General features: G+C 47.7%; 1 protein-coding gene across 1 annotated transcript; it reads right to left on the bottom strand.

Annotated features, from left to right (window-relative positions):
- Positions 1–74,357: 74,357 nt before the first annotated feature.
- LOC147116046 (uncharacterized) lies at positions 74,358–562,313 on the bottom strand. The gene is made up of 24 exons (XM_085990760.1): positions 562,109–562,313; positions 555,255–555,437; positions 526,561–526,705; positions 524,151–524,297; positions 500,531–500,761; positions 499,022–499,215; positions 497,517–497,644; positions 467,807–467,976; positions 437,123–437,302; positions 430,309–430,443; positions 429,918–430,061; positions 413,670–413,908; positions 403,604–403,763; positions 394,751–394,918; positions 373,210–373,594; positions 371,210–371,418; positions 365,369–365,489; positions 357,172–357,335; positions 352,340–352,780; positions 321,329–321,478; positions 315,811–316,011; positions 234,126–234,257; positions 79,148–79,327; positions 74,358–77,858 (listed from the first exon to the last, which is right to left on the bottom strand). The coding sequence occupies exons 1-24, from the start codon at positions 562,207–562,209 to the stop codon at positions 77,775–77,777; spliced, it is 4,392 nt and encodes a 1,463-aa protein (XP_085846886.1). The 5' UTR covers positions 562,210–562,313; the 3' UTR covers positions 74,358–77,774.
- Positions 562,314–953,745: the final 391,432 nt, after the last annotated feature.

The raw sequence follows: 953,745 nt of genomic DNA, 5'->3' as shown, positions 1-953,745 counted from the left end.
TATCCAACTCCTTCTTGAATATATTTAATGAATTGGCATCTACTGCCTTCTGTGGTAGAGAATTCCATAGGTTCACCACTCTCTGGGTGAAGAAATTCCTCCTCATTTCTGCCCTAAATGGCTTACCACTTATCCTTAGACTGTGACCCCTGGTTCTGGAGCTCGATTAACATCAGTAGAGATACAGTCAGTATCACAGGGTTCCGGGAGAGGGGTTACTGAGTGACAGTGTGAGGGAGCTGGAGTAACATCAGTAGCGATACAGTCAGTAACACAGGGCGCTGGGGGGAGGAGTTACTGAGTGACAGTGTGAGGGAGCGGGATTAACATCAGTAGAGATACAGTCAGTAACACAGAGCGCTGGGGGAGGGGTTACTGAGTGACAGTGTGAGGGAGCTGGATTAACATCAGTATAGACACAGTCAGTAACACAGGGCGCTGGGGGGAGGGGTTACTGAGTGACAGTGTGAGGGACCTCGATTAACATCAGTAGAGATACAGTCAGTAACACAGGGCACTGGGGGAGTGGGTACTGAGTGACAGTTTGAGGAAGCTGGTAAACATCAGTAGTGATACAGTCAGTAACACAGGGCGCTGGGGGAAAGGGGTTACTGAGTGTCAGTGTGAGGGAGCCGGATTAACATCAGTAGGCATACAGTCGGGAACACAGGGCGCTGGGGGAGGTGATACTGAGTGACAGTGTGAGGGAGCTGGATTAACACAGGTAGAGGTACAGTCAGTAACACAGGGCGCTGGGGGATGGGTTACCGAGTGACAGTGAGAGGGGGCTGGATTAACATCAGTAGAGATACAGTCAGTAACACAGTGTGCTGGGGGGAGGGGTTACTGAGTGACAGTGTGAGGGAGCGGGATTAACATCAGCATTGATACAGTCAATAAAACAGGGCGCTGTGGGAGGGGTTACTGAGTGACAGTGCGAGGGAGCTGGATTAACATCAGCAGAGGTACCGTCAGTAACACAGGGTGCTGGGGGGAGGGAGTACTGAGTGACAGTGGGAGGGAGCTGGATTAACATCAGTGGAGAGACAGTTGGCAACACAGGGTGCTGGGGAAGGGTTACTGAGTGACAGTGTGAGAGAGCTGGATTAACATCAGTAGAGATACAGTCAGTAACACAGGGCGCTAGGGGGAAGGGGTTACTGAGCGACATTGTGAGGGAGCTGGATTAACATCAGTAGAGATACAGTCAGTAACACAGGGCGCTGGGGGGAGGGTTACTGAGTGACAGTGGGAGGGAGCTGGATTAGCATCAGAAGAGTTACAGACAGTAACACAGGGCACTGGGGGAGGGGTTACTGAGTGACTGTGGGAGGGAGCTCAATTAACATCAGTCGAGATACAGTCAGTGACGTAAGAAAACCACTAGGCCCTTGGTCTAAGCGTTAAACAAAGCTTTAATCAACTGTTTTACAACTTGGAGATCTAGTTGTGTCCTTCACTAGTTCCTGTTAAGAATGTCCTGCGCAAGCTGGGCCCGTGTCCGAGTATTTGAACTATCCCTGGACAGTGCCACCCGCAGGCCACTCAGTATTATTTCATAAGTCTTTCTTTCATGAATGACTGATTCATGTCAGTCAGAAACACAGGGCGCTGGGGGAGGGTCTCAGAGTGTCAGTGTGAGGGAGCTGGATTAACATCAGTAGATATACAGTTGTAAGATTTGCAAAATTGAACATTGTCCTATAAGGGTCTATTGGCAGAAAAGGCCTTAACTTTTAAAGACTGTTTTAGAAGAAGCCCAGAAAAAGGGACATACAAAATGGCCGCCAGACCCCGTGACCAGCTTTTGGGACACTTTAAAATGGTTCCTGCAGTCCCCAGATGGCTTTTGTGGATTCAGCCCACAGTAGGTTCTGGAAGGCAGTTTCAGGGAAAACGAAACCAGACAGAGCCCCATACATATAGATTGGATGCAGATCCGATCAGATCGACCTGCAGATAAAGGCCATCAAAATGTTTACCCAGACAAACGAAAACAGTTTCCTATTCATAGGGGGAACATCAAGCACCGTTAAAGACATCAGAAGGACATTAAAGACAATACAGGGTCTGTGCTGTCTCTCTGTTGCAATTTATGTTAGTTTTCCAGTTAATTCAGGGTTTTGAGTAAGTTGGGTCGATTCCCATGGTGTGCTGCCACCTAGTGGCTATTTGGTACCTAGCAACTGCAGTAAAAGTGCAGTAAAGTGCTGTAAAGCACAGTAAGTGCAGTAAAGCAAACTACAGATCAACGCAGCAACTCTTCACCCTTGGTTGTGTTCACGTCATAGCACTATGGCGGTACCACTGGTTGTCCCTAACATTGAGACACACAATTCCCTCTAACTTAACCTTACTGTATGTACTTAACTTACTTATATATGTATAACTTACCTGTTGGGGCCATTGCCCCTTTAACTTACCTGTTCGGCCGTTGCCCCTTTAAGAGGCGACCTAACGCGCTGACGTCACGTATCACGTGACGCACGCGCGCCGGCCGCTGGCCCGACTCGGTCTTCCAAGACGGCCGCCGGCATAACCCGGCCTACCGCGACTTCGGCCGCATCGGCCAGCCGACGGGAGCGACGCGATCTTCCGCCCCCGCGGCAAGCACCGGCACAGCCCGGCCTCGCAACCTCGGCCTCAACGGCCAGCCTCCGTGCCGGGAGACGCACTGACGCAACGACGCGGTCATGTGATGCCCAAAGCACGGGAACACACAGCAGAGCGTGATGACGTCATCACGCTCCCCACAGGACTGCGAACCCAGTCCTCATGGAGTCCCCGCTGGAACAAGACCTATACCACGGTGCTCCTACAGCAGCACATGCTCCGGGAAGTTGTATTGTTCCCATGCCTGAGTCCTGGATATTATTTGTCTGTAAGTACTTGAGAATGTTATAGATGATTAGTGTACACTGTATGTTGCAGAAAATGCTTAGTTTGTAACTCTTCTCTGTAAGCAAACTTACACAGCTAGCCGTGAAGTGCTCGCTCTCTGTCTAGCTGGTTAACTAGTGGCTGTATTTTGATGCACTGTCTCCAGGGCTAATTTAAAGAGAATGCCTTCCAGTTTGCTAAATGTATATTCACAGTAAGCTGTGTTTCCATGTGTTTGGTAATTTACATGCCAAATGTACTGTGTTGCTCAGGCATACCTAAATTTGTGTATGCATATCAGTTATGCGCTTGTATACTAATGTGTGCTTCCATTTCTGTGTTGTATTTCAGTTTTACAATAAGAATCTTTCAGTAAAGCGTTACAAGAAAAGTCAAGCCTTGTGATTTTTATGGGAAGATATCAAGTTGTTAGCTACCTGTCTAGCTCTGCATAGGAAAGCGCTGCGAGGGTAGAAAAGGGTCGTTCCAGACCAGAGATGGCCGTTACCGGCCATTCGAAGATACTTTAAAAACAAAGACTACCCCGCTGTGCTACAAGCCCGCCAAAAGTTAAACAAAGACTAACCTTAATTTGGCGGGAGATAAGGGCCTCCACGTAAAAGTATAACTGGAGTCCCGGGGTAGCCATCGGTAGCTTTTTCAGCCTGGAGCTTGTAGCTGGCAGCCTTTGAGCTAGCTTGCTTTTTCGAGAGCCGTGGAGGAACGTCGATCCGGAGACCAGCCAAGAAGGTGATTCGAGTCTGCGTCCCGCCCCGGGGTAACCATCGGGAGATCATCGACAAACCCCGGGCTGTTGATGAGACAAAGGACAGTAGCCCTCCAGAAGAAACCTATCTGAAAATGGTAAACCAGCTGGGCTCTGTGAAGAAACCTATCTGACCATGGTCAAATAGGTGGTCTCCGTCCACACCGATCTCCAGGCCTGCTAGCATCCAGCCTGTCCATGACCTTCACCTCGAGGAAGAAGAGAGAGTGTCGCAGCCCGCAGCGTTGACCACGTGGAGACAGGACGCCTGAGAGGATCAAAACGCAGACCTTTCAAAATCTTATACTTTCTCATTGGATTGGTGAGCATGTTTCTGGCCCCTCATAATCTGATCTAGCTAGGCTTAGGGGGTGGGCATTTTGGGTATAATTAATTATGAGTTGTTATCCCTTGATGTTCCGTGTGTTTCCCCATTTTGAGATGACTTTTGTAAAGTATAACATGCCTGTATATATGTTGGTTAGTACTGTATTATGATTTGTTTTTCCCTCCCATGTGCCTTATTGGCTTACGTTCAATTTTGTTCCTTTGTGCAATAAAATTTCATTTCGTTTTCATTAAACTTGGTCTATAGAGTATTCTCTGCATTGTAGTTCCTGCCTCAAAGTCCAGTGTATAGAACCTAAGGGGCGAGTGGGTCGAACCACTCAAGGTTTTACTGTGCAAGAGAGAGAGAGGCCTCTAGGGAGAGAACCCATGCAATCTGAAAACCCCTTACACAGTCAGTAACACAGGGTGCTGGGTTGGGGTTAGAAACATAGAAGATAGGAGCAGGAGTAGGCCATTCGGCCCTTCGAGCCTGCTCCGCCATTCAATGCGATCATGGCTGATCATCCAAATTCAGTACCCTGTCCCTGCTTTCTCCCCATATCCCTTGATCCCTTTAGCCGTAAGAAATATATCCAACTCCTTCTTGAATATATTTAATGAATTGACCTCTACTGCCTTCTGTGGTAGAGAATTCCACAGGTTCACCACTCTCTGGGTGAAGAAATTCCTCCTAATTTCTGTCCTAAATGGCTTACCCCTTATCCTTAGACTGTTACTGAGTGACAGTGTGCGGGAGCTGGATTAACATCAGTAGAGATACAGTCAGTAACACAGGGCACTGGGGGAGGGGTTACTGAGTGACAGTGTGAGGCAGCTGGATTAACAGCAGTAGAGATACAGTCGGTAACACAGGACACTGGGGGAGGGGTTACTGAGTGACAGTGTGAGGGAGCTGGAGTAACATCAGTAGAGATCAGTAACATCTGTGGAGATACAGTCGTTAACACAGTGTAAAGCTCGCAAAATTCTACAGATTCCCCCAAACCAAGAAAAGGAGAGATTTTGGACTGTTTTAAAGAATATTGGGCCAAATGGGATTTAAAGTCAAAACCCCAAGAAGATTTGGCTATTTTAAAAGGCATGTCCAGGCCTGTGGAAAAGCTAACCAAAGGCACTGGGTTGGGCACTGTGGGACAGACAGTTGGAGTATTGGAAAAGGCCAGATTGTCTGAGAATGTTCTGGACCGTCCCAGTCATTCTACATAAAGACAATAGGCTCATGGAAGGACAGTTCCCGCCGAAACCTACAAACCATCAAGAACATGAATAATACAATACATGCCACTAATCAACAAAAGAGACCCTGGCCCCAGCAGGAGAAGACAATCAAACAACAGTTTAAACCCACTCAGATAGACATCCAAAACCACTTTGCACACTTAAACTGATTTCGAAGCAATCCCGAAACTAGTTAAAGGTCAATTAAAAATAGATGAGACCAGCCCCGAAACTCGATAAGAATTAAAAAACGATTAAATTTAATGAGCCCGCCAAAATTAACAATGGACCAGCGGAGATTTGGTGGTCAGATAAACCAGGCCTCAAAACAGTATAATTGAGGCCTGCTTTGACACAGAAGGCAGTTCAGTTCACAGAAGAGAGTGTTCAAGACAGTACAGTACAGGTTGGACAGACACAGAAAGAGGCACATCTCATTCGAAAGACATTAGCCTCGGGATGACCAATCAACAAAAGGACACAGGAGGAGAACGGGAGGAATCGCGGCAAACAAAAGCCCCAAGAAACCAACAACTAACAATATTACCACCAACTAGGTAATATTGGGCCACCGCGACCAACAAGAAACCAACCTGGAAGAATCTGAAGATTCGCAAGTTTGTTTCCGCTCTACAAACTAGCCTGACTTACCCCTGGGTAAGATTTAACACAAAAGACTCTAAAAACTATACCTAACCAAAGGAAATTGGGTACTTACCCGATAAATCCAAATATGCACCTGACCACATCAGCGGACTCGCGAAGACTGAAAACCCAACGCAGGAGCAGTCTTCCACCACGTCCGGGGTATGGAAGGCCCCAACCGCCACAACTAAAGAGAACCCCGAAATCACGAACCTCTACAACTGTCAAGAAAGTCGTTTGGTGAGCATTTCCTGGTCCTCTGAAATCCAACCAAGTTAGTATAGTGGGATTGGGATGGTAAGGTATTTTGTCTATTTTCATTCTCCCTCGCATATTCCGAAGTGCTCCCCCTTTTAGAGTATAAGATTTATTGTATTGTATATTTTCCTGTCTCAAAATAAAATCTCAATTCTTTTGACTAACTCAGTTGTCTGTTGCAATTTAATTACAACACCCAAATAAGTCCAAAGTCTAGAACCAAGGGAGTTGGAGCGATTCAAACCGCTCAGGGAGTCAGAGGCAAAGCTGACCACACACACCACCCCTTACAGAATGGCGACCATGGCACAAGCTTGGCAAAAGGGATGTAATGCAGTCAGCACTGTTTTTGAGGATAGAACGAAGATGGAAGAGAGGATTTCCTCTTATGTGTTTGAGGTGAATATCACCAAGAAATGGGTGACCAGTCTGTTGCGCGCTGGGCGTCCCATGGACGCTGCAGCCAAATGGACTGAGAGTAAGGATCATAAGAAGTCGGTGGAGAAGGCCATCTGGTTGGTCTGCGTCCTGCAACAGATCCAGCTTTTAGATCAGCACATTAAATGTTAACAGAAGAGCTGCAGGAGGCAGCCAAACTGTCTCAAGCAAGGGCTCTAGCAGGGGAATGATTATTGGAGGAATTAAACACCCAAAATCAGGAATGACTACAGGTAGTAGAGAAACATAGGAACAAACAGGAATATTTCCGGTGTCAAGTCACCGAGGCTAAAAGCAATGAGTTAGTGTTAAGAGAGGAGAACGCTCGCCTAACCAGACAGTTAAAAGAACAGGAGGCGAAGTTCAGAGACGTGAAGGCAGCTTATAAAGTAGCAAGCACTAGGGATTTTGAAGCGGGAGATCACGGCCCCTGCCAAAAGCAGATCGACCGTTTAAAACTTGCCCTGTCCAGGGCAAAAGGCACGGTATGCCTGGTAAGCCCGGGTGCGGCACGGGTGGACCTGGGAGTAGAAGTAGAAACTGTTCAGACGTCACCTGTGGCGCCGGGGAACAACCCGTTTGAGCAGCAGGAGGGACAAGCAATCTGTAGGGAGGGCAGGGAGGAGTGCACACCACCACCACCTGTGGCACCGGGTTTTGACTCGGTTTGGCAGCAGGCAGAAGTGGGCAAACAAATGCAGGAAAGGTCGGAGCCAGGGCCGATGTGCCCGGCTCGGCAGCAGAAGTTTGGCCCACCCGGCAGTGGTGGGGGCCAGGGGCCCCTTGAAAGCCAATTCATGATTCCTCACGGGATCCAACAGCTTAGGGCTATGGTAAGCCACCTGACAAACTCACCCAAAAGGGAGACCCCTCAGTCCACTATATGGAAGTGGAACAAGCAGCAGGTATTAATGAGTGTGACGACTCAGAAATGGCCAAGATGCTTCTGTTCACCTTCGATAGCAAGTTGTACCAGTCCCTCTCTGCTGAGAGCAAGAAGGGACAGGGAGGGTACGCTGCCATCCGGGAGCAAGTTCTGGAGGCAATGGGAATGAACAATGGTAGTCCTTTCTCCCGGATGGAGAAGACTACCCATTTAGCAGGGGAGACCCCACAGGCTTTCGCAGACAGGCTCTGGCCTGTGTACAAGAGTGCCTGTAATGGAGATCTCGACCGGACTCACCTGAACCAGAATGAGCTGGCCCACTGGCTCCGAAGCCTAGTGGCAAACAGCTTGCCGCGGATCAGAGCTAAGGCTGAGCTTTGGTTTGACCCGAAAGACCCCCGGGTCACCGAGGAGACAGTGGTGAGACAACTGACCCTGGCTTACCGGAACGGTAGAGGGATAGAAGAGCACCCGCCAAAAGGAGAAGTATATGAAATAAAACCTAGACAGAGTAAGAAAGAGTGGCACCAGGAAGGGGGTAACCCTTCTGATACAAAGCGTAACTGCTTCGGGTGCGGGAAAAGTGGGCATTGGAGAAGGGCCTGTAGAAATCCTTGGAAGGATAGTGTAGGGAAAAACTCCCCAGCTTCTACCCCAAAAACAGAAACACCGACCTCTCCCCCCACATTTGATTCAATAGTAGCTGCTCTCCAGGTTTTGTTAGCTGGCCCAGGGAAGGTAGCCACAGCCACAGATGCTTTAACTCCATCTGCCCCATACAACCCAGACCTATGACTAGAACCAGCGCAGCCTGTCGACTTGTGTCCCCTTGAATACGATGAGGGGGGCAGGCCCTGTGTTAAGATGGGGGTGGAGACGGTGCAGGGGAGATATTTGGTGGACACTGGAGCTTCCAGCACAGTGGTCCATTCGGAAGACCCGACCAATTCACCCAGGTCTAACAAGGTCCCATTTAGCCTAATGGGATTCACAGGGAACGAGCAGGCTGGGGAAATGTCCAAACCTTTGACCATAGATTTAGGATCCCTCCATACCACATGGGAGGGTAACCAAAAGGCCGACGAGGTGGCCAAGTAGGGGGCCAGGGAAGGAGAGTTCTGGGATCCCTGTAGAGCAGGTCCGGTAGCCGCAATCCGGGACAAGGGAGGCACACAGTGGGTAGCTTTGGCCCCGGACTTAAAGCAGGTCCAAGCCCAGGATTCCGTCCTTAAGGCCGTCCTGGTAAAGAGAGAGAATGGGGAGTCCATAGAAGGCCCGTTCGGGGCAGCGGACGAGACTTTAAAACAGACTGCTAGTTACATTAAGCAATGTAAACTGTTTAAACCCAAGAAAGAGGAACGGCCAGCAAAGGCGAACCGTGTTAAAACTAGAGAGCATCAGCTTGCAGCTGTGACAGACTCACAGACTGCAAAGGTGGGGGCAGTGACGTGTGTGACTGGAGAGGCCCTCCCACCAATTAAGTGCGATTCAGGTACACCCCCAGTAGCCGGAGTCTTAAGAAGGTCTCCTCGCATACCACAGCCTAAACTACCTTGGTCACCCGAGTATCACTTTAAACGGTCCATCCCCAGGAGAACCCTTAACAGAAAGGGAAAAACCAAGGTCAGGGACCAGTCTAAGGACACAGATACCCAGCCTGCTGCCTCCAAAGGTGAGGGACTCACAGGAGAGGTAACGTGGTGCAGAGAGAGAGAGAAGGGTCCCAAGCCTGCGGCATCAGGCTGCAAGGAACCCACAGGACAGGACAGGGACTCGGCAGCCACACAGAAAGAGGTAGTGTGCTGCAGCACAGGAGGGCATACTCCCCTGATTAACTGGGATTCAGGGAAGCTCCCAGTTCTTTTAAGGAGGACTCTCTGGGTCCGGTGGCACAGGTCACCTTACGCCCAGGCGTACAAGCTGCCCAGATTCCACAAAAGGTAGAGGCCTAACAGGGATTAGCCTGGCCGTCCGGAGATGGGCGGCGGATGTATATAGCTTTTAGTTTAAGAGTTTATTTTCAGTTTTGGAATTTTTAGATTGTTTAATTTTAGTTTAGGATAAGTTTAAGTTTTGATCATTTTGATAACTGTGTCAGGCCAGAGAACCTTCTCGGGACATGGGTATTTTGCTTGTGTGTCCCTACAGTAAGGAAATCGGCATGTGGAAGGTTCTGCTCCTGCTCGCCCTGGTAGGGGTGAGCATCGGTGACCGAGGAGACGTGGAGAACTCCCACATCTATGGGTGCTCGGGAGAGAGAGCACCGATCATTACCGCAGGGGGTGGCGAACGGGGTGTGGAGGAGCTTGCCATCTACTTCCATGAGGGAAGGTGGCCAGGGTGGCTGGGGTCTAACTCCACTTAGTACTCCAGCCAGACCGGGTTCACGTATGGGGAGGCCTCCATCCCATGCCCCAGGGTACAGATCGTTGCTACAAGGGTCAGTGTCACCGAGGGGAAACGTGTCTGTTTGACATGTAAGGGACAGATTCCCTTGGATAGGTGGTGGTGGCTCAGAAAGCTAAGCAAGGATATAGGAAACCCCACAGTCGATTGAACATAAGAACATAAGAACATAAGAAGTAGGAGCAGGAGTAGGCCATACGGCCCCTCGGGCCTGCTCCGCCATTCAATAGGATCATGGCTGATCCGAACCTAGACTCACGTCCACTTCCCTGCCCGCTCCCCGTAACCCCTAATTCCCTTATCAGCTAGGAAACTGTCCATCTCCATTTTAAATTTATTTAATGTCGCAGCTTCCACAGCTCTCTGAGGTAGCAAATTCCATAGATTTACTATCCTCTGAGTGAAGAAGTTTCTTCTCATCTCAGTTTTGAAAGGGCAGCCCCTTATTCTAAGATTATGCCCCCTAGTTCTAGTCTCACCCATCAGTGGAAACATCCTCCCCGCATCCACCCGATCAAGCCCCCTCACAATCTTATTTGTTTCGATAAGATCGCCTCTCATTCTTCTGAATTCCAATGAGTAGAGGCCCAACCTACTCATCCTTTCCTCATAAGTCAACCCCCTCATCTCCGGAATCAACCGAGTGAACCTTCTCTGAACTGCCTCGAGAGCAAGTATATCTTTTCTTAAATATGGAAACCAAAACTGTACGCAGTATTCCAGGTGTGGCCTCACCAACACCCTGTATAACTGAAGCAAGACTTCCCTGCTTTTATACTCCATCCCTTTTGCAATAAAAGCCAAGATTCCATTGGCCTTCCTGATCACCTGCTGTACCTGCATACTAACCTTCTGTGTTACATGCACCAGGACCCCCAGATCCCTTTGTACTGTAGTGTAGGAGTCTCTGCACTCCTAGCAAAGAATCTATAAACTCACTGGACGTTAACAAACTGAGTTTAATGTATTAAAACTTTACAAAACAAGAAAATGCAGGAGAAGCTCTAAACAGGTCTTTTCTCTATCACTCCACACGAGGACTGGCTGGCCACGCCCTCTACCTCTGACGTCATGACGTCATGACGTTTCCCGCCGTTGGGGACGTCACATGACCCATGTGATGACGTCATCGCGTCAGATCGCGATTTTGTCTATCTAGCTCTGTTTAACCAGAGCCAACATTGAAAGGTAATAAACATGATTAAAGGCAATTATACAAGTCCCTGTGATAGTCTGTTAGTGGCTTTGTCACATACGCCCCCCCAGAATTGTCTTTAACGAAAAGAGTCAATCGCTGAGGAGGTCGGACAAGTCTGTTGGACCGACTCCTAAATTCCCAGAGGGGAAAACACTGAGCAGGCGGCGAGCTGGCAGGTAACACGGCGCTGTCAGGTGTGGCGGCAGCTGGTGGCCGGCCGCAGCGCGGAGGCTGCGCCAGCTCGATCGGTCGTTCGAGGTCCAGGTGCGCAGGCTTGAGGCGATCGACAGAGATGTGATCCGGCTTGCCCCCGACGTCAATCACGAAAGTTTTGTCCCATCTGCAAAACCTTGAAGGGCCCGGCATAAGGAGGTGCGAGCGGGGTATGATGGCCGTCTTGGCGCACAAACACGAACTTGGCTTTCGACAACTCCCCCGGGACGTTGGACGAAGGCAAACCGTGCTGTGAGGTCGGAACTGGGCGGAAACAGCGGGCCGCATCCCGGTGGGTCTCCCTTTGCCTGGCCGCGTACCATGGTCGCGTAGAGGATGGCAGGAATTCACCCGGGACTCGAAGCGGTTGCCCGTAAACCATCTCCGCTGCCGCCAACTGGAGATCTTCCTTCGGCGCCGTGCGGAGTCCTAACATCACCCACGGCAGTTTGTCGACCCAGGATGCATCCAGCAGGCTGGCCCTGAGCGACGCCTTCAAGGAACGGTGGAACTGCTCGCACAAGCCGTTCGCTTGCGGGTGATAGGCCGTAGTGCGGTGGAGTTTAATGCCCAACACGGAAATCACCTCATTCCACAGTTCGGACGAAAATTGAGGCCCCCGATCCGACGAGATATCCACAGAGACACCAAAACGGGCTACCCATGATGAAACGAAAGCTCGAGCAACATCCGCAGAGGTGGTGGACATCATGGGGACCGCCTCCGGCCACCTCATGGTGCGATCCACCATCGTCAAAAGGTACGTAAAGCCCCGGGAAGGTGGAAGTGGGCCCACTAAGTCGATGTGAATGTGATCAAATCGCCGCTCCGGAACCTCAAAGGTGGCGAGTGGGGCCCTGACATGCCGCTGCACCTTGGACCGTTGGCAAACAACACAAGTGTTCGCCCAGTCTCTGACGTCTTTGCGTATTCCCCTCCATACGAATTTGGAGACCAGCACTCCAGGATGCGATAGGCCATGTATGGCATTGAAAACCGCTCGGCGCCATTTAGACGGAACGATCGGACGGGGTGCACCCAGTGAAACATCGCAGAGCAGAGTAGTACCTGCGGAATGGAACGGCACATCCCTCGGCTGGAGGCTGGTTGGAACCGAACGAAAACCCTGGGTCTCCGGGTCGGCCGCTTGGTCAACCGCCATCTATGTGTAGTCAATGCCCAATTGGATGGCCTGGACGGCGGCACGGGAGAGGCATTCGGTGACGATGTTGTCCTTACCAGCCATATGCCGGATGTCGGTGGTGAACTCCGATATGTACGTCAGCTGCCATTGCTGCCGAGCCGACCATGGTTCCGCATACTTGGCCATTGCGAACATCAATGGCTTGTGATCAACAAACGCGATGAAGCGTCGTCCTTCGAGGAGGAAACAAAAATGGCGGATGGCCAAAAACAAAGCCAACAGCTCTCGATCGAAAGTACTGTACCGGCGCTCATGCCGTTGTAGCTGGCGGCTAAAAAAGGCCAGAGGTTGCCACGCGCCATCGACCCACTGCTCCTGGACGGCCCCCACCCCGTAGTCTGACGCATTCATCGTGAGGGCGATGGTGGCTCCCGGCGGGGGGTGTGCTAACATGGTCGCATTGGCGAGTGCAGCTTTCATCTCCTCGAAGGCGCGATCCATGTCTTGCGGCCATACCACTGGCTCCTTTTCCGTCGTGCCTCTGAGGGCCTCGTAGAGCGCACGCATGAGCTGTGCTGCCCTGGGGATGAAACGATGATAGAAGTTCACCATCCCTAGGAACTCCTGTAAGGCTTTCACGGATTTCGGTTTCGGGAACGCCGCGATTGCCTCCACCTTGACTCGAAGTGGCATTGCCCCAGTGGGGGTTATGCGGTGGCCCAGGAAATTGAGTTGCGCTAGGTCGAAACGACATTTGTCCGTGTTAACGATGAGGCCATGCTGCTGAAGCCGTCGGAAAAGGACCCGAAGGTACTCGAGGTGTTCCTCCTTGGAGGTGCTGGCAATCAGAATATCATCCAAATAAACAAATAAAAAATCAAGGTCCCGCAGGACTGAATCCATGAGGCGCTGAAACGCCTGCGCCGCGTTCTTAAGCCCAAAGGGCATTCGCAGGAATTCAAAAAGTCCAAAGGGGGTAATTACCGTTGTCTTTTCGACACCTTGAGGGTGCACTGGCACCTGGTGGTAACCACGGACGAGGTCGATTTTCGAGAAGATGGACGCCCCCCAAATTGGCTAAGAAGTCCTGTATATGGGGAATGGGGTAGAGGTCGGGCGTCGTTATCTCATTGAGGTGGCGATAATCACCACAGGGCCGCCATCCCCCGCCAGGCTTGGGGATGATGTGGAGCGGGGAGGACCAGGGGCTACTGGACCGACGGATGATCCCCATTTTCTCCATCACGGCGAACTCTGCCTTCGCTGCCGCTAGCTTGCTGGGCTCTAAACGTTGCGCCCTGGCGTAAACGGGAGAGTCGGTAGTCGAAATATGATGCTCCACCCTATGCTTGACAGTCAGAGCCGAAAAGGTGGGCTTCGTCAGCTTGGGGAACTCCTCAAGGAGACGGGCGAAATCGTCGGGCTGTGGCTGCGCACATGAAATCGTGTGTGACGCAGACGTGCTGCGCGCTCCTGAAATATCGTCGAGTGTGGCGGCGCGAATGAGGCATTGATTTTTCACGTCCACCAACAGGCCATTAGCGCCCAAAAAGTCAGCACCCAACAGGGCCTGCGAGATTTGAGCGGTGACGAAATTCCAGGTGAAAAACTGTCCACCGAAACATACTTGGAAGAGCCACGTTCCGCAAGTGCGGATCGAACCCCCGTTGGCCGCTTGCATAGGGGGACCCCGTCCGCCGGAGCGAAGGTCGATGACCGAGGCGGGAAGTATGCTGCATTGCGCCCCTGTGTCGCATAGAAAACGACGGCCCGAGATGGAGTCGGTTAAGTAGGTGAGATTCCCGGAAGCGCCGATCGCCATCGTGGCCACGGGGGAAGTACCAGGACCGGCGTGCTTGACTTGTGGTGGTCTATTCGACGGTCTGGTAGCGAAACTGCATGGTGGGCGGCAGCAGCAGGCCTTCGGTCCGAAACGAGCATGGTAGTAGCAGTAACCGGTCATTGGAGGCGCCGTGGTCGGAGCCGGGGCCGGGCTCCTCGTGGCGGGGTGTTGCGCAAGGGCGCAGTACTGTTGCCGGACCGCGTAAATCTTATCCGCCTCTTCGGCGAGCGCAACGCAGTCTGCGGTTTCTGCTCGGGCGAGGGCCGCCTGGACTTGCTCAGGGAGTTGAGTAAGGAACAGCTCGCGAAACAGAAAGCACTGGGGCTCGGACCCCAGGAGAGTCAGCATATGGCTCATAAGCTCCGAGGGTTTGGAGTCACCTAACCCTGGTAGCGTCAGTAAACGGCGAGCGCGCTCCGCTTTGGTAAGACCAAGTACCTGCAGCAATCGTGTCTTGATGGCAACATACTTGTCAGCATTCGGGGGACTCTCCAGAAGGCTGATGATTCTCGACGCCGTCGAGCTCTCGAGGGCGGAGACCACGTGGAGATATCTGGTGTGGTCCTGTATGATGTTGCGGAGCTCAAATTGCGCCTCGGCTTCAAACCAAGAGGCCGCCTGTTGTTCCCAGAATTGGGGGAGCTTCAAGGCCACTGCATTGGCCTCCATTACTGGCCCATTCTCTGCGTTCACCGCGAAAAACGATCGCGAGGATTTGGGGTCACCAATGTAGGAGTCTCTGCACTCCTAGCAAAGAATCTATAAACTCACTGGAAGTTAACAAACTGAGTTTAATGTATTAAAGCTTTACAAAACAAGAAAATGCAGGAGAAGCTCTAAACAGGTCTTTTCTCTATCACTCCACACGAGGACTGGATGGCCACGCCCTCTACCTCTGACGTCATGACGTCATCACGTTTCCCGCCGTTGGGGACATCACATGACCCACGTGATGACTCCATCGTGTCAGATCGCGATTTTGTCGATCTAGCTCTGTTTAACCAGAGCCAACATTGAAAGGTAATAAACATGATTAAAGGCAATTATACAAGTCCCTGTGAGAGTCTGTTAGTGGCTTTGCCACAGTAGCACTTTGCAGTTTCTCTCCATTTAGATAATAACTTGCTCTTTGATTTTTTCTGCCAAAGTGCATAACCTCACACTTTCCAATATTATATTCCATCTGCCAAATTTCTGCCCACTCACTTAGCCTGTCTATGTCCTTTTGCAGGTTTTTTATGTCCTCCTCACTCACTGCTTTCCCTCCCATCTTTGTATCATCGGCAAACTTGGATATGTTGCACTCAGTCCCTTCCTCCAAATCGTTAACATAGATTGTAATGAGTTGGGGTCCCAGCACTGAACCCTGCGGAACACCACTAGTCACAGATTGCCAACCCGAGAATGAACCATTTATCCCAACTCTCTGTTTTCTGTTAGATAGCCAATCTTCCACCCATGCCAGTATATTACCCCCAATCCTGTGATTTTTTATCTTGTGCAGTAATCTTTTGTGTGGCACCTTGTGAAATGCCTTTTGGAAGTCCAAATACACCACATCCACTGGTTCCCCTTTATCCATCCTGTTTGTTATGTCCTCAAAGAATTCGAGCAAATTTGTCAAACATGACTTCCCCTTCATAAAACCATGCTGACTCTGTCCGATTAAATTATGCTTATCCAAATGTCCTGTTACTGCTTCCTTAATAATGGACTCCAACATTTTACCAACCACAGGTGTTAGACTAACTGGTCTATAGTTTCCAGCCTTTTGTCTACTTCCCTTTTTAAATAAGGGTGTTACATTAGCAGTTTTCCAATCTGCTGGGACCTTACCTGAATCCAGGGAGTTCTGGAAAATTACCACTAATGCATCCGCAATCCCCACCGCCACTTCTCTCAAGACCCTAGGATGTAAGCCATCAGGTCCAGGGGATTTATCCACCTTTAGTCCCATTATCTTACCAAGTACCACCTCCTTAGTGATTTTAATCATGTTTAGCTCCTCCCCCCCATAGCCCCCTGTTTGTCCAGTATTGGGATATTTTTAATGTCCTCTACTGTAAAGACTGATACAAAATATTTGTTCAGCGTTTTTGCCATCTCCATGTTCCCCACTACTAATTTCCCGGTCTCATCCTCTAAGGGACCAACATTCACTTTAGCCACCCTTTTTCTTTTCATATAACTGTAGAAACTCTTGCTATCTGTTTTTATATTTTTTGCTAGTTTACTTTCATAATCTATCTTCCCTTTCTTAATTAATCTTTTTGTTATTCTTTGCTGGCTTTTAAATGCTTCCCAATCTTCTATCCTCCCACTAGATTTGGCTACTTTATATGCCCTTGTTTTCAGTCGGATACTATCCTTTATTACTTTACTTAGCCATGGATGGCTGTCTTTTCTTTTACGCCCCTTTTTCCTCAGTGGAACATATTTTTTCTTGAAAGTTGTGAAATATCTCCTTGAATGTACACCACTGCTCATGTACCGTCTTACACCGTAATTTATTTTCCCAGTCCACTTTAGTCAACTCTGCTCTCATACCTTCATAGTCTCCTTTATTTAAGCTTAGTACGCTGGTTTGAGATCCAACTCTCTCACCCTCCAACTGAATTTGGAATTCAACCATGTTATGGTCACTCATTCCAAGGGGATCCTTTACTAGGACATTTTTTATTAATCCTGTCTCATTACACAGGACCAGATCTAAGATTGCCTGCCCCCTGGTTGGTTCAGTAACATACTGCTCAAGGAACCCGTCCCTAATGCACTCTATGAACTCTTCCTCAAAGACTGCCCTGCCCAATTTGATTTGTCCAGTCAATATGAAAGTTAAAATCCCCCATGATTATAGCTGTTCCCTTATTACAAGCCCCAAATATTTCCTGATTTATACTCCGACCAATAGAGTTGCAACTGTTAGGAGGCCTATAGACTATGCCCACCCGTGACAATTTCCCCTTATTATTCCTTATCTCCACCCAAACTGTTTCACTATCCTGATCCTTTGACCCAATATCATTTCTCACTATTGCAGTGATTCCATCCTTTATTAACATAGCCACCCCACCTCCCTTTCCTTCCTGTCTGTCCTTCTTAATAGTCAAATACCCCTGGATGTTTAGTTCCCATTCATGGTCACCTTGCAGCCATGTTTCTGTAATGGCCACCAGATCTTACCCATGTGTAGTTATTTGTACCATCAACTCATCTATTTTGTTACGAATGCTGCGTGCATTCAGATAAAGAACTTTTAAATATGTTTTGTGACAATTTATTCCTGCTTTTACCCCCTTTACTACTTTACCTTTATCTTTATATATTCTGTCCCTTCCTGACATGCTCTGGTTTTTAATTCCCCCACTGCTACCTTGCTCTATTGCCTTCTCCACTGACATTTTTATTTTTCGCTCTCTTGAAACCTCTCCCCCACTAATTGGGAATGATTGGGGAACAATACCCATCGGATGATTACAGGGACCCGAGGGGGAGTGAGTGTGTGTTTGGGCAAGTGGTGGGAGCCGGATCAGGGGATTTATGTTTGTATGTGGGCTCAGGCAAAGGCAAGATGCGGGGGAGGGGATGGAGTGGGATTCCAGTCTGCATGCATGCGTGATCCCACACCCTCACTCTCCGATCCCAGTCAATGCCACAAAACTCGTAACCCACCCCCAGAAGCCCCTGCCCACGACCACGACATCACAGACTATAGTAGAGAGGTGTCCTAGCACCACCAAGGGACCAGGGAATGGTTTAGTCCTAGTGCCAACCGATAAGTTGCTGTACCAGGGGGTACACTATGCAGTGGCCTCAGTGATCCTGAACCTGACCGAGGTGCACTTACCTGAGTGGTGCCCTAAGGAGACAGAACAGTTGTATCAAGCCCTGTTGAAAGAAATGTTTAAGAAATTTTACGAATTCGACTTTGCCAGTGTAGACAAAGTGAAACTGTACAGTTTACATCCTGAACATAATTTGGGCACGGGGAGACAAAGAAGGGGGACCTGGAATGACATTTTCACTGCCTATAGTACAGGATCCTCAGTAGTAAACAGCCTAGACGATATAGGGCTACAAACCCAGATAAATGGTTTAAAGACCCAATTAAGAAAAATCCTAACAGAGAACACAGTGGTAGGCTCAGAGCTACACGAGGACCAGGCTATGATGGTCCATTTAAAAGAGATAAAAGCTGAGCTGGAAAGACACGCCAAAACAGTAAATGCACTCATACGGGAAGACAGGAATGCTTCGGATCAAGCTGCACAGAATGAGGTGTGCGTGCTATATGGGGCATGGTTGCTGGGCGAGGGCCGCAGCAACCTGGAGGATTTAAAACAAGGTTTAGTCCCCTCCTGGATTAGCAACAAGCACCTCGCAGCCCTCCACCCGTTTAGTAATTCGCTGAGCCCGTGTCAGCTCCGCCGAGCCTCTGAAGCTTACCCTGTCCCAGTGGATTGTGGACATTCCAATCACACTACCATGGGGATAGTAGTGAGGATGCCGGTCATGGGTGGGACAGCCTGACCCACACTAGTATACAGGGTGGAGGACATTGGTATCATTCAAGGGGGTGTGCACACATCCGTTTTGCAGAGGTCCCACCTTATGTCATAAAGCGGGAGCACACTATGACAGGTACAGACCTCTCCGGGTGCCAGAGCTGGGGAGCATGCATAATAATCTGTCCCCAGCACCTGAATGCCTATTCGAGACCACAGTATGGGTTTAAAGCTGCTGGCACACAACCTGTGAACTGTACCATGGAGGTAATGGCACAAGGCCATGTTTCCCACAGGTAGCATTCATAGGGGGTGGGACATACTGTGTCACCACAAGTGCGCCCCACTACTGGCATGGACAGCACATCTGGTGCCCGGTGAGTGACAGCAGTTTCTGTTTTAAACCCGAGGCAGAAGTTCAAGTGGCCCAGGAACGGATTGTACCCATCCCTGAACCCTCAACTGTTCACCTCACTGTCAGGGAAAACATTACCAACCTGCAAAATTACGTAACACATTTCGGCTATGAAATTCCCCCTCTACCAGAACATCTTACCGCCCTATTAAAAGCAGTGGTCATCTCACAGAAACATTTCTATACATTAGAGCAGAAGACAGTCGAGATAGGGGCCAAGATCTTGGATATTGTAGTTCCACTCTGGTGGGATATTTTTGAAAATATAGAGGTCCCTTCTTGGATTAGACTGGCTTCACATCTTTTAGTAGTTTGCCAGCTCGGTATAGTTTTCTACTTGTTATGCACAAAATGCAAGGGAAGGGACAGAATGCTCTTCTCTCAACATGAGGGAGCATGGGACAAAAATAAAGTTTACAACCAGGTATAAAACCAACCTTGACAGTTATTAAAAATAAAGTTTGATGAGTGTGTGTGTGTCATTATTTTTTTTTCCTATGTGTATGTAATTTTTTCCAAGTGGTGCAGGGGTGTTGGACCCCCGCCGTGCTTAGATGTGTATATATTTGAATTTTTGTACCTCGTATATATCTGTGTAAACACTACACCTAAAGGGGATGGGAGAGTGTTTTCTTTTGGGTATTAGCTTAGATAATACAGGGGAAGGTTGGCTCCCAGGGATCAGAAAATTTTGCTCACTCAGCATGATACTATAGTGTTTAAAGTATCACAGGGGGGTGTGTAAAGCTCGCAAAATTCCACAGATTCCCCCAAACCAAGAAAAGGAGAGATTTTGGGCTATTTTACAGAATATTGGGCCAAAAGGGACTTAAAGTCAAAACCCCAGGAAGATTTGGCTATTTTAAAAGGCATGTCCAGGCCTGTGGAAATGCTAACCAAAGGAACTGGGTTGGGCACTGTGGGACAGACAGTTTGAGTATTGGAAAAGGCCAGATTGTCTGAGAATGTTCTGGACCATCCCAGTCATTCTATATAAAGGCACTAGGCCCACAGAAGGACAGTTCCTGCCAAAACCTACAGGGCCATCAAGAACATGAATAATACAATACATGCCACTAATCAACAAAAGAGACCCTGGCCCCAGCAGGAGAAGTCAATCAAACAACAGTTTAAACACACTCAGATAGACATCCAAAACCACTTTGCACACTTAAACTGATTTCAAAGCAATCCTGAAACTAGTTAAAGGTCAATTAAAAATAGATGAGACCAGCCCCGAAACTCGATAAGAATTTAAAAACTATTACATTTAAAGAGCCCGCCAATATTAACAATGGACCAGAGGAGATTAGGCGGTCAGATAAGCCAGGCCTCAAAACAGTATAATTGAGGCCTGCTTTGACACAGAAGGCAGTTCAGTTCACAGAAGAGAGTGTTCAAGACAGTACAGTACAGGTCGGACAGACACAGAAAGAGGCACATCTCATTTGAAAGACATTTGCCTCGGGATGACCAATCAACAAAAGGACACCAGGAGGAGAACGGAAGGAATAGCAGCAAACAAAAGCCCCAAGAAACCAACCACTCACAATATTACCACCAACTAGGTAATATTGGGCCGCCGCGACCAACAAGAAACCAACCTGGAAGAAACCGAAGATTTGCAAGTTTGTTTCCACTCTACAAGCTAGCCTGACTTACCCCATGGTAAGATTTAACACAAAAGACTCTAATAACTACACCTAACCAAAGGAAATTGGATATTTACCCGATAAATCCAACTACACACCCGACCGCATCAGCGGACTCACGAAGACTGAAAAGCCAACGCAGGTGCAGTCTTCCACCACGTCCGGGGTACGGAAGGCCCCAACCACCAAAACTAAAGAGAACCCCGAAATCGCGAGCCTCTACAACTGTCAAGAAAGTCGTTTGGTGAGCATTTCCTGGTCCTCTGAAATCCAACCTAGTTGGTGGATTGGGAGGGGTAAAGTATTTTGTCTATTGTCATTCTCCCTTGTATATTCCGAAGTGTTCCCCTTTTAGAGTATAAGATTTATTGTATTGTATATTTTCCTGTCTCAAAATAAAATCTCAATTCTTTTGACCAACTCAGGTGTCTGTTGCACTTTCATTACAACCCCCAAATAAATCCAAAGTCTAGAACCAAGGGAGTGGGAGCGATTCGAACCACTCAGGGAGTCAGAGGCAAAGCTGACCACACACACCACCCCTTACACAGGGTGCTGGGGGAGGGGTCACAGAGTGACAGTGTGAGGGAGCTGGATTAACATCAATAGAGATACAGTCAGTGACACATGGCGCAGGGGGAGACGTTACTGGGTGACAGTGTGAGGGAGCTGGATTAACATCAGTCGAGATACAGTCAGTAACACAGGGTGCTGGGGGGGGAAGGTTACTGAGTGACAGTGTGAGGGAGCTGGATTAACATCAGAAGAAATACAGTCAGTAACACAGTGCACTGGGGGAGGGGTTACTGAGTGATAGTGTGAGGGAGCTGGATTAACATCAGTAGAGATACAGTCAGTAACACAGGGTGCTGGGGGGAGGGGTTACTGAGTAACAGTGTGAGGGAGCTGGATTAACATGTGTAGAAATACAGTCAGTAACACAGAGCGCTAGGGAGGGGTTACTGAGTGACTGTTTAAGGGAGCTGGATTAACATCAGTAGAGATAAAGTCAGTAACACAGGGTGCTGGGGGAGAGATTATTATGTGTGTGTGAGGGAGCTGGATTAACATCAGTAGAGATATATTCAGTAAAACAGAGTGCTGGGGGGAGGGTCAGTGTGTGTCAGTGTGAGCGAGCTGGATTAACATCTGTAGAGGTACAGTCAGTAACACAGGAAACTGCGGAAGGGGTTACTGAGTGACAGTGTGAGGGAGCTGGATTAACATCAGTAGAGATAAAGTCAGTAACACAGGGCAATGGGGGAGGTATTACTGAGTGACACTGTGCGGGTGCTGGATTAACATCAGTAGAGATACAGTCAGTAACACACGGTGCTGGGGAAGGGTTACAGAGTGACAGTGTAAGGGAGCTGGATTAACATCAGTAAAGATACATTCAGTAACACAGGGCACTGGGGGAGAGCGGATATTGAGTGACAGTGTGAGGGAGCTGGATTAACATCAGTGGAGATACAGTCAGTGACTTAAGAAAACCACTAGGCACTTGGTCTAAGCGTTAAACAATGATTTAATCAACTGTTTTACAACATGGAGGTCTAGTTGTGTCCTTCACTAGTTCCTGTTAAGAATGTCCTGCAAGATGGGCCCATACCCGAGTACTTGTTCTCTCCCTGGACAGCGCCAACCGCAGGCCGCGCAGTATTATTTCATAAGTCTTTCTTTCATGAATGACTGGTTCATGTCAGTCAGTAACACAGGGCGCTGGGGGAGGGGTTACTGAGTGAGTGTGTGAGGGAGCTGGATTAACATCAGTAGAGAGACAGTTGGCAACACAGAGTGCTGGGAGAGGGATTACTGAGTGACAGTGTGAGGGAGCTGGATTAACATCAGTAGAGATACAATCAGTAACACAGGGTGCTGGGGGGAGGGTTTACTGAGTGACAGTGTGAGGGAGATGGATTAACATCAGTAGAGATGCAGTCAGTAACACAGTGTGCTGGGGGGAGGATTACTTTGTGACTGTGTGAGGGAGCTGGACTAACATCAGTAGAGATACAGTCAGTAACACAGGGTGCTGGGGTAGGGGTTACTGTGTGACAGTGTGATGGAGCTGGATTAACATCAATAGAGATACAGTCAGTAACACAGGGTGCTGGGGGGAGGGTTTACTGAGTGACAGTGTGAGGGAGCTGGATTAACATCAGTAGAGATGCAGTCAGTAACACAGTGCGCTGGGGAGGGGTTACTGAGTGACTGTGTAAGGGAGCTGGATTAACATCAATATAGATACAATCAGTAACACAGGGTACTGGGGGAGGGGTTATTATGTGGCTTTGTGAGGGAGCTGGATTAACATCGGTAGAGATACATTCAGTAACACAGGGCGCTCGGGGAGGGACACGGAGTGGCAGTGTGTGGGAGCTGGATTAACATCAGCAGAGATACAGTCAGTAATACAGGGTGCTGCGGGAGGTTTATCTGAGTGACAGTGTGAAGGAGCTGGATTAACATCAGTTGAGGTACAGTCAGTAACACAGGACACTGGGGAAGGGGTTACAGAGTGACAGTGTGAGGGAGCGGGATTAACATCAGTAGAGATACAGTCAGTAACACAGGGCAATGGGGGAGCTATTTCTGAATGACAGTGTGCGGGTGCTGGATTAACATCAGTAGAGATACATTCAGTAACACAGGGCACTGGGGGGAGGGGTTACTGAGTGACAGTGTGAGGGAGCTGGTTTAACATCAGAAGAGATACAGACAGTAACACAGGACGCTGGGGGAGGGGTTACTGAGTGACTGTGTGAGGGAGCTGGTTTAACATCAGTAGAGTTAGTCAGTGACGTAAAAAAACCACTAGGTACTTGGTCTAAGCGTTAAACAAAGCTTTAATCCACCGTTTTACAACATGGAGGTCTAGTGGTGTCCTTCACTAGTTCCTGTTAAGAATGTCCTGCGCAAACTGGGCCGGTGCCCGAGTATTTGTACTCTCCCAGGACAGCACCACCCGCAGGCCGCTCAGTATTACTTCATAAGTCTTTCTTTCATGAATGACTGATTCATGTCGCTCAGTAACACAGGGTGCTGGGGGAGGGGTTACTGAGTGCCTGTGTGAGGGAACTGGGTTAACATCAGTAGAGATACAGTCAGTAACACAGGGCGTTGGGGGGAGGGGTTACTGAGTGACAGTGTGAGGGAGCTGGATTAACATCAGTAGAGATACAGTCAGTAACGCGGGGTGCTGGGGAGAGGTTACTGAGTAACAGTGTGAGGGAGCTGGATTAACATCAGTAGAGATACAGTCAGTAATACAGGTTGCTGGGGGGAGGGATTACTGAGTGGCAGTGTGAGGGAGCTGGATTAACATGTGTAGTGATAGTCAGTAACAGTGCACTAGGGAGGGGTTACTGAGTGACTGTGTAAGCGAGCTGGATTAACATCAGTAGAGATAAAATCTGTAACACAGGGTGCTGGTGGAGGTTTACTGAGTGACAGTGTGAGGGAGCTGGATTAACATCTGTGGAGATACAGTTGGTAACACAGGGTGCTGGGGGGAGGGGTCACAAAGTGACAGTTTGAGGGAGCTGGATTAACATCAATAGAGGTACAGTCAGGGACACATGGTGCTGGGGGAGGTGTTAATGGGTGACAGTGTGAGGGAGCTGGATTAACATCAGTAGAGATACAGTCAGTAACACAGGGTGCTAGGGGAGGGGTTACTGAGTGACAGTGTGAGGGAGCTGGATTAACATCAGTAGAGATACAGTCAGTGACACAGGGTGCTGGGGAGGGTCATGGAGTGTCAGTGTGCAGGAGCTGGATTAACATCAGTAGCGATACAGTCAGTATCACAGGGCACTGGGGGAGGGGTGTGATGAAATATTCATCATCATCACTGCCTGTGACTGAGATCGGTTTCAGTGCCATTTCCCTTCCCCCAGACCTCATTGTATTGTGTACTGGAATGTGCTGTATTGTATACTGGAATGTGCTGGAATGTGCTGTGTGTAGGGCTCCGCCCATACCTGGCCCCGTTTGTAGGCTGGCTCGGTCTGGCCTCAGCCTCCAGAAGGAAGACATCTCTCTCACTTACGTGTTACGTTCTAAGTTAATAAAAGCCTTGTTTTGTTCTGCTAACTTCGAGTCTCGGAATTATTGAGGCACATCAATTTTATTAACTTATTTTTCAACACTATGGATCAACTCCTGAAACCCGAACGTTTGGATTTGGATCAACATGCTCCGGACGCATCAGCACGCTTCGGACACTGGTTTGAGTGTATGGAATTCTTCCTGGACAATTCCGCAGCCGTCAAAGACGCTACGGACGCTGCGAGGATGAGACTCGGAATTCTGCGGAATTGGGTAAGCCACCGGGTTTACCCCCTCATCCAAGACGCCGAGACGTACCTGGCCGCCTGCGACATCTTAAAGGCGCATTACCAGCAGCCTACGAATGAGGTGTATGCTAGGCACCTGCTCGCTACCCGCGCACAGCGACCTGGGGAATCGGTGGAGGAGTTCCTAAGCACCCTGAAAATGCTTGGCAAAGACTGCAAGTGCCGAGATGTAAAAGCCGCAGTGTACACTGACGAGCTTGTTCGCGATGCCTTCATCACAGGCCTCAGCTCCACTTACATCCGGCAAAGACTGCTGGAAAAAACGGGGTTGGACCTGAAACAGGCTGCGGACACCGCGCGATCCCTGGATGTGGCCCAGAGAAACTCGGACGCCTACTCTTCAGCCCGCGCCGTCCACGCCGCCACGTGTGCACCAAGGACGCCGCCATCTTGGAAGGCATCTTCCCCGCCCAACAGCCCGACACCGGCTGGGCCCCGCTCTCCCCCCAGAAGCCCTACGACAGCCGCGATGTGTCAGGGACCCAACTGCTACTTCTGCGGGCAGCCAAAGCACACCAGAAACCTGTGCCCGGCGAAAGGCACCACCTGCTTTAAGTGCGGTAAGAAGGGGCACTTCGGGAAGGTGTGCAGAGGGAACCCCGCCGGAAAACCAACCGCCGGAAAACCCGCCACCGCCGCGTGTGCGCCGTGGGAGCGGCCATCTTGGACGCCATCTTGCCCGACCTCGTGGGGTCCGCCATCTTGTGAGCAGACAGCGTGGATGCCATCTTGTATCGATCAGGGCCCTACAGTGGCATCGGTCACAGTGGACCAGACCAGGCCGCACCCGCTATCCAGATCAATGGTGGACATCGAGGTAAACGGGTGCCGGGTTAAATGCTTAATTGACAGTGGAAGCACGGAGAGCTTTATCCACCCAGAACTGGCACAACAACTCTCCCTAAAGGTGGTCCCTACTCAGGGTACCATCTCTATGGCTGACAAAACCCAGACATCGACCATTCTGGGTTACTGCACGGTACAATTGTGCGTTAAAGGAACTGTATATGATAATTTTAAAGTATTAATCATGAAGAACCTATGTGCGAGCGTGATCTTGGGCCTGGATTTCCAGTGCAACCACCAAAGCATCACGCTCAAGTACGGTGGGTCCCAGCCGCCCCTCACAGTGTGCGGTCTGGCTACCCTGAAGGTAAAGCCGCCTTCGCTATTCGCGAACCTTACCCCTAACTGCCGGCCAATAGCGACCAAAAGCAGGAGGTACAGCTGGGAGGACAGGCGGCTTATCGCGACCGAGGTAGACAGGCTCCTGAAAGAGCGCATTATTGAACGCAGCAACAGCCCGTGGCGCGCCCAAGTGGTAGTGGTAAGGGGTAGCGAGAAGAAACGGATGGTGATCGACTATAGTCAAACGATCAACAGGTACACCCTACTAGACGCCTACCCGCTACCCCGCATATCAGAAATGGTGAACCAAATCGCCCAATACCGGGTGTTCTCCACCATCGACCTCAAGTCAGCGTACCACCAGCTCCCTATCAGACCAGAGGACCGCCCGTACACCGCCTTCGAGGCGAACGGACGCCTCTACCAATTCCTCAGAGTCCCCTTTGGGGTGACGAATGGGGTCTCGGTCTTCCAGAGGGAGATGGACCGCATGGTCGATGACCACCACTTGCAGGCAACCTTCCCCTACCTCGACAACGTCACCATCTGCGGCCACAATCAGCAGGATCACGACTCGAACCTCGAGAGGTTCCTGGAAACCGCACAAAAACTCAACCTCACCTACAACGAGGACAAGTGCGTTTACAACACCACGCGCCTCTGCATACTAGGCAGCGTGGTGGAGGATGGGGAAATCGGACCAGACCCCGACCGATTGCGCCCCCTATGGGAGCTGCCCCTGCCCAACACTCCCAAAGCCCTGAAAAGGTGCCTGGGGTTATTTTCTTATTATTCCCAATGGGTCCCCAACTACTCCGACAAAGCCCGCCCCCTCTTGAAAGCATCCTCTTTCCCGCTCTCTGCTGAGGCCCACGCCGCCTTCAAAAGCATTAAGCAGGATATTGAGCGGGCCACGCTACAGGCAGTGGACGAGAACACTCCATTTCAAGTGGAAAGTGATGCGTCTGACTTTGCCTTGGCGGCCACCCTCAACCAGGCGGGGTGGCCCGTAGCTTTCTTCTCGAGGACCCTCCAAGGGCCCGAGATCAGACACTCCTCCGTAGAAAAGGAGGCCCAAGCCATCGTGGAGGCAGTGCGCCACTGGCGCCACTACCTAGCCGGCAAACACTTCACCCTACTTACCGACCAGCGGTCGGTAGCGTTTATGTTCAATAATAAACAGAGGGGGAAGATTAAAAATGATAAGATTCTTAGGTGGCGGATCGAGCTCTCCACCTTTGAGTATGACATCATTTACCGGCCAGGAGCCCTTAACGAATCCCCTGACGCCCTCTCACGAGGGATGTGTGCCAGCGCCACCGGGGATCGGCTACAGACCCTCCACAACGACCTCTGCCACCCAGGGGTCACGCGGCTGTTCCACTTCATAAAGTCCCGTAACTTACCCTACTCGATTGAGGAAGTTCGGTCCCTGACCAGGAACTGCCGCACTTGCGCTGAGTGCAAGCCTCGGTTCTACCGCCCAGATAGAGCCCACTTAATCAAAGCTACACGGCCCTTTGAGCGGCTCAGCTTAGATTTCAAGGGTCCCCTCCCGTCCGTCGACCGCAATGTTTACTTCCTGAACATTGTGGACGAATACTCCCGGTTCCCATTTGCCTTCCCCTGCCCAGACATGACCAGCGCCACGGTCATTAAATGCCTCAACAGCCTGTTCTGACTCTTCGGTATGCCGAGCTACATCCATACGGATAGGGGGGCGTCCTTCATGAGTGAAGAGCTACGCCAGTACATGCTGTCCAGGGGGATCGCCACGAGCCGTACCACCAGCTACAACCCCCGGGGTAACGGCCAAGTGGAGCGAGAGAACGGGACAGTATGGAAAGCAGTCACTCTAGCTCTAAGGACCAAGGGCCTCCCTATCTCCCGCTGGCAGGAAGTCCTCTCGGATGTGCTCCATTCGATACGGTCGCTATTGTGTACGGCCACTAATACCACGCCCCATGAATGAATGTTTGTCTTTCCCCGGAAATCCACCTCAGGCGTATCCATGCCGTCATGGCTCTCCACCCGAGGTCCGGTACTCGTGCGAAGGCATGTGAGGGGCCACAAGACGGTCCCTCTCGTGGAGCCAGTACACCTACTCCACGCCAACCCCCAATACGCATATGTCCGGCACGCCGACGGAAGGGAGGACACCGTGTCCATAAAAGACGTCGCCCCAGCCAGCATCGACAACAACCACGGCAATAGCGGCAACGACGATCACAGCAACTCTTACCCACCCACTACTCTTTCATCACCCCCGGAAGAACACCGACCAACGGCACCCCCACCAACTACCCCTTCAACAACCCTGGCGGCACCCCCGGCAGAGACCCAGGAGGCTACCGGGGACACCCAGCCGACACCCGCGGCACCGCAACAGCCACGTCGGTCGCAGAGGACTATCAAACCCCCGAACAGACTAAATCTATAGAAGGGGTGAATGTGATGAAATATTCATCATCATCACTGCCTGTGACTGAGATCGGTTTCAGTGCCATTTCCCTTCCCCCAGACCTCATTGTATTGTGTACTGGAATGTGCTGTATTGTATACTGGAATGTGCTGGAATGTGCTGTGTGTAGGGCTCCGCCCATACCTGGCCCCGTTTGTAGGCTGGCTCAGTCTGGCCTCAGCCTCCAGAAGGAAGACATCTCTCTCGCTTACGTGTTACGTTCTAAGTTAATAAAAGCCTTGTTTTGTTCTGCTAACTTCGAGTCTCGGAATTATTGAGGCACATCAAGGGGTTACTGTGTGACAGTGTGAGGGAGCTGGATTAACATCAGTGGAGATACAGTCGGTAACACAGGGTGCTGGGGGAGGTTTTACTGAGTGACAATGTGAGGAAGCTTGATTAACATCAGTAGAGGTACAGTCAGTAACACATGGCACTGGGGGAGGGTTTACTAAGTGACAGGGGTCAATTTTAACTCAGCCGTGAGGTGGGCTTTGAGGCGTGCAGGGGGTTAAAATCGCTAAAACTGGCGTGCGGGACCTCCCCCCCACCGGCCTGGTTCCCGAACCCGAGCCATTTTAACCCAGGCGTGTCTGATGGTCCCGAATCAGTCCAGCCTCCAACAGGCGGGACTGTTCTTTAAGTCCCTTAATCAGCAATAATTGACCTTTAAAATGCATTTTAACAGGCCCTTGCATTTTTAACCCTTTTCCCACGTAAAACACGCCTGGTGGGGATCACACCTGTGAAACCTGGTATGAGCACTATTGGCTTGCTGACTATCAGCTGCAGGTCAACCATTAAAGAGGAGATTTGATCAGTCATCCTTTGCAGGTGGCAGGACTTTGTTGTTCCAGGCCTGGGGCAACTTTTACCAGGCTTAACCACACCCGTGGAAGGTTGGAGCCTCACACACATCTCCAGTGTGAGCTCCTGGGAAACCACTCTCGCCACCCTCACTCAGCGCTTCCTCAGCGGAGGCATATGCCAGAACCATGGGAGCCATTTTTCTCCTTCCCTTCTTGGCATTAGAGGAGCTCGAGCACCAGGCGTGGCAGCAGCAGAGCCAGGAACAACAGCAGCACCAGCAACAGCAGCAGCAGCAGGAACGACAGGTGCTGCTCACCCACCTGAGGCAGCACAGGCCAGAAGGGGCCAGCGCATGGAAGCCCGTCGGTGCAGGAGATACCCCCCAAACAGGGTCTACAGACACAGGGTCAGCTACCTCAACATAACTGAGCAGCAGTGCCAAAGGCGGCTCCGACTTTTGCGACAGGTAGTGACTGACATCTGCGCAATGATACATCAAGACCTGCTGCCCAGAGGACCAGGTGGATACTCCTTACCAGTGGCCATCAAAGTCACCACCGTACTCAACTGTTTTGCCTCAGACTCATTCCAGGGATCAGCAGCAGACATCAGCGGCATCTCCCAGTCGGCCGCACACACTTGTATCACGCAGGTAAGCGATGCCCTCTTTGCCCTCGCGCACAATCACATCCATTTCACCAGGGATCAAGCAAGCGTGACAGCGTGAGCGGTTGGATTAGGTCATCTGGCAGACTTTCCAAGGGTGCAGGGCGTCATTGACTGCACACATGTGGCCCTTAGGGCACCTCATCGCAATCCAGGTATTTTTGTCAACCGCAAGGGCTTCCACTCCCTTAACGTTCAGCTGGTGTGTGACCACAAGAAAGAGATTTTGCATGTTTGTGCCAAGTACCCTGGCAGTTGCCATGACTCCTTCATACTGCACCAGTCTCGTGTGTGTGGTAAACCACTGTTGTTGTTGTTGTTGTTGTTGTTGATACACACTGTTGTACCTATGCATGCCTCAACATGCCTCGGCTGGCTCCACCCACACAGGCCCAGGTATAAAGGTGATTGACCTGCAGCCCTCTGCCTTCTTGGAACCCAGTCAACCACGAGAGGCATGCTCTGTTCTTTGCTAATAAAAGCCTTTAGTTACTCTCTTAACTCTCAGTCTTTTATGAGTAATTGATAGCGCATCAGTGTGCCTCCGCTATTCAGGCTGCCAGACCAACTTCACGGATGGCTGCTTGGAGACAAGGGCTATCCCCTGAGGACTTGGCTAATGACGCCATTGAGGAGGCCAGCCAACGAAGCTGAGGACCGCTACAACTCCAGCCACATTTCCACCAGATCCATAATCGAGCAAACCATCGGCTTGCTGAAGATACGCTTCAGATGCCTGGATAGATCAGGTGGAGCCCTACAGTACTCAGCAGCCAGGGTCTCCAGAATCATCGTGGTTTGCTGTGCACTTCACAACATGGCACAGCGTCGTGGCTTGCAGATTCCTGAGGACCAAGTGGCTCCTCACATACCCTCCTCAGATGATGATGATGATGATTATGATGAGGAGGAGGAGGAGGGAGGGAGGATGAGGAGTGCGAAAATGAGCATCCTGCAGAGGCCCATCAACCAGTGGCAGCATTACACGAGAACATTGCTGCCCAGGATGCAAGGAACGCACTCATCCTGGCCAGATTTGCTTAGCCTAGTAAATCAAACTCTTTTGCCTCGCAGCTTCTTACCTGAACATTGACAGTGGCCAAACCCTGCGGATTCCTACCTATTTGACCAGCATCCTGACAACTGCAAGTAATCCTAAGCCCTCAATGTGAAAGCCCCATTCGCGAAATGACACACGCCAGAACTGCAACAGTTGCCATCAGAATTTTTATGCACAAGAACCAACTGATGGTATTTTTACAATATACACAACATTTCACCTAAGTGACTGTAATGATCAATAACATGTCATTCTGTAGTGGACACTAGGTGGAGCCGTAGAGCTGTATATAGCTGTATGTATAAGACTACATTACCCAGCTGTATGTATATTAAGACTACATTACCCATGAGGCAATAGGCAACCCACAAGGCAGCAGTCAAGATGGAAGCCTCTACAGATACTGTACCTAGTCCACATGTGCTCAATAAAAGTGTCTAGCAAAAGCTAGCTGTGTTCATAATAAGAATGTCTATTTATTAATGAACATAAGAGTGACTACCCTTGTGACTACGTGTGCTTTATTTTCCTCTTACGTGTGCTCCTACGTAGTGGTTCCCCTGTGGCTTGAGCAATTGTGGAGGCGCCTTGCTCACTTTCCTGCTGCTCCTGTCTCGACACCTTTGGTGGGCATCCTCTGGGGTGGCGAGCCTGTGAGGGCTCGTCAGCAGTCTGCTGCTCCTGCGGCTGTGCAGGGGTTGAGACGTCTATCTCACTTGGGTGTGGACTCCGGCGGGGCTCTGACCGAGGGCTCTGCAGTGGCATGGAAGTGTGAGCGCTTGGAGAGGAACCCCCACTTCCTTGAGGCCTGCCACCAACCTCCCTCTCATGCAGCTCCCCCTCCGCACCTGCAAGTGGCTTGAGAGCACCTTGCTGCACATCACGGGGGCCATGGGGACCTGTCTCTGCAATGGCAATCCTACTCAGAAGGACTTCCATGAAGGTCTGGTTTCTCTGTTCAATAGATGCCCATTGCTCCTCAAGAGATGTCATTTTATTCTGAACACTCACCATGTTTTCCATACCCTGGCAACTAACCTCCTCAATGGCCGTAGCCCTCCTCTCCTCTACCGTAGCCAGCCTTACCATGGAGGCAGCAATCATTTCCACGTAGGTAGCCATCCTTTCCGTGTTAATGCGTTCATGCGCCACTGACTCCACAAAGGCTCTGCTCATGTTCGCTATGGACTCCTCCATTCGCTCCACACTTGCAGCGACCCTGGAGACAAAACCTGCCAGAGACTCATACATCTGTGCATGGAGTTCCATCACCTCTGATCTTATGGATGGAACCAGAGGCAGAGGATCGACATGCAGCTGAGCCGAGCTGGCAGAGTCCTGCGCCCTCCGACGAGGACTCTCCACTGCTGTCCCTGTCTCCACAATCTGCTGAAGATCACTTGTGAGCTGTGATACACCAGGTGACAACTCTACTCTATGTCCCAAAGGTCCCCCCGAGGTGTGAGTGTCTGCGCTAGTGCTGGGTGCGCTTATTTCTGCTGACGCTGAGTCCTCAGAGATAGCAGATTCCTCTGAGGAGTCTGGAATCTCAGGCTCTTCCTCCTGCACAGTGGGGACGGGGGCTCTCGATGGTCCTGTGGGGGAGTCAAGGAAAAAGTTAGAGATGTGATGCCAAGGTTACATGCACATTGCATTTTGCAGATGATCATAAGTCCATATGATGTAGCTTCAGAATCATTATCAGCGACTCATGCAATGTCAATGAGAGAGATGGAAAACTATTCTGTCACCAGCTTGCGGGGATGCACCTGTCTGTCCTTCCCCAACTTCCGCATCTGTATCAGCCCTGACAATCTCCAGGATGGCTTCCTCCCAAGGGGTGAGCTGGGCTAATGAGGGTGGCCCACCTCCTGTCCTGGCTCGCACTCTCCTGTTGTGAGCTCTCTTCTCCTGCAATGAGGGAGACAAGTGGAGGTTGAGTGAGAACAAAGGAGTGAGTGCAGAGATTGCATAGCATAGATACTTAGAAGGAGACAAAGATGGAGTGAGGTTGCAAGACCAAGGGTCAACCCTGTGTGTTGTCAGTTGTGTTCAAAGCATCAGAGTGAGAGGGAGTGTGAGGGCTGCATAGTCGAATAGTTAGGTGAATGTGAGCATAGAGAGTGAGGGAATGGCTAAGGGTGCATGGATGTGTGTGTCAAGTGGGATGTGGAGGAAGAGATTGCTAAAGCTGAGTGCTGGTGAGGAAAGGCAATGGGGATCAGATTGAGAGTGATGGAAACTTCATACAGTACTTACTTTTCCAGTGCGATGAAGGTCATGGAATCTTTTCCTGCGCTGAATCCAGTTGCGCCATGTGAGCCCAAAGGAGTTGACTTCCCCAGCCACCTGTAGCCACACAGCCTTGGTCTGACTGAGAGGCCTCTTCCTCCCTGAAGAAGGGAACAGGACCTCCCCGTGGGCCCTAGCCCCATCCAACAATGCCTGCAGTGATGCCTCATCAAATTTAGGCGCAGCTCTTGCCCTCCCGCTGGCCATTGTTCCTGCAGGCTCCTGTGCCATCATAAGGGGAAAGGTTGGAAGCCTGCAGAGGAAGCAAGGCTTGCTGTGGACCTTAAATGCAGCAGCAATGATGACGTCATCGGAGGGGACTTGCAGTCATGAAAAACCCATTTGCAAATGCTTCCCACACGTTGGAAATCAATTGGCCAATTGAGTTAAAATTGCATCAATCTCACACATCCATTTAGATTCGTGTGGGAATCACGAAATTTGGGGAACACGATAATTGCCAGCACCTGTGTTAAAATCGAATCCACAGTGTGAGGGTGCTGGATTAATATCAGTAGAGATACAGTCAGTAACACAGGGTGCTGGGGAGGGCTTACTGAGTGGCAGTGTAAGAGAGCTGGATTAACATTAGTAGAGATACATTCAGTAACAAAGGGTGCTGGGGAGAGGGATTACTGAGTGACAGTTTGAGGGAGCTGGATTAACATCAGTAGAGATACAATTGGCAAAACAGGGTGCTGGGGGAAGGTGTAATGTATATATACCTTAAGGGGGAGAACTACTTTTTACAGCTCCTGTATCCTGTAGTACCGGCAGTGACCACACCTGTATATAAACCCTGAGTAGTGATCTGTACAGTCAGTTGCAGTTTGAACCCTCATTCAGTAAACACCTGTTGATCGTTCCCTGCAGTCTGTTGTCTGATTATTGAAGGACACAACATTAAGATACACGGATATAACATTGGTGACGAGCAGATTCGAACCTACCTGCAACTCTGCATCACCTCCCAGGGATTCGCTCCTGGAGAACTGTGGAAGGAGGTCGAGTCCAGAAGCACGGGCGTCGACCATGGGCAACCGCCCAGTCATCCAGCGGAGATTTGAGCATCGCAGGGGAGGCTGTCGAGAGCCAGGCTTGGCTTTCCAGTCATGGTGGTCCAGCGAAACGGGCTAGCAACAGGTACTGCGCAGACCCTTCCCGGACAGCGGCGGCTAGAGCCGACCGAGCGGCACAGAAAAAGGCCGAGCAGCGTCGACGGGGGAGAGAGAGAGGGCAGAGCGCACAGGGCGCAGCCGGTGTTCAGGACCGAGCGGCGTCAACGGGGAGAGAGACGAGAGAGAGCAGAGTGCTGCCGGTGTTCAAGGGCCGAGCAGCGTCAACGGGGGAGAGAGGCGCGCAGGAAAACGCGAGACGCTGCCATTGCCACGAGGACCGCAGAGAGCGGTGTTGTGTATGTAATATGTATGTTGCTTTAGACCTATGGCCAGGGCAGCACTACTTTGTAGGGCGTAGTGATACCGTAGTACCACCCCTGGCCATAGGGGTATAAATAATACTGTGGTCACATTATAGATAAGGAAGGCCTGCATAAGTCCCCGGAAAAGATCGAGGCAGTAGTGAAGGCCCCGCCCCCTGAGAATGTATCTCAGTTACGATCATTCTTAGGCCTTATAAACTATTACCATAAGTTCCTCCTGGACTTCGCTGGCCCCTTCCTGGATGCGATGTTCCTCATTGTAGTGGACGCCCATTCAAAATGGCCGGAAGTGTTAAAGATGTCATCAATGACAGCCGAAAAGACGGTCGCAGTCTTAAGGACCATTTTTGCCCGAAACGGGGTGCCCGAGCAAGTCTGTTCGGACAATGGGCCACAATTTGTGGCAGAAGAATTTTAAGCATTCCTAAAAAGGAATGGAGTGCGACATTATACGTCCGCACCATATCATTCGGCTACAAATGGGCTGGCAGAGCGATTTGTACAGACGTTTAAAAAGGCCATCAAGGCGATGGGAGAGGAAAGATTGCCACTACAACACAAGGTGGACAACTTCCTATTCGCATACCGTAATGCTGCACATACGGTGACCAACCAGGCCCCCGCCGTCATGTTCTTTAATAGAAGGTTAAGGTCTCGCCTTGAATTGCTCAAACCAATCATTCGGAGAGATGTGGAAAACCGAGTATTTCATAGGGCCCCTGACAGACAGACACGGAGCTTCGAGGTGGGGCAGCAAGTGTTGGCCCGTGATTATAGGAAGGAAAAGTGGCGGTCTGGTACGATCAAGGCCCGCCAGGGACCCTTGATGTACACAGTTGAGACAGGGGAAGGCATAATCAGACGACATGCTGATCAACTTGTGGAGTCCAGAAACCCAACTGATTCACTACCTCAAACGTCTCAGCACATTATTACAGCGGAATCACAGCCCAGCTCGTCGTTACAGAGGTCTCAGGATTGCGAGGAGTTCAGCAGTCCAGTGATCTCCACGGCACAGGATGTGCCATCAGACACCGACGAGTCCAGCGATAAAGGGGTGACGGAAGTACCGCCGCCTACACCGAGACCGACTAGAGAAAGACGTTATCCTAGTCGAGACAGGAGGCCTCCTCAGAATGTATATAAGTAGACAACTCTTGATGTAAATATGTTATGCAGATTGTGTTACCAAATGTTATTAGCCCTAATTATGGGGCATCCATTGACTTAATTGCACGGGTACGTTTTAATTAAAAGGGGAGGAATGTTGTGTATGTAATATGTATGTTGCTTTAGACCTATGGCCAGGGCAGCACTACTTTGTAGGGCGTAGTGATACCGTAGTACCACCCCTGGCCATAGGGGTATAAATAGTACTGTGGGCACTGATTTCCCCTCAGTTCCCGCCTGTTGGTATGAAGTAAAGACCTACGTTGAATCTTCCAAGCTGTCTCTTCATTATTGAATTAAGTATAGACACATACTTTACAAGCGGCATTGGCAGCAGCGCAGGAGCAGCGCACGAAACCCACAGGGCGTCGCCATTTGCCACGAGGACCGCCGAGAGCGGCATTGGCAGCAGCGCGGGAGATGCCATTTTAAGCCGCAGTGGGGAAGAAAGGAAAGCACGGGAGATGCCATTTTAAGCCGCAGCGGGGAAGAAAGGAAAGCGCGGGAGACGCCATTTTAAGCCAGTCTAACCACACCCAAAAATGCCGAAGAGTGGCAGTATCACAGCGTTCGACAATGAAGTCGAAGATTGGACGACATATGTCGAACGCATAGAAGTATACTGCAAGGCGAATGAAGTGCCAGATGACAAGAAAGCGCTGGTATTGTTGAATTCAATGGGTGCAAAAACGTATGGCTTACTACGAAACCTAGTAACCCCAGAGAAGCCAGTAGAAAAGGATTTTGAAAACATAGTGTCAATCCTACAGGACCACTTAAACCCCACACCGCTGCTGATAGCAGAAAGATTTAAGTTTCACAAAAGGAACCAGCATAAAGATGAAAGTAATGCTGAGTATTTAACGGAACTGCGCAAGCTATCGAAACACTGCCAGTTTGGAACGGGACTAGCAGATACTTTAAGGGACAAGTTTGTGTGTGGGCTTCAAAGTGAAGGAACCCAGAAACGGCTTCTATCAGAATAGGATCTTACGCTGGACAAGGCATTCAGCATTGCAGTATCACACGAAGCAGCAGCATGGGGCACTGCAGAGATACAACGGAGACCGCAAGAATATGGCACAAATGAAATGTCATACGGAACAGTGAAGTGCTATCGCTGCGGCAGAACAACACACGACCATAATGATTGCTGGTTCAAGGACAAAGTGTGCAGACAGTGTGGAAAAGTAGGACACATAGCAAGAGTCTGCAGGTCGGGAAAGAAAACCAGCAGCAAGAAATCTCCACAGGAGAAGTACAAGAAGGTACATAAGGTGACGGAGAGTAGTTCAGATGAACAGAAGAGTGATACAGACTCCGGAAGCAAGGAGCTGGGTTGTCTGAAACTACATAATGTGATCAAAACGGAGGGTCACCAAACTATCTGGGTCACGCTCAAGATAGCAGGAGTCCAAGTGAAAATGGAATTGGACACACGATCAGCCCTAACAGTCATAAACCGAAGGGACTACAAGCGGCTATTCTCACATATACCCTTGAGAGATACAAAGATTGTCTTGAAGATGTACATGGGGCAAAAAGTCTACCCCAAAGGAAAAATAAGGGTGAACGTTATATATAACGGCAAGGAAACACCAAAAATGGACCTATATGTATTGCCAGATGGAGGACCACCACTACTAGGACGTGAATGGATCCGGAAGATACAGCTAGATTGGCATTCCATACAAGCACTGACTGTAGATGCCAAAAAGGATGATGACGTCACACCTGGACGACTGTCAAAAATGCTAACTGACGCACAAGAAGTGTTCCAGCAGGGACTCGGAACACTAAAAGGCATAACAGCGATGATCAAAATAGAGGAAAATGCAAGCCCAAAGTGTTTTAAGGCCAGACCGGTACCTTATGCAATCCGCCCAGCCGTCGAAGCAGAGCTGGAAGGCTTGGAACGTTCAGGAGTACTGTCCAAAGTGGATTGGAGCGAGTGGGCTACACCCATCATCCCTGTAATGAAGAGGTCGTTCAGTAATACGCCTGGGGAACCAAAGAAGGTTCGCATCTGTGGGGACTTTAAGGTGACAGTGAACCCAGTCCTTCACACTGTACAATATCCGCTTCCGCGGATTGAAGATATTTTCGCCTCGCTATCTGGAGGGAAACACTTCACTAAGATGGATCTGGCCCAGGCGTACATGCAAATGGAGGTAGAAGAAGCCTCGAAACAGTACCTCGCGATCAACACTCATAAAGGTCTCTACCAATACAACCGGGTGGTGTTCGGGGTAGCATCAGCTCCGGCTATTTGGCAAAGGGCAATGGAACAAGTCCTGCAAGGGATTCCAGGGACCCAGTGTTATTTGGACGACATGCTGGTCACGGGCGAAAATGACAGTGATCACCTCGCCAACCTGGAGCAGGTGCTCACTAGATTGAAGGAATATGGGCTCCGAGCTAATCGCCACAAATGCGAGTTTTTCCAGAAGCAGATCTCGTATTGTGGCCACGTTATTGATAAAGAGGGGTTACATAAGTCCCCTGAAAAGATTGAGGCAGTAGTCAAGGCTCCAGCACCGGAAAATGTGTCACAACTGAGGTTGTTCCTCGGGCTGCTGAACTACTACCATAAGTTCTTGCCGAATTTGTCTACCGTGCTACACCCACTGAACACCCTACTGCAAACGGGGGTACCATGGAAGTGGAGTGACGAATGTAAACGAGCTTTCCAGAAGAGCAAAGCATTGATCACATCAAAAGAGGTGTTGGCTCATTTCAACCCAGCACTACCAATTCGGTTGGCGTGTGATGCATCACCCTATGGCATTGGAGCGGTGCTGTCGCACAAATTCCCGGACGGCTCGGAGAGGCCAATAGCCTTTGCGTCTCGGTCACTAACCTCAGCCGAGCGTAACTACGCCCAGATTGACAGGGAAGCCCTCAGCCTAGTGTGGGGAGTGTAAAAGTTCAATCACTATCTGCACGGGCAGAAGTTCACCTTGCTGACTGACCACCAACCACTTGTCTCCATCTTTAATCCAAAGAAGGGCGTTCCAGTGATGACTGCGCAACGGCTACAAAGATGGTCCCTTTTTCTAGGGGCGCACCAATATGAAATCGAGTATAAGGGCATGAAACATCATGGAAACGCTGATGGGCTATCACGCCTGCCACTGCCTACTGCGGAGGAAGCACCAGCAGTGGATCCTGTCGAAATATTTCATTCGACTATAATTGAATGCTTGCCAGTAACTGACGCTGGTATAGAGAAGGAGACACGAAATGACCCGACACTGTCTCGGGTATATGATTTGATGGTGAAGGGATGGCCAGCACATGGCGACTCACTGTTGCCAGCATTCTCATCCAGAAGAGAACAGCTGTCAGTATGCCAGAGGACCTTGATGTGTGGATCCCGAGTGGTAACTCCACCCAAGTTAAGGGAGAGAGTGCTCAATGAGCTTCACGAAGGTCATCTGGGAGAGGTGAAAATGAAAAGCCTTGCTAGGGCTTATGTGTGGTGGCCAGGGATCGATCAGCAAATTGAGGACCTTACAAAGAGCTGCTCAGGATGCCAGAAGGTCCAAAATGCACCACCACATGCCCCTCTACACCCATGGGAGTGGCCCTCATCTCCATGGCAATGGGTGCATATTGATTTTGCTGGTCCATTCATGGACTCAATGTTTTTAATAGCCGTGGATGCTCACTCGAAATGGCCTGAGGTGATCAAAATGTCCCCCACCACCACGGAGAAAACTATTGCAGTCCTACGGACCATTTTTGCCAGGAACGGCTTGCCAGAGCAGATTTGCTCTGATAACGGACCACAGTTTGTGTCCGAAGAGTTTCGAAGATTTATGAAAAGGAATGGGGTAAGGCATTACACATCCGCCCTATATCATCCAGCCACAAATGGATTGGCTGAGAGGTTCGTACAGACCTTTAAAAAAGCAGTAAAGGCCATGTGCGATGATGACATTCCACTGCAGCATAAGGTGGACAATTTCCTGTTAGCCTACAGAAATGCAACACATGCAGTCACCAACCAGGCCCCGGCCATGATGTTCTTTAACCGAAGGTTGAGATCTCGTCTGGATTTGCTCAGACCAAATGTACGAAGAGATGTTGAGAGTAAGCAATTCCAGCACATCAATGAGAAGCCGACAAGGAGCTTCAATGTAGGGCAACCAGTCTTGGCCCGCGACTACCGAACAGAGAAATGGCAACCAGGAACGATATGCACACGGCAGGGGCCACTAATGTACACAGTGGATGTTGGGGAGAACATTGTGAGACGCCATGCTGACCAGATCCTAGAGTCACAGGAATGAGTCAACCCCATGTCTCGGCCATACGTACCTGGTGAGGAACCCGACATACAGGTCGCATCTACCTCAGAAACAATAGCATTGGAAGCTGATGAATCAACTGTGACAGGGTGTTAGAATCGCCTCCGCACCAAGAGCGAGACACTCGGGAAAGGCATTATCCAGAAAGAATCAGGAAGCCTCCCCAAACACTGAATTTATAAATAGACTATTTTCAGTTAATGTTGCATGTTAAAAGTGTTAATTGTAATTAGTTTGATATTTAATTATTAAATGAGTGTTATGGTACTGTTAATCTAAAAGGGGAGGAATTGTAATGTATGTACCTTTAAGGGGGAGAACTACTTTTTACAGCTCCTGTATCCTGTAGTACTGGCAGTGACCACACCTGTATATAAACCCTGAGTAGTGATCTGTACAGTCAGTTGCAGTTTGAACCCTCATTCAGTAAACACCTGTTGATCGTTCCCTGCAGTCTGTTGTCTGATTATTGAAGGACACAACATTAAGATACACGGATATAACAGAGGGGTTAATGAGTGATGATGTGAGGGAGCTGGATTAACATCAGTGCAGATACAGTCGGTAAAACAGGATGCTGGGGGGAGGGGTTACTGAGTGACAGTGTGAGGGAGCTGGATTAACATCAGTAGAGATGCAGTCAGTAACACAGGGTGCTGGGGGAGGGTCACAGAGTGTCAGTGTGAGGGAGCTGGATTAACATCAGTAGAGATACAGTCAGTAACACAGGGTGCTGGGGAGGGGTTACTGAGTGACAGTGTGAGGGAGCTGGATTAACATGAGTAGAGATACAGTCAATAACACAGGGCAATGGGGGAGGGGATACTGAGTGACAGTGTGAGGGAGCTGGATTAACATCAGTAGAGATACAGTCAGTAACACAGGGAAATGGGGGAGGGGTTACTGAGTGACAGTGTGAGGGAGCTGGATTAACATCAGTAGAGAGACAGCTGGCAACACGGGGTGCTGGGGGAGGGGTTACTGAGTGACAGTGTGAGGGAGCTGGATTAACATCAGAAGAGATACTCAGTAACACAAGGTGCTGGGGTGAGGGGTTACTGAGTGACAGTGTGAAGGAGCTGCATTAACATCAGTAGAGATACAGACAGTAACACAGGGTGCTGGGGGAGGGTTTACTGATTGACAGCGTGAGGGTGCTGGGTTAACATCAGTAGAGATACAGTCAGTAACACAGGGTGCTGGGGGAGGGTTTACTGATTGACAGCGTGAGGGAGTTGGGTTAACATCAGTAGAGATACAGTCAGCAAGGCAGGCCACCTGGGAGTGGTTACTGAGTGACTGTGTGAGGGAGCTGGATTAACATAAATAGAGATAAATTCAGTGACACAGGTGCTGGGGGGAGGGTCAGTGTGAGGGAGCTGGATTAACAGCAGTAGAGATACAATCAGTAACACAGGGTGCTGGGGAAGGGTTACTGGGTGACAGTGTTAGGGAGCTGGATTAACATCAGTAGAGATACATTCAGTAACAGGGCACTGCGGGAGAGGGGTTACTGAGTGACAGTGTGAGGGAGCTGGATTAACATCAATAAAGATATAATTGGCAATGCAGGACGCTGGGGGAGGGGTTACTCAGTGACAGGGTGAGGGAGCTGGATTAACATCAGTGGAGATACATTCAATAACACAGGGCGCTGCGGGAGAGGGGTTACTGAGTGACAGTGTGAGGGAGCTGGATCAACATCAGTGGAAATACAGTTGGTAACACAGGGTGCTGGGGGGGAGGGGTCACAGACTGACTGTGAGGGAGCTGGATTAACATCAATAGAGATACAGTCAGTGATACATGGCGCTGGGGGAGGTGTTACTGGGTGACATTGTGAGGGAGCTGGATTAACATCAGTAGAGATACAGTCAGTGACACAGGGCACTGGGGAGGGGTTACTGAGTGACAGTGTGAGGGAGCTAGATTAACATCAGTAGAGATACAGTCAGTGACACAGGGTGCTGGGGGAGGGTCACGGAGTGTCAGTGTGAGGGAGCTGGATTAACATCAGTAGAGATACAGTCGGTAACAGAGGGTGCTGGGGGGAGGGGTCACACAGTGACAGTGTGAGGGAGCTGGATTAACATCGGTAGAGATACAATTGGCAACACAGGGCGCTGGGGGAAGGGTTACTGAGTGACAGTGTGAGGGAGCTGGATTAACATCAGTCGAGATACAGTCAGTAACACAGGGCGCTGCGGGAGGGGGTTACTGAGTGCCATTGTGAGGGAGCTGGAATAATATTAGTGGAGAAACAGTCGGTAACAGAGGGTGCTGGGGGGAGGGGTGACAGAGTGACAGTGTGAGGGAGCTGTATTAACATCGGTAGAGATACAATTGGCTACACAGGGTGCTGGGGAAGGGTTACTGAGTGACAGTGTGAGGGAGCTGGGTTAACATCACTGGAGGTACAGACGGTAACACAGGACGCTGGGGGGAGGGGTCACAGAGTGACAGTGTGAGGGAGCTGGATTAACATCAATAGATATACAGTCAGTGACACATTGTGCTGGGGGAGGTGTTACTGGGTGACAGTCTGAGGGAGCTGGATTAACATCAGTAGAGGTACAATTGGCAACAGAGGGCGCTGGGGGAGGGGTTACTGAGTGACAGGGTGAAGGAGCTGGATTAACATAAGTGGAGACACAGTTGGTAACACAGGGTGCTTGGGGAGTGGGTTACTGAGTGACAGTGTGAGGGAGCTGGATTAACATCAGTAGAGAGACAATCAGTAACACAGGGCGCTGGGGGAGGGGTTACTGTGTGACAGTGTGAGGGAGCTGGATTAACATCAGTAGAGGTACAGTCAGTCACACAGAGCGCTGGGGGGAGGGGTTACTGTGTGACAGTGTGAGGGAACTGGATTAACATCAGTAGAGATACAGAGGCAATTGTGAGAAGTGGAGTGACAGTGCTGAGCCCATTGAATGAGTGATCTATTGTGAATGGTTCTAGTGTAGTTAGTAAGGGTAATGAAACATTAATATATTGGGGGTTCTTCTGTTTCTGTGTTCTTTCTTGGCGGATTTTCTGGCCGGGATTTTCTGTACCACTCCTCTTTTCTTTCTGCCCCTGAATCTACTTTCTCTTAATGGCACCTAGTTAAACATAGAAACATAGAAGATAGGAGCAGGAGTAGGCCATTCGGCCCCTCGAGCCTGCTCTGCCATTTAATGAGATCATGGCTGATCATCCAAATTCAGTACCCTGTCCCTGCTTTCTCCCCATATCCCTTGATCCCTTTAGCCTTTAGAAATATATCTAACTCCTTCTTGAATATATTTAATGAATTGGACTCAACTGCTTTCGGTGGTAGAGAATTCCACAGGTTCACCACTCTCTGGTTGAAGAAATTCCTCCTCATCTCTGTCCTAAGTGGCTTACCCCTTATCTTTAGACTGTGACCCCTGGTTCTGGATCCCCCCGCCATCGGGAACACCCTTCCTGCATCTAGTCTGTCTAGTCCTGTTAGAATTTTATAAATTTCAATGAGATCCCCTCTCATTCTTCTAAACTCTAGCGAATATCAGCCCAATCGGCCCAATCGCTCCTCATACTTCATTCCTGCCATCCCAGGTATCAGCCTGGTGAATCTTTGCTGCACTCCCTCCATGGCAAGAACATCCTTCCTCAGATAAGGTGACCAAAACTCCAAACAATACTCAAGGTGTCGTCTCACCAAGGCCCTGTACAAATGCAGCAAGACAGCCTTGCTCCTGTACTTGAATCCTCTCGCTATGAAGGCCAACATACCATTTGCCTTCTTAACCGCCTTCTGCACCTGCATGCTTACCTTCAGTGACTGGTGCACAAGGACATCCAGGTCTCGTTGCACTTCCCCTTCTCCCAATCTATTGCCATTCAGATAATAATCTGCCTTCCTGTTTTTGCCACCAAAGTGGATAACCTCGCATTTATCCACATTATACTGCATCTGCCATGCATCTACCCAATCACCCAACCTGTCCAAATCATACTGGAGTTTCTCGGCATCCTCCTCACAGCAGACATGCCCACCCAGCTTTGTGTCGTCTGCAAACTTGGAGATATTACATCTAGTTCCCTCATCTAGATCATTAATATATATTGTGAATAGCTGGGGTCCTAGCACCGATCCCTGCAGTACCACACTAGTCACTGCCTGCCACTCAGAGAAAGACCTGTTTATTCCAACTCTTTGCTTCCTGCCTGCCAACCAGTTCTCTATCCAAGTCAGTACCTTACCCCCAATCCCATGTGCTTTAACTTTACACGCTAACCTCTTATGTGGGACCTTATTGAAAGCCTTCTGAAAGTCCGAATACACCACATCCACTGGTTCTCCCTTATCTATTCTACCAGTTACATCCTCAAAAAATTCCAGTAGATTAGTCAAGCACGATTTACCTTTTGTAACGCTCTTCTCGACCTTCCTTGCTGCAATGCTCCATCTCACCCTCAGTAAGCTCCCCACTGGAGTGGAGCTAATTTACAGAACAAAAGGGAAAATGTTCAACCTCTGTCACCTCCAGTCCAGATCCAAGGTCGTCCCATCCTCTGTCGTCGAATTACAGTATGCAGACGACGCTTGCGTCTGCGCTCACTCGGAGGTCGAACTCTAAACCATCGTCAACACCTTCACCGAAGCGTACGAGAGCATGGGCCTTACACTAAACATCTGTAAGACAAAGGTCCTCTACCAACCTGCCCCCGCCACACTGTACTGCCCCCCGATTATCAAAATCTGTGACAAGGCTTTGGACAACGTGGACCACATTCCATACCTCGGGAGCCTACTGTCAACAAGGGCAGATGTCGACAACGACGTTCAACACTGCCTTCAGTGTGCCAGTGCAGCCTTCGGTCACCTGAGGAAGAGAGTGTTTGAAGACCAGGACCTCAAACCCGGCACTAAGCTCATGGTCTACAGAGCCGCAGTGATACCCGCCCTGCTGTATGCCTTAGAGACATGGACCATGTACAGCAGGCACCTCAAAGCACTGGAGAGGTACCACCAATGCTGCCTCCGCAAGCTCCTGCAAATCCATTGGCGGGATAGGTGCACCAACGTCAGTGTTCTTGCTCAGGCCAACATCCCCAGCATCGAAGCTTTGACCACACTCAATCAGCTCCGATGGACGGGTCACATTGTCCGCATGCCCGATACGATACTCCCAAAACAAGCGCTCTACTCGGAGCTCCGGCACGGCAAGAGAGCCCCAGGTGGGCAGAGGAAACGCTTCAAGGACACCCTCAAAGCCTCCTTGAAAAAGTGTAACATCCCCATCAACACCTAGGAATCCCTGGCCCAAGGCCGCACAAAATGGAGGAGAAGCATCTGGGAAGGCGCCGAACACCTCGAGTCTCTTCGCCGGGAGGAAGCGGAAGCCAAGCGCAGGCAGCGCAAGGAGTGCACGTCAACCCAAGCACCCCACCCACCCACCCCTTCAACCACCGTCTGCCCCACCTGTGACAGAGACTGTAGATCCCGCATTGGACTCATCAGTCACCTGCGAACTCATTTTTAATGTGGAAGTAAGTCATCCTCGGTTCCGAGGGACTGCCTAAGTAGAAGAAGAGACCTTTTGTAGATCCATGTTGAGTTTGTCCGTTCCTGTCACTATTTTCCAAGTGCTCTGCTATTACATCTTTTATAATGGACTCTAGCATTTTCCCCAATACCGATGTCAGGATTACATAATTCCCTGTTTTCTCTCTACCACCTTTTTTGAATAGTGGGGTTACATTAGTTACCCTCCAATCCATGGGAACTGTTCCAGAGTCAATAGAATTTTGGAAGATGACCAGCAATGCACCTACTATTTCTAGGGCCACTGCCTTAAGTACCCTTTAGGCAGCCCTGCGCGTTACCCTATTAAATTGTGCGGGTCTGATGACTTTATTGATGACATGTTTTCAGCCGGGATATTTAAAGGAGCCGTGGCCACATTGCTGTTGAAGGTTCATCTAGGATTGTGCAGGCACTGCACTGCACCATTGGAGTGTTGCAAAGACTTGGAAACATGACTGCACAGAGGCTGAAGGCTGCACCCAGGTTCTCAGATGACTCCCTCCATATGCTTGTGGAGGGAGTGAGAGCAGGCAGGGAGGTCCTCTTCCCTTCAGCTGCACGCAAGAGACGTCCCCAGCAGACCAAAGGAACCTGTTTGCAGAGGAGGTGAACAGCAGGGACGTTGTCAGGAGGAGCTGGGTGCAGAGCCAGAAACGTTTCAATGATCTCATTAGATCAGGAAAGGTGAGTGCAAAGCCACACTCAACTTCATCCTGCTGTGCCTCTCATCACATCCCCATAGCGCTGCCTTCCCAAGCCTGCTCCTGTACATCATTACTCACACCAACATACCTTGCACGTCCACCCATCCCTTTCTCGCCATCTACATTATCACATCCCCATCTTACTAACCACCCCTCACACTCACCCTCATCCTAATGCAATCATACCAGCTAACAAGCCACAAGGAGGCCATTTGACATTGGCACCCCACTCCCTCATAGTCACCCTCTACAGATGTAACCCACACAATCCTTAGACTCATTCCATCAATCTGACTCAAACTTCTCTTCTTTCCCTCCTCGCAGGAGAAGAGAGCGCACAACAACAGGGAGAGGGAGAGAACCGGAGATGGACCTACATCCTTCAGCACTTTAACTCCAGCAGAGGAGGTGGCCCTGGAGGTCTCAAGAGTTGCAGAGCTGCTGGTGGTGGAAGACTGAGAGAGGGGGACATATCAGCAACCTGGTGACAGAATTACATCTCATACAGCCACATGGCATACAGCAGTCACTCATATGGGGACTGATGTCAGCAGCCAGTGAATGTTCATTATGTGCATAATGGTATCGTCGTTACCCATTCTTGATATGATATTTCTAAATCATCTCTTTACTCTCTCACAGGTCCATCAAGAGCCCCCCTCCCCCCACTGTCCAGGAAGAGGAAGATTACCTCAGAGGAGCCTCCAGCCTCTGAGGGTGCACCATCAGCAGACATAAACGCTTCTAGTACCAGCGCAGATACTTCCACCTCGGTGGGTCCCACACGAGATAGAGTAGTGTTGTCACCTGGTGAGTCACAAGTCACAAGTGAGCAAGCGGAGATGGTGGAGACAGGGGCAGCAGTGGAGACTCCTCGCCGGATGGCACAGCTGCTGAGCCTCGGGGTCATCCAGAAAGAGGGCAATCCTGGAGGTGCAGGAAGAAGTGCAGGAGGCTTTGACAGATTTTGCGACGGTGATGTCTGCAGGCGATGGTGACTGTATGCTCTTCCATGTAAAGGATCGCCACCTGTATGGAGCAACTAATGCGCCACTCACAGGAGCACATGGTATCTATGGATAATAGATGGCTATCTATGGATTATAGATGGCTATCTATGGAGAATAGATGACAGGTGCTCATAGACCTCCTCTCTAGGAGGGATGTCAATGTAGACTTGGGTCCTCATGGTCCTACTGCTGTGCAGCAAGGTGCTCTCCACCTCCTCGCCAGCAGGGGCGTGTGGATGGTCCACGAGAGGGATGACAGTGAGACAGGACATGGAAGTGGGGGCTCCTCTCAAAGTGCTCACACTTCTCCCCCATTGCCTCCCCCTCAGCCAGAGCCCTACATGCCTCCTGGGATCGCAATGGCTGAGTCTGCCCTGCACAGTTGCAGGAGGAGCAGACTTTGGCAGGGCCATCACAGGCTCCAAGACCCAGAGGACGTCCGCCAAAAGTGTCTATGCAGTCGCAGCAGGGAAGTGAGCAGACTGCCTCTACCTTTGCTGAAGTCACAGGGGTTGCACCTCGTAGAAGCACGCATAAGAGTAAGATGAAACATAAGTAGATACACAAGGGTAAGCACTTGGGTGTTTTAATAACTGTTTGTGTGATGCTTCCGTTAACCTGATGTCATAGATAAAAATTATTATTTTCACCACATGGCCAATTCTGTCTGCAACTTTGGACGTGGCTTAATGAGTTGGAGTGAATGGTGAGGCACAATGTTACCTCCAGCAATGATGGTTAGTGTGAAAGGAATGGCTTGGTCATTATATGGATGCTTTATGATGTTGCTGTGGGGTGGTGCGAACCTGGCACTGCATGTGGCAGTCATATGGGTGTAATGCCAGAAGTTAAGTAAATCTGGCCATGATGAGGCCATCCCTGGCTCCCGGGCAGCAATGTGCTTGGGTGCTGGTGGGATCTGCATTGCAGGTTCCTCCTGCTCCTCCTCCTCCTCATCTTCCAGCTGATGCTCCTCCTCCTTTTCCTCCTCCTCCTCCTCTTATGAGGCTGAGTGCTTAGACCCTTGCTCCTCATGCAGCATTAACCCCCGCTGCTGTGCTATGTTGTGTAGGGCGCAGCAGGCCATGACAATTCTGGAGACCCTGGATGATGCGTACTTAAGAGCTCCTCCAGATCTGTCAAAGCATCTGAAGCACATTTTCAGCATGCCTATTGTTGTCTGCTCTATGACACATCTGGTGGAAATGTAGCTTTCATGATATCTCCTCGGCCTCAGTATTAGAGGGTGTCATGAGTCACATCTTCAGTGGATAGCCCTTGTCTCCAAGCAGCCAGCCAGAAAGTCGGTTTGGAGTAGCGAAGAGCTGAGGGAGGGTGAACTTGCGAAGGACGAGTCATGGCAGCTGCCAGGGAATCTGGCGCACACATGCATGATAATCTTCCTGTGGTTGCAGACAAGCTGCACATTGAGGGAGTGGAAGCCCGTGCGGTTGACAAAGATTCCTGGGTGATGTGGGGGCACCCCGATGGCCACATGTGTGCAGTCAATGATGACCTGCACCCTTGGGGGAAGCCAGCCAGAGCGGCAAAGCTGAGTGTCCACTCTGTAACACTGGCTTTATCAGTGGCAAAGTTGATATAATTGGCTGACTTGTCAAACAGACCATCGGTGACCAGTGTGATGCATCTGTGGGCAGCCAACTGCGAGATGCTGAAAATGTCTGCTGCAGGCGAAGAGGTTGAGGACGCTGGTGACTTTGACAGCCACTGGTAAGGCATAGCCACCCGCTTCTCTGGGCTGCAGGTCTTGCTACAGTAATCGGAAAATGTCTGCGATGACCTGGCGTGATAGCCTGAGCCTCCTTTGGCACTGCTGCTCAGTCATGTTGAGGAAGCTCATCCTCTGCCTATATACCCTGTGTTGGGGGTATCACCTCCAGCGCGGTGCAGCTCTGCGCTGATGCCTTTTGTCCCATGCAGCTTCAGGTGGTTGAGGAGAAGGTAGGTGGTGTTGTTGTTGGTGCTGCTGGTTTGCCTGGTGCTGCTGGTGTTGGGGCTCATCATGGTGGGATTCTGAGGACCAAGGTGAAACAGTATAAACGGCACCCATGCTGATGTCGTAGATGGCAGGTCAAGCAGAGATGAGAGAAGCAAGCTGCCAATGGTGTGATAGGTTCTACCAATGGGGTGACAGTGGATCTCGACTTTGCTGAAAACACTTGCAACCTCTAGAAAGCTAAATCTGTGCTGACAATGAACTTGGCAACAGCATCTGCCTTAGCAAAGTAACCAGGTGTCATGTGGGAGTATTTATTATGCTTTCCATGCTGTGCAGTAATGAGGTCCATCAATGGCCACTGAATTTCTGCCTCAGGTTCACAGACGTGGTTCCTGAGCTGCATGATTCCCGTGGTCATCCAGTGAAATTTGAAAGGTCGGGTTAAAAAGAAACTTAAGGGTCTGACAAGTACCTAATAATCATCTAAATTAGTTCGGCCGCCTTTGCCGTTTGGGTTGCTGCCACGCCAGCAAACGCGCCCGAGGGAAAGACGGTATGACGGTGGGTTCCTGACCCGCTCCAAGTTATTTCAACTTTCACTCCTGACCCGCCTCCAATCCCGCCCACACGGACGCCAGAAAATTCCGGCCAGAAAGTTTTGTTCTTAAAAGTTTCGTCGTGGAGACAGATAGATGGAGAGAGCCAAGTTTCATAAGCAACATGGGATTCTAGGAACAAGCAGCAGAGAGGCACCAAGAGCGACCTGGATCATAGCAAAAACATTTCCAACAAATTCCATTCTAACCACTGCTCAGGAGTTCACCCCACAGCCCCCCCTTCCCTCTCTATCTGGAGACAGCAGGAGACAAGAGCTGAAGTGCTCAGCATCACAAGGCATGGAATGCATCAGCAATGCTAAACTGTCAGCTTCAAACCAGCCACAGCACAGCATTGCTGAATCAGAGAACGCAGGTGTTCTTGGTGTAGGAGGTTTAGCCCTGGCACTGTGGTAAAACCCCTACATTGTTCAGTAACCAGTCACCCTTGCCTGCACGGTTCAGGGGCTTTTGGCACTCAAACAAGCCTGCAAAGGACGAATTAAGTGAGATTGGGGATGAAATCTGGAACTCTCTCCCCCAAAAAGCTGTTGAGGCTCAGTCATTTGAAAATTTCAAACTGAGATCGATATTTTTTTGTTAGGTAAGGGTATTATGGCTTATGGAACCAAGGTGGGTAAATGGACTTGAGGTACAGATCAGCCATGATCTAATTGAATGGTGGAACAGGCTCGAGGAGCTGAATGGCCTCCCTCTGTTCCTATGACAGCCTGGAGTGCCAATTCTATGGTTTTAATGTGTCACTTGACAGCGATGAAAAGAATGATGTTAAATCTTGCCTTGTCACAACCAGAAACAGCACTGTCACTGGTATATACCCAGTGTCCTCAGTACGCACAGGATGATAAGGGGATCCACTATTTAGAAAGCTTTCTGTGTCAGTAGGTACAGCTTTGGTGTGACATGGAGCCTAACAGCCAAGAAGGTCCCAGATTTGATCAGCAGGCTGTTTTGATTCAGCCCATCTTGACTGGATCGCCTCAGCGGCCCTGGGCTAGGAATGGGAGAAACCAACCAGCGGTTCTTGCTCCTGATTGCTATCCAGTTACCCCAGCTAGTGTCAGACTTGGTTATGATAGCCTGAACCACAACCCCTCCCCCAACCCCCGCCACCCCACAACACAAGGTTGAATTGCCTCCTATTCTCCAGCCTCGGTCAGCACTTTCAGGAGAGGATTAAAGAAAAGCTTTCTGCTGCCAATTGAAGTTACGGATTGCTTTTGAATGCCTCAGTGGGTTTGCACAGATATCACGCATTGAGTAGATTCCCAGTATATTTGGCTGAAGTTGAGCTGGAAGTGACAAGTCCCTCAGGCTAACTAATTTGATGCAGACCCTGTTGGAATTTGTTTCTGAATACAAGAATTACCAAGTGATTTGTTAGGGGACTTTCTCCACCATCTCGGGTTTCTCCTGGTGACTGTGTGTGAAGTGATAGATCTGCACTTTGAACCTTTTGCAGTTTATCACTTTCCCCGCATGCCTGCCAACAATGAAAAGTGGTCGTTTTGGGTCTCTTGAGCTCCGGCTATTTTTAACCAGTGCTGGTAAGAGTGGCCAGAACGGGGGATGAAGGCGGTGGTGGGTGGGGAGGGCGGGGGAAGGGGTCAAAGAGAATTACCACCCGCATTCTTACTGAGGGATGCCCTGACCACAGCGGTGATTTGCTGGGACCACGAGTTTCACAAACCAAAGAGCCAGCACTAGTGACTCAGATATTGAGCATGCCAATTTCCAGAAGTTTCTACCACCCACTGTATTGTCTTTACAAACTAACCGCTGTTAACCCCGTGACTGCTGAGCTATTTTTGTTCATACCCCACCCCCCTGCACTGAAAATGCTGACTTGGGCTGACTACAGCCCTACAAGCCCTGGTTATTCCCTGGTGTCAGGGAGTGTCAGCAGCTTGTTTGACCATGGGGGGTTGTCACAGTAGAGCCCAATCACTTCCTCACCTGCTCCCCACGTTCATGCACATTCCACCAGGAGTTACTGGACAGTGCTCAATAACAAGAACCTGAGCAATACTTCCCCTTTCCAGCTCAGGGGTGCTAAGGCTTATTGCAGTGCGTCTACTGCTGTCCAGTAACTACTAACTAACTCAGCACAGACCCATCCCCTCATTTATCTCACATTCACACCCCCATTGTCTCATTATGAACAGCTGTAGTATGTTTTAAACTAGTTTATGTTGTCTATGTTCTGCAGTTGAGACCTTGCAAGTCTGAAGCTGGACAGATGAGAGTTAGCAGGCTATTCAAGCATAGTTGGCATCATAGTTGACTCTGAATAATTTTTGACCAAATGTTCACATACCCAGCAGGGTTCGCTAGATAATGACTAGGAACAGAAAACCCTGGATAATGGTCAGGAGCAAGAACCCTGGATAGTGAATGGGAACAAGAACTGTGAATAGTAACTAAGAGTAGGAGCCATGGATAGAGATCAGGAGCAGAAACCATTGCTAGAGATCAGGAGCATGAACCATGGGTAGAGATAAGGAGCAGAAACCATGGATAAAGATCAGGAGCAGGAACCATGGGTAGAGATCAGGAGCAGAAACCATGGATAGGGATCAGGAGCAGAAACCATGCATAGAGATCAGGAACAGGAACACTGGATGCTAACCAGATGCAGGGACCCTGGATAGTGACTGGGAGCAAGATCACTGGCTAGAGACAAGGAGCAAGAACCATGGATAACTAGGAGAAGATCTCTGGATAGAAACTGATAGCTTGAAAGGAAGAAGAAAATGAGATATAGAGGGAAGATGGGAGAGAGGAGTAAAGCTAGAAAGGAAGGAGCAAAGTGAATGAAATTGGAGATGTAAGGGAGTGCAACTGGAAAGGGAGAGGGGGAGAGTGGACTGGATGGAGAGGAGGGAGGAGTGATTTGAGTTGGAGAGGTAAAAGGGGAGAGGAAAGTGATGCTGAAAAGGATGGAGAGGGGACTCGAACTGGAGAGAGAGGTGAGTGGAACTGGAGAGAGAAGAGAGAGGTGAGTGGAGCTGGAGAGAGAAGAGAGAGGTGAGTGGAGCTGGAGAGAGAAGAGAGAGGTGAGAGGAGCTGGAGAGAGAAGAGACAGGTGAGTGGAGCTGGAGAGAGAAGAGAGAGGTGAGAGGAGCTGGAGAGAGAAGAGACAGGTGAGTGGAGCTGGAGAGAGAAGAGAGGTGAGTGGAGCTGGAGAGAGAAGAGAGAGGTGAGTGGAACTGGAGAGAGAAGAGACAGGTGAGTGGAACTGGAGAGAGAAGAGAGAGGTGAGTGGAACTGGAGAGAGAAGAGAGAGGTGAGTGGAACTGGAGAGAGAAGAGAGAGGTGAGAGGAGCTGGAGAGAGAAGAGACAGGTGAGTGGAGCTGGAGAGAGAAGAGACAGGTGAGTGGAGCTGGAGAGAGAAGAGAGAGGTGAGTGGAGCTGGAGAGAGAAGAGGGAGGTGAGTGGGGCTGGAGAGAGAAGAGGGAGGTGAGTGGGGCTGGAGAGAGAAGAGGGAGGTGAGTGGAGCTGGAGAGAGAAGAGAGAGGTGAGTGGAGCTGGAGAGAGAAGAGAGAGGTGAGTGGAGCTGGAGAGAGAAGAGGGAGGTGAGTGGAGCTGGAGAGAGAAGAGACAGGTGAGTGGAGCTGGAGAGAGAAGAGAGAGGTGAGTGGAGCTGGAGAGAGAAGAGACAGGTGAGTGGAGCTGGAGAGAGAAGAGACAGGTGAGTGGAGCTGGAGAGAGAAGAGAGAGGTGAGTGGGGCAGAAGAGAGAAGAGACAGGTGAGTGGAGCTGGAGAGAGAAGAGAGAGGTGAGTGGAACTGGAGAGAGAAGAGAGAGGTGATTGGAGCTGGAGAGAGAAGAGAGAGGTGAGTGGAGCTGGAGAGAGAAGAGGGAGGTGAGTGGAGCTGGAGAGAGAAGAGAGAGGTGAGTGGAGCTGGAGAGAGAAGAGGGAGGTGAGTGGGGCTGGAGAGAGAAGAGGGAGGTGAGTGGAGCTGGAGAGAGAAGAGAGAGGTGAGTGGAGCTGGAGAGAGAAGAGAGAGGTGAGTGGAGCTGGAGAGAGAAGAGAGAGGTGAGTGGAGCTGGAGAGAGAAGAGAGAGGTGAGTGGAGCTGGAGAGAGAAGAGAGAGGTGAGTGGAGCTGGAGAGAGAAGAGAGAGGTGAGAGGAGCTGGAGAGAGAAGAGAGAGGTGAGTGGAGCTGGAGAGAGAAGAGAGAGGTGAGTGGAGCTGGAGAGAGAAGAGAGAGGTGAGTGGAGCTGGAGAGAGAAGAGGGAGGTGAGTGGGGCTGGAGAGAGAAGAGGGAGGTGAGTGGAGCTGGAGAGAGAAGAGAGAGGTGAGTGGAGCTGGAGAGAGAAGAGGGAGGTGAGTGGAGCTGGAGCGAGAAGAGAGAGGTGAGTGGAGCTGGAGAGAGAAGAGAGGTGAGTGGAGCTGGAGAGAGAAGAGACAGGTGAGTGGAGCTGGAGAGAGAAGAGACAGGTGAGTGGAGCTGGAGAGAGAAGAGAGGTGAGTGGAGCTGGAGAGAGAAGAGAGAGGTGAGTGGAGCTGGAGAGAGAAGAGAGAGGTGAGTGGAGCTGGAGAGAGAAGAGAGAGGTGAGTGGAACTGGAGAGAGAAGAGAGAGGTGAGTGGAGCTGGAGAGAGAAGAGAGAGGTGAGTGGAGCTGGAGAGAGAAGAGAGAGGTGAGTGGAACTGGAGAGAGAAGAGACAGGTGAGTGGAGCTGGAGAGAGAAGAGACAGGTGAGTGGAGCTGGAGAGAGAAGAGAGAGGTGAGTGGAACTGGAGAGAGAAGAGACAGGTGAGTGGAGCTGGAGAGAGAAGAGACAGGTGAGTGGAGCTGGAGAGAGAAGAGAGGTGAGTGGAGCTGGAGAGAGTAGAGAGAGGTGAGTGGAGCTGGAGAGAGAAGAGAGGGGTGAGTGGAGCTGGAGAGAGAAGAGAGAGGTGAGTGGAGCTGGAGAGAGAAGAGAGAGGTGAGTGGAGCTGGAGAGAGAAGAGAGGTTGTATTGATTTCTATGTGGGTTCAATGACGACACATTCATAAAGAGAATGGCCTAGAAATTCATTATAGCCACTTTCGGGGCGGTAAAGTCGGGCGGCCGCTAAAGTTTGCGCCCGGCGCAAAGTCGAGGCCACTTCGCCGATATTCAGTTGCATCGCCCTAAGAGGTTGCTGCTGCGCTAAAACAGGCGATGCACGACTATCATTAGGCGCTAAGCCGGCAGCCCGGGGCGCTAACACCGGAAGTTGGGCGCAGGGCAGGTGCGGCGAGCTGCTGATTGCCGGCAGACACTCTGGCTCCGGTGAGCTCTTAAAGGGGGAGGGTGAATTTGTTTTTTTGACAGGCCGAGACTAGTGTATTTGGGGAGGGCTTCTCTCCATCACTACTTCTTCTTCCTCCTCCTCCTCCTCCTCCTCCTCCTCCAGGAGTGTTGCAAAACGGCTGCCTTTTCTACTGCAGGAGTGCCCTTTAATTTGCGCTCCCCACGGCCCGCCTTGGCTGTGTACCGTTCCACTTCACAGTCGTTCGGGCCGCCAGGCGCACAATGGGGCGGCGCGAGTGAAGTTCCGGTTCCGGGCGCACAAAGGGCGTTGCACGACGAAATGACGACATGATCTGCGCGCACAGATGAGCGCGCGCAATGACTTTGCGCCAGCGCTAAATGTCTACTGAAGTTGGGGCGAGGCGCAGATCGCGCTGCGCCCGGGCGCTAAGCGCCTAGCGCTCGAGATCTACTCCTCCTAAGGTGCTAACGGCTGGCGCAGCCAACTGAATTTCTAGGCCAATGTCTTTAATCTAAAGTTTGTTCATCTAAGTTAACAGCATTACAGGAGACACCATCTTAGAGATCCATCTAAAACGAAACTAAAACTAAACTCTGCCTCTGTCACATGCCCTCTGCTGGTAAGGCATAAGTAATCAAACAGGCAAATATGCTGGTAAGGCATCATAATCAAACAGGCAAATACCATCACTATTTGCTGATATCATTACATCTCCCTTTCTTTAAACAAAAGTATTTTACTTTTATCTAACAACATGTTTTCTTTGTATTACTCTGCATTTTAACTGTAACACTTAATGAACTTACATTATCATTATCATTATCACGGTTTTTTAACCTTGTTTCGTGTGTTCACATGAAATATGTAAATACACTAGAACTTGAAGAGAGAGTAAGATAACATTACTTCCTTCTATAACAATAGTTCTTAAACTTGCTCAATGAGTCTCTCATGGAGGCTTAACGTGTCTTGAGGATTTTCTAATTGATTGTCCTTGAATCTGAGTTGTTGCCTCAGATGATGGTTTCACAGCTGTGTGATCAGGTTGTTCAACAGTATCAGTCTTTTGACCTGCTGTGGCTGGTCCCATGAGAAGATCCCGACGATTTCTTCTCAGAAAAGCACCCTCATCTGTCTGAATGGTGTATGATCTTGGTTGGACTTCACTCAGGACAGTTCCCTTCTGAGTCCATATGTTTGTTTTGTATTTGAACCTTACTTGATCACCAGTGTGGAGTTCAGGTAGGTTTTGTGTTCCTCTGTCATAGTAGTACTTTTGCTTTTCTTTCTGTTGTTCTTTGAACTTCCTCACTTTCTTCCCCTCTTTTGTTTTCAGGAGGTTCTCCGGGATGGGTAGGTTTGACCTTAGCCGACGTCCCATAAGGAGTTGGGCTGGTGACTTACCACACTCAAGCGGCGTTGTGCGTTATACAAGCATGCTCTGGTAGAAGTCAGTTCCACTGTCTTTTGCCTTGTACATCAGTCTTTTCACTGTCTGGACCGATTTTTCCACTAGTCCATTGGACTGTGGAAAGTGAGGACTTGACGTTGTGTGGACAAAGTCCCACTCTTTGGCAAAGTGTCGGAAACTTGCATTGTAAAACTGGGGTCCGTTGTCTGTGAAGACCTCGCTTGCCATGCCATGTCTGGAGAATATGGCTTTCATACATCTTATCACAGCATCTGCAGTGGTGGTGTACAGTCTACAAACCTCTGGATACAGGGAGTAATAGTCTGTGACTACAAGATAGTCCTTCCCTTGACATACGAATAGGTCAGCGCCTACCTTCTGGTAAGGTCTGTCTGGCGCTGGGTGTGGCTTTAGTGGTTCTACCGGATTGCTTGCTCGATATTTCAGGCATATTGTGCAGTTTGACACCTCATTTGTCACATCTTGGTTGATTCGTGGCCAGTACATCACCTCTCGTGCTCTTTTCTTACACTTTTTGATTCCCAGATGTCCTCCATGGATCCTTTTTAGCATCTCTTTCTCAGACTCTTTGGGATAACTATTTTCTTCCTTTGTAGATGATGTCTTCGACCAGTGATAGTTCCGCCCTGCAGTTCCAGTACTCTGCCATGTCAGGTGAGCAGTCTTGCTTCATGTTGGGCCATCCATCCAAGATGCTTTTCCTCAGTCGTCTCATTGTTTCATCTTTGTTTGTCTCAGTCTTTATGAGCTCCATTTTTGCATCTGCTATGGGCAGTGCACTTGTGATCATGTCCACATAGGCGTCCACTTTTTCATCCATTTTGGTGTTTGCGGGCTCTCTTGGGTCAACAGCTCTGGACAACGTGTCTGCTGTATACATCAGCTTACCCGGTGTGTACGCAACATTCAGTGTATAGCGCTGCAGCCTGATCATCATTCTTTATATTCTAAGCGGACAGCTATTTAGTGGCTTTTGGAACAATGCAATCAGAGGCTTATGGTCAGTCTCTACACTGATTGCTTGTCCTGACACAAACTGGTGAAATCTTTCACAGGCGTATGTGATGCTGAGCAGCTCCTTTTCTATTTGAGCATATCGCGTCTCCGCGTCTGTCATTGAGTGCGATGCATATGCAATAGGTTGCCAGTAGTCATATTTTTGCAGAAGAACGGCACCGAGCCCACTCTGTGATGCATCTGATGATATCTTGATGGGTCTCGCTGGGTCATAAAACCTCAGAACTGGTTCCTCTGTGAGCAGTTTCTTTAGATCGCTCCATGACTTCTCATGCTCATGATTCCATTCCCATTCTATGTTCTTTTCAGTTAGTCTTCTCAGTGGCGCCATCTTTTCTGAGAGGTTGGATATGAATTTACCCATGTAGTTGATCATTCCATTAAACCTCTGCACGTCCTTTTTGCATTGTGGCTTTGGCATATTCTCAATGGCAGACACCTTTCTGGGATCTGGTCTGATGCCCTCACTGCTAAGGATATCTCCCACGAATGTCAGTTCTGTCACCCCGAGCTGGCATTTCTCTCTATTCAGCTTCAGGTTTGTTTTCCTTGTTGCTTCCAGCACTTTTTTCAGTCTCTCGTCATGCTCAGTTCTCGTGGTTCCCCATACTATGATGTCATCCATTGATGTATCAACTCCCTCCAGGTGCTCATAGATCATATGGATAGTTTTGTGATACACTTCAGGAGCTGAGGCAATGCCAAATGGTAACCTTAGGAATCTGTATCTGCCAAATGGACTGTTGAACGTGCACAGTCTTGAACTTGCCTCGTCCAGTATCATCTGCCAAAATCCTGATGATGCATCTAACTTGCTGAAATACTTTGCATTTGCAAACTGTGACATGATTTCCTCACGTGTAGGAAGCTTGAAGTGCTCTCTCTTTATTGCTCTGTTTAGATCTCTTGGATCCAGGCAAATTCTGAGCTTTCCATTCTTTTTGTCCACAATGACGAGGGAACTCACCCACTCAGTTGGCTCATCTATCTTCTGAATCACGTTCAGGCTTTCCATCCTGTCCAACTCTGCCTTCAGTTGCTTTTGAAGAGCAAACGGAACTTTTCTGCATGGATGTATGACCGTTGGCATACTTTTATCTACTCTGATCGTGTGTTCTCCTGGAAGGCAGCCTAGACCTTGAAATAGGTCGTTGTACTCTTTCATGAGTTCATCATAGACTGTCTCTCCTTCGCTTTCCACAATGAGGACTCTCTTTACCAGGTTCAGTCTCTCACAGGCTATTAAACCTAGTATGGCTTGCACATCCTTTGGCACCACGATTAATGCTAGCGTGTGCTCTCTGTCCTTGTGTGTCACTTTGACAATGCATTTTCCTTTCACTGGTATATCAGTACCTGAGTATCCTGTCACTTTCACTTTTATTCCATGTATCTTTGGTCTGGGTCTAATTTTCTTAAAATCAGTCTCTGATATCACATTAACTTGTGCTCCAGTATCCAATTTAAATGGAATGCGTATGTCATTCACTTTTAGTGTCAACATCCAGTCTCTTTTTTCTTTTTTGTTTTCAGACACAACATCCACATAGAACTCCTCTATCTCGCTTTCATCTATTGCATGGACCTTGCTTTGTTGCGCTTGGTTCTTGCAGCAACGGGCATAATGGTTGTTTTTGTTGCAACTATTGCATGTTTTACCATATGCTGGACACTTTTTTGGTGGATGCTGTGTACCGCATCGACTACATGACTTTCGATTGTCCCTTTCATTTTTGTTCACTGGCCACGCCTCTTTTTTCACATTGGCGCTCTTTTTGTTAAACGGTTTATGTCCGTTCTTTCTCACTGCATCCACGTTGCAGCTACTGTCACTGAACAGCTCCTTTGCCTGCGACTTCACAGTCTCTGTAGCCCTACACAGTGCTATGGCTTTTCCCAGGTCTAGATTTTGCTCTCTTAGCAGTCTTTCCCTTAGACCATTATCTGGAATACCACACACCATTCTGTCTTTTATCAGCAAGTCTGTCAGTCCCCCAAATTCACACATTTTGCTTCTGTTTCTCAGTTCAGTCACATACTGATCAATAGTCTCTCCCGTTTTCTGTACACATGTGAAAAATCTGTGCCTCTCAAATGTCACGTTACGTTTAGGTATGCAGTAGGCCTCAAACTGTTCCATTATTTTATCCAGCTCCATTTTGTCTCCATCAGCAGCGAATGTGAAGTTATTATACACCTCCAGCGCTTCATCACCCACGACATGTAAGAACACTGACGCTTTCATTTGATCACTTTTCTCGTCAGCTCCGATTGCCGCTAAATACAACTCCAAACATTGTTTGAACCTCCTCCAATTTTCAGCCACATTACCTGTCAACTGAAGCTTCGCCGGTGGGTGTAATCCTACCATTTTTTCACTTCGTTAGCTATTCTTCAAAGGTAAGTAACAATGTTCTCTTTTGGCTTGCTAATATGTGGAGAGCTGATTTAACTTCAGATTTTTCCTCTTCATCTCTTTCAATTACTTCTGACACCATGTATTGATTTCTATGTGGGTTCAATGACGACACATTCATGAAAGAGAATGTCTTTAATCTAAAGTTTGTTCATCTAAGTTAACAGCATTACAGGAGACACCATCTTAGAGATCCATCTAAAATGAAACTAAAACTAAACTCTGCCTCTGTCACATGCCCTCTGCTGGTAAGGCATAAGTAATCAAACAGGCAAATGTGCTGGTAAGGCATCATAATCAAACAGGCAAATACCATCACTATTTGCTGATATCATTACAGATGTGAGTGGAGCTGGAGAGAGAAGAGACAGGTGAGTGGAGCTGGAGAGAGAAGAGACAGGTGAGTGGAGCTGGAGAGAGAAGAGACAGGTGAGTGGAGCTGGAGAGAGAAGAGAGAGGTGAGTGGAGTTGGAGAGAGAAGAGACAGGTGAGTGGAGCTGGAGAGAGAAGAGAGAGGTGAGTGGAACTGGAGAGAGAAGAGAGAGGTGAGTGGAGCTGGAGAGAGAAGAGAGAGGTGAGTGGAACTGGAGAGAGAAGAGAGAGGTGAGAGGAGCTGGAGAGAGAAGAGAGAGGTGAGTGGAGCTGGAGAGAGAAGAGAGAGGTGAGTGGAGCTGGAGAGAGAAGAGAGAGGTGAGTGGAGCTGGAGAGAGAAGAGAGAGGTGAGTGGAGCTGGAGAGAGAAGAGAGAGGTGAGTGGAGCTGGAGAGAGCAAAGAGGGGTGAGTGGAGCTGGAGATGAAGGGGAGAGAAGAGTGGAGCTGAAGCGGGACAGAAAAGAGTAGAGTGGAGTTGGAGAGGGAAAGATAGGGGGTGGAGCTAGTGAAAGAAGTGGAGATGGAGGACTCGATTTGAGCAGGAATGGGAATGAGATGGGAAGTACAGCTGGAGAGGGAAGAAACATAGAAACATAGAAACATAGAAGATAGGAGCAGGAGTAGGCCATTCGAAGTGAGGGTGAATGGAATTTGAGAGGGAAAGAGAGGGGAGAAACAGGAAATGGATTAAAAAGTAGAAGAACAATGAGGATGAAGGTTCTGGTCATAAATTACAAATGAAAACGATCTCTCTCTCAAAAGGCAAATCATTGTTTTAACAGATTGCATCAAACTTCATCCTGAATCAACTAGCTGCCCTCTACTGGAGGCAGGAATATATGGTTTTCTGACCTTATTAGGAGTGACTAATTCAGACCAATTGATAGTGCGTATGTAGATGAGATATGAGAGTGATACTCAACTACTGTTCATAGAGTACCCAAAGTGCACTGGGATGTTTGGATCTGTGGGTGCTTGTGCCAGATGGAGTGCATGATGTGACATGCTATGAAGTGATCAGCCATGATCTACAGGGCAATTAGGGATGGGCAATAAATGCTGGCCTTGCCAGTGACGCTCACATCCCATAAACGAATAAAAAAAAAGGTCCTGGAAGATCATCTTAGGAAAACTCAAAAGAGAAAAGGAAGACATGTTGCAATATTTTCTGGGTGGAATGACTTCTAACAGAGGTAAGATGGCAATATATTGTGTAGCATGTTGCAACGTATGCCTCTGCGTTACTGAGTAACAATGAGACTAATAAACAGAAGATAATAGCTGTGCGGTGGCACCATGCCTTCAAGCTCTCCCTCCCGCAGACTCCTGTCCTAAGATGCCCGGTGCCACCTCCTTGAAGCATGAGAGCTGCTTGCGATTCACGGGTCCACCTCCAATGCCACTGCGATAATCCGATGGTTACGTGTGATCTTCTCCTGAAAGCAGATGCAAGACATCCAATTGTTATAAATAGAGAGAACGCCAATACAGGTACCCTTGTGGCCTGTGAATTCACTACATGTAGTGCGCATGTAGTTTCTTTTGGAAGTGTTCTTCATGAGCACACCCTTCAAAATTTATAAGGCAATTTTCATCTTAGTACCACCACTGACTTGTCCCCAAGGCCCATCCAATGTGAATTTTGAGCCAGCCTCAATTTAGGCAGCCAGCACTCCCACCCGAAACCGATGGGGGCCTCTTAAGTATATTTGAATGGCTGTGTATTTCAAGATTATTTTGGCTTTCTTGATTGCAGCTCTGCAATGGCTGAACGTGTTGTGCATTAAGTCTACTAACTCTCCTCAGTCTCTTTCATACTCTATCCAGAGATATTTCAGCACCATTCATGTAGTTCTTTTCCACTAGGACTCTAAGATAGAAGTAAATCTCACCCTATCAATAACACAGATTTATTACAACTGCCTAAATATAAAATAAATATTGTGCCAGTGATGACACAGCCCTTGGCAACTGCTTAGAGAACATGAAGCTCACAAAATTTGTATTTTTTATTTTGAGACTTATGGTATAAGTATTCTGTCAATAACTATGAAATTACACTCATGAGAAAGATCTTTATATCTCATTTGTGATTCCACCAGCCGTGTATGTTTTATATAGTTTTATTCACAGAGTAAAATGGTATTCTTCAGCTAACCATTTAGCATCCATGTAATTGATATAATTTCATTAATAGCTTTATGCCTCAATTAAGTGATTAAATTACCATGTACTATGTTCGTAACATCAGTTATCCATTCTTTAATTCACTAACTTACCAATTTCAACTAATAAGTCCAGAACCAAAAGAACTGAGACCATTTACACAGTTTTAACATCCCATTGTTCCTTCATCACCTTGCATATTAATAATTCCGAGGTGTTATTCCCTAGTGAGATTCTGGGTTGTGGGTAAAACACATCAAAGGCTACAGCATTAATTGTGTACGCAGAGAGCTTTTGCATTTTGAATCAAGTCGTTTCCTGTGATCTCACTTAACTGTTGAAGTTTCAGTTGTTCACTGGAATTCAGGCTAAGAGATTTTCAGCAGCAGTATTGAATATGTGGAGAACTCCAAATCTCATTGGGCTGAACAGGACTTCATGCTCCTTTCAAATTTGTCTTCATTTCTTTAAAGTGGCATTTAAATCCTAGCATAGTTTATTCTATATTCCGTGCCACGAACACTAAATTTGCGTTGCTGGTTTGCTGTCAATCAAAATCAGCAATGTAAACAAGGCACTCCTACTGACACCCCAGGCCACGTGCACCATTAAGTGAAGTGACTCTCACGTCTTCCTTCAGCGACAACATTGCCTCCAGCAGCAGAATGCTTAGCTTTAAGCATTCTGTTGGAGGCAGCCATGTTGTTTTGACAGTCAATCAGCTGAGTGGCTTAGCCTGCTGTACAAGGGAGTGTTGCCAACTCTGGTTGCACGCATTCCTGGAGGTTTCTACACATGACCTCCCACCTCCAGCTGTCCTGCCATTGGTCATCCAACACGTCCATCCTCGTGGCGCACCATCTTCCCAAACCAATTGGAAAATGAACAGAATCTTCGATACTTGTTTGGATGATTATTGACTGTCAGGCCAACAGTCTTTTTTCCCATCTCCAATATTTTTATAACTAAAAACAAAAGCGCTCAAAGAAAATTAAAATTGATATATTTTTTTAATGCTGCAATGAATTTTCTGCAGGGTTGCTTGCAGCAGTGTCTAGAAAATTAGCCTTTAAGTTGTGGAGGCTCCAGGACAAGCCTGGAGGGCTGGCAATCCGAAGACAAGAGCAGCATGGCAATTTTCACATCACTGCCTTGAAAGGACCTTTGGGAATATATGACTGTCAGCTAGTCTCTGAACTGTGACTTTGAAACTGCACATGTAAACTAGACCTGTTACAGACAAGCAGCCTACTTGCCGTGAAGTCACACATCAAGTCGCCTCGTAACCATTCACACATTCTGACCTGGATAAAGCAATTGGTGACAAGTAAACCAGTTCTGTGGCATTTGACTTAAAAGAAAGAAAGACTTGCATTTATATAGCGCCTTTCACGACCACCGGATATCTCAAAGCACTTTACAGCCAATGAAGTACTTTTGAACTGGAATCACAGTTGTAATGTGGGAAATGCAGCAGCCAATTTGCACACAGCAAGCTCCCACAAACAGCAATGTGATAATGACCAAATAATCTGTTTTTGTTATGTTGGTTGAGGGATAAATATTGACCAAGACACCAGGGATAACACCCCTGCTCTTCTTTGAAATAGTGCCATGGGATCTTTTACGTCCACCTGAGAGAGCAGTTTAACGTCTCATCTGAAAGACGACACCTCTGACAGTGCAGCACTCCCTCAGCGCTGCACTGGAGTGTCAGCCTAGCTTTATGTGCTCAAGTCCCTGAAGTGGGACTTGAACACACGATCTTCTGACTCAGAGGTGAGGGTACTACCCACTTTTTTTTTTCTTTTATTAATATACTTTATTGAACATTAGGAACATTTACAAGATCATGATCATTTCATTGTATGATACAAATCAATTCCGCTGTTCTGCACAGCCATTCCGCCACCACATTTTAACATCAAAACCTGAAGTTTAACTTGGCTCCTGTAACATATATTAATCGATTGGAGGGTACTACCCACTGAGCCACAGCTGACACTTAGCTACTTAGCTACCTAGAACATCAATGTGGCTGGCATGTTGCTAAGCCACATGCAGAAGGCAGATGTCTGCCAGATAGAAGCTCACCCACGGAATTCTAGGCCGTCAATTTAGTCTGAGTGCCCTACGTAATAGCTTCTTTTTACATCAAGACCCTATTTCAGAGATCATGGGCTAGATTTTGTTCTGTTTACCACTGGATGTGCCTGGAACTCAAACTACTCTCACCAGTGTTACACGGGAGGGATCCATGCACAATTCCCTGGGTTGCACGTTCTTTAAAATATTCATGGCAGGCTCCTGGCACTAATACACCCCTCTATAGAAACTCTGCCTTGGGGGACAGTGGTAAAAGAAAATCTTATGCTGCTGCAGCAGTTGAAAGGGCCACAGCAGCCATTTTGTTTCCATATCAATGTAGCGCATTGCAGGCCCTGTGGAAGAAGCTGGCCTTAGCATTGAGTACCACCTTCAGCAACCCTTGCACAGCTACACAAAGATGAGAAAAGGTAACTCTCCAGGGCATCCCAGGTACCCTGAGGCGCTCATACCTCACTACCGCAAGGAGCAATTGAAGTGAATAGCATAAATGCATTTAAGGGGAAGTTAGATAAACACATTAATGGTGGGAAATATGGAGATGGCAAAAACACTGAATGAATATTTTATATCAGTCTTTACAGTAGAAGACACTAAGAATATCCCAACACTGGACAAACAGGGGGCTAAAGGGGGGGAGGAGCTAAACATGATCAAAATCACTAAGGAAGTGGTACTCGGTAAAATAATGGGACTCAAGGCGGATAAATCGCCTGGACCTGATGGCTTACATCCTAGGGTCTTGAGGGAAGTGGCGGTAGGGATTGTGGATGCATTGGTAATAATTTTCCAAAACTCCCTGGACTCGGCAATGGTCCCGGCAGACTGGAAAACTGCTAATGTAACGCCCTTATTTAAAAAGGGCAGTTGACAGAAGGCTGGAAACTATAGACCGGTTGGTCTAACATCTGTGGTAGGTAAAATTTTGGAGTCCATTATTAAGGAGACAGTAACAGGACATTTGGATAATCATAATTTAATAGGACAAAGTCAGCATGGTTTTATGAAGGGGAAGTCATGTTTGACAAATTTGCTGGAGTTCTTTGAGGAATTAACATATAGGGTGGATAAAGGGGAACCAGTGGACGTAGTGTATTTAGACTTCCCAAAGGCATTTGACAAGGTGCCACACAAAAGATTATTGCTTAAGATAAAAAATCACGGGATTGGGGGTAATATTCTGGCATGGATAGAGGATTGGCTATCTAACAGAAGGCAGAGAGTTGGGATAAATGGTTCATTCTCAGACTGGCAATCAGTAACTAGTGGTGTTCCGCAGGGGTCAGTGCTGGGTCCCCAACTCTTTACAATCTATATTAACGATTTGGAGGAGGGGACCGAGTGTAACATATCAAAGTTTGCAGATGATACTAAGATGGGGGGGAAAGTAGTGAGTGAGGAGGACATAAAAAACCTTCAAGGGGACATAGACAGGCTAAATAAGTGGGCAGAGATTTGGCAGATGGAATACAATACTGGAAAGTGTGAGGTTATGCACTTTGGCAGGAAAAATCGTAGAGCAAGTTATTATCTTAATGGCAAGAAACTGGAAGGTACTGAAGTACAAAGGGATCTGGGGGTCCTGGTGCACGAAACTCAAAAGGTTAGTATGCAGGTGCAGCAAGTGATTAAGAAGGCCAATGGAATGTTGACTTTCATTGCTAGGGGGATAGAATATAAAAATAGGGAGGTATTGCTTCAGTTGTACAAGGTATTGGTGAGACCGCACCTGGAATACTGCGTACAGTTTTGGTGTCCATACTTAAGAAAGGACATACTTGCTCTCGAGTCAGTACAAAGAAGGTTCACTCGGTTAATCCCGGGGATGAGGGGATGGACATATGAGGAGAGGTTGAGTAGATTGGGACTCTACTCATTGGTGTTCAGAAGAATGAGAGGCGATCTTATTGAAACATATAAGATTGTGAAGGGGTTGGATTGGGTGGATGCAGGGAAGATGTTCCCGATGATGGGTGAAACTAGAACTAGGGGGCATAGTCTTAGAATAAGCGGCTGCTCTTTCAAAACTGAGATGAGGAGGAACTACTTCACTCAGAGGGTGGTAGGTCCATGGAATATGCTGCCCCAAAAAGCTGTAGAAGCTACATCATTACATAAATTTAAAACAGAAATAGACAGTTTCCTAGAAGTAAAGGGAATTAAGGGTTACGGGGAGCGGGCAGGAATTTGGACATGAGTCTAGGTTCGGATCGGTCATGGCCCTGTGGGTAGCGGAGCGGGCCCAGGGGCTGTGTAGCCTGATCCTGCTCCTATTTCGTGTGTCTAATTCTGTTAGATTCAGGAGATGGTTCTGTGATAGTAGATTGGCGGTTAGGATCAGATCAGCCATGATCTTATTGAATGGCGGAGCAGGCTCGAGGGGCCGATTGGCCTACTCCTGCTCCTATTTCTTATGTTCTTATGTTCTTATGAGGGAGAAAGGAATAGAAGGATATGCTAATAGGGTGAGATTAAGAGGGGCGGGAGGATGCTCATGTGGAGCATAAAGACCAGCATGGACCAGTTGGACCCAACGGCCTGTTTCTGTGATGTACATTTTAAAAAGGTTTGATAGCTTTAGATTGAAATTGATAATCCTGAGGCTGTTGGAACTTTTTTTTACACGATATGTCCTTTCCATTAAAGGCAGTGATTCACACTGTGGTTTTTCACACATAGGATATATGGCACAGAAACAGGCCATTCGGCCCAACCAGTCCATGCCGGCGTTTATACTCCACTGGAGGCTCCTCCCATCTTTCCTCATCTAACTCTATCAGCATAATCCTCGATTCCTTTCTCCCTCATATGCTTGTCTAGCCTCCCCTTAAATGCATCTATACTTTTTGCTTCAACCACTCCCTGTGGTAGCGAGTTCCACATTCTCACCACTCTTTGGGTAAAGAAGTTTCTTCTGAATTCCCTATTGGATTTTTATTAATATCCTCCTGTAATTTGTTACAGTCCTCCCTCAGTATTGACTATCTCTCCCAATTTGGTGTCATCCGTAAATTTAGAAAATCTAAGGGAAGCAAGGGATGTGGGGAATCAGGCAGGAGAGTGGCGCTGAGGTCGTTGCTCAGCCATGAACTTACTGAAAGGTGGCGCAGGCTCGAAGGGCCATATGGCCTGCTCCTGCTCCTATTTCTTATGTTCTTATGGTGAGCCTGGTGCAATGATCCTAAGGGATTAGGCTGTAAGATGGTGGCTCATGCCACTCGTGGGAAGAGGGAAATTGAGTATAGAAGGTGAAACTCACTCCCTAAACTGTCTGCCTCTCGACCTCTCTCTCCTCCTTTAAGATGCTCCTTAAAACCTACCTCTTTGACCAACCTGTCCTCATATCTCCTTACGTGGTTAGGTGTCAATTTTTATCTGATTATGCTCTTGTAATAAAACATCCCAAGGCACTTTGCATTATAGGCACTATATAAATGCAGGTTGGTGTTGAGAAAACTCAGCAGGTTCTGTGGAAACAGAGAGAGAGAGAGACTTGTATCATTGTTCCTGGCTATTATTAAACACCCTAGTTCAATATACATAACCGTGTTTTGTTCAGAAGAAGTTAAAGACTTTGGTTCGTCAATTATATGGGTCTTCACACATTTCATGCGTGGAGCACATTGAGTAAGTGGTGGGCGAAGCAATCATGATGGCTACTCAATGGCACCAGCGGGAGGCCCCAACCATTGTCATGGTCAGGCCTCATTTTAATCTTCACAGCCAGATGTCCATGTGTTTGGGACACCGACAGGCAGATCACCAATGTTAGGTGGGGTGGCCATAAACCCAGCACCTTAGTGGAGCTGAGCTGCCTTTTCCTGATGCAGAAACACCTACCTGCCCCCATTTCTTTGGACCGGCCTCCAATTGCCCCTTAAGGACCGCTGGTTAGGCCGCTCTATGTCCAGCACCACCGGGCAGAGCGGACGCAGAATGTGCTCCACCCATTGGTACGTGAAAAATGATCGGGGTCCCATCTATGTCATAGAACCCCAATTTACATAATCTAATGAGGCTCCTGCCTGTTTCTGGCAGAGCGCTGGCTGCTCAACTCGAAGCCTGCTCGGAAATCGCATCAGGTGGTCCTCGGAGGAGGGAAGTTAGCGGTGAGTTTCTTTTTCAATTCTCTTCTCACTACCGCTCTGTTCACACTGGAAAACAGGCCAGTTGTGGGACAAACATTGTTGCCGCTTAGTGCCAGCAGGCTATCCAACTTCCCTCACCCTACGTTCATATATGCACTTTCTATCAGGGGCCATGGGATAGTGATTTGGTTCAGGAGTGCTGGGTGATGTATCCCAACTTTAGCTTGCTATACCACCCTAGAAAAATTACTCCAGCTAAGATCAGCTAGCTCAGCACAGACAAGGAATCGAACTTGGGATGTTCTGCTCCAAATGGATTGGAAGCACAGCCAGGAAGTGCCTTTACACTCGGCCATCAGGAGAGCTGGAAGGGGACAGTTCAGACTGGCTTTGGTCTATGATTTATGGACATGTCGACTGTTGATTTTGAAATGGGATGGGGGACTAAATGGAAAGATGAAGAGATGTTGAAGGCCACTTCTGATCAGATAAAGTAAAGCTCAGATCCTCTGCCCCCAAGTTTACCCCACAGACAGATACAAATACAATCAAGACACTCAACAGGTTGGGGGTTAGCTTTATTTCAGAAAACATTGTTTTCAACATTTAATTACGTTTGTATGTTTACAGGCATCATGTTGAATGTTAGGACATATGAACAGGCCTGTTTTCCAGTGATAACGGAGCGGTGGTGAGAGAGAATTGAAAAATAATCCAGTGATATTAATAACTGGATCCAATTTATTCCTGCCTAGGCCAGAAGAGGGTAATTTTAACCTAATTCACCAGGCGGGAACCACACAGGGTCAGGTGCAACACTGGCTTTACACCCTGCCCAATATTAGTCTCCATTGCATTCAACATCCACTTGAACATCACCTGGAAGACCTGAAATTCACAAGTGAGAGCAGAGGTCACTGAAAACTGAAGTGTCAGCCTGGATTATATACTGAAGTCACTTGGAGTGGGACTTGAACCCACAGCCTTCGTAACTCAGAGGTGATAGTGCTACCACTGAGCCACAGCTGACAGCTAATTAGGTGAATAGGTCAATCTGATACTGCCTGCCTGATGCAGCAATAACAGGCTAGAATTCAAATGGTCGGCCTTTGGAGCTGGGCTGTATAGATCTGGCAGTCCCTCTACAGCTAAGGTCTCTCATTCTGTTTGAGCAACAGTGCTAAGCAGAGGAGGCCTGTTTTCTAGTATGTGTTTTTTGCAAAGATGCTTCTTGTGCCAATATCTACTGCCTGCTATGAGAGAGCCTCCATTAGAGCATCTCATAAAACCTACTTGGATCGAGTTTCTTACTTGCAAGTTTTTTAAAATTTGCTTATGCAATCAGGGTGTTGCTGGCAATGCCAGCATTTATTGCCCATCCCTAGTTGCTCTTGAGAAGGTGGTGGTGAGCCGCCTTCTTGAACCGCTGCAGTCCGTGTGGTGATGGTACTCCCACAGTGCTGTTAGGTAGGGAGTTCCAGCATTTTGACCCAGCGACGATGAATGATCGGCGATATACATCTAAGTCAGGATGGTGTGTGACTTGGCGGGGAACTTGGAGGTGGTGGTGTTCCCATGCACCTGCTGCCCTTGTCCTTCTAGGTGGAAGAGGTCGCGGGTTTGGGAGGTGTTGCCGAAGAAGCCTTGGAGAGTTGCTGCAGTGCATCTTGTAGGTGGTACATACTCCAGCAACAGTACGCTGGTGGTGGAGGGAGTGAATGTTTAAGGTGGTGGGTGAGGTGCCAATCAAGCGGGTTGCTTTGTCCTGGATGGTGTCAAGCTTCTTGAGTGTTGTTGGAGCTGCCCTCATCCAGGCAAGTGGAGAGTATTCCATCACACTCCTTACTTGTGGCTTGTAGATGGTGGAAAGGCTTTGGGCAGTCAGGAGGTGAGACACTCGCCGCAGAATACCTAGCCTCTGACCTGCTCTTGTTGCCACAGTATTTATGTGGTTGGTCCAGTTAAATTTCTGGTTAATGGTGACCCCCAGGATGTTGATAGTGGGGGATTCGACGATGGTAATGCCATTGAATGTCATGGGGAGGTGGTTAGACTCTCGCTTGTTGGAGATAGTCATTGCCTGGCACTTCTGTGGCGCGAATGTTAACTGCCATTTCTCAGCCCAAGCCTGAATGTCGTCCAGGTCTTGTTGCCTGCGGGCATGGACTGCTTCATTATCTGTGGAGTTGCGAATGGCGCTGAACACTGTGCAGTCATCAGCGAACATCCCCATTTCTGACCTTATGTTGGAGGGACGGTCATTGAGGAAGCAGCTGAAGATGGTTGGGCCTAGGACACTGCCCTGAGGAACTCCTGCAGTGATAAGAATTAAGACGATGGCTCATTACTGATAGATGACGAAAATAATATGCAGTCCAGTTCTGCTGCAGTCTGACAGTAATGTGATTTAATTGAAGTTGTGAAAACTACGAAGGGGATTGATGAAGTTGACCCAGGTGAGTTGTTCATGATAATACAGGGTTCCAATCCTCGGGTACACAAGTTAAAATAGGGAAGTTAGGAGCAATGAGAGAAATCATGCAACAAATTCACCCAAAGGCTAATTGTGTTGTGGAGTAAGATACCAGGGAAGGGCTCTGAAGCATACAACATAAATGGATTCAAGAAATAAAGAGACATGTTCCTGAAGGGATTGAGGAGGCAGGTAAACGGGGTTGATTGGCCAAAAACAGATTGGCTTGTTGGGCCTAATAAAAGAAAGACTTGCATTTCTGTAGTGCCTTTTATGACCTCAGGACATCCCAAAGTGCTTTACAGGCAATGAAGTACTTTTGGAGTGTAGTCACTGTTGTAATGTAGGAAACACGGCAGCCAATTTGTGCACAGCAAGCTCCAACAATCAGCAATGTGATAATGACCAGATAATCTAATGGGCTTTTCCTGCATCAAAAATGTCTTATTTATTTACCAACAGTCTCAAAATAGGATCCTTCTTCCAGCGTTTGTTACACAGACTCTGCCAATAAGCCTGACATGCTTGTTATGGAATGATAAAGATTTCAGCCAACCTTTAATGTTACTAGCTCTAGGGGTTCATGCCCGATTACCTGATTAACCAGCCTTTACCAGTATTACTAGTTCCAGCTGTTCACAACCAGTTTCTCTGCCGTTTCATGCCTCTTAAGCATCGAGGAGTGAGGACTACCCACCGTCCAGTAACTCTACTTGATATGGCAACCCAGAAATCTTGGGATACATTCCCACTGCAGGTCAACCAACATTAGCAAGATACAGACTCAGGCTCAGTGTATAATCAAACTGTGGTTACCATCAATGTACTTTTTGCAGAATGCAAATGATGGTGTCTAACACAAAAAAAACAAAGTTTGCAGCACATAGCAACAGGGGCAGGTATTCATTAATAATATAAACTCCTCTCCGTGCTTATGCTGCAGGCTCCAGTTATAATTGTATGGTTGGATGGAGGGTTAACTGGTTAAGTTGAGGTCAGTGTAGCAAGTTGATTGGTTACTGCATTTCCCTGGATGACAGTCCGCAACCAGTTGTTGTATCAACAGCAAGGACCTTAGGAGCAGCAAAGGTTTGGCAACAGGAATTCCTGGCTTCAAACACAAGCTTCCCAAAAAACAAGGAGCCTTTCATTCTCGGAATTCTCGCAGTGAATCGAGCCAATGTTGTAATCGTGCCTTCCCTTGGGCACATGGGATTGACAGCTGTGGCAGGAGCTTGCTGTGTGCAATTGAAATCTCGCCTTGTACAACAGCACTCTGTGTTCACCATTCTCACAACGGCTGTGTAAGAACCCAACAACAACAAAATAAAGAACTGGTTGGGTCTGGGATTTCACCTTTAACTTCACTTGTGGAGGCTTTTCCAGGCCACGGAATCTAAGTTGTGATGGTGCCTCCAGCTATGTATTTCCCGCATCATTTAGAAGCCCACAATGTTGGTTCCCTCCGTGGCTTAGTGGGTTGAGTGTGTACCACAGAGATCAGAAGGCCTCGGGTTACATCCCTGGGCTGTACTAAGTTAGCTTAGCTAGGGCATTAGCAATTGGTCGGCTAAAATAAGCCTCAGAACTACTGGGGTCATGCTCCTGATTGCAATGCAGTGACCCTTGTTAAAAAGTGTCAGGTGAGGAGAGGATTGGGTTCATTTGTGATGCCCCCCATGGTTAAATAGACTGCTGACACTCACCAGGCTGGCATATGCCATGCGCTTTTCACATGGCTGTGAATGAATTGAAAAAAGACACGTTGATATTTTCAATTCTGTGTAGTTGATCATGCCATAAACTTTAAGGGGGAAAAATTGGGTTGCTTTGCGCCTACTGTTAGCGCCGTGAAATTCAGCAGGAAGTTAGCCGGTAGCGCCCCGCAGCGCCTCCAGCGATGATGTAATCGCTGTGCGCAGTGCCCCGCTCGCGCCCCAGCCGCAAACTTCGCTCACGCCCCCTGACCTACTGCCGGACTCTATGTCCAATAGGGTCACGGTCCTGTGTTTGTGGCCGCGGTGGTGCAAATTAAAGGGCAGGTGCCGAGCGGCCATTTTTTTTGGGCCGCCTGCCAGCACCTGCCCCCTTTCACCTACTCCTGCGGGGTGCCGGCCGCGATCCGTCTTTTGGGGCCTCCTGCTTGGGGCACTACCATTCAAGTTCAGGCGCGGGGGCGCGTCCCAATTTTTCCCCCTAAATATTTACACGATTTATAGAAATTTAGGACAAAATTAAAAAAAACTTTAGCCTTCAATATCTTTCTAAATTGGGTGAGTTTAGTGACAACAGTAGTTGCCAAGAGGGTTTTTTTGCAGCCAATGCAGAGGTAACTGCACAGATATTTCCACTGGCAGGAGGGTCGGTAACCAGAGGACACAGATTGAAGATAATTGGCAAAAGAACCAGGGGGGAGATGAGGAGAATTTATTTACGCAGTGAGTTGTTATGATCAGGAATGCACTGCCTAAAAGGATGGTGGAAGCTGATTTAATATGAAATTTCCAAAGGGAATTGGATAAATACTTGGTTTACTTCAAAACCAATCAACGTGTAGTTAGCCGCGGTCAGCCAGTAGTTAAACGTAGGCTAGTTATTTGGTTTAACTGACCATGACAGCCTGAATACTGAGAATGTAATACTCTGAATAACTGAGACACATCTGATTAAATCCACATTATAACCAGTTGTTATTAATAAAAAATCATTCTGAATTATAATCATATTACAAAACTGTACAAAGATTTCACATTAACTCCTATTAATTTTGGTTTATTTACCAGGATTACATTAGGTTATGGGTAGGAACTGGCCCAAAGCCATACTCATTCTAACAGTCAAAAACAATACTGGGTCAGGCCATCAAACACACAACCTGACCTAACAGATAGCTACTCAGTATATTAAATGTGTCACACCAATACAACTAGTTAATGGGTGTTTAAGACAATGCTGGTAAAAGACAATGAAAATGCACAAAGCTTTACCAGTTAAAATCTCCTCTCAGTGGAGGAGTTGATTTTACAACATTGACAGGATTTTGTGAGGAGGTATCTGTCAGTCCACCTATTGTATCAATTCTTAATAATAGGCATTTTCCAGTCAGCCCCATTTTGTTGAATATAGCTGAAGGCTTCTGGGGAGTTTATGCATCATGCACAAGACAAAGTTAAAATCTGACAGACTCTGACTGGGTATTCTGGTCTAATTGGACTCTCAGTTCAGTAAGGACTGTAGTGGCGCTTCTTAGTTTCCAAACAGGCAGCCACTGAGCTGTGGGGCTGTTAACAACGAGTAGACGCGTGTCGAAATAAAACGTTCCCAAACGTAGCTTTGTCTTTCAAACTGTTTACTATAACACTTCACAAACGGAATTACAAAGCAAACACGTATAAACGAACACGGTCAAAAACTGTATTGCTCCAAACCTCACAACTTCTGCCTCCTTCAGCCACGTGGAGTTTAAACTGTAAAATGGCTGCATACCATGTGTGGCTTAGGGACTGTACCATTGTGGCAAGAATGAAGGGGGTGTCTCGGACTATACTACTGGAGCAAGAAAATAGGGGGTTTCTTAATACAATAAGTCAATCAGGTAAGTTAACTGTATTATGCTATTTAACCAATATTTTAAAGTATTTTCTTAAGCTTTTATGGCTCTTACAAGGACTGACTCCAGTCTTTCTGGAGGGCAGCCTCGTAGGGCCTTGATGGAGATCCAGCATCACTAGCCATGAGCAGTAAGTTGCCACTAGGAGTGATTCCATCTCTACACCTTGTTCAAGGACGAGGTTGGAAAGAGTCGGAGAAAAGGCAAGATGAATCCAGAAGTCGTGATTAGGCAATGTCAGACTTGGACTTTTAAAAGCCTGCATATTGTAGGAGGAAAGAAAGGTGAAGCAAAATAGAGTTCCACAGTTCCTGGAAGTTATGGGAGTAGATTGGGAGATGAGTCTTAATTGAAATACAGTGAGGATACAGGGAGGAGGAAGAAGACCTTGTGACATCAACAATGGGGAATCAGGTAGGTGGAAGAATGATCGGATGACAAACTTGGGTCTGTTTTAAACTTCTGGGAGTGAGCGTTGAACATGGCAACCCTCACTCAGTCTGGATCACCAATTCAACGTCACTTGTTAAAACAAATCTATTTTTTCTGTTCCACCATGACTAAGTGGTAAGAATTGGCACTTTCTAAACAGTGCTCTGGAGTCAATGTAGGGTATGATCCCATTATCCATTCTTGTACTAACATGGCGACACCCTCACATCACTATTTATCTGAGTCGTGGATTGAGGCGTTTTTGATGAATCCTCAGTGAGTTAGAAGTAGTCCAGATAACTGATGAGGTTCATTACTTAACTCCTAAGAGAAGGCTGAAGGTACTGGGCCTCAGCCCTGGCCTACCTGTCACTCCAACCTAGCTGCCTGAGTTGATCCTATTTAAGCAGTTCTCTGGCAGAAGCTATGTGTAGGTTTCAGGTTTTCTAGGGCTTAGGGAAGAAAAATATACAGAGTCCAGCGACTTTAAGCTGAATCACAGCCACTGGTGACAGTATTAGGAAAATCTTTGCTGTGAATAATACAAATCTAAACCAAACAGAGACACTGTGGTGTATAACATGGTGCACATTTATATAAGATTAGTGAAGTGAGCAATCTGAGAGCTCCCTGAGATTAAACACAATGAGAACAGAGACACCTTCGACCTGCAGTCACCCAGGTAGATTTTTATTAAAAAATTATTAATTCTCAGGATGTGGTCATCACTGGCAAGGCTGGCATTTATTGCTCATCCCTAGTTGCCTAGACAGTGATTGTTACCAGGTTATTTGACAGACTGGGTGGGGTGGGTGTGGGATTTGCCTGATCCAGTCGTCACCAGAGCTCCAAAGGAACATGTTTTGTGGGGTAAGTTAGTCATGAGCTGTGGGAACTAGCTGATGTTTCTTCTATAAACTAAGGTATTGAGGTTAATTATACTGCTATTGCCACCTGAGCTGAGATCAGCTACCTTAACATAGATAAAGGATTAAACCTGAGATCCTCTGGTGCGCAACGCTCAGCCGCACACTCATTCCCTGCTAGGCCGCTCCAATAAGAAGGAGCAGGAACATTTGCAGTCACTGTTGGGTCTGATGTGTGCCTCTCGAAGTGACTCTGTGACAGGGGCCATGATTTCAGACTGGCCTGAGCATTTCCTCCTGAGCTGTAAGATTCCTGGGGTCACCATGCTACTGACTAAAGATGCAGAGCAACCAGCCATCACCATGGTTTCAATGGATCCCGTGACTCTCGGCCTGATCCAAAGTGCCAGCTCAGGTAACTTCCAATGGAGCTGCACTGGGACACACAGGGAAGCTCTCAACAGAGCAGGCTAGCAAAGATCCAAATTGAGGGTCTGTATAAAGTTTAAGAATGTTACAATTCTGTTGAGTGTATTATTATGTAATCCCCTGAGACATCCCTTCCCCTTTAAATGCCTTTGGATTTCAGGAGTTCACCCATGGTTAGTTAAGTGAGCAAAGGGGACAACAGAATAAAGTTACCATCTGGAAAATGCCGTGTCAAGAACTTAGAGTCTCTGGCCTGACAGAGGCAGAGATCAGCGGTTATTGGGGAGGTTTCGGCTCGTTCCCAAGGTGGGAAGTTCAAGATATCAGTCTTTTCACAGTATTGAAGTTATATGTAAGAAGGAGCAGGAATGTTTGCAGTTGCTGTGGAGTTCGGAATACCCGCTGGTACTTGCACGAGGTGAGCTGGAACAAATGGAGGGCGTCAGCGAGACCTTATGACCAATGCCAGCATTTCAGTGTAAGGACTGCTCCTTTACACATTGGTGCATGTTTAGTGTTGGTTGGAGAAGAGGAGGAGATATTTTCTGTAAGGTCAATCACTTTGCATTATGTAGCGCAAACAAAAGGTTTCACAGACCATCGTTTTCTAGAGGATGGTCACATGACTCTCATTCAGTTAGAAGCCTTGTTGTGAGTATTCATATTCTGACTTGCAGTAACCCCTCATCTGTCCATTGGATGCAAGCTGGCTCCATCTGTGCAGTACAAAGGCATGTGGTCTGGCCCAGGTTGCTACTTGCCTGACCTGAGCATTTGAGCAATGTAGGCCTGTCTTCTCCTCATCTCCTGATCCAACTGCTCCTGCAGGGCGGCCACCTAAACAACCAAAGCATTTGGGTCACCCGATGAGTTGGTTTAATGCGGCACCTCAACAATATCCGTTGAGTAGACTCTATTTATGAATTTATCTTGACCCTTGCCTCTTGACTAAACAGTCAGCAATTTTCAAAATCAGAACACCTTTTGATAGGTTAAGACTTGCCTTCAATCTGAACTCTCTGGCAGCTGTAGTCCTGTCGCTATGGCAAATCTTGAACCTGACTGCTCTGAACTGATTTTCAGGACTCAAGGAAACTTTGCTAAAACATTCAGCGTTAAATTCAATTTCTTTGCATATTCCTGCACGCTCTCGTAGATTTTTTGCTGCAAACGCTGTCCCTTGTTGGGGGCTAGGTCACTGAATGCTTGCTGCCATCTTTTACTTTCCCCAAATGCCCATTCATGTCGGCCTTGATAGTGAGGCAGGCACCACAGTTGAGCTTGGTCCTGTCCTCACTTGGAATCTATACAAAGACTTTCCAGCACAGTGGCGCTGAACAGTGATCAGGAATGGGAATGCTGGATAATTCCTCCACCCCACCCCCCTTCCTAACCCAGGGATGTTGACTCCAATTGTAGTGTCCCTACTGCTGCAGATACACCACACAGTCAACCAACTCAAGTGGAGGCAAAATGCTTCCTAAAATAACAGCAGATTTCAGTGTAAAAACAGCTGATTCCTGCCAATAGTAAACTTAAATATTTAAATATATGGGTTTTGCGAGATAGCAGGAAATAAGGCAGCAGACTTATTTTTAGAAACATAGATACATAGAAAGTTTAGCTCAAGAGGAGGCCACTCGGCCCGTCTTGTCTGCACTGAATTTAGGCCCCTTTCAGGGGTTGATGTCACACAGTCCCACTTATTTTCTTTCTCCCCCCCGCCAAACTAATCCCATTTTTCTGTTGTCCCCATTTCCCTTTTATGTTGTTGTTTCAGTAAATATCCAATACCTTTCTGAATGCTGGAATTGTCCGCCACTTGTGGCGAAACATTCCACATTCTAATAACTCTTTGTGTGAATAAACACCCTCTAATCTCACCGCTTTGCTTATCTTGTTCCTATCTTGAGATCTCGGCCCCTTGTCTTCAATATACCTGTCAATGGAAATTATCTGTCTGTGTTTACCTTGCCTATTCTTTTCATAATTTTAAACCTCTACCAAATCCCCTTATTTCTCAGCGATCAGGTCTTGTGCCCACTGAGGAGAAGATAAAGTGCCACAGTTTCCTGTCAGTTGTTGAGTTTGACAAACACATTAAACCAGGCATTTACAGCATATACCTGTTCCTCCAGTCCTTTCACACGCTGCCGATGGGCCCGTTCCCTGGCCTCCAGTGTCTGCTCGGCCTGCTGGTGAGCACGCCGCAGGTGCTCAGTTTCCATCTCTAGCTCCTGATGGTGACGGGTCGTTAGCTCAATCAGTCTCTGGCCGTGGCTCCACTCCATCTCAGCTGTCAGACCCTGTCAAAAAAGAAGGCCAACCCGATCAAAAGCATTCTGGGATATATCCTGAAACCCAGGCTAGAGTACAGGGACAGGCTTCCTGCTCTGGGCTGCTGGGGTTGCTGCACTACCAGTCCATAAGAAGATAGGGATATAAAGAAAAGAAAGAAAGAAAGACTTGCATTTATATAGCACCTTTCACAACCTCAGGACGTCTCAAAGCGCTTTACAGTCAATTAAGTACTTTTGAAGTGTAGTCACTGATGTAATGTAGGAAAGAATAAGAAAGGACAAGCCTGAGCTTATTCCTTGCAACATATAAGTTAGAAGCTGGCAGTGTAAGAACACTTAAGAGGACATTTCATGAGGTTCCACTGTTAGGCGAGCACAGATTGGACAATTGCAACTAGGCCCTACCTCCAGCGAAGCTCCATGCTAATAACAAAATCATCACTTCAATGCACTCGTACAAAATTCCTTTTCCCACAGGTTAAATTAAGCATTAATCTGAAATCGGTTTGCGCTTCCTTTAAAATAGCACAGAGATTTAGAATGATGGCATTAAGCTTTTTTACGAGAAGAGCAACAATGGGAGTTTCTACCCTCAGCAACTTGGGAACTCCTCTGAGGAAGGCAAGACCCCAAGGACATTGAAACATCGCCCTGATGCTGATGGTAATCCAGCAGAGCTCGCAGGTAGAAATCTGACATTATACAGGAAACTTTCGATTTACCGGCACCTAAATAACCGGAAATCTCGGTTAACCGGCAAAATTCAGGAGTAGGTTTTACTTCATATTGACTTGCGTTCCTCCATCTTTTGCTGTGCAAGGGTGTGGCTGCAGCTGTTGCTAAGCTACAGAGACGCTTGCAACTTGTGGCCATTGTTCTGAACTTGTTGCTAAGCAACAGGGTTTGTTGCTTTATACGGAGCTGTCAGTTCTCCGTATCTTTCACTATAGCGTTTGGTTATCCGGAATTTTTGATGAACCTGCACCATGTCGGTCCCGTCCGTGCCGGATAAAAAAAAGTTTCCTGTAATATACTTTATTCAGCCTCACATTTAATGAAGAAAGAAAGACTTGAATTTATATAGCGGCTTTCACGACCTCAGGACATCCCAAAGCGCTAATTTTCCTGCAGTTTCAAGAGCACAAGAATCCTAATATTGTATAGAATGTTTGACCATCCATTCATAATTATCCCTGTAACCTTCAATCACATGCTAAACCAGAGGTTTTTTTAAAGGAGTTTAATAAAGCTTTGCATACCATTGTTGGATGTCCATTCTGCATATCTGCTCCTCAGGCCAAAAAAAATTCCATCTGAATCTAGGTTGACGGGGTTTCTGCTGCACTTCCGTCAAAGATACGGCAGGGCAGCAGGAGAAAGTCCGAGGAAATTCAGAGCCATAATGTCATCCCCTCATTGTGTACTCTGTTACTTGAATCCACCCACTAAACTGGCAAGGTGCTTCTCTCGCCGAGTCTAATCCTGATTGGAGAGTCAAAATGGGAGGAGAGCTGGATTAACTGATTCTCACCCAATTTTCCAATTGGGAATGGACATTCCTGATCAGAAAATCTAGGCTATCAAGTTTGAAGGCAGAGCGAGAATACATCAAGCATCCTTTCAATCCAGCAGAGTCAGAAACCAGAGAAGGGGACTGGCACAGGAGGTGGCCAGAAGCTGCCTTAAATTCTTCAGTCGATTCAGTTGAAAGAGTAAAGCAGGGCACTTAAAATGCTTTAATTTAAGAGGTCAACAAATCAGCTCTGGACACAGAGGGCTCGAATTTCACAGGGCCATGGAGGCGTGTGGGGTGTTAAAATTGCAAAAAGTGGCGGGCGGGCCCAACCCCGCCTCCAAGCAATTTTCAAGAAATTGTGTTTACTGCTCCCGTCTCTGTCCCACCTCCAAGAGGCGGGATAGGCCCTTAAGGCCATTAACAATCACTAAATTGCCTCTATTATCCCATTTTGAAAGGCCTTGGTGATTTTAACCTTTTTCCGATGTGAAGCACGCCTGCTCTGAAACACGACGGTGAAACCTGGCGGGAACACAATTGGATTGCTGATTATTAGATGCAGCTCCACCATTAAATAGGATATTTGATCAGCCATCATTTGCAGGTAGCAGGACTTTGCTGTCTCAGGTCTGGGGGAACTGTTAGAAGGCATAACCACAGCTGTGGAAGTTTGGAGCATGACACCCATCTCCAGTGTGACCTCCTGGGAAACCCCTCTCGCCACCTTCACTGAGCGCTTCCTCAACTGAGGCATATACCAAGTAATCCTAAGCCCTCAATGTGGAAGTCCCATTAGTGAAATGACACACGCCACAACTGCAGCAGTAGCCATCAGATTTTTTATTTACAGTAACCATCTGTTGGCTTCTTAACATTATACATCAAATTTCACCCATGTGACTACCCTTGTGACTATTTGTGCAGTATGTTTCTCTTACATGTGATCCTGCGTGGTGCTTCCCCTGTCGCTTCAGCAGATGTGGAGGCCCCTTGCTCACTTTCTTGCTGCTCCTGTTTTGACACCTTTGGCGGGCATCCTTTGGGGTTGCGAACCTGTGAGGTCTTGGCAACAGTCTGCGGCTCCTGCGGCTGTGCAGGGGTTGAGACGCCAATCTCAGTTGGGTGTGGGCTCTGGTGGGGCTCTGGCCGAGAGCTCTGCAGTGGCATGGAAGTGTGAGCGCTTGGAGAGGAGCCCCCACTTCCTTGATGTCTGTCACCAACTTCCCTCTCATGGGTCAGGTCCCCCTCAGCGCTTGCAAGTGGCTTGAGAGCATCTTGCTGCACATCAGGGGGGCCATGGGGACCCGTATCTGCACTGGCAGTCCTACTCAGAAGGACTTCCATGAAGGTCTGGTTTCTCTGTTCAGTAGATGACCATCGCTCCGCCAGAGAAGTTATTCTATTTAGAGCACTCACCATGTTTTCTGCACTCTGGTGACTTATCACCTCCATCGAGGTTGCCGACCTTTCCATGGTGATGCGTTCATGCGCCAATGACTCCACAAAGGCTCTGCTCATGTTCGCAGTGGACTCCTCCATTCACTCCACACTCACAGCGACCCTGGAGACAAAACCTGCCAGAGACTCCTGCATCTGTTCCGGGAGTTCCAGCACCGCTGATCTTGTGGATGGACCCAGAGGCAGAGGGTCGACATGCAGCTGAGCCGAGCTGGCAGAGTCCTATGCTCTCCAACTAGGACTCTCCACTGCTGTCCCTGTCTCCACAATCTGCTGATGCTCACTTGTGAGCTGTGATACACCAGGTGATAACACTACTCTATCTCGCAAAGGTCCCACCGAGGTGTGAGTGTCTGCGCTGGTGCTGGGTGCATTGAATTCTGCTGATGCTGCACCCTCAGAGGTTGCAGCTTCCTTTGAGGAGTCTGGATGCTCAGTCTCTTCCTCCTGGCTAGTGGGGACGGGTGCTTGCGATGGTCCTGTGGGGGAGTAAAGGAACGAGTCAGAGATGTGATGCCAAGGTTACATGCACATTGCATACTGCAGATGATCATAAGTCCATTTGTTAAAGCTTCAGAATCATTATCAGCGACTCATGCAATGTCAATGAGAGAGATGGAAAACTATTCTGTCACCAGCTTGCTGTGTTGCACCCGTCTGTTCGTCCCCCACTTGCGCATTGTCCTCCACTCCCATGATCTCCAGAACCGTCTCCTCCCAGGGGATGAGCTGGGCTACTGATGGTGGCCCTCCTCCAGTCCTGGCGCTTTCCCTCTTATTGTGAGCTCTCTTTTCCTGCAATGAGGGAGACAAGTGGCGGTTGAGTGAGAATGAAGGAGTGAGTGCAGAGATTGCATAGCATAGATACTTAGAAGGAGACAAAGATGGAGTGAGGTGGCAAGACCAAGGGCCCTCCCTGTGTGTTGTAAGTTGTTTTCATAGCATCACAGTGATAGGGAGCGTGAGGGCTGCATAGTCGAATAGTTAGGTGAATGTGACCATAGAGAGAGAGGGAATGGGTATGGGTGCATGGATGTCAGTGTCAAGTGGAATGTGGAGGAAGAGATTGCTAAAGCTGAGTGCTGGTGAGGAGAGGCAATGGGGATCAGATTGAGGATGATGGGAAATTCATACTCACTTTTCCAGTGCGCAGAAGGTCATGAAACCTCTTCCTGCACTGAATCCAGGTTCTACAGGTTATCGACAATGAGTTGACCTCCTCTGCCACCTGGATCCGCACAGCCTTGGTCTGCTGGGGAGGCTTCTTCCTCCCTGAAGAAGGGAAGAGCACCTCTTTATTGGCTCTTGCTCCCTCCGCTAAAGCCTGCAGGGCAACGTCATCAAACCTGGGAGCAGACCTTGGTCTCTGGCTGGTCATTCTGCCTCCAGGTCCCTCTAACATGAAAGGCCAAAAGGTTGGCAGTCTGCAGAAGAAGCAAGGCTTGTTGCAGACGTTAAATGCAGCAGCAATGATGACTTCATCGGAGGCGAGTTTCAGACTGAAAAAACTAATTGGGCCATGGGTTCCCACACGCTGAAACTCAATTGCCCACTTAAGTTAAAATCGCTTCATTCTCCCACATCGATTTAGAATCGGGTAGCTAACACGAAAGGCGGATTACACGACCCCAGCCCGCCCCAGTAACAAAATCGAGCCCAGAGGCTCTGATTAGTCACAAGAGCCTTTTTCTTAACAATGCAGAAGGAGTTTGATCTCATGGCCAGCAGAGATGGTTAATTGGATTGATCAGGTATAGTCTTCGAAAGGGGGAATTTCTGTAGCTGCCACCTGGTTCTTGTATCCACCTATTAGGAGTAAACCAGTGTAATATGGGTGGGCTGGGCTGGAGAAATGGGCAGAAAGCTAATCCATGAAATCCCTGCCACCACTTCTGATTTCCTACCGGAAGTGAAGTTGAGCAGGCGTATTATAGTAAACGACAGATGACAGAATGACATCATGTGATGTGCTGCCTGTCAATTGTGCCCTTCCAACGCTGGGCGCCAGGAACATTCAGTGTCAGCTTAGCATCAAGTGTCACTCTGGGCTGCAGTGCTCTTTTTGAGATTTTAACGGGCTGCTCTGATTGAGGCAAAGTGGCAAAGCATCTTCAGCTTGTCTCTCATTATAATATGCTTGTCCATACTTGGGCAAACATATTGGGCCAGACTTTGCTGTAGCAGGGCATATAACGCCACCTGCCGTTATTTAGACTTACCTTTACACGTTTAGGTTTTTAAATTTTTTGCGTGGCAAGTTGCTGAAAGTGCGAGTTGATAACAGTGCAGCGAGGGAAATCAGACATCTGGGACCTGAGTGAACAGGGCAAGCAACTGTGTATCTTCTTAACCAATCAAACTGAAGGATTGTGAAATAAACAGTGCAAGGACTGTGAAGGAAGTGTAAATTAGAGTGGGTGAAGTCAATGTTAAATGAGGTACAGAAAGAAAAATAAAGAGAGGGAAAGAAAGATTAGATTAAGAGAGAGAGAAAATAGGGACAGAAAGGAAAAGTAAAAATTTTTTTTTTAATTTAACATTTTTAAAATCTCCAACAACAATTAATACCGGAAGGAATGAGGCACCACAATTGTGATAGTTAATTTTCACTGTCAGGGAGGTTGGTTGGCAGTAATTTTTAAAACATTTTAAAAAATTTGTTTATGGGATGTGGGCATCACTGGCAAGGCCAGTATTTATTGCCCATCCCTAATTGCCCTTGAGAAGGTGGTGGTGCGCTGCCTTCTTGAACCGCTGCAGTCCCTGTGGTGATGGTACTCCCACAGTGCTGTTAGGGAGGGAGGTCCAGGATTTTGACCCAGCAACGAAGAAGGATCGGCGATATACTTCCAAGTCAAGATGGTGTGTGACTTGGAGGGGAACTTGGAGGTGGTGGTGTTCCCATGCGCCTGCTGCCCTTGTCCTTCTAGGTGGAAGAGGTCGCGGGTTTGGGAGGGGCTGCCGAAGGAGCCTTGGCGAGTTGCTGCAGTGCATCTTGTAGATGGTATACACTGCAGTCACAGTACGCCAGTGGTGGAAGGAGTGAATGTTTAAGGTGGTGGACGGGGTGCCAATCAAGCGGGCTGCTTTGTCCTGAATGCTGTCGAGCTTCTTGAGTGCTGTTGGAGCTGCACTCATCCAGGCAAGTGGAGTGTATTCCATCACATTCCTTACTTGTGCCTTGTAGATGGTAGAAAGGCTTTGGGGAGTCAGGAGGAGAGACACTCGCCGCAGAATAGCTAGCCTCTGACCTGTTCTTGTTGCCACAGTATTTATGTGGTTGGTCCAATTAAGTTTCTAGTCAATGGTGACCCCCAGGATGTTGATGGTGGGGAATTCGGCGATGGTAATGCCATTGAATGTCAAGGGGCGGTGGTTAGCCTCTCGCTTGTTGGAGATAGTCATTGCCTGACACTTGTGTGGGGCAAATGTTACCTGCCACTTATCAGCCCAAGCCTGAACATTGTTCAGGTCATGTTGCATGCGGGCATGGACTGCTTCATTATCTAAGGAGTTGTGAATGGCCATGAACACTGCAATCATCAGCGAACATCCCCATTTCTGACCTTATTTTGGAGGGAAGTTCATTGATGAAGCAGCTGAAGATGGTTGGGCCTAGGAGACTGCCCTGAGGAACTCCTGCAACGATGTCCTGGGGCTGTGATGATTGACCTTCAACTACCACAACCATTTTCCTTTGTGCTAGGTATTACTCCAGCCAGTGGAGAGTTTCCCCCCCCCCCCGATTCCCATTTATTAGGGCTCCTTGATGCCACACTCGGTCAAATACTGCCTTGATGTCTAGGGCAGTCACTCTCACCTCACCTCTGGAATTCAACTCTTTCGTCCATGTTTGGACCAAGGCTGTAATGAGGTCGGGAGCCGAGTGGTTCTGGCGGAACTCAAACTGGGCATCAGTGAGCAGGTTATTAGTGAGTAAGTGCCACTTGATAGCACTGTTGATGACCCCTTCCATCACTTTGCTGATAATTGAGAGTAGACTAATGGGGCAGTAATTAGCCGGATTTGATTTGTCCTGCTTTTTGTGAACAGGACATACCTGGGCAGTTTTCCACACTGTCGGCTAGATGCCAGTGTTGTAGCTGTACTGGAACAGCTTGGCTAGAGGCGCGGCTAGTTCTGGAGCACAAGTCTTCAGCACGATAACTGGGATGTTGTCGGGGCCCATAGCCTTTGCTGTATTCAGTGCGCTCAGCCGTTTCTTGATATCACATGGAGTGAATCGAATTGGCTGAAGACTGGCTTCTGTGATGGTGGGGACCTCAGGAGTAGGCCGATATGAATCATTCACTTGGCACTTCTGGCTGAAGATGTTTGCAAATGCTTCAGCCTTGTCTTTTGCACTCACGTGCTGTGCTCCACCATCATTGAAGATGGGGATATTCATGGAGCCTTCTCCTCCCATTAGTTGTTTAATGGTCCACCACCACTGGATGTGGCAGGACTGCAGAGCTTTGATCTGATCCGTTGATTGCGGGATCGCTTAGCCATGTCTATAGCATGCTGCTTCCGCCTTTTAGCATGCATGTAATCCTGTGTTGCAGCTTCCCCAGGTTGGCACCTCATTTTTAGGTACACCTGGTGCTGCTCCTGGCATGCTCTTCTGCACTCCTTATTGAACCAGGGTTGGTCCTCTGGCTTGATGGTAATGGTAGTGAGGGATATGCCAGGCCATGAGGTTATAAATTGTTGTGGAATACAATTCTGCTGCAGCTGATGGCCCACAGTGACTCATGGATGCTCAGTTTTGAGCTGCTAGATCTGTTTTGAATTTATCCCATTTAGCACGGTGGTAGTTCCACACAACACGATGGAGGGTGTTTTCGTCTCCACCATGACTGTGCAGTAGTCACTGGTACCAATACTGTCATGGCCTCTCTCACCACCTGTCACAGGCCCAGATTGGCAGCTATGTCCTTCAGGACTCGGCCAGCTTGGTCAGTAGTGGTCCTCTTTTGTTTAAAATTCAGAACTCTGCAGTGGCCGGGACCGAGCCACTCTTGGTGATGGACATTGAAGTCCCCCACCAAGAGAACATTCTGTGCCCTTGCTACTCTCAGTGCTTCTTCCAAGTGGTGTTCAACATGGAGGAGTACTGATTCATCAGCTGAGGGAGGGCGGTAGGTGGTAATCAGCAGGAGGTTTCCTTGCCCATGAAGCCATGAGACTTCATGGGGTCCGGAGTCAATGTTGAGGACTCCCAGGGCCACTCCTTCCCAACTGTATACCACTGTGCCGCCACCCCTGGTGGACATACCCAGGGATGGTGATGGAGGAGTTTGGGACATTGGCTGAAAGGTACGATTCTGTGATAATGTGGGACAGACCAGGTAAGGGCTGCAGATTTCCTTCCCTAAAGGACATTAGTGAACCCTGGGTTTTTACGACAATCCGATAGTTTCATGGTTGCCATTACTGATACTAGCTTTTTATTCCAGATTTATTGTTAACTGAATTTAAATTCCCCAGCTGCCGTGCTGTGATTTGAATGCGCGTCGCTGGATCATTAATCCAGGCCTCTGAATTACTAGTCCAGTAACATAACCACTATGCTACCATTCCTGTTGTTATCACATTGTTAAAAGGGTACTTATACTTGAAATGACTTGACTGAACTTTCTGTGACGAGTACAGTTCACATCTACCGTGCAAATACAGCAACTTCACACCATGCAATGCATTTCAATGGTGAGGCAGACATGCAAAGTGCCATTTTCACAAAGCTAACGTAGGAGCGGCACAACTCAGACACCAACCTTTGGATACCCGTGTTTAACCGTGCATCTGCCCTTCACCTGAAGTTGCTGTACCATTTGCGCATCAATAACGGCGCGTGCCATTGGACTCACTGTTATTTTGACAGCAAAATCTGGCCCATGGTACCTCTGATATCACTTGTGGCATTTACTGATGTAACCACACAGGAGACTCAGGACGACTCCCTATACCATGGATGAAATCTACCAGAGCAGAGCTTACGTATAAATGTAAACATTGGCAGAGATGAGCTGATGAAGGAATCCCGTTCAGGGAGCAGAACGATACATAAAGAAAAATATAAGCCAACTATAAGGACTGAGGCTAAGTTCCAAAACAGCAACTGCAATAGAAAGGGAGATGGAAAAAAGAACTAACTAGCATTTGTAACCGCAAGGCCTCCGCATAACGGGGAATCATACAGAGCTCTTTGTGTCCCATTTAAACACAGCTAAATAACGGTGCGGGCAGAAAGCAATTTGAGTTACAAAGCACTGACAGAGCCACAGTCACAAGAATTCAAAAAGGAAGCAGACCTTTAAAATAATTGCCCTGAAATAATCGAAGAGAAGACAGGACTCTCTCAGAATAGGTTGCTCTCCCTAACTTCTTAAGGTGAAGAGTAGAGAGGGGAAAGGGGTGAGAAGAAGACCAGAGTTCGTGGAGCGGAGAGAGCGAGTGAGTGAGGAGAAGCCCAGTGACAGAGGAGTGGAGGGAACGAGGGAGCGAGGAGAAGCCCAGTGATAGAGGAGTGGAGGGAGTGAGGGAGCGAGGAGAAGCCCAGTGATAGAGGAGTGGAGGGAGCGAGGGAGCGAGGAGAAGCCCAGTGATAGAGGAGTGGAGGGAGCGAGGGAGCGAGGAGAAGCCCAGTGATAGACGAGTGGAGGGAGCGAGGGAGCGAGGAGAAGCCCAGTGATAGAGGAGTGGAGGGAGCGAGGGAGCAAGGAGAATCCCAGTGATAGAGGAGTGGAGGGAGGGAGGGAGCGAGGAGAAGCCCAGTGATAGAGGAGTGGAGGGAGCGAGGGAGCGAGGAGAAGCCCAGTGATAGAGGAGTGGAGGGAGTGAGGGAGCGAGGAGAAGCCCAGTGATAGAGGAGTGGAGGGAGTGAGGGAGCGAGGAGAATCCCAGTGATAGAGGAGTGGAGGGTGGGAGGGAGCGAGGAGAAGCCCAGTGATAGAGGAGTGGAGGGAGCGAGGGAGCGAGGAGAAGCCCAGTGATAGAGGAGTGGAGGGAGCGAGGGTGTCAGGAGTAGCCCAGTGATAGAGGAGTGGAGGGAGTGAGGGAGCGAGGAGAAGCCCAGTGATAGAGGAGTGCAGGGAGTGAGGGAGCGAGGAGAAGCCCAGTGATAGAGGAGTGGAGGGAGTGAGGGAGCGAGGAGAATCCCAGTGATAGAGGAGTGGAGGGTGGGAGGGAGCGAGGAGAAGCCCAGTGATAGAGGAGTGGAGGGAGTGAGGGAGCGAGGAGAAGCCCAGTGATAGAGGAGTGGAGGGAGCGAGGGAGCGAGGAGAAGCCCAGTGATAGAGGAGTGGAGGGAGCGAGGGAGCGAGGAGAAGCACAGTGATAGAGGAGTGGAGGGAGTGAGGGAGCGAGGAGAAGCCCAGAGATAGAGGAGTGGAGGGAGCGAGGGAGCGAGGAGAAGCCCAGTGATAGAGGAGTGGAGGGAGTGAGGGAGCGAGGAGAAGCCCAGTGATAGAGGAGTGGAGGGAGCGAGGGAGCGAGGAGAAGCCCAGTGATAGAGGAGTGGAGGGAGCGAGGGAGCGAGGGAGCGAGGAGAAGCCCAGTGATAGAGGAGTGCAGGGAGCGAGGGAGCAAGGAGAAGCCCAGTGATAGAGGAGTGGAGGGAGTGAGGGAGCGAGGAGAAGCCCAGTGATAGAGGAGTGGAGGGAGCGAGGGAGCGAGGTGAATCCCAGTGATAGAGGAGTGCAGGGAGCGAGGGAGCAAGGAGAAGCCCAGTGATAGAGGAGTGGAGGGAGTGAGGGAGCGAGGAGAAGCCCAGTGATAGAGGAGTGGAGGGAGCGAGGGAGCGAGGAGAAGCCCAGTGATAGAGGAGTGGAGGGAGGGAGAGAGCGAGGAGAATCCCAGTGATAGAGCAGTGGAGGGAGCGAGGGAGCGAGGAGAAGCCCAGTGGTAGAGGAGTGGAGGCAGCGAGGGAGCGAGGAGAAGCCCAGTGATAGAGGAGTGGAGGGAGGGAGGGAGCAAGGAGTAGCCGAGTGATAGAGGAGTGGAGGGAGCGAGAGAGCGAGGGAGCGAGGAGAAGCCCAGTGATAGAGGAGTGGAGGGAGCGAGAGAGCGAGGGAGCGAGGAGAAGCCCAGTGATAGAGTGGAGGGAGCGAGGGAGCGAGGAGAAGCCCAGTGATAGAGGAGTGGAGGGAGCGAGGGAGCGAGCAGAATCCCAGTGATAGAGGAGCGGAGGGTGCGAGGGAGCGAGGGAGCGAGGAGAAGCCCAGTGATAGAGTGGAGGGAGCGAGGGAGCGAGGAGAAGGCCAGTGATAGAGGAGCGGAGGCTGCGAGGGAGCGAGGGAGCGAGGAGAAGCCCAGTGATAGAGGAGTGGAGGGAGTGAGGGAGCGAGGAGAAGTCCAGTGATAGAGGAGTGGAGGGAGCGAGGGAGTCAGGAGAAGACCAGTGATAGAGGAGTGGAGAGAGCGAGGGAGCGAGGAGAAGCCCAGTGATAGAGGAGTGGAGGGAGTGAGGGAGTCAGGAGAAGCCCAGTGATGGAGGAGTGGAGAGAGCGAGGGAGCGAGGAGAAGCCCAGTGATAGAGGAGTGGAGAGAGCGAGGGAGCGAGGAGAAGCCCAGTGATAGAGTGGAGGGAGCGAGGGAGCGAGGAGAAGGCCAGTGATAGAGGAGCGGAGGCTGCGAGGGAGCGAGGGAGCGAGGAGAAGCCCAGTGATAGAGGAGTGGAGGGAGTGAGGGAGCGAGGAGAAGCCCAGTGATAGAGGAGTGGAGGGAGCGAGGGAGTCAGGAGAAGACCAGTGATAGAGGAGTGGAGAGAGCGAGGGAGCGAGGAGAAGCCCAGTGATAGAGGAGTGGAGGGAGTGAGGGAGTCAGGAGAAGCCCAGTGATGGAGGAGTGGAGAGAGCGAGGGAGCGAGGAGAAGCCCAGTGATAGAGGAGTGGAGAGAGCGAGGGAGCGAGGAGAAGCCCAGTGATAGAGGAGTGGAGGGAGTGAGGGAGTCAGGAGAAGCCCAGTGATAGAGGAGTGGAGGGAGGGAGGGAGCGAGGAGAAACCCAGTGATAGAGGAGTGGAGGGAGTGAGGGAGCGAGGAGAAGCCCAGTGATAGAGGAGTGGAGAGACCGAGGGAGCGAGGAGAATCCCAGTGATAGAGGAGTGGAGGGAGCGAGGAGAAGACCAGTGATAGAGGAGTAGAGGGAGTGAGGGAGCGAGGAGAAGCCCAGTGATAGAGGAGTGGAGGGAGCGAGGGAGCGAGGAGAAGCCCAGTGATAGAGGAGTGGAGGGAGTGAGGGAGCGAGGACAAGCCCTGTGATAGAGGAGTGGAGGGAGCGAGGGAGCGAGGAGAAGCCCAGTGATAGAGGAGTGGAGGGAGTGAGGGAGCGAGGAGAAGCCCAGTGATAGAGGAGTCGAGGGAGCGAGGGAGCGAGGAGAAGTCCAGTGATAGATGACTGGAGGGAGCGAGGAGAAGCCCAGTGATAGAGGAGTAGAGGTAGTGAGGGAGTGAGGAGAAGCCCAGTGATATAGGAGTGGAGGGAGCGAGGGAGCGAGGAGAAGCCCAGTGATAGAGGAGTGGAGGGAGCGAGGGAGCGAGGAGAAGCCCAGTGATAGAGGAGTGGAGGGAGTGAGGGAGCGAGGAGAAGCCCAGTGATAGAGGAGTGGAGGGAGCGAGGGAGCGAGGAGAAGTCCAGTGATAGAGGAGTGGAGGGAGCGAGGGAGTCAGCAGAAACCCAGAGATAGAGGAGTGGAGGGAGCGAGTGAGCGAGGAGAAGCCCAGTGATAGAGGAGTGGAGGGAGCGAGGGAGCGAGGAGAAGCCCAGTGATAGAGGAGTGGAGGGCGAGAGGGAGCGAGGAGAAGCCCAGTGATAGAGGAGTAGAGGGAGCGAGGGAGCGAGGAGAAGCCCAGTGATAGAGAGGAGAGAGCGAGGGAGCGAGGAGAAGCCCAGTGATAGAGGAGTGGAGGGAGTGTGGGAGCGAGGAGAAGCCCAGTGATAGAGGAGTGGAGGGAGCGAGGGAGCGAGGAGAGGCCCAGTGATAGAGGAGTGGAGGGAGTGAGGGAGCGAGGAGAAGCCCAGTGATAGAGGAGTGGAGGGAGCGAGGGAGCAAGGACAAGCCCAGTGATAGAGGAGTGGAGGGAGCGAGGGAGCGAGGAGAAGCCCAGTGATAGAGGAGTGGAGGGAGCGAGGGAGCGAGGAGAAGCCCAGTGATAGAGGAGTGGAGGGAGCGAGGGAGCAAGCAGAAGCCCAGTGGTAGAGGAGTGGAGGGAGTGAGGGCGTCAGGAGAAGCCCAGTGATAGAGGAATGGAGGGAGTGAGGGAGAGAGGAGAACCCCAGTGATAGAGGAGTGGAGAGAGCGAGGGAGTGAGGAGAAGCCCAGTGATAGAGGAGTGGAGTGAGCGAGGGAGCGAGCAGAAGCCCAGTGATAGAGGAGTGGAGGGAGTGAGGGAGCGAGGAGAAGCCCAGTGATAGAGGAGTGGAGGGAGTGAGGGAGCGAGGAGAAGCCCAGTGACAAAGGAGTGGAGGGAGTGAGGGAGCGAGGAGAAGCCCAGTGATAGAGGAGTGGAGGGAGCGAGGGAGCGAGGAGAAGCCCAGTGATAGAGGGGTGGAGGGTGCGAGGGAGCGAGGAGAAGTCCAGTGATAGATGACTGGAGGGAGCGAGGAGAAGCCCAGTGATAGAGGAGTAGAGGGAGTGAGGGAGTGAGGAGAAGCCCAGTGATATAGGAGTGGAGGGAGCGAGGGAGCGAGGAGAAGCCCAGTGATAGAGGAGTGGAGGGAGCGAGGAGAAGCCCAGTGATAGAGGAGTGGAGGGAGTGAGGGAGCGAGGAGAAGCCCAGTGATAGAGGAGTGGAGGGAGCGAGGGAGCGAGGAGAAGTCCAGTGATAGAGGAGTGGAGGGAGCGAGGGAGTCAGCAGAAACCCAGAGATAGAGGAGTGGAGGGAGCGAGTGAGCGAGGAGAAGCCCAGTGATAGAGGAGTGGAGGGAGCGAGGGAGCGAGGAGAAGCCCAGTGATAGAGGAGTGGAGGGCGAGAGGGAGCGAGGAGAAGCCCAGTGATAGAGGAGTAGAGGGAGTGAGGGAGCGAGGAGAAGCCCAGTGATAGAGAGGAGAGAGCGAGGGAGCGAGGAGAAGCCCAGTGATAGAGGAGTGGAGGGAGTGTGGGAGCGAGGAGAAGCCCAGTGATAGAGGAGTGGAGGGAGCGAGGGAGCGAGGAGAGGCCCAGTGATAGAGGAGTGGAGGGAGTGAGGGAGCGAGGAGAAGCCCAGTGATAGAGGAGTGGAGGGAGCGAGGGAGCAAGGACAAGCCCAGTGATAGAGGAGTGGAGGGAGCGAGGGAGCGAGGAGAAGCCCAGTGATAGAGGAGTGGAAGGAGCGAGGGAGCGAGGAGAAGCCCAGTGATAGAGGAGTGGAGGGAGCGAGGGAGCAAGCAGAAGCCCAGTGGTAGAGGAGTGGAGGGAGTGAGGGCGTCAGGAGAAGCCCAGTGATAGAGGAATGGAGGGAGTGAGGGAGAGAGGAGAACCCCAGTGATAGAGGAGTGGAGAGAGCGAGGGAGTGAGGAGAAGCCCAGTGATAGAGGAGTGGAGTGAGCGAGGGAGCGAGCAGAAGCCCAGTGATAGAGGAGTGGAGGGAGTGAGGGAGCGAGGAGAAGCCCAGTGATAGAGGAGTGGAGGGAGTGAGGGAGCGAGGAGAAGCCCAGTGATAAAGGAGTGGAGGGAGTGAGGGAGCGAGGAGAAGCCCAGTGATAGAGGAGTGGAGGGAGCGAGGGAGCGAGGAGAATCCCAGTGATAGAGGAGTGGAGGGTGCGGGGGAGCGAGGGAGCGAGGAGAAGCCCAGTGAGAGAGGCGTGGAGGGAGCGAGTGAACGAGGAGAAGCCCAGTGATAGAGGAGTGGAGGGAGTGAGGGAGCGAGGAGAAGCCCAGTGATAGAGGAGTGGAGGGAGTGAGGGAGCGAGGAGAAGCCCAGTGATAGAGGAGTGGAGGGAGCGAGGGAGCAAGGGAGCGAGGAGAAGCCCAGTGATAGAGGAGTGGAGGGAGCGAGGGAGCGAGGAGAAGCCCAGTGATAGAGGAGTGGAGGGAGCGAGGGAGCGAGGAGAAGCCCAGTGATTGAGGATTGGAGGGAGTGAGGGAGCGAGGAGAAGCCCAGTGATAGAGGAGTGGAGGGAGTGAGGGAGCGAGGAGAAGCCCAGTGATGGACGAGTGGAGGGAGCGAGGGAGCGAGCAGAATCCCAGTGATAGTGGAGCGGAGGGTGCGAGCGAGCGAGGGAGCGAGGAGAAGCCCAGTGATAGAGGAGTGGAGGGAGTGAGGGAGCGAGGAGAAGCCCAGTGATTGAGGATTGGAGGGAGTGAGGGAGCGAGGAGAAGCCCAGTGATAGAGGAGTGGAGGGAGTGAGGGAGCGAGGAGAAGCCCAGTGATGGACGAGTGGAGGGAGCGAGGGAGCGAGCAGAATCCCAGTGATAGTGGAGCGGAGGGTGCGAGCGAGCGAGGGAGCGAGGAGAAGCCCAGTGATAGAGGAGTGGAGGGTGCGGGGGAGCGAGGGAACGAGGAGAAGCCCAGTGATAGAGGAGTGGAGGGGAGAGGGAGCGAGGAGAAGCCCAGTGATAGAGGAGTGGAGGGAGCGAGGGAGCGAGGAGAAGCCCAGTGATAGAGAAGTGGAAGGAGTGAGGGAGTCAGGAGAAGCCCAGTGAAAAAGGAGTGGAGGGAGCGAGGGAGCGAGGAGAATCCCAGTGATAGAGGAGTGGAGAGAGCGAGTGAGCGAGGAGAAGCCCAGTGATAGAGGAGTGGAGGGAGCGAGGGAGCGAGGAGAAGCCCAGTGATAGAGCAGTGGAGGGAGTGAGGGAGCGAGGAGAAGCCCAGTGATAGAGGAGTGGAGGGAGTGAGGGAGCGAGGAGAACCCAGTGATAGAGGAGTGGAGGGAGTGAGGGAGCGAGGAGAAGCTCAGTGATAGAGGAGTGCAGGGAGTGAGGGAGCGAGGAGAAGCCCAGTGATAGAGGAGTGGAGGGAGCGAGGGAGCGAGGAGAAGCCCAGTGATAGAGGAGTAGAGGGAGTGAGGGAGCGAGGAGAAGCCCAGTGATAGAGGAGTGGAGGGAGCGAGGGAGCGAGGAGAAGCCCAGTGATAGAGGAGTGGAGGGAGCGAGGGAGCGAGGACAAGCCCTGTGATAGAGGAGTGGAGGGAGCGAGGGAGCGAGGAGAAGCCCAGTGATAGAGGAGTGGAGGGAGTGAGGGAGCGAGGAGAAGCCCAGTGATAGAGGAGTCGAGGGAGCGAGGGAGCGAGGAGAAGTCCAGTGATAGATGACTGGAGGGAGCGAGGAGAAGCCCAGTGATAGAGGAGTAGAGGTAGTGAGGGAGTGAGGAGAAGCCCAGTGATATAGGAGTGGAGGGAGCGAGGGAGCGAGGAGAAGCCCAGTGATAGAGGAGTGGAGGGAGCGAGGGAGCGAGGAGAAGCCCAGTGATAGAGGAGTGGAGGGAGTGAGGGAGCGAGGAGAAGCCCAGTGATAGAGGAGTGGAGGGAGCGAGGGAGCGAGGAGAAGTCCAGTGATAGAGGAGTGGAGGGAGCGAGGGAGTCAGCAGAAACCCAGAGATAGAGGAGTGGAGGGAGCGAGTGAGCGAGGAGAAGCCCAGTGATAGAGGAGTGGAGGGAGCGAGGGAGCGAGGAGAAGCCCAGTGATAGAGGAGTGGAGGGCGAGAGGGAGCGAGGAGAAGCCCAGTGATAGAGGAGTAGAGGGAGCGAGGGAGCGAGGAGAAGCCCAGTGATAGAGAGGAGAGAGCGAGGGAGCGAGGAGAAGCCCAGTGATAGAGGAGTGGAGGGAGTGTGGGAGCGAGGAGAAGCCCAGTGATAGAGGAGTGGAGGGAGCGAGGGAGCGAGGAGAGGCCCAGTGATAGAGGAGTGGAGGGAGTGAGGGAGCGAGGAGAAGCCCAGTGATAGAGGAGTGGAGGGAGCGAGGGAGCAAGGACAAGCCCAGTGATAGAGGAGTGGAGGGAGCGAGGGAGCGAGGAGAAGCCCAGTGATAGAGGAGTGGAGGGAGCGAGGGAGCGAGGAGAAGCCCAGTGATAGAGGAGTGGAGGGAGCGAGGGAGCAAGCAGAAGCCCAGTGGTAGAGGAGTGGAGGGAGTGAGGGCGTCAGGAGAAGCCCAGTGATAGAGGAATGGAGGGAGTGAGGGAGAGAGGAGAACCCCAGTGATAGAGGAGTGGAGAGAGCGAGGGAGTGAGGAGAAGCCCAGTGATAGAGGAGTGGAGTGAGCGAGGGAGCGAGCAGAAGCCCAGTGATAGAGGAGTGGAGGGAGTGAGGGAGCGAGGAGAAGCCCAGTGATAGAGGAGTGGAGGGAGTGAGGGAGCGAGGAGAAGCCCAGTGACAAAGGAGTGGAGGGAGTGAGGGAGCGAGGAGAAGCCCAGTGATAGAGGAGTGGAGGGAGCGAGGGAGCGAGGAGAAGCCCAGTGATAGAGGGGTGGAGTGTGCGAGGGAGCGAGGAGAAGTCCAGTGATAGATGACTGGAGGGAGCGAGGAGAAGCCCAGTGATAGAGGAGTAGAGGGAGTGAGGGAGTGAGGAGAAGCCCAGTGATATAGGAGTGGAGGGAGCGAGGGAGCGAGGAGAAGCCCAGTGATAGAGGAGTGGAGGGAGCGAGGAGAAGCCCAGTGATAGAGGAGTGGAGGGAGTGAGGGAGCGAGGAGAAGCCCAGTGATAGAGGAGTGGAGGGAGCGAGGGAGCGAGGAGAAGTCCAGTGATAGAGGAGTGGAGGGAGCGAGGGAGTCAGCAGAAACCCAGAGATAAAGGAGTGGAGGGAGCGAGTGAGCGAGGAGAAGCCCAGTGATAGAGGAGTGGAGGGAGCGAGGGAGCGAGGAGAAGCCCAGTGATAGAGGAGTGGAGGGCGAGAGGGAGCGAGGAGAAGCCCAGTGATAGAGGAGTAGAGGGAGTGAGGGAGCGAGGAGAAGCCCAGTGATAGAGAGGAGAGAGCGAGGGAGCGAGGAGAAGCCCAGTGATAGAGGAGTGGAGGGAGTGTGGGAGCGAGGAGAAGCCCAGTGATAGAGGAGTGGAGGGAGCGAGGGAGCGAGGAGAGGCCCAGTGATAGAGGAGTGGAGGGAGTGAGGGAGCGAGGAGAAGCCCAGTGATAGAGGAGTGGAGGGAGCGAGGGAGCAAGGACAAGCCCAGTGATAGAGGAGTGGAGGGAGCGAGGGAGCGAGGAGAAGCCCAGTGATAGAGGAGTGGAGGGAGCGAGGGAGCGAGGAGAAGCCCAGTGATAGAGGAGTGGAGGGAGCGAGGGAGCAAGCAGAAGCCCAGTGGTAGAGGAGTGGAGGGAGTGAGGGCGTCAGGAGAAGCCCAGTGATAGAGGAATGGAGGGAGTGAGGGAGAGAGGAGAACCCCAGTGATAGAGGAGTGGAGAGAGCGAGGGAGTGAGGAGAAGCCCAGTGATAGAGGAGTGGAGTGAGCGAGGGAGCGAGCAGAAGCCCAGTGATAGAGGAGTGGAGGGAGTGAGGGAGCGAGGAGAAGCCCAGTGATAGAGGAGTGGAGGGAGTGAGGGAGCGAGGAGAAGCCCAGTGATAAAGGAGTGGAGGGAGTGAGGGAGCGAGGAGAAGCCCAGTGATAGAGGAGTGGAGGGAGCGAGGGAGCGAGGAGAATCCCAGTGATAGAGGAGTGGAGGGTGCGGGGGAGCGAGGGAGCGAGGAGAAGCCCAGTGAGAGAGGCGTGGAGGGAGCGAGTGAACGAGGAGAATCCCAGTGATAGAGGAGTGGAGGGAGTGAGGGAGCGAGGAGAAGCCCAGTGATAGAGGAGTGGAGGGAGTGAGGGAGCGAGGAGAAGCCCAGTGATAGAGGAGTGGAGGGAGCGAGGGAGCAAGGGAGCGAGGAGAAGCCCAGTGATAGAGGAGTGGAGGGAGCGAGGGAGCGAGGGAGCGAGGAGAAGCCCAGTGATAGAGGAGTGGAGGGAGCGAGGGAGCGAGGAGAAGCCCAGTGATTGAGGATTGGAGGGAGTGAGGGAGCGAGGAGAAGCCCAGTGATAGAGGAGTGGAGGGAGTGAGGGAGCGAGGAGAAGCCCAGTGATGGACGAGTGGAGGGAGCGAGGGAGCGAGCAGAATCCCAGTGATAGTGGAGCGGAGGGTGCGAGCGAGCGAGGGAGCGAGGAGAAGCCCAGTGATAGAGGAGTGGAGGGTGCGGGGGAGCGAGGGAACGAGGAGAAGCCCAGTGATAGAGGAGTGGAGGGGAGAGGGAGCGAGGAGAAGCCCAGTGATAGAGGAGTGGAGGGAGCGAGGGAGCGAGGAGAAGCCCAGTGATAGAGAAGTGGAAGGAGTGAGGGAGTCAGGAGAAGCCCAGTGAAAAAGGAGTGGAGGGAGCGAGGGAGCGAGGAGAAGCCCAGTGATAGAGGAGTGGAGAGAGCGAGTGAGCGAGGAGAAGCCCAGTGATAGAGGAGTGGAGGGAGCGAGGGAGCGAGGAGAAGCCCAGTGATAGAGCAGTGGAGGGAGTGAGGGAGCGAGGAGAAGCCCAGTGATAGAGGAGTGGAGGGAGTGAGGGAGCGAGGAGAACCCAGTGATAGAGGAGTGGAGGGAGTGAGGGAGCGAGGAGAAGCTCAGTGATAGAGGAGTGCAGGGAGTGAGGGAGCGAGGAGAAGCCCAGTGATAGAGGAGTGATGGGAGCAAGAGAGCGAGGTGAAGCCCAGTGATAGAGGAGTGGAGGGAATGAGGGAGCGAGGAGAAGCCCAGTGATAGAGGAGTGGAGAGACCGAGGGAGCGAGGAGAAGCCCAGTGATAGAGGAGTGGAGGGAGTGAGGGAGCGAGGAGAAGCCCAGTGATAGAGGAGTGGAGAGACCGAGGGAGCGAGGAGAAGCCCAGTGATAGAGGAGTGGAGGGAGTGAGGGAGCAAGGAGAAGCACAGTGATAGAGGAGTGGAGGGAGCGAGGGAGCGAAGTGAAGCCCAGTGATAGGGGAGTGGAGAGAGCGAGGGAGCGAGGTGAAGCCCACAGATAGAGGAGTGGAGGGAGCGAGGGAGCGAGGAGAACCCCAGTGATGGAGGAGTGGAGGGAGCGAGGGAGCGAGGAGAAGCCCAGTGATAGAGGAGTGGAGGGAGTGAGGGAGCGAGGAGAAGCCCAGTGATAGAGGAGTGGAGGGAGTGAGGGAGCGAGGAGAATCCCAGTGATAGAGGAGTGGAGGGAGCGAGCGAGCGAGGAGAAGCCCAGTGATAGAGGAGTGGAGGGAGCGAGGGAGCGAGGAGAAGCCCAGTGATAGAGGAGTGGAGGGAGCGAGGGAGCGAGGAGAAGCCCAGTGATAGAGGAGTGGAGAGGGCGAGGGAGCGAGGAGAAGCCCAGTGATAGAGGAGTGGAGGGAGCGAGGGAGCGAGAGAAGCCCAGTGATAGAGGAGTGGAGGGAGCGAGAGAGCGAGGAGAAGCCCAGTGATATAGGAGTGGAGGGAGCGAGGGAGCGAGGAGAAGCCCAGTGATAGAGGAGTGATGGGAATGAGGGAGCGAGGAGAAGCCCAGTGATAGAGGAGTGGAGAGACCGAGGGAGCGAGGAGAAGCCCAGTGATAGAGGAGTGGAGGGAGTGAGGGAGCGAGGAGAAGCCCAGTGATAGAGGAGTGGACAGACCGAGGGAGCGAGGAGAAGCCCAGTGATAGAGGAGTGGAGGGAGTGAGGGAGCGAGGAGAAGCACAGTGATAGATGAGTGGAGGGAGCGAGGGAGCGAGGAGAAGCCCAGTGATAGAGGAGTGGAGGGAGTGAGGGACCGAGGAGAAGCCCAGTGATAGAGGAGTGGAGGGAGTGACGGAGCGAGGAGAAGTCCAGTGATAGAGGAGTGGAGGGAGTGAGGGAGCGAGGAGAAACCCAGTGATAGAGGAGTGGAGGGAGCGAGAGAGCGAGGTGAAGCCCAGTGATAGAGGCGTGGAGGGAGCGAGGGAGCGTGGAGAAGCCCAGTGATAGAGGAGTGGAGGGAGGGAGGGAGCGAGGAGAAGGCCAGTGATAGAGGAGTGGAGGGAGCGAGGGAGCGAGGAGAAGCCCAGTGATAGAGGAGTGGAGGGAGCGAGGGAGCGAGTAGAAGCCCAGTGATAGAGGAGTGGAGGGAGTGAGGGAGCGAGGAGAATCCCAGTGATAGAGGAGTGGAGGGAGTGAGGGAGCGAGAGAAGCCCAGTGATAGAGGAGTGGAGGGAGCGAGGGAGCGAGAGAAGCCCAGTGATAGAGGAGTGGAGGGAGCGAGAGAGCGAGGAGAAGCCCAGTGATATAGGAGTGGAGGGAGCGAGGGAGCGAGGAGAAGCCCAGTGATAGAGGAGTGATGGGAATGAGGGAGCGAGGAGAAGCCCAGTGATAGAGGAGTGGAGAGACCGAGGGAGCGAGGAGAAGCCCAGTGATAGAGGAGTGGAGGGAGTGAGGGAGCGAGGAGAAGCCCAGTGATAGAGGAGTGGACAGACCGAGGGAGCGAGGAGAAGCCCAGTGATAGAGGAGTGGAGGGAGTGAGGGAGCGAGGAGAAGCACAGTGATAGATGAGTGGAGGGAGCGAGGGAGCGAGGAGAAGCCCAGTGATAGAGGAGTGGAGGGAGTGAGGGACCGAGGAGAAGCCCAGTGATAGAGGAGTGGAGGGAGTGACGGAGCGAGGAGAAGTCCAGTGATAGAGGAGTGGAGGGAGTGAGGGAGCGAGGAGAAACCCAGTGATAGAGGAGTGGAGGGAGCGAGAGAGCGAGGTGAAGCCCAGTGATAGAGGCGTGGAGGGAGCGAGGGAGCGTGGAGAAGCCCAGTGATAGAGGAGTGGAGGGAGGGAGGGAGCGAGGAGAAGGCCAGTGATAGAGGAGTGGAGGGAGCGAGGGAGCGAGGAGAAGCCCAGTGATAGAGGAGTGGAGGGAGCGAGGGAGCGAGTAGAAGCCCAGTGATAGAGGAGTGGAGGGAGCGAGGGAGCGAGGAGAATCCCAGTGATAGAGGAGTGGAGGGAGTGAGGGAGCGAGGAGAAGCCCAGTGATAGAGGAGTGGAGGGAGCGAGGGAGCGAGGAGAAGCCCAGTGATAGAGGAGTGGAGGGAGCGAGGGAGCGAGGAGAAGTCCAGTGATAGATAAGTGGAGGGAGCGAGTGAACGAGGAGAAGCCCAGTGATAGAGGAGTGGAGGGAGCGAGGGAGCGAGAGAAGCCCAGTGATAGAGGAGTGGAGGGAGCGAGAGAGCGAGGAGAAGCCCAGTGATATAGGAGTGGAGGGAGCGAGGGAGCGAGGAGCAGCCCAGTGATAGAGGAGTGGAGGGAGCGAGGGAGTGAGGAGAAGCCCAGTGATAGAGGAGTGGAGGGAACGAGGGAGCGAGGAGAAGCCCAGTGATAGAGGAGTGGAGGGAGTGAGGGGCCGAGGAGAAGCCCAGTGATAGAGGAGTGGAGGGAGTGAGGGAGCGAGGAGAAGCCCAGTGATAGAGGAGTGGAGGGAGTGAGGGAGCGAGGAGAAGCCCAGTGATAGAGGAGTGGAGGGAGCGAGAGAGCGAGGTGAAGCCCAGTGATAGAGGAGTGGAGGGAGCGAGGGAGCGAGGAGAAGCCCAGTGATAGAGGAGTGGAGTGAGTGAGGGAGCGAGGAGAAGCCCAGTGATAGAGGAGTGGAGGGAGCGAGGGAGCGAGGAGAAGCCCAGTGATAGAGGAGTGGAGGGAGCGAGGGAGCGAGGAGAAGCCCAGTGATAGAGGAGTGGAGGGAGTGAGGGAGCGAGGAGAATCCCAGTGATAGAGGAGTGGAGGGAGTGAGGGAGCGAGGAGAAGTCCAGTGATAGAGGAGTAGAGGGAGCGAGGGAGCGAGGAGAAGCCCAGTGATAGAGGAGTGGAGGGAGCGAGGGAGCGAGGAGAAGCCCAGTGATAGATAAGTGGAGGGACCGAGTGAACGAGGAGAAGCCCAGTGATAGAGGAGTGGAGGGAGCGAGGGAGCGAGAGAAGCCCAGTGATAGAGGAGTGGAGGGAGCGAGAGACCGAGGAGAAGCCCAGCGATATAGGAGTGGAGGGAGCGAGGGAGCGAGGAGAAGCCAGTGATAGAGGAGTGGAGGGAGCGAGGGAGCGAGGAGAAGCCCAGTGATAGAGGAGAGGAGGGAGCGAGGGAGTGAGGAGAAGCCCAGTGATAGAGGAGTGGAGGGAGTGAGGGAGCGAGGAGAAGCCCAGTGGTAGAGGAGTGGAGGGAGCGAGGGAGTGAGGAGAAGCCCAGTGATAGAGGAGTGGAGGGAGTGAGGGAGCGAGGAGAAGCCCAGTGGTAGAGGAGTGGAGGGAGCGAGGGAGCGAGGAGAAGCCCAGTGATAGAGGAGTGGAGGGAGCGAGTGAACGAGGAGAAGCCCAGTGATAGAGGAGTGGAGGGAGCGATGGAGCGAGGAGAAGCCCAGTGATAGAGGAGTGGAGGGAGTGAGTGAACGAGGAGAAGCCCAGTGATAGAGTAGTGGAGGGTGCGAGAGAGCGAGGAGAAGCCCAGTGACAGAGGAGTGGAGGGAGTGCGGGAGCGAGGACAAGCACAGTGATAGAGGAGTGGAGGGAGCGAGGGAGCGAGGAGAAGCCCAGTGATAGAGGAGTGGAGGGAGCGAGGGAGCGAGGAGAAGCCCAGTGATAGAGGAGTGGAGGGAGTCAGTGAGCGAGGAGAAGCCCAGTGATAGAGGAGTGGAGGGAGTGAGGGAGCGAGGAGAAGCCCAGTGATAGAGGAGTGGAGGGAGCGAGGGAGCGAGGAGAAGCCCAGTGATAGAGGAGTGGAGGGAGTGAGGGAGCGAGGAGAAGCCCAGTGATAGAGGAGTGGAGAGAGCGAGGGCGCGAGGAGAAGCCCAGTGATAGAGGAGTGGAGGGAGTGAGGGAGCGAGGAGAAGCCCAGTGATAGAGGAGTGGAGGGAGCGAGGGAGCGAGGAGATGCCCAGTGATAGAGGAGTGGAGGGAGCGAGTGAACGAGGAGAAGCCCAGTGATAGAGGAGTGGAGGCTGTGAGGGAGTGAGGAGAAGCCCAGTGATAGAGTGGAGGGAGCGAGGGAGCGAGGAGAAACCCAGTGATAGAGGAGCGGAGGGAGCGAGGGAGCGAGGGAGCGAGGAGAAGCCCAGTGATGGAGGAGTGGAGGGAGCGAGGGAGCGAGGAGAAGCCCAGTGATAGCGGAGTGGAGGGAGCGAGGGAGCGAGCAGAAGCCCAGTGATAGAGGAGTGGAGGGAGCGAGGGAGCGAGGAGAAGCCCAGTGATAGAGGAGTGGAGGGAGCGAGGGAGCGAGGAGAAGCCCAGTGATAGAGGAGTGGAGGGAGTGAGGGAGCGAGGAGAAGCCCAGTGATAGAGGAGTGGAGGGAGCGAGGGAGTGAGGAGAAGCCCAGTGATAGAGGAGTGGAGGGAGCGGGGGAGCCAGGAGAAGCCCAGTGATAGAGGAGTGGAGGGAGCGAGGGAGCGAAGAGAAGCCCAGTGATAGAGGAGTGGAGGGAGCGAGGGAGCGAGGAGAAGCCCAGTGATAGAGGAGTGGTGGGAGCGAGGGAGCGAGGAGAATCCCAGTGATAGAGGAGTGGAGGGAGTGAGGGAGCAAGGAGAAGCCCAGTGGTAGAGGAGTGGAGGGAGCGAGGAAGTCAGGAGAAGCCCAGTGATAGAGGAATGGAGGGAGCGAGGGAGCGAGGAGAAGCCCAGTGATAGAGAAATGGAGGGAGTGAGGGAGCGAGGAGAAGCCCAGTGATAGAGGAGTGAAGGGAGTGAGGGAGCGAGGAGAAGCCCAGTGATAGAGGAGTGGAGGGAGCGAGGGAGCGAGGGAGCGAGGAGAAGCCCAGTGATAGAGGAGTGGAGGGAGCGATGGAGCGAGGAGAATCCCAGTGATAGTGGAGTGGAGAGAGCGAGGGAGCGAGGAGAAGCCCAGTGATAGAGGAGTGGAGGGAGCGAGAGAGCGAGGAGAAGCCCAGTGATAGAGGAGTGGAGGGAGCGAGTGAACGAGGAGAAGCCCAGTGATAGAGGAGTGGAGGTAGTGAGGGAGTGAGGAGAAGCACAGTGATAGAGGAGTGGAGGGAGCGAGGGAGCGAGGAGAAGCCCAGTGATAGAGGAGTGGAGGGAGCGAGAGAGCGAGGAGAAGCCCAGTGATAGAGGAGTGGAGGGAGTGAGGGAGCGAGGACAAGCCCAGTGATAGAGGAGTGGAGGGAGCGAGGGAGCGATGAGAAGCCCAGTGATAGAGGAGTGGAGGGAGCGAGGGAGTCAGGAGAAGCCCAGTGATAGAGGAGTGGAGGGTGCGAGGGAGCGAGGAGAAGCCCAGTGATAGAGGAGTGGAGGGAGCGAGGGAGTGAGGAGAAGCCCAGTGATAGAGGAGTGGAGCGAGCGAGGGAGCGAGGAGAAGCTCAGTGATAGAGGAGTGGAGAGAGCGAGGTAGCGAGGAGAAGCCCAGTGATAGAGGAGTGGAGTGAGTGAGGGAGCGAGGAGAAGCCCAGTGATAGAGGAGTGGAGGGAGCGAGGGAGCGAGGAGAAGCCCAGCGATAAAGGAGTGGAGGGAGCGAGGGAGCGAGGAGAAGCCCAGTGATAGAGGAGTGGAGAGAGCGAGGGAGCGAGGAGAAGCCCAGTGATAGAGGAGTGGAGGGAGCGAGGGAGCGACGAGGATCCCAGAGATAGAGGAGTGGAGGGAGTGAGGGAGCGAGGAGAAGCCCAGTGATAGAGGAGTGGAGTGAGTGAGGGAGCGAGGAGAAGCCCAGTGATAGAGGAGTGGAGGGAGTGAGGGAGCGAGGAGAAGTCCAGTGATAGATGAGTGGAGGGAGCGAGTGAACGAGGAGAAGCCCAGTGATAGAGGAGTGGAGGGAGCGAGGGAGCGAGGAGAAGCCCAGTGATAGAGGAGTGGAGGGAGCGAGAGAGCGAGGAGAAGCCCAGTGATAGATGAGTGGAGGGAGCGAGGGAGCGAGGAGAAGACCAGAGATAGAGGAGTGGAGGGAGCGAGAGAGCGAGGAGAAGCCCAGTGATAGATGAGTGGAGGGAGCGAGGGAGCGAGGAGAAGACCAGAGATAGAGGAGTGGAGGGAGCGAGGGAGCGAGGAGAAGCCCAGTGATAGAGGAGTGGAGGGAGTGAGGGAGCAAGGAGAAGCCCAGTGATAGAGGAGTGGAGGGAGCGAGGAAGCGAGGAGAAGCCCAGTGATAGAGGAGTGGAGGGAGCGAGGGAGCGAGGAGAAGCCCAGTGATAGAGGAGTGGAGTGAGCGAGGGAGCGAGGAGAAGCGCAGTGATAGAGGAGTGGAGGGAGCGAGGGAGCGAGGAGAAGCCCAGTGATAGAGGAGTGGAGTGAGTGAGGGAGCGAGGAGAAGCCCAGTGATAGAGGAGAGAAGGGAGCGAGGGAGCGAGGAGAAGCCCAGTGATAGAGGAATGGAGTGTGAGGGAGCGAGGAGAAGCCCAGTGATAGAGGAGTGGAGGGAGTGAGGGAGCGAGGAGAAGCCCAGTGATAGAGGAGTGGAGAGAGCGAGGTAGCGAGGAGAAGCCCAGTGATAGCGGAGTGGAGGGCGCGAGGGAGCGAGGAGAAGCCCGGTGATAGAGGAGTGGAGGGAGCGATGAACGAGGAGAAGCCCAGTGATAGAGGAGTGGAGGCTGTGCGGGAGTGAGGAGAAGCCCAGTGATAGAGGAGTGGAGGGAGCGGGGGAGCGAGGAGAAGCCCAGTGATAGAGGAGTGGAGGGAGTGAGGGAGTCAGGAGAAGCCCAGTGATAGAGGAGTGGAGGGAGCGGGGGAGCGAGGAGAAGCCGAGTGATAGAGGAGTGGAGGCTGTGAGGGAGCGAGGTGAAGCCCAGTGATAGAGGAGTGGAGGGAGCGAGGGAGCGAGGAGAAGCCCAGTGATAGAGGAGTGGAGGGAGCGAGGGAGCGAGGAGAAGCCCAGTGATAGAGGAGTGGAGGGAGCGAGGGAGCGTGGAGAAGCCCAGTGATAGAGGAGTGGAGGGAGCGAGGGAGCGAGGAGAAGCCCAGTGATAGAGGAGTGGAGGAATCGAGGGAGCGAGGAGAAGCCCAGTGATAGAGGATTGGAGGGAGCGAGGGAGCGAGGAGAATCCCAGTGATAGAGGAGTGGAGGGAGCGAGGGAGTGAGGAGAAGCCCAGTGATAGAGGAGTAGAGGGAGTGAGGGAGCGAGGAGAAGCCCAGTGATAGAGGAGTGGAGGAAGAGAGGGAGTCAGGAGAAGTCCAGTGATAGAGGAGTGGAGGGAGCGAGGGAGCGAGGAGAAGCCCATTGATAGAGGAGTGGAGGGCGAGAGGGAGCGAGGAGAAGCCCAGTGATAGAGGAGTGGAGGGAGCGAGGAGAAGCCCAGTGATAGAGGAGTGGAGGGAGCGAGGGAGCGAGGAGAAGCCCAGTGATAGATAAGTGGAGGGAGCGAGTGAACGAGGAGAAGCCCAGTGATAGAGGAGTGGAGGGAGCGAGGGAGCGAGAGAAGCCCAGTGATAGAGGAGTGGAGGGAGCGAGAGAGCGAGGAGAAGCCCAGTGATATAGGAGTGGAGGGAGCGAGGGAGCGAGGAGAAGCCCAGTGATAGAGGAGTGGAGGGAGCGAGGGAGTGAGGAGAAGCCCAGTGATAGAGGAGTGGAGGGAGCGAGGGAGCGAGGAGAAGCCCAGTGATAGAGGAGTGGTGGGAGCGAGGGAGCGAGGAGAATCCCAGTGATAGAGGAGTGGAGGGAGTGAGGGAGCAAGGAGAAGCCCAGTGGTAGAGGAGTGGAGGGAGCGAGGAAGTCAGGAGAAGCCCAGTGATAGAGGAATGGAGGGAGCGAGGGAGCGAGGAGAAGCCCAGTGATAGAGAAATGGAGGGAGTGAGGGAGCGAGGAGAAGCCCAGTGATAGAGGAGTGAAGGGAGTGAGGGAGCGAGGAGAAGCCCAGTGATAGAGGAGTGGAGGGAGCGAGGGAGCGAGGGAGCGAGGAGAAGCCCAGTGATAGAGGAGTGGAGGGAGCGATGGAGCAAGGAGAATCCCAGTGATAGTGGAGTGGAGAGAGCGAGGGAGCGAGGAGAAGCCCAGTGATAGAGGAGTGGAGGGAGCGAGAGAGCGAGGAGAAGCCCAGTGATAGAGGAGTTGAGGGAGCGAGGGAGCGAGGAGAAGCCCAGAGATAGAGGAGTGGAGGGAGCGAGTGAACGAGGAGAAGCCCAGTGATAGAGGAGTGGAGGTAGTGAGGGAGTGAGGAGAAGCACAGTGATAGAGGAGTGGAGGGAGCGAGGGAGCGAGGAGAAGCCCAGTGATAGAGGAGTGGAGGGAGCGAGAGAGCGAGGAGAAGCCCAGTGATAGAGGAGTGGAGGGAGTGAGGGAGCGAGGACAAGCCCAGTGATAGAGGAGTGGAGGGAGCGAGGGAGCGATGAGAAGCCCAGTGATAGAGGAGTGGAGGGAGCGAGGGAGTCAGGAGAAGCCCAGTGATAGAGGAGTGGAGGGTGCGAGGGAGCGAGGAGAAGCCCAGTGATAGAGGAGTGGAGGGAGCGAGGGAGTGAGGAGAAGCCCAGTGATAGAGGAGTGGAGCGAGCGAGGGAGCGAGGAGAAGCTCAGTGATAGAGGAGTGGAGAGAGCGAGGTAGCGAGGAGAAGCCCAGTGATAGAGGAGTGGAGTGAGTGAGGGAGCGAGGAGAAGCCCAGTGATAGAGGAGTGGAGGGAGCGAGGGAGCGAGGAGAAGCCCAGCGATAAAGGAGTGGAGGGAGCGAGGGAGCGAGGAGAAGCCCAGTGATAGAGGAGTGGAGAGAGCGAGGGAGCGAGGAGAAGCCCAGTGATAGAGGAGTGGAGGGAGCGAGGGAGCGAGGAGGATCCCAGAGATAGAGGAGTGGAGGGAGTGAGGGAGCGAGGAGAAGCCCAGTGATAGAGGAGTGGAGTGAGTGAGGGAGCGAGGAGAAGCCCAGTGATAGAGGAGTGGAGGAAGTGAGGGAGCGAGGAGAAGTCCAGTGATAGATGAGTGGAGGGAGCGAGTGAACGAGGAGAAGCCCAGTGATAGAGGAGTGGAGGGAGCGAGGGAGCGAGGAGAAGCCCAGTGATAGAGGAGTGGAGGGAGCGAGAGAGCGAGGAGAAGCCCAGTGATAGATGAGTGGAGGGAGCGAGGGAGCGAGGAGAAGACCAGAGATAGAGGAGTGGAGGGAGCGAGAGAGCGAGGAGAAGCCCAGTGATAGATGAGTGGAGGGAGCGAGGGAGCGAGGAGAAGACCAGAGATAGAGGAGTGGAGGGAGCGAGGGAGCGAGGAGAAGCCCAGTGATAGAGGAGTGGAGGGAGTGAGGGAGCAAGGAGAAGCCCAGTGATAGAGGAGTGGAGGGAGCGAGGAAGCGAGGAGAAGCCCAGTGATAGAGGAGTGGAGGGAGCGAGGGAGCGAGGAGAAGCCCAGTGATAGAGGAGTGGAGTGAGCGAGGGAGCGAGGAGAAGCGCAGTGATAGAGGAGTGGAGGGAGCGAGGGAGCGAGGAGAAGCCCAGTGATAGAGGAGTGGAGTGAGTGAAGGAGCGAGGAGAAGCCCAGTGATAGAGGAGTGGAGGGAGCGAGGGAGCGAGGAGAAGCCCAGTGATAGAGGAATGGAGTGTGAGGGAGCGAGGAGAAGCCCAGTGATAGAGGAGTGGAGGGAGTGAGGGAGCGAGGAGAAGCCCAGTGATAGAGGAGTGGAGAGAGCGAGGTAGCGAGGAGAAGCCCAGTGATAGCGGAGTGGAGGGCGCGAGGGAGCGAGGAGAAGCCCGGTGATAGAGGAGTGGAGGGAGCGAGTGAACGAGGAGAAGCCCAGTGATAGAGGAGTGGAGGCTGTGCGGGAGTGAGGAGAAGCCCAGTGATAGAGGAGTGGAGGGAGCGGGGGAGCGAGGAGAAGCCCAGTGATAGAGGAGTGGAGAGAGTGAGGGAGTCAGGAGAAGCCCAGTGATAGAGGAGTGGAGGGAGCGGGGGAGCGAGGAGAAGCCGAGTGATAGAGGAGTGGAGGCTGTGAGGGAGCGAGGTGAAGCCCAGTGATAGAGGAGTGGAGGGAGCGAGGGAGCGAGGAGAAGCCCAGTGATAGAGGAGTGGAGGGAGCGAGGGAGTGAGGAGAAGCCCAGTGATAGAGGAGTGGAGGGAGCGAGGGAGCGTGGAGAAGCCCAGTGATAGAGGAGTGGAGGGAGCGAGGGAGCGAGGAGAAGCCCAGTGATAGAGGAGTGGAGGAATCGAGGGAGCGAGGAGAAGCCCAGTGATAGAGGATTGGAGGGAGCGAGGGAGCGAGGAGAATCCCAGTGATAGAGGAGTGGAGGGAGCGAGGGAGTGAGGAGAAGCCCAGTGATAGAGGAGTAGAGGGAGTGAGGGAGCGAGGAGAAGCCCAGTGATAGAGGAGTGGAGGAAGAGAGGGAGTCAGGAGAAGTCCAGTGATAGAGGAGTGGAGGGAGCGAGGGAGCGAGGAGAAGCCCATTGATAGAGGAGTGGAGGGCGAGAGGGAGCGAGGAGAAGCCCAGTGATAGAGGAGTGGAGGGAGCGAGGAGAAGCCCAGTGATAGAGGAGTGGAGGGAGCGAGGGAGCGAGGAGAAGCCCAGTGATAGATAAGTGGAGGGAGCGAGTGAACGAGGAGAAGCCCAGTGATAGAGGAGTGGAGGGAGCGAGGGAGCGAGAGAAGCCCAGTGATAGAGGAGTGGAGGGAGCGAGAGAGCGAGGAGAAGCCCAGTGATATAGGAGTGGAGGGAGCGAGGGAGCGAGGAGAAGCCCAGTGATAGAGGAGTGGAGGGAGCGAGGGAGTGAGGAGAAGCCCAGTGATAGAGGAGTGGAGGGAACGAGGGAGCGAGGAGAAGCCCAGTGATAGAGGAGTGGAGGGAGTGAGGGACCGAGGAGAAGCCCAGTGATAGAGGAGTGGAGGGAGTGAGGGAGCGAGGAGAAGCCCAGTGATAGAGGAGTGGAGGGAGTGAGGGAGCGAGGAGAAGCCCAGTGATAGAGGAGTTGAGGGAGCGAGAGAGCGAGGTGAAGCCCAGTGATAGAGGAGTGGAGGGAGTGAGGGAGCGAGGAGAAGCCCAGTGATAGAGGAGTGGAGGGAGCGAGGGAGCGAGGAGAAGCCCAGTGATAGAGGAGTGGAGGGAGTGAGGGACCGAGGAGAATTCCAGTGATAGAGGAGTGGAGGGAGTGAGGGAGCGAGGAGAAGCCCAGTGATAGAGGAGTGGAGGAAGAGAGGGAGTCAGGAGAAGTCCAGTGATAGAGGAGTGGAGGGAGCGAGGGAGCGAGGAGAAGCCCAGTGATAGAGGAGTGCAGGGAGCGAGGGAGCGAGGAGAAGCCCAGTGATAGAGGAGTGGAGGGAGCGAGGGAGCGAGGAGAAGCCCAGTGATAGAGGAATGGAGTGTGAGGGAGCGAGGAGAAGCACAGTGATAGAGGAGTGGAGGGAGTGAGGGAGCGAGGAGAAGCCCAGTGATAGAGGAGTGGAGAGAGCGAGGTAGCGAGGAGAAGCCCAGTGATAGAGGAGTGGAGGGCGCGAGGGAGCGAGGAGAAGCCCGGTGATAGAGGAGTGGAGGGAGCGAGTGAACGAGGAGAAGCCCAGTGATAGAGGAGTGGAGGGAGTGAGGGAGCGAGGAGAAGCCCAGTGACAGAGGAGTGGAGGGAGCGAGGGAGCGAGGAGAAGCCCAGTGATAGAGGAGTGGAGGGAGCGAGGGAGCCAGGAGAAGCCCAGTGATAGAGGAGTGGAGGGAGTGAGGGAGCGAAGAGAAGCCCAGTGATAGAGGAGTGGAGGCTGTGAGGGAGTGAGGAGAAGCCCAGTGATAGAGGAGTGGAGGGAGCGGGGGAGCGAGGAGAAGCCCAGTGATAGAGGAGTGGAGGGAGTGAGGGAGTCAGGAGAAGCCCAGTGATAGAGGAGTGGAGGGAGCGGGGGAGCGAGGAGAAGCCGAGTGATAGAGGAGTGGAGGCTGTGAGGGATTGAGGAGAAGCCCAGTGATAGAGGAGTGGAGGGAGCGGGGGAGCGAGGAGAAGCCCAGTGATAGAGGAGTGGAGGGAGTGAGGGAGCGAGGTGAAGCCCAGTGATAGAGGAGTGGAGGGAGCGAGGGAGCGAGGAGAAGCCCAGTGATAGAGGAGTGGAGGGAGCGAGGGAGCGAGGAGAAGCCCAGTGATAGAGGAGTGGAGGGAGCGAGGGAGCGAGGAGAAGCCCAGTGATAGAGGAGTGGACGGAGCGAGGGAGCGAGGAGAAGCCCAGTGATAGAGGAGTGGAGGGAGCGAGCGAGCGAGGAGAAGCTGAGTGATAGAGGAGTGGAGGCTGTGAGGGAGTGAGGAGAAGCCCAGTGATAGAGTGGAGGGAGCGAGGGAGCGAGGAGAAGCCCAGTGATAGAGGAGTGGAGGGAGCGAGGGAGCGAGGAGAAGCCCAGTGATAGAGGAGTGGAGGGAGCGAGAGAGCGAGGAGAAGCCCAGTGTTAGAGGAGTTGAGGGAGCGAGGGAGCGAGGAGAAGCCCAGAGATAGAGGAGTGGAGGGAGCGAGTGAACGAGGAGAAGCCCAGTGATAGAGGAGTGGAGGTAGTGAGGGAGTGAGGAGAAGCACAGTGATAGAGGAGTGGAGGGAGCGAGGGAGCGAGGAGAAGCCCAGTGATAGAGGAGTGGAGGGAGCGAGAGAGCGAGGAGAAGCCCAGTGATAGAGGAGTGGAGGGAGTGAGGGAGCGAGGACAAGCCCAGTGATAGAGGAGTGGAGGGAGCGAGGGAGCGATGAGAAGCCCAGTGATAGAGGAGTGGAGGGAGCGAGGGAGTCAGGAGAAGCCCAGTGATAGAGGAGTGGAGGGTGCGAGGGAGCGAGGAGAAGCCCAGTGATAGAGGAGTGGAGGGAGCGAGGGAGTGAGGAGAAGCCCAGTGATAGAGGAGTGGAGCGAGCGAGGGAGCGAGGAGAAGCTCAGTGATAGAGGAGTGGAGAGAGCGAGGTAGCGAGGAGAAGCCCAGTGATAGAGGAGTGGAGTGAGTGAGGGAGCGAGGAGAAGCCCAGTGATAGAGGAGTGGAGGGAGCGAGGGAGCGAGGAGAAGCCCAGCGATAAAGGAGTGGAGGGAGCGAGGGAGCGAGGAGAAGCCCAGTGATAGAGGAGTGGAGGGAGCGAGGGAGCGAGGAGAAGCCCAGTGATAGAGGAGTGGAGGGAGCGAGGGAGCGTGGAGAAGCCCAGTGATAGAGGAGTGGAGGGAGCGAGGGAGCGAGGAGAAGCCCAGTGATAGAGGAGTGGAGGAATCGAGGGAGCGAGGAGAAGCCCAGTGATAGAGGATTGGAGGGAGCGAGGGAGCGAGGAGAATCCCAGTGATAGAGGAGTGGAGGGAGCGAGGGAGTGAGGAGAAGCCCAGTGATAGAGGAGTAGAGGGAGTGAGGGAGCGAGGAGAAGCCCAGTGATAGAGGAGTGGAGGAAGAGAGGGAGTCAGGAGAAGTCCAGTGATAGAGGAGTGGAGGGAGCGAGGGAGCGAGGAGAAGCCCATTGATAGAGGAGTGGAGGGCGAGAGGGAGCGAGGAGAAGCCCAGTGATAGAGGAGTGGAGGGAGCGAGGAGAAGCCCAGTGATAGAGGAGTGGAGGGAGCGAGGGAGCGAGGAGAAGCCCAGTGATAGATAAGTGGAGGGAGCGAGTGAACGAGGAGAAGCCCAGTGATAGAGGAGTGGAGGGAGCGAGGGAGCGAGAGAAGCCCAGTGATAGAGGAGTGGAGGGAGCGAGAGAGCGAGGAGAAGCCCAGTGATATAGGAGTGGAGGGAGCGAGGGAGCGAGGAGAAGCCCAGTGATAGAGGAGTGGAGGGAGCGAGGGAGTGAGGAGAAGCCCAGTGATAGAGGAGTGGAGGGAACGAGGGAGCGAGGAGAAGCCCAGTGATAGAGGAGTGGAGGGAGTGAGGGACCGAGGAGAAGCCCAGTGATAGAGGAGTGGAGGGAGTGAGGGAGCGAGGAGAAGCCCAGTGATAGAGGAGTGGAGGGAGTGAGGGAGCGAGGAGAAGCCCAGTGATAGAGGAGTTGAGGGAGCGAGAGAGCGAGGTGAAGCCCAGTGATAGAGGAGTGGAGGGAGTGAGGGAGCGAGGAGAAGCCCAGTGATAGAGGAGTGGAGGGAGCGAGGGAGCGAGGAGAAGCCCAGTGATAGAGGAGTGGAGGGAGTGAGGGACCGAGGAGAATTCCAGTGATAGAGGAGTGGAGGGAGTGAGGGAGCGAGGAGAAGCCCAGTGATAGAGGAGTGGAGGAAGAGAGGGAGTCAGGAGAAGTCCAGTGATAGAGGAGTGGAGGGAGCGAGGGAGCGAGGAGAAGCCCAGTGATAGAGGAGTGCAGGGAGCGAGGGAGCGAGGAGAAGCCCAGTGATAGAGGAGTGGAGGGAGCGAGGGAGCGAGGAGAAGCCCAGTGATAGAGGAATGGAGTGTGAGGGAGCGAGGAGAAGCACAGTGATAGAGGAGTGGAGGGAGTGAGGGAGCGAGGAGAAGCCCAGTGATAGAGGAGTGGAGAGAGCGAGGTAGCGAGGAGAAGCCCAGTGATAGAGGAGTGGAGGGCGCGAGGGAGCGAGGAGAAGCCCGGTGATAGAGGAGTGGAGGGAGCGAGTGAACGAGGAGAAGCCCAGTGATAGAGGAGTGGAGGGAGTGAGGGAGCGAGGAGAAGCCCAGTGACAGAGGAGTGGAGGGAGCGGGGGAGCGAGGAGAAGCCCAGTGATAGAGGAGTGGAGGGAGTGAGGGAGTCAGGAGAAGCCCAGTGATAGAGGAGTGGAGGGAGCGGGGGAGCGAGGAGAAGCCGAGTGATAGAGGAGTGGAGGCTGTGAGGGATTGAGGAGAAGCCCAGTGATAGAGGAGTGGAGGGAGCGGGGGAGCGAGGAGAAGCCCAGTGATAGAGGAGTGGAGGGAGTGAGGGAGCGAGGTGAAGCCCAGTGATAGAGGAGTGGAGGGAGCGAGGGAGCGAGGAGAAGCCCAGTGATAGAGGAGTGGAGGGAGCGAGGGAGCGAGGAGAAGCCCAGTGATAGAGGAGTGGAGGGAGCGAGGGAGCGAGGAGAAGCCCAGTGATAGAGGAGTGGACGGAGCGAGGGAGCGAGGAGAAGCCCAGTGATAGAGGAGTGGAGGGAGCGAGCGAGCGAGGAGAAGCTGAGTGATAGAGGAGTGGAGGCTGTGAGGGAGTGAGGAGAAGCCCAGTGATAGAGTGGAGGGAGCGAGGGAGCGAGGAGAAGCCCAGTGATAGAGGAGTGGAGGGAGCGAGGGAGCGAGGAGAAGCCCAGTGATAGAGGAGTGGAGGGAGCGAGAGAGCGAGGAGAAGCCCAGTGATAGAGGAGTTGAGGGAGCGAGGGAGCGAGGAGAAGCCCAGAGATAGAGGAGTGGAGGGAGCGAGTGAACGAGGAGAAGCCCAGTGATAGAGGAGTGGAGGTAGTGAGGGAGTGAGGAGAAGCACAGTGATAGAGGAGTGGAGGGAGCGAGGGAGCGAGGAGAAGCCCAGTGATAGAGGAGTGGAGGGAGCGAGAGAGCGAGGAGAAGCCCAGTGATAGAGGAGTGGAGGGAGTGAGGGAGCGAGGACAAGCCCAGTGATAGAGGAGTGGAGGGAGCGAGGGAGCGATGAGAAGCCCAGTGATAGAGGAGTGGAGGGAGCGAGGGAGTCAGGAGAAGCCCAGTGATAGAGGAGTGGAGGGTGCGAGGGAGCGAGGAGAAGCCCAGTGATAGAGGAGTGGAGGGAGCGAGGGAGTGAGGAGAAGCCCAGTGATAGAGGAGTGGAGCGAGCGAGGGAGCGAGGAGAAGCTCAGTGATAGAGGAGTGGAGAGAGCGAGGTAGCGAGGAGAAGCCCAGTGATAGAGGAGTGGAGTGAGTGAGGGAGCGAGGAGAAGCCCAGTGATAGAGGAGTGGAGGGAGCGAGGGAGCGAGGAGAAGCCCAGCGATAAAGGAGTGGAGGGAGCGAGGGAGCGAGGAGAAGCCCAGTGATAGAGGAGTGGAGAGAGCGAGGGAGCGAGGAGAAGCCCAGTGATAGAGGAGTGGAGGGAGCGAGGGAGCGAGGAGGATCCCAGAGATAGAGGAGTGGAGGGAGTGAGGGAGCGAGGAGAAGCCCAGTGATAGAGGAGTGGAGTGAGTGAGGGAGCGAGGAGAAGCCCAGTGATAGAGGAGTGGAGGGAGTGAGGGAGCGAGGAGAAGTCCAGTGATAGATGAGTGGAGGGAGCGAGTGAACGAGGAGAAGCCCAGTGATAGAGAAGTGGAGGGAGCGAGGGAGCGAGGAGAAGCCCAGTGATAGAGGAGTGGAGGGAGCGAGAGAGCGAGGAGAAGCCCAGTGATAGATGAGTGGAGGGAGCGAGGGAGCGAGGAGAAGACCAGAGATAGAGGAGTGGAGGGAGCGAGAGAGCGAGGAGAAGCCCAGTGATAGATGAGTGGAGGGAGCGAGGGAGCGAGGAGAAGACCAGAGATAGAGGAGTGGAGGGAGTGAGGGAGCAAGGAGAAGCCCAGTAATAGAGGAGTGGAGGGAGCGAGGAAGCGAGGAGAAGCCCAGTGATAGAGGAGTGGAGGGAGCGAGGGAGCGAGGAGAAGCCCAGTGATAGAGGAGTGGAGTGAGCGAGGGAGCGAGGAGAAGCGCAGTGATAGAGGAGTGGAGGGAGCGAGGGAGCGAGGAGAAGCCCAGTGATAGAGGAGTGGAGTGAGTGAGGGAGCGAGGAGAAGCCCAGTGATAGAGGAGTGGAGGGAGCGAGGGAGCGAGGAGAAGCCCAGTGATAGAGGAATGGAGTGTGAGTTAGCGAGGAGAAGCCCAGTGATAGAGGAGTGGAGGGAGTGAGGGAGCGAGGAGAAGCCCAGTGATAGAGGAGTGGAGAGAGCGAGGTAGCGAGGAGAAGCCCAGTGATAGCGGAGTGGAGGGCGCGAGGGAGCGAGGAGAAGCCCGGTGATAGAGGAGTGGAGGGCGCGAGTGAACGAGGAGAAGCCCAGTGATAGAGGAGTGGAGGCTGTGCGGGAGTGAGGAGAAGCCCAGTGATAGAGGAGTGGAGGGAGCGGGGGAGCGAGGAGAAGCCCAGTGATAGAGGAGTGGAGGGAGTGAGGGAGTCAGGAGAAGCCCAGTGATAGAGGAGTGGAGGGAGCGGGGGAGCGAGGAGAAGCCGAGTGATAGAGGAGTGGAGGCTGTGAGGGAGCGAGGTGAAGCCCAGTGATAGAGGAGTGGAGGGAGCGAGGGAGCGAGGAGAAGCCCAGTGATAGAGGAGTGGAGGGAGCGAGGGAGCGAGGAGAAGCCCAGTGATAGAGGAGTGGAGGGAGCGAGGGAGCGAGGAGAAGCCCAGTGATAGAGGAATGGAGTGTGAGGGAGCGAGGAGAAGCCCAGTGATAGAGGAGTGGAGGGAGTGAGGGAGCGAGGAGAAGCCCAGTGATAGAGGAGTGGAGAGAGCGAGGTAGCGAGGAGAAGCCCAGTGATAGCGGAGTGGAGGGCGCGAGGGAGCGAGGAGAAGCCCGGTGATAGAGGAGTGGAGGGAGCGAGTGAACGAGGAGAAGCCCAGTGATAGAGGAGTGGAGGCTGTGCGGGAGTGAGGAGAAGCCCAGGGATAGAGGAGTGGAGGGAGCGGGGGAGCGAGGAGAAGCCCAGTGATAGAGGAGTGGAGGGAGTGAGGGAGTCAGGAGAAGCCCAGTGATAGAGGAGTGGAGGGAGCGGGGGAGCGAGGAGAAGCCGAGTGATAGAGGAGTGGAGGCTGTGAGGGAGCGAGGTGAAGCCCAGTGATAGAGGAGTGGAGGGAGCGAGGGAGCGAGGAGAAGCCCAGTGATAGAGGAGTGGAGGGAGCGAGGGAGCGAGGAGTAGCCCAGTGATAGAGGAGTGGAGGGAGCGAGGGAGCGTGGAGAAGCCCAGTGATAGAGGAGTGGAGGGAGCGAGGGAGCGAGGAGAAGCCCAGTGATAGAGGAGTGGAGGAATCGAGGGAGCGAGGAGAAGCCCAGTGATAGAGGATTGGAGGGAGCGAGGGAGCGAGGAGAATCCCAGTGATAGAGGAGTGGAGGGAGCGAGGGAGTGAGGAGAAGCCCAGTGATAGAGGAGTAGAGGGAGTGAGGGAGCGAGGAGAAGCCCAGTGATAGAGGAGTGGAGGGAGCGAGGGAGTGAGGAGAAGCCCAGTGATAGAGGAGTGGAGGGAGCGAGGGAGTGAGGAGAAGCCCAGTGATAGAGGAGTGGAGGGAACGAGGGAGCGAGGAGAAGCCCAGTGATAGAGGAGTGGAGGGAGTGAGGGACCGAGGAGAAGCCCAGTGATAGAGGAGTGGAGGGAGTGAGGGAGCGAGGAGAAGCCCAGTGATAGAGGAGTGGAGGGAGTGAGGGAGCGAGGAGAAGCCCAGTGATAGAGGAGTTGAGGGAGCGAGAGAGCGAGGTGAAGCCCAGTGATAGAGGAGTGGAGGGAGTGAGGGAGCGAGGAGAAGCCCAGTGATAGAGGAGTGGAGGGAGTGAGGGAGCGAGGAGAAGCCCAGTGATAGAGGAGTGGAGGAAGAGAGGGAGTCAGGAGAAGTCCAGTGATAGAGGAGTGGAGGGAGCGAGGGAGCGAGGAGAAGCCCAGTGATAGAGGAGTGCAGGGAGCGAGGGAGCGAGGAGAAGCCCAGTGATAGAGGAGTGGAGGGAGCGAGGGAGCGAGGAGAAGCCCAGTGATAGAGGAATGGAGTGTGAGGGAGCGAGGAGAAGCACAGTGATAGAGGAGTGGAGGGAGTGAGGGAGCGAGGAGAAGCCCAGTGATAGAGGAGTGGAGAGAGCGAGGTAGCGAGGAGAAGCCCAGTGATAGAGGAGTGGAGGGCGCGAGGGAGCGAGGAGAAGCCCGGTGATAGAGGAGTGGAGGGAGCGAGTGAACGAGGAGAAGCCCAGTGATAGAGGAGTGGAGGGAGTGAGGGAGCGAGGAGAAGCCCAGTGACAGAGGAGTGGAGGGAGCGAGGGAGCGAGGAGAAGCCCAGTGATAGAGGAGTGGAGGGAGCGAGGGAGCCAGGAGAAGCCCAGTGATAGAGGAGTGGAGGGAGTGAGGGAGCGAAGAGAAGCCCAGTGATAGAGGAGTGGAGGCTGTGAGGGAGTGAGGAGAAGCCCAGTGATAGAGGAGTGGAGGGAGCGGGGGAGCGAGGAGAAGCCCAGTGATAGAGGAGTGGAGGGAGTGAGGGAGTCAGGAGAAGCCCAGTGATAGAGGAGTGGAGGGAGCGGGGGAGCGAGGAGAAGCCGAGTGATAGAGGAGTGGAGGCTGTGAGGGATTGAGGAGAAGCCCAGTGATAGAGGAGTGGAGGGAGCGGGGGAGCGAGGAGAAGCCCAGTGATAGAGGAGTGGAGGGAGTGAGGGAGCGAGGTGAAGCCCAGTGATAGAGGAGTGGAGGGAGCGAGGGAGCGAGGAGAAGCCCAGTGATAGAGGAGTGGAGGGAGCGAGGGAGCGAGGAGAAGCCCAGTGATAGAGGAGTGGAGGGAGCGAGGGAGCGAGGAGAAGCCCAGTGATAGAGGAGTGGACGGAGCGAGGGAGCGAGGAGAAGCCCAGTGATAGAGGAGTGGAGGGAGCGAGCGAGCGAGGACAAGCTGAGTGATAGAGGAGTGGAGGCTGTGAGGGAGTGAGGAGAAGCCCAGTGATAGAGTGGAAGGAGCGAGGGAGCGAGGAGAAGCCCAGTGATAGAGGAGTGGAGGGAGCGAGGGAGCGAGGGAGCGAGGAGAAGCCCAGTGATGGAGGAGTGGAGGGAACGAGGGAGCGAGGAGAAGCCCAGTGATAGAGGAGTGGAGGGAGTGAGGGACCGAGGAGAAGCCCAGTGATAGAGGAGTGGAGGGAGTGAGGGAGCGAGGAGAAGCCCTGTGATAGAGGAGTGGAGGGAGTGAGGGAGCGAGGAGAAGCCCAGTGATAGAGGAGTTGAGGGAGCGAGAGAGCGAGGTGAAGCCCAGTGATAGAGGAGTGGAGGGAGTGAGGGAGCGAGGAGAAGCCCAGTGATAGAGGAGTGGAGGGAGCGAGGGAGCGAGGAGAAGCCCAGTGATAGAGGAGTGGAGGGAGTGAGGGACCGAGGAGAATTCCAGTGATAGAGGAGTGGAGGGAGTGAGGGAGCGAGGAGAAGCCCAGTGATAGAGGAGTGGAGGAAGAGAGGGAGTCAGGAGAAGTCCAGTGATAGAGGAGTGGAGGGAGCGAGGGAGCGAGGAGAAGCCCAGTGATAGAGGAGTGCAGGGAGCGAGGGAGCGAGGAGAAGCCCAGTGATAGAGGAGTGGAGGGAGCGAGGGAGCGAGGAGAAGCCCAGTGATAGAGGAATGGAGTGTGAGGGAGCGAGGAGAAGCACAGTGATAGAGGAGTGGAGGGAGTGAGGGAGCGAGGAGAAGCCCAGTGATAGAGGAGTGGAGAGAGCGAGGTAGCGAGGAGAAGCCCAGTGATAGAGAAGTGGAGGGCGCGAGGGAGCGAGGAGAAGCCCGGTGATAGAGGAGTGGAGGGAGCGAGTGAACGAGGAGAAGCCCAGTGATAGAGGAGTGGAGGGAGTGAGGGAGCGAGGAGAAGCCCAGTGACAGAGGAGTGGAGGGAGCGAGGGAGCGAGGAGAAGCCCAGTGATAGAGGAGTGGAGGGAGCGAGGGAGCCAGGAGAAGCCCAGTGATAGAGGAGTGGAGGGAGTGAGGGAGCGAAGAGAAGCCCAGTGATAGAGGAGTGGAGGCTGTGAGGGAGTGAGGAGAAGCCCAGTGATAGAGGAGTGGAGGGAGCGGGGGAGCGAGGAGAAGCCCAGTGATAGAGGAGTGGAGGGAGTGAGGGAGTCAGGAGAAGCCCAGTGATAGAGGAGTGGAGGGAGCGGGGGAGCGAGGAGAAGCCGAGTGATAGAGGAGTGGAGGCTGTGAGGGATTGAGGAGAAGCCCAGTGATAGAGGAGTGAAGGGAGCGGGGGAGCGAGGAGAAGCCCAGTGATAGAGGAGTGGAGGGAGTGAGGGAGCGAGGTGAAGCCCAGTGATAGAGGAGTGGAGGGAGCGAGGGAGCGAGGAGAAGCCCAGTGATAGAGGAGTGGAGGGAGCGAGGGAGCGAGGAGAAGCCCAGTGATAGAGGAGTGGAGGGAGCGAGGGAGCGAGGAGAAGCCCAGTGATAGAGGAGTGGACGGAGCGAGGGAGCGAGGAGAAGCCCAGTGATAGAGGAGTGGAGGGAGCGAGCGAGCGAGGAGAAGCCGAGTGATAGAGGAGTGGAGGCTGTGAGGGAGTGAGGAGAAGCCCAGTGATAGAGTGGAGGGAGCGAGGGAGCGAGGAGAAGCCCAGTGATAGAGGAGTGGAGGGAGCGAGGGAGCGAGGGAGCGAGGAGAAGCCCAGTGATGGAGGAGTGGAGGGAGCGAGGGAGCGAGGAGAAGCCCAGTGATAGCGGAGTGGAGGGAGCGAGGGAGTGAGCAGAAGCCCAGTGATAGAGGAGTGGAGGGAGCGAGGGAGTGAGGAGAAGCTCAGTGATAGAGGAGTAGAGGGAGTGAGGGAGCGAGGAGAAGCCCAGTGATAGAGGAGTGGAGGAAGAGAGGGAGTCAGGAGAAGTCCAGTGATAGAGGAGTGGAGGGAGCGAGGGAGCGAGGAGAAGCCCATTGATAGAGGAGTGGAGGGCGAGAGGGAGCGAGGAGAAGCCCAGTGATAGAGGAGTGGAGGGAGCGAGGAGAAGCCCAGTGATAGAGGAGTGGAGGGAGCGAGGGAGCGAGGAGAAGCCCAGTGATAGATAAGTGGAGGGAGCGAGTGAACGAGGAGAAGCCCAGTGATAGAGGAGTGGAGGGAGCGAGGGAGCGAGAGAAGCCCAGTGATAGAGGAGTGGAGGGAGCGAGAGAGCGAGGAGAAGCCCAGTGATATAGGAGTGGAGGGAGCGAGGGAGCGAGGAGAAGCCCAGTGATAGAGGAGTGGAGGGAGCGAGGGAGTGAGGAGAAGCCCAGTGATAGAGGAGTGGAGGGAACGAGGGAGCGAGGAGAAGCCCAGTGATAGAGGAGTGGAGGGAGTGAGGGACCGAGGAGAAGCCCAGTGATAGAGGAGTGGAGGGAGTGAGGGAGCGAGGAGAAGCCCAGTGATAGAGGAGTGGAGGGAGTGAGGGAGCGAGGAGAAGCCCAGTGATAGAGGAGTTGAGGGAGCGAGAGAGCGAGGTGAAGCCCAGTGATAGAGGAGTGGAGGGAGTGAGGGAGCGAGGAGAAGCCCAGTGATAGAGGAGTGGAGGGAGCGAGGGAGCGAGGAGAAGCCCAGTGATAGAGGAGTGGAGGGAGTGAGGGACCGAGGAGAATTCCAGTGATAGAGGAGTGGAGGGAGTGAGGGAGCGAGGAGAAGCCCAGTGATAGAGGAGTGGAGGAAGAGAGGGAGTCAGGAGAAGTCCAGTGATAGAGGAGTGGAGGGAGCGAGGGAGCGAGGAGAAGCCCAGTGATAGAGGAGTGCAGGGAGCGAGGGAGCGAGGAGAAGCCCAGTGATAGAGGAGTGGAGGGAGCGAGGGAGCGAGGAGAAGCCCAGTGATAGAGGAATGGAGTGTGAGGGAGCGAGGAGAAGCACAGTGATAGAGGAGTGGAGGGAGTGAGGGAGCGAGGAGAAGCCCAGTGATAGAGGAGTGGAGAGAGCGAGGTAGCGAGGAGAAGCCCAGTGATAGAGGAGTGGAGGGCGCGAGGGAGCGAGGAGAAGCCCGGTGATAGAGGAGTGGAGGGAGCGAGTGAACGAGGAGAAGCCCAGTGATAGAGGAGTGGAGGGAGTGAGGGAGCGAGGAGAAGCCCAGTGACAGAGGAGTTGAGGGAGCGAGGGAGCGAGGAGAAGCCCAGTGATAGAGGAGTGGAGGGAGCGAGGGAGCCAGGAGAAGCCCAGTGATAGAGGGGTGGAGGGAGTGAGGGAGCGAAGAGAAGCCCAGTGATAGAGGAGTGGAGGCTGTGAGGGAGTGAGGAGAAGCCCAGTGATAGAGGAGTGGAGGGAGCGGGGGAGCGAGGAGAAGCCCAGTGATAGAGGAGTGGAGGGAGTGAGGGAGTCAGGAGAAGCCCAGTGATAGAGGAGTGGAGGGAGCGGGGGGAGCGAGGAGAAGCCGAGTGATAGAGGAGTGGAGGCTGTGAGGGATTGAGGAGAAGCCCAGTGATAGAGGAGTGGAGGGAGCGGGGGAGCGAGGAGAAGCCCAGTGATAGAGGAGTGGAGGGAGTGAGGGAGCGAGGTGAAGCCCAGTGATAGAGGAGTGGAGGGAGCGAGGGAGCGAGGAGAAGCCCAGTGATAGAGGAGTGGAGGGAGCGAGGGAGCGAGGAGAAGCCCAGTGATAGAGGAGTGGAGGGAGCGAGGGAGCGAGGAGAAGCCCAGTGATAGAGGAGTGGACGGAGCGAGGGAGCGAGGAGAAGCCCAGTGATAGAGGAGTGGAGGGAGCGAGCGAGCGAGGAGAAGCTGAGTGATAGAGGAGTGGAGGCTGTGAGGGAGTGAGGAGAAGCCCAGTGATAGAGTGGAGGGAGCGAGGGAGCGAGGAGAAGCCCAGTGATAGAGGAGTGGAGGGAGCGAGGGAGCGAGGGAGCGAGGAGAAGCCCAGTGATGGAGGAGTGGAGGGAACGAGGGAGCGAGGAGAAGCCCAGTGATAGAGGAGTGGAGGGAGTGAGGGACCGAGGAGAAGCCCAGTGATAGAGGAGTGGAGGGAGTGAGGGAGCGAGGAGAAGCCCAGTGATAGAGGAGTGGAGGGAGTGAGGGAGCGAGGAGAAGCCCAGTGATAGAGGAGTTGAGGGAGCGAGAGAGCGAGGTGAAGCCCAGTGATAGAGGAGTGGAGGGAGTGAGGGAGCGAGGAGAAGCCCAGTGATAGAGGAGTGGAGGGAGCGAGGGAGCGAGGAGAAGCCCAGTGATAGAGGAGTGGAGGGAGTGAGGGACCGAGGAGAATTCCAGTGATAGAGGAGTGGAGGGAGTGAGGGAGCGAGGAGAAGCCCAGTGATAGAGGAGTGGAGGAAGAGAGGGAGTCAGGAGAAGTCCAGTGATAGAGGAGTGGAGGGAGCGAGGGAGCGAGGAGAAGCCCAGTGATAGAGGAGTGCAGGGAGCGAGGGAGCGAGGAGAAGCCCAGTGATAGAGGAGTGGAGGGAGCGAGGGAGCGAGGAGAAGCCCAGTGATAGAGGAATGGAGTGTGAGGGAGCGAGGAGAAGCACAGTGATAGAGGAGTGGAGGGAGTGAGGGAGCGAGGAGAAGCCCAGTGATAGAGGAGTGGAGAGAGCGAGGTAGCGAGGAGAAGCCCAGTGATAGAGGAGTGGAGGGCGCGAGGGAGCGAGGAGAAGCCCGGTGATAGAGGAGTGGAGGGAGCGAGTGAACGAGGAGAAGCCCAGTGATAGAGGAGTGGAGGGAGTGAGGGAGCGAGGAGAAGCCCAGTGACAGAGGAGTGGAGGGAGCGAGGGAGCGAGGAGAAGCCCAGTGATAGAGGAGTGGAGGGAGCGAGGGAGCCAGGAGAAGCCCAGTGATAGAGGAGTGGAGGGAGTGAGGGAGCGAAGAGAAGCCCAGTGATAGAGGAGTGGAGGCTGTGAGGGAGTGAGGAGAAGCCCAGTGATAGAGGAGTGGAGGGAGCGGGGGAGCGAGGAGAAGCCCAGTGATAGAGGAGTGGAGGGAGTGAGGGAGTCAGGAGAAGCCCAGTGATAGAGGAGTGGAGGGAGCGGGGGAGCGAGGAGAAGCCGAGTGATAGAGGAGTGGAGGCTGTGAGGGATTGAGGAGAAGCCCAGTGATAGAGGAGTGGAGGGAGCGGCGGAGCGAGGAGAAGCCCAGTGATAGAGGAGTGGAGGGAGTGAGGGAGCGAGGTGAAGCCCAGTGATAGAGGAGTGGAGGGAGCGAGGGAGCGAGGAGAAGCCCAGTGATAGAGGAGTGGAGGGAGCGAGGGAGCGAGGAGAAGCCCAGTGATAGAGGAGTGGAGGGAGCGAGGGAGCGAGGAGAAGCCCAGTGATAGAGGAGTGGACGGAGCGAGGGAGCGAGGAGAAGCCCAGTGATAGAGGAGTGGAGGGAGCGAGCGAGCGAGGAGAAGCCGAGTGATAGAGGAGTGGAGGCTGTGAGGGAGTGAGGAGAAGCCCAGTGATAGAGTGGAGGGAGCGAGGGAGCGAGGAGAAGCCCAGTGATAGAGGAGTGGAGGGAGCGAGGGAGCGAGGAGAAGCCCAGTGATGGAGGAGTGGAGGGAGCGAGGGAGCGAGGAGAAGCCCAGTGATAGCGGAGTGGAGGGAGCGAGGGAGCGAGCAGAAGCCCAGTGATAGAGGAGTGGAGGGAGCGAGGGAGCGAGGAGAAGCCCAGTGATAGAGGAGTGGAGGGAGCGAGGGAGCGAGGAGAAGCCCAGTGATAGAGGAGCGGAGGGAGTGAGGGACCGAGGAGAAGCCCAGTGATAGAGGAGTGGAGGGAGCGAGGGAGTGAGGAGAAGCCCAGTGATAGAGGAGTGGAGGGAGCGAGGGAGCCAGGAGAAGCCCAGTGAAAGAGGAGTGGAGGGAGCGAGGGAGCGAGGAGAAGCCCAGTGATAGAGGAGTGGAGGGAGCGAGGGAGCGAGGAGAAGCCCAGTGATAGAGGAGTGGAGGGAGCGAGGGAGCGAGGAGAAGCCCAGCGATAAAGGAGTGGAGGGAACGAGGGAGCGAGGAGAAGCCCAGTGATAGAGGAGTGGAGAGAGCGAGGGAGCGAGGAGAAGCCCAGTGATAGAGGAGTGGAGGGAGCGAGGGAGCGAGGAGGATCCCAGTGGTAGAGGAATGGAGGGAGTGAGGGAGCGAGGAGCAGCCCAGTGATAGAGGAGTGGAGTGAGTGAGGGAGCGAGGAGAAGCCCAGTGATAGAGGAGTGGAGGGAGTGAGGGAGCGAGGAGAAGTCCAGTGATAGAGGAGTGGAGGGATCGAGTGAACGAGGAGAAGCCCAGTGATAGAGGAGTGGAGGGAGCGAGGGAGCGAGGAGAAGCCCAGTGATAGAGGAGTGGAGGGAGCGAGAGAGCGAGGAGAAGCCCAGTGATAGATGAGTGGAGGGAGCGAGGGAGCGAGGAGAAGACCAGAGATAGAGGAGTGGAGGGAGCGAGGGAGCGAGGAGAAGCCCAGTGATAGAGGAGTGGAGGGAGTGAGGGAGCAAGGAGAAGCCCAGTGATAGAGGAGTGGAGGGAGCGAGGAAGCGAGGAGAAGCCCACTGATAGAGGAGTGGAGGGAGTGAGGAAGCGAGGAGAAGCCCAGTGATAGAGGAGTGGAGCGAGCGAGGGAGCGAGGAGAAGCCCAGTGATAGAGGAGTGGAGTGAGCGAGGAGAATCCCAGTGATAGAAGAGTGGAGGGAGCGAGGGAGCGAGGAGAAGCCCAGTGATAGAGGAGTGGAGTGAGTGAGGGAGCGAGGAGAAGCCCAGTGATAGAGGAGTGGAGGGAGCGAGGGAGCGAGGAGAAGCCCAGGGATAGAGGAATGGAGTGTGAGGGAGCGAGGAGAAGCCCAGTGATAGAGGAGTGGAGGGAGTGAGGGAGCGAGGAGAAGCCCAGTGATAGAGGAGTGGAGAGAGCGAGGTAGCGAGGAGAAGCCCAGTGATAGAGGAGTGGAGGGCGCTAGGGAGCGAGGAGAAGCCCGGTGATAGAGTGGAGGGAGCGAGTGAACGAGGAGAAGCCCAGTGATAGAGAAGTGGAGGGAGTGAGGGAGCGAGGAGAAGCCCAGTGACAGAGGAGTGGAGGGAGCGAGGGAGCGAGGAGAAGCCCAGTGATAGATGAGTGGAGGGAGCGAGGGAGCCAGGAGAAGCCCAGTGATAGAGGAGTGGAGGGAGTGAGGGAGCGAGGAGAAGCCCAGTGATAGAGGAGTGGAGGCTGTGAGGGAGTGAGGAGAAGCCCAGTGATAGAGGAGTGGAGGGAGCGGGGGAGCGAGGAGAAGCCCAGTGATAGAGGAGTGGAGGGAGTGAGGGAGTCAGGAGAAGCCCAGTGATAGAGGAGTGGAGGGAGCGGGGGAGCGAGGAGAAGCCGAGTGATAGAGGAGTGGAGGCTGTGAGGGATTGAGGAGAAGCCCAGTGATAGAGGAGTGGAGGGAGCGGGGGAGCGAGGAGAAGCCCAGTGATAGAGGAGTGGAGGGAGTGAGGGAGCGAGGTGAAGCCCAGTGATAGAGGAGTGGAGGGAGCGAGGGAGCGAGGGAGCGAGGAGAAGCCCAGTGATAGAGGAGTGGAGGGAGCGAGGGAGCGAGGAGAAGCCCAGTGATAGAGGAGTGGAGGGAGCGAGGGAGCGTGGAGAAGCCCAGTGATAGAGGAGTGGAGGGAGCGAGGGAGCGAGGAGAAGCCCAGTGATAGAGGATTGGAGGGAGCGAGGGAGCGAGGAGAATCCCAGTGATAGAGGAGTGGAGGGAGCGAGGGAGTGAGGAGAAGCCCAGTGATAGAGGAGTAGAGGGAGTGAGGGAGCGAGGAGAAGCCCAGTGATAGAGGAGTGGAGGAAGAGAGGGAGTCAGGAGAAGTCCAGTGATAGAGGAGTGGAGGGAGCGAGGAGAAGCCCAGTGATAGAGGAGTGGAGGGCGAGAGGGAGCGAGGAGAAGCCCAGTGATAGAGGAGTGGAGGGAGCGAGGGAGCGAGAAGAAGCCCAGTGATAGAGGAGTGGAGGGAGCGAGGGAGCGAGGAGAAGCCCAGTGATAGATAAGTGGAGGGAGCGAGTGAACGAGGAGAAGCCCAGTGATAGAGGAGTGGAGGGAGCGAGGGAGCGAGAGAAGCCCAGTGATAGAGGAGTGGAGGGAGCGAGAGAGCGAGGAGAAGCCCAGTGATATAGGAGTGGAGGGAGCGAGGGAGCGAGGAGAAGCCCAGTGATAGAGGAGTGGAGGGAGTGAGGGAGCGAGGAGAAGCCCAGTGATAGAGAAGTTGAGGGAACGAGAGAGCGAGGTGAAGCCCAGTGATAGAGGAGTGGAGGGAGTGAGGGAGCGAGGAGAAGCCCAGTGATAGAGGAGTGAAGGGAGCGAGGGAGCGAGGAGAAGCCCAGTGATAGAGGAGTGGAGGGAGTGAGGGAGCGAGGAGAATTCCAGTGATAGAGTGGAGGGAGTGAGGGAGCGAGGAGATGCCCAGTGATAGAGGAGTGGAGGAAGAGAGGGAGTCAGGAGAAGTCCAGTGATAGATGAGTGGAGGGAGCGATGGAGCGAGGAGAAGCCCAGTGATAGAGGAGTGCAGGGAGCGAGCGAGCGAGGAGAAGCCCAGTGATAGAGGAGTGGAGGGAGCGAGGGAGCGAGGAGAAGCCCAGTGATAGAGGAATGGAGTGTGAGGGAGCGAGGAGAAGCCCAGTGATAGAGGAGTGGAGGGAGTGAGGGAGCGAGGAGAAGCCCAGTGATAGAGGAGTGGAGAGAGCGAGGTAGCGAGGAGAAGCCCAGTTATAGAGGAGTAGAGGGCGCGAGGGAGCAAGGAGAAGCCCGGTGATAGAGGAGTGGAGGGAGCGAGTGAACGAGGAGAAGCCCAGAGATAGAGGAGTGGAGGGAGTGAGGGAGCGAGGAGAAGCCCAGTGACAGAGGAGTGGAGGGAGCGAGGGAGCGAGGAGAAGCCCAGTGATAGAGGAGTGGAGGGAGCGAGGGAGCCAGGAGAAGCCCAGTGATAGAGGAGTGGAGGGAGTGAGGGAGCGAGGAGAAGCCCAGTGATAGAGGAGTGGAGGCTGTGAGGGAGTGAGGAGAAGCCCAGTGATAGAGGAGTGGAGGGAGCGGGGGAGCGAGGAGAAGCCCAGTGATAGAGGAGTGGAGGGAGTGAGGGAGTCAGGAGAAGCCCAGTGATAGAGGAGTGGAGGGAGCGGGGGAGCGAGGAGAAGCCGAGTGGTAGAGGAGTGGAGGCTGTGAGGGATTGAGGAGAAGCCCAGTGATAGAGGAGTGGAGGGAGCAGGGGAGCGAGGAGAAGCCCAGTGATAGAGGAGTGGAGGGAGTGAGGGAGCGAGGTGAAGCCCAGTGATAGAGGAGTGGAGGGAGCGAGGGAGCGAGGGAGCGAGGAGAAGCCCAGTGATAGAGGAGTGGAGGGAGCGAGGGAGCGAGGAGAAGCCCAGTGATAGAGGAGTGGAGGGAGCGAGGGAGCGAGGAGAAGCCCAGTGATAGAGGAGTGGAGGGAGCGAGGGAGCGAGGAGAAGACCAGTGATAGAGGAGTGGAGGGAGCGAGGGAGCGAGGAGAAGCCCAGTGATAGAGGATTGGAGGGAGCGAGGGAGCGAGGAGAATCCCAGTGATAGAGGAGTGGAGGGAGCGAGGGAGTGAGGAGAAGCCCAGTGATAGAGGAGTAGAGAGAGTGAGGGAGCGAGGAGAAGCCCAGTGATAGAGGAGTGGAGGAAGAGAGGGAGTCAGGAGAAGTCCAGTGATAGAGGAGTGGAGGGAGCGAGGGAGCGAGGAGAAGCCCAGTGATAGAGGAGTGCAGGGAGCGAGGGAGCGAGGAGAAGCCCAGTGATAGAGGAGTGGAGGGAGCGAGGGAGCGAGGAGAAGCCCAGTGATAGATAAGTGGAGGGAGCGAGTGAACGAGGAGAAGCCCAGTGATAGAGGAGTGGAGGGAGCGAGGGAGCGAGAGAAGCCCAGTGATAGAGGAGTGGAGGGAGCGAGAGAGCGAGGAGAAGCCCAGTGATATAGGAGTGGAGGGAGCGAGGGAGCGAGGAGAAGCCCAGTGATAGAGGAGTGGAGGGAGCGAGGGAGTGAGGAGAAGCCCAGTGATAGAGGAGTGGAGGGAACGAGGGAGCGAGGAGAAGCCCAGTGATAGAGGAGTGGAGGGAGTGAGGGACCGAGGAGAAGCCCAGTGATAGAGGAGTGGAGGGAGTGAGCGAGCGAGGAGAAGCTCAGTGATAGAGGAGTGGAGGGAGTGAGGAAGCGAGGAGAAGCCCAGTGATAGAGGAGTGGAGGGAGCGAGAGAGCGAGGAGAAGCCCAGTGATAGAGGAGTGGAGGGAGCGAGGGAGCGAGGAGAAGCCCAGTGATACAGGAGTGGAGGGAGGGAGGGAGCGAGGAGAATCCCAGTGATAGAGGAGTGGAGGGAGTGAGGGAGCGAGGAGAAGCCCAGTGATAGAGGAGTAGAGGGAGCGAGGGAGCGAGGAGAAGCCCAGTGATAGAGGAGTGGAGGGAGCGAGGGAACGAGGAGAAGCCCAGTGATAGATAAGTGGAGGGACCAAGTGAACGAGGAGAAGCCCAGTGATAGAGGAGTGGAGGGAGCGAGGGAGCGAGAGAAGCCCAGTGATAGAGGAGTGGAGGGAGCGAGAGACCGAGGAGAAGCCCAGTGATATAGGAGTGGAGGGAGCGAGGGAGCGAGGAGAAGCCCAGTGATAGAGGTGTGGAGGGAGCGAGGGAGTGAGGAGAAGCCCAGTGATCGAGGAGTGGAGGGAGCGAGGGAGTGAGGAGAAGCCCAGTGATAGAGGAGTGGAGGGAGCGAGGGAGCGAGGAGAAGCCCAGTGATAGAGGAGAGGAGGGAGCGAGGGAGTGAGGAGAAGCCCAGTGATAGAGGAGTGGAGGGAGTGAGGGAGCGAGGAGAAGCCCAGTGGTAGAGGAGTGGAGGGAGCGAGGGAGCGAGGAGAAGCACAGTGATAGAGGAGTGGAGGGAGCGAGGTGAACGAGGAGAAGCCCAGTGATAGAGGAGTGGAGGGAGCGATGGAGCGAGGAGAAGCCCAGTGATAGAGGAGTGGAGGGAGTGAGTGAACGAGGAGAAGCCCAGTGATAGAGGAGTGGTGGGTGCGAGAGAGCGAGGAGAAGCCCAGTGACAGAGGAGTGGAGGGAGTGAGGGAGCGAGGACAAGCCCAGTGATAGAGGAGTGGAGGGAGCGAGGGAGCGAGTAGAAGCCCAGTGATAGAGAAGTGGAGGGAGCGAGGGAGCGAGGAGAAGCCCAGTGATAGAGGAGTGGAGGGAGCGAGGGAGCGAGGAGAAGCCCAGTGATAGAGGAGTGGAGGGAGCGAGGGAGCGAGGAGAAGCCCAGTGATAGAGGAGTGGAGGGAGTGAGGGAGCGAGGAGAAGCCCAGTGATAGAGGAGTGGAGAGGGCGAGGGCGCGAGGAGAAGCCCTGTGATAGAGGAGTGGAGGGAGTGAGGGAGCGAGGAGAAGCCCAGTGATAGAGGAGTGGAGGGAGCGAGGGATCGAGTAGAAGCCCTGTGATAGAGAAGTGGAGGGAGCGAGTGAACGAGGAGAAGCCCAGTGATAGAGGAGTGGAGGGAGTGAGGGAGCGAGGAGAAGCCCAGTGATAGAGGAGTGGAGGGACCGAGCGAGCGAGGAGAAGCCGAGTGATAGAGGAGTGGAGGCTGTGAGGGAGTGAGGAGAAGCCCAGTGATAGAGTGGAGGGAGCGAGGGAGCGAGGAGAAGCCCAGTGATAGAGGAGTGGAGGGAGCGAGGGAGCGAGGGAGCGAGGAGAAGCCCAGTGATGGAGGAGGGGAGGGAGCGAGGGAGCGAGGAGAAGCCCAGTGATAGAGGAGTGGTGGGAGCGAGGGAGCGAGGAGAAGCCCAGTGGTAGAGGAGTGGCGGGAGCGAGGGAGTGAGGAGAAGCCCAGTGATAGAGGAGTGGAGGGAGCGAGCGAGCGAGGAGAAGCCGAGTGATAGAGGAGTGGAGGCTGTGAGGGAGTGAGGAGAAGCCCAGTGATAGAGTGGAGGGAGCGAGGGAGCGAGGAGAAGCCCAGTGATAGAGGAGTGGAGGGAGTGAGGGAGCGAGGAGAAGCCCAGTGATAGAGGAGTGGAGGGAGTGAGGGAGCGAGGAGAAGCCCAGTGATAGAGGAGTGGAGGGAGCGAGAGAGCGAGGTGAAGCCCAGTGATAGAGGAGTGGAGGGAGCGAGGGAGCGAGGAGAAGCCCAGTGATAGAGGAGTGGAGGGAGTGAGGGAGCGAGGAGAAGCCCAGTGATAGAGGAGTGGAGGGAACGAGGGAGCGAGGAGAAGCCCAGTGATAGAGGAGTGGAGGGAGCGAGGGAGCGAGGAGAAGCCCAGTGATAGAGGAGTGGAGGGAGTGAGGGAGCGAGGAGAATCCCAGTGATAGAGGAGTGGAGGGAGTGAGGGAGCGAGGAGAAGGCCAGTGATAGAGGAGTAGAGGGAGCGAGGGAGCGAGGAGAAGCCCAGTGATAGAGGAGTGGAGGGAGCGAGGGAGCGAGGAGAAGCCCAGTGATAGATAAGTGGAGGGACCGAGTGAACGAGGAGAAGCCCAGTGATAGAGGAGTGGAGGGAGTGAGGAAGCGAGGACAAGCCCAGTGATAGAGGAGTGGAGGGAGCGAGAGAGCGAGGAGAAGCCCAGTGATAGAGGAGTGGAGGGAGCGAGGGAGCGAGGAGAAGCCCAGTGATAGAGGAGTGGAGGGAAGGAGGGAGCGAGGAGAATCCCAGTGATAGAGGAGTGGAGGGAGTGAGGGAGCGAGGAGAAACCCAGTGATAGAGGAGTACAGGGAGCGAGGGAGCGAGGAGAAGCCCAGTGATAGAGGAGTGGAGGGAGCGAGGGAGCGAGGAGAAGCCCAGTGATAGATAAGTGGAGGGACCGAGTGAACGAGGAGAAGCCCAGTGATAGAGGAGTGGAGGGAGCGAGGGAGCGAGAGAAGCCCAGTGATAGAGGAGTGGAGGGAGCGAGAGACCGAGGAGAAGCCCAGTGATATAGGAGTGGAGGGAGCGAGGGAGCGAGGAGAAGCCCAGTGATAGAGGAGTGGAGGGAGCGAGGGAGTGAGGAGAAGCCCAGTGATAGAGGAGTTGGGGGAGCGAGGGAGCCAGGAGAAGCCCAGTGATAGAGGAGTGGAGGGAGCGAGGGAGCCAGGAGAAGCCAAGTGACAGAGGAGTGGAGGGAGCGAGTGAGCGATGAGAAGCCCAGTGATAGAGGAGTGGTGGGAGCGAGGGAGCGAGGAGAAGCCCAGTGGTAGAGGAGTGGAGGAAGCGAGGGAGTGAGGAGAAGCCCAGTGATAGAGGAGTGGAGGGAGCGAGCGAGCGAGGAGAAGCCCAGTGATAGAGGAGTGGAGGCTGTGAGGGAGTGAGGAGAAGCCCAGTGATAGAGTGGAGGGTGCGAGGGAGCGAGGAGAAGTCCAGTGATAGAGGAGTGGAGGGAGTGAGGGAGCGAGGAGAAGCCCAGTGATAGAGGAGTGGAGGGAGCGAGGGAGCGACAGAAGCCCAGTGATAGAGGAGTGGAGGGAGCGAGAGACCGAGGAGAAGCCCAGTGATATAGGAGTGGAGGCAGCGAGGGAGTGAGGAGAAGCCCAGTGATAGAGGAGTGGAGGGAACGAGGGAGTGAGGAGAAGCCCAGTGATCGAGGAGTGGAGGGAGCGAGGGAGTGAGGAGAAGCCCAGTGATAGAGGAGTGGAGGGAGCGAGGGAGCGAGGAGAAGCCCAGTGATAGAGGAGAGGAGGGAGCGAGGGAGTGAGGAGAAGCCCAGTGATAGAGGAGTGGAGGGAGCGAGTGAACGAGGAGAAGCCCAGTGATAGAGGAGTGGAGGGAGCGATGGAGCGAGGAGAAGCCCAGTGATAGAGGAGTGGAGGGAGTGAGTGAACGAGGAGAAGCCCAGTGACAGAGGAGTGGTGGGAGTGAGGGAGCGAGGACAAGCCCAGTGATAGAGGAGTGGAGGGAGCGATGGAGCGAGGAGAAGCCCAGTGATAGATGAGTGGAGGGAGCGAGGGAGCGAGGAGGTGCTCAGGGATAGAGGAGTGGAGGGAGTCAGTGAGCGAGGAGAAGCCCAGTGATAGAGGAGTGGAGGGAGTGAGGGAGCGAGGAGAAGCCCAGTGATAGAGGAGTGGAGGGAGCGAGGGAGCGAGGAGAAGCCCAGTGATAGAGGAGTGGAGGGAGTGAGGGAGCGAGGAGAAGCCCAGTGATAGAGGAGTGGAGAGAGCGAGGGCGCGAGGAGAAGCCCAGTGATAGAGGAGTGGAGGGAGCGAGGGAGCGAGGGGAAGCCCAGTGATAGAGGAGTGGAGGGAGCGAGAGAGCGAGGAGAAGCCCAGTGATAGAGGAGTGGAGGGAGCGAGGGAGCGAGGAGAAGCCCAGTGATAGAGGAGTGGAGGGAGTGAGGGAGCGAGGAGAAGCCCAGTGATAGAGGAGTACAGGGAGCGAGGGAGCGAGGAGAAGCCCAGTGATAGAGGAGTGGAGGGAGCGAGGGAGCGAGGAGAAGCCCAGTGATAGATAAGTGGAGGGACCGAGTGAACGAGGAGAAGCCCAGTGATAGAGGAGTGGAGGGAGCGAGGGAGCGAGAGAAGCCCAGTGATAGAGGAGTGGAGGGAGCGAGAGACCGAGGAGAAGCTCAGTGATATAGGAGTGGAGGGAGCGAGGGAGCGAGGAGAAGCCCAGTGAAAGAGGAGTGGAGGGAGCGAGGGAGTGAGGAGAAGCCCAGTGATAGAGAAGTGGAGGGAGCGAGTGAACGAGGAGAAGCCCAGTGATAGAGGAGTGGAGGGAGTGAGGGAGCGAGGAGAAGCCCAGTGATAGAGGAGTGGAGGGACCGAGCGAGCGAGGAGAAGCCGAGTGATAGAGGAGTGGAGGCTGTGAGGGAGTGAGGAGAAGCCCAGTGATAGAGTGGAGGGAGCGAGGGAGCGAGGAGAAGCCCAGTGATAGAGGAGTGGAGGGAGCGAGGGAGCGAGGGAGCGAGGAGAAGCCCAGTGATGGAGGAGGGGAGGGAGCGAGGGAGCGAGGAGAAGCCCAGTGATAGCGGAGTGGAGGGAGCGAGGGAGCGAGCAGAAGCCCAGTGATAGAGGGGTGGAGGGAGCGAGGGAGCGAGGAGAAGCCCAGTGATAGAGGAGTGGAGGGAGCGAGGGAGCGAGGAGAAGCCCAGTGATAAAGGAGCGGAGGGAGCGAGGGAGCGAGGAGCAGCCCAGTGATAGAGGAGTGGAGGGAGTGAGGGAGCGAGGAGAAGCCCAGTGATAGAGGAGTGGAGGGAGCGAGGGAGTGAGGAGAAGCCCAGTGATAGAGGAGTTGGGGGAGCGAGGGAGCCAGGAGAAGCCCAGTGATAGAGGAGTGGAGGGAGCGAGGGAGCCAGGAGAAGCCAAGTGACAGAGGAGTGGAGGGAGCGAGTGAGCGATGAGAAGCCCAGTGATAGAGGAGTGGTGGGAGCGAGGGAGCGAGGAGAAGCCCAGTGGTAGAGGAGTGGAGGGAGCGAGGGAGAGAGGAGAAGCCCAGTGATAGAGGAGTGGAGGGAGCGAGCGAGCGAGGAGAAGCCGAGTGATAGAGGAGTGGAGGCTGTGAGGGAGTGAGGAGAAGCCCAGTGATAGAGTGGAGGGTGCGAGGGAGCGAGGAGAAGCCCAGTGATAGAGGAGTGGAGGGAGTGAGGGAGCGAGGAGAAGCCCAGTGATAGAGGAGTACAGGGAGCGAGGGAGCGAGGAGAAGCCCAGTGATAGAGGAGTGGAGGGAGCGAGGGAGCGAGGAGAAGCCCAGTGATAGATACGTGGAGGGACCGAGTGAACGAGGAGAAGCCCAGTGATAGAGGAGTGGAGGGAGCGAGGGAGCGAGAGAAGCCCAGTGATAGAGGAGTGGAGGGAGCGAGAGACCGAGGAGAAGCCCAGTGATATAGGAGTGGAGGGAGCGAGGGAGCGAGGAGAAGCCCAGTGAAAGAGGAGTGGAGGGAGCGAGGGAGTGAGGAGAAGCCCAGTGATAGAGAAGTGGAGGGAGCGAGTGAACGAGGAGAAGCCCAGTGATAGAGGAGTGGAGGGAGTGAGGGAGCGAGGAGAAGCCCAGTGATAGAGGAGTGGAGGGACCGATCGAGCGAGGAGAAGCCGAGTGATAGAGGAGTGGAGGCTGTGAGGGAGTGAGGAGAAGCCCAGTGATAGAGTGGAGGGAGCGAGGGAGCGAGGAGAAGCCCAGTGATAGAGGAGTGGAGGGAGCGAGGGAGCGAGGGAGCGAGGAGAAGCCCTGTGATGGAGGAGGGGAGGGAGCGAGGGAGCGAGGAGAAGCCCAGTGATAGCGGAGTGGAGGGAGCGAGGGAGCGAGCAGAAGCCCAGTGATAGAGGGGTGGAGGGAGCGAGGGAGCGAGGAGAAGCCCAGTGATAGAGGAGTGGAGGGAGCGAGGGAGCGAGGAGAAGCCCAGTGATAAAGGAGCGGAGGGAGCGAGGGAGCGAGGAGCAGCCCAGTGATAGAGGAGTGGAGGGAGTGAGGGAGCGAGGAGAAGCCCAGTGATAGAGGAGTGGAGGGAGCGAGGGAGTGAGGAGAAGCCCAGTGATAGAGGAGTTGGGGGAGCGAGGGAGCCAGGAGAAGCCCAGTGATAGAGGAGTGGAGGGAGCGAGGGAGCCAGGAGAAGCCAAGTGACAGAGGAGTGGAGGGAGCGAGTGAGCGATGAGAAGCCCAGTGATAGAGGAGTGGTGGGAGCGAGGGAGCGAGCAGAAGCCCAGTGGTAGAGGAGTGGAGGGAGCGAGGGAGTGAGGAGAAGCCCAGTGATAGAGGAGTGGAGGGAGCGAGCGAGCGAGGAGAAGCCGAGTGATAGAGGAGTGGAGGCTGTGAGGGAGTGAGGAGAAGCCCAGTGATAGAGTGGAGGGTGCGAGGGAGCGAGGAGAAGCCCAGTGATAGAGGAGTGGAGGGAGTGAGGGAGCGAGGAGAAGCCCAGTGATAGAGGAGTGGAGGGAATGAGGGAGCGAGGAGAAGCCCAGTGATAGAGGAGTGGAGGGAGCGAGAGAGCGAGGTGAAGCCCAGTGATAGAGGAGTGGAGGGAGCGAGGGAACGAGGAGAAGCCCAGTGATAGAGGAGTGGAGGGAGTGAGGGAGCGAGGAGAAGCCCAGTGATAGAGGAGTGAGGGAGCGAGGGAGCGAGGAGAAGCCCAGTGATAGAGGAGTGGAGGGAGCGAGGGAGCGAGGAGAAGCCCAGTGATAGAGGAGTGGAGGGAGTGAGGGAGCGAGGAGAATCCCAGTGATAGAGGAGTGGAGGGAGTGAGGGAGCGAGGAGAAGGCCAGTGATAGAGGAGTAGAGGGAGCGAGGGAGCGAGGAGAAGCCCAGTGATAGAGGAGTGGAGGGAGCGAGGGAGCGAGGAGAAGCCCAGTGATAGATAAGTGGAGGGACCGAGTGAACGAGGAGAAGCCCAGTGATAGAGGAGTGGAGGGAGCGAGGGAGCGAGAGAAGCCCAGTGATAGAGGAGTGGAGGGAGCGAGAGACCGAGGAGAAGCCCAGTGATATAGGAGTGGAGGCAGCGAGGGAGTGAGGAGAAGCCCAGTGATAGAGGAGTGGAGGGAACGAGGGAGTGAGGAGAAGCCCAGTGATCGAGGAGTGGAGGGAGCGAGGGAGTGAGGAGAAGCCCAGTGATAGAGGAGTGGAGGGAGTGAGGGAGCGAGGAGAAGCCCAGTGATAGAGGAGAGGAGGGAGCGAGGGAGTGAGGAGAAGCCCAGTGATAGAGGAGTGGAGGAAGTGAGGGAGCGAGGAGAAGCCCAGTGGTAGAGGAGTGGAGGGAGCGAGGGAGCGAGGAGAAGCCCAGTGATAGAGGAGTGGAGGGAGCGAGTGAACGAGGAGAAGCCCAGTGATAGAGGAGTGGAGGGAGCGATGGAGCGAGGAGAAGCCCAGTGATAGAGGAGTGGAGGGAGTGAGTGAACGAGGAGAAGCCCAGTGATAGAGGAGTGGAGGGTGCGAGAGAGCGAGGAGAAGCCCAGTGACAGAGGAGTGGAGGGAGTGAGGGAGCGAGGACAAGCCCAGTGATAGAGGAGTGGAGGGAGCGATGGAGCGAGGAGAAGCCCAGTGATAGATGAGTGGAGGGAGCGAGGGAGCGAGGAGATGCTCAGGGATAGAGGAGTGGAGGGAGTCAGTGAGCGAGGAGAAGCCCAGTGATAGAGGAGTGGAGGGAGCGAGGGAGCGAGGAGAAGCCCAGTGATAAAGGAGCGGAGGGAGCGAGGGAGCGAGGAGCAGCCCAGTGATAGAGGAGTGGAGGGAGTGAGGGAGCGAGGAGAAGCCCAGTGATAGAGGAGTGGAGGGAGCGAGGGAGTGAGGAGAAGCCCAGTGATAGAGGAGTTGGGGGAGCGAGGGAGCCAGGAGAAGCCCAGTGATAGAGGAGTGGAGGGAGCGAGGGAGCCAGGAGAAGCCAAGTGACAGAGGAGTGGAGGGAGCGAGTGAGCGATGAGAAGCCCAGTGATAGAGGAGTGGTGGGAGCGAGGGAGCGAGGAGAAGCCCAGTGGTAGAGGAGTGGAGGGAGCGAGGGAGTGAGGAGAAGCCCAGTGATAGAGGAGTGGAGGGAGCGAGCGAGCGAGGAGAAGCCGAGTGATAGAGGAGTGGAGGCTGTGAGGGAGTGAGGAGAAGCCCAGTGATAGAGTGGAGGGTGCGAGGGAGCGAGGAGAAGCCCAGTGATAGAGGAGTGGAGGGAGTGAGGGAGCGAGGAGAAGCCCAGTGATAGAGGAGTGGAGGGAATGAGGGAGCGAGGAGAAGCCCAGTGATAGAGGAGTGGAGGGAGCGAGAGAGCGAGGTGAAGCCCAGTGATAGAGGAGTGGAGGGAGCGAGGGAACGAGGAGAAGCCCAGTGATAGAGGAGTGGAGGGAGTGAGGGAGCGAGGAGAAGCCCAGTGATAGAGGAGTGAGGGAGCGAGGGAGCGAGGAGAAGCCCAGTGATAGAGGAGTGGAGGGAGCGAGGGAGCGAGGAGAAGCCCAGTGATAGAGGAGTGGAGGGAGTGAGGGAGCGAGGAGAATCCCAGTGATAGAGGAGTGGAGGGAGTGAGGGAGCGAGGAGAAGGCCAGTGATAGAGGAGTAGAGGGAGCGAGGGAGCGAGGAGAAGCCCAGTGATAGAGGAGTGGAGGGAGCGAGGGAGCGAGGAGAAGCCCAGTGATAGATAAGTGGAGGGACCGAGTGAACGAGGAGAAGCCCAGTGATAGAGGAGTGGAGGGAGCGAGGGAGCGAGAGAAGCCCAGTGATAGAGGAGTGGAGGGAGCGAGAGACCGAGGAGAAGCCCAGTGATATAGGAGTGGAGGCAGCGAGGGAGTGAGGAGAAGCCCAGTGATAGAGGAGTGGAGGGAACGAGGGAGTGAGGAGAAGCCCAGTGATCGAGGAGTGGAGGGAGCGAGGGAGTGAGGAGAAGCCCAGTGATAGAGGAGTGGAGGGAGTGAGGGAGCGAGGAGAAGCCCAGTGATAGAGGAGAGGAGGGAGCGAGGGAGTGAGGAGAAGCCCAGTGATAGAGGAGTGGAGGAAGTGAGGGAGCGAGGAGAAGCCCAGTGGTAGAGGAGTGGAGGGAGCGAGGGAGCGAGGAGAAGCCCAGTGATAGAGGAGTGGAGGGAGCGAGTGAACGAGGAGAAGCCCAGTGATAGAGGAGTGGAGGGAGCGATGGAGCGAGGAGAAGCCCAGTGATAGAGGAGTGGAGGGAGTGAGTGAACGAGGAGAAGCCCAGTGATAGAGGAGTGGAGGGTGCGAGAGAGCGAGGAGAAGCCCAGTGACAGAGGAGTGGAGGGAGTGAGGGAGCGAGGACAAGCCCAGTGATAGAGGAGTGGAGGGAGCGATGGAGCGAGGAGAAGCCCAGTGATAGATGAGTGGAGGGAGCGAGGGAGCGAGGAGATGCTCAGGGATAGAGGAGTGGAGGGAGTCAGTGAGCGAGGAGAAGCCCAGTGATAGAGGAGTGGAGGGAGTGAGGGAGCGAGGAGAAGCCCAGTGATAGAGGAGTGGAGGGAGCGAGGGAGCGAGGAGAAGCCCAGTGATAGAGGAGTGGAGGGAGTGAGGGAGCGAGGAGAAGCCCAGTGATAGAGGAGTGGAGAGAGCGAGGGCGCGAGGAGAAGCCCAGTGATAGAGGAGTGGAGGGAGCGAGGGAGCGAGGGGAAGCCCAGTGATAGAGGAGTGGGGGGAGCGAGGGAGCGAGGAGAAGCCCAGTGATAGAGAAGTGGAGGGAGCGAGTGAACGAGGAGAAGCCCAGTGATAGAGGAGTGGAGGGAGTGAGGGAGCGAGGAGAAGCCCAGTGATAGAGGAGTGGAGGGAGCGAGCGAGCGAGGAGAAGCCGAGTGATAGAGGAGTGGAGGCTGTGAGGGAGTGAGGAGAAGCCCAGTGATAGAGTGGAGGGAGCGAGGGAGCGAGGAGAAGCCCAGTGATAGAGGAGTGGAGGGAGCGAGGGAGCGAGGGAGCGAGGAGAAGCCCAGTGATGGAGGAGTGGAGGGAGCGAGGGAGCGAGGAGAAGCCCAGAGATAGCGGAGTGGAGGGAGCGAGGGAGCGAGCAGAAGCCCAGTGATATAGGAGTGGAGGGAGCGAGGGAGCGAGGAGAAGCCCAGTGATAGAGGAGTGGAGGGAGCGAGGGAGCGAGGAGAAGCCCAGTGATAGAGGAGTGGAGGGAGCGAGGGAGCGAGGAGAAGCCCAGTGACAGAGGAGTGGAGGGAGTGAGGCAGCGAGGAGAAGCCCAGTGATAGAGGAGTGGAGGGAGCGAGGGAGTGAGGAGAAGCCCAGTGATAGAGGAGTGGAGGGAGCGAGGGAGCCAGGAGAAGCCCAGTGATAGAGGAGTGGAGGGAGCGAGGGAGCCAGGAGAAGCCCAGTGATAGAGGAGTGGAGGGAGCGAGGGAGCGAGGAGAAGCGCAGTGATAGAGGAGTGGTGGGAGCGAGGGAGCGAGGAGGAGCCCAGTGATAGAGGAGTGGAGGGAGCGAGGGAGCGAGGAGAAACCCAGTGATAGAGGAGTGGAGGGAGTCAGTGAGCGAGGAGAAGCCCTGTGATAGAGGAGTGGAGGGAGTGAGGGAGCGAGGAGAAGCCCAGTGATAGAGGAGTGGAGGGAGCGAGGGAGCGAGGAGAAGCCCAGTGATAGAGGAGTGGAGGGAGTGAGGGAGCGAGGAGAAGCCCAGTGATAGAGGAGTGGAGAGAGCGAGGGCGCGAGGAGAAGCCCAGTGATAGAGGAGTGGAGGGAGCGAGGGAGCGAGGAGAAGCCCAGTGATAGAGGAGTGGAGGGAGTGAGGGAGCGAGGAGAAGCACAGTGATAGAGGAGAGGAGGGAGCGAGGGAGCGAGGAGAAGCCCAGTGATAGAGGAGTGGAGGGAGTGAGGGAGCGAGGAGAAGCCCAGTGATAGAGGAGTGGAGAGAGCGAGGGCGCGAGGAGAAGCCCTGTGATAGAGGAGTGGAAGGAGTGAGAGAGCGAGGAGAAGCCCAGTGATAGAGGAGTGGAGGCAGCGAGGGAGCTAGGAGAAGCCCAGTGATAGAGAAGTGGAGGGACCGAGCGAGCGAGGAGAAGCCGAGTGATAGAGGAGTGGAGGCTGTGAGGGAGTGAGGAGAAGCCCAGTGATAGAGTGGAGGGAGCGAGTGAGCGAGGAGAAGCCCAGTGATAGAGGAGTGGAGGGAGCGAGGGAGCGAGGGAGCGAGGAGAAGCCCAGTGATGGAGGAGTGCAGGGAGCGAGGGAGCGAGGAGAAGCCCAGTGATAGCGGAGTGGAGGGAGCGAGGGAGCGAGCAGAAGCCCAGTGATAGAGGAGTGGAGGGAGCGAGGGAGCGAGGAGAAGCCCAGTGATAGAGGAGTGGAGGGAGCGAGGGAGCGAGGAGAAGCCCAGTGATAGTGGAGTGGAGGGAGCGAGGGAGCGAGCAGAAGGCCAGTGATAGAGGAGTGGAGGGAGTGAGGGAGCGAGGAGAAGCCCAGTGATAGAGGAGTGGAGGGAGCGAGGGAGTGAGGAGAAGCCCAGTGATAGAGGAGTGGAGGGTGCGAGAGAGCGAGGAGAAGCCCAGTGACAGAGGAGTGGAGGGAGTGAGGGAGCGAGGACAAGCCCAGTGATAGAGGAGTGGAGGGAGCGATGGAGCGAGGAGAAGCCCAGTGATAGATGAGTGGAGGGAGCGAGGGAGCGAGGAGATGCTCAGGGATAGAGGAGTGGAGGGAGTCAGTGAGCGAGGAGAAGCCCAGTGATAGAGGAGTGGAGGGAGTGAGGGAGCGAGGAGAAGCCCAGTGCTAGAGGAGTGGAGGGAGCGAGGGAGCGAGGAGAAGCCCAGTGATAGAGGAGTGGAGGGAGTGAGGGAGCGAGGAGAAGCCCAGTGATAGAGGAGTGGAGAGAGCGAGGGCGCGAGGAGAAGCCCAGTGATAGAGGAGTGGAGGGAGCGAGGGAGCGAGGGGAAGCCCAGTGATAGAGGAGTGGAGGGAGCGAGGGAGCGAGGAGAAGCCCAGTGATAGAGAAGTGGAGGGAGCGAGTGAACGAGGAGAAGCCCAGTGATAGAGGAGTGGAGGGAGTGAGGGAGCGAGGAGAAGCCCAGTGATAGAGGAGTGGAGAGAGCGAGCGAGCGAGGAGAAGCCGAGTGATAGAGGAGTGGAGGCTGTGAGGGAGTGAGGAGAAGCCCAGTGATAGAGTGGAGGGAGCGAGGGAGCGAGGAGAAGCCCAGTGATAGAGGAGTGGAGGGAGCGAGGGAGCGAGGGAGCGACGAGAGGCCCAGTGATGGAGGAGTGGAGGGAGCGAGGGAGCGAGGAGAAGCCCAGAGATAGCGGAGTGGAGGGAGCGAGGGAGCGAGCAGAAGCCCAGTGATATAGGAGTGGAGGGAGCGAGGGAGCGAGGAGAAGCCCAGTGATAGAGGAGTGGAGGGAGCGAGGGAGCGAGGAGAAGCCCAGTAATAGAGGAGTGGAGGGAGCGAGGGAGCGAGGAGAAGCCCAGTGATAGAGGAGTGGAGGGAGCGAGGGAGTGAGGAGAAGCCCAGTGATAGAGGAGTGGAGGGAGCGAGGGAGCCAGGAGAAGCCCAGTGATAGAGGAGTGGAGGGAGCGAGGGAGCCAGGAGAAGCCCAGTGATAGAGGAGTGGAGGGAGCGAGGGAGCGAGGAGAAGCGCAGTGATAGAGGAGTGGTGGGAGCGAGGGAGCGAGGAGAAGCCCAGTGATAGAGGAGTGGAGGGAGCGAGGAGAAACCCAGTGATAGAGGAGTGGAGGGAGTCAGTGAGCGAGGAGAAGCCCTGTGATAGAGGAGTGGAGGGAGTGAGGGAGCGAGGAGAAGCCCAGTGATAGAGGAGTGGAGGGAGCGAGGGAGCGAGGAGAAGCCCAGTGATAGAGGAGTGGAGGGAGTGAGGGAGCGAGGAGAAGCCCAATGATAGAGGAGTGGAGAGAGCGAGGGCGCGAGGAGAAGCCCAGTGATAGAGGAGTGGAGGGAGCGAGGGAGCGAGGAGAAGCCCAGTGATAGAGGAGTGGAGGGAGTGAGGGAGCGAGGAGAAGCACAGTGATAGAGGAGAGGAGGGAGCGAGGGAGCGAGGAGAAGCCCAGTGATAGAGGAGTGGAGGGAGTGAGGGAGCGAGGAGAAGCCCAGTGATAGAGGAGTGGAGAGAGCGAGGGCGCGAGGAGAAGCCCTGTGATAGAGGAGTGGAAGGAGTGAGAGAGCGAGGAGAAGCCCAGTGATAGAGGAGTGGAGGGAGCGAGGGAGCGAGGAGAAGCCCAGTGATAGAGAAGTGGAGGGACCGAGCGAGCGAGGAGAAGCCGAGTGATAGAGGAGTGGAGGCTGTGAGGGAGTGAGGAGAAGCCCAGTGATAGAGTGGAGGGAGCGAGTGAGCGAGGAGAAGCCCAGTGATAGAGGAGTGGAGGGAGCGAGGGAGCGAGGGAGCGAGGAGAAGCCCAGTGATGGAGGAGTGCAGGGAGCAAGGGAGCGAGGAGAAGCCCAGTGATAGCGGAGTGGAGGGAGCGAGGGAGCGAGCAGAAGCCCAGTGATAGAGGAGTGGAGGGAGCGAGGGAGCGAGGAGAAGCCCAGTGATAGAGGAGTGGAGGGAGCGAGGGAGCGAGGAGAAGCCCAGTGATAGTGGAGTGGAGTGAGCGAGGGAGCGAGCAGAAGGCCAGTGATAGAGGAGTGGAGGGAGTGAGGGAGCGAGGAGAAGCCCAGTGATAGAGGAGTGGAGGGAGCGAGGGAGTGAGGAGAAGCCCAGTGATAGAGGAGTGGAGGGAGCGAGGGGGCCAGGAGAAACCCAGTGACAGAGGAGTGGAGGGAGCGAGGGAGCCAGGAGAAGCCCAGTGATAGAGGAGTGGAGGGAGCGAGGGAGCGATGAGGAGCCCAGTGATAGAGGAGTGGAGGGAGCGAGGGAGCGAGGAGAAGCCCAGTGGTAGAGGAGTGGAGGGAGCGAGGGAGTGAGGAGAAGCCCAGTGATAGAGGAGTGGAGGGAGCGAGGGAGCGAGGAGAAGCCCAGTGATAGAGGAGTGGAGGGAGTCAGTGAGCGAGGAGAAGCCCAGTGATAGAGGAGTGGAAGGAGTGAGGGAGCGAGGAGAAGCCCAGTGATAGAGGAGTGGAGGGAGCGAGGGAGCGAGGAGAAGCCCAGTGATAGAGGAGTGGAGGGAGTGAGGGAGCGAGGAGGAGCCCAGTGATAGAGGAGTGGAGAGAGCGAGGGCGCGAGGAGAAGCCCAGTGATAGAGGAGTGGAGGGAGTGAGGGAGAGAGGAGAATCCCAGTGATAGAGGAGTGGAGGGAGCGAGGGAGCGAGGAGAAGCCCAGTGATAGAGAAGTGGAGGGAGCGAGTGAACGAGGAGAAGCCCAGTGATAGAGGAGTGGAGGGAGTGAGGGAGCGAGGAGAAGCCCAGTGATAGAGGAGTGGAGGGAGCGAGCGAGCGAGGAGAAGCCGAGTGATAGAGGAGTGGAGGCTGTGAGGGAGTGAGGAGAAGCCCAGTGATAGAGTGGAGGGAGCGAGAGAGCGAGGAGAAGCCCAGTGATAGAGGAGTGGAGGGAGTGAGGGAGCGAGGAGAAGCCCAGTGATAGAGGAGTGGAGGGAGTGAGGGAGCGAGGAGAAGCCCAGTGATAGAGGAGTGTAGGGAGCGAGAGAGCGAGGTGAAGCCCAGTGATAGAGGAGTGGAGGGAGCGAGGGAGCGAGGAGAAGCCCAGTGATAGAGGAGTGGAGGGAGTGAGGGAGCGAGGAGAAGCCCAGTGATAGAGGAGTGGAGGGAGCGAGGGAGCGAGGAGAAGCGCAGTGATAGAGGAGTGGAGGGAGCGAGGGAGCGAGGAGAAGCCCAGTGATAGAGGAGTGGAGGGAGTGAGGGAGCGAGGAGAATCCCAATGATAGAGGAGTGGAGGGAGTGAGGGAGCGAGGAGAAGCCCAGTGATAGAGGAGTGGAGGGAGCGAGGGAGCGAGGAGAAGCCCAGTGATAGATAAGTGGAGGGACCGAGTGAACGAGGAGAAGCCCAGTGATAGAGGAGTGGAGGGAGCGAGGGAGCGAGAGAAGCCCAGTGATAGAGGAGTGGAGGGAGCGAGAGACCGAGGAGAAGCCCAGTGATATAGGAGTGGAGGGAGCGAGGGAACGAGGAGAAGCCCAGTGATAGAGGAGTGGAGGGAGCGAGGGAGTGAGGAGAAGCCCGGTGATCGAGGAGAGGAGGGAGGGAGGGAGTGAGGAGAAGCCCAGTGATAGAGGAGTGGAGGGAGCGAGGGAGCGAGGAGAAGCCCAGTGATAGAGGAGAGGAGGGGGCGAGGGAGTGAGGAGAAGCCCAGTGATAGAGGAGTGGAGGGAGAGAGGGAGCGAGGAGAAGCCCAGTGGTAGAGGAGTGGAGGGAGCGAGGGAGCGAGGAGAAGCCCAGTGATAGAGGAGTGGAGGGAGTCAGTGAGCGAGGAGAAGCCCAGTGATAGAGGAGTGGAGGGAGCGAGGGAGCGAGGAGAAGCGCAGTGATAGAGGAGTGGTGGGAGCGGGGGAGCGAGGAGAAGCCCAGTGATAGAGGAGTGGAGGGAGCGAGGGAGCGAGGAGAAACCCAGTGATAGAGGAGTGGAGGGAGTCAGTGAGCGAGGAGAAGCCCTGTGATAGAGGAGTGGAGGGAGTGAGGGAGCGAGGAGAAGCCCAGTGATAGAGGAGTGGAGGGAGCGAGGGAGCGAGGAGAAGCCCAGTGATAGAGGAGTGGAGGGAGTGAGGGAGCGAGGAGAAGCCCAGTGATAGAGGAGTGGAGAGAGCGAGGGCGCGAGGAGAAGCCCAGTGATAGAGGAGTGGAGGGAGCGAGGGAGCGAGGAGAAGCCCAGTGATAGAGGAGTGGAGGGAGTGAGGGAGCGAGGAGAAGCCCAGTGATAGAGGAGTGGAGGGAGTGAGGGAGCGAGGAGAAGCCCAGTGATAGAGGAGTGGAGGGAGTGAGGGAGCGAGGAGAAGCCCAGTGATAGAGGAGTGGAGAGAGCGAGGGCGCGAGGAGAAGCCCTGTGATAGAGGAGTGGAGGGAGTGAGAGAGTGAGGAGAAGCCCAGTGATAGAGGAGTGGAGGGAGCGAGGGAGCGAGGAGAAGCCCAGTGATAGAGAAGTGGAGGGACCGAGCGAGCGAGGAGAAGCCGAGTGATAGAGGAGTGGAGGCTGTGAGGGAGTGAGGAGAAGCCCAGTGATAGAGTGGAGGGAGCGAGGGAGCGAGGAGAAGCCCAGTGATAGAGGAGTGGAGGGAGCGAGGGAGCGAGGGAGCGAGGAGAAGCCCAGTGATGGAGGAGTGCAGGGAGCGAGGGAGCGAGGAGAAGCCCAGTGATAGAGGAGTGGAGGGAGCGAGGGAGCGAGGAGAAGCCCAGTGATAGAGGAGTGGAGGGAGCGAGGGAGCGAGGAGAAGCCCAGTGATAGAGGAGTGGAGGGAGCGAGGGAGCGAGCAGAAGCCCAGTGATAGAGGAGTGGAGGGAGTGAAGGAGCGAGGAGAAGCCCAGTGATAGAGGAGTGGAGGGAGCGAGGGAGTGAGGAGAAGCCCAGTGATAGAGGAGTGGAGGGAGCGAGGGGGCCAGGAGAAGCCCAGTGATAGAGGAGTGGAGGGAGCGAGGGAGCCAGGAGAAGCCCAGTGATAGAGGAGTGGAGGGAGCGAGGGAGCGAGGAGAAGCCCAGTGATAGAGGAGTGGAGGGAGTCAGTGAGCGAGGAGAAGCCCAGTGATAGAGGAGTGGAGGGAGTGAGGGAGCGAGGAGAAGCCCAGTGATAGAGGAGTGGAGGGAGCGAGGGAGCGAGGAGAAGCCCAGTGATAGAGGAGTGGAGGGAGTGAGGGAGCGAGGAGAAGCCCAGTGATAGAGGAGTGGAGAGAGCGAGGGCGCGAGGAGAAGCCCAGTGATAGAGGAGTGGAGGGAGTGAGGGAGAGAGGAGAAGCCCAGTGATAGAGGAGTGGAGGGAGCGAGGGAGCGAGGAGAAGCCCAGTGATAGAGAAGTGGAGGGAGCGAGTGAACGAGGAGAAGCCCAGTGATAGAGGAGTGGAGGGAGTGAGGGAGCGAGGAGAAGCCCAGTGATAGAGGAGTGGAGGGAGCGAGCGAGTGAGGAGAAGCCGAGTGATAGAGGAGTGGAGGCTGTGAGGGAGCGAGGAGAAGCCCAGTGATAGAGGAGTGGAGGGAGCGAGGGAGCGAGGAGAAGCCCAGTGATAGAGAAGTGGAGGGAGCGAGTGAACGAGGAGAAGCCCAGTGATAGAGGAGTGGAGGGAGTGAGGGAGCGAGGAGAAGCCCAGTGATAGAGGAATGGAGGGAGTGAGGGAGCGAGGAGAAGCCCAGTGATAGAGGAGTAGAGGGAGCGAGGGAGCGAGGAGAAGCCCAGTGATAGAGGAGTGGAGGGAGCGAGGGAGCGAGGAGAAGCCCAGTGATAGATAAGTGGAGGGACCGAGTGAACGAGTAGAAGCCCAGTGATAGAGGAGTGGAGGGAGCGAGGGAGCGAGAGAAGCCCAGTGATAGAGGAGTGGAGGGAGCGAGAGACCGAGGAGAAGCCCAGTGATATAGGAGTGGAGGGAGCGAGGGAACGAGGTGAAGCCCAGTGATAGAGGAGTGGAGGGAGCGAGGGAGTGAGGAGAAGCCCGGTGATCGAGGAGAGGAGGGAGCGAGGGAGTGAGGAGAAGCCCAGTGATAGAGGAGTGGAGGGAGCGAGGGAGCGAGGAGAAGCCCAGTGATAGAGGAGAGGAGGGGGCGAGGGAGTGAGGAGAAGCCCAGTGATAGAGGAGTGGAGGGAGTGAGGGAGCGAGGAGAAGCCCAGTGGTAGAGGAGTGGAGGGAGCGAGGGAGCGAGGAGAAGCCCAGTGATAGAGGAGTGGAGGGAGCGAGTGAACGAGGAGAAGCCCAGTGATAGAGGAGTGGAGGGAGCGTTGGAGCGAGGAGAAGCCCAGTGCTAGAGGAGTGGAGGGAGTGAGTGAACGAGGAGAAGCCCAGTGATAGAGGAGTGGAGGGAGCGAGGGAGCGAAGAGAAGCCCAGTGATAGATGAGTGGAGGGAGCAAGGGAGCGAGGAGAAGCCCAGTGATAGAGGAGTGGAGGGAGTGAGGGAGCGAGGAGAAGCCCAGTGATAGAGGAGTGGAGAGAGCGAGGGCGCGAGGAGAAGCCCAGTGATAGAGGAGTGGAGGGAGTGAGGGAGCGAGGAGAAGCCCAGTGATAGAGGAGTGGAGGGAGCGAGGGAGCGAGGAGAAACCCAGTGATAGAGAAGTGGAGGGAGCGAGTGAACGAGGAGAAGCCCAGTGATAGAGGAGTGGAGGGAGTGAGGGAGCGAGGAGAAGCCCAGTGATAGAGGAGTGGAGGGAGCGAGCGAGCGAGGAGAAGCCGAGTGATAGAGGAGTGGAGGCTGTGAGGGAGTGAGGAGAAGCCCAGTGATAGAGTGGAGGGAGCGAGAGAGCGAGGAGAAGCCCAGTGATAGAGGAGTGGAGGGAGCGAGGGAGCGAGGGAGCGAGGAGAAGCCCAGTGATGGAGGAGTGGAGGTAGCAAGGGAGCGAGGAGAAGCCCAGTGATAGAGGAGTGGAGGGAGCGAGGGAGCGAGCAGAAGCCCAGTGATAGAGGAGTGGAGGGAGCGAGGGAGCGAGGAGAAGCCCAGTGATAGAGGAGTGGAGGGAGCGAGGGAGCGAGGAGAAGCCCAGTGATAGAGGAGTGGAGGGAGCGAGGGAGCGAGGAGAAGCCCAGTGATAGAGGAGTGGAGGGAGTGAGGCAGCGAGGAGAAGTCCAGTGATAGAGGAGTGGAGGGAGCGAGGGAGTAAGGAGAAGCCCAGTGATAGAGGAGTGGAGGGAGCGAGGGAGCCAGGAGAAGCCCAGTGATAGAGGAGTGGAGGGAGCGAGGGAGCGAGGAGAAGCCCTGTGATAGAGGAGTGGTGGGAGCGAGGGAGCGAGGAGAAGCCCAGTCATAGAGGAGTGGAGGGAGCGAGGGAGCGAGGAGAAGCCCAGTGATAGAGGAGTGGAGGGAGTCAGTGAGCGAGGAGAAGCCCAGTGATAGAGGAGTGGAGGGAGTGAGGGAGCGAGGAGAAGCCCAGTGATAGAGGAGTGGAGGGAGCGAGGGAGCGAGGAGAAGCCCAGTGATAGAGGTGTGGAGGGAGAGAGGGAGCGAGGAGAAGCCCAGTGATAGAGAAGTGGAGGGAGCGAGTGAATGAGGAGAAGCCCAGTGATAGAGGAGTGGAGGGAGCGAGGAGAAGCCCAGTGATAGAGGAGTGGAGGGAGCGAGCGAGCGAGGAGAAGCCAAGTGATAGTGGAGTGGAGGCTGTGAGGGAGTGAGGAGAAGCCCAGTGATAGAGTGGAGGGAGCGAGGGAGCGAGGAGAAGCCCAGTGATAGAGGAGTGGAGGGAGCGAGGGAGCGAGGGAGCGAGGAGAAGCCCAGTGATGGAGGAGTGGAGGGAGCGAGGGAGCGAGGAGAAGCCCAGTGATAGCGGAGTGGAGGGAGCGAGGGAGCGAGCAGAAGCCCAGTGATAGTGGAGTGGAGGGAGCGAGGGAGCGAGGAGAAGCCCAGTGATAGAGGAGTGGAGGGAGCGAGGGAGCGAGGAGAAGCCCAGTGATAGAGGAGTGGAGGGAGTGAGGGAGCGAGGAGAAGCCCAGTGATAGAGGAGTGGAGGGAGCGAGGGAGTGAAGAGAAGCCCAGTGATAGAGGAGTGGAGGGAGCGAGGGAGCCAGGAGAAGCCCAGTGATAGAGGAGTGGAGGGAGCGAGGGAGCGATGAGAAGCCCAGTGATAGAGGAGTGGTGGGAGCGAGGGAGCGAGGAGAATCCCAGTGATAGAGGAGTGGAGGGAGCGAGGGAGCAAGGAGAAGCCCAGTGGTAGAGGAGTGGAGGGAGCGAGGAAGTCAGGAGAAGCCCAGTGATAGAGGAATGGAGGGAGCGAGGGAGCGAGGAGAAGCCCAGTGATAGAGGAATGGTGGGAGTGAGGGAGCGAGGAGAAGCCCAGTGATAGAGGAGTGGAGGGAGTGAGGGAGCGAGGAGAAGCCCAGTGATAGAGGAGTGGAGGGAGCGAGGAGAAGCCCAGTGATAGAGGAGTGGAGGGAGCGATGGAGCGAGGAGAATCCCAATGATAGTGGAGTGGAGAGAGCGAGGGAGCGAGGAGAAGCCCAGTGATAGACGAGTGGAGGGAGCGAGAGAGCGAGGAGAAGCCCAGTGATAGAGGAGTTGAGGGAGCGAGGGAGCGAGGAGAAGCCCAGAGATAGAGGAGTGGAGGGAGCGAGTGAACGAGGAGAAGCCCAGTGATAGAGGAGTGGAGGTAGTGAGGGAGCGAGGAGAAGCCCAGTGATAGAGGAGTGGAGGGAGCGAGGGAGCGAGGAGAAGCCCAGTGATAGAGGAGTGGAGGGAGCGAGGAGAAGCCCAGTGATAGAGGAGTGGAGGGAGTGAGGGAGCGAGGACAAGCCCAGTGATAGAGGAGTGGAGGGAGCGAGGGAGCGATGAGAAGCCCAGTGAAAGAGGAGTGGAGGGAGCGAGGGAGTCAGGAGAAGCCCAGTGATAGATGAGTGGAGGGTGCGAGGGAGCGAGGAGAAGCCCAGTGATAGAGGAGTGGAGGGAGCGAGGGAGTGAGGAGAAGCCCAGTGATAGAGGAGTGGAGCGAGCGAGGGAGCGAGGAGAGGCTCAGTGATAGAGGAGTGGAGAGAGCGAGGGAGCGAGGAGAAGCCCAGTGATAGAGGAGTGGAGTGAGTGAGGGAGCGAGGACAAGCCCAGTGATAGAGGAGTGGAGGGAGCGAGGGAGTGAGGAGAAGCCCAGTGATAGAGGAGTGGAGGGAGCGAGGGAGCGAGGAGAAGCCCAGTGATAAAGGAGTGGAGGGAGCGAGCGAGCGAGGAGAATCCCAGTGATAGAGGAGTGGAGAGAGCGAGGGAGCGAGCAGAAGCCCAGTTATAGAGGAGTGGAGGCAGCGAGTAAGCGAGGAGAAGCCCAGTGATAGAGGAGTGTAGGAAGTGAGGGATTCAGGAGAAGCCCAGTGAGAGAGGAGTGGAGGGAGCAAGGGAGCGAGGAGAAGCCCAGTGATGGAGGAGTGGAGGGAGCGAGGGAGCGAGGGAGCGAGGAGAAGCCCAGTGATAGAGGAGTGGAGGGAGTGAGAGAGCGAGGGAGCGAGGAGAAGCCCAGTGATAGAGGAGTGGAGGGAGTGAGAGAGCGAGCGAGCGAGGAGAAGCCCAGTGATAGAGGAGTGGAGGGAGTGAGGGAGCGAGGAGAAGCCCAGTGATAGAGGAGTGGAGGGCACAAGGGAGCGAGGAGAAACCCAGTGATAGAGGAGTGGAGGGAGTGAGGGAGCGAGGGAGCGAGGAGAAGCCCAGTGATAGAGGATTGGAGGGAGTGAGGGAGTGAGGAGAAGCCCAGTGATAGAGGAGTGGAGGGAGCGAGGGAGTCAGGAGAAGCCCTGTGATAGAGGAGTGGAAGGAGCGAGGGAGCGAGGAGAATCCCAGTGACAGAGGAGTGGAGGGAGCGAGGGAACGAGGAGAAGCCCAGTGATAGAGGAGTGGAGGGAGTGAGGGAGCGAGGAGAAGCCCAGTGATAGAGGAGTGGAGGGAGCGAGGGAGCGAGGAGAAGCCCAGTGATAGAGGAGTGGAGGGAGTGAGGGAGCGAGGAGAATCCCAGTGATAGAGGAGTGGAGGGAGTGAGGAGAAGCCCAGAGATAGAGAAGTGGAGGGAGCGAGGGAGTGAGGAGAAGCCCAGTGATAGAGGAGTGGAGGGAGCGAGTGAACGAGGAGAAGCCCAGTGAAAGTGGAGTGGAGGGAGCGAGGGAGCGAGGAGAAGCCCAGTGTTAGAGGAGTGGAGGGAGTGAGTGAACGAGGAGAAGCCCAGTGATAGACGAGGGAAGGGAGTGAGGGAGCGAGGAGAAGCCCAGTGATAGAGGAGTGGAGGGAGCGAGGGAGCGAGGAGAAGCCCAGTGATAGAGGAGTGGAGTGAGCGAATTAACGAGGAGAAGCCCAGTGATAGAGGAGTGGAGGGAGCGAGAGAACGAGGAGAAGACTAGTGATAGAGGAGTGGAGGGAGCGAGGGAGCGCGGAGAATCCCAGTGACAGAGGAGTGGAGGGAGGGAGGGAGCGAGGAGAAGCCCAGTGATAGAGGAGTGGAGGGAGTGAGGGAGTGAGGAGAAGCCCAGTGATAGAGGAGTGGAGGGAGTGAGGGAGCGAGGAGAAGCCCAGTGATAGAGGAGTGGAGGGAGCGAGGGAGCGAGGAGAAGCCCAGTGATAGAGGAGTGGAGGGAGTGAGGGAGCGAGGAGAAGCCCAGTGATAGACTGGTGGAGGGAGTGAGGGAGCGAGGAGAAGCCCAGTGATAGAGGAGTGGAGGGAGCGAGGAGAAGCCCAGTGATAGAGGAGTGGAGGGAGCGAGGGAGCGAGGAGAAGCCCAGAGATAGCGGAGTGGAGGGAGCGAGGGAGCGAGCAGAAGCCCAGTGATATAGGAGTGGAGGGAGCGAGGGAGCGAGGAGAAGCCCAGTGATAGAGGAGTGGAGGGAGCGAGGGAGCGAGGAGAAGCCCAGTAATAGAGGAGTGGAGGGAGCGAGGGAGCGAGGAGAAGCCCAGTGATAGAGGAGTGGAGGGAGCGAGGGAGTGAGGAGAAGCCCAGTGATAGAGGAGTGGAGGGAGCGAGGGAGCCAGGAGAAGCCCAGTGATAGAGGAGTGGAGGGAGCGAGGGAGCCAGGAGAAGCCCAGTGATAGAGGAGTGGAGGGAGCGAGGGAGCGAGGAGAAGCGCAGTGATAGAGGAGTGGTGGGAGCGAGGGAGCGAGGAGAAGCCCAGTGATAGAGGAGTGGAGGGAGCGAGGAGAAACCCAGTGATAGAGGAGTGGAGGGAGTCAGTGAGCGAGGAGAAGCCCTGTGATAGAGGAGTGGAGGGAGTGAGGGAGCGAGGAGAAGCCCAGTGATAGAGGAGTGGAGGGAGCGAGGGAGCGAGGAGAAGCCCAGTGATAGAGGAGTGGAGGGAGTGAGGGAGCGAGGAGAAGCCCAATGATAGAGGAGTGGAGAGAGCGAGGGCGCGAGGAGAAGCCCAGTGATAGAGGAGTGGAGGGAGCGAGGGAGCGAGGAGAAGCCCAGTGATAGAGGAGTGGAGGGAGTGAGGGAGCGAGGAGAAGCACAGTGATAGAGGAGAGGAGGGAGCGAGGGAGCGAGGAGAAGCCCAGTGATAGAGGAGTGGAGGGAGTGAGGGAGCGAGGAGAAGCCCAGTGATAGAGGAGTGGAGAGAGCGAGGGCGCGAGGAGAAGCCCTGTGATAGAGGAGTGGAAGGAGTGAGAGAGCGAGGAGAAGCCCAGTGATAGAGGAGTGGAGGGAGCGAGGGAGCGAGGAGAAGCCCAGTGATAGAGAAGTGGAGGGACCGAGCGAGCGAGGAGAAGCCGAGTGATAGAGGAGTGGAGGCTGTGAGGGAGTGAGGAGAAGCCCAGTGATAGAGTGGAGGGAGCGAGTGAGCGAGGAGAAGCCCAGTGATAGAGGAGTGGAGGGAGCGAGGGAGCGAGGGAGCGAGGAGAAGCCCAGTGATGGAGGAGTGCAGGGAGCAAGGGAGCGAGGAGAAGCCCAGTGATAGCGGAGTGGAGGGAGCGAGGGAGCGAGCAGAAGCCCAGTGATAGAGGAGTGGAGGGAGCGAGGGAGCGAGGAGAAGCCCAGTGATAGAGGAGTGGAGGGAGCGAGGGAGCGAGGAGAAGCCCAGTGATAGTGGAGTGGAGTGAGCGAGGGAGCGAGCAGAAGGCCAGTGATAGAGGAGTGGAGGGAGTGAGGGAGCGAGGAGAAGCCCAGTGATAGAGGAGTGGAGGGAGCGAGGGAGTGAGGAGAAGCCCAGTGATAGAGGAGTGGAGGGAGCGAGGGGGCCAGGAGAAGCCCAGTGACAGAGGAGTGGAGGGAGCGAGGGAGCCAGGAGAAGCCCAGTGATAGAGGAGTGGAGGGAGCGAGGGAGCGATGAGGAGCCCAGTGATAGAGGAGTGGAGGGAGCGAGGGAGCGAGGAGAAGCCCAGTGGTAGAGGAGTGGAGGGAGCGAGGGAGTGAGGAGAAGCCCAGTGATAGAGGAGTGGAGGGAGCGAGGGAGCGAGGAGAAGCCCAGTGATAGAGGAGTGGAGGGAGTCAGTGAGCGAGGAGAAGCCCAGTGATAGAGGAGTGGAAGGAGTGAGGGAGCGAGGAGAAGCCCAGTGATAGAGGAGTGGAGGGAGCGAGGGAGCGAGGAGAAGCCCAGTGATAGAGGAGTGGAGGGAGTGAGGGAGCGAGGAGGAGCCCAGTGATAGAGGAGTGGAGAGAGCGAGGGCGCGAGGAGAAGCCCAGTGATAGAGGAGTGGAGGGAGTGAGGGAGAGAGGAGAATCCCAGTGATAGAGGAGTGGAGGGAGCGAGGGAGCGAGGAGAAGCCCAGTGATAGAGAAGTGGAGGGAGCGAGTGAACGAGGAGAAGCCCAGTGATAGAGGAGTGGAGGGAGTGAGGGAGCGAGGAGAAGCCCAGTGATAGAGGAGTGGAGGGAGCGAGCGAGCGAGGAGAAGCCGAGTGATAGAGGAGTGGAGGCTGTGAGGGAGTGAGGAGAAGCCCAGTGATAGAGTGGAGGGAGCGAGAGAGCGAGGAGAAGCCCAGTGATAGAGGAGTGGAGGGAGTGAGGGAGCGAGGAGAAGCCCAGTGATAGAGGAGTGGAGGGAGTGAGGGAGCGAGGAGAAGCCCAGTGATAGAGGAGTGTAGGGAGCGAGAGAGCGAGGTGAAGCCCAGTGATAGAGGAGTGGAGGGAGCGAGGGAGCGAGGAGAAGCCCAGTGATAGAGGAGTGGAGGGAGTGAGGGAGCGAGGAGAAGCCCAGTGATAGAGGAGTGGAGGGAGCGAGGGAGCGAGGAGAAGCGCAGTGATAGAGGAGTGGAGGGAGCGAGGGAGCGAGGAGAAGCCCAGTGATAGAGGAGTGGAGGGAGTGAGGGAGCGAGGAGAATCCCAATGATAGAGGAGTGGAGGGAGTGAGGGAGCGAGGAGAAGCCCAGTGATAGAGGAGTGGAGGGAGCGAGGGAGCGAGGAGAAGCCCAGTGATAGATAAGTGGAGGGACCGAGTGAACGAGGAGAAGCCCAGTGATAGAGGAGTGGAGGGAGCGAGGGAGCGAGAGAAGCCCAGTGATAGAGGAGTGGAGGGAGCGAGAGACCGAGGAGAAGCCCAGTGATATAGGAGTGGAGGGAGCGAGGGAACGAGGAGAAGCCCAGTGATAGAGGAGTGGAGGGAGCGAGGGAGTGAGGAGAAGCCCGGTGATCGAGGAGAGGAGGGAGGGAGGGAGTGAGGAGAAGCCCAGTGATAGAGGAGTGGAGGGAGCGAGGGAGCGAGGAGAAGCCCAGTGATAGAGGAGAGGAGGGGGCGAGGGAGTGAGGAGAAGCCCAGTGATAGAGGAGTGGAGGGAGAGAGGGAGCGAGGAGAAGCCCAGTGGTAGAGGAGTGGAGGGAGCGAGGGAGCGAGGAGAAGCCCAGTGATAGAGGAGTGGAGGGAGTCAGTGAGCGAGGAGAAGCCCAGTGATAGAGGAGTGGAGGGAGCGAGGGAGCGAGGAGAAGCGCAGTGATAGAGGAGTGGTGGGAGCGGGGGAGCGAGGAGAAGCCCAGTGATAGAGGAGTGGAGGGAGCGAGGGAGCGAGGAGAAACCCAGTGATAGAGGAGTGGAGGGAGTCAGTGAGCGAGGAGAAGCCCTGTGATAGAGGAGTGGAGGGAGTGAGGGAGCGAGGAGAAGCCCAGTGATAGAGGAGTGGAGGGAGCGAGGGAGCGAGGAGAAGCCCAGTGATAGAGGAGTGGAGGGAGTGAGGGAGCGAGGAGAAGCCCAGTGATAGAGGAGTGGAGAGAGCGAGGGCGCGAGGAGAAGCCCAGTGATAGAGGAGTGGAGGGAGCGAGGGAGCGAGGAGAAGCCCAGTGATAGAGGAGTGGAGTGAGTGAGGGAGCGAGGAGAAGCCCAGTGATAGAGGAGTGGAGGGAGTGAGGGAGCGAGGAGAAGCCCAGTGATAGAGGAGTGGAGGGAGTGAGGGAGCGAGGAGAAGCCCAGTGATAGAGGAGTGGAGAGAGCGAGGGCGCGAGGAGAAGCCCTGTGATAGAGGAGTGGAGGGAGTGAGAGAGTGAGGAGAAGCCCAGTGATAGAGGAGTGGAGGGAGCGAGGGAGCGAGGAGAAGCCCAGTGATAGAGAAGTGGAGGGACCGAGCGAGCGAGGAGAAGCCGAGTGATAGAGGAGTGGAGGCTGTGAGGGAGTGAGGAGAAGCCCAGTGATAGAGTGGAGGGAGCGAGGGAGCGAGGAGAAGCCCAGTGATAGAGGAGTGGAGGGAGCGAGGGAGCGAGGGAGCGAGGAGAAGCCCAGTGATGGAGGAGTGCAGGGAGCGAGGGAGCGAGGAGAAGCCCAGTGATAGAGGAGTGGAGGGAGCGAGGGAGCGAGGAGAAGCCCAGTGATAGAGGAGTGGAGGGAGCGAGGGAGCGAGGAGAAGCCCAGTGATAGAGGAGTGGAGGGAGCGAGGGAGCGAGCAGAAGCCCAGTGATAGAGGAGTGGAGGGAGTGAAGGAGCGAGGAGAAGCCCAGTGATAGAGGAGTGGAGGGAGCGAGGGAGTGAGGAGAAGCCCAGTGATAGAGGAGTGGAGGGAGCGAGGGGGCCAGGAGAAGCCCAGTGATAGAGGAGTGGAGGGAGCGAGGGAGCCAGGAGAAGCCCAGTGATAGAGGAGTGGAGGGAGCGAGGGAGCGAGGAGAAGCCCAGTGATAGAGGAGTGGAGGGAGTCAGTGAGCGAGGAGAAGCCCAGTGATAGAGGAGTGGAGGGAGTGAGGGAGCGAGGAGAAGCCCAGTGATAGAGGAGTGGAGGGAGCGAGGGAGCGAGGAGAAGCCCAGTGATAGAGGAGTGGAGGGAGTGAGGGAGCGAGGAGAAGCCCAGTGATAGAGGAGTGGAGAGAGCGAGGGCGCGAGGAGAAGCCCAGTGATAGAGGAGTGGAGGGAGTGAGGGAGAGAGGAGAAGCCCAGTGATAGAGGAGTGGAGGGAGCGAGGGAGCGAGGAGAAGCCCAGTGATAGAGAAGTGGAGGGAGCGAGTGAACGAGGAGAAGCCCAGTGATAGAGGAGTGGAGGGAGTGAGGGAGCGAGGAGAAGCCCAGTGATAGAGGAGTGGAGGGAGCGAGCGAGTGAGGAGAAGCCGAGTGATAGAGGAGTGGAGGCTGTGAGGGAGCGAGGAGAAGCCCAGTGATAGAGGAGTGGAGGGAGCGAGGGAGCGAGGAGAAGCCCAGTGATAGAGAAGTGGAGGGAGCGAGTGAACGAGGAGAAGCCCAGTGATAGAGGAGTGGAGGGAGTGAGGGAGCGAGGAGAAGCCCAGTGATAGAGGAATGGAGGGAGTGAGGGAGCGAGGAGAAGCCCAGTGATAGAGGAGTAGAGGGAGCGAGGGAGCGAGGAGAAGCCCAGTGATAGAGGAGTGGAGGGAGCGAGGGAGCGAGGAGAAGCCCAGTGATAGATAAGTGGAGGGACCGAGTGAACGAGTAGAAGCCCAGTGATAGAGGAGTGGAGGGAGCGAGGGAGCGAGAGAAGCCCAGTGATAGAGGAGTGGAGGGAGCGAGAGACCGAGGAGAAGCCCAGTGATATAGGAGTGGAGGGAGCGAGGGAACGAGGTGAAGCCCAGTGATAGAGGAGTGGAGGGAGCGAGGGAGTGAGGAGAAGCCCGGTGATCGAGGAGAGGAGGGAGCGAGGGAGTGAGGAGAAGCCCAGTGATAGAGGAGTGGAGGGAGCGAGGGAGCGAGGAGAAGCCCAGTGATAGAGGAGAGGAGGGGGCGAGGGAGTGAGGAGAAGCCCAGTGATAGAGGAGTGGAGGGAGTGAGGGAGCGAGGAGAAGCCCAGTGGTAGAGGAGTGGAGGGAGCGAGGGAGCGAGGAGAAGCCCAGTGATAGAGGAGTGGAGGGAGCGAGTGAACGAGGAGAAGCCCAGTGATAGAGGAGTGGAGGGAGCGTTGGAGCGAGGAGAAGCCCAGTGCTAGAGGAGTGGAGGGAGTGAGTGAACGAGGAGAAGCCCAGTGATAGAGGAGTGGAGGGAGCGAGGGAGCGAAGAGAAGCCCAGTGATAGATGAGTGGAGGGAGCAAGGGAGCGAGGAGAAGCCCAGTGATAGAGGAGTGGAGGGAGTGAGGGAGCGAGGAGAAGCCCAGTGATAGAGGAGTGGAGAGAGCGAGGGCGCGAGGAGAAGCCCAGTGATAGAGGAGTGGAGGGAGTGAGGGAGCGAGGAGAAGCCCAGTGATAGAGGAGTGGAGGGAGCGAGGGAGCGAGGAGAAACCCAGTGATAGAGAAGTGGAGGGAGCGAGTGAACGAGGAGAAGCCCAGTGATAGAGGAGTGGAGGGAGTGAGGGAGCGAGGAGAAGCCCAGTGATAGAGGAGTGGAGGGAGCGAGCGAGCGAGGAGAAGCCGAGTGATAGAGGAGTGGAGGCTGTGAGGGAGTGAGGAGAAGCCCAGTGATAGAGTGGAGGGAGCGAGAGAGCGAGGAGAAGCCCAGTGATAGAGGAGTGGAGGGAGCGAGGGAGCGAGGGAGCGAGGAGAAGCCCAGTGATGGAGGAGTGGAGGTAGCAAGGGAGCGAGGAGAAGCCCAGTGATAGAGGAGTGGAGGGAGCGAGGGAGCGAGCAGAAGCCCAGTGATAGAGGAGTGGAGGGAGCGAGGGAGCGAGGAGAAGCCCAGTGATAGAGGAGTGGAGGGAGCGAGGGAGCGAGGAGAAGCCCAGTGATAGAGGAGTGGAGGGAGCGAGGGAGCGAGGAGAAGCCCAGTGATAGAGGAGTGGAGGGAGTGAGGCAGCGAGGAGAAGTCCAGTGATAGAGGAGTGGAGGGAGCGAGGGAGTAAGGAGAAGCCCAGTGATAGAGGAGTGGAGGGAGCGAGGGAGCCAGGAGAAGCCCAGTGATAGAGGAGTGGAGGGAGCGAGGGAGCGAGGAGAAGCCCTGTGATAGAGGAGTGGTGGGAGCGAGGGAGCGAGGAGAAGCCCAGTCATAGAGGAGTGGAGGGAGCGAGGGAGCGAGGAGAAGCCCAGTGATAGAGGAGTGGAGGGAGTCAGTGAGCGAGGAGAAGCCCAGTGATAGAGGAGTGGAGGGAGTGAGGGAGCGAGGAGAAGCCCAGTGATAGAGGAGTGGAGGGAGCGAGGGAGCGAGGAGAAGCCCAGTGATAGAGGTGTGGAGGGAGAGAGGGAGCGAGGAGAAGCCCAGTGATAGAGAAGTGGAGGGAGCGAGTGAATGAGGAGAAGCCCAGTGATAGAGGAGTGGAGGGAGCGAGGAGAAGCCCAGTGATAGAGGAGTGGAGGGAGCGAGCGAGCGAGGAGAAGCCAAGTGATAGTGGAGTGGAGGCTGTGAGGGAGTGAGGAGAAGCCCAGTGATAGAGTGGAGGGAGCGAGGGAGCGAGGAGAAGCCCAGTGATAGAGGAGTGGAGGGAGCGAGGGAGCGAGGGAGCGAGGAGAAGCCCAGTGATGGAGGAGTGGAGGGAGCGAGGGAGCGAGGAGAAGCCCAGTGATAGCGGAGTGGAGGGAGCGAGGGAGCGAGCAGAAGCCCAGTGATAGTGGAGTGGAGGGAGCGAGGGAGCGAGGAGAAGCCCAGTGATAGAGGAGTGGAGGGAGCGAGGGAGCGAGGAGAAGCCCAGTGATAGAGGAGTGGAGGGAGTGAGGGAGCGAGGAGAAGCCCAGTGATAGAGGAGTGGAGGGAGCGAGGGAGTGAAGAGAAGCCCAGTGATAGAGGAGTGGAGGGAGCGAGGGAGCCAGGAGAAGCCCAGTGATAGAGGAGTGGAGGGAGCGAGGGAGCGATGAGAAGCCCAGTGATAGAGGAGTGGTGGGAGCGAGGGAGCGAGGAGAATCCCAGTGATAGAGGAGTGGAGGGAGCGAGGGAGCAAGGAGAAGCCCAGTGGTAGAGGAGTGGAGGGAGCGAGGAAGTCAGGAGAAGCCCAGTGATAGAGGAATGGAGGGAGCGAGGGAGCGAGGAGAAGCCCAGTGATAGAGGAATGGTGGGAGTGAGGGAGCGAGGAGAAGCCCAGTGATAGAGGAGTGGAGGGAGTGAGGGAGCGAGGAGAAGCCCAGTGATAGAGGAGTGGAGGGAGCGAGGAGAAGCCCAGTGATAGAGGAGTGGAGGGAGCGATGGAGCGAGGAGAATCCCAATGATAGTGGAGTGGAGAGAGCGAGGGAGCGAGGAGAAGCCCAGTGATAGACGAGTGGAGGGAGCGAGAGAGCGAGGAGAAGCCCAGTGATAGAGGAGTTGAGGGAGCGAGGGAGCGAGGAGAAGCCCAGAGATAGAGGAGTGGAGGGAGCGAGTGAACGAGGAGAAGCCCAGTGATAGAGGAGTGGAGGTAGTGAGGGAGCGAGGAGAAGCCCAGTGATAGAGGAGTGGAGGGAGCGAGGGAGCGAGGAGAAGCCCAGTGATAGAGGAGTGGAGGGAGCGAGGAGAAGCCCAGTGATAGAGGAGTGGAGGGAGTGAGGGAGCGAGGACAAGCCCAGTGATAGAGGAGTGGAGGGAGCGAGGGAGCGATGAGAAGCCCAGTGAAAGAGGAGTGGAGGGAGCGAGGGAGTCAGGAGAAGCCCAGTGATAGATGAGTGGAGGGTGCGAGGGAGCGAGGAGAAGCCCAGTGATAGAGGAGTGGAGGGAGCGAGGGAGTGAGGAGAAGCCCAGTGATAGAGGAGTGGAGCGAGCGAGGGAGCGAGGAGAGGCTCAGTGATAGAGGAGTGGAGAGAGCGAGGGAGCGAGGAGAAGCCCAGTGATAGAGGAGTGGAGTGAGTGAGGGAGCGAGGACAAGCCCAGTGATAGAGGAGTGGAGGGAGCGAGGGAGTGAGGAGAAGCCCAGTGATAGAGGAGTGGAGGGAGCGAGGGAGCGAGGAGAAGCCCAGTGATAAAGGAGTGGAGGGAGCGAGCGAGCGAGGAGAATCCCAGTGATAGAGGAGTGGAGAGAGCGAGGGAGCGAGCAGAAGCCCAGTTATAGAGGAGTGGAGGCAGCGAGTAAGCGAGGAGAAGCCCAGTGATAGAGGAGTGTAGGAAGTGAGGGATTCAGGAGAAGCCCAGTGAGAGAGGAGTGGAGGGAGCAAGGGAGCGAGGAGAAGCCCAGTGATGGAGGAGTGGAGGGAGCGAGGGAGCGAGGGAGCGAGGAGAAGCCCAGTGATAGAGGAGTGGAGGGAGTGAGAGAGCGAGGGAGCGAGGAGAAGCCCAGTGATAGAGGAGTGGAGGGAGTGAGAGAGCGAGCGAGCGAGGAGAAGCCCAGTGATAGAGGAGTGGAGGGAGTGAGGGAGCGAGGAGAAGCCCAGTGATAGAGGAGTGGAGGGCACAAGGGAGCGAGGAGAAACCCAGTGATAGAGGAGTGGAGGGAGTGAGGGAGCGAGGGAGCGAGGAGAAGCCCAGTGATAGAGGATTGGAGGGAGTGAGGGAGTGAGGAGAAGCCCAGTGATAGAGGAGTGGAGGGAGCGAGGGAGTCAGGAGAAGCCCTGTGATAGAGGAGTGGAAGGAGCGAGGGAGCGAGGAGAATCCCAGTGACAGAGGAGTGGAGGGAGCGAGGGAACGAGGAGAAGCCCAGTGATAGAGGAGTGGAGGGAGTGAGGGAGCGAGGAGAAGCCCAGTGATAGAGGAGTGGAGGGAGCGAGGGAGCGAGGAGAAGCCCAGTGATAGAGGAGTGGAGGGAGTGAGGGAGCGAGGAGAATCCCAGTGATAGAGGAGTGGAGGGAGTGAGGAGAAGCCCAGAGATAGAGAAGTGGAGGGAGCGAGGGAGTGAGGAGAAGCCCAGTGATAGAGGAGTGGAGGGAGCGAGTGAACGAGGAGAAGCCCAGTGAAAGTGGAGTGGAGGGAGCGAGGGAGCGAGGAGAAGCCCAGTGATAGAGGAGTGGAGGGAGTGAGTGAACGAGGAGAAGCCCAGTGATAGACGAGGGAAGGGAGTGAGGGAGCGAGGAGAAGCCCAGTGATAGAGGAGTGGAGGGAGCGAGGGAGCGAGGAGAAGCCCAGTGATAGAGGAGTGGAGTGAGCGAATTAACGAGGAGAAGCCCAGTGATAGAGGAGTGGAGGGAGCGAGAGAACGAGGAGAAGACTAGTGATAGAGGAGTGGAGGGAGCGAGGGAGCGCGGAGAATCCCAGTGACAGAGGAGTGGAGGGAGGGAGGGAGCGAGGAGAAGCCCAGTGATAGAGGAGTGGAGGGAGTGAGGGAGTGAGGAGAAGCCCAGTGATAGAGGAGTGGAGGGAGTGAGGGAGCGAGGAGAAGCCCAGTGATAGAGGAGTGGAGGGAGCGAGGGAGCGAGGAGAAGCCCAGTGATAGAGGAGTGGAGGGAGTGAGGGAGCGAGGAGAAGCCCAGTGATAGACTGGTGGAGGGAGTGAGGGAGCGAGGAGAAGCCCAGTGATAGAGGAGTGGAGGGAGCGAGGAGAAGCCCAGTGATAGAGGAGTGGAGGGAGCGATGGAGCGAGGAGAATCCCAGTGATAGTGGAGTGGAGAGAGCGAGGGAGCGAGGAGAAGCCCAGTGATAGACGAGTGGAGGGAGCGAGAGAGCGAGGAGAAGCCCAGTGATAGAGGAGTTGAGGGAGCGAGGGAGCGAGGAGAAGCCCAGAGATAGAGGAGTGGAGGGAGCGAGTGAACGAGGAGAAGCCCAGTGATAGAGGAGTGGAGGTAGTGAGGGAGCGAGGAGAAGCCCAGTGATAGAGGAGTGGAGGGAGCGAGGGAGCGAGGAGAACCCAGTGATAGAGGAGTGGAGGGAGCGAGGAGAAGCCCAGTGATAGAGGAGTGGAGGGAGTGAGGGAGCGAGGACAAGCCCAGTGATAGAGGAGTGGAGGGAGCGAGGGAGCGATGAGAAGCCCAGTGAAAGAGGAGTGGAGGGAGCGAGGGAGTCAGGAGAAGCCCAGTGATAGATGAGTGGAGGGTGCGAGGGAGCGAGGAGAAGCCCAGTGATAGAGGAGTGGAGGGAGCGAGGGAGTGAGGAGAAGCCCAGTGATAGAGGAGTGGAGCGAGCGAGGGAGCGAGGAGAGGCTCAGTGATAGAGGAGTGGAGAGAGCGAGGGAGCGAGGAGAAGCCCAGTGATAGAGGAGTGGAGTGAGTGAGGGAGCGAGGACAAGCCCAGTGATAGAGGAGTGGAGGGAGCGAGGGAGTGAGGAGAAGCCCAGTGATAGAGGAGTGGAGGGAGCGAGGGAGCGAGGAGAAGCCCAGTGATAAAGGAGTGGAGGGAGCGAGCGAGCGAGGAGAATCCCAGTGATAGAGGAGTGGAGAGAGCGAGGGAGCGAGCAGAAGCCCAGTTATAGAGGAGTGGAGGCAGCGAGTAAGCGAGGAGAAGCCCAGTGATAGAGGAGTGTAGGAAGTGAGGGATTCAGGAGAAGCCCAGTGAGAGAGGAGTGGAGGGAGCAAGGGAGTGAGGAGAAGCCCAGTGATGGAGGAGTGGAGGGAGCGAGGGAGCGAGGGAGCGAGGAGAAGCCCAGTGATAGAGGAGTGGAGGGAGTGAGAGAGCGAGGGAGCGAGGAGAAGCCCAGTGATAGAGGAGTGGAGGGAGTGAGAGAGCGAGCGAGCGAGGAGAAGCCCAGTGATAGAGGAGTGGAGGGAGTGAGGGAGCGAGGAGAAGCCCAGTGATAGAGGAGTGGAGGGCACAAGGGAGCGAGGAGAAACCCAGTGATAGAGGAGTGGAGGGAGTGAGGGAGCGAGGGAGCGAGGAGAAGCCCAGTGATAGAGGATTGGAGGGAGTGAGGGAGTGAGGAGAAGCCCAGTGATAGAGGAGTGGAGGGAGCGAGGGAGTCAGGAGAAGCCCTGTGATAGAGGAGTGGAAGGAGCGAGGGAGCGAGGAGAATCCCAGTGATAGAGGAGTGGAGGGAGCGAGGGAACGAGGAGAAGCCCAGTGATAGAGGAGTGGAGGGAGTGAGGGAGCGAGGAGAAGCCCAGTGATAGAGGAGTGGAGGGAGCGAGGGAGCGAGGAGAAGCCCAGTGATAGAGGAGTGGAGGGAGTGAGGGAGCGAGGAGAATCCCAGTGATAGAGGAGTGGAGGGAGTGAGGAGAAGCCCAGAGATAGAGAAGTGGAGGGAGCGAGGGAGTGAGGAGAAGCCCAGTGATAGAGGAGTGGAGGGAGCGAGTGAACGAGGAGAAGCCCAGTGAAAGTGGAGTGGAGGGAGCGAGGGAGCGAGGAGAAGCCCAGTGATAGAGGAGTGGAGGGAGTGAGTGAACGAGGAGAAGCCCAGTGATAGACGAGGGAAGGGAGTGAGGGAGCGAGGAGAAGCCCAGTGATAGAGGAGTGGAGGGAGCGAGGGAGCGAGGAGAAGCCCAGTGATAGAGGAGTGGAGTGAGCGAATTAACGAGGAGAAGCCCAGTGATAGAGGAGTGGAGGGAGCGAGAGAACGAGGAGAAGACTAGTGATAGAGGAGTGGAGGGAGCGAGGGAGCGAGGAGAAGCCCAGTGATAGAGGAGTGGAGGGAGCGAGTGAACGAGGAGAAGCCCAGTGAAAGTGGAGTGGAGGGAGCGAGGGAGCGCGGAGAATCCCAGTGACAGAGGAGTGGAGGGAGGGAGGGAGCGAGGAGAAGCCCAGTGATAGAGGAGTGGAGGGAGTGAGGGAGTGAGGAGAAGCCCAGTGATAGAGGAGTGGAGGGAGCAAGGGAGTGAGGAGAAGCCCAGTGATAGAGGAGTGGAGGGAGTGAGGGAGCGAGGAGAAGCCCAGTGATAGAGGAGTGGAGGGAGCGAGGGAGCGAGGAGAAGATCAGTGATAGAGGAGTGGAGGGAGCGAGGGAGCGAGGAGAAGCCCAGTGATAGAGGAGTGGAGGGAGCGAGGGAGCGAGGAGAAGCCCAGTGATAGAGGAGTGGAGGGAGCGAGGGAGCGAGGAGAAGTCCAGTGATAGAGGAGTGGAGGGAGCGAGGGAGCGAGGAGAAGCCCAGTGATAGAGGAGTGGAGGGAGCGAGGGAGCGAGGAGAAGCCCAGTGATAGAGGAGCGGAGAGAGCGAGGGAGCGAGCAGAAGCCCAGTGATAGAGGAGTGGAGGGTGCGAGGGAGCGAGGAGAAGCCCAGTGATAGAGGAGTGGAGGGAGCGAGGGAGCGAGGAGAAGCCCAGTGATAAAGGAGTGGAGGGAGCGAGGGAGCGAGGAGAATCCCAGTGATAGAGGAGTGGAGAGTGCGAGGGAGCGAGCAGAAGCCCAGTGATAGAGGAGTGGAGGCAGCGAGGGAGCGAGGAGAAGCCCAGTGATAGAGGAGTGGCGGGAGTGAGGGAGCGAGGAGAAGCCCAGTAATAGAGGAGTGGAGGGAGCAAGGGAGCAAGGGAGCGAGGAGAAGCCCAGTGATAGAGGAGTGGAGGGAGTGAGAGAGCGAGGGAGCGAGGAGAAGCCCAGTGGTAGAGGAGTGGAGGGAGCGAGGGAGCGAGGAGAAGCCCAGTGATAGAGGAGTGGAGGGCACGAAGGAGCGAGGAGAAGCCCAATGATAGAGGAGTGGAGGGAGTGAGGGAGCGAGGGAGCGAGGAGAAGCCCAGTGATAGAGGAGTGGAGGGAGTGAGGGAGCGAGGAGAAGCCCAGTGATAGAGGAGTGGAGGGAGCGAGGGAGCGAGGAGAAGCCCAGTGATAGAGGAGTGGAGGGAGCGAGGTGAAGCCCAGTGATAGAGGAGTGGAGGGAGCGAGGAGAAGCCCAGTGATAGAGGAGTGGAGGGAGCGAGGGAGTATAGAGAAACTCAGTGATAGAGGAGTGGAGGGAGCGAAGGAGTGAGGAGAAGCCCAGTGATAGAGGAGTGGAGGGAGCGAGGGAGCGAGGAGAAGCCCAGTGATAGAGGAGTGGAGAGACCGAGGGAGCGAGGAGAAGCCCAGTGGTAAAGGAGTGGAGGGAGCGAGGAAACGAGGAGAAGCCCAGTGATAGAGGAGTGGAGAGAGCGAGGGAGCGAGGAGAAGCCCAGTGATAGAGGAGTGGAGGGAGTGAGGGAGCGAGGAGAAGCCCAGTGATAGAGGAGTGGAGGGAGCGATGGAACGAGGAGAAGCCCAGTGATAGAGGAGTGGAGGGAGCGAGGGAGCGAGGGAGCGAGGAGAAGCCCAGTGATAGAGGAGTGGAGGGAGCGAGGGAGCGAGGAGAAGCCCAGTGATAGAGGAGTGGAGGGAGCGAGGGAGCGAGGAGAATCCCAGTGATAGAGGAGTGGAGGGAGCGAGGGAGCGAGGAGAAGCCCAGTGATAGAGGAGTGGAGGGAGAGAGGGAGCGAGGAGAAGCCCAGTGATAGAGGAGTGGAGGGAGTGAGGGAGCGAGGAGAAGCCCAGTGATAGAGGAGTGGAGGGAGTGAGGGAGCGAGGAGAAGCCCAGTGATAGAGGAGTGGAGGGCGCGAGGGAGCGAGCAGAAGCCCAGTGATAGAGGAGTGGAGGGAGCGAGGGAGCGAGGAGAAGCCCAGTGATAGAGGAGTGGAGGGAGCGAGGGAGCGAGGAGAAGCCCAGTGATAGATGAGTGGAGGAAGTGAGGGAGTCAGGAGAAGCCCAGTGATAGAGGAGTGGATGGAGTGAGGGAGCGAGGAGAAGCCCTGTGATAGAGGAGTGGAGGTAGCAAGGGAGTGAGGAGAAGCCCAGTGATAGAGGAGAGGAGGGAGCGAGGGAGCGAGGAGAAGCCCAGTGATAGAGGAGTGGAGGGAGTGAGGGAGCGAGGAGAAGCCCAGTGATAGAGGAGTGGAGGGAGCGAGGAGAAGCCCAGTGATAGAGGAGTGGAGGGTGCGAGGAAGCGAGGAGAAGTCCAGTGATAGAGGAGTGGAGGGAGCGAGGGAGCGAGGAGAAGCCCAGTGATAGAGAAGTGGAGGGAGCGAGTGAATGAGGAGAAGCCCAGTGATAGAGGAGTGGAGGGAGCGAGGAGAAGCCCAGTGATAGAGGAGTGGAGGGAGCGAGCGAGCGAGGAGAAGCCGAGTGATAGTGGAGTGGAGGCTGTGAGGGAGTGAGGAGAAGCCCAGTGATAGAGTGGAGGGAGCGAGGGAGCGAGGAGAAGCCCAGTGATAGAGGAGTGGAGGGAGCGAGGGAGCGAGGGAGCGAGGAGAAGCCCAGTGATGGAGGAGTGGAGGGAGCGAGGGAGCGAGGAGAAGCCCAGTGATAGCGGAGTGGAGGGAGCGAGGGAGCGAGCAGAAGCCCAGTGATAGTGGAGTGGAGGGAGCGAGGGAGCGAGGAGAAGCCCAGTGATAGAGGAGTGGAGGGAGCGAGGGAGCGAGGAGAAGCCCAGTGATAGAGGAGTGGAGGGAGTGAGGGAGCGAGGAGAAGCCCAGTGATAGAGGAGTGGAGGGAGCGAGGGAGTGAAGAGAAGCCCAGTGATAGAGGAGTGGAGGGAGCGAGGGAGCCAGGAGAAGCCCAGTGATGGAGGAGTGGAGGGAGCGAGGGAGCGATGAGAAGCCCAGTGATAGAGGAGTGGTGGGAGCGAGGGAGCGAGGAGAATCCCAGTGATAGAGGAGTGGAGGGAGCGAGGGAGCAAGGAGAAGCCCAGTGGTAGAGGAGTGGAGGGAGCGAGGAAGTCAGGAGAAGCCCAGTGATAGAGGAATGGAGGGAGCGAGGGAGCGAGGAGAAGCCCAGTGATAGAGGAATGGTGGGAGTGAGGGAGCGAGGAGAAGCCCAGTGATAGAGGAGTGGAGGGAGTGAGGGAGCGAGGAGAAGCCCAGTGATAGAGGAGTGGAGGGAGCGAGGAGAAGCCCAGTGATAGAGGAGTGGAGGGAGCGATGGAGCGAGGAGAATCCCAGTGATAGTGGAGTGGAGAGAGCGAGGGAGCGAGGAGAAGCCCAGTGATAGACGAGTGGAGGGAGCGAGAGAGCGAGGAGAAGCCCAGTGATAGAGGAGTTGAGGGAGCGAGGGAGCGAGGAGAAGCCCAGAGATAGAGGAGTGGAGGGAGCGAGTGAACGAGGAGAAGCCCAGTGATAGAGGAGTGGAGGTAGTGAGGGAGCGAGGAGAAGCCCAGTGATAGAGGAGTGGAGGGAGCGAGGGAGCGAGGAGAAGCCCAGTGATAGAGGAGTGGAGGGAGCGAGGAGAAGCCCAGTGATAGAGGAGTGGAGGGAGTGAGGGAGCGAGGACAAGCCCAGTGATAGAGGAGTGGAGGGAGCGAGGGAGCGATGAGAAGCCCAGTGAAAGAGGAGTGGAGGGAGCGAGGGAGTCAGGAGAAGCCCAGTGATAGATGAGTGGAGGGTGCGAGGGAGCGAGGAGAAGCCCAGTGATAGAGGAGTGGAGGGAGCGAGGGAGTGAGGAGAAGCCCAGTGATAGAGGAGTGGAGCGAGCGAGGGAGCGAGGAGAGGCTCAGTGATAGAGGAGTGGAGAGAGCGAGGGAGCGAGGAGAAGCCCAGTGATAGAGGAGTGGAGGGAGCGAGGGAGTGAGGAGAAGCCCAGTGATAGAGGAGTGGAGGGAGCGAGGGAGCGAGGAGAAGCCCAGTGATAAAGGAGTGGAGGGAGCGAGCGAGCGAGGAGAATCCCAGTGATAGAGGAGTGGAGAGAGCGAGGGAGCGAGCAGAAGCCCAGTTATAGAGGAGTGGAGGCAGCGAGTAAGCGAGGAGAAGCCCAGTGATAGAGGAGTGTAGGAAGTGAGGGATTCAGGAGAAGCCCAGTGATAGAGGAGTGGAGGGAGCAAGGGAGCGAGGAGAAGCCCAGTGATGGAGGAGTGGAGGGAGCGAGGGAGCGAGGGAGCGAGGAGAAGCCCAGTGATAGAGGAGTGGAGGGAGTGAGAGAGCGAGGGAGCGAGGAGAAGCCCAGTGATAGAGGAGTGGAGGGAGTGAGAGAGCGAGCGAGCGAGGAGAAGCCCAGTGATAGAGGAGTGGAGGGAGCGAGGGAGCGAGGAGAAGCCCAGTGATAGAGGAGTGGAGGGCACGAGGGAGCGAGGAGAAACCCAGTGATAGAGGAGTGGAGGGAGTGAGGGAGCGAGGAGAAGCCCAGTGATAGAGGATTGGAGGGAGTGAGGGAGTGAGGAGAAGCCCAGTGATAGAGGAGTGGAGGGAGCGAGGGAGTCAGGAGAAGCCCTGTGATAGAGGAGTGGAAGGAGCGAGGGAGCGAGGAGAATCCCAGTGATAGAGGAGTGGAGGGAGCGAGGGAACGAGGAGAAGCCCAGTGATAGAGGAGTGGAGGGAGTGAGGGAGCGAGGAGAAGCCCAGTGATAGAGGAGTGGAGGGAGCGAGGGAGCGAGGAGAAGCCCAGTGATAGAGGAGTGGAGGGAGTGAGGGAGCGAGGAGAATCCCAGTGATAGAGGAGTGGAGGGAGTGAGGAGAAGCCCAGAGATAGAGAAGTGGAGGGAGCGAGGGAGTGAGGAGAAGCCCAGTCATAGAGGAGTGGAGGGAGCGAGTGAACGAGGAGAAGCCCAGTGAAAGTGGAGTGGAGGGAGCGAGGGAGCGAGGAGAAGCCCATTGATAGAGGAGTGGAGGGAGTGAGTGAATGAGGAGAAGCCCAGTGATAGACGAGGGAAGGGAGTGAGGGAGCGAGGAGAAGCCCAGTGATAGAGGAGTGGAGGGAGCGAGGGAGCGAGGAGAAGCCCAGTGATAGAGGAGTGGAGTGAGCGAATTAACGAGGAGAAGCCCAGTGATAGAGGAGTGGAGGGAGCGAGAGAGCGAGGAGAAGACTAGTGATAGAGGAGTGGAGGGAGCGAGGGAGCGCGGAGAATCCCAGTGACAGAGGAGTGGAGGGAGGGAGGGAGCGAGGAGAAGCCCAGTGATAGAGGAGTGGAGGGAGTGAGGGAGTGAGGAGAAGCCCAGTGATAGAGGAGTGGAGGGAGCAAGGGAGTGAGGAGAAGCCCAGTGATAGAGGAGTGGAGGGAGTGAGGGAGCGAGGAGAAGCCCAGTGATAGAGGAGTGGAGGGAGCGAGGGAGCGAGGAGAAGATCAGTGATAGAGGAGTGGAGGGAGCGAGGGAGCGAGGAGAAGCCCAGTGATAGAGGAGTGGAGGGAGCGAGGGAGCGAGGAGAAGCCCAGTGATAGAGGAGTGGAGGGAGCGAGGGAGCGAGGAGAAGTCCAGTGATAGAGGAGTGGAGGGAGCGAGGGAGCGAGGAGAAGCCCAGTGATAGAGGAGTGGAGGGAGCGAGGGAGTGAGGAGAAGCCCAGTGATAGAGGAGCGGAGAGAGCGAGGGAGCGAGCAGAAGCCCAGTGATAGAGGAGTGGAGGGTGCGAGGGAGCGAGGAGAAGCCCAGTGATAGAGGAGTGGAGGGAGTGAGGGAGCGAGGAGAAGCCCAGTGATAGAGGAGTGGAGGGCGCGAGGGAGCGAGCAGAAGCCCAGTGATAGAGGAGTGGAGGGAGCGAGGGAGCGAGGAGAAGCCCAGTGATAGAGGAGTGGAGGGAGCGAGGGAGCGAGGAGAAGCCCAGTGATAGATGAGTGGAGGAAGTGAGGGAGTCAGGAGAAGCCCAGTGATAGAGGAGTGGATGGAGTGAGGGAGCGAGGAGAAGCCCTGTGATAGAGGAGTGGAGGTAGCAAGGGAGTGAGGAGAAGCCCAGTGATAGAGGAGAGGAGGGAGCGAGGGAGCGAGGAGAAGCCCAGTGATAGAGGAGTGGAGGGAGTGAGGGAGCGAGGAGAAGCCCAGTGATAGAGGAGTGGAGGGAGCGAGGAGAAGCCCAGTGATAGAGGAGTGGAGGGTGCGAGGAAGCGAGGAGAAGTCCAGTGATAGAGGAGTGGAGGGAGCGAGGGAGCGAGGAGAAGCCCAGTGATAGAGAAGTGGAGGGAGCGAGTGAATGAGGAGAAGCCCAGTGATAGAGGAGTGGAGGGAGCGAGGAGAAGCCCAGTGATAGAGGAGTGGAGGGAGCGAGCGAGCGAGGAGAAGCCAAGTGATAGTGGAGTGGAGGCTGTGAGGGAGTGAGGAGAAGCCCAGTGATAGAGTGGAGGGAGCGAGGGAGCGAGGAGAAGCCCAGTGATAGAGGAGTGGAGGGAGCGAGGGAGCGAGGGAGCGAGGAGAAGCCCAGTGATGGAGGAGTGAAGGGAGCGAGGGAGCGAGGAGAAGCCCAGTGATAGCGGAGTGGAGGGAGCGAGGGAGCGAGCAGAAGCCCAGTGATAGTGGAGTGGAGGGAGCGAGGGAGCGAGGAGAAGCCCAGTGATAGAGGAGTGGAGGGAGCGAGGGAGCGAGGAGAAGCCCAGTGATAGAGGAGTGGAGGGAGTGAGGGAGCGAGGAGAAGCCCAGTGATAGAGGAGTGGAGGGAGCGAGGGAGTGAAGAGAAGCCCAGTGATAGAGGAGTGGAGGGAGCGAGGGAGCCAGGAGAAGCCCAGTGATGGAGGAGTGGAGGGAGCGAGGGAGCGATGAGAAGCCCAGTGATAGAGGAGTGGTGGGAGCGAGGGAGCGAGGAGAATCCCAGTGATAGAGGAGTGGAGGGAGCGAGGGAGCAAGGAGAAGCCCAGTGGTAGAGGAGTGGAGGGAGCGAGGAAGTCAGGAGAAGCCCAGTGATAGAGGAATGGAGGGAGCGAGGGAGCGAGGAGAAGCCCAGTGATAGAGGAATGGTGGGAGTGAGGGAGCGAGGAGAAGCCCAGTGATAGAGGAGTGGAGGGAGTGAGGGAGCGAGGAGAAGCCCAGTGATAGAGGAGTGGAGGGAGCGAGGAGAAGCCCAGTGATAGAGGAGTGGAGGGAGCGATGGAGCGAGGAGAATCCCAGTGATAGTGGAGTGGAGAGAGCGAGGGAGCGAGGAGAAGCCCAGTGATAGACGAGTGGAGGGAGCGAGAGAGCGAGGAGAAGCCCAGTGATAGAGGAGTTGAGGGAGCGAGGGAGCGAGGAGAAGCCCAGAGATAGAGGAGTGGAGGGAGCGAGTGAACGAGGAGAAGCCCAGTGATAGAGGAGTGGAGGTAGTGAGGGAGCGAGGAGAAGCCCAGTGATAGAGGAGTGGAGGGAGCGAGGGAGCGAGGAGAAGCCCAGTGATAGAGGAGTGGAGGGAGCGAGGAGAAGCCCAGTGATAGAGGAGTGGAGGGAGTGAGGGAGCGAGGACAAGCCCAGTGATAGAGGAGTGGAGGGAGCGAGGGAGCGATGAGAAGCCCAGTGAAAGAGGAGTGGAGGGAGCGAGGGAGTCAGGAGAAGCCCAGTGATAGATGAGTGGAGGGTGCGAGGGAGCGAGGAGAAGCCCAGTGATAGAGGAGTGGAGGGAGCGAGGGAGTGAGGAGAAGCCCAGTGATAGAGGAGTGGAGCGAGCGAGGGAGCGAGGAGAGGCTCAGTGATAGAGGAGTGGAGAGAGCGAGGGAGCGAGGAGAAGCCCAGTGATAGAGGAGTGGAGGGAGCGAGGGAGTGAGGAGAAGCCCAGTGATAGAGGAGTGGAGGGAGCGAGGGAGCGAGGAGAAGCCCAGTGATAAAGGAGTGGAGGGAGCGAGCGAGCGAGGAGAATCCCAGTGATAGAGGAGTGGAGAGAGCGAGGGAGCGAGCAGAAGCCCAGTTATAGAGGAGTGGAGGCAGCGAGTAAGCGAGGAGAAGCCCAGTGATAGAGGAGTGTAGGAAGTGAGGGATTCAGGAGAAGCCCAGTGATAGAGGAGTGGAGGGAGCAAGGGAGCGAGGAGAAGCCCAGTGATGGAGGAGTGGAGGGAGCGAGGGAGCGAGGGAGCGAGGAGAAGCCCAGTGATAGAGGAGTGGAGGGAGTGAGAGAGCGAGGGAGCGAGGAGAAGCCCAGTGATAGAGGAGTGGAGGGAGTGAGAGAGCGAGCGAGCGAGGAGAAGCCCAGGGATAGAGGAGTGGAGGGAGCGAGGGAGCGAGGAGAAGCCCAGTGATAGAGGAGTGGAGGGCACGAGGGAGCGAGGAGAAACCCAGTGATAGAGGAGTGGAGGGAGTGAGGGAGCGAGGGAGCGAGGAGAAGCCCAGTGATAGAGGATTGGAGGGAGTGAGGGAGTGAGGAGAAGCCCAGTGATAGAGGAGTGGAGGGAGCGAGGGAGTCAGGAGAAGCCCTGTGATAGAGGAGTGGAAGGAGCGAGGGAGCGAGGAGAATCCCAGTGATAGAGGAGTGGAGGGAGCGAGGGAACGAGGAGAAGCCCAGTGATAGAGGAGTGGAGGGAGTGAGGGAGCGAGGAGAAGCCCAGTGATAGAGGAGTGGAGGGAGCGAGGGAGCGAGGAGAAGCCCAGTGATAGAGGAGTGGAGGGAGTGAGGGAGCGAGGAGAATCCCAGTGATAGAGGAGTGGAGGGAGTGAGGAGAAGCCCAGAGATAGAGAAGTGGAGGGAGCGAGGGAGTGAGGAGAAGCCCAGTCATAGAGGAGTGGAGGGAGCGAGTGAACGAGGAGAAGCCCAGTGAAAGTGGAGTGGAGGGAGCGAGGGAGCGAGGAGAAGCCCATTGATAGAGGAGTGGAGGGAGTGAGTGAACGAGGAGAAGCCCAGTGATAGACGAGGGAAGGGAGTGAGGGAGCGAGGAGAAGCCCAGTGATAGAGGAGTGGAGGGAGCGAGGGAGCGAGGAGAAGCCCAGTGATAGAGGAGTGGAGTGAGCGAATTAACGAGGAGAAGCCCAGTGATAGAGGAGTGGAGGGAGCGAGAGAGCGAGGAGAAGACTAGTGATAGAGGAGTGGAGGGAGCGAGGGAGCGCGGAGAATCCCAGTGACAGAGGAGTGGAGGGAGGGAGGGAGCGAGGAGAAGCCCAGTGATAGAGGAGTGGAGGGAGTGAGGGAGTGAGGAGAAGCCCAGTGATAGAGGAGTGGAGGGAGCAAGGGAGTGAGGAGAAGCCCAGTGATAGAGGAGTGGAGGGAGTGAGGGAGCGAGGAGAAGCCCAGTGATAGAGGAGTGGAGGGAGCGAGGGAGCGAGGAGAAGATCAGTGATAGAGGAGTGGAGGGAGCGAGGGAGCGAGGAGAAGCCCAGTGATAGAGGAGTGGAGGGAGCGAGGGAGCGAGGAGAAGCCCAGTGATAGAGGAGTGGAGGGAGCGAGGGAGCGAGGAGAAGTCCAGTGATAGAGGAGTGGAGGGAGCGAGGGAGCGAGGAGAAGCCCAGTGATAGAGGAGTGGAGGGAGCGAGGGAGTGAGGAGAAGCCCAGTGATAGAGGAGCGGAGAGAGCGAGGGAGCAAGCAGAAGCCCAGTGATAGAGGAGTGGAGGGTGCGAGGGAGCGAGGAGAAGCCCAGTGATAGAGGAGTGGAGGGAGCGAGGGAGCGAGGAGATGCCCAGTGATAAAGGAGTGGAGGGAGCGAGGGAGCGAGGAGAATCCCAGTGATAGAGGAGTGGAGAGTGCGAGGGAGCGAGCAGAAGCCCAGTGATAGAGGAGTGGAGGCAGCGAGGGAGCGAGGAGAAGCCCAGTGATAGAGGAGTGGCGGGAGCGAGGGAGCGAGGAGAAGCCCAGTGATAGAGGAGTGGAGGGAGCAAGGGAGCAAGGGAGCGAGGAGAAGCCCAGTGATAGAGGAGTGGAGGGAGTGAGAGAGCGAGGGAGCGAGGAGAAGCCCAGTGGTAGAGGAGTGGAGGGAGCGAGGGAGCGAGGAGAAGCCCAGTGATAGAGTTGAGGGCACGAGGGAGCGAGGAGAAGCCCAATGATAGAGGAGTGGAGGGAGTGAGGGAGCGAGGGAGCGAGGAGAAGCCCAGTGATAGAGGAGTGGAGGGAGTGAGGGAGCGAGGAGAAGCCCAGTGATAGAGGAGTGGAGGGAGCGAGGGAGCGAGGAGAAGCCCAGTGATAGAGTGGAGGGAGCGAGGTGAAGCCCAGTGATAGAGGAGTGGAGGGAGCGAGGAGAAGCCCAGTGATAGAGGAGTGGAGGGAGCGAGGGAGTATGGAGAAACCCAGTGATAGAGGAGTGGAGGGAGCGAAGGAGTGAGGAGAAGCCCAGTGATAGAGGAGTGGAGAGACCGAGGGAGCGAGGAGAAGCCCAGTGATAAAGGAGTGGAGGGAGCGAGGAAACGAGGAGAAGCCCAGTGATAGAGGAGTGGAGAGAGCGAGGGAGCGAGGAGAAGCCCAGTGATAGAGGAGTGGAGGGAGTGAGGGAGCGAGGAGAAGCCCAGTGATAGAGGAGTGGAGGGAGCGAGGGAACGAGGAGAAGCCCAGTGATAGAGGAGTGGAGGGAGCGAGGGAGCGAGGGAGCGAGGAGAAGCCCAGTGATAGAGGAGTGGAGGGAGCGAGGGAGCGAGGAGAAGCCCAGTGATAGAGGAGTTGAGGGAGCGAGGGAGCGAGGAGAATCCCAGTGATAGAGGAGTGGAGGGAGCGAGGGAGCGAGGAGAAGCCCAGTGATAGAGGAGTGGAGGGAGAGAGGGAGCGAGGAGAAGCCCAGTGATAGAGGAGTGGAGGGAGTGAGGGAGCGAGGAGAAGCCCAGTGATAGAGGAGTGGAGGGAGTGAGGGAGCGAGGAGAAGCCCAGTGATAGAGGAGTGGAGGGCGCGAGGGAGCGAGCAGAAGCCCAGTGATAGAGGAGTGGAGGGAGCGAGGGAGCGAGGAGAAGCCCAGTGATAGAGGAGTGGAGGGAGCGAGGGAGCGAGGAGAAGCCCAGTGATAGAGGAGTGGAGGAAGTGAGGGAGTCAGGAGAAGCCCAGTGATAGAGGAGTGGATGGAGTGAGGGAGCGAGGAGAAGCCCTGTGATAGAGGAGTGGAGGTAGCAAGGGAGTGAGGAGAAGCCCAGTGATAGAGGAGAGGAGGGAGCGAGGGAGCGAGGAGAAGCCCAGTGATAGAGGAGTGGAGGGAGTGAGGGAGCGAGGAGAAGCCCAGTGATAGAGGAGTGGAGGGAGCGAGGAGAAGCCCAGTGATAGAGGAGTGGAGGGTGCGAGGAAGCGAGGAGAAGTCCAGTGATAGAGGAGTGGAGGGAGCGAGGGAGCGAGGAGAAGCCCAGTGATAGAGGAGTGGAGGGAGCGAGGGAGCGAGGAGAAGCCCAGTGATAGAGGAGTGGAGGGAGCAACTGAACGAGGAGAAGCCCAGTGATAGAGCAGTGGAGGGAGCGAGGAGAAGCCCAGTGGTAGAGGAGTGGAGTGAGCGAGCGAGCGAGGAGAAGCCCAGTGATGGAGGAGTGGAGGGAGCGAGGGAGTGAGGGAGCGAGGAGCAGCCCAGTGATAGAGGAGTGGAGGGAGTGAGGGAGCGAGGAGAAGCCCAGTGATAGAGGAGCGGAGGGTGTGAGGGAGCGAGGGAGCGAGGAGAAGCCCAGTGATAGAGGAGTGGAGGGAGTGAGGGAGCGAGGAGAAGCCCAGTGATAGAGGAGTGGAGGGAGCGAGCGAGCGAGGAGAATCCCAGTGGTAGAGGAGTGGAGGGAGCGAATGAGTCAGGAGTAGCCCAGTGATAGAGGAGTGGAGGGAGTGAGGGAGCGAGGAGAAGCCCAGTGATAGAGGAGTGGAGGGAGCGAGGGAGCGAGGAGAATCCCAGTTATAGAGGAGTGGAGAGAGCAAGGGAGCGAGGAGAAGCCCAGTGATAGAGGAGTGGAGGGAGTGAGGGAGCGAGGAGAATCCCAGTGATAGAGGAGTGGAGGGAGCGTGGGAGCGAGGAGAAGCCCAGTGATAGAGGACTGGAGGGAGTGAGGGAGCGAGGAGAAGCCCAGTGATAGAGGAGTGGAGGGAGCGAGGGAGCGAGGAGAAAACCAGAGATAGAGGAGTGGAGGGAGCGAGGGAGCGGGGAGAAGCCCAGTGAAAGAGGAGTGGAGGGAGCGAGGGAGCGAGGAGAAGCCCAGTGATAGAGGAGTGGAGGGAGCGAGGGAGCGAGGAGAAGCCCAGTGATAGAGGAGTGGAGGGAGCGAGGGAGCGAGGAGAAGCCCAGTGATAGAGGAGTGGAGGGAGCGAGGGAGCGAGGAGAATCCCAGTGATAGAGGAGTGGAGGGAGTGAGGAGAAGCCCAGTGATAGAGGAGTGGAGGGAGCGAAGTGAACGAGGAGAAGCCCAGTGATAGACGAGTGGAGGGAGCGAGGGAGCGAGGAGAAGCCCAGTGATAGAGGAGTGGAGGGAGTGAGGGAGCGAGGAGAAGCCCAGTGATAGAGGAGTGGAGGGAGCGAGGGAGCGAGGAGAAGACCAGTGATAGAGGAGTGGAGGGAGTGAGGGAGCGAGGTGAAGCCCAGTGATAGAGAAGTGGAGGGAGTGAGGGAGTCAGGAAAAGCACAGTGATAGAGGAGTGGAGGGAGCGAGGAGATGCCCAGTGATAGAGGAGTGGAGGGAGCGAGGGAGCGAGGAGAAGCCCAGTGATAGAGGAGTGGAGGGAGCGAGGGAGTCAGGAGAAGCACAGTGATAGAGGAGTGGAGGGAGCGAGGGAGCGAGGAGAATCCCAGTGATAGAGGAGTGGAGGGAGTGAGGGAGCGAGGAGAAGCCCAGTGAAAGAGGAGTGGAGGGAGCAAGGGAGCGAGGAGAAGCCCAGTGATAGAGGAGTGGAGGGAGCGAGGGAGCGAGGAGAAGCCCAGTGATAGAGTGGAGAGAGCGAGGGAGCGAGGAGAAGCCCAGTGATAGAGGAGTGGAGAGAGCGAGGGAGCGAGCAGAAGCCCAGTTATAGAGGAGTGGAGGCAGCGAGGGAGCGAGGAGAATCCCAGTGATAGAGAAGTGTAGGAAGTGAGGGAGTCAGGAGAAGCCCAGTGATAGAGGAGTGGAGGGAGCAAGGGAGCGAGGAGAAGCCCAGTGATGGAGGAGTGGAGGGAGCGAGGGAGCGAGGGAGCGAGGAGAAGCCCAGTGATAGAGGAGTGGAGGGAGTGAGAGAGCGAGGGAGCGAGGAGAAGCCCAGTGATAGAGGAGTGGAGGGAGTGAGAGAGCGAGCGAGCGAGGAGAAGCCCAGTGATAGAGGAGTGGAGGGAGCGAGGGAGCGAGGGGAAGCCCAGTGATAGAGGAGTGGAGGGCACGAGGGAGCGAGGAGAAACCCAGTGATAGAGGAGTGGAGGGAGTGAGGGAGCGAGGGAGCGAGGAGAAGCCCAGTGATAGAGGATTGGAGGGAGCGAGGGAGTGAGGAGAAGCCCAGTGATAGAGGAGTGGAGGGAGCGAGGGAGTCAGGAGAAGACCTGTGATAGAGCAGTGGAAGGAGCGAGGGAGAGAGGAGAATCCCAGTGACAGAGGAGTGGAGGGAGCGAGGGAGCGAGGAGAAGCCCAGTGATAGAGGAGTGGAGGGAGTGAGGGAGCGAGGAGAAGCCCAGTGATAGAGGAGTGGAGGGAGCGAGGGAGCGAGGAGAAGCCCAGTGATAGAGGAGTGGAGGGAGTGAGGGAGCGAGGAGAATCCCAGTGATAGAGGAGTGGAGGGAGTGAGGAGAAGCCCAGAGATAGAGAAGTGGAGGGAGCGAGGGAGTGAGGAGAAGCCCAGTGATAGAGGAGTGGAGGGAGCGAGTGAACGAGGAGAAGCCCAGTGAAAGAGGAGTGGAGGGAGCGAGGGAGCGAGGAGAAGCCCAGTGATAGAGGAGTGGAGGGTGTGAGTGAACGAGGAGAAGCCCAGTGATAGACGAGGGAAGGGAGTGAGGGAGCGAGGAGAAGCCCAGTGATAGAGGAGTGGAGGGAGTGAGGGAGCGAGGAGAAGCCCAGTGATAGAGGAGTGGAGGGAGCGAGGGAGCGAGGAGAAGCCCAGTGATAGAGGAGTGGAGTGAGCGAATTAACGAGGAGAAGCCCAGTGATAGAGGAGTGGAGGGAGCGAGAGAGCGAGGAGAAGACTAGTGATAGAGGAGTGGAGGGAGCGAGGGAGCGCGGAGAATCCCAGTGACAGAGGAGTGGAGGGAGGGAGGGAGCGAGGAGAAGCCCAGTGATAGAGGAGTGGAGGGAGTGAGGGAGTGAGGAGAAGCCCAGTGATAGAGGAGTGGAGGGAGCAAGGGTGTGAGGAGAAGCCCAGTGATAGAGGAGTGGAGGGAGTGAGGGAGCGAGGAGAAGCCCAGTGATAGAGGAGTGGAGGGAGCGAGGGAGCGAGGAGAAGCCCAGTGATAGAGGAGTGGAGGGAGCAACTGAACGAGGAGAAGCCCAGTGATAGAGCAGTGGAGGGAGCGAGGAGAAGCCCAGTGATAGAGGAGTGGAGGGAGTGAGGGGGCGAGGAGAAGCCCAGTGATAGAGGAGCGGAGGGTGTGAGGGAGCGAGGGAGCGAGGAGAAGCCCAGTGATAGAGGAGTGGAGGGAGTGAGGGAGCGAGGAGAAGCCCAGTGATAGAGGAGTGGAGGGAGCGAGCGAGCGAGGAGAATCCCAGTGGTAGAGGAGTGGAGGGAGCGAATGAGTCAGGAGTAGCCCAGTGATAGAGGAGTGGAGGGAGTGAGGGAGCGAGGAGAAGCCCAGTGATAGAGGAGTGGAGGGAGCGAGGGAGCGAGGAGAATCCCAGTGATAGAGGAGTGGAGAGAGCAAGGGAGCGAGGAGAAGCCCAGTGATAGAGGAGTGGAGGGAGTGAGGGAGCGAGGAGAATCCCAGTGATAGAGGAGTGGAGGGAGCGTGGGAGCGAGGAGAAGCCCAGTGATAGAGGACTGGAGGGAGTGAGGGAGCGAGGAGAAGCCCAGTGATAGAGGAGTGGAGGGAGCGAGGGAGCGAGGAGAAGACCAGAGATAGAGGAGTGGAGGGAGCGAGGGAGCGAGGAGAAGCCCAGTGAAAGAGGAGTGGAGGGAGCGAGGGAGCGAGGAGAAGCCCAGTGATAGAGGAGTGGAGGGAGCGAGGGAGCGAGGAGAAGCCCAGTGATAGAGGAGTGGAGGGAGCGAGGGAGCGAGGAGAAGCCCAGTGATAGAGGAGTGGAGGGAGCGAGGGAGCGAGGAGAATCCCAGTGATAGAGGAGTGGAGGGAGTGAGGAGAAGCCCAGTGATAGAGGAGTGGAGGGAGCGAGTGAACGAGGAGAAGCCCAGTGATAGACGAGTGGAGGGAGCGAGGGAGCGAGGAGAAGCCCAGTGATAGAGGAGTGGAGGGAGTGAGGGAGCGAGGAGAAGCCCAGTGATAGAGGAGTGGAGGGAGCGAGGGAGCGAGGAGAAGACCAGTGATAGAGGAGTGGAGGGAGTGAGGGAGCGAGGTGAAGCCCAGTGATAGAGAAGTGGAGGGAGTGAGGGAGTCAGGAGAAGCACAGTGATAGAGGAGTGGAGGGAGCGAGGAGATGCCCAGTGATAGAGGAGTGGAGGGAGCGAGGGAGCGAGGAGAAGCCCAGTGATAGAGGAGTGGAGGGAGCGAGGGAGTCAGGAGAAGCACAGTGATAGAGGAGTGGAGGGAGCGAGGGAGCGAGGAGAATCCCAGTGATAGAGGAGTGGAGGGAGTGAGGGAGCGAGGAGAAGCCCAGTGAAAGAGGAGTGGAGGGAGCAAGGGAGCGAGGAGAAGCCCAGTGATAGAGGAGTGGAGGGAGCGAGGGAGCGAGGAGAAGCCCAGTGATAGAGTGGAGAGAGCGAGGGAGCGAGGAGAAGCCCAGTGATAGAGGAGTGGAGAGAGCGAGGGAGCGAGCAGAAGCCCAGTTATAGAGGAGTGGAGGCAGCGAGGGAGCGAGGAGAATCCCAGTGATAGAGAAGTGTAGGAAGTGAGGGAGTCAGGAGAAGCCCAGTGATAGAGGAGTGGAGGGAGCAAGGGAGCGAGGAGAAGCCCAGTGATGGAGGAGTGGAGGGAGCGAGGGAGCGAGGGAGCGAGGAGAAGCCCAGTGATAGAGGAGTGGAGGGAGTGAGAGAGCGAGGGAGCGAGGAGAAGCCCAGTGATAGAGGAGTGGAGGGAGTGAGAGAGCGAGCGAGCGAGGAGAAGCCCAGTGATAGAGGAGTGGAGGGAGCGAGGGAGCGAGGGGAAGCCCAGTGATAGAGGAGTGGAGGGCACGAGGGAGCGAGGAGAAACCCAGTGATAGAGGAGTGGAGGGAGTGAGGGAGCGAGGGAGCGAGGAGAAGCCCAGTGATAGAGGATTGGAGGGAGCGAGGGAGTGAGGAGAAGCCCAGTGATAGAGGAGTGGAGGGAGCGAGGGAGTCAGGAGAAGACCTGTGATAGAGCAGTGGAAGGAGCGAGGGAGAGAGGAGAATCCCAGTGACAGAGGAGTGGAGGGAGCGAGGGAGCGAGGAGAAGCCCAGTGATAGAGGAGTGGAGGGAGTGAGGGAGCGAGGAGAAGCCCAGTGATAGAGGAGTGGAGGGAGCGAGGGAGCGAGGAGAAGCCCAGTGATAGAGGAGTGGAGGGAGTGAGGGAGCGAGGAGAATCCCAGTGATAGAGGAGTGGAGGGAGTGAGGAGAAGCCCAGAGATAGAGAAGTGGAGGGAGCGAGGGAGTGAGGAGAAGCCCAGTGATAGAGGAGTGGAGGGAGCGAGTGAACGAGGAGAAGCCCAGTGAAAGAGGAGTGGAGGGAGCGAGGGAGCGAGGAGAAGCCCAGTGATAGAGGAGTGGAGGGTGTGAGTGAACGAGGAGAAGCCCAGTGATAGACGAGGGAAGGGAGTGAGGGAGCGAGGAGAAGCCCAGTGATAGAGGAGTGGAGGGAGTGAGGGAGCGAGGAGAAGCCCAGTGATAGAGGAGTGGAGGGAGCGAGGGAGCGAGGAGAAGCCCAGTGATAGAGGAGTGGAGTGAGCGAATTAACGAGGAGAAGCCCAGTGATAGAGGAGTGGAGGGAGCGAGAGAGCGAGGAGAAGACTAGTGATAGAGGAGTGGAGGGAGCGAGGGAGCGCGGAGAATCCCAGTGACAGAGGAGTGGAGGGAGGGAGGGAGCGAGGAGAAGCCCAGTGATAGAGGAGTGGAGGGAGTGAGGGAGTGAGGAGAAGCCCAGTGATAGAGGAGTGGAGGGAGCAAGGGAGTGAGGAGAAGCCCAGTGATAGAGGAGTGGAGGGAGTGAGGGAGCGAGGAGAAGCCCAGTGATAGAGGAGTGGAGGGAGCGAGGGAGCGAGGAGAAGACCAGTGATGGAGGAGTGGAGGGAGCGAGGGAGCGAGGAGAAGCCCAGTGATAGAGGAGTGGAGGGAGCGAGGGAGCGAGGAGAAGCCCAGTGATAGAGGAGTGGAGGGAGCGAGGGAGCGAGGAGAAGTCCAGTGATAGAGGAGTGGAGGGAGCGAGGGAGCGAGGAGAAGCCCAGTGATAGAGGAGTGGAGGGAGCGAGGGAGCGAGGAGAAGCCCAGTGATAGAGGAGTGGAGAGAGCGAGGGAGCGAGCAGAAGCCCAGTGATAGAGGAGTGGAGGGAGCGAGGGAGCGAGGAGAAGCCCAGTGATAGAGGAGTGGAGGGAGCGAGGGAGCGAGGAGAAGCCCAGTGATAAAGGAGTGGAGGGAGCGAGGGAGCGAGGAGAATCCCAGTGATAGAGGAGTGGAGAGTGCGAGGGAGCGAGCAGAAGCCCAGTGATAGAGGAGTGGAGGCAGCGAGGGAGCGAGGAGAAGCCCAGTGATAGAGGAGTGGCGGGAGCGAGGGAGCGAGGAGAAGCCCAGTGATAGAGGAGTGGAGGGAGCAAGGGAGCAAGGGAGCGAGGAGAAGCCCAGTGATAGAGGAGTGGAGGGAGTGAGAGAGCGAGGGAGCGAGGAGAAGCCCAGTGATAGAGGAGTGGAGGGAGCGAGGGAGCGAGGAGAAGCCCAGTGATAGAGGAGTGGAGGGCACGAGGGAGCGAGGAGAAGCCCAATGATAGAGGAGTGGAGGGAGTGAGGGAGCGAGGGAGCGAGGAGAAGCCCAGTGATAGAGGAGTGGAGGGAGTGAGGGAGCGAGGTGAAGCCCAGTGATAGAGGAGTGGAGGGAGCGAGGGAGCGAGGAGAAGCCCAGTGATAGAGGAGTGGAGGGAGCGAGGAGAAGCCCAGTGATAGAGGAGTGGAGGGAGCGAGGAGAAGCCCAGTGATAGAGGAGTGGAGGGAGCGAGGGAGTATGGAGAAACCCAGTGATAGAGGAGTGGAGGGAGCGAAGGAGTGAGGAGAAGCCCAGTGATAGAGGAGTGGAGGGAGCGAGGGAGCGAGGAGAAGCCGAGTGATAGAGGAGTGGAGAGACCGAGGGAGCGAGGAGAAGCCCAGTCATAAAGGAGTGGAGGGAGCGAGGGAGCGAGGAGAAGCCCAGTGATAGAGGAGTGGAGAGAGCGAGGGAGCGAGGAGAAGCCCAGTGATAGAGGAGTGGAGGGAGTGAGGGAGCGAGGAGAAGCCCAGTGATAGAGGAGTGGAGGGAGCGAGGGAACGAGGAGAAGCCCAGTGATAGAGGAGTGGAGGGAGCGAGGGAGCGAGGGAGCGAGGAGAAGCCCAGTGATAGAGGAGTGGAGGGAGCGAGGGAGCGAGGAGATGCCCAGTGATAGAGGAGTGGAGGGCACGAGGGAGCGAGGAGAAACCCAGTGATAGAGGAGTGGAGGGAGTGAGGGAGCGAGGGAGCGAGGAGATGCCCAGTGATAGAGGATTGGAGGGAGCGAGGGAGTGAGGAGAAGCCCAGTGATAGAGGAGTGGAGAGAGCGAGGGAGTCAGGAGAAGCCCTGTGATAGAGGAGTGGAAGGAGCGAGGGAGCGAGGAGAATCCCAGTGATAGAGGAGTGGAGGGAGCGAGGGAGCGAGGAGAAGCGCAGTGATAGAGGAGTGGAGGAAGTGAGGGAGCGAGGAGAAGCCCAGTGATAGAGGAGTGGAGGGAGCGAGGGAGCGAGGAGAAGCCCAGTGATAGAGGAGTGGAGGGAGTGAGGGAGCGAGGAGAATCCCAGTGATAGAGGAGTGGAGGGAGCGAGGGAGTGAGGAGAAGCCCAGTGATAGAGGAGTGGAGGGAGCGAGTGAACGAGGAGAAGCCCAGTGAAAGAGGAGTGGAGGGAGCGAGGGAGCGAGGAGAAGCCCAGTGATAGAGGAGTGGAGGGAGTGAGTGAACGAGGAGAAGCCCAGTGATAGACGAGGGAAGGGAGTGAGGGAGCGAGGAGAAGCCCAATGATAGAGGAGTGGAGGGAGTGAGGGAGCGAGGAGAAGCCCAGTGATAGAGGAGTGGAGGGAGCGAGGGAGCGAGGAGAAGCCCAGTGATAGAGGAGTGGAGTGAGCGAATTAACGAGGAGAAGCCCAGTGATAGAGGAGTGGAGGGAGCGAGAGAGCGAGGAGAAGACTAGTGATAGAGGAGTGGAGGGAGCGAGGGAGCGGGGAGAATCCCAGTGACAGAGGAGTGGAGGGAGGGAGGGAGCGAGGAGAAGCCCAGTGATAGAGGAGTGGAGGGAGTGAGGGAGTAAGGAGAAGCCCAGTGATAGAGGAGTGGAGGGAGCAAGGGAGTGAGGAGAAGCCCAGTGATAGAGGAGTGGAGGGAGTGAGGGAGCGAGGAGAAGCCGAGTGATAGAGGAGTGGAGGGAGCGAGAGAGCGAGGAGAAGCCCAGTGATAGAGGAGTGGAGGGAGCGAGGGAGCGAGGAGAATCCCAGTGATAGAGGAGTGGAGAGAGCGAGGGAGCGAGCAGAAGCCCAGTGAAAGAGGAGTGGAGGGAGCGAGGGAGTGAGGAGAAGCCCAGTGATAGAGGAGTGGAGGGAGCGAGGGAGTCAGGAGAAGCCCAGTGATAGAGTGGAGGGAGTGAGGGAGCGAGGAGAAGCCCAGTGATAGAGGAGTGGAGGGAGCGAGGGAGCGAGGAGAAGCCCAGTGATAGAGGAGTGGAGGGAGCGAGGGAGCGAGGAGAAGCCCAGTGATAGAGTGGAGAGTGCGAGGGAGCGAGGAGAAGCCCAGTGATATAGGAGTGGAGGGAGTGAGGGAGTGAGGAGAAGCCCAGTGTTAGAGGAGTGGAGGGAGCGAGTGAACGAGGAGAAGCCCATTGATAGAGGAGTGGAGGGAGTGAGGGAGCGAGGAGAAGCCCAGTGATAGAGGAGTGGAGGGAGCGAGGGAGCGAGGAGAATCCCAGTGATAGAGGAGTGGAGGGAGCGAGGAGAAGCCCAGTGATAGAGGAGTGGAGAGAGCGAGGGAGCGAGCAGAAGCCCAGTGATAGAGGAGTGGAGGGAGCGAGGGAGCGAGGAGAAGCCCAGTGATAGAGGAGTGGAGGAAGTGAGGGAGTCAGGAGAAGCCCAGTGATAGAGGAGTGGAGGGAGTGAGGGAGCGAGGAGAAGCCCAGTGATAGAGGAGTGGAGAGAGCGAGGGAGCGAGCAGAAGCCCAGTGATAGAGGAGTGGATGGAGCGAGGGAGCGAGGAGAAGCCCAGTGATAGAGGAGTGGAGGGAGCGAGGGACCGAGGAGAATCCCAGTGATAGAGGACTGGAGGGAGTGAGGGAGCGAGCAGAAGCCCAGTGATAGAGGAGTGGAGGGAGCGAGGGAGCGAGGAGAAGCCCAGTGATAGAGGAGTGGAGAGAGCGAGGGAGCGAGCAGAAGCCCAGTTATAGAGGAGTGGAGGCAGCGAGGGAGCGAGGAGAATCCCAGTGATAGAGAAGTGTAGGAAGTGAGGGAGTCAGGAGAAGCCCAGTGATAGAGGAGTGGAGGGAGCAAGGGAGCGAGGAGAAGCCCAGTGATGGAGGAGTGGAGGGAGCGAGGGAGCGAGGGAGCGAGGAGAAGCCCAGTGATAGAGGAGTGGAGGGAGTGAGAGAGCGAGGGAGCGAGGAGAAGCCCAGTGATAGAGGAGTGGAGGGAGTGAGAGAGCGAGCGAGCGAGGAGAAGCCCAGTGATAGAGGAGTGGAGGGAGCGAGGGAGCGAGGGGAAGCCCAGTGATAGAGGAGTGGAGGGCACGAGGGAGCGAGGAGAAACCCAGTGATAGAGGAGTGGAGGGAGTGAGGGAGCGAGGGAGCGAGGAGAAGCCCAGTGATAGAGGATTGGAGGGAGCGAGGGAGTGAGGAGAAGCCCAGTGATAGAGGAGTGGAGGGAGCGAGGGAGTCAGGAGAAGACCTGTGATAGAGCAGTGGAAGGAGCGAGGGAGAGAGGAGAATCCCAGTGACAGAGGAGTGGAGGGAGCGAGGGAGCGAGGAGAAGCCCAGTGATAGAGGAGTGGAGGGAGTGAGGGAGCGAGGAGAAGCCCAGTGATAGAGGAGTGGAGGGAGCGAGGGAGCGAGGAGAAGCCCAGTGATAGAGGAGTGGAGGGAGTGAGGGAGCGAGGAGAATCCCAGTGATAGAGGAGTGGAGGGAGTGAGGAGAAGCCCAGAGATAGAGAAGTGGAGGGAGCGAGGGAGTGAGGAGAAGCCCAGTGATAGAGGAGTGGAGGGAGCGAGTGAACGAGGAGAAGCCCAGTGAAAGAGGAGTGGAGGGAGCGAGGGAGCGAGGAGAAGCCCAGTGATAGAGGAGTGGAGGGTGTGAGTGAACGAGGAGAAGCCCAGTGATAGACGAGGGAAGGGAGTGAGGGAGCGAGGAGAAGCCCAGTGATAGAGGAGTGGAGGGAGTGAGGGAGCGAGGAGAAGCCCAGTGATAGAGGAGTGGAGGGAGCGAGGGAGCGAGGAGAAGCCCAGTGATAGAGGAGTGGAGTGAGCGAATTAACGAGGAGAAGCCCAGTGATAGAGGAGTGGAGGGAGCGAGAGAGCGAGGAGAAGACTAGTGATAGAGGAGTGGAGGGAGCGAGGGAGCGCGGAGAATCCCAGTGACAGAGGAGTGGAGGGAGGGAGGGAGCGAGGAGAAGCCCAGTGATAGAGGAGTGGAGGGAGTGAGGGAGTGAGGAGAAGCCCAGTGATAGAGGAGTGGAGGGAGCAAGGGAGTGAGGAGAAGCCCAGTGATAGAGGAGTGGAGGGAGTGAGGGAGCGAGGAGAAGCCCAGTGATAGAGGAGTGGAGGGAGCGAGGGAGCGAGGAGAAGACCAGTGATGGAGGAGTGGAGGGAGCGAGGGAGCGAGGAGAAGCCCAGTGATAGAGGAGTGGAGGGAGCGAGGGAGCGAGGAGAAGCCCAGTGATAGAGGAGTGGAGGGAGCGAGGGAGCGAGGAGAAGTCCAGTGATAGAGGAGTGGAGGGAGCGAGGGAGCGAGGAGAAGCCCAGTGATAGAGGAGTGGAGGGAGCGAGGGAGCGAGGAGAAGCCCAGTGATAGAGGAGTGGAGAGAGCGAGGGAGCGAGCAGAAGCCCAGTGATAGAGGAGTGGAGGGAGCGAGGGAGCGAGGAGAAGCCCAGTGATAGAGGAGTGGAGGGAGCGAGGGAGCGAGGAGAAGCCCAGTGATAAAGGAGTGGAGGGAGCGAGGGAGCGAGGAGAATCCCAGTGATAGAGGAGTGGAGAGTGCGAGGGAGCGAGCAGAAGCCCAGTGATAGAGGAGTGGAGGCAGCGAGGGAGCGAGGAGAAGCCCAGTGATAGAGGAGTGGCGGGAGCGAGGGAGCGAGGAGAAGCCCAGTGATAGAGGAGTGGAGGGAGCAAGGGAGCAAGGGAGCGAGGAGAAGCCCAGTGATAGAGGAGTGGAGGGAGTGAGAGAGCGAGGGAGCGAGGAGAAGCCCAGTGATAGAGGAGTGGAGGGAGCGAGGGAGCGAGGAGAAGCCCAGTGATAGAGGAGTGGAGGGCACGAGGGAGCGAGGAGAAGCCCAATGATAGAGGAGTGGAGGGAGTGAGGGAGCGAGGGAGCGAGGAGAAGCCCAGTGATAGAGGAGTGGAGGGAGTGAGGGAGCGAGGAGAAGCCCAGTGATAGAGGAGTGGAGGGAGCGAGGGAGCGAGGAGAAGCCCAGTGATAGAGGAGTGGAGGGAGCGAGGAGAAGCCCAGTGATAGAGGAGTGGAGGGAGCGAGGAGAAGCCCAGTGATAGAGGAGTGGAGGGAGCGAGGGAGTATGGAGAAACCCAGTGATAGAGGAGTGGAGGGAGCGAAGGAGTGAGGAGAAGCCCAGTGATAGAGGAGTGGAGGGAGCGAGGGAGCGAGGAGAAGCCGAGTGATAGAGGAGTGGAGAGACCGAGGGAGCGAGGAGAAGCCCAGTCATAAAGGAGTGGAGGGAGCGAGGGAGCGAGGAGAAGCCCAGTGATAGAGGAGTGGAGAGAGCGAGGGAGCGAGGAGAAGCCCAGTGATAGAGGAGTGGAGGGAGTGAGGGAGCGAGGAGAAGCCCAGTGATAGAGGAGTGGAGGGAGCGAGGGAACGAGGAGAAGCCCAGTGATAGAGGAGTGGAGGGAGCGAGGGAGCGAGGGAGCGAGGAGAAGCCCAGTGATAGAGGAGTGGAGGGAGCGAGGGAGCGAGGAGATGCCCAGTGATAGAGGAGTGGAGGGCACGAGGGAGCGAGGAGAAACCCAGTGATAGAGGAGTGGAGGGAGTGAGGGAGCGAGGGAGCGAGGAGATGCCCAGTGATAGAGGATTGGAGGGAGCGAGGGAGTGAGGAGAAGCCCAGTGATAGAGGAGTGGAGAGAGCGAGGGAGTCAGGAGAAGCCCTGTGATAGAGGAGTGGAAGGAGCGAGGGAGCGAGGAGAATCCCAGTGATAGAGGAGTGGAGGGAGCGAGGGAGCGAGGAGAAGCGCAGTGATAGAGGAGTGGAGGAAGTGAGGGAGCGAGGAGAAGCCCAGTGATAGAGGAGTGGAGGGAGCGAGGGAGCGAGGAGAAGCCCAGTGATAGAGGAGTGGAGGGAGTGAGGGAGCGAGGAGAATCCCAGTGATAGAGGAGTGGAGGGAGCGAGGGAGTGAGGAGAAGCCCAGTGATAGAGGAGTGGAGGGAGCGAGTGAACGAGGAGAAGCCCAGTGAAAGAGGAGTGGAGGGAGCGAGGGAGCGAGGAGAAGCCCAGTGATAGAGGAGTGGAGGGAGTGAGTGAACGAGGAGAAGCCCAGTGATAGACGAGGGAAGGGAGTGAGGGAGCGAGGAGAAGCCCAATGATAGAGGAGTGGAGGGAGTGAGGGAGCGAGGAGAAGCCCAGTGATAGAGGAGTGGAGGGAGCGAGGGAGCGAGGAGAAGCCCAGTGATAGAGGAGTGGAGTGAGCGAATTAACGAGGAGAAGCCCAGTGATAGAGGAGTGGAGGGAGCGAGAGAGCGAGGAGAAGACTAGTGATAGAGGAGTGGAGGGAGCGAGGGAGCGGGGAGAATCCCAGTGACAGAGGAGTGGAGGGAGGGAGGGAGCGAGGAGAAGCCCAGTGATAGAGGAGTGGAGGGAGTGAGGGAGTAAGGAGAAGCCCAGTGATAGAGGAGTGGAGGGAGCAAGGGAGTGAGGAGAAGCCCAGTGATAGAGGAGTGGAGGGAGTGAGGGAGCGAGGAGAAGCCCAGTGATAGAGGAGTGGAGGGAGCGAGGGAGCGAGGAGAAGACCAGTGATAGAGGAGTGGAGGGAGCGAGGGAGCGAGGAGAAGCCGAGTGATAGAGGAGTGGAGGGAGCGAGGGAGCGAGGAGAAGCCCAGTGATAGAGGAGTGGAGGGAGCGATGGAGCGAGGAGAAGTCCAGTGATAGAGGAGTGGAGGGAGCGAGGGAGCGAGGAGAAGCCCAGTGATAGAGGAGTGGAGAGAGCGAGGGAGCGAGCAGAAGCCCAGTGATAGAGGAGTGGAGGGTGCGAGGGAGCGAGGAGAAGCCCAGTGATAGAGGAGTGGAGGGAGCGAGGGAGCGAGGAGAAGCCCAGTGATAAAGGAGTGGAGGGAGCGAGGGAGCGAGGAGAATCCCAGTGATAGAGGAGTGGAGAGTGCGAGGGAGCGAGCAGAAGCCCAGTGATAGAGGAGTGGAGGCAGCGAGGGAGCGAGGAGAAGCCCAGTGATAGAGGAGTGGCGGGAGCGAGGGAGCGAGGAGAAGCCCAGTGATAGAGGAGTGGAGGGAGCAAGGGAGCAAGGGAGCGAGGAGGAGCCCAGTGATAGAGGAGTGGAGGGAGTGAGAGAGCGAGGGAGCGAGGAGAAGCCCAGTGATAGAGGAGTGGAGGGAGCGAGGGAGCGAGGAGAAGCACAGTGATAGAGGAGTGGAGGGCACGAGGGAGCGAGGAGAAGCCCAATGATAGAGGAGTGGAGGGAGTGAGGGAGCGAGGGAGCGAGGAGAAGCCCAGTGATAGAGGAGTGGAGGGAGTGAGGGAGCGAGGAGAAGCCCAGTGATAGAGGAGTGGAGGGAGCGAGGGAGCGAGGAGAAGCCCAGTGATAGAGGAGTGGAGGGAGCGAGGAGAAGCCCAGTGATAGAGGAGTGGAGGGAGCGAGGAGAAGCCCAGTGATAGAGGAGTGGAGGGAGCGAGGGAGTATGGAGAAACCCAGTGATAGAGGAGTGGAGGGAGCGAAGGAGTGAGGAGAAGCCCAGTGATAGAGGAGTGGAGGGAGCGAGGGAGCGAGGAGAAGCCCAGTGATAGAGGAGTGGAGAGACCGAGGGAGCGAGGAGAAGCCCAGTGATAAAGGAGATGGAGGGAGCGAGGGAGCGAGGAGAAGCCCAGTGATAGAGGAGTGGAGAGAGCGAGGGAGCGAGGAGAAGCCCAGTGATAGAGGAGTGGAGGGAGTGAGGGAGCGAGGAGAAGCCCAGTGATAGAGGAGTGGAGGGAGCGAGGGAACGAGGAGAAGCCCAGTGATAGAGGAGTGGAGGGAGAGAGGGAGCGAGGGAGCGAGGAGAAGCCCAGTGATAGAGGAGTGGAGGGAGCGAGGGAGCGAGGAGAAGCCCAGTGATAAAGGAGTGGAGGGAGCGAGGGAGCGAGGAGAAGCCCAGTGATAGAGGAGTGGAGGGAGCGAGGGAGCGAGGAGAAGCCCAGTGATAGAGGAGTGGAGGGAGCGAGGGAGCGAGGAGAAGCCCAGTGATAGAGGAGTGGAGGGAGCGAGTGAACGAGGGGAAGCCCAGTGATAGAGGAGTGGAGGGAGTGAGGGAGCGAGGAGAAGCCCAGTGATAGAGGAGTGGAGGGAGTGAGGGAGCGAGGAGAAGCCCAGTGATAGAGGAGTCGAGGGCGCAAGGGAGCGAGCAGAAGCCCAGTGATAGAGGAGTGGAGGGAGCGAGGGAGCGAGGAGAAGCCCAGTGATAGAGGAGTGGAGGGAGCGAGGGAGCGAGGAGAAGCCCAGTGATAGAGGAGTGGAGGAAGTGAGGGAGTCAGGAGAAGCCCAGTGATAGAGGAGTGGATGGAGTGAGGGAGCGAGGAGAAGCCCTGTGATAGAGGAGTGGAGGTAGCAAGGGAGTGAGGAGAAGCCCAGTGATAGAGGAGAGGAGGGAGCGAGGGAACGAGGAGAAGCCCAGTGATAGAGGAGTGGAGGGAGTGAGGGAGCGAGGAGAAGCCCAGTGATAGAGGAGTGGAGGGAGCGAGGAGAAGCCCAGTGATAGAGGAGTGGAGGGTGCGAGGAAGCGAGGAGAAGCCCAGTGATAGAGGAGTGGAGGGAGCGAGGGAGCGAGGAGAAGCCCAGTGATAGAGGAGTGGAGGGAGCGAGGGTGCGAGGAGAAGCCCAGTGATAGAGGAGTGGAGGGAGCGACTGAACGAGGAGAAGCCCAGTGATAGAGCAGTGGAGGGAGCGAGGAGAAGCCCAGTGGTAGAGGAGTGGAGTGAGCGAGCGAGCGAGGAGAAGCCCAGTGATAGAGGAGTGGAGGGAGTGAGGGAGCGAGGGAGCGAGGAGAAGCCCAGTGATAGAGGAGTGGAGGGAGTGAGGGAGCGAGGAGAAGCCCAGTGATTGAGGAGTGGAGGGAGCGAGCGAGCGAGGAGAATCCCAGTGGTAGAGGAGTGGAGGGAGCGAATGAGTCAGGAGAAGCCCAGTGATAGAGGAGTGGAGGGAGTGAGGGATCGAGGAGAAGCCCAGTGATAGAGGAGTGGAGGGAGCGAGGGAGCGAGGAGAATCCCAGTGATAGAGGAGTGGAGAGAGCAAGGGAGCGAGGAGAAGCCCAGTGATAGAGGAGTGGAGGGAGTGAGGGAGCGAGGAGAATCCCAGTGATAGAGGAGTGGAGGGAGCGAGGGAGCGAGGAGAAGCCCAGTGATAGAGGAGTGGAGGGAGTGAGGGAGCGAGGAGAAGCCCAGTGATAGAGGAGTGGAGGGAGCGAGGGAGCGAGGAGAAGACCAGAGATAGAGGAGTGGAGGGAGCGAGGGAGCGAGGACAAGCCCAGTGATAGAGGAGTGGAGGGAGCGAGGGAGCGAGGAGAAGCCCAGTGATAGAGGAGTGGAGGGAGCGAGGGAGCGAGGAGAAGCCCAGTGATAGAGGAGTGGAGGGAGCGAGGAGAAGCCCAGTGATAGAGGAGTGGAGGGAGCGAGGGAGCGAGGAGAATCCCAGTGATAGAGGAGTGCAGGGAGTGAGGAGAAGCCCAGTGATAGAGGAGTGGAGGGAGCGAGTGAACGAGGAGAAGCCCAGTGATAGACGAGTGGAGGGAGCGAGGGAGCGAGGAGAAGCCCAGTGATAGAGGAGTGGAGGGAGTGAGGGAGCGAGGAGAAGCCCAGTGATAGAGGAGTGGAGGGAGCGAGGAGAAGCCCAGTGATAGAGGAGTGGAGGGAGTGAGGGAGCGAGGAGAAGCCCAGTGATAGAGAAGTGGAGGGAGTGAGGGAGTCAGGAGAAGCACAGTGATAGAGGAGTGGAGGGAGCGAGGAGATGCCCAGTGATAGAGGAGTGGAGGGAGCGAGGGAGCGAGGAGAATCCCAGTGATAGAGAAGTGGAGGGAGCGAGGGAGTCAGGAGAAGCACAGTGATAGAGGAGTGGAGGGAGCGAGGGAGCGAGGAGAAGCCCAGTGATAGAGTAGTGGAGGGAGCGAGGGAGCGAGGAGAAGCCCAGTGATAGAGGAGTGGAGGGAGCAAGGGAGCGAGGAGAAGCCCAGTGATGGAGGAGTGGAGGGAGCGAGGGAGCGAGGAGAAGCCCAGTGATAGAGTGGAGAGAGCGAGGGAGCGAGGAGAAGCCCAGTGATAGAGGAGTGGAGGGAGTGAGGGAGCGAGGAGAAGCCCAGTGATAGAGGAGTGGAGGGAGAGAGGGAGCGAGGAGAAGCCCAGTGATAGAGGAGTGGAGGGAGGGAGGGAGCGAGGAGAAGCCCAGTGATAGAGGAGTGGAGGGAGCGAGTGAACGAGGAGAAGCCGAGTGATAGAGGAGTGGAGGGAGCGAGAGAGCGAGGAGAAGCCCAGTGATAGAGGAGTGGAGGGAGCGAGGAGAAGCCCAGTGATAGAGGAGTGGAGGGAGCGAGGGAGCGAGGAGAAGCCCAGTGATAGAGTGGAGAGTGCGAGGGAGCGAGGAGAAGCCAAGTGACATAGGAGTGGAGGGAGTGAGGGAGTGAGGAGAAGCCCAGTGATAGAGGAGTGGAGGGAGCGAGTGAACGAGGAGAAGTCCAGTGATAGAGGAGTGGAGGGAGTGAGGGAGCGAGGAGAAGCCCAGTGATAGAGGAGTGGAGGGAGCGAGGGAGCGAGGAGAATCCCAGTGATAGAGGAGTGGAGGGAGCGAGGAGAAGCCCAGTGATAGAGGAGTGGAGAGAGCGAGGGAGCGAGCAGAAGCCCAGTGATAGAGGAGTGGAGGGAGCGAGGGAGCGAGGAGAAGCCCAGTGATAGAGGAGTGGAGGGAGCGAGGAGAAGCCCAGTGATAGAGGAGTGGAGGGAGCGAGGGAGCGAGGAGAAGCCCAGTGATAGACGAGTGGAGGGAGCAAGGGAGCGAGGAGATGTCCAGTGATAGAGGAGTGGATGGAGCGAGGGAGCGAGGAGAATCCCAGTGATAGAGGAGTGGAGGGAGTGAGGAGAAGCCCAGTGATAGAGGAGTGGAGGGAGCGAGTGAACGAGGAGAAGCCCAGTGATAGACGAGTGGAGGGAGCGAGGGAGCGAGGAGAAGCCCAGTGATAGAGGAGTGGAGGGAGTGAGGGAGCGAGGAGAAGCCCAGTGATAGAGGAGTGGAGGGAGCGAGGGAGCGAGGAGAAGCCCAGTGATAGAGGAGTGGAGGGAGTGAGGGAGCGAGGAGAAGCCCAGTGATAGAGAAGTGGAGGGAGTGAGGGAGTCAGGAGAAGCACAGTGATAGAGGAGTGGAGGGAGCGAGGGAGCGAGGAGATGCCCAGTGATAGAGGAGTGGAGGGAGCGAGGGAGCGAGGAGAAGCCCAGTGATAGAGGAGTGGAGGGAGCGAGGGAGTCAGGAGAAGCACAGTGATAGAGGAGTGGAGGGAGCGAGGGAGCGAGGAGAAGCCCAGTGATAGAGGAGTGGAGGGAGCGAGGGAGCGAGGAGAAGTCCAGTGATAGAGGAGTGGAGGGAGCGAGGGAGCGAGGAGAAGCCCAGTGATAGAGGAGTGGAGGGAGCGAGGGAGCGAGGAGAAGCTCAGTGATAGAGGAGTGGAGGGAGCGAGGGAGCGAGGGAGTGAGGAGAAGCCCAGTGATAGAGTGGAGAGAGCGAGGGAGCGAGGAGAAGCCCAGTGATAGAGGAGTGGAGGGAGCGAGGGAGCGAGGAGAAGCCCAGTGATAGAGGAGTGGAGGGAGTGAGGGAGCGAGGAGAAGCCCAGTGATAGAGGAGTCGAGGGCGCAAGGGAGCGAGCAGAAGCCCAGTGATAGAGGAGTGGAGGGAGCGAGGGAGCGAGGAGAAGCCCAGTGATAGAGGAGTGGAGGGAGCGAGGGAGCGAGGAGAAGCCCAGTGATAGAGGAGTGGAGGAAGTGAGGGAGTCAGGAGAAGCCCAGTGATAGAGGAGTGGATGGAGTGAGGGAGCGAGGAGAAGCCCTGTGATAGAGGAGTGGAGGTAGCAAGGGAGTGAGGAGAAGCCCAGTGATAGAGGAGAGGAGGGAGCGAGGGAACGAGGAGAAGCCCAGTGATAGAGGAGTGGAGGGAGTGAGGGAGCGAGGAGAAGCCCAGTGATAGAGGAGTGGAGGGAGCGAGGAGAAGCCCAGTGATAGAGGAGTGGAGGGTGCGAGGAAGCGAGGAGAAGCCCAGTGATAGAGGAGTGGAGGGAGCGAGGGAGCGAGGAGAAGCCCAGTGATAGAGGAGTGGAGGGAGCGAGGGTGCGAGGAGAAGCCCAGTGATAGAGGATTGGAGGGAGCGACTGAACGAGGAGAAGCCCAGTGATAGAGCAGTGGAGGGAGCGAGGAGAAGCCCAGTGGTAGAGGAGTGGAGTGAGCGAGCGAGCGAGGAGAAGCCCAGTGATAGAGGAGTGGAGGGAGTGAGGGAGCGAGGGAGCGAGGAGAAGCCCAGTGATAGAGGAGTGGAGGGAGTGAGGGAGCGAGGAGAAGCCCAGTGATTGAGGAGTGGAGGGAGCGAGCGAGCGAGGAGAATCCCAGTGGTAGAGGAGTGGAGGGAGCGAATGAGTCAGGAGAAGCCCAGTGATAGAGGAGTGGAGGGAGTGAGGGATCGAGGAGAAGCCCAGTGATAGAGGAGTGGAGGGAGCGAGGGAGCGAGGAGAATCCCAGTGATAGAGGAGTGGAGAGAGCAAGGGAGCGAGGAGAAGCCCAGTGATAGAGGAGTGGAGGGAGTGAGGGAGCGAGGAGAATCCCAGTGATAGAGGAGTGGAGGGAGCGAGGGAGCGAGGAGAAGCCCAGTGATAGAGGAGTGGAGGGAGTGAGGGAGCGAGGAGAAGCCCAGTGATAGAGGAGTGGAGGGAGCGAGGGAGCGAGGAGAAGACCAGAGATAGAGGAGTGGAGGGAGCGAGGGAGCGAGGACAAGCCCAGTGATAGAGGAGTGGAGGGAGCGAGGGAGCGAGGAGAAGCCCAGTGATAGAGGAGTGGAGGGAGCGAGGGAGCGAGGAGAAGCCCAGTGATAGAGGAGTGGAGGGAGCGAGGAGAAGCCCAGTGATAGAGGAGTGGAGGGAGCGAGGGAGCGAGGAGAATCCCAGTGATAGAGGAGTGGAGGGAGTGAGGAGAAGCCCAGTGATAGAGGAGTGGAGGGAGCGAGTGAACGAGGAGAAGCCCAGTGATAGACGAGTGGAGGGAGCGAGGGAGCGAGGAGAAGCCCAGTGATAGAGGAGTGGAGGGAGTGAGGGAGCGAGGAGAAGCCCAGTGATAGAGGAGTGGAGGGAGCGAGGAGAAGCCCAGTGATAGAGGAGTGGAGGGAGTGAGGGAGCGAGGAGAAGCCCAGTGATAGAGAAGTGGAGGGAGTGAGGGAGTCAGGAGAAGCACAGTGATAGAGGAGTGGAGGGAGCGAGGAGATGCCCAGTGATAGAGGAGTGGAGGGAGCGAGGGAGCGAGGAGAATCCCAGTGATAGAGAAGTGGAGGGAGCGAGGGAGTCAGGAGAAGCACAGTGATAGAGGAGTGGAGGGAGCGAGGGAGCGAGGAGAAGCCCAGTGATAGAGTAGTGGAGGGAGCGAGGGAGCGAGGAGAAGCCCAGTGATAGAGGAGTGGAGGGAGCAAGGGAGCGAGGAGAAGCCCAGTGATGGAGGAGTGGAGGGAGCGAGGGAGCGAGGAGAAGCCCAGTGATAGAGTGGAGAGAGCGAGGGAGCGAGGAGAAGCCCAGTGATAGAGGAGTGGAGGGAGTGAGGGAGCGAGGAGAAGCCCAGTGATAGAGGAGTGGAGGGAGAGAGGGAGCGAGGAGAAGCCCAGTGATAGAGGAGTGGAGGGAGGGAGGGAGCGAGGAGAAGCCCAGTGATAGAGGAGTGGAGGGAGCGAGTGAACGAGGAGAAGCCGAGTGATAGAGGAGTGGAGGGAGCGAGAGAGCGAGGAGAAGCCCAGTGATAGAGGAGTGGAGGGAGCGAGGAGAAGCCCAGTGATAGAGGAGTGGAGGGAGCGAGGGAGCGAGGAGAAGCCCAGTGATAGAGTGGAGAGTGCGAGGGAGCGAGGAGAAGCCAAGTGACATAGGAGTGGAGGGAGTGAGGGAGTGAGGAGAAGCCCAGTGATAGAGGAGTGGAGGGAGCGAGTGAACGAGGAGAAGTCCAGTGATAGAGGAGTGGAGGGAGTGAGGGAGCGAGGAGAAGCCCAGTGATAGAGGAGTGGAGGGAGCGAGGGAGCGAGGAGAATCCCAGTGATAGAGGAGTGGAGGGAGCGAGGAGAAGCCCAGTGATAGAGGAGTGGAGAGAGCGAGGGAGCGAGCAGAAGCCCAGTGATAGAGGAGTGGAGGGAGCGAGGGAGCGAGGAGAAGCCCAGTGATAGAGGAGTGGAGGGAGCGAGGAGAAGCCCAGTGATAGAGGAGTGGAGGGAGCGAGGGAGCGAGGAGAAGCCCAGTGATAGACGAGTGGAGGGAGCAAGGGAGCGAGGAGATGTCCAGTGATAGAGGAGTGGAGGGAGCGAGGGAGCGAGGAGAATCCCAGTGATAGAGGAGTGGAGGGAGTGAGGAGAAGCCCAGTGATAGAGGAGTGGAGGGAGCGAGTGAACGAGGAGAAGCCCAGTGATAGACGAGTGGAGGGAGCGAGGGAGCGAGGAGAAGCCCAGTGATAGAGGAGTGGAGGGAGTGAGGGAGCGAGGAGAAGCCCAGTGATAGAGGAGTGGAGGGAGCGAGGGAGCGAGGAGAAGCCCAGTGATAGAGGAGTGGAGGGAGTGAGGGAGCGAGGAGAAGCCCAGTGATAGAGAAGTGGAGGGAGTGAGGGAGTCAGGAGAAGCATAGTGATAGAGGAGTGGAGGGAGCGAGGGAGCGAGGAGATGCCCAGTGATAGAGGAGTGGAGGGAGCGAGGGAGCGAGGAGAAGCCCAGTGATAGAGGAGTGGAGGGAGCGAGGGAGTCAGGAGAAGCACAGTGATAGAGGAGTGGAGGGAGCGAGGGAGCGAGGAGAAGCCCAGTGATAGAGGAGTGGAGGGAGCGAGGGAGCGAGGAGAAGTCCAGTGATAGAGGAGTGGAGGGAGCGAGGGAGCGAGGAGAAGCCCAGTGATAGAGGAGTGGAGGGAGCGAGGGAGCGAGGAGAAGCTCAGTGATAGAGGAGTGGAGGGAGCGAGGGAGCGAGGGAGTGAGGAGAAGCCCAGTGATAGAGTGGAGAGAGCGAGGGAGCGAGGAGAAGCCCAGTGATAGAGGAGTGGAGGGAGCGAGGGAGCGAGGAGAAGCCCAGTGATAGAGGAGTGGAGGGAGTGAGGGAGCGAGGAGAAGCCCAGTGATAGAGGAGTGGAGGGAGGGAGGGAGCGAGGAGAAGCCCAGTGATAGAGGAGAGGAGGGAGGGAGGAAGCGAGGAGAAGCCCAGTGATAGAGGAGTGGAGGGAGCGAGTGAACGAGGAGAAGCCGAGTGATAGAGGAGTGGAGGGAGCGAGAGAGCGAGGAGAAGCCCAGTGATAGAGGAGTGGAGGGAGCGAGGGAGCGAGGAGAATCCCAGTGATAGAGGAGTGGAGAGAGCGAGGGAGCGAGCAGAAGCCCAGTGAAAGAGGAGTGGAGGGAGCGAGGGAGTGAGGAGAAGCCCAGTGATAGAGGAGTGGAGGGAGCGAGGGAGTCAGGAGAAGCCCAGTGATAGAGTGGAGGGAGTGAGGGAGCGAGGAGAAGCCCAGTGATAGAGGAGTGGAGGGAGCGAGGGAGCGAGGAGAAGCCCAGTGATAGAGGAGTGGAGGGAGCGAGGGAGCGAGGAGAAGCCCAGTGATAGAGTGGAGAGTGCGAGGGAGCGAGGAGAAGCCCAGTGATATAGGAGTGGAGGGAGTGAGGGAGTGAGGAGAAGCCCAGTGTTAGAGGAGTGGAGGGAGCGAGTGAACGAGGAGAAGCCCATTGATAGAGGAGTGGAGGGAGTGAGGGAGCGAGGAGAAGCCCAGTGATAGAGGAGTGGAGGGAGCGAGGGAGCGAGGAGAATCCCAGTGATAGAGGAGTGGAGGGAGCGAGGAGAAGCCCAGTGATAGAGGAGTGGAGAGAGCGAGGGAGCGAGCAGAAGCCCAGTGATAGAGGAGTGGAGGGAGCGAGGGAGCGAGGAGAAGCCCAGTGATAGAGGAGTGGAGGAAGTGAGGGAGTCAGGAGAAGCCCAGTGATAGAGGAGTGGAGGGAGTGAGGGAGCGAGGAGAAGCCCAGTGATAGAGGAGTGGAGAGAGCGAGGGAGCGAGCAGAAGCCCAGTGATAGAGGAGTGGATGGAGCGAGGGAGCGAGGAGAAGCCCAGTGATAGAGGAGTGGAGGGAGCGAGGGACCGAGGAGAATCCCAGTGATAGAGGACTGGAGGGAGTGAGGGAGCGAGCAGAAGCCCAGTGATAGAGGAGTGGAGGGAGCGAGGGAGCGAGGAGAAGCCCAGTGATAGAGGAATGGAGGGAGGGAGGGAGTGAGGAGAAGCCCAGTGATAGAGGAGTGGAGGGAGCGAGGGAGCGAGGAGAAGCCCAGTGATAGAGGAGTGGAGAGAGCGAGGGAGCGAGGAGAAGCCCAGTGATAGAGGAGTGGAGGGAGCGAGGAGAAGCCCAGTGATAGAGGAGTGGAGAGAGCGAGGGAGCGAGGAGAAGCCCAGTGATAGGGGAGTGGAGGGAGTGAGGGAGCGAGGAGAAGCCCAGTGATAGAGGAGTGGAGGGAGCGCGGCAGCGAGGAGAAGCCCAGTGATAGAGGAGTGGAGGGAGCGAGGGAGCGAGGAGAAGCCCAGTATTAGAGGAGTGGAGGGAGCGAGGGAGCGAGGAGAAGCCCAGTGATAGAGGAGTGGAGGGAGCGAGGGAGTCAGGAGAAGCCCAGTGATAGAGGAGTGGAGGGTGCGAGGGAGCGAGGAGAAGCCCAGTGATAGAGGAGTGGAGGGAGCGAGGGAGCGAGGAGAAGCCCAGTGATAGAGGAGTGGAGGGAGCGAGGGAGCGAGGAGAAGCCCAGTGATAGAGGAGTGGAGAGACCGAGGGAGCGAGGAGAAGCCCAGTGATAGAGGAGTGGAGGGAGCGAGGGAGCGAGGAGAAGCCCTATGATAGAGAAGTGGAGGGAGCGAGGGAGCGAGGAGACGCCCAGTGATAGAGGAGTGGAGGGAGCGAGGGAGCGAGGAGAAGCCCAGTGATAGAGGAGTGGAGGGAGCGAGGGAGCGAGGAGAGTCACAGTGATAGAGGAGTGGAGGGAGCGAGGGAGTGAGGAGAAGCCCAGTGATAGAGGAGTGGAGGGAGTGAGGAGAAGCCCAGTGATAGAGGAGTGGAGGGAGCGAGCGAACGAGGAGAAGCCCAGTGATAGACGAGTGGAGGGAGCGAGGGAGCGAGGAGAAGCCCAGTGATAGAGGAGTGGAGGGAGCAAGGGAGCGAGGAGAAGCCCAGTGATGGAGGAGTGGAGGGAGCGAGGGAGCGAGGAGAAGCCCAGTGATAGAGTGGAGAGAGCGAGGGAGCGAGGAGAAGCCCAGTGATAGAGGAGTGGAGGGAGTGAGGGAGCGAGGAGAAGCCCAGTGATAGAGGAGTGGAGGGAGAGAGGGAGCGAGGAGAAGCCCAGTGATAGAGGAGTGGAGGGAGGGAGGGAGCGAGGAGAAGCCCAGTGATAGAGGAGTGGAGGGAGCGAGTGAACGAGGAGAAGCCGAGTGATAGAGGAGTGGAGGGAGCGAGAGAGCGAGGAGAAGCCCAGTGATAGAGGAGTGGAGGGAGCGAGGAGAAGCCCAGTGATAGAGGAGTGGAGGGAGCGAGGGAGCGAGGAGAAGCCCAGTGATAGAGTGGAGAGTGCGAGGGAGCGAGGAGAAGCCAAGTGACATAGGAGTGGAGGGAGTGAGGGAGTGAGGAGAAGCCCAGTGATAGAGGAGTGGAGGGAGCGAGTGAACGAGGAGAAGTCCAGTGATAGAGGAGTGGAGGGAGTGAGGGAGCGAGGAGAAGCCCAGTGATAGAGGAGTGGAGGGAGCGAGGGAGCGAGGAGAATCCCAGTGATAGAGGAGTGGAGGGAGCGAGGAGAAGCCCAGTGATAGAGGAGTGGAGAGAGCGAGGGAGCGAGCAGAAGCCCAGTGATAGAGGAGTGGAGGGAGCGAGGGAGCGAGGAGAAGCCCAGTGATAGAGGAGTGGAGGGAGCGAGGAGAAGCCCAGTGATAGAGGAGTGGAGGGAGCGAGGGAGCGAGGAGAAGCCCAGTGATAGACGAGTGGAGGGAGCAAGGGAGCGAGGAGATGTCCAGTGATAGAGGAGTGGAGGGAGCGAGGGAGCGAGGAGAATCCCAGTGATAGAGGAGTGGAGGGAGTGAGGAGAAGCCCAGTGATAGAGGAGTGGAGGGAGCGAGTGAACGAGGAGAAGCCCAGTGATAGACGAGTGGAGGGAGCGAGGGAGCGAGGAGAAGCCCAGTGATAGAGGAGTGGAGGGAGTGAGGGAGCGAGGAGAAGCCCAGTGATAGAGGAGTGGAGGGAGCGAGGGAGCGAGGAGAAGCCCAGTGATAGAGGAGTGGAGGGAGTGAGGGAGCGAGGAGAAGCCCAGTGATAGAGAAGTGGAGGGAGTGAGGGAGTCAGGAGAAGCACAGTGATAGAGGAGTGGAGGGAGCGAGGGAGCGAGGAGATGCCCAGTGATAGAGGAGTGGAGGGAGCGAGGGAGCGAGGAGAAGCCCAGTGATAGAGGAGTGGAGGGAGCGAGGGAGTCAGGAGAAGCACAGTGATAGAGGAGTGGAGGGAGCGAGGGAGCGAGGAGAAGCCCAGTGATAGAGGAGTGGAGGGAGCGAGGGAGCGAGGAGAAGTCCAGTGATAGAGGAGTGGAGGGAGCGAGGGAGCGAGGAGAAGCCCAGTGATAGAGGAGTGGAGGGAGCGAGGGAGCGAGGAGAAGCTCAGTGATAGAGGAGTGGAGGGAGCGAGGGAGCGAGGGAGTGAGGAGAAGCCCAGTGATAGAGTGGAGAGAGCGAGGGAGCGAGGAGAAGCCCAGTGATAGAGGAGTGGAGGGAGCGAGGGAGCGAGGAGAAGCCCAGTGATAGAGGAGTGGAGGGAGTGAGGGAGCGAGGAGAAGCCCAGTGATAGAGGAGTGGAGGGAGGGAGGGAGCGAGGAGAAGCCCAGTGATAGAGGAGAGGAGGGAGGGAGGAAGCGAGGAGAAGCCCAGTGATAGAGGAGTGGAGGGAGCGAGTGAACGAGGAGAAGCCGAGTGATAGAGGAGTGGAGGGAGCGAGAGAGCGAGGAGAAGCCCAGTGATAGAGGAGTGGAGGGAGCGAGGGAGCGAGGAGAATCCCAGTGATAGAGGAGTGGAGAGAGCGAGGGAGCGAGCAGAAGCCCAGTGAAAGAGGAGTGGAGGGAGCGAGGGAGTGAGGAGAAGCCCAGTGATAGAGGAGTGGAGGGAGCGAGGGAGTCAGGAGAAGCCCAGTGATAGAGTGGAGGGAGTGAGGGAGCGAGGAGAAGCCCAGTGATAGAGGAGTGGAGGGAGCGAGGGAGCGAGGAGAAGCCCAGTGATAGAGGAGTGGAGGGAGCGAGGGAGCGAGGAGAAGCCCAGTGATAGAGTGGAGAGTGCGAGGGAGCGAGGAGAAGCCCAGTGATATAGGAGTGGAGGGAGTGAGGGAGTGAGGAGAAGCCCAGTGTTAGAGGAGTGGAGGGAGCGAGTGAACGAGGAGAAGCCCATTGATAGAGGAGTGGAGGGAGTGAGGGAGCGAGGAGAAGCCCAGTGATAGAGGAGTGGAGGGAGCGAGGGAGCGAGGAGAATCCCAGTGATAGAGGAGTGGAGGGAGCGAGGAGAAGCCCAGTGATAGAGGAGTGGAGAGAGCGAGGGAGCGAGCAGAAGCCCAGTGATAGAGGAGTGGAGGGAGCGAGGGAGCGAGGAGAAGCCCAGTGATAGAGGAGTGGAGGAAGTGAGGGAGTCAGGAGAAGCCCAGTGATAGAGGAGTGGAGGGAGTGAGGGAGCGAGGAGAAGCCCAGTGATAGAGGAGTGGAGAGAGCGAGGGAGCGAGCAGAAGCCCAGTGATAGAGGAGTGGATGGAGCGAGGGAGCGAGGAGAAGCCCAGTGATAGAGGAGTGGAGGGAGCGAGGGACCGAGGAGAATCCCAGTGATAGAGGACTGGAGGGAGTGAGGGAGCGAGCAGAAGCCCAGTGATAGAGGAGTGGAGGGAGCGAGGGAGCGAGGAGAAGCCCAGTGATAGAGGAATGGAGGGAGGGAGGGAGTGAGGAGAAGCCCAGTGATAGAGGAGTGGAGGGAGCGAGGGAGCGAGGAGAAGCCCAGTGATAGAGGAGTGGAGAGAGCGAGGGAGCGAGGAGAAGCCCAGTGATAGAGGAGTGGAGGGAGCGAGGAGAAGCCCAGTGATAGAGGAGTGGAGAGAGCGAGGGAGCGAGGAGAAGCCCAGTGATAGGGGAGTGGAGGGAGTGAGGGAGCGAGGAGAAGCCCAGTGATAGAGGAGTGGAGGGAGCGCGGCAGCGAGGAGAAGCCCAGTGATAGAGGAGTGGAGGGAGCGAGGGAGCGAGGAGAAGCCCAGTATTAGAGGAGTGGAGGGAGCGAGGGAGCGAGGAGAAGCCCAGTGATAGAGGAGTGGAGGGAGCGAGGGAGTCAGGAGAAGCCCAGTGATAGAGGAGTGGAGGGTGCGAGGGAGCGAGGAGAAGCCCAGTGATAGAGGAGTGGAGGGAGCGAGGGAGCGAGGAGAAGCCCAGTGATAGAGGAGTGGAGGGAGCGAGGGAGCGAGGAGAAGCCCAGTGATAGAGGAGTGGAGAGACCGAGGGAGCGAGGAGAAGCCCAGTGATAGAGGAGTGGAGGGAGCGAGGGAGCGAGGAGAAGCCCTATGATAGAGAAGTGGAGGGAGCGAGGGAGCGAGGAGACGCCCAGTGATAGAGGAGTGGAGGGAGCGAGGGAGCGAGGAGAAGCCCAGTGATAGAGGAGTGGAGGGAGCGAGGGAGCGAGGAGAGTCACAGTGATAGAGGAGTGGAGGGAGCGAGGGAGTGAGGAGAAGCCCAGTGATAGAGGAGTGGAGGGAGTGAGGAGAAGCCCAGTGATAGAGGAGTGGAGGGAGCGAGCGAACGAGGAGAAGCCCAGTGATAGACGAGTGGAGGGAGCGAGGGAGCGAGGAGAAGCCCAGTGATAGAGGAGTGGAGGGAGTGAGGGAGCGAGGAGAAGCCCAGTGATAGAGGAGTGGAGGGAGCGAGGGAGCGAGGAGAAGCCCAGTGATAGAGGAGTGGAGGGAGTGAGGGAGCGAGGAGAAGCCCAGTGATAGAGAAGTGGAGGGAGTGAGGGAGTCAGGAGAAGCACAGTGATAGAGGAGTGGAGGGAGCGAGGGAGCGAGGAGATGCCCAGTGATAGAGGAGTGGAGGGTGCGAGGGAGCGAGGAGAAGCCCAGTGATAGAGGAGTGGAGGGAGCGAGGGAGTCAGGAGAAGCACAGTGATAGAGGAGTGGAGGGAGCGAGGGAGCGAGGAGAAGCCCAGTGATAGAGGAGTGGAGGGAGCGAGGGAGCGAGGAGAAGCCCAGTGATAGAGGAGTGGAGGGAGCGAGGGAGCGAGGAGAAGCCCAGTGATGGAGGAGTGGAGGGAGCGAGGGAGCGAGTAGAAGCTCAGTGATAGAGGAGTGGAGGGAGCGAGGGAGCGAGGGATCGAGGAGAAGCCCAGTGATAGAGTGGAGAGAGCGAGGGAGCGAGGAGAAGCCCAGTGATAGAGGAGTGGAGGGAGCGAGGGAGCGAGGAGAAGCCCAGTGACAGAGGAGTGGAGGCTGTGAGGGAGCGAGGAGAAGCCCAGTGGTAGAGGAGTGGAGAGAGCGAGGGAGCGAGGAGAAGCCCAGTGATAGAGGAGTGGAGGGAGTGAGGGAGCGAGGAGAAGCCCAGTGATAGAGGAGTGGAGGGAGGGAGGGAGCGAGGAGAAGCCCAGTGATAGAGGAGTGGAGGGAGGGAGGGAGCGAGGAGAAGCCCAGTGATAGAGGAGTGGAGGGAGCGAGTGAACGAGGAGAAGCCGAGTGATAGAGGAGTGGAGGGAGCGAGAGAGCGAGGAGAAGCCCAGTGATAGACGAGTGGAGGGAGCGAGGGAGCGAGGAGAAGCACAGTGATAGAGGAGTGGAGGGAGTGAGGGAGCGAGGAGAAGCCCAGTGATGGAGGAGTGGAGGGAGTGAGGGAGCGAGGAGAAGCCCAGTGATAGAGGAGTGGAGGGAGGGAGGGAGCGAGGAGAAGCCCAGTGATAGAGGAGAGGAGGGAGGGAGGGAGCGAGGAGAAGCCCAGTGATAGAGGAGTGGAGTGAGCGAGTGAACGAGGAGAAGCCGAGTGATAGAGGAGTGGAGGGAGCGAGAGAGCGAGGAGAAGCCCAGTGATAGAGGAGTGGAGGGAGCGAGGGAGCGAGGAGAATCCCAGTGATAGAGGAGTGGAGAGAGCGAGGGAGCGAGCAGAAGCCCAGTGAAAGAGGAGTGGAGGGAGCGAGGGAGTGAGGAGAAGCCCAGTGATAGAGGAGTGGAGGGAGCGAGGGAGTCAGGAGAAGCCCAGTGATAGAGTGGAGGGAGTGAGGGAGCGAGGAGAAGCCCAGTGATAGAGGAGTGGAGGGAGCGAGGGAGCGAGGAGAAGCCCAGTGATAGAGGAGTGGAGGGAGCGAGGGAGCGAGGAGAAGCCCAGTGATAGAGTGGAGAGTGCGAGGGAGCGAGGAGAAGCCCAGTGATATAGGAGTGGAGGGAGTGAGGGAGTGAGGAGAAGCCCAGTGTTAGAGGAGTGGAGGGAGCGAGTGAAAGAGGAGAAGCCCATTGATAGAGGAGTGGAGGGAGTGAGGGAGCGAGGAGAAGCCCAGTGATAGAGGAGTGGAGGGAGCGAGGGAGCGAGGAGAATCCCAGTGATAGAGGAGTGGAGGGAGCGAGGAGAAGCCCAGTGATAGAGGAGTGGAGGGAGCGAGTGAACGAGGAGAAGCCCAGTGATAGACGAGTGGAGGGAGCGAGGGAGCGAGGAGAAGCCCAGTGATAGAGGAGTGGAGGGAGTGAGGGAGCGAGGAGAAGCCCAGTGATAGAGGAGTGGAGGGAGCGAGGGAGCGAGGAGAAGCCCAGTGATAGAGGAGTGGAGGGAGTGAGGGAGCGAGGAGAAGCCCAGTGATAGAGAAGTGGAGGGAGTGAGGGAGTCAGGAGAAGCACAGTGAGAGAGGAGTGGAGGGAGCGAGGGAGCGAGGAGATGCCCAGTGATAGAGGAGTGGAGGGAGCGAGGGAGCGAGGAGAAGCCCAGTGATAGAGGAGTGGAGGGAGCGAGGGAGTCAGGAGAAGCACAGTGATAGAGGAGTGGAGGGAGCGAGGGAGCGAGGAGAAGCCCAGTGATAGAGGAGTGGAGGGAGCGAGGGAGCGAGGAGAAGCCCAGTGATAGAGGAGTGGAGGGAGCGAGGGAGCGAGGAGAAGCCCAGTGATAGAGGAGTGGAGGGAGCGAGGGAGCGAGGAGAAGCTCAGTGATAGAGGAGTGGAGGGAGCGAGGGAGCGAGGGAGTGAGGAGAAGCCCAGTGATAGAGTGGAGAGAGCGAGGGAGCGAGGAGAAGCCCAGTGATAGAGGAGTGGAGGGAGCGAGGGAGCGAGGAGAAGCCCAGTGATAGAGGAGTGGAGGGAGTGAGGGAGCGAGGAGAAGCCCAGTGATAGAGGAGTGGAGGGAGGGAGGGAGCGAGGAGAAGCCCAGTGATAGAGGAGAGGAGGGAGGGAGGAAGCGAGGAGAAGCCCAGTGATAGAGGAGTGGAGGGAGCGAGTGAACGAGGAGAAGCCGAGTGATAGAGGAGTGGAGGGAGCGAGAGAGCGAGGAGAAGCCCAGTGATAGAGGAGTGGAGGGAGCGAGGGAGCGAGGAGAATCCCAGTGATAGAGGAGTGGAGAGAGCGAGGGAGCGAGCAGAAGCCCAGTGAAAGAGGAGTGGAGGGAGCGAGGGAGTGAGGAGAAGCCCAGTGATAGAGGAGTGGAGGGAGCGAGTGAGTCAGGAGAAGCCCAGTGATAGAGTGGAGGGAGTGAGGGAGCGAGGAGAAGCCCAGTGATAGAGGAGTGGAGGGAGCGAGGGAGCGAGGAGAAGCCCAGTGATAGAGGAGTGGAGGGAGCGAGGGAGCGAGGAGAAGCCCAGTGATAGAGTGGAGAGTGCGAGGGAGCGAGGAGAAGCCCAGTGATATAGGAGTGGAGGGAGTGAGGGAGTGAGGAGAAGCCCAGTGTTAGAGGAGTGGAGGGAGCGAGTGAACGAGGAGAAGCCCATTGATAGAGGAGTGGAGGGAGTGAGGGAGCGAGGAGAAGCCCAGTGATAGAGGAGTGGAGGGAGCGAGGGAGCGAGGAGAATCCCAGTGATAGAGGAGTGGAGGGAGCGAGGAGAAGCCCAGTGATAGAGGAGTGGAGAGAGCGAGGGAGCGAGCAGAAGCCCAGTGATAGAGGAGTGGAGGGAGCGAGGGAGCGAGGAGAAGCCCAGTGATAGAGGAGTGGAGGAAGTGAGGGAGTCAGGAGAAGCCCAGTGATAGAGGAGTGGAGGGAGTGAGGGAGCGAGGAGAAGCCCAGTGATAGAGGAGTGGAGAGAGCGAGGGAGCGAGCAGAAGCCCAGTGATAGAGGAGTGGATGGAGCGAGGGAGCGAGGAGAAGCCCAGTGATAGAGGAGTGGAGGGAGCGAGGGACCGAGGAGAATCCCAGTGATAGAGGACTGGAGGGAGTGAGGGAGCGAGCAGAAGCCCAGTGATAGAGGAGTGGAGGGAGCGAGGGAGCGAGGAGAAGCCCAGTGATAGAGGAGTGGAGGGAGGGAGGGAGTGAGGAGAAGCCCAGTGATAGAGGAGTGGAGGGAGCGAGGGAGCGAGGAGAAGCCCAGTGATAGAGGAGTGGAGAGAGCGAGGGAGCGAGGAGAAGCCCAGTGATAGAGGAGTGGAGGGAGCGAGGAGAAGCCCAGTGATAGAGGAGTGGAGAGAGCGAGGGAGCGAGGAGAAGCCCAGTGATAAGGGAGTGGAGGGAGTGAGGGAGCGAGGAGAAGCCCAGTGATAGAGGAGTGGAGGGAGCGCGGCAGCGAGGAGAAGCCCAGTGATAGAGGAGTGGAGGGAGCGAGGGAGCGAGGAGAAGCCCAGTATTAGAGGAGTGGAGGGAGCGAGGGAGCGAGGAGAAGCCCAGTGATAGAGGAGTGGAGGGAGCGAGGGAGTCAGGAGAAGCCCAGTGATAGAGGAGTGGAGGGTGCGAGGGAGCGAGGAGAAGCCCAGTGATAGAGGAGTGGAGGGAGCGAGGGAGCGAGGAGAAGCCCAGTGATAGAGGAGTGGAGGGAGCGAGGGAGCGAGGAGAAGCCCAGTGATAGAGGAGTGGAGAGACCGAGGGAGCGAGGAGAAGCCCAGTGATAGAGGAGTGGAGGGAGCGAGGGAGCGAGGAGAAGCCCTATGATAGAGAAGTGGAGGGAGCGAGGGAGCGAGGAGACGCCCAGTGATAGAGGAGTGGAGGGAGCGAGGGAGCGAGGAGAAGCCCAGTGATAGAGGAGTGGAGGGAGCGAGGGAGCGAGGAGAGTCACAGTGATAGAGGAGTGGAGGGAGCGAGGGAGTGAGGAGAAGCCCAGTGATAGAGGAGTGGAGGGAGTGAGGAGAAGCCCAGTGATAGAGGAGTGGAGGGAGCGAGCGAACGAGGAGAAGCCCAGTGATAGACGAGTGGAGGGAGCGAGGGAGCGAGGAGAAGCCCAGTGATAGAGGAGTGGAGGGAGTGAGGGAGCGAGGAGAAGCCCAGTGATAGAGGAGTGGAGGGAGCGAGGGAGCGAGGAGAAGCCCAGTGATAGAGGAGTGGAGGAAGTGAGGGAGCGAGGAGAAGCCCAGTGATAGAGAAGTGGAGGGAGTGAGGGAGTCAGGAGAAGCACAGTGATAGAGGAGTGGAGGGAGCGAGGGAGCGAGGAGATGCCCAGTGATAGAGGAGTGGAGGGTGCGAGGGAGCGAGGAGAAGCCCAGTGATAGAGGAGTGGAGGGAGCGAGGGAGTCAGGAGAAGCACAGTGATAGAGGAGTGGAGGGAGCGAGGGAGCGAGGAGAAGCCCAGTGATAGAGGAGTGGAGGGAGCGAGGGAGCGAGGAGAAGCCCAGTGATAGAGGAGTGGAGGGAGCGAGGGAGCGAGGAGAAGCCCAGTGATGGAGGAGTGGAGGGAGCGAGGGAGCGAGTAGAAGCTCAGTGATAGAGGAGTGGAGGGAGCGAGGGAGCGAGGGATCGAGGAGAAGCCCAGTGATAGAGTGGAGAGAGCGAGGGAGCGAGGAGAAGCCCAGTGATAGAGGAGTGGAGGGAGCGAGGGAGCGAGGAGAAGCCCAGTGACAGAGGAGTGGAGGCTGTGAGGGAGCGAGGAGAAGCCCAGTGGTAGAGGAGTGGAGAGAGCGAGGGAGCGAGGAGAAGCCCAGTGACAGAGGAGTGGAGGGAGTGAGGGAGCGAGGAGAAGCCCAGTGATAGAGGAGTGGAGGGAGGGAGGGAGCGAGGAGAAGCCCAGTGATAGAGGAGTGGAGGGAGGGAGGGAGCGAGGAGAAGCCCAGTGATAGAGGAGTGGAGGGAGCGAGTGAACGAGGAGAAGCCGAGTGATAGAGGAGTGGAGGGAGCGAGAGAGCGAGGAGAAGCCCAGTGATAGACGAGTGGAGGGAGCGAGGGAGCGAGGAGAAGCACAGTGATAGAGGAGTGGAGGGAGTGAGGGAGCGAGGAGAAGCCCAGTGATGGAGGAGTGGAGGGAGTGAGGGAGCGAGGAGAAGCCCAGTGATAGAGGAGTGGAGGGAGGGAGGGAGCGAGGAGAAGCCCAGTGATAGAGGAGAGGAGGGAGGGAGGGAGCGAGGAGAAGCCCAGTGATAGAGGAGTGGAGGGAGCGAGTGAACGAGGAGAAGCCGAGTGATAGAGGAGTGGAGGGAGCGAGAGAGCGAGGAGAAGCCCAGTGATAGAGGAGTGGAGGGAGCGAGGGAGCGAGGAGAATCCCAGTGATAGAGGAGTGGAGAGAGCGAGGGAGCGAGCAGAAGCCCAGTGAAAGAGGAGTGGAGGGAGCGAGGGAGTGAGGAGAAGCCCAGTGATAGAGGAGTGGAGGGAGCGAGGGAGTCAGGAGAAGCCCAGTGATAGAGTGGAGGGAGTGAGGGAGCGAGGAGAAGCCCAGTGATAGAGGAGTGGAGGGAGCGAGGGAGCGAGGAGAAGCCCAGTGATAGAGGAGTGGAGGGAGCGAGGGAGCGAGGAGAAGCCCAGTGATAGAGTGGAGAGTGCGAGGGAGCGAGGAGAAGCCCAGTGATATAGGAGTGGAGGGAGTGAGGGAGTGAGGAGAAGCCCAGTGTTAGAGGAGTGGAGGGAGCGAGTGAACGAGGAGAAGCCCATTGATAGAGGAGTGGAGGGAGTGAGGGAGCGAGGAGAAGCCCAGTGATAGAGGAGTGGAGGGAGCGAGGGAGCGAGGAGAATCCCAGTGATAGAGGAGTGGAGGGAGCGAGGAGAAGCCCAGTGATAGAGGAGTGGAGAGAGCGAGGGAGCGAGCAGAAGCCCAGTGATAGAGGAGTGGAGGGAGCGAGGGAGCGAGGAGAAGCCCAGTGATAGAGGAGTGGAGGAAGTGAGGGAGTCAGGAGAAGCCCAGTGATAGAGGAGTGGAGGGAGTGAGGGAGCGAGGAGAAGCCCAGTGATAGAGGAGTGGAGGGAGTGAGGGAGCGAGGGTGCGAGGAGAAGCCCAGTGATAGAGGAGTGGAGGTAGCAAGGGAGTGAGGAGAAGCCCAGTGATAGAGGAGTGGATGGAGCGAGGGAGCGAGGAGAAGCCCAGTGATAGAGGAGTGGAGGGAGCGAGGGACCGAGGAGAATCCCAGTGATAGAGGACTGGAGGGAGTGAGGGAGCGAGCAGAAGCCCAGTGATGGAGGAGTGGAGGGAGCGAGGGAGCGAGGAGAAGCCCAGTGATAGAGGAGTGGAGGGAGGGAGGGAGTGAGGAGAAGCCCAGTGATAGAGGAGTGGAGGGAGCGAGGGAGCGAGGAGAAGCCCAGTGATAGAGGAGTGGAGAGAGCGAGGGAGCGAGGAGAAGCCCAGTGATAGAGGAGTGGAGGGAGCGAGGAGAAGCCCAGTGATAGAGGAGTGGAGAGAGCGAGGGAGCGAGGAGAAGCCCAGTGATAGAGGAGTGGAGGGAGTGAGGGAGCGAGGAGAAGCCCAGTGATAGAGGAGTGGAGGGAGCGCGGGAGCGAGGAGAAGCCCAGTGATAGAGGAGTGGAGGGAGCGAGGGAGCGAGGAGAAGCCCAGTATTAGAGGAGTGGAGGGAGCGAGGGAGCGAGGAGAAGCCCAGTGATAGAGGAGTGGAGGGAGCGAGGGAGTCAGGAGAAGCCCAGTGATAGAGGAGTGGAGGGTGCGAGGGAGCGAGGAGAAGCCCAGTGATAGAGGAGTGGAGGGAGCGAGGGAGCGAGGAGAAGCCCAGTGATAGAGGAGTGGAGGGAGCGAGGGAGCGAGGAGAAGCCCAGTGATAGAGGAGTGGAGAGACCGAGGGAGCGAGGAGAAGCCCAGTGATAGAGGAGTGGAGGGAGCGAGGGAGCGAGGAGAAGCCCTATGATAGAGAAGTGGAGGGAGCGAGGGAGCGAGGAGACGCCCAGTGATAGAGGAGTGGAGGGAGCGAGGGAGCGAGGAGAAGCCCAGTGATAGAGGAGTGGAGGGAGCGAGGGAGCGAGGAGAATCACAGTGATAGAGGAGTGGAGGGAGCGAGGGAGTGAGGAGAAGCCCAGTGATAGAGGAGTGGAGGGAGTGAGGAGAAGCCCAGTGATAGAGGAGTGGAGGGAGCGAGCGAACGAGGAGAAGCCCAGTGATAGAGGAGTGGAGGGAGCGAGGGAGCGAGGAGAAGCCCAGTGATAGAGGAGTGGAGGGAGTGAGGGAGCGAGGAGAAGCCCAGTGATAGAGAAGTGGAGGGAGTGAGGGAGTCAGGAGAAGCACAGTGATAGAGGAGTGGAGGGAGCGAGGGAGCGAGGAGATGCCCAGTGATAGAGGAGTGGAGGGTGCGAGGGAGCGAGGAGAAGCCCAGTGATAGAGGAGTGGAGGGAGCGAGGGAGTCAGGAGAAGCACAGTGATAGAGGAGTGGAGGGAGCGAGGGAGCGAGGAGAAGCCCAGTGATAGAGGAGTGGAGGGAGCGAGGGAGCGAGGAGAAGCCCAGTGATAGAGGAGTGGAGGGAGCGAGGAGAAGCCCAGTGATAGAGGAGTGGAGGGAGCGAGGGAGCGAGTAGAAGCTCAGTGATAGAGGAGTGGAGGGAGCGAGGGAGCGAGGGATCGAGGAGAAGCCCAGTGATAGAGTGGAGAGAGCGAGGGAGCGAGGAGAAGCCCAGTGATAGAGGAGTGGAGGGAGCGAGGGAGCGAGGAGAAGCCCAGTGATAGAGGAGTGGAGGCTGTGAGGGAGCGAGGAGAAGCCCAGTGGTAGAGGAGTGGAGAGAGCGAGGGAGCGAGGAGAAGCCCAGTGATAGAGGAGTGGAGGGAGTGAGGGAGCGAGGAGAAGCCCAGTGATAGAGGAGTGGAGGGAGGGAGGGAGCGAGGAGAAGCCCAGTGATAGAGGAGTGGAGGGAGGGAGGGAGCGAGGAGAAGCCCAGTGATAGAGGAGTGGAGGGAGCGAGTGAACGAGGAGAAGCCGAGTGATAGAGGAGTGGAGGGAGCGAGAGAGCGAGGAGAAGCCCAGTGATAGACGAGTGGAGGGAGCGAGGGAGCGAGGAGAAGCCCAGTGATAGAGGAGTGGAGGGAGTGAGGGAGCGAGGAGAAGCCCAGTGATAGAGGAGTGGAGGGAGCGAGGGAGCGAGGAGAAGCCCAGTGATGGAGGAGTGGAGGGAGTGAGGGAGCGAGGAGAAGCCCAGTGATAGAGAAGTGGAGGGAGTGAGGGAGTCAGGAGAAGCACAGTGATAGAGGAGTGGAGGGAGCGAGGGACCGAGGAGATGCCCAGTGATAGAGGAGTGGAGGGAGCGAGGGAGCGAGGAGAAGCCCAGTGATAGAGGAGTGGAGGGAGCGAGGGAGTCAGGAGAAGCACAGTGATAGAGGAGTGGAGGGAGCGAGGGAGCGAGGAGAAACCCAGTGATAGAGGAGTGGAGGGAGCGAGGGAGCGAGGAGAAGCCCAGTGATAGAGGAGTGGAGGGAGCGAGGGAGCGAGGAGAAGCCCAGTGATAGAGGAGTGGAGGGAGCGAGGGAGCGAGGAGAAGCTCAGTGATAGAGGAGTGGAGGGAGCGAGGGAGCGAGGGAGCGAGGAGAAGCCCAGTGATAGAGTGGAGAGAGCGAGGGAGCGAGGAGAAGCCCAGTGATAGAGGAGTGGAGGGAACGAGGGAGCGAGGAGAAGCCCAGTGATAGAGGAGTGGAGGGAGTGAGGGAGCGAGGAGAAGCCCAGTGATAGAGGAGTGGAGGGAGGGAGGGAGCGAGGAGAAGCCCAGTGATAGAGGAGAGGAGGGAGGGAGGGAGCGAGGAGAAGCCCAGTGATAGAGGAGTGGAGGGAGCGAGTGAACGAGGAGAAGCCGAGTGATAGAGGAGTGGAGGGAGCGAGAGAGCGAGGAGAAGCCCAGTGATAGAGGAGTGGAGGGAGCGAGGGAGCGAGGAGTATCCCAGTGATAGAGGAGTGGAGAGAGCGAGGGAGCGAGCAGAAGCCCAGTGAAAGAGGAGTGGAGGGAGCGAGGGAGTGAGGAGAAGCCCAGTGATAGAGGAGTGGAGGGAGCCAGGGAGTCAGGAGAAGCCCAGTGATAGAGTGGAGGGAGTGAGGGAGCGAGGAGAAGCCCAGTGATAGAGTGGAGGGAGCAAGGGAGCGAGGAGAAGCCCAGTGATAGAGGAGTGGAGGGAGCGATGGAGCGAGGAGAAGTCCAGTGATAGAGGAGTGGAGGGAGCGAGGGAGCGAGGAGAAGCCCAGTGATAGAGGAGTGGAGAGAGCGAGGGAGCGAGCAGAAGCCCAGTGATAGAGGAGTGGAGGGTGCGAGGGAGCGAGGAGAAGCCCAGTGATAGAGGAGTGGAGGGAGCGAGGGAGCGAGGAGAAGCCCAGTGATAAAGGAGTGGAGGGAGCGAGGGAGCGAGGAGAATCCCAGTGATAGAGGAGTGGAGAGTGCGAGGGAGCGAGCAGAAGCCCAGTGATAGAGGAGTGGAGGCAGCGAGGGAGCGAGGAGAAGCCCAGTGATAGAGGAGTGGCGGGAGCGAGGGAGCGAGGAGAAGCCCAGTGATAGAGGAGTGGAGGGAGCAAGGGAGCAAGGGAGCGAGGAGGAGCCCAGTGATAGAGGAGTGGAGGGAGTGAGAGAGCGAGGGAGCGAGGAGAAGCCCAGTGATAGAGGAGTGGAGGGAGCGAGGGAGCGAGGAGAAGCACAGTGATAGAGGAGTGGAGGGCACGAGGGAGCGAGGAGAAGCCCAATGATAGAGGAGTGGAGGGAGTGAGGGAGCGAGGGAGCGAGGAGAAGCCCAGTGATAGAGGAGTGGAGGGAGTGAGGGAGCGAGGAGAAGCCCAGTGATAGAGGAGTGGAGGGAGCGAGGGAGCGAGGAGAAGCCCAGTGATAGAGGAGTGGAGGGAGCGAGGAGAAGCCCAGTGATAGAGGAGTGGAGGGAGCGAGGAGAAGCCCAGTGATAGAGGAGTGGAGGGAGCGAGGGAGTATGGAGAAACCCAGTGATAGAGGAGTGGAGGGAGCGAAGGAGTGAGGAGAAGCCCAGTGATAGAGGAGTGGAGGGAGCGAGGGAGCGAGGAGAAGCCCAGTGATAGAGGAGTGGAGAGACCGAGGGAGCGAGGAGAAGCCCAGTGATAAAGGAGATGGAGGGAGCGAGGGAGCGAGGAGAAGCCCAGTGATAGAGGAGTGGAGGGAACGAGGGAGCGAGGAGAAGCCCAGTGATAGAGGAGTGGAGGGAGTGAGGGAGCGAGGAGAAGCCCAGTGATAGAGGAGTGGAGGGAGGGAGGGAGCGAGGAGAAGCCCAGTGATAGAGGAGAGGAGGGAGGGAGGGAGCGAGGAGAAGCCCAGTGATAGAGGAGTGGAGGGAGCGAGTGAACGAGGAGAAGCCGAGTGATAGAGGAGCGGAGGGAGCGAGAGAGCGAGGAGAAGCCCAGTGATAGAGGAGTGGAGGGAGCGAGGGAGCGAGGAGAATCCCAGTGATAGAGGAGTGGAGAGAGCGAGGGAGCGAGCAGAAGCCCAGTGAAAGAGGAGTGGAGGGAGCGAGGGAGTGAGGAGAAGCCCAGTGATAGAGGAGTGGAGGGAGCCAGGGAGTCAGGAGAAGCCCAGTGATAGAGTGGAGGGAGTGAGGGAGCGAGGAGAAGCCCAGTGATAGAGTGGAGGGAGCGAGGGAGCGAGGAGAAGCCCAGTGATAGAGGAGTGGAGGGAGCGATGGAGCGAGGAGAAGTCCAGTGATAGAGGAGTGGAGGGAGCGAGGGAGCGAGGAGAAGCCCAGTGATAGAGGAGTGGAGAGAGCGAGCGAGCGAGCAGAAGCCCAGTGATAGAGGAGTGGAGGGTGCGAGGGAGCGAGGAGAAGCCCAGTGATAGAGGAGTGGAGGGAGCGAGGGAGCGAGGAGAAGCCCAGTGATAAAGGAGTGGAGGGAGCGAGGGAGCGAGGAGAATCCCAGTGATAGAGGAGTGGAGAGTGCGAGGGAGCGAGCAGAAGCCCAGTGATAGAGAAGTGGAGGCAGCGAGGGAGCGAGGAGAAGCCCAGTGATAGAGGAGTGGCGGGAGCGAGGGAGCGAGGAGAAGCCCAGTGATAGAGGAGTGGAGGGAGCAAGGGAGCAAGGGAGCGAGGAGGAGCCCAGTGATAGAGGAGTGGAGGGAGTGAGAGAGCGAGGGAGCGAGGAGAAGCCCAGTGATAGAGGAGTGGAGGGAGCGAGGGAGCGAGGAGAAGCACAGTGATAGAGGAGTGGAGGGCACGAGGGAGCGAGGAGAAGCCCAATGATAGAGGAGTGGAGGGAGTGAGGGAGCGAGGGAGCGAGGAGAAGCCCAGTGATAGAGGAGTGGAGGGAGTGAGGGAGCGAGGAGAAGCCCAGTGATAGAGGAGTGGAGGGAGCGAGGGAGCGAGGAGAAGCCCAGTGATAGAGGAGTGGAGGGAGCGAGGAGAAGCCCAGTGATAGAGGAGTGGAGGGAGCGAGGAGAAGCCCAGTGATAGAGGAGTGGAGGGAGCGAGGGAGTATGGAGAAACCCAGTGATAGAGGAGTGGAGGGAGCGAAGGAGTGAGGAGAAGCCCAGTGATAGAGGAGTGGAGGGAGCGAGGGAGCGAGGAGAAGCCCAGTGATAGAGGAGTGGAGAGACCGAGGGAGCGAGGAGAAGCCCAGTGATAAAGGAGATGGAGGGAGCGAGGGAGCGAGGAGAAGCCCAGTGATAGAGGAGTGGAGAGAGCGAGGGAGCGAGGAGAAGCCCAGTGATAGAGGAGTGGAGGGAGTGAGGGAGCGAGGAGAAGCCCAGTGATAGAGGAGTGGAGGGAGCGAGGGAACGAGGAGAAGCCCAGTGATAGAGGAGTGGAGGGAGAGAGGGAGCGAGGGAGCGAGGAGAAGCCCAGTGATAGAGGAGTGGAGGGAGCGAGGGAGCGAGGAGAAGCCCAGTGATAGAGGAGGGGAGGGAGCGAGGGAGCGAGGAGAAGCCCAGTGATAGAGGAGTGGAGGGAGCGAGGGAGCGAGGAGATGCCCAGTGATAGAGGAGTGGAGGGAGCGAGGGAGCGAGGAGAAGCCCAGTGATAGAGGAGTGGAGGGAGCGAGTGAACGAGGGGAAGCCCAGTGATAGAGGAGTGGAGGGAGTGAGGGAGCGAGGAGAAGCCCAGTGATAGAGGAGTGGAGGGAGTGAGGGAGCGAGGAGAAGCCCAGTGATAGAGGAGTCGAGGGCGCAAGGGAGCGAGCAGAAGCCCAGTGATAGAGGAGTGGAGGGAGCGAGGGAGCGAGGAGAAGCCCAGTGATAGAGGAGTGGAGGGAGCGAGGGAGCGAGGAGAAGCCCAGTGATAGAGGAGTGGAGGAAGTGAGGGAGTCAGGAGAAGCCCAGTGATAGAGGAGTGGATGGAGTGAGGGAGCGAGGAGAAGCCCTGTGATAGAGGAGTGGAGGTAGCAAGGGAGTGAGGAGAAGCCCAGTGATAGAGGAGAGGAGGGAGCGAGGGAGCGAGGAGAAGCCCAGTGATAGAGGAGTGGAGGGAGTGAGGGAGCGAGGAGAAGCCCAGTGATAGAGGAGTGGAGGGAGCGAGGAGAAGCCCAGTGATAGAGGAGTGGAGGGTGCGAGGAAGCGAGGAGAAGCCCAGTGATAGAGGAGTGGAGGGAGCGAGGGAGCGAGGAGAAGCCCAGTGATAGAGGAGTGGAGGGAGCGAGGGTGCGAGGAGAAGCCCAGTGATAGAGGAGTGGAGGGAGCGACTGAACGAGGAGAAGCCCAGTGATAGAGCAGTGGAGGGAGCGAGGAGAAGCCCAGTGGTAGAGGAGTGGAGTGAGCGAGCGAGCGAGGAGAAGCCCAGTGATAGAGGAGTGGAGGGAGTGAGGGAGCGAGGGAGCGAGGAGAAGCCCAGTGATAGAGGAGTGGAGGGAGTGAGGGAGCGAGGAGAAGCCCAGTGATTGAGGAGTGGAGGGAGCGAGCGAGCGAGGAGAATCCCAGTGGTAGAGGAGTGGAGGGAGCGAATGAGTCAGGAGAAGCCCAGTGATAGAGGAGTGGAGGGAGTGAGTGATCGAGGAGAAGCCCAGTGATAGAGGAGTGGAGGGAGCGAGGGAGCGAGGAGAATCCCAGTGATAGAGGAGTGGAGAGAGCAAGGGAGCGAGGAGAAGCCCAGTGATAGAGGACTGGAGGGAGTGAGGGAGCGAGGAGAATCCCAGTGATAGAGGAGTGGAGGGAGCGAGGGAGCGAGGAGAAGCCCAGTGATAGAGGAGTGGAGGGAGTGAGGGAGCGAGGAGAAGCCCAGTGATAGAGGAGTGGAGGGAGCGAGGGAGCGAGGAGAAGACCAGAGATAGAGGAGTGGAGGGAGCGAGGGAGCGAGGACAAGCCCAGTGATAGAGGAGTGGAGGGAGCGAGGGAGCGAGGAGAAGCCCAGTGATAGAGGAGTGGAGGGAGCGAGGGAGCGAGGAGAAGCCCAGTGATAGAGGAGTGGAGGGAGCGAGGAGAAGCCCAGTGATAGAGGAGTGGAGGGAGCGAGGGAGCGAGGAGAATCCCAGTGATAGAGGAGTGGAGGGAGTGAGGAGAAGCCCAGTGATAGAGGAGTGGAGGGAGCGAGTGAACGAGGAGAAGCCCAGTGATAGAGGAGTGGAGGGAGTGAGGGAGCGAGGAGAAGCCCAGTGATAGAGGAGTGGAGGGAGCGAGGAGAAGCCCAGTGATAGAGGAGTGGAGGGAGTGAGGGAGCGAGGAGAAGCCCAGTGATAGAGAAGTGGAGGGAGTGAGGGAGTCAGGAGAAGCACAGTGATAGAGGAGTGGAGGGAGCGAGGAGATGCCCAGTGATAGAGGAGTGGAGGGAGCGAGGGAGCGAGGAGAATCCCAGTGATAGAGGAGTGGAGGGAGCGAGGGAGTCAGGAGAAGCACAGTGATAGAGGAGTGGAGGGAGCGAGGGAGCGAGGAGAAGCCCAGTGATAGAGGAGTGGAGGGAGCGAGGGAGCGAGGAGAAGCCCAGTGATAGAGGAGTGGAGGGAGCAAGGGAGCGAGGAGAAGCCCAGTGATGGAGGAGTGGAGGGAGCGAGGGAGCGAGGAGAAGCCCAGTGATAGAGTGGAGAGAGCGAGGGAGCGAGGAGAAGCCCAGTGATAGAGGAGTGGAGGGAGTGAGGGAGCGAGGAGAAGCCCAGTGATAGAGGAGTGGAGGGAGAGAGGGAGCGAGGAGAAGCCCAGTGATAGAGGAGTGGAGGGAGGGAGGGAGCGAGGAGAAGCCCAGTGATAGAGGAGTGGAGGGAGCGAGTGAACGAGGAGAAGCCGAGTGATAGAGGAGTGGAGGGAGCGAGAGAGCGAGGAGAAGCCCAGTGATAGAGGAGTGGAGGGAGCGAGGAGAAGCCCAGTGATAGAGGAGTGGAGGGAGCGAGGGAGTGAGGAGAAGCCCAGTGATAGAGTGGAGAGTGCGAGGGAGCGAGGAGAAGCCAAGTGACATAGGAGTGGAGGGAGTGAGGGAGTGAGGAGAAGCCCAGTGGTAGAGGAGTGGAGGGAGCGAGTGAACGAGGAGAAGTCCAGTGATAGAGGAGTGGAGGGAGTGAGGGAGCGAGGAGAAGCCCAGTGATAGAGGAGTGGAGGGAGCGAGGGAGCGAGGAGAATCCCAGTGATAGAGGAGTGGAGGGAGCGAGGAGAAGCCCAGTGATAGAGGAGTGGAGAGAGCGAGGGAGCGAGCAGAAGCCCAGTGATAGAGGAGTGGAGGGAGCGAGGGAGCGAGGAGAAGCCCAGTGATAGAGGAGTGGAGGGAGCGAGGAGAAGCCCAGTGATAGAGGAGTGGAGGGAGCGAGGGAGCGAGGAGAAGCCCAGTGATAGACGAGTGGAGGGAGCAAGGGAGCGAGGAGATGCCCAGTGATAGAGGAGTGGAGGGAGCGAGGGAGCGAGGAGAATCCCAGTGATAGAGGAGTGGAGGGAGTGAGGAGAAGCCCAGTGATAGAGGAGTGGAGGGAGCGAGTGAACGAGGAGAAGCCCAGTGATAGACGAGTGGAGGGAGCGAGGGAGCGAGGAGAAGCCCAGTGATAGAGGAGTGGAGGGAGTGAGGGAGCGAGGAGAAGCCCAGTGATAGAGGAGTGGAGGGAGCGAGGGAGCGAGGAGAAGCCCAGTGATAGAGGAGTGGAGGGAGTGAGGGAGCGAGGAGAAGCCCAGTGATAGAGAAGTGGAGGGAGTGAGGGAGTCAGGAGAAGCACAGTGATAGAGGAGTGGAGGGAGCGAGGGAGCGAGGAGATGCCCAGTGATAGAGGAGTGGAGGGAGCGAGGGAGCGAGGAGAAGCCCAGTGATAGAGGAGTGGAGGGAGCGAGGGAGTCAGGAGAAGCACAGTGATAGAGGAGTGGAGGGAGCGAGGGAGCGAGGAGAAGCCCAGTGATAGAGGAGTGGAGGGAGCGAGGGAGCGAGGAGAAGCCCAGTGATAGAGGAGTGGAGGGAGCGAGGGAGCGAGGAGAAGCCCAGTGATAGAGGAGTGGAGGGAGCGAGGGAGCGAGGAGAAGCTCAGTGATAGAGGAGTGGAGGGAGCGAGGGAGCGAGGGAGTGAGGAGAAGCCCAGTGATAGAGTGGAGAGAGCGAGGGAGCGAGGAGAAGCCCAGTGATAGAGGAGTGGAGGGAGCGAGGGAGCGAGGAGAAGCCCAGTGATAGAGGAGTGGAGGGAGTGAGGGAGCGAGGAGAAGCCCAGTGATAGAGGAGTGGAGGGAGGGAGGGAGCGAGGAGAAGCCCAGTGATAGAGGAGAGGAGGGAGGGAGGAAGCGAGGAGAAGCCCAGTGATAGAGGAGTGGAGGGAGCGAGTGAACGAGGAGAAGCCGAGTGATAGAGGAGTGGAGGGAGCGAGAGAGCGAGGAGAAGCCCAGTGATAGAGGAGTGGAGGGAGCGAGGGAGCGAGGAGAATCCCAGTGATAGAGGAGTGGAGAGAGCGAGGGAGCGAGCAGAAGCCCAGTGAAAGAGGAGTGGAGGGAGCGAGGGAGTGAGGAGAAGCCCAGTGATAGAGGAGTGGAGGGAGCGAGGGAGTCAGGAGAAGCCCAGTGATAGAGTGGAGGGAGTGAGGGAGCGAGGAGAAGCCCAGTGATAGAGGAGTGGAGGGAGCGAGGGAGCGAGGAGAAGCCCAGTGATAGAGGAGTGGAGGGAGCGAGGGAGCGAGGAGAAGCCCAGTGATAGAGTGGAGAGTGCGAGGGAGCGAGGAGAAGCCCAGTGATATAGGAGTGGAGGGAGTGAGGGAGTGAGGAGAAGCCCAGTGTTAGAGGAGTGGAGGGAGCGATTGAACGAGGAGAAGCCCATTGATAGAGGAGTGGAGGGAGTGAGGGAGCGAGGAGAAGCCCAGTGATAGAGGAGTGGAGGGAGCGAGGGAGCGAGGAGAATCCCAGTGATAGAGGAGTGGAGGGAGCGAGGAGAAGCCCAGTGATAGAGGAGTGGAGAGAGCGAGGGAGCGAGCAGAAGCCCAGTGATAGAGGAGTGGAGGGAGCGAGGGAGCGAGGAGAAGCCCAGTGATAGAGGAGTGGAGGAAGTGAGGGAGTCAGGAGAAGCCCAGTGATAGAGGAGTGGAGGGAGTGAGGGAGCGAGGAGAAGCCCAGTGATAGAGGAGTGGAGGGAGTGAGGGAGCAAGGGAGCGAGGAGAAGCCCAGTGATAGAGGAGTGGAGGTAGCAAGGGAGTGAGGAGAAGCCCAGTGATAGAGGAGTGGATGGAGCGAGGGAGCGAGGAGAAGCCCAGTGATAGAGGAGTGGAGGGAGCGAGGGACCGAGGAGAATCCCAGTGATAGAGGACTGGAGGGAGTGAGGGAGCGAGCAGAAGCCCAGTGATAGAGGAGTGGAGGGAGCGAGGGAGCGAGGAGAAGCCCAGTGATAGAGGAGTGGAGGGAGGGAGGGAGTGAGGAGAAGCCCAGTGATAGAGGAGTGGAGGGAGCGAGGGAGCGAGGAGAAGCCCAGTGATAGAGGAGTGGAGAGAGCGAGGGAGCGAGGAGAAGCCCAGTGATAGAGGAGTGGAGGGAGCGAGGAGAAGCCCAGTGATAGAGGAGTGGAGAGAGCGAGGGAGCGAGGAGAAGCCCAGTGATAGAGGAGTGGAGGGAGTGAGGGAGCGAGGAGAAGCCCAGTGATAGAGGAGTGGAGGGAGCGCGGGAGCGAGGAGAAGCCCAGTGATAGAGGAGTGGAGGGAGCGAGGGAGCGAGGAGAAGCCCAGTATTAGAGGAGTGGAGGGAGCGAGGGAGCGAGGAGAAGCCCAGTGATAGAGGAGTGGAGGGAGCGAGGGAGTCAGGAGAAGCCCAGTGATAGAGGAGTGGAGGGTGCGAGGGAGCGAGGAGAAGCCCAGTGATAGAGGAGTGGAGGGAGCGAGGGAGCGAGGAGAAGCCCAGTGATAGAGGAGTGGAGGGAGCGAGGGAGCGAGGAGAAGCCCAGTGATAGAGGAGTGGAGAGACCGAGGGAGCGAGGAGAAGCCCAGTGATAGAGGAGTGGAGGGAGCGAGGGAGCGAGGAGAAGCCCTATGATAGAGAAGTGGAGGGAGCGAGGGAGCGAGGAGACGCCCAGTGATAGAGGAGTGGAGGGAGCGAGGGAGCGAGGAGAAGCCCAGTGATAGAGGAGTGGAGGGAGCGAGGGAGCGAGGAGAGTCACAGTGATAGAGGAGTGGAGGGAGCGAGGGAGTGAGGAGAAGCCCAGTGATAGAGGAGTGGAGGGAGTGAGGAGAAGCCCAGTGATAGAGGAGTGGAGGGAGCGAGCGAACGAGGAGAAGCCCAGTGATAGACGAGTGGAGGGAGCGAGGGAGCGAGGAGAAGCCCAGTGATAGAGGAGTGGAGGGAGTGAGGGAGCGAGGAGAAGCCCAGTGATAGAGGAGTGGAGGGAGCGAGGGAGCGAGGAAAAGCCCAGTGATAGAGGAGTGGAGGAAGTGAGGGAGCGAGGATAAGCCCAGTGATAGAGAAGTGGAGGGAGTGAGGGAGTCAGGAGAAGCACAGTGATAGAGGAGTGGAGGGAGCGAGGGAGCGAGGAGATGCCCAGTGATAGAGGAGTGGAGGGTGCGAGGGAGCGAGGAGAAGCCCAGTGATAGAGGAGTGGAGGGAGCGAGGGAGTCAGGAGAAGCACAGTGATAGAGGAGTGGAGGGAGCGAGGGAGCGAGGAGAAGCCCAGTGATAGAGGAGTGGAGGGAGCGAGGGAGCGAGGAGAAGCCCAGTGATAGAGGAGTGGAGGGAGCGAGGGAGCGAGGAGAAGCCCAGTGATGGAGGAGTGGAGGGAGCGAGGGAGCGAGTAGAAGCTCAGTGATAGAGGAGTGGAGGGAGCGAGGGAGCGAGGGATCGAGGAGAAGCCCAGTGATAGAGTGGAGAGAGCGAGGGAGCGAGGAGAAGCCCAGTGATAGAGGAGTGGAGGGAGCGAGGGAGCGAGGAGAAGCCCAGTGACAGAGGAGTGGAGGCTGTGAGGGAGCGAGGAGAAGCCCAGTGGTAGAGGAGTGGAGAGAGCGAGGGAGCGAGGAGAAGCCCAGTGATAGAGGAGTGGAGGGAGTGAGGGAGCGAGGAGAAGCCCAGTGATAGAGGAGTGGAGGGAGGGAGGGAGCGAGGAGAAGCCCAGTGATAGAGGAGTGGAGGGAGGGAGGGAGCGAGGAGAAGCCCAGTGATAGAGGAGTGGAGGGAGCGAGTGAACGAGGAGAAGCCGAGTGATAGAGGAGTGGAGGGAGCGAGAGAGCGAGGAGAAGCCCAGTGATAGACGAGTGGAGGGAGCGAGGGAGCGAGGAGAAGCACAGTGATAGAGGAGTGGAGGGAGTGAGGGAGCGAGGAGAAGCCCAGTGATGGAGGAGTGGAGGGAGTGAGGGAGCGAGGAGAAGCCCAGTGATAGAGGAGTGGAGGGAGGGAGGGAGCGAGGAGAAGCCCAGTGATAGAGGAGAGGAGGGAGGGAGGGAGCGAGGAGAAGCCCAGTGATAGAGGAGTGGAGGGAGCGAGTGAACGAGGAGAAGCCGAGTGATAGAGGAGTGGAGGGAGCGAGAGAGCGAGGAGAAGCCCAGTGATAGAGGAGTGGAGGGAGCGAGGGAGCGAGGAGAATCCCAGTGATAGAGGAGTGGAGAGAGCGAGGGAGCGAGCAGAAGCCCAGTGAAAGAGGAGTGGAGGGAGCGAGGGAGTGAGGAGAAGCCCAGTGATAGAGGAGTGGAGGGAGCGAGGGAGTCAGGAGAAGCCCAGTGATAGAGTGGAGGGAGTGAGGGAGCGAGGAGAAGCCCAGTGATAGAGGAGTGGAGGGAGCGAGGGAGCGAGGAGAAGCCCAGTGATAGAGGAGTGGAGGGAGCGAGGGAGCGAGGAGAAGCCCAGTGATAGAGTGGAGAGTGCGAGGGAGCGAGGAGAAGCCCAGTGATATAGGAGTGGAGGGAGTGAGGGAGTGAGGAGAAGCCCAGTGTTAGAGGAGTGGAGGGAGCGAAGTGAACGAGGAGAAGCCCATTGATAGAGGAGTGGAGGGAGTGAGGGAGCGAGGAGAAGGCCAGTGATAGAGGAGTGGAGGGAGCGAGGGAGCGAGGAGAATCCCAGTGATAGAGGAGTGGAGGGAGCGAGGAGAAGCCCAGTGATAGAGGAGTGGAGAGAGCGAGGGAGCGAGCAGAAGCCCAGTGATAGAGGAGTGGAGGGAGCGAGGGAGCGAGGAGAAGCCCAGTGATAGAGGAGTGGAGGAAGTGAGGGAGTCAGGAGAAGCCCAGTGATAGAGGAGTGGAGGGAGTGAGGGAGCGAGGAGAAGCCCAGTGATAGAGGAGTGGAGGGAGTGAGGGAGCGAGGGTGCGAGGAGAAGCCCAGTGATAGAGGAGTGGAGGAAGCAAGGGAGTGAGGAGAAGCCCAGTGATAGAGGAGTGGATGGAGCGAGGGAGCGAGGAGAAGCCCAGTGATAGAGGAGTGGAGGGAGCGAGGGACCGAGGAGAATCCCAGTGATAGAGGACTGGAGTGAGTGAGGGAGCGAGCAGAAGCCCAGTGATGGAGGAGTGGAGGAAGCGAGGGAGCGAGGAGAAGCCCAGTGATAGAGGAGTGGAGGGAGGGAGGGAGTGAGGAGAAGCCCAGTGATAGAGGAGTGGAGGGAGCGAGGGAGCGAGGAGAAGCCCAGTGATAGAGGAGTGGAGAGAGCGAGGGAGCGAGGAGAAGCCCAGTGATAGAGGAGTGGAGGGAGCGAGGAGAAGCCCAGTGATAGAGGAGTGGAGAGAGCGAGGGAGCGAGGAGAAGCCCAGTGATAGAGGAGTGGAGGGAGTGAGGGAGCGAGGAGAAGCCCAGTGATAGAGGAGTGGAGGGAGCGCGGGAGCGAGGAGAAGCCCAGTGATAGAGGAGTGGAGGGAGCGAGGAGAAGCCCAGTATTAGAGGAGTGGAGGGAGCGAGGGAGCGAGGAGAAGCCCAGTGATAGAGGAGTGGAGGGAGCGAGGGAGTCAGGAGAAGCCCAGTGATAGAGGAGTGGAGGGTGCGAGGGAGCGAGGAGAAGCCCAGTGATAGAGGAGTGGAGGGAGCGAGGGAGCGAGGAGAAGCCCAGTGATAGAGGAGTGGAGGGAGCGAGGGAGCGAGGAGAAGCCCAGTGATAGAGGAGTGGAGAGACCGAGGGAGCGAGGAGAAGCCCAGTGATAGAGGAGTGGAGGGAGCGAGGGAGCGAGGAGAAGCCCTATGATAGAGAAGTGGAGGGAGCGAGGGAGCGAGGAGACGCCCAGTGATAGAGGAGTGGAGGGAGCGAGGGAGCGAGGAGAAGCCCAGTGATAGAGGAGTGGAGGGAGCGAGGGAGCGAGGAGAATCACAGTGATAGAGGAGTGGAGGGAGCGAGGGAGTGAGGAGAAGCCCAGTGATAGAGGAGTGGAGGGAGTGAGGAGAAGCCCAATGATAGAGGAGTGGAGGGAGCGAGCGAACGAGGAGAAGCCCAGTGATAGACGAGTGGAGGGAGCGAGGGAGCGAGGAGAAGCCCAGTGATAGAGGAGTGGAGGGAGTGAGGGAGCGAGGAGAAGCCCAGTGATAGAGGAGTGGAGGGAGCGAGGGAGCGAGGAGAAGCCCAGTGATAGAGGAGTGGAGGGAGTGAGGGAGCGAGGAGAAGCCCAGTGATAGAGAAGTGGAGGGAGTGAGGGAGTCAGGAGAAGCACAGTGATAGAGGAGTGGAGGGAGCGAGGGAGCGAGGAGATGCCCAGTGATAGAGGAGTGGAGGGTGCGAGGGAGCGAGGAGAAGCCCAGTGATAGAGGAGTGGAGGGAGCGAGGGAGCCAGGAGAAGCACAGTGATAGAGGAGTGGAGGGAGCGAGGGAGCGAGGAGAAGCCCAGTGATAGAGGAGTGGAGGGAGCGAGGGAGCGAGGAGAAGCCCAGTGATAGAGGAGTGGAGGGAGCGAGGAGAAGCCCAGTGATAGAGGAGTGGAGGGAGCGAGGGAGCGAGTAGAAGCTCAGTGATAGAGGAGTGGAGGGAGCGAGGGAGCGAGGGATCGAGGAGAAGCCCAGTGATAGAGTGGAGAGAGCGAGGGAGCGAGGAGAAGCCCAGTGATAGAGGAGTGGAGGGAGCGAGGGAGCGAGGAGAAGCCCAGTGATAGAGGAGTGGAGGCTGTGAGGGAGCGAGGAGAAGCCCAGTGGTAGAGGAGTGGAGAGAGCGAGGGAGCGAGGAGAAGCCCAGTGATAGAGGAGTGGAGGGAGTGAGGGAGCGAGGAGAAGCCCAGTGATAGAGGAGTGGCGGGAGGGAGGGAGCGAGGAGAAGCCCAGTGATAGAGGAGTGGAGGGAGGGAGGGAGCGAGGAGAAGCCCAGTGATAGAGGAGTGGAGGGAGCAAGTGAACGAGGAGAAGCCGAGTGATAGAGGAGTGGAGGGAGCGAGAGAGCGAGGAGAAGCCCAGTGATAGACGAGTGGAGGGAGCGAGGGAGCGAGGAGAAGCCCAGTGATAGAGGAGTGGAGGGAGTGAGGGAGCGAGGAGAAGCCCAGTGATAGAGGAGTGGAGGGAGCGAGGGAGCGAGGAGAAGCCCAGTGATGGAGGAGTGGAGGGAGTGAGGGAGCGAGGAGAAGCCCAGTGATAGAGAAGTGGAGGGAGTGAGGGAGTCAGGAGAAGCACAGTGATAGAGGAGTGGAGGGAGCGAGGGACCGAGGAGATGCCCAGTGATAGAGGAGTGGAGGGAGCGAGGGAGCGAGGAGAAGCCCAGTGATAGAGGAGTGGAGGGAGCGAGGGAGTCAGGAGAAGCACAGTGATAGAGGAGTGGAGGGAGCGAGGGAGCGAGGAGAAACCCAGTGATAGAGGAGTGGAGGGAGCGAGGGAGCGAGGAGAAGCCCAGTGATAGAGGAGTGGAGGGAGCGAGGGAGCGAGGAGAAGCCCAGTGATAGAGGAGTGGAGGGAGCGAGGGAGCGAGGAGAAGCTCAGTGATAGAGGAGTGGAGGGAGCGAGGGAGCGAGGGAGCGAGGAGAAGCCCAGTGATAGAGTGGAGAGAGCGAGGGAGCGAGGAGAAGCCCAGTGATAGAGGAGTGGAGGGAACGAGGGAGCGAGGAGAAGCCCAGTGATAGAGGAGTGGAGGGAGTGAGGGAGCGAGGAGAAGCCCAGTGATAGAGGAGTGGAGGGAGGGAGGGAGCGAGGAGAAGCCCAGTGATAGAGGAGAGGAGGGAGGGAGGGAGCGAGGAGAAGCCCAGTGATAGAGGAGTGGAGGGAGCGAGTGAACGAGGAGAAGCCGAGTGATAGAGGAGTGGAGGGAGCGAGAGAGCGAGGAGAAGCCCAGTGATAGAGGAGTGGAGGGAGCGAGGGAGCGAGGAGAATCCCAGTGATAGAGGAGTGGAGAGAGCGAGGGAGCGAGCAGAAGCCCAGTGAAAGAGGAGTGGAGGGAGCGAGGGAGTGAGGAGAAGCCCAGTGATAGAGGAGTGGAGGGAGCCAGGGAGTCAGGAGAAGCCCAGTGATAGAGTGGAGGGAGTGAGGGAGCGAGGAGAAGCAGAGTGATAGAGGAGTGGAGGGAGCGAGGGAGCGAGGAGAAGCCCAGTGATAGAGGAGTGGAGGGAGCGAGGGAGCGAGGAGAAGCCCAGTGATAGAGTGGAGAGTGCGAGGGAGCGAGGAGAAGCCCAGTGATATAGGAGTGGAGGGAGTGAGGGAGTGAGGAGAAGCCCAGTGTTAGAGGAGTGGAGGGAGCGAGTGAACGAGGAGAAGCCCATTGATAGAGGAGTGGAGGGAGTGAGGGAGCGAGGAGAAGCCCAGTGATAGAGGAGTGGAGGGAGCGAGGGAGCGAGGAGAATCCCAGTGATAGAGGAGTGGAGGGAGCGAGGAGAAGCCCAGTGATAGAGGAGTGGAGAGAGCGAGGGAGCGAGCAGAAGCCCAGTGATAGAGGAGTGGAGGGAGCGAGGGAGCGAGGAGAAGCCCAGTGATAGAGGAGTGGAGGAAGTGAGGGAGTCAGGAGAAGCCCAGTGATAGAGGAGTGGAGGGAGTGAGGGAGCGAGGAGAAGCCCAGTGATGGAGGAGTGGAGGGAGTGAGGGAGCAAGGGTGCGAGGAGAAGCCCAGTGATAGAGGAGTGGAGGTAGCAAGGGAGTGAGGAGAAGCCCAGTGATAGAGGAGTGGATGGAGCGAGGGAGCGAGGAGAAGCCCAGTGATAGAGGAGTGGAGGGAGCGAGGGACCGAGGAGAATCCAGTGATAGAGGACTGGAGGGAGTGAGGGAGCGAGCAGAAGCCCAGTGATAGAGGAGTGGAGGGAGCGAGGGAGCGAGGAGAAGCCCAGTGATAGAGGAGTGGAGGGAGGGAGGGAGTGAGGAGAAGCCCAGTGATAGAGGAGTGGAGGGAGCGAGGGAGCGATGAGAAGCCCAGTGATAGAGGAGTGGAGAGAGCGAGGGAGCGAGGAGAAGCCCAGTGATAGAGGAGTGGAGGGGAGCGAGGAGAAGCCCAGTGATAGAGGAGTGGAGAGAGCGAGGGAGCGAGGAGAAGCCCAGTGATAGAGGAGTGGAGCGAGTGAGGGAGCGAGGAGAAGCCCAGTGATAGAGGAGTGGAGGGAGCGCGGGAGCGAGGAGAAGCCCAGTGATAGAGGAGTGGAGGGAGCGAGGGAGCGAGGAGAAGCCCAGTATTAGAGGAGTGGAGGGAGCGAGGGAGCGAGGAGAAGCCCAGTGATAGAGGAGTGGAGGGAGCGAGGGAGTCAGGAGAAGCCCAGTGATAGAGGAGTGGAGGGTGCGAGGGAGCGAGGAGAAGCCCAGTGATAGAGGAGTGGAGAGAGCGAGGGAGCGAGGAGAAGCCCAGTGATAGAGGAGTGGAGGGAGCGAGGGAGCGAGGAGAAGCCCAGTGATAGAGGAGTGGAGAGACCGAGGGAGCGAGGAGAAGCCCAGTGATAGAGGAGTGGAGGGAGCGAGGGAGCGAGGAGAAGCCCTATGATAGAGAAGTGGAGGGAGCGAGGGAGCGAGGAGACGCCCAGTGATAGAGGAGTGGAGGGAGCGAGGGAGCGAGGAGAAGCCCAGTGATAGAGGAGTGGAGGGAGCGAGGGAGCGAGGAGAATCACAGTGATAGAGGAGTGGAGGGAGCGAGGGAGTGAGGAGAAGCCCAGTGATAGAGGAGTGGAGGGGAGTGAGGAGAAGCCCAGTGATAGAGGAGTGGAGGGAAGCGATGCGAACGAGGAGAAGCCCAGTGATAGACGAGTGGAGGGAGCGAGGGAGCGAGGAGAAGCCCAGTGATAGAGGAGTGGAGGGAGTGAGGGAGCGAGGAGAAGCCCAGTGATAGAGGAGTGGAGGGAGCGAGGGAGCGAGGAGAAGCCCAGTGATAGAGGAGTGGAGGGAGTGAGGGAGCGAGGAGAAGCCCAGTGATAGAGAAGTGGAGGGAGTGAGGGAGTCAGGAGAAGCACAGTGATAGAGGAGTGGAGGGAGCGAGGGAGCGAGGAGATGCCCAGTGATAGAGGAGTGGAGGAGCGAGGGAGCGAGGAGAAGCCCAGTGATAGAGGAGTGGAGGGAGCGAGGGAGTCAGGAGAAGCACATTGATAGAGGAGTGGAGGGAGCGAGGGAGCGAGGAGAAGCCCAGTGATAGAGGAGTGGAGGGAGTGAGGGAGCGAGGAGAAGCCCAGTGATAGAGGAGTGGAGGGAGCGAGGGAGCGAGTAGAAGCTCAGTGATAGAGGAGTGGAGGGAGCGAGGGAGCGAGGGATCGAGGAGAAGCCCAGTGATAGAGTGGAGAGAGCGAGGGAGCGAGGAGAAGCCCAGTGATAGAGGAGTGGAGGGAGCGAGGGAGCGAGGAGAAGCCCAGTGATAGAGGAGTGGAGGCTGTGAGGGAGCGAGGAGAAGCCCAGTGATAGAGGAGTGGAGGGAGGGAGGGAGCGAGGAGAAGCCCAGTGATAGAGGAGTGGTGGGAGGGAGGGAGCGAGGAGAAGCCCAGTGATAGAGGAGTGGAGGGAGCGATTGTGAACGAGGAGAAGCCGAGTGATAGAGGAGTGGAGGGAGCGAGAGAGCGAGGAGAAGCCCAGTGATAGAGGAGTGGAGGGAGCGAGGGAGCGAGGAGAATCCCAGGGATAGAGGAGTGGAGAGAGCGAGGGAGCGAGCAGAAGCCCAGTGATAGAGGAGTGGAGGGAGCGAGGGAGTCAGGAGAAGCCCAGTGATAGAGGAGTGGAGGGAGCGAGGGAGTCAGGAGAAGCCCAGTGATAGAGTGGAGGGAGTGAGGGAGCGAGGAGAAGCCCAGTGATAGAGGAGTGGAGGGAGCGAGGGAGCGAGAGGAGCCCAGTGATAGAGGAGTGGAGGGAGTGAGGGAGCGAGGAGAAGCCCAGTGATAGAGGAGTGGAGGGAGTGAGGAGAAGCCCAGTGATAGAGGAGTGGAGGGAGCGAGGGAGCGAGGAGAAGCCCAGTATTAGAGGAGTGGAGGGAGCGAGGGAGCGAGGAGAAGCCCAGTGATAGAGGAGTGGAGGGTGCGAGGGAGCGAGGAGAAGCCCCAGTGATAGAGGAGTGGAGGGAGCGAGGGAGCGAGGAGAAGCCCTATGATAGAGAAGTGGAGGGAGCGAGGGAGCGAGGAGACGCCCAGTGATAGAGGAGTGGAGGAGGAGCGAGGGAGCGAGGAGAAGCCCAGTGATAGAGGAGTGGAGGGAGCGAGGGAGCGAGGAGAATCACAGTGATAGAGGAGTGGAGGGAGCGAGGGAGTGAGGAGAAGCCCAGTGATAGAGGAGTGGAGGGTGCGAGGGAGCGAGGAGAAGTCCAGTGATAGAGGAGTGGAGAGAGCGAGGGAGCGAGGAGAAGCCCAGTGATAGAGGAGTGGAGGGAGCGAGGGAGCGAGGAGAAGCCCAGTGATAGAGGAGTGGAGAGACCGAGGGAGCGAGGAGAAGCCCAGTGATAGAGGAGTGGAGGGAGCGAGGGAGCGAGGAGAAGCCCTATGATAGAGAAGTGGAGGGAGCGAGGGAGCGAGGAGATGCCCAGTGATAGAGGAGTGGAGGGAGCGAGGGAGCGAGGAGAAGCCCAGTGATAGAGGAGTGGAGGGAGCGAGGGAGCGAGGAGAATCACAGTGATAGAGGAGTGGAGGGAGCGAGGGAGTGAGGAGAAGCCCAGTGATAGAGGAGTGGAGGGAGTGAGGAGAAGCCCAGTGATAGAGGAGTGGAGGGAGCGAGCGAACGAGGAGAAGCCCAGTGATAGACGAGTGGAGGGAGCGAGGGAGCGAGGAGAAGCCCAGTGATAGAGGAGTGGAGGGAGTGAGGGAGCGAGGAGAAGCCCAGTGATAGAGGAGTGGAGGGAGCGAGGGAGCGAGGAGAAGCCCAGTGATAGAGGAGTGGAGGGAGTGAGGGAGCGAGGAGAAGCCAGTGATAGAGAAGTGGGAGGGAGTGAGGGAGTCAGGAGAAGCACAGTGATAGAGGAGTGGAGGGAGCGAGGGAGCGAGGAGATGCCCAGTGATAGAGGAGTGGAGGGAGCGAGGGAGCGAGGAGAAGCCCAGTGATAGAGGAGTGGAGGGAGCGAGGGAGTCAGGAGAAGCACATTGATAGAGGAGTGGAGGGAGCGAGGGAGCGAGGAGAAGCCCAGTGATAGAGGAGTGGAGGGAGTGAGGGAGCGAGGGAGAAGCCCAGTGATAGAGGAGTGGAGGGAGCGAGGGAGCGAGGAGAAGCCCAGTGATAGAGGAGTGGAGGAGCGAGGGAGCGAGTAGAAGCTCAGTGATAGAGGAGTGGAGGGAGCGAGGGAGCGAGGGATCGAGGAGAAGCCCAGTGATAGAGTGGAGAGAGCGAGGGAGCGAGGAGAAGCCCAGTGATAGAGGAGTGGAGGGAGCGAGGGAGCGAGGAGAAGCCCAGTGATAGAGGAGTGGAGGCTGTGAGGGAGCGAGGAGAAGCCCAGTGATAGAGGAGTGGAGGGAGGGAGGGAGCGAGGAGAAGCCCAGTGATAGAGGAGTGGTGGGAGGGAGGGAGCGAGGAGAAGCCCAGTGATAGAGGAGTGGAGGGAGCGAATGTGAACGAGGAGAAGCCGAGTGATAGAGGAGTGGAGGGAGCGAGAGAGCGAGGAGAAGCCCAGTGATAGAGGAGTGGAGGGAGCGAGGGGAGCGAGGAGAATCCAGGGATAGAGGAGTGGAGAGAGCGAGGGAGCGAGCAGAAGCCAGTGATAGAGGAGTGGAGGGAGCGAGGGAGTCAGGAGAAGCCCAGTGATAGAGGAGTGGAGGGAGCGAGGGAGTCAGGAGAAGCCCAGTGATAGAGTGGAGGGAGTGAGGGAGCGAGGAGAAGCCCAGTGATAGAGGAGTGGAGGGAGCGAGGGAGCGAGGAGGAGCCCAGTGATAGAGGAGTGGAGGGAGTGAGGGAGCGAGGAGAAGCCAGTGATAGAGGAGTGGGAGTGAGGGAGTGAGGAGAAGCCCAGTGGTAGAGAAGTGGAGGGAGCGAGGGAGCGAGGAGAAGCCCAGTGGTAGAGAAGTGGAGGGAGCGAGGGAGCGAGGAGACGCCCAGTGATAGAGGAGTGGAGGGAGCGAGGGAGCGAGGAGAATCCCAGTGATAGAGGAGTGGAGGGAGCGAGGGAGCGAGGAGTAGCACAGTGATAGAGGAGTGCAGGGAGCGAGGGAGCGAGGAGAAGCCCAGTGATAGAGGAGTGGAGGGAGCGAGGGAGTCAGGAGGAGCCCAGTGATAGAGGAGTGGAGAGACCCAGGGAGCGAGGAGAAGCCCAGTGATAGAGGAGTGGAGGGAGTGAGGGAGCGAGGAGAAGCCCAGTGATAGAGGAGTGGAGGGAGCGAGGGAGCGAGGAGAAGACCAGTGATAGAGGAGTGGAGGGAGCGAGGGAGCGAGGAGAAGACCAGTGATAGAGGAGTGGAGGGAGCGAGGGAGCGAGGAGAAGCCCAGTGATAGAGGAGTGGAGGGAGCGAGGGAGCGAGGAGAAGCCCAGTGATAGAGGAGCGGAGGGAGCGAGGAGAAGCCCAGTGATAGAGGAGTGGAGGGAGCGAGGGAGCGAGGAGAAGCCCAGTGATAGAGGAGTGGAGGGAGCGAGGGAGCGAGGAGAAGCCCAGTGATAGAGGAGTGGATGGAGCGAGGGAGCGAGGAGAAGCCCAGTGATAGAGGAGTGGAGGGAGCGAGGGACCGAGGAGAATCCCAGTGATAGAGGAGTGCAGGGAGTGAGGGAGCGAGCAGAGGCCCAGTGATAGAGGAGTGGAGAGAGCGAGGGAGCGAGGAGAAGCCCAGTGATAGAGTGGAGGGAGGGAGGGAGCGAGGAGAAGCCCAGTGATAGAGGAGTGGAGGGAGCGAGGGAGTGAGGAGAAGCCCAGTGATAGAGGAGTGGAGGGAGCGAGGGAGCGAGGAGAAGCCCAGTGATAGAGGAGTGGAGAGAGTGAGGGAGCGAGGAGAAGCCCAGTGATAGAGGAGTGGAGGGAGCGAGGGAGTGAGGAGAAGCCCAGTGATAGAGGAGTGGAGAGAGCGAGGGAGCGAGGAGAAGCCCAGTGATAGAGGAGTGGAGGGAGTGAGGGAGCGAGGAGAAGCCCAGTGATAGAGGAGTGGAGGGAGCGCGTGAGCGAGGAGAAGCCCAGTGATAGAGGAGTGGAGGGAGCGAGGGAGCGAGGAGAAGCCCAGTGATAGAGGAGTGGAGGGAGCAAGGGAGTCAGGAGAAGCCCAGTGATAGAGGAGTGGAGGGTGCGAGGGAGCGAGGAGAAGCCCAGTGATAGAGGAGTGGAGGGAGCGAGGGAGCGAGGAGAAGCCCAGTGATAGAGGAGTGGAGGGAGCGAGGGAGCGAGGAGAAGCCCAGTGATAGAGGAGTGGAGAGACCGAGGGAGCGAGGAGAAGCCCAGTGATAGAGGAGTGGAGGGAGCGAGGGAGCGAGGAGAAGCCCAGTGATAGAGAAGTGGAGGGAGCGAGGGAGCGAGGAGACGCCCAGTGATAGAGGAGTGGAGGGAGCGAGGGAGCGAGGAGAATCCCAGTGATAGAGAAGTGGAGGGAGCGAGGGAGCGAGGAGAAGCATAGTGATAGAGGAGTGGAGGGAGCGAGGGAGCGAGGAGAAGCCCAGTGATAGAGGAGTGGAGGGAGCGAGGGAGTCAGGAGGAGCCCAGTGATAGAGGAGTGGAGAGACCGAGGGAACGAGGAGAAGCCCAGTGATAGAGGAGTGGAGGGAGCGAGGGAGTGAGGAGAAGCCCAGTGATAGAAGAGTGGAGGGAATGAGGGAGCGAGCAGAAGCCCAGTGATAGAGGAGTGTAGGGAGTGAGGGAGCGAGGAGAAGCCCAGTGATAGAGGAGTGGAGAGACCGAGGGAGCGAGGAGAAGCCCAGTGATAGAGGAGTGGAGGGAGCGAGGGAGCCAGGAGAAGCCCAGTGATAGAGGGGTGGAGGGAGTGAGGGAGTGAGGAGAAGCCCAGTGATAGAGGAGTCGAGGGAGCGAGGGAGCGAGGAGAAGCCCAGTGATAGAGGAGTGGAGGGAGTGAGGGAGAGAGGAGAAGCCCAGTGATAGAGGAGTGGAGGGAGTGAGGGAGCGAGGAGAATCCCAGTGATAGAGGAGTGGAGGGAGCGAGGGAGCGAGGAGAAGCCCAGTGATAGAAGAGTGGAGGGAATGAGGGAGCGAGCAGAAGCCCAGTGATAGAGGAGTGGAGGGAGTGAGGGAGCGAGGAGAAGCCCAGTGATAGAGGAGTGGAGGGAGCGAGGGAGCGAGGAGAAGCCCAGTGATAGAGGAGTGGAGGAAGTGAGGGAGTCAGGAGAAGCCCAGTGATAGAGGAGTGGAGGGAGTGAGGGAGCGAGGAGAAGCCCAGTGATAGAGGAGTGGAGGGAGCGAGGGAGCGAGCAGAAGCCCAGTGATAGAGGAGTGGAGGGAGCGAGGGAGCGAGGAGAAGCCCAGTGATAGAAGAGTGGAGGGAACGAGGGAGCGAGCAGAAGCCCAGTGATAGAGGAGTGGAGGGAGCGAGGGAGCGAGGAGAAGCCCAGTGATAGAAGAGTGGAGGGAACGAGGGAGCGAGCAGAAGCCCAGTGATAGAGGAGTGGAGGGAATGAGGGAGCGACGAGAAGCCCAGTGATAGAGGAGTGGAGGGAGCGAGGGAGCGAGGAGAATCCCAGTGATAGAGGAGTGGAGAGATCGAGGGAGCGAGGAGAAGCCCAGTGATAGAAGAGTGGAGGGAGCGAGGAGAAGCCCAGTGATAGAGGAGTGGAGGGAATGAGGGAGCGAGGAGAAGCCCAGTGATAGAGGAGTGGAGGGAGTGAGGGAGCGAGGAGAAGCCCAGTGATAGAGGAGTGGAGGGAGCGAGGGAGCGAGGAGAAGCCCAGTGATAGAGGAGTGGAGGAAGTGAGGGAGTCAGGAGAAGCCCAGTGATAGAGGAGTGGAGAGAGCGAGGGAGCGAGGAGAAGCCCAGTGATAGAGGAGTGGAGGGAGCGAGGGAACGAGGAGAAGCCCAGTGATAGAGGAGTGGAGGGAGCGAGGGAGCGAGGAGGAGCCCAGTGATAGAGGAGTGGAGGGAGTGAGGGAGCGAGGAGAAACCCAGTGATAGAGGAGCGGAGGGAGTGAGGGAGCGAGGAGAAGCCCAGTGATAGAGGAGTGGAGGGAGCGAGGGAGCGAGGAGAAGCCCAGTGATAGAGGAGTGGAGGGTGCGAGGGAGCGAGGAGAAGCCCAGTGATAGAGGAGTGGAGGGTGCGAGGGAGCGAGGAGAAGCCCAGTGATAGAGGGGTGGAGGGAGCGAGGGAGCGAGGAGAAGCCCAGTGATAGAGGAGTGGAGAGACCGAGGGAGCGAGGAGAAGCCCAGTGTTAGAGGAGTGGAGGGAGCGAGGGAGCGAGGAGAAGCCCAGTGATAGAGGAGTGGAGGGAGCGAGGAGAATCCCAGTGATAGAGGAGTGGAGGGAGCGAGGGAGCGAGGAGAAGCCCAGTGATAGAGGAGTGGAGGGAGCGAGGGAGCAAGGAGAAGCACAATGATAGAGGAGTGGAGGGAGCGAGGGAGCGAGGAGAAGCCCAGTGATAGAGGAGTGGAGGGAGCGAGGGAGTCAGGAGGAGCCCAGTGTTAGAGGAGTGGAGAGACCGAGGGAGCGAGGAGAAGCCCAGTGATAGAGGAGTGGAGAGACCGAAGGAGCGAGGAGAAGCCCAGTGATAGAGGAGTGGAGGGAGCGAGGGAGCCAGGAGAAGCCCAGTGATAGAGGGGTGGAGGGAGTGAGGGAGTGAGGAGAAGCCCAGTGATAGAGGAGTGGAGGGAGCGAGGGAGCGAGGAGAAGCCCAGTGATAGAGGCGTGGAGAGAGCGAGGAGAATTCCAGTGATAAAGGAGTGGAGGGAGTCCGTGAGTGAGGAGAAGACCATTGCACCTCAAGAAAGATATATTGGCCTTGGAAGGGGTGCAGCGCAGATTCACCAGAATGCATAAACTTGGTTTATATTCCCTTGAGTTACAAGGTTGAGGGGTAATCTAATGGAGGTGTTTAAAATGTTAAAGGGATTTCATAGGGTTAGATAGAGAGAAATGATTTCCTCTGGTGGGTGAGTCCAGAGCACGGGGATATAACCTTAAAATTAGAGCTAGGTCATTCAGGGGTGATGCCAGGAACCACGTCTTCTCACAATGGCAGTGGAAATATGGAACTCTCTCCCCCAAAGGTTGTGGATGCTAGGACAATTTAAAATTTAAAGACTGAGTTTGATAGTTTTTTTTGTTAGGCAAGGTTATTAAGGGATATGGAACCAAGGCGGGTAAATGGAGTTAAGATAGAAATCAGCCATGATCTAATTGAATGGCGGAACAGGCTTAAGGGGTTGAATGGACTACGCCTGTTCCTATGTTCCAGTGTTCCAGAGGGGGCAAGGGAGTGAGAAGGCCACCAGTGTTAGAGCAGTGGAGTGGGGCAAAGGGGCAGGAGGGAGAAGCGTTGCTTTGATATTTGTTTTGGTGCTGAGGTCCTGTTGTTGACTTGGTGCCATCTCAACCTGATTGCCATTGCTCACAAATTAAATGAGTACCGACGGCAAACAATTTGCAAGAGAATGCATGGATTGCTTCCATTCAGGTTATTAAATACCTGTGGCCAGTTTAAACTAGTGCTGACCTGCAGCTGCTGAATCTGCCTTTGTGTTTCTGCGAGATCCATTTCTGCACCGCTGAGAGACTGGTCCAGCTGTCCTTTCTCAGCTGAGAGCCGCAGGGCATCTTCTTCAGATTTCAACTTGTCCCGTTCGACCTGGAACAACAAATGTTCATCACAGTAAGGGAGCACAGTGAGGGTGTCCCACAGAGAGGGGGCAGAGTGAGGGAGCAGAGTGAGGAGGGACAGTGAGGGAGCAGAGTGAGGGGGCAGAGTGAGGAGGGACAGTGAGGGAGCAGAGTGAGGAGGGGCAGTGAGGGAGCAGAGTGAGGAGGGACAGTGAGGGAGCAGAGTGAGGGGGCAGAGTGAGGAGGGACAGTGAGGGAGCAGAGTGAGGAGGGACAGTGAGGGGGCAGAGTGAGGAGGGACAGTGAGGGAGCAGAGTGAGGAGGGACAGTGAGGGGGCAGAGTGAGGAGGGACAGTGAGGGGGCAGAGTGAGGGGGGACAGTGAGGGGGCAGAGTGAGGGGGGACAGTGAGGGGGCAGAGTGAGGGAGCAGAGTGACGAGAGACAGTGAGGGGGCAGAGTGAGGGGGGACAGTGAGGGGGCAGAGTGAGGAGGAACAGTGAGGGGACAGAGTGAGGGAGCAGAGTGAGGAGAGACAGTGAGGGGGCAGAGTGAGGGGGGACAGTGAGGGGGCAGAGTGAGGAGGGACAGTGAGGGGGCAGAGTGAGGGAGCAGAGTGAGGAGGGACAGTGAGGGGGCAGAGTGAGGGAGCAGAGTGAGGAGGGACAGTGAGGGGGCAGAGTGAGGGAGCAGAGTGAGGAGGGACAGTGAGGGAGCAGAGTGAGGAGAGACAGTGAGGGGCAGAGTGAGGAGGGGCAGTGAGGGGGCAGAGTGAGGGAGCAGAGTGAGGAGGGACAGTGAGGGAGCAGAGTGAGGGAGCAGAGTGAGGAGGGACCGTGAGGGAGCAGAGTGAGGGAGCAGAGTGAGGAGGGACAGTGAGGGGGCAGAGTGAGGAGGGACAGTGAGGGGGCAGAGTGAGGAGGGACAGTGAGGGAGCAGAGTGAGGGAGCAGAGTGAGGAGGGACAGTGAGGGGGCAGAGTGAGGGAGCAGAGTGAGGAGGGACAGTGAGGGGCAGAGTGAGGAGGGACAGTGAGGGGGCAGAGTGAGGAGGGACAGTGAGGGGGCAGAGTGAGGGAGCAGAGTGAGGAGGGACAGTGAGGGAGCAGAGTGAGGAGGGACAGTGAGGGGGCAGAGTGAGGGAGCAGAGTGAGGAGGGACAGTGAGGGGGCAGAGTGAGGAGAGACAGTGAGGGAGCAGAGTGAGGAGGGACAGTGAGGGGGCAGAGTGAGGAGGGACAGTGAGGGGGCAGAGTGAGGAGGGACATTGAGGGGCAGAGTGAGGAGGGACAGTGAGGGGGCAGAGTGAGGGAGCAGAGTGAGGAGGGACAGTGAGGGAGCAGAGTGAGGAGGGACAGTGAGGGGCAGAGTGAGGAGGGACAGTGAGGGAGCAGAGTGAGGAGGGACAGTGAGGGGGCAGAGTGAGGGAGCAGAGTGAGGAGGGACAGTGAGGGGGCAGAGTGAAGAGGGACAGTGAGGGAGCAGAGTGAGGGAGCAGAGTGAGGAGGGACAGTGAGGGTGCAGAGTGAGGGAGCAGAGTGAGGAGGGACAGTGAGGGGGCAGAGTGAGGAGGGACAGTGAGGGGGAAGAGTGGGGAGGGACAGTGAGGGAGCAGAGTGAGGAGGGACAGTGAGGGGGCAGAGTGAGGGAGCTGAGTGAGGAGGGACAGTGAGGGGGCAGAGTGAGGAGGGACAGTGAGGGGGCAGAGTGAGGAGGGACAGTGAGGGGGCAGAGTGAGGAGGGACAGTGAGGGGGCAGAGTGAGGAGGGACAGTGAGGGGCAGAGTGAGGAGGGACAGTGAGGCAGCAGAGTGAGGAGGGACAGTGAGGGGGCAGAGTGAGGGAGCAGAGTGAGGAGGGACAGTGAGGGAGCAGAGTGAGGGAGCAGAGTGAGGAGGGAAAGTGAGGGAGCAGAGTGAGGGAGCAGAGTGAGGAGGGACAGTGAGGGGGCAGAGTGAGTGAGCAGAGTGAGGAGGGACAGTGAGGGAACAGAGTGAGGGAGCAGAGTGAGGAGGGACAGTGAGGGAGCAGAGTGAGGGAGCAGAGTGAGGAGGGACAGTGAGGGGGCAGAGTGAGGGAGCAGAGTGAGGAGGGACAGTGAGGGAGCAGAGTGAGGAGGGACAGTGAGGGGCAGAGTGAGGAGGGACAGTGAGGGAGCAGAGTGAGGAGGGACAGTGAGGGGGCAGAGTGAGGGAGCAGAGTGAGGAGGGACAGTGAGGGAGCAGAGTGAGGGAGCAGAGTGAGGGAGCAGAGTGAGGAGGGACAGTGAGGGGGCAGAGTGAGGAGGGACAGTGAGGGAGCAGAGTGAGGGAGCAGAGTGAGGAGGGACAGTGAGGGGGCAGAGTGAGGGAGCAGAGTGAGGAGGGACAGTGAGGGGGAAGAGTGAGGAGGGACAGTGAGGGAGCAGAGTGAGGAGGGACAGTGAGGGGGCAGAGTGAGGGAGCAGAGTGAGGAGGGACAGTGAGGGGGCAGAGTGAGGAGGGACAGTGAGGGGGCAGAGTGAGGAGGGACAGTGAGGGGGCAGAGTGAGGAGGGACAGTGAGGGGGCAGAGTGAGGAGGGACAGTGAGGGGGCAGAGTGAGGGAGCAGAGTGAGGAGGGACAGTGAGGGAGCAGAGTGAGGAGGGACAGTGAGGGAGCAGAGTGAGGGAGCAGAGTGAGGAGGGACAGTGAGGGGGCAGAGTGAGGGAGCAGAGTGAGGGAGCAGAGTGAGGAGGGACAGTGAGGGAGCAGAGTGAGGAGGGACAGTGAGGGGGCAGAGTGAGGGAGCAGAGTGAGGAGGGACAGTGAGTGAGTGCAGTGAGGGAGAACAGTGCGGATGCGTCACAGAGAGGGAGCAGAGTGAAAGAGCAGAGTGAGAGAGCTCACATCACTTACTGTGCCTAACTCTATAGAGAGTTGCAGGCAGAAGCCCAGGCCACATCACTGCATGATGTAACCTGTTGTGTGCATTGGCCCTTAAGCAAGATGCTGTCTGGGACTGTAGCTCTCAACAAAGGGTTAAAGATAAACACTGCAGTGAAAGCCGTATTCCTTCTCAGATATTGTGGGGAGCCGAAGGATGGTTCTTTAGCCAGCTGGAACACACACACACACATACACACACACATCACCTGATGAGGTAAGCAAAGCACCGCTCTGTGCTCGTGCCAAATGAAGTAGGGTGGATCAATCGCCAAAGTATGTTGTTCACTGCCTTGGTGAGTTGAGAAACAGCCAAGAATAGGGCAATTATCTTAAGCAGTAATTTGAGAGGTTGTTGTTTTCCTTGGAGTGTGAAGTAGTGGGAGGATTCTCAGGCTGACTAACAGTCTGACAGGCCGCAACGTGAATGCTCCTTCCACGGCCATAATCATCTCTTCCCAGCCCACCTCCACCCAGTATACTTTCTTCCTAGCTTCCTGCAGATATGAACATACAAAATTGACGAGCAGGAAAAGACCAGCCTGCCCCACACCACGATCAATCGCCGGATTTCTTCCCTCCACCGATCTCAGCAGCCAAGTAATCTCCTGGGAGAGGCAAAAACCAGGGACTAATCCCATGTTCAATAAGGGACAAAATACTCTAAAATTCCCCTCTAATCCCCTCAGGCGATCGAAACCAGTGCAGGAGATCACATTGACCAATTGCTAACCTATAAAGACACTTGCATTCTACATACGTTTAGGGTACTGTGCACAGTTCTGTACTCTATATTACAAAAAGGGTAAAGAAGCACTGGAGAAAGTGCAAAAAAGAATTACAATGATGATACCAGAACACTGAGGGTACAACTATCAGGAAAAGCTGAACAGGCTGGGGCTCTTCTCTAGAAAGGAGAAGACTGACGGGTGACCTAATAGAGTCCTTTAAAATTATCAAGGGGTTGGATAGTGTAGAGGCAGAGAAACTATTTCCACTTCTGGTGGAGTCCAAAACTAGGGCCATAAATACAAGATGATCACTAATCAACCCAATAGGGAATTCAGGAGAAACTTTGTACTCTGAGGGTGGTGAGAATGTGGAATTTGTTACCACATGGAGTGGTTGAGGCGAATAGCATTGATACTGACATGAATCAGTCATTCATGAAAGAAAGACTTATGAAATAATACTGAGCAGCCTACGGGTGGTGCTGTCCAGGGAGAGTATAAGTACTCGGGCACGGGCCCAGTTTGCGCAGGACATTCTTAACAGGAACTAGTGAAGGACACAACTCGGCCTCCATGTTGTAAAACAGTTGATTAAAGCTTTGTTTAACGCTTAGCCCAAGGGCTAGAAATTCAGTAGGCTTTGCGCCCAGTTTTCGCCCAAAGAGGGCTTTTGCGCCACTTGCTGAGCTTTCCCCGATATTCAGCGCTGCGGTAATGGCGGCGTTAGCCAGTAGTGCTGCGCCGCCACCGATGACATCATCGGTGTGCGCAGTGCCCCGCTACCGCCCCGCTACCGGCCCGACCGCCATATTGAGTTGCGACCGCCTCTTCCGCGGCGGCCGCAAACAGCGACCAGAAAACGGGGCCAAACTGATGCGGTAGTGGGCCGAGTTAAGGCGGAGGTGCGGCCGGCCGCTTTTTCGGCGGCCGCCTGCCCGCACCTCCTTCCCCGGCTTCCTCCACGCCCCCCCCCGTGGCATTGCCGGCTGTTTTCCGGGAGCCCGGCACTTCTCCGTGGTGCCGGGCTCATTTGCCGGCACTAGCGAGCGGCGATCTCGCTGTTGCAGGCACCTCCCCCTTAAGAGAGGGAGGAAGGCCTGCAGTACCGCAGCCTGCCGCTCCGCAGCGGGTGGCGCTGCGGCACTTAGCGCGCCGATATTCAGTTTCAGCGCCCCAAGCGGGGGCGCTGAAACCCTTGATTTGCGGCCGGCTTCGACTTGGGGCACTGAAACTGAATTTCCGGTGGGCGTAAGTGGCTCCGCGCGCAATGGTAATTTCTGGGCGCGAGCGAGCTGGCCGCCCCAAACTCAATTTCTAGGCCCAAGTGCCTAGTAGTTTTCTTATGTCAATTTAATCAACTGAAACTTGCTCCATGCTTGAGTGATTTTGGGAACAGACGGCTACGACTCAAATAGTAGAAGGGAACCAGACGTAGTAATCAATCCGTCATGGAGAAACTACTCAGACCCGCCCGTCTTGACCTGGACCCGAATTCACCTATGTGATGAAATAACTTTGTGTTCTGGCATTTGTATTGTTGTTGTTGTTGTTGTACTTGTTAATGTCTGGAATGTTCCACCGGTGTAACCACTAATGCTCCTCCCTAGCCCCGCCCCTCTTCTGGAATGTTCTACCAAGGGCTGGGTCGGTGATGAATGATGGTTGCTCTGTGTTGACTTGATGCCATGTTCTTACTTAATAAAAGCCTTTAGTTTTAAGCTTTAACCTCATGGATTCAGGCAGTTATTTGGCACATCAACCTACAACTGCTAAGGTATGGAAACACTGGTATCGTACCTTCAGCAACTTCCTCGGGGCTTGTGGTGAGAATGTTCTTGATAAGTTACAAATGCTTGCCAATTATGTATCTCCTCATGTGTTTGACTATATTGAAGACTGTGTAGACTATGACTCCGCTATCCAAATACTGCAGCAACTATATGTTAAGGCCCCAAACAAAATTTTTGCTCGGCATTTACTGGCCACAACTCGACAACAACCCGAGGTATCACTTGACGAATTCCTTCAAAAGCTTCACAGGCTCAGCAAAGACTGCAATCTCAAAGCTGTCTCAGCTGAGCAGTACCAGGAGGAATTAATTCATGATTCTTTTATTAATGGAATTGCGTCTCCCTTCATACGCCAGCGTCTGTTGGAGAATAAAACCCTCGAGTTACAAGCTGCCTATGACCAGGCATATTCTCTGGACTTAGCAAAAAAAATGCAGATGCCTATCTTTTACCTCGTGCACGGACTGCTGCTATCACTTTTAGTGACTCCTCCGATAAGCCTCAGGCGGAACCCCTCACTGATGACGACTCTATCCTAGCTGATGACGACCCTACCCTAGCGGCATCTTGACAACCTAAAAAGAAGTGTTTCTTCTGTGAAGGTGCATTTCACTATAGGAAATGTTGTCCTGCTCGTAATGCAACCTGCAATCATTGCAGTAAGAAAGGTCACTTTTCTGATGTATGTCAGTCAAGAGCCTCTCCTAGGGTTACAGCTGCTATCTATAAAACTGCTCTTTCCCCAAGAGCCACTACTAATGTTACAGCTGTCATCTATAAAACTGCTCCTCCCCCAAGAGCCACTACCAATTTTACAGCTGTCCTCCTCCCATCACAGCTGTTTTTCCCCAAAGCCTGCCCCATGCAGCCACGAAGGTTTCGGTAAATGGACACATTTTGATTGCACTAATTGACTCATGTAGCTCTGACAGCTTCATCAGCGAGTAGGCTGTCAGTAAGTTAAAACTGCGTATTTACCCCTCGGACAGGGAAATTGCAATGGCTCTGATGACACTGACCACCAATTCTTCCGGCTTTTGTCTTGTCGACCTTATTCTCAATGGCCACACTTATTTTTCCACCCGGCTTGGGGTGCTCAAAAACCTATGCAGTGATGTGCTCCTGGGACAGGATTTCCAGAAGCAACACAAAAGACTCACTTTCGAGTTTGGAGGGTCAAAGCCGGAGCTTATTATTTCCAAAGTACCGTTTTGTGCGCTTTCGCCGGCTTCGCTCGACAAGCCTTCCTTGTTCACCAATCTTTCCCCCTGATGTAAGCCCCTAGTTACTAAATCACGACGTTTCAGTCAAGATCATCTATCCTTTATCGAGGCAGAAATCTCTCGCCTTCTAGCGGACGGTATCATTGAGCCATGTTCATCTTCCTGACGGGCTCAAGTCGCCGTTATTAAAAATCCTCTGAAGCAACACAAGAAACGTCTTTGCATCGATTATTCACAAACTATTAACCAGTATACTGACCTGGATGCCTACTGAAAGAGTTAAAAGGGCTAAAATAAGGGAATTGAGGAACCAAGTATACATCCAACCATATAAGGAGTTGTTATGTACAAGTCCTATAGGGAAGTATGGTGTAATGTGGTCAAATGGTCAAACCGTCAGGTGCTAATTGAATAAAGTGCACAAACTGTTAGTTACTAATTGAGGAATGTGGTAAATATAACGTATGGGGTCACAGGACTATGTAAATGGTCAAAATGTGCACACGGGTCGCAAGAATTTGCACCCGAAATCAACTGTATGATGTAAGCCACGACTTAGAACAAAAAACTGTATATAAGGCAGGGGATCTTAGCGATCAGAGAGCATTCATCCCAGGATGGATGACTCCCCTGTCGACTTGTAAAATAAAGTTGCTTTACTGAAGGAACCTCCGGATTCTGAGTGATTGATTGGGAATAAGGCGGACGTCGACCCTTTATATCAGAGGGTCCGTCTCGGGGAGAAGAAGCTCTCCCGGTTACCCTTACAACTTGGCGTAGTTAGCAGGATCTACCGGACAGGCTGAGTAGAGATATTGTCTCCTCGTATCGAAGCCCAGTTAAAACCAGAAAATGGAAACCCAGAATTTTGGTCAAAGTTAGAAGGGATGATTGAGGTGCATAATATGCATGAGAAGGATGTACACGCCCTAGTAAAAGCCCAATGCCCGCGAAGTACGTGGGAAGGAATGATGGACGTATATAAGGACATGAACTGGGTAACAAGAGACGGAGAAGTCTGGCTAAGACAAAGCAGGCTGTCTCCCCACCGGTGCAATAAAGACAACTTGACTAGCAATCTAAAAACCTTGTGTCGAGTGTTGGTTTAAAATACTCCACAACAATTGGCGTCACGAACAGGATTCACATGGATGGGAGGCATGGACGAGTGAAGCTGAGCCCAAAACGTCAGTACTTTTAAATACCACATACAGCTAGGGCAAGGCAACACCGTCTTGTGTCCACCGCCCCCTTTGGAATCAAAGAACTAAAAGGTTTGAATCAATAAGTCAAGCGGTCTTGGGGTTAGGGTGAAACACGCGGAAGTATAGGCATGCATACCTCTGACAACAAATTACCCTAACAAAATTGTTGCAAGTACTGTCTCACTCTGCGAGAGTAAAGTATTATACCGCTGACAACAATTTACCATGGGAAGTGAAAAACTCGACTGGGGACCAGTGGGGTCTCTGACACGCTATTTAGCGGACAAAAAATAAAAGATTAATTAACAAAATGGTTAAAAACGATTGGCAACCAAATGACCCACCGGTAAAACAAAGAGAGTGGTGGGCTAAGGAAACAGAATTAAAGGAAGAAAAGGCCATCATTTTAGTGGCTCGTGCATATTATGAGTTGAGTAAACGTACTTGAATTTGGACCAAAAACAGGTGCCAAAATTGTAACAGAGTACCAGTAACTTAAGAAAGGGAATAAGGAAAAAAATTAAAGTTTTATCGACACAGATGCTATCAGCTTCTGTCCAAAACACGTAAAATCCAAGATTTGCTGAGTGAAAGGAATCTTAAAAGGAATGCTGGAATCTCAGTTTGTGTGAAAGTGTGTGTTAAAAGTGTGGAAGTTTCTGTCTTTGAAAAAAAAATGTCTGTTGTGTTTGTTTTAGCTCCACCCACTCTTTTGTACAGAGAGCTAAAAGCTGTTTAACCCTTTGAAGACTTGTCTTGAATGATGGACAAGCGTGTGTTCTTTTAAGTTTGTTAATTGTTTTACAAAAGATAAGCTTCAGCCTTGAAGTCACAATTGTCAATGTGCCTGGAAAAAAATGAATTTGAATGTTTACAAGGCATGGGTAATTGTTTCTTTGTTAATGTGGCTATGGTTTTTCTTTTCCAAGTGATACTGGTTAGTTAAAAAAAAATTGATCTGGATTGAATTGGAGTTATTGAGACTAATTAACTATTAAAACCAGACTTTTATTGTGGCCACAGTGAAATTCTGGTTGGTGTAAATTTGTGTGGACCTGCTAAACACAGGCAAAATGAAGGCTGTATCAGACAGAAGGAGGGCGGCTTGGGAAGCAGTATTGATGCCCAAGGACAGATCAGTCCAGATTATAAGGGAACATAGAGTCAAACCCGCAGAGGGAATGCTATCGGAGGGTGAGGCACACGAGTGTCAGTTAGTATTCGAAAAAGAGGTCAGAGGAACCGTATCAGAATCGCCCCTTGAAAATCTCGAAAACTCCTTTTATGTCGATGGATCTCGCTAATATATAAATGGGGAGCCACACGCGGTTGGGCAGTAGTATCCGAGAATGGAGAAATAGTCACAAAGGGAGGGCTTGAAGGAGGAACCTCAGCACAGGTAGCAGAACCAGTAGCTCTCACGGAAGCATTGAAATTGGCAAAAGGAAAATGAGTAAATATATACACAGATAGTAGATATGCATTTGGGGTAGTGCATGATTATATGATAGTGTGGAATAGGAGAGGATATGTAACCTCCGGAGGAGGACAAATACAGCATGAGGAGGTAGTGAGAGACCTAGTAGAAGTGGTAAAAGGAGCAGAAGAGGTAGCAGTGATTAAAATAAAGGCACACCGCAAGATAATGAGCGAGCAACAAAAAGGAAATATGCTAGCTGATCAGGCAGCAAGAGCAGCGGCAGACACAGAGGTGCCTACATCAATAACAATAGGTAGAATAACAGCAGAGGGAAGAAATACTGCCGAGTGATCATAGACCAGTTTACAAGGTGGGTGGAAGCATTCCCTACCAGAGACTGTAGTGCTCAGGCTGTGGCCTGAATATTTGCATACGACGTGAAACCGAGATGAGGGGTCCCGTTGCAAATAGATTCAGATCAAGGTGCCCACTTTACAGCAAAGGTAATGAAAGAAATTTGTAAGCTACTAGGTGTAAGACAGAAGTTCCATATCCCCTATCATCCACAAAGCATGGTAGAGCGAATGAACAGAACCCTGAAAATAGCCTTAAGCAAGGCCATAGCCGAAACCGGACAGGGATGGGGGGATGTCCTTCCGTGTATCCTGATGAGGCTGAGAGCAACCCCAAACAGGGTGACCGGACTCACACCATATGAACTCATGACTGGACGAGCAATGTGTCTGCCGGAAGGAGTAGTATCTGGTAGCGAGGGACTAGGACCCTGAAAAGATAAAATTAGGAAATACGTACAAACATTGGATAAGCAATTAAAGGAGCTCAAACAAGAAGTTAAAGAACAACAAGACATCAGAGATAAAATTACACAAAAGCAGCAGTCTTGGAGCCGCTACCCAAGGTGGGCGAGCAGGTATTTGTTAAAATATTGCCAGAGAGATCGGGATTCTCACCTAGATGGATTGGACCATTTGAGGTTATCATGACCAGCGATATGTGCGCATGTATAGATATGAGGGGAAACATTGGAGTCAGCTAAAACGGTACGACAATAACCCATCTGATCTTAAATCCCAATGGAATAAACACCAGAGATAAATTAACCTCTGGTGATGACCAGGCTTCTGCTTAATTTATTGGGAAACTTCACCATGAAGGTGGGAATACTGCTGGGACACGAAATAAGCAAAGGGACATCCCACCTTACACGACAAGTACATGATGAGGAAGCATCATGTTTTAATGGAACAATCACATTTGGAGTCTCATCCATGGCTCCCAATACACAGATGGAAGAGACAACCGAACCGAGGGTGCTACAATGTCCAGATATGAAACCTGGGCCTATGAATGGACTGGTATCATTTACCAAGGGAGAACAATTGTATGATAATGTGAGACATGAAATTGTACCAGTACTAATGAACTTAACCATGCTACAATGGCCAGGATATCGTGAAAGGTTTACTAAAACTAGAGAGTTGTATGCATATATGATAAGGAATGTAATTAACCAAGCTGCTGATGCAACAGGGGCTATGAGTTTCAGGGGACATGCTGCATTCCACCAAAGAATTAAAAGGGGCTTAGGAAATGATGTACTCACGGGAACAAATACGGGGACGTCATTCATTAATGCCCTACATAAGAACATAAGAACATAAGAAATAGGAGCAGGAGTAGGCCATACGGCCCCTTGGGCCTGCTCCGCCATTCAATAGGATCATGGCTGATCTGAATCTAGACTCACGTCCACTTCCCTGCCCTCTTCCCGTAACCCCTAATTCCCTTATCTGCTGAGAAAATGTTTATCTCCATTTTAAATTTATTTAATGTTGCAGCTTCCACAGCTCTCTGGGGTAGCAAATTCCATAGATTTACTACCCTCTGAGTGAAGAAGTTTCTCCTCATCTCAGTTTTGAAAGGGCAGCCCCTTATTCTAAGATTATGCCCCCTAGTTCTCGTCTCACCCATCAGTGGAAACATCCTCACCGCATCCACCCGATCAAGCCCCCTCACAATCTTATATGTTTCGATAAGATCGCCTCTCATTCTTCTGAACTCCAATGAGTAGAGTCCCAACCTACTCAACCTTTCCTCATACGTCAACCCCCTCATCTCTGGAATCAACCGAGTGAACCTTCTCTGAACCGCCTCGAGAGCAAGTATATCTTTTCTTAAATATGGAAACCAAAACTGCACGCAGTATTCCAGGTGTGGCCTCACCAATACCCTGTATAACTGCAGCAAGACTTTCCTGTTTTTATACTCCATCCCCCTTGCAATAAAAGCCAAGATTCCATTGGCCTTCCTGATCACCTGCTGCACCTGCATACTAACTTTTTGTGTTTCATGCACCAGGACCCCCAGGTCCCTTTGTACTGTAGCACTTTGCAGTTTCTCTCCATTTAGATAATAACTTGCTCTTTGATTTTTTCTGCCAAAGTGCATAACCTTACACTTTCCAACATTATATTGCATCTGCCAAATCTCTGCCCACTCACTTAGCCTGTCTATGTCCTTTTGCAGGTTTTTTATGTCCTCCTCACTCACTGCTTTCCCTCCCATCTTTGTATCGTCGGCAAACTTAGATATGTTGCACTCGGTCCCTTCCTCCAAATCATTAATATAGATTGTAAAGAGTTGGGTCCCAGCACTGACCCCTGCGGAACACCACTAGTTACTGATTGCCAGCCCGAGAACGAACCATTTATCCCAACTCTTTGTTTTCTGTTAGATAGCCAATCTTCCACCCATGCCAGTATATTACCCCCAATCCTGTGATTTTTTATCTTGATCAGTAATCTTTTGTGTGGAACCTAGTCAAATGCCTTTTGGAAGTCCAAATACACTACAACCACTGGTTCGCCTTTATCCACCCTGTATGTTACATCCTCAAAGAATTCGAGCAAATTTGTCAAACATGACTTCCCCTTCGTAAAACCATGCTGACTCTGTCCTATTAAATTATGTTTATCCAAATGCTCTGTTACTGTTTCCTTAATAATGGACTCCAACATTTTGTCAACCACAGATATTAGGCTAACTGGTCTATAGTTTCCAGCTTTTTGTCTACTTCCCTTCTTAAATAAGGGTGTTACATTAACAGTTTTCCAATCTGCCGGGACCTTTCCTGAGTCCAGGGAGTTCTGGAAAATGATCACCAATGCATCCATAATCCCTACCGCCACTTCTCTCAAGACCCTAGGATGTAGGCCATCAGGTCTGGGGGATTTATCCACCTTAAGTCCCATTATTTTACTGAGTACCATCTCCTTAGTGATTTTAATCGTGTTTAGCTCCTCCCCCCCCATTGCCCCCTGTTTGTCCAGTGTTGGGATATTTTTAGTGTCCTCTACTGTAAAGACTGATACAAAATATTTGTTCAGCGTCTTTGCCATCTCCATGTTCCCCACCACTAGTTTCCCGGTCCCATCCTCTAAGGGACCAACGTTCACTTTAGCCACCCCTTTTCTTTTTATATTGCTGTAGAAACTCTTGCTATCTGTTTTTATATTTTTTGCTAGTTTACTTTCATAATCTATCTTCCCTTTCTTAATTAATCTTTTAGTTATTGTTTGCTGGCTTTTAAATGCTTCCCAATCTTCTATCCTCCCACTAGATTTGGCTACTTTATATGCCCTTGTTTTCAGTTGAATACTATCCTTTATTACTTTACTAAGCCACGGATGGCTGTCTTTTCTTTTACTCCCCTTTTTCCTCAGTGGAATATATTTATCTTGAAAGATGTGAAATATCTCCTTGAATGTAGACCACTGCTCTTGTACCGTCTTACACTTTAATCTGTCTTCCCAGTCCACTTTAGTCAATTCTACTCTCATACCTTCATAGTCTCCTTTATTTAAGCTTAGTACGCTGGTTTGAGATCCAACTCTCTCACCCTCCAACTGAATTTGGAATTCAACCATATTATGGTCACTCTTTCCAAGGGGATCCTTTACTAGGACATTTTTTATTAATCCTAGATATACAAGGAGTCCAGAGTAGTATGGAACTAATTAGTGGGGGGGGAGGTTTCAAGAGAGCAAAAAATAAAAATGTCAGCAGAGAAGGCAATAGAGCAAGGTAGCAGTGGGGGAATTAAAAACCAGAGCATGTCAGGAAGGGACAGAATGTATAAAGATAAATGTAAAGTAGTAAAGGGGGTAAAAGCAGGAATAAATTGTCACAAAACATATTTAAAAGTTCTTTATCTGAATGCACGCAGCATTCGTAACAAAATAGATGAGTTGGCGGTACAAATAACTACACATGGGTATGATCTGGTGGCCATTACAGAAACATGGCTGCAAGGTGACCATGACTGGGAACTAAACATCCAGGGGTATTTGACAATTAGGAAGGACAGACAGAAAGGAAAGGGAGGTGGGGTGGCTATGTTAATAAAGGATGGAATCACTGCAATAGTGAGAAATGATATTGGGTCAAAGGATCAGGATAGTGAAACGGTTTGGGTGGAGATAAGGAATAATAAGGGGAAAAAGTCACTAGTGGGCATAGTCTATAGGCCTCCTAACAGTTGCAACTCTGTTGGTCGGAGTATAAATTAGGAAATAGTTGGGGCTTGTAATAAGGGAACAGCTATAATCATGAGGGATTTTAACTTTCATATTGACTGGACAAATCAAATTGGGCAGGGCAGCCTTGAGGAAGAGTTCATAGAGTGCATTAGGGACGGGTTCCTTGAGCAGTATGTTACTGAACCAACCAGGGGGCAGGCAATCTTAGATTTGGTCCTGTGTAATGAGACAGGATTAATAAAAAACTGTCCTAGTAAAGGATCCCCTTGGAATGAGTGACCATAACATGGTTGAATTCCAAATTCAGTTGGAGGGTGAGAGAGTTGGATCTCAAACCAGCGTACTAAGCTTAAATAAACGAGACTATTAAGGTATGAGAGCAGAGTTGACTAAAGTGGACTGGGAAAATAGATTAAGGTGTAAGACGGTACATGAGCAGTGGTGTACATTCAAGGATATATTTCACAACTTTCAAGAAAAATATATTCCACTGAGGAAAAAGGGGCATAAAAGAAAAGACAGCCATCCGTGGCTAAGTAAAGTAATAAAAGGATAGTTTCCGACTGAAAACAAAGCCATATAAAGTAGCCAAATCTAGTGGGAGGATAGAAGATTGGGAAGCATTTAAAAGCCAGCAAAGAATAACTAAAAGATTAATTAAGAAAGGGAAGATAGATTATGAAAGTAAACTAGCAAAAAATATAAAAACAGATTGCAAGAGTTTCTACAGTTGTATAAAAAGAAAAAGGGTGGCTAAAGTGAATGTTGGTCCCTTAGAGGATGAGACCGGGAAATTAGTGGTGGGGAACGTGGAGATGGCAAAAACGCTGAACAAATATTTTGTATCAGCCTTTACAGTAGAGGACATTAAAAATATCCCAACACTGGACAAACAGGGGGCTATAGCGGGGGAGGAGCTAAACACGATTAAAATCACTAAGGAGGTGGTACTCGGTAAGATAATGGGACTAAAGGCGGATAAATCCCCTGGACCTGATGGCTTACATCCTAGGGTCTTGAGAGAAGTGGCAGTGGGGATTGCGGATGCATTAGTGGTAATTTTCGAGAACTCTCTGGATTCAGGTAAGGTCCCAGCAGATTAGAAAACTGCTAATGTAACACCCTTATTTAAAAAGGGAAGTAGACAAAAGGCTGGAAACTATAGACCAGTTAGCCTAACATCTGTGGTTGGTAAAATGTTGGAGTCCATTATTAAGGAAGCAGTAACAGGACATTTGGATAAGCATAATTTAATCGGACAGAGTCAGCATGGTTTTATAAAGGGGAAGTCATGTTTGACAAATTTGCTCGAATTCTTTGAAGACGTAACAAACAGGATGGATAAAGGGGAACCAGTGGATGTGGTGTATTTGGACTTCCAAAAGGCATTTGACAAGGTGCCACTCAAAAGATTACTGCACAAGATAAAAAATCACATGATTGGGGGTAATATACTGGCATGGGTGGAAGATTGGCTATCTAACAGAAAACAGAGAGTTGGGATAAATGGTTCATTCTCGGGTTGGTGTTCCGCAGGGGTCAGTGCTGGGACCCCAACTCTTTACAATCTATATTAACGATTTGGTGGAAGGGACCGAGTGCAACATATCCAAGTTTGCTGACAATACAAAGATGGGAGGGAAAGCAGTGATGAGGAGGACATAAAAAACCTGCAAAAGGACATAGACAGGCTAAGTGAGTGGGCAGAAATTTGGCAGATGGAATATAATGTTGGAAAGTGTGAGGTTATGCACGTTGGCAGAAAAAATCAAAGAGCAAGTTATTATCTAAATGGAGAGAAACTGCAAAGTGCTACAGTACAAAGGGATCTGGGGGTCCTGGTCCATGAAACACAGAAGGTTAGTATGCAGGTACAGCAGGTGATCAGGAAGGCCAATGGAATCTTGGCTTTTATTGCAAAAGGGATGGAGTATAAAAGCAGGGAAGTCTTGCTTCCGTTATATAGGGTACTGGTGAGGCCACACCTGGAATACTGCGTGCAGTTTTGGTTTCCATATTTAAGAAAAGATATACTTGCTCTCGAGGCAGTTCAGAGAAGGTTCACTCGGTTGATTCCGGAGATGAGGGGGTTGACTTATGAGGAAAGGTTGAGTAGGTTGGGCCTCTTGTGGCGTACCGATCACAGAAAGGACACAATCCGCTTTTTGATCCGTAGACTATAAATCAGGCGTCATGCCTTTAAGAAGGATCACTCCTTTAAGAAACTCGATCTGCAACATAGTTCAGCCCAGAGCGGGGGAGGAGCAGTTGAAGCTGTGGACTGATGACAGGCAGCCGGACTTGGTGTAGTCTCTGACGCCATTTTTGTGTTCAACATGCAGTCTCAACAATTAAACCTTTTCTGTTGAACCTCTCCGAGTTCAGTATTTTTTGCTAGGAGTACGTAGACTCCTACATTGGTGACCCCAACGCTCAGGATGACTCCTAAGCGTAGCCATGGTTGACACAAACGCAGTTTCTGTGAAGCTGCCGGAGTTCTGGGAGAACCTAGCCACCGCCTGGTTCCTTCAAGCCGAATCGCAATTCCGACTCCGCGGCATCACCGCCGACGCAACGATGTGCGACTACCTCCTCGCCTCCCTGGGCAGCTCCACGAAAGTCTGGACAACACTACAAAACCCTTCGGAGGAAGGCAAGCACGCATATCTAAAGGCCGCGCTCCTTAAAAAATTCACAGCCTCCCAATTTTTGAGCAACTGCCACCTCCTCGACCTCCCGGGCCTTGGTGACTCCACGCCGTCAGACTTGCTCTCACACATGCTTGCTCTGACCGACGAGAAACCGCCCGGCTCCCTCTTCCGCACGCTCTTTATCCGCCAACTACCTCCCAGCATCCGCCCGGCGATCATGGCGTCCAGCCTCACGGACCTCGAGGCCCTGGCCGACGAAGCCGATAAGCTCCTGTCCGCCTGCTCCAACCACGCCGTCACCCCCGACCTGGCCTCCGCAGCGTCGGCACGCGCTCCACCCTCTGTCGCACGGCCACACAGCTCGGCCACGAGGCCCCCCAGGCCCCCACGTCCCGCAAGCCCTCCGACCCAGGGCTTCTGCTTCTTCCATACCTGGTTCGGCGCACGGGCACGCCGCTGCAGCCATCCCTGCACATTTCCAACCGCCCCCACACCGGCCTACGCGATGGCCGTGGGGCAAGCAGCTGCGCTGCTGTACGTTACGGACAGCGCCTCCGGACGCCGTTTCCTATGCGACACGGGCGCGCAGCGCAGCATCATCCCCACGTCCACCCTCGAGATCCAGCTAGGCGGCCGCGGCCCTGCGCTGGCTGCCGCCAACGGCACCGACATCCGGACGTACGGCACCCGCACTGTCACCATCGACCTCGCAGGCCGCCGCTACCACTGGGAGTTTATCACCGCCAAGGTGCTCTTCCCGCTCCTCAGTGCGGATGTCCTGTGCGCCCACGGCCTGTTGGTCAACATGGCTCGGCGCCGCCTCGTGGACATGAACACCATGTCACCTATCCCGGGCACCATGGCCCCCCCCAACCCGCCGAAATGGCGTGGCAGTGCTGCGCCCGCTCAATGGACGACTACTCAGCACTCCTGGCTGAGTTCCCAGCCCTCACCAACCCGACCTTCTCCGCGAAAGTTGCTAAGCACGGGGTAGAACACTTCATCCCCACCACAGGCCCACCGGTGTATGCCAACGCCCGCAGGCTGGACCCGGCCAACCTGGAGATCGCGCGGGCCGAGTTCGCCACAATGGAACAGCTCGGCATCATCCACCGCTCCAACAGCCCCTGGGCCTCCCCACTCCACATCGTCACCAAACCCGACGGGGGATGGCGCCCCTGCGGGGACTACCAGCGCCTAAACGACGCCACCACGCCGGATCGGTACCCCACACTGCACATTCAAGACTTCTCGGCTAGACTGGCCGGCCGCTCAGTCTTCTCCAAAGTCGACCTGGTGCGCGGTTACCATCAGGTGCCAGTCCACCCAACGGACATTCCCAAGACGGCCATAATCACCCCTTTTGGGCTATTCGAGTTCCTCCGAATGCCCTTCGGCCTCAAAAACACGGCCCAGGCCTTCCAGCGGCTCATGGACTCGGTCCTCCAGGACCTGAAGTTCCTCTTTGTCTACCTGGATAACATCCTGGTAGCTAGTTCCTCCAAGCAGGAACACATCGAGCACCTCCGCACCCTGTTCCAGCGGCTCAGTGAGCACGGGCTCATCATCAGCCCAGCCAAGTGCCAATTCGGCCTCAGCAGGATCGAATTCCTCGGCCACCACATCAAGCAGGACGGAGCCATTCCCCTGCCCGCCAAGGTGCAAGCCGTCCAGCAGTTCCCCCGGCCTACCACCATCAAAGGCCTCCAGGAGTTCTTGGGGATGATCAACTTTTACAACCGCTTCATTCCCGGAGCGGCCTCCCTCATGCGGCCCCTATATGAAGCCCTCCGGGGTAAGAAAGACAGAATGGCGATCGAGTGGTCGGCGGACATGTTGACCGCTTTCGACTCGATCAAAAAGGCGCTCGCCGATGCCACCATGCTCGCTCACCCACAGCCCAACGCCAGGGTGGCCCTCACCATGGACGCCTCCGACCACGCGGTCGGCGCCGTGTACGAACAGTGGGTCGGCGGGGCCTGGCAACTGCTGGCCTTTTTCAGCCGCCAACTGCGCCCCCCGGAGGCCAAATACAGTGCCTTTGACCGCGAGCTCCTCGCACTGTACCTGGCAGTCCGCCATTTTAGATTTCTTCTGGAGGGCCGCCCCTTCACCGCGTTTGTCGACCACAAACCCCTGACATTCGCGATGGCAAAATCTGCGGACCCGTGGTCAGCCAGGCAACAACGCCAGCTCGCCGCGGTGTCCGAATTCACCACGGACATCCGGCACGTCTCCGGTCGAGACAACGTGGTGGCCGACTGCCGATCCCGCCCCGCCGTCCACGGCGCCCACCTGGCAGTGGACTATGCTCAACTGGCAGCGGAGCAACACACTGACCCCGATCTGCTCTCCGCGCCCACAACCCTCCCAGGGCTGCGACTGACCGACGTCGCCTGCAGCCCGTCCGCCGTCACAGTCAAATGCGACACCTCCTTGGCGCAACCCCGCCCCGTAGTCCCGGCGTCCTGGCGAAAACGGGTGTTCGACATCGTCCACGACCTCTCACACCCCGGCACCCGTGCGTCCATTAGACTGGTGGCCAACCGATTTGTCTGGCGCGGCCTGCGCAAAGATGTGCGCATCTGGTCCAGATCCTTCATAGCTTGCCAGCGTGCCAAAATCCACCAGCACGTCAAAGCCCCACTCAAGGAGTTCACCGTGCCAGAAAGAAGGTTTGACCATGTCCACATCGACCTCGTCGGCCCCCTGCCGCCATCACAAGGTCACACGCACCTGCTGACAATCATGGACCATACCACCCGCTGGCCCGAGGCCATTCCACTGACGTCCACCACCACCGCCGACATCGCGAGGGTGTTCATCGGTACCTGGGTTGCTCGGTTCGGCGTCCCCTCCGACATGACGTCGGATAGAGGCCCACAGTTCACCTCTGATCTGTGGGCCGCCATCGCCCGAAACCTCGGGGTGGCCGTTCACCGCACCACAGCTTACCACCCCCAAGCCAACGGACTGTGCGAGCGATTCCACAGGTCCATGAAGGCGTCCCTCCACGCCAGCCTCGAGGATGAGGCTTGGATCGACCGCCTCCCGTGGGTGCTACTTGGCCTACGCTCCGCGGTCAAGGAAGACCTGCAAGCCTCGGCGGCGGAACTCGTGTACGGCCAGCCACTGTGCGTACCTGGAGAGTTCCTGCCCACCGCCACGACCCCCTGGTCGGCTGACCAGCAACGCCGCGCTTTCGCCAACCGAGCACAACAGTTCGCTTTGGTACCCACCGGCCGGCACGGCGAACCAGCAACCCGCGTACCACCTAGCCTGCACATGGCCAAATTTGTTTTCGTGCGCCATGACGCCCACCGAGGACCTCTACGGTCCCCATACGATGGACCCTACAAGGTACTCCAGACGGGGAACAAGTTCTTCCTCCTCGAAGTGGGCGGCAGAACTGACAAGGTGTCGGTCGACCGGCTCAAGCTGGCGCACCTAGAGCCCGACGAACCCGTTCAAGTGGGCCAACCCCCACCGCGGGGCAGACCGCCTAAGAGCCCGACGCGTCCGACCGCCCCGCTCCCGACACCAACCGCCAAGAGCCGTTCCAGCCGTGCCATCAAGCCGCCACGCCGATTCGTACACTCCCTACTAGCGGATTCTGGGGGGAGCTGTGTGGCGTACCGATCACAGAAAGGACACAATCGCCTTTTCGGTCCGTAGACTATAAATCAGGCGTCATGCCTTTAAGAAGGATCACACCTTTAAGAAACTCGATCTGCAACATAGTTAAGCCCAGAGCGGGGGAGGAGCAGTCGAAGCTGTGGACTGATGACAGGCAGTCGGACTTGGTGTAGTCTCTGACGCCATTTTTGTGTTCAACATGCAGTCTCAACAATTAAACCTTTTCTGTTGAACCTCTCCGAGTTCAGTATTTTTTGCTAGGAGTACGTAGACTCCTACACTCTACTCATTGGAATTCAGAAGAATGAGAGGTGATCTTATTGAAACATATAAGATTGTGAGGGGGCTTGATCGGGTGGATGCGGGGAGGATGTTTCCACTGATGGGTGAGACTAGAACTAGGGGGAATAATCTTAGAATAAGGGGTTGCCCTTTCAAAACTGAGATGAGGAGAAACGTTTTCACTCAGAGGATAGTAAATCTATGGAATTTGCTACCTCAGAGAGCTGTGGAAGCTGCGACATTAAATACATTTAAAACGGAGATAGACAGTTTCCTAGCTGATAAGGGAATTAGGGGTTACGGGGAGTGGGCAGGGAAGTGGACGTGAGTCTAGGTTCGGATCAGCCATGATCCTATTGAATGGCGGAGCAGGCCCGAGGGGCCGTATGGCCTACTCCTGCTCCTACTTCTTATGTTCTTATGTTCTTAATTACAAAGGCTAATACAACAGATTTTAGAGAAAGAAACTGGTCTGACTCAACAAGAATCAGAGTTGGGAGGAAATACAATAAGGAAATTACTCGAGGGAATCAAGGTCTATGCTAGCGTTATCAACAAATTAAACCATAGAGATAAGGAACAGGCAAAAGATGATGTAGGGAGAGGCTTGTGTCATGCCTATGGCCAATGGACCACTGGACAGTTAAAGTACAATCTAGCACAGATACAACGAGGTGAGGTACCAGACTGGATTAACAGCACACAACTCTATGGCCTGAGCCAGAATCCAGGCCGTCTAAGTGCTTGTACCCTCAAAGGGATGACCAGAGTATGTCCAGTGATACAAAAATGCAAAGCAGAAGTAACAGCAATGATAGGCATGGTACTCATGATACCAGAGGTGAGACTAGACACGAACCCACACCCACAGTACCAGGTAACGAACATAGGCATAGTGAGAGGTGAGACATAGAAACATAGAAACATAGAAACTAGGAGCAGGAGTAGGCCATTCGGCCCTTCGAGCCTGCTCCGCCATTCAACGAGATCATGGCTGATCATCCAAACCCTAGCACCCGGTCCCTACACCGACAGCCATCCCACCCAAGCCCTATCCCCGTAACCCCACGTATTTAATCCCCCCCTAACACTAAGGGCCAATTTTTATCATGGCCAATCAACCTAACCCGCACATCTTTGGACTGTGGGAGGAAACCGGAGCACCCGGAGGAAACCCACGCAAACACGGGGAGAATGTGCAAACTCCACACAGACAGTCACCCGAGGCCGGATTTGAACCCGGGTCCCTGGCGCTGTGAGGCAACAGTGCAAACCACTATGCCATCATGCTGCCCTACCTACCGCCAATACTATCCAATTGATACCTATGCCATCAGGAAGAATGGCACTATGAGAGGAGTCTCCCTAAACGGATGCCATTGGAAAGGTACGCGTACGATATGCCCATATCCGGTAGGAGAAGGCCCTAAGGGTGAGTGCGGCGATAATAAGACAGAGGGGTGCATGTTGGCATCATCACATACCAATCACCATCACACCAACTCGGGATATAGAGGCAAAGAGGAGTATTGTATAGCCACCACAGAAACTGTGTACCAATATAGTGACCGTGTATGTGCAATCACAATGCCTAACTTCTGCTTTACGCCAAAGATCCCTGTGACAATTGGACACACCAGATTGGTGTGTGTACACTCAAGGGAGGTGAAACTAAATGTGCCGGATAAATTAAGAGACAAATTGGTCAATTATGAAGATCCGGTGGGGGCTCCGATAAAAGAGGGCTTAAGTAAAATGGTGAAACAATACGTAATGTTACAAGGGGACCTTAGGGAACTAGGAAGGGACATAGAAGTAGAATTACAGGAGGTCCCATGGTATGAGAAGTTGTGGGATTGGGGGATGAATGTCAACATCCACCCATGATCCGCATTACCTCTCACATACTAGTTGTAGTACAATTGGTTTTGGCAATAGGAGTGGGGATAGCAGCAATGGTAATTGTTGCAGAAATCTCCTGGGCAGATTCCCATCCAGTAGATGGAATATTACTATGAACGAGCAAAGGCTTGGGAGAAAGGCCTGCTTAACGGATGTATAGTACTAATAACATTAATGCTTTTAACCTATGTTATTGGATGGATAATATGTCGATGGAAAGGATGTAGGGGGCATAGAAATCAGGGTGATAATATTATGATTATATATACAAGGTGACCCAATGGGTTGGATTTGATCACCACCCTGGCAGGACATCATAATAGAAGAAATAATCGGGTTGGTCAATGATTAAAAGGGATTAATCAGGACCAAAAGGGGGGACTGAAAGAGTTAAAAGGGCTAAAATAAGGGAATTGAAGAACCGAGCATACATCCAACCATACAAGGAGTTGTTATGTATAAGTCCCATAGGAAAGTATGGTGTAATTGGTCAAATAGTCAAACCGTCAGTTGCTAATTGAATATAGTGCACAAACTGTTAGTTACTAATTGAGGAATGTGGTAAAGATAACGTATGGGGTCACAGGACTATGTAAACGGTCAAAATGTGCACACAGGTTGCAAGAATTCGCACCTGAAATCAACTGTATGATGTAAGTCACGACTTAGAACAAAAAACTGTATATAAGGATAAGCGATCGGAGAGCATTCGTCCCAGGATGGATGACTCCCCTGTCGACTTGTAAAATAAAGTTGCTTTACTGAACAAACCTCCGGACTCCGAGTGATTGATTGGGAATAAGGCGGACATCGACCCTTTATATCAGAGGGTCCGTCTCGGGGAGAAGAAGCTCTCCCGGTTACCCTTACACTACCCACTACCACGTATCGATGACATGGTCAATAACCTTGCCAACTACAAGGTATTTTCAACTTTTGACTTAAAGAGCATATATCATCAAGTACCGTTAAAGAACTGTGACAAGAAGTATACGGCCTTTGAGGACAACGGTCGGCTTTACCAGTTTTGTCGCCTTCCATTTGGGGTCACCACTGGGGTGGCCGTCTTTCAACGGGCAATGGACAGCCTAGTCAAACAGGAGAACTTAATGGACACTTTTCCATATGTGGATAATATCACCATTGCTGGTCATGACGTTCTTCGTCGTCGCAACTTAACCTTAAATGAGTCCAAATCTGTGAAATCAGTACCATCAATCAACATCCTTGGCTACTGGGTGACAATGGTGTCATCAAACCGGATCCGGAGCTACTTCGTCTGCTTCAGGAGCTCCCTTCTCCTACGAATCTCGTCTCTCTTCATCGGGCCCTCAGCATGTTTGCCTATTATGCGAAGTGGATACCCCACTTTTCTGACAAGATCCAGCCCCTGCTTCATGCGAAGTCATTTCCGTTGGACGCGATGGCTATTTCAGCTTTTGACCTCCTGAAGCAACAACTGGAAAAAGCCACGCTTCATTCCATCGATGAAAATCTCCCTTTCGTGGTCAAGTGCGATGCATCGGAGGTGGCGATCTCGGCTACCTTGAATCAAGGCGGTCAACCTGTTGCATTTCTGTCCAGAACTTTGCAGGGTAGCGAGCTCCATTATCCTCCTGTCGAGAAAGAGGCTACGGCTATCATCGAAGCAGTATGTAAATGGAGTCATTTTCTTGCTCGTCGCCATTTCACGCTTATATCCGATCAGCACTCCGTGACCTTTATGCTGGATAACCGGAAACGCACTAAGGTCAAGAATAACAAGATACAGCTCTGGAGAATGGAATTGGCTGCCTTTGGCTACAGCATACATTATCAACCCAGCAAAGATAATGTGGCCCCGGATACCCTCACATGTGCATTCTGCTCTTCCATGTCAACTTCGACTCTTGCGGATCTTCATACTGATTTATGCCATCCTGGCGTTACCCGTATGTTACACTTTGTGCGATCTAAAAATCTCCCATTTTCTACGGTAGGCGTGAAAAGAACATGCTCCATTTGTAGAATTTGCGCGGAATTAAAATCGCAATTCTTCCGTCCATTGGATGGCTCGCTCATACACGCTACACAACCTATGCAGTGACTCAGCATAGACTTTAAAGGGCCACTGCCTTCTTCAACGCGAAACACCTACTTGCTTACTATGGTGGACGAATATTCACGCTTTCACTTTGCTTTCCCCTGTCCCAATATGCTTACTCCCACAGTGATCAAATGCCTCGATCAGGTCTTTTCTCTTTGCGGTACGACCAATTTCATCCACTCTGATCGGGGTCCCTCCTTCATGACAAGCGAACTCAAAAGTTACCTTTCCCAATGGGGAATCGCCACAAGTAAAACGACACCACATGATCCTATTGGAAAAGGACAGGTTGAGAGATACAACGCTATCATTTGGAATGCTGTTCGTCTTGCACTAAGGTCACACAACCTACCAGACAAGCAGTGGGAAACTATGCCCCCTGACGTGTTGCATTTCATCAGGTCTCTCCTTTCTACATCCATCAATGTTACTCCTCACGAACGATTCTTCGGTTTCCAGCGTTGCTCCACTCATGGGACATCCCTACCATCATGGTTGGCAGCTCCTGGCCCCGTGCTGCTCTGAAGATTCGTCCGATTTTCCAAGAGTGATCCCCTCGTCAATGAAGTGGAACTAACAGATGTCAATCCTACATACGCGTACGTGCGGTACCCTGATGGCCGGGAGCCTACAGTTTCACTTCGGGATCTGGCTCCCTGTCCAACCGGTCCCACAGACCCAATTGATAGAGGGATCCGTATTAACGACGCCGATACTCTGCGCTCCTCCGAGGATGACGCCCTACCCGGGACGTCAAGGGATCTGCCAGCTACTCCGCCGGATCAACCCGGGTAACAGAGCACTCCCCATGGGATGACCACCCAAAGCCAGGACGCCGGTCAATCCCTGACTACTGAGCAGAATGAAGCCAGATCTGCGCCTGTGGGGGCCCGCACCCGAGTCACGATCTCCCCAGTCCTCCTCAGGTCGATCAAGGCGACAATGACTCTGCCGGCCCGCCTGTACGAACCCAGGGACCCAGACACGGTCCGAGGAGACGTGCCTTCCAGCCACAAATGGAGATCCAAACGACTGCGGCTGTTCGTAGTCCGATTAATCCAATAGAAGGAAGTCGCCGGACTACCAATCCTTCAGGCGGGAAGAATGACATGAATCAGTCATTCATGAAAGAAAGACATATGAAATAATACTGAATGGCCTACGGGTGGCGCTGTCCAGGGACAGTATAAATACTCAGGCACGGGCCCAGCTTGCGCAGGACATTCTTAACAGGAACTAGTGAAGGACACAACTAGACCTCCAAGTTGTAAAACAGTTGATTATAGCTTTGTTTACCACTTAGACCAAGTGCCTAGTAGTTTTCTTATGTCAGATACATTTAAGGGGAAGTTAGGGAAGTACATGAGGGAGAAAGGAAGGATATGTTGATAAGGTGTGATGAAGTAGGGTGGGAGGAGGCATATGTGGAGCATAAACACCAGCATAGACCCGCATGGGCCCTAGCTATGCCTGCCTTTTCGTGGGATATGTGGAACATTCTTTGTTCCAGTCCCACTGAGGTCCCCTCCCTCAACTCATTGATGACGGTATCGGTTCCGTTTCCTGCTCTCGCCCTGAACTAGAAAATTTCATTCACTTTGCTTCCAATTTCCACCCTTTCCTCACCTTCACATGGTCCATCTCCGACTCTTCCCTTCCCTTCCTTGACTTCTCTTTCTCCATTTCTGGGGCTAAGTTATCGACCAACATCCACTATAAGCCCACTGACTCCCACAGCTACCTGGGCTACACTTCCTTCCACCCCGCTTCGTGTAGGGACTCTATTCCATTCTCCCACTTTCTCCGTCTCCGCTGCATCTGTTCTGATGATGCCACCTTCCATACTAATGCTTCCGGTATGTCTTCCTTTTTCCTCAACTGAGGATTCCCCTCGACCATGGTTGACATGGCCCTCGATCGTGTCCATTCCATTTCCCGCATTTCTGCTCTCACCCTGATCCACTCCTCTATCACCCCCAACACCCCTTCCCCTTCGCCCGGCACCTTCCCTTGCAAGCGCAGGAGATGCAACACCTGCCTTTTACCTCCTCTCTTCCCACTGTCCAGGGCCCCAAACACTCCTTCCAGGTGAAACAGTGATTTACTTGTACTTAGAACATAAGAACATAAGAACATAAGAAATAGGAGCAGGAGTAGGCCATTCAGCCCTTCGAGCCTGCTCCGCCATTCAATGAGATCATGGCTGATCTTCTGCCTCAACTCCATTCACCGGCCCTATCGCCATATCCCTTGATGCTTTTACTAGTCAGAAATCTATCGACTTCTGTTTTGAATATACCCAATGACTGAGCCTCCACAGCCCTCTGGGGTAGAGAATTCCAAAGATTCACCCTCTATGTGAAGAAATGTCTACTCATTTCAGTCCTGAATGGCCTACCCTTTATCCTGAGGCTGTGGCCCCTGGTTCTAGACTCCCCAGCCAAGGGAAACTTCTTATAATTTAGTATACTGTATTCGCTGCTCACGATGCGGTCTCCTCTACATTGGGGAGACCAAACGCAGATTGGGTGACCGCTTTGCGGAACACCTCCGTTCAGTCCGTAAGGGTGACCCCGAGCTTCCGGTCGCCTGTCACTTTAATTCTCTGCTCCACTCCCGCTCTGATCTCTCCGTCCTTGGCCTCTTACACGGTTCCAACAAAGCTCAACATAAGCTCAAGGAACAGCACCTTATCTTTCGATTAGGCACTTTACAGCCTTCTGGATTTAATATCGAGTTCAACAATTTCAGACTATAACCTCGGCCCTTATATTTTTTTTCCCCCTTGTCTCCTCACATGGTAGCTGTTGATGATTCTGCCATTGCCATTCACACTTCATCTAGAGTCATCTTTTGTTTCTTAGCTAGTCCCATTACCTCTCTTTATGCCTTGCACCATCATCCCTTTTGTCAGTCAATCTCTCCTGCCTTCCAGTCTGTCACAGACCTTCCCTTTGTTCTTTCCTCCCCTCCTCCCTGCCCCTGCTTAAAAATCTCTCTTCTCTAACCTTTTCCAGTTCTGACGAAGGGTTCTTGACCCAAAACATTGATTCTGTTTCTCTCTACTCGATGCTGCCTGACCTGCTGAGTGTTTCCAGCATTTTCTGTTGTTATACCAGATGTCCAAACACATTTACTTCCCAAGGACAGTCAACTGGATAGTGAACAAAGCTGGCCGATCCTGTGTCTGGCCCAGGGGCACTGCGGCTAATGTAGCTGTCCCTGTCACTGCACGCTAACATTGGAGAACTGACTCCAGAGTAGTGAGTAATTATTAGTGTGCAATCCTGATGGCTGTGCAAGGTCTACACAGGCCTGTAATGTGAATATCACAGTGTTGGTGCATATAGCCAGCATCCACCACCAGTGGCAGCTGCTTGCGTAGTTAGTTGCCCCACCTCTACTGCAGCCAACAGTGTTTCAGCAGCATAGTGCCTCATTCACCTTACAGTGTTCCCCCCTCAAATTGCACCTGGTGTTGTCACAGTGCAACAATGAGTAGAGAGCACCATTCGGGCTCAGACTGCACTCCCATCAGGTAGCTCCATTCAGATGGAGCATGGCTCTGAGAATCGGGGCTACATGTAGTACCTCTTTGAGTGGGGTTTCTTTGCTGGGATGGCGAAATGCGTTTTTTGTAATTCATTTTCGGATTGAAATAATGGGCAGTACCGGGGGCATCCCGTAAAAGACCACGACGTCTGAATGTCAAAAGGGCCGAGTTCAAGATCAAGGCGTACGATGGACTTTCCAAACCCAGAGTGAACTAGCGAGCTAGTCACACTCAGTTTGCTTTGAGGAAGTGTTACCTTTGCTCAGTGGCCTCTGAGTCAGCAGGTTGTGGCTTCAAACCCCACTCTGGGACGTGAGCACATAATTCATAGATTCATACAAACTTACAACACAGAGGGAGGCCATTCGGCCTGTCCCTTTGTGTTGGCTCTTTGAAAGAGCAGTCGTGCTTAGTTCCACATCCCCACTTTTTGTCCGTAACCCTGTAAGTTCCTCATCCTCAAGTACCTGTCCAATTCCCTTTTAAAATTATTTATGAAATCAGCTTCTGCCGCCTTTTCAGGTTGAGTGTTCCAGATTCCGACAATCTGAGTGAAAAAATTTCTCCTCAGCTTCCCTCTAGATCTTTTTCCAATGATTTTGAATCTATGACCTCTAGTTATTGACCCACTCACCAGAGGGAATATTTTTTCCCTATTTACTCTATCAATAACCTAGGCTATCATAATCTAGGCTGACACTTCAGTGCAGTACTGAGGGAGTGCCTCATTGTTTAGATGAGGTGTTAAACTGAGGCCCTATCCCCCATGTTCACGTAGACATAAAAGATCCTATGGCACCATATTATCCATCAACCAACATCACTAAAAGCAGATTAACTAGTACAATAACAAAATACTGCGATGCCGAGCTCTTTTTCCGTTGCCTTCACCTCCGTGCCCACTTCTTTGGCCAGAAGTCTTCCCCCTGCACAGAACCCTTTCTCCCGCTTTCAGAATTCTCATTCTACCTCAACCCCTCCCTCTGGCCTCCTAGCCTCTCTAGATCTTTTCATTGCTAACTGCCGGCGTGACATCGGCCGTCTCAATTTCTCTGCTCCCCTCATTCACTCCAATCTACCTCCCTGTGAACTTGCAGCACTCCGTTCTCTCCGATCCAACCCTAATATTGTCATTAAACCTGCTGACAATGGTGGTGCTGTTATTGTTTGGCGAACCGAACTCTACTGTGCGGAGGCTGAACGCCAACTCTTTGACACCTCCTCCTACCTCCCCCTGGACCATGACCCCACTACTGAACATCAAGCCATTTTTTCCAAGACTGCCACTGACCTCATCTCCTCTGGAGATCTTCCCTCCATGGCTGTCAACCTCATAGTTCCCCAACCCCGCACAGCTCGCTTCTACATCCTTCCCAGATTAACAAGTAGTTCATCTGATTGTTGCTTGTGAGATCTTCCTGTGCGCCACATTTGCCTATGTAACAGTGACTACATCTCAAAAGTAGCTTTGGGACATCCTGGGGATGTGAAGGGTGCTAAATAAATGCAAGTACATTCATTCATTCATTCAGCAACTAAAAGTAATTGAGAATCTGCATCCGTGAACAACTGCAATGATCAAAAACAACAGCAACCGCTGAGTGGAATACTACCCACCAGGTTTATGTTGTGCTGGATTCCAAACATTGTGCGTGCTCAGTGTAGACAACTCAGGTGACTCAGGACAAGCACAGACCTGATCCAAGAACTGGATCTCAATTCACCAAAACACATTGCAGTCATATTTTAGAAAACTGATGAGTTTTTCTATGAAACATGACCTTGGTCAGTGCCTGTTGAGTAAATTGCGGACTGATACCCATTTTTGTCACCGCCTTGCCTTGAAGAGGTGCTCGCGGGTGGAAAAGACACATGGCTGCTGATGCCACCGCCTTCCATGAGGTCTATCATTCTGCTCTGGCCACCAGTGGACCATGCTCTTCAACAGTATAAGCTGATAGTGGGTTTTATGGCCTGTACAAGCGCTCCCCCAGAATAGGGAAGGTCTGCAGCCAGAAAAGAAAAGCTAGGGACTCAACTCTGTGGCACCTGGCAGTTTTGCCAGTTCTACCCTGTGGCATAAATAGGGAGGGTTTGGCATAAGAGGAGCCAGATGTCGCAGAACCGATTATATAAGTGGGGTACGAGTGAATAAACAGGACACCGATCAGCAAAACAATTCTCGATATCTGCTGAAGGCACAACTCAGAATCCCAACTGGTTTCTTGGCAAATTTATACGTGGCTTTCACGATAGCCCATGTTTGCACTACGCCCTGCACTAACCTTTGAAGAATGGTGGCGATTGCAACAAAACTGGGACCGAGAGGGCAGCTAAACAGCTGCTCTGGGTCTCCGCAAAGACCAATTGATCCAGCTGCTTATCCTTCCAGTTTTCTCCCTCTTCCCTCTGAAGGCTCCGCCCTCATGCGGGAATAAGGTTCCATGGGCACCAGCCTGCCTCACCCAAGGCCATTCTACAAGTGAGTGTTGGCACAGTATATGACCTCTGGGATATCTGCAGTCAAGTCTGATCCTGTTCTCACTCAACGTCCACAAATACATACTTTTCACCAGAGGGGCCTGAAGGCCTGGCTGATTTTGCACACCCCCACGCCTTTCCTGGCCCAAAGGTTCTATGCTTGAGATGGTTGGCTGAGCACAGGTAGAGATCAAAACACTTGGCTCAGTACCACAATAGGCAGTAAGTCATTGGGTATATCACCACCAGACGTTATGAGTAAGCATTGGCAGTTGACTGGAACTTCCTCGTGGAGGGGCAGAATCACGTTTCTGCTCATTGTGCTGCCTCAGTGACTGAGGAATTGGTCTGTGCACAAACACTGGTTCAAAAGCCGCCCTCAATGGCTCCCTGGCACTCAAGTTAGCAGCACGGCCCATCCGGACATTTAGAGTGAAGACTCAGTAAGGTAACGGTGGATATCAGTCTACCCTTTATTCGGGCATACATTGGCCCAGTAATTCCTGTCACAACGCGTGAGTACGGACGGGGTACTCACGCGTGTGCCAGGAGGAATTGCCGGTTTTCAGCATGCACAGCGCATGCGCTGAAAACCGGCATTTCCTGTCCTCTGACCCAAGGGGTTAAGAGGCTGAACGCATGCGCGGTATTGGGCAGCGCGTGCGACTTGGATTTCCTGTATTTTTACAGATTTGCGCGTGTGTAAAGGGCTCCGGTTTTTATGCATTGAAAAACCACACGTAAGTACTTAGTTTTACAGGTAAGTGGTCTTTTAGTACAATTTAGAATTTTTTTTCCCACAGGTTTATTATTTTTAAAGAATCTACAGTAAGGTAAGTTTAGTTTTAGACCCTATTTGTTAAAAATTTATTTTTTTCAAAAATTTGATTAATTGTTTAAAATAGTTTTTTAAAGTTATTCATAGTTAATTTAATTATTGGGATGCTTTTTAAAATTTTATTTAAAGTTTAAGTAGTGTTTTGGGGTGCAGTACTTCTCATGAGTTTGACAGCTCTTACTGTCAAACTTATGAATGAAGTTTCCCCTCCCCTGATTGGCTGAACAGTGCTCACCTGATCCCAGCCGGCACATCGCACTAACTACGCCGCTGGGTCAGGTTAGCACAGCGCGCCGAGATCAGAACCGGGCCACTGACAGGAAATCCACTGCGGGCCAGGCTTCAGATGTAGGCGCGCCCGGTAAGTGCACATCGGGGGCTTGCACGCGCGGCAAGCCCCCGACACCAAGTTCTGGGCCAATCTTTGGAAGACGTAATGCTGCTTTGACTCACCACAGCTCAAGTTCCTGAGATAAAGGATCTCACTGATGGGTGCTTTTAAAGAATCTCCCCACTCAACTCCAAGACACTAAATAAACAAAGCTGTGTGTCACTCTGACAGAGTACTGCAAAAACAAAGAATTCAACTCCTCATATTTCTTAATCACCTTAAGAAAACACATATCGACTTTATTAGTGTACAGTCCTTTCATCTCTGGGACCTGAGGTTCGAACCGAGGAGATTAAGCTCTCCTAACTCTGATGAAGAGTGGGTGGTGGAACGGGTGAGATACTGTCCTTTGGGAGCTGGGTTGAAATATAGTAATCAGTCTGAGGGAAGGCTGACTGGAGGGCATTTGGTAGGTGGGGCAAATCAGTTGTGCAGATAGTTGGGGAGCGGGTAAAAGAGGGGGAAGAATATCAGTCCAAGAAGGCCAGTCTCCTTTAGACACATACAGTATTTTGATCTGTTTAAGATGTTGGTCCCTGTTTCCATTCCCAAACAGCTGGGAGTGTGTCAAGGATCTCTTCATTAGCTGGATGATAGAGGCAAGTAATCCAACAGCTGGTTGAAAATATAAACTAATGGAGAGCTCAGGCTGGTGTTACTTGAATGTTATTTAAATAGTGATCTAATTGAGGTGTTTAAGATGATTTAAGGATTTGATAGGGTAAATAGAGTGAAACTATTTCCGCTGGTGGGGGAGTCCAGAACAAGGGGCTTAAGCTTAAAGTTAGAGCTAGGCTGTTTAGCGGTGATGTCAGGAAGCACTGCTGAACACAATCTGGAACTCTCCCAAAAAGCTGTTGAGGTTAGGGGACAATTGAAAATTTCAAAACTGAGATAGATAGATTTTTGTTAGGTAAGGGTTTTAAGGGATATGGAGTAAAGGTGGGTAGATGGAGTTGAGGTACAGATCAGCCATGATCTAACTGAATGGCGGATCAGGCTCGAGGGGCTGAATGGCCTCCTCCTGTTCCTATGTTATGTCCGGCAGTTTTAAACTTAAGAATCCCAATGGACTCTTGTGGTTTGTAGGAGAGATATTTATTCTAATTTCAGTTTTAATGTTGAGAGATGTAGGCCCGTATTTTCCGATTGGAGGCTTCCTGCATGTGGAGGCCTCCGATCTGGAAAAAACCTACGCCCTTACCTGAGGGCTCCGGAGGTCCGGACATTTCCGCTCCTGGGCCTCTGCTCTATGAAATGCGCAGGGCCCAGGTATCCCAGGGGTGCATGCGGTTCGCAAGTGCCCCTGGGATCACGTGGGCCATGGGGAACCAATGAAAGAAGGGAATCCCCCTTCATACATTTGACAGGTTTCTCAGCTTAGATCCGTCAAATGTATGAATGGGGATCACTCAAAAAACACATGAAACCATTAAATATTTTTTTTTCACGTTTTTAAAATTAGTTAAAATTACATTAAATTAAATATTTTAAACAAAAATTTAATTTTTGATAAAAAAAATTCAAGTTTTTTACAGGGCTAAAAATAAACGTACCTTTTTTTAAAGTATTTTTAAATTATAAATGAGTGGGACAAAACATATTTTTTTACTTTTTTAAACTCTTATGCTGGTAAAAGCAGGCCTTATGCCTGCTTTTACCAGGCATAAGATTTTTAAGGGTATTCAGCAGGCGGAGGTTCTGCATAAAGCGGAACTCTCTGCCCGCAGAGGCCCTTCTCCAGGGCAGGCATGCGATCTGTCAAGAGGATCGGAAGAGCCGGTTTTCAGCGCATGCGCTTCGCATGCCTGAAACCGGCACTTGCGAGGTCCCTACGGGTGTGTACACAGCTCGTACACATTCATAGGGATCGGAAAATACGGGCCGTACTCTCTTCTCTTAGCCTGTGCACAGAGTAATTACTCATCTTCTGTGATTTTAACTGACAGCTCAACTCTTCTAGTCTCCTCTCCTTCAACTTTACTACCCGCCTGTCCTTCCTCAACCTCACCCTTTATACAAACAGTCCAATTCCCACAACCTCATCACCTCTTATCACCCTCTGTATGCTTGGTGTCCTGAACTGACCTTTAATCTATCTTTCACAAAGACTGCTTTTTTCTAGCTCTACAAAATTGCGCAACTTCAGTCCCTTGACCACTGAAACCCTTAAGCATATTTTTATCACCTCCATACTCGCTCACTCCAATGCTCTCTTTGCCGGTGTTCCAATCTCCACGCTCCATAAACTCCAACTTGTCCAAAACTCCAATACCCATATCCTATCCCCCACTACGACCCGCGCTCACAAATCTGTGCTGGCTCCTTGTCCCTCAATGAATTACATTTAGAATTCTTGTCCTCATCTACGAATCCTCCCCGACCTTGCCCAACCCTGTCTTTTTTTTATTCATTCATGGGATGTGGGCTTTGCTGGCAAGGCCAGCATTTATTGCCCATCCCTAATTGCCCTTGAGAAGGTGGTGGTGAGCCACCTTCTTGAACCGCTGCAGTCCTTGTGGTGAAGGTATTCCCACAATGTTGGTAGGTAGGGAATTCCAAGATTTTGACCCATCGACGATGAAGGAATGGCGATATATTTCCAAGTCAGAATGGTGTGAGGAGAACTTGGAGGTGATGGTGTTCCCATGTGCCTGTTGCCCTTGTCCTTCTAGGTGGTAGAGGTCGCGGGTTTGGGAGGTGCTGCCGAAGAAGCCTTGGCGAGTTGCTGCAGTGCATCTTGTAGATGGTACACACTGCAGCCAAGGTGCACTGGTGGTGGAGGGAGTGAATATTTAAGGTTAAGTTTCTACAAACTCCTTCAGCCTATAACCCTTCTAGAGTGCTTCCTTCCTCTAACTCTGTGTCTCCCCCTTCCTTCAACCCACCAATAGTGCCAGAACCTTCAGCCGCCTCTGTACTCCATCCTTAAATCTCTCCACCTCTCCACCATTAAAACCTTCTAAAAACTCGTCCATTTGAATAAACTTTCCATCAATCTTCTTAATCTCTGCCTTTCTGGCTTGGTGTACTTTTCTTAGGTTTGTGAAGTGCCTTGGGATATTTTTAACAATAAAGATACTGTACAAAAAGGTGTGTTGCTGTTGATTAATGCAGGAAGTCACACAACACCAGGTTATAGTCCAACAGCTTTATTTGAAATCACAAGCTTTCGGAGCACTGCTCCTTTGTCAGGATGAAGTGAAGAGACGTATACAGGCACAGCATATATAGTCAGAGAAAACTGCCAGATGATTACAGGTAATCTTTCTAACTTTAAAAGCAGACGAGGCAACGGAACTACACTGCCTACATGCACACCAAGAACAGGAAGCTTGAGAAACTCGGCATCACCACCAGCAGCAACCAAGCCTCCCCTGGTACCACGGTTGGAACCACAGGGAAGACCATCGTCAACTTGTCCAACCACACCCTTCAACCAGACGAAATCGAAGTTCTCAGCCAAGGGCTCAATTTCTGCCCCACCACCAAAATGGACCTCATCGGCCTCGCGGCAGACACAGAGGAATTCATCAGGAGAATGAGGATCCGGGAATTCTTCCACAAATTCCAAGATGTCGGCAGCGAACTCAATGAGACAATCAATGATCTGGAACAGCAGACAGAGGGATCCGCGGTGCAGCAACCGAAGAAGAAAGAGTCAAATTGGACCCCTCCGGAGGGCCGCTGCCCTAAGCTTGACATGTATGCTCAAGCTGTCAGGAGATGCATCAATGCCAGATTCATCAGCCGCACTCACAAGACAGTCCAGAATGTCACCTGAGCACAACGCAACGCCATCCACGCTCTCAAGACCAACCGCAACATCGTCATCAAACCAGTAGACAAAGGAGGAGCCATCGTCATACAGAACAGAATGGACTATTGCAAAGAAGCATACCGACAACTGGACAACCATGAACACTACAGACAGTTACCCGCAGATCCGACCAAAGAACACACCCGCCAACTCAACAGACTGATCAAGGCCTTCGCTCCAGACCTTCGGAGCATCCTACGTGCTCTCATCCCACGTACTCCCCGCGTGGGAGACTTCTACTGCCTCCCAAAGATACACAAAGCCAACACACCTGGAGGCCCTATCGTATCAGGCAATGGAACCCTGTGTGAGAACCTCTCTGGATACATTGAGGGCATCCTGAAACCCATCGTACAGGGAACCCCCAGCTTCTGTCGCGAAACTACAGACTTCTTACAGAAACTCAACACCCATGGACCAGTTGAACCAGGAACACTCCTCGCCACGGTGGATGTCTCGGCACTCTACACCAGTATCCCCCACGATGACGGCATCGCTGCGACAGCCTCAGTACTCAACACCAACAACAGCCAATCACCAGACGCCATCCTACAACTCATCCGCTTCACCCTTGACCACAAGGTCTTCACCTTCGACAACCAGTTCTTTACCCAAACACACGGAACAGCCATGGGGACCAAATTCGCACCCCAATACGCCAACATCTTCATGCACAAGTTCAACCAACGCTATACACCAGATACATCGACGACATTTTCTTCCTATGGACCCACGGCGAAGAATCACTGAAAAGACTACACGATGACATCAACAAGTTCCATCCCACCATCAAACTCACCATGGACTACTCCTCAGAATCGGTTTCATTCTTGGACACACGAATCTCCATCAAAGACGGACACCTCAGCACTTCACTCTACCGCAAGCCCACGGACAACCTCGCAATGCTCCACTTCTCCAGCTTCCACCCTAACCACGTTAAAGAAGCCATCCCCTATGGACAAGCCCTGCAAATACACAGGATCTGCTCAGACGAGGAGGAATGCGATGGACACCTACAGGCGCTGAAAGACGCCCTCGTAAGAACAGGATATGACGCTCGACTCGTCGATCGACAGTTCCGACGGGCCACAGCGAAAAATCGCATAGACCTCCTCAGAAGACAAACACAGGACACAACCAACAGAGTACCCTTCGTCGTCCAGTACTTCCCCGGAGCGGAGAAACTACGCCATGTTCTCCGCAGCCTTCAACATGTCATCGACAACGACGAACACCTCGCTAAGGCCATCCCCACGCCTCCACTACTCGCCTTCAAACAGCCGCCTACCCTCAAACAGACCATCGTTCACAGCAAATTACCCAGCTTTCAGGAGAACAGCGACCACGCCACCACACAACTCTGCCACGGCAACCTCTGCAAGACATGCCAGATCATCAACACAGATACCATCATCACACGTGAGGACACCTCCCAACAGGTACATGGTACATACTCATGTGGCTCGGCCAATGTTGTCTACCTCATACGTTGCAGGAAAGGATGCCCCGGAGCATGGTACATCGGTGAAACCATGCAGACACTGCGACAACAGATGAACGGACACCGCACAACAATCGCCAGGCAGCAGTGTTCCCTCCCAGCTGGGGAACACTTCAGCAGTCAAGGACATTCGGCCTCCGATTTTTGGGTAAGCATTCTCCAAGGCGGCCTTCGAGACACACGACAACGCAAAATCGTCAAGCAGAAACTGATAACATGTTCCACACTCATGAGCACGGCCTCAACCAGGATCTTGGGTTCATGTCACGCTACATGTAACCCCAGCTGACGTAGAGTCATCCAGACTCGAGTCGTCATTGGCTTGTTCGCTCTACACAGATGCGGCCGGACCTGCTGTGATTTCCAGCAAAGTATTTTGTTTTTTTTCTGTTTTTCATACAGACCCCAGCATCTGCAACATTTGACCCCTTGTGACCCCATCTCATTGTTCGTTGATGTAATGTTTTCCTGACTGACCTGTTTGGACACCATTCACACCTTTGATTGCTGTGATTATCTCTCTGCCGAGGTGTGATAAAGGGCAGTTAGAAAGATTACCTGTAATCATCTGGCAGTTTTCTGTGACTATATATGCTGTGCCTGTATACTTCTCTTCACATCACCTGATGAAGGAGCAGCACTCCGAAAGCTTGTGATTTCAAATAAAGCTGTTGGACTATAACCTGGTGTTGTGTGACTTCCTACATTTGTCCACCCCAGTCCAGCACCGGCATCTCCACATCATGGCTACTGCTGATTAATGTTCATATGCTAATCTGGGCTAATGGATTACAGCCAGAAACACGTGTACGAAGGATGGATATCTGATGAATTGACCCTTGTGTTTGTTGGGAGCACTTACAGCATCACTGGGGACCAGGACATCAGATTCCGCACAGCCTATTCCCTCAATTTGATGCTAGGCGACCAAGTGATGAGTATCTCTATTTAAACAACAGTGTACAAGGTGCAGGGTAAGAGGAAACAGCTCTGTCTGGGAAAGAAGTTCTACAAGCAGGGGAAGCTGTACAAAGCTTCACCAGTGGAACTGAATGCAGACTTTCTGGATTGGTCTGATCTTCAGTCATTTTCCACTATCACTAACTCCAACATAGCATAGGAAGCATAAAGCACACATCATCAATGGGGTGGGGAGGCAAGGAAAAGAGGCCCTGCGCTTTTAAGAGATTCTTAGGTGTCCATTCATGGTTCATTCTGACATTAACTGTAAATAATCAGCCCTGAGTGAGATGAGCAGTCACATTGAATCAGTTTCTCCACATCTATCAGATAAAGGCTCATGTTGAGGGACTGAATAGTGACAGAATGCTCTTTCAACTTGGCCCAACAGCTGTTGCAGGCACACGTAATTGGATGAATTCTCCAAAATCCACTCTTCATAAACAAAGACTGATTCAATAGCCAAACACAATCCAATTGTTGGCACTTTACTCCAAACACTTTGGGGATTAAATTGGGTAACCCATGAAAATGGGCACAGGGATTGGGATGCGCGATTAACCCATGTCCATTGATTGCACTGAAGGCAGGACCCCAACTTCATGCTGCCTGCTCATTTCCATGATTTCTGCATGCAGCCAGTGCTCCCCGCACTGTTCATTGGCTGCTGCATCAGCAGAGGACCCAGTATCATTAGTGCCTAGCACTACTTAAAGCTAGCCTGCACTTCTTAAAGGGGAGGTGCATTATGGCTGGTGGTGGTGCGGAGATCATTCTGAATATTGTGATGTGGAAGAATCAACAATGGCTGACCATGGGAGAGAGCGTGCACCAAGGTTTTCGGATGCTGTACTGGAGATCTTGGTGGAAGAGGTAGAAAGAAGGAGGGCTATCCTGTACCCTCCAGACACATACTCAGAAGGCAGTGGCAAGAGATAGCAGTGGAGGTCAATGCCAGGAGTGTAGCACCAAGGACCTCGATGCAGTGCAGGAAGAAGTTTAATGATCTCACATGAGTTGTCAAGGTCAGTGAGTGCATCTTCAAATACCATATCCTACCATCTGCACCAATAGCCTCATCCACTGCTCAATTCACTACAACCCCATCACTCACCTACCAACAATCTCTATCCATCAGGACTCATACCTAACATTCAGATGCTTTACCTCACCCTCACGTACTTAGCACTGTTGCAAGCCTTGCACCCACATCTCAAAGATTGCACACACTGCCAGCTATTCAACCAGAACAGCCACATCACCCAAACTGATTGCATGGCACTCACTGACACACTTCCCTCTTTATTGCAGGAGAAGGTGGCATACAACAGGAGGCAGCAGGAATTAACAGGAGGGAGAGAGGTACACCAGCGTGTTTTAACCCCCATGGAGGAGACAGGGCTAGCCATTATGGGAAGGGCCATTGTTGAGGTCATGGGTATCTGCATACCTAATCCTCCTTCTCTCATCCCACTTCTCCCTCATTCCTCAATCTATTCTGATTTACAAGATGCAGATGGTGTAAACACACACACACTTCTTTCTTTCTCCTCTCCCCTCACCACAACCCAACCCTTCTCTTTTTCATTTCAGAGACTGAAGAACAGGAAACTGCCCAGACAGTAGAGGAAGAGCAAGAAGAAAGTGAAGATGAAGCGACACAGTCACTCACTTTCACAGTCACAGCCACCAGCTCAGATACTGACAATGCACGTAAATTAGAGGATAGCATAGAGGTGGGATCTACATGTGGTGAGACACCAGGCACAAATGCACTGCAGCCAAGGCTGGGGGAAAGGATAGCACAGGTGCCAGCTCGCTGGAGGGCACTCAGAAATGCCTCCTCTCTCTTCTAGCAGCTTGTCCTGCTCTGCGTGGCCTCTGCTCATTCTCCCAGTCATACTCAATGCCAAGAGGAAGCACTACTAGACCACCCATGTCTTGAAGCAACTGGTTTGTGCACAAGCCTTTAAGTCACCAAAAAAGAACGTCAGCACCAGACAGACCACTCCCTGTAGGCTACTGAAACTTTTAACAGCAGCAACAGCCAGAGAAAAATAATCCAGCAACTAACCTGTAAGTAGCTCCTGATCCCTTTAAATAGCACTGGTGGGGTGTCCTTCATGCCATTTAACGTGTGTTCAGCTGCATGACGTTAAGAAAGGGCATAGGCTGGAGCATGGAGCTCGAAAAATGCAGCGCTGGCGTCAAATCAGTGTTGCACGCTGATTGACATTATGATCTGCCTCCTCTGCATGTTGCCGACGGTCGTTAGGCGCGCACGCGCAAATCTCTTTACAAATATGGCGTCGCAGCCGCCATTTTGGTAGTTTATGAGGCCTTGTTGCTCGCAAAAAATGGGCGCTACAGAGCCCAATTTCGCCATCTTTAACTCTGAGCTTTGTGGGGATAGGCAATGTTTCATGTTGGACAGGTGTGAATGATCAGAATTGGAGTCACTCAGACCGATGGCTGAACAGGGACTTACCCCTGTCAATTCATGGTCGTTCAATGTCATCTTTCACATGGAAATTTTTTCAATGGGTGGAACAAAGAAGGAAATGGTGTTCAAAATGTTGAAGCGTTTTGCATGATACCACAGATACAATGAACATTCATATTCTGAATGCATTTTCTGGGTTCAAAGGAACAAAATGGAGGATGTTTCATTCGTCTTAGAACTACATCATGGATGGGAGGTAAGCAACTCAGTCACGTTTCTTATCAGAGGCAGAAATCTCCATTGCATAAATAACGCCCAAATTAAATGAATCCTTCCAGTTAGGAAAAGGAGCTGTTTCTGTTCCAATCATCATAAAGCAGGTGGCTGCATTTGGAGAAGAAAGGGGCATGAAGGTGGTTAGACTTGGGAGAAGGAAGGGGGATGAAGGTGGTTGTGTTTAGGAGAAAGAAGGGGGTGACTGTGGTCAGGTTTGGGGAAAGAGGGGGGATGAAGGTGGTTAGGTGTGAGGAAGGAAAGGGCAATAGTAGTCGAGTTTGGGAGAGGGAAGAGGGATGAACATGGTTAGGTTTGGGGAAGGAAAAGGGAGTCAATAGTCAAATTTGGGTGCAGGAATAGATGGAGGGAGTGAAGTTATGGTGGGTTTGTGAGAGTGGCCCCGAACTTGGTATTTTGCCTCTTCGGCAAAGATTAGCAGCTATCGCTGGTCGAGGATCACACCCAGAGAATGGTCATTTTGGTGGGGTAACAGAGGATGGTCAGGCCTCGTAGAACTGTAACCGGGGACAATTGGAAACTGGATCAAAAACCTGACCAAACTATCAATTTAAAGTGTTCATCAAAAACTCACAGGCCTAGAAATTCAGTATAGCCACTTTTGGGGCGGTAAAGTCGGGCGGGCGCTAAAGTTAGCGCCCGCCGGAAAGTGGAGGCCACTTCGCCGAAATTCAGTAGCTTTGGCCAAGGAGTTTGGGCGAGCGCTGAAACTGGCGTTGCACTCCTATCTTTAGGCGCTAAGCCGGCGGTGCGGACTGATAACGCCGAGGCCGGGCGCAGCGCAGGTGCGGTCATGTTTTGATTGACAGCAGACACCCTGACGCCGGTCAGCTCTTAAAGGGGGAAGGGTCGACTTTGTCTGCTGCCACGCCCTGGATAGTGGAGCCCTGCAGCTAGGCCTGAACACTGCTGGTGGACCCAAATAGCGCCTGAAGCCATGCAGAAGGCCCGTGAACGAGCGCAGCGCTTCTCAGAGCATGCTTTGAGGGTGCTGCTTAGGGGGTTGGAAAAGAACAGAGAGATCTTGTGCCCGGACAGTGGCAAGAAGGCTCCCAGGAGGCAGTACAGGAGAGCCTGGAGGGAAATCGCCCTGAGGGTGTCAGCCAACAGCGATGTCCCCAGGACTGCTGACCAATGCCGCAAGAAGTTCAACGACCTCAGTCGGTTGGTCAGGGTGAGTACCCTTTCCAGTGTCCTCCTCATCCTTGCATGTGCACCTCACATTATGGGCAAAGGGACCTCAAAGGCCTAATGGCCAGCCCTCCTCCCGCAGCTATGGCACTGGCATGATCATCAATAGCACTCTCTGCACTTAACACACTGGCCAAGCTATTCGACCATGGGAGGCAGTGCACACAACAACAGGGCATCACACTGTACTTAGAGGCCGTCCTTTCTCTTGCAGGCCAAGCTGGCACGGAATTTGAAGAGCCAGACTGTCACCGGGGGAGGCCGTCCCCAGTTCCAGCAGCTCAGTCAGCTGGAGGAGAGCGTGGCTCGACTCGTGCGTGGCCGGGTGACTGGCCCCGTTGCTATTGGAGATGCCGACCCTGTGCTGGGACCCAATGGTAAGGACATGACCGTTTGGACCTCTCTGGTTCCCCTTGCGCTTCAGATCTACATCCTTTGCCACTGTCCCACCAATGCGCATAATGGCACTACTCATGCCTCCCTCGCTGACGCCCTGTCCTCACTCTAAAGCTACTCTTGTGCCTTCCTGCTTTCAGCTGGTGAGGTCCCTGAAGCTGAGAGTGCCAGTCCCTCGGAAGAGGAGGACGACGAGGACCAAGAGGAAGGCGGCACATCGGGGGAACCCTCATCCGCGCCAGGGGATGGCAATGGAGGGGACACGTCTTGCCTGGAGGAGAGCCAGGGGGAAGTGTTGCAGAGGGGTGTAGCTCCTGGGCCCAGTGGCGTCCAGGCACGCGGGAAGGGTCGGGCAGCACGGCTGCCTTCTCCCCAGAGGGGGGAAGTGTTGCAGGGGAGGGCAGTTGCTGGGCCCAGTAGCATCCAGGCACGCGGGAAGGGTCGGGCAGCACGGCTGCCTTCTCCCCAGAGGGGGGAAGTGTTGCAGGGGAGGGCAGTTGCTGGGCCCAGTGGCGTCCAGGCACGCGGGAAGGGTCGGGCAGCTCGGCGGCCTTCTCCCCAGAGGGAGAGTCCGCCCTCCAGTCCGGAGACGGTCCTCGCCCAGGAGGTGCGCCTCCTTGATGAAATGTCCGCGGCCTCGGAGCGGTGCCACAACGAGTTCATGGGGGTTGTGGGACAGTTGCCTCAGGCCATTGAGTCCCTGGCTCATAGTGTGGCCAATTTCGGGGACTCACAGGCCAGGGGTGTCGAGCAACTCGCGGCAGCACAGGCCAGGGGTGTCGAGCAACTCACGGCAGCACAGGACGCGAGTCGCGAGTTCATGAGTGGTGCCGTCCAGACACTGGCTGATCTGATGCGGGCACAGACCAGGGCAGTTCGCGCACTCACTTCTGCCACACTCGCTGTGTCACGGAAGCATCGCCAGGGCACCCGCCGCCCTGCTGCAGCACAGCGGTCTGGCCTTCACCAGATTGCTGCGCTTGCTGCAGTGCCAGGCCGGCTGAGTGCCAGTGTCTCTGGCGACCAGCGAGCGCCTGGCATCAGCCAGCTTGCCCCCATTGCTGCAGCTGCCACTGCCACTCCCCCAGCCAAGGTGCGACGAGCTGCTGGAGAGACTGATGCTGGCCAGCCACAGCTGCAGCAGTCAGCAGCCGGCCCCTCCAGGGCCGGACCTCGTCTAGGCCGACCCCCAAGGGCATCTGCCGTCACGCATTGTGCCCCTCAGGAGCCTTCCCCCAGCCTTGCAACACCCACAGGGCCCAGGTTGAGGCGGAGCAACAGGTCGGGCAGGGGCCGGAGAAGCCTGCACAAGGACTCGCCCTCTCGGCTCACCAAGTAGAGTGTGTTGCCAACTGTTTTTTTTATATGGGGGTGTTTGTGTTCTGGAGGTGGGGGGCTTATTTTGGTAAGGCCGAAGATGAAGGCAAATGTTTTTTTATATGGGGGTGTTTGTGTTCCGGAGCGGGGGGGCTTATTTTGGTAAGGCCAAGGATGAAGGCCAATTGGAAGGACAATTTTTGTTATTCCTCCCCAGGTTGTGGGAGTGAGATATGTTTTTGACTGTTTTTTGGGGGTCTTGCCTGTTTTTCTGTTTCATGTGGGAAGGGCCCTGAGTTTGTTAAATAAAGCTTTTTATTTATTCAGCTTGTCCAGGTGTCATGTTTCAAGTGGTTGTTGCGTTAACCGGCTGAGGGCTTGCGGAGTGGCTGCATTCAGGTGCGTTCATTGCCACAAGCCATTCCCTGACAGGGGGCCTAGAAGTGTCGTTCAATAAGCCGCCGGCGGACGGCCCTTGGACCTTGTGGCTCCCTCCTGGGCTGGTACTCCTCCTCCTCCTCCTCCTCCTCATGGTCCTCCTGCTCGTCCTCCTGAGGTGGTGGTCCAACGCGAGGTGGCAGTGCCTGAGTCCTGCAGATAGCCAGGTTGTGCAGCATGCAGCAAACAACGACGAACTGGGAGACTCTATCCGGCGAATACTGTAGAGATCCGCCGGAACGATCCAGGCAGCGGAACCGTTGCTTGAGGACGCCAATCGTTTGCTCTATGATGTTCCTTGTGGCTTGATGGCTTTCGTTGTATGCCTCCTCCGCAGGGGTCCTGGGCGCGCGGAGCGGGGTCATGAGCCATGTACACAAAGGGTAGCCCTTGTCCCCAATAAGCCATCCCCTTGGTGGAGGCTGTGCCTGGAACATGTCAGCCACAGTAGTCTGGCGCAGGATAAATGCATCGTGGCTGCTTCCTGGAAAGCGGGCATTGACAGCTAGGATGCGCTGCCTGTGGTCACACACCAGCTGTACATTGAGGGAATGGTAGCCTTTCCGGTTGCGGTAATCCTCGGCATTGTCGATAGGTGCCCGCATAGCCACATGCGTGCAGTCAATGGCGCCCTGCACCATGGGGAAGTCGGCGATCCTGGCAAATCTGACTGCACGCTGCTCCTGCCTCTCTAGGGTCATGGGGAAGGAGATGAATTGGTGTCTCCTTGCGAAAAGGGCATCGGTGACCTGCCGGATGCAGCGATGCACGGCGAACTGGGAGATGTTCGCTATGTCCCCAGCAGCGGCTTGGAAGGAGCCGCTTGCATAAAAGTTCAGAGCCACCGTGACCTTCACTTCCACCGACAGAGACGCCCTGCACATCAGCTGTGGACGCAGATCTCTGTGAAGCAGCTGGCAGATCTCTGCAACCACCTCCCTTCTGAAGCGCAGCCTCTTAACACAATGCGCGGCAGTCATGGTGAGATAGGACACCTGCTGCCGGTATTCCCTGAGTGGGTAAGGCCTACGTTGCCGACGCCTGATGGCCCCTCTGCGTCTAGGCATGGCTGCCCCTCTCACACAGCGTCTGTGAGCCCTTCGCACATAATGCTGGAACTGAGGATTGGAACCCCATGCAGCCCCCATAATAAACTTGCAAACAGTGAAATCACAATGAGTCAAATTTCCAAGCTCTGGCCAGAAGCCAAAAATACCTCTCCTATGTTGTCCCAAATCAGTAAGGTCTGTTCCTTGGTCTCTGTCCAGAAATCCAAAGCACTAAAGTCATGGCAGCAAAATGGCTGGCCTTTATAGTTCAGTCTAAGTGCCCTTTAATTAGCGGTCCCCGAGGCCCGCAGGGCCTCTGCTGCGTTCCAGTTCACAGTTCTTAACAGCGCCACGCCCACATTGGGCGGGCGCCACTGAATTTCCGGTTTGGGGCGCACAAACAGCGTTGCACGACGAAATGACGTCATAAGCTGCGCGCGCAGCTGAGCGGGCGCAAACACTTTGCGCCGGCGCTAAATGTCAACTGAAGTTGGGCGTAGGCGCAGTTCGGACTGCGCCCGGGCGCTAAGTGCCTAGCGCTGGAAATCTACCCCTCTTAAGGCGTTAACGGCTGGCGAACACTACTGAATTTCTAGGCCACAGAGTGTAAAACAGTAAGGGGGTTTGAAATGTCTTTATGCGATGTTTTCAACAAACTGGTTGACACGTTCGTGTCAAGTTCTTGTCAGTGCTATTATAACAGTCATTGGCCCATTTTAAAATAAACAGCTTAATGACTTCTCTAATGTAGCGCACAGGAATTTGACCCAAAGATGTCTGCGATAAAAATAGGTAAGGAGTTTGAACACACAAATAAAATAAGAATTTTCTTCCAGTGCACCCAATGTCGCAACTGAATAAAAGGAGAAAGAAGGCTGAGATACTCTTCCAGAACTAAAGGAAAGAAGAAATTATTTGAATTTATACAGCACTTTTCATGGCCTCAAGACCTCCCAAAGAGCTTCACAGCCAATGCAGTACTTTTGCAGTATAGTCACTGTTAATATGTAGGAAAATGCAGTAACCAAATTGAGCACAGTGAGGTCTCACAAACAGTAATGAGATAATCTGTTTTTTAGTAGTGTCGATTGAGGGATAAATGTTGGGCAGGACACTAGGAGAACTTCCCTGCTCTTCTTCAAATAGTGCCATGGGGTCTTTTATGGCCACACGAGAGGGCAGGTGGGGCCTTGGTTTAACATCGCATCTGAAATATTGCAATAAAGTGTCAGTCTAGATTACGTAAACAAGTACCTGGAGTGGGGCTTGAACCTACAGCCATCTGACTTGGAGGCAAGTGTGCTACCACTGAGCCAAGGCTATTACCTGACTACACCCTCCATACAACATGGGGGGGTGGGAGGTAACCACAGGACTGCAATACACAATGTAGCACCAAATTCTTAAAGGGACAATGTTCCAGTGTGTGTTTGATTGAGGACCTGTTCACTTGTGTACTAAAGAGAACTTTTCATTCAAAATGAAAGCATCTAAGACCCTTGGATCCAGAATGTTCCATCTCCTTGGGGGCAAGATAATAGAAGGTAAAAGCTTGAAACCTTGCATTCTCTTGCTGTAAGGGAATCTTTTCTAAGTCCTGAGAAAGCAAACGTACCTGCACCTACAGGACCATCAGTTCTTTGATAGGAGCATTCTCTGCCTGGTCTGAGAGTCTATCTCCTTGAATTGTACAGTGATCCCAGTAAAGTAAAGGAGTCATTATTCCTCATGCAGCTACCTGCAAAGGTGGAGTTCCACTTGATCACAAAGTGTCAGACCTCGCCCCCATTGGCAGTCCTGTCAGTGCACACTCTTTTGGCACCTAGTTGCCAAGTTGCCCCTGCGGCAGAAGGAGTCATGGCTTCCTCTGGTGCTTGGACATCAGGCTAAGCCACAATAGGAGGCCTCAGTCAAGTCGTGGACAAAAAAAAGTAGTCCAAAACTAGAGGTTAAAGCCAATGCCCATGAAGACTAATTAAAGACTTTTAAAAAGACTTTGCATTATTAATTATTCCACAAGGTTTAACTAAGGAACGGATTTACATGGTAGGTAAGAGCTTTTCTACGGGTCCATAGCAATAAAATGAACCCATGCCAACGAAAGGAGAAATAGAAAAGTGATGTGTCATCATATTAAGGACTTACGTGCAATGGAGTTAAAGATAATTGGTGAAAAAACTAGGGGGGAGATGAGGAGAATTTTTTTATGCAGCGAGTTGTTATGAGCTGGAATGTACTGCTTGAGAGGACAGTGGAAGCAGGTTCAATAGTAATTTTCAAAAGGGAATTGGATAAGGCCATAAAAAAGTTAATCAAGCACTAGGGTTTATTTCCAGAGGGATAGAATTGAAAAGCAGAGAAGTTATGTTAAACTTGTATGTACAATTCTGGTCACCATATTATAAAAAGGTTATAGAGGCACTGGAGAGGGTGCAGAGAAGATTTACAAGGATGATACCAGGAATGCGAGGGTATATCTATAAGGGAAGGATGAACAGGCTGGGTCTCTTTTCTCTTGGAAAGAGAAGGCTCAGGGATGACCTAATAGAGGTCTTTAAAATTATGAAAGGTTTTGATAGAGTGGATACAGAGAGAATGTTTCCACTTGTGGGGAAGAGCAAAACTAGAAGCCATCAATATATGATAGTCACCAAGAAATCAAATAGGGAATTCAGAAGAAACCTCTTTACCTAGAGAGTGGTGAGAATGTGGAACTCGCTACCACAGGGAGTGGTTGAAATGAATAGTATAGATGCATTTAAAGGGTGGTTAGATAAGCATATGAGGGAGAAGGGAATAGAGGGTTATACTGATAGCTTTAGATGAGGAAAGACGGGAGGTTCGTGTGGAGCATGGACTGGTTGGGCGGAATGGCCTGTTTCTGTGCTGTATATCCTATGTAATCCTATGTAATAAATACTTCAAGTGCAAAAATTTGCAGGTCAACGGGGAAAGAGCAGGGGAGTGGGACTAATTGGAAAGCTCTTTCACAGAGCCAGCACAGGCACGATGGGCCGAATGGCCTCCTTCTGTGCTGTAGGATTCTATGACTGTAAAGTGCCTGCATGACTCCTGCATGGTGCCAAACATTTACAGGGATGTGTCCAAACATTTCCCCACATTTGTTTGATGGCTTATGCAGAGAGCTTGAACAAATGAGGCAGGATCTATCTTGTTTTATTTCAGATGCAATCGAATCGAGAAGAACTAGGTGGGTTAAACACTGGCCTTTCACCTCTGGGATCAAATCCAGCCCAGAATTATCGGATGAAAGTCTCTTTTGTCTGCTAGTTGGGAGCTGCATGTGTACTTTTGTGAAATGAGTTTGGGCAGTTCAATCCACTTCCTAGTTTTCACAGGCCTACAGGAACAAAATGTTGGCCATTGTCCCTAATTGAAACTAACTTGGCAATCTCACTCAGAGAGGTCACAAGATGACTGATAGGTGGTAAAAATGAAAAAAAAAATGCCACACTGATGCAGTCATAGATGCTCTTCTGAACTTGGAGCTAAGAGCCATTATTAGGGCAGAGTGGAGGGAGCTTTACTTGACGTCAACTTTGCTGTACCTGTAGCTAACACACCCTTGAAGAACACAGAAAAAAAGGATCAGCATCCGAGGATGGAACACAGTAGTTAGCCACATCCTCAGTGCCCCCTGGGTAAGGGAAGGAAATCAACTAGGCTCCTGCTCCTGATTACTATCCTTGATGGAGGTGCACATGTAGATGCAAGAACTCAACTGCGATGCCCTGTGCAGTCAAATAGTCATTGTTCAGTTTCACACATAAATAGTGGCCATTAGGGCAAGCTACCAGATGGATGCCAAGTGCCAGCAGAACTGTACCCCAGTGAGAAGTCAATGCCCTCAGGTGAGGAAGCGAGAATACTGGAAAGAAAAGTATTAAAAGCAGAAGATACCAGACCCAATACTCGGATGATCACTGGGGAGGGGGATGGGCAGCAATTGGTGCTGGTGACACAACGCATTCAATTCCAGAAACACTGAATGCCAAATGTAAGCATTATTCTCCTCCAAGCATGAAATTACCACGTTCCATTCCCATCAGATGGAAATCCTCGGTGTGACACTGCTTCACCAAGCATCTTGTACATTTATCAGCCATCAGCTGTAATATGATAAGGGCTGTGAAATACCACCAATTTCACCCATGCATAATTAATTTAAATGGCTGGAGTCAACCCGTGGAAGCTTTCAGATCTGAGTTTCAGGCCCAGTTTGTCACAAGGCCAAATGAACAATTAGGTTAATGCCTGCACTGCTGATGTCAAACACAAGCGGGATACAAATTATTTCCCCCGCCCAGGCTTACTATTTAATCTCCCTCAGTAGTTTCTGATTAACTCCTTGTACAAACAGAAAACTGACGCCCTAATGGTTCACAAGCAGGGAATTGTAAAGAAAGAGAAAGATTAAAATTCAATCAAACTTTCAGTCACTCCTTGTTAGCCACTGGTCTTGATGCAATGTGAAAACCAGTATTATTTTCCTCTGTTGAAGTAAGAGGGGGTGAATTTATGAGCTGACTGGCTGGCTGTCAATAACTCGTACCTCGCACATTGAACCTGAATTTAACATTTGTGACACAGGAACAAACAGTTGCAAACTCAAGAATTTTAGTAACAAAATTTGAATTTGATTTTTAGATTCCTCTCAGCTAGTTCTCTTCCTCCCACCAGTGTTCCAGGCTTAATATCTTTGTCCTCATGACAGAAAACATTTTCTAGCATAAATTAGTTTCCCCCTGCCCTTAGTCGGGTCTGTCACTGGAGATGGGATGAAGGAAAGCTGAGGCAATTGGTGTACATTGTACATGTGGGGTTGGGTTGAAGTATGGGATTGCAATCTACTTCCAGAGCTGTAGGAGTCCTGTGCATGTGGCCTTAATGGTAAGCAGCAGATTTTCACGGCATCTGCCAACTTCCACCTTTAGGTCTGAATGACCATCTATTGATGTTGTGTTTTGGTCCAGACCAATATCTCTGGCTGGTGACTGTGTCTGGCCAGTTCTGCAATTCTGTGACCTGTCCCACGCTAAGTCTCACTCTCCCATCACCTATGTCCTTGCTGACCTACACTGACACCCTGACCCCCAATGCATTCGATTTAAACTGTCTTCCACATCTTCAAATCCTTCATGGCCTCACCTCATGCTAGCTCCTCTTTCCCATTCTAGGCCTTTAATTCTAACCTTGTGTGCATTCCCCCTTCCCTTTGTGCCTCCATTTGTGGAAGAGCCTTCAGCCACCTTGGCCTTACTCTCTGAAACTCCATCTAAACCCCTCTCACCTTCTCAAAACCCATCCTTCCTACCAAGCCTTTGGCCACCCCTCCTAATAACAACATAAGAAGTAAGAGCAGGAGTAGGCCATACGGCCCCTCGAGCCTGCTCCACCATTCAATAAGATCATGGCTGATCATCGACCTCAACTCCACTTTCCTGCCCGATCTCCATATCCCTTGGTTCCCCTAGAATCCAAAATCTCCACCCCCCCCCCCCGGTTTCAGAGTCTGTTTCCTCATTTGTATCAATTTTGTGAAGTGCCTTGGGATGTTTATTATATTAAACGCACAACATTAATGCAAGTTGATGATGTTCTTGTTCTCTGATTGTGTAGGGTGTATGTCGTCTTTGGACATTGCAAGTCCGGATTCTCTGTAGGTGGCCCTGGGCATTCTGTTGCTCTGGTTGCTGGTTTGGACATCAGGAGGTCATGGGTGTTGGGGATGGGGCTGCTGGCATCTTGGTTGAATATATGGGGTCTCCGTTGTAAAGGAGAACACATTTGGTTGATGGGTTGTGTGCTTGGGTTCGTTGGCCTGTTTGGAGAAAGCAGTTGCTATTGTTGGAAGCGTTAGTTCTGCTTCTGTCAACTGGTGATGGGAACATAGTCAACCCCTCAGGCGTCAGGGAATTGGTCTCGTGAAAGCATAGGTCTCAATTCCATTCAGCGCTGGGGAAGACAAAAGATCCTGAGAGATGAATGTATTTCAGCAGCAGTCTGCAGCTCTTTGATGATGGGACTATTTTTTGGTCAGTGCAGGGACATGGGGAGCAGGTGCAGTAGGTGGAATACAGAGAGGGTTAGCGCTTCAATCAGTATTCCTGTCAATATTGATATTGTGAGCGGCGGCTGAGGGATCAAAGCCCTGAAAGATGGCAGATCAGCTGTGGTAGTATTCACTGATCTTACCATCTTATGTGGAGGGATGACTAGGGAGGCTAGCTTGGATGGGTGACTAGAGTGCTGAAGCTTGGATCCAGTGGTCGGAAGCACCCTTGGGTGAAGAGGTTGGTGGGGGGGGGGGGGGGGAAGTGACATGCCCTGGGTCACCTCTTGGAAGTTGAAGGCATTTACTGGTTTTCTGGGGATTTTGTTTAATGGCATCTTGTGGGAAAGCTGTGCTTTCTATATCCTGTCAATTTTCTCAGCTCTATGGGAATAATTTAAGGCAGAAATTGGTGTTGGGATTCAGAGCTCCTAATTTCAACAACAGCCTGGATAATGATGCCACCAGAAGTCCCTTATAACCAAAAGTAATGTCTTTGACATCACTGGCAAGGTCCAAAGGCTCAAAACCAAAACCAAGAAATCCTAAAGGATGGATGGAATAGACCTCAGGCTGCTAGGTGAGATTAGGGACAAAATCTATAAAGCGATGGCAGTTTTCATAAGGGACTCAATGTGCCAATATGATACCTACATTTTCAAAACAGATGATAAAACAAACTTATTAGTTTTACATCAGTAACTGGCAAAGTAATGGAGTCAATCATTAGGAACAAAATTGAGGATTACCTAAACAAAAATAACTTACTCAATGGCAGGTAATATGGTTTCAAAAGCGGGAGATCCTGCTAACCAACTTTAAGGTAGATGAGGAGATGACATCTCATATAGTTGTTGGAAAGCTCTGTGATATAGTATGCTTAGACTCTCAAAAAGCCTTCAATAAAGTTCCACATAAAGCTGCTTCACAAACTCAAGACTGCGGATGTCCTAGGTAAAAGTGGGAGGTGGATATGGAACTAACAGAGAGAGAGGAAGCAGCAGCTATTAGTGAGGGAACTGCGATGTGCTGAGTGGCATGCCCTGGCGATTAGTGCTGGGGACCTACTGTTTCTAATTTATACAAATGACCTGAATTCAGAAACACAAACCAAACTGCACAGAATTCCAATAGATTATTCACTCACATTGTATGAAATTTCAATGGACTTTTCATTCATTCCCAGCTTACAGATCAAATTCAAAGGAATCAAACTATTTTCCACTGACTTTCATTATATAGATAGGATTCCATTGGACCTAGCCCTTTCCCATTCCCTCCCATTATATAGAATCCTAATTGACTAATTCCCTCCCATTATATAGATAGACATCCATGGGACCAAGCCCTTTCCCATTCCCTCCCATTACTGTATATAGAATCCTAATTGACCAATTCATTCCCCATTCATTCCTATTGTATAGACTCCAAACCTTTTTCTATTTACTCCCACCACACAGACTCCAAATGGACCAACGCTCTTCCCATTCATTCTCATTATATATAATCTTAATGGACCAAAGCCCTTCCCTTTAATTATCAGTTTATAGAATCCTAATGGACCAAAGCCATTAGGATCCCATTGTATAGAATCTGAATGGACCAAACCCCTTTCCATTCATTCTCATTGTATAGGATCCTAAATGACCAAACCTTTTCCCACTTAAACAATTGTATAGAATTACTGTTCTAAACACTAAATGCTCCCCTATTGCCCTCATTTTAATACTAATTCTTTGTGAATCCATTGCCAGATTTAATTTAGAGCTAGCAATTTATTTTATTAATCTCATTATTCTTGTGCACAATATGCCTTTTGTCCGATGTTTTCTGTTCGCTTTGGGTGGACTGAATTGCTGAACAAATGATTAAAGGTTCTCTTGCCAGAAAAGATTTGCGATCAGACTCAGTTTATAAATTCTCATTACAGCATAACTTTTCCTGGCAAACTGGCAATGTGTTTATCAGAACCTATCCATACAAGGGAAGGGAGTGGTTCATTATTAATCTCCTTAAATATTTAGTGGTAAATGTTACTGCACATTTTGCTTTCCTGCCAATGCTTGCAGCCCTTTACTTTAAATTATATGCCTTTTCGAGTGAAGTAAGATTTAAGTTCAATCTTCAAGAGGAAGCCATTTCTGGCTATGGTTCCTTATTGACTACTCTCCTCTGTGTAATCCCTCTGGTTCATGCAAGTCAGCTGAGATTGACTATTGGGAGATTCATATTTTCTTCCTTGCAGGGGTGATGATTTAACAGCGGAGGTCAGGAATTACTGAGGTCGGTGCTTCATTCATTGAGAAGAGTTATTGAAACCCAACATTTTGTTTTAGATTTGAGAGACAATTTGTCCCACGGAAGGAATCTTGGCAGTAAGACTTCCTTTGGATGGTAGGAAGGAAGTGTTCACAGGAGGCACTTGCTATTATCAATAAAGTAAAATACAAGGGTTACACTTTATAACTATGGCAGCTTAATTAACTTAACCGGTGATAATAGAACTGGAAAACAAGCCCAAAATTAGGAAACGTAAAGCAAAAGTTCAGAGAAATGCATTTGGTCACAGAGAGGTAGGTTTGTGGAACAACTTCTCATCAAGAACAGTTAACAGTACGTTGGTTCAAGCCCCACGCCAGGACTTAAGCCTATCATCAGGCTAATGTTCCAATACAGTACTGAGGGAGTGCTGCATTGACAGAGGTGCCATCCTCTGAATGAGTTGTCAAACCGAGGCCCCCTTTGCGTGTTCAGGTGGATGTAAAAGATCCCATGGTGTTATTAGAAGAGCCTCTGCCTCTGCCTTGACCAATATAGCTTCTCAACCAACTATAACAGTTTAACTGATCATTCAGTTATTTTTAGTGGGACTTTGTTGTGTGCAAAATGGCTGTTGTGTTTACAGTAAAATTATGGCAACCTGAACTCTGGTGACCTTGACTCCAGGGATTACGTTTCAGTTCTGCTTGGGAATGAATATCATCTGTGAAATGCAACCAGTTAAGATTGGACAAGGTCAGTTGTAATTCAATGTCGATATTCACTTTTCTGGCTTTTTACCTGAATGCTTCCTGGGGTCAGGGAGACATTTCGTGGAATTTTCTCTTTCGAGCACTTCACATTGGCTATTCACTGCTGCCAGGAGTCTTAAATACATGGAGTAGGATCACCAATGAGCAGATTGGATTTTGCCTATTGGAAAAACTGGGCTCAATAAGACGAGTGACTTCTCTTGGTCCATATTTTAGTTTCTTAAGTGGAAGCAATCTTTTGTTCCGAAGGAGAAAGCCCAGAGGGCTGTGGATGCTCGGTCGAGGCCCAAAACCCAAAGGTCAAGACAGCACCAAGTTAAAAATAGCAAGAAAGAAGATGCAAAAGACCAAGGGGGAGAAATTGGGTATAGCCCCGTTTGGGGCACTAGTTCTGGCGAAGCGCAAAGCCTAGCGCCAGTTGCGATTTAGCGCCACCTGGCGCGATATTGGGTTGCAGCGCCCCTAAAGGTGATTGCGGCGCTAAATCAGGCGCTGCACGCTACTCTTAAGGCGCTAACCCAATTTCGCGGCGGCGGGGCACAGCGAGGGTGCTGTCAATAACCACTTTCCCTGAGACACAGTGGCGCCGACCAGCTCTTAAAGGGGCAGGTCAATTGGCATCACCAGACACACTCACTGCCTTGTAGGCCTTCAAAGTGGTGGGAGCCTACCTGTGGCGCACCAGCCTAGCAAGACATGGAAAGGGTGAGGCAGAGGGCGGAACGACTCACTGATGGGGCATTGGATGCTTTGGTTGACGCAGTGGAATCAAGGCCAAGGAAGATGGTCGGAATGTGATTTATGTTTTGGACAGTCTCCCGGGTGTGAGAGGCAGTTATGTGTCAGTGTATTCGTTTTGCTTTCTGTTGCCATAGCTTTCTCATGTTTGAAGGAACCACATTTTGTTTAATGAAACACTTTCTTCATTTACAATGGCCATGCCTGCTATTTACATGCATCTTGCCCTTCACAGGCTTGGGGGTATCAGACCGGTTCCATTCCTGTTCTTGGAATGGCAGCAAGCATTCCGTGAGAGGGGCCTAGAAGCTACTTCTGATCAGCCTCTGACGCACAGCCTGAGAAGAGCTGCTCGCGTAGAAGTTCAGGCCAGCAGGCATCTTCTCAGCCACCGACAGAGATGTCCTGCACCTTATCTGAGGCTGCAGATCTGGCTGAAGCAGCTGGCACAGCTCAGTCACCACCTCCTTTCTAAATCGCAGCCTTCTGACGCACTGCTCCTCCAGCATGTTCATGTAGGAAAACTGCTGTCGGAAAACCCTGCCAGCGTAAGGTCTGCTGTGGCGACGTCTGTTGGCCCTCCTCCGTCTGGCCATGCCCGCCCCCCTCTCCCAGCGTCTCAGTGCCCTTTCCAGATGATTCAGCAGCAGGACGTTCCCCTCCAATGCAGCCCCCATAATAAGTGCCCACAGGAAGGTTCCCCATTGTCAAGGCTCACCAACAGCAAGGTGATGGTCAGAAGGCTGAAGATCATCTGCCTGCACTGGCTAAGTGGTCAAATGGCTCTCAGTGTGCAGCTCAGCGACTCTTTGTAGCTCTCGAGGAAGTTGTGCTCCAAAAATGGCTGCCGCTTTTAAACCACACCAGTCCCCTTTAAATAACGCTCCTCCAGCCCGAGAGCGACTTGGTAAGGTCCAGGTAAGCTGTCACTATTAGTGCCAGGCGCTATGGAGGGGGGCGCCACTGAATTTCCGGTCCGGGGCGCCCAAAAGGCGTTGCACACTCAAATGACGTCATAATCAGCCTGCGCCCATGAGCGGGCGCTAAGATTTAGCGCTGGCGCTAAATGCATGCTCAATATGGGGTGAGGTGCTAGGCTCCTTGCGCCTGCCCGGAAATTGGCTAGCGCCCCACTTCTCGGCCTCTTTAGGCGTTAATCGGTGGCGCTAACAACCGAATTTCTCCCCCCAAGAGATACTGATTAGGCACAAAGAATGATATGGGGCTGGATTTTAATTCAGGGGCGGGTTGGGGTCGTGTAATCCGCATTTTGTGTTATCCACACGAATCTAAGTCGATGTGGGAGATTGATGCGAATTTAACTTAATTGGCCAATTGAGTTCCAGCGTGTGGGAACCCATGGCAAATGAGTTTTTCCAGTCTGAAAGTCGCCTCTGATGACGTCATCATTGCTGCTGCTGCATTTAAGATCTGCAACAAGCCTTGCTTCTTCTGCAGACTGCCAACCTTTTGGCCTTTGCTGCTACAGGGACCTGGAGGCAGAATGGCCAGTGAAAGACCTAGGTCTGCTCCAATATTTGACGACATTGCCCTGCAGGCTTTAATGGAGGGAGCAAGAGCTCATAAGAAGGTGCTCTTCCCTTCATCAGGGAGGAAGAAGCCTCCCCAGCAAACCAAGGCTGTGTGGCTGCAAGTGGCAGAGGAAGTCAACTCCTTATCGGTAAGCCGCAGAACCTGGATACAGTGCAGGAAGAGGTTTCATGACGTTCAGCGCACTGGAAAAGTGAGTATGAATTTCCCATCACCCTCAATCTGATCCCCATTGCCTTTCCTCACCAGCACTCAGCTTTAGCAATCTCTTCCTCCATATCCCACTTGACACTGACATCCATGCACCCTTACTCATTCACTCTCTCCCTATGGTCACATTCACCTAACTATTCGACTACACAGCCCTCACACTCCCTATCACTATGATGCTATAAAAACAACTGACAAAAAACAGGGAGGGCCCTTGGTCTTGCCACCTCACTCCATCTTTGTCTCCTTCTAAGTATCTATGCTATGGAATCTCTACACTCACTCCTTCATTCTCACTCAACCTCCACTTGTCTCCCTCATTGCAGGAAAAGAGAGCTCACAACAAAAGAGAGCGAGCCAGGACAGGAGGAGGGCCACCCTCAGTAGCCCACCTCACCCCCTGGGAGGAGGCGGTCCTGGAGATCGTAGGAGTGGAGGACGATGCACAAGTGGGGGACGGACAGAGAAGTGCATCACAGCAAGTTGGTGACAGAATAGTTTTCCATCTCTCTCATTGACATTGCATGAGTCACTGATAATGATTCGGAAGCTCTAACAGATGGATTAATGATCATCTGCAATATGCAATGTGCATGTAAACTTGGCATCACTTCTCTGACTCTTTCCTTCATTCCCCCACAGGACCATCGCAAGCACCCGTCCCCACTAGCCAGGAGGAACAGCATGAACATCAAGACTCCTCAGAGGAAGCTGCAACCGCTGAATTAAGAATTAAGCGCACCCAGCACCAGCGCAGACACTCACACCTTGGTGGGACCTTCGGGACATAGAGTAGTGTTGTCACCTGGTGTATTACAGCTCACAAGTGAGCATCAGCGGATTGTGGAGACAGGGGCAGCAGTGGAGAGTCCTAGTCGGAGGGCGCAGGACTCTGTCAGCTCAGCTGAGCTGCATGTCGACCCTCTGCCTCTGGGTCCATCTATAAGATCAGCGGTGCTGGAACTCCAGGAACAGATGCAGGAGTCCCTGGCAGGTTTTGTCTCCAGGGTTGCTGCGAGTGTGGACCGAATGGAAGAGTCCATAGCGAACATGAGCAGAGCCTTTGTGGAGTCATTGGCGCATGAACGCATCACCATGGAAAGGATGGCAACCTCCATGGAGGTGATAAGTCGCCAGAGTGCAGAAAACCTGGTGAGTGTTCAGAATAGAATTACATCTCTGGAGAAGCGATGGTCATCTGTTGAACAGAGAAACCAGACATTCATGGAAGTCCTTCTGAGTAGGACTGCCAGTGCAGATACGGGTCCCCATGGCCCCCCTGATGTGCAGCAAGGTGCTCTCAAGCCACTTGCAAGCGCTGAGGGGGACCTGACCCATGAGAGGGAAGTTGGTGGCAGACATCAAGGAAGTGGGGGTTCCTCTCCAAGCGCTCAACCCCTGCACAGCCGCAGGAGCAGCAGACTGTTGACGAGCCCTCACAGGGTCACCACCCCAGAGGACGCCCGCCAAAGGTGTTGAGACAGGAGCAGCAGGAAAGTGAGCAAGGGGCCTCCACATCTGCTGAAGCCACAGGGGAAGCACCAAGCAGGAGCACGCGTAAGAGAAAGGTACTGCACAAATAGTCACAAGGGTAGTCACTTGGGTGAAATTTGATGTTTTATCTGGAAAAGCCATCAGATGAATAATGTAAATAAAAAATCTGATGGCTACTGCTGTAGCTGTGGCATGTGTCATTTTGCGAATGGGACTTCCACATTGAGGGCTAAGGATTACTTGCAATTGTCAGTATCGTGGTCAAATTGCTAGGAATCAGCTGGTTCTTGGCCATTGTCGATGCTCAGGTAAGAAGCTGCGAGGCAAAAGTGCTTCATTGGCTAGGCTAAGCAAATCTGGCCAAGATGAGTGCGTTCCTTGCAATGTTCTCGCGTACTGCTGCCGCTGGTTGATGGGCCTCTGCAAGATGTTCGCTTTTGCTCTTCTCCTCCTCCTCCTCCTCCTCATCTGAGGAGGATATGTGATGAGCCACTTGGTCCTCAGGAATCTGCAAGCCACGACGCTGTGCCATGTTGTGAAGTGCACAGCAAACCACGACGATTCTGGAGACCCTGGCTGCTGAGTACTGTAGGGCTCCACCTGATCTATCCAGGCATCTGAAGTGCATCTTCAGCAAACTGATGGTTTGCTCAATTATGGTTCTGGTGGACATGTGGCTGGAGTTGTAGCTCTCCTCAGCTTCGTTGGATGGGCTCCTCAACGACGTCATTAGCCATGTCCTCAGGGGATAGCCCTTGTCTCCAAGTAGCCATCCATTAAGTACTGGCGCAGTATGAAGGAGTCATGGCAACTGCCAGGTTACTTGGCACAAACATGCAAAATTTCCTTCCTGTGGTCACAAACCAGCTGAACGTTGAGGGAGTGGAAACTCTTGCGGTTGACAAAAATACCTGGATTGTGATGGGGTGCTTTAAGGGCCACATGTGTGCAGTCAACAACGCCCTGCACCCTTGGAAAGCCTGCCAGATTAGCAAATCCAACCACACGCGCCGTGACACTTGCTTGATCCTTGGTGAAATGGATGTGATTGTGCGCGATGACAAAGAGGGCATCGGTTAACTGTGTAATGCATTTGTGTGCGGCCGCCTGGGAGATGCCGCTGATGTCTGCTGCTGATCCCTGGAAGGAGCCTGAGGCAAAAAAGCTGAGTGCGGTGGTGACTTTGACGGCCACTGGTAAGGGTTGTCCACCTGGTCCTCTGGGCTGCGGGTATTGTTGCAGCATTGCGCAGATGTCACCCACTACCTCTCGCGAAATTCGGAGCTGCCTTTGGCACTGCTGCTCAGATATGTTGAGGTAGCTGACCCTGTGTCTGTAGACCCTGTTTGGGGGGTATCTCCTGCGCCGACGGGCTTCCATGCGCCGGCCCCTTCTGGCCTGTGCAGCTTCAGGTGGGTGAGCAGCAGCTTGGCGCTCCTGCTGGTGCTGCTGCCGTTGGTGCTGCTGTTGTTCCTGGTTCTGCTGGTGCTGCAGCTGGTCTTCTTCCTCATCTAATGCCCAGAAGGTATGGAAATAAATGGCTCCCATGCTTCTGGTATATGCCTCAGTTGTGGAAGCGCTCAGTGAAGGTGGTGAGAAGGGTTTCCCAGGAAGTCACACTGGGGATGGGTGTCAGGCTCCAAACTTCCACAGCTGAGGTTATGCCTTCTAAAAGTTCCCCCAGACCTGAGACTACAAAGTCCTGCCACCTGCAAATGATGGCTGATCAAATCTACTATTTAATGGTTGACCTGCAGCTGAGAGTCAGCAATCCAATTCTGGTCCCGCCAGGTTTCACCATCGTGTTTCAGAACAGGCGTGTTTCATGTGGGAAAAGGGTTAAAATCGCAAAGGCATATCAAAATGGCATTATAGAGTCAATTTAGTGCTTGTTAAGGGCCTTAACGGCCTATCCCGCCTCTTGGAGGCGGGACGGAGACGGGACCACTAGACATGAATTATTTAAAATTGCTTGGAGGCGGGATGGAGGCAGGCTTGGGCCCGCCCACCAGTTTATGCAAGTTTAAATCCCCACATGCCTCCAATCCCGCCTCCATGGCCCAATGAAAATCCAGCCCATGAAGTCTGTAGGGAGGAGACAAATAAGGGGAAAAGGATAAAATAAAAAATAAAGGGTCTTGCAACAATTGCCAAACACCACAGGTGCAGGATGCGTGGTATCCATGGGGAGGGTCTCTCTGACTGCCTGCCTCTCTTCTACAGTTATTTGAGCCTGGGTGGCCCTGGGGAGAGGTTACACGGTGTCCACCAGTACACTTGACATCTTCAATGACTGGTGGGCACTGTATCATAGATATTACAAATGGAATAGTAATTTAGGGATATGTTGTTTAGAGCTTGATTGGACCACTAGACGGAAAAATTGGGTTGATTTGCGCATCTCGTTAGTGCAAATCCCCTAGTGACCGGGTGTGGTGCAGCTAATGCCTCCCGCAAAATTCAGCAGGAGGTTAGCAGCGGCAGTAGCCGGTAGCGGCCCGCGGCACTGCGCCACCGGCGATGACGTCATCGCCATGCGCAGCGCTCCGGCTGCAAACTTGGGTTGCGCCCCCTGACCTATCGCCGGACGGTATATCAACAGGGTCAAGGTAGTGCTTTTGAAGCCGCGGTGGAGCTACTTAAAGGGCAGGTGTCAGGCAGCTATTTTTTTTGGGCCAACTACCAGCACCTGACCCCTTCCCCTTTTTTCTTCGGGGTGCCGGCCGTGATCGCTCATCCCGGCACTCCTCTTGGGTGCTGGGTTGTTTACATGGCACCCCACTCCCCGGTGGTCTAGCAGGGCCCTGGTGTGCACAGCACTAGGCCCCTCCCCTTTAATCAGGGGAGGGAGGCCTGCAATGACGAGGCACTGCGTGGCAATGTGTATGGCACTGTTCAGCGTAGCACTGCAATATTCAGTTGAATTGTTGGGGGGGGATGTATAGAGCTGTTTTTTGTCATGGTGACACACCCAGTGCCAGATGTGAAGACATCCTTGTAAGAACATAAGAACATAAGAAATAGGAGCAGGAGTAAACCATATGGCCCCTCAAGCCTGATCATGGCTGAACTTCTACATCAACTCCACTTTCCCGCCCTATCCCCATATCCCTTGATTCCCTTAGTGCCCAAAAATCTATTGTTCTCAGTCCTGAATATACTCATCGACTGAGCATCCACAGCCCTCTGTGGTGGAAAATTCCAAAGATTCACAACCCTCTGAGTGAAGAAATGTCTCCTCATCTCAGTCCTAAATGGCCAACCCCTTATCCTGAGACTATGACCTCTAGTTCTGGACTCTCAAGCCAGGGGAAATAGCCTCCCTCTAAGAATTTTATACGTTTCAATGAGATCACCTCTCATTCTTCTAAACTCCAGAGAATATAGGCACATTCTACTCAATCTCTCCTCATAGGACAACTCTTTCATCCCAGGAATCAATCTAGTGAACCTTTGTTGCACCCCCTTTAAGGCAAGTATATCCTTCCTTAGGTAAGGAAGCCAAAACTGTACACAACACTTCAGGTGTGGTCTCACCAAAATCCTATATGATTGAAGTAAGACTTCCTTACTCTGATACTGCAACCCCCTTGCAATAAAGACTAACATGCCTTCTTAATTGCTTGCTGTACCTGCATGTTAACTTTCTGTGATTTGTGTACAAGGACACCCAAATCCCTCTGAATCCCAACATTTACTAGTCTCTTACCTTTTAAAAAAATATTCTGCTTTTCCATTTGTGATGAAATATTTCCATTCATCACTGCCTGTGACTGAGATCGGTTTCAGTGTCATTTCCCTTCCCCCAGACCTCATTGTATTGTGTACTGGAATGTGCTGTATTGTATACTGGAATGTGCTGGAATGTGCTGTGTGTAGGGCTCCGCCCATACCTGGCCTCGTTTGTAAGCTAGCCCAGTCTGGCCTCAGTCTCCAGAAGGAAGACATCTCTCTCTCTTACGTGTTACGTTCTAAGTTAATAAAAGCCTTGTTTTGTTCTGCTAACTTCGAGTCTCGGAATTATTGAGGCACATCAATTTTATTAACTTATTTTTCAACACTATGGATCAACTCCTGAAACCCGAACGTTTGGATTTGGATCAACATGCTCCGGACGCATCAGCACGCTTCAGACACTGGTTTGAGTGTATGGAATTCTTCCTGGACAATTCCGCAGCCGTCAAAGACGCTACGGACGCTGCGAGGATGAGACTCGGAATTCTGCGGAATTGGGTAAGCCACCGGGTTTACCCCCTCATCCAAGACGCCGAGACGTACCTGGCCGCCTGCGACATCTTAAAGGCGCATTACCAGCAGCCTACGAATGAGGTGTATGCTAGGCACCTGCTCGCTACCCGCGCACAGCGACCTGGGGAATCCGTGGAGGAGTTCCTAAGCACCCTGAAAATGCTTGGCAAAGACTGCAAGTGCCGAGATGTAAAAGCCGCAGTGTACACTGATGAGCTTGTTCGCGATGCCTTCATCACAGGCCTCAGCTCCACTTACATCCGGCAAAGACTGCTGGAAAAAACGGGGTTGGACCTGAAACAGGCTGCGGACACCGCGCGATCCCTGGATGTGGCCCAGAGAAACTCGGACGCCTACTCTTCAGCCCGCACCGTCCATGCTGCCACGTGTGCACCGAGGGCGCCGCCATCTTGGAAGGCATCTTCCCCGCCCAACAGCCCGACACCGGCTGGGCCCCGCTCTTCCCCCAGAAGCCCTACGACAGCCACGACGCGTCATGGACCCAACTGCTACTTCTGCGGGCAGCCAAAGCACACCAGAAACCTGTGCCCGGCGAAAGGCACCACCTGCTTTAAGTGCGGTAAGAAGGGGCATTTCGGGAAGGTGTGCAGAGGGAACCCCGCCGGAAAACCAACCGCCGGAAAACCCGCCACCGCCGCGTGTGCGCCGTGGGAGCGGCCATCTTGGACGCCATCTTGCCCGACCTCGTGGGGTCCGCCATCTTGTGAGCAGACAGCGTGGACGCCATCTTGTATCGATCAGGGCCCTACAGTGGCATCGGTCACAGTGGACCAGACCAGGCCGCACCCGCTATCCAGATCAATGGTGGACATCGAGGTAAACGGGTGCCGGGTTAAATGCTTAATTGACAGTGGAAGCACGGAGAGCTTTATCCACCCAGAACTGGCACAACAACTCTCCCTAAAGGTGGTCCCTACTCAGGGTACCATCTCTATGGCTGACAAAACCCAGACATCGACCATTCTGGGTTACTGCACGGTACAATTGTGCGTTAACGGAACTGTATATGATAATTTTAAAGTATTAATCATGAAGAACCTATGTGCGAGCGTGATCTTGGGCCTGGATTTCCAGTGCAACCACCAAAGCATCACGCTCAAGTACGGTGGGTCCCAGCCGCCCCTCACAGTGTGCGGTCTGGCTACCCTGAAGGTAAAGCCGCCCTCGCTATTCGCGAACCTTATCCCTAACTGCCGGCCAATAGCGACCAAAAGCAGGAGGTACAGCTGGGAGGACAGGCGGTTTATCGCGACCGAGGTAGACAGGCTCCTGAAAGAGCGCATTATTGAACGCAGCAACAGCCTGTGGCGCGCCCAAGTGGTAGTGGTAAGGGGTAGCGAGAAGAAACGGATGGTGATCGACTATAGTCAAACGATCAACAGGTACACCCTACTAGACGCCTACCCACTACCCCGCATATCAGAAATGGTGAACCAAATCGCCCAATACCGGGTGTTCTCCACCATCGACCTCAAGTCAGCGTACCACCAGCTCCCTATCAGACCAGAGGACCGCCCGTACACCGCCTTCGAGGCGAACGGACACCTCTACCAATTCCTCAGAGTCCCCTTTGGGGTGACGAATGGGGTCTTGGTCTTCCAGAGGGAGATGGACCGCATGGTCGATGACCACCACTTGCAGGCAACCTTCCCCTACCTCGACAACGTCACCATCTGCGGTCACAACCAGCAGGATCACGACTCGAACCTCGAGAGGTTCCTGAAAACCGCACAAAAACTCAACCTCACCTACAACGAGGACAAGTGCGTTTACAACACCACGCGCCTCTGCATACTAGGCAGCGTGGTGGAGAATGGGGAAATCGGACCAGACCCCGACCGATTGCGCCCCCTACGGGAGCTGCCCCTGCCCAACACTCCCAAAGTCCTGAAAAGGTGCCTGGGGTTATTTTCTTATTATTCCCAATGGGTCCCCAACTACTCCGACAAAGCCCGCCCCCTCTTGAAAGCATCCTCTTTCCCGCTCTCTGTTGAGGCCCACGCCGCCTTCAAAAGCATTAAGCAGGATATTGAGCGGGCCACGCTACAGGCAGTGGACGAGAACACTCCATTTCAAGTGGAAAGTGATGCGTCTGACTTCGCCTTGGCGGCCACCCTCAACCAGGCGGGGCGGCCCGTAGCTTTCTTCTCGAGGACCCTCCAAGGGCCCGAGATCAGACACTCCTCCATGGAAAAGGAGGCCCAAGCCATCGTGGAGGCAGTGCGCCACTGGCGCCTCTACCTAGCCGGCAAACGCTTCACCCTACTTACCGACCAGTGGTCGGTAGCGTTTATGTTCAATAATAAACAGAGGGGGAAGATTAAAAATGATAAGATTCTTAGGTGGCGGATCGAGCTCTCCACCTTCGAGTACGACATCATTTACCGGCCAGGGGCCCTTAACGAATCCCCTGACGCCCTCTCACAAGGGATGTGTGCCAGCGCCACCGGGGATCGGCTACAGACCCTCCACAACGACCTCTGCCACCCAGGGGTCACGCGGCTGTTCCACTTCATAAAGTCCCGTAACTTACCCTACTCGATTGAGGAAGTTCGGTCCCTGACCAGGAACTGCCGCACTTGCGCTGAGTGCAAGCCTCGGTTCTACCACCCAGATAGAGCCCACTTAATCAAAGCTACACGGCCCTTTGAGCGGCTCAGCTTAGATTTCAAGGGCCCCCTCCCGTCCGTCGACCGCAATGTTTACTTCCTGAACATTGTGGACGAATACTCCCGGTTCCCATTCGCCTTCCCCTGCCCAGACATGACCAGCGCCACGGTCATTAAATGCCTCAACAGCCTGTTCTGCCTGTTCGGCATGCCGAGCTACATCCATACGGATAGGGGGGCGTCCTTCATGAGTGAAGAGCTACGCCAGTACATGCTGTCCAGGGGGATCGCCACGAGCTGTACCGCCAGCTACAACCCCCGGGGTAACGGCCAAGTGGAGCGAGAGAACGGGACAGTATGGAAAGCAGTCACTCTAGCTCTAAGGACCAAGGGCCTCCCTATCTCCCGCTGGCAGGAAGTCCTCTCGGATGTGCTCCATTCGATACGGTCGCTATTGTGTACGGCCACTAATACCACGCCTCATGAATGAATGTTTGCCTTTCCCCGGAAATCCACCTCAGGCGTATCCATGCCGTCATGGCTCTCCACCCCAGGTCCGGTACTCGTGCGAAGGCATGTGAGGGGCCACAAGACGGACCCTCTCGTGGAGCCAGTACACCTACTCCATGCCAACCCCCAATACGCATATGTCCGGCACGCCGACGGAAGGGAGGACACCGTGTCCATAAAAGACGTCGCCCCAGCCGGCATCGACAACAACCACGGCAATAGCGGCAACGACGATCACAGCAACTCTTACCCACCCACTACTCTTTCATCACCCCCGGAAGAACACCGACCAACGGCACCCCCACCAACTACCCCTTCAACAACCCTGGCGGCACCCCCGGCAGAGACCCAGGAGGCTACCGGGGACACCCAGCCGACACCCGCGGCACCGCAACAGCCACGTCGGTCGCAGAGGACTATCAAACCCCCGAACAGACTAAATCTATAGAAGGGGTGAATGTGATGAAATATTTCCATTCATCACTGCCTGTGACTGAGATCGGTTTCAGTGTCATTTCCCTTCCCCCAGACCTCATTGTATTGTGTACTGGAATGTGCTGTATTGTATACTGGAATGTGCTGGAATGTGCTGTGTGTAGGGCTCCGCCCATACCTGGCCCCGTTTGTAAGCTAGCCCAGTCTGGCCTCAGTCTCCAGAAGGAAGACATCTCTCTCTCTTACGTGTTACGTTCTAAGTTAATAAAAGCCTTGTTTTGTTCTGCTAACTTCGAGTCTCGGAATTATTGAGGCACATCACCATTCTTCCTACCAAAGTGGTTAATTTCACACTCCCCCACATTATACTCCATCTGCCACCTTCTTGGCTAATCACTTAAAAGGTCTATATCCCTTTGCAGCCTCTTTACATCCCCCACACAAATTGTAGGTGTTTAATGCTCTGGTCAGACCACATCTTCAGTACTGTTTCTAGTTCTGGTCACTGTTGTGTCTCCTTGTGTTCTTATACTATAAATAATACAGACACTTTTAGCTCATTTTAGTTACTGCTTTTACTAGCTGTATTCTTGCCTTGTTTCTGTGCTGCCGCATGGTGCGGAGTGATATAAGATGTCCAATGCTGCACTGTGCACTGCCCGTGCACAGTGTGCCACATAGCAATATAACTACACCATACCAAAGTAGTTCCATACCAAAGTAGTTCCATTTAACGATGTGATACTATATAACAATGTAACACTGCCACCTTCTTGGCTAATCACTTAAAAGGTCTATATCCCTTTGCAGCCTCTTTACATTCCCCACACAAATTGTAGGTGTTTAATGCTCTGGTCAGACCACATCTTCAGTACTGTTTCTAGTTCTGGTCACTAATTGACAAGGGGAGTATTTAAGTGCTGGAGACATTTCAGAGAAGAACCACAAGGTTAATATCCAGCATCAGACTGTTGAGCTATGAGGGTTGACTAGAGAAGGTGGGGCACTTTAACCTTGAAGGAAGTCAACTGAGGGTGGAATCTTCTCAAAGCATACGAGACATTAAATGGTGTACAAAAAATGGTTACTTAAAGGTGTCAGTTGGTAGCACTTTTGTCCCTAATGCAATAGGTCATGGGATCAAGTCCAACCAGTAACAAGTTAAATAGCCTCAAAAAACTATGACTAACTTTTTTTCCAGTCTATTTGTAGTGCTCGTTTGGAATATGTTTTATTGAAGAGATACGCTGATTATTTTAAGGTCTAGATGGCACTGAAGTGTTAAGTTGCTTTGGGATCCTTTCAATAGACCTGTTATGAATGTCAGTGAAGGCATGTTTATGTTCCCATATATAAAAAAGCCCACTGTGGTTAGGACACATTACAAGTAACTGCTTGGTGGAATCTTGCACAGCCCACAGTGTGCCAGCCGCGGTTCAGTGGGTAACACTCTTGCCTTTGAGTCAGGTCATGGGTTCAAGTTCCACTCCAGAGACTTGAACATAAAATCTAGACTGACACTCTACTGAGGGAGTGCTGCACTGTTGGAGGTGCCTTCTTTCAGATGAAACGTTAAACCGAGGCCCCGTCTGCCCTCTCAACTGGATGTAAAAGATCCCATGGCACTATTCGAAGAAAAGCAGGCGCGTTCTCACTGGTGTCCTGGCCAATATTTATCACTTCAACAGATTATTTGGTCATTTATTTCATTGCTGTGTGTAGGGTACTTGCTGTGTGCAAATTGACTGCTGTGTTTCTTACATTACAACAGTGACTACATTTCAAAAGTACTTCATTGGCTGTAAATTGCTTTGGGATGTCCTAGCTATATAAGTGCAAGCCTTTCTTTCTTTCTTTCACAGTATAAAGGTGCACCATTAAAATTCATAGCAAATGGACACAACCACTGAGCCATTCTACACAATGGTTACATATTCCCTGTTCCTGGGACTAGGGACAGGTGTCACTGGTCAAGTGCTTGGAAGCTAAGCAGAGCCAGGCCTGGTCAGTACCTGGAGGGGTGACCATCAGGGTAAGACCAGGTGCAGAAGGTCACGGAAGGAGCCCTGAGGAGGGGCGGTTGGTCAGAAGGAGCCCCGGGAGGGGCGGCTGGTGAGCAGGCCTGGGTGTTGGGCTGAAGATTGTCGGACAGGAGGAATGGTGGAAATGGAATGGCGGCGTGCACAGATGCAGCGGCTTTGCTTCTCCCAGGACGGTGCTATTTACGTTTAATGTTAATGTTATTTGTACTGGACTCATGGGAGCTTGCAAGATCACATTTCATTGTTCATGTAATTGTACAATGACAATAAAGTTGAATTATTATTATCTACTGATGCCCGTTCCGCCCCCTCAGATTGTAAGAGCTATCGGAACTAGAGAGAAAAGGATACGTTAAAGTGGGTTTCATTGTGATTTGTTTTAAAGCTTGATTTTATTTTTGTTATGAGGGGTCCTAATGGGCTTCTTGTTCTTTAAACAAAGCAGGGTGGGCCCTGAGCAGGCGCCAGGCACAGTGCCATCACATAGATCAGACCAAGAAGTGGACCGCAGTGGAAAGTGACTGATCAGCCCACACACAAATCAGGTTTAGCTGCTGGTCAAAATGAACATTTGTGATGCGCTTCTGCTGATTCAGGCCCTTGGTTTTTGCAGCTTAAATTCTAATAAACAGAACCTGCTTGCCAAGAAGTGTTCTGTTTGTGTCAGGATCCTGTAAACTGGCAATAAATAACTGCCACTTGGTGACCCTTTGCACTCCAGCCCATTTCACCATTTATTCAGCAATATAATCTCAACAAAAATGCACAGAGCACATCATAAAAATACACTTGAATCAAAAAGTGATTAGAGTCACAAAATCTGTTGTGTTCTCTATGAAATTCAGTGATCTGAGCTGAGCATTAAAAATAAGTGACTGATAACATTTTATGCTTGGTTCAAGGATTTGTACAAGGGGAGTGAATGGAAAGGGGGTTTAGCCATTGGAATTCTGTACAAGGGGAGCGAATGGAAAGAAGTTCACTCCATTGGAATTCTGTACAAGGGGAGTGAATGGAAAGAAGTTCACTCCATTGGAATTCTGTACAAGGGGAGAGAAAAGGAAAAGGAAAGGGTTTTGGTACATTGGAATTCCGTAAAATCAAAATGAATGGAGAGGGCTCAGGTCACTTCAATTCTATGAAAGGTGAGGTTACCAAATGGACAAGGAAACCATTGAAGAAAATTAAGAGCCCTGTGATGTATTGTGCCTTACGTCGGCATGCAATGAAGTAGAAAAGTAACGTGCATGTTCTGACATGCACATGTGCAGCTTACAATGTTCAGAAAATCCATTAACTGTTTGAGATTACTTTCAATTAAAGATTTTGCACCTTAATTTCTGCTCATCCTTCAGTCTATGACTGTCACCTTCTTCATAAACCAACATAATTTCCAACTATGTATTTCCCAATAATGAGGTACAGGTCTCCCCAGCTTTACCACACCATTCCCATGTTGTGTACCTCACCTATAGCTCCCCCCGCTTTGTCCTTATTTTTCAATTCATCTGTGGGAACAAGTGGGTATTGCATTATCAGTTTGTCTATCTGTATGGTTTAGAAATTTCTGGTGATGCTATTCAGGGATTAACTATGGGTTATTAAGAGTTTCTGGGAGGATTTACTCCTGCTGGTTAACTCCTGATTTGCTGACTTCAATGGCAGGAATAAATTGTGCGCTACAACTCACACAATGAGCTGACTAATAGAGCAGCAGAAGTAGTGACAAAGCTGAGCATTAAGGAAACATTTAAATGCCTGAATTTGTAGAGAGGAATGCAGGCTATGCATTAATTCAGCAATCCTGCCGTAAAATAGGATTAGTTGAAGCGGGGTGGGAGGAAGCTGGTGTGGAGTATAAACACTGGCATAAACCAGTTGAGCCAAATGGCCTGTTCCTGTGCTGTACATTCTATGTAATTCTATGTAAAAAGAATGCAGGGTATCCAGGGCTCGCAAGAGTCATTTTGATGACCAGATACTGGTGGTTGAAGTAAGTGACAGAACAGCAGTACTGTATAAAATAGTTCTGTATAGCATCCTCCCCAGAAGGGCTTGGTACAGAAGGCTTGGGAAACAAAAAGCATACAGGTCAAGTGCAGCCTCCAGAACTCTGTGGACCTTGAGAGATGTAGGAAAAACAAAGATGGGTGGACTCTTGATAACAGCAATACTTAAGCACAGTTTGGAATACCAAAAACCTGCTCCAAGTAAGCAGGCCACAAAGTTTACCCTCATAACCTGCAATTCATCGTGTGCTGATCCACCATGAACTTCAATGTGTAGAGAGAAATGGCACTGAATGCTAGCCATGCAGGGCTACACTGTAGCATGAAATAAATACAAACAGCACCAGTATAAAGGGATTTTGTATAAGAGATCCTCATAAGCCAACAAGCATAACACACATTTATTTAATATCAGATAGGATGGGCTAGAAGATGGGCAGCTGTATGTCACTGTTTGCAAAACCTCTACCGATCTACTTGCAGTACAAGATGCACAGAATAGAAGTGTGTAGACCAGAATGGAAGGAGGTTCCAGGCTGTAGTGTATGTACTTTGAAGAAGTAACTATATTCTGCAGCCCCTGTATACTGCAGTACCAGTAGTGACCACCCCTGTATATAAGCCTGTGTAGTAACTTTGCATAGTAGGTCCAGTTTTGTCTCCACTCAGTAAACACCTGTTATAACCAACTCCTGCAGTCCATGTCTCAATTACACATAGACGTAACACTGGCGACGAACAGATCCGAACTTACCTACAGTTCTGCACCACCTCATGGGGATCCATCCCTGAAGTGAAGTTGTTAGAGGTCGAGGCCAGAAGGAAGAAAAGAAAAAAAAAAACAAACAAACAGAAGAAACGGGCGCCGACCGTGGGCAACCGCCTCTGATCCATCAGATTTGAAGATTTGCAGGAGAGGCTGTCGAGAGCGGGGCTTGGTTATCCTGTCTATGGTGTTCCAGCTAATCGGGCTGGTGGCAGGTAGTACACTGATCCTTCCTGGGCTGCGGCGGGCTAGAGCTCGATCGGGTGGCTTTTCAACGGGGCTGAGCAGTGTTGTCGGGAAGAGGAGAGAGAGAGAGAGGGTGGAGCACACAGGGCGCGGCCGGTGCTACGAAGCCGGGCAGCGTACGGATCCGAGAAGAGGGAGGAAAGTGTCCCGTAGGGTTTGCTCTGACGACGGGAAAAGTAATTAAAATAAAATAAATTAGAAGCGCAGAAAGCCGCGAGGAGCTGCAGTTTGCTACGGGGACCGCGGCGAGCGGTGTTAGCAGCAGCGCAGGGGGGGAAGTGCGCGAAGACCATAGGGCATCGCCATCAAGGCATAAAAACGCCAGCAGCAGCACTAGCAGCAGTGGAGAAGACAGAAAGCGCGGGAGGCGCCATCTTAATCCAGCGGGGAAGAAGGCAAAGCGCGGGAGGCGCCATTTTGTTCAATCGGGGAAGAAGGCAAAGTGCGGGAGGTGCCATCTTAGATTTCCAAGATGCCGAAGACTGGCAATATCACTGCCTTCGATAATGCAATAGAAGACTGGACCACGTATGTGGAAAGAGTCGAAGTGTATTGCAAGGCAAATGAAGTAGCCGATGAGAAAAAGGCATCGGTACTACTAAACTTAATGGGCGCAAGAACGTACAGCCTATTGCGGAACCTGATCACTCCAGCCAAACCGATGGCGAAGAGTTTTAACGAAATTGTTGATATCCTACAGGAACACCTAAATCCTACACCGCTGCTGATAGCAGAAAGATTTAAATTCCACAAGAGAAATCAGCATAAAGATGAGAGCAATGCTGATTACCTTACGGAACTACGCAAGCTATCAAAGCACTGCCAGTTCGGAGCAGGACTAGCAGATACCCTACGGGACAAATTTGTCTGTGGACTCCTGAGTGAAGGAACCCAGAAGAGGTTACTCTCAGAGAAAGAGCTGACGCTAGATAAGGCTTTCAGCGTGGCAGTATCGTACGAAGCAGCAGCAAGGGGAGCTGCGGAAATACAGCAAAAGCCACATGAATACGGCACCCATGAAATGACACTGGGATTTGAAAAATGTTATCGCTGCGGCAGAACAACCCATGACCAGAAGGACTGCTGGTCCAAGGACAAAATATGCAGGCAATGCGGAAAGATGGGACACATTGCACGAGTTTGCAGGTCCGGGAAGAAGACTAACGACAACAAAAAAGCTACTAAGGAACAGTACAGGAAAGTACAAAAGATGACAGACAGTAGTTCCGAAGATCAGAAGAGCGATAGTGAATCCGGGAACAAGAGACTAAGCTGTCTCAAACTTCACAACGTAATCGCAAAAGAGGATCACCGAACCATTTGGGTCACCCTCACGATAGCAGGGTCCCAAGTCAAAATGGAATTGGATACAGGATCAGCCCTGACCATCATGAATCGACGAGACTACGAGCGGCTATTCTCACACATACCCTTGAAAGACACATCCATTGTCTTGAAGACGTATACAGGGCAGAAAGTATACCCCAGAGGGAAAATAAGTGTGCCTGTCGAATACAACGGCAAGGAAATACAGAAATTGTATCTGTACATACTGCAAGATGGTGGACCACCGTTACTGGGACGTGAATGGATCAGAAAGATAAGTTTAGACTGGCACTCCATTCAGGCACTGATTGTGTCTGGTAAAAAGGATGACGACGTCACACCTGGACGATTGTCAAAAATCTTAGCTAACGCTAAACAGGTATTTCTACAAGAACTGGGAACTCTTAAAGGCGTAACCGCCTCGATAAAAATAGAAGAGAATGCAATTCCCAAGTTTTTCAAAGCAAGACCGGTACCATATGCAACTCGCCCAGCCGTCGAGGCAGAGCTGGAGAATCTGGAGAATGCAGGCATGTTATCTAAGGTAGACTGGAGCGAGTGGGCGACACCCATCGTTCCTGTCATGAAGAAAACGTTAAACAATAAGTCTGAGGAGCCAAGGAAGGTTCGCATCTGTGGGGACTTCAAGGTGACGGTGAACCCAGTCCTTCACACAGTACAGTATACTCTCCCGAGAATAGAAGATATTTTCGCCTCACTATCTGGAGGGAAGCGTTTTACAAAAATTGACCTAGCACAAGCATATTTGCAGATGGAGGTTGAAGAACCCTCTAGGAAGTATCTCACGATAAACACTCACAAAGGTCTTTACCAGTATAATCGACTGGTATTTGGAGTAGCATCAGCTCCGGCGATATGGCAAAGAGCGATGGAACAAGTCCTGCAAGGGATTCCGGTGACTCAGTGTTACTTGGACGACATCCTAGGGACAGGTGAAAATGACAGTGAACACCTTGCCAACCTAGAGCAGGTGCTCACTAGACTAAGAGAACATGGGCTACGAGCCAATCGCCCCAAGTGCGAGTTTTTTAAGAAACAGATATCGTATTGTGGCCATGTGATTGATGAAGAGGGGTTACATAAGTCCCCTGACAAAATTGAAGTGGTAGTTAAGGCTCCAGTGCCTGAAAATGTGTCGCAACTGAGGTCATTCCTCGGATTGGTGAATTACTACCATAAGTTTTTGCCGAATTTGTCCACAATTCTGCACCCACTGAATGCCCTACTACAAACTGGAGTAGCATGGAAATGGAGCGATGAATGTAAGCGGGCCTTTCAGAAGAGTAAAGACCTAATCACTTCAAGAGAAGTATTGGCTCACTACAACCCATCACTGCCGATAAGACTGGCATGTGATGAGTCTCCCTACGGCATTGGAGCGGTACTGTCACATAAATTCCTTGATGGTTCAGAGAGGCCGATAGCTTTTGCGTCACGCTTGTTAACTTCAGCCGAGTGTAACTACGCCCAGATTGACAGAGAGGCCCTCAGCCTGGTGTGGGGGGTGAAGAAGTTCAATCACTACCTGCACGGTCAGAAATTTACTCTACTAACTGATCATCAACCTCTTGTCTCCATTTTCAACCCTCAGAAGGGTGTCCCGATAATGACAGCACAACGGCTACAGAGGTGGTCCCTTTTCCTAGGGGCACACCAATATGACATCGAGTACAAAGGAACTAAACAGCATGGGAATGCTGATGGATTGTCGCGCATACCGTTGGCGACGGTGGAAGAAGCACCTGCAGTGGATCCTGTGGAGATATTCCACTCGACCAAAGTCGAATGTCTACCTGTGACGAATGCAAACATAGAAAAGGAAACACGAAACGACCCGACACTCTCCAGGGTCTATGATTTAACGGTGAAGGGATGGCCAGCACATGGCGAACCACTGTTGCCAGCATTCTCGCCGAGAAGAGAACAGCTGTCAGTGTGCAGAGGAACCTTGATGTGTGGATCCAGAGTAGTAATTCCACCCAAATTGAAGGATAGAGTGCTCAATGAGCTTCATGAGGGTCATCTGGGAGGGGTAAAAATGAAGAACTTAGCCAGAGCGTTTGTGTGGTGGCCAGGAATCGATAGAGAAATCGAAGAGATGACCAAGAGTTGTACACGATGCCAGAAGGTCCAAAACGCCCCACCACAAGCCCCTCTACATCCATGGGAGTGGCCCTCATCTCCATGGCAAAGGGTGCACATTGATTTTGCTGGTCCATTTATGGACTCGATGTTTTTAATTGCGGTGGATGCACATTCAAAGTGGCCAGAGCTAATAAAAATGTCCTCAACCACCACAGAAAAAACTATCACAGTCTTACGAACCATATTCGCCAGAAACGGGCTGCCTGAACAGATTTGCTCCGACAATGGACCACAGTTTGTGTCTGAAGAGTTCCGGAGGTTCTTAAAGAACAATGGTGTTAAGCATTACACATCTGCCCCATATCATCCAGCCACCAATGGATTGCCTGAGAGGTTCGTTCAAACATTCAAGAAGGCTATCAAGGCAATGTGTAATGAAGACATACCCCTACAACACAAGGTGGATAACTTCTTGTTTGCCTACCGAAATGCGACACATGCGGTTACCAACCAAACTCCAGCCATGACGTTTTTCAATCGAAGACTACGATGCTGCTTGGATTTGGTTAAGCCAAACATCAGAAGAGATGTGGAGAACAGGCAGTTTCAGAATATGCATGAAAGGCCGACCAGGGGTTTTAAGATAGGTCGACCAGTTTTGGCCCGGGACTACCGCACAGAGAAATGGCAGCCAGGAACGATCTGCACACGGCAAGGACCTCTAATGTGTACCGTGGACGTTGGAGAGAGCATTGTAAGACGCCATGCTGACCAGATTCTAGAGTCACTGGAAAGCTTCAAATCCACACCATGATCCGATACCCCTGGTGATGAAACCGAAGTACCAATTGCATCTACCTCAGAATCGGTGATATTGGAAGCAGACGAACCAAACAACGACGTTGATCCCGAATCAACTTTGCCAGAAGAACCTGATACCCCAAAGAGGCGTTATCCAAACAGAATCAGGAAGCCTCCTCAAAGACTGAATTTATAATTGCTTAACTTCTGCTAATGTATCTAGCAACTGTAATTGTAAATATGTCATTTAATTATTAATCGAATGTTATGTACTGTTTAGCTAAAAGGGGAGGAATTGTAATGTACTTTGAAGAAGGAACTATATTCTGCAGCCCCTGTATACTGCAGTACCAGTAGTGACCACCCCTGTATATAAGCCTGTATAGTAACTTTGCATAGTAGTTCCAGTTTTGTCTCCACTCAGTAAGCACCTGTTATAACCAACTCCTGCAGTCCGTGTCTCAATTCACACGGACGTAACACAGGCAGTACTAGCCCTTGACTCATTCCATGTGAGGAGGCCACCCTGACATGATTTGTCACAAGAGCATCGAAGTAATAGGGAATGGTGATGCCAGAGGCTTCCCCCAAGATCAGGGTAAGTACCATTTTGTTTTATTTTCCATTTTTACAGACACACTGCAATGCAAGGACTGCTTGATGATGCTTTTTTGAGGAAGCATTTTGAAGTATGTTGAAGAAAAGACTGATACCATAGCCTGTGTCTCCAAGCAATTATCTTGCAGCACATTCTTCAGTCCCAGCACTTTTCTAAGCACCAACATAGTGACACACATCCTGAAAGTTGTAAATAGTGAGTTTGAGAAGGCAACGCCAGTGAGGAACAAGTGCTGGTGGCAGCTGAAGAGCAGGCACCTGATGCCTGAAGAGCCAGCACAATTCCTGCCCCTGCTGCCTCAATGCCTAAGAAATCAGGGGACGGAATATTCATGATTCAACTTCTCCCTTTGTACCTAAAAACGGGGCAGTAGTGGGACCAAAATTGTAGGGGAAATTGAAGAGCCGACTGATCACTGGTTGCTCACCCATTCCGAATTTTGGTAAGAGCTTGATTTAGTCGACCAGAAACATGCCTCATGAATAAATGCTAAATAGGGAATGGTAGCATAGTGATTATGGTAGTGGACTAGTAATCCAGAAGCCTGGACTAATGATCCAGAGACGTGAGATCAAATCCCATCACGGCAGCTGGGGAATTTAAATTCAGTTGATTAAATAAATCTGGAATGAAAAAGCTACTATTAGTAATGGTGACCATGAAACTATCGGATTGTCGTTAAAAACCCACCTGGCTCACTAATGTCCTTTAGGGCCCTTACCTGGTCTGGCCTAAATATGACTCCAGACCCACAGCAATGTGGTTGACTCTTAACTGCCCTCTGAAATGGCCCAGCAAGTCACTCCGTTGTAACAAACCGCTACAAGAAACAATAATAATAAGAAAACCGGACGGACCACCCAGCATCGAACTAGGCACCGGCTTTGGACAAGACAACGGCACACCCAGCCCAGTACACCCTGCAAAGTCCTCCTCACTAACATCTGGAGACTTGTGCCAAAATTGGGAGAGCTGTCCCACAGACTAGTCAAGCAACAGCCTGACATAGTCATACTCACAGAATCATACCTTTCAGCAATGTACCAAACACATCCATCACTATCCCTGGTTATGTCCTGTCCCACCGGCAGGACAGACCCACCTGAGGTGGCGGCACAGTGGTATACAGCTGGGAGGGAGTAGCCCTGGGAGACCTCAACATTGACTCTGGACCCCATGAAGTCTCATGGCTTCAGGTCAAGCACGGGCAAGGAAACCTCCTGCTGATTACCACCTACCGCCCTCCCTCAGCTGATGAATCAGTACTCCTCCATGTTGAACACCACTTGTAAAAGCACTAGCAGGGGCACAGAATGTATTCTGGTTGGGGGACTTCAAGAGTGGCTTGGTAGCACCACTACTGACCGAGCTGGCCGAGTTCTGAAGGACATGGCTGCCAGACTGGGTCTGCGGCAGGTGGTAAGAGAACCAACACGAGGGAAAAACCTACTAGACCTCGTCCTCACCAATCTACCTGTCACAGAGTGCATCTGTCCATGACAGCATTGTGACCACCGCACAGTCCTTGTGGAGATGAATTACCGTCTTCACATTGAGGACACCCTCCATCATGTTGTGTGACACTACCACTGTGCTAAATGGGGTTGTTTCAGAACAGATCCAGCAGCTCAAAACTGGGTATCCAGGAGGCATTGTGGGCCATCAGCAGCAGCAGAATTGTATTCCACCACAATCTGTAACCTCATGGCCTGGCATATCCCTCACTCTACCATTACCATCAAGCTAGGGGACCAACCCTGGTTCAAGAGGAGTGTAGAAGAGAATGCCAGGAGCAGCACCAGGTGTATCAAAAATTGAGGTACCAACCTGGGGAAGCTGCAACACAGGACTACATACACGCTAAACAGCAGAAGCAGCATGCTATAGACAGAGCTAAGTGATCCCACAATCAATGGATCAGGTCACAACTCTGCAGTCTTGCCACACCCAGTCGTGAATGGTGGTGGACAATTAAACAACTAATGGGGGGAGGCGGCTCCATGAATATCCCCATCCTTGATGATGGCGGAGCCCAGCACGTGAGTGCAAAACACAAGGCTGAAGCGTTTGCAACCATCTTCAGCCAGCAGTGCCAAGTGGATGATCCATATCGGCCTCCTCCTGAGGGCCCCAACATCACAAAAGCCAGTCTTCAGCCAATTCGATTCACTCCACGTGATATCAAGAAATGGTTAAGTGCACTGGATACAGCAAAGGCTATGGGCCCTGACAACATCCTGGCTGTCATACTGAAGACTTGTGCTTCAGAACTAGCCGCGCCTCTAGCCAAGCTGTTCCAGTACAGCTACAACACTGGCATCTACCCGACAATGTGGAAAACTGCCCAGGTATATCCTGTCCATAAAAAGCAGGACAAATCCAAGCCGGCCAATTACCGCCCTATCAGTCTACTCTCAATCATCAGCAATGTGATGGAAGGTGTTGTCGACAATGCTATCAAGCAGCACTTACTCACCAATAACCTGCTCACCGATGCTCAGTTTGGGTTCCACCAGGACCACTCAGCTCCAGACCTCATTACAGCCTTGGACCAAGCATGGACAAAAGAGCTGAGTTCAAGAGATGAGGTGAGAGTGACTGCCCTTGACATCAAGGCAGCATTTGACCGAGTGTGGCTTCAAGGAGCCCTAGTAAAATTGAAGTTAATGGGAATCAGGGGAAAAACTCTTCACTGGCTGGAGTCATACCTAGCACAAAGGAAGATGGGTGTGGATGTTGGAGATCAAGTATCTCAACCCTAGGACATCGCTGCAGGAGTTCCGCAGGGCAGTGTCCTAGGCCCAACCATCTTCAGCTGCTTCATCAATGATCTTCCCTCCATCATAAGGTCAGAAGTAGGGATGTTTGCTGATGATTGCACAGTGTTCAGTTCCATTCGCAACTCCTCAGAAAATGAAGCAGTCCATGCCCGCATGCAGCAAGACCTGGATGACATTTAGGCTTGGGCTGATAGGTGGCAAGTAACATTTGCACCACACAAGTGCCAGGCAATGACTATCTCCAACAAGAGAGCGTCTAACCACCGCCCCTTGACATTCAACGGCATTACCATCACCGACTTCCCCATCATCAACATCCTGGGGGTCACCAATGATCATAAACTTAACTAGACCAGCCACATAAATACTATGGCAACAAGAGCGGGTCAGAAGCTGGGTATTCTGCGGCGAGTGTCTCACCTCCTGATTCCCCAGAGCTATTCCACCATCTACAAGGCACAAGTCAGGAGTATGATGGAATACTCTCCACTTGCCTGGATGAGTGCAGCTCCAACAACATTCAAGAAGCTCGACACCATCCAAAACAAAGCAGCCCACTTGATTGGAACCCCATCCACCACCTTAAACATTCATTCCCTCCACCACCGGCGCACCGTGGCTGCAGTGTGTACCATCTACAAGATGCACTGCAGCAACTCGCCAAGGCTTCTTCAGCAGCACCTCCCAAACCCGCGACCTCTACCACCTAAAAGGACAAGGGCAGCATTTGACTGAGTGTGGCATCAAGGAGCCCTAGTAAAATTAAAGTCAATGGGAATCAGGGGAAAAGCTCTTCACTGGCTGGAGTCATACCTAGCACAAAGGAAGATGGGTGTGGATGTTGGAAGTCAATCATCTCAACCCGAGGACATCGCTGCAGGAGTTCCTCAGGGCAGTGTCCTAGGCCCAACCATCTTCAGCTGCTTCATCAAAGATCTTCCCTCACCATCACCTACAAGTTCCCCTCCAAGTTACACACCATCCTGACTTGCTAATATATCACCGTTCCTTCATCGCCGCTGGGTCGAAATCCTGGAACTCCCTACCTAACAGTACTGTGGGAGTACCTTCACCACAAGGACTGCAGCGGTTCAAGAAGGCAGCTCACCATCACCTTCTCAAGGGCAATCAGGATGGGCAATAAATGCTGGCCTTGCCAGCGACGCCCACATTCCAGGAATGAATAAAATGTTTATGTTAATGTATTACAAGCCAAATGTATGTTGAATGTTTAAATGTCTTAATCTAAATGTACACTCTCGGGAGCCGCAAGCCTACATTTCGTTGTACTGCACTTGTGCACTAACAATGACAATAAAAGTTGATTTGATTTGATTTGAATAAAATGACCTAGTCACGCCACCTGATGCCATTTTCGCCTTTGCCTGCTTTGCTACTACCAGTTTCCTGCCAAACCTGGGAGGTGGCCACTTTTGAGCATACTTTTTAAAGGTGTCTTCAGTCCGGAGAGGCTGGAAGCAGGACATTTTTACTGCAAAAACAAAATACTGTGGATGCTTGTGTGTTTTGAGCCTGAAAGGCTTCTGATATCTGACCTCCTTGCTGCTTTGGTTACTGGAAATATTTTCCGTGCCACCATAAGCTGCTGCTCCCTTTCACTCCTGATATTTCCACCCTTCCCCTATAAGGCGCTGCCGCAGGCCCATCAAAATCGGATTTTGCGCCACTAGATTGATGAGCTGTTTTATAAGGAGTTCATTTCACGCTGGCAGCTTTTAAGTGAGAGCAGGCTGCAAAAATGGCTCTGGCCCCATTCTGACTCCATTAGGTGGGCGGAGTGCAAGTCCCACCTAATTAACACTACATATGAGAAGCGACCCCTGATCTCATAGCGATTCTGATCTTGTAGGACTTGCTTATATGAATGTCAGCTTAGCTCAGTTGGTAACACTCTTCCCTCAAAGTCAGATGATTGGAGGGGATTGAAGTTCATATAATCCAAGCTGAAACTTCAGTGTAGTGCTGAGGGAGTGCTGCACTATCGGGGTGCCATCTTTCAGATATGATGTTAAACTATTTGCCTCTTTAAGTGAATATAAAGCATTGCTTGTGCTTTGTGAAGAAGGGCATGGGAGTTCTCCTGTTCTGGCCAACATTTCTCCCTCAACCACAACCACCAAAAACAGACTTATATTTTATTTGCCGTTTGTTGAATCTTTTGTGCACAATTAGCTACCATATTTGCCTACATAACAACAAAGGGGGGAGGGCAGATTGGTCTTTCATATCTGAGTTCTTCCTTTGCTATTCCTAATGGCAATCAACCACTCTGAGATCTCCCTGAGATTGTGGGGAAATGGAATTGTGGGCAACATCTATGGCCCTTGTACAACATTTACCATTGACCGTATGGGGGGGGAGGGGGGAGGGGCAGCTGGCAGCGCTTCAGTCCCACCTCCAAATATAGGGGTAAAGTTTCATCCTCACGCGTAGGCAGGAATCTGGCAGAGCGGATCACCCGCCTGATGTAGGACATTCCATTAGAATGGAAATCGAGCAGGTTCTTCAAAGGATGGGCAGACTGCTCAGCCCAGGCAGCGAAGACAAACATTTACCTCTTTGTATCACAACGGCGGGGAGGCAGGAGCAAGGAGCACCCGGTCAACACCCATCAGGCCAGAAAAGAGCGGAAAACTAGCAGAAAGAGGTTCCACCCCAAATTCCTCCCTGCCCCCAATTCCAAGTCCAAAAATGGGTCACAATTTTTACATTCTAGTTTCTTTCTTACTGGTCACAGCACATGAAGGGTTTTAACTTACAGATAGTGGGCAGATACCTGATGTCAGCTGGTTTCCAGCCATAGTGGCTCTGACTATTCCAAGCGCAGGTCAATGGCTGCTGCCTACAGTGTATTTCACAGAATGATCAACATTGGTGACCCCCTTACCTTATCCAGTGTTTTCTTTAAGGCAAATCGGTCCTTCTCAAGGCGGACTTTTGAACGTTGAAGCTCTCGTTTCTCATTCTCCAGCTGGGCAACAGCTCTCTGCAAGTTGGTCACTCGCTCCTGGTAGATGTGCTTTTCTTGTTGAAGCTTCTCAACATGCTTCAGGGCCCCCTCCTCGCACTCCTGCCGCTGGTGCAACATCTGGGGGTGGAGCAATTGATGTTACGACCCTGTCTCTTATCTGCACTCACAAATCTCTAACTAGAGTTTAACCAGGACTAGAAGCAATAACAATCTCTCTCCAACACAAACTTATTGGTGCATTATTTTGGATATAAGAGTTTGACCCATGAGAGGCTGTGGGTCGGCATGGAACGTACCAGTTCTTATCATTTTACACCAAAATATATTTCTGTTCTGATTTGAACTGGTAGCAATTTCCCATTAAAATTGTAGCTATCCATCTACTAAATATTGAGTTTTGGGATGATGATGAGATGATTAGTAATGAGAATATGTAGCAGTGAATACTGTGGAAAAATACAGGATGAATACTGTGGGAACACTACAGAATGAGTACTGCGGGAACACTGTGGGCATACTGCAGGACGAATGCTACAGGAATACTACAGGAATGTATTTTTATGGTGATGATGTGCATATGTAAAAATGCAGGCAGCACCCAGAGTGGCCTCACTGATCTGCTACAATCTATCCAAGAACCATGTTCAGACTGCAGGAGGAGTTAGCAGTAGGACACAGTAGATGTCAGGTTCATAGCCATTTGTCTTACTTTCCATTAGGCAATGCTGAACCAGGTAGCCCAGATCACTCTTGCTAAGGAGAACCCTCCATCTTCAAGGGGATGAGAGTAAGGCACATATGGACATCTCTAGAACCCAGTTCCCGGTTTCAGACTTCAGCATCACAAGCTGTAGTGTATTAAACAGTGGAAGAGCTCCCAATTCCTTTGTGCTGTCGGCTTTGATTGATGGTAGCACTCTTACCTCTGTGTCAGAAGATTATACATTCAAGCCCCACTCCAAAGACTTGAGCATGCAATCTGAGCAGACACATCAGTGCAGTACTGAGGGAGTGGAATAATGATGTAAATGGCTGCTTATGCCTCACTCTGGAGTTTCCGCCAATCTTCTGTCGAAGTTACAATGGAAAATCGAGACAACCCCTATGAAATTCTACCCTCCCCACCTCCAAATAGCACTATTCAAAGAGCAGTGCAGTTTCTCCCAGTGTCCCAGCCAACATTTATCTCTCAAGCAACACCACCAGAAACAGATGAACTGGTCATTCACCTCGCTGTTGTCTGTGGGACCTTGTTGTGCATAAACTGGTTATCATGCTTGTCTACATAACAATGACTTCAAAAGTAATTCATTGGCTGTGAAGCGCTTTGGGACACCCTGAGGATTTGAAAGATATGACATTAATGCAAGTTCTTTCTCAGACCTGAGTGAATATTTGTTTCCTTCAACAAATTGGCGGTTCTTACTCCATACCAATTACTATCCATTTTACAAATACTCGTGCACTTTGGGCCAAAATGTCATTTATTGTCATCCATTGCAGATTCAGACAATTCTGGAACACAAGTGCCCTCTGAATCATTCTTAATGGAGCAGGTTGTCCATCATTCACTATCTTTCACTATGGGCTAACTTTGCCAGTTTGTTCTCCATCTGGAAATATCACCTATTCAGCTCTACTAATGAACTTTAATCACTCAACGAGGCAACAGTTAGCATGCCTGGAGCACCACTTGATATGAATGGAAGTGGTTTTCCAATGGTGACTTGAAAGGATGACTGACCACCAGCTTGGGCTGCATGACTGGACCAACTGCAAGTTTCAAGCAGGAAGTTGCCATCTTGTACTGGGTCCCATCCACCAGATCTGGGCTCGTATTCAGTGTTGTAATGTATCACATTTCATTTAAGCAGATAATCCCACAGCCTTGGTTTAATGTTATATATGTTACAGTACATCACAAAGTGGAACTGTTTTGGTGAATGGAAACAATGGGAACCAAGAGGACATGTATGAGAAGAACCAGTCATCAGTTTGTGACAGAAACAAGTCTGAGGTCAGCTCCACGCTGCGTGATTCTCAGATGGGGTCTAAGGACTGGGGGAAGAGAGTCAAATCGGTTCCTAAATTGGGCCTGATCCAATTTTTATCCTCTAGGGGAAGGATGAGCCATGTGTTGTGTCTGTCTGGGTGGGTGAGGTGGAGTTGTTGGAAAACATCTCAAATCCAAGGTCAGATACGAAAGGTGACAATTGTGGTTTAAGGAATTTTAGTGAAAAGGTGAATCCTGGTAGATGAACACTGAGTAGTATTTACTGGAGCATTCCAACAGAATCCAGTCAAAATGGAACAATGAGGTCCACTCTGAGGCTGTATTTCCAGGGAGCTCTGGCAGAGCCCAGGCCAGAGGGGGCAGTCTCGGAGCTTCAGGATTGCTTCGAACGCACTGATTGGGGCATGTTTGCCCATAATGACATCGAGGAATACGCATCCACAGTGCTATTCTACATTAACAGTTGCGTCGAGGTCGTCACGACCCATAAAAATATCAGGACATACCCCAACCAGAAACCCTGGATGAACGGAGAGGTCCACTCGCTGCTGAAAGCACGCGACGCAGCATTTAAATCTGGCGACGCGGCGGCTTACACTGCAGCTAGGACCAACCTAAAAAAGGATATCAGGACTGCCAAAAGGAAACAGACACTGCAGATAGAGGATCATTTCCACAACAACTCGGACCCCCGGCGCATGTGGCAAGGCATCCAGTCCATCACTGACTACAAGAGTAAAAACACCAGCCCCCGGTTAGCGATGCCTCCCTTCCGGAGGAGCTTAACAACTTCTACGCTCGCTTTGACAGGGACAACAGGGAGCCGGCTACCAAAGCCTTGCCACCCCCGGAAGACCAGGTGCTCACTCTGTCGACCTCCGACGTAAGGGGTGTTCTACGCGGAGTGAACACACGAAAGGCTGCTGGACCTGATAGCATCCCTGGACGGGTACTCAAGGAATGTGCTGATCAGCTGGCTGATGTCTTCACCGCCATCTTCAATTTGTCATTGGCCCAGGCAGTAGTCCCTACATGCTTCAAGACCGCTACCATTATTCCTGTGCCAAAGCAAACGGCTGTGATGTGCCTGAACGACTGCCAACCTGTCGCCCTCACACCCATCATAATGAAGTGTTTCGAGAGACTGGTCCTGGCTCACATCAAAGCCAGTGTTCCCGCCTCTCTTGACCAACACCAGTTTGCCTATCGTGCAAACAGATCAACAGAGGATGCAATCACAACTGCTCTACACTCTGCACTGAATCACTTAGATGGTAAAGAGACCTACATCAGAATGCTGTTCATAGACTACAGCTCAGCATTCAACACTATCGTCCCCAACAAGCTGGCCACCAAACTCCACACTCTTGGCCTGAACACTTCCCTCTGCAACTGGACCCTGGACTTCCTAACAAACAGACCCCAGTCTGTCAAATTAGGTAACCACACCTCCCCCCCCCTGACCCTGAACACGGGGGCCCCACAAGGATGTGTGCTGAGCCCCCTCCTCTACTCCCTCTTCACCCACGACTGTGTGGCCATTCATGGTTCCAACACCATCATCAAGTTTGCGGATGATACCACGGTAGTAGGCCAGATCACCAACAACGATGAGTCAGCCTACAGGGAGGAGGTCCAGCATCTCGTGAAGTGGTGCGCCGATAACAACCTGGCCCTTAACATCAAGAAAACCAAAGAAATCATTGTGGACTTCAGGAAGTCTAAAGGCGGAAGTCACACCCCCATCCGCATCCATGGGGCTGTGGTGGAAAGGGTGGACAGCTTTAAGTTCCTCGGAGTCCACATCACGGAAGAGCTCTCCTGGTCCCTCAATACCTCCTCTCTGGTGAAGAAGGCCCAGCAGCGCCTATATTTCCTAAGGAGGCTGAAGGGATGTAACCTGTCACCCCTGATCCTCTCTAACTTTTACCGTTGCACAATAGAGAGCATCCTGACGAACTGTATCACAGTATGGTATGGCAGCTGTAGCTACTATGACCAGAAGGCCCTGCAGCGGGTAGTCAAAACTGCCCAACGCATTACCAGCACCCGGCGACCGACCATAAAGCACATATACCAGAAACGCTGTTTACGGAGGTCACGGACCATCATCAAAGACCCTACCCACCCCAGCCACAGTCTGTTCGCCCTCCTGCCATCTGGGAGACGCTACAGATGCATTCGCACCCGAACGACCAGATTTAGGAACAGCTTCTTTCCCAGGGCTGTCATCCTACTGAACTCCACAAATAAACTCTAAAGCCTGCACATCTGCCAATGCACTTTATTATGGTTATGTTTATGTTAATGTATTACAAGCCAAATGTATGTTGAATGTTTAAATGTCTTAATCTAAATGTACACTCTCGGGAGCCGCAAGCCTACATTTCGTTGTACTGCACTTGTGCACTAACAATGACAATAAAGTTGATTATTATTATGAATTATGAATTATGAGACGAGCCAGAATTTTTCCTTCAGCTTCCCATTTCTGTTCATTCCCAAAGCTTTACCTCAGGTGGATTTTACAATAGACAGCAGGGATGAAACTAATTGGTTTAGACTCACAGCGACAATGGCATTGCTGGAAAACTCAAAATTACAATCGCAATCGCCTTAAAGGAGTCTCACCATTCCTGGAATGAAAGCATGACAAAGTGATGGCCTCAACTTTCACATGTTGCAATATTCTGACTATCCATTTTGAACACCGGCAACATTGTGATGGAGCTCAAGATGTTAACAAAAGCAAATGGTAATCCAGCTCCCTAGCTTCAGCAGTTGCTTATTCCTTGATTATCTTTCATATAATTAAATGGCTTTGAAGCAAATTCAGCTCCCCTGATATCTCAGTGGGTGAATGCACTGCCTGGTGTAGTGCTCAGCTATAATGAACTAGGGTGTTTTCAGGTTTGATCTCCAGGCTGTGCTAAGTTAACTGATTTCCTCGGGTCACATGCTGCAGTTGGCCTCAGTTTCCTTGAGCTAGGGAGGGGGGACACAAGTCAGCTAAAATTCCTGCTCCCGAACACTATCCAGTGGTTCTTACTGGAAAGTGCAGATGTGGATGCCAGTCAAGCAGAGGATCAGGGTTGACTTGCTGCTCTCAACCGCCTGGCTGCCAACTTTTCTAGGCCATGAAGAGGTACCCAAGCAAATCAAGGTACTAGAGGACAGCTGGTGCCCATGGAATCAGGCCACACCCAGTCTGAGCGAACATCTTCAGGGTAGGAGAGGACAAAAACTGGAATAAATCCAAAGACTGATCAGGAAGGGGATAATTTTGTTACTGTTTGATTTATCAGCATGGGGTCCTCCTGATGGTGTCACTTGATCTTCAAATAAGGATGAAAGTCTAACCCTTTAAACGCACCAACCCAAACTTCTGCACCGGCAATGCCCCCGGTTTGTGTCACCTACCTCCTGCAGTTTTCTGTTCTGTCCTTCCAGCTCCAAGCGCCTCAGCTCCAGATCCGCCTGTGCATTCTGCATCAACTGCATACGTTCCACCAAGGTGTGGTTCCTCTTCTTCGTATCCGAGAGTCCCTGATGGATGGTGTCCAGCCGCTCCTGCGGCAAAGACACAAACAAATAAACATCACACTCAAAAGGCAGGTGAAGCGTGCGCACTTGAGCATTACATAGAAATTACAACATAGGAATAGGCCATTCAGCCCAACTGGTCTATGCTCCACATGGGCCTCCTCCCACCTTACTTCATCGAACCCGATCAACATATCCTTCTATTCCTTTCTACCTTATGCATTTATCTAGTTTACCCTTAAATGCATCTGTGCTATTCACCTCAACTACTGCTTCTGGTAGCGAGTTCCACACTCTAACCACTCTCTGTGTAAAGAAGTTTCTCCTGAATTTCATATTTGATTTTAGTGACTATCTTACACTTACATATTTTCTCTCACATGGCAGCAGTTGATTATTCTGCCAGTGCCATTTACACCTCATCTAGAGTCATCATTTGCTTCTTAACTTGTCCCATTACCATCTCCTTTTGCCTTGCACCATCATCCCTTCTGTCTTTTAATCTCTCCTGCCTTCCAGCCGATCACAGACCTTCCCTTTGTTCTTTCCTCCCCTCCTCCCTATCCCTGCCCCTACACTTGCTTAAAAATCTGTTACTTCTCCAACCTTTCCCAGTTCTGACGGAGGGTCCTTGACCCGAAACGTTGACTCTGTTTCTCTCTCCACAGATGCTGCCTGACCCGCTGAGTGTTTCCAGCATTTTCGGTTGTTGTTTTATATTTATGGCCCCTAGTTTTGGACTCTCCCACTTGTGGAAACATATTCTCTAAGTCTACCCTATCAAACCCTTTCATAATTTGAAAGACCTCTATCAGGTCACCTCTCAGCCTTCTCTTTTCCAGGGAAAAGAGCCCCAGCCTGTTCAGTCTTTCAGAACATAGCAGTGACAGATGAACATCAGCAGCCTCATCCATTACTGAGTCAGATTTGGGTGAGGAAACATTTAGGGCAGGATTTTCCAAGCCCCGAGGAGGCAGGCATGGAGGCGGGACAGCCGGTAAACTCAGAGAAAGTGAGGGCGGATGGCAAAGCCGGCCCCCATCCCGCCTCTGTGCCCTTTTGCCGGGGAGGCGGGAAGATGTGCAGCTTTGGGTCCCGTCTCCTGGAGGCAGGATAGGCATTTAATTCTTTTAGCTGCCGGTTAACAGGTAGTTAACAGGCAGAAAAAAGGATTAGTGCCATTTCACCTTCACAGGTGAAGGCTTCCTGACCTCGGAGAACCCCACCAGACGTGGAGGAGATCTGCGGCGGTCGGAGGCACCTGGAAGTAAGGTGAGTGATGGGTGCAAGTGTGGAGTGGTAAGTATGCAAGGTGAATGATAAGTTTAAAAAAGTGTTCACTTACTTTGTTTCCTTCCTACAGCCTTTAGCCGCAGTGGATCGGGAGAGCTGACATCCTGCTTGTCAATTTCACAGAATGGCTGTTGGAACCTCCGTTCCAATAGCCATGTGAAATTTACAAATTTTAAAGGTTTGATGAGTCCTGAACACAAGGACTCATCAAACTAAAGAGAATGTCAGTGAGAGCTGTCAAACACTGACATTTCTTCTTTCAAGAAATCTTGACAGATAGCACGTCTGATGTTGACGTGATCTGTCAGTGACTTCCTACCTAATTGGCCTGCTGAGCCCACAGGGCGGGCTTAACAAGCTCAATCAGGGGAAAATCCCTCTGGTTGGTCAGGCGAGGATGGAGGCGGGACATTGACACAACAAGCAGCAGTCCCGCCTCCAACTTGCCTCCATTCACAAAATCCAGCCCTTGCAGTTCATTTCAAAAGAACATTAGCAGAAAATTCCAGTGCGATTAACTAGGTTTTACCAACCATGATGATGGCTCCGCCTAGTCTGCATCGTGCCCACTTTCTTCTGGCGTTACTCTGTTAGTGACACTTAAATCTGCTGCTCTGTCACTTGGCTAGGGAGAGGAAATTTCATCCATGGCTCCCATTCTTGAATAAAGAATGCTGCCACCTCAGAAGAAAGCTGATCGGGCTGGCTATTGCCTAGGCAAGAGGGACCTGGCTGGGTTTTGGAGTAGGGGCAGGGTTCAGTTTTGCGCTCAGATATCTCTTCCACTTATGGCCACAGAACAAAGTGATGAACGACTTGAAATATTTGGAGGCAGCTACATAATAAAATCACTGATATACCAAGCGTCTCGTGCACTACACCAAGATCAAATACTCTGCATCAAGAATCTCTTGCACTGCATCGACACTAATTATTTTACATCAAGAGTCTTCGGGTTGAGGAAACGCCCGCCTCACTCCATCTGATGTGGATCATCTCATTTTTAGCCATTCTGCTGCACTCTACTGGACTTATGATAAAAATGTGTCAGGAAGGCTGTGGATTTTTGACCCCATCATTTCCAAAATGTTCTAAGTTTAGGTCCAATTTGAAGCCCTTGGTGATTGACAGCTCAGCAGGCCAACCACCTCCCTGATCTCACGGTCTTAAAGGTACTTTGCTCTTTTTCTCTCTCTCTCTCTCTCTCTCTCTCATCCCTTAATTAGAGACATCAAAATAGTAGCGCCAATACCGGTGGTCTGTAACAGAAACTAGGTCCCGTTAACTTGGGAATAACTAGCTTGAAAGTAAGCTTTCATCCAGACTGTCAGTAGAATCACGTCTTTTTGCACAGAATAAGGAATTGAGGGAAGTGACAGATCTTACTGTGAAAACTGTATTCTGTTTAATCATGTGTTTCATACAAAATAAACCAGTTTGTTGGTTTGCATTTGTGCCTCATCCCACTATAATGCATTTCAGTCTGTCTTCTGTGAAGGCAGGAGAATCCAAAAAGTGGCACATGTGAGATTACATTAGCCAGCAAGCATTCTATGTTGTGTCTCAGATCATGTTATCACTTAGCTAGATATAGGGCAGTAAAAGGTGTGCTCCAGATCGTAGGGGACATGAGGTCTGCTCGTGGGAGTGACCACTGATGCTGAACCTGAAAGAATATTCACCGCAAAACATGAAGATTTATAACAATCACTGACAGTGAATTCTAGTCTCAAAATTACGCTGCATTAAGATCATCCTGAACCACTTCATCAACACCCTGAGCTGGAAAGAGATCTTCTTGAGCTGCCCTGAGCCAAAGGTTCCATCGCTGTGCCGAGATCTGCCTCTCTACTGTGCTGAGATCTCTTTCGCCGTGTCAAGAGCTTCCTGCTAAATACACCATAGGGATAGAAAAGTTGGTGACTGGTTTCCTACACACAATTCAGCAATAGTGGAGTTAAGATGGAACTATTTGACTGAAAGGTGACAACTGCTTTCCCCCGACAAGGCACCCCCCACTCCCCCCCAGCCCCCTGCCGCCCCTTCCCACTCAGGCCTCTGATGCCGCCCTCTATTAAACAAACACTGTTAGGATTATTATAATGCTGGGTGTACTGGCCCTCTGCCAAAACAAACACACAAAAAGCTCTCTCCTTGTCTGAGCAGAGATAACAGCACCAGAGGAGACAGCCTCAGCTTTGCACAATGTCACAGACACCACAGTCAGATTGTGCCTGATGCTGCTGTCTATCCACACTTCAGGAGGCTCTCAGTATTGTTATTGTTGCACTCCCTCCTCAACCCCTTGTCCCTCCCTCCTTCGGAATAATTTCCCCCTGCAAACTAAGACTTGTTTTCCATCAAAGCCGAGTCTCTTTGACAGACCCTATCTGACAACATCTGTGCATGTATAAGTTAGGCATGAACATGTGCAGTAATCTCAATAATTATTTTACAACTTGACTGTGCCTGACTGAAGTGTGAATTTATTCCTGAGTTCACAAGCTAGGGCAGAAAATAAAGTTTAACTCTGTCTGGTGAGACTTTTTTTTAATTTTTAGTTCAAACAAGGAGCTACTCTGGGGTGAGGAAGTGTTATAACAGAACACTGTGGATGATGCACAATAGGGAGTCATAGAGTCATAGAGTTATACAGCACAGAAAGAGGCCCTTCGGCCCATCGTGTCTGCGCCGTCCATCAAGCCCTGTCCAATCTAATCCCATTTTCCAGCATTTGGTCCATAGCCTTGTATGCAATGGCATTTCAAGTGCTCATCCAAATGCTTCTTGAATGTTGTGAGGGTTCCTGCCTCTACCACCCTTTCAGGCAGTGAGTTCCAGACTCCAACCACCCTCTGGGTGAAAAAGATCCTCCTCAATTCCCCTCTAAACCTCCTGCCCCTTACCTTGAATCTATGCCACCTTGTTATTGACCCCCCTACTAAGGGGAAAAGTTCCTCTTTATCTACCCTATCTATGCCCCTCATCATTTTGTACACCTCAATCAGGTCCCCCCTCAGCCTTCTTTGCTCCAAGGAAAACAACCCCAGCCTGCTTAGTCTTTCTTCATAGCTGAGGCGCTCCATCCCAGGTAACATCCTGGTGAATCTTCTCTGCACCCTCTCCAAAGCAATCACATCCTTCCTATAGTGAGGCGACCAGAACTGCACACAGTACTCCAGCTGTGGCCTTACCAGCGTTTTGTACAGCTCCATCATAACCTCCCTGCTCTTATATTCTATGCCTCGGCTAATGAAGGCAAGTATCCCATATGCCTTTTTAACCACCTTATCTACCTGATCCGCTGCCTTCAGGGATCTATGTACATGTACATCAAGGTCCCTCTGGCCCTCTGTGCTTCCTAGGGCCCTACCACTCATTGTGTATTCCCTTGCCTTATTTGTCCGTCCAAAATGCATCACCTCGCACTTTTCAGGGTTAAATTCCATTTGCCACTTTTCCGCCCATCTGACCAACCCGTTTATATCGTCCTGTAGCCTGAGGCTTTCCTCCTCGCAATTTACCACCCCACCAATTTTCGTGTCATCTGCGAACTTACTGATCATACCTTTTACATTCTCATCCAAATCATTTATGTAGATCACAAACAGCAAGGGACCCAGCCGGTACCGATCCCTGAGGTACCCCACTGGACACAGGCTTCCAGTCACAAAAGCAACCTTCGACCATCACCCTCTGCCTCCTGCCACTCAGCCAGTTTAGGATCCAACGTGCCAAGGCACCCTGGATCCCATGGGCTCTTACCTTCTTGACCAGTCTCCTATGCTGGACTTTGTCAAAAGCCTTACTGAAGTCCATGTATACCACATCCACAGCATTTCCCTCATCCACACGCCTCGTCACCCCCTCGAAAAATTCAATCAGATTCGTCAGACATGATTTACCCTTGACAAAGCCATGCTGACTATCCCCGATTAATCCTTGCCTCTCCAAGTGGAGACTAATTTTGTCCCTCAGAATTTTTTCCAATAATTTCCCTACCACGGATGTTAGGCTCACTGGCCTATAATTCCCTGGTTTATCCCTGCTACCCTTCTTGAATAATGGTACTACGTTAGCTGTTCTCCAGTCCTCTGGTACATCCCCTGTGGCCAGAGAGGTTCTGAAAATTTGTGTCAGAGCCCCTGCAATCTCCTCCTTTGCCTCACACAGCAGCCTGGGATACATCTCATCCGGGCCTGGGGATTTATCCACTTTTTGGCCTGCTAAAACCGCTAGTACCTCCTCCCTCTCGATGCTAATATGTTCAAGTATATCACAGTCCCCTTGCCCGATTTCTATGTCTACATCGTCTTCCTCCATAGTGAACACAGATGCAAAAAATTCATTTAAAACCCCGCCTACATCATCTGGCTCTACACACAGATTGCCACTTTGGTCCCTAATGGGCCCTACCCTTTCCCTGGTTATCCTCTTGCCCTTAATATACTTATAAAACATCTTAGGATTTTCCTTTATTTTGCTCGCCAGTGTTATTTCATGGCCCCTCCTCGCTCTCCTAATTTCTTTTTTAAGTATGCCCCTGCACTTTTTATACTCCTCTAGGGTGTGGTAAACCACTGTTGTTGTTGTTGTTGTTGTTGTTACACACTGTTGTACCTATGCATGCCTCAACATGTCTCGGCTGGCTCCACCCACACAGGCCCAGGTATAAAGGTGATTGACCTGCAGCCCCCTGCCTTCTTGGAACCCAGTCAACCACGAGAGGCATGCTCTGTTCTTTGCTAATAAAAGCCTTTAGTTACTCTCTTAACTCTCAGTCTTTTATGAGTAATTGATAGCGCATCAATTTTATTAGCAAAAACAAAATGTCGACATTTGCTGAACAGCAGGCTGCTGCACCAAACGCTGAACAGCAGGCTGCTGCACCAAACGCTGAGCAACAGGAGCTGCTGCGAGCCCTCAGACCAACATGCCTGGACCTAGACCCCCAAGAAGCGGGTTCGGCTACCAAATTCGCGCATTGGCTGCGTTGCTTCGAGGCCTACCTGCAAGCCTCAACTGTGACCCTGGACGAAAACAAGTTGGAAATCCTGGCCTCAAAGGTGAGCCACCAAGTTTATACAATAATCCAGGACGCGACGACCTACGCGGCAGCTATCGGTCTGCTAAAAGGGCAATACGCACGCCCGGTAAATACGGTCTATGCCCGGCACCTCTTAAGATCCCGCAGACAGCAGCCCGGGGAATCGGTGGAGGCCTTCCTACGGGCACTACGGATACTCGGCCGAGACTGCGATTGCAAAGAAGCATCAGCCGCAGCACACACGGAGGGACTGATCCGAGATGCTTTCGTTGCGGGCCTAAGGTCCGACTACTCCCGGCAGAGACTGTTGGAAAAGGGAGAAATGGACCTGAGAAAAGGCAGTGTCCCTCGCGCTCTCGCTCGACGTGGCCCACAGGAATATGGACGCCTTCTCCCCTAACCGCTCCGCAACGTGGACGCCACAACCTTGGGTCATGGGACCGCCACCTTCAACTGCTGCTGCGATGTCCAAGGCACAGAAATGTTATTTTTGTGGCCAGGCAAAACACCCCAGAGCACGCTGCCCGGCGAGAAACGCTACCTGCTCCGGCTGCGGGAAGAAAGGACACTATGTCAGCGCCTGCAAAGGTAAAACCGCTAACGCCAGCAGCGCCGCGTGCGAACCGTGGGGGCAGCCATTTTTTCCGCCATCTCGGACGTCTCCAACTTCAACCACGGGGGACCCGAACTCAACCACCGCCTCATCTGACGACCACATCGACTCGCTCGACCATACGCTGGCCTCCGTGACGCTGGACCAATCTCTCCCTCATCAACTGTCCAGGTCCATGATGGACATTAAGGTAAACGGCCGCGCCACTACCTGCCTTTTCGACAGCGGGAGCACGGAAAGCTTTATCCACCCCGACACGGTGCGCAGTTACTCTCTCCTGGTCCTGCCGACACAACATCGGATCTCTTTGGCTTCCAAAGCCCAGTCAGCGGACGTCGGTGGCTACTGTGTAGTGACCCTTTCAGTAAGGGGCACAGAATACAAAAATTTTAAACTCCTGGTCCTGCCCCATCTTTGCGCTGCCATTCTACTGGGGTTGGATTTTCAGTGCAACCTTAAGAGTGTCACATTAGCGTACGACGGACCCCTCCCCCCACTCACAGTCTGCAGCCAGCAGCTTTTAAATCGCCCGCCGCGCACCATTTGCAGCCTCTCCACCCTTAAAGTCCCCCCCCCTCCTTGTTCGCTAACCTCACCCGCGACTGTAAGCCCATCGCTACCAAAAGCAGGCGTTACAGTGCCGGGGATAGGAGCTTCATTAAATCCGAGGTAGCAAGACTCCTGAAGGAAGGGATTATTGAAAGTAGCACCAGCCCATGGCGAGCACAAGTGGTGGTAGTGAAGACTGGCGAAAAACAGCGCCTAGTTATTGACTACAGCCAGACGATCAATCGCTACACCCAGCTAGATGCATACCCACTCCCCCGCATATCTGACATGGTCAATCAGATAGCACAATACCGGGTGTTCTCGATGATTGATCTGAAGTCGGCATACCACCAGCTCCCCATCAGGGCTGAGGACCGCCAGTACACAGCTTTTGAAGCTGACGGTCGTCTCTACCACTTCCTCAGAGTTCCCTTCGGCGTCACTAACGGGGTATCAGTCTTCCAACGGGAGATGGGCCGGATGGTCGACCAGAACGCGTTCCAGGCCACTTTCCCCTATCTAGACAACGTCACCATCTGCGGCCGCGACCAGCAGGACCATGATGTTAATCTAGAGAAATTCCTCCGTACGGCCCAGCGGCTGAACCTAACATACAACAAGGACAAATGTATGTTTCGTACCAAGCGCCTTGCCATTCTTGGCTGTGTAGTGGAGAACGGAGTCATCGGCCCCGACCCCGACAGGATGCGCCCCCTTATGGAGCTCCCCCTCCCCCACTGCCAAAAAGCACTGAAGAGATGCCTAGGGTTTTTCTCGTACTATGCTCAGTGGGTGCCCAACTATGCGGACAAAGCCAGACCCCTCATCAAGTCCACCTCCTTCCCCCTGACAGCAGAGGCCTGTGCAGCCTTCACTCTCATAAAAGGAGATATTGCGAAGGCCACAATGCACGCAGTGGATGAGTCCATCCCTTTCCAAGTGGAGAGCGACGCATCCGACTTTGCCCTAGCTGCAACCCTTAACCAGGCAGGGAGACCCGTGGCCTTTTTTTCAAGGACCCTCCAGGGCCCCGAGATTCGACACTCCTCTGTCGAAAAGGAGGCCCAGGCCATTGTGGAAGCTGTGCGACATTGGAGGCATTACCTGGCCGGAAAACGATTTACCCTGCTCACTGACCAGCGTTCAGTAGCTTTTATGTTTAATAATAAGCAGAGGGGCAAAATCAAGAACGACAAGATCTTGAGGTGGAGAATCGAACTCTCCACCTACAATTACGATATCTTGTACCGGCCCGGGAAACTCAATGAGCCCCCAGATGCCCTATCACGTGGTACATGCGCCAACGCGCAGGTCGATAGACTGAAGACCCTCCACAATGACCTCTGCCACCCGGGGGTCACCAGGTTTTTTCACTTCATCAAATCCCGTAACCTGCCCTGCTCCATCGAGGAGGTCAGGACCATGACCAGGAACTGCCAAATCTGTGCCGAGTGCAAACCGCATTTTTATAGGCCAGACAGAGCAAGCCTGATCAAAGCCACGCGCCCCTTTGAATGGCTGAGCGTTGATTTTAAAGGGCCCCTCCCCTCCTCCGACCGCAATGTGTACTTCCTCAACATAATTGATGAGTACTCCCGTTTCCCGTTTGCCATCCCTTGCTCAGACATGACCAGTACCACGGTCATTAAATGTCTGAATGACCTCTTCGCCTTGTTCGGTTTCCCTAGCTATATTCATAGCGACAGGGGCTCATCCTTTATGAGTGACGAACTCCGGCAGTACCTGCTCTCGAGAGGTATCGCTACAAGCAGGACCACCAGCTACAACCCCCGGGGGAATGGCCAGGTGGAAAGGGAGAATGTGACGGTCTGGAAGGCAGTCCTTTTAAACTTGAAATCTAAGGGCCTTCCGACCTCTCGCTGGCAGGAAGTCCTCCCTGCGGCGCTCCATTCCATTCGGTCACTGCTCTGTACAGCCACCAATGCTACCCCTCACGAGAGAATGTTCTCCTTCCCCAGGAAGTCCACATCGGGGACCTCGTTACCGACATGGCTGACTTCTCCAGGACCCGTCCTACTGCGGAAGCACGTGAGGTCCCATAAGACGGACCCCCTGGTCGAGAGGGTGAGCCTCCTCCATGCCAACCCTCAGTATGCTTACGTGGTGTACCCGGACGGGCGGGAGGACACAGTCTCCATACGAGACCTCGCACCTTCGGGTGCTCCCGAAACACCCCCCTCGCCATCCACCACTACCCACGCCTACCCCCAGTACGCTTACGTAGCGTACCCGGACGGGCGGGAGGACACAGCCCCCACACGAGATCTCGCACCTTTGGGTGCCCCTGAAACACTACCATTGCCATCCACCACTACCCACAACCCAACCCTGCTAGACGGCATGCCGCAGCCCCAGGACCCGTCATTGACCACCCAACCACTCAATGAGATGCCAGACTCAACGTTGGATGCTGCACCATCACTGCCGCCACCACGACGATCAGGACGGCATACAAGGCCACCTGATAGACTTACTTACACGAACCTTTAGTACACTTCACCCCGCCGGACTCAATTTTAAACAAGGGGTGAATGTGGTAAACCACTGTTGTTGTTGTTGTTGTTGTTGTTACACACTGTTGTACCTATGCATGCCTCAACATGTCTCGGCTGGCTCCACCCACACAGGCCCAGGTATAAAGGTGATTGACCTGCAGCCCCCTGCCTTCTTGGAACCCAGTCAACCACGAGAGGCATGCTCTGTTCTTTGCTAATAAAAGCCTTTAGTTACTCTCTTAACTCTCAGTCTTTTATGAGTAATTGATAGCGCATCATAGGGCTTCCTCCGTCTTTAGTCTTTTGTAACTGCCAAAAGCCCCCCTTTTTTTCCTAATGCATTTTTGTATATCCCTTGTCATCCAAGGTTCCCTTTGCTTGTTGGTACCACCCTTGACCTTTACGGGAACATGTTGGCGTTGTACTCTCTCTATTTCCCTTCTGAAAGTCTCCCACTGCTTTGATGTGGATTTTCCTATAAGTAGCTGCTCCCAGTCCACTTTGGCCAGATCCTGCCTTATCATATTAAAATCGGCCTTCCCCCAATTTAGAACCCTTATTTCCGGGCCGTCTTTGTCTTTTTCCATGACCAAAAGAACAAAAATATCAGAGGTAGACACACTGAAGGATCAGAAATAGAGAGATAGATACACTGAAGGAGCAGAGCTGGAGGGACAGACACACCGAAAGATCAGAAATAGAGGGATAGACACACCGAAGCATCAGAGTGGAGGGATAGACAACAACAACAACTTGTATTTAGATAGCGCCTTTAACATTGTAAAACATCCCAAGGCACTTCACAGGAGTATTAAAAGACAAAACATTTGACACCGAGCCACCTAAGGAGAAATTAGGGCAGATGACCAAAAGCTTGGTCAAAGAGATAGATTTTAAGGAGCGTCTTAAAGGAGGAAAGAGAGGTAGCGAGGCGGAGAGGTTTAGGCAATTAATTCCAGAGCTTAGGTCCCAGGCAACAGAAGGCTCGGCCACCAATGGTTGAGCGATTATAATCAGGGATCCTCAAGAGGGCAGAATTAGAGGAGCGCAGATACCTCGGCGGTGTTCAGGTTGTGGGGCTGAAGGAGATTACAGAGATAGGGAGGGGCGAGGCCATGGAGGGATCTGAAAACAAGGATGAGAATTTTGAAATCCAGGCACTGCTTAACCGGGAGCCAATGTAGGTCAGCGAGCACAGGGGTGATGGGCGAATGGGACTTGGTGTGAGTTAGGACATGGGCAGCCGAATTTTGGATGACCTCAAGTTTACATTGGGTAGAATCTGGGATGCCAGCCAGCAGTGCGTTGGAATAGTCAAGTCTAGAGGTAACAAAGGTATGGATGAGGGTTTCAGCTGCGGATGAGCTGAGGCAAGGGCGGAGACGGGTGATGTTACGGAGGTGGAAATAGGCGGTCTTATGCTGCGGATATGTGGTCAGAAGCTCATTTCAGGGTCAAATATGACACCAAGGTTGCGAACAGTGTGGTTCAGCCTCAGACAGATGGTAGGGAGAGGGACGGAGTCAGTGGCTAGGGAACACAGTTTGTGGTGGGGACCGAAAACAATGGCTTCGGTCTTCCCAATACTTACTTGGAGAAAATTTCTGCTCATCCAGAACTGGTTGTCGGACAAACAGTCTGACAATTTAGAGACTGTGGAGGGGTCGAGAGAAGTGTTAATGAGGTAGAGCTGGGTGTCATCAGCGTACATGTGGAAACTGATGCTGTGTTTTCGGATGATGTCACCAAGGGGCAACATGTAGATGAGCAATAGGAGGGGGCCAAGGATAGATCCTTGGGGGACACCAGAGGTAACGATGCTGGAGCGGGAAGAGAAGCCGTTGCAGGTGATTCTCTGGCTACGATTAGATAGATAAGAATGGAACCAGGCGAGTGCAGTCCCACTCAGATGGACGACGGCGGAGAGGCACTGGAGAAAGATGGAGTGGTCAACCGTATCAAAGGCTGCAAAGGGGTGACACACTGAAAGATCACAAATGGAGAGACAGACACACTGAAGGAGCAGAGATGGAGGGACAGACACACTGAAGGAGCAGAGATGGAGGGACAGACACACTGAAGGAGCAGAGTTGGAGGTATGGGCCACTGATGATTGGGAGATTATAGTAATCTGGGATGTTATGATTAAGGTTATCCACCAGGTGGTGCTGTAGCCAATGCTGCTGCTAAGGTCAGAGGTTTGCTTCCTGTTGAGGTCAGAGGTTTGCTTTCTGTCAAGGTCAGCAAAGGTGGAATGCCAGGTTGCAGGCATGATGTTTGTTACTCTGTTTGTTTAATAAAATACTCGTACTAGTTCCAAGATAGCGCCTCTTCGAGTTCTTGTTCCACTACATGGATTTATCACATTTGGCGATGAGGTAAGAAGGACCCTGGATAAAGAAGAGAAGTCTGCCAGGACTTTTAAACAACAAAATCACGAGCTGAAGTTAGCTAGCAGTTGGAAGAGAGCATGGCTGCCACGGTAGGAATGGTTTCCGCTTTTGATAGTCAAGCACAAACCTGGGAGGAATACTGTGAAGTGTTGGGTTATTTTTTTGAAGCAAATGAAATAAATGTTGCCGGAAAAAGGAAAGCCATTCTGCTTAGTTCAGTGGGAAGCCAGACCTACAGTTTGATGAGGAATCTGCTCAGTCCTGAAAAACCTGGAGACAAATCATTTGTTGAATTAGTGGCTTTGCTAAAAGAACATTTCAACCCTAAGCCTAGTGAGATTGTACAGCGGTTCAAGTTTAATTCAAGGAACAGGAAAGAGGAAGAGAGCATAATGGACTATGTAGCGGTGTTGCATAAATTAGCACAAGATTGCAATTATGGGAACAACCTGAAGGAAATGCTGCGAGATAGGCTAGTTTGCGGAATTCTGGACGACCGAATGCAGCGTAGATTATTATCCGAGACTGGGCTTACCTATGAAAAAGCATTGGAACTTGCTCAAGCCATAGAGACAGCGAACCGAGATGTAAAAGAAATACAGGGTTCAGACAGGGCTAATGCTATGCAAGTTGCAGGTCAGGTTGTTGTGCACAAGTTGAACATGCATCAGAAACCACATGTGAAGGCATGTTATAGATGCAAGGGCGATCATCTGGTGAGTGAATGCCGGTTTCTGGAGGAAAAGTGCTACAAGTGTGGGAAACAAGGACAGATAAAACGAGCTTGCAGGGCGAAATCACCTGTGGAGGAATCCAAACCAAAAGGGGGAGGACAGCAAAACCAAGGGAGAGAAGTGAAAAAACATGGAGAACACCACATCAGCGGGGAAGCTGAGGAAGAAAAGGACATGTTCATAATGTATAGCATGTTAGAGAACATTCCAAAAGTGGCTCCTATCACATTGCAACTGACAGTAAATGACTCTAAGGTGAACTTTGAAGTGGATACAGGGAGCGGAGTGACCATAATGAACAAGGCAGAGTACTCAAAATTGTGGAACCGTGCAAAAGTTCCAGAGTTAAAGCCTTGCTCCCTGCATCTTAAAACATATACAGGTGAATGAGTAGCGACATTAGGTACAGCTAATGTAACTGTGCAACACAGGGACACAGTGGAACAGCTACCTGTAGTTATAGTATCGGGTACCGGACCAAACCTGTTAGGTCGGGGCTGGATAAAAGAACTTAAATTAGACTGGGGAGCAGTAAATCAAATAGATGCGGGCAAACAGTTGACTTTGCAAGAAGTGTTGAGAATGTGTTCAAGGAGGAACTTGGCACATTTAATGGCCCCCCAGCTAAGATTTATGTAGACAAGGAGGCACCGCCAAGGTTTTTTAAACAACGACCTGTGCCTTATGCCATGAAACCAAAGGTAGAGGCTGAGCTTGACCGTCTATTGAGAGAGAACATACTGGAGCCAGTGAAATGTTCGGAATGGGCAGCTCCCATAGTACCTGTTTTGAAACCGGACAATTCGGTAAGACTCTGTGGAGGTTATAAATTGACAGTCAATCGGGTGTCCAAACTAGAGCAGTATCCGATTCCCAAAACAGAGGATCTCTTTGCAAACCTGGCTGGAGGAAAGAAATTCACAAAGTTGGATATGAGTCATGCCTACTTGCAGATTACACTGGATGACGAATCAAAGAAGTATGTCACCATAAATACACACAAGGGCTTGTTTACATATAACCACTTACCGTTTGGTGTCTCATCTAGTCCAGCTATCTTCCAGAGGACAATCGAAGGTGTACTGCAAGGGATTCCACATGTTTCCATCTATCTGGATGACATTCTGGTGACGGGAAGAACTGACCAGGAGCATCGGAGCACTCTGAGAGAAATACTACAGAGATTGGAGAGGGCAGGGTTCCGGCTCAAGAGGAGTAAGTGCACTTTCCTGGGGAATGAGGCAGTGTTCCTGGGAGACAGAGTGGACGCCACCGGGCTCCATCCACTCAAGGAGAAGGTACAAGCACTGCAGGACGCCCCTGCTCCTACAAATGTGGCTAAGTTAAAAGCTTACCTGGGACTGCTGAACTATTATAACAGGTTTTTACCAAACTTGTCAACTGTGTTAGCACCTCTTCACAAGCTACTGTGCAAGGAGACACAGTGGCAGTGGGGAGAGGAGCAGGGGGTTTCATTTGAACAGTCCAAGAAACTGATGCTGTCGTCTGGTGTGCTGGTTCACTACAACGCAGAGAAAGACATCATTCTCTCTTGTGACGCTTCACCTTATGGGGTGGGGGCAGTTCTTCCACACTGCATGGAAGATGGAACTGAAAGACCAATAGGGTTTATGTCCCGAACTCTAACACCAGCGGAAAAAAACTATTCCCAGTTAGACAAAGAGGGGTCAGCAGTAATGTTTGGGTTACAGAGGTTCCACAAGTACATATATGGCAGGAAGTTCACCATATTCACCGATCATAAACCTCTTCTCTCTCTTTTCAATGAAATGAAAGCAGTTCCACAGATGGTGTCACCCCGGATCCAGAGGTGGGCAGTGATGTTGAGGGCATATGAGTATGTCATCATCTACAAGGCGGGCAAGTACCATGGGAACGCAGATGCCTTGAGCCGTCTTCCACTGCCAGGCACACCTATCCGTGCAGCTCCAGAGAACAGAGTTTTGATGTTGGAGGACACTGACACGGCACTTGTGACTGCAGAGCAAGTAAGAACATGGACAGGTAAAGATCCAGTACTGTCTAGAGTTCGAGAATATGTGGTGAGTGGATGGCCACAGCATCCGGAAGGGGCTGACTTCACACCCTACAGTGTCAGGAAAACAGAGCTGAGTGTGCAGGATGGTTGCATGTGGTGGGGAGCACAAGTGATTATTCCACAGCCAGCACGACAGTCTATCCTAGAGCAACTACATCAGTGTCTTCCTGGGGTCTCGCGTATGAAAGCCTTGGCTAGGAGTTACTTGTGGTGGCCAAAGCTAGATGAGGAGATAAAAAATCTAGTCAAGACATGCAGCACTTGTCAGGAACACCGGAAGGCACCAGCAGTGGCTCCTCTCCACCCCTGGGAGTGGCCGGATAAACCGTGGAGAAGATTGCACTTAGATTATGCGGGTCCATTCATGGGGAAGATGTTCCTCATAATCATTGATGCACATTCCAAATGGATGGATGTTTATCCTGTAAATTCTGCTTCCGCCACTACTACTATAGACTGCCTGCATCGGAGCTTCAGTAATCAAGGGCTACCGGAGATCGTATTGAGTGACAATGCCACTTGTTTTGTGAGTACAGAGACAAAAGAGTTCTTGAGAAAAAATGGCATTGTGCAGGCGACCTGGGCTCCATATCATCCGTCCTCAAATGGACTTGCGGAGAGAGCCGTACAAACATTTAAGGAGATGATGAAAAAAAGTGCAGAAGGGAGTTTAGCAGCCAAAGTGTCACGGGTTCTGTTCAGCTACAGAATAACACCTCAATCCACCACAGGACTCTCTCCTGCTGAGATGTTATTAGGTCGTAGACTACACTCCACTCTTGACCTTGTCCACCCAGACCTAAAAAGGAAAATGGAAAACAGACAAAACAAACAAAAAGAGAACCATGACAAAAGAACAAAGAGCCGAAGTTTTGGAGAAGGAGATGCGGTCCTTACCAGGAATTTCAGTTATGGACCCAAGTGGATTCCTGGCTTCATAGACTCACTGAACGGTCCCGTATCATACAAGGTCATGTTGGGTGATGGTAGGGTAGTACGCAGACATGTAGATCAGATACTTACCAGACAAGGGGAAATTGAAATGAAGGTTCCAGATGCAATGGCTGAGGACAGGGTTGCCCCCAGTTGTCCAAGTGCATCTGTGGTGCCACCACCAGGGACAGAGACAATTCCACAGGAACCCATTTATCAAGAGGAAACTATTGTTGCAGAGTCTTGTTACTCCGAGCACTGCCCAGGAGCAGCTGGTGGCTTCACCACAATCAAGCAGGGACTTTACTGTCAGACGTTCACAAAGGCCTCGCAAGCCACCAGAGAGATTGATACTGACCTGTTAGATTCATCAAGTATGGAACATGATGAATGGAGACTCCTTATGTGACCCTCAGGAATGGTTGTCTGTTAAGAAATTCATACTGAAACCTTAAGGCAGGAGGGATATAGTAATCTGGGATGTTATGATTAAGGTTATCCATCAGGTGGTGCTGTAGCCAATGCTGCTGCTAAGGTCAGAGGTTTGCTTCCTGTTAAGGTCAGAGGTTTGCTTTCTGTCAAGGTCAGCAAAGGTGGAATGCCAGGATGCAGGCATGATGTTTGTTACTCTGTTTGTTTAATAAAATACTCGTACTAGTTCCAAGATAGCGCCTCTTCGAGTTCTTGTTCCACTACATGGATTTATCACAGAGATGAAGGGATAAATGTAATGAATTCATTTGCAAGCTTGGTTTATTATAGAGAAGGGTTTTAAGCCTAGATTTAAGAGTTATCATTACAGAGATGGTGCACATTGAGATATCCACAAGTGTTCAGCATGTAACGCTCAGACTCAGGGCGTATTCACAGTATCACAGAATCAACAGTGCAGATAGAGGCCATTTCAGCCCATCGAGCCTGCACCGACACATATCCCACCCTATCCCCGTAACCCCACGTATTTAATCCCCTAACACTAAGGGTCAATTTATCATAGCCAAATCAACCTAACCTGCACATCTTTGGACTGTGGGAGGAAACCGGAGCACCCGGAGGAAACCCACGCAGACACAGGGAGAATGTGCAAACTCCACACAGACAGTCGCCCGAGGCCAGATTTGAACCCGGGTCCCTGGCGCTGTGAGGCAACAGTGCTAGCCACTATGCCACTGTATTGTGGGATTTTGCACAAAGTTAGTTATCTTCATGCACAACACATTCAGTGAAGGTTGTGCAGGGTCACAAGGGTAATTGGATGCAGCTGGTGCTATTGTGCTGCTTTTCCTATTCCTCGGCTTTTGGGTCTTCCTTAAACTTGGAGCTCTGAATCTGGCTGCCAGCCATTTCAGAATACCTGAGAAGAAGTGGATTTGCATTGGTGCTGACACAGAGACACAATTAGTACCAGGAGCCTAGAAACAAAGATGTTTCTAGAAAGAGTTTTTGTCCATCTATTTGAGCATTACTGACAGGATCCACATGGGTAGCTGCCAAACCGGGTTAAGCTTGATAACTGAGGAACAAGACTGGCTTTTACTGGAAGGTTCGAAAACATTATTTAACTATTGCACTGACTTGTTTTCCATGTGAGAATGAATGCACTCCTCTCGCCTTGAGGCCTCTGCATCTTCTTGCAGCTCAGAAGATAAGCAGGAGCTCCATTAAGCTGCATGCTTTAATGGAAGCAGTTGGAGCCAAGGATAACTCAACCCCAGTTTCTCTCCAATTCCATGGTAAGAAACTGACCCATGGTTTGTTAGTTTCCTCAGCAATAGGGCCAGGACTCAGAGGTCATAGCATGGAGATTGGTGGTTAACCCATTCTAAGGAACAGTGTGATGATACATCAACCTCTGCTGATGGTTTAGGTTCAATTCTAGCTTTACTTTTAAGGTTGGAGAATGGGAATAACCTGTTGCGATGGAACAATTGTGAGATCACTGCCCTGGAAGTGGCTGGGTGATTGTTATTTCTCAGGAATCTATAGGGGTGATTATGACTTTGGGTGATAGTGTAAAACAGGCGCTAACGAATCAGCTGCCTGTTTTATATCATTCCCGATTTTTATTTTCATTGAAGTCAGAGGAAATAAAAATCAGGAGAGATGTAAAGTGGGCTGCCGATTTGCTATCGCCCGTTTTACACTATCGCACAAAGTCAAAATCTATCCTCGATGTTGGATTGCTGCTGTTTAGAATTCAATCAGATTTATCTGTTCTGCCCACACCACCCCTGGAACAAATTCAAATTGTGTTTTATTCAGAGCCTGGCTGCCAGTTGAAACAACGCAGATGAAAACGTAGGCACTTCGCCTTCAGAGAGTTTAAACTTCAGTTCCACGATAGAATTTACACGCAGCAGTTGCTCAAGTGAAAAGAGGAAAGAGTGAGCTCCTGGCATGAACATAAATGGGTTCAGAAAATCTGACTTTTCAGAAGAACACGGTCCCCTCCCCCTTCCCATGTAATGTGGCGCACATTCTACAGTCATTACTGGGTTAGGATTTTTATTGATGTAGAACATTAACACTTTGAGTGCCGCTCTCCCACGTGCCAAAATGCATCTGGTACACAGCACAGCACCCAAGAAGGTGATTTTGTGTGCAGCACTGCCCATCCCTAGTTGCCTTGATAACTGAGTGGCTTAAGATTTGACCAGGCTGGAGCTACAAGTCTGCCAAACTACAGGTAGGGGTTTTCCGTTCTAGCAGGACATCATCAGTGAACCAGTTGAGTTTTTGCAACAATCCGGAGACTTTGAGGTCATTTTGTTCCTGGTGCTATCCCACAAGTGACTAGAAGAAGAGCTTGTATTTATATAGTGCCTTTCACGACCTCAGGACATCCCAAAGCGTTTTATAGCCACTGAAGTACCTTTGAAGTGTAGTCACTGTTGTAATGTAGGGAAATGCGGCAGCCAATTTGCACACAGCAAGGTCCCATGAACAGCACTGAGATAATGACCAGATAATCTGTTTCAGTTATGTTGGTTGAAGGATAAATGTTGGCCAGGGAAATAGTGCCATGCGATATTTTACGTCCACCTGAGAGGGCACATGGGGCTTCAATTTAACATGGCATCTCCTACAGTGCAGCATATTATGCCCGTGTATGCTTGAGACACGGACAGCAGGAGTTGAACAAAACAAGTCTTTACTGAAAGGAGTCAATCGGGAAACTGAAACTACAGAGGCTTACTAGCGCCTTTTTATACAGGGGTGGTCACTGCCGGTACTGCAGTCTGAGACCAGTTATTCTCTTAAAGGTACATACACAACAATTCCTCCCCTTTTAGATAAACAGTACATAACATTCATTTAACAACTAAATGATAACTAATTACAATCACAATTACGGTTGCTAGATACATTGATTAAGTTTAAGCAATTATAAGTTCAGTCTTTGAGGAGGCTTCCTGATTCTGTCTGGATAACGCCTCTTTGGGGTATCAGGTTCCTCTGGCAAGGTTGAGTCAGGATCAATGTCGTTGTTTGGTTCATCTGCTTCCAATATCAACGATTCTGCGGTAGCTGCAATTGGTACGTCGATTTCATTACCAGGTGTATCAGATCGTGGTGTGGAGTTGACATTTTCCAGTGACTCTAGAATCTGGTCAGCATGGCATCTTACAATGCTCTCTCCAACGTCCACGGTATACATGAGAGGTCCTTGCCGTGTACAAATCGTTCCTGGCTGCCATTTCTCAGTGTGGTAGTCCCGGGCCAAAACTGGTTGACTGATCTTAAAACTCCTGGTCGGCCTTTCATTCATATTCTGAAACTGCCTGTTCTCCACATCTCTTTGGACGTTTGGCTTAACCAAATCCAAGCGGCATCGTAGTCTTCGATTGAAGAACATCATGGCTGGAGTTTGGTTGGTAACCGCATGTGTCGCATTCCGGTAGGCAAACAAGAAGTTGTCCACCTTGTGTTGTAGGGGTATATCTTCATTACACATTGCCTTGATAGCCTTCTTGAATGTTTGAACAAACCTCTCGGCCAATCCATTAGTGGCTGGATGATATGGGGCAGATGTGTAATGCTTAACACCATTGTTCTTTAAGAACCTCCGGAACTCTTCAGACACAAACTGTGGTCCATTGTCAGAGCAAATCTGTTCAGGCAGCCCATTCCTGGCGAATATGGTTCGTGAAACTGTGATAGTTTTTTCCGTGGTGGTTGAGGACATTTTTATTACCTCTGGCCACTTTGAATGTGCATCCACCGCAATTAAAAACATCGAGTCCATGAAGAGACCAGCAAAATCAAAGTGCACCCTTTGCCATGGAAATGAGGGCCACTCCCATGGATGTAGAGGAGTTTGTGGTGGGGCGTTTTGGACCTTCTGGCATCCTGCACAGCTCTTGGTCATCTCTTCGATTTCTCTATCGATTCCCGGCCACCACACAAACGCTCTGGCTAAGTTCTTCATTTTTACCCCACCCAGATGACCCTCATGAAGCTCATTGAGCACTCTATCCGTCAACTTAGGTGGAATTACTACTCTGGATCCACACATCAAGGTTCCTCTGCACACTGACAGCTGTTCTCTTCTCGGCGAGAATGCTGGCAGCAGTGGTTCGCCATGTGCTGGCCATCCCTTCACTGTTAAATCATAGACCCGTGATAGTGTCGGGTCATTCCGTGTTTCCTTTTCTATGTTTGCATTCGTCACAGGGAGACATTCGACTATGGTCGAGTGGAATAACTCCATTGGATCCACTGCTAGGTCTTCTTCTTCCACCGTCGGCAACGGTAGGCGTGACAATCCATCAGCATTCCCATGCTGTTTAGTTCCTTTGTACTTGATGTCATATTGGTGTGCCCCTAGGAAAAGGGACCACCTCTGCAGCCGTTGCGCTGTCATTATCGGTACGCCCTTCTGAGGGTTGAAAATGGAGACAAGAGGTTGATGATCGGTTAGTAGAGTAAATTTTTGACCGTGCAGGTAGTGATTGAACTTCTTCACCCCCCACACTAGGCTGAGGGCCTCTCTGTCAATCTGGGCATAGTTACGCTCGGCAGAAGTTAAGGAGCGTGACGCAAAAGCTATCGGCCTCTCTAAACCATCAAGGAATTTATGTGACAGTACCGCCCCAATGCCGTAGGGAGATGCATCACACGCCAGTCTGATCGGCAGTGCTGGGTTGTAGTGAGCCAATACTTCTCTTGAAGTGATTAAGTCCTTACTCTTCTGAAAGTCCCGCTTACAGTCATTGCTCCATTTCCATGCTACTCCCGTTCGTAGCAGGGCGTTCAGTGGGTGCAGGATTGTCGACAAATTCGGCAAAAACTTATGGTAGTAATTCACCAATCCGAGGAATGACCTCAGTTGCGACACATTTTCAGGCGCTGGGGCCTTAACAACCACTTCAATTTTGTCAGGGGACTTATGTAACCCCTCTTCATCAATCACGTGGCCACAATACGATATCTGTTTCTTAAAAAACTCGCACTTGGGGCGGTTGGCTCGTAGCCCATGTTCCCGTAGTCTAGTGAGCACCTGTTCTAGGTTGTTAAGGTGTTCACTGTCATCTTCACCTGTCACAAGGATGTCATCCAAGTAACACTGAGTCCCCGGAATCCCTTGCAGGACTTGTTCCATCGCTCTTTGCCATATCGCCGGAGCCGATGCTACTCCAAATACCAATTGATGATACTGGTAAAGACCTTTGTGAGTGTTTATCGTGAGATACTTCCTAGAGGATTCTTCAACCTCCATCTGCAAATATGCTTGTGCTAGGTCAATTGTTGTAAAACGCTTCCCTCCAGACAGTGAGGCGAAGATGTCTTCTATCCTTGGAAGAGGATATTGTACTGTGTGAAGGACTGGGTTCACCGTCACATTGAAGTCCCCACAGATGCGAACCTTCCTTGGCTCCTCAGACTTATTGCTTAACGTTTTCTTCATGACAGGAATGATGGGTGTCGCCCACTCGCTCCAGTCGACCTTAGACAACACGCCTGCCTTCTCCAGATTCTCCAGCTCTGCCTCGACGGCTGGGCGAATTGCATATGGTACCGGTCTTGCTTTGAAAAACTTGGGAATTGCATTCTCTTCTATTTTTATCGAGGCGGTTATGCCTTTAAGAGTGCCCAGTTCTTGTTGAAATACCTCTTTGGCGTTAGCTAAGATTGTTGACAATCGTCCAGGAGTGACGTCTTCATCTTTTTTACCGTCCACCATCATTGCATGAATGGAGTGCCAATCTAAGCTTATCTTCCTGATCCATTCACGTCCCAATAATGGTGGTCCACCATTTTGCAGTATGTAGAGATACAATTTCCGTATTTTCTTGCCGTTGTATTCGACAGACACCCTTATTTTTCCTCTGGGGTATACTTTTTGCCCCGTATACGTCGTCAAGATGATGGATGTCTCTCTCAAGGGTATGTGTGGGAATAGCCGCTCGTAGTCTCGTCGATTCATGACGGTTAGCGCTGATCCTGTATCCAATTCCATTTTGACTTGGGACCCTACTATCGTGAGGGTGACCCAAATGGTTCGGTGATCCTCTTTTGCGATTACATTGTGAAGTTTGAGACAGCTTAGTCTCCTGTTCCCGGATTCACAATTGCTCATCTGGTCTTCGGAACTACTGTCCGTCATCTATTGTACTTTCTTGTATGGTTCCTTAGTAGCCTTTTTGTTGTTGCTGGTCTTCTTCCCAGACCTGCAAACTCGTGCAATGTGTCCCATCTTTCCGCATTGCCTGCATATTTTGTCCTTGGACCAGCAGTCCTTCTGGTCATGGTTAGTTCTGCCACAGCGATAACATTTTGCAAATCCCCGTGTCATTTCGTGGGTGCCGTATTCCTGTGGCTTTTGTTGAATTTCTGCAGCTCCCCTGGCTGCTGCTTCGTACAATACTGCCACGCTGAAAGCCTTATCTAGCGTCAGCTCTTTCTCTGAGAGTAACTTCTTCTGTGTTCCTTCACTCAGGAGTCCACAGACAAATTCGTCCCGTAGTGTATCTGCCAGTCCTGCTCCGAACTGGCAGTGCTTTGATAGCTTGCGTAGTTCCGTAAGGTACTCAGCATTGCTCTCATCTTCATGCTGAGTTCTCCTGTGGAATTTAAATCTTTCGGCTATCAACAGCGGTGCAGGGTTTAGGTGTTCCTGTAGGACAGCAACAATTTCGTTAAAACTCTTCGCCTTCGGTTTGGCTGAAGTAATCAGGTCCCGCAATAGGCCGTACGTTCTAACGCCCATTAAGTTTAGCAATACCATTGCCTTTTTCTCATCGGCTATTTCGTTTGCCTCGCAATATACCTCATCTCTTTCCACATACGTGGTCCAGTCCTCTATTGTATTATCAAAGGCAGTGATACAGCCAGTCTTTGGCATCTTGAAAATCTAAAATGGCTCCTCCCGCGCTTTGCCTTCTTCCCCGATTTAACAAAATGGCGCCTCCCGCGCTTTGCCTTCGTCCCCCGCTGATTAAGATGGCGCCTCCCGCGCTTTTGCCTTCTTCCCCGCTGTTGCTAGCGCTGCTTTCCGCGGTTTCCATTGCAACCTGCAGCTCCTCGTGGTTTCCTGCGCGTTTAATATTTCTTTTTTAAAAATTATTTTCCCGTCGTGGAACAACCCTGTGGGACTCTTGCCTCCCTCTTCTCGGGTCGAAATGCAGCCCGGCTTCGTAGCACCGGCCGCGCCCTGTGTGCTCCACCCTCTCTCTCTCCTCTTCCCAACAACGCTGCTCGGCCCCGTTGCAAGCCACCCGCTCGAGTTCACGACCGCCGCAGCCCAGGAAGGATCAATGTACTACCTGCCACCAGCCCGATTAGCTGAAGCACCGTCGACAGGAACCAGGCCCCGCTTTCCACAGCTTCTCCAGCAATCTTCAACTCCGCTAACACAGGGGCGGATACCCACGGTCGACGCCTGTTTCTACTGCTTCTTTCTTCCTTCTGGCCTCGACCTCTGCTCACTTCGCTGCAGGAATGGATCCCAGGAGGTGGTGCAGACTGTAGGTAAGTTCGTATCTGCTCGTCGCCAGTATTATGTCCATGTATGATTGAGACACGGACAGCAGGAGTTGAACAAAACAAGTCTTTACTGAAAGGAGTCAATCGGGAAACTGAAACTACAGAGGCTTACTAGCGCCTTTTTATACAGGGGTGGTCACTGCCGGTACTGCAGTCTGAGACCAGTTAATCTCTTAAAGGTACATACACAACACAGCATTCCCTCATTACTGCACTGGAATGCCAACCTACATTTTGTGCCAAATGGAGTGAGGCTTGAACCCACAACCTTCTGACTCAGAGGCGAGAGTGCTACCCACTGAGCCACAGCTGACACAATCAAAGCCTAAAGACAGAGAGAAATACAACTTCAAAGAAATCACGTGCGGACTAGAATTATAGGACAGGAATGACAAGGCTCCAATGCTGGCGTGGAGCCTCGCTACACATGGGTGAGGGGCATGGAATCCGGGTTGCAATTTTGTAGCCCTATCTGCAACCTGCATTGGCACCTTGCAAGACTTCACACTAGCGGTGGAGCTCATAATATTTGCCCTCATATTTTTATATAAATACTAGCAGATCTCCTGAGGCATTGTTCATGTGCCGTTGGAAGTTACGCTAAAGACTGACTGCTAAAGTGTGACAGGAAGTTTAAATAGGTGGGTAGGTAGATGGACAGGCAGACAGACAGACACATAACTCCAGTTTTGGGTGAAACTGATTTTAAAGAGTTAGCTTGGATCTCTCTGGTCCTTTAGAAACTTTAAATTAAGTCTTTTTATTGTTCTGAGAAAGTGTTCATTACCAGCAGGGAAAGCGGGACAGGCGCAGTATAACTCCAGTCTTGCCAGTTGCAGTCTGTACTTTATTGCCATTAGTCTCAGACTATTAATGCATCCTAAAACAAAGCCAGCCAATAGGACACCTGACAACTGTCAACCAACCAGAACACTGCTTAGATAAATTGTATCACCTTGATTGCTGAATAGTGCTTCTCAGCAGGATAAAGTATGGAGCATGAAAAGACCATGAGCCCTTTTTACAAAGCCCGTGTATAATGTAAGCTACTGTGGACTCTACCGCACCCATTTGATCTAAGGAATAAGCTCTGCACAAATACCCTCTGATCCCCAAAGATAAACAAGCATCTCAACCATTTACTGTAACTCTAACCTGATGTTCACAGATGACAGTGACTCCCACCCCCCCACCACCCGTCAATCTGATGAGTGAATTGATTTCTTTGTGGGTTCAATGATGAGACATTTATGAAAGAGAATGTCTTTTAATCTAAAGTCTGTTCAACTCTTTATACAGCATTACAGGAGACACCATGCTAGTGATCCATCTAAAGCGAAAGCAAAACTAAACTGCTTGTCTCTCACATGCCCTCTGCTGGTCAGGCATAAGTAATCAATCAGGCAAACATGCTGGTAAGGCATCATAATCAAACAGGCAAATACCATCACTATTTGCTGATATCATTACATCTCCCTTTCTTAAAACAAAAGTATTTTACTTTTAACTAACAACATGTTTTCTTTGTATTAATCTGCATTTTAACTGTAACACTTAATGAACTTACATTATCATTATCATCATCAAAGTTTTTTAACCTTGCTTTGTGTGTTCACATGAAATATGTAAATACACTAGAACTTGAAGAAAGAATAAGATAACATTACTTCCTTCTATAACAAGAGTCCTTAAACTTGCTCAATGAATCTCTCAGGAGGCTTCACGTGTCTTGAGGATTTTCTGATTGATTGTCCTTGAATCTGAGTTGTTGCCTCAGATGATGGTTTCTCAGCTGCGTGATCAGGTTGTTCAACAGTATCAGTCTTTTGACCTGCTGTGGCTGGTCCCATGAGAAGATCTTGATGATTTCTTCGCAGAACAGCACCCTCATCTGTCTGAATGGTGTATGATCTTGGTTGAACTTCACTCAGGACAGTTCCCTTCTGAGTCCATATGTTTGTTTTGTCTTTGAACCTTACTTGGTCACCAGTGTGGAGTTCAGGTAGGTTTTGTGTTCCTCTGTCATAGTAGTACTTTTGCTTTTCTTTCTGTTGTTCTTTGAACTTCCTCACTTTCTCCCCTTCTTTTGTTTTCAGGAGGTTCTCCGGGATGGGTAGGTTTGACCTTAGCAGATGTCCCATAAGGAGTTGGGCTGGTGACATACCACACTCGAGCGGCGTTGTGCGGTATACAAGCATGCTTTGGTAGAAGTCAGTTCCACTGTCTTTTGCCTTGTACATCAGTCTTTTCACTGTCTGGACTGATTTTTCCACTAGTCCATTGGACTGTGGAAAGTGAGGACTTGACGTTGTGTGGACAAAGTCCCACTCTTTGGCAAAGTGTCGGAAACTTGCATTGTAAAACTGGGGTCCGTTGTCTGTGAAGACCTCGCTTGCCACGCCATGTCTGGAGAATATGGCTTTTATACATGTTATCACAGCATCTACAGTGGTGGTGTACAGTCTACAAACCTCTGGATACAGGGAGTAATAGTCTGTGACTACAAGATAGTCCTTCCCTTGACATACGAATAGGTCAGCGCCTACCATCTGGTAAGGTCTGTCTGGCGCTGGGTGTGGCTTTAGTGGTTCTACCGGATTGCTTGCTCGATATTTCAGGCATATTGTGCAGTTTGACACCTCATTTGTCACATCTTGGTTGATTCGTGGCCAGTACATCACCTCTCGTGCTCTTTTCTTACACTTTTCGATTCCCAGATGTCCTCCATGGATCCTTTTTAGCATCTCTTTTCTCAGACTCTTTGGGATAACTATTTTACTTCCTTTGTAGATGATGTCTTTGACCACTGATAGTTCCGCCCTGCAGTTCCAGTACTCTGCCATGTCAGGTGAGCAGTCTTGCTTCATGTTGGGCCATCCATCCAAGATGCTTTTCCTCAGTCGTCTCATTGTTTCATCTTTGTTTGTCTCAGTCTTTATGAGCTCCATTTTTGCATCTGCTATGGGCAGTGCACTTGTGATCATGTCCACGTAGGCGTTCACTTTTTCATCCATTTTGGCGTTTGCGGGCTCACTTGGGTCAACAGCTCTGGACAACGTGTCTGCTGTATACATCAGCTTACCCAGTGTGTATGCAACATTCAGTGTATAGCGTTGCAGCCTGATCATCATTCTTTGTATTCTAAGCGGACAGCTATTTAGTGGCTTTTGGAACAATGCAAACAAGGGCTTATGGTCAGTCTCTACACTGATTGCTTGTCCTGACACAAACTGGTGAAATCTTTCACAGGCGTACGTGATGCTGAGCAGCTCCTTTTCTATTTGAGCATATCGCGTCTCCGCGTCTGTCATTGAGTGCGATGCATATGCAATAGGTTGCCAGTAGTCATATTTTTGCAGAAGAACGGCACCGAGCCCACTCTGTGATGCATCTGATGATATCTTGATGGGTCTCGCTGGGTCATAAAACCTCAGAACTGGTTCCTCTGTGAGCAGTTTCTTTAGATCGCTCCATGACTTCTCATGCTCATGATTCGATTCCCATTCTATGTTCTTTTCAGGTAGTCGTCTCAGTGGCGCCATCTTTTCTGAGAGGTTGGGTATGAATTTACCCATGTAGTTGATCATTCCATTAAACCTCTGCATGTCCTTTTTGCATTGTGGCTTTGGCATATTCTCAATGGCGGACACCTTTCTGGGATCTGGTCTGATGCCCTCACCGCTAAGGATATCTCCCACGAATGTCAGTTCTGTCACCCTGAGCTGGCATTTCTCTCTATTCAGCTTCAGGTTTGTTTTCCTTGTTGCTTCCAGCACTTTTTTCAGTCTCTCGTCATGCTCAGTTCTCGTGGTTCCCCATACTATGATGTCATCCATTGATGTATCAACTCCCTCCAGGTGCTCATAGATCATATGGATAGTTTTGTGATACACTTCAGGAGCTGAGGCAATGCCAAATGGTAACCTTAGGAATCTGTATCTGCCAAATGGACTGTTGAACATGCACAGTTTTGAACTTGCTTCATCCAGTTTCATCTGCCAAAATCCTGATGATGCATCTAACTTGCTGAAATAATTTGCATTTGCAAACTGTGACATGATTTCCTCACATGTAGGAAGCTTGAAGTGCTCTCTCTTTATTGCTCTGTTTAGATCTCTTGGATCCAGGCAAATTCTGAGCTTTCCATTCTTTTTGTCCACTACGACGAGGGAACTCACCCACTCAGTTGGCTCATCTATCTTCTGAATCATGTTCAGGCTTTCCATCCTGTCCAACTCTGCCTTCAGTTGCTTTTGAAGAGCAAACAGAACTTTTCTGCATGGATGTATGACCGTTGGCATACTTTTATCTACTCTGATCGTGTGTTCTCCTGGCAGGCAGCCTAGACCCTTAAATAGGTCGTTGTACTCTTTCATGAGTTCATCATAGACTGTCTCTCCTTCGCTTTCCACAACGAGGACTCTCTTTACCAGGTTCAGTCTCTCACAGGCTTTTAAACCTAGTATGGCTTGCACATCCTTTGGCACCACGATTAATGCTAGCGTGTGCTCTCTGTCCTTGTTTGTTACTTTGACAATGCATCTTCCTTTCACTGGTATATCAGTACCTGAGTATCCTGTCACTTTCACTTTTATTCCATGTATCTTTGGTCTGGGTCTAATTTTCTTAAAATCAGTCTCTGATATCACATTAACTTGTGCTCCAGTATCCAATTTAAATGGAATGTGTATGTCATTCACTTTTAGTGTCACCATCCAGTCTCTTTTTTCTTCTTTGTTTTCAGACACAACATTTACATTGAACTCCTCTATCTCGCTTTCATCTACTGCATGGACCTTGCTTTGTTGTGCTTGGTTCTTACAGCAACGGGCATAATGGTTGTTTTTGTTGCAACTATTGCATGTTTTACCATATGCTGAACACTTTCTTGGTGGATGCTGTGTACCGCATCGACTACATGACTTTCGATTGTCCCTTTCATTTTTGTTCGCTGGCCACGCCTCTTTTTTCACATTGGCGCTCTTTTTGTTAAACGTTTTGTATCCGTTCTTTCTCACTGCATCCACATTGCAGCTATTGTCACTGAACTGCTCCTTTGCCTGCGACTTCACAGTCTCTGTAGCCCTACACAATGCTATGGCTTTTCCCAGGTCTAGATCTTGCTCTCTTAGCAGTCTTTCCCTTAGACCATTATCTGGAATACCACACACCAGTATGTCTTTTATCAGCGAGTCTGTCAGTCCCCCAAATTCACATGTTTTTCTTTGGTTTCTCAGTTCAGTCACATACTGATCAATAGTCTCTCCCGTTTTCTGTACACATGTGAAAAATCTGTGCCTCTCAAACGTCACGTTACGTTTAGGTATGCAGTAGGCCTCAAACTGTTCCATTATTTTATCCAGCTTCATTTTGTCTCCATCAGTAGCGAATGTGAAGTTATTATACACCTCCAGCGCTTCATCACCCACGACATGTAAGAACACTGATGATTTCTTTTTATCACTTTTCTCGTCAGCTCCGATTGCCGCTAAATACAACCCCACACGTTGTTTGAACATCCTCCAATTTTCAGCCACATTACCTGTCAACTGAAGCTTCGCCGGTGGGAGTAAACCTTCCATTTTTCACTTCGTTAGCTATTCTCCAATGGTAAGTAACGATGTTCTCTTTTGGCTTGCTAATATGTGGAGAGCTGATTTAACTTCAGATTTTTCCTCTTCATCTCTTTCAATCACTTCTGACACCATGTATCGACTTGTATGTGGGTTCAATGACGACACATTCATGAAAGAGAATGTCTTTTAATCTAAAGTCTGTTCAACTCTTTATACAGCATTACAGGAGACACCATGCTAGTGATCCATCTAAAGCGAAAGCAAAACTAAACTGCTTGTCTCTCACATGCCCTCTGCTGGTCAGGCATAAGTAATCAATCAGGCAAACATGCTGGTAAGGCATCATAATCAAACAGGCAAATACCATCACTATTTGCTGATATCATTACAACGAGTACACTGCATATCCCCATAACTTCAAATCTCATTTTCAATGATGGTCCTGCGGAAGGGTCTTGTACCCAAAATGTGGAGGGACTAAATTCTGTTCCTCCACGAATGCTGCCTGACCTGCTTAGTAGTTTCAGCTTTTTCAGTTTTTAATTTTCGATTTCCAGCACCTGCAGTATTTTGCCTTTTGTTCCCATTGCCTTTAACGTAGTAAAATATCGCAAGGTGCTTCACAGGAGCGTTAGCAGACAAAGTTTGACAATGAGCCACATAAGGAAATATCAGAACAAGTGATCAAAAGCTTGGTCATCTTAAAGGAGGAGAGAGAGGTGGAGAGGTTTAGGGAGGGAATTCCAGAGCTTAGGGCCCAGGTAGCTGAAGGCATGGCCACCAATTGGCAGCGCAAAGGAAATTGGGGATTCCTAAGAAGCCAGATTGGAGGAACATAGAGTTCTCAGAGAGTTGTAGGTCTGGAGGAGGTTACAGAGGTAGGGAGGGGCAAAACTATGTAGGGATTGGAACAAAAGGATAATCATTTTAAAATCAAGGCATTGCTGGACCGGGAGCCAATGTAGGTCAACGCGCACTGGGTGATTGGTGAATAGGACTTGATGCAAATCAGGATATGGGAGTTTTGGATGAGCTGAAGTTTATGGAGGGTGGAAGATGGTAGGCCAGCCAGGAGAGTATTGGAATAGTCACGTCTAGAGGTAACAAAAGCACGGAATTTCTGTATGTTGAGAGAGGGTATGAACGTATTGTAACATTACACTTGTCTGAGGAATGGACTAGTCTTTACCTTAAGTACCCGTCGGTCCTGTTCACTGGATGTTAGGGTTTTCTGAAGCTGAGAAATCCGGTCCTGCAGTACTACAGCTCCAGCGGTCATGTCCGAAAGAGTCAGCGACAGACTCTGCACCTTGTCCTTCAGGTGGCTCTCACCTTCCTCCGTCTTGGCCAGGGTCATCGACAGCCGGTCGAGGGTGAGCTGGAGTGAGGCAGCCTTCGTCTCGCTGTCGGCCACCTGCCGCTGAAGCATTTCGATTCGGTCCTGAAGGACTTGGACCTCGGTCTCACGGTCGTTCAGCGTCAGTTGCACTCGCTGCAGCTCCCCCTCCAGGGAGCGCCATAACAGCTCCAGCTTGGTGGTACGATTCTCAGATGCTTCCAGCATGTCTTTCATCTTGCGCTTTTCGACCTCCAGCTTTGTCTCGTTTGCCTTCATCTTATTGATCTTCTCCTGCAAGGGACAAATACTACAGAGATGAGCCTCACACTTATAACATCCTGGATCTGGCATATATACCTCAAGTGTGCAGACTTCATGTCAATCCCCAGCATTATCATCAGCATCATTGTTTACTGAAAAGGAATCTTCCCTCCTCCCACCCCTATTCGTCCTTTTCCTTCCTCCTCTCCTAAAAGCAGTGATTATGCACCCTCCAGTACCTTGCTTCATTTTTGATTTCCTTGTGTCAATCATCATTCTTGAGCCAAGAGAAGCAGGGAGGTAACCTGGTTCTCAGCCTCTACCAATGCTTCTACATGGATAAGAGTGGCCCAGAGTGAGTCTCCTGGAAAATAGCAGATTCCTATTTGGGACTCCTCGCAGTGATATGGCCAATATTGGGATGTGAGAAACCATGGCGATGAACCTGTGCCCTATCACGCTGTGGTGTACTGGTGAGCTGCAGCAATTGGAATAACGGTCTTCAATTCTAACTTTGATTCATACAAGCTGACCTAGAAAACCATCAAAAGCTGATCGTCAGATTCAAAAAAGCCTTATGGTGGTGAGGACAATATACTCGATCACTTTTACTGTAGTACACAAAAACATATGGGTATGATCTTGTGGCCATTACAGAAACATGGCTGCAGGGTGACAATGCCTGGGAATTAAACATACCAGGTTATTTAACGATCAGGAAGGACAGGCAGGAAGGAAGGGGAGGTGGGGTGGCTATGTTAATAAAGGAAGGAATCACTGTAGTGCAGAGAAATGATATTGGGTCAAAAGATCTGGATAATGAAACAGTTTGGGTGGAGGTAAGGAATAATAAGGGGAAAAAAACACTAGTGGGCGTAGTCTATAGGCCTCCGAACAGTGGCAACTCTGTTGGACGGAGTACCAATCAGGAAATAGTTGAGGCTTGTAATAAGGGAACATCTATAATTATGGGGGATTTTAACTATCATATTAATTGGACAAATCAAATTGGGCAGGGCTGCCTTGAGGATGAATTCATTGAGTGTATTAGGGATGGGTTTCTTGAGCAGTATGTAACTGAACCGACCAGGGGGCAAGCAACCTTAGATCTGGTCCTGTGTAACGAGACGGGATTAATTAAAAATGTCCTAGTAAAGGATCCCCTTGGAATGAGTGAACATGGTTGAATTCCATATTCAATTAGAGGGTGAGAAGGTTGGATCTCAAACAAGCATGCTAAGCTTGAATAAAGGAGACTATGAAGGTATGAGAGCGGAATTGAGTAGAGTGGATTGGGAAAATAGATTAAAGGGTAAGACGATACATGATCAGTGGTGTACATTTAAGGAGTTATTTTACAACTTCCAAAAAAAATATATTCCACTGAGAAGAAAAGGGTGTAAAAGAAAAGACAGCCATCCGTGGCTAAGTAAAGAAATTAAGGATAGTATTCGACTAAAAACAAGGGCATATAAGGTAGCCAAATCTAGTGGGAGAATAGAGGATTGGGAAAACTTTAAAAGACAGCAAAAAATAACAAAAAGATTGATTAAGAAAGGGAAGATAGATTATGAAAGTAAATTAGCAAAAAATATAAAAACAGATAGTAAGAGTTTTTATAGTTATATAAAAAGAAAAAGGGTGGCTAAAGTAAATGTTGGTCCCTTAGAGGATGAGACCGGGAAATTAATGGTGGGAAATATGGAGATGGCAAAAACACTGAATGAATATTTTACATCAGTCTTTACAGTAGAAGACACTAAGAATATCCCAACACTGGACAAACAGGGGGCTAAAGGGGGGGAGGAGCTAAACACGATCAAAATCACTAAGGAAGTGGTACTCGGTAAAATAAATGGGACTCAAGGCGGATAAATCACCTGGACCTGATGGCTTACATCCTAGGGTCTTGAGGGAAGTGGCGGTAGGGATTGTGGATGCATTGGTAATAATTTTCCAAAACTCCCTGGACTCGGCAAAGGTCCCGGCAGACTGGAAAACTGCAAATGTAACACCCTTATTTAAAAAGGGCAGTAGACAGAAGGCTGGAAACTATAGACCGGTTAGCCTAACATCTGTGGTAGGTAAAATTTTGGAGTCCATTATTAAGGAGACAGTAACAGGACATTTGGATAATCATAATTTAATAGGACAAAGTCAGCATGGTTTTATGAAGGGGAAGTCATGTTTGACAAATTTGCTGGAGTTCTTTGAGGAAGTAACGTATAGGGTGGATAAAGGGGAACCAGTGGACGTAGTGTGTTTAGACTTCCAAAAGGCATTTGACAAGGTGCCACACAAAAGATTATTGCTTAAGATAAAAAATCACGGGATTGGGGGTAATATTCTGGCATGGATAGAGGATTGGCTATCTAACAGAAGGCAGAGAGTTGGGATAAATGGTTCATTCTCAGACTGGCAATCAGTAACTAGTGGTGTTCCGCAGGGGTCAGTGCTGGGTCCCCAACTCTTTACAATCTATATTAACGATTTGGAGGAGGGGACCGAGTGTAACATATCAAAGTTTGCAGATGATACTAAGATGGGAGGGAAAGTAGTGAGTGAGGAGGACATAAAAAACCTGCAAGGGGACATAGACAGGCTAAGTAAGTGGGCAGAGATTTGGCAGATGGAATACAATACTGGAAAGTGTGAGGTTATGCACTTTGGCAGGAAAAATCGTAGAGCAAGTTATTATCTTAATGGCAAGAAACTGGAAAGTACTGAAGTACAAAGGGATCTGGGGGTCCTGGTGCACGAAACTCAAAAGGTTAGTATGCAGGTGCAGCAAGTGATTAAGAAGGCCAATGGAATGTTGGCTTTCATTGCTAGGGGGATAGAATATAAAAATAGGGAGGTATTGCTTCAGTTGTACAAGGTATTGGTGAGACCGCACCTGGAATACTGCGTACAGTTTTGGTGTCCATACTTAAGAAAGGACATACTTGCTCTCGAGTCAGTACAAAGAAGGTTCACTCGGTTAATCCCGGGGATGAGGGGATGGACACATGAGGAGAGGTTGAGTAGATTGGGACTCTACTCATTGGAGTTCAGAAGAATGAGAGGCGATCTTATTGAAACATATAAGATTGTGAAGGGGTTGGATCGGGTGGAAGCGGGGAAGATGTTCCCGATGATGGGTGAAACTAGAACTAGGGGGCATAGTCTTAGAATAAAGGGCTGCTCTTTCAAAACTGAGATGAGGAGGAACTACTTCACTCAGAGGGTGGTAGGTCCATGGAATATGCTGCCCCAAAAAGCTGTAGAAGCTACATCATTACATAAATTTAAAACAGAAATAGACAGTTTCCTATAAGTAAAGGGAATTAAAGGTTACGGGGAGCGGGCAGGAATTTGGACATGAGTCTAGGTTCGGATCGGTCATGGCCCTGTGGGTAGCGGAGCAGGCCCAGGGGCCGTGTAGCCTGATCCTGCTCCTATTTCGTGTGTCTAATTCTGTTAGATTCAGGAGATGGTTCTGTGATAGTGGATTGGCGGTTAGGATCAGATCAGCCATGATCTTATTGAATGGCGGAGCAGGCTCGAAGGGGCGATTGGCCTACTCCTGCTCCTATTTCTTATGCTCTTATGTTCTTAAAGGTTTAGCCAGTGGTAGATTTTTAAATGACTGAAGGAGGATGTGAGTACTGAAGGCAAGAGATTTATTTCCTGGGGGCAGGGGGACTCGGGCACCCCCCCCCCCACCAACAGGACATTTTGATACTTGATTTGGTCCACTTTCCTGTATTTTGCCACCTACTGTAATTCTGAGCGTAAACCTTTGTGATTTTTTTTGTTAAGTTAAACTCATAACCACTCCAACCCTACTCTCCTTTTAGTTTCCAAACCATGTATTTGCACCAGGCTAACACTCTCCTTGCCTCAGAAAAGTGGCTGAAAGCAGTCCTGACGAAAATATACCTTCGCATAAGGCAACAGCCGGGCATGCCCTGGAAAACTCCTCTGTCAAAAGTGAGAAAACTTTAAAAACTGCATTTTAGTAGCTTATTTGTCATATATAACTTTTTTTTTGGGACACATACTAAATAAACACACCAGTTGCTGCAACGCTCAGAAATTATCAGCTCATTTAAAATGTTCCTGCCTCATGTTTGTGTGCATCCAACAATGGGTGAAAGGAAAGATCGGATTGGTTCCAAAAGCCTTCAGTCCTGTCCTCTAACCAATTGGATTGGTTCCGACAACTTCCAGTGCCATCTTCCAAATGATTTTATTGGTCGATACTGACAACCTTCAATGTCAGTGAAAAAAACGCTGGCTTTTTTTTGTGAAACATTGATGGACTGACACATGAGTAGGAATTCTGACTGTCAGGCTTAATACGCTGATGGTTAGCATCTGTATTGGTTAAAGGGCACTGGCCACCAATTCTGCCCAACTTTCCCTTCAGGAGCCATTACCTGATGTGCTCGCTTCTCCCCCTCAGATGACTGCAGACTCCGCTCCAATGTGGCCACCTGTTCAGCCAGGGCCTTCCTCTCTCTCTCTCTGCGTCTTATAGTCTCTTCTTGCAGCATGAGTGCGGTTTGAGCGTTGTTCAGCCGTCCGTCTAATCCACGCTTCCCTTTAAAACAAAATATAGAGATTAAAAATCTGTATGTTCAGGTCCAACGTATCAGAATGCAGGTCTCATTTTACCCAACAGTCCTTTCACAGAGGCCCCTTGTGAGGCTTGTTATCATAATCTGCAATCTGACAGTGAAGGATGTTAGGTGCTGGGGGTGGGGGAAATTTAGATGCTTTGCACCCAGTGTCAGCATCAAACGCTTCCAGGTCAGGTATAGCTTGTAATAGATGGAGGGTACTGCTCTCTGCACTGCTCCTTTTACATTGTTCCAACAATTGACCCTAGGTCAGGTACAGCAGGGATTGGATGCAGAGTGGAGATCTAACTGCTCCAATGGGATTTAATAAATCTGAACATCACAAGAACATCCCCAGGTACATCTGTGTGATATTTTCATTCTCCACACCAGCCATTCTTGTAACCTCTGTGCTAATTTAGTGTCGATCAGTTACTGAGGAGATTTTGTCATTTGTATCCAATATCCATTGGGTACTGCTCCAAAATCAGCCTACAGAGGACCTCACAGTTACTGGAGAATTCTATCTCATTGCTCTGAGGCTTATTTGAACCCAGGTCCCAGATGTAAAAGGAGAATATGCTGACCAGATACATTGCCCCAGAGCCACCACTTCCAGTTCCATCAATTATTTTGAAGCTTTGGTCTTCTCGGCCTGGCAGGGCTCGGTTCACAATTATGCTCAGGTGCGAAACTAAAGCAGGTAGATGCTCAGTTCTTCAAGGGAACTCACTGGAACAATTGAGAACTTTAAAGGGTGCACTTTAAGAGCAGACCGATCAATACAACAGAGTAAAGTAGGAGACAAACTTGTTGATGGGTGAGCCTGTGCAGTGAATGTAAACATGCTGTACACTTGTGAGATGTATCGTAGCTGAGACACAGACACACACACACCATCAGTATTGAGTTTCCCTTCCTTGGATCAAGGACTCTGGGACAAACCATTATAAGAACATAAGAAATAGGAGCAGGAGTAGGCCATTTGGCCCCTCGAGCCTGCTCCGCCATTCAATAAGATCATGGCTGATCTGGTCTTGGCCTCCACTGGCACTTCAATTGTTACCAAGATAATTTAACACAGACCATGAATCTAACCCAGGAATTTCCTGGCCTGTATGGCTCAGAATCACATGGGACAATGCCTTCAGCCATCAGAGGCCCCTACTCTTCACTTTCTCAATAAGGATATATTTTACACTCAATTTCCTATTGAAGAATAAAATGATAAGCCTCACAGTCAAATCAGCACCTTCCTCCTATTCTTTATACCTACACTTGCTTTCTCTGTTCCTCCACCTACTGCTCATCACCACGATGCCGCCACCTCATCAGCTCCCTCCAAAGCAGATAGCAGAGTTGCCCAGGTGGCTGTGTGTTGTGCACTGGAACAGCTGCACAAACTCAGGCACAGGGACCGGAACCTTTAAATTACCACAAAGTCCACCAACATGCAAATCACAGCTTCTGCCACATCGAAATTAAATTAAAAACTTACCCCAAGTCATCGAAATCTGGCACTATAAAACTCCTGCCCCTATTATCTTTAAAAAATGAAGAACTGCCATGAGGCTTTTACTGTACCTGCCCGTTTAATGGATCTGCAGCCTTTAAGGCCTAAATTAATCTCGATCTTTCTGCCCTCACTAGTCTAGGGCCCAAGAAAGCAGCTCTAGCAGACCCCAGAGTATTCATTCTTCATTATAATAAGGGCCGGTGGCAAACCCCAATGCTCCATTACTTCCCAGGGTGCAGCACACATCGCCCCTGAACAGAGCCCGCCCATAAAAATCAGCCCTGTACTTTCTCAGGGGTCCTTCACTTCAGCTCAGCAAATCAATGATGCTGTGGTATGGAGAAGATAAAATACACTGCGTAAAAGAGCACCTGTCTGGTTGTAACCAGTTTATCAGTGTCTCAGTGAGCATTTAACACACAGCAGATTAATTCACTCTGGCATTGTACAATTCATGTGTGCCTCAATATCAGCTCCTGTACATGCTTTGTGTACAGCAGGTAAAAGGGGACAGCTTGTGCATATCTCAGTGTAACCCTTCTGTTATGTTCATAAATAAATAGACGTTTTCATTATGAACAGCTAGCTTGTGCTAGACATTTATTCAGCTATGTGGACTAGTGTACAGGCATCCATCTTGACTACTGCCTTGTGGGTTGCCCCCTACTAAACATACAGCTCCACCTAGTGTACCATTCTAGAATGACATGTTACTGATCATTACATCCCCCTTCCTTAGAGGTTAAACAAAATCAATATCAATCAATATCAATCAATCATAACGACATAAACATCTTCACAACAGTCAACACATTTTCAAAGCTTTACTTTATGAACTCTAAGCTTTTCATTCTTTTATTATAGTTTTCTTTGTACTCACAGATTAAGTCTATCAGGCTTTTTTACTTCACGTGTGCATCTTCTCAGCACAGGTAAGTCTGATGTGTTTTCATGAGAGCCTGTATGTGTGTTTGTGTTAGATTGTTCTGGTGGTGAGTGACAAGATTCAGTTGCGGCATTGTCATCGATTTGCTCTTGGATAGTTTCTTGTGTTTTCAGGAGGGAACGGCGGTTCTTCCTGAGAATCTGTCCTTCCTCAGTTCTAACAGTGTATGAACTTGGTCCTACTTCCTCAAGAACTGTAGCTTTCCTGTTCCATGCATCTGGATCCTCAATCCTGACAACATCATCCCTTGTCAATGGTTTCAGAGTTTTGGATGACTTGTCATAGTGTGATTTCTGTTTCAGCTTTAACAGTTGAAGTCTCTGTCTCAGTTCCTTACTCTGCTTTTCTTTTGCACAGCAGGGTAGCATGGTGCGCAACTTGCAACCCATTAGGAGTTCAGCAGGTGAAGAACCAGAGTCTAAAGGGGAGGCTCGGTAGCTCAGCAAGGCGAGATAAGGATCAGACTTGCTTTCTGTTGCTTTCTTCAGTAGCTGTTTGAGAACTTGAACACCTTTCTCTGCCGTACCATTTGACTGAGCATACAGAGGACTGGATGTGATGTGTTGAAAGTCATAATGTGCTGCAAACTGTTGCCGCTCTTTACAGTTGAAGCACGGACCATTGTCGCTAACGGCAATCATGGGAATTCCATGTCTGGCGAAGATGGATTTAACATGCATTATGACACTGCTTGCTGTGGTGCTTGAGAGCAGCGCCATCTCAGGATAGTTAGAATAGTAGTCAATCACTATTAGATAGTCTTTACCATTCAAATGAAAGAGGTCCATACCAACCTTTTGCCATGGTGCTGTTGGTAAGTCAGCTACTATCATTGGTTCCTTTGCTTGTTTGTTTTGGTGTTTCTGACATGTCTCACATATGCCTATCATGTTTTCAATGTTCTTATTTATGCCAGGCCAATAAACAGTGGCCTAGAAATTCACTATGGCCCCGCCAGCTGGCTAGCGCCCAAAAGTTAGCGCTGGGTGGGGAGCCATTTGCGATCATCAGATATTCAGTTTTTGCGCCCCAATTTGGAACCGGGCGCTATTCCAGGGTGTGCCCGCCTCCGCTTGGGGCGCTGAAACTGAATTTCAGCGCTCTTGGCGCTGCTGCGCCAGCCGCTGCGGAGTGGCAGGCTGCGGTACTGCAGGCCTCCTCCTTCTCTTAAGGGGGAGCTGCCTGCAATGGGGAGATCGCCGCTGGATAGTGCCGGCGAATGAGCCCGGCACCACGGAGAAGTGCCGGGTTCACGGAAAGCAGCCGGCAATGCCGCGGGAGGTGGGGTGGAGGAGGCCGGGGAAGGAGGCGCGGGCAGGCGGCCGCCGAAAAAGCAGCCGGCCACACCTCCACCTTAAAGCGCCCCACTAAGGCTACAGTACGGCCCCATTTTCTGGTCGCTGTTTGCGGCCGCTGCGGAGGAGGCGGCCACAACTAAATATGGGGATCGGGCCGGTTTCGGGGCGGAGCCGGGGCACTGCGCACACCGATGACGTCATCGGTGCCGGCGCAGCGCTAACGGCTACCGCCGCCAATACCGCTGCGCTGAATATCAGCGCAAACTCCTTTTTGGCGCAGAAGCCCTCTTTAGGCGGTAACTGGCCGCAAAGCTGGCAGCGCCTTAATGAATTTCTAGGCCAGTGTCTCTTGCTCTCCTTTTGCATTTTTCAATTCCGAGGTGTCCCTCATGAATCCTTTTGAGCATGTCTTGACGTAGAGCCTGTGGAATGACTATTCTGTTCTGTTTTAGTAATAGTCCATTTGCGACACTTAACTCTGACCTGATGTGATAGTACTTTGGACAGGAACCTTTTGGCCAACCATGATGAATGTTCTCTATTACTGTTTGTAATACTGTATCTTTTACTGTTTCTTCTGCTATTTGCTTTGATTTTGTGTCTGACATGGGCAGCGCAGCAGTGACCATATTCACATGAACATCCACGTCTTCCTCAGTAGAGCCCACATGACTCATTGTGTGTGCTCGGGATAGTGCATCTGCTAACACTATGTGTTTGCCTGGTGTGTAGATCAGTTCAAAGTCATATCTTTGCAGCTTCATCATGAGTCGTTGAATCCTTGGAGACATCTCATTCAGATTTTTTTTTATGATGGCAACCAGTGGGCTGTGGTCTGTCTCAACTGTGAAGGTGGGAAGTCCATATATGTAGCCATGGAACTTTTCTAGTCCAACTACCAAGCCTAGACATTCCTTTTCAATCTGGGTGTATCAACACTCAGAGTCAGCCATAGATCTGGAGGCATAGGCAACAGGCTTCCAATCTTCACCCTCTGCTTGTAGCAAGACCGTGCCTAGGCCATCTTTTGATGCATCCGTTGACACTTTGATTCTCTTTGTTGGGTCAAAGAAGGTGAGCACAGGTGTGGTTGTCAGCACTGTTTTGAGGTTCATCCACTCTTGTTCATGTCTTTCTGTCCATGCAAACTCATTTGTTTTATGTAGCAGGTCTCTCAGACAGGCTGTCTTGGCTGACAAGTTAGGAATGAACTTCCCAATGAAGTTTATCATCCCCATGATGCGTAGCACTCCTTTTTTGTCAGTGGGTCGGGGCATGTTGAGTATGGCGTTTACTTTTTCCATATATGGCTCTATTCCTTTACCAGATAGATTATCTCCTAGGAAAGTGACTTCCTGGATGCCAAACTGATACTTGGCTTTGTTGAGCTTCAGCCCATTCCGGCGTATGCTCTGTAGCACTTTAGTCAGTCTCTCATTGTGTTCTTTCAATGTGGAGCCCCAGATGATGATGTCATCAACATAGACCCGAACACCTTCCAGACCTTCAATTATGTGTTCCATTGCTCTATGAAAGATTTCAGATGCAGATATTATCCCAAAAGGCATTCTGAGGAAACAATACCTGCCAAATGGTGTGTTGAAGGTACAGTATTTGGTGCTCTCTTCATCCAGTTTTAGTTGCCAAAATCCTTGTGAGGCATCGAGCTTTGTGAAGTATCTGGCACCTGACATTTCACTGGTGATTTCTTCTTGCTTGGGAATCTGGTAGTGTTCACATTTTATGTTTGCATTTAAGTCCTTTGGATCCATGCATACTCTTAGATCATTGTTCTTTTTCTTTACACATACCATGGAGTTAACCCAGTCTGTTGGCTCTTCGACTTTCCTGATGACTCCTAGTGTGGTCATTCTGTCCAGTTCTTTCTTGAGCCTATCATGCAGGGGTGCTGGAACTCTCCGTGAAGCATGTACCACTGGCTGAGCATCCTCCTTTAGCTGGATCTTGTAAGTGAATGGTAGAACTCCAAATCCTTTGAACACATCCTAGAAATTACTCACTACAGAATCCATCGAGTCATCTGGTCTGCTTATGGCACAGTTTATATGGTAGACTCTCTTGACCAGTTCTAAGTCCTCACAAGCTTTGTCACCTAGTAGTGAATCAAGTCCTTCAGCCACAACAGAAAACATGAGATGATGCACTTTGTCTTTGACTGTCACTTTAAGTCTGCATACACCTAAGCTGTCTATTTTCTGTCCATTATAGTTCTTCAGTAGTACTGACTTTTTCTGTATTTTGGGCTTTTCTTTCATATTTTTCATGTCACTCATACTGATTAAGTTTTCTTTTGCCCCAGTGTCTAGTTTCAATGTAACTAATGCTCCATTTACCTGCAGTGGCATCATCCATTTGTCCTCTTTTACTGCATTAACTTTATGTTCAGCATTGTCCATTCCTGAGGGCTGCACATTTTCTGTATCCTTTTCTATATTGTCACATGACACCATTCCTACAAAAAATGTCTCACTTAAATCAGTGTCCTCTATCACATTGACTTGTTGCCCTTTCTTTGTTTTTACTTTTGAAAAGCATTGTTTGGCAAAGTGATTCTTTCCATTACATTTTGTGCACATTCTTCCAAATGCTGGGCATTGTCTTGACTGGTGCTGGTACCCACAACGTTTACAATTAAAAATTCCATCCTCCGATTGCTTTGCATTTCTGTTCTGCCCATGTTTCTTCCCCTCGTAGGACACAGCACCGACAGCAGCACAGTCACTCATTACAGTCGCATCATTATTAATTTCACTGAAAGTCTTTGCATGCTGCTGAGCTAACTCACTGGCATGGCATATTTTCACAGCATCCTCCAATGTTAGTTTGGTTTCTCTCAACAAACGTTCCCTGACCTTTTTATCATGAATACCAAACACAATCTGATCACAAATCATGGATGATTTCAGTTCAGAGAAATTACATGTCTGTGCTTTCAGTTTCAGATCAGTCACAAAGCTATCAAAAGTCTCATTTTGCTGCTGTGTCCATGAACGGAACACGTACCTCTCATATGTCTCATTCTTTTTTGGAGAACAATGTGTATCAAACTTCTTTAGCACATCGTCCATCTTTTCTCTGTCCTCCTCTTGATTAAATACAAACATATTAAATACCTCTATCGCCTGCGGGCCTGCAACCATGAGCAGTAATGCTATTTTCCTTGCGTCTGGCATCGCACCAAACCCGATGGCAGCAATATAGAGCTCAAATTGTTGTTTGAAAGTCCGGCAATTGCAGTCGACATTCCCCGTGAGTTTCAAACCCTCCGGTGGCTTCAAATTCTCCATGTCGCATTTCACAATATTCAGCAGATATTACCACTTCTGGTACCATGTTATGTTCATAAATAAATAGACGTTTTCATTATGAACAGCTAGCTTGTGCTAGACATTTATTCAGCCATGTGGACTAGTGTACAGGCATCCATCTTGACTACTACCTTGTGGGTAGCCCCCTACTAAACATACAGCTCCACCTAGTGTACCATTCTAGAATGACATGTTACTGATCATTACACCTTCTATAGGCAGTACTGTGTATGTTCCATGACGGAGAAACATAGGTTTCAGTGCAGGTAAGCTGTGCTGCGAGTGGCCTCCATTTACATGTCCCAGATGAGCACAGGAACCCTAAAACCGGCACACTGTTCCCATGCATGTAGCACACAACATCACTATTACACACAGACGTGATATAAACATGGCGTCAGCTTGCATTCAATCTGTTCTGTGCATCAGCACCTTTCAACGGCACACTGGGACTAAATACATAAATAGATTTGATGAACTTGAGTGAGGCTGCTCTCACTGCACTCCTCCCAGTGATGGGATTCCTGTCTGTCGCTGAAGATGAGTCTCTTTATAAACAGTTTACTCCCCTTCCCATTTTCTTGGTCACCCCACATCACACAGAATTGAAGGCTGGCAGGGCAACTCCCTACATTTCTCTGTAAATACCGCGGTAATACTAGCTGCTAGAACGTGCCAGGCAGTGGTCTGTGTGACTCTCCCTCTGAATTTCTCTGCATCCCTTTGAGTAGAACTTGCCCTTTGTGTGGCACCCTTCACACAAAGACATAGCTGAGAGCAGGAGCTGAACATGTGGGAGGGATCATGAGCACTGCCCGGTGCAGCATCACTCTGTGGCAAAATGCACCTGGGCTCCAACGCACACACTGGCACCCTGCAGCCGATAAGCGTTACCATCTACGGTTTGCCCATCCGCATGACTGACCTTCCTCTGCCTCAGCGCAGGATTTCTGGAGCTGCTGAGCGCGTGTGCTCATCCGGTCTCGGTCTGCTTCCATCTCTGCCATCTGCTGTGCCAGGTGTGCCAGCTGAATGTGAGCCTCGTCCTAAAGTGGGAAGAAAATGACCAGCTCTTAAAGCCTCCTCCTGACTGGATGTGAATGCTGGTGGGGGGAATGCAGAGTATGACCGTGTGCACTGGCCCAAGTTGGGCAGATCCATACCAAACCCCCACTTTTTGTCGCTCAACAGGCACTGGGCCAAACCAGTGGGTAAGCCTCAGTGAAATACCATGCAAGGGAGGTGTCAGAATTTTGCCCCTTTAGGCTGGATGGTATCTTTTGGACGTAGAACATTGGCCCAGAAATTCGGGTCTCCACGGGTGAGTACGCACCGGGTACTCACCCGTAGGCCCAATGGAAGTGTCGGTTTCGTGCATGCACTGCGCATGCGCGGGAAACCGGAATGGAACTTCCGTTCCCTTAAAGGAAAGGGTTTAGAGGTCGAACGCATGCGCCGGAGAGGCAGCGCGTGTGCATGGAACTTACGTTTTTTTTGCAGGTTTCTCTGGGAGGGTAAGTCTCCAGGAGTTACACATGTAAAAAGCAGGTGCAAGGCCTGCTTTTAACAAGGTAAGTGGTGAATTAATTAAAATTAAAACATTTTTTCCACAGGTTTATTATTTTTAAATACTTTAAAGAAAGGTAAGTTTATTTTTAGCCCCGTTAGAAAATGTAATTAATTTTTTCAAAAATTTAAATTATTGTTTAAAATAGTTATTTTATGTAATTTCTAGTTATTTTAAAAATGTGATGTTTTAAAAAAAAATTATTTGACGTTTTAGTGATGTTTTGGGGCTTATAGTATTTATAGTTTTGACAGCTGTTCCTGTCAATTTTATGAATGGGCATTTCCCTGCTACCATTGGCTCTCCATGGCCCACGTGATCCCAGGGGACGCATCGAACTAACTGTGCCCCTGGGATACGCAAGCACTGTGCGCCGGCAGTTAGAGTCATAGGCCTAGAAATTGAGTGCCCTTAGCGCCGATTTTGCGGCGCTAGAGGGCCTAGCGCTGCATTTGGCGCCGGCGCCGAAATTGCCTGGGGCCCTTACGCCGCGGTAGACCGGTAGCGCTGCGCCGGCACCGATGACGTCATCGGTGTGCGCAGCGTCCCGGTTGCCATGACGACGGGCCCCAGCGCCGAAATTCAGTTGCGGCCGCCTCGCCCGTGGCAGCCGCAACTAAGACTCTGGCAACAGAGTCTTCCCCGAGTTTGCGCCGGCGCATTAAGGTCGCGCTGCGGCCGGCCGCTTTCCCGTCGGCTGCCTGCCCGCACCTCCCTCCCCGGACTCCTCCACCCCCCCCCCGCGGAACAGATGCGTCTGGCCTGCAAGCCCGGCACTTGTCCGAGGTGCCGGGCTCATTTTTTCAATATTTGAACGGACAGCGGGCGGGTGCAGGCAGCTCCTCCTTAACTGAAGGAGGAGGCCTGCACTTCCCCAGCCTGCCGCACCGCATCGGGTGCCGCAGCGCCGGATTAGCGCCGCAATTCGGCACTTAGCGCCCATTGGGAGGCGCTCACGCCCGCCAGTAGCGCCGGCAGCCGTCTGGGCGCGGCGCTACTGAATTTTTGGCGCGCGCAAGGGAATTAGCGCCGGCGCTAAATTTACGGCGCTAAAGCCCTGGCGCGGCGTCAACTCAATTTCTAGGCCATAGAGTCATAGAGTTATACAGCACAGAAAGAGGCCCTTCGGCCCATCGTGTCTGCGCCGTCCATCAAGCCCTGTCCAATCTAATCCCATTTTCCAGCATTTGGTCCATAGCCTTGTATGCAATGGCATTTCAAGTGCTCATCCAAATGCTTCTTGAATGTTGTGAGGGTTCCTGCCTCTACCACCCTTTCAGGCAGTGAGTTCCAGACTCCAACCACCCTCTGGGTGAAAAAGATCTTCCTCAATTCCCCTCTAAACCTCCTGCCCCTTACCTTGAATCTATGCCACCTTGTTATTGACCCCCCTACTAAGGGGAAAAGTTCCTCTTTATCTACCCTATCTATGCCCCTCATCATTTTGTACACCTCAATCAGGTCCCCCCTCAGCCTTCTTTGCTCCAAGGAAAACAACCCCAGCCTGTTCAGTCTTTCTTCATAGCTGAGGCGCTCCATCCCGGGTAACATCCTGGTGAATCTTCTCTGCACCCCCTCCAAAGCAATCACATCCTTCCTATAGTGAGGCGACCAGAACTGCACACAGTACTCCAGCTGTGGCCTTACCAGCATTTTGTACAGCTCCATCATAACCTCCCTGCTCTTATGCTCTATGCCTCAGCTAATGAAGGCAAGTATCCCATGTGCCTTTTTAACCACCTTATCTACCTGTTCCGCTGCCTTTGGAGGAGGAAGGAGGAGGCCCAGGATCGGAATCCCATGCGGGCCCACAGCTCAACGGCCGGCGCGCTAAGTAAGTGCAGGTCGGAGGCTTGCACCCGCGGGAAGCCTCCGGCCTGAATTTCTGGGCCAATTTATTATTGTTGGGTAGTAGACTTTGTTTCGATCTCAGCATTCTCGCCTCAGAGTCCGAAGGTTGCAGGTACGAGCCCCACCGAAGGATTTCAGCACATAGTCTAGATGTGCAGTTCTGAGGGAGTTGCTGCGTTGTCAGAGGTGCCGTCTTTCTGAAGAGGCATTAAAGCAAGGGCCCTGCCTGCCTATTCCAGTGCTCGCAAAAGGCCCCATTGCACTATTCAATGAAGAGCAGGGAGTTCTCCCTGGTATCCTGGTCAACATTCCTACCTCAACTAACATCACCGAAAAACAAATTCATGTTATTTGCTGTTTTGGGATCCTGCTGTGTTCAAAATTGGCTGCTGCGTTTGCCTACATAACATCAGTGACTACACTTCAAAAGTAATTCCCTGGATGTTAAGCACTTTGGGATGTCCTGAGGTGCCATATAAGTTATTTTCCCTTTTCTAAAGGTATTTTTTCTTTTTCTTATTCCCTTTATCCTGAGGACATTCTGAAGGAATTTTCCCTCTCCCAATGAGGATATGTCTCTCCAATGAGGATATGTCTCTCAGGGTTTTCTTCCCTAGGTTTCTTTTCCCTACACAGACAAATAACAGATTTACATCTCTGTTGCTTGGAGAGCTAACGTTTGCCCAGAGACGGGGCAAATGACAGTGGCTTGCCGAAGGCTCCTTTGCCGATTTTCCCAAAACTCTGCAAGGAGACACTTTACTCCTGCTCTGTGCTTCCCAAGACATTGCAGCTCAGATTGGAGCTGGGAATGGAAGCAACATAATCCCATTTTGTGGTACTCCATTCTCCTTCCTCTTGCTTTCGCACAGCTTGCTCACCCACCGCTGAGACTGTGACCTTTACCCAACCCTCTGCTGATGTTGCTCTGAAGTTGGTCATCGGGAGGTGTGTGAGTGCTGCCTGGTTTTTGGTGGGGGGGGGGGGGGGGCGGCGGGGTGTGGGGAAAGAGGAAAAAATCTCTTCCCAATTGACCGCTGCTTGATGTGGGGTGGAAACTGACTGGCATTCAGTGCCTGAATGGTCCAGCTGAGAATGGGAATTATGGAACAGCACGTTGGTGGTTTTGAGTATGGGAATCAACAGTAGTGAGAAAGAAAACCGCTGGAACTGGGTGTAAGCTTTCAGACCTCCCTTTTTCTGCAATCGGCAAGCTTTTAAAATTTAAGCTTTCATCATCTAACTATCAATTCTTGATTTACCTTAGCTTCTCTCCTACTCTTTTGAACCTTGGTGGAGTCCTGCACCATGGGCCTTTGCCCTTCCCAATAAAAGAAGCACTCAAGTCTGATTATGTTGAGGTAGAAGATGAAGACACATAAGGCGGAGGCCTTCTTTCACACTCCAATACTCGCTAAAAGAAGATGGAGTTTTCACTACGTCTTATGCTCTGGAACCTCACCAGCACAAACTGACCTCACATCAGTGCCACAGGAGGACAAGTGGGCTTCATAGTATTTTAGAAATAAATAGGTTTGTATTCATAACATCCTAAGAGGAATCTAGACTGACACCTGAGATTCAAAGATGGAGGAATCGAAAGGGTATTCCATGTAGAGTGTGATGCTTCAATGTGACACCTGACTCTACCCAAAACATTCCTTCATCTTTGGCCTCTAGAAGCCATCTTGACTTAGCACTGTGCTATCAAACAGCCAACATCTAACCTAGCTGTAAAAAACTTTTTGAAGAATATTCGCTAAAATACATTAAACACTGCTTATTGACAGCAAGGTGGGCACGCAAGGGGAGTAATTGTGACTGGCTTTGCTCTCCTCACAAACTATTAATGCACCCACACCAAATTCATCTCCATTTTAACACACGTGGAGTAACAGCTGTACTAATTAATGCCAAGAGGAATTCCTGCCCGGTTGTTGGTGCAGGCTCTCCAATGAGGCGGTAGAAATGAGGAGTTGTTACTCTGCTCCAAAACCTTCTGGCTTACCAAAGGCTCGTGATGGAGATTTTTGGTTTGGATTTCATTTACTTATGGACAATATGATCTGACGTGACGTGCAGAAGCAATGTCAGAAAGAAAGAAAGACTTGCATTTATGTAGCGCCTTTCACGACCACTGGATGTCTCAAAGCGCTTTACAGCCAATGAAGTACTTTTGAAGTGGAGTCACTGTTGTAATGTGGGAAACGCAGCAGCCAATTTGCGCACAGCAAGCTCCCACAAACAGCAATGTGATAATGACCAGATAATGTTTTTGTTATGTTGATTGAGGGATAAATATTGGCCAGGACACCGGGGATAACTCCCCTGCTCTTCTTCGAAATAGTGTCATGGAATCTTTTACGTCCACCTGAGAGAGCAGACGGGGCCTCGGTTTAACATCTCATCCGAAAGACGGCACCTCTGACAGAGCAGCACTCCCTCAGCACTGCATTGGAGTGTCAGCCTAGCTTTACGTGCTCAAGACCCTGGAGTGGGGCTTGAACCCACAACCTTCTGAGTCAGAGGTGAGTGTGCTACCCACTGAACCACAGCTGTCCGCGGAGATGGGAAGACCAAAGCTATCGATTTCGAATACCACCATCAACTTTGTTCTCTTGCCATTGACTCCCTCCCACTCATTCTAGCTGAACCTGACCATGCAGAATCCTTGGCATCCTGCTCGACCCTGAGGTGAGCTTCAAGCCCCTCTCCCAATCCATCACCAAGACTGCTTATTTGCACTTCTGCAATATTGCCTGCTTCCTCCTCTTCACAGCTGAAACTATTATCTGCACTTCTACAATTGATTATCCCAATGCCCTCCTGCACTAAGTGCACTTGCTCATCAGCTCAATCCCTGCTGACCTACATTTATTTCCTGTCCCCAAAAGCACCACATTTAATATTCTCATTTTCAAATCCTTCCACAGCCTCATCCCACATTATCTCTGCCACCTCCTACAGCCTTAAATCTCTCCTGCACACTTCAGTTCCAATTTTGTCCTTACATACGTTCCACCCCACCACCTCCCTTCATCCCACCATTGGTGGCAGTCTTCAGCGCCTCATTCTCATGCTTTAGAACTCCCTCGCTAAACCTCTATTCTGTACACGTCTCTCTCTGCCTTTCAAAACCTTCTCAAAACCCATCCATATTTGGTGACCGTTCTTCTATCTATTTCCAATTGTGAATTGTCTCAGAAGGTTTTTAAAGGCATCACATACATGCAAGTTGCCATTATTGGATTATCTGCAACACTTCCATACAAGTACAGATCAATTTATTCTAAATAAGTAGTAGAATGGGAGCAGTTGAATACAGCGCAGAGCTTTGAGATACTTGACCCTGTGCCTCTGTGTGTCATGAAGCTCCTGCAGGAAATCTCGCAGGGCACCTTTAACTACTTCGGGATCAATGTCAGCCGTGTACTGTTCACCACGGGCTGGCGACAGGGAGCAGCAAGGAGAGGTGGAGCGGCTGCGGTCGGGAGATCCGCTTTGTGCAATTGGACTGCCACGCCCATCTGTTGTGGTGGTGAAAGTGTTGTCAAAACCTGAGGATTACAGAACAGAAACACTCCTATTAATTGGGGAGAACATACAAAATTGATGGGCAGAAAAAGGCCAGCTGGTCCATCAAGCCTGCCCCACAATCATGATGGCCGGAGAACATGACAAAACACTTCTTCGCTCCCCCACTCTCCACCTCCTCCCCCCAACCCTCACAGCCATGTAATCTCCTGGGAGAGGCAAGGAAAGAGAAAAAAACACAGGGCCAATAGGGAAAAAATATTCTGGAACATTCCCTGAAAATGATCCCTGAATTGGCTTAGACATGACCCCATCACCTCAAGAATCAGGATTCAAACCCATCTCAGACTGATGGGATGAAGGTTTTCTCTGGGATCAGGGTGGTACACTGGATTACACACTTTCCTTTCATCTCTGAAACCCTAGTTCAAATACCATAGAGGCTGATGGGATGAAGGCTTTGGGACAGATTTTCCTCCATTATCCTGTCTGAAATTGGGTGGGATAGTGGCAGAAAAGGGGGAAAAATTGGGCAATGAGTTTCACCGCCCCACTAGGACCACTGCTGGCCTTGTGAACCATGGCGAAAGGCCCGGGATTGCGATGGGAATAGCTCCAAATGCTGTAAATGGAGATAGAGGGCCTCCTCTCCCTCCGTGAATTGCTTACTTGCTGAAAGTCTCAGTCTCAGTCAAGGTCTTCAGTTATCATCCTGTTCCAGTTTCGTGGCCCTGTGGCCCATTTAATGCCTTCTGCTGCAGCACCGCCTTCATTTTGCTGGAGGCCGCTGGCAGACTTCCACTTACTGGCGGGAATCCTGCTCAAAGCCCACCATGAAAATTGACCCAGGGATGGGATGGTTGGTAGAAGTCTCATCCTGTCCCTTTAGGGGTGGGATCATGACAACCCAGCCCTTTGTCTCTCAAATGGGAGCTGGGTGGTGTAATGGGTTAAACAATCTTTTTTTAAACCTGAGACCTGAGTTTAAATCCAATCCAGAAAGAGGCAATGATGATCTTATCCCTAGTGAGATGAAGAGTTCCTCTTTGAAGAAATGCTGAGTGAAATTGGTCTTCTGCAGCGTAAAGCAGGCAATACTGATTCGGCAGATAATTTTGTTATCCCTACTCATCCCTCTAATCTGACTGCAGATGTCCTCTTCCATTTCCTTCCCACAGTTTAGAGGGATACATGCTCTAGAGAGGATTGATGTAGACAATGAAAGGATACAGACTGAGTCAACATGGTTGGAGCTCAAAGATGAAAAAAAAGGACTGATTACATTATTTAAGGTTGTATTACAGATGTACAAATTGTAAGAGTAAAATTATTGTTCTGGGAGATTAACGATTGGGACAAAGAGGGAGTAAATGGAAAAAAGGGAATGGAATTCCTAAAATGTGTAACAGGACTCCTTCCTCAAGAAGTACGTTAGTCGGGCTACAAGGTTGGAGGCATTGCTGGAGCTGGCATGATAGATGAAATCGATCAGGTAGATCAGGTAAATGTGGGTGAGCACCTTGGGAGTAGTGAACACAATATGGATAAGGTTTAAGATCCAACTCGAAAGGGAAAAATTCAGTACAAAACTAGAAGACTAGATTGGATTAGCAAAGATTTTAGAAAGATGAGGGAGTAGAGATTGGATAATGTCAATTTGCTGGTGCAAATTGGGTGCAGGGGGCAATCCCTGTGCCAGAACAAGTAAGCCTGAGGCCCAATTGATAATAACAACATGGTTCACATGGACCAATCAGCAAACACTTCAAGAATTATTGAATATGTTAAAATAGCCCTTGCTCACCATTCCATACCTTTAGTGGGAGAAAGGGGTCTTCGTGGAGATGGGCTATGACCGGAAAAGCCTGGGCTCTGCGTGCGTCCAGAATGGCTAATTCCTAGGGTTCTGCGCAGTGTGGAGTGCAAGCTACCCAACTTGAACTCCATGTCCCTCTTGGCAGTCTCCACTTTGGCCAGTTCTGTTTCTAGACCAATTACACGGCCTTCCATGGCACTGATCTTCAGCGTCAACTCATCTGCTTCCCTCTTGGCGTGTTGCAGCTTCATTTCCAGATTGTGGCTGTTGTCTAGGAACTTCTTCTCATTCACATGGCAATCCTCCAGCTGTTCAAGAAGCTCTTTCTTGCGCCCTTGGAACTTACTTTCCACTTCCGCTATCTTCTTCTGGAGGTTGGCAACCTGCAGAGCATACAACATGCCGGACTTGTCAGTATCAATGGTATTTCAGACCAGTTGAAACCATCAGGGAGTGAGATACACTGATCAGAGGCCCTTCAGTTTATCCACATGGTTGTAATAGGTTGATAGTGGTAAACTCACTCCAGGTCCCAGTCTGGGAGTGTCAGTAGTTACACTGGCATAACTGGCATGAAAGTCAACAAGGTGGAACTTCACCAGATCATTTGCACTTTTTGGCATGGGAGTAAGCCAAGAGTGAAATAAATGATACTAGTTTGTTACTCCTAAAGTAAGCACACTCCTTTCTGTCCCTTATTCTGTTACGATTATGTGATTATGTGGACATTTTTCTCTCCCTTCCAGTCACAACATCAGTTCTGAAACAGCATTGAAGCACGTTGAGGATGAGTAAAACTGTGTGTCTGCAGAATACATTCTGTAAAAGCTGAGAGTGAAATGTGTCTTATACAGGGGAAAACCAACTGCAAGAGCTAGCCATCAGTTGCAAAAGTCAATACTGCCTGCTCCATCACCAGCACATTTGTCCCATTCTCAAAACATCAGCTCTTATGTAGCTACTCACTTTACATCATTATATACACGCATGAGCTGACATTGAGACACACATCAGACATACAGTGCCCAGATGGGAGTGAATTATCCCTTTTACCTGCTGTGTCCCTTACATATACAAGAGATGTCAGTGAAATGCATATTGGCTGTACAGTACCAGATGGAAGTGGTCAGCAGGTTAGGCAGTATCTGTGGAGAGAAAAACATAGTTAACATTTCAGGTTGATGACCTTTCAACCTTTCTCAGCTCTGAAGAAAAGGCCATCGACCTGAAACGTTGACTCTGTTTCTCTCTCCACAGATGCTGCCTGACCTGCTGAGTATTTCCAGCATTTTCTGTTTTTATTTCAGATTTCCAGCATCTGCAGTATTTTGCTTTTGTACCAGATGGGAGTGAAACATTTCCTTTTACACAGTATGGCCTTGGCTCAGTATCCCTCATTGTCCTCCTCTCTTTCTCAACATTCCAACATGGTTGACCACACCATCCTTCTATAATGCCTCTCCTTTGTTGTCCAGCTTCACAGGACTCCCCTCACATGGTACCAATACTACCTAACCAAATGTAGCCAGTGCATCTCCAGCAGTGGCTTCTCTTCCCTTCTCAGACTGCCTGTCCAACATCAGTTTTGAATGAGTCATAACTTCCTCCAGCTCAACATCGGGAAGACCAAGATCTTTGCCTTTGCAAATGAAAGAAGGACATAATCCAACATAATTCCACATTTGGGTCCTTAGCAACATCGGGGGCAAGGGACACCTGTGCAACCCTGGTGTTCAGTGTTGCTAAGGTGTCAGAGGCATTTAAAAATGAGAAGGCTTGGGTTCCCTTAATGTAGTTCAAAGCCGCTTCACCAGCTACAAGCTCAAGTCAGGAGAGTGATGGAATACCCACCACTTGCCTGGATTGATGCTCAAGAACATTCAAAAAGCTCACCGCCACCGAGGGCAAAGCAGTTTGAGGCCCTGAACCAGACTCTATTATAATCTCCTCCACTACAAGCACACTGCAGCTGCAATATGTACAATCTACAGGATGCACTGCAGCAACTCACCAAGATTACTTCAACATCACCTCCTTCCCCCGTGATGTCTACCACTGAGAAGGGCAAAAGAAACAATGTCATCATAACACCATCCAAGCAATAACACCATCCTGACTTGGACATATATTGCCATTCTTTCATTGTTGCCTGGTCAATAGCTTAGAATTCCCTACGTTGTGGTAAAACCACCAATGAACTCCTGTACAAATGAATAACTGTCTTTAAAGCAATGTTACAGCACCTATGTCCATTTGCTGAGTGTAAACAAGCTTTCTGTAAAAACCCTGAAACAATGCGATGACGTCATCATGTTGGTCATGTGGTGCCCCGAGTGGCGGGAAACGTGATGACATCATGACATCAGAGGTGGGAGGTTCTGAGTTCAGACCTCGTGGAACTAGTTACTGTGTAGACCTGTTTGCTGTTGCTCCTGCATGTTTTTGTTTTGTTCACCAGTTTAATTAAATTCGGTTAATTTACTGAACTGCCTCGACCTCAGTGATTTAGAAAGGAATCCGCTAATACCTACACTGGTGATGTGGTGTATGTAACCTGTTCCACCTTAAGAGAACTTAAGCCTGTTCCACCTTAAGAGATGTACTACTTTCTCTGGCTGCTGTATACGTAATACCGGTGGTGACCACCGGTATATAAGCACTGTGTAGTAAGATTGTATTTCATATAGTCCTGACCTCCAACCAGTAAAGACCTGTTGAACTTTAATCTTGTAGTCTGTGTGTTATTAATTACAACTAGAACACACAGACTTTACAGTGGCGACGAGTCAGATTCTTACCCTGCGACAGTTATATCCATGGCGGCTTCGTCCACAGAACGGACGTCGAAGAGAGGTTTCCACCCTCATCACCCTGCTGGAAGACACGTCGCGCGGCAGACATCGAGAAACCAGAGTGCAGAAGACATCCTGAACTCGAAGCCTCCATCAGCGACTGTCAGCTATCTTCTTTCTACCTCGGTAGTGGGTAAGCCGGGCAGCGACGCGACCAGAAAATCGGCCGCGTTGGCTGTACAGACGGGGAGGGAAGACGGAGGAATAAGGGCGGTGAGATCGATCGCGACCGGAGATAAGGGCCGGGCCGCATTCAGGCCGAAAGGCGCAGCGCGGGGACATTGATCGCGGCTGGTGATAAGGGCCGGGCCGCATTCGGGCTAAAAAGGCGCAGCGTCTGGGGGCAACTGAAGGCGCGAGAGCCGCGGTGAAGCGGAGACAGCGTCGGGGGAAGGGTGAAGACCGCCAAGCGCGGGAAAACCGCCATTTTGTAGGCGGAGGACGAAGACAAGAGCGCGGAAGCCGCCATCTTGGATAAAAATAAAAAGAAATTAAATTGCAACGATGCCTAAACATGGGAACATTAATACCTTTGATAGCGACATCGAAGATTGGGCTATGTATGTAGAACGCATACAAAATTATTGTAAAGCAAATAAAATCCCAGATGCAGAGAAAGCACTAACATTATTAAACTTAATGGGTGCGAAGACATACGGGCAATTGAAACACCTTTTATCACCAGATGAACCAGCGGATAAGACGTTCGAGGAGATTGTTACTGTCCTGAAAAATCACCTAAACCCCACGCCGCTGATGCTAGCTGAACGATTTAAATTTTACAGCAGAAGGCAGCTGACGGATGAAAGCAATGCTGAATATTTAATGGAATTGCGTAAGCTAGCAAAGTACTGTCAATTCGGAACGAGATTGACAGAGGCGCTACGAGATAAATTTGTGTGTGGTTTATTAAAAGAAGATACACAAAAGTGATTGCTCGAGGAGAATGAGCTGATGCTTGAGAAAGCGGTCACTATGGCAGCAGCACACGAAGCCACAGCGAGAGGCATGGCAGTAATGCAGCTACGGTCACCAGAACTCAGTACAAATAAATTGGGTTTGAGTACTGTAAAATGTTATCGTTGCGGAAAGACAACGCACGATCAGAACCAGTGTTGGTTTAAAAACCAAGAATGCAGAACGTGTGGCAGGCTTGGCCACATAGCTAAAGTATGCCGGTCAGGAAAGAAGACCAGCAACAAAAAGTCACCGCAAGGAAAATACATAAAGGTACACAAGGTGACAAAGAACAGTTCGACCGAACAGAAGTCAGATTCAGACGCTAGCAGTAATGAACTGGGTAGCTTAAGAGTACACAACGTTGGTAAGGATGCAGATCTCCAGACAATTTGGGTCACCCTTCAGATAGCAGGAGTCCAAGTAAAGATGGAATTGGACACTGGATCTGTGGTGTATGTGCCTTTAAGAGCAATTATGGTGTATGTGCCTTTAAGAGCCCCAGGTGTGCGTAATGCCGGTAATTACCACTTGGGCTATATAAGCCTGTGTATTGTGTATCTCCTTTAGAAAACCCCCCCAGACTTGCTTAGTAAATACCTATGAACCAGCTCCTGTCTTCAGTGTCTTTATCTACACACGGACACTACAGTGGCGACGAAGTGGAAACGGACTTACCTGCAATTCGGCAGCACCTCAAGGACATCGATTCCTCCAGCGTCCAGAAGACTCAAGGAAGTAAGAGAAACTGTAGTTTCACCAGCTGGCCAAGCTGGTGACAGGTACTGCGCTAATCCTTCCTGGGAATCAGGCTGGAGCTCCAGCGGCAGGCTCTACAGCTGAGACAGGCAGCGAAATCGGAGGCAAGCAATAACGGACTGGGAGGGTGCACTCGAGAGACAGCCGGCGCGGCAAGCAGGTCAGCGTTTAGACCTCCATCGCGAACGAGTCTCCAACAGTGAATAAACGGAAACCACAGTAAAACAGCGTTGTTATCGGTAGCAGCGGCGGGAAAGCGCGGGAAGCGCCATATCGTTGCTACAGAGAGAAAAAAAAAAAGCGCGGGAAGCGCCATATCTTTTCTGAAATGCCTAAATCTGGTAATATTGAGGCTTTTGATGGCGAAATAGAAGATTGGACCACATACGTGGAAAGAGTAGAGGTTTATTGCACTGCAAATGGAATAACAGATGAAAAAAAAGCTTCAGTACTTCTGAACTTAATGGGCGCGAAGACATACGGGCTGTTACGAAATTTAATCACTCCAGCTAAACCAAAGGACAAGACTTTTAAAGAAATTGTTGATACCCTGCAGGAGCATTTAAACCCAACACCGCTGCTGATAGCGGAACGATTCAAGTTCTTCAAGAGAAATCAACACAAGAATGAAAGTAACGCTGATTACCTAACCGAATTAAGAAAGCTATCAAAGTACTGCCAATTCGGAGCAGGACTATCTGATTATCTTCGAGACAAATTTGTTTGTGGTCTCTTAAGTGAAGGAACACAAAAAAGACTGCTTTCTGAAAAAGATTTAACGTTGGACAAAGCTTTCAGTATGGCTGTATCATACGAAGCAGCAGCAAAAGGAGCTGCAGAGATACAACAAGAGACACAGGACTTCGGCACCCATAAAATGACACAGGAGTTCGGAAGATGTTATCGCTGCGGCAGATCCACCCATAACCAGAGGGACTGCTGGTTCAAGGGTAAAGCATGCAGGCAATGTGGTAAGATTGGACACATTGCACGGGTATGCCAATCTGGACAAAATAAATCCACTGACAGAAAACAAAAAATCAATAAAGAAAAGTACAGGAAGGTACAAATGATGACGGACAATAGCTCCGAAGACCAGAATAGCGATAGCGACTCCGGAAACAAGAGACTAAGCTGTCTCAAATTACATAATGTACTTGCCAAAGAGGATTACCAAACCATTTGGGTTACCCTCACAATAGCAGGGTCCCCAGTTAAAATGGAGCTAGATACAGGATCAGCTCTAACCGTAATAAATCGACGAGATTACGAGAGGCTATTTTTGCATATACCTCTAAAAGACACATCCATTATCTTAAAAACATATACGGGGCAGAAAGTCTACCCCAAAGGAAAAATAAGGGTGCCTGTGGTATACAACGGCAAAGAAATACAAAAGTTGTATTTATACATTCTACAAGATGGTGGTCCACCGTTGTTGGGACGTGAATGGATAAGGAAGATACGTTTAGACTGGCACTCCATTCAGGCACTGACGGTGACCAGTAAAGAAAAAAACAAGGATGACATCATACCTGAACGATTAAAAGACATCTTGGCCAACGCCAAAGAAGTGTTTCAAGAGAAACTAGGAACCTTGAAAGGCATCACCGCCTCAATAAAAGTGGAAGATACAGCAATTCCAAATTTTTTTAAGGCAAGACCGGTGCCATACGCAATACGTCTGGCAGTCGAGGCAGAGCTGAAGAATTTGGAAAAGGCAGGCGTATTATCCAAAATAGATTGGAGCGAATGGGCAACACCCATCGTTCCAGTCAGGAAAAAAACATTGAAAAATAACTCTGAGGAACAGAAAAGAATTCGCATCTGTGGGGACTTTAAGGTGACTGTAAACCCGGTCCTTCACACGGTACAGTATCCTCTTCCGAGGATAGAAGATATTTTCGCCTCACTATCCGGAGGAAAACGTTTCACAAAAATTGACTTGGCACAGGCATATCTACAGATGGAGGTTGAGGAGACCTCTAAAAAGTATCTCACAATAAACACACACAAAGGCCTGTACCAGTACAATCGACTGGTTTTTGGAATAGCATCAGCTCCAGCTATCTGGCAAAGAGCTATGGAGCAAGTCCTGCAAGGGATTCCGGGGACTCAATGCTACCTAGACGACATCCTTATAACAGGAGAAAACGACAACGAGCACCTTGCCAATTTGGAGCAGGTGCTCACTAGGCTGAAAGAACGGGGCCTACGAGCAAATCGCCCCAAGTGCAAATTTTTCCAAAATCAGATATCATATTGTGGCCACATAATTAATAAGGAAGGGTTGCATAAGTCACCTGAAAAAATTTAAGCAGTTATAAAAGCCCCAGCACCTGAAAATGTTTCACAATTAAGGTCATTCCTGGGATTAATAAATTACTGTCATAAATTTTTACCGAACTTATCAACTATTCTACACCCTCTTAATGATCTTCTACAGACAGAAGTGATTTGGAAATGGAACGAAGACTGTAAACGTGCCTTCCATAAATGTAAAGACTTAATCACATCCGAGAAAATTTTGGCTCATTACAACCCATCACTACCAATCAGACTGGCGTGCGATGCATCCCCTTACGGCATAGGAGCGGTATTGTCCCATAGATTCCCTGATGGCTCGGAACGGCCGATAGCTTTTGCGTCACGCTCATTGAACTCAGCTGAGCGTAACTATGCCCAGATAGACAGGGAAGCACTCAGCCTTGTATGGGGAGTGAAGAAATTCAACCATTACCTACACGGACAAAAATTTACCTTGCTGACTGACCATCAACCCCTCATCTCCATATTCAACCCTAAAAAAGGTGTCCCCATTATGACGGCACAAAGACTACAGAGGTGGTCCCTTTTTCTCGGAGCACACCAATACAACATTGAATACAAAGGGTCAAAACAGCATGGGAATGCTGACGGTTTATCACGCCTACCGTTGCCAACGATAGAAGAGGCACCTACAGTAGACCCAGTAGAGATATTCCACTCTACCATAGTGGAATGTCTACCGGTGACAAATTCTGCCATTGAAAGGGAGACAAGAAATGACCCTACTCTCTCACGGGTCTACGATTTAACAGTGAAGGGATGGCCAGCACATGGCGAACCACTGTTGCCAGCATTCTCGCAAAGAAGAGAAAAGCTGTCAGTGTGCCGAGGAACCTTGATGTGTGGATCCAGAGTGGTGATTCCACCCAAACTCCAGGATAAAGTGCTAAAGGAGCTTCACGAGGGGCATCTGGGTGGAGTGAAAATGAAGAACCTAGCTAGGGCGTTTGTATGGTGGCCAGGTATCGATGGAGACATCGAAGACATGACCAAGAGCTGCCTAGGATGCCAGAAGGTCCAAAATGCTCCGCCACAGGCCCCTCTACATCCATGGGAGTGGCCCTCATCTCCCTGGCAAAGGGTGCACATCGACTTTGCTGGTCCATTTATGGACTCAATGTTCTTAATCGCAGTTGATGCACACTCCAAGTGGCCGGAGGTAATAAAGATGTCCTCCACCACCACGGAAAAAACCATCACAGCATTAAGGACCATATTTGCCAGGAATGGGCTGCCGGAGCAGATATGTTCTGATAATGGACCGCAATTTGTGTCCGAAGAATTCAGAAAGTTCTTAAAGAACAATGGGGTAAAGCACTACACGTCCGCCCCATACCATCCCGCCACCAATGGATTGGCTGAAAGGTTTGTCCAGACCTTCAAGAAGGCCATCAAGGCCATGGGTAATGAAGACATAAAACTTCAGCACAAGGTGGATAACTTCTTATTTGCATATAGGAATGCAATGCATATGGTTACTAACCAAACTCCCGCCATGATGTTCTACAATAGAAACCTAAGATGCCGGCTGGATTTGGTCAAGCCCAACATCCGAAGGGACGTGGAGAACCGGCAGTTTCAGGGCATGAATGAAAGGCCAACTAGGGCCTTCCAGATAGGCCAACCGGTTTTGGCCCGGGACTACCGTACCGAGAAATGGCAGCCTGGAACTATCTGCACACGATTAGGACCATTGATGTATACTGTGGACATCGGAGAAAGCATAATAAGGCGCCATGCTGACCAAATCATCAAGTCATCCGAAAAGGGACAACCTACACCACCACTCTATACATCTAACGATGAAGTAGAGATACCCATATCTACCTCCGATCCGGTGATACTGGAGCCCGATGAACCCGACACTGGCATTGAAGCCGAATCAGCCTTGCCAGAAGAACCTACTACACCACCAGAAACTACTACACCCCCGAGGCGTTATCCGGACCGAGTCAGGAAGCCTCCTGAGAGACTAACTTATAATTAATTAATACAGCAATGTATATTATTTTGCATATAACATGTAATTAATAATTACTTAAAATATGATGTACTAGTGAGCTAGAAGGGGAGGAATTGTGGTGTATGTGCCTTTAAGAGCAATTATGGTGTATGTGCCTTTAAGAGCCCCAGGTGTGCGTAATGCCGGTAATTGCCACTTGGGCTATATAAGCCTGTGTATTGTGTATATCCTTTAGAAAACCCCCCCAGACTTGCTTAGTAAATACCTATGAACCAGCTCCTGTCTTCAGTGTCTTTATCTACACACGGACACTACAGGATCGGCATTGACGGTCATGAATAAGAAAGATTACAAAAGGTTATTCCAACATATTCCCCTACGGGATACGGAGATTATATTGAAAACACACACGGAGCAAAGAGTGTACCCCGTCGGAAAGATAGAGGTAAAAGTGGTCCACAAGGGCGAAGAAAGCCAAGTAATGGACTTATATGTGCTACCTGAAGGAGGTCCACCACTACTGGGACGGGAGTGGATTAGGAAAATGAATATGGACTGGCACTCCTTGAAGGCACTAACGGTAGATTCCGGGGAAACAGATGTCAAACCTAAACGATTGTCCAGAATATTGGATGATGCTAAAGAGGTGTTCCAGCAGGGACTGGGAACACTGAAAGGAATTACGGCAAACATCAAGATTGATGAACATGCACAACCAAAATTTTTTAAAGCCAGACCGGTACCCTATGCAATACGACCTACTGTAGAAGCGGAACTGGAAGCGCTAGAACGTTCAGGTGTACTGTCGAAGGTAGATTGGAGTGAGTGGGCTACGCCCATTGTTCCCGTTATGAAACGTCCTTCGAGCAACAAGCCAGGAGAACCAGGGAAGGTTCGCATCTGTGGAGATTTCATAATCACCGTTAATCCGGTGCTTCACACGGTGCAGTATCCGCTTCCGCGGATTGAGGATATTTTTGCTTCGTTGTCTGGCGGGAAACACTTCACCAAGATAGACTTGGCGCAGGCGTACTTGCAGATGGAGGTTGAAGAAGAGTCACGCCAATACCTCACGATCAACACGCATCAAGGTTTGTACCGGTACAATAGACTGGTTTTTGGAGTGGCATCGGCTCCAGCATTTGGCAGAGGGTCATGGAGCAGGTATTACAGGGAATTCCAGGCACACAATGTTACCTGGACGATATTCTGATTACAGGTGATGGTGATGAAGAACACCTCGCAAACTTGGAACTGGTGCTCAACAGACTGAAAGAGTATGGACTTAGAGTTAATCGGCAGAAATGTGAGTTCTTCCAGAAGCGGATCTTGTACTGTGGTCATGTCATTGGCCGGGAGGGGCTTCATAAGTCTCCTGACAAGATAGAGGCAGTTGTAAAGGCTCCCGCTCCGGATAATGTCTCTCAGTTGAGGTCGTTTCTAGGATTGATTAACTATTACCATAAATTTCTACCAAATCTATCCACGGTACTGCACCCGCTAAACGCTCTTTTACAGAAGGGGGTACCATGGGAATGGAACGAAAACTGTAAGAAGGCATTTCGCAAAAGCAAAGAATTGATCACCTCAGAGGAAGTGTTGGCTCACTTCAACCCGACACTGCCTGTTCGGTTGGCTTGTGATGCTTCTCCATATGGTATTGGGGCAGTACTCTCACACAAGTTGCCAAATGGCACGGAAAGGCCAGTCGCGTTTGCATCCAGATCATTGACCTCCGCTGAGCGCAACTATGCGCAGATCGATAGGGAGGCTCTCAGCCTTGTATGGGGAGTGAAGAAGTTTAATCATTACCTGCAGGGCCAAAAATTCACACTTCTGACAGACCATCAGCCGTTGGTATCCATTTTTAACCCTAAGAAGGGTGTTTCAGTGATGACAGCACAGCGTCTCCAGAGATGGTCCCTTTTCCTAGGGGCATATCAATACCAAATAGAATTCAAAGGTACGAAGCAGCATGGCAATGCTGATGGGCTGTCGCACCTGCCACTACCTGAAGAAGAAGAAACGACGAAAGTTGACCCTGTTGAGTTATTTCATTCGACCATCATCGAGTGTTTACCAGTCACCAATGCAAGTATTGAAAGAGAAACCAGGAATGACCCGACACTGTCCAGAGTCTACGAGGTGACAGTGAAAGGATGGCCAACACGTGGTGATCCTCTGTTACCGGCATTCTCGGCAAGGCGAGACCAGCTGTCCGTCTGCCATGGTACTTTGATGTACGGGACAAGAGTGATTATTCCTCCCAAGTTAAGGGAAAGAGTTCTAAAAGAACTGCATGAAGGTCATCTGGGGGGAGTTAAGATGAAAAGTCTTGCTAGGGCTTATGTATCGTGGCCGGGTATTGACCAACAGATAGAGGAGTTGACGAAAAGCTGCGCTGGGTGCCAAAAAGTGCAAAATGCACCTCCGATCGCACCATTACACCCATGGGAATGGCCTTCAGCCCCATGGCAACGCGTACATATTGACTTTGCTGGTCCATTCATGGACTCCATGTTCCTAATTGCGGTGGACGCACATTCCAAATGGCCAGAAGTGATCAAGATGAATACCACTACTTCAGAAAAGACAATTGCGGTGTTAAGAACAATATTCGCAAGGAACGGATTGCCAGAACAGATCTGTTCGGACAACGGACCACAGTTCGTGTCGGAAGAATTCCAAAAATTCTTAAAGAAGAATGGGGTGAAACATTATACCTCTGCCCCATATCATCCGGCGACAAACGGGTTGGCCGAGAGATTTGTCCAAACATTCAAAAAGGCAATAAAGGCCATGAACGATGACCAGATTCCGCTACAGCACAAGGTGGACAATTTCCTAATGGCGTATCGAAACGCCGCTCATGCAGTGACTAACCAAAGTCCTGCCATGATGTTTTATAACAGGAGGTTGCGGTCCAGGTTGGACTTGTTAAAACCAAATTTGCGGAGGGAAGTGGAAAACAAACAGTTCCGGCATATTAATAACAAGTCCACTCGAAGTTTCGAAGTAGGACAACCAGTGTTGGCAAGGGGCTATGGAAACGAAAAATGGCAGTCCGGAACAATTCGGGCCAGACAAGGACCTCTGATGTACACAGTAGATATTGGTAACAATGTGATAAGGCGTCATGCGGATCAACTGGTAGAATCAAGAGCAAGGGTCGAACCCATGGTTGCGACAGAGACAACTGTGGAAGACGTTAATGAACCTGAAGCATCTACCTCGGCAGGGACTGTACTTGATGATGACGTCCAATACATAGGAAACCAACAAGAAGAGTCACCTCAGCAACAAGAATCAGAGACCACTGAAAGACGTTATCCAGACCGAATCAGAAGGCCTCCTGAGAGACTGAACCTTTGAACTGTTTATACCTGAAGTTATATATGTATATATGTTGTGATGTTATGTTAAATGGGGATATGACTATTAAGCTAAAAAAGGAGGATTGTGGTGTATGTAACCTGTTCCACCTTAAGAGAACTTAAGCCTGTTCCACCTTAAGAGATGTACTACTTTCTCTGGCTGCTGTATATGTAGTACCGGTGGTGACCACCAGTATATAAGCACTGTGTCGTAAGATTGTATTTCATATAGTCCTGACCTCCAACCAGTAAAGGCCTGTTGAACTTTAATCTTGTAGTCTGTGTGTTATTAATTACAACTAGAACACACAGACTTTACAGGTGACCCCGAAGCTTCGCGGACGATTTTCGCGGAGACAAGCTCGAGAACAAGATGGATGTAAATGCAGCAAGTTTGAAGCTCCCTCAATTTTGGGAACAACAGGCAGCCTCCTGGTTCGTTCAAACGGAGGCTCAGTTCCAACTGTGAAACATAGTGCTGGATCAGACCCGTTACCTGTATGTGGTCTCCGCACTGGACAGCTCGACGGCTTCCTGCATTATCAGCCTGCTGGGGACCCCGCCCACGGAGAACAAGTACGAAATGCTCAAGGCGCGCCTCCTGCAGGTATTCGGTCTCACAAAGGCGGAGCGCGCACGACGCTTGCTCGCACTCCCCGGGTTAGGTGATGCTAAGCCTTCCGAATTGATGAGCCACATGCTCACCCTCCTCGGGTCTGAGCCGCAGTGTTATATATTTCGTGAACTGTTCCTCAGCCAGCTCCCTGAGCAGGTACAAGCTGCCCTGGCCAGGTCGACGGCTACGGACGGTGTGGCGCTCGTGGCCGAAGCCGACACCATTTACGCAGTGATGCAACAGTATTGCACCACCTCGACGCGCCCCGCCTCCAAGAACCCCGCCTCGGCACCTCCACAGACCGGCTTTTGCAACTACCACGCCCGTTTCGGTCAGAAAGCCAGATGCTGCCGACCTCCATGTAAATTCGTGCCACCGGCACCGAGAAAGCAGCAACACCGATTGCGCGACCGGAAGGGAAGACCTGAGGTCGTTTTCGCCTCCACAATGACAGTTGGTGATTCCGGGAAATTGTTGTACATCACTGACTCCATTTTGGGCTGGCGTTTCTTATGCGACACGGGCGCTCAGTGCAGCATCCTCCCCGCTTCGGTTCTCGATGTCCGATCTGGGCAGCGCGGTCCTCCACTACAGGCCGCCAATGGCAGCGCCATCCGTACGTACGGGAAGCGGCGTATCCGATTGTGTCTCGGCGGCCAACTCTTCCACTGGGAGTTTATCACCGCCACGATACCACTGGCTATCCTCGGTGCCGATTTTTTCTGCACGCATGACCTACTGGTCGACGTACGTAATTGCCACCTGATCCATGCCGCCTCACGAGCCCCCATCCCCGGTTTTCGGGGCCTCGGCGCGACCCACGCGGTTGCCCGCACCGAGTCGCCGCCCGACGAGTTCGCCCGCCTGCTCAAGGAATTTCCGGAGCTCGCTCGACCCACTTTCTCTGCGACGACCGCCAAAGACGGTGTTGAACACCACATCGCGACAACCAGCTCCCCGGTTTACGCCCAGGCTCGGCGATTAGAGGCCAGTAAACTCGAGGCCGCAAAGGCAGAATTCGCCACTATGGAGCGGTTGGGCATCGTTCGCCGATCTGACAGTCCCTGGTTGTCCCCGCTACACATCGTGCCAAAGACCGGCGGCGGGTGGCGGCCCTGTGGTGATTATCGGCGCCTCAACGAGGTCACAACTCCAGACCGGTACCCGATACCGTATATTCAAGATTTTTCCGCCCATTTGGCCGGCACGTCGTGGTTCTCCAAGATCGACCTCGTCCGCGGATACCACCAGGTGCCCGTCCACCCTCAGGACGTCCAGAAAATGGTGGTCATTACCCCATTTGGCCTCTTTGAATTTTTACGGATGCCTTTCGGGCTTAAAAATGTGGCACAGGCGTTCCAATGCCTCATGGATTCGGTGCTCCAGGACCTCAAATTCCTTTTTGTATACCTCGATGACATCCTCGTCGCCAGTGCGTCAAAGGAAGAACACCTACATCACCTGCGTGTCCTTTTCCGTCGTCTCCAGGAGCACGGCCTTATAGTTAACCCAAACAAGTGCCAATTTGGTCTGAGGCAGATCGATTTTCTGGGCCATCGCATCACTGCAGAAGGGGCAGTGCCACTCAGGGCGAAAGTGGCAGCCGCCGCGGCGTTCCCACGGCCGCAATCCGTCAAGGCGCTCCAAGAATTCCTCGGCATGGTAAACTTTTACCATCGCTTTGTCCCCCGGGCGGCCCAGCTCATGCGGCCGCTCTACGAGGCACTCCGAGGGAAACCGGGGAAAGAACCGGTGATCTGGTCGTCAGTCATGGACTGCGCATTTGGGGACACGAAGGAGGCCCTCGCCAATGCAACAATGTTAGCGCACCCGCTGCCCGGCGCCACCATCGCGCTCACGACAGATGCGTCAGACTACGCCGTCAGCGCCGTGCAGGAGCAATGGGTCAACGGGGCATGGCAACCGCTGCCATTTTTTAGCCGCCAGTTACGTAGTAACGAACGTAGCTATAGCACATTTGACCGAGAGCTGTTGGCGTTGTTCCTGGCCATCCGCCACTTTCGTTTTTTATTAGAAGGACGCCAATTCGTCCCTTTCATGGATCACACGCCCCAGACGTTTGCCATGGCAAGACAACTGAGCCGTGGTCGGCCCGACAGCAACGGCAACTCACGTTCATCTCCGAGTTTACCACCGACATCCGTCATGTGGCCGGCAAGGACAACGTGGTTGCCGACTGCCTTTCGCGTGCGGCCGTCCAGGCCGTCCAACTGGGTCTCGACTATTCACTAATGGCGGTCGAAACACAGAAGATAGGAGATAGGAGCAGGAGTAGGCCATTCGGCCCTTCGAGCCTGCTCCGCCATTCAATGAGATCATGGCTGATCATTCAAATTCAGTACCCTGTCCCTGCCTTCTCCCCATATCCCTTGTTCCCTTTAGCCTTAAGAAATATATCCAACTCTTATTTGAATATATTTAATGAACTGGCCTCCACCGCCCTCTGTGGCAGAGAATTCCACAGGTTCACCACTCTCTGGGTGAAGAAATTCCTCCTCATTTCAGTCCTAAATGGCTTACCCCTTATCCTTAGACTATGACCCCTGGTTCTGGACTCCCCGGCCATCAGAAACATCCTTCCTGCATCTAGTCTGTCCAGGCCTGACAGAATTTTATAAGTTTCGATGAGATCCCCTCTCAATCTTCTAAACTCCAGTGAGTATAAGCCCAATCGACACAATCTCTCCTCAAACGTCATTCCTGCCATCCCAGGTATCAGCCTGGTGAATCTTCGCTGCACTCCTTCCATGGCAAGAACGTCCTTCCTCAGGTAAGGCGAGCAAAACTGCACACAGTACTCAAGGTGCGGTCTCACCAAGGCCCTGTACAACTGTAGCAAGACATCCTTGTTCCTGTACTCGCACCCTCTTGCTACGAAGGCCAACATACCATTTGCCTTCTTAACCGCCTGCTGCTCCTGCATGATTACCTTCAGCGACTGGTGCACAAGAACACCCAGGTCTCTTTGCACTTCCCCTTCTCCCAATCTATTGCCATTCAAATAATAATCTGCCTTCCTGTTTTTGCACCAAAGTGGATAACCTCACATTTATCCACATTATAGTGCTTTTGACATGTTTCTGCCCAATCACCCAATCTGTCCAAATCGTACTGGAGTTTCACGACATCCTCCTCACAGCTTACCCTCCCACCCAGCTTTGTGTCATCTGCAAATTTGGAGATATTACATCCAATTCCCTCGTCCAGTTCATTAATATATATTGTGAACAGCTGGGGTCCTAGGACCGATCCTTGCGGTACCCCACTAGTCACTGCCTGCCACTCGGAAAACGACCCGTTTATTCCAACTCTTTGCTTTCTGTCCGCCAACCAGTTCTCTATCCAAGTCAATACCTTGCCCCCAATCCCATGTGCCTTAATTTTGCACGCTAATCTCTTATGTGGGACCTTATCGAAAGCCTTCTGAAAGTCCAAATACACCACATTCACTGGTTCTCCCTTATCTATTTTACCCGTTACATCCTCAAAAAATTCCAGTAGATTAGTCAAGCATGATTTACCTTTTGTAAATCCATGTTGACTTTGTCCGATCCTGTCACTGCTTACCAAGTGCTCTGCTATTACATCTTTTATAATAGATTCTAGCATTTTCCCCACTACCGATGTCAGGCTTAATTCCCTGCTTTTTCTTGACCACATTTTTTGAACAGTGGGGTAACATTAGCTACCCTCCAATCCATGGGTACTGTTCCAGAGTCTATTGAGTTCTGGAAGATGACCAGCAATGCATCTACTATTTCCAGGGCCACTTCCTTAAGTACCCTGGGATGTAGATTATCAGGCCCTGGGGATTTATCGGCCTTTAGTCCCATCAATTTTCCTAACACCATTTCCCTACAAATACTGATTTCTTTCAGTTCCACCCTTTCATCAGGCCCTATGTTCCCCGGCATCTCTGGAAGGTTATTTGTGTCCTCCTTTGTGAAGACAGAACCAAAGTATGAATTTAGTTGGTCTGCCATTTCTTTGTTTCCCATTATAAATTCCCCTGATTCTGACTGTAAGGGACCTACGCTTGACTTCACCAATCTTTTTCTCTTCACATATCTATAAAAGCTTTTGCAGTCAGTTTTTATGTTCCTTGCTAGCTTACTCTCATATTCTATTTTCCCTTTCTTAATTAATCCCTTTGTCCTCCTTTGTTGAATCCTAAACTGCTCCCAATCCTCAGGATTATTGCTTTTTCTGGCCAATTTATATGTCCTCTCCTTGGATCTTATGCTATCCCTAATTTCCCTTGTTAGCCACGGTTGAGTCACCTTTTTTGTTTTATTTTTATGCCAAACTGGGATGAACAAATTCTGTAGCTCATCCATTCGGTCTTTGAATGTTTGCCATTGCCTATCCACCGTCAACCCTTTGAGTGCCATTCCCCAATCAATCCTACCCAACTCGCTCCTCAGACCATCGTAGTTTCCTTTATTTAAATTGAGGACCCTAGTCTCTGAGTCAACTACTTCATTCTCCATCTTAATGAAGAATTCGATCATATTATGATCGCTCAGACCCAAGGGGCCTCGTACAACAAGATTGCTAATTAATCCTTGTCGTTACATAATACCCAGTCTAAGATGGCCTGATCTCTGGTTGGTTCCTCGACATATTGGTCCAGGAAACCATCCCGTAAACACTCCAGGAATTCCTCCTCCACAGTATTGTTACTAATTTGGTTGGCCCAATCTATATGTAGATTAAAGTCACCCATGATGACTGCTGTGCCCTTATTGCACGCTTCTTTAATTTCCCTTTTAATGCCATCCCCAACCTCCGCCTTACTGTTGGGAGGTCTATATACCACTCCCACTAATGTTTTTTTCCCCTTAGTATTTCTCAATTCTACCCATACAGATTCCACATCATCAGAGCTAATATCCTTCATTACAATTGTATTAATCCCTTCTTTAACCAGTAATGCTACCCCACCTCCCTTTCCTTTTTGCCTATCTTTCCTGAATAACGAATACCCCTGGATGTTGAGTTCCCAGTCTTGGCCATCCTTGAGCCACGTTTCCGTAATCCCAACCAAATCATATTCATTTACCTCTATTTGCACAGCCAATTCGTCCACCTTATTACAAATGCTCCTCGCATTAAGACACAAAGCCTTCAGGCTTGCTTTTTAACGCACTTAGACCTATTAGAATTATTATTTACTGTGGCCACGTTTGATTTAAACTGTTGATTTCTCTGACTGCCACTTTTATTTTTCTCCTTCCTATCTTTTGCTTTTATCCCTGTTTCCCTTTCCTCTGTCTCCCTGCTCAGGTTCCCAACCCCCTGCCATTTTAGTTTAAACCCCCCCGAACAGTGCTAGCAAACCTCCCCGCAAGGATATTTGTCCCGCTCTGGTTCAGGTGCAACCCGTCCGACTTGTACAAGTCCCACCTTTCCCAGAAGCAGGCCCAGTGATCCAGGAAACTGAAGCCCTCCCTCCTGCACCAACTCTTTAGCCACGCATTCATCTGCTCTATCCTCCTATTCCTATACTCACTAGCACGTGGCACCGGGAGTAATCCAGAGATTACAACCTTTGAGGTCCTGCTCTTTAATCTGCTACCTAGCTCCCTAAATTCTTGCTGCAGGACCTCATCCCTCTTCCTACCTATGTCATTGGTCCGAATGTGAACCACGACCTCTGACTGTTCACCCTCCCCCTTCAGAATGCCCTGAAGCCGTTCAAGCGGCTGACCCGGAGACGCACGCTTTCCGTTCCGATTCATCCGGCCTGCGGCCAGTGGACGTACTTTTCCACTCAGACGGCACATCCTTGCTCTGCGATGTCTCCCTGGGAGACCCACGCCCGATCGTTCCATCATCCTGGCACAGGAAAGTCTTCGATATCATGCACAACCTCGCCCAACCGGGTGTGCGGGCGTCACAGAAGTTGTTAGCATCCAAGTTTGTCTGGAGGGGAATGCGAAAAGATGTGCGCGACTGGGCCAACACCTGTGTCGTGTGCCAGAGAGCGAAGGTGCAGCGCCACGTTAAAGCTCCTGTCGCCATTTTCGAGTTACCGGAGCGGCGATTCGATCATGTTCATATCGACCTCGTGGGCCCACTACTACCGTCACAAGGGTTCACGCATCTGCTGACAATCGTCGACCGTACCACCAGATGGCCAGAGGCCATTCCATTGATGTCCACCACCTCCGCGGACGTCGCCCAGGCTTTTCTTTCATCCTGGGTTGCCCGTTTCGGCGTGCCATTGGACATTTCATCGGACCGCGGGCCGCAGTTCTCCTCTGCTCTGTGGAATGCCGTGGCTTCAGAATTGGGCGCCAAGCTCCATCGCACCACGGCTTACCACCCGCAGGCCAATGGGTTATGTGAACACTTCCATCGTTCTCTGATGGCATCGCTGCGGGCCACCCTCCAAGGGACTGCATGGATGGATAAGTTGCCATGGGTAATGCTCGGGTTGCGCACGGCGCCTAAAGAGGACCTGCAGGCGTCGGCCGCCGAATTGGTCTACAGCCAGCCGCTCAGGGTCCCCGGTGAGTTTCTCCCGTCGCCGACGTGTCCGTGGTCCTCCACTGAACAGCTGAAGGCTCACCAAGCCGCGGTGCACGCTTTCCGGCCCATTCCGACTTCACAGCATGGACTGCCTGCGTCACACGTTCCGCCAACGCTCATGAGGGCTAAATTCATTTTTGTATGGCACGATGCCCACCGTAGTCCCCTCATGCCTCCATACACGGGCCCCTTCCGGGTACTGAAGGCGGGCGCCAAGAGTTTTCTGGTAGACGTTGGCGGGGCGCCCGACTACATTTCCGTGGACCACCTCAAGGCTGCACACCTGGACCTCGGCCAGCCAGTCGAAACAGCGCAACCGCCGCGTCGTGGACGACCGCCCGCGGCCGCTACGCCTGGCCCATCGGCCCGCGGCCCAGCTCCTCTCCTGCACCATCCATTCCTCTCTGGGAATATCGGAGTCGCTCCGACAGGATTGTCCGACCTCCTCGGCGATTGACTTTGATGATTAAAGACACTTCTGTGGGGGCGCATGTGGTAAAACCACCAATGAACTCCTGTACAAATGAATAACTGTCTTTAAAGCATTGTTACAGCACCTATGTCCGTTTGCTGAGTGTAAACAAGCTTTCTGTAAAAACCCTGAAACAACGCGATGACGTCATCACGTTGGTCACGTGGTGCCCCGAGTGGCGGGAAACGTGATGACGTCATGACGTCAGAGGTGGGAGGTTCTGAGTTCAGACCTCGTGGAACTAGTTACTGTGTAGACCTGTTTGCTGTTGCTCCTGCATGTTTTTGTTTTGTTCACCAGTTTAATTAAATTTGGTTAATTTACTGAACTGCCTCGACCTCAGTGATTTAGATAGGAATCCGTTGATTCCTACAATGTAACACTATTGTGGGAGCTAGATAGGTTGAAGGAGATGGCCCATGACCATCTTCCAAGCCAACTAGGGATGGGCAATAAATGCCAGCTTTGCCAATGTTACCTACATCCTGAGAGCAAATTTTTATAAAAACACAGAGCAGCTGATTCAGAGGACATGGCCTACACTTGAGAAAGTGGGTAAATAGTAAATTCAAAACTGATCTGCAGAAACTATATTTCAATGAGCGAGTGGTTAATCTATGGAACAGGCTTCCTAGGGAGATGGTGGAAGTTGTTAGTATTGATTCAAAATGCAAATTAGATAAATTTCTTTCAGAAAATAACATTTTGTGATACAGTATATGAGTAATTTGAGACATGACATGTGGTAAGTGTAGCATGTTTGGGACAGGTGACTTTGGACCTATGCTTCCCAAAACTCACTATCACTGGGGTTTTCCTTGCCTCATGTCTGGGTCTGATGTAGATTCATTGATAGAGATTGATTGCTTTGATTAGTCAACAACTCCATTATCATTGTATCATGCGACTACCAGGATGATAGAAGGCAAACTAGATGGATCTTGGTCTTTTCTCGTCTAGCAATTCCTATCTTCCTATCGCAGTATGGATACCTACCCATTAAAAAAAAATGGACACATTTTCTTTAAGTATCTTCAGCTCGGCACCCTTACGCTATGACCGAGACCCTTAACGATTTTCCTGAAGTGGTGCCCTGGTTGCGCCATTAATGGTACAGGCCCAAGTACCTGTGACCCCAGAATTTGGGAGGGGGTCTATGGGGGGAAACGAGTGGGTGGATGGAGGTTTTGTCAGCCCTCAGATCTGCACCTTAAAGGACTCCTGCAGAAACTTAGTCCCAATGTGTGAATGCACCAGGCACCATCACTGTTTGACACAACACATTGGTTTTCCGACACTCTGAGGCACCAGGCCACCCAATAGCAGAGCTTTTGTAAGTTGAGCTCAGTGGGAGCACGCTCACCATTGAGTCAAAAGGTATGGATTCAAGTCCCATTCTAGGGCTTGAGCACATAATCTAGCCAACGTTCCAGTGTAGAACTGAGGGAGCGTTGTATTGATGGAGGTTCCGTATTTTTGGATGACATGTTTAACCAAATCCCTGACTGCCTGTTCAGATGGGTGTAAAGATCCCATGGAACTATTTGAAGAGGGGCAAAATATGAAATCACCCAACAAATACTATGATAGTTTGGAATTATTTTCTTGTAAGTGTGTTGCTGCTGTATCAGTAATGAATGATCACACACTGCTCAGCTCTCACCTCTTTGCGAGCTAATTCACGGCCAGCTTCTGTCTCCGCAATCTTCTGCTTCAGGCCAATGTATTCCCGCCTGCTCTCCTCCCAGCGCTGTTCCTCCAATGCCACTCGGGACTGCAACTCCGCCACTTCCTTGCTCTTCTTTGCATTCTCACTGTCCAGCATCTTCACCTGAGTAAACAGCACAAGGGGCAGCAGTGAGCCGGTGTGAAAGCAGGTTTCTGGGCTTGGCATGCAGTTTAATAAATGTCTTTTAATCGAAGTCTTAGAATGGCCGTTCATATAAGGACATTTGCTTTAAAGACTGGGTATAAATAGGTACCGAGGCACTTCCTGGGTTAGCATCAAGTTAACAACAACAGATTGTTGGAACGTTAAGCAAGTGTGTGTTATGTATTGTGTGTTTTCCTCCTACCTGTGGTGGCGCTGTCACAGCAGATACATGGTTGGGTGTTCAACATAAGAACATAAGAACATAAGAAATAGGAGCAGGAGAAGGCCAATCAGCCCCTCGAGCCTGCTCCGCCATTCAATAAGATCATGGCTGATCTGATCCTAACCGCCAATCTACTATCACAGAACCATCTCCTGAATCTAACAGAATTAGACACACGAAATAGGAGTAGGATCAGGCTACACGGCCCCTGGGCCAGCTCCGCTACCCACAGGGCCATGACCGATCCGAACTTAGACTCATGTCCAAATTCCTGCCCGCTCCCCATAACCCTTAATTCCCTTTACTTCTAGGAAACTGTCTATTTCTGTTTTAAATTTATGTAATGATGTTGCTTCTACAGCTTTTTGGGGCAGCATATTCCATGGACCTACCACCCTCTGAGTGAAGTAGTTCCTCCTCATCTCAGTTTTGAAAGAGCAGCCCCTTATTCTAAGACTATGCCCCCTAGTTCTAGTTTCACCCATCATCGGGAACATCCTCCCCGCATCCACCCGATCCAACCCCTTCACAATCTTATATGTTTCAATAAGATCGCCTCTCATTCTTCTGAACTCCAATGAGTAGAGTCCCAATCCACTCAACCTCTCCTCATATGTCCATCCCCTCATCCCCGGGATTTACCGAGTGAACCTTCTTTGTACTGACTCGAGAGCAAGTATGTCCTTTCTTAAGTATGGACACCAAAACTGTATGCAGTATTCCAGGTGCGGTCTCACCAATACCTTGTACAACTGAAGCAATACTTCCCTATTTTTATATTCTATCCCCCTAGCAATGAAAGCCAACATTCCATTGGCCTTCTTAATCACTTGCTGCACCTGCATACTAACCTTTTGAGTTTCGTGCACCAGGACCCCCAGATCCCTTTGTACTTCAGTACTTTCCAGTTTCTTGCCATTAAGATAATAACTTGCTCTACGATTTTTCCTGCCAAAGTGCATAACCTCACACTTTCCAGTATTGTATTCCATCTGCCAAATCTCTGCCCACTTACTTAGCCTGTCTATGTCCCCTTGCAGGTTTTTTAAGTCCTCCTCACTCACTACTTTCCCTCCCATCTTAGTATCATCTGCAAACTTTGATATGTTACACTCGGTCCCCTCCTCCAAATCGTTAATATAGATTGTAAAGAGTTGGGGACCCAGCACTGACCCCTGCGGAACACCACTAGTTACTGATTGCCAGTCTGAGAATGAACCATTTATCCCAACTCTCTGCCTTCTGTTAGATAGCCAATCCTCTATCCATGCCAGAATATTACCCCCAATCCCGTGATTTTTTATCTTAAGCAATAATCTTTTGTGTGGCACCTTGTCAAATGCCTTTTGGAAGTCTAAATACACTACGTCCACTGGTTCCCCTTTATCCACCCTATATGTTACTTCCTCAAAGAACTCCAGCAAATTTGTCAAACATGACTTCCCCTTCATAAAACCATGCTGACTTTGTCCTATTAAATTATGATTATCCAAATGTCCTGTTGCTGTCTCCTTAATAATGGACTCCAAAATTTTACCTACCACAGATGTTAGGCTAACCGGTGTATAGTTTCCAGCCTTCTGTCTACTGCCCTTTTTAAATAAGGGTGTTACATTTGCAGTTTTCCAGTCTGTCGGGACCTTTGCCGAGTCCAGGGAGTTTTGGAAAATTATTACCAATGCATCCACAATCCCTACTGCCACTTCCCTCAAGACCCTAGGATGTAAGCCATCAGGTCCAGGTGATTTATCCGCCTTGAGTCCCATTATTTTACCGAGTACCACTTCCTTAGTGATTTTGATCGTGTTTAGCTCCTCCCCCCCTTTAGCCCCCTGTTTGTCCAGTGTTGGGATATTCTTAGTGTCTTCTACTGTAAAGACTGATATAAAATATTCATTCAGTGGTTTTGCCATCTCCATATTTCCCACCATTAATTTCCTCTTGGTTAAGTTTAGCTCTCTTTGTTCGGAACTCTCCAGTACTTTCCTTTCCTTCCTGAAAAAAGCACTTCATGTTTGAATCTCTGGGTTCTGACTTCTAATTGTGTCTCGGTAGAAAGGTACAGACACAACAAAGTGGCAACGAGGATCCAATGAATCTGCGTTCTGGGAACTTTCTTGCTTTCGACTACAAAACACTCAGAACAGAGATTGCAGCATCACATTAACGTTACGGGTGCAGTGAGTAAACAGACATTTTAATTTGAAACGTGAGATGGCTACTATATTAGGAAACATTGGTGATTTTGATGAAAATGTGGAGCAATGGAGCGCTTATACAGAACGTTTTGACTATTTTCTATTGGCGAATGCGGTGGCAAACGAAAAGGTCATGCCTGCCTTTATGAGTGTAATGGGGCCGAAGACATTCAATTTACTTCGCAGCCTTGTGCAGCCAGATAAGCCAGGAACAAAAACATATAAGCAACTAGTGGAAATTCTTGGAGCACATTTTTCACCAAAACCTCTGGTTATTGCTGAGAGATTTAGATTTCACAAACGGAATCAAGAGGAGGGGGAATCAGTGACGATGTTTATTGCTGCTTTAAAAAGGTTGTCAGAACACTGCGAGTTCAAGGAGGTGCTGAATGACACCATTAGAGACAGACTTGTGTGTGGTCTGCAAAGTGCAGCCACACAGAAGCGCCTCCTTACTGAGGACAACCTTACTCTTGAAAAGGCCATTGAAGTTAGTGTCTCCATGGAGATGGCAGAAAAGGAGGCTCACCAGTTAAGTTCAACAGGGAGAGTTCACAAGGTGTCGTCTGAGCTGAAAGGTGCGCGGAACGGCACATGTTACCATTGTGGGAAAACGGGCCATCACGCTAATGACTGCTGATGTACGGAGTTGGAATGCCGAAATTGTGGCAAAAAGGGTCACATTGAACGCGCCTGTAGAGGTAAAAAAAGAACAGACAGAGCTGGGAAGCATGAAAGCAAAATGTCTGTATTTGGACAAGAGAGGAAAAAGAGTGTTCATTCAGTGCAGTATGATGGAACAACCAAAACAGAGGGGAGCAACACCTCTGAGGAGGAAGAGGTGCACATACTGACGGTTGCAGGTGATTCAAATGGCTACTGGGCGTCACCACTGGTGGAGGGACAATTAGTGCGGATGGAGGCGGACACAGGCGCGGCTGTGTCCCTTGTTTCAGAAACTGTCTACAACAAAATGCTAAAGCATCTTACCCTTCAGCCAACAAACATTGTGCTAAAGACGTATACCGGCGAACCTGTGGCCATGAGAGGCGCCATTGAGGTGACAGTTAAATTGAACGGACAGACTGCAAAACTGCCACTATATGTGGTAAAGGGAAATTACCCATCGCTACTGGGATGTGCGTGGCTAGAGAAAATCACGCTGGACTGGCCTGCAGTCCGCATGATGTCAAAAGGGGAGTCAGGTCTGACTGCAGTGTTAAACAAACATGCAGAACTCTTCAATGGGGAACTTGGGAGCATGAAAAAGATCAGCGTGAGACTGGACATTAAACCTGACAGCAAGCCGAAGTTTCACAAAGCCCGACCTGTACCCTATGCAATTAGGCCAAAAGTTGAGGCTAACTTGGAGGCCTTAGTCGAGAATGGAGTCCTGGAGCCTGTAAGCGTGAGCAAATGAGTCACACCCATTGTTCCTGTCCTGAAAAAGGATGGATCTGTTCGAATCTGCGGGAATTTTAAAGTGACAATTAACCCGGTGCTGTCTGCGGAACAGTACCATCTTCCCCTCATTGATGATCTTTTTACGGGCCTGGCCGGAGGGCAAAAGTTTAGCAAAATAGACTTATGCCAGGCTGATCTACAAATGCATGTCGATGACAAATCAAAGGAGCTGCTGACAATTGTGACACACAAGGGGCTATACAGGTACTGCCGCCTTCCGTTTGGAATTACGTCGGCCCCTGCTCTATTCCAAAGGGCAATGGATCAGATTTTGAGTGGACTGCCAGGAGTCCAGTGCTACCTGGACGACATCCTTGTCACTGGGACAAATGAGGAGGATCATCTTCTGAACTTGGATGCGACACTACAGTGACTGAAAGAGTACAGACTCAGAGTTCGTAAAGACAAATGTGAATTCTTTCAGTCTTCAGTTGAGTACCTGGGGCAGGTGATTGACGCTACTGGCCTGCATAAGGCGCCGTCAAAGGTCAAGGCGATCGTGGAGGCCCCAGCACCCCAGAATGTGAGCCAGTCACGTTCATTTCTGGGGCTACTTAACTACTGTGGGAAGTTTATTCCAGACTTAGCAACATTGCTGAAGCCATTACATCAGTTGCTACGTCAAGGCAAAACATGGAAATGGAATGAACTTTGCAATGAAGCTTTCGCCCAAGCAAAGAAAGCATTGCTGAAATCGGAGGTCCTGACACACTTCGACCCAAAGCTACCCGTGCAGCTAGCATGTGATGCGTCACCATATGGTGTTGGAACAGTCATATCCCACATCATGCCTTCTGGTGAAGAGAAACCTATCGCCTTCGCATCACGCACTTGAACAAGGCTGAGAGTAACTATGCACAGATTGAGCGCGAGGCCTTGGGAATCGTTTTTGGAATTCGAAAATTTCATCAGTACCTGTTTGGGAGAAGGTTCACACTCCTGACGGACCACCGTCAATTGACTTCAATCTTCGGGCCCCACACCGGAATTCCGTCTCATGCTGCAAGCAGGATGCAAAGGTAGGCTTTACTGTTGTCAGGACACACATACGACATCAAATATCGCAAATCAGACTTGCACGGCAACGCAGACGGTCTCTCGAGGCTACCCTTGCCTATTACTCCCCCAGAGCCTCGTCAGATAGACATCTTCTACTTTAGACAAGTGGAGGGAGCACCTGTCATGGCAGTTCAAGTGTGAAGGTACACCCGCAATGATCCAGTCCTGTCTGAGGTAATGGACGATGTCAATCGAGGGAGAGCTATAGGAGATTCTCCTAGTTTGAAACCTTACGTTTCAAAAAGAAATGAGCTCTCCGTCCAGGCAGGTTGTCTTCTTTGGGGACGCCGTGTCATCATTCTGCCACCTCTGAGGGAACCTATACTGCAACAACTTCATACAGGCCACAGTGGGATGGTTCGGATGAAGGAAATGGCAAGAAGCTACTTCTGGTGGCCAGGTCTCGATGGGAATATTGAGGAGAAAGCCAAAACATGTTCCCCATGTCAAAGGGTCTGGAATGTTCCACAGCTGGCAACCCTACACCCCTGGGATTGGCCTGCAGAAGTGTGGCAGCGAGTACATGTGGACTTCGCTGGTCCTTTCGAAGAGAAGATGTTTATGGTGGTTGTGGACGCTTGTAGCAAGTGGCCGGAGGTCGCTGTGATGAGGTCTACCACGGCAGAGAAAACAATTGAGAAACTTGGTGAGATGTTCAGCCGTTATGGCTCACCGGAACAACTCGTAAGTGACAACGGTCCACAATTTGTATCACAGGAGTTTGCAACCTTCCTGCATGTGAATGGTGTCCAACACATCAGGTTTGCGCCCTATCTTCCCTCTACTAACGGCCAGGCAGAAAGGTTCGTGCAAACTTTGAAGCACGCCTTGAAGGCATCGCAAGGTCAGGGCTCAATCCACCAGCATCTGAACAGCTTCCTGTTGTCCTACAGGAACGACCCGCATGCCACAACCAAAACTTCCCCCGCTTCGCTCATGATGAAGAGTCAGTTGCGGACAAGTTTTGACTTACTCAAACCTCCAAGGGCAGAACAGGTTGTCCATTGTCTACAACAAGCTCAAGCTGAAAAGAGAGAGAAAAGAGCCAAGGAGAGACGGTTTCACCCTGGAGAGCACGTCCTAGCTCGAAACTACAACACTGGACCGAAATGGGTTCCTGCTACAGTGATCGCGCAGACGGGCCCTGTGTCTTACACGGTTGAGACTGCTGAGGACATCGTCTGGAGAAGACACACAGATTAACTGTTGCTAGGAGCAGAGACAGCCACAGAGGCTCCAACGGCTGGTTGGCCTGAACTGTTTCCAGATGATACCGCAAACCAGCACCCTTTGCCACAGTGCTCTTCTCCAACACAGGAAGTCATAGAGACTGTTCGACCTGTGTAAACTCCTGACTTTCGACTGACACAGGCACCTTCTCTATCTAGGCCTGTGTCAATGCCTACTGCTGTGGAAGCCAGAGATGACCGCCGGTATCCTGTCAGAGAGCGGCGGCCTCCAAGACGCTTGGATCTGTAGGCTTAGTGACTTACCCACAAGACTGGGGCAGAATAAACCCCAGGGTAAAGTCAGGGTTTGAGGCAGTCTACCTCTACCCTTGGTTAGTTGAGTGCGTTGAAAGTAACTTACCTGTTGAGGAATAATGTGGACCTTTCATTTAAGAGGGGAGGAATATGTTATGTATTGTGTATTCTCCTCCCACCTGTGGTGGCGCTGTCACAGCAGATACATGGTTGGGTGTTCTCTTGGTTAAGTTTAGCTCTCTTTGTTCGGAACTCTCCAGAACCTTCCTTTCCTTCCTGAATAAAGCACTTCATGTTTGAATCTCTGGGTTCTGAGTTCTAATTGTGTCTAGGTAGAAAGGTACAGACACAACAGTGTGGACAGAGAAAAGATAATTTGGCCCATCACACTCACTTGTGCCACAGGTAAAAAGCAATGTATCCTATCACAGATTACATTACATAGGATTACATAGGATATACGGCACAGAAACAGGCCAGTCGACCCAACCAGTTCATGCCTCCTCCCGTCTTTCATCTAAATCTATAAGCATAATCCTCTATTCCCTTTTCCCTCATATGCTCGTTTAGCCTCCCCTTAAATGCACCTACATTATTTGCTTCAACCACTCTCTGTCGTAGCGAGTTCCACATTCTCACCACTCTTTGGGTAAAGAAGTTTCTTCTGAATTCCCTATTCTACCGCTCCACCTAATTGCCTGAGGGAAAGTTCTATATAAATTCTCCCTGATCCCCAAAAGTAATTAAACAAAACTGCAAATTATTCATCCATCGCATGTCTACTATTCAAACCAGTCTTGGTGCCCTCCGCAGATATTGTCCCTTCCTTTGTCCAGTCACTATTAAACCCTGACTGTTGCCCTCCACAGATACCACCCCCTTCCTCTGTCCAGACACTATTAAACAGGAAGGCAGATTATTATTTGAATGGCAATAGATTGGGAGAAGGGGAAGTGCAAAGAGACCTGGGTGTTCTTGTGCACCAGTCGCTGAAGGTAAGCATGCAGGTGCAGCAGGCGGTTAAGAAGGCAAATGGTGTGTTGGCCTTCGTAGCAAGAGGGTTCGCGTACAGGAACAAGGATGTCTTGCTGCAGTTGTACAGGGCCTTGGTGAGACCGCACCTTGAGTATTGTGTGCAGTTTTGGTCGCCTTACCTGACGAAGGACGTTCTTGCAATGGAAGGAGTGCAGCGAAGATTCACCAGGCTGATACCTGGGATGGCAGGAATGACGTATGAGGAGAGATTGTGTCGATTGGGCTTATACTCACTGGAGTTTAGAAGATTGAGAGGGGATCTTATCGAAACCTATAAAATTCTGTCAGGCCTGGACAGACTAGGTGCAGGAAGGATGTTTCTGATGGCCGGGGAGTCCAGAACCAGGGGTCATAGTCTAAGGATAAGGGGTAAGCCATTTAGGACTGAAATGAGGAGGAATTTCTTCACCCAGAGAGTGGTGAACCTGTGGAATTCTCTGCCACAGAGGGCAGTGGAGGCCAGTTCATTAAGTATATTCAAGAAAGAGTTGGATATATTTCTTAAGGCTAAAGGGATCAAGGGATATGGGGAGAAGGCAGGGACTGGGTACTGAATTTGGATGATCAGCCATGATCTCATTGAATGGCGGAGCAGGCTCGAAGGGCCGAATGGCCTACTCCTGCCCCTATCTTCTATGTTTCTATGTTTCTATGTTTCTACTGCCCACCAAAGATATTGACCGTTTCCTCTGCCCAGCAATAATTCGGCCCCTGTGGAGCACATGGTGCTCTCAGTCTGTACCTATCCCTATAACCTCCAATCCCAGCCCCAGATAATAATCATAATCATAATCATAATCATAATCAACTTTATTGTCATTGTTAGTGCACAGTGCATTACAACGAAATTTTTAAAGCAAGTGGTGAGAAGCATGAAAGGAAAGGAACTCCTGAAGATTGCATACTACCTGACGCATGCCATAAGCTATCTTTGAAGAGGGTCAAATAAATCTAATCCACATTCCTTTACTAAAACTGACTTAATTTAACAGACCAAAGCAACATCTTCTGACTGCTAATTATTGTACCAAGCATTAGATTTTTTGGGAGGTTTTTTTTCATGCTCCTTGAGTTGATTTGTACTGTTAATATATATTCTAGGAACTGAAGAACCCATGTTAGAAGATTGCTGGGGAATGAGTTTAACGTTGATTGCTCTCTCCCAGTCTCCTATCCTCACCTGTCGTCGAAGTTCCTGCAATTCTCTCCGGGCCTCCAATCTCGATTTTTCCACTTCCCTGAGGTTTGAGCGCAGTTCTCCTGCCTCATACTGAACTGCAGTTTTGGCCTCTTCCAGGATGTTGATCTTCTGTTCCTTCTCCTCGTTTGCCCTCTTTAAACTGGCGACACAGTTACTTAGTCAGTTCTCATCAATCAGAAACATAGTAAGTGCATAGTGTCAAATATAGCAACAATTCGAGGGCGCGGGTTGGTTAGGTCTGATGAAGGTGCAGTATTGGCAATGTGTTCAGGGTACAGTGTTAGCAATGTGTTCAGGGCACACTTTTGGGAAGGGTTTGATGCCTGTGGTTTTTTGGTAGAGTTTTGGCAATGTGTGTTCAGGGCACAGTATTGGGAAGGATTTGATGCCTATAGATTTTTGCTACAGTTTTGACAGTGTGTGTTTAGGGTACAGTTTTGGCTGTGTGTGTTTAGGGTACAGTTTTGACTGTGTGCGTTTAGGGTACAGTTTTGGCTGTGTGTGTTTAGGGTACAGATTTGGCTGCGTGCGTTTAGGGTACAGTTTTGCCTGTGTACATTTAGGATACAGTTTTGGCTATGTGCATTTAGGGTACAGTTTCAGCTGTGTGTATGGGGTACAGCTTTGGCTGTGTGTTTAGGGTACAGTTTTGGCTGTGTGTGTTTAGGGTACATATTTGGCTGTGTGTGTTTAGGGTACAGTTTTGACTGTGTGTGTTTAGGGTACAGATTTGGCTGTGTGTGTTTAGGGTACAGATTTGGCTGTGTGTGTTTAGGGTACAGATTTGGCTGTGTGTGTTTCGGATACAGTTTTGACTGTGTGTGTTTCGGGTACAGAGTTGGCTGTGTGTGTTCAGGTACAGTTTTGGCTGTGTGTGTTTAGGTACAGTTTTGGCTGTGTGTGTTTTGGGTACAGTTTTGGCTGTGTGTCTTTAAGGTACAGATTTGGCTGTTTGTGTTTAGGGTACAGTTTTGGTTGTGTGTGTTTTTCGGTACAGATTTGGCTGTTTGTGTTTAGGGTACAGTTTTGGCTGTGTGTGTTTAGGGTAAAGTTTTAACAGTGTGTGTTTAGGGTACAGCTTTGGCTGTGTGTTTAGGGTACAGTTTTGGCGATGTGTGTTTAGGGTACAGATTTGGCTGTGTGTGTTTAGGGTACAGTTTTGGCTATGTGTGTTCGGCTACAGTTTTGGCTGTGTGTATTTAGGGTACAGCTTTGGCTGTGTGTGCTTAGGGTACAGTTTTGCTGTGTGTGTTTAGGGTACAGATTTGGCTGTGTGTTTAGGGTACAGTTTTGACAGGGTGTGTTTAGGATACAGTTTTGGTTATGTGCATTTAGGGTACAGTTTTGGCTGTGTGTGTTTAGCGTACAGTTTTGGCTGTGTGTGTTTTGGGTACAGTCTTGGCTGTGTGCATTTAGGGTACAGTTTTGGCTGTGTGCATTTAGGGTGCAGTTTTGGCTATGTGTGTTTAGGGTACAGTCTTGGCTGTGTGTTTAGGGTACAGTTTTGGCTGTGTGTGTTTAGGGTACAGATTTGGCTGTGTGTGTTTAGGGTACAGTTTTGACTGTGTGTGTTTAGGGTACAGATTTGGCTGTGAGTGTTTAGGGTACAGAGTTGGCTGCATGTGTTTACGGTACAGTTTTGGCTGTGTGCATTTAGGGTCCAGTTTTGGTTGTGCGCAATTAGGGTACAGTTTGGCTATGTGCATTTAGGGTACAGTTTTCGCTCTGTGTGTTTAAGGTACAGTTTTGGCTGTGTGTGTTTAGGGTACAGTTTTGGCTATGTGTGTTTAGTGTACAGTTTGGCTATGTGCATTTAGGGTACAGTTTTGGCTGTGTGTGTTCAGCGTACAATTTTGGCTGTGTGTGTTTAGGGTACAGTCTTGGCTGTGTGCATTTAGGGTACAGTTTTGGCTGTGTGTGTTTAGCGTACAGTTTTGACTATGTGTGTTTAGTGTACATTTTTGGCTGTGTGTGTTTAGGATACAGTTTTGGCTATGTGCATTTAGGGTACAGTTTTGACTATATGTGTTTAGGGTACAGTCTTGGCTGTGTGTGTTTTGGATACAGTTATGGCTATGTGCATTTAGGGTACAGTTTTGGCTGTGTGTGTTTAGGGTACACTTTTGTCTGTGTACATTTAGGGTACAGTTTTGGATGTGTCTGTTTAGGGTACAGTTTAGTCTGTGTACATTTAGGGTACAGTTTTGGCTGTGTGTTTAGGGTACAGTTTTGACTGCTTACTTTTAAGGTACAGTTTTGGCTGTGTGTGTTTAGGGCACAGATTTTGCTGTGTGTGTTTAGCGTGCAGTTGTGGCTGTGTATGTTTAGTGTACAGTTTTGGCTGTGTGTGTTTAGGATACAGATTTGGCTGTGTGTGTTTAGGGTACAGATTTGGCTGCATGTGTTTAGGGTACAGATTTGGCTGTGTGTGTTTAGGGTACAGATTTGGCTGTGTGTGTTTAGGGTACAGTTTTGGCTGTGTGTGTTTAGGGTACACATTTGGCTGTGTGTGGTTAGGGTACAGATTTGGCTGTGTGTGTTTAGGGTACAGATTTGGCTGTTAGTGTTTAGGGTACAGATGTGACTGTGTGTTTAGGGTACAGTTTTGGCTATGTGTGTTTAGGGTACAATCTTGGCTGTGTGTGTTTAGGGAACAGTTTTGGCTGTGTGTGTTTAGGGTACAGATTTGGCTGTGTGTGTTTAGGGTACAGTTTTGGCTGTGTGTGTTTAGGGTACAGATTTGGCTGTGTGTGTTTAGGGTACAGTTTTGGCTGTGTGCGTTTAGGGTACAGATTTGGCTGTATGTGTTTTGGGTACAGGGTTGGCTGTGTGTGTTTAGGGTACAGTTTAGGCTGTGTGTGTTTAGGGTACACTTTTGTCTGTGTACATTTAGGGTACAGTTTTGGCTGTTTCTCTTTAGGGTACAGTTTTGTCTGTGTACATTTAGGGTACAGATTTGGCTGTGTGTATTTAGGGTACAGTTTTGTCTGTTTACTTTTAGGGTACAGTTTTTGCTGTGTTTGTTTAGGACACAGTTTTGGCTGTGTGCATTTAGGTACAGTTTTGGCTGTGTGCATTCACAGTACAGTTATAGCTGTGTGTGTTTAGTGTACAGTTTTGACTATGTTTGTTTAGTGTACATTTTTGGCTGTGTGTGTTTAGGATACAGTTTTGGCTATGTGCATTTAGGGTACAGTTTTGGCCGTGTGTGTTTAGGATACAGTTTTGGCTATGTGCATTTAGGGTACAATTTCGGCTGTGTGTGATTAGCATACACTTTTGTCTGTGTACATTTAGGGTAAAGTTATGGCTGTGTCTGTTTAGGGTACAGTTTTTTCTGTGTACATTTAGGGTGCAGTTTTGGCTGTGTGTGTTTAGGGCACAGTTTTGGCTGTGTGTATTTAGGGTACAGTTTTGGCTATGTGTGTTTAGGGTACAGTTTTGGCTGTGTGTGTTTAGTGTACAGATTTGTCTGTATGTGTTTAGGGTACAGTTTTGGCTTTGTGTGTATAGGGTTCAGTTTTGGTTGTAGATTTTTAGGGTACAGCTTTGGCTGTGTGTGTTTAGGGTACAGTTTTGGCTGTGTACATTTAGGGCACAGTTTTGGCTGTGTTTGTTTAGGGTACAGTTTTGGCTGTGTGTGTTTAGGGTACAGTTTTGTCTGTGTACACTTAGGGTACAGTTTTGGCTGTGTGTGTTTAGGGTACAGTTTTGGCTGTGTGTGTTTAGGGTACAGTTTTGTCTGTGTACACTTAGTGTACAGTTTTGGCTGTTTGTGTTTAGGGTACAGTTTTGGCTGTGTGTGTTTAGGGTACAGTTTTTTCTGTGTACACTTAGGGAACAGTTTTGTCTGTGTGTGTTTTGGGCGCAGTTTTGTCTGTGTACATTTAGGGTACAGATTTGGCTGTGGGTGTTTAGGGTACAGTTTTGGCTGTGTTTGTTTAAGGTACAGTTTTGGCTGTGTGTTTAGGGTACAGTTTTGGTTGTGTGTGTTTTTACGTACAGTTTTGGCTGTGTGTGTTTAGGGTACAGTTTTGGCTGTGTGTGTTTAATGTACAGATTTGGCTGTGTGTGTTTAGGGAACAGTTTTGTCTGTGTGTGTTTTGGGCACAGTTTTGTCTGTGTACATTTAGGGTACAGATTTGGCTGTGGGTGTTTAGGGTACAGTTTTGGCTGTGTGTGTTTAATGTACAGATTTGGCTGTGTGTGTTTAGGGAACAGTTTTGTCTGTGTGTGTTTTGGGCACAGTTTTGTCTGTGTACATTTAGGGTACAGATTTGGCTGTGGGTGTTTAGGGTACAGTTTTGGCTGTGTTTGTTTAAGGTACAGTTTTGGCTGTGTGTTTAGGGTACAGTTTTGGTTGTGTGTGTTTTTACGTACAGTTTTGGCTGTGTGTGTTTAGGATACAGTTTTGGTTGTGTGCATTTAGGGTACAGTTTGGCTATGTGTGTTTAGGTTACAACTTGTCTGAGTGTGTTTAGGGTACAGTTTTGACAGTGTGTTTAGGGTACAGTTTTGACTATGTGTGTTTAGGGTACAGTTTTGGCTATGTGCATTTAGGGTACAGGGTTGGCTGTGTGTTTTTAGGGTATAGTTTTGGCTGTGTGTGTTTAGGGGAGAGTTTTGACTGTGTGTGTTTAGGGTACAGAGTTGGCTGTGTGTGTTTAGGGTACAGTTTTGTCTGTGTGCATTTAGGATCCAGTTTTGACTGTGTGTGTTTAGGGTACCATTTTGGCTGTGTATTTAGGATACAATTTTGGTTGTGTGCATTTAGGGTACACTTTGGCTTTGTGCATCGAGGGTACAGTTTTGGCTGTGTGTGTTTAAGGTACAGTTTTGGCTGTGTGTGTTTAGGGTACAGTTTTGTTTATGTGTGTTTAGTGTACTGTGATGAAATATTCCATTCATCACTGCCTGTGACTGTGGTTGGTTTCAGTTTCATTTCCCTTACCTCTGTTCCGTTTTCCTCACCATTATATTGTACTATGTGTAGGGCTCCGCCCATACCTGGCCCATTGTATTGTACTATGTGTAGTGCTCCGCCCATACCTGGCCCCTATGTAAGCTGGCCCAGCCTGCAGCACATCCAGTATGGCAGAGCTCTGGATGGAAGATACCTCTCTCCTGTGTGTTACCTTCTAAGTCAAGAAAAGCCTTGTTTTGTTTCGCTAACATCAAGTCTCGGATTTATTGAGGCACATCAATTTTATTGACTTAATTTTCAACACAATGGATCAACTCTTGGAACCCGAACGTTTGGATTTGGATCAGCATGCTTTGGACGCATCGGCATGCTTCGGACACTGGTTTATGTGTATGGAATTCTTCCTGGACAATTCCGCAGCCGTCAAAGGCGCTACGGATGCTGCGAGTATGAAACTCGGAATTCTGCGGAATTGGGTAAGCTACCGGGTTTACCCCCTCATCCAAGACGCCGACACGTACCCGGCCGCCTGCGACATCTTAAAGGTGCATTACCAGCAGCCTACGAATGAGGTTTATGCTAGGCATCTGCTCGCTACTCGCGCACAGCGACCTGGGGAATCGGTGGAGGAGTTCCTAGGCACCCTGAAAACGCTTGGCAAAGACTGCAAGTGCCAAGATGTAAAAGCCGCAGTGTACACTGACGAGCTTGTTCGCGATGCCTTTATCACAGGCCTCAGCTCCACTTACATCCGGCAGAGACTGCTGGAAAAAACGGGATTGGACCTGAAACAGGCTGCGGACACAGCGCGATCCCTGGATGTGGCCCAGAGAAACTCGGACGCCTACTCTTCAGCCCGCGCCGTCCACGCCGCCACGTGCGCACCAAGGGCGCCGCCATCTTGGAAGGCATCTTCCCCGCCCGGCAGCCCGACACCGTCGGGGCCCGCTCTCCCCCGAGAAGCCCTACGACAGCCGCGACGCGTCGGGGACCCAACTGCTACTTCTGCGGGCAGCCGAAGCACACCAGAAACCTGTGCCCGACAAAAGGCACCACCTGCTTTAAGTGCGGTAAGAAGGGGCACTTCGGGAAGGTGTGCAGAGGGAACCCCGCCGCGTGTGCGCCGTGGGAGCGGGCATCTTGGACGCCATCTTGCCCGACCTCGTGGGGTCCGCCATCTTATGAGCAGACAGCGTGGACGCCATCTTGTCTCGATCAGGGCCCTACAGTGGCATCGGTCACAGTGGACCAGACCAGGCCGCACCCGCTATCCAAATCAATGGTGGACATCGAGGTAAACGGGTGCGGGGTTAAATGTTTAATTGACAGTGGAAGTACGGAGAGTTTTATCCACCCTGAACTGGCACAACAACTCTCCCTAAAGGTGGTCCCTACTCGGGATACCATCTCTATGGCTGATAAAACCCAGACATCGACCATCATGGGTTACTGCACGGTACAATTGTCCGTTAACGGTACTGTATACGATAATTTTAAAGTATTAATCATGAAGAATCTATGTGCGAGCGTGATCTTGGGCCTAGATTTCCAGTGCAACCACCAAAGCATCACGCTCAAGTACGGTGGGTCTCAGCCGCCCCTCACAGTGTGCGGTCTGGCTACCCTGAAGGTAAAGCCGCCTTCGCTATTCGCGAACCTTACCCCTAACTGCCGGCCAATAGCGACCAAAAGCAGGAGGTACAGCTGGGAGGACAGGCGGTTTATCGCAACCGAGGTAGACAGGCTCCTGAAAGAGCGCATTATTGAACGCCGCAACAGCCCGTGGCGCGCCCAAGTGGTAGTGGTAAGGGGTAGTGAGAAGAAACGGATGGTGATCGACTATCGCCAAACGATCAACAGGTACACCCAACTAGACGCCTACCCGCTACCCTGCATATCAGAAATGGTGAACCAAATCGCCCAATACCGGGTGTTCTCCACCATCGACCTCAAGTCAGCGTACCACCAGCTCCCTATCAGACCAGAGGACCGCCCGTACACCGCCTTCGAGGCGAACGGACGCCTCTACCAATTCCTCAGAGTCCCCTTTGGGGTGACGAATGGGGTCTCGGTCTTCCAGAGGGAGATGGACCGCATGGTCGATGACCACCACTTGCAGGCAACCTTCCCCTACCTCGACAACGTCACCATCTGCGGTCACAACCAGCAGGATCACGACTCGAACCTCGAGAGGTTCCTGAAAACCGCACAAAAACTCAACCTCACCTACAACGAGGACAAGTGCGTTTTCAACACCACGCGCCTCTGCATACTAGGCAGCGTGGTGGAGAATGGGGAAATCGGACCAGACCCCGACCGATTGCGCCCCCTATGGGAGCTGCCCCTGCCCAACACTCCCAAAGCCCTGAAAAGGTGCCTGGGGTTATTTTCTTATTATTCCCAATGGGTCCCCAACTACTCCGACAAAGCCCGCCCCCTCTTGAAAGCATCCTCTTTTCCGCTCTCTGCTGTGGCCCACGCCGCCTTCAAAAGCATTAAGCAGGATATTGAGCGGGCCACGCTACAGGCAGTGGACGAGAACACTCCATTTCAAGTGGAAAGTGATGCGTCTGACTTTGCCTTGGCGGCCACCCTCAACCAGGCGGGGCGGCCCGTAGCTTTCTTCTCGAGGACCCTCCAAGGGCCCGAGATCAGACACTCCTCCGTGGAAAAGGAGGCCCAAGCCATCGTGGAGGCAGTGCGCCACTGGCGCAACTACCTAGCCAGCAAACGCTTCACCCGACTTACCGACCAGCGGTCGGTAGCGTTTATGTTCAATAATAAACAGAGGGGGAAGATCAAAAATGATAAGATTCTTAGGTGGCGGATCGAGCTCTCCACCTTCGAGTATGACATCATTTACCGGCCAGGGGCCCTTAACGAATCCCCTGACGCCCTCTCACGAGGGATGTGTGCCAGCGCCACCGGGGATCGGCTACAGACCCTCCACAATGACCTCTGCCACCCAGGGGTCACGCGGCTGTTCCACTTCATAAAGTCCCGCAACTTACCCTACTCGATTGAGGAAGTTCGGTCTCTGACCAGGAACTGCCGCACTTGCGCTGAGTACAAGCCTCGGTTCTACCGCCCAGATAGAGCCCACTTAATCAAAGCTACACGGCCCTTTGAGCAGCTCAGCTTAGATTTCAAGGGCCCCCTCCCGTCCGTCGACCGCAATGTTTACTTCCTGAACATTGTGGACGAATACTCCCGGTTCCCATTCGCCTTCCCCTGCCCAGACATGACCAGCGCCATGGTCATTAAATGCCTCAACAGCCTGTTCTGCCTGTTCGGTATGCCGAGCTACATCCATACGGATAGGGGGGCGTCCTTCATGAGTGAAGAGCTACGCCAGTACATGCTGTCCAGGGGGATCGCCATGAACCGTACCACCAGCTACAACCCCCGGGGTAACGGTCAAGTGGAGCGAGAGAACGGGACAGTATGGAAGGCAGTCACTCTAGCTCTAAGGACCAAGGGCCTCCCTATCTCCCGCTGGCAGGAAGTCCTCCCAGATGTGCTCCATTCGATACGGTCGCTATTGTGTACTGCCACTAATGCCACGCCTCATGAACGAATGTTTGTCTTTCCCCGGAAATCCACCTCAGGCGTATCCATGCCGCCATGGCTCTCCACCCCAGGTCCGGTATTCGTGCGAAGGCATGTGAGGGGCAACAAGACGGACCCCCTCGTGGAGCCTGTGCACCTACTCCACGCCAACCCCCAATACGCGTATGTCCGGCACGCCGACGGAAGGGAGGACACCGTGTCCATAAAAGACGTCGCCCCAGCCGGTAACGACAACAACCACGACAATAGCAGCAACAACGATCACAGCAACTCTTACCCACCCACTACCCTTTCATCACCCCCGGAAGAACATCGACCAACAGCACCCCCACCAACTACCCCTTCAACAACCCTGGCGGCACCCCCGGCAGAGACCCAGGAGGCCACCGGGGACACACAGCCGACACCCGCGGCACCACAACAGCCACGTCGGTCGCAGAGGACTATCAAACCCCCGAACAGACTAAATCTATAGAAGGGGTGAATGTGATGAAATATTCCATTCATCACTGCCTGTGACTGTGGTTGGTTTCAGTTTCATTTCCCTTACCTCTGTTCCGTTTTCCTCACCATTGTATTGTACTATGTGTAGGGCTCCGCCCATACCTGGCCCATTGTATTGTACTATGTGTAGGGCTCCGTCCATACCTGGCCCCTATGTAAGCTGGCCCAGCCTGCAGCACATCCAGTACGGCAGAGCTCTGGATGGAAGATACCTCTCTCCTGTGTGTTAACTTCTAAGTCAATAAAAGCCTTGTTTTCTTTCGCTAACATCAAGTCTCGGATTTATTGAGGCACATCATTACAGTTTGGCTACGTGCATATAGGGTACAGTTTTGGCTGTGTGTGTTTAGCGTACAGTTTTGGCTGTGTGTGTTTAGTGTACACTCTTGGCTGTATGCATTTAGGGTACAGATTTGGCTGTGTGCATTTAGGGTACAGTTCGGTTATGCGTGTTTAGAGTACAATTTTGGCTGTGTGTGTTTAGGGTACAGTTTTGGCTGTGTGTGTTTAGGATACAGTTTTGCCTATGTGCATTTAGGGTACAGTTTTGGATGTGTGTGTTTAGGATACAGTTTTGGCTGTGTGCATTTAGGGTATAATTTTGACAGTGTGTGTTTAGGGTACAGATTTGGCTGTGTGTATTTAGGGTACAGATTTGGCTGTGTACATTTAGTGTACAGTTTTGGCTGTGTGCATTTAGGGTACAGTTTTGGCTGTGTGCATTTAGGGTACAGTTTTGGCTGTTTGTGTTTAGGGTACAGTTTTGACTGTGTGTTTAGGGTACAATTTTGACTGTGTGTGTTTAGGGTACAGATTTGGCTATGTGTATTTGGGGTAATTTTGGGCTGTGTGTGTTTAGGGTACAGTTTTGACAGTGTTTGTTTTGGGTACAGATTTAGCTGCTTTGAGAGCGAGGACTGTGAACCTTTTTGGGTAATTTTGGGCTTGTGGATTTGCGGGGGGCGGTGGTGGGAAGGCGGAGTCAGCGTGGAGGATGGGCATTTCTTAAGAGGCCATTCCTGACTGCCATTCATAGGTGTGTAATACCTGATTCTCTCACTCTCAATTTTTTTAATGTTATTCCTGAGCTCCTCATTGGAGTTCTGGATGGCTTCCTTCTCTCGGACCTCATCATTCAGAATGCGCTGGAGCTCCAGGTTCTCTTTCCGTTGAACCTCCTGTACCTCCTCATTCTCTCGGACCTTCCTGTGAGCTTCGATGAGGTCTCGGCGAGTTCCATCCCGAGCGTCCTCTACCATGCGAAGTTGTGTCTTTAACTCCTCCACCTGTTTATGAACAACAGTTGGGAGACAATGTTCGGCAAATGCACGGTCGAAGACTTTGGAGGGCAAGGAGAGAAGTAAAGAAGGATGACTTGGAACAGTTCCAGAGAGCAGGACATAATGGTTGGAAAGTTGGGCTCTCAGGGCAGAGCTGAGGGAGTAGGGCACAACCAATAATCTGGAGTTAGAGAAAAGGTGGCATAGGCTCGTGTGTACAGCTCAGACAAAGTTGGAGGACTTTCAAAATGAGGACAGCAACAGCAACAATTTTCATTTGTATAGTACCTTTAACATAGTAAAACATAGCAAGGCGCTTCACAGGAGCATTGTAAAACAAAATTTGACACCTAGCCACATAAGGAGATATTAGGACAGGTGAAAGAGGTATGTTTTAAGGAGGGGAGCTAGAGGAGAGAGAGGTAGAGAGGCAGAGAGTTTCAGGGAGGAAATTGCAGATTTTAGTGCCTAGGCATCAGAAGGCACAGTCGCCAACGGTGGAGCGATGAAAATCAGAGTTCCTGGAAACAAGGTGCTCTGACATAGGAGCCAATGGAACTTCAGAAATGTGGAGCAGGAGGGGTTTGTAGTGTGTGGGAGGGGTGATGGTCTGCCAGACTTTCTGCAGAATTTGACTTAAGCAAAAGAGGCCTGGATTGGCTGGAGTGCATGAAGGGTGGAAATATATAGGTGAGAAAGGAGAGCATCAGAGGAATTGATCCTCCAAGTGATGAAAGCCTGGAGGAGGTGGAGTGGGGAGAGGTAAAGGTAGAAGTGGGCAATATCCATAAGGTGGAAGAAGGCAGTTTTGGTGATAGAGCAGATGTGAGGCTGAAAGGTCAACTTAGGGTCTAACAGGACATTGTGGTTGCACACTAGTGGGTTCAGCCTGAGCAAGCAGCAAGGAAGGTTGTTGGAGCTTATGCCAGAGGCATGTAGATGCTGCTGAGAACTGAACAGGATGATTCAGCTTTGCTGGCATTGAGATGTAGGAAGTTTCAACCCAGCTCGGACTTGATGTTGGATAGGCAGCCAAATAGAATAGCAGCAGCCCTGGAGACAATGGGAGAGATGGAGAGGTAGAGTGGAGGATTATGTCATATGTGTGAAAGCTGATCCAGTGCTGCCTGAGGCTGAACCAGACTGTTCGCAACCTTGGTGTCATATTCAAGATGAGCTTCCAACCACATATCCGCACCATCACTAAGATCCCCTATTTCCAGGTCCGTAACATTGATCACCTGCGGCCCTGCATCAGCTCCACTGCTGCTGAAACCCTCATCCATGCCTTTGTTACCTCTAGACTTAACTATTCCAACTCACTCTTGGCCGGCCTCCCATTTTCTACCCTCTGTAAACTTGAGGTAATCCAAAACTCTGCTGCCCGTGTCCTAACTCGCATCAAGTCCCATTCGCCCCTCACCACTGTGCTCGCTGACCTACACTGGCTCCCGGTTAAGCAACACCTCGATTTTAAAATTCTCATCCTTGTTTTCAAATCCCTCCATGGCCTTGCACCTCCAATCTCTGTAATCTTATCTAGCCCTACAACCCTCAAGATATCTTTGCTCCTCCAATTCCGGCCTCTTGAGCATCCCCGATTTTAATCACTCCACCACTGGCAGCCATGGCTTCAGCTGCCAAGGCCCTAAGCTCTGGAATTCCCTCTCTAAACCTCTCCGCCTCTCTACCTCTCTTTCCTCCTTTAAGACGCTCCTTAAAATTTACCTCATTTGCCCTTATATCTCCTTATATGACTTGGTGTCAAATTTTATTTGATAACGTTCCTGTGAAGCGCCTTGGGATGTTTTACCACATTAAAATCGCTATATAAATACAATTTGTTGTTGATGTTTTATAGATGATATTACCGAGTGGTAGCATGTAGATGTTGACTAGGAAGGACCAAGTTTGGAGCCTGGGGCACACTGGAGATGGCCATGGGGGCACAGGAGAAGAATTTTTTGGGGAGATGTAATGGATGCTCTGAGATTGGTAGGAGTGGAACCATAGGATAATGATGCCACAGAGGTGGACCAAGGAAGAGATCTTGGAGGAGAATGGAATGATCAACAATGTTAAAGGTGGCAGTAACAGTGAATCATGGTCTCAGTTGGTGGCTTTGACTAGAGCAGACACCAGATTGGAAGGCTCAAATGGGCAGTGGTGTGTTATTGAACATGTACCAACAACCTGGCCAGGGCCTTGAAGAGGAAGCGCAAGTTGAAGACAGTTTGTGCAGACAAGATATCAAGGGTGAACTTTTTTAAGGATGGGGTGATGATATTAAATTTGAGAGGTTCCTGAGAATGGGGAAACATTGACAATAATGGCAAGCAAAGGGGTCAAGTAAGGGAAGCTGAAGAGTCAGAAACTGGATTGAATGTAGGTCAAGGACACAGATGGCAGACTCCATGGAGCAATTGAACTTGATAAGGGCTGTGCGGAAGGAGATGATGAAGAAGCTACAGAGTGTAGAGGGAGGATTCGGCTGGGTTGATGAGACAGGCTGCAGGGAGTTGAGTTGCAAATGAGACCTCTGGAGACATCATCACCCCATCCTTAAAAAAAGTTCAACCTTGATATCTTGTCTGCACAAACTGTCTTCAACTTGCGCTTCCTCTTCAAGGCCCTGGCCAAGCTGTTGGCACATGTTCAATAATACACCACTGCCCATTTGAATCTTCCAATCTGGTGTCTGCTCTAGTCAAAGCCACCAACTAAGACCATGATTTACTGTCCCTGCCACCTTTAACATTGTTGATTATTCCATTCTGGAGAGGTCTCTGGAATCAGTGTCTGTCATCGCGGATAGAAAGAAGTCCATAACGACATCACATCTAGTCTCACAGATGAGGATGGAGGTTGTGGGGGAAACAGATCAAAAGAGATAGCTTGTAGTGCAGAGGAAAAGTTTCAGACTGTTTTGGAGTAATAGGAAGATTTTCCCACAGAGAATCTGCTTGAGGAGTTTAGACCAGGTCTCGTGGTGGACAGCCTGGTTAGTTGTACACTACATAGGCTCTAGTCTGCAGCATATGGACTCAATTCAACCAAGGTGCCTATTGCACTGGGCGAGCAGTAGGGGTGCAGATTAGAAACTGTTCAGGATCCAGTATGGATAACAAAATCATGAATGAAGACAAGGCAGCTGTTGAGCAGATTGATGGAGCGGCTGATGTCAATGCAGACAGTGGGCTGGGGATGGGGATAGGGAGTTAGAAAAGGTAACGGTGAGCAAGTTAAGACCATGGCAGAAAGAGAGGGTAAAAGAATCTTGAGTTTATCAGGTGAATGTGAACTGCAATAGAGAAGAAGAAATGATCAGAGATGGCTCTGCTGTTCATTGTGACCTTGTAGTGGCGTGGGTCAGATGGTTTATGTAGTGGAAGAGGTTAAAGAACAGATAACAACAAGACAAGACTGAATCAGTTCGGATTCAGGTTAAAGTCACCAACATGAAGGAATTAGAGTGCAAAAGCTGAGTAAGGGTAAGAGGGAGGAGATTCCAGCAAGGAATGAACTGGGGGCCTGGAAGTGAGGTAGATGATAAAGATCTTGAAGGAGAATGGTAGAAAAGCTTCAGTATGGCTGCCAACATAGCTAGTGCCAATGAAATGTTACCCAATATCTCCAGTAAGGTTAATTTTAAATGTACTTTATTTTACTCTTTTCAATTTTTCTTCCTTGCCCCCTTGAAGTTACTCACTTTTGCTGAGGTGAGGGTCCATGGACGCCAACTGCTCTCCTTCACCTCATCCAAAGGGACATTCTTCATATGGGGACTTAAACAGGGGTTTTGACAGACTATTCAGTGAGGGGTTGGGCATCACAGACTGTACGTATTCAACAATTACAGCCTTGTAATTTCCAGCAGGGGTCACTGCATTTATAATTAGGAGTTGGATTCTTGCTTCATTGTCTCTCTCTGCAGAGCTGAGGCCAAATGTTGTGCCTTTAGCACCCTGCACATCTGAGATAAGTAAACTCTGAACAGACCGAACGGCAAACCAGAATAACTCAAATCTCCATCAAGTTTGAGTGTGAATCTTGGTCCGACACCATTTCATTTCATTCCACTGTTAATAACGTTGAACAGCACAGGGCCGTGAGGTGCCCTCAGATTTGTCTGGGAAATACCAAATCGATAATTGTAATAATAAGATCCCAGCATTTGTCCTCAGGACCTGAGAACAAAGCCAAACCTGTGCCATTAACTTTCATTTAAACAAGCTTCCCATTTCCGTACAAGCCTCAAGTTCCCAAGTCAACAAACATACATCCCTTCCATTGTTACAATAGCTTGACAACTCAAAGAGACATTTCTGTAGCAGCTGCAAGCACTTTTCCACATTTATAAAATAAATACTATGTTCTCAGATTATTCCCAGTGTGAAAGGGGCTATAAAAACTTTATTGTTCCCTCTGAGATAAGCAGGGTCTTGGCTGGCGCCAAGCAGATTTGGTTTTGTGGGTGGAAATAGGAATATTTTACTCGAACAATCTCTCATATAATAAACTTTAAAGAGTAAACAAAGGGATTAACTTGAGCACTTAGTCTATAAGGGGACGTACACAAACAAATTTAATCACCAATGAGAAATCAGTCATTTGTGTGGTCCATACATCAGCTTTGGTGCCTGGTGAAACTGCCAACAAAAATAATCGGTCAAGGTTTAACGGATTTGTTTTTCTTTTCATTCAGTTCCAACTCTTTTAACCCTTTCACAGGCGGTGGCATCTGTGCAGTCACTTTGAGGGCTCCTGGAAGTGCTGCCCAATCAGGAGTTCTGTTGATTGTTCCTCCAGGCCACAAGTGCAGCTCTGTGCAGTCAACTGCACCTATAAGAAGTTGGGTTGAAAGATTGAGCATGGGATTGGAGTATGCTGTCCTTTCAACCCCTGAAGAGAGTAGAGCTTGGATTGGGGCTCGGATCATTGATCTGGGTACATTTGCAGTAGAAGTCAGGTATATTCAGGTAACTTTGAGCAAAGACGTCTTCAAAGGGTTTAGATCATGGCTTGAGGGATCCATGAACGTACCGTAGAAAGTGCACAGTGCCAAGTGCTGGAGGACCCTCAAGACTGAACATAGGTCTCTGTGGATGGATGACTTTACAGAATAGTATTCAGGCTATCTATTATTCCTCCTGGGTAACTGGGATATGTCTGACCTGGAGCTTCAGAGGTGGTGCAAAACCCTCTGGCAAAAGTACTCTCTGCTTCCCTTTCAAGCTTCACCAATTATTTACTGGGGAAAGGGTGGGGCAGTGGGACTAGCTGAAGGGATCTTGCAGGGAGCTGGCATGGGCTCGACGAGCCGAATGGCCACCTTCTGTGTTGTAACCATTCTATAAGATTCAGAATGGCAATAAATCACACAGTTGTGAAAAGTTTAGCACATCATTTTATGCTACTGGGAAAACTTGTTCCCCTGGTATTCTTTGTAAAGAGGGCAACTCTTAGCTGTCCTGGAAAAGATGCTGGCCTTGTCATAAGGGATGACCATCAGGTTGGAGTAGTTGATGACCTCTGTGCTATGAGTGATTGTGCCAAAGCATTCAGCCACAAGGATACTGCTGACTCCACAGGCTGTGATCAGCTCTGAAGCCAAAGTCATAAATAAACTAGAGCTAGAGTCTTCTAGCTGCTAATCTAGATGCTAAAAATGTTCAGGCAACTCTGAAGGCTAGGAGAGCAGTTAGGTGTAAGCAGAAGGTTTTTAAAGTGTACTTGAAGTCTCTTCAGGACAACTGAGAGCTGCTGTGAAGATAGATTATGATGTAGCACATCCTGTGTTCAAGAGGGTCAATAGGAAAATGAAGTGTGATCATTGGGCTGTGGTCATGCACAAGGGTGCACAATTACACAAAAATCATTCCAAATCTTTTTCTCCATTGGTTAAATTCCACCATAAATCAAAGTTGAATGGGCTCCTCTGGGCCACGATGAATGACTGGCAAATGAGCCTTGCGAAGGCACCCTTAGGGCTCGATTTTGCCAGGCCCGAGGAGGCAGGATTGGAGGCGTGTGAGGTGTTAAAATCGCAAAAACTGGCGGGCGGGCCCGATCCCGCCTCCGAGCAATTTTCCCACATGCGAGTTTTCTGACCCCGTCTCCATCCTGCCTACAAGAGGCGAGATAGGCCCTTAAAAACCAGTTAAGTGCCTCTATAATCCCATTTTGAGAGGCCTTTCTGATTTTAACAGTTTTCCCACGTGCTGCACGTCTCCTCTGAAACAGGCCAGTGAAGCCTGGTGGCAGCAAAAGTGGATTGCTTACTAACAGCTGCAGCTCCACCATTAAAAAGGAGTTTTCACCAATGACCATTTGCTGGTGGCAGAACTTTGTTGTCTCAGGTCTGGGGGAACTTTTAACAGGCCTACTCATTGTTGTGGAAGTTTGAAGCCTGACACCCATCTCCAGTGTGGCCTCCTGGGAAGCCCCTCTCCCCAACTTGAATGAGCGCTTCCTCAACTGAGGTATATACCAGAAGAATGGGAACCATTTATTTCCTTTCCTCCAGGACATCAGATTCAGACGAAGACCAGCCGCGGCAGCAGCAGAACCCTGAACAACAGCACCAACTGCAGGAGCAACAGCAGGAGCTCCAAGCTGCTGCTTACCCACCTGAAGCTGCACAGGCCAGAAGGCGACAGCACATGGAAGCCCGTCGGCGCAGGGTCTACAGACAGAGGATCAGCTACCTCAACATGACTGAGCAGCAGTGCCAAAGGCGGCTCCGACTTTCACGAGAGATAGTGGGTGACATCTGCACAATGTTGCAGCAAGACCTGGAGCCCAGAGGAGCAAGTGGACACCCTTATCAGTGGCCATCAAAGTCACCACCGCACTCAACTTTTTTGCTTCAGGCTCATTCCAGGGATCAACAGCAGACATCAGCGGCGTCTCCCAGACGGCCGCATACACTTGCATCATGCAGGTAACTGATGCCCTCTTTGCCATCGCGAACAATCACATCCATTTCTTCAAAGATCAAACCAGGGTAACTGCACGTTCAGTTGGGTTTGACAATCTGGCAGGCTTTCCAAGGGTGCAGCGCGTCGTTGACTGCACACATATGGCCCTTAAGGCACCCCATCACAATCTAGGTATTTTTGTCAACCGCAAGGGTTTCCACTCCCTCAACGTACAGCTGGTGTGTGACCACAAGAAGGACATTTTGCATGTTTGTGCCAAGTACCCTGGCAGTTGCCATGACTCCTTCATCCTGTGCCAGTCTAGTGTGCCTCTGCTCTTCAGTCCGCTAGACCAACTTAATGGACACAAGGGCTATCCCCTGAGGACGTGGCTAATGATGCCATTGAGGAGCCCATCCAACGAAGCTGAGGAGCGCTACAACTCGAGCCACATTTCCAGCAGATCCATAATCGAGCAAACCATCAGCTTGCTGACGATGCGCTTCAGATGCCTGGATAGATCAGGTGGAGCCCTGCAGTACTCAGCAGCCAGGGCCTCCAGAATCGTCGTGGTTTGCTGTGCACTTCACAACATGGCACAGCATCGTGGCTTGCAGATGCCTGAGGAACAAGTGGCTCATCACATAGCCTCCTCAGATGACGAGGAGGAGGAAGAGGAGAGTGACAACGAACAGCTTGCAGAGGCGCATCAACCAGCGCCAGCAGCATGCGAGCACATTGCTGGCCAGGATGCAAGGCACGCACTCATCTTGGCCAGACTTGCTTAGCCTAGCCAATCAAGCACTTTTGTCTCGCAGCTTCTTACCAGAGCATCGACAATGGCCAAGAACTTGCGGTTCCTACCACTCTGACCACCATACTGACAATTGCAAATCATCCTATGCCCTCAGTGTGGAAGCCCCATTAGCGATATGACACATGCCACAACTGCAACAGTTGACATCAGAATTTTTAATGACACTAACCAACTGATGGCTTTTCAACATTAAACATTACATTTCACCCAAGTGACTACCTTTGTGACTACTTGTGCATTATCTTCCTCTTACGCGTGCTCCTACGTGGTGCTTCCCCTGTGGCTTCAGCAGATGTGGAGGCCCCTTGCTCACTTTCTTGCTGCTCCTGTCTCGACACCTTTGGCGGGCATCCTCGGGGGTTGTGAACCTGTAAGGGCTCGGCAACAGTCTGCTGCTCCTGCGGCTGGGCAGGGGTTCAGACGTCGATCTCAGTTGGGTGGGGACTCTGGTGGGGCTCTGCTGTGGCATGGTCATGTGTGCGCTTGGAGAGGCGCCCCCACTTCCTTGTTGTATGCCACCAACTTCCCTCTCATGAGTCAGCCCCACTTCAGAGCTAGCAAGTGGCTGGACAGCACCTTGCTGCAATTCAGGGGGCCATGAGAACCCGTTTCTGTACTGGAAGTCCTACTCCCGAGGACTTGCCTGAAGGTCTGATTTGTTTGCTCAAGAGCTGACCATCGCTCCTGAAGAGATGTCAGTCTATTCTGAACAATTACCATGTTTTCCATACCCTGGCGACTAAGCTCCTCCATGGACGTAGCCATCCTCTCCTCTACCATAGCCATCCTCTCCTCTACAGTAGCCAGCCTTACCATGGAGGTAGCCATCCTTTCCACGGAGGTTGCCATCCTTTCCGCAGTGACACGTTCATACGCCAACGCCTCCACAAAGGCTCTGCTCATGTTAGTGATGGACTCCTCCATTCGCTCCACACTCGCAGCGACCCTGGAGACAAAACCTGCCAGAGACTCCTGCACCTCTTCCTGGAATTCCAGCACCGCTCTACTTCTGGATGGACCCGGAGGCAGAGGGTCGACATGCAGCTGAGCCGTGCTGGCAGAGTCCTGCGCTCTCCGACTAGGACTCTCCACTGCTGTCCCTGTCTCCACCATCTGCTGATGCTCACTTGTGAGCTGTGATACACCAGGTGACAACACTACTCTATCTCGCGAAGGTACCACTGAAGTTTGAGTGTCTGCGCTGAATTCTGCTGACGCTGCACCCTCAGATGTTGCAGCTTCCTCTGAGGAGTCTGGAGGCTCAGGCTGTTCCTCCTGGATAGTGGGGATGGGGGCTTTCAATGGTCCTGTGGGGGAGTAAAGGAAAGAGTCAAAGATGTGAGGACAAGGTTACATGCACATTGAATATTGCAGATGTTCAAAAGTCAATCTGTTAGAGCATCAGAATCATTATCAGTGACTCATGCAATATCAATGAGAGAGATGATAAACTATTCTGTCACCAGCTTGCGCTGATGCACCCGTCTGTCCGTCCCCCACTTGCGCATCGTCCTCGAGTCCCACGATCTCCAAGGCCGCCTCCTCCCAGGGGGTGAGCTGGGCTACTGAGGGTGGCCCTCCTCCTGTCCTCACTCTTTCCCTCTTATTGTGAGCTCTCTTTTCCTGCAATGAGGGAGACAAGTGGAGTTTGAGTGAGAACGAAGGAGTGAGTGTAGAGAATCCATATCATTGATGGTTAGATGGAGGCAAAGATGGAGTGAGGTGCCAAGATGAAGGGCCCTCCCTGTGTGTTGTAAGTTGTTTTCATAGCATCACAGCGATAGGGAGTGTGAGGGCTGCATAGTTGAATAGTTAGGTGAATGTGACCATAGAGAGAGAGGGAATGGGTAAGGATGCAGAGATGTCAGTGTCAAGTGGGATGTGGAAGAATAGGTTGTCAAAGCTGAGTGCTGGTGAGGAGAGGCAATGGGGATCAGATTGAGGGTGATGGGAAAGTCATACTCACTTTTCCAGCGCACAGAAGGCCATGAAACCTCTTCCTGCACTGCAGCCAGGTTCTGCGGCACATAGACAAAGGCCTCGATTTTCAGTGTACCATGAGGCGGGCTTTTAGGTGTGCGGGGGGCTAAAATCCCGAATTCGGGGGTCCCGACACCATCCCACCCTAAACCCGCCTCCACATAAGTTTCAAAGGAGGCGGGTGCCCGCCCCGCTCCCGACCCGAGGCGGGAAGGGGTTAGTGTCAATTAACTGCTGTTAACAGGTAGTTAACAGGATTTTTTAGTCTAATCCCTATTTTGAGGGGTGTCGTGTGGGATTCCCGACGGCTCCAAACCACGCCAGGTTAGAGCAGGCGGGCCGTCGGGTTGAAGGACTTGGAGGGGTCGCGATGTCGGTGTTCAGGTGAGCAGGTGAGTGATGGGTGCATGAGTGCAAAGGTAAGTGTGTTTGGTGTGTTTAAAGTGTGTAAAGAAGTTTAAATTACCTGTACTTAGCTTCAGCTTTCATTGCCGGTGAGAGTTCTAACTGAGTCTGCGTAGAAGGACTCAGGTTAGAAGTCAGACTGTCAGTGTTTGACAGCTTCAAACAGCTGTGAAACACTGATATTTCATCTGTCAAGACGTCTTGACAGATGAAATTTCAGTCTGTGACATCACCTGTTGCCGGGTGGCCCTTAATTGGCCTGCTGAGCCAGCTGGGCGGGCTCAACAAGGTCAATCAAGGGAAAATCGCGTGGATTGGCTGGACGTCGATGTAGGCGGGACTAAAACCCAAAAGTTGCAGTCCTGCCTCCTTCCCGACTGCTGAATGAAAATCCAGCCCAAAGAGTTGACCTCCTGGGCCACTTGCATCCACACAGCTTTCGTCTGCTGGGGAGGCTTCTTCCTCCCTGAGGAAGGGAAGAGCACCTCCTTATTTCCGCTTGCTCCCTCCACCAGAGCTTGCAGGGCAGCATCATCGAACCTTGGTGCAGGCTTTGGCCTACTGCTGGACATATTGGCTGGAGGAATCTATCACAGCAAAGGGCATAAGGTTTGCAGTCTGCAGAAGAAGCAAGGCTGCTTGCAAGTCTCAAATCCAGCAGCACTGATGACGTCATCGGAGGAGACTTTCAGGATAGAAAGACTAATTGGGCCAGGGGTTCCCACATGCTGGAAATCAATTGCCCAATTAGGGGAAAATCACATATTTTTCCCACATCAAATTGGAGTCGGGTGGCTAACACGAAAAACGGCTGACACGCCCCCAGCCCGCACCAATGGCAAAATCTAGCCCTTAGTGTCTGGAGAGAGCATTATACTGAGTTAGCATCAGACCCAACAGTGGGAAAAAGTGGGTTCCATACTGCGTCAGTTAGCAGATGGTAAAGAGGACAGATATAAGTGACATTCTTGCTAAAAAGCTGCTCTAGGCTGGGGGTGAAGATTTGTGATCTTGGAGATCAGGGTTAGGAACTGGCAACTTGTCTTGGAGCTGTTCTTCTGATGCTGCGGAAGAGTATTCTGTTTGAGGTAGTATGTATGAACATATGGGAAAGGATAGGAAAAGACCAGCTGGTTTATCAAGCCTGTCCCATTCCACATGATGCCACCTATTCATAGCATTAAATCCATCCTATCCCCATCCCATCATCTTCCCTGTCCCCTTCCCATAGCCATGCCATTTCCTGAGAGAAGTAAAAGACAGATGGGTCATTAGGCCAATTTAGGAAAAAATATCTGGGAATTTCTCCTCCGATTCCATAGGTGATCAAGCAAGCTTCAGGAGACTACAGTGACTGGTATCACTATCACTGTCAAACCACGTCGTTTCGATAACTCAAGATGTCTTCCACTCACAGGAAATTGTCCAGCTCCCTTTTGAATACTTGCAGCGAATACACACTCATCACAAGTACTGGCAATTTATTACAGAGGTCAATGACTCTCTGCAAAAGGAAGAACTTTCTGACATCTGACCTAACTCTATGCTTTTGTAATGTACTGATACGCCCTAGTCAAATAACTATCCATGTAGACAGAATCTAGTCCCTTTATTATTTTAAAGACATCAATCATATCTTCACCGAATCAAAATGACAATCAAGTGTAAGAAGTCCTAAAGAGAGTCCACCAGCAATACAATATCATGTGTGAATAGGAGCACTGCAATTCTTTCAGAATTGCCCAGAACAGACACTCAGGCCTAGAAATTCAGTAAGGCGCCGCCAGCTTTGCGGCCAGTTACCGCCTAAAGAGGGCTTCTGCGCCAATACAGGAGTTTGCGCTGATATTCAGCGCAGCGGTAATGGCGGTAGTAGCCGTTAGCGCTGCGCCGGCACCGATGACGTCATCGGTGTGCGCAGTGCCCCGGTTCCGCCCCGATACCGGCCCGATCCCCATATTTAGTTGCGGCCGCCTCTTCCGCAGCGGCCGCAAACAGCGATCAGAAAACGGGGCCGTACTGTAGCCTTAGTGGGGCGCTTTAAGGTGGAGGTGCGGCCGGCCGCTTTTTCGGCGGCCGCCTGCCCACACCTCCTTCCCCGGCCTCCTCCACCTCCCCCCCCGCGGCATTGCCGGCTGCTTTCCGGGAACCCGGCACTTCTCCGTGGTGCCGGGCTCCTTTGCCGGCACGATCCAGCGGCGATCTCCCCGTTGCAGGCACCTCCCCCTTAAGAGAAGGAGGAGGCCTGCAGTACCGCAGCCTGCCGCTCCGCAGCGGGTGGCGCAGCGGCGCCTAGAGCGCTGAAATTCAGTTTCAGCGCCCCAAGCGAGGGCGGGCACACCCTGGAATAGCGCCCGGTTCCGACTTGGGGCGCAAAAACTGAATATCTGACGGTCCCAAATGGCTCTGCGCCCAGCGCTAACTTTTGGGCGCTAGCCAGCTGGCGGGGCCATAGTGAATTTCTAGGCCTCAGACTCTAAGGAAATCTTCCTGATGTTTGTCCTAAATTTATCTTTCACAGTGCTGATCCACCTCTTGTCCTCCCATCCCGATCTATCTGAAAGTATTGTTTTGAACTTATTTTAACTACCCTGTTAAGTATTGTACATATCTCTATAAGGACCATTCTGAGATGTCTCTTTCTGAAGCTGAAGAGCCTCAGATGATCATAAAACTCATCAGATCTCTTCCCACTAACCACTGCGATCAGCCACGTCACTGTTCTCTACACTGTTTCGAGAGTTTGGATGTCCCCTTTATGTCATGGTGTACCCAGTACTCTAATTGAAGCCTGATCAGGGCACTGTATAGCATCAACAACAACAAACAACTTGCATTTATATAGTGCCTTTAACATAGTAAAACGTCGCAAGGCGTTTTACAAGAGCATTATCAAACAAAATTTGACACTGAGCTACAGAAGGAGATATTAAGACATGTGACCAAGACCTTGGTCAAAGAGGTAGGTTTTAAGAAGCATTTTAAAGGAGGAGAGAAAGATAGAAAAACTGAGAGGTTTAGGGAGGGAATTCCAGAGCTCAGTGTCAGCCAGTGGCTCAGTGGGTAGCACTCTCACCTCTGAGTCAGAGGTTGTGGGCTCAAGTCCTACTCTAGAGACTTGAGCACAAAAATCTAGGCTGACACTCCAGTGCAGCACTGAGGGAGTGCTGCACTGGCAGAGATGCTGACTTTCAGATGAGATGTCAAACCGAAATCCCGTCTGCCCTCTCAGGTGGATGTAAAAGATCCCATGGCACTATTTTGAAAAAGAGTAGGGGAGTTATTTCCTGGCCAATATTTATCCCTCAATCAACATCACTAAACAGATTATCTGGTCATTATCACATTGCTGTTTGTGGGAACTTGCTCTGCGCAAATTGGCTGCCACGTTCCTTCATTACAACAGTGACAGCATTTCAAAAAGCACTTCATTGGCTGTAAAGCACTTTGGGATATCTGATGTTCGTGAAAGGTGCTATTTAAGTGCAAGTCTTTCTTTCTAGGCAGCTGAAGGCACGGCCAACAATGGTGGAACGATGAAAATCGGGGATGCACAAGAGGCCAGAATTGGAGGAGCCCAGCATAAACTCAATAGATTCGATAATATAACACAACATCCTATTTACCTTATTTATTGTGACATGGTAAATGACAGGTCAACTAACACCACTAGGTCTCTTTCAACTACCTCCTTGGAAAGTTTTTCCCACCCATGGAGAGCATGAATCTCCTATTTTTACCTCCCATATGTGGTACCTTGAATTTGTTCACATTGAATTTAATTTGCTGCTGATCAGTCCGGATGCAAAGCCTGTTGAGACCTCTATAAGATCTTGGCTGCCTCCTTGGAGTCCATGGTTCTCTCTGCTGTGGTGACATTTGCAAATTAATCTATCTTGCATTTGAAACTGTGATTCCAGGTCATTTATGTACATCAGTAACAATAAAGATCCCAGCACCGACCCACCTACCAAGGCTCATTTATCAAATGCCTAATAACCAACAAAAGACCATCCTTCTGAAGGATCTCCTTGAAGTCAAATTTTCTATACCCTTAACAATCTTATATGAGATCTCCTCTCAGATGCCCCCATTCTGGGCTGAAAATCCAAGTTTCTCCAGTCTTTTCTTGTAACTCAGGCCTCTGACACAAGGGATCTGTCTCATGACTTCTCTATGCTGCTTACAACCAATTTAATGTCAGTTATTTCTTGGTGACCAGAACTGGATGCAGGATTCAAGGAGCGATCTGACCAGAGCACGACAGAGTTTGATCGCTATCTCCTCTGACTTGTATTCTACTGTCTTGGCTGTGTAGTTCAAGATCCTATTGACTTTATTGATTGTTACTCTGTATTGGTTGGGCATGTTTAACATCGAATCTACTAAGAGTCCAAGGTCTCTTTCAGCTTCATCCTTAGCTATTTCAACATTGTCATGGAGTAGGCATGTTGTTACATGTTTCCTTCCTATGTGTGGCACTTTACATTTGTGCATTAGATTTCATCTGCCATTGTTCTGCCCATTCACATATCTTGTCCAACTCAATCTGTAATTTCTCAGTTGTCTCTTCAATCCCACTTCCCCCAATTCCTTTTTAAAAGAATTTACGGACTCTGCTTCAACAAATATTTGTGGCAAAGAATTTCAGATTCTACCTATCTTCTGTGGAAAGAAATTGTTTCTAACTTCTCCTTTAATTCATTGTGATTATTTTAAATTTGTGCCCTCTCATTTCTGTCTCGCTGACTAGTGGAAACAACTATTTATCTTATTTATCACTATTTTCTACATTACAACAGTGACAACACTTCAAAAGTACTTCATTGGCTATGAGGCACTTTGGGACATTCTGAGGTCATGAAAAGTGCTATATAAATGCAAGTCATTCTTTCTTTCTAATAAACCCTTCATAATCAAGAAGACCTCAGCTGGATTTTAACTGCCAACGGGTTTCTGTCTTCTGTCCCTGGTTGGCCTGGCTTCCCCGCTCAGGCCCGAGTTAAAATTGCAGTCGGATCCCTGTTGGCTTTGTGCAGGTGTTCTTGCCACCTGCTCAGTAGAGCAGGTTAAAATTACAGATGGCTAAATCTTGGCGGCTTTAAGGTGGGTAAGTAAATCGAGATTTTAACTGCCTATATGCTCAGTTTCCACTGGGCGGGTAGGGTTTAAATCACCCCTTCTATCGGGTCACCCCTTAAACTACTCAACTCTAGTGAAAAAAGCATAACTTTGAAAATCTCTCTTCGTAATTGTAGCTCTTCATCCCTGATAACATCCTAATGAACCTCAACTGCCCCTTTTCCATAGTTTTTATATCCTTCCTGCAATGGACTGCCCAAAAAAGACAGAATACTCCAACCACCACCTAACTAAAGTCTTGTATAAGATGAATATGCTTTTGTATTCGGCACCTCTTGTTACAAAACCAAGGGTTCGAGTTTCCTTCTTTATGGTCTTTATCTACCTGCACTGTCACCTTTTCACCTTTAATGACCTATGTAATCACACACCAAAAGCCCTCTGCTCTTCGACTCCATTTAACACCTTTCCATTTAAAGGTGTACTTCCTCACCCCACTCTTACTGCCAAAATACATTTTTCTGGTGTAGACCTCCTTTAGCTTCAGGTGGATGGGTCACATCGCATCTTCAATTCAACTCTTTGCTTATACTGAATATTTCCAATATTTAAGTCTGCCTCTCCCCTCTTGGTTTAAACTGTGGGGGTTATGAATGGGCTTTCCACGAGACGTTGTTCACCTCAGACTCATGTGACATTCCGTGTGTCACTGTAGTGCAGTCGTTGAGAGGAAACCAGAATCGCTAGGAACCCATTCAATCACACACAACTCTGACTCTAAGGAGGTGAAACAGGTAACCTTTGAACCCACCTCCCTGAGAGACACTTCTCTCTGATGGGTCAAGTCTTTAAGCTGCATATTGAGACCCTTGATCTCTCGCTCATGGGTGGCCACTGCTTCCTCAAACTGGGCTCGGAAAGTCTTCAGGTCAGCGTTTATGTTGTTAATGGTGTTCTGGACAAAAGGAGATGGTACAAAAGATTAGTTCTTGTCTTATTCATCATAGAAATATCTCTAAGTATGGGATCTGCATCCCATACCATGAATTGGTTTCTGTAAATTGTACAACTTGTGTAAATGTCACTTGCAGGTCTCTATACAATATGGTCTTGGGTGATTACACAGCCTGCCTTGGCATCAATATTAACTCATTAAAAAAAATAGCAATGTGCCTGAAAGCACATGATAGGTTGATTGTCACCTTGTCCTGCTCCTGTCGACTGTGTAACTCTCGTTTCAGCCGATCGATCTCCATGTTCGCATTGCCAAGTTCACGCTGGCTGTGGCCGAGTTTTTCGGACAGGACATTTTTCTCCGACTCTTTGAGACACAAGGCCTTGAAAAGAAAGAAATTTGCTCAAGTGGTTGTAAGAAGCCGGATTCAAAGGGCAGGCTGATGGCTGCCAAAGAAAGAGAATGAAGAATTCAACATAAAGTTAAGGAGCATCTGGTACAATTGACGATTGGGCTTTTGTAATTGTCCAGACAGGTCACATTGTGCAAATGGCATCACCTGCAACACTGATGGATGGACAGCAACTCAGCAGCTCCTGCCAAACAAGTGAAACTTCATCAATCCAACAATGTTATCAGATGGTAATTCTATCATCAGTCATGTTATTCTTGCTTTTAACTTACTTATAATTGTAGCCAGAGAATCACCTGCAATGGCTTCCCTTGCCACTCCTGCATCGTTATCTCTGGTGTCCCCCAAGGATCTATACTTGGCCCCCTCCTATTTCTCATCTACATGCTGTCCCTCAGTGACATCATCCAAAAGCACTGTGTCACTGATGACACCCAGCTCTACCTCACCACCACTTCACTCGACCCATCCAATGTCTCTAAATTGTCAGACTGACTGTCCGACATCCAGTAGTGGATGAGCAAACATTTTCTCCAATTAAATATTAGGAAGACCGAAGCCATTGTCTTCGGTCCCCGCCACAAATTCCATTCCCTAGCCACCGACTCCATCCCTCTCCCTAGTATCTGTCTGAGCCTGAACCAGCCTGTTCACAAACTGTTGAGTGGCCTGCAGCCAGCGCAGGAGGAAAGGATAGCGCAGGTACCAGCTCCCCAGAGGCCAAGATCGCACACGAATTTTGCTGCACAAGACTCAGATGAGGACTTTAATGGGATGGTCTACAGAAGAAGGCTGATGGGTATGCACAATAAAATGCTTGGTGCATTGGCAGGCCTGCCAGAAAGGTTGAGTGCAATGTCAAGGAGCATGGAGGAGTCCAGCACCAACCTTGCACAGGGCTTTGCCCAGAGCTTGGAGCCCATGATTTCCAGTATGGAAGTGATGGGCAACTCCATGAGCGCACTTGTGGACCCAACCATGATGCGTCTGATGGGTGATGTCTCAGCTTCCATTACAGCAGAAGCAGAGGCGACCTAACGTCTGAGTGCTGCAGTGGAAACTCTGACTGAAGTCATGCAAGTGCAGCAAGCAGACTGCTGCCATCATGGCTGCAGTTACCTGTGTTGAAAGGGGCTTGCAGGGTCTCACAGCAGTCCAGCAATCTCTCCTCCAACAGATTATTAGGATTGCTGAGGTGCCACCCTGGGGGAGTGGCAGTAGCTCCGTGGAGCACGAACCTGCTGCCCTCTCTCAGGATGACAACATTCGTCCTTCCACTACTGTCACTCCACCAGTGCCCTTGCTGTTGCCTGTCAGCCAGCCAGCCCGGACTGCTGCTGCCAATGCCGAGGTGGTGCAGTCTAAAACCGGGCCTTCTCGGCCCAGAGCCGCTCGAGGTTGTCCTGCAAGACCATCTGCAGGCTCCCCCACTGAATGTCAGCAGGCTTCCACCAGCCATGCTGCAACCACTGGGGTAGCACTGCATAGGAGCACTAGAACAGGCAAAGGCACATGGAAGACAGGCACTAAGGGAATGCACAAGGGTGATTAGTTGACTTTGTTATGCAATATTGGATGGATTGATGTATAATGTTGGTTTGGAATGTTTGTTTTGTGGTGGCTTTTATTATAGCATTGTGGTCAAGAGGATGCTGTGCTGGTCTGTATGATGTGGGACTGTGGGTGAATGGGGATTTCGGGTTGTGTTCACTGGTACCGCAGTCAGATCAGTTGATCACGGGCTGCCCAGCCAGAAAGGGGCTGTCTGGGTTGCCGCCTCCCTTCCTCCTCTTCCTCCTCCTCCTCCTCCTCCTCCACCTCAGCTCTTCACTATATACCTGGCGGCAATGGCTGTGCCCTCATGATAGTGATGTTGTGCAGCATGCAGCAGACTTCCACAAATCTTGAGACCCACTCTGGTGAGTACTGCAGGGCTCCTCCAGAGCAGTCCAGGCAGCGGAAGCATTGTTTAAGGATCCCAATGATCTGCTTGATCAAATTCCCTGTGGCACCATGGCTTCCGTTATATGCATGCTGTCCACGTGTGGTTGAGTTGCGCACCGGAGTCATGAGCCAGGTGGTCAGCAAATAGCCCTTATTACCCAGTAGCTACCCTCTGGTTTGTCGTGGTGGCTGAAAAGCGGATGACACAGCGGACTTCCACAGAATGAAGGCTTCATGGCTGCTACCAGGATACCGAGCATTTGCTTGCATGATGTACTGAGTATGGTCGCACACCAGCTGGACATTGAGGACATGGAATCCCTTCTGGTTTCGGTACATCTCCGAGTTCACATGTGGCACCCACAAAGCAACATGTATGCAGTCAATGGCATCCTGCACCATGGGAAAACCTGCTATCCCGGTGAAGCCACATGCTCGCTCCGTCTGCTTCTCTCTGGCAAGAGAGAACAAAATGTATTCATCTCTCTTTTCATACAGAGCCTTAGCGATCTTCCTTATGCAACGGTGAACATCGAACTGGGAGATGTTGCAAATGTCACCTGCTCCAGCCTGGAAGGAGCCCAACATATAAAAATTCATGGCCACGCTCACCTTCACAGCCACTGGCAATGGCGTTCTCACCCTGCTCCCTTCTCTGAGGCTGCAGGTATGCCTGCAACAGGTGGCAGATTTCAGTGAGTACCGCCTTAGTGAAGTATAGATACCACATGCACTGTTCCCTGCTGAGGTTGAGATAGGAGAAGTGCTCTCTGAAGACCCTGGGTGGATATGGCCTCCTGTTGAGAGTTCTTCTCCCCATTCTCCTTCTTCCAGCAGCTTGTCCTCCTCTGTGTCGCTTCTGCTCATTCTCCCTATCATGCAGCACCCATGTTTAGGAGCAACTGGTCTGAACAGAAGCCTATAAATAACCTGTCACACCACTTCCTTGAGACTTCAGCAACTTCAAATAAGACACCAAACCAAGAAACATCTCTACAAGCTCACCAAGAGCCAGTAGAAATCAATCAGCAACTGACCTGAAAACAGGTCATGATCCCTTTAAATAGCGCTGGTGGGGTGTCCTTCCTGCTGCTGAACACATGTTCAGCTGTGCTTGTTTAAGAGAGGGCATTGGCTGCAGCATTGAGGTCGAAAATGGAAGCGCTGGCGTTAAATCAGCATTACACGCTATCGTCACATTCTGCACACTCTGCATAGTTCCAGTGTACAGTCTCAGCGCCCACGCTAGTGACATCACCAAAATGGCATCCAGCAGGCCCGCACCAGAAGAGTGCGCGCACGGTGTGGACGCCATTTTGGGCACAAAACGACACCCGTAACACCAAAAAAACGGGTGAAACAGAGCCGAATTTCTTGGCCTAAGTGTTTAATTTACTGTGGAATATTCCTTTAAGGGGCACTGCTCAAAACAAAAAAAATAACGGCCCAGAAATTCGGGTCGGGGGCTTCCCGCGGGTGCAAGCCCCCGACCTGCACTTACCTAGCGCGCCGGCCGTTGAGCTGTGGGCCCCCGTGGAATTCCGATCCGGGGCCTGGTCCAGCTGCCGGCACGCAGTGCTTGCGTATCCCAGGGGCGCAGTTAGTTCGATGCGTCCCCTGGCATCATGTGGGCCATGGGGAGCCAATCGGAGCAGGGAATGCTCCATTCATAAGTCTGACAGGAAGACCTGTCAAAACTTAGAAATACTACGGGCCCCATAACATCACTAAATCTTCAAATAAATTTTTTAAAAACATCACATTTTTAAATAAACTATAAATTACATGAAATAACTATTTTAAACAATAATTTAAATTTTTGAAAAAAATAATTTTATTTTCTAACGGGGCTAAAAATAAACTTACCTTTCTTTAAAGTATTTAAAAATAATAAACCTGTGGAAAAAATGTTTAAATTTTAATTAATTCACCACTTACCTTGTAAAAAGCAGGCCTTACGACTGCTTTTTAAATGTCTAACTTCTGGAGATTTACCCTCCCGGGAAAACCTGTAAAAGAACCTAAGTTCGCTGCGCACGCGCCGCCTCTCCTGCGCACACGTTCGACCTCTGAACCCCTGCTTTCAGGGGAACGGAAGTGCCGGTTTCCCACGCATGCGCAGTGCATGCAGGAAACCGGCACTTCCATTGGGCTTACGGGTGAGTACCCCATGCGTACTCACCCATGGAGACCCGAATTACTGGGCCAACAATTCACACAAGAGCCGGAAGAATGATCATCTGACAGGCGATTAAATTAAACTGGAATTAAAGTGTTATATTTACAATGGAAACTGCAGGCTTGGTTCCTAATTATTTTGTCTGGGGTCAATTAAAGTGCAGCAGTGGACTCAATTAAATAATATCCGCCAGCACACACATGGAGCTGCTTTGTTACAGAGATGAATTACCCAACTGCCAGCAAACAAGCAGGTGTAGTTCAGAAGCCAAGTGTCAGTAGGATGCTTTACCTATTGGAGGACACTTCACCTGGAATGCTTATGCACAGCTCTTGGTAGGTACCAGATCAACCCGCTACCTTCCATTCAGTGGCCGAGCAAGCTGGCAGAAGGCAGCTACCAGGACTCTGCCAAAACCAATCTGCAGCCAACTGTAATTAAACGAGCAGCCAGAGTGACTCCTTCCTAATTCCCCTCTTTTACTATGTGGAAATATGTGGTCTTCTCTCCTTTAACCCTCCATAATGTGTGTACTATCCTCTATGTAATGTGTGCAACATCACTTCAATCCTTAGAGCATTTCCTTTGTAGAGTAATATAGCCCTATCACTTCAATCCCATGGGGTATCCCCATGTACTGTGTGTTATATAACGCCATAGCCTAATCCCATGGAGTATCCCTATGTACTGTGTGTTATATAATGCCATAGCCTAATCCCATGGAGTATCCCTATGTACTGTGTGTTATATAACGCCATAGCCTAATCCCATGGAGTATCCCTATGTACTGTGTGTTATATAACGCCATAGCCTAATCCCATGGAGTATCCCTATGTACTGTGTGTTATATAACACCATAGTCTAATCCCATGGAGTATCCCTATGTACTGTGTGTTATATAATGCCATAGTCTAATCCCATGGAGTATCTCTATGTACTGTGTGTTATATAATGCCATAGTCTAATCCCATGGAGTATTCCTATGTACTGTGTGTTATATAATCCCATAGTCTAATCCCATGGAGTATCCCTATGTACTGTGTGTTATATAACGCCATAGTCTAATCCCATGGAGTATCCCTATGTACTGTTTGTTATATAATCCCATAGTCTAATCCCATGGAGTATTCCTATGTACTGTGTGTTATATAATCCCATAGTCTAATCCCATGGAGTATCCCTATGTACTGTGTGTTATATAACGCCATAGTCTAATCCCATGGAGTATTCCTATGTACTGTGTGTTATATAATCCCATAGTCTAATCCCATGGAGTATCTCTATGTACTGTGTGTTATATAATGCCATAGTCTAATCCCATGGAGTATTCCTATGTACTGTGTGTTATATAATCCCATAGTCTAATCCCATGGAGTATCCCTATGTACTGTGTGTTATATAACGCCATAGTCTAATCCCATGGAGTGTTCCTATGTACTCTGTGTTATATAATGCCATAGTCTAATCCCATGGAGTATTCCTATGTACTGTGTGTTATATAATCCCATAGTCTAATCCCATGGAGTATCCCTATGTACTGTGTGTTATATAACGCCATAGCCTAATCCCATGGAGTATCCCTATGTACTGTGTGTTATATAACGCCATAGCCTAATCCCATGGAGTATCCCTATGTACTGTGTGTTATATAACGCCATAGTCTAATCCCATGGAGTGTTCCTATGTACTGTGTGTTATATAATGCCATAGTCTAATCCCATGGAGTATTCCTATGTACTGTGTGTTATATAATCCCATAGTCTAATCCCATGGAGTATCCCTATGTACTGTGTGTTATATAACGCCATAGCCTAATCCCATGGAGTATCCCTATGTACTGTGTGTTATATAACGCCATAGCCTAATCCCATGGAGTATCCCTATGTACTGTGTGTTATATAACGCCATAGTCTAATCCCATGGAGTATCTCTATGTACTGTGTGTTATATAATGCCATAGTCTAATCCCATGGAGTATTCCTATGTACTGTGTGTTATATAATCCCATAGTCTAATCCCATGGAGTATCCCTATGTACTGTGTGTTATATAACGCCATAGTCTAATCCCATGGAGTATCCCTATGTACTGTTTGTTATATAATCCCATAGTCTAATCCCATGGAGTATTCCTATGTACTGTGTGTTATATAATCCCATAGTCTAATCCCATGGAGTATCCCTATGTACTGTGTGTTATATAACGCCATAGTCTAATCCCATGGAGTGTTCCTATGTACTGTGTGTTATATAATGCCATAGTCTAATCCCATGGAGTATTCCTATGTACTGTGTGTTATATAATCCCATAGTCTAATCCCATGGAGTATCCCTATGTACTGTGTGTTATATAACGCCATAGTCTAATCCCATGGAGTATCCCTATGTACTGTGTGTTATATAACACCATAGTCTAATCCCATGGAGTATCCCTATGTACTGTGTGTTATATAATGCCATAGTCTAATCCCATGCAGCATCTTGTAGTTTGCATTACGATCCTTAAAGAAACAACATTTGATCTTTACCTGCTGTTTCTTGCTCTCTGCCTGGATCAGACTCTCATCCCGCTCTTTTTGTAAACCGAGGATCTCTTCATTTAGCTCCTCTTTCTCTTCCTCGAAGTGTGTGACTAGGTCTTCACGTTCCTGCTGAAGGCGTTGGATTGCCTCATCCTTTTCTTCTGTCAGCTCAAGGCGCAGGCTCTCCTGTGGACACAAAGGGGGAAAAATTCAGTATTGCCCCGTTTGGGGCGTGATTATCGGCCATGTGCAAAGTTTAGCGCCTGGCGCTAATTATCGGTTCCGACGGCAAACTTGGCTTTTATCGCCCCTGGGGGTGATTGCAGCGCTAAATCAGGCGCTGCACACCTCTCGTAAGGCGCAAAGGCCGAGGAGCGAGGCGCTAACTCAGAGCGCGGGTGCAGCACAGGTGCTGTCAGTTGGGGATGGAACACAGACACACTGGCGCCGGACAGTTCTTAAAGGGGAGGGTCGATCTTGCTCTCCAGCCACACCCTGCTCATTGGAGCCTTGAATCTCAGCCTGGAGAGACCTGTGCCTAAATCTTGCAGCCAAGGACTATGGAGAGGGCCAAGGAGCGAGCACAGCACTTCAGCGAATGGGCCTTGGAGGCTCTGGTTGGCGCGGTGGAGCGCAGAAGATCAATACTGTACCCAGAGAGTGGCAGGAGGCCTTTGCCGCGCGATTACAGAAGAGTGTGGAGGGAGGTGGCACAGAGCGTCTCCTCCAGGAGCATGGTGCCCAGAACCCGTATACAATGTAGAAAAAAGTTCAATGACCTCACTCGGGTCGTCAGGGTGAGTGGCTTTTTTTCAATACCTCTCCATCCCTCCATCTCAACCTCACTCTATGGCCAGAGCGTCTTAAAACCCCAATGCCCAACACTCATCCAACACCTATGGCCCTCTCATGAAACACACACTCACATTCCACACTTTGCATACAGTAAGGGCTATTCACCTATGGGAGGCACATCAGGCAAGATCATGGCTGCATACAGTAAGGGCTATTCACCTATGGGAGGCACATTGGACAAGACCATGGCTGTATATTTACTCAGACGCCGTCCTTTTTCTTGCAGGCCAAGCTATCTCATAATAGGAGACAGCAGCAATGGACGGGTGGAGGGCGGCCTCAGCTGCAACCCCTCAGCGATCTTGAGGAGCGCGTCCACAGGATTGTGGCAAGCCGGGTGATTGGTCCCGTCGCCACTGGAGAGGCCAACCCCGTTCTGGACAGCAATGGTAAGGTCATCCCCTTTTTGTCCTCTCTCCTTCCACTTGTCCCTCAGAACAACAGCCTTTGACACTTTCAATCCAACTTCCTAAATTGCTGAAATAACAGCAGAAAATGCTGGAAAAACTCAGCAGGCCAGGCAACATCCATGGAGAGAGAAATAGAGTCAATGTTTCAGGTCGAAACCCTTCTCTCTCCACGGATGCTGCCTGGCCTGCTGAGTTTTTCCAGCATTTTCCGCAGTATTTTGCTATCTTACTAAATCGCTGCACTCATTCCTCCCTTACTGCCGCCCCTGTCCTCACGCTAAAGCCACTCTTGTACCTCCCTGCTTTCAGATGGTGATTCACCAGCTGAGGAGATGGGCCCTCAAGCTGCCACTGGGAGTGAAGCTGCAGGTGAGGAGGAAGATGAAGCCGGAGTATTAGTGCCACCCTCTCCCGAGGAAGCCCCTGTCCACACTGGGAACACGCCTTCCCTGGAGGGGAGCCGGGGGGAATGGTCTGATGAGGGTGAAGCTCCAGGACCCAGCGGACTACAGCAATGCGATGGGGGTAGGGAAGCTCGGGGGCCTTCTCTCCGGAGAGAGAGTATGCCAGCGAGTCCTACTGCACTGGATGCAGAGGAGGAGCGGCTGATCACTGAAATGAACACCCAGGCAGTGGACATGCACACTGAGCTCATGGGTGCAGTGGGAAGGGTGCCTGAATCCATTGAATCATTGGCAAGGAGTGTGGAGCACTTCGCTGTAGCACAGGCGGATGCCACACAAATGTTTAGTGCTGCATTTCAGTCACTGGCTGCCATGACCCCATCTCTGACTGCTCTGATGCAGACTCAGATTGAGGCCACGCAAGCACTGACTGCTGCCATCCTCGCTGGTTCGAACACATTTCCCCGGGGCTCTCACCGCGCCGCAGCAGGCCAGCAATCTGTGCTCCAGCAGATTGCTCCGGATGCTGAAGTGATGCCCCGTAGGAGTGCCAGTGTGTCGGTCGAGCAGGGAGTTGCTGTCCTCTCTCAAGATGACAGCATTCCTGCTGCCACCACTGTCACTACTCCACTGTACTTGCCACCGCCTGTAGGACAGACTGCTGCCGCCCATGCAGAGTTGGTGCAGTCTGCAGCCAGGCCCTCCAGGCCCAGAGCTGGTCGAGGCCGTCCTTCAAGGGCATCTGCAGTCTCAGGTTCTGACAATCAGCAGCCTTTCACCAGCCTTGCTGCAGCCACTGGGGTCCCATTACGGAGGAGCAGTAGGGTGGGAAGGGGGGAAGTGCGCAAGGGAAGGAGATCACCCTCGAAGGGCAAAAAGTAGGAGGTATGACAAAATGTTGTTCATTTTTTTTATTAAAGGCCGAGGTTCGTGGTCAAACTTTTGTTTAGTGTTTTGGACATTATCTCCAGGTTGTGAGAACCAGTTATGTTAATGACTGTTTTTTTGTGTTTCTTTCTATTAGTTTGTCATGAGGAAATGACACATAGAGTTTGTAAAATAAATAAGTTTTTGTATTCAAAATGTAAATTTTTGGTCTTTGCAATCATTGCTGCCTTGGCCGGCTTAGGGGTTGCGGATTGGTTTCATTCATGTTGTTCTCAATGGCAGAAGCCATTTCCTCAGCAGGAGCCTAGAAGCGACTTGCTATCAGCCGTTGACGGACAGCCCTTCCAGTTTCTACATTGTGGGCCTCCCTCCCGCCTTGGTGCTACTGATGATCATCCTCCTCCTCTTCCTCCTCCTCCTCTGGTGGTGTTCCAAGGCCTGGTGGCATTGGCTAGGTCCTTAGGATTGCCAGGTTATGCAGCATGCAGCACACAACACCGAAGTGGGAGACTCGCTCAGGCGAGTATTGCAGGGCTCCTCCAGAATGGTCCAGACAGCGGAACCATTGCTTGAGCATGCCGATTGTGTGCTCAATGATGTTCCTGGTAGCTTGATGGCTCTCGTTGTACCGCAGCTCAGCAGGGGTGTTGGGCGTACGGAGTGGTGTCATCAGCCAGGTGCACAGTGGATATCCCTTGTCCCTGAGAAGCCAACCACCTGGGTGATGCGATGCCTGGAGAAGTTCTGCCACAGTAGTCTGGCGCAGGATGTATGCATCGTGGCTGCTGCCAGGAGCAGGCATTGACAGCGAGTAACAGCTGTCTGTGGTCACAGACCAACTGCACGTTTAAGGAATGGAAGCCTTTCAGTTGCGGAAATCCTATGCATTCTCATGTGAGCACGGAAAGCCACATTCATGCAGTGAATGGCGCCCTGCACAATGGGGAAGCACGCTATCCTCGCAAAGCCCATAGCACGTTCATGCTGCTTCGCCAGAGTCATGGGGAAAGAGATGTACTCTCGTCTCCTTTTACAGAGGGCATTTGTGACCTGACGGATGCAGCAATGGACCGTGAACTGGGAGATATTGGCGATGTCCCCAGTAGCTGATTGAAATGAGCTGGTGGCATAAAAGTTGATAGTCACTGTTATCTTCACTGCCACCGACAGAGACGTCTGGCTCCTCAGTTGAGGCTGCAGATCTGGCTGCAGCAGGTGGCAGAGCTCAGTGACCACCTCCTTACTGAAGCGCAAACACTTCTCCTCAGACATATTAATGTATGAGAATTGTTGGCGAAATACCCTGGGAGGGTAAGGTCTCCTGTACAGAGGCCTGTTGGCCCTCCTCCGTCTGGCCAGGATTGCCACTCTCTCTCTGCATCTCTGTGGCCTCCGAATCTGCTGGCGCAGGACGACGTCCCCAATTAGTGCAGCCCCCAGTCTCTTGGCAATCAAAGTAATGAAGATCAAAAACCAAAGTACCTGCAAAGTTATGGTCAGAAGCCAAAACTACTTCACACAGCGTTGACTCAATGCAGCAGTCTCTCTTTCTCTCTCTCAAAATCTCTCTCTCTCTCTCAGAATGAGTGGTGCAAAAATGTCTACCACACAAAAAGCCAGGAAGAGACCCCTTTAAATAGCGCCCCCCCAGCCCCACAGCGACTGGGAAGCGTTCCAGTCTACCTGTTGTTGGTTGCGCCAGGCGGAAAGGAGGGGGGCGCCACTCAATTTTCATTCTGGGGCGCTACAAGGGCGTTGCACGCTCGAATGATGTCAAGATCTGCGTGCGCAGGAGATTGGGCGGTATTGTTTAGCGCTTCCACAAAATGTCCGGTCAATTTCACGAGAGGCACAGATATCGCCGTGCCCAGGCGCTAGTTGCTTTGTGCCCCATTAGCGCCCTCTTAAGGCACTAACGGGAGGTGCAGACCAACTGAATTTTTCCCCCAGAGTGCAGCTTATGCCAGTCGAAAGGCATCAGGTATCACCGTGTAACCTGTATTATCCCAATCATTACAAACTTAACCAAAGCCAGTCTTTTGATGCAACAAATTTGACTGGTGTAAGATTCGCAAAATTCCCACATTCCCCCAAGGTTATTAATAAAAGGGACCCTGCATGGACAATTTAAAAAGGGTACCCAAAAGATGGCGTCCGCACCTCGTGACCAAAAGCCTGTAAGATTTTAAAAGCTTGGACTCTGTAGCACAGAACAAGCAGTTTCAGGAAATCAAAACTTAAAATGCATGTCTGTGAAAAGGACTTTGGCCTAGAAATTCAGTATCGCCACGTTTGGGGCGCTACAGCCGGGCGTTCGCTAAATTTAGCGCCCGGCGCAATTTAGCGGCAACTTCGCCGAAATTGAGTTGCATCGCCCCAAGAGGTTGCTGTTGCGTTAAAGCAGGCGATGCACGACTATCATAAGATGCTAAGCCGGCAAGCCGAGGCGCTAACACCGAGGGCGGGCGCAGCGCAGGTGCGGCGAGTTGCTGATTGAAGGCAGACACACTGGCGCCGGTCAGCTCTTAAAGGGGGAGGGTGGACTTGTTTGGCTGCCACGCCCTGCACACTGCAGCCCTGAAGCAAGGCCTGACCATTGCTGGATCATCATTTCTACGCCCAGGACCATGCAGAAGGCTAGGGAGCGAGCGGAGCGCTTCAGCGAGGGTGCCCTGAGGCTACTGGTTGGCGCAGTAGAGCGCAGGTGACCTGTCCTCTTCCCTGACAGTGGGAGGAGGCCGCTTCCCAGCGAATACCGAAAAGCCTGGAGGGAGGTGGCAAACAGGGTGACCACCAACAGCATGGTTGCCAGGACTCCACTTCAATGCAGGAAAAAGTTCAACAACCTCACTCGGGTTGTCAGGGTGAGCACCCTTTCCACTATCCTGTTCATCCCTGCATGTGCACCTCAGTTTCTGGCCAAAGGGACCTGAAAGCCCCAATGCCCAGCCCTCATCCAAGAGCTATGGGACTCTCATGAAAACCACTTGCACACTCAGCACTTTACACACTGTCAGGGCTATTCCACCATGGGAGACAGTGCAGGCAAGATGAGGGCTTGACACTGTCAGGGCTATTCCGCCATGGGAGGCAGTGCAAGCAAGATCAGGGCTTGACACTGTCAGGGCTATTCCACCATGGGAGGCAATGCAGGCAAGATGAGGGCTTGACACTGTCAGGGCTATTCCACCATGGGAGGCAGTGCAGGCAAGATCAGGGCTTGACACTGTCAGGGCTATTCCACCATGGGAGGCAGTGCAGGCAAGATCAGGGCTTGACACTGTACTTAGAGGCCGTCCTTTCTCTTGCAGGGCAAGCTGGCCCACAATCGCAGGCAGCAGCGACGGACCGGGGGAGGCCGTCCTGACCTCAAAGAGCTCAGCGACCTGGAGCAGCATGTGGAGCGCATTATGGCAGGCCGGCTGATTGGCCCCGTCGCCAGTGGAGATGCCGACCCTGTTCTGGACAGCAATGGTAAGGGCATCACCTTTTTGACCTCTCTTTTTCCACTTGTGCCTCACACCAGCATCCTTTGCCACTATCGAACCAATGCAGTGCATAGCAGCACTCATGCCTCCCTCGCTGCCGCCCTGTCCTCACTCTAAAGCAACGCTTGTGCCTCCCTGCTTTCAGATGCTGATTCACCAGTTGAGGAGGCGGGCCCTCAAGCTGCCACTGTCAGTGATTCTGAATTCGAGGAGGAGGAAGAGGAAGCCGGCCCATCAGTGCCACCCTCAGCCGAGGCAGCCCATGGCCATGATGGGGACACGTCTTCCCTGGAGGGGAGCAGGGGGGAAGGGTCTGAGGAAAGTGAAGCTCTGGGGCCCAGCGGGCTGCAGCAACGCAGGAGGGGTGGGGAAGCTCAGCGGTCTTCTCCCCGGAGGGTGAGTGCGGCCTCCAGTCCTGCTACAGTGAGCGCAGAGGAGGTGCGGCTCCTTGGTGAAATGGGCACCCAGGCTGAGCACAGGCACACTGAGCTCATGGCTGCGGTGGCAAGGATGCCTGACTCCATAGAGTCACTGGCAAGGAGTGCTCAGGAATTCAGGACAGCACAGGCCAGGAGTCTGCAAGAATTCAGTGCAGCACAGGCAAGGAGTCTGCAGGACTTCATGGCAGCACAGGCTAGGAGTCAGCAGGACTTCGCTGCATCACAAGCGGCTTCCAGCCAAGTGCTCAGTCATGCAGTGCATTCACTGGCTGGTCTGATGCAGACACAGATCAGGGCCACACGGGCACTAACTGCTGCCACCCTCACTGGATCGGCCAGGCATCACCGGGGCCCTCGGCGCGCTGCAGCAGCCCAGCAGTCTGTGCTTCAGCAGATTGCTGCGCATGCTGCAGTGCTGGCCCGTGCGAGTGCCAGTGTATCAGCCGACCAGGGAGTGCCGGTGCTCTGTCAGGTTGGCAGCATTCCTGCAGCCAACACTGTCACTACTCCACTGCAGCTGCCACCACCCGTAGGACAGACTGCTGCCGCCCAAGCAGAGTTGGAGCAGTCAGCAGCCGGGCCCTCCATGCCCAGAGCTGGTCCAGGCCGTCCCCCAAGGGCATCTGGCATCTCACCATCTGACCCTCAGCAGCCTTCCCCCAGCCTTGCTGCAGCCACTGGGGTCCCATTACGGAGGAGCAGTAGGGTGGGAAGGGGGGAAGTGCGCAAGGGAAGGAGATCACCCTCGAAGGGCAAAAAGTAGGAGGTATGACAAAATGTTGTTCATTTTTTTTATTAAAGGCCGAGGTTCGTGGTCAAACTTTTGTTTAGTGTTTTGGACATTATCTCCAGGTTGTGAGAACCAGTTATGTTAATGACTGTTTTTTTGTGTTTCTTTCTATTAGTTTGTCATGAGGAAATGACACATAGAGTTTGTAAAATAAATAAGTTTTTGTATTCAAAATGTAAATTTTTGGTCTTTGCAATCATTGCTGCCTTGGCCGGCTTAGGGGTTGCGGATTGGTTTCATTCATGTTGTTCTCAATGGCAGAAGCCATTTCCTCAGCAGGAGCCTAGAAGCGACTTGCTATCAGCCGTTGACGGACAGCCCTTCCAGTTTCTACATTGTGGGCCTCCCTCCCGCCTTGGTGCTACTGATGATCATCCTCCTCCTCTTCCTCCTCCTCCTCTGGTGGTGTTCCAAGGCCTGGTGGCATTGGCTAGGTCCTTAGGATTGCCAGGTTATGCAGCATGCAGCACACAACACCGAAGTGGGAGACTCGCTCAGGCGAGTATTGCAGGGCTCCTCCAGAATGGTCCAGACAGCGGAACCATTGCTTGAGCATGCCGATTGTGTGCTCAATGATGTTCCTGGTAGCTTGATGGCTCTCATTGTACCGCAGCTCAGCAGGGGTGTTGGGCGTACGGAGTGGTGTCATCAGCCAGGTGCACAGTGGATATCCCTTGTCCCTGAGAAGCCAACCACCTGGGTGATGCGATGCCTGGAGAAGTTCTGCCACAGTAGTCTGGCGCAGGATGTATGCATCGTGGCTGCTGCCAGGAGCAGGCATTGACAGCGAGTAACAGCTGTCTGTGGTCACAGACCAACTGCACGTTTAAGGAATGGAAGCCTTTCAGTTGCGGAAATCCTATGCATTCTCATGTGAGCACGGAAAGCCACATTCATGCAGTGAATGGCGCCCTGCACAATGGGGAAGCACGCTATCCTCGCAAAGCCCATAGCACGTTCATGCTGCTTCGCCAGAGTCATGGGGAAAGAGATGTACTCTCGTCTCCTTTTACAGAGGGCATTTGTGACCTGACGGATGCAGCAATGGACCGTGAACTGGGAGATATTGGCGATGTCCCCAGTAGCTGATTGAAATGAGCTGGTGGCATAAAAGTTGATAGTCACTGTTATCTTCACTGCCACCGACAGAGACGTCTGGCTCCTCAGTTGAGGCTGCAGATCTGGCTGCAGCAGGTGGCAGAGCTCAGTGACCACCTCCTTACTGAAGCGCAAACACTTCTCCTCAGACATATTAATGTATGAGAATTGTTGGCGAAATACCCTGGGAGGGTAAGGTCTCCTGTACAGAGGCCTGTTGGCCCTCCTCCGTCTGGCCAGGATTGCCACTCTCTCTCTGCATCTCTGTGGCCTCCGAATCTGCTGGCGCAGGACGACGTCCCCAATTAGTGCAGCCCCCAGTCTCTTGGCAATCAAAGTAATGAAGATCAAAAACCAAAGTACCTGCAAAGTTATGGTCAGAAGCCAAAACTACTTCACACAGCGTTGACTCAATGCAGCAGTCTCTCTTTCTCTCTCTCAAAATCTCTCTCTCTCTCTCAGAATGAGTGGTGCAAAAATGTCTACCACACAAAAAGCCAGGAAGAGACCCCTTTAAATAGCGCCCCCCCAGCCCCACAGCGACTGGGAAGCGTTCCAGTCTACCTGTTGTTGGTTGCGCCAGGCGGAAAGGAGGGGGGCGCCACTCAATTTTCATTCTGGGGCGCTACAAGGGCGTTGCACGCTCGAATGATGTCAAGATCTGCGTGCGCAGGAGATTGGGCGGTATTGTTTAGCGCTTCCACAAAATGTCCGGTCAATTTCACGAGAGGCACAGATATCGCCGTGCCCAGGCGCTAGTTGCTTTGTGCCCCATTAGCGCCCTCTTAAGGCACTAACGGGAGGTGCAGACCAACTGAATTTTTCCCCCAGAGTGCAGCTTATGCCAGTCGAAAGGCATCAGGTATCACCGTGTAACCTGTATTATCCCAATCATTACAAACTTAACCAAAGCCAGTCTTTTGATGCAACAAATTTGACTGGTGTAAGATTCGCAAAATTCCCACATTCCCCCAAGGTTATTAATAAAAGGGACCCTGCATGGACAATTTAAAAAGGGTACCCAAAAGATGGCGTCCGCACCTCGTGACCAAAAGCCTGTAAGATTTTAAAAGCTTGGACTCTGTAGCACAGAACAAGCAGTTTCAGGAAATCAAAACTTAAAATGCATGTCTGTGAAAAGGACTTTGGCCTAGAAATTCAGTATCGCCACGTTTGGGGCGCTACAGCCGGGCGTTCGCTAAATTTAGCGCCCGGCGCAATTTAGCGGCAACTTCGCCGAAATTGAGTTGCATCGCCCCAAGAGGTTGCTGTTGCGTTAAAGCAGGCGATGCACGACTATCATAAGATGCTAAGCCGGCAAGCCGAGGCGCTAACACCGAGGGCGGGCGCAGCGCAGGTGCGGCGAGTTGCTGATTGAAGGCAGACACACTGGCGCCGGTCAGCTCTTAAAGGGGGAGGGTGGACTTGTTTGGCTGCCACGCCCTGCACACTGCAGCCCTGAAGCAAGGCCTGACCATTGCTGGATCATCATTTCTACGCCCAGGACCATGCAGAAGGCTAGGGAGCGAGCGGAGCGCTTCAGCGAGGGTGCCCTGAGGCTACTGGTTGGCGCAGTAGAGCGCAGGTGACCTGTCCTCTTCCCTGACAGTGGGAGGAGGCCGCTTCCCAGCGAATACCGAAAAGCCTGGAGGGAGGTGGCAAACAGGGTGACCACCAACAGCATGGTTGCCAGGACTCCACTTCAATGCAGGAAAAAGTTCAACAACCTCACTCGGGTTGTCAGGGTGAGCACCCTTTCCACTATCCTGTTCATCCCTGCATGTGCACCTCAGTTTCTGGCCAAAGGGACCTGAAAGCCCCAATGCCCAGCCCTCATCCAAGAGCTATGGGACTCTCATGAAAACCACTTGCACACTCAGCACTTTACACACTGTCAGGGCTATTCCACCATGGGAGACAGTGCAGGCAAGATGAGGGCTTGACACTGTCAGGGCTATTCCGCCATGGGAGGCAGTGCAAGCAAGATCAGGGCTTGACACTGTCAGGGCTATTCCACCATGGGAGGCAATGCAGGCAAGATGAGGGCTTGACACTGTCAGGGCTATTCCACCATGGGAGGCAGTGCAGGCAAGATCAGGGCTTGACACTGTCAGGGCTATTCCACCATGGGAGGCAGTGCAGGCAAGATCAGGGCTTGACACTGTACTTAGAGGCCGTCCTTTCTCTTGCAGGGCAAGCTGGCCCACAATCGCAGGCAGCAGCGACGGACCGGGGGAGGCCGTCCTGACCTCAAAGAGCTCAGCGACCTGGAGCAGCATGTGGAGCGCATTATGGCAGGCCGGCTGATTGGCCCCGTCGCCAGTGGAGATGCCGACCCTGTTCTGGACAGCAATGGTAAGGGCATCACCTTTTTGACCTCTCTTTTTCCACTTGTGCCTCACACCAGCATCCTTTGCCACTATCGAACCAATGCAGTGCATAGCAGCACTCATGCCTCCCTCGCTGCCGCCCTGTCCTCACTCTAAAGCAACGCTTGTGCCTCCCTGCTTTCAGATGCTGATTCACCAGTTGAGGAGGCGGGCCCTCAAGCTGCCACTGTCAGTGATTCTGAATTCGAGGAGGAGGAAGAGGAAGCCGGCCCATCAGTGCCACCCTCAGCCGAGGCAGCCCATGGCCATGATGGGGACACGTCTTCCCTGGAGGGGAGCAGGGGGGAAGGGTCTGAGGAAAGTGAAGCTCTGGGGCCCAGCGGGCTGCAGCAACGCAGGAGGGGTGGGGAAGCTCAGCGGTCTTCTCCCCGGAGGGTGAGTGCGGCCTCCAGTCCTGCTACAGTGAGCGCAGAGGAGGTGCGGCTCCTTGGTGAAATGGGCACCCAGGCTGAGCACAGGCACACTGAGCTCATGGCTGCGGTGGCAAGGATGCCTGACTCCATAGAGTCACTGGCAAGGAGTGCTCAGGAATTCAGGACAGCACAGGCCAGGAGTCTGCAAGAATTCAGTGCAGCACAGGCAAGGAGTCTGCAGGACTTCATGGCAGCACAGGCTAGGAGTCAGCAGGACTTCGCTGCATCACAAGCGGCTTCCAGCCAAGTGCTCAGTCATGCAGTGCATTCACTGGCTGGTCTGATGCAGACACAGATCAGGGCCACACGGGCACTAACTGCTGCCACCCTCACTGGATCGGCCAGGCATCACCGGGGCCCTCGGCGCGCTGCAGCAGCCCAGCAGTCTGTGCTTCAGCAGATTGCTGCGCATGCTGCAGTGCTGGCCCGTGCGAGTGCCAGTGTATCAGCCGACCAGGGAGTGCCGGTGCTCTGTCAGGTTGGCAGCATTCCTGCAGCCAACACTGTCACTACTCCACTGCAGCTGCCACCACCCGTAGGACAGACTGCTGCCGCCCAAGCAGAGTTGGAGCAGTCAGCAGCCGGGCCCTCCATGCCCAGAGCTGGTCCAGGCCGTCCCCCAAGGGCATCTGGCATCTCACCATCTGACCCTCAGCAGCCTTCCCCCAGCCTTGCTGCAGCCACTGGGGTCCCATTGAGGAGGAGCTGAAGGGCGGGAAGGGGCCATTCGTGGAAGCGAGGCAGATCACCCTCACAGGGGAAAAAGTAGAAGGTGTGGCCAAATGTTGTGTTTATATATGAAGGCCGAGAATGTTTTTTTTACATATGAAGGCTGAGACTGTTGTGTTTGTTTTTTATATGAAAGCCGAGGATCATGGTCATTTTTGTTTAACTGTTTTTTTCATTTTCTGAAGGTTGTGAGAGCCAGTTATGTCTCTGACTGTTTTTTGGGGGGTTTATCTGAATTAGTTTGTCATGCGGGAAGGGCACAGAGTTTGCACAGTAAAAAATGTTCTTTAACCACATTGCCCATGTTTGCACTTTGAACTATTTGTTGCCTTGACCGGCTGAGGGCTTGCGGAGCGGCTCCATTCATGTTCTTTCATTGGCACAAGCCATTCCCTGAGAGGGGGCCTAGAACTGAGTTGCAATAAGCCGCCGACGGACGGCCCTTGCACTTTGTGCCTGCCTCCCTCCCGTCTTGGTGCTCCTCCTCCTCCTCCTCTGGTGGTCCTCCAATGTCTGCTGGCAGTGGCTGAGTCCTGAGGATAGCCAGGTTGTGCAGCATGCACCACACTCCAACGAAATGGGAGACTCACTCAGGCGAGTACTGTAGGGCTCCTCCAGAACAGTCCAGACAGCGGAACCATTGCTTGAGCATGCCGATTGTGTGCTCAATGATGTTCCTGGTAGCTTGATGGCTGTCATTGTATCGCTCTTCAGCAGGGGTGCTGGGCACATGGAGCGGGTTCATCAGCCAGGTGCACAAAGGATAGCCTTTGTCCCCGAGAAGCCATCCTCGTGGGTGAGCCTGGGCTTTGAAAATGTCTGCCACAGAAGTCTGGTGCAGGATGAAGGCATCGTGACTGCTGCCTGGAAAGCGGGCATTGACAGCTAGTATGAGCTGCCTGTGGTCACACACCAACTGGACGTTGAGCGAATGGTAGCCCTTCTGGTTGCGGTAATCCTCGGCATTCTCTAGAGGTGCCCGCAAAGCCACATGCGTGCAGTCAATGGCGCCCTGGACCATGGGGAAGCCCGCTATTCCTCCACATCCCATTGCACACTCTTGCTGCTTGTCCAGGGTCATGGGGAAGGAGATGTACTGATATCTCCTTCTGAAAAGGGCATTGGTCACCTGGCGGATGCAGCAATGTACCGCGAACTGGGAGATGTTGGCAATGTCCCCAGTAGCGGATTGGAAGGAGTCGCTGGCATAGAAGTTGAGAGCCACCATCACCTTCATTGCCACCGACAGAGGCGTCCTGCTCCTCAGCTGTGGCTGCAGATCTCTGGGAAGCAGGTGGCGGATCTCAGTGACCACCTCCCTTCTGAATCGCAGCCTCCGAACACACTGCTCCTCAGACATGTTCAGATATGAGAACTGCTGGTGGTATACGCTGAGTGCCTCCTGTGCCGACGCCTGTTGGCCCTTCTCCATCTGGCTATGACTGGCACTCTCTCACGGCGTCTCTGAGTCCTTTGAATGCAATGCAGTAAGCCAACGTTTCCACCCATTTCAGCCCCCTTATATGTGGCGACTCAAGGCTATGGCACTGAAAGTTAAATCCAAGTGCAAAGCTCTGGCCTGAAGCCAGAAGTACCTGTGCGAGCGCAGAAAGCTCTCTCCCTTTGTCTCTCTCCAAAATCCGTCTCTCACACAGGATTGCCACAAAATGGCTGCCACTTATAATGCAGGAGGAGTCCCCTTTAAATAGCGCCCACCGCGCCCCACAGCGACTGGGAACCTTTCCCCTCTACCAGTTGCTGGGGGCACCAGGTGCACAGAAGGGCGGTGCCACTGAAGTTCCAGTTCGGGGTGCACCAAGGACGCTGCACCATGAAATGACGTCAGGATCTGCACGCGCAGCTGAGCAGGCGCTGCGGTTTTGCGCCGCCGCTAATTCTTGAGTCAAGTTCGCGAGAGGCGCAGATCACGCCGCGCCCGGGCGCTAGCCGCTTAGCGCCCCACTTCTCCTCCTCCTAAGGCGCTAGCGGCTGGCGCTAACAACTGAATTCTGAGGACCCTGTGTTTGAAAAAAAAACCCAGACAGTTAAGCAAATACTGAATATGCATTCCATCAGATTGGAACAGATCAACCCAGTTAGGCCTATGTGCAAGGCCATTAGTTTGTCCGCATAAATAATCAGAAACAGCTTATGGAAGCCATCAAGGCTGCATGTAAGAAGTCACACAACACCAGGTTATAGTCCAACAGCTTTATTTGAAGTCACAAGCTTTCGGAGCGCTGCTCCTTCGTCAGGTGAAGTGGAGAGCCGCCTAACCTCAAACAGACTATCGTTCGCAGCAAATTACCCAGCTTTCAGGAGAACAGCGACCACGACACCACACAACCCTGCCACAGCAACCTCTGCAAGACATGCCAGATCATCAACACAGATACCATCATCACACGTGAGGACACCACCCACCAGGTACATGGTACATACTCATGTGACTCGGCCAACGTTGTCTACCTCATACGTTGCAGGAAAGGATGCCCCGGAGCATGGTACATCGGCGAGACCATGCAGACACTGCGACAACGGATGCACAGACACCGCGCAACAATCGCCAGGCAGGAGTGTTCCCTCCCAGTCGGGGAACACTTCAGCAGTCAAGGACATTCAGCATCCGATCTTCGGGTAAGCATTCTCCAAGGCGGCCTTCGAGACACACGACAACGCAAAATCGTCGAGCAGAAACTGATAGCCAAGTTCCGCACCCATGAGGACGGCCTGAACCGGGATCTTGGGTTCATGTCATGCTACATGTAACCCCACCTGACGTAGGGTCATCCAGACTCGAGTCGTCGTTGGCTTGTTCTCTCTACACAGATGCGGCCGGACCTGCTGTGATTTCCAGCAAAAAAAATGTTTTTTGTCTGTTTTTTTGTTTTTCACACAGACCCCAGCATCTGCAACATTTGACCCCTTGTGACCCCACCTCATTGTTTGATGTAATGTTTTCCTGACTGAATTGTTTGGACACCATTCACACCTTTGATTGCTGTGATTATCTCTCTGCCGAGGTGTGATAAATGGCAGTTAGAAAGATTACCTGTAAACATCTGACATTATTCTCGGACTATATAAGCTGTGTCTTTATGCATCTCTCCACTTCACCTGATGAAAGAGCAGCGCTCCGAAAGCTTGTGACTTCAAATAAAGCTGTTGGACTATAACCTGGTGTTTTGTGACTTCTTACATTTGTGCACCCCAGTCCAACTCCGGCATCTCCACATCAAGGCTGCACAGGCCGATTAAAATGCTTTAATGACAATACAGCCCGGACATCGGGCCATTAGGTGCGATAAATGGCCATCTAATACCAGTTAGCTTAGATTGGTATAATCATTTAAAACAACCCGCCAAAAGTGAGACAATGGACTGACCTGATTTGGCGCGCAGATTAGGGCCTGCCGAAGGAGTATAGTTGTAGGCGCATCAGTACAAATCGCTCTCTTGACTCTGACCTCTCATCTGGTCTTGGACTGCCGCCGCTCGTACTTGTGTCGGGTTCTCTTCAACAGTCAAGGACATCCATACCAATCGCAGGAGAGGGGAACGAGACCCAAGTCCAAAGTCACCCAGGACACCCGGGCCACGAGAGAGGGCAGAAGAAACGAGGTGAAACGAACCAAGACGAAGAATAAGGTAGCCCCGACAAAGAGCAGAGAAGGGCAGCAGAAGACGCACTAATAAAACCCGAGCGTCTAGTTATAAGCTGGCGCTTGGAGGAAGAAAATATATGGACAGTGAGAATAAGTTGGCCATTGACCACTGCAAATTGAGTAGGCGTTAAACGCAGGTGTCCACGCCATAACGAATATACTGGCGTTCTAAGAATGGGTAGAAAAATCTAAGCAGTAAAGACTGCCAATGCAATGTTACCGCCGACGACCGCCTGAGGGAGAAGAAGAAGAGAACCCATCGCAACGAGACGACGACGGTAGCTGAGGAGAAGAAAGGTGTGTCGCAGCAACAGCTCCAGCACCGCGCCCTGAGACCACGTGGCGACAGAGTACCCCAAAGGGCAGGAGACCAGACCTCAAAACTCGTGATTGCTAAAACAACAGGCTTTGCTTTGGATTGGTAAGCATGAATTCCTGGCCCCTCATAGCTTAATCTAGTTAGGTATAGGGGTGGGATAAGGATAAGGGGATTGTCAAAGTAGTTGTTTTTCCCTCGATATGCCATGTGTTCCCCATTCCCTGTATAAGTATAGTTATTGTTATATGCCTGTAATTTCTCTACCAGTAATTTCTCATAAGACTGTGTTTTCATTTCTGTTTTAATAAAATCTTGGTTTTCATACACCAAACCACTTGTCTACTCGATTTTCTTCTGTATCGCCGCCTGCACCTAAGTCCGGTGTCTAGAACCCAGGGGCGTGGGAGCAATACGAACCGCTCACCAACAGTCAGGGGCATAACTGACTGGGCGCATGCGCCACACCCACCACCCCCTACAGAAAATGGCGACCGCTGCAGGACACCGGCAGCAGGGTTGCGATACAGTAGACAATGGTTCGGATGAGCAAACCATGATGGAGGAAAGGATTTCTGATTATGTGTTTAGCAAGGTGAATATCACAAAGAAGTGGATCACCACTCTGTTAAGGGCTGGGCGTCCAGTAGATGCAGCAGCTAAGTGGACAGAGGGAAAGGAACACAAGAAGTCCTTAGAGAAGGCAGTTTGGCTGATGTGTTTCAAAAAGCAGGTCCAGCTTTTGGACAGGCTCGTTGCAGCACAGGCAGTCGAGTTAAGGGAGTCAGCCCTGGAGATCCAGGATAAGACTCTAGCAGGGGAGAAGTTATTAGTAGCTTTGCAGGCCTTGCATCAGGAGAGAGTGCATTTAATGGGAGAACACAAGGCCCAGTTGGAATACCTACGGTGCCAAGTCACCGAGGCCAAGGGAAATGAGTTAAGATTGCGGGAGAAGAACGCCCGCTTGGCAAGGCAGATTAGGGAACAGGAAGAGAAATTACAGGAGGTAAAGGCAGCTTACAAGCTAGCGAGCGAATAGGGGTTTGAGGAGGCAGACCACGGCCCCTGTAAAGAGCGGATAGAAAATCTGAGGCAGGCCTTCCGGAAGGCAAAAGGCACGGTATGCCTTATAAGCCCGAAGGCAGGTCAGGCAGATTTTATGGGGAACGAGGGGAGGACAGTTCCAATGTCACCGGTAGTGCCCAGAGACGACCCGGTTGAGGGACAGGAGGTCTCACGACCACCACCCATAGCGCCAAGCTTCAGCGAGGTCTGGCAGCAAGGGCGGGTGGAGCCAGAGGTGGAAGCGGAGTTGTAGCTACCCCCGCCACAGAGGTTGGAGCCGGGACCGATGTGCCCAGCACAGCATCGGAGGTTTGGCCCACCCATCAATGGCGACGATGAGGAACCCCTCCAAAACCAGTTTGTATTACCCTATAGCACCCAACAGCTTAGGGCTATGGTGAACCATATCCCAAAGCTCTCCGAAAAGGGAGACCCCTCGATCCACTTCAGGGACATAGAGCAGGCAGCCAGCGTCAACAATTGCGATGGCGCTAAGCAGGCCAAGATGCTGCTATTCTCCCTGGAGAGTAGTCTCCTCCAATCCCTCTCTGACGAGTGTAAGAGGGCACAGGGCGGGTACGAGGAGCTTAGAGATGCGGTTTTGGAGGCCATGGGGATGAATGAGGGAAGTCCTTTCTCACGTGTGGAGAAGACGGTCCAGCTCCCAGGGGGAAACCCGCAGGCTTTCGCAGACCAGCTATGGCCAGTGTACCGGAGGGCCTGCTTGGGGGCGCCGAACCGGGGGTTCCTGAACTGGGATCCCCTGGCCCATTGGCTCCGTTGCCTGGTGGCGAACAGCTTGCCACAGGTCCGGGCCAAGGCAGAAGTCTGGTTCGACCCCAAGAACCCCCAGACCACCGAACCTACGGTGATCAGACAGTTGACTCTAGCCTATAAAAACGGTAGGGAAACCGATGCACACCCACCTAAGGGAAAGGTGCATGAGGTAAAATCCGGACCGGGTAGGAAAGAGTGGCACCAGGAAGGGAATAACCACCCCAACACAAAGACAAATTGTTACAGGTGTGGGAAGGATGGTCACTGGCGGAAGGAGTGCAAAAACCCTTGGAAAGATAACAAGGGAAAGAATTCCACAGCCCCAGCCCAAAAGGCGGAAGCAGGAATCACTCCCACAGCGGTCGAGTCACTCTTGGACACCATGAGGTCCTTATTGACTGGCCAGGGGAGAGTAGCAGCTGCTACTGGTGCTCTGACCCCATCAGCCCCATCCAACCCGCAGCCGTGACTAGAGCCAGCGCAGCCTGTTTACCTGTGTTCTCTCCGGTATGATGAATGGAAAAGACCCCTCTTGGAGATGGAGGTGGAAAAGGTGACGGGGACCTATCTGTTAGACACGGGGGCATCCTGCACCGTGGTCTACTCAGCTGATCCTCCCACCTCGCCTCTATCTAACGGGGTCCCATACAGTCTGTCGGGGTTCACAGGCAAAGAACAGACCGGCTCGTTTTCCATCCCGCTCACCATTCGGTTAGGACCGCTCCGCTCTAAGTGGACCTGTGTCCTGATGAAATGGGAAGTGGAGGGTGGAAGAGGGGTCCTGGGAGCCGACTTTATTGTAGGCCACGGGATCCTAGTGGATTTGAGAAATCATTGCTTATGGGGGGCAGATAAAGCAAAGAATGGTGAGATAGTAGTGATCCCAGGAAAGGAAGGGAAGGGGACCCTGTGCACCATGAAGCCCAAAGAGGGTTATAACCTCGAGCTTATGGTCAGTAACACTCCACAGGCATATGTGTAGGCCCACCTGGCCACATTTGTCACACACAAACACGACTGCGGGAGGGTCAACGGGTTTGAGGTCAGCGTAGACGGGGACCCCATGGCCCGACCACAGAAACAGTATAACTTCCCTAGGGAAGCAGAGCCAGACATGGAAGCAGCCATGTCCTCGTTAGTGCAGCAGGGAGTTCTGAGACCGATAGCTACGCACGTGAATTCTCCATTGTGGCCGGTTAGAAAGCCGGACAATTCCTGGAGGGCCATGGTGGGCTATCGGGTGCTCAATAGTAACATCCCAGCCTGTGCACCCACAGCAGCAGCAGTTGCTGACCTGATAGGAAGTATTCCAGCATCCGCGACCACTTTCACGGTGCTGGATATTTCCAACGGGTTTTGGTCCATTCCTGTAAGGAGGGAGGATCAGTACAACTTTGCCTTTATGTTTAAAGGGCAACAGTGCACGTGGAAATGCTTGCCTCAGGGCTTCCACAACAGCCCCAGCATTTTCCATCAGTGCATGGCAAACAGTTTAAAGGAGTTCAACCAGCCCAGACAGTTGGTACAATATGTGGATGACCTGCTTCTCTTAACCGATTCGAGAGAGGAGTATGGCCCACTATTGGCCGAACTGCTGGAGCTGCTTGGGCAGAATGGTTTTAAGGTAAACCCCAAGAAAGCGCAGATCGGCCAGCAGGAGGTGAAATTCCTAGGCCTGACCGTGCGCGCTGGAGAAAGGGCCATAGATAAGGCTAGGAGGGAAGCGGTACAAGAGCTACCAATCCCCAACACAGTGACGGGTGTGAGGTTATTTCTAGGGCTAACCGGGTACTGTAGAGACTTTATTGAGGACTATGTGTAGTGTATGTACCTTTAAGAGAGAACTACTTTTACAGCTCCTGTATACTGTAGTACCAGCAGTAACCACACCTGTATATAAGCCCTGAGCAGGCATCTGTACTGTTAGTTATTAGACTACCCTCATCCAGTAAACACCTGTTGATTGTTGATCTGCAGTCTCTGTCTATTTATTGAAGAACACCATACCTTAAGATTTACCGATTTAATAGTGGCGACGAGGTCGATTCGAACCTACCTGCAATTCTGCATTTCCTCCCAAGGATTCGCTCCTGGAGGACAGTGGAAGAAAGTCGAGGCCAGAAGCACGGGCGTCGACCACGAGCAACCGCCCAGTCATCCGGCGGAGAGTGAGCATCGCAGGGGAGGCTGTTGAGAGCTGGGCTTGGTTCTCCAGCCACGACGATCCAGCAACAGGCTGGCAACAGGTACAGCGCAGACCCTTCCCGGACAGCGGCGGCTGGAGCCGACCGACGGCACAGAAAAGGCCGAGCAGCGTCGACAGGGTAAGAGAGAGGGTAAAGCGCACAGGGCGCAGCCGGGGGTTGAAGACCGAGTGGCGTCGACGGAAAACAAAAAGAGAGAGAGGGTAAAGCACAGCCGGGGTTCAGGACCGAGCGGCGGCAATGAGAGAGGCGCACAGGAAAACGCGCAGAGCGCAGCCAGGGCTCAAGGGCTGAGCAGCATCCACGGGGGAAGAAAGGAAGCGCGGGAGACGCCATTTGAGCCGCGGAGAAGAAGGGAGAGCGCGGGAGATGCCATTTTTGAAGCCGCAGCGGAGAAGAAGGGCGAGCGCGGGAAGAAAGGGAAGCGCGGGAGACGCCATTTTAAGCCAGCGGAGAAGAAGGGAGAGCGTGGGAGATGCCATTTTAGCCAGTCTAACCACACCCAGGGATGCCGAAGAGTGGCAGTGTCACAGCGTTCGACAATGAAGTCGAAGATTGGGCGACATATGTGGAACGCATTGAGGTGTACTGCAAGGCGAATGAAGTGCCAGATGCCAGGAAAGCACTGGTTTTGTTGAATTCCATGGGTGCAAAAATGTATGGCTTACTGCGAAACCTAATAACCCCAGAGAAGCCAGTGGATAAGGATTTCGAAAACATAGTGGAAATCCTACAGGACCACTTAAATCCCACACCGCTGCTGATAGCAGAAAGATTTAAGTTTCACAAAAGGAACCAGCATAAAGACAAAAGTAATGCTGAGTATTTAACGGAACTGCGCAAGCTATCGAAACACTGCCAGTTTGGAATGGGACTAGCAGACACGTTAAGGGATAAGTTTGTGTGTGGGCTTCAAAGTGAAGCAACCCAGAAACGGCTTCTATCAGAAAAGGATCTTACGCTAGACAAGGCTTTCAGCATGGCAGTATCACGCGAAGCAGCCGCATGGGGCGCTGCAGAGATACAACGGAGACCGCAAGAATATGGCACCAATGAAATGTCATATGGAGCAGGGAAGTGTTATCGCTGCGGCAGAACAACACATGACCAGAAGGATTGTTGGTTCAAGGACCAAGTGTGCAGACAGTGTGGAAAAGCAGGACACATAGCAAGAGTCTGCAGGTCGGGGAAGTAAACCAGCAGCAAGAAATCTCCACAGGAGAAGTACAAAAAGGTACATAAGGGCACGAAACAGCATGGAAACGCTGATGGGCTATCACGCCTGCCACTGCCTACTGCGGAGGAAGCACCAGCAGTAGACCATGTCGAAATATTTTATTCGTCGATAATTGAACGCTTGCCAGTAACTAATGCGGATATAGAGAAGGAGACCCGAAATTATCCGACACTGTCTCGGGTATATGATTTGACGGTGAAGGGATGGCCAACACATGGCGACTCACTGTTGCCAGCATTCTCATCCAGAAGAGAACAGCTGTCAGTATGCCAGGGGACAGTGATGTGTGGTTCCCGAGTGGTAATTCCACCCAAGTTAAGGGAGAGAGTGCTCAATGAGCTTCACGAAGGCCATCTGGGAGGGGTGAAAATGAAAAGCCTTGCTAGGGCTTACGTGTGGTGGCCGGGAATCGATCAACAAATCGAGGACCTAAGAAAGAGCTGCTCAGGATGCCTGAAGGTCCAAAATGCACCACCACATGCCCCTCTACACCCATGGGAGTGGCCCTCCTCTCCATGGCAACGGGTGCATATTGATTTTGCTGGTCCATTCATGGACTCCATGTTCTTAATAGCAGTGGATGCGCACTCGAAATGGCCTGATGTGATCAAAATGTCCTCCATCACTACGGAGAAAATGATTGCAGTCCTACAGACCATATTTGCCAGGAACGGCTTGCCAGAGCAGATTTGCTCTGATAACGGACCACAGTTTGTTTCCGAACATTTTCGGAAATTTATGAGAAGGAATGGGGTAAGGCATTACACATCCGCCCCGTATCATCCAGCCACAAATGGATTGGCTGAGAGGTTCGTACAAACCTTTAAAAAGGCAGTAAGGGCCATGTGCGATGACGACATTTCACTGCAGCATAAGGTGGACAATTTCCTGTTAGCCTACAGAAATGCGACACATGCAGTTACCAAACAGACCCCGGTCATGATGTTCTTTAACCGAAGGTTGTGATCTCGTCTGGATTTGCTCAGACCAAATGTGCGAAGAAATGTTGAGAATAAGCAATTCCAGCACATCAATGAGAAGCCGACAAGGAGCTTCAATGTAGGGCAACCAGTCTTGGCCCACGACTACCGAACAGAGAAATGGCAGCCCGGAACGATATGCACACGGCAGGGGCCACTAATGTACACAGTGGATGTCGGGGAGAACATTGTGAGACGCCATGTCGACCAAATCTTAGTGTCACAGGAACGAGTCAACCCCATGTCTAGCGTACCTGGTGATGAACCCGACATACCAGTAGCATCTACCCCAGAAACAGTAGCATCGGGAACTGGTGAACTAACCAACGACAGGGTGCCAGAATCGCCTCCGCACCAAGAACAAGACACTCAGGACAGGCGCTATCCAGAATGGATCAGGAAGCCGCCCAAAGACTGAATCTATAAATCGACTATTTCAGTTACTGTGCTTGTTAAAATTGTTAACTGTTATTTGAATGTTATGGTACTGTTAATCTAAAAGGGGAGGAATTGTAGTGTATGTACCTTTAAGAGAGAACTACTTTTACAGCTCCTGTATACTGTAGTACTGGCAGTGACCACACCTGTATATAAGCCCTGAGCAGGCAGCTGTACTGTTAGTTATTAGACTACCCTCATCCAGTAAACACCTGTTGATTGTTGATCTGCAGTCTCCGTCTATTTATTGAAGAACACCATACCTTAAGATTCACGGATTTACTACTATGCAGCCACAGCGACCCCTCTGCTCTGACTCCTGCACAATGGAGTGGAGTGGCTTTGGGATGAGGGTTGCCAGGCAGCATTTGTCAGGCTCAAGAAAGACTTGCAGACTGCACCAGCTCTAGGGGCCATAGATGGGGGGAAAGAGTTTTTCCTGGAGTTAGCAGCCAGCGGGGACAGCCTGAGTGCTGTGCTGCTCCAAGAGCGGCACGGCAGGCTGAGGCCGGTGGTCTACTCCTCCAGGATACTCACGGATGTGGAGAGGAGCTACTCCAACTGTGAGCGGCACCTCTTGGCCACACATTGGGCTGTGAAAAGATCGTTGATCTTCACAGGCACCTCTCCCATCACCCTCCTCACCCATCACACACCCACCCAGATGCTTCTGGACGGGAGGATCAAGGATGGAACAGTGAGAAGTGCCTGCATTGCCCACTGGACCTTGCTCCTCTCACAGATGGATCTCAAGGTGAAGGGTCTCTGTGAGCCAAAGCTCGCAGTCAACCTGGTATATCCTGGAACAGCCCACCGGTGTTCCATAGAAGGGGTTTGGGAAGTTAACATAGGTTTACGGGCTGGGATACATCCCACAGGCCACGAGATCTACGTAGACGGTTCCAGCACCGTATCTGCTGGCGAGCGTCTCACGGGGTGTGGAGTTTACGACCCAGCGGCAAACATTGCCCTGGCGATGAAGCTCCCCAGCACCATGAGCGCCCAGCAGGCTGAACTTCCCTCGGTAGTGTACGTCGTTACACACCCCAAAATCTTCCCCACCCCCTATACGATTTGCTCGGACAGCATGTTCACGTGCAATTCATGTACGGAGTACCTGGCCATCTGGTCCCACCGCGGATACACCTCCGCCGACGGGAGACCCCTCATAGTAAAACCCCTGCTGGAAAAGATCCTGGCAGCAGTGGGGGAGGAAGAGGAGGTTTTCATCCACAAGATGAAGGCCCATTCCTCCACAGAACCCCGCAGCCAAGGCAACCAGCAGGCTGACTTGCTCGCCAATGAGGGTGCCCACACAGGCATTTTCTGGGACACTTTTGGGTCCAGACCCATGGCGGCGGTCAGAGGTAGGGACAGGACACAAGGGAGTGCATGGTGTAGCTTTAGCCCCGGACCTTAAGACGGTCCAAGCCCAAGACCCCGTCCTCAAAGCAGTCCTCAGTGCAGTGTCTGAGGGAAAAAGGGTAGAGGGTCCGTACGGCACAGCAACCCTCTCCGCAAAAGAGGGCATGCTGTTCCGGGGGGAACAGTGGGTTGTGCTGCAGCAGCACCAGAGGAAATTCCTTCAAATGGCCCATGAGGGTCCAGGAGCGGGACACCCCGGGCCTGAGACCACCTGGCAGCGGGTGGAACAGGCGGGGTGGTGGCCGGGACTCAGGGAAGATGTCCGCGAGTTCTGTGCAGGCTGTCTTGTGCGCGCTGCTAACAATCCTGACACCCACAAAAGGAAGGTATCCATGGGACACGTCAGGAGGGTAGAGGGACCATGGCAGTCGATATAAGTCGACTACATCGGGCCCCTGCCCACCGCCCAGGGAGGCTATAATTACTGCCTAGTCCTGGTGGACATGTTCACCAAATGGGTAGAGGCCTTCCCTGCAGAACAGCCACAGCTCTGGGTACTGCCAGGATCCTGGTCCGGGAAGTGTTCTTGCGGTGGGGACTACCACAGTATGTGGAGTCCGACCAAGGGAGCCATTTCACCGGACAGGTGATGCAGAACACCCTTATGCTGCCAGGCATCGAGGGGAAATGGCACGTGGCCCACAACCCGCAGTCATCAGGGATTGTGGAAAGAATGAATAGGACCCTAAAGGAAAGGTTGAGGAAGGAGACGGTGGACTCGCCCCACAAATAGGCCGAGGTCCTACCGTTGATTCTGATGGGGATCCGGGCCAGCCAGTCTAAAAGCACGGGGTACTCCCCGTACGAGCTGATGACTGTCAGGGTTATGCGGACCCCCACCCATGTACTAGCCCCGGTGCTCACGGAGGGTCAGCTAAGAGAGGTAACCCGGGACAGGTTCACCCGAAACCTCTTTGAGCACCTTAAGCAGGTCCACGAGCAGGCGGCTGGGAACATGGGAAAGCAGCATCGGAGTAACCGATTGCTGCTCAAACCCCGAAAGCACCACGAGTGGGAGGTAGGAGATCAGGTCATGGTTGGAACTATGCCCGAGTAGGGAGTTTGGAACCATTATACATGGGCCCCTACAGCATTGTAGATAAAGCCAGCCCCATGGTATATGCCGTGAAGATGCCTCGGCGCACAAAATGGTTTCATATCAACCAGTGTAAGCTGTTTACACCTGAAAGGGGAAAACAGCCAGTTGGGAAAAGGTCTGAGGATAAAGATCCTCAGCCTGCAGCAGGAGCGAGTTCACAGGCTGCACAGGCAGGTGCTGTGGCTTGCTTAAATGGAGGGGCCGTCCCGCCCATCGATTGGGACACTCCCCCACTCTTCTGGGATCCAGACGAGGAAGGGCCCGAGGGCGAAAACCCCGCCCCGGACTCAGCCATGGGAACTGGGGGCGGAGACTATCAGCTTGCAGCAACAGGCTGCGGAGAGTTATCTGCCCCTAGCCCAGGTTCGGGAGAGGTCAAGCCTGAGGGAGTGGCGGTTCGGGTTAAAGGCCCATCGGCCAAGAAAGCCCCACCCGCCAAGGTCCCTAGAAGATCCCCCGGATGCTCCAGCCGAGAAAGCCATGGTCACCAGCTCTCCAGTTAACAAGGGCCGCCCCTCGAGTCAGAGGGGGGTCCAAGGACAGAGGTCCCCAGCCAGCAGCCACGGGCGGCGAGGGACCAACAGTGCAGGACGGTGCGGCCACGCCGTAGGAAGCGGTGTGCCGCAGTCCAACCGGGAATTAGCCTGGCCACCCGGAGACGGGCGGCGGATGTATAGAGTTTAGGTAATGTAAGTTTATATTTTAAGTTTAGGTATTTAGCTTAAGTTTGGGTGTTTTAGCTTAAGTTAAGTAAGGTGATGGGTAGTTTTAATTAAGTAGTAATCTGCTAAGAGTGTATGTACTTGAGTCGAGGCCGCAAGGCTTGGCTATGCTTCACCCAAGCTAGAGAATCTCTTGGGGACCTGGCTGCATGTTTTTGTATCTGTTGCAGAAAGATGTTCAGGCTGAAGGGGATCGTAATCTTACTCACCCTGATGGGACTGAGCCTGGGAAGGAGGGGTGATGTGGAAGACTCCCACATCTATGGGTGCTTCGGAGATAGAGCACCAATAGCAACCGACGGAAGTGGCAAATGGGATGCAGAGGAGACCGCCGTCTACGTCCACAAGGGAAGGTGGCCAGGGCGGCTGGGGTCCAATTCGTCTCAGTACTCCAGTCAGACCGGGTTCACGTACGGGGAGGCCTCCCTCCTGTGCCCCAGGGTACGGGTTGTTACCACAAGGGTCAGCGTCACCGTAGGGAAACGTGTGTGTTTAATGTGCAAGGGACATATTCCTCTGGATAGGTGGTGGTGGCTCAGAAAGCTGAGCAAAGTTATGAGAAACCCCGCAGTCAAGTGGGAACGGTTGGGGAACAACACCCACCGGACAATTACAGGGACTCATGGGGGATTAAGTGTATGTTGGGACAAGTGGTGGGAACCGGATCAAGGGATTTACATCTGCATGTGGGGGTCAGAGAGGGTCTGCCCCTCAGGCATATCCATTGTTTTCCACCGGCAGTGGCATGACAGCGGGGAGGGGATGAATTGGGATACCAGCCTGAAGGTGTGTGCGGGCCCATACACCCCGATCCCAGTCAATGCCACTGAGCTTGTGCCCCGCCCACGACGCAGGCGGCGAGGTTATCCAGGGAAGGGTGCCCCACCACCACCAAGGGACCAGGGAATGGGTTGGTACTAGTGCCTACCGACCAGATGCTGTACCAGGGGGTACACTACGTGGTAGCCTCCGTGATTTGAAATCTCACTGAGGTACATTTACCGGAGTGGTGTCCCAAAGAAACAGAGCAGCTATACTAGGCCCTATTAAAGGACATGTTCAAGAAGTTTTATGAGTTCGATTTCGCCCATGTGGACAAAACCAAATTGTACACCACACACCGCGAGTTTTTGGGTAATGCAGGGAGACAAAGAAGGGGAGTATGGAATGATGGTTTTACTGCGTTTAATACTGGGTCCTCTGTCATCAACAGTCTGGATGACATAGAGCTGCAGACCCAGATAAACGGTTTAAAAACACAATTAAGGAAGATATTAACGGATGAGAACAAGGTAGTGGGCTCGGAGTTACATGAGGACCAGGCCATGACGGTCCATTTAAAGGAGATTATAGCGGAGTTGGAAAAGCACGCAAAGACAGTAAATGCCCTCATAAGGGAGGACAGAAATGCCTCTGACCAGGCTGTGCAGAACGAGGTGTGCGTGCTATATGGGGCGTGTTGCTGGGCAAGGGCCGCAGTAATCTGGAGGATTTAAAACAGGGTTTAGTCCCCTCCTGGATCAGCAACAAACACCTCGCAGCCCTCCATCCGTTTGAGAATGCATTAAGCCCGTGCCAACTCCGGCTAGCTTCCGATGCCTACCCAGTCCCAGTGGATTGTGGACGGTCCAACCACACGATCATGGGAGTAGTAGTTAGGATGCCGGTGATGGGTAGGACAGCCCGACCCACACCGGTATAAAGGGTAGAGAACATTGGAGTCATTCAAGGGGGTGCACACATTTGTTTCACAGCGGTCCCACCTTACGCCATAAAGTGGGAGCACGCTATGACAGGTACTGACCTCTCAGGGTGCCGGAGCCGGGGAGAACACATAATCCTGTGTCCCCAGCACTTGAATGCCTATTCAAAACCACAGTGCGGGTTCAGAGCTGCTGGCGCGAAACCTATAAATTGTACCATGGAGGCAATGGCACATGGCCATGTTCCCCCGCAGGTAGCATACATAGGAGGTGGGACATATTGTGTCACCACAGGAGCGTCCCACTACCATCATGGACAGCATAGCTGGTGTCCGGTTAGTGACAGCAGTTTCTGCTTTAAACCTGAGGCAGAAGTTCAAGTGGCCCAGAAGCGAATTGTCCCCATTCCTGAACCCTCCACTGTTCACCTCACTGTGAAGGAGAATTTTACCAATTTGCAAAAGTACGTAGCGCATTTTGGCTTCGAAATTCCCCCTCTCCCTAAACACCTTACCAAAATACTCAAAGCCGTTATAGTTTCACAGAAACACTTTTACACTCTAGAGCAGAAAACAGTAGAGATAGGGGCTATGATATTGTATATTGTGATTCCACCCTGGTGGGACATTTTCAGTAACATAGAGGGCCCTTCGTGGATCAGACTGGCTTCCCACATTCTCGTGGTTTGCCAGTTAGGAATAGTGCTGTATCTAGTATGCATTCAATGTAAGGGAAAAGGCCAGATGCTAGAATTCCGAAACCAGAGGATCTGGAAGGAACATTATGTAAAGGTGGAGGGAGACACGCCTGTTTGAGTTTTGTATTTTTGATTAAAGATTGTTGTGTTTTTGTGTTTGTTGTTTTTAATAAAGATTTTGTGATGCGTTGTTAGTAAAGATGCATGTGTACCAAGTGGTGCAGGGGTGTTGGACCCCCTCCATGCTTGGATGTGTGTAAAAGTCTGTAATTATTCTACGTATGCTTATGTACACTACATTTTCGCGGAATGGGAAGTGCATGTGTCGTGGGTATATTAGATAAGTAATTACAGGGAAAGGTTGAATATGGAGGGTCAGAAAATTTTGCTCACCTTGTAAGGATGATACTTCAAGCAAGTTTTAGTATCACGGGGGGAGTGTAAGATTTGCCAAAATTCCCACATTCCCCCAAGGTTATCAATAAAAGGGACCCTGCATGGACAATTTAAAAAGGGTACCCAAAAGATGGCGTCCGCACCTCGTGACCAAAATCCTGTAAGATTTTAAAAGCTTGGACTCTGTAGCACAGAACAGGCAGTTTCGGGAAATCGAAACTTAAAATGCATTTCTGTGAAAAGGACTTTGTGTTTGAAAAAGAAACCCAGACAGTTAAGCAAACACTGAATATGCATTTCGTCAGATTGGAACAGATCAACCCAGTTAGGCCTAAGCACAAGTCCATTAGTTTGTCCGCATAAATAATCGGAAACAGCTTATGGAAGCCATCAAGGCTGCACAGGCCGATTAAAATGCATTAATGACAATACAGCCCGGACATCGGGCCATTAGGTGCGATAAATGGCCATCTAATACCAGTTAGTTTAGATTGGTATAATCATTTAAAACAGTCCGCCAAAAGTGAAACAATGGACTGACCTGATTTGGCGCGCAGATTAGGGCCTGCCGAAGGAGTATAGTTGTAGGTCCATCACTACCAATTGCTCTCTTGACTCTGACCTCTCATCTGGCCTTGGGCTGCCGCCGCTCGTACTTGTGCCCTGGCCTCGTGGTGGGTTCTCTTCTCGCTCCCCGCATTGGGTTTCCAACAGTCAAGGACATCCATACCAATCGCAGGAGAGGGGAATGAGACCCGAGTCCAAAGTCACCCAGGACACCCGGGCCACGAGAGAGGGCAGAGGAAATGAGGCGAAACGAACCGAGACGAAGAATAAGGTAGCCCCGACAAAGAGCAGAGAAGGGCAGCAGAAGACGCACTAATAAATCCCGAGCGCCTAGTTATAAGCTGGCGCTTGGAGGAAGAAAATATATGGACAGTGAGAATAAGTTGGCCATTGACCACTGCGAATTGAGTAGGCGTTAAACGCAGGTGTCCACGCCATAACGAATATACTGGCGTTCTAAGAATGGGTAGAAAAATCTAAGCAGTAAAGACTGCCAACACAACGTTACCGCCGACGACCGCCCGAGGGAGAAGAAGAAGAGAACCCATCGCAACGAGACGACGATGGTAGCTGAGTAGAAGAAAGGTGTGTCGCAGCAACAGCTCCAGCACCGCGCCCTGAGACCACGTGGCGACGGAGTACCCCAAAGGACAGGAGACCAGACCTCAAAACTCGCGATTGCTAAAACAACAGGCTTTGCTTTGGATTGGTGAGCATGAATTCCTGGCCCCTCATAGCTTAATCTAGCTAGGTATAGGGGCAGGATAAGGATAAGGGGATTGTTAAAGTAGTTGTTTTTCCCTCGATGTGCCGTGTGTTCCCCATTCCCTGTATAAGTATAGTTATTGTTATATGCCCGTAATTTCTCTACCAGTAATTTCTCATGAGACTGTGTTTTCGTTTCTGTTTTAATAAAATCTTGGTTTTCATACACCAAACCACTTGTCTACTCGATTTTCTTCTGTATTGCCGCCTGCACCTAAGTCCGATGTCTAGAACCCAGGGGCGTGGGAGCAATACGAACCGCTCACCAACAGTCAGGGGCATAACTGACTGGGCGCATGCACCACACCCGCCACGCCCTACACTGGAGATCTCCATTCAATTTGTTTTTTTGCAGACTTCATCTTTTTCTAGTATCCTGAGTGTAACAATTTCAGGCCCTGTTTCAGACTGATTGGTTTATAGGTACATTTTATGTTAACTGGGTATCGATCGTATTCAGTTGCCATGAAGCCCCTAACAGATCATTCTTGGGATTTACTCATTTACGTTTGGGAATGGAGGAACATTAATACAACATCTTCACTCAGGAAATTAAATGTGTTGTCAGGTCCCTGATAGGGTCGATAGTACATGGGCTGTGGAAGGAGATTACATAGAGTCGATGAAGGGGTAGAGAGTCTATCCATGGGCTTTGTTTAACATGAATGGAAAGCCCGGAATTCCTGCTGATACTTCTTCATCAAATCATTGTGGCCGATTGCTACATACCTTTTCTTTCTGTAAACGTTCAACGTCCTCCTCATGGACCAGTTGTTGATTTTTCATTGAGACCTGGGCCTCCTGCTCCACCTGACCCAGTTTCTGTTGCAACAGCTCTTTGTCTCGTTCAATGTTTATTAGCTGCAGCTCCATCTCCTTACGGACAAGTTCAACCTCCGCTGAAATACACAAAAGGACTGCAGTCATTTCACTGAAACTGTAAACACCAGACAGGCCCAAGCACAATTCTATAACAATCCTGGATTTCTGACACAAGGGCAGTGTACCTGGGTGCAGTAAGGTAGGTGTCACTAGGCTGAGGGTGCAGTGTATCTGGGTGCAGTAAGGTAGGTGTCACTAGGCTGAGGGCGCAGTGTATCTGGGTGCAGTAAGGTAGGTGTCACTAGGCTGAGGGTGCAGTGTATCTGGGTGCAGTAAGGTAGGTGTCACTAGGCTGAGGGTGCAGTGTATCTGGGTGCAGTAAGGTAGGTGTCACTAGGCTGAGGGTGCAGTGTATCTGGGTGCAGTAAGGTAGGTGTCACTAGGCTGAGGGTGCAGGTTATCTGGCTGCAGTATAGATATGTGAAGTGAAAAAGATTGGTGAAGTCAAGCGTAGCTCCCTTGTAGTCAGAATCAGAGGAATTTATAATGGGGAACAAAAAAATGGCAGGCCAATTAAATACATACTTTAGTTCTGTCTTCACAAAGGAGGACACAAATAACCTCCCAAGGATGTCGGGGAACATAGGGTGTAATGAGAGGGAGGAACTGAATGAAATCAGTATTTGTAGGGAAATGGTGTTAGAGAAATTGATGGGACTGAAGGCCGATAAATCCCCAGGGCCTGATAATCTACATCCTAGGGTACTTAAGGAATTGGCCCTAGAAATAGTAGATGCATTGCTGGTCATCTTCCAAAATTCTATAGATTCTGGAACAGTTCCCATGGATTGGAGGGTAGCTAATGTTACCCCACTATTCAAAAAAGGTGGTAGAGAGAAAATGGGGAATTATGGACCGGTAAGCCTGACATCGGTAGTGGGGAAAATGCTATAGTCCATTATAAATGATGTAATAGCAGAGCACTTGGAAAACAGTGACAGGATCGGACAAATTCAACATGGATTTACAAAAGTGCTTGCCTAATCTACTGAAATTTTTTGAGGATGTAACTGTTAGAATAGATAAGGGAGAACCAGTGGATGTGGTGTATTTGGACTATCAGAAGGCTTTCGATAAGGTCCCGCATAAGAGATAAGCGTGTAAAGTTAAGGCACATGGGATTGGGGGCAAGGTACTGACTTGGATAGGGAACTGGTTGACAGACAGGAAGCAAAGAGTTGGAATAAACGGGTCCTTTTCCGAGTGGCAGGCAGTGACTAGTGGGGTACTGCAGGGATCGGTCCTAGGACCCCAGCTATTCAGAGTATATATTAATGATCTAGACGAGGGAACTAGATGTAATGGCCCAGAAATTCGGGTCTCCCCGGGTGAGTACGCACGGGGTACTCACCCGTAGGCCCGATGGAAGTGCCGGTTTCCTGCATGCACTGCCCACGCGCGGGAAACCGGCACTTCCGTTCCTCTGAAAACAGGGGTTCAGATATCGAATGCGTGCGCAGGGGAGGCTGCACGTGCGCATCAAACTTCATTTTTTTTTACAGGTTTTTCCGTGAGGGTAAGTCTTTAGAATTTAGAAATGTAAAAAGCAGGCGTAAGACCTGCTTTTTACAAGGTAAGTGGTCAATTAATTAAAATTAAAACATTTTTTTCCACAGGTTTATTATTTTTAAATACTTTAAAGCAAGGTAAGTTTATTTTTAGCCCCGGTAGAATATTTAAAAAAAATATTTAAAAATTTAAATTATTGTTTAAACTAGTTATTTAATGTAATTTATAGTTTATTTAAAAAATGTGATTTAAAAAAAAAAATTATTTGAAGGTTTACTGCTATTTTGGGGCCATAATATTTATAAGTCTTGACAGCACTTCCTGTCAAGACTTATGAATGGAGCATTCCCTGCTCCGATTGGCTGCCCATGGCCCACGTGATCCCAGGGGATGCATCGAACTAACTGCGCCCCTGGGACACGCAAGCACTGCACGCCAGCAGCTGCGCCAGGCCCCGGATCGGAATTCCATGGGGCTCTACAGCTCAACTGCCGGCGCGCAAGGTAAGTGCAGGTCGGGGGCTTGCACCCGCGGGAAGCCCCCGACCCGAATTTCTGGGCCAATATGCCCAAGTTTGCAGATGACACAAAGCTGGGTGGGCGTGTGTGCTGTGAGGAGGATGCCGAGAAACTCCAGTATGATTTGGACAGGTTGGGTGATTGGGCAGATGCATGGCAGATGCAGTATAATGTGGATAAATGCGAGGTTATCCACTTTGGTGGCAAAAACAGGAAGGCAGATTATTATCTGAACGGTAATAGATTAGGAGAAGGGGAAGTGCAACGAGACCTGGGTGACCTTGTGCACCAGTCACTGACGATAAGCATGCAGGTGCAGCAGGCGGTTAAGAAGGCAAATGGTATGTTGGCCGTCGTAGCGAGAGGTTTCGAGCACAGGAACAAGGATGTCTTGCTGCAGTTGTATAGGGCCTTGGTGAGACCACACCTTGAGTATTGTGTGCAGTTTTGGTCGCCTTATCTGAGGAAAGATGTTCTTGCAATGGAGTGAGTGCAGCGAAGATTCACCAGGCTGATACCTGGGATGGCAGGAATGATGTTTGAGTAGAGATTGGGTCGACTGGGCTTATACTCGCTGGAGTTTAGAAGAATGAGAGGGGATCTCATTGAAACTTATAAAATTATAACAGGTCTAGACAGACTAGATGCAGGAAGGATGTTCCCGATGGTGGGGGAGTCCAGACCAGGGGTCACAGTGTAAGGATAAGGGGTAAGCCATTTAGGACTGAGATGAGGAGGAATTTCTTCACCCAGAGAGTAGTGAACCTGTGGAATTCTCTACCACAGAAGGCATTTGAGGCCAATTCATTAGATATATTCAAGAAGGAGTTAGATATATTTCTTAAGGCTAAAAGGATCAAGGGATATGGGGAGAAGGCAGGGACAAGGTACTGAGTTTGGATGATCAGCCATGATCTCACTGAATGGCGGAGCAGGCTCGAGGGGCCGAATGGCCTACTCCTGCTCCTATCTTCTGTTTCTATTTAAGGTAGGTGTCACTAGGCTGAGGGTGCAGTGTATCTAGGTGCAGTAAGGTAGCTGTCACTCGGCTGAGGGTGCAGTGTATCTGGGTGCAGTAAGTTAGGTTTCACTCGGCTGAAGGTGCAGTGTATCTGGGTGCAGTATAGATTTGTGAAGAGAAAAAGATTGGTGAAGTCAAATATAGGTCCCTTGCAGTCAGAATCAGGGGAATTTATAATGGGGAACAAAGAAATGGCAGGTGAATTGAATGCATACTTTGGTTCTGTCTTCACAAAGGAGGAGACAAATAACCTCCCAGAGATGTCGGGAACATAGGGTCAAATGAGAGGGAGGAACTGAATGAAATCAGTATTTGTATGGAAATGCTGTTAGGGAAATTGATGGGACTGAAGGCCAATAAATCCACAGTGGCCCTAGAAATAGTAGATGCATTGCTGGTCATCTTCCAAAATTCTATAGATTTTGGAACAGTTCCCATGGATTGGAGGGTAGCTAATGTTACCCCACTATTCAAAAAAGGTGGTAGAGAGAAAACGGGGAATTATAGACCAGTAAGCATGACATCGGTAGTGGGGGAAATGCTAGGGTCCATTATAAAAGATGTAATAGCAGAGCACTTGGAAAACAGTGACAGGATCGGACAAAGTCAACATGGATTTACAAAAGGTAAATCGTGCTTGACTAATCTACTGGAATTTTTTGACGATGTAACTTGTAGAATAGAGAACCATTGGATGTGGTGTATTTGGACTTTCAGAAGGCTTTCGATAAGGTCCCGCATAAGAGATTAGTGTATAATGTTAAGGCACATGGGATTGGGGGCAAGGTACTGACCTGGATAGAGAACTGTTTGGCAGACAGGAAGCAAAGAGTTGGAATAAACGGGTCTTTTTCTGAGTGGCAGGCAGTGACTAGTGGGGTACCGCAGGGATCGGTCCTAGGACCCCAGCTATTCACAACCGCTACAAGAAACAATAAGAATAAAACCGGATGGACCACCCGCCATCGACCTCGGCACCAGAAACGACAACGACAACGGCAAACCCAGCCCTGTCGACCCTGCAAAGTCCTCCTTACCAACATCTGGGGGCTTGTGCCAAAATTGGGAGAGCTGTCCCACAGACTAGTCAAGCAGCAGCCTGACATAGCCATAATTACCGAATCATAACTTACAACCAATGTCCCAGACACCACCATCACCATCCCTGGGTATGTCGTGTCCCACCGGCAGGACAGGCCCACCAGAGGTGGTGGCACCGTGGTATACAGTCGGGAGGGAGTAGCCCTGGGAGTCCTCAACATTGACTCAGGACCCCATGAGGTCTCATGGCATCAAGTCAATCATGGGCAAGGAAACCTCCTGCTAATTACCACCTACCGCCCTCCCTCAGCTGATGAATCAGTACTCCTTCATGTTGAACAACAATTGGAAGAAGCACTGAGAGTAGCAAGGGCACAAAATGTCCTCTGGGTGGGGGACTTCAATGTCCATCACCAAGAGTGGCTCGGTAGCAGAACAACTGACCGAGCTGGCCGAGTCCTAAAGGACATAACTGCCAGACTGGGTCTGCAACAGGTGGTGAGGGAACCAACAAGAGGGAAAAATCTACTTGATCTCGTCCTCACCAATCTACCTGTTGCAGATGCATCTGTCCATGACAGCATTGGTGGAAGTGACTACCGCACAGTCCTTGTGGAGACGAAGTCCCGTCTTCATGTTGAGGATACCCTCCACCGTGTTGTGTGGCACTACCACCGTGCTAAATGGGACAGATTTCGAACAGATCTGGCAACTCAAAACTGGGCATCCATGAGGCGCTGTGGGCCATCAGCAGCAGCAGAATTGTATTCAACCACAATCTGTAACCTCATGGACCGGCATATCCCTCACTCTACCATTACCATCAAGCCGGGAGATCAACCCTGGTTTAACAAAGAGTGCAGGAGAGCATGCTGGGAACAGCACCAGGCATACCGAAAAATGAGGTGTCAACCTGGTGAGGCTACAACACAGGACCACTTGCATGCCAAACAACGGAAGCAACATGCAATAGACAGAGCTAAGCGATCTCACAACCATCGGATCAAATCAAAGCTCTGCAATCCTGCTACATCCAGTCGTGAGTGGTGGTGGACAATTAAACAGTTAACAGGAGGAGGAGTCTCCAAAAATATCCCCATCCTTAATGATGGTGGAGCCCAGCACGTGAGTGCAAAAGACAAGGCTGAAGCATTTGCAACTATCTTCAGCCAGAAGTGCCGAGTAGATGATCCATCTCAGCCTCCTCCTGAGGTCCCCAGCATCACAGATGCCAGTCTTCAGCCCATTCAATTCACTCCACGTGATGTCAAGAAACGGCTGAAGACAATGGATACTGCAAAGGCTATGGGCCCTGACAACATTCCGGCAATAGTATCACAGAATCACAGAAACCCCACAGTGCAGATAGAGGCCATTTCGGCCCATCGAGCCTGCACCGACACATATCCCACCCGATCCCCGTAACCCCTACACCAACACATATCCCACCCTATCCCCGTAACCCCACGTATTTAATCCCCCTAACACTAAGGGTCAATTTATCATAGCCAATCATCCTAACCCGCACATCTTTGGACTGTGGGAGGAAACCGGAGCACCCGGAGGAAACCCACGCAAACACGGGGAGAATGTGCAAACTCCACACAGACAGTCACCCGAGGCCGGATTCGAACCCGGGTCCCTGGCGCTGTGAGGCAACAGTGCTAACCACTATGCCAAGTACTGAAGACTTGTGCTCCAGAACTAGCTGCGCCCCTAGCCAAGCTGTTCCAGTACAGCTACAACACTGGCATCAACCCGGCAATGTGGAAAATTGCCTGTCTACAAAAAGCAGGACAAATCCGACCCGGCCAATTACCGTCCCATCAGTCTACTCTCAATCATCAGCAAAGTGATGGAAGGTGTCGTCGACAGTGCTATCAAGCGGCACTTACTCAGCAATAACCTGCTAACTGACGCCCAGTTTGGGTTCCACCAGGGCCACTTCTAGTGTATGTACCTTTAAGAGAGAACTACTTTTACAGCTCCTGTATACTGTAGTACCGGCAGTGACCACACCTGTATATAAGCCTTGAGCAGGCATCTGTACTGTTAGTCTTTAGACTACCCTCCTCCAGTAAACACCTGTTGATTGTTAATCTACAGCCTCCGTCTTGTTATTGAAGAACACCATACCTTAAGATTTACAGATTCAACAGTGGCGACGAGGTCGATTCGAATCTACCTGCAACTCTGCATTTCCTTCCAAGGATTCGTTCTGGGAGGACGGTGGAAGAAAGTCGAGGCCAGAAGCACGGGCGTCGACCACGAGCAACCGCCCAGTCATCCGGCAGAGAGAGTGAACATCGTAGGGGAGGCTGTTGAGAGCTGGGCTTGGTTCTCCAGCCACGACGATCCAGCAACAGACTGGCAACAGATACAGCGCAGACCCTTCCCGGACAGCGGTGGCTGGTGCCGACCGACGGCACAGACAAGGCCGAGCAGCATCGACGGGGTAAGAGAGAGGGTAGAGCGCACAGGGCGCATCCGGGGGTTGAAGACCGAGTGGCGTCGACGGAAAACAAAAAGAGAGAGAGGCTAAAGCACAGCCGGAGTTCAGGACCGAGCGGCAGCAACGAGAGAGGCACACAGGAGAACGTGCAGAGCGCAGCCAGGGCTCAAGGGCAGAGCAGCGTCCGCTGGGAAAGAAAGGGAGCACGGGAGATGCCATTTGAGCCGCGGAGAAGAAGGGAGAGCGTGCCATTTGAGCCACGGAGAACAAGGGAGAGCGCGGGAGACGCCATTTTAGAAGCTGCAGCGGAGAAGAAGGGCGAGCGCGGGAAGAAAGGAAAGCGTGGGAGACGCCATTTTGAGCCAGCAGAGAAGAAGGGAGAGCGCGGGAGACGCCATTTTAGAAAGTCTAACCACACCCAGGGATGCCGAAGAGTGGCAGTGTCACTGCGTTCGACAATGAAGTCGAAGATTGGGCGACATATGTGGAATGCATTGAGGTGTACTGCAAGGCGAATGAAGTGCCAGATGCCAGGAAAGCACTGGTTTTGTTGAATTCCATGGGTGCAAAAATGTATGGCTTACTGCGAAACCTAATAACCCCAGAGAAGCCAGTGGATAAGGATTTCAAAAGCATCGTGGAAATCCTACAGGACTGTTTTGATTTCTTTTTGGGTTCAATAAAGACTCATTTCTGAAAGAGAATGTTGTTTAATCTAAAGTCTTGTTCAAGACTTTCTACAGCTTTTTACAGAACACACTATGCTGTGATGCATCTAGAATGAAACTGAAAGTAAAACTCCTCTGGACTGCTTGTCTCTCACATGACCTCTGCTGGTCAGGCACAAGTAATCAAAAACACAGACAAATATGCTGTAAGGCATAAGTAATCAAACACAGACAAATATCATCACTATTTGCTGATATCATTACATCTCCCTTTCTTAAAACAAAAGTATTTTACTTTTAACTAACAACATTTAATGAACTTACATTATCATTATCATGATCAAGGTTTTTTACCCTTGCTTTGTGTGTTCACATGAAATATGTCAATACACTAGAACTTGAAGAAAGAATAAGATAACATTACTTCCTTCTTTAACAATAGTCCTTAAATTTGCTCAATGAGTCTCTCAGGAGGCTTCACGTGTCTTGAGGATTTTCTGATTGATTGTCCTTGAATCTGAGTTGTTGCCTCAGATGATTGGTTCTCAGCTGCGTGATCAGGTTGTTCTTTGAACTTCCTCACTTTCTCCCCCTCTTTTGTTTTCAGGAGGTTCTCCGGGATGGGTAGGTTTGACCTTAGCCGACGTCCCATCAGGAGTTGGGCTGGTGACTTACCACACTCGAGCGGCGTTGTGCGGTATACAAGCATGCTTTGGTAGAAGTCAGTTCCACTGTCTTTTGCCTTGTACTTCAGTCTTTTCACTGTGTTTGCGGGCTCTCCTGGGTCAACAGCTCGGGACAACGTGTCTGCTGTATACATCAGCTTACCCGGTGTGTACGCAACATTCAGTTCATCATAGACTGTCTCTCTTTCACTTTCCACAACGAGGACTCTCTTTACCAGGTTCAGTCTCTCACAGGCTTTTAAACCTAGTATGGCTTGCACATCCTTTGGGACCACGATTAATGCTAGCGTGTGCTCTCTGTCCTTGTGTGTTACTTTGACAATGCATCTTCCTTTCACTGGTATATCAGTACCTGAGTATCCGGTCACTTTCACTTGTATTCCATGTAACTGTGGTCTGTGTCTAATTCTCTTAAAATCGGTCTCTGATATCACATTAACTTGTGCTCCAGTATCCAATTTAAATGGAATGTGTATGTCATTCACTTTTAGTGTCAACATCCAGTCTCTTTCTTTTTTGTTTTCAGACACAACATCTACATTGAATTCCTCTATCTCGCTTTCATCTACTGTATGGACCTTGCTTTGTTGCGCTTGGTTCTTACAGCAACGGGCATAATGGTTGTTTTTGTTGCATCTATAGCAAGTTTTACCATATGCTGGACACTTTCTTGGTGGATGCTGTGTACCACATCGACTACATGACTTCCGATTGTCTCTTTCATTTTCGTTTGCTGGCCACGTCTCTTTTTTCACATTGGCGCTCTCTTTGTTAAACGGTTTGTATCCGTTCTTTCTCACTGCATCCACGTTGCAGCTACTGTCACTGAACAGCTCCTTTGCCTGCAACTTCACAGTCTCTGTAACCCTACACAGTGCTATGGCTTTTCCCAGGTCTAGATCTTGCTCTCTTAGCAGTCTTTCCCTTAGACCATTATCTCGAATACCACACACCAGTCTGTCTTTTATCAGCGAGTCTGTGAGTCCCCCAAATTCACACGATTTGCTCCGGTTTCTCAGTTCAGTCACATACTGATCAATAGTCTCGCCGATTTTCTGTACACATGTGAAAAATTTGTGCCTCTCAAAGGTCACGTTGCGTTTAGGTATGCAGTAGGCCTCAAACTGTTCCATTATTTTATCTAGCTTCATTTTGTCTCCATCAACAGCAAATATGAAATTATTATATACCTCCAGCGCTGCATCACCCACGACATGTAAGAACAGTGACGATTTCTGTTTATTACTTTTATCGTCAGCTCCGATTGCTGATAAATACAACCCTACACGATGTTTGAATCTCCTCCAATTTTCAGCCACATTACCTGTCAATTGAAGAATCGCCGGTGGGTGTAAACCTCCCATGTTTTCACTTCGTTAGCTATTCTCTAATGGTAAGCAACGATGTTCTCTTTTGGCTTGCTAATCTGTGGAGAGCTGATTTCGCTTACTTGCCACAACTGCTTTCACTGTCCCATCAAGTTGCTAACTTCAGATTTTTTCTCTTTCAGCCACTTCTGACATCATGTATTGATTTCTTTTTGGGTTCAATAAAGACTCATTTCTGAAAGAGAATGTTGTTTAATCTAAAGTCTTGTTCAAGACTTTCTACAGCTTTTTACAGAACACACTATGCTGTGATGCATCTAGAATGAAACTGAAAGTAAAACTCCTCTGGACTGCTTGTCTCTCACATGACCTCTGCTGGTCAGGCACAAGTAATCAAAAACACAGACAAATATGCTGTAAGGCATAAGTAATCAAACACAGACAAATATCATCACTATTTGCTAATATCATTACACAGGACCACTTAAACCCCACACCGCTGCTGATAGCAGAAAGATTTAAGTTCCACAAAAGGAACCAGCAGAAAGATGAAAGTAATGCTGAGTATTTAACGGAACTGCGCAAGCTATCGAAACACTGCCAGTTTGGAATGGGACTAGCAGATACGTTAAGGGACAAGTTTGTGTGTGGGCTTCAAAGTGAAGGAACCCAGAAACGGCTTCTATCAGAAAAGGATCTTATGCTGGACAAGGCTTTCAGCATGGCAGTATCACACGAAGCAGCCGCACGGGGCCCTGCAGAGATACAATGGAGACCGCAAGGATATGGCACCAATGAAATGTCATATGGAGCAGGGAAGTGTTATCACTGCAGCAGAACAACACACGACCAGAAGGATTGTTGGTTCAAAGACCAAGTGTGCAGACAGTGTGGAAAAGCAGGACACATAGCAAGAGTCTGCGGGTCAGGGAAGAAAACCAACAGCAAAAAATCTCCACAGGAGAAGTACAAAAAGGTACATAAGGTGACGGAGAGTAGTTCAGACGAACAGAAAAGTGATACAGACTCCGGATGCAAGGAGCTGGGTTGTCTGAAACTACATAATGTAATCAAAATGGAGGATCACCAGACTAAATGGGTCACGCTCAAGATAGACGGATTCCAAGTGAAAATGGAATTGGACACAGGATCAGCCCTAACAGTCATAAACCGAAGGGACTACAAGCGGCTATTCTCACATATACCCTTGAAAGCTACAGGGATGTCTTGAAGACGTACACGGGGCAAAAAGTCTACCCCAAAGGAAAAATAAGGGTGAATGTGATATACAAACGCCAGGAAATACCAAAAATGGACCTATATGTATTGACAGATGGAGGACCACCACTACTAGGACCTAAATGGATCCGGAAGATACAATTAGATTGGCATTCCATACAGGCACTGAAGGTTGAGGCCAAAAAGGATGACGACGTCACACCTGGACGACTGTCAAAAATGCTAACTGATGCACAAGAAGTGTTCCAGGAGGGACTCAGAACACTAAAAAGTATAACAGCGACGATTAAAATTGAGGAAAATGCAAGCCCAAAGTTTCTGAAGGCCAGACCGGTGCCTTATGTGATCCGACCAGCCGTCGACGCAGAGCTGGAAGGTTTGGAACTTTCAGGAGTACTGTCCAAAGTGGACTGGAGCGAGTGGGCTACACCCATCGTTCCTGTAATGAAGAGGTCGTTGAGTAATACGCCTGGGGAACCAAAGAAGGTCCGCATCTGTGGGGATTTTAAGGTGACAGTGAACCCAATCCTTCACACGGTACAATATCCGTTTCCACGGATTGAAGATATTTTCGCCTCGCTATCTGGAGGTAAACGCTTCACTAAGATTGATCTGGCCCAGGCGTACCTGCAAATGGAGGTAGAAGAAGCCTCGAAACAATACCTCACGATCAACACTCATAAAGGTCTCTACCAATACAACCGGCTGGTGTTCGCGGTAGCATCGGCTCCGGCTATTTGGCAAAGGGCAATGGATCAAGTCCTGCAAGGGATTTCAGGGACCCAGTGTTATTTGGATGACATCCTGGTCACGGGCGAAAATGACAGTGATCACCTCGCCAACCCGGAGAAGGTGCTCACTAGATTAAAGGAATATGGGCTACGAGCTAATCGCCACAAGTGCGAGTTTTTCCAGAAGCAGATCTCGTATTGTAGCCACGTTATTGACGAAGAGGGGTTACATAAGTCCCCTGAAAAGATTGAGGCAGTAATCAAGGCTCCAGCACCGGAAAATGTGTCACAACTGAGGTCGTTCCTCGGGCTGGTGAACTACTACCATAAGTTCTTACCAAATTTGTCTACAGTATTACACCCACTGAACACCCTACTGCAACAGGGGGTACCATGGAAGTGGAATGACGAATGTAAACGAGCTTTCCAGAAGTGCAAAGAATTGATCACATCAAAAGAGGTGTTGGCCCATTTCAACCCAGCACTACCAATTCGGTTGGCGTGTGATGCATCACCCTATGGTATTGGAGCGGTGCTGTCGCACAAATTCCCAGACGGGTTGGAGAGGCGAGTAGCCTTTGCGTCTCGGTCACTAACCTCAGCCGAGCGCAACTACGCCCAGATTGACAGGGAGGCCCTCAGCCTAGTATGGGGAGTAAAAAAATTCAACCACTATCTGCATGGGCAGAAATTCACCTTGCTGACTGACCACCAACCACTTGTCTCCATCTTTAATCCAAAGAAGGGCGTTCCGGTGATGACTGCACAACGGCTACAAAGATGGTCCCTTTTTCTAGGGGTGAACCAATATGAAATAGAGTATAAGGGCACGAAACAGCATGGAAACGCTGATGGGCTATCACGCCTGCCACTGCCTACTGTGGCGGAAGCACCAGCAGTGGACCCTATCGAAATATTTTATTCGTCGATAATTGAACGCTTGCCAGTAACTAACGCGGATATAGAGAAGGAGACCCGAAATTATCCGACACTGTCTCGGGTATATGATTTGACGGTGAAGGGATGGCCAACACATGGCGACTCACTGTTGCCAGCATTCTCATCCAGAAGAGAACAGCTGTCAGTATGCCAGGGGACAGTGATGTGTGGATCCCGAGTGGTAATTCCACCCAAGTTAAAGGAGAAAGTGCTCAATAAGCTTCACGAAGGCCATCTGGGAGGGGTGAAAATGAAAAGCCTTGCTAGGGCTTATGTGTGGTGGCCGGGGTTTGATCAACAAATCGAGGACCTAACAAAGAGCTGCCCAGGATGCCAGAAGGTCCAAAATGCACCACCACATGCCCCTCTACACCCATGGGAGTGGCCCTCCTCTCCATGGCAACGGGTGCATATTAATTTTGCTGGTCCATTCATGGACTCAATGTTCTTAATAGCAGTGGATGCGCACTCGAAATGGCCTGAGGTGATCAAAATGTCCTCCACCACTACAGAGAAAACGATTGCAGTCCTATGGACCATATTTGCCAGGAACGGCTTGCCAGAGCAGATTTGCTCTGATAACGGACCACAGTTTGTGTCTGAAGAGTTTCGGAAATTTATGAGAAGGAATGGGGTAAGGCATTCTACATCCGCCCCGTATCATCCAGCCACAAATGGATTGGCTGAGAGGTTCGTACAAACCTTTAAAAAGGCAATAAGGGCCATGTGCGATGATGACATTCCACTACAGCATAAGGTGGACAATTTCCTGTTAGCCTACAGAAATGCGACACATGTAGTTACCAACCAGACCTCGGCCATGATGTTCTTTAACCGAAGGTTGAGATCTCGTCTGGATTTGCTCAGACCAAATGTGCGAAGAAATGTTGAGGATAAGCAATTCCAGCACATCAATGAGAAACCGACAAGGAGCTTCAATGTAGGCCAACCAGTCTTGGCCCGCGACTACCGAACAGAGAAATGGCAACCCGGAACGATATGCACACGGCAGGGGCCACTAATGTACACAGTGGATGTCAGGGAGAACATTGTGGGACGCCACGTCGACCAGATCCTAGCGTCACAGGAATGAGTCAACCCCATGTCTCGCGTACCTGGGGATGAACCCGACATACCGGTAGCATCTACCCCAGAAACAGTAGCAGCGGAAACTGATGAACTAACTGACGAAAGGGGGCCAGAATCGCCTCCACACCAAGAACAAGACACTCAGGAAAGGCGCTATCCAGAAAGGATCAGGAAGCCGCCCCAAAGACTGAATCTATAAATGGACTATTTCAGTTAAATGTGCATGTTAAAGTGTTAACTGTTATTTGAATGTTATGGGTACTGTTAATCTAAAAGGGGAGGAATTGTAGTGTATGTACCTTTAAGAGAGAACTACTTTTACAGCTCCTGTATACTGTAGTACCGGCAGTGACCACACCTATATATAAGCCTTGAGCAGGCATCTGTACTGTTAGTCTTTAGACTACCTTCCTCCAGTAAACACCTGTTGATTGTTAATCTATAGCCTCCGTCTAGTTATTGAAGAACACCATACCTTAAGATTTACGGATTCAACACCACTCAGCTCCTGACCTCATTACAGCCTTGGTCCAAACATGGACAAACGAGCTGAACTCAAGAGGTGAGGTGAGAGTGACTGCCCTTGACATCAAGGCAGCATTTGATCGAGTGTGGCATCCAGGAGCCCTAGCAAAACTGAAGTCAATGGGAATCAAGGGGAAAACTCTCCATTGGTTGGAATCATACCTAGCACAAAGGAAGTTGGCTGTGGTTGTTGGAGGTCATTCATCTCAATCATATGACATCACTGCAGGAGTTCCTCAGGGCAGTGTCCTAGGCCCAACCATCTTCAGCTGTTTCATCAATGACCTTCCCTCCATCATAAGGTCAGAAGTGGGGATGTTCGCTGATGATTGCGCACTGTTCAGCACCATTCGAGACTCGTCAGATACTAACGCAGTCCGTGTCCATATGCAGCAAGACCTGGACAACATTCAGACTTGGGCTGACAAGTGGCAAGTAACATTCGCACCACACAAGTGCCAGGCAATGACCATCTCCAACAAGCGAGACTCTAGCCATCTCCCCTTGACATTCAATGGCATTACCATCGCTGATTCCCCCACCATCAACATCCTGGGGGTTACAATTGATCAGAAACTGAACTGGACCAGCCATATAAATACTGTGGCTACAAGAGCAGGCCAGAGGCTGGGAAATCTGCGGAGAGTGTCTCACCTCCTGACTCCCCAAAGCCTGTCCACCATCTACAAGGCACAAGTCAGGAGTGTGATGGAATACTCTCCACTTGCCTGGATGAGTGCAGCTCCAACAACACTCAAGAAGCTCGACACCATTCAGGATAAAGCAGCCCGCTTGATTGGCACTCCATCTACCACCTTCAACATTCACTCCCTCCACCACCGGCGCACTGTGGCTGCAGTGTGTACCATCTACAAGATGCACTGCAGCAACTCGCCAAAGCTCCTTCAACAGCACCTTCCAAACCCGCGACCTCTACCACATAGAAGGACAAGGGAAGCAGACGCATGGGAACATCACCACCTACAAGCCACACACCATCCTGACTTGAACCTGTATCGCCGTTCCTTCACTGTCGCTGGGCCAAAATCCTGGAACTCCCTTCCTAACAGCATTGTGGGTGTACCTACACCATATGGACGGCAGCGGTTCAAGAAGGCGGCTCACCACCATCTTCTCAAGGGCAATTAGGGATGGGCACTAAATGCAGGCCTAGCGATGCCCACATCCAATCAATGAATTTTTAAAAATGATCTAGACGAGGGAACTAGATGTAAAATCTCCAAGTTTGCAGACAACACAAAGCTGGGTGGGCGTGTGTGCTGTGAGGAGGATGCCGAGAAACTCCAGTATGATTTGGACAGGTTGGGTGATTAGGCAGCTGCATGGCAGACACAGTATAATGTGGATAAATGCGAGGTTATCCACTTTGGTGGCAAAAACAGGAAGGCAGATTATCATCTGAACGGCAATAGATTGGGAGAAGGGGAAGTGCAACGAGACCTGGGTGTCCTTGTGCACCAGTCACTGAAGGTAAGCATGCACGTGCAGCAGGCGGTTAAGAAGGCAAATGGTATGTTGGCCTACGTAGCGAGAGGGTTCGAGTACAGGAACAAGGATGTCTTGCTGTAGTTGTACAGGGCCTTGGTGAGACGACGCCTTGAGTATTGTGTGCAGTTTTGGTCGCCTTATCTGAGGAAGGATGTTCTTGCCATGGAGGGAGTGCAGCGAAGATTCACCAGACTGATACCTGGGATGGCAGGAATGACATATGAGGAGAGATTGGGTCGATTGGGCTTACAGTCGCTGGAGTTTAGAAGAATGAGAGGGGATCTCAATGAAACTTATAAAATTATAACAGGACTAGACAGACTAGATGCAAGAAGGATGTTCCCGATGGCGGGGGAGTCCAGAACCAGGGGTCACAGTCTAAGGATAAGGGGTAAGCCATTTGGGACTGGAGGAATTTCTTTACCCAGAGAGTGGTGAACCTGTGGAATTCTCTACCACAGAAGGCATTTGAGGCCAATTCATTAAATATATTCAAGAAGGAGTTAGATATATTTGTTAAGGCTAAAGGGATCAAGGGATATGGGGAGAAGGCAGGGACAGGGTACTGAGCTGGATGATCAGCCATGATCTCACTGAAGGCCAGAGCAGGCTCGAAGGGCCGAATGGCCTACTCCTACTCCTATCTTCCATGTTTCTATGTAAGGTAGGTGTCACTAGGCTGAGGGTGCAGTGTTTCTGGGTGCAGTACGGTAGTTGTCACCAGGTTGAGGGTGCAGTGTGTCTGGGTGCAGTAAGGTAGGTGTCACTAGGCTGACGGTTCAGGTTATCTGGGTGCAGTAAGGTAGGTGTCACTAGGCTGAGGGTTCAGGTTATCTGGGTGCAGTAAGGTGGGTGTCACTAGGCTGAGGGTGCAGTGTTTCTGGGTGCAGTGAGGTAGGTGTCACTAGGCTGAGGGTGCAGTGTATCTGGGCGCAGTACGGTAGGTGTCACTAGGCTGAGGGTGCAGTGTACCTGGGTGCAGTAAGGTAGGTGTCACTGGGCTGAGGGTGCGGTGTAACTTGGTGCAGTAAGGTAGTTGTCACCAGGCTGAGGGTGCAGTGTTTCTGGGTGCAGTGAGGTAGGTGTCACTAGACTGAGGGTGCAGTGTATCTGGGTGCAGTACGGTAGGTGTCACTAGGCTGAGGGTGCAGTGTACCTGGGTGCAGTAAGGTAGGTGTCACTGGGCTGAGGGTGCGGTGTACCTTGGCGCAGTAAGGTAGGTGTCACTGGGCTGAGGGTGCAGTGTTTCTGGGTGCAGTGAGGTAGGTGTCACTAGACTGAGGGTGCAGTGTATCTGGGTGCAGTACGGTAGGTGTCACTAGGCTGAGGGTGCAGTGTACCTGGGTGCAGTAAGGTAGGTGTCACTGGGCTGAGGGTGCGGTGCACCTTGGTGCAGTACGGTAGGTGTCACTGGGCTGAGGGTGCGGTGTACCTTGGTGCAGTAAGGTAGGTGTCACTAGGCTGAGGGTGAAGTGTACCTGGGTGCAGTAAGGTAGGTGTCACTGGGCTGAGTGTGCGGTGTACCTTGGTGCAGTAAGGTAGGTGTCACTGGGCTGAGGGTGCAGTGTTTCTGGGTGCAGTAAGGTAGGTGTCACTGGGCTGAGGGTGCAGTGTTTCTGGGTGCAGTGAGGTAGTTGTCACTAGACTGAGGGTGCAGTGTATCTGGGTGCAGTACGGTAGGTGTCACTAGGCTGAGGGTGCAGGGTACCTGGGTGCAGCAAGGTAGGTGTCACTGGGCTGAGGGTGCGGTGTACCTTGGTGCAGTAAGGTAGGTGTCACCAGGCTGAGGGTGCAGTGTTTCTGGGTGCAAAGGGTATGTTTCGAGGAAGAAAAGGAAGAACTTGCACTTATAGAGCGATTTCATGAATACATGACGTCCCATAGTGCTTTACAATTAATGAAGTATTTTTTGAAGTGTCGTTACTGTTGTAATGTTGGGAAACATGGCAGCCAATTTGCACACAGAAATTTCCCACAAACAGCAATGTGATAATGACCAGATAATCTATGTTACTAACATTGGTTGAGGGATAAATATTGACCTGGTCACTGGGGAGAACTCCCCTCCTTTTTCAGGGTCTTTTACATCCAACTGTGAGGCAAATGGGACCTTGATTTAGCGTCTTATCTGAAAGGCAGCACCTCTGACAGTGCTGCACGCCCTCAATACTGCATTGAAGTGTCATCCTAGATTTTGCACTCAAGTCTCTGGAATGGAACTTACATCGAGTCTACAGCACAGAAGCAGGCCATTTGACCCAACTTGTACATGTAGGCATTTATGCTCCACACAAATCTCCTCCCACCCCTCTTCATCTAACCCCATCAGCATATCTTTCTATTCCTTTCTCACTCATGCGCTTATCTAGCTTCCCCTTAAATGCATCAATGCCATTTGCCTCAACTATTCCTTGTGGTAGCGCATTCCACATTCTTACCACGCTTTGGGTAAAGAATTTTCTCCTGAATTCTTCATTGGATTTATTAGTGACTATCTTATATGTATGACCTCTAGTTTTGGACTCTCCACAAGTGGAAACATTTTCTCTACTTCTACCCAATCAAGCCCTTTCATTATCAAAGACCTCTATCAGGTCTCCCCTCTGCCTCCTCTTTCTAGAGAAAAGACCCCCAGCCTGTTCAGCCTTTCCTGATAAGTATATCATCTCAGTTCTGGTATCATCCTTATGAAACATTTTTTGCACCTTCTCCAGTGCCTCTATATCAGTCTTATAACATGGAGACCAGACAACACACAGTACTCCTAATATGGTCTAACCGAGGTTTGATACAAGTTTAGCATTACTTCTCTGCTTTTCAATTCTAACCCTCTAGAAATGAACATAGAAACATAGAAGATAGGAGCAGGAGTAGGCCATTCGGCCCCTCGAGCCTGTTCTGCCATTTAATGAGATCATGGCTGATCATCCAAATTTAGTACACTATCCCTGCTTTCTCCCCATATCCCTTGATCCCTTTAGCCTTAAGAAATATATCTAACTCCTTCTTGAATATATTTAATAAATTGGCCTCAACTGCCTTCTGTGGTAGAGAATTCCACAGGTTCACCACTCTCTGGGTGAAGAAATTCCATCTCATCTCAGTCCTAAATGGCTTACCCTTAGACTGTGACCCCTGGTTCTGGACTCCCCGACCATCGGGAACATCCTTCCTGCATCTAATCTGTCTAGTCCTGTTAGAATTTTATAAATTTCAATGAGATCCCCTCTCATTCTTCTAAACTGTAGCGAATACAAGCCCAATCGACCCAATCTCTCTTCATACGTCATTCCTGCCATCCCAGGTATCAGTCTGGTGAATCTTCGCTGCACTCCCTCCATGGCAAGAACATCCATCCTCAGATAAGGTGACCAAAACTGCACACAATACTCAAGGTGTGGTCTCACCAAGGCCCTGTACAACTGCAGCAAGGCATCCTTGCTCCTGTACTCGAATCCTCTCAATATGAAGGCCAATATACAATTTGCCTTCTTAACCGCCTGCTGCATCTGCATGCTTACCTTCAGTGACTGGTGCACAAGGACACCTAGGTCTCGTTGCACTTCCCCTTTTCCCAATCTATTGCCGTTCAGATAATAATCTGCCTTCCTGTTTTTGCCACCAAAATGGATAACCTCGCATTTATCCACATTATACTGCATTTGCCATGCATCTGCCCAATCACCCAACCTGTCCAAATCATACTGGAGTTTCACTGCATCCTCCTCACAGCACACACGCCCACCCAGCTTTGCGTTGTCCGCAAACTTGGAGATATTACATCTAGTTCCCTCGTCTAGATCATTAATATATATTGTGAATAACTGGGGTCCTAGCACCGATCCCTGCAGTACCCCACTAGTCACTGCCAGCCTCTCAGAAAAAGACACGTTTATTCCAACTCTTTGCTTCCTGTCTGCCAACCAGTTCTCTATCCAAATCAGTACCTGACCCCCAGTCCCATGTGCTTTATCTTTGCACGCTAATCTCTTATGCGGGACCTTATCGAAAGCCTTCTGAAAGTCCAAATACACCACATCCACTGGTTCTCCCTTATCTATTCTACCAGTTACATCCTCAAAAATTTCCAGTAGATTAGTAAAGCACCATTTACCTTTTGTAAAACCATGTTGACTTTGTCCGATCCTGTCACTGTTTTCCAAGTGCTCTGCTATTACATCTTTTATAATGGACTCTAGCATTTTCCCCACTACCGATGTCAGGCTTACCGATCTATAATTCCCCGTTTTCTCTCTACCACCTTTTTTAAATAGTGGGGTAACATTAGCTACCCTCCAATCCATGGGAACTGTTCCAGAGTCTATAGAATTTTGGAAGATGACCAGCCATGCATCTACTATTTCTTGGGCCACTTCCTTAAGTACCATATGATGCAGATTATTAGGCCCTGGGGATTTATTGGCCTTCAATCCCGTCAATTTCCCTAACACCATTTCCCTAAAAATACTGATTTCATTCAATTCCTCCCACTCATTAGACCCTATATTCCCCGACATCTCTGGGAGTTTATTTGTGTCCTCCTTTGTGAAGACAGAACCAAAGTATATATTTAATTGGTTGCCATTTCTTTGTTCCCCATTATAAATTCCCCTGATTCTGAATGCAAGGGACCTATGCTTGACTTCACCAATCTTTTTCTCTTCTCATATCTGTCGAAGCTTTTACAGTCAGTTTTTATGTTCCTTGCAAGCTTACTCTCATATTCTATTTTCCCCATCTTAATTAATCCTTTTGTCCTCCTTTGCTGAATCCTAAACTGCTCCCAATCCTCAGGTTTGCTGCTTTTTCTGGCCAATTTATATGTCCTCTCCTTGGTTCTTATGCTATCCCTAATTTTCCTTGTTAGCCACGGTTGAGTCACCTTTTTTGTTTTATTTTTATGCCAAACAGGGATGAACAAATTCTGTAGTTCATCCATGCGATCTTTAAATGTTTGCCATTGCCTATCCACCGTCAACCCTTTAAGTAACGCTCCCCAATCCATCCTAGCCAACTTGCGCCTCATACCATCGTAGTTTCCTTTATTTAAATTCAGGACCCGCGTCTCTGAGTCAGCTACTTCACTCTCCATCTTAATGAAGAATTCTATCATATTATGATCGCTGCTCCCCAAGGGTCACGCACAACAAGATTGCTAATTAATCCTTTCTCATTACATAATACCCAGTCTAAGATGGCCTGATCTCTAGTTGGTTCCTCGACATATTGGTCCTGCAAACCATCCCGTATACACTCTAGAAATTCCTCCTCCACTGTATTGTTACTAATTTGGTTAGCCCAATCTGTATGTAGATTAACGTCACCCATGAGAACTGCTGTGCCCTTATTGCATGCATCTCTAATTTCCCGTTTAATGCCATCCCCAACCTCAGCATCACTGCTTGGGGGTGCTTGCTTTGCCTTTTTATGGCCTTATTAACCTGCTTCGCTGCTTTTAGTGATTTATGAATATGTACCCCAAGATTCCTTTGCTCCTCTACCCCACTTAGACTCTATCCAAGGAGTATGTGACCTCTTTAGACTTCCTACTAAAATGCACCACCTCACATTTATCGATATTGAAATTCATTTGCCAATTACATGCCCATTCTGCAAGTTTATTATTGTCATCTTGTATTTTGTTGTGTTCTTCCTTTCTGTTAACTACACCTTCCAATTTGGTGTTGTCCGCATATTTTGAAATTGTACTTCCAATTCTCGAGTCCAAATCGTTAATGTACATTTTCTTTTTTTTACTCGTTTATGGGATGTGAGTTTCGCTGGAAAGGCCAGCATTTATTGGCCATCGCTAATTGCCCTTGAGAAGGTGGTGGTGAGCCTCCTTCTTGAACCGCTGCAGTCCGTGTGGTGAAGGTGCTCCCACAGTGCTGTTAGGTAGGGAGTTCCAGGATTTTGACCCAGCGACGATGAAGGATCGGCGATATACTTCTAAGTCAGGATGGTGTGTGACGAGGGGAACTTGGAGGTGGTGGTGTTCCCATGCGTCTGCTGCCCTTGTCGTTCTAGGTGGAAGAGGTCGCGAATTTTGGAGGTGCTGCCGAAGAAGCCTTGGCGAGTTGCTGCAGTGCATCTTGTAGGTGGTACACACTGCAGCCACAGTACGCCGATGGTGGAGGGAGTGAATGTTTAAGGTCGTAGATGGGGTGCCAATCAAGCGGGCTGCTTTGTCCTGGATGGTGTCGAGCTTCTTGAGTGTTGTTGGAGCTGCACTCATCCAGGCAAGTGGAGAGTATTCCATCACACTCCTTACTTGTGCCTTGTAGATGGTAAAAAGGCTTTGTGGAGTCAGAAGGAGCGACACGTGCCACAGAATACCTAGCCTTTGACCTGCTCTTGTTGCCACAGTATTTATGTGGCTGGTCCAGTTATGTTTCTGGTCAATGGTGACCCCCAGGATGTTGATGGTGGTGGATTTGGCGATGGTAATGCCATTGAATGTCAAGGGGCGGTGGTTAGACTCTTGCTTGTTGGAAATAGTCATTGCCTGGCACTTCTGTGGCGCGAATGTTACCTGTTACTTATCAGCCAAGCCTGACCATCATCCAGGGTTAGTTGAATGCGGGCATGGACTGCTTCATTTTCTGAGGAGTTATGAATGGCACTGAACACTTTGCAGTCATCAGCGAACATCCCCATATCTGACCTTATGTTGGAAGGAAGGTCATTGATGAAGCAGGTGAAAATGGTTGAGCCTAGGACACTGCCCTGAAGAACTCCTGCAGCGATGTCCTGGGGCTGTGATGATTAGAGTCATAGAGTCATAGAGTTGTACAGCACAGAACGAGGCCCTTCGGCCCATCGTGTCTGCGCCGGCCATCAAGCCCTGTCAATTCTAATCCCATTTTCCAGCAATTGGTCCGTAGCCTTGTATGCTATGGCGTTTCAAGTGCTCATCTAAAGGCTTCTTGAATGTTGTGAGGATTCCTGCCTCTACCACCCTTTCAGGCAGTGAGTTCCAGATTCCAACCACCCTCTGGGTGAAAAAGTTTTGCCTCAAATCCCCTCTAAACCTCCTGCTGCTTACCTTGAAACTATGCCCCCTGGTTATTGACCCCTCTGCTAAGGGGAAAAGTTCCTTTCTATCTACCCTATCTATGCCCCTCATAATTTTGTACACCTCAATCAGGTCCCCCCTCAGCCTTCTCTGCTCTAAGGAAAACAACCTCAGCCTGACAAGTCTCTCTTCATAGCTGAAACGCTCCAGCCCAGGTAACATCCTGGTGGATCTCCTCTGCACCCTCTCTAATGCAATCACATCCTTCCTGTAGTGTGGTGACCAGAACTACACACAGTATTCCAGCTGTGGCCTAACTAGCGTTTTGTATAGCTCCATCAGAACCTCCCTGCTCTTATATTCTATGGCTCAGCTAATGAAGGCGAGTATCCCATATGCCTTCTTAACCACCTTATCTACCTATCCTGCTGCCTTCAGGGATCTATGTACATGCACACCAAGGTCCCTCTGATCCTCTGTCCTTCCTAGGGTCCTACTATTCATTGTGTATTCCCTTGCCTTGTTAGTCCTCCCAAAATGCATCACCTCACACTTTTCAGGGTTAAATTCCATTTGCCACTGTTCTGCCCATCTGACCAACCCGTCTATATCGTCCTGTAGCCTGAGGCATTCCTCCTCACTATTTACCACTCCACCAATTTTCATGTCATCTGCGAACTTACTGATCATACCTCCTACATTCATATCTAAATCATTAATGTACACTACAAACAGCAAGGGACCCAGCACCGATCTCTGCGGTACACCACTGGACACAGGCTTCCAGTCACAAAAACAACCTTCGACCATCATCCTCTGCCTCCTGCCACTAAGCCAATTTTGGATCCAATGTGCCAAATTGCCTTGGATCCCACAGGCTCTTACCTTCCTGACCAGTCTCCCAAGCAGAACTTTGTCAAAAGCCTTCCTGAAGTCCATGTAGACTACATCAACTGCACTACCCTCATCCACACACTGAGTCACACCCTCGAAAAATTCAATCAAATTGGTTAGACATGATCTCCCCCTGACAAAGCCATGCTGAATCCTTGATTAATCCTTGCCTCTCCAAGTGGAGACTAATTCGGTCCCTCAAAATTTTTTCCAATAATTTCCCTACCACTGATGTTAGGCTCACTGGCCTGAAATTCTCTGGTTTATCCCTACTACCCTTCTTGAATAATGGTACTATGTTAGCTGTCCTCCAGTCCTCCTACACCTCCACTGTGGCCAGAGAGGTTCTGAAAATTTGTGTCAGAGCCCCTGCAATCTCCTCCCTTGCCTCATGCAGCAACCTGGGATACGTCTCGTCTGGGCCTGGGGATTTTTAAGCTTTTAAGTCTTTTAAACTTTTAAGCCCGCTAAAACTGCTAGTACCTCCTTCCTCTCAATGCTCATTTGTTCAAGTATATCACAATCCCCCTGCCTAATTTCTATGCCTACATCGTCCTTCTCCATAGCGAACACAGATGCAAAATATTTCATTTAAAACCTCACCTACAGCTTCTGGCTCTACACACAGATTGCCACTTTGGTCCCTAATGGGCCCTACTCTTTCCCTGGTTATCCTCCTGCACTTAATATACTTATAAAACACGTTGGGATTTTCCTTTATTTTGCCCGCCAGTGTTTTTTCATGCCCTCTCTTCACTCTCCTAATGTCTTTTTTAAGTACCTCTCTGCACTTTTTATACTCCTCTAGGGCTTCCACTGTTTTTAGTCCTTTGTACCTGCCAAAAGCCTCCCTTTTTTTTTCCTAATCCATTCTTGTATATCCCTTGACATCCAGGGTTCCCTGGACTTGTTGGTCCCACCCTTGACCTTTACAGAAACACATTGGCGTTGTACTCTCTCTATTTCCTTTCTGAATGACTCCCACTGCTCTGATGTAGCTTTTCCTACAAGTAGCTGATCCCAGTCCACTTTGGCCAGATCCTGCCTTATCATATTAAAATCGGCCTTCCCCCAATTTAGAACCTTTATTTCTAGTCCATCTTTGTCTTTTTCCATGACTACCTTAAATCTCACCGAATTATGGTCACTGTTTCCAAAATGCTCTCCTACTGACACTTCTACCACCTGCCCGGTTACATTCCCTAGAATTAGGTCCAGTACCGCCCCTCTCTTGTAGGACTTTCTACATGCTGGCTCAAAAAGCTCTCCTGGACTTTAAGAATTCCGCACCCTCTTAGCCTTTCACACTCTGACTATCCCAGTTAATATTGGGGAAGTTGAAATCCCCCACTATTATTACCCTATTATTTCTACACTTCTCTGAGATTTGCCTACATATCTGTTCCTCTATCTCCTCCTGACTGTTTGGGGGCCTATAGTACACTCCCAGCAAAGTGCTTGCACCCTTTTTGTTTCTAAGTTCTACCCATATGGCCTCATTAGAGGAACCTGCTAAGATATCTTCCCTCCTTACAGCAGTAATTGACTCCTTAATTAATATTGCGACACCCCTTCCTCTTTTACACCCCCCTCTGTCTCACCTGAAGATTCTATACCCCAGAATATTGAGCTGCCAGTCCTGCCCCTCCCTCAACCATGTCTCTGTGATAGCAACAGTATCATACTCCCAACACCTTCAATTCATCTGCCTTACTTGTAAGACTCCTCGCATTAAAATAAATGCAATCCAGCCTTGCCATACTCCCTTCTGCCGTTACATATTTGCTCTGCCTTCCAGACTGACGTGTTTTTTCCTCTATATTTGGCTGTGAATCACCCCTACTATAGCTCCACTCCGTATCCCATCCCCCTGCCAAGTTAGTTTAAACCCCCCCCGACAGCACTAGCAAACCTCCCCGCAAGGATGTTGGTCCCGTTCCAGTTCAGGTGCAACCCGTCCGACTTGTACAGGTCCCACCTTCCCCAGAAACAGACCCAGTGATCCAGGAAACTAAAGCCCTCCCTCCTGCACCAACTCTTTAACCACGCATTCATCTGCTCTATCCTCCTATTCCTATATTCACTAGCAGTGGCACCGGGAGTAATCCAGAGATTACAACCTTTGAGATCCTGCTTTTTAATCAGCTACCTAGCTCCCTAAATTCTTGTTGCAGGGCCTCATCCCTCTTTCTATCTATGTCGTTGGTACCAATGTGAACCACGACCTCTGACTGTTCGCCCCCCCCTTCAGAATGCCCTGCAGCCGTTCAGTGACATCCTTGACCTTGGCACCAGTGAGGCAACATACCATCCTGGAGTCACGTCTGCGGCCACAGAAACGCCTGTCTGCACCCCTCACAATTGAGTTTCCTACCACTATTGCCCTTCCACACTTACTCCTCCCCCCTTGTGCAGCTGAGCCACCCACAGTGCCGTGAACTTGGCTCTGGTTGCACTCCCCAGAGGAACCGTCACTTTCACCGTTTTCCAACACAGGAAAACGGTTGTTGAGTGAGATGCACTCTGGGGCTTTCCTGACTATCTGACTACCCCTTCTTCTGACTGGTGGTCAGCCATTCCCTCTCTGACTGAACTTTCTTAAGCTGCGGGGTGACCACGTCTAAAAACGTGCTATCCACGTAACTCTCAGCCTCGCGGATACACCGCAGTGCCTCCAGCTGACGCTTGAGCTCCGAAAACCGGACCTCAAGTTGGCCAAACCATTGGCACTTACTGCACATGTGGTCATCCTGACTGCAAGAAGCGTCTAGGAATTCTCACATGCTGCAGGCCATTGTGATTGACCTTAAATCACCACAACCATCTTCCTTTTGCTAGATATGACTCCAGCTAGTGGAGAGTTTTACCCCCGATTCCCATTGACTTCAGTTTTACTTGTGCTCCTTCATGCTACACTCGGTCAAATGCTGCCTTGATGACAAGGGCAGTCACTCTCACTTCTCCTCTAGAATTCAGCTCCTTTGTCCATGTTTGGACCAAGGCTGTAATGAGGTCTGGAGCTGAGTGGTCCATAATTTGTGCACAAGAACACCCAAATGCAAGTACAGGAAACTTTTTTTTATCTGGCACCGACGGGACCGACGTGGTGCCGGTTCATCAAAAATCCCGGATAACCGAAAGCTATAGTAAAAGATACGGAGCTGAGAGCTCTGTATAAACCAACAAACCCTGTTGCTTAGCATCAGGTTCAGAACAATGGCCACAAGTTCCAAGTGTCTCTGTAGCTTAGCAACAGCTGCAGCCACACCCTTGCACAGCAACAGATCGAGGAAGGCAAGTAATAAAACTTACCTGAACCTACTCCTGAATTTTCACAGAATCACACAGAATCACAGAAACCCCACAGTGCAGATAGAGGCCATTTCGGCCCATCGAGCCTGCACCGACACATATCTCACCCAATCCCCGTAACCGTTTGCCGGTTATCTGAGATTTCCGGTTATTTAGGTGCCGGTAAATCGAAAGTTTCCTGTAGAAGAATGCCAGAAGCGTTAAAAATATGATGCCAGGACTGGAGGCTGTTGTGGCAGTCGAATGCTACAAATGATCAGAAACATGGCTTGATCCAGAGCATGGAAATGAATATGATAGGCCGAATTTTCTGATCGGAGTCTTCCTGCATGCGGATAAAACCTTCCATCACTTTGTTGCTGATTGAGAGTAGGCTGATCGGGCGGTAATTGGCCGGATTGGATTTGTCCTGCTTTTTGTGGACAGGACATACCTGGACAGCTTTCCACATTGTCGGATAGATGCCAGTGTTGTAGCTGTAATGAAATAGCTTGGCTAGAGGCGTGGCTAGTTCTGGAGCACATGTCTTCAGCACGATATCCGGGATATTGTCCGGGCCCATAGCCTTTGATGTATCCAGTGTGCTCAGCCATTTCTTGATATCATGTGGAGTGAATCGAATTTGCTGAAGACTGGCTTCTGTGATGGTGGGGACCTCAGTAGGAGGCCGATTTGGATCATCCACTCGGCACTTCTGGCTGAAGATGGTTGCAAACGTTTCAGCCTTGTCTTTTGCACTCACATGCTGGGCTCCACCATCATTGAGAATGGGGATATTCATGGAGCCTCCTCCTCCCGTTAGTTGTTTAATGGTCCACCACCATTCACGACTGGATGTGGCAGGGCTGCAGAGCTTTGATCTGATCCATTGATTGTGGGATCGCTTAGCCCTGGCTATAGCATGCTGCTTCCACTTTTTAGCATCCATGTTGTCCTGTGTTGTAGCTTCCACAGGTTGGCACCTCATTTTTAGGTACCCCTGGTGCTGCTCCTGGCATGCTCTTCTATACTCCTTATTGAACCAGGGTTGGTCCCCTGACTTGATGGTAATGGTAGTGTGAGGGATATGCCGGGCCATGAGGTTACAGATTGTGGTGGAATACAATTCTGCTGCTGCTGATGGCCCACAGCGCCCCGTGAATGCCCAGTTTTGAGCTGCTAGATCTGTTCTGAATCTATTCCATTTAGCACGGTGATAGTGCCACACAACATGATGGAGGGTGTCCTCAGTGTGAAGACAGGACTTCATATCCACAATGACTGTACGGTGGTTACAGCTACTGATACTGTCATGGACAGATGCATCTGCGACAGGTAGATTGGTGAGGACGAGGTCAAGTAGGTTTTTCCCTTGTGTTGGTTCTCTCACCACCTGTCGCAGACTCAGACTGGCAGCTATGCCCTTCAGGACTCGGCCAGCTCGGTCAGTAGTGGTGCTACCGAGCCACTCTTGGTGATGGACATTGATGTCCCCCAGCCACAGTACATTCTGTGCCCTTGCTATTCTCAGTGGTTCTTCCAAATGGTGTTCAACATGGCGGAGTACTGATTTATCAGCTGAGGGAGGGCAGTAGATGGTAATCAGCAGGAGGTTTCCTTGCCCATTCTTGACCTGAAGCCATGAGACTTCATGGGGTCCGGAGTCAATGTTGAGGACTCCCAGGGCCACTCCTGTATACCACTGTGTCACCACCCCTGGTGGGTCTGTCCTGCCGGTGGGACAGGACATACCCAGGGATAGTGATGGAGGAGTTTGGACATTGGCTGAAAGGTATGATTCTGTGAGTATGACTATGTCAGGCTGTTGCTTGACTAGTCTGTGGGACAGTGCTCCCAATTTTGGCACAAGTCCCCAGATGTTGGTGAGGAGGACTTTGCAGGGTTGACTGGACTGGGTGTGGCGTGTCTGTAGCCGGTGCCGAGGTCGATGCTGGGTGGTCCGTCCAGTTTCATTTTTATTATTGTATTTTGTAGCGGTTTGTTACAACGGAGTGACTTGCTAGGCCATTTCAGAGGGCAGTTAACAGTCAACCACATTGCTGTGGGTCTGGAGTCGCATATAGGCCAGGCCAGGTAAAGACGGCAGATTTCCTTCCCTAAAGGACATTAGTGAACCAGATGGGTTTTTACGACAATCCGACAGTTTCATGGTCACCATTACTGATACTAGCTTTTTATTCCAGATTTATTTAATTAACTGAATGTAAATTCCCCAGCTGCCATGGTGGGATTTGAACTCACATCTTTGGATCATTAGTCCAGGCCTCTTACTAGCCCAGTGACATTGTGAATAACAGTGGTCGCAGCAGCAATCCCTGTGGAACACCACTTCTGATTTTTTGCCAGTCGGAGCTGCTGCTCTTAAACCCCTGTTTTCTGTTTTCTAGCCAACTTACTATCCATTCTGCTACATGTCCCCTGACTCCACATGCACTGACCTTAGTCATGACTCTACGACGTGGTACCTCATCAAAGGCCATTTTGCAAATCCAAATATATTACATCTACTACATTATACTTGTCAGCTCTCTGTTACTTCTTCAAAGAATTCAGTACGGTTGGTGAAGCATGACCTTCCTTTTTGAAATCCATGCTGACTATTTATTATATTTTCAGTTTCTAGATGCTTAATTTTGTAGTTCCTCATTGCTTTCCTAATTGTTTTTCTGACTTATTTCCTAACCTCTTTGTGTTCCTTTTTATTTAAAAACCCACAACCTTCTGTACAGGAGGCTAAGTGTCACTCAGCTGAGGGTGCAGTGTTGCTTGGTGCAGTAGATAGATGTCAGTAGGCTAAGGTGTAATTTTGTTGCATGCAATGGGGTAAGTTGCCCTGAGTTGGTACGTTAGTGAGGGAGGAGCTAAATATGCACTGAATCTGACCTGGTCAAAGACCGTGGAATGCAAAGGGTAAAGTTATTGTGGCGCCTATTATCCACACCTGGGGGCAAGCTTATGCATGTGATAATGTACATGTACATATATAAACACACACATAAAAACACACACACACACATACATATAAACACACACATAAAAAACACATACACACACATCTACATATAAAAACGGGCACACCACCTAGAAGTGACTCCTTAGCAAGCAGAATGGTCTGGTTCTCTCCTTCTAGCTGCTCCTTACGGGTCTCCAGCTGTGTAACGAGCTGCCGATCTACAAACAAGTTGGTTTCTAAAGCTTCCTTATCTGCCCTGAAAAGTAAAACAAAATAAAAACAAAAATGGAAATCAGGGTAATGGGTTGACAGGCACTACCACAGGGTCATGATGAAAGTCAAACAACACGTAGGAATAACATACCAGACAATACTCTGGACTTATCCATGGGGGCCCTTCAATCTGATTACAATGTTCTGGCGTTTGATGCGGAATAATTAATCTTAGCCAGTAGATCATGTGACTCTTGGGCGCATATGTGGTGCAAGTGAACTTACACGTCTGTCGGTAAGCTTTGTGGTTAACGTCCCATCTCAGTTCCCCACTACAGCACTTTGGTCTAGGTTGTCCTCTCTGGTGCAATCACTGGTTCAAGTGTGGCAGGGTGGTACTACCACCCGCCCTAGTGACCTGGCACTGACCACAAATTTTCCAGGGTCCGCTTAATGAAGGCAATATTGCTGTCTCTGTTTGGGAGCTCACCATTGTGGGAGGGGAGGACGGGGGAACGGTGTACTATGGCAAATTAGGCCCATACAGCTGGCTCCGTGTGCAGACCAAAATTCCAGCAATAAGGGAAGTGACATGGCATGTTCCTCTCTCCAAAGAAGTGCTCGATGTGGTCATGAAAGTTACTCCCACAATTCTCATTGCCTAGAAATGCTGGGCGCCTGTTGTACATGGGTGTGAGTTGCACCAGCGTTACTTAGGCAGCAATGACATGAAATACAACGTATCTCATCACTTCTTCACTGCTGCCTCATTTAAATACCGCTACTAATGGGGATCAGGCATAACAGGCACTTACTCCATCCGCTTTCACCCACCGGAATACCGCTGGAAAATTGAACGGTATTGTTCTACAGTTCAATCAGCCAGGGCCAAAGGGTTATATTGAATGTCTGGTGTCAATGCAACAGACAGCAATTTTGTTGGAGATTCACTACAAATGAAAAGTTTAAATACAGCATTAGCTATGAGGAAAGATTGTTTTCTTTGGAACAGAGGAGGCTGAGGGGAGACCCTATTGAGGTGTATAAAATTATGAGGGACCTAGATAGAGTGGATAGGAAAGACCTATTTCCCCTATCAGAAAGGTCAATAACCAGGGGGCATAGATTTAAAGTAACTGGTAGAAGGATTAGAGGGGAGTTGAGGTGAAACTTTTTCACCCAGAGGGTGGTAGGGGTCTGGAACTCACTACCTGAAAGGGTGGCAGAGGCAGAAGTCCTCAATGCATTTAAAAAGCACTTGAAGCGCCGTAACCTGCAAGGCTACGGACCAAGAGCTGGAAAGTGGGATTAGGCTGGATAGCTCTTTTTCGGCTGGCACAGACACAATGGGCCGAATGGCCTCCCACTGTGCCGTAAATTTCTATGATTTCTATGTGCATACAATTTCAGAATCCCCTACCTGAGAGCAGCTATCTCTTCAGACAGGGCCCTGCTCTCCCTCTCAGCGGCTGTCAGCTGCACCACCAGGCTGGCCTTCTCCTTCATCAGCTCTTCCTTCTCCTTGCTGGCTCGGAGGAGTCCCTCGCTCTGAAGCTCCGCATCTCGCTGTGCCTGGGCTAGCTGCTCATTCAGAGCCTGCTTCTGCCGGTTCACCTGCACGGGGCAGAGTCGGGCGCAATATTTAAAACAAACAACAGGAGGCACCGGTAAGGTGCAGAAGGCTGGTTAGCCTCCAAAGGGGAAAAGGCAGGTTAGCATTTCGGTGGGATCTGACACTAGAACTGACGAGAGGTCACCGCTGAGAGGGCAACCTGTCCCGCCTTCAGAAGCTGTGAATTTACAGTAGTTTCTGTTTTTGGTCAGATGCCCAATGTTTCCAAGCTTCCTTTTTACCTCAGCAAAGGCGATTAGTTTGTAAATTAAAAGGGGAGGTCATCTGAATTTACAGTTGCCTTTACAAAGCCGATGGACAATCGTGAGTTGGACCCTCACCCCCTGAATCCCCCACACCCTCAATAACAACAACTTGTATTTCTATAGCGCCTTTAACGTCCCAAGGCGCTTCACAGGAGTGTTTATCAGGCAAAATTTGACACCAAGTCATATAAGGAGATATTGGGGCAGATGAGAGGTAGGTTTTAAGGATTGTATTAAAGGAGGAAAGTGAGGCGGAGAGGCTTAGAGAGAGAATTCCAGAGCTTAGGGCCTAAGCAGCTGAAGGCATGGCCACCATTGGTGGAGCAATTAAAATTGGTGAAGGATGTGCAAGAGGCCAGAATTGAAGGAGCGCAGAGATGTCGAAGGCTTGTAGGGCTGGAGGAGGTTACAGCGATACAGAGGGGTGAGGCCCATGGAGGAATTTGAAAACAAGGTTGAGAGTTTTAAAACCGATGCGTTGCCGGACTGGGAGCCAATGTAAATCAGCGAGCACAGGGGTGATGGGTGAATGGGACTTGGTGCGAGTTAAGACACGGGCAGCAGAGGTTTGGATGAGCTCAAGTTTATGGAGGGTGGAAGATGGGAGGCCGGCCAGGAGAGCCTTGGAAAGTCAAGTCTTGAGGTAACACAGGCATGAATGAGGGTTTCAGCAGCAGATCTCCAGCTGTAGGATTACCACTTCCCTGTTGTGATTGGTCAGTCTGGCTTTTCAATGAGCTGACCAGAAATTTCAAAGATGTAAATTTGACACCAAAACCATGGCTGTTGAAACAAATATCAAGTTCACATGCTCCCCTGACATTAGGCACATGGATCATCACAGACTGTCTCAGTTGTCATCTATTTCAGTGTTGCTTTATATAAATATATAAGTAAATCACCACCTTTTTAGCACTGTTCCCATTGAACGTCTCTGCCACCCTGCCCCACCCCACCAACAAAAGAGACAGAACAAACAGATTTTCTGGATTTAACAATGAGAGGTGTTACTCCTGCAGTTTACCTTAATGTCCAGTTTATTCTCCCATACCTGCCCGAGCTGGTCCTGAAGCTGACCTCTCTCCCGTTGAAGTATCAACATATCATGTTCCAGCTGTTCCCGGCTCTCCTCCACAATCTGCAGAGATTGGTCCAGTCCATGTTTCTCCGTGTCCAGGTCCATTTTCTCCTGCTCCACACGGACTAGCACATCCTGGATGTTAGCCTTCGCCTTCTCAATCTCTTTCTTCTGTCCCTGCAGGGCTGATCTATCATCTTCCATCTAACAGAGAACGGAAATATTAACTTGGTATTACCTCCACCTTTTAAGCCTTGTTTGGTCCACTCTGAGCTCTAAACTGGAAGCCTAAATGAAGCGAGAATTAGTTTGAAGCCAGACTCATATCCCGAAAGGATGTGGATCAAGTCACTGCGTTCAAATTTTTTGAGTCGAGCCACCCTGTACTGATTCCCAAAATGAGATCAGAACCATTGGAAATTGAATATATCAAACATAGCTCCCTTATGGCCAATATGGTTCAACCCGTTTCAGCCAAAGAAACCAATCCAGTCAAGATGGGATTGATTTTTCCCACCTGGCACATATCTAATTTTTTAACAATAGATGTAAAGGCTTAGATTTTCTGTCCTTCGGCTGCTGATTTTTTGACAGAACTGGTGTGGACTAGGGCGTGAAATGGGTCAGGGCCCTGTTCTGCCCATTGTAACATCTGTGCAATTTCCTGCTGGAAATGAGAGGCTTCATACACCATGGGTAGGTGTTTCGTAATGATGGGCAAATGGCGGAAATACGTCATCTGACATATTTTCCATCATTTGTACCAAAGCAACACGGAGTGTAAGAAATCCATGCCTGTCTCTGATGTTCAGCATTGCCATGACACTGGAGGTGTGGGGACGGGGACATTTCAATGTTAAATGCTGAAACATCTATATAATCAATCACAAAGCAATCTATTGCTTAGGCTTAGACGCTGTTTTAAAAAAATTTGCCAGGCGGCTTTTGGCCCAGGTCAAGTTATGCAGCGGTAGCCCTTCAAGGCTAGCTCTCTCTACACCTGATCAAGGTGAAGGCCAGTTGTAATGATCAATAACATGTCATTCTATAGTGGACACTAGGTGGAGCCGTAGAGCTGTGTAGAGCTGTATATAGCTGTATGTATATAAGACTACACTACCCAGCTGTATGTATATTAAGGCTACATTACCCATGAGGCACTAGGCTACCCAGAAGGCAGCAGTCAAGATGGATGCCTCTACAGATACTGTACCTAGTCCACATGTGCTCAATAAAGTGTCTAGCAAAAGCTAGCTGTGTTCATAATAAGAATGTCTATTTATATAATCAATCACAAAGCAATCTATTGCTTAGGCTTAGACGCTGTTTTTAAAAAATTTGCCAGGCGGCTTTTAGGCCCAGGTCAAGTTATGCAGCGGTAGCCCTTCAAGGCTAGCTCTCTCTACACCTGATCAAGGTGAAGGCCAGTGACCAATGTTCCCGTTAATCTGTGCAACCACGCAGCAATCTGGTGGTCCTGCGCAAGCCACTCACCGGCTTTTAAATGGAAAAAATGTGCAAGTGAAAATTTGAATAGGGCGCGCGGCCTCTTAAAGAAGCCACGCACCCAAAACAAAATTAGAGGGAACATTGCCAGCGACCCCAACAAAATTATTTAAATGGCTCTGACCCCAGAAAATTGGCCCGGTCATCTCACTGGGGGTGGACATGCTCTTCTTGTTTTTTTTTAAATTCATTGATGGGATGTGGGCGTCGCTGGCTGGCTAGTCCTGCATTTAGTGCCCATCCCTAATTGCCATTGAGAAGATGGTGGTGAGCCGCCTTCTTGAACCGCTGCAGTCCATATGGTGTAGGTACACCCACAATGCTGTTAGGAAGGGAGTTCCAGGATTTTGGCCCAGCGACAGTGAAGGAACAGCGATACAGGTCCAAGTCAGGATGGTGTGTGCCTTGGAGGGGGACTTGTAGGTGGTGATGTTCCCATGCGTCTGCTGCCCTTGTCCTTCTAAGTGGTAGAGGTCACGGATTTGGAAGGTGCTGTAGAAGGAGCTTTGGCGAGTTGCTGCAGTGCATCTTGTAGATGGTACACACTGCAGCCACAGTGCGCCGGTGGTGGAGGGAGTGAATGTTGAAGGTGGTGGATGGAGTGCCAATCAAGCGGGCTGCTTTATCCTGAATGGTGTCGAGCTTCTTGAGTGTTGTTGGAGCTGCACTCATCCAAGCAAGTGGAGAGTATTCCATCACACTCCTGACTTGTGCCTTGTAGATGGTGGAAAGGCTTTGGGGAGTCAGGAGGTGATACACACACTGCAGAATTCCCAGCCTCTGGCCTGCTCTTGTAGCCATAGTATTTATATGGCTGGTCCAGTTCAGTTTCTGATCAATGGTAACCCCCAGGATGTTGATAGTGGGGGATTCAGCGATGGTAATGCCATTGAATGTCAAGGGGAGATGGTTAGAGTCTCGCTTGTTGGAGATGGTCATTGCCTGGCACTTGCCACTTGTCAGCCCAAGTCTGAATGTTGTCCAGGTCTTGCTGCATATGGACACGGACTGCGTCAGTATCTGACGAGTCTCGAATGGTGCTGAACAGTGTGCAATCATCAGCGAACATCCCCACTTCTGACCTTATGATGGAGGGAAGGTCATTGATGAAACAGCTGAGGATGGTTGGGCCTAGGACACTGCCCTGAGGAACTCCTGCAGTGATGTCATGTGATTGAGATGAATGACCTCCAACAACCACAGCCAACTTCCTTTGTGCTAGGTATGATTCCAACCAATGGAGAGTTTTCCCCTTGATTCCCATTGACTTCAGTTTTGCTAGGGCTCCTTGATGCCACACTCGATCAAATGCTGCCTTGATGTCAAGGGCAGTCACTCTCACCTCACCTCTTGAGTTCAGCTCTTTTGTCCATGTTTGGACCAAGGCTGTAATGAGGTCAGGAGCTGAGTGGCCCTGGCGGAACCCAAACTGGGCGTCAGTTAGCAGGTTATTGCTGAGTAAGTGCCGCTGGATAGCACTGTCGACGACACCTTCCATCACTTTGCTGATGATTGAGAGTAGACTGATGGGACGGTAATTGTCCGGGTCGGATTTGTCCTGCTTTTTGTAGACAGGACATACTTGGGCAATTTTCCACATTGCCGGGTAGATGCTAGTGTTGTAGCTGTACTGGAACAGCTTGGCTAGGGGCGCAGCTAGTTCTGGAGCACAAGTCTTCAGTACTATTGCCGGAATGTTGTCAGGGCCCATAGCCTTTGCAGTATCCACTGTCTTCAGCCGTTTCTTGACATCACGTGGAGTGAATTGAATGGGCTGAAGACTGGCATCTGTGATGCTGGGGACCTCAGAAGGAGGCCGAGATGGATCATCCACTCGGCACTTCTGGCTTAAGCCTTGTCTTTTGCACTCACGTGCATGGGCTCCACCATCATTGAGGATGGGGATATTTTTGGCGCCTCCTCCTCCTGTTAACTGTTTAATTGTCCACCACCACTCACGACTGGATGTGGCAGGACTGCAGAGCTTTGATTTGATCCGATGGTTGTGAGATTGCTTAGCTCTGTCTATCGCATGTTGCTTCCGTTGTTTGGCATGCAAGTAGTCCTGTGTTGTAGCCTCACCAGGTTGACACCTCATTTTTCAGTGTGCCTGGTGCTGTTCCCGGCATGCTCTCCTGCACTCTTCGTTAAACCAGGGTTGATCTCCCGGCTTGATGGTAATGCTAGAGTGAGGGATATGCCGGGCCATGAGGTTACAGATTGTTGTGGAATACAATTCTGCTGCTGCTGATGGCCCACAGCGCCTCATGGATGCCCAGTTTTGAGTTGCCAGATCTGTTCAAAATCTGTCCCATTTAGCACGGTGGTAGTGCCACACAACACGGCGGAGGGTATCCTCAACATGAAGACGGGACTTCGTCTCCACAAGGACTGTGCGGTGGTCACTTCCACCAATGCTGTCATGGACAGATGCATCTGCAACAGGTAGATTGGTGAGGATGAGATCAAGTAGGTTTTTCCCTCTTGTTGGTTCCCTCACCACCTGTCGCAGACCCAGTCTGGCAGCTATGTCCTTTAGGACTCGGCCAGCTCGGTCAGTTGTGGTGCTACCGAGCCACTCTTGGTGATGGACATTGAAGTCCCCCCACCCAGAGGACATTTTGTGCCCTTGCTACTCTCAGTGCTTCTTTCAATTGGTGTTCAACATGAAGGAGTACTGATTCATCAGCTGAGGGAGGGCGGTAGGTGGTAATCAGCAGGAGGTTTCCTTGCCCATGTTTGACTGATGCCATGAGACCTCATGGGGTCCTGAGTCAATGTTGAGGACTCCCAGGGCTACTCCCTCCCGACTGTATACCACGGTGCCACCACCTCTGGTGGGTCTGTCCTGCCGGTGGGACAGGACATACCCAGGGATGGTGATGGTGGTGTCTGGGACATTGGTTGTAAGGTATGATTCGGTAATTATGACTATGTCAGGCTGTTGCTTGACTAGTCTGTGGGATAGCTCTCCCAATTTTGGCACAAGCCCCCAGATGTTGGTAAGGAGGACTTTGCAGGGTCGACAGGGCTGGGTTTGCCGTTGTCGTTTCTGCTGCCGAGGTCGAGGTCGATGGCGGGTGGTCCGTCCGGTTTTATTCTCGCCATTACTAAGACTAACATTTAATGCCAGAATTAAATTGAATTGAATTTAAATTCCAGCAGCTGCCATGGTGGGATTTAAACCCATATCCTCAGAGCATTTGACTGAGCCTCTGGCTTACTAGTCTAGTGACATAACCACTACGCCACCGCCTCCCCTACCAATGGCATTATGACCAAGTGGGAGATCTAGGCTAAGATTTCAAGATGGAGAAAATATTATTGAAATATTGCTGAGCTGCCTATAATATTCTCTAGCATGATTTGTAAATACGATATAGCATTCACCAAAATTGCTGGTGACATCTGGTTGAGAGTACAAAGAAATACAGAATGTAACAGCACAGAAACAGGCCCTTTGGCCCATCAAATTTATGCTGGTATTTTTCTCCGCATTAGGTACCTAGTTGAATCCCACTCTCTTTGTTCCCAAAATCTTTAATATACCTCTTTTTCAAACAACTATATCATTCCCTTTAGAAAATAATTTATGGATTCTACTTCAGCAATGGTTTCTGGCAGAGAATTCCACATGCTAACCACTCTCTGGGTAAAGAACATTTTTTAATCTCCTCTCCAATTCTCTTTGCGCTTATCTTAAATTTCTGCCCGTTAATGTATCACCAATTACCTTATCATAACCCTTCATAACCTTAAAGACCTCTATCAGGTCAGCCCATAACACCAACTATTATTTATATTGGCAGGATGTCCATTTCTGACACCTTAGATCCTCATTGCGGTTCCTACTTGAACTGTTTGTTAATCATACGCTGGGTGTTTGAGTATGTGTCTGGGTCTAACACAGTGCTGGACATATACAACGCCTTCCCCTCCTGGTGGCTAATTGTGACTTTCAGATTACAGATCTTGGTCTTAAATATAACTTTGTTTCCACATACAATTGAATATTCTACCATGCAATGGGGGGCAAAACATGTGGAACTCTATCCCTTTAAAATATTCATTACCATCCTGTGGAGGTGCTTTACAACCTGCTTCCCTCACCCCTCTACTGCTCTGTTGTTTATAAGTACCTCATTCTGAAGAGGCAGCAGATAATTAAGAATGGGCCTTAAAAGAAAGTAGAACATTGAAAATTGCTGCTGAACCTCACACGGGGGGTTGACAATGTAGAGCACACTAGCCTAGATGTAAAATAAACTGGGGTGTTTAAAAGGGCAGAGATACAAATTTGGGAAGCAAGGGGGTTAAGGGATAGAAATAGGTCAAACAATTGGGACTACATGTTGTAACCTTATTGATGACCGAGTCTCCCTTTGACTGAGGCTCCCCGATGAATGTGGGATAAAGAAATTTACCCCCTTAAGAAAAGGTGGGGAATCGAGATTAAAATGATAAAGAGCTGTTCTGCTGAAAAAAATGGCAGGGTAGGCTTAATGGGCTGAGCAGACTTCTCCTTTTCTTATTTCCCTATTACAAATGAAGGGCATTCTGGAGGGGGAGGGTGAACAGCCAGTTGTCGTGGTGCATATAGGTACCAACAATATAGGTAAAAAATGGGATGAGGTCCTAAAAGCTGAATATAGGGAGTTAGGAGGTAAATTAAAAAATAGGACCTCAAAGGCAGTAATCTCAGGATTGCTACCAGTGCCACGTGCTAGTCAGAGTAGAAATAGAAGGATATTTCAGATGAATACGTGGCTAGAAGAATGGTGCAAGGGGGAGGCATTCAAATTACTAGGACATTGGAACCAGTTCTAGGGGAGGTGGGACCAGTACAAACTGGACGGTTTGCACCTGGGCAGGACCGGGAACAATGTCCTAGGGGAAGTGTTTGCTAGTGCTGTTGGGCAGGGTTTAAACTAAAATGGCAGGGGGTTGGGAACCTGTGCAGGGAGACAGAGGAAAGGGAAGCAAGGATAGAAGCAAAAGACAGTAAGCAGAAAAACAAAAGTGGAAGTCAGAGAAATCAAGGGTGTAAATCAAACATGGCCACAGTAAACAATAATTCTAAAAGGTCTAAGAGTGTTCAATAAACAAGCCTGAAGGCTTTGTGTCTTAATGCGAGGAGCATTCATAATAAGGTGTGTAGGATTCACAAAATTCCTACATTTCCCAAGTTATTCAACAAGGGACCCTGAAGGACAAGTTATTAAATAAGGGAACCCTGAAGTACAATGGCTTTTGGACTTTATGGCAAAGACTGCAAGGTTAAAGCAGGACCCTGCAAACAGCATGTCAAGTTCAAAACTCAAAATTTGACATGCCCGGGCCTGTGGGAGACAGCTTGATTTGTGATTTCAAACCAGACAGCTAAAGGAGACAGAACATGCATTCTTCCCTTTAAAACAAATCAACCCAGGAAACAACTTAATCTTGCACAAACTAAAAGCCATCAAGACTATGCATATATAATCGCTTACAGTTCGAGCTGGCTACCAAGCCAGGAAGGTACCGATTTACATTATGCATAAACAAACACCAAAACATTAAAAATCCATTTAACAACGGGACAACCGCCCAAAAACCAGTTAAGGTGAATGACCATAATCACCTTAACGAGCCTGCCAAAATCAGACAAAGAACTAACCCTGATTTGGCGCGCAGATAACAAACTCAAAAAGAGTATAATTGCAGGCCCACCGGTAACCATAAGGCATTGGGGAGAAGCAGGCACACGCTCGGGACCAAGGTTACTCAAAACTCAAAGAAGCAGACGGATACTCGCAGAAGCCTTCAGGCCACAGGGGCATCCAACCGGAAGGCTCACGGAACATCATGGCGAGGAGGCACGGTGGGGCAGGCTCGACCAAAGACGACTAGGCCGCAATCGCAGCCTTACACAGAGACCGACCACAAGCACCGCGGTAACAAAGGGCCGGGTAAACCATACCTTCAGATCATTACCACTGCACAGGTAATGATCTAGGCCACTGTGACCGAGCCGACACCGAAGACCACCAGCAGCTGAACCCCAACCGCAACAAAAACTCGACGACCAGACCACCACCAGAAGAACAAAACCTGAAGTTTTCCACTCTACAAGCTAAAGTACCCAACAAAAACTTTATTCCCTATTGCTAACGAAGGAAAGAAGGTACTTACCCAGACAAATCCACAACTGCGCCCTTACCGCATCTGCGGACTCCACTCAACTGAAGAATCTTTGCAGATTCTAAGACTGGGACCACGTGGTGATGGCAGCCCCCAAAGGACACAAAGAGCAAACCCCAAAACGCAACCAGCTTAATTGACAGGATTCGAACTATCAAGAAACCCCTATTGGTGAGCATAATCCCTGGCTCTTGTAGTGCAACTTAGTTAGGTATTGGGGTGGGGCAAGGGTAGGGGGATTATTAATGTGATTTTCCCTCATTATGCCGTGTGTTCCCCATTCTTATTTAAGTGTACTCTTCAATGTCTGTAACTACTCCAGTAATTTAAGTGTGTAATTTTAAGTGTGACTCTAAATAAAATACAGTTTTCTTGCACCAAACCAGTTGTCTACTCCAATTCTGTATCGCCGCCTGTACCTAAGTCCGGTGTCTAGAACCCAGGGGTGTGGGAGCGATTCGAACTGCTCAAAACAGTCAGGGGAAAAGCTGACTGCACACACCACCCCCTACAGAATGGCGACCGCGGCAGGACTCTGGCAACAGGGGTGCGATACAGTAGACACTGATTCGGAAGAGCCAACTGTAATGGAAGAGAGGATTTCAAATTATGTATTCAGTAAGGTGAATATCACTAAGAAGTGGATCACTAATCTGTTAAAGGCTGGGCGTCCGGTAGATGCTGCAGCTAATTCGACAGAAGGGAAGGATCATAAGAAATCCATAGAAAAAACAGATCCAGCTTTTGGACAGGCTCGTTGAAGCACAGGCAGCTGAGATACGGGAGTCAGCCCTGGAAGCCCAAGCAAGGGCACTAGCAGGGGAGAAGTTACTGGCAGGATTGCAGGCTCTGAACCAGGAAAGGGTGCAGTTACTGCAGGAGCATAAGGCCAGGCAGGAATACTTACAGTGTCAGGTCGCCAAGGCCAAGAGCAATGAGCTGAGGTTGCGGGAAAAGAATGCCCACCTAGCGAGACAGGTAAGAGAGCAGGAGGAGAAAATAAAAGACATAAAGGCAGCCTATAAGATAACAAGCGCACAAAGGTTTGAAGATGCAGATCATGGCCCCTGCCAGGAACAGATAGAAAATCTGAGCCTTGCCCTAAGGAAGGCAAAGGGCATAGTATGCCACATAAGTCCGAAGGCAGCCCAGGTGGATTTTACAGGGAGCGAGGGGAGAACGGTTCAGACACCACTGGTAGTGCCAAGGGATGACCTGGTTGAGGAACAGGAGGTCCCACGACCACCACCCATAGCGCCAGGTTTCAGCGAGGTCTGGCAGCAAGAGGGGGTGGAGCTAGGGGTAGAAGCTGAGGTGGAAAAACCCCCGCAAGAGAGGCCAGGACCAGGGCCAATGTGCCCGGCCCGGCAGCAAAGGTTTGGCCCACCCGCTGAGGACAGAGAGGAGGGACCCCTCCAAAACCAGTTCGTAGTTCCCTACGGCACCCAACAGCTTAGGGCTATGGTAAGCCATATACCAAAACTCACAGAAAATAGGGACCCCTCGGTTCACTTCAGGTAAGTGGAGCAGGCAGCCAGCATGAATGAGTGCGATGATGCTGAACAGGCCAAAATGCTGCTATTCTCCCTGGAGAGTAAGCTCCTCCAGTCCCTCTCTGACCAGTGTAAGAAGGGACAGTGTGAGTACGGGGAGCTCAAGGAGGAAGTTCTTGAGGCCATGGGGATGAATCAGTGAAGTCCTTTCTCCCGGGTGGAGAAAACAGTGCAGCTCGCAGGGGAAACCCCGCAGGCTTTCGCGGACAGGTTGTGGCCAGTGTATAGGAGCGCCTGTACTGGGGCACCTTACCGGGCTAACCTGGACCAGGATCAGCTGGCCCACTGGCTCCGTTGCCTGGTGACAAACAGCTTGCCACAGGTCAGGGCCAAGGCAGAAATGTGGTTTGACCCAAAGCATCCCCTGACTACCGAACTGACGGTGATCAGACAATTGACCGTAGCTTACCAGAATGGTAAGGGAACTTATGCACACCCTCCTAAGGGGAAGGTGCATGAAATAAAACCCGGCCAGGGTAGGAAGGATTGGCATCAGGAAGGGAATAACCCTTCCAACACAAAGCTTAACTGTTACGGGTGTGGGAAGGATGGACACTGGAGGAAGGAGTGTAGAAATCCTTGGAAGGATAACAAGGGAAAGAATTCCTCAGCCCCAGCCCAAAAGACAGAGGTAGGAATCCCTCCCACCATGGTCGAGTCATTTTTGGATGCAATGAGGTCCCTATTGACTGGCCAAGGGAAGGTAGCAGCCACTACCAGTACTCTGACCCCATCCGCCCCATCCAACCCACAGCCCTGACTAGAGCCAGCACAGCCTGTTTACTTGTGTTCCCTCAAGTACGACTTATGGAAGAGACCCCTCGTGGAGATGGAGGTAGAAGAGGTAAAGGGGACCTATCTGTTGGACACGGGGGCATCATACACCGTGATCCATTCGCTAACCCCACCACCTCACCTCTGTCTAACGGGATCCCATACAGTCTGTCGGGATTCACAGGTAAAGAACAGGCTGGCTCATTTTCCATCCCGCTGTCCATTCGCTTAGGAACACTCCGCTCTAAGTGGACCTGTGTCCTAATGAAGTGGGAAGTGGAGGGTGGAAAAGGGATCCTGGGAGCCGACTTTATTGTAGGCCATGGGATCCTGGTAGATTTAAGGAATCATTGCCTATGGGGGGAAACACAGGAAAGGAAGGCGGAGTAGTAGTCATCCCAGGGAAACATGGGAAGGGGACCCTGTGCACCATGAAGCCTACAGACGGGTATAACCTCGAGCTCATGGTCAGTAATACCCCAAGCGAGTTCCAGGCATTTGTGCGAGCCCACCTAGCCACATTTGCCACACACAAGCATGACTGTGGGAAGGTCAACAGGTTCGAGGTCAGTGTAGATGGGGACCCTATGGCCCGACCACAAAGACAGTATAACTTCCCCAGGGAAGCGGAGCCAGACACGGAAGCAGCCATGTCCTCCTTAGTGCAACAGGGGGTCCTGAGACCGATAGCCACTCACGTGAACTCCCCACTGTGGCTGGTTAGAAAACCGGACAACTCCTGGAGGGCCACAGTGGACTATCAGGTGCTCAACAGTAACATCCCAGCCTGTGCACCCACAGTAGCAGCAGTTGCCGACCTTATAGGAAGCATCGCAGCATCCGCGACCACTTTCACGGTGCTGGATATTTCCAACGGGTTTTGGTCCATCCCTTTAAGGAGAGAGGATCAGTACAAGTTTACCTTTACTTTTAAAGGGCAACAGTACACCTGGAACTGTTTGCCTCAGGGCTTCCACAACAGCCCTAGTATTTTCCACCAATGCATGGCAAACAGTCTAAAGGGCTTCAGCCAGCCCAGGCAGCTGGTACAGTATGTGGATGACCTGCTCCTATTCACTGATTCGAGAGAGGAGCATGGCCCACTACTGGCCGAACTGCTGGAACTGCTCAGGCAGGAGGGTTTTAAAGTGAACCCAAAGAAAGCGCAGATCGGCCAGTAGGAGGTGAAATTCCTGGGCCTGACCGTACGCGCTGGGGAAAGGGCCATAGATAAAGCTAGAAGGGAAGCGGTTCAGGAGTTACCAGTCCCCAACACAGTCACGGGAGTGCGATCTTTTCTAGAGCTAACCGGGTACTGCAGAGACTTTATTGAGGACTAAGCAGCCACAGCAGCCCCTCTGCTCCGACTCCTACATAAGGGAGTGGAGTGGGTTTGGGATGAGGGTTGCTAGGCAGCATTTTTCAGGCTCAAGAAAGACCTGCAGACCGCACCAGCTCTAGGGGCCATAGATGTGGGAAAAGAGTTCTTCCTGGAGGTAGCAGCCAGCGGGGACAGCCTGAGTGCTGTGCTGCTCCAAGAGCGGCATGGCAGGCTGAGGCCGGTGGTCTACTCCTCCAGGATACTGACGGATGTGGAGAAGAGCTACTCCAATTGTGAGAGGCACCTCTTGGCCACACATTGGGCTGTGAAAAGATCACTGATCTTTACAGGCACCTCTCCCATCACCCTCCTCACCCATCACACGCCCACCCAGATGCTCCTGGACAGGAGAATCAAGGATGGGACAGTGAGCAGTGCCCGCATTGCTCGCTGGACCCTGCTTCTCTCACAGATGGGCCTGAAAGTAAAAGGGCTCTGTGAGCCAAAGCTCGCAGCTAACTTGGTATATCCTGGAACAGCCCACCGGTGTTCCATGGAAGGGGTTTGGGAAGTGGACATAGGTTTGCGGGCTGGGATACACCCCACAGGCCGTGAAATCTTTGTGGATGGCTCTAGCACATTATCTGCTGGTGAGCGACGTACAGGATGTGGAGTTTATGACCCAGCGGCAAACATTGCCCTGGCAATTAAGCTCCCCAGCACCATGAGCGCCCAGCAGGCTGAACTGTCCGCGGTAGTGTACGTTGTTACACACCCCGAAATCTTCCCCACCCCATACACGATTTGCTCGGACAGCATGTTCACATGCAATTCATGTACGGAATACCTGGCCATCTGGTCCCGCCGCGGATACACCTCCGCGGACGGGAGACCCCTCACAGTGAAACCGCTGCTGGAGAAAATCTTAGCAGCAGTGGGGGAGGAAGGGGAGGTTTTCATCCATAAGGTGAAAGCCCATTCCTCCACAGAACCCTGCAACCAGCAGGCCGACGTGCTAGCTAAGGAGGGTGCCCGCACAGGCACTTTCTGGGACCCATATGGGTCCAGTCCTGTAGCAGCAGTCAGGGGTAGGGATGGGACACAAGGGAGTGCAGGGGTAGCTTTAACCCCAGATCTTAAGACGGTCCAAACCCAAGACCCTGTCCTCAAGACAGTCTTCAGTGCAGTGACTGAGGGAAAAAGGGTAGAAGGCCCTTACGGCACAGCAGCCCTCTCTGTGAAGGAAGGCATGCTGTTTAGGGGGGAACAGTGGGTAGTACCGCCACAGCACAGGAGGGAATTCCTTCAACTGGCACATGAGGTTCCAGGGGCGGGACATCCCGGGCCTGAGACCACCTGGCAGCGGGTGGAACAGGCGGGATGGTGGCCAGGACTCAGGGAAGATGTCCGCGAGTTCTGTGCCAGCTGTCTGGTGTGTGCTGCTAACAACCCTGAACCCCACAAAAGTAAGGTACCTATGGGACACATCAGGAGGGTAGAGGGACCATGGCAGTCGATCCAGGTTGACTACATCGGGCCCCTACCCACCGCCCAGGGAGGCTATAAGTACTGCCTAGTCCTGGTAGATGTGTTCACGAAGTGGGCAGAAGCCTTCCCCTGCCGAACAGCCACAGCTCTGGGTACAGCTAGGATCCTGGTCAGGGAGGTGTTCTCGCGATGGGGGCTACCACAGTATTTGGAGTCCAACCAAGGGAGTCACTTCACCGGGCAGGTCATGCAGAATACCCTTATGGTGCTCGGCATTGAGGGGAAATGGCATGTTGCACACAACCCACAGTCCTCAGGGATTGTGGAGAGGATGAACAGGACCTTGAAGGAAAGGCTAAGGAAAGAGACGGTAGACTCACCTAGAAAATGGGTGGAGGTCCTACCGTTTGTCTTGATGGGGATCCGAGCCAGCCAGTCAAAAAGCACGGGGTATTCCCCACACGAGCTGATGACTGGCAGAGTTATGCGGACCCCCACCCATGTACTAGCCCCGGTGCTCACAGAAGGTCAGCTCAGGGAGGTGAACCGGGACAGGTTCGCCAGGAACCTATTTGAGCACCTTAAACAGGTCCATGGGCAGGTGGCTGGGAACATGGGAAGGCAGCATCGGAGCAACTGATTGCTGTTAGAACCCCGAACACACCACGAGCGGGAGATAGGGGATCAAGTTATGGTTAGGAATTTCGCTCGGGTAGGAAGTCTAGAACCGTTATACATGGGGCCCAGAGCACTGTGGACAAGGCAAGCCCCATGGTATATGCCATAAAGATGCCTCGGCGCATCAAATGGTTCCACATTAACCAATGCAAATTGTTTAAGCCCGAGAGAAGTGAACAGCCAGTTGGGGCAAGGTCTGAGGATAGAAATTCTCAGCCTGCAGCAGGAGCAAACTCACAGACTGCACAGGCAGGTGCAGTGGCTTGTTTCAAGGGAGGGGCCATCCCACCCACTGTTTGGGACACTCCCCCACTCACCTGGGACTTAGACGAGGTAGGACCTGGGGGCGAGGACCCTCAGCCTGCAGCATTAGGCTGCAGAGAGCTAACTGCCCCTAGCACAGGTTTAGGAGAGGTGGAATGTGAGGGCAAGGACCCTCAGCCTGCAGCATTAGGCTGCAGAGAGTTACCTGCCCCTAGCACAGGTTTAGGAGAGGTGGAATGTGAGGGCAAGGACCCTCAGCCTGCAGCATCAGGCTGCGTAGAGTTACCTGCCCCTAACCCAGGTTTAGGAGAGGTGGAATGTGAGGGCAAGGACCCTCAGCCTGCAGCATTAGGCTGCAGAGAGTTACCTGCCCCTAGCATAGGTTTAGGAGAGGTGGAATATGAGGGCAAGGACCCTCAACCTGCAGCATCAGGCTGCGTAGAGTTACCTGCCCCTAGCACAGGTTCAGGAGAGGAAAACCCTGAAGAGAAAAATCCCCAGCCAGCGGTAGTGGAAAGCCCACAGACCGCACTGGAGGGGGCAATGGCTCGTGTTAAAGCCAGAAAACCTCCACCAGCCAAAGTCCCTAGAAGGTCCCCACGAACGCCACGGCCAAAGAAACCGTGGTCACCGGCTACCCAGTTTAAACGGGCAGCCTCTCAAGTCAGGGATCAATCTGAGGGCAGAGGTCCCCAGCCAGCAGCCGCAGGCTGCGAGGGACCAAAAGGACAGGACAGGGCAGCCACACCGAAGGGAATAGTGTACTGCAGCCCGAACAGGGATTAGGCTGGCCGCCCGGAGACGGGCGGCGGATGTACATAGCTTCTGTAATGTAATTTTGGGATTGTTAAGTTTGGGTGTTTTAGTTTGATTTTAATAAGGCAATTGGTAGTTTAATTATTATTGTTTTAAGAGTGTTTGTATTGAGTCGAGGTCGCAAGACTCGACTATGTTTTACCCAAGCCAGAGAATCTTCTCGGGACCTGGCTATATGCTCTTGTGTCTCTTTACAGAAGAGATTTCGAAATGAAGGGGGGCATACTCCTACTTGCCCTGATAGGAATGAGCACTGGGAAGCGAGGTGACGTGAAGGACTCCCACATCTATGGGTGCTCAGGAGAGAGAGCACCGGTTGTGACTGCTGGGGGCGGCGAACGAGGCATGGAGGAGCTCGCTATCTATTCCCATGAGGGAAGATGGCCAGGGTGGCTGGGATCCAACTACCCGGTACTCCAGCCAGACCGGGTTCACCTACGGGGAGGCCTCCCTCCCCTGCCCCAGCGTACAGGTTGTGGCCTCACGGGTCGGGGTCACTGAGGGGAAACGCGTGTGCCTGACCTGCAGAGGACAGATTCCCCTGGGAAGGTGGTGGTGGTTCAGAAAGCTGAGCAGAGACATGGGGGACCGTACAGCTGACTGGGTACGACTAGGGAATGACACCTACCCGACGGTCACAGGGACCCTAGGGGGAACTAGTGTATGCTGGGATAAGTGGTGGGAGTCGGAACAGGGAATTTATGTCTGCATGTGGGCATCGCAAAGGGCCTGCCCCACGGGCATATCCATCATCTTCTCCGCATCATGGCAGGATAAGGGGAAGGGGGTGGAATGGGATTCCCACCTACACACTTGCATAGTTCCAAACTCCCCAGCCCCAGTTAAAGCCACTGAACTCGTGGCACGCGCCCGAAAGCCCCTGCCCACGACTCAGACAGAAAGGACACACATAGAGGGGTGCCCTGCCACCACCAAGGGACCAGGGAATGGGCTGGTACTTGTGCTGACGGAACAGGTGCTATACCAGGGGGTACACTACGCGGTAGCTTCCGTGATTTTAAACCTTACCGAGGTACACTTACCTGAGTGGTGCCCCACAGAGACAGAACAGCTATACCAGGCCCTGTTAAGAGAAATGTTCAGGAAATTCTACGAGTTCAATTTTGCCGACGTAGACAAAACAGAACTATACACTACACACACTGAGTACTTTAGCAACACGGGGAGGCAAAGAAGGGGAACCTGGAATGAAGTTTCTACTGCATATAACACGGGATCCTCTGTCATCAACAGCCTGGATGACATAGAATTGCAGACACAGATAAACGGTTTAAAAACACAGTTACGAAAAATCTTAATGGATGAAAATACAGTAGTAGGCTCAGAGTTACACGAGGACCAAGCTATGACAGTCCATCTAAAAGAGATCATTGCTGAGCTGGAGAAGCACGCAAAGACTGTAAATGCCCTCATAAGAGAGGACAGGAATGCTTCAGATCAGGCTGCACAGAACGAGGTGTGCATACTGTATGGGGCATGGTTGCTAGGCAAGGGCCGCAGCAACCTGGAGGATTTAAAACAGGGTTTAGTCCCCTCCTGGATCAGCAACAAGCACCTCGCAGCCCTCCAACCATTTGAGAATGCATTGAGCCCGTGTGAACTCCGGCTAGCTTCTGAGGCCTACCCTGTCCCAATAGATTGTGGGCGCTCTAACCACACTATCATGGGGATAGTAGTGAGGATGCCAGTCATGGGTGGGACAGCCCGACCCGCACCGGTATACAGGGTAGAGAACATGGGAGTCATTCAAGGGGGTGCACACATCCGTTTTACAGTGGTCCCACCTTATGTCATAAAGTGGGAGCACGCTATGACAGGGTAGACCTCTCGGGGTGCCGGAGCCGGGGAGCACACATAATACTGTGTCCCCAGCACTTGAACGCCTATTCTAAACCACAGTGCGGGTTTAAAGCTGCTGGTGCACGACCTATAAACTGTACCATGGAGGTAATGGCACGAGACCATGTTCCCCCACAGGTAGCATATATAGGAGGTGGGGCATATTGTGTCACCACAGGTGTGCCCCACTACCAGCTTGGACAGCATAACTGGTGTCCGGTAAGTGACAGCAGTTTCTGCTTTAAACCCGAGGCGGAAGTTCAAGTGGCCAAAGAACGAATTGTCCCCATTCCTGAACCCTTCACTGTTCACCTCACTGTAACAGAAAACTTCACCAACCTGAAAAAATATGTAGCACATTTTGGCGACGAAATCCCCCCTCTACCAGAACATCTTACCAAGTTACTAAAAGCAGTAATCGTCTCACAAAAACATTTCTACATGTTAGAGCAGAAGACAGTAGAGATAGGGGCCAAGATATTGGACATTGTAGTTCCACCCTGGTGGGACATTTTTGAAAATATAGAGGTCCCTTCATGGGTTAGAATGGCTTCCCACATCCTCGTGGTTTGCCAGCTGGGAAGAGTATTGTATCTGTTATGCACTCAGTGCAAGGGAAAAGGCAAAACACTAGGGCCTAGAAATTCAGTGGCGGCCCGTTTGGGGCGCCAGTCTCGCCAGGGCGCCGGAAGTACCACCCCGGAAAGAGTCGCGAGCCCCCGCCGGAAATTCAGTTTCAGTGCCCCAAACGGAAGCGCGGTGCTACTCGAGGTGCCCCGCATCCCTCTTGGGGCACTGCAACTGAAAATCGCAGCGCAACGTGCCACTGCGCCACACACTGTGGCATGGCGCACTGCAGTACTGCAGGCCTTCCTCCCCTTCTTAAAGGGGAGGGGCCTGCTGCAGCGCGATCGGCGATTGCGAGTGCCGGCAAAAGAGCCCGGCGCCGCCATTAGCGCCCCGCTAAATTTAGCGGGAGGCGTGGCCAGTGGCGCAAAACCCACTAAGTGCCCTCTTTGGGTGCTAACGGGTGGCGCAGCCCACTGAATTTCTAGGCCTAAAATTTTGAAACCAAAGGACTTGGAAGAAGCATTATGTTAAGGTGGAGAGAGATACATCTGTTTGAATTTTATTTTTGTGTTTCTGAAATAAAGATTGTTGTTTTGTGTGTTTTGTTATTTCAATAAAAACTTTGACGTGTTATTTTCAATAAAGATGTAAGTGTACCAAGTGGTGCAGGGGTGTTGGACCCCCTCCATGCTTGGATGTATGTAAATAATTGTATTTTTGCCTATGTATGCTTATGTACACTACATTTTTAAAGAATGGGGAATGTGTGTCATGGGAGTTTAGATAGGTAATTACAGGGGAAGATTGGCTATGGAGGGTCGGGAATTTTGCTCACCTTTGTAAGTATGATACTTGAAGCGAGTTGAAGTATCACAGGGGGGTATGTAGGATTCACAAAATTCCCACATTTCCCAAGTTATTCAACAAGGGACCCTGAAGGACAAGTTATTAAATAAGGGAACCCTAAAGGACAATGGCTTTTGGACTTTATGGCAAAGACTCCAAGGTTAAAGCAGGACCCTGCAAACAGCATGTCAAGTTCAAAACTCAAAACTTGACATGCCCGGGCCTGTGCGAGACAGCTTGATTTGTGATTTCAAACCAGACAGCTAAAGGAGACAGAACACGCATTCTTCCCTTTAAAACAAATCAACCCAGGAAACGACTTAATCTTGCACAAATTTAAAGCCATCAAGACTATGCATATATAGCCAGTTTGAGCTGGCTACCAAGCCAGAAAGGCACCGATTTACATTATGCATAAACAAACACCAAGACATTAAAAAAACATTTAACAACGGGACAACCACCCAAAAACCAGTTACGGTGAATGACCATAATCACCTTAACGAGCCCACCAAAAATCAGACAAAGAACTAACCCTGATTTGGTGCGCAGGTAACAAACTCAAAAAGAGTATAATTGCAGGCCCACCGGTAACCAAAAGGCATTGGGGACAAGCAAGCACACGCTCGGGACCAAGGTTACTCGAAACTCAAAGAAGCAGATGGATACTTGCAGAAGCCTTCAGGCCACAGGGGCATCCAACCAGAAGGCTCACGGAACATCACGGCGAGGAGGCACGGTGGGGCAGGCTCAACCAAAGACGACTAGGCCGCAACTGCAGGCTTACACAGAGATCGACCACGAGCACCGCGGTAACAAAGGGCCAGGTAAACCATACCTTCAGATCATTACCACTGCACAGGTAATGATCTAGGCCACCACGACCGAGCCAACACCGAAAACTGCCAGCCGAACCCCAACCGCAATAAAAACTCGACGACCAGACCACCACCAGAAGAACAAAACCCGAAGTTTTCCACTCTACAAGCTAAAGTACCCAACAAAAACTTTATTCCCTATTGCTAACGAAGGAAAGAAGGTACTTACCCAGACAAATCCACAACCATGCCCTTACTGCATCTGCGGACTCCACCCAACTGAAGAATCTTTGCAGATTCTAAGACTGGGACCACGTGGTGACGACAGGCCCCAAAGCATACGAAGAGCGAAACCCAAAACACAACCGGCTTAATTGACAGGATTCGAACTGTCAAGAAACCCCTATTTGTGAGCATAATCCCTGGCTCTTGTAGTACACCATAGTTAGGTATTGGGAGTGGGACATGGGTAGGGGGATTATTAATGTGATTTTCCCTCATTGTGCCGTGTGTTCCCCATTCTTAATTAAGTGTACTCTTCAATGCCTGTAAGCACTCCAGTAATTTAAGTGTGTAATTTTAAGTGTGACTAAATAAAATACAGTTTTCTTGCACCAAACCAGTTGTCTACTCCAATTCTGTATCGCCGCCTGTACCTAAGTCCGGTGTCTAGAACCCAGGGGTGTGCGAGCGATTCGAACCGCTCAAAATAGTCAGGGGCAAAGCTGACTGCACACACCACCCCCTACCAGTGGATGAATTAGCTGTGCAGATAGATGTAAATGGATATGATATAATTGGGATTACAGAGACATGGCTCCAGAGTGACCAAGACTGGGAATTCAACATCCAGGGGTATTCAATATTCAGGAAGGACAGGCAAAAAGGAAAAGGCGGTGGGGTAGCATTGCTGGTTAAAGAGGAGATTAACACAATAGTGAGGAAGGATATTAGCTCTGATGATGTGGAATCTGTATGGGTAGAGCTAAGAAATACCAAGGGGCAGAAAACGTTAGTGGGAGTTGTATACAGACCCCCAAACAGTAATGCTGAGGTTGGGGATGGCATTAAATGGGAAATTAGAGAAAGCATGCAATAAGGGCACAGCAATTATCATGGGTGACTTTAATCTACATATAGATTGGGCTAACCAAATTAGTAACAATACTGTGGAAGAGGAATTCCTAGAGTGTATACGGGATGGTTTCCTGGACCAATATGTCGAGGAACCAACTAGAGATCAGGTCATCTTAGACTGGGTATTATGTAATGAGAAAGGATTAATTAGCAATCTTGTTGTGCGAGGTCCCTTGGGGAGGAGCGATCATAATATGATAGAATTCTTCATTAAGATGGAGAGTGAAGCAGTTGATTCAGAGACTTGAGTACTGAATTTAAATAAAGGAAACTACGATGGTATGAGGCACGAGTTGGCTAGGATGGATTGGGGAATGTTACTTAAAGGGTTGATGGTGAATAGGCAATGGCAAACATTTAAAGATCACATGGATGAACTACAGAATTTGTTCATCCCTGTTTGGCATAAAAATAAAACAAAAAAGGTGACTCAACATTGGCGAACAAGATAAATTAGGGATAGCATAAGATCCAAGGAGAGGACGTAAAAATTGGCCAGAAAAAGTAGCAAACCTGAGGATTGGGAGCAGTTTAGGATTCAGCAAAGGAGGACAAAGGGATTAATTAAGAGGGGGGAAATAGAGTATGAGAGTAAGCTTGCAGGGAACATAAAAACTGACTGTAAAAGCTTCTATAGATATGTGAAGAGAAAAAGATTGGTAAAGCCAAGCGTAGGTCCCTTGCAGTCAGAATCAGGGGAATTTATAATGGGGAACAAAGACATGGTTAGCCAATTAAATACATACATTGGTTCTGTCTTCACAAAGGAGGATACAAATAACCTCCCAGAGATGTCGGGGAACATAGGGTCTAATGAGAGGGAGGAACTGAATGAAATCAGTATTTGTAGGGAAATGGTATTAGGGAAATTGACAAGATTGAAGGCGAATAAATCCCCAGGGCCTGATAATCTACATCATATGGTACTTAAGGAAGTGGCCCTAGAAATAATAGCTGCATTGCTGGTCATCTTCCAAAATTCTATAGACTCTGGAACAGTTCCCATGGATTGAAGGGTGGCTAATGTAACCCCAATATTTAAAAAAGGTGGTAGAGAAAAAACAGGGAAATATAAACCGGTAAGCCTGACATCGATAGTGGGGAAAGTGCTAGAGTCCATTATAAAAGATGTAATAGCGGAGCACTTAGAAAACAGTGACAGGATCGGACAATATCAACTTGGCTTTAAAAAAGGTCATGCTTGACTAATCTACTGGAATTTTTTGAGGATGTAACTGGTAGAATAGATAAGGGAGAACCAGTGGCTGTGTTGTATTTGGACTTTCAGAAGGCTTTCGATAAGGTCCCGCATAAGAGACTAGCATGCAAAGTTAAAGCACATGGGATTGGGGTTAACGTACTGACTTGGATAGAAAACTGGTTGGCAGGCAGGAAGCAAAAAGTTGGAATAAACGGGTCTTTTTCCGAGTGGAAGGCAGTGACTAGTGGGGTACCACAGGGATCGGTGCTAGGACCCCAGTTATTCACAATATATATTAATGATCTAGATGAGGGAACTAGGTGTGATATCTCCAAGTTTGCAGATGACACAAAGCTGGGTGGGCATGTGTGCTGTAAGGAGGATGCAGAGAAACTCCAGTACGATTTGGACAGGTTGGGTGATTGGGCAGATGCATGGCAGATGCAGTTTAATGTGGATAAATGCGGGGTTATCCACTTTGGTGGCAAAAACAGGAAGGCAGATTATTATCTGAACGGCAAATAGATTGGGAAAAGTGGAAGTGCAATGAGACCTGGGTGTCCTTGTGCACCAGTCGCTGAAGGTAAGCATGCAGGTGCAGCAGGCGGTTAAGAAGGCAAATGGTATGTTGGCATTCATAGCGAGAGGTTTCGTGTACAGGAGCAAGGATGTCCTGCTGCAGTTGTACAGGGCCTTGGTGAGACCACACCTTGAGTATTGTGTGCAGTTTTGGTCGCCTTATCTGAAGAAGGATGTTCTTGCCATGGAGGGAGTGCAGCAAAGATCACCAGACTGATACCTGGGATGGCAGGAATGATGTATGAAGAGAGATTGGGTTGATTAGGCTTATATTCGCTAGAGTTTAGAAGAATGTGAGGGGATCTCATTGAAACTTATAAAATTCTAACAGGACTAGACAGATTGGATGCAGGAAGGCTGTTCCCGATGGTGGGGGAGTCCAGAATCAGGGGTCACAGTCTAAGGATAAGGGGTAAGCCATTTAGGACTGAGATGAGGAGGAATTTCTTCACCCAGAGAGTGGTGAATCTGTGGAATTCTCTACCACAGAAGACAGTTGAGGCCAATTCATTAAGTATATTCAAGAAGGAGTTAGATATATTTCTTAAGGCTAAGGGGATTAAGGGATATGGGGAGAAAGCAGGGACAGGGTACTGAATTTGGATGATCAGCCATGATTGCATTGAATCGCGGAGTAGGCTCGAGTGGCCAAATGGCCTACTCCTGCTCCTATCTTCTATGTTTCTATGATACAAAATTAGTACCAAATATTGGAGGTGGCAATTTTTACCCTAAATGCTGAAGCCAACTTGAGGTATGGCACGCTCAACTAAAGACAGCAATTTTCAATGAAGATGTGTAGCTCCAGTGTCAGGAGAAACCCTTTGCTTATTGGCCCATGGTTGTAGCATGACTGAAACGGGCTGTTAACATTGCCTGAGAATTATACAGGAAGAGACACCCTCCCTAACCCCATTCAGTAATCCTATTCAATGATAAATTTAGGTAAGATTAACCAGCTGGTAATTGCGCGGTGGGCGGCCCACCTAGACAGAAGATCAAAGCTCCTGAACATCAACGAACTGCTACTTTCTTTCCGCGGAAAAGACAAACTATTGGCTGATAAATGAAACTCAAGAACTCCAAGAAAAAACGTCAAATGTGGTCTTGTGACTGTCCAATTTGATTGCCAACCAAGCGTGAAGTTCATTGACCCTGGCTGTTATGTTAAGAGCACGCTGAGTGATAGGCTTAATATAAAATATTTAAGCACACAATAACCTGTATACTCATACAGATCTGATAGAAATGTACTCAGCGCAAGACTCAAATGCTGTTAATTACTGTACAAAAGACAGGTAATGAGCTATGAATTGTTGGTGATAACTTTTACGTGAACACCGAGCCAGCTGACTAACAGACCTGGGGATTGTAGCAATTGTAACTCAGAGTAGCTGAGATATCGCATCCTAAAAGCTTATGATCACAACTCTGATCCCACTATATAATTCTCATTAATATTCTAGGCTTTAGGATGCAAACCTTTCAAGATATTAATGAAGTGTCTACCAATATTTGGTTCGGTTTGGTCCGCTGTGAGCCAGGCCATCACCTGGTGCCACACTTGACTCTTGATAATGTTTCCTTTTCAGGATCAGGAAAGGGTGAACAATGTGCAGAGTGAAAAGGTCCAATAGTCAGATAGTTCTTGGCCATTAAATGGGTAATAGGATAAGTGTGGTCTCTGCGTGATCATGCAGGAGGTTCTGGATATTGAGTCATCTCATGGTGAAGAGGCCACTTGTAGCATCGAATCATCTCACAATGGAGAAGCTACACGTGGCATCTCCTCAGGCACCTTAGCCAAGATCAGCTAACACAGCACAGATTAGGAATCGAACCCAAAACATTTCTGGTCTTTATAATGTGATCTATTTGCTACAATTTGCTTTTAGGCTTCCCATAATGTGTAACTCATCTGACCCACATTCAGCCAGAATTAGTATGCATCAAAGTGACCCCATTCTGTGAGGATTCTCTGAGGTTGGCTCAGTTAACTCACCCGGAGGAGGATGCGGTTTAGTTCAACCTTATCCTGAGCTAAGCCTTCATTGAGTGCACTCATCTTGGCAAGAGAGTCCCGCAGGCCATCTCCTTCGGTCTTCAGCTTGTTCAAGGACAACTCCAGGTCTGCACCAGTCAGCTTGGCCTGCAAGATCAAAAAGGGGAGAATGTCCAAGAGAAGAGACGCATTAACAGGAAAAAGCACAAAGAAATCACACAGAAAGTTATACAGATAAAAAATACAACTGTATGCAGCTACAAAGACACAATATAATTAAAAAACCCAAGACAATCATTTAAAGAAAAACAATCAATCTTACACAGACAGAGTGATGGAGCCAAAAATACAGCCACACACTGTGAAATAGACAAGAAGTTGTCATTGGCCCAGTAATTCCGTTCCAAACACGTGAGTACGGTCGGGGTACTCACGTGTCTGGCCGGAGGAAATGCCGGTTTTCAGCATGCACAGCGCATGCGGGGAAAACCAGCATTTCCTGTCCTCTGAACGAAGGGGTTCAGAGGCAGAATGTGCGCGACTGCACAGGCAGCGCGTGCGCAGTAAAATTCCTTTTTTTTTCAGAGTTGCGCGCGTGTAAAGGCCTCCGGTCTTTACGCATGGAAAAACAAGACGTAAGTATTTACTTTTTCAGGTAAGTGGGCTTTTAGTATAATGTAGAAATTTTTTTTCCACAGGTTTGTTATTTTTAAAGAATTTACAGGATGGTAAGTTTAGTTTTAAACCCTATTTTTAAAAAAATTATTTTTTTCAAAAAATTGATTAATTGTTTAAAACATTTAAAAAAACTTATTTATAGTTATTATAATCAGTGGGATGTTTTTTTAAATGTTATTTAAAGTTAAAGTAGTGTTTTGGCAGCCCATACTTTTCATGAGTTTCCCCTCCCCTGATTGGCTGCACAGTGCTCACCTGATCCCAGCCGGCACATCGCACTAACTACGCCGCTGGATCAGGTAAGCACAACGCGCCAACAGCTGAACCGGGCCTGTGGCAGGAAATGCAAGCAGGCCCGGGCTTCAGATGTCGGCGCGCAGAGTGAGTGCAGATCGGGGGCTTGCACGCGCGGCAAGCCCCCGATCCTAATTTCAGGGCCAATCTTTTGAAGCTGAAACTGTTGAAAACTCAACCAAATGACTTTAGACTTTCTTCACGTCTTCCTCTGCTCAAAACCAGCCTTGGTTGGGAGACATCAAGAGGTTTGGTGGTTCCCAGTGTAGGGAGGAGGGAGATGAGAAATCTGAAGGGGAATGTCATGCCTGGTCAATCTAGTTTTTGTCTGACAGACAATGGCCTGGAAGGAAATTGTGTGGCTGCCCTCTCGGCTGCACGTCAAGGCGGCGGGGATGAAGTAAGAAAGGAACAAAAGCACAAAATAAGAAGGGACATGTTCCTAAAAATTTTTTAAATTTGTTTATGGGATGTGGGCATCGCTGGCAAGGCCAACATTTATTGCCTAATTGCCCTTGAGAAAAGTCCCATAAAATAGATTGAAACCTTTCCAAATACCCCCATAAAATAAAGAGGCCAAACTTAATCAGATACCCCCAGAAAATAAAGAGGGTAGCTGCACCCAAACGCCCTATACAATAGGATGGGGGCAAGCTTATCAAAATACCCCACAAAATAAGGGGAGGAAATTAACCCTCCCCCCATAAAATAACTGGGATACTCTTAAGCAAGTATCTTAATATATTCATCATAATAATAAAGCTGTTACTGGACTAAATGCATATGGATTCCATTATTTAAACTATCCAACATTTTATTGCACCAATGGAGGACTATGACCATATTAATGGGAGTTCATACCAGTGGGCCAACAGAAGGAGGTTCGGCCCAAGTAATACAAACAAATTGTCTCGCTAAATTGAACAATAATCTAAACAGGAGTTAATCCTGTGAAGTTGGGTGTTTAGTAACTGAATCCATGACAAGAATGTCCGGATGAAGCGAAAATAAATTAAGATGCAGCACTTATAATCCATATGTGTCAGAGATGGTTAGCATTAGGTAAACCACCAATAGCGCTGTATAGTCACTCTACTCAGAGTGGCCTCTCAAGGTCTCAGATGCTGACACTTATAACTAAATGTTGTCACCATTATTATTATTGACTCCCAGGGGTCATTCTAACTTCCTGTCAAGGTGGCATAAATCTAGGAGATAAATTCTGTGAATTTCACCGTATTGCAATCCTCATGTGGCCATGACAACCACACAAGTATTATATTCTAATCTCTGAAAAGTGCCTTCCCTCTCACTTTATGCCCTTTATTTGTTTTGTTCTCACACTCTGTACCACATACCTTGCTGAGAGTCTCAGTCAGCCCTCCCTTCTCATTCCATGCTCTGAATTTCTTGGGTTCTCAAATTCCATACCACATACCTTGCTGAGAGCCTCAGCCAGGCCTGCCTTCTCATTCTGTAGCACCTCCTTCTCCAGTGTAGCTTTGTTCAAGGCTTCCTTAACAATGATCAACTCTTTTCTCTGAGCCGAGTTCTTCACTTCCATCAGCTCCAATGCCTTCTGCCTATAAGAACATAAATGCTCATATCCAGACTACAGTAAAGAAAGTCACAAGAGGCAAAGCCACTTAATATCCCACTAAATAACGGGGTACTGCTACCTCATCACCCTGGTTTGTCTGGAAAATTAAAATATGGCCCATTTTTACTGAAGAAATGTTTTTTGAACTTAATCACTGAATGACAAGCAAGATACTATATTGAACCCCGCTCCCTCTAAATGTATAGCTTAAAAAAAACCTTGCATTTATATAGTAACTTTCACAACCTCCCAAAGCACTTTACACCCAATTAAGTACTTCTGAAGAGTTGTAATGTAGGAAATGCGCCAATTTGCACACAGCTAAGTCCCACAAACAGCACTGTGATAATGACCAGATAATTGGTTGGTGATGCTAGTTTAGTGATAAATATTGGCCAGGACATCGGGTGAACTCCCATGTTCCTCTTCAAAATAGTGCTATGGGACCTTTTACGTCCACTTGAGAGGGCAAACAGGGCCTCGGTTTAACACCTCATCCGAAAGACAGCTCCTCCGACAGTGCAGCAGTCCCTCAGTACTGCACTGAAGTGCCAGCCTAGATATGTAGCTTACTCTCCTGATGGTCTGGCGATGACTGCATTGCCCAATATAGTACTGAGCCATCAGATCAGGCAGGTCCTAGGTCCCAGTTCTGGTCCCTGCTGAGTTAGCTGATCAGAGGAACACAGTAAAAGTGAGACAACAGGGCTCAGTCCCCTGGGTTAGAGAGGAGGGAACAAAAATCAGCCAAGATCCTGCTCCTGGTTACTATTTGGGAACACTCCTGGAAATGCAAGCACATGATAGCACGTTTAACGAGGTGGTCACACCGCAGGTAAAGAGTGCACAGGCAGACAGGAAATGTGTGACCGCCAGACAGAGTAAAAGAACTAGGAAGGTAGTGCAGGAGTCCCCTGAGTCCATCTCCCTCTCCAACAGATTTTCCATTTTGGATACTAATGGGGAAGATGGGTTCTCAGGGGAATGCAGCAAGAGCCAAGTCCGTGGCACTGAGTGGCTCAGCTGCACAGGAGGGGAGGAAAAAGAGTGGGAGAGCAATAGTGATAGGGGATTCGATCGTAAGGGGAACAGATAGATGTTTCTGTGGCTGCAGACGTGACTCCAGGATGGTATGTTGCCTCCCTGGTGCCAGGGTCAAGGATGTCACTGAACGACTGCAGGGTATTCTGAAGGGGGAGGGCGAACAGTCAGAAGTCGTGGTTCACATTGGTACCAATGACATGGGTAGAAAGAGGGATGAGGTCCTGCAACAAGAATTTAGCTAGGTAGCAGATTAAAAAGCAGGACCTCAAAGGTTGTAATCTCTGGATTACTCCCGGTTCCACGTGCTAGTGAGTATAGGAATAGCAGGATAGAGCAGATGAATGTGTGGCTAAAGGGTTGATGCAGGAGGGAGGGCTTTAGTTTACTGGATCACTGGGTCTGCTTCTGGGGAAGGTGGGACCTGTACAAGTCGGACAGGTAGCACCTGAACCGGAACGGGACCAACATCCTTGCGGGGAGGTTTGCTAGTACTGTTGGTGGGGTTTTAAACTAACTTGGCAGGGGGATTGGATACGGAGTGGAGCTATAGTCGGGGGTGATGTACAGCCAAATATAGAGGAAAAAACAAGTCAGCCTGGAAGGCAGAGCAAATATGTAACGGCACAAGGGAGTATAGCAAGGCTGGATGGCATTTATTTTAATGCAAGGAGTCTTGCGAGTAAGGCAAATGAATTGAAGGTGTTGATGAACACATGGGAGTAGGATATTGTTGCTATCACAGAGACTTGGTTGAGGGAGGGGCAGGACTGGCAGCTCAATATTATGGGGTATAGAATCTTCAGGCGAGACAGAGGGGGGTGTAAAAGAGAAGAGGGTGTCACAATATTAATCAAGGAGTCAATTACTGCTGTAAGGAGGGATGATACCTTAGCAGGTTCCTCTAATGAGGCCATATGGGTAGAACTTAAAAACAAAAAGGGGGCAAGCACTTTGCTGGGAGTGTACTATAGGCCCCCAAACAGTCAGGGGGAGATAGAGGAATGGATATGTAGGCAAATCTCAGAAAAGTGTAGAAATAATAGGGTAATAATAGTAGTGAATTTCAACTGCCCCAATATTAACTGGGATAGTCAGAGTGTGAAAGGCTTAGAGGGTGCAGAATTCTGAAAGTGCATCCAGGAGAGCTTTTTGAGCTAGCATGTAGAAAGTCCCACAAGAGAGGGGGCGGTACTGGATCTAATTCTAGGGAATGTAGCCGGGCAAGTGGTAGATGTGTCAGTAGAAGAGCAGTTTGGTGACAGTGACCATAATTCGGTGAGGTTTAAGGCAGTCATGGAAAAGGACAAAGATGGACCAGAAATAAAGGTTCTAAATTGGGGGAAGGCCGATTTTAATATGATAAGGCAGGATCTGGCCAAAATGGACTGGGATTAGCTACTTGTATGAAAATCCACATCAGAGCAATGGGAGTCTTTCAGAAAGGAAATAGAGAGAGTACAATGCTAACGTGTTCCCGTAAAGGTCAAGGGTGGGACCAACAAGCCCAGGGAACCCTGGATGTCAAGGGATATACAAGAATGGATTAGGAAAAAAAGGGACGCTTTTGGCAGATACAAAGGACTAAAAACAGTGGAAGCCCTAGAGGACTATAAAAAGTGCAGGGGGGTACTTAAAAAAAGAAATTAGGAGAGCGAAGAGGGGGCATGAAAAAGCACCGGCGGGCAAAATAAAGGAAAATCCCAAGGTGTTTTATAAGTATATTAAGGGCAAGAGAATAACCAGGGAAAGAGTAGGGCCCATTAGGGACCAAAGTGGCAATCTGTGTGTGGAGCCGGACGATGTAGGTGAGGTTATAAATGAATATTTTGCATCTGTGTTCACTATGGAGAAGGGTGATGTAGGCATAGAAATCAGGTAGGGGGATTGTGATATAATTGAATAAATAAATATTGAGAGGGAGGAGGTACGAGTGGTTATAGTGGGCTTAAAAGTGGATAAATCCCCAGGCCCTGACGGGATGTATCCCAGGCTGCTGTGTGAGGCAAGAGAGGAGATTGCAGGGGCTCTGACACAAATTTTCAGAACCTCTCTGGCCACAGGGGAGGTGCCAGAGGACTGGAGAACAGCTAACGTAGTACCATTATTCAAGAAGGGTAGTAGGGCTAAACCAGGGAATTGCAGGCCAGTGAGCCTAACATCAGTGGTAGGGAAATTATTGGAAAAAATTCTGAGCGACAGAATTAGTCTCCACTTGGAGAGGCAGGGAATAATCAGGGATAGTGTAGGGGGTTTTGCTACTTGCTTTGGCCAGTCGGTTATGTCTCCGGCTGCCTTATCTCTGAGCGGTTTGAATCGCTCACCCCTTAGTTCTGATCCCTGGACTTATTGGCAGATAGCGATATAAACAAACGAGCAGACCAGTGGTTTGGTACAAAGAAAACCAACATTTATTAACAGAGAAAATAAGATAACAATACTATACAAAAGGATAATATGAATGCAGTACACTTACACTTAACAGGGGAGGAGAAACGGCACATCGAGGGAAAATGGCTAAATTGACAATTCAGCAATCCCCTTAACTCCCACCCTTTACACCTAGCTAGATTATCTTGCGATGGGTCAGAAGTATAATGCACACCAGTCTGAGATGTTGAAAGAAAAGCCTTGCCCCTTTGCCCTGTTGCCTGCTGATGTCACGTGGTCCCGCTGTTGCACAGACTTCACCGTCCAGGTAGAGATACCCCAGTAATTAAAAGGTCTCTGACAGGGTATCCTACCTCGCTGGACGGGCTCTCCTTCGATGGTCTTCTTCCTTGGTTGATGGCGAGGCAAGGCACAGGAGGCGAGGTGAGATGGGGGGGTATAACTAGCCTCACGAGAAGCCATTCGCTCTCTCTTGCCTCGCCTCCTGTGCCCTGCCTCGCCATCAACCAAGGAAGAAGACCATCGAAGGAGAGCCCGTCCAGAGAGGTAGGATACCCTGTCAGAGACCTTTTAATTACTGGGGTATCTCTACCTGGACGGTGAAGTCTGTGCAACAGTGGGACCATGTGACATCGGCAGGCAACAGGGCAAAGGGGCAAGGCTTTTCTTTCAACATCTCAGACCAGTGAGCATTATACTTCTGACCCATCGCAAGATAATCTAGCTAGGTGTAGAGGGTGGGAGTTAAGGGGATTGCTGAATTGTCATTTTAACCATTTTCTCTCGATGTGCCGTTTCTCCTCCCCTGTTAAGTGTAAGTGTACTGCATTCATATCATCCTTTTGTATAGTATTGTTATCTTATTTTTTCTGTTAATAAATTTTGGTTTTCTTTGTACCAAACCACTGGTCTGCTCGTTTGTTTATATCGCTATCTGTCAATAAGTCCGGGGATCAGAACTAAGGGGTGAGCGATCTGAACCGCTCAGAGATAAGGCAGCCGGAGACATTACCGACTGGCCAAAGCAAGTAGCAAAACCCCCTGCAGAATGGCGACCGCGGCAGGACCCAGGCAGCAGTGTGCAATATAGTAGACAGTGGTGCAGACGAAGGAGCCGTAATGGAAAAGAGTTTGTCCGATCATGCGTTTAGAAAGGTGAATATCACCAAGAAGTGGATACTCACCCTATTACAGGCTGAGCGTCCCATAGGTGCAGCCGCCCAGTGGACGGCCAGTAAGCAACATAAGGGGTCAATAGAGAAAGCAGTGTGGCTTATGTGCTACAAGAAACAGGTCCTAGTGTTGGACAGAGTTGTAGCAGCACAGGCTGCCAAGCTTAAGAAATCGGCCCTAGAAATCCAGGACAAGGAGGTAGAGATACAGGATAAGGCTTTATCAGAGGAGAAATTGATAGTGGCGCTTCAGGCGCTAAACCAAGAAAGAGTGCAGACGGCAAAAGAACACCAGGCAAAAATAGAGCGCCTGGAGAGCCGGGTCGCTGAAGTTAAGAATAATACAAGAGCAAAAATAGAGCGCCTGGAATGCCAGACCGCTGAAGTCAAAGGTAGCGCAAGTTACAAGGTGGAGAGTTTGGAGTTCCAGGTCAGAGGGGCAAGAGGTACTGAGATAAGGTTAAAGGACACAATTGCCCACCTAACCCAAGAGATAAGAGAACAGGAGGAGAAGGTTAAAGAAGTAAAGGCAGCATATAGACTGGCTTGCGACCGAGGCTTTGAGGAAGCAGATCATGGCCCCTGTAGGGAAGAGATAGGAACCTTGAGTATGGCTTTAGTGAGGCCTAAGGGGATGATATGCCTTATCAGCCCAAAGGCAGGCCAGTCGGACTTTACCGGCAACCCAAGCAGAATGGTCCCACAGGCAGCGCAAAGAGATGAGCCAGCGAGGGAACCAGAGGTTTCACGGCCACCACCCATAGCTCCGAGCTTTCAGGAGGTCTGGCAGCATAGGGGGGTGGAAGATGAAGTGGTAGGGGAGGTACAGCAGCCCCCGCTAGATAGGCCGGGGCCGGGACCGGTGTACCCCCTCCGACAACAGAGGTACGGCCCTCCCGGCGATGACGACAAACAAGGAGCCGTCCAAAACCAGTTTGTGGTACCGCATGGCACCCAGCAACTCAGGGCCATGGTTAGTCACATCCCTAAGCTCTCCGAAAAGGGAGACCCCTCACTGCATTTTAGAGAGATAGAACAGGCAGCTTGCGTTAATGACTGCGATGACGCAGAGCAAGCCAAGATGCTGCTGTTTTCTCTGGAGGGTAAACTCCTCCAGACCCTATCAGATGAATGTAAGAAGGGGCAGAAGGGATACGATGACTTAAGGGATGAGATATTGGAGGCCATGGGTATGAATGACGGCAGCCCGTTCGCCCGTGTAGAAAGAACGGTACAGCTCCCAGGGGAGTCCCCGCAGATGTTCGCAGACAGACTGTGGCCAGTCTACCGGAGGGCATGCCCGGGAATGCCGGCACGAACATTGATGGACCAAGACCAATTGGCCCACTGGCTCCGTTGTCTAATGACAAACTGCCTGCCCCAAATCCGAGCCTAGGCTGCGGCCTGGTTGACCCCCGTAGCCCCCAGGCCACCGAGGAAACGGTGATCCGACAGCTCACGATAGCATTAAAAAATATAAGGGGTATCGAGATGCCCCAACCCAAGGGGAAAGTCCATGAGGTTAAACCTGGGGGCCAGAATAAGAAAGAGTGGCACCAGGAGGGAAACCATCCCGCCCAGAATAAGTTGAACTGTTACGGGTGCGGGAAGGACGGCCACTGGTGAAAGGATTGTAAGAATCCCTGGAAGGAGAATAAGGGGAGGGATTCACCAGCCCCAGCCCAAAAGGCAGGGCCAGGTATCCTTCCCGCTGCGATCGAGCCACTCCTGGAGTCGATACAGTCCCAACGATCTCTCCTCGTGGCCAGCCAGGGGAAAATAGCTGCCACCACCGGTGTTGTAGTTCCCTCAGCCCCATCTGACTCCCCGCAATGACTGGAGCCCGCGCAGCCTGTCCACCTGTGTGACCTCCGGTATGACGGGTGGAAGAGACCGCTCGTGCAGATGGAGGTAGAGAAGGTTAAAGAGACTTATCTGCTGGATACGGGAGCATCGTGCACCATGATCCACGCAGCTAACCCCACCACCTCACCTCTGTCTAGTGGGGTTCCATACGTCCTATCGGGATTCACAGGCAAGGAACAGGCGGGAGCGTTCTCCAAGCCGCTCTCAATCCGGCTGGGCATGCTCCAGACCAAGTGGACGTGCGTCCTGGTGAGGTGAGAAGCGGAGGGAGGCAAAGGGATCCTAGGGGCCGACTTTATCGTGGGCCACGGGATCCTCGTGGATCTCCGCAATCTTTGCCTCTGGGGAGCCGACACGGGTAAGGAGGGCGGTGTGGTAGTCATCCCAGGAAAGGAAGGGAAGGGGACCCTGAATACTGTGAAGCCGAAAGAGGGTTACAACCTCGGGCTCATGGTTGATGGTGTCCCGAGGGAATTCCAGGCATTCGTGCAAGCCCACCTGGCTGCGTTTGCCACGCACAAACACGACTGCGGGAGGGTCACCGGATCTGAGATCAGAGTAGACGGGGACCCCATGGCCCGCCCCAGAAGCAGTGTAGCTTCCCCCGAGAAGCAGAGGCTGACATGGAAGCAGCCATGTCCTCTTTAGTACAGCAGGGAGTGTAGAGGCCCATAGCCACCCATGTTAATTCTCTGCTTTGGCTGGTTAAGAAACCGGACAATTCATGGAGAGCCACGGTGGACTATCGGGTGCTCAACAGCAATATCCCCGCATGTGCCCCCACAGTGGCAGCAGTTGCCAACCTCATCGGAAGTATTCCAGCATCTGCGACCACGTTCACGGTGCTGGATATTTCAAATGGATTTTGGTCCATCCCTTTAAGGCGGGAGGACCAGTACAAATTTGCCTTTACTTTTAAAGGGCAACAGTACACTTGGAACTGCTTGCCACAGGGCTTTCACAACAGCCCCAGCATCTCCCACCAGTGTATGGCAGATAGTTTAAAAGAATTTAGTCAGCTAACCCAGTTAGTGCAGTATGTGGATGACCTGCTCTTGTTTACCAACTCAGTCGGGGAGCACGGCCCGCTGCTGGCCGAACTGCTGGAGCTTCTACAGTGTAAGGGGTTCAAAGTGAACCCGAAAAAGGCGCAGATCGGCCAGCGGGAAGTTAAATTCCTGGGCCTGACCGTCCGCGCCGGAGAGAGAGCAATAGACAAGGCGAGGAGGGAAGCGGTCCAAGAGCTACCGGTCCCCAACACAGTGAGAGGTGTGAGGTCATTCCTAGGGTTAACGGGGTACTGCAGAGACTTCATTGAAGACTATGCAGCCACAGCAGCCCCTCTGCTCCGACTCCTACACAAGGGATTGGAGTGGTGTTGCGATGAGGGGTGCCAGGCAGCATTTGTCCAGCTCAAGGGGACCTGCAGGCCGCACCAGCCCTGGGAGCCATCGATGGGGGGAAGGAGTTCTTCTTGGAGGTAGCGGCCAGCGGGGATAGTCTCAGTGCTGTGCTGCTCCAGGAGCGGCATGGCAGGCTAAGACCCGTGGTCTACTCCTCCAGAGTACTCACTGATGTGGAGAGGAGCTACTCAATTTGCGAACGGCACCTTTTGGCCACGTATTGGGCTGTGAAAAGATCCTCGATCTTCACAGGCACCTCTCCCATCACCCTCCTCACACATCACACACCCACCCAGATGCTACTGGACAGGGGGATTAAAGATGGGACAGTCAGCAGTGCCTGCATTGCGCGCTGGACCTTCCTCCTCTCGCAGATGGATCTGAAGGTGAGGGGACTTTGCGAGTACAAAGCTCGCGGCCAATATGGTATATCCTGGAACAGCCCATCAGTGTTCCATAGAAGGGGTATGGGAGGTAAACATAGGTTTACGGGCAGGGATACATCCCACAGGCCGCGAGATCTATGTAGACGGTTCCAGCATGGTATCTGCTGGCGAACGACTCATGGGGTGTGGAGTTTACGACCCAACGGCAAACATTGCCCTGGCGATCAAACTCCCCAGTACCATGAGCGCTCAGCAGGCGGAGCTGTCCGCGGTGGTGTACGTCGTGACCCACCCCGAAATCTTCCCTACCCCGTACACGATTTGCTCGGACAGCATGTTCACTTGCAATTCGTGCACGGAATACCTGGCCATTTGGTCTCACCGCGGGTATACCTCTGCCGACGGGAGACCCTTAGTAGTAAAACCCCTGCTGGAGAAAATCCTGGCAGCCGTGGGGGAGGAAGGCGAGATCTTCATCCACAAAGTGAAGGCCCACTCCTCCACAGAGCCCCGCGGCCAGGGTAACCAGCAAGCTGACATGCTGGCCAAGGAGGCTGCCCGCACCGGCACTTTCTGGGACCCCTATGGGTCCGGGCCCGTGGCGGCAGTTAGAGGCAGGGATGGGACCCAGAGGAGCTTAGGAGTAGCATTAGCCCCGGATCTTAAAATGGTCCAAGCCCAGGACCCTGTCCTGAAAACCAGCATCAGCGCAGTGAGCGAGGGTAGGAGCATAGAAGGCCCTTATGGCGCAGCGGCCCTCTCCATAAGGGAAGGCATGCTGTTCAAAGAAGAACAGTGGGTAGTACCCCAGCAGCACCAGAGGGAGTTCCTTCAACTGGCCCATGAGGGTCCGGGAGCGGGACACCCCGGGCCTGAGACCACCTGGCAATGGGTGGAACAGGCGGGATGGTGGCCGGGACTCCGGGAAGACGTCCGCGAGTTCTGTGCTAGCTGTCTTGTGTGCGCTGCAAACAACCCCGACACCCACAGAAGATGGTGCCCATGGGACACATTAGGAGGGTAATTAAATAGAATGGAGCAGGTGATGTGTTACTGTTGCAAGATGTGGGAGCCAGTGAACCCCATTGAGGCTCACAGTGATTACGTCTGTGACAAGTGTCTGCTGCTAGAGGAACTCCAGCTCCGTGTTGATGAGCTGGAGTCTGAGCTTCAGACACTGTGACACATCAGGGAGGGGGAGAAGTACCTGGACTCTGTGTAGCAGGAGGTGGTCACACCTATGAAGTTAAGTAATTCAGATATAGCCCATGGTCAGGGACAGGACGGTGTGACTACGAGTGAGGCAGGTACGGGGATCCAGGAGGTAGAGCTGGAGGAGCCGCAGCCCTTGCTCTTGAGCAACAGGTTCGAGGTTCTTACTCCCTGTGGGGACAGGAGCAGGGATTGCATGGAGGATGAGCAACCTGGCCACAGCACCGTGGAATGGGGGGCCATTCAAGAGGGGGGAGTAAATAGAAATGTTGCAGTGGTAGGGGATAGTATTATTAGGGGGATAGATAGAGTTCTCTGCAGCCGAGAGCGAGAGTCCCGAAGGCTGTGTTGCCTACCCGGTGCCAGGGTTAAGGACATCTCCTCTGGGCTGGAAAGAAACTTGCAGTGGGAGGGGGTGGATCCAGTTGTCGTGGTCCATGTTGGTACAAATGACGTAGATAGGACTAGGAAGCCGGTTCTGTTAAAGGAGTATGAGCAACTAGGGGTCAAATTAAAAAACAGAACCTCAAGGGTAATAATCCTGAGCCACGAGCGAATTTGGCTATGACAAATAAAATTAGAGAGTTAAATGCATGGCTCAAAGACTGGTGTGGGAGAAATGGGTTTTGCTTCCTGGGACACTGGCACCAGTACTGGAGCAGGAGGGAGCTGTTCTGTTGGGATGGGCTTCACTTGGCCAGTGCTGGGACTAGAGTCCTGGCGGATCATATAACTAGGGCTGTCGAGAGGGCTTTAAACTAACTAGTGGGGGGGAGGTTCCTAGAGAGCAAATAATAAAAATGACAACAGAGAAAGTCATAGACTTAGGTAGCAGTGGGGAAATTAAAAACCAGAGTGTGTCAGGAAGGGGCAGAAGGTATGGAGTAAAAGGTAAAGTAATAAAAAGGGCAAAAGCAGGAACTAAGTGTCACAAAACATATTTGAAAGTTCTCTATCTGAATGCACGTAGCATTCGTAACAAAATAGACGAGTTAATGGCACAAATAATTAAATATGGGTATGATCTTGTGGCCATTACAGAAACATGGCTGCAGGGTGACAATGCCTGGGAATTAAACATACCAGGTTATTTAACGATCAGGGAGGACAGGCAGGAAGGAAGGGGAGGTGGGGTGGCTATGTTAATAAAGGAAGGAATCACTGTAATACAGAGAAATGATATTGGGTCAAAAGATCAGGATAATGAAACAGTTTGGGTGGAGGTAAGGAATAATAAGGGGAAAAAAACACTAGTGGGCGTAGTCTATAGGCCTCCGAACAGTTGCAACTCTGTTGGACGGAGTATCAATCAGGAAATAGTTGAGGCTTGTAATAAGGGAACATCTATAATTATGGGGGATTTTAACTATCATATTAATAGGACAAATCAAATTGGGCAGGGCTGCCTTGAGGATGAGTTCATTGAGTGTATTAGGGATGGGTTTCTTGAGCAGTATGTAACTGAACCGACCAGGGGGCAAGCAACCTTAGATCTGGTCCTGTGTAACGAGACAGGATTAATTAAAAATGTCCTAGTAAAGGATCCCCTTGGAATGAGTGACCATAACATGGTTGAATTCCATATTCAATTAGAGGGTGAGAAGGTTGGACCTCAAACGAGCATGCTAAGCTTGAATAAAGGAGACTATGAAGGTATGAGAGCGGAATTGAGTAGGGTGGATTGGGAAAATAGATTAAAGGGTAAGACGATACATGATCAGTGGTGTACATTTAAGGAGTTATTTTACAACTTCCAAAAAAATATATATTCCACTGAGAAGAAAAGGGTGTAAAAGAAAAGACAGCCATCCGTGGCTAAGTAAAGAAATTAAGGATAGTATTCGACTAAAAACAAGGGCATATAAGGTAGCCAAATCTAGTGGGAGGATAGAGGATTGGGAAAACTTTAAAAGACAGCAAAAAGTAACAAAAAGATTGATTAAGAAATGGAAGATAGATTATGAAAGTAAACTAGCAAAAAATATAAAAACAGATAGTAAGAGTTTTTATAGTTATATAAAAGAAAAAGGGTGGCTAAAGTAAATGTTGGTCCCTTAGAGGATGACATCGGGAAATTAATGGTGGGAAATATGGAGATGGCAAAAACACTGAATGAATATTTTGTATCAGTCTTTACAGTAGAAGACACTAAGAATATCCCAACACTGGACAAACAGGGGGCTATGGGGGGGGAGGAGCTAAACACAATCAAAATCACTAAGGAAGTGGTACTCGGTAAAATAATGGGACTCAAGGCAGATAAATCACCTGGACCTGATGGCTTACATCCTAGGGTCTTGAGGGAAGTGGCGGTAGGGATTGTGGATGCATTGGTAATAATTTTCCAAAACTCCCTGGACTCGGCAAAGGTCCCGGCAGACTGGAAAACTGCAAATGTAACACCCTTATTTAAAAAGGGCAGTAGACAGAAGGCTGGAAACTATAGACCGGTTAGCCTAACATCTGTGGTAGGTAAAATATTGGAGTCCATTATTAAGGAGACAGTAACAGGACATTTGGATAATCATAATTTAATAGGACAAAGTCAGCATGGTTTTATGAAGGGGAAGTCATGTTTGACAAATTTGCTGGAGTTCTTTGAGGAAGTAACATATAGGGTGGATAAAGGGGAACCAGTGGACGTAGTGTATTTAGACTTCCAAAAGGCATTTGACAAGGTGCCACACCAAAGATTATTGCTTAAGATAAAAAATCACGGGATTGGGGGTAATATTCTGGCATGGATAGAGGATTGGCTATCTAACAGAAAGCAGAGAGTTGGGATAAATGGTTCATTCTCGGACTGGCAATCAGTAACTAGTGGTGTTCCACAGGGGTCAGTGCTGGGCCCCCAACTCTTTACAATCTATATTAATGATTTGGAGGAGGGGACCGAGCGTAACATATCAAAGTTTGCAGATGATACTAAGGTGGGAGGGAAAGTAGTGAGTGAGGAGGACATAAAAAACCTGCAAGGGGACATAGACAGGCTAAGTAAGTGGGCAGAGATTTGGCAGATGGAATACAATACTGGAAAGTGTGAGGTTATGCATTTTGGCAGGAAAAATCGTAGAGCAAGTTATTATCTTAATGGCAAGAAACTGGAAAGTACTGAAGTACAAACGGATCTGGGGGTCCTGGTGCACGAAACTCAAAAGGTTAGTATGCAGGTGCAGCAAGTGATTAAGAAGGCCAATGGAATGTTGGCTTTCATTGCTAGGGGGATAGAATATAAAAATAGGGAGGTATTGCTTCAGTTGTACAAGGTATTGGTGAGACCGCACCTGGAATACTGCATACAGTTTTGGTGTCCATACTTAAGAAAAGACATACTTGCTCTCGAGTCAGTACAAAGAAGGTTCACTCGGTTAATCCCGGGGATGAGGGGATGGACATATGAGGAGAGGTTGAGTAGTTTGGGACTCTACTCATTGGAGTTCAGAAGAATGAGAGGCGATCTTATTGAAACATATAAGATTGTGAAGGGGTTGGATCGGGTGGATGCGGGGACGATGTTCCCGATGATGGGTGAAACTAGAACTAGGGGGCATAGTCTTAGAATAAGGGGCTGCTCTTTCAAAACTGAGATGAGGAGGAACTACTTCACTCAGAGGGTGGTAGGTCCATGGAATATGCTACCCCAAAAAGCTGTAGAAGCTACATCATTACATAAATTTAAAACAGAAATAGACAGTTTCCTAGATGAAAAGGGAATAAAGGGTTATGGGGAACGGGCAGGAATTTGGACATGAGCCTAGGTTCGGATCGGTCATGGCCCTGTGGGTAGCGGAGCGGGCCCAGGGGCCATGTAGCCTGATCCTGCTCCTATTTCGTGTGTCTAATTCTGTTAGATTCAGGAGATGGTTCAGTGATAGTAGATTGGCGGTTAGGATCAGATCAGCCATGATCTTATTGAATGGCGGAGCAGGCTCAAGGGGCCGATTGGCCTACTCCTGCTCCTATTTCTTATGTTCTTATGTTCTTATGGCAGTCAATCCAGATCGACTACATCGGGCCCCTGCCCACCGCCCAGGGAGGCTACAAATACTGCCTCGTCCTGGTGGATGTGTTATCCAAGTGGGTAGAAGCCTTCTCCTGTAGAACAGCCACAGCACTGGGCACTGCAAGGATCTTGGTACGGGAGGTGTTCTCGCGGTGGAGACTACCCCAGTTTGTGGAGTCCGACCAGTGTCGTGTATGTACTTTGCAGAAGGAACTATATTCTGCAGTCCCTGTATACTGCAGTACCAGTAGTGACCACCCCTGTATATAAGCCTGTGTAGTAACTTTGCATCGTTAGTTCCAGTTTGTCTCCACTCAGTAAAGACCTGTTATAACCAACTCCTGCAGTCCATGTCTCAATTACACACGGACATAATACTGGTGACGAGCAGATCCGAACTTACCTGCAGTCTGCACCACCTCATGGGGATCCATCCCTGAAGCGAAGTTGTCAGAAGTCGAGGCCAGAAGGAAGAAAAAAAAGAAAATGAAACAATCAGAAGAAACGGGCGTCGACCGTGGGCAACCGCCTCTGATTCATCGACATGAAAGATTTGCAGGAGAGGCTGTCGAGAGCGGGGCTTGGTTATCCTGTCGATGGTGTTCCAGCTAATCGGGCTGGTGGCAGGTAGTACACTGATCCTTCCTGGGCTGCGGCGGGCTAGAGCTCGATCGGGTGGCTTTTCAACGGGGCCAAGCAGCGTTGTCGGGAAGAGGAGAGAGAGAGAGGGTGGAGCACACAGGGCGCGGCCGGTGGTACGAAGCCGGGCAGCGTACAGACCCGAGAAGAGGGAGGAAAGTGTCCCGCAGGGTTGCTCCGACGGCGGGGAAATAAAAGAAATTAGAAACGCAGAAAGCCGCGAGGAGCTGCAGTTTGCCACGGGAACCGCGGAGAGCAGTGTTAGCAGCAGCGTGGGGGGAAGTGCTCGAAGACCATAGGGCGTCGCCATCAAGGCATAAAATGCCAGCAACAGCGCTAGCAGCAGCGGAGGAGACGGAAAGCGCGGGAGGCGCCATTTTGTTAAATCGGGGAAGAAGGCAAAGCGCGGGAGGCGCCATCTTAGATTTCCAAGATGCCGAAGACTGGCAATATCACTGCCTTCGATAATGCAACAGAAGACTGGACCACGTATGTGGAAAGAGTCAAAGTATATTTCGAGGCAAACAAAATAGCCGAGGAGAAAAAGGCATCGGTACTACTAAACTTAATGGGCGCAAGAACGTACGGCCTATTGCGGAACCTGATTACTCCAGCCAAACCAATGGCGAAGAGTTTTAATGAAATTGTTGATATCCTACAGGAACACCTAAATCCTACACCACTGCTGATAGCAGAAAGATTTAAATTCCATAGGAGAAATCAGCATAAAGATGAGAGCAATGCTGATTACATTACGGAACTACGCAAGCTATCAAAGCACTGCCAGTTCGGAGCAGGACTGACAGATACCCTATGGGACAAATTTGTCTGTGGACTCCTGAGTGAAGGAACCCAGAAGAGGTTACTCTCAGAGAAAGAGCTGACGCTAGATAAGGCTTTCAGCGTGGCAGTATCGTACGAAGCAGCAGCAAGGGGAGCTGTGGAAATACAGCAAAAGCCACAGGAATACGGCACCCACGAAATGACACGGGGATTTGAAAAATGTTATCGCTGCGGCAGAACAACCCATGACCAGAAGGACTGCTGGTCCAAGGACAAAATATGCAGGCAATGCGGAAAGATGGGACACATTGCACGAGTTTGCAGGTCCAGGAAGAAGACTAACGACAACAAAAAAGCTACTAAGGAACAGTACAGGAAAGTACAAAAGATGACAGACAGTAGTTCCGAAGATCAGAAGAGCGATAGTGAATCCGGGAACAAGAGACTAAGCTGTCTCAAACTTCACAACATAATCGCAAAAGAGGATCACCGAACCATTTGGGTCACCCTCATGATAGCAGGGTCCCAAGTCAAAATGGAATTGGATACAGGATCAGCCCTGACCATCATGAATCGACGAGACTACGAGCGGCTATTCTCACACATACCCTTGAAAGACACATCCATTGTCTTGAAGACGTATACGGGGCAGAAAGTATACCCCAGAGGGAAAATAAGTGTGCCTGTCGAATACAACGGCAAGGAAATACAGAAATTGTATCTGTACATACTGCAAGATGGTGGATCACCGTTATTGGGACGTGAATGGATCAGAAAGATAAGTTTAGACTGGCACTCCATTCAGGCACTGACGGTGGCTGGTAAAAAGGATGACGACGTCACACCTGGACGATTGTCAAAAATCTTAGCTAACGCCAAAGAGGTATTTCAACAAGAACTGGGAACTCTTAAAGGCGTAACCGCCTCAATAAAAATAGAAGAGATTGCAATTCCCAAGTTTTTCAAAGCAAGACCGGTACCATATGCAATTCGCCCATCCGTCGAGGCAGAGCTGGAGAATCTGGAGAATGCAGGCATGTTATCTAAGGTAGACTGGAGCGAGTAGGTGACACCCATCATTCCTGTCATGAAGAAAACGTTAAACAATAAGTCTGAGGAGCCAAGGAAGGTTTGCATCTGTGGGGACTTCAAGGTGACGGTGAACCCAGTCCTTCACACAGTACAATATCCTCTTCCAAGGAGAGAAGATACCTTCGCCTCACTATCTGAAGGGAAGCGTTTTACAAAAATTGACCGAGCACAAGCATATTTGCAGATGGAGGTTGAAGAATCCTCTCAGAAGTATCTCATGATAAACACTCACAAAGGTCTTTACCAGTATAATTGACTGGTATTCGGAGTAGCATCAGCTCCGGCGATATGGCAAAGAGCGATGGAACAAGTGCTGCAAGGGATTCCGGGGACTCAGTGTTACTTGGACGACATCCTAGTGACAGGTGAAGGTGACAGTGAACACCTTGCCAACCTAGAGCAGGTGCTCACTAGACTAAGAGAACATGGGCTATGAGCCAATCGCCCCAAGTGCAAATTTTTTAAGAAACAGATATCGTATTGTGGCCACGTGATTGATAAAGAGGGGTTACATAAGTCCCCTGACAAAATTGAAGCGATAGTTAAGGCTCCAGCGCCTGAAAATGTGTCGCAACTGAGGTCATTCCTCGGATTGATGAATTACTACCATAAGTTTTTGCCGAATTTGTCCACAATTCTGCACCCACTGAACGCCCTACTACAAATTGGAGTAGCATGGAAATGGAGCGATGAATGTAAGCAGGCCTTTCAGACGAGTAAAGACCTAATCACTTCAAGAGAAGTATTGGCTCACTACAACCCATCACTACCAATAAGACGGGCGTGTGATGCGTCTCCCTACGGCATTGGAGCAGTACTGTCACATAAATTCCTTGATGGCTCAGAGAGGCCGATAGCTTTTGCGTCACGCTTGTTAACTTCAGCCGAGCGTAACTACGCCCAGATTGACAGAGAGGCCCTCAGCCTGGTGTGGGGGGTGAAGAAGTTCAATCATTATCTGCACGGTCAGAAATTTACTCTACTAACTGATCATCAACCTCTTGTCTCCATTTTCAACCCTCAGAAGGGCGTCCCGATAATGACAGCATAATGGCTACAGAGGTGGTCCCTTTTCCTCGGGGCACACCAATATGACATCGAGTACAAAGGAACTAAACAGCATGGGAATGCTGATGGATTGTTGCGCCTACTGTTGCCGACGGTGGAAGAAGCACCTGCAGTGGATCCAGTGGAGATATTCCACTCGACCATAGTCGAATGTCTACCTGTGACAAATGCAAACATAGAAAAGGAAACACGAAATGACCCAACACTCTCCTGGGTCTATGATTTAACGGTGAAGGGATGGCCAGCACATGGCGAACCACTGTTGCCAGCATTCTCGCCGAGAAGAGAACAGCTGTCAGTGTGCAGAGGAACCTTGATGTGTGGATCCAGAGTAGTAATTCCACCCAAATTGAAGGATAGAGTGCTCAATGAGCTTCATGAGGGTCATCTGGGAGGGGTAAAAATGAAGAACTTAGCCAGAGCGTTTGTGTGGTGGCCGGGAATCGATAGAGAAATCGAAGAGATGACCAAGAGCTGTACAGGATGCCAGAAGGTCCAAAACACCCCACCACAAGCCCCTCTACATCCATGGGAGTGGCCCTCATCTCCATGGCAAAGGGTGCACATTGATTTTGCTGGTCCATTTATGGACTCGATGTTTTTAATTGCGGTGGATGCACATTCAAAGTGGCCAGAGGTAATAAAAATGTCCTCAACCACCACAGAAAAAACTATCACAGTCTTACGAACCATATTCGCCAGAAATGGGCTGCCTGAACAGATTTGCTCCGACAATGGACCACAGTTTGTGTCTGAAGAGTTCCGGAGGTTCTTAAAGAACAATGGTGTTAAGCATTACACATCCGCCCCATATCATCCAGCCACCAATGGATTGGCTGAGAGGTTCGTTCAAACATTCAAGAAGGCTATCAAGGCAATGTGTAATGAAGACACACCCCTACAACACAAGGTGGATAACTTCTTGTTTGCCTACCGGAATGCGACACATGCGGTTACCAACCAAACTCCAGCCATGATGTTCTTCAATCGAAGACTACGATGCCGCTTGGATTTGGTTAAGCCAAACATCAGAAGAGGTGTGGAGAACAGGCAGTTTCAGAATATGAATGAAAGGCCGACCAGGAGTTTTAAGATAGGTCAACCAGTTTTGGCCCGGGACTACCGCACAGAGAAATGGCAGCCAGGAACGATCTGTACACGGCAAGGACCTCTAATGTATACCGTGGACGTTGGAGAGAGCATTGTAAGATGCCATGCTGACCAGATTCTAGAGTCACTGGAAAACGTCAATTCCACACCATGATCCGATACACCTGGTGATGAAACCGAAGTACCAATTGCATCTACCTCAGAATCGGGAATATTGGAAGCAGACGAACCCAACAACGACGTTGATTCCGAATCAACTTTGCCAGAAGAACCTGATACCCCAAAGAGGCGTTATCCAGACAGAATCAGGAAGCCTCCTCAAAGACTGAACTTATAATTGCTTAACTTCAGCTAATGTATATGACAACTGTAATTGTAAATATGTATTTAATTATTAATCGAATGTTATGTACTGTTTAGCTAAAAGGGGAGGAATTGTAGTGTATGTACTTTGCAGAAGGAACTATATTCTGCAGCCCCTGTATTCTGCAGTACCAGTAGTGACCACCCCTGTATATAAGCCTGTGTAGTAACTTTGCATAGTTAGTTCCAGTTTGTCTCCACTCAGTAAAGACCTGTTATAACCAACTCCTGCAGTCCGTGTCTCAATTACACACGGACATAATAACCAGGGAAGCCACTTCACCGGCCAAGTCATGCAGAACACCCTTATGCTGCTCGGCATCAAGGGGAAGTGGCACGTAGCTCACAATCCACAGTCCTCAGGGATTGTGGAGCGCATGACCCACACTGTAAAAGAAAAACTGAGAAAAGAGACAGTGGACTCGCCCCAAAAATGGGCGGAGGTCCTGCCTCTAGTCCTCATGGGGATCCGGGCCAGCCAGTCCAAAAGTACAGGGTATTCCCCGTACGAGTTAATGACTGGCAGGGTTATGCGGAACCCCACCCATGTCCTAACCCCAGTTCTTACCGAAGGGCAGCTTCGGGAGGTAAATCGGGGTAAATTCGCCCGAACACTCCTCGAGCGCCTGAAGCAGATTTACGAGTAGGCAGCAGGTAGCATGGGGAAGCAGCACCGGAATAACCGGTTGCTGCTCGAGCCTAACAAAAGTCACCAATGGGAGATAGGGGACCAGGTAATGGTGAGGAACTACGCCCGAGTGGGGAGTTTAGAGCCATTGTACATGGGACCCTATAGCATAGTAGATAAAGCCAGCCCCATGGTGTATGCAGTGAAATTGCCCTGGCGCACAAAATGGTTCCATATCAACCAATGTAAGCTGTTTAAGCCGAAGGCGAAGAAGCAGGCAGCTGGGATCCAACCCGAGGTTAGAAATCCTCAGCCCGCAGCGGGTGCGCACACACAGGCTGCACACGCAGGCGCAGTCGCGTGCGTCAAGGGAGGAGTCCCCCAGCACCTTGTTCAGACCACTCCCCCCCTCCTTTGGGATTCCAAGGAGGAGGAGCCCGAGCCAGATGGCCCCGCCCCCGACCCAGGTTTTGAACCTGGAGGTGGATACCCTCAGCCACCGGCAGCCGGCGGTGGGAGATTACTGGTCCCCAGTTCAGGTTTGGGAGGGGAGGGACCCCAGGGAGAAGATCCCCAGCCAGCGAGGAATGCGGTCCGAGCAAAACGTCCGCTCACCAGGGTAGCTCCACCAGTAGCACTTCCTAGGAGGTCCCCTCGGACACCCCAGCCTAGGAAGGCATGGTCGCCGGCTCCCCAGTTTGAAAGGGCAACCTCCCGAGTTAAAGAGAAGTCGGAAGACAAAGGTCCCTAGCTAGCAGCTACAGACTGCAAGGGACCGGAAGTGCAGGTCAGTGCAGCCACGCTGCAGGGAGCAGCCTGCAACAGCCCAGGCAGGAATTAGGCTGGCCGCTCGGAGACGGGCGGCAGATGTATATAGTTTTAGTAGTTTAAGTTTATACTGTTAAGTTAGGCTATTTTAATTTAATTCTAAGTAAGGAACAGTTAGTTTTGATTTAAGTATGAAGCTGTCTCAGAGTATTGTCCATGTGAGTCGAGGTCGCGGGACCCGACCATACGTCACCCAAGCCAGCGAGTCTCCAGGGAACTTGGCTAGATGCCTTTATGTCTATTGCAGGAGATTTCGGAATGTACGGAGGCGTAATCCTGCTCGCCCTGCTCGGGCTGAGCATCGGTAGGAGAGGGGATGTCGAGGACCACCACATCTTCGGGTGCTCGGGGAACTTGGCGCCGGTGGCGGTCGACGGTAGCGGCGTACGGGAGGTGGAGGAGACAACCGCTTACTTCCACGAGGGGACGTGGCCGGGGTGGCTGGGATCCAATTAGTCCCAGTACTCCAGCCAGACCGGGTTCACCTACGGGGAGGCTTCCCTCCTGTGCCCCAGGATACGGATCATCACTCCCAGGATTAGCGTCACCGTGGGCAAAAGGATACGTTTAACATGCAAGGGACACGTTCCCCTGAATAGGTGGCTCAGGAAATTAAGTAAAGGCATGGGGAAGCCCAGAGTTGAGTGGGAACGGTTGGGGAACAACACTCATTGGACTATCACAGGGACCCATGGGGGGTTAAGTGTGTGCGGGGATAAATGGTGGGATCCGGATCAGGGGATCTATGTCTGTATGTGGGGATCAGAGAAGGCCTGCCCCACAGGTATTTCCATCATTTTCCACAGCCAGTGGCAAGATAACGGGAGGGGGATGGACTGGGAGTCTCGCCTGGATGCATGCGCGATCCCATCCTTCCCAATCTCAGTTAATGCCACTGAACTAGTGACCCGCCCCCGACAGCTCCTGCCCACGACTGCGACATCACGGACGATAGTAGACGGATGCCCCGCCACCACCAAGGGACCAGGGAACGGCTTGGTGCTAGTACCTACAGACCAGGTGCTGTATCAAGGGGTGCACTACGCGTTAGCCTCTGTGATTTTAAACCTCACCGAGGTAAACCTACCCGCGTGGTGCCCCACAGAGACCGCGCAGTTGTATCAAGCCCTCTTAAAAGATATGTTCCGTAAATTCTATGAGTTTGATTTTTCAGACGTTGACAGAACCAGACTATACACCCACGAGCTTTTGGGCGGGATTTGGAGACAAAGAAGGGGTGCTTTTAACGATGTTTTAACTGGTTTTAACACGGGGTCTTCTGTCATCAACAGCTTAGATGACATCGAGCTGCAGACCCAGATTAATGGTTTAAAAACGCAATTAAAGAAAATATTAAATCGATGAGAATGAGGTGGTGGGTTCCGAGTTGCATGAGGACCAGGCCATGACATTCCACTTATAGGAGATCATAGCGGAGCTGGAGGAACATGCCAAAACGGTTAATGCTCTCATTAGGGAGGACAGAAACGCTTCTGACCAAGCTGCGCAGAATGAAGTGTGCGTGCTGTATGGGGCATGGTTGCTGGGCGAGGGCCGCAGCAATCTGGAGGATTTAAAGCAAGGTTTAGTCCCCTCCTGGATCAGCAACAAACATCTCGCAGCCCTCCACCCTTTTGAGAATGCATTATGCCCGTGCCAGCTCCGGCTAGCTTCGGAGGCCTACCAGTCCCAGTGGACTGTGGGCGGTCCAACCACACCATCATGGGGATAGTTGTAAAAATGCCGGTCATGGGTGGGACGGCCCAACCCGCGCCGGTGTACAGGGTGGGGAACATTGGAGTCATTCAGGTGGGTGCACACATTCATTTTACAGTGGTCCCGCCCTACGTCATAAAGTGGGAGCATGCTATGACGGGCACTGACCTCTCGGGGAGCCGTAGCCGGGGAGCACACATAATCCTGTGTCCCCAGCACTTGAATGCCTATTCCAAACCACAGTGCGGGTTCAGGGCTGCTGGCGCAAAACCTATAAATTGCACCATGGAGGCAATGGCACAAGGCCATGTTCCCCCCCAGGTAGCATATATAGGAGGTGGGACATATTGTGTCACCACAGGAGCGCCTCACTACCAGTACGGACAGCATACCTGGTGTGCGGTGAGTGACAGCAGTTTCTGTTTCAAACCCGAGACAGAAGTTCAAGTGGCACAACTACGAATTGTCCCCATTCCTGAACCCTCCTCTGTTCACCTCACTGTGAAAGAGAATTTCACCCACCTGCAGAAATATGTTGTGCATTTCGGTTATCAGATTCCCCCTCTCCCAGAACACCTCATCAAATTGCTAAAAGCCGTTTTAGTGTCACAAAAACACTTCTATACCCTGGAACAGAAGACTGTCCAGATAGGGGCCGACATTTTAGATATTACGGCCCCACCCTGGTGGGACGTTTTTGAAAATATAGAGGTTCCACCCTGGATCCGTATGGCATCCCACATCCTGGTGGTGTGTCAGTTAGGGATAGTTCTCTACCTGGTGTGCATCCAGTGTAGGAGAAAGGGTCCCAGATTAGAGTTTAAAACTAAAAAGGTGTGGAAGGAACATTATGCCCGGGTGGAAGGAGAGACACCCGTTTGAGTTTTGCGTCGCATCACTTAAACGTGATGGTCGTTGTTTGTTATTTTTAATAAAGATTGTTTCTTCATTTCCTTGTGTTATTTTAATAAAGATTGTGACTGTTCGATACTACAGAATAAACATTTTGTCATGTACCAAGTGGTGCAGGGGTGTGGGACCCCTCCATGCTTGGATTGTTTGTAACGAACCGTATTTGCCATCTGTAGATGCCTGTAGTACACCGCGTTTTCTCTAAGTATGGGAAATGTGGGCTGAGGGATTATGGATAGGTAAGTACAGGGGAAGGTTATTTGTGGGGGGTCAGAAATTTTGCTCATCTTGGTTGGACACTTCAAGCAAGTTTCAGTATCCTAGGGGGGACTGAAGGATTCGAAAATTTCATACATCTCTCTCCCCGCCTCCCCCGAAGATTTATTTGGCTTTTAAAAGAAACCCTGGTCAGACTGAGTTTTAAAATCCAGGGCACAACAAAATGGCTGCGGTCAGACCTCGTGACCGAAAGCCTGTCAGTTTCAATTCGGACCCTGGTAAGCTAACAGCTTGTGCATTTCAATGTCTGCAGCAAGGAGATCACAAAACCAGACAAGGCTTTTGCATATGCATTGGGGACAAACCCAATTACAATCAGACCTACGCATAAAAGCCATCAAGGTGTTTGCTCAAACAATCAAAATAATCAGCGGGGCCATCGAGACTGGGCTGGCCCCCATCAAAGAACCTGTTGGACAAAGGAGAGCAGTTGCAGAACCGGCAGGAACCGATTACCGGCCATCCAAGTCGATGGGCCAAGATCGATATCTTTTGTTTAATTCCAGCCCGCTCAAATCAGACAAAAGAATGAGCTGATTGAGCGTAGAGATAAGGGCTACCGAGGGGGGTATAACTAGCCTCTCGAGAAGCCATTCGCTCTCTCTCGCCTTGCCTCCTGTGCCCTGCCTCGCCATCAACCAAAGAAGAAGACCATCGAAGGAGAGCCCGTCCAGAGAGGTAGGATACCCTGTCAGAGACGTTTTAATTACTGGGGCATCTCTACCTGGACGGTGAAGTCTGTGTTCCTTAAATGCCCTAGGAAATAGATTATCAGGCCCTGGGGATTTATCGGCCTTCAATCCCGTCAATTTCCCTAACACCATTTCCCTACAAATACTGATTTCTTTCAGTTCCTCCCTTTCATCAGACCCTATGTTCCCTGACATCTCTGGGAGGTTATTTGTGTCCTCCTTTGTGAAAACAGAACCAAAATATATATTTTATTGCTCTGCCATTTCTTTGTTCCCCATTATTAATTCCCCTGATTCTGACTGCAAGGGACCTATGCTTGACTGCAACAATCTTTTTCTCTTCTCATATCTATAGGAGCTTTTACAGTCAGTTTTTATGTTCCCTGAAAGCTTACTCTCATATTCTATTTTCCCCTTCTTAATTAATCCCTTTGTCCTCCTTTGTTGAATCCTAAACTGCTCCCAATCCTCTGGTTTACTGCTTTTTCTGGCCAATTTATATGTCCTCTCCTTGGATCTTATGCTATCCCTAATTTCCCTTGTTAGCACGGTTGAGTCACCTTTTTGTTTTATTTTTATGCCAAACTGGGATGAACAAATTCTGTAGTTCATCCATGTGGTCTTTGAATGTTTGCCATTGCCTATCCACCGTCAACACTTTGAGTGACATTCCCCAATCAATCCTACCCAACTCGCGCCTCATACCATCGTAGTTTCCTTTATTTAAATTCAGGACCCTAGTCTCTGAGTCAACTACTTCACTCTCCATCTTAATGAAGAATTCTATCATATTATGATCGCTCCGACCCAAGGGGCCTCGTACAACAAGATTGCTAATTAATCCTTTCTCATTACATAATACCCAGTCTAAGATGGCCTGATCTCTAGTTGGTTCCTCGACATATTGGTCCAGGAAACCATCCCATAAACACTCCAGGAATTCCTCCTCCACAGTATTGTTACTAATTTGGTTAGCCCAATCTATATGTAGATTAAAGTCACCCATGACGACTGCTGTGCCCTTATTGCATGCTTCTCTAATTTCCCTTTTAATGCCATCCCCAAACTCAGCATTACTGTTTGGAGGTCTATATACCACTCCCACTAACGTTTTCTGCCCCTTGGTATTTCTCAGTTCTACCCATACAGATTCCATATCATCAGAGCTAATATCCTTCCTTACAATTGTGTTAATCCCCTCTTTAACCAGCAATGCTACTTCACCTCTCTTTCCTTTTTGCCTATCTTTCCTAAATATTGAATACCCCTGGATGTTGAGTTCCCAGCCTTGGCCACCCTGGAGTCATGTTTCCGTAATCTCAGTGAAATCATATTCGTTTACCTCTATTTGAGCAGCTAATTCATCCACCTTATTACGAATGCTCCTCGCATTAAGACACAAAGCCTTCAGGCTTGTTTCTTGAACGCTCTTAGACCTATTAGAATTCTTATTTACTGTGGCCATGTTTGATTTAAACCGTTGATTTCTCTGACTGCCACTTTTGTTTTTCTCCTTCCTATCTTTTGCTTTTATCCTTGTTTCCCTTTCCTCTGTCTCCCTGCTCAGGTTCCCAACCCCCTGCCATTTTAGTTTAAACCCTCCCCCAGAGCACTAGCAAACACTCCCCCTAGGACATCGGTCCTGGCCCTGCTCAGTTGCAAACCATCCAGTTTGTACTGGTCCCACCTCCCCCAGCACCGGTTCCAATGTCCCAGGAATTTGAATCCCTCCTCCTTGCACCATTCCTCTAGCCACGTATTCATCTGAAATATCCTTCTATTTCTACTCAGACTAGCACACGGCACTGGTAGCAATCCTGAGATTACTACCTTTGAGGTCCTATTTTTTAATTTACCTCCTAACTCCCTATATTCAGCTTTTAGGACCTCATCCCGTTTTTTACCTATATCATTGGTACTTATATGCACCACGACAACTGGCTGTTCACCATCCCCTTCCAAAATGTTCTGCAGCCGCTCGGAGACATCCTTGACCCTTGCACCAGGGAGGCAACACACCATCCTGGAGTCTCGTTTGCGGCCGCAGAAATGCCTATCTATTCCACTTACAATAGAATCCCCTATTACTATAGCTCTACCCCTCTTTTTCCTCCCGTCCTGTGCCAGGAAGTTGGCTGCTGCTGCCTTCCTCTGATAAGCCATCCTCCTCAACAGTATTCAAAGTGGTATATCTGTTTGAGAGGGTGATGTCCACAGGGGACTCCTGCACTACCTGCCTACGCCTACTACTCTGCCTGTTGGTCACCCATTCCCTTTCTGTCTGTGCAACCTTTGCCTGTGGTGTGACCAACTGCTTAAACGTGATATCCACGATGTCCTCAGCATCGCGAATGGTCCAGTATGTATCCAATTGCAGCTCCAGTGCCGCAATGCAGTCTGCCAGTAGCTGCAGTTGGACACACTTCCTGCACACATGGTTGTCAGGGACACAGGAAGTGTCCCTGAGTTCCCACATAGCGCAGGAGGAGCATACCATGGGGCCGAGCTCTCCGGCCATGACTTACCCTTTAATTAATTCAAATTAAATTAAATCAAATCAATCCCACCAATTACACTACAGTTAAATATATCCAACTCCTTCTTGAATATATTTAATGAATTAGCCTCTACTGCCTTCTGTGGTAGAGAATTCCACAGGTTCACCACTCTCTGGGTGAAGAAATTCCTCCTCATTGCTGTCCTAAATGGCTTACCCCTTATTCTTAGACTGTGACCCCTGGTTCTGGACTCCCTGACCATCGGCAACATCCTTCCTGCATCTAGTCTGCCCAGTCCTGTCAGAATTTTATAAGTTTCAATGAGATCCCCTCTCATTCTTCTAAACTCCAGCGAGTATAAGCCCAATTGACCCAATCTCTCCTCATACGTCATTCCTGCCATCCCAGGTATCAGCCTGGTGAATCTTCGCTGCACTGCCTCCATGGCAAGAACATCCTTCCTCAGATAAGGCGACCAAAACTTCACAACTTAGAAGACAGATTGTCAGTATTTGATAGCTTTATAGAGCAGGGCGGGCTTAACAAGGCCAATCAGGGGAAAATAGTGTCTGTGCGTCGGACGTCGCTGGGGGCAGGACTCGAGCCTGGAAGGCAGCAGTCCCGCCCCCAACTCGTCTCAGCAGGCAAATTCCAGCCCTATGCCTCTATTCATAAAGCCAATATCGCATATGCTTTTTTAAACAACCTTCTCAACTTGTCCTGCCACCTTCAAAGATTTGTGTACATACACTCCCAGGCCTCTCTGTTCCTGCAGCCATCTAAGTTTAGTTTAGTTTATATTGCCTCCCCTTGTTCTTTCGACCAAAATATATCACTTCACACTTCTCTGCATTAATTTGCATCTGTCATGCGTCTGCCCATTTCACCAGTCTGTCTATGTCCTCCTGAAGTCTGTTGCTATTTGTCTCATTGCTAACTACATTTCCAAGTTTCATATCATCCGCAAACTTTGAAATTATACCCTGTATATCCAAGTCCAGGTCATTAATATATATCAAAAAGAGCAGTGGTCCCAATACCGACCCCTGGGGAACACCACTGTATACTTCCCTCCACTACTCTCTGCTTTCTGTCCCTTGGTCAATGTTGTATCCATGCTGCTGCTGTCCCTTTAACCCCTTTCATTTTGCTATCAAGCCTATTATGTGGTACTTTATTAAACGCCTTTTGAAAGTCCATATACCGCACTACCCCCATCAACCCTCTCTGCTACTTCATCAAAGAACTCAATCAAGTTAGTCAAATATGATTTGCCTTTAACAAATCCATGCTGACTTTCATTTATTAACACATACTTTTCTAAATGCCAATTAATTTTGTCCTAGATTATTGTTGCTAAAACTTTCCCCACCACCGACGTTAGGCTGACTGGCCTGTAGTTGCCGGGCTTATCTCTCTCCTTTCTCTCCTTTTTTAAACAGGGATGTAACATTTGCAATTCTTCAGTCCTCTGGAACCCCCCCTCCCCTCATATCCAAGGAGGAGTGCAAGATTGTGGCCAGAGCTTCCGCAATTTCCACCCTTTCTTCCCTCAGTAACCTAGGATGCATCCCATCTGGACAAGGTGACTTTTCTGCTTCGAGGACAGCCAACCTTTTAAGTATGTCCCCTTTATCTATTTTTGTCCTATCCAATATCACAGCTGCCTCCTCCTTTATTGCTACATTGGCAGCATCCTCTTCTCTAGTGAAGACAGATGCAAAATACTCATTGAGTACCTCAGCCATGCCCTCTGCCTCCACAAGAAGATCTCCTTTTTCATCCCTAATCCGTCCCACCCTTCGTTTGACTAACCTTTAACTATTTATATGTTTAGAAATGACTTTTGGGTTACCTTTTACGTTAGCCACTAATCTATTCTCATACTCTCTCTTTGCCCCTCTTATTCCCTTTTTCAGATCTCCTCTGTACTTTCTACATTCAGCTTGGTTCCCTACTGTATTATGAACCTTACAATTGTCAAAAGCCTCCTGTTTTTGTTTCAGTTTAACCTCTATATCTTTAGCCATCCAGGGAGCTCTAGCTTTGGATGCCCTTCCTTTCCCCCTCATAAGAATGGGCCTACTCTGTATCCAAACTATATCCTCTTTGAAGGCCTCCCATAATGAATCATAATGTCATTGTCATGTCTACCAGACACCCAACGGTCACGGAAGACCCCAAGCGTACCAGTGGACACCGCATGCCCTCTTTCCAGGGTCACCTGGGCACGGACAAGACTACGGAAGAGGGGCAGCACCAATCCTGGACCTCTGGATAACCATACATGCCAGGCTCAGAAGCAGACCCACAAGGAAATTTCCCCATTCCCTAAATCCTTACTTTGTGCTCCCTTTAACTTTAACATTATATACAATCAGCCAATGCTCAACATTTCCATCAGTATTAACTCATTCATGTGTAAACAGTCCCCACTGCTGTCTGCTCACCCTCTCTCGACTTCTTTCTTGGCTCGCTCCTTGTCTTCGTGTAATTCCTCTTTCTCATCTTCGAGGTGATCCCGCTGGCGTTGCAGGTCACCATTCACGGCTTTCAAGCGCTCCATGTCCAGCTGCAAGTTATCAATTTGCTGGTTCAGGGAATGCACCAGCTTCTCCAAGTTACCCTTTTCACTGAGGGGAAAAAAAGGACACTGGGTGGAAAAGAAGCTTTTAAATGGATCTTATCAATGTACTTATTGGACTGCATGTGATCCACAGCTGTCAACAGCAGAGAAGGGTTAGCAATGATATTTATGGTCAACTAGAATGGCACAGATTTTAATCGATTCATATATCTGAGGGGTGACATTATTGGGTGCTGTCAGTATTCTCAGAAAGCAACAATCAGGAAATATTGTTTTCTTAACAGCTAATGGTTTCCTAACCTTTAGTTTATAGATGGAAAATAATGGTCTGCAAGTGCATGGTTTCCTGATCTACTCTCTCTGGGAGTGCTGGGATTGTAATTTGGCTCATTTGACAGTGCTCTCATCTGTTGAGTCAGAAGGTGGTGGATTCAAGCCCTACTCTAGGACTACCGGCTATCGACCATAGAGCACATATACCAGAAACGCTGTTTACGGAGGTCACGGTCCATCATCAAAGACCCTACCCACCCCAGCCACAGTCTGTTCGCCCTCCTGCCATCTGGGAGACGCTACAGATGCATTCGCACCCATATGACCAGATTTAGGAACAGCTTCTTTCCCAGGGCTGTCATCCTACTGAACTCCACAAATAAACTCTAAAGCCTGCACATCTGCCAATGCACTTTATTATGGTTATGTTTATGTTAATGTATTACAAGCCAAATGCATGTTGAATGTTTAAATGTCTTAATCTAAATGTACACTCTCGGGAGCCGCAAGCCTACATTTCGTTGTACTGCACTTGTGCACTAACAATGACAATAAAAGTTGATTTGATTTGATTTGATTTGATTTGACCCGGGTTCGAATCCGGCCTCGGGCGACTGTCTGTGTGGAGTTTGCACATTCTCCCCGTGTTTGCGTGGGTTTTCTCCGGGTGCTCCGGTTTCCTCCCACAGTCCAAAGATGTGTGGGTTAGGTTGATTGGCTATGATAAATTGACCCTTAGTGTTAGGGGGATTAAATACGTGGGGTTACAGGGATAGGGTGGGATATGTGTTGGTGTAGGGGTTACGGGGATCGGGTGGGATATGTGTCGGTGCAGGCTCGATGGGCCGAAATGGCCTCTATCTGCACTGTGGGGTTTCTGTGATTCTGTGATTCTGTGATTTGATTTGAAGTACATAATCTATTCTAGTGTGAAGGTTTTTGTGGGTATAACGATCAGACACATTTGATCTACGATTTAATAACAGCTTTGACCTATCCACATGTTGTAACGAGCAGTTACTTCCTTTCTGAGCAGTGTGTGTCTATCTTTTCATTGAAAGATCTGCAAAGAAGACCAACTCAATTCAAAGAAACTCAACTGATGGGTTTATCTTTTTTTAAACTTTCAGAAACTGATTCAAAGCTGCTGTGTTAGTTGTTAGTGCTTGCTGCTGGTAATGATTCTACCAGTGAATAAGCTTGTTCGGTAGGTTAGTCTGTTACAAAAGTGTGGCACAACTGAAGTCAATCATCTTCTGAAGTGGTCATCGACCTGAAACGTTAACTCTGTTTCTCTCTCCACAGATGCTGCCTGACCTGCTGAGTATTTCCAGCATTTCCTGTTTATATGTTCTGAAGTGATGCGGGTATGTAGCAGAAGTCCCATATGTAATCTAGAAGCAACTAATGGGTCTCCTCGTCCATGACACGCAAATAACTCTGAGCACAAGGTTGCTTTTCACTTCATAGGAAGCACAAGTTTGCCAGTGAGAGGTCGTATATGTGTTTTCTTAAAGTAACCTGTTTTAAGCTAAGAAATGCAATACATGATAAGGACTCATAAACTATGGACAATTTTGTTGCACTTACTTATGAAAGGGAGGAGTGGTCCTTAAGCAAGGTTGGATCTTTACAGAACAGTTTAAAAAAAAATTTTTTAAGCCTTTGGATGGAATTGAGTCAAAACACAACAATCTTACTAGGTGTTCTTCTACCCACTCGGCTGCATTACCAAATCTACAAAGAGGCTTTGAGTTTCCAATTGGCAGAATTCCATGAAGCAAGTTTTTCTCCTGACCAATGCATGAGTATTCACATGAATACACTCTACGGTCTCAAAACTATTAGGAAACATGGCCTAGAAATTCAGTGGGCTTTGCGCCCAGTTAAGGCCCAAAGAGGGCCTTTGCGTCAGTAGAGGAGGTTGCGCTGATATTGAGCTCGGCGGTAATGGCGGCGGTAGCCGGTAGCGCTGCGCCGGCACCGATGACATCATCGGTGTGCGCAGTGCCCCGTTTCCGCCCCGATGCCAGCCCGACCCCCATATTCAGTTGCCGCCGCCTCCTCCGTGGCGGCCGCTACTAACATCCGGAGACCAGGGCCTTACTGCAGCCTTAGTGGGGCGCATAAAGGTGGAGGTGCGGCCGGCCGCTTTTTCGGCAGCCGCCTGCCCACACCTCCTTCCCCGGCCTCCTCCACCACCCCCCCCGCGGCATTGCCGGCTGCTTTCCGCGAGCCCGGCACTTCTCCGTGGTGCCGGGCTCATTTGCTGGCACAATCCAGCGGCGACCTCCCCGTTGCAGGCACCTCCACCTTAAGAGAAGGAGGAGGCCTGCAGTACCGCAGCCTGCCGCACCGCATCGGGTGGCGCAGCGGCACCTAGAGCGCTGAAATTCAGTTTCAGCGCCCCAAGCAGGGGCGGGCACACCCTGGAACAGCGCCCGGTTCCGACTTGGGGCGCAAAAACGGAATATCTCACGGGCGCAACTGGCTCCGCGTGCAGCGCTAACTTTTGGGCGCAAGCCAGCTGACGGGCCCAAACTGAATTTCTAGGCCCATGTTCCTTAATTTTATTTGGTTGTACAAAGTGGCATTCTCTGTTTAAACACATTTCCACTCATGTCTCTGGGCAGCAGGGAGGAAATGGACTCAAATTCATTTGGGTGTCAGCCGCAGCTCAGTAGATAGCGCTCTTGCCTCTGAGTCAGAAGGTTACGGATCCAGAGACTTGAGCACAAAAATCTAGGTTGACACTCCAGTGCTGTACTGAGGGAGTGCTGCACCGTCGGAGGTGCCGTCTTTCGGATGAAACGTTAAACCGAGGCGCTGTCTGCTCTCTCAGGTTGACGCAAAAGATCCCAAGGCACAATATTGAAGAAGAGCAAGGGAGTTACCCTCAATCAACATCATTAAAACAGATTATCTGGTCATTATCTCATTGCTGTTTGTGGGACCTTGCCGTGTGCAAATTGGCTGCCGCGTTTCCTACACTACAACAGTGACTACTCTTCGAAAAGTACTTCATTGGCTGTAAAGCGCTTTGGGGCCTCCTGAGGTTGCACACAGCGCTATATAAAAGCAAGGTCTTTCTTTACCATTTTATTTGTCTTATCAGAACCGGAGGTAGATTTGATTGGGATTTAATTAATGATCTCTGCCACTGACATCTCGTACTTTGGCACCATGGTGCAAGAGGCCATTCAAGTGCAGGGAGTGAAAGGGAATGTACTTGTGGCAAGGGACAGTATAGTCAGGGAGATAGATACTGTTCTCTGCAGCTGCAACCGAGAGTTCCGAAGGCTGTATTGCCTACCTGGTGCCAGGGTTAAAGACATCTGCTCACGGCTGGATCAGAACTTGGAGTGGGAAGGGGAGGATTCAGTTGTCATGGTTCACGTAGGAACCAACGACATAGGTAGAACTAGGAGTGAGGTTCTGCTGAGGGAGTTTGAGGAGCTAGGATCCAAATTAAAAAGCAGAAACTCAAAGATAATAAGCTCTGGATTGTTACCTGAGCCATGCGCATATTAGCATATGGACACACAGATTAGAGGTTTAAATGCGTGGCTCAAAGCATGGTGTGGGAGGAAGGGGTTTCAGTTCATGGGGCACTGTGCCGTTAGGATGGGCTCCACTTAAACTGGGCTGGGACCAGTGTCCTGGCGAACCAAATAACTAGGGCAGCAGGCAGGGCTTTAATTTAATAAGGGGGGTGGGTGGATTCATGAAAGAGTAAATTTAAAAGCAGCAAGAGAAATGTCAAGGCTTTAGAGCAGTGTATTGGAGTACTGGAGAAATTAATCAGACTGAAAGCCAATAAATCCCCTGGACCTGATGGCCTACATCCTAGGGTTTTGAAAGAGGTGGCTATAGAGATAGTAGAGGCATTGGCTGTCATCTTCCAAAATTCCATAGATTCTGGAATGGTGTATTTGGATTTCCAGAAGGCATTTGATAAGGTGCCACACAAGAGGTTATTAAGCAGAATTAGGGCTCATGGGATTGGGGTATTATACCAGCATGGATTGGGGATTGATTAACCGACAGAAAACAGAGAGTCGGAATAAACGGGTCATTTTTGGGTTGGCAGGCTGTAACTAGTGGGGTACCACAAGGAACAGTGCTTGGGCCTCAGCTATTCACAATTTATATCAATGATTTGGATGAGGGGACCAAATGCAATATATCCAAGTTTGCTGATGATACAAAGCTAGGTGGGAATGTAAGTTGTGAGGAGGATGCAAAGAGGCTTCAAGGGAATAGAGACAAGCTAAGTGAGTGGGCAAGAACATGGCAAATGGAATATAATGTGGAGAAATGTGAAGTTGTCCACTTTGGTAGGAAAAATAGAAAAGCAGTGTATTTTTTAAATGGTGAGAGATTGGGACATGTTGGTGTTCAGAGGGAACCTGGGTGCCCTTGTACACGAATCACTGAAAGTTAACCTACAGGTACAGCAAGCAATTAGGAAAGCAAATAGTATGTTCGGCTTCATTACAAGAGGATTTGAGTATAAGAGTAAAGACATCTTACTGCAATTCTATGAGGCCCTGGTGAGACCACACCTGGAGTATTGTGTACAGTTTTGGTCTCCTTACCTAAGGAAGGATATACTTTCCATAGGGGGAGTGCAACGAAGGTTCACCAGACTGATTCCTGGGACGGTGGGACTGTCCTATGAGGAGAGATTGATTAGACTAGGCCTATATTCTCTAGGGTTTATAAGAATGAGAAGTGATCTCATTGAAGCATACAAAATTCTTACAGGGCTTGATAGAATAGATTCAGGGAGGGTATTTCTCCTGGCTGGGGAGTCTAGAACCAGGGGTCACAGTCTCAGAATAAGGGGTCGGCCATTTAGGACTGAGATGAGGAGAAATTTCTTTACTCAAAGTGTGGTGAATCTTTGGAATTCTCTATCCCAGAGGGCTGTGGAGGCTCATTCATTGAGTATATTCAAGACAGATATCAATAGTTTTTTGGGTATTAAGAGAATCAAGGGGTATGGTGATAGTGCAGGAAAGTGGAGTTGAGGTAGAAGGTCAGCCATGATCTTATTGAATGGCGGAGCAGGCTTGAGGGGCTAAATAGCCTAGTCCTGCTCCTATTTCTTATGTTCTTGTGTTCTTCCTTGCAGGGTGACACAGCACAGTGTAGGCAGCAGGCAGCCATCTTGGAAAATAATAAAATTTCATTGACAGATATGGAGTGGAGACGAGGAAATACATCAAGAAAAATATATAACCTCCCGGATATTCCGATCCATATGGGTGTGTACTCGCTGTGTACCCACCCGTAGGGACATCGGAAATGCCGGTTTCAGGCATGCACAGTGCAGGGCTGAAAACCGGCATTTCCAATCTGTCAAGAATGCTCTTGACAGATCGGATGCCTGCCCTGGAGAAGGGCCTCTGCGGGTGGATAGTTCCGCTTTCTGGAGAACCTCTGCCCGCAGAAAACCCTTAGAAATCTTACGCCTGGTAAAAGCAGGCATAAGGCCTGTTTTTACCAGGATAAGAGTTGAAAAAAGTAAAAAAATGTTTTCAGTCATTTATCATTTAAAAATACTTTAAAAAAGGTAAGTTTATTTTAAGCCCCGTAAAAAACTTTAATTATTTTTTTCAAAAAATTAAATTTTTGTTTAAAATATTTAATTTATTGTAATTTCAACTAATTTTAAAAAGGTGATGGTTTTCTAAAAAATGTATTTAAAGTTTTACTATTTTTTTCATTGATCTCCATTCATATATTTGACAGGTCTATCTGTCAAGTGTATGAAGGGAGATTCCTTTCTTTGATTGGCTCCCCATGGCCCACGTGATTCCAGGGACGCTTGTGAACCGCCTGCGCCCCTGGGATATGTAGGCCCTGCGCACTTGGAGTTTGGAGAGGCCCAGCATCGGAACTATACGCACCTCGGGAGCCCTCAGGTAAGTGCGTAGATTTTTTCCAGATCGGAGGCCTTTGCACGCGGGAAGCCTCCGATCGGAAAATACGGACCAATATTGAGAGCAGTATGTGCTAGAAAGAGAGAGAAAGAATGAGCTCCGGGTAAGACAGATACCATCTCACTAGGGGGGCTTGTTACTAACAACAAACCCTTGGAATTTTCACCTTCTGTTTATTAGTAGAGTTGTGGTTTATTAGTGACACTCATTTTGGCTGAAGTCAAGTTCTGGACTCAGTTGTACTTGTCCCAGATTTTTCATTTGGTAGGAGTTCTGTACATATGTAATATCATTTTACAAAACACACCAAATGTCTTCACTTCACAAAGGGGTGGTGACACCAGGCAAAAGAAGGAACCTGGTTTCAGTTATTTCACTTTGATTACATCTTGAAAAAACAGAAACGTCTCTTTAACACTCAAAGGCACAGCCCTGAATTCATCTCTAACAAAGTCTGGCTCATCCTGCCTTTGCCAAATAGAAGGTCAACTCCCACCTTCCAATGATTTCCAGAGAGGATTGGTAGCGGGCAGCATCCCTCTTGGCGTTGTCCTTGGCTCGGCTTGAATCTTCAGCTTCGTCTTTCAGCTTTACCATCTTCTGCTCCAGTAGTCTCCGTTCACTCTCGCTGTCTCCCAACTGCTTCTTCAAAGAGCTGATTACATCCTGAATGGCTTCCAGTTTTCCACGAAACTCCTGAAAAAAATGGCCATGCTTTGCTCATTATGAACTGGCTCACTGGACTGGCTTTCATCATCCATAACCATTTACACCACATTAAACAATGGAATTAACTTCTAAAGTTTTTTACCATCAGGAATCCTTTTTAAAAGTCATGAAATTACAAGAAGGTATGATAAAAATTCACAAATTATTACCTTGATTAATTTTATTTGCTATTGTTACTGAGGCAGCCACTGAGCTTGACAACAAAAAGGAATTGTACTGACACCACCACAGGCCAGTATTCATGGGTGTAAAAGGCATAGTGAGCAGTGACAGGGCACTAAGCCCCATACAATGGGACAGTGTAGAGGGACCTTTATTCTAGAGTCAATTTTAACCCTACCTGCCCAACAGAAACCGGGCGGGTGGGCAGTTAAAAATGAACAGATTACTTACACACTTAGATCCTGGCCATTTCTCATATCAACCTGCAGAGATTTTGCAGGCAGATGAGGCAGCTGCCTAAATTCATGCAAATCGGGATCCTATTACGTGAGTAGGACTCCAATGCAGTTTTAACCGTGGCCTGAGTGGTGAAGTTGCACAGCTTTCCTGCTAGGACAAAGCAGTCTGCAGCTGATCTGCAGACAGGAGTGGCCTTTCAGGTAATGCTAGAACTTTGCTTTGCAGGACGGGGAGGAGTGAGAGTGCTCCTTTGGGTCCGACGAGGAAAGTTGTGGCATTCAATTCCCCAGATTTCACTCTCAAAACCCCCTCCTGGCCACTTATCTGGAAGCCCTTAACTGCCCAATCTTCGTCTGCTAGTTGCCTCTCTCATGCCTCTTTGTGCCTGTTCCAGGCAGGAGTTGGACTGGCGGCATTTAAACGAGGCCTTACAAATAAAATCCTCGTGGTTCCCTGCTCCCGTTCCGAGTTAAAATTGGCCCCTCAGTATCTAACCCGTGCTGTACCTTCCCTCGGAGTGTTTGATGGGACAGTGTAGAGGGAGCTTTACTCTGTATCTAACCCATGCTGTACCTGCCCTGGGAGTGTTTGATGGGACAGTGTAGAGGGAGCTTTACTCTGTAACTAACCTGTGCTGTACCTGCCCTGGAGTGTTTGATGGGGACAGTGTAGAGGGAGCTTTACTCTCTATCTAACCCATGCTGTACCTGCCCTGGGAGTGTTTGATGGGACAGTGTAGAGGGAGCTTTACACTGTATCTAACCCGTGCTGTACTTGCCCTGGGAGTGTTTGATGGGACAGTGTAGAGGGAGCTTTACACTGTATCTAACCTGTGCTGTACCTGCCCTGGGATTGTTTGATGGGGCAGTGTAGAGGGAGCTATTCTTTGTATCTAACCTGTGCTGAAGCTGACTGTGAAATTCTCATTACCGATGCTGGGTTCAAAAGGAGAATAAGAAGCCTGCGTGCCAGAACTGAGAGCTGGATTGTGATTGAGCCCCCAGCAGTGTGTCCCACCCTGGATTGTGACTGAGCCCCCAGCAGTGTGTCCCACCCTGGATTGTGATTGAGCCCCCAGCAGTGTGTCCCACCCTGGACGGGGACTGAGCCCCCAGCAGTGTGCCCCACCCTGGATTGTGATTGAGCACCCAGAAGTGTGCCCCACCCTGGATTGTGACTGAGCCCCCAGCAGTGTGCCCCACCCTGGACGGGGGCTGAGCCCCCAGCAGTGTGCCCCACCCTGGATTGTGACTGAGCCTCCAGCAGTGTGTCCCACCCTGGATTGTGACTGAGCCTCCAGCAGTGTGCCCCACCCTGGACGGGGGCTGAGCCCCCAGCAGTGTGCCCCACCCTGGACGGGGTCTGAGCCCCCAGCAGTGTGTCCCACCCTGGATTGTGACTGAGCCCCCAGCAGTGTGCCCCACCCTGGACGGGGGCTGAGCCCCCAGCAGTGTGTCCCACCCTGGATTGTGACTGAGCCCCCAGCAGTGTGCCCCACCCTGGATTGTGACTGAGCCCCCAGCAGTGTGTCCCACCCTGGATTGTGACTGAGCCCCCAGTGTTAGATCCGTGGTTCAGTGGATAAATAATTACACGGATGCTGTACATAAACAAATAACAGGTCTTTACTGGAGGAGGGTAATCTCTAGACTGGGGTACAGAGGCATGCGCACAGCTTATATACCGGTGTGGTCACTGCCGGTACTACAGTATACAGGGGCTGTAAAAAGTAGTTCTGACTTAAAGCACATACGCTACACCCAGCAGTGTGTCCTACCCTGGATTATGATTGAGCACCCAGCAGTGTGTCCCACCCTGGATTGTGACTGAGCCTCCAGCAGTGTGTCCGACCCTGGATTATGATTGAGCACCCAGCAGTGTGCCCCACCCTGGACTGTGATTGAGCCTCCAGCAGTGTGTCCCACCCTGGATTGTGATTGAGCCCCCAGCAGTGTGTCCCACCCGGGATTGTGATTGAGCCCCCAGCAGTGTGTCCCACCCTGGATTGTGATTGAGCCCCCAGCAGTGTGCCCCACCCTGGATTGTGATTGAGCCCCCAGCAGTGTGTCCCACCCTGGATTGTGATTGAGCCCCCAGCAGTGTGTCCCACCCTGGATTGTGACTGAGCCCCCAGCAGTGTGCCCCACCCTGGACGGTGACTGAGCCTCCAGCAGTGTGTCCCACCCTGGATTGTGACTGAGCCCCCAGCAGTGTGCCCCACCCTGGACTGTGATTGAGCCTCCAGCAGTGTGTCCCACCCTGGACTGTGACTGAGCACCCAGCAGTGTGCCCCACCCTGGATTGTGATTGAGCATCCAGCAGTGTGCCCCACCCTGGATTGTGATTGAGCCTCCAGCAGTGTGCCCCACCCTGGATTGTGATTGAGCCCCCAGTGTTAGATCCGTGGTTCAGTGGATAAATAATTACACGGATGCTGTACATAAACAAATAACAGGTCTTTACTGGAGGAGGGTAATCTCTAGACTGGGGTACAGAGGCATGCGCACAGCTTATATACCGGTGTGGTCACTGCCGGTACTACAGTATACAGGGGCTGTAAAAAGTAGTTCTGACTTAAAGCACATACGCTACACCCAGCAGTGTGCCCCACCCTGGATGGAGTTGAGCCCCCAGCAGTGTGCCCCACCCTGGATTGTGACTGAGCCTCCAGCAGTGTGTCCCACCCTGGATTGTGACTGAACCCCCAGCAGTGTGCCCCACCCTGGATTGTGACTGAGCCCCCAGCAGTGTGTCCCACCCTGGACTGTGACTGAGCACCCAGCAGTGTGTCCCACCCTGGATTATGATTGAGCCTCCAGCAGTGTGCCCCACCCTGGCAATAGTACAACAGGGACTCACAGCAGCAAATTCAAGAGCTGTAAAATGATAATTCACAAATAATAACTGTGAGGTGACCCTTCAAATTTTTGATTTTGTTCTGTTTCAAGAAATGCAGCTTAAGGTCTAAATGAGCTGTTATCTATTAAATGCATAAAGAGCGGAGCTGTGATCAAAGCAGCCACTCCAATAACTCGGTCTCCTGTGTGACAAGGGCTGACAGGTAAAGGCTGAGTTGCAGTGGCCCGAGACTTACAATACTGCTGGGCTTGATTTCAAGGCTACTTTAAACTAGAAAAATGATTCAACCTTTTTTTAACCCTTCAACCACTCCGGCGCCAAAGGTCAGCACCGACAGTTTTGATTTGCGATTTTGGTCTGTTATGTGTATCTGTTGTGCTGGATTTGAGAAGGAACATAATCATTAATGCCTGAATTAGGCATAAATGCTCCCGTTGGGAGTGAGTTACAGATCCAGGACTGCGTTAAAAGACAATGCTGTGGATTTTGGTCTCCCAACGAGGATGAGAACAATGTCCGCCCAGAGGAGTCGGTGGTGAACCCGTCCCAGTTTCTGTGTCATCCGTCATTTGCATGGATGAGGTGAGCTGTCATTGTGAAACGCGCTCCCACAGGCAGTTCACTGTATAGGTGGGTGCTTAAAGGGGAGGTGCTTTCCTTGCGGCCAAGACACGAGAAACAAAACTGTGAAACAGTGGGAAGAAGTCTGGGGGCAAAAATAGATCCAATAGGGCAAGACGGTTTTAAGATACAGCCATGGAGATGCTGCTGGAGCATGTTTGGAATAGAAAGAAGGCACACTATCCTTCAGATAGTCAGCGGATACCAAGTTAAATTGATATACATGGCAAGAGGTGGCACAACATGTGAATGTGATCAGCATCATCTCCAGCAACTGGCTTCAGCACAGAAAGAAATGCAATGATCTCACCAGGACTGCCAAGGTAAGACTCTCCTTCACATCTTTCATACTTTCTGCATAGCCCTGCAGGATCCTACCTTTGCCTCAAGACTATGAATCCATGGCTCTCAATAAGCCAGCAGGTAAGAGACAGCTCTATCCTTCTGCTTCTGGATATACAACAGGAAGTGATGAAAGTGTTTGGTTTAGCCCTATCTCTAATCCAGTGTTATAGCCCTATCTCTAATCCAGTGTTATAGCCCTATCTCTAATCCAGTGTTATAGCCCTATCTCTAATCCAGTGTTATAGCCCTCCTGGGGCAGGACGAGGAGTTTAAAATTTTTATACTCCGTGCCCCTAACCGACAGGGTCACAACACAGTAGCTGCTGATGTCTGTAGAATGGGACCTCGACGCCATCGAGATCCGGTTGCGCGTTGGCCGGACAGTGAGGGAGTAGTGGCTCACCGTGTCTGGATGGATGAAACTCTCCGTGCTTCCGCTGTCGAACAGGCAGGTCGTGGCGTGGCCGTTTACTTTGATGTCCATCATGGACTTGGACAGGTGGTGCAGGCGAGCTTGGTCCAGTGTGACGGAGGCTAGTGTATGGCTGAGCGAGCTGCTGTAGTCTGCAGGTGAGGCGGTGGTCGGGTCTGGAGACAAGGTGGCGGACGAGTGTGGTGGACAAAATGGCAGCGCCCACGATGTTGAATAAAATGGCGGAGAAGATGGCCGCCCCCACAACTCACATGAGGCCCTGCTGGCGTCGGTGGCCTTGATCAAAGATGGCCGCCCCCACGACTCACACGCGGGGATACTGGCATCTGTGGCCTTGATGAAAGATGGCCGCCCCCACAACTCGCATGAGGCACTGCTGGCATCTGTGGCTCTCCCCCTGCAGGCCTTCGCGAAGTGGCCTTTCTTGTGGCAATCGGAGCAGGTCGCATTTCTTGCAGGGCAGCGCGTCCTCGGGTATTTCGCCTGGCCACAGAATAAGCAGCCGGCGGCCCGATCGCGGGGCTCCGATGTCGCAGCCGGTACCGGGGGTGGCGGTCCCGATCGGTTCTGGGACGCCGACGCTGAGGTAGGTCCCAGAGGCGGCGGTGCGAGGGGTATTGCGGCCGGGGTCGGGCCCGAGTCCCAGGGTCGCGCAGCACAGTACCTGGAATACGCCTCGAGGTCCCGATGGGCCACTTCCAGAGAGCGAGCGAGGGCTGCAGTTGTATTCAGGTCGAGGTCCTTTGATTCGAGCAGTCTTTGCCGTGAGTAGTCGGACCGAAGGCCTTTCACGAAGGCATCGCGGATATTCCCTTCAGTATTTTCTGCCGCCGTTACAGCTTTAAAGTCACAGGCCCTGCCGAGTGTTTGTGGCGCCCATAAAAATTCATCTACAGGCTCTCCTGGCTGTTGCGAGCGGGATCTTAGGAGATGTCTGGCATACATAGAATTTATCGGGCTCCGGTACTGCTCTTTCAGCAGATTGAGGGCGTCCTCGTATGTAGTAAGGTCCTGGATGAATGCAAATACTTTAGGGCTCACTTGGGCGGTCAGAACTCTTAGTTTGGATCCCGGAGGCATGCCGGATTCTCCCATTAGGAGTCGAAACAGCTCAGCCAGTGTTTGAAGTCGAGGGCTGAGTTCGCTGCCTGTGGGTTTAGATCCAAGTACGGCGGTCGGAGGGCTCGCAGCCAGCCCGGCTGCTGTGGCTGTTGTAGCTGGCCGTTTGGCTGGTCATTTGGCTGCTCCGGTCCACTCATTTCAAAATTTAGCCAATAAAATTGATACACCTGTCAATTCATCCAATGAAAAGCGACGAGTTAAGATAGTAACTATAGGTTTTTATTGGCTAAATGACAGAGCCCACCCTCGTGGGTGATCGAGTCCAACAAGGAGGAATACCAGCCAGTCGACCACCTTTATACCTGGGCAAGCAGGCGGAGCCATGGGCGGAGTCAGCTGTGGTCAGCCCAGGTATAACAGCGTGACAAGAGGTGACCTTGTGTAGTGATGCAACAGTGTAAACAGTGATAACCTTAGTGTAACGATATCAACAGTGATAACCATAGTGTAACGATAGTGAACGATAAAAGTGGTTTACCACACCCCCATAATATGCTGGCAAACACTGAGATCTCAATGAAGGCAAACAGAATTGCACAGCTCTGGCCTGAAGCCAAAAAGACCTGTCCTAGTGTTGGGCCAAAGCAGTAAGCTCTCTTCCTTGGTCTCTCTCCAAAAATCCGTTGCACAAGAGTGAATGCGGCAAAATGGCTGCCCTTTATAGTGCAGGGTAAGTGCCTTTTAATTTGCGCTCCCCGAGGCCCGCCTCGGCTGTGTACCGTTCCAGTTCACAGTCGTTAGGGCCGCCCGGCGCACAATGGGGCGGCGCAAGTGAAGTTCCGGTTCCGGGCGCACAAAGGGTGTTGCACGACGAAATGACGTCATGATCTGCGCGCGCAGCTGAGCGCGCGCAAAGATTATGCGCCGGCGCTAAATGTCTACTGAAGTTGGGGCGAGGCGCAGATCGCGCTGCGCCCGGGCGCTAAGCGCCTAGCACTCGAGATCTGCTCCTCCTAAGGCGCTAACACCTGGTGCAACCAACTGAATTTCTAGGCCTATCTCTAATCCGGTGTTACAGCCCTATCTCTAATCCAGTGTTATAGTCCTATCTCTAATCCAGTGTTATAGCCCTTTCTCTAATCCGGTGTTATAGCCCTATCTCTAATCCAGTGTTATAGCCCTATCTCTAATCCAGTGTTATAGCCCGATCTCTAATCCAGTGTTATTGCCCTATCTCTAATCCGGTGTTATAGTCCTATCTCTAATCCAGTGTTATAGCCCTATCTCTAATCCAGTGATATAGCCCTATCTCTAATCCGGTGTTATAGCCCTATCTCTAATCCAGTGTTATAGCCCTATCTCTAATCCAGCGTTATAGCCCTATCTCTAATCCAGTGTTATAGCCCTATCTCTAATTCAGTGTTATAGCCCTATCTCTAATCCGGTGTTATAGCCCTATCTCTAATCCAGTGTTATAGTCCTATCTCTAATCCAGTGGTATAGCCCTATCTCTAATCCGGTGTTATAGCCCTATCTCGAATCCAGTGTTATAGCCCTATCTCTAATCCAGTGTTATAGCCCTATCTCTAATCCAGTGTTGTAGCCCTATCTCTAATTCAGTGTTATAGCCCTATCTCTAATCCGGTGTTATAGCCCTATCTCTAATCCAGTGTTATACCCCTATCTCTAATACAGTGTTATAGCCCTATCTCCAATCCAGTGTTATAGCCCTATCGCTAATACAGTGTTATAGCCCTATCTCCAATCCAGTGATATAGCCCTATCTCTAATTCAGTGTTATAGCCCTATCTCTAATCCAGTGATCCAGCCCTATCTCTAATCCAGTGTTATAGCCCTATCTCTAATCCAGTGTTATAGCCCTATCTCTAATCCAGTATTAAAGCCCTATCTCTAATCCAGTGTTATAGCCCTATCTCTAATCCAGTGTTATAGCCCTATCTCTAATCCAGTGTTACAGCCCTATCTCTAATCCAGTGTTATAGCCCTATCCCTAATCCAGTGTTACAGCCCTATTTGTAATCCAGTGTTATAGCGCTACCTCTAATCCAGTGTTATAGCCCTATCTCTAATCCAGTGTTATAGACCTATCTCTGATCCAGTGTTATAGCCCTATCTCTAATACAGTGTTATAGCCCTATCTCTAATCCGGTGTTATAGCCGTATCTCTAATCCAGTGTTATTGCCCTATCTCTAATCCAGTGTTATAGCCCTATCTCTAATACAGTGTTATAGCCCTATCTCTAATCCAGTGTTACAGCCCTATCTCCAATTCAGTGTTATAGCCCTAGCTCTAATCCAGTGTAATTGCCCTATCTCTAATCCGGTGATATAGCCCTATCTCTAATCCAGTGTTTTAGCCCGATCTCCAATCCAGTTTTATAGCCCTATCTCTAATCCGGTGATAGAGCCCTATCTCTAATCCAGTGATTTAGCACTATCTCCAATCCAGTGTTATAGCCCTATCTCTAATCCGGTGTTATAGCCGTATCTCTAATCCAGTGTTTTAGCCCTATCTCCAATCCAGTGATATACCCCTATCTCTAATCCGGTGTTATAGCCCTATCTCTAATCCAGTGATTTAGCCCTATCTCCAATTCAGTGTTATAGCCCTATCTCTAATCCAGTGTTATAGCCCTATCTCTAATCCAGTGTTATAGCACTATCTCCAATTCAGTGTTATAGCCCTAGCTCTAATCCAGTGTTATTGCCCTATCTCTAATCCGGTGTTATAGCCCTATCTCTAATCCAGTGTTTTAGCCCTATCTCCAATCCAGTGTTATAGCCCTATCTCTAATCCGGTGTTATAGCCGTATCTCTAATCCAGTGTTATAGCCCTATCTCTAATCCGGGGTTATAGCACTATCTCTAATCCAGTGTTATAGCCCTATCTCTAATTCAGTGTTATAGCCTTAGCTCTAATCCAGTGTTATTGCCCTATCTCTAATCCAGTGTTATAGCCCTATCACTAATCCAGTGTTATAGCACTATCTCTAATCCGGTGTTATAGCCCTATCTCTAATGCAGTGTTATAGCCCTATCTCTAATCCGGTGTTATAGCCCTATCTCTAATCCAGTGTTATAGCCCTATCTCCAATCCAGTGTTATAGCCCTATCTCTACTCCGGTGTTATAGCCCTATCTCTAATCCAGTGTTATAGCCCTATCTCTAATCCAGTGATATAGCCCTATCTCTAATCCGGTGTTATAGCCCTAGCTCTAATCCGGTGTTATAGCCCTATCTCTAATCCAGTGTTATAGCCCTATCTCCAATCCAGTGTTATAGCCCTATCTCTACTCCGGTGTTATAGCCCTATCTCTAATCCAGTGTTATAGCCCTATCTCTAATCCAGAGTTATAGCCCTATCTCCAATTCAGTGTTACAGCCCTAGCTCTAATCCAGTGTTATTGCCCTATCTCTAATCCAGTGTTATAGCCCTATGTCTAATCCAGTGTTATAGCCCTATCTCTAATCCAGTGTTATAGCCCTATCTCCAATTCAGGGTTATAGCCCTATCTCCAATCCAGTGTTATAGCCCTATCTCCAATCCAGTGTTATAGCCCTATCTCTAATCCAGTATTATAGCCCTATCCCTAATCCAGTGTTAAAGCCCTATCTCTAATCCAGTGTTATAGCCCTATCTCCAATTCAGTGTTATATCCCTATCTCTAATCCAGTGTTATAGCCCTATCTCTAATACAGTGTTATAGCCCTATCTCTAATCCAGTGTTATAGCCCTATCTCCAATTCAGTGTTATAGCCCTAGCTCTAATCCAGTGTTATTGCCCTATCTCTATTCCGGTGTTATAGCCCTATCTCTAATCCAGTGTTTTAGCCCTATCTCCAATCCAGTGTCAGAGCCCTATCTCTAATCCGGTGTTATAGCCGTATCTCTAATCCAGTGTTTTAGACCTATCTCCAATCCAGTGTTTTACCCCTATCTCTAATCCGGTGTTATAGCCCTATCTCTAATCCAGTGATTTAGCCCTAACTCCAATTCAGTGTTATAGCCCTATCTCTAATCCAGTGTTATAGCCCTATCTCTAATCCAGTGTTATAGCCCTATCTCCAATTCAGTGTTATAGCCCTAGCTCTAATCCAGTGTTATTGCCCTATCTCTAATCCAGTGTTATAGCCCTATCTCGAATCCTGTGTTTTAGCCCTATCTCCAATCCAGTGTTATAGCCCTATCTCTAATCCGGTGTTATAGCCGTATCTCTAATCCAGTGTTATAGACCTATCTCTAATCCGGTGTTATAGCACTATCTCTAATCCAGTGTTATAGCCCTATCTCTAATTCAGTGTTATAGCCCTAGCTCTAATCCAGTGTTATTGCCCTATCTCTAATCCAGTGTCACAGCCCTATCACTAATCCAGTGTTATAGCCCTATCTCTACTCCGGTGTTATAGCCCTATCTCTAATCCAGTGTTATAGCCCTATCTCTAATCCAGTGTTGTAGCCCTATCTCTAATCAGGTGTTATAGCCCTAGCTCTAATCCGGTGTTATAGCCCTATCTCTAATCCAGTGTTATAGCCCTATCTCCAATCCAGTGTTATAGCCCTATCTCTACTCCAGTGTTATAGCCATATCTCTAATCCAGTGTTATAGCCCTATCTCTAATCCAGCGTTATAGCCCTATCTCTACTCCGGTGTTATAGCCACATCTCTAATCCAGTGTTATAGCCCTATCTCTAATCCAGTGTTATAGCCCTATCTCCAATCCAGTGTTATAGCCCTATCTCTAATCCGGTGTTATAGCCCTATCACTAATCCAGTGTTATTGCCCTATCTCTAATCCGGTGTTATAGCCCTAGCTCTAATCCAGTGTTATAGCCCTATCTCTAATCCAGTGTTATCGCCCTATCTCTAATCCAGTGTTATAGCCCTATCTCCAATTCAGTGTTATAGCCCTAGCTCTAATCTAGTGTTATTGCCCTATCTCCAATCCGGTGTTATAGCCCTATCTCTAATCCAGTGTTTTAGCCCTATCTCCAATCCAGTGTTATAGCCCTATCTCTAATCCGGTGATATAGCCCGGTCTCTAATCCAGTGTTTTAGCCCTATCTCCAATCCAGTGTTATAGCCGTATCTCTAATCCGGTGTTATAGCCCAATCTCTAATCCAGTGATTTAGCCCTATCTCCAATTCAGTGTTATAGCCCTATCTCTAATCCAGTGTTACAGCTCTATCTCTAATCCAGTGTTATAGCCCTATCTCCAATTCAGTGTTATAGCCCTAGCTCTAATCCAGTGTTTTTGCCCTATCTCTAACCCGGTGTAATAGCCCTATCTCTAATCCAGTGTTTTAGCCCTATCTCCAATCCAGTGTTATAGCCCTATCTCTAATCCGGTGTTATAGCCGTATCTCTAATCCAGTGTTATAGCCCTATCTCTAATCCGGTGTTATAGCACTATCTCTAATCCGGTGTTATAGCCCTATCTCTAATTCAGTGTAATAGCCCTAGCTCTAATCCAGTGTTATTGCCCTATCTCTAATCCAGTGTTATAGCCGTATCACTAATCCAGTGTTATAGCACTATCTCTAATCCGGTGTTCTAGCCCTATCTATAATCCAGTATTATAGAACTATCTCTAATCCGGTGTTATAGCCCTATCTCTAATCCAGTGTTATAGCCCTATCTCCAATCCAGTGTTATAGCCCTATCTCTACTCCGGTGTTATAGCCCTATCTCTAATCCAGTGTTATAGCCCGATCTCTAATCCAGTGTTTTTGCCCTATCTCTAATCCGCTGTTATAGCCCTAGCTCTAATCCAGTGTTATAGCCCTATCTCTAATCCAGTGTTATAGCCCTATCTCCAATCCAGTGTTATAGCCCTATCTCTACTCCGGTGTTATAGCCCTATCTCTAATCCAGTGTTATAGCCCTATCTCTAATCCAGTGTTATAGCCCTATCTCTAATCCAGTGTTATAGCCCTATCTCCAATCCAGTGTTATAGCCCTATCTCTAATCCAGTGATTTAGCCCTAACTCCAATTCAGTGTTATAGCCCTATCTCTAATCCAGTGTTATAGCCCTATCTCTAATCCAGTGTTATAGCCCTATCTCCAATTCAGTGTTATAGCCCTAGCTCTAATCCAGTGTTATTGCCCTATCTCTAATCCGGTGTTATAGCCCTATCTCGAATCCAGAGTTTTAGCCCTATCTCCAATCCAGTGTTACAGCCCTATCTCTAATCCGGTGTTAAAGCCGTATCTCTAATCCAGTGTTATAGCCCTATCTCTAATCCGGTGTTATAGCCCTATCTCTACTCCGGTGTTATAGCCCTATCTCTAATCCAGTGTTATAGCCCTATCTCTAATCCAGTGTTATAGCCCTATCTCCAATCCAGTGTTATAGCCCTATCTCTAATCCAGTGATTTAGCCCTAACTCAAATTCAGTGTTATAGCCCTATCTCTAATCCAGTGTTATAGCCCTATCTCTAATCCAGTGTTATAGCCCTATCTCCAATTCAGTGATATAGCCCTAGCTCTAATCCAGTGTTATTGCCCTATCTCTAATCCGGTGTTATAGCCCTATCTCGAATCCAGAGTTTTAGCCCTATCTCCAATCCAGTGTTACAGCCCTATCTCTAATCCGGTGTTATAGCCGTATATCTAATCCAGTGTTATAGCCCGATCTCTAATCCAGTGTTTTAGCACTATCTCTAATCCAGTGTTATAGCCCTATCTCTAATTCAGTGTTATAGCCCTGGCTCTAATCCAGTGTCATAGCCCTATCACTAATCCAGTGTTATAGCCCTATCTCTACTCCGGTGTTATAGCCCTATCTCTAATCAAGTGTTATAGCCCTATCTCTAATCCAGTGTTGTAGCCCTATCTCTAATCCGGTGTTATAGCCCTAGCTCTAATCCGGTGTCATAGCCCTATCTCTAATCCAGTGTTATAGCCCTATCTCCAATCCAGTGTTATAGCCCTATCTCTACTCCAGTGTTATAGCCCTATCTCTAATCCAGTGTTATAGCCCTATCTCTAATCCAGTGTTATAGCCCTATCTCTACTCCGGTGTTATAGCCACATCTCTAATCCAGTGTTATAGCTCTATCTCTAATCCAGTGTTATAGCCCTATCTCCAATCCAGTGTTATAGCCCTATCTCTAATCCGGTGTTATAGCCCTATCTCTAATCCAGTGTTATAGCCCTATCTCTAATCCGGTGTTATAGCCCTAGCTCTAATCCAGTGTTATAGCCCTATCTCTAATCCAGTGTTATAGCCCTATCTCTAATCCAGTGTTGTAGCCCTATCTCCAATTCAGTGTTATAGCCCTAGCTCTAATCCAATGTTATTGCCCTATCTCCAATCCGGTGTTATAGCCCTATCTCTAATCCAGTGTTTTAGCCCTATCTCCAATCCAGTGTTATAGCCCTATCTCTAATCCGGTGATATACCCCGATCTCTAATCCAGTGTTTTAGCCCTATCTCCAATCCAGTGTTATAGCCCTATCTCTAATCCGGTGTTATAGCCCAATCTCTAATCCAGTGATTTAGCCCTATCTCCAATTCAGTGTTATAGCCCTATCTCTAATCCAGTGTTAAAGCCCTATCTCTAATCCAGTGTTATAGCCCTATCTCCAATTCAGTGTTATAGCCCTAGCTCTAATCCAGTGTTATTGCCCTATCTCTAACCCGGTGTAATAGCCCTATCTCTAATCCAGTGTTTTAGCCCTATCTCCAATCCAGTGTTATAGCCCTATCTCTAATCCGGTGTTATAGCCGTATCTCTAATCCAGTGTTACAGCCCTATCTCTAATCCGGTGTTATAGCACTATCTCTAATCCGGTGTTATAGCCCTATCTCTAATTCAGTGTAATAGTCCTAGCTCTAATCCAGTGTTATAGCCCTATCACTAATCCAGTGTTATAGCCCTATCACTAATCCAGTGTTATAGCACTATCTCTAATCCAGTGTTATAGTCCTATCTCTAATCCAGTGGTATAGCCCTATCTCTAATCCGGTGTTATAGCCCTATCTCTAATCCAGTGTTATAGCCCTATCTCTAATCCAGTGTTATAGCCCTATCTCTAATCCAGTGCTGTAGCCCTATCTCTAATTCAGTGTTATAGCCCTATCTCTAATCCGGTGTTATAGCCCTATCTCTAATCCAGTGTTATAGCCCTATCTCTAATACAGTGTTATAGCCCTATCTCCAATCCAGTGTTATAGCCCTATCTCTAATTCAGTGTTATAGCCCTATCTCTAATCCGGTGTTATAGCCCTATCTCTAATCCAGTGTTATAGTCCTATCTCTAATCCAGTGTTATAGCCCTATCTCTAATCCGGTGTTATAGCCCTATCTCGAATCCAGTGTTATAGCCCTATCTCTAATCCAGTGTTATAGCCCTATCTCTAATCCAGTGTTGTAGCCCTATCTCTAATTCAGTGTTATAGCCCTATCTCTAATCCGGTGTTATAGCCCTATCTCTAATCCAGTGTTATAGCCCTATCTCTAATACAGTGTTATAGCCCTATCTCCAATCCAGTGTTATAGCCCTATCGCTAATACAGTGTTATAGCCCTATCTCCAATCCAGTGATATAGCCCTATCTCTAATTCAGTGTTATAGCCCTATCTCTAATCCAGTGATCCAGCCCTATCTCTAATCCAGTGTTATAGCCCTATCTCTAATCCAGTGTTATAGCCCTATCTCTAATCCAGTATTAAAGCCCTATCTCTAATCCAGTGTTATAGCCCTATCTCTAATCCAGTGTTATAGCCCTATCTCTAATCCAGTGTTACAGCCCTATCTCTAATCCAGTGTTATAGCCCTATCCCAAATCCAGTGTTACAGCCCTATTTGTAATCCAGTGTTATAGCGCTACCTCTAATCCAGTGTTATAGCCCTATCTCTAATCCAGTGTTATAGACCTATCTCTAATCCAGTGTTATTGCCCTATCTCTAATCCAGTGTTATAGCCCTATCTCTAATACAGTGTTATAGCCCTATCTCTAATCCAGTGTTACAGCCCTATCTCCAATTCAGTGTTATAGCCTTAGCTCTAATCCAGTGTAATTGCCCTATCTCTAATCCGGTGTTATAGCCCTATCTCTAATCCAGTGTTTTAGCCCGATCTCCAATCCAGTTTTATAGCCCTATCTCTAATCCGGTGATATAGCCCTATCTCTAATCCAGTGATTTAGCACTATCTCCAATCCAGTGTTATAGCCCTATCTCTAATCCGGTGTTATAGCCGTATCTCTAATCCAGTGTTTTAGCCCTATCTCCAATCCAGTGATATACCCCTATCTCTAATCCGGTGTTATAGCCCTATCTCTAATCCATTGATTTAGCCCTATCTCCAATTCAGTGTTATAGCCCTATCTCTAATCCAGTGTTATAGCCCTCTCTCTAATCCAGTGTTATAGCACTATCTCCAATTCAGTGTTATAGCCCTAGCTCTAATCCAGTGTTATTGCCCTATCTCTAATCCGGTGTTATAGCCCTATCTCTAATCCAGTGTTTTAGCCCTACCTCCAATCCAGTGTTATAGCCCTATCTCTAATCCGGTGTTATAGCCGTATCTCTAATCCAGTGTTATAGCCCTATCTCTAATCCGGGGTTATAGCACTATCTCTAATCCAGTGTTATAGCCCTATCTCTAATTCAGTGTTATAGCCTTAGCTCTAATCCAGTGTTATTGCCCTATCTCTAATCCAGTGTTATAGCCCTTTCACTAATCCAGTGTTATAGCACTATCTCTAATCCGGTGTTATAGCCCTATCTCTAATCCAGTGTTATAGCCCTATCTCTAATCCGGTGTTATAGCCCTATCTCTAATCCAGTGTTATAGCCCTATCTCCAATCCAGTGTTATAGCCCTATCTCTACTCCGGTATTATAGCCCTATCTCTAATCCAGTGTTATAGCCCTATCTCTAATCCAGTGATATAGCCCTATCTCTAATCCGGTGTTATAGCCCTAGCTCTAATCCGGTGTTATAGCCCTATCTCTAATCCAGTGTTATAGCCCTATCTCCAATCCAGTGTTATAGCCCTATCTCTACTCCGGTGTTATAGCCCTATCTCTAATCCAGTGTTATAGCCCTATCTCTAATCCAGAGTTATAGCCCTATCTCCAATTCAGTGTTACAGCCCTAGCTCTAATCCAGTGTTATTGCCCTATCTCTAATCCAGTGTTATAGCCCTATGTCTAATCCAGTGTTATAGCCCTATCTCTAATCCAGTGTTATAGCCCTATCTCCAATTCAGGGTTATAGCCCTATCTCCAATCCAGTGTTATAGCCCTATCTCTAATCCAGTGTTATAGCCCTATCTCTAATCCAGTATTATAGCCCTATCCCTAATCCAGTGTTAAAGCCCTATCTCTAATCCAGTGTTATAGCCCTATCTCCAATTCAGTGATATATCCCTATCTCTAATCCAGTGTTATAGCCCTATCTCTAATCCAGTGTTATAGCCCTATCTCCAATTCAGTGTTATAGACCTAGCTCTAATCCAGTGTTATTGCCCTATCTCTATTCCGGTGTTATAGCCCTATCTCTAATCCAGTGTTTTAGCCCTATCTCCAATCCAGTGTCAGAGCCCTATCTCTAATCCGGTGTTATAGCCGTATCTCTAATCCAGTGTTTTAGACCTATCTCCAATCCAGTGTTTTACCCCTATCTCTAATCCGGTGTTATAGCCCTATCTCTAATCCAGTGATTTAGCCCTAACTCCAATTCAGTGTTATAGCCCTATCTCTAATCCAGTGTTATAGCCCTATCTCTAATCCAGTGTTATAGCCCTATCTCCAATTCAGTGTTATAGCCCTAGCTCTAATCCAGTGTTATTGCCCTATCTCTAATCCAGTGTTATAGCCCTATCTCGAATCCAGTGTTTTAGCCCTATCTCCAATCCAGTGTTATAGCCCTATCTCTAATCCGGTGTTATAGCCGTATCTCTAATCCAGTGTTATAGACCTATCTCTAATCCGGTGTTATAGCACTATCTCTAATCCAGTGTTATAGCCCTATCTCTAATTCAGTGTTATAGCCCTAGCTCTAATCCAGTGTTATTGCCCTATCTCTAATCCAGTGTCATAGCCCTATCACTAATCCAGTGTTATAGCCCTATCTCTACTCCGGTGTTATAGCCCTATCTCTAATCCAGTGTTATAGCCCTATCTCTAATCCAGTGTTGTAGCCCTATCTCTAATCCAGTGTTATAGCCCTAGCTCTAATCCGGTGTTATAGCCCTATCTCTAATCCAGTGTTATAGCCCTATCTCCAATCCAGTGTTATAGCCCTATCTCTACTCCAGTGTTATAGCCCTATCTCTAATCCAGTGTTATAGCCCTATCTCTAATCCAGCGTTATAGCCCTATCTCTACTCCGGTGTTATAGCCACATCTCTAATCCAGTGTTATAGCCCTATCTCTAATCCAGTGTTATAGCCCTATCTCCAATCCAGTGTTATAGCCCTATCTCTAATCCGGTGTTATAGCCCTATCACTAATCCAGTGTTATTGCCCTATCTCTAATCCGGTGTTATAGCCCTAGCTCTAATACAGTGTTATAGCCCCATCTCTAATCCAGTGTTATCGCCCTATCTCTAATCCAGTGTTATAGCCCTATCTCCAATTCAGTGTTATAGCCCTAGCTCTAATCTAGTGTTATTGCCCTATCTCCAATCCGGTGTTATAGCCCTATCTCTAATCCAGTGTTTTAGCCCTATCTCCAATCCAGTGTTATAGCCCTATCTCTAATCCGGTGATATAGCCCGGTCTCTAATCCAGTGTTTTAGCCCTATCTCCAATCCAGTGTTATAGCCGTATCTCTAATCCGGTGTTATAGCCCAATCTCTAATCCAGTGATTTAGCCCTATCTCCAATTCAGTGTTATAGCCCTATCTCTAATCCAGTGTTACAGCTCTATCTCTAATCCAGTGTTATAGCCCTATCTCCAATTCAGTGTTATAGCCCTAGCTCTAATCCAGTGTTTTTGCCCTATCTCTAACCCGGTGTAATAGCCCTATCTCTAATCCAGTGTTTTAGCCCTATCTCCAATCCAGTGTTATAGCCCTATCTCTAATCCGGTGTTATAGCCGTATCTCTAATCCAGTGTTATAGCCCTATCTCTACTCCGGTGTTATAGCCCTATCTCTAATCCAGTGTTATAGCCCTATCTCTAATCCAGTGTTTTAGCCCTATCTCTAATCCGGTGTTATAGCCCTAGCTCTAATCCGGTGTTATAGCCCTATCTCTAATCCAGTGTTATAGCCCTATCTCCAATCCAGTGTTATAGCCCTATCTCTACTCCAGTGTTATAGCCCTATCTCTAATCCAGTGTTATAGCCCTATCTCTAATCCAGCGTTATAGCCCTATCTCTACTCCGGTGTTATAGCCACATCTCTAATCCAGTGTTATAGCCCTATCTCTAATCCAGTGTTATAGCCCTATCTCCAATCCTGTGTTATAGCCCTATCTCTAATCCGGTGTTATAGCCCTATCACTAATCCAGTGTTATTGCCCTATCTCTAATCCGATGTTATAGCCCTAGCTCTAATCCAGTGTTATAGCCCTATCTCTAATCCAGTGTTATCGCCCTATCTCTAATCCAGTGTTATAGCCCTATCTCCAATTCAGTGTTATAGCCCTAGCTCTAATCTAGTGTTATTGCCCTATCTCCAATCCGGTGTTATAGCCCTATCACTAATCCAGTGTTATAGCCCTATCTCTAATCCAGTGATATAGCCCTATCTCTAATCCGGTGTTATAGCCCTAGCTCTAATCCGGTGTTATAGCCCTATCTCTAATCCAGTGTTATAGCCCTATCTCCAATCCAGTGTTATAGCCCTATCTCTACTCCGGTGTTATAGCCCTATCTCTAATCCAGTGTTATAGCCCTATCTCTAATCCAGAGTTATAGCCCTATCTCCAATTCAGTGTTACAGCCCTAGCTCTAATCCAGTGTTATTGCCCTATCTCTAATCCAGTGTTATAGCCCTATGTCTAATCCAGTGTTATAGCCCTATCTCTAATCCAGTGTTATAGCCCTATCTCCAATTCAGGGTTATAGCCCTATCTCCAATCCAGTGTTATAGCCCATCTCTAATCCAGTGTTATAGCCCTATCTCTAATCCAGTATTATAGCCCTATCCCTAATCCAGTGTTAAAGCCCTATCTCTAATCCAGTGTTATAGCCCTATCTCCAATTCAGTGTTATATCCCTATCTCTAATCCAGTGTTATAGCCCTATCTCTAATCCAGTGTTATAGCCCTATCTCCAATTCAGTGTTATAGACCTAGCTCTAATCCAGTGTTATTGCCCTATCTCTATTCCGGTGTTATAGCCCTATCTCTAATCCAGTGTTTTAGCCCTATCTCCAATCCAGTGTCAGAGCCCTATCTCTAATCCGGTGTTATAGCCGTATCTCTAATCCAGTGTTTTAGACCTATCTCCAATCCAGTGTTTTACCCCTATCTCTAATCCGGTGTTATAGCCCTATCTCTAATCCAGTGATTTAGCCCTAACTCCAATTCAGTGTTATAGCCCTATCTCTAATCCAGTGTTATAGCCCTATCTCTAATCCAGTGTTATAGCCCTATCTCTAATCCAGAGTTATAGCCCATCTCCAATTCAGTGTTACAGCCCTAGCTCTAATCCAGTGTTATTGCCCTATCTCTAATCCAGTGTTATAGCCCTATGTCTAATCCAGTGTTATAGCCCTATCTCTAATCCAGTGTTATAGCCCTATCTTCAATTCAGGGTTATAGCCCTATCTCCAATCCAGTGTTATAGCCCTATCTCTAATCCAGTGTTATAGCCCTATCTCTAATCCAGTATTATAGCCCTATCCCTAATCCAGTGTTAAAGCCCTATCTCTAATCCAGTGTTATAGCCCTATCTCCAATTCAGTGTTATATCCCTATCTCTAATCCAGTGTTATAGCCCTATCTCTAATCCAGTGTTATAGCCCTATCTCCAATTCAGTGTTATAGACCTAGCTCTAATCCAGTGTTATTGCCCTATCTCTATTCCGGTGTTATAGCCCTATCTCTAATCCAGTTTTTTAGCCCTATCTCCAATCCAGTGTCAGAGCCCTATCTCTAATCCGGTGTTATAGCCGTATCTCTAATCCAGTGTTTTAGACCTATCTCCAATCCAGTGTTTTACCCCTATCTCTAATCCGGTGTTATAGCCCTATCTCTAATCCAGTGATTTAGCCCTAACTCCAATTCAGTGTTATAGCCCTATCTCTAATCCAGTGTTATAGCCCTATCTCTAATCCAGTGTTATAGCCCTATCTCCAATTCAGTGTTATAGCCCTAGCTCTAATCCAGTGTTATTGCCCTATCTCTAATCCAGTGTTATAGCCCTATCTCGAATCCAGTGTTTTAGCCCTATCTCCAATCCAGTGTTATAGCCCTATCTCTAATCCGGTGTTATAGCCGTATCTCTAATCCAGTGTTATAGACCTATCTCTAATCCGGTGTTATAGCACTATCTCTAATCCAGTGTTATAGCCCTATCTCTAATTCAGTGTTTTTGCCCTAGCTCTAATCCAGTGTTATTGCCCTATCTCTAATCCAGTGTCATAGCCCTATCACTAATCCAGTGTTATAGCCCTATCTCTACTCCGGTGTTATAGCCCTATCTCTAATCCAGTGTTATAGCCCTATCTCCAATCCAGTGTTATAGCCCTATCTCTAATCCGGTGTTATAGCCCTATCACTAATCCAGTGTTATTGCCCTATCTCTAATCCGGTGTTATAGCCCTAGCTCTAATACAGTGTTATAGCCCTATCTCTAATCCAGTGTTATCGCCCTATCTCTAATCCAGTGTTATAGCCCTATCTCCAATTCAGTGTTATAGCCCTAGCTCTAATCTAGTGTTATAGCCCTATCACTAATCCAGTGTTATAGCCCTATCACTAATCCAGTGTTATAGCACTATCTCTAATCCAGTGTTATAGTCCTATCTCTAATCCAGTGGTATAGCCCTATCTCTAATCCGGTGTTATAGCCCTATCTCTAATCCAGAGTTATAGCCCTATCTCTAATCCAGTGTTATAGCCCTATCTCTAATCCAGTGCTGTAGCCCTATCTCTAATTCAGTGTTATAGCCCTATCTCTAATCCGGTGTTATAGCCCTATCTCTAATCCAGTGTTATAGCCCTATCTCTAATACAGTGTTATAGCCCTATCTCCAATCCAGTGTTATAGCCCTATCTCTAATTCAGTGTTATAGCCCTATCTCTAATCCGGTGTTATAGCCCTATCTCTAATCCAGTGTTATAGTCCTATCTCTAATCCAGTGTTATAGCCCTATCTCTAATCCGGTGTTATAGCCCTATCTCGAATCCAGTGTTATAGCCCTATCTCTAATCCAGTGTTATAGCCCTATCTCTAATCCAGTGTTGTAGCCCTATCTCTAATTCAGTGTTATAGCCCTATCTCTAATCCGGTGTTATAGCCCTATCTCTAATCCAGTGTTATAGCCCTATCTCTAATACAGTGTTATAGCCCTATCTCCAATCCAGTGTTATAGCCCTATCGCTAATACAGTGTTATAGCCCTATCTCCAATCCAGTGATATAGCCCTATCTCTAATTCAGTGTTATAGCCCTATCTCTAATCCAGTGATCCAGCCCTATCTCTAATCCAGTGTTATAGCCCTATCTCTAATCCAGTGTTATAGCCCTATCTCTAATCCAGTATTAAAGCCCTGTCTCTAATCCAGTGTTATAGCCCTATCTCTAATCCAGTGTTATAGCCCTATCTCTAATCCAGTGTTACAGCCCTATCTCTAATCCAGTGTTATAGCCCTATCCCAAATCCAGTGTTACAGCCCTATTTGTAATCCAGTGTTATAGCGCTACCTCTAATCCAGTGTTATAGCCCTATCTCTAATCCAGTGTTATAGACCTATCTCTAATCCAGTGTTATTGCCCTATCTCTAATCCAGTGTTATAGCCCTATCTCTAATACAGTGTTATAGCCCTATCTCTAATCCAGTGTTACAGCCCTATCTCCAATTCAGTGTTATAGCCCTAGCTCTAATCCAGTGTAATTGCCCTATCTCTAATCCGGTGTTATAGCCCTATCTCTAATCCAGTGTTTTAGCCCGATCTCCAATCCAGTTTTATAGCCCTATCTCTAATCCGGTGATATAGCCCTATCTCTAATCCAGTGATTTAGCACTATCTCCAATCCAGTGTTATAGCCCTATCTCTAATCCGGTGTTATAGCCGTATCTCTAATCCAGTGTTTTAGCCCTATCTCCAATCCAGTGATATACCCCTATCTCTAATCCGGTGTTATAGCCCTATCTCTAATCCATTGATTTAGCCCTATCTCCAATTCAGTGTTATAGCCCTATCTCTAATCCAGTGTTATAGCCCTCTCTCTAATCCAGTGTTATAGCACTATCTCCAATTCAGTGTTATAGCCCTAGCTCTAATCCAGTGTTATTGCCCTATCTCTAATCCGGTGTTATAGCCCTATCTCTAATCCAGTGTTTTAGCCCTACCTCCAATCCAGTGTTATAGCCCTATCTCTAATCCGGTGTTATAGCCGTATCTCTAATCCAGTGTTATAGCCCTATCTCTAATCCGGGGTTATAGCACTATCTCTAATCCAGTGTTATAGCCCTATCTCTAATTCAGTGTTATAGCCTTAGCTCTAATCCAGTGTTATTGCCCTATCTCTAATCCAGTGTTATAGCCCTTTCACTAATCCAGTGTTATAGCACTATCTCTAATCCGGTGTTATAGCCCTATCTCTAATCCAGTGTTATAGCCCTATCTCTAATCCGGTGTTATAGCCCTATCTCTAATCCAGTGTTATAGCCCTATCTCCAATCCAGTGTTATAGCCCTATCTCTACTCCGGTGTTATAGCCCTATCTCTAATCCAGTGTTATAGCCCTATCTCTAATCCAGTGATATAGCCCTATCTCTAATCCGGTGTTATAGCCCTAGCTCTAATCCGGTGTTATAGCCCTATCTCTAATCCAGTGTTATAGCCCTATCTCCAATCCAGTGTTATAGCCCTATCTCTACTCCGGTGTTATAGCCCTATCTCTAATCCAGTGTTATAGCCCTATCTCTAATCCAGAATTATAGCCCTATCTCCAATTCAGTGTTACAGCCCTAGCTCTAATCCAGTGTTATTGCCCTATCTCTAATCCAGTGTTATAGCCCTATGTCTAATCCAGTGTTATAGCCCTATCTCTAATCCAGTGTTATAGCCCTATCTCCAATTCAGGGTTATAGCCCTATCTCCAATCCAGTGTTATAGCCCTATCTCTAATCCAGTGTTATAGCCCTATCTCTAATCCAGTATTATAGCCCTATCCCTAATCCAGTGTTAAAGCCCTATCTCTAATCCAGTGTTATAGCCCTATCTCCAATTCAGTGATATATCCCTATCTCTAATCCAGTGTTATAGCCCTATCTCTAATCCAGTGTTATAGCCCTATCTCCAATTCAGTGTTATAGACCTAGCTCTAATCCAGTGTTATTGCCCTATCTCTATTCCGGTGTTATAGCCCTATCTCTAATCCAGTGTTTTAGCCCTATCTCCAATCCAGTGTCAGAGCCCTATCTCTAATCCGGTGTTATAGCCGTATCTCTAATCCAGTGTTTTAGACCTATCTCCAATCCAGTGTTTTACCCCTATCTCTAATCCGGTGTTATAGCCCTATCTCTAATCCAGTGATTTAGCCCTAACTCCAATTCAGTGTTATAGCCCTATCTCTAATCCAGTGTTATAGCCCTATCTCTAATCCAGTGTTATAGCCCTATCTCCAATTCAGTGTTATAGCCCTAGCTCTAATCCAGTGTTATTGCCCTATCTCTAATCCAGTGTTATAGCCCTATCTCGAATCCAGTGTTTTAGCCCTATCTCCAATCCAGTGTTATAGCCCTATCTCTAATCCGGTGTTATAGCCGTATCTCTAATCCAGTGTTATAGACCTATCTCTAATCCGGTGTTATAGCACTATCTCTAATCCAGTGTTATAGCCCTATCTCTAATTCAGTGTTATAGCCCTAGCTCTAATCCAGTGTTATTGCCCTATCTCTAATCCAGTGTCATAGCCCTATCACTAATCCAGTGTTATAGCCCTATCTCTACTCCGGTGTTATAGCCCTATCTCTAATCCAGTGTTATAGCCCTATCTCTAATCCAGTGTTGTAGCCCTATCTCTAATCCAGTGTTATAGCCCTAGCTCTAATCCGGTGTTATAGCCCTATCTCTAATCCAGTGTTATAGCCCTATCTCCAATCCAGTGTTATAGCCCTATCTCTACTCCAGTGTTATAGCCCTATCTCTAATCCAGTGTTATAGCCCTATCTCTAATCCAGCGTTATAGCCCTATCTCTACTCCGGTGTTATAGCCACATCTCTAATCCAGTGTTATAGCCCTATCTCTAATCCAGTGTTATAGCCCTATCTCCAATCCAGTGTTATAGCCCTATCTCTAATCCGGTGTTATAGCCCTATCACTAATCCAGTGTTATTGCCCTATCTCTAATCCGGTGTTATAGCCCTAGCTCTAATACAGTGTTATAGCCCCATCTCTAATCCAGTGTTATCGCCCTATCTCTAATCCAGTGTTATAGCCCTATCTCCAATTCAGTGTTATAGCCCTAGCTCTAATCTAGTGTTATTGCCCTATCTCCAATCCGGTGTTATAGCCCTATCTCTAATCCAGTGTTTTAGCCCTATCTCCAATCCAGTGTTATAGCCCTATCTCTAATCCGGTGATATAGCCCGGTCTCTAATCCAGTGTTTTAGCCCTATCTCCAATCCAGTGTTATAGCCGTATCTCTAATCCGGTGTTATAGCCCAATCTCTAATCCAGTGATTTAGCCCTATCTCCAATTCAGTGTTATAGCCCTATCTCTAATCCAGTGTTACAGCTCTATCTCTAATCCAGTGTTATAGCCCTATCTCCAATTCAGTGTTATAGCCCTAGCTCTAATCCAGTGTTTTTGCCCTATCTCTAACCCGGTGTAATAGCCCTATCTCTAATCCAGTGTTTTAGCCCTATCTCCAATCCAGTGTTATAGCCCTATCTCTAATCCGGTGTTATAGCCGTATCTCTAATCCAGTGTTATAGCCCTATCTCTACTCCGGTGTTATAGCCCTATCTCTAATCCAGTGTTATAGCCGTATCTCTAATCCAGTGTTTTAGCCCTATCTCTAATCCGGTGTTATAGCCCTAGCTCTAATCCGGTGTTATAGCCCTATCTCTAATCCAGTGTTATAGCCCTATCTCCAATCCAGTGTTATAGCCCTATCTCTACTCCAGTGTTATAGCCCTATCTCTAATCCAGTGTTATAGCCCTATCTCTAATCCAGCGTTATAGCCCTATCTCTACTCCGGTGTTATAGCCACATCTCTAATCCAGTGTTATAGCCCTATCTCTAATCCAGTGTTATAGCCCTATCTCCAATCCTGTGTTATAGCCCTATCTCTAATCCGGTGTTATAGCCCTATCACTAATCCAGTGTTATTGCCCTATCTCTAATCCGATGTTATAGCCCTAGCTCTAATCCAGTGTTATAGCCCTATCTCTAATCCAGTGTTATCGCCCTATCTCTAATCCAGTGTTATAGCCCTATCTCCAATTCAGTGTTATAGCCCTAGCTCTAATCTAGTGTTATTGCCCTATCTCCAATCCGGTGTTATAGCCCTATCACTAATCCAGTGTTATAGCCCTATCTCTAATCCAGTGATATAGCCCTATCTCTAATCCGGTGTTATAGCCCTAGCTCTAATCCGGTGTTATAGCCCTATCTCTAATCCAGTGTTATAGCCCTATCTCCAATCCAGTGTTATAGCCCTATCTCTACTCCGGTGTTATAGCCCTATCTCTAATCCAGTGTTATAGCCCTATCTCTAATCCAGAGTTATAGCCCTATCTCCAATTCAGTGTTACAGCCCTAGCTCTAATCCAGTGTTATTGCCCTATCTCTAATCCAGTGTTATAGCCCTATGTCTAATCCAGTGTTATAGCCCTATCTCTAATCCAGTGTTATAGCCCTATCTCCAATTCAGGGTTATAGCCCTATCTCCAATCCAGTGTTATAGCCCATCTCTAATCCAGTGTTATAGCCCTATCTCTAATCCAGTATTATAGCCCTATCCCTAATCCAGTGTTAAAGCCCTATCTCTAATCCAGTGTTATAGCCCTATCTCCAATTCAGTGTTATATCCCTATCTCTAATCCAGTGTTATAGCCCTATCTCTAATCCAGTGTTATAGCCCTATCTCCAATTCAGTGTTATAGACCTAGCTCTAATCCAGTGTTATTGCCCTATCTCTATTCCGGTGTTATAGCCCTATCTCTAATCCAGTGTTTTAGCCCTATCTCCAATCCAGTGTCAGAGCCCTATCTCTAATCCGGTGTTATAGCCGTATCTCTAATCCAGTGTTTTAGACCTATCTCCAATCCAGTGTTTTACCCCTATCTCTAATCCGGTGTTATAGCCCTATCTCTAATCCAGTGATTTAGCCCTAACTCCAATTCAGTGTTATAGCCCTATCTCTAATCCAGTGTTATAGCCCTATCTCTAATCCAGTGTTATAGCCCTATCTCTAATCCAGAGTTATAGCCCTATCTCCAATTCAGTGTTACAGCCCTAGCTCTAATCCAGTGTTATTGCCCTATCTCTAATCCAGTGTTATAGCCCTATGTCTAATCCAGTGTTATAGCCCTATCTCTAATCCAGTGTTATAGCCCTATCTCCAATTCAGGGTTATAGCCCTATCTCCAATCCAGTGTTATAGCCCTATCTCTAATCCAGTGTTATAGCCCTATCTCTAATCCAGTATTATAGCCCTATCCCTAATCCAGTGTTAAAGCCCTATCTCTAATCCAGTGTTATAGCCCTATCTCCAATTCAGTGTTATATCCCTATCTCTAATCCAGTGTTATAGCCCTATCTCTAATCCAGTGTTATAGCCCTATCTCCAATTCAGTGTTATAGACCTAGCTCTAATCCAGTGTTATTGCCCTATCTCTATTCCGGTGTTATAGCCCTATCTCTAATCCAGTGTTTTAGCCCTATCTCCAATCCAGTGTCAGAGCCCTATCTCTAATCCGGTGTTATAGCCGTATCTCTAATCCAGTGTTTTAGACCTATCTCCAATCCAGTGTTTTACCCCTATCTCTAATCCGGTGTTATAGCCCTATCTCTAATCCAGTGATTTAGCCCTAACTCCAATTCAGTGTTATAGCCCTATCTCTAATCCAGTGTTATAGCCCTATCTCTAATCCAGTGTTATAGCCCTATCTCCAATTCAGTGTTATAGCCCTAGCTCTAATCCAGTGTTATTGCCCTATCTCTAATCCAGTGTTATAGCCCTATCTCGAATCCAGTGTTTTAGCCCTATCTCCAATCCAGTGTTATAGCCCTATCTCTAATCCGGTGTTATAGCCGTATCTCTAATCCAGTGTTATAGACCTATCTCTAATCCGGTGTTATAGCACTATCTCTAATCCAGTGTTATAGCCCTATCTCTAATTCAGTGTTTTTGCCCTAGCTCTAATCCAGTGTTATTGCCCTATCTCTAATCCAGTGTCATAGCCCTATCACTAATCCAGTGTTATAGCCCTATCTCTACTCCGGTGTTATAGCCCTATCTCTAATCCAGTGTTATAGCCCTATCTCCAATCCAGTGTTATAGCCCTATCTCTAATCCGGTGTTATAGCCCTATCACTAATCCAGTGTTATTGCCCTATCTCTAATCCGGTGTTATAGCCCTAGCTCTAATACAGTGTTATAGCCCTATCTCTAATCCAGTGTTATCGCCCTATCTCTAATCCAGTGTTATAGCCCTATCTCCAATTCAGTGTTATAGCCCTAGCTCTAATCTAGTGTTATTGCCCTATCTCCAATCCGGTGTTATAGCCCTATCTCTAATCCAGTGTTTTAGCCCTATCTCCAATCCAGTGTTATAGCCCTATCTCTAATCTGGTGATATAGCCCGGTCTCTAATCCAGTGTTTTAGCCCTATCTCCAATCCAGTGTTATAGCCGTATCTCTAATCCGGTGTTATAGCCCAATCTCTAATCCAGTGATTTAGCCCTATCTCCAATTCAGTGTTATAGCCCTATCTCTAATCCAGTGTTACAGCTCTATCTCTAATCCAGTGTTATAGCCCTATCTCCAATTCAGTGTTATAGCCCTAGCTCTAATCCAGTGTTTTTGCCCTATCTCTAACCCGGTGTAATAGCCCTATCTCTAATCCAGTGTTTTAGCCCTATCTCCAATCCAGTGTTATAGCCCTATCTCTAATCCGGTGTTATAGCCGTATCTCTAATCCAGTGTTATAGCCCTATCTCTACTCCGGTGTTATAGCCCTATCTCTAATCCAGTGTTATAGCCCTATCTCTAATCCAGTGTTGTAGCCCTATCTCTAATCCGGTGTTATAGCCCTAGCTCTAATCCGGTGTTATAGCCCTATCTCTAATCCAGTGTTATAGCCCTATCTCCAATCCAGTGTTATAGCCCTATCTCTACTCCAGTGTTATAGCCCTATCTCTAATCCAGTGTTATAGCCCTATCTCTAATCCAGCGTTATAGCCCTATCTCTACTCCGGTGTTATAGCCACATCTCTAATCCAGTGTTATAGCCCTATCTCTAATCCAGTGTTATAGCCCTATCTCCAATCCTGTGTTATAGCCCTATCTCTAATCCGGTGTAATAGCCCTATCACTAATCCAGTGTTATTGCCCTATCTCTAATCCGGTGTTATAGCCCTAGCTCTAATCCAGTGTTATAGCCCTATCTCTAATCCAGTGTTATCGCCCTATCTCTAATCCAGTGTTATAGCCCTATCTCCAATTCAGTGTCATATCCCTAGCTCTAATCTAGTGTTATTGCCCTATCTCCAATCCGGTGTTATAGCCCTATCTCTAATCCAGTGTTATAGCCCTATCTCTAATCCAGTGATATAGCCCTATCTCTAATCCGGTGTTATAGCCCTAGCTCTAATCCGGTGTTATAGCCCTATCTCTAATCCAGTGTTATAGCCCTATCTCCAATCCAGTGTTATAGCCCTATCTCTACTCCGGTGTTATAGCCCTATCTCTAATCCAGTGTTATAGCCCTATCTCTAATCCAGAGTTATAGCCCTATCTCCAATTCAGTGTTACAGCCCTAGCTCTAATCCAGTGTTATTGCCCTATCTCTAATCCAGTGTTATAGCCCTATGTCTAATCCAGTTTTATAGCCCTATCTCTAATCCAGTGTTATAGCCCTATCTCCAATTCAGGGTTATAGCCCTATCTCCAATCCAGTGTTATAGCCCTATCTCTAATCCAGTGTTATAGCCCTATCTCTAATCCAGTATTATAGCCCTATCCCTAATCCAGTGTTAAAGCCCTATCTCTAATCCAGTGTTATAGCCCTATCTCCAATTCAGTGTTATATCCCTATCTCTAATCCAGTGTTATAGCCCTATCTCTAATCCAGTGTTATAGCCCTATCTCCAATTCAGTGTTATAGACCTAGCTCTAATCCAGTGTTATTGCCCTATCTCTATTCCGGTGTTATAGCCCTATCTCTAATCCAGTGTTTTAGCCCTATCTCCAATCCAGTGTCAGAGCCCTATCTCTAATCCGGTGTTATAGCCGTATCTCTAATCCAGTGTTTTAGACCTATCTCCAATCCAGTGTTTTACCCCTATCTCTAATCCGGTGTTATAGCCCTATCTCTAATCCAGTGATTTAGCCCTAACTCCAATTCAGTGTTATAGCCCTATCTCTAATCCAGTGTTATAGCCCTATCTCCAATCCAGTGTTATAGCCCTATCTCTAATCCGGTGTTATAGCCCTATCACTAATCCAGTGTTATTGCCCTATCTCTAATCCGGTGTTATAGCCCTAGCTCTAATACAGTGTTATAGCCCTATCTCTAATCCAGTGTTATCGCCCTATCTCTAATCCAGTGTTATAGCCCTATCTCCAATTCAGTGTTATAGCCCTAGCTCTAATCTAGTGTTATTGCCCTATCTCCAATCCGGTGTTATAGCCCTATCTCTAATCCAGTGTTTTAGCCCTATCTCCAATCCAGTGTTATAGCCCTATCTCTAATCCGGTGATATAGCCCGGTCTCTAATCCAGTGTTTTAGCCCTATCTCCAATCCAGTGTTATAGCCGTATCTCTAATCCGGTGTTATAGCCCAATCTCTAATCCAGTGATTTAGCCCTATCTCCAATTCAGTGTTATAGCCCTATCTCTAATCCAGTGTTACAGCTCTATCTCTAATCCAGTGTTATAGCCCTATCTCCAATTCAGTGTTATAGCCCTAGCTCTAATCCAGTGTTTTTGCCCTATCTCTAACCCGGTGTAATAGCCCTATCTCTAATCCAGTGTTTTAGCCCTATCTCCAATCCAGTGTTATAGCCCTATCTCTAATCCGGTGTTATAGCCGTATCTCTAATCCAGTGTTATAGCCCTATCTCTACTCCGGTGTTATAGCCCTATCTCTAATCCAGTGTTATAGCCCTATCTCTAATCCAGTGTTGTAGCCCTATCTCTAATCCGGTGTTATAGCCCTAGCTCTAATCCGGTGTTATAGCCCTATCTCTAATCCAGTGTTATAGCCCTATCTCCAATCCAGTGTTATAGCCCTATCTCTACTCCAGTGTTATAGCCCTATCTCTAATCCAGTGTTATAGCCCTATCTCTAATCCAGCGTTATAGCCCTATCTCTACTCCGGTGTTATAGCCACATCTCTAATCCAGTGTTATAGCCCTATCTCTAATCCAGTGTTATAGCCCTATCTCCAATCCTGTGTTATAGCCCTATCTCTAATCCGGTGTTATAGCCCTATCACTAATCCAGTGTTATTGCCCTATCTCTAATCCGGTGTTATAGCCCTAGCTCTAATCCAGTGTTATAGCCCTATCTCTAATCCAGTGTTATCGCCCTATCTCTAATCCAGTGTTATAGCCCTATCTCCAATTCAGTGTTATAGCCCTAGCTCTAATCTAGTGTTATTGCCCTATCTCCAATCCGGTGTTATAGCCCTATCTCTAATCCAGTGTTATAGCCCTATCTCTAATCCAGTGATATAGCCCTATCTCTAATCCGGTGTTATAGTCCTAGCTCTAATCCGGTGTTATAGCCCTATCTCTAATCCAGTGTTATAGCCCTATCTCCAATCCAGTGTTATAGCCCTATCTCTACTCCGGTGTTATAGCCCTATCTCTAATCCAGTGTTATAGCCCTATCTCTAATCCAGAGTTATAGCCCTATCTCCAATTCAGTGTTACAGCCCTAGCTCTAATCCAGTGTTATTGCCCTATCTCTAATCCAGTGTTATAGCCCTATGTCTAATCCAGTGTTATAGCCCTATCTCTAATCCAGTGTTATAGCCCTATCTCCAATTCAGGGTTATAGCCCTATCTCCAATCCAGTGTTATAGCCCTATCTCTAATCCAGTGTTATAGCCCTATCTCTAATCCAGTATTATAGCCCTATCCCTAATCCAGTGTTAAAGCCCTATCTCTAATCCAGTGTTATAGCCCTATCTCCAATTCAGTGTTATATCCCTATCTCTAATCCAGTGTTATAGCCCTATCTCTAATCCAGTGTTATAGCCCTATCTCCAATTCAGTGTTATAGACCTAGCTCTAATCCAGTGTTATTGCCCTATCTCTATTCCGGTGTTATAGCCCTATCTCTAATCCAGTGTTTTAGCCCTATCTCCAATCCAGTGTCAGAGCCCTATCTCTAATCCGGTGTTATAGCCGTATCTCTAATCCAGTGTTTTAGACCTATCTCCAATCCAGTGTTTTACCCCTATCTCTAATCCGGTGTTATAGCCCTATCTCTAATCCAGTGATTTAGCACTAACTCCAATTCAGTGTTATAGCCCTATCTCTAATCCAGTGTTATAGCCCTATCTCTAATCCAGTGTTATAGCCCTATCTCTAATCCAGAGTTATAGCCCTATCTCCAATTCAGTGTTACAGCCCTAGCTCTAATCCAGTGTTATTGCCCTATCTCTAATCCAGTGTTATAGCCCTATGTCTAATCCAGTGTTATAGCCCTATCTCTAATCCAGTGTTATAGCCCTATCTCCAATTCAGGGTTATAGCCCTATCTCCAATCCAGTGTTATAGCCCTATCTCTAATCCAGTGTTATAGCCCTATCTCTAATCCAGTATTATAGCCCTATCCCTAATCCAGTGTTAAAGCCCTATCTCTAATCCAGTGTTATAGCCCTATCTCCAATTCAGTGTTATATCCCTATCTCTAATCCAGTGTTATAGCCCTATCTCTAATCCAGTGTTATAGCCCTATCTCCAATTCAGTGTTATAGACCTAGCTCTAATCCAGTGTTATTGCCCTATCTCTATTCCGGTGTTATAGCCCTATCTCTAATCCAGTGTTTTAGCCCTATCTCCAATCCAGTGTCAGAGCCCTATCTCTAATCCGGTGTTATAGCCGTATCTCTAATCCAGTGTTTTAGACCTATCTCCAATCCAGTGTTTTACCCCTATCTCTAATCCGGTGTTATAGCCCTATCTCTAATCCAGTGATTTAGCCCTAACTCCAATTCAGTGTTATAGCCCTATCTCTAATCCAGTGTTATAGCCCTATCTCTAATCCAGTGTTATAGCCCTATCTCCAATTCAGTGTTATAGCCCTAGCTCTAATCCAGTGTTATTGCCCTATCTCTAATCCAGTGTTATAGCCCTATCTCGAATCCAGTGTTTTAGCCCTATCTCCAATCCAGTGTTATAGCCCTATCTCTAATCCGGTGTTATAGCCGTATCTCTAATCCAGTGTTATAGACCTATCTCTAATCCGGTGTTATAGCACTATCTCTAATCCAGTGTTATAGCCCTATCTCTAATTCAGTGTTTTTGCCCTAGCTCTAATCCAGTGTTATTGCCCTATCTCTAATCCAGTGTCATAGCCCTATCACTAATCCAGTGTTATAGCCCTATCTCTACTCCGGTGTTATAGCCCTATCTCTAATCCAGTGTTATAGCCCTATCTCTAATCCAGTGTTGTAGCCCTATCTCTAATCCAGTGTTATAGCCCTAGCTCTAATCCGGTGTTATAGCCCTATCTCTAATCCAGTGTTATAGCCCTATCTCCAATCCAGTGTTATAGCCCTATCTCTACTCCAGTGTTATAGCCCTATCTCTAATCCAGTGTTATAGCCCTATCTCTAATCCAGCGTTATAGCCCTATCTCTACTCCGGTGTTATAGCCACATCTCTAATCCAGTGTTATAGCCCTATCTCTAATCCAGTGTTATAGCCCTATCTCCAATCCAGTGTTATAGCCCTATCTCTAATCCGGTGTTATAGCCCTATCACTAATCCAGTGTTATTGCCCTATCTCTAATCCGGTGTTATAGCCCTAGCTCTAATCCAGTGTTATAGCCCTATCTCTAATCCAGTGTTATCGCCCTATCTCTAATCCAGTGTTATAGCCCTATCTCCAATTCAGTGTTATAGCCCTAGCTCTAATCTAGTGTTATTGCCCTACCTCCAATCCGGTGTTATAGCCCTATCTCTAATCCAGTGTTTTAGCCCTATCTCCAATCCAGTGTTATAGCCCTATCTCTAATCCGGTGATATAGCCCGGTCTCTAATCCAGTGTTTTAGCCCTATCTCCAATCCAGTGTTATAGCCGTATCTCTAATCCGGTGTTATAGCCCAATCTCTAATCCAGTGATTTAGCCCTATCTCCAATTCAGTGTTATAGCCCTATCTCTAATCCAGTGTTACAGCTCTATCTCTAATCCAGTGTTATAGCCCTATCTCCAATTCAGTGTTATAGCCCTAGCTCTAATCCAGTGTTTTTGCCCTATCTCTAACCCGGTGTAATAGCCCTATCTCTAATCCAGTGTTTTAGCCCTATCTCCAATCCAGTGTTATAGCCCTATCTCTAATCCGGTGTTATAGCCGTATCTCTAATCCAGTGTTATAGCCCTATCTCTACTCCGGTGTTATAGCCCTATCTCTAATCCAGTGTTATAGCCCTATCTCTAATCCAGTGTTGTAGCCCTATCTCTAATCCGGTGTTATAGCCCTAGCTCTAATCCGGTGTTATAGCCCTATCTCTAATCCAGTGTTATAGCCCTATCTCCAATCCAGTGTTATAGCCCTATCTCTACTCCAGTGTTATAGCCCTATCTCTAATCCAGTGTTATAGCCCTATCTCTAATCCAGCGTTATAGCCCTATCTCTACTCCGGTGTTATAGCCACATCTCTAATCCAGTGTTATAGCCCTATCTCTAATCCAGTGTTATAGCCCTATCTCCAATCCTGTGTTATAGCCCTATCTCTAATCCGGTGTTATAGCCCTATCACTAATCCAGTGTTATTGCCCTATCTCTAATCCGGTGTTATAGCCCTAGCTCTAATCCAGTGTTATAGCCCTATCTCTAATCCAGTGTTATCGCCCTATCTCTAATCCAGTGTTATAGCCCTATCTCCAATTCAGTGTTATAGCCCTAGCTCTAATCTAGTGTTATTGCCCTATCTCCAATCCGGTGTTATAGCCCTATCTCTAATCCAGTGTTTTAGCCCTATCTCCAATCCAGTGTTATAGCCGTATCTCTAATCCGGTGTTATAGCCCAATCTCTAATCCAGTGATTTAGCCCTATCTCCAATTCAGTGTTATAGCCCTATCTCTAATCCAGTGTTACAGCTCTATCTCTAATCCAGTGTTATAGCCCTATCTCCAATTCAGTGTTATAGCCCTAGCTCTAATCCAGTGTTTTTGCCCTATCTCTAACCCGGTGTAATAGCCCTATCTCTAATCCAGTGTTTTAGCCCTATCTCCAATCCAGTGTTATAGCCCTATCTCTAATCCGGTGTTATAGCCGTATCTCTAATCCAGTGTTATAGCCCTATCTCTAATCCGGTGTTATAGCACTATCTCTAATCTGGTGTTATAGCCCTATCTCTAATTCAGTGTAATAGCCCTAGCTCTAATCCAGTGTTATTGCCCTATCTCTAATCCAGTGTTATAGCCGTATCACTAATCCAGTGTTATAGCACTATCTCTAATCCGGTGTTCTAGCCCTATCTCTAATCCAGTATTATAGAACTATCTCTAATCCGGTGTTATAGCCCTATCTCTAATCCAGTGTTATAGCCCTATCTCCAATCCAGTGTTATAGCCCTATCTCTACTCCGGTGTTATAGCCCTATCTCTAATCCAGTGTTATAGCCCGATCTCTAATCCAGTGTTTTTGCCCTATCTCTAATCCGCTGTTATAGCCCTAGCTCTAATCCGGTGTTATAGCCCTATCTCTAATCCAGTGTTATAGCCCTATCTCCAATCCAGTGTTATAGCCCTATCTCTACTCCGGTGTTATAGCCCTATCTCTAATCCAGTGTTATAGCCCTATCTCTAATCCAGTGTTATAGCCCTATCTCTAATCCAGTGTTATAGCCCTATCTCCAATCCAGTGTTATAGCCCTATCTCTAATCCAGTGTTATAGCCCTATCTCCAATTCAGTGTTATAGCTCTAGCTCTAATCCAGTGTTATTGCCCTATCTCTAATCCGGTGTTATAGCCCTATCTCGAATCCAGAGTTTTAGCCCTATCTCCAATCCAGTGTTACAGCCCTATCTCTAATCCGGTGTTATAGCCCTATCTCCAATTCAGTGTTATAGCCCTAGCTCTAATCCAGTGTTATTGCCCTATCTCTAATCCAGTGTTATAGCCCTATCTCGAATCCAGTGTTTTAGCCCTATCTCCAATCCAGTGTTATAGCCCTATCTCTAATCCGGTGTTATAGCCGTATCTCTAATCCAGTGTTATAGACCTATCTCTAATCCGGTGTTATAGCACTATCTCTAATCCAGTGTTATAGCCCTATCTCTAATTCAGTGTTTTTGCCCTAGCTCTAATCCAGTGTTATTGCCCTATCTCTAATCCAGTGTCATAGCCCTATCACTAATCCAGTGTTATAGCCCTATCTCTACTCCGGTGTTATAGCCCTATCTCTAATCCAGTGTTATAGCCCTATCTCTAATCCAGTGTTGTAGCCCTATCTCTAATCCAGTGTTATAGCCCTAGCTCTAATCCGGTGTTATAGCCCTATCTCTAATCCAGTGTTATAGCCCTATCTCCAATCCAGTGTTATAGCCCTATCTCTACTCCAGTGTTATAGCCCTATCTCTAATCCAGTGTTATAGCCCTATCTCTAATCCAGCGTTATAGCCCTATCTCTACTCCGGTGTTATAGCCACATCTCTAATCCAGTGTTATAGCCCTATCTCTAATCCAGTGTTATAGCCCTATCTCCAATCCAGTGTTATAGCCCTATCTCTAATCCGGTGTTATAGCCCTATCACTAATCCAGTGTTATTGCCCTATCTCTAATCCGGTGTTATAGCCCTAGCTCTAATCCAGTGTTATAGCCCTATCTCTAATCCAGTGTTATCGCCCTATCTCTAATCCAGTGTTATAGCCCTATCTCCAATTCAGTGTTATAGCCCTAGCTCTAATCTAGTGTTATTGCCCTACCTCCAATCCGGTGTTATAGCCCTATCTCTAATCCAGTGTTTTAGCCCTATCTCCAATCCAGTGTTATAGCCCTATCTCTAATCCGGTGATATAGCCCGGTCTCTAATCCAGTGTTTTAGCCCTATCTCCAATCCAGTGTTATAGCCGTATCTCTAATCCGGTGTTATAGCCCAATCTCTAATCCAGTGATTTAGCCCTATCTCCAATTCAGTGTTATAGCCCTATCTCTAATCCAGTGTTACAGCTCTATCTCTAATCCAGTGTTATAGCCCTATCTCCAATTCAGTGTTATAGCCCTAGCTCTAATCCAGTGTTTTTGCCCTATCTCTAACCCGGTGTAATAGCCCTATCTCTAATCCAGTGTTTTAGCCCTATCTCCAATCCAGTGTTATAGCCCTATCTCTAATCCGGTGTTATAGCCGTATCTCTAATCCAGTGTTATAGCCCTATCTCTACTCCGGTGTTATAGCCCTATCTCTAATCCAGTGTTATAGCCCTATCTCTAATCCAGTGTTGTAGCCCTATCTCTAATCCGGTGTTATAGCCCTAGCTCTAATCCGGTGTTATAGCCCTATCTCTAATCCAGTGTTATAGCCCTATCTCCAATCCAGTGTTATAGCCCTATCTCTACTCCAGTGTTATAGCCCTATCTCTAATCCAGTGTTATAGCCCTATCTCTAATCCAGCGTTATAGCCCTATCTCTACTCCGGTGTTATAGCCACATCTCTAATCCAGTGTTATAGCCCTATCTCTAATCCAGTGTTATAGCCCTATCTCCAATCCTGTGTTATAGCCCTATCTCTAATCCGGTGTTATAGCCCTATCACTAATCCAGTGTTATTGCCCTATCTCTAATCCGGTGTTATAGCCCTAGCTCTAATCCAGTGTTATAGCCCTATCTCTAATCCAGTGTTATCGCCCTATCTCTAATCCAGTGTTATAGCCCTATCTCCAATTCAGTGTTATAGCCCTAGCTCTAATCTAGTGTTATTGCCCTATCTCCAATCCGGTGTTATAGCCCTATCTCTAATCCAGTGTTTTAGCCCTATCTCCAATCCAGTGTTATAGCCGTATCTCTAATCCGGTGTTATAGCCCAATCTCTAATCCAGTGATTTAGCCCTATCTCCAATTCAGTGTTATAGCCCTATCTCTAATCCAGTGTTACAGCTCTATCTCTAATCCAGTGTTATAGCCCTATCTCCAATTCAGTGTTATAGCCCTAGCTCTAATCCAGTGTTTTTGCCCTATCTCTAACCCGGTGTAATAGCCCTATCTCTAATCCAGTGTTTTAGCCCTATCTCCAATCCAGTGTTATAGCCCTATCTCTAATCCGGTGTTATAGCCGTATCTCTAATCCAGTGTTATAGCCCTATCTCTAATCCGGTGTTATAGCACTATCTCTAATCTGGTGTTATAGCCCTATCTCTAATTCAGTGTAATAGCCCTAGCTCTAATCCAGTGTTATTGCCCTATCTCTAATCCAGTGTTATAGCCGTATCACTAATCCAGTGTTATAGCACTATCTCTAATCCGGTGTTCTAGCCCTATCTCTAATCCAGTATTATAGAACTATCTCTAATCCGGTGTTATAGCCCTATCTCTAATCCAGTGTTATAGCCCTATCTCCAATCCAGTGTTATAGCCCTATCTCTACTCCGGTGTTATAGCCCTATCTCTAATCCAGTGTTATAGCCCGATCTCTAATCCAGTGTTTTTGCCCTATCTCTAATCCGCTGTTATAGCCCTAGCTCTAATCCGGTGTTATAGCCCTATCTCTAATCCAGTGTTATAGCCCTATCTCCAATCCAGTGTTATAGCCCTATCTCTACTCCGGTGTTATAGCCCTATCTCTAATCCAGTGTTATAGCCCTATCTCTAATCCAGTGTTATAGCCCTATCTCTAATCCAGTGTTATAGCCCTATCTCCAATCCAGTGTTATAGCCCTATCTCTAATCCAGTGTTATAGCCCTATCTCCAATTCAGTGTTATAGCTCTAGCTCTAATCCAGTGTTATTGCCCTATCTCTAATCCGGTGTTATAGCCCTATCTCGAATCCAGAGTTTTAGCCCTATCTCCAATCCAGTGTTACAGCCCTATCTCTAATCCGGTGTTATAGCCGTATCTCTAATCCAGTGTTATAGCCCTATCTCTAATCCGGTGTTATAGCCCTATCTCTACTCCGGTGTTATAGCCCTATCTCTAATCCAGTGTTATAGCCCTATCTCTAATCCAGTGTTATAGCCCTATCTCCAATCCAGTGTTATAGCCCTATCTCTAATCCAGTGATTTAGCCCTAACTCAAATTCAGTGTTATAGCCCTATCTCTAATCCAGTGTTATAGCCCTATCTCTAATCCAGTGTTATAGCCCTATCTCCAATTCAGTGTTATAGCCCTAGCTCTAATCCAGTGTTATTGCCCTATCTCTAATCCGGTGTTATAGCCCTATCTCGAATCCAGAGTTTTAGCCCTATCTCCAATCCAGTGTTACAGCCCTATCTCTAATCCGGTGTTATAGCCGTATCTCTAATCCAGTGTTATAGCCCGATCTCTAATCCAGTGTTTTAGCACTATCTCTAATCCAGTGTTATAGCCCTATCTCTAATTCAGTGTTATAGCCCTGGCTCTAATCCAGTGTTATTGCCCTATCTCTAATCCAGTGACATAGCCCTATCACTAATCCAGTGTTATAGCCCTATCTCTACTCCGGTGTTATAGCCCTATCTCTAATCAAGTATTATAGCCCTATCTCTAATCCAGTGTTGTAGCCCTATCTCTAATCCGGTGTTATAGCCCTAGCTCTAATCCGGTGTCATAGCCCTATCTCTAATCCAGTGTTATAGCCCTATCTCCAATCCAGTGTTATAGCCCTATCTCTACTCCAGTGTTATAGCCCTATCTCTAATCCAGTGTTATAGCCCTATCTCTAATCCAGTGTTATAGCCCTATCTCTACTCCGGTGTTATAGCCACATCTCTAATCCAGTGTTATAGCTCTATCTCTAATCCAGTGTTATAGCCCTATCTCCAATCCAGTGTTATAGCCCTATCTCTAATCCGGTGTTATAGCCCTATCTCTAATCCAGTGTTATAGCCCTATCTCTAATCCGGTGTTATAGCCCTAGCTCTAATCCAGTGTTATAGCCCTATCTCTAATCCAGTGTTATAGCCCTATCTCTAATCCAGTGTTGTAGCCCTATCTCCAATTCAGTGTTATAGCCCTAGCTCTAATCCAGTGTTATTGCCCTATCTCCAATCCGGTGTTATAGCCCTATCTCTAATCCAGTGTTTTAGTCCTATCTCCAATCCAGTGTTATAGCCCTATCTCTAATCCGGTGATATACCCCGATCTCTAATCCAGTGTTTTAGCCCTATCTCCAATCCAGTGTTATAGCCCTATCTCTAATCCGGTGTTATAGCCCAATCTCTAATCCAGTGATTTAGCCCTATCTCCAATTCAGTGTTATAGCCCTATCTCTAATCCTTAAAGCCCTATCTCTAATCCAGTGTTATAGCCCTATCTCCAATTCAGTGTTATAGCCCTAGCTCTAATCCAGTGTTATTGCCCTATCTCTAACCCGGTGTAATAGCCCTATCTCTAATCCAGTGTTTTAGCCCTATCTCCAATCCAGTGTTATAGCCCTATCTCTAATCCGGTGTTATAGCCGTATCTCTAATCCAGTGTTACAGCCCTATCTCTAATCCGGTGTTATAGCACTATCTCTAATCCGGTGTTATAGCCCTATCTCTAATTCAGTGTAATAGTCCTAGCTCTAATCCAGTGTTATAGCCCTATCACTAATCCAGTGTTATAGCCCTATCACTAATCCAGTGTTATAGCACTATCTCTAATCCGGTGTTATAGCCCTATCTCTAATCCAGTGTTATAGCCCTATCTCTAATCCGGTGTTATAGCCCTATCTCTAATCCAGTGTTATAGCCCTATCTCCAATCCAGTGTTATAGCCCTATCTCTACTCCGGTGTTATAGCCCTATCACTAATCCAGTGTTATAGCACTTTCTCTAATCCGGTGTTATAGCCCTATCTCTAATCCAGTGTTACAGCCCTATCTCTAATCCGGTGGTATAGCCCTATCTCTAATCCAGTGTTATAGCCCTATCTCCAATCCAGTGTTATAGCCCTATCTCTACTCCGGTGTTATAGCCCTATCTCTAATCCAGTGTTATAGCCCGATCTCTAATCCAGTGTTTTTGCCCTATCTCTAATCCGCTGTTATAGCCCTAGCTCTAATCCGGTGTTATAGCCCTATCTCTAATCCAGTGTTATAGCCCTATCTCCAATCCAGTGTTATAGCCCTATCTCTACTCCGGTGTTATAGCCCTATCTCTAATCCAGTGTTATAGCCCTATCTCTAATCCAGTGTTATAGCCCTATCTCTACTCCAGTGTTATAGCCCTATCTCTAATCCAGTGTTATAGCCCTATCTCTAATCCAGTGTTATAGCCCTATCTCCAATCCAGTGTTATCGCCCTATCTCTAATCCGGTGTTATAGCCCTATCTCTAATCCAGTGTTATAGCCCTATTTCTAATCCGGTGTTATAGCCCTATCTCTAATCAAGTGTTATAGCCCAATCTCTAATCCAGTGTTATAGCCCTATCTCTAATCCAGTGTTATAGCCCTATCTCTAATCCAGTGCTGTAGCCCTATCTCTAATTCAGTGTTATAGCCCTATCTCTAATCCGGTGTTATAGCCCTATCTCTAATCCAGTGTTATAGCCCTATCTCTAATACAGTGTTATAGCCCTATCTCCAATCCAGTGTTATAGCCCTATCTCTAATTCAGTGTTATAGCCCTATCTCTAATCCGGTGTTATAGCCCTATCTCTAATCCAGTGTTATAGTCCTATCTCTAATCCAGTGTTATAGCCCTATCTCTAATCCGGTGTTATAGCCCTATCTGGAATCCAGTGTTATAGCCCTATCTCTAATCCAGTGTTATAGCCCTTTCTCTAATCCAGTGTTGTAGCCCTATCTCTAATTCAGTGTTATAGCCCTATCTCTAATCCGGTGTTATAGCCCTATCTCTAATCCAGTGTCATAGCCCTATCTCTAATACAGTGTTATAGCCCTATCTCCAATCCAGTGTTATAGCCCTATCGCTAATACAGTGTTATAGCCCTATCTCCAATCCAGTGATATAGCCCTATCTCTAATTCAGTGTTATAGCCCTATCTCTAATCCAGTGATCCAGCCCTATCTCTAATCCAGTGTTATAGCCCTATCTCTAATCCAGTGTTATAGCCCTATCTCTAATCCAGTATTAAAGCCCTATCTCTAATCCAGTGTTATAGCCCTATCTCTAATCCAGTGTTATAGCCCTATCTCTAATCCAGTGTTACAGCCCTATCTCTAATCCAGTGTTATAGCCCTATCCCAAATCCAGTGTTACAGCCCTATTTGTAATCCAGTGTTATAGCGCTACCTCTAATCCAGTGTTATAGCCCTATCTCTAATCCAGTGTTATAGACCTATCTCTAATCCAGTGTTATTGCCCTATCTCTAATCCAGTGTTATAGCCCTATCTCTAATACAGTGTTATAGCCCTATCTCTAATCCAGTGTTACAGCCCTATCTCCAATTCAGTGTTATAGCCCTAGCTCTAATCCAGTGTAATTGCCCTATCTCTAATCCGGTGTTATAGCCCTATCTCTAATCCAGTGTTTTAGCCCGATCTCCAATCCAGTTTTATAGCCCTTTCTCTAATCCGGTGATATAGCCCTATCTCTAATCCAGTGATTTAGCACTATCTCCAATCCAGTGTTATAGCCCTATCTCTAATCCGGTGTTATAGCCGTATCTCTAATCCAGTGATTTAGCCCTATCTCCAATTCAGTGTTATAGCCCTATCTCTAATCCAGTGTTATAGCCCTCTCTCTAATCCAGTGTTATAGCACTATCTCCAATTCAGTGTTATAGCCCTAGCTCTAATCCAGTGTTATTGCCCTATCTCTAATCCGGTGTTATAGCCCTATCTCTAATCCAGTGTTTTAGCCCTATCTCCAATCCAGTGTTATAGCCCTATCTCTAATCCGGTGTTATAGCCGTATCTCTAATCCAGTGTTATAGCCCTATCTCTAATCCGGGGTTATAGCACTATCTCTAATCCAGTGTTATAGCCCTATCTCTAATTCAGTGTTATAGCCTTAGCTCTAATCCAGTGTTATTGCCCTATCTCTAATCCAGTGTTATAGCCCTATCACTAATCCAGTGTTATAGCACTATCTCTAATCCGGTGTTATAGCCCTATCTCTAATCCAGTGTTATAGCCCTATCTCTAATCCGGTGTTATAGCCCTATCTCTAATCCAGTGTTATAGCCCTATCTCCAATCCAGTGTTATAGCCCTATCTCTACTCCGGTGTTATAGCCCTATCTCTAATCCAGTGTTATAGCCCTATCTCTAATCCAGTGATATAGCCCTATCTCTAATCCGGTGTTAAAGCCCTAGCTCTAATCCGGTGTTATAGCCCTATCTCTAATCCAGTGTTATAGCCCTATCTCCAATCCAGTGTTATAGCCCTATCTCTACTCCGGTGTTATAGCCCTATCTCTAATCCAGTGTTATAGCCCTATCTCTAATCCAGAGTTATAGCCCTATCTCCAATTCAGTGTTACAGCCCTAGCTCTAATCCAGTGTTATTGCCCTATCTCTAATCCAGTGTTATAGCCCTATGTCTAATCCAGTGTTATAGCCCTATCTCTAATCCAGTGTTATAGCCCTATCTCCAATTCAGGGTTATAGCCCTATCTCCAATCCAGTGTTATAGCCCTATCTCTAATCCAGTGTTATAGCCCTATCTCTAATCCAGTATTATAGCCCTATCCCTAATCCAGTGTTAAAGCCCTATCTCTAATCCAGTGTTATAGCCCTATCTCCAATTCAGTGTTATATCCCTATCTCTAATCCAGTGTTATAGCCCTATCTCTAATACAGTGTTATAGCCCTATCTCTAATCCAGTGTTATAGCCCTATCTCCAATTCAGTGTTATAGCCCTAGCTCTAATCCAGTGTTATTGCCCTATCTCTATTCCGGTGTTATAGCCCTATCTCTAATCCAGTGTTTTAGCCCTATCTCCAATCCAGTGTCAGAGCCCTATCTCTAATCCGGTGTTATAGCCGTATCTCTAATCCAGTGTTTTAGACCTATCTCCAATCCAGTGTTTTACCCCTATCTCTAATCCGGTGTTATAGCCCTATCTCTAATCCAGTGATTTAGCCCTAACTCCAATTCAGTGTTATAGCCCTATCTCTAATCCAGTGTTATAGCCCTATCTCTAATCCAGTGTTATAGCCCTATCTCCAATTCAGTGTTATAGCCCTAGCTCTAATCCAGTGTTATTGCCCTATCTCTAATCCAGTGTTATAGCCCTATCTCGAATCCAGTGTTTTAGCCCTATCTCCAATCCAGTGTTATAGCCCTATCTCTAATCCGGTGTTATAGCCGTATCTCTAATCCAGTGTTATAGACCTATCTCTAATCCGGTGTTATAGCACTATCTCTAATCCAGTGTTATAGCCCTATCTCTAATTCAGTGTTATAGCCCTAGCTCTAATCCAGTGTTATTGCCCTATCTCTAATCCAGTGTCATAGCCCTATCACTAATCCAGTGTTATAGCCCTATCTCTACTCCGGTGTTATAGCCCTATCTCTAATCCAGTGTTATAGCCCTATCTCTAATCCAGTGTTGTAGCCCTATCTCTAATCCGGTGTTATAGCCCTAGCTCTAATCCGGTGTTATAGCCCTATCTCTAATCCAGTGTTATAGCCCTATCTCTAATCCAGTATTATAGCCCTATCCCTAATCCAGTGTTAAAGCCCTATCTCTAATCCAGTGTTATAGCCCTATCTCCAATTCAGTGTTATATCCCTATCTCTAATCCAGTGTTATAGCCCTATCTCTAATACAGTGTTATAGCCCTATCTCTAATCCAGTGTTATAGCCCTATCTCCAATTCAGTGTTATAGCCCTAGCTCTAATCCAGTGTTATTGCCCTATCTCTATTCCGGTGTTATAGCCCTATCTCTAATCCAGTGTTTTCGCCCTATCTCCAATCCAGTGTCAGAGCCCTATCTCTAATCCGGTGTTATAGCCGTATCTCTAATCCAGTGTTTTAGACCTATCTCCAATCCAGTGTTTTACCCCTATCTCTAATCCGGTGTTATAGCCCTATCTCTAATCCAGTGATTTAGCCCTAACTCCAATTCAGTGTTATAGCCCTATCTCTAATCCAGTGTTATAGCCCTATCCCTAATCCAGTGTTATAGCCCTATCTCCAATTCAGTGTTATAGCCCTAGCTCTAATCCAGTGTTATTGCCCTATCTCTAATCCAGTGTTATAGCCCTATCTCGAATCCAGTGTTTTAGCCCTATCTCCAATCCAGTGTTATAGCCCTATCTCTAATCCGGTGTTATAGCCGTATCTCTAATCCAGTGTTATAGACCAATCTCTAATCCGGTGTTATAGCACTATCTCTAATCCAGTGTTATAGCCCTATCTCTAATTCAGTGTTATAGCCCTAGCTCTAATCCAGTGTTATTGCCCTATCTCTAATCCAGTGTCATAGCCCTATCACTAATCCAGTGTTATAGCCCTATCTCTACTCCGGTGTTATAGCCCTATCTCTAATCCAGTGTTATAGCCCTATCTCTAATCCAGTGTTGTAGCCCTATCTCTAATCCGGTGTTATAGCCCTAGCTCTAATCCGGTGTTATAGCCCTATCTCTAATCCAGTGTTATAGCCCTATCTCCAATCCAGTGTTATAGCCCTATCTCTACTCCAGTGTTATAGCCCTATCTCTAATCCAGTGTTATAGCCCTATCTCTAATCCAGCATTATAGCCCTATCTCTACTCCGGTGTTATAGCCACATCTCTAATCCAGTGTTATAGCCCTATCTCTAATCCAGTGTTATAGCCCTATCTCCAATCCAGTGTTATAGCCCTATCTCTAATCCGGTGTTATAGCCCTATCACTAATCCAGTGTTATTGCCCTATCTCTAATCCGGTGTTATAGCCCTAGCTCTAATCCAGTGTTATAGCCCTATCTCTAATCCAGTGTTATCGCCCTATCTCTAATCCAGTGTTATAGCCCTATCTCCAATTCAGTGTTATAGCCCTAGCTCTAATCTAGTGTTATTGCCCTATCTCCAATCCGGTGTTATAGCCCTATCTCTAATCCAGTGTTTTAGCCCTATCTCCAATCCAGTGTTATAGCCCTATCTCTAATCCGGTGATATAGCCCGGTCTCTAATCCAGTGTTTTAGCCCTATCTCCAATCCAGTGTTATAGCCGTATCTCTAATCCGGTGTTATAGCCCAATCTCTAATCCAGTGATTTAGCCCTATCTCCAATTCAGTGTTATAGCCCTATCTCTAATCCAGTGTTACAGCTCTATCTCTAATCCAGTGTTATAGCCCTATCTCCAATTCAGTGTTATAGCCCTAGCTCTAATCCAGTGTTTTTGCCCTATCTCTAACCCGGTGTAATAGCCCTATCTCTAATCCAGTGTTTTAGCCCTATCTCCAATCCAGTGATATAGCCCTATCTCTAATCCGGTGTTATAGCCGTATCTCTAATCCAGTGTTATAGCCCTATCTCTACTCCGGTGTTATAGCCCTATCTCTAATCCAGTGTTATAGCCCTATCTCTAATCCAGTGTTGTAGCCCTATCTCTAATCCGGTGTTATAGCCCTAGCTCTAATCCGGTGTTATAGCCCTATCTCTAATCCAGTGTTATAGCCCTATCTCCAATCCAGTGTTATAGCCCTATCTCTACTCCAGTGTTATAGCCCTATCTCTAATCCAGTGTTATAGCCCTATCTCTAATCCAGCGTTATAGCCCTATCTCTACTCCGGTGTTATAGCCACATCTCTAATCCAGTGTTATAGCCCTATCTCTAATCCAGTGTTATAGCCCTATCTCCAATCCAGTGTTATAGCCCTATCTCTAATCCGGTGTTATAGCCCTATCACTAATCCAGTGTTATTGCCCTATCTCTAATCCGGTGTTATAGCCCTAGCTCTAATCCAGTGTTATAGCCCTATCTCTAATCCAGTGTTATCGCCCTATCTCTAATCCACTGTTATAGCCCTATCTCCAATTCAGTGTTATAGCCCTAGCTCTAATCTAGTGTTATTGCCCTATCTCCAATCCGGTGTTATAGCCCTATCTCTAATCCAGTGTTTTAGCCCTATCTGCAATCCAGTGTTATAGCCCTATCTCTAATCCGGTGATATAGCCCGGTCTCTAATCCAGTGTTTTAGCCCTATCTCCAATCCAGTGTTATAGCCCTATCTCTAATCCAGTGATTTAGCCCTATCTCCAATTCAGTGTTATAGCCCTATCTCTAATCCAGTGTTACAGCTCTATCTCTAATCCAGTGTTATAGCCCTATCTCCAATTCAGTGTTATACCCTAGCTCTAATCCAGTGTTTTTGCCCTATCTCTAACCCGGTGTAATAGCCCTATCTCTAATCCAGTGTTTTAGCCCTATCTCCAATCCAGTGTTATAGCCCTATCTCTAATCCGGTGTTATAGCCGTATCTCTAATCCAGTGTTATAGCCCTATCTCTAATCCGGTGTTATAGCACTATCTCTAATCCGGTGTTATAGCCCTATCTCTAATTCAGTGTAATAGCCCTAGCTCTAATCCAGTGTTATTGCCCTATCTCTAATCCAGTGTTATAGCCGTATCACTAATCCAGTGTTATAGCACTATCTCTAATCCGGTGTTCTAGCCCTATCTCTAATCCAGTATTATAGAACTATCTCTAATCCGGTGTTATAGCCCTATCTCTAATCCAGTGTTATAGCCCTATCTCCAATCCAGTGTGATAGCCCTATCTCTACTCCGGTGTTATAGCCCTATCTCTAATCCAGTGTTATAGCCCGATCTCTAATCCAGTGTTTTTGCCCTATCTCTAATCCGCTGTTATAGCCCTAGCTCTAATCCGGTGTTATAGCCCTATCTCTAACCCAGTGTTATAGCCCTATCTCCAATCCAGTGTTATAGCCCTATCTCTACTCCGGTGTTATAGCCCTATCTCTAATCCAGTGTTATAGCCCTATCTCTAATCCAGTGTTATAGCCCTATCTCTAATCCAGTGTTATAGCCCTATCTCCAATCCAGTGTTATAGCCCTATCTCTAATCCAGTGATTTAGCCCTAACTCCAATTCAGTGTTATAGCCCTATCTCTAAACCAGTGTTATAGCCCTATCTCTAATCCAGTGTTATAGCCCTATCTCCAATTCAGTGTTATAGCTCTAGCTCTAATCCAGTGTTATTGCCCTATCTCTAATCCGGTGTTATAGCCCTATCTCGAATCCAGAGTTTTAGCCCTATCGCCAATCCAGTGTTACAGCCCTATCTCTAATCCGGTGTTATAGCCGTATCTCTAATCCAGTGTTATAGCCCTATCTCTAATCCGGTGTTATAGCCCTATCTCTACTCCGGTGTTATAGCCCTATCTCTAATCCAGTGTTATAGCCCTATCTCTAATCCAGTGTTATAGCCCTATCTCCAATCCAGTGTTATAGCCCTATCTCTAATCCAGTGATTTAGCCCTAACTCAAATTCAGTGTTATAGCCCTATCTCTAATCCAGTGTTATAGCCCTATCTCTAATCCAGTGTTATAGCCCTATCTCCAATTCAGTGTTATAGCCCTAGCTCTAATCCAGTGTTATTGCCCTATCTCTAATCCGGTGTTATAGCCCTATCTCGAATCCAGAGTTTTAGCCCTATCTCCAATCCAGTGTTACAGCCCTATCTCTAATCCGGTGTTATAGCCGTATCTCTAATCCAGTGTTATAGCCCGATCTCTAATCCAGTGTTTTAGCACTATCTCTAATCCAGTGTTATAGCCCTATCTCTAATTCAGTGTTATAGCCCTGGCTCTAATCCAGTGTTATTGCCCTATCTCTAATCCAGTGTCATAGCCTTATCACTAATCCAGTGTTATAGCCCTATCTCTACTCCGGTGTTATAGCCCTATCTCTAATCAAGTGTTATAGCCCTATCTCCAATCCAGTGTTATAGCCCTATCTCTACTCCAGTGTTATAGCCCTATCTCTAATCCAGTGTTATAGCCCTATCTCTAATCCAGTGTTATAGCCCTATCTCTACTCCGGTGTTATAGCCACATCTCTAATCCAGTGTTATAGCTCTATCTCTAATCCAGTGTTATAGCCCTATCTCCAATCCAGTGTTATAGCCCTATCTCTAATCCGGTGTTATAGCCCTATCTCTAATCCAGTGTTACAGCCCTATCCCTAATCCGGTGTTATAGCCCTAGCTCTAATCCAGTGTTATAGCCCTATCTCTAATCCAGTGTTATAGCCCTATCTCTAATCCAGTGTTGTAGCCCTATCTCCAATTCAGTGTTATAGCCCTAGCTCTAATCCAGTGTTATTGCCCTATCTCCAATCCGGTGTTATAGCCCTATCTGTAATCCAGTGTTTTAGCCCTATCTCCAATCCAGTGTTATAGCCCTATCTCTAATCCGGTGATATACCCCGATCTCTAATCCAGTGTTTTAGCCCTATCTCCAATCCAGTGTTATAGCCCTATCTCTAATCCGGTGTTATAGCCCAATCTCTAATCCAGTGATTTAGCCCTATCTCCAATTCAGTGTTATAGCCCTATCTCTAATCCTTAAAGCCCTATCTCTAATCCAGTGTTATAGCCCTATCTCCAATTCAGTGTTATAGCCCTAGCTCTAATCCAGTGTTATTGCCCTATCTCTAACCCGGTGTAATAGCCCTATCTCTAATCCAGTGTTTTAGCCCTATCTCCAATCCAGTGTTATAGCCCTATCTCTAATCCGGTGTTATAGCCGTATCTCTAATCCAGTGTTAAAGCCCTATCTCTAATCCGGTGTTATAGCACTATCTCTAATCCGGTGTTATAGCCCTATCTCTAATTCAGTGTAATAGTCCTAGCTCTAATCCAGTGTTATAGCCCTATCACTAATCCAGTGTTATAGCCCTATCACTAATCCAGTGTTATAGCACTATCTCTAATCCGGTGTTATAGCCCTATCTCTAATCCAGTGTTATAGCCCTATCTCTAATCCGGTGTTATAGCCCTATCTCTAATCCAGTGTTATAGCCCTATCTCCAATCCAGTGTTATAGCCCTATCTCTACTCCGGTGTTATAGCCCTATCACTAATCCAGTGTTATAGCACTTTCTCTAATCCGGTGTTATAGCCCTATCTCTAATCCAGTGTTACAGCCCTATCTCTAATCCGGTGGTATAGCCCTATCTCTAATCCAGTGTTATAGCCCTATCTCCAATCCAGTGTTATAGCCCTATCTCTACTCCGGTGTTATAGCCCTATCTCTAATCCAGTGTTATAGCCCGATCTCTAATCCAGTGTTTTTGCCCTATCTCTAATCCGCTGTTATAGCCCTAGCTCTAATCCGGTGTTATAGCCCTATCTCTAATCCAGTGTTATAGCCCTATCTCCAATCCAGTGTTATAGCCCTATCTCTACTCCGGTGTTATAGCCCTATCTCTAATCCAGTGTTATAGCCCTATCTCTAATCCAGTGTTATAGCCCTATCTCTACTCCGGTGTTATAGCCCTATCTCTAATCCAGTGTTATAGCCCTATCTCTAATCCAGTGTTATAGCCCTATCTCCAATCCAGTGTTATCGCCCTATCTCTAATCCGGTGTTATAGCCCTATCTCTAATCCAGTGTTATAGCCCTATTTCTAATCCGGTGTTATAGCCCTATCTCTAATCCAGTGTTATAGCCCTATCTCTACTCCGGTGTTATAGCCCAATCTCCAATCCAGTGTTATAGCCCTATCTCTAATCTGGTGTTATAGCCCTATCTCTAATCCGGTGTTATAGCCCTATCTCTAATCCAGTGTTATAGCCCTATCTCTAATCCCGTGTTATAGCCCTATTTCTAATCCGGTGTTATAGCCCTATCTCTAATCCAGTGTTATAGCCCTATCTCTAATCCAGTGTTATAGCACTATCTCTAATCCAGTGTTATAGACCTATCTCTAATCCCGCATTATAGCCCTATCTCTAATCCAGTGTTATAGCCCTATTTCTAATCCGGTGTTACAGCCCTATCTCTAATCCAGTGTTGTAGCCCTATCTCTAATCCAGTGTTATAGCCCTATCTCCAATCCAGTGTTATAGCCCTATCTCTAATCCGGTGTTATAGCCCTATCTCTAATCCAGTGTTATAGCCCTATCTCTACTCCGGTGTTATAGCCCTATCTCCAATCCAGTGTTATAGCCCTATCTCTAATCTGGTGTTATAGCCCTATCTCTAATCCGGTGTTATAGCCCTATCTCTAATCCAGTGTTATAGCCCTACCTCTAATTCAGTGTTATAGCCCTATCTCCAATCCAGTGTTACAGCCCTACCTCTAATTCAGTGTTATAGCCCTATCACTAATCCAGTGCTTTAGCACTATCACTAATCCGGTGTTAAAGCCCTATCTCTAATCCAGTGTTATAGCCCTATCTCTAATCCGGTGTTATAGCCCTATCTCTAATCCAGTGTTATAGCCCTATCTCCAATCCAGTGTTATAGCCCTATCTCTACTCCGGTGTTATAGCCCTATCACTAATCCAGTGTTATAGCACTTTCTCTAATCCAGTGTTATAGCCCTATCTCTAATCCAGTGTTATAGCCCTATCTCTAATCCGGTGTTATAGCCCTATCTCTAATCCAGTGTTATAGCCCTATCTCCAATCCAGTGTTATAGCCCTATCTCTACTCCGGTGTTATAGCCCTATCTCTAATCCAGTGTTATAGCCCGATCTCTAATCCAGTGTTTTTGCCCTATCTCTAATCCGCTGTTATAGCCCTAGCTCTAATCCGGTGTTATAGCCCTATCTCTAATCCAGTGTTATAGCCCTATCTCCAATCCAGTGTTATAGCCCTATCTCTACTCCGGTGTTATAGCCCTATCTCTAATCCGGTGTTATAGCCCTATCTCTAATCCAGTGTTATAGCCCTATCTCTACTCCGGTGTTATAGCCCTATCTCTAATCCAGTGTTATAGCCCTATCTCTAATCCAGTGTTATAGCCCTATCTCCAATCCAGTGTTATCGCCCTATCTCTAATCCAGTGTTATAGCCCTATCTCTAATCCAGTGTTATAGCCCTATCTCTAATCCGGTGTTATAGCCCTATCTCTAATCCAGTGTTATAGCCCTATCTCTACTCCGGTGTTATAGCCCTATCTCCAATCCAGTGTTATAGCCCTATCTCTAATCTGGTGTTATTGCCCTATCTCTAATCCGGTGTTATAGCCCTATCTCTAATCCAGTGTTATAGCTCTATCTCTAATCCCGTGTTATAGCCCTATCTCTAATCCGGTGTTATAGCCCTATCTCTAATCCAGTGTTATAGCCCTATCTCTAATCCAGTGTTATAGCACTATCTCTAATCCAGTGTTATAGACCTATCTCTAATCCCGTGTTATAGCCCTATCTCTAATCCAGTGTTATAGCCCTATTTCTAATCCGGTGTAACAGCCCTATCTCTAATCCAGTGTTGTAGCCCTATCTCTAATCCAGTGTTATAGCCCTATCTCCAATCCAGTGTTATAGCCCTATCTCTAATCCGGTGTTATAGCCCTATCTCTAATCCAGTGTTTTAGCCCTATCTCTACTCCGGTGTTATAGCCCTATCTCCAATCCAGTGTTATAGCCCTATCTCTAATCTGGTGTTATAGCCCTATCTCTAATCCGGTGTTATAGCCCTATCTCTAATCCAGTGTTATAGCCCTATCTCTACTCCGGTGTTATAGCCCTATCTCCAATCCAGTGTTATAGCCCTATCTCTAATCTGGTGTTATAGCCCTACCTCTAATTCAGTGTTATAGCCCTATCTCCAATCCAGTGTTACAGCCCTACCTCTAATTCAGTGTTATAGCCCTATCTCTAATCCGGTGTTACAGCCCTATCTCTAATCCAGTGTTATAGCCCTATCTCTAATCCGGTGTTACAGCCCTACCTCTAATTAAGTGTTATAGCCCTATCTCTAACCCCGTGTTATAGCCCTATCTCTAATCCAGTGTTATAGTCCTATTTCTAATCCAGTGTTATAGCCCTATCTCTAATCCAGTGTGATAGCCCTATCTCTAATCCAGTGTTATAGCCCTATCTCTACTCTGGTGTTATAGCCCTATCTCCAATCCAGTGTTATAGCCCTATCTCTAATCTGGTTTTATAGCCCTATCTCTAATCCGGTGTTACAGCCCTATCTCTAATCCAGTGCTATAGCCCTATCTCTAATCCGGTGTTATAGCCCTATCTCTAATCCAGTGTTACAGCCCTATCTCTAATCCAGTGTTATAGCCCTATCTCTAATCCGGTGTTATAGCCCTATCTCTAATCCAGTGTTATAGCCCTATCTCTAATCCAGTGTTATAGACCTATCTCTAATCCCGTGTTATAGCCCTATCTCTAATCCAGTGCTTTAGCCCTATTTCTAATCCGGTGTTACAGCCCTATCTCAAATCCAGTGTTATAGCCCTATCTCTAATCCAGTGTTATAGCCGTATCTCCAATCCAGTGTTACAGCCCTACCTCTAATCCGGTGTTATAGCCCTATCTCTAATCCGGTGTAACAGCCCTACCTCTAATTCAGTGTTATAGCCCTATCTCCAATCCAGTGTTACAGCCCTACCTCTAATTCAGTGTTATAGCCCTGTCTCTAATCCGGTGTTACAGCCCTATCTCTAATCCAGTGTTATAGGCCTATCTCTAATCCGGTGTTACAGCCCTACCTCTAATTCAGTGTTATAGCCCTATCTCTAATCCCGTGTTATAGCCCTATCTCTAATCCAGTGTTATAGTCCTATCTCTAATCCAGTGTTATAGCCCTATCTCTAATCCAGTGTTATAGCCCTATCTCTAATCCAGTTTTATAGCCCTATCTCTAATCACGTGTTATAGCCCTATCTCTAATCCAGTGTGATAGTCCTATCTCTAATCTAGTGTTATAGCCCTATCTCTAATCAGGTGTTATAGCCCTATCTCTAATCCAGTGTTATAGCCCTATCTCTAATCCAGTGTTATAGCCCTATCTCCAATCCAGTGTAATAGCCCTATCTCTAATCCCGTGTTATTGCCCTATCTCTAATCCGGTGTTATAGTCGTATCTCTAATCCAGTGTTATAGCCCTATCTCTAATCCAGTGATATAGCCCTATCTCTAATCTGGTGTTATAGCCCTGTCTCTAATCCAGTGTTATTGCCCTATCTCTAATCCGGTGTTATAGCCCTATCTCTAATCCAGTGTTATAGCCCTATCTCTAATCCGGTGTTATAGCCCTATCTCTAATCTGGTGTTATAGCCCTATCTCTAATACAGTGTTATTGCCCTATCTCTAATCCAGTATTATAACCCTATCTCTAATCCAGTGTTATAGCCCTATCTCTAATCCAGTGTTATAGCCCAATCTCTAAACCAGTATTATAGCCCTATCTCTAATCCGGTGTGATAGCCCTATCTCTAATCCGATGTTATAGCCCTATCTCTAATCCGGTGTTATAGCCCTATCTCCAACCCAGTGTTATAGCCCTATCACTAATCCAGTGTTATAGCCCTATCTCTAATCCAGTGTTATAGCCCAACTCTAATCCAGTGTTATAGCCCTATGTCTAATCTAGCGTTATAGCCCGATCTCTAATCCAGTGCTATCGCCCTATCTCCAATCCAGTGTTATAGCCCTATCTCTAATCCAGTGTTATAGCCCTATCTCCAATCCAGTGTTATAGCCCTATCACTAATCCAGTGATATAGCCCTATCTCCAATCCAGTGTTATAGTCCTATCTCTAATCCAGTGTTATAGCCCGATCTCCAATTCAGTGTTATAGCCCTATCTCTAATCCAGTGTTATAGCCCTATCTCTAATCCAGTGCTATAGCCCTATCTCTAATCCAGTGTTATAGCCCTATGTCTAATCCAGCGTTATAGCCCTATCTCTAATCCAGTATTATAACCCTATCTCTAATCCAGTGTTATAGCCCTATCTCTAATCCAGTGTTATAGCCCAATCTCTAATCCAGTGATATAGCCCTATCTCTAATCCGGTGTTATAGCCGTATCTCTAATCCAGTGTTATAGCCCTATCTCTAATCCGGTGTTATAGCACTATCTCTAATCCAGTGTTATAGCCCTATCTCTAATTCAGTGTTATAGCCCTATCTCTAATCCAGTGTTATTGCCCTATCTCTAATCCAGTGTTATAGCCCTATCACTAATCCAGTGTTATAGCACTATCTCTAATCCGGTGTTATAGCCTTATCTGTAATCCAGTGTTATAGCCCTATCTCTAATCCGGTGTTATAGCCCTATCTCTAATCCAGTGTTATAGCCCTATCTCCAATCCAGTGTTATAGCCCTATATCTACTCCGGTGTTATAGCCCTATATCTAATCCAGTGTTATAGCCCTATCTCTAATCCAGTGTTATAGCCCTATCTCTAATCCGGTGTTATAGCCCTAGCTCTAATCCGGTGTTAAAGCCCTATCTCTAATCCAGTGTTATAGCCCTATCTCCAATCCAGTGTTATAGCCCTATCTCTACTCCAGTGTGATAGCCCTATCTCTAATCCAGTGTTATAGCCCTATCTCTAATCCAGTGTTATAGACCTATCTCTACTCCGGTGTTGTAGCCCTATCTCTAATCCAGTGTTATAGCCCTATCTCTAATCCGGTGTTATAGCCCTATCTCTAATCCAGTGTTATAGCCCTATCTCTACTCCGGTGTTATAGCCCTATCTCCAATCCAGTGTTATAGCCCTATCTCTAATCTGGTGTTATAGCCCTATCTCTAATCCGGTGTTTTAGCCCTATCTCTAATCCAGTGTTATAGCCCTATCTCTAATCCGGTGTTATAGCCCTATCTCTAATCCAGTGTTTTTGCCCTATCTCTAATCCAGTGTTATAGCACTATCTCTAATCCAGCGTTATAGACCTATCTATAATCCCGTGTTATAGCCCTATCTCTAATCCAGTGTGATAGCCCTATTTCTAATCCGGTGTTACAGCCCTATCTCTAATCCAGTGTTATAGCCCTATCTCTAATCCAGTGTTATAGCCCTATCTCTAATCCAGTGTTATAGACCTATCTCCAATCCAGTGTTTCGCCCTATCTCTACTCCAGTGTTATAGCCCTATCTCTAATCCAGTGTTATAGCCCTATCTCTAATCAACTGTTATAGCCCTATCTCTAATCCGGTGTTATAGCCCTAGCTCTAATACGGTGTTATAGCCCTCTCTCTAATCCAGTGTTATAGCCCTATCTCTAATCCAGTGTTATAGCCCTATCTCTACTCCGGTGTTATAGCCCTATCTCTAATCCAGTGTTATAGCCCTATCTCTAATCCAGTGTTATAGCCCTATCTCTACTCCGGTGTTATAGCCCTATCTCTAATCCAGTGTTATAGCCCTATCTCTAATCCAGTGTTATAGCCCTATCTCCAATCCAGTATTATAGCCCTATCTCTCATCCGGTGTTATAGCCCTATCTCTAATCCAGTGTTATAGCCCTATTTCTAATCCGGTGTTATAGCCCTATCTCTAATCCAGTGTTATAGCCCTATCTCTACTCCGGTGTTATAGCCCTATCTCCAATCCAGTGTTATAGCCCTATCTCTAATCTGGTGTTATAGCCCTATCTCTAATCCGGTGTTTTAGCCCTATCTCTAATCCAGTGTTATAGCCCTATCTCTAATCTGGTGTTATAGCCCTATCTCTAATCCAGTGTTACAGCCCTATCTCTAATCCAGTGTTATAGCCCTATCTCTAATCCAGTGTTATAGCCGTATCTCCAATCCAGTGTTACAGCCCTACCTCTAATCCGGTGTTATAGCCCTATCTCTAATCCGGTGTTACAGCCCTACCTCTAATTCAGTGTTATAGCCCTATCTCCAATCCAGTGTTACAGCCCTACCTCTAATTCAGTGTTATAGCCTTATCTCTGATCCGGTGTTACAGCCCTATCTCTAATCCAGTGTTATAGCCCTATCTCTAATCCGGTGTTACAGCCCTACCTCTAATTCAGTGTTATAGCCCTATCTCTAATCCCGCGTTATAGCCCTATCTCAAATCCAGTGTTATAGTCCTATCTCTAATCCAGTGTTATAGCCCTATCTCTAATCCAGTGTTATAGCCCTATCTCTAATCCAGTGTTATAGCCCTATCTCTACTCCGGTGTTATAGCCCTATCTCCAATCCAGTGTTATAGCCCTATCTCTAATCTGGTGTTATAGCCCTATCTCTAATCCGGTGTTATAGCCCTATCACCAATCCAGTGTTATAGCATAACCTCTAATCCGGTGTTATAGCCCTATCTATAATCCAGTGTCACAGCCCTATCTCTAATCCAGTGTTATAGCCCTATCTCTAATCCAGTGTTATAGCCGCATCTCTAATCCAGTGTTATAGCCCTATCTCTAATCCGGTGTTATAGCCCTATCTCTAATCCAGTGTTATAGCCCTATCTCTAATCCAGTGTTATAGCCCTATCTCTAATCCAGTGTTATAGACCTATCTCTAATCCCTTGTTATAGCCCTATCTCTAATCCAGTGCTTTAGCCCTATTTCTAATCCGGTGTTACAGCCCTATCTCTAATCCAGTGTTGTAGCCCTATCTCTAATCCAGTGTTATCGCCCTATCTCTAATCCAGTAATATAGCCCTATCTCCAATCCAGTGTTACAGCCCTATCACTAATCCAGTGTTATTGCCCTATCTCCAATCCAGTGTTATAGCCCTATCTCTAAACCAGTGTTATAGCCCTATCTCTAATCCGGTGTTACAGCCCTACCTCTAATTCAGTGTTATAGCCATATCTCTAATCCCGTGTTATAGCCCTATCTCTAATCCAGTGTCATAGTCCTATCTCTAATCCAGTGTTATAGCCCTATCTCCAACACAGTGTTATAGCCCTATCTCTAATCCCGTGTTATAGCCCTATCTCTAATGCAGTGTCATAGTCCTATCTCTAATCCAGTGTTATAGCCCTATCTCTAATCCAGTGTTATAGCCCTATCTCTAATACAGTTTTATAGCCCTATCTCTAATCACGTGTTATAGCCCTATCTCTAATCCAGTGTGATAGTCCTATCTCTAATCTAGTGTTATAGCCCTATCTCTAATCAGGTGTTATAGCCCTATCTCTAATCCAGTGTTATAGCCCTATCTCTAATCCAGTGTTATAGCCCTATCTCCAATCCAGTGTTATAGCCCTATCTCTAATCCCGTGTTATTGCCCTATCTCTAATCCGGTGTTATAGTCGTATCTCTAATCCAGTGTTATAGCCCTATCTCTAATCCAGTGTTATAGCCCTATCTCTAATCTGGTGTTATAGCCCTGTCTCTAATCCAGTGTTATTGCCCTATCTCTAATCCGGTGTTATAGCCCTATCTCTAATCCAGTGTTATAGCCCTATCTCTAATCCGGTGTTATAGCCCTATCTCTAATCTGGTGTTATAGCCCTATCTCTAATACAGTGTTATTGCCCTATCTCTAATCCAGTATTATAACCCTATCTCTAATCCAGTGTTATAGCCCTATCTCTAATCCAGTGTTATAGCCCAATCTCTAATCCAGTATTATAGCCCTATCTCTAATCCGATGTTATAGCCCTATCTCTAATCCGGTGTTATAGCCCTATCTCCAACACAGTGTTATAGCCCTATCTCTAATCCAGTGTTATAGCCCTATCTCTAATCCAGTGTTATAGCCCAACTCTAATCCAGTGTTATAGCCCGATGTCTAATCTAGCGTTATAGCCCGATCTCTAATCCAGTGCTATAGCCCTATCTCCAATCCAGTGTTATAGCCCTATCTCTAATCCAGTGTTATAGCCCTATCTCCAATCCAGTGTTATAGCCCTGTGGTAAACCACTGTCATACCTGTCTGTGTCTGTATGTGTATTCCACTAGGTACAGGTCTGGACATGCCTCGGCTGACTCCTCCCACTATTCCAGGTATATAAGTGACTACCTCCCAGTCCCTTAGTATTCTGGACGGGTCGACCACTCGAGACAAGACCTTCATTCTTTAGTTAATAAAAGCCTGATTGTTACTCGCTCAACCTCAGTCTTTTGAGTAATTGATGGCGCATCAAGCCCTATCTCTAATCCAGTGATATAGCCCTATCACCAATCCAGTGTTATAGTCCTATCTCTAATCCAGTGTTATAGCCCTATCTCCAATTCAGTGTTATAGCCCTTTCTCTAATCCAGTGTTATAGCCCTATCTCTAATCCAGTGTTATAGCCCTATCTCTAATCCAGTGTTATAGACCTATCTCTACTCCGGTGTTATAGCCCTATCTCTAATCCAGTGTTATAGCCCTATCTCTAATCCAGTGTTATAGCCCTATCTCTACTACGGTGTTATAGCCCTATCTCTAATCCAGTGTTATAGCCCTATCTCTAATCCAGTGTTATAGCCCTATCTCTAATCCAGTGTTATAGACCTATCTCTACTCCGGTGTTATAGCCCTATCTCTAATCCAGTGTTATAGCCCTATCTCTAATCCAGTGTTATAGCCCTATCTCTAATCCAGTGTTATCGCCGTATCTCTAATTCAGTGATATAGCCCTATCTCTAAACCGGTGTTATAGCCCTATCTCTAATCCAGTGTTTTTGCCCTATCTCTAATCCAGTGTTATAGCACTATCTCTAATCCAGCGTTATAGACCTATCTATAATCCCGTGTTATAGCCCTATCTCTAATCCAGTGTGATAGCCCTATTTCTAATCCGGTGTTACAGCCCTATCTCTAATCCAGTGTTATAGCCCTATCTCTAATCCAGTGTTATAGCCCTATCTCTAATCCAGTGTTATAGACCTATCTCCAATCCAGTGTTTCGCCCTATCTCTACTCCAGTGTTATAGCCCTATCTCTAATCCAGTGTTATAGCCCTATCTCTAATCAACTGTTATAGCCCTATCTCTAATCCGGTGTTATAGCCCTAGCTCTAATCCGGTGTTATAGCCCTCTCTCTAATCCAGTGTTATAGCCCTATCTCTAATCCAGTGTTATAGCCCTATCTCTACTCCGGTGTTATAGCCCTATCTCTAATCCAGTGTTATAGCCCTATCTCTAATCCAGTGTTATAGCCCTATCTCTACTCCGGTGTTATAGCCCTATCTCTAATCCAGTGTTATAGCTCTATCTCTAATCCAGTGTTATAGCCCTATCTCCAATCCAATATTATAGCCCTATCTCTCATCCGGTGTTATAGCCCTATCTCTAATCCAGTGTTATAGCCCTATTTCTAATCCGTTGTTATAGCCCTATCTCTAATCCAGTGTTATAGCCCTATCTCTACTCCGGTGTTATAGCCCTATCTCCAATCCAGTGTTATAGCCCTATCTCTAATCTGGTGTTATAGCCCTATCTCTAATCCGGTGTTTTAGCCCTATCTCTAATCCAGTGTTATAGCTCTATCTCTAATCCAGTGTTATAGCCCTATCTCCAATCCAATATTATAGCCCTATCTCTCATCCGGTGTTATAGCCCTATCTCTAATCCAGTGTTATAGCCCTATTTCTAATCCGTTGTTATAGCCCTATCTCTAATCCAGTGTTATAGCCCTATCTCTACTCCGGTGTTATAGCCCTATCTCCAATCCAGTGTTATAGCCCTATCTCTAATCTGGTGTTATAGCCCTATCTCTAATCCGGTGTTTTAGCCCTATCTCTAATCCAGTGTTATAGCCCTATCTCTAATCTGGTGTTATAGCCCTATCTCTAATCCAGTGTTACAGCCCTATCTCTAATCCAGTGTTATAGCCCTATCTCTAATCCAGTGTTATAGCCGTATCTCCAATCCTGTGTTACAGCCCTACCTCTAATCCGGTGTTATAGCCCTATCTCTAATCCGGTGTTACAGCCCTACCTCTAATTCAGTGTTATAGCCCTATCTCCAATCCAGTGTTACAGCCCTACCTCTAATTCAGTGTTATAGCCTTATCTCTGATCCGGTGTTACAGCCCTATCTCTAATCCAGTGTTATAGCCCTATCTCTAATCCGATGTTACAGCTCTACCTCTAATTCAGTGTTATAGCCCTATCTCTAATCCCGTGTTATAGCCCTATCTCAAATCCAGTGTTATAGCCCTATCTCTAATCCAGTGTTATAGCCCTATCTCTAATCCAGTGTTATAGCCCTATCTCTAATCCAGTGTTATAGCCCTATCTCTACTCCGGTGTTATAGCCCTATCTCCAATCCAGTGTTATAGCCCTATCTCTAATCTGGTGTTATAGCCCTATCTCTAATCCGGTGTTATAGCCCTATCACCAATCCAGTGTTATAGCCCTACCTCTAATCCGGTGTTATAGCCCTATCTATAATCCAGTGTCACAGCCCTATCTCTAATCCAGTGTTATAGCCCTATCTCTAATCCAGTGTTATAGCCGCATCTCTAATCCAGTGTTATAGCCCTATCTCTAATCCGGTGTTGTAGCCCTATCTCTAATCCAGTGTTATAGCCCTATCTCTAATCCAGTGTTATAGCCCTATCTCTAATCCAGTGTTATAGACCTATCTCTAATCCCTTGTTATAGCCCTATCTCTAATCCAGTGCTTTAGCCCTATTTCTAATCCGGTGTTACAGCCCTATCTCTAATCCAGTGTTGTAGCCCTATCTCTAATCCAGTGTTATCGCCCTATCTCTAATCCAGTAATAAAGCCCTATCTCCAATCCAGTGTTACAGCCCTATCACTAATCCAGTGTTATTGCCCTATCTCCAATCCAGTGTTATAGCCCTATCTCTAAACCAGTGTTATAGCCCTATCTTTAATCCGGTGTTACAGCCCTACCTCCAATTCAGTGTTATAGCCCTATCTCTAATCCCGTGTTATAGCCCTATCTCTAATCCAGTGTCATAGTCCTATCTCTAATCCAGTGTTATAGCCCTATCTCCAACACAGTGTTATAGCCCTATCTCTAATCCCGTGTTATAGCCCTATCTCTAATCCAGTGTCATAGTCCTATCTCTAATCCAGTGTTATAGCCATATCTCTAATCCAGTGTTATAGCCCTATCTCCAATCCAGTGTTATAGCCCTATCTCTAATCCCGTGTTATTGCCCTATCTCTAATCCGGTGTTATAGTCGTATCTCTAATCCAGTGATATAGCCCTATCTCTAATCCAGTGTTATAGCCCTATCTCTAATCTGGTGTTATAGCCCTGTCTCTAATCCAGTGTTATTGCCCTATCTCTAATCCGGTGTTATAGCCCTATCTCTAATCCAGTGTTATAGCCCTATCTCTAATCCGGTGTTATAGCCCTATCTCTAATCTGGTGTTATAGCCCTATCTCTAATACAGTGTTATTGCCCTATCTCTAATCCAGTATTATAACCCTATCTCTAATCCAGTGTTATAGCCCTATCTCTAATCCAGTGTTATAGCCCAATCTCTAATCCAGTATTATAGCCCTATCTCTAATCCGGTGTTATAGCCCTATCTCTAATCCGATGTTATAGCCCTATCTCTAATCCGGTGTTATAGCCCTATCTCCAACACAGTGTTATAGCCCTATCTCTAATCCAGTGTTATAGCCCTATCTCTAATCCAGTGTTATAGCCCAACTCTAATCCAGTGTTATAGCCCGATGTCTAATCTAGCGTTATAGCCCGATCTCTAATCCAGTGCTATAGCCCTATCTCCAATCCAGTGTTATAGCCCTATCTCTAATCCAGTGTTATAGCCCTATCTCCAATCCAGTGTTATAGCCCTGTGGTAAACCACTGTCATACTTGTCTGTGTCTGTATGTGTATTCCACTAGGTACAGGTCTGGACATGCCTCGGCTGACTCCTCCCACTATTCCAGGTATATAAGTGACTACCTCCCAGTCCCTTAGTATTCTGGACGGGTCGACCACTCGAGACAAGACCTTCATTCTTTAGTTAATAAAAGCCTGATTGTTACTCGCTCAACCTCAGTCTTTTGAGTAATTGATGGCGCATCAAGCCCTATCTCTAATCCAGTGATATAGCCCTATCTCCAATCCAGTGTTATAGTCCTATCTCTAATCCAGTGTTATAGCCCTATCTCCAATTCAGTGTTATAGCCCTATCTCTAATCCAGTGTTATAGCCCTATCTCTAATCCAGTGTTATAGCCCTCTCTCTAATCCAGTGTTATAGCCCTATCTCTAATCCAGTGTTATAGCCCTATCTCTACTCCGGTGTTATAGCCCTATCTCTAATCCAGTGTTATAGCCCTATCTCTAATCCAGTGTTATAGCCCTATCTCTACTCCGGTGTTATAGCCCTATCTCTAATCCAGTGTTATAGCTCTATCTCTAATCCAGTGTTATAGCCCTATCTCCAATCCAATATTATAGCCCTATCTCTCATCCGGTGTTATAGCCCTATCTCTAATCCAGTGTTATAGCCCTATTTCTAATCCGTTGTTATAGCCCTATCTCTAATCCAGTGTTATAGCCCTATCTCTACTCCGGTGTTATAGCCCTATCTCCAATCCAGTGTTATAGCCCTATCTCTAATCTGGTGTTATAGCCCTATCTCTAATCCGGTGTTTTAGCCCTATCTCTAATCCAGTGTTATAGCCCTATCTCTAATCTGGTGTTATAGCCCTATCTCTAATCCAGTGTTACAGCCCTATCTCTAATCCAGTGTTATAGCCCTATCTCTAATCCAGTGTTATAGCCGTATCTCCAATCCTGTGTTACAGCCCTACCTCTAATCCGGTGTTATAGCCCTATCTCTAATCCGGTGTTACAGCCCTACCTCTAATTCAGTGTTATAGCCCTATCTCCAATCCAGTGTTACAGCCCTACCTCTAATTCAGTGTTATAGCCTTATCTCTGATCCGGTGTTACAGCCCTATCTCTAATCCAGTGTTATAGCCCTATCTCTAATCCGATGTTACAGCTCTACCTCTAATTCAGTGTTATAGCCCTATCTCTAATCCCGTGTTATAGCCCTATCTCAAATCCAGTGTTATAGCCCTATCTCTAATCCAGTGTTATAGCCCTATCTCTAATCCAGTGTTATAGCCCTATCTCTAATCCAGTGTTATAGCCCTATCTCTACTCCGGTGTTATAGCCCTATCTCCAATCCAGTGTTATAGCCCTATCTCTAATCTGGTGTTATAGCCCTATCTCTAATCCGGTGTTATAGCCCTATCACCAATCCAGTGTTATAGCCCTACCTCTAATCCGGTGTTATAGCCCTATCTATAATCCAGTGTCACAGCCCTATCTCTAATCCAGTGTTATAGCCCTATCTCTAATCCAGTGTTATAGCCGCATCTCTAATCCAGTGTTATAGCCCTATCTCTAATCCGGTGTTGTAGCCCTATCTCTAATCCAGTGTTATAGCCCTATCTCTAATCCAGTGTTATAGCCCTATCTCTAATCCAGTGTTATAGACCTATCTCTAATCCCTTGTTATAGCCCTATCTCTAATCCAGTGCTTTAGCCCTATTTCTAATCCGGTGTTACAGCCCTATCTCTAATCCAGTGTTGTAGCCCTATCTCTAATCCAGTGTTATCGCCCTATCTCTAATCCAGTAATAAAGCCCTATCTCCAATCCAGTGTTACAGCCCTATCACTAATCCAGTGTTATTGCCCTATCTCCAATCCAGTGTTATAGCCCTATCTCTAAACCAGTGTTATAGCCCTATCTTTAATCCGGTGTTACAGCCCTACCTCCAATTCAGTGTTATAGCCCTATCTCTAATCCCGTGTTATAGCCCTATCTCTAATCCAGTGTCATAGTCCTATCTCTAATCCAGTGTTATAGCCCTATCTCCAACACAGTGTTATAGCCCTATCTCTAATCCCGTGTTATAGCCCTATCTCTAATCCAGTGTCATAGTCCTATCTCTAATCCAGTGTTATAGCCATATCTCTAATCCAGTGTTATAGCCCTATCTCCAATCCAGTGTTATAGCCCTATCTCTAATCCCGTGTTATTGCCCTATCTCTAATCCGGTGTTATAGTCGTATCTCTAATCCAGTGATATAGCCCTATCTCTAATCCAGTGTTATAGCCCTATCTCTAATCTGGTGTTATAGCCCTGTCTCTAATCCAGTGTTATTGCCCTATCTCTAATCCGGTGTTATAGCCCTATCTCTAATCCAGTGTTATAGCCCTATCTCTAATCCGGTGTTATAGCCCTATCTCTAATCTGGTGTTATAGCCCTATCTCTAATACAGTGTTATTGCCCTATCTCTAATCCAGTATTATAACCCTATCTCTAATCCAGTGTTATAGCCCTATCTCTAATCCAGTGTTATAGCCCAATCTCTAATCCAGTATTATAGCCCTATCTCTAATCCGGTGTTATAGCCCTATCTCTAATCCGATGTTATAGCCCTATCTCTAATCCGGTGTTATAGCCCTATCTCCAACACAGTGTTATAGCCCTATCTCTAATCCAGTGTTATAGCCCTATCTCTAATCCAGTGTTATAGCCCAACTCTAATCCAGTGTTATAGCCCGATGTCTAATCTAGCGTTATAGCCCGATCTCTAATCCAGTGCTATAGCCCTATCTCCAATCCAGTGTTATAGCCCTATCTCTAATCCAGTGTTATAGCCCTATCTCCAATCCAGTGTTATAGCCCTGTGGTAAACCACTGTCATACTTGTCTGTGTCTGTATGTGTATTCCACTAGGTACAGGTCTGGACATGCCTCGGCTGACTCCTCCCACTATTCCAGGTATATAAGTGACTACCTCCCAGTCCCTTAGTATTCTGGACGGGTCGACCACTCGAGACAAGACCTTCATTCTTTAGTTAATAAAAGCCTGATTGTTACTCGCTCAACCTCAGTCTTTTGAGTAATTGATGGCGCATCAAGCCCTATCTCTAATCCAGTGATATAGCCCTATCTCCAATCCAGTGTTATAGTCCTATCTCTAATCCAGTGTTATAGCCCTATCTCCAATTCAGTGTTATAGCCCTATCTCTAATCCAGTGTTATAGCCCTATCTCTAATCCAGTGTTATAGCCCTATCTCTAATCCAGTGTTATAGACCTATCTCTACTCCGGTGTTATAGCCCTATCTCTAATCCGGTGTTATAGCCCTATCTCCAACACAGTGTTATAGCCCTATCTCTAATCCAGTGTTATAGCCCTATCTCTAATCCAGTGTTATAGCCCAACTCTAATCCAGTGTTATAGCCCGATGTCTAATCTAGCGTTATAGCCCGATCTCTAATCCAGTGCTATAGCCCTATCTCCAATCCAGTGTTATAGCCCTATCTCTAATCCAGTGTTATAGCCCTATCTCCAATCCAGTGTTATAGCCCTGTGGTAAACCACTGTCATACTTGTCTGTGTCTGTATGTGTATTCCACTAGGTACAGGTCTGGACATGCCTCGGCTGACTCCTCCCACTATTCCAGGTATATAAGTGACTACCTCCCAGTCCCTTAGTATTCTGGACGGGTCGACCACTCGAGACAAGACCTTCATTCTTTAGTTAATAAAAGCCTGATTGTTACTCGCTCAACCTCAGTCTTTTGAGTAATTGATGGCGCATCAAGCCCTATCTCTAATCCAGTGATATAGCCCTATCTCCAATCCAGTGTTATAGTCCTATCTCTAATCCAGTGTTATAGCCCTATCTCCAATTCAGTGTTATAGCCCTATCTCTAATCCAGTGTTATAGCCCTATCTCTAATCCAGTGTTATAGCCCTATCTCTAATCCAGTGTTATAGACCTATCTCTACTCCGGTGTTATAGCCCTATCTCTAATCCAGTTTTATAGCCCTATCTCTAATCTGGTGATATAGCCCTATCTCTAATCCGGTGTTTTAGCCCTATCTCTAATCCAGTGTTATAGCCCTATCTCTAATCCTGTGTTATAAATCTATCTCTAATCCAGTGTTACAGCCCTATCTCTAATCCAGTGTTATAGCCCTATCTCTAATCCAGTGTTATCGCCGTATCTCTAATCCAGTGTTATAGCCCTATCTCTAATCCGGTGTTATAGCCCTATCTCTAATCCAGTGTTTTTGCCCTATCTCTAATCCAGTGTTATAGCACTATCTCTAATCCAGCGATATAGACCTATCTATAATCCCGTGTTATAGCCCTATCTCTAATCCAGTGTGATAGCCCTATTTCTAATCCGGTGTTACAGCCCTATCTCTAATCCAGTGTTATAGCCCTATCTCTAATCCAGTGTTATAGCCCTATCTCTAATCCAGTGTTATAGACCTATCTCCAATCCAGTGTTTCGCCCTATCTCTACTCCAGTGTTATAGCCCTATCTCTAATCCAGTGTTATAGCCCTATCTCTAATCAACTGTTATTGCCCTATCTCTAATCCGGTGTTATAGCCCTAGCTCTAATCCGGTGTTATAGCCCTATCTCTAATCCAGTGTTATAGCCCTATCTCTAATCCAGTGTTATAGCCCTATCTCTACTCCGGTGTTATAGCCCTATCTCTAATCCAGTGTTATAGCCCTATCTCTAATCCAGTGTTATAGCCCTATCTCTACTCCGGTGTTATAGCCCTATCTCTAATCCAGTGTTATAGCCCTATCTCTAATCCAGTGTTATAGCCCTATCTCCAATCCAGTATTATAGCCCTATCTCTCATCCGGTGTTATAGCCCTATCTCTAATCCAGTGTTATAGCCCTATTTCTAATCCGGTGTTATAGCCCTATCTCTAATCCAGTGTTATAGCCCTATCTCTACTCCGGTGTTATAGCCCTATCTCCAATCCAGTGTTATAGCCCTATCTCTAATCTGGTGTTATAGCCCTATCTCTAATCCGGTGTTTTAGCCCTATCTCTAATCCAGTGTTATAGCCCTATCTCTAATCTGGTGTTATAGCCCTATCTCTAATCCAGTGTTACAGCCCTATCTCTAATCCAGTGTTATAGCCCTATCTCTAATCCAGTGTTATCGCCGTATCTCTAATCCAGTGTTATAGCCCTATCTCTAATCCGGTGTTATAGCCCTATCTCTAATCCAGTGTTACAGCCCTATCTCTAATCCAGTGTTATAGCACTATCTCTAATCCAGTGTTATAGACCTATCTCTAATCCCGTGTTATAGCCCTATCTCTAATCCAGTGTTATAGCCCTATTTCTAATCCGGTGTTACAGCCCTATCTCTAATCCAGTGTTATAGCCCTATCTCTAATCCAGTGTTATAGCCGTATCTCCAATCCAGTGTTACAGCCCTACCTCTAATCCGGTGTTATAGACCTATCTCTAATCCGGTGTTACAGCCCTACCTCTAATTCAGTGTTATAGCCCTATCTCCAATCCAGTGTTACAGCCCTACCTCTAATTCAGTGTTATAGCCTTATCTCTGATCCGGTGTTACAGCCCTATCTCTAATCTAGTGTTATAGCCCTATCTCTAATCCGGTGTTACAGCCCTACCTCTAATTCAGTGTTATAGCCCTATCTCTAATCCCGTGTTATAGCCCTATCTCAAATCCAGTGTTATAGTCCTATCTCTAATCTAGTGTTATAGCCCTATCTCTAATCCAGTGTTATAGCCCTATCTCTAATCCAGTGTTATAGCCCTATCTCTACTCCGGTGTGAAAGCCCTATCTCCAATCCAGTGTTATAGCCCTATATCTAATCTGGTGTTATAGCCCTATCTCTAATCCGGTGTTATAGCCCTATCACCAATCCAGTGTTATAGCCCTACCTCTAATCCGGTGTTATAGCCCTATCTATAATCCAGTGTCACAGCCCTATCTCTAATCAAGTGTTATAGCCCTATCTCTAAACCAGTGTTATCGCCGTATCTCTAATCCAGTGTTATAGCCCTATCTCTAATCCGGTGTTATAGCCCTATCTCTAATCCAGTGTTATAGCCCTATCTCTAATCCAGTGTTATAGCCCTATCTCTAATCCAGTGTTATAGACCTATCACTAATCCCTTGTTATAGCCCGATCTCTAATCCAGTGCTTTAGCCCTATTTCTAATCCGGTGTTACAGCCCTATCTCTAATCCAGTGTTATAGCCCTATCTCTAATCCAGTGTTATCGCCCTATCTCTAATCCAGTAATTTTGCCCTATCTCCAATCCAGTGTTACAGCCCTATCACTAATCCAGTGTTATAGCCCTATCTCCAATCCAGTGTTATAGCCCTATCTCTAATCCAGTGTTATAGCCCTATCACTAATCCGGTGTTACAGCCCTACCTCTAATTCAGTGTTATAGCCCTATCTCTAATCCCGTGTTATAGCCCTATCTCTAATCCAGTGTTATAGTCCTATCTCTAATCCAGTGTTATAGCCCTATCTCTAATCCAGTGTTATAGCCCTATCTCTAATCCAGTTTTATAGCCCTATCTCTAATCATGTGTTATAGCCCTATCTCTAATCCAGTGTGATAGTCCTATCTCTAATCTAGTGTTATAGCCCTATCTCTAATCAGGTGTTATAGCCCTATCTCTAATCCAGTGTTATAGCCCTATCTCTAATCCAGTGTTATAGCCCTATCTCCAATCCAGTGTTATAGCCCTATCTCTAATCCCGTGTTATTGCCCTATCTCTAATCCGGTGTTATAGTCGTATCTCTAATCCAGTGTTATAGCCCTATCTCTAATCCAGTGTTGTAGCCCTATCTCTAATCTGGTGTTATAGCCCTGTCTCTAATCCAGTGTTATTGCCCTATCTCTAATCCGGTGTTATAGCCATATCTCTAATCCAGTGTTATAGCCCTATCTCTAATCCGGTGTTATAGCCCTATCTCTAATCTGGTGTTATAGCCCTATCTCTAATACAGTGTTATTGCCCTATCTCTAATACAGTATTATAACCCTATCTCTAATCCAGTGTTATAGCCCTATCTCTAATCCAGTGTTATAGCCCAATCTCTAATCCAGTATTATAGCCCTATCTCTAATCCGGTGTTATAGCCCTATCTCTAATCCGATGTTATAGCCCTATCTCTAATCCGGTGTTATAGCCCTATCTCCAACCCAGTGTTATAGCCCTATCTCTAATCCAGTGTTATAGCCCAACTCTAATCCAGTGTTATAGCCCGATGTCTAATCTAGCGTTATAGCCCGATCTCTAATCCAGTGCTATAGCCCTATCTCCAATCCAGTGTTATAGCCCTATCTCTAATCCAGTGTTATAGCCCTATCTCCAATCCAGTGTTATAGCCCTATCTCTAATCCAGTGATATAGCCCTATCTCCAATCCAGTGTTATAGTCCTATCTCTAATCCAGTGTTATAGCCCTATCTCCAATTCAGTGTTATAGCCCTATCTCTAATCCAGTGTTATAGCCCTATCTCTAATCCAGAGTTATAGCCCTATCTCTAATCCAGTGTTATAGCCCTATGTCTAATCCAGCGTTATAGCCCTATCTCTAATCCAGTATTATAACCCTATCTCTAATCCAGTGTTATAGCCCTATCTCTAATCCAGTGTTATAGCCCAATCTCTAATCCAGTGATATAGCCCTATCTCTAATCCGGTGTTATAGCCGTATCTCTAATCCAGTGTTATAGCCCTATCTCTAATCCGGTGTTATAGCACTATCTCTAATCCAGTGTTATAGCCCTATCTCTAATTCAGTGTTATGGCCCTATCTCTAATCCAGTGTTATTGCCCTATCTCTAATCCAGTGTTATAGCCCTATCACTAATCCAGTGTTATAGCACTATCTCTAATCCGGTGTTATAGCCTTATCTGTAATCCAGTGTTATAGCCCTATCTCTAATCCGGTGTTATAGCCCTATCTCAAATCCAGTGTTATAGCCCTATCTCCAATCCAGTGTTATAGCCCTATCTCTACTCCGGTGTTATAGCCCTATCTCTAATCCAGTGTTATAGCCCTATCTCTAATCCAGTGTTATAGCCCTATCTCTAATCCGGTGTTATAGCCCTAGCTCTAATCAGGTGTTAAAGCCCTATCTCTAATCCAGTGTTATAGCCCTATCTGCAATCCAGTGTTATAGCCCTATCTCTACTCCGGTGTTATAGCCTTATCTCTAATCCAGTGTTATAGCCCTATCTCTAATCCAGTGTTATAGACCTATCTCTACTCCGGTGTTATAGCCCTATCTCTAATCCAGTGTTATAGCCCTATCTCCAATCCAGTGTTATAGCCCTGTGTTAAACCACTGTCATACCTGTCTGTGTCTGTATGTGTATTCCACTAGGTACAGGTCTGGACATGCCTCGGCTGACTCCTCCCACTATTCCAGGTATATAAGTGACTACCTCCCAGTCCCTTAGTATTCTGGACGGGTCGACCACTCGAGACAAGACCTTCATTCTTTAGTTAATAAAAGCCTGATTGTTACTCGCTCAACCTCAGTCTTTTGAGTAATTGATGGCGCATCAAGCCCTATCTCTAATCCAGTGATATAGCCCTATCTCCAATCCAGTGTTATAGTCCTATCTCTAATCCAGTGTTATAGCCCTATCTCCAATTCAGTGTTATAGCCCTATCTCTAATCCAGTGTTATAGCCCTATCTCTAATCCAGTGTTATAGCCCTATCTCTAATCCAGTGTTATAGAACTATCTCTACTCCGGTGTTATAGCCCTATCTCTAATCCAGTGTTATAGCCCTATCTCTAATCCGGTGTTATAGCCCTATCTCTAATCCAGTGTTATAGCCCTATCTCTACTCCGGTGTTTTCGCCCTATCTCCAATCCAGTGTTATAGCCCTATCTCTAATCTGGTGTAATAGCCCTATCTCTAATCCGGTGTTTTAGCCCTATCTCTAATCCAGTGTTATAGCCCTATCTCTAATCCTGTGTTATAGCCCTATCTCTAATCCAGTGTTACAGCCCTATCTCTAATCCAGTGTTATAGCCCTATCTCTAATCCAGTGTTATCGCCGTATCTCTAATCCAGTGTTATAGCCCTATCTCTAATCCGGTGTTATAGCCCTATCTCTAATCCAGTGTTTTTGCCCTATCTCTAATCCAGTGTTATAGACCTATCTCCAATCCAGTGTTTCGCCCTATCTCTACTCCAGTGTTATAGCCCTATCTCCAATCCAGTGTTATAGCCCTATCTCTAATCAACTGTTATTGCCCTATCTCTAATCCGGTGTTATAGCCCTAGCTCTAATCCGTTGTTATAGCCCTATCTCTAATCCAGTGTTATAGCCCTATCTCTAATCCAGTGTTATAGCCCTATCTCTACTCCGGTGTTATAGCCCTATCTCTAATCCAGTGTTATAGCCCTATCGCTAATCCAGTGTTATAGCCCTATCTCTACTCCGGTGTTATAGCCCTATCTCTAATCCAGTGTTATAGCCCTATCTCTAATCCAGTGTTATAGCCCTATCTCCAATCCAGTATTATAGCCCTATCTCTCATCCGGTGTTATAGCCCTATCTCTAATCCAGTGTTATAGCCCTATTTCTAATCCGGTGTTTTAGCCCTATCTCTAATCCAGTGTTATAGCCCTATCTCTACTCCGGTGTTATAGCCCTATCTCCAATCCAGTGTTATAGCACTAACTCTAATCTGGTGTTATAGCCCTATCTCTAATCCGGTGTTTTAGCCCTATCTCTAATCCAGTGTTATAGCCCTATCTCTAATCTGGTGTTATAGCCCTATCTCTAATCCAGTGTTACAGCCCTATCTCTAATAAAGTGTTATAGCCCTATCTCTAATCCAGTGTTATCGCCGTATCTCTAATCCAGTGTTATAGCCCTATCTCTAATCCGGTGTTATAGCCCTATCTCTAATCCAGTGTTACAGCCCTATCTCTAATCCAGTGTTATAGCACTATCTCTAATCCAGTGTTATAGACCTATCTCTAATCCCGTGTTATAGCCCTATCTCTAATCCAGTGTTATAGCCCTATTTCTAATCCGGTGTTACAGCCCTATCTCTAATCCAGTGTTATAGCCCTATCTCTAATCCAGTGTTATAGCCGTATCTCCAATCCAGTGTTACAGCCCTACCTCTAATCCGGTGTTATAGACCTATCTCTAATCCGGTGTTACAGCCCTACCTCTAATTCAGTGTTATAGCCCTATCTCCAATCCAGTGTTACAGCCCTACCTCTAATTCAGTGTTATAGCCTTATCTCTGATCCGGTGTTACAGCCCTATCTCTAATCCAGTGTTATAGCCCTATCTCTAATCCGGTGTTACAGCCCTACCTCTAATTCAGTGTTATAGCCCTATCTCTAATCCCGTGTTATAGCCCTATCTCTAATCCAGTGTTATAGCCCTATCTCTAATCCAGTGTTATAGCCCTATCTCTACTCCGGTGTGAAAGCCCTATCTCCAATCCAGTGTTATAGCCCTATCTCTAATCTGGTGTTATAGCCCTATCTCTAATCCGGTGTTACAGCCCTATCACCAATCCAGTGTTATAGCCCTACCTCTAATCCGGTGTTATAGCCCTATCTATAATCCAGTGTCACAGCCCTATCTCTAATCCAGTGTTATAGCCCTATCTCTAATCCAGTGTTATCGCCGTATCTCTAATCCAGTGTTATAGCCCTATCTCCAATCCGGTGTTATAGCCCTATCTCTAATCCAGTGTTATCGCCCTATCTCTAATCCAGTGTTATAGCCCTATCTCTAATCCAGTGTTATAGACCTATCACTAATCCCTTGTTATAGCCCTATCTCTAATCCAGTGCTTTAGCCATATTTCTAATCCGGTGTTACAGCCCTATCTCTAATCCAGTGTTATAGCCCTATCTCTAATCCAGTGTTATCGCCCTATCTCTAATCCAGTAATTTTGCCCTATCTCCAATCCAGTGTTACAGCCCTATCACTAATCCAGTGTTATAGCCCTATCTCCAATCCAGTGTTATAGCCCTATCTCTAATCCAGTGTTATAGCCCTATCACTAATCCGGTGTTATAGCCCTATCTCTAATCCAGTGTTATAGCCCTATCTCTAATCCAGTGTTATAGCCCTATCTCTAATCCGGTGTTAAAGCCCTATCTCTAATCCAGTGTTATAGCCCTATCTCCAATCCAGTGTTATAGCCCTATCTCTAATCCAGTGTTATAGCCCTATCTCTAATCCAGTGTTATAGACCTATCACTAATCCCTTGTTATAGCCCTATCTCTAATCCAGTGCTTTAGCCCTATTTCTAATCCGGTGTTACAGCCCTATCTCTAATCCAGTGTTATAGCCCTATCTCTAATCCAGTGTTATCGCCCTATCTCTAATCCAGTAATTTTGCCCTATCTCCAATCCAGTGTTACAGCCCTATCTCTAATCCAGTGTTATAGCCCTATCTCTAATCCAGTGTTATAGCCCTATCTCTAATCCGGTGTTAAAGCCCTATCTCTAATCCAGTGTTATAGCCCTATCTCCAATCCAGTGTTATAGCCCTATCTCTACTCCGGTGTTATAGCCCTATCTCTAATCCAGTGTTATAGCCCTATCTCTAATCCAGTGTTATAGACCTATCTCTACTCCGGTGTTATAGCCCTATCTCTAATCCAGTGTTATAGCCCTATCTCCAATCCAGTGTTATAGCCCTGTGGTAAACCACTGTCATACCTGTCTGTGTCTGTATGTGTATTCCACTAGGTACAGGTCTGGACATGCCTCGGCTGACTCCTCCCACTATTCCAGGTATATAAGTGACTACCTCCCAGTCCCTTAGTATTCTGGACGGGTCGACCACTCGAGACAAGACCTTCATTCTTTAGTTAATAAAAGCCTGATTGTTACTCGCTCAACCTCAGTCTTTTGAGTAATTGATGGCACATCAAGCTCTATCTCTAATCCAGTGTTATAGACCTATCTCTACTCCGGTGTTATAGCCCTATCTCTAATCCAGTGTTATAGCCCTATCTCTAATCCGGTGTTATAGCCCTATCTGTAATCCAGTGTTATAGCCCTATCTCTACTCCGGTGTTTTCGCCCTATCTCCAATCCAGTGTTATAGCCCTATCTCTAATCTGGTGTTATAGCCCTATCTCTAATCCGGTGTTTTAGCCCTATCTCTAATCCAGTGTTATAGCCCTATCTCTAATCCTGTGTTATAGCCCTATCTCTAATCCAGTGTTACAGCCCTATCTCTAATCCAGTGTTATAGCCCTATCTCTAATCCAGTGTTATCGCCGTATCTCTAATCCAGTGTTATAGCCCTATCTCTAATCCGGTGTTATAGCCCTATCTCTAATCCAGTGTTTTTGCCCTATCTCTAATCCAGTGTTATAGCACTATCTCTAATCCAGCGTTATAGACCTATCTATAATCCCGTGTTATAGCCCTATCTCTAATCCAGTGTGATAGCCCTATTTCTAATCCGGTGTTACAGCCCTATCTCTAATCCAGTGTTATAGCCCTATCTCTAATCCAGTGTTATAGCCCTATCTCTAATCCAGTGTTATAGACCTATCTCCAATCCAGTGTTTCGCCCTATCTCTACTCCAGTGTTGTAGCCCTATCTCCAATCCAGTGTTATAGCCCTATCTCTAATCAACTGTTATTGCCCTATCTCTAATCCGGTGTTATAGCCCTAGCTCTAATCCGGTGTTATAACCCTATCTCTAATCCAGTGTTATAGCCCTATCTCTAATCCAGTGTTATAGCCCTATCTCTACTCCGGTGTTATAGCCCTATCTCTAATCCAGTGTTATAGCCCTATCTCTAATCCAGTGTTATAGCCCTATCTCTACTCCGGTGTTATAGCCCTATCTCTAATCCAGTGTTATAGCCCTATCTCTAATCCAGTGTTATAGCCCTATCTCCAATCCAGTATTATAGCCCTATCTCTCATCCGGTGTTATAGCCCTATCTCTAATCCAGTGTTATAGCCCTATTTCTAATCCGGTGTTATAGCCCTATCTCTAATCCAGTGTTATAGCCCTATCTCTACTCCGGTGTTATAGCCCTATCTCCAATCCAGTGTTATAGCCCTATCTCTAATCTGGTGTTATAGCCCTATCTCTAATCCGGTGTTTTAGCCCTATCTCTAATCCAGTGTTATAGCCCTATCTCTAATCTGGTGTTATAGCCCTATCTCTAATCCAGTGTTACAGCCCTATCTCTAATCCAGTGTTATCGCCGTATCTCTAATCCAGTGTTATAGCCCTATTTCTAATCCGGTGTTACAGCCCTATCTCTAATCCAGTGTTATAGCCCTATCACTAATCCAGTGTTATCGCCGTATCTCCAATCCAGTGTTACAGCCCTACCTCTAATCCGGTGTTATAGACCTATCTCTAATCCGGTGTTACAGCCCTACCTCTAATTCAGTGTTATAGCCCTATCTCCAATCCAGTGTTACAGCCCTACCTCTAATTCAGTGTTATAGCCTTATCTCTGATCCGGTGTTACAGCCCTATCTCTAATCCAGTGTTATAGCCCTATCTCTAATCCGGTGTTACAGCCCTACCTCTAATTCAGTGTTATAGCCCTATCTCTAATCCCGTGTTATAGCCCTATCTCAAATCCAGTGTTATAGTCCTATCTCTAATCCAGTGTTATAGCCCTATCTCTAATCCAGTGTTATAGCCCTATCTCTAATCCAGTGTTATAGCCCTATCTCTACTCCGGTGTGAAAGCCCTATCTCCAATCCAGTGTTATAGCCCTATCTCTAATCTGGTGTTATAGCCCTATCTCTAATCCGGTGTTATAGCCCTATCACCAATCCAGTGTTATAGCCCTACCTCTAATCCGGTGTTATAGCCCTATCTATAATCCAGTGTCACAGCCCTATCTCTAATCCAGTGTTATAGCCCTATCTCTAATCCAGTGTTATCGCCGTATCTCTAATCCAGTGTTATAGCCCTATCTCTAATCCGGTGTTACAGCCCTACCTCTAATTCAGTGTTATAGCCCTATCTCTAATCCCGTGTTATATCCCTATCTCTAATCCAGTGTTATAGCCCTATCTCTAATCCAGTGTTATAGCCCTATCTCTACTCCGGTGTGAAAGCCCTATCTCCAATCCAGTGTTATAGCCCTATCTCTAATCTGGTGTTATAGCCCTATCTCTAATCCGGTGTTACAGCCCTATCACCAATCCAGTGTTATAGCCCTACCTCTAATCCGGTGTTATAGCCCTATCTATAATCCAGTGTCACAGCCCTATCTCTAATCCAGTGTTATAGCCCTATCTCTAATCCAGTGTTATCGCCGTATCTCTAATCCAGTGTTATAGCCCTATCTCTAATCCGGTGTTATAGCCCTATCTCTAATCCAGTGTTATCGCCCTATCTCTAATCCAGTGTTATAGCCCTATCTCTAATCCAGTGTTATAGACCTATCACTAATCCCTTGTTATAGCCCTATCTCTAATCCAGTGCTTTAGCCCTATTTCTAATCCGGTGTTACAGCCCTATCTCTAATCCAGTGTTATAGCCCTATCTCTAATTCAGTGTTATCGCCCTATCTCTAATCCAGTAATTTTGCCCTATCTCCAATCCAGTGTTACAGCCCTATCACTAATCCAGTGTTATAGCCCTATCTCCAATCCAGTGTTATAGCCCTATCTCTAATCCAGTGTTATAGCCCTATCACTAATCCGGTGTTATAGCCCTATCTCTAATCCCGTGTTATAGCCCTATCTCTAATCCAGTGTTATAGCCCTATCTCTAATCCGGTGTTAAAGCCCTATCTCTAATCCAGTGTTATAGCCCTATCTCCAATCCAGTGTTATAGCCCTATCTCTAATCCAGTGTTATAGCCCTATCTCTAATCCAGTGTTATAGACCTATCACTAATCCCTTGTTATAGCCCTATCTCTAATCCAGTGCTTTAGCCCTATTTCTAATCCGGTGTTACAGCCCTATCTCTAATCCAGTGTTATAGCCCTATCTCTAATCCAGTGTTATCGCCCTATCTCTAATCCAGTAATTTTGCCCTATCTCCAATCCAGTGTTACAGCCCTATCACTAATCCAGTGTTATAGCCCTATCTCCAATCCAGTGTTATAGCCCTATCTCTAATCCAGTGTTATAGCCCTATCACTAATCCGGTGTTATAGCCCTATCTCTAATCCAGTGTTATAGCCCTATCTCTAATCCAGTGTTATAGCCCTATCTCTAATCCGGTGTTAAAGCCCTATCTCTAATCCAGTGTTATAGCCCTATCTCCAATCCAGTGTTATAGCCCTATCTCTACTCCGGTGTTATAGCCCTATCTCTAATCCAGTGTTATAGCCCTATCTCTAATCCAGTGTTATAGACCTATCTCTACTCCGGTGTTATAGCCCTATCTCTAATCCAGTGTTATAGCCGTATCTCCAATCCAGTGTTATAGCCCTGTGGTAAACCACTGTCATACCTGTCTGTGTCTGTATGTGTATTCCACTAGGTACAGGTCTGGACATGCCTCGGCTGACTCCTCCCACTATTCCAGGTATATAAGTGACTACCTCCCAGTCCCTTAGTATTCTGGATGGGTCGACCACTCGAGACAAGACCTTCATTCTTTAGTTAATAAAAGCCTGATTGTTACTCGCTCAACCTCAGTCTTTTGAGTAATTGATGGCGCATCAAGCCCTATCTCTAATCCAGTGATATAGCCCTATCTCCAATCCAGTGTTATAGTCCTATCTCTAATCCAGTGTTATAGCCCTATCTCCAATTCAGTGTTATAGCCCTATCTCTAATCCAGTGTTATAGCCCTATCTCTAATCCAGTGTTATAGCCCTATCTCTAATCCAGTGTTATAGACCTATCTCTACTCCGGTGTTATAGCCCTATCTCTAATCCAGTGTTATAGCCCTATCTCTAATCCGGTGTTATAGCCCTATCTCTAATCCAGTGTTATAGCCCTATCTCTACTCCGGTGTTTTCGCCCTATCTCCAATCCAGTGTTATAGCCCTATCTCTAATCTGGTGTTATAGCCCTATCTCTAATCCGGTGTTTTAGCCCTATCTCTAATCCAGTGTTATAGCCCTATCTCTAATCCTGTGTTATAGCCCTATCTCTAATCCAGTGTTACAGCCCTATCTCTAATCCAGTGTTATAGCCCTATCTCTAATCCAGTGTTATCGCCGTATCTCTAATCCAGTGTTATAGCCCTATCTCTAATCCGGTGTTATAGCCCTATCTCTAATCCAGTGTTTTTGCCCTATCTCTAATCCAGTGTTATAGCACTATCTCTAATCCAGCGTTATAGACCTATCTATAATCCCGTGTTATAGCCCTATCTCTAATCCAGTGTGATAGCCCTATTTCTAATCCGGTGTTACAGCCCTATCTCTAATCCAGTGTTATAGCCCTATCTCTAATCCAGTGTTATAGCCCTATCTCTAATCCAGTGTTATAGACCTATCTCCAATCCAGTGTTTCGCCCTATCTCTACTCCAGTGTTGTAGCCCTATCTCCAATCCAGTGTTATAGCCCTATCTCTAATCAACTGTTATTGCCCTATCTCTAATCCGGTGTTATAGCCCTAGCTCTAATCCGGTGTTATAACCCTATCTCTAATCCAGTGTTATAGCCCTATCTCTAATCCAGTGTTATAGCCCTATCTCTACTCCGGTGTTATAGCCCTATCTCTAATCCAGTGTTATAGCCCTATCTCTAATCCAGTGTTATATCCCTATCTCTACTCCGGTGTTATAGCCCTATCTCTAATCCAGTGTTATAGCCCTATCTCTAATCCAGTGTTATAGCCCTATCTCCAATCCAGTATTATAGCCCTATCTCTCATCCGGTGTTATAGCCCTATCTCTAATCCAGTGTTATAGCCCTATTTCTAATCCGGTGTTATAGCCCTATCTCTAATCCAGTGTGAAAGCCCTATCTCTACTCCGGTGTTATAGCCCTATCTCCAATCCAGTGTTATAGCCCTATCTCTAATCTGGTGTTATAGCCCTATCTCTAATCCGGTGTTTTAGCCCTATCTCTAGTCCAGTGTTATAGCCCTATCTCTAATCTGGTGTTATAGCCCTATCTCTAATCCAGTGTTACAGCCCTATCTCTAATCCAGTGTTATCGCCGTATCTCTAATCCAGTGTTATAGCCCTATCTCTGATCCGGTGTTATAGCCCTATCTCTAATCCAGTGTTACAGCCCTATCTCTAATCCAGTGTTATCGCCGTATCTCCAATCCAGTGTTACAGCCCTACCTCTAATCCGGTGTTATAGACCTATCTCTAATCCGGTGTTACAGCCCTACCTCTAATTCAGTGTTATAGCCCTATCTCCAATCCAGTGTTACAGCCCTACCTCTAATTCAGTGTTATAGCCTTATCTCTGATCCGGTGTTACAGCCCTATCTCTAATCCAGTGTTATAGCCCTATCTCTAATCCGGTGTTACAGCCCTACCTCTAATTCAGTGTTATAGCCCTATCTCTAATCCCGTGTTATAGCCCTATCTCAAATGCAGTGTTATAGTCCTATCTCTAATCCAGTGTTATAGCCCTATCTCTAATCCAGTGTTATAGCCCTATCTCTAATCCAGTGTTATAGCCCTATCTCTACTCCGGTGTGAAAGCCCTATCTCCAATCCAGTGTTATAGCCCTATCTCTAATCTGGTGTTATAGCCCTATCTCTAATCCGGTGTTATAGCCCTATCACCAATCCAGTGTTATAGCCCTACCTCTAATCCGGTGTTATAGCCCTATCTATAATCCAGTGTCACAGCCCTATCTCTAATCCAGTGTTATAGCCCTATCTCTAATCCAGTGTTATCGCCGTATCTCTAATCCAGTGTTATAGCCCTATCTCTAATCCGGTGTTATAGCCCTATCTCTAATCCAGTGTTATAGTCCTATCTCTAATCCAGTGTAATAGCCCTATCTCTAATCCAGTGTTATAGCCCTATCTCTAATCCAGTGTTATAGACCTATCACTAATCCCTTGTTATAGCCCTATCTCTAATCCAGTGCTTTAGCCCTATTTCTAATCCGGTGTTACAGCCCTATCTCTAATCCAGTGTTATAGCCCTATCTCTAATCCAGTGTTATCGCCCTATCTCTAATCCAGTAATTTTGCCCTATCTCCAATCCAGTGTTACAGCCCTATCACTAATCCAGTGTTATAGCCCTATCTCCAATCCAGTGTTATAGCCCTATCTCTAATCCAGTGTTATAGCCCTATCACTAATCCGGTGTTACAGCCCTACCTCTAATTCAGTGTTATAGCCCTATCTCTAATCCCGTGTTATAGCCCTATCTCTAATCCAGTGTTACAGTCCTATCTCTAATCCAGTGTTATAGCCCTATCTCTAATCCAGTGTTATAGCCCTATCTCTAATCCAGTTTTATAGCCCTATCTCTAATCATGTGTTATAGCCCTATCTCTAATCCAGTGTGAAAGTCCTATCTCTAATCTAGTGTTATAGCCCTATCTCTAATCAGGTGTTATAGCCCTATCTCTAATCCAGTGTTATAGCCCTATCTCTAATCCAGTGTTATAGCCATATCTCCAATCCAGTGTTATAGCCCTATCTCTAATCCCGTGTTATTGCCCTATCTCTAATCCGGTGTTATAGTCGTATCTCTAATCCAGTGTTATAGCCCTATCTCTACTCCGGTGTTATAGCCCTATCTCTAATCCAGTGTTATAGCCCTATCTCTAATCCAGTGTTATAGCCCTATCTCCAATCCAGTATTATAGCCCTATCTCTCATCCGGTGTTATAGCCCTATCTCTAATCCAGTGTTATAGCCCTATTTCTAATCCGGTGTTATAGCCCTATCTCTAATCCAGTGTGAAAGCCCTATCTCTACTCCGGTGTTATAGCCCTATCTCCAATCCAGTGTTATAGCCCTATCTCTAATCTGGTGTTATAGCCCTATCTCTAATCCGGTGTTTTAGCCCTATCTCTAGTCCAGTGTTATAGCCCTATCTCTAATCTGGTGTTATAGCCCTATCTCTAATCCAGTGTTACAGCCCTATCTCTAATCCAGTGTTATCGCCGTATCTCTAATCCAGTGTTATAGCCCTATCTCTGATCCGGTGTTATAGCCCTATCTCTAATCCAGTGTTACAGCCCTATCTCTAATCCAGTGTTATCGCCGTATCTCCAATCCAGTGTTACAGCCCTACCTCTAATCCGGTGTTATAGACCTATCTCTAATCCGGTGTTACAGCCCTACCTCTAATTCAGTGTTATAGCCCTATCTCCAATCCAGTGTTACAGCCCTACCTCTAATTCAGTGTTATAGCCTTATCTCTGATCCGGTGTTACAGCCCTATCTCTAATCCAGTGTTATAGCCCTATCTCTAATCCGGTGTTACAGCCCTACCTCTAATTCAGTGTTATAGCCCTATCTCTAATCCCGTGTTATAGCCCTATCTCAAATGCAGTGTTATAGTCCTATCTCTAATCCAGTGTTATAGCCCTATCTCTAATCCAGTGTTATAGCCCTATCTCTAATCCAGTGTTATAGCCCTATCTCTACTCCGGTGTGAAAGCCCTATCTCCAATCCAGTGTTATAGCCCTATCTCTAATCTGGTGTTATAGCCCTATCTCTAATCCGGTGTTATAGCCCTATCACCAATCCAGTGTTATAGCCCTACCTCTAATCCGGTGTTATAGCCCTATCTATAATCCAGTGTCACAGCCCTATCTCTAATCCAGTGTTATAGCCCTATCTCTAATCCAGTGTTATCGCCGTATCTCTAATCCAGTGTTATAGCCCTATCTCTAATCCGGTGTTATAGCCCTATCTCTAATCCAGTGTTATAGTCCTATCTCTAATCCAGTGTTATAGCCCTATCTCTAATCCAGTGTTATAGCCCTATCTCTAATCCAGTGTTATAGACCTATCACTAATCCCTTGTTATAGCCCTATCTCTAATCCAGTGCTTTAGCCCTATTTCTAATCCGGTGTTACAGCCCTATCTCTAATCCAGTGTTATAGCCCTATCTCTAATCCAGTGTTATCGCCCTATCTCTAATCCAGTAATTTTGCCCTATCTCCAATCCAGTGTTACAGCCCTATCACTAATCCAGTGTTATAGCCCTATCTCCAATCCAGTGTTATAGCCCTATCTCTAATCCAGTGTTATAGCCCTATCACTAATCCGGTGTTACAGCCCTACCTCTAATTCAGTGTTATAGCCCTATCTCTAATCCCGTGTTATAGCCCTATCTCTAATCCAGTGTTACAGTCCTATCTCTAATCCAGTGTTATAGCCCTATCTCTAATCCAGTGTTATAGCCCTATCTCTAATCCAGTTTTATAGCCCTATCTCTAATCATGTGTTATAGCCCTATCTCTAATCCAGTGTGAAAGTCCTATCTCTAATCTAGTGTTATAGCCCTATCTCTAATCAGGTGTTATAGCCCTATCTCTAATCCAGTGTTATAGCCCTATCTCTAATCCAGTGTTATAGCCCTATCTCCAATCCAGTGTTATAGCCCTATCTCTAATCCCGTGTTATTGCCCTATCTCTAATCCGGTGTTATAGTCGTATCTCTAATCCAGTGTTATAGCCCTATCTCTAATCCAGTGTTGTAGCCCTATCTCTAATCTGGTGTTATAGCCCTGTCTCTAATCCAGTGTTATTGCCCTATCTCTAATCCGGTGTTATAGCCCTATCTCTAATCCAGTGTTATAGCCCTATCTCTAATCCGGTGTTGTAGCCCTATCTCTAATCTGGTGTTATAGCCCTATCTCTAATACAGTGTTATTGCCCTATCTCTAATACAGTATTATAACCCTATCTCTAATCCAGTGTTATAGCCCTATCTCTAATCCAGTGTTATAGCCCAATCTCTAATCCAGTATTATAGCCCTATCTCTAATCCGGTGTTATAGCCCTATCTCTAATCCGATGTTATAGCCCTATCTCTAATCCGGTGTTATAGCCCTATCTCCAACCCAGTGTTATAGCCCTATCTCTAATCCAGTGTTATAGCCCTATCTCTAATCCAGTGTTATAGCCCAACTCTAATCCAGTGTTATAGCCCGATGTCTAATCTAGCGTTATAGCCCGATCTCTAATCCAGTGCTATAGCCCTATCTCCAATCCAGTGTTATAGCCCTATTTCTAATCCAGTGTTATAGCCCTATCTCCAATCCAGTGTTATAGCCCTATCTCTAATCCAGTGATATAGCCCTATCTCCAATCCAGTGTTATAGTCCTATCTCTAATCCAGTGTTATAGCCCAATCTCTAATCCAGTGATATAGCCCTATCTCTAATCCGGTGTTATAGCCGTATCTCTAATCCAGTGTTATAGCCCTATCTTTAATCCGGTGTTATAGCACTATCTCTAATCCAGTGTTATAGCCCTATCTCTAATTCAGTGTTATGGCCCTATCTCTAATCCAGTGTTATTGCCCTATCTCTAATCCAGTGTTATAGACCTATCACTAATCCAGTGTTATAGCACTATCTCTAATCCGGTGTTATAGCCTTATCTGTAATCCAGTGTTATAGCCCTATCTCTAATCCGGTGTTATAGCCCTATCTCAAATCCAGTGTTATAGCCCTATCTCCAATCCAGTGTTATAGCCCTATCTCTACTCCGGTGTTATAGCCCTATCTCTAATCCAGTGTTATAGCCCTATCTCTAATCCAGTGTTATAGCCCTATCTCTAATCCGATGTTATAGCCCGAGCTCTAATCCGGTGTTAAAGCCCTATCTCTAATCCAGTGTTATAGCCCTATCTCTAATCCAGTGTTATAGACCTATCTTTACTCCGGTGTTATAGCCCTATCTCTAATCCAGTGTTATAGCCCTATCTCTAATCCAGTGTTGAAGCCCTATCTCCAATCCAGTGTTATAGCCCTATCTCTAATCCGGTGTTATAGCCCTATCTCTAATCCAGTGTTATAGCCCTATCTCTAATCCGGTGTTATAGCCCTATCTCTAATCCAGTGTTATAGCCCTATCTCTACTCCGGTGTTATAGCCCTATCTCCAATCCAGTGTTATAGCCCTATCTCTAATCTGGTGTTATAGCCCTATCTCTAATCCGGTGTTTGAGACCGATCTCTAATCCAGTGTTATAGCCCTATCTCTAATCCTGTGTTATAGCCCTATCTCTAATCCAGTGTTACAGCCCTATCTCTAATCCAGTGTTATAGCCCTATCTCTAATCCAGTGTTATCGCCGTATCTCTAATCCAGTGTTATAGCCCTATCTCTAATCCGGTGTTATAGCCCTATCTCTAATCCAGTGTGATAGCCCTATTTCTAATCCGGTGTTACAGCCCTATCTCTAATCCAGTGTTATAGCCCTATCTCTAATCCAGTGTTATAGACCTATCTCCAATCCAGTGTTTCGCCCTATCTCTACTCCAGTGTTATAGCCCTATCTCTAATCCAGTGTTATAGCCCTATCTCTAATCAACTGTTATAGCCCTATCTCTAATCCGGTGTTATAGCCCGAGCTCTAATCCGGTGTTATAGCCCTATCTCTAATCCAGTGTTATCGCCCTATCTCTAATCCAGTGTTATAGCCCTATCTCTACTCCGGTGTTATAGCCCTATCTCTAATCCAGTGTTATAGCCCTATCTCTAATCCAGTGTTATCGCCCTATCTCTAATCCAGTAATTTTGCCCTATCTCCAATCCAGTGTTACAGCCCTATCACTAATCCAGTGTTATAGCCCTATCTCCAATCCAGTGTTATAGCCCTATCTCTAATCCAGTGTTATAGCCCTATCACTAATCCGGTGTTACAGCCCTACCTCTAATTCAGTGTTATAGCCCTATCTCTAATCCCGTGTTATAGCCCTATCTCTAATCCAGTGTTACAGTCCTATCTCTAATCCAGTGTTATAGCCCTATCTCTAATCCAGTGTTATAGCCCTATCTCTAATCCAGTTTTATAGCCCTATCTCTAATCATGTGTTATAGCCCTATCTCTAATCCAGTGTGAAAGTCCTATCTCTAATCTAGTGTTATAGCCCTATCTCTAATCAGGTGTTATAGCCCTATCTCTAATCCAGTGTTATAGCCCTATCTCTAATCCAGTGTTATAGCCATATCTCCAATCCGGTGTTATAGCCCTATCTCTAATCCCGTGTTATTGCCCTATCTCTAATCCGGTGTTATAGTCGTATCTCTAATCCAGTGTTATAGCCCTATCTCTAATCCAGTGTTGTAGCCCTATCTCTAATCTGGTGTTATAGCCCTGTCTCTAATCCAGTGTTATTGCCCTATCTCTAATCCGGTGTTATAGCCCTATCTCTAATCCAGTGTTATAGCCCTATCTCTAATCCGGTGTTGTAGCCCTATCTCTAATCTGGTGTTATAGCCCTATCTCTAATACAGTGTTATTGCCCTATCTCTAATACAGTATTATAACCCTACCTCTAATCCAGTGTTATAGCCCTATCTCTAATCCGATGTTATAGCCCTATCTCTAATCCGGTGTTATAGCCCTATCTCCAACCCAGTGTTATAGCCCTATCTCTAATCCAGTGTTATAGCCCTATCTCTAATCCAGTGTTATAGCCCAACTCTAATCCAGTGTTATAGCCCGATGTCTAATCTAGCGTTATAGCCCGATCTCTAATCCAGTGCTATAGCCCTATCTCCAATCCAGTGTTATAGCCCTATTTCTAATCCAGTGTTATAGCCCTATCTCCAATCCAGTGTTATAGCCCTATCTCTAATCCAGTGATATAGCCCTATCTCCAATCCAGTGTTATAGTCCTATCTCTAATCCAGTGTTATAGCCCAATCTCTAATCCAGTGATATAGCCCTATCTCTAATCCGGTGTTATAGCCGTATCTCTAATCCAGTGTTATAGCCCTATCTTTAATCCGGTGTTATAGCACTATCTCTAATCCAGTGTTATAGCCCTATCTCTAATTCAGTGTTATGGCCCTATCTCTAATCCAGTGTTATTGCCCTATCTCTAATCCAGTGTTATAGACCTATCTCTAATCCGATGTTATAGCCCTATCTCTAATCCGGTGTTATAGCCCTATCTCCAACCCAGTGTTATAGCCCTATCTCTAATCCAGTGTTATAGCCCTATCTCTAATCCAGTGTTATAGCCCAACTCTAATCCAGTGTTATAGCCCGATGTCTAATCTAGCGTTATAGCCCGATCTCTAATCCAGTGCTATAGCCCTATCTCCAATCCAGTGTTATAGCCCTATTTCTAATCCAGTGTTATAGCCCTATCTCCAAACCAGTGTTATAGCCCTATCTCTAATCCAGTGATATAGCCCTATCTCCAATCCAGTGTTATAGTCCTATCTCTAATCCAGTGTTATAGCCCTATCTCTAATTCAGTGTTATGGCCCTATCTCTAATCCAGTGTTATTGCCCTATCTCTAATCCAGTGTTATAGACCTATCACTAATCCAGTGTTATAGCACTATCTCTAATCCGGTGTTATAGCCTTATCTGTAATCCAGTGTTATAGCCCTATCTCTAATCCGGTGTTATAGCCCTATCTCAAATCCAGTGTTATAGCCCTATCTCCAATCCAGTGTTATAGCCCTATCTCTACTCCGGTGTTATAGCCCTATCTCTAATCCAGTGTTATAGCCCTATCTCTAATCCAGTGTTATAGCCCTATCTCTAATCCGATGTTATAGCCCGAGCTCTAATCCGGTGTTAAAGCCCTATCTCTAATCCAGTGTTATAGCCCTATCTCTAATCCAGTGTTATAGACCTATCTTTACTCCGGTGTTATAGCCCTATCTCTAATCCAGTGTTATAGCCCTATCTCTAATCCAGTGTTGAAGCCCTATCTCCAATCCAGTGTTATAGCCCTATCTCTAATCCGGTGTTATAGCCCTATCTCTAATCCAGTGTTATAGCCCTATCTCTAATCCGGTGTTATAGCCCTATCTCTAATCCAGTGTTATAGCCCTATCTCTACTCCGGTGTTATAGCCCTATCTCCAATCCAGTGTTATAGCCCTATCTCTAATCTGGTGTTATAGCCCTATCTCTAATCCGGTGTTTGAGACCGATCTCTAATCCAGTGTTATAGCCCTATCTCTAATCCTGTGTTATAGCCCTATCTCTAATCCAGTGTTACAGCCCTATCTCTAATCCAGTGTTATAGCCCTATCTCTAATCCAGTGTTATCGCCGTATCTCTAATCCAGTGTTATAGCCCTATCTCTAATCCGGTGTTATAGCCCTATCTCTAATCCAGTGTGATAGCCCTATTTCTAATCCGGTGTTACAGCCCTATCTCTAATCCAGTGTTATAGCCCAATCTCTAATCCAGTGATATAGCCCTATCTCTAATCCGGTGTTATAGCCGTATCTCTAATCCAGTGTTATAGCCCTATCTTTAATCCGGTGTTATAGCACTATCTCTAATCCAGTGTTATAGCCCTATCTCTAATTCAGTGTTATGGCCCTATCTCTAATCCAGTGTTATTGCCCTATCTCTAATCCAGTGTTATAGACCTATCTCTAATCCGATGTTATAGCCCTATCTCTAATCCGGTGTTATAGCCCTATCTCCAACCCAGTGTTATAGCCCTATCTCTAATCCAGTGTTATAGCCCTATCTCTAATCCAGTGTTATAGCCCAACTCTAATCCAGTGTTATAGCCCGATGTCTAATCTAGCGTTATAGCCCGATCTCTAATCCAGTGCTATAGCCCTATCTCCAATCCAGTGTTATAGCCCTATTTCTAATCCAGTGTTATAGCCCTATCTCCAATCCAGTGTTATAGCCCTATCTCTAATCCAGTGATATAGCCCTATCTCCAATCCAGTGTTATAGTCCTATCTCTAATCCAGTGTTATAGCCCAATCTCTAATCCAGTGATATAGCCCTATCTCTAATCCGGTGTTATAGCCGTATCTCTAATCCAGTGTTATAGCCCTATCTTTAATCCGGTGTTATAGCACTATCTCTAATCCAGTGTTATAGCCCTATCTCTAATTCAGTGTTATGGCCCTATCTCTAATCCAGTGTTATTGCCCTATCTCTAATCCAGTGTTATAGACCTATCACTAATCCAGTGTTATAGCACTATCTCTAATCCGGTGTTATAGCCTTATCTGTAATCCAGTGTTATAGCCCTATCTCTAATCCGGTGTTATAGCCCTATCTCAAATCCAGTGTTATAGCCCTATCTCCAATCCAGTGTTATAGCCCTATCTCTACTCCGGTGTTATAGCCCTATCTCTAATCCAGTGTTATAGCCCTATCTCTAATCCAGTGTTATAGCCCTATCTCTAATCCGATGTTATAGCCCGAGCTCTAATCCGGTGTTAAAGCCCTATCTCTAATCCAGTGTTATAGCCCTATCTCTAATCCAGTGTTATAGACCTATCTTTACTCCGGTGTTATAGCCCTATCTCTAATCCAGTGTTATAGCCCTATCTCTAATCCAGTGTTGAAGCCCTATCTCCAATCCAGTGTTATAGCCCTATCTCTAATCCGGTGTTATAGCCCTATCTCTAATCCAGTGTTATAGCCCTATCTCTAATCCGGTGTTATAGCCCTATCTCTAATCCAGTGTTATAGCCCTATCTCTACTCCGGTGTTATAGCCCTATCTCCAATCCAGTGTTATAGCCCTATCTCTAATCTGGTGTTATAGCCCTATCTCTAATCCGGTGTTTGAGACCGATCTCTAATCCAGTGTTATAGCCCTATCTCTAATCCTGTGTTATAGCCCTATCTCTAATCCAGTGTTACAGCCCTATCTCTAATCCAGTGTTATAGCCCTATCTCTAATCCAGTGTTATCGCCGTATCTCTAATCCAGTGTTATAGCCCTATCTCTAATCCGGTGTTATAGCCCTATCTCTAATCCAGTGTGATAGCCCTATTTCTAATCCGGTGTTACAGCCCTATCTCTAATCCAGTGTTATAGCCCTATCTCTAATCCAGTGTTATAGACCTATCTCCAATCCAGTGTTTCGCCCTATCTCTACTCCAGTGTTATAGCCCTATCTCTAATCCAGTGTTATAGCCCTATCTCTAATCAACTGTTATAGCCCTATCTCTAATCCGGTGTTATAGCCCGAGCTCTAATCCGGTGTTATAGCCCTATCTCTAATCCAGTGTTATCGCCCTATCTCTAATCCAGTGTTATAGCCCTATCTCTACTCCGGTGTTATAGCCCTATCTCTAATCCAGTGTTATAGCCCTATCTCTAATCCAGTGTTATCGCCCTATCTCTAATCCAGTAATTTTGCCCTATCTCCAATCCAGTGTTACAGCCCTATCACTAATCCAGTGTTATAGCCCTATCTCCAATCCAGTGTTATAGCCCTATCTCTAATCCAGTGTTATAGCCCTATCACTAATCCGGTGTTACAGCCCTACCTCTAATTCAGTGTTATAGCCCTATCTCTAATCCCGTGTTATAGCCCTATCTCTAATCCAGTGTTACAGTCCTATCTCTAATCCAGTGTTATAGCCCTATCTCTAATCCAGTGTTATAGCCCTATCTCTAATCCAGTTTTATAGCCCTATCTCTAATCATGTGTTATAGCCCTATCTCTAATCCAGTGTGAAAGTCCTATCTCTAATCTAGTGTTATAGCCCTATCTCTAATCCAGTGTTATAGCCCTATCTCTAATCCAGTGTTATAGCCCTATCTCTAATCCAGTGTTATAGCCATATCTCCAATCCAGTGTTATAGCCCTATCTCTAATCCCGTGTTATTGCCCTATCTCTAATCCGGTGTTATAGTCGTATCTCTAATCCAGTGTTATAGCCCTATCTCTAATCCAGTGTTGTAGCCCTATCTCTAATCTGGTGTTATAGCCCTGTCTCTAATCCAGTGTTATTGCCCTATCTCTAATCCGGTGTTATAGCCCTATCTCTAATCCAGTGTTATAGCCCTATCTCTAATCCGGTGTTGTAGCCCTATCTCTAATCTGGTGTTATAGCCCTATCTCTAATACAGTGTTATTGCCCTATCTCTAATACAGTATTATAACCCTACCTCTAATCCAGTGTTATAGCCCTATCTCTAATCCGATGTTATAGCCCTATCTCTAATCCGGTGTTATAGCCCTATCTCCAACCCAGTGTTATAGCCCTATCTCTAATCCAGTGTTATAGCCCTATCTCTAATCCAGTGTTATAGCCCAACTCTAATCCAGTGTTATAGCCCGATGTCTAATCTAGCGTTATAGCCCGATCTCTAATCCAGTGCTATAGCCCTATCTCCAATCCAGTGTTATAGCCCTATTTCTAATCCAGTGTTATAGCCCTATCTCCAATCCAGTGTTATAGCCCTATCTCTAATCCAGTGATATAGCCCTATCTCCAATCCAGTGTTATAGTCCTATCTCTAATCCAGTGTTATAGCCCTATCACTAATCCGGTGTTATAGCCCTATCTCTAATCCAGTGTTATAGCCCTATCTCTAATCCAGTGTTATAGCCCTATCTCTAATCCGGTGTTAAAGCCCTATCTCTAATCCAGTGTTATAGCCCTATCTCCAATCCAGTGTTATAGCCCTATCTCTAATCCAGTGTTATAGCCCTATCTCTAATCCAGTGTTATAGACCTATCACTAATCCCTTGTTATAGCCCTATCTCTAATCCAGTGCTTTAGCCCTATTTCTAATCCGGTGTTACAGCCCTATCTCTAATCCAGTGTTATAGCCCTATCTCTAATCCAGTGTTATCGCCCTATCTCTAATCCAGTAATTTTGCCCTATCTCCAATCCAGTGTTACAGCCCTATCTCTAATCCAGTGTTATAGCCCTATCTCTAATCCAGTGTTATAGCCCTATCTCTAATCCGGTGTTAAAGCCCTATCTCTAATCCAGTGTTATAGCCCTATCTCCAATCCAGTGTTATAGCCCTATCTCTACTCCGGTGTTATAGCCCTATCTCTAATCCAGTGTTATAGCCCTATCTCTAATCCAGTGTTATAGACCTATCTCTACTCCGGTGTTATAGCCCTATCTCTAATCCAGTGTTATAGCCCTATCTCCAATCCAGTGTTATAGCCCTGTGGTAAACCACTGTCATACCTGTCTGTGTCTGTATGTGTATTCCACTAGGTACAGGTCTGGACATGCCTCGGCTGACTCCTCCCACTATTCCAGGTATATAAGTGACTACCTCCCAGTCCCTTAGTATTCTGGACGGGTCGACCACTCGAGACAAGACCTTCATTCTTTAGTTAATAAAAGCCTGATTGTTACTCGCTCAACCTCAGTCTTTTGAGTAATTGATGGCGCATCAAGCTCTATCTCTAATCCAGTGTTATAGACCTATCTCTACTCCGGTGTTATAGCCCTATCTCTAATCCAGTGTTATAGCCCTATCTCTAATCCGGTGTTATAGCCCTATCTGTAATCCAGTGTTATAGCCCTATCTCTACTCCGGTGTTTTCGCCCTATCTCCAATCCAGTGTTATAGCCCTATCTCTAATCTGGTGTTATAGCCCTATCTCTAATCCGGTGTTTTAGCCCTATCTCTAATCCAGTGTTATAGCCCTATCTCTAATCCTGTGTTATAGCCCTATCTCTAATCCAGTGTTACAGCCCTATCTCTAATCCAGTGTTATAGCCCTATCTCTAATCCAGTGTTATCGCCGTATCTCTAATCCAGTGTTATAGCCCTATCTCTAATCCGGTGTTATAGCCCTATCTCTAATCCAGTGTTTTTGCCCTATCTCTAATCCAGTGTTATAGCACTATCTCTAATCCAGCGTTATAGACCTATCTATAATCCCGTGTTATAGCCCTATCTCTAATCCAGTGTGATAGCCCTATTTCTAATCCGGTGTTACAGCCCTATCTCTAATCCAGTGTTATAGCCCTATCTCTAATCCAGTGTTATAGCCCTATCTCTAATCCAGTGTTATAGACCTATCTCCAATCCAGTGTTTCGCCCTATCTCTACTCCAGTGTTGTAGCCCTATCTCCAATCCAGTGTTATAGCCCTATCTCTAATCAACTGTTATTGCCCTATCTCTAATCCGGTGTTATAGCCCTAGCTCTAATCCGGTGTTATAACCCTATCTCTAATCCAGTGTTATAGCCCTATCTCTAATCCAGTGTTATAGCCCTATCTCTACTCCGGTGTTATAGCCCTATCTCTAATCCAGTGTTATAGCCCTATCTCTAATCCAGTGTTATAGCCCTATCTCTACTCCGGTGTTATAGCCCTATCTCTAATCCAGTGTTATAGCCCTATCTCTAATCCAGTGTTATAGCCCTATCTCCAATCCAGTATTATAGCCCTATCTCTCATCCGGTGTTATAGCCCTATCTCTAATCCAGTGTTATAGCCCTATTTCTAATCCGGTGTTATAGCCCTATCTCTAATCCAGTGTTATAGCCCTATCTCTACTCCGGTGTTATAGCCCTATCTCCAATCCAGTGTTATAGCCCTATCTCTAATCTGGTGTTATAGCCCTATCTCTAATCCGGTGTTTTAGCCCTATCTCTAATCCAGTGTTATAGCCCTATCTCTAATCTGGTGTTATAGCCCTATCTCTAATCCAGTGTTACAGCCCTATCTCTAATCCAGTGTTATCGCCGTATCTCTAATCCAGTGTTATAGCCCTATTTCTAATCCGGTGTTACAGCCCTATCTCTAATCCAGTGTTATAGCCCTATCACTAATCCAGTGTTATCGCCGTATCTCCAATCCAGTGTTACAGCCCTACCTCTAATCCGGTGTTATAGACCTATCTCTAATCCGGTGTTACAGCCCTACCTCTAATTCAGTGTTATAGCCCTATCTCCAATCCAGTGTTACAGCCCTACCTCTAATTCAGTGTTATAGCCTTATCTCTGATCCGGTGTTACAGCCCTATCTCTAATCCAGTGTTATAGCCCTATCTCTAATCCGGTGTTACAGCCCTACCTCTAATTCAGTGTTATAGCCCTATCTCTAATCCCGTGTTATAGCCCTATCTCAAATCCAGTGTTATAGTCCTATCTCTAATCCAGTGTTATAGCCCTATCTCTAATCCAGTGTTATAGCCCTATCTCTAATCCAGTGTTATAGCCCTATCTCTACTCCGGTGTGAAAGCCCTATCTCCAATCCAGTGTTATAGCCCTATCTCTAATCTGGTGTTATAGCCCTATCTCTAATCCGGTGTTATAGCCCTATCACCAATCCAGTGTTATAGCCCTACCTCTAATCCGGTGTTATAGCCCTATCTATAATCCAGTGTCACAGCCCTATCTCTAATCCAGTGTTATAGCCCTATCTCTAATCCAGTGTTATCGCCGTATCTCTAATCCAGTGTTATAGCCCTATCTCTAATCCGGTGTTACAGCCCTACCTCTAATTCAGTGTTATAGCCCTATCTCTAATCCCGTGTTATATCCCTATCTCTAATCCAGTGTTATAGCCCTATCTCTAATCCAGTGTTATAGCCCTATCTCTACTCCGGTGTGAAAGCCCTATCTCCAATCCAGTGTTATAGCCCTATCTCTAATCTGGTGTTATAGCCCTATCTCTAATCCGGTGTTACAGCCCTATCACCAATCCAGTGTTATAGCCCTACCTCTAATCCGGTGTTATAGCCCTATCTATAATCCAGTGTCACAGCCCTATCTCTAATCCAGTGTTATAGCCCTATCTCTAATCCAGTGTTATCGCCGTATCTCTAATCCAGTGTTATAGCCCTATCTCTAATCCGGTGTTATAGCCCTATCTCTAATCCAGTGTTATCGCCCTATCTCTAATCCAGTGTTATAGCCCTATCTCTAATCCAGTGTTATAGACCTATCACTAATCCCTTGTTATAGCCCTATCTCTAATCCAGTGCTTTAGCCCTATTTCTAATCCGGTGTTACAGCCCTATCTCTAATCCAGTGTTATAGCCCTATCTCTAATTCAGTGTTATCGCCCTATCTCTAATCCAGTAATTTTGCCCTATCTCCAATCCAGTGTTACAGCCCTATCACTAATCCAGTGTTATAGCCCTATCTCCAATCCAGTGTTATAGCCCTATCTCTAATCCAGTGTTATAGCCCTATCACTAATCCGGTGTTATAGCCCTATCTCTAATCCCGTGTTATAGCCCTATCTCTAATCCAGTGTTATAGCCCTATCTCTAATCCGGTGTTAAAGCCCTATCTCTAATCCAGTGTTATAGCCCTATCTCCAATCCAGTGTTATAGCCCTATCTCTAATCCAGTGTTATAGCCCTATCTCTAATCCAGTGTTATAGACCTATCACTAATCCCTTGTTATAGCCCTATCTCTAATCCAGTGCTTTAGCCCTATTTCTAATCCGGTGTTACAGCCCTATCTCTAATCCAGTGTTATAGCCCTATCTCTAATCCAGTGTTATCGCCCTATCTCTAATCCAGTAATTTTGCCCTATCTCCAATCCAGTGTTACAGCCCTATCACTAATCCAGTGTTATAGCCCTATCTCCAATCCAGTGTTATAGCCCTATCTCTAATCCAGTGTTATAGCCCTATCACTAATCCGGTGTTATAGCCCTATCTCTAATCCAGTGTTATAGCCCTATCTCTAATCCAGTGTTATAGCCCTATCTCTAATCCGGTGTTAAAGCCCTATCTCTAATCCAGTGTTATAGCCCTATCTCCAATCCAGTGTTATAGCCCTATCTCTACTCCGGTGTTATAGCCCTATCTCTAATCCAGTGTTATAGCCCTATCTCTAATCCAGTGTTATAGACCTATCTCTACTCCGGTGTTATAGCCCTATCTCTAATCCAGTGTTATAGCCCTATCTCCAATCCAGTGTTATAGCCCTGTGGTAAACCACTGTCATACCTGTCTGTGTCTGTATGTGTATTCCACTAGGTACAGGTCTGGACATGCCTCGGCTGACTCCTCCCACTATTCCAGGTATATAAGTGACTACCTCCCAGTCCCTTAGTATTCTGGATGGGTCGACCACTCGAGACAAGACCTTCATTCTTTAGTTAATAAAAGCCTGATTGTTACTCGCTCAACCTCAGTCTTTTGAGTAATTGATGGCGCATCAAGCCCTATCTCTAATCCAGTGATATAGCCCTATCTCCAATCCAGTGTTATAGTCCTATCTCTAATCCAGTGTTATAGCCCTATCTCCAATTCAGTGTTATAGCCCTATCTCTAATCCAGTGTTATAGCCCTATCTCTAATCCAGTGTTATAGCCCTATCTCTAATCCAGTGTTATAGACCTATCTCTACTCCGGTGTTATAGCCCTATCTCTAATCCAGTGTTATAGCCCTATCTCTAATCCGGTGTTATAGCCCTATCTCTAATCCAGTGTTATAGCCCTATCTCTACTCCGGTGTTTTCGCCCTATCTCCAATCCAGTGTTATAGCCCTATCTCTAATCTGGTGTTATAGCCCTATCTCTAATCCGGTGTTTTAGCCCTATCTCTAATCCAGTGTTATAGCCCTATCTCTAATCCTGTGTTATAGCCCTATCTCTAATCCAGTGTTACAGCCCTATCTCTAATCCAGTGTTATAGCCCTATCTCTAATCCAGTGTTATCGCCGTATCTCTAATCCAGTGTTATAGCCCTATCTCTAATCCGGTGTTATAGCCCTATCTCTAATCCAGTGTTTTTGCCCTATCTCTAATCCAGTGTTATAGCACTATCTCTAATCCAGCGTTATAGACCTATCTATAATCCCGTGTTATAGCCCTATCTCTAATCCAGTGTGATAGCCCTATTTCTAATCCGGTGTTACAGCCCTATCTCTAATCCAGTGTTATAGCCCTATCTCTAATCCAGTGTTATAGCCCTATCTCTAATCCAGTGTTATAGACCTATCTCCAATCCAGTGTTTCGCCCTATCTCTACTCCAGTGTTGTAGCCCTATCTCCAATCCAGTGTTATAGCCCTATCTCTAATCAACTGTTATTGCCCTATCTCTAATCCGGTGTTATAGCCCTAGCTCTAATCCGGTGTTATAACCCTATCTCTAATCCAGTGTTATAGCCCTATCTCTAATCCAGTGTTATAGCCCTATCTCTACTCCGGTGTTATAGCCCTATCTCTAATCCAGTGTTATAGCCCTATCTCTAATCCAGTGTTATATCCCTATCTCTACTCCGGTGTTATAGCCCTATCTCTAATCCAGTGTTATAGCCCTATCTCTAATCCAGTGTTATAGCCCTATCTCCAATCCAGTATTATAGCCCTATCTCTCATCCGGTGTTATAGCCCTATCTCTAATCCAGTGTTATAGCCCTATTTCTAATCCGGTGTTATAGCCCTATCTCTAATCCAGTGTGAAAGCCCTATCTCTACTCCGGTGTTATAGCCCTATCTCCAATCCAGTGTTATAGCCCTATCTCTAATCTGGTGTTATAGCCCTATCTCTAATCCGGTGTTTTAGCCCTATCTCTAGTCCAGTGTTATAGCCCTATCTCTAATCTGGTGTTATAGCCCTATCTCTAATCCAGTGTTACAGCCCTATCTCTAATCCAGTGTTATCGCCGTATCTCTAATCCAGTGTTATAGCCCTATCTCTGATCCGGTGTTATAGCCCTATCTCTAATCCAGTGTTACAGCCCTATCTCTAATCCAGTGTTATCGCCGTATCTCCAATCCAGTGTTACAGCCCTACCTCTAATCCGGTGTTATAGACCTATCTCTAATCCGGTGTTACAGCCCTACCTCTAATTCAGTGTTATAGCCCTATCTCCAATCCAGTGTTACAGCCCTACCTCTAATTCAGTGTTATAGCCTTATCTCTGATCCGGTGTTACAGCCCTATCTCTAATCCAGTGTTATAGCCCTATCTCTAATCCGGTGTTACAGCCCTACCTCTAATTCAGTGTTATAGCCCTATCTCTAATCCCGTGTTATAGCCCTATCTCAAATGCAGTGTTATAGTCCTATCTCTAATCCAGTGTTATAGCCCTATCTCTAATCCAGTGTTATAGCCCTATCTCTAATCCAGTGTTATAGCCCTATCTCTACTCCGGTGTGAAAGCCCTATCTCCAATCCAGTGTTATAGCCCTATCTCTAATCTGGTGTTATAGCCCTATCTCTAATCCGGTGTTATAGCCCTATCACCAATCCAGTGTTATAGCCCTACCTCTAATCCGGTGTTATAGCCCTATCTATAATCCAGTGTCACAGCCCTATCTCTAATCCAGTGTTATAGCCCTATCTCTAATCCAGTGTTATCGCCGTATCTCTAATCCAGTGTTATAGCCCTATCTCTAATCCGGTGTTATAGCCCTATCTCTAATCCAGTGTTATAGTCCTATCTCTAATCCAGTGTAATAGCCCTATCTCTAATCCAGTGTTATAGCCCTATCTCTAATCCAGTGTTATAGACCTATCACTAATCCCTTGTTATAGCCCTATCTCTAATCCAGTGCTTTAGCCCTATTTCTAATCCGGTGTTACAGCCCTATCTCTAATCCAGTGTTATAGCCCTATCTCTAATCCAGTGTTATCGCCCTATCTCTAATCCAGTAATTTTGCCCTATCTCCAATCCAGTGTTACAGCCCTATCACTAATCCAGTGTTATAGCCCTATCTCCAATCCAGTGTTATAGCCCTATCTCTAATCCAGTGTTATAGCCCTATCACTAATCCGGTGTTACAGCCCTACCTCTAATTCAGTGTTATAGCCCTATCTCTAATCCCGTGTTATAGCCCTATCTCTAATCCAGTGTTACAGTCCTATCTCTAATCCAGTGTTATAGCCCTATCTCTAATCCAGTGTTATAGCCCTATCTCTAATCCAGTTTTATAGCCCTATCTCTAATCATGTGTTATAGCCCTATCTCTAATCCAGTGTGAAAGTCCTATCTCTAATCTAGTGTTATAGCCCTATCTCTAATCAGGTGTTATAGCCCTATCTCTAATCCAGTGTTATAGCCCTATCTCTAATCCAGTGTTATAGCCATATCTCCAATCCAGTGTTATAGCCCTATCTCTAATCCCGTGTTATTGCCCTATCTCTAATCCGGTGTTATAGTCGTATCTCTAATCCAGTGTTATAGCCCTATCTCTACTCCGGTGTTATAGCCCTATCTCTAATCCAGTGTTATAGCCCTATCTCTAATCCAGTGTTATAGCCCTATCTCCAATCCAGTATTATAGCCCTATCTCTCATCCGGTGTTATAGCCCTATCTCTAATCCAGTGTTATAGCCCTATTTCTAATCCGGTGTTATAGCCCTATCTCTAATCCAGTGTGAAAGCCCTATCTCTACTCCGGTGTTATAGCCCTATCTCCAATCCAGTGTTATAGCCCTATCTCTAATCTGGTGTTATAGCCCTATCTCTAATCCGGTGTTTTAGCCCTATCTCTAGTCCAGTGTTATAGCCCTATCTCTAATCTGGTGTTATAGCCCTATCTCTAATCCAGTGTTACAGCCCTATCTCTAATCCAGTGTTATCGCCGTATCTCTAATCCAGTGTTATAGCCCTATCTCTGATCCGGTGTTATAGCCCTATCTCTAATCCAGTGTTACAGCCCTATCTCTAATCCAGTGTTATCGCCGTATCTCCAATCCAGTGTTACAGCCCTACCTCTAATCCGGTGTTATAGACCTATCTCTAATCCGGTGTTACAGCCCTACCTCTAATTCAGTGTTATAGCCCTATCTCCAATCCAGTGTTACAGCCCTACCTCTAATTCAGTGTTATAGCCTTATCTCTGATCCGGTGTTACAGCCCTATCTCTAATCCAGTGTTATAGCCCTATCTCTAATCCGGTGTTACAGCCCTACCTCTAATTCAGTGTTATAGCCCTATCTCTAATCCCGTGTTATAGCCCTATCTCAAATGCAGTGTTATAGTCCTATCTCTAATCCAGTGTTATAGCCCTATCTCTAATCCAGTGTTATAGCCCTATCTCTAATCCAGTGTTATAGCCCTATCTCTACTCCGGTGTGAAAGCCCTATCTCCAATCCAGTGTTATAGCCCTATCTCTAATCTGGTGTTATAGCCCTATCTCTAATCCGGTGTTATAGCCCTATCACCAATCCAGTGTTATAGCCCTACCTCTAATCCGGTGTTATAGCCCTATCTATAATCCAGTGTCACAGCCCTATCTCTAATCCAGTGTTATAGCCCTATCTCTAATCCAGTGTTATCGCCGTATCTCTAATCCAGTGTTATAGCCCTATCTCTAATCCGGTGTTATAGCCCTATCTCTAATCCAGTGTTATAGTCCTATCTCTAATCCAGTGTTATAGCCCTATCTCTAATCCAGTGTTATAGCCCTATCTCTAATCCAGTGTTATAGACCTATCACTAATCCCTTGTTATAGCCCTATCTCTAATCCAGTGCTTTAGCCCTATTTCTAATCCGGTGTTACAGCCCTATCTCTAATCCAGTGTTATAGCCCTATCTCTAATCCAGTGTTATCGCCCTATCTCTAATCCAGTAATTTTGCCCTATCTCCAATCCAGTGTTACAGCCCTATCACTAATCCAGTGTTATAGCCCTATCTCCAATCCAGTGTTATAGCCCTATCTCTAATCCAGTGTTATAGCCCTATCACTAATCCGGTGTTACAGCCCTACCTCTAATTCAGTGTTATAGCCCTATCTCTAATCCCGTGTTATAGCCCTATCTCTAATCCAGTGTTACAGTCCTATCTCTAATCCAGTGTTATAGCCCTATCTCTAATCCAGTGTTATAGCCCTATCTCTAATCCAGTTTTATAGCCCTATCTCTAATCATGTGTTATAGCCCTATCTCTAATCCAGTGTGAAAGTCCTATCTCTAATCTAGTGTTATAGCCCTATCTCTAATCAGGTGTTATAGCCCTATCTCTAATCCAGTGTTATAGCCCTATCTCTAATCCAGTGTTATAGCCCTATCTCCAATCCAGTGTTATAGCCCTATCTCTAATCCCGTGTTATTGCCCTATCTCTAATCCGGTGTTATAGTCGTATCTCTAATCCAGTGTTATAGCCCTATCTCTAATCCAGTGTTGTAGCCCTATCTCTAATCTGGTGTTATAGCCCTGTCTCTAATCCAGTGTTATTGCCCTATCTCTAATCCGGTGTTATAGCCCTATCTCTAATCCAGTGTTATAGCCCTATCTCTAATCCGGTGTTGTAGCCCTATCTCTAATCTGGTGTTATAGCCCTATCTCTAATACAGTGTTATTGCCCTATCTCTAATACAGTATTATAACCCTATCTCTAATCCAGTGTTATAGCCCTATCTCTAATCCAGTGTTATAGCCCAATCTCTAATCCAGTATTATAGCCCTATCTCTAATCCGGTGTTATAGCCCTATCTCTAATCCGATGTTATAGCCCTATCTCTAATCCGGTGTTATAGCCCTATCTCCAACCCAGTGTTATAGCCCTATCTCTAATCCAGTGTTATAGCCCTATCTCTAATCCAGTGTTATAGCCCAACTCTAATCCAGTGTTATAGCCCGATGTCTAATCTAGCGTTATAGCCCGATCTCTAATCCAGTGCTATAGCCCTATCTCCAATCCAGTGTTATAGCCCTATTTCTAATCCAGTGTTATAGCCCTATCTCCAATCCAGTGTTATAGCCCTATCTCTAATCCAGTGATATAGCCCTATCTCCAATCCAGTGTTATAGTCCTATCTCTAATCCAGTGTTATAGCCCAATCTCTAATCCAGTGATATAGCCCTATCTCTAATCCGGTGTTATAGCCGTATCTCTAATCCAGTGTTATAGCCCTATCTTTAATCCGGTGTTATAGCACTATCTCTAATCCAGTGTTATAGCCCTATCTCTAATTCAGTGTTATGGCCCTATCTCTAATCCAGTGTTATTGCCCTATCTCTAATCCAGTGTTATAGACCTATCACTAATCCAGTGTTATAGCACTATCTCTAATCCGGTGTTATAGCCTTATCTGTAATCCAGTGTTATAGCCCTATCTCTAATCCGGTGTTATAGCCCTATCTCAAATCCAGTGTTATAGCCCTATCTCCAATCCAGTGTTATAGCCCTATCTCTACTCCGGTGTTATAGCCCTATCTCTAATCCAGTGTTATAGCCCTATCTCTAATCCAGTGTTATAGCCCTATCTCTAATCCGATGTTATAGCCCGAGCTCTAATCCGGTGTTAAAGCCCTATCTCTAATCCAGTGTTATAGCCCTATCTCTAATCCAGTGTTATAGACCTATCTTTACTCCGGTGTTATAGCCCTATCTCTAATCCAGTGTTATAGCCCTATCTCTAATCCAGTGTTGAAGCCCTATCTCCAATCCAGTGTTATAGCCCTATCTCTAATCCGGTGTTATAGCCCTATCTCTAATCCAGTGTTATAGCCCTATCTCTAATCCGGTGTTATAGCCCTATCTCTAATCCAGTGTTATAGCCCTATCTCTACTCCGGTGTTATAGCCCTATCTCCAATCCAGTGTTATAGCCCTATCTCTAATCTGGTGTTATAGCCCTATCTCTAATCCGGTGTTTGAGACCGATCTCTAATCCAGTGTTATAGCCCTATCTCTAATCCTGTGTTATAGCCCTATCTCTAATCCAGTGTTACAGCCCTATCTCTAATCCAGTGTTATAGCCCTATCTCTAATCCAGTGTTATCGCCGTATCTCTAATCCAGTGTTATAGCCCTATCTCTAATCCGGTGTTATAGCCCTATCTCTAATCCAGTGTGATAGCCCTATTTCTAATCCGGTGTTACAGCCCTATCTCTAATCCAGTGTTATAGCCCTATCTCTAATCCAGTGTTATAGACCTATCTCCAATCCAGTGTTTCGCCCTATCTCTACTCCAGTGTTATAGCCCTATCTCTAATCCAGTGTTATAGCCCTATCTCTAATCAACTGTTATAGCCCTATCTCTAATCCGGTGTTATAGCCCGAGCTCTAATCCGGTGTTATAGCCCTATCTCTAATCCAGTGTTATCGCCCTATCTCTAATCCAGTGTTATAGCCCTATCTCTACTCCGGTGTTATAGCCCTATCTCTAATCCAGTGTTATAGCCCTATCTCTAATCCAGTGTTATCGCCCTATCTCTAATCCAGTAATTTTGCCCTATCTCCAATCCAGTGTTACAGCCCTATCACTAATCCAGTGTTATAGCCCTATCTCCAATCCAGTGTTATAGCCCTATCTCTAATCCAGTGTTATAGCCCTATCACTAATCCGGTGTTACAGCCCTACCTCTAATTCAGTGTTATAGCCCTATCTCTAATCCCGTGTTATAGCCCTATCTCTAATCCAGTGTTACAGTCCTATCTCTAATCCAGTGTTATAGCCCTATCTCTAATCCAGTGTTATAGCCCTATCTCTAATCCAGTTTTATAGCCCTATCTCTAATCATGTGTTATAGCCCTATCTCTAATCCAGTGTGAAAGTCCTATCTCTAATCTAGTGTTATAGCCCTATCTCTAATCAGGTGTTATAGCCCTATCTCTAATCCAGTGTTATAGCCCTATCTCTAATCCAGTGTTATAGCCATATCTCCAATCCGGTGTTATAGCCCTATCTCTAATCCCGTGTTATTGCCCTATCTCTAATCCGGTGTTATAGTCGTATCTCTAATCCAGTGTTATAGCCCTATCTCTAATCCAGTGTTGTAGCCCTATCTCTAATCTGGTGTTATAGCCCTGTCTCTAATCCAGTGTTATTGCCCTATCTCTAATCCGGTGTTATAGCCCTATCTCTAATCCAGTGTTATAGCCCTATCTCTAATCCGGTGTTGTAGCCCTATCTCTAATCTGGTGTTATAGCCCTATCTCTAATACAGTGTTATTGCCCTATCTCTAATACAGTATTATAACCCTACCTCTAATCCAGTGTTATAGCCCTATCTCTAATCCGATGTTATAGCCCTATCTCTAATCCGGTGTTATAGCCCTATCTCCAACCCAGTGTTATAGCCCTATCTCTAATCCAGTGTTATAGCCCTATCTCTAATCCACTGTTATAGCCCAACTCTAATCCAGTGTTATAGCCCGATGTCTAATCTAGCGTTATAGCCCGATCTCTAATCCAGTGCTATAGCCCTATCTCCAATCCAGTGTTATAGCCCTATTTCTAATCCAGTGTTATAGCCCTATCTCCAATCCAGTGTTATAGCCCTATCTCTAATCCAGTGATATAGCCCTATCTCCAATCCAGTGTTATAGTCCTATCTCTAATCCAGTGTTATAGCCCAATCTCTAATCCAGTGATATAGCCCTATCTCTAATCCGGTGTTATAGCCGTATCTCTAATCCAGTGTTATAGCCCTATCTTTAATCCGGTGTTATAGCACTATCTCTAATCCAGTGTTATAGCCCTATCTCTAATTCAGTGTTATGGCCCTATCTCTAATCCAGTGTTATTGCCCTATCTCTAATCCAGTGTTATAGACCTATCTCTAATCCGATGTTATAGCCCTATCTCTAATCCGGTGTTATAGCCCTATCTCCAACCCAGTGTTATAGCCCTATCTCTAATCCAGTGTTATAGCCCTATCTCTAATGCAGTGTTATAGCCCAACTCTAATCCAGTGTTATAGCCCGATGTCTAATCTAGCGTTATAGCCCGATCTCTAATCCAGTGCTATAGCCCTATCTCCAATCCAGTGTTATAGCCCTATTTCTAATCCAGTGTTATAGCCCTATCTCCAATCCAGTGTTATAGCCCTATCTCTAATCCAGTGATATAGCCCTATCTCCAATCCAGTGTTATAGTCCTATCTCTAATCCAGTGTTATAGCCCAATCTCTAATCCAGTGATATAGCCCTATCTCTAATCCGGTGTTATAGCCGTATCTCTAATCCAGTGTTATAGCCCTATCTTTAATCCGGTGTTATAGCACTATCTCTAATCCAGTGTTATAGCCCTATCTCTAATTCAGTGTTATGGCCCTATCTCTAATCCAGTGTTATTGCCCTATCTCTAATCCAGTGTTATAGACCTATCACTAATCCAGTGTTATAGCACTATCTCTAATCCGGTGTTATAGCCTTATCTGTAATCCAGTGTTATAGCCCTATCTCTAATCCGGTGTTATAGCCCTATCTCAAATCCAGTGTTATAGCCCTATCTCCAATCCAGTGTTATAGCCCTATCTCTACTCCGGTGTTATAGCCCTATCTCTAATCCAGTGTTATAGCCCTATCTCTAATCCAGTGTTATAGCCCTATCTCTAATCCGATGTTATAGCCCGAGCTCTAATCCGGTGTTAAAGCCCTATCTCTAATCCAGTGTTATAGCCCTATCTCTAATCCAGTGTTATAGACCTATCTTTACTCCGGTGTTATAGCCCTATCTCTAATCCAGTGTTATAGCCCTATCTCTAATCCAGTGTTGAAGCCCTATCTCCAATCCAGTGTTATAGCCCTATCTCTAATCCGGTGTTATAGCCCTATCTCTAATCCAGTGTTATAGCCCTATCTCTAATCCGGTGTTATAGCCCTATCTCTAATCCAGTGTTATAGCCCTATCTCTACTCCGGTGTTATAGCCCTATCTCCAATCCAGTGTTATAGCCCTATCTCTAATCTGGTGTTATAGCCCTATCTCTAATCCGGTGTTTGAGACCGATCTCTAATCCAGTGTTATAGCCCTATCTCTAATCCTGTGTTATAGCCCTATCTCTAATCCAGTGTTACAGCCCTATCTCTAATCCAGTGTTATAGCCCTATCTCTAATCCAGTGTTATCGCCGTATCTCTAATCCAGTGTTATAGCCCTATCTCTAATCCGGTGTTATAGCCCTATCTCTAATCCAGTGTGATAGCCCTATTTCTAATCCGGTGTTACAGCCCTATCTCTAATCCAGTGTTATAGCCCAATCTCTAATCCAGTGATATAGCCCTATCTCTAATCCGGTGTTATAGCCGTATCTCTAATCCAGTGTTATAGCCCTATCTTTAATCCGGTGTTATAGCACTATCTCTAATCCAGTGTTATAGCCCTATCTCTAATTCAGTGTTATGGCCCTATCTCTAATCCAGTGTTATTGCCCTATCTCTAATCCAGTGTTATAGACCTATCTCTAATCCGATGTTATAGCCCTATCTCTAATCCGGTGTTATAGCCCTATCTCCAACCCAGTGTTATAGCCCTATCTCTAATCCAGTGTTATAGCCCTATCTCTAATCCAGTGTTATAGCCCAACTCTAATCCAGTGTTATAGCCCGATGTCTAATCTAGCGTTATAGCCCGATCTCTAATCCAGTGCTATAGCCCTATCTCCAATCCAGTGTTATAGCCCTATTTCTAATCCAGTGTTATAGCCCTATCTCCAATCCAGTGTTATAGCCCTATCTCTAATCCAGTGATATAGCCCTATCTCCAATCCAGTGTTATAGTCCTATCTCTAATCCAGTGTTATAGCCCAATCTCTAATCCAGTGATATAGCCCTATCTCTAATCCGGTGTTATAGCCGTATCTCTAATCCAGTGTTATAGCCCTATCTTTAATCCGGTGTTATAGCACTATCTCTAATCCAGTGTTATAGCCCTATCTCTAATTCAGTGTTATGGCCCTATCTCTAATCCAGTGTTATTGCCCTATCTCTAATCCAGTGTTATAGACCTATCACTAATCCAGTGTTATAGCACTATCTCTAATCCGGTGTTATAGCCTTATCTGTAATCCAGTGTTATAGCCCTATCTCTAATCCGGTGTTATAGCCCTATCTCAAATCCAGTGTTATAGCCCTATCTCCAATCCAGTGTTATAGCCCTATCTCTACTCCGGTGTTATAGCCCTATCTCTAATCCAGTGTTATAGCCCTATCTCTAATCCAGTGTTATAGCCCTATCTCTAATCCGATGTTATAGCCCGAGCTCTAATCCGGTGTTAAAGCCCTATCTCTAATCCAGTGTTATAGCCCTATCTCTAATCCAGTGTTATAGACCTATCTTTACTCCGGTGTTATAGCCCTATCTCTAATCCAGTGTTATAGCCCTATCTCTAATCCAGTGTTGAAGCCCTATCTCCAATCCAGTGTTATAGCCCTATCTCTAATCCGGTGTTATAGCCCTATCTCTAATCCAGTGTTATAGCCCTATCTCTAATCCGGTGTTATAGCCCTATCTCTAATCCAGTGTTATAGCCCTATCTCTACTCCGGTGTTATAGCCCTATCTCCAATCCAGTGTTATAGCCCTATCTCTAATCTGGTGTTATAGCCCTATCTCTAATCCGGTGTTTGAGACCGATCTCTAATCCAGTGTTATAGCCCTATCTCTAATCCTGTGTTATAGCCCTATCTCTAATCCAGTGTTACAGCCCTATCTCTAATCCAGTGTTATAGCCCTATCTCTAATCCAGTGTTATCGCCGTATCTCTAATCCAGTGTTATAGCCCTATCTCTAATCCGGTGTTATAGCCCTATCTCTAATCCAGTGTGATAGCCCTATTTCTAATCCGGTGTTACAGCCCTATCTCTAATCCAGTGTTATAGCCCTATCTCTAATCCAGTGTTATAGACCTATCTCCAATCCAGTGTTTCGCCCTATCTCTACTCCAGTGTTATAGCCCTATCTCTAATCCAGTGTTATAGCCCTATCTCTAATCAACTGTTATAGCCCTATCTCTAATCCGGTGTTATAGCCCGAGCTCTAATCCGGTGTTATAGCCCTATCTCTAATCCAGTGTTATCGCCCTATCTCTAATCCAGTGTTATAGCCCTATCTCTACTCCGGTGTTATAGCCCTATCTCTAATCCAGTGTTATAGCCCTATCTCTAATCCAGTGTTATCGCCCTATCTCTAATCCAGTAATTTTGCCCTATCTCCAATCCAGTGTTACAGCCCTATCACTAATCCAGTGTTATAGCCCTATCTCCAATCCAGTGTTATAGCCCTATCTCTAATCCAGTGTTATAGCCCTATCACTAATCCGGTGTTACAGCCCTACCTCTAATTCAGTGTTATAGCCCTATCTCTAATCCCGTGTTATAGCCCTATCTCTAATCCAGTGTTACAGTCCTATCTCTAATCCAGTGTTATAGCCCTATCTCTAATCCAGTGTTATAGCCCTATCTCTAATCCAGTTTTATAGCCCTATCTCTAAACATGTGTTATAGCCCTATCTCTAATCCAGTGTGAAAGTCCTATCTCTAATCTAGTGTTATAGCCCTATCTCTAATCAGGTGTTATAGCCCTATCTCTAATCCAGTGTTATAGCCCTATCTCTAATCCAGTGTTATAGCCATATCTCCAATCCAGTGTTATAGCCCTATCTCTAATCCCGTGTTATTGCCCTATCTCTAATCCGGTGTTATAGTCGTATCTCTAATCCAGTGTTATAGCCCTATCTCTAATCCAGTGTTGTAGCCCTATCTCTAATCTGGTGTTATAGCCCTGTCTCTAATCCAGTGTTATTGCCCTATCTCTAATCCGGTGTTATAGCCCTATCTCTAATCCAGTGTTATAGCCCTATCTCTAATCCGGTGTTGTAGCCCTATCTCTAATCTGGTGTTATAGCCCTATCTCTAATACAGTGTTATTGCCCTATCTCTAATACAGTATTATAACCCTACCTCTAATCCAGTGTTATAGCCCTATCTCTAATCCGATGTTATAGCCCTATCTCTAATCCGGTGTTATAGCCCTATCTCCAACCCAGTGTTATAGCCCTATCTCTAATCCAGTGTTATAGCCCTATCTCTAATCCAGTGTTATAGCCCAACTCTAATCCAGTGTTATAGCCCGATGTCTAATCTAGCGTTATAGCCCGATCTCTAATCCAGTGCTATAGCCCTATCTCCAATCCAGTGTTATAGCCCTATTTCTAATCCAGTGTTATAGCCCTATCTCCAATCCAGTGTTATAGCCCTATCTCTAATCCAGTGATATAGCCCTATCTCCAATCCAGTGTTATAGTCCTATCTCTAATCCAGTGTTATAGCCCAATCTCTAATCCAGTGATATAGCCCTATCTCTAATCCGGTGTTATAGCCGTATCTCTAATCCAGTGTTATAGCCCTATCTTTAATCCGGTGTTATAGCACTATCTCTAATCCAGTGTTATAGCCCTATCTCTAATTCAGTGTTATGGCCCTATCTCTAATCCAGTGTTATTGCCCTATCTCTAATCCAGTGTTATAGACCTATCACTAATCCAGTGTTATAGCACTATCTCTAATCCGGTGTTATAGCCTTATCTGTAATCCAGTGTTATAGCCCTATCTCTAATCCGGTGTTATAGCCCTATCTCAAATCCAGTGTTATAGCCCTATCTCCAATCCAGTGTTATAGCCCTATCTCTACTCCGGTGTTATAGCCCTATCTCTAATCCAGTGTTATAGCCCTATCTCTAATCCAGTGTTATAGCCCTATCTCTAATCCGATGTTATAGCCCGAGCTCTAATCCGGTGTTAAAGCCCTATCTCTAATCCAGTGTTATAGCCCTATCTCCAATCCAGTGTTATAGCCCTATCTCTACTCCGGTGTTATAGCCCTATCTCTAATCCAGTGTTATAGCCCTATCTCTAATCCAGTGTTATAGACCTATCTTTACTCCGGTGTTATAGCCCTATCTCTAATCCAGTGTTATAGCCCTATCTCTAATCCAGTGTTGAAGCCCTATCTCCAATCCAGTGTTATAGCCCTATCTCTAATCCGGTGTTATAGCCCTATCTCTAATCCAGTGTTATAGCCCTATCTCTAATCCGGTGTTATAGCCCTATCTCTAATCCAGTGTTATAGCCCTATCTCTACTCCGGTGTTATAGCCCTATCTCCAATCCAGTGTTATAGCCCTATCTCTAATCTGGTGTTATAGCCCTATCTCTAATCCGGTGTTTGAGACCGATCTCTAATCCAGTGTTATAGCCCTATCTCTAATCCTGTGTTATAGCCCTATCTCTAATCCAGTGTTACAGCCCTATCTCTAATCCAGTGTTATAGCCCTATCTCTAATCCAGTGTTATCGCCGTATCTCTAATCCAGTGTTATAGCCCTATCTCTAATCCGGTGTTATAGCCCTATCTCTAATCCAGTGTGATAGCCCTATTTCTAATCCGGTGTTACAGCCCTATCTCTAATCCAGTGTTATAGCCCTATCTCTAATCCAGTGTTATAGACCTATCTCCAATCCAGTGTTTCGCCCTATCTCTACTCCAGTGTTATAGCCCTATCTCTAATCCAGTGTTATAGCCCTATCTCTAATCAACTGTTATAGCCCTATCTCTAATCCGGTGTTATAGCCCGAGCTCTAATCCGGTGTTATAGCCCTATCTCTAATCCAGTGTTATCGCCCTATCTCTAATCCAGTGTTATAGCCCTATCTCTACTCCGGTGTTATAGCCCTATCTCTAATCCAGTGTTATAGCCCTATCTCTAATCCGGTGTTATAGCCCTATCTCAAATCCAGTGTTATAGCCCTATCTCCAATCCAGTGTTATAGCCCTATCTCTACTCCGGTGTTATAGCCCTATCTCTAATCCAGTGTTATAGCCCTATCTCTAATCCAGTGTTATAGCCCTATCTCTAATCCGATGTTATAGCCCGAGCTCTAATCCGGTGTTAAAGCCCTATCTCTAATCCAGTGTTATAGCCCTATCTCCAATCCAGTGTTATAGCCCTATCTCTACTCCGGTGTTATAGCCCTATCTCTAATCCAGTGTTATCGCCCTATCTCTAATCCGATGTTATAGCCCGAGCTCTAATCCGGTGTTAAAGCCCTATCTCTAATCAACTGTTATAGCCCTATCTCTAATCCGGTGTTATAGCCCGAGCTCTAATCCGGTGTTATAGCCCTATCTCTAATCCAGTGTTATCGCCCTATCTCTAATCCAGTGTTATAGCCCTATCTCTACTCCGGTGTTATAGCCCTATCTCTAATCCAGTGTTATAGCCCTATCTCTAATCCGGTGTTATAGCCCTATCTCAAATCCAGTGTTATAGCCCTATCTCCAATCCAGTGTTATAGCCCTATCTCTACTCCGGTGTTATAGCCCTATCTCTAATCCAGTGTTATAGCCCTATCTCTAATCCAGTGTTATAGCCCTATCTCTAATCCGATGTTATAGCCCGAGCTCTAATCCGGTGTTAAAGCCCTATCTCTAATCCAGTGTTATAGCCCTATCTCCAATCCAGTGTTATAGCCCTATCTCTACTCCGGTGTTATAGCCCTATCTCTAATCCAGTGTTATAGCCCTATCTCTAATCCAGTGTTATAGCCCTATCTCTAATCCGATGTTATAGCCCGAGCTCTAATCCGGTGTTAAAGCCCTATCTCTAATCCAGTGTTATAGCCCTATCTCTAATCCAGTGTTATAGACCTATCTTTACTCCGGTGTTATAGCCCTATCTCTAATCCAGTGTTATAGCCCTATCTCTAATCCAGTGTTGAAGCCCTATCTCCAATCCAGTGTTATAGCCCTATCTCTAATCCGGTGTTATAGCCCTATCTCTAATCCAGTGTTATAGCCCTATCTCTAATCCGGTGTTATAGCCCTATCTCTAATCCAGTGTTATAGCCCTATCTCTACTCCGGTGTTATAGCCCTATCTCCAATCCAGTGTTATAGCCCTATCTCTAATCTGGTGTTATAGCCCTATCTCTAATCCGGTGTTTGAGACCGATCTCTAATCCAGTGTTATAGCCCTATCTCTAATCCTGTGTTATAGCCCTATCTCTAATCCAGTGTTACAGCCCTATCTCTAATCCAGTGTTATAGCCCTATCTCTAATCCAGTGTTATCGCCGTATCTCTAATCCAGTGTTATAGCCCTATCTCTAATCCGGTGTTATAGCCCTATCTCTAATCCAGTGTGATAGCCCTATTTCTAATCCGGTGTTACAGCCCTATCTCTAATCCAGTGTTATAGCCCTATCTCTAATCCAGTGTTATAGACCTATCTCCAATCCAGTGTTTCGCCCTATCTCTACTCCAGTGTTATAGCCCTATCTCTAATCCAGTGTTATAGCCCTATCTCTAATCAACTGTTATAGCCCTATCTCTAATCCGGTGTTATAGCCCGAGCTCTAATCCGGTGTTATAGCCCTATCTCTAATCCAGTGTTATCGCCCTATCTCTAATCCAGTGTTATAGCCCTATCTCTACTCCGGTGTTATAGCCCTATCTCTAATCCAGTGTTATAGCCCTATCTCTAATCCAGTGTTATAGCCCTATCTCCAATCCAGTATTATAGCCCTATCTCTCATCCGGTGTTACAGCCCTATCTCTAATCCAGTGTTTTTGCCCTATTTCTAATCCGGTGTTATAGCCCTATCTCTAATCCAGTGTTATAGCCCTATCTCTACTCCGGTGTTATAGCCCTATCTCCAATCCAGTGTTATTGCCCTATCTCTAATCTGGTGTTATAGCCCTATCTCTAATCCGGTGTTTTAGCTCTATCTCTAATCCAGTGTTATAGCCCTATCTCTAATCTGGTGTTATAGCCCTATCTCTAATCCAGTGTTACAGCCCTATCTCTAATCCAGTGTTATAGCCCTATCTCTGATCCAGTGTTATCGCCGTATCTCTAATCCAGTGTTATAGCCCTATCTCTAATCCGGTGTTATAGCCCTACCTCTAATTCAGTGTTATAGCCCTATCTCCAATCCAGTGTTACAGCCCTAACTCTAATTCAGTGTTATAGCCTTATCTCTAATCCGGTGTTACAGCCCTATCTCTAATCCAGTGTTATAGCCCTATCTCTAATCCGGTGTTACAGCCCTACCTCTTATTCAGTGTTATAGCCCTATCTCTAATCCCGTGTTATAGCCCTATCTCAAATCCAGTGTTATAGTCCTATCTCTAATCCAGTGTTATAGCCCTATCTCTAATCCAGTGTTATAGCCCTATCTCTAATCCAGTGTTATAGCCCTATCTCTACTCCGGTGTTATAGCCCTATCTCCAATCCAGTGTTATAGCCCTATCTCTAATCTGGTGTTATAGCCCTATCTCTAATCCGGTGTTATAGCCCTATCACCAATCCAGTGTTATAGCCCTACATCTAATCCGGTGTTATAGCCCTATCTATAATCCAGTGTCACAGCCCTATCTCTAATCCAGTGTTATAGCCCTATCTCTAATCCAGTGTTATAGCCCTATCTCTAATCCAGTGTTATAGCCCTATCTCTAATCCAGTGTTATAGACCTATCTCTAATCCCTTGTTATAGCCCTATCTCTAATCCAGTGCTTTAGCCCTATATCTAATCCGGTGTTACAGCCCTATCTCTAATCCAGTGTTATAGCCCTATCTCTAATCCAGTATTATCGCCCTATCTCTAATCCAGTGTTATAGACCTATCTCTAATCCCTTGTTATAGCCCTATCTCTAATCCAGTGCTTTAGCCCTATATCTAATCCGGTGTTACAGCCCTATCTCTAATCTGGTGTTATAGCCCTATCTCTAATCCGGTGTTTTAGCCCTATCTCTAATCCAGTGTTATAGCCCTATCTCTAATCCAGTGTTATAGCACTATCTCTAATCAAGTGTTATAGCCCTATCTCTAATCCGGTGTTATCGCCCTATCTCTAATCCAGTGTTATAGCCCTATCTCTAATCCGGTGTTATAGCCCTATCTCTTATCCGGTGTGAGAGCCCTATCTCTAATCCAGTGTTATAGCCCTATCTCCAATCCAGTGTTACAGCCCTACCTCTAATTCAGTGTTATAGCCCTCTCTCTAATCCAGTGTTACAGCCCTATCTCTAATCCAGTGTTATAGCCCTATCTCTAATCCGGTGTTTCAGCCCTACCTCTCATTCAGTGTTATAGCCCTATCTCTAATCCCGTGTTATAGCCCTATCTCTAATCCAGTGTTATAGTCCTATCTCTAATCCAGTGTTATAGCCCTATCTCTAATCCAGTGTTATAGCCCTATCTCTAATCCAGTTTTATAGCCCTATCTCTAATCACATGTTATAGCCCTATCTCTAATCCAGTGTTATAGTCCTATCTCTAATCTAGTGTTATAGCCCTATCTCTAATCAGGTGTTATAGCCCTATCTCTAACCCAGTGTTATAGCCCTATCTCTAATCCAGTGTTATAGCCCTATCTCCAATCCAGTGTTATAGCCCTATCTCTAATCCTGTGTTATTGCCCTATCTCTAATCCGGTGTTATAGTCGTATCTCTAATCCAGTATTATAGCCCTATCTCTAATCCAGTGTTATAGCCCTATCCCTAATCTGGTGTTATAGCCCTATCTCCATTCCAGTGTTATTGCCCTATCTCTAATCCGGTGTTAAAGCCCTATCTCTAATCCAGTGTTATAGCCCTATCTCTAATCCGGTGTTATAGCCCTATCTCTAATCTGGTGTTATAGCCCTATCTCTAATACAGTGTTATTGCCCTATCTCTAATCCAGTATGATAACCCTATCTCTCATCCAGTGTAATAGCCCTATCTCTAATCCAGTGTTATAGCCCAATCTCTAATCCTGTATTGTAGCCCTATCTCTAATCCGGTGTTATAGCCCTATCTCGAATCCGATGTTATAGCCCTATCTCTAATCCGGTGTTATAGCCCTATCTCCAACCCAGTGTTATAGCCCTATCTCTAATCCAGTGTTATAGCCCTATCTCTAATCCAGTGATATAGCCCAATCTCCAATCCAGTGTTATAGTCCTATCTCTAATCCAGTGTTATAGCCCTATCTCCAATTCAGTGTTATAGCCCTATCTCTAATCCAGTGTTATCGCCCTATCTCTAATTCAGTGTTATAGCCCTATCTCTAATCCAGTGTTATTGCCCTATCTCTAATCCAGTGTTATAACCCTATCACTAATCCAGTGTTATAGCACTATCTCTAATCCGGTGTTATAGCCTTATCTGTAATCCAGTGTTATAGCCCTATCTCTAATCCGGTGTTATAGCCCTATTTCTAATCCAGTGTTATAGCCCTATCTCCAATCCAGTGTGAAAGCCCTATCTCAACTCCGGTGTTATAGCCCTATCTCTAATCCAGTGTTATAGCCCTATCTCTAATCCAGTGTTATAGCCCTATCTCTAATCCGGTGTTATAGCCCTAGCTCTAATCCGGTGTTATAGCCCTATCTCTAATCCAGTGTTATAGCCCTATCTCCAATCCAGTTTTATAGCCCTATCTCTACTCCGGTGTTATAGCCCTATATCTAATCCAGTGTTATAGCCCTATCTCTAATCCAGTGTTATAGACCTATCTCTACTCCGGTGTTATAGCCCTATCTCTAATCCAGTGTTATAGCCCTATCTCTAATCCAGTGTTGTAGCCCTATCTCCAATCCACTGTTATAGCCCTATCTCTAATCCGGTGTTATAGCCCTATCTCTAATCCAGTGTTATAGCCCTATCTCTAATCCGGTGTTGTAGCCCTATCTCTAATCCAGTGTTATAGCCCTATCTCTACTCCGGTGTTATAGCCCTATCTCCAATCCAGTGTTATAGCCCTATCTCTAATCTGGTGTTATAGCCCTATCTCTAATCCGGTGTTTTAGCCCTATCTCTAATCCAGTGTTATAGCCCTATCTCTAATCCTGTGTTTTTGCCCTATCTCTAATCCAGTGTTACAGCCCTATCTCTAATCCAGTGTTATAGCCCTATGTCTAATCCAGTGTTATAGCCGTATCTCTAATCCAGTGTTATAGCCCTATCTCTAATCCGGTGTTATAGCCCTATCTCTAATCCAGTGTTTTTGCCCTATCTCTAATCCAGTGTTATAGCACTATCTCTAATCCAGCATTATAGACCTATCTATAATCCCGTGTTATAGCCCTATCTCTAATCCAGTGTGATAGCCATATTTCTAATCCGGTGTTACAGCCCTATCTCTAATCCAGTGTTATAGCCCTATCTCTAATCCAGTGTTATAGCCCTATCTCTAATCCAGTGTTATAGCCCTATCTCCAATCCAGTGTTATAGCCCTATCTCTACTCCGGTGTTATAGCCCTATCTCTAATCCAGTGTTATAGCCCTATCTCTAATCCAGTGTTATAGCCCTATCTCTAATCCGGTGTTATAGCCCTAGCTCTAATCCGGTGTTATAGCCCTATCTCTAATCCAGTGTTATCGCCCTATCTCTAATCCAGTGTTATAGCCCTATCTCTACTCCGGTGTTATAGCCCTATCTCTAATCCAGTGTTATAGCCCTATCTCTAATCCAGTGTTATAGCACTATCTCCAATCCAGTATTATAGCCCTATCTCTCATCCGGTGTTATAGCCCTATCTCTAATCCAGTGTTATAGCCCTATCTCTACTCCGGTGTTATAGCCCTATCTCCAATCCAGTGTTATAGCCCTATCTCTAATCTGGTGTTATAGCCCTATGTCTAATCCGGTGTTTTAGCCCTATCTCTAATCCAGTGTTATAGCCCTATCTCTAATCTGGTGTTATAGGCCTATCTCTAATCCAGTGTTACAGCCCTATCTCTAATCCAGTGTTATAGCCCTATCTCTAATCCAGTGTTATCGCCGTATCTCTAATCCAGTGTTATAGCCCTATCTCTAATCCGGTGTTATAGCCCTATCTCTAATCCAGTGTTTTTGCCCTATCTCTAATCCAGTGTTATAGCACTATCTCTAATCCAGTGTTATAGACCTATCTCTAATCCCGTTTTATAGCCCTATCTCTAATCCAGTGTTATAGCCCTATTTCTAATCCGGTGTTACAGCCCTATCTCTAATCCAGTGTTATAGCCCTATCTCTAATCCAGTGTTATAGCCGTATCTCCAATCCAGTGTTACAGCCCTACCTCTAATCCGGTGTTATAGCCCTACCTCTAATTCAGTGTTATAGCCCTATCTCCAATCCAGTGTTACAGCCCTACCTCTAATTCAGTGTTATAGCCCTATCTCTAATCCGGTGTTACAGCCCTATCTCTAATCCAGTGTTATAGCCCTATCTCTAATCCGGTGTTACAGCCCTACCTTTAATTCAGTGTTATAGCCCTATCTCTAATCCCGTGTTATAGCCCTATCTCAAATCCAGTGTTATAGTCCTATCTCTAATCCAGTGTTATAGCCCTATCTCTAATCCAGTGTTAAAGCCCTATCTCTAATCCAGTGTTATAGCCCTATCTCTACTCCGGTGTTATAGCCCTATCTCCAATCCAGTGTTATAGCCCTATCTCTAATCTAGTGTTATAGCCCTATCTCTAATCCGGTGTTATAGCCCTTTCACCAATCCAGTGTTATAGCCCTACCTCTAATCCGGTGTTATAGCCGTATCTATAATCCAGTGTCACAGCCCTATCTCTAATCCAGTGTTATAGCCCTATCTCTAATCCAGTGTTATAGCCGTATCTCTAATCCAGTGTTATAGCCCTATCTGTAATCCGGTGTTATAGCCCTAACTCTAATCCAGTGTTATAGCCCTATCTCTAATACAGTGTTATAGCCCTACCTCTAATCCAGTGTTATAGACCTATCTCTCATCCCTTGTTATAGCCCTATCTCTAATCCAGTGCTTTAGCCCTATTTCTAATCCGGTGTTACAGCCCTATCTTTAATCCAGTGTTATAGCCCTATCTCTAATCCAGTGCTATCGCCCTATCTCTAATCCAGTAATATAGCCCTATCTCCAATCCAGTGTTACAACCCTATCACTAATCCAGTGTTATAGCCCTATCTCCAATCCAGTGTTATAGCCCTATCTCTAATCCAGTGTTATAGCACTATCTCTAATCAAGTGTTATAGCCCTATCTCTAATCCGGTGTTATCGCCCTATCTCTAATCCAGTGTTATAGCCCTATCTCTAATCCGGTGTTATAGCCCTATCTCTAATCCGGTGTTATAGCCCTATCTCTAATCCAGTGTTATAGCCCTATCTCCAATCCAGTGTTACAGCCCTACCTCTAATTCAGTGTTATAGCCCTGTCTCTAATCCGGTGTTACAGCCCTATCTCTAATCCAGTGTTATAGCCCTATCTCTAATCCGGTGTTTCAGCCCTACCTCTAATTCAGTGTTATAGCCCTATCTCTAATCCCGTGTTATAGCCCTATCTCTAATCCAGTGTTATAGTCCTATCTCTAATCCAGTGCTATAGCCCTATCTCTAATCCAGTGTTATAGCCCTATCTCTAATCCAGTTTTATAGCCCTATCTCTAATCACGTGTTATAGCCCTATCTCTAATCCAGTGTTATAGTCCTATCTCTAATCTAGTGTTATAGCCCTATCTCTAATCAGGTGTTATAGCCCTATCTCTAATCCAGTGTTATAGCCCTATCTCTAATCCAGTGTTATAGCCCTATCTCCAATCCAGTGTTATAGCCCTATCTCTAATCCCGTGTTATTGCCCTATCTCTAATCCGGTGTTATAGTCGTATCTCTAATCCAGTATTATAGCCCTATCTCTAATCCAGTGTTATAGCCCTATCTCTAATCTGGTGTTATAGCCCTATCTCTAATCCAGTGTTATTGCCCTATCTGTAATCCGGTGTTATAGCCCTATCTCTAATCCAGTGTTTTGCCCCATCTCTAATCCGGTGTTATAGCCCTATCTCTAATCTGGTGTTATAGCCCTATCTCTAATACAGTGTTATTGCCCTATCTCTAATCCAGTATTATAACCCTATCTCTAATCCAGTGTTATAGCCCTATCTCTAATCCAGTGTTATAGCCCAATCTCTAATCCAGTATTATAGCCCTATCTCTAATCCGGTGTTATAGCCCTATCTCGAATCCGATGTTATAGCCCTATCTCTAATCCGGTGTTATAGCCCTATCTCCAACCCAGTGTTATAGCCCTATCACTAATCCAGTTTTATAGCACTATCTCTAATCCGGTGTTATAGCCTTATCTGTAATCCAGTGTTATAGCCCTATGTCTAATGCGGTGTTATAGCCCTATCTCTAATCCAGTGTTATAGCCCAACTCTAATCCAGTGTTATAGCCCTATGTCTAATCTAGCGTTATAGCCCTATCTCTAATCCAGTGCTATAGCCCTATCTCCAATCCAGTGTTATAGCCCTATCTCTAATCCAGTGTTATAGCCCTATCTCCAATCCAGTGTTATAGCCCTATCTCTAATCCAGTGATATAGCCCTTTCTCCAATCCAGTGTTATAGTCCTATCTCTAATCCAGTGTTATAGCCCTATCTCCAATTCAGTGTTATAGCCCTATCTCTAATCCAGTGTTATAGCCCTATCTCTAATTCAGTGTTATAGCCCTATCTCTAATCCAGTGTTATTGCCCTATCTCTAATCCAGTGTTATAGCCCTATCACTAATCCAGTTTTATAGCACTATCTCTAATCCGGTGTTATAGCCTTATCTGTAATCCAGTGTTTTAGCCCTATCTCTAATCCAGTGTTATAGCCCTATCTCTCATCCAGTGTTATAGCCCTATCTCTAATCCAGTGTTATAGCCCTAGCTCTAATCCGGTGTAAAAGCCCTATCTCTAATCCAGTGTTATAGCCCTATCTCTAATTCAGTGTTACAGCCCTATCTCTAATCCAGTGTTATTGCCCTATCTCTAATCCAGTGTTAAAGCCCTATCACTAATCCAGTGTTATAGCACTATCTCTAATCCGGTGTTATAGCCTTATCTGTAATCCAGTGTTATAGCCCTATCTCTAATCCGGTGTTATAGCCCTATCTGTAATCCAGTGTTATAACCCTATCCCCAATCCAGTGTGAAAGCCCTATCTCTACTCCGGTGTTATAGCCCTATCTCTAATCCAGTGTTATAGCCCTATCTCTAATCCAGTGTTATAGCCCTAGCTCTAATCCGGTGTTATAGCCCTATCTCTAATCCAGTGTTATAGCCCTATCTCCAATCCAGTGTTATAGCCCTATCTCTACTCCGGTGTTATAGCCGTATCTCTAATCCAGTGTTATAGCCCTATCTCTAATCCGGTGTTATAGCCCTATCTCTAATCCAGTGCTTTTGCCCTATCTCTAATCGAGTGTTATAGCACTATCTCTAATCCAGCGTTATAGACCTATCTATAATCCCGTGTTATAGCCCTATCTCTAATCCAGTGTGATAGCCCTATTTCTAATCCGGTGTTACAGCCCTATCTCTAATCCAGTGTTATAGCCCTATCTCTAATCCAGTGTTATAGCCCTATCTCTAATCCAGTGTTATAGCCCTATCTCCAATCCAGTGTTATAGCCCTATCTCTACTCCGGTGTTATAGCCCTATCTCTAATCCAGTGTTATAGCCCTATCTCTAATCCAGTGTTATAGCCCTATCTCTAATCCGGTGTTATAGCCCTAGCTCTAATCCGGTGTTATAGCCCTATCTCTAATCCAGTGTTATAGCCCTATCTCTAATCCAGTGTTATAGCCCTATCTCTACTCCGGTGTTATAGCCCTATCTCTAATCCAGTGTTATAGCCCTATCTCTAATCCAGTGTTATAGCCCTATCTCTACTCCGGTGTTATAGCCCTATCTCTAATCCAGTGTTATAGCCCTATCTCTAATCCAGTGTTATAGCCCTATCTCCAATCCAGTGTTATAGCCCTATCTCTAATCTGGTGTTATAGCCCGATCTCTAATCCAGTGTTACAGCCCTATCTCTAATCCAGTGTTATAGCCCTATCTCTAATCCAGTGTTATCGCCGTATCTCTAATCCAGTGTTATAGCCCTATCTCTAATCCGGTGTTATAGCCCTATCTCTAATCCAGTGTTTTTGCCCTATCTCTATTCCAGTGTTATAGCACTATCTCTAATCCAGTGTTATAGACCTATCTCTAATCCCGTGTTATAGCCCTATCTCTAATCCAGTGTTATAGCCCTATTTCTAATCCGGTGTTACAGCCCTATCTCTAATCCAGTGATATAGCCCTATCTCTAATCCAGTGTTATAGCCGTATCTCCAATCCAGTGTTACAGCCCTACCTCTAATCCGGTGTTATAGCCCTATCTCTAAACCGGTGTTACAGCCCTACCTCTAATTCAGTGTTATAGCCCTATCTCCAATCCAGTGTTACAGCCCTACCTCTAATTCAGTGTTATAGCCCTATCTCGAATCTGGTGTTACAGCCCTATCTCTAATCCAGTGTTATAGCCCTATCTCTAATCCGGTGTTACAGCCCTACCTCTAATTCAGTGTTATAGCCCTATCTCTAATCCCGTGTTATAGCCCTATCTCAAATCCAGTGTTATAGTCCTATCTCTAATCCAGTGTTACAGCCCTATCTCTAATCCAGTGTTATAGCCCTATCTCTAATCCAGTGTTATAGCCCTATCTCTACTCCGGTGTTATAGCCCTATCTCCAATCCAGTGTTATAGCCCTATCTCAAATCTGGTGTTATAGCCCTATCTCTAATCCGCTGTTATAGCCCTATCACCAATGCAGTGTTATAGCCCTACATCTTATCCGGTGTTATAGCCCTATCTATAATCCAGTGTCACAGCCCTATCTCTAATCCAGTGTTATAGCCCTATCTCTAATCCAGTGTTATAGCCGTATCTCTAATCCAGTGTTATAGCCCTATCTCTAATCCGGTGTTATAGCCCTATCTCTAATCCAGTGTTATAGCCCTATCTCTAATCCAGTGTTATAGCCCTATCTCTAATCCAGTGTTATAGACCTATCTCTAATCCCTTGTTATAGCCCTATCTCTAATCCAGTGCTTTAGCCCTATTTCTAATCCGGTGTTACAGCTATATCTCTAATCCAGTGTTATAGCCCTATCTCTAATCCAGTGTTATAGCCCTATCTCTAATCCAGTAATGTATCCCTATCTCCAATCCAGTGTTACAGCCCTATCACTAATCCAGTGTTATAGCCCTATCTCTAATCAAGTGTTATAGCCCTATCTCTAATCCGGTGTTATCGCCCTATCTCTCATCCAGTGTTATAGCCCTATCTCTAATCCGGTGTAAAAGCCCTATCTCTAATCCGGTGTTATAGCCCTATCTCTAATCCAGTGTTATAGCCCTATCTCCAATCCAGTGTTACAGCCCTACCTCTAATTCAGTGTTATAGCCCTGTCTCTAATCCGGTGTTACAGCCCTATCTCTAATCCAGTGTTATAGCCCTATCTCTAATCCGGTGTTACAGCCCTACCTCTAATTCAGTGTTATAGCCCTATCTCTAATCCCGTGTTATAGCCCTATCTCTAATCCAGTGTTATAGTCCTATCTCTAATCCAGTGTTATAGCCCTATCTCTAATCCAGTGTTATCGCCCTATCTCCAATCCAGTTTTATAGCCCTATCTCTAATCACGTGTTATAGCCCTATCTCTAATCCAGTGTTATAGCCCTTTCTCTAATCCAGTGTTGTAGACCTATCTCTAATCCCTTGTTATAGCCCTATCTCTAATCCAGTGCTTTAGCCCTATTTCTAATCCGGTGTTACAGCCCTATCTCTAATCCAGTGTTGTAGCCCTATCTCTAATCCAGTGTTATAGCCCTATCTCTAATCCAGTAATGTATCCCTATCTCCAATCCAGTGTTACAGCCCTATCACTAATCCAGTGTTATAGCCCTATCTCTAATCAAGTGTTATAGCCCTATCTCTAGTCCGGTGTTATCGCCCTATCTCTCATCCAGTGTTATAGCCCTATCTCTAATCCGGTGTTATAGCCCTATCTCTAATCCGGTGTTATAGCCCTATCTCTAATCCAGTGTTATAGCCCTATCTCCAATCCAGTGTTACAGCCCTACCTCTAATTCAGTGTTATAGCCCTGTCTCTAATCCGGTGTTACAGCCCTATCTCTAATCAAGTGTTATAGCCCTATCTCTAATCCGGTGTTACAGCCCTACCTCTAATTCAGTGTTATAGCCCTATCTCTAATCCCGTGTTATAGCCCTATCTCTAATCCAGTGTTATAGTCCTATCTCTAATCCAGTGTTATAGCCCAATCTCTAATCCAGTGTTATAGCCCTATCTCTAATCCAGTTTTATAGCCCTATCTCTAATCACGTGTTATAGCCCTATCTCTAATCCTGTGTTATAGTCCTATCTCTAATCTAGTGTTATAGCCCTATCTCTAATCAGGTGTTATAGCCCTATCTCTAATCCAGTGTTATAGCCCTATCTCTAATCCAGTGTTATAGCCATATCTCCAATCCAGTGTTATAGCCCTATCTCTAATCCCGTGTTATTGCCCTATCTCTAATCCGGTGTTATAGTCGTATCTCTAATCCAGTGTTATAGCCCTATCTCTAATCCAGTGTTATAGCCCTATCTCTAATCTGGTGTTATAGCCCTATCTCTAATCCAGTGTTATTGCCCTATCTCTAATCCGGTGTTATAGCCCTATCTCTAATCCAGTGTTACAGCCCTATCTCTAATCCGGTGTTATAGCCCTATCTCTAATCTGGTGTTATAGCCCTATCTCTCATACAGTGTTATTGCCCTATCTCTAATCCAGTATTATAAACCTATCTATAATCCAGTGTTATATCCCAATCTCTAATCCAGTGTTATAGCCCAATCTCTAATCCAGTATTTTAGCCCTATCTCTATTCCGGTGTTATAGCCCTATCTCGAATCCGATGTTATAGCCCTATCTCTAATCCAGTGTTACAGCCCTATCTCTAATCCAGTGTTATAGCCCTATCTCTAATCCAGTGTTATCGCCGTATCTCTAATCCAGTGTTATAGCCCTATCTCTAATCCGGTGTTATAGCCCTATCTCTAATCCAGTGTTTTTGCCCTATCTCTATTCCAGTGTTATAGCACTATCTCTAATCCAGTGTTATAGACCTATCTCTAATCCCGTGTTATAGCCCTATCTCTAATCCAGTGTTATAGCCCTATTTCTAATCCGGTGTTACAGCCCTATCTCTAATCCAGTGTTATAGCCCTATCTCTAATCCAGTGTTATAGCCGTATCTCCAATCCAGTGTTACAGCCCTACCTCTAATCCGGTGTTATAGCCCTATCTCTAAACCGGTGTTACAGCCCTACCTCTAATTCAGTGTTATAGCCCTATCTCCAATCCAGTGTTACAGCCCTACCTCTAATTCAGTGTTATAGCCCTATCTCGAATCCGGTGTTACAGCCCTATCTCTAATCCAGTGTTATAGCCCTATCTCTAATCCGGTGTTACAGCCCTACCTCTAATTCAGTGTTATAGCCCTATCTCTAATCCCGTGTTATAGCCCTATCTCAAATCCAGTGTTATAGTCCTATCTCTAATCCAGTGTTACAGCCCTATCTCTAATCCAGTGTTATAGCCCTATCTCTAATCCAGTGTTATAGCCCTATCTCTACTCCGGTGTTATAGCCCTATCTCCAATCCAGTGTTATAGCCCTATCTCAAATCTGGTGTTATAGCCCTATCTCTAATCCGGTGTTATAGCCCTATCACCAATGCAGTGTTATAGCCCTACATCTTATCCGGTGTTATAGCCCTATCTATAATCCAGTGTCACAGCCCTATCTCTAATCCAGTGTTATAGCCCTATCTCTAATCCAGTGTTATAGCCGTATCTCTAATCCAGTGTTATAGCCCTATCTCTAATCCGGTGTTATAGCACTATCTCTAATCCAGTGTTATAGCCCTATCTCTAATCCAGTGTTATAGCCCTATCTCTAATCCAGTGTTATAGACCTATCTCTAATCCCTTGTTATAGCCCTATCTCTAATCCAGTGCTTTAGCCCTATTTCTAATCCGGTGTTACAGCCCTATCTCTAATCCAGTGTTATAGCCCTATCTCTAATCCAGTGTTATAGCCCTATCTCTAATCCAGTAATGTATCCCTATCTCCAATCCAGTGTTACAGCCCTATCACTAATCCAGTGTTATAGCCCTATCTCTAATCAAGTGTTATAGCCCTATCTCTAATCCGGTGTTATCGCCCTATCTCTCATCCAGTGTTATAGCCCTATCTCTAATCCGGTGTAAAAGCCCTATCTCTAATCCGGTGTTATAGCCCTATCTCTAATCCAGTGTTATAGCCCTATCTCCAATCCAGTGTTACAGCCCTACCTCTAATTCAGTGTTATAGCCCTGTCTCTAATCCGGTGTTACAGCCCTATCTCTAATCCAGTGTTATAGCCCTATCTCTAATCCGGTGTTACAGCCCTACCTCTAATTCAGTGTTATAGCCCTATCTCTAATCCCGTGTTATAGCCCTATCTCTAATCCAGTGTTATAGTCCTATCTCTAATCCAGTGTTATAGCCCTATCTCTAATCCAGTGTTATCGCCCTATCTCCAATCCAGTTTTATAGCCCTATCTCTAATCACGTGTTATAGCCCTATCTCTAATCCAGTGTTATAGCCATTTCTCTAATCCAGTGTTGTAGACCTATCTCTAATCCCTTGTTATAGCCCTATCTCTAATCCAGTGCTTTAGCCCTATTTCTAATCCGGTGTTACAGCCCTATCTCTAATCCAGTGTTGTAGCCCTATCTCTAATCCAGTGTTATAGCCCTATCTCTAATCCAGTAATGTATCCCTATCTCCAATCCAGTGTTACAGCCCTATTACTAATCCAGTGTTATAGCCCTATCTCTAATCAAGTGTTATAGCCCTATCTCTAGTCCGGTGTTATCGCCCTATCTCTCATCCAGTGTTATAGCCCTATCTCTAATCCGGTGTTATAGCCCTATCTCTAATCCGGTGTTATAGCCCTATCTCTAATCCAGTGTTATAGCCCTATCTCCAATCCAGTGTTACAGCCCTATCTCTAATCCAGTGTTATAGCCCTATCTCTAATCCAGTGTTATAGTCCTATCTCTAATCCAGTGTTATAGCCCAATCTCTAATCCAGTGTTATAGCCCTATCTCTAATCCAGTTTTATAGCCCTATCTCTAATCACGTGTTATAGCCCTATCTCTAATCCTGTGTTATAGTCCTATCTCTAATCTAGTGTTATAGCCCTATCTCTAATCAGGTGTTATAGCCCTATCTCTAATCCAGTGTTATAGCCCTATCTCTAATCCAGTGTTATAGCCCTATCTCCAATCCAGTGTTATAGCCCTATCTCTAATCCCGTGTTATTGCCCTATCTCTAATCCGGTGTTATAGTCGTATCTCTAATCCAGTGTTATAGCCCTATCTCTAATCCAGTGTTATAGCCCTATCTCTAATCTGGTGTTATAGCCCTATCTCTAATCCAGTGTTATTGCCCTATCTCTAATCCGGTGTTATAGCCCTATCTCTAATCCAGTGTTACAGCCCTATCTCTAATCCGGTGTTATAGCCCTATCTCTAATCTGGTGTTATAGCCCTATCTCTCATACAGTGTTATTGCCCTATCTCTAATCCAGTATTATAAACCTATCTATAATCCAGTGTTATATCCCTATCTCTAATCCAGTGTTATAGCCCAATCTCTAATCCAGTATTATAGCCCTATCTCTATTCCGGTGTTATAGCCCTATCTCGAATCCGATGTTATAGCCCTATCTCTAATCCGGTGTTATAGCCCTATCTCCAACGCAGTGTTATAGCCCTATCTCTAATCCAGTGTTATAGCCCTATCTCTAATCCAGTGTTATAGCCCAACTCTAATCCAGTGTTATAGCCCTTTGTCTAATCTGGCGTTATAGCCCTATCTCTAATCCAGTGCTATAGCCCTATCTCCAATCCAGTGTTATAGCCCTATCTCTAATCGAGTGTTATAGCCCTATCTCCAATCCAGTGTTATAGCCCTATCTCTAATCCAGTGATATAGCCCTATCTCCAATCCAGTGTTATAGTCCTATCTCTAATCCAGTGTTATAGCCCTATCTCCAATTCAGTGTTATAGCCCTATCTCTAATCCAGTGATATAGCCCTATCTCTAATCCAGTGTTATAGCCCTATCTCTAATCCAGTGTTATAGCCCTATTTCTAATCCAGCGTTATAGCCCTATCTCTAATCCAGTGCTAAAGCCCTATCTGCAATCCAGTGTTATAGCCCAATCTCTAATCCAGTGTTATAGCCCTATCTCCAATCCAGTGATATAGCCCTATCTCTAATCCGGTGTTATAGCCGTATCTCTAATCCAGTGTTATAGCCCTATCTCTAATCCGGTGTTATAGCACTATCTCTAATCCAGTGTTATAGCACTATCTCTAATTCAGTGTTATAGCCCTAGCTCTAATCCAGTGTTATTGCCCTATCTCTAATCCAGTGTTATAGCCCTATCACTGATCCAGTGATATAGCACTATCTCTAATCCGGTGTTATAGCCTTATCTGTAATCCAGTGTTATAGCCCTATCTCTAATCCGGTGTTATAGCCCTATCTCTAATCCAGTGTTATAGCCCTATCTCCAATCCAGTGTTGTAGCCCTATCTCTACACCGGTGTTATAGCCTTATCTCTAATCCAGTGTTATCGACCTATCTCTAATCCAGTGTTATAGCCCTATCTCTAATCCGGTGTTATAGCCCTAGCTCTAATCCGGTGTTATAGCCCTATCTCTAATCCAGTGTTATAGCCCTATCTCCAATCCAGTGTTATAGCCCTATCTCTACTCCGGTGTTATAGCCCTATCTCTAATCCAGTGTTATAGCCCTATCTCTAATCCAGTGTTATAGACCTATCTCTACTCCGGTGTTATAGCCCTATCTCTAATCCAGTGTTATAGCCCTATCTCTAATCCAGTGTTATAGCCCTATCTCTAATCCAGTGTTATAGCCCTATCTCTAATCCGGTGTTACAGCCCTACCTCTAATTCAGTGTTATAGCCCTATCTCTAATCCCGTGTTATAGCCCTATCTCTAATCCAGTGTTATAGTCCTATCTCTAATCCAGTGTTATAGCCCTATCTCTAATCCAGTGTTATCGCCCTATCTCCAATCCAGTGTTATAGCCCTATCTCTAATCACGTGTTATAGCCCTATCTCCAATCCAGTGTTATAGCCCTATCTCTACTCCGGTGTTATAGCCCTATCTCTAATCCAGTGTTATAGCCCTATCTCTAATCCAGTGTTATAGACCTATCTCTACTCCGGTGTTATAGCCCTATCTCTAATCCAGTGTTATAGCCCTATCTCTAATCCAGTGTTATAGCCCTATCTCTAATCCAGTGTTATAGCCCTATCTCTAATCCAGTGTTATAGACCTATCTCTAATCCCTTGTTATAGCCCTATCTCTAATCCAGTGCTTTAGCCCTATTTCTAATCTGGTGTTACAGCCCTATCTCTAATCCAGTGTTATAGCCCTATCTCTAATCCAGTGTTATAGCCCTATCTCTAATCAAGTAATGTATCCCTATCTCCAATCCAGTGTTACAGCCCTATCACTAATCCAGTGTTATAGCCCTATCTCTAATCAAGTGTTATAGCCCTATCTCTAATCCGGTGTTATCGCCCTCTCTCTCATCCAGTGTTATAGCCCTATCTCTAATCCGGTGTAAAAGCCCTATCTCTAATCCGGTGTTATAGCCCTATCTCTAATCCAGTGTTATAGCCCTATCTCCAATCCAGTGTTACAGCCCTACCTCTAATTCAGTGTTATAGCCCTGTCTCTAATCCGGTGTTACAGCCCTATCTCTAATCCAGTGTTATAGCCCTATCTCTAATCCGGTGTTACAGCCCTACCTCTAATTCAGTGTTATAGCCCTATCTCTAATCCCGTGTTATAGCCCTATCTCTAATCCAGTGTTATAGTCCTATCTCTAATCCAGTGTTATAGCCCTATCTCCAATCCAGTGTTATAGCCCTATCTCTAATCCCGTGTTATTGCCCTATTTCTAATCCGGTGTTATAGTCGTATCTCTAATCCAGTGTTACAGCCCTATCTCTAATCCGGTGTTATAGCCCTATCTCTAATCTGGTGTTATAGCCCTATCTCTAATACAGTGTTATTGCCCTATCTCTAATCCAGTATTATAACCCTATCTATAATCCAGTGTTATATCCCTATCTCTAATCCAGTGTTATAGCCCAATCTCTAATCCAGTATTATAGCCCTATCTCTATTCCGGTGTTATAGCCCTATCTCGAATCCGATGTTATAGCCCTATCTCTAATCCGGTGTTATAGCCCTATCTCCAACGCAGTGTTATAGCCCTATCTCTAATCCAGTGTTATAGCCCTATCTCTAATCCAGTGTTATAGCCCAACTCTAATCCAGTGTTATAGCCCTTTGTCTAATCTGGCGTTATAGCCCTATCTCTAATCCAGTGCTATAGCCCTATCTCTAATCCAGTGTTATAGCCCTATCTCCAATCCAGTGTTATAGCCCTATCTCTAACCCAGTGTTATAGCCCTATCTCCAATCCAGTGTTATAGCCCTATCTCTAATCCAGTGATATAGCCCTTTCTCCAATCCAGTGTTATAGTCCTATCTCTAATCCAGTGTTATAGCCCTATCTCCAATTCAGTGTTATAGCCCTATCTCTAATCCAGTGTTATAGCCCTATCTCTAATTCAGTGTTATAGCCCTATCTCTAATCCAGTGTTATTGCCCTATCTCTAATCCAGTGTTATAGCCCTATCACTAATCCAGTTTTATAGCACTATCTCTAATCCGGTGTTATAGCCTTATCTGTAATCCAGTGTTTTAGCCCTATCTCTAATCCAGTGTTATAGCCCTATCTCTCATCCAGTGTTATAGCCCTATCTCTAATCCAGTGTTATAGCCCTAGCTCTAATCCGGTGTAAAAGCCCTATCTCTAATCCAGTGTTATAGCCCTATCTCTAATTCAGTGTTACAGCCCTATCTCTAATCCAGTGTTATTGCCCTATCTCTAATCCAGTGTTAAAGCCCTGTCACTAATCCAGTGTTATAGCACTATCTCTAATCCGGTGTTATAGCCTTATCTGTAATCCAGTGTTATAGCCCTATCTCTAATCCGGTGTTATAGCCCTATCTGTAATCCAGTGTTATAACCCTATCCCCAATCCAGTGTGAAAGCCCTATCTCTACTCCGGTGTTATAGCCCTATCTCTAATCCAGTGTTATAGCCCTATCTCTAATCCAGTGTTATAGCCCTAGCTCTAATCCGGTGTTATAGCCCTATCTCTAATCCAGTGTTATAGCCCTATCTCCAATCCAGTGTTATAGCCCTATCTCTACTCCGGTGTTATAGCCGTATCTCTAATCCAGTGTTATAGCCCTATCTCTAATCCGGTGTTATAGCCCTATCTCTAATCCAGTGCTTTTGCCCTATCTCTAATCGAGTGTTATAGCACTATCTCTAATCCAGCGTTATAGACCTATATATAATCCCGTGTTATAGCCCTATCTCTAATCCAGTGTGATAGCCCTATTTCTAATCCGGTGTTACAGCCCTATCTCTAATCCAGTGTTATAGCCCTATCTCTAATCCAGTGTTATAGCCCTATCTCTAATCCAGTGTTATAGCCCTATCTCCAATCCAGTGTTATAGCCCTATCTCTACTCCGGTGTTATAGCCCTATCTCTAATCCAGTGTTATAGCCCTATCTCTAATCCAGTGTTATAGCCCTATCTCTAATCCGGTGTTATAGCCCTAGCTCTAATCCGGTGTTATAGCCCTATCTCTAATCCAGTGTTATAGCCCTATCTCTAATCCAGTGTTATAGCCCTATCTCTACTCCGGTGTTATAGCCCTATCTCTAATCCAGTGTTATAGCCCTATCTCTAATCCAGTGTTATAGCCCTATCTCTACTCCGGTGTTATAGCCCTATCTCTAATCCAGTGTTATAGCCCTATCTCTAATCCAGTGTTATAGCCCTATCTCCAATCCAGTGTTATAGCCCTATCTCTAATCTGGTGTTATAGCCCGATCTCTAATCCAGTGTTACAGCCCTATCTCTAATCCAGTGTTATAGCCCTATCTCTAATCCAGTGTTATCGCCGTATCTCTAATCCAGTGTTATAGCCCTATCTCTAATCCGGTGTTATAGCCCTATCTCTAATCCAGTGTTTTTGCCCTATCTCTATTCCAGTGTTATAGCACTATCTCTAATCCAGTGTTATAGACCTATCTCTAATCCCGTGTTATAGCCCTATCTCTAATCCAGTGTTATAGCCCTATTTCTAATCCGGTGTTACAGCCCTATCTCTAATCCAGTGTTATAGCCCTATCTCTAATCCAGTGTTATAGCCGTATCTCCAATCCAGTGTTACAGCCCTACCTCTAATCCGGTGTTATAGCCCTATCTCTAAACCGGTGTTACAGCCCTACCTCTAATTCAGTGTTATAGCCCTATCTCCAATCCAGTGTTACAGCCCTACCTCTAATTCAGTGTTATAGCCCTATCTCGAATCCGGTGTTACAGCCCTATCTCTAATCCAGTGTTATAGCCCTATCTCTAATCCGGTGTTACAGCCCTACCTCTAATTCAGTGTTATAGCCCTATCTCTAATCCCGTGTTATAGCCCTATCTCAAATCCAGTGTTATAGTCCTATCTCTAATCCAGTGTTACAGCCCTATCTCTAATCCAGTGTTATAGCCCTATCTCTAATCCAGTGTTATAGCCCTATCTCTACTCCGGTGTTATAGCCCTATCTCCAATCCAGTGTTATAGCCCTATCTCAAATCTGGTGTTATAGCCCTATCTCTAATCCGCTGTTATAGCCCTATCACCAATGCAGTGTTATAGCCCTACATCTTATCCGGTGTTATAGCCCTATCTATAATCCAGTGTCACAGCCCTATCTCTAATCCAGTGTTATAGCCCTATCTCTAATCCAGTGTTATAGCCGTATCTCTAATCCAGTGTTATAGCCCTATCTCTAATCCGGTGTTATAGCCCTATCTCTAATCCAGTGTTATAGCCCTATCTCTAATCCAGTGTTATAGCCCTATCTCTAATCCAGTGTTATAGACCTATCTCTAATCCCTTGTTATAGCCCTATCTCTAATCCAGTGCTTTAGCCCTATTTCTAATCCGGTGTTACAGCTATATCTCTAATCCAGTGTTATAGCCCTATCTCTAATCCAGTGTTATAGCCCTATCTCTAATCCAGTAATGTATCCCTATCTCCAATCCAGTGTTACAGCCCTATCACTAATCCAGTGTTATAGCCCTATCTCTAATCAAGTGTTATAGCCCTATCTCTAATCCGGTGTTATCGCCCTATCTCTCATCCAGTGTTATAGCCCTATCTCTAATCCGGTGTAAAAGCCCTATCTCTAATCCGGTGTTATAGCCCTATCTCTAATCCAGTGTTATAGCCCTATCTCCAATCCAGTGTTACAGCCCTATCTCTAATCCAGTGATATAGCCCTTTCTCCAATCCAGTGTTATAGTCCTATCTCTAATCCAGTGTTATAGCCCTATCTCCAATTCAGTGTTATAGCCCTATCTCTAATCCAGTGTTATAGCCCTATCTCTAATTCAGTGTTATAGCCCTATCTCTAATCCAGTGTTATTGCCCTATCTCTAATCCAGTGTTATAGCCCTATCACTAATCCAGTTTTATAGCACTATCTCTAATCCGGTGTTATAGCCTTATCTGTAATCCAGTGTTTTAGCCCTATCTCTAATCCAGTGTTATAGCCCTATCTCTCATCCAGTGTTATAGCCCTATCTCTAATCCAGTGTTATAGCCCTAGCTCTAATCCGGTGTAAAAGCCCTATCTCTAATCCAGTGTTATAGCCCTATCTCTAATTCAGTGTTACAGCCCTATCTCTAATCCAGTGTTATTGCCCTATCTCTAATCCAGTGTTAAAGCCCTGTCACTAATCCAGTGTTATAGCACTATCTCTAATCCGGTGTTATAGCCTTATCTGTAATCCAGTGTTATAGCCCTATCTCTAATCCGGTGTTATAGCCCTATCTGTAATCCAGTGTTATAACCCTATCCCCAATCCAGTGTGAAAGCCCTATCTCTACTCCGGTGTTATAGCCCTATCTCTAATCCAGTGTTATAGCCCTATCTCTAATCCAGTGTTATAGCCCTAGCTCTAATCCGGTGTTATAGCCCTATCTCTAATCCAGTGTTATAGCCCTATCTCCAATCCAGTGTTATAGCCCTATCTCTACTCCGGTGTTATAGCCGTATCTCTAATCCAGTGTTATAGCCCTATCTCTAATCCGGTGTTATAGCCCTATCTCTAATCCAGTGCTTTTGCCCTATCTCTAATCGAGTGTTATAGCACTATCTCTAATCCAGCGTTATAGACCTATATATAATCCCGTGTTATAGCCCTATCTCTAATCCAGTGTGATAGCCCTATTTCTAATCCGGTGTTACAGCCCTATCTCTAATCCAGTGTTATAGCCCTATCTCTAATCCAGTGTTATAGCCCTATCTCTAATCCAGTGTTATAGCCCTATCTCCAATCCAGTGTTATAGCCCTATCTCTACTCCGGTGTTATAGCCCTATCTCTAATCCAGTGTTATAGCCCTATCTCTAATCCAGTGTTATAGCCCTATCTCTAATCCGGTGTTATAGCCCTAGCTCTAATCCGGTGTTATAGCCCTATCTCTAATCCAGTGTTATAGCCCTATCTCTAATCCAGTGTTATAGCCCTATCTCTACTCCGGTGTTATAGCCCTATCTCTAATCCAGTGTTATAGCCCTATCTCTAATCCAGTGTTATAGCCCTATCTCTACTCCGGTGTTATAGCCCTATCTCTAATCCAGTGTTATAGCCCTATCTCTAATCCAGTGTTATAGCCCTATCTCCAATCCAGTGTTATAGCCCTATCTCTAATCTGGTGTTATAGCCCGATCTCTAATCCAGTGTTACAGCCCTATCTCTAATCCAGTGTTTTAGCCCTATCTCTAATCCAGTGTTATCGCCGTATCTCTAATCCAGTGTTATAGCCCTATCTCTAATCCGGTGTTATAGCCCTATCTCTAATCCAGTGTTTTTGCCCTATCTCTATTCCAGTGTTATAGCACTATCTCTAATCCAGTGTTATAGACCTATCTCTAATCCCGTGTTATAGCCCTATCTCTAATCCAGTGTTATAGCCCTATTTCTAATCCGGTGTTACAGCCCTATCTCTAATCCAGTGTTATAGCCCTATCTCTAATCCAGTGTTATAGCCGTATCTCCAATCCAGTGTTACAGCCCTACCTCTAATCCGGTGTTATAGCCCTATCTCTAAACCGGTGTTACAGCCCTACCTCTAATTCAGTGTTATAGCCCTATCTCCAATCCAGTGTTACAGCCCTACCTCTAATTCAGTGTTATAGCCCTATCTCGAATCCGGTGTTACAGCCCTATCTCTAATCCAGTGTTATAGCCCTATCTCTAATCCGGTGTTACAGCCCTACCTCTAATTCAGTGTTATAGCCCTATCTCTAATCCCGTGTTATAGCCCTATCTCAAATCCAGTGTTATAGTCCTATCTCTAATCCAGTGTTACAGCCCTATCTCTAATCCAGTGTTATAGCCCTATCTCTAATCCAGTGTTATAGCCCTATCTCTATTCCGGTGTTATAGCCCTATCTCCAATCCAGTGTTATAGCCCTATCTCAAATCTGGTGTTATAGCCCTATCTCTAATCCGCTGTTATAGCCCTATCACCAATGCAGTGTTATAGCCCTACATCTTATCCGGTGTTATAGCCCTATCTATAATCCAGTGTCACAGCCCTATCTCTAATCCAGTGTTATAGCCCTATCTCTAATCCAGTGTTATAGCCGTATCTCTAATCCAGTGTTATAGCCCTATCTCTAATCCGGTGTTATAGCCCTATCTCTAATCCAGTGTTATAGCCCTATCTCTAATCCAGTGTTATAGCCCTATCTCTAATCCAGTGTTATAGACCTATCTCTAATCCCTTGTTATAGCCCTATCTCTAATCCAGTGCTTTAGCCCTATTTCTAATCCGGTGTTACAGCTATATCTCTAATCCAGTGTTATAGCCCTATCTCTAATCCAGTGTTATAGCCCTATCTCTAATCCAGTAATGTATCCCTATCTCCAATCCAGTGTTACAGCCCCATCACTAATCCAGTGTTATAGCCCTATCTCTAATCAAGTGTTATAGCCCTATCTCTAATCCGGTGTTATCGCCCTATCTCTCATCCAGTGTTATAGCCCTATCTCTAATCCGGTGTAAAAGCCCTATCTCTAATCCGGTGTTATAGCCCTATCTCTAATCCAGTGTTATAGCCCTATCTCCAATCCAGTGTTACAGCCCTACCTCTAATTCAGTGTTATAGCCCTGTCTCTAATCCGGTGTTACAGCCCTATCTCTAATCCAGTGTTATAGCCCTATCTCTAATCCGGTGTTACAGCCCTACCTCTAATTCAGTGTTATAGCCCTATCTCTAATCCCGTGTTATAGCCCTATCTCTAATCCAGTGTTATAGTCCTATCTCTAATCCAGTGTTATAGCCCTATCTCTAATCCAGTGTTATCGCCCTATCTCCAATCCAGTTTTATAGCCCTATCTCTAATCACGTGTTATAGCCCTATCTCTAATCCAGTGTTATAGCCCTTTCTCTAATCCAGTGTTGTAGACCTATCTCTAATCCCTTGTTATAGCCCTATCTCTAATCCAGTGCTTTAGCCCTATTTCTAATCCGGTGTTACAGCCCTATCTCTAATCCAGTGTTGTAGCCCTATCTCTAATCCAGTGTTATAGCCCTATCTCTAATCCAGTAATGTATCCCTATCTCCAATCCAGTGTTACAGCCCTATCACTAATCCAGTGTTATAGCCCTATCTCTAATCAAGTGTTATAGCCCTATCTCTAGTCCGGTGTTATCGCCCTATCTCTCATCCAGTGTTATAGCCCTATCTCTAATCCGGTGTTATAGCCCTATCTCTAATCCGGTGTTATAGCCCTATCTCTAATCCAGTGTTATAGCCCTATCTCCAATCCAGTGTTACAGCCCTACCTCTAATTCAGTGTTATAGCCCTGTCTCTAATCCGGTGTTACAGCCCTATCTCTAATCAAGTGTTATAGCCCTATCTCTAATCCGGTGTTACAGCCCTACCTCTAATTCAGTGTTATAGCCCTATCTCTAATCCCGTGTTATAGCCCTATCTCTAATCCAGTGTTATAGCCCTATCTCTAATCCAGTGTTATAGCCCAATCTCTAATCCAGTGTTATAGCCCTATCTCTAATCCAGTTTTATAGCCCTATCTCTAATCACGTGTTATAGCCCTATCTCTAATCCTGTGTTATAGTCCTATCTCTAATCTAGTGTTATAGCCCTATCTCTAATCAGGTGTTATAGCCCTATCTCTAATCCAGTGTTATAGCCCTATCTCTAATCCAGTGTTATAGCCATATCTCCAATCCAGTGTTATAGCCCTATCTCTAATCCCGTGTTATTGCCCTATCTCTAATCCGGTGTTATAGTCGTATCTCTAATCCAGTGTTATAGCCCTATCTCTAATCCAGTGTTATAGCCCTATCTCTAATCTGGTGTTATAGCCCTATCTCTAATCCAGTGTTATTGCCCTATCTCTAATCCGGTGTTATAGCCCTATCTCTAATCCAGTGTTACAGCCCTATCTCTAATCCGGTGTTATAGCCCTATCTCTAATCTGGTGTTATAGCCCTATCTCTCATACAGTGTTATTGCCCTATCTCTAATCCAGTATTATAAACCTATCTATAATCCAGTGTTATATCCCAATCTCTAATCCAGTGTTATAGCCCAATCTCTAATCCAGTATTTTAGCCCTATCTCTATTCCGGTGTTATAGCCCTATCTCGAATCCGATGTTATAGCCCTATCTCTAATCCAGTGTTACAGCCCTATCTCTAATCCAGTGTTATAGCCCTATCTCTAATCCAGTGTTATCGCCGTATCTCTAATCCAGTGTTATAGCCCTATCTCTAATCCGGTGTTATAGCCCTATCTCTAATCCAGTGTTTTTGCCCTATCTCTATTCCAGTGTTATAGCACTATCTCTAATCCAGTGTTATAGCACTATCTCTAATTCAGTGTTATAGCCCTAGCTCTAATCCAGTGTTATTGCCCTATCTCTAATCCAGTGTTATAGCCCTATCACTGATCCAGTGATATAGCACTATCTCTAATCCGGTGTTATAGCCTTATCTGTAATCCAGTGTTATAGCCCTATCTCTAATCCGGTGTTATAGCCCTATCTCTAATCCAGTGTTATAGCCCTATCTCCAATCCAGTGTTGTAGCCCTATCTCTACACCGGTGTTATAGCCTTATCTCTAATCTAGTGTTATCGACCTATCTCTAATCCAGTGTTATAGCCCTATCTCTAATCCGGTGTTATAGCCCTAGCTCTAATCCGGTGTTATAGCCCTATCTCTAATCCAGTGTTATAGCCCTATCTCCAATCCAGTGTTATAGCCCTATCTCTACTCCGGTGTTATAGCCCTATCTCTAATCCAGTGTTATAGCCCTATCTCTAATCCAGTGTTATAGACCTATCTCTACTCCGGTGTTATAGCCCTATCTCTAATCCAGTGTTATAGCCCTATCTCTAATCACGTGTTATAGCCCTATCTCTAATCCAGTGTTATAGCCCTTTCTCTAATCCAGTGTTGTAGACCTATCTCTAATCCCTTGTTATAGCCCTATCTCTAATCCAGTGCTTTAGCCCTATTTCTAATCCAGTGTTATAGCCCAATCTCTAATCCAGTGTTATAGCCCTATCTCTAATCCAGTTTTATAGCCCTATCTCTAATCACGTGTTATAGCCCTATCTCTAATCCTGTGTTATAGTCCTATCTCTAATCTAGTGTTACAGCCCTATCTCTAATCAGGTGTTATAGCCCTATCTCTAATCCAGTGTTATAGCCCTATCTCTAATCCAGTGTTATAGCCCTATCTCCAATCCAGTGTTATAGCCCTATCTCTAATCCCGTGTTATTGCCCTATCTCTAATCCGGTGTTATAGTCGTATCTCTAATCCAGTGTTATAGCCCTATCTCTAATCCAGTGTTATAGCCCTATCTCTAATCAAGTGTTATAGCCCTATCTCTAGTCCGGTGTTATCGCCCTATCTCTCATCCAGTGTTATAGCCCTATCTCTAATCCGGTGTTATAGCCCTATCTCTAATCCGGTGTTATAGCCCTATCTCTAATCCAGTGTTATAGCCCTATCTCCAATCCAGTGTTACAGCCCTATCTCTAATCCAGTTTTATAGCCCTATCTCTAATCCAGTGTTATAGTCCTATCTCTAATCCAGTGTTATAGCCCAATCTCTAATCCAGTGTTATAGCCCTATCTCTAATCCAGTTTTATAGCCCTATCTCTAATCACGTGTTATAGCCCTATCTCTAATCCTGTGTTATAGTCCTATCTCTAATCTAGTGTTATAGCCCTATCTCTAATCAGGTGTTATAGCCCTATCTCTAATCCAGTGTTATAGCCCTATCTCTAATCCAGTGTTATAGCCCTATCTCCAATCCAGTGTTATAGCCCTATCTCTAATCCCGTGTTATTGCCCTATCTCTAATCCGGTGTTATAGTCGTATCTCTAATCCAGTGTTATAGCCCTATCTCTAATCCAGTGTTATAGCCCTATCTCTAATCTGGTGTTATAGCCCTATCTCTAATCCAGTGTTATTGCCCTATCTCTAATCCGGTGTTATAGCCCTATCTCTAATCCAGTGTTACAGCCCTATCTCTAATCCGGTGTTATAGCCCTATCTCTAATCTGGTATTATAGCCCTATCTCTCATACAGTGTTATTGCCCTATCTCTAATCCAGTATTATAAACCTATCTATAATCCAGTGTTATATCCCTATCTCTAATCCAGTGTTATAGCCCAATCTCTAATCCAGTATTATAGCCCTATCTCTATTCCGGTGTTATAGCCCTATCTCGAATCCGATGTTATAGCCCTATCTCTAATCCGGTGTTATAGCCCTATCTCCAACGCAGTGTTATAGCCCTATCTCTAATCCAGTGTTATAGCCCTATCTCTAATCCAGTGTTATAGCCCAACTCTAATCCAGTGTTATAGCCCTTTGTCTAATCTGGCGTTATAGCCCTATCTCTAATCCAGTGCTATAGCCCTATCTCCAATCCAGTGTTATAGCCCTATCTCTAATCGAGTGTTATAGCCCTATCTCCAATCCAGTGTTATAGCCCTATCTCTAATCCAGTGATATAGCCCTATCTCCAATCCAGTGTTATAGTCCTATCTCTAATCCAGTGTTATAGCCCTATCTCCAATTCAGTGTTATAGCCCTATCTCTAATCCAGTGATATAGCCCTATCTCTAATCCAGTGTTATAGCCCTATCTCTAATCCAGTGTTATAGCCCTATTTCTAATCCAGCGTTATAGCCCTATCTCTAATCCAGTGCTAAAGCCCTATCTGCAATCCAGTGTTATAGCCCAATCTCTAATCCAGTGTTATAGCCCTATCTCCAATCCAGTGATATAGCCCTATCTCTAATCCGGTGTTATAGCCGTATCTCTAATCCAGTGTTATAGCCCTATCTCTAATCCGGTGTTATAGCACTATCTCTAATCCAGTGTTATAGCACTATCTCTAATTCAGTGTTATAGCCCTAGCTCTAATCCAGTGTTATTGCCCTATCTCTAATCCAGTGTTATAGCCCTATCACTGATCCAGTGATATAGCACTATCTCTAATCCGGTGTTATAGCCTTATCTGTAATCCAGTGTTATAGCCCTATCTCTAATCCGGTGTTATAGCCCTATCTCTAATCCAGTGTTATAGCCCTATCTCCAATCCAGTGTTGTAGCCCTATCTCTACACCGGTGTTATAGCCTTATCTCTAATCTAGTGTTATCGACCTATCTCTAATCCAGTGTTATAGCCCTATCTCTAATCCGGTGTTATAGCCCTAGCTCTAATCCGGTGTTATAGCCCTATCTCTAATCCAGTGTTATAGCCCTATCTCCAATCCAGTGTTATAGCCCTATCTCTACTCCGGTGTTATAGCCCTATCTCTAATCCAGTGTTATAGCCCTATCTCTAATCCAGTGTTATAGACCTATCTCTACTCCGGTGTTATAGCCCTATCTCTAATCCAGTGTTATAGCCCTATCTCTAATCCAGTGTTATAGCCCTATCTCTAATCCAGTGTTATAGCCCTATCTCTAATCCGGTGTTACAGCCCTACCTCTAATTCAGTGTTATAGCCCTATCTCTAATCCCGTGTTATAGCCCTATCTCTAATCCAGTGTTATAGTCCTATCTCTAATCCAGTGTTATAGCCCTATCTCTAATCCAGTGTTATCGCCCTATCTCCAATCCAGTTTTATAGCCCTATCTCTAATCACGTGTTATAGCCCTATCTCCAATCCAGTGTTATAGCCCTATCTCTACTCCGGTGTTATAGCCCTATCTCTAATCCAGTGTTATAGCCCTATCTCTAATCCAGTGTTATAGACCTATCTCTACTCCGGTGTTATAGCCCTATCTCTAATCCAGTGTTATAGCCCTATCTCTAATCCAGTGTTATAGCCCTATCTCTAATCCAGTGTTATAGCCCTCTCTCTAATCCAGTGTTATAGACCTATCTCTAATCCCTTGTTATAGCCCTATCTCTAATCCAGTGCTTTAGCCCTATTTCTAATCTGGTGTTACAGCCCTATCTCTAATCCAGTGTTATAGCCCTATCTCTAATCCAGTGTTATAGCCCTATCTCTAATCAAGTAATGTATCCCTATCTCCAATCCAGTGTTACAGCCCTATCACTAATCCAGTGTTATAGCCCTATCTCTAATCAAGTGTTATAGCCCTATCTCTAATCCGGTGTTATCGCCCTCTCTCTCATCCAGTGTTATAGCCCTATCTCTAATCCGGTGTAAAAGCCCTATCTCTAATCCGGTGTTATAGCCCTATCTCTAATCCAGTGTTATAGCCCTATCTCCAATCCAGTGTTACAGCCCTACCTCTAATTCAGTGTTATAGCCCTGTCTCTAATCCGGTGTTACAGCCCTATCTCTAATCCAGTGTTATAGCCCTATCTCTAATCCGGTGTTACAGCCCTACCTCTAATTCAGTGTTATAGCCCTATCTCTAATCCCGTGTTATAGCCCTATCTCTAATCCAGTGTTATAGTCCTATCTCTAATCCAGTGTTATAGCCCTATCTCCAATCCAGTGTTATAGCCCTATCTCTAATCCCGTGTTATTGCCCTATTTCTAATCCGGTGTTATAGTCGTATCTCTAATCCAGTGTTATAGCCCTATCTCTAATCCAGTGTTATAGCCCTATCTCTAATCTGGTGTTATAGCCCTATCTCTAATCCAGTGTTATTGCCCTATCTCTAATCCGGTGTTATAGCCCTATCTCTAATCCAGTGTTACAGCCCTATCTCTAATCCGGTGTTATAGCCCTATCTCTAATCTGGTGTTATAGCCCTATCTCTAATACAGTGTTATTGCCCTATCTCTAATCCAGTATTATAACCCTATCTATAATCCAGTGTTATATCCCTATCTCTAATCCAGTATTATAGCCCTATCTCTATTCCGGTGTTATAGCCCTATCTCGAATCCGATGTTATAGCCCTATCTCTAATCCGGTGTTATAGCCCTATCTCCAACGCAGTGTTATAGCCCTATCTCTAATCCAGTGTTATAGCCCTATCTCCAATCCAGTGTTATAGCCCAACTCTAATCCAGTGTTATAGCCCTTTGTCTAATCTGGCGTTATAGCCCTATCTCTAATCCAGTGCTATAGCCCTATCTCTAATCCAGTGTTATAGCCCTATCTCTAATCCAGTGTTATAGCCCTATTTCTAATCCAGCATTATAGCCCTATCTCTAATCCAGTGCTATAGCCCTATCTGCAATCCAGTGTTATAGCCCAATCTCTAATCCAGTGTTATCGCCCTATCTCCAATTCAGTGTTATAGCCCTATCTCTAATCCAGTGATATAGCCCTATCTCTAATCCAGTGTTATAGCCCTATCTCTAATCCAGTGTTATAGCCCTATTTCTAATCCAGCATTATAGCCCTATCTCTAATCCAGTGCTATAGCCCTATCTGCAATCCAGTGTTATAGCCCAATCTCTAATCCAGTGTTATAGCCCTATCTCCAATCCAGTGATATAGCCCTATCTCTAATCCGGTGTTATAGCCGTATCTCTAATCCAGTGTTATAGCCCTATCTCTAATCCGGTGTTATAGCACTATCTCTAATCCAGTGTTATTGCCCTATCTCTAATCCAGTGTTATAGCCCTATCACTAATCCAGTGATATAGCACTATCTCTAATCCAGTGTTTTAGCCCTATCTCCAATCCAGTGTTATAGCCCTATCTCTAATCCGGTGATATAGCCCTATCTCTAATCCAGTGTTTTAGCCCTATCTCCAATCCAGTGTTATAGCCCTACCTCTAATCCGGTGATATAGCCCTATCTCTAATCCAGTGTTTTCGCCCTATCTCCAATCCAGTGTTATAGCCCAATCTCTAATCCAGTATTATAGCCCTATCTCTAATCCAGTGTTATAGCCCTATCTCTACTCCGGTGTTATAGCCCTATCTCCAATCCAGTGTTATAGCCCTATCTCTAATCCGGTGTTACAGCCCTATCTCTAATCCAGTGTTATAGCCCTATCTCTAATCCAGTGTTTTAGCCCTATCTCCAATCCAGTGTTATAGCCCTATCTCTAATCCGGTGATATAGCCCTATCTCTAATCCAGTGTTTTAGCCCTATCTCCAATCCAGTGTTATAGCCCTATCTCTAATCCGGTGATATAGCCCTATCTCTAATCCAGTGTTTTCGCCCTATCTCCAATCCAGTGTTATAGCCCTATCTCTAATCCAGTATTATAGCCCTATCTCTAATCCAGTGTTATAGCCCTATCTCGACTCCGGTGTTATAGCCCTATCTCCAATCCAGTGTTATAGCCCTATCTCTAATCTGGTGTTACAGCCCTATCTCTAATCCGGTGTTATAGCCCTCTCTCTAATCCAGCGTTATAGCCCTATCTCTAATCCGGTGTTATAGCCCTATCTCTAATCCAGTGTTACAGCCCTATCTCCAATCCAGTGTTATAGCCCTATCTCTAATCCCGTGTTATTGCCCTATTTCTAATCCGGTGTTATAGTCGTATCTCTAATCCAGTGTTATAGCCCTATCTCTAATCCAGTGTTATAGCCCTATCTCTAATCTGGTGTTATAGCCCTATCTCTAATCCAGTGTTACTGCCCTATCTCTAATCCGGTGTTATAGCCCTATCTCTAATCTGGTGTTATAGCCCTATCTCTAATACAGTGTTATTGCCCTATCTCTAATCCAGTATTATAACCCTATCTATAATCCAGTGTTATATCCCTATCTCTAATCCAGTGTTATAGCCCAATCTCTAATCCAGTATTATAGCCCTATCTCTATTCCGGTGTTATAGCCCTATCTCGAATCCGATGTTATAGCCCTATCTCTAATCCGGTGTTATAGCCCTATCTCCAACGCAGTGTTATAGCCCTATCTCTAATCCAGTGTTATAGCCCTATCTCTAATCCAGTGTTATAGCCCAACTCTAATCCAGTGTTATAGCCCTTTGTCTAATCTGGCGTTATAGCCCTATCTCTAATCCAGTGCTATAGCCCTATCTCTAATCCAGTGTTATAGCCCTATCTCTAATCCAGTGTTATAGCCCTATTTCTAATCCAGCATTATAGCCCTATCTCTAATCCAGTGCTATAGCCCTATCTGCAATCCAGTGTTATAGCCCAATCTCTAATCCAGTGTTATCGCCCTATCTCCAATTCAGTGTTATAGCCCTATCTCTAATCCAGTGATATAGCCCTATCTCTAATCCAGTGTTATAGCCCTATCTCTAATCCAGTGTTATAGCCCTATTTCTAATCCAGCATTATAGCCCTATCTCTAATCCAGTGCTATAGCCCTATCTGCAATCCAGTGTTATAGCCCAATCTCTAATCCAGTGTTATAGCCCTATCTCCAATCCAGTGATATAGCCCTATCTCTAATCCGGTGTTATAGCCGTATCTCTAATCCAGTGTTATAGCCCTATCTCTAATCCGGTGTTATAGCACTATCTCTAATCCAGTGTTATTGCCCTATCTCTAATCCAGTGTTATAGCCCTATCACTAATCCAGTGATATAGCACTATCTCTAATCCAGTGTTTTAGCCCTATCTCCAATCCAGTGTTATAGCCCTATCTCTAATCCGGTGATATAGCCCTATCTCTAATCCAGTGTTTTAGCCCTATCTCCAATCCAGTGTTATAGCCCTACCTCTAATCCGGTGATATAGCCCTATCTCTAATCCAGTGTTTTCGCCCTATCTCCAATCCAGTGTTATAGCCCTATCTCTAATCCAGTATTATAGCCCTATCTCTAATCCAGTGTTATAGCCCTATCTCTACTCCGGTGTTATAGCCGTATCTCCAATCCAGTGTTATAGCCCTATCTCTAATCCGGTGTTACAGCCCTATCTCTAATCCAGTGTTATAGCCCTATCTCTAATCCAGTGTTTTAGCCCTATCTCCAATCCAGTGTTATAGCCCTATCTCTAATCCGGTGATATAGCCCTATCTCTAATCCAGTGTTTTAGCCCTATCTCCAATCCAGTGTTATAGCCCTATCTCTAATCCGGTGATATAGCCCTATCTCTAATCCAGTGTTTTCGCCCTATCTCCAATCCAGTGTTATAGCCCTATCTCTAATCCAGTATTATAGCCCTATCTCTAATCCAGTGTTATAGCCCTATCTCGACTCCGGTGTTATAGCCCCATCTCCAATCCAGTGTTATAGCCCTATCTCTAATCTGGTGTTACAGCCCTATCTCTAATCCGGTGTTATAGCCCTCTCTCTAATCCAGCGTTATAGCCCTATCTCTAATCCGGTGTTATCGCCCTATCTCTAATCCAGTGTTACAGCCCTATCTCTAATCCAGTGTTATAGCCCTATCTCTAATCCAGTGTTATAGCCGTATCTCTAATCCAGTGTTATAGCCCTATCTCTAATCCAGTGTTATAGACCTATCTCTAGTCCCGTGTTATAGCCCTATCTCTAATCCAGTGTTATAGCCCTATTTCTAATCTGGTGTTACAGGCCGACCTCTAATTCAGCGTTATAGCCCTATCTCCAATCCAGTGTTACAGCCCTGCATCTAATTCAGTGTTATAGCCCCATCTCTAATCCGGTGTTACAGCCCTATCTCTAATCCAGTGTTATAGCCCTATCTCTAATCCGGTGTTACATCCCTACCTCTAATTCAGTGTTATAGTCCTATCTCTAATCCAGTTTTATAGCCCTACCTCTAATCCAGTGTTATAGCCCTATCTCTAATTCAGTGTTATAGCCCTATCTATAATCCAGTTTTATAGCCCTACCTCTAATCCGGTGTTATAGCCCTATCTCTAATCCAGTGCTACAGCCCTACCTCTAATCCAGTGTTATAGCCCTCTCTCTAATCCGGTGTTACAGCCCTATTTCTAATCCCGTGTTGTAGCCCTGTCTCTAATCCCGTGATATAGCCCTATCTCTAATCCAGTGTTATAGTCCTATCTCTAATCCAGTGTTATAGCCCAATCTCTAATCCAGTGTTATAGCTCTATCTCAAATCCAGTGTTAAAGCCCTATCTCTAATCACGTGTTATAGCCCTATCTCTAATCCAGTGTTATAGTCCTATCTCTAATCTAGTGTTATAGCCCTATCCCTAATCAGGTGTAATAGCCCTATCTCTAATCCAGTGTTATAGCCCTATCTCTAATCCAGTGTTATAGCACTATCTCCAATCCAGTGTTATAGCCCTATCTCTAATCCCGTGTTATTGCCCTATCTCTAATCCGGTGTTATAGTCGTATCTCTAATCCAGTGTTATAGCCCTATCTCTAATCCAGTGTTATAGCCCTATCTCTAATCCAGTGTTTTGGCCCTATCTCTAATCCAGTGTTGTCGTAATATCTCCAATCCAGTGTTAAAGCCCTATCTCCAATCCAGTGTTATAGCCCTATCTCTAATCCAGTGTTTTAGCCCTATCTCCAATCCGGTGTTACAGCCGTATCTCTAATCCAGTGTTATAGCCCTGTCTCTAATCCAGTGATCCAGCCCTATCTCCAATCCAGTGTTATAGCCCAATCTCTAATCCGGTGTTATAGCTCTATCTCCAATCCGGTGCTACAGCCATATCTCTAATCCAGTGTTATAGTCCTATCTCCATTTCAGTGTTATAGCCATATCTCTAATCCAGTGTTATAGCCTATCTCTAATCCAGTGTTATAGCCCTATCTCCAATCCGGTGCTGCAGCCATATTTCTAATCCAGTGTTACAGCCCTATCTCCAATTCAGTGTTTTAGCCCTATCTCTTATCCAGTGTTATAGCCCTATCTCTAATCCGGTGTGACAGCCCTATCTCTAATCCAGTGTTATCGCCCTACCTCTAATTCAGTGTTATCGCCCCATCTCTAATCCAGTGTTATAGCCCTATCTCTAATCCAGTGTTATAGCCCTATCTCTAATTCAGTGTTATCGCCCTATCTCCAATCCTGTGTTATAGCCATATCTCTAATCCAGTGTTATAGCCCTATCTCTAATCCAGCGTTATAGCCCTATCTCTAATCCAGTGTTATAGCCCTATCTCTAATCCAGTGTCAAAGTGCTATCTCTAATCCAGTGTTATAGCCCTATCTCTAATCCAGTGTTCTAGCCCTATCTCCAATCTGGTGTTATAGCCCTATCTCGAATCCAGTGTTTTAGCCCTATCTCTAATCCAGTGTTATAGCCCTATCTCTAATCCGGTGTTATAGCCCTATCTCTAATCCGGTGTTATAGCCCTATCTCTAATCCAGTGTTATAGCCCTATCTCGAATCCAGTGTTACAGCCCTATCTCTAATCCAGTGTTATAGCACTATCTCTAATCCAGTGTTATAGCCATATCTCTCATCCGGTGTTATAGCCCGATTTCTAATCCAGTGTTAAAGCCCTATCTCTAATCCAGTGTTACAGCCCTATCTCTAATCCAGTGTTATAGCTCCGTCCCGAATCCATTGTTATAGCCCTATCTCCAATCCAGTGATACAGCCCTATCTCTAATCCAGTGTTATAGCCCTATTCCTAATCCAGTGTTATAGCCCAATCTCTAATCCATTGTTACAGCCCTATCTCTAATCCAGTGTTATAGCCCTATCTCTAATCCAGTGTTATAGCTCTATCTCTAATCCAGTGTTATAGACCTATCTCTAATCCAGTGTTATCGCCCTATCTCTAATCCAGTGTTACAGCCCTATCTCTAATCCAGTGTTATAGCCCTATCTCTAATCCAGTGTTATCGCTCTATCTCTAATCCAGTGTGATAGCCCTATCTCTAATCCAGTGTTATAGCGCTATCTCTCTTCCAGTGTTATAGCCCTATCTCTAGTCGAGTGTTATAGCCCTATCTCCAATCCAGTGTTATAGCCCTATCTCCAATCCAGTGTTACAGCCCTATCTCTAATCCAGTGTTATAGCCCTATCTCTAGTCGAGTGTTATAGCCCTATCTCCAATCCAGTGTTATAGCCCTATCTCTAATCCAGTGTTATAGCACTATCTCCAATCCAGTGTTATCGCCCTATCTCTAATCCCGTGTTATTGCCCTATCTCTAATCCGGTGTTATAGTCGTATCTCTAATCCAGTGTTATAGCCCTATCTCTAATCCAGTGTTATAGCCCTATCTCTAATCCAGTGTTATAGTAATATCTCCAATCCAGTGTTAAAGCCCTATCTCCAATCCAGTGTTATAGCCCTATCTCTAATCCAGTGTTTTAGCCCTATCTCCAATCCGGTGTTACAGCCGAATCTCTAATCCAGTGTTATAGCCCTATCTCTAATCCAGTGTTACAGCCCTATCTCCAATCCAGTGTTATAGCCCTATCTCTAATCCAGTGTTATAGCTCTATCTCCAATCCGGTGCTGCAGCCATATCTCTAATCCAGTGTTATAGCCCTATCTCCATTTCAGTGTTATAGCCATATCTCTAATCCAGTGTTATAGCCTATCTCTAATCCAGTGTTATACCCTATCTCCAATCCGGTGCTGCAGCCATATCTCTAATCCAGTGTTACAGCCCTATCTCCAATTCAGTGTTATAGCCCTATCTCTTATCCAGTGTTATAGCCCTATCTCTAATCCGGTGTTATAGCCCTATCTCTAATCCAGTGTTATAGCCCTAACTCTAATTCAGTGTTATCGCCCCATCTCTAATCCAGTGTTATAGCCCTATCTCTAATCCAGTGTTATAGCCCTATCTCTAATTCAGTGTTATCGCCCTATCTCCAATCCTGTGTTATAGCCATATCTCTAATCCAGTGTTATAGCCCTATCTCTAATCCAGTGTTATAGCCCTATCTCTAATCCAGTGTCATAGCGCTATCTCTAATCCAGTGTTATAGCCCTATCTCTAATCCAGTGTTATAGCCCTATCTCCAATCCGGTGTTGTAGCCCTATCTCTAATCCAGTGTTTTAGACCTATCTCTAATCCAGTGTTATAGCCCTATCTCCAATCCAGTGTTATAGCCCTATCTCTAATCCAGTGTTATAGCCCTATCTCGAATCCAGTGTTATAGCCCTATCTCTAATCCGGTGTTATAGCCCTATCTCTAATCCGGTGTTATAGCCCTATCTCTAATCCAGTGTTATAGCACTATCTCTAATCCAGTGTTATAGCCCTATCTCTAATCCAGTGTTATAGCACTATCTCTAATCCAGTGCTATAGCCCTATCTCGAATCCAGTGTTATAGCCCTATCTCTAATCCGGTGTTATAGCCCTATCTCTAATCCGGTGTTATAGCCCTATCTCTAATCCTGTGTTAAAGCCCTATCTCTAATCCAGTGTTACAGCCCTATCTCTAATCCAGTGTTATAGCCCTATCTCGAATCCAGTGTTATAGCCCTATCTCTAATCCGGTGTTATAGCCCTATTTCTAATCCGGTGTTATAGCCCTATCTCTAATCCGGTGTTATAGCCCTATCTCCAATCCAGTGATACAGCCCTATCTCTAATCCAGTGTTATAGCCCTATTTCTAATCCAGTGTTATAGCCCGATCTCTAATCCATTGTTACAGCCCTATCTCTAATCCAGTGTTATAGCCCTATCTCTAATCCAGTGTTATAGCCCTATCTCTAATCCAGTGTTATAGACCTATCTCTAATCCAGTGTTATCGCCCTATCTCTAATCCAGTGTTATCGCCCTATCTCTAGTCGAGTGTTATAGCCCTATCTCCAATCCAGTGTTATAGCCCTATCTCCAATCCAGTGTTACAGCCCTATCTCTAATCCGGTGTTATAGCACTATCTCCAATCCAGTGTTATAGCCCTATCTCTAATCCAGTGTTATAGCCCTATCTCTAATCCGGTGTTATAGCCCTATCTCCAATCCAGTGTTATAGCCCTATCTCTAATCCAGTGTTATAGCCCTATCTCTAATCCAGTGTTATAGCCCTATCTCTAATCCAGTGTTATAGCCCCATCTCTAATCCAGTGTTATAGCCCTATCTCTAATCCAGTGTTACAGCCCTATCTCTAATCCAGTGTTATAGCCCTATCTCTAATCCAGTGTTACAGCCCTATCTCTAATCCAGCGTTATAGCCCTGTCTCTAATCCAGTGTGATAGCCCTATCTCTAATCCAGTGTTATACCCCTATCTCTCTTCCAGTGTTATAGCCCTAACTCTAGTCGAGTGTTATAGCCCTATCTCCAAACCAGTGTTACAGCCCTATCTCCAATCCAGTGTTACAGCCCTATCTCTAATCCGGTGTTATAGCACTATCTCCAATCCAGTGTTATAGCCCTATCTCTAATCCAGTGTTATAGCCCTATCTCTAATCCGGTGTTATAGCCCTATCTCTAATCCAGTGTTATAGCCCTATCTCCAATCCAGTGTTATAGCCCTATATCTAATCCATTGTTATAGCCCTCTCTCTAATCCAGCGTTATAGCCCTATCTCTAATCCGGTGTTATAGCCCTATCTCTAATCCAGTGTTATAGCCCTATCTCGAATCCAGTGTTACAGCCCTATCTCTAATCCAGTGTTATAGCCCTATCTCTAATCCAGTGTTATAGCCATATCTCTCATCCGGTGTTATAGCCCTATCTCTAATCCAGTGTTATAGCCCTATCTCTAATCCAGTGTTACAGCCCTATCTCTAATCCAGTGTTATAGCCCCATCCCTAATCCACTGTTATAGCCCTATCTCCAATCCAGTGTTACAGCCCTATCTCTAATCCAGTGTTATAGCCCTATTTCTAATCCAGTGTTATAGCCCGATCTCTAATCCATTGTTACAGCCCTATCACTAATCCAGTGTTATAGCCCTATCTCTAATCCAGTGTTATAGCCCAATCTCTAATCCATGGTTACAGCCCTATCTCTAATCCAGTGTTATAGCCCTATCTCTAATCCAGTGTTACAGCCCTATCTTTAATCCAGTGTTATAGCCCTGTATCTAATCCAGTGTGATAGTCCTATCTCTAATCCAGTGTTATAGCCCTATCTCTAATCCAGTGTTATAGACCTATCTCTAATCCAGTGTTATCGCCCTATCTCTAATCCAGTGTTACAGCCCTATCTCTAATCCAGTGTTATAGCCCTATCTCTAATCCAGTGTTATCGCCCTATCTCTAATCCAGTGTGATAGCCCTATCTCTAATCCAGTGTTATAGCCCTATCTCTCTTCCAGTGTTATAGCCCTATCTCTAGTCGAGTGTTATAGCCCTATCTCCAATCCAGTGTTATAGCCCTATCTCCAATCCAGTGTTACAGCCCTATCTCTACTCCGGTGTTATAGCACTATCTCCAATCCAGTGTTATAGCCCTATCTCTAATCCAGTGTTATAGCCCTATCTCTAATCCGGTGTTATAGCCCTATCTCTAATCCAGTGTTATAGCCCTATCTCCAATCCAGTGTTATAGCCCTATCTCTAATCCAGTGTTATAGCCCTATCTCTAATCCAGTGTTATAGCCCTATCTCTAATCCGGTGTTATAGCCCTATCTCTAATCCAGTGTTTTCGCCCTATCTCTAATCCAGTGTTATAGCCCTATCTCTAATCCAGTGTTATAGCCCCATCTCTAATCCAGTGTTATAGCCCTGTCTCTAATCCAGTGTGATAGCCCTATCTCTAATCCAGTGTTATACCCCTATCTCTCTTCCAGTATTATAGCCCTAACTCTAGTCGAGTGTTATAGCCCTATCTCCAAACCAGTGTTACAGCCCTATCTCCAATCCAGTGTTACAGCCCTATCTCTAATCCGGTGTTATAGCACTATCTCCAATCCAGTGTTATAGCCCTATCTCTAATCCAGTGTTATAGCCCTATCTCTAATCCGGTGTTATAGCCCTATCTCTAATCCAGTGTTATAGCCCTATCTCCAATCCAGTGTTATAGCCCTATCTCTAATCCATTGTTATAGCCCTATCTCTAATCCAGTGTTATAGCCCTATCTCTAATCCGGTGTTATAGCCCTATCTCTAATCCAGTGTTATAGCCCTATCTCGAATCCAGTGTTACAGCCCTATCTCTAATCCAGTGTTATAGCCCTATCTCTAATCCAGTGTTATAGCCATATCTCTCATCCGGTGTTGTAGCCCTATCTCTAATCCAGTGTTATAGCCCTATCTCTAATCCAGTGTTACAGCCCTATCTCTAATCCAGTGTTATAGCCCCATCCCTAATCCACTGTTATAGCCCTATCTCCAATCCAGTGTTACAGCCCTATCTCTAATCCAGTGTTATAGCCCTATTTCTAATCCAGTGTTATAGCCCGATCTCTAATCCATTGTTACAGCCCTATCTCTAATCCAGTGTTATAGCCCTATCTCTAATCCAGTGTTATAGCCCAATCTCTAATCCAGTGTTATAGCCCTATCTCTAATCCAGTGTTATAGCCCTATCTCTAATCCAGTGTTACAGCCCAATCTCTAATCCAGTGTTATAGCCCTATCTCTAATCCAGTGTTATAGCCCTATCTCTAATCCAGTGTTACAGCCCTATCTTTAATCCAGTGTTATAGCCCTGTATCTAATCCAGTGTGATAGTCCTATCTCTAATCCAGTGTTATAGCCCTATCTCTCTTCCAGTGTTATAGCCCTATCTCTAGTCGAGTGTTATAGCCCTATCTCCAATCCGGTGTTACAGCCCTATCTCTAATCCGATGTTATAGCACTATCTCCAATCCAGTGTTACAGCCCTATCTCTCATCCAGTGTTATAGCCCTATCTCTAATCCAGTGTTATAGCCCTATCTCCAATCCGGTGCTACAGCCATATCTCTAACCCAGTGTTATAGCCCTATCTCAAATCCAGTGTTATAGCCCTATCTCTAATCCGGTGTTCTAGCCCTATCTCTAATCCAGTGTTATAGCCCTATCTCGAATCCAGTGTTACAGCCCTATCTCTAATTCAGTGTTATAGCCCTATCTCTAATCCAGTGTTATAGCCCCATCTCTAATCCAGTGTTATTGCCCTATCTCTAATCCGGTTTTACAGCCCTATCTCTAATCCAGTGTTATCGCCCTATCTCTAATCCAGTGTTATAGTAATATCTCCAATCCAGTGTTAAAGCCCTATCTCCAATCCAGTGTTATAGCCCTATCTCTAATCCAGTGTTATAGCCCTATCTCCAATCCGGTGCTACAGCCATATCTCTAATCCAGTGTTACAGTCCTATCTCTAATTCAGTGTTATAGCCCTATCTCTTATCCAGTGTTATAGCCCTATCTCTAATCCGGTGTTATAGCCCTATCTCTAATCCAGTGTTATAGCCCTACCTCTAATTCAGTGTTATAGCTCCATCTACAATCCTGTGTTATAGCCCTATCCCTAATCCAGCGTTTTAGCCCTATCTCTAATCCAGTGTTATAGCCCTATCTCTAAACCAGTGTTATAGCCCGATCTCTAATCTAGTGTTATAGCCCTATCTCCAAACCGGTGTTATAGCCCTATCTCTAATCCAGTGTTTTAGCCCTATCTCTAATCCAGTGTTATAGCCCTATCTCTAATCCAGTGTTATAGCCCTATCTCTAATTTAGTGTTATAGCCCTATCTCTAATTCAGTGTTGTAGCCCTATCTCTAATTCAGTGTTATAGCCCTATCTCTAATCCAGTGTTATAGCCCGATCTCTAATCTAGTGTTATAGCCCTATCTCCAAACCGGTGTTATAGCCCTATCTCTAATCCAGTGTTTTAGCCCTATCTCTAATCCAGTGTTATAGCCCTATCTCTAATCCAGTGTTATAGCCCTATCTCTAATTCAGTGTTATAGCCCTATCTCTAATTCAGTGTTATAGCCCTATCTCTAATTCAGTGTTATAGCCCTATCTCTAATCCAGTGTTATAGCCCTATCTCTAATCCAGTGTTATAGCCCTATCTCTAATCCAGTGTTACAGCCCTATCTCCAATCCAGTGTTATAGCCCTATCTCTAATCCGGTGTTATAGCTCTATCTCCAATCCGGTGCTACAGCCATATCTCTAATCCAGTGTTATAGCCCCATCTCCATTTCAGTGTTATAGCCATATCTCTAATCCAGTGTTATAGCCTATCTCTAATCCAGTGTTATAGCCCTATCTCCAATCCGGTGCTGCAGCCATATCTCTAATCCAGTGTCACAGCCCTATCTCCAATTCAGTGTTATAGCCCTATCTCTTATCCAGTGTTATAGCCCTATCTCTAATCCGGTGTTACAGCCCTATCTCTAATCCAGTGTTATAGCCCTATCTCTAATTCAGTGTTATCGCCCTATCTCCAATCCTGTGTTATAGCCATATCTCTAATCCAGTGTTATAGCCCTATCTCTAATCCAGCGTTATAGCCCTATCTCTAATCCAGTGTTATAGCCCTATCTCTAATCCAGTGTCAAAGCGCTATCTCTAATCCAGTGTTATAGCCCTATCTCTAATCCAGTGTTATAGCCCTATCTCCAATCCAGTGTTATAGCCCTATCTCTAATCCAGTGTTATAGCCCTATCTCGAATCCAGTGTTATAGCCCTATCTCTAATCCGGTGTTATAGCCCTATCTCTAATCCGGTGTTATAGCCCTATCTCTAATCCAGTGTTATAGCCCTATCTCGAATCCAGTTTTACAGCCCTATCTCTAATCCAGTGTTATAGCACTATCTCTAATCCAGTGTTATAGCCATATCTCTCATCCGGTGTTATAGCCCTATCTCTAATCCAGTGTTAAAGCCCTATCTCTAATCCAGTGTTACAGCCCTATCTCTAATCCAGTGTTATAGCTCCGTCCCGAATCCATTGTTATAGCCCTATCTCCAATCCAGTGATACAGCCCTATCTCTAATCCAGTGTTATAGCCCTATTCCTAATCCAGTGTTATAGCCCGATCTCTAATCCATTGTTACAGCCCTATCTCTAATCCAGTGTTATAGCCCTATCTCTAATCCAGTGTTATAGCCCTATCTCTAATCCAGTGTTATAGACCTATCTCTAATCCAGTGTTATCGCCCTATCTCTAATCCAGGGTTACAGCCCTATCTCTAATCCAGTGTTATCGCCCTATCTCTAATCCAGTGTGATAGCCCTATCTCTAATCCAGTGTTATAGCCCTATCTCTCTTCCAGTGTTATAGCCCTATCTCTAGTCGAGTGTTATAGCCCTATCTCCAATCCAGTGTTATAGCCCTATCTCCAATCCAGTGTTACAGCCCTATCTCTAATCCAGTGTTATAGCCCTATCTCTAGTCGAGTGTTATAGCCCTATCTCCAATCCAGTGTTATAGCCCTATCTCTAATCCAGTGTTATAGCACTATCTCCAATCCAGTGTTATCGCCCTATCTCTAATCCCGTGTTATTGCCCTATCTCTAATCCGGTGTTATAGTCGTATCTCTAATCCAGTGTTATAGCCCTATCTCTAATCCAGTGTTATAGCCCTATCTCTAATCCAGTGTTTTGGCCCTATCTCTAATCCAGTGTGATAGTAATATCTCCAATCCAGTGTTAAAGCCCTATCTCCAATCCAGTGTTATAGCCCTATCTCTAATCCAGTGTTTTAGCCCTATCTCCAATCCGGTGTTACAGCCGTATCTCTAATCCAGTGTTATAGCCCTATCTCTAATCCAGTGTTACAGCCCTATCTCCAATCCAGTGTTATAGCCCTATCTCTAATCCAGTGTTATAGCTCTATCTCCAATCCGGTGCTACAGCCATATCTCTAATCCAGTGTTATAGCCCTATCTCCATTTCAGTGTTATAGCCATATCTCTAATCCAGTGTTATAGCCTATCTCTAATCCAGTGTTATAGCCCTATCTCCAATCCGGTGCTGCAGCCATATCTCTAATCCAGTGTTACAGCCCTATCTCCAATTCAGTGTTATAGCCCTATCTCTTATCCAGTGTTATAGCCCTATCTCTAATCCGGTGTTATAGCCCTATCTCTAATCCAGTGTTATAGCCCTACCTCTAATTCAGTGTTATCGCCCCATCTCTAATCCAGTGTTATAGCCCTATCTCTAATCCAGTGTTATAGCCCTATCTCTAATTTAGTGTTATCGCCCTATCTCTAATCCTGTGTTATAGCCATATCTCTAATCCAGTGTTATAGCCCTATCTCTAATCCAGCGTTATAGCCCTATCTCTAATCCAGTGTTATAGCCCTATCTCTAATCCAGTGTCATAGCGCTATCTCTAATCCAGTGTTATAGACCTATCTCTAATCCAGTGTTATAGCCCTATCTCCAATCCGGTGTTGTAGCCCTATCTCTAATCCAGTGTGTAAGACCTATCTCTAATCCAGTGTTATAGCCCTATCTCCAATCCAGTGTTATAGCCCTATCTCTAATCCAGTGTTATAGCCCTATCTCGAATCCAGTGTTATAGCCCTATCTCTAATCCGGTGCTTTAGCCCTATCTCTAATCCGGTGTTATAGCCCTATCTCTAATCCAGTGTTCTAGCCCTATCTCTAATCCAGTGTTACAGCCCTATCTCTAATCCAGTGTTATAGCACTATCTCTAATCCAGTGTTATAGCCCTATCTCGAATCCAGTGTTATAGCCCTATCTCTAATCCGGTGTTATAGCCCTATCTCTAATCCGGTGTTATAGCCCTATCTCTAATCCAGTGTTAAAGCCCTATCTCTAATCCAGTGTTACAGCCCTATCTCTAATCCAGTGTTATAGCCCCATACCGAATCCATTGTTATAGCCCTATCTCCAATCCAGTGATACAGCCCTATCTCTAATCCAGTGTTATAGCCCTATTTCTAATCCAGTGTTATAGCCCGATCTCTAATCCATTGTTACAGCCCTATCTCTAATCCAGTGTTATAGCCCTATCTCTAATCCAGTGTTATAGCCCTATCTCTAATCCAGTGTTATAGACCTATCTCTAATCCAGTGTTATCGCCCTATCTCTAATCCGGTGTTATAGCGCTATTTCTAATCCAGTGTTATAGCCCTATCTTTAATCCAGTGTTATAGCCCTATCTCAAATCCGGTGTTATAGCACTATCTCTAATCCAGTGTTTTAGCCCTATCTCTAATCCAGTGTTATAGCCCTATCTCTAATCCACTGTTGTAGCCCTATCTCTAATCCAGTGTTATCGCCCTATCTCTAATCCAGTGTGATAGCCCTATCTCTAATCCAGTGTTATAGCCCTATCTCTCTTCCAGTGTTATAGCCCTATCTCTAGTCGAGTGTTATAGCCCTATCTCCAATCCAGTGTTATAGCCCTATCTCCAATCCAGTGTTACAGCCCTATCTCTAATCCGGTGTTATAGCACTATCTCCAATCCAGTGTTATAGCCCTATCTCTAATCCAGTGTTATAGCCCTATCTCTAATCCGGTGTTATAGCCCTATCTCTAATCCAGTGTTATAGCCCTATCTCCAATCCAGTGTTATAGCCCTATCTCTAATCCAGTGTTATAGCCCTATCTCTAATCCAGTGTTATAGCCCTATCTCTAATCCGGTGTTATAGCCCTATCTCTAATCCAGTGTTATAGCCCTATCTCTAATCCAGTGTTATAGCCCAATCTATAATCCAGTGTTATAGCCCTATCTCTAATCCAGTGTTATAGCCCTATCTCTAATCCAGTGTTACAGCCCTATCTCTAATCCAGTGTTATAGCCCTGTCTCTAATCCAGTGTGATAGCCCTATCTCTAATCCAGTGTTATACCCCTATCTCTCTTCCAGTGTTATAGCCCTATCTTTAATCCAGTGTTATAGCCCTATCTCAAATCCGGTGTTATAGCCCTATCTCTAATCCAGTGTTTTAGCCCTATCTCTAATCCAGTGTTATCGCCCTATCTCTAATCCAGTGTGATAGCCCTATCTCTAATCCAGTGTTATAGCCCTATCTCTCTTCCAGTGTTATAGCCCTATCTCTAGTCGAGTGTTATAGCCCTATCTCCAATCCAGTGTTATAGCCCTATCTCCAATCCAGTGTTACAGCCCTATCTCTAATCCGGTGTTATAGCACTATCTCCAATCCAGTGTTATAGCCCTATCTCTAATCCAGTGTTATACCCCTATCTCTCTTCCAGTGTTATAGCCCTATCTTTAATCCAGTGTTATAGCCCTATCTCAAATCCGGTGTTATAGCCCTATCTCTAATCCAGTGTTTTAGCCCTATCTCTAATCCAGTGTTATCGCCCTATCTCTAATCCAGTGTGATAGCCCTATCTCTAATCCAGTGTTATAGCCCTATCTCTCTTCCAGTGTTATAGCCCTATCTCTAGTCGAGTGTTATAGCCCTATCTCCAATCCAGTGTTATAGCCCTATCTCCAATCCAGTGTTACAGCCCTATCTCTAATCCGGTGTTATAGCACTATCTCCAATCCAGTGTTATAGCCCTATCTCTAAGCCAGTGTTATAGCCCTATCTCTAATCCGGTGTTATAGCCCTATCTCTAATCCGGTGTTATAGCCCTATCTCTAATCCAGTGTTATAGCCCTATCTCCAATCCAGTGTTATAGCCCTATCTCTAATCCAGTGTTATAGCCCTATCTCTAATCCAGTGTGATAGCCCTATCTCTAATCCGGTGTTATAGCCCTATCTCTAATCCAGTGTTATAGCCCTATCTCTAATCCAGTGTTATAGCCCAATCTCTAATCCAGTGTTATAGCCCTATCTCTAATCCAGTGTTATAGCCCTATCTCTAATCCAGTGCTACAGCCCTATCTCTAATCCAGTGTTATAGCCCTGTCTCTAATCCAGTGTGATAGCCCTATCTCTAATCCAGTGTTATACCCCTATCTCTCTTCCAGTGTTATAGTCCTATCTCTAGTCGAGTGTTATAGCCCTATCTCCAAACCAGTGTGACAGCCCTATCTCCAATCCAGTGTTACAGCCCTATCTCTAATCCGGTGTTATAGCACTATCTCCAATCCAGTGTTATAGCCCTATCTCTAATCCAGTGTTATAGCCCTATCTCTAATGCGGTGTTATAGCCCTATCTCTAATCCAGTGTTATAGCCCTATCTCCAATCCTGTGTTATAGCCCTATCTCTAATCCATTGTTATAGCCCTATCTCTAATCCAGTGTTATAGCCCTATCTCTAATCCGGTGTTATAGCCCTATCTCTAATCCAGTGTTATAGCCCTATCTCGAATCCAGTGTTACAGCCCTATCTCTAATCCAGTGTTATAGCCCTATCTCTAATCCAGTGTTATAGCCATATCTCTCATCCGGTGTTATAGCCCTATCTCTAATCCAGTGTTATAGCCCTATCTCTAATCCAGTGTTACAGCCCTATCTCTAATCCAGTGTTATAGCCCCATCCCTAATCCACTGTTATAGCCCTATCTCCAATCCAGTGTTACAGCCCTATCTCTAATCCAGTGTTATAGCCCTATTTCTAATCCAGTGTTATAGCCCGATCTCTAATCCATTGTTACAGCCCTATCTCTAATCCAGTGTTATAACCCTATCTCTAATCCAGTGTTATAGCCCAATCTCTAATCCAGTGTTATAGCCCTATCTCTAATCCAGTGTTATAGCCCTATCTCTAATCCGGTGTTATAGCCCTATCTCTAATCCAGTGTTATAGCCCTACCTCTAATTCAGTGTTATAGCTCCATCTCTAATTCGGTGCTATAGCCCTATCTCTAATCCAGTGTTATAGCCCTATCTCTAATTCAGTGTTATCGCCCTATCTACAAACCTGTGTTATAGCCATATCTCTAATCCAGTGTTATAGCCCTATCCCTAATCCAGCGTTTTAGCCCTATCTCTAATCCAGTGTTATAGCCCTATCTCTAAACCAGTGTTATAGCGCTATCTCTAATCCAGTGTTATAACCCTATCTCTAATCCAGTGTTATAGCCTATCTCTAATCCAGTGTTATAGCCCTATCTCCAATCCGGTGCTGCAGCCATATCTCTAATCCAGTGTCACAGCCCTATCTCCAATTCAGTGTTATAGCCCTATCTCTTATCCAGTGTTATAGCCCTATCTCTAATCCGGTGTTACAGCCCTATCTCTAATCCAGTGTTATAGCCCTATCTCTAATTCAGTGTTATCGCCCTATCTCCAATCCTGTGTTATAGCCATATCTCTAATCCAGTGTTATAGCCCTATCTCTAATCCAGCGTTATAGCCCTATCTCTAATCCAGTGTTATAGCCCTATCTCTAATCCAGTGTCAAAGCGCTATCTCTAATCCAGTGTTATAGCCCTATCTCTAATCCAGTGTTATAGCCCTATCTCCAATCCAGTGTTATAGCCCTATCTCTAATCCAGTGTTATAGCCCTATCTCGAATCCAGTGTTATAGCCCTATCTCTAATCCGGTGTTATAGCCCTATCTCTAATCCAGTTTTACAGCCCTATCTCTAATCCAGTGTTATAGCACTATCTCTAATCCAGTGTTATAGCCATATCTCTCATCCGGTGTTATAGCCCTATCTCTAATCCAGTGTTAAAGCCCTATCTCTAATCCAGTGTTACAGCCCTATCTCTAATCCAGTGTTTTAGCTCCGTCCCGAATCCAGTGTTATAGCCCTATCTCCAATCCAGTGATACAGCCCTATCTCTAATCCAGTGTTATAGCCCTATTCCTAATCCAGTGTTATAGCCCGATCTCTAATCCATTGTTACAGCCCTATCTCTAATCCAGTGTTATAGCCCTATCTCTAATCCAGTGTTATAGCCCTATCTCTAATCCAGTGTTATAGACCTATCTCTAATCCAGTGTTATCGCCCTATCTCTAATCCAGGGTTACAGCCCTATCTCTAATCCAGTGTTATCGCCCTATCTCTAATCCAGTGTGATAGCCCTATCTCTAATCCAGTGTTATAGCCCTATCTCTCTTCCAGTGTTATAGCCCTATCTCTAGTCGAGTGTTATAGCCCTATCTCCAATCCAGTGTTCTAGCCCTATCTCCAATCCAGTGTTACAGCCCTATCTCTAATCCAGTGTTATAGCCCTATCTCTAGTCGAGTGTTATAGCCCTATCTCCAATCCAGTGTTATAGCCCTATCTCTAATCCAGTGTTATAGCACTATCTCCAATCCAGTGTTATCGCCCTATCTCTAATCCCGTGTTATTGCCCTATCTCTAATCCGGTGTTATAGTCGTATCTCTAATCCAGTGTTATAGCCCTATCTCTAATCCAGTGTTATAGCCCTATCTCTAATCCAGTGTTTTGGCCCTATCTCTAATCCAGTGTTATAGTAATATCTCCAATCCAGTGTTAAAGCCCTATCTCCAATCCAGTGTTATAGCCCTATCTCTAATCCAGTGTTTTAGCCCTATCTCCAATCCGGTGTTACAGCCGTATCTCTAATCCAGTGTTATAGCCCTATCTCTAATCCAGTGTTACAGCCCTATCTCCAATCCAGTGTTATAGCCCTATCTCTAATCCAGTGTTATAGCTCTATCTCCAATCCGGTGCTACAGCCATATCTCTAATCCAGTGTTATAGCCCTATCTCCATTTCAGTGTTATAGCCATATCTCTAATCCAGTGTTATAGCCTATCTCTAATCCAGTGTTATAGCCCTATCTCCAATCCGGTGCTGCAGCCATATCTCTAATCCAGTGTTACAGCCCTATCTCCAATTCAGTGTTATAGCCCTATCTCTTATCCAGTGTTATAGCCCTATCTCTAATCCGGTGTTATAGCCCTATCTCTAATCCAGTGTTATAGCCCTACCTCTAATTCAGTGTTATCGCCCCATCTCTAATCCAGTGTTATAGCCCTATCTCTAATCCAGTGTTATAGCCCTATCTCTAATTTAGTGTTATCGCCCTATCTCTAATCCTGTGTTATAGCCATATCTCTAATCCAGTGTTATAGCCCTATCTCTAATCCAGCGTTATAGCCCTATCTCTAATCCAGTGTTATAGCCCTATCTCTAATCCAGTGTCATAGCGCTATCTCTAATCCAGTGTTATAGCCCTATCTCTAATCCAGTGTTATAGCCCTATCTCCAATCCGGTGTTGTAGCCCTATCTCTAATCCAGTGTGTAAGACCTATCTCTAATCCAGTGTTATAGCCCTATCTCCAATCCAGTGTTATAGCCCTATCTCTAATCCAGTGTTATAGCCCTATCTCGAATCCAGTGTTATAGCCCTATCTCTAATCCGGTGTTATAGCCCTATCTCTAATCCGGTGTTATAGCCCTATCTCTAATCCAGTGTTCTAGCCCTATCTCTAATCCAGTGTTACAGCCCTATCTCTAATCCAGTGTTATAGCACTATCTCTAATCCAGTGTTATAGCCCTATCTCGAATCCAGTGTTATAGCCCTATCTCTAATCCGGTGTTATAGCCCTATCTCTAATCCGGTGTTATAGCCCTATCTCTAATCCAGTGTTAAAGCCCTATCTCTAATCCAGTGTTACAGCCCTATCTCTAATCCAGTGTTATAGCCCCATCCCGAATCCATTGTTATAGCCCTATCTCCAATCCAGTGATACAGCCCTATCTCTAATCCAGTGTTATAGCCCTATTTCTAATCCAGTGTTATAGCCCGATCTCTAATCCATTGTTACAGCCCTATCTCTAATCCAGTGTTATAGCCCTATCTCTAATCCAGTGTTATAGCCCTATCTCTAATCCAGTGTTATAGACCTATCTCTAATCCAGTGTTATCGCCCTATCTCTAATCCGGTGTTATAGCGCTATTTCTAATCCAGTGTTATAGCCCTATCTTTAATCCAGTGTTATAGCCCTATCTCAAATCCGGTGTTATAGCACTATCTCTAATCCAGTGTTTTAGCCCTATCTCTAATCCAGTGTTATAGCCCTATCTCTAATCCACTGTTGTAGCCCTATCTCTAATCCAGTGTTATCGCCCTATCTCTAATCCAGTGTGATAGCCCTATCTCTAATCCAGTGTTATAGCCCTATCTCTCTTCCAGTGTTATAGCCCTATCTCTAGTCGAGTGTTATAGCCCTATCTCCAATCCAGTGTTATAGCCCTATCTCCAATCCAGTGTTACAGCCCTATCTCTAATCCGGTGTTATAGCACTATCTCCAATCCAGTGTTATAGCCCTATCTCTAATCCAGTGTTATAGCCCTATCTCTAATCCGGTGTTATAGCCCTATCTCTAATCCAGTGTTATAGCCCTATCTCCAATCCAGTGTTATAGCCCTATCTCTAATCCAGTGTTATAGCCCTATCTCTAATCCAGTGTTATAGCCCTATCTCTAATCCGGTGTTATAGCCCTATCTCTAATCCAGTGTTATAGCCCTATCTCTAATCCAGTGTTATAGCCCAATCTCTAATCCAGTGTTATAGCCCTATCTCTAATCCAGTGTTATAGCCCTATCTCTAATCCAGTGTTACAGCCCTATCTCTAATCCAGTGTTATAGCCCTGTCTCTAATCCAGTGTGATAGCCCTATCTCTAATCCAGTGTTATACCCCTATCTCTCTTCCAGTGTTATAGCCCTATCTTTAATCCAGTGTTATAGCCCTATCTCAAATCCGGTGTTATAGCCCTATCTCTAATCCAGTGTTTTAGCCCTATCTCTAATCCAGTGTTATAGCCCTATCTCTAATCCACTGTTGTAGCCCTATCTCTAATCCAGTGTTATCGCCCTATCTCTAATCCAGTGTGATAGCCCTATCTCTAATCCAGTGTTATAGCCCTATCTCTCTTCCAGTGTTATAGCCCTATCTCTAGTCGAGTGTTATAGCCCTATCTCCAATCCAGTGTTATAGCCCTATCTCCAATCCAGTGTTACAGCCCTATCTCTAATCCGGTGTTATAGCACTATCTCCAATCCAGTGTTATAGCCCTATCTCTAATCCAGTGTTATAGCCCTATCTCTAATCCGGTGTTATAGCCCTATCTCTAATCCAGTGTTATAGCCCTATCTCCAATCCAGTGTTATAGCCCTATCTCTAATCCAGTGTTATAGCCCTATCTCTAATCCAGTGTTATAGCCCTATCTCTAATCCGGTGTTATAGCCCTATCTCTAATCCAGTGTTATAGCCCTATCTCTAATCCAGTGTTATAGCCCAATCTCTAATCCAGTGTTATAGCCCTATCTCTAATCCAGTGTTATAGCCCTATCTCTAATCCAGTGTTACAGCCCTATCTCTAATCCAGTGTTATAGCCCTGTCTCTAATCCAGTGTGATAGCCCTATCTCTAATCCAGTGTTATACCCCTATCTCTCTTCCAGTGTTATAGTCCTATCTCTAGTCGAGTGTTATAGCCCTATCTCCAAACCAGTGTGACAGCCCTATCTCCAATCCAGTGTTACAGCCCTATCTCTAATCCGGTGTTATAGCACTATCTCCAATCCAGTGTTATAGCCCTATCTCTAATCCAGTGTTATAGCCCTATCTCTAATGCGGTGTTATAGCCCTATCTCTAATCCAGTGTTATAGCCCTATCTCCAATCCTGTGTTATAGCCCTATCTCTAATCCATTGTTATAGCCCTATCTCTAATCCAGTGTTATAGCCCTATCTCTAATCCGGTGTTATAGCCCTATCTCTAATCCAGTGTTATAGCCCTATCTCGAATCCAGTGTTACAGCCCTATCTCTAATCCAGTGTTATAGCCCTATCTCTAATCCAGTGTTATAGCCATATCTCTCATCCGGTGTTATAGCCCTATCTCTAATCCAGTGTTACAGCCCTATCTCTAATCCAGTGTTATAGCCCCATCCCTAATCCACTGTTATAGCCCTATCTCCAATCCAGTGTTACAGCCCTATCTCTAATCCAGTGTTATAGCCCTATTTCTAATCCAGTGTTATAGCCCGATCTCTAATCCATTGTTACAGCCCTATCTCTAATCCAGTGTTATAACCCTATCTCTAATCCAGTGTTATAGCCCAATCTCTAATCCAGTGTTATAGCCCTATCTCTAATCCAGTGTTATAGCCCTATCTCTAATCCAGTGTTACAGCCCTATCTTTAATCCAGTGTTATAGCCCTGTATCTAATCCAGTGTGATAGTCCTATCTCTAATCCAGTGTTATAGCCCTATCTCTCTTCCAGTGTTATAGCCCTATCTCTAGTCGAGAGTTATAGCCCTATCTCCAATCCGGTGTTACAGCCCTATCTCTAATCCGATGTTATAGCACTATCTCCAATCCAGTGTTACAGCCCTATCTCTCATCCAGTGTTATAGCCCTATCTCTAATCCAGTGTTATAGCCCTATCTCTAATCCAGTGTTACAGCCTATCTCTAATCCAGTGTTATAGCCCTATCTCCAATCCGGTGCTACAGCCATATCTCTAATCCAGTGTTACAGCCCCATCTCTAATTCAGTGTTATAGCCCTATCTCTAATCCGGTGTTATATCCCCATCTCTAATCCAGTGTTATTGCCCTATCTCTAATCCGGTTTTACAGCCCTATCTCTAATCCAGTGTTATCGCCCTATCTCTAATCCAGTGTTATAGTAATATCTCCAATCCAGTGTTAAAGCCCTATCTCCAATCCAGTGTTATAGCCCTATCTCTAATCCAGTGTTATAGCCCTATCTCCAATCCGGTGCTACAGCCATATCTCTAATCCAGTGTTACAGTCCTATCTCTAATTCAGTGTTATAGCCCTATCTCTTATCCAGTGTTATAGCCCTATCTCTAATCCGGTGTTATAGCCCTATCTCTAATCCAGTGTTATAGCCCTACCTCTAATTCAGTGTTATAGCTCCATCTCTAATTCGGTGCTATAGCCCTATCTCTAATCCAGTGTTATAGCCCTATCTCTAATTCAGTGTTATCGCCCTATCTACAATCCTGTGTTATAGCCATATCTCTAATCCAGTGTTATAGCCCTATCCCTAATCCAGCGTTTTAGCCCTATCTCTAATCCAGTGTTATAGCCCTATCTCTAAACCAGTGTTATAGCGCTATCTCTAATCCAGTGTTATAACCCTATCTCTAATCCAGTGTTATAGCCCTATCTCCAAACCGGTGTTATAGCCCTATCTCTAATCCAGTGTTTTAGCCCTATCTCTAATCCAGTGTTATAGCCCTATCTCTAATCCAGTGTTATAGCCCTATCTCTAATTCAGTGTTATAGCCCTATCTCTAATTCAGTGTTATAGCCCTATCTCTAATTCAGTGTTATAGCCCTATCTCTAATCCAGTGTTATAGCCCGATCTCTAATCTAGTGTTATAGCCCTATCTCCAAACCGGTGTTATAGCCCTATCTCTAATCCAGTGTTTTAGCCCTATCTCTAATCCAGTGTTATAGCCCTATCTCTAATCCAGTGTTATAGCCCTATCTCTAATTCAGTGTTATAGCCCTATCTCTAATTCAGCGTTATAGCCCTATCTCTAATCCGGTGTTATAGCCCTATGTCTAATCCGGTGTTATAGCCCTATCTCTAATCCAGTGTTATAGCCCTATCTCGAATCCAGTGTTACAGCCCTATCTCTAATCCAGTGTTATAGCCCTATCTCTAATCCAGTGTTATAGCCATATCTCTCATCCGGTGTTATAGCCCTATCTCTAATCCAGTGTTATAGCCCTATCTCTAATCCAGTGTTACAGCCCTATCCCTAATCCAGTGTTATAGCCCCATCCCTAATCCACTGTTATAGCCCTATCTCGAATCCAGTGTTACAGCCCTATCTCTAATCCAGTGTTATAGCCCTATCTCTAATCCAGTGTTATAGCCATATCTCTCATCCGGTGTTATAGCCCTATCTCTAATCCAGTGTTATAGCCCTATCTCTAATCCAGTGTTACAGCCCTATCTCTAATCCAGTGTTATAGCCCCATCCCTAATCCACTGTTATAGCCCTATCTCGAATCCAGTGTTACAGCCCTATCTCTAATCCAGTGTTATAGCCCTATCTCTAATCCAGTGTTATAGCCATATCTCTCATCCGGTGTTATAGCCCTATCTCTAATCCAGTGTTATAGCCCTATCTCTAATCCTGTGTTACAGCCCTATCTCTAATCCAGTGTTATAGCCCCATCCCTAATCCACTGTTATAGCCCTATCTCCAATCCAGTGTTACAGCCCTATCTCTAATCCAGTGTTATAGCCCTATCTCTCTTCCAGTGTTATAGCCCTATCTCTAGTCGAGTGTTATAGCCCTATCTCCAATCCGGTGTTACAGCCCTATCTCTAATCCGATGTTATAGCACTATCTCCAATCCAGTGTTACAGCCCTATCTCTCATCCAGTGTTATAGCCCTATCTCTAATCCAGTGTTATAGCCCTATCTCTAATCCAGTGTTACAGCCTATCTCTAATCCAGTGTTATAGCCCTATCTCCAATCCGGTGCTACAGCCATATCTCTAATCCAGTGTTACAGCCCCATCTCTAATTCAGTGTTATAGCCCTATCTCTAATCCGGTGTTATAGCCCCATCTCTAATCCAGTGTTATTGCCCTATCTCTAATCCGGTTTTACAGCCCTATCTCTAATCCAGTGTTATCGCCCTATCTCTAATCCAGTGTTATAGTAATATCTCCAATCCAGTGTTAAAGCCCTATCTCCAATCCAGTGTTATAGCCCTATCTCTAATCCAGTGTTATAGCCCTATCTCCAATCCGGTGCTACAGCCATATCTCTAATCCAGTGTTACAGTCCTATCTCTAATTCAGTGTTATAGCCCTATCTCTTATCCAGTGTTATAGCCCTATCTCTAATCCGGTGTTATAGCCCTATCTCTAATCCAGTGTTATAGCCCTACCTCTAATTCAGTGTTATAGCTCCATCTCTAATTCGGTGTTATAGCCCTATCTCTAATCCAGTGTTATAGCCCTATCTCTAATTCAGTGTTATCGCCCTATCTACAATCCTGTGTTATAGCCATATCTCTAATCCAGTGTTATAGCCCTATCCCTAATCCAGCGTTTTAGCCCTATCTCTAATCCAGTTTTATAGCCCTATCTCTAAACCAGTGTTATAGCGCTATCTCTAATCCAGTGTTATAACCCTATCTCTAATCCAGTGTTATAGCCCTATCTCCAAACCGGTGTTATAGCCCTATCTCTAATCCAGTGTTTTAGCCCTATCTCTAATCCAGTGTTATAGCCCTATCTCTAATCCAGTGTTATAGCCCTATCTCTAATTCAGTGTTATAGCCCTATCTCTAATTCAGTGTTATAGCCCTATCTCTAATTCAGTGTTATAGCCCTATCTCTAATCCAGTGTTATAGCCCGATCTCTAATCTAGTGTTATAGCCCTATCTCCAAACCGGTGTTATAGCCCTATCTCTAATCCAGTGTTTTAGCCCTATCTCTAATCCAGTGTTATAGCCCTATCTCTAATCCAGTGTTATAGCCCTATCTCTAATTCAGTGTTATAGCCCTATCTCTAATTCAGTGTTATAGCCCTATCTCTAATTCAGTGTTATAGCCCTATCTCTAATCCAGTGTTATAGCCCGATCTCTAATCTAGTGTTATAGCCCTATCTTTAATCCAGTGTTATAGCCCTATCTCTAATCCAGTGTTATAGCCCTATCTCTAATACAGTGTTAAAGCCCTATCTCTAATCCAGTGTTATAGCCCTAGCTCTAATCCGGTGTTATAGCCCTATCTCTAATCAAGTGTTATAGCCCTATCTCCAATCCAGTGTTATAGCCCTATCTCCAATTCAGTGTTACAGCCCTATCTCTAATCCGGTGTTATAGCACTATCTCCAATCCAGTGTTATAGCCCTATCTCTAATCCAGTGTTATAGCCCTATCTCTAATCCGGTGTTATAGCCCTATCTCTAATCCAGTGTTATAGCCCTATCTCCAATCCAGTGTTATAGCCCTATCTCTAATCCAGTGTTATAGCCCTATCTCTAATCCAGTGTTATAGCCCTATCTCTAATCCGGTGTTATAGCCCTATGTCTAATCCGGTGTTATAGCCCTATCTCTAATCCAGTGTTATAGCCCTAGCTCTAATCCGGTGTTATAGACCTATCTCTAATCAAGTGTTATAGCCCTATCTCCAATCCAGTGTTATAGCCCTATCTCCAATTCAGTGTTACAGCCCTATCTCTAATCCGGTGTTATAGCACTATCTCCAATCCAGTGTTATAGCCCTATCTCTAATCCAGTGTTATAGCCCTATCTCTAATCCGGTGTTATAGCCCTATCTCTAATCCAGTGTTATAGCCCTATCTCCAATCCAGTGTTATAGCCCTATCTCTAATCCAGTGTTATAGCCCTATCTCTAATCCAGTGTTATAGCCCTATCTCTAATCCGGTGATATAGCCCTATGTCTAATCCGGTGTTATAGCCCTATCTCCAATCCAGTGTTATAGCCCTATCTCCAATTCAGTGTTACAGCCCTATCTCTAATCCGGTGTTATAGCACTATCTCCAATCCAGTGTTATAGCCCTATCTCTAATCCAGTGTTATAGCCCTATCTCTAATCCGGTGTTATAGCCCTATCTCTAATCCAGTGTTATAGCCCTATCTCCAATCCAGTGTTATAGCCCTATCTCTAATCCAGTGTTATAGCCCTATCTCTAATCCAGTGTTATAGCCCTATCTCTAATCCGGTGTTATAGCCCTATGTCTAATCCGGTGTTATAGCCCTATCTCTAATCCAGTGTTATAGACCTATCTCGAATCCAGTGTTACAGCCCTATCTCTAATCCAGTGATATAGCCCTATCTCTAATCCAGTGTTATAGCCATATCTCTCATCCGGTGTTATAGCCCTATCTCTAATCCAGTGTGAAAGCCCTATCTCTAATCCAGTGTTACAGCCCTATCTCTAATCCAGTGTTATAGCCCCGTCCCTAATCCACTGTTATAGCCCTATCTCCAATCCAGTGTTACAGCCCTATCTCTAATCCAGTGTTATAGCCCTATTTCTAATCCAGTGTTATAGCCCGATCTCTAATCCATTGTTACAGCCCTATCTCTAATCCAGTGTTATAGCCCAACTCTAATCCAGTGTTATAGCCCTATCTCTAATCCAGTGTTATAGCCCTATCTCTAATCCAGTGTTATAGCCCTATCTCCAATCCGGTGCTACAGCCATATCTCTAATCCAGTGTTACAGTCCTATCTCTAATTCAGTGTTATAGCCCTATCTCTTATCCAGTGTTATAGCCCTATCTCTAATCCGGTGTTATAGCCCTATCTCTAATCCAGTGTTATAGCCCTACCTCTAATTCAGTGTTATAGCTCCATCTCTAATTCGGTGTTATAGCCCTATCTCTAATCCAGTGTTATAGCCCTATCTCTAATTCAGTGTTATCGCCCTATCTACAATCCTGTGTTATAGCCATATCTCTAATCCAGTGTTATAGCCCTATCCCTAATCCAGCGTTTTAGCCCTATCTCTAATCCAGTGTTATAGCCCTATCTCTAAACCAGTGTTATAGCGCTATCTCTAATCCAGTGTTATAACCCTATCTCTAATCCAGTGTTATAGCCCTATCTCCAAACCGGTGTTATAGCCCTATCTCTAATCCAGTGTTTTAGCCCTATCTCTAATCCAGTGGTATAGCCCTATCTCTAATCCAGTGTTATAGCCCTATCTCTAATTCAGTGTTATAGCCCTATCTCTAATTCAGCGTTATAGCCCTATCTCTAATTCAGTGTTATAGCCCTATCTCTAATCCAGTGTTATAGCCCGATCTCTAATCTAGTGTTATAGCCCTATCTCCAAACCGGTGTTATAGCCCTATCTCTAATCCAGTGTTTTAGCCCTATCTCTAATCCAGTGTTATAGCCCTATCTCTAATCCAGTGTTATAGCGCTATCTCTAATTCAGTGTTATAGCCCTATCTCTAATTCAGTGTTATAGCCCTATCTCTAATCCGGTGTTATAGCCCTATCTCTAATCCAGTGTTATAGCCCGATCTCTAATCTAGTGTTATAGCCCTATCTTTAATCCAGTCTTACAGCCCTATCTCTAATCCGGTGTTATAGCACTATCTCCAATCCAGTGTTATAGCCCTATCTCTAATCCAGTGTTATAGCCCTATCTCTAATCCGGTGTTATAGCCCTATCTCTAATCCAGTGTTATAGCCCTATCTCCAATCCAGTGTTATAGCCCTATCTCTAATCCAGTGTTATAGCCCTATCTCTAATCCAGTGTTATAGCCCTATCTCTAATCCGGTGTTATAGCCCTATGTCTAATCCGGTGTTATAGCCCTATCTCTAATCCAGTGTTGTCGCCCTATCTCGAATCCAGTGTTACAGCCCTATCTCTAATCCAGTGATATAGCCCTATCTCTAATCCAGTGTTATAGCCATATCTCTCATCTGGTGTTATAGCCCTATCTCTAATCCAGTGTTATAGCCCTATCTCTAATCCAGTGTTACAGCCCTATCTCTAATCCATTGTTACAGCCCTATCTCTAATCCAGTGTTATAGCCCAACTCTAATCCAGTGTTATAGCCCTATCTCTAATCCAGTGTTATAGCCCTATCTCTAATCCAGTGTTATAGCCCTATCTCTAATCCAGTGTTACAGCCCTATCTCTAATCCAGTGTTATAGCCCTGTCTCTAATCCAGTGTGATAGCCCTATCTCTAATCCAGTGTTATAGCCCTATCTCTAGTCGAGTGTTTTTGCCCTATCTCCAATCCAGTGTTATAGCCCTATCTCCAATCCAGTGTTACAGCCCTATCTCTAATCCGGTGTTATAGCACTATCTCCAAACCAGTGTTATAGCCCTATCTCTAATCCAGTGTTATAGCCCTATCTCTAATCCGGTGTTATAGCCCTATCTCTAATCCAGTGTTACAGCCCTATCTCTAATCCAGTGTTATAGCCCCATCCCTAATCCACTGTTATCGCCCTATCTCCAATCCAGTGTTGCAGCCCTATCTCTAATCCAGTGTTATAGCCCTATTTCTAATCCAGTGTTATAGCCCGATCTCTAATCCATTGTTACAGCCCTATCTCTAACCCAGTGTTATAGCCCTATCTCTAATCCAGTGTTATAGCCCAATCTCTAATCCAGTGTTATAGCCCTATCTCTAATCCAGTGTTTTAGCCCTATCTCTAATCCAGTGTTACAGCCCTATCTCTAATCCAGTGTTATAGCCCTGTCTCTAATCCAGTATGATAGTCTTTTCTCTAATCCAGTGTTATAGCCCTATCTCTCTTCCAGTGTTGTAGCCCTATCTCTAGTCGAGTGTTATTGCCCTATCTCCAATCCGGTGTTACAGCCCTATCTCTAATCCGATGTTATAGCACTATCTCCAATCCAGTGTTACAGCCCTATCTCTCATCCAGTGTTATAGCCCTATCTCTAATCCAGTGTTATAGCCCTATCTCTAATCCAGTGTTACAGCCTATCTCTAATCCAGTGTTATAGCCCTATCTCCAATCCGGTGCTACAGCCATATCTCTAATCCAGGGTTACAGCCCCATCTCTAATTCAGTGTTATAGCCCTATCTCTAATCCGGTGTTATAGCCCCATCTCTAATCCAGTGTTCTTGCCCTATCTCTAATCCGGTGTTACAGCCCTATCTCTAATCCAGTGTTATAGCCCTATCTCTAATCCAGTGTTATAGTAATATCTCCAATCCAGTGTTAAAGCCCTATCTCCAATCCAGTGTTATAGCCCTATCTCTAATCCAGTGTTATAGCCCTATCTCCAATCCGGCGCTACAGCCATATCTCTAATTCAGTGTTACAGCCCTATCTCTAATTCAGTGTTATAGCCCTATCTCTTATCCAGTGTTATAGCCCTATCTCTAATCCGGTGTTTTTGCCCTATCTCTAATCCAGTGTTATAGCCCTACCTCTAATTCAGTGTTATAGCTCCATCTCTAATTCGGTGTTATAGCCCTATCTCTAATCCAGTGTTACAGCCCTATCTCTAATTCAGTGTTATCGCCCTATCTACAATCCTGTGTTATAGCCATATCTCTAATCCAGTGTTATAGCCCTATCCCTAATCCAGCATTATAGCCCTTTCTCTAATCCAGTGTTATAGCCCTATCTCTAAACCTGTGTTATAGCGCTATCTCTAATCCAGTGTTATAGCCCTATCTCTAATCCAGTGTTATAGCCCTATCTCCAAACCGGTGTTATAGCCATTTCTCTAATCCAGTGTTTTAGCCCTATCTCTAATCCAGTGTTTAGCACTATCTCTAATCCAGTGTTATAGCCCTATCTCTAATCCAGTGTTATAGCCCTATCTCCAATCCGGCGCTACAGCCATATCTCTAATTCAGTGTTACAGCCCTATCTCTAATTCAGTGTTATAGCCCTATCTCTTATCCAGTGTTATAGCCCTATCTCTAATTCAGTGTTATAGCCCTATCTCTAATTCAGCGTTATAGCCCTATCTCTAATTCAGTGTTATAGCCCTATCTCTAATCCAGTGTTATAGCCCGATCTCTAATCTAGTGTTATAGCCCTATCTCCAAACCGGTGTTATAGCCCTATCTCTAATCCAGTGTTTTAGCCCTATCTCTAATCCAGTGTTATAGCCCTATCTCTAATCCAGTGTTATAGCGCTATCTCTAATTCAGTGTTATAGCCCTATCTCTAATTCAGTGTTATAGCCCTATCTCTAATCCGGTGTTATAGCCCTATCTCTAATCCAGTGTTATAGCCCGATCTCTAATCTAGTGTTATAGCCCTATCTTTAATCCAGTGTTATAGCCCTATCTCTAATCCAGTGTTATAGCCCTATCTCTAATACAGTGTTAAAGCCCTATCTCTAATCCAGTGTTATAGCCCTAGCTCTAATCCGGTGTTATAGCCCTATCTCCAATCCAGTGTTATAGCCCTATCTCCAATCCAGTCTTACAGCCCTATCTCTAATCCGGTGTTATAGCACTATCTCCAATCCAGTGTTATAGCCCTATCTCTAATCCAGTGTTATAGCCCTATCTCTAATCCGGTGTTATAGCCCTATCTCTAATCCAGTGTTATAGCCCTATCTCCAATCCAGTGTTATAGCCCTATCTCTAATCCAGTGTTATAGCCCTATCTCTAATCCAGTGTTATAGCCCTATCTCTAATCCGGTGTTATAGCCCTATGTCTAATCCGGTGTTATAGCCCTATCTCTAATCCAGTGTTGTCGCCCTATCTCGAATCCAGTGTTACAGCCCTATCTCTAATCCAGTGATATAGCCCTATCTCTAATCCAGTGTTATAGCCATATCTCTCATCTGGTGTTATAGCCCTATCTCTAATCCAGTGTTATAGCCCTATCTCTAATCCAGTGTTACAGCCCTATCTCTAATCCATTGTTACAGCCCTATCTCTAATCCAGTGTTATAGCCCAACTCTAATCCAGTGTTATAGCCCTATCTCTAATCCAGTGTTATAGCCCTATCTCTAATCCAGTGTTATAGCCCTATCTCTAATCCAGTGTTACAGCCCTATCTCTAATCCAGTGTTATAGCCCTGTCTCTAATCCAGTGTGATAGCCCTATCTCTAATCCAGTGTTATAGCCCTATCTCTAGTCGAGTGTTTTTGCCCTATCTCCAATCCAGTGTTATAGCCCTATCTCCAATCCAGTGTTACAGCCCTATCTCTAATCCGGTGTTATAGCACTATCTCCAAACCAGTGTTATAGCCCTATCTCTAATCCAGTGTTATAGCCCTATCTCTAATCCAGTGTTATAGCCCTATCTCTAATCCAGTGTTACAGCCCTATCTCTAATCCAGTGTTATAGCCCCATCCCTAATCCACTGTTATCGCCCTATCTCCAATCCAGTGTTGCAGCCCTATCTCTAATCCAGTGTTATAGCCCTATTTCTAATCCAGTGTTATAGCCCGATCTCTAATCCATTGTTACAGCCCTATCTCTAACCCAGTGTTATAGCCCTATCTCTAATCCAGTGTTATAGCCCAATCTCTAATCCAGTGTTATAGCCCTATCTCTAATCCAGTGTTTTAGCCCTATCTCTAATCCAGTGTTACAGCCCTATCTCTAATCCAGTGTTATAGCCCTGTCTCTAATCCAGTATGATAGTCTTTTCTCTAATCCAGTGTTATAGCCCTATCTCTCTTCCAGTGTTATAGCCCTATCTCTAGTCGAGTGTTATTGCCCTATCTCCAATCCGGTGTTACAGCCCTATCTCTAATCCGATGTTATAGCACTATCTCCAATCCAGTGTTACAGCCCTATCTCTCATCCAGTGTTATAGCCCTATCTCTAATCCAGTGTTATAGCCCTATCTCTAATCCAGTGTTACAGCCTATCTCTAATCCAGTGTTATAGCCCTATCTCCAATCCGGTGCTACAGCCATATCTCTAATCCAGGGTTACAGCCCCATCTCTAATTCAGTGTTATAGCCCTATCTCTAATCCGGTGTTATAGCCCCATCTCTAATCCAGTGTTCTTGCCCTATCTCTAATCCGGTGTTACAGCCCTATCTCTAATCCAGTGTTATAGCCCTATCTCTAATCCAGTGTTATAGTAATATCTCCAATCCAGTGTTAAAGCCCTATCTCCAATCCAGTGTTATAGCCCTATCTCTAATCCAGTGTTATAGCCCTATCTCCAATCCGGCGCTACAGCCATATCTCTAATTCAGTGTTACAGCCCTATCTCTAATTCAGTGTTATAGCCCTATCTCTTATCCAGTGTTATAGCCCTACCTCTAATTCAGTGTTATAGCTCCATCTCTAATTCGGTGTTATAGCCCTATCTCTAATCCAGTGTTATAGCCCTATCTCTAATTCAGTGTTATCGCCCTATCTACAATCCTGTGTTATAGCCATATCTCTAATCCAGTGTTATAGCCCTATCCCTAATCCAGCATTATAGCCCTTTCTCTAATCCAGTGTTATAGCCCTATCTCTAAACCTGTGTTATAGCGCTATCTCTAATCCAGTGTTATAGCCCTATCTCTAATCCAGTGTTATAGCCCTATCTCCAAACCGGTGTTATAGCCATTTCTCTAATCCAGTGTTTTAGCCCTATCTCTAATCCAGTGTTTAGCACTATCTCTAATCCAGTGTTATAGCCCTATCTCTAATCCAGTGTTATAGCCCTATCTCCAATCCGGCGCTACAGCCATATCTCTAATTCAGTGTTACAGCCCTATCTCTAATTCAGTGTTATAGCCCTATCTCTTATCCAGTGTTATAGCCCTATCTCTAATCCGGTGTTTTTGCCCTATCTCTAATCCAGTGTTATAGCCCTACCTCTAATTCAGTGTTATAGCTCCATCTCTAATTCGGTGTTATAGCCCTATCTCTAATCCAGTGTTATAGCCCTATCTCTAATTCAGTGTTATCGCCCTATCTACAATCCTGTGTTATAGCCATATCTCTAATCCAGTGTTATAGCCCTATCCCTAATCCAGCGTTATAGCCCTTTCTCTAATCCAGTGTTATAGCCCTATCTCTAAACCAGTGTTATAGCGCTATCTCTAATCCAGTGTTATAGCCCTATCTCTAATCCAGTGTTATAGCCCTATCTCCAAACCGGTGCTATCGCCATTTCTCTAATCCAGTGTTTTAGCCCTATCTCTAATCCAGTGTTATAGCCCTATCTCTAATCCAGTGTTATAGCCCTATCTCTAATTCAGTGTTATAGCCCTATCTCTTATTCGGTGTTATAGCCCTATCTCTAATTCAGTGTAAAAGCCCTATCTCTAATCCAGTGTTATAGCCCGATCTCTAATCTAGTGTAATAGCCCTATCTCCATACCGGTGTTATAGCCCTATCTCTAATCCAGTGTTTTAGCCCTATCTCTAATCCAGTGTTATAGCCCTATCTCTAATCCAGTGTTATAGCCCTATCTCTAATTCAGTGTTATAGCCCTATCTCTAATTCAGTGTTATAGCCCTATCTCTAATTCAGTGTTATAGCCCTATCTCTAATCCAGTGTTATAGCCCGATCTCTAATCTAGTGTTATAGCCCTATCTCTAATCCAGTGTTATAGCCCTATCTCTAATACAGTGTTAAAGCCCTATCTCTAATCCAGTGTTATAGCCCTAGCTCTAATCCGGTGTTATAGCCCTATCTCTAATCAAGTGTTATAGCCCTATCTCCAATCCAGTGTTTTCGCCCTATCTCCAATCCAGTGTTACAGCCCTATCTCTAATCCGGTGTTATAGCACTATCTCCAATCCAGTGTTATAGCCCTATCTCTAATCCAGTGTTATAGCCCTATCTCTAATCCGGTGTTATAGCCCTATCTCTAATCCAGTGTTATAGCCCTATCTCCAATCCAGTGTTATAGCCCTATCTCTAATCCAGTGTTATAGCCCTATCTCCAATCCAGTGTTATAGCCCTATCTCTAATCCGGTGTTATAGCCCCATGTCTAATCCGGTGTTATAGCCCTATCTCTAATCCAGTGTTATAGCCCTATCTCGAATCCAGTGTTACAGCCCTATCTCTAATCCAGTGATATAGCCCTATCTCTAATCCAGTGTTATAGCCATATCTCTCATCCGGTGTTATAGCCCTATCTCTAATCCAGTGATATAGCCCTATCTCTAATCCAGTGTTACAGCCCTATCTCTAATCCAGTGTTATAGCCCCGTCCCTAATCCACTGTTATAGCCCTATCTCCAATCCAGTGTTACAGCCCTATCTCTAATCCAGTGTTATTGCCCTATTTCTAATCCAGTGTTATAGCCCGATCTCTAATCCATTGTTACAGCCCTATCTCTAATCCAGTGTTATAGCCCGATCTCTAATCCAGTGTTATAGCCCTATCTCTAATCCAGTGTTATAGCCCTATCTGTAATCCAGTGTTATAGCCCTATCTCTAATCCAGTGTTACAGCCCAATCTCTAATCCAGTGTTATAGCCCTGTCTCTAATCCAGTGTGATAGCCCTATCTCTAATCCAGTGTTATAGCCCTAACTCTAGTCGAGTGTTTTAGCCCTATCTCCAATCCAGTGTTATAGCCCTATCTCCAATCCAGTGTTACAGCCCTATCTCTAATCCGGTGTTATAGCACTATCTCCAATCCAGTGTTATAGCCCTATCTCTAATCCAGTGTTATAGCCCTATCTCTAATCCGGTGTTATAGCCCTATCTCTAATCCAGTGTTATAGCCCTATCTCCAATCCGGTGCTACAGCCATATCTCTAATCCAGGGTTACAGCCCCATCTCTAATTCAGTGTTATAGCCCTATCTCTAATCCGGTGTTATAGCCCCATCTCTAATCCAGTGTTCTTGCCCTATCTCTAATCCGGTGTTACAGCCCTATCTCTAATCCAGTGTTATAGCCCTATCTCTAATCCAGTGTTATAGTAATATCTCCAATCCAGTGTTAAAGCCCTATCTCCAATCCAGTGTTATAGCCCTATCTCTAATCCAGTGTTATAGCCCTATCTCCAATCCGGCGCTACAGCCATATCTCTAATTCAGTGTTACAGCCCTATCTCTAATTCAGTGTTATAGCCCTATCTCTTATCCAGTGTTATAGCCCTATCTCTAATCCGGTGTTTTTGCCCTATCTCTAATCCAGTGTTATAGCCCTACCTCTAATTCAGTGTTATAGCTCCATCTCTAATTCGGTGTTATAGCCCTATCTCTAATCCAGTGTTACAGCCCTATCTCTAATTCAGTGTTATCGCCCTATCTACAATCCTGTGTTATAGCCATATCTCTAATCCAGTGTTATAGCCCTATCCCTAATCCAGCATTATAGCCCTTTCTCTAATCCAGTGTTATAGCCCTATCTCTAAACCTGTGTTATAGCGCTATCTCTAATCCAGTGTTATAGCCCTATCTCTAATCCAGTGTTATAGCCCTATCTCCAAACCGGTGTTATAGCCATTTCTCTAATCCAGTGTTTTAGCCCTATCTCTAATCCAGTGTTTAGCACTATCTCTAATCCAGTGTTATAGCCCTATCTCTAATCCAGTGTTATAGCCCTATCTCCAATCCGGCGCTACAGCCATATCTCTAATTCAGTGTTACAGCCCTATCTCTAATTCAGTGTTATAGCCCTATCTCTTATCCAGTGTTATAGCCCTATCTCTAATTCAGTGTTATAGCCCTATCTCTAATTCAGCGTTATAGCCCTATCTCTAATTCAGTGTTATAGCCCTATCTCTAATCCAGTGTTATAGCCCGATCTCTAATCTAGTGTTATAGCCCTATCTCCAAACCGGTGTTATAGCCCTATCTCTAATCCAGTGTTTTAGCCCTATCTCTAATCCAGTGTTATAGCCCTATCTCTAATCCAGTGTTATAGCGCTATCTCTAATTCAGTGTTATAGCCCTATCTCTAATTCAGTGTTATAGCCCTATCTCTAATCCGGTGTTATAGCCCTATCTCTAATCCAGTGTTATAGCCCGATCTCTAATCTAGTGTTATAGCCCTATCTTTAATCCAGTGTTATAGCCCTATCTCTAATCCAGTGTTATAGCCCTATCTCTAATACAGTGTTAAAGCCCTATCTCTAATCCAGTGTTATAGCCCTAGCTCTAATCCGGTGTTATAGCCCTATCTCCAATCCAGTGTTATAGCCCTATCTCCAATCCAGTCTTACAGCCCTATCTCTAATCCGGTGTTATAGCACTATCTCCAATCCAGTGTTATAGCCCTATCTCTAATCCAGTGTTATAGCCCTATCTCTAATCCGGTGTTATAGCCCTATCTCTAATCCAGTGTTATAGCCCTATCTCCAATCCAGTGTTATAGCCCTATCTCTAATCCAGTGTTATAGCCCTATCTCTAATCCAGTGTTATAGCCCTATCTCTAATCCGGTGTTATAGCCCTATGTCTAATCCGGTGTTATAGCCCTATCTCTAATCCAGTGTTGTCGCCCTATCTCGAATCCAGTGTTACAGCCCTATCTCTAATCCAGTGATATAGCCCTATCTCTAATCCAGTGTTATAGCCATATCTCTCATCTGGTGTTATAGCCCTATCTCTAATCCAGTGTTATAGCCCTATCTCTAATCCAGTGTTACAGCCCTATCTCTAATCCATTGTTACAGCCCTATCTCTAATCCAGTGTTATAGCCCAACTCTAATCCAGTGTTATAGCCCTATCTCTAATCCAGTGTTATAGCCCTATCTCTAATCCAGTGTTATAGCCCTATCTCTAATCCAGTGTTACAGCCCTATCTCTAATCCAGTGTTATAGCCCTGTCTCTAATCCAGTGTGATAGCCCTATCTCTAATCCAGTGTTATAGCCCTATCTCTAGTCGAGTGTTTTTGCCCTATCTCCAATCCAGTGTTATAGCCCTATCTCCAATCCAGTGTTACAGCCCTATCTCTAATCCGGTGTTATAGCACTATCTCCAAACCAGTGTTATAGCCCTATCTCTAATCCAGTGTTATAGCCCTATCTCTAATCCAGTGTTATAGCCCTATCTCTAATCCAGTGTTACAGCCCTATCTCTAATCCAGTGTTATAGCCCCATCCCTAATCCACTGTTATCGCCCTATCTCCAATCCAGTGTTGCAGCCCTATCTCTAATCCAGTGTTATAGCCCTATTTCTAATCCAGTGTTATAGCCCGATCTCTAATCCATTGTTACAGCCCTATCTCTAACCCAGTGTTATAGCCCTATCTCTAATCCAGTGTTATAGCCCAATCTCTAATCCAGTGTTATAGCCCTATCTCTAATCCAGTGTTTTAGCCCTATCTCTAATCCAGTGTTACAGCCCTATCTCTAATCCAGTGTTATAGCCCTGTCTCTAATCCAGTATGATAGTCTTTTCTCTAATCCAGTGTTATAGCCCTATCTCTCTTCCAGTGTTATAGCCCTATCTCTAGTCGAGTGTTATTGCCCTATCTCCAATCCGGTGTTACAGCCCTATCTCTAATCCGATGTTATAGCACTATCTCCAATCCAGTGTTACAGCCCTATCTCTCATCCAGTGTTATAGCCCTATCTCTAATCCAGTGTTATAGCCCTATCTCTAATCCAGTGTTACAGCCTATCTCTAATCCAGTGTTATAGCCCTATCTCCAATCCGGTGCTACAGCCATATCTCTAATCCAGGGTTACAGCCCCATCTCTAATTCAGTGTTATAGCCCTATCTCTAATCCGGTGTTATAGCCCCATCTCTAATCCAGTGTTCTTGCCCTATCTCTAATCCGGTGTTACAGCCCTATCTCTAATCCAGTGTTATAGCCCTATCTCTAATCCAGTGTTATAGTAATATCTCCAATCCAGTGTTAAAGCCCTATCTCCAATCCAGTGTTATAGCCCTATCTCTAATCCAGTGTTATAGCCCTATCTCCAATCCGGCGCTACAGCCATATCTCTAATTCAGTGTTACAGCCCTATCTCTAATTCAGTGTTATAGCCCTATCTCTTATCCAGTGTTATAGCCCTACCTCTAATTCAGTGTTATAGCTCCATCTCTAATTCGGTGTTATAGCCCTATCTCTAATCCAGTGTTATAGCCCTATCTCTAATTCAGTGTTATCGCCCTATCTACAATCCTGTGTTATAGCCATATCTCTAATCCAGTGTTATAGCCCTATCCCTAATCCAGCATTATAGCCCTTTCTCTAATCCAGTGTTATAGCCCTATCTCTAAACCTGTGTTATAGCGCTATCTCTAATCCAGTGTTATAGCCCTATCTCTAATCCAGTGTTATAGCCCTATCTCCAAACCGGTGTTATAGCCATTTCTCTAATCCAGTGTTTTAGCCCTATCTCTAATCCAGTGTTTAGCACTATCTCTAATCCAGTGTTATAGCCCTATCTCTAATCCAGTGTTATAGCCCTATCTCCAATCCGGCGCTACAGCCATATCTCTAATTCAGTGTTACAGCCCTATCTCTAATTCAGTGTTATAGCCCTATCTCTTATCCAGTGTTATAGCCCTATCTCTAATCCGGTGTTTTTGCCCTATCTCTAATCCAGTGTTATAGCCCTACCTCTAATTCAGTGTTATAGCTCCATCTCTAATTCGGTGTTATAGCCCTATCTCTAATCCAGTGTTATAGCCCTATCTCTAATTCAGTGTTATCGCCCTATCTACAATCCTGTGTTATAGCCATATCTCTAATCCAGTGTTATAGCCCTATCCCTAATCCAGCGTTATAGCCCTTTCTCTAATCCAGTGTTATAGCCCTATCTCTAAACCAGTGTTATAGCGCTATCTCTAATCCAGTGTTATAGCCCTATCTCTAATCCAGTGTTATAGCCCTATCTCCAAACCGGTGCTATCGCCATTTCTCTAATCCAGTGTTTTAGCCCTATCTCTAATCCAGTGTTATAGCCCTATCTCTAATCCAGTGTTATAGCCCTATCTCTAATTCAGTGTTATAGCCCTATCTCTTATTCGGTGTTATAGCCCTATCTCTAATTCAGTGTAAAAGCCCTATCTCTAATCCAGTGTTATAGCCCGATCTCTAATCTAGTGTAATAGCCCTATCTCCATACCGGTGTTATAGCCCTATCTCTAATCCAGTGTTTTAGCCCTATCTCTAATCCAGTGTTATAGCCCTATCTCTAATCCAGTGTTATAGCCCTATCTCTAATTCAGTGTTATAGCCCTATCTCTAATTCAGTGTTATAGCCCTATCTCTAATTCAGTGTTATAGCCCTATCTCTAATCCAGTGTTATAGCCCGATCTCTAATCTAGTGTTATAGCCCTATCTCTAATCCAGTGTTATAGCCCTATCTCTAATACAGTGTTAAAGCCCTATCTCTAATCCAGTGTTATAGCCCTAGCTCTAATCCGGTGTTATAGCCCTATCTCTAATCAAGTGTTATAGCCCTATCTCCAATCCAGTGTTTTCGCCCTATCTCCAATCCAGTGTTACAGCCCTATCTCTAATCCGGTGTTATAGCACTATCTCCAATCCAGTGTTATAGCCCTATCTCTAATCCAGTGTTATAGCCCTATCTCTAATCCGGTGTTATAGCCCTATCTCTAATCCAGTGTTATAGCCCTATCTCCAATCCAGTGTTATAGCCCTATCTCTAATCCAGTGTTATAGCCCTATCTCCAATCCAGTGTTATAGCCCTATCTCTAATCCGGTGTTATAGCCCCATGTCTAATCCGGTGTTATAGCCCTATCTCTAATCCAGTGTTATAGCCCTATCTCGAATCCAGTGTTACAGCCCTATCTCTAATCCAGTGATATAGCCCTATCTCTAATCCAGTGTTATAGCCATATCTCTCATCCGGTGTTATAGCCCTATCTCTAATCCAGTGATATAGCCCTATCTCTAATCCAGTGTTACAGCCCTATCTCTAATCCAGTGTTATAGCCCCGTCCCTAATCCACTGTTATAGCCCTATCTCCAATCCAGTGTTACAGCCCTATCTCTAATCCAGTGTTATTGCCCTATTTCTAATCCAGTGTTATAGCCCGATCTCTAATCCATTGTTACAGCCCTATCTCTAATCCAGTGTTATAGCCCGATCTCTAATCCAGTGTTATAGCCCTATCTCTAATCCAGTGTTATAGCCCTATCTGTAATCCAGTGTTATAGCCCTATCTCTAATCCAGTGTTACAGCCCAATCTCTAATCCAGTGTTATAGCCCTGTCTCTAATCCAGTGTGATAGCCCTATCTCTAATCCAGTGTTATAGCCCTAACTCTAGTCGAGTGTTTTAGCCCTATCTCCAATCCAGTGTTATAGCCCTATCTCCAATCCAGTGTTACAGCCCTATCTCTAATCCGGTGTTATAGCACTATCTCCAATCCAGTGTTATAGCCCTATCTCTAATCCAGTGTTATAGCCCTATCTCTAATCCGGTGTTATAGCCCTATCTCTAATCCAGTGTTATAGCCCTATCTCCAATCCAGTGTTATAGCCCTATCTCTAATCCAGTGATATAGCCCTATCTCTAATCCAGTCTTATAGCCATATCTCTCATCCGGTGTTATAGCCCTATCTCTAATCCAGTGTTATAGCCCTATCTCTAATCCAGTGTTACAGCCCTATCTCTAATCCAGTGTTATAGCCCCATCCCTAATCCACTGTAATAGCCCTATCTCCAATCCCGTGTTACAGCCCTATCTCTAATCCAGTGTTATAGCCCTATTTCTAATCCAGTGTTATAGCCCGATCTCTAATCCATTGTTACAGCCCTATCTCTAATCCAGTGTTATAGCCCTATCTCTAATCCAGTGTTATAGCCCTATCTCTAAACCAGTGTTATAGCCCTATCTCTAATCCAGTGTTATAGCCCAATCTCTAATCCAGTGTTACAGCCCTATCTCTAATCCAGTGTTATAGCCCTGTCTCTAATCCAGTGTGATAGCCCTATCTCTAATCCAGTGTTATAGCCCTATCTCTCTTCCAGTGTTATAGCCCTATCTCTAGTCGAGTGTTATAGCCCTATCTCCAATCCGGTGTTACAGCCCTATCTCTAATCCGATGTTATAGCACTATCTCCAATCCAGTGTGACAGCCCTATCTCTCATCCAGTGTTATAGCCCTATCTCTAATCCAGTGTAAAAGCCCTATCTCTAATCCAGTGTTACAGCCCTATCTCTAATCCAGTGTTATAGCCCTATCTCTAATCTAGTGTTATAGCACCATCTCATATCCACTGTTATAGCCCTATCTCCAATCCAGTGTTACAGCCCTATCTCTAATCCGGTGTTATAGCCCCATCTCTAAACCAGTGTTATTGCCCTATCTCCAATCCGGTGTTACAGCCCTATCTGTTATCCAGTGTTATAGCCCTATCTCTAATCCAGCGTTATAGCCCTATCTCTAATCCAGTGTTATAGTAATATCTCCAATCCAGTGTTAAAGCCCTATCTCCAACCCAGTGTTATAGCCCTATCTCTAATCCAGTGTTATAGCCCTATCTCCAATCCGGTGTTACAGCCGTATCTCTAATCCAGTGTTATACCGTATCTCTAATCCACTGTTATAGACCTATCTCCAATCCAGTGTAAAAGCCCTATCTCTAATCCGCTGTTATAGCCCCATCTCTAATCCAGTGTTATTGCCCTATCTCCAATCCGGTGTTACAGCCCCATCTGTTATCCAGTGTTATAGCCCTATCTCTAATCCAGTGTTATAGCCCTATCTCTAATCCAGTGTTTTAGTAATATCTCCAATCCAGTGTTAAAGCCCTATCTCCAATCCAGTGTTATAGCCCTATCTCTAATCCAGTGTTATAGCCCTATCTCCAATCCGGTGTTATAGCCCTATCTCTAATCCAGTGTTACAGCCCTATCTCTAATGCAGTGTTATAGCCCCATCCCTAATCCACTGTAATAGCCCTATCTCCAATCCCGTGTTACAGCCCTATCTCTAATCCAGTGTTATAGCCCTATTTCTAATCCAGTGTTATAGCCCGATCTCTAATCCATTGTTACAGCCCTATCTCTAATCCAGTGTCATAGCCCTATCTCTAATCCAGTGTTATAGCCCTATCTCTAAACCAGTGTTATAGCCCTATCTCTAATCCAGTGTTATAGCCCAATGTCTAATCCAGTGTTACAGCCCTATCTCTAATCCAGTGTTATAGCCCTGTCTCTAATCCAGTGTGATAGCCCTATCTCTAATCCAGTGTTATAGCCCTATCTCTCTTCCAGTGTTATAGCCCTATCTCTAGTCGAGTGTTATAGCCCTATCTCCAATCCGGTGTTACAGCCCTATCTCTAATCCGATGTTATAGCACTATCTCCAATCCAGTGTTACAGCCCTATCTCTCATCCAGTGTTATAGCCCTATCTCTAATCCAGTGTAAAAGCCCTATCTCTAATCCAGTGTTACAGCCCTATCTCTAATCCAGTGTTATAGCCCTATCTCTAATCTAGTGTTATAGCACCATCTCATATCCACTGTTATAGCCCTATCTCCAATCCAGTGTTACAGCCCTATCTCTAATCCGGTGTTATAGCCCCATCTCTAAACCAGTGTTATTGCCCTATCTCCAATCCGGTGTTACAGCCCTATCTGTTATCCAGTGTTATAGCCCTATCTCTAATCCAGTGTTATAGCCCTGTCTCTAATCCAGTGTTATAGTAATATCTCCAATCCAGTGTTAAAGCCCTATCTCCAATCCAGTGTTATAGCCCTATCTCTAATCCAGTGTTATAGCCCTATCTCCAATCCGGTGTTACAGCCGTATCTCTAATCCAGTGTTATAGCCCTATCTCTAATCCAGTGTTACAGCCCTATCTCTAATCCAGTGTTATAGCCCTATCTCTAATCCGGTGTTGTAGCCCTATCTCTAATCCAGTGTTATAGCCCTATCTCTAATCCAGTGTTATAGCCCTATCTCTAATTCAGTGTTATAGCCATATCTCTAATCCAGTGTTATACCCTATCTCTAATCCTCTGTTATAGACCTATCTCCAATCCAGTGTAAAAGCCCTATCTCTAATCCGCTGTTATAGCCCCATCTCTAATCCAGTGTTATTGCCCTATCTCCAATCCGGTGTTACAGCCCCATCTGTTATCCAGTGTTATAGCCCTATCTCTAATCCAGTGTTATAGCCCTATCTCTAATCCAGTGTTTTAGTAATATCTCCAATCCAGTGTTAAAGCCCTATCTCCAATCCAGTGTTATAGCCCTATCTCTAATCCAGTGTTATAGCCCTATCTCCAATCCGGTGTTACAGCCTTATCTCTAATCCAGTGTTATAGCCCTATATCTAATCCAGTGTTACAGCCCTATCTCCAATCCAGTGTTATAGCCCTATCTCGAATCCGGTGTTATAGCTCGATCTCCAATCCGGTGCTACAGCCATATCTCTAATCCAGTGTTTTAGCCCTAGCTCTAATTCAGTGTTATAGCCATATCTCTAATCCAGTGTTATAGCCTATCTTTAATCCAGTGTTATAGCCCTATCTCCAATCCGGTGCTACAGCCATATCTCTAATCCAGTGTTACAGCCCTATCTCTAATTCAGTGTTATAGCCCTATCGCTTATCCAGTGTTATAGCCCTGTCTCTAATCCGGTGTTGTAGCCCTATCCACTCCAGTGTTATAGCCCTATCACTAATTCAGTGTTATCGCCCCATCTCTAATCCAGTGTTATAGCCCTATCTCTAATCCAGTGTTATAGCCCTATCTCTAATTCAGTGTTGTAGCCCTATCTCCAATGCTGTGTAATAGCCATATCTCTAATCCAGTGTTATAGCCCTATCTCTAATCCAGTGTTATAGCCCTATCTCTAATCCAGTGTTATAGCCCTATCTCTAATTAAGTTTTATAGCCCTATCTCTAATTCAGTGTTATAGCCCTATCTCTAATCCAGTGTGATAAACGGTCTCTAATCTAGTGTTATAGCCCTATCTCTAATCCAGTGTTATAGCCCTATCTCTAATCCAGTGTTATAGCCCTATCTCTAATACAGTGTTAAAGCCCTATCTCTAATCCAGTGTTATAGCCCTAGCTCTAATCCGGTGTTATAGCCCTATCTCTAATCAAGTGTTATAGCCCTATCTCCAATCCAGTGTTTTCGCCCTATCTCCAATCTAGTGTTACAGCCCTATCTCTAATCCGGTGTTATAGCACTATCTCCAATCCAGTGTTATAGCCCTATCTCTAATCCAGTGTTATAGCCCTATCTCGAATCCGGTGTTATAGCCCTATCTCTAATCCAGTGTTATAGCCCGATCTCCAATCCAGTGTTATAGCCCTATCTCTAATCCAGTGTTATAGCCCTATCTCTAATCCAGTGTTATAGCCCTATCTCTAATCCGGTGTTATAGCCCTATGTCTAATCCGGTGTTATAGCCCTATCTCTAATCCAGTGTTATAGCCCTATCTCGAATCCAGTGTTACAGCCCTATCTCTAATCCAGTGATATAGCCCTATCTCTAATCCAGTGTTACAGCCATATCTCTCATCCGGTGTTATAGCCCTATCTCTGATCCAGTGTGATAGCCCTATCTCTAATCCAGTGTTACAGCCCTATCTCTAATCCAGTGTTATAGCCCCGTCCCTAATCCACTGTTATAGCCCTATCTCCAATTCAGTGTTACAGCCCTATCTCTAATCCAGTGTTATAGCCCTATTTATAATCCAGTGTTATAGCCCGATCTCTAATCCATTGTTACAGCCCTATCTCTAATCCAGTGTTATAGCCCGATCTCTAATCCAGTGTTGTAGCCCTATCTCTAATCCAGTGTTATAGCCCTATCTCTAATCCAGTGTTATAGCCCTATCTCTAATCCAGTGTTACAGCCCAATCTCTAATCCAGTGTTATAGCCCTGTCTCTAATCCAGTGTGATAGCCCTATCTCTAATCCAGTGTTATAGCCCTATCTCTAGTCGAGTGTTTTAGCCCTATCTCTAATCCAGTGTTATAGCCCTATCTCCAATCCAGTGTTATAGCCCTATCACTAATCCAGTGTTATAGCCCTATCTCTAATCCAGTGTTATAGCCCTATCTCTAATCCAGTGTTATTGCCGTATCTCTAATCCAGTGTTACAGCCCTATCTCTAATCCAGTGTTATAGCCCTATCTCTAATCCAGTGTTATAGCCCTATCTCTAATCCAGTGTTATAGCCCTATCTCTAATCCGGTGTTGTAGCCGTATCTCTAATCCAGTGTTATAGCCCTATCACTAATCCAGTGTTATAGCCCTATCTCTAATCCAGTGTTAGAGCCCTATCTCTAATCCAGTGTTATAGCCCTATCTCTAATCCAGTGTTATAGTCCTATCTCCAATCCAGTGTTATAGCCCTATCTCTAATCCAGTGTTATAGCCCTATCTCTAATCCAGTGTTATAGCCCTATCTCTAATCCAGTGTTATAGCCCTATCTCTAATCCAGTGTTATAGCCCTATCTCTAATCCAGTGTTATAGCCCTATCACTAATCCAGTGTTATAGCCCTATCTCTAATCCAGTGTTACAGCCCTATCTCTAATCCAGTGTTATAGCCCTATCTCTAATCCAGTGTTATAGCCCCATCTCTAATCCACTGTTATAGCCCTATCTCCAATCCAGTGTTACAGCCCTATCTCTAATCCAGTGTTATAGCCCTATCTCCAATCCAGTGTTACATCCCTATCTCTAATCCAGTGTTATAGCCCTATCTCCAATCCAGTGTTACAGCCCTATCTCTAATCCAGTGTTATAGCCCTATCTCTAATCCAGTGTTATTGCCTTATCTCTAATCCAGTGTTACAGCCCTATCTCTAATCGAGTGTTCTAGCCCTATCTCTAATCCAGTGTTATAGCCCTATCTCTAATCCAGTGTTATAGCCCTATCTCTAATCCGGTGTTGTAGCCGTATCTCTAATCCAGTGTTATAGCCCTATCACTAATCCAGTGTTATAGCCCGATCTCTAATCCAGTGTTATAGCCCTATCTCTAATCCAGTGTTATTGCCGTATCTCTAATCCAGTGTTACAGCCCTATCTCTAATCCAGTGTTATAGCCCTATCTCTAATCCAGTGTTATAGCCCTATCTCTAATCCAGTGTTATAGCCCTATCTCTAATCCGGTGTTGTAGCCGTATCTCTAATCCAGTGTTATAGCCCTATCACTAATCCAGTGTTATAGCCCTATCTCTAATCCAGTGTTAGAGCCCTATCTCTAATCCAGTGTTATAGCCCTATCTCTAATCCAGTGTTATAGCCCTATCTCCAATCCAGTGTTATAGCCCTATCTCTAATCCAGTGTTATAGCCCTATCTCTAATCCAGTGTTATAGCCCTATCTCTAATCCAGTGATATAGCCCTATCTCTAATCCAGTGTTATAGCCCTATCTCTAATCCAGTGTTATAGCCCTATCACTAATCCAGTGTTATAGCCCTATCTCTAATCCAGTGTTACAGCCCTATCTCTAATCCAGTGTTATAGCCCTATCTCTAATCCAGTGTTGTAGCCCCATCTCTAATCCACTGTTATAGCCCTATCTCCAATCCAGTGTTACAGCCCTATCTCTAATCCAGTGTTATAGCCCTATCTCCAATCCAGTGTTACATCCCTATCTCTAATCCAGTGTTATAGCCCTATCTCCAATCCAGTGTTACAGCCCTATCTCTAATCCAGTGTTATAGCCCTATCACTAATCCAGTGTTATTGCCGTATCTCTAATCCAGTGTTACAGCCCTATCTCTAATCCAGTGTTATAGCCCTATCTCTAATCCGATGTTATAGCCCTATATCTAATCCAGTGTTATAGCCCTATCTCTAATCCAGTGTTATAGCCCTATCTCTAATCCAGTGTTATAGCCCTATCTCCAATCCAGTGTTACAGCCCTATCTCTAATCCAGTGTTATAGCCCTATCTCTAATCCAGTTTTATAGCCCTATCTCCAATCCGGTGTTATAGCCCTATCTCTAATCCAGTGTTATAGCCCGATCTCTAATCCAGTGTTATAGCCCTATCTCCAATCCAGTGTTACATCCCTATCTCTAATCCAGTGTTATAGCCCTATCTCCAATCCAGTGTTACAGCCCTATCTCTAATCCAGTGTTATAGCCCTATCTCTAATCCAGTGTTATTGCCTTATCTCTAATCCAGTGTTACAGCCCTATCTCTAATCGAGTGTTCTAGCCCTATCTCTAATCCAGTGTTATAGCCCTATCTCTAATCCAGTGTTATAGCCCTATCTCTAATCCGGTGTTGTAGCCATATCTCTAATCCAGTGTTATAGCCCTATCACTAATCCAGTGTTATAGCCCTATCTCTAATCCAGTGTTATAGCCCTATCTCTAATCCAGTGTTATTGCCGTATCTCTAATCCAGTGTTACAGCCCTATCTCTAATCCAGTGTTATAGCCCTATCTCTAATCCAGTGTTATAGCCCTATTTCTAATCCAGTGTTATAGCCCTATCACTAATCCAGTGTTATAGCCCTATCTCTAATCCAGTGTTACAGCCCTATCTCTAATCCAGTGTTATAGCCCTATCTCTAATCCAGTGTTATAGCCCCATCTCTAATCCACTGTTATAGCCCTATCTCCAATCCAGTGTTACAGCCCTATCTCTAATCCAGTGTTATAGCCCTATCTCCAATCCAGTGTTACATCCCTATCTCTAATCCAGTGTTATAGCCCCAACTCCAATCCAGTGTTACATCCCTTTCTCTAATCCAGTGTTATAGCCCTATCACTAATCCAGTGTTATTTCCGTATCTCTAATCCAGTGTTGCAGCCCTATCTCTAATCCAGTGTTGTAGCCCTATCTCTACTCCGGTGTTATAGCCCTATCTCTAATCCAGTGTTATTGCCCTATCTCCAATCCAGTGTTACAGCCCTATCTCTAATCCGGTGTTATAGCACTATCTCCAATCCAGTGTTATAGCCCTATTTCTAATCCAGTGTTATAGCCCTATCTCTAATCCGGTGTTATAGCCCTATCTCTAATCGAGTGTTATAGCCCTATCTCTAATCCAGTGTTATAGCCCTATCTCTAATCCGGTGTTGTAGCCGTATCTCTAATCCAGTGTTATAGCCCTATCACTAATCCAGTGTTATAGCCCTATCTCTAATCCAGTGTTATAGCCCTATCTCTAATCCAGTGTTATAGCCCTATCTCCAATCCAGTGTTATAGCCCTATCTCTAATCCAGTGTTATAGCCCCATCTCTAATCCACTTTTATAGCCCTATCTCCAATCCAGTGTTACAGCCCTATCTCTAATCCAGTGTTATAGCCCTATCTCTAATCCAGTGTTATAGCCCGATCTCTAATCCAGTGTTATAGCCCTATCTCCAATCCAGTGTTACATCCCTATCTCTAATCCAGTGTTATAGCCCTATCTCCAATCCAGTGTTACAGCCCTATCTCTAATCCAGTGTTATAGCCCTATCTCTAATCCAGTGTTATTGCCTTATCTCTAATCCAGTGTTACAGCCCTATCTCTAATCGAGTGTTCTAGCCCTATCTCTAATCCAGTGTTATAGCCCTATCTCTAATCCAGTGTTATAGCCCTATCTCTAATCCGGTGTTGTAGCCGTATCTCTAATCCAGTGTTATAGCCCTATCACTAATCCAGTGTTATAGCCCTATCTCTAATCCAGTGTTATAGCCCTATCTCTAATCCAGTGTTATTGCCGTATCTCTAATCCAGTGTTACAGCCCTATCTCTAATCCAGTGTTGTAGCCCTATCTCTAATCCAGTGTTATAGCCCTATCTCTAATCCAGTGTTATAGCCCTATCTCTAATCCGGTGTTGTAGCCGTATCTCTAATCCAGTGTTATAGCCCTATCACTAATCCAGTGTTATAGCCCTATCTCTAATCCAGTGTTAGAGCACTATCTCTAATCCAGTGTTATAGCCCTATCTCTAATCCAGTGTTATAGCCCTATCTCCAATCCAGTGTTATAGCCCTATCTCTAATCCAGTGTTATAGCCCTATCTCTAATCCAGTGTTATAGCCCTATCTCTAATCCAGTGTTATAGCCCTATCTCTAATCCAGTGTTATAGCCCTATCTCTAATCCAGTGTTATAGCCCTATCACTAATCCAGTGTTATAGCCCTATCTTTAATCCAGTGTTACAGCCCTATCTCTAATCCAGTGTTATAGCCCTATCTCTAATCCAGTGTTATAGCCCCATCTCTAATCCACTGTTATAGCCCTATCTCCAATCCAGTGTTACAGCCCTATCTCTAATCCAGTGTTATAGCCCTATCTCCAATCCAGTGTTACATCCCTATCTCTAATCCAGTGTTATAGCCCTATCTCCAATCCAGTGTTACAGCCCTATCTCTAATCCAGTGTTATAGCCCTATCACTAATCCAGTGTTATTGCCGTATCTCTAATCCAGTGTTACAGCCCTATCTCTAATCCAGTGTTATAGCCCTATCTCTAATCCGATGTTATAGCCCTATATCTAATCCAGTGTTATAGCCCTATCTCTAATCCAGTGTTATAGCCCTATCTCTAATCCAGTGTTATAGCCCTATCTCCAATCCAGTGTTACAGCCCTATCTCTAATCCAGTGTTATAGCCCTATCTCTAATCCAGTTTTATAGCCCTATCTCCAATCCGGTGTTATAGCCCTATCTCTAATCCAGTGTTATAGCCCGATCTCTAATCCAGTGTTATAGCCCTATCTCCAATCCAGTGTTACATCCCTATCTCTAATCCAGTGTTATAGCCCTATCTCCAATCCAGTGTTACAGCCCTATCTCTAATCCAGTGTTATAGCCCTATCTCTAATCCAGTGTTATTGCCTTATCTCTAATCCAGTGTTACAGCCCTATCTCTAATCGAGTGTTCTAGCCCTATCTCTAATCCAGTGTTATAGCCCTATCTCTAATCCAGTGTTATAGCCCTATCTCTAATCCAGTGTTATAGCCCTATCTCTAATCCAGTGTTATTGCCGTATCTCTAATCCAGTGTTACAGCCCTATCTCTAATCCAGTGTTATAGCCCTATCTCTAATCCAGTGTTATAGCCCTATCTCTAATCCAGTGTTATAGCCCTATCTCTAATCCGGTGTTGCAGCCGTATCTCTAATCCAGTGTTATAGCCCTATCACTAATCCAGTGTTATAGCCCTATCTCTAATCCAGTGTTAGAGCCCTATCTCTAATCCAGTGTAATAGCCCTATCTCTAATCCAGTGTTATAGCCCTATCTCCAATCCAGTGATATAGCCCTATCTCTAATCCAGTGTTATAGCCCTATCTCTAATCCAGTGTTATAGCCCTATCTCTAATCCAATGTTATAGCCCTATCTCTAATCCAGTGTTATAGCCCTATCTCTAATCCAGTGTAAAAGCCCTATCTCTAATCCAGTGTTACAGCCCTATCTCTAATCCAGTGTTATAGCCCTATCTCTAATCTAGTGTTATAGCACCATCTCATATCCACTGTTATAGCCCTATCTCCAATCCAGTGTTACAGCCCTATCTCTAATCCGGTGTTATAGCCCCATCTCTAAACCAGTGTTATTGCCCTATCTCCAATCCGGTGTTACAGCCCTATCTGTTATCCAGTGTTATAGCCCTATCTCTAATCCAGTGTTATAGCCCTGTCTCTAATCCAGTGTTATAGTAATATCTCCAATCCAGTGTTAAAGCCCTATCTCCAATCCAGTGTTATAGCCCTATCTCTAATCCAGTGTTATAGCCCTATCTCCAATCCGGTGTTACAGCCGTATCTCTAATCCAGTGTTATAGCCCTATCTCTAATCCAGTGTTACAGCCCTATCTCTAATCCAGTGTTATAGCCCTATCTCTAATCCGGTGTTGTAGCCCTATCTCTAATCCAGTGTTATAGCCCTATCTCTAATCCAGTGTTATAGCCCTATCTCTAATTCAGTGTTATAGCCATATCTCTAATCCAGTGTTATACCCTATCTCTAATCCTCTGTTATAGACCTATCTCCAATCCAGTGTAAAAGCCCTATCTCTAATCCGCTGTTATAGCCCCATCTCTAATCCAGTGTTATTGCCCTATCTCCAATCCGGTGTTACAGCCCCATCTGTTATCCAGTGTTATAGCCCTATCTCTAATCCAGTGTTATAGCCCTATCTCTAATCCAGTGTTTTAGTAATATCTCCAATCCAGTGTTAAAGCCCTATCTCCAATCCAGTGTTATAGCCCTATCTCTAATCCAGTGTTATAGCCCTATCTCCAATCCGGTGTTACAGCCTTATCTCTAATCCAGTGTTATAGCCCTATATCTAATCCAGTGTTACAGCCCTATCTCCAATCCAGTGTTATAGCCCTATCTCGAATCCGGTGTTATAGCTCGATCTCCAATCCGGTGCTACAGCCATATCTCTAATCCAGTGTTTTAGCCCTAGCTCTAATTCAGTGTTATAGCCATATCTCTAATCCAGTGTTATAGCCTATCTTTAATCCAGTGTTATAGCCCTATCTCCAATCCGGTGCTACAGCCATATCTCTAATCCAGTGTTACAGCCCTATCTCTAATTCAGTGTTATAGCCCTATCGCTTATCCAGTGTTATAGCCCTGTCTCTAATCCGGTGTTGTAGCCCTATCCACTCCAGTGTTATAGCCCTATCACTAATTCAGTGTTATCGCCCCATCTCTAATCCAGTGTTATAGCCCTATCTCTAATCCAGTGTTATAGCCCTATCTCTAATTCAGTGTTGTAGCCCTATCTCCAATCCTGTGTAATAGCCATATCTCTAATCCAGTGTTATAGCCCTATCTCTAATCCAGTGTTATAGCCCTATCTCTAATCCAGTGTTATAGCCCTATCTCTAATTAAGTTTTATAGCCCTATCTCTAATTCAGTGTTATAGCCCTATCTCTAATCCAGTGTGATAAACGGTCTCTAATCTAGTGTTATAGCCCTATCTCTAATCCAGTGTTATAGCCCTATCTCTAATCCAGTGTTATAGCCCTATCTCTAATACAGTGTTAAAGCCCTATCTCTAATCCAGTGTTATAGCCCTAGCTCTAATCCGGTGTTATAGCCCTATCTCTAATCAAGTGTTATAGCCCTATCTCCAATCCAGTGTTTTCGCCCTATCTCCAATCTAGTGTTACAGCCCTATCTCTAATCCGGTGTTATAGCACTATCTCCAATCCAGTGTTATAGCCCTATCTCTAATCCAGTGTTATAGCCCTATCTCGAATCCGGTGTTATAGCCCTATCTCTAATCCAGTGTTATAGCCCGATCTCCAATCCAGTGTTATAGCCCTATCTCTAATCCAGTGTTATAGCCCTATCTCTAATCCAGTGTTATAGCCCTATCTCTAATCCGGTGTTATAGCCCTATGTCTAATCCGGTGTTATAGCCCTATCTCTAATCCAGTGTTATAGCCCTATCTCGAATCCAGTGTTACAGCCCTATCTCTAATCCAGTGATATAGCCCTATCTCTAATCCAGTGTTACAGCCATATCTCTCATCCGGTGTTATAGCCCTATCTCTGATCCAGTGTGATAGCCCTATCTCTAATCCAGTGTTACAGCCCTATCTCTAATCCAGTGTTATAGCCCCGTCCCTAATCCACTGTTATAGCCCTATCTCCAATTCAGTGTTACAGCCCTATCTCTAATCCAGTGTTATAGCCCTATTTATAATCCAGTGTTATAGCCCGATCTCTAATCCATTGTTACAGCCCTATCTCTAATCCAGTGTTATAGCCCGATCTCTAATCCAGTGTTGTAGCCCTATCTCTAATCCAGTGTTATAGCCCTATCTCTAATCCAGTGTTATAGCCCTATCTCTAATCCAGTGTTACAGCCCAATCTCTAATCCAGTGTTATAGCCCTGTCTCTAATCCAGTGTGATAGCCCTATCTCTAATCCAGTGTTATAGCCCTATCTCTAGTCGAGTGTTTTAGCCCTATCTCTAATCCAGTGTTATAGCCCTATCTCCAATCCAGTGTTATAGCCCTATCACTAATCCAGTGTTATAGCCCTATCTCTAATCCAGTGTTATAGCCCTATCTCTAATCCAGTGTTATTGCCGTATCTCTAATCCAGTGTTACAGCCCTATCTCTAATCCAGTGTTATAGCCCTATCTCTAATCCAGTGTTATAGCCCTATCTCTAATCCAGTGTTATAGCCCTATCTCTAATCCGGTGTTGTAGCCGTATCTCTAATCCAGTGTTATAGCCCTATCACTAATCCAGTGTTATAGCCCTATCTCTAATCCAGTGTTAGAGCCCTATCTCTAATCCAGTGTTATAGCCCTATCTCTAATCCAGTGTTATAGCCCTATCTCCAATCCAGTGTTATAGCCCTATCTCTAATCCAGTGTTATAGCCCTATCTCTAATCCAGTGTTATAGCCCTATCTCTAATCCAGTGTTATAGCCCTATCTCTAATCCAGTGTTATAGCCCTATCTCTAATCCAGTGTTATAGCCCTATCACTAATCCAGTGTTATAGCCCTATCTCTAATCCAGTGTTACAGCCCTATCTCTAATCCAGTGTTATAGCCCTATCTCTAATCCAGTGTTATAGCCCCATCTCTAATCCACTGTTATAGCCCTATCTCCAATCCAGTGTTACAGCCCTATCTCTAATCCAGTGTTATAGCCCTATCTCCAATCCAGTGTTACATCCCTATCTCTAATCCAGTGTTATAGCCCTATCTCCAATCCAGTGTTACAGCCCTATCTCTAATCCAGTGTTATAGCCCTATCTCTAATCCAGTGTTATTGCCTTATCTCTAATCCAGTGTTACAGCCCTATCTCTAATCGAGTGTTCTAGCCCTATCTCTAATCCAGTGTTATAGCCCTATCTCTAATCCAGTGTTATAGCCCTATCTCTAATCCGGTGTTGTAGCCGTATCTCTAATCCAGTGTTATAGCCCTATCACTAATCCAGTGTTATAGCCCGATCTCTAATCCAGTGTTATAGCCCTATCTCTAATCCAGTGTTATTGCCGTATCTCTAATCCAGTGTTACAGCCCTATCTCTAATCCAGTGTTATAGCCCTATCTCTAATCCAGTGTTATAGCCCTATCTCTAATCCAGTGTTATAGCCCTATCTCTAATCCGGTGTTGTAGCCGTATCTCTAATCCAGTGTTATAGCCCTATCACTAATCCAGTGTTATAGCCCTATCTCTAATCCAGTGTTAGAGCCCTATCTCTAATCCAGTGTTATAGCCCTATCTCTAATCCAGTGTTATAGCCCTATCTCCAATCCAGTGTTATAGCCCTATCTCTAATCCAGTGTTATAGCCCTATCTCTAATCCAGTGTTATAGCCCTATCTCTAATCCAGTGATATAGCCCTATCTCTAATCCAGTGTTATAGCCCTATCTCTAATCCAGTGTTATAGCCCTATCACTAATCCAGTGTTATAGCCCTATCTCTAATCCAGTGTTACAGCCCTATCTCTAATCCAGTGTTATAGCCCTATCTCTAATCCAGTGTTGTAGCCCCATCTCTAATCCACTGTTATAGCCCTATCTCCAATCCAGTGTTACAGCCCTATCTCTAATCCAGTGTTATAGCCCTATCTCCAATCCAGTGTTACATCCCTATCTCTAATCCAGTGTTATAGCCCTATCTCCAATCCAGTGTTACAGCCCTATCTCTAATCCAGTGTTATAGCCCTATCACTAATCCAGTGTTATTGCCGTATCTCTAATCCAGTGTTACAGCCCTATCTCTAATCCAGTGTTATAGCCCTATCTCTAATCCGATGTTATAGCCCTATATCTAATCCAGTGTTATAGCCCTATCTCTAATCCAGTGTTATAGCCCTATCTCTAATCCAGTGTTATAGCCCTATCTCCAATCCAGTGTTACAGCCCTATCTCCAATCCAGTGTTACATCCCTATCTCTAATCCAGTGTTATAGCCCTATCTCCAATCCAGTGTTACAGCCCTATCTCTAATCCAGTGTTATAGCCCTATCTCTAATCCAGTGTTATTGCCTTATCTCTAATCCAGTGTTACAGCCCTATCTCTAATCGAGTGTTCTAGCCCTATCTCTAATCCAGTGTTATAGCCCTATCTCTAATCCAGTGTTATAGCCCTATCTCTAATCCGGTGTTGTAGCCATATCTCTAATCCAGTGTTATAGCCCTATCACTAATCCAGTGTTATAGCCCTATCTCTAATCCAGTGTTATAGCCCTATCTCTAATCCAGTGTTATTGCCGTATCTCTAATCCAGTGTTACAGCCCTATCTCTAATCCAGTGTTATAGCCCTATCTCTAATCCAGTGTTATAGCCCTATTTCTAATCCAGTGTTATAGCCCTATCACTAATCCAGTGTTATAGCCCTATCTCTAATCCAGTGTTACAGCCCTATCTCTAATCCAGTGTTATAGCCCTATCTCTAATCCAGTGTTATAGCCCCATCTCTAATCCACTGTTATAGCCCTATCTCCAATCCAGTGTTACAGCCCTATCTCTAATCCAGTGTTATAGCCCTATCTCCAATCCAGTGTTACATCCCTATCTCTAATCCAGTGTTATAGCCCCAACTCCAATCCAGTGTTACATCCCTTTCTCTAATCCAGTGTTATAGCCCTATCACTAATCCAGTGTTATTTCCGTATCTCTAATCCAGTGTTGCAGCCCTATCTCTAATCCAGTGTTGTAGCCCTATCTCTACTCCGGTGTTATAGCCCTATCTCTAATCCAGTGTTATTGCCCTATCTCCAATCCAGTGTTACAGCCCTATCTCTAATCCGGTGTTATAGCACTATCTCCAATCCAGTGTTATAGCCCTATTTCTAATCCAGTGTTATAGCCCTATCTCTAATCCGGTGTTATAGCCCTATCTCTAATCGAGTGTTATAGCCCTATCTCTAATCCAGTGTTATAGCCCTATCTCTAATCCGGTGTTGTAGCCGTATCTCTAATCCAGTGTTATAGCCCTATCACTAATCCAGTGTTATAGCCCTATCTCTAATCCAGTGTTATAGCCCTATCTCTAATCCAGTGTTATAGCCCTATCTCCAATCCAGTGTTATAGCCCTATCTCTAATCCAGTGTTATAGCCCCATCTCTAATCCACTTTTATAGCCCTATCTCCAATCCAGTGTTACAGCCCTATCTCTAATCCAGTGTTATAGCCCTATCTCTAATCCAGTGTTATAGCCCGATCTCTAATCCAGTGTTATAGCCCTATCTCCAATCCAGTGTTACATCCCTATCTCTAATCCAGTGTTATAGCCCTATCTCCAATCCAGTGTTACAGCCCTATCTCTAATCCAGTGTTATAGCCCTATCTCTAATCCAGTGTTATTGCCTTATCTCTAATCCAGTGTTACAGCCCTATCTCTAATCGAGTGTTCTAGCCCTATCTCTAATCCAGTGTTATAGCCCTATCTCTAATCCAGTGTTATAGCCCTATCTCTAATCCGGTGTTGTAGCCGTATCTCTAATCCAGTGTTATAGCCCTATCACTAATCCAGTGTTATAGCCCTATCTCTAATCCAGTGTTATAGCCCTATCTCTAATCCAGTGTTATTGCCGTATCTCTAATCCAGTGTTACAGCCCTATCTCTAATCCAGTGTTGTAGCCCTATCTCTAATCCAGTGTTATAGCCCTATCTCTAATCCAGTGTTATAGCCCTATCTCTAATCCGGTGTTGTAGCCGTATCTCTAATCCAGTGTTATAGCCCTATCACTAATCCAGTGTTATAGCCCTATCTCTAATCCAGTGTTAGAGCACTATCTCTAATCCAGTGTTATAGCCCTATCTCTAATCCAGTGTTATAGCCCTATCTCCAATCCAGTGTTATAGCCCTATCTCTAATCCAGTGTTATAGCCCTATCTCTAATCCAGTGTTATAGCCCTATCTCTAATCCAGTGTTATAGCCCTATCTCTAATCCAGTGTTATAGCCCTATCTCTAATCCAGTGTTATAGCCCTATCACTAATCCAGTGTTATAGCCCTATCTTTAATCCAGTGTTACAGCCCTATCTCTAATCCAGTGTTATAGCCCTATCTCTAATCCAGTGTTATAGCCCCATCTCTAATCCACTGTTATAGCCCTATCTCCAATCCAGTGTTACAGCCCTATCTCTAATCCAGTGTTATAGCCCTATCTCCAATCCAGTGTTACATCCCTATCTCTAATCCAGTGTTATAGCCCTATCTCCAATCCAGTGTTACAGCCCTATCTCTAATCCAGTGTTATAGCCCTATCACTAATCCAGTGTTATTGCCGTATCTCTAATCCAGTGTTACAGCCCTATCTCTAATCCAGTGTTATAGCCCTATCTCTAATCCGATGTTATAGCCCTATATCTAATCCAGTGTTATAGCCCTATCTCTAATCCAGTGTTATAGCCCTATCTCTAATCCAGTGTTATAGCCCTATCTCCAATCCAGTGTTACAGCCCTATCTCTAATCCAGTGTTATAGCCCTATCTCTAATCCAGTTTTATAGCCCTATCTCCAATCCGGTGTTATAGCCCTATCTCTAATCCAGTGTTATAGCCCGATCTCTAATCCAGTGTTATAGCCCTATCTCCAATCCAGTGTTACATCCCTATCTCTAATCCAGTGTTATAGCCCTATCTCCAATCCAGTGTTACAGCCCTATCTCTAATCCAGTGTTATAGCCCTATCTCTAATCCAGTGTTATTGCCTTATCTCTAATCCAGTGTTACAGCCCTATCTCTAATCGAGTGTTCTAGCCCTATCTCTAATCCAGTGTTATAGCCCTATCTCTAATCCAGTGTTATAGCCCTATCTCTAATCCAGTGTTATAGCCCTATCTCTAATCCAGTGTTATTGCCGTATCTCTAATCCAGTGTTACAGCCCTATCTCTAATCCAGTGTTATAGCCCTATCTCTAATCCAGTGTTATAGCCCTATCTCTAATCCAGTGTTATAGCCCTATCTCTAATCCGGTGTTGCAGCCGTATCTCTAATCCAGTGTTATAGCCCTATCACTAATCCAGTGTTATAGCCCTATCTCTAATCCAGTGTTAGAGCCCTATCTCTAATCCAGTGTAATAGCCCTATCTCTAATCCAGTGTTATAGCCCTATCTCCAATCCAGTGATATAGCCCTATCTCTAATCCAGTGTTATAGCCCTATCTCTAATCCAGTGTTATAGCCCTATCTCTAATCCAATGTTATAGCCCTATCTCTAATCCAGTGTTATAGCCCTATCTCTAATCCAGTGTTATAGCCCTATCACTAATCCAGTGTTATAGCCCTATCTCTAATCCAGTGTTACAGCCCTATCTCTAATCCAGTGTTATAGCCCTATCTCTAATCCAGTGTTATAGCCCCATCTCTAATCCACTGTTATAGCCCTATCTCCAATCCAGTGTTACAGCCCTATCTCTAATCCAGTGTTATAGCCCTATCTCCAATCCAGTGTTACATCGCTATCTCTAATCCAGTGTTATAGCCCTATCTCCAATCCAGTGTTACAGCCCTATCTCTAATCCAGTGTTATAGCCCTATCACTAATCCAGTGTTATTGCCGTATCTCTAATCCAGTGTTACAGCCCTATCTCTAATCCAGTGTTATAGCCCTATCTCTAATCCGATGTTATAGCCCTATATCTAATCCAGTGTTATAGCCCTATCTCTAATCCAGTGTTATAGCCCTATCTCTAATCCAGTGTTATAGCCCTATCTCCAATCCAGTGTTACAGCCCTATCTCTAATCCAGTGTTATAGCCCTATCTCTAATCCAGTTTTATAGCCCTATCTCCAATCCGGTGTTATAGCCCTATCTCTAATCCAGTGTTATGGCCCTATCTCTAATCCAGTGTTATGGCCCTATCTCTAATCCAGTGTTATAGCCCTATCTCCAATCCAGTGTTATAGCCCTATCTCTAATCCAGTGTTATAGCCCTATTTCTAATCCAGTGTTATAACCCTATCTCTAATCCAGTGTTATAGCCCTATCTCTAATCCAGTGTTATAGCCCTATCTCTAATCCAGTGTTATAGCCCTATCTCTAATCCAGTGTAATTGCCCTATCACTAATCCAGTGTTATAGCCCTATCTGTAATCCAGTGTTATAGCCCTATCTCTAATCCAGTGTTATAGCCCTATCTCTAATCCAGTTTTATAGCCCTATCTCCAATCCAGTGTTATAGCCCTATCTCTAATCCCGTGTTATAGCCCTATCTCTAATCTGGTGTTGTTGCCCTATTTCTAATCCAGTGTTATAGCCCTATCTCCAATCCAGTGTTATAGCCCTATCTCTAATCCAGTGTTTTTGCCCTATCTCTAATCCAGTGTTACAGCCCTATCTCTCATCCAGTGTTATAGCCCTATCTCTAATCCAGTGTTTTAGCCCTATCTCTAATCCAGTGTTACAGCCCTATCTCTCATCCAGTGTTATAGCCCTATCTCTAATCCAGTGTTATAGCCCCATCTCTAATCCACTGTTATAGCCCTATCTCCAATCCAGTGTTACAGCCCAATCTCTAATCCAGTGTTATAGCCCTATCTCTAATCCAGTGTTATAGCCCGATCTCCAATCCAGTGTTACATCCCTATCTCTAATCCAGTGTTATAGCCCTATCTCCAATCCAGTGTTACAGCCCTATCTCTAATCCAGTGTTATAGCCCTATCTCTAATCCAGTGTTATTGCCGTATTTCTAATCCAGTGTTACAGCCCTATCTCTAATCCAGTGTTATAGCCCTATCTCTAATCCAGTGTTATAGCCCTATCTCTAATCCAGTGTTATAGCCCTATCTCTAATCCAGTGTTATAGCCCTATCTCTAATCCGGTGTTGTAGCCGTATGTCTAATCCAGTGTTATAGCCCTATCTCTAATCCAGTGTTATAGCCCTATCTCTAATCCAGTTTTATAGCCCTATCTCCAATCCGGTGTTATAGCCCTATATCTTATCCAGTGTTATAGCCCTATCTCTAATCCAGTGTTATAGCCCTATCTCTAATCCAGTGTTATAGCCCTATCTCTAATTCAGCGTGAAAGCCCTATCTCTAATCCAGTATTATAGCCCTATCTCCAATCCGGTGTTATAGCCCTATTTCTAATCCAGTGTTATAGGCCTGTCTCTAATCCGGTGTTATAGCCCTATCTCTAATCGAGTGTTATAGCCCTATCTCTAATCCAGTGTTATAGCCCTATCTCTAATCTGGTGTTGTAGCCGTATCTCTAATCCAGTGTTAAAGCCCAATCACTAATCCAGTGTTATAGCCCTATCTCTAATCCAGTGTTATAGCCCTATCTCTAATCCAGTGTTATAGCCCTATCTCCAATCCAGTGTTATAGCCCTATCTCTAATAAGTGTTATAGCCCTATCTCTAATCCAGTGTTATAGCCCTATCACTAATCCAGTGTTATAGCCCTATCTCTAATCCAGTGTTATAGCCCTATCTCAAATCCAGTGTTATAGCCCTATCTCTAATCCAGTGTTATAGCCCTATCTCCAATCCAGTGTTATAGCCCTATCTCTAATCCCGTGTTATAGCCCTATCTCTAATCTGGTGTTGTAGCCCTATCTCTAATCCAGTGTTATAGCCCTATCTCCAATCCAGTGTTATAGCCCTATCTCTAATCCAGTGTTATAGCCCTATCTCCAATCCAGTGTTATAGCCCTATCTCTAATCCAGTGTTATAGCCCTATCCCCAATCCGATGTTATAGCCCTATCTCTAATCCAGTGTTATACCCTATCTCTAATCCAGTGTTATCGCCCTATCTCTAATCCAGTGTTGTAGCCCTATCTCTAATCCAGTGTTATAGCCCTATCTCTAATCCGGTGTTATAGCCCTATCTCTAATCCAGTGTTATAGCCCTATCTCTACTCCGGTGTTATAGCCCTATCTCTAATCCAGTGTTATTGCCCTATCTCCAATCCAGTGTTACAGCCCTATCTCTAAACCGGTGTTATAGCACTATCTCCAATCCAGCGTTATAGCCCTATTTCTAATCCAGTGTTATAGCCCTATCTCTAATCCGGTGTTATAGCCCTATCTCTAATCGAGTGTTATAGCCCTATCTCTGATCCAGTGTTATAGCCCTATCTCTAATCCGGTGTTGCAGCCGTATCTCTAATCCAATGTTATAGCCCTATCACTAATCCAGTGTCATAGCCCTATCTCTAATCCAGTGTTATAGCCCTATCTCTAATCCAGTGTTATAGCCCTATCTCCAATCCAGTGTTATAGCCCTATCTCTAATCCACTGTTATAGCCCTGTCTCTAATCCAGTGTTATAGCCCTATCTCTAATCCAGTGTTATAGCCCTATCTCTAATCCAGTGTTATAGCCCTATCTCTAATCCAGTGTAATTGCCCTACCACTAATCCAGTGTTATAGCCCTATCTCTAATCCAGTGTTATAGCCCTATCTCTAATCCAGTGTTTTTGCCCTATCTCTAATCCAGTGTTATAGCCCTATCTCCAATCCAGTGTTATAGCCCTATCTCTAATCCCGTGTTATAGCCCTATCTCTAATCTGGTGTTGTTGCCCTATCTCTAATCCAGTGTTATAGCCCTATCTCCAATCCAGTGTTATAGCCCTATCTCTAATCCAGTGTTATAGCCCTATCTCTAATCCAGTGTTACAGCCCTATCTCTCATCCAGTGTTATAGCCCTATCTCTAATCCAGTGTTTTAGCCCTAACTCTAATCCAGTGTTACAGCCCTATCTCTCATCCAGTGTTATAGCCCTATCTCTAATCCAGTGTTATAGCCCCATCTCTAATCCACTGTTATAGCCCTATCTCCTATCCAGTGTTACAGCCCTATCTCTAATCCAGTGTTATAGCCCGATCTCTAATCCAGTGTTATAGCCCGATCTCTAATCCAGTGTTATAGCCCTATCTCCAATCCAGTGTTACATCCCTATCTCTAATCCAGTGTTATAGCCCTATCTCCAATCCAGTGTTACAGCCCTATCTCTAATCCAGTGTTATAGCCCTATCTCTAATCCAGTGTTATTGCCGTATCTCTAATCCAGTGTTACAGCCCTATCTCTAATCCAGTGTTATAGCCCTATCTCTAATCCAGTGTTATAGCCCTATCTCTAATCCAGTGTTATGGCCCTATCTCTAATCCGGTGTTGTAGCCGTATCTCTAATCCAGTGTTATAGCCCTATCTCTAATCCAGTGTTATAGCCCTATCTCTAATCCAGTTTTATAGCCCTATCTCCAATCCGGTGTTATAGCCATATATCTTATCCAGTGTTATAGCCCTATCTCTAATCCAGTGTTATAGCCCTATCTCTAATCCAGTGTTATAGTCCTATCTCTAATCCAGTGTTATAGCCCTATCTCTAATCCAGTGTTATAGCCCTATCTCTAATCCAGTGTTACAGCCCTATCACTAATCCAGTGTTATAGCCCTATCTCTAATCCAGTGTTACAGCCCTATCTCTAATCCAGTGTTATAGCCCTATCTCTAATCCAGTGTTATAGCCCCATCTCTAATCCACTGTTACAGCCCTATCTCCAATCCAGTGTTACAGCCCTATCTCTAATCCAGTGTTATAGCCCCAACTCCAATCCAGTGTTATAGCCCTATCACTAATCCAGTGTTATTTCCGTATCTCTAATCCAGTGTTACAGCCCTATCTCTAATCCGGTGTTATAGCACTATCTCCAATCCAGTGTTATAGCCCTATTTCTAATCCAGTGTTATAGCCCTATCTCTAATCCGGTGTTATAGCCCTATCTCTAATCGAGTGTTATAGCCCTATCTCTAATCCAGTGTTATAGCCCTATCTCTAATCCGGTGTTGTAGCCGTATCTCTAATCCAGTGTTATAGCCCTATCACTAATCCAGTGTTATAGCCCTATCTCTAATCCAGTGTTATCGCCCTATCTCTCATCCAGTGTTATTTCCATATCTCTAATCCAGTGTTACAGCCCTATCTCTAATCCAGTGTTATAGCCCTATTTCTACTCCGGTGTTATAGCCCTATCTCTAATCCAGTGTTATTGCCCTATCTCCAATCCAGTGTTACAGCCCTATCTCTAATCCGGTGTTATAGCCCTATCTCTAATCCAGTGTTATTGCCCTATCTCCAATCCAGTGTTGTAGCCCTATCTCTAATCCAGTGTTATAGCCCTATCTCCAATCCAGTGTTATAGCCCTATCTCTAATCCAGTGCTATAGCCCTATCTCCAATCCAGTGTTATAGCCCTATCTCTAATCCAGTGTTATAGCCCTATCCCCAATCCGATGTTATAGCCCTATCTCTAATCCAGTGTTATAGCCCTATCTCTAATCCAGTGTTATCGCACTATCTCTAATCCAGTGTTATAGCCCTATCTCTAATCCAGTGTTACAGCCCTATCTCTAATCCAGTGTTATAGCCCTATCTCTAATCCAGTGTTATCGCCCTATCTCTCATCCAGTGTTATAGCCCTATCTCTAATCCAGTGTTATAGCCCTATCTCTAATCCAGTGTTACAGCCCTATGTCTCATCCAGTGTTAGAGCCCTATCTCTAATCCAGTGTTATAGCCCCATATCTAATCCACTGTTATAGCCCTATCTCCAATCCAGTGTTACAGCCCTATCTCTAATCCAGTGTTATAGCCCTATCTCTAATCCAGTGTTATAGCCCGATCTCCAATCCAGTGTTATAGCCCTATCTCCAATCCAGTGTTACATCCCTATCTCTAATCCAGTGTTATAGCCCTATCTCCAATCCAGTGTTACAGCCCTATCTCTAATCCAGTGTTATAGCCCTATCTCTAATCCAGTGTTATTGCCGTATCTCTAATCCAGTGTTACAGCCCTATCTCTAATCCAGTGTAATAGCCCTATCTCTAATCCAGTGTTATAGCCCTATCTCTAATCCAGTGTTATAGCCCTATCTCTAATCCGGTGTTGTAGCCGTATCTCTAATCCAGTGTTATAGCCCTATCTCCAATCCAGTGTTACATCCCTATCTCTAATCCAGTGTTATAGCCCGATCTCTAATCCAGTGTTGTAGCCCTATCTCCAATCCAGTGTTACATCCCTATCTCCAATCCAGTGTTATAGCCCTATCTCCAATCCAGTGTTACAGCCCTATCTCCAATCCAGTGTTACAGCCCTATCTCTAATCCAGTGTGAAAGCCCTATCTCTAATCCAGTGTTATTGCCGTATCTCTAATCCAGTGTTACAGCCCTATCTCTAATCCAGTGTTATAGCCCTATCTCTAATCCAGTGTTATAGCCCTATCTCTAATCCAGTGTTATAGCCTATCTCTAATCCAGTGTTATAGCCCTATCTCTAATCCAGTGTTATAGCCCTATCTCGAATCCAGTGTTATAGCCCTATCTCTAATCCAGTGTTATAGCCCTATCTCTAATCCAGTGTTACAGCCCTATCTCTAATCCAGTGTTATAGCCCTATCTCTAATCCAGTGTTATAGCCCCATCTCTAATCCACTGTTATAGCCCTATCTCCAAACCAGTGTTACAGCCCTATCTCTAATCCAGTGTTATAGCCCCAACTCCAATCCAGTGTTACATCCCTTTCTCTAATCCAGTGTTATAGCCCTATCTCCAATCCAGTGCTACTGCCCTATCTCTAATCCAGTGTTATAGCCCTAACACTAATCCAGTGTTATTTCCGTATCTCTAATCCAGTGTTACAGCCCTATCTCTAATCCAGTGTTATAGCCCTATTTCTACTCCGGTGTTATAGCCCTATCTCTAATCCAGTGTTATTGCCCTATCTCCAATCCAGTGTTACAGCCCTATCTCTAATCCGGTGTTATAGCACTATCTCCAATCCAGTGTTATAGCCCTATTTCTAATCCAGTGTTATAGCCCTATCTCTAATCCGGTGTTATAGCCCTATCTCTAATCGAGTGTTATAGCCCTATCTCTAATCAAGTGTTATAGCTCTATCTCTAATCCGGTGTTGTAGCCGTTTCTCTAATCCAGTGTTATAGCCCTATCACTAATCCAGTGTTATAGCCCTATCTCTAATCCAGTGTTATACCCTATCTCTAATCCAGTGTTATAGCCCTATCTCTAATCCACTGTTATAGCCCTATCTCTCATCCAGTGTTATAGCCCTATCTCTAATCCAGTGTTTTAGCCCTATCTCTAATCCAGTGTTACAGTCCTATCTCTCATCCAGTGTTATAGCCCTATCTCTAATCCAGTGTTATAGCACCATCTCTAATCCACTGTTATAGCCCTATCTCCAATCCAGTGTTACAGCCCTATCTCTAATCCAGTGTTATAGCCCTATCTCTAATCCAGTGTTATAGCCCGATCTCTAATCCAGTGTTATTGCCCTATCTCCAATCCAGTGTTGTAGCCCTATCTCTAATCCAGTGTTATAGCCCTATCTCCAATCCAGTGTTATAGCCCTATCTCTAATCCAGTGCTATAGCCCTATCTCCAATCCAGTGTTATAGCCCTATCTCTAATCCAGTGTTATAGCCCTATCCCCAATCCGATGTTATAGCCCTATCTCTAATCCAGTGTTATAGCCCTATCTCTAATCCAGTGTTATCGCACTATCTCTAATCCAGTGTTATAGCCCTATCTCTAATCCAGTGTTACAGCCCTATCTCTAATCCAGTGTTATAGCCCTATCTCTAATCCAGTGTTATCGCCCTATCTCTCATCCAGTGTTATAGCCCTATCTCTAATCCAGTGTTATAGCCCTATCTCTAATCCAGTGTTACAGCCCTATGTCTCATCCAGTGTTAGAGCCCTATCTCTAATCCAGTGTTATAGCCCCATATCTAATCCACTGTTATAGCCCTATCTCCAATCCAGTGTTACAGCCCTATCTCTAATCCAGTGTTATAGCCCTATCTCTAATCCAGTGTTATAGCCCGATCTCCAATCCAGTGTTATAGCCCTATCTCCAATCCAGTGTTACATCCCTATCTCTAATCCAGTGTTATAGCCCTATCTCCAATCCAGTGTTACAGCCCTATCTCTAATCCAGTGTTATAGCCCTATCTCTAATCCAGTGTTATTGCCGTATCTCTAATCCAGTGTTACAGCCCTATCTCTAATCCAGTGTAATAGCCCTATCTCTAATCCAGTGTTATAGCCCTATCTCTAATCCAGTGTTATAGCCCTATCTCTAATCCGGTGTTGTAGCCGTATCTCTAATCCAGTGTTATAGCCCTATCTCCAATCCAGTGTTACATCCCTATCTCTAATCCAGTGTTATAGCCCGATCTCTAATCCAGTGTTGTAGCCCTATCTCCAATCCAGTGTTACATCCCTATCTCCAATCCAGTGTTATAGCCCTATCTCCAATCCAGTGTTACAGCCCTATCTCCAATCCAGTGTTACAGCCCTATCTCTAATCCAGTGTGAAAGCCCTATCTCTAATCCAGTGTTATTGCCGTATCTCTAATCCAGTGTTACAGCCCTATCTCTAATCCAGTGTTATAGCCCTATCTCTAATCCAGTGTTATAGCCCTATCTCTAATCCAGTGTTATAGCCTATCTCTAATCCAGTGTTATAGCCCTATCTCTAATCCAGTGTTATAGCCCTATCTCGAATCCAGTGTTATAGCCCTATCTCTAATCCAGTGTTATAGCCCTATCTCTAATCCAGTGTTACAGCCCTATCTCTAATCCAGTGTTATAGCCCTATCTCTAATCCAGTGTTATAGCCCCATCTCTAATCCACTGTTATAGCCCTATCTCCAAACCAGTGTTACAGCCCTATCTCTAATCCAGTGTTATAGCCCCAACTCCAATCCAGTGTTACATCCCTTTCTCTAATCCAGTGTTATAGCCCTATCTCCAATCCAGTGCTACTGCCCTATCTCTAATCCAGTGTTATAGCCCTAACACTAATCCAGTGTTATTTCCGTATCTCTAATCCAGTGTTACAGCCCTATCTCTAATCCAGTGTTATAGCCCTATTTCTACTCCGGTGTTATAGCCCTATCTCTAATCCAGTGTTATTGCCCTATCTCCAATCCAGTGTTACAGCCCTATCTCTAATCCGGTGTTATAGCACTATCTCCAATCCAGTGTTATAGCCCTATTTCTAATCCAGTGTTATAGCCCTATCTCTAATCCGGTGTTATAGCCCTATCTCTAATCGAGTGTTATAGCCCTATCTCTAATCAAGTGTTATAGCTCTATCTCTAATCCGGTGTTGTAGCCGTTTCTCTAATCCAGTGTTATAGCCCTATCACTAATCCAGTGTTATAGCCCTATCTCTAATCCAGTGTTATACCCTATCTCTAATCCAGTGTTATAGCCCTATCTCTAATCCACTGTTATAGCCCTATCTCTCATCCAGTGTTATAGCCCTATCTCTAATCCAGTGTTTTAGCCCTATCTCTAATCCAGTGTTACAGTCCTATCTCTCATCCAGTGTTATAGCCCTATCTCTAATCCAGTGTTATAGCACCATCTCTAATCCACTGTTATAGCCCTATCTCCAATCCAGTGTTACAGCCCTATCTCTAATCCAGTGTTATAGCCCTATCTCTAATCCAGTGTTATAGCCCGATCTCTAATCCAGTGTTATAGCCCTATCTCCAATCCAGTGTTACATCCCTATCTCTAATCCAGTGTTATAGCCCTATCTCCAATCCAGTGTTACAGCCCTATCTCTAATCCAGTGTTATAGCCCTATCTCTAATCCAGTGTTATTGCCGTATCTCTAATCCAGTGTTACAGCCCTATCTCTAATCCAGTGTTATAGCCCTATCTCTAATCCAGTGTTATAGCCCTATCTCTAATCCAGTGTTATGGCCCTATCTCTAATCCGGTGTTGTAGCCGTATCTCTAATCCAGTGTTATAGCCCTATCTCTAATCCAGTGTTATAGCCTTATCTCTAATCCAGTTTTATAGCCCTATATCTTATCCAGTGTTGTAGCCCTATCTCTAATCCAGTGTTATAGCCCTATCTCTAATCCAGTGTTATAGCCCTATCTCTAATCCAGTGTTATAGCCCTATCTCTTATCCAGTGTTATAGCCCTATCTCTAATCCAGTGTTACAGCCCTATCACTAATCCAGTGTTATAGCCCTATCTCTAATCCAGTGTTACAGCCCTATCTCTAATCCAGTGTTATAGCCCTATCTCTAATCCAGTGTTATAGCCCCATCTCTAATCCACTGTTATAGCCCTATCTCCAATCCAGTGTTACAGCCCTATCTCTAATCCAGTGTTATAGCCCCAACTCCAATCCAGTGTTATAGCCCTATCACTAATCCAGTGTTATTTCCGTATCTCTAATCCAGTGTTACAGCCCTATCTCTAATCCAGTGTTATAGCTCTATCTCTACTCCGGTGTTATAGCCCTATCTCTAATCCAGTGTTATTGCCCTATCTCCAATCCAGTGTTGCAGCCCTATCTCTAATCCGGTGTTATAGCACTATCTCCAATCCAGTGTTATAGCCCTATTTCTAATCCAGTGTTATAGCCCTATCTCTAATCCGGTGTTATAGCCCTATCTCTAATCGAGTGTTATAGCCCTATCTCTAATCCAGTGTTATAGCCCTATCTCTAATCCAGTGTTACAGCCCTATGTCTCATCCAGTGTTAGAGCCCTATCTCTAATCCAGTGTTATAGCCCCATATCTAATCCACTGTTATAGCCCTATCTCCAATCCAGTGTTACAGCCCTATCTCTAATCCAGTGTTATAGCCCTATCTCTAATCCAGTGTTATAGCCCGATCTCCAATCCAGTGTTATAGCCCTATCTCCAATCCAGTGTTACATCCCTATCTCTAATCCAGTGTTATAGCCCTATCTCCAATCCAGTGTTACAGCCCTATCTCTAATCCAGTGTTATAGCCCTATCTCTAATCCAGTGTTATTGCCGTATCTCTAATCCAGTGTTACAGCCCTATCTCTAATCCAGTGTAATAGCCCTATCTCTAATCCAGTGTTATAGCCCTATCTCTAATCCAGTGTTATAGCCCTATCTCTAATCCGGTGTTGTAGCCGTATCTCTAATCCAGTGTTATAGCCCTATCTCCAATCCAGTGTTACATCCCTATCTCTAATCCAGTGTTATAGCCCGATCTCTAATCCAGTGTTGTAGCCCTATCTCCAATCCAGTGTTACATCCCTATCTCCAATCCAGTGTTATAGCCCTATCTCCAATCCAGTGTTACAGCCCTATCTCCAATCCAGTGTTACAGCCCTATCTCTAATCCAGTGTGAAAGCCCTATCTCTAATCCAGTGTTATTGCCGTATCTCTAATCCAGTGTTACAGCCCTATCTCTAATCCAGTGTTATAGCCCTATCTCTAATCCAGTGTTATAGCCCTATCTCTAATCCAGTGTTATAGCCTATCTCTAATCCAGTGTTATAGCCCTATCTCTAATCCAGTGTTATAGCCCTATCTCGAATCCAGTGTTATAGCCCTATCTCTAATCCAGTGTTATAGCCCTATCTCTAATCCAGTGTTACAGCCCTATCTCTAATCCAGTGTTATAGCCCTATCTCTAATCCAGTGTTATAGCCCCATCTCTAATCCACTGTTATAGCCCTATCTCCAAACCAGTGTTACAGCCCTATCTCTAATCCAGTGTTATAGCCCCAACTCCAATCCAGTGTTACATCCCTTTCTCTAATCCAGTGTTATAGCCCTATCTCCAATCCAGTGCTACTGCCCTATCTCTAATCCAGTGTTATAGCCCTAACACTAATCCAGTGTTATTTCCGTATCTCTAATCCAGTGTTACAGCCCTATCTCTAATCCAGTGTTATAGCCCTATTTCTACTCCGGTGTTATAGCCCTATCTCTAATCCAGTGTTATTGCCCTATCTCCAATCCAGTGTTACAGCCCTATCTCTAATCCGGTGTTATAGCACTATCTCCAATCCAGTGTTATAGCCCTATTTCTAATCCAGTGTTATAGCCCTATCTCTAATCCGGTGTTATAGCCCTATCTCTAATCGAGTGTTATAGCCCTATCTCTAATCAAGTGTTATAGCTCTATCTCTAATCCGGTGTTGTAGCCGTTTCTCTAATCCAGTGTTATAGCCCTATCACTAATCCAGTGTTATAGCCCTATCTCTAATCCAGTGTTATACCCTATCTCTAATCCAGTGTTATAGCCCTATCTCTAATCCACTGTTATAGCCCTATCTCTCATCCAGTGTTATAGCCCTATCTCTAATCCAGTGTTTTAGCCCTATCTCTAATCCAGTGTTACAGTCCTATCTCTCATCCAGTGTTATAGCCCTATCTCTAATCCAGTGTTATAGCACCATCTCTAATCCACTGTTATAGCCCTATCTCCAATCCAGTGTTACAGCCCTATCTCTAATCCAGTGTTATAGCCCTATCTCTAATCCAGTGTTATAGCCCGATCTCTAATCCAGTGTTATTGCCCTATCTCCAATCCAGTGTTGTAGCCCTATCTCTAATCCAGTGTTATAGCCCTATCTCCAATCCAGTGTTATAGCCCTATCTCTAATCCAGTGCTATAGCCCTATCTCCAATCCAGTGTTATAGCCCTATCTCTAATCCAGTGTTATAGCCCTATCCCCAATCCGATGTTATAGCCCTATCTCTAATCCAGTGTTATAGCCCTATCTCTAATCCAGTGTTATCGCACTATCTCTAATCCAGTGTTATAGCCCTATCTCTAATCCAGTGTTACAGCCCTATCTCTAATCCAGTGTTATAGCCCTATCTCTAATCCAGTGTTATCGCCCTATCTCTCATCCAGTGTTATAGCCCTATCTCTAATCCAGTGTTATAGCCCTATCTCTAATCCAGTGTTACAGCCCTATGTCTCATCCAGTGTTAGAGCCCTATCTCTAATCCAGTGTTATAGCCCCATATCTAATCCACTGTTATAGCCCTATCTCCAATCCAGTGTTACAGCCCTATCTCTAATCCAGTGTTATAGCCCTATCTCTAATCCAGTGTTATAGCCCGATCTCCAATCCAGTGTTATAGCCCTATCTCCAATCCAGTGTTACATCCCTATCTCTAATCCAGTGTTATAGCCCTATCTCCAATCCAGTGTTACAGCCCTATCTCTAATCCAGTGTTATAGCCCTATCTCTAATCCAGTGTTATTGCCGTATCTCTAATCCAGTGTTACAGCCCTATCTCTAATCCAGTGTAATAGCCCTATCTCTAATCCAGTGTTATAGCCCTATCTCTAATCCAGTGTTATAGCCCTATCTCTAATCCGGTGTTGTAGCCGTATCTCTAATCCAGTGTTATAGCCCTATCTCCAATCCAGTGTTACATCCCTATCTCTAATCCAGTGTTATAGCCCGATCTCTAATCCAGTGTTGTAGCCCTATCTCCAATCCAGTGTTACATCCCTATCTCCAATCCAGTGTTATAGCCCTATCTCCAATCCAGTGTTACAGCCCTATCTCCAATCCAGTGTTACAGCCCTATCTCTAATCCAGTGTGAAAGCCCTATCTCTAATCCAGTGTTATTGCCGTATCTCTAATCCAGTGTTACAGCCCTATCTCTAATCCAGTGTTATAGCCCTATCTCTAATCCAGTGTTATAGCCCTATCTCTAATCCAGTGTTATAGCCTATCTCTAATCCAGTGTTATAGCCCTATCTCTAATCCAGTGTTATAGCCCTATCTCGAATCCAGTGTTATAGCCCTATCTCTAATCCAGTGTTATAGCCCTATCTCTAATCCAGTGTTACAGCCCTATCTCTAATCCAGTGTTATAGCCCTATCTCTAATCCAGTGTTATAGCCCCATCTCTAATCCACTGTTATAGCCCTATCTCCAAACCAGTGTTACAGCCCTATCTCTAATCCAGTGTTATAGCCCCAACTCCAATCCAGTGTTACATCCCTTTCTCTAATCCAGTGTTATAGCCCTATCTCCAATCCAGTGCTACTGCCCTATCTCTAATCCAGTGTTATAGCCCTAACACTAATCCAGTGTTATTTCCGTATCTCTAATCCAGTGTTACAGCCCTATCTCTAATCCAGTGTTATAGCCCTATTTCTACTCCGGTGTTATAGCCCTATCTCTAATCCAGTGTTATTGCCCTATCTCCAATCCAGTGTTACAGCCCTATCTCTAATCCGGTGTTATAGCACTATCTCCAATCCAGTGTTATAGCCCTATTTCTAATCCAGTGTTATAGCCCTATCTCTAATCCGGTGTTATAGCCCTATCTCTAATCGAGTGTTATAGCCCTATCTCTAATCAAGTGTTATAGCTCTATCTCTAATCCGGTGTTGTAGCCGTTTCTCTAATCCAGTGTTATAGCCCTATCACTAATCCAGTGTTATAGCCCTATCTCTAATCCAGTGTTATACCCTATCTCTAATCCAGTGTTATAGCCCTATCTCTAATCCACTGTTATAGCCCTATCTCTCATCCAGTGTTATAGCCCTATCTCTAATCCAGTGTTTTAGCCCTATCTCTAATCCAGTGTTACAGTCCTATCTCTCATCCAGTGTTATAGCCCTATCTCTAATCCAGTGTTATAGCACCATCTCTAATCCACTGTTATAGCCCTATCTCCAATCCAGTGTTACAGCCCTATCTCTAATCCAGTGTTATAGCCCTATCTCTAATCCAGTGTTATAGCCCGATCTCTAATCCAGTGTTATAGCCCTATCTCCAATCCAGTGTTACATCCCTATCTCTAATCCAGTGTTATAGCCCTATCTCCAATCCAGTGTTACAGCCCTATCTCTAATCCAGTGTTATAGCCCTATCTCTAATCCAGTGTTATTGCCGTATCTCTAATCCAGTGTTACAGCCCTATCTCTAATCCAGTGTTATAGCCCTATCTCTAATCCAGTGTTATAGCCCTATCTCTAATCCAGTGTTATGGCCCTATCTCTAATCCGGTGTTGTAGCCGTATCTCTAATCCAGTGTTATAGCCCTATCTCTAATCCAGTGTTATAGCCTTATCTCTAATCCAGTTTTATAGCCCTATATCTTATCCAGTGTTGTAGCCCTATCTCTAATCCAGTGTTATAGCCCTATCTCTAATCCAGTGTTATAGCCCTATCTCTAATCCAGTGTTATAGCCCTATCTCTTATCCAGTGTTATAGCCCTATCTCTAATCCAGTGTTACAGCCCTATCACTAATCCAGTGTTATAGCCCTATCTCTAATCCAGTGTTACAGCCCTATCTCTAATCCAGTGTTATAGCCCTATCTCTAATCCAGTGTTATAGCCCCATCTCTAATCCACTGTTATAGCCCTATCTCCAATCCAGTGTTACAGCCCTATCTCTAATCCAGTGTTATAGCCCCAACTCCAATCCAGTGTTATAGCCCTATCACTAATCCAGTGTTATTTCCGTATCTCTAATCCAGTGTTACAGCCCTATCTCTAATCCAGTGTTATAGCTCTATCTCTACTCCGGTGTTATAGCCCTATCTCTAATCCAGTGTTATTGCCCTATCTCCAATCCAGTGTTGCAGCCCTATCTCTAATCCGGTGTTATAGCACTATCTCCAATCCAGTGTTATAGCCCTATTTCTAATCCAGTGTTATAGCCCTATCTCTAATCCGGTGTTATAGCCCTATCTCTAATCGAGTGTTATAGCCCTATCTCTAATCCAGTGTTATAGCCCTATCTCTAATCCGGTGTTGTAGCCGTATCTCTAATCCAGTGTTATAGCCCTATCACTAATCCAGTGTTATAGCCCTATCTCTAATCCAGTGTTATCACCCTATCTCTCATCCAGTGTTATTTCCGTATCTCTAATCCAGTGTTACAGCCCTATCTCTAATCCAGTGTTATAGCCCTATCTCTACTCCGGTGTTATAGCCCTATCTCTAATCCAGTGTTATTGCCCTATCTCCAATCCAGTGTTGCAGCCCTATCTCTAATCCGGTGTTATAGCACTATCTCCAATCCAGTGTTATAGCCCTATTTCTAATCCAGTGTTATAGCCCTATCTCTAATCCGGTGTTATAGCCCTATCTCCAATCCAGTGTTATAGCCCTATCTCTAATCCAGTGCTATAGCCCTATCTCCAATCCAGTGTTATAGCCCTATCTCTAATCCAGTGTTATAGCCCTATCCCCAATCCGATGTTATAGCCCTATCTCTAATCCAGTGTTATAGCCCTATCTCTAATCCAGTGTTATCGCCCTATCTCTAATCCAGTGTTATAGCCCTATCTCTAATCCAGTGTTACAGCCCTATCTCTAATCCAGTGTTATAGCCCTATCTCTAATCCAGTGTTATCGCCCTATCTCTCATCCAGTGTTATAGCCCTATGTCTCATCCAGTGTTAGAGCCCTATCTCTAATCCAGTGTTATAGCCGCATCTCTAATCCACTGTTATAGCCCTATCTCCAATCCAGTGTTACAGCCCTGTCTCTAATCCAGTGTTATAGCCCTATCTCTAATCCAGTGTTATAGCCCGATCTCCAATCCAGTGTTATAGCCTATCTCTAATCCAGTGTTATCGCCCTATCTCTAATCCAGTGTTGTAGCCCTATCTCTAATCCAGTGTTATAGCCCTATCTCTAATCCGGTGTTATAGCCCTATCTCTAATCCAGTGTTATAGCCCTATCTCTACTCCGGTGTTATAGCCCTATCTCTAATCCAGTGTTATTGCCCTATCTCCAATCCAGTGTTACAGCCCTATCTCTAAACCGGTGTTATAGCACTATCTCCAATCCAGCGTTATAGCCCTATTTCTAATCCAGTGTTATAGCCCTATCTCTAATCCGGTGTTATAGCCCTATCTCTAATCGAGTGTTATAGCCCTATCTCTGATCCAGTGTTATAGCCCTATCTCTAATCCGGTGTTGCAGCCGTATCTCTAATCCAATGTTATAGCCCTATCACTAATCCAGTGTCATAGCCCTATCTCTAATCCAGTGTTATAGCCCTATCTCTAATCCAGTGTTATAGCCCTATCTCCAATCCAGTGTTATAGCCCTATCTCTAATCCACTGTTATAGCCCTGTCTCTAATCCAGTGTTATAGCCCTATCTCTAATCCAGTGTTATAGCCCTATCTCTAATCCAGTGTTATAGCCCTATCTCTAATCCAGTGTAATTGCCCTACCACTAATCCAGTGTTATAGCCCTATCTCTAATCCAGTGTTATAGCCCTATCTCTAATCCAGTGTTTTTGCCCTATCTCTAATCCAGTGTTATAGCCCTATCTCCAATCCAGTGTTATAGCCCTATCTCTAATCCCGTGTTATAGCCCTATCTCTAATCTGGTGTTGTTGCCCTATCTCTAATCCAGTGTTATAGCCCTATCTCCAATCCAGTGTTATAGCCCTATCTCTAATCCAGTGTTATAGCCCTATCTCTAATCCAGTGTTACAGCCCTATCTCTCATCCAGTGTTATAGCCCTATCTCTAATCCAGTGTTTTAGCCCTAACTCTAATCCAGTGTTACAGCCCTATCTCTCATCCAGTGTTATAGCCCTATCTCTAATCCAGTGTTATAGCCCCATCTCTAATCCACTGTTATAGCCCTATCTCCTATCCAGTGTTACAGCCCTATCTCTAATCCAGTGTTATAGCCCGATCTCTAATCCAGTGTTATAGCCCGATCTCTAATCCAGTGTTATAGCCCTATCTCCAATCCAGTGTTACATCCCTATCTCTAATCCAGTGTTATAGCCCTATCTCCAATCCAGTGTTACAGCCCTATCTCTAATCCAGTGTTATAGCCCTATCTCTAATCCAGTGTTATTGCCGTATCTCTAATCCAGTGTTACAGCCCTATCTCTAATCCAGTGTTATAGCCCTATCTCTAATCCAGTGTTATAGCCCTATCTCTAATCCAGTGTTATGGCCCTATCTCTAATCCGGTGTTGTAGCCGTATCTCTAATCCAGTGTTATAGCCCTATCTCTAATCCAGTGTTATAGCCCTATCTCTAATCCAGTTTTATAGCCCTATCTCCAATCCGGTGTTATAGCCATATATCTTATCCAGTGTTATAGCCCTATCTCTAATCCAGTGTTATAGCCCTATCTCTAATCCAGTGTTATAGTCCTATCTCTAATCCAGTGTTATAGCCCTATCTCTAATCCAGTGTTATAGCCCTATCTCTAATCCAGTGTTACAGCCCTATCACTAATCCAGTGTTATAGCCCTATCTCTAATCCAGTGTTACAGCCCTATCTCTAATCCAGTGTTATAGCCCTATCTCTAATCCAGTGTTATAGCCCCATCTCTAATCCACTGTTACAGCCCTATCTCCAATCCAGTGTTACAGCCCTATCTCTAATCCAGTGTTATAGCCCCAACTCCAATCCAGTGTTATAGCCCTATCACTAATCCAGTGTTATTTCCGTATCTCTAATCCAGTGTTACAGCCCTATCTCTAATCCGGTGTTATAGCACTATCTCCAATCCAGTGTTATAGCCCTATTTCTAATCCAGTGTTATAGCCCTATCTCTAATCCGGTGTTATAGCCCTATCTCTAATCGAGTGTTATAGCCCTATCTCTAATCCAGTGTTATAGCCCTATCTCTAATCCGGTGTTGTAGCCGTATCTCTAATCCAGTGTTATAGCCCTATCACTAATCCAGTGTTATAGCCCTATCTCTAATCCAGTGTTATCGCCCTATCTCTCATCCAGTGTTATTTCCATATCTCTAATCCAGTGTTACAGCCCTATCTCTAATCCAGTGTTATAGCCCTATTTCTACTCCGGTGTTATAGCCCTATCTCTAATCCAGTGTTATTGCCCTATCTCCAATCCAGTGTTACAGCCCTATCTCTAATCCGGTGTTATAGCCCTATCTCTAATCCAGTGTTATTGCCCTATCTCCAATCCAGTGTTGTAGCCCTATCTCTAATCCAGTGTTATAGCCCTATCTCCAATCCAGTGTTATAGCCCTATCTCTAATCCAGTGCTATAGCCCTATCTCCAATCCAGTGTTATAGCCCTATCTCTAATCCAGTGTTATAGCCCTATCCCCAATCCGATGTTATAGCCCTATCTCTAATCCAGTGTTATAGCCCTATCTCTAATCCAGTGTTATCGCACTATCTCTAATCCAGTGTTATAGCCCTATCTCTAATCCAGTGTTACAGCCCTATCTCTAATCCAGTGTTATAGCCCTATCTCTAATCCAGTGTTATCGCCCTATCTCTCATCCAGTGTTATAGCCCTATCTCTAATCCAGTGTTATAGCCCTATCTCTAATCCAGTGTTACAGCCCTATGTCTCATCCAGTGTTAGAGCCCTATCTCTAATCCAGTGTTATAGCCCCATATCTAATCCACTGTTATAGCCCTATCTCCAATCCAGTGTTACAGCCCTATCTCTAATCCAGTGTTATAGCCCTATCTCTAATCCAGTGTTATAGCCCGATCTCCAATCCAGTGTTATAGCCCTATCTCCAATCCAGTGTTACATCCCTATCTCTAATCCAGTGTTATAGCCCTATCTCCAATCCAGTGTTACAGCCCTATCTCTAATCCAGTGTTATAGCCCTATCTCTAATCCAGTGTTATTGCCGTATCTCTAATCCAGTGTTACAGCCCTATCTCTAATCCAGTGTAATAGCCCTATCTCTAATCCAGTGTTATAGCCCTATCTCTAATCCAGTGTTATAGCCCTATCTCTAATCCGGTGTTGTAGCCGTATCTCTAATCCAGTGTTATAGCCCTATCTCCAATCCAGTGTTACATCCCTATCTCTAATCCAGTGTTATAGCCCGATCTCTAATCCAGTGTTGTAGCCCTATCTCCAATCCAGTGTTACATCCCTATCTCCAATCCAGTGTTATAGCCCTATCTCCAATCCAGTGTTACAGCCCTATCTCCAATCCAGTGTTACAGCCCTATCTCTAATCCAGTGTGAAAGCCCTATCTCTAATCCAGTGTTATTGCCGTATCTCTAATCCAGTGTTACAGCCCTATCTCTAATCCAGTGTTATAGCCCTATCTCTAATCCAGTGTTATAGCCCTATCTCTAATCCAGTGTTATAGCCTATCTCTAATCCAGTGTTATAGCCCTATCTCTAATCCAGTGTTATAGCCCTATCTCGAATCCAGTGTTATAGCCCTATCTCTAATCCAGTGTTATAGCCCTATCTCTAATCCAGTGTTACAGCCCTATCTCTAATCCAGTGTTATAGCCCTATCTCTAATCCAGTGTTATAGCCCCATCTCTAATCCACTGTTATAGCCCTATCTCCAAACCAGTGTTACAGCCCTATCTCTAATCCAGTGTTATAGCCCCAACTCCAATCCAGTGTTACATCCCTTTCTCTAATCCAGTGTTATAGCCCTATCTCCAATCCAGTGCTACTGCCCTATCTCTAATCCAGTGTTATAGCCCTAACACTAATCCAGTGTTATTTCCGTATCTCTAATCCAGTGTTACAGCCCTATCTCTAATCCAGTGTTATAGCCCTATTTCTACTCCGGTGTTATAGCCCTATCTCTAATCCAGTGTTATTGCCCTATCTCCAATCCAGTGTTACAGCCCTATCTCTAATCCGGTGTTATAGCACTATCTCCAATCCAGTGTTATAGCCCTATTTCTAATCCAGTGTTATAGCCCTATCTCTAATCCGGTGTTATAGCCCTATCTCTAATCGAGTGTTATAGCCCTATCTCTAATCAAGTGTTATAGCTCTATCTCTAATCCGGTGTTGTAGCCGTTTCTCTAATCCAGTGTTATAGCCCTATCACTAATCCAGTGTTATAGCCCTATCTCTAATCCAGTGTTATACCCTATCTCTAATCCAGTGTTATAGCCCTATCTCTAATCCACTGTTATAGCCCTATCTCTCATCCAGTGTTATAGCCCTATCTCTAATCCAGTGTTTTAGCCCTATCTCTAATCCAGTGTTACAGTCCTATCTCTCATCCAGTGTTATAGCCCTATCTCTAATCCAGTGTTATAGCACCATCTCTAATCCACTGTTATAGCCCTATCTCCAATCCAGTGTTACAGCCCTATCTCTAATCCAGTGTTATAGCCCTATCTCTAATCCAGTGTTATAGCCCGATCTCTAATCCAGTGTTATTGCCCTATCTCCAATCCAGTGTTGTAGCCCTATCTCTAATCCAGTGTTATAGCCCTATCTCCAATCCAGTGTTATAGCCCTATCTCTAATCCAGTGCTATAGCCCTATCTCCAATCCAGTGTTATAGCCCTATCTCTAATCCAGTGTTATAGCCCTATCCCCAATCCGATGTTATAGCCCTATCTCTAATCCAGTGTTATAGCCCTATCTCTAATCCAGTGTTATCGCACTATCTCTAATCCAGTGTTATAGCCCTATCTCTAATCCAGTGTTACAGCCCTATCTCTAATCCAGTGTTATAGCCCTATCTCTAATCCAGTGTTATCGCCCTATCTCTCATCCAGTGTTATAGCCCTATCTCTAATCCAGTGTTATAGCCCTATCTCTAATCCAGTGTTACAGCCCTATGTCTCATCCAGTGTTAGAGCCCTATCTCTAATCCAGTGTTATAGCCCCATATCTAATCCACTGTTATAGCCCTATCTCCAATCCAGTGTTACAGCCCTATCTCTAATCCAGTGTTATAGCCCTATCTCTAATCCAGTGTTATAGCCCGATCTCCAATCCAGTGTTATAGCCCTATCTCCAATCCAGTGTTACATCCCTATCTCTAATCCAGTGTTATAGCCCTATCTCCAATCCAGTGTTACAGCCCTATCTCTAATCCAGTGTTATAGCCCTATCTCTAATCCAGTGTTATTGCCGTATCTCTAATCCAGTGTTACAGCCCTATCTCTAATCCAGTGTAATAGCCCTATCTCTAATCCAGTGTTATAGCCCTATCTCTAATCCAGTGTTATAGCCCTATCTCTAATCCGGTGTTGTAGCCGTATCTCTAATCCAGTGTTATAGCCCTATCTCCAATCCAGTGTTACATCCCTATCTCTAATCCAGTGTTATAGCCCGATCTCTAATCCAGTGTTGTAGCCCTATCTCCAATCCAGTGTTACATCCCTATCTCCAATCCAGTGTTATAGCCCTATCTCCAATCCAGTGTTACAGCCCTATCTCCAATCCAGTGTTACAGCCCTATCTCTAATCCAGTGTGAAAGCCCTATCTCTAATCCAGTGTTATTGCCGTATCTCTAATCCAGTGTTACAGCCCTATCTCTAATCCAGTGTTATAGCCCTATCTCTAATCCAGTGTTATAGCCCTATCTCTAATCCAGTGTTATAGCCTATCTCTAATCCAGTGTTATAGCCCTATCTCTAATCCAGTGTTATAGCCCTATCTCGAATCCAGTGTTATAGCCCTATCTCTAATCCAGTGTTATAGCCCTATCTCTAATCCAGTGTTACAGCCCTATCTCTAATCCAGTGTTATAGCCCTATCTCTAATCCAGTGTTATAGCCCCATCTCTAATCCACTGTTATAGCCCTATCTCCAAACCAGTGTTACAGCCCTATCTCTAATCCAGTGTTATAGCCCCAACTCCAATCCAGTGTTACATCCCTTTCTCTAATCCAGTGTTATAGCCCTATCTCCAATCCAGTGCTACTGCCCTATCTCTAATCCAGTGTTATAGCCCTAACACTAATCCAGTGTTATTTCCGTATCTCTAATCCAGTGTTACAGCCCTATCTCTAATCCAGTGTTATAGCCCTATTTCTACTCCGGTGTTATAGCCCTATCTCTAATCCAGTGTTATTGCCCTATCTCCAATCCAGTGTTACAGCCCTATCTCTAATCCGGTGTTATAGCACTATCTCCAATCCAGTGTTATAGCCCTATTTCTAATCCAGTGTTATAGCCCTATCTCTAATCCGGTGTTATAGCCCTATCTCTAATCGAGTGTTATAGCCCTATCTCTAATCAAGTGTTATAGCTCTATCTCTAATCCGGTGTTGTAGCCGTTTCTCTAATCCAGTGTTATAGCCCTATCACTAATCCAGTGTTATAGCCCTATCTCTAATCCAGTGTTATACCCTATCTCTAATCCAGTGTTATAGCCCTATCTCTAATCCACTGTTATAGCCCTATCTCTCATCCAGTGTTATAGCCCTATCTCTAATCCAGTGTTTTAGCCCTATCTCTAATCCAGTGTTACAGTCCTATCTCTCATCCAGTGTTATAGCCCTATCTCTAATCCAGTGTTATAGCACCATCTCTAATCCACTGTTATAGCCCTATCTCCAATCCAGTGTTACAGCCCTATCTCTAATCCAGTGTTATAGCCCTATCTCTAATCCAGTGTTATAGCCCGATCTCTAATCCAGTGTTATAGCCCTATCTCCAATCCAGTGTTACATCCCTATCTCTAATCCAGTGTTATAGCCCTATCTCCAATCCAGTGTTACAGCCCTATCTCTAATCCAGTGTTATAGCCCTATCTCTAATCCAGTGTTATTGCCGTATCTCTAATCCAGTGTTACAGCCCTATCTCTAATCCAGTGTTATAGCCCTATCTCTAATCCAGTGTTATAGCCCTATCTCTAATCCAGTGTTATGGCCCTATCTCTAATCCGGTGTTGTAGCCGTATCTCTAATCCAGTGTTATAGCCCTATCTCTAATCCAGTGTTATAGCCTTATCTCTAATCCAGTTTTATAGCCCTATATCTTATCCAGTGTTGTAGCCCTATCTCTAATCCAGTGTTATAGCCCTATCTCTAATCCAGTGTTATAGCCCTATCTCTAATCCAGTGTTATAGCCCTATCTCTTATCCAGTGTTATAGCCCTATCTCTAATCCAGTGTTACAGCCCTATCACTAATCCAGTGTTATAGCCCTATCTCTAATCCAGTGTTACAGCCCTATCTCTAATCCAGTGTTATAGCCCTATCTCTAATCCAGTGTTATAGCCCCATCTCTAATCCACTGTTATAGCCCTATCTCCAATCCAGTGTTACAGCCCTATCTCTAATCCAGTGTTATAGCCCCAACTCCAATCCAGTGTTATAGCCCTATCACTAATCCAGTGTTATTTCCGTATCTCTAATCCAGTGTTACAGCCCTATCTCTAATCCAGTGTTATAGCTCTATCTCTACTCCGGTGTTATAGCCCTATCTCTAATCCAGTGTTATTGCCCTATCTCCAATCCAGTGTTGCAGCCCTATCTCTAATCCGGTGTTATAGCACTATCTCCAATCCAGTGTTATAGCCCTATTTCTAATCCAGTGTTATAGCCCTATCTCTAATCCGGTGTTATAGCCCTATCTCTAATCGAGTGTTATAGCCCTATCTCTAATCCAGTGTTATAGCCCTATCTCTAATCCGGTGTTGTAGCCGTATCTCTAATCCAGTGTTATAGCCCTATCACTAATCCAGTGTTATAGCCCTATCTCTAATCCAGTGTTATCACCCTATCTCTCATCCAGTGTTATTTCCGTATCTCTAATCCAGTGTTACAGCCCTATCTCTAATCCAGTGTTATAGCCCTATCTCTACTCCGGTGTTATAGCCCTATCTCTAATCCAGTGTTATTGCCCTATCTCCAATCCAGTGTTGCAGCCCTATCTCTAATCCGGTGTTATAGCACTATCTCCAATCCAGTGTTATAGCCCTATTTCTAATCCAGTGTTATAGCCCTATCTCTAATCCGGTGTTATAGCCCTATCTCCAATCCAGTGTTATAGCCCTATCTCTAATCCAGTGCTATAGCCCTATCTCCAATCCAGTGTTATAGCCCTATCTCTAATCCAGTGTTATAGCCCTATCCCCAATCCGATGTTATAGCCCTATCTCTAATCCAGTGTTATAGCCCTATCTCTAATCCAGTGTTATCGCCCTATCTCTAATCCAGTGTTATAGCCCTATCTCTAATCCAGTGTTACAGCCCTATCTCTAATCCAGTGTTATAGCCCTATCTCTAATCCAGTGTTATCGCCCTATCTCTCATCCAGTGTTATAGCCCTATGTCTCATCCAGTGTTAGAGCCCTATCTCTAATCCAGTGTTATAGCCGCATCTCTAATCCACTGTTATAGCCCTATCTCCAATCCAGTGTTACAGCCCTGTCTCTAATCCAGTGTTATAGCCCTATCTCTAATCCAGTGTTATAGCCCGATCTCCAATCCAGTGTTATAGCCATATCTCCAATCCAGTGTTACATCCCTATCTCTAATCCAGTGTTATACATAGATACATAGATACATAGAAGATAGGAGCAGGAGTAGGCCATTCGGCCCTTCGTGCCTGCTCCGCCATTCGATGAGATCATGGCTGATCCTTTAATTCAGTATCCCGTCCCCGCCTTCTCTCCGTAACCCTTAACCCCTTTTGCCCGTAGAAATATATCTAATTCCCTCTTAAATATATTTAATGAGCTGGCGTACACTGCCCTCTGTGGCAATGAGTTCCACAGGTTCACCACTCTCTGAGTGAAGAAATTCCCCCTCATCTCTGTCCTAAATGGTTTAGCCCTTATCCTTAAATTATGTCCTCTAGTTCTGTTCTCACCCGCCAAGGGAAACATTCCTTCTGCATCCAGTCTGTCTAGACCTGTCAGAATTTTATACACTTCTATGAGGTCCCCTCTCAATCTTCTAAACTCCAGTGTGTACATCCCTAAACTACATAGTCTCTCCTCATAGGTCATTCCCGCCATTCCTGGTATCAGCCTGGTGAATCGCCGCTGCACCCCCTCCATGGCAAGAACATCCTTCCTCAGATGAGGCGACCAAAACTGTACACAGTACTCGAGGTGTGGTCTCACCAGTGCCCTGTACAGCTGCAGCAAGGTATCCCTGTTCCTGTATTCTAACCCTTTTGCTATGAAGGCCAGCATACCGTTTGCCTTCTTGACCGCCTGTTGCACCTGCATGCTCGCCTTCAGTGACTGGTGTACAAGAACACCCAGGTCTCTCTGTACTTCCCCCTCTCCCAATCTATTGCCATTTAAATAATAATTTGCCCTCCCGTTCCTGCACCCAAGGTGGATAACTTCGCACTTGTCCACATTATAGTGCATCTGCCATTTATCCGCCCAATCGCCCAGTCTGTCCAAATCGCTCTGGAGCTTCCTGGTCTCTTCCTCTGAGCCCACCCCCCCTCCTAGTTTAGTGTCGTCTGCAAATTTGGAAATGCTGCATCCGACTCCCTGATCCAGGTCATTAATGTAAATTGTGAACAGCTGGGGGCCCAGGACAGATCCCTGTGGTACCCCACTTGTTACTGCCTGCCATTCAGAAAATGAGCCGTTTATTCCAACTCTCTGTTTTCTATCTGACAGCCAGTTCCCTATCCACGCCAAAACTTTTCCCTTTATCCCATGAGCCTCAATTTTCCATGCTATTCTTTTATGTGGGACCTTATCGAAGGCCTTTTGGAAGTCCAGGTACACCACATCTACTGGCTCTCCCCCATCTATTCTACCAGTTACTCCCTCAAAAAATTCCAATAGATTAGTCAAGCACGATTTACCCTTTGTAAATCCATGTTGACTCTGTCCTATCCTGTCCCCATTTGCTAAGTGCTCCGCTATTTCATCCTTAATGATGGACTCCAGCATTTTGCCCACAACTGATGTAAGGCTTACAGGTCTGTAATTACCTGCTTTTTCCCTACCCCCCTTTTTGAATAGTGGGGTAACGTTAGCTACCCTCCAATCCATCGGCACTGTTCCCGAGTCTAATGAATTCTGAAAAATCATCCTTAGTGCATCCGCTATCTCTAGGGCCACCTCCTTCAGTACCCTAGGATGCATGTTATCAGGCCCTGGGGATTTGTCCACCTTCAATCCCTTTAGCTTCCTTAACACCATATCCTTAGAGATATTGATTTGCGTCAGTTCCTCCTTTGCCAATGTCCCTATTTTTCCCGATATCCCAGGGAGGTTTTTTGTGTCTTCCTTCGTAAAGACTGACCCAAAGTATGCATTTAGTTGATCTGCCATTTCCTTATTTCCCATTATATATTCCCCCGTATCTGACTGCAATGGACCAACTTTGGTTTTCACCAGTCTTTTCCTTTTGATATATTTATAAAAGCTTTTGGAGTTAGTTTTTATATTTTCCGCCAGCTTGTTTTCGTAAGCTATTTTGCCCCTCTTGATCATGCCCTTTGCCCTCCTTTGCTCTATCTTAAACTGTTCCCAATCCAGTGTTATAGCCCTATCTCCAATCCAGTGTTACAGCCCTATCTCTAATCCAGTGTTATAGCCCTATCTCTAATCCAGTGTTATTGCCGTATCTCTAATCCAGTGTTACAGCCCTATCTCTAATCCAGTGTAATAGCCCTATCTCTAATCCAGTGTTATAGCCCTATCTCTAATCCAGTGTTATAGCCCTATCTCTAATCCGGTGTTGTAGCCGTATCTCTAATCCAGTGTTATAGCCCTATCACTAATCCAGTGTTATAGCCCTATCTCTAATCCAGTGTTATAGCCCGATCTCTAATCCAGTGTTTTTGCCCTATCTCCAATCCAGTGTTACATCCCTATCTCTAATCCAGTGTTATAGCCCGATCTCTAATCCAGTGTTGTAGCCCTATCTCCAATCCAGTGTTACATCCCTATCTCAAATCCAGTGTTATAGCCCTATCTCCAATCCAGTGTTACAGCCCTATCTCCAATCCAGTGTTACAGCCCTATCTCTAATCCAGTGTGAAAGCCCTATCTCTAATCCAGTGTTATTGCCGTATCTCTAATCCAGTGTTACAGCCCTATCTCTAATCCAGTGTTATAGCCCTATCTCTAATCCAGTGTTACAGCCCTATCTCTAATCCAGTGTTATAGCCCTATCTCTAATCCGGTGTTGTAGCCGTATCTCTAATCCAGTGTTATAGCCCTATCACTAATCCAGTGTTATAGCCCTATCTCTAATCCAGTGTTATAGCCCTATCTCTAATCCAGTGTTATAGCCCTATCTCTAATCCAGTGTTATAGCCCTATCTCTAATCCAGTGTTATAGCCCTATCTCTAATCCAGTGTTACAGCCCTATCACTAATCCAGTGTTATAGCCCTATCTCTAATCCAGTGTTACAGCCCTATCTCTAATCCAGTGTTATAGCCCTATCTCTAATCCAGTGTTATAGCCCCATCTCTAATCCACTGTTATAGCCCTATCTCCAATCCAGTGTTACATCCCTTTCTCTAATCCAGTGTTATAGCCCTATCTCCAATCCAGTGTTACTGCCCTATCTCTAATCCAGTGTTATAGCCCTAACACTAATCCAGTGTTATTTCCGTATCTCTAATCCAGTGTTACAGCCCTATCTCTAATCCAGTGTTATAGCCCTATTTCTACTCCGGAGTTATAGCCCTATCTCTAATCCAGTGTTATTGCCCTATCTCCAATCCAGTGTTACAGCCCTATCTCTAATCCGGTGTTATAGCACTATCTCCAATCCAGTGTTATAGCCCTATTTCTAATCCAGTGTTATAGCCCTATCTCTAATCAAGTGTTATAGCCCTATCTCTAATCTGGTGTTGTAGCCGTATCTCTAATCCAGTGTTATAGCCCTATCACTAATCCAGTGTTATAGCCCTATCTCTAATCCAGTGTTATAGCCCTATCTCTAATCCAGTGTTATAGCCCTATCTCCAATCCAGTGTTATAGCCCTATCTCTAATCCAGTGTTATAGCCCCATCTCTAATCCACTGTTATAGCCCTATCTCCAATCCAGTGTTACAGCCCTATCTCTAATCCAGTGTTACAGCCCTATCTCTAATCCAGTGTTATAGCCCGATCTCTAATCCAGTGTTATAGCCCTATCTCCAATCCAGTGTGACATCCCTATCTCTAATCCAGTGTTATAGCCCTATCTCCAATCCAGTGTTACAGCCCTATCTCTAATCCAGTGTTATAGCCCTATTTCTACTCCGGTGTTATAGCCCTATCTCTAATCCAGTGTTATTGCCCTATCTCCAATCCAGTGTTACAGCCCTATCTCTAATCCGGTGTTATAGCACTATCTCTAATCCAGTGTTATAGCCCTATTTCTAATCCAGTGTTATAGCCCTATCTCTAATCCGGTGTTATAGCCCTATCTCTAATCGAGTGTTATAGCCCTATCTCTAATCAAGTGTTATAGCTCTATCTCTAATCCGGTGTTGTAGCCGTTTCTCTAATCCAGTGTTATAGCCCTATCACTAATCCAGTGTTATAGCCCTATCTCTAATCCAGTGTTATATCCTATCTCTAATCCAGTGTTATAGCCCTATCTCTAATCCACTGTTATAGCCCTATCTCTCATCCAGTGTTATAGCCCTATCTCTAATCCAGTGTTTTAGCCCTATCTCTAATCCAGTGTTACAGTCCTATCTCTCATCCAGTGTTATAGCCCTATCTCTAATCCAGTGTTATAGCACCATCTCTAATCCACTGTTATAGCCCTATCTCCAATCCAGTGTTACAGCCCTATCTCTAATCCAGTGTTATAGCCCTATCTCTAATCCAGTGTTATAGCCCGATCTCTAATCCAGTGTTATAGCCCTATCTCCAATCCAGTGTTACATCCCTATCTCTAATCCAGTGTTATAGCCCTATCTCCAATCCAGTGTTACATCCCTATCTCTAATCCAGTGTTATAGCCCTATCTCCAATCCAGTGTTACAGCCCTATCACTAATCCAGTGTTATAGCCCTATCTCTAATCCAGTGTTATTGCCGTATCTCTAATCCAGTGTTACAGCCCTATCTCTAATCCAGTGTTATAGCCCTATCTCTAATCCAGTGTTATAGCCCTATCTCTAATCCAGTGTTATGGCCCTATCTCTAATCCGGTGTTGTAGCCGTATCTCTAATCCAGTGTTATAGCCCTATCTCTAATCCAGTGTTATAGCCTTATCTCTAATCCAGTTTTATAGCCCTATCTCCAATCCGGTGTTATAGTCCAATATCTTATCCAGTGTTGTAGCACTATCTCTAATCCAGTGTTATAGCCCTATCTCTAATCCAGTGTAATAGCCCTATCTCTAATCCAGTGTTATAGCCCTATCTCTAATCCAGTGTTATAGCCCTATCTCTAATCCAGTGTTACAGCCCTATCACTAATCCAGTGTTATAGCCCTATCTCTAATCCAGTGTTACAGCCCTATCTCTAATCCAGTGTTATAGCCCTATCTCTAATCCAGTGTTATAGCCCCATCTCTAATCCACTGTTATAGCCCTATCTCCAATCCAGTGTTACAGCCCTATCTCTAATCCAGTGTTATAGCCCCAACTCCAATCCAGTGTTATAGCCCTATCACTAATCCAGTGTTATTTCCGTATCTCTAATCCAGTGTTACAGCCCTATCTCTAATCCAGTGTTATAGCCCTATCTCTACTCCAGTGTTATAGCCCTATCTCTAATCCAGTGTTATTGCCCTATCTCCAATCCAGTGTTGCAGCCCTATCTCTAATCCGGTGTTATAGCACTATCTCCAATCCAGTGTTATAGCCCTATTTCTAATCCAGTGTTATAGCCCTATCTCTAATCCGGTGTTATAGCCCTATCTCTAATCGAGTGTTATAGCCCTATCTCTACTCCAGTGTTATAGCCCTATCTCTAATCCGGTGTTGTAGCCGTATCTCTAATCCAGTGTTATAGCCCTATCACTAATCCAGTGTTATAGCCCTATCTCTAATCCAGTGTTATCGCCCTATCTCTCATCCAGTGTTATTTCCGTATCTCTAATCCAGTGTTACAGCCCTATCTCTAATCCAGTGTTATAGCCCTATCTCTACTCCGGTGTTATAGCCCTATCTCTAATCCAGTGTTATTGCCCTATCTCCAATCCAGTGTTGCAGCCCTATCTCTAATCCGGTGTTATAGCACTATCTCCAATCCAGTGTTATAGCCCTATTTCTAATCCAGTGTTATAGCCCTATCTCTAATCCAGTGCTATAGCCCTATCTCCAATCCAGTGTTATAGCCCTATCTCTAATCCAGTGTTATAGCCCTATCCCCAATCCGATGTTATAGCCCTATCTCTAATCCAGTGTTATAGCCCTATCTCTAATCCAGTGTTATCGCCCTATCTCTAATCCAGTGTTATAGCCCTATCTCTAATCCAGTGTTACAGCCCTATCTCTAATCCAGTGTTATAGCCCTATCTCTAATCCAGTGTTATCACCCTATCTCTCATCCAGTGTTATAGCCCTATCTCTAATCAAGTGTTATAGCCCTATCTCTAATCCAGTGTTACAGCCCTATGTCTCATCCAGTGTTAGAGCCCTATCTCTAATCCAGTGTTATAGCCGCATCTCTAATCCACAGTTATAGCCCTATCTCCAATCCAGTGTTACAGCCCTGTCTCTAATCCAGTGTTATAGCCCTATCTCTAATCCAGTGTTATAGCCCGATCTCCAATCCAGTGTTATAGCCATATCTCCAATCCAGTGTTACATCCCTATCTCTAATCCAGTGTTATAGCCCTATCTCCAATCCAGTGTTACAGCCCTATCTCTAATCCAGTGTTATAGCCCTATCTCTAATCCAGTGTTATTGCCGTATCTCTAATCCAGTGTTACAGCCCTATCTCTAATCCAGTGTAATAGCCCTATCTCTAATCCAGTGTTATAGCCCTATCTCTAATCCAGTGTTATAGCCCTATCTCTAATCCGGTGTTGTAGCCGTATCTCTAATCCAGTGTTATAGCCCTATCACTAATCCAGTGTTATAGCCCTATCTCTAATCCAGTGTTATAGCCCGATCTCTAATCCAGTGTTTTTGCCCTATCTCCAATCCAGTGTTACATCCCTATCTCTAATCCAGTGTTATAGCCCGATCTCTAATCCAGTGTTGTAGCCCTATCTCCAATCCAGTGTTACATCCCTATCTCAAATCCAGTGTTATAGCCCTATCTCCAATCCAGTGTTACAGCCCTATCTCCAATCCAGTGTTACAGCCCTATCTCTAATCCAGTGTGAAAGCCCTATCTCTAATCCAGTGTTATTGCTGTATCTCTAATCCAGTGTTACAGCCCTATCTCTAATCCAGTGTTATAGCCCTATCTCTAATCCAGTGTTACAGCCCTATCTCTAATCCAGTGTTATAGCCCTATCTCTAATCCGGTGTTGTAGCCGTATCTCTAATCCAGTGTTATAGCCCTATCACTAATCCAGTGTTATAGCCCTGTCTCTAATCCAGTGTTATAGCCCTATCTCTAATCCAGTGTTATAGCCCTATCTCTAATCCAGTGTTATAGCCCTATCTCTAATCCAGTGTTATAGCCCTATCTCTAATCCAGTGTTACAGCCCTATCACTAATCCAGTGTTATAGCCCTATCTCTAATCCAGTGTTACAGCCCTATCTCTAATCCAGTGTTATAGCCCTATCTCTAATCCAGTGTTATAGCCCCATCTCTAATCCACTGTTATAGCCCTATCTCCAATCCAGTGTTACAGCCCTATCTCTAATCCAGTGTTATAGCCCCAACTCCAATCCAGTGTTACATCCCTTTCTCTAATCCAGTGTTATAGCCCTATCTCCAATCCAGTGTTACTGCCCTATCTCTAATCCAGTGTTATAGCCCTAACACTAATCCAGTGTTATTTCCGTATCTCTAATCCAGTGTTACAGCCCTATCTCTAATCCAGTGTTATAGCCCTATTTCTACTCCGGAGTTATAGCCCTATCTCTAATCCAGTGTTATTGCCCTATCTCCAATCCAGTGTTACAGCCCTATCTCTAATCCGGTGTTATAGCACTATCTCCAATCCAGTGTTATAGCCCTATTTCTAATCCAGTGTTATAGCCCTATCTCTAATCAAGTGTTATAGCCCTATCTCTAATCCGGTGTTGTAGCCGTATCTCTAATCCAGTGTTATAGCCCTATCACTAATCCAGTGTTATAGCCCTATCTCTAATCCAGTGTTATAGCCCTATCTCTAATCCAGTGTTATAGCCCTATCTCCAATCCAGTGTTATAGCCCTATCTCTAATCCAGTGTTATAGCCCCATCTCTAATCCACTGTTATAGCCCTATCTCCAATCCAGTGTTACAGCCCTATCTCTAATCCAGTGTTACAGCCCTATCTCTAATCCAGTGTTATAGCCCGATCTCTAATCCAGTGTTATAGCCCTATCTCCAATCCAGTGTGACATCCCTATCTCTAATCCAGTGTTATAGCCCTATCTCCAATCCAGTGTTACAGCCCTATCTCTAATCCAGTGTTATAGCCCTATCTCTAATCCAGTGTTATTGCCTTATCTCTAATCCAGTGTTACAGCCCTATCTCTAATCGAGTGTTCTAGCCCTATCTCTAATCCAGTGTTATAGCCCTATCTCGAATCCAGTGTTATAGCCCTATCTCTAATCCGGTGTTGTAGCCGTATCTCTAATCCAGTGTTATAGCCCTATCACTAATCCCGTGTTATAGCCCTATCTCTAATCCAGTGTTATAGCCCTATCTCTAATCCAGTGTTATAGCCCGATCTCTAATCCAGTGTTCTCGCCCTATCTCCAATCCAGTGTTACATCCCTATCTCTAATCCAGTGTTATAGCCCTATCTCTAATCCAGTGTTATAGCCCTATCTCTAATCCAGTGTTATTGCCGTATCTCTAATCCAGTGTTACAGCCCTATCTCTAATCCAGTGTTATAGCCCTACCTCTAATCCAGTGTTATAGCCCTATCTCTAATCCAGTGTTATAGCCCTATCTCTAATCCGGTGTTGTAGCCGTATCTCTAATCCAGTGTTATAGCCCTATCACTAATCCAGTGTTATAGCCCTATCTCTAATCCAGTGTTATAGCCCTATCTCTAATCCAGTGTTATAGCCCTATCTCTAATCCAGTGTTATAGCCCTATCTCCAATCCAGTGTTATAGCCCTATCTCTAATCCAGTGTTATAGCCCTATCTCTAATCCAGTGTTATAGCCCTATCTCTAATCCAGTGTTATAGCCCTATCTCTAATCCAGTGTTATAGCCCTATCTCTAATCCAGTGTTATAGCCCTATCACTAATCCAGTGTTATAGCCCTATCTCTAATCCAGTGTTACAGCCCTATCTCTAATCCAGTGTTATAGCCCTATCTCTAATCCAGTGTTATAGCCCCATCTCTAATCCACTGTTATAGCCCTATCTCCAATCCAGTGTTACAGCCCTATCTCTAATCCAGTGTTATAGCCCTATCTCCAATCCAGTGTTACATCCCTATCTCTAATCCAGTGTTATAGCCCCAACTCCAATCCAGTGTTACATCCCTTTCACTAATCCAGTGTTATAGCCCTATCTCCAATCCAGTGTTACTGCCCTATCTCTAATCCAGTGTTATAGCCCTATCACTAATCCAGTGTTATTTCCGTATCTCTAATCCAGTGTTACAGCCCTATCTCTAATCCAGTGTTATAGCCCTATCTCTACTCCGGTGTTATAGCCCTATCTCTAATCCAGTGTTATTGCCCTATCTCCAATCCAGTGTTACAGCCCTATCTCTAATCCGGTGTTATAGCACTATCTCCAATCCAGTGTTATAGCCCTATTTCTAATCCAGTGTTATAGCCCTATCTCTAATCCGGTGTTATAGCCCTATCTCTAATCGAGTGTTATAGCCCTATCTCTAATCCAGTGTTATAGCCCTATCTCTAATCCGGTGTTGTAGCCGTATCTCTAATCCAGTGTTATAGCCCTATCACTAATCCAGTGTTATAGCCCTATCTCTAATCCAGTGTTATAGCCCTATCTCTAATCCAGTGTTATAGCCCTATCTCTAATCCAGTGTTATAGCCCTATCTCCAATCCAGTGTTATAGCCCTATCTCTAATCCAGTGTTATAGCCCTATCTCTAATCCAGTGTTATAGCCCTATCTCTAATCCAGTGTTATAGCCCTATCTCTAATCCAGTTTTATAGCCCTATCTCTAATCCAGTGTTATAGCCCTATCACTAATCCAGTGTTATAGCCCTATCTCTAATCCAGTGTTACAGCCCTATCTCTAATCCAGTGTTATAGCCCTATCTCTAATCCAGTGTTATAGCCCCATCTCTAATCCACTGTTATAGCCCTATCTCCAATCCAGTGTTACAGCCCTATCTCTAATCCAGTGTTATAGCCCTATCTCCAATCCAGTGTTACATCCCTATCTCTAATCCAGTGTTATAGCCCCAACTCCAATCCAGTGTTACATCCCTTTCACTAATCCAGTGTTATAGCCCTATCTCCAATCCAGTGTTACTGCCCTATCTCTAATCCAGTTTTATAGCCCTATCACTAATCCAGTGTTATTTCCGTATCTCTAATCCAGTGTTACAGCCCTATCTCTAATCCAGTGTTATAGCCCTATCTCTACTCCGGTGTTATAGCCCTAACTCCAATCCAGTGTTACAGCCCTATCTCTAATCCGGTGTTATAGCACTATCTCCAATCCAGTGTTATAGCCCTATTTCTAATCCAGTGTTATAGCCCTATCTCTAATCCGGTGTTATAGCCCTATCTCTAATCCAGTGTTATAGCCCTATCTCTAATCCGGTGTTGTAGCCGTATCTCTAATCCAGTGTTATAGCCCTATCACTAATCCAGTGTTATAGCCCTATCTCTAATCCAGTGTTATAGCCCTATCTCTAATCCAGTGTTATAGCCCTATCTCCAATCCAGTGTTATAGCCCTATCTCTAATCCAGTGTTATAGCCCCATCTCTAATCCACTTTTATAGCCCTATCTCCAATCCAGTGTTACAGCCCTATCTCTAATCCAGTGTTATAGCGCTATCTCTAATCCAGTGTTATAGCCCGATCTCTAATCCAGTGTTATAGCCCTATCTCCAATCCAGTGTTACATCCCTATCTCTAATCCAGTGTTATAGCCCTATCTCCAATCCAGTGTTACAGCCCTATCTCTAATCCAGTGTTATAGCCCTATCTCTAATCCAGTGTTATTGCCTTATCTCTAATCCAGTGTTACAGCCCTATCTCTAATCGAGTGTTCTAGCCCTATCTCTAATCCAGTGTTATAGCCCTATCTCTAATCCAGTGTTATAGCCCTATCTCTAATCCGGTGTTGTAGCCGTATCTCTAATCCAGTGTTATAGCCCTATCACTAATCCAGTGTTATAGCCCTATCTCTAATCCAGTGTTATAGCCCTATCTCTAATCCAGTGTTATAGCCCGATCTCTAATCCAGTGTTCTCGCCCTATCTCCAATCCAGTGTTACATCCCTATCTCTAATCCAGTGTTATAGCCCTATCTCCAATCCAGTGTTACAGCCCTATCTCTAATCCAGTGTTATAGCCCTATCTCTAATCCAGTGTTATTGCCGTATCTCTAATCCAGTGTTACAGCCCTATCTCTAATCCAGTGTTATAGCCCTATCTCTAATCCAGTGTTATAGCCCTATCTCTAATCCAGTGTTATAGCCCTATCTCTAATCCGGTGTTGTAGCCGTATCTCTAATCCAGTGTTATAGCCCTATCACTAATCCAATGTTATAGCCCTATCTCTAATCCAGTGTTATAGCCCTATCTCTAATCCAGTGTTATAGCCCGATCTCTAATCCAGTGTTATAGCCCTATCTCCAATCCAGTGTTATAGCCCTATCTCTAATCCAGTGTTATAGCCCTATCTCTAATCCAGTGTTATAGCCCTATCTCTAATCCAGTGTGATAGCCCTATCTCTAATCCAGTGTTATAGCCCTATCTCTAATCCAGTGTTATAGCCCTATCACTAATCCAGTGTTATAGCCCTATCTCTAATCCAGTGTTACAGCCCTATCTCTAATCCAGTGTTATAGCCCTATCTCTAATCCAGTGTTATAGCCCCATCTCTAATCCACTGTTATAGCCCTATCTCCAATCCAGTGTTACAGCCCTATCTCTAATCCAGTGTTATAGCCCTATCTCCAATCCAGTGTTACAGCCCTATCTCTAATCCAGTGTTATAGCCCTATCACTAATCCAGTGTTATTGCCGTATCTCTAATCCAGTGTTACAGCCCTATCTCTAATCCAGTGTTATAGCCCTATCTCTAATCCGATGTTATAGCCCTATATCTAATCCAGTGTTATAGCCCTATCTCCAATCCAGTGTTATAGCCCTATATCTAATCCAGTGTTATAGCCCTATCTCTAATCCAGTGTTATAGCCCTATCTCTAATCCAGTTTTATAGCCCTATCTCCAATCCGGTGTTATAGCCCTATCTCTAATCCAGTGTTATGGCCCTATCTCTAATCCAGTGTTATAGCCCTATCTCCAATCCAGTGTTATAGCCCTATCTCTAATCCAGTGTTATAGCCCTATCTCTAATCCAGTGTTATAGCCCTATCTCTAATCCAGTGTTATAGCCCTATCTCTAATCCAGTGTTATAGCCCTATCTCTAATCCAGTGTAATTGCCCTATCACTAATCCAGTGTTATAGCCCTATCTGTAATCCAGTGTTATAGCCCTATCTCTAATCCAGTGTTATAGCCCTATCTCTAATCCAGTGTTATAGCCCTATCTCCAATCCAGTGTTATAGCCCTATCTCTAATCCCGTGTTATAGCCCTATCTCTAATCTGGTGTTGTTGCCCTATCTCTAATCCAGTGTTATAGCCCTATCTCCAATCCAGTGTTATAGCCCTATCTCTAATCCAGTGTTTTTGCCCTATCTCTATTCCAGTGTTACAGCCCTATCTCTCATCCAGTGTTATAGCCCTATCTCTAATCCAGTGTTTTAGCCCTATCTCTAATCCAGTGTTACAGCCCTATCTCTCATCCAGTGTTATAGCCCTATCTCTAATCCAGTGTTATAGCCCCATCTCTAATCCACTGTTATAGCCCTATCTCCAATCCAGTGTTGCAGCCCAATCTCTAATCCAGTGTTATAGCCCTATCTCTAATCCAGTGTTATAGCCCGATCTCTAATCCAGTGTTATTGCCCTATCTCCAATCCAGTGTTACTTCCCTATCTCTAATCCAGTGTTATAGCCCTATCTCCAATCCAGTGTTACAGCCCTATCTCTAATCCAGTGTTATAGCCCTATCTCTAATCCAGTGTTATTGCCGTATCTCTAATCCAGTGTTACAGCCCTATCTCTAATCCAGTGTAATAGCCCTATCTCTAATCTAGTGTTATAGCCCTATCTCTAATCCAGTGTTATAGCCCATCTCTAATCCGGTGTTGTAGCCCTATCTCTAATCCAGTGTTATAGCCCTATCTCTACTCCGGTGTTATAGCCCTATCTCCAATCCAGTGTTACATCCCTATCTCAAATCCAGTGTTATAGCCCTATCTCCAATCCGGTGTTACAGCCCTATCTCCAATCCAGTGTTACAGCCCTATCTCTAATCCAGTGTGAAAGCCCTATCTCTAATCCAGTGTTATTGCCGTATCTCTAATCCAGTGTTACAGCCCTATCTCTAATCCAGTGTTATAGCCCTATCTCTAATCCAGTGTTATAGCCCTATCTCTAATCCAGTGTTATAGCCCTATCTCTAATCCGGTGTTGTAGCCGTATCTCTAATCCAGTGTTATAGCCCTATCACTAATCCAGTGTTATAGCCCTATCTCTAATCCAGTGTTATAGCCCTATCTCTAATCCAGTGTTATAGCCCTGTCTCTAATCCAGTGTTATAGCCCTATCTCTAATCCAGTGTTATAGCCCTATCTCTAATCCAGTGTTACAGCCCTATCACTAATCCAGTGTTATAGCCCTATCTCTAATCCAGTGTTACAGCCCTATCTCTAATCCAGTGTTATAGCCCTATCTCTAATCCAGTGTTATAGCCCCATCTCTAATCCACTGTTATAGCCCTATCTCCAATCCAGTGTTACAGCCCTATCTCTAATCCAGTGTTATAGCCCCAACTCCAATCCAGTGTTACATCCCTTTCTCTAATCCAGTGTTATAGCCCTATCTCCAATCCAGTGTTACTGCCCTATCTCTAATCCAGTGTTATAGCCCTAACACTAATCCAGTGTTATTTCCGTATCTCTAATCCAGTGTTACAGCCCTATCTCTAATCCAGTGTTATAGCCCTATTTCTACTCCGGTGTTATAGCCCTATCTCTAATCCAGTGTTATTGCTCTATCTCCAATCCAGTGTTACAGCCCTATCTCTAATCCGGTGTTATAGCACTATCTCCAATCCAGTGTTATAGCCTTATTTCTAATCCAGTGTTATAGCCCTATCTCTAATCCGGTGTTATAGCCCTATCTCTAATCGAGTGTTATAGCCCTATCTCGAATCAAGTGTTATAGCCCTATCTCTAATCCGGTTTTGTAGCCGTATCTCTAATCCAGTGTTATAGCCCTATCACTAATCCAGTGTTATAGCCCTATCTCTAATCCAGTGTTATAGCCCAATCTCTAATCCAGTGTTATAGCCCTATCTCCAATCCAGTGTTATAGCCCTATCTCTAATCCAGTGTTATAGCCCCATCTCTAATCCACTGTTATAGCCCTATCTCCAATCCAGTGTTACAGCCCTATCTCTAATCCAGTGTTACAGCCCTATCTCTAATCCAGTGTTATAGCCCGATCTCTAATCCAGTGTTATAGCCCTATCTCCAATCCAGTGTGACATCCCTATCTCTAATCCAGTGTTATAGCCCTATCTCCAATCCAGTGTTACAGCCCTATCTCTAATCCAGTGTTATAGCCCTATCTCTAATCCAGTGTTATTGCCTTATCTCTAATCCAGTGTTACAGCCCTATCTCTAATCGAGTGTTCTAGCCCTATCTCTAATCCAGTGTTATAGCCCTATCTCGAATCCAGTGTTATAGCCCTATCTCGAATCCAGTGTTATAGCCCTATCTCTAATCCGGTGTTGTAGCCGTATCTCTAATCCAGTGTTATAGCCCTATCACTAATCCAGTGTTATAGCCCTATCTCTAATCCAGTGTTATAGCCCTATCTCTAATCCAGTGTTATAGCCCGATCTCTAATCCAGTGTTCTCGCCCTATCTCCAATCCAGTGTTACATCCCTATCTCTAATCCAGTGTTATAGCCCTATCTCCAATCCAGTGTTACAGCCCTATATCTAATCCAGTGTTATAGCCCTATCTCTAATCCAGTGTTATTGCCATATCTCTAATCCAGTGTTACAGCCCTATCTCTAATCCAGTGTTATAGCCCTACCTCTAATCCAGTGTTATAGCCCTATCTCTAATCCAGTGTTATAGCCCTATCTCTAATCCGGTGTTGTAGCCGTATCTCTAATCCAGTGTTATAGCCCTATCACTAATCCAGTGTTATAGCCCTATCTCTAATCCAGTGTTATAGCCCTATCTCTAATCCAGTGTTATAGCCCTATCTCTAATCCAGTGTTATAGCCCTATCTCTAATCCAGTGTTATAGCCCCATCTCTAATCCACTGTTATAGCCCTGTCTCCAATCCAGTGTTACAGCCCTATCTCTAATCCAGTGTTATAGCCCTATCTCCAATCCAGTGTTACATCCCTATCTCTAATCCAGTGTTATAGCCCCAACTCCAATCCAGTGTTACATCCCTTTCTCTAATCCAGTGTTATAGCCCTACCTCCAATCCAGTGTTACTGCCCTATCTCTAATCCAGTGTTATAGCCCTATCTCTAATCCAGTGTTATTGCCTTATCTCTAATCCAGTGTTACAGCCCTATCTCTAATCGAGTGTTCTAGCCCTATCTCTAATCCAGTGTTATAGCCCTATCTCTAATCCAGTGTTATAGCCCTATCTCTAATCCAGTGTTATAGCCCTATCACTAATCCAGTGTTATAGCCCTATCTCTAATCCAGTGTTACAGCCCTATCTCTAATCCAGTGTTATAGCCCTATCTCTAATCCAGTGTTATAGCCCCATCTCTAATCCACTGTTATAGCCCTATCTCCAATCCAGTGTTACAGCCCTATCTCTAATCCAGTGTTATAGCCCTATCTCCAATCCAGTGTTACAGCCCTATCTCTAATCCAGTGTTATAGCCCTATCACTAATCCAGTGTTATTGCCGTATCTCTAATCCAGTGTTACAGCCCTATCTCTAATCCAGTGTTATAGCCCTATCTCTAATCCGATGTTATAGCCCTATATCTAATCCAGTGTTATAGCCCTATCTCCAATCCAGTGTTATAGCCCTATATCTAATCCAGTGTTATAGCCCTATCTCTAATCCAGTGTTATAGCCCTATCTCTAATCCAGTTTTATAGCCCTATCTCCAATCCGGTGTTATAGCCCTATCTCTAATCCAGTGTTATGGCCCTATCTCTAATCCAGTGTTATAGCCCTATCTCCAATCCAGTGTTATAGCCCTATCTCTAATCCAGTGTTATAGCCCTATCTCTAATCCAGTGTTATAGCCCTATCTCTAATCCAGTGTTATAGCCCTATCTCTAATCCAGTGTTATAGCCCTATCTCTAATCCAGTGTAATTGCCCTATCACTAATCCAGTGTTATAGCCCTATCTGTAATCCAGTGTTATAGCCCTATCTCTAATCCAGTGTTATAGCCCTATCTCTAATCCAGTGTTATAGCCCTATCTCCAATCCAGTGTTATAGCCCTATCTCTAATCCCGTGTTATAGCCCTATCTCTAATCTGGTGTTGTTGCCCTATCTCTAATCCAGTGTTATAGCCCTATCTCCAATCCAGTGTTATAGCCCTATCTCTAATCCAGTGTTTTTGCCCTATCTCTATTCCAGTGTTACAGCCCTATCTCTCATCCAGTGTTATAGCCCTATCTCTAATCCAGTGTTTTAGCCCTATCTCTAATCCAGTGTTACAGCCCTATCTCTCATCCAGTGTTATAGCCCTATCTCTAATCCAGTGTTATAGCCCCATCTCTAATCCACTGTTATAGCCCTATCTCCAATCCAGTGTTGCAGCCCAATCTCTAATCCAGTGTTATAGCCCTATCTCTAATCCAGTGTTATAGCCCGATCTCTAATCCAGTGTTATTGCCCTATCTCCAATCCAGTGTTACTTCCCTATCTCTAATCCAGTGTTATAGCCCTATCTCCAATCCAGTGTTACAGCCCTATCTCTAATCCAGTGTTATAGCCCTATCTCTAATCCAGTGTTATTGCCGTATCTCTAATCCAGTGTTACAGCCCTATCTCTAATCCAGTGTAATAGCCCTATCTCTAATCTAGTGTTATAGCCCTATCTCTAATCCAGTGTTATAGCCCATCTCTAATCCGGTGTTGTAGCCCTATCTCTAATCCAGTGTTATAGCCCTATCTCTACTCCGGTGTTATAGCCCTATCTCCAATCCAGTGTTACATCCCTATCTCAAATCCAGTGTTATAGCCCTATCTCCAATCCGGTGTTACAGCCCTATCTCCAATCCAGTGTTACAGCCCTATCTCTAATCCAGTGTGAAAGCCCTATCTCTAATCCAGTGTTATTGCCGTATCTCTAATCCAGTGTTACAGCCCTATCTCTAATCCAGTGTTATAGCCCTATCTCTAATCCAGTGTTATAGCCCTATCTCTAATCCAGTGTTATAGCCCTATCTCTAATCCGGTGTTGTAGCCGTATCTCTAATCCAGTGTTATAGCCCTATCACTAATCCAGTGTTATAGCCCTATCTCTAATCCAGTGTTATAGCCCTATCTCTAATCCAGTGTTATAGCCCTGTCTCTAATCCAGTGTTATAGCCCTATCTCTAATCCAGTGTTATAGCCCTATCTCTAATCCAGTGTTACAGCCCTATCACTAATCCAGTGTTATAGCCCTATCTCTAATCCAGTGTTACAGCCCTATCTCTAATCCAGTGTTATAGCCCTATCTCTAATCCAGTGTTATAGCCCCATCTCTAATCCACTGTTATAGCCCTATCTCCAATCCAGTGTTACAGCCCTATCTCTAATCCAGTGTTATAGCCCCAACTCCAATCCAGTGTTACATCCCTTTCTCTAATCCAGTGTTATAGCCCTATCTCCAATCCAGTGTTACTGCCCTATCTCTAATCCAGTGTTATAGCCCTAACACTAATCCAGTGTTATTTCCGTATCTCTAATCCAGTGTTACAGCCCTATCTCTAATCCAGTGTTATAGCCCTATTTCTACTCCGGTGTTATAGCCCTATCTCTAATCCAGTGTTATTGCTCTATCTCCAATCCAGTGTTACAGCCCTATCTCTAATCCGGTGTTATAGCACTATCTCCAATCCAGTGTTATAGCCTTATTTCTAATCCAGTGTTATAGCCCTATCTCTAATCCGGTGTTATAGCCCTATCTCTAATCGAGTGTTATAGCCCTATCTCGAATCAAGTGTTATAGCCCTATCTCTAATCCGGTTTTGTAGCCGTATCTCTAATCCAGTGTTATAGCCCTATCACTAATCCAGTGTTATAGCCCTATCTCTAATCCAGTGTTATAGCCCAATCTCTAATCCAGTGTTATAGCCCTATCTCCAATCCAGTGTTATAGCCCTATCTCTAATCCAGTGTTATAGCCCCATCTCTAATCCACTGTTATAGCCCTATCTCCAATCCAGTGTTACAGCCCTATCTCTAATCCAGTGTTACAGCCCTATCTCTAATCCAGTGTTATAGCCCGATCTCTAATCCAGTGTTATAGCCCTATCTCCAATCCAGTGTGACATCCCTATCTCTAATCCAGTGTTATAGCCCTATCTCCAATCCAGTGTTACAGCCCTATCTCTAATCCAGTGTTATAGCCCTATCTCTAATCCAGTGTTATTGCCTTATCTCTAATCCAGTGTTACAGCCCTATCTCTAATCGAGTGTTCTAGCCCTATCTCTAATCCAGTGTTATAGCCCTATCTCGAATCCAGTGTTATAGCCCTATCTCGAATCCAGTGTTATAGCCCTATCTCTAATCCGGTGTTGTAGCCGTATCTCTAATCCAGTGTTATAGCCCTATCACTAATCCAGTGTTATAGCCCTATCTCTAATCCAGTGTTATAGCCCTATCTCTAATCCAGTGTTATAGCCCGATCTCTAATCCAGTGTTCTCGCCCTATCTCCAATCCAGTGTTACATCCCTATCTCTAATCCAGTGTTATAGCCCTATCTCCAATCCAGTGTTACAGCCCTATATCTAATCCAGTGTTATAGCCCTATCTCTAATCCAGTGTTATTGCCATATCTCTAATCCAGTGTTACAGCCCTATCTCTAATCCAGTGTTATAGCCCTACCTCTAATCCAGTGTTATAGCCCTATCTCTAATCCAGTGTTATAGCCCTATCTCTAATCCGGTGTTGTAGCCGTATCTCTAATCCAGTGTTATAGCCCTATCACTAATCCAGTGTTATAGCCCTATCTCTAATCCAGTGTTATAGCCCTATCTCTAATCCAGTGTTATAGCCCTATCTCTAATCCAGTGTTATAGCCCTATCTCTAATCCAGTGTTATAGCCCCATCTCTAATCCACTGTTATAGCCCTGTCTCCAATCCAGTGTTACAGCCCTATCTCTAATCCAGTGTTATAGCCCTATCTCCAATCCAGTGTTACATCCCTATCTCTAATCCAGTGTTATAGCCCCAACTCCAATCCAGTGTTACATCCCTTTCTCTAATCCAGTGTTATAGCCCTACCTCCAATCCAGTGTTACTGCCCTATCTCTAATCCAGTGTTATAGCCCTATCTCTAATCCAGTGTTATTGCCTTATCTCTAATCCAGTGTTACAGCCCTATCTCTAATCGAGTGTTCTAGCCCTATCTCTAATCCAGTGTTATAGCCCTATCTCGAATCCAGTGTTATAGCCCTATCTCGAATCCAGTGTTATAGCCCTATCTCTAATCCGGTGTTGTAGCCGTATCTCTAATCCAGTGTTATAGCCCTATCACTAATCCAGTGTTATAGCCCTATCTCTAATCCAGTGTTATAGCCCTATCTCTAATCCAGTGTTATAGCCCGATCTCTAATCCAGTGTTCTCGCCCTATCTCCAATCCAGTGTTACATCCCTATCTCTAATCCAGTGTTATAGCCCTATCTCCAATCCAGTGTTACAGCCCTATATCTAATCCAGTGTTATAGCCCTATCTCTAATCCAGTGTTATTGCCATATCTCTAATCCAGTGTTACAGCCCTATCTCTAATCCAGTGTTATAGCCCTACCTCTAATCCAGTGTTATAGCCCTATCTCTAATCCAGTGTTATAGCCCTATCTCTAATCCGGTGTTGTAGCCGTATCTCTAATCCAGTGTTATAGCCCTATCACTAATCCAGTGTTATAGCCCTATCTCTAATCCAGTGTTATAGCCCTATCTCTAATCCAGTGTTATAGCCCTATCTCTAATCCAGTGTTATAGCCCTATCTCTAATCCAGTGTTATAGCCCCATCTCTAATCCACTGTTATAGCCCTGTCTCCAATCCAGTGTTACAGCCCTATCTCTAATCCAGTGTTATAGCCCTATCTCCAATCCAGTGTTACATCCCTATCTCTAATCCAGTGTTATAGCCCCAACTCCAATCCAGTGTTACATCCCTTTCTCTAATCCAGTGTTATAGCCCTACCTCCAATCCAGTGTTACTGCCCTATCTCTAATCCAGTGTTATAGCCCTATCACTAATCCAGTGTTATTTCCGTATCTCTAATCCAGTGTTATAGCCCGATCTCTAATCCAGTGTTCTCGCCCTATCTCCAATCCAGTGTTACATCCCTATCTCTAATCCAGTGTTATAGCCCTATCTCCAATCCAGTGTTACAGCCCTATCTCTAATCCAGTGTTATAGCCCTATCTCTAATCCAGTGTTATTGCCGTATCTCTAATCCAGTGTTACAGCCCTATCTCTAATCCAGTGTTATTGCCGTATCTCTAATCCAGTGTTACAGCCCTATCTCTAATCCAGTGTTATAGCCCTACCTCTAATCCAGTGTTATAGCCCTATCTCTAATCCAGTGTTATAGCCCTATCTCTAATCCGGTGTTGTAGCCGTATCTCTAATCCAGTGTTATAGCCCTATCACTAATCCAGTGTTATAGCCCTATCTCTAATCCAGTGTTATAGCCCTATCTCTAATCCAGTGTTATAGCCCTATCTCTAATCCAGTGTTATAGCCCTATCTCCAATCCAGTGTTATAGCCCTATCTCTAATCCAGTGTTATAGCCCTATCTCTAATCCAGTGTTATAGCCCTATCTCTAATCCAGTGTTATAGCCCTATCTCTAATCCAGTGTTATAGCCCTATCTCTAATCCAGTGTTACAGCCCTATCTCTAATCCAGTGTTATAGCCCTATCTCTAATCCAGTGTTATAGCCCCATCTCTAATCCACTGTTATAGCCCTGTCTCCAATCCAGTGTTACAGCCCTATCTCTAATCCAGTGTTATAGCCCTATCTCCAATCCAGTGTTACATCCCTATCTCTAATCCAGTGTTATAGCCCCAACTCCAATCCAGTGTTACATCCCTTTCTCTAATCCAGTGTTATAGCCCTACCTCCAATCCAGTGTTACTGCCCTATCTCTAATCCAGTGTTATAGCCCTATCACTAATCCAGTGTTATTTCCGTATCTCTAATCCAGTGTTACAGCCCTATCTCTAATCCAGTGTTATAGCCCTATCTCTACTCCGGTGTTATAGCCCTATCTCTAATCCAGTGTTATAGCCCTATCTCCAATCCAGTGTTATAGCTCTATCTCTAATCCCGTGTTATAGCCCTATCTCTAATCTGGTGTTGTAGCCCTATCTCTAATCCGGTGTTGTAGCCGTATCTCTAATCCAGTGTTATAGCCCTATCACTAATCCAGTGTTATAGCCCTATCTCTAATCCAGTGTTATAGCCCTATCTCTAATCCAGTGTTATAGCCCTATCTCCAATCCAGTGTTATAGCCCTATCTCTAATCCAGTGTTATAGCCCCATCTCTAATCCACTTTTATAGCCCTATCTCCAATCCAGTGTTACAGCCCTATATCTAATCCAGTGTTATAGCCCTATCTCTAATCCAGTGTTATAGCCCGATCTCTAATCCAGTGTTATAGCCCTATCTCCAATCCAGTGTTACATCCCTATCTCTAATCCAGTGTTATAGCCCTATCTCCAATCCAGTGTTACAGCCCTATCTCTAATCCAGTGTTATAGCCCTATCTCTAATCCAGTGTTATTGCCTTATCTCTAATCCAGTGTTACAGCCCTATCTCTAATCGAGTGTTCTAGCCCTATCTCTAATCCAGTGTTATAGCCCTATCTCTAATCCAGTGTTATAACCATATCTCTAATCCGGTGTTGTAGCCGTATCTCTAATCCAGTGTTATAGCCCTATCACTAATCCAGTGTTATAGCCCTATCTCTAATCCAGTGTTATAGCCCTATCTCTAATCCAGTGTTATAGCCCGATCTCTAATCCAGTGTTCACGCCCTATCTCCAATCCAGTGTTACATCCCTATCTCTAATCCAGTGTTATAGCCCTATCTCCAATCCAGTGTTACAGCCCTATCTCTAATCCAGTGTTATAGCCCTATCTCTAATCCAGTGTTATTGCCGTATCTCTAATCCAGTGTTACAGCCCTATCTCTAATCCAGTGTTATAGCCCTATCTCTAATCCAGTGTTATAGCCCTATCTCTAATCCAGTGTTATAGCCCTATCTCTAATCCGGTGTTGTAGCCGTATCTCTAATCCAGTGTTATAGCCCTATCACTAATCCAGTGTTATAGCCGTATCTCTAATCCAGTGTTATAGCCCTATCTCTAATCCAGTGTTATAGCCCTATCTCTAATCCAGTGTTATAGCCCTATCTCCAATCCAGTGTTATAGCCCTATCTCTAATCCAGTGTTATAGCCCTATCTCTAATCCAGTGTTATAGCCCTATCTCTAATCCAGTGTTATAGCCCTATCTCTAATCCAGTGTTATAGCCCTATCTCTAATCCAGTGTTATAGCGCTATCACTAATCCAGTGTTATAGCCCTATCTCTAATCCAGTGTTACAGCCCTATCTCTAATCCAGTGTTATAGCCCTATCTCTAATCCAGTGTTATAGCCCCATCTCTAATCCACTGTTATAGCCCTATCTCCAATCCAGTGTTACAGCCCTATCTCTAATCCAGTGTTATAGCCCTATCTCCAATCCAGTGTTACATCCCTATCTCTAATCCAGTGTTATAGCCCTATCTCCAATCCAGTGTTACAGCCCTATCTCTAATCCAGTGTTATAGCCCTATCACTAATCCAGTGTTATTGCCGTATCTCTAATCCAGTGTTACAGCCCTATCTCTAATCCAGTGTTATAGCCCTATCTCTAATCGGATGTTATAGCCCTATTTCTAATCCAGTGTTATAGCCCTATCTCTAATCCAGTGTTATAGCCCTATCTCTAATCCAGTGTTATAGCCCTATCTCCAATCCAGTGTTACAGCCCTATCTCTAATCCAGTGTTATAGCCCTATCTCTAATCCAGTTTTATAGCCCTATCTCCAATCCGGTGTTATAGCCCTATCTCTAATCCAGTGTTATGGCCCTATCTCTAATCCAGTGTTATAGCCCTATCTCTAATCCAGTGTTATAGCCCTATCTCTAATCCAGTGTTATAGCCCTATCTCTAATCCAGTGTTATAGCCCTATCTCTAATCCAGTGTTATAGCCCTATCTCTAATCCAGTGTAATTGCCCTATCACTAATCCAGTGTTATAGCCCTATCTGTAATCCAGTGTTATAGCCCTATCTCTAATCCAGTGTTATAGCCCTATCTCTAATCCAGTGTTATAGCCCTATCTCCAATCCAGTGTTATAGCCCTATCTCTAATCCCGTGTTATAGCCCTATCTCTAATCCAGTGTTACAGCCCTATCTCTCATCCAGTGTTATAGCCCTATCTCTAATCCAGTGTTTTAGCCCTATCTCTAATCCAGTGTTACAGCCCTATCTCTCATCCAGTGTTATAGCCCTGTCTCTAATCCAGTGTTATAGCCCCATCTCTAATCCACTGTTATAGCCCTATCTCCAATCCAGTGTTACAGCCCAATCTCTAATCCAGTGTTATAGCCCTATCTCTAATCCAGTGTTATAGCCCGATCTCTAATCCAGTGTTATAGCTCTATCTCCAATCCAGTGTTACAACCCTATCTCTAATCCAGTGTTATAGCCCTATCTCCAATCCAGTGTTACAGCCCTATCTCTAATCCAGTGTTATAGCCCTATCTCTAATCCAGTGTTATTGCCGTATCTCTAATCCAGTGTTACAGCCCTATCTCTAATCCAGTGTTATAGCCCTATCTCTAATCCAGTGTTATAGCCCTATCTCTAATCCAGTGTTATAGCCCTATCTCTAATCCGGTGTTTTAGCCGTATCTCTAATCCAGTGTTATAGCCCTATCTCTAATCCAGTGTTATAGCCCTATCTCTAATCCAGTGTTATAGCCCTATCTCTAATCCAGTGTTATAGCCCTATCTCTAATCCAGTGTTATAGCCCTATCTCTAATCCAGTGTTATAGCCCTATCTCTAATCCAGTGTTATAGCCCTATCTCTAATCCAGTGTTATAGCCCTATCTCTAATCCAGTGTAATTGCCCTATCACTAATCCAGTGTTATAGCCCTATCTCTAATCCAGTGTTATAGCCCTATCTCTAATCCAGTGTTATAGCCCTATCTCCAATCCAGTGTTATAGCCCTATCTCTAATCCAGTGTTACAGCCCTATCTCTAATCCAGTGTTATAGCCCTATCTCTAATCCAGTGTTATAGCCCTATCTCTAATCCAGTGTTACAGCCCTATCACTAATCCAGTGTTATAGCCCTATCTCTAATCCAGTGTTATAGCCCTATCTCTAATCCAGTGTTATAGCCCTATCTCTAATCCAGTGTTATTGCCGTATCTCTAATCCAGTGTTACAGCCCTATCTCTAATCCAGTGTTATAGCCCTATCTCTAATCCAGTGTTATAGCCCTATCTCTAATCCAGTGTTATAGCCCTATCTCTAATCCGGTGTTGTAGCCGTATCTCTAATCCAGTGTTATAGCCCTATCACTAATCCAGTGTTATAGCCGTATCTCTAATCCAGTGTTATAGCCCTATCTCTAATCCAGTGTTATAGCCCTATCTCTAATCCAGTGTTATAGCCCTATCTCCAATCCAGTGTTATAGCCCTATCTCTAATCCAGTGTTATAGCCCTATCTCTAATCCAGTGTTATAGCCCTATCTCTAATCCAGTGTTATAGCCCTATCTCTAATCCAGTGTTATAGCCCTATCTCTAATCCAGTGTTATAGCGCTATCACTAATCCAGTGTTATAGCCCTATCTCTAATCCAGTGTTACAGCCCTATCTCTAATCCAGTGTTATAGCCCTATCTCTAATCCAGTGTTATAGCCCCATCTCTAATCCACTGTTATAGCCCTATCTCCAATCCAGTGTTACAGCCCTATCTCTAATCCAGTGTTATAGCCCTATCTCCAATCCAGTGTTACATCCCTATCTCTAATCCAGTGTTATAGCCCTATCTCCAATCCAGTGTTACAGCCCTATCTCTAATCCAGTGTTATAGCCCTATCACTAATCCAGTGTTATTGCCGTATCTCTAATCCAGTGTTACAGCCCTATCTCTAATCCAGTGTTATAGCCCTATCTCTAATCGGATGTTATAGCCCTATTTCTAATCCAGTGTTATAGCCCTATCTCTAATCCAGTGTTATAGCCCTATCTCTAATCCAGTGTTATAGCCCTATCTCCAATCCAGTGTTACAGCCCTATCTCTAATCCAGTGTTATAGCCCTATCTCTAATCCAGTTTTATAGCCCTATCTCCAATCCGGTGTTATAGCCCTATCTCTAATCCAGTGTTATGGCCCTATCTCTAATCCAGTGTTATAGCCCTATCTCTAATCCAGTGTTATAGCCCAATCTCTAATCCAGTGTTATAGCCCTATCTCTAATCCAGTGTTATAGCCCTATCTCTAATCCAGTGTTATAGCCCTATCTCTAATCCAGTGTAATTGCCCTATCACTAATCCAGTGTTATAGCCCTATCTGTAATCCAGTGTTATAGCCCTATCTCTAATCCAGTGTTATAGCCCTATCTCTAATCCAGTGTTATAGCCCTATCTCCAATCCAGTGTTATAGCCCTATCTCTAATCCCGTGTTATAGCCCTATCTCTAATCCAGTGTTACAGCCCTATCTCTCATCCAGTGTTATAGCCCTATCTCTAATCCAGTGTTTTAGCCCTATCTCTAATCCAGTGTTACAGCCCTATCTCTCATCCAGTGTTATAGCCCTGTCTCTAATCCAGTGTTATAGCCCCATCTCTAATCCACTGTTATAGCCCTATCTCCAATCCAGTGTTACAGCCCAATCTCTAATCCAGTGTTATAGCCCTATCTCTAATCCAGTGTTATAGCCCGATCTCTAATCCAGTGTTATAGCTCTATCTCCAATCCAGTGTTACATCCCTATCTCTAATCCAGTGTTATAGCCCTATCTCCAATCCAGTGTTACAGCCCTATCTCTAATCCAGTGTTATAGCCCTATCTCTAATCCAGTGTTATTGCCGTATCTCTAATCCAGTGTTACAGCCCTATCTCTAATCCAGTGTTATAGCCCTATCTCTAATCCAGTGTTATAGCCCTATCTCTAATCCAGTGTTATAGCCCTATCTCTAATCCGGTGTTTTAGCCGTATCTCTAATCCAGTGTTATAGCCCTATCTCTAATCCAGTGTTATAGCCCTATCTCTAATCCAGTTTTATAGCCCTATCTCCAATCCGGTGTTATAGCCCTATATCTTATCCAGTGTTATAGCCCTATCTCTAATCCAGTGTTATAGCCCTATCTCTAATCCAGTGTTATAGCCCTATCTCTAATTCAGCGTGAAAGCCCTATCTCTAATCCAGTATTATAGCCCTATCTCCAATCCGGTGTTATAGCCCTATTTCTAATCCAGTGTTATAGGCCTGTCTCTAATCCGGTGTTATAGCCCTATCTCTAATCGAGTGTTATAGACCTATCTCTAATCCAGTGTTATAGCCCTATCTCTAATCTGGTGTTGTAGCCGTATCTCTAATCCAGTGTTATAGCCCAATCACTAATCCAGTGTTATAGCCCTATCTCTAATCCAGTGTTATAGCCCTATCTCTAATCCAGTGTTATAGCCCTATCTCTAATCCAGTGTTATAGCCCTATCTCCAATCCAGTGTTATAGCCCTATCTCTAATCCAGTGTTATAGCCCTATCTCTAATCCAGTGTTATAGCCCTATCTCTAATCCAGTGTTATAGCCCTATCTCTAATCCAGTGTTATAGCCCTATCTCTAATCCAGTGTTATAGCCCTATCTCTAATCCAGTGTAATTGCCCTATCACTAATCCAGTGTTATAGCCCTATCTGTAATCCAGTGTTATAGCCCTATCTCTAATCCAGTGTTATAGCCCTATCTCTAATCCAGTGTTATAGCCCTATCTCCAATCCAGTGTTATAGCCCTATCTCTAATCCCGTGTTATAGCCCTATCTCTAATCCAGTGTTACAGCCCTATCTCTCATCCAGTGTTATAGCCCTATCTCTAATCCAGTGTTTTAGCCCTATCTCTAATCCAGTGTTACAGCCCTATCTCTCATCCAGTGTTATAGCCCTGTCTCTAATCCAGTGTTATAGCCCCATCTCTAATCCACTGTTATAGCCCTATCTCCAATCCAGTGTTACAGCCCAATCTCTAATCCAGTGTTATAGCCCTATCTCTAATCCAGTGTTATAGCCCGATCTCTAATCCAGTGTTATAGCTCTATCTCCAATCCAGTGTTACATCCCTATCTCTAATCCAGTGTTATAGCCCTATCTCCAATCCAGTGTTACAGCCCTATCTCTAATCCAGTGTTATAGCCCTATCTCTAATCCAGTGTTATTGCCGTATCTCTAATCCAGTGTTACAGCCCTATCTCTAATCCAGTGTTATAGCCCTATCTCTAATCCAGTGTTATAGCCCTATCTCTAATCCAGTGTTATAGCCCTATCTCTAATCCGGTGTTTTAGCCGTATCTCTAATCCAGTGTTATAGCCCTATCTCTAATCCAGTGTTATAGCCCTATCTCTAATCCAGTGTTATAGCCCTATCTCTAATCCAGTGTTATAGCCCTATCTCTAATCCAGTGTTATAGCCCTATCTCTAATCCAGTGTTATAGCCCTATCTCTAATCCAGTGTTATAGCCCTATCTCTAATCCAGTGTTATAGCCCTATCTCTAATCCAGTGTAATTGCCCTATCACTAATCCAGTGTTATAGCCCTATCTCTAATCCAGTGTTATAGCCCTATCTCTAATCCAGTGTTATAGCCCTATCTCCAATCCAGTGTTATAGCCCTATCTCTAATCCAGTGTTACAGCCCTATCTCTAATCCAGTGTTATAGCCCTATCTCTAATCCAGTGTTATAGCCCTATCTCTAATCCAGTGTTACAGCCCTATCACTAATCCAGTGTTATAGCCCTATCTCTAATCCAGTGTTATAGCCCTATCTCTAATCCAGTGTTATAGCCCTATCTCTAATCCAGTGTTATTGCCGTATCTCTAATCCAGTGTTACAGCCCTATCTCTAATCCAGTGTTATAGCCCTTTCTCTAATCCAGTGTTATAGCCCTATCTCTAATCCAGTGTTATAGCCCTATCTCTAATCCGGTGTTGTAGCCGTATCTCTAATCCAGTGTTATAGCCCTATCACTAATCCAGTGTTATAGCCGTATCTCTAATCCAGTGTTATAGCCCTATCTCTAATCCAGTGTTATAGCCCTATCTCTAATCCAGTGTTATAGCCCTATCTCCAATCCAGTGTTATAGCCCTATCTCTAATCCAGTGTTATAGCCCTATCTCTAATCCAGTGTTATAGCCCTATCTCTAATCCAGTGTTATAGCCCTATCTCTAATCCAGTGTTATAGCCCTATCTCTAATCCAGTGTTATAGCGCTATCACTAATCCAGTGTTATAGCCCTATCTCTAATCCAGTGTTACAGCCCTATCTCTAATCCAGTGTTATAGCCCTATCTCTAATCCAGTGTTATAGCCCCATCTCTAATCCACTGTTATAGCCCTATCTCCAATCCAGTGTTACAGCCCTATCTCTAATCCAGTGTTATAGCCCTATCTCCAATCCAGTGTTACATCCCTATCTCTAATCCAGTGTTATAGCCCTATCTCCAATCCAGTGTTACAGCCCTATCTCTAATCCAGTGTTATAGCCCTATCACTAATCCAGTGTTATTGCCGTATCTCTAATCCAGTGTTACAGCCCTATCTCTAATCCAGTGTTATAGCCCTATCTCTAATCGGATGTTATAGCCCTATTTCTAATCCAGTGTTATAGCCCTATCTCTAATCCAGTGTTATAGCCCTATCTCTAATCCAGTGTTATAGCCCTATCTCCAATCCAGTGTTACAGCCCTATCTCTAATCCAGTGTTATAGCCCTATCTCTAATCCAGTTTTATAGCCCTATCTCCAATCCGGTGTTATAGCCCTATCTCTAATCCAGTGTTATGGCCCTATCTCTAATCCAGTGTTATAGCCCTATCTCTAATCCAGTGTTATAGCCCTATCTCTAATCCAGTGTTATAGCCCTATCTCTAATCCAGTGTTATAGCCCTATCTCTAATCCAGTGTTATAGCCCTATCTCTAATCCAGTGTAATTGCCCTATCACTAATCCAGTGTTATAGCCCTATCTGTAATCCAGTGTTATAGCCCTATCTCTAATCCAGTGTTATAGCCCTATCTCTAATCCAGTGTTATAGCCCTATCTCCAATCCAGTGTTATAGCCCTATCTCTAATCCCGTGTTATAGCCCTATCTCTAATCCAGTGTTACAGCCCTATCTCTCATCCAGTGTTATAGCCCTATCTCTAATCCAGTGTTTTAGCCCTATCTCTAATCCAGTGTTACAGCCCTATCTCTCATCCAGTGTTATAGCCCTGTCTCTAATCCAGTGTTATAGCCCCATCTCTAATCCACTGTTATAGCCCTATCTCCAATCCAGTGTTACAGCCCAATCTCTAATCCAGTGTTATAGCCCTATCTCTAATCCAGTGTTATAGCCCGATCTCTAATCCAGTGTTATAGCTCTATCTCCAATCCAGTGTTACATCCCTATCTCTAATCCAGTGTTATAGCCCTATCTCCAATCCAGTGTTACAGCCCTATCTCTAATCCAGTGTTATAGCCCTATCTCTAATCCAGTGTTATTGCCGTATCTCTAATCCAGTGTTACAGCCCTATCTCTAATCCAGTGTTATAGCCCTATCTCTAATCCAGTGTTATAGCCCTATCTCTAATCCAGTGTTATAGCCCTATCTCTAATCCGGTGTTTTAGCCGTATCTCTAATCCAGTGTTATAGCCCTATCTCTAATCCAGTGTTATAGCCCTATCTCTAATCCAGTTTTATAGCCCTATCTCCAATCCGGTGTTATAGCCCTATATCTTATCCAGTGTTATAGCCCTATCTCTAATCCAGTGTTATAGCCCTATCTCTAATCCAGTGTTATAGCCCTATCTCTAATTCAGCGTGAAAGCCCTATCTCTAATCCAGTATTATAGCCCTATCTCCAATCCGGTGTTATAGCCCTATTTCTAATCCAGTGTTATAGGCCTGTCTCTAATCCGGTGTTATAGCCCTATCTCTAATCGAGTGTTATAGACCTATCTCTAATCCAGTGTTATAGCCCTATCTCTAATCTGGTGTTGTAGCCGTATCTCTAATCCAGTGTTATAGCCCAATCACTAATCCAGTGTTATAGCCCTATCTCTAATCCAGTGTTATAGCCCTATCTCTAATCCAGTGTTATAGCCCTATCTCTAATCCAGTGTTATAGCCCTATCTCCAATCCAGTGTTATAGCCCTATCTCTAATAAGTGTTATAGCCCTATCTCTAATCCAGTGTTATAGCCCTATCACTAATCCAGTGTTATAGCCCTATCTCTAATCCAGTGTTATAGCCCTATCTCAAATCCAGTGTTATAGCCCTATCTCTAATCCAGTGTTCTTGCCCTATCTCCAATCCAGTGTTATAGCCCTATCTCTAATCCCGTGTTATAGCCCTATCTCTAATCTGGTGTTGTAGCCCTATCTCTAATCCAGTGTTATAGCCCTATCTCCAATCCAGTGTTATAGCCCTATCTCTAATCCAGTGTTATAGCCCTATCTCCAATCCAGTGTTATAGCCCTATCTCTAATCCAGTGTTATAGCCCTATCCCCAATCCGATGTTATAGCCCTATCTCTAATCCAGTGTTATAGCCATATCTCTAATCCAGTGTTATCGCCCTATCTCTAATCCAGTGTTATAGCCCTATCTCTAATCCAGTGTTATAGCCCTATCTCTAATCCGGTGTTATAGCCCTATCTCTAATCCAGTGTTATAGCCCTATCTCTACTCCGGTGTTATAGCCCTATCTCTAATCCAGTGTTATTGCCCTATCTCCAATCCAGTGTTACAGCCCTATCTCTAATCCGGTGTTATAGCACTATCTCCAATCCCGTGTTATAGCCCTATTTCTAATCCAGTGTTATAGCCCTATCTCTAATCCGGTGTTATAGCCCTATCTCTAATCGAGTGTTATAGCCCTATCTCTAATCCAGTGTTATAGCCCTATCTCTAATCCGGTGTTGCAGCCGTATCTCTAATCCAGTGTTATAGCCCTATCACTAATCCAGTGTCATAGCCCTATCTCTAATCCAGTGTTATAGCCCTATCTCTAATCCAGTGTTATAGCCCTATCTCCAATCCAGTGTTATAGCCCTATCTCTAATCCACTGTTATAGCCCTATCTCTAATCCAGTGTTATAGCCCTATCTCTAATCCAGTGTTATAGCCCTATCTCTAATCCAGTGTTATAGCCCTATCTCTAATCCAGTGTAATTACCCTACCACTAATCCAGTGTTATAGCCCTATCTCTAATCCAGTGTTATAGCCCTATCTCTAATCCAGTGTTATAGCCCTATCTCTAATCCAGTGTTATAGCCCTATCTCCAATCCAGTGTTATAGCCCTATCTCTAATCCCGTGTTCTGGCCCTATCTCTAATCTGGTGTTGTTGCCCTATCTCTAATCCAGTGTTATAGCCCTATCTCTAATCCAGTGTTATAGCCCAACTCTAATCCAGTGTTATAGACCGATCTCTAATCCAGTGTTATAGCCCTATCTCCAATCCAGTGTTACATCCCTATCTCTAATCCAGTGTTATAGCCCTATCTCCAATCCAGTGTTACAGCCCTATCTCTAATCCAGTGTTATAGCCCTATCTCTAATCCAGTGTTATTGCCGTATCTCTAATCCAGTGTTACAGCCCTATCTCTAATCCAGTGTTATAGCCCTATCTCTAATCCAGTGTTATAGCCCTATCTCTAATCCAGTGTTATGGCCCTATCTCTAATCCGGTGTTGTAGCCCTATCTCTAATCCAGTGTTATAGCCCTATCACTAATCCAGTGTTATAGCCCTATCTCTAATCCAGTGTTACAGCCCTATCTCTAATCCAGTGTTATAGCCCTATCTCTAATCCAGTGTTATAGCCCTATCTCTAATCCAGTGTTATAGCCCCATCTCTAATCCACTGTTATAGCCCTATCTCCAATCCAGTGTTACAGCCCTATCTCTAATCCAGTGTTATAGCCCTATCTCTAATCCAGTGTTATAGCCCGATCTCTAATCCAGTGTTATAGCCCTATCTCCAATCCAGTGTTACATCCCTATCTCTAATCCAGTGTTATAGCCCTATCTCCAATCCAGTGTTACAGCCCCATCTCTAATCCAGTGTTATAGCCCTATCTCTAATCCAGTCTTATTGCCTTATCTCTAATCCAGTGTTACAGCCCTATCTCTAATCGAGTGTTCTAGCCCTATCTCTAATCCAGTGTTATAGCCCTATCTCTAATCCAGTGTTATAGCCCTATCTCTAATCCAGTGTTATAGCCCTAGCTCTAATCCAGTGTTATAGCCCGATCACTAATCCAGTGTTCTCGCCCTATCTCCAATCCAGTGTTACATCCCTATCTCTAATCCAGTGTTACAGCCCTATCTCCAATCCAGTGTTACAGCCCTATCTCTAATCCAGTGTTATAGCCCTATCTCTAGTCCAGTGTTATTGCTGTATCTCTAATCCAGTGTTACAGCCCTATCTCTAATCCAGTGTTATAGCCCTATCTCTAATCCAGTGTTCTTGCCCTATCTCCAATCCAGTGTTATAGCCCTATCTCTAATCCCGTGTTATAGCCCTATCTCTAATCTGGTGTTGTAGCCCTATCTCTAATCCAGTGTTATAGCCCTATCTCCAATCCAGTGTTATAGCCCTATCTCTAATCCAGTGTTATAGCCCTATCTCCAATCCAGTGTTATAGCCCTATCTCTAATCCAGTGTTATAGCCCTATCTCCAATCCAGTGTTATAGCCCTATCTCTAATAAGTGTTATAGCCCTATCTCTAATCCAGTGTTATAGCCCTATCTCTAATAAGTGTTATAGCCCTATCTCTAATCCAGTGTTATAGCCCTATCACTAATCCAGTGTTATAGCCCTATCTCTAATCCAGTGTTATAGCCCTATCTCAAATCCAGTGTTATAGCCCTATCTCTAATCCAGTGTTCTTGCCCTATCTCCAATCCAGTGTTATAGCCCTATCTCTAATCCCGTGTTATAGCCCTATCTCTAATCTGGTGTTGTAGCCCTATCTCTAATCCAGTGTTATAGCCCTATCTCCAATCCAGTGTTATAGCCCTATCTCTAATCCAGTGTTATAGCCCTATCTCCAATCCAGTGTTATAGCCCTATCTCTAATCCAGTGTTATAGCCCTATCCCCAATCCGATGTTATAGCCCTATCTCTAATCCAGTGTTATAGCCATATCTCTAATCCAGTGTTATCGCCCTATCTCTAATCCAGTGTTATAGCCCTATCTCTAATCCAGTGTTATAGCCCTATCTCTAATCCGGTGTTATAGCCCTATCTCTAATCCAGTGTTATAGCCCTATCTCTACTCCGGTGTTATAGCCCTATCTCTAATCCAGTGTTATTGCCCTATCTCCAATCCAGTGTTACAGCCCTATCTCTAATCCGGTGTTATAGCACTATCTCCAATCCCGTGTTATAGCCCTATTTCTAATCCAGTGTTATAGCCCTATCTCTAATCCGGTGTTATAGCCCTATCTCTAATCGAGTGTTATAGCCCTATCTCTAATCCAGTGTTATAGCCCTATCTCTAATCCGGTGTTGCAGCCGTATCTCTAATCCAGTGTTATAGCCCTATCACTAATCCAGTGTCATAGCCCTATCTCTAATCCAGTGTTATAGCCCTATCTCTAATCCAGTGTTATAGCCCTATCTCCAATCCAGTGTTATAGCCCTATCTCTAATCCACTGTTATAGCCCTATCTCTAATCCAGTGTTATAGCCCTATCTCTAATCCAGTGTTATAGCCCTATCTCTAATCCAGTGTTATAGCCCTATCTCTAATCCAGTGTAATTACCCTACCACTAATCCAGTGTTATAGCCCTATCTCTAATCCAGTGTTATAGCCCTATCTCTAATCCAGTGTTATAGCCCTATCTCTAATCCAGTGTTATAGCCCTATCTCCAATCCAGTGTTATAGCCCTATCTCTAATCCCGTGTTCTGGCCCTATCTCTAATCTGGTGTTGTTGCCCTATATCTAATCCAGTGTTATAGCCCTATCTCTAATCCAGTGTTATAGCCCAACTCTAATCCAGTGTTATAGACCGATCTCTAATCCAGTGTTATAGCCCTATCTCCAATCCAGTGTTGCATCCCTATCTCTAATCCAGTGTTATAGCCCTATCTCCAATCCAGTGTTACAGCCCTATCTCTAATCCAGTGTTATAGCCCTATCTCTAATCCAGTGTTATTGCCGTATCTCTAATCCAGTGTTACAGCCCTATCTCTAATCCAGTGTTATAGCCCTATCTCTAATCCAGTGTTATAGCCCTATCTCTAATCCAGTGTTATGGCCCTATCTCTAATCCGGTGTTGTAGCCCTATCTCTAATCCAGTGTTATAGCCCTATCACTAATCCAGTGTTATAGCCCTATCTCTAATCCAGTGTTACAGCCCTATCTCTAATCCAGTGTTATAGCCCTATCTCTAATCCAGTGTTATAGCCCCATCTCTAATCCACTGTTATTGCCCTATCTCCAATCCAGTGTTACAGCCCTATCTCTAATCCAGTGTTATAGCCCCAAATCCAATCCAGTGTTATAGCCCTATCACTAATCCAGTGTTATTTCCGTATCTCTAATCCAGTGTTACAGCCCTATTTCTAATCCAGTGTTATAGCCCTATCTCTACTCCGGTGTTATAGCCCTATCTCTAATCCAGTGTTATTGCCCTATCTCCAATCCAGTGTTGCAGCCCTATCTCTAATCCGGTGTTATAGCATTATCTCCAATCCAGTGTTATAGCCCTATTTCTAATCCAGTGTTATAGCCCTATCTCTAATCCGGTGTTACAGCCCTATCTCTAATCGAGTGTTATAGCCCTATCTCTAAACCAGTGTTATAGCCCTATCTCTAATCCGGTGTTGTAGCCGTATCTCTAATCCAGTGTTATAGCCCTATCACTAATCCAGTGTTATAGCCCTATCTCTAATCCAGTGTTATAGCCCTATCTCTAATCCAGTGTTATAGCCCTATCTCCAATCCAGTGTTATAGCCCTATCTCTAATCCAGTGTTATAGCCCCATCTCTAATCCACTGTTATAGCCCTATCTCCAATCCAGTGTTACAGCCCTATCTCTAATCCAGTGTTATAGCCCTATCTCTAATCCAGTGTTATAGCCCGATCTCTAATCCAGTGTTATAGCCCTATCTCCAATCCAGTGTTACATCCCTATCTCTAATCCAGTGTTATAGCCCTATCTCCAATCCAGTGTTACAGCCCCATCTCTAATCCAGTGTTATAGCCCTATCTCTAATCCAGTCTTATTGCCTTATCTCTAATCCAGTGTTACAGCCCTATCTCTAATCGAGTGTTCTAGCCCTATCTCTAATCCAGTGTTATAGCCCTATCTCTAATCCAGTGTTATAGCCCTATCTCTAATCCAGTGTTATAGCCCTAGCTCTAATCCAGTGTTATAGCCCGATCACTAATCCAGTGTTCTCGCCCTATCTCCAATCCAGTGTTACATCCCTATCTCTAATCCAGTGTTACAGCCCTATCTCCAATCCAGTGTTACAGCCCTATCTCTAATCCAGTGTTATAGCCCTATCTCTAGTCCAGTGTTATTGCTGTATCTCTAATCCAGTGTTACAGCCCTATCTCTAATCCAGTGTTATAGCCCTATCTCTAATCCAGTGTTATAGCCCTATCTCTAATCCAGTGTTATAGCCCTATCTCCAATCCAGTGTTATAGCCCTATCTCTAATCCAGTGTTATAGCCCCATCTCTAATCCACTGTTATAGCCCTATCTCCAATCCAGTGTTACAGCCCTATCTCTAATCCAGTGTTATAGCCCTATCTCTAATCCAGTGTTATAGCCCGATCTCTAATCCAGTGTTATAGCCCTATCTCCAATCCAGTGTTACATCCCTATCTCTAATCCAGTGTTATAGCCCTATCTCCAATCCAGTGTTACAGCCCTATCTCTAATCCAGTGTTATAGCCCTATCTCTAATCCAGTGTTATAGCCCCATCTCTAATCCACTGTTATAGCCCTATCTCCAATCCAGTGTTACAGCCCTATCTCTAATCCAGTGTTATAGCCCCAACTCCAATCCAGTGTTATAGCCCTATCACTAATCCAGTGTTATTTCCGTATCTCTAATCCAGTGTTACAGCCCTATCTCTAATCCAGTGTTATAGCCCTATCTCTACTCCGGTGTTATAGCCCTATCTCAAATCCAGTGTTATTGCCCTATCTCTAATCGAGTGTTATAGCCCTATCTCTAAACCAGTGTTATAGCCCTATCTCTAATCCGGTGTTGCAGCCGTATCTCTAATCCAGTGTTATAGCCCTATCTCTAATCCAGTGTTGCAGCCCTATCTCTAATCCGGTGTTATAGCACTATCTCCAATCCAGTGTTATAGCCCTATTTCTAATCCAGTGTTATAGCCCTATCTCTAATCCGGTGTTACAGCCCTATCTCTAATCGAGTGTTATAGCCCTATCACTAAACCAGTGTTATAGCCCTATCTCTAATCCGGTGTTGCAGCCGTATCTCTAATCCAGTGTTATAGCCCTATCACTAATCCAGTGTTATAGCCCTATCTCTAATCCAGTGTTATAGCCCTATCTCTAATCCAGTGTTTTAGCCCTATCTCCAATCCAGTGTTATAGCCCTATCTCTAATCCAGTGTTATAGCCCCATCTCTAATCCACTGTTATAGCCCTATCTCCAATCCAGTGTTACAGTCCTATCTATAATCCAGTGTTATAGCCCTATCTCTAATCCAGTGTTATAGCCCGATCTCTAATCCAGTGTTATAGCCCTATCTCCAATCCAGTGTTACATCCCTATCTCTAATCCAGTGTTATAGCCCTATCTCCAATCCAGTGTTACAGCCCTATCTCTAATCCAGTGTTATAGCCCTATCTCTAATCCAGTGTTATTGCCTTATCTCTAATCCAGTGTTACAGCCCTATCTCTAATCGAGTGTTCTAGCCCTATCTCTAATCCAGTGTTATAGCCCTATCTCTAATCCAGTGTTATAGCCCTATCTCTAATCCGGTGTTCTAGCCGTATCTCTAATCCAGTGTTATAGCCCTATCACTAATCCAGTGTTATAGCCCTATCTCTAATCCAGTGTTATAGCCCTATCTCTAATCCAGTGTTATAGCCCGATCACTAATCCAGTGTTCTCGCCCTATCTCCAATCCAGTGTTACATCCCTATCTCTAATCCAGTGTTACAGCCCTATCTCCAATCCAGTGTTACAGTCCTATCTCTAATCCAGTGTTATAGCCCTATCTCTAATCCAGTGTTATAGCCCTATCTCTAATCCAGTGTTATAGCACTATCTCCAATCCAGTGTTATAGCCCTATCTCTAATCCAGTGTTATAGCCCCATCTCTAATCCACTGTTATAGCCCTATCTCCAATCCAGTGTTACAGCCCTATCTCTAATCCAGTGTTATAGCACTATCTCTAATCCAGTGTTATAGCCCGATCTCTAATCCAGTGTTATAGCCCTATCTCCAAGCCAGTGTTACATCCCTATCTCTAATCCAGTGTTATAGCCCTATCTCCAATCCAGTGTTACAGCCCTATCTCTAATCCAGTGTTATAGCCCTATCTCTAATCCAGTGTTATAGCCCTATCTCCAATCCAGTGTTATAGCTCTATCTCTAATCCCGTGTTATAGCCCTATCTCTAATCTGGTGTTGTAGCCCTATCTCTAATCCAGTGTTATAGCCCTATCTCCAATCCAGTGTTATAGCCCTATCTCTAATGCAGTGCTATAGCCCTATCTCCAATCCAGTGTTATAGCCCTATCTCTAATCCAGTGTTATAGCCCAATCACTAATCCAGTGTTATAGCCCTATCTCTAATCCAGTGTTATAGCCCTATCTCTAATCCAGTGTTATAGCCCTATCTCCAATCCAGTGTTATAGCCCTATCTCTAATAAGTGTTATAGCCCTATCTCTAATCCAGTGTTATAGACCTATCACGAATCCAGTGTTATAGCCCAATCTCTAATCCAGTGTTATAGCCCTATCTCTAATCCAGTGTTATAGCCCTATCTCTAATCCAGTGTTATAGCCCTATCTCCAATCCAGTGTTATAGCCCTATCTCTAATCCCGTGTTATAGCCCTATCTCTAATCTGGTGTTGTAGCCCTATCTCTAATCCAGTGTTATAGCCCTATCTCCAATCCAGTGTTATAGCCCTATCTCTAATCCAGTGCTATAGCCCTATCTCCAATCCAGTGTTATAGCCCTATCTCTAATCCAGTGTTATAGCCCTATCCCCAATCCGATGTTATAGCCCTATCTCTAATCCAGTGTTATCGCCCTATCTCTAATCCAGTGTTATAGCCCTATCTCTAATCCAGTGTTACAGCCCTATCTCTAATCCAGTGTTATAGCCCTATCTCTAATCCAGTGTTATCGCCCTATCTCTCATCCAGTGTTATAGCCCTATCTCTAATCCAGTGTTATAGCCCTATCTCTAATCCAGTGTTACAGCCCTATGTCTCATCCAGTGTTAGAGCCCTATCTCTAATCCAGTGTTATAGCCCCATCTCTAATCCACTGTTATAGCCCTATCTCCAATCCAGTGTTACAGCCCTATCTCTAATCCAGTGTTATAGCCCTATCTCTAATCCAGTGTTATAGCCCGATCTCCAATCCAGTGTTATAGCCCTATCTCCAATCCAGTGTTACATCCCTATCTCTAATCCAGTGTTATAGCCTATCTCCAATCCAGTGTTACAGCCCTATCTCTAATCCAGTGTTATAGCCCTATCTCTAATCCAGTGTTATTGCCGTATCTCTAATCCAGTGTTACAGCCCTATCTCCAATCCAGTGATGCAGCCCTATCTCTAATCCGGTGTTATAGCACTATCTCCAATCCAGTGTTATAGCCCTATTTCTAATCCAGTGTTATAGCCCTATCTCTAATCCGGTGTTACAGCCCTATCTCTAATCGAGTGTTATAGCCCTATCTCTAATCCAGTGTTATTGCCGTATCTCTAATCCAGTGTTACAGCCCTATCTCTAATCCAGTGTTATAGCCCTATCTCTAATCCAGTGTTATAGCCCTATCTCTAATCCAGTGTTATAGCACTATCTCCAATCCAGTGTTATAGCCCTATCTCTAATCCAGTGTTATAGCCCCATCTCTAATCCACTGTTATAGCCCTATCTCCAATCCAGTGTTACAGCCCTATCTCTAATCCAGTGTTATAGCACTATCTCTAATCCAGTGTTATAGCCCGATCTCTAATCCAGTGTTATAGCCCTATCTCCAAGCCAGTGTTACATCCCTATCTCTAATCCAGTGTTATAGCCCTATCTCCAATCCAGTGTTACAGCCCTATCTCTAATCCAGTGTTATAGCCCTATCTCTAATCCAGTGTTATAGCCCTATCTCCAATCCAGTGTTATAGCTCTATCTCTAATCCCGTGTTATAGCCCTATCTCTAATCTGGTGTTGTAGCCCTATCTCTAATCCAGTGTTATAGCCCTATCTCCAATCCAGTGTTATAGCCCTATCTCTAATGCAGTGCTATAGCCCTATCTCCAATCCAGTGTTATAGCCCTATCTCTAATCCAGTGTTATAGCCCTATCTCCAATCCAGTGTTATAGCCCTATCTCTAATAAGTGTTATAGCCCTATCTCTAATCCAGTGTTATAGACCTATCACGAATCCAGTGTTATAGCCCAATCTCTAATCCAGTGTTATAGCCCTATCTCTAATCCAGTGTTATAGCCCTATCTCTAATCCAGTGTTATAGCCCTATCTCCAATCCAGTGTTATAGCCCTATCTCTAATCCCGTGTTATAGCCCTATCTCTAATCTGGTGTTGTAGCCCTATCTCTAATCCAGTGTTATAGCCCTATCACCAATCCAGTGTTATAGCCCTATCTCTAATCCAGTGCTATAGCCCTATCTCCAATCCAGTGTTATAGCCCTATCTCTAATCCAGTGTTATAGCCCTATCCCCAATCCGATGTTATAGCCCTATCTCTAATCCAGTGTTATCGCCCTATCTCTAATCCAGTGTTATAGCCCTATCTCTAATCCAGTGTTACAGCCCTATCTCTAATCCAGTGTTATAGCCCTATCTCTAATCCAGTGTTATCGCCCTATCTCTCATCCAGTGTTATAGCCCTATCTCTAATCCAGTGTTATAGCCCTATCTCTAATCCAGTGTTACAGCCCTATGTCTCATCCAGTGTTAGAGCCCTATCTCTAATCCAGTGTTATAGCCCCATCTCTAATCCACTGTTATAGCCCTATCTCCAATCCAGTGTTACAGCCCTATCTCTAATCCAGTGTTATAGCCCTATCTCTAATCCAGTGTTATAGCCCGATCTCCAATCCAGTGTTATAGCCCTATCTCCAATCCAGTGTTACATCCCTATCTCTAATCCAGTGTTATAGCCCTATCTCCAATCCAGTGTTACAGCCCTATCTCTAATCCAGTGTTATAGCCCTATCTCTAATCCAGTGTTATTGCCGTATCTCTAATCCAGTGTTACAGCCCTATCTCCAATCCAGTGATGCAGCCCTATCTCTAATCCGGTGTTATAGCACTATCTCCAATCCAGTGTTATAGCCCTATTTCTAATCCAGTGTTATAGCCCTATCTCTAATCCGGTGTTACAGCCCTATCTCTAATCGAGTGTTATAGCCCTATCTCTAAACCAGTGTTATAGCCCTATCTCTAATCCGGTGTTGCAGCCGTATCTCTAATCCAGTGTTATAGCCCTATCACTAATCCAGTGTTATAGCCCTATCTCTAATCCAGTGTTATAGCCCTATCTCTAATCCAGTGTTATAGCCGTATCTCCAATCCAGTGTTATAGCCCTATCTCTAATCCAGTGTTATAGCCCCATCTCTAATCCACTGTTATAGCCCTATCTCCAATCCAGTGTTACAGCCCTATCTCTAATCCAGTGTTATAGCCCTATCTCTAATCCAGTGTTATAGCCAGATCTCTAATCCAGTGTTATAGCCCTATCTCCAATCCAGTGTTACATCCCTATCTCTAATCCAGTGTTATAGCCCTATCTCCAATCCAGTGTTACAGCCCTATCTCTAATCCAGTGTTATAGCCCTATCTCTAATCCAGTGTTATTGCCTTATCTCTAATCCAGTGTTACAGCCCTATCTCTAATCGAGTGTTCTAGCCCTATCTCTAATCCAGTGTTATAGCCCTATCTCTAATCCAGTGTTATAGCCCTATCTCTAATCCGGTGTTGTAGCCGTATCTCTAATCCAGTGTTATAGCCCTATCACTAATCCAGTGTTATAGCCCTATCTCTAATCCAGTGTTATAGCCCTATCTCTAATCCAGTGTTATAGCCCGATCACTAATCCAGTGTTCTCGCCCTATCTCCAATCCAGTGTTACATCCCTATCTCTAATCCAGTGTTACAGCCCTATCTCCAATCCAGTGTTACAGCCCTATCTCTAATCCAGTGTTATAGCACTATCTCTAATCCAGTGTTATTGCCGTATCTCTAATCCAGTGTTACAGCCCTATCTCTAATCCAGTGTTATAGCCCTATCTCTAATCCAGTGTTATAGCCCTATCTCTAATCCAGTGTTATAGCACTATCTCCAATCCAGTGTTATAGCCCTATCTCTAATCCAGTGTTATAGCCCCATCTCTAATCCACTGTTATAGCCCTATCTCCAATCCAGTGTTACAGCCCTATCTCTAATCCAGTGTTATAGCACTATCTCTAATCCAGTGTTATAGCCCGATCTCTAATCCAGTGTTATAGCCCTATCTCCAAGCCAGTGTTACATCCCTATCTCTAATCCAGTGTTATAGCCCTATCTCCAATCCAGTGTTACAGCCCTATCTCTAATCCAGTGTTATAGCCCTATCTCTAATCCAGTGTTAAAGCCCTATCTCCAATCCAGTGTTATAGCTCTATCTCTAATCCCGTGTTATAGCCCTATCTCTAATCTGGTGTTGTAGCCCTATCTCTAATCCAGTGTTATAGCCCTATCTCCAATCCAGTGTTATAGCCCTATCTCTAATGCAGTGCTATAGCCCTATCTCCAATCCAGTGTTATAGCCCTATCTCTAATCCAGTGTTATAGCCCAATCACTAATCCAGTGTTATAGCCCTATCTCTAATCCAGTGTTATAGCCCTATCTCTAATCCAGTGTTATAGCCCTATCTCCAATCCAGTGTTATAGCCCTATCTCTAATAAGTGTTATAGCCCTATCTCTAATCCAGTGTTATAGACCTATCACGAATCCAGTGTTATAGCCCAATCTCTAATCCAGTGTTATAGCCCTATCTCTAATCCAGTGTTATAGCCCTATCTCTAATCCAGTGTTATAGCCCTATCTCCAATCCAGTGTTATAGCCCTATCTCTAATCCCGTGTTATAGCCCTATCTCTAATCTGGTGTTGTAGCCCTATCTCTAATCCAGTGTTATAGCCCTATCTCCAATCCAGTGTTATAGCCCTATCTCTAATCCAGTGCTATAGCCCTATCTCCAATCCAGTGTTATAGCCCTATCTCTAATCCAGTGTTATAGCCCTATCCCCAATCCGATGTTATAGCCCTATCTCTAATCCAGTGTTATCGCCCTATCTCTAATCCAGTGTTATAGCCCTATCTCTAATCCAGTGTTACAGCCCTATCTCTAATCCAGTGTTATAGCCCTATCTCTAATCCAGTGTTATCGCCCTATCTCTCATCCAGTGTTATAGCCCTATCTCTAATCCAGTGTTATAGCCCTATCTCTAATCCAGTGTTACAGCCCTATGTCTCATCCAGTATTAGAGCCCTATCTCTAATCCAGTGATATAGCCCCATCTCTAATCCACTGTTATAGCCCTATCTCCAATCCAGTGTTACAGCCCTATCTCTAATCCAGTGTTATAGCCCTATCTCTAATCCAGTGCTTTAGCCCGATCTCCAATCCAGTGTTATAGCCCTATCTCCAATCCAGTGTTACATCCCTATCTCTAATCCAGTGTTATAGCCCTATCTCCAATCCAGTGTTACAGCCCTATCTCTAATCCAGTGTTATAGCCTTTTCTCTAATCCAGTGTTATTGCCGTATTTCTAATCCAGTGTTACAGCCCTATCTCTAATCCAGTGTAATAGCCCTATCTCTAATCCAGTGTTATCGCCCTATCTCTAATCCAGTGTTATAGCCCTATCTCTAATCCGGTGTTGTAGCCGTATCTCTAATCCAGTGTTATAGCCCTATCACTAATCCAGTGTTATAGCCCTATCTCTAATCCAGTGTTATAGCCTGATCTCTAATCCAGTGTTATAGCCCTATCTCCAATCCAGTGTTACATCCCTATCTCTAATCCAGTGTTATAGCCCGATCTCTAATCCAGTGTTGTAGCCCTATCTCCAATCCAGTGTTACATCCCTATCTCCAATCCAGTGTTACAGCCCTATCTCCAATCCAGTGTTCCAGCCCTATCTCTAATCCAGTGTGAAAGCCCTATCTCTAATCCAGTGTTATTGCCGTATCTCTAATCCAGTGTTACAGCCCTATCTCTAATCCAGTGTTATAGCCCTATCTCTAATCCAGTGTTATAGACATATCTCTAATTCAGTGTTATAGCCCTATCTCTAATCCGGTGTTGTAGCCGTATCTCTAATCCAGTGTTATAGCCCTATCACTAATCCAGTGTTATAGCCCTATCTCTAATCCAGTGTTATAGCCCTATCACTAATCCAGTGTTATAGCCCTATCTCTAATCCAGTGTTATAGCCCTATCTCTAATCCAGTGTTATAGCCCTATCTCTAATCCAGTGTTACAGCCCTATCACTAATCCAGTGTTATAGCCCTATCTCTAATCCAGTGTTACAGCCCTATCTCTAATCCAGTGTTATAGCCCTATGTCTAATCCAGTGTTATTGCCCCATCTCTAATCCACTGTTATAGCCCTATCTCCAATCCAGTGTTACAGCCCTATCTCTAATCCAGTGTTATAGCCCCAACTCCAATCCAGTGTTACATCCCTTTCTCTAATCCAGTGTTGTAGCCCTATCTCCAATCCAGTGTTACTGCCCTATCTCTAATCCAGTGTTATAGCCCTAACACTAATTCAGTGTTATTTCCGTATCTCTAATCCAGTGTTACAGCCCTATCTCTAATCCAGTGTTATAGCCCTATTTCTACTCCGGTGTTATAGCCCTATCTCTAATCCAGTGTTATTGCCCTATCTCCAATCCAGTGTTACAGCACTATCTCTAATCCGGTGTTATAGCACTATCTCCAATCCAGTGTTATAGCCCTATTTCTAATCCAGTGTTATAGCCCTATCTCTAATCCGGTGTTATAGCCCTATCTCTAATCGAGTGTTATAGCCCTATCTCTAATCAAGTGTTATAGCCCTATCTCTAATCCGGTGTTGTAGCCGTATCTCTAATCCAGTGTTATAGCCCTATCACTAATCCAGTGTTATAGCCCTATCTCTAATCCAGTGTTATAGCCCTATCTCTAATCCAGTGTTATAGCCCTATCTCCAATCCAGTGTTATAGCCCTATCTCTAATCCAGTGTTATAGCCCCGTCTCTAATCCACTGTTATAGCCCTATCTCAAATCCAGTGTTACAGCCCTATCTCTAATCCAGTGTTATAGCCCTATCTCTAATCCAGTGTTATAGCCCTATCTCCAATCCAGTGTTACAGCCCTATCTCTAATCCAGTGTTATAGCCCTATCTCTAATCCAGTGTTATTGCCTTATCTCTAATCCAGTGTTACAGCCCTATCTCTAATCGAGTGTTCTAGCCCTATCTCTAATCCAGTGTTATAGCCCTATCTCTAATCCAGTGTTATAGCCCTATCTCTAATCCGGTGTTGTAGCCGTATCTCTAATCCAGTGTTATAGCCCTATCACTAATCCAGTGTTATAGCCCTATTTCTAATCCAGTGTTATAGCCCTATCTCTAATCCAGTGTTATAGCCCGATCACTAATCCAGTGTTCTCGCCCTATCTCCAATCCAGTGTTACATCCCTATCTCTAATCCAGTGTTACAGCCCTATCTCCAATCCAGTGTTACAGCCCTATCTCTAATCCAGTGTTATAGCCCTATCTCTAATCCAGTGTTATTGCCATATCTCTAATCCAGTGTTACAGTCCTATCTCTAATCCAGTGTTATAGCCCTATCTCTAATCCAGTGTTATAGCCCTATCTCTAATCCAGTGTTATAGCCCTATCTCCAATCCAGTGTTATAGCCCTATCTCTAATCCAGTGTTATAGCCACATCTCTAATCCACTGTTATAGCCCTATCTCCAATCCAGTGTTACAGCCCTATCTCTAATCCAGTGTTATAGCCCTATCTCTAATCCAGTGTTATAGCCCGATCTCTAATCCAGTGTTATAGCCCTATCTCCAATCCAGTGTTACATCCCTATCTCTAATCCAGTGTTATAGCCCTATCTCCAATCCAGTGTTACAGCCCTATCTCTAATCCAGTGTTATAGCCCTATCTCTAATCCAGTGCTATAGCCCCATCTCTAATCCACTGTTATAGCCCTATCTCCAATCCAGTGTTACAGCCCTATCTCTAATCCAGTGTTATAGCCACAACTCCAATCCAGTGTTATAGCCCTATCACTAATCCAGTGTTATTTCCGTATCTCTAATCCAGTGTTACAGCCCTATCTCTAATCCAGTGTTATAGCCCTATCTCTACTCCGGTGTTATAGCCCTATCTCTAATCCAGTGTTATTGCCCTATCTCCAATCCAGTGTTGCAGCCCTATCTCTAATCCGGTGTTATAGCACTATCTCCAATCCAGTGTTATAGCCCTATTTCTAATCCAGTGTTATAGCCCTATCTCTAATCCGGTGTTACAGCCCTATCTCTAATCGAGTGTTATAGCCCTATCTCTAAACCAGTGTTATAGCCCTATCTCTAATCCGGTGTTGTAGCCGTATCTCTAATCCAGTGTTATAGCCCTATCACTAATCCAGTGTTATAGCCCTATCTCTAATCCAGTGTTATAGCCCTATCTCTAATCCAGTGTTATAGCCCTATCTCCAATCCAGTGTTATAGCCCTATCTCTAATCCAGTGTTATAGCCCCATCTCTAATCCACTGTTATAGCCCTATCTCCAATCCAGTGTTACAGCCCTATCTCTAATCCAGTGTTATAGCCCTATCTCTAATCCAGTGTTATAGCCCGATCTCTAATCCAGTGTTATAGCCCTATCTCCAATCCAGTGTTACATCCCTATCTCTAATCCAGTGTTATAGCCCTATCTCCAATCCAGTGTTACAGCCCTATCTCTAATCCAGTGATATAGCCCTATCTCTAATCCAGTGTTATTGCCTTATCTCTAATCCAGTGTTACAGCCCTATCTCTAATCGAGTGTTCTAGCCCTATCTCTAATCCAGTGTTATAGCCCTATCTCTAATCCAGTGTTATAGCCCTATCTCTAATCCGGTGTTGTAGCCGTATCTCTAATCCAGTGTTATAGCCCTATCACTAATCCAGTGTTATAGCCCTATCTCTAATCCAGTGTTATAGCCCTATTTCTAATCCAGTGTTATAGCCCGATCACTAATCCAGTGTTCTCGCCCTATCTCCAATCCAGTGTTACATCCCTATCTCTAATCCAGTGTTACAGCCCTATCTCCAATCCAGTGTTACAGCCCTATCTCTAATCCAGTGTTATAGCCCTATCTCTAATCCAGTGTTATTGCCGTATCTCTAATCCAGTGTTACAGCCCTATCTCTAATCCAGTGTTATAGCCCTATCTCTAATCCAGTGTTATAGCCCGATCACTAATCCAGTGTTCTCGCCCTATCTCCAATCCAGTGTTACATCACTATCTCTAATCCAGTGTTACAGCCCTATCTCCAATCCAGTGTTACAGCCCTATCTCTAATCCAGTGTTATAGCCCTATCTCTAATCCAGTGTTATTGCCGTATCTCTAATCCAGTGTTACAGCCCTATCTCTAATCCAGTGTTATAGCCCTATCTCTAATCCAGTGTTATAGCCCTATCTCCAATCCAGTGTTATAGCCCTATCTCTAATCCAGTGTTATAGCCCCATCTCTAATCCACTGTTATAGCCCTATCTCCAATCCAGTGTTACAGCCCTATCTCTAATCCAGTGTTATAGCCCTATCTCTAATCCAGTGTTATAGCCCGATCTCTAATCCAGTGTTATAGCCCTATTTCCAATCCAGTGTTACATCCCTATCTCTAATCCAGTGTTATAGCCCTATCTCCAATCCAGTGTTACAGCCCTATCTCTAATCCAGTGTTATAGCCCTATCTCCAATCCAGTGTTATAGCTCTATCTCTAATCCCGTGTTATAGCCCTATCTCTAATCTGGTGTTGTAGCCCTATCTCTAATCCAGTGTTATAGCCCTATCTCTAATCCAGTGTTATAGCCCTATCTCTAATCCAGTGCTATAGCCCTATCTCCAATCCAGTGTTATAGCCCTATCTCTAATCCAGTGTTATAGCCCAATCACTAATCCAGTGTTATAGCCCTATCTCTAATCCAGTGTTATAGCCCTATCTCTAATCCAGTGTTATAGCCCTATCTCCAATCCAGTGTTATAGCCCTATCTCTAATAAGTGTTATAGCCCTATCTCTAATCCAGTGTTATAGCCCTATCACGAATCCAGTGTTATAGCCCAATCTCTAATCCAGTGTTATAGCCCTATCTCTAATCCAGTGTTATAGCCCTATCTCTAATCCAGTGTTATAGCCCTATCTCCAATCCAGTGTTATAGCCCTATCTCTAATCCCGTGTTATAGCCCTATCTCTAATCTGGTGTTGTAGCCCTATCTCTAATCCAGTGTTATAGCCCTATCTCCAATCCAGTGTTATAGCCCTATCTCTAATCCATGTGCTATAGCCCTATCTCCAATCCAGTGTTATAGCCCTATCACTAATCCAGTGTTATAGCCCTATCTCTAATCCAGTGTTATAGCCCTATCACTAATCCAGTGTTATAGCCCTATCTCTAATCCAGTGTTATAGCCCTATCTCTAATCCAGTGTTATAGCCCTATCTCTAATCCAGTGTTACAGCCCTATCACTAATCCAGTGTTATAGCCCTATCTCTAATCCAGTGTTACAGCCCTATCTCTAATCCAGTGTTATAGCCCTATGTCTAATCCAGTGTTATTGCCCCATCTCTAATCCACTGTTATAGCCCTATCTCCAATCCAGTGTTACAGCCCTATCTCTAATCCAGTGTTATAGCCCCAACTCCAATCCAGTGTTACATCCCTTTCTCTAATCCAGTGTTGTAGCCCTATCTCCAATCCAGTGTTACTGCCCTATCTCTAATCCAGTGTTATAGCCCTAACACTAATCCAGTGTTATTTCCGTATCTCTAATCCAGTGTTCCAGCCCTATCTCTAATCCAGTGTTATAGCCCTATTTCTACTCCGGTGTTATAGCCCTATCTCTAATCCAGTGTTATTGCCCTATCTCCAATCCAGTGTTACAGCACTATCTCTAATCCGGTGTTATAGCACTATCTCCAATCCAGTGTTATAGCCCTATTTCTAATCCAGTGTTATAGCCCTATCTCTAATCCGGTGTTATAGCCCTATCTCTAATCGAGTGTTATAGCCCTATCTCTAATCAAGTGTTATAGCCCTATCTCTAATCCGGTGTTGTAGCCGTATCTCTAATCCAGTGTTATAGCCCTATCACTAATCCAGTGTTATAGCCCTATCTCTAATCCAGTGTTATAGCCCTATCTCTAATCCAGTGTTATAGCCCTATCTCCAATCCAGTGTTATAGCCCTATCTCTAATCCAGTGTTATAGCCCCGTCTCTAATCCACTGTTATAGCCCTATCTCAAATCCAGTGTTACAGCCCTATCTCTAATCCAGTGTTATAGCCCTATCTCTAATCCAGTGTTATAGCCCTATCTCCAATCCAGTGTTACAGCCCTATCTCTAATCCAGTGTTATAGCCCTATCTCTAATCCAGTGTTATTGCCTTATCTCTAATCCAGTGTTACAGCCCTATCTCTAATCGAGTGTTCTAGCCCTATCTCTAATCCAGTGTTATAGCCCTATCTCTAATCCAGTGTTATAGCCCTATCTCTAATCCGGTGTTGTAGCCGTATCTCTAATCCAGTGTTATAGCCCTATCACTAATCCAGTGTTATAGCCCTATCTCTAATCCAGTGTTATAGCCCTATCTCTAATCCAGTGTTATAGCCCGATCACTAATCCAGTGTTCTCGCCCTATCTCCAATCCAGTGTTACATCCCTATCTCTAATCCAGTGTTACAGCCCTATCTCCAATCCAGTGTTACAGCCCTATCTCTAATCCAGTGTTATAGCCCTATCTCTAATCCAGTGTTATTGCCATATCTCTAATCCAGTGTTACAGTCCTATCTCTAATCCAGTGTTATAGCCCTATCTCTAATCCAGTGTTATAGCCCTATCTCTAATCCAGTGTTATAGCCCTATCTCCAATCCAGTGTTATAGCCCTATCTCTAATCCAGTGTTATAGCCACATCTCTAATCCACTGTTATAGCCCTATCTCCAATCCAGTGTTACAGCCCTATCTCTAATCCAGTGTTATAGCCCTATCTCTAATCCAGTGTTATAGCCCGATCTCTAATCCAGTGTTATAGCCCTATCTCCAATCCAGTGTTACATCCCTATATCTAATCCAGTGTTATAGCCCTATCTCCAATCCAGTGTTACAGCCCTATCTCTAATCCAGTGTTATAGCCCTATCTCTAATCCAGTGCTATAGCCCCATCTCTAATCCACTGTTATAGCCCTATCTCCAATTCAGTGTTACAGCCCTATCTCTAATCCAGTGTTATAGCCACAACTCCAATCCAGTGTTATAGCCCTATCACTAATCCAGTGTTATTTCCGTATCTCTAATCCAGTGTTACAGCCCTATCTCTAATCCAGTGTTATAGCCCTATCTCTACTCCGGTGTTATAGCCCTATCTCTAATCCAGTGTTATTGCCCTATCTCCAATCCAGTGTTGCAGCCCTATCTCTAATCCGGTGTTATAGCACTATCTCCAATCCAGTGTTATAGCCCTATTTCTAATCCAGTGTTATAGCTCTATCTCTAATCCGGTGTTACAGCCCTATCTCTAATCGAGTGTTATAGCCCTATCTCTAAACCAGTGTTATAGCCCTATCTCTAATCCGGTGTTGTAGCCGTATCTCTAATCCAGTGTTATAGCCCTATCACTAATCCAGTGTTATAGCCCTATCTCTAATCCAGTGTTATAGCCCTATCTCTAATCCAGTGTTATAGCCCTATCTCCAATCCAGTGTTATAGCCCTATCTCTAATCCAGTGTTATAGCCCCATCTCTAATCCACTGTTATAGCCCTATCTCCAATCCAGTGTTACAGCCCTATCTCTAATCCAGTGTTATAGCCCTATCTCTAATCCAGTGTTATAGCCCGATCTCTAATCCAGTGTTATAGCCCTATCTCCAATCCAGTGTTACATCCCTATCTCTAATCCAGTGTTATAGCACTATCTCCAATCCAGTGTTACAGCCCTATCTCTAATCCAGTGATATAGCCCTATCTCTAATCCAGTGTTATTGCCTTATCTCTAATCCAGTGTTACAGCCCTATCTCTAATCGAGTGTTCTAGCCCTATCTCTAATCCAGTGTTATAGCCCTATCTCTAATCCAGTGTTATAGCCCTATCTCTAATCCGGTGTTGTAGCCGTATCTCTAATCCAGTGTTATAGCCCTATCACTAATCCAGTGTTATAGCCCTATCTCTAATCCAGTGTTATAGCCCTATCTCTAATCCAGTGTTATAGCCCGATCACTAATCCAGTGTTCTCGCCCTATCTCCAATCCAGTGTTACATCCCTATCTCTAATCCAGTGTTACAGCCCTATCTCCAATCCAGTGTTACAGCCCTATCTCTAATCCAGTGTTATAGCCCTATCTCTAATCCAGTGTTATTGCCGTATCTCTAATCCAGTGTTACAGCCCTATCTCTAATCCAGTGTTATAGCCCTATCTCTAATCCAGTGTTATAGCCCGATCACTAATCCAGTGTTCTCGCCCTATCTCCAATCCAGTGTTACATCACTATCTCTAATCCAGTGTTACAGCCCTATCTCCAATCCAGTGTTACAGCCCTATCTCTAATCCAGTGTTATAGCCCTATCTCTAATCCAGTGTTATTGCCGTATCTCTAATCCAGTGTTACAGCCCTATCTCTAATCCAGTGTTATAGCCCTATCTCTAATCCAGTGTTATAGCCCTATCTCCAATCCAGTGTTATAGCCCTATCTCTAATCCAGTGTTATAGCCCCATCTCTAATCCACTGTTATAGCCCTATCTCCAATCCAGTGTTACAGCCCTATCTCTAATCCAGTGTTATAGCCCTATCTCTAATCCAGTGTTATAGCCCGATCTCTAATCCAGTGTTATAGCCCTATCTCCAATCCAGTGTTACATCCCTATCTCTAATCCAGTGTTATAGCCCTATCTCCAATCCAGTGTTACAGCCCTATCTCTAATCCAGTGTTATAGCCCTATCTCCAATCCAGTGTTATAGCTCTATCTCTAATCCCGTGTTATAGCCCTATCTCTAATCTGGTGTTGTAGCCCTATCTCTAATCCAGTGTTATAGCCCTATCTCCAATCCAGTGTTATAGCCCTATCTCTAATCCAGTGCTATAGCCCTATCTCCAATCCAGTGTTATAGCCCTATCTCTAATCCAGTGTTATAGCCCAATCACTAATCCAGTGTTATAGCCCTATCTCTAATCCAGTGTTATAGCCCTATCTCTAATCCAGTGTTATAGCCCTATCTCCAATCCAGTGTTATAGCCCTATCCCTAATAAGTGTTATAGCCCTATCTCTAATCCAGTGTTATAGCCCTATCACGAATCCAGTGTTATAGCCCAATCTCTAATCCAGTGTTATAGCCCTATCTCTAATCCAGTGTTATAGCCCTATCTCTAATCTAGTGTTATAGCCCTATCTCCAATCCAGTGTTATAGCCCTATCTCTAATCCCGTGTTATAGCCCTATCTCTAATCTGGTGTTGCAGCCCTATCTCTAATCCAGTGTTATAGCCCTATCTCCAATCCAGTGTTATAGCCCTATCTCTAATCCATGTGCTATAGCCCTATCTCCAATCCAGTGTTATAGCTCTATCTCTAATCCAGTGTTATAGCCCTATCCCCAATCCGATGTTATAGCCCTATCTCTAATCCAGTGTTATAGCCCTATCTCTAATCCAGTGTTATCGCCCTATCTCTAATCCAGTGTTATAGCCCTATCTCTAATCCAGTGTTACAGCCCTATCTCTAATCCAGTGTTATAGCCCTATCTCTAATCCAGTGTTATCGCCCTATCTCTCATCCAGTGTTATAGCCCTATCTCTAATCCAGTGTTATAGCCCTATCTCTAATCCAGTGTTACAGCCCTATGTCTCATCCAGTGTTAGAGCCCTATCTCTAATCCAGTGTTATAGCCCCATCTCTAATCCACTGTTATAGCCCTATCTCCAATCCAGTGTTACAGCCCTATCTCTAATCCAGTTTTATAGCCCTATCTCTAATCCAGTGTTATAGCCCGATCTCCAATCCAGTGTTATAGCCCTATCTCCAATCCAGTGTTACATCCCTATCTCTAATCCAGTGTTATAGCCCTATCTCCAATCCAGTGTTACAGCCCTATCTCTAATCCAGTGTTATTGCCGTATCTCTAATCCAGTGTTACAGACTTATCTCTAATCCAGTGTAATAGCCCTATCTCTAATCCAGTGTTATAGCCCTATCTCTAATCCAGTGTTATAGCCCTATCTCTAATCCGGTGTTGCAGCCGTATCTCTAATCCAGTGTTATAGCCCTATCACTAATCCAGTGTTATAGCCCTATCTCTAATCCAGTGTTATAGCCCGACCTCTAATCCAGTGTTATAGCCCTATCTCCAATCCAGTGTTACATCCCTATCTCTAATCCAGTGTTATAGCCCGATCTCTAATCCAGTGTTGTAGCCCTATCTCCAATCCAGTGTTACATCCCTATCTCAAATCCAGTGTTATAGCCCTATCTCCAATCCAGTGTTACAGCCCTATCTCCAATCCAGTGTTCCAGCCCTATCTCTAATCCAGTGTGAAAGCCCTATCTCTAATCCAGTGTTATTGCCGTATCTCTAATCCAGTGTTACAGCCCTATCTCTAATCCAGTGTTATAGCCCTATCTCTAATCCAGTGTTATAGCCCTATCTCTAATCCAGTGTTATAGCCCTATATCTAATCCGGTGTTGTAGCCGTATCTCTAATCCAGTGTTATAGCCCTATCACTAATCCAGTGTTATAGCCCTATCTCTAATCCAGTGTTATAGCCCTATCACTAATCCAGTGTTATAGCCCTATCTCTAATCCAGTGTTATAGCCCTATCTCTAATCCAGTGTTATAGCCCTATCTCTAATCCAGTGTTACAGCCCTATCAATAATCCAGTGTTATAGCCCTATCTCTAATCCAGTGTTACAGCCCTATCTCTAATCCAGTGTTATAGCCCTATCTCTAATCCAGTGTTATCGCCCCATCTCTAATCCACTGTTATAGCCCTATCTCCAATCCAGTGTTACAGCCCTATCTCTAATCCAGTGTTGTAGCCCCAACTCCAATCCAGTGTTACATCCCTTTCTCTAATCCAGTGTTGTAGCCCTATCTCCAATCCAGTGTTACAGCCCTATCTCTAATCAAGTGTTATAGCCCTATCTCTAATCCGGTGTTGTAGCCGTATCTCTAATCCAGTGTTATAGCCCTATCACTAATCCAGTGTTATAGCCCTATCTCCAATCCAGTGTTATAGCCCTATCTCTAATCCAGTGTTATAGCCCCATCTCTAATCCACTGTTATAGCCCTATCTCAAATCCAGTGTTACAGCCCTATCTCTAATCCAGTGTTATAGCCCTATCTCTAATCCAGTGTTATAGCCCGATCTCTAATCCAGTGTTATAGCCCTATCTCCAATCCAGTGTGACATCCCTATCTCTAATCCAGTGTTGTAGCCCTATCTCCAATCCAGTGTTACAGCCCTATCTCTAATCCAGTGTTATAGCCCTATCTCTAATCCAGTGTTATTGCCTTATCTCTAATCCAGTGTTACAGCCCTATCTCTAATCGAGTGTTCTAGCCCTATCTCTAATCCAGTGTTATAGCCCTATCTCGAATCCAGTGTTATAGCCCTATCTCTAATCCGGTGTTGTAGCCGTATCTCTAATCCAGTGTTATAGCCCTATCACTAATCCAGTGTTATAGCCCTATCTCTAATCCAGTGTTATAGCCCTATCTCTAATCCAGTGTTATAGCCCGATCTCTAATCCAGTGTTCTCGCCCTATCTCCAATCCAGTGTTACATCCCTATCTCTAATCCAGTGTTATAGCCCTATCTCGAATCCAGTGTTATAGCCCTATCTCTAATCCGGTGTTGTAGCCGTATCTCTAATCCAGTGTTACATCCCTATCACTAATCCAGTGTTATAGCCCTATCTCTAATCCAGTGTTATAGCCCTATCTCTAATCCAGTGTTATAGCCCTATCTCTAATCCAGTGTTACAGCCCTATCAATAATCCAGTGTTATAGCCCTATCTCTAATCCAGTGTTACAGCCCTATCTCTAATCCAGTGTTATAGCCCTATCTCTAATCCAGTGTTATCGCCCCATCTCTAATCCACTGTTATAGCCCTATCTCCAATCCAGTGTTACAGCCCTATCTCTAATCCAGTGTTGTAGCCCCAACTCCAATCCAGTGTTACATCCCTTTCTCTAATCCAGTGTTGTAGCCCTATCTCCAATCCAGTGTTACAGCCCTATCTCTAATCAAGTGTTATAGCCCTATCTCTAATCCGGTGTTGTAGCCGTATCTCTAATCCAGTGTTATAGCCCTATCACTAATCCAGTGTTATAGCCCTATCTCCAATCCAGTGTTATAGCCCTATCTCTAATCCAGTGTTATAGCCCCATCTCTAATCCACTGTTATAGCCCTATCTCAAATCCAGTGTTACAGCCCTATCTCTAATCCAGTGTTATAGCCCTATCTCTAATCCAGTGTTATAGCCCGATCTCTAATCCAGTGTTATAGCCCTATCTCCAATCCAGTGTGACATCCCTATCTCTAATCCAGTGTTGTAGCCCTATCTCCAATCCAGTGTTACAGCCCTATCTCTAATCCAGTGTTATAGCCCTATCTCTAATCCAGTGTTATTGCCTTATCTCTAATCCAGTGTTACAGCCCTATCTCTAATCGAGTGTTCTAGCCCTATCTCTAATCCAGTGTTATAGCCCTATCTCGAATCCAGTGTTATAGCCCTATCTCTAATCCGGTGTTGTAGCCGTATCTCTAATCCAGTGTTATAGCCCTATCACTAATCCAGTGTTATAGCCCTATCTCTAATCCAGTGTTATAGCCCTATCTCTAATCCAGTGTTATAGCCCGATCTCTAATCCAGTGTTCTCGCCCTATCTCCAATCCAGTGTTACATCCCTATCTCTAATCCAGTGTTATAGCCCTATCTCCAATCCAGTGTTACAGCCCTATCTCTAATCCAGTGTTATAGCCCTATCTCTAATCCAGTGTTATTGCCGTATCTCTAATCCAGTGTTACAGCCCTATCTCTAATCCAGTGTTATAGCCCTATCTCTAATCCAGTGTTATAGCCCTATCTCTAATCCAGTGTTATAGCCCTATCTCTAATCCGGTGTTGTAGCCGTATCTCTAATCCAGTGTTATAGCCCTATCACTAATCCAGTGTTGTAGCCCTATCTCTAATCCAGTGTTATAGCCCTATCTCTAATCCAGTGTTATAGCCCTATCTCTAATCCAGTGTTATAGCCCTATCTCCAATCCAGTGTTATAGCCCTATCTCTAATCCAGTGTTATAGCCCTATCTCTAATCCAGTGTTATAGTCCTATCTCTAATCCAGTGTTATAGCCCTATCTCTAATCCAGTGTTATAGCCCTATCACTAATCCAGTGTTATAGCCCTATCTCTAATCCAGTGTTACAGCCCTATCTCTAATCCAGTGTTATAGCCCTATCTCTAATCCAGTGTTATAGCCCCATCTCTAATCCACTGTTATAGCCCTATCTCCAATCCAGTGTTACAGCCCTATCTCTAATCCAGTGTTATAGCCCTATCTCCAATCCAGTGTTACATCCCTATCTCTAATCCAGTGTTATAGCCCCAACTCCAATCCAGTGTTACATCCCTTTCTCTAATCCAGTGTTATAGCCCTATCTCCAATCCAGTGTTACTGCCCTATCTCTAATCCAGTGTTATAGCCCTATCACTAATCCAGTGTTATTTCCGTATCTCTAATCCAGTGTTACAGCCCTATCTCTAATCCAGTGTTATAGTCCTATCTCTACTCCGGTGTTATAGCCCTATCTCTAATCCAGTGTTATTGCCCTATCTCCAATCCAGTGTTACAGCCCTATCTCTAATCCGGTGTTATAGCACTATCTCCAATCCAGTGTTATAGCCCTATTTCTAATCCAGTGTTATAGCCCTATCTCTAATCCGGTGTTATAGCCCTATCTCTAATCGAGTGTTATAGCCCTATCTCTAATCCAGTGTTATAGCCCTATCTCTAATCCGGTGTTGTAGCCGTATCTCTAATCCAGTGTTATAGCCCTATCACTAATCCAGTGTTATAGCCCTATCTCTAATCCAGTGTTATAGCCCTATCTCTAATCCAGTGTTATAGCCCTATCTCCAATCCAGTGTTATAGCCCTATCTCTAATCCAGTGTTATAGCCCCATCTCTAATCCACTTTTATAGCCCTATCTCCAATCCAGTGTTACAGCCCTATCTCTAATCCAGTGTTATAGCCCTATCTCTAATCCAGTGTTATAGCCCAATCTCTAATCCAGTGTTATAGCCCTATCTCCAATCCAGTGTTACAGCCCTATCTCTAATCGAGTGTTCTAGCCCTATCTCTAATCCAGTGTTATAGACCTATCTCTAATCCAGTGTTATAGCCCTATCTCTAATCCGGTGTTGTAGCCGTATCTCTAATCCAGTGTTATAGCCCTATCACTAATCCAGTGTTATATCCCTATCTCTAATCCAGTGTTATAGCCCTATCTCTAATCCAGTGTTATAGCCCGATCACTAATCCAGTGTTCTCGCCCTATCTCCAATCCAGTGTTACATCCCTATCTCAAATCCAGTGTTATAGCCCTATCTCCAATCCAGTGTTACAGCCCTATCTCTAATCCAGTGTTATAGCCCTATCTCTAATCCAGTGTTATTGCCGTATCTCTAATCCAGTGTTACAGCCCTATCTCTAATCCAGTGTTATAGCCCTATCTCTAATCCAGTGTTATAGCCCTATCTCTAATCCAGTGTTATAGCCCTATCTCTAATCCGGTGTTGTAGCCGTATCTCTAATCCAGTGTTATAGCCCTATCACTAATCCAGTGTTATAGCCCTATCTCTAATCCAGTGTTATAGCCCTATATCTAATCCAGTGTTATAGCCCTATCTCTAATCCAGTGTTATAGCCCTATCTCCAATCCAGTGTTATAGCCTTATCTCTAATCCAGTGTTATAACCCTATCTCTAATCCAGTGTTATAGCCCTATCACTAATCCAGTGTTATAGCCCTATCTCTAATCCAGTGTTACAGCCCTATCTCTAATCCAGTGTTATAGCCCTATCTCTAATCCAGTGTTATAGCCCCATCTCTAATCCACTGTTATAGCCCTAGCTCCAATCCAGTGTTACAGCCCTATCTCTAATCCAGTGTTATAGCCCTATCTCCAATCCAGTGTTACATCCCTATCTCTAATCCAGTGTTATAGCCCTATCTCCAATCCAGTGTTACAGCCCTATCTCTAATCCAGTGTTATAGCCCTATCACTAATCCAGTGTCATTGCCGTATCTCTAATCCAGTGTTACAGCCCTATCTCTAATCCAGTGTTATAGCCCTATCTCTAATCCGATGTTATAGCCCTATATCTAATCCAGTGTTATAGCCCTATCTCTAATCCAGTGTTATAGCCCTATCTCTAATCCAGTGTTATAGCCCTATCTCCAATCCAGTGTTATAGCCCTATCTCTAATCCAGTGTTATAGCCCTATCTCTAATCCAGTGTTATAGTCCTATCTCTAATCCAGTGTTATAGCCCTATCTCTAATCCAGTGTTATAGCCCTATCACTAATCCAGTGTTATAGCCCTATCTCTAATCCAGTGTTACAGCCCTATCTCTAATCCAGTGTTATAGCCCTATCTCTAATCCAGTGTTATAGCCCCATCTCTAATCCACTGTTATAGCCCTATCTCCAATCCAGTGTTACAGCCCTATCTCTAATCCAGTGTTATAGCCCTATCTCCAATCCAGTGTTACATCCCTATCTCTAATCCAGTGTTATAGCCCCAACTCCAATCCAGTGTTACATCCCTTTCTCTAATCCAGTTTTATAGCCCTATCTCCAATCCAGTGTTACTGCCCTATCTCTAATCCAGTGTTATAGCCCTATCACTAATCCAGTGTTATTTCCGTATCTCTAATCCAGTGTTACAGCCCTATCTCTAATCCAGTGTTATAGTCCTATCTCTACTCCGGTGTTATAGCCCTATCTCTAATCCAGTGTTATTGCCCTATCTCCAATCCAGTGTTACAGCCCTATCTCTAATCCGGTGTTATAGCACTATCTCCAATCCAGTGTTATAGCCCTATTTCTAATCCAGTGTTATAGCCCTATCTCTAATCCGGTGTTATAGCCCTATCTCTAATCGAGTGTTATAGCCCTATCTCTAATCCAGTGTTATAGCCCTATCTCTAATCCGGTGTTGTAGCCGTATCTCTAATCCAGTGTTATAGCCCTATCACTAATCCAGTGTTATAGCCCTATCTCTAATCCAGTGTTATAGCCCTATCTCTAATCCAGTGTTATAGCCCTATCTCCAATCCAGTGTTATAGCCCTATCTCTAATCCAGTGTTATAGCCCCATCTCTAATCCACTTTTATAGCCCTATCTCCAATCCAGTGTTACAGCCCTATCTCTAATCCAGTGTTATAGCCCTATCTCTAATCCAGTGTTATAGCCCAATCTCTAATCCAGTGTTATAGCCCTATCTCCAATCCAGTGTTACAGCCCTATCTCTAATCGAGTGTTCTAGCCCTATCTCTAATCCAGTGTTATAGACCTATCTCTAATCCAGTGTTATAGCCCTATCTCTAATCCGGTGTTGTAGCCGTATCTCTAATCCAGTGTTATAGCCCTATCACTAATCCAGTGTTATATCCCTATCTCTAATCCAGTGTTATAGCCCTATCTCTAATCCAGTGTTATAGCCCGATCACTAATCCAGTGTTCTCGCCCTATCTCCAATCCAGTGTTACATCCCTATCTCAAATCCAGTGTTATAGCCCTATCTCCAATCCAGTGTTACAGCCCTATCTCTAATCCAGTGTTATAGCCCTATCTCTAATCCAGTGTTATTGCCGTATCTCTAATCCAGTGTTACAGCCCTATCTCTAATCCAGTGTTATAGCCCTATCTCTAATCCAGTGTTATAGCCCTATCTCTAATCCAGTGTTATAGCCCTATCTCTAATCCGGTGTTGTAGCCGTATCTCTAATCCAGTGTTATAGCCCTATCACTAATCCAGTGTTATAGCCCTATCTCTAATCCAGTGTTATAGCCCTATATCTAATCCAGTGTTATAGCCCTATCTCTAATCCAGTGTTATAGCCCTATCTCCAATCCAGTGTTATAGCCTTATCTCTAATCCAGTGTTATAACCCTATCTCTAATCCAGTGTTATAGCCCTATCACTAATCCAGTGTTATAGCCCTATCTCTAATCCAGTGTTACAGCCCTATCTCTAATCCAGTGTTATAGCCCTATCTCTAATCCAGTGTTATAGCCCCATCTCTAATCCACTGTTATAGCCCTAGCTCCAATCCAGTGTTACAGCCCTATCTCTAATCCAGTGTTATAGCCCTATCTCCAATCCAGTGTTACATCCCTATCTCTAATCCAGTGTTATAGCCCTATCTCCAATCCAGTGTTACAGCCCTATCTCTAATCCAGTGTTATAGCCCTATCACTAATCCAGTGTCATTGCCGTATCTCTAATCCAGTGTTACAGCCCTATCTCTAATCCAGTGTTATAGCCCTATCTCTAATCCGATGTTATAGCCCTATATCTAATCCAGTGTTATAGCCCTATCTCTAATCCAGTGTTATAGCCCTATCTCTAATCCAGTGTTATAGCCCTATCTCCAATCCAGTGTTACAGCCCTATCTCTAATCCAGTGTTATAGCCCTATCTCTAATCCAGTTTTATAGCCCTATCTCCAATCCAGTGTTATAGCCCTATCTCTAATCCAGTGTTATGGCCCTATCTCTACTCCAGTGTTATAGCCCTATCTCCAATCCAGTGTTATAGCCCTATCTCTAATCCAGTGTTATAGCCCTATCTCTAATCCAGTGTTATAGCCCTATCTCTAATCCAGTGTTATAGCCCTATCTCTAATCCAGTGTAATTGCCCTATCACTAATCCAGTGTTATAGCCCTATCTGTAATCCAGTGTTATAGCCCTATCTCTAATCCAGTGTTATAGCCCTATCTCTAATCCAGTGTTATAGCCCTATCTCCAATCCAGTGTTATAGCCCTATCTCTAATCCCGTGTAAAAGCCCTATCTCTAATCTGGTGTTGTTGCCCTATCTCTAATCCAGTGTTATAGCCCTATCTCCAATCCAGTGTTATAGCCCTATCTCTCATCCAGTGTTATAGCCCTATCTCTTATCCAGTGTTTTAGCCCTATCTCTAATCCAGTGTTACAGCCCTATCTCTCATCCAGTGTTATAGCCCTATCTCTAATCCAGTGTTATAGCCCCATCTCTAATCCACTGTTATAGCCCTATCTCCAATCCAGTGTTACAGCCCAATCTCTAATCCAGTGTTATAGCCCTATCTCTAATCCAGTGTTATAGCCCGATCTCTAATCCATTGTTATAGCCCTATCTCCAATCCAGTGTTACATCCCTATCTCTAATCCAGTGTTATAGCCCTATCTCCAATCCAGTGTTACAGCCCTATCTCTAATCCAGTGTTATAGCCCAATCTCTAATCCAGTGTTATTGCCGTATCTCTAATCCAGTGTTACAGCCCTATCTCTAATCCAGTGTTATAGCCCTATCTCTAATCCAGTGTTATAGCCCTATCTCTAATCCGGTGTTGTAGCCGTATCTCTAATCCAGTTTTATAGCCCTATCTCCAATCCGGTGTTATAGCCATATATCTTATCCAGTGTTATAGCCCTATCTCTAATCCAGTGTTATAGCCCTATCTCTAATCCAGTGTTATAGCCCTATCTCTAATTCAGCGTGAAAGCCCTATCTCTAACCCAGTATTATAGCCCTATCTCCAATCCGGTGTTATAGCCCTATTTCTAATCCAGTGTTATAGGCCTGTCTCTAATCCGGTGTTATAGCCCTATCTCTAATCGAGTGTTATAGCCCTATCTCTAATCCAGTGTTATAGCCCTATCTCTAATCTGGTGTTGTAGCCGTATCTCTAATCCAGTGTTATAGCCCAATCACTAATCCAGTGTTATAGCCCTATCTCTAATCCAGTGTTATAGCCCTATCTCTAATCCAGTGTTATAGCCCTATCTCCAATCCAGTGTTATAGCCCTATCTCTAATAAGTGTTATAGCCCTATCTCTAATCCAGTGTGATAGCCCTATCACTAATCCAGTTTTATAGCCCTATCTCTAATCCAGTGTTATAGCCCTATCTCAAATCCAGTGTTATAGCCCTATCTCTAATCCAGTGTTATAGCCCTATCTCCAATCCAGTGTTATAGCCCTATCTCTAATCCCGTGTTATAGCCCTATCTCTAATCTGGTGTTGTTGCCCTATCTCTAATCCAGTGTTATAGCCCTATCTCCAATCCAGTGTTATAGCCCTATCTCTAATCCAGTGTTATAGCCCTATCTCCAATCCAGTGTTATAGCCCTATCTCTAATCCAGTGTTATAGCCCTATCCCCAATCCGATGTTATAGCCCTATCTCTAATCCAGTGTTATAGCCCTATCTCTAATCCAGTGTTATCGCCCTATCTCTAATCCAGTGTTATCGCCCTATCTCTAATCCAGTGTTATAGCCCTATCTCTAATCCAGTGTTATAGCCCTATCTCTAATCCGGTGTTATAGCCCTATCTCTAATCCAGTGTTATAGCCCTATCTCTACTCCGGTGTTATAGCCCTATCTCTAATCCAGTGTTATTGCCCTATCTCCAATCCAGTGTTACAGCCCTAACTCTAATCCGGTGTTATAGCACTATCTCCAATCCAGTGTTATAGCCCTATTTCTAATCCAGTGTTATAGCCCTATCTCTAATCCGGTGTTATAGCCCTATCTCTAATCGAGTGTTATAGCCCTATCTCTAATCCAGTGTTATAGCCCTATCTCTAATCCGGTGTTGCAGCCGTATCTCTAATCCAGTGTTATAGCCCTATCACTAATCCAGTGTCATAGCCCTATCTCTAATCCAGTGTTATAGCCCTATCTCTAATCCAGTGTTATAGCCCTATCTCCAATCCAGTGTTATAGCCCTATCTCTGATCCACTGTTATAGCCCTATCTCTAATCCAGTGTTATAGCCCTATCTCTAATCCAGTGTTATAGCCCTATCTCTAATCCAGTGTTATAGCCCTATCTCTAATCCAGTGTAATTGCCCTACCACTAATCCAGTGTTATAGCCCTATCTCTAATCCAGTGTTATAGCCCTATCTCTAATCCAGTGTTATAGCCCTATCTCTAATCCAGTGTTATAGCCCTATCTCCAATCCAGTGTTATAGCCCTATCTCTAATCCCGTGTTATAGCCCTATCTCTAATCTGGTGTTGTTGCCCTATCTCTAATCCAGTGTTATAGCCCTATCTCCAATCCAGTGTTATAGCCCTATCTCTAATCCAGTGTTATAGCCCTATCTCTAATCCAGTGTTACAGCCCTATCTCTCATCCAGTGTTATAGCCCTATCTCTAATCCAGTGTTTTAGCCCTATCTCTAATCCAGTGTTACAGCCCTATCTCTCATCCAGTGTTATAGCCCTATCTCTAATCCAGTGTTATAGCCCCATCTCTAATCCACTGTTATAGCCCTATCTCCAATCCAGTGTTACAGCCCTATCTCTAATCCAGTGTTATAGCCCTATCTCTAATCCAGTGTTATAGCCCGATCTCTAATCCAGTGTTATAGCCCTATCTCCAATCCAGTGTTACATCCCTATCTCTAATCCAGTGTTATAGCCCTATCTCTAATCCAGTGTTACAGCCCTATCTCTAATCCAGTGTTATAGCCCTATCTCTAATCCAGTGTTGTTGCCGTATCTCTAATCCAGTGTTACAGCCCTATCTCTAATCCGGTGTTGCAGCCGTATCTCTAATCCAGTGTTATAGCCCTATCACTAATCCAGTGTCATAGCCCTATCTCTAATCCAGTGTTATAGCCCTATCTCTAATCCAGTGTTATAGCCCTATCTCCAATCCAGTGTTATAGCCCTATCTCTAATCCACTGTTATAGCCCTATCTCTAATCCAGTGTTATAGCCCTATCTCTAATCCAGTGTTATAGCCCTATCTCTAATCCGGTGTTATAGCCCTATCTCTAATCGAGTGTTATAGCCCTATCTCTAATCCAGTGTTATAGCCCTATCTCTAATCCGGTGTTGCAGCCGTATCTCTAATCCAGTGTTATAGCCCTATCACTAATCCAGTGTCATAGCCCTATCTCTAATCCAGTGTTATAGCCCTATCTCTAATCCAGTGTTATAGCCCTATCTCCAATCCAGTGTTATAGCCCTATCTCTAATCCACTGTTATAGCCCTATCTCTAATCCAGTGTTATAGCCCTATCTCTAATCCAGTGTTATAGCCCTATCTCTAATCCAGTGTTATAGCCCTATCTCTAATCCAGTGTAATTGCCCTACCACTAATCCAGTGTTATAGCCCTATCTCTAATCCAGTGTTATAGCCCTATCTCTAATCCAGTGTTATAGCCCTATCTCTAATCCAGTGTTATAGCCCTATCTCCAATCCAGTGTTATAGCCCTATCTCTAATCCCGTGTTATAGCCCTATCTCTAATCTGGTGTTGTTGCCCTATCTCTAATCCAGTGTTATAGCCCTATCTCCAATCCAGTGTTATAGCCCTATCTCTAATCCAGTGTTATAGCCCTATCTCTAATCCAGTGTTACAGCCCTATCTCTCATCCAGTGTTATAGCCCTATCTCTAATCCAGTGTTTTAGCCCTATCTCTAATCCAGTGTTACAGCCCTATCTCTCATCCAGTGTTATAGCCCTATCTCTAATCCAGTGTTATAGCCCCATCTCTAATCCACTGTTATAGCCCTATCTCTAATCCCGTGTTATAGCCCTATCTCTGATCCACTGTTATAGCCCTATCTCTAATCCAGTGTTATAGCCCTATCTCTAATCCAGTGTTATAGCCCTATCTCTAATCCAGTGTTATAGCCCTATCTCTAATCCAGTGTAATTGCCCTACCACTAATCCAGTGTTATAGCCCTATCTCTAATCCAGTGTTATAGCCCTATCTCTAATCCACTGTTATAGCCCTATCTCCAATCCAGTGTTACAGCCCTATCTCTAATCCAGTGTTATAGCCCTATCTCTAATCCAGTGTTATAGCCCGATCTCTAATCCAGTGTTATAGCCCTATCTCCAATCCAGTGTTACATCCCTATCTCTAATCCAGTGTTATAGCCCTATCTCTAATCCAGTGTTACAGCCCTATCTCTAATCCAGTGTTATAGCCCTATCTCTAATCCAGTGTTGTTGCCGTATCTCTAATCCAGTGTTACAGCCCTATCTCTAATCCGGTGTTGCAGCCGTATCTCTAATCCAGTGTTATAGCCCTATCACTAATCCAGTGTCATAGCCCTATCTCTAATCCAGTGTTATAGCCCTATCTCTAATCCAGTGTTATAGCCCTATCTCCAATCCAGTGTTATAGCCCTATCTCTAATCCACTGTTATAGCCCTATCTCTAATCCAGTGTTATAGCCCTATCTCTAATCCAGTGTTATAGCCCTATCTCTAATCCGGTGTTATAGCCCTATCTCTAATCGAGTGTTATAGCCCTATCTCTAATCCAGTGTTATAGCCCTATCTCTAATCCGGTGTTGCAGCCGTATCTCTAATCCAGTGTTATAGCCCTATCACTAATCCAGTGTCATAGCCCTATCTCTAATCCAGTGTTATAGCCCTATCTCTAATCCAGTGTTATAGCCCTATCTCCAATCCAGTGTTATAGCCCTATCTCTAATCCACTGTTATAGCCCTATCTCTAATCCAGTGTTATAGCCCTATCTCTAATCCAGTGTTATAGCCCTATCTCTAATCCAGTGTTATAGCCCTATCTCTAATCCAGTGTAATTGCCCTACCACTAATCCAGTGTTATAGCCCTATCTCTAATCCAGTGTTATAGCCCTATCTCTAATCCAGTGTTATAGCCCTATCTCTAATCCAGTGTTATAGCCCTATCTCCAATCCAGTGTTATAGCCCTATCTCTAATCCCGTGTTATAGCCCTATCTCTAATCTGGTGTTGTTGCCCTATCTCTAATCCAGTGTTATAGCCCTATCTCCAATCCAGTGTTATAGCCCTATCTCTAATCCAGTGTTATAGCCCTATCTCTAATCCAGTGTTACAGCCCTATCTCTCATCCAGTGTTATAGCCCTATCTCTAATCCAGTGTTTTAGCCCTATCTCTAATCCAGTGTTACAGCCCTATCTCTCATCCAGTGTTATAGCCCTATCTCTAATCCAGTGTTATAGCCCCATCTCTAATCCACTGTTATAGCCCTATCTCCAATCCAGTGTTACAGCCCTATCTCTAATCCAGTGTTATAGCCCTATCTCTAATCCAGTGTTATAGCCCGATCTCTAATCCAGTGTTATAGCCCTATCTCCAATCCAGTGTTACATCCCTATCTCTAATCCAGTGTTATAGCCCTATCTCTAATCCAGTGTTACAGCCCTATCTCTAATCCAGTGTTATAGCCCTATCTCTAATCCAGTGTTGTTGCCGTATCTCTAATCCAGTGTTACAGCCCTATCTCTAATCCAGTGTTATAGCCCTATCTCTAATCCAGTGTTACAGCCCTATCTCTAATCCAGTGTTATGGCCCTATCTCTAATCCGGTGTTGTAGCCGTATCTCTAATCCAGTGTTATAGCCCTATCTCTAATCCAGTGTTATAGCCCTATCTCTTATCCAGTTTTATAGCCCTATCTCCAATCCGGTGTTATAGCCCTATATCTTATCCAGTGTTATAGCCCTATCTCTAATCCAGTGTTATAGCCCTATCTCTAATCCAGTGTTATAGCCCTATCTCTAATCCAGTGTTATAGCCCTATCTCTAATCCAGTGTTATAGCCCTATCTCTAATCCAGTGTTACAGCCCTATCACTAATCCAGTGTTATAGCCCTATCTCTAATCCAGTGTTACAGCCCTATCTCTAATCCAGTGTTATAGCCCTATCTCTAATCCAGTGTTATAGCCCCATCTCTAATCCACTGTTATAGCCCTATCTCCAATCCAGTGTTACAGCCCTATCTCTAATCCAGTGTTATAGCCCCAACTCCAATCCAGTGTTATAGCCCTATCACTAATCCAGTGTTATTTCCGTATCTCTAATCCAGTGTTACAGCCCTATCTCTAATCCAGTGTTATAGCCCTATCTCTACTCCGGTGTTATAGCCCTATCTCTAATCCAGTGTTATTGCCCTATCTCCAATCCAGTGTTGCAGCCCTATCTCTAATCCGGTGTTATAGCACTATCTCCAATCCAGTGTTATAGCCCTATTTCTAATCCAGTGTTATAGCCCTATCTCTAATCCGGTGTTATAGCCCTATCTCTAATCGAGTGTTATAGCCCTATCTCTAATCCAGTGTTATAGCCCTATCTCTAATCCGGTGTTGTAGCCGTATCTCTAATCCAGTGTTATAGCCCTATCACTAATCCAGTGTTATAGCCCTATCTCTAATCCAGTGTTATAGCCCTATCTCTAATCCAGTGTTATAGCCCTATCTCCAATCCAGTGTTATAGCCCTATCTCTAATCCAGTGTTATAGCCCCATCTCGAATCCACTGTTATAGCCCTATCTCCAATCCAGTGTTACAGCCCTATCTCTAATCCAGTGTTATAGCCCTATCTCTAATCCAGTGTTATAGCCCGATCTCTAATCCAGTGTTATAGCCTATCTCCAATCCAGTGTTACATCCCTATCTCTAATCCAGTGTTATAGCCCTATCTCCAATCCAGTGTTATAGCCCTATCTCTAATCCAGTGTTATAGCCCTATATCTAATCCAGTGTTATAGCCCTATCTCTAATCCAGTGTTATAGCCCTATCTCTAATCCAGTGTTATAGCCCTATCTCTAATCCAGTGTTATAGCCCGATCACTAATCCAGTGTTCTCGCCCTATCTCCAATCCAGTGTTACATCCCTATCTCTAATCCAGTGTTATAGCCCTATCTCCAATCCAGTGTTACAGCCCTATCTCTAATCCAGTGTTATAGCCCTATCTCTAATCCAGTGTTATTGCCGTATCTCTAATCCAGTGATATAGCCCGATCACGAATCCAGTGTTCTCGCCCTATCTCCAATCCAGTGTTACATCCCTATCTCTAATCCAGTGTTATAGCCCTATCTCTAATCCAGTGATTTAGCCCGATCACTAATCCAGTGTTCTCGCCCTATCTCCAATCCAGTGTTACAGCCCTATCTCTAATCCAGTGATTTAGCCCTATCTCTAATCCAGTGTTATAGCCCTATCTCTAATCCAGTGTTATAGCCCTATCTCTAATCCAGTGTTACAGCCCGATCACTAATCCAGTGTTCTCGCCCTATCTCCAATCCAGTGTTACAGCCCTATCTCTAATCCAGTGTTAAAACCCTATCTCTAATCCAGTGTTATTGCCGTATCTCTAATCCAGCGTTACAGCCCGATCTCTAATCCAGTGTTATAGCCCTATCTCTAATCCAGTGTTATAGCCCTATCTCTAATCCAGTGTTATAGCCCTATCTCTAATCCGGTGTTGTAGCCGTATCTCTAATCCAGTGTTATAGCCCTATCACTAATCCAGTGTTATAGCCCTATCTCTAATCCAGTGTTATAGCCCTATCTCTAATCCAGTGTTATAGCCCGATCACTAATCCAGTGTTCTCGCCCTATCTCCAATCCAGTGTTACAGCCCTATCTCTAATCTAGTGTTATAGTCCTATCACTAATCCAGTGTTATAGCCCTATCTCTAATCCAGTGTTATAGCCCTATCTCTAATCCAGTGTTATAGCCCGATCACTAATCCAGTGTTCTCGCCCTATCTCCAATCCAGTGTTACAGCCCTATCTCTAATCCAGTGTTATAGTCCTATCACTAATCCAGTGTTATAGCCCTATCTCTAATCCAGTGTTATAGCCCTATCTCTAATCCAGTGTTATAGCCCGATCACTAATCCAGTGTTCTCGCCCTATCTCCAATCCAGTGTTACAGCCCTATCTCTAATCCAGTGTTATAGCCCTATCTCTAATCCAGTGTTATTGCCGTATCTCTAATCCAGTGTTACAGCCCTATCTCTAATCCAGTGTTATAGCCCTATCTCTAATCCAGTGTTATAGCCCTATCTCTAATCCGGTGTTGTAGCCGTATCTCTAATCCAGTGTTATAGCCCTATCTCTAATCCAGTATTATAGCCCTGTCTCTAATGCAGTGTTATAGCCCTATCTCTAATCCAGTGTTATAGCCCTATCACTAATCCAGTGTTATAGCCCTATCTCTAATCCAGTGTTACAGCCCTATCTCTAATCCAGTGTTATAGCCCTATCTCTAATCCAGTGTTATAGCCCTATCTCTAATCCAGTGTTATAGCCCTATCTCTAATCCGGTGTTGTAGCCGTATCTCTAATCCAGTGTTATAGCCCTATCACTAATCCAGTGTTATAGACCTATCTCTAATCCAGTGTTCTCGCCCTATCTCCAATCCAGTGTTACATCCCTATCTCTAATCCAGTGTTATAGCCCTATCTCTAATCCAGTGTTATAGCCCGATCACAAATCCAGTGTTCTCGCCCTATCTCCAATCCAGTGTTACAGCCCTATCTCTAATCCAGTGTTATAGCCCTATCACTAATCCAGTGTTATAGCCCTATCTCTAATCCAGTGTTATAGCCCTATCTCTAATCCAGTGTTATAGCCCGATCACTAATCCAGTGTTCTCGCCCTATCTGCAATCCAGTGTTACAGCCCTATCTCTAATCCAGTGTTATAGCCCTATCTCTAATCCAGTGTTATTGCCGTATCTCTAATCCAGTGTTACAGCCCTATCTCTAATCCAGTGTTATAGCCCTATCTCTAATCCAGTGTTATTGCCTTATCTCTAATCCAGTGTTACAGCCCTATCTCTAATCGAGTGTTCTAGCCCTATCTCTAATCCAGTGTTATAGCCCTATCTCTAATCCAGTGTTATAGCCCTATCTCTAATCCGGTGTTGTAGCCGTATCTCTAATCCAGTGTTATAGCCCTATCACTAATCCAGTGTTATAGCCCTATCTCTAATCCAGTGTTATAGCCCTATCTCTAATCCAGTGTTATAGCCCGATCACTAATCCAGTGTTCTCGCCCTATCTCCAATCCAGTGTTACATCCCTATCTCTAATCCAGTGTTATAGCCCTATCTCCAATCCAGTGTTACAGCCCTATCTCTAATCCAATGTTATAGCCCTAATCTTTAATCCAGTGTTATTGCCTTATCTCTAATCAAGTGTTACAGCCCTATCTCTAATCGAGTGTTCTAGCCCTATCTCTAATCCAGTGTTATAGCCCTATCTCTAATCCAGTTTTATAGCCCTATCTCTAATCCGGTGTTGTAGCCGTATCTCTAATCCAGTGTTATAGCTCTATCTCTAATCCAGTGTTATAGCCCGATCACTAATCCAGTGTTCTCGCCCTATCTCCAATCCAGTGTTACATCCCTATCTCTAATCCAGTGTTATAGCCCTATCTCTAATCCAGTGTTATAGCCCGATCACTAATCCAGTGTTCTCGCCCTATCTCCAATCCAGTGTTACAGCCCTATCTCTAATCCAGTGTTATAGCCCTATCTCTAATCCAGTGTTATAGCCCTATCTCTAATCCAGTGTTATAGCCCTATCTCTAATCCAGTGTTATAGCCCGATCACTAATCCAGTGTTCTCGCCCTATCTCCAATCCAGTGTTACAGCCCTATCTATAATCCAGTGTTATAGCCCTATCTCTAATCCAGTGTTATTGCCGTATCTCTAATCCAGTGTTATAGCCCGATCACTAATCCAGTGTTCTCGCCCTATCTCCAATCCAGTGTTACATCCCTATCTCTAATCCAGTGTTATAGCCCTATCTCTAATCCAGTGTTATAGCCCGATCACTAATCCAGTGTTCTCGCCCTATCTCCAATCCAGTGTTACAGCCCTATCTCTAATCCAGTGTTATAGCCCTATCTCTAATCCAGTGTTATAGCCCTATCTCTAATCCAGTGTTATAGCCCTATCTCTAATCCAGTGTTATAGCCCGATCACTAATCCAGTGTTCTCGCCCTATCTCCAATCCAGTGTTACAGCCCTATCTCTAATCCAGTGTTATAGCCCTATCTCTAATCCAGTGTTATAGCCCTATCTCTAATCCAGTGTGATAGCCCTATCTCTAATCCGGTGTTGTAGCCGTATCTCTAATCCAGTGTTATAGCCCTATCACTAATCCAGTGTTATAGCCCTATCTCTAATCCAGTGTTATAGCCCTATCTCTAATCCAGTGTTATAGCCCGATCACTAATCCAGTGTTCTCGCCCTATCTCCAATCCAGTGTTACATCCCTATCTCTAATCCAGTGTTATAGCCCTATCTCTAATCCAGTGTTATAGCCCGATCACTAATCCAGTGTTCTCGCCCTATCTCCAATCCAGTGTTACAGCCCTATCTCTAATCCAGTGTTATAGCCCTATCACTAATCCAGTGTTATAGCCCTATCTCTAATCCAGTGTTATAGCCCTATCTCTAATCCAGTGTTATAGCCCGATCACTAATCCAGTGTTCTCGCCCTATCTCCAATCCAGTGTTACATCCCTATCTCTAATCCAGTGTTATAGCCCTATCTCCAATCCAGTGTTACAGCCCTATCTCTAATCCAATGTTATAGCCCTAATCTTTAATCCAGTGTTATTGCCTTATCTCTAATCAAGTGTTACAGCCCTATCTCTAATCGAGTGTTCTAGCCCTATCTCTAATCCAGTGTTATAGCCCTATCTCTAATCCAGTTTTATAGCCCTATCTCTAATCCGGTGTTGTAGCCGTATCTCTAATCCAGTGTTATAGCCCTATCTCTAATCCAGTGTTATAGCCCGATCACTAATCCAGTGTTCTCGCCCTATCTCCAATCCAGTGTTACATCACTATCTCTAATCCAGTGTTATAGCCCTATCTCTAATCCAGTGTTATAGCCCGATCACTAATCCAGTGTTCTCGCCCTATCTCCAATCCAGTGTTACAGCCCTATCTCTAATCCAGTGTTATAGCCCTATCTCTAATCCAGTGTTATAGCCCTATCTCTAATCCAGTGTTATAGCCCTATCTCTAATCCAGTGTTATAGCCCGATCACTAATCCAGTGTTCTCGCCCTATCTCCAATCCAGTGTTACAGCCCTATCTCTAATCCAGTGTTATAGCCCTATCTCTAATCCAGTGTTATTGCCGTATCTCTAATCCAGTGTTATAGCCCGATCACTAATCCAGTGTTCTCGCCCTATCTCCAATCCAGTGTTACATCCCTATCTCTAATCCAGTGTTATAGCCCTATCTCTAATCCAGTGTTATAGCCCGATCACTAATCCAGTGTTCTCGCCCTATCTCCAATCCAGTGTTACAGCCCTATCTCTAATCCAGTGTTATAGCCCTATCTCTAATCCAGTGTTATAGCCCTATCTCTAATCCAGTGTTATAGCCCTATCTCTAATCCAGTGTTATAGCCCGATCACTAATCCAGTGTTCTCGCCCTATCTCCAATCCAGTGTTACAGCCCTATCTCTAATCCAGTGTTATAGCCCTATCTCTAATCCAGTGTTATAGCCCTATCTCTAATCCAGTGTGATAGCCCTATCTCTAATCCGGTGTTGTAGCCGTATCTCTAATCCAGTGTTATAGCCCTATCACTAATCCAGTGTTATAGCCCTATCTCTAATCCAGTGTTATAGCCCTATCTCTAATCCAGTGTTATAGCCCGATCACTAATCCAGTGTTCTCGCCCTATCTCCAATCCAGTGTTACATCCCTATCTCTAATCCAGTGTTATAGCCCTATCTCTAATCCAGTGTTATAGCCCGATCACTAATCCAGTGTTCTCGCCCTATCTCCAATCCAGTGTTACAGCCCTATCTCTAATCCAGTGTTATAGCCCTATCACTAATCCAGTGTTATAGCCCTATCTCTAATCCAGTGTTATAGCCCTATCTCTAATCCAGTGTTATAGCCCGATCACTAATCCAGTGTTCTCGCCCTATCTCCAATCCAGTGTTACAGCCCTATCTCTAATCCAGTGTTATAGCCCTATCTCTAATCCAGTGTTATTGCCGTATCTCTAATCCAGTGTTACAGCCCTATCTCTAATCCAGTGTTATAGCCCTATCTCTAATCCAGTGTTATTGCCTTATCTCTAATCCAGTGTTACAGCCCTATCTCTAATCGAGTGTTCTAGCCCTATCTCTAATCCAGTGTTATAGCCCTATCTCTAATCCAGTGTTATAGCCCTATCTCTAATCCGGTGTTGTAGCCGTATCTCTAATCCAGTGTTATAGCCCTATCACTGATCCAGTGTTATAGCCCTATCTCTAATCCAGTGTTATAGCCTTTTCTCTAATCCAGTGTTATAGCCCGATCACTAATCCAGTGTTCTCGCCCTATCTCCAATCCAGTGTTACATCCCTATCTCTAATCCAGTGTTATAGCCCTATCTCCAATCCAGTGTTACAGCCCTATCTCTAATCCAGTGTTATAGCCCTATCTCTAATCCAGTGTTATTGCCTTATCTCTAATCCAGTGTTACAGCCCTATCTCTAATCGAGTGTTCTAGCCCTATCTCTAATCCAGTGTTATAGCCCTATCTCTAATCCAGTGTTATAGCCCTATCTCTAATCCGGTGTTGTAGCCGTATCTCTAATCCAGTGTTTTAGCCCTATCACTAATCCAGTGTTATAGCCCTATCTCTAATCCAGTGTTATAGCCCTATCTCTAATCCAGTGTTATAGCCCGATCACTAATCCAGTGTTCTCGCCCTATCTCCAATCCAGTGTTACATCCCTATCTCTAATCCAGTGTTATAGCCCTATCTCTAATCCAGTGTTATAGCCCGATCACTAATCCAGTGTTCTCGCCCTATCTCCAATCCAGTGTTACAGTCCTATCTCTAATCCAGTGTTATAGCCCTATCTCTAATCCAGTGTTATAGCCCTATCTCTAATCCAGTGTTATAGCCCTATCTCTAATCCAGTGTTATAGCCCTATCTCTAATCCAGTGTTATAGCCCGATCACTAATCCAGTGTTCTCGCCCTATCTCCAATCCAGTGTTACATCCCTATCTCTAATCCAGTGTTATAGCCCTATCTCCAATCCAGTGTTACAGCCCTATCTCTAATCCAGTGTTATAGCCCTATCTCTAATCCAGTGTTATAGCCCGATCACTAATCCAGTGTTCTCGCCCTATCTCCAATCCAGTGTTACAGCCCTATCTCTAATCCAGTGTTATAGCCCTATCTCTAATCCAGTGTTATTGCCGTATCTCTAATCCAGTGTTACAGCCCTATCTCTAATCCAGTGTTATAGCCCTATCTCTAATCCAGTGTTATTGCCTTATCTCTAATCCAGTGTTACAGCCCTATCTCTAATCGAGTGTTCTAGCCCTATCTCTAATCCAGTGTTATAGCCCTATCTCTAATCCAGTGTTATAGCCCTATCTCTAATCCGGTGTTGTAGCCGTATCTCTAATCCAGTGTTATAGCCCTATCACTGATCCAGTGTTATAGCCCTATCTCTAATCCAGTGTTATAGCCCTATCTCTAATCCAGTGTTCTCGCCCTATCTCCAATCCAGTGTTACATCCCTATCTCTAATCCAGTGTTATAGCCCTATCTCCAATCCAGTGTTACAGCCCTATCTCTAATCCAGTGTTATAGCCCTATCTCTAATCCAGTGTTATTGCCTTATCTCTAATCCAGTGTTACAGCCCTATCTCTAATCGAGTGTTCTAGCCCTATCTCTAATCCAGTGTTATAGCCCTATCTCTAATCCAGTGTTATAGCCCTATCTCTAATCCGGTGTTGTAGCCGTATCTCTAATCCAGTGTTATAGCCCTATCACTAATCCAGTGTTATAGCCCTATCTCTAATCCAGTGTTATAGCCCTATCTCTAATCCAGTGTTATAGCCCGATCACTAATCCAGTGTTCTCGCCCTAACTCCAATCCAGTGTTACATCCCTATCTCTAATCCAGTGTTATAGCCCTATCTCTAATCCAGTGTTATAGCCCGATCACTAATCCAGTGTTCTCGCCCTATCTCCAATCCAGTGTTACAGCCCTATCTCTAATCCAGTGTTATAGCCCTATCTCTAATCCAGTGTTATAGCCCTATCTCTAATCCAGTGTTATAGCCCTATCTCTAATCCAGTGTTATAGCCCTATCTCTAATCCAGTGTTATAGCCCGATCACTAATCCAGTGTTCTCGCCCTATCTCCAATCCAGTGTTACATCCCTATCTCTAATCCAGTGTTATAGCCCTATCTCCAATCCAGTGTTACAGCCCTATCTCTAATCCAGTGTTATAGCCCTAATCTCTAATCCAGTGTTATAGCCCTATCTCTAATCCAGTGTTATAGCCCTATCTCTAATCCGGTGTTGTAGCCATATCTCTAATCCAGTGTTATAGCCCTATCACTAATCCAGTGTTATAGCCCTATCTCTAATCTAGTGTTATAGCCCTATCTCTAATCCAGTGTTATAGCCCGATCACAAATCCAGTGTTCTCGCCCTATCTCCAATCCAGTGTTACATCCCTATCTCTAATCCAGTGTTATTGCCTTATCTCTAATCCAGTGTTACAGCCCTATCTCTAATCGAGTGTTCTAGCCCTATCTCTAATCCAGTGTTATAGCCCTATCTCTAATCCAGTGTTATAGCCCTATCTCTAATCCGGTGTTGTAGCCGTATCTCTAATCCAGTGTTATAGCCCTATCACTGATCCAGTGTTATAGCCCTATCTCTAATCCAGTGTTATAGCCCTATCTCTAATCCAGTGTTATAGCCCGATCACTAATCCAGTGTTCTCGCCCTATCTCCAATCCAGTGTTACATCCCTATCTCTAATCCAGTGTTATAGCCCTATCTCCAATCCAGTGTTACAGCCCTATCTCTAATCCAGTGTTATAGCCCTATCACTAATCCAGTGTTATAGCCCTATCTCTAATCCAGTGTTATAGCCCTATCTCTAATCCAGTGTTATAGCCCGATCACTAATCCAGTGTTCTCGCCCTAACTCCAATCCAGTGTTACATCCCTATCTCTAATCCAGTGTTATAGCCCTATCTCTAATCCAGTGTTATAGCCCGATCACTAATCCAGTGTTCTCGCCCTATCTCCAATCCAGTGTTACAGCCCTATCTCTAATCCAGTGTTATAGCCCTATCTCTAATCCAGTGTTATAGCCCTATCTCTAATCCAGTGTTATAGCCCTATCTCTAATCCAGTGTTATAGCCCTATCTCTAATCCAGTGTTATAGCCCGATCACTAATCCAGTGTTCTCGCCCTATCTCCAATCCAGTGTTACATCCCTATCTCTAATCCAGTGTTATAGCCCTATCTCCAATCCAGTGTTACAGCCCTATCTCTAATCCAGTGTTATAGCCCTAATCTCTAATCCAGTGTTATAGCCCTATCTCTAATCCAGTGTTTTAGCCCTATCTCTAATCCGGTGTTATTGCCTTATCTCTAATCCAGTGTTATAGCCCTATCTCTAATCCAGTGTTATAGCCCTATCTCTAATCCAGTGTTATAGCCATATCTCTAATCCAGTGTTATAGCCCTATCACTAATCCAGTGTTATAGCCCTATCTCTAATCCAGTGTTATTGCCCTATCTCTAATCCAGTGTTATAGCCCGATCACTAATCCAGTGTTCTCGCCCTATCTCCAATCCAGTGTTACATCCCTATCTCTAATCCAGTGTTATAGCCCTATCTCCAATCCAGTGTTACAGCCCTATCTCTAATCCAGTGTTATAGCCCTAATCTCTAATCCAGTGTTATTGCCTTATCTCTAATCCAGTGTTACAGCCCTATCTCTAATCGAGTGTTCTAGCCCTATCTCTAATCCAGTGTTATAGCCCTATCTCTAATCCAGTGTTATAGCCCTATCTCTAATCCGGTGTTGTAGCCGTATCTCTAATCCAGTGTTACAGCCCTATCACTAATCCAGTGTTATAGCCCTATCTCTAATCCAGTGTTATAGCCCTATCTCTAATCCAGTGTTATAGCCCGATCACTAATCCAGTGTTCTCGCCCTATCTCCAATCCAGTGTTACATCCCTATCTCTAATCCAGTGTTATAGCCCTATCTCTAATCCAGTGTTATAGCCCGATCACTAATCCAGTGTTCTCGCCCTATCTCCAATCCAGTGTTACAGCCCTATCTCTAATCCAGTGTTATAGCCCTATCTCTAATCCAGTGTTATAGCCCTATCTCTAATCCAGTGTTATAGCCCTATCTCTAATCCAGTGTTATAGCCCGATCACTAATCCAGTGTTCTCGCCCTATTTCCAATCCAGTGTTACAGCCCTATCTCTAATCCAGTGTTATAGCCCTATCTCTAATCCAGTGTTATTGCCGTATCTCTAATCCAGTGTTATCGCCCGATCACTAATCCAGTGTTCTCGCCCTATCTCCAATCCAGTGTTACAGCCCTATCTCTAATCCAGTGTTATAGCCCTATCTCTAATCCAGTGTTATAGCCCTATCTCTAATCCAGTGTTATAGCCCTATCTCTAATCCAGTGTTATAGCCCTATCTCTAATCCAGTGTTATAGCCCGATCACTAATCCAGTGTTCTCGCCCTATCTCCAATCCAGTGTTACATCCCTATCTCTAATCCAGTGTTATAGCCCTATCTCTAATCCAGTGTTTTAGCCCTATCTCTAATCCGGTGTTATTGCCTTATCTCTAATCCAGTGTTATAGCCCTATCTCTAATCCAGTGTTATAGCCCTATCTCTAATCCAGTGTTATAGCCATATCTCTAATCCAGTGTTATAGCCCTATCACTAATCCAGTGTTATAGCCCTATCTCTAATCCAGTGTTATTGCCCTATCTCTAATCCAGTGTTATAGCCCGATCACTAATCCAGTGTTCTCGCCCTATCTCCAATCCAGTGTTACATCCCTATCTCTAATCCAGTGTTATAGCCCTATCTCCAATCCAGTGTTACAGCCCTATCTCTAATCCAGTGTTATAGCCCTAATCTCTAATCCAGTGTTATTGCCTTATCTCTAATCCAGTGTTACAGCCCTATCTCTAATCGAGTGTTCTAGCCCTATCTCTAATCCAGTGTTATAGCCCTATCTCTAATCCAGTGTTATAGCCCTATCTCTAATCCGGTGTTGTAGCCGTATCTCTAATCCAGTGTTACAGCCCTATCACTAATCCAGTGTTATAGCCCTATCTCTAATCCAGTGTTATAGCCCTATCTCTAATCCAGTGTTATAGCCCGATCACTAATCCAGTGTTCTCGCCCTATCTCCAATCCAGTGTTACATCCCTATCTCTAATCCAGTGTTTTAGCCCTATCTCTAATCCAGTGTTATAGCCCGATCACTAATCCAGTGTTCTCGCCCTATCTCCAATCCAGTGTTACAGCCCTATCTCTAATCCAGTGTTATAGCCCTATCTCTAATCCAGTGTTATAGCCCTATCTCTAATCCAGTGTTATAGCCCTATCTCTAATCCAGTGTTATAGCCTGATCACTAATCCAGTGTTCTCGCCCTATTTCCAATCCAGTGTTACAGCCCTATCTCTAATCCAGTGTGATAGCCCTATCTCTAATCCAGTGTTATTGCCGTATCTCTAATCCAGTGTTATAGCCCGATCACTAATCCAGTGTTCTCGCCCTATCTCCAATCCAGTGTTACATCCCTATCTCTAATCCAGTGTTATAGCCCTATCTCTAATCCAGTGTTATAGCCCGATCACTAATCCAGTGTTCTCGCCCTATCTCCAATCCAGTGTTACAGCCCTATCTCTAATCCAGTGTTATAGCCCTATCTCTAATCCAGTGTTATAGCCCTATCTCTAATCCAGTGTTATAGCCCTATCTCTAATCCAGTGTTATAGCCCGATCACTAATCCAGTGTTCTCGCCCTATCTCCAATCCAGTGTTACAGCCCTATCTCTAATCCAGTGTTATAGCCCTATCTCTAATCCAGTGTTATTGCCGTATCTCTAATCCAGTGTTACAGCCCTATCTCTAATCCAGTGTTATAGCCCTATCTCTAATCCAGTGTTATAGCCCTATCTCTAATCCAGTGTGATAGCCCTATCTCTAATCCGGTGTTGTAGCCGTATCTCTAATCCAGTGTTATAGCCCTATCACTAATCCAGTGTTATAGCCCTATCTCTAATCCAGTGATATAGTCCTATCTCTAATCCAGTGTTATAGCCCGATCACTAATCCAGTGTTCTCGCCCTATCTCCAATCCAGTGTTACATCCCTATCTCTAATCCAGTGTTATAGCCCTATCTCTAATCCAGTGTTATAGCCCGATCACTAATCCAGTGTTCTCGCCCTATCTCCAATCCAGTGTTACAGCCCTATCTCTAATCCAGTGTTATAGCCCTATCACTAATCCAGTGTTATAGCCCTATCTATAATCCAGTGTTATAGCCTATCTCTAATCCAGTGTTATAGCCCGATCACTAATCCAGTGTTCTCGCCCTATCTCCAATCCAGTGTTACAGCCCTATCTCTAATCCAGTGTTATAGCCCTATCTCTAATCCAGTGTTATTGCCGTATCTCTAATCCAGTGTTACAGCCCTATCTCTAATCCAGTGTTATAGCCCTATCTCTAATCCAGTGTTATTGCCTTATCTCTAATCCAGTGTTACAGCCCTATCTCTAATCGAGTGTTCTAGCCCTATCTCTAATCCAGTGTTATAGCCCTATCTCTAATCCAGTGTTATAGCCCTATCTCTAATCCGGTGTTGTAGCCGTATCTCTAATCCAATGTTATAGCCCTATCACTGATCCAGTGTTATAGCCCTATCTCTAATCCAGTGTTATAGCCCTATCTCTAATCCAGCGTTATAGCCCGATCACTAATCCAGTGTTCTCGCCCTATCTCCAATCCAGTGTTACATCCCTATCTCTAATCCAGTGTTATAGCCCTATCTCCAATCCAGTGTTACAGCCCTATCTCTAATCCAGTGTTATAGCCCTATCTCTAATCCAGTGTTATTGCCTTATCTCTAATCCAGTGTTACAGCCCTATCTCTAATCGAGTGTTCTAGCCCTATCTCTAATCCAGTGTTATAGCCCTATCTCTAATCCAGTGTTATAGCCCTATCTCTAATCCGGTGTTGTAGCCGTATCTCTAATCCAGTGTTATAGCCCTATCACTAATCCAGTGTTATAGCCCTGTCTCTAATCCAGTGTTATAGCCCTATCTCTAATCCAGTGTTATAGCCCGATCACTAATCCAGTGTTCTCGCCCTATCTCCAATCCAGTGTTGCATCCCTATCTCTAATCCAGTGTTATAGCCCTATCTCTAATCCAGTGTTATAGCCCGATCACTAATCCAGTGTTCTCGCCCTATCTCCAATCCAGTGTTACATCCCTATCTCTAATCCAGTGTTATAGCCCTATCTCCAATCCAGTGTTACAGCCCTATCTCTAATCCAGTGTTATAGCCCTAATCTCTAATCCAGTGTTATTGCCTTATCTCTAATCCAGTGTTACAGCCCTATCTCTAATCGAGTGTTCTAGCCCTATCTCTAATCCAGTGTTATAGCCCTATCTCTAATCCAGTGTTATAGCCCTATCTCTAATCCGGTGTTGTAGCCGTATTTCTAATCCAGTGTTATAGCCCTATCACTAATCCAGTGTTATAGCCCTATCTCTAATCCAGTGTTATAGCCCTATCTCTAATCCAGTGTTATAGCCCGATCACTAATCCAGTGTTCTCGCCCTATCTCCAATCCAGTGTTACATCCCTATCTCTAATCCAGTGTTATAGCCCTATCTCTAATCCAGTGTTATAGCCCGATCACTAATCCAGTGTTCTCGCCCTATCTCCAATCCAGTGTTACAGCCCTATCTCTAATCCAGTGTTATAGCCCTATCTCTAATCCAGTGTTATAGCCCTATCTCTAATCCAGTGTTATAGCCCTATCTCTAATCCAGTGTTATAGCCCGATCACTAATCCAGTGTTCTCGCCCTATCTCCAATCCAGTGTTACAGCCCTATCTCTAATCCAGTGTTATAGCCCTATCACTAATCCAGTGTTATAGCCCTATCTCTAATCCAGTGTTATAGCCCTATCTCTAATCCAGTGTTATAGCCCGATCACTAATCCAGTGTTCTCGCCCTATCTCCAATCCAGTGTTACAGCCCTATCTCTAATCCAGTGTTATAGCCCTATCTCTAATCCAGTGTTATTGCCGTATCTCTAATCCAGTGTTACAGCCCTATCTCTAATCCAGTGTTATAGCCCTATCTCTAATCCAGTGTTATTGCCTTATCTCTAATCCAGTGTTACAGCCCTATCTCTAATCGAGTGTTCTAGCCCTATCTCTAATCCAGTGTTATAGCCCTATCTCTAATCCAGTGTTATAGCCCTATCTCTAATCCGGTGTTGTAGCCGTATCTCTAATCCAGTGTTATAGCCCTATCACTGATCCAGTGTTATAGCCCTATCTCTAATCCAGTGTTATAGCCCTATCTCTAATCCAGTGTTATAGCCCGATCACTAATCCAGTGTTCTCGCCCTATCTCCAATCCAGTGTTACATCCCTATCTCTAATCCAGTGTTATAGCCCTATCTCCAATCCAGTGTTACAGCCCTATCTCTAATCCAGTGTTATAGCCCTATCTCTAATCCAGTGTTATTGCCTTATCTCTAATCCAGTGTTACAGCCCTATCTCTAATCCAGTGTTATAGCCCTATCTCTAATCCAGTGTTATAGCCCTATCTCTAATCCGGTGTTGTAGCCGTATCTCTAATCCAGTGTTATAGCCCTATCACTAATCCAGTGTTATAGCCCTATCTCTAATCCAGTGTTATAGCCCTATCTCTAATCCAGTGTTATAGCCCGATCACTAATCCAGTGTTCTCGCCCTATCTCCAATCCAGTGTTACATCCCTATCTCTAATCCAGTGTTATAGCCCTATCTCTAATCCAGTGTTATAGCCCGATCACTAATCCAGTGTTCTCGCCCTATCTCCAATCCAGTGTTACATCCCTATCTCTAATCCAGTGTTATAGCCCTATCTCCAATCCAGTGTTACAGCCCTATCTCTAATCCAGTGTTATAGCCCTAATCTCTAATCCAGTGTTATTGCCTTATCTCTAATCCAGTGTTACAGCCCTATCTCTAATCGAGTGTTCTAGCCCTATCTCTAATCCAGTGTTATAGCCCTATCTCTAATCCAGTGTTATAGCCCTATCTCTAATCCGGTGTTGTAGCCGTATTTCTAATCCAGTGTTATAGCCCTATCACTAATCCAGTGTTATAGCCCTATCTCTAATCCAGTGTTATAGCCCTATCTCTAATCCAGTGTTATAGCCCGATCACTAATCCAGTGTTCTCGCCCTATCTCCAATCCAGTGTTACATCCCTATCTCTAATCCAGTGTTATAGCCCTATCTCTAATCCAGTGTTATAGCCCGATCACTAATCCAGTGTTCTCGCCCTATCTCCAATCCAGTGTTACAGCCCTATCTCTAATCCAGTGTTATAGCCCTATCTCTAATCCAGTGTTATAGCCCTATCTCTAATCCAGTGTTATAGCCCTATCTCTAATCCAGTGTTATAGCCCGATCACTAATCCAGTGTTCTCGCCCTATCTCCAATCCAGTGTTACAGCCCTATCTCTAATCCAGTGTTATAGCCCTATCTCTAATCCAGTGTTATTGCCGTATCTCTAATCCAGTGTTATAGCCCGATCACTAATCCAGTGTTCTCGCCCTATCTCCAATCCAGTGTTACATCCCTATCTCTAATCCAGTGTTATAGCCCTATCTCTAATCCAGTGTTATAGCCCGATCACTAATCCAGTGTTCTCGCCCTATCTCCAATCCAGTGTTACAGCCCTATCTCTAATCCAGTGTTATAGCCCTATCTCTAATCCAGTGTTATAGCCCTATCTCTAATCCAGTGTTATAGCCCTATCTCTAATCCAGTGTTATAGCCCGATCACTAATCCAGTGTTCTCGCCCTATCTCCAATCCAGTGTTACAGCCCTATCTCTAATCCAGTGTTATAGCCCTATCTCTAATCCAGTGTTATTGCCGTATCTCTAATCCAGTGTTACAGCCCTATCTCTAATCCAGTGTTATAGCCCTATCTCTAATCCAGTGTTATAGCCCTATCTCTAATCCAGTGTGATAGCCCTATCTCTAATCCGGTGTTGTAGCCGTATCTCTAATCCAGTGTTATAGCCCTATCACTAATCCAGTGTTATAGCCCTATCTCTAATCCAGTGTTATAGCCCTATCTCTAATCCAGTGTTATAGCCCGATCACTAATCCAGTGTTCTCGCCCTATCTCCAATCCAGTGTTACATCCCTATCTCTAATCCAGTGTTATAGCCCTATCTCTAATCCACTGTTATAGCCCGATCACTAATCCAGGGTTCTCGCCCTATCTCCAATCCAGTGTTACAGCCCTATCTCTAATCCAGTGTTATAGCCCTATCACTAATCCAGTGTTATAGCCCTATCTCTAATCCAGTGTTATAGCCCTATCTCTAATCCAGTGTTATAGCCCGATCACTAATCCAGTGTTCTCGCCCTATCTCCAATCCAGTGTTACAGTCCTATCTCTAATCCAGTGTTATAGCCCTATCTCTAATCCAGTGTTATTGCCGTATCTCTAATCCAGTGTTACAGCCCTATCTCTAATCCAGTGTTATAGCCCTATCTCTAATCCAGTGTTATTGCCTTATCTCTAATCCAGTGTTACAGCCCTATCTCTAATCAAGTGTTCTAGCCCTATCTCTAATCCAGTGTTATAGCCCTATCTCTAATCCAGTGTTATAGCCCTATCTCCAATCCAGTGTTACATCCCTATCTCTAATCCAGTGTTATAGCCCTATCTCTAATCCAGTGTTATAGCCCGATCACTAATCCAGTGTTCTCGCCCTATCTCCAATCCAGTGTTACATCCCTATCTCTAATCCAGTGTTATAGCCCTATCTCCAATCCAGTGTTACAGCCCTATCTCTAATCCAGTGTTATAGCCCTAATCTCTAATCCAGTGTTATTGCCTTATCTCTAATCCAGTGTTACAGCCCTATCTCTAATCGAGTGTTCTAGCCCTATCTCTAATCCAGTGTTATAGCCCTATCTCTAATCCAGTGTTATAGCCCTATCTCTAATCCGGTGTTGTAGCCGTATTTCTAATCCAGTGTTATAGCCCTATCACTAATCCAGTGTTATAGCCCTATCTCTAATCCAGTGTTATAGCCCTATCTCTAATCCAGTGTTATAGCCCGATCACTAATCCAGTGTTCTCGCCCTATCTCCAATCCAGTGTTACATCCCTATCTCTAATCCAGTGTTATAGCCCTATCTCTAATCCAGTGTTATAGCCCGATCACTAATCCAGTGTTCTCGCCCTATCTCCAATCCAGTGTTACAGCCCTATCTCTAATCCAGTGTTATAGCCCTATCTCTAATCCAGTGTTATAGCCCTATCTCTAATCCAGTGTTATAGCCCTATCTCTAATCCAGTGTTATAGCCCGATCACTAATCCAGTGTTCTCGCCCTATCTCCAATCCAGTGTTACAGCCCTATCTCTAATCCAGTGTTATAGCCCTATCTCTAATCCAGTGTTATTGCCGTATCTCTAATCCAGTGTTATAGCCCGATCACTAATCCAGTGTTCTCGCCCTATCTCCAATCCAGTGTTACATCCCTATCTCTAATCCAGTGTTATAGCCCTATCTCTAATCCAGTGTTATAGCCCGATCACTAATCCAGTGTTCTCGCCCTATCTCCAATCCAGTGTTACAGCCCTATCTCTAATCCAGTGTTATAGCCCTATCTCTAATCCAGTGTTATAGCCCTATCTCTAATCCAGTGTTATAGCCCTATCTCTAATCCAGTGTTATAGCCCGATCACTAATCCAGTGTTCTCGCCCTATCTCCAATCCAGTGTTACAGCCCTATCTCTAATCCAGTGTTATAGCCCTATCTCTAATCCAGTGTTATTGCCGTATCTCTAATCCAGTGTTACAGCCCTATCTCTAATCCAGTGTTATAGCCCTATCTCTAATCCAGTGTTATAGCCCTATCTCTAATCCAGTGTGATAGCCCTATCTCTAATCCGGTGTTGTAGCCGTATCTCTAATCCAGTGTTATAGCCCTATCACTAATCCAGTGTTATAGCCCTATCTCTAATCCAGTGTTATAGCCCTATCTCTAATCCAGTGTTATAGCCCGATCACTAATCCAGTGTTCTCGCCCTATCTCCAATCCAGTGTTACATCCCTATCTCTAATCCAGTGTTATAGCCCTATCTCTAATCCACTGTTATAGCCCGATCACTAATCCAGGGTTCTCGCCCTATCTCCAATCCAGTGTTACAGCCCTATCTCTAATCCAGTGTTATAGCCCTATCACTAATCCAGTGTTATAGCCCTATCTCTAATCCAGTGTTATAGCCCTATCTCTAATCCAGTGTTATAGCCCGATCACTAATCCAGTGTTCTCGCCCTATCTCCAATCCAGTGTTACAGTCCTATCTCTAATCCAGTGTTATAGCCCTATCTCTAATCCAGTGTTATTGCCGTATCTCTAATCCAGTGTTACAGCCCTATCTCTAATCCAGTGTTATAGCCCTATCTCTAATCCAGTGTTATTGCCTTATCTCTAATCCAGTGTTACAGCCCTATCTCTAATCGAGTGTTCTAGCCCTATCTCTAATCCAGTGTTATAGCCCTATCTCTAATCCAGTGTTATAGCCCTATCTCTAATCCGGTGTTGTAGCCGTATCTCTAATCCAGTGTTAAAGCCCTATCACTGATCCAGTGTTATAGCCCTATCTCTAATCCAGTGTTATAGCCCTATCTCTAATCCAGTGTTATAGCCCGATCACTAATCCAGTGTTCTCGCCCTATCTCCAATCCAGTGTTACATCCCTATCTCTAATCCAGTGTTATAGCCCTATCTCCAATCCAGTGTTACAGCCCTATCTCTAATCCAGTGTTATAGCCCTATCTCTAATCCAGTGTTATTGCCTTATCTCTAATCCAGTGTTACAGCCCTATCTCTAATCGAGTGTTCTAGCCCTATCTCTAATCCAGTGTTATAGCCCTATCTCTAATCCAGTGTTATAGCCCTATCTCTAATCCGGTGTTGTAGCCGTATCTCTAATCCAGTGTTATAGCCCTATCACTAATCCAGTGTTATAGCCCTATCTCTAATCCAGTGTTATAGCCCTATCTCTAATCCAGTGTTATAGCCCGATCACTAATCCAGTGTTCTCGCCCTATCTCCAATCCAGTGTTACATCCCTATCTCTAATCCAGTGTTATAGCCCTATCTCTAATCCAGTGTTATAGCCCGATCACTAATCCAGTGTTCTCGCCCTATCTCCAATCCAGTGTTACAGCCCGATCTCTAATCCAGTGTTATAGCCCTATCTCTAATCCAGTGTTATAGCCCTATCTCTAATCCAGTGTTATAGCCCTATCTCTAATCCAGTGTTATAGCCCGATCACTAATCCAGTGTTCTCGTCCTATCTCCAATCCAGTGTTACAGCCCTATCTCTAATCCAGTGTTATAGCCCTATCTCTAATCCAGTGTTATTGCCGTATCTCTAATCCAGTGTTACAGCCCTATCTCTAATCCAGTGTTATAGCCCTATCTCTAATCCAGTGTTATAGCCCTATCTCTAATCCAGTGTTATAGCCCTATCTCTAATCCAGTGTTATAGCCCGATCACTAATCCAGTGTTCTCGCCCTATCTCCAATCCAGTGTTACATCCCTATCTCTAATCCAGTGTTATAGCCCTATCTCTAATCCAGTGTTATAGCCCGATCACTAATCCAGTGTTCTCGCCCTATCTCTAATCCAGTGTTACAGACCTATCTCTAATCCAGTGTTATAGCCCTATCTCTAATCCAGTGTTATTGCCTTATCTCTAATCCAGTGTTACAGCCCTATCTCTAATCGAGTGTTCTAGCCCTATCTCTAATCCAGTGTTATAGCCCTATCTCTAATCCAGTGTTATAGCCCTATCTCTAATCCGGTGTTGTAGCCGTATCTCTAATCCAGTGTTAAAGCCCTATCACTGATCCAGTGTTATAGCCCTATCTCTAATCCAGTGTTATAGCCCTATCTCTAATCCAGTGTTATAGCCCGATCACTAATCCAGTGTTCTCGCCCTATCTCCAATCCAGTGTTACATCCCTATCTCTAATCCAGTGTTATAGCCCTATCTCCAATCCAGTGTTACAGCCCTATCTCTAATCCAGTGTTATAGCCCTATCTCTAATCCAGTGTTATTGCCTTATCTCTAATCCAGTGTTACAGCCCTATCTCTAATCGAGTGTTCTAGCCCTATCTCTAATCCAGTGTTATAGCCCTATCTCTAATCCAGTGTTATAGCCCTATCTCTAATCCGGTGTTGTAGCCGTATCTCTAATCCAGTGTTATAGCCCTATCACTAATCCAGTGTTATAGCCCTATCTCTAATCCAGTGTTATAGCCCTATCTCTAATCCAGTGTTATAGCCCGATCACTAATCCAGTGTTCTCGCCCTATCTCCAATCCAGTGTTACATCCCTATCTCTAATCCAGTGTTATAGCCCTATCTCTAATCCAGTGTTATAGCCCGATCACTAATCCAGTGTTCTCGCCCTATCTCCAATCCAGTGTTACAGCCCGATCTCTAATCCAGTGTTATAGCCCTATCTCTAATCCAGTGTTATAGCCCTATCTCTAATCCAGTGTTATAGCCCTATCTCTAATCCAGTGTTATAGCCCGATCACTAATCCAGTGTTCTCGTCCTATCTCCAATCCAGTGTTACAGCCCTATCTCTAATCCAGTGTTATAGCCCTATCTCTAATCCAGTGTTATTGCCGTATCTCTAATCCAGTGTTACAGCCCTATCTCTAATCCAGTGTTATAGCCCTGTCTCTAATCCAGTGTTATAGCCCTATCTCTAATCCAGTGTTATAGCCCTATCTCTAATCCAGTGTTATAGCCCGATCACTAATCCAGTGTTCTCGCCCTATCTCCAATCCAGTGTTACATCCCTATCTCTAATCCAGTGTTATAGCCCTATCTCTAATCCAGTGTTATAGCCCGATCACTAATCCAGTGTTCTCGCCCTATCTCCAATCCAGTGTTACAGCCCTATCTCTAATCCACTGTTATAGCCCTATCACTAATCCAGTGTTATAGCCCTATCTCTAATCCAGTGTTATAGCCCTATCTCTAATCCAGTGTTATAGCCCGATCACTAATCCAGTGTTCTCGCCCTATCTCTAATCCAGTGTTATAGCCCTATCACTAATCCAGTGTTATAGCCCTATCTCTAATCCAGTGTTATTGCCGTATCTCTAATCCAGTGTTACAGCCCTATCTCTAATCCAGTGTTATAGCCCTATCTCTAATCCAGTGTTATAGCCCTATCTCTAATCCAGTGTGATAGCCCTATCTCTAATCCGGTGTTGTAGCCGTATCTCTAATCCAGTGTTATAGCCCTATCACTAATCCAGTGTTATAGCCCTATCTCTAATCCAGTGTTATAGCCCTATCTCTAATCCAGTGTTATAGCCCGATCACTAATCCAGTGTTCTCGCCCTATCTCCAATCCAGTGTTACATCCCTATCTCTAATCCAGTGTTATAGCCCTATCTCTAATCCACTGTTATAGCCCGATCACTAATCCAGTGTTCTCGCCCTATCTCCAATCCAGTGTTACAGCCCTATCTCTAATCCAGTGTTATAGCCCTATCACTAATCCAGTGTTATAGCCCTATCTCTAATCCAGTGTTATAGCCCTATCTCTAATCCAGTGTTATAGCCCGATCACTAATCCAGTGTTCTCGCCCTATCTCCAATCCAGTGTTACAGTCCTATCTCTAATCCAGTGTTATAGCCCTATCTCTAATCCAGTGTTATTGCCGTATCTCTAATCCAGTGTTACAGCCCTATCTCTAATCCAGTGTTATAGCCCTATCTCTAATCCAGTGTTATTGCCTTATCTCTAATCCAGTGTTACAGCCCTATCTCTAATCGAGTGTTCTAGCCCTATCTCTAATCCAGTGTTATAGCCCTATCTCTAATCCAGTGTTATAGCCCTATCTCTAATCCGGTGTTGTAGCCGTATCTCTAATCCAGTGTTATAGCCCGATCACTAATCCAGTGTTCTCGCCCTATCTCCAATCCAGTGTTACATCCCTATCTCTAATCCAGTGTTATAGCCCTATCTCTAATCCAGTGTTATAGCCCGATCACTAATCCAGTGTTCTCGCCCTATCTCCAATCCAGTGTTACAGCCCGATCTCTAATCCAGTGTTATAGCCCTATCTCTAATCCAGTGTTATAGCCCTATCTCTAATCCAGTGTTATAGCCCTATCTCTAATCCAGTGTTATAGCCCGATCACTAATCCAGTGTTCTCGTCCTATCTCCAATCCAGTGTTACAGCCCTATCTCTAATCCAGTGTTATAGCCCTATCTCTAATCCAGTGTTATTGCCGTATCTCTAATCCAGTGTTACAGCCCTATCTCTAATCCAGTGTTATAGCCCTGTCTCTAATCCAGTGTTATAGCCCTATCTCTAATCCAGTGTTATAGCCCTATCTCTAATCCAGTGTTATAGCCCGATCACTAATCCAGTGTTCTCGCCCTATCTCCAATCCAGTGTTACATCCCTATCTCTAATCCAGTGTTATAGCCCTATCTCTAATCCAGTGTTATAGCCCGATCACTAATCCAGTGTTCTCGCCCTATCTCCAATCCAGTGTTACAGCCCTATCTCTAATCCACTGTTATAGCCCTATCACTAATCCAGTGTTATAGCCCTATCTCTAATCCAGTGTTATAGCCCTATCTCTAATCCAGTGTTATAGCCCGATCACTAATCCAGTGTTCTCGCCCTATCTCTAATCCAGTGTTATAGCCCTATCACTAATCCAGTGTTATAGCCCTATCTCTAATCCAGTGTTATTGCCGTATCTCTAATCCAGTGTTACAGCCCTATCTCTAATCCAGTGTTATAGCCCTATCTCTAATCCAGTGTTATAGCCCTATCTCTAATCCAGTGTGATAGCCCTATCTCTAATCCGGTGTTGTAGCCGTATCTCTAATCCAGTGTTATAGCCCTATCACTAATCCAGTGTTATAGCCCTATCTCTAATCCAGTGTTATAGCCCTATCTCTAATCCAGTGTTATAGCCCGATCACTAATCCAGTGTTCTCGCCCTATCTCCAATCCAGTGTTACATCCCTATCTCTAATCCAGTGTTATAGCCCTATCTCTAATCCACTGTTATAGCCCGATCACTAATCCAGTGTTCTCGCCCTATCTCCAATCCAGTGTTACAGCCCTATCTCTAATCCAGTGTTATAGCCCTATCACTAATCCAGTGTTATAGCCCTATCTCTAATCCAGTGTTATAGCCCTATCTCTAATCCAGTGTTATAGCCCGATCACTAATCCAGTGTTCTCGCCCTATCTCCAATCCAGTGTTACAGTCCTATCTCTAATCCAGTGTTATAGCCCTATCTCTAATCCAGTGTTATTGCCGTATCTCTAATCCAGTGTTACAGCCCTATCTCTAATCCAGTGTTATAGCCCTATCTCTAATCCAGTGTTATTGCCTTATCTCTAATCCAGTGTTACAGCCCTATCTCTAATCGAGTGTTCTAGCCCTATCTCTAATCCAGTGTTATAGCCCTATCTCTAATCCAGTGTTATAGCCCTATCTCTAATCCGGTGTTGTAGCCGTATCTCTAATCCAGTGTTATAGCCCGATCACTAATCCAGTGTTCTCGCCCTATCTCCAATCCAGTGTTACATCCCTATCTCTAATCCAGTGTTATAGCCCTATCTCTAATCCAGTGTTATAGCCCGATCACTAATCCAGTGTTCTCGCCCTATCTCCAATCCAGTGTTACAGCCCGATCTCTAATCCAGTGTTATAGCCCTATCTCTAATCCAGTGTTATAGCCCTATCTCTAATCCAGTGTTATAGCCCTATCTCTAATCCAGTGTTATAGCCCGATCACTAATCCAGTGTTCTCGTCCTATCTCCAATCCAGTGTTACAGCCCTATCTCTAATCCAGTGTTATAGCCCTATCTCTAATCCAGTGTTATTGCCGTATCTCTAATCCAGTGTTACAGCCCTATCTCTAATCCAGTGTTATAGCCCTATCTCTAATCCAGTGTTATAGCCCTATCTCTAATCCAGTGTTATAGCCCTATCTCTAATCCAGTGTTATAGCCCGATCACTAATCCAGTGTTCTCGCCCTATCTCCAATCCAGTGTTACATCCCTATCTCTAATCCAGTGTTATAGCCCTATCTCTAATCCAGTGTTATAGCCCGATCACTAATCCAGTGTTCTCGCCCTATCTCCAATCCAGTGTTACAGCCCTATCTCTAATCCACTGTTATAGCCCTATCACTAATCCAGTGTTATAGCCCTATCTCTAATCCAGTGTTATAGCCCTATCTCTAATCCAGTGTTATAGCCCGATCACTAATCCAGTGTTCTCGCCCTATCTCTAATCCAGTGTTATAGCCCTATCACTAATCCAGTGTTATAGCCCTATCTCTAATCCAGTGTTATTGCCGTATCTCTAATCCAGTGTTACAGCCCTATCTCTAATCCAGTGTTATAGCCCTATCTCTAATCCAGTGTTATAGCCCTATCTCTAATCCAGTGTGATAGCCCTATCTCTAATCCGGTGTTGTAGCCGTATCTCTAATCCAGTGTTATAGCCCTATCACTAATCCAGTGTTATAGCCCTATCTCTAATCCAGTGTTATAGCCCTATCTCTAATCCAGTGTTATAGCCCGATCACTAATCCAGTGTTCTCGCCCTATCTCCAATCCAGTGTTACATCCCTATCTCTAATCCAGTGTTATAGCCCTATCTCTAATCCACTGTTATAGCCCGATCACTAATCCAGTGTTCTCGCCCTATCTCCAATCCAGTGTTACAGCCCTATCTCTAATCCAGTGTTATAGCCCTATCACTAATCCAGTGTTATAGCCCTATCTCTAATCCAGTGTTATAGCCCTATCTCTAATCCAGTGTTATAGCCCGATCACTAATCCAGTGTTCTCGCCCTATCTCCAATCCAGTGTTACAGTCCTATCTCTAATCCAGTGTTATAGCCCTATCTCTAATCCAGTGTTATTGCCGTATCTCTAATCCAGTGTTACAGCCCTATCTCTAATCCAGTGTTATAGCCCTATCTCTAATCCAGTGTTATTGCCTTATCTCTAATCCAGTGTTACAGCCCTATCTCTAATCGAGTGTTCTAGCCCTATCTCTAATCCAGTGTTATAGCCCTATCTCTAATCCAGTGTTATAGCCCTATCTCTAATCCGGTGTTGTAGCCGTATCTCTAATCCAGTGTTAAAGCCCTATCACTGATCCAGTGTTATAGCCCTATCTCTAATCCAGTGTTATAGCCCTATCTCTAATCCAGTGTTATAGCCCGATCACTAATCCAGTGTTCTCGCCCTATCTCCAATCCAGTGTTACATCCCTATCTCTAATCCAGTGTTATAGCCCTATCTCCAATCCAGTGTTACAGCCCTATCTCTAATCCAGTGTTATAGCCCTATCTCTAATCCAGTGTTATTGCCTTATCTCTAATCCAGTGTTACAGCCCTATCTCTAATCGAGTGTTCTAGCCCTATCTCTAATCCAGTGTTATAGCCCTATCTCTAATCCAGTGTTATAGCCCTATCTCTAATCCGGTGTTGTAGCCGTATCTCTAATCCAGTGTTATAGCCCTATCACTAATCCAGTGTTATAGCCCTATCTCTAATCCAGTGTTATAGCCCTATCTCTAATCCAGTGTTATAGCCCGATCACTAATCCAGTGTTCTCGCCCTATCTCCAATCCAGTGTTACATCCCTATCTCTAATCCAGTGTTATAGCCCTATCTCTAATCCAGTGTTATAGCCCGATCACTAATCCAGTGTTCTCGCCCTATCTCCAATCCAGTGTTACAGCCCGATCTCTAATCCAGTGTTATAGCCCTATCTCTAATCCAGTGTTATAGCCCTATCTCTAATCCAGTGTTATAGCCCTATCTCTAATCCAGTGTTATAGCCCGATCACTAATCCAGTGTTCTCGTCCTATCTCCAATCCAGTGTTACAGCCCTATCTCTAATCCAGTGTTATAGCCCTATCTCTAATCCAGTGTTATTGCCGTATCTCTAATCCAGTGTTACAGCCCTATCTCTAATCCAGTGTTATAGCCCTATCTCTAATCCAGTGTTATAGCCCTATCTCTAATCCAGTGTTATAGCCCTATCTCTAATCCAGTGTTATAGCCCGATCACTAATCCAGTGTTCTCGCCCTATCTCCAATCCAGTGTTACATCCCTATCTCTAATCCAGTGTTATAGCCCTATCTCTAATCCAGTGTTATAGCCCGATCACTAATCCAGTGTTCTCGCCCTATCTCTAATCCAGTGTTACAGCCCTATCTCTAATCCAGTGTTATAGCCCTATCTCTAATCCAGTGTTATTGCCTTATCTCTAATCCAGTGTTACAGCCCTATCTCTAATCGAGTGTTCTAGCCCTATCTCTAATCCAGTGTTATAGCCCTATCTCTAATCCAGTGTTATAGCCCTATCTCTAATCCGGTGTTGTAGCCGTATCTCTAATCCAGTGTTAAAGCCCTATCACTGATCCAGTGTTATAGCCCTATCTCTAATCCAGTGTTATAGCCCTATCTCTAATCCAGTGTTATAGCCCGATCACTAATCCAGTGTTCTCGCCCTATCTCCAATCCAGTGTTACATCCCTATCTCTAATCCAGTGTTATAGCCCTATCTCCAATCCAGTGTTACAGCCCTATCTCTAATCCAGTGTTATAGCCCTATCTCTAATCCAGTGTTATTGCCTTATCTCTAATCCAGTGTTACAGCCCTATCTCTAATCGAGTGTTCTAGCCCTATCTCTAATCCAGTGTTATAGCCCTATCTCTAATCCAGTGTTATAGCCCTATCTCTAATCCGGTGTTGTAGCCGTATCTCTAATCCAGTGTTATAGCCCTATCACTAATCCAGTGTTATAGCCCTATCTCTAATCCAGTGTTATAGCCCTATCTCTAATCCAGTGTTATAGCCCGATCACTAATCCAGTGTTCTCGCCCTATCTCCAATCCAGTGTTACATCCCTATCTCTAATCCAGTGTTATAGCCCTATCTCTAATCCAGTGTTATAGCCCGATCACTAATCCAGTGTTCTCGCCCTATCTCCAATCCAGTGTTACAGCCCGATCTCTAATCCAGTGTTATAGCCCTATCTCTAATCCAGTGTTATAGCCCTATCTCTAATCCAGTGTTATAGCCCTATCTCTAATCCAGTGTTATAGCCCGATCACTAATCCAGTGTTCTCGTCCTATCTCCAATCCAGTGTTACAGCCCTATCTCTAATCCAGTGTTATAGCCCTATCTCTAATCCAGTGTTATTGCCGTATCTCTAATCCAGTGTTACAGCCCTATCTCTAATCCAGTGTTATAGCCCTATCTCTAATCCAGTGTTATAGCCCTATCTCTAATCCAGTGTTATAGCCCTATCTCTAATCCAGTGTTATAGCCCGATCACTAATCCAGTGTTCTCGCCCTATCTCCAATCCAGTGTTACATCCCTATCTCTAATCCAGTGTTATAGCCCTATCTCTAATCCAGTGTTATAGCCCGATCACTAATCCAGTGTTCTCGCCCTATCTCCAATCCAGTGTTACAGCCCTATCTCTAATCCACTGTTATAGCCCTATCACTAATCCAGTGTTATAGCCCTATCTCTAATCCAGTGTTATAGCCCTATCTCTAATCCAGTGTTATAGCCCGATCACTAATCCAGTGTTCTCGCCCTATCTCTAATCCAGTGTTATAGCCCTATCACTAATCCAGTGTTATAGCCCTATCTCTAATCCAGTGTTATAGCCTTATCTCTCATCCAGTGTTATAGCCCTATCTCTAATCCAGTGTTATAGCCCTATCTCCAATCCAGTGTTATAGCCCTATCTCTAATCCAGTGTTATAGCCCTATCTCTAATCCAGTGTTATAGCCCTATCTCTAATCCAGTGTTACATCCCTATCTCTAATCCAGTGTTATAGCCCTATCTCTAATCCAGTGTTATAGCCCGATCACTAATCCAGTGTTCTCGCCCTATCTCCAATCCAGTGTTACAGCCCTATCTCTAATCCAGTGTTATAGCCCTATCTCTAATCCAGTGTTATAGCCCTATCTCTAATCCAGTGTTATAGCCCTATCTCTAATCCAGTGTTATAGCCCGATCACTAATCCAGTGTTCTCGCCCTATCTCCAATCCAGTGTTACAGCCCTATCTCTAATCCAGTGTTATAGCCCTATCTCTAATCCAGTGTTATAGCCCGATCACTAATCCAGTGTTCTCGCCCTATCTCCAATCCAGTGTTACATCCCTATCTCTAATCCAGTGTTATAGCCCTATCTCTAATCCAGTGTTATAGCCCGATCACTAATCCAGTGTTCTCGCCCTATCTCCAATCCAGTGTTACAGCCCTATCTCTAATCCAGTGTTATAGCCCTATCTCTAATCCAGTGTTATAGCCCTATCTCTAATCCAGTGTTATAGCCCTATCTCTAATCCAGTGTTATAGCCCGATCACTAATCCAGTGTTCTCGCCCTATCTCCAATCCAGTGTTACAGCCCTATCTCTAATCCAGTGTTATAGCCCTATCTCTAATCCAGTGTTATTGCCGTATCTCTAATCCAGTGTTACAGCCCTATCTCTAATCCAGTGTTATAGCCCTATCTCTAATCCAGTGTTATAGCCCTATCTCTAATCCAGTGTGATAGCCCTATCTCTAATCCGGTGTTGTAGCCGTATCTCTAATCCAGTGTTATAGCCCTATCACTAATCCAGTGTTATAGCCCTATCTCTAATCCAGTGTTATAGCCCTATCTCTAATCCAGTGTTATAGCCCGATCACTAATCCAGTGTTCTCGCCCTATCTCCAATCCAGTGTTACATCCCTATCTCTAATCCAGTGTTATAGCCCTATCTCTAATCCACTGTTATAGCCCGATCACTAATCCAGTGTTCTCGCCCTATCTCCAATCCAGTGTTACAGCCCTATCTCTAATCCAGTGTTATAGCCCTATCACTAATCCAGTGTTATAGCCCTATCTCTAATCCAGTGTTATAGCCCTATCTCCAATCCAGTGTTACAGCCCTATCTCTAATCCAGTGTTATAGCCCTATCTCTAATCCAGTGTTATTGCCTTATCTCTAATCCAGTGTTACAGCCCTATCTCTAATCGAGTGTTCTAGCCCTATCTCTAATCCAGTGTTATAGCCCTATCTCTAATCCAGTGTTATAGCCCTATCTCTAATCCGGTGTTGTAGCCGTATCTCTAATCCAGTGTTAAAGCCCTATCACTGATCCAGTGTTATAGCCCTATCTCTAATCCAGTGTTATAGCCCTATCTCTAATCCAGTGTTATAGCCCGATCACTAATCCAGTGTTCTCGCCCTATCTCCAATCCAGTGTTACATCCCTATCTCTAATCCAGTGTTATAGCCCTATCTCCAATCCAGTGTTACAGCCCTATCTCTAATCCAGTGTTATAGCCCTATCTCTAATCCAGTGTTATTGCCTTATCTCTAATCCAGTGTTACAGCCCTATCTCTAATCGAGTGTTCTAGCCCTATCTCTAATCCAGTGTTATAGCCCTATCTCTAATCCAGTGTTATAGCCCTATCTCTAATCCGGTGTTGTAGCCGTATCTCTAATCCAGTGTTATAGCCCTATCACTAATCCAGTGTTATAGCCCTATCTCTAATCCAGTGTTATAGCCCTCTCTCTAATCCAGTGTTATAGCCCGATCACTAATCCAGTGTTCTCGCCCTATCTCCAATCCAGTGTTACATCCCTATCTCTAATCCAGTGTTATAGCCCTATCTCTAATCCAGTGTTATAGCCCGATCACTAATCCAGTGTTCTCGCCCTATCTCCAATCCAGTGTTACAGCCCGATCTCTAATCCAGTGTTATAGCCCTATCTCTAATCCAGTGTTATAGCCCTATCTCTAATCCAGTGTTATAGCCCTATCTCTAATCCAGTGTTATAGCCCGATCACTAATCCAGTGTTCTCGTCCTATCTCCAATCCAGTGTTACAGCCCTATCTCTAATCCAGTGTTATAGCCCTATCTCTAATCCAGTGTTATTGCCGTATCTCTAATCCAGTGTTACAGCCCTATCTCTAATCCAGTGTTATAGCCCTATCTCTAATCCAGTGTTATAGCCCTATCTCTAATCCAGTGTTATAGCCCTATCTCTAATCCAGTGTTATAGCCCGATCACTAATCCAGTGTTCTCGCCCTATCTCCAATCCAGTGTTACATCCCTATCTCTAATCCAGTGTTATAGCCCTATCTCTAATCCAGTGTTATAGCCCGATCACTAATCCAGTGTTCTCGCCCTATCTCCAATCCAGTGTTACAGCCCTATCTCTAATCCACTGTTATAGCCCTATCACTAATCCAGTGTTATAGCCCTATCTCTAATCCAGTGTTATAGCCCTATCTCTAATCCAGTGTTATAGCCCGATCACTAATCCAGTGTTCTCGCCCTATCTCTAATCCAGTGTTATAGCCCTATCACTAATCCAGTGTTATAGCCCTATCTCTAATCCAGTGTTATAGCCTTATCTCTCATCCAGTGTTATAGCCCTATCTCTAATCCAGTGTTATAGCCCTATCTCCAATCCAGTGTTATAGCCCTATCTCTAATCCAGTGTTATAGCCCTATCTCTAATCCAGTGTTATAGCCCTATCTCTAATCCAGTGTTATAGCACTATCTCTAATCCAGTGTTATAGCCCTATCTCTAATCCAGTGTTATAGCCCGATCACTAATCCAGTGTTCTCGCCCTATCTCCAATCCAGTGTTACATCCCTATCTCTAATCCAGTGTTATAGCCCTATCTCCAATCCAGTGTTACAGCCCTATCTCTAATCCAGTGTTATTGCCTTATCTCTAATCCAGTGTTACAGCCCTATCTCTAATCGAGTGTTCTAGCCCTATCTCTAATCCAGTGTTTTTGCCCTATCTCTAATCCAGTGTTATAGCCCTATCTCTAATCCGGTGTTGTAGCCGTATCTCTAATCCAGTGTTATAGCCCTATCACTAATCCAGTGTTATAGCCCTATCTCTAATCCAGTGTTATAGCCCTATCTCTAATCCAGTGTTATAGCCCGATCACTAATCCAGTGTTCTCGCCCTATCTCCAATCCAGTGTTACATCCCTATCTCTAATCCAGTGCTTTAGCCCTATCTCTAATCCAGTGTTATAGCCCGATCACTAATCCAGTGTTCTCGCCCTATCTCCAATCCAGTGTTACATCCCTATCTCTAATCCAGTGTTATAGCCCTATCTCCAATCCAGTGTTACAGCCCTATCTCTAATCCAGTGTTATAGCCCTATCTCTAATCCAGTGTTATTGCCTTATCTCTAATCCAGTGTTACAGCCCTATCTCTAATCGAGTGTTCTAGCCCTATCTCTAATCCAGTGTTATAGCCCTATCTCTAATCCAGTGTTATAGCCCTATCTCTAATCCGGTGTTATAGCCCTATCTCTAATCCAGTGTTATAGCCCTATCTCAAATCCAGTGTTATAGCCCTATCTCTAATCCAGTGTTATAGCCCTATCTCCAATCCAGTGTTATAGCCCTATCTCTAATCCCGTGTTATAGCCCTATCTCTAATCTGGTGTTGTTGCCCTATCTCTAATCCAGTGTTATAGCCCTATCTCCAATCCAGTGTTATAGCCCTATCTCTAATCCAGTGTTATAGCCCTATCTCCAATCCAGTGTTATAGCCCTATCTCTAATCCAGTGTTATAGCCCTATCCCCAATCCGATGTTATAGCCCTATCTCTAATCCAGCGTTATAGCCCTATCTCTAATCCAGTGTTATCGCCCTATCTCTAATCCAGTGTTATAGCCCTATCTCTAATCCAGTGTTATAGCCCTATCTCTAATCCGGTGTTATAGCCCTATCTCTAATCCAGTGTTATAGCCCTATCTCTACTCCGGTGTTATAGCCCTATCTCTAATCCAGTGTTATTGCCCTATCTCCAATCCAGTGTTACAGCCCTAACTCTAATCCGGTGTTATAGCACTATCTCCAATCCAGTGTTATAGCCCTATTTCTAATCCAGTGTTATAGCCCTATCTCTAATCCGGTGTTATAGCCCTATCTCTAATCGAGTGTTATAGCCCTATCTCTAATCCAGTGTTATAGCCCTATCTCTAATCCGGTGTTGCAGCCGTATCTCTAATCCAGTGTTATAGCCCTATCACTAATCCAGTGTCATAGCCCTATCTCTAATCCAGTGTTATAGCCCTATCTCTAATCCAGTGTTATAGCCCTATCTCCAATCCAGTGTTATAGCCCTATCTCTAATCCACTGTTATAGCCCTATCTCTAATCCAGTGTTATAGCCCTATCTCTAATCCAGTGTTATAGCCCTATCTCTAATCCAGTGTTATAGCCCTATCTCTAATCCAGTGTAATTGCCCTACCACTAATCCAGTGTTATAGCCCTATCTCTAATCCAGTGTTATAGCCCTATCTCTAATCCAGTGTTATAGCCCTATCTCTAATCCAGTGTTATAGCCCTATCTCCAATCCAGTGTTATAGCCCTATCTCTAATCCCGTGTTATAGCCCTATCTCTAATCTGGTGTTGTTGCCCTATCTCTAATCCAGTGTTATAGCCCTATCTCCAATCCAGTGTTATAGCCCTATCTCTAATCCAGTGTTATAGCCCTATCTCTAATCCAGTGTTACAGCCCTATCTCTCATCCAGTGTTATAGCCCTATCTCTAATCCAGTGTTTTAGCCCTATCTCTAATCCAGTGTTACAGCCCTATCTCTCATCCAGTGTTATAGCCCTATCTCTAATCCAGTGTTATAGCCCCATCTCTAATCCACTGTTATAACCCTATCTCCAATCCAGTGTTACAGCCCTATCTCTAATCCAGTGTTATAGCCCTATCTCTAATCCAGTGTTATAGCCCGATCTCTAATCCAGTGTTATAGCCCTATCTCCAATCCAGTGTTACATCCCTATCTCTAATCCAGTGTTATAGCCCTATCTCTAATCCAGTGTTACAGCCCTATCTAATCCAGTGTTATAGCCCTATCTCTAATCCAGTGTTATTGCCGTATCTCTAATCCAGTGTTACAGCCCTATCTCTAATCCAGTGTTATAGCCCTATCTCTAATCCAGTGTTATAGCCCTATCTCTAATCCAGCGTTATAGCCCTATCTCTAATCCAGTGTTACATCCCTATCTCTAATCCAGTGTTATAGCCCTATCTCTAATCCAGTGTTATAGCCCGATCACTAATCCAGTGTTCTCGCCCTATCTCCAATCCAGTGTTACAGCCCTATCTCTAATCCAGTGTTATAGCCCTATCTCTAATCCAGTGTTATAGCCCTATCTCTAATCCAGTGTTATAGCCCTATCTCTAATCCAGTGTTATAGCCCGATCACTAATCCAGTGTTCTCGCCCTATCTCCAATCCAGTGTTACAGCCCTATCTCTAATCCAGTGTTATAGCCCTATCTCTAATCCAGTGTTATTGCCGTATCTCTAATCCAGTGTTATAGCCCGATCACTAATCCAGTGTTCTCGCCCTATCTCCAATCCAGTGTTACATCCCTATCTCTAATCCAGTGTTATAGCCCTATCTCTAATCCAGTGTTATAGCCCGATCACTAATCCAGTGTTCTCGCCCTATCTCCAATCCAGTGTTACAGCCCTATCTCTAATCCAGTGTTATAGCCCTATCTCTAATCCAGTGTTATAGCCCTATCTCTAATCCAGTGTTATAGCCCTATCTCTAATCCAGTGTTATAGCCCGATCACTAATCCAGTGTTCTCGCCCTATCTCCAATCCAGTGTTACAGCCCTATCTCTAATCCAGTGTTATAGCCCTATCTCTAATCCAGTGTTATTGCCGTATCTCTAATCCAGTGTTACAGCCCTATCTCTAATCCAGTGTTATAGCCCTATCTCTAATCCAGTGTTATAGCCCTATCTCTAATCCAGTGTGATAGCCCTATCTCTAATCCGGTGTTGTAGCCGTATCTCTAATCCAGTGTTATAGCCCTATCACTAATCCAGTGTTATAGCCCTATCTCTAATCCAGTGTTATAGCCCTATCTCTAATCCAGTGTTATAGCCCGATCACTAATCCAGTGTTCTCGCCCTCTCTCCAATCCAGTGTTACATCCCTATCTCTAATCCAGTGTTATAGCCCTATCTCTAATCCACTGTTATAGCCCGATCACTAATCCAGTGTTCTCGCCCTATCTCCAATCCAGTGATACAGCCCTATCTCTAATCCAGTGTTATAGCCCTATCACTAATCCAGTGTTATAGCCCTATCTCTAATCCAGTGTTATAGCCCTATCTCTAATCCAGTGTTATAGCCCGATCACTAATCCAGTGTTCTCGCCCTATCTCCAATCCAGTGTTACAGCCCTATCTCTAATCCAGTGTTATAGCCCTATCTCTAATCCAGTGTTATTGCCGTATCTCTAATCCAGTGTTACAGCCCTATCTCTAATCCAGTGTTATAGCCCTATCTCTAATCCAGTGTTATTGCCTTATCTCTAATCCAGTGTTACAGCCCTATCTCTAATCGAGTGTTCTAGCCCTATCTCTAATCCAGTGTTATAGCCCTATCTCTAATCCAGTGTTATAGCCCTATCTCTAATCCGGTGTTGTAGCCGTATCTCTAATCCAGTGTTAAAGCCCTATCACTGATCCAGTGTTATAGCCCTATCTCTAATCCAGTGTTATAGCCCTATCTCTAATCCAGTGTTATAGCCCGATCACTAATCCAGTGTTCTCGCCCTATCTCCAATCCAGTGTTACATCCCTATCTCTAATCCAGTGTTATAGCCCTATCTCCAATCCAGTGTTACAGCCCTATCTCTAATCCAGTGTTATAGCCCTATCTCTAATCCAGTGTTATTGCCTTATCTCTAATCCAGTGTTACAGCCCTATCTCTAATCGAGTTTTCTAGCCCTATCTCTAATCCAGTGTTATAGCCCTATCTCTAATCCAGTGTTATAGCCCTATCTCTAATCCGGTGTTGTAGCCGTATCTCTAATCCAGTGTTATAGCCCTATCACTAATCCAGTGTTATAGCCCTATCTCTAATCCAGTGTTATAGCCCTATCTCTAATCCAGTGTTATAGCCCGATCACTAATCCAGTGTTCTCGCCCTATCTCCAATCCAGTGTTACATCCCTATCTCTAATCCAGTGTTATAGCCCTATCTCTAATCCAGTGTTATAGCCCGATCACTAATCCAGTGTTCTCGTCCTATCTCCAATCCAGTGTTACAGCCCGATCTCTAATCCAGTGTTATAGCCCTATCTCTAATCCAGTGTTATAGCCCTATCTCTGATCCAGTGTTATAGCCCTATCTCTAATCCAGTGTTATAGCCCGATCACTAATCCAGTGTTCTCGTCCTATCTCCAATCCAGTGTTACAGCCCTATCTCTAATCCAGTGTTATAGCCCTATCTCTAATCCAGTGTTATTGCCGTATCTCTAATCCAGTGTTACAGCCCTATCTCTAATCCAGTGTTATAGCCCTATCTCTAATCCAGTGTTATAGCCCTATCTCTAATCCAGTGTTATAGCCCTATCTCTAATCCAGTGTTATAGCCCGATCACTAATCCAGTGTTCTCGCCCTATCTCCAATCCAGTGTTACATCCCTATCTCTAATCCAGTGTTATAGCCCTATCTCTAATCCAGTGTTATAGCCCGATCACTAATCCAGTGTTCTCGCCCTATCTCCAATCCAGTGTTACAGCCCTATCTCTAATCCACTGTTATAGCCCTATCACTAATCCAGTGTTATAGCCCTATCTCTAATCCAGTGTTATAGCCCTATCTCTAATCCAGTGTTATAGCCCGATCACTAATCCAGTGTTCTCGCCCTATCTATGATCCAGTGTTATAGCCCTATCACTAATCCAGTGTTATAGCCCTATCTCTAATCCAGTGTTATAGCCTTATCTCTCATCCAGTGTTATAGCCCTATCTCTAATCCAGTGTTATAGCCCTATCTCCAATCCAGTGATATAGCCCTATCTCTAATCCAGTGTTATAGCCCTATCTCTAATCCAGTGTTATAGCCCTATCTCTAATCCAGTGTTATAGCCCTATCTCTAATCCAGTGTTATAGCCCTATCTCTAATCCAGTGTTATAGCCCGATCACTAATCCAGTGTTCTCGCCCTATCTCCAATCCAGTGTTACATCCCTATCTCTAATCCAGTGTTATAGCCCTATCTCTAATCCAGTGTTATAGCCCTATCTCTAATCCGGTGTTGTAGCCGTATCTCTAATCCAGTGTTATAGCCCTATCACTAATCCAGTGTTATAGCCCTATCTCTAATCCAGTGTTATAGCCCTATCTCTAATCCAGTGTTCTCGCCCTATCTCCAATCCAGTGTTACATCCCTATCTCTAATCCAGTGCTTTAGCCCTATCTCTAATCCAGTGTTATAGCCCGATCACTAATCCAGTGTTCTCGCCCTATCTCCAATCCAGTGTTACATCCCTATCTCTAATCCAGTGTTATAGCCCTATCTCCAATCCAGTGTTACAGCCCTATCTCTAATCCAGTGTTATAGCCCTATCTCTAATCCAGTGTTATTGCCTTATCTCTAATCCAGTGTTACAGCCCTATCTCTAATCGAGTGTTCTAGCCCTATCTCTAATCCAGTGTTATAGCCCTATCTCTAATCCAGTGTTATAGCCCTATCTCTAATCCGGTGTTATAGCCCTATCTCTAATCCAGTGTTATAGCCCTATCTCAAATCCAGTGTTATAGCCCTATCTCTAATCCAGTGTTATAGCCCTATCTCCAATCCAGTGTTATAGCCCTATCTCTAATCCCGTGTTATAGCCCTATCTCTAATCTGGTGTTGTTGCCCTATCTCTAATCCAGTGTTATAGCCCTATCTCCAATCCAGTGTTATAGCCCTATCTCTAATCCAGTGTTATAGCCCTATCTCCAATCCAGTGTTATAGCCCTATCTCTAATCCAGTGTTATAGCCCTATCCCCAATCCGATGTTATAGCCCTATCTCTAATCCAGCGTTATAGCCCTATCTCTAATCCAGTGTTATCGCCCTTTCTCTAATCCAGTGTTATAGCCCTATCTCTAATCCAGTGTTATAGCCCTATCTCTAATCCGGTGTTATAGCCCTATCTCTAATCCAGTGTTATAGCCCTATCTCTACTCCGGTGTTATAGCCCTATCTCTAATCCAGTGTTATTGCCCTATCTCCAATCCAGTGTTACAGCCCTAACTCTAATCCGGTGTTATAGCACTATCTCCAATCCAGTGTTATAGCCCTATTTCTAATCCAGTGTTATAGCCCTATCTCTAATCCGGTGTTATAGCCCTATCTCTAATCGAGTGTTATAGCCCTATCTCTAATCCAGTGTTATAGCCCTATCTCTAATCCGGTGTTGCAGCCGTATCTCTAATCCAGTGTTATAGCCCTATCACTAATCCAGTGTCATAGCCCTATCTCTAATCCAGTGTTATAGCCCTATCTCTAATCCAGTGTTATAGCCCTATCTCCAATCCAGTGTTATAGCCCTATCTCTAATCCACTGTTATAGCCCTATCTCTAATCCAGTGTTATAGCCCTATCTCTAATCCAGTGTTATAGCCCTATCTCTAATCCAGTGTTATAGCCCTATCTCTAATCCAGTGTAATTGCCCTACCACTAATCCAGTGTTATAGCCCTATCTCTAATCCAGTGTTATAGCCCTATCTCTAATCCAGTGTTATAGCCCTATCTCTAATCCAGTGTTATAGCCCTATCTCCAATCCAGTGTTATAGCCCTATCTCTAATCCCGTGTTATAGCCCTATCTCTAATCTGGTGTTGTTGCCCTATCTCTAATCCAGTGTTATAGCCCTATCTCCAATCCAGTGTTATAGCCCTATCTCTAATCCAGTGTTATAGCCCTATCTCTAATCCAGTGTTACAGCCCTATCTCTCATCCAGTGTTATAGCCCTATCTCTAATCCAGTGTTTTAGCCCTATCTCTAATCCAGTGTTACAGCCCTATCTCTCATCCAGTGTTATAGCCCTATCTCTAATCCAGTGTTATAGCCCCATCTCTAATCCACTGTTATAGCCCTATCTCCAATCCAGTGTTACAGCCCTATCTCTAATCCAGTGTTATAGCCCTATCTCTAATCCAGTGTTATAGCCCGATCTCTAATCCAGTGTTATAGCCCTATCTCCAATCCAGTGTTACATCCCTATCTCTAATCCAGTGTTATAGCCCTATCTCTAATCCAGTGTTACAGCCCTATCTCTAATCCAGTGTTATAGCCCTATCTCTAATCCAGTGTTATTGTCGTATCTCTAATCCAGTGTTACAGCCCTATCTCTAATCCAGTGTTATAGCCCTATCTCTAATCCAGTGTTACAGCCCTATCTCTAATCCAGTGTTATGGCCCTATCTCTAATCCGGTGTTGTAGCCGTATCTCTAATCCAGTGTTATAGCCCTATATCTTATCCAGTGTTATAGCCCTATCTCTAATCCAGTGTTATAGCCCTATCTCTAATCCAGTGTTATAGCCCTATCTCTAATCCAGTGTTATAGCCCTATCTCTAATCCAGTGTTATAGCCCTATCTCTAATCCAGTGTTACAGCCCTATCACTAATCCAGTGTTATAGCCCTATCTCTAATCCAGTGTTACAGCCCTATCTCTAATCCAGTGTTATAGCCCTATCTCTAATCCAGTGTTATAGCCCCATCTCTAATCCACTGTTATAGCCCTATCTCCAATCCAGTGTTGCAGCCCTATCTCTAATCCAGTGTTATAGCCCCAACTCCAATCCAGTGTTATAGCCCTATCACTAATCCAGTGTTATTTCCGTATCTCTAATCCAGTGTTACAGCCCTATCTCTAATCCAGTGTTATAGCCCTATCTCTACTCCGGTGTTATAGCCCTATCTCTAATCCAGTGTTATTGCCCTATCTCCAATCCAGTGTTGCAGCCCTATCTCTAATCCGGTGTTATAGCACTATCTCCAATCCAGTGTTATAGCCCTATTTCTAATCCAGTGTTATAGCCCTATCTCTAATCCGGTGTTATAGCCCTATCTCTAATCGAGTGTTATAGCCCTATCTCTAATCCAGTGTTATAGCCCTATCTCTAATCCGGTGTTGTAGCCGTATCTCTAATCCAGTGTTATAGCCCTATCAGTAATCCAGTGTTATAGCCCTATCTCTAATCCAGTGTTATAGCCCTATCTCTAATCCAGTGTTATAGCCCTATCTCCAATCCAGTGTTATAGCCCTATCTCTAATCCAGTGTTATAGCCCCATCTCTAATCCACTGTTATAGACCTATCTCTAATCCAGTGTTATAGCCCCATCTCTAATCCACTGTTATAGACCTATCTCCAATCCAGTGTTACAGCCCTATCTCTAATCCAGTGTTATAGCCCTATCTCTAATCCAGTGTTATAGCCCGATCTCTAATCCAGTGTTATAGCCCTATCTCCAATCCAGTGTTACATCCCTATCTCTAATCCAGTGTTATAGCCCTATCTCCAATCCAGTGTTACAGCCCTATCTCTAATCCAGTGTTATAGCCCTATCTCTAATCCAGTGTTATTGCCTTATCTCTAATCCAGTGTTACAGCCCTATCTCTAATCGAGTGTTCTAGCCTTATCTCTAATCCAGTGTTATAGCCCTATCTCTAATCCAGTGTTATAGCCCTATCTCTAATCCGGTGTTGTAGCCGTATCTCTAATCCAGTGTTATAGCCCTATCACTAATCCAGTGTTATAGCCCTATCTCTAATCCAGTGTTATAGCCCTATCTCTAATCCAGTGTTATAGCCCGATCACTAATCCAGTGTTCTCGCCCTATCTCCAATCCAGTGTTACATCCCTATCTCTAATCCAGTGTTATAGCCCTATCTCTAATCCAGTGTTATAGCCCGATCACTAATCCAGTGTTCTCGCCCTATCTCCAATCCAGTGTAACAGCCCTATCTCTAATCCAGTGTTATAGCCCTATCTCTAATCCAGTGTTATAGCCCTATCTCTAATCCAGTGTTATAGCCCTATCTCTAATCCAGTGTTATAGCCCGATCACTAATCCAGTGTTCTCGCCCTATCTCCAATCCAGTGTTACAGCCCTATCTCTAATCCAGTGTTATAGCCCTATCTCTAATCCAGTGTTATTGCCGTATCTCTAATCCAGTGTTACAGCCCTATCTCTAATCCAGTGTTATAGCCCTATCTCTAATCCAGTGTTATAGCCCTATCTCTAATCCAGTGTTATAGCCCTATCTCTAATCCGGTGTTGTAGCCGTATCTCTAATCCAGTGTTATAGCCCTATCACTAATCCAGTGTTATAGCCCTATCTCTAATCCAGTGTTATAGCCCTATCTCTAATCCAGTGTTATAGCCCGATCACTAATCCAGTGTTCTCGCCCTATCTCCAATCCAGTGTTACATCCCTATCTCTAATCCATTGTTATAGCCCTATCTCTAATCCAGTGTTATAGCCCGATCACTAATCCAGTGTTCTCGCCCTATCTCCAATCCAGTGTTACAGCCCTATCTCTAATCCAGTGTTATAGCCCTATCACTAATCCAGTGTTATAGCCCTATCTCTAATCCAGTGTTATAGCCCTATCTCTAATCCAGTGTTATAGCCCGATCACTAATCCAGTGTTCTCGCCCTATCTCCAATCCAGTGTTACAGCCCTATCTCTAATCCAGTGTTATAGCCCTATCTCTAATCCAGTGTTATTGCCGTATCTCTAATCCAGTGTTACAGCCCTATCTCTAATCCAGTGTTATAGCCCTATCTCTAATCCAGTGTTATAGCCCTATCTCTAATCCAGTGTTATAGCCCTATCTCTAATCCAGTGTTATAGCCCGATCTCTAATCCGGTGTTGTAGCCGTATCTCTAATCCAGTGTTATAGCCCTATCACTAATCCAGTGTTATAGCCCTATCTCTAATCCAGTGTTATAGCCCTATCTCCAATCCAGTGTTATAGCCCTATCTCTAATCCAGTGTTATAGCCCCATCTCTAATCCACTGTTATAGCCCTATCTCCAATCCAGTGTTACAGCCCTATCTCTAATCCAGTGTTATAGCCCTATCTCTAATCCAGTGTTATAGCCCGATATCTAATCCAGTGTTATAGCCCTATCTCCAATCCAGTGTTACATCCCTATCTCTAATCCAGTGTTATAGCCCTATCTCCAATCCAGTGTTACAGCCCTATCTCTAATCCAGTGTTATAGCCCTATCTCTAATCCAGTGTTATTGCCTTATCTCCAATCCAGTGTTACAGCCCTATCTCTAATCGAGTGTTCTAGCCCTATCTCTAATCCAGTGTTATAGCCCTATCTCTAATCCAGTGTTATAGCCCTATCTCTAATCCGGTGTTGTAGCCGTATCTCTAATCCAGTGTTATAGCCCTATCACTAATCCAGTGTTATAGCCCTATCTCTAATCCAGTGTTATAGCCCTATCTCTAATCCAGTGTTATAGCCCGATCACTAATCCAGTGTTCTCGCCCTATCTCCAATCCAGTGTTACATCCCTATCTCTAATCCAGTGTTATAGCCCTATCTCTAATCCAGTGTTATAGCCCTATCTCTAATCCAGTGTTATAGCCCGATCACTAATCCAGTGTTCTCGCCCTATCCAATCCAGTGTTACATCCCTATCTCTAATCCATTGTTATAGCCCTATCTCTAATCCAGTGTTATAGCCCGATCACTAATCCAGTGTTCTCGCCCTATCTCCAATCCAGTGTTACAGCCCTATCTCTAATCCAGTGTTATAGCCCTATCACTAATCCAGTGTTATAGCCCTATCTCTAATCCAGTGTTATAGCCCTATCTCTAATCCAGTGTTATAGCCCGATCACTAATCCAGTGTTCTCGCCCTATCTCCAATCCAGTGTTACAGCCCTATCTCTAATCCAGTGTTATAGCCCTATCTCTAATCCAGTGTTATTGTCGTATCTCTAATCCAGTGTTACAGCCCTATCTCTAATCCAGTGTTATAGCCCTATCTCTAATCCAGTGTTATAGCCCTATCTCTAATCCAGTGTTATAGCCCTATCTCTAATCCAGTGTTATAGCCCGATCTCTAATCCGGTGTTGTAGCCGTATCTCTAATCCAGTGTTATAGCCCTATCACTAATCCAGTGTTATAGCCCTATCTCTAATCCAGTGTTATAGCCCTATCTCCAATCCAGTGTTATAGCCCTATCTCTAATCCAGTGTTATAGCCCCATCTCTAATCCACTGTTATAGCCCTATCTCCAATCCAGTGTTACAGCCCTATCTCTAATCCAGTGTTATAGCCCTATCTCTAATCCAGTGTTATAGCCCGATATCTAATCCAGTGTTATAGCCCTATCTCCAATCCAGTGTTACATCCCTATCTCTAATCCAGTGTTATAGCCCTATCTCCAATCCAGTGTTACAGCCCTATCTCTAATCCAGTGTTATAGCCCTATCTCTAATCCAGTGTTATTGCCTTATCTCCAATCCAGTGTTACAGCCCTATCTCTAATCCAGTGTTATAGCCCTATCACTAATCCAGTGTTATAGCCCTATCTCTAATCCAGTGTTATAGCCCTATCTCTAATCCAGTGTTATAGCCCGATCACTAATCCAGTGTTCTCGCCCTATCTCCAATCCAGTGTTACAGCCCTATCTCTAATCCAGTGTTATAGCCCTATCTCTAATCCAGTGTTATTGCCGTATCTCTAATCCAGTGTTACAGCCCTATCTCTAATCCAGTGTTATAGCCCTATCTCTAATCCAGTGTTATAGCCCTATCTCTAATCCAGTGTTATAGCCCTATCTCTAATCCAGTGTTATAGCCCGATCTCTAATCCGGTGTTGTAGCCGTATCTCTAATCCAGTGTTATAGCCCTATCACTAATCCAGTGTTATAGCCCTATCTCTAATCCAGTGTTATAGCCCTATCTCCAATCCAGTGTTATAGCCCTATCTCTAATCCAGTGTTATAGCCCCATCTCTAATCCACTGTTATAGCCCTATCTCCAATCCAGTGTTACAGCCCTATCTCTAATCCAGTGTTATAGCCCTATCTCTAATCCAGTGTTATAGCCCGATATCTAATCCAGTGTTATAGCCCTATCTCCAATCCAGTGTTACATCCCTATCTCTAATCCAGTGTTATAGCCCTATCTCCAATCCAGTGTTACAGCCCTATCTCTAATCCAGTGTTATAGCCCTATCTCTAATCCAGTGTTATTGCCTTATCTCCAATCCAGTGTTACAGCCCTATCTCTAATCGAGTGTTCTAGCCCTATCTCTAATCCAGTGTTATAGCCCTATCTCTAATCCAGTGTTATAGCCCTATCTCTAATCCGGTGTTGTAGCCGTATCTCTAATCCAGTGTTATAGCCCTATCACTAATCCAGTGTTATAGCCCTATCTCTAATCCAGTGTTATAGCCCTATCTCTAATCCAGTGTTATAGCCCGATCACTAATCCAGTGTTCTCGCCCTATCTCCAATCCAGTGTTACATCCCTATCTCTAATCCAGTGTTATAGCCCTATCTCTAATCCAGTGTTATAGCCCTATCTCTAATCCAGTGTTATAGCCCGATCACTAATCCAGTGTTCTCGCCCTATCCAATCCAGTGTTACATCCCTATCTCTAATCCATTGTTATAGCCCTATCTCTAATCCAGTGTTATAGCCCGATCACTAATCCAGTGTTCTCGCCCTATCTCCAATCCAGTGTTACAGCCCTATCTCTAATCCAGTGTTATAGCCCTATCACTAATCCAGTGTTATAGCCCTATCTCTAATCCAGTGTTATAGCCCTATCTCTAATCCAGTGTTATAGCCCGATCACTAATCCAGTGTTCTCGCCCTATCTCCAATCCAGTGTTACAGCCCTATCTCTAATCCAGTGTTATAGCCCTATCTCTAATCCAGTGTTATTGCCGTATCTCTAATCCAGTGTTACAGCCCTATCTCTAATCCAGTGTTATAGCCCTATCTCTAATCCAGTGTTATAGCCCTATCTCTAATCCAGTGTTATAGCCCTATCTCTAATCCAGTGTTATAGCCCGATCTCTAATCCGGTGTTGTAGCCGTATCTCTAATCCAGTGTTATAGCCCTATCACTAATCCAGTGTTATAGCCCTATCTCTAATCCAGTGTTATAGCCCTATCTCCAATCCAGTGTTATAGCCCTATCTCTAATCCAGTGTTATAGCCCCATCTCTAATCCACTGTTATAGCCCTATCTCCAATCCAGTGTTACAGCCCTATCTCTAATCCAGTGTTATAGCCCTATCTCTAATCCAGTGTTATAGCCCGATATCTAATCCAGTGTTATAGCCCTATCTCCAATCCAGTGTTACATCCCTATCTCTAATCCAGTGTTATAGCCCTATCTCCAATCCAGTGTTACAGCCCTATCTCTAATCCAGTGTTATAGCCCTATCTCTAATCCAGTGTTATTGCCTTATCTCCAATCCAGTGTTACAGCCCTATCTCTAATCGAGTGTTCTAGCCCTATCTCTAATCCAGTGTTATAGCCCTATCTCTAATCCAGTGTTATAGCCCTATCTCTAATCCGGTGTTGTAGCCGTATCTCTAATCCAGTGTTATAGCCCTATCACTAATCCAGTGTTATAGCCCTATCTCTAATCCAGTGTTATAGCCCTATCTCTAATCCAGTGTTATAGCCCGATCACTAATCCAGTGTTCTCGCCCTATCTCCAATCCAGTGTTACATCCCTATCTCTAATCCAGTGTTATAGCCCTATCTCTAATCCAGTGTTATAGCCCGATCACTAATCCAGTGTTCTCGCCCTATCTCCAATCCAGTGTAACAGCCCTATCTCTAATCCAGTGTTATAGCCCTATCTCTAATCCAGTGTTATAGCCCTATCTCTAATCCAGTGTTATAGCCCTATCTCTAATCCAGTGTTATAGCCCGATCACTAATCCAGTGTTCTCGCCCTATCTCCAATCCAGTGTTATAGCCCGATCACTAATCCAGTGTTCTCGCCCTATCTCCAATCCAGTGTTACAGACCTATCTCTAATCCAGTGTTATAGCCCTATCTCTAATCCAGTGTTATTGTCGTATCTCTAATCCAGTGTTACAGCCCTATCTCTAATCCAGTGTTATAGCCCTATCTCTAATCCAGTGTTATATCCCTATCTCTAATCCAGTGTTATAGCCCTATCTCTAATCCGGTGTTGTAGCCGTATCTCTAACCCAGTGTTATAGCCCTATCACTAATCCAGTGTTATAGCCCTATCTCTAATCCAGTGTTATAGCTGTATCTCTAATCCAGTGTTATAGCCCGATCACTAATCCAGTGTTCTCGCCCTATCTCCAATCCAGTGTTACATCCCTATCTCTAATCCAGTGTTATAGCCCTATCTCTAATCCAGTGTTATAGCCCGATCACTAATCCAGTGTTCTCGCCCTATCTCCAATCCAGTGTTACAGCCCTATCTCTAATCCAGTGTTATAGCCCTATCACTAATCCAGTGTTATAGCCCTATCTCTAATCCAGTGTTATAGCCCTATCTCTAATCCAGTGTTATAGCCCGATCACTAATCCAGTGTTCTCGCCCTATCTCCAATCCAGTGTTACAGCCCTATCTCTAATCCAGTGTTATAGCCCTATCTCTAATCCAGTGTTATTGCCGTATCTCTAATCCAGTGTTACAGCCCTATCTCTAATCCAGTGTTATAGCCCTATCTCTAATCCAGTGTTATAGCCCTATCTCTAATCCAGTGTTATAGCCCTATCTCTAATCCGGTGTTGTAGCCGTATCTCTAATCCAGTGTTATAGCCCTATCACTAATCCAGTGTTATAGCCCTATCTCTAATCCAGTGTTATAGCCTTATCTCTAATCCAGTGTTATAGCCCTATCTCTAATCCAGTGTTATAGCCCTATCTCCAATCCAGTGTTATAGCCCTATCTCTAATCCAGTGTTATAGCCCTATCTCTAATCCAGTGTTATAGCCCTATCTCTAATCCAGTGTTATATCCCTATCTCTAATCCAGTGTTATAGCCCTATCTCTAATCCAGTGTTATAGCCCTATCTCTAATCCAGTGTTATAGCCCTATATCTAATCCAGTGTTATAGCCCTATCTCTAATCCAGTGTTATAGCCCGATCACTAATCCAGTGTTCTCGCCCTATCTCCAATCCAGTGTTACATCCCTATCTCTAATCCAGTGTTATAGCCCTATCTCTAATCCAGTGTTATAGCCCGATCACTAATCCAGTGTTCTCGCCCTATCTCCAATCCAGTGTAACAGCCCTATCTCTAATCCAGTGTTATAGCCCTATCTCTAATCCAGTGTTATAGCCCTATCTCTAATCCAGTGTTATAGCCCTATCTCTAATCCAGTGTTATAGCCCGATCACTAATCCAGTGTTCTCGCCCTATCTCCAATCCAGTGTTATAGCCCGATCACTAATCCAGTGTTCTCGCCCTATCTCCAATCCAGTGTTACAGCCCTATCTCTAATCCAGTGTTATAGCCCTATCTCTAATCCAGTGTTATTGCCGTATCTCTAATCCAGTGTTACAGCCCTATCTCTAATCCAGTGTTATAGCCCTATCTCTAATCCAGTGTTATAGCCCTATCTCTAATCCGGTGTTGTAGCCGTATCTCTAATCCAGTGTTATAGCCCTATCACTAATCCAGTGTTATAGCCCTATCTCTAATCCAGTGTTATAGCTGTATCACTAATCCAGTGTTATAGCCCGATCACTAATCCAGTGTTCTCGCCCTATCTCCAATCCAGTGTTACATCCCTATCTCTAATCCAGTGTTATAGCCCTATCTCTAATCCAGTGTTATAGCCCGATCACTAATCCAGTGTTCTCGCCCTATCTCCAATCCAGTGTTACAGCCCTATCTCTAATCCAGTGTTATAGCCCTATCACTAATCCAGTGTTATAGCCCTATCTCTAATCCGGTGTTGTAGCCGTATCTCTAATCCAGTGTTATAGCCCTATCACTAATCCAGTGTTATAGCCCTATCTCTAATCCAGTGTTATAGCCTTATCTCTAATCCAGTGTTATAGCCCTATCTCTAATCCAGTGTTATAGCCCTATCTCCAATCCAGTGTTATAGCCCTATCTCTAATCCAGTGTTATAGCCCTATCTCTAATCCAGTGTTATAGCCCTATCTCTAATCCAGTGTTATATCCCTATCTCTAATCCAGTGTTATAGCCCTATCTCTAATCCAGTGTTATAGCCCGATCACTAATCCAGGGTTCTCGCCCTATCTCCAATCCAGTGTTACATCCCTATCTCTAATCCAGTGTTATAGCCCTATCTCCAATCCAGTGTTACAGCCCTATCTCTAATCCAGTGTTATAGCCCTATCTCTAATCCAGTGTTATTGCCGTATCTCTAATCCAGTGTTATAGCCCGATCACGAATCCAGTGTTATCGCCCTATCTCCAATCCAGTGTTACATCCCTATCTCTAATCCAGTGATTTAGCCCTATCTCTAATCCAGTGTTATAGCCCTATCTCTAATCCAGTGTTATAGCCCTATCTCCAATCCAGTGTTATAGCCCTATCTCTAATCCAGTGTTATAGCCCCATCTCTAATCCACTGTTATAGCCCTATCTCCAATCCAGTGTTACAGCCCTATCTCTAATCCAGTGTTATAGCCCTATCTCTAATCCAGTGTTATAGCCCGATCTCTAATCCAGTGTTATAGCCCTATCTCCAATCCAGTGTTACATCCCTATCTCTAATCCAGTGTTATAGCCCTATCTCCAATCCAGTGTTACAGCCCTATCTCTAATCCAGTGTTATAGCCTATCTCTAATCCAGTGTTATTGCCTTATCTCCAATCCAGTGTTACAGCCCTATCTCTAATCGAGTGTTCTAGCCCTATCTCTAATCCAGTGTTATAGCCCTATCTCTAATCCAGTGTTATAGCCCTATCTCTAATCCGGTGTTGTAGCCGTATCTCTAATCCAGTGTTATAGCCCTATCACTAATCCAGTGTTATAGCCCTATCTCTAATCCAGTGTTATAGCCCTATCTCTAATCCAGTGTTATAGCCCGATCACTAATCCAGTGTTCTCGCCCTATCTCCAATCCAGTGTTACATCCCTATCTCTAATCCAGTGTTATAGCCCTATCTCTAATCCAGTGTTATAGCCCGATCACTAATCCAGTGTTCTCGCCCTATCTCCAATCCAGTGTAACAGCCCTATCTCTAATCCAGTGTTATAGCCCTATCTCTAATCCAGTGTTATAGCCCTATCTCTAATCCAGTGTTATAGCCCTATCTCTAATCCAGTGTTATAGCCCGATCACTAATCCAGTGTTCTCGCCCTATCTCCAATCCAGTGTTATAGCCCGATCACTAATCCAGTGTTCTCGCCCTATCTCCAATCCAGTGTTACAGCCCTATCTCTAATCCAGTGTTATAGCCCTATCTCTAATCCAGTGTTATTGCCGTATCTCTAATCCAGTGTTACAGCCCTATCTCTAATCCAGTGTTATAGCCCTATCTCTAATCCAGTGTTATAGCCCTATCTCTAATCCAGTGTTATAGCCCTATCTCTAATCCGGTGTTGTAGCCGTATCTCTAATCCAGTGTTATAGCCCTATCACTAATCCAGTGTTATAGCCCTATCTCTAATCCAGTGTTATAGCTGTATCACTAATCCAGTGTTATAGCCCGATCACTAATCCAGTGTTCTCGCCCTATCTCCAATCCAGTGTTACATCCCTATCTCTAATCCAGTGTTATAGCCCTATCTCTAATCCAGTGTTATAGCCCGATCACTAATCCAGTGTTCTCGACCTATCTCCAATCCAGTGTTACAGCCCTATCTCTAATCCAGTGTTATAGCCCTATCACTAATCCAGTGTTATAGCCCTATCTCTAATCCAGTGTTATAGCCCTATCTCTAATCCAGTGTTATAGCCCGATCACTAATCCAGTGTTCTCGCCCTATCTCCAATCCAGTGTTACAGCCCTATCTCTAATCCAGTGTTATAGCCCTATCTCTAATCCAGTGTTATTGCCGTATCTCTAATCCAGTGTTACAGCCCTATCTCTAATCCAGTGTTATAGCCCTATCTCTAATCCAGTGTTATAGCCCTATCTCTAATCCAGTGTTATAGCCCTATCTCTAATCCGGTGTTGTAGCCGTATCTCTAATCCAGTGTTATAGCCCTATCACTAATCCAGTGTTATAGCCCTATCTCTAATCCAGTGTTATAGCCTTATCTCTAATCCAGTGTTATAGCCCTATCTCTAATCCAGTGTTATAGCCCTATCTCCAATCCAGTGTTATAGCCCAACTCTAATCCAGTGTTATAGCCCTATCTCTAATCCAGTGTTATAGCCCTATCTCTAATCCAGTGTTATATCCCTATCTCTAATCCAGTGTTATAGCCCTATCTCTAATCCAGTGTTATAGCCCGATCACTAATCCAGGGTTCTCGCCCTATCTCCAATCCAGTGTTACATCCCTATCTCTAATCCAGTGTTATAGCCCTATCTCCAATCCAGTGTTACAGCCCTATCTCTAATCCAGTGTTATAGCCCTATCTCTAATCCAGTGTTATTGCCGTATCTCTAATCCAGTGTTATAGCCCGATCACGAATCCAGTGTTCTCGCCCTATCTCCAATCCAGTGTTACATCCCTATCTCTAATCCAGTGTTATAGCCCTATCTCTAATCCAGTGATTTAGCCCGATCACTAATCCAGTGTTCTCGCCCTATCTCCAATCCAGTGTTACAGCCCTATCTCTAATCCAGTGATTTAGCCCTATCTCTAATACAGTGTTATAGCCCTATCTCTAATCCATTGTTATAGCCCTATCTCTAATCCAGTGTTATAGCCCGATCACTAATCCAGTGTTCTCGCCCTATCTCCAATCCAGTGTTACAGCCCTATCTCTAATCCAGTGTTATAGCCCTATCACTAATCCAGTGTTATAGCCCTATCTCTAATCCAGTGTTATAGCCCTATCTCTAATCCAGTGTTATAGCCCGATCACTAATCCAGTGTTCTCGCCCTATCTCCAATCCAGTGTTACAGCCCTATCTCTAATCCAGTGTTATAGCCCTATCTCTAATCCAGTGTTATTGTCGTATCTCTAATCCAGTGTTACAGCCCTATCTCTAATCCAGTGTTATAGCCCTATCTCTAATCCAGTGTTATAGCCCTATCTCTAATCCAGTGTTATAGCCCTATCTCTAATCCGGTGTTGTAGCCGTATCTCTAATCCAGTGTTATAGCCCTATCACTAATCCAGTGTTATAGCCCTATCTCTAATCCAGTGTTATAGCCTTATCTCTAATCCAGTGTTATAGCCCTATCTCTAATCCAGTGTTATAGCCCTATCTCCAATCCAGTGTTATAGCCCTATCTCTAATCCAGTGTTATAGCCCTATCTCTAATCCAGTGTTATAACCCTATCTCTAATCCAGTGTTATAGCCCTATCTCTAATCCAGTGTTATAGCCCTATCTCTAATCCAGTGTTATAGCCCGATCACTAATCCAGGGTTCTCGCCCTATCTCCAATCCAGTGTTACATCCCTATCTCTAATCCAGTGTTATAGTCCTATCTCCAATCCAGTGTTACAGCCCTATCTCTAATCCAGTGTTATAGCCCTATCTCTAATCCAGTGTTATTGCCGTATCTCTAATCCAGTGTTATAGCCCGATCACGAATCCAGTGTTCTCGCCCTATCTCCAATCCAGTGTTACATCCCTATCTCTAATCCAGTGTTATAGCCCTATCTCTAATCCAGTGATTTAGCCCGATCACTAATCCAGTGTTCTCGCCCTATCTCCAATCCAGTGTTACAGCCCTATCTCTAATCCAGTGATTTAGCCCTATCTCTAATCCAGTGTTATAGCCCTATCTCTAATCCAGTGTTATAGCCCTATCTCTAATCCAGTGTTATAGCCCGATCACTAATCCAGTGTTCTCGCCCTATCTCCAATCCAGTGTTACAGCCCTATCTCTAATCCAGTGTTATAGCCCTATCTCTAATCCAGTGTTATTGCCGTATCTCTAATCCAGTGTTACAGCCCTATCTCTAATCCAGTGTTATAGCCCTATCTCTAATCCAGTGTTATAGCCCTATCTCTAATCCAGTGTTATAGCCCTATCTCTAATCCGGTGTTGTAGCCGTATCTCTAATCCAGTGTTATAGCCCTATCACTAATCCAGTGTTATAGCCCTATCTCTAATCCAGTGTTATAGCCCTATCTCTAATCCAGTGTTATAGCCCGATCACTAATCCAGTGTTCTCGCCCTATCTCCAATCCAGTGTTACAGCCCTATCTCTAATCCAGTGTTATAGCCCTATCACTAATCCAGTGTTATAGCCCTATCTCTAATCCGGTGTTATAGCCCTATCTCTAATCCAGTGTTATAGCCCGATCACTAATCCAGTGTTCTCGCCCTATCTCCAATCCAGTGTTACATCCCTATCTCTAATCCAGTGTTATAGCCCTATCTCTAATCCAGTGTTATAGCCCGATCACTAATCCAGTGTTCTCGCCCTATCTCCAATCCAGTGTAACAGCCCTATCTCTAATCCAGTGTTATAGCCCTATCTCTAATCCAGTGTTATAGCCCTATCTCTAATCCAGTGTTATAGCCCTATCTCTAATCCAGTGTTATAGCCCGATCACTAATCCAGTGTTCTCGCCCTATCTCCAATCCAGTGTTATAGCCCGATCACTAATCCAGTGTTCTCGCCCTATCTCCAATCCAGTGTTACAGCCCTATCTCTAATCCAGTGTTATAGCCCTATCTCTAATCCAGTGTTATTGCCGTATCTCTAATCCAGTGTTACAGCCCTATCTCTAATCCAGTGTTATAGCCCTATCTCTAATCCAGTGTTATAGCCCTATCTCTAATCCAGTGTTATAGCCCTATCTCTAATCCGGTGTTGTAGCCGTATCTCTAATCCAGTGTTATAGCCCTATCACTAATCCAGTGTTATAGCCCTATCTCTAATCCAGTGTTATAGCTGTATCACTAATCCAGTGTTATAGCCCGATCACTAATCCAGTGTTCTCGCCCTATCTCCAATCCAGTGTTACATCCCTATCTCTAATCCAGTGTTATAGCCCTATCTCTAATCCAGTGTTATAGCCCGATCACTAATCCAGTGTTCTCGACCTATCTCCAATCCAGTGTTACAGCCCTATCTCTAATCCAGTGTTATAGCCCTATCACTAATCCAGTGTTATAGCCCTATCTCTAATCCAGTGTTATAGCCCTATCTCTAATCCAGTGTTATAGCCCGATCACTAATCCAGTGTTCTCGCCCTATCTCCAATCCAGTGTTACAGCCCTATCTCTAATCCAGTGTTATAGCCCTATCTCTAATCCAGTGTTATTGCCGTATCTCTAATCCAGTGTTACAGCCCTATCTCTAATCCAGTGTTATAGCCCTATCTCTAATCCAGTGTTATAGCCCTATCTCTAATCCAGTGTTATAGCCCTATCTCTAATCCGGTGTTGTAGCCGTATCTCTAATCCAGTGTTATAGCCCTATCACTAATCCAGTGTTATAGCCCTATCTCTAATCCAGTGTTATAGCCTTATCTCTAATCCAGTGTTATAGCCCTATCTCTAATCCAGTGTTATAGCCCTATCTCCAATCCAGTGTTATAGCCCAACTCTAATCCAGTGTTATAGCCCTATCTCTAACCCAGTGTTATAGCCATATCTCTAATCCAGTGTTATATCCCTATCTCTAATCCAGTGTTATAGCCCTATCTCTAATCCAGTGTTATAGCCCGATCACTAATCCAGGGTTCTCGCCCTATCTCCAATCCAGTGTTACATCCCTATCTCTAATCCAGTGTTATAGCCCTATCTCCAATCCAGTGTTACAGCCCTATCTCTAATCCAGTGTTATAGCCCTATCTCTAATCCAGTGTTATTGCCGTATCTCTAATCCAGTGTTATAGCCCGATCACGAATCCAGTGTTCTCGCCCTATCTCCAATCCAGTGTTACATCCCTATCTCTAATCCAGTGTTATAGCCCTATCTCTAATCCAGTGATTTAGCCCGATCACTAATCCAGTGTTCTCGCCCTATCTCCAATCCAGTGTTACAGCCCTATCTCTAATCCAGTGATTTAGCCCTATCTCTAATACAGTGTTATAGCCCTATCTCTAATCCATTGTTATAGCCCTATCTCTAATCCAGTGTTATAGCCCGATCACTAATCCAGTGTTCTCGCCCTATCTCCAATCCAGTGTTACAGCCCTATCTCTAATCCAGTGTTATAGCCCTATCACTAATCCAGTGTTATAGCCCTATCTCTAATCCAGTGTTATAGCCCTATCTCTAATCCAGTGTTATAGCCCGATCACTAATCCAGTGTTCTCGCCCTATCTCCAATCCAGTGTTACAGCCCTATCTCTAATCCAGTGTTATAGCCCTATCTCTAATCCAGTGTTATTGTCGTATCTCTAATCCAGTGTTACAGCCCTATCTCTAATCCAGTGTTATAGCCCTATCTCTAATCCAGTGTTATAGCCCTATCTCTAATCCAGTGTTATAGCCCTATCTCTAATCCGGTGTTGTAGCCGTATCTCTAATCCAGTGTTATAGCCCTATCACTAATCCAGTGTTATAGCCCTATCTCTAATCCAGTGTTATAGCCTTATCTCTAATCCAGTGTTATAGCCCTATCTCTAATCCAGTGTTATAGCCCTATCTCCAATCCAGTGTTATAGCCCTATCTCTAATCCAGTGTTATAGCCCTATCTCTAATCCAGTGTTATAACCCTATCTCTAATCCAGTGTTATAGCCCTATCTCTAATCCAGTGTTATAGCCCTATCTCTAATCCAGTGTTATAGCCCGATCACTAATCCAGGGTTCTCGCCCTATCTCCAATCCAGTGTTACATCCCTATCTCTAATCCAGTGTTATAGTCCTATCTCCAATCCAGTGTTACAGCCCTATCTCTAATCCAGTGTTATAGCCCTATCTCTAATCCAGTGTTATTGCCGTATCTCTAATCCAGTGTTATAGCCCGATCACGAATCCAGTGTTCTCGCCCTATCTCCAATCCAGTGTTACATCCCTATCTCTAATCCAGTGTTATAGCCCTATCTCTAATCCAGTGATTTAGCCCGATCACTAATCCAGTGTTCTCGCCCTATCTCCAATCCAGTGTTACAGCCCTATCTCTAATCCAGTGATTTAGCCCTATCTCTAATCCAGTGTTATAGCCCTATCTCTAATCCAGTGTTATAGCCCTATCTCTAATCCAGTGTTATAGCCCGATCACTAATCCAGTGTTCTCGCCCTATCTCCAATCCAGTGTTACAGCCCTATCTCTAATCCAGTGTTATAGCCCTATCTCTAATCCAGTGTTATTGCCGTATCTCTAATCCAGTGTTACAGCCCTATCTCTAATCCAGTGTTATAGCCCTATCTCTAATCCAGTGTTATAGCCCTATCTCTAATCCAGTGTTATAGCCCTATCTCTAATCCGGTGTTGTAGCCGTATCTCTAATCCAGTGTTATAGCCCTATCACTAATCCAGTGTTATAGCCCTATCTCTAATCCAGTGTTATAGCCCTATCTCTAATCCAGTGTTATAGCCCGATCACTAATCCAGTGTTCTCGCCCTATCTCCAATCCAGTGTTACAGCCCTATCTCTAATCCAGTGTTATAGCCCTATCACTAATCCAGTGTTATAGCCCTATCTCTAATCCGGTGTTATAGCCCTATCTCTAATCCAGTGTTATAGCCCGATCACTAATCCAGTGTTCTCACCCTATCTCCAATCCAGTGTTACAGCCCTATCTCTAATCCAGTGTTATAGCCCTATCTCTAATCCAGTGTTATTGCCGTATCTCTAATCCAGTGTTACAGCCCTATCTCTAATCCAGTGTTATAGCCCTATCTCTAATCCAGTGTTATAGCCCTATCTCTAATCCGGTGTTGTAGCCGTATCTCTAATCCAGTGTTATAGCCCTATCACTAATCCAGTGTTATAGCCCTATCTCTAATCCAGTGTTATAGTCTTATCTCTAATCCAGTGTTATAGCCCTATCTCTAATCCAGTGTTATAGCCCTATCTCCAATCCAGTGTTATAGCCCTATCTCTAATCAAGTGTTATAGCCCTATCTCTAATCCAGTGTTATAGCCCTATCTCTAATGCAGTGTTATAGCCCTATCTCTAATCCAGTGTTATAGCCCTATCACTAATCCAGTGTTATAGCCCTATCTCTAATCCAGTGTTACAGCCCTATCTCTAATCCAGTGTTATAGCCCTATCTCTAATCCAGTGTTATAGCCCTATCTCTAATCCAGTGTTATAGCCCTATCTCTAATCCGGTGTTGTAGCCGTATATCTAATCCAGTGTTATAGCCCTATCACTAATCCAGTGTTATAGCCCTATCTCTAATCCAGTGTTATAGCCCTATCTCTAATCCAGTGTTATAGCCCGATCACTAATCCAGTGTTCTCGCCCTATCTCCAATCCAGTGTTACATCCCTATCTCTAATCCAGTGTTATAGCCCTATCTCTAATCCAGTGTTATAGCCCTATCTCCAATCCAGTGTTCTCGCCCTATCTCCAATCCAGTGGTACAGCCCTATCTCTAATCCAGTGTTATAGCCCTATCACTAATCCAGTGTTATAGCCCTATCTCTAATCCAGTGTTATAGCCCTATCTCTAATCCAGTGTTATAGCCCGATCACTAATCCAGTGTTCTCGCCCTATCTCCAATCCAGTGTTACAGCCCTATCTCTAATCCAGTGTTATAGCCCTATCTCTAATCCAGTGTTATTGCCGTATCTCTAATCCAGTGTTACAGCCCTATCTCTAATCCAGTGTTATAGCCCTATCTCTAATCCAGTGTCATAGCCCTATCTCTAATCCAGTATTATAGCCCTATCTCCAATCCAGTGTTATAGCCCTTTCTCTAATCCAGTGTTATAGCCCTATCTCTAATCCAGTGTTATAGCCCTATCTCTAATCCAGTGTTATAGCCCTATCTCTAATCCAGTGTTATAGCCCTATCTCTAATCCAGTGTTATTGCCGTATCTCTAATCCAGTGTTACAGCCCTATCTCTAATCCAGTGTTATAGCCCTATCTCTAATCCAGTGTTATAGCCCTATCTCTAATCCAGTGTTATAGCCCGATCACTAATCCAGTGTTCTCGCCCTATCTCCAATCCAGTGTTACAGCCCTATCTCTAATCCAGTGTTATAGCCCTATCACTAATCCAGTGTTATAGCCCGATCACTAATCCAGTGTTATAGCCCGATCACTAATCCAGTGTTCTCGCCCTATCTCCAATCCAGTGTTACATCCCTATCTCTAATCCAGTGTTATAGCCCTATCTCTAATCCAGTGTTATAGCCCGATCACTAATCCAGTGTTCTCGCCCTATCTCCAATCCAGTGTTACAGCCCTATCTCTAATCCAGTGTTATAGCCCTATCACTAATCCAGTGTTATAGCCCTATCTCTAATCCAGTGTTATAGCCCTATCTCTAATCCAGTGTTTTGGCCCGATCACTAATCCAGTGTTCTCGCCCTATCTCCAATCCAGTGTTACAGCCCTATCTCTAATCCAGTGTTATAGCCCTATCTCTAATCCAGTGTTATTGCCGTATCTCTAATCCAGTGTTACAGCCCTATCTCTAATCCAGTGTTATAGCCCTATCTCTAATCCAGTGTTATAGCCCTATCTCTAATCCAGTGTTATAGCCCTATCTCTAATCCGGTGTTGTAGCCGTATCTCTAATCCAGTGTTATAGCCCTATCACTAATCCAGTGTTATAGCCCTATCTCTAATCCAGTGTTATAGCCTTATCTCTAATCCAGTGTTATAGCCCGATCACTAATCCAGTGTTCTCGCCCTATCTCCAATCCAGTGTTACAGCCCTATCTCTAATCCAGTGTTATAGCCCTATCACTAATCCAGTGTTATAGCCCTATCTCTAATCCAGTGTTATAGCCCTATCTCTAATCCAGTGTTATAGCCCGATCACTAATCCAGTGTTCTCGCCCTATCTCCAATCCAGTGTTACAGCCCTATCTCTAATCCAGTGTTATAGCCCTATCTCTAATCCAGTGTTATTGCCGTATCTCTAATCCAGTGTTACAGCCCTATCTCTAATCCAGTGTTATAGCCCTATCTCTAATCCAGTGTTATAGCCCTATCTCTAATCCAGTGTTATAGCCCTATCTCTAATCCGGTGTTGTAGCCGTATCTCTAATCCAGTGTTATAGCCCTATCACTAATCCAGTGTTATAGCCCTATCTCTAATCCAGTGTTATAGCCTTATCTCTAATCCAGTGTAATAGCCCTATCTCTAATCCAGTGTTATAGCCCTATCTCCAATCCAGTGTTATAGCCCTATCTCTAATCCAGTGTTATAGCCCTATCTCTAATCCAGTGTTATAGCCCTATCTCTAATCCAGTGTTATATCCCTATCTCTAATCCAGTGTTATAGCCCTATCTCTAATCCAGTGTTATAGCCCGATCACTAATCCAGGGTTCTCGCCCTATCTCCAATCCAGTGTTACATCCCTATCTCTAATCCAGTGTTATAGCCCTATCTCCAATCCAGTGTTACAGCCCTATCTCTAATCCAGTGTTATAGCCCTATCTCTAATCCAGTGTTATTGCCGTATCTCTAATCCAGTGTTATAGCCCGATCACGAATCCAGTGTTATCGCCCTATCTCCAATCCAGTGTTACATCCCTATCTCTAATCCAGTGATTTAGCCCTATCTCTAATCCAGTGTTATAGCCCTATCTCTAATCCAGTGTTATAGCCCTATCTCCAATCCAGTGTTATAGCCCTATCTCTAATCCAGTGTTATAGCCCCATCTCTAATCCACTGTTATAGCCCTATCTCCAATCCAGTGTTACAGCCCTATCTCTAATCCAGTGTTATAGCCCTATCTCTAATCCAGTGTTATAGCCCGATCTCTAATCCAGTGTTATAGCCCTATCTCCAATCCAGTGTTACATCCCTATCTCTAATCCAGTGTTATAGCCCTATCTCCAATCCAGTGTTACAGCCCTATCTCTAATCCAGTGTTATAGCCTATCTCTAATCCAGTGTTATTGCCTTATCTCCAATCCAGTGTTACAGCCCTATCTCTAATCGAGTGTTCTAGCCCTATCTCTAATCCAGTGTTATAGCCCTATCTCTAATCCAGTGTTATAGCCCTATCTCTAATCCGGTGTTGTAGCCGTATCTCTAATCCAGTGTTATAGCCCTATCACTAATCCAGTGTTATAGCCCTATCTCTAATCCAGTGTTATAGCCCTATCTCTAATCCAGTGTTATAGCCCGATCACTAATCCAGTGTTCTCGCCCTATCTCCAATCCAGTGTTACATCCCTATCTCTAATCCAGTGTTATAGCCCTATCTCTAATCCAGTGTTATAGCCCGATCACTAATCCAGTGTTCTCGCCCTATCTCCAATCCAGTGTAACAGCCCTATCTCTAATCCAGTGTTATAGCCCTATCTCTAATCCAGTGTTATAGCCCTATCTCTAATCCAGTGTTATAGCCCTATCTCTAATCCAGTGTTATAGCCCGATCACTAATCCAGTGTTCTCGCCCTATCTCCAATCCAGTGTTATAGCCCGATCACTAATCCAGTGTTCTCGCCCTATCTCCAATCCAGTGTTACAGCCCTATCTCTAATCCAGTGTTATAGCCCTATCTCTAATCCAGTGTTATTGCCGTATCTCTAATCCAGTGTTACAGCCCTATCTCTAATCCAGTGTTATAGCCCTATCTCTAATCCAGTGTTATAGCCCTATCTCTAATCCAGTGTTATAGCCCTATCTCTAATCCGGTGTTGTAGCCGTATCTCTAATCCAGTGTTATAGCCCTATCACTAATCCAGTGTTATAGCCCTATCTCTAATCCAGTGTTATAGCTGTATCACTAATCCAGTGTTATAGCCCGATCACTAATCCAGTGTTCTCGCCCTATCTCCAATCCAGTGTTACATCCCTATCTCTAATCCAGTGTTATAGCCCTATCTCTAATCCAGTGTTATAGCCCGATCACTAATCCAGTGTTCTCGCCCTATCTCCAATCCAGTGTTACAGCCCTATCTCTAATCCAGTGTTATAGCCCTATCACTAATCCAGTGTTATAGCCCTATCTCTAATCCAGTGTTATAGCCCTATCTCTAATCCAGTGTTATAGCCCGATCACTAATCCAGTGTTCTCGCCCTATCTCCAATCCAGTGTTACAGCCCTATCTCTAATCCAGTGTTATAGCCCTATCTCTAATCCAGTGTTATTGCCGTATCTCTAATCCAGTGTTACAGCCCTATCTCTAATCCAGTGTTATAGCCCTATCTCTAATCCAGTGTTATAGCCCTATCTCTAATCCAGTGTTATAGCCCTATCTCTAATCCGGTGTTGTAGCCGTATCTCTAATCCAGTGTTATAGCCCTATCACTAATCCAGTGTTATAGCCCTATCTCTAATCCAGTGTTATAGCCCGATCACTAATCCAGGGTTCTCGCCCTATCTCCAATCCAGTGTTACATCCCTATCTCTAATCCAGTGTTATAGCCCTATCTCTAATCCAGTGTTATAGCCCTATCTCTAATCCAGTGTTACAGCCCTATCTCTAATCCAGTGTTATAGCCCTATCTCTAATCCAGTGTTATTGCCGTATCTCTAATCCAGTGTTATAGCCCGATCACGAATCCAGTGTTCTCGCCCTATCTCCAATCCAGTGTTACATCCCTATCTCTAATCCAGTGTTATAGCCCTATCTCTAATCCAGTGATTTAGCCCGATCACTAATCCAGTGTTCTCGCCCTATCTCCAATCCAGTGTTACAGCCCTATCTCTAATCCAGTGATTTAGCCCTATCTCTAATACAGTGTTATAGCCCTATCTCTAATCCATTGTTATAGCCCTATCTCTAATCCAGTGTTATAGCCCGATCACTAATCCAGTGTTCTCGCCCTATCTCCAATCCAGTGTTACAGCCCTATCTCTAATCCAGTGTTATAGCCCTATCACTAATCCAGTGTTATAGCCCTATCTCTAATCCAGTGTTATAGCCCTATCTCTAATCCAGTGTTATAGCCCGATCACTAATCCAGTGTTCTCGCCCTATCTCCAATCCAGTGTTACAGCCCTATCTCTAATCCAGTGTTATAGCCCTATCTCTAATCCAGTGTTATTGTCGTATCTCTAATCCAGTGTTACAGCCCTATCTCTAATCCAGTGTTATAGCCCTATCTCTAATCCAGTGTTATAGCCCTATCTCTAATCCAGTGTTATAGCCCTATCTCTAATCCGGTGTTGTAGCCGTATCTCTAATCCAGTGTTATAGCCCTATCACTAATCCAGTGTTATAGCCCTATCTCTAATCCAGTGTTATAGCCTTATCTCTAATCCAGTGTTATAGCCCTATCTCTAATCCAGTGTTATAGCCCTATCTCCAATCCAGTGTTATAGCCCTATCTCTAATCCAGTGTTATAGCCCTATCTCTAATCCAGTGTTATAACCCTATCTCTAATCCAGTGTTATAGCCCTATCTCTAATCCAGTGTTATAGCCCTATCTCTAATCCAGTGTTATAGCCCGATCACTAATCCAGGGTTCTCGCCCTATCTCCAATCCAGTGTTACATCCCTATCTCTAATCCAGTGTTATAGTCCTATCTCCAATCCAGTGTTACAGCCCTATCTCTAATCCAGTGTTATAGCCCTATCTCTAATCCAGTGTTATTGCCGTATCTCTAATCCAGTGTTATAGCCCGATCACGAATCCAGTGTTCTCGCCCTATCTCCAATCCAGTGTTACATCCCTATCTCTAATCCAGTGTTATAGCCCTATCTCTAATCCAGTGATTTAGCCCGATCACTAATCCAGTGTTCTCGCCCTATCTCCAATCCAGTGTTACAGCCCTATCTCTAATCCAGTGATTTAGCCCTATCTCTAATCCAGTGTTATAGCCCTATCTCTAATCCAGTGTTATAGCCCTATCTCTAATCCAGTGTTATAGCCCGATCACTAATCCAGTGTTCTCGCCCTATCTCCAATCCAGTGTTACAGCCCTATCTCTAATCCAGTGTTATATCCCTATCTCTAATCCAGTGTTATTGCCGTATCTCTAATCCAGTGTTACAGCCCTATCTCTAATCCAGTGTTATAGCCCTATCTCTAATCCAGTGTTATAGCCCTATCTCTAATCCAGTGTTATAGCCCTATCTCTAATCCGGTGTTGTAGCCGTATCTCTAATCCAGTGTTATAGCCCTATCACTAATCCAGTGTTATAGCCCTATCTCTAATCCAGTGTTATAGCCCTATCTCTAATCCAGTGTTATAGCCCGATCACTAATCCAGTGTTCTCGCCCTATCTCCAATCCAGTGTTACATCCCTATCTCTAATCCAGTGTTATAGCCCTATCTCTAATCCAGTGTTATAGCCCGATCACTAATCCAGTGTTCTCGCCCTATCTCCAATCCAGTGTTACAGCCCTATCTCTAATCCAGTGTTATAGCCCTATCACTAATCCAGTGTTATAGCCCTATCTCTAATCCGGTGTTATAGCCCTATCTCTAATCCAGTGTTATAGCCCGATCACTAATCCAGTGTTCTCACCCTATCTCCAATCCAGTGTTACAGCCCTATCTCTAATCCAGTGTTATAGCCCTATCTCTAATCCAGTGTTATTGCCGTATCTCTAATCCAGTGTTACAGCCCTATCTCTAATCCAGTGTTATAGCCCTATCTCTAATCCAGTGTTATAGCCCTATCTCTAATCCGGTGTTGTAGCCGTATCTCTAATCCAGTGTTATAGCCCTATCACTAATCCAGTGTTATAGCCCTATCTCTAATCCAGTGTTATAGTCTTATCTCTAATCCAGTGTTATAGCCCTATCTCTAATCCAGTGTTATAGCCCTATCTCCAATCCAGTGTTATAGCCCTATCTCTAATCAAGTGTTATAGCCCTATCTCTAATCCAGTGTTATAGCCCTATCTCTAATGCAGTGTTATAGCCCTATCTCTAATCCAGTGTTATAGCCCTATCACTAATCCAGTGTTATAGCCCTATCTCTAATCCAGTGTTACAGCCCTATCTCTAATCCAGTGTTATAGCCCTATCTCTAATCCAGTGTTATAGCCCTATCTCTAATCCAGTGTTATAGCCCTATCTCTAATCCGGTGTTGTAGCCGTATATCTAATCCAGTGTTATAGCCCTATCACTAATCCAGTGTTATAGCCCTATCTCTAATCCAGTGTTATAGCCCTATCTCTAATCCAGTGTTATAGCCCGATCACTAATCCAGTGTTCTCGCCCTATCTCCAATCCAGTGTTATAGCCCGATCACTAATCCAGTGTTCTCGCCCTATCTCCAATCCAGTGTTACAGCCCTATCTCTAATCCAGTGTTATAGCCCTATCTCTAATCCAGTGTTATTGCCGTATCTCTAATCCAGTGTTACAGCCCTATCTCTAATCCAGTGTTATAGCCCTATCTCTAATCCAGTGTTATAGCCCTATCTCTAATCCAGTGTTATAGCCCTATCTCTAATCCGGTGTTGTAGCCGTATCTCTAATCCAGTGTTATAGCCCTATCACTAATCCAGTGTTATAGCCCTATCTCTAATCCAGTGTTATAGCTGTATCACTAATCCAGTGTTATAGCCCGATCACTAATCCAGTGTTCTCGCCCTATCTCCAATCCAGTGTTACATCCCTATCTCTAATCCAGTGTTATAGCCCTATCTCTAATCCAGTGTTATAGCCCGATCACTAATCCAGTGTTCTCGCCCTATCTCCAATCCAGTGTTACAGCCCTATCTCTAATCCAGTGTTATAGCCCTATCACTAATCCAGTGTTATAGCCCTATCTCTAATCCAGTGTTATAGCCCTATCTCTAATCCAGTGTTATAGCCCGATCACTAATCCAGTGTTCTCGCCCTATCTCCAATCCAGTGTTACAGCCCTATCTCTAATCCAGTGTTATAGCCCTATCTCTAATCCAGTGTTATTGCCGTATCTCTAATCCAGTGTTACAGCCCTATCTCTAATCCAGTGTTATAGCCCTATCTCTAATCCAGTGTTATAGCCCTATCTCTAATCCAGTGTTATAGCCCTATCTCTAATCCGGTGTTGTAGCCGTATCTCTAATCCAGTGTTATAGCCCTATCACTAATCCAGTGTTATAGCCCTATCTCTAATCCAGTGTTATAGCCTTATCTCTAATCCAGTGTTATAGCCCTATCTCTAATCCAGTGTTATAGCCCTATCTCCAATCCAGTGTTATAGCCCAACTCTAATCCAGTGTTATAGCCCTATCTCTAATCCAGTGTTATAGCCCTATCTCTAATCCAGTGTTATATCCCTATCTCTAATCCAGTGTTATAGCCCTATCTCTAATCCAGTGTTATAGCCCGATCACTAATCCAGGGTTCTCGCCCTATCTCCAATCCAGTGTTACATCCCTATCTCTAATCCAGTGTTATAGCCCTATCTCCAATCCAGTGTTACAGCCCTATCTCTAATCCAGTGTTATAGCCCTATCTCTAATCCAGTGTTATTGCCGTATCTCTAATCCAGTGTTATAGCCCGATCACGAATCCAGTGTTCTCGCCCTATCTCCAATCCAGTGTTACATCCCTATCTCTAATCCAGTGTTATAGCCCTATCTCTAATCCAGTGATTTAGCCCGATCACTAATCCAGTGTTCTCGCCCTATCTCCAATCCAGTGTTACAGCCCTATCTCTAATCCAGTGATTTAGCCCTATCTCTAATACAGTGTTATAGCCCTATCTCTAATCCATTGTTATAGCCCTATCTCTAATCCAGTGTTATAGCCCGATCACTAATCCAGTGTTCTCGCCCTATCTCCAATCCAGTGTTACAGCCCTATCTCTAATCCAGTGTTATAGCCCTATCACTAATCCAGTGTTATAGCCCTATCTCTAATCCAGTGTTATAGCCCTATCTCTAATCCAGTGTTATAGCCCGATCACTAATCCAGTGTTCTCGCCCTATCTCCAATCCAGTGTTACAGCCCTATCTCTAATCCAGTGTTATAGCCCTATCTCTAATCCAGTGTTATTGTCGTATGTCTAATCCAGTGTTACAGCCCTATCTCTAATCCAGTGTTATAGCCCTATCTCTAATCCAGTGTTATAGCCCTATCTCTAATCCAGTGTTATAGCCCTATCTCTAATCCGGTGTTGTAGCCGTATCTCTAATCCAGTGTTATAGCCCTATCACTAATCCAGTGTTATAGCCCTATCTCTAATCCAGTGTTATAGCCTTATCTCTAATCCAGTGTTATAGCCCTATCTCTAATCCAGTGTTATAGCCCTATCTCCAATCCAGTGTTATAGCCCTATCTCTAATCCAGTGTTATAGCCCTATCTCTAATCCAGTGTTATAACCCTATCTCTAATCCAGTGTTATAGCCCTATCTCTAATCCAGTGTTATAGCCCTATCTCTAATCCAGTGTTATAGCCCGATCACTAATCCAGGGTTCTCGCCCTATCTCCAATCCAGTGTTACATCCCTATCTCTAATCCAGTGTTATAGTCCTATCTCCAATCCAGTGTTACAGCCCTATCTCTAATCCAGTGTTATAGCCCTATCTCTAATCCAGTGTTATTGCCGTATCTCTAATCCAGTGTTATAGCCCGATCACGAATCCAGTGTTCTCGCCCTATCTCCAATCCAGTGTTACATCCCTATCTCTAATCCAGTGTTATAGCCCTATCTCTAATCCAGTGATTTAGCCCGATCACTAATCCAGTGTTCTCGCCCTATCTCCAATCCAGTGTTACAGCCCTATCTCTAATCCAGTGATTTAGCCCTATCTCTAATCCAGTGTTATAGCCCTATCTCTAATCCAGTGTTATAGCCCTATCTCTAATCCAGTGTTATAGCCCGATCACTAATCCAGTGTTCTCGCCCTATCTCCAATCCAGTGTTACAGCCCTATCTCTAATCCAGTGTTATATCCCTATCTCTAATCCAGTGTTATTGCCGTATCTCTAATCCAGTGTTACAGCCCTATCTCTAATCCAGTGTTATAGCCCTATCTCTAATCCAGTGTTATAGCCCTATCTCTAATCCAGTGTTATAGCCCTATCTCTAATCCGGTGTTGTAGCCGTATCTCTAATCCAGTGTTATAGCCCTATCACTAATCCAGTGTTATAGCCCTATCTCTAATCCAGTGTTATAGCCCTATCTCTAATCCAGTGTTATAGCCCGATCACTAATCCAGTGTTCTCGCCCTATCTCCAATCCAGTGTTACATCCCTATCTCTAATCCAGTGTTATAGCCCTATCTCTAATCCAGTGTTATAGCCCGATCACTAATCCAGTGTTCTCGCCCTATCTCCAATCCAGTGTTACAGCCCTATCTCTAATCCAGTGTTATAGCCCTATCACTAATCCAGTGTTATAGCCCTATCTCTAATCCGGTGTTATAGCCCTATCTCTAATCCAGTGTTATAGCCCGATCACTAATCCAGTGTTCTCACCCTATCTCCAATCCAGTGTTACAGCCCTATCTCTAATCCAGTGTTATAGCCCTATCTCTAATCCAGTGTTATTGCCGTATCTCTAATCCAGTGTTACAGCCCTATCTCTAATCCAGTGTTATAGCCCTATCTCTAATCCAGTGTTATAGCCCTATCTCTAATCCGGTGTTGTAGCCGTATCTCTAATCCAGTGTTATAGCCCTATCACTAATCCAGTGTTATAGCCCTATCTCTAATCCAGTGTTATAGTCTTATCTCTAATCCAGTGTTATAGCCCTATCTCTAATCCAGTGTTATAGCCCTATCTCCAATCCAGTGTTATAGCCCTATCTCTAATCAAGTGTTATAGCCCTATCTCTAATCCAGTGTTATAGCCCTATCTCTAATGCAGTGTTATAGCCCTATCTCTAATCCAGTGTTATAGCCCTATCACTAATCCAGTGTTATAGCCCTATCTCTAATCCAGTGTTACAGCCCTATCTCTAATCCAGTGTTATAGCCCTATCTCTAATCCAGTGTTATAGCCCTATCTCTAATCCAGTGTTATAGCCCTATCTCTAATCCGGTGTTGTAGCCGTATATCTAATCCAGTGTTATAGCCCTATCACTAATCCAGTGTTATAGCCCTATCTCTAATCCAGTGTTATAGCCCTATCTCTAATCCAGTGTTATAGCCCGATCACTAATCCAGTGTTCTCGCCCTATCTCCAATCCAGTGTTACATCCCTATCTCTAATCCAGTGTTATAGCCCTATCTCTAATCCAGTGTTATAGCCCTATCTCCAATCCAGTGTTCTCGCCCTATCTCCAATCCAGTGGTACAGCCCTATCTCTAATCCAGTGTTATAGCCCTATCACTAATCCAGTGTTATAGCCCTATCTCTAATCCAGTGTTATAGCCCTATCTCTAATCCAGTGTTATAGCCCGATCACTAATCCAGTGTTCTCGCCCTATCTCCAATCCAGTGTTACAGCCCTATCTCTAATCCAGTGTTATAGCCCTATCTCTAATCCAGTGTTATTGCCGTATCTCTAATCCAGTGTTACAGCCCTATCTCTAATCCAGTGTTATAGCCCTATCTCTAATCCAGTGTTATAGCCCTATCTCTAATCCAGTGTTATAGCCCTATCTCTAATCCAGTGTTATAGCCCTATCTCTAATCCAGTGTTATTGCCGTATCTCTAATCCAGTGTTACAGCCCTATCTCTAATCCAGTGTTATAGCCCTATCTCTAATCCAGTGTTATAGCCCTATCTCTAATCCAGTGTTATAGCCCGATCACTAATCCAGTGTTCTCGCCCTATCTCCAATCCAGTGTTACAGCCCTATCTCTAATCCAGTGTTATAGCCCTATCTCTAATCCAGTGTTATTGCCGTATCTCTAATCCAGTGTTTTAGCCGTATCTCTAATCCAGTGTTATAGCCCTATCACTAATCCAGTGTTATAGCCCTATCTCTAATCCAGTGTTATAGCCCTATCTCTAATCCAGTGTTATAGCCCGATCACTAATCCAGTGTTCTCGCCCTATCTCCAATCCAGTGTTACATCCCTATCTCTAATCCAGTGTTATAGCCCTATCTCCAATCCAGTGTTACAGCCGTATCTCTAATCCAGTGTTATAGCCCTAATCTCTAATCCAGTGTTATTGCCTTATCTCTAATCCAGTGTTACAGCCCTACCTCTAATCGAGTGTTCTAGCCCTATCTCTAATCCAGTGTTATAGCCCTATCTCTAATCCAGTGTTATAGCCCTATCTCTAATCCGGTGTTGTAGCCGTATCTCTAATCCAGTGTTATAGCCCTATCACTAATCCAGTGTATAGCCCACTCTCTAATCCAGTGTTATAGCCCTATCTCTAATCCAGTGTTATAGCCCGATCACTAATCCAGTGTTCTCGCCCTATCTCCAATCCAGTGTTACATCCCTATCTCTAATCCAGTGTTATAGCCCTATCTCTAATCCAGTGTTATAGCCCGATCACTAATCCAGTGTTCTCGCCCTATCTCCAATCCAGTGTTACAGCCCTATCTCTAATCCAGTGTTATAGCCCTATCTCTAATCCAGTGTTATAGCCCTATCTCTAATCCAGTGTTATAGCCCTATCTCTAATCCAGTGTTATAGCCCGATCACTAATCCAGTGTTCTCGCCCTATCTCCAATCCAGTGTTACAGCCCTATCTCTAATCCAGTGTTATAGCCCTATCTCTAATCCAGTGTTATTGCCGTATCTCTAATCCAGTGTTATAGCCCGATCACTAATCCAGTGTTCTCGCCCTATCTCCAATCCAGTGTTACATCCCTATCTCTAATCCAGTGTTATAGCCCTATCTCTAATCCAGTGTTATAGCCCGATCACTAATCCAGTGTTCTCGCCCTATCTCCAATCCAGTGTTACAGCCCTATCTCTAATCCAGTGTTATAGCCCTATCTTTAATCCAGTGTTATAGCCCTATCTCTAATCCAGTGTTATAGCCCGATCACTAATCCAGTGTTCTCGCCCTATCTCCAATCCAGTGTTACAGCCCTATCTCTAATCCAGTGTTATAGCCCTATCTCTAATCCAGTGTTATTGCCGTATCTCTAATCCAGTGTTACAGCCCTATCTCTAATCCAGTGTTATAGCCCTATCTCTAATCCAGTGTTATAGCCCTATCTCTAATCCAGTGTGATAGCCCTATCTCTAATCCGGTGTTGTAGCCGTATCTCTAATCCAGTGTTATAGCCCAATCTCTAATCCAGTGTTATAGCCCGATCACTAATCCAGTGTTCTCGCCCTATCTCCAATCCAGTGTTACATCCCTATCTCTAATCCAGTGTTATAGCCCTATCTCTAATCCAGTGTTATAGCCCTATCTCTAATCCAGTGTTATAGCCCGATCACTAATCCAGTGTTCTCGCCCTATCTCCAATCCAGTGTTACATCCCTATCTCTAATCCAGTGTTATAGCCCTATCTCTAATCCAGTGTTATAGCCCGATCACTAATCCAGTGTTCTCGCCCTATCTCCAATCCAGTGTTACAGCCCTATCTCTAATCCAGTGTTATAGCCCTATCACTAATCCAGTGTTATAGCCCTATCTCTAATCCGGTGTTATAGCCCTATCTCTAATCCAGTGTTATAGCCCGATCACTAATCCAGTGTTCTCACCCTATCTCCAATCCAGTGTTACAGCCCTATCTCTAATCCAGTGTTATAGCCCTATCTCTAATCCAGTGTTATTGCCGTATCTCTAATCCAGTGTTACAGCCCTATCTCTAATCCAGTGTTATAGCCCTATCTCTAATCCAGTGTTATAGCCCTATCACTAATCCAGTGTTATAGCCCTATCTCTAATCCAGTGTTACAGCCCTATCTCTAATCCAGTGTTATAGCCCTATCTCTAATCCAGTGTTATAGCCCTATCTCTAATCCAGTGTTATAGCCCTATCTCTAATCCGGTGTTGTAGCCGTATATCTAATCCAGTGTTATAGCCCTATCACTAATCCAGTGTTATAGCCCTATCTCTAATCCAGTGTTATAGCCCTATCTCTAATCCAGTGTTATAGCCCGATCACTAATCCAGTGTTCTCGCCCTATCTCCAATCCAGTGTTACATCCCTATCTCTAATCCAGTGTTATAGCCCTATCTCTAATCCAGTGTTATAGCCCGATCACAAATCCAGTGTTCTCGCCCTATCTCCAATCCAGTGTTACAGCCCTATCTCTAATCCAGTGTTATAGCCCTATCACTAATCCAGTGTTATAGCCCTATCTCTAATCCAGTGTTATAGCCCTATCTCTAATCCAGTGTTATAGCCCGATCACTAATCCAGTGTTCTCGCCCTATCTCCAATCCAGTGTTACAGCCCTATCTCTAATCCAGTGTTATAGCCCTATCTCTAATCCAGTGTTATTGCCGTATCTCTAATCCAGTGTTACAGCCCTATCTCTAATCCAGTGTTATAGCCCTATCTCTAATCCAGTGTTATTGCCTTATCTCTAATCCAGTGTTACAGCCCTATCTCTAAACGAGTGTTCTAGCCCTATCTCTAATCCAGTGTTATAGCCCTATCTCTAATCCAGTGTTATAGCCCTATCTCTAATCCGGTGTTTTAGCCGTATCTCTAATCCAGTGTTATAGCCCTATCACTAATCCAGTGTTATAGCCCTATCTCTAATCCAGTGTTATAGCCCTATCTCTAATCCAGTGTTATAGCCCGATCACTAATCCAGTGTTCTCGCCCTATCTCCAATCCAGTGTTACATCCCTATCTCTAATCCAGTGTTATAGCCCTATCTCCAATCCAGTGTTACAGCCGTATCTCTAATCCAGTGTTATAGCCCTAATCTCTAATCCAGTGTTATTGCCTTATCTCTAATCCAGTGTTACAGCCCTACCTCTAATCGAGTGTTCTAGCCCTATCTCTAATCCAGTGTTATAGCCCTATCTCTAATCCAGTGTTATAGCCCTATCTCTAATCCGGTGTTGTAGCCGTATCTCTAATCCAGTGTTATAGCCCTATCACTAATCCAGTGTTATAGCCCACTCTCTAATCCAGTGTTATAGCCCTATCTCTAATCCAGTGTTATAGCCCGATCACTAATCCAGTGTTCTCGCCCTATCTCCAATCCAGTGTTACATCCCTATCTCTAATCCAGTGTTATAGCCCTATCTCTAATCCAGTGTTATAGCCCGATCACTAATCCAGTGTTCTCGCCCTATCTCCAATCCAGTGTTACAGCCCTATCTCTAATCCAGTGTTATAGCCCTATCTCTAATCCAGTGTTATAGCCCTATCTCTAATCCAGTGTTATAGCCCTATCTCTAATCCAGTGTTATAGCCCGATCACTAATCCAGTGTACTCGCCCTATCTCCAATCCAGTGTTACAGCCCTATCTCTAATCCAGTGTTATAGCCCTATCTCTAATCCAGTGTTATTGCCGTATCTCTAATCCAGTGTTATAGCCCGATCACTAATCCAGTGTTCTCGCCCTATCTCCAATCCAGTGTTACATCCCTATCTCTAATCCAGTGTTATAGCCCTATCTCTAATCCAGTGTTATAGCCCGATCACTAATCCAGTGTTCTCGCCCTATCTCCAATCCAGTGTTACAGCCCTATCTCTAATCCAGTGTTATAGCCCTATCTCTAATCCAGTGTTATAGCCCTATCTCTAATCCAGTGTTATAGCCCTATCTCTAATCCAGTGTTATAGCCCGATCACTAATCCAGTGTTCTCGCCCTATCTCCAATCCAGTGTTACAGCCCTATCTCTAATCCAGTGTTATAGCCCTATCTCTAATCCAGTGTTATTGCCGTATCTCTAATCCAGTGTTACAGCCCTATCTCTAATCCAGTGTTATAGCCCTATCTCTAATCCAGTGTTATAGCCCTATCTCTAATCCAGTGTGATAGTCCTATCTCTAATCCGGTGTTGTAGCCGTATCTCTAATCCAGTGTTATAGCCCTATCTCTAATCCAGTGTTATAGCCCGATCACTAATCCAGTGTTCTCGCCCTATCTCCAATCCAGTGTTACATCCCTATCTCTAATCCAGCGTTATAGCCCTATCTCTAATCCAGTGTTATAGCCCTATTACTAATCCAGTGTTATAGCCCTATCTCTAATCCAGTGTTATAGCCCTATCTCTAATCCAGTGTTATAGCCCTATCACTAATCCAGTGTTATAGCCCTATCTCTAATCCAGTGTTATAGCCTTATCTCTAATCCAGTGTTATAGCCCTATCTCTAATCCAGTGTTATAGCCCTATCTCCAATCCAGTGTTATAGCCCTATCTCTAATCCAGTGTTATAGCCCTATCTCTAATCCAGTGTTATAACCCTATCTCTAATCCAGTGTTATAGCCCTATCTCTAATCCAGTGTTATAGCCCTATCTCTAATCCAGTGTTATAGCCCGATCACTAATCCAGGGTTCTCGCCCTATCTCCAATCCAGTGTTACATCCCTATCTCTAATCCAGTGTTATAGTCCTATCTCCAATCCAGTGTTACAGCCCTATCTCTAATCCAGTGTTATAGCCCTATCTCTAATCCAGTGTTATTGCCGTATCTCTAATCCAGTGTTATAGCCCGATCACGAATCCAGTGTTCTCGCCCTATCTCCAATCCAGTGTTACATCCCTATCTCTAATCCAGTGTTATAGCCCTATCTCTAATCCAGTGATTTAGCCCGATCACTAATCCAGTGTTCTCGCCCTATCTCCAATCCAGTGTTACAGCCCTATCTCTAATCCAGTGATTTAGCCCTATCTCTAATCCAGTGTTATAGCCCTATCTCTAATCCAGTGTTATAGCCCTATCTCTAATCCAGTGTTATAGCCCGATCACTAATCCAGTGTTCTCGCCCTATCTCCAATCCAGTGTTACAGCCCTATCTCTAATCCAGTGTTATATCCCTATCTCTAATCCAGTGTTATTGCCGTATCTCTAATCCAGTGTTACAGCCCTATCTCTAATCCAGTGTTATAGCCCTATCTCTAATCCAGTGTTATAGCCCTATCTCTAATCCAGTGTTATAGCCCTATCTCTAATCCGGTGTTGTAGCCGTATCTCTAATCCAGTGTTATAGCCCTATCACTAATCCAGTGTTATAGCCCTATCTCTAATCCAGTGTTATAGCCCTATCTCTAATCCAGTGTTGTAGCCCGATCACTAATCCAGTGTTCTCGCCCTATCTCCAATCCAGTGTTACATCCCTATCTCTAATCCAGTGTTATAGCCCTATCTCTAATCCAGTGTTATAGCCCGATCACTAATCCAGTGTTCTCGCCCTATCTCCAATCCAGTGTTACAGCCCTATCTCTAATCCAGTGTTATAGCCCTATCACTAATCCAGTGTTATAGCCCTATCTCTAATCCGGTGTTATAGCCCTATCTCTAATCCAGTGTTATAGCCCGATCACTAATCCAGTGTTCTCACCCTATCTCCAATCCAGTGTTACAGCCCTATCTCTAATCCAGTGTTATAGCCCTATCTCTAATCCAGTGTTATTGCCGTATCTCTAATCCAGTGTTACAGCCCTATCTCTAATCCAGTGTTATAGCCCTATCTCTAATCCAGTGTTATAGCCCTATCTCTAATCCGGTGTTGTAGCCGTATCTCTAATCCAGTGTTATAGCCCTATCACTAATCCAGTGTTATAGCCCTATCTCTAATCCAGTGTTATAGTCTTATCTCTAATCCAGTGTTATAGCCCTATCTCTAATCCAGTGTTATAGCCCTATCTCCAATCCAGTGTTATAGCCCTATCTCTAATCAAGTGTTATAGCCCTATCTCTAATCCAGTGTTATAGCCCTATCTCTAATGCAGTGTTATAGCCCTATCTCTAATCCAGTGTTATAGCCCTATCACTAATCCAGTGTTATAGCCCTATCTCTAATCCAGTGTTACAGCCCTATCTCTAATCCAGTGTTATAGTCCTATCTCTAATCCAGTGTTATAGCCCTATCTCTAATCCAGTGTTATAGCCCTATCTCTAATCCGGTGTTGTAGCCGTATATCTAATCCAGTGTTATAGCCCTATCACTAATCCAGTGTTATAGCCCTATCTCTAATCCAGTGTTATAGCCCTATCTCTAATCCAGTGTTATAGCCCGATCACTAATCCAGTGTTCTCGCCCTATCTCCAATCCAGTGTTACATCCACATCTCTAATCCAGTGTTATAGCCCTATCTCTAATCCAGTGTTATAGCCCTATCTCCAATCCAGTGTTCTCGCCCTATCTCCAATCCAGTGGTACAGCCCTATCTCTAATCCAGTGTTATAGCCCTATCACTAATCCAGTGTTATAGCCCTATCTCTAATCCAGTGTTATAGCCCTATCTCTAATCCAGTGTTATAGCCCGATCACTAATCCAGTGTTCTCGCCCTATCTCCAATCCAGTGTTACAGCCCTATCTCTAATCCAGTGTTATAGCCCTATCTCTAATCCAGTGTTATTGCCGTATCTCTAATCCAGTGTTACAGCCCTATCTCTAATCCAGTGTTATAGCCCTATCTCTAATCCAGTGTTATAGCCCTATCACTAATCCAGTGTTATAGCCCTATCTCTAATCCAGTGTCATAGCCCTATCTCTAATCCAGTATTATAGCCCTATCTCCAATCCAGTGTTATAGCCCTTTCTCTAATCCAGTGTTATAGCCCTATCTCTAATCCAGTGTTATAGCCCTATCTCTAATCCAGTGTTATAGCCCTATCTCTAATCCAGTGTTATAGCCCTATCTCTAATCCAGTGTTATTGCCGTATCTCTAATCCAGTGTTACAGCCCTATCTCTAATCCAGTGTTATAGCCCTATCTCTAATCCAGTGTTATAGCCCTATCTCTAATCCAGTGTTATAGCCCGATCACTAATCCAGTGTTCTCGCCCTATCTCCAATCCAGTGTTACAGCCCTATCTCTAATCCAGTGTTATAGCCCTATCTCTAATCCAGTGTTATTGCCGTATCTCTAATCCAGTGTTTTAGCCGTATCTCTAATCCAGTGTTATAGCCCTATCACTGATCCAGTGTTATAGCCCTATCTCTAATCCAGTGTTATAGCCCTATCTCTAATCCAGTGTTATAGCCCGATCACTAATCCAGTGTTCTCGCCCTATCTCCAATCCAGTGTTACATCCCTATCTCTAATCCAGTGTTATAGCCCTATCTCCAATCCAGTGTTACAGCCGTATCTCTAATCCAGTGTTATAGCCCTAATCTCTAATCCAGTGTTATTGCCTTATCTCTAATCCAGTGTTACAGCCCTACCTCTAATCGAGTGTTCTAGCCCTATCTCTAATCCAGTGTTATAGCCCTATCTCTAATCCAGTGTTATAGCCCTATCTCTAATCCGGTGTTGTAGCCGTATCTCTAATCCAGTGTTATAGCCCTATCACTAATCCAGTGTATAGCCCACTCTCTAATCCAGTGTTATAGCCCTATCTCTAATCCAGTGTTATAGCCCGATCACTAATCCAGTGTTCTCGCCCTATCTCCAATCCAGTGTTACATCCCTATCTCTAATCCAGTGTTATAGCCCTATCTCTAATCCAGTGTTATAGCCCGATCACTAATCCAGTGTTCTCGCCCTATCTCCAATCCAGTGTTACAGCCCTATCTCTAATCCAGTGTTATAGCCCTATCTCTAATCCAGTGTTATAGCCCTATCTCTAATCCAGTGTTATAGCCCTATCTCTAATCCAGTGTTATAGCCCGATCACTAATCCAGTGTTCTCGCCCTATCTCCAATCCAGTGTTACAGCCCTATCTCTAATCCAGTGTTATAGCCCTATCTCTAATCCAGTGTTATTGCCGTATCTCTAATCCAGTGTTATAGCCCGATCACTAATCCTGTGTTCTCGCCCTATCTCCAATCCAGTGTTACATCCCTATCTCTAATCCAGTGTTATAGCCCTATCTCTAATCCAGTGTTATAGCCCGATCACTAATCCAGTGTTCTCGCCCTATCTCCAATCCAGTGTTACAGCCCTATCTCTAATCCAGTGTTATAGCCCTATCTTTAATCCAGTGTTATAGCCCTATCTCTAATCCAGTGTTATAGCCCGATCACTAATCCAGTGTTCTCGCCCTATCTCCAATCCAGTGTTACAGCCCTATCTCTAATCCAGTGTTATAGCCCTATCTCTAATCCAGTGTTATTGCCGTATCTCTAATCCAGTGTTACAGCCCTATCTCTAATCCAGTGTTATAGCCCTATCTCTAATCCAGTGTTATAGCCCTATCTCTAATCCAGTGTGATAGCCCTATCTCTAATCCGGTGTTGTAGCCGTATCTCTAATCCAGTGTTATAGCCCTATCTCTAATCCAGTGATATAGCCCGATCACTAATCCAGTGTTCTCGCCCTATCTCCAATCCAGTGTTACATCCCTATCTCTAATCCAGTGTTATAGCCCTATCTCTAATCCAGTGTTATAGCCCTATCTCTAATCCAGTGTTATAGCCCGATCACTAATCCAGTGTTCTCGCCCTATCTCCAATCCAGTGTTACATCCCTATCTCTAATCCAGTGTTATAGCCCTATCTCTAATCCAGTGTTATAGCCCGATCACTAATCCAGTGTTCTCGCCCTATCTCCAATCCAGTGTTACAGCCCTATCTCTAATCCAGTGTTATAGCCCTATCACTAATCCAGTGTTATAGCCCTATCTCTAATCCGGTGTTATAGCCCTATCTCTAATCCAGTGTTATAGCCCGATCACTAATCCAGTGTTCTCACCCTATCTCCAATCCAGTGTTACAGCCCTATCTCTAATCCAGTGTTATAGCCCTATCTCTAATCCAGTGTTATTGCCGTATCTCTAATCCAGTGTTACAGCCCTATCTCTAATCCAGTGTTATAGCCCTATCTCTAATCCAGTGTTATAGCCCTATCTCTAATCCGGTGTTGTAGCCGTATCTCTAATCCAGTGTTATAGCCCTATCACTAATCCAGTGTTATAGCCCTATCTCTAATCCAGTGTTATAGTCTTATCTCTAATCCAGTGTTATAGCCCTATCTCTAATCCAGTGTTATAGCCCTATCTCCAATCCAGTGTTATAGCCCTATCTCTAATCAAGTGTTATAGCCCTATCTCTAATCCAGTGTTATAGCCCTATCTCTAATGCAGTGTTATAGCCCTATCTCTAATCCAGTGTTATAGCCCTATCACTAATCCAGTGTTATAGCCCTATCTCTAATCCAGTGTTACAGCCCTATCTCTAATCCAGTGTTATAGCCCTATCTCTAATCCAGTGTTATAGCCCTATCTCTAATCCAGTGTTATAGCCCTATCTCTAATCCGGTGTTGTAGCCGTATATCTAATCCAGTGTTATAGCCCTATCACTAATCCAGTGTTATAGCCCTATCTCTAATCCAGTGTTATAGCCCTATCTCTAATCCAGTGTTATAGCCCGATCACTAATCCAGTGTTCTCGCCCTATCTCCAATCCAGTGTTACATCCCTATCTCTAATCCAGTGTTATAGCCCTATCTCTAATCCAGTGTTATAGCCCGATCACAAATCCAGTGTTCTCGCCCTATCTCCAATCCAGTGTTACAGCCCTATCTCTAATCCAGTGTTATAGCCCTATCACTAATCCAGTGTTATAGCCCTATCTCTAATCCAGTGTTATAGCCCTATCTCTAATCCAGTGTTATAGCCCGATCACTAATCCAGTGTTCTCGCCCTATCTCCAATCCAGTGTTACAGCCCTATCTCTAATCCAGTGTTATAGCCCTATCTCTAATCCAGTGTTATTGCCGTATCTCTAATCCAGTGTTACAGCCCTATCTCTAATCCAGTGTTATAGCCCTATCTCTAATCCAGTGTTATTGCCTTATCTCTAATCCAGTGTTACAGCCCTATCTCTAAACGAGTGTTCTAGCCCTATCTCTAATCCAGTGTTATAGCCCTATCTCTAATCCAGTGTTATAGCCCTATCTCTAATCCGGTGTTTTAGCCGTATCTCTAATCCAGTGTTATAGCCCTATCACTAATCCAGTGTTATAGCCCTATCTCTAATCCAGTGTTATAGCCCTATCTCTAATCCAGTGTTATAGCCCGATCACTAATCCAGTGTTCTCGCCCTATCTCCAATCCAGTGTTACATCCCTATCTCTAATCCAGTGTTATAGCCCTATCTCCAATCCAGTGTTACAGCCGTATCTCTAATCCAGTGTTATAGCCCTAATCTCTAATCCAGTGTTATTGCCTTATCTCTAATCCAGTGTTACAGCCCTACCTCTAATCGAGTGTTCTAGCCCTATCTCTAATCCAGTGTTATAGCCCTATCTCTAATCCAGTGTTATAGCCCTATCTCTAATCCGGTGTTGTAGCCGTATCTCTAATCCAGTGTTATAGCCCTATCACTAATCCAGTGTTATAGCCCACTCTCTAATCCAGTGTTATAGCCCTATCTCTAATCCAGTGTTATAGCCCGATCACTAATCCAGTGTTCTCGCCCTATCTCCAATCCAGTGTTACATCCCTATCTCTAATCCAGTGTTATAGCCCTATCTCTAATCCAGTGTTATAGCCCGATCACTAATCCAGTGTTCTCGCCCTATCTCCAATCCAGTGTTACAGCCCTATCTCTAATCCAGTGTTATAGCCCTATCTCTAATCCAGTGTTATAGCCCTATCTCTAATCCAGTGTTATAGCCCTATCTCTAATCCAGTGTTATAGCCCGATCACTAATCCAGTGTTCTCGCCCTATCTCCAATCCAGTGTTACAGCCCTATCTCTAATCCAGTGTTATAGCCCTATCTCTAATCCAGTGTTATTGCCGTATCTCTAATCCAGTGTTATAGCCCGATCACTAATCCAGTGTTCTCGCCCTATCTCCAATCCAGTGTTACATCCCTATCTCTAATCCAGTGTTATAGCCCTATCTCTAATCCAGTGTTATAGCCCGATCACTAATCCAGTGTTCTCGCCCTATCTCCAATCCAGTGTTACAGCCCTATCTCTAATCCAGTGTTATAGCCCTATCTCTAATCCAGTGTTATAGCCCTATCTCTAATCCAGTGTTATAGCCCTATCTCTAATCCAGTGTTATAGCCCGATCACTAATCCAGTGTTCTCGCCCTATCTCCAATCCAGTGTTACAGCCCTATCTCTAATCCAGTGTTATAGCCCTATCTCTAATCCAGTGTTATTGCCGTATCTCTAATCCAGTGTTACAGCCCTATCTCTAATCCAGTGTTATAGCCCTATCTCTAATCCAGTGTTATAGCCCTATCTCTAATCCAGTGTGATAGTCCTATCTCTAATCCGGTGTTGTAGCCGTATCTCTAATCCAGTGTTATAGCCCTATCTCTAATCCAGTGTTATAGCCCGATCACTAATCCAGTGTTCTCGCCCTATCTCCAATCCAGTGTTACATCCCTATCTCTAATCCAGCGTTATAGCCCTATCTCTAATCCAGTGTTATAGCCCGATCACTAATCAGGTGTTCTCGCCCTATCTCCAATCCAGTGTTACAGCCCTATCTCTAATCCAGTGTTATAGCCCTATCACTAATCCAGTGTTATAGCCCTATCTCTAATCCAGTGTTATAGCCCTATCTCTAATCCAGTGTTATAGCCCGATCACTAATCCAGTGTTCTCGCCCTATCTCCAATCCAGTGTTACAGCCCTATCTCTAATCCAGTGTTATAGCCCTATCTCTAATCCAGTGTTATTGCCGTATCTCTAATCCAGTGTTACAGCCCTATCTCTAATCCAGTGTTATAGCCCTATCTCTAATCCAGTGTTATTGCCTTATCTCTAATCCAGTGTTACAGCCCTATCTCTAATCGAGTGTTCTAGCCCTATCTCTAATCCAGTGTTATAGCCCTATCTCTAATCCAGTGTTATAGCCCTATCTCTAATCCGGTGTTGTAGCCGTATCTCTAATCCAGTGTTATAGCCCTATCACTGATCCAGTGTTATAGCCCTATCTCTAATCCAGTGTTATAGCCCTATCTCTAATCCAGTTTTATAGCCCGATCACTAATCCAGTGTTCTCGCCCTATCTCCAATCCAGTGTTACATCCGTATCTCTAATCCAGTGTTATAGCCCTATCTCTAATCCAGTGTTATAGCCTTATCTCTAATCCAGTGTTATTGCCTTATCTCTAATCCAGTGTTACAGCCCTATCTCTAATCGAGTGTTCTAGCCCTATCTCTAATCCAGTGTTATAGCCCTATCTCTAATCCAGTGTTATAGCCCTATCTCTAATCCGGTGTTGTAGCCGTATCTCTAATCCAGTGTTATAGCCCTATCACTAATCCAGTGTTATAGCCCTATCTCTAATCCAGTGTTATAGCCCTATCTCTAATCCAGTGTTATAGCCCGATCACTAATCCAGTGTTCTCGCCCTATCTCCAATCCAGTGTTACATCCCTATCTCTAATCCAGTGTTATAGCCCTATCTCTAATCCAGTGTTATAGCCCGATCACTAATCCAGTGTTCTCGCCCTATCTCCAATCCAGTGTTACAGCCCTATCTCTAATCCAGTGTTATAGCCCTATCTCTAATCCAGTGTTATAGCCCTATCTCTAATCCAGTGTTATAGCCCTATCTCTAATCCAGTGTTATAGCCCGATCACTAATCCAGTGTTCTCGCCCTATCTCCAATCCAGTGTTACAGCCCTATCTCTAATCCAGTGTTATAGCCCTATCTCTAATCCAGTGTTATTGCCGTATCTCTAATCCAGTGTTATAGCCCGATCACTAATCCAGTGTTCTCGCCCTATCTCCAATCCAGTGTTACATCCCTATCTCTAATCCAGTGTTATAGCCCTATCTCTAATCCAGTGTTATAGCCCGATCACTAATCCAGTGTTCTCGCCCTATCTCCAATCCAGTGTTACAGCCCTATCTCTAATCCAGTGTTATAGCCCTATCTCTAATCCAGTGTTATAGCCCTATCTCTAATCCAGTGTTATAGCCCTATCTCTAATCCAGTGTTATAGCCCGATCACTAATCCAGTGTTCTCGCCCTATCTCCAATCCAGTGTTACAGCCCTATCTCTAATCCAGTGTTATAGCCCTATCTCTAATCCAGTGTTATTGCCGTATCTCTAATCCAGTGTTACAGCCCTATCTCTAATCCAGTGTTATAGCCCTATCTCTAATCCAGTGTTATAGCCCTATCTCTAATCCAGTGTGATAGTCCTATCTCTAATCCGGTGTTGTAGCCGTATCTCTAATCCAGTGTTATAGCCCTATCTCTAATCCAGTGTTATAGCCCGATCACTAATCCAGTGTTCTCGCCCTATCTCCAATCCAGTGTTACATCCCTATCTCTAATCCAGCGTTATAGCCCTATCTCTAATCCAGTGTTATAGCCCGATCACTAATCAGGTGTTCTCGCCCTATCTCCAATCCAGTGTTACAGCCCTATCTCTAATCCAGTGTTATAGCCCTATCACTAATCCAGTGTTATAGCCCTATCTCTAATCCAGTGTTATAGCCCTATCTCTAATCCAGTGTTATAGCCCGATCACTAATCCAGTGTTCTCGCCCTATCTCCAATCCAGTGTTACAGCCCTATCTCTAATCCAGTGTTATAGCCCTATCTCTAATCCAGTGTTATTGCCGTATCTCTAATCCAGTGTTACAGCCCTATCTCTAATCCAGTGTTATAGCCCTATCTCTAATCCAGTGTTATTGCCTTATCTCTAATCCAGTGTTACAGCCCTATCTCTAATCGAGTGTTCTAGCCCTATCTCTAATCCAGTGTTATAGCCCTATCTCTAATCCAGTGTTATAGCCCTATCTCTAATCCGGTGTTGTAGCCGTATCTCTAATCCAGTGTTATAGCCCTATCACTGATCCAGTGTTATAGCCCTATCTCTAATCCAGTGTTATAGCCCTATCTCTAATCCAGTGTTATAGCCCGATCACTAATCCAGTGTTCTCGCCCTATCTCCAATCCAGTGTTACATCCGTATCTCTAATCCAGTGTTATAGCCCTATCTCTAATCCAGTGTTATAGCCTTATCTCTAATCCAGTGTTATTGCCTTATCTCTAATCCAGTGTTACAGCCCTATCTCTAATCGAGTGTTCTAGCCCTATCTCTAATCCAGTGTTATAGCCCTATCTCTAATCCAGTGTTATAGCCCTATCTCTAATCCGGTGTTGTAGCCGTATCTCTAATCCAGTGTTATAGCCCTATCACTAATCCAGTGTTATAGCCCTATCTCTAATCCAGTGTTATAGCCCTATCTCTAATCCAGTGTTATAGCCCGATCACTAATCCAGTGTTCTCGCCCTATCTCCAATCCAGTGTTACATCCCTATCTCTAATCCAGTGTTATAGCCCTATCTCTAATCCAGTGTTATAGCCCGATCACTAATCCAGTGTTCTCGCCCTATCTCCAATCCAGTGTTACAGCCCTATCTCTAATCCAGTGTTATAGCCCTATCTCTAATCCAGTGTTATAGCCCTATCTCTAATCCAGTGTTATAGCCCTATCTCTAATCCAGTGTTATAGCCCGATCACTAATCCAGTGTTCTCGCCCTATCTCCAATCCAGTGTTACAGCCCTATCTCTAATCCAGTGTTATAGCCCTATCTCTAATCCAGTGTTATTGCCGTATCTCTAATCCAGTGTTACAGCCCTATCTCTAATCCAGTGTTATAGCCCTATCTCTAATCCAGTGTTATAGCCCTATCTCTAATCCAGTGTTATAGCCCTATCTCTAATCCGGTGTTGTAGCCGTATCTCTAATCCAGTGTTATAGCCCTATCACTAATCCAGTGTTATAGCCCTATCTCTAATCCAGTGTTATAGCCCTATCTCTAATCCAGTGTTATAGCCCGATCACTAATCCAGTGTTCTCGCCCTATCTCCAATCCAGTGTTACATCCCTATCTCTAATCCATTGTTATAGCCCTATCTCTAATCCAGTGTTATAGCCCGATCACTAATCCAGTGTTCTCGCCCTATCTCCAATCCAGTGTTACAGCCCTATCTCTAATCCAGTGTTATAGCCCTATCACTAATCCAGTGTTATAGCCCTATCTCTAATCCAGTGTTATAGCCCTATCTCTAATCCAGTGTTATAGCCCTATCACTAATCCAGTGTTATAGCCCTATCTCTAATCCAGTGTTATAGCCCTATCTCTAATCCAGTGTTATAGCCCTATCTCTAATCCAGTGTTATTGACGTATCTCTAATCCAGTGTTACAGCCCTATCTCTAATCCAGTGTTATAGCCCTATCTCTAATCCAGTGTTATAGCCCTATCTCTAATCCAGTGTTATAGCCCTATCTCTAATCCGGTGTTGTAGCCGTATCTCTAATCCAGTGTTATAGCCCTATCACTAATCCAGTGTTATAGCCCTATCTCTAATCCAGTGTTATAGTCTTATCTCTAATCCAGTGTTATAGCCCTATCTCTAATCCAGTGTTATAGCCCTATCTCCAATCCAGTGTTATAGCCCTATCTCTAATCAAGTGTTATAGCCCTATCTCTAATCCAGTGTTATAGCCCTATCTCTAATGCAGTGTTATAGCCCTATCTCTAATCCAGTGTTATAGCCCTATCACTAATCCAGTGTTATAGCCCTATCTCTAATCCAGTGTTACAGCCCTATCTCTAATCCAGTGTTATAGCCCTATCTCTAATCCAGTGTTATAGCCCTATCTCTAATCCAGTGTTATAGCCCTATCTCTAATCCGGTGTTGTAGCCGTATATCTAATCCAGTGTTATAGCCCTATCACTAATCCAGTGTTATAGCCCTATCTCTAATCCAGTGTTATAGCCCTATCTCTAATCCAGTGTTATAGCCCGATCACTAATCCAGTGTTCTCGCCCTATCTCCAATCCAGTGTTACATCCCTATCTCTAATCCAGTGTTATAGCCCTATCTCTAATCCAGTGTTATAGCCCGATCACAAATCCAGTGTTCTCGCCCTATCTCCAATCCAGTGTTACAGCCCTATCTCTAATCCAGTGTTATAGCCCTATCACTAATCCAGTGTTATAGCCCGATCACTAATCCAGTGTTCTCGCCCTATCTCCAATCCAGTGTTACAGCCCTATCTCTAATCCAGTGTTATAGCCCTATCTCTAATCCAGTGTTATTGCCGTATCTCTAATCCAGTGTTACAGCCCTATCTCTAATCCAGTGTTATAGCCCTATCTCTAATCCAGTGTTATTGCCTTATCTCTAATCCAGTGTTACAGCCCTATCTCTAAACGAGTGTTCTAGCCCTATCTCTAATCCAGTGTTATAGCCCTATCTCTAATCCAGTGTTATAGCCCTATCTCTAATCCGGTGTTTTAGCCGTATCTCTAATCCAGTGTTATAGCCCTATCACTAATCCAGTGTTATAGCCCTATCTCTAATCCAGTGTTATAGCCCTATCTCTAATCCAGTGTTATAGCCCGATCACTAATCCAGTGTTCTCGCCCTATCTCCAATCCAGTGTTACATCCCTATCTCTAATCCAGTGTTATAGCCCTATCTCCAATCCAGTGTTACAGCCGTATCTCTAATCCAGTGTTATAGCCCTAATCTCTAATCCAGTGTTATTGCCTTATCTCTAATCCAGTGTTACAGCCCTACCTCTAATCGAGTGTTCTAGCCCTATCTCTAATCCAGTGTTATAGCCCTATCTCTAATCCAGTGTTATAGCCCTATCTCTAATCCGGTGTTGTAGCCGTATCACTAATCCAGTGTTATAGCCCACTCTCTAATCCAGTGTTATAGCCCTATCTCTAATCCAGTGTTATAGCCCGATCACTAATCCAGTGTTCTCGCCCTATCTCCAATCCAGTGTTACATCCCTATCTCTAATCCAGTGTTATAGCCCTATCTCTAATCCAGTGTTATAGCCCGATCACTAATCCAGTGTTCTCGCCCTATCTCCAATCCAGTGTTACAGCCCTATCTCTAATCCAGTGTTATAGCCCTATCTCTAATCCAGTGTTATAGCCCTATCTCTAATCCAGTGTTATAGCCCTATCTCTAATCCAGTGTTATAGCCCGATCACTAATCCAGTGTTCTCGCCCTATCTCCAATCCAGTGTTACAGCCCTATCTCTAATCCAGTGTTATAGCCCTATCTCTAATCCAGTGTTATTGCCGTATCTCTAATCCAGTGTTATAGCCCGATCACTAATCCAGTGTTCTCGCCCTATCTCCAATCCAGTGTTACATCCCTATCTCTAATCCAGTGTTATAGCCCTATCTCTAATCCAGTGTTATAGCCCGATCACTAATCCAGTGTTCTCGCCCTATCTCCAATCCAGTGTTACAGCCCTATCTCTAATCCAGTGTTATAGCCCTATCTTTAATCCAGTGTTATAGCCCTATCTCTAATCCAGTGTTATAGCCCTATCTCTAATCCAGTGTTATAGCCCGATCACTAATCCAGTGTTCTCGCCCTATCTCCAATCCAGTGTTACAGCCCTATCTCTAATCCAGTGTTATAGCCCTATCTCTAATCCAGTGTTATTGCCGTATCTCTAATCCAGTGTTACAGCCCTATCTCTAATCCAGTGTTATAGCCCTATCTCTAATCCAGTGTTATAGCCCTATCTCTAATCCAGTGTGATAGCCCTATCTCTAATCCGGTGTTGTAGCCGTATCTCTAATCCAGTGTTATAGCCCTATCTCTAATCCAGTGTTATAGCCCGATCACTAATCCAGTGTTCTCGCCCTATCTCCAATCCAGTGTTACATCCCTATCTCTAATCCAGTGTTATAGCCCTATCTCTAATCCAGTGTTATAGCCCTATCTCTAATCCAGTGTTATAGCCCGATCACTAATCCAGTGTTCTCGCCCTATCTCCAATCCAGTGTTACATCCCTATCTCTAATCCAGTGTTATAGCCCTATCTCTAATCCAGTGTTATAGCCCGATCACTAATCCAGTGTTCTCGCCCTATCTCCAATCCAGTGTTACAGCCCTATCTCTAATCCAGTGTTATAGCCCTATCACTAATCCAGTGTTATAGCCCTATCTCTAATCCGGTGTTATAGCCCTATCTCTAATCCAGTGTTATAGCCCGATCACTAATCCAGTGTTCTCACCCTATCTCCAATCCAGTGTTACAGCCCTATCTCTAATCCAGTGTTATAGCCCTATCTCTAATCCAGTGTTATTGCCGTATCTCTAATCCAGTGTTACAGCCCTATCTCTAATCCAGTGTTATAGCCCTATCTCTAATCCAGTGTTATAGCCCTATCTCTAATCCGGTGTTGTAGCCGTATCTCTAATCCAGTGTTATAGCCCTATCACTAATCCAGTGTTATAGCCCTATCTCTAATCCAGTGTTATAGTCTTATCTCTAATCCAGTGTTATAGCCCTATCTCTAATCCAGTGTTATAGCCCTATCTCCAATCCAGTGTTATAGCCCTATCTCTAATCAAGTGTTATAGCCCTATCTCTAATCCAGTGTTATAGCCCTATCTCTAATGCAGTGTTATAGCCCTATCTCTAATCCAGTGTTATAGCCCTATCACTAATCCAGTGTTATAGCCCTATCTCTAATCCAGTGTTACAGCCCTATCTCTAATCCAGTGTTATAGCCCTATCTCTAATCCAGTGTTATAGCCCTATCTCTAATCCAGTGTTATAGCCCTATCTCTAATCCGGTGTTGTAGCCGTATATATAATCCAGTGTTATAGCCCTATCACTAATCCAGTGTTATAGCCCTATCTCTAATCCAGTGTTATAGCCCTATCTCTAATCCAGTGTTATAGCCCGATCACTAATCCAGTGTTCTCGCCCTATCTCCAATCCAGTGTTACATCCCTATCTCTAATCCAGTGTTATAGCCCTATCTCTAATCCAGTGTTATAGCCCGATCACAAATCCAGTGTTCTCGCCCTATCTCCAATCCAGTGTTACAGCCCTATCTCTAATCCAGTGTTATAGCCCTATCACTAATCCAGTGTTATAGCCCTATCTCTAATCCAGTGTTATAGCCCTATCTCTAATCCAGTGTTATAGCCCGATCACTAATCCAGTGTTCTCGCCCTATCTCCAATCCAGTGTTACAGCCCTATCTCTAATCCAGTGTTATAGCCCTATCTCTAATCCAGTGTTATTGCCGTATCTCTAATCCAGTGTTACAGCCCTATCTCTAATCCAGTGTTATAGCCCTATCTCTAATCCAGTGTTATTGCCTTATCTCTAATCCAGTGTTACAGCCCTATCTCTAAACGAGTGTTCTAGCCCTATCTCTAATCCAGTGTTATAGCCCTATCTCTAATCCAGTGTTATAGCCCTATCTCTAATCCGGTGTTTTAGCCGTATCTCTAATCCAGTGTTATAGCCCTATCACTAATCCAGTGTTATAGCCCTATCTCTAATCCAGTGTTATAGCCCTATCTCTAATCCAGTGTTATAGCCCGATCACTAATCCAGTGTTCTCGCCCTATCTCCAATCCAGTGTTACATCCCTATCTCTAATCCAGTGTTATAGCCCTATCTCCAATCCAGTGTTACAGCCGTATCTCTAATCCAGTGTTATAGCCCTAATCTCTAATCCAGTGTTATTGCCTTATCTCTAATCCAGTGTTACAGCCCTACCTCTAATCGAGTGTTCTAGCCCTATCTCTAATCCAGTGTTATAGCCCTATCTCTAATCCAGTGTTATAGCCCTATCTCTAATCCGGTGTTGTAGCCGTATCTCTAATCCAGTGTTATAGCCCTATCACTAATCCAGTGTTATAGCCCACTCTCTAATCCAGTGTTATAGCCCTATCTCTAATCCAGTGTTATAGCCCGATCACTAATCCAGTGTTCTCGCCCTATCTCCAATCCAGTGTTACATCCCTATCTCTAATCCAGTGTTATAGCCCTATCTCTAATCCAGTGTTATAGCCCGATCACTAATCCAGTGTTCTCGCCCTATCTCCAATCCAGTGTTACAGCCCTATCTCTAATCCAGTGTTATAGCCCTATCTCTAATCCAGTGTTATAGCCCTATCTCTAATCCAGTGTTATAGCCCTATCTCTAATCCAGTGTTATAGCCCGATCACTAATCCAGTGTTCTCGCCCTATCTCCAATCCAGTGTTACAGCCCTATCTCTAATCCAGTGTTATAGCCCTATCTCTAATCCAGTGTTATTGCCGTATCTCTAATCCAGTGTTATAGCCCGATCACTAATCCAGTGTTCTCGCCCTATCTCCAATCCAGTGTTACATCCCTATCTCTAATCCAGTGTTATAGCCCTATCTCTAATCCAGTGTTATAGCCCGATCACTAATCCAGTGTTCTCGCCCTATCTCCAATCCAGTGTTACAGCCCTATCTCTAATCCAGTGTTATAGCCCTATCTCTAATCCAGTGTTATAGCCCTATCTCTAATCCAGTGTTATAGCCCTATCTCTAATCCAGTGTTATAGCCCGATCACTAATCCAGTGTTCTCGCCCTATCTCCAATCCAGTGTTACAGCCCTATCTCTAATCCAGTGTTATAGCCCTATCTCTAATCCAGTGTTATTGCCGTATCTCTAATCCAGTGTTACAGCCCTATCTCTAATCCAGTGTTATAGCCCTATCTCTAATCCAGTGTTATAGCCCTATCTCTAATCCAGTGTGATAGTCCTATCTCTAATCCGGTGTTGTAGCCGTATCTCTAATCCAGTGTTATAGCCCTATCTCTAATCCAGTGTTATAGCCCGATCACTAATCCAGTGTTCTCGCCCTATCTCCAATCCAGTGTTACATCCCTATCTCTAATCCAGCGTTATAGCCCTATCTCTAATCCAGTGTTATAGCCCGATCACTAATCAGGTGTTCTCGCCCTATCTCCAATCCAGTGTTACAGCCCTATCTCTAATCCAGTGTTATAGCCCTATCACTAATCCAGTGTTATAGCCCTATCTCTAATCCAGTGTTATAGCCCTATCTCTAATCCAGTGTTATAGCCCGATCACTAATCCAGTGTTCTCGCCCTATCTCCAATCCAGTGTTACAGCCCTATCTCTAATCCAGTGTTATAGCCCTATCTCTAATCCAGTGTTATTGCCGTATCTCTAATCCAGTGTTACAGCCCTATCTCTAATCCAGTGTTATAGCCCTATCTCTAATCCAGTGTTATTGCCTTATCTCTAATCCAGTGTTACAGCCCTATCTCTAATCGAGTGTTCTAGCCCTATCTCTAATCCAGTGTTATAGCCCTATCTCTAATCCAGTGTTATAGCCCTATCTCTAATCCGGTGTTGTAGCCGTATCTCTAATCCAGTGTTATAGCCCTATCACTGATCCAGTGTTATAGCCCTATCTCTAATCCAGTGTTATAGCCCTATCTCTAATCCAGTGTTATAGCCCGATCACTAATCCAGTGTTCTCGCCCTATCTCCAATCCAGTGTTACATCCGTATCTCTAATCCAGTGTTATAGCCCTATCTCCAATCCAGTGTTACAGCCCTATCTCTAATCCAGTGTTATAGCCTTATCTCTAATCCAGTGTTATTGCCTTATCTCTAATCCAGTGTTACAGCCCTATCTCTAATCGAGTGTTCTAGCCCTATCTCTAATCCAGTGTTATAGCCCTATCTCTAATCCAGTGTTATAGCCCTATCTCTAATCCGGTGTTGTAGCCGTATCTCTAATCCAGTGTTATAGCCCTATCACTAATCCAGTGTTATAGCCCTATCTCTAATCCAGTGTTATAGCCCTATCTCTAATCCAGTGTTATAGCCCGATCACTAATCCAGTGTTCTCGCCCTATCTCCAATCCAGTGTTACATCCCTATCTCTAATCCAGTGTTATAGCCCTATCTCTAATCCAGTGTTATAGCCCGATCACTAATCCAGTGTTCTCGCCCTATCTCCAATCCAGTGTTACAGCCCTATCTCTAATCCAGTGTTATAGCCCTATCTCTAATCCAGTGTTATAGCCCTATCTCTAATCCAGTGTTATAGCCCTATCTCTAATCCAGTGTTATAGCCCGATCACTAATCCAGTGTTCTCGCCCTATCTCCAATCCAGTGTTACAGCCCTATCTCTAATCCAGTGTTATAGCCCTATCTCTAATCCAGTGTTATTGCCGTATCTCTAATCCAGTGTTACAGCCCTATCTCTAATCCAGTGTTATAGCCCTATCTCTAATCCAGTGTTATAGCCCTATCTCTAATCCAGTGTTATAGCCCTATCTCTAATCCGGTGTTGTAGCCGTATCTCTAATCCAGTGTTATAGCCCTATCACTAATCCAGTGTTATAGCCCTATCTCTAATCCAGTGTTATAGCCCGATCACTAATCCAGTGTTCTCGCCCTATCTCTAATCCAGTGTTATAGCCCGATCACTAATCCAGTGTTCTCGCCCTATCTCCAATCCAGTGTTACATCCCTATCTCTAATCCATTGTTATAGCCCTATCTCTAATCCAGTGTTATAGCCCGATCACTAATCCAGTGTTCTCGCCCTATCTCCAATCCAGTGTTACAGCCCTATCTCTAATCCAGTGTTATAGCCCTATCACTAATCCAGTGTTATAGCCCTATCTCTAATCCAGTGTTATAGCCCTATCTCTAATCCAGTGTTATAGCCCTATCTCTAATCCAGTGTTATAGCCCTATCTCTAATCCAGTGTTATAGCCCTATCTCTAATCCAGTGTTATAGCCCTATCTCTAATCCAGTGTTATTGCCGTATCTCTAATCCAGTGTTACAGCCCTATCTCTAATCCAGTGTTATAGCCCTATCTCTAATCCAGTGTTATAGCCCTATCTCTAATCCAGTGTGATAGCCCTATCTCTAATCCGGTGTTGTAGCCGTATCTCTAATCCAGTGTTATAGCCCTATCTCTAATCCAGTGTTATAGCCCTATCTCTAATCCAGTGTTATAGCCCTATCACTAATCCAGTGTTCTCGCCCTATCTCCAATCCAGTGTTACAGCCCTATCTCTAATCCAGTGTTATAGCCCTATCTCTAATCCAGTGTTATTGCCGTATCTCTAATCCAGTGTTACAGCCCTATCTCTAATCCAGTGTTATAGCCCTATCTCTAATCCAGTGTTATAGCCCTATCTCTAATCCAGTGTGATAGCCCTATCTCTAATCCGGTGTTGTAGCCGTATCTCTAATCCAGTGTTATAGCCCTATCTCTAATCCAGTGTTATAGCCCGATCACTAATCCAGTGTTCTCGCCCTATCTCCAATCCAGTGTTACATCCCTATCTCTAATCCAGTGTTATAGCCCTATCTCTAATCCAGTGTTATAGCCCGATCACTAATCAGGTGTTCTCGCCCTATCTCCAATCCAGTGTTACAGCCCTATCTCTAATCCAGTGTTATAGCCCTATCACTAATCCAGTGTTATAGCCCTATCACTAATCCAGTGTTATAGCCCTATCTCTAATCCAGTGTTATAGCCCTATCTCTAATCCAGTGTTATAGCCCGATCACTAATCCAGTGTTCTCGCCCTATCTCCAATCCAGTGTTACAGCCCTATCTCTAATCCAGTGTTATAGCCCTATCTCTAATCCAGTGTTATTGCCGTATCTCTAATCCAGTGTTACAGCCCTATCTCTAATCCAGTGTTATAGCCCTATCTCTAATCCAGTGTTATTGCCTTATCTCTAATCCAGTGTTACAGCCCTATCTCTAATCGAGTGTTCTAGCCCTATCTCTAATCCAGTGTTATAGCCCTATCTCTAATCCAGTGTTATAGCCCTATCTCTAATCCGGTGTTGTAGCCGTATCTCTAATCCAGTGTTATAGCCCTATCACTGATCCAGTGTTATAGCCCTATCTCTAATCCAGTGTTATAGCCCTATCTCTAATCCAGTGTTATAGCCCGATCACTAATCCAGTGTTCTCGCCCTATCTCCAATCCAGTGTTACATCCGTATCTCTAATCCAGTGTTATAGCCCTATCTCCAATCCAGTGTTACAGCCCTATCTCTAATCCAGTGTTATAGCCTTATCTCTAATCCAGTGTTATTGCCTTATCTCTAATCCAGTGTTACAGCCCTATCTCTAATCGAGTGTTCTAGCCCTATCTCTAATCCAGTGTTATAGCCCTATCTCTAATCCAGTGTTATAGCCCTATCTCTAATCCGGTGTTGTAGCCGTATCTCTAATCCAGTGTTATAGCCCTATCACTAATCCAGTGTTATAGCCCTATCTCTAATCCAGTGTTATAGCCCTATCTCTAATCCAGTGTTATAGCCCGATCACTAATCCAGTGTTCTCGCCCTATCTCCAATCCAGTGTTACATCCCTATCTCTAATCCAGTGTTATAGCCCTATCTCTAATCCAGTGTTATAGCCCGATCACTAATCCAGTGTTCTCGCCCTATCTCCAATCCAGTGTTACAGCCCTATCTCTAATCCAGTGTTATAGCCCTATCTCTAATCCAGTGTTATAGCCCTATCTCTAATCCAGTGTTATAGCCCTATCTCTAATCCAGTGTTATAGCCCGATCACTAATCCAGTGTTCTCGCCCTATCTCCAATCCAGTGTTACAGCCCTATCTCTAATCCAGTGTTATAGCCCTATCTCTAATCCAGTGTTATTGCCGTATCTCTAATCCAGTGTTACAGCCCTATCTCTAATCCAGTGTTATAGCCCTATCTCTAATCCAGTGTTATAGCCCTATCTCTAATCCAGTGTTATAGCCCTATCTCTAATCCGGTGTTGTAGCCGTATCTCTAATCCAGAGTTATAGCCCTATCACTAATCCAGTGTTATAGCCCTATCTCTAATCCAGTGTTATAGCCCGATCACTAATCCAGTGTTCTCGCCCTATCTCTAATCCAGTGTTATAGCCCGATCACTAATCCAGTGTTCTCGCCCTATCTCCAATCCAGTGTTACATCCCTATCTCTAATCCATTGTTATAGCCCTATCTCTAATCCAGTGTTATAGCCTGATCACTAATCCAGTGTTCTCGCCCTATCTCCAATCCAGTGTTACAGCCCTATCTCTAATCCAGTGTTATAGCCCTATCACTAATCCAGTGTTATAGCCCTATCTCTAATCCAGTGTTATAGCCCTATCTCTAATCCAGTGTTATAGCCCTATCTCTAATCCAGTGTTATAGCCCTATCTCTAATCCAGTGTTATAGCCCTATCTCTAATCCAGTGTTATAGCCCTATCTCTAATCCAGTGTTATTGCCGTATCTCTAATCCAGTGTTACAGCCCTATCTCTAATCCAGTGTTATAGCCCTATCTCTAATCCAGTGTTATAGCCCTATCTCTAATCCAGTGTGATAGCCCTATCTCTAATCCGGTGTTGTAGCCGTATCTCTAATCCAGTGTTATAGCCCTATCTCTAATCCAGTGTTATAGCCCTATCTCTAATCCAGTGTTATAGCCCTATCACTAATCCAGTGTTCTCGCCCTATCTCCAATCCAGTGTTACAGCCCTATCTCTAATCCAGTGTTATAGCCCTATCTCTAATCCAGTGTTATTGCCGTATCTCTAATCCAGTGTTACAGCCCTATCTCTAATCCAGTGTTATAGCCCTATCTCTAATCCAGTGTTATAGCCCTATCTCTAATCCAGTGTGATAGCCCTATCTCTAATCCGGTGTTGTAGCCGTATCTCTAATCCAGTGTTATAGCCCTATCTCTAATCCAGTGTTATAGCCCGATCACTAATCCAGTGTTCTCGCCCTATCTCCAATCCAGTGTTACATCCCTATCTCTAATCCAGTGTTATAGCCCTATCTCTAATCCAGTGTTATAGCCCGATCACTAATCAGGTGTTCTCGCCCTATCTCCAATCCAGTGTTACAGCCCTATCTCTAATCCAGTGTTATAGCCCTATCACTAATCCAGTGTTATAGCCCTATCACTAATCCAGTGTTATAGCCCTATCTCTAATCCAGTGTTATAGCCCTATCTCTAATCCAGTGTTATAGCCCGATCACTAATCCAGTGTTCTCGCCCTATCTCCAATCCAGTGTTACAGCCCTATCTCTAATCCAGTGTTATAGCCCTATCTCTAATCCAGTGTTATTGCCGTATCTCTAATCCAGTGTTACAGCCCTATCTCTAATCCAGTGTTATAGCCCTATCTCTAATCCAGTGTTATTGCCTTATCTCTAATCCAGTGTTACAGCCCTATCTCTAATCGAGTGTTCTAGCCCTATCTCTAATCCAGTGTTATAGCCCTATCTCTAATCCAGTGTTATAGCCCTATCTCTAATCCGGTGTTGTAGCCGTATCTCTAATCCAGTGTTATAGCCCTATCACTGATCCAGTGTTATAGCCCTATCTCTAATCCAGTGTTATAGCCCTATCTCTAATCCAGTGTTATAGCCCGATCACTAATCCAGTGTTCTCGCCCTATCTCCAATCCAGTGTTACATCCGTATCTCTAATCCAGTGTTATAGCCCTATCTCCAATCCAGTGTTACAGCCCTATCTCTAATCCAGTGTTATAGCCCTATCTCTAATCCAGTGTTATTGCCTTATCTCTAATCCAGTGTTACAGCCCTATCTCTAATCGAGTGTTCTAGCCCTATCTCTAATCCAGTGTTATAGCCCTATCTCTAATCCAGTGTTATAGCCCTATCTCTAATCCGGTGTTGTAGCCGTATCTCTAATCCAGTGTTATAGCCCTATCACTAATCCAGTGTTATAGCCCTATCTCTAATCCAGTGTTATAGCCCTATCTCTAATCCAGTGTTATAGCCCGATCACTAATCCAGTGTTCTCGCCCTATCTCCAATCCAGTGTTACATCCCTATCTCTAATCCAGTGTTATAGCCCTATCTCTAATCCAGTGTTATAGCCCGATCACTAATCCAGTGTTCTCGCCCTATCTCCAATCCAGTGTTACAGCCCTATCTCTAATCCAGTGTTATAGCCCTATCTCTAATCCAGTGTTATAGCCCTATCTCTAATCCAGTGTTATAGCCCTATCTCTAATCCAGTGTTATAGCCCGATCACTAATCCAGTGTTCTCGCCCTATCTCCAATCCAGTGTTACAGCCCTATCTCTAATCCAGTGTTATAGCCCTATCTCTAATCCAGTGTTATTGCCGTATCTCTAATCCAGTGTTACAGCCCTATCTCTAATCCAGTGTTATAGCCCTATCTCTAATCCAGTGTTATAGCCCTATCTCTAATCCAGTGTTATAGCCCTATCTCTAATCCGGTGTTGTAGCCGTATCTCTAATCCGGTGTTATAGCCCTATCACTAATCCAGTGTTATAGCCCTATCTCTAATCCAGTGTTATAGCCCTATCTCTAATCCAGTGTTATAGCCCGATCACTAATGCAGTGTTCTCGCCCTATCTCCAATCCAGTGTTACATCCCTAACTCTAATCCAGTGTTATAGCCCTATCTCTAATCCAGTGTTATAGCCCAATCACTAATCCACTGTTCTCGCCCTATCTCCAATCCAGTGTTACAGCCCTATCTCTAATCCAGTGTTATAGCCCTATCTCTAATCCAGTGTTATAGCCCTATCTCTAATCCAGTGTTATAGCCCTATCTCTAATCCAGTGTTATAGCCCGATCACTAATCCAGTGTTCTCGCCCTATCTCCAATCCAGTGTTACAGCCCTATCTCTAATCCAGTGTTATATCCCTATCTCTAATCCAGTGTTATTGCCGTATCTCTAATCCAGTGTTACAGCCCTATCTCTAATCCAGTGTTATAGCCCTATCTCTAATCCAGTGTTATAGCCCTATCTCTAATCCAGTGTTATAGCCCTATCTCTAATCCAGTGTTATAGCCCTATCTCTAATCCGGTGTTGTAGCCGTATCTCTAATCCGGTGTTATAGCCCTATCACTAATCCAGTGTTATAGCCCTATCTCTAATCCAGTGTTATAGCCCTATCTCTAATCCAGTGTTATAGCCCGATCACTAATCCAGTGTTCTCGCCCTATCTATAATCCAGTGTTATAGCCCTATCACTAATCCAGTGTTATAGCCCTATCTCTAATCCAGTGTTATAGCCTTATCTCTCATCCAGTGTTATAGCCCTATCTCTAATCCAGTGTTATAGCCCTATCTCCAATCCAGTGTTATAGCCCTATCTCTAATCCAGTGTTATAGCCCTATCTCTAATCCAGTGTTATAGCCCTATCTCTAATCCAGTGTTATAGCCCTATCTCTAATCCAGGGTTATAGCCCTATCTCTAATCCAGTGTTATAGCCCGATCACTAATCCAGTGTTCTCGCCCTATCTCCAATCCAGTGTTACATCCCTATCTCTAATCCAGTGTTATAGCCCTATCTCCAATCCAGTGTTACAGCCCTATCTCTAATCCAGTGTTATAGCCCTATCTCTAATCCAGTGTTATTGCCTTATCTCTAATCCAGTGTTAAAGCCCTATCTCTAATCGAGTGTTCTAGCCCTATCTCTAATCCAGTGTTATAGCCCTATCTCTAATCCAGTGTTATAGCCCGATCACTAATCCAGTGTTCTCGCCCTATCTCCAATCCAGTGTTACATCCCTATCTCTAATCCAGTGCTATAGCCCTATCTCTAATCCAGTGTTATAGCCCGATCACTAATCCAGTGTTCTCGTCCTATCTCCAATCCAGTGTTACAGTCCTATCTCTAATCCAGTGTTATAGCCCTATATCTAATCCAGTGTTATAGCCCTATCTCTAATCCAGTGTTATAGCCCTATCTCTAATCCAGTGTTATAGCCCGATCACTAATCCAGTGTTCTCGCCCTATCTCCAATCCAGTGTTACAGCCCTATCTCTAATCCAGTGTTATAGCCCTATCTCTAATCCAGTGTTATTGCCGTATCTCTAATCCAGTGTTACAGCCCTATCTCTAATCCAGTGTTATAGCCCTATCTCTAATCCAGTGTTATAGCCCTATCTCTAATCCAGTGTTATAGCCCTATCTCTAATCCGGTGTTGTAGCCGTATCTCTAATCCAGTGTTATAGCCCTATCACTAATCCAGTGTTATAGCCCGATCACTAATCCAGTGTTCTCGCCCTATCTCCAATCCAGTGTTACATCCCTATCTCTAATCCAGTGTTTTCGCCCTATCTCTAATCCAGTGTTATAGCCCGATCACTAATCCAGTGTTCTCGCCCTATCTCCAATCCAGTGTTACAGCCCTATCTCTAATCCAGTGTTATAGCCCTATCACTAATCCAGTGTTATAGCCCTATCTCTAATCCAGTGTTATAGCCCTATCTCTAATCCAGTGTTATAGCCCGATCACTAATCCAGCGTTCTCGCCCTATCTCCAATCCAGTGTTACAGCCCTATCTCTAATTCAGTGTTATAGCCCTATCTCTAATCCAGTGTTATTGCCGTATCTCTAATCCAGTGTTACAGCCCTATCTCTAATCCAGTGTTATAGCCCTATCTCTAATCCAGTGTTATAGCCCTATCTCTAATCCAGTGTTATAGCCCTATCTCTAATCCGGTGTTGTAGCCGTATCTCTAATCCAGTGTTATAGCCCTATCTCTAATCCAGTGTTATAGCCCTATCTCTAATCCAGTTTTATAGCCCTATCTCCAATCCGGTGTTATAGCCCTATATCTTATCCAGTGTTATAGCCCTATCTCTAATCCAGTGTTATTGCCCTATCTCTAATTCAGCGTGAAAGCCCTATCTCTAATCCAGTATTATAGCCCTATCTCTAATCCGGTGTTATAGCCCTATTTCTAATCCAGTGTTATAGGCCTGTCTCTAATCCGGTGTTATAGCCCTATCTCTAATCGAGTGTTATAGCCCTATCTCTAATCCAGTGTTATAGCCCTATCTCTAATCTGGTGTTGTCGCCGTATCTCTAATCCAGTGTTACAGCCCAATCACTAATCCAGTGTTATAGCCCTATCTCTAATCCAGTGTTATAGCCCTATCTCCAATCCAGTGATATAGCCCTATCTCCAATCCAGTGTTATAGCCCTATCTCTAATAAGTGTTATAGCCCTATCTCTAATCCAGTGTTATAGCCCTATCACTAATCCAGTGTTATAGCCCTATCTCTAATCCAGTGTTATAGCCCTATCTCTAATCCAGTGTTATAGCCCTATCTCTAATCCAGTGTTATAGCCCTATCTCCAATCCAGTGTTATAGCCCTATCTCTAATCCCGTGTTATAGCCCTATCTCTAATCTGGTGTTGTAGCCCTATCTCTAATCCAGTGTTATAGCCCTATCTCCAATACAGTGTTATAGCCCTATCTCTAATCCAGTGTTATAGCCCTATCTCCAATCCAGTGTTATAGCCCTATCTCTAATCCAGTGTTATAGCCCTATCCCCAATCCGATGTTATAGCCCTATCTCTAATCCAGTGTTATAGCCCTATCTCTAATCCAGTGTTATCGCCCTATCTCTAATCCAGTGTTATAGCCCTATCTCTAATCCAGTGTTATAGCCCTACCTCTAATCCGGTGTTATAGCCCTATCTCTAATCCAGTGTTATAGCCCTATCTCTACTCCGGTGTTATAGCCCTAGCTCTAATCCAGTGTTATTGCCCTATCTCCAATCCAGTGTGACAGCCCTATCTCTAATCCGGTGTTATAGCACTATCTCCAATCCAGTGTTATAGCCCTATTTCTAATCCAGTGTTACAGCCCTATCTCTAATCCGGTGTTATAGCCCTATCTCTAATCGAGTGTTATAGCCCTATCTCTAATCCAGTGTTATAGCCCTATCTCTAATCCGGTGTTATAGCCGTATCTCTAATCCAGTGTTATAGCCCTATCACTAATCCAGTGTCATAGCCCTATCTCTAATCCAGTGTTATAGCCCTATCTCTAATCCAGTGTTATAGCCCTATCTCCAATCCAGTGTTATAGCCCTATCTCTAATCCACTGTTATAGCCCTATCTTTTATCCGGTGTTATAGCCCTATATCTAATCCAGTGTTATAGCCCTATCTCTAATCCAGTGTTATAGCCCTATCTCTAATCCAGTGTAATTGCCCTACCACTAATCCAGTGTTATAGCCCTATCTCTAATCCAGTGTTATAGCCCAATCTCTAATCCAGTGTTATAGCCCGATCACTAATCCAGTGTTCTCGCCCTATCTCCAATCCAGTGTTACAGCCCTATCTCTAATCCAGTGTTATAGCCCTATCACTAATCCAGTGTTATAGCCCTATCTCTAATCCAGTGTTATAGCCCTATCTCTAATCCAGTGTTATAGCCCGATCACTAATCCAGCGTTCTCGCCCTATCTCCAATCCAGTGTTACAGCCCTATCTCTAATTCAGTGTTATAGCCCTATCTCTAATCCAGTGTTATTGCCGTATCTCTAATCCAGTGTTACAGCCCTATCTCTAATCCAGTGTTATAGCCCTATCTCTAATCCAGTGTTATAGCCCTATCTCTAATCCAGTGTTATAGCCCTATCTCTAATCCGGTGTTGTAGCCGTATCTCTAATCCAGTGTTATAGCCCTATCTCTAATCCAGTGTTATAGCCCTATCTCTAATCCAGTTTTATAGCCCTATCTCCAATCCGGTGTTATAGCCCTATATCTTATCCAGTGTTATAGCCCTATCTCTAATCCAGTGTTATAGCCCTATCTCTAATCCAGTGTTATTGCCCTATCTCTAATTCAGCGTGAAAGCCCTATCTCTAATCCAGTATTATAGCCCTATCTCTAATCCGGTGTTATAGCCCTATTTCTAATCCAGTGTTATAGGCCTGTCTCTAATCCGGTGTTATAGCCCTATCTCTAATCGAGTGTTATAGCCCTATCTCTAATCCAGTGTTATAGCCCTATCTCTAATCTGGTGTTGTCGCCGTATCTCTAATCCAGTGTTACAGCCCAATCACTAATCCAGTGTTATAGCCCTATCTCTAATCCAGTGTTATAGCCCTATCTCCAATCCAGTGATATAGCCCTATCTCCAATCCAGTGTTATAGCCCTATCTCTAATAAGTGTTATAGCCCTATCTCTAATCCAGTGTTATAGCCCTATCACTAATCCAGTGTTATAGCCCTATCTCTAATCCAGTGTTATAGCCCTATCTCTAATCCAGTGTTATAGCCCTATCTCTAATCCAGTGTTATAGCCCTATCTCCAATCCAGTGTTATAGCCCTATCTCTAATCCCGTGTTATAGCCCTATCTCTAATCTGGTGTTGTAGCCCTATCTCTAATCCAGTGTTATAGCCCTATCTCCAATACAGTGTTATAGCCCTATCTCTAATCCAGTGTTATAGCCCTATCTCCAATCCAGTGTTATAGCCCTATCTCTAATCCAGTGTTATAGCCCTATCTCCAATCCGGTGTTATAGCCCTATATCTTATCCAGTGTTATAGCCCTATCTCTAATCCAGTGTTATAGCCCTATCTCTAATCCAGTGTTATTGCCCTATCTCTAATTCAGCGTGAAAGCCCTATCTCTAATCCAGTATTATAGCCCTATCTCTAATCCGGTGTTATAGCCCTATTTCTAATCCAGTGTTATAGGCCTGTCTCTAATCCGGTGTTATAGCCCTATCTCTAATCGAGTGTTATAGCCCTATCTCTAATCCAGTGTTATAGCCCTATCTCTAATCTGGTGTTGTCGCCGTATCTCTAATCCAGTGTTACAGCCCAATCACTAATCCAGTGTTATAGCCCTATCTCTAATCCAGTGTTATAGCCCTATCTCCAATCCAGTGATATAGCCCTATCTCCAATCCAGTGTTATAGCCCTATCTCTAATAAGTGTTATAGCCCTATCTCTAATCCAGTGTTATAGCCCTATCACTAATCCAGTGTTATAGCCCTATCTCTAATCCAGTGTTATAGCCCTATCTCTAATCCAGTGTTATAGCCCTATCTCTAATCCAGTGTTATAGCCCTATCTCCAATCCAGTGTTATAGCCCTATCTCTAATCCCGTGTTATAGCCCTATCTCTAATCTGGTGTTGTAGCCCTATCTCTAATCCAGTGTTATAGCCCTATCTCCAATACAGTGTTATAGCCCTATCTCTAATCCAGTGTTATAGCCCTATCTCCAATCCAGTGTTATAGCCCTATCTCTAATCCAGTGTTATAGCCCTATCCCCAATCCGATGTTATAGCCCTATCTCTAATCCAGTGTTATAGCCCTATCTCTAATCCAGTGTTATCGCCCTATCTCTAATCCAGTGTTATAGCCCTATCTCTAATCCAGTGTTATAGCCCTACCTCTAATCCGGTGTTATAGCCCTATCTCTAATCCAGTGTTATAGCCCTATCTCTACTCCGGTGTTATAGCCCTAGCTCTAATCCAGTGTTATTGCCCTATCTCCAATCCAGTGTGACAGCCCTATCTCTAATCCGGTGTTATAGCACTATCTCCAATCCAGTGTTATAGCCCTATTTCTAATCCAGTGTTACAGCCCTATCTCTAATCCGGTGTTATAGCCCTATCTCTAATCGAGTGTTATAGCCCTATCTCTAATCCAGTGTTATAGCCCTATCTCTAATCCGGTGTTATAGCCGTATCTCTAATCCAGTGTTATAGCCCTATCACTAATCCAGTGTCATAGCCCTATCTCTAATCCAGTGTTATAGCCCTATCT

This window comes from Somniosus microcephalus, chromosome 6, assembly GCF_052327205.1.
Source record: "Somniosus microcephalus isolate GS21.2 chromosome 6, FLI_Smic_1.0, whole genome shotgun sequence".
Taxonomy (NCBI): Eukaryota; Metazoa; Chordata; class Chondrichthyes; order Squaliformes; family Somniosidae; genus Somniosus; species Somniosus microcephalus.
The sequence above is the reverse complement of the archived record's forward strand: the minus strand, read 5'-3'. Positions and strand labels throughout refer to the sequence as shown.

Excerpts from the sequence above, each read along its gene's own strand:
- LOC147116046 (XM_085990760.1), bottom strand. The coding sequence starts at position 562,209 with ATGGTAAAGCTGAAAGACGAAGCTGAAGATTCAAGCCGAGCCAAGGAC. Across the intron at positions 373,595-394,750 it reads GTGAATTAGCTCGCAAAGAG|GTTGCCAACCTCCAGAAGAA; the intron begins GTGAGAGCTGAG and ends TATGCTCTGCAG. Across the intron at positions 316,012-321,328 it reads AGAACAGAAAACTGCAGGAG|ATGTTGCACCAGCGGCAGGA; the intron begins GTAGGTGACACA and ends CTCCACCCCCAG.